The sequence below is a fragment of the Crotalus tigris genome, unplaced genomic scaffold (genome assembly GCF_016545835.1).
Source record: "Crotalus tigris isolate CLP2741 ecotype Arizona unplaced genomic scaffold, ASM1654583v1 scf7180000017622.5263843, whole genome shotgun sequence".
Lineage (NCBI taxonomy): Eukaryota > Metazoa > Chordata > Lepidosauria > Squamata > Viperidae > Crotalus > Crotalus tigris.
In genome coordinates this window covers 415,669-1,569,101 of record NW_024096517.1, presented here as the reverse complement: position 1 = coordinate 1,569,101, position 1,153,433 = coordinate 415,669, and the positions used below count along the sequence as shown (strand labels likewise).

General features: G+C 38.5%; 1 protein-coding gene across 14 annotated transcripts; it reads right to left on the bottom strand.

The window, feature by feature from the left end:
• Positions 1–394,935: 394,935 nt before the first annotated feature.
• On the bottom strand, positions 394,936–890,062 carry PCDH11X (protocadherin 11 X-linked). Of its 14 annotated transcripts, none has more exons than XR_005555087.1 (9): positions 839,771–839,991; positions 806,250–806,833; positions 764,003–764,050; positions 754,966–757,452; positions 606,000–606,071; positions 502,438–502,636; positions 501,923–502,009; positions 397,358–398,182; positions 394,936–397,200 (listed from the first exon to the last, which is right to left on the bottom strand). XR_005555087.1 is itself a non-coding variant. In XM_039330013.1 (9 exons), the coding sequence occupies exons 1-8, from the start codon at positions 839,790–839,792 to the stop codon at positions 397,800–397,802; spliced, it is 3,882 nt and encodes a 1,293-aa protein (XP_039185947.1). In that variant the 5' UTR covers positions 839,793–839,991; the 3' UTR covers positions 394,936–397,200; positions 397,757–397,799. The 14 variants fall into 14 exon arrangements, 12 of the variants coding, with proteins under 12 accessions (XP_039185947.1, XP_039185950.1, XP_039185944.1 ...); XM_039330013.1 differs by having other exon boundaries at positions 397,757–398,182; XM_039330016.1 differs by lacking the exon at positions 839,771–839,991 and adding an exon at positions 889,578–890,062 and having other exon boundaries at positions 394,936–398,182.
• Positions 890,063–1,153,433: the final 263,371 nt, after the last annotated feature.

Genomic DNA, 1,153,433 nt, shown 5'->3' with positions numbered 1-1,153,433 from the left:
GCAATGGTTCTTAGAACCAGAAAGAAGAGCTCAACAGCCCAATTTAATGCTAGGTGTGGCTGTTGACTCATACTAGAATTTATAGTTTGCTTGCCTGGCATAACTTTGGCCATGGCGATGGTTCTTAGAACCAAAATGTAGAGCTCAACGGCCCATTGTAATGCTAGGTGAGGCTGTTGACTCATACTAGACTTTATAGTTTGCTTGCCTGGCGTAATGTTGCCATGGCGATGGTTCTTAGAACCAGAAAGTGGCGCTCAACAGCCCAATTTAATGCTAGGTGTGGCTGTTGACTCATACTGGATTTTATAGTTTGCTTGCTTGGCGTAATTTGGCCATGGCGATGGTTCTTAGAACCAGAAAGTGGAGCTCAACGGCCCAATTTAATGCTAGGTGTGGCTGTTGACTCATACTAGACTTTATAGTTTGCTTGCCTGGCGTAACTTGGCCATGGCGATGGTTCTTAGAACCAGAAAGTGGAGCTCAACGGCCCAATTTAATGCTAGGTGAGGCTGTTGACTCATACTAGATTTTATAGTTTGCTTGCCTGGCGTAACCTGGCCATGGCGATGGTTCTTAGAATCAGAAACTGGAGCTCAATGGCCCAATTTAATGCTAGGTGAGGCTGTTGATTCATACTGGATTTTAGTTTTCTTGCCTGGCGTAACTTGGCCATGGCGATGGTTCTTAGAACCAGAAAGTGGAGCTCAACGGCCCAATTTAATGCTAGGTGAGGCTGTTGACTCATACTGGATTTTAGTTTTCTTGCCTGGCGTAACTTGGCCATGGCGATGGTTCTTAGAACCAGAAAGTGGAGCTCAACGGCCCAATTTAATGCTAGGTGTGGCTGTTGACTCATTCTGGATTTTAGTTTTCTTGCCTGGCGTAACTTGGCCATGGCGATGGTTCTTAGAACCAGAGTGCAGAGCTCAACGGCCTCATTTAATGCTAGGTGTGGCTGTCGACTCATACAAGATTTTATAGTTTGCTTGCCTGGCATACCTTTGGCCATGGTGATGGTTCTTAGAACCAGAAAGAAGAGCTCAATGGCCCAATTTAATGCTAGGTGTGGCTGTTGACTCATGCTAGATTTTATAGTTTTCTTGCCTGGCCTAACATTGGCCTTGGCGATGGTTCTTAGAACCAGAAGGAAGAGCTCAACGTCCCAATTTAAGGCTAGGTGTGGCTGTTGACTCATCCTAGATTTTATAGTTTGCTTGCCTGGTGTACCTTTGGCCAAGGCAATGGTTCTTAGAACTAAAATGTACAGCTCAACGGCCCAATTTAATGCTAGGTGTGGTTGTTGACTCATACTAGATTTTATAGTTTGCTTGCCTGGCATAACTTTGGCTATGGCGATGGTTCTTAGAACCAGAAAGAGGAGCTCAACAGCCAAATTTAATGCTGGATGTGGCTGTTGACTCATACTAGATTTTATAGTGTGCTTGCCTGGCATAACTCTGACCATTGCGATGGTTCTTAGAACCAAAATGTAGAGCTCAATGGCCCAATTTAATGCTAGGTGTGGCTGTTGACTCATACTAGATTTTATTGTGTGCTTGCCTGGCATAACTCTGACCATTGCGATGGTTCTTAGAACGAAAATGTAGAGCTCAATGGCCGAATTTAATGTTAGGTGAGGCTGTTGACTCATACTAGATTTTATAGTTTGCTTGCCTGGCATAACTTTGGCCATGGTGATTTTTCTTAGAACCAGAAAGAAGCGCTGAACAGCCCAATTTAATGCTAGGTGTGGTTGTTGGTTGTAATACATTATACTTCTGTCGCCTGGCGTAATTTGGCTATGGCAATGGTTTTAGAACCAGAAAGAAGATCTTTATTGCTGTTTTTAATGCTAGTTGAATCCTTTGACAAATAAAATATTTCATACTTTTCTAGCTTTTCAGATTGATGGAAGGAACAATTGAGGGAAGATATCTTGCCAGCTGACTTTTTCGTGGGCCTGGAGAAGAAGAAAGAAGAAACAAGTGAAGAAAATATTTTCATCCCCAGCCTTGTTAGCCTTTGCCTGTTATGTGGCCTTCTGTACAAAATTTTAGTTGACTCTTATTTTTCAAATTATTATGATATCTTGGGGGATTTGTGGGGTGGATGGTCTTCACTACTCATGCTCCATTTTTTCCAAGGTAAGTAGGGGTAATACCTCCATCTGAGGTAGTACTAACCATGGTGGTTTGTATCTTCTTAGGAGCAAATCTCCAATAGCTGCTTAAGTCATGTTGATTTTTTTTTTTAATGTTAAATTTATGCACCATCTGGGAAGATAGAAGACTCAGTTGTCAACCAGTAGTGGAAGGAGGAAATGGAAAGCAAGAATGAATATGATCTTCATCACAAATACCAGCTCACTACGTAAATCAAAATGGACCTGTAGAAGATTCCTACAAACTGGTATGTCAGCTTCATTAACACACCACACCATACACTTTAATGCTGTCTCTGACTGGTAATTGATAAAAGATTGTGTTGTTTTATGGTCTGGCATAATGCTAGCCATAGCAGTGATTCTTAGAACCAAAAAGAAAATCTGTACAATCCAGTTTGAATTCTAGGTGTGGCTGTTGATTGGGAATAGATTTTAATAGTTTTGTTGCCTGGTGTAATTTTGGCCATGCCAATGGTTCTTAGAACCAAAAAAGAATACCTCAGCAGTCCATTTTATTGCTAGGCGTGGTTGTTTTAAGGGGCCCAGTGAGTGAGTGTGTCTTGTTGGCTGGCTGGGGATGGCCATGTGCAGCCAGGGGGTGGGGGGTGTTTGCAGATGTTTGCTAACATTGTTCCCTACCTTTTTATAGTGTCATCCCAGTTAATAGAGAGGGAGCAATGCCAGGAAAAACGTCTGCCAACTCTTCTGTTGTTGCTGCTGCACTTTGCACGAACCCCCAAATGCCACCAACCTCTGCACAGGATTGCTGGAAGGGGTGGAGTGGCCGACATGGCAGAAAGTGGAGTTTGGGGCTTATGCAAAGTGCATGTTAGTGGTGGCAGTAGTGGGATTCTGAACCACCACCCCTGTGGGCCTTTCCATACCCCACTGCTCTTTCCTCTGCCTCCCCGGTGCCCAAGGCAGAGGCCCATCCCTTGGTGCAGGGATTGGCTGGCATTTGCTTGTCCCGTTTCCCTCCCCCCCCCTCAGCAAATCAACAGGAGTAAGTCTCCCTGGGCAATTCAGCGTGATCACACAGCGGGGGTGGGGAAGGACAAGGGACCAGCAGCAAGGATGGAGTGGTGGTGGAGATCCAGCCTAGAATTGAATGCCTGAGCTAGGTTGGCTGCAATGGGGGGAGGCAGGGTGAATTGGGCACAAAAATGTCACTGCAATCAATTGTCTCATTCCACTCTGCTATTATAGTCCATCATTGGAATGGAAATTGTAAGAGACAAGATATCAAGACTTCCAAGATTCTTGCATGTCATCCATCAGGGAGCGCATCACTCACACTGTCCAAGCCTTGTTATTTAACAAGATGGGACTATCAAATTCTATTGCTGAACTTTTAAAGACAAAGCAGTGTCTTGACATATGTGAGCACATAGCATGGACTACTGATGTATGAGAGATGACAACCTTAGATATTTATTGGATAATAGCAGACAGAAAAGACCAGAATGTCTTTTAAATTTTCTTTTCTTCCCCTCTCCCCTCCAAAATGATGATATTTTCATTTTTTATAAGTATTCTTGGTTTTACTAGACAATTTTATTTAAGATTGCTTTTTATCGCTTCTCCTAACTGGTTTTGTAAGAAGAGCGGTATAGAAATAAAATAGGGGGGGGGGGAATGAAATGGATAAATGAAAATCCTGTTACAGGTGCCTAACAAGAATAAGCAACAGATGTTACAATCAACTGTGACAGCTCAAGAGCTGCCAAAGCTATTTCATAAATGGTACCATAGGTGGCAGAAAACAGAATAAAGTCATATGGAGTCAAAGTGGAATCCATGACTCTCATTGACCATATCTGCAAAAGAGGTCTTTGGTCAGGATGAATTCAGCTTAAGTTACCTGTCAAGGCATGATTTTAAAGAGTTGTTTGTTTTCTGCAGGAATGTTAACACACTGCCAGATTCCCTAGCAGCCTTTGATGAGGACATCATAGCTTGCCAGAGCTGCCATCCTTCGCTCACTTCTACGCTTCGCTTAGATGCCAGTCTGCCATACAGAGGGGAAGAGGAGCTTCAGCAGAATTAGAGGAGGAACCTGCAAGCAAGACATGGGAAACCAAAAGCGATAGTTATGCCGTCCAGAGACACCACAAGGCCGTGGTCCTGGGAATGGAATGCCACACCTATCCATCTACCAACCACGACAGGGACTGTTACCATACATCACCTCTAAATGTGACTGGACAATATGACAACAGGGATGGCTTGGGAAGGGGAAATTTAACCTAGGAATTTTTGTACTCAAACTTGAGTTCTGGCTTTGCATTATGATAATCCCTTGGCTTTTATTAAAAGTAACCTTTTCACTTTGAACGGAGTCGTGCGTGGTTCTTTCCTAAAAGACCAAGTTTGGACCAGGTCTGACATAGCTTATTTCAAAGATCTGATATACTGGTTGGACAGTGGTGTGAACAACTGTCCAACAAATATGTGAACAACCGGTTCTCTGTGTGGATGCTGCTTCTGGAAGTCCATTTTGGGCTTGGGCAACAAAAAAATTAGCTACTGGTACTGCCAAAGTGGTGCGAACTGGCTGAATCCCACCATTGTGGTTGGGTCTTCTGCAAGGGACGACTCAAAGACAGAGGACCCACTTATTTATTTATTAACCTTATATGGTGCCCATCTCAACTAGAGGAGGCTCTGGGTGGCTTACAACCCATAACAAAAAAAAGCATTAAAACTAAAATAATAAATATTAGCAGTCAAGTTGACTTAAATAACAAAGATAGGCAAGGAAGGAACAAGATACACAAGGAAAGGGTTTGGGGTCTTATCTCTAAAAGCACCTGAAGACAAGACAAGAAGCAAAGGAAGGAAACTAATCAAGGAGAAGGGCTGTTCCTCATGGCTATGTTAATGTGCATTTCCTCCACAGCAGAAATATGTCAGAATAATTTGTGCTGTACTCACAGTTAAATTCTAATCTATATCATGTTGGTTGAGTGGTCTTGTCATCACTGTTTCCCACGGGGCAATTCAATGGCAGTGATTGGTATGCCCCCTCCTCATTTCTCCTCCAGCACATTATCATCAAGTAGTGGAGAGAAAAGCCCCCAATAGTTCCTTTAACATGTGGCAGGGGAGAGTTACTAAGTGTGAGTTGATCCCTGGGGAGACTTTTTTTTTTTAAAGTCACTTTTAATAAGCAACTTTTATCAGACTAAACTCCTGTTCTCATTTCATTAACCAGGCTTTGTTTGTAGGAAATAAGGACCATTTTGGAAAGCAAAACAGCTACCCTCAGTGTTTTTTTTTTCCCAGACAGGAATGATATAATGAATAATAGATAGGTGAGTTTGCTACCTTGCGAAGATCATACGCAATGCACAAAGAACAGCTGTTGGAAAGGATCTTGAGGGATTTAGGCCCGTGTGAGAATGTTAAGTTTTGCTTACATGCAATTAAACATCATGAAGGACACCACCTAAATAGCATCTAATGGCTTTTTGCACATAATATAACGTATAATATAATTATAATATAATAATTATTATAATTATTATAATAATTATAATTATAATATAATATAATATAACGTAGAAATACAAATGCCATTTTGGAGGCTCTCCATGAGATTGGACAACAATTATAATGGTCGCTGATTGTTTCATTAGGTTTTTGAGTTAAATTCTGTGTGTCACTTGGGCTACTTCAGATCTTTTGGAAGACTATAGTAGACTGGACTCTCCCTCTCACAGGGAGACAGACAGTTCAAAAATGTGAAAAATAAATAGACCGGTGTCCAAAAATAGTCCATCTGGGAAGACATCCAGATGAAAGCTGGAAGACCTTATGTGCGGCATCCAGGCCTTTCCATCCCATTTCATCCTGGGTCTAACACCTGTAGGGGGATTTTTATTTCTCCCTGGTCTTATGGCTTGGACCTGAAAATTGGCAGAAGCCTTGTCAATTCCATTCCAGTTCTTAAATATTTAAAAGGGTAATTGCTGGAAAAAAAATGGCAGTGGTGAAACTGAGTGTCTGCAGTCAGCAATACCTAGAACAGTGGTTCTCAACCTTTTTAATGACGCGACCCCCCAACCGGTCGTAAGTCGAGGACTACTTAACTGGTCGTAAGTCGAGGACTACTCAACTGGTGCAGCACCGTTTGCAGAATGGGACTTTTGGCGGGCTCAGCAGGGCAGAGACAGCCTGGACAATTCCTATTGGCTTTGGAAAGCCAATAGAATTAGACTCTATTCAAGAGAGTCTATTCTATTGGCTTTCAAAAGCCAATAGAATAAAAGGGAGTAGTACAGCTAAGGAAAAGGGGGGAAAAATGGCGGACTGCGGTGTTTGGCGACCCCCGTGAAATGGTCGTTCGACCTCAAATGGGGTCCCAACCCACAGGTTGAGAACCACTGACCTAGAAGAATGCCCTGTGCCAAATGTCATGGCTCCATTCCCCAAATAATGTAAGCAACAGAAGGTATGGCCTTGCATAGCCTTCATTAATAGAAGTCACAGAAAAACTGGAGTATATTCATTTGGCAAAACTAGTAATTCATCTCTTTCCCAATTTAAATCAACCAGCCTTCCTTCCTTCCTTCCTTCCTTCCTTCCTGTTGATCTTTTGAAAAGCCACTGAACGTGTGTTGAATACCAGGTCTAGTGTCCAATCTTTCGGAAAGTTGATATACCATTGATCATAAAAATGAATTTAGGTTACATTTACAGTGGATTAGGGATAAAAAAAAAGGCTAAGGACATGTCCTCTAAAATGTTTAATGGAACATTTACATGCCATGGTTAATGGGACATAAGTATGAGCTCTAAAATAGAATAAAATGGAACAATTACTCATCATTACTGAGAAACTACATTTCTGTTGATCTAGCCTAAAATGGCACTTGCCTCTTTCATTTTGGCTGTCCCGCTGCTCATTCATATTCTGTTTGTAATACTGTTCTAGAGGTTTTTTTTTTTTACAAGAACGATTCCCAATCTAATCACATTTGGCTTCTTTTTCCTAAAGGCATCACTTGGCATTTGCCTTTGTTAAATTTCAGGCTGATATTTTCATTTCATTTCCCTGACCTATCAAGATCATCTTGAATTTGATCTCCGTCTTCTAGGATATTAGCCATCACACCCTGTTTGGGGCCATTTGCAAATTTAATAAGTAGTTCCTGGACCACCACCACCACCTCCAAGTCACTGAAGAAAGTTGAAGAGCTCTGAAACTTTTTGACAGATTTCCAGTGCGATTAGGTGATAGAAGCAGCAGATTATTCCATTCATGTCCCACGAACAATCATTAATCCTCCCTCATGAGACTTCATTGGTACCTAAAATGCTTTGAACAAAGAACTACGGCCGTGTTTCTCAACCTTAGCACCTTGAGATGTAAGGACGTCCATTCCCAGAGTTCCACGCTGTCTGAGGAATTATGGGAAGTTGTTAGGAGCCACAGTTCATAATCTGATTCTGTTCTTGAATCTGACAATGTTGCTCCAGCTGAGCCTGTGTGTCAGGATTACCTGCCTCAGGAACCATTAAGCCAGGATTCATCTGAGATTGAGCAGCCAGAGTCATCTTCTTTTCAGTTGAAACAGTCAGATGACCTGGCACCATCCCCCAGCTCTAAGCAAATACTGAGGTGATCCTAGCAATAAAAGAACTATTTACAACAAAGCCACATGAGATTTTGCCCGGCCAAATGTCTGATTTAAATGGCATTGAAGTAATTAAATGCCAATTACTTAACCTTGATTGTTGAAGCAATTGCTCTGACACCCATCAAATATTTAACTCCTGTGTTTAGAAAGGACAGACTTCTTGAAGTCCCAAATTTGTATTTTGGAACAATAGAAAAAAAATCATTAAATAACCGTGCTACCACCACACATAATGTATACTCCTTATTAGGCAATTATAACAAGCATTATAGTTGTAGGACATTTTTAACCTAAAAGAAGATTCAGAACATAAGACCTGCCTGCAACTCTTTAAAGGCAGCCATGTCTATTTCTTCCCTGAGGGATGATGTATTATATCTGAATCTCTGCAGAAGTTTTCTCTTTTTTTCTTTCTGTTATAGCTTTGCTTCACGATTCTCCACAGTTTTACTCTTAACTGATGCACACTGACAGTAAAAGCCGACAGTGCCATCCTGTGGATAAATTATGCTAATTGTTATATTGCAATTGGATAGATATATATGTTGGGGGGGGGGTTTCTTGGGTAAAATTTAGCAGCAGAAATGAATTCATAAGTAAGGCAGAAATGTGTGAACTCTGAGTAAGTTTTATATTACTCTAGTTGGGTGCTGTAACCACTGTGGGAGAATAATAAATAGCTCCAGAATTTGCAGACTGCAGTTGTTTTTAATCAGATAGATAAATAATATAGACGGCTTTTTTTAACGACATGCAACAGAAGGCAATCTTTAAAGGAAAACATAATCTTCCAAAGGGCAAAAGTGATTCTTATTTCGCATTCATATAAATTCCTTTGTGCACTTGCTATTGACTTGGTTGAATTAAAAATAGTTTCTTTAAAAAAAAATAGTTGCACACACACATAAGGCAAAATGTCATCGCACAGTGCATGTTCACTCAAAAGTAAATCCTATTAGCACCTGATGCTTTCTATTGGTTTACTTAGTTATCTACTTGCCAATCGTCTTATAGTGTAGAAAATGTGTCACTAGGATTAAGAGAACATTAGTACGCTTGTTGAGAGCCTTGAGGTGCTACCAAAACTACAGGATAACTTCTTTTAAAAAGGCCTTGGGATGTATCCTTTGGTGACTATACACTATCAAAGTATTCAGAGAGTGTTCATTGTTAAACAAAAGAAAAAAATGCTGCTGAGGCTGCATGGGAGGGCAAATTGAACTGAAAATCTAGTTATGGTTAGCTGTCTCCATGATCAACAACAAACAATTTCCAGAGAAAAACTTTTTAAATTATTATTTTTTCTTTAATCGCTTTATTATATTATAAACTAATAAATTTGTGCTAATATTCAACTATTAGTGGCACTTGGAAGGTTCCCCTTAATTTGCATCTTCTAGCATGGATATTAACATCACTAAGGATACTAACCTCACTGGGCAGTCTTTACAGTTCTTCAGTTATGTGCAGAACTGGTCCACATATTAAAAGGAAGACTACTGTAAGCCGTGTTATTTAAGATAATAATAATAATAATAATAATAATAATAATAATAATAATAATAATAATAATAATAATAATAACAACAATAATAATAATAATAAATTATTATTATTATTATTATTAATTCGCTATTAGTCAATTGCAAAAGGCGGCCTTATTAGGAACTGCTTCCATCCTGCAACGATACCTGTAATACCATCAAACATCCACATCTGCCTATCCCAGGTCCTGGGTAAGGACTCGATAGGTAGACAAAATGCCAAATCCAGTCTGAACAACATAATAATAATGCTGGAAGGGACCTTGGAGGTCATCGAGTCCAACCCCCTGCTCAGGAAGGAAACCTTGACTATGTTTTATGATGGTTTTGCTGAAAACTGGCACTTTCAGATTTTGACAGGATTGAGCCCAAAGTAAACTATTGGTTTAAGGACCACAGTGCTCACTTAACAACAGTATATTTGCTTAACATCCATTGCAAAAAAAAAACAAACATCATAAACTCAGGTCAGTCAAGTGACTAACCCATTTTACAAACATTACAACAAATGACCATCATGAGTGGGGTCCACTATAATCTTATGTCGAGGATTGCCTGTATACACACAGTGACTTATGTATAAAGTAATAAGATTCGTAAACTAAGCATGATATTGCAATCAGTTCTGTTCACAAATTCCTCATTCACAGATCCTTCCTAAAACGTGTCCTCCTTTCTCCATGCCTGAAAATTCCTCACTCACAGATCCCACGAGTCATAAAAGAGCCAAGGTTGCCTACCCCTGAGCTAGAACATAACCCATGGTTTAATTTCCTTGAGAGATGTGCCAATTAGAGGAGAACTGAAACAGTTAAATTTGGCTGTTTCAGGTATTTAGGACTACAGCTTGCACACTGCCTTGTCATTAGTCACTCTGACTGGGGATGTTTGAAGTCCCAAAAGGATTGGATTTGAACTACAGAAAATGGGAGAGTACCAAACTGCTGAAGTAGATAAGGTAGATCAAAGGTCTGACATGGTTCACATACGTTGTTTTAATATAATATTGAGTGATAAATGGTCCTCCTGATTTTGCAATTCCTCAGAATATGATCAATGATTAAGCCATGATGGAAGTAGTTAGGTTATTCGAGAGATCCATGAGTTAGCTACTCTTGCACTAAGCCCTGCATAGTTCAAGTGTTAATGTCCTGGTTTCTCCATAATACCAAACTATAAACTCTGCCACAGAAGCCTTAAAACTGAGACCATTTATCCTGCTGTGCTCAGACTAAGCAATATACATTTGTTTGTCTAATCAACCTCTGACTTCACATAAGACAATTTAGTAAACAAAGAAGGATATGTGCTGCAGTGACATCCAGGAGGCTAATAGAGTGCTAATTCACACAATCAAAATTTCACGTCTCCAGTGTTAAATTATGACTTGCGTGCATAAGCAAATCTTCATAATTTGAATTTCTGGAAGATTGGTCATGTTTAGGTTTGTTGAAGCAAATGCAGAAAGGACAACATTTTACTTGTGGACTTAATTAAATCCATAATGTGCAGGAAAGTCATCTAAAGTCAACATTTTGAGGATAGAGAGAAGGAATTATAAATTTTGAAGTCACCAAGAAATGAAATGCAAAAAAAATATACCGGTAGCTTGTGATTAGAAGATAATAAGATAATTATCCCTTTCTTCATGTATCTGATGAACGAAAGCAATCTAGCAACAGTTATGTCCTAACAAATACATTAATCTTTAAGGTTCTATAATTCTCTTTGTTTTGTTACTAGTGTTTGCAGTACAAATATTCCGGGTAGATTTTTTTTTCTCCTTCTATGGCTGTGACTTTTCCCAGTGATCTCCCATTCAAATATTAACCAGGTCCAATCTCGCTTAACATTTTCAGATCAGTTTAAAATCAGGCTAGCTTCTGAACCCTAGTTGGGCCAAACATTTTAAAAACTGATTAAAAAAAAAACCACTGATAATCTGTAAAGCCAGTATAAGCAAGAAACTCATCATTAATTTTTATTTTTCATGTGCTGGCTAGCATGACCATATCCCTACCTGCAGATTTCTCATTTTAATCCTGACAACTTGCCTGGAGAGAAAGTGCCTACTGGCCATTATATCCACCTTTCAGAGGATTTAAAACTCCAGTGGGCCCTGTTAAATTTACCTTTATGTTGGCATAAGTAACTGCAATTGTGTCAGTAATTTACATTTAGGGAGACTTGAGTTGCTTTCTCCCCCCCCCTTCCTCTTGGCATGTATCCTTGAGATGGTAAAGCTGCTTAGTCAATGTAGAAAATTTGGCTACACCGATCATTTTCCTTTCTTTTTCTTTTTTTTCCCCTTCTCCCCCTTCTTGCTTCTGTGAAATTCTGGTTTTCTTATTTTTTTTTTTTTATAGTGATCAGATTAAGACAGCAGCCACAATCCACATAATTACCGAAGTTTCCTGCAAGGTGATGTGTCCTTTGTGATGACTTTCTCAGTGACTGCAGTGCCAAGGGTGTGTGCATGTGTGCGTAATTTTATTTTTTATTTCTTTATTGCTGGTGCTTTTGTGCTGCTTCAGTTGAAAAAAATGCAATGGAAGAGGAAAACAGAGCCTTTTCGTCTTGCTTCTGTAATTATCAATTTGACAGGGAGGTGTGACCCCCAAATACTTTTGTATACCTCTCAGAGGCTCTTCAAAGATTGCAACCAAATTGCAATTTTTCGTATGAAAGAAGGAAGAAATAAATGTGGGTAAGACTAATCTATTGCAGTCACTTTACTGAAATGGAATTCAGTTTAGGTAGTCATATTACCTAATATCATGTCATATAGTTAGGTGGTTTTGTGGTTATCATGACACTTCCTATTTTTTCCCTGAAATGGGACCTGGAACATCTTTTGAAGCCCAATAGATGCAGAATACAGAATAATAGAGTTTGGAGGTCTTCTAGACAAACCACGGCCATTTCACACAAGTTATCTGTCCACTTTTTTCTTAAAAGTGGACAGATAACTTTTGAACATCTTTTGAAGCCCAATAGATGCAGAATACAGAATAATAGAGTTTGGAGGTCTTCTAGACAAACCACCTCCATTTCACACAAGTTGCCTGTCCAGTTTTTTCTTAAAAGCCTCCAGTGATAAAGCACCCACAACTTCTGGAGGCAGGTTGTTCCACTGGCTAATTGTTACCACTGTTAGGAAGTTCCTCCTTAATTCTAGGTTGCTTCTCTCCTTGGTTAGTTTCCCTCCATTGTTTCTTTTCTGGGAAAATGTGAGGGAGATTCTTCCAGAGATCAAAATGGCATCTGCAGGATAGGCTTCTTACATAACCCCTGGTTACTTTTGCATTAGTGTGCCTTTTCCATGGCACAGTGTCTGTTGCCTGGCAATATCTCCTATCCAATCTGAGGCTGGCCCCAAGTCTGCTTGCTCCTATAGAAGGACTTTAAAACCTGGGCTTTTTCCATGGATGATGGAGACACGTTGATTCAAGCTCCCTTGTGGAGAAGTATCATATAAATTTATTTTTCCGATTTCCTATTCATTTTTGTTGTTGCTACAGTTATTCCAATTGGGTGGCTATATCCATTTACTAAATGAATAAATTAAATAAAGTCATGGTCAACAAAGCAATGCTGGGTGAATTGTTCCATATGTCCATTGGGAGGAAAATATTTGTATGCATTGGAGAGAATAGACCTATAGCAAAGGTCATATCAATAATGCATTTCTCATAACACAAATCAATAGCAAGACAACAATGAACAATACTGTATAAAAGTTGGGCACTTTTTTGCCTAAGAAAGCTCCAGATCACCATCCCAAACTTTTATGGTAACATAAAATTATTTTCAAAGTCCTTGAGAGATCTCAGGGTCAGTCAAATAATTCTAGCAATGGTAAATTGTGAGTCTGGAGAACTTTCCAATTGCTCAGTGAAAGCATAGTCACGAAGAAACTACTTGAAAACCAAGTGTCAAAGAATAAGTACAATTGCTTTTCTAAATTAAATCGCAAGCAAGATAATTTGTTTTCTAGGCTCGAACAGGGAGCCAGCGTCAAAACAAAATTTGGAATGCTGTCTTTGGAAACATCAGTCTTCAAAACTTTTTGGTATCTTCAAAATGTCTAGATTTGTTTGGACACTTTATTATCTCAGATCCATTAAAACGTGTTGGAAATAAGTGTTAGTGTCTTTTTCAATATCATTTGGCATTCTCAATTGGGGGTCCTATCATTTCTCCAACAGGCATCCAGATGGCAATTCACGTGGCTGGTTCATGTTTCTGAAAAATTTTCAGGGCATTATGGAGTCACAATCTGGACACACGTTGGATTCTTCTCAACACTTAATGAGCTTAGGTTTCCTGAACATTTATTTAGACTTAATATTTATGTCATTATTTTATTCATTGTTTTAATGTTAGCTCTTTATGGGGCCAGTATAATGTTCTTCAACACTTGGTGGAGGGATGTAATTTATTTATTTGTTTGTTCCAATATTTTGTTTCTTTTTCCAAGAAAGTAACACTCCAAATGTTCATAAAATAAAAAATCACGATCTAAAAAAAAAGATGACATTCATGTCTAAAACACAACTGAAATATGAATGAAGAATTGATCATATAAATTAAAATGTGAGAGAGTATCAATTAACCTGTTGGCAGGCCCAAGACCAAAGACAGTACAGTGAGATCCAATCAAGTCTAGTTCTTTATTTGATTACACCTAATAGATAGAATCTTGCCAGTCTAAAACTATAAGATGTAGGAGAAGAGCAGGCAGAGCTGGTGGGTGGAGTTAAGTGTGTCATCAGTTTGGAGTCCTTGTGTTGCCACAAGAAATCCAAGGCCAGCCTCCTCTGAATTCCGTTGACCCTTATCTACTGCAATTTAGCGCTGACTGTTAGTCGACCGAATTCTTGTGTATAGTAAATCTTTGCTTAAACTGAATGAATGATCCTGGTTCTTTGCACCTGACAACCTTCTAGGTAGTTGAGATACCTTGGGAGATGGGTAGGGTGTGGCTACCCTGAACATTTTTTTCCTCCCTCTCCCATCTAGTTCAGGATTACACAGTCTCTTGTCTTGGACTCCTCTCTGGAATGTGTTGCCTGGAATGTGCCATGGTGCTATTATTGACACTCGCCCCCTCGCTGCTAGGCCCTTTGCCATATTATGCCATTTGTTAGGTGAGGTAAGCTGGCAAAGGACTCCCATTCTATGTTGAGAAAGTGATTGGACTGGCCATGATTGGACTCAACCTTATTTCTATGCTGTCACTATGTTGCCCATTGAGCCAGATTGTCCAAGAGACAAAGAGAGAAATTGCAACATGCCATTGAGAAGCTGATCCTTATGACCTTCTTATGACTTTCTTATTTCTACCCCCATGATAGCCTGCTTTCCGAGATTTATCATCTTAAAAAAAAGCTACGTCATAGCTCAGTCTTTTGCTGGCTTTATTTTAACTTCTTTTCTCTAAAAAGCTTAAGATGGTGAGCAGAGCTTTCCTTTTTTCCTCCATCTCTTCTTCCCCCTGCCCCACAATTTCTGCCTTAAATAGACTTCTGAAGAGTAATTGTGTTTGGACCTGTCATATATGCCAACTACAGAACATTCAGGCATCTCCACATCTGCCAGAGACAGCCAAAGAATGTGTTAAGTGTCATGATGGATTCTGGCAGCTGCCCACTAATATCATCAGCAAGTTTGTTTGTGGTGGTGGTGGTGGGGAAATGAAAAGATCTGTAACAAGTGACTGCAATTGCCTGGATCATTAGGCCATTTCATGCACAGATGGAAGCACTGCAGAAATTAATGGGAGGTGGCATGTTCTCTCCCCCCCCCCTCCTAGCCTGCACTCAGCAGTCTTGAAGATGCTGCCTTGAGCTGCCTGCTGAATTCACTTAGGCCTGGATTTTGCAGCTGCTTACCATCAAAGGCTTTCCTTTGACAGCATGAGTGTTAGGCCTTGAGAATGCAGAGAGCAAGAAATGGGTTTCAGTGCTCTATCTCACGGGTGTCAAACTTGCCACATCACGTGACGTGTCACGACGTATCGCGAGTTTTTTTGCATTGCCGGAAACGGAGTGGGCACGGCCTCCATATGATGCAAGCGGTCCATGGGCCTGCAGTTTGACACTCCTGCTCTATCTTATAAAGCCTAACTAGAAATTCTAGAGTAGATCAGTCAAGGTCAGCACAAAGCATTGGCTGGCCATTGGTATCCACGCATCTCATGATGACTCTTCTTTGTGCAATAAGCAATGGTAGGTATGATTTGCCCTGTTGTGTTTCCCACCACTTTGATACATGACAGCTACCTGATGCTGCTGCTGCTGCCCCCAATTCAGAATAAGGATCCCTTTCTAAGCACCAATGGTGCTTTTTCAAGACGCAACTTTCTTTGTTTTTCCTTGAAGACCTTTCACTTCTCATTCAAGAAGCTTCTTCAGTTCAGATGAGATGCGGAATGTCTTCAAGGAAAAACAAAGAAAGTCTAGTTGCCTTTTGAAAAAGCACCTTTGGGAACATCCCTGACCTGGTTGACTGAGAATCTCCAAAGACATCTTTTTTCCGAGGGGTTTCTGAAGGCTGAAATTGACTGGATGTCCACTTTGAGCCTTATTTTATAAAGTCACTTAATAGATCAAGCAATCACCAAGTGAAGCCATGAGTGTTTTTGAGATAGGAAACTGGTTTGTTTATGTTTATTTGTTTATACATACTGTATATGCAGTCATATTTGAATTGGAGCTTAGCTTTTAACTAGATACTCTATGACAGTGGTTCTCAACCTTTTTAATGCCGCGACCCCCCAACCGGTTATAAATCGAGGACTACTCAACCGGTCGTAAGTCAAGGGGTACTCAACTGGTGCAGCACCGTTTGCAGAATGGGACTTTTGGCGGGCTCAGCAGGGCAGAGACAGCCTGGACAATTCCTGTTGGCTTTTGAAAGCCAATAGAATTAGACTCTATTCAAGAGAGTCTATTCTATTGGCTTTCAAAAGCCAATAGAATCAAAGGGAGTAGCACAGTTAAGGAAAAGGGGGAAAAATGGCGGACTGCGTTGTTTGGTGACCCCCGTGAAATGGTCGTTCAACCCCAAATGGGGTCCCGACCCACAGGTTGAGAACCACTGCTCTATGAAGAAGTATGAGATGGGAGAGTGAAATTGAACCATCCACACAGCAGTATCATATCTCTGTTTGTCAAACACTAAGGACAATCTGATTATGTCTTATTGAGGAATTTGGCTGACTGCTGTGAAACTGAACACTGGATAATTCTTGGTGGCTCAACTATAGAATTATTTTTCCCTGTCTTAAAGTCCTGCCACCCAGCATAATTGTGTCCTTATACCCTCTTTTTTTGTACTTGACTAGTTTTGCCAGAATTGTGAAACAGGACAAGAATAGTTGGCCATATGACTGAATCAAGGTCAGAAATAAGATCCTTTGATCTTGTGAGGAAAACAATAGCCAGTTCAAATATACATGAGTGAGAGAAAACTGTTCATTATTTATTGTTATGTGACAATTCTTCTTTTTTTTTCTTGACATTTTTGTAAACACAACACCACAAAACCTCTTTGCATCACATTATTTCTTTTGGCTTCTTTAAAAAAAAAATAATAACCCAACTGTAGTAAAATTATGTGGTCACGCAATCAGTTCAGGAAACAAAGATGATCAAATCTCTCTCCAATTGGTACAAGAAGTCTCAACAGTCTTGAATCTTTTTTTTTTAAAAGCGGGTGCAATTCCTAATCACCCTAAATTATGTCTTTGGATTTCTTGAAGAGATAAATTCTTACATTTTTAAGTGCGAGGCCCCACCGCGATTTGCTAAGGTGGGCAATAGAATATGTGCTGTAGCCTCTAGTAGATTTAAATTGCAAGTGTCACCAAACAACTTAGAGGAAATTATAGTAATAATGAAGATTTTGCTCCTCAAGCTGAAAGCACCTAATTGCATTGCTCTTTTTAAATTGGTGAATTATTTGTTAAGATGCAGCTCCCATCTATTTACATGATTGCAGAAATAATTAGCCCCTTTTTCAAAAACCCGTGTTTGTCTTTTGCCAGCATCAACACTCACCTAGGGGGGAATGATTGATTTACTTCCAGTAGGATGTAGATGTTTGTTATGCAGGATATTTAGAGATCCGATAATAAAACCGGATATCATAAGGAGCTCAAAAAGATGACGAGCTTATTCGTTTACGGGAGAAATAGTTTCCTTTTGTGCAGAGACGCGAAGAGCAATTGTTTCTAAGCACAGATGAATTTCAAAGCGGAATTCAATTTGCTTTCTTTCTGACACAAAAGACATGTTCAAAGTGAATAAGGAAGGAGGGTAGAAATGAAATTACGAGGCTGTCCAGAGGATACTACATGAATTACAGCTACTTTAGTTGCTTTCATTGACAGCAGGTGCGTATTCCTGAATATATTCCATTAGAAATGAACCGCTGCCCTTAGAAAAAGGGAAACCCTGGTGTTGCATCCATATGATTTTGGTGGGTTTCACGCCTTGCCAAGAGATTCAGGGTCTGGCTTCTGAAGAGCTGCTACAAATATATTAAGAGATGTTTGGCTAAGGGACAAATTACAGGTTTGGCGAGAATGGTCTGGAAGTCTCAGTCGGAAGGGGAGAAGCCTTATCTGGAATGGCATGCTTGGTTGAAAACTATCAAGAGATATCTAAGAACGTGTTCCTTTGGAGAATGGCCTGAAAGTAGCAGAATGAAATTGAAAACAGATATAAAATCCTTCCCTAGTTTTTGTTTGCTGGAAACAATGGAAAACTGTAGATTTCAAAATAGGGGGGATGCCATAAGAAACACATCCAGCTTTCCATCCAAACAAAAAAAGAGGATAGAAGACAGCGTCATCTCCTAGCAAATGTTTTCTTTTCTTCTTCCCATGAGGTGCTCATTGCAAGCTTTCAGACTGCATAGAAGGCAGGGTCTTTCTCAGACCCCTAAGGTGACAGGAATATCTGTTGAAATGCCTGGAGGGAGGGAGAAGTTGAGAAGAAAGAATTGAGCCTTCATACAAGCCACAGACATGTTTTTTTTTCCTTCAGTCAGTTGGAAATAAATTGGGTCCCCAAATTCAAACCAGCTTTCCAGCCTTGCATATTCATTGTATTTCTCTGTGATGATAAACTGTGTCATGCATCATGAGCTGAACGTCCAAGTCCATAGAGACGGTTAGGGCTAAATGTAAACACATCTCTTATTGGCAATCAGGCTGAGTCTAAAGTGCCCTATGTTACTTGCTGAGTGGCGTCTTTTCCACCACACTAATGAAGGCTGCATAGGAACTCTAGTTGAAGGGGAAAGCACTGGCATTGTTGGATATGTTTCCATTTTCAGAATTTATGTAATAGAAATTTGGGAGGGGAGTATAGAATGAAGGACAGCTGCAGAGTTTGTTTAGCTTCATTATTTGAAACTAGTAGGTTATCATCTTTTAAGCCTGCATGGACAGTTTGTGTCTCTGTCCATGCAGGCTTACTTTTCAGCTAGCATTATTTACAACATTGCAGAAAGAGCTTAATCTGGGCAAGCCTAAAGACGAAGACAACAATAGAGGGCTACATATTATATTACAAAAGATGGCCTTAGGGAAGGTGGAAGTATAATCATATTGTGTTTTCTGTCTTCAGCCTCCTAATGTAGCTTTTACAATGGGAAATCTGATGTGTCACTGGGCCAAATATCTGTGGCTATCTGGTAGTGATATGTTTCACAGGAGAAACGAAACAGCTCCAGGTACTGAATGTGAAATATTTCTAGTAAATCCTTTAAGAGGTGCTTATATAGCAGATGTTCAAGGATTGTAAGACAGTCCCCTTGATGTACCTCTTTCATGTAGGCAAAAGAGACCATGCCATACAGCTAGTTCTGCAACACTCAAAACCAGCGTTCTGCTTAGGATGGCAGAGGACTCTATCTTAATATACTGATGAAAAAAATTCAACTGCGGATCCAGCTATCTTTCCTGTACACAGAGCAGGAAAGGTCATAATTTTGTCCTTTACATCAAGGAGCAAAATGTTTCGTGCCTGTAAGGAAGAAGAGGGGAAGAGAGAGAGAGCTTTTGAAAACAGTATTTTTTTTTAGTCATATCAAACTTTCATTTTTAGGAGCAGTGCCTACACATTTATCTGCTTTTGGTGACATGGATTGGTTGTATCATAAAGCTTTATTTCACAACCATTATGGAATGTAACCAGAGGTGCAGCAAACATATTATGTGGTGTTGTAGTGTAATTTGATACTAATATGAAAAGAACTGGCATCCACCTTTTGTGAATCTTGGTAGTATATCTGACAATATGGAGAAAACACAAAACAATACCAAGAATTCCGATAGTAGCAGTTTGAAGGAGCAAATGTATTTAAGTCCCTGAACCCTTTTCTGGGAGGGATGTTCACCTGGGATCCCTTACTAGATCCCCAAAATCCCAAGAATGTTCTACTGTGCTCTGATTCTAGGACCTTCAGCTGCATTCAGTGATCACAAGTCCTTCAAGATTCTATTCTGCATCAAGTTTTCCTTTTTTAGGACAGTTAACCTAGATGTGGGATTATGCTTTGATATCTAGAAGAACTTCATATCTCAAAAGTAAATCTAACACAAAATATAATTCAAACTGGGATCCCTTTTCTAATGGATTTGTTCATGATTCAAAATATGGGTTCCTCTTTGCATAAGATCTGTATTTTAATTTTATAGAACTTCTAAATTACAATAGATGTTGAGCAGTATGGACAGAATGTATAGCTGTCTCAGTTTTATTGTACAATTTAGATTGTGTTGACCATCACCCTTGATAGTTATGCTTTGCTTAGAACTTAATTATGATTTTTGAACTATTTTCAGTCTGAATACATTCAGTTAGTCACAACCCATTAATGATATACTGGAAAATTATAATCTTGTAAATCCCTTATTTAATCCATTGTATCCTACCCCTTTATTCCTTTATTCCTTTATTTTGTTCTTTTTCATTCTCTGTCTACATGATTTCTCTAATTAAAACAGCTATAGAGATAGAGATTTTGCCCTTTCTCTGACCTTTAGTATGTACAATACATTAATCAAAGATAATTGGATTTTTGTGAAGAATAAAGCAACCAGAATTTTCTGATCAGATGATAAAATTCTGCCAGTTGCTCCAGCCCAGTTTCAGAGTAATTGCTACTCTGATTACAAAATTGTTTTCCTAAGCCTGAAATTCTAAATCAATACTGGTGGCTATCTAACATACTGTAGTTATCCATGGTCCTGAAATTGTGTGTCTTGTAGACATAGGGTCAAAGAAATACCGTCATTTTGTATTTTTCAAACATAATCTCTATGTGGAAAAGGCCAGAAAGCAAATCTGCTTTAAATACAATAAGATACTTGGTACAATGGAGTAGGATATATGCATCCAGTAGAATAATTGAATAGAGATGTGGCAGCTATACAATCCATATGTTGTTGAAATAAACCTTACAGTACCTCTTACCATTGTGCATAGCTTCCCTACCCTGTATTAAAGCTTCTAAGTGCCCCATATATTAAACATGGCAGTAATCAAATTGGGACCCAGCAAAGTTCTAGCTTTATCTGTTTACGCAGTTGTCAAGCAACGCAAAACTGGCCCTATGTAGGACTTAAATATGTCTTCTGTCAGCATTGGGTAATTGAGCTTTCAAGTCTGATTCTTCTATGTGGTGCCAATACAACAAAGCTGTGAATCATAGAAAATGCATAATACATGGAACATATTGGTCAGATAATTGCTTGTTGACCCTTGCTATAATCCTCTCTTAAGAAGAAATATGGGCCTGACTTAGGTTATATACATCATTACAGAATCAAGCAATTAGATAAAAATGACGAACTATTTTTAACAAGTCAGGAACCTGAAGATATTTGTCCTTGCATGATTCAAATCATGAGCTGCTTCTGCTCTTCACATAGGAGTTACCATGGATTGTTTATCACACCAACTTTCCGAATAGCCTCTCTTTGCAAAATAGCTTCTTCTATTCCTAGGTTTCTGATTCCCCACTACTCCAGACCCATTTCTAACCATCCTATACAGAATATATTAAGGGGGCACGGCCTTGCCATCCATTGCACCCTTTTAATAGGCTTGTGAAAGTGAAAATGCATTCGGAAAAGGAAACTGATGCAAATAGTATAGATTGGGATGAGAAAAAAAAGAGGTTCTGAACTAATGAGATGGAGACTGACAAGGAAAGAAGATGAGTTCCTTCAGGAATAAGTTTAACAATGAATGAAATGGAAAGTGACATGTTGGGGACATATCGAATGTTCTAAGGGACAGATGGTCGAATTGAGTAAGTTTTGTTTGCTGGTGAGACAAAGCAGCTGAGTTTATGGCCTAAGACTATTTCTAAGTAAAAGCATAACTCAACAGCTCGCTCGAGTGATTTGGCGGGGAGGAATTTCAATTGTAATGAAGAGATTGTATCCCAGCAAACTATTTAAAACGTATATATAACTTGATTTGCATTTTCTGGCCATTGGAAAAAAATCATAGGTCATGTGTGATGTATAGTGTAGTATAGTATAGTATAGTGGTGGCGAACCTATTGCACACGTGCCAGGGGCAGCACTCAGAGCCCTCTCTGTGGGCATGCACACCATCATGCCAGACCCGCCTCCCTCTGTGGCCCCCTCACCAGCAGCCCCCCGGAGGAGAGTCACCCCCAAGCGCAGCCCGTGTGGAGCAGCACAGCCAAGCACATGGCAGCCAGACAGTGGGGACAAGACTTCACCCTTGCACCTGTTGCGCGCAGTTGATGCTGCAGGGTGCGGGCAGAGGGCGTGGCTGCCATGGCACTGCTGGGCTGCCTGGGTGTTCTGTGGTGGGCTGTGGAGGTGGTGAGTGGCCCTGCAGGTGGGCAGGGGGGCAGTTTTGGGGCACTCAGTCTCTAAAAGGTTCGCCATCACTGGTATAGAATTCTGTGATTTTAGATACAGAAGTTGTTGTTTTTTCCCCTCACTTGGTGGGGTGGAGGCCAAGTGAGCTGGTAGGCCCTGCTTCCCTTCTCCCTCTTTTCCCTCAGGTCTGCCCTCAAAGAGACTCACCTCTCTCTCTCATCCTTCCTCTCTCTATCCCTTGCTCCCCTCCTCTTTCCCACCAACACCTCCTCCTTTTCATTTCCTTCTCCCTGTTCCCCCATGCTACACTATGGAACTGGTTGGAGGATGGAAGTTGGGGGGAAATGCGTCCACATGATACACCTGAGGTTGCATTCCACCAGTTTTGAGTGAAGCTTCCTCCAGTTGTTATTCAATCAATCAATCAATCAATCTCTATAACTACCCATCTCAAAGACATGACTCCGGACATTGAACAGATAATAAAAACTAGATAAAAAGATGCAGTAGTTACGTAATATAAGATAGTCAACCTTATTTGATCTGGCCTTTTCGGTTGACTGCTACTGATTCATGGAGAGTTGCTTTAGTCTCCTAAAGCTTAGCTCATTCATACCCAGCTAAGTGGCTTCAGTTGCAAAAAAAAATGCTAATATTGTCCACTACCCCAGAGGTTTTCAAGCAGAGAGGTGTTTGATAAAAATGACAATCCAGTTGAAGGAGAAAGGAAGGTTCTTTGCCAAATTCTTGCTTCACTGCTGCTATAGATTCAACTGGGAGTGCTTTCTGACAGCCTTTTAAAGTAGTGCAGTGTTCAAATTGAATTGCTTTAATTGGGTAGTGCCTGAGAATTGCCCTGGATGTTAGGAGAGGCAGGACGTAAAGATTTTGAGTAGTATTTTGATTCTCTCAAGGTTTTAACCTTTGTATGCCCAACTGTCTCCTTGAATCTCTTGAATTTTTGAGTTCTGTTTTCTGTATCCGTTGATGTAAATGCTACCATGTTTATCTGCACTTCCGTAGAGGCAAACTAGATCTTCCAAGATAGTAGAGCTACTGCTTCATTGCAATCCACCCATTAAACACAAGGCCTACCAAGATAAGGTATCCATTGTATTGTACTAATGCTTGAGTCCCATACAGAACAGACAGCATAGGACTCAGTAGAAACCAATTCAGAGAGCAATGAACAAAAAGACTATCTGGATGGCAGAGACCCTTCTCATGAGTAAGAAAGCGTGGTTACAGATTCTAGGAAGATTGGTTTCCGAAAGATCAATCTTAAACCTTTCAGTTCCAAATTGCTGAAACGATCCCTAAGAATCAGCTCTCATTTTATTGATTTTGCTTCACTTTTCCCTGTAACCTTGAAGGATTCTGTCAAGGAATAACCTTGAGGAACCGGAAAGGTCACAACTATATATATACTGCATTACTGTATATACCATTACAACACACACAAACACACACACACACACAGAGAGAGAGAGAGAGAGAAAATTATATACCCTTCTAAGAGAAAAATATTTCCTTTCTGAGTCAATGGAGATTTTGCTATTGCCTTCATGATTATGGGAGATAGCTACAGTAGAGCAGTGGTTCTCAACCTGTGGGTTGGGACCCCATTTGGGGTCGAACGACCATTTCACGGGGGTCGCCAAACAAGGCTGTCCGCCATTTTTCCCCCTTTTCTTTGGCCACGCCCCTGGCACCCGGTGATGTATAAGTGGTTGGGGGTCACCACAACATGGAACTGTATTATGGCGGTCGCGGCATTAGAAAGGTTGAGAACCACTGCAGTAGAGGTATATTTACCTAAATAGTCCTGTCTGATTTCAGCACTTGCCAGTTCTGCATTTTCCAAGTTCAGGCATCACCCCAACTCCTTGTCTACTTTTCATTTTGGACCCAGAACATTTCCCTCCGTCATGGAGCATTGGATCCCCTCTTTTAGTTTTAAATTGTGTCAGTGATGCAAGGACATTTTTATGCCTCTTTCTAAGATAAGTTGTATAGTCCAGGCCATGGTTTTCCCAATTGCAATGTATGGCTGTGAAAGTTGGACCATAAGAAAGGCTGAGCGCCAAAGAATTGAGGCCTTTGAACTCTGGTGCTGGAGAAGACTCCTGCGAGTCCCTTGGACTGCAAGGCGATCAAACCAGTCAGTCCTAGAGGAGATCAACCCTGACTGCTCTTTAGAAGGCCAGATCCTGAAGTTGAAACTCAAAATACTTTGTCCACCGAATGAGAAGGAAGGACTCACGGGAGAAGAGCCTGATGCTGGGGAAGATGGAGGGCAAGAGAAGAAGGGGATGACAGAGAATGAGGTGGCTGGATGGAGTCCCTGAAGCAGGAGGCATGAACTTAAATGGACTCCAGAAGATGGTAGAGGACAGGAAGACCTGGAGGAACGTTGTCCATGGGGTCGCGATGGGTCAGACACGACTTCACAATTAACAACAACAACAAGAAGGTAAGTTTTAACTCCTGATAAAACTCCTGCTTAACTCCTGATAAAATGCATTCCTCTAGGATATTGTGTATAGAGATGATCTGTCACTGCTTTTTTCCAGATTTTTTAAAACTTAGAATAGAATAGAGCTGGAAGGGACCTTGGAAGCCCCCTGCTTAAGCAGGAAGACCTACAGGTGTACCATCTCAGACAGTTCCTAATCTAGTTCTCACCTCTGAAAATTCCTGATAGTTTCCCAACAAGCATTAATTGGAGCCAATCCTCCTTAGCTTTTCAAGATCAACCAAAGTCATCCTGACTCTGCCAACCTGCTGTGATCTAACACAAGGAACAAAATACTCTGGAGTTGTGTTCTTTTTATAAAAGTTCTATTTTACCCTTGCTCTTCCTAAATGTGATGCACATGTGCAGTGAGAAGCCTTTCGTTTTTACCTGTATAAACCAGGTTCATGATTTAATAGTTGCTTCTCCTTTGTTGTTTAGTTGATTAACACTATGGTGCTTAGGACTTGAGGGCCATCATTATCACCATTGCTTAGTAATTACCTGTCACTAAAATGCTGCAACAGAGCTGGTTGATTTCCCTGGTGATGGTGTTGCAACACTAGTATCAAAGATAAGCCATTCGGTAGATAGGGATATTATTTTCAATATATGAGATAAAATCTGTCAAATGCAGGAACATCCAGTATGCACAACCAGTGAATTTTGACAGGACAAATTGTTTTTGTTTTTTGTTTTCTTAGTCATTCATATTGGCAAATTTCAAAGAGAAAGAAAACTCACCTACAAACTTTGACACCCAAACGCACCTAAAAAAAAAATAACTACCAGGTAACAGGCTAATGTAACATTCCAATCAATCAAATGTTGTCTTTTCAGTATGTAACGTTAACCGTGTAATAGGCATTTGATTACACTCTTGAGTGCATTTTATTTTTTTTACCGATGGCATACTTAAGGACGACTGCTTTGTTCCTGGATGAAAAATTTACTTAAAAGTAAAACCTGATTATAAATAAATGCTACATAGTTTCTGAATGCTTTGTCCTCCTTTTTTAATGACTGGTATTAAGAGTCATTTATATTTTTGCAGGTATTTGCGTACGTACGTTCGAGTCATTTTTTTTTTTTTTACTTCTGACAAGTTCCTGCAATTTTTTTGCATGCTTTTTTGACAGTGGTTTATTCTTTTCTTTCCCTTCCTAAAGGCTGAAACAGAAGAATGGGCTTAAAGTCGCCCCAAGTCACGAGAAGAAGGTGCTAAATCTCTGCTCCATTAGCTTAACCCAGGGGTGTCAAACTTAATTTTATTGAGGGCCGCATCAGAATTGCAGTTACCTCAGGGGGCTGGGTGGGTGTGGCCTACTGGGTGGGCGTGGATGGAGTGGGTGTGGCCTACTGGGTGGGTGTGGCCATCTCTACATCGTTTGCATCAAGGGTGCCTGTGGGGGCCTGGGCAGGAGTAGGACAGATCTGAGGGTATCTGGCGGGACCAGGGCAAGTGCCAAGGCATGGTCCACTGGAGGAGTCTCACTGTTCCTCTCAGGCCATGCAGGGGAGGGGCTTATGGATCTAAGACTGAATGCATTTCAGCATAGATGGCCACCACAAAATTGTACATTGGCTCCCGGCCAGCCTGGGCCAGGGCCAAGGCAGTGGGGGCCGTTCCCTCACTGTTTCCAGGATGGCTTCGCGCACCACATGAAACCACTTCGCGGGCCGCATCTGATCCCCAGGCCTTGTGTTTGACATGTCTGGCTTAACCAAATCATCTGCTGTCTTTGGCAGGTTATTAATATTATATCTTAAGGATGTAGAGAGCACCATGCTTGGATTTTTTTGTAAAAAAAAAAAAAGTTCTAGCATTTAATTTTCAGCATTAAAATTAAACCAGAAATTCTGTTTGTTTATTTATTTGCAGAATACATTCTTTGTCAATATACTAATCTGAACAGAAGTAAAAGCTTGTGGTTCTGAGCCCCAAGAACAGTCTATGCTGAACTGAGTTCATATATCAGAAGGTTAAGAAGAGGAAAAGAACTTGAAATTTAACTTTTGGACCTCAGAAATAAAATGGGAAGGGAAGAATAATAGACGTGATGGAAATGGCTCTTTCTATATGAAATTATAACCATGCAGTATAGAAAATTGTTAAAAACTTAAAAGTCTTAACCTTCAAATTAAGTCAAACATTCAGAATATAATTTTGGAAGAAAAATTATAATAGCCTTGTGATAGGGTGTTTTTTTTTTTTTTAGTTTCTAATTCCCCTCTTTGTAAATTGACATATCCAGGAAGATAAATGCAGTCAGCTCTCCTTTCATGTAACAATTAGTGGCTGCATAATATTTAACTATTTTAATTAGGATAAAAGCATTTAATTAAAATAGGGTAGGAATAATTATTGCAGAAGTTGGAGGTCTAATGGTAGATCTGTCCATGCAAAACTTATGCTGGCTTGATGGGATGAACATTTCCCTTTAAATATCACTTTGACGGCAGAAAGATCACTTCTATTCAATATCAAATTATATAAATCTAGGCTACTGGTGTGGCTGATAATGTTGTAAGCCTTCTTAAGAGGTAATGGCATTTTGCCATCATATATTATTAAAAATAAATGCACATGGGTTCCCTTGGTAATTACGTTCTTTGAGAGTAATCGTATAGTAAAAGGATGGTCAAAGCTTGACATTTTGGAAGCAAGGACTATAAAAGGGTGATTCCGACTGTAGTGTAATACAAGCAATTTTGGATACATATGTGACAAGAATGAAGGTAAGATGTGATTCAGAGGACCACAGAATTGTCAGATCTGTTCAGTGAAAGAATGCAAAGCCTATGTTCAAAATGGGAGAAGAGAGAGACTAGATCAGGGTTGTCAAAATACCAGCCCGTGGACTGGATGCATCATGGCAAAACCGCACCCACCCCATTGCCACCAATGGAAAAAAAGTCACAATGCTTTAGCATACGTCATGTGACATTGCGAGTTTGATATCCCTGGACTAGACTGAATCTACAGTTATGTCATGAACATGTTCGTTGTGGTGTTATTGCCCTGTCTAGTATGAAGACTTCTAATATTAGTTCGATTTATCAGCTCTTGATCAGGGGACATCATAAAAGGGCTAATAACATTTCTGTTCACTTTCAGCTTATTTTACTAAAGACTCATTGAGTGAAATACCAAAAGTGCTTTTCGAAAGACAACAGGACTTTCTTGTTTTGTTTTTCCTTAAAAAAACCTTTCACTTCTCATCCAAGAAGCTTCTTCACCTGTGAACTGAAGAAGCTTCTTGGATGAGAAGCAAAATGTTTTCGAGGAGGAAAATAAAAACCCAAGAAAGTCCAATTGCCTTTTGAAAAGCACCTTTGGTTACAACCATGACTTGGATCAGGGGTCTTTAAACTTGGCCCTTATATGAATTGTGGACTTCAACTCCCAGAATTCCTCAGTCAGCCATTTTGATGAAATTGCGGGCTTAGATCCAGGCCAGGGGTCTTCAAACTTGGTCCTTTTGTGACTTGTGGACTTCAACTCCCAGAATTCCTCAGCCAGGCATGTTAGCTGAGGAATTCTGGGAGTTGAAGTCCACAAGTCATAAAAGGGCCAAGTTTGAAGACCCCTGACCTGGATGATTGAGAATCTCCATAATCATTGATTAAAAAGCACCTACAGTTTTTGAAAACACCTTTGCCTTGAATGAAGGAAAGTCAGCTGCAGAGTTAAAGGACTGCAAATGCATTATCTCAAAGGGAAAAGAACAATGGCATTCTAAAATCCCTCTAGAACTCTGTGTACAGCACAGAATTAAGTGCTTAATCATTAATGTGCGTTCTGGAAGGTAACATGTTTGCACACATGGGATCCAACTTTGCCAGAGCTGCTGCGGGGATGATTGGATGACGTTAGAAATGGTTTTAGAAAACAGTTTCTGCAAGAAAACAAAAATGTTGTCAGGTTCCTTCTCTTTTGGAAGCAAGCCAGAAGCTCAACAGCTGCAATTGTCCTTGAATGAACAAACTCAGTTGTTGAAGAACACAAGCTGAGTAGGAGAGACCGTGCAAAGGGAAAACCAATGCAAAATGACAGCTAATTAGAATTCCTGTAGGCTTTATCAACAGGTCTGCAAAATACAGTAATTAAGCCATAACTGTAAAAACATGCCGCTTTGATGTTTTTGAGAAAAAGCGAACAGGCTCAAAATTACACAGTTCAAAAATTATTGAAAACCATCACTTAAAATCTTCTTTATAATGATACATATAATGTATCTACTGCTGCAATAATTTTTGCAATTACTGCAATCAAACTTGGGACTAATTTAATTTCTCTATAAATCATATAATACATTAACTTCCCAACTTCCATCCCTTCAGGCTTTTTAAATTGTAATGGAAAGAGCTTTCTCTTTCTTTCTTTCTTTCTTTCTTTCTTTCTTTCTTTCTTTCTTTCTTTCTTTCTTTCTTTCTTTCTTTCTTTCTTTCTTCCTTTCTTTTCCTTCCTTCCTTCCTTCCTTCCTTCCTTCCTAAAACACCATACTCCCTAACTCAGGGGTCTTCAAACTTGGCCCTTTTATGACTTGTGGACTTCAACTCCCAGAATTCCTCAGCCAGCATGCCTGGCTGAGGAATTCTGGGAGTTGAAGTCCACAAGTCATAAAAGGGCCAAGTCTGAAGACCCCTGCCCTAAGTAGACAGAGTCAGGACCACTTCTGGGAATGATGTTCAGAGGTCTTAAGGCATAATATGGATTCCTTAGTAGTTTCTTGATACCTTCCACAAGGACACACACCCAAATGCAACGAAAGGTTACAAAGTTTAGGGGCTTTGAAGCCTCCAATATGATTCTACCATCCATCAATATTGGTGTCTTATGAGCCTCCAGTTTTGCACTCCATTTTAAAAACATTAGGATGCATTGTTTAATTGTCACAAACTTCTATAGAGAAAGAGAAGGCAAAAACATTATTTGTCTGAAGCAAACCAGCCAGCTGCTTAGGAAAATCTGAGGTTTGAATTAAGCCATCATTGGCTTTTATTCTTTAAGAGGAGGCTGCCTCAAGATGCAATGAAGACAAGCCACCATTAATCCTAAAAAAAAAAAAAACAACTGACAAATGGCCTAAAGCTAGATAAAGGTCAACTGTCATGGATACAGTTCTACTCAGGTGGATTTAATGAGGTTTTCCCTAATGACCTTCAGCTGGAGTTTGGGCCTCTGACACACAAAAAGCTTTTCATTTCACACATTTGGCTGTTAGAAAAAAAACTTTGTTTATTGCATTACACTTTGGAGTCAAAGTTGGATTTTATCTGCTTGAACTCTGACAGCGAATCTTTAACTGCTTATTAGTTCAGTAGTAAGTATTTGATTTCTTTATATTTTTCCTAATTATCACTTCACTTGGTAACCATGTTGTAGCTTAGAGAAAGCTTTAAATTTAGAGGCAGGCTTTAAAGTATTGGTGGTCTGTGCCAGATACAGGGAAAGTCTCTCCCTGTGAATCTCCATAATGGTAAAACCAATTTTATTACTGTTTGATCCAATATGAACTTCTGTTTATGGCCTTTATATCTGAACAATTGAAGTTTTGGTCCAAAAAGAAGAAGTTGAAATGTATTGAATTAGGGTCTGTGGTTAATAAAGTAAATGCACACAGTGAAACCACATACTTATTGGATATAGTTTTAGTATATAGTTGATATAGTTTTTAAGACACTTTGTGGAGAGTCTCCAGTGCTAAATAAATGTCACAGCCAAAATTATTAATTTTTTTTGGGGAGAAATTCAGGGTGGGTTGGAATTTATACTTCCAGAGCACAGTTACTTTATCTTATGTTTGCAGATGTGCTAACACAATGCTTGTAGTAACCATTTTGCTAATTAAAATGGATTTTAAGAATTGGTTGCCAAGATCCCAAGGGAAAAGCAGTACCATATTTTATAGGTCACTCATACCTGTATAGGAAAGGCAAAAAGCAGGTTACTTTTGTCTTTATCATTGTTTTGTTATTGTTATTAATAATATAAAAGGGAAAACTAAAAGCCTTCTGAATCAGATCATTTTTTTTCAAATTGATTAATAACAACAATAACAATAATAAAGTTGGAAGGGGCCTTGGAGGTCATCTAGTCCAACCCCCTGCTCAGGCAGAAAACCCTATACCATTTCAGACAAATGGCTGTCCAGTCTCTTCTTAAAAACTTCCAGTGTTGGAGCATTCACAGCTTCTGGAGGCAAGGCGTTCCACAGATTAATCTTGCTAATAAATTTTCCAAATCAATTTGAATGTGGTCTATGTCTATGTCGATAAATGTATAGAGATGCAATTCACATTGCACTTTAAAGTGGAATATGTTTTGTTCTGCTGTCCTGTCTAAGAGACTTCACGGATCTGACATTCCAAGCAACCTACTCAATCTTTGCATGCTATCATCAATATGCTACCTGATTCTTTTTCATTACTTATAATAGCTTTTATCATACTTCAAATACAGAGTTAATTAGAGAAGATGTTAAGAAAAGCTGCCTCTCAGAGACTTTGGCTCTCAGTTATTATAACCACTTATCAGTACGCGTTATTATGCTATCAGACTAATAACTAATGTATCATAAAAGAGCTGTACCTTATTCCCAGGATCAAGATGCAATGAAGGCGTTAGAAAAGTCTTAAGCTGTATTGCCATCTATTGGTTCAAGTATAGCATAGCAATTTATATTGATTTATGTTTATGCAATTTGGCTTGACAATTGATTAGTCAATGGGTGTGCTTAGCCGTGGCTCCCTAATTTGCCTTATTTAGTGAACAATTATAGAGTTGTTGTTTCTTTAGCTATCAAACTCAGAACAGGAGAGTGAACTTTAAAATATTTCATAATGCACCTACGTCCCATAGCTTACTGGCACTGTGATTCACTGGTTAGTTAAAGTTGGTTGAAGCTGGAGAGTGAAAGTTTAGATTCAAACTCTGATCTAGATTATTTATTTGATCTGATTTATACAGCTGGCCATCTCACATAGTCTGGGTGGAGTAGAAGAAGTAAGGGAAACAATAAATATATAAAAATGATCATTATTAACAGTAGAAAAAGTCATTATTAAAATATACCAACCACCAGGCATAGGAGAGAGTAAATATTAATTCCAGTGCTGGAACTATTTTAAAATGTCATTGTTCACCTGGAATCGCCAGGCCTGACGATATAACCAAAATCTGAGGGACTTCTAGATCAAAGTTCTTCAAAAGGAACAGAGATGTGGAATCTCCAACTAGATTGGAGAGAGGTGTAAAGAAGGGGGGCCAAGCTTGGCGTTCTTGTACAGTAGGAAGCAGCACAGATATTACCTTCCCAAAACCCCTGAAACCTTTATCTGACTGTTCAGATGCAGTCAGAATGCAATCAGTCTGGTGAGATTCTTGTAAACAGGCATGCAGAAATAAAGAAGTAACCTTAATCCAGTTCATGGTGTTGTTCTGATTCCTTGTGCCCGGTGTGGGCTAACCTAATGTCCAGAGGCAAAATGTTCCATAAAGTGGGGACCCTGGGCAGAGACAGTCTACCTCCTGACATCCACCTAGTATAGATCCCAAGCATGATGATGTGGTTCCGGCTAATGAAACATTCCAAAGAACTTCCAGGCATTTATTTTCCTAAAAGTCTTTTAATGTTACAAAATGTTGGCACAGGCACAATGGTGGGATGCTAGGATCTAAGTTCTTTTCCTCTGAGCAGTTAAATTATCAGCATGTTCCCTCCCTAAATTAGCCGTCATATCTCACACTATCCAATTAGTGTGAAGGTCAAATGTTTTCTTCCTCTTTCTTTCCTGGGCTTTACCCCCAACGCCCCTTCTGCTCTTTATTAACCCCATATTTACCAGACAATTCTGCATATTGTCAAAAGCAAGAATATACAATATTTGCAAGGTTGACACATAACCTGTCAGCCAGATCTAATGGGACTGCAGATATAATTGGGGAAAAGTGGTCCCTCAGATAACCCAGTCCTGTGCCATGAAAGTTTCAGGATTTAGAACATTGGGAAATTGCTTCGTAACCTTCCCATTTCTTTCAAGCTATCCTATTTCACAAAAGCGAGAATAAAAGGGGTGTGCTAACACAAAAGCCAGAATAAAAGGCGTGTGCTAACTCAGTGTGTTTTAAAGAAAAGGTGGGAAATGAGGTGTATCTGTAGTAAGATGATCCTATGTTCTTTTGCTGAGATTTCCCCTTTCCAGATCCATTTATATCACAATCATTCCATGTTTGTTTTTAAGAAGCATAGTAATTGTAAAGGCAGGAAGAATTATAATGATCAGAGCAAATGCAGAAGACAAAAAAGCTCTTTTTTTGCTACGGTTCTGAAGTCTATCCATCTTCTCTTCCTCATTCTCCTGCACTGGAAAAAAAAACCCCATTCCTGTCAGATACAACCTATCTATACTTCATTCTTCTAATCCATTCAATTTCATGGCTGTTTTTAAATGCATTTAATCTTAGCACTTTAGAGTTGGAAGCAGCCATTGATTGTAATTTTCTGCACAGCGCAGGGATCCTAATTAAAACATCTCCATTTTATAGCTATTCAGCTTCTATTCTTAAGACATCCAGCCAAGGTAGATGTTTGGGTAACTGGTTTCATAACCCATCTCTTAAAGGAAGTTTGTTCTAACATTTGAGATCAATTTGTGTTGCTATAGTTTCCTGTGGGCATTAAAGAATTGTTCTTTATGTTCTTTTTTTCCCCCGGACATTCTTTCAGGTGTTTGAAGAATGTGATTTTATGTCTCTTGGGTCTGTTTTTTGGACTGTTTTTTTTTCAGGTTCCTTTCATCTTTCTTTGTAAAATTTAAATTCTTGTTCCTCATCATCTTCATAAATGTATGCTAATCTGTTCCAACACCCATAACTGTATTCTTTGGGCCTGTCCAACATATTATTTTTCTGTGACTTATTATAGGTAGTCCTAACAATCACAACTGACCCCAAATTTTCCATTGCTAAGCAAGACACCTGTTAAGTGAGTTTTGCCACATTGTTAAGTAAATCACTGTGCAGTTGTTAAGATAGTAACACAGTTTTTAAGTGAATCCTGACTATGCAAAAAAGGGGATCACAATGACCCCAGGACACTGAGGCCGTCCTAAATAGGAGTCAGTTGCCAAGCATCCGAATTTTGATCATGGAAATGCTGCAACGGTCGTAAGTGTGAAAACGGTCATGTCACTTTTTTCAGTGCCGTTGTAGCTTTGAACAATCACTCAATGAACCGTTGTAAGTCAAGGACTGATTGTGCTTTTGATATAGCCTAACAACTGTCTTTGCTGTTTTCACAGCTATGTCACAATGCTGGTCATTTGGTTTGTTATCAGCTGCTATTTTGAAATCTTTTTAAAGTACTATTTTCTTCAGTTCGTTGCTCTTTCAATGGATTTCTGTTTGCCTTCGACATGCATATATTACTTTTTAAGATGTTACTTAGCAGTAGTTTGGGGGTTTTGGAGAAATCCATGCCATGAGCAAATGGATAGATTTCTCTGGACATCCGATCCTCCAGTTCTCTAGCTATCCATGGTGATCAGATTAATGACATTTTGTGGCATGCCACTATTCTTTGGATCATTGCAAATTGTTGTGCAGTTGGCTAATAATGTTATTGGTCTCACTGCTAGTAAACTACCATGTTTATTTTGTTGGCACATGCAGATATTGTCAAAGGAAACATTTGCACCAAGTGTATTGTTGTATTTATTTATTTGTATCCCACGTTTATTATTTTTATGCCTACCTTAAGGCAGCAAATGCACATAATACTTCTTCCTTTTCCTATTTTTCTCACAATAACAATCCTGCGAAGTGCATTGGGCTGAGAGAGAGTGACTGGCTCAAAGTCACCCTGTCGGCTTTCATGCCTAAGGCAAGACTAAAACTCACTACCCAGTGGTGGGATTCAGCCGGTTCGCACCACTTTGGCAGAACTGGGAGCTAATTTTTTGTTGCCCAGGCCCAGAATGGACTTCCGGAAGCAGCATCCACACAGAGAACTGGTTGTTCACATATTTGAATCCTACCACTGTCACTATTTCATGCCTAAAGTAAGACTAGAACAGTGGTTCTCAACCTTTTTAATGCCGCGACCCCCCAACCGGTTGTAAGTCGAGGACTACTCAACCGATCGTAAGTCGAGGACTACTCAACTGGTGCAGCACCGTTTGCAGAATGGGACTTTTGGTGGGCTCAGCAGGGCAGAGAAAGCCTGGACAATTCCTATTGGTTTTTGAAAGCCAATAAAATTAGACTCTATTCAAGAGAGTCTATTCTATTGGCTTTCAAAAGCCAATAGAATAAAAGGGAGTAGCACAGCTAAGGAAAAGGGGAAAAAAAGGCGGACTGCGTTGTTTGGCGACCCCCGTGAAATGGTCGTTCGACCCCAAATGGGGTCCCGACCCACAGGTTGAGAACCACTGGACTAGAACTTATAATCTCCTGATTTCTAGCTTGGTGCCTTCACCACTAGACCAAACTGGCTGATGGTTAATTTTTTTTCATATTGATTGTCAAGTAAAATCAAAGAGTGGAAGATATGGTTGGCAGTATTCTTACAATATGACCTTGGAAGTAATTGTTAAGGTCACAATAACTCAGCCACCCAGGAGGAGGGCAAGAGTTATTAGTAAGAATATCTAATTGAGGGAGGCAGACATCCAGATGTAGTTAAGATGTACTATCCCACTTAAGCTAGTCATTAGTTAATTAAACAGAAACAAAATGAAGTAATCTTAGCATCCACTGGAGTCATTTTTCTTTATATTCTTCCAGGAGAACAATTGATTTATACAAATGAAGGAAAACATAATATGTTTCAGCTGTCAGTGGATGGGGTTCCTTCTATTACAGAATAATAGAAGTATTTTAGCTCCTCAGCTGGTTATGCTGTATCCTTTGACAAGGAGAAAAAAAGAAAGAAAAACTGGCTGTTTTTATCAGATTATGTAACCGTTTACAGGTTCTATAGACATACCAAACCAGTGAACTTCACAGTATTTTCTGTTATATTATCTATTTCATTTCTGGGTGGAAAAGTAAACAACTGGAGGGTATGAATGCAACACTCTTAATATTAACTTAATATTTTAAGTAATCCATTCCTTTTTTTATCTTGAAAAGGAATAAATATGAGTTACCCTGGGCAGCCAATAAATTTGGTAAATAAATATATTGCTGCAATTTATATCCCCCCCCCAAATTTATGATCATTGACACTACCTGGGTTAATTACAACACTATTATGGAAAGCTAAAGGTTTAATTCCAATTTCTACAGTTGATTCAGATTATGCATCACAGCCCAAAGTTTTATGATATGAAAGTAATGTAATAAATAGTGTTTTAACTAACGGTACTATGGATAATAATAAGGGATCATCCCATTGATGCTTGGCAGTTGATATCAACCACATTGGGTACCCTGATTTAATGTGATATAAGAATCAATCCATTCTGATTTAAAAAAAAAAATCAGTCAATGCTTGAGGGCTGTATGTAAGACTGGCACTGTGATAATCTGTAAGGTGGTTTGTTTAAATTTCCATTTGTGTTGTAAGACATGCTACTTTCAAACCATGGTTTGAGGCATTACATGAATTCCCTCTCAGTGTCTGCACACTTGCAAATTTTGATTTAATCTGATTTTTCCCTTATTTTGTTAGTGGTTTTCCTAAGGAATGCTTTTTTTTTATTTTCTGCTTCATTTTTGTCTAAGAAAAGCACTTTTACAGCAAGCAACTCAGGGATAAATGATATAATTCTACCCCCTGAACCCCTTGGCGATGTTTGAAAAATAGGGAACAGAGTTCTTCTTTTCAATTATATCAAATGCAGCATGTTTCTTTGCTTCAATTCCACCATGCTTTACAGTCTTAATGATGCTGTGCGAAAAAGAATTTCCGTCCCGTCCTTGGCTATCTTACTTGGCGTTTACTTCCAGAAAATTGACATTCTCTAAGGAAGACTTCACAGTAGTAGTTTTGTTTTAATGAGAATTTCTGGCTGGTAATATTTTAATATTTGAGCTGGAGACTCCAGGGAAACCTTTATATAAATTAGCTCACCTTATGTATTACTGGAGATGGATTCATCTAATAAGTATGAGAATTACCCTGCTGGATTCCATTTATAAATATGTGTGTGTGAAGGGAAAAACAAAACAAAGATGTCTTAAATTCATTCCATCCGGGCTCAGGATCTTTTCTATATGTAAACATTGATGTGACAACTAAAAACTGCCTTATGCTAATAGGAATCCTAAGAACTGGGAGATACCGCGTCTGCCTTCTCACTGGGCGTGATTCTTGTACTCCTTACAGTGTGAATCTCAAAGAGCTCTCAAAAATCATTTTAAAAATCCATGTCACTCTTTCAGGTCAACTTTAATTAACTCAAAATGAGCTATAAGTAAGAACCGGGGGAACAAGGAGTTATTATTTGGACTACAGGCCATCTGCTTCTCAGGGTGTTATGGGAAGAATTGTTAAGATAGCTAAAATTTGTTTGTTAAGATCTTTTGTCTGAACTTGGTGGAAATCACTGAAAACTACTTATGGTTAGTTGACTGTCCTAATCCTTTTTTTCCTCCCTTCCAGTACTCATAAAATCTGATGAAAACTACTTTTCAAAGGAGGTGAAAAAGTTGATGGAAACCTCATGGTGTTTTGTATTCAGTTAGTTCCAAGAGGAATGTGTGAATATTCCCTCTTTTGTTCATTACAGTTGTTGTGTCCTGAGCCTGCAAAAGCAGGCTCGGGATGTTGCATTGGTCCCGGGCATTCCAAAAGCTGCCCAGGACCAGACAGAGCGGCGCCAGTCTTGTGCGCATGCTCAGGGCGCGAAAACGCTCCGCTACTTGTTGCCATTCTGTCTGGGTCTCTGGTCAGATAAGAGAGAGGCCTGCATGCCATTTGGGTTGTTGGGGTGTTGTTGTTAAACGAATAAAGAGCTGTTAACTGCACAATGAGTCTTCATCATTTGCCCACGATCGAAGGACTTAACAACAGTCATCCTTCTTTGCTCTTTTCAAATTATGCTTTCATTAAATCTTAAAGGAAGAGCTGAGGAACCAACTTTGCTGGGGGTTTTCCTAGTAGCACTACTATATCATTGTCAATGGGCCCATGTTTTATTGAAAACAATGGCTAAGTTTATGTAACCCATAAAACAAATCACCATATGGCAAGGATGATTTCTGAATCTGGTCTTTCTGTCTCCATGCTGTGTTTCCAGTAAGTTGTTCAGTCACATGGCTGACTGAAGTGAAAGCTGCCCAAAGCCTTTTAACCTAGACTAATTCATGGTTCATTGTGTCAGGTAAAACCCATAGCATTGGGTTAATTGAGTGACCTATTGTGGGGTCACCCATACCTAAGGGCTATGTGAACACAGCACTTGTGGAGTTATCTGAAAGGTGTCTTTTGGAAAGATCTCTGGAATTGAAGAAGATTCTGCCTTTCAGAACATCCCAGGCAGGGATGCTAGTTTCAATGAAACTTCTCCTATGTATGCTAACCATTGTACACTTCTGTGCAGATTTCCACATAAATGAAAGATTGGGGCCAAAGCGAGCAGAGGAGATGCTGGACTCTTCAGAAGAACAGTGATAAGTCTGTTTAATTTCTGAGTTGATCTCAATCTATAGGGCACTTGTGCCAGTTATAAAGAAACCAGTTATGTTTTAAGAACAATATCTGGGTATACAGGTTTGCTTTCTAGTATATGGTTTGATGAGGTTAAAAAAAAATGAAAGTATCATAAAATAAAGTTCAAACCAAGGACACCATCCATACCAATCAAAACACTTTTAACTGCCTTTTCATCGGGTTAGCTCAGAGTGAAGCACAGAGGAAAATTTTGAAATATAACATTATATAAAAAAAGTCATAGGACTTCTCCATATCCTTGCTAATGCCTCCAGAAATTGCTTATCTTTGCAACAATCCAAACATTCATCTTCAGTTCTAGGTTGCTGGCTTAGCATGAAATAGTCACTGGAAAGCAAGAAAAATCTATATGCCAAAGTGTCAAATCTATGAGCCATATTCAGGTCATAAAATGGCAGCAAATGCTGCTCAGGTTTTTAAAGAATCCATCTACTTAAGAGTTTCTTCAACCTGTACTTTAGCTATCTTCTTTCATGGAAGTGAATAACCCATCATTAAACCAGCCATCCTCTGCCTGGTGTCTTTCTAACCTATGTCTGTGGCTACAGTCATAGTGCTAAAAGAGTAGTTTGTTCAGTCACGAAATGCTGGACAATTTCAAAGGCTAGAAGATGTTGCAAAAGAGGAGAGAAGTAACGTGGCTACTTTACTTTTAGTAGGAGGGACTATGCTTCTGACTTGGCATCCTTGTTGAAGAGCTGAAGAGCCCTAACAGCAGAAACTTTTATACAAATTTCTACGCTATTTCCAATTCAATGTGTTTTTGAAGCCAGAAAAAGAAATAATCTGGTAAGTGGTGTCTAGAAGAAAAGTGTTTTCTGTTGTGGCTCTCACCATCTGGAGCATCTTGCCTTATGAGGTCAGATCCTCTCCCACACTTTTAGCCTTCCAAAAGGTCTTGAAGACATGGCTATCCATAGCCTGGTGCCCCTGTGGGATGTGGCACATGGGAGATGGCTGATGGAGTCAGGAACACGCCACCTCCTCCTGGTGCATGCTTTGCTCTCTCCTCCTCCATCCTGCTTAGTTTTATTTTAATTGAATTTTTAAATGTAAGACCTTTGTTTATTGCTTACATGTTTTTCTACTGCATTTTATTCAATGTCTGTAAATTGCCCAGAATCACCTTTGGTGACATGTGCACCATACATGTTTGATAAACAAACAAACCCATATTTAGTACACATGTAATGGAAATGTGAATCCACTTTGTATTGCAACTCAGATTCCTAGCCAGCATAGTCCACAGAGGGTACCAGATTAGGAATAAAAGAAGAAAATTATGTTCACATTTTGCAATGATTCATAAAAGTGCTCCTTTTTTTAATCCAGTGTTGATTTTTATCTCCCTTTTTTCTATTTGGCTTGACATTCACCTTGACTGGTTTGGTTTCCTCACCCAAACCCAACTGTTGTAAACTGTGGCTTATGTGTTAATGTACCACATTAAGTAGCCATAGTGGCTTTTTCTGCTTGCTTGACCCACCTATGGCTTAACTTCAGATGAGAATTCAGCCTCATCCAATGGGTTGTTATGTTGGAGGCAGTTCCACCTTGAACAGAAAAAAAATGTAATACAGGAAGAACCAAGGAATTGTGGTCTCTATTCTAATACTAGACAAAGGAATATCCTTTAGAGAAAATGGTTCAGAAGAGCAAACATTGATTTTCTTTTCATGGGTATAAATGCATGATTTTTTTGGTGGGGGTACCTTGGAGAAAAGTTTAGCATACATGTTATTAAAATTATCCGTGAGCAAATCTATAATTTTTTTTGGGTGGAGGCAAACCGTAATGGTTAGATATCAATATATTCTGTTCTGTAATAACTTATGACTCAGTTTGTTAAACAAGGCAAGCAAGTTTTTGTTTTATGATTATCAAAAGACTCCGGTACTTTGAGGTTAATATGTTTCTCCTTCATGGGGATTTTCAGATTCACAATTATCTTATCCTTATGCTAAGGAGTTTTGCAGATAAAATAAATTGCCTTTCCAGAAAAAGGAATTAAAGTAATGAAAAGAGTATTGCAAAGGAAAAAAAAAAACAACAACACTTGCTTTTGTTTTATTTGGAGCCAAATACATGTTTAAATGAAAGGAAACAAGGGTAACCATATTTGTACAATTTCTCTGCACGTGAGTCCAGCCCTATTACATTTCCCTCTGTGATAATGCTGGCACACACTGTGTTAAATTCTGTTTTGCAGTTTCTCAGAAGTTTTCTTTGTCTGAAAAAGAGGCTTCTGGTTTTATTTTTTTCTTGTTTGCAGGGTGCTGGTAAAGGAATGTAAAGTTCATGTTGGAAGGGAAAGAAATGAGCCATTAAAGGGGACGTTTGCCAAAAAGGATTGCATAGTTTTGAGAAAGAGCGAAGCTATTTTAATAGGGATAGGAAAAATATTGTTTGGTTCCCATTTTATCATGAACCAATTTATGTTTCATCAACTGATGTCTGCGAGTTGCAATGCAATTATATCTTGCTAGGCACAGTTTGAAATTTATTTATATATAAAAGGTTTTGCCTGCCAGCTACTTCCTAAAGCTTCTGGTAGTTTACAATGATTGCAAGAAAAGAACAAAACACAACTGAATCCCCTAACTAATTAAAAGCACCTCCTTTTACCCTCAATACCCAAGCACCCTGTCAGCTTTAAGTGTCCTTTTAAAGGGCAGAGAGTTAGGAAACGTGATATTTGAATAGATTTCCACTGCTTTACAGTTCACAAGGGTGTGAACCAAACCCTCCCTTAAACTGCAGATCATCTAGGCTAAAACTGCTATAAAAGACAGTCTGTATGTTTCTGGGAGCTGAGCCATATAGGTTTTATAGGTGATGATCAGCACTTTGACCTGCGCAGACTTGGAACAGCACAGAGAACAGATCATTGGTGTCCCACTGTTAAGTCTGCTACTTCCAGTTAAAAGAAGGTTCAATGCATCTGAGGCCACTTAGAGCTTCTGCACCATCTACAAAAAGTGCACTATGTAGGGCATATTGTGGGAATCTGTGAGGGCATGAATTGTCACTATCTCACAGTCCCAAAAAAGGCAACATGAGCACATCAGCTAAAGATGTCTGCCGACTTAGAAGGACTTGGGAATGCAGGAGAGAGAATGAAAATTTGAATTAAAATATAGCCAGATGAATTACTGACAGGCAGCTTTCCTGCCAGGATCTCGTCTGTGCTTGTTTGGATATTTTAATCTACACCAATGGATGATCTTCCATGATAGTTGTTAAATATGAAACTGCATTTTGCTGTTTGAAGTGGTGTGATATAGTTTTTTTTTTAAAGAAACAGCAGTGAATCTCAAGTATTAGAGAAAACAAGCACATGAAAATGTCTAGTTTATAGTAAATAGCATGCAGCATACAACGCAATAGGCATTTTTATCTGAGTGTTTTTCTAGATCAGGCACAATTGCATACAGAAATGCCTGTATTAGAACTTTGGCTATGAAGCTTTTAATGTTAAATTATACGTTGATGAAATGAACTGAAGGGGAGAAAATAAGGTAAAAACAAGGACACCTGTTCTCATATTCTATTAGATTGCTTCCACCTATTGTCAATTTTCACAACCCAAAGACACAAGAGCTCAGAGATGTTGAATTGAACATGTGTTCTCTATTTCCAGAAGTCAAATAAGAGTTTAAAGAGACAGGGGGTCTGGTAGTGGTGATGATGGTGGTTTTGTTTAACACTGGTGATGTTTAGTCTGAAGGCAATTCGAGAGCAATCCCAGGAACTGAATATGTTAATGTCAAACACTGGTTCCTTTGAGCCAATCTAATAATTGTTTGCAGCCACCAATGTTTTGTAATGTGGCTCCTGTTTTGTCCCAGAAAACAAAATCATGTCCTCATCCTTTCCTATACAAGAAAACATGTTGGATGAAGCAATTATCAGAAGTTATGGATGACACAATGCTAGGTTGCTATTAGTTAATTCCACCTGAATGAACAGCACTTTATTACCCTTTCCATGAGTTGATTAAAGAAATTATTGTCTCAATTAGCAAAACAAAACATTTCTGTGTAAAATGGGATTAACTAGATCAGCTCTATAATCTGCTAATATGTAGTATGTAGGGAGGGAGGGAGGGAGGGGGAGAGAGAGAGAGAGAGAGAGAGAGAGAGAAATGATTTGTCCTTTGATTTACAGTGGTACCTCGTTACTCATCACTAATTGGTTCTGGGAAATTCAATGTGTACCAAAAACAATGAGTACCAAACAAAATTTTCCCATAAGGAATAATGTAGTGAGTCACAAAACAGCTGACACTAAGAAGTCCTAGCTTGTGCATTGAGCATCAAACAAACACTGAGTACTGGGACAAAATGTTTGCATCAAAATGCATGGAGTACCAAATTCAATGAGTTTCAAAGCAGTTGAGTATCAAGGTACCACTCTATTGGTATGCATTTTCGGTTGCAGCACTGATCCCGAAACTGTGCTTATTCATGTATACTATCTGAATTTTACCCCAATTAGTGCAATTGTCAGACTCTTTAGACTGGTTCTTGAATCCTCTGGGTACATGAAAAGAATAGTTGAGATGAGTTAAACTTGCGAAGGAAGAGTTTTCTGAAAGTGAGCATGACCTGTTCTGGCCCTCCACATGAGAAGTGGTTTCATTCACAGACTATTTTAATGTTTGAAGGGGGTCAGGTGAATTGATGCTTTGCATGCAAGACAAATAAAGTCAACATTGAGAGTTATTTCAGTATTTTGAGCATGTATCTGCACGGCTATTTATTGGACCATTGACTTCAATGAAAGAGAGAGAACATTTGTCAGCAATAAATGGAGGGAATCACACAAAACTTCCTTTCCCCCCAAGCCTCTAATTTGTAGAATAACTTGCCTTCCCATATCAGTGTGCATCTGTTTATCAATCAATCAGCCAGGGCAGAAAAATGCTGCCAGACAAAACCCGTATGTTAATGAACTGTAGCTCTCAGTTTCCATCACCACTGGGCATCTCTTCCTAGAGATATTTGGAACAGTATTTCAGTAACATCTGGAATGTCAACACTTGCCTATATATTATGGCAGAAGTATAAATATTGTAACTTTGGGGAGGATGATGAGTGGGGAAATCATGTGGCGCATGTAAAACCTATTTTTAAGATATCTTAAAATCATCTATGACATTTACGGATAAGTTGTTTTTTTTAAACCAACACAAGTGTCATGTGGATCAAAAAACTCATTCTATTATAGAAAAAAACTCTCTCTCTGGTGAGGCTACATTTGGAATACAGAATAACAGAATAATAGAGTTGGAAGGGACTTTGAAGTTCTTCTAGTCCATGTTTGAGTAGGAAACCTTATAATATTTCAGGCAAATTGTTGTCCAATCTCTTCTTTAAAATATCCAGTGTTGGAGCACCCACAAATTCTGGAGGCAAGTCATTCACTGATTAATTGTTCTAACTGTCTAATTTCTTCTTAGTTCTAGGTTACTTCTTTCCTTGATTAGTTTCCATTCCATTCTTGTCCTGCCTTCAGGTGTTTTGGAGAATAGCTTGACCCCTTCTTCTTTGTGGCATCCCCTGAGATATTGGAATACTGCTATCATGTCACCCCTCATCCTTCTCTTCATTAAACTGGATATACCAAATTCCAGCAACCTTCTTCATACGTTTTAGTCTCCAGTTTCCTAATGGTTACCATGATACAAAAAAGATGCTAAGAATGCAGAGGAGACCACAAAGATGATAAAGGGTCTGCAGACCAAATTGTATAATGAACGGCTAAAGGAACTAGGTATGCTTGTCTTAATGAAGAGAAGGCTCAGGGGAAACATGATAGTATCTTCCAATACTTGAAAAGCTGTCAGAAGAAAGAGGGCCTTTATTTATTCTTCATAGTCCCTGAGGGTAGGACAAGAAACTATGGGGTTGCTAAACGACTTGCTAAAAGAAGGCAAATGACCAGCTGTCTGCAAGCAACATAGATCCTTCCACTCCCCACCATCCAGTCAGAGCTGAAGAATCTTCTTGGATGAGAAGTGAAATGTCTTCAAAGAAAAACAAGAAAGTCCAGTGGCCTCCTGATGAAAAAGCGCCTTTGGGACAACCATGACTGAGAATCTCCATGGACAATGGTTGGAAGCTTATCCAAGGGAAATCCAATGTGTAAAGGTGGAGGAATTTCCTAATAGCAAGAAAGATTAATTAATGGAACAGGTTCTTTCTTGAAATTGTGAGTGCTCCATTGCTGGAGGTTTGGCAACCATACTGTATGTCTGGGATGTTATAAGGACTCCTGCATTCCCTTTCAGCCCTATGATTCTATTAAAACAAAAAAAAAATCAGAACAGATAACAATGCTATATGATTCTCACTGCAAGTCAAGTTGTATGAAAAGAATTGAGAAATAAGTAAGCAACCGGTTTTGGAGAATAATTATTTCCCTTCCTACGATGGTTTCAAAAACTGTATTTTGTAATTATTCTTGACACTTTCCTTCTTCTAAGCTAGTTTTTCATTATTCTATTATTTTCTCCTCAGTTAGCAATGCTTGCATATGTGCCTGCCTCTGTGCGTATCTATGTGCATGATTGTATATGTGTGTACACAACAGACACACTCACCCGCACAGGCATACATATGAGATATTTTTGAAATCTCGCCTTTTCGGGTGCTCACAAGAGTCACCAAGAATTATTAATAGAAATGCCTGCAGTGTTCCCTCCATCCGTTCCTGGGGGGTGGGGGGGAAACATTTTTCATAAATCACTCCCAACCTGAGATTGAATGAGTCTTCTGTACTGTTTCTTGTGACTAAATGAACAATTGGTTACTGGAGGTATTGTGGAAGGCAAAACAGGCTCCCCGGCGAGATCAGAGAAGGGGGAAAAAAAACTGTTGAAAATGGCAGAATGCGCTGCATTTTGTCTTAGATCGACTTTTGCATCGTGGTTTCAACAAGAAAATTGGGTACAGCTATTCATGCAGAATGAAAAGAAATGGGATGTGATTGTATGGTGTAGTGGACAGAAGGGGCTAATGTCAGGCCGTTGTTCTTCTCTCCGAGAGAGCAGATCTGTTGTTGAAGTCTATTCTGGGCCCATCTATCACCAGAAGGTAATAGTTATAATAATTCAAAGTATGCCAGTATGCCTTGTAGATTCTGTTCCTCCCTATTGGATTAGTTTGTTCTAAACTAGACAGTCCAGTGCTAAGTGCTTCTAACTACAGTATTATGGGATTCCAAAGTAACTATACCATTTTCTCTTTTTAAAGCAGAAAGCATTTAAATGTTTCTTTAAAAAATGTCATTAAAATTACGGGGGGGGGGAATGATGTAATTATTCCTGGCACAATTTTTGATTCTGTTTTTTTTTTTTAAACAGGTTCTTGCAAAATAACCTGAGTTATAGAAACCATTGGTGCACCTTCATCTGATGAAGCTTCTGGAGTTTCTCTGATATTCAGACACAGGTACTACATTCTATATTTACCTTTGACTTCGGACCTAATAAAATAATAGAACTGTAATCTGTTTTTGAAAGCAGATTATTATTTCTAAAAATGGTGAAACTTAAAGAAAAGGCTTTAGGGATGATTATCTAGTGGAGAATTTTGGAATTGCTTTGATTTGTCTGTGAGCAAAATGCTGTATCGCTGGTCCAAATTACTCAACTTGACAAAGAAGTGATGTTGTAATTGTTTCAGGAGTATCTACTTTCTAATTTAATTTATATCTGGATAGGACTGGCTCACCAAATTTGTGATCTATCAATCCAAAGTAGTTTCACTACAGTCCCCTGGAGTTTTCTAGTTTTGACCCCTGATCTATATTTTGGGTGTCCTCTTTTTGTGGGATCTAGAATAACCAGTTCCTGTTTTGTCTTTTTTAGAAAGGCCTGTTAACTTTAGTACTGTGGTATATCCCTATAGGATGTGTAATCTTAAAATGTGTTATATGTTCTGAAGAAGCTTCTTGGATGAGAAGTGAAAGAAAAACAAAGAAAGTCTCAAAAAGTAACACACACACACACACACACACACACACATATACACACACAAATGCAAGTTCCAGCTAGTCCAAATTATTTCAAGGACAGCATATCTGAAGTGGTGATGGATGGTACTATTTCAAATGCATTGGATTTTCTTCAGCAAAATTTGGGAGAAACAAACTTGACTTGCACTTTTTAATATAGACAAATTATCTGGGAACTGATGTACTGTAGCTGCTTCTTGAGAAACATTGCTGTTTGTAACTAGGAAGGACATTATGTATTCAAAATTGTAGAAATTTAATTGCTTTTTTAGGGCTAGAGGTTGATTTTCACATTTGATTTTAATTGCAATATAGGCAAAACCTAGTATGAGTTTAAGAGAAAGGAACCAAAACATATTTTTAGCTTACTGGGCAAACTTTGTGTTCTGTTCTATCCTACATAGACGTGGCACTCATTTATCAAGTCTTAATTAAATTCATTGCTCCTTTATTTCAGTTGTTTTATCCAAAAAGAATCCTTTTGCAAAGCCCGTTCTTACACCACCTTCTCTTTTTGGTGGCCCTCTACTAGCTATTACAGTCCCACAGTCTAAATCAGTTCACATTTATCAAATTTACTTCAAAGAAAATTCATTGGGAAGACCATAAGATGGCAATATTTCTCTTTGAGAAATGGACGGGAAAAAAAGAAACAGGCATTGTTTGTAGCAATAGTCAGACTCGGGTAGTTTTTCAAGAGCTATAGTGACTCGCTCAGATTGTAATTGCTTACATTGTTAAAAAGTTTTCCTAGTGGCACAAGTAATTAGGAATGTCATCAGAAACCTATACAGTCATTTTTTCCCCCCATTTCCACTGGCTCTTTTCTCCCATTTCCCAGTGCAGTGTTGTTTAAATTCTGGAAAATATAAAATGGAATCGGTAAAAAAAAAAAAAAAAAGTCTTGGAGAAGACTATATGAAAGGTTTGGATTTATAAGCAAAATACAAAATGGAATTCCAAGCTGTTCTATTCTATTGGCTTTCCATTTTATCAGGCTTTCAAGCTTTCCAGAGACATCTGCGAGGTTTAAATAGTACAGGTGCAGATCCAACTTGATTGAGTTGAAAAAGTATGATTTGATTTGAGTTGAGTTGATTTGTGAAATTAGGTTGCTTTGATTCCTATTTCTGTACTGATTCAAAAATTCCAGCATGAAATATAAAACAGCATTAGGTTCATACTATCATATGTGGTGGGAATGCCCAAAGATCCGTAAGTATTGGAACAGGACACGAAACTGGTTGAGGGATATATTAACACTGGACTTAGAGTTAAAACCTGAACTCTTCTTGTTGGGAATAATGACAGAAAAATACGACAAGGGAACAATCTACCTGCTGCTACACATCCTGACTGCAGCTAGGCTTGCTTTAGCGCAAAAATGGAAGAGCAAGGAAATTCCCACAGAGGAAGAGTTAATACCTAAAATATTAGCATGTGCGGAAATGGACAGGCTCATAATGATATTAAAAGACAAATGTGGATCAGTTTACTATGAAACCTGGGATAAATTTTACTGTTGGAGGAATTTGAAGAGGACAGTCAGGATTAATGATGAATGTTAAGATAGAAATATATGTTATTTTAGAACAAGTATTGTATATAAAACTTAGATGTATATGTAGAGATGAAGAATTGATTATAAAAAGTGGAATAATCTGATACTGGAATGTCACGGGAAATCCAATGTTTGTTTGTTTTTAATTGTATTGTAAATAAAATTTGTAAAAAAAAAATTCCAGCATGGACAAAAGCTTCTGAATGCATATTGATCTGAAAGAATCTAGTTTAATTTTACCTGATTGGGAACTTTGAGGGAAAGAAACGAATATATAGATTACACAGGAGTGTATGTGGGAACAGGGACATTTTTCTTATGTACTAGTGGCCTGTGGCAAGGTAAAAGAGAAATGCAGAAAGCAACAGAAATAACAAAATGATATATACGTTCTCTAAATAACTAAATAAATTTATTGGTATATTCTGTGCTGCTGTACTCCTGCACGTCACTCTGTTTATCTACTTACTCGCCTGTCCAAAGGTGCTTTTTCAAAAGGCAGCTAGACTTTGTTTTTCCTTGAAGACATTTCACTTCTCATCTAAGAAGCTTCTTCAGTTCTGACTTTCAACATTCCTTCTGGGAATTTGACAATAGAGCAGTGTTTCTTAGCCTTAGCAATTTGAAGGCAGGTGAGTTTCAGGTGTCACAACTGAAGAAGCTTCTTGGATGAGAAGCAAAACAGCTTCAAGGAAAAACAAAGAAAGTCCAGTTGACTCTTGAAAAAGCATCTTTGGGACAACCATGACCTGGATGATTGAAAATCTGTTTATCTACTTTTGGGCTTTGCTTAATACAGATTAGAATAGCAATGGCACTTAGACTTATATACCACTTTACAGTGCTTTACAGCATTCTCTGAGTGGTTTACACAGCATATCTGCATCCTCAGTTTGCAGACCTCGGAAAGATAGAATGCTGAGTCAACCTTAAGCCAAGTCAGGATCAAACTCAAGGCTGTGGGCAGAAGCAGCCTTGCAATACCGCATTCTAACCACTGCTCCACCACGATTCTTACAAAGAATAATTTTAAAAATCTGGCTTTCCCCAGTCTGGTGTTTTTACGAGTAGAGCGTCTCTCATTTCCAAACACTGGTCTATGCTCAGAGCTGAATTCCCAATGTGTCTGATGGACACCAAATTGTGAAGAATGTCTTCTATCCAAGGAAAATCTTAAGTGAAATCCCAGTGAAAACCTGACTAGATTCAGTTGATCTAATTATAGGAAGGCGTCCTATCTGGATTTAGGTAGACCTCATATCACAATCAAGATCCAGAATTTTATGTCACACAATCATTTTAGCATTTTTATCTACCTACATACCATGGATGCTGGATGTGTAATTAAAAGACACCAATTTTTAATATAGGATTCTTTCTATAGTTAGGTTAGTTCAATTATCTTTGTGTATTCTTAACAAGTACAATTATGCATCTGATCCTGGTGTTGGTATGTTAACACCTAGTGAAGCTGTAATTTGGCATACAAAGTTTCTATTGTGAAACTAATATTAATTAACAACTCATCCTTAGAATAATGCAGCGTGAGAGATTTTGGGGTTTTATTTTGACAGCTTTCATTTTCAAAAGGGTAATTAAAACGGTTTCACTGTCACAATGAGTATGTACCTATCACCTCTATTATGCAGCTTTTTTCTATTTTGCTTCTAAAATTATATCGCTAACTAAAAAAATCTCCAGTTTTCACATTAGAAAGTTGCTCCTTGAGGATTGCTGAGTTCACCAGTTAGCGTCTGGAATGAATCCAACTTTTGATTTGTAAGTTTCTTATGATACGGTCCGATTCACAGTTGGGTGTGAAGCATTAAGCTTTTATGATTTAATGAAGCTTTGCTGCTCAAAATACTCTCAATTATTTTGCATGGTTGAGATTGCTTAGCACAGTAATGGCGAATCTTTTAGAGACCAAGTGCCCAAACTGCAAACCAAAACCCACTTATGCATCGTCGGGTGCCGGGTGGGTATGCCCCATTGGCTGGGCGTGGCCCATTGGATGGGCGTGGCTGCGGTGGTAACAGCAGACTGGGTGGGACTAAAAAGTTCAATCAATTCCAACTTTGCAAGATCTTTTTTTCCCGCGAGAAGTTGAAATTGACTGATTGATTGAACCTCTTTTTTTTGCACATGGCGGAGGAGGCCTAAAGCGAAAAGGTTTTATAAAACCCAGATGAAGGCTAGGACTGGGGTGATGGCGCACATGCCCACAGAGAGGGTTCTGAGTGCCACCTCTGGCACCCGTGCCATAGGTTCACCACCACTGGCTTAGCATAAATTCTGGGAGAAAGACTTTCTATTCTTTGAGATCTCAACTGACCCAATCCATCATCATCATCATCATCGTCATCATCATCATCAAGTTGGAAGGGACCTTGAAGGTCTTCTAATACAAACCCCCTGCTCAGGCAGGAAACCCTATACCATTTCAGACAAATGGCTGTGCAGTCTCTTCTTCAAAATTTCCTATGTTGGAGCATTCACAGCTTCTGGAGGCAGGTTGTTCCATTGGTTAATTGTTCTCACTGTCAGAAAATTTCTCCTTAGTTCTAGGTTGCTTCTCTCCTTGATTAGTTTCCATCCTTTGCTTCTTGTCCTGCCTTCTGTTGCTTTGGAGAATAGTTTGATTCTCTCTAATTTGTGGAAGCCCCTGAGATATTGGAAGACTGCTATCATGTCAGCCCTCGTCCTTCTCTTCATTAGACTAGACATACCCGTATCTCTTGAACTTATTCATTATAAATTCTGCTACCCATACAGTTGCATCTCCAAGGAGTTCACTGTGAAATGATTAAAGTCATAAAAATGATCAATTAAATAGACATAAACAGATTCATTAAAAAAGACAAGGAAAAGTGAAAGGATATGAATGGGAGAAAAACCAGTCATCCATGCAGAGGATGCCATGATGAATTGTAAATGAAGTCCTTGAGTATCCACCAGCTTTCACATTTCCTGCATGCTTTAGAGCAGGACTTTACAGAAACCAACACACGAAAAAAGAAGACATGTCATATACAACCAGTATATATTTGAGGAGAAAGCATTTTAAATTCAATTTTGATAAAAAAAAATCAGTGTTGATGATTCAAAAAAGAGTTGTCTTCAAATTGTATCGCTTAACCCACAAAGTGCATAGGTAAATATTTTGTACTAACCTCTCCTCCCAAAATAGTTATTCAAGCCTTTGCTACTGCTTTAACATTCTTCATATGTACAAGAATGTGTAAATGTACCAATCCTGATTTTTTTTAAAGAGGCATCTCTAAAATAAGTCTCTGAATATCTATGGAAATAAAACCCAATTTCCATCTTTTACTTTGACGTTCACATTTATCTGGCACAAAAAAACTGTGTATAAATATTAGGATATTTAGCACCTGTGATGTATGAGCTGCCTTATTTATCCTCTGATTATAGTAATTGGTGGGCTCCATTATCCCAGTGCTGATTTTATATTCCTTGCTGTTCTATGTGTAGGGCAGGGGTCTTCAAACCTGGCCCTTTTATGACTTGTGGACTTCAACTCCCAGAATTCCTCAGCCAGCATGTCCACAAGTCATAAAAGGGCCACGTTTGAAGACCCCTGGTGTAGGGTTTTTGGAGAGTATATTGCTTTAGATGAAGGCATTTTTTAAGTCTAGCTTCCTTTAGGTAGAGAATGAATTTAAAATATTTTAAATTATTTAAAGACAAACATTGCAGGTTAGTTCTAAAACATATTGTATTATATAGCAATTTTCCAAATGTAGGAATAAAACTAGCCTCCATCAGATAGAAACCATATTTACCATTTCAAAAGTTCTATAACACAGCTAGGATTGACATTTCTCCTAGTCAACCTTGAAATGAATGGGCATGATTGACTCTGGCCAAGATTCAAGAGGAACAGAAATAATTATGCAAAATTTCTCAGAGGGACCATTTGATCTTATTTTGAGCTTCCAGATTGAAAAATTCTCCCTCAAGAGAGTCATCTGCATAATTTCAAATACAGCCAAAATAGCTCTTGATATGACATGAAATGTCTATGGGAAAGATTTTGCATATCACCTAGATTGTATGAGCGCCTGCAGGGCTGGTCTTATCATTTAGACAGAAGGAAACAGCTGACTTTGTCTAATACCAATTTTAAAGAATTGGCAGAAACAGTTTTTTTTTTATTTTGATTAGTCATTTCCATGACCTTCTCCTAGAACTTCAGCAGAATCATAAGCTGATCTTGTATCTGTACATTCCGTAATGATGCTAAGTCGTGACAGTCACATTTGATACCAGATATCATGTATCCTTTATGCTGTATTTAGCTTGCATATTATTTGGTTTATCAATCTGTAAGCAGTTATACAATGAATGGATACCAATGGCTACTTTGTCATGGATTTGTTTTTTGAGGGACTTAACTTCATATGACTTAAATTGGCATTAATTGGATTAGATTTCTCTTCTTCTAAAGCCAGTCTCCTCTATCTTGTAACTGTTTATTTGGCTTTAAAAATTCAGCATCAAATCCCTGATTGGATTTAATAGTCACAGCACATCACAAAATAATTCTGAATTGTTGGACCTTTTGAATGAGCACACCCCAAAATTGAAGTTAAATATCAATTTATAGTCAATCTGCTAATGGTAAATCTGTCAATTTCCTATTCCAAACTTGAATATTTAGAAGTGTCGTTTCCCATCTTTGCTTTTTAATGTTTGACATCTGGTGTTTGGGAGAAAATTGTACAAGTGGTAATGCATATATCTTTAATACATATTAAAAAGTGTTTAGTTAAATGTTAGATGATGGGAGAAGACTCTGATTTGTTGGCTTACATTTTCTTATTTATGACTAAATCTCTTTTTAAAAATCAGCAAAATAATTCTTTCATATACTTTAAAGGAGATCAGGTTGACAAAGTCAAATTAGACATTGCTCTTAATGGCCTTGAGTATTCATGTGTAAAGTAGAACAATCCCCCTAAAAGGAAGAAAAAAATAACTCCTTATTCTTTAATTATTGGAATAATGTTACTTACTATTTTGGGAAGAGTGGTGTGCTCCTCAGTCAATATATTTCTTTTAATTTAGATAATGATGATAGTCTGTTAGTTCTATTTCCTTAATTGAAGTGATCTCAACGGATTATCTTGAGAGGTTAAATTAGATAAATATACAGGTAGTCCTTGACATACAATCACAACTGAGGCCAAAATTTCTGTTGTTAAGTGAGACATTTGTTAAGTGAGTTTTGTCCCATTTTATGACCTTTCTTCCCACAGTTAAGTGAATCATTGCAGTCATTAAGTTAGAAACACTATTGTTAAGTGAATCTGACTTTCCCATTGACTTTGCTTGGCCAAAGGTTGTAAAAGGGGATCCCACGGCCATCATACATGAGTCAATTGCCAAAGTGTTTGAATTTTGAGCATGTGACCATGGGGATGCTGCAGTGGTGGTGAAAAATGGTCATAAGTCACTTTTTTCAGTGCCATTATAACTTAAACAGTCACTAAATGAACTGGATTACCTGTATAAGATTTCCCCCTCCCCCCCCAAAAAAAGTTTACATGTTTGGGAAGCTTGAAACAAAGGCGTGAGGTTGGTTGTTTCCTTTTGCATATCTCTACTTCCTACAGTGAGAACCTCTCAATCTGCAAGTTTAGTTAGCTGACATGCCTATTGGCTGATGCAGTTCCTTGGACACATTTCTTCTTCTTCAAGAAGACAAAAAAAAATCCATCAAAATATATCTGAAAAGGTTCCAACTTCCTACAACTTCCTTTAGCCTGCCTGTGAAGGTTGACATTAATTATAGGTGAAGGGTTCAACCTTTCCTTGGCTGTTCTAAGCACGGAGACCCAATTTCACAAATTAGGTGTTAAGGACTGTAGGGAAATTGTAAGCACATTTACGTAGCCCAAACTGGTGGATTCCATCACTTTGATTCCTGAATTAAATTAGGACGCCAGAGAATTACAAATAATCTGCTCTTCTACAAGTGAAGGCACTTAGCAACATGCTCAGAAGAGGCATTTTCAATCAAGGAGAGAGCTTTGTCCCACAGCAGTGTCCTCCAGTTTAAATGGGATGCCAGATGTTATAGTGGATGTAATTGCATATAGTGTCTTTCAAAATGATCACACACAAACACACACACCAAAAAGCTGGATCAAGATTTAAGAGTAGCCTTATTTAGAATAATGGGATTTACATTACACTGAACTGACTAACCTGTATTCCATACTTTTCAATAATATTCAAGAATATATCTTGATAGTCTCAGGCGTAACATACTACATGATCCTAGTAGCTTTGTTTTAGTTTCTTATCTACCACTATCTACATCAAAAGAAATCTAGAAAGGCAAGGCAGTTGGAAGCCAATAGAAGGAAACATTTTGATGAACACTGTGATACTTTGAACATAATGTGGAAGTTTAAGAGTCATGGAATAAAACAACAGAGAGTTTTGAACAGGTTGATTCCATTTTGTGAAAAAAAAAAAGGCTCAATGAGGTTAAAATGTTAAAACCTAAGGAGGAACTGAGCCGGAATGGCATTTCAGAAGCATGTTCAAAGTGAACTTGATTCCTGTGTGTGCAATTATCTCAGCAGCTATATTTGTTTCTAAATCATGTTGAAGTTTGAACAACAGTAAATGGACATAAGAGAGCTTATGACCCTTTGAGACTTACAAATTCTCTTTCCTGTTTAATTAAGGCCTCCATTGGGGTTTTGTTTTAGGGCATGATTCATGTTGATGTCATTGATGGATAGGAAGATTATTATTTGCCTTTTATCACTTAGTAATTGAGTTCTGTGTGTAATTTACTGCTCTGCCTTTTATTGTAAAATAGATCAAGGAAAATTTCCATTAATCATGCTCTTTTTGGCAATCATCTACATTTAACATTGGGAGCAGCTATCGATAGGAGTAGTGTATCAAGACGAACAACGACAAAGGAAGAATTTAATTTGGTCGTTAGCCTAGTTTAGAAAATGTGTTTGGAATGGTGAAGAGGGCCACTTCTCCATTATAGCCCCAAGTAACACTTTAAAATATCAATTAATTTGTCAGCGGTCTAATTACAATGTAACTCACAGGACAATATACCATTTTAACCCTAATACTGTTTGGTGCTTCTTTATTTTTCTGTGTGCTGTCACAGCATATTGACTAGAAAGTGACTGAGTGTCCCTTTCTAACAAGTGGACTTTTATCTGTTTTATGGATAGCATAGGACTAGAATGTCCAACTAAGCCCTTATAGACACAAAAACCAGCTTCCATAATTTCTACATTCTATTACTGTATATTCTACTATATGGTGAATGATGAAGGAAGAGTAGCTGTAGCATCCTATTCTGTTCTATATTATTCTCCAAGAACACCCAGAACTGAAAATATTTGTTTTTTACACTGACGTGATCATTCATTTCTGAAAAGTCTAGGAGTTGACAGCAACCTCAGAAATTCCTCAAGCCTCAAATACATAGAACCAAAATTCATATAAATAAATTGTGCATTCTAAAACTCTTTCCCTTGTGCCAGACAGAAGAAAAGAGTTTGTACAAGTTTCTTAAATACAGGAGCACACCAAGGTTTCTACAGGATGGAGGTGGTAATCCACTTCCAAGGCCTTATCAGATGATCAGCTCAGGGGGTTGAAAAGATAGCTGAGCTCATGAGATTTCTTTGGACAGGTAGATGAATGCCAAAAGAGGTGATCTCTTAGGTAACTCAGACAAGAGCTATATAGATCCTTGAAGGTGGCAATCAGGTAAAATCCACCTGGAATTCTACTGATAACTATGGAGCTGTCAAAGTAGAGGGCTCACCATGGTGCATTGGTGCACACCTATCATTGCCTAGGCTATAACATTCTGGATCACTTGATTCTCTAGAAAGTTCTTGAAGGACACTCCACAAAGTACATTACATTAATCCATCCTAGAGGTAACTAAAGTGTAAGAGGTCAGGAACAGGGCCTCTTGAACTAAGAATGAATTGGGAAGAGTAACAATTACTTCTGTTTCTGAATTTGGTAGGGAGACATTTTAGCTGCAGAGTACAGTATGTTTTCTTTCAGCAGTCCTGGAAGTAGATGATATAAACCTAGGTCTTGTTTGCATTCCTCACAGAATAAGGGTGCTGCCCAAAACACCATTTTGAACTTGATTAGTTTTAGGAAGTTAAGAGGGGAAAGCCTCAAGCAGGCTTGAAGAGAGACTCAGCCAGGTTTCACCCAAGACTGTGTGTGTGTGTGTGTGTGTGTGTGTGTGTGTGTGTTTGATTGAAGGGTGTGAAGAATGACCTTTAGAAAATTAGATTGAATTGCTTCCAAAGAAGTAGTGTCCTTGTACATACAAAGTTGAGCACTATAGAACAGCAAACATTAAGATTTTTTTTTTCTTTTGGGAAGCTACAACTGCGTAATTACTGCCGTTGTGGCTTGCAAATCTAATAATCTCGTTGAAGGTTCTCGATGATGAGAGCTCGGTGGGTCTCAGTGGATGATTGAAAGTCAATATTTAAATGTTCGAAGTCCTTCACTTACTCAATACATTTATATTTACAACCATCAACAATTCTTAATGCTACCTAAAGATTGGAGGTATTCAATCATGCTTTCCATCCTTAAGAAACCATCTAATCACTACGCAGGCAGTCTATGTATGCTCAGCAAACTTCTTTCACCTTAAATCCCATAGATGTAATCTGCTGTATACTTCACCTTGACAATCTTACAGTTTGGCTTAGATCAGTGCAAAGACATGGATTCTGTCTGAGGAATCTTGTCTCCATCCAAAAAGAAAAGACACAAACACAAACAAAAAAAAAAAAAAAAGGGAGGATGAGGAAAAGAGTAAGGCTAAGTCTTAATACTTCAAGGGACTTATTTTGGGACTCAGTGAAATCTCAGTGGAACAGCTGCTGGACATCATTTGGTATAAGAATGGAAGTATAAGATGAAACAGATTTTTTTCTGGAATAAAATTGGTATCTTGAAATGATATGCAGCAATCACTAATGAAAACAATTGAAAGCAGCAACCCAAAAGCACGACTTAAAGCATTTAAATATATGTTTCTTCATTCCTGTAAGTTATTTTTGATGGAGAGAGAGCCAATGAAGTATAACTTAATGTACAAAACATCCATTGTTATAATATTCTTTATAACAAGCTAAGCATGCGTATCGTGAATTCTGATTTGTGTATCAACTCTGTCTTAAAACACAGTTACTAGAAGCGTATCAGATTCCATGAAAGAAAAATCAATTATCATCTTTATTAAAGTGTACTTCTCCTAATTATTCTAGTCCATCTTATCCTTTTGTTTTATTTAATGTGAAGTGGGCATACTAAATGTCTTTCTCCAAGAATTCCCTTGGAATGATATGTATATGTTTAAGAGCTATATTACAGCAGTAAGACAAATATGAAACATTTCAAAGTAGAACATTTTAGTTATGTCCATAATCAGTGGTGGGATTCAGCCTGGTTTGCACCACTTTGGCAGAACCAGTAGCTAATTGTTTGTTGCCCAGGCCCAGAATGGATTTCCGGAAGTGGCTTCCACACAGAAAACTGGTTGTTCACATATTTGAATCCCACCACTGTCCGTAATGTGATTAAAAGGACATTGTAGCTATTGTAAAAGTTATGGAACAGTGGTGATAGAATATGAAGGAACTCTGTTACAGGACAAAGATACCTTTTCTTATCATTTGTTGAAACCAGAACGCCCAGAATGGAGTTCCAGCACCTTTTTTGGACGGAACCTTGTAGGGTAGGAAAGGCGGGTTGTATGATGTGTGTGAGTTCTGGCACCTTAAAAAAAAAAAAAAGCACTGGTTGAAACCATATGATAAGATATTAAATCTACATGTCTTCTCTTTTACAGTGTCATTATCAAGCTAGAAATAGGAGACTGTGAGTTCTAGCCTGTCTGTTGGGCACAAGCCACCAGAGCCACTTCTGAATAGTCTTAAGCAGAGGTTTTGTGTTTAGTCACCTATATTACAAGAAGCTTGACAGAAGGACTAAATTCCCTTGGGAAATGTCAAATAAAGCTTTAGGGATTCTGGGGGAGGATAAGCCTGTGCTATTTTTTGGACTCTAAACTACGGCCCTTCTTAACACCTCCCTCTAATTGAGCTAGAGATTCTACCACATGTCTCAGGCCCAAAATCAGTGAGGTAATTTTGGGCCAGTCAATCACTCTCGCCCTTAGGAAGAAGGTAAGGGGGAACCACTTCTAAAAACATCACCAAAATACTCCAGGGGTTTGTCCAAGTAATTTCTAGGAGTCAAAATCGACATAAAGGAACACATTTCAGATCATGAGGTAACTCTGTGGTAATAGTTGATTTATCAAGCTAATCTGAAATTCAAGTGGTTTCTAACTGGGTATTTTGTCAAGATGGCAGATATGTAATTTCCAAAACATTGACAAGGCCTGGGCTGACCAAGAGGTGAAAATAGCACAGAGTTCAGAATGGCATTTTTAATGTCAGTCAGGGTGAAAATATAATCCTGAAAACTGCAAAAAATAAGTTTCTGAGTTGATTTATAATAAGCCAATGAAGGGTGCTTTTCCTGGCTGAATCTGCCCAGGAATCTTTGTTTTTAGAAAATAGCGCTCTGATGAATTCTGAAATCATGCCTTCAAAATTGAGTTTCCTGGTAATTTTAGGTTATTAATGAGGTTGCCAAGAGTATCTTGAGTAGGTAGCATATAAATGTCAATAAATGAATAAATTCTGAGAATATTAGTTCAGCACTGTCTACTTGGATTTCTAAAGGCTTACCTGGAGATGTTGGAAGCTGTAATATAATGTAATGGAGATGTTTTGTCCTTTTTTTTCCTGCTGTACTGTTTGGTTTTAAATAAGTGTGTAGTGTCTTTCTGTCCAGTATGCCCAACAATATTTAAATATATGATACAGTAAATGTATTAGTGGATCATCTGTCCATGCCAGTCTATAAAGGAGAAAAAAGATAGGTATCATGCTAACCTTTAGATGGTGCTGTTCCTCCTTGTACACAAATTTGCATGTAGATATTCCTGTTTCAGTAACCAAGGAAAATAAGAAGCCACAGTTTCATGCTGTAATCCAGAGATGGGATTCTGCAGAGAAAAACCACATACAACCAAAACAGGTTTTACCCCCTGCCAAACATGAAAATGTTTCCCATTTCAGCATGCTGTTACACCTCTCAGGGAATCTAGAAATAAAACCCTGTATGTAATTGCAGCATTCTGTTTAATTTTTAATTTCCAGGATGATAAACTGATGGCAAAGGAATAGAGCTGATAGAGAAGATAGTATTTTTTATTTAAAGACAAAGGGGGACAATTGGTGCCACGAGGGCAGATTTTCATGCTGTTAAAGTGGGCATGGTTTATGATTTCAAACATAACCAGAAGGTACATCTTTTTGTACCAAGCGATACTATTAAAGGTCTTGTTTCATGATCTTTAACTGGGTAAAATGATGTGTCATAAGGCCACAATTTTGGAATCAAAGAACCAAATGGGCTAATTTACAGAATGTGTCTAAAATCTGGGACCCATGACTCCCAAGGAAATGAAATTTGGGGAAGTTGTGTCTGGTTCAATGTTTCTTGGCTGCTCTGGGGTGCTGTGGCAGTCATGTAATTTTCATTTTCAACATTCCGTGACAATTTCCAAGCCAGTCTTGCAATCCCTCAATCCTTCCCCCACCCAGTGGCAGGGAAGGGAAAAGAAGGGAAAGGAGATTTCCAATATTTTTTAACTTGTAGAATAGTTAGGTCATGATACCCTTCTTTAGAGTACCCTTCTTTAGAGTAGACAGGAGGGAGGGGACTATAGGTTAGTTAGTACCCATTAGTGAAATTTCTCTTGCTTAGTAATCTTTTTAAACTAAGAATAAAAGTGGGAAAATCAAAATGGTGCATCAGAAAGATCTTGCATACTTTATTTTGTCTGTTCATTCCAGAGACAATTCAGCCTGTAAACTCATGCATATTGTGGAATTGCCATGGCTAATTTTTTTTTTTTTTTGCAGCTTTGATAAAACTTCATTAGTTTCATCAGACTTTCATTGCAACATAATTAGAATAATTAATAAATGCTCATGTCGCCATGGCAGAAACTTTGCATTGCACTGTGTTATTTTTCAGGATAGAGAGAGTAAACATGTTGTTTACAGCTTGTGTTTGAGATGAATAACAATGTTTGCTCATGCATGCAAATATGTAGACAATTGACTGAGTTTATAGATTAGTCAATTTAAAACCAAAGTTCATTTTTCTTACAAATATCATAATAAAGTTCAGTCAGAGTGCAGATTTAATTTATCAGCACTATATTCATGCTATTTGCAAACCACTTTGCAATAAAAAAGTTTCCACTGGCCTTTTTGCTTTTAGATAGTGCTATTTTGGTTCTGCCATGAGCCTGATCTTGTTCAGTTACTGTATGTTAATAGAATACATTTTTGAAAACCTGATTTTGCTTTGGATTTCCTTTTCTTCTTTCACACTAAGTGGTCTTTATTTAATTACCCACTCCCCAATGAAGAAAGATCTTCGATAGTGTATAAGATCAAATGCAAGGATTGCCCCTGCAACTATGTTGGGGAGACTTCCAAGAGGTTAAAAACCAGGGTGCATGAGCATGTACTGGCGGTCAAAAGACATGAACAGCATTCATAGGTGTGGACCCACATGGCCAATCTTGGCCACGAGTTTGATCTTGCCAATGCACAAACTATGTCTAGGGCAGTGATGGCGAACCTTTTAGAGACCAAGTGCCCAAACTGCAACCCAAAACCCATTTATGAATCGTCCAGTGCCGGCTGGGTGTGGCCAATTGGGTGGGCATAGCTGCAGTGGTAATGGCAGACTGGATGGGACTAAAAAGTTCAATCAATCAATTCCAACTTTGCAAGATCTTTTTTTTCCCCAAGAAGTTGAAATTGACTGATTGAACCTTTTTGGTTTTTTTGCACATGGTGGCAGAGGCCTAAAGCGAAAAGATTTTATAAAACCCAGCTGAAGGCCTAGGATTGGGCAACAGCACGTGTGCCCACAGAGAGGGCTCTGAGTGCCGCCTCTGGCACCTGTGCCATCGGTTCGCCATCACTGATCTAGGGATACCACCAAGGGAGGCCGCCTACTCAAGGAGGCCTGGCTGTCTAACGGGAACTCCATAAACCGCCACACAGAACTGCCCAGCATACCAAATGCTGTTCCCTTTTCGGCTGGTTGATTTTCTCTTTTGCACAGTATGTAGATGTTGTTTATGTTGACGTGCCTATCGATGGCCAATTTTTCAGAGGGCCAGGCTTATTTTTTAAGTCTGAAAACATTTCTTCTTTTCCTTGCCTTTACTATCTAGAGGACTAGGTGGATCTCTTCTGAGGTGCTTTTCATACTCATATCCCTTCTATGGGCTGCAATATCTTTTGCTTGGCTATTGTCTAAGCTATATCTCCTCTTCCTTCTACCTCCCAAGGTTAATCACACAGACAATTACACACACATTCTGCATTCAATTTGTATGGTGGATATCTTTTTAAGCATTTATTATTTTTTTCTGATCAAACTTCCTTTCAGTGCCTTGTGTGTGTGTCTGTGGGTGTTTATTGTAAGCATTTTTGTTATTATTATGAGCTAAGGAGATGATAATCCTTCTAGTTGGCACACAGAGAAATGCCAGGCTTTACTTTCTACATTCAAAGATCTATTTGCTATAACTTAAATGGAATGAATCTATATCCAAAGGACAAGTAGTTTTGTTTGCAAAGCAGACTGGCCTGACTGACAGTTGGCCTAAGCAATTTCATTTTTTATGAATCAAACACTTTACACCAGACAGCCAGTTTCGTTGTTTGTCAGTCAAAGCTCATAATGTATGATTTGGGGGATCTGTAGGAAGCAGCTTTAGTATGTTGTCTATGAATTGTTTTTTTCCACATTGTAAGCCTGTGAATGGCAATTATATTACTATCACGGTGATTCAGAATGGCTGACATGAAGTTTCAATGTGGAGATCCGTACTTCTGAACATTACCTATTCTACAAAATCCCATTGACAAACAGGCCCCTGTTACTTGATTTACTATGAGTTGATTAATCATCATAGCTGCTGTTTGTACTTTGTGTATGTGTGTGTGTGGATGGCTTTATTCTTTTAATATTTAGAGCAGACATGTCAAACTTGTGACATCACGTGACATCGCGCTATGTATCGGAACTTTTTTGTCATTGCCGGCAATGGGGTAGGCGCGGTTTTATGATGACGCAGTGTGACACCCCTGATTTAGAGCAACAAATATGATCAAGGAACTGGAGGCTAAAACATATAAGGAACGGTTGCTGGAATTGGGTATGTCTAGTCTAATGAAGAGAAGGATGGGGGGGGGATATGATAGCAGTGTTCCAATATCTCAGGGGCTGCCCCAAAGAAGAGGGAGTCAAGCTATTCTCCAAAGCACCAGAAGGCAGGACAAGAAGCAACGGATGAAAACTAACCAAGAAGAGAAGCAACCTAGAATTAAGGAGGAATTTTCTGACAGTGAGAACAATTAATTATTGGAACAACCTGCCTCCAGAAGTGATGAATGCTCCAACACTGGAATTTTGAGAACGAGATTGGACAGCCATTTCTCTGAAATGGTATAGGGTCTCCTGCCTGAGCAGGGGATTGGACTGGATGACCTCCAAGGTCCCTTCCAATTTTATCATTATTATTGCCTCCAAGATCCCTTCCACCTTTATTATTGTTATTTGTATAATAATTTTAAATTTGTCAGCGACCCAGAATCATTTGGTTAAGTTGGGCAACTCTAGAAATCAAAGTAAATAAATAAATTTCCCTAATGAATTTTTTTCCCAGTAATTTCCTGCCTGTCTGTAGCCCAAATAATATTTGCTTATGTATGTTATTGATGTACCCTAAATAAATTGCTTATGCATTTGCCTCACTGTATATCAGATATGTGTTACGGGACCTTGCACACTAAAGGCTTGTGTGGATAGGCTGTGTTCAGGGGAACTTTGGCTGTCAGTCATAAATGTAGAATTGATGATTAGCACGATTCTGCAATTGCTCTGCTTAATGGAGGAGGGCATATGAGCTCAATGAACATGTTGACAGCATTCTCTGTGTTCAACAACCTTCACGATACAGATGTGCACATAAACTAAAGTGCTTCCTGTTAGAACGGGTGCTTCCATTACTTGATGTACACAAACAAAAACAAACAAACAAGAATTGTGTGTTCATGGCATTATCACATTTTACCCTAAAGCAATGGTTCTCAACCTATGGGTCGCGACCCCATTTGGGGTCGAACGATCATTTTACGGGGGTCGCCAAACAACGCGATCTGCCATTTTTCCCCCTCGGGGTGGCGCCGCGCGTCCGTGTGACCGGCGTCCGTGTGACCGGGGGTTGCCGTATAAAAAGGTTGAGAACCGCTGCCCCAAAGAATGAAAAGGGGGATAAATAAAATTACTGCAGTTTTTTTTTTTTTTTTTACTTCCTCTGATAGTTCAAGACTGGTAAGATGCACTGTTTGGGGGATGCGTCAAGGTGACAACAAACTAGCAGCTTATGAAACAAGTTCCTGATTGATGTTTGGCCTTATGACTCAGTCCTGATGGCCAAAAAAAGCCTCTCAGAGACAATAAAATAACCCAGACCAGTCCCAGTAATGATACCAAGGCCCATAAATCCAACAAAGTACAGAGATAGATGATAATTGATCCTTGTCTCCCTACTGCAGAGACCACACAAGACATAATTAACAGAAGCTAGTGGAGATAGCCTCCTGAAACACATTTCCTCCACAGCCACATTGCTCAACTTTTCCATGTGGTCTGACCTGCAGAAACTCTGACCTTATCAAGGAACACCAAGTAGAGCTCCATCAGTCTGGACAGGGCAGGCCTCTTTTATGTGGACAGAGAGCCAACCTCACTTCTAGCACTGATGATTTTATCTAGTTTGGTCTGCAAGAAAACCATCAAGCTCCGAGAGCACCAAAGACACCACAGTTCAACCCTGAGTTACGAATATTCTCTTCTATTTTAATCTGATCCTTGTGCTGCAGCTGTTTGAGAAAATGATTAGTTAAATTATTTGAAGACTCAGATGTTGTGGCGCTTTAGAGAAAAACTAACAGGCAACGATTGAATTTACCATTATATTTTTGCCATTGTGATTTCACCTGGCTTTTTATATCCTTTTGGGATAAACAACTATCTTGGCTCATGGTTATAGCTGTTCCTGCATTGTATTTTTCTTTGACAGAAACAATAAATAAGAGTTTTGCTCCTCCCAGTCCCAATTTTGTATGATATAAAATAAAATCCTGGAAGTAGGACTTCAGCTTTATCTGGGGCATAGTAAAGAGTCAGCAAATCCTACTGAATCATCCTTGCTAAACTATTTTGTTTTCATCAAGAAAGAAGATTATTCTACTTCAGTTTAAACACTGAACTGTAGCAGTTCAGGAAATGAGTATGACAGATTATATTTCTTATTCAGGAAAAAAAAAGGTTGATGGCCTAAAAAGATTCTTCAGTGCACATGGATGGTATTCTCTGAAGCTTTTTAAAAAGTTCCTTAGTCTAAGCTTCTGTTTTATTCATGATGTTTCTTGAGCATTGTTAAAAGCAACCTTTCTTTAAGCAGTGTCTCCATTTAGAGTTTAAGCAGCGACAAAATGGGTTTTGTAAAGAAATATCATCCGGAAGGACAAAGATATATCTGGAGAATTATGGAAAGTTGCACAGTCTTCAAGATTAGAAAAGCATGTGGAGATTTCTGCAGTCCAGTGTTTATTTTGATTGCCATGGAATCAAAATCAAACCCTTCCTTCCTTCCTTCCTTCCTTCCTTCCTTCCTTCCTTCCTTCCTTCCTTCCTTCCTTCCTTAAACAGCCAAAGTATGCTGTTATTTTGTACCTCCTGTAGGCCTAGTGCATAATTCATGAAAAAAATTGGGGACTTAAATGTGCTCCTATAAAACATTAATCAAATAATTACATAGACTGAGAACATATTTTGTGAAAATCAGAGGTTCTCCCATTCTCTACTTTTTGGTACTTAATGGAGAAAAATGGCTCCATTTATCAACCTAAATAGCTCACCACACACAGTTTGTTGCATTACTTAGCCAAAAGCCCAGCAAATACTTCTGTCCATGAGTTAATCATAATAGTCTTCCCATGCATGCTTAATCACACACTCTCCTGCATTCAGTGGATGTGTGGAATTAATAGATTTAATAGGAGGAACAGGAAAGTTTTAAAAAATAATAACTGGGACCATGAAACTGTTTCACTTATAGCAACTAACCAGTTAATTGGTGACCCTCATGAAATAAAATACTCCACTATGTTTTACACAGTCTCAAACTTCCCTTTTGAAAGGGGATAATATGGTGTAGTGGTTAAAGCATCAGGCTACAAACTGGAAGACTGAGTTCTAGTCCCACCTAGGGCACAAAGCCAGTTGGCTGACCTTGGGCTAGTCACTTTTCCTCAACCCTAGGGAGGAGGCAATGGCAAAACACTTCTGACAAACCTTGCTAAGAAAATTGAAGGGAATTGTCCAGGCTGTCTTTGAGAATCAGACATGATTGAACAGAAGTGAAAAAAAGAAAAACAACACAATTATAAATTGCTTGACATTTGTATTTAAAAAGATCTGATATTGGGAGAAAGTATAAAAATGGGATGAGAAGTATATTAATGATGATGATAATGATAAAGTTGGAAGGGATCTTGGAGGTCATCTAATCCCCTGCTCAGGCAGGAGACCCTATCCCATTTCAGACAAATGGCTGTCCAGTCTCTTCTTAAAAACTTGCAGTGTTGGAGCATTCACTGCTTCTGGAGGCAGGTTGTTCCATTGGTTAATTGTTCTCACTGTCAGGAAGTTTCTCCTTAGTTCTAGGTTGTTTCTCTCCTTGATTAGTTTCCATCTGTTGCTTCTTGTCCTGCCTTTAGACGCTTTGGAGAATAGCTTGACTTCCTCTTCTTAGTGACTCCCTCTTCATTCATTCATTCATTCATTCATTCATTCATTCATTCATTCATCCTATTTCTTAACTGCCCATCTTTCTGAGACTATAAGCATTCTTGGACAATTTATATTATTTGAGTTATAAGACTGTGCAAATGTGAATGCATACCATTTCCTTCTGTAAACTATTGATCAAACAGATCAGACTGTTACAGGCTGAGCTGTCTATAAATTTCTTGTAAAACTGTACAAATTGGGAAATTGCTACCTCTGTAGCAGAAAATCTTATAGTTCATTTATAAATTCTCTTCCCGGTACACCTTTACAAAAAGCTAATATCAGCTGTTCAACCTCTGTTGCGTTCAAACTGTAGAGTGGCACAGCTGATGCTGGTGTACTATTGCTGTTGTGTCAATAGAAAATAATATTTGTAGTTCAGAGTTAAACAGTGGGGTCCTTGATGCTTTGTTGTTGTTTTTTGCAGACATTTCATTACCCAACTAGGTAACAGCATCAGTGCTCTTGTCTGGGGTATAAAATATGAGGTTGTACCCAGCCAATTGCTAGTTACAGGCTATTTATATAATGATTAAATGTGGACTCCAAGAATGTATTAACAAAACCATATTTTGTTTTATGATGTTGTGTGAATTCAGCTAATCATGATACATTATACATACTAGCCAGTGGATGAAAAATCTGTGAATTAGACCTAAGAAATAATTGGTTAGGCTCTTTGATTTTTTGGAGGGAAGGGCAAGGCCATTATTGTTGTGCTTATTCTGGAGAAAAGAAATTGTCACACTTATGTATGAATGTCTCTGTTTATTGGAATCCTCATTATTGTTATTGGAATGTTGTGCAGAATTTCCAATTTCTTTGAAAGAAAGTAGGCTGTTATTGATTTAGCAGAGACAGGTGCTTTTTCTGGCAGTAACAGCAAGATGGTACCAATTTACCTTTCCTTATCTAGTCACTTATTGTTCCCTGGAGGAATTAAATTTTTAAACATGTCACTTATATTTCAAACACACACAAAAAATTCTTTCATTTTACAGCATTTGAGCTTCAGAGATCTGTCTTGTGGGGAAAAAAAAACCATATGAAGAAGAAAAGCAAAACATTTAATTCCTGGAGACCAGCTACACTGCCTGTCACATTATTCTCTCTGTATGATTTAAGTCTCCCCCTATCCTGCCCTAAAAATTAAGATTACATAGGGGACAAGGGAGGAAATATGGAATGACAGGGCTTAGGAATCTACCTTTTGATTTGTAAGTTTGTTCTCTTTCCTTTTGTCTGTATCTACTTTTTAAACGTCCAAATGGTGGGTGATTTCATTCAGTTTGGTTTTCTGTCTAAACGTGAAACATATCAACAGGAAGTCTCTTCTATTAACATAGCTGGTAGAAAGGGATTTTGAATTTCTGCAAGTGACACTTTGGAAAGAACGCATTTTCAGCCTGTAAAAAAGATGCAATGATATTAACTCAGGCCTAGAAAAAGAAATTGTGATAACAATAGTTGATCTATCTTTGCTGTAGAATTTCTGCTATAGATTGATTCACATCAAAGGAGAGTCATTACTTCTGTTGCTGCAATCACACTGGCATCTACCTTGGTTGATCTTATGGAAATTTTTAGATGATTGGGTTGCTGTTATTCAAGTAAGTAGCTAAGAACTGCTAGTGGAAAGACAAGCCATCAGAGTTAAGAGTATGGCCCATGAGACATTTGCAATCATATCGGGACAAGAAGCAACGAGTTGGAAACTCATCGGAGGAAGACCCAACTTAGAAATAAGGAGGAATTTCCTGACAGTGAGAACAGTTGATCAGTGGAACCGCTTCCCTTCCAGAGTTATGAGGGCTCCATTGCTGGAGGCTTTCAAGAAGATGGGACAACCATTTGTCTGGGATGGTTAACGACTCCTGCTTGGCAGAGGGTTGGACTAGAAGACCTCCAAGATCCCTTCCAATGATTCTATGATTCTTTGCAGAAATGTTATATTATATCATATATCTTCTGTAGCTTAAATCAGGGTGGATGATTCCACCTATTGTGTTGTAATCCCAAATATCAGAACATCAAACATTTTAGCTTCCTGGCTTTTCGTTTTCGAAGCAGTTATACTGTTCTAACGGATGGTTATACAGTAACTACAATATTAGTATAATAAAAGAGATTCACCAGCAGCCATCCTTCCCTCATTTTCCAAAGTGTGTTGCCGTGTTGCATTTTACTATGCTTGTTCACCATGGGTAACTTTTGCTCTCGATCTGCCTGTAAGTATTTTTCCATCTTTGTAATTGTCCAATGGTTTGACTGCAAAGCCTAAGACATATTGTAATGATAGGGAACTCTTGTATTTTATTGTTTCATTAATCCTCCATTACTCGTTGGCCTGTATAATCGCCATGGAATTTAACAGCATTCCGCTTCACCCTTCTGCCACCTGGTACCCTTTTATGATCAAACCAATAAATGTAACCATTACCATCAAACCAGCCCAGCTTATCCTGATGGACATCTTAACTATGAAGCTGCTGTATTATGCTTGATCAGAGATAATAATAGAAATATTCATTTGTCCATGAAGCTGCAAGTAATTATTCCATCTTTTTAATGGATGTTCCCATTGCATCGCAAAGAAGCCAAAATGTGTCTCTTCTCTTTATCTCTTTAGTTTCTGCTCTTCCAATGAGGATTCCCATAAGACCAGGAGGGGGAAAGATGGGAAATTGAGTCAAACACGATGAACTACCCCAAAGTATTAACTGAAAAACTGAGGTCATCAAGGAGTGCTCCTTTACCTATCCATAGTTCCAGCTTGGTATCTTCCAAAATTCTTAATACTCAGCTGATTTCTCAAGGCTAAACTCTTAAATGTTTTCTACTAACTAACACCAATGATGATGATGATGATAGAGGAGGAGGAGGAGGAGGAGGAGGAGGAGGAGGAGGAGGAATTCAACAATGGTCTGTCTTTGGGACTACTGATTTATACTCTGCTATAATGTTTTCTATTTTTTTCTTGTTATACTCATATTTTTTGTACTTTATTAGTTTTTTTACCTGTTTAACTATAATGCTGAAGAAAATTATTATTTAAAAAAATGGAATTGAAGGCTGCTTTTCTCTCTCTCTCTCTCTCTCTCTCTCTCTCTCAGTGTATAGTTGCTAGACAAATAATATTTCTATAGGAAGAAGTATTTTAGATTCCATTCTAAGCTCAGCAGAGTGGAATAATTATAAAAATGTGCAAAGACTTTCTGACAATTTTTTCAGACCTTTCTATTCTGGAAATGACCTTTTGCATGTTTTATGAAAGAGGCACCCTCTCTATTTAAATATATGTTTGGGTTACATTATTTATTACAAAACATAACCCTGTGTACAACGTATAAAGTCCCACTAAGCTATGCCTACAAAATGAGAATTGTGCTTCTAGAAAACAGACCATCTCGGTGGCATATCTATTCTCACCTAAGCATACCCCTTATGTATTCTTAGCACCTCCTTGTTCTGTTGTACTATATTTTTTACCCTTGCCTGCCCCAAATCTTTAGGGTTATAGTAGGGTGTAAATAGCACAAACAAATAATATTGAACATTCCACTTAACTGCAGGGGGTGGAAGTAATTAACTGTCATATAAACCCATCCTGCAAGTCTTTCTCTTATCTGCAAGCGATACTCCAAACATTACTTTATGCAGGGCTAGTATTGGTATTAGCACTTTTTATGTCATCTCTACTGTCTGCAAAGCAACGTGGGCTTCAACAGACATGCCTGCTAGCCAGGAAAGCTATTTGGAGTCCTCTTGGAATTAATTCACCCCCAGCAACACTGAAACGGTTTTAGGATTCGAATGGCGTGCAAGTCTATTGGAAAGTGAAACGTTCTCATTCCTACTGTTAACAGTTTCCCCAAAACACAAGGCTGCAATCCTGCATTGGTGTTAAGATTGGAGTACAGATGGTTTTGTAGATATTCTTCTTTTGTGAAGCTCCTAAATTAAAAAACACAAAGAGCCCTGGTGGCTCAGAATGCAGTATTGTAGGTTAAGTCTGCCCACAGTAGGTTAAGTCTGCCCACAGACTACCTCAAGATTGACTCAGACTTCTGTCCTTCTAAGGCTGGTAAAAAGAGGACCCAGATTGTTGAGGGCAATATGCTGACATTGTAAACTGCCCAGAGATTGCTGTATATAAGTCTAAGTGCTTTTACTATTGCTACTCCTTAAGGAATTAAAATTGACTCCCATTTGCTCTGCCTTTGTCAGTCAAGATGAACGTCTTCTTTCAACTGTACACATTGTAGGAAGATAACTGTATTATTCCATGGTAGCAGGACATCAGGAGGAATCTGTCAGCACTGTTTCTGACTAATAGAGTGCATTTTATTAAAAGGCATAAGCTTTTGGGAGCTGCAGCTTGCTAACAGACTCCTCCTGATTTCCACATTGTATTGAATGCTAGCCATTTGCATTGCTTCAAGTGAGTAAAAAAACCCAATTACCAATAAAGTATATAGCAAATAAAATTGTACTCCAAACTGCAAAAATATTTCGGTTAGAAATATCCCAACAATGGGTCCACATCTCCAGAAGGTTTTATAACATCTTTGGTTGGTAAAGGAGATGTGATCCTCTTGGTGATGAACCAAGGATGGTAAAGTGGGAGAAAGGAATACATCAGCCACAAAAAGCAAAGTTAGGAATGGATTCTTTCTCGCTCTCTTTCCCCCTCTGTTCTGAAATAATCTTGTGGCACTTTGAGTCCAGGGAGAAAATTCTGGAGCTGGGACAAGGGAGTGAATCAATTTATCACAACCCACCTCAACCCCCTTATGGCAACGGGCCAGAACAGGGATCATGGTTTTTTGTTTTTGTTTTGCAAGATTCCCTAGAGCAGTGGTGAGCACCTGGAGGCCTATCAACATCGATGTGCTCACAGTTGTATCCACTACTGCTCAGACCCCTCTCCTAGTGATCTTTTAAAACATTCTTTTAAAATGGATAGGAAGCGAGTGCGTTGCAAAGCAAAACTCCAGCCTCTAGCATTGTTTACAAGATTGTCTCTGTGTGCCACATAAGCCTCCTGGTCATGCTTAGAAGTTAAAAATGAGCACTGTCTCAGCTCAGTGCTTTCTCTGGAATGGTGCCAATCTCTTCCCTCCCTCCTCTCTCTTCCCCAACTTCCGACATCCAGGAAAGTAAATGGAGGAGCTATAGGAGATAGCTTGGAGCAACATCGTTACTTTGTGTTCTGGTAAATAGGTACTTGGTATTCCTTCCCTCATGGAAGAAATCATTTTGTGAGCATGCAAGCCTCCTTCCCATGCTGGAAATTTGGTAATTAATCCCAGGATGGGTTCTTAAGACTCCCATATTGTATGTGTTGGCCCCCAAATGTGTGTACATCACCTTTACAGAGTTTCTAATGGCATTCCTCCTGTCCTCGCCCCAGCTCCTGCCAGACTTGCATTTCAAAAGCATGCAAATGCAAGTAGATAAATAGGTAGCACTTCAGTAGGAAGGTAACAGCACTCTGTGATGTCATGCTGGCCACATGACCACGGAAATGTCTATGGACAGCGCTGGATCAGTGGCCTTGAAACAGAGATGAGCAGTGCCCCCTAGAGTCAGCAACAACTAGCAAATCTGCAGGGACTCCTATCTTTAAAATAGCTGATTTTCAAAACTCTGGATAAATAGAGAATTAGCCTAGGATTGTAAGAGAAATTTCATGGTGGAAATAGAAGCTTTAGGGAAAGATTTCCATGGTTTCATTACAATAAAGCCTGTGATTAATCGCTCCAAAGTCATGGAAGACGATCACAAAATGTGAGCGTTAGAAAAAAAAAAGATTATTCATGATATATTCATTTCTCAGTCAATTCTTTCTAGTTAACTGAGTACTCAGCATGTCTCATAACAAATGTCTCATGGCAAACTAGCAAGAATGGGAAAGCCAGGAGAGTAGCATCTGTTCTGCATAGTTAAAAAATAAAGGTAAAAGGACGCAATTTTGCAGAAAGGAACATTACTTGGCAACACAGAAAGACTTACTATACTTTCCGGCATATGAGATGACTTTTGAAAGCGTTGAAATCGGCGCTGAAGTCGGGGGTCGTCTTATATGCCGAGTCGTCTTATACGCCGGAAATAACAGTAGTTTCCGACGTATAAGGTGACTTTCTAGGCATGTGACTTGGTGCTGAAGTCGGGGGTCGTCTTATACGCCAGGTCGCCTTATACGCCGGAAAATATGGTATTTCTTGATTCACCTATCCTCAGTGTATGTGCATTTAATTTTTCTTATTAAAGAGGTAGAAGACTTGGCTTACATACTATTTGATTGTTGTTTGTATAAGAGGGTACTTTGATTCATATATTAAATGAATGACCCATTGGGCCATACCTTATGTGTGGCCAAAATCTGAAAACAACATTTAATATGGCATAGTACTTGAGTAAAATGGCTTGGCTGAGATTGGCATATGTGGGACTAATTGGGGTAGATTGTAGGGATGATACCGAAGTATAAATTTACCTTATTTCACTTATCTATGTATCAAATTATTGTATTTTACTCCAATTTCATTTTCAAATGTTTTTATAGGATTTTAATAATTTGCCTTTGGAACTCTATATTTTGATATGGCCTATGGGATAATAACTAAACTAAACTAAACTAAATTAAACTTCTTATTAATAAGTTCCAACATTGTAAGAACAGCACAGAAAAATGCAGATTGCTCTCCCCAACCAATCATAAAAGGCACATACTTTGAAACCACAATCCTAAACTAGTACACTAGGAAATATATATGCAGTGGGCACAAAAACTTTCTTAAATCAAATTCCGTACAGTACAGGAAAACAAGCAAAAACTGTAATAACGGCAATTCTTTAGCAATTCTGATATCTGCTCAGGAACTATTAGCTACCAACGTCTTGTATATTTTGAGCTGAATTGAGATAAATCCGAATTACTTTGGATCTCACATCTTCCAAAATGGATAATTACACATTTTGTATCTTTCAATATTCCTAAATATAGCCTCAACCTTTTTTTTAATATTACTCCAAGCGAAGCATCATTCAACCTTCCACAATCTGGCATGCTCTTAAAGTAGATGAGTTGTGGCTGTCAGTTTTAGAATTCATTAATCATCTACTGTCACTTTGGGCCTAGTGACTCTTAGAATATCAGGTTATCTATTCATGGCTGCAGAATCTGTTTAAAATGGACAATGAATAGCTGAACAATATTCTAAGGAATCCTAAGAATCTCAGTTAAGCCACTTGGGAGAAAAAAAAATCAAATTCATTTTGGACGTGTAAATTATGATTTATTTTTGCTAGAGCCATCATAATCATCACCATTATTTTTATTTATCCAATTATATTCTGCCTTGAATCATGCAGCACATTGCTTAACCTTATTAAATTAGGCAAAGGTCCCCTAAAAGGAATTGTTGCCAGTATTTTTAGGAGAAAAAAAAATGTAGTAATGATATAAAGGTAGCCCTTCCTTTTCCAGAAAAATCACTGTGGAAATAGCACCTGCAGCAGCTTAGAGCAGTGGTTCTCAACCTGTGGGTCGGGACCCCATTTGGGATCGAACGACCATTTCACGGGGGTCGCCAAACAATGCAGTCCACCATTTTTTTCCCCTTTTCCTTAGCTGTGCTACTCCCTTTTATTCTATTGGCTTTTGAAAGCCAATAGAACAGACTCTCTTGAATAGAGTCTAATTCTATTGGCTTTCAAAAGCCAATAGGAATTGTCCAGGCTGTCTCTGCCCGGCTGAGTCCGCCAAAAGTCCCATTCTGCAAACGGTGCTGCACCAGTTGAGTAGTCCTTGACTTACGACCGGTTGAGTAGTCCTCGACTTACGACCGGTTGGGGGTCGCGGCATTAAAAAGGTTGAGAACCACTGGCTTAGAGTCTCTTGCAGTGTTCATTTCATTCTTGGTAAACTTTTACTTTCCTATGGACTGCATCTGATTTACAGCCCACCGTGATGCTGTATTTTCTCTGTCCCTCTTGGAGATGAATGTTTGGGTGACCTCCTGCAAGAATCAAATTTATTTCTTTGGCTACTGCGAAGGTCCAGCTGCTGCATCACTACAGCCAAGGACTCCTATGAAGCTCAGAAATCATTAATTGAACAGCCCCCCCCCCAAGTGTGAGAAAGGAGAAAGTCTGGCTCATTGCATTCCAGGACGTTATTTTTGGAAATGCTGTTTTTAAGAAGAAACATTCTTGAAACTATTTTGAGATCTTCCCTGGAGCATCTTAATTAATTCTATGATTTACAGCGTTCATAAATGAAGTTTGTGGCTGCAGAATTTGGATAGCTCACCTATAATGGAATAAAAGAGTGGGAAGGTCTTCTAGTGTCCAAGCCCCTACTCAAGCAGGAAACACTATACCAGTGGTCGTACTTACTGGTCGTAAGTCGAGGACTACTCAACCAGTCGTAAGTCGAGGACTACTCAACTGGTGTAGCACCGTTTGCAGAATGGGACTTTTGGTGGGCTCAGCAGGGCAGAGACAGCCTGGACCATTCCTATTGGCTTTGGAAAGCCAATAGAATTAGACTCTATTCAAGAGAGTCTATTCCATTGGCTTTCAAAAGCCAATAGAATAACAGGGAGTAGCACAGCTAAGGAAAAGGGGGAAAAAATGGCGGACTGCATTGTTTGGCAACCCCCGTGAAATGGTCGTTCGACCCCAAATGGGGTCCTGACCCACAGGTTGAGAACCACTGCCCTATACCATTTCAGACAAATGGTTGTCCAGTCTCTTCTTAAAAACCTCCAGTGTTGGAGTATCAACAACTTCTGGAGGCAAGTCATTCCATGGATTAATTGTTCTCATTCTCAGGAAATCTCTCCTTAGTTCTAGGTTGGTTCCGTAACAATCCTCACACTCCAGGTCAAGGAACTAAGATACATGAACTCAATTTTCTGAGTTTGCAGAATATTTTGAACCAGGTGCTAATCAAAGAGACTGGGTTACAACCTCTACAATATGCCAATTGACAAAGAATTGAGCCAGGTAAGTTCAACACTCTTAGGATGTTTAAACATCCTATCAGACCCCATGTGTTGTATGCTTCTGCAGAATGCAATTTTATTTGTTTATCCCATTTATAAGTTATGGGGAATGGCATGGCAGTGACAGAAAATATTAATTTCTATTCCTCCATACCTCACAGTGATCGCATCCCTCCCCCCACAAGCTGTTGCTTACTTTTCCAGAGGACTGTGCACCCCATTGTTTTCCTCCATTCAGTTGTATCTGATTCCTGGAGACTGCTTACACAAGTCCATGAAAGTTTTCTTGACTAGGTTTTCCAGAAATGGTTTGCCATTGCTTCCTTCCTAGATAAAATGACTGGCTCAAGGTCACCCAGCTAGTTCTGTCCCTAAGAGAGACTAGAACTCACAGTCTCCCAGTTTTTAGCTTGATGCCTTAACCACTACAACATTAGTACTTTTTAAATGTCATATTGTGGTGTGCATGTATGTAGTGTTTATGCCATTTTCTTTGCCACTCTTCCTCCAATTTTATTTCAGATCTTTATCCCATGATAGTTCAAGTCCTACTGGCTTTTTTCTGTTCACCGAGAAAGGGAAATATGTTTTGAATTTTCTTTTCCAAAGCTGGCACAGAAGTTTCTCCTTTACAGCAATAGTGGTTCTGGAGGACTTCTCTCCAATGTGTCCCTCTGATATTGATGATACATCTTGCGGTTTTTCCAGGAGCCTTAAATGTTTTCTAATTTCCTATCCCTCTAAAATGCGTGTGGGTTTTTTGGCAGCTCATAGATAGATATTGCCATCAAGGAATGAGGGAGTAGAATTGTGTTGTTCTCATTTCTGTATGGCATTGTACATTAAGTGTAAATAGCTGTAGTGATCTAGCGGCATCATCTGCTACCAAGAGGCAAGGCCATCAATTTTGCAGAAGATGGATGTATGGTTTAAGTTGATCAGTGATGCTTACCCTGTTTAAACAGATTTTGGTAGCAGGGCTCAAGCACAGTAAATCCTAAGATAATTAAGCTGATCACATACCGCACTGAAACAACTTTAAAAGGACAGCAATATTTTTGTTTATGACATTTCAATCTTGTCTGCTGCAAATTATTTTGTCCACAGAAAATTCATTTTGGGAAAGATTAAACGTGGTTTGTCAAGACAGAAGCACTGAAGGATAGTTTTAAAGGATTTAGCACTCTCGTCCATTGAAACACGGCACCTTCCTTCCGAAAAATAGCACTGTTTTAGTGAATGAAGAGTCATTCTGGACCAATAGAAATATGAGGTGTTTAATCCTAAGCCTTTTACTCCATATTAGTAAAGAATAGCCTAGCTTCACCCATGTAATGCCACCAAAGCTTGATTTTTAATCTACTTTTAGGTATGATATTGCTTCCAAAATGTAGTAATTCCGTAGCAAGGATTCAGTGTTTGAGATATGAATCATCCAAGCCTGCAACTGTCTGTTGTAACAGACAGTTGTAGATTTGAATATGTCTAGTCTAATGAACATAAGGATTGTGGGTGACTTGATAGCAATCTTCAAGTATTTGAGGGGCTGCCACAAAGAAGAGGGGGCCAATCTACTCATTAAAGCACCTGAAGGCAGGACAAGAAACAATGGATGGAAACTTATCAAGGAGAGATGCAACCTAGAACTAAGGGGAAATTTCCTAACAATGGGAACAATTAATCAGTGGAACAACCTGCCTCCAGAAGCGGTGAATGCTCCATCACTGGAGGCTTTTAAGGAGAGATTGGGCAACCATCTGTCTGGAATGGTATAGGTCTCTTGCTTGAGCAGGGGGTTGGACTAGAAGACCTCCAAGGTCCCTTCCAATTCTGTTATTTAAATGCATTTCTGACCCTTAAGCCATTCCATTTTGTATATGAAATGTCCCTTTTGATATCCCTCTGGATCTTCTTTTGGAAGTTGGAAATCTTCTGATAAGTTCAAAGATCCATCCCATTTTCTGAACCAAATTCTTTGGATCCAAATTCTTTGGATATGTTTGGGATGTAATACCCCAGAATTGCTAGTGTGATGTCTTCCATTAGGTTCCATATGTGAGTAAGAGATACAAGCATAAATGGAACCTACTGGGATTTCCTGCTGGTTGGAAACAGGTAAAATTGTTTGGCAATTGTAATAATTGCAGAATGGTTAACAATATTATATTGCTATGTAGTTAAAAGCCACTGAAGGCATCCATAGATTTGGGTCTACGTTTTGCACATTCTTTTTCTAGCAGACAGAAAAAAATAGAAAGTCAAACATCATTCCTTTAGTCTCTACCACAAGAACCTCTGTCCCTCCGACAGTTGTTAAAATATTCAGAATATGCAATGATTAAGACAAGAAATTCAAATTAGGTTAGGAGGATTATCCCTCACCATAAAGGCCATGAAATCTACATGAGAACTCAGCAACTTCTTTGTAATGATAATAAAAAAGTGCAGTCGTGTAAGTGCAGGGAAAGTTTGAGTATATTTTAGCTAACAACCACTCTGTCATTGGAAAGACAGCCAACAGTTTTGACAGAGGAGTGATTTATATTTCACTGGCATTAAAATTGAAATATTGAAATATTGAAATAGCAGGTGACTGCAGAACGCCAGAGAGAAAGTGGGCTTAACAATGTACCTCAAATTGGTTAGCGGTACAAATCTCTACATGAATTTCTATACTGTTAAAATAGAGCCTGGTTGAATTTTTGTAGGTGGGCAAATGTAAGTAAAATGCATGGGGAAAATCTATTAAAATTAACAGATTAAAAATTGCCTGGTAGTATAATTCTATGCAAGTTTGTTCATTACTAGTGCCAGACAAAGCTCTTCCCAAAAAGATAAAACAAATGATACAGAATGATTATCATTGTTTTAGACACGTTAACAGCCAATAGCCTGGGAAACATGTCATGTTAAATCTAGAAGCTACTCCACTAACCCTGGACACAGATAAGCTGTAATTAAGATGGACCAGAAATAAATTAGGAAAGCCACATTCATATTTATTTACTGCTTGTTACATGCTTGCCAGGTTCAGTTGTTCTGCTTCAGTAAATGATCCAAAGGTGAAGGGAGAGAATGAAACACTATAGACAAAGCCAGTTTTTAAAATGGTTATTTTTCTTTGCCTTTTTTGCTCATGAATCAGAGCTATTAATACCAAAGCAGATTTCCCCCCCCCCCAAATTTAAACAAGGTCCTACAAGAAGCATAAACTTGCCAAACCAAGCTTTTGCTTTGTGCAGGGTACTGGAAAAAACAACATTTCAACTACCTGAAAAGTTGTCCTACTGTGGGCATATGGAAAAGGCAGAAAAGAAACTTTTTCGCCCCAACACCCCCCCCTCTGTTGAGTCTACACAGAAGTAGAACAGTCAACAAACTCTTTTATGGATTTCTATGGGAAATGGAAACCTTTCTACATTGTTTTCTAACTTATTGTCTGCAGCAAAGGCCAGCAATCTGAAGTTCTCTAGATGTGATCCCAGCATCCAACTTTTCTCATTTATTGACTACCTTCGCTAAATCTGCTGATAGCTATCCTAAGTAAACACTTGGAGAATCACCATTAGTTTTTAGGATTTCAGGCAGGCATCCTTTCAATGTCAAGGACCTGAAGTAAAATGTATAAGTAATGATTCTAGGAAGTTTTGAGACCACCTTTCAGAATCTCTGGCCACTGGACATTTGGTTTGCGCTTGCGATAATTGGAGTTCAACGCCAGGAAAACCATGGCATTATCAACCTTTTATTAATCAGTTGTTGTTGTTTTTTTCCCCCCTTGTCATGCTCTGTAAAGGGCAGATCAAGTAAACAGGCTCCCTATAAACATAATTAGTTTTCAGTTCTGCCATGGACTGGACTCAAATGGGCCTAGTTTATCTGAAGAATGCCGGAATAGTTTGCAACGTTTGGATTTTTGACCTAATGGATACTGACAGTATGATATGAGCTGGGAAGAAATTGGAATATATTATGTATGGGTTGACTGTCTATAGAACATCCAAGCAACTATCCTGACAAGTTTCAGAATAGTTGCTAAGCCTCCAAGAGTGGCTTACGTTAAATCTTCAACTAGTTTTAATTGGATAATAAACACCAAAGTCAAAGATACCCTTCACAATGATTCAGAGATAACACTTTAATAGGGCTTAATTTTATAGTATAATAATATTAATAACAATAACAATAATAATAAAGTTGGAAGGGACCTTGGAGGTCATCTAGTTCAACTCCCTGCTCAGGCAGGAAATCCTATACCATTTTGGGCAAATGGCTGTCCAGTCTCTTCTTAAAAACTTCCAGTGTTGGAGCATTCACCGCTTCTGGAGGCAGGTTGTTCCACTGGTTAATTGTTCTAACTGTCAGGAAGTTCTCCTTAGTTACAGGTTGTTTCTCTCCTTCATTAGTTTCCATCCGTTGCTCCTTGTCCTACCTTCAGGGGCTTTGGAGAATAGCTTGACTCCCTCTTCTTTGTGGCAGCCCCTGAGATATTGGAACACTGCTATCATGTCCCCCCTCGTCCTTTTCTTCATTAAACTAGACATACCCAATTCCAGCAGCCTTTGCTTTAGCCTCCAGTCCCCTAATCATCTTTGTTGCTCATGAACAGAATGCTTTCAATAAACAAACACCAACTGAATGGATGGGTGGATTAATGTAGAGTGAGACTGACAGATAGAGAAAGATACAGTAGCTAAAGATAAATGGATACAGTATTTAATTCACATTTATAGGTTTTATTTTTAATATGACCATTATTTCAGGTAAATGATAGATATGTGATTTGAAGGACAGAAACATTTGATGGTTTTGGAATAGTCCTGGGTAGATTCAGTGGGGTTTCTTTTGTGTGACTTCATCCTCTTGCCAGTTTGTCATTTTGGGATTGTTGATGCTGTTTTTCTCTTTTCTTTCCATAGCTTGAATTTTCCCATACTGATAAAACTGTTGAAGGAGTTAAATATATTCCAATATTCTTTGTGGCAACCACTGAGAAGTTGGAACACTGCTATCATGTCACTCCTAGTCCTAGTGTGGAAGTTAACTTTCATTTCCAATTTTTTTTTTTGCTTCACCTTCTTCTAAAAATGCTTATTTCATTACAATAAGAGAGGGAGGAGGATTAATTTATATCTAACAAAACCAATGAATCTAGAAAGCTTCCTTTATTTTTAGATGTTAGGGAAGAGGTCTCCACTATTTTTTTTGTGTGTGTGTGTGCGTGATGTGGTTTTCTATCCTATCAGCTGTTTATACTTCACAATCATCCTTTAGGGCTTAGGGCAGGGATAGGCAACCTTGGCTCTTTTATGACTCGTGGACTTCAACTCCCAGAATTCCTGAGCCAGCATGGTTTAGGGAAAGCATGAGAAACCAGTAAAGTTTCAAAATACTGGAAGGGGAATTGTAAACTGAAAAATCAGGCCATATACCCACAACCCTTGTTCACGTCACCATGAAATCACTGCAAGAACTCCACATTCTAGTTTTAGAATTTCAGACAATTTCCCCCCTTCCTTGATGACTTCTTTTTTTTTTTTAAAAAAATACATTCTCTTTAATAAAATAAAATGAAGAAAAGTAGGTAGAAAAGTAGGGGAAGTTGTGTTTTTTCTTTCTTTTTGTATATGCGGTTCAAAGCAGTAAGACAAACTCTGAATCACTTCTACTGCATTTGCAGTTAAATGATAGAAAAATGTTGTCAAAAAAAATAATAATGGATAATGACGAACAAAAGCTTTCTGCTAAAAAGAAAAAAAAAATCGGCCACTGATTTCAGCTGGAACTGAACGGATCAGCTTATCGGGGAAACCACAATAAACCTTAGGGATAGTTTCTTTCATAGGATCCCGCTTTACTATGAAAATGCTTTTGTCTTTGATTATTATGGCTCTGCTACCCTACGATGCTTTGCATAATGCAAAAGAGCGCCTGTGCGAAGTTGCTGGAACAATATTTAACATATGTAAGGTACCATATTTCAGCTGCTGATGTGATCATTTATGACTAACTTATTACAATTTGTTAGCGCAGACCTGACCTTTCCCTTGTAAGGAAAGGGCACATTTTACAGCTTTCTGAATACGTCTTATCTATTTAGGAGGTTTTACAGAAAATGAAGACGTAGTGACATTTAGTTTTATTTTAGTTCACTGCCATTAACCTCCCGCTGCTGACTTTTAGATGGCTGCACACGGTGCTTTATCAAGACGTAACAAATTAAAGCCCACATCCAGGCTTGAAAGTTAAAGCATGTTAGCACATTGCAATTTGTTTCAGAGATTGCAAAATTTAAATGAATTTGCTTAATGATACAGGCTGTGCTGGCCCGACGACGACACAGGGAGACAGTCCTATAACTGCAAAGTGAAATCAGGAAGGGCCTCAGAAATTGCTAAAGCACATCAAGAGCCCCTAAGGCTCAAGAACTGCCACCCTATTGAAATGTTGAAGGCTATTGGCATTAGAGCTGGAAACATGGAAAGTCATGCCTCATATCAAGTCAGACCATTGTATATGAATTCCATCCTGTGTGGTCTAGCGGTTAAGGTGCTGGCCCAGAAACCAGGAGTCTGAGTTCTAGTCCCACCTTAGGCATGGAAGCCAATTGGGTGACTTTAGGCCAATCACCAGGAGACTGTGAGTTCTAGTCCCACCTTAGGCATGGAAGCCAATTGGGTGACTTTAGGCCAATCACCAGGAGACTGTGAGTTCTAGTCCCACCTTAGGCATGGAAGCCAATTGGGTGACTTTAGGCCAATCACCAGGAGACTGTGAGTTCTAGTTCCACCTTAGGCATGGAAGCCAATTGGGTGACTTTAGGCCAATCACCAGGAGACTGTGAGTTCTAGTCCCACCTTAGGCATGGAAGCCAATTGGGTGACTTTAGGTCAATCACCAGGAGCTGGTGAGTTTTGGTCCCAGCTTAGGCATGAATGTTAATTGGGTGACTTTGGACCAATCACCAGGAGATTTTCAGTTCTAGTCCCACCTTAGGCCTGAAAACCAATTAGGTGACTTTGGGCCAATTACCGGGAGAACGGAAGTTCCAGTCCCACTTTAGGAAAGCCAGCTGGATAACTTTGGGCCAGTTACTTTGTCTTATCCCAACCCACCTCACAAGGTTGCTCCTGTGGGCAAAATAGGAGGAGGAAGGAGTATTAGGTATGTTCACCACCATGAGTAATTTATAAAAAACAATAAAGGTGGGATATAGATAATATCTGAGATATCGGTTTCATGATGCCTACACTGACACATAGAACTTCCACATAGTTTCACAGACTAGACATGGTAGACCAATGAAATGTCTGAATAGGGAGGTTGGGTCTTCTGAAATATAAACATTAGGGAGAAATAAGAGAGAAGATAATAACTGTTTCTAACAGTTAACAAATTTTGGATTAAATTCAATTTGATCCTGAACAAATACTACAGATTTTCATGATGCAAGTCTTCCTTCCCAACCAGACCACTACATTGGCTTGATGTGGTGTGCAGTAGTTATTTTGCACAGTTTTCTAAATTGCCTCTCTCATTATTAGTGTGTGAATGTTCAAGCATAATTTTGTGTCATGAAAAAAAGATATTTTTCTATCCTAATGAGCCATTTGCATTTTGTGTTCCCTTGTAGCCTTGTTTTGATACTATGTGAAAACAAGGAGCTGAATGAGATATTTCCTGTCAATTCAATAATCCAATGTATATAAATGCAAGCTCATTAGCACATCACAAGTACCTTTGTGCTACCACAGAAAGAAGCAAACACATTTCAAGGACACGAATTAACATATACAACATCCGGTTATGATATCATGGAAGTTCTTTAGTGCCGTTCTTCCTTCATCTGTGTAATAACCAATAACAATTGTGTAAGGAGAAGATGGGATTATTGGTCTCCAACTCATTATCCCTTAGATGCAATTTATGTAGGTCCTGTATAGGTTTCCTGCATCATAAATACAGGTAGTCATTGATCCAATACACAAATGGGCAACTCCACAGCACATCCTAAAGTGGACATACTGGATAAAAAGATACATTTTCTTCAAAATCTGAAATGTTTTGTTGCTCAAATATTAAATTCCAAAATGAGAGGGCGGGGATATCTGCATTCAGACATGCGGTCACATTTCCTAGTGCAGTGATGGTGAACCTTTTAGAGACCAAGTGCCCAAACTGCAATAAACCCATTTATGTATCATCCGGTGCCGGATGGGTGTGGCCCATTGGATGGGCATGGCCCATTGGGTGGGCGTGGCTGTGGTGGTAACGGCAGGCTGGGTGGGACTAAAAAATTCAATCAATCAATTCCAACTTTGCAAGATCTTTTTTTCCCACAAGAAGTTGAAATTGACTGATTGAACTTTTTTTTTTTTTGCACACGGCGGCAGAGGTCTAAAGCATATAGGTTTTATAAAACCCAGCTGAAGGCCTAGGACTGGGGTGATGACGTGCGTGACCACAGAGAGGGCTCTGAGTGCCACCTCTGGCACCCATGCCATAGGTTCACCACCACTGTCCTAGTGTTTTCAATGCTTTCTGGTATTTAAAAATCGACCTTTAGTCAAAATTGCAGGCGATTGTTGCTAATCTTGGTCCATATGCTTTTTTTTTAACCAAACCAAACAAATACTTTATATTTTGTTGTACTTCATTTGGCTTGTTAAATGTTGAAGGATTTCCCGAAGCAAGACACAATGGCAAGCAACACTTGATAACACAGGCAGCTGGCCTGCCAAGCTGTTAATTGAGTTGCTGCAAATTTTCAATATCTTCCTCTCCTTAAATTATTGGGTTGCTTGCCCTAGTCAAAGCAAGATTTCCCTGGATGCTTTTGTAATTTTTGCACTATATGAGTTTCATTGTTTTGGGTGATTATCTGCACTGTGGCAATTTTGTGACAGTGCTAAATAAGCAGCACCCAAGCAGAGCTTTAAAATGCATTGGGAGGAGTTAAAAAATCAGTTTTTTAAAAAGATTGTAGAGATATTGTAGGCCCATTTTTCATCCATTTTTTTTCCTCATGTATTGATAAGATCCACTTGCTTGTTCATTTTAATTTTTTATCCTTTCATTTTGGGCAAGAGCAGTAAATGTGTGAAGCCAATGCAAAACTGGAGATTCTAAAATGTGGAAGGAAGATATTTGTAGCAAAAAAAATCTCTAGATATCAGAATGCATTTATTTAGAAATAAAATGTCCAAATCTCTAAATACCAAAACAATATTAGGCCATAGAATCAAGGCCACGATGATCCATTTTTTTGGGTGGGGGGGGGACACAAATACATTAGTATAATTATTTAATTGATCCACAGGGCTCTTAAAGGATCTCATGCTCCTGGTTGTGTATCTCACAAGGTTACCAAAGGTGTGTTCTACAGTATTATTCCATTGCTTCCTATCTAGGCTTTTAATTGTATTGTATTGAACTCTTCTGTAAAGGTTGGACAGATCCAACAAATAAAACCAGCAAGTTAGTTGGAGGGATGTTCTGGGGTCTACCTAACTGTGAATGACATGATAGCATATTCCAATATTTGAGGGACTGCCACAAAGAAGAGAGGGTGAATCTATTTTCCAAAGCACTAGAAGGCAGGACAAGAAGGCAGTCATGGATGGAAACTAATCAAGGAGAGAAGCAACCTAGAACCAAGGAGAAATTTCCCGACAGAAAGAACAATTAACCAGTGGAACAACCTGCCTCCAGAAGTTATGGGGTGCTCCATCACTGGAAGTTTTTAAGAAGAGATTGGACAGCCATTTGTCTGAAATTGGTATAGGGTCTCCTGCTTGAGGGGTTTGGACTAGAAGTCTGCCAAAGCCCCTTCCAACCCAGTTATTTTGTTAACTGCACTTCCCCCCCCCCAAAGAATGAGTTGGGCTTATCTAAGCCTAGGAAGCTAGCTCCTGTTGATTAGAACTTTGACAGATGTAGCTGAATCTGTACACTCAGCTTGCTATAGCTTGTGTATCTAGGCCAATAGCAATTTAAGCCAGAATTAAAGCCCATGCTACAGATGAGCAACTTGCAAGAGAAGCAGCAATTAGTTCTCTCTAGTTAATTGTGGTATTTGGCAATTATAGAGGAAGCAATATTATTTGGGTCTTGCTGTGCAAGATTGCACAGGACTGTAGAACAGTACCAAAACTGAATGCCTTTGCTACTGGAATGCTACAGATTTCTTCCTTCTCCACTTGTTCAAGTGACTGGTCTTACTTGGATATGGAAGCCTTTTATGACTTGTGCACTTCAACTCCCAAAATTCTTCAGCCAGCCACACTGGCTGAGGAATTCTGGGAGTTGAAGTCCACAAGTCATAAAAGGCCAAGTTTGAAGACTCCTGTGATAAATATATGTTCTAGTTTCAAGGCAAAATGATGATGGAGGCAATACATTTGGGATTGATGGATAGTGATAGAAATTGGGAAAGTCCAACATCACATGGAACCCTGAATTACATGGAATGCTTATACTGTCATGTAACACAGAGAGGCCTAATATTTTGAACACATTCAGATTAAGTTAAACATAAGTTTGATGGTGTTAAACTTAAATCAAAATGTGTTTCCCCCCCAAGAAGCATTCCGCAGAACAACGTTCATCTCTTGGTTTGGTTCTGCCTTATTGTCTATGAGTGACTCTTAGGTCTCCACATAGCAGACATCAAAATTTTGATGCTTCCAAATCTTTAATTTCCTTCTGCTAATATATTTAACTTCTTTGTTGCACTTTAAAAGCAAACAATTAGCCTCATCAGAAAAGGATGGAACCTTCTGCTTCCATAGATATAAAAGGTTGGTATTGTGAGCACTGATGCAATGAAGTATGAAAAGTAGCATCATGAACACTTCCAAGCTCCGTGGATGAATTAAGCAGAGTTATAAATGATCGTGTTATTTAAATTTTGCCACTTAAACAGGTGTAAAAATGATTCAATGCTTTTGCGTTTGTGTACATAGTACTTATTTTATTAGGAAATTCAGTGGGAAAACAGCAATTTAGGAAAAATACCCAGAAAAAGAAATGAGGAGAACTGAGTGTTAAAAGACACATCCATTTTTGTAAAGCGTTGGAAAAGGGAGTGTTACGACTATTAAATTAAAGATGTTACCAGAATAACAGAGCTGAAAGGGTCCTTGGAGATCTTCTAGTCCAACCCTCTTCTCTAGCAAAAGAGACAAATGTTTGTCCAATTTCTTCTTAAAAGCCTCCAGTGTTGGAGCACCCACAATTTCTGAAAGCAAGTTGATCCTCTGATTAATTGTTCTGTCAATAAAGTTTCTCCTTAGTTCTAGGTTGCTTCTCTCCTTGATTAGTTTCCATCCCTTGATTCTTGTTCTGCTTGTTATTGTACTTCTTGAGGTTATCAGTCTTCTGAGCTTACTAACCTAGATTCATTGGCAAGAACAGACAGTAATTGAAGTTCTGTCATACCCCTTCTGGCAAATTCTTTGCCACTATTTCTTTTTCTTATCTTCAGACAATTTAACTGAAATTAAGCTAGCCGAGTTAGTCTTACTTGATTCACCATTAGCTCATTTAGTTGTTGCAAAATGCAAAGGCAAGGAACGATCACTGTTGCATCAATGGAGAAAATCTGGAGAGACTCCACTAACTCTTCTGGCTAATTTTATCATAATGACAGGGAATAAAAATAAAATTGTATCTGAGCTCCAGAAAGAGAGAGTTGCCATCTCCATGACTCTCTATGCTTCATAGTTCCTAATTTCTCAATAGGCTGGAAAGTTGACAGTAAACAAATCCAAACTGAAATTAGTTCTAGAATTCCCAGAATTAAACTGCATAAATAAATATATGCTTTTAAAGGAGCAATAAAAATAAGGAACATTATTCTGTGGAGCTAATATTGTCCACTGGTTTATTTCCAGCAGTTATACAGAGCTGCCTAATTGTGGTGTGAATTGACAAGAAATGATAGCTCGTATTAGCCAAAAAGTGGTTGTCAGTATAAATTGCTTTGCAGTAATTTTGAAGACAAGTTAATAGCATGAAAAAGGCTAATTTTGAGTCATGTTGAAATAGATGAATATGACAGAATGACAAGTATACATGAACGGTGTCCAAACAGAATGAAATTTCTAATATCAAAGAGATGTTAATCATCCTTTGATTTTAACATTGGCTATTTGTGGGGTGATTTTTGTGTCTATAAGACAATTATCCAGTGCATAAAACCTACGGAAGGAGGGAGGTAGGGAAGAAAGAAGGAAGGAAGGAAGGAAGGAAGGAAGGAAGGAAGGAAGAAGGAAGGAAGGAAGGAAGGAAGGAAGGAAGGAAGGAAGGAAGGAAGGAAGGAAGGAAGGAAGGAAGGACATACACACACATACAAACACATATGCATAGAGAGAGTGAAAGAGACAAAGAACCTTTGTTGGGCACAAAGGATAAATATAAAAAAAGTCTCTCTCTCTCTCTCTCTCTCTCTCTCTCTCTCTCTCTCTCTCTCTGTGTGTGTGTGTGTGTGTGTGTGTGTGTGAGAGAGAGAGAGAGAGAGAGAGAGAGAGAGAGAGAGAGAGAGAAACCTACCCCAAATCTTTCTGTTGGATTTTTACTCTACCTTTGATAAGAACACTGATGGACTGATGAATTACTGATTAAATTGATACGTTAAAAGAGATTTGTTTTACATTTGTTTTCAAGACAAAAGGGATGGCTTGCGAAAACAGAACTAATTGCATCAGAGACACAGCCCATGGAATCCTTTCTCATCTGTGCTGAAAATGAATCCCAACTCAAAGAATTGTGTACAACTTTGCATCTATGGGAGACAACTGCATGAACAAACACATTTGGGAAAGTGGCGTGCAAAAGAAGGCAAACAAAAATGGCTGGGTGCTTATGCTGGTGTTTATCACTCTCTAGATTACTTTTGGGTTTGATTAGCATAGCAAACCCCAAAATGACGTTTTCCACCTTAGGCTGGAATTGAAAAACAACAATTCAGGTGTTATGAAAGGGTGCACTGTGCCAAATTAATTCAGGAGCAGTTTGATTTCAAAGCATGCTCAGTGTGGAAGGGAAAACAATAGCTCAATCAGATTTCTCCACCACATTTGATGAGGGCCATTATAGCACCTCATTGGTTGCTTGTTTCTGTCTTTTCTCTCAAAAACTACTATCAGTAGTCCTCGACTTACGACATGAGCCCAAAATGTTTACGATCTCTCTTGCCGTAGTTATGTTGAGTGCAGTGGATAAGTTAGTCATGTAGTTGTTAAGTGAAACTGGATTCTCCTTTGACTTTGCTTGTCAGAAGGTCATAAAAGGAGATCAAAAGACCCAAGGAGAGACTTCTAATAAAAAGCATTCTTGTCAGAAAGAATAGAATATGTTTGTGAGAATTGAGATCTATCTAGCCTTTTGGTTTCCTGACATCTGGTTATTAAGCAAACAAATTAGAGAGAGAACATTTTACTTCAGATCTATGCTAACTCATACCAGAATGATCAAGGAGTAGCAAAGCAAAAATAAATATCAGAATTTTGGAATTGTTTTGTTTCTGCCCCCCATTCTTTTAAAGGACCCTGGGAAAAGAACAATACATTTAGAATGAAACCAGCCCATTAAAATGATATTAAAATTCAATAAAACCCAGTTGAAAGTATTTCCAATTGCATGCGATTGAATTTTAATAACCTTTTAATGGGTTAGTTTTATTCTGGATATGTTATTTGTTCCCTGAGTCTTTGAAGTGCTCATCTATTCTTCTTGAGCCTTAATCTAGCTCCTCAAAGAAAACCTTAAATCATTATTATTCCTCTGGATTTTTATATATTTTCTTAGATATAAGTATGTTGGCAAGCTACTTTTTTTTTTTTCAGAACTTTGGATACCTGGTATTGCACGACTTTTATTCTCTCTATCCTCTATCTGACTATAGTAATTTCTTCAATAGAAGAGAATATTTTAGCTCAGGGCTGAACTGTAGGGTTCTTATTGTTCTCTAAGCATGGTGGCTTTCTGGCAGACATTTAATTACCAAACTAGCTAACATCATCAATGAAGCATCATCAGTGCACTGGCAATGTTACCTAGTTTGGTAATGAAATGCCTGCAAGAAAACTACCAAGCTCAAAGAGCGCCAAGGATCTCACATGTCTCCACTATGGCTACTTTTTGGCACCTGGAACCTCAGACAGACATATAGCACCCATTCTCCTGGGTTTCAAGAAGGCCTTTAAAAGCTGGCTCTCCTCCCAAACCTTTAGAACCTCCATCATGTTCTGTATTTTTATTTGCACAGTTGTTTTTAGACCAGGCTGCTATGTTTTGTTTCATGTATTTTTAAACTATCCTAAATTATTCATTTGGATAGTGTAAGCAGCCCAGACTCTTCAGAAGTGGGCTCCCATAATATGTTTAACAGAATGCATACGTGAATGAATGGATGGATGGATGGATGGATGAGACCACTTAAGGTGGACTAAGGAAAAATGTTCCCTTCTTGAGAACGAGTGGGAGACAAAGTGTATCATATTATTTCAATTATTTGAGCAGGACATCTATTGGTAAGGCAAGCATACATTTGATGAACCTCTCCTTAACTTTTGAACATATTTTTCTAAGGTAGTAGTAACAGCAGTGTGGATAGCAACGTAAGACATTCTCTTATACTGAAGCGGAGCAAGTAAACCAGTATAGTAATTGATGTTAATATGGACTGACAATTTTTTAAAAAGTTTTTAGACAGAACAGTCTCCAGCCTTACAGGTGTTTCATCCTTACCTGGGGCCCTCCCCATTATCTGCTTCTAGGTTTCTGAGGTATAAATTACAATCCATGCAGTAGTAGACAATACATTGTTAGATAGAACAGTCTAAACTGAATATGGCACATTTTCTTGTGCCTGTAACTTGTGTTTTACATGATGCTCATTCTATGTCTCTCCATGTTTAATGCATTTATCAAAATTAACTTGGATTTTAACCTTTTTTTAAATTTTACTTTTGATGAACAGAAGCTTCACTCACCTCATTTTTTTTTTTTGAGATATCCATATATAAGAAATACTTGGTTTGTAATCTGTGTTTTCATGAAAAACATTATCTTGTGGGAAATAATCTACATGGATATAAAGGTGAAACAAATAAAACAGAGTGCTTGGCTGCACAGTTAGTCAGGGACTCTGTTTACATGTAATGGTAAGCATTAATTATTTTGATTATTTTGATTTATTGAGCAAGCGATGGTGGCCTGTATAGTGGTCCCCAAACAGGCCAATCTCTGGTGTAAACTAATCGTGTGCATTCAGCTGCAGTGCTTATCTTATGCCTGAATATGTCATGTAAATTCAGGAAATTGGATTAACTGAATAAACCATGGTCCAATTAACCATAAGCTAAGATCATGTGTACTTGCAGCATTATTCAGCTATAAGGCTTAGATTCCTGCACCATACCAAAGAACCCACACTACAGGATAGCATAACATTCAAATTAGGTTGCAAAACTATTTTGGTTAGAACAGGAACTAGAAATTTGCCATGCAGTTCTATGATGTTTATGTCATTACTTTAATAGGACTTACTCCTAAGTATGCATTTGCAGTTTGACAGCCTTGCCTGGTAAAATTGAACATTTCCCTATCTTTCTACTTTGTAAGCATGCATCAATTTTTAATTTTACTCAAAAAAAGCATTTTTTTTTTTAACTATCCCACTGTTCCTCCAAGGAATCCTGTTTGGTATTTCCTTTCTTCCTTCCCTCCCTCCCTCCCTCCCTTCTTTCTTTCCTTCCCTCCCTCCCTCCAACAAGATAAACTGGGGGCTAGCAGCTTATCTAGTCCTTCACTGACTTTCATGATAAAGTGAAGACAGGATCACAATTTTTGTTGTACAGTGTTGATCACAAGGCTATACCACATAGGGTCAGTCAGACAGATAGATCGATCTAGGGCTTTATGAAACACTGTTGCTTATTTTGGAATAGGATGCCATGATGCTCTTTTGCATGAGTTTTGCATGCAGAATAATTAGAGATTCTCTTTCAGAGATGGGTATATTAAGGGACCCAGCCATGGGACATGGTAGACCAGCCTGCGTTTTCCCCTCTAAAATAATCTAAAGCTATTGATGGTTATACAGTATATTTCAATTTAAAAAGAACACATTACTATTTCTTGCATGAGTTAAAATTAGCCTAGCACTTCTAAGGTGGCATGAGAATCAATTTTTTTTTTATTTTTGTAATTGTGTTATTATTGTGCACTGAGTTTGGTTAATGTTGAGATTGGGAACACTAATCAAATTAACTCTTGCGTGGAAAATGTAATACAAATGATTCCAGAGAGTTGAAGCCTTTGAAATGTGCTCAGATTTTATCGCTTTTCATATTGCATTATAATTTGTGTTAAGTGCCAAAGAAAATAACTAATGCAGAGCTCCATCTTTCCAGATAGGGCAGTTTCTGCATGTCAGAAAGTTGGGTTGCTGGACAAGTAGGGATCTCTCCTTTCTTTCCTAAGAAAGTTTCTCCAACTTTTCCTAACATAAATTCATTTACAGCTTCCCCATTATGTAGAGTTGCTTCCAAACTGAAACGGATGAATTAAGAGATTTTGTAAAGAGTTTGCTATATTTCAGACATCATAATGTTTGATAGCAGATGCAGTTAACTCAGCGGTGAATCTCTGGGACGGTCATTGCCAACTTTAAGAGGAGATACCTTTGGGAAGGAGAATTATAAATGGCTTTCCATGTGTTTATGCTGGCGTTAGGAAAAATGCTTAATTACAGTTGTTGACTGGAATATGAGCAAGATAAGTGGAGAAGGTTGATATATATTAAAGTGAGGATGAATTAAGAGACTTTCTGATCAAGAGGATTAAGATTAAGTGGTGCAGTTATTAGAATGCAGTATTGCAGGCTAATTCTGCCAGCAATTTGATTCTCACTTGACTCAGCTTTCCATCCTTCCAAGATTGGTAAAATGAGGATCCAGATTGTTGGGAGCAATATGCTGACTCTGTAAACCCCTTAGAGAGGACTGTAAAGGACTATGAAGCAGTATATAAGTGCTATTGCTATTGCTGTTCTATGCTACCAGATTATTGTAATAGAAATTTACAGCTGTATTTTAAAAGGAAAAAAAAAGGTTTTCCCCATGTCATTCTAACATAGAAATAAACACACTGCTGGGCGTGGGTCTGTGCGAAGGCATACATGGTTGCACATCTCTGTATGTCAGTGGTTCTCAACCTTTCTAATGCCGCGACCCCATAATACAGTTCCCCATGTTGTGGTGACCCCCAATCACTTATACATCACCGGGTGCCAGGGGCGTGGCCAAAGACAAGGGGAAAAAAATGGCGGACAGCCTTGTCTGGCAACCCCCATGAAATGGTCGTTCGACCCCAAATGGGGTCCCGACCCACAGGTTGAGAACCACTGCTGTATGTATTCATGTGGATGTTTTGTTTCTCCGTTACCTGGTATAGCAAAGGGCTAACTCCATTTGAAATCAGTGGTGTCCAACGGAGATATATAGACCGGATGGTAGAATCGTTGCCTTCAGTGTTAAATCAAGTAAAGTTCTTTGCAGAAGTCATCATAAAAACACAGACCAAGACATTAGTTTGATGCTATTACATCAGCCAGACAATTTATTGTTAAGTGCTTGTCAAAGGAGGAAAAAAAAAAATCCTGCTTTTCTAGCAGCTCTCATTGGCATTGACATTTACCCAGAGTAAATCTAATGTGGGTAAGGCTAGAATCATACAGCTTGACAGACGTGACATTTGATGGCTGCCATACTTTAACCAATATTGTGAAGATAAGGTCTTGGATGTCCCAAGGAACTGGTAGAATATAATTTCAGACCTAATGGACAGTCTATTTACCTTTCCATTAAGACCCAAGAAGAAATACGTTAAGAGTCAATCTTTAGTTTATTTTGGTGGGTTCTGGAAATTGGATAAGTTAAATCTTCCAGAGTTTCTTTAGATGTGAGGAGGACAAAACGGCTATCTTATAAATAAGGCTGAACTGAAACCCATCCGCCCTCATGTACTCAGTGTGCCATGAAAACAATCATTTAATTTGAGAGGTATATACTCTGTTAGAACATGGTAGGACTTCATTGTGAATGTAGGCTAGGACAATGGAAGAGGGTTATTGTGAAAGAAATGTGTAACCTAATCAAATCAGTTTTCTTTGTCTTACAGAAAAAGAAAGCAGATTATGATTAATTAGAGGTTTTGGACTTTCAAGTAAAAATGGATAGGACTATAACTTTTCATATACAGTTGAGCAATTTGTAAGAGGGAATAATGAATTCTTGGTGCACTAATAATATTACCTAGTTTGGTTATAAAATATTTGCAAGCAAAGAACCAATAACTCCACAGTTCAATCCTGAGTTTTATACACACACAAACACATACATTTCTATTTAATAAAGTCCCCAGCCCTCTGATTTTCTGAATGCTGCAAGAAGCCATTTGATGAAATGTTGTTATCTCCCAAAAAAATCAATTGGGTAATCATGTTAGTACAAATTAGGATGGACCACAGGTTCTTTAGGACCACATAAGTGAGTATAACTTGAAATAGACTCAAAACTAGAACGTTCTCCTTGGGTAATATAAAGTAACTCTGTATTATAGAGGCTGCTTGAGCCTCAGATAAAAACAGGGAATCTTGGACTTCAGTCTGAAATGAGCTATACATTTCATTTGTTCACTCTAATCATAATGGAAGAATTTCTTTCCTTCTTATGTAGGAAGGTGGGGAGATATTGAAAAGTTGCTTTTTGCAGAGCTAGGATTGGCCCCCATTTTGACACTCTTTCATAAGCGTTTATGGAAATTCTCAGTCATCCAAAGGTGCTTTTTCCCGAGGCAACTGGACTTCCTTGTTTTTCTTTGAAGACGTTTCACTTCTCATCCGAGAAGCTTCTTCAGCTCTGAAGCGAAGAGAAATGTCTTCAAAGAAAAATAAGAAAGTCCAGCTGCCTTGTGAAAAAGCATCTTTGGGACTCTTTCATAAGGCTCTGTAGACATGGGCTTGGGGAACCCAAGTGATATGAAGCCTCTCAAGTGACTCATTTGATTGTTATTGCCAGTGAGGATAAGAGGTTATTGGGTTTTGTATTGGAGTTTTATCCTTGTAAGCCAGCAGGAGTCACCGAGAGTGAGTTGGGCGACCATATCAACATTCTTTAATAAAGTTAATAATTTCTTATCAATCAATGAAAGTATTTGCACCAGTTAATATCACAAAATTGTGGTTTTGATCTGCAACCTGCTTGACTTGTATAAAAACCTGAAATACAAATAACGTCAAGCAGTCTTGGAATTGCTTTTTATACAACACTTGTTTTGATAAATACAAGGTTGGATAAAACAAAATTCAACAGCTGATTCAACATGACTGGTAAGGCAGACACCCTCTGCCTTTGGGGAAATTAAATCTGTGTGAAGCAATGTGCTTGCAGTCAAGGCTTAATGTTCAGGTTGCAAGTGAGTCCATAATGCTTGGTAATACTAGCTCCTAGATATGGTGAAGAATCTTTGATTGAATGAATTCCCAAATCCCAAACCCAGTTTTATCATGCTTCGTGTGAGCTCTGCAGCTTTCCTTTTTCTCTTCAATGAGTAATAATTTTTCCACTTGCTGTTGTGTTCTAGCATCCCATTATAAAAGAGTTCTGAAACTTTTATAACAAGATTTGCTTAACATAGTCAGACTTCAGCCTGTTACCTAGAAACATGAGAAGCTTTTCAGCAGAATTGTTTTATATCTGGAAATTAGAACTTTTCCTAGAGGGACAATGAAGCATTTCAATAACACTGGCAACTTTAAATGAGTCTTGCAGAACTCATTCAGCTGCCTCACTTCTAAATATTGGATTAGTTAACCATTGCCTTTGGCCCCAATGAATGTTCAGGCTTTATTCCTTTGATTTCCATTAAACAATGAAACTGATGGGATTGTAATTTTTTTTATTCCCTTCCTTGTTGCTCTTTCCTGCCTAGGTCTATACCTGGAACTCTCTGTTTTATTATTTATTTATTATTCAAACTGGTGAACTGTCCTAATTAGCTATGCTTATCACTTGCTTGCTTAATATTTCTATTAGCCAGTAATGTAAAAAGAGTTAAAAATCTCAGGTCTGAGATATAAAACTTCCAACTCAAATGTCCAGAGAGATAGTGATAGGTGTTATCAGCAGCCTCACATCTGTATAGATACAGTATGACAATAATGACTTTGATTCCTACAGCATTCTCCATGCCTCTTAATTAAAGAAGGTTATACAATGGGGATACATGAGTTACAGATGTTCCTCCTATTATGTTTACTTTATAAAAAGAACACTACAGTACTCACTTTTACATTGGCACGATTGTTATTCCAACGTTGTTCAATGTAGCATCAGATTATCAGGTGCAAACTCCATTTTATTCTTATTCTGCTCTAGTTTATAATGTGAAACTCAAAATACTCAGGTTGTACATCTATTTGTAAAAGAGGAGGTGGAGCAGGTTTCACAAGCAGTGTAATATATTGGCTATCCAAAGAGGACTTTGGGAAGCCATGAAGTCCAGGATTTGAAACCCAAAAATGGTACCTTTTAGCTTATTTGCATTTTGAAAACAAACTCACCTTATTTTCTAAGACGGTGCTGTATCTCAAGAATGTTGAACTTGGATGCATTCTAATGAATCATATAATCATGGCCTCATGGGAAAGTTTGAAGGTTAGTGGGGAAAATAGCTTCCTTGATTTGACATGCTAACATGGACTTTCAGTTAAGGGATTATCCAAGCGGGCAATTTTAAGATATGTAACAGAATGAGCATTAACTCAAAGGTGAGCTCCTGTACATTTTTGGTTTGAAGAAGGGATTACAGTGTATTCTGCTTGTGTAAACATGACAAAGAAAGATAAAAGGAATTTTTTTAGGCATTCTGACATCTAAGAAAGCCTTAATAAATCTTTAGCTGTTATTACTATGTTGTTCTGCTTAGTTTTAACAGGATTAAAATTCCCAATGACATTAAGCAAATGCAATAATAAACCAGTTATGCAAATTTGAGTTAGCCATCTCAGCTATGGATTGACATTAGTGATAGGCAGAGAAACTCTTTGTTTCTCCCTTTCTTTCTCTCATCTCTTTAATAAAAGAGAATTGTCTTCCAAAATCTTTTTCAAGAGGAGGGGTTTAGGCAACTTTTAATGGATAAATGTACTGTTCTTGCAGATATATACTAATAAGAGAAATAATGGGTGTGTAGAGAAGTGAGAGGTACGTGGTGTTGCACAACATTTGCACAATAATGTTCAACTTCCCTAGCTCCCCATGCTTATTACATCCCATGCATTAAAATTAGGAGTCACTATCTTCATTAAGAGGACATGACCTTGAGGAATCCCAGGAGAATGACTTGTTCTTTGTCCCTTCCCCAATTTTTAAATGCATCTCAACATCAAACGGCCTCTTAGCGCTGCTTGCATTAAACACAGTGAATTCCAGTGGACAGGAACGGATTTGTGTTCATCTGGATTGCAACCTTTGTTGATCTAGCACTTGTGAATCTCCAATCACAGTTTTTTTTTAAAAAAATATAAGTAATTTTTACACAAGAAATTCTTCATTATGGTTCTTTACCAAAGAAAGCAGGAAGATAAAACTCTGTATTGATTGGGAACATGACAACAGCAACAAGCAAAGGTGGTATTTTAATTAGACTCATCCTTGCAGGTACATCTCTAAGATCTCATGGAAGGAGTTTCTGACATCCCATCATACCGGGGGCAGAAGAGCATGCTTTAGAGTTTAGAATTGCTTAAAGCAGCTTATCATTAATGAAGACTAAGTAGTGCTACTGGCTAATTTGGTTACAGTCATAATTTTTTCTGTGATAGGGCATCGTTATATTTCATAGATTGTTGGTGCAAAAGGGTTCTAGCTGTCATAATGATAATTAAATGTTATATATTCGGAGAGAGATAAAATAATTGTCCTAAGGATTATTATGGTGAATTAAAGTTATCCATGGATTTTGAGAGGCTATATCAGGGGACTCTGATATTTTTCTTCTTTTGAGGGGCTCTGGGAACTATACAATATCAGAGGCTGGTAAAGCAGAAAGGAATATCTCTCTGTCTCTCCATCTCACCATACATTCATCCATCCATCCATTCCAACTTTTGTACAACACTTGGAGTATTCTTTCCAACTATGTAAAGATTCTTTTTCATTGGATAATGTATAATCTGTTTATATTTGCTTTTTTAAAAAAATGCAGATGCAAATACAAATAAATGTTTGTAAAATAAAGGATAGTCACTTCAGGGAATGCAAAAGCACATGGAATAAATATTAATTTATCACTTATTATGATCTTGAAATTTGAAAGCTCTATATCCTATGGTTTCCAAAGCTACTGAGTGTAGCAGTGTGATTTATACACCTGCAGATAAATGCCATAAAAGAATCTCATTATCGGGACAATATATCTTGTCATTAATAATTTTTAGCCCAATAATTAATTAGCTCATGTAACAAATTCTAGAGTGGCAATCATTACAAAAGTGAATTTTGCCAAGAAAATAATTCAGCTTGGTTATTACTTTAGGATTCCTGTGTTTAAACTCATTTATGGTTAGAAAGGATAAAAAGTAAAGGTAGAAATGATAGATACATATCTGTTTGCAAAGTATTGTCTTAGGTGACACCTAAATCTTACATTCCCTTGGGAAATAGACCCACTCGATACAGTGGGACTTATATTTGAGCAGAAATAAATAGGATTGTGAAGAGGAAAGATTGATCACAGTCACTTGAGCTGAGACCAATAGAAATAATAGCTTTTGAAATGAAAGCCCAGAGTAAGGTGATGTATTTTATGGTTGATGAAGTCCAAAAGAATTCACCCACACAGCACTGTTGGAAAAAAACAACTCTTTGTGGGAGACATTATCTTCTATGCACAAGGTCTAACTCTAATCCATTAGCAGTACTAAATAAGAATCTGCTAACAATCAGTTTAGTGCCTTGACAACAAACGGTTCATTAACAAACAAAATGTTGGCAATGTGCAGTTTCCCACCCACTCCTCTTTTTAATTCAGGAATTCCCAAAGATCAAGATATTCACTGCAAGTAGAGATTGAGAGAAGCGGGTATCTTTAGACTTGATCAAGAATTTTTCTCGGTCCATGCTTTTTCAAATAAATTGAAAGAAGGATACACAGAATAGGGTGATCTTTCCTTCCTCACCTTAAATGCACAGGACATAGAACAATGGAGAGTGGGCTACCATCTGTTGGTGAAATTTTATTTTTGATTCTTCAACTGAGCAAGAAATTGAACTTAACCGTTGTGTCCAATTCTATCAGTCAATAAATTCTGGGGTGTATGGAGAAAGAAAGATCTGGCCATCTCATTACAGATTTGAAGAAAGTTTGTGTAGTAATTTAAAACAAAAACAAAGAGTTTCATAAAACTGAGGAGAACATTTTTAAAGTATATCATTCTCCTCCTTGGGTTGCATTCAGAATGTTCCTTTCAATTTTCTCCATTGTTGGCTTGCTTGTATGTACAACTACTATCGTTTTGCCCTGGAATTATATTCTGCCTTTGTGGAATTTACAAAATGGCTGTAAAAAGAACAAGAGGTGGCAATAAGAATGAAAACAACCACAGTATTTTGATGTGGCATTCCTCATGCTGATTATGAACACTTTCGTACAGACCAGTGAGTCTTTGAGATAATAGTCCTGCAAAAATTAAACAAACCAGTCAATTAATTTTCTGCCTATAAATCGGATTAGACAATTAGACAGGTCTCATTTGCTCACAGCTCCAGTTTAATGCGGACTTATTGTAATAAATTATATATATACAAGCCTTGGTTTCCAGCTCCCTGAATTGTCAAAAACAGAAGCAAGACCTTCTAGTTTCTTTTAGCACATAGTTTTGTTTTGTTTTAAAAAAAGAACTAGAAATGTAATGTTAAAACATACACCTTCAGACTTGTTCACCTAACAGTAAATTGCATAGCGGTGAAAGCAAAATAACTGCTAAAAACAATTAATTCAGATTGTATCCCTTTAGGGAGTCCCCCGCCCTCTGTGTTTGTGTGTTTGTACACATACACATATTTATCCTTTCTACAAGTATGGACGTAGAAGTGATCTTCTTTAGGTTGGCAAGAATGGTTAGGGAAGCCATCACAGCTGCCAACTCCTGGACCAATCCTACAGCTGAAGAAGGAATATTTTTTCCTTCCAGTGCACTGGCAAGAACTTTTAATCCATCAAGGTGATGACTTCATTGGTAGCTGCCAAACCTTCTGCTCTTCTGTGGCAAAATAAGCAGGTTGAATTATACGATCCCCAAAGAGATTCTTATTTGGGCATAATGACTTACATTATCAAAACTGCTGTTACGAGTTTCTCCACGGAGCAATTATATGAAGAACTTTGAACAAGTTAAAAAATGTGCCATGAAAACCAATTATTGGAATTATGCATTCTAGAAATAACCTTCTTGGAGTTTTTCTTTCGTCTTTTTTTTTTTTTCCTTCCTTTCCCTCCAACTGCACCCAGATTTTTGAGAAGATTATTTCTGAGCCATTTGAGCTGCATTGGTGTTTTGTGCCTTCATGTGCAGACTCCCTGGGGGAAAATTTCTGCAAGATGAAAGTGGGTTGTGGGGGTTATAGGTTAGACAATGGAATGTATAGAATACTCTGAATTCTGCAGGGAACCGTGTAAGATAATCGCTAGGAGACTTCTTTAAATAAAACATATTTGAATGATCAAAATGTAAGCTTTGCCTTTGATGGAGAAATCTTGAATTAACGTTCCCAGGTATAACAGGCATCTGTATTGTAATTGCACGGGACAGTGCAATTTGGAACAGTCGTCATCTCAAATGTGTGTTTACTACATTGTCAAATAGGCAACTTCTACAAGTGCACAAGTACTGTGATTGACTTTCATTTTTCAATTAACACTTGGAAGACAGGTGACTAAGAGAAGCTAGCTCAATCTACTCCCTATCTAAGCAAGTGGTGAAGTCCAATCAGATGGTCAGTTCATTTTTGTGCTGTAGCAGGAAATCAGGGCCTGCTTAATCTTCATTCATATCTAACCTTCTTTTGCTGATGGCCTAAACTAAATAACTTTGTGGGATGGAGGGAGAACGAGAAGTAGTAAAGTCTCTAAAATTTGCCCATTGAACGCAACTTCCTTGTGAGTCAAATTCTGGAGACCATCCTGGCAGTTTGGGCTGATCCAGCAGATTATGGATGGGCCCCCTAGCACTGTAAGTATACAAGTTTTCCTCCATTTGCAAGACTGATTTAGTGTCAGAAGTTGAAACAGCACTGACTTATGACCATTTTCAACATATCTGTTGCAGCATCCCCAGAGTCATGTGATCAAAATTTGTGCGCTTGGCAACCAACATATTTGTGACAGTTGCAGTTGTCCCTGGGTCATGTGATCACCATTTATAACCTTCCCACATGGAAGGTCAAAGGGAGAAGCTAGATTCTCTTAACAACCACATAAATCACTTAACAACCATGGCAAAAAGGTCATAAAATGCATAAAAGGCACTGAACAGCTGCTTTACTTAGCAAAGGAAATTTTAGGCTCAGTTGTAGTTGTAAGTCAAGGATTATCTGTATTTGAATACAAATGTAATTTCTAAATTTTTAACGTGTGTTGCCTTCCTGGCATCTTCATTGGTGTTCTGGTTCTTTGTCCTGCAAATCTTAACATTAAGTGTCACTGCACAAATTAGTAGCAACGGCAGCTTCCCATCATCTTTTCCCCTGCTGAAACTATGCTAAATTGTAGATTGTTACTATATTTAGTTAGGACAGTGGTTCTCAACCTTTTTAATGTCGCGACCCCCAACCGGTCGTAAGTCGAGGACTACTCAACTGGTGCAGCACCGTTAGCAGAATGGGACCTTTGGTGGGCTCAGCGGGGCAGAGACAGCCTGGACAATTCCTATTGGCGTTTGAAAGCCAATAGAATTAGACTCTATTCAAGAGAGTCTATTCTATTGGCTTTCAAAAGCCAATAGAATAAAAGGGAGTAGCACAGCTAAGGAAAAGGGGGGGGGGGGAAATGGCAGACTGTGTTGTTTGGCAACCCCTGTGAAATGGTTGTTTGACCCCAAATGGGGTCCCGATCCACAGGTTGAGAACCACTGAGTTAGGAGATATCCTTTTGGAAACACCGATGCTATTTTGATCTCATACGGCATTGGTGACAATTTGGATGGCTAACATGGCTTTTCTAAAAAGTTCCTGAGTGTGGAAAATGCAATCGATACATTTCTTTCGTTTTCTTTTTTAGCATTTTTGTTTAAGCTAGGCCTTGTAAAACTGTAACCTGGTACATTACTCATTCCATCCTCAACCCCTCTCTCATGGCTAACCACTAATGTCAGAAATTGCTTTGACTCACCTCAGCAAGAGACCAGACATCCTTTTATAGCTCCTCTCGAATGCTCCGAGTTTCCTGGAAAATTGTCAGTGTCGACAAAAAAGGATTTCCACTGATGCACAGATGCTAGTTAGCCTTTATGGATAGAGCTTCTTTTCATCTCAAGGTGGGCTCAAGTTATTTTGCTAATGGAAGTAAAGAAACCCTTTAGTGTGCCCTTTCTAAGGGTGGCAATCCCATTTTCTTCCATACAGATGGATAGAGAAAATTGAAGAATATCAGGAAGATATATATTCAGTCTTTGAGAATATATTGAGACAATGTACTCTACCTCTAAGAGGTAGAATTATTTTCCTAATTGGAGTCTTTGGGTTCTCATAATTGGTTCCAAATACTTGCCCTTAATATTTTGTGCATTGCAAAGGAGAATGAATGAATGAATGTAAATGGATGGATGGATGGATGGATGGATGGATGGATAGATGAGATAAGGTATGTATTTAATTAAATGACAATTTAGAATAGCATAGTTCAGGGGTCTTCGAAGTCAGTCCTTTTATGACTCATGGACTTCAACTTCCAGAATTCCTCAGCCAGGCACACTGGCTGAGGAATTCTGGGAGTTGAAGTCCATGAGTCATAAAAGGACCGAGTTTGAAGACCCCTGGCATAACTTCTGGAATCCAGAGTTGGGTTGCATTCTGAAGCAGCACACCAATGGCAGCATTCCTTTTGTCTGTCTCTCTACAACACTCACAGTGATCAGTGAAGGTCATCCTCTTCTACTGGACACCAAGGCTGAGTGGCTTCTTACTGTCACTTTAATTTTCTTACAGGAGGTATTTTATGAGGAACACCTCTTGCTGAGTAGGTATCTCACATCTCCTTTGCCTGGTAGGTGTTGGGCACAGTTTAATATTTAATGCAAATATGTGTTTTTACATTCCACAAAATATGTTCTCCTGGAGAAAGACGATTCTATATTGATGCAAATTTAGACTTATGTCTTAGTGAGGGATTTCCGAGCAAAGGGGCTAACTCAGTTTTTGCAACCAACTGTTTGCAATTGCATATGCTTTGCCCTTTGCTTAGTGAGGAGCCTCATTGAAAAACATTGCTCTGCTCACCTCTGGATTCATGTAGGCTTGGGACTTGTGGGTGGGTGGGTTGTGCCTCATCCTTTGACTGCTCCAGTTGAACAGGAGATACCCATGGCTGATCAGCGATCATTGAATCCTGCCTTCCTGATTCCTGAGGTTGACCATCTTTTAGTCCAAGATCAACACGGTCAGATTTCAAGTCAGACTTTGAATCATAGTTTATAATAGATTTCACCACCCAAAGTTTTCAAGGAGCAGAGAAGGAAGATTACCCTCATCCAGCTCCCAATGCAGGTCACCCACTAGAATGGTCAATGATGTTTCCATCAATGATTTACATGACATTCATGCATGTTAGAGCCTAAACACGCTACTTACGCATTGAGTTATACTCGTATAAGCCTTTTTTCTTTTTCCTCATCTTGTTTTTTTTTTTTTACTTTGTCCTTAAGTGATCCCAGACAAATACATTGAATGGGAGGAAATAATGTGTGTTGCCACAATCAATAAGAGATTCCAAAGTCTTTTGTCTTTACTGTGACATGGGGATTGAGAAGTCTGGAGTTTCATTAGTTGAACCAATAGAAATGCTAATGACTTAGTTATCTCGTTTGAGAAGTGGAATTGTTCAATAATGTGACCATGTCTTGCCAATGGAAAATAATTGCTTCGTGGACCCCCTGCACAGTTTGAACGGGACTTATAAATGACAGGCATTCTGTGAAGATCCAACAAAATGAATTTTCTGGCTGAAAAGATCAAACATTGTTTTTTGAAATAAAGAAAACAGTCATTCTCGTAGGTAATGGTGATTCTTCAAAGCACATCGGCTAGCTTAGCCATGACAACGTTTGTTAAGAATATTGGTTTATATGTGGAGCTAAAAGGAGACCAAGCGTGCTAATGATTAAGTACTGTTTGTTTTGTTTTGCTTTTGCTTTGGGGCATCAGAGGCTGGTTCATTTGGTGCTGGGCTATTGATTGAGTGTACTCTTTACAAGCTTAGGAGCCATGGTGACATAGTGGTTAAAATGCAGTATTGCAGGCTAACTCTGCTCACAGCCTGGCATTCAATCTTGACTGGCTCAAGGTTGATTCAGCCTTCCATCCTTCCAAGGTCAGTGAAATGAGGATCCAGATTGTTGGGGGCAATTTGCTGACATTCGTAAACCACCCAGAGAATGTGCTGTTCAGGGAACATTCTGATCTGAAGAGCTATAACACAGCCTATAGAAGTAAGGATGTTCACAATAACAATTCTGGCAGCTCAAGATTCCTATAGCACAGGGGTCTTCAAACTTGGCCCTTTTTTGACTTGTGGACTTCAACTCCCAGAATTCCTCAGCCAAGCACGCTATACAATGGATAGAAGGAGAATTACTCTGGACACCAACCTCTTGGTTCATATCTGATGCTACCCCAACATGTGGTTTGACTTGGTTTGGGGTTTGTAAGCATTCTGATTGGTAAAAGACAGGTTTGTGTACAATGCTCTGAATATATACCAATTTCACATGGTAGGAACTCATTTATCTGAATTTTAAATGTATATTCAAGCCTGAGGGCCAGCATGTGTTCAATTTATAAGTGTGAGCCTATTTTTCGTATGGAAAATAGACAAATATTGCACTCATTGTGTGTGCTTAAAACATGCTGTATTTGTCCTTTAACACATTTCATGCCTTCCCACTGAAAGGTGCCCTGGAATAAAGTCACCCACATGCAACGATGTTGAATTATGGGGAGAAAAATATTTGTTTAGGCAGCTATAGTATAAAACCCACCTACCCTTCAAAAGCTATTGTGGGTCCCAGCTGCTGTTAACCACACCAAGCACTAGATGGCAGTACTCCACTAGCTACAATGGTAGCCAGACGGAGGTTAATAGATTATAGAGACATTTTAGTATAAGTAAATGCAGAATTTAGAGCAGCGGAAAAATGTTGTTAAATTAAGGAATGTGAGGTTTTAATAGTTAAGGGAATCTCTGATGGCTTTAAATTTTGCAAACTGACTTGGTGAAAAGTATCTCTCAACTCTCCACCAACTCACTACCATAGCCTCTGGATGTATTCCAGCACTTCTGATTGGCTAAAGCTTTGAAAAGAAGCAAAATTTCAATCCAACCCATCAATTACTTTCAAAGGCTCAGGGCTGGCATGACAGATTATGGGAAGTTGTTTGCACCATCCTGTAGCTGAGGACTCTACGAACCTGAGTTATAGTTTCAAATGATCAATGGGGAAAAAAATGATTTAAAAACAAAACAACACACACACAGCACCGGAGAAGAAAGAATAACTGATAAATTTGTCCATATGGCCACAAAGCTTTGAATCCTCAGAAAGGTCTGGATTTCAACTTTGCATCTTCAAACTGTACTGCTACAATTGGGGGGGGGGGGAAATGAATAGGTTTTCCTTCATCTTGAACATGTACCATCAGGCAGGTTCAACCTGATGCTCTCCATGCTGGGAACTGTGCCATGAACCTGGCTGGTCCAGATTGCTCAGAGATTTGACTGCCTGCTGTTCTGACTCCTTAACAAAATTTACAAATTTCCTGCTGAATAAAAGGCACTGAATGTGTGTTTTGAACAATATGGATGCGAAGGGTATCAAGATGGAGGTGTCGTCCCATCCCTGTTTCTATCCAACTTTCTTGAACTTTACTCCGTATGTCTCTCTCTCTCTGTGTGTGTGAGAGAGAGAGAGAGAGAAAGAGAGGAGAGAGAGAGAGAGAGAGAGAGAGAGAGAACACTTCTGATTCCTACTTCTTAATGCCTTGTTTATTGCTTTATTGACTTTAGAAGCTGGGTCTAATGAAGGCTCTCTTTGTCTCACCTACCAAGTCCTTTTGGCCAGCCATTATGGACTTCATTTACATTCAAACAAACTTATCATACCTTTGCAGACTTTCCTAGAAATAGCTTTGTTACAGCTACCATACATGTGCTGCAAAAATACCAGTGGTCACAAGATGGCAGCACAGAGCTACACGGATCTGCTTGTGATCCGTCATCTATTGGTCTTTTAGAATTTTTCAGTCCTAATTGTTTCAAGAAGTACATACAGATTCCTTGAAGGCGAGAAGACATGGAAGCAATACTTTTCTGCAATCCATCCAGATGCCTTCTCTGTCTTTTGTAATCATGCTTCTAGAAAGGAATCGTATCCTACAGGAATTTGGAGAAATTTTCTCTGCCCTAGAGGAATTCAGAAAAAAAAACTCTTCACTCAGTAATTTGGGCACCCAAATTGTTCTGCTTTCAAATTCAGTGAGGAATTTTTTTAAATACCATTTGTTCTCAACTGTAGTGACAACAGGATCTAGGGAACTGTGTGGCTGAAACTGATTAGAATTTTGTATGATATCCTGTTGATCTACATGGAAAATCTATCCCCTCCTTACTTAACTGTTTCTCCCTTTTGGCCTGATAACAGGACAACAAAAGAGTAAAGGCTTAATTCATTCACTCACATCAGCTGCTGTTCCTGTGAATAAGCTAAAAGAAATCAATGGGAGCAATTGATAGTAGCAACTATAAACACAGTCATGAGATAAGTGTCAGTTCAAAATAAGGGGGGTTGGTTGGTTTGTTTTGGGGTGAATGCTGGTGTCTTCAATCTGCTATTGTTTGCGCATAGTGATCATAATGCTAATATCACTCTGAGATTTTTGACATCTTGTGAAAGTAATACCAGGAAAGATTCACGTTCATCTAAACTGTGTTGGTGGAAAGTTTAATTGCTATTGTCACATTGGGAATTCCCATCTGTGTCCAAGTTTCTTATTCACTATGTAGCTGAGACTAGTGTTATATATAGGAGAATGCCATGACTCAAAGGTTGAAAGCATGAGGGACATACAGAAGAGATGGGCATGTGCAGAAGAACGAAACAAGTAATGGGAAATCCTTTTGCCTGAAACTCTAAAACTCACTTTATGAGCACATTCTAATATAGATAGGCAAACACCAGGACTCTTGTATAATGTATGTAGTGTTATGAAATCCCTACCCTGAATTCAAAACCTTGTCTTCAAGATAAATCTGGATTCCAAAACCATCCGTAGTGCTGACATGCACTCTGCATGAAATGCTTTGTTGGGAAACTCCCAGCTAGGCAGAGAGGAGGGGTCAAGTAGGTAACTAGCCTTGAATCCTTGTGCTGCCACAAGAGGCATAAGCCTAACCTCTCCTAAGTTGCATAGGACCTAATCTGGTTGTTCCTAAAAGCAGTCTGGGGAGATTCTTGTAGATTCTTGAATCTTTCACGAGTGGATCTGGTTGCTTATACCTGATAGTTGTACATCAATCCTGCAACCCTGATGCATATACGTATGGATGTGAACCATGAGTACCAGGGTTTTGATAGTCCAAAACAGCCCTTGAATGTATAAGACTTAGAAAACTAATAACCTCTATTGAGCCTAAGTGACTCAAGCCACCCAAAGAGGAGACGAGTTTTACCTACTATGTGTTTATGTACTTCAAGACCATGGTCTTCCAAGGTTACCTGCCTACTTTCGTCCTGAGAGCTCCTGTCAGGACTGTCCATATAAATTTCCTTGTCACTTGATCATCGGGAGGGTTAGAAACTGAGATTTATAAGAAGTGATTGAGGAAAATGAGAACTTTTATCCTTTGGGAAAAATGATGGTGAGATGTTATAGCAGTTTTCAAATATTAAAGGCTCTGTTATACCAGGGGTGCGAGACAATATTCTAGGGGATGTGAAAACTTGGGTTTTCAAAATTATAGTGTATATCATAATTCATTGCCATTATTTCAAACTTTTGCAAGGGGTGCGAGCATATATCAGAAGCGTTCTAGGGGTGTGGGGTATAGAAAAGGTTGGGAGCTGTTGTGTTATACAGAAGATCCAGACCTATATCCTCCCATCGGAGTGCAGAAAACAAATTAATGCCTTAAGTTAAGGAAGGAAGGTGTTAAATGTGAAGAAAACCTTCCTAATGGTAAGATTATTCTATCATATCTGAGTTGCAAAACTCCAGAGGATCATTCAACATCATCATAGGACTGCATCTCCCCTTCCCAGATTATCATTTTCTAATTTTGTTTTAGTTTTATTGTTGTAACATACAAAAGGAGAAAAGGAAATGGTGCATAAAAAATAAAGTTATTAGAAAAAGAGAGAATGTTATCTAGCTTATAAAAATAATTCCATCTAGTTTTAAAACATTTAAATAAAGTTTGACCACATGAAATGGTATTATCAATCTTCAATCTTTGATAATGATATTATCAAAATGATATTATCAATGATATCAACCTTGATAAAAATGTTTCAAACATTATCTATCTATCTATCTATCTATTCATCCATCCACCCATCCATCTCCATCCATCCATCCATCTATATATCTTTATCTCTTTAGCTAGCTATCATCTATCTATTCATATCTCTCTATCTCTGTCTATCTATCTATCTATCTATCTATCTATCTATCTATCTATCTATCTATCTATCTATCTATCTATCTATCATCCATCCATCTATCCATGCATCTCTTAATCATCCAAGATTGTAAAACTGGAGTTAGAGAATGTTCTTGTCCCTTACCTCATGATCAGATCTTCATATAATAAAGTCCAACTATTACTTAAAATAAATCAAATACATTAAAAGGAATTAAGTCAGCCATGAGTGACTAGTCCCTTTAGATTATTTCCCTAACTATGAAACCAGCTTCTCATGTTTTGACAAGAACCAGAAAACAGGTGTGCCTAATGCTCTCTCTCTTTTTCTTTATATTAGATGCATAATAGATGCTGGCTTCTAATTATTCAGTGTATCCTGAATTTAGTGGGTTTTTTAAAAGTCTTTCTGCAGTTTTTTTCAGTCAGTTCAGGAAAGGTGGGGGTGGGGTGGGGAGGAAGAAACAGGAAATCAAATCCTGAATAACTTATTGCTGGCAAACCAAACATCCAGATAAAAACCTGGCATTAATCTCTACTTTTAGATATAAGTGAATGATTCATTTCTGAAAATCACAAATCCAAAAAGTTGGGTTACGGATAGAAAGCAGCTTCCTTTCACTTTCAGTGCAATTAGGCTGTGGAAATTTGGGTGATTGTTTTTTTTTTTCTCTCTCCTTTTTTCTTGAATGACAACACAGTTTTGACTTTCAGAACCTGTAATTCTGAGGCTCATCATCTGAAAGCTCGAACAGTTGGGAGGGATCACTTTGAAAGTGCTGTTGTCACTTTGCTTGTTTGGCACATTGTGCTGCTAAATGTCATCGGTTTTAGAAAGAATTTTTTTCAGGAAGAAAACCAGCCAAATTCAGGATGAGCCAAACCTTTTACCAACTTTCTCCTCTGGGGGAAAACAAATGTTGACGAAGGACAGAAGGAAACGGTGGATTGATATTCCCTTTGTTGCAGTCCACCCTATGATTAAATGAACTTGCAAGACAATGAATCAATGCAAGCCTGTATTCTTCTAAACCAGGGGTCTTCAAAATTGGCCCTTTTATGACTTGCGGATGTGCCTGGCTGAGGAATTCTGGGAGTTGAAGTCCACAAGTCATAAAAGGGCCAAGTTCGAAGAGTCCTGTTCTAAACAACCACAAAAAGTGGAAATGCACACACATTCACACAAAGTATCTTCTGTAGGGAAGCTCTATTTTCTTAGATTGTACTTTGATCTTCCTACTCCAGCACGCAGTCTATTTAGCAATTTCCATACAGGCCCAGGTTGTCTTGACCAGGGGGCAGACAATGGTATGGTTGTGCCCAGTTGCCCGGTGGCTTCTTACTCACCTAAGGGTGGTCTATGGTGGCTGCTGGGGGGGAGGGGTAGAAAGTTTGAGGAAGGTATACAAATTGATGCTGAGCACTTCTTTGGAATTGCCCTGGAGTTCTTCACACTTTGAATTCTCCTTAGCGTCCATTGTAGCTCTGAGCCAAAGTCACAGAAAACAGAATCAAATGTGTATCTGAGTTCGACACTTGACACTTGATTTTCCTCAACTGATTTTCCTCTCCTTTTGGATTGGGGCATTGTATGCAACTTGTACGTTGCTGAGAACTGATCTTCTATCTTGACTGCAAACATTCCCAAAGTTTCCAAGCGAATTCATGTATTTCTGAACAGATTACCTTCTCTGATCCAGTTAATAACAACAAAAGAACTTCTCTCCCTCCACAAATGATGTAACTTTTAAGATTATACAATACACAGCCTGAGACAACTCTGTGATTGTGACTCATTCCCAAAGCTGCCCGCAATCTGGTTGGCAGCACATAAATTGCACTGTCTTCCTCAGAAAGCTCTTTTGAGATGACAGAGCATTACTGACAAGCTGTATAAAGAGAAATTGCATTGTCTACTTAGCAGGAGCTTCTGACAGCAGCAAATAAATATCTATACCGCTTTTAGGAAGCGAAGCATCGCTAACTTCAGATATAAAACTCCTCAAGCAATTATGGCTTGGGAATGCCTGTCTGTATATGTTGAGAAAATTGGGTGGAAGGAAACTCACCCCAATCCTCAACTGCTGCCAAATCCAGGCAAGATTAAGGAAAGCATCTTAGGGAAAATCTGTAAAGTTACTGTTTGAAATACTGCAACATGACTTTCTTAAAATTACGTTCGGACTTGTTAAGATTGCAGAGGGGTGACCTCAAGAGAGCAAGTCATATTTGGTTTTCTCTGTCAGAATTCCAGCTCTAGATTTCACCGCAATCACTCGTGCAAACAACATTTCCTATGATTTCTATTATTTCACCAGTAAGATTTTCCTGCAACTAAGTGATTAATAGAAGAGATGGCATCTCATAAACAGGAAGCTAAAAGATTTACGGAAAATACTCTGTGGTCTTTAAGATAAAGGGCAGAGACTGGACAATCTGTGAATTTGTCACTTTAGACACCTGTATCAATCACTTTTCAATTTTCAAGTTCAAATCTATAGATGATCAAGAAGGTATGGCTCTAAGACGTATATATGTGTATATATATTTTCTAAAAAAATATATAGCCTCCCATCTTGAATCAAACTCCAGACATCTCACAATCCCCAAATAAAAGAATATCTATCTACAATAAAGTAAAAACATTAAAGCAAAATTGATTCTTACAAGTATTGATATGATTTAATTTCTCCAATATCCCAATAGAAGATAGATGGCGATGATGAGGAGGAGGAAGAGAGAATGAGGAAGAAGAGGAGGAGCAGGCAGAGGTAGTTAATATGATGATCAACTCTGAACACCCCTTGATGGTGTGCATATAATTTTGTAAACATGAAAACAATACAGTAAGAACAACAACAAAGAAGAAAAGGGTAAAGATGGCAAAAATAACAAGCAGATGGAAACAACAAAATAAAACCTCGATGAAAAAGAATGTTTCAGTTATTCTGAAATACTAGGTGATTTTTATAGTTTTCTTTCCAATATTGTAAAGAATCTTTTAGAAGAGAGTTTGGTGCTGCAACTTGTGCCATATTTTCCTTGATTAAAGAAAAGGAAGGACGTCTATATTTAATAGTGTGTGCTCAATACAAAATTGAATCCAAATCAGTGAAGAATTAAGGCCTAGTGGCTTAAGTGGTAATATGTACAAATCCTGATTTTTAATTTGCTTTTAAAGGCAATTGCTTTTGCAAGCATGCCAATGAATTGGAAAGCTTTGTGTCAAGGAGTCAATCTTTCTGCAGTGTTATGGTGAAACTACCACCACGGCAGTCTTATGGACTCCAGGAAATAACACTGCATTAAGGACACATTTAGAAAGAGATGGGTTTCAAGCAAATATTGCCAGCGTTTAAAATTGTTTAATTTGCATCCATTTTCCCAGCTGAGTGATACATAAATATTCATTATTCTACTGCTATCGTTTACATTATAAGATGACATCAGAGATATGAAAGGGAGACAAATAGAAAGAGCGGACTGGAATGCATATTTTCAGTGACTTCTCCAAATGTTGTGCTTAATACTGCTCTGATCTCATATTCAGGGTAATATTAGGGGGAGAAACTAATTTTGTAAAATTTTTATTAATAGCAGTAATAGCAGTAATGACTTGAGCAGTTGAAATAAATGTATGTCTTCTCTGGGAAGACAAAAAGATTGAGCATGAATGTAGTTTGCTGGAATCTTGTTCCATCTAAAGTTTAAACATGCATATTTTAAATTCTGCTTTCTAGCCTTTATCAAAGATGCTTAAAGCATGGGAACTGGGATCTACCATTTGAAATTTTAACATCTTTATGCAGATGATACCAGTCAGATGGTATGCATTTGGTGTATGCATCTAAAAATGTCAAAGTGACATTTCAGATATTTGATAATGTATATCCCAGGCATTCATTAGGGACCATTTGTTCCTTCTTCCTAAGTCCAATTGAAGCCTGTGCATATGTTGTTATGGTGACAGCCCTATGAGGTAGGTCAAGTCAGAAAATAGACATGGCAAGTGTTGTGTTCTCTGTTTGCGTGCGAATGATGATGACACATGATGGTAACGAACAACGCTTTATTACTCCTACTCAAACTCCTAGCAAAGAAGCAAAAGGCACGCAGGCCTTTTATAGGGCTTGAATCCCAGACAGAGTGAACCAATAAGAGTTCTTCTTTCTTTGCGCCTTGCACATGCGAACAAGGCTGGCACTGCTCTGTCTGGTCCCAGGCAGCTTTTAGAATGCCCGGCCCCATTTGCAACAATTCTGAGCCTGCTGAGTTTCCTCATCATGCCCAGGACACAACAGCAAGGATTTCAGGAATGCAACTTCCCTTAAACTTCCAGAGTTTCTTCTTGGCCCTGTTATATGAAACAGAATTAAGATGAGGTTATGCTGAGTATCTTTCTAACCCTTTCTCCTTTCCTGGGACTAAGTTGTCATTTCACCTTCCTTAACTGCTTCTGCATCCTTCATCAAGGTTGTCTCTGCATCTCTCTCTATGTATATGGCAGGTGAATAAACATTGTTCCATCACAGTGGTTCCCAACCTTTTCTATACCCTGCACCTCTAGAACGCTTCTGATATATTCTTGCACCTTTTACAAAAGTTCAAAATAACAGCACTGAATCATGCATATACACTATAATTTTGAAAACCCAAGATTTCGCACCCCCTGGAATATTGTCTTGCATCTCCAGGAGGTGTGAGCAGCCCCAGCTGGGAACCCCTGCTCTGTCAGATAAAGGAAAAAAATTGTAGCTCACAGTTGAATCAAGGTGCTCTCACCAAGCTCATAGAGCACCCAGGAGCTCACATTATTCTTTGAATTACTGATTTGAGCATAGTTAGGAGCTCTGAGTTGGCATCTCCTGAGCACCAAATGAGAAAGATCGTAGAAAGAAAGCAGTTGTGGTAGAAAGATAAGAGTACGTATCATATATGTAGCATGTGTGTATTCCTATTGTGTTCAATGAGTAGGAGGAACGTTTGGCCCTAATCAAATTTTATAGTTGCTTTTAGACTAAAAAGTCACTTTGTTTTCCATCTTTTGTCCTCCTGAGAGAATCAGAATCTAACTCATCTCCATGTGTAATAATGTCATTCACTGGAAGTTTTTAAAAAGAGACTGGACAGCCACTTGTCCGAAATGGTGTAGGGTTTCCTGCCCGAGCAGGGGGTTGGACTAGATGACCTCCAAGGTCCCTTCCAACTTTACTACTATTACTATTACTAGTAGGGCACCAAGATAGATTGTATGCCATGTCTGTTTCCACCACAAATATGACATTGTAGAAATTTTACTTATGCTTTAAGAAGCCCTTCCTGTAATCATTTAGCAATTTGAACTCATGGGGGCAAGAATTACCCCTTAATATTTCTGAAAATAAGTCCACCTTAATTATTTCAGCCTAGCCTCATGATTTTGCAGATGGTACCAATTGACGCAGTCTGTTGGAGGGGAAAAAAAAAACTTTGTTCAGTCACTGGATGACCTGTGACAGCACATTGCAATCTCTTTATTAATTATGACACTTAATGTAGAGAAAATGACATTGCTACATGCTTGACTCTTGTCCTTGCACAGTTAATTGCTTCTCAAGAGATGACGATCCTAAGCAAGCTGGGAGTATGAAAGAAAGGAAAAGCCACTGACTTTGCAGTCTTAGTTTTCAGTAAGGTAATATTTCCCCCCATATAATTAGCCCTAATGTTCTTCCCAGATAGACACTCGACCCATAATAAGTTACATTGTATGCTGAAAGACGGTTCAGTTTATTATGCTAATCTTGGTGATAAAACCAACACGATTCAGCTTTAGAACTTCATTCTCACATTTACATTTTGAAATCATAGCGAGTCACTCGTCTATTCTCTTTCTTTGCTCCAATAACTAATCTAAACGTCTTTGCTTTTTTTTTTATCCTCCCAATGACACTCCAATAACATTTGAAGGGCTCTTTCATACAGTACAATATGTTCATCTTTCCAGATACGCGAAAATCAATAACTTCCAGGTACTTTTTGATATATTGTGTTGAACGTAAAAACTGTCAGGAATGCTTCAAAGAGTCCAATGCCTCTTGAAGTTTAGGAAACCCTCTTTCACATAAAAGTTTTGTAGGAGCTTCAAAAAGAATCATATGCTGATTTATTTTCTGACACGTTACTGGATTTCTTATTGACTTATCAAGGAGCTTTTCTACACATGTCCCTTGAAAATTCATCTTCATGATAATTGTGCCTGCTCATCTGGACAATTCTAGTAAAGTCAAGGAGCCATCTTAACCCCATCACATCAGCCTGTCTCACCTGATCAGCAAGAAAGGTATGCTATAGCTGTCATTGGTTAGAGAATTTTGACCAGGAAGAGAGTCTTCTCTGCCATTGCTCCCACCCTGTGGAACATTGTTTCCACAGAGACTAGGTGCCCTGTCAGAAGAGTGAGAAGACCTGGCTTTGCCAAATGCATGTGGCTCAAAATAGCACTTGTAAATCTGAGGGTGGTTAGTGCCCTGTAGGGCTCTTTCTGCATTTTGATTTTTACTTGACTCCCATTTGACTGAACTTGGTATGCCTGAAAATAGAACTAACCTATAGATTTGCTAGTTGCTTTATAGGTCTTGCTTCTTTAGATAACAGAAGCTGAAACAGAAAAAATTCTACTCTGAATTCTGGTTCACGGAATCAGTCTTAATGATGCTGTGGAGATGCTGGCAGTAAAGTTCTACAGGACATTTTAATTATTGAGCTTATTAGCTCAACTTCCAACAAGCTTACATGGATTCCAGATCATACCACACTGGCAATTTATCCCACATTTTCTTTTTCAGGATGGGAAGGGTGGGTGGGTTTTTTTAGTATCATGGCCAAATGTGAAAACAGTAATTCCAGCAGTCATAAAGTCAGTTCTAAAACACTGGGAAGAGAAATGCTCAAGGAGCTTCCAGACTTTATGTAGAAAAAGCATAAGGGTTTTTAGCAAGCAATAAAATTTCTGCGAAATTGCAAGGCATAATGTAAGTTTAGGCTGGCACCTTGCAGCACAGCAAGATTTCAAATCACATGTTTTTGAGGAGGCCACCAAAAAAAGGTGAGAGTGATTAGATTTCACTTATTCACAAGCAGCAATGTATAAAGCAAATGCAAATGTTTTAAAGAGGTCAAAAATCTTTATGAAGCTGCTACAGTAGTAGCACATGTTAAAAACAAAAAAACATAAAACAAAACCACCTAGTAAACACGGAAAGAGAATTTTTCCCCCTAGAAAACAACAACACCCAACCCAAAACCCAATTTAATTCCATGAGTAACCAAAATGACATTGTGTATTGCTTATGCGTATTCATCAATAGAGCTGGACGTAGACATTAATTTCCAGTTATAATGGATCGCCTGGTTTCTGAACTTTCCCTCCCACAATTCCAAGGAAAATGCAAGCAAAATGTTAATGAAATGTTGCAAAGCTGCAGCTCAGGGACCAGCATAGGTCACAGGACATCAAAGCCTTGACTAGCATGAATATTATGGGTAATTGGAATCATCAGTCCCTGCAGTTGGCCTCTTTAATATTTCAGAATATTTGATGCTCTCATTCTCTTATTTTGGTTAAACTGACTACATTGGCGAGGATGACTTCCTTGTTTGCAGGGAAACCTTGGTGAGTCTCAATTAAAGCAGAATATAATTTTGAACAGTAAAAAGTCTTAAAGGGTAGAAGAACAGCTGCTTTATAGTCTAACTAAGCTATTGTTCTTGGTAAGATTAGCTTGGGTATAATTTCTGACAGGAAGATGGAGAACTATCATCTCTCCCCCTTGTTCTCAAACCTGTAAATCTCCTTTCTGACCTCCTTCCATTCTTTTTAATACTTGCTTGATTGATCTGCTTGCTGACATAGTAAGCATGGACAGGCATAGATAATATGATACCTATGTTTGGCCTTGGCTTAGTTCTGATATTATAGAGGGGCAAAGAAATCTTGAGCAGACTGTAATATTTGATGTGTACCATTCATTAAAAATCTACATATATTGTCATGGAATTCCAAATGATACAGGGTGGAAATCAGTTAAGCCCCTAGAAATAAAAGTCAAGCTGATTATGGATATTGCTTCAAGTATCAAAAGTGGGAAAGAGCCTTCTTAAAGATGTTCCTCTGGTCTACTATTGGATAAATGAAATATTTTTTCCTCCTCTTCCTCTTTTCAGAAATGCTCATTTCAGTTGTTCATTGGGGAAAGAAAAGTAAGACAGAATTAATTAAACATGAGGTACAAGCCAGCCACAGAGTTTCTGTAGAATGTTGGAAGATTTGTGTGCAATAACATAGTATTTAGTACTTCTATACCTGAAATATTGACTGTTAAAGAAGAATGTAAATGTGTGTTTGTGTGTGTGTATGTGTGTGTTACTTACACTCATACATATATATCCAATCGCCCATCCATCCATCCATCCATCCATCCATCCATCCATCCATCCATCTATCCATCCGCCCATTGATCCATTGATCCATCCATCCATTCTTGTCTGCTTCTTACATGAAATATGCGTTTTATTCAGGATCAAATCTGATGTGCTGCAAATGTAAATCTAAACCATAGCATCTACCTTTTACTCGAACAGATTTCACATTATTTTAAAAATTCATTATTTACAAAGTATCAGTATTTCATCCAATTGCAAAATAAGCACTAAGCACAGACGCAATCCATAATTGATGTTTTGTGTTTCAAAATTAGCACTTAAAAGCATTTTGCATTATTGGCCAATTAAAACTCGGCATGGCTTGGCTTTGAAATGTTGCATCTAGACACAGCATAAGCTTGTCCAGCTTGTGTTTCCTAACATTTTGTGATGGGAGGAGGAAGGGGCAGGTTGCAAACATTTTTTTAGCTACTGCCAAATGCTGTATAAAACAAAGTCAAAGACACAGTTAGAGGATAGCACAAATTTTAAGAAGTTTGAAAAGAACCGATAACATGTCAAACCTGTTGGATATTTCTAAACTTCTATTACTTATCTAACACACACACACTTTTTAGCCAGTATATCAAACATCATACCTATCTTCCATGTTCCTGAAGATGAAGTAATCTAGCATCTTAGCTCAACACCTGGGTAGAAATAGAATTCCAAAGCTTTCTGGGAAGCTAAATTGGCCACATTGGAGGAGGATAATTCAAAAGGATAGGAACTTCCTTAGAAGGTTAGATTGCTAGAAAGCTGTATATAACTTCAGATCAGCTCAAGAAAAGAAAGATCATATCTCACTAAATCGGGTCCATGTCAATGTATGGAACCTTGCCCTTATTTTAGATTTCTTTAGATACTTTTTTTTAAAAAAATCCTTCCTTCCTTCCTTCCTTCCTTCCTTCCTTCCTTCCTTCCTTCCTTCCTTCCTTCCTTCCTTCTTGCCTGCCTGCCTGCCTTCCCTCCCTCCCTCCCTCCCTCCTTCCCTCCCTCCCTATCATTCTTCTGGAACCCCTATAGCTTCATAAATGTCTCAAATAATAAAAATAGTCGATAAGTGCATAACTTAATTTATTTTTTAACTGTAGCCATTAATCTGAGGTAAAAGAGAAAAAAAATAGAGGAGAAAAAATAATCTGGTGTAGTAGAATGTTCAGCTGCATGAATATGTATTCTGGAGAAGCAGTTCAAAGACGGTTCACTTACCCTCCAACTGGATGGTATTTTCAATTGGCAAGTCAAATTGGATTGAATCAGCCACCCCAGAATCCATTCAGATGACTGAAGCATTTTTTCCCCCTAACTCAATTTGGAGCGCTGAGTAGAATCAATTTGATCTGATGTTTCAATTTAATTTGGATGTCCAAATCGAATTAGATTGATTTTCTGAAGTCCAAATTGGATCACAGGTCTGAATCAAATCAATGATTGGAATTGAATTTTGTCCGATTCATACACCACTGCTGAGTACAGAGGTGGCAGAGGTGTCACCAGGCATGGAGAAGACCTTGGAGACAAGCAATCATGTAGTATATGAAGCTTGGACTCAACCACTACAATCTGCTGATAAATGCTGGTTGCCTCTTTCTGATTAATAACAGGGCTAGCCTTATTATTTTATCATGTATAGTTATCATTCCCACACAATCTCTAGTGATATGGTAGAGGAGGACAGGGTGTGCCAGTTAGCTACACAAACCTGCATATACAACTGTCACTAGAATTATCCTACAGCATAATTATCCTACAGCATAATTTGGCAGATAGATTTTAGGTTGAGCATCTGGAAAATCTATTTGAAAACCTCACCTCCTCCCCATAGCCTTGGTTTTCTATTTCTTAGGACAAGTTCATAGATATGAATCAAATATTCATAGTGCTTTCCTATCACCAGTACACACCATATATACTGTCACTCTTCCAAACTACCTTACATTGCTAGAAACACCCAGCCATCAAAAAGCTTTCTTTTCTGCCTATTGCCATGTTCTCCCTTCTGCAGTAAGGGATAAGGTGAAACAAGGGAGTCCTGGTAGATTTTATTCCGCCAGCCATTGCTGACTGGGGTGGTACTCATCTCCGTTCCAAGGCCACTGAGCCAGTGTGGTTCGAAGACGTCCTCATGCTCATGTAGCCAGCATGATGTCACAGAGTGCTGTTACCTTCCCACGGAAGTGATACCTATTTGTCTACTTGCATTTGTATGCTTTTGCACTGCCAGGTTGACAAGAGCTGGGGTGAGGACGGGAGCTCATCCCATCGCATGGTGCTTGGGTCTCAAACCTGGGCTGCTGACTTTCCAGGCAACAAGCCCAGCATCTTAAGTGCCGAGTTATTGTGCCACCCATGCAGTATTGGATGGTAAATATAAAACCACAGAACATGTCCTTCTTTGTTGCTCCTTTTATGATAACATCCAAGCCAGATTTATACTACCTCTGATTAGTAGATATCCTGGTCATCCAGATTTGGCCCAGATGCTACTCATAGATGAACTATCATTCATTACATTGCATACAGCTACATTTTGTGCAGCAGCATGGAAAAATCTGTGGGATCTGATGACCCAATCTTTCGCATGTCTAACTCATTTAAATTTTAGATATTATTACTTTGTGGTCATTTTAGATGTTATCGCATTTAATATAATATTAGGGTTTTCATTGTAATTTAGTGCATCCTGGACCTCACTTGTAGATATTAGTTACGCAGGATAATTGTGTTTTAACGTTGTCTTAAACTTTATTTTGTTTATTGTAGAACATAGAATAGCAGAATTGGAAGGGCCCTTGGAGATCATTTAGTCCAACCACTAGCTTGAACAGGAGAACCTATACTATTTCAAAGAAATGGCTGTCCAGTTTCTTTTTGAAAGCTTCCAGTGTTGGAGCACCCACAACTTCTGAAGGCAAGCCATTCCATTGGTTGATTGCTCTCACTGTTAGGAAGTTTCTCCTTACATCTGGGTTGCTTCTCTCCTTGGTTAGTTTTCATCCATTGTTTCTTGTCTTGCCTTCCAGTGCTTTGGAAAAATAGTGTAGGAGCCCCTCAAATATTGGAGCCCCTCAAATATCATGTAATACAGTAGATGATTGATTGACTGACAGACAGACAGACAGACAGACAGACGATATGAATAGATGAGTGAGACAGAGAGATTTACAGAACACTCTGCTTTTACTGGTCTATGGTTGCAATAAACTGAATTGAATTGTATTGTATTCTACAGAAGTATTGCATTCCTAGGTGTTTAGGTTCCTGGCTATATTCTTAATCAGCATGTTCAATGGAATCATCAGTGTACATATGACCTCCTAGGAAATAAAGAACATTTGTATTTAGTTGCTTGTATTCATGTGTCCAAAATAAAATGGGAGTAAATTCTGTGCACTGATTGATTTGTGTGGTTATGTTGTCAATGAAATCCAGTATTTCTGTAAAATTCAGGGGATATAGCAATGCTGCAATGATTCAGAAAAACTGTAAATTTAGTCATGATGGCTTCTGTTAGTGCATCTGAAGAATGGTTACATCGGACCTGCTACATCATTCATGATGAACCCTCCCATCACAAATCAATGTTTGACCTTCTAAAGCTATTTTCATGTTATGCACTGTGTTTTTATAGGGTTTTATGTCGTATCATGGCCTTTAAATTGCAAGAGGCTACGAAACCTTGTAACCGAGATTACAGTCTAGTGGAGGTTGTTAATTTTACAAATGCATGCAGAATGTAATGACATTCCAAAGCTTCAGAAAAAAAACAAAACAAAAAGTGGATGCATAAATACTTTATTAAAGTGCAATGGTGAACTTTTCCAGTAATTTAAAACCCAGGTTTCACAGGCAAATTTCACGCAATGAATGTCTCAATAAGGTTTATATGGTAATCTGTCACATGCATACCCCATGTGTGGTTCTGTTCAAATGGAATTTCACAGACTTGAAACCAATGAATATTAAACTCTTGCTAATTTTGCTAAAGAATTGCAAGGAGTTTTAAAAATGAAATATTACATACCTGGGAACGTTCCCCAAACTATTTGCATCATCTGCACGAGTTGTGCAGTTTTCCTAACAATATTTAAAGTTGTGGATTGATACTGATAGCCAAGTGATTACAGGCTTGCAATAATGCATATTTAAGCTCTAGGGTCCTTGATGCTCTTTGAGGTTGGCAGTTGTCTTGCAGAAGTTTTATTATCCAACTTTATGGAGCAAGTGCATGTGGTCAGATTTGTGGACCTTCATCTGCACATTTAAGTTTGCTGGGTGGAGTGTTTGGCCAAATTTGATATGTCTTGGAAAACTCAGGAAAAGTATTTCCCCTATACAGTATTTTGGTCCATTAATTTCCAGCTTCTTCAGAAAGGAGAAAAGGATGCCCACCTGCCACTGAAACACACAGATTAAGTCATGCTTATAGTTGGGTCAGGAGAGCCTGACCCTAGCATTTCTGCAAGCACCCAACCGTTCATTAAAGTGTATTGCCCAGAAGAGATGAATATTTATGCTGCATTGTAAGAGCGACATAGCTGTACACGATGCCTCAAACATTTTCTGCTTTTCATGTACAGATGTGTGGAATTTTACTAGGCTCAGCACTCTTCCAAAGTCTCTTGGGGAACTGTTAAACTGTTTGTTCCCTATTCAGATGTCCCTTTGGCAGATTATAATAAAGAGCCTTGGAAAACATACTGTTTTACTGGCAATAAAGAGGCAATAACATCTTAATACAATCAGAAAGAATAACTTAGCAGTCTAAATGTCTGAAGTAAAGGGATAATTGAAATTACTTTGGGTATAAGCCTCAGCACTTTGCAATATTCCAGGTGATCATTTATACTTAATGAAATGCAATGAAACAATAGAATGTTATTGATTTAGAACTTTAAAAAGTTTGCTTTCCCTCTGCAGTGGGTCTCTCCAATGTGCCTTAGATTCACGAAAGAAACAAATGGCCTACATTATATCTCATTATAGTCAGCAGAAATCAATAACTTGCTTGCATGGAACATATATCTCTTTTAGCTTTGCAAATCACATTGATGGGCAAGTTAAATTAATAGCGAAGTCTCTTTGTAGCCTGAAGCCAGTACTAACAAACTAGCTTTCTAAGTGTATCTATCTAGTCTCTATATCTTACTAAAACTGATTCTAAACACATGTAACTAAAATATGTGCCTGAACCTTTGCTTGCCTTATCCCCTTAACTGAGAAGCTGAGAATGAGTTTAAGTTTGTGCATTAAATCCAAATGACATTTATTACTATAAGGCAGCAATAACAAGATCTTACTGGCACGAGCCTAATTCTTAGATTCATGCAATTTGTAGAGAAAATATCAAATAATCTGTTCGATTTAAAAGATTGGTCTGATTTAATAGTTCACTTGGACACTAAATCAGATGTTTATCACACGCCAATTTAGTTAATATGGACTTCTGATTCAGTTCAGTTGGGGAAAGGCATTTTTGCACATGTTCCGAACCATCTGAATGAACATGAAAGCATTTGCTTCAACCATCTGATTTCAAATTCAGTTCAGAATTTTTTTTTTTTAATTTGATTCAGTGATTATTTACACTGACTTCTTCATTTCAAGCAGATGAACAAATCCTAAGGGAGTGAAGTCTTTAGGCAATCATCTGCCATAACTTGAAATATGGCTGTGTGCTTCAACGGTCTCCAATTTTCATAAAGTTGTTTCTATAGGACCAAAGGGTATCCTATGGATCAACTGAAATGTGATTGCTATGCATTTGAATATTAAATATGTTTATATATATAAAAGACTACAGGTTTATGTGAGTATCTCTAACTTCCATCTGGACAGCTGCGGCTCAATTCATTAACATCACCACATTGGTGACCATAACCATCTCATCCTCTCCTGTCTCCTCCTCCTTTTGTCTTCAATCTTTCCCAACGTAAGGGTCTTTTCCAATGAGTCCTGTCTTCTTATTAAGTGGCCAAAGTATTTGAGCCTCAGCTTCAGGCTGGGGTGTTCATTACAATGATACCTATAATTAACTCACTGTTCTGTTCAGCCTAACTCATGTGTGCCTTACTCCTTTTTTTATTGAAAAACCACCCCCATGTAAAACATTGGTGCCTCTCTTGTAACTATAATCATAGATCTCGATGCAGAGACTTTGCATTTTTAAAATCTATCTTTACTTATATCTTGGACCACTTATTGATTCTGATTTTCCTTATATCTAATCCAGTGATTGGTTGATGCACAGGTGGGTAATGAGTGTGACTATTTCTAGAGTAGTTTTCACTGTTGAAAGGTTTAGTCTATCTCTTATCTAATCAGATCTGATTGTTTAGAATAGAATAGAATAGAATAGAATAGAATAATAGAATAATTAAGCCTATATTCTGCTCTGGGAAGCTCAGGGGGGTGAAGGGGGGGTGTTTGGGCAGGGGTTGGGGAAGGGGGGTTTTGTTGTGTAATGTTTAGTTTTTTCTTTGTATATGTTGTTTTTTGTTTTTGTATTGTTTTGTTCTTTTTGTAAAACTTATAAAACTTTTTAATAAAAAAAAAGAATAGAATAGAATAGAATAGAATAGAATAGAATAGAATAGAATAGAATAGCCAGGTTGGAAAGGACCTTGCAGGTCATCTAGTCCAACCCCCACCCAAGCAGGAGACCCTACACCATTTCTGACAGATGGCAATCCAGTCTCTTTTTGAAAGTCTCCAGTGATGAAGCTTCCACAACTTCATAAGACAAGCTGTTCCATTGGTTGATTGTTCTCACTGTCAGATAATTTCTCATTTCTAGGTTGAACCTCTCCTTCATCAGTTTCCATCCATTATTCCTTGTCTGGCCTTCAGGGGCTTTGGGGAAAAGGTTGATCCTCTCTGTGACAACCCCTCAAATATTGGAATCCTGCTATCATGTCTCCCCAGTCCTTCTCTTTGCTAGACTAGCCATGCCTGGTTCCTGTAACCGTTCTTCATGTTTTAGCCTCCAGTCCCCTAATCATCTTTGTTGCTCTTCTCTGTACTCTTTCTAGAATCTCAACATCTTTTTATAGGATGGAGACCAAAACTGGATGCAGTGTTCTAGGTGTGGTCTTACTCAGTCTTTGTTGTGAAGTCATTTCACAATGTAGTCCCTTAACATCTTGGATGACTGGACAGCTATTATTAGGAAGAAGAATGTTTGATGAATATGATGGAAAGCCACAATGAAGCAGCAGCTCATTAAAGAACTAATGGGACCCCAAAACAGAGAATTTGACTGATGGCAATAAAATGTTACCGGACTATCTAGGAAAAGAATTTTCTTTTTTTAATTGAAGCACTTCGGTCCCGGAAATAGGAATGGATGAATATTTGATGCTATCATGGGTGTTACGTAAAAGCACTGGCAGGCTTGACAGTTAGAAAGAACAAATAATTTGTACTTTGTGGAGCAAATATAACCCAATCTCCCATTTTGAATAAATTGTGGAGGAAACTGTTCCTTTGCTGGCAAAAATGTTTCCTTGTCTTCTGAGTGGGAGGAAAAGTGTCTAGACAGCTTCTGGGTCTGTAAGGAGCATCTGAAAAGATGGAGGTGGGTGTGTGTGGAAGAATCCACATAGCATGGAGTGAATTATTAGTGTGAAGTGATACATTTTGGAAACATGTTACCTAACCCCGAAGCTCCCACGCAATTCCTTGGTACCAGCTGGAAGCTTCTGTAGTCGATTTATTCCCTTTGAGTCTTGTGTTAGCTGTTCTTCTGAAGCAAAAAAGAAAGCCATGCCTTTGGAGATAAATGCTGGGCTTATAAATCTTCACAGGAGAAACAAACATTTGAACAAATATATTGAGATTTTCCAGGGAGGAAATCTATGGCAAACCTAGACGGCATTTTAAAAAGCAGAGACATCACCTTGCCGACAATAGTCCGTAAAGTCAAAGCTATGGTTTTCCCAGTAGTAATGTATATCTATGAAAAGGAAGGACTCACTGGAGAAGGGCCTAATGCTGGGAAAGATGGAGGGCAATAGAAGAAGGGGACGACAGAGAATGAGGTGACTGGACGGGGTCACTGAAGCAGTAGGCGTGAGCTTCAATGGACTCCAGAAGATGGTAGAGGACAGGAAGACCTGGAGGAACGTTATCCATGGGGTTGCGATGGGTCGGACATGACTTCGCAATTAACAACAACAACAACAAATGTATGGCTGTGAGAGACGGACCATAAGGAAGGCTCAGCGCCAAAGAACTGATGCTTTGAAATTGTGCTGTTAGAGAAGACTCTTGAGACTTTTCTTGGATTGCGAGGAGATCAGTCCTAAAGAAAACCAACCCTGATTGCCCTTTGGAAGGACCAAGGTTGAAGTTCAAATACTTTGGCCATCAAATGAGAAGAGATGGGAAAGATGGAAGGCAAAAGGAGAAGGAGATAGCAGAGAATGAGATGGTTAGATAGTATCATCAATGCAATGAACATGAATTTGGGCAAGCTCTAGGAAACAGTGCTGGGCAGCGGAAGGCTGGGTTAACAAATCACAAAGAAGGAAAGTGCACCAAGACTTAGTGAAAGGTGTAACTCCAACCACTGTTTTCAGTCAGCTGTAAAGACATACTAAGTATGAAACTGTTTAGGTCTACAGTTAGCTGTATATCATAGTCTGGAGTTTCTGAATTCTTTCTGTCTTGCAAAAGAAAGACCGAGCTCTGACACTGATTGCCTTCATGACAAAGTAGATATACAAGACCTATTTTAAGATGGCAGTGTCAAACCTTCCAAGTATTACTGGCAGATCAAATTAATTCTCATCCAGATCAATTTTAGCTGCATGCAAGGAAGGAAAGAAGGAAGGCTTTCTAAGTCAATATGCTTACAATCCCAAAATCTTATTCTGCTGCTATTTTCATCTAACCATATTTCCCACTCTCTTCAACATCACAGCAGTCATAAATAGCTGTGAGTTTAAATGGCCATTTACAACCGAGAGTATTGAATGTCACTTTATTTACAACTGGAAAAAAAAAACCAACATCCAGATTGTGATGCAATTCCACCAAGTACAACCTCACTATTGTTCTTCTTTACTAGTCCATAATAAGAAAAAGGGACAAACAAAGATTTGATTCTGACAGAAGAGAATGTTTGTAGCTTAGGGTTGAACTGTGGATCCTTGGTGCTTTCTGAGCTTGACTGTTTTCTGGTAAACATTTCATTACCCAAGAAATACTTTTTTTTTACCTACAAGGGCAAGCTACCACTCCCTTCTGGCACTGATGATGTTACTTAGTTGGGTAATGTGATGTCTGTAAGAAAAGAACCAAGCTCAGAGAACAGCAAGGAACACAAAGGTATTTGGTTCTCTTGAATGATATTTGTGTAATAAAACAACATAGTGAAGTCAAATGAACGCAGTTTTCCATAGTAAAAATGCATTTCTGCAAACAACAATATGTTTTTAACAGGAAACCTGCATTTACGTTTAGTAGTATATAATAGACCTGGCATAGTCCAAGTGATGTTCCAGTGACATGTTTACATGTATATTTTAGTTTTTTAATTCCTTTTTAAAAGTATATTATTTATTTAAGGCTCAGTTTGCTAGCATTGTTTCTCTCTCTCATATATATAATTAAAATTTGCATTGCTGCCCGATCACAATAATTGTTTAATAATAAGAAACAAAGCAAAGATAGAAAGAAGCCCCTTGGGTGCAATTAAAAAATAACTGGAAAACCATTTGAACATCATCGGCATTGACAAACTCACTATTGGTCAATTGCAAAAGGCAGCTTTATTTGGAACAGCTTACAGCCTGCAATGATACCTCTAACACCATCAAACTTCTGTCTATCCCCAGTCCTTGGAAAGGACTCGATAGGTGGATAAAAATGCCAAATCCAGTCTAAACACCTGGCTGACTGTGCAACCAAATAATCTAATTGTTTCAAATGTTGTTTGCCTAATTAAGGCGACATCCAATCATAGAGCCATTCTTCCATCTCAGGACATGGATTACTTTTATTTCAAATTAGGAAAGAATAATTTATTCAGGAAGTCCAAGATGTAGTCTCATACCTGAGCCATTAACATCATTTTTTTCTGGTAATTCATTGGTGTTGCTAATTGCAAACTGTGAATTTATAGAATGTGTAAAATCTGTCTAAGCCTGGCAAAAGACTTGTGATTTGTATGGAAATTTGGCTCTTGAGCATACAATAATCTCTTACCAAAACTGGATTTTTTTAAAAGGAGACTTAATCTCAAATATCAGATATATAGAATATAATATATTCTAAGGAGCCTGAAATACCATTGAAGAAGACTGGTTCAGCTTTTTGTTAGAGCCACACTAATAGATATTTGCTAGATCCTATGGGACTTCCAGATCCAGATGGACAGGCAGGTATTGGCCAATCAACCAGAATTGCGGCAGTAGACAAAGATCAGACTGTTTCCTTCCCACAAATGTGTAGAATCATGTTCACAGCTACACATATTGGGAGCAGGCAGAGTGAAAAAAATGTTTCAGAATATTTGTCAGCTCCCACCTGGTGCTCCACTAACCAAATGGAAGTCTTTTCGCAAGATAAACAAGACATGGAATTATGATTTGCAACCAGCAAATGTTTGACTTTTGCCCAGTTATAATGATGGCAACAATCATCTGTGAGAATTCTCTGAGCATTTTGTTTCTTGACAATTAGTTGATCAGATCATTTTGGTGGGGAACTGAAAAGTTTTCAGTTATTTGTGGTTACTTGCTTTAGACTTTTGCTATAATTTTCATCGCTTTCTTGCCAAAGTTTTCCTAAGTTTTGAAACAGTGTTTGATGAAGCTTTGAATGAAGCACCTTATCAAAGCTAACATACAAAGCAAGAGTGATCACTTCTAAATTGAAAGCAAAACATCCATGTAATATTGACTCTGTTTGTTGTGTTTTTCTACTCCAGAGTCCACCTTAGATTTCCAATATGGGACAAGATCCTTCTACTGGATTTTCCTACTGGCTAAAGACTCTCCAGTGCTAGGTGATCTAAGTGATGACTTTCCAGAATACAAGGTAAGGAAGCAATCAGTTTAAAACTCTTTTGGCACAGAGGAAGAAACTCTGTGGGCTTCAAAGAAACTTATTTGAATTGCTTTCCTTATTGAAAGAGGTCAGTGGCTTGCAAAAGCTCTTTCCTCAATGTTAATGTCTTCTCAGACATTAGGCGACAAGAAAGGACTTATCACTTTGCCTCTGTGCCCCCCTCCCTTCTGAAGGAATCAGTGATAAAGGATAAAAAGGCCTGAACATCTTTAGGGAAAGGTTGAGAAGAAACTCAACCACGTATTGAGTGCTTCCAGGTTGAGTGTCACTGAAAATGCCACTGTAGCTTAGAATGTCAAGCGAACCTGTACAATTGTGGTTTGTGTAACAACATTGGTTAAACACACTTTGAGCTAGCTAATGCAATATGTAAACCTGCCCGGTAGCTCACGCAAAATGTACATTAACTTGGTGAAGTAGATAATATAGATCTAAACTGCCATTATTTTTAAGATAAGGTTGTTAGTGGAAGGGCATTACATATTTCAGGAAAACAATTTCTGGCTGTCTTTTCTGTTGAGAAATTAACTGGTTTCATCTTTGCAGATATTACCTGTGTCGTTTCCATCACAATAATGAAAAAAAAAAAACCATTGACCTCTGTCTTTTAAATTTTGTGGATATTGATAAAACGTACAGCAAATGGTTTTAGTTAACAGCTCACTGCTATTTCCATCTGTGAAACTGTCTATAAATACTCTAAAACTGTCATATTGTCTGCAGTCAAAGTCTCTGCAATAAAGTCCTGGTGTCTCTAAAGATTTATTCCTTATGGTTAGACCCTAAGCCTTCTTCAGTACTGCTGAGTCTCAAGCTGACCAGGATCAGGAGCTCAGGGGCTTACTTAAATACAGATCATTCAGATACTGGAACTATAAGTTTGCTAGTTAGTTTTGACCAAGTCATTTCAAATAAGATCTGGTGGCTCTGAATGACCTGAGCAATTGAGCATCTATGTAAACTTACACATATACTGTGACTGTGTTATTATTATTTGTCCTTCTTATTATCTTCTTTATTCCCCCTTTTTATTGGTATTTTTATTACTATTATGTTGCTTGGCATGTACACTGAGAGCTTCTGTATTGGAGACAAATTTGTTGTGTGTCTAATCACGCTTGGCCAAATAAAATAGTCAGTTCAATTAATAACCAAGTGGAGAAATGACTAGGTGAATATCAACATGTAGAGAAATCCTGGATGTTTCTTTTTCCTCTGACTTATTAAATCACTCAGGTGGATTTATCATGGGAAAAAAAGAGCTATGGGCATTTTTGCACTGGCTTTACTAAGTATAAAAGGTGGTCAGCTCTGCTTTCAAAATGTCTGAATATGCTTGCAATAAAACTGAGCTTTTACTTGGGGGAATCTGTAAGAGCTTTGCCAAATCTCCAGAAAGCCATGGTCAAATGGGTCCAAAAAAGTGATCCAAGAGGAAAAGGGAATGTTTGTGTGTGATACATGCATGAACACACACACACACACACACACATCAGCAGCAGCCAACTGATGTACTATGTAAAATTCATGCAGTGAGATGCTTCTTCAAAATTCTGTCTTTTCCTGGATAAGCAAAGGGAACAAGAATTAGAGAGTGAAGAATTTCTTGAAAGTCTAGGGCAACACTTAGAGTCACTGTCCCAAAATACATTCCTACATTTCCATGGTGCGTATTGCAGAGTTGAAGAAGGATGGGACTTGTTATTGATAAAATCCATGCAAATAAATAAATTTAATGCTTCCAATGGATTGCTTTTGTGAATGATTTATTATCTACTAAAAGTCATATTGGATTTCCTAACTCACAGCTAATATAATTTGTTCTTTTTCTTTTTTATACTGTTCCTTCTAGTCATAGTGGGTCTACATCATTAACCCCACAGAAATGCTAATAAACAAAAAAAATATTTCAAAAGCTTTATTAAGTTCAATTAATTGGTTGTAACAGTATAATTTTGTCATGCATTGGTAGCCAGTGTATTGTAAGTAAGTCTGATGATTTTCATTTCAGTTGCTCAAACAAGTTTGTGTACCAAAGCAAAAAATTGAGTTGTTTTGATAATTATAAAATTCATTGGCTTGTTTGGTGTATTGTGATAAATGAGTTAATTAATCTCCTTTTTTATTGCTTCTAAAGTTATTTTCTTTTATTTTATTGCAACAGAACAATTATAATTTATCCAGCAGTGAGCACTGATAGATTGAAATCACAAACTTTTTTTCATTGTTTCAGTGGATGCAGAGGAGATGGAATGGGTGAATATTTAGGAAAGTCAAGGACAATGAAGAGCTGACCTAATGCAGTTCCAAAACAATATAGAAATAGTCTCATAGTGTCCTTTTTACGTATTTCTTCCTGCTTCTTTTAGCCCCTTAGATGCATATATGTATAATAGTTGTAAATGTCTCCAAGAAACTGCGTACTGAATAAAACAACAAAAGATATACATTTTCTGCATCACTAACCAAGAGATGTGAAATTATGTTGATGGAACACATACTAATTTTTCTAATAATATTTATCAAATAAGCCTTATTATTTAAATGCATTTTACCACGGTAGAAAAACAGAGACTTTGATCTGAGAACATTTCCTCTGCTCTCAGGGCCTAATTTCTGTACCATGTGACTCTGAGAAGCCTTATCATCAGTCTAGAAGTACAGTCTTACTGTCTGTCTGCCTGTCCATCTGTCTGTGGGTCTATCCATCTCTCTCTCTCTATGTCCATCTGTCATTAAGCAGGTTACCACATGTCCAGACCAGACTTTACAATTTTTTTCAAGCGGTTATTAAACAAATACAATTATTAAGCAAACTACCTACATTAAAGGGCCAGGTTTCTCTCAAAAGTTTGCTGTGAAATTGAATAGAGGAGGAGGAGGAAGAGGAGGAGAAAGAAGAAAGAAGAAGAAAGAAGAAGAAGAAGAAGAAGAAGAAGAAGAAGAAGAAGAAGAAGAAGAAGAAGAAGAAGAAGAAGAAGAAGAAGAAGAAGAAGAAGAAGAAGAAGAAGAAGAAGAAGAAATAGTAGTAGTAGTAGTCATCTCAGTATTACTACTTAGGGATAGGAGGCAGTATCACCTCTCTAGGGGAATTTTTTCATGATTTCTGAGATCAATAATCCAGGAACAGCTATAGCCTATTTCATCAACAAGAATGTCCAATGCACTGCAGAAGATCTCATTGTTTCAGGTGATTTGTGCACATCCCTGGTAGCAGATGTTGAGCAATAGCCATAGCAATAGAATCAGATTGGTGTCCTAGCAACATCCATCTTTCTGTTTAGGAAAATAGCATTGAAATCATCCGAGATAGAAGCACAGATAACAATATCCTCAAATGATAGATCAAACTGGTCACGGTGGGACTTTAGAATTCTGACATCAAATCTCCTGACATTTGAGTTAGTAGGTCCATATCTATCCAGAATAGCTCCATCCGACATTCTCATCATTTAAATAGATACAAGCATTAAGCAATCTGAAAACTCCCTGCTACCCTCTTTATAAAAATATTACAATTTTAAATGCTTCACAGCTCTTACAGACGCTGAACTATATGGGACATATGTTAATGGGATCTCTAAGAGCTCAGCTAGCATGTGTTTGAAATCCCCCTTCACTGTTTCATTATATAAAGTCATAATTCCCATTTCAGTCAGATTGTGTAGTTATGTCTAAAGGCAGGCATTGGGAAACTAGATAAATTCAACTTTACATGCCTGGTCTAGTTATTGCAAATTTTTAATATTTCCAATGTAGTTCTAAATTTGTTGAGAGTTCAGGGTATCCATGAAGTCCATCTGTCACTTGAAGGCTGAGCAGTACGCGGAAGCCATATAAATATGCTCTTGTTGGTATTTTGTATATTTCATTCCACTTTTTGGACCAATAGTCTCATTCCAGTGCAGTCTGAATTAAAAGCCACTGAAAGCAGATCCCAATAATTGTCATAGAACTGCCCACAGTTCAAAAATGGGTGCCTAAAAATTTGGCAAGGAGCCAATAGTTTGCCTCAAGGTGCAGTGTGGTGTGATGGATCTCATTGAAGTGTTTTGTGGTGCTCTTGAGGTCTTCTCCAGCATGCATGAGCGATATCTTCTGCCAGACCATGACGATATTGGAGGAAGTGTCCGAAAGAACAATGGAATCACTGCAGTTGTTAAGTTAGTAACACAGTTGTTAAGTGATTCTGGCTTCCCCATTGACCTTGCTTGTCAGAAGGTCACAGAAACTGATCACAAGGCATTGTGACCATCATAAATGTGAGTCAGTTGCCAAGCATCTGAATTTTGATCACGTGACCATGGAGATGCTGCAATGGTCATAAGTATTAAAAACAGTCATAAGCCACTTTTTCACTGCCATTGTAACTTTGAATGATCACTAAATGAACTGTTGTAAATTGAGGACTACCTGAACTTGCCCAGGGCAATAGGGTCCTCAGTGGGATGAAGCCGAAGCATTTAGTGCATCAACATTCATGAAATCTTAGCAGTAACCTGTTGTGCTTGTTTCCATGTCCCATAACAGTATATACAAAGTGGGATGGAAAAGATAGGATGGCAGATAAATTGGAAAGAGAGAAGACCGGTGGCCTTATTTCTTCTGAAGAGTAGTATCACCCCTGTTAACGCTGACTGATACAGGAACCTTGGGAGAAAAGCATTAAGTAAGTCCTTTGAACTATGGTGCTGGAGAAGACTCCTGCGAGTCCCTTGGACTGCAAGGTGTTCAAACACGTCAGTCCTAGAAAAGATCAACCCCAAGTACTCTTTAGAAGGCCAAATCCTGAAGTTGAAACTCAAATACTTTAGCCACCTAATGAGAAGGAAGGACTCACTGGAGAAGAGCCTAATGCTGGGAAAGAACGAGGGCAATAGAAGAATGGGATGACAGAGAATGAGGTGGCTGGATGGAGTCACTGAAGCAGGAGGTGTGAGCTTAAATGGACTCCAGAAGATGGCAGAGGACAGGAAGGCCTGGAGGAACATTGTCCATGGGGTTGCGATGGGTCGGACATGACTTCGCAACTAACAACAACAACAAGGTCCTTGGGAAATGAATGATTCATAGTAGTTAAGGAATGATATTTCTGAGGGGACCAATTTTGGGGGGGTATTCATACATAAACCTGTTATATTCCAGAGGGTATTTTGAAGCAGATTAAAAAAAAAAAAGAGTTCATTGACAAAGCATACAGATGACCAGATCAGGTAAGAAATGAAGATCTTCTGTATGTGACAGCTTGGATAACTGCTGCCATTCAAAAGACGTAATACTAACCTAGTTTTTTTTCCCTTAATCTGATATGGAATAAGTCATGCCTCCCTTCCCTGTCCTAATAGCCTCCTTCAACTAAACATCACACTTAACAAAGTCCATTCTTCCCCCGGCATTTATGCGTCCTCAATTATTGCCATCTTTTTTTCCTATAAAGTGTGCTTTTTAAAATCATTCCTCTGAATCGGAGAACATCTTTCAATTGCTCAATTTTCTCATATCTGCCAACTGTAGTCACTTTAGAAGTTTCTTGATTTCACAATATTTCAGGCTATAAATGCCACACTTAACATACAGAGATACCTGTGGAAGGAATGTGTGTGGTAATAACCTCCCTTTAATTATTACCCCCAGACTATTTTTAAGCATTCTGAGTGAAGTGTTTCTCAACTGTGTGTGCAGGGAAGGTGTGTGCATATGTGTTTTAAAGAATACAAATCTGGGATTTGATTTAAATAAGATGACATATTGGTGTTGCAAATCCACTCTATTCTTTCTCACTCAAAAGACTCAGTAGCTGCTTAGTGTCTGTGTGGCTTAATGCATTCCATGCATTGTAGATGGCACTGAATTCCAGGACCACGGGAATTCTTTATTTCTAAAGTAGGGAATCAACAGAACATTAGGATATTCTACACCATGATTCTCTGTCTTCAGACCTACAGACTCCTTGATAAACTGGTGGTTATAACAAGCAACAATGATGGTTTGTAAATGAATGAATGAACTGGTTCCTTCAAACCAGTATTAAGATAGCATATTTTATCTTTGTAGTTGCTCTCCAAGGTCCTGTGTTCCTTCCTTACTTCTATCAGCCATCTTGTATTGCTGCCTTTCTCTTAGATTGTTATCAACTTGGATTATCAGATACGTGATGGGAATAAGTCATCAGTTGTAGCAGCAGATATATATCTAGGGAAAGAAAAAAAACCGCATGGCACATAATTGGGGGTGGATTGAGTCTTAAGAGAATCTGAAGGGATATTCTATTTTCTCGTCTATCTGTTCTGTCTCAAAAAAAGGGGGAAAGGAAGGAAGGAAGGAAGGAAGGAAGGGAAGGAAGGAAGGAAGGAAGGAAGGAAGGAAGGATGGATGCTGGAACTGAAAGGATTATGATTTCCTGGTGCACAATTGAACTCTGCTCTCATTCTCACAAATCACACTTTGAATACAGCTATAATCATAGCCATTTATGTTTCCTCAGAGTCTATATACAGAATACAATAAAAGTGTGCAGGTCAGAGTACTGTATAGTTGCTGTGAGATGATCTACTATGTGCACTCAATTCTTATTTCTGTCATCTTGAATAAAGAAAAACCAAACAGTTTTGCAGGGGTGTTAGCAAGCAGAACGCAGGGGAAAAAAATTACAAAAGCACTTTGCATAGGGATAAGTGCTAGAACAAATATATATAGAGTCATCCTTGCGAAGTTGCAACAACATGCTTTAGTTACTCAGTCTGTCTCTATTGTAATTATAGATCAACGTTTTTTCATACAAGGACTGCGTGTACTTTTTTTTTCCTAAAGCACATTATGTTCCAATCTCTCTATAACAGCAACCATCATTTTAATATGGAGTAATATGAATTTTTATTTTCCTTCAGGGCTTTTCTGGTAAGGGAGGTGACTGAAGTCCTTTAAAACTCACCAGCAAATTGAGCTGAACAATATATGTCATATTAAAGAGAGGAAAGAAATAAGAAGCAATCATTCTACTTGACAAAGAGTTTCTCAGTGACATTCAAATAAAAGACAGGCTACTCTGCAAGTCTAGAGTTTGTTTAGGTAAAGGCAGAAGCATTAAAGCTTTACAGGCATAAGGAAACAAGAGAGGAGAAATAGACTATCTACAGGCCAGGAAAGCAAGTTGCAAATTGTGCTGGGAAGACGATGGGAAAATAAGAATTATTGGTCATTATGTTAATGAAACTAAGCCAGTTTGGTCTGGTGGTTAAAGCACCAGTCTAGATAGTCTGAGGCTGTGAGTTCTATTCCTGACTAAGCCATGAAAGCTGGCTGGATAACTTTGGACCAATCTCCAGGAGACTGTGAGTTCTAGCCCTGCCTTAGGCATGGAAGCCAGCTGGGTGACTTTGGCCCAATCACCAGGAGATGGTGAGTTTTAGTTCCATCTTAGGCATGAAGCTGACTGGGTGATTTTGGGCCAGTATCTTCTCTCAGTTCAACCCATCTTACAAAAATGCTGTTGTGGGGAAAATAGGAGGAGGTAGGTGTGTTGGGTATGCTTGCTACCTTGAGTTATTCATAAAAATATTAGTGGGATAAACAAATGAACAAATGAATAAACAAATGCATATTGAAACCAGTTCCATGATTCCCATGCATTTTTGGCTTGAAGGGTGTATTGTACCCCCAAATATCTTGAGCAAAAAAAGAGGGAGACCTATTTAAACTTCAAAAGAAAGTCTTGATTTTTGTTTTGAAAAAGGACCCTAATATCTTTGAAACCAGAAGCAACATGCTGCCTTAAATCAGAAGAGACTGTCCCTTGCTGTCTGAGCTTTGTAAAATGTTCATTATAGTTTACATGGTCTCACACAACATGTTTAAGCAGGTCAGAGAAAAACCTAGCATCTGTCTTCACACATGTTAGGTTCAATTATAACCTATACTCCTCCTCCTCCTCCTCCTTCTTCTTCTTCTTCTCATATATAACTTATCTGTTTGTGGAAACTTGGAAAAAATGTTTTCATGTAGGAACCAAGGATGTCTTCCGTGGAAACTCAATGGTTAAATATTGGGGGTGGCATGGCTCTGTGGCTAGACATTCAAACTTCCTCCAAAGTCTTTCATCTCTTTCTTAGTTGTCAAACTTTTCTCCCCCATCCCTGTTTGAGGTCCCTTCACTCCTCTTGTTTGTAGATCATCAATTTTTGAGCTGCTCTCTACTCACAGCCTCCTATCAGGCAGTGCAGGCACATCCTGTTAATCTCCAAATCCTGCAAAGTGCTGGTTAGCAATCAATAGCTGCCTGCCCTCTCTATTTGCTTTCCTTTGCTTGCATATTTTAAGGGAGTTGAAGCAGACTCTCCAATTTTCTCTCTGTGTGCAATACAAACGGTGGCTTACAGAAATATACATAATTGCTATCTCTCCCCATTTCCCCTCTATAGAGCTTAGGGGTGCCCTCCTTTATCTGCTTTTTTTTTTATTACACCGGAGGATCTACCTGTTTGTTTTCCAGGAGGACTTTTTTTAGGGGAGCAAAATGACCCGAAGAAATATGTTCGTTGCGAGAAGGACCTTTCAAGAAAATGGGTATATAGGTAGTCTCCCACTTATGGCCATCACTGAACCCAAAACCTTTATTGCATTTTGCCCCTCTTTTACGACCCAGCTTGCCACAGTGGTTAAGTAAGTCCCTACAGTTGTTAAGTTAGTAACACGGTTGTGAAGTCAATCTGGCTTTCTCATTGACTTTGCTTTTCAGAAGGTCACAAAAAGTGATTACATGATTCCAGGACACTAAATATAGGCCACTTGCCAAGTGTCCAAATTTTGATCACATGACCATGGAGATGCTGCACTGGTCATAAGTGTGAAAAATGGTCATAAGTCACTTATGTAAATTTACTAGGATGCAGGCTGGAATCTGGCAGGTATTTGTAAATGCTTTGGTGAGACAACTAGGGTTTAAGTCAAGGCTTATATTCAGGCCTCTCCAATCTAAGGCAGGCCATCTAGAAGTCATGTCCTAGAACAGGGGTGTCAAACTGCAGCCCCCTGGGCCGGTTTCATCATATCGGAGCTGCGCCCACCCCATTGCCGGCAATGGCGAAAAAGCTCCGATACGTTGCACGACGTCACATGATGTCGCGAGTTTGACATGTCTGTCCTAGAAGTTACAGTTGTGAAAGAACTCTCACAGCTTCTTTTCTTTCCAGCATTTCAAAATAGTTTCTTATAAGAAAAGGCAGCCAAAAATATAGAGAATTATGGGTATTTCTACTCTCATGTTTTGCCAATCTATCATTTGTCTATCATCAAGGCATTACAAGCAAATTCCATCTTCTCATGTGAGTTTTTGGATAGGTCTGGCTTACCATTTATTTATTTATTTATTTATTCACCTTTCACATTTTTGAACTATCCCTCTCCCTCAGAAAGGGACTCCTTGTGATACTTAGGGGGAAGGAAGAAAGGAGGGAAGGAAGGAAGGAAGGAAGGAAGGAAGGAAGGAAGGAAGGAAAGTAGGGAGGGAGGGAAGGGAGGGAGGGAAGGAAGGAAGGAAGGTAAGAAGGAAGAAAGGAAGGAAGGAAGGTAACTTTTAGAAAACTGAAAAACACACTGTGATGAATTGTTTATTCCAGCCTCTTTGCATTCTCTCTTTCTGGAAAGAGAAGCAACTAAATAAATTGCTTAGTTCTCTTTCTTCCTGGTAGCCTATTGATCTCCCCGTGATTCAATCTCCTAAAACGTAGATGGTGACAATGGTGAGATAAAGAAAAATGGGGAGGCAGACTCATCTTAAGCCAAAGCCCTTCCCCAGTACCCAATCTCCAGATCTGATCTCAGTTAGTGATTTCTAGGAGAAGAGTAAGCAATAACTCCAAGGTGGCATCTGCCCATGAGTCACTTTTTTGCAGTCATCAGAACCCCATACTGCTTTCCCTGCAGGGCCATGATTGTCAGAATCTGTTGTTTATGTTTTCCAGATGTTTCCTTCCTGTATCATTTGTATTTCTGTTGTATTGCTTAAAATTACTTTATATTGAACATTGTCCAGAATTATGATGGAGTCAGATGGCCTATAAACATGAATAATAAATGCTGAAATCAATAACACGATGCCTTGTTCTTTGAAAATGGCAAACAGACAAAATGTGTAGTATAAAACAGACAGATCAGAGCTGTAAAGAAAAGATGGGGAGGGAAAGTGGATTAGTGGAGTGAGGCAGAGTAGGAAAAAACACCCATCCTTGTATGAGATGTGGCCTATAATCTTATGTCCTCAGATAGGGCACACATACACCCAACATAAAATGCATCCTTTGGCTACAAATTCATTTCTCACCCTAATCTAGAGTTCTCAGTTGAGGCACAAACGACCGGGCTCAATTTAGGATATTTTGGAAACATCATGTGATGACCTAGCTCTCTTGAGAAGGCTCTAATGGTGGCCAAAAATAAATAAATAGAAAGAAATAAGAGAATAAACAGCAGTGAAGCGGATAAACTCAATTCCATGAAGGATACACTAGTGGCAGACACTGTTGGGGACAGACTATCATTGGAAGTTTTTCAGCAGTCGTGGGATTCAGCTGGTTTGCACCACTTTGGCAGAACCGGTAGCTAATTTTTTGTTGCCCGGGCCCAGAATGGACTTCCAGAAGCGACACCCACATAGAGAATGGTTATTTACATATTTGAATCCCACCACTATCCCCCACAGGCTGGGGATAGATCATCCTGGAGAAGGTCTATCTGTGGAGTTATTCTCAAAGGTGTTTCTGAAGAAGAATTGAAGAAACTTCTTGGAGGAGAAGCGAGACATTTTTATGGAAAAAAAAACAAGAAAGTCCTGTTGCCTTTTGGAAAATCACCTTTGGGACAAGCATGACCTGGAGGATTGAAAATCTCTCTAGATATCTATTTACTCAGAGTCAACACCAGCTGTGAGTGGCTCTTAAATTGTAGTCAAATTGACAAGATAATATGTGGCGTAACTATCTTGTTTGCTTTATTTGCACTCTTGTTAAACAATAACAACTTTTTGAAACTTTTTTTAAAGATGTTGTGTTGTTGCGTTAATGATATGTCCCCCCACCTGCCTTTCCCTTTTTCCTTGTGTTTCTCCCTTGTTAAGATCAGCTTGAAAATTTAATGTGGTATGTTAATATAAATCGCCTTCAGCATCAATTGCATTAGGGGCACCATATAAATAAAACAGTTATTACCTCCATAACAAAATGACAAAAATATACAAGTGATGCTCTCCAATATTAAATTAGACCAAGTAAAGTTTCTCGAAGAATAGCATACAAATAAGGCACCATAATACTTGTTCATCTAGGATGTATCATAGAGCTGAATATTCAGATTTTTTTCCTAAATAAGAGAAAAAAAGATCTAAAATCAGAGTTTAAACTGTGAGCTGCCTACACAGCATGCATGACAATGTTGTAATAAGGCAAGAAAAGCTACAGTTGCTTGAAAAATTTAGCAAAGGGTATGAATTGTTTCACTTGGCTACACTTTGCTTTATTAAGCAGCTACAGAGGATTTTTTTTTCCTGATGTGTGCGTGTGCTGTACATTATGTGTTATATTTTTATTATTGGAAGCAAATAAAATACCTAAACCAGCCAAAACTAATGTTTGGATGCATTATGAAATCTCACTTATTAATAACACAAAAATAATCAGGATGGGGAGGAACAGATTCTAGCTAGCAAAACCAAGGGAATGTGAATCTTTTAATGACCCCCCCCCAATCTTAGATAATGTTCTTATTTAGTTCTAAATGGGGTTACATCTCTCTGTTTGGGACCTGTGCAAAACTCTGGGCTTCCTTTAGAACTAGCAGCTCTAGATAAGAGTCAACAGAATTCAAGGGAGGTTTCAACTAAGACCCTTTGTGGGAATGTAACAGCTCTAGACTGATTACTCATTTGATTCCACCCTGAAGGTTCTGCCTCTCCTTCTCCTAGAAGCTTCTCCTTCCAAAAATATGTGTTTTCTTATCCCCTTCAAAAAAATTCTCACTCGTTTTTTTCTCAAACATGGCTCTGTTTAATCCATCATCAGAAGGATAGTTGATTATTCTCATATTGACATTTTTCCTTCTCCTCGGCCTTCTTTCTGAACCGATATTGGTTTGAATGTCCCTGGGATGCTTTCCATTTTGATTTTCTATATGCTTCAAAGCACAACGAATTGCTGTAATTTTAATAGACTTAATTGATATAAAAATTTAATTTGTCTTCTACAATCGTTCTCTCACCAGTATAAATAGTGGAAATCTTTGCCCCCTACCATATGATTGCCAGGTTTTTATTAATATAAAAGTATAAGAAGGCCAGTATAGAACCATTTCCTTTTCTGCATCGCTAACATCATCATCTAGTTTCCCTTTTCTATCAACATGGTATTGTTAAAATACATAAAAATTTATGAAATACGCTAAGTATAAGATATAAGTGGGATTTTTCCCCCTCTTAGGAGTACCTTGATTAGCTGTTGTTCACTGCTTGATTATTTATCTGAGATGGTAGTTCCTTGATTGGGATATTTTGTATAACATCCCAACTAGCACTGACAGGTTGAACAATTGTATATAAGCAGAGAGCAAAACCCCCACCTTTCAAGCATTGAAGATGTTATTTAGTCTGGTAATGAAATGTCTACAACCAAACAATCAAACTCAGAGAACTCCACGGACTTCACAAAAAATAAATACTCAAGGGGGAAAAAAGGCAATGACAAATTACTTCCATACTGTCACTAATTTATTTATTTAGCATATGGTATTGTCACTATGAAAGCTCTATTGTCATGCCCCTGAATTAACCAGGAGCTGTGTCAATTTGAAGATATATTTATCTTTCCATCATATATTTAATATTTTTCCCATTGGTGTTTGGTAACTAATTCTGAAGGTTTATGGAAGCATAATTCTATATTATTATTATTATTATTATTATTATTATTATTATTATTATTATTAAAGTTGGAAGGGACCTTGGAGGTCATCTAGTCCAACCCCCTGCTCAGGCAGGAAACCCTATACCATTTCGGACAAATGGGTCTTCGTGTAATTATGGAACTTCAGCTTATATACCTCTAATGTAAACCCTGCTAACAAAAATAAGGTCTCAAAACTTTTGAAATATTTTAACTGTAGCCATAGGATAATTTTTTTTGCTTGAACTCACAGTGTTCTTTATTTTCTGACATAAAGAAGGCTTTATGCTTAGTCTACTGTGAGCAACACCCAATACATGTATTATCAGTCTGAATATGTTGTCGGATATCTACAGGTAGCAGTTCTCCTATCTGGAATATATTCAGGGTCCATGTTTGCTTTTCTGTTGGAGGAAGTCAGAAATAAATGGTAGGGGATATTTCAAATTGTGTATATTTGCATTGATTTAAAGTGGCCTCATCGGTCTTGTCTACAAGACTTGGTATAAGCAAGGCAAGGTAATAGCATTTGTTGTAATGAATACAGCTGTACAAACAGAATTTTGGATAAAGAGGGATCCAGGTTCTGTATGCTTTCTTTGAGCTGAGTGATTTGTGCCTTCACAAATTTGCCTATTTATTTTTGCTACCTTTTCTCGCAGCTTTATCTCTGTACAAACACGAATCTGCGTGAGTCTGAAATGGCTGTTGTAAGTTACTGTCATCTGGGCTAAGAGAAGTGATGTCTACATTTTAAATGCATCAGGGTTGTCACTCTAAATCCGACAAAGTGACACACGTGTTTCATTTCTAATAGGAGCCTTCTGCATGGTTCCAGATGTTTACAGCTCCCAGGGCCCCAAAATTTTGCCCATCCCTTATATTTTACAAAGACAGATATATTGCCTTTGACAAAATGTTTTACTTAGTCATGCTGATAAACAGCTGCAGGTAGACTGATAATGACTTATTAATGGCTCTGCCCCCTTCAATTATGGCTAGATTCATACATTGTAGTAAGTTTAGGAGAGGTAATAAGATATGGATTAAGTCTTTTTCAAGGAGATATTGGATATTTACACTACATTTCATGGGTAATAAAAAGTAGGCATTTCTTGAGTTTAGACTCATAAAGGACTTGAGCTTAGATCTATGAAATAAGGACTGAGACTGACCACCCAAAAGAAAGCTGGCTATAATAAAGAACTTAATTCTCTCTCTAATCCCTCCTTCTGACCAATTACTCAGGAGAAGAACCAAACTGTAAACTACAGATTGAGAGGGAACACAAAGGAGACTCTTCATTGATGATATAAAGCTATACAAAGGTCACAAAATATCAAGATTTCCAAGCTATGGGATGATGTATTTGTACTTGTGTCAAGCCTAGCATAGAATAGCCAAAAGGATATGAGCATTCATTGTCTAAAACTGAAAAAGATGTGATTGAATTATCTGGATAGTTTATTCCAACTTTTCCTTGGGTATGTCCCTCCCCAAATGTGTTGGAAATGCTACTTCAATTTCCAATGTAGGTTAACTTTGTTAATACAAGTCAAATAGTTGCCTGAGCTCATTCTTCGCCACTGCTTATTAAAGAGAGTTTTTTTTTTAAATGAACTAACTGCTCCTCATTCTTTGCATTTATTTTCTCCAAATTAGTATGTCAAAAATGCAACTTCATGCTGTGCTTCTGAGCTTCTCAGAGTATCTGGTCATCTTTATTTAGCAACAGGATATAGATATGTGGCTCTTTAGCCTGATCTTATAGAGATGTCATTTTGCTTTCTATAAGTTGAACAAAGTTTTAAAAAGTTATTCTTCAAAGCATTATTCTTATTATTACTGAAGTTTATTGACTGTTAATTTATAACATAAAGAACTCTTGCTTTCTTTCTTTCCCTAACCAGTTGCCCATGTGGAGTTGGTCGCTGGAATTGAAAACTTGATCAACCTAGAGTTGATTAAAGCATTTGTACTTTAACCAGCTAGAGAAGCCTAAAATGTTCCCCTGCAGCATTTCTAGTTTACAAGTGACATAATGTTGACATGAATCAACCAGATCTAAAAGAACAGACATTAACGTGGTGATGAACATGGACATTTATTCTGTGTAATGATTTTATTATTCAAGTGCAGTGTGTTGCTGGCACACCAATGTTTTCTACGTATTCTTTAGTTTCTAAATCAGTATTAAAACAAAATCCCAGTTATATGTAGAGGTACATGAGCATATATGCCAAGGTCATTTTTTTATTACAATCCATTAAAAAAGAAATCAGAAAGTGAAAGAGGGCAGAGACTGAAAATGTTAATTCATTTCTTTGCTGGAATAAGAAAAACCTTGGGTAAACAGAGACCTATTCTGATTAAATTAGATCTAAGCTTGATGTCAGGGCTGCCTCATCTATAGAGTAAAGGGTTTTCTTTATTACCTGGGATTTAAGTAGAGGCAGCCCTGACACTTGCACTGGGTTGGTTCTGATCATTTCCCCACCACCACCACCAAAATATTTGAAGGCCAATCCAGACTGGTGGGTAAGTAGTTGAATAGAAAAACATCTCACTTCAGGTGAAAGAGGAATATACTTCTTCCCCAGATCAAATTAAAAAGTGAGCCAGACAAGCGTTAACAAAACAGTAATGTTCTCCCTGTGTTTATAGTAATTTCCATGAACAGCTGACACTTGTATTTCTCCGGTGAGATATAGCTTGAAATTAAAATTCTTAACAAATAGAAAAATATTAGGATCATGTAAGTGGTTACCCAGAAAAATCTTCCCATTTGATTCTATTAGTAATTAATTTCTTCACATGCCTATTAAATTTTTCCCAATTATTTTATCCATGAGGGCATTGGTATACAATGTTACAGAAATATTTGTAGCTGGGGTACATAAATTATATTTATTTATTTATTTGTATGCATGATTACAATCATTTCTATGCTGCCAACTCACCAGACTCTAAAACATATGTATTATCAGTTAAAATGTACACAAAACACATTTTTTTCTTATTTTGTGAAATGAATTAAAACGATATGCACATTTGAAAATTGGACTAGCAAGAAGTAGAAAGACACACAAACCCAACATGGACTGCAAATAGACAATCCCTCCTCTTTCCTCATAAAAACTAATGAGTAAAGACTCTCAAAGTAAAAGTACAGTGTGCATCCAAATCTAAACAACAAAAAACATTGAAGTTGTCTCTAGGAACACCAACAAAATTGTAGAGTTTAGAGCAGGTTTGTTCCATTAACCTGCTTGGTTCTAATGACTTTTCTAAGTTCTGATCTGACCTGGAACTGTTCCTTTAGACCTTTGAGAAAATCATGAAAACAAATATGGGAGATAGACAGAATTTCAGAAATGGACTATCCTGACCTGTCGTTCTTACTATATTTCATTTCTGACATTGTTCTGAGTTAAGCCCATAATGTTCTCCTTACAAAATTAGTTGCTCTTTGTAGCCCCTTCTTGTCTGCAATAGAAATGACAATAATATTTGGCAAGAGAAAATATTGGATCTTATAGAGGGAAGGGCCTTGAGGAACAGGAAGAAGAGCCTCTGTCAAGACAAAGACCAGATAAAAGAGGTCTGAATCCAGGGCAGGAATGTAATGTGAATAAACACCTCAGAGAAGCTCTCATGAAGATAAAGGGAGAGGGGGGGGGGAAACACATTCAGGCTTGCAAGATTCTATCACTATAGCCTTAAAATAAAAGTAGGATACACCTACATGTTGAGACTCTAGAAGAGCAACAAAGATGATCAGGGGACTGGAGGCTAAAACATACAAGGAACGGTGCTGGAATTGGGTATGTCTAGTTTAATGAAGAGAAGGACGAGGGGGGACGTGATAGCAGCATTCCAATATCTCAGGGGCTGCCCCAAAGAAGAGGGAGTCAAGCTATTCTCCAAAGTGCCTGAAGGCAGGACAAGAAGCAACGGATGGAAACTCATCAAAGAGAGAAGCAACCTGGAACTAAGGAGAAATTTTCTGACAGAACAATTAATCAGTGGAACAACCTGCCTCCAGAAGCGGTGAATGCTCCAACACTGGAAGTTTTTAAGAAGAGACTGGATGGTTACTTATCTGAAATGGTATAGGGTTTCCTGCCTGAGCAGGGGGTTAGATTAGATGAATTATTATTACTATTATTGTTACTGTTGTTGTTACTGTGGTTGTTGTTGTTACACGGCATTGAATTTGTAGTCCTATCTAGCTCAAAGGGCTGACAGATATCTTCTAGGAAGTTCCAAAGGATATTTTGCACATCAGCAATTTTGCTTTATTCCTCCTGATTATTCCTGCAATCAGCTTGCATTATGGCAGCTTTATGTGGCTTCATTTGGTGCACCATTGTAGATAAGAGCTCCATCTTCCCTTCACTTTGAAAATTTGATGGCTTTGCAGTATCCCTTCCAAGAATGGCCTTCAGCAATTTATTATCCCCTTCCAACTCAACATGCTATATACTCAACCTTGTACATTAACTTCCCCAACGCCCAATGGCCCAAAATTTATTGTCCATATACCGTTTAGCGTAAATTTATTTTGTTAAAAAAAGAAAACAAAAATGTAACGGTTACAGTCACTACCCTGCTTATCTGTCAGGACTTGGCCATTGAAAAACAAGATAGAATGTTAAAATGTCAGTTTCAAATTTTCTTCTATCCCTGTCTGGAAATCAAGAATCATTTATGTCCTGGCGTTTGTAACATGACAATTTTTCTGAAATTTCTGGTTGAAACATCAAAGCTTGGTCCCATCGTATCATACCTGTGCATGTACATTTGGTTGGTTAGCATATATTTTTCTTTCCATTCACATACAGAACACCTGTAAGTTTTTATTCCTCTCAAAAAATACATTTCAGTGATTATGAATTTCTCCGAGTTCTCTTATCTTAGCAAAGGATATGCGTGAACATTTTTCTTTGAAGAGGTTTTTTTTTTTTTCCAGTGGCCCGCAGTTTCCTTGTAGTGAAATCCCATGGGGACAAAAAAATAAATCCCTCTGAAGTTTTTTTTTTCTAAAGTTTTTAACTCTTTTTTTTTTCCAGATAATGTATTGAAGCCATCGAGAGATGTTAAAGCAAGATGGAGAGATTTGTAACAATAAAGACCATGGCATTTTCACTATCTTGCATCAATGAAGTCAGTTCAAAAGCATCACCAAAATCAATTATGGAGCCTTTTGGATGAGCAAATGAAAGGCTTTTTGCCATTTGCTTGTTTCAAACGTATTCAGATGCCAGGCATAACTTTAAGATAGATTGCTTATAGTAGGGACTTGTGTTTTGAAATGTAATTGAATCAAGACACATTTGCCTGGAAATTGGGGGGCAGAGGGGGATTAACAAGGCTAAAAACCAGAGTAATTCAGGGAACAGAAAAAAAAACCTAATTTGTTCTTAATCTTAACTTCTGGTGCACCTGTTCATGTTCAAGTAGGTTTTTTTTTCCTGAAATCAACCTTCTAAGAAATTTTTTTGTGTTTTTTTTTTTTAAAGTGAGTTCTCCAATTGTAAAGAATAAATTTGGAGGAGTCATCCGGCTAGAAACCAGGAGACTGTGAATTCTAGTTCTGCTTTAGGTATCAAACCAGCTTTCCCAGCCCTAACAAAAAGGACAATTGCAAACGACTTCCAAAATAATAATAATAGTAGTAGTAGTAAAGTTGGAAGAGACCTTGGAGGTCATCTAGTCCAACCCCATGCTCAGGCAGGAAACCCTACACCATTTCGGACAAATGGCTGTCCAGTCTCTTCTTAAAAACTTCCAGTGTTGGAGCATTCACTGCTTCTGGAGGCAGGCTGTTCCACTGATTAATTGTTCTCACTGTCAGGAAGTTTCTCCTTAGTTCTAGGTTGCTTCTCTCCTTGATTAGTTTCCACCCGTTGCTTCTTGTCCTGCCTTCAGGTGCTTTGGAAAATAGCTTGATTCCCTCTTCTTTATGGCAGCCCCTGAGATATTGGAATACTGCTATCATGTCCCCCCTTGTCCTTCTCTTCGTTAAACTAGACATACCCAATTCTAGCAACCGTTCCTTATATGTTTTAGCCTCCAGTCCCCTAATCATCTTTGTTGCTCTTCTCTGTACTCTTTCTAGAGTCTCAACATCTTTTTTACATCATGGTGACCAAATCTTGCCAAGAAAACTGCAAGGACATGTCAAGGCAGTCACCAAGATTCAAAACTCACTGGGAGGCACCCCTCCTCTTTCCAGTAGTAGCTGGACACAATAGTAGACATCACAAGACTTGCTTTAGGATCCGTGGTTCAGGTTTCCAAGTTTCACAATAAGATAAGATAACCTTTATTGCCATTTTTATACTGTGGGCACAATGGCACACATCAAAAATGAGATTTAGTTGCCTGCTCTCAAAGTGAAACACATACATGACACACACCTAAACATACTATGAACAACATATGCATAGACCCACATCTCTACATATACATAGCAAAGAAATATTAAATACTGTCCATCTTGAATATATAACGGAAGGAGGAAGCTTGAGAGTTCGCAAGGTTAATGCTATATGGAATGAAACTGTGGCTGAATCTGGATGTTCTGCTTCGGATACCACGAAACCTCCTCCCAGAAGGTAACAAGGAAAACAGATCGTGAAGAGGATGTGTAGTGTCCCAGATAATCTTACAGACCCTGCTCAAACAACGCCTCTGCGCTACATCTTGGATGGGAGGGAAGGAACTGCCAATGGTCTTTTCGGCCATTCTCACCACTCTCTGCACTGCCTTCCTGTCTGAAGCAGGGATGCCTCCAAACCAAACTGTGATGCTGTATGACAATGAGCAGAGCAGCCAAACTCTTTGCAGCCAAGGCTATTTATGTGCAGATAGTTGCCTGTGTTTGTGCCTTGAAGCTTAGATTCTCTGCGGTCTAGGAGATTAAATTTTGAGTTGTTGGCTCTGTTCCCAACTGGCTTTGTTCACAGCAGTGCACCAGACTGTAAATGTTGCCTCTTCTTTTAAAGAGCCTTTGTTATCTTGAAAAAAAAACATGTCGGTATTTAAAATAGCTGTACCCCTTGTTAAGCAATCTACCCCCAGGCAGCATAGGAAAGTAAAAAAAATACACTTGAATCCAGTAAAATCTGAACGGTAAGAAAAAAAAAAAAAAAACAATTGCCCTAAAATACAATGATAAAACATACAACATACTGTAAAAGAATTCATAGGCAACCCTATCGAGGATTATAAAGCGCCAAGGTGGATAAGTAAAAAGTAAAGCTCGTTGAAGATACATATCTAGTTCCTGAAGACAATTCACTGGTGTCTTGGTATCATAATATTATGATTCATGGAGAGATATCTATATTTGCAGCGTGCTACCCATCATTTGTGTATATGAGGCTAGATAACAAAAAGCCAGAAAATAAAATAATTAAACCTGAAAAAAAATGCAACTGTTATGCATGCTCTGAGTTTTGCACACAGATCTATAAGACCATCCTTGTAACTTGCTTTTCAAAGATACTGTACTGCATATCTCATCTCTCTACGGAAGCTTGCATGTACCTTATACAAATTCTTAGCTTGGGCAGGTCGATGATTTATTCCAGTGTTTTTTTTTCCCAACTTGGCAATTTTAAGATGTGTGGACTTCAACTCCCAGAACTCTCCAGCCAGCAAGAGTCCACATATCTTAAAGCTGCCAAGTTTGGAGAAACAAACAAACAAACACTTGATGTATTCTAACAGTCGACTCTGCTGCATCAATACACAAATAATAACAGAAAGGTGTGTGTGTGTGTGTGTGTGTGTGTGTGTGTGTGTGCGTGTGTGCATGTGTGTGTGTGTTACACTGAAGTGGATCAGGGGCATCTTTGGATATTCTGAAGCAAAATTCTTAAGGTCTCCCCACCAAGGTTCCCCCCCCGATATAAAATCTATAAGTGGGGAAGTGGGCAAACCCTTCCCATTCCTTTTACATCTATGTGTTAAGTATATGCATATTGTTTACTCTAGGTGTATAGCTTACTTCTATATTTTTACATCCCTTCTTAAATCTATAGGTAAGATTGGGGAGTGGGAAAGCTTTTCTTATTTCCCAGAAATGTTAAGTTGTAAGGGTTTTTTTTTTTCTGACCTTTTTTTTCTCCCATTCTTTTACATCTGCTTTCTAGCTGCCTTTTGAAGATGTATTTCATGACTAAGCTTTTTAAATATATAATCATTACCTTTGCAACAGCCCTTTTGCACCAAGGCTCTTTTTTTTTTTTTTGCCTTCTTGACAGAAGCAAGGGATTATTATTATTATTTTTTTTGGATGAATCATATAATTATCTTTTAGTGCTGGAAAACGGAGGGGGCATGGAGAGGGGGGATGAATTCTAGTGAACATCTTAACTACAATGACCTTAAAATAAGGTGTTGTGCTATTGCTCAGTCTGATTATACTAAAAATAAATAAATAAAAATAAAGCATGAGTAGTTTTTTAATGCTCCTCTTTTACCAAAAGATGGCAGCAGAAGATTAAAGTCGAAAAGAGAAACCTTGTTTGAAAGAGTAATTATGCACCAAGCAGCAGTAGGTAGCACCATCAGCATGTTGCTCTCATTCCTGCCGTATGAAATGAATCTTTAAAAGACACTGTTCTTGAAAGTTTTTGACTATTTTAGGATGGACAAACAAAGAGAGAGAGAGAGAGAGAGAGAGAGAGAGAGAAGATGTAAGGTACTAACTATATAGAGAAGCCTTAGAGACAGTCTAATACAGGGGTGTCAAACTCAATTTCATTGAGGGCCACATCAGCATTGTGGTTGCCATTGGGGGGCCGTGTGGGTGTGGCCAGAGTGGGTGCAGCCTACTGGGATGGACATGGATGGAGTGGGTGTGGCCTTCTGGGTGAGCATGGCCATTTCTACATCATTCGTGTCAACGGGCCTGGGCAGGAGTGAGACAGATCTGAGGGTCTCTGGCAGAAGGGGGTGGGACCGGGGCAAGTGCCAAGGCATGGTCCACCGGGGCAAGTGCCAAGATGGCCACCACAAAATTGTACATTGGCTCCCAGCTGGCCTGGGCCAGGGCCATGGCAGCGGGGGCCGTTCCCTCACTGTTTCCAGGATGGCTTCGCGGGCCACATGAAACCACTTCGCGGGCTGCATCTAGCCCCCGGGCCTTGTGTTTGACATGTCTGGTCTAACGTATAGTGGTACGGTGTAAGATGCAGGCAGGAACAGCACACACACAACCAAGAGCCATTGGGTACAGAATAAGAGCTAGATGGGTACGTGACTTGGGACTTTTCTCTCTGTCAGCCCAGCCTACTTCACACCATTGTGGTTGTGGGGAGAATGGAAGATGGGAGTATTAGGTATGCTCAGCACCTTGAGTTTTATATCAAAGGTGGGATGAAAACAACCTTCTCCTCACATCATCACCATCATCATCCTCCAACAGAGTTGGAAAGGACCTTGGGGGTCTTTCAGTCCAACCCCTTGCTCAAACAGGAAAGTCTATACCACTTCCGACAAATGGTTGTCCAATTTCTTCTTAAAAACCTCCATTATCCCCTCCATGGGATAATACTTAGCCTAAAGAATTGTTCTGTAATCTGAGGTTACTCAGGTACTGGAATCCATTTGCTTAATTTGGATTTCAGAGAAGTTGATAACTTTCTAGTGTGACTAAATTGTATAAGTAGACCAAATTGTTGTAATGCACGTTGCTTATTCTCTCTTCCCCCCCCCCCTCCAATTTTGGAAACTTCAATTCAAGCATGAGATACTGGCAAGAATATTAGAGGGGCTTCAGGAAGCTACATTATAAACCCCCTTTAAAAATATATTTTAAGTAAGCTTGTTTGGAAAATTGTGTTGGAATATTTGAACGTCTATGCCTTATTTCAATAAAGTACCACAAAATGCCTCCCTACTCCCTCCCCCAAAGGAAAAAGAAAGAAATGAAAACCCAGAAGAATTGACTCTTCAAATTGTGAAGAGAATTTCAAGGGAGAACTTTAGAAGCATTCTCACAGTTGTCTCTGTCAAATCATAAAGAGGCACTTCACCAGCTTACGGTATCCGTTAGTGTTGCCTTGACATTTTCTCCTAGTTAGAATCATGCTCAAAACAAATAGATGTGGGATAGATAAAGTTTCACTTGAAGCTCACTTCAGAAGGAGTTAAACAATTAAGAACTTCAGGAAAATACTATCATGATGTATATTTTTAGCAATTGAAAAAAGCAAGCTGTAGTGAAGACCGTGGCCAGAAATATAACCCATCATACCATATTATATCCTGAAATCTATTTATGTGTTTATCACCACTAGGGAACTTTGACATATGATTTCTTTAATTGGAGACTAGGGACTACAAGTGAAGATGCTTGAGGCTATTTTTCTTTTCCTTTAGTGCCTTGGTTAAACATTTATAAGTTATGACTTTGAAGGTGACTTTGTGGCCTTATCTGCATCAGGATATTGTCAAGAGTTGACTGAAGGTCTTGTCCGATTGCCTGCTCAGAGCAGAAGACAGGAAGGAGAGTAGACAGGACATTTGAGCCTTGTTGACCTTAGTGAAATAAAGGTCAACACCTAACCACTTTCTGTGTTACCCTTTTTCACACAATTGAACAGTCTCTGCTACCACAAGAAATGTTTACCTTAAACAGTCTTTAAAAGTTTCTCATTTCTTTACAGGTAAAGATTCTGCTAAAGGTATAACAATAGTGCAGAATAGTTTCATTGTCTACCTTCTTCCAAACACTTCATTTATGAAAAGCCACAATCCAATGCAATGGAAATAAAGCAATAAGTATGAAATGTTTAATGAATCTTGGAATATAAGTCACTGAACTAGAGCAGTGTGCAGGATTAGATCCCACTCAAGAAAATATCTATTAATTTACAAGCTGCTTCCAATAAAAGATTGTCATGTTACATTGTCTTGATCTCTAAAGATCTTTAAAGAATGCTTCCCGTTAGCATCTTTTTTTGTTTGTTTCATTCTTTTTTTTAATCTAAAATTATTTTTTCCCATCCTGCCTTCAAAGAATTAGATATTTTATTTGTTTGCCCTTGATTGAGTTGGCTCTGTTGGCTCTAACTGTTGGCAGAATGTTTGGCTTGTGGTGGAATTCATTTCACCTCTATTTATGCTAATTTCTACACAAGGCAATGAAGTTATTAGACATTATCTTGACTAAGTAATGCTCATGACTGATTTGAATAGGGAATTCACCTAGCTAAATATACAACTGAAGCCTTGGTCTTTCAAGAAGAACCTTCAATAAAATGCCTTTGTTCACACCTCACATTTCAGATGCTTATTTGATTGAATTAAATTTGCTGGGATCATGCAGTACCTCAAACCAATGTTTCTCAACCTTGACAGCTTACATGTATGGACTTCAATATCCAGAATTCCCTATCTGGCATTCCAGGAGTTGAAGTCCACACATCGTAAAGCCACCATAGTTGAGAAACACTGTCTTAAACCACAGTCTAAGCAAATGGACTGGAGACCAATCCAATACATTCTAAAATTCAATGATTCATGCAAACCAAGCTGAACATATTCTACAAACACCAGCTGCTAGGTTAACTCATCAACATTGTTATATGAACACAGCTAATATGTACACTGGCATTCACAAGACCTTACAGAGTTTGTGCGCAAGAGTGATGGAATCACTTTTGTTGCTAATCACCCTAAGTGATAATAGCCTTCTCTTCCTATCCTCCCCAAAGTATATATGGGTATTGGTGAGATAGAGATGTTGCGTTGCATAAAAGGTGTTGACTATAGCAACCCTCCTTATTTCCAGTTCTGATATCCTTCCCTGTTTCCAATATTGGGGCATTCAGTCATTGTGTCATTTCCTTCTCACACCAGGCAGGGTAATGCAATACTGAGATCCTTAAATGGCAGATCCTTAAATGGAAGATTTACTGATACTTTTTTTTTTTTTTAGAAAAAGCAAACATTTGGATGTGATTAGTAATGATGTTCACATAGAAGTCCTAAAGTGACCTACTTTCTAGTCTGCTTATTTGCCTAAAAGAGTTCCTATTTTAAAAAGGAAGCCTGTGTGTCATTAGCAATGAGCAGTTTACATCTAGGATGGTGGGGGAAAGGAAAAAGCTGTGGGTAAAGTTACTCTGCAGGCATGCATCGCTTAAAACTTTGCATATTCATGTCAGTCTCTATCTTGTCAGACACACTACGAATCCTTTTACTTATTTCAAGATGTTCAAGGAGCCTTTAGCTCATTAAGGAGAGAGAGAGAGAAGGATGTCTTGGATAACCAGATACTGAAGGGATCCCAAAGGGAATCTTGGAAAGAGTGGAAACTAGTGAAATTAGCATTTTAATAGAATTATTTACTTACTTGTTTCTGTATACAATTGTACCCACTACAATGAATTGGTATCTCAGTAGTTTTTTTTAAAAAGTATGTATAGCAATAGTGTAGTAAAAAAGGTAGGATCAAAATGGTAAAATAAGACACAACAATCCAATAAAACCCAGCAATCTATCATTCACTTGTGCCATTCCAATCTTCCATGGTGTTTTCAGCATTGCTCGATCCTGGATAGGTTCCTGAAGGTGTATCCTATTGGGCCAAGCCTAAGATCTACCACGATGCTGTCCAATGATACAGGAGCAGTTACTGAAGAACAGTCCCCATGAATCTCATTTCCACGATCTATACAATCAGTTTCTAGTGGACTCTAAGAGTGGGTCAATTCTGCTTGAAGATGGTGGTCCTACAAAAGCCTTGTGGAGAGCAATGCAGGAAAACCAGCACACAAAAGCCCAAAGGAAGCCAGTGCGAGGCTAAGAGCACTGGTGTAATGTTCTGATACTCACTCATTCTGGACTAACTGAAGCTGTTTTCAAAAGCTGTGTGGAGCAGATTGTAATAATTGTGATAAAGACACCTAGTTTTCCAGTTATGTTTAGGTCACAACTAGCACATCAAACAAAGCTAGTCAGAGCCTTCCATAGGAATCACCTCTACTAAACTATACCTCTGAATTCAGGAAGAGTTCCAAGTGATGGACTTGTTACACAACTGACAGGTACCACCAGACCTGTCAGATGATTCTAATATACAAGACACAATTCCTTCATTTGATTTATACAATATATTCTAGATTCCATCATAATTCCATCTCCAGAATTATTTATTTTAAAACTTCATGTAAATGTCTATAGATAATTGAAAATTTTATAAATGTTTCATAATCAGCTACAGTCTCTCAGCTTAGAAGAGTATTCCTAATATTCCTAAGTGAACTCGCACATCCCTATCTGAAAGGTGTCTTAATCGGATTCAAACACCCAGCAAATAGTATATTCCTTACCTATATAAATTAGTAATTTGTCTTTCAGTCTCAATCCACTGAAGATCGTAGAGGTTCCCTGTACTACCCACCCACAACCAACAAAATATAACAAATAACAAAATTTCAATGTTAAAGTTTTACATATTTTTTCCTCTGTTCACACAATCTTCTCCTATACCTCTATTCTTCAAAAAACTGACTCCTAACCAAAACAACTGATAGATTAGCAAGAAAAAAATATTTTGCTGGAATATCTTAACTAAAAAAAATAGCATCTGTGTCTTGGGGTTGCAAGTGGCTGTGAGGGGCAGCAGTATGATTCACAGGATAGCAGGATCCTGAAAAGACATGGCTGCTTTAAAGAGTAGTGGACGGGATTTTTTTTTTTTTTTTCATTTCCCTGTGTGCTTCAAGAGGTGTGTTTGGCACAGAATGAAAAGCACTGCCCAACCTTATAGATATACAGTTCATTTTGAGCCTATTTAGTTGGAGCTATCCTCAGTTTAAAACTTTATGAAGCAGCGTGTGCATTATGATTTTGCTGATGGTATATTTGACTATGCCCTTACATTCCTTGATAATCCCCTTAGGTTATTAAGAACAGTTTGCTTCAGATCAAAGAGAGTTAATTTGGAATTTATTAGCTGCTGCAAGAATTTTAACTGAAAAGTACATCCTACCCCTTACTAAAAGATTGGTTAAAGAAAATTCAGTAATGTGGAGTAAAAATAAAGACAGGTTTGGGCCTGGGGGAAGAAAATCAGTAATAATAGCTGAAAGAAAACCTGTCCCCCCCCCTTTCCTTTTCACATTTTGATATAAGTAAGAGTCTTTCTTGGTTATAAATATTACAATAATCTGAACTATCGTTTTAATTATGATAGCTATGTCAAAATAGTTATATAAGGTGTTATGAATATATCTGGAAGTAGTTTTCTTGATGGGATTAAGTCTGTGAATGTCTCTGACCACATACTGTATACTGCTTCATGGCTGGCTTGACTACGCAGTTGCCTGCATGAAAAGTTGTGTTCATGTCAATTACAGAAACTAGTTTTGCATGCTGCAAGATCCAGAGCTAATCTTCGGAAGGCATCAGCAGCAGAAAACATCCTAAGATATAGAATTATGGAGTCCCCAGTGTAGTAAGAGTCCTGGCAAGGAAAAAGTGCTCCAGGCAGAAAGTAGCATGCTGTGGAAATGCATCTGCTACCTCTTTACTTGACTTGGTTAAGTACCTTCTGCAAATATTACACTATGTTTCTTGTAGCATTGTTGGAAAATGGAGGATGACCTGGAAATTAGTAAGGCTTTTCTTCAAATGTGTTGGTTTTCAGCTACCACTGTTGCTGTAATTACTACTACTACTACTATTACTACTACTACTACAGCCATGTTGGGAGCACTGAAGCACTTCCAGGTTGAAAGGATTGAACGGTGACCTCACTGTTGCCAAAGGGACATGCAGTTGGGGACTCTTTTGATGTTGCCATTAAGTTGCCCACAGAAGTGGTACCTATTTATCTACTCACAGTCACTCACTTTTGAACTGCTGAACTCACAGGAGCTGGAGCATGTGATGAAAGCTCATCCCATCCCTCAGCAGCAACCAGGTCCCAAACGTGAGCCTGCTGATGATCAGACCAGTGTGCTAACCTCGTGAGCTACTGCGCTCCTGCTGCTGTGACTGATTGATTATATCAGTTATGGCTTCTTAGTGACCATATAGGTTGATCAATCTACTGCCTAGCAAGTGAAGGCACTTCAACTCTTCATCAAATGATTGCAACTGTAATCGTCTGTACCTAACTTTCTACTTGTCCTGATCTCTACTTGTTCTTTTCTTCTCATTCCTTCCATCTTTCCCAGCATTATGAACTTCTCAAGGGTCTTTACCTAATGCATCCAAAATACGATCATTTGAACCTGCTCATTTATGCCTTAAATAAGAAATTTAATGCAATCCATTTATTTGTTTTTGTGGCTGTTCAGGCTGCTGTCAACAAAGTTAAAGTTCAGAAGCACCAATTATCTTTCTATCCTGCCTCTTCAAAATCCAGATTTTGCTTCCATAGAGTATCACAGGGGACATGCTGGAGAAATCTGTAATTTTTGTAAAATATTGCTTAAGGATGCTGCCCAGAGCTATTTTACACTATTATGTTGTTGTTTTTCCTTCCCTTTAGTGCTATTGGGTTTCTTTTTAAATAAATAAAGTTAAACACTTAAAAAGAAAGAGAAGGGAGTGTGATTGTAGATGCTATAGATTCAATGGAGAACGTGGGATAACCATTTGATAAGTGTCATTGAACAAAATAAAATCAAGACAAATTATCTGAACAATGTCTTTTCAGATTTTAATCCAATACTAGAGGTAACGGGTGATGCCAGTGGTACAATGAAGAGAAAACTTCACTCTGAAATAATAAAAAGTTTCCAACAAAATGAAAATGAAGAGCTAGATAAGGGCTTGAAAGCAAAACATCAACCTTGAGATGTGAAGCACTCTTGGAGAGAGAAGAGAATTTACCAGGAATAAATAAATTCAAATTGATGAAATGTGAGGGTTCCTTTCTTGGTATTTCACCTTTATGATATGAAGTGGTGTTTCAAAACCCATATCGATGCAATTCCTTTATTAGGCCAACCGAGAATCACAAAACAATGTGCAGGCTTTCAACTTTTTAGAGCCTCTTCATCAGGGGGGTAAAGGAAGCGGGAAATGTATTAAAAATATTTGAGCTGATTTTATAGAATCCTTTAAAAAGGGAAATAACTTTTTGTTCCGAATGCAAATACCTTGTATAGTGACTCATGACACTGTTAGAAATGGTACAATGAAACCACCTCTTGCCTGGCATATCTACTGAAGCTGGCTCTTGAATTCTTTTGAATAGTGATGGGTATAAACAGTGGTGGGATTCAAATATGTGAACAACCAGTTCTCTGTGTGGATGCCGCTTCTGGAAGTCCATTCTGGGCCTGGGCAACAAAAAAATTAGCTATCGGTTCTGCTGAAGTAGTGCAAACCGGCTGAATCCCACTACTAGACATAAATGTTCATGTCCAGTAGAGGATTCTGCCAATCAGTACTTGCTTTTCTTTATACTTTCTATCCTGTAGCTTAGCCATAATTCCATGGATTGTACTTCATTTTATGTAAGCCTTGGTTATATCCTCATCTCTCCTACCCACTCTGTGTTGACTGGTTAATGAAGAGGGTGGTCTCTAGTGAGATTAAGGGCCATGGAGAATCTTGATTCTCAAGATGAGTTAACCATAATCTTATGAATAGAGTTGTAGCTCATTTTTGGATCTCCTTTGTAAAAATGGAGAGGTCAAAGGTAAAGGAGAAAGGCATCCATTGTACTTCCTTACTTAACATTCTGAAGGTCTGAGAGCAGGTTTAATCCAGAAACATCTGGACATATTGAAAAACGTAATCTGCCTTGAGATTGAATTTATCATCCGTAGAGTAGGCTTTCTATAATACATCACATGAAACCTTGTGATCTCCCTCTTAATTTAACGTACATAGAAAACCATTCAAGGGATCATTTCTTCTTACCTTAAACTTATCAACTAATCGGGGATAGGCTTTTTTGACTACTAGAACAAAAATAGGGAGCGGAGACCAGACTGTTATCTGTTGGGGATTATTTCATTTGGAATCCTTCCTGTGCAGTGGGTCAGACATGAGACTTAAAATAATCCTTCTGAATTAGAGATTGGATAATGTAACACTATGTGGGAAAAACCTTAGGAGAGGGATAAAAAGATGCATCCTAGGAACGGTCAGATAAGGGACAGCACAGTCTCCAACTGCATAGAATCTCAGAGGCTCAGAAGGGACCATCCCTAAATCCTCAAGCTGTATAAAAGACAGCAGGAGAAATTTATTTTCAGACCTTCAACGTTCTGTTAATGTAGCTTTACAATAAAGTAGAATTACTTTATCTGGTTTGTGTTTCCTATCTGGTCTACCTGATAAGGCTTACAGATAGCTTATTCCATCAGATGCTACAGTCCAACAATTTGTGTCTTTCACTTTTACAAAATGCTCCAACTATTCTGATTGTCAACATAAGGCAAAGTCATGCATAATCCATCTGTCTTTGATTAGTGTCAGACCACTTCCTAGGTGTCACAATGTTACTGTGACAATCTAAAAGCAAGGGAAGCTAACAATGGTGAGGAGAGCTTTTGTTAAATGTTTATCAGTAGGAAAACAGAAATGCCCGGAGCATTTAATTGCAGAGTGATTATATTATTCAAATGATGGAATTTGCCAAGAACAGCTGCCTTTAGTAATCTAACCAGCTCTTTAATAGTTCTTCTGATTTGTGGGTATTATACGATTTGACTGCAGAAAGCTAACTGCACTCAAATTCTTGGGCGCACAGTAAATGTTTAAATTGGGGAACCTGACAATCAATACTGCATCAGGTTTTTGAAAGAGACCTTTGTGTAATTTAATGACCACAATTGTGTTTAGAAAAATGATTCCCTGCATTAAATCAAGTTTAATGGTTCATTCTTTCAGGGTGCCAGTACAATGGTGTGTGTATACATGTCACACATCTCTCCTTACCTTGTGTAATGGATTGTGTGGATGACCTTGAATGATGAGGGAAAGAGATGCTACCTTAGAAACCATCTTAAGAAGGATCTGTCCTAATGGCTCAAGCAGTTAAAAGCAGTGATATTTGTACCTTTCAATATCTTTTCTCAATTTATTATAAACTCTGGAAAGAGAACAGTGCCTATTTGTTGGTGATAAAAAAAACTTTAGCAAGATATTGAAGCCTCTCTCTCTCTCTCTCTCTTTAAATTACAGTGGTATATAAATATTTTCTTGCAGAGGCAAAAAGGAATCTATTTGACATTAATTGGTTATTTTTTTTCCTCTTTGAGCAATCATGCCTTCTCCATGCAACTGGGTATATTAGAATTTTGCTCACTGGTTGATCGTGGTTGTACTGGTGGAAAGGACCCTGCTTGTAATGAATAAAACCAGTCTAGAACTATAATTTCACATTTTACATTTCCTCCCCTTTGTATCTGTGAGAGGCATGTAAGGGAGAAAATGCTGGAACTAATTTAGTTCATCATGAATTGTAAAACAAGCAATGATAACAGATGTTTAAATGATTGGGCTTTTTGCCTTAAAAATGGAGTAATGAACAACTCTAAGGATTTTGGTCTCAAGCAGAAACATACTCATTCTTGGACTATAATTGCCAGGCTACAAAAGACTTTGAGTTTGTTGTCCCTTTGAGTCTTAGATTCCAGCAATGCAGCTCTTCATTTTAGACAACATGTAGAAATAAACAGAAGTCTAATAATAATGGTATTATTCATCCATCATTGATCCAGATTTCAGCCCATCTTTTGTTGGATTCACATGTGGTTCTATGGCATTTTTATTTTAACCATTGCTTGTTGAACACACTCTAGTGACTTGGCCCATGCATAAAAATACACCACAAAACATAGCCTACAAAATATATAGCTTGTTTTTCACAACCAGTGATACAAAACCAAATGGATCAAAGCTTAGTGTAAAATTCATATATTCCATTCCTTTTGAATCGTATGTGTGATCATTGTAAAACTGAAGCCAAAGAAATAAAGCCTCAGGCCTGTAAAGAGATAAATATGCCCATTTTTTTTCTTTTTTCTTTTCTTTTCTCTTTCTTTTCCTTCCTTCCTTCTGCTGTTCATGAAAAAAAAACCTTCTTTTTAGAAAAGATCAGAAATATGAAATCAAACTTACTGTATTCCAAAGGAAGTCCAAGCCAGTCTTTAGAAGTTTTAACCAGTGATGATGACAGATTCTTCTGAAGACATTGTCATTATATTATTTGGACTTCATGGGGTAATCTTTATAACTTGTTTTAATATATTATCTACCTGCTGGCACCATGAAACCAGTGAAATGCTGCCTATATTGCATAGACTAACTGAGTTCTTCCCCCCAATTTATAATGGATAACTCTTCTCTCTGAATACATTAGACAGAATATTTTGCTGACCAAAAGAAGAATTTAAACCTGTAAGAAATGTCCAAAATTCACACCGAAATTCACAGTAACTAGTTTTTCTCTAATAGTGTACTTAAATTAAGGTCTGGCTGTATTTTAAATCAGTTTTAATTTGTATTAGAAGCTGTTCCACTAGTGCCTAAATAGAAAATGTTCAAGATTGGTTCAAAATGATCGTTAGGAACTTTTATATATAAGCCCATATGTTATTTTCCCCTAAATTCTAATCTATTACATTGTTCAAGCGGCATTTTAATACTCTTTAAAAAAAACATTAAATTTATGCCAGGTGACTCAGCAGATTGATTCTTCATTCTTCATTAATCACTATTGGCACAGTTCCATGGGATTTCTGCCAGTTTTATGAAGTTCAGCTTTCTAATGTGATGTTTTAACTTTGAACACAGATATTAATTAATGTTAAAAACAAGACATCTTAGCTCAAACAGAAATCTAAATTAATTATGAGTTGGCTAAGAGTGGATTTGTTTTAAAGGGATTTTTTATTAAATCACTTTCCTCAACTCTTCCCCCACTTATATAGCTTGTTGATTTGGTTGGTGGAACTGCTGAGCTAATTCATGCATGCCTAAAATTGCCTTAAGAAAGAAGTAGCATAAGAAATGGAATTTGGTAACAACTCATGAGAGACACATCACAGTTTTTGCGGTAAGTAGTAAAATGTGGGATAGTTTATTTATCTACTTTAGGAACATGAGTTTGTGAAGATGTAAGAAAACTAATTTAAGAATCTATATCTACCTTGTCTATCAAGTCAAATTAAAACTGACCTGAGAGGTCCTTGGTGCTCTCTGACCTTGGTGGTTTTCTTGCAGATGTTTCATTACCAAACTAGGTAACATCATCAGTACAGGAAGGAAGGAAGGAAGGAAGGAAGGAAGGAAGGAAGGAAGGAAGGAAGGAAGGAAGGAAGGAAGGAAGGAAGGAAGGAAGGAAGGAAGAAGGAAGGAATGGCAATAGCAATAGCAATAGCACTTAGTCTTATATACCATGCTTCACAGTGCTTCACAGCCCTCTCTAAGCAGTTTACAGAGTCAGCCTCTTGCCCCCAACAATCTGGGTCCTCATTTTGCCAACCTGGGAAGGATAGAAAGCTGAGTCAACCTTGAGCCAGTGAGAATCGAATTGCCAAACTGCTGACAGCTGGCAGTCAGCAGAAGTAGCCTGCAGCATTGCATTCTAACCACTGCATCACCATGGCATCATGGTAAATGGAGCTCATTCTTTTGTTGAGTTGAGGATAGATGTGAATGCAGTTTGTTCCTTTCCCCAAAACATTTCTGGGTTTGCATCTGAACCTATGAACCTGAGCATAAGATAGAGCCTACCTCCTGGCTTTGTAGATAATTGGTTGAATGACATCTAGCTGCTATGTGTTTTATTTTCTTTTATTTTTAAGAAATGTTGTGTATATTATGTCCCTCTGGGGCCAAAGGCACCATAACTTTCCCCTCCAAGACCTGTGTCTCACAAACCAGTCATCTGAAAGCAGCTGCCCATTCCTTCCCATAATGACAGGACTGGCTGCACAATTAACATCAATTAGAATTTGACCCTGTGAAAATGATAGAGAATTACCTTGTGTCAAGTATTTTGTCTGAGATGTGGAAGCAAACGCGTAAACATCCAATTACCCTTGCTCTGCTTAAACCTGGTGGAAATTTCCTTCTATGCAACATGGCACAATCATTAAATAATCTTTTTCAAAAAAGTTGGTTTCTTCTGAATAGTGAAGACTATTGACCATATCCAGTATCCTCTTGAGTTTTAATCCTGATGGTTTTTTTTTTTTCCCTCTTGACCTTTCTACAGCTTAACAGAAACCCAGCGTTACACTGCCACACTCTGCACTAAGTAGCAGTTAGGTATTGACATTTTCATCATTTGTACCCTATGAAATCCTAATTTCTGCCAGAGCTCTCAAAGTAAGCCCTGAAATTTGCAAAAAAAAAAAAAAAGAGAGAGAGAGAGAGAGATAGTGGCTCATAAGATCCCACACAAAACTTTTTAAAATTGTCATTTTTGCAACACAGAGAGAGCTATTATGGATTGTTCTCAATGTGAATGTCAAGTATTCTCTGACTTCTAAGAAAAAGTGACATGGCTTCTAGGGGAGACCAAAAGTGCCCCAAGCTATTGGTTTTTCACACAGAAAAGATTGAGATATAGTTTTCCATCTACAAGGGATCTTTTAAACAGTCACTTCGGATGCTGCTTTAGGCAGAGAAGATGGCCCTTCTAAAGATCTCAGACAGTTGTGTCTGCTTTGCTATAGCCCCAAGGGTCTCATACTGATTTTTGTTTGGATTTGTTGAACTTTTATTACCATTTTGCACCAATGGAAGCCCAGCAGTGGGAAGCCAACTTAATTATAAATAGGGGGAAAAAAACTATGTAAATGCTATGCGCAGTTTCAAACCTTGTGGCATGTGCTGAGAAGAGAAATTATTTAACACCCATTCTCCCCTTCCAGTAAATATTTGCTCAATAGGGTAATTACATCTCAAAGAGTATGATTTTGTTTTCAACAAAAGGTGTCTACAGAAAATATTTCAGCAAGCAATACGCTGCCTTTGCAGTAATGAAACTTTGAATAAATATGCAAGTTGTGTGTAAGAGGTGGAGAATTAATAATGAATATCCAATGTATTAAAATCTATTCTTTGGGAAAAAAGACTTTGAAAATAATTGAGTGTTTAATAAGAAGAGGTGGGGTGGGGGAAAAACCAAGCTGTCTCCACTCTGTTTTTCCCTTGTGTTGTAGTCCTATTTTAGAATTAATTATGAGAAGACAGTAAAGCAGCTGAGAAATTAAAATGCATTCCATAGGTTTCTTTTTAACTGTCTAAAAGTGTCATAATGTGGAATGTAACTTCACTTTCTAATTGTGGACCAAAATTTAGAAAAATAGTAGAAAACCAGAATTGAATAGTTAAGATCACTACAGTTCTGGGGGGTTTCTTTGCGTGTGTTTTGTTTTGTTTTGTAAATCCAAGCAGTATGCCCCAGAGGTACTTTTTCAAAAGGCAGCTAGACTTTGTTTTTCCTCAGATATGTTTATCCAAGAAGCTTCTTCAATTCTGCCACGGTGTCTGTTCATTTCAGAAAGAACTGAAGAAGCTTCTTGGACGAGAAGCGAAACGTTTTCAAGAAAAAAAAGGAAGAAAATCCAGTTGCCCTTTGAAAAAGCATCTCTGGGACAACCGTGATATGGATGACTGAGAATCTCCAGAGTCATCCAAGCAGTATGTTTTGATAGCCCTGGAAAGTAAAACAGAGGAGAAGACCATCCATCATTGACAACGCAAGTTTGCACAGAAGCTCCACAACAATCATTATTTCTTTTAAAGACTTATTTCCTTTGCATAAATAGGAGTGGTATCTGGCAATTTTGAAGTGGAAATAAAAACGGTTTGACGGGAAAGACTGAAGATATCTGAAAAAGCTGGATACTTGGTGGAAAAAAAATGGGTAAAGAAATATTTAATTCACCAGCTTTCAAAGTGTCATCAGCCAAAATCTTGTCAATCGTCTTATTTTTTTCCCCCAGACAATAATTTTCTATGATGGATTCATCATAGTTCATGCAAATTAGCTGCTTTGAATTTTGTGGTATATCCGAATCATCAAGCGAACAGCTTTAAACTGTATATTCTTTGTAATAATGCCTTAACTTAAATAACAGCTTGAATAACACCAATAACTGCCAAGGCGCATAAGCTTTTTGCTGCATCTCAACCTGGAAATGATTGCCCAAGTTGTTTTCCATTTATCAAATTCTTTGAGAGACACAAAATAGCCGTATATAAATGGCCATCTCCAGGAAGCAAAATGGATGACTTCTGATCCCACCAAATCCCCATGTATTCAGTGGCTTGAGCACTTTTCTTTCTTCACCTCTAATTCCATAAATAAGTGACAGGCCTTGTTCTGAAAAATCCATAAATCAGACATTACACATAGGGTACTTATGACTCAGTAAGGGGGGTCATCCCTCAGTTTCAGTGGGTGAAACAACCGTCTCCTCAGCAACTCCAGAGCTTTTGCTGTTCCTCTCACAAAAGAGCAGGCAAGTCTAAAAAGGAATAATAAAGATGAATGAATCAAACTCTTCAGAGTTGCTAAGAATGGGTTGTGCAGCCATATAAATTTTTTTAAATAAATAAATATTTCTAATGCTGAGAAATGTTGACAATTGCAATGCAGTTAATAGAGATAGGGACCCCGCGTTGGTTGACACAAGTTAAAAATACGGTTTGAAATAGCGTTAAAATACAATATTGGTAGTCTTTGCCTTAGAACCACAATTGGGAAAAATTACTGTTGAACAGTGAAGTCATTAAGGAAGGCATCATGTGACCAATTTTACAACTTTTTTGCCACAGTTGTGAAGTGAATCACCCACGGCCACTATGTTTTGTTGCCCATATAGTTGAACCAAGCTACTACAAATTGGAATCCTTGATTTCCTTGAATCCCATCAATTGTTGTTTTAAAAGTCTCTCTTAGCTAGAAGTATGAAACCAATCAAAGCTATTGTAAGTAGCCCTCGTGATCAGTGAACTATTGATCCAGTTAAATCCTCTATGGGTTTCTTAAAGCTCTCTAAAACAAGTAACCATTGTCAAATCTTCTTCTGAGTTCCCTAAGCTAGTTCTGTGCTAAGTAATGAAGTACTTCCCTTTCTCCTAGATCACTTGAGATTTAAAGCAGTATCCCAAAACCGGATTTGATCTTTCCCGTGGGATCTCACTAACGAGTGCGACTTTACTACCTCTTTTCTTCTAGATACTTTCTTTGTCTTTGTTGCTTTCTTTGACCTATTCTTGGTCCTTTAAATCCCAGAATGGCCATAGTTGACTTATCAGCAATACCCTTTGTTGAACAACTAGTTCTCCTGATGTGCTTGTTTTTTTTTTTTTTCAAGGATCCAATTTGTGCTTTCTCACTTAAGACTTGCGGCTAAATCATTTGATGCGGCAGCAAAAATAGGTTCTTCAGAAAAATAAGAAGTTCAGAGATTTCCAGCACAAAAGCAGTTGATCAGTGGATATTGTGGAGATGAAAGTGGAGGGAGAGGACCTCATTGTGAATTCTCTTATAGTCCGATCTTGTTGAAAGTGTGTGAACATAACTTCTTAAACAAGTGTCTGTCAGAGCATAGTTCTGTTATTGCTCTTCATGAAAGTTGCTCCATACTGGAGCAAATCCAGTATAATAAAGGCATATTGCCTATTGTAAGAATGTCCCATCCAGTGAGTATCTTACAGCTTTAATGATAGGGCTGTAAAGAAGACTGGGCAGTTTTAAAAAAAAGAAACCAAAGAAGATAATAGCAAGCCATTTCTGTATTCAATCAAGAAAATCTAAAAGAATATGTCTGTATAATTACCAGGAGTTGAGTTTTAATTATTTTAAATAATTCACTTATTAAATTTATATGCCACCTGTCTCGCTATCCAAAACAACTTTATGGGAGGTAGACTTTACTCTTCTCTTTATTTTGTCAACAGTAAATTAAACAAACTTATGAATTTATGCCATCCCTATTTTAGTGACTTCTATCTTCAGCTATATATTGCTGTAATATATAGCATTTGTAATATATTATAAATTGATGTAAGCATATTTATGCATCATAGGTTTATCCAATCATCAATAAATAGACATTGATGCAGCAGAATTTATCCATAAATGGTAACTGATACAGAATCCTGCAAATAGTGATTCCCAATATACATGTTCAGTTTCCTTGGTCATCCACTTGCATCCCCATTTTTTTTCTACAATTAAATCAGCATGCATTCAACATTTACGTATCTTTCAAGCAATTTGGGATGATTTGGATTATGTATTTGCAAGCCAGCCTTGATCCAGTACTAATTATCCATGTAAATTAATATAATTCAACTTGAATGTTAGTTTTGATTTTCTTAGTAATCAATTAATCTTAGCAACTCAACTCAACTTTCCTGTGCTGTAAATTGATTTGATCTCCAAATTCAAATTATGTATATATGCTTCCCCCCCCCCTTTGTCCCTGGGAGGAAGACATGTTTGTTAGGGATGTTTTAATGTCCTATGTTCTCTGTCCTTAGTTTTTTTTCACTGGAGCAGAAATATATGAAGTTCTATCGGAGGTCTGGTGAAAAATGTTCTTTTACTGTGTTCTTTTACACAGTAATATTAATCTACACTAATATTGTTTTGGTTTTGCTGGGGAGAGATCCTTAGATTGTTTACGGCCATTGGGTTTCATCTGATTCTTAGTGACTTTATGGACAAATGACTGCCTCGCCATCTTATCTGTCTTTCATTCTTGCTTTCCTTAAACTTGCTAACCAGAGAGATTCAAGAGAAGGTAGTTATGGTTGGAGACAAAGAGGGTCAGCATTACAGGTGATCACATTTGAACCTCTTGTGTATGCAGGTCTTTGTTGTTTTTGTTATTGTTAGTTGCAAAGTCATGTTCCTCCAGGCCATCCTGTCTGCTACCATCTTCTGGAGTCCATTTAAGCTCACACCTACTGCTTCAGTGACTCCATCCATCCACCTCATTCTCTGTTGTTCCCTTCTTCTATTGCCCTTGATCTTTCCCAGCATTAGGCTCTTCTCCAGGGAGTCCTTCCTTCTCATTAGGTGGCCAAAGTATTTGAGTTTCAACTTCAGGATCTGGCCTTCTAAAGAGCAGTTGGGGTTACAAAGGAGAATATCTGTAGCTCAGGGTTGAAATGAGGGGATCCTTGGTGCTCTCTGAGCTTGGCTGTTTTCTTGTGGATGTTTCATTACCCAAACTAGATAACATCACCATGTGATCACCGATGATGTTACCTAGTTTGGGTAATGAAACATCCGGAGGAAAACAGCCAAGCTCAGAGAGCACCAAGGATCCCCTCAGACCTTACTTATATGTTTAGATCATGTCCTATTCAAGCTTAGAAAATGGGTTAACTAAGAGGGGTTTGTGTGAACGCATCATTTGAATTTCTGGGGTCCAGCTAGATGCCTTCTACCTAATTCAATATGGTTTATAGTCTCCCCTGATCATCAGTGGCTGTCCAAGATTTTAGAGGATTTTCTTTTCTTTTTATTTTTCATTCCCACTAAATTCATTTGTTTGTACTGGAGAAATTACAGCAGGAATCAGTTACATACCACTGTTCTCTATCTTGAGAAACACTGAGGACACTTTCAGACACCTTGGTAATGCTTTTAAAAATCTTTCTCTGTTCGTTACTAAAGGGAAAAATCAATCTGCAAAGACCTATGAAATATTGTGTTACTAATAAAATGGAATTAGACACTAATTGAAGAATGTTCTTTTGTGATCAAAGAGGCTAATTTGCAGGAATGATAATGGCTGATAATATATGAATATCTTCTGATTGTCTACCTTGGATATTACTTAGGGTAGAATGAACTCAATGATCTTTTTGTAATATGGAAGGAGGAATAAAGCATATGCACAGAATTATAAAGGACCCATTTTCTAGTTGTGTCATTTTCTTCTGTGTAGTTAGATTTACCCATATGTATTTCAGTATGTACACGTTCTCATACTTCAGGAAGTATCTAAGCTTTCTAATCTGCTTCATGATTATTTGTTCTGTTTTCACTTGAATATCTTCTACCTCAGAGGAAATTATTGACACACAAACATGTACACACAGGCACACACCCACACCCACAAAATACCCCATGAGTTCATGGAGGATCAACCAGCTAACTGAAAAGATGAAGAGGGATCTTTGCAAGTTTTTATATATATTTGCTCCCAACAGAAGTAATCATTATTGTACAAATGTTCACAGATCCCAAAGAACATTTTACTACTACTACTACTACTTCTTCCTCTTCAAGCATCCCAGGGTACTACAATGGCCCTCAGTCCTAGGAAGAGTCTTCTTGTCTTCAAATCTGTTTTTCCTCTTAATCTGCTTTTCTGAAGTTGGCATCCATTGTGCTTGTTTATTTATCAGATTGCTATCCTGCCTTATTGCTGATGGCCTCAAGGCAACACTGCAATAACACAATCAAAACAAAATATAGACCTCCATAGCAACCGTACCCACCTTGAAAATAGCAGAGCAAAACAAACGAGCAAACGAATATACAATGAGACCAGCTGGTAAAAAACAGTGAAGGCATCATTAAACCACAAAAGGTAATTTAAAGAGTCTTGGGCATCACTAAAATCCATAAATGCATTGAAGAACAGGATTGTCATTGCCTAGAGCATAAGGGCTCGTGAAAAAGATAGTAGGCACGCAGGTCTAGGGAGAGTTTTCAGTGATTGAGAGCCATCACTGGAAAGCTCTTTTTCTTGATAATCACCTGCCAATTGACAAAAGATAGGAACATCTAGTGAAAAACTAGATTTACAGATTTACATTACATTATACAAGCAAGAGCAAATGTGTTAAAGGTTCAATTCAACATGTTTATCTTGAGGTTGTATTTGGATTTGGGACTGATTGTCTGAAGGACATCTTCTGAAGATGCCCTTCTGCAGAATTCCATTTGTAAGATACAGGAAAACGAGCTCTCATTAATGACGATACTGGCTTTGGAATTCTGGGATTTGAAGTCCACACACCTAGAAATAACCAAAAACATGCCTAAACCACCAGGTAAGCCATCTGTTAGGAGAAGAACTTTAACATTTTTTAAGTATGAAGCAACCAAATATGCATTTTCCAAAAATCATATGCAGATTGCAACAGATCTCCCCCCCCCACATTCCCAAATTTGGAACACAGACAGTTCTCAGTTCACAAACTGTATACAGAAATGATCCTATCAAAGATGTTCTAATCTGAGCACAAAACAAGGTTTGCTTATTGATTTCAGATTTTGCCATTTAAAATACAGTAATGAATTAATAATCTTTTTTCTTTTTAAATATCTGCATGACATTTTTAAAAATACTTACGCCACCGGAGCAAAACAATGAAACAAATCAGTGCCTTTGATTTGATAAATTCTTTTTTTTAAGACAAGTGTTATTGTTTTTTTGATTTTTAAAACAAAGTACTCAAGACACACCATGGTGTTAGGGTGGTCAAACATCCGCAAACAAAACATATATACATAATTCAATCAATACATCAAATATTCCCTCTCTTTTTCCCTTAAGTAACATATTTTATTTAAAATAACCCAATTCTAGCATAAATTTATTCAACCTAAACCTGTTTTTAAAGCTTTATAAATTTACACCACCATAATCAAAATAACTTTAAGTACAAACCTTATCAGTTCGGGTATCCCTTCCATATATATTCTAATTCCTTAATTTTATCATAGATCTTATTTATTTCTTCTTCCACTAATATCCCTTATTTAAAATAAAATATTAATCTATCCTATACGTATCTAATCCATCCATCAATCAATCTCTTTAAAGTGACAAAATAAAGTCCAACCTTAAATCATTTCAATCCATTTGACAGAATTCAAATTTCATCCAGTTAATTTTCATAACTAATCACATCCATGTTATCAAACAAACAGATCATCTTATTAAAAATAATAATTTTCATATCGATAAACCCATCAATTCAAAAAATACATTCTTAGTCAATTTAATACATATCTTCCATTAATCACCCATTTCTTTTACATCTCGCTCATAATCTTAGTCCTTATGATTTGATAAATTCTTGTTGTCGTCCCTGTTATAAATCTGGACTGAAGGTTTAATTGATGCAGAACATTGGGGCTAAATAAATATAATGAAAACATTGATAGGGATGGTTAGGCAGAGGTTATTTGCATTCCTTCTAAAACATTAATTGACCTGGCAAAATTTGAGAAGAGGGAAGGAGTTAAAGAGTGAAAACAAAAATGAGTTTTGAAATGTTCAGTGGCAGATGTGGCTATAAGAGATAGCTTCTACAGGAAAGCGATGTGAATTTTCTCCTTGCGTGACAAGCTAATCAATGACTTCAAAAAGCTGGCTTCTTCATAACACTAAAAGTTCTCGGTCTCCTGGGACAAATATAGAAATCTAATGAAGACGTATTAGGACACTCTATAGTAAAAAAGAGGATTTTAGTATAATATAGAGACATATATATTAATTGTGACAGATTTTATCCTGGGATTTTAGCCTCTGAATATAGCAGAGGTTTGTTCTTACACAAATTTCAGAACCTTACTTTTTTCGCCATTGAATTTCATTTTGTTAGATAGCGCCCAGTGTTCAAGTCTGTCCAGATCCTCCTGTATCTTAAGCCTGTCTTCTGGAGCATTGGCTATTCCTACCAGCTTGGTATCGTCTGCAGATTTGATGAGTTCCCAATCTATCCCCTCATCCAAATCATTGATGAAGATGTTGAAGAGCACTGGGCCTAGAACAGAGCACTGGGGCACCCCACTATACACTACACACTGTTTTGGATTCCAACTGCTGTAAACTTTTGCTTTGGTCAATCAATCAATCAGTCAATCAACTTTATTACATTCAGTGACTAATTCAAAAAAAGAAAAACAGTAGAGAAAGTCTGAGGCTGTAAGACCTCCTGTTTGTTTAACATTCTATAATGGTCTTCCTCTACTGATACAAAGAAGGAAGTACAAGAACTGCTGGTTGGATGACAGCTTAACTGGTGCCAAAACAGAACTGAATTCTTGGATTGAGAAGTGAACGTTAATTGATACTATGATTTCCTAAGAGTCTATCTTCTTAAACTCATGCAAATGCTTTATATTTTATAGAGTCAATAGAATTTGGATAACATATAAGACTGGATCCGCTCTACGTTTTTCAAAGCAACTGACAAGTTCCTTCCTAGTTTCCTGAAACTTGTGAACAAACCAGGGTTGGGTGAAATATTAGATGAAATTGTGTATACACAGGAAAGTGCTGACTAGTCTGATGGTTGATCACTTTGTTGTAATGCAGACCCACCACCAACCCTTTTCAAGTATAGTAGACAGGATTTGAAAAGCTGATCTGAGATGTAAAGGTTTGAGTAATGCTTTCTTTCTGCAGGGCTGTCCACTTCATTTCCTTGGCCCTCTGTCTATGTCTTTTTAAAGTCTGAAGTTGCATTCTAAAAAAGGAACTGCCAGAAGATATTAAATAAAGCTTTTTTTTTTTTTGCTATTGGTCACAGTGTTAGGAGCCAATGGGATTAGAATCTAAATCCTATGAAAAATGCAAAGTTACCTTCTTTGAATTCTGCATTACTGCAGAATTAGTGGGTTTTCTTCCAGAAACTCTGTGTAATATCAGTTCAAGACACTTTTTTTTCATTTATGAGACATCCAAGCATTGTGTACTATTATCATTACAAAAATGTGTTATATTTCTTGAGTATAAGTGAGGAGTTGCATTCATCGTGAACCATATTATAAGCCCCTATAGACTATATATCTATAACCATGTTATAAGCCCACATAGACTATAAAGTCTATATATAGTCGTAGTCCTATAGCCTTTAAAATGAGGATTTTTAAAGAAAATCCATTTTCTTTCAGCAAGCAAACAAGAAAGGGAGGGAGAGAAGCAAGAAGGCACTGAAATTGGATTGCACATTTTAATAGCCATTTCCACAAATCTATTTTGGAATAGATCACTAATGGTTTGGCTTCTAGTTAGTGCCTGATGGATCATCCAGTCCATTTGTATATTTATTAGATGTATTTCCCCCCCAAATGTGATGTATTAATTTTGAATGGACGCAAGATCTATTCCAACTCTGAAGATACTCAGCCAAACACATGTTATTACTGCAGATACCTGTGAGCAAATTCGACTGGCAAAAGTATTTTGGCATGTGCTGATGTTACAGCTGCTCTACTTACTGATTTTATAACAGCTCTGTTATTAGTCGGTGTACAGGGTCTCTGGTTCATTTCTTGTAATTATTTATCCATGGTAAATTTCCAGTGTATAGGACGACTCGGCATATAAGACAACCACCGACTTCGGAGCTGATTTGCATGCTTTAGAAAGTCATCTTATATACCGGAAAATATGGTAACAATTCCTTTAATAAAAGAGAAGTTTGTTGACATTAGAAAATTCTGGGAAGCCAGAGTAAATGTCCATTTCTAACTGATGCTTGGGATACTCCAGTTCAGGAAACTATGCTAGCTGCAGTGTTTTCTGTAGGAGATATGCTAACCAAGATTCAAATACCACCCAGTTAACATGGTAACACTATCCTGTCTTTTTCTGTAAATCATTGCCAGGCACAAAAGACCAGGTCTACACAAGAAGGTCCAATTAAATTGATTTATTGCTAAACAGCCTATGGACAAGAATCTTCTCAACGGATAGTTTGCACCTTTAGAGTTAGATAAGGGTCCTCAGAATTCAAGAGAGATTGGACTTACTTCACTTGTGGCCACATTGGGATTCTAGGGTGATCTCTCTTTTAACCCCACCCTAGGTTCTACCACTCCTTCTCCTATAAACACAAAACTCAGAGTTCCACATTAGAAGAAGACCTCTTTGAGCATCTGCAGAAGAGTTAGTTTCAATTTTGTTTACTTCCCACTTCCCAAACAAAAGAAAATATGGTTGCAGGTCCTATGTGTGAGTGCTGGTAATGAACCTATCAGGAGATCCTTACCTGTTTAGTCTTCTGCCTTTCTTTATTCTCATTTCACCATTGATCTACAGCATCCTTGGCTTTCTCTAATTAAATTAAATATGGGATTTGAGTATATTTGGAGTCTTTGGGGTAATGCAAAAAAGCCTGAAGCAAATATTGTAATAATCCAACAATGATTAAAGTGTTAGAGTTCTGTTGGAAACTTTGGTTAAAAATGGACTAAGATATCGTCCCAAAATTTAGCATCACTTTTGCCTAGTTAAAGTTGTTTAAAGTTCCCTCCCACTTCCTAATGGGGGAGGTTTCCATTGGAGACTGGAGGTTACTCCACTGCTGTTCCCTGATCAATCCTATGTTATTTTTAATTATTTTCCCCTGTTATTTACATTAAATACCACAGAGAGCTCACCTAAATTCTTTTTCCTAATACTTAAAGTCTATAATGCTAATGGCTTACTGTATTACAGCTTTTACGTTTATGAGTGTTTTTTTTTTAACATTTCAGGGAATTGGTTAAAATGTATAATCCTGCTAGAAATTTCTCTTCTTTCACCAGATGGATATATCATTAAGTGTTGAAATGTCCTGTTAAAAAAGAAAACAGGAGGGGATGACTTATTTTGGGATCCAGACAGAAGAAATAACATGTTCTCTGATTTTGCAAAGCGAAAGCATGTTTTTGACCTTTGTTATGAGTGGATCCGTGAATCAAATCTACATTTTTTAAGAACAAAAGAACTAAACAAGAGAAAATTAATTTGTCGAGTCCTTGGTACTTTCCAAGCTGGTTGTTTTGTTTGTAGATATTTCATTACCTAACTAGATAATATCAGTGTGATTGAGTGTAAGGTATGCTCCCTCTTTATATACCTTTTATAAGCTCTTTAAATGCTTTGGATACTTTTTATAGACTTTGTAAGTTTTACCTATCCAAACGGCATTTATGTAGATAAAATTAGTAGACATATCTAAAAACCAACAGATTGTATTTCTACTTCTTGAAGGGTTTTTTCCCCCCAGTTCATTTCTAGGAGTGAAAATGAGAGTTGTTTTTCTTTCTAAAGTTTGCGTTTAAATGTATATATATTTTCCTCTTTTTTTTTTGTCTTTGTTTTCAGCTAAAGACGAACTGCAATTCAATCATGCCTGAGATTTTTATATCCTCAAATGCCATTCTTCATTTAAATAATGGTAAATAGTGATGAAAATAGCACACAAAAATTGGGGCGGGAAGAGGGAGCTTGGGTAGTTGCCTATTTGCATATGCTCTTTGTTTTGTTTTGTTTTTAAAGTCTGAAATGATCTGGAAATGGGATCAATCTGAGATTGAAATGTTTTAAAAAACAGAAAGTGAAGGTGACCGATTGCCCTTCATTATCCAAAAGGTTTTCTATAATGAGCAAGTTTGTCATGTATAATCAGAAAATATAGTAACAGATTCTGGAACAGAATGCCAGTATACCCTGCATAATGTATTTTTAAATGAGTTGTGTTTGTTTTGTAGACTTTTTTTTCCCCCTTTCTCAACTCCCTCCACTGCTGGTTTTTCTCTTGTTTTTTTCTCTTGTTGTCTGCAAAATGAGAACCATGTCTTTTCCACCCAGCTAGGCCTGTCTGTTAGAAGTGATTACACGAATAAACTTCTCTGTGGTGTATTTAATAATGATGTGTCTGATTCTCCTTGCAATTCACGGGAAAGATTTTTGTCCCAAGCTAAGCTCCTTAAAATTTGCATCTCGCTCTCTCTTTTTACACAAAGTGTCAATGATGGGTGAGCCTTTCCAGCTAGGCACATAGTGCCTTGCTAAATTAAATTTTGCTTTTCAGCATGAAGTTAATTGGCACATACTGACACTAAAGACCAATTATGGTCATGATTCCTGTTGTGGTGTTAGTTTCTTATCAGGCTTCCAGAGAGGAAGAGAATTTGCAATTTTATTTTACAACTGGCATAGCCCACTTCTACAGCTTCCTTGGTTAGAACTGCAGTTAAACAAACAGGGAGGAGGAGGGGGGGGGAAGGAGGAGGAGGAGGAGGAGATGGATGGAGAAGATATGTTAAAGAGGTGAAGGGGAGGAAGAGCAGAAGAGAGAGAAAGGAGGAGAAAGGAGGAGAAAGGAAAAGAGGAGGAGAGGAAGGAGGAGGAAAGGGAGAAGAAGGAGAAGGAGAAGAAGAAGAAGAGAAAGAAGAAGAGGAGGAGGATGATGAGGAGGAAGAAGAAGAAGAAGAAGAAGAAGAAGAAGAAGAAGAAGAAGAAGAAGAAGAAGAAGAAGAAGAAGAAGAAGAAGAAGAAGAAGAAGAAGAAGAGGAGGAGGAGGAGGAGATGGATGAGAAGACGATATGTTAAAGAGGTGAAGGGGAGGAGGAGGAAGAGCAGAAGAGAGAAAAAGGAGGAGAAAAGAGGAGGAGAGGAAGGAGGAGGAAAGGGAGAAGGAGAAGGAGGAGGAGGAGAAGGAGAAGAAGAGGAGGAGGATTGTTGCATTTTTCTTGTAAATAAGTGGCATCTCTGCCCCTGTTGTTAGTTTGGTCACCTCAAATTAGTATTCCAAAATAAGGGAAATGAGACAGCTAAGTGTCCCTGTACCAGTGATAAACAATAATGATGTATATGACCTCTTGTAGACCTACTCTTGGGAATGCTTAGACACTTGTCATTACTGTAATTTGCTGACTAAGTACCAATATAATATTTAGAAGGGAGTTAATTTGTACTGTCACATCAGAGATGCACACATGGATGGAATGCTCAATTGGTTGCCACTGACAATTGTAGTGGAAAAACCTCACTGCTCCATCCCAGGTTCTTTTCAACATCACTGCACCTGACAACCCACTGGCCAGGGATCCTGGCAGTCGTAGTCTAATAAATATAGTATACACCCCAGAACCCTGCTAAAAGAAAGCTAATTTCAAATAAGTCTTTAAAATAGAAGCAAATAAGAGGAAGGAGCTAGTTAAAAGAAAGGGAAGGAGGAAAAGGCAGAAAGAAGGGAGGACCATAAAAATTAAGACAAGGGTGAAAATAATAACATCATAACAGAATTAGAAGGAACCTTGGAGGTCATCTAGTCCAACCCCCTGCTCAAGCAGGAGACCCTATACCATTGCTGGCAAATGGCTGTCCAGTCTCTTTTTGAAAACCTCCAGTGAGGGAGAAGCCACAACTTCTGGAGGCAAGCCGTTCCACTAATTAATTAAGTTCTCCACTGTTCTAGGTGGTTCATCTAGGACAAAAGGAAAGGAACAAATTCTAAAACAAGGAAAGAGCCAAGGCCATGTCATATAACAGATGCAATGTTTTATCTTTTTTCTTTTGGAAATAAGAAAGAGGTGAACTGCTTTTCTTTCAATGAACGCTATTGGCCTTTTATCAACTAAAACAAGGATACTGATAGAAGAGAATATACTCACGGTTGAACTGTCTTTCGTACTGTATGAGCTTGTTGGTTTTCTTGCAGACATTTCATTACCAAACTAGGTAACATCATCAGTGCAGCCCGAGCGTTGTGTATACATGCCTACAGATCTGGACAAAACCAGAAACTATTTGCACTGATTTACTTCCACTGAAATTAATGGTGAATGGAGCATATCTCCTTATAAAGTCCTCTTGCGAACCATGGCAAATATCTACATGTTTAATCCAGTTGTGAAATCTGGGGAAGAGAAAGAAATACAGAAATTACATTTGCATTTAGGAATGCCATTTATCTCCAATTTTCCAAGTGCGTTACAACAATCAGAAAAAAAGAGCAGCTGTATCTCAAGTTCTTGCATATCAGTGTACTTTAGTTTCTTTTCAGTGTGTTTATCCTGAATGATATACTGTAGAACAGTGGTGGCGAACCTATGGCACGGGTGCCAGAGGCGGCACTTGGAGCCCTCTCTGTGGGCACACGTGCCGTTGCCCCAGCCTCGCCTCCCCCCATGACCCCCTCCTCTCCAGCAGCTCCCTTGAAGGAGAGTCGCCCCTGAGCGTGGCTGACCCAGAGCAGCGCAGCTAAGGACATGGCAGCCAGGCAGCGTAGACAAGACTCTGCCCTGTGCACAATTGATGCTGCAGTTCGCAGGCAGAGGGCATGACTGCCATAGCACTGCTGGGCTGCCTGGGTGGTCTGTGGCGGGCCCTGGAGGCAGTGAGTGGCCCTGTGGGCAGGCGGCACAGGGGATAGGGGGACAGAATGGGGGTGGGGCAGGGGGAGTGGGGGCGGGGCCAGTTTTTGGGCACTCGGTCTCCAAAACGTTCACCATCACTGCTGTAGAAGAATGAGTTGAAGTAACTTATAATATTAAAGCATGAAAGCTGGATGTTTGAAGAGAGTGTGAGTGTAGTTCTGACCATTCACATGTTATAAGAATATGATTATTTTCACAGACAGATTTAGGAGGTTTCAGAAAGATTTGGAATAAATACTATGAAAAAAAAAACAGCATAAGGTTCTCTAAGTCAAATGTCTAGGGAAATTCTCAGTCATCCAGTCCATGGTTGTCCCAAAGGTGCTTTTTCAAAAGGCAACTGGACTTCCTTGATTTTCTCCCTTGAAGGCCTTTTGCTTCTCATCCAAGAAGCTTCTTCAGTTCTGGAACTGAAGTGAATTGACAAAGCTCCTTGGATGAGACGTGAAACATCTTCAAGGGAAAAAAACGAAGGAAGTCTAGTTGCCTTTTGAAAAAGCACCTTTGGTTCACTAAGCCAGGTGTGTAGAACAAGACTCATGTTTCCCTTCCATGAGCATTACTGGTTTGTTATTATTTTGCCAATGACCTCCTAATGCCAGTCATTCTTCAAATACATTTCGGAGAGAGAACAGCATTGGTAGATTGTAGAGAAGAAGAGAAGAAAAAAGAGCCGTGTGCCAGGGTAGCAGGCCAATCAATCAGAATGTTAATGATGGATCATGAAACACATTTGTTGACAAATATAACACAGGGTGATATGCCAGCACAACCAAATGTGCCTATTGCTCTCTTCAATTGCCAGCTGTGAAATGTTGCTTCCAACCTGGGATTTATGGATTGGAATACAATGAGGCTTGCCCTCCATCAAGCATCTGCTTTGCAGCAGGTGTATTTTGCTAGCCACCCAGTTGAAATCCATTTCTATTGTAGAATTCATTTTAGCCTTGAATCACTTAGGTTTTTCTGGGCTGGTTCCTACCACTTACAGAACACTTCTTAACCCGTAAACATGTTTATTATGTTTCTTTTTCTCCTATAGTGAGATCCAGAGTATGTGAAAGTTAGTGCATGAGCTCTGCATTATAGGCCATTTAAACAATAAAAAAAAAGATGAATTTCCAAGATCACTGACAAGAATGAGACAAGAAGCAATGGATGGAAACTAATCAAGGAGAGAACCAACCTGGAAATTTCCTAACAGTGAGAACAATTAACCAGTGGAATGAGAGCTGATAACATTCATTGAATGATGAGCAATTCAGCGCTTTCTGATTTCAAAAAGAAAAATGATGAAACATATGACATCCTGTTATATGACACGATCTGCCTCTTTCCCTTTTTAAGATTTGTTCCTCGCCTTTTGTCCTGGATTAACAACCTAGAACTAAGGAGAATTTTAATTAACCAGTGGAACAGCTTGCTTTCAGAAGTTGTGGGTGCTATTAAATAGGCTAATAAACAGAGGAAAAGGCTCTTTAAAAAAAAATAAAAGTGCTTCTTCTTATAGAAGATTTACAAGAGTTTAGAAAATCCTATATTGCAAAGCTGTGATTTTTTTTCATCCTCCCCTTTGCAAAATGTAACCCATTTCCAACACATTAAAAATGCAGCATTTTCCATTGCTGTAATCCTCACCTGCTTTTGCACCTTTCAGTCATGCCTGAATTATATAGAATGTTCTCTCATCTGGCTTTACATTAAACATGACATTTTCAGGCCAATGTATGGAGAGAACTCCTAACTCCCCTTATTTCCCCCCCCCTTTTTAATTTATATACATAACTTAGAAAAACTCAAAGCTTTCATCAATCAGTAGACCTCAATGTTAACCTTGTGTGTGAAGCCAATGGGAGAAATTCGAAGTTGTTGTTAAAAATGTTTGGTTGGTCCTGTTGGTCTCTTTTTTGGAGAACAGACATGATGAGAAAGGGATGATTGGTAATCTGTGAGTTTTATATTAAAACCTTCTTGGCCACTCTGTTGATGAGTTGAGAGTTTTTGGAAAGAGAATTGGAAGTAAACCTCATTTCAGTTGTCCTACTTTAGCTACTGCTGGATCCTGATACTCACACCTGCTCCCTTTAGTTGGTCGCTCTCCCTTGTGGACACATGGACACATGTTTGTGCTTAATTCTAATGGATGCTTGTGTTGGGCAGCCCAGCTTGCTTTGCACACATTCTGAAAATTACACAATCAGCTTCTCCCTTTCTCACTTAGAGACTCATCAACACCATCCAGCAGCTTTGGCTTTTCCAACTGGACAGAGAAAGGATTCAGAAAGGGAAGCCAAATAAAACAATCGTTTGCAGAAAATAAAACCGGCAATTTGACAGACTTATTAGGCCCAGCAAAAGGAGCTCATCCAAATTCAGAGGCATACCGAAAGGTGCACAATTTAGAGATCAAAGCTTTATTTTCATTTTAGTTTTAATCTATAGTCCCCTTGAGAAAGGACTCATCTTTAGCTGGGACATATCAGGAGATGAGAGATTTGGATGGGAAACAGGAACAGTAGGTAAGCTTTTAAAATTTATAATTATTAGGCAGTCTGACTATTACTGAACATCAAGCAGATGTTGCACGTTATAATATATTCAATTTAAATTTCCATGAAATGCTTCTTGCGTTTCCCTCCTGTAAGTGAGATGGGGCACAATGAGTTAGCATTTCATTTAACAACCACTTTGTTTGCTGGTTCCAGCGGTGGCCTCTAAACAGGACTACAGGACTACCTGTATTTTCAGTTGTTTCCAACTGAATTTTATCTCCTTGCTTCTTTTGGGTGGAAAACTCTATCTACAAATCATATTTAAATATAGGGTTTAGTTAAATACCGGTGACTCTTGTCTTTTTTAAATAAAGTAAGTTGGAGACTGGAGAGCCAGTTTTGTGTAGTGGTTAAGGCTACAAACCAGGAGACGGTGAGTTCTAGTCCAGTCTTAGGCACAAAACCAGCAAGGTGACCTTGGGCCAGTCACTTTCTCTCAGCCCTAAGAAGGAGGCATTGGGAACCCACTTCTAAAAAAACGTGCCAAGAAAACTGCAGGGTCGGATATGATTGAATGAAAATAAAAAAGGCTGGAAAATATATGCACAACTGATGCACACCATAACCAATTTTGCTGATGATTCACATTTTCCCTAAGCAATTGTCCCTCATATTAAACTAGGTTGCCTTATTTTGTGAAATATATGCACTATTTCCCAAAATGTACACATTTGCTACTTAAAAAAAAAACCTGGGAAACTGTGACATTTAATTGTAACATTTGCAAAACTCTGGCTTTCAGAGATGAACCAGGTTATAATTCCTGCATTATACTATAAACGTATGAAGCCACGTGTTTTTATATTTAATGTGAACCAATTTATTTCTCTCTTCCACTTTATTGTGGAAGTGCATATTCTCTTTTCTATTTTGACTTGTAGTTCTTTCTGATATATGAGATCTTTCAGAAATTCCCTGAAATTCAGGAATAATTAAGACTACAACCAGAAAGAAGAATAAGCTGTTTAGTCTTCTGTAGTCCTTAGAGTCTTGGCTGCAATAGGAGTAATCTAAGAGAAAGCTTTGATGGGTTGGCTAAATTGAGTACCCTAGACATTCCTTCATATTAAATAAGCACTTCTAGCATAAAGAGAAGCAGATTGTCAAGGGGGTAGGTGCTGCCCTTTCTTTTGGCAAAGACACTGTCCTCTGTTGGCAACATGAATTAGTATATTGTAAGGACAATCTTATTACATGAAGATCTTCCCTTTTTAGACAGGATCTATTACATCTATTTGTTTTATTGTTCGGTATGGAGACATGCATAAAATGAACTGGGAATCCAAATTTATGAGGGAGAGGGAAAGGAAAGGAAAGGATCGGATCAGCTCAGAGTTGATCAGAGCCCTACGTTATAACATCTGGCTATACAAATTGATCTCAGAGTAGCGTTTACTTATTGAGAACACCTTCCTTCCTTCCTTCCTGACTTACTTACTGACTTACTTTATAATTACCAAAAGGCAATTGAAATCTTGGGAAATAGGAGGATCTAGTAACATATGTTACCCCAGCACTACAAAGTTTTGTTGAGGTTGTTTGAATGCCAGTGTTGACAAATTCCTTTGGGGAGAAGATTTCTTTGTGTGAATCTATTCAGCAATGCAAGCCAATGAATATCTGAAGAGTTTGCTTGATTTCCTTCTTGTTTCTTCCCAGTATTGCCCTGTCTGTGGTCTTTTGTGCATGGCACTTTCTATGTGTTGCTCGGAAGAATGATGCTTCTTCATGGCTTCGTAATTGAGCTAACAGTGATGGCATTTATGCCACATCCAACATCCTGGAAGGATGTCATTGGTGGTGGATTATCAATGAGAATGGAGTTTGCCAACACACAGCTTTTAGTGCTAAACAGCTAACTCTGAGCCAGGTCATTTTGATGATATTCATGCAGTTTGCTAAGCAAATAGCAAAGAAAACCTCACCAACAAATATACATTATCCATATAAAATTACTTTGTCAATTTGGTTGAAAACAAAGCTTGACTATGCAGCTATAACCACCCAAGGAGGTTACTTCATGGTGTCCCAAAATAACTTACCTAGACACATAAAATATACATACAGAGAGTTGTGGGGAAAGCAACAAAGGGGCGATATAGATGTGAGATTAAACGTGTCTTTTGTACTTAAGCATGCATGGTTTTTTACTATTATTATTGTTGTTGTTATTGTTATTATTATTATTATTGATCATTGCACAGTCAGCCACATGTTCAGAATGGATTTGGCATTTATCGAGTCCTTACCCAGGACCTGGAATAGGCAGATGTGGATGTTTGATGGTATTACAGATCTTGTCGCAGGATGGAAGCTGTTCCTAGGAAGGCCGCCTTTTGTAATTGACTAATGGCGAATTTGTCAATGCCATTGGTGTTCAAGTGGTGCTCCAGTTGTTTGGGGATTGCACCCAAGGCACCTATCACCCTTACTTGCCGTTGCCACAGTCTTCCTATTTCTATTTGTAGGTCTTTGTATTTTGTGATCTTCTCCAGTTCTTTCTCGTCTATTCTGCTGTCTCCAGGCACTGCCACGTCATTCTGACAATTGCTGGATATGCAATAGGCCTGGAAAATGAATTCAAATCTTCTCTGTTGACTACAGTCTTAAGAAAATCTCTCCTTTGCTTTTTTTGCATTATATGGAGATCTCTCATGAGTACTTTTCATTCAGTCAGGTACCGTTTATAAGGGATATTCCTTAAAAATTTAACAAGTTTATTTTCTCATATTTCTTTTTCTTTTCTCTCTTTTTGGCACCTCAAATGTTTAACTTTGGTTTCCTAGGCTGGTCTACTTTGAGGAGCTGGTCTACAAGAGGACTTGCAAGTCTGAAATCACCTTTTTTTCACCTGAAGTTTTTCTCAGGCTATGAGGCTGAGCATACGTATCCCAAAATAAACCTCTTGAAAACAAGGTGGCATAGAATGGCAATAAAAGATCTCTCAAGATAAAAGGGGGGTTAAAGGAAAGACAACCTGAAAATTGAGCGAAAGAAAACCCTCTTATTAGTGTTCAGATGTAAATATCTGAAATTTTATCTAAAGTTAATCTTGAATTTTGTGGCAAGACTAGCCTTGGTAGAATCAAATGAAATTTCCTTCTAGGTCCCTCTGTGTACAGCAGCTTTTTTTGAAGACACCATGTATTAATGATATACAGAGATAAGTTCTTTCCGCATGCAAATGATACATAATGTAGTAGTAGAAATGCAAGGCAGGAACAAAATTCTTTAAATTGACTTTGACAGAATTCAAGGTTGGTTCAAGGGAAAATGCTGTCTTAAAAAAAAGTTTTCAAAACATGAAAAACCCCAAAGCCCTTGATGATGAATAGTGTTGATTCTGCTGTGCCACGTATAGCAATGGAGGTTTTCTTGTATTTTATGAACGGTATTGTATGTTTGTGCACATGTACATATATTTATGCACACACACACACATACTCTCACACATGCACAATCCTAGGACCTAGATGATCAGGGGAATAGAGGCTAAAACATATAAGGACTGGTTGCTGGAATTGGGAATGTCTAGTCTAATGAAGAGAAGGACGAGGGGGGACATGATAGCAGTCTTCCTATATCTCAGGGGCTGCCCCAAAGAAGAGGGAGTCAAGCTATTCTCCAAAGCACCTGAAGGCAGGACAAGAAGCAACAGATGGAAACTAACCAAGGAGAGAAGCAACCTAGAACTAAGGAGAAATTTCCTGACAGTTAGAACAATTAACCAGTGGAACAACCTGCTTCCAAAAATGGTGAATGCTCCAACACTAGAAGTTTTTAAGAAGAGACTGGACAGCCATTTGTCTGAAATGGTATAGGGGGTTGGACTAGATGGCCTCCAAGGTCCCTTCCAACTTCTTCTTCTTCTTCTTCTTCTTCTTCTTCTTCTTCTTCTTCTTCTTCTTCTTCTTCTTCTTCTTCTTCTTCTTCTTCTTCTTCTTCTTCTTCTTCTTCTTCTTCTTCTTCTTCTTCTTCTTCTTCTTCTTCTTCTTCTTCTTTTGTTATTTTCATACTGCAGAGAACACACATTGCTTTTGCAGGATTTGCTGCCTATGTATAAATAGCAGGTTTTGGGGGAAGCATTATAGCTTAAACAAGGTTACTCTCTACACACCCACATATGGAAACAGCCAGGAACAATTTCCCAAGCAGCTGTGTATACGTGAAAAAAGAGTCTGATGTTTTAACAATTCAAGAAAAGACGTGCTCTGATCTCTAAAGGAACCTTTTTTCCCCCTTTTTTCTTTTTTCTGCATCTGATGAAAACACCTTGTTTTTTAAGGAGATAATGAAGAGAAGATTGGGCTAAGTATGGAATAAGGAGCATTAGCTGTGACATCATAATGGAAAGTGTTATAAATCAGTCAACATTATCCTGTTTAATCAGAGGATCCTTGTGCCTGAGGATGTTCAAGAGTAGAATGGGTAAATAATTCAAAGGGAGTAATACCTTTTTAATAATAATAATAATAATAATAATAATAATAATAATAGATCAATAGTTTCCTCAAGGACCTTTTATCAAGATTAAAGCTTTCCATATCTTTCACTGACTTTCTGTGTCATTGCAACCACATTCTGAGTTGTTTGTAAAAATAATAAAGGTGGAAACAAATCAATAAAAATAAATACAAGTAGTCCCCGACTTACGATCACAGTAGAGCCCCACATTTTTGTTGATAAGTGAGACATTTGTTAAGTGAGTTTTGCTCCATTTTATGACCTTTATTGCCTCAGCTTGTCAGAAAGTTGCATAAGGGGATCACATGACCTTGGGCCAACACAACCATCATAAATATGAGTCAGATGCCAAGCAATTTTGATCACAGGCAAATGCTGCAAAGGTCGTAACTGAAAAACGATCATCAGTCACTTTTTTCAGTGACCGTTGTAACTTTGAATGGTCGCTAAACAAGCTGTTGTAAATTGAGGACTACCTCTAAATCTACAAAACTCTCTGTGAGGCTTAATCTGATTGTTTTGTGTTTTGTTTGGTGTGATCTTCAAGTATTGGGTGATATCAAATTTAGAACATCTGCAAATTCATACACATCCAAGCTCAGAGAACAACAAAGGCTCCATGGTTCAAACCTGAACCACAGATATGTCTTTCATTGGGTTCTTCAAACTATATTACTTTTTCATTTAGGCAGGAAAATATCTTTTCATGGTCCAGTTTCAAAGGCAGAACTTTTAAACCGCAGCTTTATCCTGTTTACACGCACAAACCTTTTATGATGGAGAACAGTTTCAAAGAGGACTCTGAATATTTCCCACTGAAATGAGCTTTTTTGTAATTAGTTCAGCTGTCAGAGCTGCCTTGATAAATTAATGACAAAATAAATGAAGGATAAATGATATCCTAACTAAATTATTTCAGTCTCCTTCTTCACATTTATCATTGACCTGTTTGTCATCCTTAATAACTCTCTTCCTTCTAGAACATTATGAAGTACAATCTTATTATCTTAGCGTCTAGATTTGTTAAAAATTAAATCTCTACACACGCACACATACACCCAAAGCACATATTATTCTTTAAAAAGAAATTACCAAAAGCTAAATAATTCATTTTTCTAGCTATGTATATTATTTTGCCTAAAAAAAATATTTTAGACAAGTTTCAGAAGTAATTTTTCACCTTTCCTGTAGCTACCCGTTGCAAAATAGAATTTTGATTTTCAATTAATGCTTTGTTGGAAATTATTATAAATTAATGGTATAAGAAAAGCTAGATAATTTTATGAAGTTCTTCTATCATTATGGCTATATTTGGCAAGCAAACAGTTCTTTCTGATATATTTTTATTAATCCTAGAAATGAAGCTGTTGACCTTAGTAAATTTGTAGTAGTTGTAAATATCATACAAATCTTCTTATATTTAGTAAAATTGGAGGTGTATATGGCTTCTTTTAGTCTTAAGATTGCATAAAACATCTTTTTTTTTACATATTTAAAGACAGAAATAAACATCAGCTAGTGAAATGATATTGCAGGATTATAACTTGGATTATAAACCAGACTTTTTTTCTCTAACAAGAAATGATTAGGATCTAGTATTAGAGTCTAAAACATTAAAAACAAAATGCAATGCCTATGAAAATAGTCTTAAATATTGTGAAGTTTCAAATGCATTGAGAATGCTTGATGGTTGTTCATATAAGTATATGGGTAGGTTTTAGTAGGGATACCATATTTTCTTTTTGGGGGGTGGGGGAGTTCAGCTGTTGAAGCCTGTCAAAATTTTGGTTTCAGTTTATTTATAGTCTATCCTATTTCTCTATCTTGTCCTTCCCAACTGGGTTTGAAACATCTGTTGGTCAATGAACATATTATTTGGATGGCTTGTCGTAACTTTCCTACCTATATCATCTTTAATATCAACTAGTTCCAACTCTCAAAGAAATACTAGTTACTAATTTACTCTAGTTAAGCTGTGCTCTCTTAAATATATACCTAGGAATATGTCTCATTCAATTTAATTTTTTCTACAACTGTCTCAGAAGGTCAATAGTACAGTATGTTTTATCATGAGCTGCTAGAATCACTTTGTGAGATGGGCAGTCTATAAGTTTTCTAAATAAATTAAATAAACATGAGTAAGATTGTGCTATTATTAAGCACATTATGATGCATATACATGCTTAAATCTGGACTTCCTGTTAACAAATCTGGTTTACATTTATACTTCTACCTTATACTTCTATCTTAACTTTCCAACTTAATCAGGAAGATCTAGAAAATGTGAAAAGTGAAAAAAATAAATTGCTTTCTAAATGTTACCTGTCTTCTCTGCTCTTTCTCTTGGAAGCCCAGAATTGTCCAATTTATCTTCAGTCTTATTTTTGTTTCTATTAAAGAGGAATCTTTTCTTTATTGCCCTCATTTATAATAATGTATCTTTATACTTTACAGCATTATTGATTTATTAAATTGATCATTAGAGTTACAAGAAACTAAATCATTCAGTTGGACACCTGAAATTAAGTGACATATATCTCTTTAAACTCATTGGCTGTGAAATGTAATGGAACCAAATATTAAAAATCAATCCCTATTTTATTCCAGGAAATAAATAATGTAATTAAATAGCTCATTTTCTTTCTTCATTAGCATCCACAACATTAAGGGAAAATAAATCACTGACATAAAAATCCAGAATTACCTACAAACTCTGACTTGCATCTCTATGTATTGGGTATCATACTATACCCTTACTCAAAGGTGGCAGTTCTAGCTGTATCAAGGACAAACTAGAATAGAATAGAATAGAATAGAATAGAATAGAATAGAATAGAATTAGAATAGAATAGAATTAGATTTAGAATAGAATAGAATAGAATAGAATAGATGAAGTATAGAATAGAATAGAACAGAATTGAATAGAATAGAATAGAATAGAATAGAATAGAATAGAGTAGAATAGAATAGAATAGATGAAGTATAGAATTAGAATAGAGTAGAGTAGAATTAGAATTAGAATAGAATAGACAAAGTATAGGAATAGAATAGAATAGAATAGAATAGAATAGAATAGAATAGAATAGAATAGAATAGAATAGAATAGAATAGAATGGAATGGAATGGAATGGAATGGAATAGAGTGGAGTAGGACTTCATCAGTCTGTGCTCTCCAAATGGTTAATACACTTTTCCAGTTGAGTTTAGAAATTGCGTGATGAGCTCATAACAAATTTGCACCAAATTATGGAGTATATTTTACATATAACCATCATATACAAATTGTCCATTTATTACTATAGAAACTATACTATAGTTTTGATATTAAATAGACAGAAAAAGGCTCCATTTTGTAGATATGAACTATTAGCTATTGGATATCAACTGTCAACTAAAATCTTAGAATCTTGTCCCAGCCTGGATTAAGACATAGCAAGGACTGATACACTGAACCAGCCATGATGTGTGTATTTGGGGTGATGATGTTTTATCTCTAGTCATCTGGTTTTACAATATATCAAATGGCTTATTTGATAACCTGTATTTAAGTAAATTGTGGCTTAATTTAATGTTTTAATTTAATTTGCCTTCCTCCACCACCATCTTTATCGTGCTTCCATCTTTATTTCTTAAGTTAGCTTCCAAATACTAAGAATGGACATTGTAGAGGAAATATAGATCCTATCCATTGAATGATTTCAATGTTCTCCCTTGTTAAAAAGAATCTCAGCACCTTGTGAGTTTCCTCTTCAAAATGCTTTTGTGCTGATAAACACAACATTGGTGGTGCAGTGGTGTGAAGGTGCTACAACCACATAAGCTATTCCAGGAGATATTCTATCTGATGACAAGCACCATCATGGGCTCACTTAGCTTTCAATGCTGCTGTAATGTCTTTCTTTCTGAAAGATATTCAGCCAGAATGGAATTCACACTGCTTAGCAATGCCTGCAGATAAAGTCATATATCCCGTTTTCTGCTGATAAGCTTTGTAGAGCCAGAACAAAATCAAAAAGTTAATTGCTTATGGAAAAATGATCTGAATCATAGAATAACAATATCTATCCAAAGGTCTACAGGTCTATACCTGTGTTTTTTTCCTTCTCTGATTAGTTGAAGCTGTTCCTTCTCCCCTCTTCAGACCGATACCCTTTCTTGATTCTTTAATTGTCATTATTGTTGATCTTGTTACTCACAGTAGCTATAGCAAAAGGTGATGCTTTCTGAGCTTGGTGGTTTTCTTGAAGTTGTTTCATTAGTAAACTATGTAGAATCTTTGTAGTTCATTGATTGGAATATTGTTTACCTGATGGTCTATAGGAAGACAGGTTCTCAGTGATAGTAATTTACTAGAGAAGCCAAACCATTAATATTGTAACAGTATTTTTGAAACCTACTACAAATCAACTTTTGTAAATCATTTAAATATATTATTATACATTAAACACTATTATACATGCATCCTTATACATTAAATAATGACATACATGTGTGAGAGTTGGACACTAAGAATGGCTGATCAAAGAAGAATTGGTGCCTTCGGACTGTGGTGCTGTCATAAATTATTGCATATACCATGGAAAGCCAAAATAACTAACAGAAGAGGTGTTAAATCGCCTAAAACCAGATGCATCACTGGAAGCCAAAATCATAAGACTACGTCTGATTTATTTTGGCCGTGTTATGAGGGCAAAATCATTGGAGAAGTTAGTGATGCTAGGAATGGTGGAACAAGAAGAAGGGGAACAAGAAGAAGGGGAAAGCAAAGAACTCAATGGTTGATGCTATCAAAGCTGATGCAGACATGAACATTAAACAGCTGAAAGAAGCTGTGCTTGACAGGGTTGCATGGTGAAAACAACAACAAACTGTTTTGAAAGGATACATTTTCCAAACTATTCTATTCTATTAATCTCTTCCACACTTGTAAAATTTACATAAGAAAAGACTTTTAGATTGTATTAAGCAGAATCATTCTGTTAGCCCCTTTAACCTGATAATTAATCTGTTTGAAAGCAACCAGCCAATGCTGAGCTCAAAATGAATCCTTTCAGATCAGATAGAGCTGTAAGTGACCTGCACAAAATTTCTATTCCAATTGCGGTAGTGGGCCATTTCATGATATACTGTAGTTAATCTTTGATGATTTGCAAGCAGAGAAAAAACAAACAGAAAATAGTTGCTATGCTAGAAGCTGTGAAATGCCCTTTAATTGGTCTGCGTCTTACAATCAGATAGAAAATACTGGCAGCTTTTCAAGCATATTTCCATAGATTTGGGGAATGAAAAGCATAATAGCACATACAGTAGCATACACAATATCTTCACTTTTATTTTCCAAATTATCTTGAATTAGATCAAAAAATGCAGAATTACTTCCTTATTGTTGTCAAAAGCAAACAGTCAAGAACTCCAGAAGGGAATTACAAAGAGCCAGTCCTCTCATTGGTTCCAGAAGTTGTGGCTGCTCCATCACTGGAGGTTTTTAAGAAAAGATTTGACAGCTATTTGTTTGAAATGGTTCAAGGTTTCCTACTGGAGTAGGAAGACCTCCAAAGTCCCTTCCAACTCTATTGTTCTGTTATTTTCTTATTCTTCATTCCAACTATCTCATCATTCACTCTTTTCCTTTACAAAGTCTCCATCACTTCCAGGTTGTATCAGCCAAGGTTGATACATCCATCCCACAAACACTACTTGAATATAAAATAGAGAGGTGATACTAAGAGCCTGTAAAATACAGAGAACAGAGTGAAATCTGGTATAGTCAGCATCGCTTCATTTTCTTTCTCATTCAAAGATGATCAATCATCTTCTTAAAATGCCAAAAAAGTCAAGCTTTAGAAAGATGTTTTTTTTTAAAAAAAATGGGGCTTGTATTTGGAACTCAAGAACGCTGCATCAGAAATGTGTCACAGTTTAGGGGGGGAAAACATGCAGAAGGCAAAGTTGCAGATGAACATAAACGTCAACAGTAACGATTGAATGAAATAAAATGTGAAAAACCAATGATGCACTTCTGGAATTAGAACACAGCATATGGGGTAAGATACACACACACCTGTTTTGTGAGGATAAAAATAGCCAAGTCACCAAAAGCATGTGGAAACAAACAACATTTGTGACGTGTTCTAATGTTATTTATTTTCTTGTGGCTATGTTAAAACTTGTGTGGAGATTTTACAGGGCATTGCAGTCGTTGTCTTCTTGACAGCTGTAATGCTATTATTAGGATACACAATAGGGTGCGTTGAACTTAGCAGAACATTGAATGCAATATGAACTTCTCATTTTCTGAACGTTTCTAACACCTTACATTAATGCAAAAATAACAAGTGCTGAAAGTTTTTATAGGAAACAGATTTGTTGCTTTGCTTTCTCTCTCTCTTTCTCTAATGCTGAACATAGCAAAGAAACTATCATACTGTATTGTTAAATAGGATTTGTGGAGAATTAATTGCTTTGGGGGGTATGCACGGTTTCCAAACCTGCTGGGATGAATCAAAACTCAACTTTGCTTATTTGTTTTCCAGTTGGGTGATATATAGAGTGCTAATTACTTATCATATCCTACTATAGGCCCAAGTGTATACACATTCTCCACATCCAGCTCTTCTTCTCATGTGCATATCTTGCTCTTATGATAAAGAGATCTTATCTCTCTTGTGATAAAAGTATCCTCGTAGCTCCAGTTTTGTTGGTTTTTAAGCAGGGTGGCTGTTTACTAAGAATCCAGCCCATTTATGCAAAGAACATATGTTCACAATGAATGCGAGTCATGAACGTTTGAACAGATTCCATCTGGTTCTGATCAGCCCCAATACATGAAAAGTGTTAAGTAAGGGAAAACAAATCAGGAAGAAAAAAAAATGATCAAGGAGCACAGGATGCAAACATTATTTACAGTTTGTCTAAATATGTTTCCATTTTTACAAGGTTGTCTTATTTGCTGCAGATTAGGTTAGCTTTCTTGGTTTTGAAGATATCATCTAATTTTAACTTTGTTTGATAGATGTTGGAGGGCTGCCAAATATGTTCTTAGTAGATTACCATTCAGATAACTTGAAAATAAGAGGCAGCTTTGGGTGAGAGCTATTTTGATTATCCTAATGTCTCTCAGCACCATCACCACCGCCACCAAAATCAGGAGCGGACAGAAGCACTCCCCAGAAAAGAGAATGTGTACCAAGTCAAAATCCATTTTAAAATATATATACTTGATGAATATATCCAACCTGTTCAGTTTTGTTCAAACGAACATAATATGTTAGGTTCATATAATAGAATAATAGGAACTAAGCATTTCTAAGGAAAATCACTGGGTTTATGTGAGAATGTTCAGATCTGGCTTTGCTTATGCTGTAACCATTTGGCTTTAGTCAAAGTATAACTTTTGCTACAAATGGAGTCGTGGGGGTCTTTCTTTCCTAAATGCCCAATTTACTTCAGATTCCTGCAAGGAGCAGGTGGGGATTAGAGGTGGCTTTGTCAGGATCTGTAATTCTCACAATCCTCAACCACTCCCAAGAAAAGATAGATAGATAGATAGACAGACAGACAGACAGACAGACAGAGGGAAAGGTTTGATATGATACCAGTTTGAATGAGGATCAAAGGTAGAACGAAGGTGACCCTACTTATTTCCAGTCCCCAAATCCTGAAAAGTGGTAAAAAGACTTTTTTTTTTAAAAAAAAAAAGTTGCCTTATTTAGGCTTATAGGCAATCTCCTTTCCCTTTTCAGCCCACTGTCAATATTCTACTTGAGGATACATGTAGGTGCTCTCTTCATTAAGCAGTCACTGCAGCAAGTCTACAGAGAATAACTGCTGGCTTGCAGTATACATGTAAAAAGTGAAGCGTGAAGGATTTTCTTAATTTGGATGCACTGAGTGCCTGAGACACTTAGAAATGGTCATTAACAGCCAATATCAAGTATTAAAAATTCTCTTTCAACTGTCTGAAAACCCAATTGTGCATATAGACAATATGCAAAAATCAGCTTCTGCGGGGGAGAACGGACGGAAGGGAGAACGGACGGAAGGATTTGTGATTTTGATGAGGAATGAGTTGGGCTTTCTCTTCATTTGTTTCTGTTTGGTTAGCTGTAAAAAAATGAGTTCTTTTGTCAGCTTGCTTGAGAAGTTGGTTGCAAACCACTGCATATTCAGAAAGGGTGGCGTTTTGATTCTTCTGTTCTTTTGGGGTTTGGGAGAGAGAGTTGCTCATTTTCTCAACTGACTTTAGAAAAGTGACACGTTGTCAAATTGGATTGTCTGTTTCACTGCAATGTCATGCTGAAAGAATTCAAACAATGCATTCAAATAACTGCTGATTATATCATTTTACAGGTAGTGAACAAGACATGTACTTTAATTCATACACTGCTAAAACTTTTGTTGTCGTGACTTTTACCTAGGTAAAACACTGCACCGTAGGGCAACAAAACAGCAGTACATTTGGCTTGGAAAATGGCAATGATTTTCACAATTACGTTTTCAAATGCATTTCTGATATAACTCAAAACTTTTGTCTGTGTGTTCTGGGGGGGAAGCATTAATTATATCTTCCCTGTGTTGTCACATTCCAAGGTCTATTTAAATAATGGCAGAAATATGAGTATTGACTCTATTGGGTGATATTTACAGTTTGAACAGTACGCTGCACTTTACATCTGTTATCATTTCCAGAACATCATATCCATCATGCTCCATGTCAACTTTCAAATACATAAAGATGATATATTCAAGCCCCTCAGTTTCCAACTTAGCATCTTTCCTTCCAGATACAATATATAACTATCTTGTGAACATTCCATCAAGTTGTTTTGCACAGAAATAACTTGGACATCTACATTTGGAATTATTGATATAAGTAGAAAATACCTGGTATTGCCAGTGTAACTGCAGGCTTGGCTTATGCTTATGAAATTCAAAACCTGTTTCCTTGTCTGTTTGGAGAGAGCAGAACTTACAGCTCACAGCACAAACTCATCCCCAGATGAGATTCTGTAACCACCAGAGCAGCTTTGGATGGCAGAATTGAGCAGAATTTATATGGTTTTCAATGGCCAAATTGTTCTCCATACTTATTCTGCAAGAAGATATAAAGTACATCCGGTTTCATTTGAAAATAGGGTCAACTTTTTTCCTGTGATCAATGTAATCCAGGTTGTTTACTCTGATGGGAAATGTAATTCCGAGAACTTGGCAGGGAAACGTCTCTTCCAGATGTCTGACAGCCTACTTCTTAAATCAGGGTTCTTCAAACTTGGCCATTTTATGACTTGTGGACTTCAACTCCCAGACTTCCTCAGCTAGCCAAGGCTGGCTGAGGAATTCTGGGGGTTGAAGTCCACAAGTCACAAAAGGGCCAAGTTTGAAGACCCCTGTCCTAAACTGTTTAATATGCTCTATGGGACAATGATTCAGAGCTATGATACATTAAATTTCTCCCTAGAATTAAGGAGAAATTTCCTGACAGTTAGAACCATTAATCAGTGGAACGATTTGTCTCCAGAAGTTGTAGATCAGTGGTTCTCAACCTGTGGGTCGGGACCCCATTTGGGGTCGAACGACCATTTCACAGGGGTCACCAAACAACGCAGTCCACCATTTTTTTCCTCTTTTCCTTAGCTGTGCTACTCCCTTTTATTCTATTGGCTTTTGAAAGCCGATAGAATAGACTCTCTTGAATAGAGTCTAATTCTATTGGCTTTCAAAAGCCAATAGGAATTGTCCAGGCTGTCTCTGCCCTGCTGAGCCCGCCAAAAGTCCCATTCTGCAAACGGTGCTGCACCAGTTGAGTAGTCCTCGACTTACGACCAGTTGGGGGTCGCGGCATTAAAAAGGTTGAGAACCACTGTTGTAGATGCTCCAACACTGGAAGTTTTTAAGAAGAAATTGGACAGCCATTTGTCTGAAATGGTATAGGGTTTCCTGCCTGAGCAGGGGGTTGGACTAGAAGACCTCCAAAGTCCCTTCCAACTCTTTTATTCTCTTAAATTAATTTTTAAAAGTAGACAAAAAACATACTTGTTATTCCTAATTGTCTATCCCAATCCTTTTTTTCTGCTCAAGGATTAAAACCTATCTCAATCTACCTAAGTCCCATTTTATTTATGGAACTTATCTGCAGCCATTCTAATGCTCTATGCATCTTAATAGAACAAGTCACCGCCATTATCTGATTTGGTAATCTCATTATGGACTGAAAGCCAAGCAGCTGAAGTTGGCAGAAAGCTGCTCCTTAGAAAATTGGATTTACTCAGGTAATGTTGGGTCTTAATGTTCATTTTCTTCTGGAGCATTTTAAAATCTGTCCGCTTGTTACATTAAGAGGAAACATGCTGAGAACTTTGAAAACACCTTTCTTAATTTTCGAGCAACTAGGCATCCTGTTGATGAAACGTGTGGATTCTACCTGTTATTGATTCTGCCATTATAGTGGATTATTATCTGAACAGACAGTGGCTCTCTTTTACTGACTCATCCTATTTTTTTAAAGTGAGAAATAATTTATGTAATGGAGTGTTGATCTTCATCACATGTCAATGTCCACATCACAATACTGTCTCAGTAAGGAACTTCAGTCGTGCTTGGCAAAAAGACTTCCTGACTCTATGGATCTTTTGCTTCAGCTATCGCTTCTTGGTGAATTGTAGTATGCCTTGTGTTCTCTAGTCTTCTTCACTGGTTAGGAGTCATCTAGATTTTCCTACAACCTGATTGATCTTCGATCTTGACCACCCAGCCTTAAAAATCTGATATGCTTTAGGGAAGTTATCCATTTCTTACTAACTTTTTTCAAAATTCAAATTGTGGACAAACATTCTGGACACTTTCCTGGGACAAACTGCTGAGGCAAGACAAATTTGGAAATAAGTACATTTATATGTGGTAACACACCTTTATATTTCCTAACATTTTTTTTGAACAAAGAAGTGGTATGTTTTTCTCCAACAGTTGTACAATGTAAAATATGAGCTATAAGAATAAGGAATACACTCTGAATAGGTGCAACCCCAAAATACAGGAAGGAAGGAAGGAAGGAAGGAAGGAAGGAAGGAAGGAAGGAAGGAAGGAAGGAAGGAAGGAAGGAAGGTATAAGGTGAAAGCCAATGTGTCTAGAAACAATAAAATACTGACAATCTTGAGAGAGAGAGAGAGAGAGAGAGAGAGAGAGAGAGAGAGAGAGAGATCTGAGTTGTGAAACAGCAACTGAAACAGCAGATGAATAAAATAAATAAATATATAAATATGAGACTGAGAGTATTCTACAAATGCAGATTGATTATGTATGTAAGTTTACACACATTGCTTTCTATTACAGCTTGTGAAGTGTGCAGCAGGAAGCGACTTTCACAAAAGACTGCGGAAGTGATCATGGAGAGAGGTATGATAAAGTTTTAATAAATATCCATTATTTGGAAGCAATCTGGAATATATTTCTCCATCATTCTGCACTTCCTATGTCTGTCCAACATCAACAATTGTCCAGTGTTTTCATAAAATGATCTTTAGACTTTTCTGATCAATACTGGAATTATCAACAGAGTTTGAACGAGCCACTTGAAGCTGCAGTAGAGAAATTGCTTACCAGTGCAGCTGCCATGAAAATGTTCTTCCTCCTTATTTATGTTGAGCCTCCAGATGCTGCTTTGCTAAATCATACTTGGATATCATCTTGAGAGATTTTAAAACTTGCTCCCAGCTAAGTACCACAGCCAGCAATAATAGGATTCAGATTTGGTGATCAACATTTCAGAATATTGCTGTGCGTTTTTTGATGCAGCCCCCTTTGATAAGGTTCTTGTCATCTGCCTCATATACAGTATAATATATGCATCTGAATAACCAAGATGCCTTTAGCTGCTTTCTCTTGCTTCTCTCCCATTTAAATCCTACATCAGTCTAGCTAGCTACTCTATAACATTTCTGGAAGGAAAGCTACAGCTCACCAAAACTGAATTGTTCAATAAAATGCATTGACGATGATGATATCCGACTAGTTGTGTTCTAGCGATTCGATGGGCCAGGTTTCTCCACATCTTCCGATCTTGCACTACTTCTTTGAGTTGTTCTATGCTCTGGCTTTGATGGTACCCAGCCACCATGTTCTTCGGTTGCCTGGTTTCCTTTTGCCACTAACTCTTCCAAGCATAATTGCTTTGTCCAGTGAATTCCCCTGCATGACATTGCCAAAGTAAGTGAGACGCAGTTGTGTGATTTTTGCCTTCCAGGGACATATCTGGTGTTATGCTCTCCAGAGTTCTGATCTTTTGCCATCAGGGACTAACGCGGCTCTCTTCTTACAAACACAACACAGGTAGACAATGCAATTTCTAAGGCATCTTTGTGAAATCAGCTTTTGGCATGGGGAAAAAAAAATCTAGCCTATAAAGAAAAATAAGGGTAGTTTGCTTTGCTCCTTGCTTTCCAGATTTTAAGGAGGAGATTTTGATGCAGATAAGTATTTAAAATTGAATTTCTTTCTCTTTAAAACGATAGGCTTGAATTTTCTATCAACCTACTTACCCTGCTGCTTGCAGAAAGAGGATGCCAGAAAACTTAAATATGTTCTTATTTATTTTCTGCAATGTTGAACAGCTTTCATTGTTAAGAAAGGTCATCCTGTCACCCATACTAACATTCCACTAATGCTAATGTTAATTAAGATTGTCAGCTGGCAAGATAACTTTACAGTGTAAGGAGAGAAGGGAGGGGGTGTTATTTTCAGGATTTAGTCAGGGCAACATCCCATCCCACATATTTATTTCTATGATTCTCGGGCTTGATTTCATAATGTCCATTAGCTATTCTTAAACTCAGTTAATTAGCTATTTCCAACTGATTTATTACTAAGCTACTGACAAGTTCAGACGATTTCTTTGTTTGCATCAAATGCAGTTCTTGCTAATTAGTAAAGTCCAAAGCATTCACTATTTATGACCAAACAATTTTGAAATGCCCCAAAGACTCGCCACTGGTTAATGGGATAATTCAAACAGCATTAAATGCAACATGGACATTTTTACAACAGCAAAGATGGCTGAGAGCAAACTATTTGACAAGGACTGTGAATTTTGAATTAGTGCGAGTGTTGTTGTTTCAACAAACTAGGGAGTACAGCTATAGGAGTAATAAGATTATGTTATGTGGCAGGAATATATTAGCTTCTAACTGGTATATCGCCAAAAGGGTAGGAGAGAGCGCAAAGTTCTCATTTTGAGTTTCATACTTAGTCAGTGCCCATAGCATGTGACTAAGTTTATCTGATGCTGAAAATGCTAAGTGGGGTCAGATTTCTTTAGGATATGAATGAGAGCCCTATAGGAAACATCAAAGCTATAGGCTACAATAAAGGAAATAAAGGAATGATAAAATAAAAACCCTGGACAAGAGCAATTGCAAACCAGCTCTGTAGAGCAGCCAAGAAAACTATTAAGAGTTCTACGTTCAGTCTCCAGAAGTCAAGCTTGAGTTAAGAGAGTCTATTCTTTTAGTTGATCAGTGCATTAATGTTGACTTTTAGACCTAACTAAAGCTATGGACAAAATGCTTCTATCCTAAGAGCAGCAAGTTCATTTGTATGCATATCTGTATGGATGTGTCAGTGTTGCACACAAGTTTCAGCCAAACTTAAAACTGGATAATGATTTGGATTAATTCTTGTGAACTCCACAAGGTATACTAGAATGCAATATAGGCCATTACAAGGTTCACAAACAGTTTGATGTTCCTAAGCTTGCAGAATGCTGATTCTGTTCCATGGAAGAAACCCTGCTGCTTTCAATTTTTGTTTCTCCATAAAAGTACCAGGATGGGGATAGAGAGATGAGCAGAAATGGAATGAGTTATTCTTTACCTTCTGATTTTGAAGAACATCCAATCATTAGGTCTTAGGGAACACCCGTTGAGTTCTTTCTTCCTAGAGACCATTTATTTTTGTCCCAAATAAAAAATATAGTGCAAGAAAAACCAAAGGGTGACATTGTTGGTTGGCAATTTCTGAAAAATCCATGTTTCACTTAAGAACCTAGGAATTACCCAAGTAATGTCGTAAGATATAAAATGTACCCAGCAAGGTAGGGTTTGGTTTTTTTTTTTTTGAAATCTGCAATTGATATAGTGAAAATACTATAGTCTCACTGTACCAATAACTATAGGAATGATTTGGAAAGCTTTTTCTACAACCAACCCACTTCAATAATTAGAGTTCCATCTTCTGTATTTTTTTTTCCAATTTCTTGTCTCAATTCTTATGTCTTTGGGTATTGCTTTATTTAGAAATAAATATTCTTTTTAACTGGTGTTGTATAAGAAGTGCCAGATTCTAGATGGCCGTCAGTTGGTACACAAAAAAAAATAAAAATAAAAAAACTTAAACATCATAATTTGCAACAGCTTTTTTGTCATTTGAGCAAGGATCCTGGGCTTGAAATTACCAAACTTACCCTTTTGAAGTTTGGCAGACATCTTGATGAAAACATACCTCAATCCTGTCCTGCTTGCAAATTTTGTTCCTTTTTATTACAGTATTCTTTTAAAGTTAAAAAAAATGGTTGTATATTTTCCATGCCAGTTGATGTTCCCACTCTCATTTTGGATTTGAGCCCAAGTCAGATTGGACAAGCTCTGATTTACACTCAGCTGAATCAGGATATTTCTCTGGAGTGCTGAATTGTGCACCGTTGTGGCAGTGTAAAGTCTGTGAAAGGTATTATCATTCTGCTTGCCTCCTATTTGCTCATACCTGGGTCATCATTGGTTCCTGAATATGCCTACCTTTGCTTGGACTGGTTAATGTTAAGTCAATGAGCATCTAGCCACAACAGATGCTAAACCATCTTTCCTGTATATAGATGCCACAATTACTTCTCCAGGATATACATCCTCTTGGAATTATGACCTTTGTTACATCAATGAATGTTTCTTGATTCATGAATTTTATGTCTCTATAAACTGCAACATTCTCAAGGATGCTGAAAATGGGTGTATTTACAGCTCTAGCCATTTAAATGTGATGCAGAATCAAACTGCTGGAATACCAATCAGCTCAATTAGCATTCATGCTTCTCAATGTCTAAATACTCAGCAATGCAAAGTCTTTTTTTCTGGACAGAAGAACTTTCAGATTCCTGTGTACCCCCAGTTGTATTCTTTACCTGTTGCAAAACAATTCTTTATCAATGTTCTACAAATATAGAGATAAAGATGATAGAGATAATATAGGTAGAGGTAGGGAGAGAGAGAGAGAGAGAGAGAGAGAGAGAGAGATGGAGAAAGAAATAAGAGTGTAACAAAGGAGTATGGCATGTTTGTTTGTTCTTATCCTACCTTTGTTTTTATAAATAACTCACGGCAGCAAACATATATTATATTCCTTCCTCCTCTTCTTTCCCTCACAACAACAGGTGAGTTCCACTGAGAACGAGAGAGAGAGAGAGAGAGAGAGAGAGAGAGAGAGAGAGAGGGGGGGGGGGGAGAGAGAGAGAGAGAGAGAGAGAGAGAGAAACTGGCCCAAAGTTACACAATCAACTTTCATGTCTAAGGTGAATCTGTAACTCACAGTTTCTTGGAGATTGGCCCAATGTCATCTGGTCAATTATACCTAAGGCAGGACTAGAATTTACAGGCTCCTGGTGATTGGTGCCCAGCTGGTTGTCATGCCTAAGACAGGACTATGTGTCATGAAGTAAACGTGTCTATAGCACAGGTATCAAACTCAGTCATGTCACGTGAGGTATCATGACTTGCTTCCCTTTGCAGAGCTGGGTGGACGTGGCCTGTGCATGACACATCCAGCCCGTGGACTGCCAGTTTGACATCCCTGGTCTATATCATGAACTCTTGGCCCAAAGACTAGATTCTAGTTGATTTATAGAGTCTTTGATAAATTGCAAAAGGAAAACATAACTAAACAACTTTATAAAATCCTGCATGGAAGATACCCAAAAATGTAAAAATGTGTTGGTTATGCGGTCGTTGCATAAAACCAGGTAAATTATGCATTACAATTGAATATGCAAGGTACAGAAAAGGGCAGAGGTGATTTCAGATGGGAGACTAAACAGATACTTGAATATCCTCACTCACCTCAGCTTGAAACTATTTGATGAAACTGAGCAATGAACAGCTGTTAGTAATAAATATGAGTATTAAAAAAAACAATATTGGGCTTTTGAAAATTCTGGTGCAAATCTAATGGTAGTTGCAATAGTGAAAATTTGTGTACCATTTCTATTAATGAGAATCTCAAAATGTTTTCAGAAGGAAACATCTATCCATTGATTTTTCTGAAGTATGTTTTTAGGAAATTATTTAATTAGCTTTTTTTCTTATTAAAAATGTCAAGGAAAGTATTGTTTAGATTGATAAAGCTGCTGCAGAGTGTTAGGTCATGTCAAATGAATAAAAAAATCAATTGCAAGAAAGAACGAGAGAAGTCTTTAGAATTTCATTGCCCGATCAATAAGGCTAGAAAATTAAGATGTCTTTGCCAAGAACTGTTTAACCTGATTTATAGGCAAATTGTGATCATCTTTGTTCCATATTTTTATACATAAATATAGGCTGTCTTCTTCTATCCATTGCTTTCCAATCAGACCAGTAATAAAACTTCTTGAAAGTGTAATGGGAACACAATTTCAAAAGTTTCAACGAAAGTTTTTGCAGGGTTATCTTGAAAAGAAAGGATGCATTTGGTGGCCCATCACCATCATTAGCCACTTCTTCTCCTCCTTTGTGTCAGTTTCCCCGTTCCCCTCCGCCCAAAGTTAGAACTAAATACATAAGCAAGCAAGAATGTCTCTATGGCTTCATTCTCTCTCTCTCTCTCTCTCTCTCTCTCTCTCTCTCTCTCTCTCTCTCGCTCTCTCTCTCTCTCTCTCTCTCTCTCTCGGGGCTGTTCAGGAATGAATCACGTAAACTAATATCAGAGAATGGAATGCTGTGATGGGAGCAGGAGAATCCAAGATGGATCTTGATATGTGCGTGTGTGTGCCTTCAAGTTAGTGTTGACTGTTGGCAACTATTTAGGTAGGTCTTGGCAGTTTTCTCGGTAGATTTTGGAAGTGGTTTGCCTTTGTCCTAGGATAGATAGAGATGATACAGGTAGAGGGAGGGAGGGAGGGAGAGAGAGAGAGGGGGGGGAGAGAGAGATGGGACCAAGAGCATCCAGCTGGCTGTGTGCCTGAGGTCGGATGAGAATCACTTTCTTCCACTTTCTAACCATTACCTCAGATTACCTCTCTATGGATCTTAGTACCTATTTATTTGCTCAACCTCCATTTTATTAACTGTGTTTTCTCACTTTGAGCAGAAATTCTAACCCATGTTAACAAAAATATGGTTGCCATTTGACATCCTTACTTATCAACATTTATTATACTCCATCATGAATGCTGTTTAAGTGGGCAGAACCTCGAGGTCTTATTTTTATTAACATGGGTTAGAATTTCTGCTAATAATGAATGCACAGTTAATTACAGACACCAGGCAGTTCCCAGAGAATGTAGCTGTACTCTCCAAATTCCCAAAACTGATTGATTGATGATAATGTGTCTTCAACTCAACTCTTAGAGATCATATAGATATATTTTCTTCATATTGATCTGCCCCTAACCTGATCTTTCAGGTTTTCTAAAGTTATACCCATCACCACTATAACTGAGTAAATCCATGTTGCTGATGGGTCATCCTCTTCTTCTCTTTACTTCTAATCTTCTCAATCTAGAATGTGTTTTCTTCTTTTTTTTAAAAAAAAGCATGATTTTTGTGCTGCTAGACAGATCTGTCTAGCAATCATGTGATCTATCTAAGTCGGTTGCTAATTGGGGTTAAACATGCTGTGAAAACAGAGTCATGATGTGTCTCATAATATTTACTAAAGCATGGATGATTCTCCCTATACACTACCTGCCAGGCATGTTCTAGACCTCTGTTGGAACTTTTGAGTGTAAGTATCATGACAGAAATAGCTCAAATCGCAAAACCCCTGTTCAAATCCTGTCAAATGGAATGTGCTTAGAACTGCCCCAGGATCCATTTTGTGCTACCAAATGTTTTTGCAAACACTCCCTGCAGTAGTGAACACATTACATTCACTGAATTTCCCCCCTCACGCTTAACAGATCGCTTTATAGGCTTGTCATAAAAAAAAAAAATAGCCAGTTGCAAATTAGCAATGCTAACTAGTACTCTCATAAATCTGTAGAGCAATTCCAGGATTCAGAATTACTTTCAGAAGCATTGAATAATGACAATCTAACATATTTATCTAACTTCCCCAGATAAAATAGCTAATCATGACAGAGATTTTAAAGGAGTGATTGGCAGATATAAGTCACACGAGGGAGAGATAAAGAATTCCCCCAAATATTTTCTTCTTTCCCCCACAAATAGTGGAATTCCAATTGACTCTTGTTTGGAGATGATTGATTTCTCAGACTTAATTTTCATTTCATTGCAAAGTGTTTACAATCCACCACCAATATCCTCCATTTTCAGTTGAGCAAACTGATGGGAAGTGGATTCTCCAGGTTTTACCTATCACTGTGGTCAGTTTTGCATAATGCTATAAAAAAAATGCCTCTGAAATTCTTTTTTTTTTTTTCCCTTCCTCCACAAAAGGAGATTTTCAGGGTCATCGAGACTTTCTTTTGAATTATTCTTGGTGGAGATTTTGAGCTGACTTTATTGTAGAAGGCAACAGAAGGGGGTCATGACTTTTATGTGTCCTACCAGTTTCTGAAGCCCCCCTGCCTCTTCCAAGTTCTCTCATCTCTCACCTTTTTGTAAATAAGAAGCAAGCAAGGCCAAGCAAGATGCATCTGTGTTTCAATGAAGAGAGTATTTTTCAATGAAAGACAGAATATTCACACATACCTCTTGGACCATATGGTTCCTCTCCTCTCCTCCTCTCCCCTCCCCTCCCATCCTTTTGATGTAATATCCAATAAAATGGAACCTCTATAGCTCGGGGTTGAACTAGGAAGTTCTTGGTGCTCTCTGAGCTTGATTGTTTGTTTGCAGATGTTTCGTTACCCAACTAGATAACATCATCAGTGCAAATAAATGTGTGGATTGCCGCCTGTCTATATACAGCAGCTTCCTCTGATAGTTTTGATGAGAGTTTAGTTTTCTCCTTGGTGGTTCCTTGATGAAGGCATTGTTTTCATCCTGATTGTTTCTCTGGTGTTGATCCCTGCTTATCTGAGTACTGATTCCTGGAGGAGATGGGTTCTAGTCTTTTTGCTTCCTTCCTAGATTTAATATTGTCTCTTTGAATGGTATGTAAATGCGATTTATACACATACAAATGTGGTTTACATACAAATGTGGAATAGTCTTCTTTGAAAGCAAGGTCAAAAGAATATTCTCTTTCATCAAACTGAATGAGAAGGGAGAGGGGAAAGATACAATTATTTATATATAAACAGTGTTAGGCAAGTGTACCTGGAGAAGGAACACAATAAAATTAAATCTGTACCATAGGACTTCGCGACATTCCACTGTTTTTCAAGGCTCATTATTAGGAAATTGCTTGTGAATTTAGATGGTAAACTGTTGTAGCATATATATGAATCTGTGGAAGTCATAAAAACCATCTACAGTGTTCTTGCTTGTAACATCATGATGGACAAAGAAGAGGGTGGAAGGATTGGGGGAGGATCGTAAAACATATTTAATGTTCAAGACACTTGACAGCTGTTTGAGAAATGACAGATCTGGGTGTGTCACTTGGGACAGCATTGAACTCCTCCTTTGGCTAATACTACACATCTAACTCTCCTTGACGTTATATGAGGCATAATCTTGCATAACTATGGTCTACAATTAGTAATCAGCTCAGCTTTGAAACATTCAGTATCAAACATCATTTTACTTTGGTGAGGTTAGTGTAGAGTTGGGGAAGATGGAGGGTGGGTGGAAGGAAGGAAGGAAAGGAAGGAAGGAAGGAAGGAAGGAAAGGAAGGAAAGGAAGGAAGGAAGGAAGGAAGGAAGGAAAGGAAAGGAAGGAAGGAAGGAAGGAAAGGAAAGGAAAGGAAGGAAGGAAGGAAGGAAGGAAGGAAGGAAGGAAGGAAGGAAGGAAGGAAGGAAGGAAGGAAGGAAGGAACTGTTCTGAGTCTTTATTTCTGACTGTTAGAATGGTCACTGTATAGGACACCGGTAGCTTCTTTGATATCTCATTTATATAAGCAGGATTTATGTCTGACATTCTAAAAGCTGCCAGGTCCAATACATTTTTGGAGAACCTGTTATTTTGTGACTCTTTATTTCTCTGCATCTATAATCATAAATACCCTGCATGATTCTGTCTCCTTGCAGCTTGGCCACATAAAATATTCAGCAAGGCATGCAGCTACTCAGAAGGAGAGAAGCACTGGCCTGGCTGCCTTCCATGCAGATAGGAGAAATATTCAAGAGCGGGAAATGTAAAAGGCCAATCTCTGATCTAACTTGATAGATGGCAACAGGTATAGCTCTAAAATTTTAATAGGCCAAGTTGATTTTGATCGGAAAGGCCAGAGTAATAACACAGAAGATAATTCATACCAGGCAGAGAAATTCTCCTGCATTTTTTTTCCCTCCTAACTTCACTTCTCATCCAGTTTAATAAAAGATAATTTGTGTATTACATTTATTTAAAGGAAAATGGAGTTTTGATAAAATTCTCATGGAAAAGAGTATGGTGTTTTTGTAGCTATTTAGTGGGAAGGGAGCCAAGGGGTATATGTATACAGGTTAATATCCTGTCTTCATTATAAAAATCTAATCTCCAGTGTTCTGCAGGCTCCCTTACACAGTCCCATGCGAAAAAACAAAGGAGGGACAGGCAAAAAAAGCAGGAGAGATTAATAAAACCTCTGCTAGCTCTTGCTACTCCTTTCTCCCCCCTGTCTTTTAATCCCAAGGTAGAATGTCAAGATGCAACTTTTTCTTGCAGCCTTTTTCTACTCTGGCTTCTGTCATTGCTGATGTGAAATCCTGTCCATGAGCAATTTATTTTTAAGATATTTTTATCCCGCCTTTATTACTCTGTAAGTATCTCAAGGGGGTGAACATACATAATACTCCTTCCTCCTTCTATTCCCCCCCCCCTAACATAACCTTGGGAGGTGGATGGACTGGGAGAGAGTGATTGGCCCAAAGTCACCCAGACAGCTTTCATACCTAGGGTGAGATTATCAACTCATAGTCTCCAGGTTTCTAGACTGATGCCTTAAGCACTTGTTGGAAAATTCTTCCTTGCTCTGGGGGGGGGGGACAGAGAAAGGGTCCATCCAGTTTCTCTAGTCATACATTTAGTGGAGAATTTTGAAAGGACATTTATGCCCTGATCCCTGATCCCTCCTGGCCTGGTCAGAGCAACACACCTGTGTATTGTTTAGTAGCCTGCAGCTCTGCCATCTCTCTTCTTTGATCAGAAAAAAAAAAGTATTTTTGCATTCCGCATCTTTGAATATTTCTCCCTTCTGCAAGCCAACTAAGAGACTGATATAAACAGAAAAAGCTGCAGGAGGAGGAAGGAATAAAGCCAAAACCAGTTCTTAAAGTTAAAATTTCCAAAGACCATGGAAAGAGGGAAGGTGGGAGGAGAATGGTGACAGGGAGGGCTAGGAAAGAAGGTGAGGAGAGCAAACAGCAAAAAGATGTACAACGCACGAAACTACGGTTACATGAGGAGGAGAAAAAGGGTGGTGATATGGATACAAGCAAGGAAAGCAAGGAAATAATGGCTAACAATACGGAAATTACGATCAGAACACAGGTGGATTGGCTGGGACCTGTGACGAGGTCTAGGAGCCGGGTGCAAAGAGCGCCATATCCATAAATAGCTCCCCCATCGACTGGAAGTTACCCTGATGATGCTGCCAATAGCCAGCGAAAGCTTGGTATTTTATTTTATTAAAACTTTTGTAGTTTTATAAATTTCCTGGTGTTTGTGCATTTTATGCTTGTTAATATATATATATATATATATATATATATATATATATATATATATATATATATATATGTATGTATGTATGTATGTATGTATGTATGTGTATGTATATGTATATGTATACGTATACGTATACATATACATATACATATACACATATATAAAATAAATAAAGCCAAAGTCGTCCTTTTGCCCTCTGACTCTCTAAATTCTGGGCATTTACTGACCATGCTTGGCTGAAGTTCAAGATTTTAGCTGAAGCTACTTGGTGGGTGTCACTTTTACAAAAGGCTTGATCTGAAAGACAAACACATTCAGCACAGGCTGGGGGAAAGAAAGCATGTGAAAAGTCGATTTGTCTTGAAGCTTTCTCTACATAATCAATGGTTAGAAGAGCAATTTGTTTTACTTTTCCAGACCTGCTGGAGACAGGTGTCGTGCAACATAATAATTTTGATAATTATTAATCCTTTTTTTGTTTTGACAGCCTGACTTTCTGGGACGTTTGGTGACACTGAAGCTCAAGAAGCAAAACTGCTCAAGGGCATATCCAAGTTCTAAAACCTAGATTCCTTTTGCTATACTTCCAGATTTTAGATTCTGATATTTAAAACAGACGTAAGGAACAGGAAGGGGCTAGAACAGAGAAACTGTGTAAAAAGTAAATCATTGGGTGAACATAACCAAATAATATTTTGCGGCATCTAAGGCAGGGTTTCCCAACCTTGGCAATTTTAAGAAGTATGGACTTCAACTCCCAGAATTCCCCAGCCACCATGTCTTAAAGCTACTGAGACTGGAAACACCTGCTCTAGTCTAGGGCACTAAAAGATTGAAAGATACTATTTTCATTTTGTATTACCTGCAATATTTACGCTCTCATGCTGTCAGTGTTACTATCGTAGGTATTTGTCACTTTATATTTGTGATTCACTCCTGAAGGTCTTTTGTTTGCAGGCCTAGATTATGTCTTTTGGATTGTCTTGGTTTTTGTTTTTGTTTTTCATAGCCTTGCTGAATTGAACAATCTCCATCGTCATTTCCCGAACGTCCTTTTTCAAAAGACAAACTGGACTTCCTTTGTTTTGGCTTGAAGACGTTTCGCTTCTCATCCAGGAAGCTTCTTCCATTCTGACTGAATGGTGAGGAAGAATGGGGGAGGGTGGGTCATTCTCCATCCTTCAGCCAGAACTGAAGAAGCTTCTTGGATGAGAAGCGAAACGTCTTCAAGCAAAAACAAAGAAAGTCCAGTTGCCGTTTGAAAAAGCACCTTTGGGACAACCATGACCTGGATGACTGAGACTCTCCATAGACATTCTTCATCTGCATAAAACCCATTTTCCACAAACCATTTCCTCCCTGCCTTTGAAAACACAGTTTGAAAAACTTCCTAAAAAAAAAACACCCCAGCTTGACTATCTGGATACAAAGGAAGATTATGTTCTGCCACTGCTAAGGTACAATTGTAGTACAGCACATCTTTGCTCCAGTTGGAGTTGTCTTCTGATAGCCAAACCAGTGTTCCTTTACCTACTAATAAGTCACCCATACCAGATTTACCAGTGCTCAGTTGAAAATAGGACTTTAACCCTTTGAACCCCTGGCTTCCTTTCCAGCTTTCTGATTTTAGTTATCCCAGAGCTGCTGAGCCCAGCATAAAATTGCTCAGCAACTGACAGGAAAAGGCTATTAGAAGAGTGGGAAAAAAATGTAAAATAGTGTAAAAATAAACTGTACTATTTCATTTAATTTGCGTATATGGGACATGCGGTCAAGTTCCCTGATTTTGTGTGTGTGTGTGTGTCGAAGTAGGAGAAATGGGATGTTGGGTGCCTCAAAAAGTGCTGATTCAAAACCAAGAGCTCATTAAGTCTAAGATCCTGGGCAGATATTATTCAGCCAGATACATCTAAGAAGTTAATAAGCATAGACAGAAAGTCTCCTTTTACTGCTATTCCTCGGCAGCCATAATATTAAGTATGCTGCCATGATTCAAGAGGAAGTGGAAGTCCTTAAAGCTAGTAGTGACCGTCGAAAGCTTTACTCTTGCCCCTAGTTGGATAAGTGTTAGGCATTAAAGATCAAGTACATAAGTGAAAGTCCAATTAAACTGTTTGAATGTACTGCATCCAGTTTTGGTCACCACGATGTAAAAAAGATGTTGAGACTCTAGAAAGAATACAGAGAAGAGCAACAAAGATGATTAGGGGACTGGAGGCTAAAACATATAAGGAACGGTTGCTAGAATTGGGTATGTCTAGTTTAACGAAGAGAAGGACGAGGGGGGACATGATAGCAGTATTCCAATATCTCAGGGGCTGCCATAAAGAAGAGGGAATTAAGCTATTTTCCAAAGCACCTGAAGGCAGGACAAGAAGCAACGGGTGGAAACTAATCAAGGAGAGAAGCAACTAGAACTAAGGAGAAACTTCCTGACAGTGAGAACAATTAATCAGTGGAACAGCCTGCCTCCAGAAGCAGTAAATGCTCCAACACTGGAAGTTTTTAAGAAGAGACTGGACAGCCATTTGTCCGAAATGGTGTAGGGTTTCCTGCCTGAGCAGGGGGTTGGACTAGATGATCTCCAAGATCCCTTCCAACTTTACTACTATTACTAATGGTTGACATCTGGGTTAGAGTTAGATAAGGGTCAAGAGCAATCAAGGTGAGATGGATTTAGTTTGTTTGCAGCTATGTTGGGTTTCTAGGCCGAGTCCTCTTTTAACTCCATCCCCAGGTTCTGCCATTCCTTCTCCTGCAAGCTGACAATGTTCACTGACAACAGTGAAAAGGAAAATATTAAAAAAGAACATCAGTTTTGTGTGCACAAAACTGGGCGGAGAGGAAAGAAAGTGAAACATCTCTCCATCTTTTCCTTGTTTTCTGAAAATCTAGCAGAGCTTATGAAGTGTGACATATTCATTAGGGATCTGCAGCTCGTCTTCCCGGGAGACTTCTATCTAAAACCCTATGGGCAAAAGGAATTCCATCTGTTAGAGGAAACAACATTGTTTTAAGTTTTACTGCCCAGATGGATATTCATAATTTCAATATGTTTGTAGATATTTTGCTCTGGTCATAACATCTAAAATGACTTAAGAAGACCTAAGCAGAAAGCGTCGTGTTCAAATATTTGACATTTCTTTTATAAGCTCTACTGGAAGATAGACATGATATATTTGCGGATAACATAATAATATGAGCATGTAGTACACACACACACACAGACAGACAGACAGACAGACAGACAGACAGACAGACAGACAGACAGACAGACAGACAGATAGATAGATAGATAGATAGATAGATAGATAGGCAAATTTGTTTTAGATTAAGGTCAGCAAATCCTAAATTTGAACAAAATTTCTTCTTGTCAATAGACTCCCACTTGCTTTTGTGATGCCCTTTCTGTTTGCAATAAGAAACTGAATTAATAATGATTCTCCTAACTCTCTAAGGTTAAGATGGCCACTACAGTTGTTGCACTAGTTGTAATCATTAGTCATTTCATAGTCTAGCAATTTTGATTAATTGTCTTCCCCATTTAACTTGGTTTGTCCTATTAAGCTCATTTTATTACAGTGTGGTTGTTTTTACTATGAGCTCTTCCTCCACGTATAGCTTGATTGTAAAACCAGATAAAATGAAATGAAACTTTGGTGGTTGGTTGAGCTAACACCATTTTAGTTTTGATGTCAGAAATGAGATACGTTGAGTATTTCTTTAAAGGGCATTAAGGCAATTGATAAATTGGCTGATTTGTAGCTTATCTTTCAACTGCACATGCTGTGTCTATTCTAGCTCACCATTAAAAGAAATATGTCTTTGACTATGAATTTTTCGGAGATCATAGCAGCTTATAGTACAGGAGATAAACACCCACATACTTCTGTTCCGGCAATACAGACTAACAACCCAGGTTTGTGGATGTGTTCCAGATGGATTTAAAATTATAGCAGAACTCACATTTTGTGTCTGAATGTATGAACAGGACTGCAGGGAGCTGGGTGAATCAAGCTTTGGCCTTTTGAGGATGATTCCTGCACTAGAAAGGATGACACTTTTGGTAGAATGCTGTTTTAATCCTCTCTTAATGCATAGCCCATGATTCATAGTCTGGTGGAAGGCTGAAGAAGCAGAGTTTTGCCCTTCTTTTAGATCTGCCTTGTCAAAAGTCCAAAGATTGTGTTGGCAGAAATAGCAAGAATTTGATCGATTGATTGGATTTATTCATAGTCCAGTGGAAGGCTGAAGATGTAGCATTTCACCCTTCTTTGAGAAGATCTTCCTTGTCAAAAGGTCAAAAGATGGACTGATCACAAAGAGCAAGAATCTGATTCATTAGTTTGGATTTGTATGCTGTCAAAGTCTTGAGTGACTTACAAGAATGGAAACACAATAAAAATGAGTACATCTTCAGCCATACCAGCAGGGCAACCTAGCTTAATCCTCAAATCATAAAAACAAAATACAGAACCCAACTAACATAATCACCAATTGATATACAGTCTCTCTGGGGGGGGGAAGCTTGATTTCAATCACCTTTCTGGGAGGAAACTTTTTTTACGTATTGGTGCCAACGATGAAAAGCAATATATTTTTTTGGGCTTCCGCCCCTTGTCTCATGAAAATGGGGAAGCTCTCATAGTTTCTGGGCTCCTTCTGGTTGGAGAATGTGGGTCACATTGAATAATAATAATAATAATAATAATAATAATAATAATAATAATATAGAGTTGGAAGGGACTTTGGAGGTCTTCTAATCCACCCCCCTGCTCAGGCAGGAAACCATATACCATTTCAGTCTCTTGGTTGTCCAGTTTCTTCGTAAAAACTCCCAATGTTGGAGCATTCACAACTTCTGGAGGCAGGTTGTCTAATTGTTCTAATTGTCAGGAATTTTTTCCTTAGTTCTAGGCTGCTTCTCTGTTTGATTAGTTTCCATCCGTTGCTTCTTGTCCTGTCTTCAGGCACTTTGGAGAATAGCTTGACTCCCTCTTCTTTATGGCAGCCCCTGAGATATTGGAACACTGCTATCACATCACCCCTAGTTCTTCTCTTCATTAAACTAAACATACTCATGCCTTGATGGCTTATGTTTTCTTTTGTTATTGCTATTGCAGTTAAACATCTGAATAGGGACACTGCTTAATTATATTTTCTTTTCATTTTGGGTGGTAGTGGTGATGATTTTTTTTTCTTATTCCTTTCTGTAGGCCCAACTGCTTCTAAGTTGGCAAGTTCTCAATGGCAGAATTTTTTTTTTTTTAATATTTAAATAAGGGCCAAGACGGCAAGGAAGAAAAGAATGAGCCAGAATTTTTCTTCACACCTATGCACCTCAGCTTTCTATTCGGCTTTATCAAATTGCACAAGGACATTGCATTTCCTGAACTGGAGATAACTTCTGCCAAGTCCTCTACTTTTAATTAAAAGCATCTAGTAATAAGATGGAAAAGTAAAAGTTGGAGCTGGATTATACCCAGTAGCTCATGCATTACCAGCCAAATCAAAATTAGCTGGTCAGGAAAGAGTAAGAAAGAAACCCTGGGGAATCTTTACAACTAACGATGCTTGTTCTGTGAAGAAATATCTATGCTTAGAAAAATCAGCCACTTCAAAGCTTTGATCAGACATTGTCTCTCCTTTATAGGGATGTGAAACAAATCTCTTTGTATCTAATCTCTCTGCTCCTCTTCCATTGTAAAGGGGGGTATTTGAGTTTGGCATTGTGTCACTGGACAGATGATGTACTCCTGTGGAGCAATTCACTCTCACATACCCTCTTCAAGCACTTAACACCTGCAGTTGGAGAAGAAAAATGAGACTGCAAGTTCCCTGGCATTGGGCCCACTTGGACCTTTCTGAGATAAACCAGAAGATTGGAAGAGGTCCTTCACTGGCATTCGTTAGAGCACAGTTTTTGTGCTTTGGGGCAGTCAGCAAATTTGATAGTTCAGGATTCATAGAACTAGAATCATAGGAGAGGTTTTCTAGCCCAAAACCCTGCTCAAGACAAGGGACCTTATAACCATCCCGGTCAAATGATTGCCCAATCTATTATGAATAGCTCCAGTGATGGAGCACCTACAACTATGGGAGGCAAGCTATTCTATTGATCAATTGTTCTCATTGTCATATTTTTTTCCCCTTGCTTCTAGCTTGGACCAGTCTTTAGCAAGCTTCCACCCATTTCTTCTTGTCCTACCTTCTGGTGTTTTGGAGAATAAGTCAATCCCCTCTTCTCTGTGACAGCCCCACAAATATTGGAAGACTGCTATCATAATCCTTCTCTCAGAAAGGCTAGCTATACCTAGCTCCAGTGGTGGAATTCAAATATGTGAACAACCGGTTCTCTTTGTGGATGCTGCTTCTGGAAGTCCACTCTGGGCCTGGGCAACAAAAAATTAGCCACCAGTTCTGCTGAAGTGCTGCAAACCGGCTGAATCTCACCACTACCTAGCTCTCTCAATGGTTGATCATGTATGAATCTCCTTTGTCATGGGTTATTCCTAACCATGTCTGCTTATAGGAGAACATGCCTACTTCTTAGGAAAATTATCCCTCTTGTGTCCATGGGAATGGATTTAAGCAGGGCAAATGGATATATATTATTGTTGTTGTTAATTGTGAAGTTGTGTCCGACCCATCATGACGCCATGGAGTATGTTCCTCCAGGTCTTCCTGTCCTCTACCATCTTCTGGAGTCCATTTAAGTTCAGTGACTCCATTCAGCCACCTCATTCTGTCGTCCCCTTCTTCTATTGCCCTCAATCTTTCCCAGCATTAGGCCCTTTTCCAGTGAGTCCTTCCTTCTCATTAGGTGGCCAAAGTATTTGAGTTTCAACTTCAGGATTTGGCCTTCTAAAGAGCAGTTGGAGTTGATCTCCTCTAGGACTGACCGGTTTGATCTCCTTGCAGTCCAAGGGACTCGCAGGAGTCTTCTCCAGCACCATAGTTCAATGGCCTCAATTCTTTGGCTCTCAGCCTTTCTTATGGTCCAACTTTTACATCCATACATTGCAACTGGGAAAGCCATGGCCTTGACTAAACGCAGTTTTGCTGGCAGGGTGATGTCTCTGCTTTTTAATATGCTGGATATATATTAGCTAGGACTATATGAGATCAGTAGTTTTTCTGCTTATACTACCTTGATTTTTTTCCAGGTCATCTCAAGATTTTTTTTTTTAAAAAAAACTCCTCTGCATGATGTGCTTAAAGGCAAATCATGGTAAGAATTTGTTGGCACCATTGCTCATTAACATTTTTTTATAATTCTTGAGAATAGACTCCATTAATTTCACATTTCTGTAGCTAATCTGAAGAACTTCAGGGGTTTAAGAGAGAGGTCATTTTGTTTCCCGTGGATACTATTTTAATTTAACATTTGAAATAAAGGATAATTTGCTCTTTTTTTCAGTCCTTGTTCCAATCTTTTTTTCCCAAAGGTGCTTCTTCAGTGATTTGTTTCGTATTTTAATCAATGCTCCCTTAAGAAATTAAAGACGATATAATGCAATATATGTTCTGTGCTGAGCTGTGATAAGGCAGCAGAGCATGCTATGGCTTTCTTCATCCTGGATTCTCCAGCTATAATAAGACCCCAGCTCCCACAATGCCTCCACCACATGACAACTATGGGAGGAAGACACCACATAAAGGCATGTGTGTAGTTCTTCCATGCCCCTTTTCTCTTCTGCTGCTTAGACAATATGAAAGTGGAGACCTTAATTGGGGAAAAGGAATTTTAGAAATTGATTAATAGGTTTATTGGTTAACTACTTCCTTCCTCCTTGTAGCTAAGAGGGTCAAGATAGGACAAATCTGAGCTTATTCTTCACCCCATCTTGTCTCTCCAGCTTAAGCTGATGTTTGTGACAGCTGCCACACATTTTCATGGAGGCTAGCTCATGACTCCTTTGCATGTATTTCAAATAAAGAGCAGGAAGAGATATCACAAGGAAGCAGTCCCACAGAGATCTTTTAATGATGAAGCTCTTGATAACACTAAGGGATAGTCATGACCTTGAGAAAGGTTTACATCCCCAAATTTGGTGAGTAAATTATGGAAAAGAAAATTTTTGGTCCCTGGCTAATGTGTGCCAGACCATATAGCCCAAGACTCAGTGAAATGCATCATTCTTACATTGCTTTTCTGTCTCCTAGTTTCTAGATGCGCCTACTGTTGAGGATCCGACTGACGAACCCAACGAAGTAAGCATAGCTGAGATAATCCATTCTCTAATGCAAAACTTTATTGAGCACATCATTTCAGCACAGATGAAAGGAAAACCAGCTTTGGTTATTTCACGCCTAAATTGCTATATTAAAAGTACAGAAACGTCCCTTCCCTTATTGGTGCAGGTCATATTATCCAATTATAAGTCAGAGAATTGTTATGAGAGAATGTCTTTAGTTCTCAATAAATGAATCTTGAAAGTCCTTGGTTCTCATGGACTGGCCTCTCTATATCAAAAGTCTGAATTTCATTCTCTCCTCCCTTCCCCCCAAGTTCGTAGGCAAGATAAGAAGCAATAATGGCTGACACAGCATAGGCATTCTTTGGGACTTCACACCTACTTTGTTGTCTTTTTTTCTTGCTTCACCTACTTTGTAAAATAACTGTCAAGGTGCAGAGAGTCCCTGCTCTTCTTACTTTCTGGAAATGTGTTCAGATCTGACTTTTCTTCCAGAAACTGGGTCAGGAGGGAAGGAAAGCCCAACATTTGTGGTTTTGTAATGGGGCTATTATGGTGTTTGGCATTATAAAAAGCTTGTTTTTTTTTTTTAAAAAAAGTTATTTTATGAATGAAGGTAAATATACATGTCCCAGGAAAATATTTCAGGATCTGATCTGAATCAGTCACCAGGACCAAAGGCTTATTCTTCCAAGTTTTCGGATGGAAACCATCCTCAAGGATCTTGTCTCTCTCCAGAATACGTGCACTGGGCTGTTCTACATATTGTATTTATATGGTTGCTGGTAGTGTGTAGCTTTTAGTTATTAGGGTGTTGTTAGTTTCCTTGTGTTGCTGTGCCCTCACCTTCTAAGAACCTGATAGGCTGGTGGTAAATCAGCACTCCTATTGGACAGCTTTTCTCACTGTCCAGAGTTGTTATATACAATATGGGATGTCATAGAAATCTTCTAAATATATCAATGAATTTGCAGCACATGTAGTTTAGCTGTAAATAATATTGTAGAACTCAACCGGTACTATTTATAGCAAATAAATGTTGAAGGTACAAAATTTTATTCTAGCGAAGCACTGGATCCTTTCAGCATAAGGTAATACATATCAAAGGTATTTCGTTAAGTGCCCTGGTATATGTATATATTTGTTTTCTTTGCAACTCTCTCAATGCACAGAGTTACCAATAATTGCAGTAATTGCATAACTCTCAGCAAAATCCTTTGGGCTCAGCCGCTCCACAAATGCTTCAGGTACTTTATGATTCAAAAAGGGTGGGGTGATATTCTTGGAGATCTCACCTACTGTTTGGGGAGAACATTATTTCCATGACAGTTGGTAAGGGGAAGCATTTCACAAGTCTCAGCAACTGTTTTCCTGGTGGAAAAATCTCCATGAAATGATTGGAACATCTGGAGGAAACCATAAATAAAGCAGGACCTCGGAAGAGTTACAATTCATCGTATCCTACCCTCTATATCAATGACACTAGAACAATTAATATTCACAACATGCTTAATTATAATTAGGCTAGACAGATGTTCAAGAGGAAGAAAAAAGAAAATGGGGTTGGTTTCAGGTTGAGCTCTCATGCAGACGATCTAATCTGTAGGGCTTTCTCCCTCTCATTCACCTTGTTGCGGCAGAAAAAATGTTGAATTTAGTACTAACTCAGCATTTATATGCAACTCTGTGGAAACAAAGAAGGGATGTCAGAATATTCACCAAATCTTCCCTACAGGCTAGAACTTTATTTCATTGTGATCCACCCATCTCATTGATTAGTTGTTCAGTTTTTCTCAAAATGAAGGAAGACTGGTGTGCATTATCTATCTATCCATCCATCCATCCATCATCCATTCATCCATCCATCTCCTATCTATCCATTTATCCATTCATCCATCCATCCATCCATCCATCCATCCATCCATTCATCCATCCATCTTAATCATCTCACCCATTGTCTATTTGTTGTTACAAGTGACTCGTTTCCTTTTTTTCTCTATTGTGACATGGAGAGGGGGAGTTGATTGACTCTCTGGCGGGGTCAGAAATGGGTGGCAAGGATTGTGAATTCAACTTTTTCCTTCAGCATCCTTTGAACCACTATCAATTGAACTAATCCACACACAAGAAAACAACTGGGGAGAACTCTGACCTACCATTGTGATTACTGTCTTGACTTTTTTTTTAAACCATATTTTGAAGACACCTTTAGACAAGATCATTAGACACTAAGACAAGGCCCCAAATTGCTGACACCATGTACCAAATCAGCATTAGCGCATATTAAAGTGAATGGTTTAGATCCATTCATATATTCAGACTTTCTCCAGTGGTGGGTAACTTTCCTACCCATAAACATCTTCTCTTATGTCTGTCATTGAGAAATATTGGGAATCCTCTCTCCATGAAGAATTTTTACAAGAATAATGGAGAATTTCAAAAGGTTGATTGTGCCCAGCTCAGATAGGCAGGGGAATAAGATATGGGAAAGCTCCCTGGGTCTAAGTACAAATCAGAATTTTTTTTGCAGCACATAGCTCAGGTGAGGATTTAGCCATTATTTCAAATGTGGATAGATAAGATGGCTAAATAATAACAGGAATAATAAGGGAGGAAAGACAAAAAGGTTGGAAGGTATTTTTTTTAATGATATTTGCTTCTCAAGCTGGAGAAAATATGGAAAATGTACATGAAAAAAAGAGTGCATTTAATATCTATTTTTCCCCATCAGTTCTAGAAAGGGCATTTATATTTAAAAAACAAAACAAAACACAAGGCTACAGAAATAGGCCTTGAAAATTTATTACTCTCGCCAAATCTCTCTAAGTCCCCATGGATCCTTAAGCTCTTCTCCAATCCCTATTTGGGCTTTGCAATAGTGATGGTAATTGATTAGGTATAGCCTTTCAAATCACTCCGGTTGGTAGAGTTATTAAAGATGAAAATAAAGGTTTAATTCCAGAACGCAGGTTCTTCCCATGCAAAAATAAAAATAAAAAAACAAATCTTCACTTTATGAATACCTTCACATGGGAGATGCATTAGCATGGCCCCATTCTGCAGCAAATGTTCAGAGGCTGCCAAGTTGCTATGCATTAAAAATCAAACTCACACTGTGCCGGTGTTTATTAGCCTCCATCTTCCACGCTGCTACCATCCCTCCTGAATAAATCTATATTTTAAAATCTTTAACAACAACAAAAAAAGATGCTTTCCACAAATGGTAGAAAATGAGGCCCATTGCGGATAGAAATAAATAAATAAAATAAGTAATCCCAATTTGAATATTTAGTTGTTGAGGGTTTTTTTTAAAAAAAAAATCAAACCATATCTACAATAACTACACACATGCAAATATATTTTGGGTTCCTAAATAGGCTTTCACTTAGATGAGCTATTTTAAGATAGATCTGAAGAAGGTGTTGCTATTTTAGAAAGGAAGTGTGAATTATATTGTTTTTAAAGGCTTTGCAGCATTCTGCACAATAGGTGTATGAACAAATCCATCAGGGAATTCAGACTGGAAGAAGGCTTCAGCACTAGGAAAGGATACTTTTTTTCTGTTAGGTGCTTTCTACCAAATTTCTACCAAAATTCCTTCCTTTCTGAATTTCAGCTGTTTCCTGTAAGTTTTCTTGCAAATGTGTTAGGGGGTGGGTTATCCCACAACGCTGGGATATGATGTAATGACCTACTTTTTAAATTTTAAATGGTTCCGGGCTCTTTCGAGGGTTAGGTTATGGGATCCTTGATGGCCTTTGAGCTTGGTTGTTTTCTTACAGACTTTTCATGGCCCAATGGGGCAGGGGGGGAAGCAGTAGGAGGGACAGAGCAGAGCAGAGCAGAACAGAATAGAACAGAATAACAGAATTGGGAGGGTCTTTGGAGGTCTTCAATCCCCTGATTAGGCAAGAACCCTTTATCATTTCAGGTAAATGATTGTCCAATCTCTTCTTAAAAACTTCTAGTGTTAGAGCATTCACAACTTCTGGAAGCTAGTTGTTCCACTGATTAATTATTCTAACTATCAGGAAATTTCTCCTTGGTTCTAGGTTGCTTCTCTCTTTGATTAGTTTCCATCTGTTGTTTCTTGTCCTTTGGAGAATAGTTTGACTCCCTCTTCATTGTGGAAACCAAGGAGGAGGAGGAGGAAGAGGAGGGGGAGGAGGGGGAGGAGGGAGAGGAGAAGTCTAAGCTTTGTTGGGAAGAGGAGGAGGAGGAGGAGGAGGGGAGGAGCTTGCTGTTTTCTTGCAGAGGTTTCATTACCCAACTAGGTAACATCTTCAGGGAAAGGAATGGGACAAATAATTTGGTGGAAAGCCTATGTAGAATAATCCTATATGTGAACATTCTCTCGTGCCATCTTCTGTTTAATTTCCTGACGCAAAGGCACTTGTTTTCTTTCTACATTTATTTCCAAAAAAAGGGGGGAAATGTCTTAGGCTCGATATCTGCTGCATTTGCCTTTATTTAGCTGTGACTAGCCAAAGACTGGGTGTGAATGCCCTTCTTTCACTGAGCAATCCTCTTTTCAAGGGACTGCATCTTTCCCTAGCCTCCCAGGTAGTTAAGCTCAAAAAGAACCCATCAAGAGGGAACTCTTTCCATTGGGCGCTTTCAAATATAGGTTCTATATCCAGACAGGGAGTCCAGACTAATAGAAATATGAAAGGAAGCAAAACAGGAGACCAGCAGTTACCATCTCTGCCACCTCCTATAATAATGCAGCTCAAAACCCACCACTGGGATAAATTGGAAAGAAATGTTTAAGGACCCTGAGCACAAGGGGAAAGAACAGAAGAAATTTTTACTGGGAAATTGCAAAACCCATTCTTTATACCCCAGTGCAATATCAGAAGAGGCTGGAACCAACGTGAGTGAAGCATAATTCTTCCAGTTGCCTTATGTCCATAGTAAACATCTGCACGGATATCTTCAAAGGTTGTCATTTCACAGTCTAGTTCACAAAGTTTATTTTTTTTCATAAACACTGTGATTATTTTTGTACTGTCGAATGCAAGCATCTCCTATATTATTGATCATAACATTCCATAGAGAACTTTGAATCAGCAAAACATCTATTACACTAGGAAGCATAGATGCTGTGATTTCTTCTTGATTTTTGACAGTCGAGAATGATGGGAGCTTTGCAGAAAATCCATCATCCTAAACTGATTAGAAACCAGAATCCTCTCTGTTCCCTATTATTTTTTGTTTATTTGTGCATCTGGATAAGTTAATGGCAGGCTGCAGAGCTACACAACTGTGTCTGTCACATTTCAAATGTTCTAGAAGATATTTTATCTGGCAAAACTTTGTGAGAGTCTTCCTTGAATGCCTTTGGTACCTTATTAGTTTAGATTGCAGGCTTTAAAAAGTTTCATGCAATGTCAAGCTAACAATGCCCATCGTTGTTCAGGTTTCTCATTTAGAGAACTATCTTATAGCTGTGAATTTTGTACAGATTCATGACGATGTCTCTCGTGTTGTGCTGCTTGTTAAGTCAGTGGTACTGAGCTTAGTACAGAGAAAATCAAATTCCTTTTTGCATTTGGTGGTCCCATAAGTGGACAGGCATCTGTAAGAGCCAACAGAATATATGAGGAGATAGAAAGTACCTTGCATTTCATTCCATGCAAATGACCCAGCATCTTCATATTATCCATAGTTCAATAACATCTTGGAGAGGATAGGAAGATGTCTTTATATTTTAACATCCATCAGCTTCTCCTTGGGATCTAGATGTGCCAAGACATGTCACCTCTTCTGATGACTCATCAAAGAATTAAGGCCAACTGGGGAAAAATATCTACCATGGGAAGTATTTGGATGCTGCCGATGTTTTCCATTTGCCTTCTTCAGATGTGTGTGTTGGAAAGCAACATCTCCTTCCAAATTACTCTTTTAAACATCCTCCACTTGGTGAAGCCATTTCAGGGCCCAGCTGAGAAGAAAGAGGAGATGAAATTGCAGTGGATGTCAGTTTATTGGCAGGACCCCAACCATTGAGTGTCAGATTCTTTTCTGAAGTTATTGCTAAGTATAATATCAGGAATTTAGCAGGAATAATATCTAGGTGGGATTTGAGATGGAGGGCAAAGCAAAGAAAGATAGCTCAGGAAAACAGAATAGAAGGACAAGTTTATCTCTTGTTGTTAAATCGTACTTCAGAAAGTTGGGTTGTTTGGGGTTTGTTTGAGGATTTTTTTCCATGTGAAATATCTTTTTAATGGCTTTGTGCACATAACACTCTGCATAGGCATATTTTATCTACTAGTCCCAAAATCCTGATGTTTACATTTTGTTACAGTGTTTGTTAAAGAATGTGGAAGAGTCAGAAATAACATTATTATTCAAAGCCATGAAATAGGAAAGGTGGTCTGCCATTTACTTTTCTTGATTTTTAGTTTAGTGAAAAGTTCTAAGTGGGAAAAAAGAATTATACATGTCCCACGTACTTATTTTAGGCCTGGATTAATCATCAGATTACACCCTACCTTGAACATCAGAATAAGAAACTAAGAAGTTAAAATTAGGCTCTTCCCCACACCCCTCTTTTTTAGGGTACATGACAATCCAATTCTTATATAAGGTATAACTGCGATTGTATCATTTTTGTGATAAAGAGTCTCTAAATTTGGATTCTCTTCTCTCTGAGAACAATCGGTGCATTCACTACTTTTCCATTCTTTGATTATTGTCTCTCATCATAAGATGACTTTATACTAGGCTGCTAAGATGTAAATTTACTTCTCTCTCTTCCATTTTCCCTTGTTTTTAGGATTAATGGTCCATTATGGCATTCTGGGGAAGTTCGTTCTGCAACATCATCATCTAAAGAAATTTCCCTGAGACTCTAAAGCAGTGGTTCTCAAAACCTATGGGTCGGGACCCCATTTGGGATCGAACGACCATTTCACGGGGGTCGCCAAACAATGCAGTCTGCCATTTTTCCCCCTTTTCCTTAGCTGTGCTACTGCCTTTTATTGAAAGCCAATAGAATAGACTCTCTTGAATAGAGTCTAATTCTATTGGCTTTCAAAAGCCAATAGGAATTGCCCAGGCTGTCTCTGCCCTGCTAAGCCTGCCAAAAGTCCCATTCTGCAAACGGTGCTGCACCAGTTGAGCAGTCCTCGACTTACGACCGGTTGAGTAGTCCTCGACTTACGACCGGTTGGGGGTCGTGGCATTAAAAAGGTTGAGAACCACTGCTCTAAAGTATCTATTGATGATGAAGGAAGGACCATGGACTAAAACCCCCCAAATTTAGTAAGTCAGAGTCCAGTTGTATTCATACAATGTTATTTAGTAGGCAGACTAATGAGGGCATTCCTGAATATCATTCACAAATACTCCAACAATTCCTATCATTTTCCAATTCTTCTTTTACTTTGGAAAGCAGATAGACACATTTTCAAAAAAAAAATGCAATCCCCCCCCAATTCCCTCCCCACTCCAAGAATGTCTATGGAATTTCCAAGACATTCTTATTTATTTGTTTGATTTATGCCCACTACAATCAAAGAGACTCTTGGCAATTTATAATACATCTATAAACAATACAATAAAACTTCCACGGTATAATAAATAAAAAATAAAAATAAATATGACAATACAAGTAACGTAGTGAAACATCCATAATACACAGCTAAATCAAAAGGAAGATAAGAAGACAGCAGTTAACGTATAAACAATTACAGAAGCAATAAAATCAATGGCCAGACATCATACTTCCAATGCTCTCCAGAATAATAGCTAGTGTAAAGCCAGCAAAGTGGGTGGTCACTACTAGTACATTCTCCTGAGAAGTATAAGTTGGAGGACTCAAACCTGACAGAGAAGATGGACCTGCAAATACTGTGGGGTCAAGCCATTTAGGCTTTAAATCCAACCCTTTTAATTACATTTAGAAGCACAATGGGACCCATCGCAAGGCTCAGAGAACAGGTGTTTTATGCTGATCTTGGCTTATAAAAGTAAAGGTTTGCCCTGTCCAATTGTTTCTGACTTTAGGGGGCAGTTCTCTTCTCCGTTTCTTAGCCAAGGGAGCCAGAATTGTCCAAAACCAATTTCTGTGGTCATGCGAGTATATGTCAAAAATGGGCACAGACTGTATGAATTTCCCACTGAAGTAGTATCTATTTATCTATTTGCATTTGCATGCTTTAATACGGTGAGGTGGGCAAGAGCTGGGCAAATAATGGGAGCTCATCCCATCATATTCTTGTGGAAAACAAAAGGACTCTTACGAATTCCAGAGGGTTTTAGCAGAGAGATGTATTGCGCAGGTTCAGAAGCAATAGCAACCAGCAATTCTGAACCCCGAGGGCAGGTTTAGACTTCAGTTTTATACTTTCCTTTTCTCAGGAACAAAGGAATACACATTGAAATACTCATTGTAATATATTAGGTTCGTTTCTCATGGGTATACAAAGGAGAGTTTGCTACATACATTGTATCCAAGTGCAATGCGCATTAGGTTAGTCACATACTACTAACACAGCATTATTCCAGTAATTATGCAGACACATCATTATTCTAGTGATTGTTTATTATTCCACATTAATATGGTCCTCGAACCTAGGCTGTCAGCTTTCCAGCTGACAAGCTCAGCATCTTTAACCACTAAGCCACTGCATCCCCACCGACACATCCATGCTGGCTTATACTAGTCAACAAGCAGGTTGCTGATGTTATGGTATGTGAGAATGACCTTGGCAAAGGAACAGACAGATAAAAGGCTAAGCCCCCAGCAGAGACCCAGAAAGGACTCTCTCCCTAGTTTTGGGCCTGCACAGGAGATGGGGTGGGACTGAGAAAGAAATATTCTCAGACTTGCAAGATTCTACTAATACAGCTGTTCCTGTCTGGTCTACTTGGTAAGGCGGACAGTTGTATTCTGGATCAACTAAAGCTTTTAGATGGTTTTCCAAGGTGAGCCCATATGCAGCACATTAATCCAAATGAATGGATGATAAGGCTGTGAGTTACCACCATTCCATCTTCGCAACCCAGATAGGGATGTATGAAGCACACCTGGCAAAATCTACACAATCATCCTGCCTGCACTGCCCCCACAGCCATGGCCTTCACCTGCCAGCAAAGCAGTTGCAGCGTTTAGTTTTATATCAAATCATGCGGGTTTTTTTTTTTCTTTTAGTTTAATATAAGCTAAAAATGGACTGCCAATGCAATTATATTGGGGAGACTGCTAAACGCATTAAGACCAGGGTCCATGAGCACGAATTGGCAGTGAGAAGGAGAGATTGTCACTCCCAAATATGGGCCCACACGGTGGATCTGGGCCATAAGTTTAACTTTAGTGGCGTCAGTACTCCTTGATGACATGACATCTATATAATATAGATGTAAAAACACACGCGTATTCGAATGCAATGTTGTTTCAAACTTTCAAAGCAGTCGGTGAAGAGCTTTCAGAGATTTAAGATTTTGAACAAATGAACATTTACATTTTTATTTATATAGATTCTGATTCATTCACACTATACCTGTCACATACTGTAGATGCTTTCTAAATTGTCCTGAAATCTGCAATCCTAACCTATCTTCTCAATGGTTTTAAATGTCAATACATGAGCTTCGTGCCTACTGCCAGAGAGTTCTTGTGATCTAGCTTCATAGTAAAAGGCATACAACTTTCAACATTTTTTAGAACTTAGATTAATGGTGATGAGATGGTGATGATGATGATGAACATTTTTCCATGATTCAATGCAATTGAAAACAGAGGAAAGGAGGTTGACCTATTGTCCAAAGCATTGAGAACAGGAAGCAATGGATGGAATTTCGTTAAAGGGCGATCTGACCTAGAACGAAGGAGGAATTTCATTACAGTGGGAATAATTAATCCACGGAGCAGCTTGCCTCCCACAGTTGTGGGTGCTCCATGGCTGGATGTTTTCAAGAAAAGATTGAACAACCATTTCTCTGGGATGGGATAAGACTAAAAGACCCCCAAGGTCCCTTCCAGATCTATGAGTCCATGATTCCATGGTTCTATGAAAAGTAAGTGTGCTGTTCTGCATATTTGTTTGACCTACTTGAGACTAAACCAAATGATAACTAGGATGAGCATGTTCCCTCTATAAAGCTAGAGATCCCTTTGATATATGAGTCTTTGGCTGTTTGTATTCTGCCATTGTCTTCTACCTCCATATCATCTGCACACCAGGTATGCTGTACATCTTCATAACCTAAACAGTTGAATACTCATAGTTTGGCCTCTCAGATCTCTGTAAAGGTTACCACCCTAGCCTGATTTTCAATATAATTGAAGGCAAAAATGGTTAAGCACAAGTTGAGGGTCCTATTGACTGCATTTCATCCATTAGAAAGTGTAATGACCTTTAGTTCAGTTTTATTCCTGTCCTGTCTGCTTTTTAGAAGCTGGCCTTCGAAGCTCAGGGCTGATCACAGCCTAAAAAAGGAAGCTGCATACCTCTTCTCTCTGCAGATCTATTTGGACAACATCCAGCTGTTTCTTATTGACAATAGGATTGTAAATCAAAGGCTGCAGATGGCTGACTGTACATAAAATAATCACTGATGAAACTGTGCATCGATTAGCTGCTGGGTTCCAATTGATTGTTGAGTTATCTGCACAGTAGGATTTCAGGCTTTATTTGTCTGGTTCTACAAAATCATGAGAGAGCATCTCCCCCCCCCTCCCTGGTTCCTCTCTGATGTTGCATTAAGATGAGCCAATTAAAAAATGGGGGGTGGGGAGAATAAAAGAAAACAGAAACAAGACAAGAAAACAACTCCTTACATATCTCATAGACAATGAGTGGCTTCAGACAAAGGCCCACAATATTTATGCCACGGTGAGCTCTCTTGTAACTTCAAGGACATATTTGCAGTGGTGAGGCTGTCAATTGTTGTTGAGGTCTGAAAAAATATATAAAGGAACTGTTAAGAATCGAAAATAAAGGTTTTTTTTAAAAAAAAAAAAAAAAGATAGGAGCATTGAACTTTAGAACTCTGCATTTCTTGCTAGCTTAATTCACACGAAACATTCCTTCGAAGCAGAATTCCACAGCAACAATCCATGTCTTTTCTCTAGATTAGGATTTCTACACATATGCAGATACCCATTTATAGGAAAAACCTAGTGTCAGATGAGATACTTCGGTGTTGTGCTGAAGAGAGAAAGAAATATTCTGAGTATCTCAAATGGGCAGAATGGATGGTTTTTGAGCACAAAGAGGTTCACCAACAATCACACCTATCTTACAGAACCCAAGAGCTCTTTTCTTTGGCCTTGGGCGCACAATACAGTAAGCCATGGTTTGTTTAGTTAGGGATCATTGAATAAATCATGAGTGACTGAGCTTGCACAATAAACCAGGCTTGCTTAATACAGCAGAAGTGTGATGTTGCAATGCTATGTGAGAATGACCTTGGGGAGACAGAAGGAAGAGCTGCAGACTGGACAATGGTTAGATAAGAGGACGCTGAGTCTGCAGAAGGAATTGGGGCATGGCAATTGGGGACCTTCTCTGGTTCCTTGGACTGTAAAGGTGAGGGAAGAGATGAGTACTTTCAGACTTGCAAGATTCCATTAATGTAACTTTACAATAAAATTAGTTAGTACTTCTGGATGTTTATTTATTTATTTATTTATTTATTTATTTATTTATTAAAATGTATAGACCGCCCCACTCCCACAGGACTCCGGGCGGCTAACAATAAAAACACCATATAACTTAACAAGACAAACAATACAGTAACAGTCATCCAGGGGTCAGAATTTTATAAACCCCAGGCCTGCCGGAACAGCCAGGTCTTAAGCAGCTTGCGGAAAACCAACAGGGTGGGAGCGGTCCTAATCTCCGGGGGGGGAGCTGGTTCCAAGACGTGGGCGCCATCACAGAGAAAGCCCTCCCCCGCGGCCCCGCCAAATGGCACTGCTTGGCCGACGGGACCTGAAGGAGGCCCAGCCTGTGGGACCTAACCGGACGAAGGGAACTATGAGGTAGTAGGCCGTCTCGCAAATAGCCTGGCCCTGAGCCATATAGAGCTTTAAAGGTAATAACCAACACCTTGAATTGGACCCGGAGACCAATAGGCAACTAGTGCAGCTCACGGAGGATAGGTGTAACGTGGGTATACCGAGGAGCACACACTATCACTTGCGCGGCTGCCTTCTGGACCAACTGTAGTCTCCGAATACTTTTCAAGGGTAGCCCCATGTAGAGCCCGTTGCAGTAGTCCAGGCGTGAGGTGACAAGGGCATGAGTGACTGTAAGGAGAGCCTCTCGGTCCAGGTCTTCTTGTCCAGACCAGTTCATAAGGCTAACACAGGTATAAGCCCAATCTTCCTGTTAATTTCTCTTTTTTTCCCCTCTAAGAGACATTTGACACTAGTGGGTGGGATTTTTGTAATAAGATCAAACATCTAAAATTGTCCATCTGAATTATGTGGACAGCCAGCTAGCCAGCTAGCATTAGTGTGCTTGGTTGAACAATATGCCTGTAAAAAGCATCTAGGAGTTTAGCTTTCTTGTTTTAAGAATTCACCTGAATCTTTTTGTAGAATCTCATCCCTACATGAGGTGCTGCTCATTGATTTTCCACGGAGCCAATGGAACCTAAGACCAAATATTGAAAGCAAGGGGGGGGGGATAAAAACCCTGCAAAACGAATTTTGATGAGGTCTTTAAGTGCCACAGTGAAAAATGTAAACAGCTTTGACATGGTAAAGTTGTGAGAGGTCTTAAACAGCAGGGGAGGTGTAAACAGGTGTGCGATAGCAATCATTAGCATATGTGTATGAACTCATGAGATGTTAAGTGTTGTCTCATGCAGAGGTGTTGAAAGCTTGGCTGAAGTAAAAGATCAGGAGAGCAGTATTGGATGTGTCTGCTGGAATCATCACATTATAGGGCAACCAAACTATTCCAATTTAACTGAAAGCAAGATTAATTTCAACCATGGGAAGGGGGCATTTTACTGATCGGGGTCTTTTCATAATTTGGATGAGAATAAGAACGGTGTTGAATGAGGAATTGATACAAAATCAGCAGGGCCATCTCTTACACGAAGCCCAGTTTACACAAAGAGTCTGGGTCTAAGTAAGTGGTTCTCAACCTGTGGGTTGGGACCCCATTTGGGGTTGAACGACCATTTCACGGGGGTCGCCAAACAACGTAGTCCGCCATTTTTTTCCCCCTTTTCCTTAGCTGTGCTACTCCCTTTTAGACTCTCTTGAATAGAGTCTAATTCTATTGGTTTTCAAAAGTCAGTAGGAATTGTCCAGGCTGTCTCTGCCCTGCTGAGCCCGCCAAAAGTCCCATTCTGCAAACGGTGCTGCACCAGTTGAGTAGTCCTCGACTTACGACTGGTTGAGTAGTCCTCGACTTACGACCGGTTGGGGGGTCACGGCATTAAAAAGGTTGAGAACCACTAGTCTAAATGATCAAGGCACCAGGCTAGATAGTGGGAAACTGGGAATTCCATTTCCATCTTAGCCATGAAAGCCAGCTGGGGGACTTTGGGCCAGTCACCAGGAGACAGTGAGATCTAATTTTGTCTTAGGCATAAAAGTCAGCTGGGATGGACATTATGTACCCTTAGGGGGAAAAAAAACCAAGTCATCATAGGATTACGTACTCAACCTAAAAAGTCTGTGAGAAGAAGAAAAAAAAATCTACTTCTACAAAGGTCAACTCAGAAAGATAAAATAGATTCAACTACAAACAATGTTCAGAAATAGAATGGCAATAGTTCACTTCTGAGTTTTGCTTTAGCTAATTTGGTCCAGCATTAACATCTTCCGATCCTTCTCTCACCACGTTTGAGAACTGAACATTTTGTTTTGACCTTTAGCTGGATGTTTCAAACACAAAAGTGACTAGATGTCTTTGCTACATCCGTTTTCTCTTTTTGTCTTTTCCCAAAGAATTAATTTAATTCTTTCCTTGCTCTATTTTGTTTACACTGTTTGCAGTTATGACCAGAGATTGTTCTCTTAAGTTTTCTTCATGGAAAATATTTACCAGCTAAAATAATCATTGTTAGAGTTTGTTTTAGGAGACAGGTTATGGCAAGTCTGTAATGGGAAGAGCTGGTACTTTCCAACTTTTTTTCAGTTGGACTTGCCATCATTCTTCTCTGTGTAGTGTCAGTGTGAGAAATAGTACTGTTTATTTAATTGTGTCATTTACAAAATGTTTATAATTGTTTCAGTGTTCATCCTTCTCCTCCAAACAGTTGAAAGATTGAAAAGAAAAGGCGCTGAATCTATTTTGTTAGTGGTGGTAATTACAAATATTATTAGTTTAACTGAATATGTAGACAGCATCACTGCTGGAGTCTTTTTAATTACTTGAGTTTATTTTGAAGCCCTAGGACTAAAGGAAAAAAAAATGAGATTATGAATATTAGTGTTGAAATAATCAAAGATTAATATCCATCCAGCATTAATTGATTTCATGAAGCATTATACTTGACTCTGCTAGGATATATAAATTATTAGGTTTCTTGGTAAAATATTCATCAAATTGCTAAGGTTACAATGACCTTCAAGTAATATTTTGTTTGGAAGGCATTCACACCACTCTTGTATGCTTTGATTGATTGCTAATGCACCAACAAATCAGTGTTGACCCTTAACAACCATATAGATAGAACTTCTTAAGGATGATCTGTCCAACATTCAGATTTTCCAAAGTTGCATCACAGCCTCTGTCTATTGAAAGTCTATTGACTTTCATCTCTTTCTTTCCACCTTATTCACCATTGCTGACACATCAAGGGAGCTGATTCTTCTCATAAGGTGCCCAAATCTCAGGCCAGTTTTGACTCAATGGCGACTGCCTGGATAGTCCCTGAAGTTTTTTTGGCAAGTTTTTGAAAATGATTTGCCATTGCCTGCTTCCTAGGCTGAGGAACATGATTGGCCCAATGTCACCCCATTGACTTTGTGCCTAAGGTGAGCTTAGAACTGAGAGATTCTAGCCTGGGTGCCTTAAACTCTAAACCAAACTGGCTCTCCAAATATCTTCTAGCAGTTATAAAGCAATAATGGACAAATAAAAGCATCTCAAGCATTTTAAGAGTCCAGTTAAACTCAGTACCAATTTCTCGTAGGGTCTTGTCTAAAGACAATGTGGTGGTTTTTTCACAGGGTTTAATATTTCAGATCAACTAATTGTCTGAGATCAACTAGACCTCAGTCGTTCTGGAGAAGAACTAAGTGTTGCCCTATTACTAATAGCATATTCAACAACTAGCTGGCTTTTGTTCTCACTTATCATTGAAAAGGGAGGCAAAAAACATGCAGAATCGCCTATGGCCAGGAACGTGAAAATCTTACAGGGAACTGAATTTCAAAACAGGCATCACTATTATGAAATTTCCTCCATTCTCAGCTGGATGTGAGAGACAGAGAAAACATTTTTTTTAATCATCCAGGATTAAAATACAGTCACCTGGATGTCCTAGTTAAAAGTACTTCTTGAGCATTGGATGTGGTTCAAAAAAGGCATCCATCTCTATGAAAGTTTTCTGCTGCAGCAAAGTCTCACGGTTGTCTACCTAAGCATAACAAGAGAGCAATGTATCCATTAGGATCAATGGGAATTCTGCCATTCTCTCCATTGCCCACTCCCCCCCCCCAGAAGGAAAAAGTCAGAGTGGAAGGACACGTGGAACTGTTTTGTTCCTTATAGTTTGTAATAAAGATGCCAAGTAAACTTTCCCAGTAAATGTAATTGACTAATTTTCAACATCGAGTAGACAGGGAGTTGCATTTTCATAACTTAATTATAGTGTCAGCAGGTTGCCAATTAATTAATTGGGCTTTTTTTCCTTCTTCTTTTCTGTGTAGTCTTCAGCTATATTTAATTAGCGTCTGGCTGGGAAGGAGAGGAAAGCTCCTGTCTTATATTTTTGGCTAAATGCCTTTTTTCGCAGGCACGCGGATGGCTTCTCCTGTGCTGTGGCTCATTTCTAATTGTAATGTTTATGATTCCACCAACAGGTCAGCCTATCTGAACAGTTATCAGCGGAGGCCTGGGTGACTTCTATAAGTAGAAATTCCAGCTAATTTGCTTCTTTGGCTTTTCTCAAATAAGACTAGCTTGCCCATAAAGAGTTATTCACCACTGATCTCCAAATCCCATCCATTGTAATCTGTTCCATGCAGGTTGCTTCCAAAACTGGTCTAGAAATAGTTGATGGTGCAAAATGTCAGAACTAGTTTATTGAATGGGTCACAACACCCGTGAGAGCCAGTTTGGTCTATTGGTTAATGCATTGGACTAAAAAATGGGAGACTGGGAAGTTCTAGTTCCACTTTAGGAATGAAAGCCAGCTGAGTGATTTTGCACCAGTTACCAGGAGACAGTGAGTTCTACTCCCATCTTTGTTGTTGTTGTTAGTTGTGAAGTCATATCCAACCGATCGTTCCTCTAGGCCTTCCTGTCCTCTACCATTTTCTGGAGTCCATTTAAGCTCACGCCTCCTGCTTCAGTGACTCCATCCAGCCATCTCATTCTCTGTCGTCCCCTTCTTCTATTGCCCTCAATCTTTCCCAGCATTAGGCCCTTCTCCAGTGAGTCCTTCCTTCTCATTCGGTGGCCAATGAGAAGGAAGGTAAGATATAAATAGGTAGGATATGAATCTAAGAATTAACAGTATGTGTAGTGTGATTTTTTTTATGGGTTTGGCCTGCAAGCCAAATTAAAAATGTTTCTAGTATCATATATAAAGCTTGGATTATTTAGTTGAAAAGAAGTTTCAAAATAGAGTTTTCACTTGGAAAGTAGGCAGTGAGTGAATGTGCTGATAGGAGAACTACTGTTCAGCTAGTGTATTTAATTATAAATTTATCCATTATTAGTGTTTTTTAGAATATGTCAACAAATGGTCCGTAATAATAATAATATGCCATAATAATAATAAACTTTATTACAGTCGTAGACCAGCAATAGCCATCACTTTTTACAATATATTAAATGATAATAATAAAAATAGTACTAACATTAATAGTAAATAATAACATCCCTGTTAAGAAAATACATGTTCTCAAAATGTTAGGATCACTCCCTAATTTACGTGAGTGGATAGCCAATTAATGTGTGAGTAAATATAATGTTCCAAACATTATTAGAGATATCTCCAAAAAATTGGGACACGTTGACGACTATAAATCTATAACCAATTTTTTTCTTGTGGACAAGGCTGCAACACAGTATTTTGCCACTGCATGCGTGATAGAAGGGTTTGAGTCTTAGAGGAGAAACCCTACATAAAAATAGTCTGCCCTCCCTGGCAATCTCTCTAATAAAGGGAGAATATACACTGTCCTATAAACTTGGTATAACTCACAGTACAATAAAACATGTGAGGTATCTTCAACTTCTCCTTTACCACATATACATATCTGTTCTGTTATTGGTGTTCTCTTATACCTGCCCTGGAGGAGTGCTGAGGAAAGAATGTTAAATCTGGCTCTGAAAAAAAGCTATTCTTTGTTTTGGGAAGGTTAACAAATGGTCTGCCTCTCTCAAAATACAAATTTCCGGCCACAGTTTAGGACCGGATGCACTTATATTTGTAAGCTTTTGCATACAGATAGTCCTTGATTTACAGCCACAACTGAGCCCAAAACTTCTGTTGCTAAGCAAGACATTTGTTAAGTGAGTTTTGCCTCTTTTTACGACCTTTCTTGCCACCATTAAGTGAATCCCTGCAGTTGCTTCAATTAGTAACATGCTTGTTGAGTGAAGCTGCCTCCCTCATTGGCTTTACTGATCAGAAAGTTGCAAAAGGGGACAACCGTCATAAGTACAAACCAGTTGCCAAGCATCTGAGTTTAGATCACATCACCATGAGGAGGCTGCAACAGTCATAAATATGAAAAACGATCACAAATCACTTTTTTCAGTGCCCTTGTAACTTTGAACGGTCACTAAATGAACTGTCGGAAGTCGAGGAGTACATACACTGCACTGAGGTTTATCTAGAGCCCTGGATTTTACTCTAGTCTTCATAACTGCTTAACAATGAACTTTGTCATAATTCTCTTTTTCTTTTGCTTCGTACCTGCAAAGTGCATTCTATGTGTCATAAGCATGGCCTGAAAAATAAACTGGCATTTTAATCTACAAAGTTAAAAGGTTTTAAAAGAGGACAACTATATAAAGGATAATGCATCTCAATTTAGAGATCTAATCCAAGGCATACATCATAAAATGCCAATATTGAAACTCCTGCATTCAAAAACGCCTGCATGCATTTTTTTTAATGTACGCAATCTTCAGGATGCGTTTTTTTTTTTAAATCAAATAAATGCTTTGCAAACTGCATTGCTAAAAATTGCAGAAAAATAACGGGGGTTCGTGGAAAGACCAGTGACATGCTTTCCTAATAAAATGTGAAATTAATGAATCTCTCTGCACATCCCTAGCAGTTGTTGAGAAAGTTGTCTCTTGTCCTGCTGTGGTTACTCGGAAGCATCTGCTGGCTCATTATTTATTCATTTATTTAGAATGACATCCTTGCTGCTTCAAGCTAGCTGACTTTCAGGCATTTACAGTTGGCAATAAACCCAGCAGTAACACTATCACAATGCAGGAACAACAGGCCTCAATACAAAGCAGTCATGGTGGTGCAAGGTCTCGGCCTTCATTTACTTAGTCCTTAAAGGTCTTCTGAAATCATCAGATTTTTCCAAGCTTAATGAGCTTCAGAATGAGTGTTCAGTTAATTAATAATAGTAGTAGTAGTAGTAGTAGTAGTAGTAGTAATAATAATAGTAATAATAATAATAATAACAACAACAACGACGAATTTGTCAATGCCAATGGTATTCAAGTGATGCTCCAGTTGTTTTGGGATTGCACCCAAAGCGCCTATTACTGTTGGTACTACACTTGCTTGCCTTTGCCACAGTCTTTCTATTTCTATTTGTAGGTCTTTGCATTTTGTGATCTTCTCCAGTTCTTTCTCGTCTATTCTGCTGTCTCCAGGCACTGCCACGTCCACTATCCAGACTTTTTTGTCTTTCTTATCGACAGTTGTTACAAAACGCCAAATCCAGTCTGAACATCTGGCTGCCTGTGCGATGATCCATAATAATAACAATAACAATAATAGATGATAGATAGATAGATAGATAGATAGATAGATAGATAGATAGATAGATAGATAGATATTACTCCCTGTCTTAAAGCTAGCAAGCAGCAGAATAACAAAATTGGAAGGGACCTTAAAGGTAACGGAATAACAGAGTTGGAAGGGATCTTAGAGGTCTTCTAGTCCAACCCCTCTGCTCAGATAGGAAACCCTATACCATTTCAGACAAACAGCTGTCCAGTCTCTACTTTAAAAATTAAAAAACTTAGAAGTAACTGAGGAGTAAACATTGCTGGCAAAAATGTTTAGCAGTCTTAGGCTTATTTGAAACAAAGCAGGATACACATACACATATACACATATTATACACACATACCCTTACACTTACACTAACACACCTACTTTTACACATATGTGTGTCTATACATGTGTGTCTCTGTGTATACGGAGAGATTTCTAGAGAAATAATACAATCTGCTGTGCCTTCAAGTCCTTCTGTGCCTTTGTTGTCCTTGGCTGGACTGGCCAAGTAAGCATTTGTGAGCGGCAGCTGTCACAATGACTGAGTTAAAGTTTATCTAATCATTAATGCCTGAAAGCAGACCCTTTCCACTTTCCTTGGAGAATTGTTAAATCAGTGACTCCCTTCTGACCTCTTCTTTCAACTGTGAAAGGAAGTGAAAAGGTTCGGTTTGACACTTCTCAAGAGTTCAAGTAGAATGATGGGTAGCATTTTATTTCCCCTCTATTTTTGGATGCAAAAGCAAAAGAGAAAGATAAAAAAAAGAGTTCTGTCTGTCTCTGTATGCGGGCACACACACCACACACTAAACTTTCAAGCAGTGGAATTTCAATTCTTCTTTGCAGCCTAATTGTTCTGAGACAGTTGTGGCCCTGTGACCTTGAATAGAAAAATAGGACTGAGTACAGCAGGAAAAAGAAGACTATATGATGCTTTAAATAAGTTGCCATAGTTTTAAACACCTTGCAACAGACTTATTTGTTGGCAGTTGACTTTAGCTTTTCCCTACTTAGTTACTCACCATATCAAATGTATGTAATTAATATTTTTTCCAGTAATGACCCAGGGGTTTTGCTTTTCCATAGATAAATTCATCTCCAGCTACATTTTGTCACTGCAACAGAACTTTCTTTTGTTTTATTTTTTAATGTAAATCTATTTAAACATTACATGGTAATGTTGTCCTCTGTTGGAAGCATTTGATGCCTTGTACTGAAAGATTTGCACCGGATGGGATTTGCTTATCTGTCACCATTTAAAGAGGGTGTTGTTGATTCTTAAAGCTCCAAATGGCTTAGGTCCTGATTATTTCAGAGACCACATCTCCCTGTTAATTTGATCAGATGGAGATCAAATTAATCTTCTCTGCTGCCAGAAACCTGGAATGCAGGAGAATGCCTGCATCCCCTCTGAGAGGTGTTTGTCTCTACTAGTATTCAGCAAAATGCAAAAAAAAAAAGGGAAGGAAGGAGGAGAGGGAGGAAGGAAGGAAGGAAGGAAGGAAGGAAGGAAAGAAGGAAAGAAGGAAGGAAGGAAGGAAGGAAGGAAGATAGGGAGGGAGGGAGGGAGGGAGGGAGGGAGGGAGGAAGGAAGGAGGGAGGGAGGGAGGGAAGGAGGAGGGAGGAAGGAGACCCCCATCTTTTTACCTAGCATTTGTCAACTATTTTTTACAAAAATAATTACAGAGTAATTATACCTCTGATTTTAAGTACATTGTATTTATTTTTATGTTTTATAATTTGCATTTTAATTGTATTCAGCCACCAATACTTTATGGACAAAATATACAAGTGGTAATAAGCTGATCATGATGATGAATGAATGAATCATAGATTTTAGATTAGAACTTAAAGCATTAAAAAATATCCAATCTAACGAGTGTGATATTCATTCCATCAATAAACAAAATAGCATCAACAACCAAGATTGATTGCTGTCTGATAAAATAATACTAAAACCCCTCACAAATGGCTTGTATTAATTATAGAAAGTTGTCTGATACAGTTCTACATAGAACCCCAACACAGAATAGTTTTAGAAATATTTGGCATCAGTGCAAGCATCCAGAATTTTTGTAAAAGAGTCTATGAAGACATGGAAAATAACTTTGATAGCAAATGGCAAAAGAACTGAATATGTAAATTTCAGGAGATGAATTTTTCAAGGAGATTCACTGGCTCTATTATTTGTTTTATTTGTTTGTTTACTGTCTTAGTGTTTTGGATAAAACAATTTTGGATACAAATTGTTAAAGCAAGATAGAAAAATACCTCCTTGATTATACATGGGTGATTTGAAGTAATATATTATTGGTTTTTTTTTAAGAAAAGAATTGAAATTGAATTCTTACTTAAATTATAAAAATATATAGACAGGATATCAAAATGGATTACTATGCAGGATGTTCATAGTAAAGAAAAGACAAAATGAACCAAATGAAGAGGTACAATTTCAAAATCTTGTTATAAAGGTGTTATATAGTTCCATGGAAGGAAGGCAGGAGTAGTATTCAAATAACAATAATTATCAGCACAATTTATTAACATAGATGATGGGAAGACAATGCAGCCAAGGATAACTTACTTGAGGATAACTTACTTCAAATTTCCATGCAGCTTTTCAATCGGCATGAGAAAAGGAACGGTTGCTAGAATTGGGTATGTCTAGTTTAACGAAGAGAAGGACAAGGGGGGACATGATAGCAGTATTCCAGTATCTCAGGGGCTGCCACAAAGAAGAGGGAGTCAAGCTATTCTCCAAAGCCCCTGAAGGCAGGACAAGAAGCAATGGGTGGAAACTAATCAAGGAGAGAAGCAACCTAGAACTAAGGAGAAACTTCCTGACAGTGAGAACAATTAATCAGTGGAACAGCCTGCCTCCAGAAGCAGTGAATGCTCCAACACTGGAAGTTTTTAAGAAGAGACTGGACAGCCACTTGTCCGAAATGGTATAGGGTTTCTTGCCCGAGCAGGGGGTTGGACTAGATGACCTCCAAGGTCCCTTCCAACTTCACTACTATTATTATTATAAAGCTATGGTAGCTCACCGGCTTAATGACACTGGAGATGGCGGTTTGAGCCCTAGCACTGTGTGTCAGAGTGAGCTCCTGTCACTTGACTCAGCTTCTGTTCACCTAACAGTTCAAAAGTATGTTCTATGTGAGTAGATAAAATAGGTACCACTTGGGGGAGGGGGGAAACAAGCTGGTGTTCTGTGCTGCTAGTCAGAATCCTATCCTCTGAGCCTTCCTAGTTGCAGCGCCTGTGAGCCACTTGTCTTTCTTTCTGGTGTGTAGCCAGCTCACCCTGTTGTGGTACACCATGGAAAGCATGTGAGCGTTTCCTACAACATAGCTGGTACCTTGGCAGCCAAACTTCTACTCTGCAATCATGTTGTAGTCTCTTGGCTAATGTAATAACACCATACACTAATAATAATCATCTGCATGAAAAACAATATGCACAATTATTATCTTATCACTTCAAAGTGCTGCCCGTCATTCTATGGCTTGCCTATGTTCTTAACTTTTAAAAGTTCTCTCTTAAATTACAAATAGTGTTGTGTTTTAAGGACAGCTTATGGGGAAATGACTTTCCAGCCAGACAAATTTTCAACATTTGGCTGAGACCCAAGAAGTGAAGACTTCACAACGGATTGCCATGCCCCTGATAAATCTGTGGCTAAATTATGCAGAGTTAGTAAATCATCCTGTGAATTTTTAAAACACTATTCTCATTAGCATTTGTAGTTTGATAATTAGCCGAACATTCTTTCTCAGGAGTTACAGGTCTGGCTCATATGAGAACGATAAATGGATCTGGAGGCTATTTTGATGAATTTTCTGGTTCCAAACTTTGCTTCAAATTAGAATCTTACCAGGGATGCCTTGGATGAGATGTATATCTCCTGAATATATAATAATAATAATAAAGTTGGAAGGGACCTTGGTTCTTGTCCTGCCTTCAGGCGCTTTGGAGAATAGCTTGACTCCCTCTTCTTTGTGGCAGCCCCTGAGATATTGGAACACTGCTATCATGTCCCCCCTTGTCCTTCTCTTTGTTAAACTAGACAGTATCCAGTGCTTTTTTTCTTTAAAAAAAAGGTGCCGGAACTCACACACGTCATACAACTTGCCTTGCCTACCCTACAAGGTTTCATCCAAAAAAGGTGCCAGAACTCCGTTCTGGGGGTTCTATGAGAAAAAAAGCCCTGACAGTACGGTATCTATCACAGCAAGTGATTTTAAAAATAAAGCAAAAAGGTGAAGTACCACTAAACAGAATAAAATTGCAAGTTCTTTAAAAACCCAATAAACCCTTTAAAATTCCTAGACTGAGATGTGGTTGCCAGCCGGCTTTTTAGGAGCTCATTCAGTTGCAGTTCTTGTAAAAGAACTACATTTTTGTTCATTTTTCCTCACACTCTAGAAATTATCTTCCATTATTCCTGTTTTTCAACCTTTATTATCAATTTAGTTTTTTTCATGAACACATCTACCTTTTAGAGTGCACTCTGTCTAACAGGCTATCCTATTTAAAGTGCAATTCAATACATAATGTGCTACAGGTTTAATAAAGAAAAAAAACGTGCTAGTGTTAATATATTGTGTCTATAACAGCAATCCTTATGGGGAACTGACTTGGCAGAAGAAACTAGATTAGTACGTCTCTTATTTTAGCTGTTCTTCAATGGAGCCAGTCAACACCATTCAAGTGATAGCATTAAAACAGCATTAAAGGGGAACAGTTAATGCTTTTTCTTTTAAGTATGAAAGGATCCTCCATTTGTGCTGACTTAACTTTGTAATCTTTATATTAACTGGGTAAAGTAAGGCAAATAGAATTGAACTTTAATTAGTAATGGTGGGTTCAGATTTAGTGAAAATGAGTTCAGTTACTTTTAACATTGGCTTGAGTTGCCTGAGTTACTTTTAAAATTAACTCAACTTACATTTAGCATATCCAAATGACTCTTGAACAGAAAAGGACACAGGGAATATGCGAAGTGTGTGTGTGGGTGTGCATGTGTGCACATGTGTATCTTTAAGTCAATCTTTACTCTGGGTAACTCTTTGCACTAGTCATTGCAATTTTCATGGCAACATTTTGAAAGTGGTTTACCATTGCCTTCTTCTTAGGGTTATGAGAAAAATAACTGGCCCAAGATCAACCAGTTAGCTTTATCCCTAAGTCTCCAACCAGGTGCCTTAACCACTGCATCAGACCTGCTCTCTTATCTAGTTACCAGTTAAAAATCAGATTATTTTTCCAATAATTCTGTTAATTTATTGCAGTAACTATCTGTTAGAGGCATATTCTTTTGGCTTGTTTCATTTGTCAATGAAAGATTTAGCTCTTTGATTACATAAATCATCCATTAGCACTCTTTTCATAGGAGAGATAAAAGAATATATACATGTATAAGGAAAATATTTCCATAATTAAATTATTAATATGCTTTTAGAAATGTCATTTTTGTAGCAATTAGGGTTTTTTTAATGTAAATTAATTAGCTTTTGAGGGGGTGCCTGAAACATGTCTGTACAGAGTTGCTTATCAAAAGATAAACCAACCTAATAAAATATCAAACTACTCTAACAGCACAGAGCACATGTCTGTTTTAATTTTACCTTCTTGAAGCTTCACAAGGATTTTTTTTTACATCAGCAAACATCTGAATTATGTAATTACACATTATAATTACCAATTACATGTATTTTCAGTAATTACATAATTTGATGCAATTACATTAATTATGCTAACAAAGCAGCATCTAAAGAAGTGTGTTAAAACAAGATCATCCCCCACAAATTGGAAGGAATAAATTGCTCTTCAGCATACGGGAGAAAAACTAAGTCATACACAATTAGCATTAAAAAAAAAAAACACCAGTCAGACTGATTGTGCTTTGTCAGTGTTTGTGTGAAGTTAGAAGAAGATCCCTTCTCACACTCAAAATAATGTGATTGGCATTGTGCCCAAGATTTTTTACTAAAATACTTAAGTAAAACTGAAGAATAGAATTAATTTAGTGCATAAATGCAAAACTAGAGTCAGCATGGTGTTGCTTTTTTGCTATAGTCTCTATAAATTGATATAGAAATATAGGTAGCAACAGCACTTAGTCTAATATACTGCCATATAGTGTTTTACATCATCTGTCTGCGGCAGGTGAACTAGAAGAGGTTGATCCATCAATTAGGAGGAGAATGAAATTGCCCAATCATTTGAAATGGTGATTGGCCCCATATCACCCAACCGGGTTTCATGCCTAAGGTCAGGACTAGAATTCACAGTCCCCTGGTTTCTAGGCCAGCACCTTGACCACTACACTGAATTGGCTCTCATTCTAGAAGATTACAATTGGATGGTTACAATTGGATGATGATAACAATAACAATGATAATAACAATAACAATAAAGTTGAAAGGGACCTTGGAGGTCATCTAGTCCAACCCCCTGCTCAGGCAGGAAGCCCTATACCATTTCAGACAAATGGCTGTCCAGTCTCTTCTTAAAAACCTCCAGTGTTTGGAGCATTCACCGCTTCTGGAGGCAGGTTATTCCACTGATTAATTTGTTCTCACTGTCAGGAAATTCCTCCTTAGTTCCAGGTTGCTTCTCTCCTTGGTTAGTTTCCATCCGTTGCTTCTTGTCCTGCCTTCAGGTGTTTTAGAGAATAGCTGGACTCCCTCTTCTTTGGGGCAGCCCCTGAGATATTGGAACACTGCTATCATGTCCCCCCCCTCGTCCTTCTCTTCGTTAAACTAGACATGCCCAATTCCAGCAACCGTTCCTTATATGCTTTAGCCTCCAATCCCCTGATCATCTTTGTTGCTCTTCTCTGCACGCTTTCTAGAGTCTCAACATTTTTTTTTACATCATGGTGACCAAAACTGGATGCAGCATTCCAAGTGTGGCCTTACCAAGGCATTGTAAAGTGGTATTAACCCTTTCTGTGATCTAGATTCACTTTACGTGAACTTGTTACTTAGTTCTACTTTTCAGATACTGGACAGGATTAGAGTTAGAGTTATGTTGAGAACTGTTTGTGAGGGTGGGGGAGGCAAACAAATCTGCAACACTTCTGCCAAGATTGCACATTTAACAAATTTAGCTTAGATTTCATATTTGGCTACGTATGGGTCCTCCAATCCAAAACTCATATGAAGTTACCATCTCCATTTGCCATAAAGAACATCCCTCTCTCTGCCCCTGTGAGCTGTGAAAAGAACTGGATGATTTCTCTCTTTATTATTAATAATGCTGACTTTTGCTCAGTATAATTTTTTTATGCTTTACAAAAACTTACACCCAGCCTGCCTCAAAGTGATGAAAGCACTTAAATTAAGCTTGGGTTCTCGGCCATTTTTTTCCATTCCCCCTAAGTGGGTCAGTGCCTGAGGTGAACTAATTACGAAACTGTCTTTGGAAAGAGTTCAAGCATGTCTCCAGAAGATTCTGGAAGCTTCTATACCCTATACAATACAGCCATTATTCCCAGGTGAATTATGCTTCCAGCTCTCCTGTCAAAACTCATTTTCTTAACTATATATCCATGCCCACACCCAGTTCTCTGTGATTAATTACACAGTGACTGGAAAGAAATCCAGACAGACTTCACATACTTTAATTCCTTGGATGGTTGCCCCTCAATATTGTCCTGAAATTTTATTTTAGTGAAAAATTCAAGGACAATTGTGGATCATGGGCTTACCAAGCCTAACCAGGATATGAGGTGTTTTCTTCCCAAGCCAGCCTTAGGCTGGTGTAATAACTGCATCCATTGCTGGGTAACATTGATGAAGCCAACGGTCATATATTTTATAACATACATATGAATGTGTATGTGTGAATGAAAGTGTGAGAAACAAAAGAGACACCGTTCTGTTTTAAATCAGCATGGATTATTTGCTTACAGAATACAGAATACTAGAGTTGGAAGGGACCAATCCCCTGCTCCAATCCCCTGCTCAAGAGGAGACCCTATCCCATGTCAGACAAGTGGCTGTCCAGTCTCTTCTTAAAAGCCTCCAGTGATGGAACACCCACAACTTCTGGTGGCAAGCCGTTCCACTGGTTAATTGTTCTCACTGTCAGGAAATTCCTCCTTAGTTCTAAGTTGCTTCTCTCCTTGATTAGTTTCCATCCATTGTTTCTTGTCTTGCCTTCTGGTGCTTTGGAAAATAGGTTCTTTGTGGGAGCCCCTCAAATATTGGAATATTGCTATCATGTCTCCCCTAGTCCTTCTTTTCTCTTGATTGAATTATTTCATGTCTTGGTCCAAAGGCGGCCTCCTGGAAAAGTGCATGCTGAAAAATGCATGACAGAGTTGATTTCAAGACCATGGGCTTAAATTCACATTCATTCCTCAAGGCCAGATCATCAAAGCTTGTTCAAAAGAGTGAGGTTTTTCATTTATTAACTCTAGCGACAGCTAATTGATCAAAAGGAAGATGCCTTAGTTTGGTCAAATCTGGGTTATTGTAATGCATGCATGGGGATATTCAGGACTGAGGTCTTACAAAAGACTTTTCTAGACTCATTCAATTGTTCTGACTCTCTTTTTTTTTCCCCTGGGTTCCATTGAAAAATGCTGTTCATCTGCTTCAAGTCTTGAGTGGTTTAATCTTAAGATATTTAAGTGGGAACCTCCTCCAAGTCTTCTAGTTTATTAATAGTTCAGTTTTGGATGCTGCTCTCTTCTTCAGAGCTATTCCTGGCTGGAACTACAGCAGAAAGAGATTTCCCATTGACTTCCTTCAGCATGTTCTTACTCCCAATTCAGCCTGCAGCTGTAGGATTCTCTGGCAAAGCCCGATCCTATTTTGCTTCTGAGTTTAGACAAAGTTGGCTGGGAGAGACTGAGGTCTGCTTCAAGCTGAGAGCTTCTGCAACAGATCAGCTATCTTTTGCCAACAGTATCTTGTTTGCAGGAGACATATAGGTTGTTCCACAGTTTTATTTTATATCTGGGCCCCACCACCCATGCCTTCAGTCCTGCCCACTGTACACATTTCTCATAAGGCCTTTGATAAAGAATCTAATCCCTTTTTCATAAACCAAGCTATGATACTGTAGAGCTTCTCTCATAGCTTTCTTTAAAATACACTGCTATTCCTCAAAATATACCAAGTTGTGCTAATTTGTCTAGTAAAGCAGATGGCAAGCGATTTGGTTCACCATTGTTATTTGTGCCATGGCGGAATATGTTTTTTTTTCTCTGTGTGTGAACTGCATTATTTTGAATGAAAATACATCCACTACAGTTCTCACTTGAGGCCCATGGGGCCAGGTTCAAATTATCCTACTTTGGACACATGAAGTGAAGACATAGCTCTGTGGAGAAAGCTCTCATGTTGGGAAAGGAGAGGAAGACAAAAAGAGACAAGGAAAGACAAGACGAGACAACCAAGGGGTCAGTTGTAGTGGCAGTGGCTATACTCCTGGATGTTCTGAAATAGGGGCAGATCAACATGGAGAAAATCCATGTGTGGTTGTTAGGAATTGAGAGTGGCATGATGGTGCATTATCAATCAAAATCAATCACAGAATTTATCTGTCTGTCTATGTCTGCTTATCTGTCTGTCTGTCTGTCTATATCTATCTGTCTATCTATCTATCTATCTATCTATCTATCTATCCATCATCCATCCATCCATCAGACCTCTATGCTGCCCCTTTCACTGAGATGAGTCTAGGCTGCTTTTGGTCAGGTGATTTAAATACCTTATCAAACATTAAAATGTTAACACAATAAATAAGAACCATACATTTAAATATCCAGATAAAATTTGAATGACCATGATGGAAATGAGCAAATTGCATATGGGGACGAGTTGGGAGTCTGATCTATCCATGAACCACCTCTAAGATGCCACATCCTCCATTGGGGCTCCAGACCAACTGGCAGAACCAGATCTTCAGGCTCTTTCACAAGATCAGATGGGCGGGTGTGCATCTCATTGGAGGAAGGGGGGGCATAATGTTCCAGAGAATGGACCCCCATGGCCAAAAAGCTCTTTTCCTGGACTCTAGACATTCTTGTCTAAATGACAGAATCCTGAGTATGCTTCTATCCAATCCATGTTAGCTGATAATAGATAGGTTTTCCAATCATATCAGAAGCCAATGCAACTTACTGCAACTATCTACACAACGCAAAGCCTGTATTTTTTTCCTTTTATGTCATGTTTCTCATTCTCTCACTCTCCCTCTTTTCCCATTTCAGCAAAGGCATATTAAACCATGCCTATAATTTAAAAGAAAGCCAAAATCAGCAAATTCTGCCAGGTAATATCACTTTTGGGCAGGATAGTGAGGTAGGGAGATATGCCAAAGCTAGCTTGTCCCTTGACTAGCTCTATCTATAATAGGATTTATAATTACCCCATATGGAGTCTGGACCTACTGAACAATACATAATTAATTAGCATTTTGTTTTTTACTTGCTACTTTCTCTCAAATGCACTTCTGTTTTGTTTTTGTTTTTCTTTTCTTTTTTTTTAAGATGACCACTTTTGGCTTCCAAATGAATGTCCTTGAGGGAAAAGTCAGACCTATTGACTTCTGCACATGCTATTTGATTCGGTATTCAAATATTCCAAAGAGCAGCTAGAGATAATGAAAGACAAGGCGCTGTCACACAATCTTAACTGACAGTGTCAGCTGGATCGAAACTATTGAACAGTTCCTATTAAATTAGCTTAGCTTCATCTCGGCTAGTTAAAGCTGTTAAGCTGACAAATTAGTTGCTTTTTGTGTACAAAAGGGAAAAGCTGAAGCCAGAGCTTCAATAGAGTGATGACAGCTGATAAGTCATATCATGGAGTAAGAATTTGCCCAGGGAAGAGAGGAAAACAATTCCTATAAAATAATCTATTTATATGTTTAGCATCAAATGGTGAAATACAGTATTTATCCCTAGTGCAGGAAGTTGAGTATTAACTATTGCTGATAGTTAATGAGGGTAATTGGTTTATAACTGGATATCAGATTTTTTTTAGATTGTTTTTTTAACAATTCCTTAACATTTTGTGCTTTTGTTTTCATCCCAAGAGCTGCACAAAATACGGGATTTAAATAATTGTGGAGTGAATCCTTTTAACTCACGCAAGGTGCAGAACTGGTGTTGTAACCATGTAACCATAAAACAGGGTTTTGCTGCTATGAATTGGTTTGCAGTTTGTATTTTATCCCAGGCTCAGGGAATCACAACTTCTTGGTGTCTAAGCTAAGCTTTCTTGCTGTATTATTTAATGACTATCAGTCCTAATAAACCGAAACACGATATCAAAAATTGCAATGTCTATTGCACTGAAAAATGAATAGCCCTATGGAAAATTCTCAGTCCTTGGTTTCACTTCCAAGCCGGGGTATTATATGAGGCAGAGGGAAGGGGCTGAGACAGGTCACTTCTGCACTCAATTTTGTCTGGTTAACTTTTAATTGCTGTCTGGTCTGAAATATTCAATTTACCAAAATGGGATTTAAACAGAGTAATGCAAACCCAGGTTGCCTTGATCCGTGAAACTGATGTTCTTGACTGGCTGCATCAAAGAGAGAGAAATTGCTAAATATGACAACTGAAATAAAGTTAAAATTTCCCCCATTCTGCAGAAGCCAGTTGTCAGATATCAAGCAACCAACATATTAGCCAGGTTTTGGCGATTTTATGTTAACCCAGTATGTCAGTTCTTTTGCCTGCGGGTACATTTAAAATTTCAGGTTATTTGCTTAAATTGAATAGGCTGATTTGAGTGACAGGGAGAGAGAGAGAGGGAGAGAGAGAGAGAGAGAGAGAGAGAGGGAGAGAGGGAGAGAGAGAGAGAGAGAGAGAGAGATTTTCACACATAAACACACATACCATCATTGCCAGTGAAATGTTGATTTAGAGCAGTGGTTCTCAATCTTTTTAATGCCGTGACCCCCAACCGGTCGTAAGTCAAGGACTACTCAACCGGTCGTAAGTCGAGGACTACTCAACTGGTGCAGCACCGTTTGCAGAATGGGACTTTTGGTGGGCTCAGCAGGGCAGACACAGCCTGGACAATTCCTATTGGCTTTTGAAAGCCAATAGAATTAGACTCTATTCAATAAAAGGGAGTAGCACAGCCAAGGAAAAAGGAAAAAAATGGCGGACTGCGTTGCTTGGCGACCCCCGTGAAATGGTCGTTCGACCCCAAATGGGGTCCCGACCCACAGGTTGATAACCACTGATTTAGAGTTAGATTGCTTTTTTAATTTATAACTATGTTACGTTGCTAATTTGATGAACATCTACCGAAGCAAAGTTGGTACTTACTGTACATAAAAGCAAACATTTTGCTAGAGTTGGTTTGCAATGTATGCCCTTGCTTGTCATTTTTGTAAAGATAAAATAACATTTTTTTCCAAATAAAAATGGTTTCAAGTTTTTTTTAAAAAGGAGATAATTATGTCTGATATCTGAAAAATAATTTTCAGAAACTATATGAACCTACTATAAATAAAGGTGGAAAAATCATGTTATAATTTCCAAGATTCTGTATTTATTCTTGACTAATAGTCAAGATACTTCATGGAAACCTGGGTTCTTAATTGTTGATCTTGCCGAATTGTGGAAAGTTTGACAACCATCATAAATATGTCCTACAAACTTAAGATAACATGTAGAATGATTTTTTTTCGTTCCAGTTTCATCTCCATAACAACAACCTTGTGAATAGCGTGGATCAGAAAAAATATCCTAAATATACCCATTGACCTTGAAACAAGAAAATGGATTTCAAATTCTAATTTGTCCAATATTCTAGCCATGATATCACATTTTTAAATATTAGATTATTCGTAAGTGGTTATATTTAAATAGTAATAAGACATTTAGACCACAGATGCTCTTCCATATTTTCCTAGGTTGTGAATGAGCTTGTGAAAATTAAAGGGAAGATAACAAGCCCAATCTGAGAAGCAAAAAAAAAAAAAAAAAAACCCATCTAAAGACTTCCCTGAAGGGGGAAAAAAATCACTAGGAAACTTTAGTCATCCTTGACATTTAAAAATTATGTACCATGTTTCTTTTGGTTAGGAGAGCTTTTCTCTCCCTTCAATTCAAGAGGGGAGCCTTTTATGAACATTAAAACGTAAACTCTTTCTGTTCCCGTTAGAGCCCATGTTGATTTCTTACACCCTATCGGTTTTCATCTCAGAAAGCACATGTAAGCTGAGGACTGTGCATTGCACAAGCTTACTTATGCACTTAGGGAATGACAGATAAGTGACAGGTCTTTACTTACCACTGGGGACTTTTTCCTTTGAGTTCCTAATTGCTCAGGCAATGGGAAGAGGATCTGTTTCAGGCATGTTATATGTCCTTTCACTAGGATGTAGTGAAGAATGTAATGATAACAGTGTTAACAAAAAGACCTTGTCAACACATACAAAGGATTCAGCCCATAATAGACCTAAATTTGCCTTGTTTTAAGTTTCTCTCAAGCAGGAGACCTTATAATAACTGTCCGTGGTCCTGAAAACAGGCTAGTATCTCAGCAGGCATCATTTTGAAACAAGAAAATAATAGATACAGTACTATGATTGTCAAAAGAGAAGTAGGTCCAGGATGCCAAATTAGAATTAAGGATGAGTGAAACCCTTCTGATAATTTCTGCTAGTTTTGTGCACAATCTTTTTTTTTTTATTGTCTCAAAAGTTAAGCTTTATCTAATTGTAATCTCAGAACTTGCTTCAATATTTTTGCTTTTGGTCAAAGTCACTACCCTGTCAAAACAATGTTCCAACATTTTCTTGCTTTATATATCTCACTATACTGTGCAACTGCATTAATGAAACCCATAAGATGGCTCCTCTTTATTGATTGCAACAAATACAACACAGAGAACTGTAGTTGTTGTTCTGTTATCCAGTGAATTGTGGCAAAACTTTCATAGGCCGAAGACTTGTTTGTTGGCATATTTGTCATTCTTATATCTTTGCATAACAAAGAGCAGTATTATACCTTTGCATAATACATCCAACTGATTCCTGGATGTATTTCATAAGTACTGAACTCCAGAATATTTTAACTTTACAATCCAACTAATGGCGAGCCAAAATGGAGAGGAAAAAGAGTTGTGGCAATTATGTTCTTGTCACTTTTACTGGTGTAGGATCCAAATATTTATGAAGGAAATATTCCATCTAATTGGGCTAATGACCAGCATTTGCATTCTCCTGAGCTGAAATTTTTGGAATGCAATGGAATATGAAGCTTAAGACTCAATATCTTGGCAATGGGTAGATACTTTGTTCCCTTCTCATGTCTTGTATCACACTGATTCAGTTTTCCAAGCTATTTTTTAAAATAGAATTGGATATGAATCTGTTCATTTGGGAAGCAAATTTGGTGGCTTGTTGAAAATGCTAGATACAGTCTTCTGAGATATTTCAGTGAGAAGAACTAGAATAAATAGATGGAAACTGAAAGGAAAGAAGAATTGGATGGCTATTCTCCTTTTTAAAATTGCTATATTAGGAGCAGCTACACTAAATGGTTTCAGCAATTCTATCCAGCTCTAATAGAATAGTGGTTGACTTACAACCATTCATTTAGTAACTACTTGAAGTTACAAAGACACTGAAAAAGGGAGTTATGTCCATTTTTGACACTTACAACTGCTGCAGAATCCCTATGGTAACGTGATCGAAAGTTACACACTTCTCAATTGACTCATATTGATGACGGTTGCAGTGTCCGAGGGTCATGTGATCACCATTTACAACTGCCTGATGAGCAAAGTCAAAGAAAGGTTTAAGATGGGGCAAAATTCACTTAACAACTTTTTGGGGTTAATTGTAGTTATAAGTCAAGGACTACCTATGTTCTGTTATTCAAGTTTAATCAGATGGAAGAATTTGAAAAGACAGATGATTGGGTAAATTAATTTAAGACAGTTAAGGAAGGAATTAAGGGGAGAGGGGGAGAGAGAAAAAAAAAAGAGAGGGAGAGATGGAAAGAAATTAGAATTCCATAGTCAGGCAACAAGCTTTGTCTCTCCATGGAGCTTTAAGGTATGTCACAGCTGATTTTATTGACCCATGAATGGTGGACATTATACTTTGGCTCTTTGTTTTTAAAACTGTGCATAAGAACTTCAGATTGCATGGCAGTCATGAATCTGAATAAAATAGCTAGCCAAAGGACACAGAGCTTAATAGTCTGCATGTTAGCTTTGGAAAGCTTTGGGGTAGAACATCAAATAATTGTCCTTCTGTCCCAGAAATATCAACTGCCAAGTGGATATTTCTCATTGCTGTCACAGACGTGTATTAATATGGGATAGGTTGTGTGTGTTTTAATTGTTTCTTACATGCATATTATCTTAGCTTTCTGGAACTGGAATCATGGCACACATGGATTGCTGTGCAGCCCAGAAGTTGATGCCATCGGTTGAAAATAAAATCTGGTGCCACAGCTGTTTCCAGGGAGTATGATAAGAACAGTTGCCAGGAGAGCCATAGCTGGGGATGGAAATTCTTTTGTGTAAAATTGTCACAGCTGTGCATCTGCCATCCATAGCTTCTTTCCTTATCTTCCTTACTCTCACTGATGATATGTTACTGAATATCATTTCTCTGGGATAGGAGCCCTGGGAAAAAATCTATTGGGCTCAAGTCCTACTTACAGGCTTCAAAGAAGCATTGCATACCCACTATAGGAAGCAGTTATGGATTTGATGGTTTTTTGATCCGCTTCATCTGTGGTTATGTCCTCACACATCGTATTTGCTTTCTTGACTCCTATTTGTCTCTTCTGGCAATTCTTCCAAGCTCTACCTTATCTCTGCCTTGAACGTGGCATCTTCTGAGATTTGATACTGCCAAGAATAACCTCTCCATATTTATCGTTCTGATTCTATGAATGGCTTACCTGAGTGATGACAATAACTGGGATGCAAGAATTGGTCTGCTGTATCAGATAAACTTGACCCCGTTCATAGTTCTGATTCTAGTAAATATTGGTTGGAAGCTCATAAATAGCATATGAAAGACAAATGTTCTTTAGAGATTATATTTCCATGTTTTTTTCTGACATTGCTTCTGATTCTTTGCAATATCATTTCAATCTGTCACAGATCACATCTACTATTCAACAGCATCTTTCAGTTGAACGAGTTCTACCAAATGTAGATAATAAATAGATCCATCTATGGAGAGTCAGCAGCTCAAATCTTAAACCATCTGAGAAACTACTGACTCTTAATTTAGAACAGAGGTCCCCAACCTTTTGGGCACCAGGGACTGGTTCCATGTAGAAAGGTTTTTCCATGGACCAGAGGGTGTGTGATTTTGTGTGTTTTCTGCATCCCACGGATGGGGCTTTGCTTGTTTGTGCAGACCGGTTGCTGGCATGCCATGGCCTGTACTGGTCCACGGATTGGGAGTGGAGGACCCCTGATTTAGAACATAAAATCTGGAAGGAGCTTGGAAGTCTTCTAATCCTAAACATGCTCAAACTAGTAGACTTTATACCATCCCAGTCAAATGGTTATCCAGTCTATTTTTGAAAACCTCCAGTAAAGGAGATTTGCAGTGTTTGTTTCAGTTGGACTAGACACTCTAGTAGATACTTGCTACTTTGTTCGGCCCTCAGGACCAAGAAAAGGCTTTTTGAGACTCCGAGGGACTCAACATTTCAGAGTATCTCTACTATTCATAGCAAATTTATTTTAAACTTTCGACATGCTTACATGTTGGGCTTGCATGAAGAATCCTATTACAGAAGTCAGGATGTTTGGCCAACTCTCAACTTTTCCCAGGTCTAATGTGGTTGGTTTCCCAGGATATTATGTGAACATCCATCACTAAATCTGGTGGCTTTGTGTAGATAACCTTGAAAGCAATTGAGGGACCAACAGCAGCTGCCCGTGGATATTAATCTTTTGTTTGCTCCATGTGCAGTCAGATGTTCAGCCACACATTTTTCAAGAAATACTGCAACAATGACGGAAAGTAATTATGCATGTATGAAGGTTGCAATGAACCAAATTTTCTCCCTCCTCACTGTTGCTTCCCTGCCCCCTCCATTTTCTATTGTGCATTCATGCTTGGAGGAGACCTCCTGGAATGTGGGGTTTTATTTGAGTCTGATGGCGACATTAATATCCCTTGACATCTGATAGATTTTTCATTCTTCCATCTGTTCTGTTGACCACCTTTGTGTGGTCTGACAGGGATGCACTTATTCAGTTAGGGGTTCTCTAAAGAATGTCTCAAAACTTTTTCAACCAGGCAAAACTTTTTTCTAAAAACTTATAAACAAGTTGGCGAGTACACAAAGTGCAATGTGTCATATTGTAAACTGCATCTGTCTTTCTGAGTTCTTTCCCTTTTTTTCATTGGGAGGAGGAGGAGGAGGAGCAGGAGGAGAGATAGATTCATCTATTCTCACTTTGGAGGATAACAGGATTGAACAATGATAAATAAAAACATGATCCTAGAGTTTATTTTTAATTGACAACCTCTCAAAAATGAGATGAGTGTACATACTCAATTTCTTCCTCTAAATTATAAAACTGTAATGTCATCCTGGCACTCTCCCTCTCTCTTGTAGACTGTTTAATGAAATTATTGTAAAAATAATGTAGCACTACAGTAATTAATTAGCTGCCTTATATATTTCTAGTGAGGGCAGAGTGTCACAGATTCATGGCAATTATAATCAAGTTTTAATTTTCCATTACCACTAATTAATGTTGAATATTCGTGTTTCATTAATGCTGTTTCTGCTGACATCAAGATTTCCGAAAACTCTGGAATGATTTGAAGTTAAACCTCTCCACTCAGGTGGAAAATGCCTTGTAAGCAACTGATATTTATAAAATACTCTATCTTTAAAAAAAGGGGTTCTCATGAAGATGCCTAGAAAAAAAAGTGAAAAGTCATTGCCCTTTCCTAACAGAACTCCAGAATAATTTGTTACAGTGTCACGTCAACATTCATTTTTATTAATGCCAGGATCTAATCAAAATCATTAGATTTGTTCTATTAAAGCTTATGTTCCAGTAACGTCTTACATCTTTGGTTTGCCACAAGATGTTTTAAATGGAGTTGATATACTGAAACACAATTATTTCCCTATGAATGAACTTTTTGTCTAGTACCTGAAGATACTGATTAGTAGTGACAAGGACTTCCAGACTTCTGTTTTATACCCAAATTCTGATTATGAACCAAGAGCAGTCAGGAATGTACTTTTCATGGCTAAAGAATCCAAACCATTCCCATTGTCAGCCTAGTCAGTTGTTCACACCTAATATTCTTCTTTTGCTTGTGACACCACCTCTGAAGAAAAGTGAAGAAAAGGCTACCACTGCCCCCAGCTTCCTTCACATTCCTGGCACAGCAGATCATAATTCCTTGCAGGGATTTCAACGCTAAGTTAGGCTATGTCAGTTGAGAACATGTTATAGGTGTGCTTGTCAAACGGCTAAAGAGGACCTAAGCAGTTGTAAAATACTGATTTGCCAGAATTCCACATTTGGTACCTTCTGAACCATCCTTAGAAGAATGTATTCTACAATCCCCATTTGTCTTTGTTCTAATTTCCTTTGCCAGAAGGCCAGGAAACAGGAAGGAGAGCATTGATTTTCAGCCAATGATAGATAGATAGATAGATAGATAGATAGATAGATAGATAGATAGATAGATAGATAGATAGATAGGTGGGTGGGTGGGTGGGTGGGTGGGTGGGGTGGATGGATGGATAGATAGATAGATAGATAGATAGATAGATAGATAGATAGATAGATAGATAGATAGATAGATAGATAGATAGATAGATAGATAGATTTTTTTTTGAAGAAAACATGTGGATTATTTAGAGCCCAATGTAATTCTCTGAAAATTACATTTTAAAGTATGGAAAGTCAAAAAAAAAAAAAGGCTGGACTCTCGGAGAATGAGATGTCTCAGCTCAAGTAGATCCATCTGAGAAATTCAACTGAGGATCACCAACATTTGGTTATGAGGGGTTTTGTTTTCAGTGGAAGTCAGAACCAAAATCAGTGTGTTAATCTTTTAAAATGTTAGGAGACAACATCTCTTGGGTTGAGCTGAATTCTTGCTGACTACCCAGACTCATCTATCCCCCTTTATTATCAATAATATCAGAATGTTTGTCATTGCTTTCTATCTATTTTCTATCTATTTTCTCGATCTGCTTTCTCAGCTTCAGGGAATTGAGTTAAATTTCCAGCTCAGGGAGTTCCTGGGTTCCACCAGTTCCTCCAAACATCAAGCTGTCTGAACATTGCTTAATTTTTCTGAGATTAGCCAAGGTCAGTTAGATACTGTACTGCTGTGATTGTGTTTTGTTTTTTTTAAAGACAACCTAAACAGTATGGTCCCAGTCCGTCTGATTGAGTGATCAGTTGATTGATTGATGAGAGTTCTATGGCTGCCTAACTTTGCAAATTGTAACTCTGCAATTCCCCAATGATGGAAATTTTTTTTAAGTGCCACATCATTTGCCTATCGCTAGTCTATTAATAATAATAATAATAATAATAATAATAATAATAATAATAATAATAATAGTAAAGTTGGAAAGGACCTTGGAGGTCATCTAGTCCAACCCCCTGCTCAGGCAGGAAACCCTACACCATTTCGGACAAATGGCTGTCCATTCTCTTCTTAAAAACTTCCAGTGTTGGAGCATTTACTGCTTCTGGAGGCAGGCTGTTCCACTGATTAATTGTTCTCGCTGTCAGGAAGTTTCTCCTTAGTTCTAGGTTGCTTCTCTCCTTGATTAGTTTCCACCCGTTGCTTCTTGTCCTGCCTTAAGGTGCTTTGGAAAATAGCTTAATTCCCTCTTCTTTATGGCAGCCCCTGAGATATTGGAATACTGCTATCATGTCCCCCCTTGTCCTTCTCTTCGTTAAACTAGACATACCCAATTCTAGCAACCGTTCCTTATATGTTTAGCCTCCAGTCCCCTAATCATCTTTGTTGCTCTTCTCTGTACTCTTTCTAGAGTCTCAACATCTTTTTTACATCGTGGTGACCAAAACTGGATGCAGTATTCCAAGTGTAGCCTTACCAAGGCATTGTAGAGTGGCATTCTTCAGTCTTTCTTTTGGATACATACAATTCTCTTTTTGTTCCACATTGCTCTGTTTTTAATGTTCCTTTCTTTTTGTTCCTGATTATTGTACCGCCATGCAAAGTAGCCCAAATTAAGATGACAAAACATACAGGAAATTAAAAGCAAGTTTGGGTCTCATCTTGTTATATAATGAGTTTCCAATTAAAAATGGAATAAATTCAAGCAAGGAGATGGGAAAGGGATAATGAAGGCTGCCCAGCCTTCTTGGTGAAGAAGATAAGCAGCAGAACTTTTAGAAGTATGTGGTCTCCATGGAGACCTTGTATTTCTCTCCCGAAAGTTTGAACATTAAAAAAAAAAAAAAAGATCTTTGTGGCTAATAAAGCAATTCCCAGTGCACTAAACTCCTGTTACAAGGTAGAATTGCCAAAAGAAGGGATTTTAATGGAATACAATAATGCTAAAAATTAAGCCTTCAACAGCTGTTCCATGCTTATATTCCTGGGAAACATATTTCACAATCATAATCAATAAAGTTAAGATAAAAATGATTTATGGCAAAGTACTTTTTTGTTCCTATAATGCTATATGCATTGTCAATGTTTTCTTGCCCCTAACAAACACAGTTGGGGCTTTTAGGTTCCCCCCCCCAAAAAAAAGAGTTTTTTAATGCAATATACGACTCCCAAGTTTTTTTTTCCCCTCCCTTCAGGAGAGTGAGTTTGCATATTGATGATGTTTAAAGTGTAGGTTAGAGAGATAGCAGTTTCCTTGCTCACTTTATTAGCATGTCTTCTCTCTCTCTACAATTAAGCAACAAATGGCTGGTTTCAACTTACATGAGCACACTTATAAGTAGATTTGTTAATTTCACTAGAAATAATGAGCGAAGATGTTTACAGAAACAACAGGTCACGTGGTAAAGTGCTTCAGGCAGTAGAAAGGGGAATGCAATGTGAAAACAAGATAAGCCCAATCATGAGGCAGAATGGAGTAGTCATCCTAAGAAAACCTTTCCTTCCTTTTTGCCTTTCTGGCTTCCATCTTTGTCTTCCTCCCTTTCTTTTTCTTCCTCCATTCTCCTCTCTTCCTTTCTCCTTCATCCCCTTCTCCTTCCTTCCTTCCTTCCTTCCTTCCATGACAAAATCTAACCTATTTTTCACTTTTGGCAACCCAGGGTATGGAGTGCCTATTGTAATAGAGAGGTACAAGCTCACTGTTGTATGTTGGGGAACCTTAACCTTACCTCCAATTGGGCCACCACAAACCATCTTCTTGATGGTCCAGTTTTGATGTCAAGGATTGAGCCTCCCATCAGCTCCAGTTAGAACGGCCAACAGTCAAAAGAATAGGGGATAACAGTTTGATGACAATGAGTTGCTGATCAGCTGGATACTGATGGAAACAGTTATGGAACTGCTGCTGTAGTCCATTGTACATGTATGTGGGCATGCATGCACTTCCACTTCTACTTAGCATAAGTGTTTGCTGTTCAAGAATTTTAACTACTGTGGTTCCCTAAGGGAACATACCTTTCCTACAGGCAAAAATATCTCTTAGATTTCTAGATTAATGCAAGAGATGGGGGAATTTTTCTCCCCTGAGGCCATGTTGGATATTATTTTGCTAATGAATGTCTGTCTTGATATTTTCCAGAACATTACTCCCTTGAATGCTGAGTTGAAGCTTTTCTCTTTCTTTCTACAATAGGAAATATTTCTCTTTTCCTTCTCCTGTTTTTGTTTTTTTTTTAGTTTCCTTTTAAAAACCTTGGAACACTTATGCACTGGTGGCATCTTCCGTTATTCAGAGAAAGACCTACACAGAGCTTAATTGCTTAAATGTTTTGTTCACAGCTCTCTAGTTGTTGGCCAAATGTCTGTTGCTTTCCTGTGTGTGATGTTACCAGTGCTTGCAATTAAACGTCTTCAGAAGCACACGCAAGAACAAAAGCTCTGAGAGGACAAATTTCTAACATTTTGCCTCTGGCTCTTCAGTGAACAGAAGAAGAAGCTTGAGGGATCAAACCAAAGACTTATCTAATCTATTTCACATGATGATCTGCTATATGCACAAGCAGGAAATGACAGTAGACACTTCCTTCTATTATTTCCCAGCAACTGGCACTGATTCTGAACCAAATAGCCACTATGACCTGCTGCTCCAGGTCAACTGGAGCATTTTGCAGTGTGGGTGTCAGACCTGCTGCAAACTTAAACCTCTAAATAGAAGTGATCCTTGGCTAGAAGTCAAGTGCACAGCATAGCCAAAACTGAGAATAGTGTGCCAAACCCCCCCAGTTCAACTTTTCCCTTCCTTAATTGCCTCTCAATTGCACACACACACACACCATGACCAATCAGGTTCAAGCAAGATCTTTTCAGAACGTCACTTCAAGTGTAAGTTGGTATGCAGCTGCATTCCTCTCCCAGCTGGGTGACCTTGCAGCAGTGTCTAGGGCAGTGGTTCTCAACCTTTTTAATGCTGCGACCCCCAACCGGTCGTAAGTCGAGGACTACTCAACTGGTGCAGCACCATTTGCAGAATGGGACTTTTGGCGGGCTCAGCAGGGCAGAGACAGCCTGGACAATTCCTATTGGCTTTTGAAAGCCAATAGAATTAGACTCTATTCAAGAGAGTCTATTATATTGGCTTTCAAAAGCCAATAGAATAAAAGGGAGTAGCACAGCTAAGGAAAAGGGGAAAAAATGGCGGACTGCATTGTTTGGCGACCCCCGTGAAATGGTCGTTCGACCCCAAATGGGGTCCCAACCCACAGGTTGAGAACCACTGGTCTAGGGAGATACAGCAGTTACTTTCATTTTTCCCCAACTGACAGTGAGAGAACAGCATCTTTTGAATGATTTTCTCTTGCTTTCTCTCCCCAATCTTTCCCTATCTGCTTCTAACTCTCTGTTGCAAGTTAATCGTGTTTATAAAACCTCTGTAATGTGGTATGAATTCACAAATCTTCAGGCATTGATAGATTTGTGTCATATTAGAAGAATCTGGATCATGGAAATACTGGAGCCTAAGGTCTTCAGTCAACATTCTGGTGGAACTTCCCAGCAATGATTACTGCACCTTTTGTCTCCCTTAAAAGCATCAGAAAAATGTTAAAGAGTGTAATTCCTGTAACAACATATCACTAATTCCTCAAATTGTATGGAAATAGTCTTCTCCTATGCAAATTTGCATCTCTTTGATCCTATGCTGGCTGGGAATTCTGGGACTTGCAATCGTAATGCATGTGTAAGAGTTTGGAATAGTTCCAACAGAAAATTTGGGAAAGTTTTGGTCTTCCTCTTCACATAGGGAACTGTTTGCTTTTCCCTTTTACCCATATGAGCTACTGCTTCCCAGAATGCAATCAGAATTGTTGCATCTGTACAGAGGAAGCAAGCTACAGGAATTGTCATTCAGTGAGAAGATAGACATGAAGATATGTCTGCCGGTCTGTGTCACAACCATAGCTGCAACTGTAACTATAGATATGTAAAAGCTGCACACATGATTTCCTAAATAGCAGCTAATTGGGAAGAAGCACAGATTTATGACAAAGATTTGCATTCTTCGCATTTAAAAAATGCAAATCTATTTTTGTTTATGATTAATGACCTAGAAGCATCAGTACCACACATTCATTAACAGATTAGGCAGTTTGGCTGAAGATCCAATTTATCTATAAGTATCAAAGGCTCTGTTTGCAAATAAATATCAGAGGGGCTCTGGTGTCCTGCCCATCCCCTGTGCACTAAAGTGTTCATAATCTCAGTAACATTTGGCAATGAATTTGTCACTTTGTTCAGCTTGAAAGTCTGCAATGGAGGACATTCTTCTCTCGTCTTTTTTCTCACTTTGATTTCTACCAAGCAACACCAAACTTAAGGTTGGAAATTCACCTCCTGGTTGAGCTGGACTGTCAATCACTAGCCACCTTTTTATTTAATTTATTGTGATCAGTTTGTGAAGCAGCTGGAACGACAATTTCTCTTCTCCCCCAAAAGGCCCCCATGCATATATCTAATAGAACAAATTATGGCACAGGAAGGGGCTAATGAAACTATCTGCCGGAGGACTAAATAATTGAAGGGGCAGAATTCTGGAAATTAGACTGAAGATAGATACCATGTCCTAAATTTTAGCTTAGGTGGGGGACTTGTGTGGTGCTTCCCCAAAAACTCTGAAACCATAATTCGAGTTGCTACGCTACATTCCCATTGTTTTTCTTGACATGAATTAGCTGATGGGCTTTTGAAATGCACACGATAGATTACAGTCCCTTTGCTCATTATATTAATAGAGATGTAAGTGCTAATTCCATTTCAATGTTCATTCAGACACCAGTGATCATCGCTCAGTTCACCTTGGAATAAAGCATGAGGAACAGGAGAATAGTTCATTTAAGCCAAGTAGAACGGTCTGCTTTTTAAAGCAGAACTGCGTGTTTCCAAATCAGAAGGTGGCCTCCATTAAGAAAGACATTTTTAATTCTTCTACAGTGTACAAGGATATGAGATGATCTCTATTTAAGTATTAGGAGTATGACCTCTTTTAATGCAGAACTACCTTTCAGTGGCTGGATTTGATTGGGGTTTCCAAATAAACCTAAAATCCTGTTAAGCTCTTGATACATTAATAAGCACATCCATATAATTTATTTGGCCAACATATGGAAGTGTTTCCCATTAGTGCCTTCCTGTTTCTTTAACTTCCCAGTCTAGCCTCTAAATTTATTTAATTATATTTAGGCCCTCAAGTCAGTCTTGGAAAAAGTCAGTAAAAGTAAGTTGTCACTGCCTCCTTCCTAGGGCTAAGAGAGTATGATTGGCCCCCAATCACCCAAGCTGGCCTTCATGACTAAGGCAGAACATTCTTCCAGTCTGTAACTTTGTGCCTTTAACTGGGTCTTTCAGCCAAAGAACAGAAATAAGCATTTTTTCTTTCTCCCATTCCTTAATTCCTTTATCATATTGTGTCTTCTTCTTCCTGTTCTGGAGAAGAGTGATCTGTGAATCACTGTGAATCACTGAAATCAGTCCATAATTGAAACATACCCAGCATGCATCATGTCTCGGTAATTTCCAACATTCAGAACTATTGATACATATGTAGATTTCATGTAACCCCTTAAAAAAAGTTGCCCAAATATGATTGTATCAATATTCATTTTTGTTTAGCATTTTGGTAAATAAGCATATCTGCAGTTCTGAATGCTGGCAGATTTTGATGCAGAATGTCATCATATGTCAAATCAGATGATGAACTCTCCATTTTGATGTATGTGAAACATAAACTAGTTACAATATACTGAGCAATTGTGTGGATAAAAGTTGATATAAAATTCAGTTATAGACACAACATCCATATATTTCTCTTATAAATCTACTAAAAACTTAATCCCTGTTTTACTTGGCCAAACAGCAAAACAACAGCAGGGTTAAGGTAAATTAACACATTCCAGAAAAACTCTCACATTTTAATATTTTGTTAAGTCTGGAATTTGGGTTGGTTGTTAGAGTGTGTATAGGCTGATTGGAAACCACTAATATGTGGTATCAGTTCAAAAGTAATCTACTGAAGGAAAGTAGATTTGGAAAGAATGAGAAAATAAAAATAAGAAGTGAATACTTTACAATATTTTTCAGATAGCTACAACCTACAGCTTCTTCCAATTGAAAGAGTTGATTCGATTCTTGATCTTCTTTCCTTTTGTGGTTCTCTGTTCTTCTCTCAGTTTTTTTCCCCCTAGAGCTAAAATTCATGTTTCTAGACTCTAATCCTGCAGTTAAATCCTGAGTTTCTGGATGCAGGTCTTTCTTTTGATGGAATTATCTGTAACTGGTTTAGTTTGAATCCCTGCCGAGTAGTTATCTGTGGCTCACATTAAACACAGCCAGAGGTGCAAGGAACCTTGAGTTTAATAACAGACAATTGTCTAGATTTTAGCTAATAGTCCCTCTCCCTAGATCAAATGGAGAGAAGTCACACTTTTACTACTTGCAGTACTATTTATTTCTTTCCTAGTAAGATAGGAGTCTTGACTATTCCAGGCGAGTGAAAAAGAAATCTGCAATATGAGGTCACCCTCTGTCTATTACATGTTTTATGAAATCTCACAGCACTCAAGACACTTCAGTTGAGTTACTGACACAGGGCTTAGCTGGCCCTGGTGAGTCGACAAAACATATCAACAGCAAACACTTGATGGTTCGTAGGCACCTGAGACCAACAACTGGTTTGCCAGTTTGTGAGCCATCACACTTCAGAACAAATGGCTCTCATGGACATCTCAGAGAGGACAAGGGAAGTGTGATCTGTGAAGCCATAGAATACTTTGTTCCAGCTGGGGATTTGTACTTCATACCTGATATGTTTTGAATTCCAAATATAAAAAATATATTAAAAAAATCCAGGAAGAAATTGCCTTCCACAGAACCTGCATTTATGGTCTTAGAATATATTGGGAAGGAGGGGAAAAAAAGATTGGGTGAAATGCTTTATAGATTGGCATATGCAGAAGTAGCCAATTCATTAATATGAGACAAAGTTGATAGTGTAATTTGGGCAAGGAAGACAAGTTGCTATCCTAAGTGCTTCAGAATAAATTCTACCACTGGATAATATAGTAAGAGAAATTACACTTTTGCTAGCAGAAGAATTACTAGGGAGAACTGAAAGATACACTGATAGAAAACAGTATTGATCAAATGTAGTGATTAATTGCTCAATTTTTCTCATTGGATAGAAGCTGGACACAATCTACATTCTCAAGCTAGAAATTACAACATGTGCAACAGTCCATTTACAAAGTAGGATGAAGACTGTACTAAATGTTCTGCCAATCACTCATAACCCATAGTGCCATTAACATCAAATGAATTTTACCTTGGATTGTATCTAAGTATTCACAGTTTAAACCATTTCATTATGCCAAAGATGAGTAAGGCAGAAGCCAATACTATGCATCAGGTGAAGGGGGTTACATATGTCCTATTGGTTTATTGATTACGGCATTCACGGCAGGTGTAATGCCACAACTTGGTATATCAGAGAGGCAAGAATAAAATAAACTTACCGTCAGCCCATGAATTCATTCTTTCATTACAAGCTCTGTGCTTGTAATGTAAGTGCCAGAACAGCCATCAAAGTGGTGCTTTCCTTGTTTGTGCGGACCAATTGCTGGCATGCCGTGGACCAGTACTAGTCCACAGACTGGGGGTTGGGGACTCCTGCTCTATCACATGTAAGCAGATAAAGAACTGAACATGATTGGATCTCTCTGTCTCTTCTCTGGGCCTGACAATTACATACAAAGTTGACCCATGGAATCCCAAGTCTATGTTTTAATGTCCATCTTATGCATGGACTTAGATTTTGAGTTTTGAAAATTTGGGGGAAAAGGATAAGTGTTCCAATACTTGTGCACAGAGCTTGTAATGAAAGAATGAATTCATGGGCTGACGGTAAGTTCATTTTATTCTTGCCTCTCTGATATACCAAGTTGTGGCATTACACCTGCCGTGAATGCCGTAATCAATAAACCAATAGGACATATGTAACCCCCTTCACCTGATGCATAGTATTGGCTTCTGCCTTACTCACCTTTGGCATAATGAAATGGTTTAAACTGTGAATACTTAGATACAATCCAAGGTAAAATTCATTTGATGTTAATGGCACTATGGGTTATGAGTGAATATTTGCAACTGGAACTCCGAATCTATCCGCATGGCTTTGACAACATTTCCTGGGCCCCATTATTCTGGGAAACTTTTTTTTTTAAAATCATAACAGCCAGCAATAAAGACATTATACCAAGACTTTCCCACAAGGGTAAGTTGAATAAAAATTCTCAGACGCCTATAAATCTATTTGAAGGAGTTAACTTAATCACTCGGATGCTTGTCAAACTGCAAGGAAAAGTGATGAGTAAATCAGTAAGTCCATGAAATATGGACTTTTACTTATCTGATTTGACCTTTTTCTCTGCTCTTTAACCTTTCTTGTCCTTCAACTCTCTGAACAGTTGTGCACAAAAGCTAATGTGTAGCAAGTAGCTACTTGGCAATCTGGTACTGTTTTGTTTTTCGTTTTTTTTTGCAAAATTGAAGAGTTGGTGTGTTTCAATTGGTTGTCTACTGGGAAGAAGGGAGGCTGTGTGCATTGGTGTGTACCTCAGTATCTTGTGCTTTCTAAGGAGTTTTAAAATTGCCACTCCATGGATACTAGAAAAAAAAACTACTATTGTTTTGTGGCTAGAAGATTGGCAGATCTGTGTGAAGAGTCAGTGGTAGAATCTAAATTAGGATGATCTCTCTCTCTCTCTCTCTCTCTCTCTCTCTCTCTCTCTCTCTCTCTCTCTCTCTTTGGCTGGAGACAATATATCTTTTGGATCTATGTCTGATTGCACAGTCTGTTCTCCCTTCACTAATTTTGAAATCTATAAGCAACTGGCATAACAGTCACTGTTTGTGTTAGGGCAGACCCTGTGGGATAAGATAGGTTTGGCTGAGGTTCCTCGCCTTCATTATTTCAGATATATTGTGCAAAGGAAAGAACAGTGTCTTGCAAATATCTACGAACTGACCATAACAATGTACTAATATTGTATCATTTGGTAGACCAGACTGGAAAATCAACTCCACAGGAAGGCTATACCTTTAGTCTTTGACTTACAACAATTCATTTAAGGACCATTCAAAATTACAAAGAAACTGTAAAAAAAATGACTTATGACCATTTTTCAAACTTAGGAGCATGGCAGCATTCCCAAGGTCACGTGAACAAAATCCAGATGCCTGGCAATTGACTCCTATTTATGACGGTTGCAGTGTCCTCTTTAACGATCTTCTGACAAGCAAAGTCAATGGAGGAAACCAGATTCACTTAACAACCATGTGACTATCTTAACGATGGCAGTGATTCAATTAACAACTGTGGCAAGCAAAGTCGTAAAATGGCACAAAACTCACTTAAGGAAATGTCTTACTTAGCAACAGAAATTTTGGGCCCAATTGTGGTCATAAGTGGAGGACTACCTGCAACTACCTTTTTGAGATTGACTAAAATAACAGAACCTTGATCATACTATCTTCCCATTTCTTATACTCCAGTGAAAGAGAGGGGCTGTTGGCTGAGATGCTTCTAAAGATTATATTATTGCTCTGCCCTTAAACTATATGTGTGTATTTCAACGTTGCTTTTGCCTGGGTGAAAGTTCTTGCATATTTCCACTAAGGCCATCTCCTTTACTCTCTACACTTTGTCTGGCCTTAATTATACCTCCTGCAATATTACAACATATTTTCTTTTTGGTTAGCTCTGAAAATTGTTCTGAAACCGCAGAATGTGTTCCAAAATGTGGTGACTCTTGCTTGTTGGCACTTCTACACCTGTTCTTGTCTGCTATATTTATCAATTTTGCGGGGTTTTTTTCCTCTGAAGGTTAGATCAGCTCATCCCTGATAGCTCCTATGTACGTGTATGCATCTACAAACACACATAAACAAACAGAGAGAGAGATGTGCAGATAGATGTACAGTATGCATACAGAGAGAGCAAGAGAATGCAGAGATGGATGGATAGGTGGATGGATGGAATTGCACACAGAATTGCTCTTAATTGGGCTGGACTAGTATAGAAAAGAGGCTTGGATTAAAATGTCTATTGAACCCCAGAAATTCTCACAAGGCTGATGCCTTGTGGAGATAGTGGGGTACCACTTCCTGAATCCCTAGAGGAAAGGAGAATGGGAATCTAAAAAAGTAAAACAAGCAGCAGAAGATAGGATGCATTCAATACCTTAATTTGCTCTGAAATGTGTGCAGGTTTCAGTAAATGTCCCTTTAGGCCAAATGACAAAATGCTCAGCAGCAGTTAAAAGGCTGCAGATATTTTCACCAATACAAATTATTTTGATGAATCTCATTTATCGCTGCTCTTCGCCTCGGCAGCTAGCGCAGAAGGGATGCTGCACGGCCTGTTCAGAAGCTGCCGATCAACACCTGCGATGCTACCCCTTGCAAACAATAAATGACCAAATGAATTTTACTTACCATAAATAACAAATGCTTTTGGCATCTCCTGGAGGCCTGTGGAGACAGTTGGTCTCCAAACGGCATCGCACATTTTTAATGTTGCCTCCCACGAAAGGAAACCTCTATCCTAAATGTCTATTGAAATGATTTAGCCCAATAAACCTATTTTTTTCTGAGGTGACTCTTATCGGGTTAAAGAAAAGTGCAGTTGTTGCTTGGTTAAACTGCAGTTGGAATGGATGGCAACGGAGAGCATTTATCAATGTTTTAAGGCTATCTAAACCACCCACCCAGATGGATGCTAATTTTCTCTGCCAAAAAAAAAAAAAATGCACTAGAAATAGATTCATTTTCAATCGGCCTTGATATAGGAAATAGATTGTGATGATGAATACACACACACACACACACACACACACACACACATGTAAATACACATGCATGCATACTTCTTCATACATATATAGAAGGTTGCTTAGGTCATAATTTTTTCATCAGTAACAGAAGTATTTATAGGCTTGTGTATACAGAGTTGGAGATCTGTATGTAAAACAGAAAAATGATTCATTTAGGAACTGATATTAAGGTCTCGTTGTTTGTCACCTAATTGCAAAACCTTTTCAGAGAACCCGCCAAACAGTTTTTCTTCTCCCAGGTGCAGGTTTTTTTTTGGGGGGGGGCAACTACTTGCAATTTAATGTTGCAGATTAGATCAATTCTTTCTCTGAGATGAATCATTTTATTTAAACATATTTGGTAATTTTTGCTATTTGTATTATTTTTGCTCTCGGAAGTTTGGTTTTGAAGTGGAAAAGTGGCATAAAAGTGGCAGTAGTTGCGATAATAGATGAAATCTCCTTCCATTGGTCACATCAATCTCTCTGTTTTAGACAAAGTGAGAAAAACAGGGTGTCATTTTCATTCTTAGTTTGTAATCTTTGGTTTTAATGTGTTCATCACCCTGAGCATCATCTCTTTGTCTTTGGCATTAGTATGCTAGAAGTTGAGAACAGGATGTGTTCCATGTGTTACTGCAGTGCTTTCAGAATTTATAGCCCACTTCAGCAGTGAAAAAGATTTGCCTGAGGAATCTTAAGTAGTAAGTTAAGTTTCATGGCCTTTAGCTCATCTTCTGATGTACATGGATTTCAGATTCTGTAAAACAAATATCTATCTATCTATCTATCTATCTATCTATCTATCTATCTATCTATCTATCTATCTATCTATCTATCTATCTATCTATCTATCTATCTATCTAATGGTCTGTCTGTTTGTCTATCAACATCTCGCTATCTACTATCCAGCAATCTATCTTCTAGCTATCTGTCAACTTTCTATAAAACATCTGCAAGAAAACAACCAAGCTCAGAGAGCATCAAGGAACCCACATCTCTCATTTCTGTCTGTCTATTGTGTTGAAATCAGCTGAGATCCAGCTTGAATTTGCAATTTGACAAGTCAATCCACTTTGATTCAGATTTGTAAATTCTGTCTGAAGTGATTTAATCTTAATTTACAGTTCAAGCTTCAGATTGGATTGCATGCTCAGAAATTCACCAAACTGTCACACCAGCATAATACAGTTTGAAGAGTCTGCTGAAAGATTTTTTAACCCAAAGGGGTAGATTTGACTAATCTAGTTAACTTGATTGTGTGTGAATATACTGTGTGTGTGTGTGTGTGTGTGTGTGTGTGTGTGTTTGTGTGTGTGTGTGTGTGTTTGGGAAGTCTCTCTCTCCCTCTCTCCCTTTCTCTCTCTCTCTGTTGTAAAAGTGTTTTCCATGGTTTGTCTATTTCTGAAGCAAAGAAACAAACACAAGCAAGCAAAGGAAAACTATTGCATGGCTTCACTTCATGTTACTTCTGGTAGCTGATGGGAAGCACCAGCCAAAATTTCTGCACTTGAGAGTGCCTGAAGAGAAGCCTTTGCCAACTACAGAGGCAGTCACAGCAATGCCTTTGATGAAACGAACCATTCTACAGATGCGACTGTCATGCGAAGCATCCCTTTGAGTTAAGGAAGACTTTTCTTTCAAAGCAGCAGGTAAACTGAACTTAAAAGGTTTACTCGGACAAAAGAAAATCTTAATCTCCCTATGAAAATGTTAAAGCGTGGAGTTATTTGAATTGTTATTGTTTTTTTTAAAAAAAAATGCCTCAGAAAGCACGAATTGCCTAGAAGACCACAGCGGAAGAAAACAGCAAGAGAAATAAATTAGCAGACCAAGAACTTGATTTTAGGAAGTGCATTAAGCTCGCAAAAATATAAGATTCCCCGCTGCTCTGCAAGGCAGATTTAAAAATAAGGACTTGTTTGTTTTAAGATACCTCTTCCCTTTCATCTTGCTGTCTCAGAACTTGACGCTGAAAATAAAGATGTAAAGCATGCAAAACACAAAACAAAAAAACAAAACAAAACAAGGGTTTAACTCATTTGGGCCATTTAGGGACATGTACAAAAAGTTAAGAACAGATGGACTATAATTGCTAAGAGACTGCTATAGTTTCCTTGGTATTCGTGAAGGAAGTTGAAGGTCACCTCCTTAAGAACACAAGAGAGAGAAAAACAAATCTCTCACTTACACAGATACATGTGCACACACACACACACACTTGGTTGGTTTTGTTAGTTCAAGAGAGATGGAATGGCAGAACTTTTCGACTGCATCAAATCCTGCACAATCGCATTATAATATAATCTATTACAAGCCCACCATATCAGATGAGTAGAATTGTCATATTATTTGGAAGAAGAGCAGAGATGGGATCATTTATGGCTATCTTTTCTTCTTCATTTTTTTTTTCAAGGGGACTTGTGGCCTTCTTGATGAATATTATCAGTGGGCTGGCTCAACCCTAATGGAAAAGGACAGCTCCTGCTGAGGAAAGTGTGATTATGTGGACACACAAGATTTCAGATGTGAAAGGTGAGCGAGCACAAGGTAGGAGAATAAATGAAATGAGAAGTAACCACATTTGCTAATGCAGTTTGTGGAGCTTACATCTTCCAAGTCCAGAGATGGGGAGAGACAAATGAATACCATTGGATCTGATGCGTGCAGAATAGTAAAGATCAATTGTTGGGATCATGAGAAGTAGAAAGTTTCCTCACTTTTGGTATATAATCATGCATGATTATAATAATAGCTCCTGGAGAGATCTAGATTTTAATTCATTCTTAGCACTGAACTTCAACTCAAAACTGCTTATTTAAGAATTTTATATCTGGCTTCTTTTACTAAATTTTTTCTAGGCAGAGAATGCAAAGAATACATCAATTATTGTAAATATTCCACATCTACGCAATCAGTGCTAAAACCAAATAATGCAATGTCAGAGTTTAGTTGCAAAATATCCCAACGGTTCATTGAGATTACCTTTTGTATTCATCTAGAGTGTTCTGGAGGGTTCAAGTACTTCAAATAATGACCTGTAGGTAGAAAACTATCTTTGCACCTGATATTCTGATTTCCATGACTCACAGATGCAGTGGGAACTCTGTCATCCAACTTCTCTTATTGAGATTTTATCTCTCAATCCTGTTCCCAAAGAGTTTTAGACAACAGTCTGCAATTGTGACCAGCAAGATTAAATTTTTCAGCTAAGATACTGAGGGAACGCTTGAGGTACTGTGTGTGACCGATTGCAATGACAAGGCTGTGAAAATGGCATCTCACAATTCAAAATGAAATGGTAGTACAGAAAGCTATGAAGATGCAGGCTTTTTGACATTTTGGCAGCAATTAGTTCTTGGGACACAGTGCACAAACCCCACACTGAATGTGTTGTACTCCCATTGAGAAAAAGACTCATCTCTCATGTGGTGGATTGCATATGTCTGATGCATAAAGTCCAGTAATGATTCACATCTGATTACAGAATCATAAATATATTTCAGATCTCCTAAATATGTAGGAGAATGGGGATACATACATTATATATTCTACTCCTTATCAATTTAGTACCCCGTTTCCCCCCAAATGAAGCTGACCTTAACAGGAAAGATTTTGCTGTAGTATAGATTGGTGGGCAATGGCAAATATTTTGCATTTAACATTCATGTATTCTTTTACCTGCCACATCTGCATTAAAGTGAGAGTTTCATTGTGCTAAATGAAGACCTCCAAAAGAGTTTGAATGTTTTTGAATCTTCAAGTTGTGAATGCTCCAACACTGGAGGTTGTCTGAAATGATATAGGGTTTCCTGCTTCAGGAAGACCTCCAAGGTCCCTTCCAACAGTGTTATTTAGTTAACTTCAGCTAGCAATCTGACCTCCAACATTTTATGAAATACTGTATAGGATTTCTAAGATTGAGGCTACTTTGGAAGCCAGTTTTTTGCTGCCAGTATCCCATCACCATGGAGGTATATGCCATGTATTGATGCGCAATTAAGATGTCTGAAACAATAACAAAGCAATGTTTTTAAACATGCAGGCAACTGGGAATAATTTAGTCTTTCACACCTGTCTCTCTCTCTCTCTCTCTCTCTCTCTCTCTCTCTCTCTCTCTCTCTCTCTCTCTCTCTCTCTCTCTCTGTGTGTGTGTGTAAAACACATTATTGGGGCTTTCATACAGCTTCATCTTCTTAAATTTGCAAAGGAAAAAGGAAGAATATTAATACATCACCCAAGAAAAATGAACTTGTTAACTATCTGATGGAAATTATCAGAATTTAGGCAGCAAGCACAAATTGCTTTCCGAATCCTTGACAATTATTCCTTTCATGGTTTATTTGATATATGTGGTGGTGCATCTTGACATTTAGAGGTTGACTCAAGCCTTGCTGCCTTGCCTTTAGCACCAGAAAAATCCTAGGCTTCTTTTTCCAAGCAGATAAAATATATCCCTTTTTCTTTCTCAAACAAGTTTTCAGTGACATCCAGAACCATTCCAAAAAATAAAAAATAAAAGCCCTGGTTGGTTTTGTTGTACTTATCTGATTTGCAGAACATAGCCTCCAGCGAAGCAATTTAAAATAGATAATATATGATGTCTTCTAAATGGAAACTCAAAGTGAAACAAGTAATTGGATCTTAGTGTGCTCTAACCACAAATGGTCGGTAGGTGTCAGTGCAGGCCAATTGAGTTTTAGCTACCAAATCCATGGCAATTCCTAAACTCTTGGAGAAGGAAGCCAATTGCAAAGAAAAGAAGTGTAGAGAGAGAGATGGCATTTAACTGAAGTGTTACTAGCACCTGTTTCTCCAGATTTCTTTACAAGAGGAATATAGCCACATAAAGGCACATAACAAAAACCAAATTCAAAGTACAGCTGCTACTAAAGGCGGTTGAACGTACAATTTAAAGGCTAATTTGAAAATGTTTGCCTGTGGAAAACATTGAAGTAATCCTGGAAAAAAAGGACAGAAAAGTGGAAGTCTGTATAGCAAACCATTTCTGTTTTCTCCCAAGGGGAATAGATAGCATCATTGGAGTCCCTGAAAAAGACCAGTGCAAATGATGAAATTATTTGCACCATGGGTTTCCTCTGACTATTGAATAAATAGGTTCATGAACCAGCCTATTAATTAATAGAACTGCACAGGGTTTTGGTGTGGGTGATTTACTGAGCAAATCTCTGAACTGAATCAATTCTTCAGACTAAACCTGTTTTTTTTTTTTTTGAAACAAAGTCATTGCAACAATTCAAATAATTGTTTTAATTGCATATTTTTCCAAACCAATTTTTTTTTTAAAATCAGATGAACTTGATGGGACCTTTCACGTCATTAGTGTGAATCAAAATGTTTCAAAACAAATTCTACTTTGAATCAAAGGGAATTGGGGGTGAATTCCACATGACTAATTTAATTGAATGACAATACTGCAGATTCAACTTTTATGATGAAAGTCTTCCTTCAACATGATGGCCTGCACATTTTGGAATTCTTGACCAGAATATCTCTATTAACCATAGGGGAAATATGCCACTTTTCATATGATTATCATGCAGTGCTTTTAGCCTCTCTCAAATGTTGCTATCTGGTTATTTTAACCAATCCTAAACTGCATCTCATTGCTTGCTATTCAAGCAATGGAATGCTAGCCAAGCAATGCTTCCCATTCAAACTTGCTATTAAACCACATTATCTCTGTAGATCTGCTTTAAGAACAACCTACTCTATATTCTCTCACCGGCTGCATGATTCCGTTGTCTGAGTTTACATAGGACACAGATTCATGAACTAATCAAGCAATCTAGCCGCTATGAAGAACCAAACCAAGGTTAAGCTTTACGCAAGCTTAGAATTTTATGTAAGTATATACCTACTCTGTCTTTCCTTGAAATGATTAAGCATGTTCAGTAAACACAGTGTTTGTGTAAACTGTAGAAGATATGTTCTTTAATCATATTCTTGCTTGACCTTTATACACAAAACAAAACAAACCATTCCTGTGCAGTATTTAATTTAATAATACCAATGTTTCATAGAGGCCAGCTATCACTGATGATTAATAACTCATTTGAATGCATGTTGATGCCAATCTAAAATAAACTAGATTCAGAATAATTTACTGATTGCTCTCTCTCTCTCTCTCTCTCTCTTTCTCTCTCTCTCTCTCTCTCTCTCTCTGTGTGTGTGTGTGTGTGTGTGTGTTTTAAGTGACGATTAGCATGATGTTAGAAGATTCTGCTGTCATCTGAACATTGGAACAGTTTTGCAATTTGCTGTTATGTCTATTGATAGCCTATCATTTTGCAGATACTCTTCTGCATTTTAGAGTATTTTTCTTTTTAACTAGGTAGTAGGAAAAGCATTGAAATATTCTGTAGTCTGAAGTTAAGTTACTGTCTTGGGCCTCAACCTTAGCATGGCATACAGAAGCAACATGTTTTTAGCATAGTACATAGTGTGAATTCTTGGACAAGATAGAGAGAGCTCCTGAATTTTTTTCCTATAAGCTTTCATGGATACTTAAATACACAGGGATGATTTATTCATTGGCTCGCTTGTTGGATTTATAACCTGTCTTTCTTACAGTAGCTCAAAGAGATGTACACAATCCACCCTCTTCTAATTTTATCTGGACAAATAATCTTGATAGTTGACTGGGCTAGGAAAGAGGGATAAGCCCATTCTGTGTGGACTTAAGTCTGCATCTTTGGGGCCCTACACAATTGTGATTCTGGTGACTGAGTCCATGCTTTGTAAAACTTGATTAAATCATGATTATCTAGTTTTACTATGTCATTATAAAAAGATTTGGGCTAGCAGAGTGCATCCATGAACACCAACTAGCAGAGGACATGATGAAAACTCCTTAATTTCACAATACATGGATAGATTCAACCATAGTTTCAACTGGGAAACTGTGAGCATCTTAAATCAAATCAAGTCCAGAAATGCCTGAGAATTCATGGAGACCAGACACTCAGACAAATCAGCCATCAACAGGCACATAGAGATACCTACCACTCAAAGAGAGAAGCCCCAAACGAAACAAACAAACAAAAAAAGCTAAAACATCTCCTTACCAGCAAGTTTAGCATTAGATCAACAATCAAGAAGTAAGCAATACCCTAATCAAAGAACTACCAACTTGGACAAACACATTATCAGTAAACAACAGTCTAATCAGGGAACCACCAAGAATATTCCCACCAACACTGTATACCTCTGTATGTAAAAATGAGAGCAAACCCTACTTTTTCTAGCACTGATAATGTTACCTAGTTTGGTAATGAAACATCTGCAAGAAAACCATAAAGTTCAAAGAGCACCAAGGACCCTACAGAAAACATTTCCATTGTAAATTCAGAGGATGTGTGAACCACACTATATTTTGAGTCTGAATTCTACACCATGAGCCATGGTGGCGCAGTGGTTAGAATGCAGTACTGCAGGCTACTTCTGCCGACTGCCTGCTGCCTGCAGTTTGGCAGTTCGATTCTGACCAGTTCAAGTTTAACTCGGCCTTCCATCTTTCTGAGGTTGGTAAAATGAGGACCCAGATTGTTAGGAGCAATAAGCCGACTCTGTAAACCGCTGAGAGAGGGCTGTAAAGCACTGTGAAGTGGTGTATAAATCTAAGTGCTATTGCTGTTGCTCTCCTGAAGAAGTACATTCTCTAGTTTTTAATGGCTGAGCCCATAAATCTAGAAATTAGAGATGAGTTCATTGCATAGTTCGTAAAGAATGGATTCCTCCAGTCTCTTGAATAGTAAGTCCCAGATGTGGTATAATGATAAAGGGGAATGAAGAACTGTGAGCTCTGTGGTCTTTCTATTGCACAACTTGAAAAACCTAACCTCCAGAGAATTGTATTGCAAGTGTTTCCTTGAAGTTACAACTGATAGTCATTTCAGTATTGAAGCTTCAAAGTGAAGCTTGATATTTTAATTTTGTGTGACATTTGAGAATAGTGTGATCGGAAAGCGATTCGCTTCCCCCACCCTTCAACAAATACAAGGAATGTAATATTAAAGATAATATTCTTTTGGAGGAAGTTAATAGTACTGTTACCATGGTGCCCTTATTCCTTTAATTTCATGTAAATTTAAATTTTATGATGTTTGCTTCTCCAAGATTATATAATCCCTTTTTTATTGAAAAGAATCACAATTATGCAAATAATTATATCCAAGGAGACAAGTCACAATTAACTGTGAAAGACAGGCTGTTACCATAAGACATTCATTCACACTGAACAAAACAGGGCTTGCTTTAAAATAAACCTTCCTTTAAAAGAAAGAAATCAATTTGGCATAGTCTTTTAAGGGAGACATTTCTCTCAGACAAAAGTTTGTACTCGGTATATTAATGTCATTAGTTTTTAATACCCTGTGCTCTAGTGTATTGGTCTCTCTCTGTGTTCAGTTAAAAGAAAATGAAACAAAACTTGTTCATTATAGCTTTGATTATTTGGTTTGTATTTAACAAGGACATATTGGTGAATGGAAGTTAAGAGTTGAGATGTCTCCAGATTCTCTTCTAGGCCTCCTGTCTAACTGCAGAACTTCGTCTAGAACAGTATTTCTCAACCTTGACAATTTTAAGGCATGTGGACTTCAACTCCCAGAATTCCACAGCCAGCAATGCAAGAGGTGCAAGAGGTGTCTAGAAAATAGAAAACAGAAACAAACCCTATTTTCTTCCTTTTGGGCGAATTTGCTCCGAGATTTCCCACTGGGATAAAATATGCTTCTACTCCTTGGTGCTGATTCACTGTGGATAGATGAATTTGTCCATTGAAGCATCGTACTCAATTCTGCTCTTCTATATTTTCCTCTGCTTGTTTTCAACCGAATGGCCAAGAAGTTGGTTTTCATCTCAATTTCCCTAAAAGAGGGGAAAATTAGGAAATTCTTATTGGTGAAACGTGGGCTTCTTGAACTTCCTTAGTTCCATGAGAGGCTACGTCTCTCAGATAATAAGAGAGCATAAGTGTCATGGAAAGACTGTCAAACACCTTCCTTGGCACTTTTGGGCATTCCATGACCTTGCGTCTGAGGTTGGAGGAATCGTAGAAGATAAGTCGTCTTCTCGTCTCCTGGTTTTGAGTTAATTTTACTTAGTGTGTGGCAGGAAGAGAACAGGGCTGCTGTTGTTTTCTATTTCTCCTTGTTCTGTTGAAGGACAAGATGTTGAGGGTTTAATTATTATCTCTTTTCCAGCAAAGGCTGTAGTAGACATCCATCCTTCATCTTCTCCTGTGGGACAAGACCTCTTGCCTCCAGTACAGATTTCCCCTTCCTTCTCCCCCAATTAAGTATAACAAATTGGAATGATTTATAAAGCTGCCCAGTAATCTTTGTACACCACCCGGAGTCAAAGCAGTGACTCTGGGTGGGTGTATAAAGATTAAAACCATCATAACAATCTGTAGTCCATGATGCCCTACTTAAAAACTAGAACTCTCAAAATAAAAGGGCACATCAGCAAAAGCGCTCATCTCCCTACCCAAATGTTTGGGGGAAACAGCTAGGTCTCCAGATCCTTATGAAAGACTAATAGGATCTATCTTGGTTTCTGGAGAGATGCTGTTCCATAGAGCAGATGCAGCCACATAGCAGGCACAACTCCAGGGTCAGTGATTGACTGATAATGTGCCATCAAATCCTTATTGATGCTTAGCAACTACACAGATTTTTTTTCCCCATGATGATCAGTTTCTAACCTAATCGTTTGTGTCTTCCAATGGATGTCAAGGATGTTCTTTGCAGCTATTTGTGTTTTTTGTTTAAATTTATTGTTTTATTCTGCTTTTATTTCTTTGGTTAGCCACCCACAGTCATATGTATGAGATGGGTGACTATATGATTTCATTAAACAAAGAAAACAAAAAGTATCCATTGCCACTGAGTCCATCCATCTTGCTGCTAGTTGTCCTCTTCTGTTTTGTAGCAGATGTAAGATATTATGACTATGGCTCTGATATTGGGAAAGATTTTATTGTTTATAGAGAACATTATAACGATTCCCAGTTGTACCATTAACGTATTTGCTGACCCTTATATTGCAAGAACTCTGCCACATTTTAAATTAATACTAAGCTCTTATCAAAGATGGGCTGTTCAGTCTTTAATCTTTTGGCTTTAATGACAGAAATATTTGTTTCTACAATATTCAAATCAACCCTGAACTCAATGATTCATCATTAGAGTTGACTGTGAAATACAATGAGCTGAATTTCTCTAATCCCAAACATCTGGACTGGGTCATTACCTCAGTGTATACATTAAAGATTTTCTCCTCCTCTTATTATCGTTAAACTCAAGCTAGGTTGAGTTTCTCAAAAGAGATGTTTAAAAGGCTAAATTGGAGACATTGTGATAAATGCAATGACAGCTAGGGAAGGAGGAAGGAAGAATCTGTGCTTTTTCAACCCTTGGGCAAATGTATTGAAAAGAATCAATTACCATTTCTGTTCAAAAGCAGGGTGGAAGAGTGCAAGAAGCATCCTGAAGCATGAAGAACGAACAGGGATTCCTCTTCTGGACTAGATTCTCTCCAAGGTAATCTCCAATCCTTACCTTCTATATTGTAATGATTTGGGATCTTCTAATGAAAGAGACAGAAAAGAAATTTAGGACAGAAAGTGCTTCGCAGACATTAGTTTTCATTAGTTGTTTGGAATGAACCCATAAGGAGGCCTTCATGCACTAATGGGCAGTGTTTCTAGAAGCTGATCTGCACATCGAATGCCCATTCAAGGGAAAATGTGACTGATCTTAACCTGATGCCTTGTAGGTGTAACATTTTCTTTTTTGTTCACTGAACCCATTTATTACGATTTGGAAAGCACCATGTATGACTCATTGTAGGGAGTAAATAAGATGGTCTTGAAAGAGTGAGGAGAAAACCATCACCAAGGAGATGAGAAGGAAAATATAAATTAAGTCTGAGACATGTAGAAAGTGTGTGCAGATGTCTAAGATCTACACCTCCCTAATTCAAGTGGTTGTTTAAAAAAACGAGGGAGGGAGAACACAATGAGAATTGCAGGATTATTTTACTGAAGTCAATTTTTGAAAAAAAGTAGTTTTTAGCTTTCATCAGAGTCCATTTTTTGATCTACTTGAAAACACGTTGATGGCACATAATCCATCAATCTACCTTGTAAGGTTGACAGTATGCTAGGTGAATATAGTGACTAATTGCATACATTACCTACTAAAGTACAATGGGATGTATTTGGTTTTGAAATAATATATTGTTGAAGTCAGGTATAGATAGATCAGGAGGTAGGTAGGCAGGCAGACAGGCAGGCAGACAGACAGACAGACAGACATTTGTATTATGGTCATAGATCAACCCAAAAAACAATATTTTATACCAAATGCCCTAAGGACAATCTTAACTGTAATACAAGACTAGTCAAAATATTATAAAACCAGAAAACAGTAAAAACAAGACCACAATTAATATAAAACTATGTAAAGGCAATCATATAACAGTGAAATCTAAAAAGCTATAGTAATTACAATTATAAGAAATATAGATGATAAAAAGGCAACTGGCTTGCTTAAATTTAGCAAATCACAAAATTAATCAGAATTCTATGATCCATAAAGAGTCATAAATACTAAAACTAATAACTATAGCTAGCAGATAAAGCCAGCTAACGGTAAGGTATTACCTTCGCACAAAATGGTTTATGGCATAGCACAGTGAACATCGTCATTACTGCTTATTCAACAAATCATGATTAAAACCGACCATGCATGGTTTGCTTGTAGGATGTGTGAGCCTATACTCTTTGGAGTGCGATGAACAGTAAGATGAAAAGGCTATTTTAAGTTCAACTCTAGTTCCTCCAACAAGGGGAGAAATTTATGTCACAAAAGACTTGTTAATGTTGTTAGCTAATCTGGAAACCATGATCACAAAATATACCAAAACAGAAGGAGATCTCCTCCAGAGATTTTTGGCCAACCAATAAAGGCTGTAACTTCAAGGACTTGATCTAAAGACAAATCAGTCAGAAAAGCACAATTGTCATTTTTGTGATCCCCCAACAATTCAAACCAGACCAAGGCTTTGCCTGTCCAGTGGATTGTGATGGAAAGCAGTTATAATTTGAACTGAAGAGCAGCTGGGTCTTCCGGACACCAGAATGGCTTATTCATCAATGCATTGTGTTGCTGTTATTTATTTAAAATTCATAGCCTGAACACACTCATTTCCCAACCCCTAATTGAACATGACGTTGTCTGTGTGTCTCACTTCAGTCTAATTTTTACATTAGTGGGTTACCTTAAAGAAGAAAACCGATCCAACGGTAGATGCTTTAATTAATGGTTATTTCTGAGCTAACAACTCTTTCCATGCATTGCTAAAACCATATTGTCTCTGACATCTCAGGTCAATAAAGAAATAACACTTCAGCTGAGAATTCACAAACCATCCCAAACTGAGTACCTTGGAAACTTACATGTGCCTACTCGAAACAAAGCTAAACTGAATTTTATCAGTTTTACACTCAGTTAAATTTGCACTGGATTGGAAAGATACAATGCCCCCCCCTGACACACACACGCACACACACACACACACACACCCCTAATCATTTTAAAAGAAGAAAAATCCAGTTTGTTGCTAAGTGAGGGAATGTAGCTATGGCTGGATTTTTTTAACAGGTATATTATTTCAATATAAACAATTTTTGTTATATATATATAACAACTTTATTATATATATATATATATATATATATATATATATATATATATATATATATAATAAAGTTGGAAGGGACCTTGGAGGTCATCAAGTCCAACCCCCTGCTCAGGCAGGAACCCTACACCATTTAACAAAAATTGTTATATATAAATATATAAACAATATACACACATATATATATTGTTCAATGATGCAATCTTCGATCTCCGGGAAGAGTATACTCCAGTATTTATTGTTAAAACAACATGTATACTGGAATATACTCTTCCCGGAGATCGAAGATTGCATCATTGAACAAATATGCCCGGGATTCGTATTTTTATAACCATTAAGGATTTCTTTTGCCTTCAAGTCAGTCTTGATTCCTGGACAAGTCCCTGCAGTTTCCTTAGCAGCATTTTTGGAGAATTAAAAATTAAGATGGGCAAACTGGTGTCTGTTCCCCAGACATTTTGTAGTCTTTTTTTATTTCCCTCTCCAGCCTGATCACTTTACAGATAAAGAAAGATCAATGATTCTTGAAAACTATGGGAAAGTGACTTTGTAGACCCTGAGCTTGGATTTACAACTTCTTCTAAACTTTATCTTATGTTGTAGTTTATTGAATAAGCCCCACATTTGGCTAGATTGACTGAATAGCCATAGGCTTAAAGATTAATTTAGAAACCACAATGTCTAAGGTTATACAACACAGTAAACTCAACCAGGCAATCATATTCTGTAGGATCAACCAAATTTTCAAGCAGTACTCTGAAATATATGAACATGTCTTAAACTCAATCAACATACTTTAAAAAAAAAAAAACCAAGATAATAATCTGGGTTGTTTCAAAAGAGGTAAGGGAGGGAAAAATTAAGCACTAAAGTGTGATAGAAATGTATTTTGTATGAGATGGGGAGAAATAAAGGAAAAACATTGGATGATGTGAAGAGTTGGGTGTGAGAAAGCAAGACACTTTAAAAAGTTTAAAGTGGTTTTGATTGAATTATTAGCCTCAGGGAAAATAGGGGGAAAAAAGGGTGAAAGAAAGGAGCATGAAAAGAAATCTAAATCCAGAGGATGGGAGGAAAGACTTTAATCCATGCTGTGTGAAGATAGGCTGCCACTGAGATCCTCATAGTTGGCAGTTTCCACACGTCATGAGGAACAAAACTGGTAAATGCTCAATACTGTGAATTTACAACCAGAAGTTAATTTAGTTTTGAAGATGGATTAGGGTTAGGAAATAAAGGCTGTTTCCATACAACCAATTTACTTAACTTTGCATTTACTGAAGCAACACACTGGCTTCCATTAATGGAATCTACTGAGCCATAAACTAACCATGCTGGTGGGGTTCACACAACTCAGTGATTAATATATTAATTTGCTGCATTTTAGTTTAACATATTCTGAGTACCACAATCTGAGAATGTTTAAGAGAAAGTGGAGCATATGCAGAGATGGGCAAGAAGGATGATGAGGGGAGTGGAAACTCCATAGAACTTTAACTGAACAGGAACTGACAACTCTATTCAAATCCCAGAAGAGACAGGAGGAGGAGAGAGGAGGAGGAGGAAGAAGAAGAAGAAGAAGAAGAAGAAGAAGAAGAAGAAGGAGGAGGAGGAGGAGGAGGAGGAGGAGGAGAAGAAGAAGAAGAAGAAGAAGAAGAAGAAGAAGAAGAAGAAGAAGAAGAAGAAGAAGAAGAAGAAGAAGAAGAAGAAGAAGAAGAAGAAGAAGAAGAAGAAGAAGATCTGTTTTCTAGCACTAGAAAATTATGGATGCATAATTGTCCTAAATTACAGAATGACAGTTCCAAATTTAATTGAGGGAATGGGATTCTAATCCCAGAACTACTTTATGGAGTGTAACTTGGTATTTCTTCCAGCTGAGCTGGGATAGTCCTTCCTTCCTTCCTTCCTTTCTTTCTTCCTTCCTATTTTAAGATGTTCATTGATTGATTGATTTTTCCTAGTAGATCAAGATACATCCAAGCCATTAAATGACATTTAAGTGAGAGGCCATTTCCAAATCTTGGAGCAATGTGTTCCCTAACCATATGAGCTCAATAAGCTACTCATGCAGGCAGATTGCCTGAAGATATTTCATATAACATACCCTGGCCTTAGTCTGATTGTTTTAGTTGACTGATTTTGTGAAGTCTATTTTTAAGTAGCTGTTCTTCTACAAAAGTTCAGATTAAAGGTTGTGAACTTTTTTTTTTTTGACAGAGCAGAAGAGAAAACTGCCAAGATAATCTGCCAGGCAGAAAACTCGAACCACTGAATTCCATTCTCTTTCCATTCCTGTTTCCAGTTCCTTTGGCCCTCTGCTCATTGACCACACTTATTCTTCATTGTTTTGGAGGATCTCTTCCCTCCTTTCTCAAGCAAGACATTTTACATTCACAAGAGGTTCTAGAAGGAGTTCGTTCCTTCTATTTCCAGTGCAGTTGTTACAGCAGTGCATTTTGTAGCTTATTGCTATATCCAAACAACATCTAGGAAGTTTGATATTTACCGATGATTTTGAATCAGACAGGATATGTCCTTCCTGTTTTGGGTCAAGTAAGAAGAAATGCATTGGCTTCCTCCTAGCAGATTCAGTTTTCATCTCAAGCTGGAACACAGTGCCTAGCAAAAAGCAACAACTCAAATCTAGGTCATTTCCCCACCTGCTTTAATCCAGAGACCCATTTCAACCCCCAATTTGTCTCTTAGTTACAACAGAGAACATTGAGCATCAAGTTATTTGAGACAGAAGTTGCTTCTTATGTCTAGTCCTGCTAGAAATAGTCTTTATGCTTCTACCGGTCCCACAGTCTGAATGTTGTATGCATTGGCTGTCAGCTTTCCAGGGAAACTGTCATCCAGGGGCTTAAAGTGAAAAGTATTGAGTGCATGAGCAGTTACTAGCAAGAATAAAATGGGCTTATTTATCAAAGTCCATGTCCTTGGTGAAGGGCTTACTTCCTGCATCTCTCATAAACACACTTGCTGGGTATGTAGGATGATAAATATGCATCTAATGCTCTTTTTTTCCCCATTCCTCCATTTAATTGCCCATGACATGCTTCTATGTAATTCTTCCTTTTTTCCCCAGAAGTGTGCAAACTCTTTATTGTAGCAGCACATAATAGAAGGCATGATATCTCTGCACACAAAAATGAGGCATTACTTGATCACTCTAAGCTGATTTTCCTGCCAAGCTGGTGTGCAACTATATTTCACTTGAATTATATTATACAGTAGGAGAAGAAAACATTCTCTAGGTGACAGCAGGAAAAGAAGGGGGCAAAATATTCCAGAAGAGTAAAAGCTGCAATCCTTCAAACCAGGATGGGCTATTTTAATGCTTGAACCAAGATGTTAACCCCACTCCGAAAATCCCTCTACTGCTATTGAATACCAGATAACCAAGAACAGGAAAATCACTTTTGGGTTTACCATGATTTGTGTGCCTCAATGGGGGTCTTAATAGCGTTCCTTTGATATCTACAATTTGTTAATTACTCTTAAATAGAGTGAAATACAAAACAGACTTTAAAAATGCTCCCAATATATTCCTCCTCCAAGATTGTGCATTATTATAGTTGTTCTAAGTAAAGCTGTCTTTCACTATTGACTGATGGGGATTTTGTAAATGCCAGTAGTGTTCAAGTAGTGTAATGCTTCATTTTCCTTGACTTGGTTTCCAAGTTTCATAGGATACTGCTTAGGTATCCACTGAATAACACCATACTGGGAAAGATTTAGATATCCAAGAAATCTATAGCTGAATTAGATTACTCATTACTTATTTGTATGGAATTAAGCAAACCTTGCCAATAATACTCTGCCATATCCCTGCTTACTAAAATATGTAAGACCTGTCACTTTAATTTTATTTACATTGAAAATGGTGAAGAAAGAACAAAGAAGCCCAAAGCAAAACTGAAGCTGACTCAACAATGACCCGGAATTTTGTTTCTGCTTGACTGGTGGCATGTTTTTATGAGTGTGAAGGCACTCTGGATTATATAATGTTGCCTGAAGAGTTTTCTTGATGCAGTTGTGAGCATTTCTTGTTTCTAAAAGAGATGAAATAGGAGAACACTCATGATCCAATGGGGGCAGTTGCTATAAAGATTCAGGATTAAGTATGGCATATGGCCTCAAGGAATGTTGAATATTGTATTGGGATAGGCACTTTGAATCTTATATGCATAACTGCTGATATTGAGTTTCTGCCACTGCTTCAAACTTTAGCCCTTGTTTGGTGAGATTCAGAATAGCCTGGCAAAGCATGCTAGAAACATCAGCAGCATACAGTGGGACGAAGAAGAGAGATGGTTTAAAGATTGACTGTGGCTCTCAAAGCTGAGAACAACATGGATTAAGGGAAAGGAAGATCACCCAGCGGTCTCATCGATAATAGATCATATCTAGCTTTGCACATTATGTGGACCAGTTCAAAATTTTGAAATGCTTTTCAAACTGATTCCATCTTACCAGTATAATTTTTCTACTCTTGCTGTAATATTTAAAGCTCTATTTATTTTTTACTATCGGTTCAACAATAAGTCTATGTGTCCTACTTAGAGTACACACTCATATATAGCCTAGATGAGGTTCCGGAAAGTCTTATATCCAGATCCCAATCTGGGTGATATGTTACGATATCATTATTTCTTCAAGCAAGTCAGTATTTAGCACTTGTTGAATGTGTGTGTGTGTGCGTATATAATTAATCTACACCCAGATTTATTGTAATCTGACCAGAATATCTTAGACCGCAGTGATGATAGGTGGTGCTGAGGGAGCATTTATATTGTCTCAAAAGCTCCAGAGTGGTACTAAATTGAGGAGAGTATAGGAACCACAGCAGATGGTCATAACTGTCCACTATACATTCATTTAAACATGTCACAGAAAAGTAATAGTGTTAGAGAATACTCATCTAAATACTATTTTACACAGTTAGATTTTACATTTGAAATTGGCCCAATAAGCTACACCAGAACTTGGAAGAAACTGAGGCCTACGGTAGCCATGTTTATGAGAGATAGACAGAGAGACAGACCGGCAGACAGATGATGGATGGATGATAGGTATGTAGGTAGGCAGACAGATAGGAAGATAGATACATAGGAAGATAGAAAAATAGGAAGATAGATAGGCATAGACAGTCAGATATAGAAGATGAAAGATAGATAGATAGATAGATAGATAGATAGATAGATAGATAGATAGATAGATTTTCTTTCTTACACTTGTCCCATATTATACATGCTATACTTATTCCATGCTGGGTATCATATTCATCTTTTAGTTTATTTCATCAAAATCCCACATCAGGACTCTAAATAAAATTGTAGGACAAACACCTACATTTCCCTTTTCCTATCCAGCATTTGCAACAACTGCATTTTGAATATATCCGACTCTCTTCTTTCTCAAACTGCATTTCCATGGAAAATCTCCATGCATGGAAAATTGCTACTTTGCCGTACATATGCATTACTATAGGCAACCTACTCTAAATGCATGCTTTCATATGGGGTCTTTATCATGAACTATAGTTTGACAGTGATATTAAAGGAACCTGTGATTTATTTATGTTCGCTAAGCAAGGGTATAAAACACATTAATAACAACAAAGTGAAACTCCACAAGTGTGTGTATGTGTGCGCACACACACACACACTTGTGAGTGTGCACATATCATGTTCATTTTATTTGATAGGTAACATCCCACTGATAAGCCACCATCAACCACAATATATTAGTTTGTCTGTCTTTTATTTTTGGTTTTTACGAATAGTATTAGAGCCACGGTGACACAGTGGTGAGAATGCTGTATTGCAGGCTAACTCTGCCCACAACCAGGAGTTTGATCCTGACCGGTTCAAGGTTGACTCAACCTTTCACCCTTCACTAAAATGGGGACCCAGACTGTCGGGGGCAATATGCTGACATTTGTAAACTGCTCAGAGAGTTCTGTAAAGCATTATGGGTGGCATATAAGTCTAAGTGCATTTGCTATTGCTATTATTGCTTTTAATGCTTTTGTCAGTGCTGCTGCTCTGTGACTGTAATAAAGATTGATTGATTGATTTTATTGTTGAAATATCAAGCACATACCCATTATTTCTTTCTCATTCACTCTCCTGATGCTTTAAGACTTTTGACATCAGGTTCAATTACACTGCATTTGCTTCTTCAAGCCGTTTTATTTTTTGCTCCCTTGTAAGAATACTTGAGACATTGGGATAAAGTGTTCTCCCTTTTTCTGCCCAGAGGGATATTATCCTGCTTGGATGGCTTTATCCAAGGTAGACACACTGAATAGTAAAATCTCTCATATTTGACAAGAATGTTCCCTCTGATCTTCAATTAGGCTGCAGGTTAAGACAATACTGGGAAATCAATTGCTCATTTTCTCTCTTTTTGCTGGCTGATTTTGATGTTTGCCAAGATAAAGGATGCTTGTCTTAAAGATAGGAATCTGCAAAGAAGTTGGATCTGAAGCTACCAGAAGCTCAAGGGGTCACACTGTGGTTTCATTGTCACAAAACTCCTTGACTCAGTCTTGTCAATAAAAATCAACCCCAGCTGCCATTTCGCTTTTCATCTTTTTATCTCTTTCAACCTCGGTAGCCCATCCATTCATGAATATGTTTTCTTCCTAGAAGGGAATAACACCATATGACACTCAAATATGTTGTCTAATTTTATCATGATTTGGCAGGAGGCTTAACCGACATTGCTGCCCAATGTCAAAACCAGGGAAACAATGACCTCTGTCAAACATGTTGAGGGAAAATGTCACTTACAGCAACAAAGCTTGAGGATAAATGATAATTAACTAATGTCTATCAGTTTCTGTAATCTTGTCCGTTTCGGTAAGTGTATACTATAGATACAGCAGCAGCTAAGGAGACCGTAGGCTTTCCTCTTATCGTGGTTATTTCTTTTGCCTTAGTTCTATAAATGCAACTTTATCCCTTCATTTAATGCTGAGAACAACTTCCATTACAAGTTAGGTTATATTTTCAGAGCTCAGTCTGACAAATCCACTGTACCTGCAGAGCAGTCTCTACTGCAGGTAAGGTCATCATGCCTTTAGAGGGTTTAATAAAAGTATTGCAAGCCCAAGGAAAGAGTAAAACTAGAAAGAAACACAATAGGGCTGAGAGAGCAGTTAAATTGTTATTTAAAAAAAACCTGATGTTTTTAAATTAGTATTTATCTGTTTGTTACACAGGCAGATGTTCAGACTGGATTTGGCAATTTTATCCACCTATTGAGTCCTTCCCAAGAACTTGGGATATGCAAATGTTGATGTGTGATGGTGTTGAAGGTATCATCATTAAAGCTGCCTGTCGCAATTGACTGGTAGTGAATTTGTCAATGCCGATTGTGTTCAGATGGTGCTCCAGCTGTTTTGACTTTGCACCCAAAGCACCTATCACTATTGGTACTACCTTTGCTTTCTTTTGCCACAGTGTTTCTCTTTCTATTTGCAGGTCTTTGCTACCTTCTCCAGTTCTTTCTCTTCTATTCTTATGACAATTTATTCAGTTTCTATAGATACCCATCTCAGTCAATGTCTCTTACAAACTTTAAAAAAACTATTACAATAATAAAAAGCATTTTAAAACAATAGAAACATCTAAAATAAATATGCACGGCAGAGATAATTAACCAATTTACAGTGAAGCCACAAAATGGGCCCCTTAATATATCCAGAGCCCAGTGGTTGGACAAGAAGACTGGTATAGTGTCTCCTGCTTTAGCAGGGGTTTGGAAGGGACCTTGGAGGTCTTCTAGTCCAACCCCCTGCTCAAGAAGGAGACCCCATACCATTCTGGAGAAATGACTGTCTAATGTCTTAAAAACCTCCAGTGATGGGACAACTATAACATCTGGAGGCAGGCTGTTCTGCCCATTAATTGCTTTCACTATAAGGAAATTCCTGTCTATCTATTTAACATCTATCTATCTATCTATCTGTCTGTCTGTCTGTCTGTCTGTCTGTCTTTATCTATCTATCTATCTATCTATCTATCTATCTATCTATCTATCTATCATCTTAGCATACAACATCTTTCAAAGTGACATCTGCAAGGAAGGGCAGAGGAGACAGGATATAGATAAACTTTAATTACTCCAGTGGTTAAATGGATGTTTAATTTTAATGAACTAGTAGTCTGCAGACTCACATCAATAGCGGGAATGGGGGCTACCTTTGCTGAAGAGATGATCTTGTTTCATGTTAAGTGAGAGACAAATGGATCTGCTCAGGGCTAATGGAGATAGAATGCATCTTGGTGTTTTGTTCAGCTAAAGAGGAAAATGCAGTTGTCAATAGACTTTTAACCATTTAGGCCCTTAATTTAAATAGGGCCAGAAAGGCTGAAAGTTGTAGCCATATGTACTATGTAGTAATGGACCCCATTAAGCAGTTGGGGTTAACCTCAGACTAACTAAATGAGAAGTAGTTCAGTGAGGAATGATAAAGAGTCTTAAGGCACCTTCACACCATAATGGATCAGTATTTATTAGAGTATTTGTGCCTATAGGCTTCAGCTCGCTTTAGCAACTCTCTCAGTGAAGATTGTCAGCTTGCATTTATGTCAAACAGAGATAACAGAGTCAGAGTTTTGTGTGGTAAGGAAAGAAGGCAAGAAAATAAAATAGAGATTGGAGTGTAGGATCCAGAAATGCTTTGGGCTGTGAGAGATATTGTTTTCCAAAGCTTTGTTTTGGAATTTTAGCGCCATCAGTAATAAAGATATTGAAAATACATGTGTCAGTCTGAGTTGACCACTAGTGCTGATGGATGGATTAGCTAAGACGAAGTTGAACTTAAGTAGACTTTTCAACACATTTGAGAAGTGTGAAGAATGTTGCCGTACTGGTGGGAGATTTTGGCTGTAAATAAATTATACAGTCATATGCAGTTCAGGAAAGAGTTTAAAGTATAGAATTTGCCCAGGGGAAGATTATATCTTTAACTTTTAAAATTATTTATCTGATTTTTCAGGGAGTTAATTTATGGTTGTTTATAGGCACGGACAGCTGATTTCTTCAAAGGAATTTGTACACTGTTAAGTATGTAGCATTATATTTATATTATATTTACCAATATTCTTGAATTTAATGCTATATACATAATATATATAATGTAATGATAAAAGTTTATGAATTGCCATACTTGTATTATGTTATTCATACCTGTTATCTCATTACTACATATACTATATATTATAGCATATAGTTATCCTTTTCTACTTGCACAATTTGTTCTGTCCTTGTTTACAACTTCTAAGATGATGTTGTGATTCTGTATGTGTAGACATATATATAAATATACATATACATATGTATATGCCATTTTATCTTCACCAAAATTCTTCATTTTATTGAATGCAAGTTTTGTTCAGATGTACAGTATGTATCTTCACAATTCCAAATGATAATAGCAATAGCACTTAGACTTATATACTGCTTCATAGTGCTTTACAGCCCTCTCTAAGCGGTTTACAGAGTCAGCATACTGCCCCCCAACAATCTGGCTCCTCATTTTACTGACCTTGGAAGGATGGAAGGCTAAGTCAACCTTGAGCCGGTCAGGATCAAACTGCTGGCAGTGAGCAGAGTCAGCCTGCAATACTTCATTCTAACCACTGCGACATCAATGCTTATAATGAAACAACTTTGCATAAATATCTTTATGGATTTTTGTGTCAACTTTTGGGATGTTGGAATTCTGAAAATTTAATGCATACGATGTTGATTGCACCACATTGTCATTCCAGGAAGTGTTGCATTGTATGCACCTTCTTGGCAAAGGTTGTTGATTTCCTTTGAATGCCAGAGCCCGCTCCACGTTAACGGCATATAAAATAAAAGCACTGCCCTTCACTCTTCACCATCTAGTGCAGTGGATAAAATACATCCAACCCCCCCCCCTGTATTTCATGATTTTAAAAAGGATTTTAAAAGAAAACGGTTTTAAGGAATAACTTTGCCATCTCTCTGAATAATGGAAGGATTGAATCATGCTTTCTGAAAGGCAGCTGAAACAGTTGCTTTTTTAAAAAACAACACTTTATTAAGTTTTAAAATATAAAAATAAAAACTAATAAAAACTGATAATCCCAAAATAGAACAGAAAAGAAGGGGGGGGGAGAATAACAGCTACTGAAACAGTAGCTTCTGATGAATCCAAAATGGTGACAGATAAAGAGCTGATCTTTGCTCAGTTTAAATGAGAAAGGTGAAGAAGCCACTCTAAACGTTAATGTACAGAACAGTCTGCCATAGACCTTTTCCTTTCTGTAGCTCTTCAGGCCCCACCATAATAGGACCCCGAGCAAGCATAATTCTCCTTTAGATATGTTCATTAGGAAATTGTCATTTTTATGATGGATAAATCTGTGTCAGCAGAAATAAAAAAGATAGTGAGTGCTAATATTTACCTGCACCTGGTTCCCAGATGATATGTAATGTTCAGATCCCTATCCAACATGCTCAGTCTGGGAACAAGGTTAGGTTTTTAATGACATCCTGGAATATAATTCGGCAATTAGCCTGTCAGATCCCTCCAGAGTTTTTAACTAAATGAAGATCTTCAAACGCTTCGAAATTACAAGTTAATAGGGTGATAGAAAGCATAAGGATTTCAACCACCCAAAAAATCCTTGGTATGCTATAGGTGAGAGGATAAGGTATCTGTGGCTTTCTGTGTAAGAAAACAATCTCTGTTTTAGAGTGCCGAGACACTGTCAATTTATAAATTGCAAAAGTTTGTTTTATTTCTGTTAGAACAAGTGGAAAGCAATGGGATCAATCAAATAGGAAACTGTGTTTCAAATTCACAGTAGAGTTGGAAAGAGACATTCAGACCATAAAATCCGACCTTGCTCAATGCAAAAATCCAAATTAAAACATTCCTTTTGGAATTTTTTTTAGTCTTTGGCTCCACATATAAAGTAAAGCCCACCATTTCTCTAAGTGCTTGGTCTTACTATTGGAATTGGGATGTGCTTTCGTGTCACTTACTTCATTCTTCTGTACCCTGCATTTTGTGACAAACCATTTCATGACAGTGCATAATATTATCCTTTCCCTTTTTTGAATTTAAATATGTGGAGGAGGAGTTATGGTTGAAAACAGTTGAGGGGCATCTCTTTCTATCCCAGACTGAAGGATCATGATAGGTTTTTGTAAAGTCAACAAAGCTGAGCTTATGATAAATTGAAGTGGCTCTCTCCAATTTATTGAGTGGTGATATGGTAGCTGTCTTGGTGGAGGGCATGACATCCAAATATCTTTTTTTCTTGTCTTTGAAGGAAGAATCTCTTGAGGAATGGCTCTTAACCCTTCCTGGGGGATATGAGAGAAATTTGAAAACTTACACGAATCCAGCTGAATCCACTTTCTGGAGAAGACTGCCCTCTCTCTTTTAATGATGCATCTGTTCCTGTCTTGCCTCTGCAGGTAAGAATTATGCTTCTGTGCCACACTCAAAGCTTAGCACAGCTCAGATGTGGCCTGGATAATGATGGTGTTTGTTCCTTCTTTGGCTCATAAATAGCATGCTAAAAATAACATTGGTGTTCATCACAAGGTCAGTTTATAGGAACAGCACACATGGAATTTACTTACATGTGATTCTCATCCATACTACAATGAGAAAAATGGTTCAAAAGTCTTCCAGACCTGTAATAGTTTTATTATAGTCTCTGCGCAACCAACTGTGAAACAAGATTCTATAAATTTCATGACTTGGAAAATTCCTCATTATATAAATCCCAGAGCACAAATGTGTTCATTGAATGGTTTAGAATGTCCTTGGTCCATCTTGAAAATTGCTACAACTCCAAACGTCTTGCTTTTCGTTAATTAAGCTTATATGATACATCTGCATTGATTAGTCTTCCGGAGATCTTTTCTACAGATTTTGATTCTATAGACCTATATTTGGAGCATAAAGTGATTTAGAAAAAAAAAAATTGCAGCCTAAATGTGGCGTCACTATCCCCCTACCTTGACGGTAACAAGGTGACCCATTCTTTGGAGCTATAAAAGTTTTAGTGCTTCATTTTATTGAGTCCTAATGAACACACAAAGCTCTATCTGTGCTTTTGAGCCCTGTGGAGCTGTTAAGTAGCTATTGCTCCCACTAGTCCAAAAAGAGAAGGAAAGAAAGCTGAGGTTCATTAAGGAGCCTTGAATCTAAAAGCTGCTCAATTGGAAAAGAAACATTAGGACACCCCATGATGAGTTAAAGGCAAATGAAATTATCGGAATTATATTACCTATAAAGAGCTGCGAACATCACAGGAATGTAACATTTCAATGCACTGTTATATTTCATAGCTAGTTACTAGATTCCCTGGTGTAAAATGTGGATTGATAAAAGGAAATAAATGCTACCCTGTACATCTCGTCATGATACTTCATACACCCTTAATGTATTTTTTTTTTTAAAGGAAATTTTATTTGGAACTGAAATGGCATCAGAAGGCACTGCTTTGCATCTTGGGTGCTTTCTTTGCAAATTTAATCCATTATTATTGTGCCCACATCCAGACTGACAGGATGAGACATGTGTCATTAGGATAACTGAGAGGCACAATGTTATTTAATTTAATTCCATCCCAATCATAGAGCAGAATGCAAAGGATGCTAAATGTCAGAATTTTGATAGAATCTCTGGCTTTCTTCTCTAATATGAACAACAGTAGACTTGCAATGAACACAATGTGCAAGGAAATTCATCAGATGTTTGCATCCCAACTTAAAAATATTCTCTCCACAGAGAAATCTATTGATGTTAGGTTCTGATAAATCCTAAATGTTCAGTTATGTTGCTTTGGAGACATTCTAGGCCTCACTGAAATGAACACAGCTGTTAAGGTTATAATCATATCAGTTTGAATTTTATTCCCAATCCAGTCTGATTTCTTTAATTTGCTTATATTTTTGAGTCTATCTGCTTAATAAACATTAGGATCCTGCAAATCATACATTTCATAAACATAAGAAATATTAAGCTGGCCAAATAATCTGCCTTCTCGTATTCTTAAACTACTAGGACCTAGATCCCTGATGGAATCGGGATCAAAAATTGCACATGCCTGGATCCGAGTTCCTTTTCCATAGCACTATGGAAATTATGTTAGAAGAAAATTCATGCAGAAATTACTCTCCTAGCCTTTTCTATAATGTATGTGTTAAGCTGACAAGCAAGCCAAAGTGTTGTGTAGAAGGCCATACAAGATATTTTGCAAAGAAGAAAGAAAATAAAGAGGCTCACTCTTTGTTCCTGTTCCTTCTTCTTTCTCAGTGTGAGACCTCAGTTGGGAATGAATGAATGAATGAATGAATGAATGAATGAATGAATGAATGAATCCTTCCCAAAAACATCACGAGGAAGGTCTATGCTAGCCACATTATGAAAGCAGTGTGATGCTTCTTAGAAGCAGTAGCTGCTAGCAGTGTCATTATCCCTGTAGAATGGTAACATGAAAATTGAGTAACTGATTCAATATTCCATAGCTTGGAGTGCCTCCTAAGCTATAAATTGCACCCGTGCATATAAGATGCCTACAGTTTAAAACTACATCTATAGCTTAAAACATGATGGAGTTTAGAATCCTGACAATGTTCCTTTTGCTTTAAATCACCCACCACCACAAACACTTTTCACCACACGTACCAAACCTGAGCATGCATTCGCACATGCATACATACATACATACATACATACATACATACCCTTCTAAGAAAAAGCTGGAGAGGTTTCAACTACGAGTCTTCCAAAACACAGCTCCTGAAAGCCTTTTGATAGGTATCTCTTACTATGCAATTCTTCTTTCTTCTGCTGCAGTCTTAGAAATAATGGTGTGCATTCGATTAAGACCCATCTCTCCACCGATAGCTGCCTGCGTGGGGTATATGCAGTGTGGGTATAGAGAGGGAAAGGAAAAGATGAGCCTCGGGGCTTTTGTTCTGTTAATAGATGTGCCGTAGCAATGGTGTAGAGTCTAGGCCAAGAGGAGGCTTTTTCCCAAGGAACTTCAAGCTACTTATTAAATATTTATTAAGCAGGAAGTAAGATTGAAAACTACATTCCAAGAAATTAATGGAGTCTCTCTAAATACATAATCATGAGGATCATTCTTTAAGCCAAATTATATACAACTCTTCTCCTACATAGGAGGGAGGGAGGGAGGGAGGGAGGGAGAGAGGGAAGGGAGGGAGGGAGGGAGGGAGGGAGGAAGGAAGGAAGGAAGGAAGGGAAGGAGGAGGGGGAATGGAAAGTAATGGGATGGAATGGAATTTGCAACCCAGATTGTTACTCTTCCAGTTTTGTGAGTACCTTTATACAACCATCCTCAAAATGGTTGCAAAAATTATTATTTTTTTTCCTCACTACTGGTCATCATTTGTCTAGACCAGGGATCCCCAACTCCCAGGCCATGGACAGGCACTGGGCCCTGGCATACCAGCAAGCGGGCCGCGCAAAGAATTGAAGCCCCATCTGCGGGATGCAGGCAGGCAGCACAGAAAACCACGCCCCCTCAGGTCCATGGAAAAGTCTTTCTCCATGGAACCGGTCCATGGTGCCAAAAAGGTTTGGGGCTGCTGGTCTAGACGCTCCAATTTATATCTGCCTTATTTGGAGAATGGAACACTACTTCCCCAATTTATTATCATAAAGCTGAATTTAGATGTCATATTGAAACTAAATCGCTTCTGCTTAATTCAAACCCAGATCACCTGCAAGGCTGCACTTTGAGGCTAGCTTTGCATTCCTGTCGGCAACTGTGTTTATCTTTACTTCTGAATTCATAATCTATACTTCTGGCCACAGATCCCTTTCCAAAAGAAGTAGCTTAAATAAAGCTAGGACTAAGAGAAAGATGGGACAAAAAAATCTCCTTGGAAATCTTGTGGTTGAATAATATCAGTATGCATAATATTACATGGAATAGTAACACCAGAAACTATTTAAATATATTAGTTTGGGAGAGTTCCATCCCCAACATAATGTATATTTTGAAATTAATGCAAAAAGACCACCTTTAGGCTGGGATACTTAAATATGAAATATTTTGAGTTAACTTTAGTCTTTACTTTGCAAAATAATGTCAGGGAGATTTATGCTAAAAACCATGCCTATTAGTGAAAGTTATATAAAAATGTCCACGTTATGGAGAAAATTGGAGCTGACATATAGATGCAGATCAATCTGTTCAAAATAAATCTGTTAAAAAATGGTCCTGATTACCAGCAGAGGCTATTAAATAAAATAGATTTATATTGATTCACATATTCATAGAGTGAAGTAATGACAAAGTTCCTTCTGTTGCTAAAAGAAAAAGGCCAGCAGAACTGCACATATGAATAAAAGTATGATAATGTCATTTGGGCGATATTAAATTCTATTGTGCAGTTGGCACTTCCAACTCATTCCCTTGGCCTTATAAAGGACCACAGAAATAAGAATGGAAAAACATTAGCAATCTTTGGCACATTTTCCCCCAAATAGGTCTTCAAAATGATTTTTTTTTCACCCTGACAAATTAATCTTGCATTTAAGTTCCAGTATGACAAAACCTTCCCATGTAATCGCTGATTCCTTGTCTAGAATTGCCCATCCATCAATATCTTTATTTGATTAAAGGTTTCCATCGGCAGAATGTTCCCCAAATGAGATCCAGTAAGGTCTAATTTAGGAGAGTAACTCGACAGCTCTAATGGCAGTAATTACCTTTATTATGATTAAGATTCACTCCAGGAAAAGTTGTGTTACAGGAACGTCTGTATAAAGTATTTATCAGAATACATACCCCATCTAATGAAGAGTTTATAAAAGGGCATGCTATAAAGGGCATGCTATAATAAGTGGCATGAAGAAACTCTTCTGAATGACACGGAAGGAGATAAAACTGTCTTTAAACAGGGAATAATTTCCCAAATCATATGCCAGTTCTGTCACCAAAAAGGAGGATGAGTGTGACATTTTCTCAAGCATCTCAGCTCTTATGTAAATTTGCGGATTAGACAAGCCTTTTTTTCAGAGTATGAATAACAGGTCAACTACGTCAGGGTTACCAACATAGAATCATAGGCTGGAAGGGACTTTGGAGGTCTTCAGACGCCCTGACCAAGCCAGGAGGTCTTATATCATTCCTGACAAGTGGTTGTCCAATCTTTTTTTGAAACCTTCAGCAATGGAGTACCCATAAGTCCTGGAGGAACCTGATTAATTGTTCTTACTATCAGGATTTTTTTTTTTCCTTACTTCCACATTGGATCTCTCTTTAACAAGCTTCCACCTGTTGCTTCTTGTACCCTCAGGGGAGTTAGTTGATCCCTTCTTTTCTGTGATGGCCCCTCAAGTCCTGGAAGAGAGCTATCGTGTCCTCACTAAAACTTCTCTTCATTAGTCTAAACGTACATTATTCCTTTAACCATTCATCATGCAATTTAGCCTCTAGACCAGTGTTTCCCAAACTTGACAATTTTAAGGCATGAGGACTTCAACTCCCAGAATTCCACAGCCAGCAATGCTGGCTGTGGAATTCTGGGAGTTGAAGTCCACATGCCTTAAAATTGTCAAGTTTGGGAAACACTGCTCTAGACCATATGATCTTTGTTGCTCTTCTCTGTGCTCTTTATAATTATTAGCCATTCACATCTGAATAACAAGTCAATGACAGCAAGAAATAAAATTCCACAACTACTATGGTCATTGCTAAGAATTTTGGAGATTGTAGTTATACATATGGAGGTCATTTACACTTGAGAAGACTTTTCTATATCTGCCCACTTAGAATAGGAGAAACCCCTTTTGACTCTGCATATAAGGGAAAGAAGAATAGCAAGCACACATGCAACTGATGGCCAAGAAAATATGTGCCATTATTTATTCATTCGTTCATTCATTCATTTTTTTATTGTTTGTATTTATATTTCATATTTCTTAACCACCCAACTCCCTCAGATGTAAAAAAGCAAAGGTAGAATATCTTCCAAATTATTCACTTCCAATAAACAAAGTAGTCTACAACAGGGGTCCCCAACCCCTGATTCGTGGACCAGCACTGGTCGGCACCATGCCAGCAAGCAGGCCACACAAACAAGCAAAGCTCCATCCTAGGGATTCAGGCAGAGGGGGTGCAGCAAAACCACACCCCCTCTGGTCCATGGAAAAAACTTTCTCCATGGCACTGGTCCTTGGTGCCCAAAAGGTTGGGGTCCTCTGGTCTACAACATTAAAATACTTGCTATGTTTCTAATAATTTGCAATTGGACTGGGTTTAGTGGACCTAGTATCAGGCTATTTAGTGGAATAGAGTCTGTTATTCTTGCATTGGATCTATGCTTTCATACTGGGTTGTTGGTGAAAGTAATATTTCCTTTCAATTATATCTTGCTACTGGTATTTGTTATAGCTTCTTACCCTGCTGTTAGCTCTTCCCTGTAGTCTTCTATCCAAATTATAACCAAGTATGGTCCTGACCAGCTAAGATTGGCTACCTGCGAAGGTCCTGAATAGATAAATTATGATAAGTATCTGGTTGTCCCTTGCACATAAGAAGCTTAACGACACGAACAACTGCTTAGCTACAGGGAGAGAGACACACACATACAAACACATTTTCAGATCACTTTAGCAAACTGTTTGAGACACTTATCCACAACTCCAAATATAATGGGTGGAAAAAAAATCAATGAAATGTGTTGTGTCTCTCATTGATTAAGACTAGCCCAAAGCATTGTGTGAAAAAGAAATCTGATTTCTTTTCAATGTTGGCTCATTGAATTCTGACTTTTTCAGATTACTTCTTTTCCCCTTTGAAAGTGCTCCATTATTCACTAAAAAAATAAATGAATGAATGAATAATCCTGTAAAGAGGGGAAAGTATTCATGTTATAGAAGCAAATAATTAAATAACTTGATTTACATAAACAGAAGTTAGGTTGTAGAAGGACTGTTTTAAAAGGCAGATTATCCTGCGCTGGAGTGGATTTTTGCTGAATTATTTTTTTCTAGATAAAAATATTCATACAACTTTTGGAAAAAGAAAGAAAATGCAGCTTGTTCGTAATCATACTCTTTATATTATTTATTTATCAACTGTATCTACCTGCTATTTGGTAAGTGCTCTCAGAGCAACTTTGCAGCCATAAAACATTTAAAAGACAATAACTATTAATAGGTAACTATCGATCAACAATCAATAAAAAATAAAGAGGATCATAAAAATGTCAGTCAGCACCAATAAAAAAAGGTAAAATATAATGTGTCAGTAAAAGCAGATTTGAAAATCAGTATGCAACTCTGGAAAGATCTGGATTATATATATAATGTACACACACACACACATACATACATACATACATACATACATACATACATACATACGACAACCCACGGGACACCCGCACCATGACCCCTGCTAACAAGAGGGGAGGGACGAGATACTCCACCGATGACTACAAAAAAGAGATCCATGAGCAAACGATGGAAAGCCATGCCACGGGACCCTGCACGCACGCAAGAAGGGCAAAAGAACTAGCAAACGATGAAGGGGGACCAAAAAACCCAATGAATGATAGAGCAGTAAAGGACCTTAAGATGGGGGGAACAACCAGAAGTGGATCAATATACCCACAGATGTCCACGCAGTGCTCCTGAGTGGGAGAACACACACAGGAGCATATCCATCAGAGACTACCGTGATAGATGCCCAGATCCACCCAATATGCTCCCTCCCCCGAGCACACATGTGCACAACCCCACCAAGGAAGATCAGACGAATCCTGGAATACAACCAAAAAAGGGGATAAGTGTAAGTGAGCGAAAGCAACCGGCGTATGCTAGCAGAATGAAAGTGATCGAGCCCAAGAAAAAGAAAATAGCAACCTCGCAAGATACCAACACAGCAGGAGACGCGTGCTCTTTAAGAACAAACCAAGTAGAGAAAATGGACATTCATTTTGAATGTCCATAACATAAAAGATGTTGAGACTCTGGAAAGAGTTCAGAGAAGAGCAACAACAATGATTAGGGGGCTAGAGGCTAAAACATACAAAGAGTGGTTACAGGTATTGGGTGTATTAATGAAAAGAAGGGTGACATGATAGCAATCGTACAATATTTGAGGGCTCCTACAAAGGTTAGGGAGGTCAAATTATTTTCCAAAGCCCCAAAAGGCAAGCCAAGAAACAATGGATGGAAACTTACCAAGGAGAGAAGCAACCTAGGACTAGAAGATCTCCAAGGTCTCCTCCAACTCTATTATTATTCTATGTTCTAGTAAAGTTGGGTCTGATTTGGATTTAGAATGCAAATTCTAGATTGGGAAGTGCTCCACCACTCCTGTTATTAGCAGCATCCATAGCAAAGGGCCCCAAAAGTCAGGATAGTAGTTGCAATCACTTAATTCAAACCTATTCATTTTGCACATGTGTTACTGGCACACCATACCTCAAGGGGGTAGAGCTCTGACAAAACAATTGTGTGGCCACAGACTCTTTTTCTCTTTCTGTTCTATTGCCCAGAAAATAAAAAATACTGCAGGGGTAGCCAAGTAATCAGCAAGAAACATGCATATCCAAACAATTCATGAGAATAAGTGACAAGGAGATATATCAATTCTTTACATAACCAAGGTAAGAACCCTGTCCAATTTGACTGTCAGCTAATATTATTGGTTGAACCCAGTGGTGGGATTCAAATATGTAAACAACCAGTTCTCTGAGTGGATGCCGCTTCCGGAAGTCCATTCTGGGCCTGGGCAACAAAAAAATAGCTACTGGTTCTGCCAAAGTGGTGCAAAGTGGCTGAATCCCACCACTGGTTGAACCTCTCACAGCTTCACCTGTAACCTAGATGCCTTGCTTAGTTTAGTTGATCTTCTTCCCCATCTTATTTGAATCTTAATCACATTGGAGTCTTTGCTTCAGCCTCATCTGAAGACTCATTAGAACTAGTTTAATAGCTCCTACAAAACCTATGTCATGTACTCCCCCACCCCAATGCATTCACTGTGTTCAGTAGATTAGCCATTGGCTTATACAGTAAATGGCTTAGTGGATACACCTAAAGCATTTATAATGAAATGTGGAATCCCAGAATTAAAGCAACATTGGATTCCTGAAGAGCGCATAGCTATTCCATTAAAATATATTACGCTACTGCTAATGTGTTTAGAGGGATGTGGTTTTTTTTTTTTCCCCAGGGTGGTGATCATTAAAACAGTAATTCTGGGATGTTCTCAAGAACCTTTTGTTAAGTCATTACCAAGACATTTTTATAAGGTCACTTAATATAGCAGGTCTCCAAAATAACTTGGAACTTCATTCCAGGGAAGATTTTACCTTTTAAGTTAACCTACAGGTGCCTGTTCAAGTCATATTTTATGTTTCATTGTGTAAAAAATGCTATGGATGCTTTTGCATCATCAGTTCCCCCAAGGGGAGTTAATTTTGCATTGAAACTCAAAGCATCGATATTTTGCATTCAAGGTGCTGAATCTAATTAATTGAAATGGAATTCCAGGTGGCATTTCAGATTTCTGTGCAATGTTACACGTTATACCAACCCTATAAGTGACCTTCAATATCCTGTTCCAGGCTCAAGGTTGGAACAAAGCATTGACGACATCAAGAAAAAAAATCTGTCCTTGTATGCTTAACAGCACTGATTGCTAATCTGCACACATCTATTTAGTTTTTCTCACATTTTTAGTGAAAATTTGAGGCACTTCTGGCCCAAATGGCATTTGTTCTGTGAAGGAACAATGATGGATAATTGTTTCCGTGGCAACTACACTTGGGCCTACTCAAGCTTCTGCCCTTTAGTTGTTTGTACACAGATTCTCTTGATAAATTAGACAGGTGCCAGTAGCTAGGAGTATTTGGATGATGGAAAAGGAAATGCATTCAGGACTTTGTTTATTCTCTGGCAAGAGCAAAGAAACTCTTTATAAGATGGGAGGGATAGGAAAACAGAAAGAATATATTGTGCCAAAGTCACAAAATGTCTCAGCTCACACAAAATAGGAAAGCTACTCCCCAAATTACAATATTCACACAACATGCTAGCTCCAAACTAGCAGAAATCCTATTACGGATTCGCATGATGGTTTCATTTGTGGGGATGGGGTCAGAACAGCCAAGATGATTGTTACAGAAATGTAAGCATACATTTGCCTACATAGTTAAAAGTGCATTGATGCTTCTAGGCATGATATACTATATGTCCAATATCATCAGTGCCTGGAATAATTTGTGGGTAATGTAAAGGTGATAGGTGATTTGCCCCTGAATAACTTAGGGTACAATGCCAGGAGCAAACATTTTTTTAAACAGAACATTGGATCAATTCTGGTTGAAAGGTACATAGGATCCAGATATGGGCAGAACTGAGCATGAATGCCAGTTGATTCTAATGCTGATCATCCTGATTGCCACTGGGGGGGGGGAAATCATTTGTTCCAACCACTACATGATTCTTACAACTATTAACAACACTAAGAATATGTTATTTTTACTGTCAGCAGCAGATTCACTAATGGAACACAGATAAGATGGCTTAACCAACTGAAATTCTGAATAACTGGATGAATAGAATGACTTATTATTGCAAGTGAGTTGAATTTTCTGTAAGCTAAAGTTTAAAATACTGTTCTCTGTCATACAGTGGATTTGTCACAACTCTTGAGTGTTGATTGCTGATGCATCTTACAAGCCTAGACAGCACTGCGGAGAAGTTGCTGCTACAATATTCTGTTCTCTTCCTCATGGGAAAGTTTATATGCAATTTTAACGTTATAAGCTGCCTGGAGTCTCCGTGTGTGAATCGGGCAGTCATTTGAATGTGTTTAATAAATAAATAAATGGGAAAGAGCAGGCAGAGGAGAAGAAAATCAGTTTCTGATATACCAATCCAGATATCTGGGAACCAGTGTCTCACAAATTGTATTAGCAATAGCAAGAGCACTTAGACTTATCTACCACTTCATAGTGCTGTACAGCACACTGTAAGTGGTTCACAGAGTCAGCATATTGCTGACTCCTCATTTTACTGACCTCAGAAGGATGGAAGGCTGAGTCAACCTTGAGCTGGTCAGAAATGAATTGTTGGCAGTTGGCAGAATTAGCCTGCAGTACTGCATTCTAAGCACTGCGTCACCACAGCTCTTTTAATTTGTGTATTAGTGGCGTTGAGTTGGTGTAAATCCTGGGGTTATGTTGGTATACGTCTTGGAGTTAAGTTGGCTCGTCAGGATGAAAAAAAGGGTCTTTGCAAGGCAAGGAACATTCTCAACTGCTGTGACAATTTGGTGGCAAGCCATAAATTTACAGAGAAACAAAAGCCCTAATAGGAGTTACAAAACTAAGTACATCTACTGTTATAATATGTACTTGGATTACAACTGAATTGACTGTTCAGATTAAAAACTCTCTACAAAAATAGCCTGGAAAACCAAGCAACCTGAAAGAATGTACTACTTTTGCATAAAACAAAATACAATTGTGGAGAGATTAAAACCAGCAAATTGGTAATGTTTGATGGTGCTGCAGAAAGTAGGTGGCAGTTTCTGAAAGGCTGCAACCATGTATTTTGGGAGGTTGCCTAAGACCCGTGCTATGTTAACGAGTTTGATATTGCATACATTTCCTTTCCTGCCACACCATTAAATCTCTTCCAGATTTTGGAATGAGAAAGACAAAAGATCTGAATTCCCATTGCTGTTCCTCAGTGAAGGCATTTTTTTTTTTTTTTGTTCCATTTTACTTCTCTGAACTATGAAGTTGAGTCAGAAAGAGGAACAAGGGAGCTGAAAAGGTCAAGCATAAAATAGATGTACTCTGGTGACATATTCCAAAATTAGCTATAGTTTTAAGTTGGCATCTGAAAGAAACTTCAAGGTAAAAAATAATAATAATAATAAAAGGAGCTAAGGGCCCATTTCTGTTTCCCCAAATTGCCAGCCTGAGTGTCCACAAACTGGATTGGAAAATTGTGCCTTTGCCATCGCAAAATGATCTCTTTGTTCTCCACAGCTAGTGTTTTGTCACAGACATAGGCAAATTATCTCAAATTCGGTACCAGTGATTAGATCTTTGATAGTTGTCTCTCAAAATCCCCTCTAAAACAATGACAAAATCATATTCATTTTTTCAATTCAATAGAATCTTTAACAGAATAACAGAGTTTGAGGTCTTCTAGTGCAACCCACTGCTCAAGCACCTATCCATGTTTCCTGGGAAAATACATGGGAAAATCCCATTGGGGGAAAAACCCACTTAGGGTTAGGTCTCCATGAATTCAGATAGCAAAATGGACATCGCCAATGGATTCGTAGCCCATCAGTATACTTAGGAGGGCATTGACTTTTCAAGCCTGCTCTGTCTATGTTTCCTGGGAAAATACATGGGAAAATCCCATTGGGGGAAAAACCCACTTAGGGTTAGGGTTAGGTCTCCATGAATTCGGACAGCAAAATGGACATTGCCAATGGATTCGTAGCCCATCAGTATACTTAGGAGGGCATTGACTTTTCAAGCCTGCTCTATCTATGTTTCCTGGGAAAATACATTGGAAAATCCCATTGGGGGAAAAACCCACTTAGGGTTAGGGTTAGCTCTCCATGAATTCGGACAACAAAATGGACATCACCAATGGATTCGTAGCCCATCATTATAATTAGGAGGGCATTGACTTTTCAAGCCTGCTCTATCTATGTTTCCTGGGAAAATACATTGGAAAATCCCATTGGGGGAAAAACCCACTTAGGGTTAGGGTTAAGTCTCCATGAATTTGGACAGCAAAATGGACATCACCAATGGATTCGTAGCCCATCAGTATGCTTAGGAGGGCATTGACTTTTCAAGCCTGCTCTATCTATGTTTCCTGGGAAAATACATTGGAAAATCCCATTGGGGTAAAAACTCACTTAGGGTTAGGGTTAAGTCTCCATGAATTCGGACAGCAAAATGGACATCACCAATGGATTCGTAGCCCATCAGTATACTTAGGAGGGCATTGACTTTTCAAGCCTGCTCTATCTATGTTTCCTGGGAAAATACATTGGAAAATCCCATTGGGGGAAAAACCCACTTAGGGTTAGGGTTAGGTCTCCATGAATTTGGACAGCAAAATGGACATCGCCAATGGATTTGTAGCCCATCAGGATACTTAGGAGGGCATTGACTTTTCAAGCCTGCTCTATTTATGTTTCCTGGGAAAATACATGGGAAAATCCCATTGGGGGAAAAATCCACTTAGGGTTAGGGTTAGGTCTCCATGAATTCGGACAGCAAAATGGACATCACCAATGGATTCGTAGCCCATCAGTATACTTAGGAGGGCATTGACTTTTCAAGCCTGCTCTATTTATGTTTCCTGGGAAAATACATGGGAAAATCCCATTGGGGGAAAAACCCACTTAGGGTTAGGGTTAGGTCTCCATGAATTCGGACAGCAAAATGGACATCGCCAATGGATTCGTAGCCCATCAGTATACTTAGGAGGGCATTGACTTTTCAAGCCAGCTCTATCTATGTTTCCTGGGAAAATACATTGGAAAATCCCATTGGGGGAAAAACCCACTTAGGGTTAGGGTTAGGTCTCCATGAATTCGGACAGCAAAATGGACATCGCCAATGGATTTGTAGCCCATCAGTATACTTAGGAGGGCATTGACTTTCCATGTCTGCTCTATCTATGTTTCCTGGGAAAATACATGGGAAAATCCCATTGGGGGAAAAACCCACTTAGGGTTAGGGTTAGGTCTCCATGAATTTGGACAGCAAAATGGACATCGCCAATGGATTCGTAGCCCATCAGTATACTTAGGAGGGCATTGACTTTTCAAGCCTGCTCTATTTATGTTTCCTGGGAAAATACATTGGAAAATCCCATTGGGGGAAAAACCCACTTAGGGTTAGGGTTAGGTCTCCATGAATTCGGACAGCAAAATGGACATCGCCAATGGATTTGTAGCCCATCAGTATACTTAGGAGGGCATTGACTTTCCATGTCTGCTCTATCTATGTTTCCTGGGAAAATACATGGGAAAATCCCATTGGGGGAAAAATCCACTTAGGGTTAGGGTTAGGTCTCCATGAATTTGGACAGCAAAATGGACATCGCCAATGGATTCATAGCCCATCAGTATGCTTAGGAGGGCATTGACTTTTCAAGCCAGCTCTGTCTATGTTTCCTGGGAAAATACATGGGAAAATCCCATTGGGGGAAAAACCCACTTAGGGTTAGGGTTAGGTCTCCATGAATTCGGACAGCAAAATGGACATCGCCAATGGATTCGTAGCCCATCAATATACTTAGGAGGGCACTGACTTTCCACGTCTGCTCTATCTTTGTTTCCTGGTAAAATTTGTAGCACATCGATATGCTTAGGAGGATGCTGATTTTTTTGACCGTGCCTTATCTACATTTCCTGGTAAAATACATGGGAATATCCCTTTGGGGGACTTGTTTGGTTTCAGATAAATGGTTGTCTAATCTCTTCTTCAAAATCTCCAGTGATGAAGCAAACCTCTGGAGTGAAGCAATTCCACTGATTAATTGTTGTCAGGAAATCTGTGGTAGTTCTAGGTTGGGTCTCTATTTGGTTAGATTCCATGCATTTCTCCTCATTCTGCCTTTAGGTGTTTTGAAGAATAGGTTGAAACCCCCCCCCCTTTTTTTTTTCCTTTGTGTTAGCCCCTCAAATATTGAAACAGTGCTAGAGTTTTGACAATGGTAGAACTGCCCTCAAACAACAAATTTGTGATACTGATATCCACACAAATTTAAGCAAGGTACCACAACCTATAATTTACCAAATTCTTCTGAAAAGCTTCGCCTAAGCTTCTTACTGATCTCCATCATGATTTGAAAAGGCTTTCACATTAGCCAGGTGAGAGGCATCGCTTTCAGCAGTCTGTTTTGGACATTTTAAGGGCAGTCCTGTGTCTCTCTTCAGTTATGTCCATGTGCCAATGACTTGGTGGAAACTCTAAGCCATATGCTAGCACTGTATGTTGTTCACTATATAAAAGACTTTTAGACAGATCTTGATTTATCCAATCTTGAAAAAAAGTTCCACGCAGGAAGTGTGATTTCATCTTTCAGGGAAGGACTCAAAAATATCCTTCCAAGTTGCCCAGTTTTGTACTACCATCTGTACAATATGTTTCACCCTTAATTAAGTTTGGAGAGTCATTTATTCATCCCTTTTTAGAAAACACTAATTTCATTTTATTCTGTGTTCTTCTTTATTTTTAGGTCTTACTCTGCCTATTGTTTTTCTGTTAGATTTATAGATATAGGACACAGCTCTGCTATTGGACATTTTCTTGGATTTGGCCTTAAGGGCTTTGATAAACTGGTTTTGTTTGGTTCAGATTTGATAGGATGCAACACGTTTTTGTTCTGCGGGATAGCTTTCGTTCTTCTAAACTGAATCTAGCCCATATTTTAAGTATGCAAAAAAAATGGGAGTTGCCTTGCAGTTTCTGTTTGAACTCCCAAGGTAGCTAAACTTTCAAAAGCAGTTCTGTTGGTAATAGGTCAGAAACAACCTGGCACACAGTACAAGGACCTTCCTAGACCTCTGTGCACTTGATTTCACAGCTGCTATTGAGATACTTATTTATTACTTGCATGAGTTGACCTTTGTTTTTTTCCCCTGAAAGAGCTTATTCTGTATCTAAAAAAAAAAAAGTGATTTGCTATAGTTGTTGTGTTTATTTTCCCCGAACTAGCCTTAATTATCACATAAATATTCTAGTTAATGGACAACAGTGACCATTTAATTCTTTACTTGCTATGTCCAATTATCATTTGTGACTGCGTAGCTATGGTTAAGTGAGAATTTTATTTTTACAAAGTTTATTGCCACTGATCTAATCAAGAAGTTATAGCCTTTCATACCTTCAACAAGCCAATGTGAAGTAATCGTCATTAAGGAACAGCAAAAATCTTTATATCAAATTTAACCGGGAGTTGTTGGAAGTACATAGGTAGTCGTCCGAAATGCCTGTTTGATTGGGAAAATGGTGCAATTTCCTAAGATGGCCATGAAAATCCCAAAGGTGCTTTTTCAAAAAGTAACTGGACCTTGTTTTTCCTTGAAGGAAAGAAAATTAGATGATCATCCAAGAAGCATCTTCAGTTCTGACTGAGTGACCCACCATTCTCCACCATTCAGTCAGAACTGAAGGAACTTCTTGGATGATAAATGAAGCAACTTCAAGAAAAACAAAGAAAGTCCAGTTGCCTTTTGAAAAAGTATCTTTGGGACAACCATGATCTGGATGACTGAGAATCTCCATAGACAATGAAAAGTGGTTGCAAATGATTAAGTGGGTGACTGTGGCAGGGAACAATCCATATAAATATAAAAAGGAAAAGCAAAGCAAAAAAATAATTCACCTATAAGGTTTAAAACTTCATATTAGCTGCCTGTTATTAGATAGATCCATATGTTTTGATCATAATGGTCTTTACTTAATAATATGTTGGGTTCCCAGAATGGAATCGTTAATTATCAGTTCATAAGCAGGGATAAATAAATCTTTTCTTTTGACTTTACTTTTACTTTTGTCGCAAATTTTCAAACATATGCAGTTTTGCAACATCAGTGCCCTACCATAAAAGAAGGTCTCTTGACAAGCAAATTTTTGTACATTTCCCCTACCATGAACATTTTAAGTAATTTCCTTAGAAAAATACATATATTTTTAACCTAATATGACATTTTACATTTCCTTTTGCAATGAAAACATGCACCACAAATTTGAAAAAAAAAATAGATTCTGATGTGCATGAATTCTTGTATACATTTACCAGGAGATGCAAAGAGCATAAATCTGCTGAAATTCAGATGGAGTGAATTTCTCTGCTATCCCTAAGTGATGCTAAAACATTGAGCTCTTCCAAAATTGTGTTGGCATGACTTTATACTTGGTTCAGCTCTAAGGCAATTTGACTGAAACACTAAATCTTGTGGACTTTGGGTCTAGACAATGTATAAATGCACCATCTGTTGACTAACAGCTGAATCTTTTGGGGGTTTAAGTATAGACATGGAGATGCACAGGGTCCCTTTTTGTACTGGAATAAAAGGGTGTTGAATCCATTAGTGATTAACATAAATGGGAACAAATACTGCTCGTGATTGCCTGTTGATACTCAGATCAGTTTATACATTCCACAAATAGAGTAATCATGGCATGCTTAATGCTCCAAGGCAAATTACAGCAACACCATTTGGCATCCCATAAAAAGCAAGAGGATTGGGTATACCCCCTATAAACTGGATATATAGCTTGAAAAACCATTTTGCTTGAAAGTAGAACTGTACTATAAATAGCCTTAAAAGTCATGCTCGAAGGATATTCTGCTATTTAATCACTTCTGCTCTTGAGGATACATCTTCATACCTTAGGCAATAAGAGGAGTGGGGAAAAAAGAATTCCATCTGCACAGTAAGTTCCTTGTTCCAGGTACTGTTTATCTAATTGTACATCTAAATTTCAATGAGGACCTCAAACCGTAGGTGATCCAATTCTCAATTACTAAGTTTTGAAGATAAAACAGCATTCTCTCCCCATATTATTTAATAGTGAATGTAGCTCCATCAGAGAATCCCAAATAGGTGCAATTAATAATGACTTGATATAAAAAGGGGGGGGGGAAATCTTCACTTTTGGTAAAGAAAGATATACACACACCAGCTTTCAGTCTGGATAATGTAACAAGGCACAGCACATCCGTTTGTTTGATTGTGTGGTGGGTGTTTGTTTAATTATTTAGTTTCTGAAGGAGCTGAGGATTCGTACAAACATTAACTGCCTTCTAGCCTTCTAATGCTTCTCTGTAGTATAGCAGCCCTCAACCTTTTGGGCACCAGGACCTGGTTCCATGGGGAGAAATTTTTCCATGGACTGGAAGGGGCGTAGTTTCATGTGTTGCTTTCGCTTGTTTGCATGGCTTGGTTTTTGGCGTGCCCAACTGGGGGTTGGGGACTCCTGCTCTAGTGCACACATGTGCTGAAAAGAGAAACTGGTTGGAAACCACCACCAAATAAATTCCCAAAGCTGAGTTTGGACCTCATCCTTGATTGCTATGCTACACTGTGTTCCACTGACTTTGTCCAGGGGTGTTTTTGTTGGGGTGATGGTGATGGAAATCACTCTAATCTTCCTGTTATTTAGCTCAGCTTTAGAGCATTTTCTTCTTTAAACATTAGATGTCTGTCAACCAAAATCAGGATCTTTTCAGTTACAAAACACTCTCCCTGGAGACACAAATGACACTGACTTTTCTGCTCTGACAATTTTACTCTTAATGGATAATTGTAATTTTTTTCCACTTGTTTTCCTTTAGTTTTACTCTTGCGGTTACTGCCACCCTGCTAAATCTTTGAACACATTTCTTGTTCTGGTTTAAATGTTAATTATTGTATTTTTACTGACATCTATCATGTAAGGTTTTGCAGAAAGTAGCATGCAAATGGTTTGACCACGTATTTCACTGCATTTTAAACTATAGAGCTTATCTGAGTTGTGAAATGATGTGAAATTAATTGATGGGGGAACGTGAACACATATCTTTTCTTTAATCTTTCAGTAACTACTCACTATGTAACTTTCTGGACCAATGATGTAGTATAGTAAAGCAAGGTGTATTGTAAGAATTGACTTATTATTGCTTGTCTTATTTTAAAATGATAATTCAAGAAATCAGAATATGGTAAATAACAATCCTATTGTGCTTTTAGGCAAGATTGAATTAATTTTTTAAATCATCCTTAATTATTTCTGAAAGGGCCTTCTAGTATTTGCCAACCTAGGTATTAGATTTATCATTTCAAACTGCTTTCTCGTCCTATCACACATATACTAAAGGTAATATATTCTCAAAAGAAATCAGATGAATGTTTTCTTTGGACTGAAGAAAATTCTTCTGAAATCTAAACTTAAAAGTATTTATGGAAACTAATCTGGGATGCCTGAGTGTTTGCTATTTGATCTACAATTTATTAGCATAGGATCAATTGAAACAGATCAAGAGTCACAGTAGGTGGATGGGAATATAAACAAAGCAAAGCTACTTTTCTGTTGGACAGTAACCTCAGATCAGGCTAAGATGTTTTCCATGTGTATAGACAAATTTGAAATGATAAGAGCAAAAATACTTTGGTTCAAATATAGCCTTCTTGTCAGTGGTTGAGTTCATATTTTGAGTGATCTTGTGGCTTGCTTAGAGTACTGGAAGATTTGGAAAACGATTGTATGCAAAATTAACAAATTGGCTTAATATGATTTAGTATCTTAGGCACTTCATCTACATCCATACATGGAGTTCATACATCAGACTTTACTATTTATTTATTCATGGTGTCTTTAATAAACCCTAGTTTCCTAAGTATGTCTGACAGCCTCCTGAGAAATTACAAGAGGAAAAAAGATTCTATATGGTATTTGACATATTTGGTGTATCGTTTGGAAAGTTCTCATCTATAAAAAAATCAAAATCAGTTAATTAAATTCCGAAGCTTGCCTAGCAGGTTAAAAACCTGTTAGGAATTTGCCCAGTAAATGGGTAACAGAACTTTTTTTTTCCTCTAGAAAAACTGCCACAACGATTCATTAGAGTATCCATTGATGCAGACATGAACAAAATGGGTGTATTCTATTCCTTTCCACATTCACAAAGAAAAGGGAATTTGGACAAAGCTACTTAACTAGAAAGACCAGCAACACTAAAAATGCATTAATTAAAGATCTGCAAGAAAGGGGATTCATTGTTCAGTTGGGTGTTTGGTATTTGGTCTCAGTTCAATGCTCATTTGAAATAGGAGAAAGAACCTGTCAAAAGTATAACATGGGATTACATTAAGAGACATCCTTTATTGGAATCATTTCAGTCTGCAGAAGGATGGGCAGGCTTTTAGACTTGATTAAAGCCCATCCTGGGCTGAATGTAGCAGAACTAAATGTAACCGAATGTGATTGTTAGATGTATTGCACATTCTGATGTGTAAGGTGTGTTTGGGATCTAATGGCGTTAAATTGCAAGAATGTGGCCATCACAATGGGCTACAGGTAGGATGTCTCAAGGTTCATTGAATAGACTTTGCTCTGAGGAAGTAGAGTTATAAAGGGGAAAATCCATTCTTTGTCCTTTCTCATTCTCAGATGCTCAGATGTTCACCCAACGAGCTGAACAATGAACAGTAAATTATCTAGAAGAAAGGAGAAGTATTCCCTCATTCGAGTTCCTCAAGAACCCCTTTGAGAGCTATCTACTGGGTATGCCCTGGTTCTAAATGTTGGAAATTAGACCTGATGTCCTATAAGTTGACTGTAATAATTCTATGACAATTAAAGGAAATGTGTAGATGTCAACATGTCTAGTTTAATGAAGAGAAGGACGAGGGATGACATGATAGTAGTGTTCCAATATCTCAGGGCTGCCACAAAGAAGAGGGAGTCAAGCTATTCTCCAAAGCGCCGGAAGGCAGAACAAGAAGCAACGGATGGAAACTAACCAAAGAGAGAAGCAATCTGGAACTAAGGAGAAATTTCCTGAGAGTTAGAACAATTAATCAGTGGAACAACCTGCTTCTAGAAGGTGTGGGTGTTCCAACACTGGAAGTTTTTAAGAAGAGATTGGACAGCCATTTATCTGAAATGGTATAGGGTTTCCTGAGCAGGGGGTTGGACTAGATGGCCTCCAAGGTCCCTTCCAAATTTTATTATTATTATTATGGATCATTGCACAGTCAGCCAGATGTTCAGACTGGATTTGGCATTTTGTCTACCTATCGAGTACTTACCCAGGACCTGGGATAGGCAGATGTGGATGTTTGATGGTATTACAGATATCGTCGCAGGATGGAAGTGGTTCCTAGTAAGGCCGCCTTTTGCAATTGACTAATAGCGAATTTGTCAATGCCAAATTCGCTATTAGTCAATTGCAAAAGGTGAATTTGGCACTGACTAATAGCGATGATGATGAGGAGGAGGAGGATTATTAAATGATTTCTGATGCCAGAAATTTCAGAAATTTATTGAAGCAATGTACTTTTATCTATTTCAAAAGTTAGCCGAATATTCTATTCTAATGTCTAGTTAGTTGTTAGTTGTGTTTAGAGGCTTTCTAGTCTAAATGACAACCTGAAAAGAAAAAAAATAACAATTAAAAAAAGAGAAAGAAACAACATTCACAGAAGCTCAACCGTCATCATGCCTCAAAGCCTGAGAGAATATCCGTGACTTTCTGAATATCATCAGGGTGGGAATTCTGTGGCAGTGTTTCTCAACCTTGGAAACTTTGAGACATTAGACTTCAACTCCCAGAATTCCTCGACTGAGTGGAGAATTCTGGGACTTGAAGTTCACAAGTTTCTAAGGTTGGGAAATATTATTTTAGGGAGATATTGTTCCAGAGAGCAGGTGCTATGACACAGAAGGCATCCTTCCCAAGTCTCGATAAATTACATGGTTTAATTGAAGGGACCGAAGCATATCCTTAACGAAGGATAGGGTTATAAAATGGAGTAAGTTTTCCTCTTTATGTGGGAATAATCTCCGTTCACAATATTGCGCTGAAAAGTTTGATTGTTGTCCACACACAATTTGATGTGTGAATAAATGGTTTTATGCTTCTAAATCCTATGATGGAATTAATAGGAAAAAAAATGAATAGATCTAAATCTTGGCATCCACTGATTCCCAAAACCTTTTCACCTTTGCAATATTTTAGAAAGGAGATTCCTAAGCAATAAAAAAAAACCACATGATTTAACCTGCAATTTTAACCTTACTTAACCTGCAGTTAAGTAAATGTGTTTGCTTTTGTATGCTTTATTTTACATTCAGACATTTTTTAAATCATTCCGTTCTGATACATACCTTAAGGAGAAGCTTAAGAAAAGCACCCAGACCTGTAAATCTTGAAAAGGAGCACTGCAAGACTTCTAAATGCACATTTTCTTTCTTTTTATTAGGCATTGTAACTGAGTAAAGTGGAAGGTTTTATAGCATCATTTACTGGCACCATAAAATGTATGATGTCCAACTCTGACATTTAGGGGGAATGCATTTTTTTTAAAAAAAAAATAAAAAAAATAACTTACCTAGAAAGCCCAAATTCATATTTGCTGGTGCATTTTGTACTTCGGCAATATTTTCTCCAAAAGTGACCCATAATCAAGTTGCTTGTTTGGCTGATGGATGGCATTTGGTCCTTTTAGTCTTCATGCTATGGCTCAGGGTTGGGTGGTCAATCAAAATGATTGACATGATTTGGGTTTGAGGGGAAAAAAGACAGTCACAAGTATCATCTTAGTATTGTTGTTGTTAATTGCGAAGTCGTGTCCGACCCATCGCGACCCCATGGACAACGTTCCTCCAGGCCTTCCTGTGCTCTACCATCTTCTGAAGTCCATTTAAGCTCACGCCTCCTGCTTCAGTGACTCCATCCAGCCATCTCATTCTCTGTCGTCCCTTTCTTCTATTGCCCTCCCTTCTCATTAGGTGGTCAAAGTATTTGAGTTTCAACTTCAGGATCTGGCTTTCTAAAGAGCAGTCGGGGTTGATCTCTTCTAGGACTGACCGGTTTGAACGCCTTGCAGTCCAAGGGACTCGCAGGAGTCTTCATCTTAGTATAAATTTAATTAAATTAAAAATCTTAGCCTTGTGATGAGATGGGCACAAAATGAATTCATCCACCCATCCATCCAGGAATATTTGGATAGTTAAGCCCACTGGCTAGTCCAGAAATGAGCAGATGTCATAGTGACATCATGTAGAGCAAGGGTGTCCTACCTCAGCGACTTTACGATCTGTAGACTTTAATCCCCAGAATTGCTCAGCTACTATGACTCGCTGGGGAATTCTGGGAGTTGAAATCCACAAATCTTTATGTTGCCAAGCTTGGGCACCCTGAGGTAGTGAGAAAGGGAAAGTGGGTGTTCCAATCCTGAAATGATACTTTCCAAATCATGCAAAGAGTATGACCTCTTCTCGAAAATGTGCTTTTATGATCTCCTCTGATTCTTGACTGCTGCAGGGCTTCAGGGGACCCATATTAGCCAGGTTCTAGAATCAGTATGGTTGAGACATCTGGACAGGCTGCCAAAACAGCTGTTGAGGAAATGATACCTTCCTTTACCTGGCAAGGCATGCAGTAGATTTTCCTATAAATCTTATGTAGCTAAAATAATCAACACAGGCTACTGCTGTCTGGAACTGGGCTGACAATTACATAAGGCCATGAAAACATTTCTTCAAAAGTTGTTGCTCCCACTGACAATGTCTGCCTTAGGGTCTATGTTCTGTAAAATAACTGGGATTTGTCAATATTTCAAACCGCTGCTGAGAAATATTAACAGTGCAATAGAAGTTCCACGTTAGGGGTGTTTGTTCCACCGTATTGTAGATTACACAGTGGTTAACTCGTCAGGGATGAACTGAATTCTCTCATTGTGATCATTTGGAGCTTCTTCTCCAACGAAATGGTAGCTCAGTTGTATAGTGGGAGGAAAAAAAAAAAAAGAATAAGAAATAGCCAAGGGGATCAGTAACACAGACTGTATAAAGGAAATTGAATTGATTTCACCAAGAATCTTATTCTGCCTGTGTTTTAGTTCTTATAATGAATGTTCTTTTTAATGGCTTGCATGTCAGTCAATGCATTTAGTTACCTACCAAGCTCTATTTCTTTTTTCCCAGCTAGAAAACTCCTAAGATGGCTGAGTGGAATCTGTGATTTTTCTTTAGAGTTGTTCATGCAAAGAGCTTCAGATGTATTCCCTGGCCTCTGTGGGGAATAAAGAAATAGCACAGCTAAAAATATTCAAGGCGGAGGGATAGAATCAAGATCATGTTGAGTGTTAATGCTACTTTATAACACCTTGGTAAGGCTACACTTGCATCGAGTTTGGGTTGCCACAATATAAAAAAGATGTTGAGACTCTAGAAAGAGTGCAGAGAAGAGCAACAAAAATGATTAGGCGACTGGAGGCGAAAACATATGAAGAAGGGTTGCAGGAATTGAGTATGTCTAGTTTAGTGAAAAGAAGGACTAGGTTTGACATGATAGGAGTGTTCCAATATCTCAGGGGTTGCCCCAAAGAAGAGGGGGTCCACCTCTTCTCCAAAGCACCTGAAGGCAGGATGGATGGAAACTGATCAAGGAGAGAAGCAATCTAGAACTAAGGAGAAATTTCCTGACAATTAGAACAATTAATCAATGGAGCGACTTGCCTTCAGATGTTGTGGGTGCTTCAACACTGGAGGTTTTTAAGAAGAAACTGGACAACCATTTGTCTGAAATGGTATAGGCCAGGGCCTCCTGCTTGAGCAGGGGGTTGGACTAGAAGACCTCCAAGGTCCCTTCCTACTCTGTTATGTTTGTAAACCAGTGTTTTTCAAGTGATCCTGTTCTGAAAGTATGGACATCTATATCAAGAATTCTGAGCAATGACCATGTTTGGGTGAGCATCTAGAAGTTGTCGCACCAATTTGGACTTGTAACATCAAAGCTAAAGTTGCATTTACTCAATTCTGATTGAATCCATACCTGATCTAAATCGAAGACTATATCTTTCTTGTTTGAACAGTAGAGGCTGCTTGTGACCAGACACTGATTTAATGGATGGCTTCAAAAGGAGTGAAAATTTGGAGGCCTTGTTTTCCAGTTTATTAAGATTTATAGTTCAATTGTATGTGCTAAGCTAAACACACACTCATTTCCTTTGGTGTCCTAGTGAAAATCCACAGGAATTCACACCACCATTATTTGACAATTTCCAGCTAAATTTTAGCTGAGGGTGATCTCAAGAAAATGGGAGGGAGGGCACGATGCTACCCTGAGGCAGGGTTTGCCCTTGACCTAAATTACAGAAAAAAATCCCAACTGAAAATGTAGCACAAACTATGTAGGGAAGTGGCTTTTTTTTTTTTTTTTTTTTTTTTTGAGCAACTGTTCTCATTCAAGCATGCTCATTATCATTTGATGCTCAGTCATCAAGAGGCCAGCAGGAATACATAAGCATATAATGAAATACTCTAGGTTTTCGAAGCACCCGCTTCTTATACCTTGACACAAGTTTTGGGAGACATTTTGCTGAGTTTTTGTTCTCCTGCTGGAGGTGAGGTCATCTCTCACATTCCTGGCCTTCTGGAAGAGCCTTAAAACCTGACTCTGCTGGTTGGTCTGATGCCCTGAGAGAGGTTTTCTAAGCTGGGGAGTGACTGATGAAGTAGAGGAAAATTGCTGTCCCTGTGTCACCTATCGTCTTGGTTTTTAGTCTCTGTTTAATCTTTCTTCATTTCACATTATCTTTTTTTATCATTTTGTAAGCCACCTAGAGTCACTGAAACAAGGAGATGGATCGTATATAAATTAATAAAGAAATTAAAGAAATGAACAAATTATTAATAAATTTAATAGATAGTAAATAAATGTTAATAGATAGTAAATAAATGCTGATTTCCTCAGTTTCATTTACTGCCTCCCAAAAGGCGGTAAATGAAACTGCACAAATACAAACTGCTTCTCCATCAAGTTTCTTAGAATGTGTCTGCTGTGATCCTCACGGGTTTTGCTTTCTCATCCCTCCAGTTGGTGTAAAACATCAACCTGAAAGCTGCAGCTCAACTCTAAAAATATTGGTTTTCTAACTAAAAGAAACCTTGCAGTCATGACAGTTTCAAGCAAGGTTTTGAGATTTCACAGCTCCGGGAAGCTGCTGGTTTAGTAAATAAGAATGGAGAGGCACCACACGTTCATGAATTTAGCATGAGGGTGATTGTCACTGAATTTGGCCAAAAGCAAAATGGCAAGGCAAAATTGGGCTATTCCTATTCGGATGAAATAAGAGTAATTTTTGGAGAAGCAGAAACATATCAGTGCACGAGCAACACAACTTACTGTCATAATATAGTTCCCTGCCAGCAATCCACAGGGGGGAAAAAAATCCAGAAATTTTTATCAATAACAAAGCAGCCACATTGATAGGATATGAATCAAAAATGGGCATTTTGCTTGTCAAGTGTATGCCTTGTGATTTGATTCTCTGGAGTTTACAGTAAAACAATAAACAAATATTATTCAGTTAATACTAGATAATCCACTATTGTTTGAGTTGGCAAGCCACTTAATTTCTGCTTAAAGCAAACACTTGGAAGTGGTTTTTTTTTAACTTCCTTTTCAGTACAAACATTACTAGAATTTCTCAAGGATTTCTTTGTGTGTGTCTCTCTCTCTGTGTGTGTGCGTGTGAGAGAGAGAGAGAAAGAGAGAGAGAGAGAGAATACGTGATATGATATAGTTAAGGATTCTTGCAGTAGCATTGGAATTGTAAATTGAATTATAGTACAGAAAATTGACAAGATGGAGATGTCAGTCAAAGACAATTTACCATGTTCAATGTTTTTAAATCTTTTTTTTCCTTTGTACTCAATAAAAATTTAATTTTTTTAAAAAAATAGAATTCTAGTACAGTAATGCAGAGACCCAAGATATATACCCCTAAATGAATAAAAGCCAACTCTTTTGCATTTTAACCTAAACCTCTTCATCTATTCCAATAAGGAAAGGAAATAATAGCTTGATCGTCCTTCCTGTGGCTTTATAAACATCTTCCATCAATACCTCCAATGGCAACATTGCTGCAAAAGTCATTCATTTATTGGCATGTTTAACAACCACTAAGTTTATGCCTAGCATGGTCAAGTTTGATTGGAATCAAATCAATCAGCGGATCCCACCTTCTAAATCTAAATAGTGGCAGTCCTGGGTTCCTGCAGTTCCTAGGGGGAAAAAAAACCCCAGGTTTTTCCTAGCTTATTGGTAAAAATAAAATAAAAATGGACCAATGCAATTATCACCCTTTGACATACGGCAAGAAGTGTTGAGTATTTTCCCATGAACTAAATTGGATGGGACACAAATTATTGGCTTATCTCAAGGAAACTAGTATCAGCCGCTGAAAGGCTGCAGATTCCAGGGGTGGCTGACAGCTAGTGAGCAAAGCAAAGGGGAGATCAGCAGACTTCTACTATCATGATGGACAATGTTCACTCAAGCATGGTTTGCTTTTAATATTTGCTCTGTCTCTCAAAGAAAGTTAAGTTATGTGGCCTGATTTGTGCTCAGCTTGTCTGCTTTTATTTATGTGCAGTTCTTTGCTTGTTCATTCTCCTATCCTCTCCAGAGGCCAAGCTGTCTTTTCTTCTGTTCAGCACTGTATTTTGGTTAACAATTATGTTTGGTTAGCTGTAATTGTGTAATTGGCAAGCTCTCCAAGCACTAAGTCTAGGAACTCAAAGTAATTCCAGTTTTGGGGGTTGCCAAAATGGGAGAAAAAAATTACAAGCTTTTCTTCCTGGCTTGAATATTTCCACTGTTTACTTATTTTGTGTACCTTCTAAGTTCATAGCAAAGTGCCAAACCAGCAAAATGGTTTCAAATTAGTGGTAGGAGAGAAGAAAAGGCAGAAGAAAGGAAAGGGGAGGGAGAAATTTGAATACCTAATATAGAAAGATGAAAAGGATGCACATTTGAGAGTTTAAAGATAATCCATTTATTACAGACTTCTAATGCAACAGCTTTGTATTGAAGTCAAGCATTAGAAGTTGCTTAAGAGGAAATTTACTTTTCTGAATAAATTGCTGTAAATTGCAAATTGCTGAAAAGCACAAGGGCTGTTTTCCTGTATGACTTCCAGGGCAGAGAGAGACTGTTATTCTCAAAAGTATGTATTCTACCGCTCAATTCCCAGTTTTAGGGTTGTTTGATGTACAATCTACTAGACTAAAAAGAAAACAAAATGCTATTCATTTCAGGATAAGGATTATACATTCACAGGAGCACCTTTAAAAAAAGCAAAAGACAAAAAAAAAAATAGTTGCCCTAATCCCAAATTATATACAGTATATCTTACACTGAATTTTTCTTTGGACTTGCAGGCTAATTTATCACATTAAATGTCTGCACTTTACTGGATGTAGGTCAAACTTCAACAAATTATTCTAGGGATTAAAAAAAAGATCAGTATAGTGAGTTTGGGAACAACTTCTTTCTACTGAAAATTTTGTATCCAGTAATCTGTACTGGATCTCATAGGAGATCCAGTTGCATGGAGAAAGATGTTGATAATTCATACTAGAATTTCTAAAAAAAGTTTAGTGTGTGTGTGTGTTTGCAGTACATTTTATAAACAATGTGACACATCTGCCATTGAGAACCTACATCATCTAGATGTAGCATAGCATATAGAATATTAACCTTTTCAATGATCATATAAGGAATTTAAAAGTAATAAATACTCATTAGAGGAGTTTGATAATGTTCTCTCCATGAATGAAATTTTGTTTAGAAAGACTTTCTGAGAGCTTTAGATTCTGCCTTTGTAGTTAGTTCTTCAAAGACCTATACACTCTGTGACCACCATGTTTGAAAAGGAAAGGAACAAAAATCATTATAATATTTTTTTCTTTACCAATTTCAAATTTGCCTTCATTTGTGTCCTAAAATCTAAAGCGAAACCAACACCATGGTTTTATTTGAATAGAATAGAATAGAGCTGGAAGGGACCTTGGAGATCTTCTAGTCCAGCCTCCTGCTCAAGCAGGAGAACCTATACCATCTCAGACAAGTGACTGTACAGTCTCTTCTTAAAAACCTCCAGTGATGGAGCGTCCATGATTTCTGGTGGCAAGCTGTTCCACTGGTTAATTGTCCTCGCTGTTACGAAGTTTCTCCTCAATTCCAGGTTGCTTCTCTCTTTGGTCAGTTTCCAAATTTTTTTTTGTTTCATTCCTAATGTGATTGTTCTGTCATGACTGCTTCATCTATTTCATTTCTGCCTCTCATCTGGCTTATATTTTGGAGAGACAGAACTATCCGTCATGTTTAACAGGGATTTACATGTTTAACAGCTAGGTATGACCTCTCCATGCTAAGTTCTGACATGTCACCTTTTACATGCTGAATTGTCCTCAGACTTCTCATTTTGAACTCTTGCCTTCCTCAATTAATAGCTCTCTGAGTATATTTATAGGGTGGATATTACGTGTTCGGCGTTCAAACCAGTCAGTCCTAGAAGAGATCAACCCTGACTGCTCTTTAGAAGGCCAGATCCTGAAGTTGAAACTCAAATATTTTGGTCACCTAATGAGAAGGAAGGACTCACTGGAGAAGGGCCTAATGCTGGGAAAGATTGAGGGCAATAGAAGAAGGGGACGACAGAGAATGAGATGGCTGGATGGAGTCACTGAAGCAGTAGGTGTGAACTTAAATGGACTCCAGAAAATGGTAGAGGAGAGGAAGACCTGGAGGAACGTTGTCCATGGGGTCGCGATGGGTCGGACACGACTTCGCAATTAACAACAACAACAACATTACGTGTTCAACTCACCTGATTGCAAAGTGAGACCTCCTACTGGATTGTTTGAAGTCACTTGCAAACCACGATAATATGATGAGTACCTCCCTGCCATAGGTAGGATATAGGGAAGATGGGGAGATTGATGATACAATGGCTATATAAAAAGATGATGTTTTCCCAGACTTTGAAATAGGATGAGTAGGAATTTGATTGGGTTAGGAAAATATACAATATTCCCTCTGGGTTAACCATTGTACATAAACTTGTTTCCTTTTCTGTTTTTAGTCCTAGGTGCCACCCAGATACACTTGAAGTTAAGCAGCCTTATAAATGTCTTCAATAAATAATAAATGGCAGAAATTTGACATAATTGGCAGCTACATCACACAGCATGTGCCATGTTGTTTCACACCTATAGTGAACCGAAGTGAGAAAATGTAGAAAAGGAACAAATACTCCAGTGTTGAAACTTTTGCACTGAGAAAATGATGTCTTGTTGCCTTGTCGAGCTTTCTCTGGACATATTCTGTCAGTTTTCAAATGATGCTTTGAACCTGAAATTCTTCCTTTGTAGTCTATGCCTGGTTTTGAGGAGGACATCATTGGCAAAGATGGAGAAATATATAATAGCTTTGAAGCACCAGCTGTTTCACTCGGCAGGAGTATAGATTGCTTGCGGAAATGACAGGAGCTTGATCATAAAGCAAACCTTGAGCCTTCTGCCTCTCTCCTGGCTGTATTTATTTATTGTCTACGGAGTGTGCAGCACACTTATCTGGATACAAAATACATCATTATAAAAACTGACAGATGGAAACAGGCATGTACATAAGAGATCTTCACTTTTTTTTTTTTAAAGCAACTACAGCTAGCTAAAATGCAGCAAAGTTGAAAGGCAGCTTGTATACACTTCTGAAGGAAATAAGGTTATCTTGTGAGAATGCAACTGCATGAATCAAACTCAAGCAGATAAATAAATCTGGAGTCATTACTAAAATTGGAATTATATGGCGAAAGTGGTACCTTTCTTTATTTTGCAGAACTATCTAACAGGAAGGTTATTTTGTACAACTAATAAACAAGAAGAAACATCCCTTCCTTCACATTGTCAAGTGCTGTGGAAATCAGGAGATTCAGATAGTATAAGGATTTGTTGCAAGCTTAAGCTCTCTACATGAATCTGACCAACTAACAGTTAAGGGAAATGAGATAAGAAAGGCATTCAAGGTGGGCTGGACCTAGATCTCTTACTGGCACACCGGGACTCATGACTTAGGATGCATTTGACCCCTCCCTTGGGCTCAGCCTAGTTATGTTCTACACATATTCTTCTAAGCAAACATTCTTTCTGTTCCATTTATGACAATTCTTTAAATTGTGTGTGGCTGTTATCAGAATTAAGTGCTTAGTTTTGAGAACTAGACAAATGTAGAAAAGAAGGCAATTCTTTTCGTACAATTCAGCTTGGAATGCTTTCCTTTTTTGCCAGTGAAAACCAAGGAAACTTTTAAAAATGATTGCGAAGATAGTTTGTTCTGGTGCAGAGGCAATCCATGGTATTATATCCGCACCACTGAGTCTAATCCACCAATTTTTAAGCAAACTGAGATGACTAATTTGCGCAGCTTTCAAATAATATAGTTCTCTAAAGTTATAATCCATCCCACAGTTCCAAATTGTACTGAATAAATCATGTGTTTTATGACATTAAAATGTACCTTGGTCTCTCTCTCTCTCTCTCTCTGTGTGTGTGTGTGTGTGTGTGTGTGTTTCATACATATACCAAAATTGAGTTTTCCCCAAAACAAACAAAGAATGATTTAACGCAATGTATGAACCAAAAATAGAACTGTTTGGTTATAACATGATGGTATCAATAAAGTTTTGGGAATTCTCACCTGGATTTATTCCAGGGTTCTGCAGTTCTGAGTGATCTGTTGTTTCTTCAAAATTAATGAATAAGTGCATTGACCATACACCCAGTGTTGGCTAGTATATACATGGATTTATGATTTGAATTGCATAAACATATGAAGGAAACAGTTTTGGGTAACCATATTGAAAGAAATATTTATTTTGGCCTGCTGGTCACAGCAATTCCAAGATTTCTCAAAATAATTGTGCAACTTGAAGGACAGCCAAGGACACTCTAAGCTCAGCCCTTTTTAGAAGTTGTTGTTCATAACCAGTATTTCAAAAACGAGTAGCTAAAGAAGACAATTTATTCTGAGAAATGACTGACAGCTGCCAAATGTTATTAATAACTGTAGATGCTGCTTATTAAATCTGCATAATAATCCCACTTTGAAGCATAATATTATAAAGTAGGTAACAAATGTTTGTGTACATGGTGATTGTGTGTGACAAGCCGTCAGTGCAATGATTCACTTCAAGAACTGTTTTTCAACTATTTTGAATTAGTAAATTGTTTATTAGGAAGAATCTTTTTTTGCACTCTGATTTGAATAGCACTGGCAGTGGTATGGTGTGTGCTTTTTCTTTGCAACTGGTCCAAAATCACCCAGCTGGCTTTCATAGCTCAGGTGAGACTAGAACTCGCTGTCTCCTGTTGATTGGCCCAAAGTCACCAGCTGACTTTCATGGCTAAAGTGGGATTAGAACCCAAGGTCTTCTGTTTTCTAGCCTGGTGCCTTAATCAGTAGACCAAACTGTGTTACCTCTTTGCTGATCTTGATTGATCTGTTTATAAATCAAGGCATTTGCCAGCAGGACGGTGTATGAAATATGCATATCTATCAAGGAATTCCCCCAGTTGTTAAGATAAATGCTCTTCTCCTAAACATTTTCTTTTGTTCAGCTCCAGAATGGCTCCCAAATTTGGGAGAAGAAAAGGCAGAATCTATTTCAGCATACTAAATGATCTGTCATAAGTTTAGCACTATCTGTACATGTCTTCAATCACACATTTTTTTTAATCAGCAGAAGATCATTGGACTCAATTTATGCCTTGAATGAAACCTATGTGAGTGTAATAGATAATTACCTCTAAATCTATGTGCATGTGTGTTTACCTACATGCATACCCCCAATTACATTCACATACTACCGTATGCAGTTTTCCCCTTTAAACTTCATTAATCTTCCACGCAAGAGGAAAGACTTCCCTTGAGTGACGTTTTTATGTTAAAATTATATTATATTTGATTTGAAAAGCAACCTAATTAAGGTTGGTTTCCTGTAAGCTATTTAAGTCTCACCTCCCAATGGAACTGGGGAACATTTAGAAAAATAATGAATTACATCTTATATAATCTTTATTGCTACTTTTTAAATGAGTAATATATTCAGTTTGGGTTGAAATAACATATCCCTGAGGAGCAATTCGTTTCCACAAATTAGATTGGCTCCTTACAGACAAGATTATTAAGCATGAAAATTATTGGACTTCTTGTGCCCTATAGGAATCATGTTTTTGTAGAACTAAACATTAAAATGCAAGCTAAAATTGAAGTATGTATGTATGTATGTATGTGCACAGAGACACAGATAAAAAAACCAGTTTCCTCTGAACTGCCAACTTTTATTTACCGTATCCCTTTCCCCCATTCAGTTATCTTGGGCTTATGACCAGTTAACAGTTTTGAACACATAAATGATATTTAGCACACTAGAACTGATCGTGCTCCGAAAAGAAAGCCAAATAAGTAGGTTTGTGTAGGAGAAAAAGAGGCAGAGCATGGGGATGGAGTCAAGAGAGGAATCAGCCTAGAGTTGTTAAGTTCTCATAAGTGGTCTAAGTTCAATCCCTCTTGAACTCTGTTGAGTCTTATCTAGCACCTATTTAGTGGTGATTGTGAGTTGCAATTATCATTAGAAATAATATTCTAATGTTGGTTTGATTGTTGTGACAAGGGAAGCAAAGATTTATTGGGGTTTTACTTCTCTAAGCCATTGGAATCAGAGTAAGTAAGCCACATACATTTTCTTAATAAATAACTGGCTGCCAGACTACAAATAGTCTTGATAATAGATTGGTCTGGGTGTTATCATTATTATTAACAATTATCATTAGAAATAATATTCTAATGTTGGTTTGATTGTTGTGACAAGGGAGGCAAAGATTTATTTGGGGGTTTTACTTCTCTAAGCCATTGGAATCAGAGTAAGTAAATTAGGCAGCCACATACATTTTCTTAATAAATAAACATAAAATGGATTTCATATCCACCCAGAGAGCTGCATGCTTGCTTCTGAGTTCACGTTTGGTGGAACAACATTACATGGTTTCTTTTCTTGAAGCTCCAGAGCCCAAGCTCATCCTTGTATATAGTCCAGATCCTTATTCCAGTTGCCATCTAGAATCCTTCAGGTTAAGAAAGTAATGAAGCAATACCTGTTTCAAAGGAAATATAAATATAAAATTGTAATTACGTGATCCAAGTGATCAAGATGTCATGAGTTTAATAACATTCTTCCCCCTTCAACAAAACCAAACCATATGGCAACAGGAGTAGCTTTACATACGAGAAGTCAGAATCCTCTGGGCATCTCAATGAATAGGACACAACAAGGCAGGTTCTTTTCTCTGCATGGAAGGCACAAAATGACAATATGCACAGCCTAAGCTCTTATGATACTTTTTTGTTCAACTTTCAGCATAGTGGTTAGGAGGGCACGGAGGTGTGCAAATGTTAGTGCTCTTTGGAGTTTGGAAATGGTTATTTGATTGAAATGTCTTGGCAGCCAAGAGAAGGGGTCTTGACCTCTTAAAATCATACTCCTGAATAGAGCAGATTGATCCTGTGTAATTCATTTTTAGATCTCATGACAGCATTTGCTGACTTATTTACCCCAAGACCCAATGATAAAATTATATTATGGGCTCTGCTTCCGCTTTCAAGCTTTTGTTTCTAAACCATCTCTTTCTCCCCTCTGTGCAAGCTCCTTCCATTGCCATAAATACCTTTCAAACAGTGCTGAGAAATTATACAGCAGGTTTTACTTAACACCTCATCCTGACATCTTCCTAACTTCACGGGAGTGAATGATGTATTAGGGATACTATTTTTAGCTGAGATCAAGAACAGTTTCAGTTTCTTAAATGATTCATTTGGAGAGGTTGAGTTAAAGAACCTACCTTTTTGCAGCGACAAGGTTTTAAATGAGCAGGTGATGGCCAAAAGTAACAGAAATCTACTCGGCTGTCATGGATTCCCTTCAGCAGAAGGTCTGCGATTCATTGCATTGGTCAGAATAACAGAACAGAACAGAATAACAGAGTTGGAAGGGATTTTGGAGGCCTTTTAGTCCAATCCCCTGCTCAAGCAGAAGACTCTAAACCATTTATTTATTTATTTTTATAAAGCATCATTATTATGATGATTATTATTCTGTTGGTTTGCATGTACACTGAGAGTTTTTGCACCGGAGACAAATTCCTTGTGTATCTAATCACACTTGGCCAAATAAAGTATTCTATTCTATTCTATTCTATTCTATTCTATTCTATTCTATTCTATTCTATTCTATTCTATTCTATTCTATTCTACTCTACTCTACTCTACTCTACTCTACCCTATCCCAAAGACAGACTACTCCTAAAGACTACATTCTTCTCCTAAAGACAGACATCATAGGAAAAGTGAAATAGCCCTACACCTTATTTCAGTTCAGACATTAAAGTAATGGAAAGTTTGGTTCAAAATCTTTATTTAAGTCTTTATATTTACAGCTATTTAGCCATAGGATTTTTTTTTAATGTTATGTTTTAAATATCCATATAAAAAAAATTTAGGAAAGTTTCTGCTGTCTGCAATTTCCTTGCTGACAGTTCAAGCCTGTCATACTTGTAATGCTCAGTTTAAAAACTGTAGAGACAAATCTGTTGCTTTATATTGCTAGTATGTGAACTAGGATGGAAAATTTGACATCAGGTCTTTTGAATTTCCTAGCACATCATCACATTTCTTAGAATGTTCCTTATGGATCTATAGGAGCTGCATGTTGTTGTTGTTGTTGTTTTGGGGGTATTTCTGTAAGAGGGTGGTTTTCTCCCACTTGAATTCCTACTTATTATTTCCTAGTCAGTTGATGGGGAAAAGCTGCATGAACCAGCTCAACAGTTGACACCAGAGGTTGAATTCAGTTCAATTGAGTTCCCATTTGTTGTGGTGTTTTGTTCAGGATAAACTGCATAGCAAAGTAAAATCAAGATCAAGAGTCATACAGCCTTCCTCATTGCTGTAATGATTTACAATCCATTTACATTAACCTTTTGTCATTCACTATGCAGTTGAAATGTAGATTGGCTGCTTGTGTTAAAGGCATGCAAAAAAAAAAAATCCATCCTTTGAATATTCATTGATTCCTATAACTAACCCAAGAACAGTTAGCTTTGTATGCTTCAATATAGCCATTTAAATAAGAACATGTAGATTTATAGCAAATTTTACCTGTACTCTGCCTCTAATTCATCAATACCAGAAATATTTTGTGAGATTAAGGAGATTAAGTACTGCAGGCCACTTTAGCTGACTGTGTTCAGCAGGACAGCGGTTCAAATCTCACCGGCTCAAGGTTGACTCAGCCTTCCATCCTTCCGGGGTAGGTAAAATGAGGACCCAGATTGTTGGGGGCAATGTAAATATATATATATATTGCTTACTGGTGTACACCGCTTAGAGAGTGCTTGCACTTAAAGCGGTATATAAGTCTCATAAATAAATAAATAAATAGAATGTGCCTGTCCATTGATTTTTTTTCACTCTTCCTTTATTTACAGTTAGCTAGATTGGGTTGAGAAGAGGATATGTTTTTGAAAGTTTTACACTGATGGCTCAGCAGTTTAAGGCTCGGATGGAGAGCTGAGGAGCCCGAGTTCAAGACCCAAGCTCTGTACAATGAGGTGAGCTTCCGTTCCTTGCCCCAGCTCCTGTCCACCTAGCATTTAAAAAGCATGCAAATGTGAGTAGATAAATAGGTACCATTTCAGTGAGAAGGTAACAGTGTTCCACGTGCCTTTGGCATGTAGCCATGCTCTGCTATACAAGCACGGAAACTTGTCTTTGGGCAATGTTGAAACAGAAATGAGTGCCATGCCCTTGAATTGGACACGGCTGACAAATCTTTATCTTTACCTTTTACGTAAAAGTGTAGTAGCAGAGCGATTTGCCCGTGCAGGAGTGTGCACATCAGATAAAGACAATTAATCAGAAGAAGTTACTAGTCTACAACATGTTTACCAGCTTACTAAAGTTAAGCTGTCTGCATGAAGAAAATTAAATTGTAGCAAACAATTAATCACCTGTAACCAATTTTGCATATAATCAGAATTTAGTGTAGCGTTAAACAAGGCGTTATAGTCTGTTAGCTTTACCATCATTACAACTTAGCAAACTTTTAATAAAAAAGCTGGTTTGACTAGGAAAAAAATATAATAATAATAATAGTAATAAAAGTTAACAGCAACTGTTAATTTACCGTACTGCCATGTTTTGAATAAAAAGGCTAAGCTTAGATAGTATAATGCAAAATTATTATTTTTTTTAGCTTGTTGAAGTCAGCTTACTGCTTATTGATGTCAGTGGATTAAAATATATATTGACCTGTGTGTTTATCAGTTCTGAGTTGGTTCATTAGAGAGATGAATCATTTATGCCAGTTGTTGTTATGACTCCTAGTTGTATTGTCACTATGAGGAAGAAAACTCAAATTAGAACAAAGGGCCTTACCGAGTATAGCCAATATAATGATTATATTGATATGTTTATTTCATTATTGGGCAGCAATATGCAAATAGTTTGCTATTGTCTTCCGGATTTTCTTTCACTTCCCAATCTAGCCTACAACCCTACTATTCTTTGGCACATATACCTGATCTTGCTTTGTTTTCAAGAAGGTGATTGATTGATTATATACCATCACATTGCTATTTATTTTTAGTGATCACATCAAGAACGGGGTGTCTACTGGAATATGAGAGTAAAAATGACTGTTTCTCTTGACCAGAGCACCACAGGAGACATTAAAACCCTCAGAACTGAGAAAGTTCAGTTCTCAGGTCAAGGCAGATTTTTCCAGCCTTGTAGCATTTCTTCAAAAACATATTGGTTAGCAGACCATTTCTTTGCAGTGCCTTTTAGGATATCATATCTGGAATGCCTTTTTTCTTCTTCTTTACCAAATAATGAATTTCTTAGATTTTAGTCATAGGTTGGAGAAGTGTTAGGACATGAGGAAAAGATAGTAAGTACTGTTGTCATGGATACTCCAGCACAATGCTACTCAAGTAGTATATTCTACTAGTATAGTGGAATACAGTGGTAACCTAGGTAATACATAGATCCCTTCTCAATGTTAACAAAGAGAACTAAGAATCTTTGATACAGTGTGATATAGTACAATGACTAAACAATAAACCTCTTCTCTTCTCTTCTCTTCTCTTGTCTTCTATTCTATTCTATTCTATTCTATTCTATTCTATTCTATTCTATTCTATTCTGTTCTATTCTTTATTGGGACTTAAGATATGAGAAATTTAAACTATTGCTCCAGCACAGTGAAGAGAGGACTTTAAACATTTAACTATTGGGCTTATAAATAAAAGTTCTCCTAAAATGAACTATTCAGGTTTATAAATGCCAGCTGCATATGATACAATTTTTATAAGTACCCCAAGTCTTCTTAATGTCAGGCATGGCTGTAAATCCTAGCTCTTTAAATAATCAACCCCTTCTTTAGGTACTGGTTTACATGGCAGAGGTTCACAAACACAACTCAGCAAGATTAATCTCTTTACTGTAGGCAAGAAAGAAAATTTCCCCACTTCAGTACACACAAATAAACACTTACATTTAGATTTTTATTGTAGGCTTAAACTCTAAGCATTTTATTCCTGCCTTCCTGTGTTAATGGAAAGTTATTTGTTCTTTTCATGGACTTGGAAACATATTATATGTGTTGACACAGTAGCTTGCTAATTTAGATTGAGGATGTTGTGATTTTGGCCCTTGGAAGTTTTGAAACCACAGAAAAAGGTAGAGCAGAAGAATCTGTATCTCCTTGTCTATGGCCAAAATTAACACTAACATATTTAAATTGGAGGGGGACCCTGTTACACAGAACTGACATATTTAATTGCAGCAACAGCTGAGTTGTGTGACTCATTACGGGTCCAGGCAAATACTGTGTGATTAAGACAGAGGATTTTCATCTCTGCTTATTCTACTTATTTTTTTTTTTGTCTCATTTTTATTTGTTAATTTCTTCCCAGATTTTAATGAGGAGGTGACTAGGCATCTGACCTTGGTAACCTGTTGAGAGATTTGCAAGCCACCTTCAGAAGAGCAATGTTGCTTTCCAACTGTGCATGCAGGTACCTAGAATTGTATACCTTGTTAGCTATATGTCAATGCTTGATATTAATGGAAGAGGATACATGCAGGTCAGAGTTGTACTATGGGGTCTTTAGTGATATCTAGGGAGTTCCTTGGTGCTCATCAATTGGTCACCCACCAACATTAATGGTGCAGACTACTGAATATAAACAGGGAGCAAACTCCATGTCACTAGCACTGATGATTTTGCCTAGTTGGGTAATGTAATATCTGCAAAGAAACAACCAGAGATTAATTCTACAACTTTTTTTTTCTTTAATGTAGTTTTTCAGCAGTCTGACTTTCACACTACAGTTAAAATGGTTAAGGAGAGAAAGATGACAGAGATGCTGTTTATTTAAAAGGTGACGTCTATAATAGCCAAGAATTTATTTTCTCAGTCTCTTGCCCTTGGAAATACAAAGAATATTAATAAAACAAACCAGAGGTATATGCGGTTTAAATCAGTGAAATCATATTAAAGATTAGAGAGTTGCATGGTTTGGGGTTTTGTAACCAAGGCTATTCTAAATCCATTTCTAGAGCTTTGTAAGTTTCTCATAAATGTTCATTTCAGGCTAAAATCTTAGTACATAACATCAGTGGTGGGATTCAGCTGGTTTGCACCACTTTGGCAGAACTGGTAGTTAATTTTTTGTTGCCCAGGCCCAAATGGATTTCCAGAAGTGGCATCCACGCAGAGAACCGGTTGTTCACCTATTTGAATCCCACCACTGCATAACATCTTGGCTATCTCAGGATTGTGGGTTCAAGTACCTGGAAAACACCACATTGGATTCATCCAAGGAAGTCTTCAGATAGCACAGGAATTGAACATTTCTGATTTTGTCTATCAGAAACATGAGTTTCACAATTTATGCCTGGGCTGGAAGTCAAAATACAATCCACCAACATTTATATTCACTGGAAGTACTATCTCAACTATTAATGCTAATGCAAATCTAGTAACTTACCCTGTCTCTCCAATTTATATCCGTTTCATATTCAGCAAGTTCCTTTGTATAAACTTGCTCTGTATAAAAAGCTTCAAATTTCCTTGTGTTTAGAGTTTTCATCTCAATGATTAAACCTGCAGTTGAATACTTCCAGAATGTCATAGCAGTTCAAGATGGCAAGTGAAGCCAAAGGGAAGGAAACATACACAGAAATCTTCAAGATTAAATTTAGCCTCTCCAGTCTTCGTGATGACAATTGTTGCAGAATTCACAAATATTAAAGCAATGAAGATCTATTAATAAGGAATGCATTCCAGTCATTCATTCTAGGCTATAAGTAAAGTAGTTCAAGCAAAAAAGAAATCCAAACAATTTAAATTGAAAATCAAAACATTATTGCAGAGCACAAGGCTGGAAAGAGTTAGAGGGTGAGTGAATTACCATAGAGACAATAAGCAAGATTGCATTAAATTGTTCATGCCATATAAGTGTTCTTTAATTTCTTGGGCTAACGAACAATCCCATCTAATTACAGCACAATTTTTCTTGATGAGGATTTGCCAGGTCCTGCTTGCTGTATCCTGTCAACTGATTAACAGTGAATTGCAATGGGTGATGAAAATGCAGACAATGGGAGAGAAAATTTAAGATATGAACTAATCAGTAAGGCGGTCACGGCCTGGGACTGGCAATGTTGGATGTTTACATTTGGTTTAAAATATCTCTTTCTTGATGTAACTGAAGGGCTTAGATGTTATAAACATTGGATTTCTTAGATCTTGAAATCAGGACTTGATTTGCAGCTGCAGAAATTGGTCCCAAATAAAGTCTTTGTAATATTAAGCCAATTACACAGAATAACAGTATGCTAAGGGGTCAAAGATTTGCAGCCCTCTGGCTGATTGCTCAGTGACCTATCATTATCAATCAATATTATTTAATACAATAACCATACTGTTGGGTTTTTTTTAAACTGGATCAATGGATGATTGGCACTAAGATGCAAACTATCAAATGAGATTTCTATTTATTTATCTTTCAAAGATGGGTGATTATATGTACCCAATGGTGCTGTCATGGCTCTGACAGATAAAACTCTTCAAAGAACTTTGAGGCATTATTTACCTTAAAGAATCTTTATTTTGACTAGCATAATATCGGCACTGCATAATCGAAGCCAAAAACTGAATTCCCCTCCCCTGAGCACATACTATCAAAGCACAATTCCCTCCTCCAATTAACAATCATAAATCACATTCCCCAATTAGCTTGAAGGCTTCCTTTCCTGTTCTCCAGCCCGCCAATTTCTTACCAACTCTGGTTACAATAACCTTGCTTCTCACACTGGGTCCAGTGTTGTTATGTCTAGCTGGACTCTCGTTCATATTCTTTAAGAGACTTGATAGGGTGAGAGAAAAGGAAGCTGTTTCCTTATGGCCTTTTCTAAACAAGGCAGGTAAGTTTGGGCATTGGACAAAGTTAGCACTGATAGGAGGCAGTGAAAGATGTTCTCAGGTATAGTACATCTCCTATGGTACCCCTATGTCATTCAGATGATTGTAAACCAATTCTTGGATGTAACTTGTCCTTGAATTCTTGGATTATTGTAGTATAAATGCTGCCTCTGTCTCATGTGACTGGGAGACAAATCTAGCTTTTGCCTAAATAACATACTGTATTTTCCGGCGTATAAGGCAATTCGGTGTATAAGACGACCCCCGACTTCGGTGCCAATTTCCATGCCTAAAAAGTCGTCTTATACACCAGAAACTACCGTAATTTCTGGCATATAAGATGACTCGGCGTATAACACGACCCCTGACTTCTGCACCGATTTCAAAGCTTTAGAAAGTCATCTTATACGCCGGAATATACGGTACCTATTTCTGGAGATTAACATCACAGGGACATAATATTAACAGGGAACCATGCCTTCTTTTTCTACATGAAGAAATAATGCACAAACTAATAATTCAGGAAATTCAACCTTGTTAAATTACATTCAGCTGTTATTGTAGATAAATGACTCAGTCATGCAATATTACTTTCTGATGAGATGCAATGGAAAGTTTCATCTACCTCTAATGATCCTCCAAATAGAAGACAGTTGCTTAACATGTGAGAAAAGGATTTGCAGCATTCCTGGAACTTGTTAGACAGACAAACCTATTGTATTTTTTTTTACAAGTTGTATGCGATAATGGATATCAGTACTACCCAGATACCTATTGCTGCAAAATGTGGGACATGGACTGAGAACATATTGAATAGTAATTGTCTTTATTCCAATGTTATTTGCAGCCACAAACAGGACAGGAAATGTCTGTGGCTGATAGCTTGGCACCCAATAAATCTATCAAAGAAAGCCATTGGATTAGAAACGTGTTATGGCAACTGGTAAATTAACAAAGGCTACTGGCCAGCAAGCTACATACTTTGAAAACATTCTTTCAAAGTTACAGTTATAACCATTACAGAATTTGACATTATGGTAAAATGAAAATCTGAACATTGCTGGGATAAAACTGGCATTATCTCACTGAAAATAATTCTAAATGATGAAAGTTAACAAGCCATTTTTCCCCCTAAAGCTATATATTGTATATTTTCCATAGGAAAATAATAGCCAATTTAAAGGGAAAAAATCTAATAAGTCTTTATTAAACTAAGCTAGCTTTATTCTAATTTAGAATAGTTGTGCCATTAATTGTTCCTGAAGTCTAATGATTCAGTTATAATAATTCAGATTTAAATAAGAAAGAACTCCAGTTATATTCCAATAAGATCTCTCCTCTCTTCACCAACATACATACTGTACATATACATATATACATATATATTCATTCTTGACATTCTTCACATTAGGTATTCATGTACTGATCACATGAAAATAGCAGTATCAAACCACAAAGTGTAGGAGAAGGAGTGGGAGAACCTGGGGGCGGGGTTAAAAGAGAGATCAACCAAGAATCCCTATGTAGCCACACAAGAGAACTGAATCTACTCTCCCTTGAATTTCATTGACACTTATTTTACTCCTAGCAGATGCTAACCTTTAGCTGAGAAAATTTTTGTGCATAGACCAAAAAAAAAAAAAAAAATCAGAAAAAAAAGGGAATTATAATTTGGAGGAGAAAGAGGATAATCAGAATCAGAATCTTATGGATCAATAATCAGCAGAAATAAATAGAATGGCAGAGAGTCGTGTTTGCATCATCTGTTGCCTCTCTTTCGCTGCTCCTGCACAAAATTTGTGTGCTGTGCTAATAACTGAACGTTTTGCATCTCAAAGAAGAAACACCGAACTCATTCATTCTGCCTGGATATTGGTGTAGAAGAGGCCTATAGAACTGCCACAAAGATACCTGTAGAAAGTAAGCTGCATTGTTTCAATCTAGCCTATTCATCTGGGCGAGTACAGTCAGCTAGGAGTGGGCATGCAATAACCCAAGTAGAAGTTTGATCCCTGAATTATAATCTCTACACTTCTCAAATGATAGGGGTTGGTACGAAGCAACCAAACCCCATTTGCTTTAAATTCCAAATAGACTCTCACATCTTACACAGAGTGCAGTAGCCTGTTTACCCCTGGAATATACTGCAAAAGAACTAACCTGCCACTTAGATTCTTGTGGAGCCTGGGAAGCTAAAACTTTATCCCTCTGCTATAGCCTGTTCCTAGCTATTAGTCACTTCTTAACTTCCACAGAGACTTATCTTTTGGACTGACAAATCTCTTTCCTGAAGCAACTCATCCTGTAACCTCTAGCATCAACTGCAGGCTGGTTTCCTACAACCACAGAATACCAAATGAGTGCCAGTTCTTCTTTTGCTGCACAGGAAGCTTCAAAAAGATGCAATGTGGCAAATTTTTGCTCGTTTTTTTTTTTTTAAGATTTAATGAAAGCATTGCCTTCCCTCCCAATCTTGCTTTGACTGATAGTTAGCCATCTGAGACTCAATTTGAGCCAAGCCCAGCACTTGTCTCCTGCAGTCCAGCTTAGCCTTCAGAAATTTGGAGCAATCAGGAGAGAAATACCTCTGAGAACCTATAAAGTGCAAAGCCAGCCAGGACATGAAGGAAGCCAGCATATCTGGCTTCTGGCCAAACCTCTCAGCAAAAACGTGATAAATGGCTGCTCTCCGGTGACTTTTCTGTTCAGTTCTATTTGCGAAATATCAAGGTTCCTTGCTTCAGATGGAATGGAATTACCTTTACATGGAGAAACATGTATCTGTACATCTGTTTTGGAAAGTTGCTGGAGGTATCCATGGAACCTCATTTAGATATGAGGCACACCAATCATTTTAGAATAGAATAGAGCTGGAAGGGACTTTGGAGGTGTTCTAGTCCAGCCCCCTGCTCAAGCAGGAGAACCCATATAATTTCAGACAAATCCACTCTCTTCTTAAAAACCTCCAGTGATGGAGCCCCCATGATTTCTAGTGGCAAGCCGTTCCACTGGTTAATTGTCCTCACTGTCAGGAAGTTTCTCCTTAATTCCAGGTTGCTTCTCTCTTTGGTCAGTTTCCAACCATTGTTTCTTGTCCTACCCTCTTGTACTTTGGAGAATAATTTGATCCCCTCTTCTTTGTGGCAGCCCCTCAAATACTGGAATACTGCTATCATGTCACTCCTATTTTGAAGCACAGGTTTGAAAATCTATCCCATTATATCTCCTGCCGTCCTACCTTCATACGTACTAGCATTACATGCTTAGGATACTCATTCCCCAAAACAGTTTTATACTTAACAGTGAATTATTGTCTCTCATTGTATAATTCGGTTGGATTTTTTTCCTTCTTACAAAGTTTGCTCCTCATTTGCTTACTCGGTAAATTATGAAGCCTAAAATACAGTCATTTTTCTTTGCATGAGACTTACTCTAGTCTTCAAATTACTCTGGTTGCCTTGACAGTTTGCAGTTGTAATTAAGAAATGGTGGGATATACAGACTCATTCTATTTTTCATATGATATTGTCAAGAGATGATGTCAGACTTGTCTTTGCCGATGAAAATAATAATATATATATATAAACTTGAGCTGTAGAGATGACAAAGGAGATGGGCAATATCATTAAATTCCAATCATGTATATCAAAAGGATTAAAAATGATGCTTCAGATGTATTCAGTACTTTGCTATCCAAAAATATCAACCTGCAGAGAGATCCCTGTGTTATTTCAGTGTCCACTCTAGATAAACAGGTACAGTTAAATTAAACAGTAGAATTTGATGAGCTGCAATTTTTATACTATTATTTTTACTGTGAAAATATTCCTGAACCCACTTAATTTCAAACTTCAGCTAGCATGTTGCAGCAATTCTCAGATCAATTTAGTTTTATCCCCATGCTATTAAACATCACAGTTGATAAAATGTTGATTTGCTACTCCTGTGTGCTTTGGGCGATAACTTAAACACCAGTGGTCCATTTTATTGAAATTGGCTCTTCTCATTTCAACAATAAAAAATGTCATGGTTAAGACTGATCAAAACAGAAAGCTTATTTGTCCATGTCTTTAGCAACTTGTGTGCATATATTTGAAATCCTTTTTTACAGAGCTTTTCAGAATCTTACATATATCTTAGTATGAGTTCCAGATTCAAATAGGCAACCACAGACAACTTGCAAGATCAAAATTTTAAAAATGCAGTCCAAGGTCCACATTTTAGGACATTTGATTTTCCAAGGATGAAGATCATCCAATTTGAACTTCCAATTGAATGAACCAGTTGACTTTTTAAATGAATCAGTTCAGAAAAATTGTCTATGAAAGGATTGCCGGGATCTTCAAATTTTCAAAGTCAGAGAATTAAATTTAGCAACTTTCAAAGTTAGAAAGATTAGGAAATTTTGAAGAGGATGATTCCCAAAGACGACATTCAGATATTGTCCTCTAGTGCAATATATAAGGAACTTGGTGGGAAGCCAATAGTTTTAAAATAATCATGAATCTAATCCAATAATTCAATAACCAATAGAATGCATCCCAAAATTTTAGTTTGGTTTAGGCTTTCTCTGAATTTCAAACAAAGTTGCTTGTTGGCTGGCCATGCAGGTACACAGATAGCCAGGGGAATGATGGAAGCCTGGGAAACGGGCCCCTTGTCAGTCAATAGGAGTGCTGATTTACCACCAGTTTATCAGATACTTGGTAGCATAAGGAAAAAATAGCCAATCGCCAACCATCAACACAGCAATCAACCAAAAGGAAGGCACCACATAAATATGACACCTAGAATAGCCCAAAGCACATACTTTGCTAGAGAGAGGCTCCTAAGGATGGGCTCCAGCACAAGTCCAAAAACTTGGAAGTCCTAGTGTTGGACCCTGATTCAGCAACATTATCCTGGTACATATATATTTGCCTTAATTCGTGAATTTCAAACAAGAATAACAGAATAACAAAGCTGGAAGGACATTGGAGGTCTTCTAGTCCAATCTCTGCCTCAGGCAGGAAATTCTATACCATTTCAGAAAAATGGTTGTCCAATCTCTTTTTAAAAGCTTCCAGTGTTGGAACATTCAAGCTTAAAGCTGCTTCTACAGTCAAAATATCTGAGGGATTTTGAAGGGCTATCCAATATATATATCAATATATTCAATATTTATATCCACAGTCCTAATTATATTGTATCTATGTTTCCATAGACCATGTTTCCTAAACCTGGCATTTTGTAGATCTTTCTCCACAAGGGTGTCTGGAATTTTGGGAATTGTCACTCTGACATGTCTGATGTTTACTAATTTGCAGAAAGTAGTATGTGACCGAGTTTGTTTTCCTTTCATATATGAAAAGGCTCATAAACTGTAGACAGGCTGATCAACTGTAGGATAGTATTGATGTGGGATTCCTTTGCTAATAGATCTTACCTATGCTAATAAATCCTGCAAAAAAAATATTTATTTAGTTGCAAAAGGGGGAAAAATCAATATTTTATGGAACATATTTTATTTACAAGCTCATGTGCTTAGAAAACCATTAGAAGTTGCTAATGTGGCTGTTTTTAAAAGTTGTACAACACTGAAAAAAATACATGTTAATAGAATATACATATTAGCAAACTGCGCCAACTGTCTGATTGCTAACAAACAATATTTTAGCATTTCTACACTTTCAGTACTTCATCCCGTTATTCCCCTGTGGTTAAAATAGTGTAGGATAAAAATATAGTCTTTTATTTAGTAGAAGAAGAAGGTGTTTTGACTTGGAGGAAATGTGTGTTTTTGTGATTATTTTTCTCAAGGATTGTCATCTTCAGGTCAAAAATAAGGGATTTCAAAGTCCTTTATATTACCAACAGCTAAACTAAATGCCATTAAAAGATTTAACATTATTTCACATGAATTCAATAAAGACAGATTTATTATCTCTAGACATATGTCAATTAGGTATTTATTGCAAGAATGTCTCTGTCACTTCTATTGCTTAGTTAACAATCATGAGCAATTCCCACTGTCTTTATCTCTCCTTTTTCCATTTCTCCCTTCTCTGCTTTTTTCCCTTTCCTACAACATAAGTGTACATCATGCAATGTTCCTTTCTCAGGATTACATTCCATACATTTTATGAAGTGACCCATAAATGCTTTGAACTAATTAACTTGATGATCTTTAAGGTGCCAAAAAGGTTTATTATTTAGTCTTGGGTGCACTTTGCCAGCCTGTATATTTCTGACAATAATATTACATTCAATGATGTGTTGGGCCAGTGAATTGGGCTAAGTAATAGCAGGAATATAATGATGAATTTGGAAAAGAAGAACTGTTGTTTGTAAGTGGTTAAAAAAAATAAAGTGAGTTTAGATTTCGCTTAATGCTCCAGCATGTTACTAAAACTGTTGAAAGCTACCTTAAGCCCTTGGAGAGGCTATGAACATCATTCCATCTGCCTGCAGATATTTTTTGTTTGTTTCTGCATTTTCCCACTGCTTTACGGGATATGTATATCTGTTAATGGCATTGCAACACAACTAAAACTTTCACTATATTCTCAGTGGGATCTTCTTATAGTTGACTTATAAAAGGACTTTTAAGAAAAAAAATCTGGCAACACCTTTTCTTTCTAGTTATGTGGTTGAAAAGAATTGTTTCTTTCTGATAGGTGGGCAATGGATGACTGTTGATTTCAAAACTGAAATAATACTTCTCGATAACTAGAGTGTGTTTCATTTATAAAGAGCGAAATGTAATTCTGAGTATCACCTTTGGGAACTACCTTTTGTTTCAATTTGATTGAAATGAATGGAAACCAGATAATTAAGGTCTATGGTCCAACTTGGTTGTTTACATATTTATTTGCATGATTTATTTTCTATAGTTCAGTCTAGTTACTCTGTGGCTGATTTATAATACTAACATAATCATATCTGCTAGGGAGTCTTTAGATTCTTGTTGGGATTTGCCTTCATCGTATGAAATCCATCTTTTTTTTATTGGTGCTTGATAGTTTCTAAGCATTTGTGCTGCTTTTGCCAATTCCTTTTGATTTCAATAACATGAGTTCCTTAGCTCCTATATTTAACCTGTAAAAGGCAAGATCTGTTTTGATGGCTTTCCATAGTGTTTATCAGAGAAAATATGCTGGGCAAATTCCATGTCCCTCGACATGGGCTATGTAGGACTGCAAGAATGCTTCAGGCAAAATTTAAAGGGATGGATGATTTTTGGCAACTTGAACATTTCATGCAACTATTGTAAGCATCTTGAACTGAGTTTGGAAAGCACCTGGTAGCCAGTTAAGTTATTTTGATGTGTTCTTTGTTTGATGGAGCCTTAGAAAGATATCACTTACCACCTGTAGCTAGATAGGGCCATCTGCAATTTCTTCAGAAGCTGCCCCAAGGCTACCAGTCACCAAAACCATGTCTTCCTTCTTCAAATGAAGAAACATAAACAGAAACGGATCAAAGGCTACAGTCAGAACCAGCACTGACTTTGGGATTCCTCAAAGATGGCTATTTGAAAGCCTCCAATGCTTATAGGCAGGGCCTGAATTTTGCTGCCCAATCATCTTCCAAGTCTTCTTCATCCATGTTGTTGAATTTAAGGCTGTGTAATTGAATGAATGAACCTTTATTATCAAAGTACGACATGTATACAATGAGATTAGCTGAGCCTCAGTAATTGCTGCAAACTGGTGGTGCCATTTCACACTCTTCCCACACAGAAACTGTACTAGAAGTCTAAGAATGATTTGATTTGTGGTGGAAAAATGTCATCAGTTCACTCCACATAGGCACAGAAAAAGAGAAGAAACCAGAACACCCACATGAGCATCACCAATTATTCTCTTTTCATCTTTGCTTAAAAATGGCAGCCCTGAACTAAAAAAAAATGCCCATCTCTGTAGCAGCCTGAGTCTTCTTTGCTCACATTTGTGGAACTTCATCCCAAGCCATCCAAAAGTTCAGACCCACAAAACAGAGCACCCTATGTTCAACAACCAACCTACATTTACTTCCAAATAAAGTATGATATATTTTTTGCACAAGTGAAAAAAATGCCAATAGTTCATTGCACGAGTGGAGGACAGACATTAAAGGGTTTTCTTTTTTCTTTTAAGAAATGGTCCAAATTATCCAGATTTTTTTTTTAGCAACCTATGCTTTGCACACAGCAGGGAGTGCATTTGATTAACTGCTGACAAGAAAGACGGCAGCAAATAACGAGACTTCAAAGGGGCAACTTTGACAGCACTAGTTAGATCGTGATTAATGAGTAAAGCAAAAGGAGACAGAACAATTTCAAGAATACGCAAGGAGGGATGTCAAATCTCCTGATATAAAGTTTGTGTAAGATATTAATTAGTTAAAAATAGCATTTAAAATAATTAACAGTATTAGTAGCATTGTAGAATGGAGATTGGTTTAGCTGCTATACCAGATAATCCACAGAATAAATCCATCAGAAGGTACATGCATCATTAAGGGGAACACTATACTGCATTGTATCAAAGTGGACTGATTAATTTCAGAACGTACCCTCTACTATTTATTTATGTTTGGGTTTCAAGTGTCACCCTTCATGGATGCCGTATTAAGATGACTAAATTCAACATGGCTTGAATGTTCATGTTTTCCCTTATGCAATGCAAATAAATATTTTTTTTTCTTTTTAAGTAAGGTTCTTGAACAGGCAAATGTTGGAGAAGCTTGCAGTATTCTTCAAATACCATTGACTGACAGCTACATGTTTTATGCCTGGCCCAAAACAGTTCATATCCATTTCAGTGGGCCTTGCTTCCCAGGAGGCAGATATACAAAGTTCTGAATCAGTAAAAGAATGTTTTGCACACAAAAATGCATTAAACAATGCTTTGTCTTGTATTTTGGCAACCTGATTTGAGAAAGAAATTTGGATTTTGGGATGTGATCTGCAAAAGGTTCAGTTCAACTCCCTTTCCTGATTATCATTGTATCACAAGATAGACAAAAATACATAGTTATATCCCTCATTCTATTCTTTTTGAGCTAAACCACATAGTGCATAATAATAATAATAATAATAATAATAATAATAATAATAATAATAATAATAATAATAATAATAATAATAATAATACGAAGAAGAAGAAGAAGAAGAAGAAGAAGAAGAAGAAGAAGAAGAAGAAGAAGAAGAAGAAGAAGAAGAAGAAGAAGAAGAAGAAGAAGAAGAAGAAGAAGAAGAAGAAGAAGAAGAAGAAGAATGAGTCCTTGTGGATTTTACTCCACTAGTTGTTGCTGACTATAGGGGTGGTAATGATCACTATTTCAAAGCCATTGACACAGTGCTGTCTGAAGACCTTTCCATGGTCATGCGGCCAAGCATAATGTTATGGAGTGCTGTTACCTACCCACCAAAGTGGTATCTACTTATCTACTTGCATATATTTGCATATATTTGAGTAGAGGTGAGAACAGGAGCTCACCCATTGCGTGGAGCTTGGGACTCAAACATGGTCAGCTGGCTTTCCAGCCAACAAATCCAGCATCTTAAACTGCTGAGCCACTATGCCACTAATAATAAGAAAAATTGTAAGAAATAGTAAACTGAAAAAAATTAGATACAAAAAGATATAGGACCAACTCTATATTATGTCAAGTTTATTCACTATGTTTCTCTGTCTCAAAATAGTATGAAAAGGTTTAGGAATTATTACTTGCAGGTAGTAAGAATTCACATCTTGGAAATGAAAACTGGTTGTCAATAGATTAAGTAAATTACAATTTGTTGAATAGCAGCAATTCACTTAGATAATCAAGGGAAATTTTCCAATCATCAGGACTGAAAACAATTGTGACTACTTTAGTGTGCAATGAAAAATGAAATATTAAAGATGAGTATTCTAAATGTAGATTTTGTTTATCAGGAACTCTCTCCAAATTTATTTTAAAAACTGCTTTTTTGTTGTTTGTTTTCTTGTTGCTTGTCAGCACAATGCTTATCACAGGGTGATTTTATCCTAACAACAAGAAGAAAAGTGTGCTTTTCTCATCAACGTATTTTCATTGTGACAGTTGTATATAAGTTTTGGGATATTTGGTGATTTACAGTAGTATGAATATCTAAAAGTGTTTAATTTTATAGTTTTTATATGGGTTTTATTCATTGTTTTAACTTCTGTTTGGAAACCATGTAGAGTTGGCTAGAAGATGGATAGCTATATAAATGTATTAAACAAATTAAATTAAAATAAAATAATAAGATAAAATAAAATAACTATGTACTGAATCTGGATGTAGGTCTATTTAGCTCAGGACTAGTTGTGGAGACTGAAAATGGTTTTCCAAAATCTCACCTGAAGACCTTTGACATAGAACCTGCATCATTCTGAACATATTATATTATTGAGTGCAGTTGGATTTTCATATTACTTAAATTAATGAATTTAAAAGGTACACTGCAATCGTCAGGAAGCATATGAATAGATTATGCTTCCCATGTGACAGAATGCCTGTCAGGGTGATACTAGAGAGACTCTTAAAATAAATTAAGTTCTCTTCCTAAATATCTCTAATAAAGTATAGCTTACCTTTGGATTGTTCTTACATTTACTTGTAGCATGTTCATTTGACTTGAGTAACATTAAGCAAAAAGATACTAAGATAATTGAGTTGCAGAGTCAATGCTAAACCAATCCATAAACCGTAGATATTTTCCCCTCTAGCTTCTCCTTTCCAGGAAGAAAAAAATTCAGGTTAATTTAACTTCCCTAATTTAAGTTAGAGACTGATAATCTGATTGCTTGTCTTTTACAATAGAGAGAGAAGGGAGATGTAAAGATTTTTTAGTCACAGCCTAAGTATCCCAGAACTCACAAAATAGGGAAGTCATTTAACAGATTTCTTGTTTTTAATCTGATAATGTTAACATTATGCCAAGATTCACATCACCCATTTTTAAATAGTAGGCAAAAGACTTATGTTGGCTTAGAATTAGAAGACTGGCATCTAGTTCCTAGAGCGGCCAATCAAATGTCTGCAGAAAACCCACAAACTGGGTTTAGTTAAAGTCATTAACTAATTTGCTTTTTGCTTTCCTGCATCTGGAGTTCAGTGACAATGTGCCTATAAAGTTCCACATTGGTACAATAAAGTGCCCATCAGAGCAACAGTCAATGGTAAATACAATAGATCACCTATTATGAGCCGAGGTGGCGCAGCAGTTAGAGTGCAGTACTGCAGGCCACTTTAGCTGACTGTGTTCAGCAGGTCAGCGGTTCAAATCTCACCGGCTCAAGGTTGACTCAGCCTTCCATCCTTCCGGGGTAGGTAAAATGAGGACCCAGATTGTTGGGGGCAATGTATATATATATATATATATATATATATATATACATTGCTTACTGGTGTACACCGCTTAGAGAGTGCTTGCACTTAAAGCGGTATATAAGTCTCATAAATAAATAAATAAATTATGCTAAACAATGTAGGATAGTTGGTGTTAGCATCTCTGTGGATCCAGTTAGCTGTGGATTTAAGTAAACTATGGATCAATGTTATGTGTGAATCAGGGCATATAATGATACAGGATGCCAGTGTGGATGCTGGCTTTCACAAAACTTTTGTTTGGGTCTCCTTAGGCCAGAGTGTTACATTTGAAGAAACATGGTGTCAGACTCACCATCTTTGGTTTGGCACCTTGCTGGCATCCTGCCATCAATGGACTAAGGAGAGAAGGGGGATAAATGGGCAATAAACCTGTATGCATGAATTTGGGAGGGGGTATGATAGCTGAAGAAGAGCAGATCTACATGGAATCTTCAAGGCCATTTACCCTGCGTGTGGAAATTTACCAGCCCAAACATCTCAGTGTTCCCAAAACATCCTGGTGGCATCACATTGGCTAGATTTGGACTGGTCATGGGATGAAGGAAATAGTTTTGTGTTGCTGTGCAGGAAACTTGGATTCTGCCTGACTTTACTGCAACCAGCATCTTTTAGTAAAAGTACCTTTCACTTCAATCAAATGGAGCTGAGGGTCTTTCTTTCCTAAGGAATCAAACTGGAGCAGGTCTGACACATGGCTTGGAATCAACCAGTATTATTGTGTATAATTTGAATTGTTAGTCTTTAATAACCCAGATCTGAAAGAGTGCTAAGTTTTCATTTTATTCAGTCTTTGGATTTTCATTGTACTTCTAACAATAGAAAATGGCTTGGCAAAATATTTTGCTGCTTGTATGATCACCATGTCGATATATTTAAAACATAATTGAACTAAGCGCTAACAGTAGAGCAGATCTCTTGCTGAAATTGTGCTACTTCAAACAAAGCATCAGAATACCTCTAATGCAAAACATTCTCTTTAGAAACAAATTTGTTTAATTATTAAAAATAATGAATAGTTTATAGATGTCCCTCAGTCCATCTGCTGCCTTCCTCGTTTCCAGCAGAATGACTTAACAAGAGTGACAGTAGCAGATGATCGATATTCACCCCAACCATTAATTCACAAAGGAGAGTGAAACTCTTTTCAGATGTAACCGAAATGTTTCCATCACACACCAAGAGCATGGGGGGGGGGGAAGGAAGAGGGAAGTTGAGAAGAAATTGCAACTCAGAAACAGAAAACATTGGTGGATTGGCTATGATTTAATTCAAGTTTAATCTTCCCCAATAATGATCAACTTGACCCAAATGAAAATCTGAATTTGCTAATGTTCTGCCAGAAAGAATTGGCTCATGTTTGAGATGAATTTGGGACACAATATTGAGAACATAAAACATTTTAGAAAGAAATAAAAACAAAGAAAAGAAAAGAAAAGAAAGAGGGAAGGAAGGAAGGAAGGGAAGGAAGGAAGGAAGGAAGGAAGGAAGGAAGGAAGGAAGGAAGGAAGGAAGGAAGGAAGGAAATCAAACAAATAAATCCTGGTTTGCCACATCAGAAATGTTTAAGTAATTATTGGAAAACAAGATGGTGATTATTCTGTCTGAACTGAGTAGCACTAACTGGAATGACATGAACTTCATTTATCTTTTCTCTGAAAAGATAAAAAGGTTGAGATGGGTGCAGTGTGCACTCATTCTCAAACGAATCATTAAGGCAGCCACCTCCTCTGGCTGGCCATACTCGTAAGTCACTGGAGCATATTTGGGAAGCTGTTAAGAAAAGAGCTCAAAATACAACTTTCTGTCTTTTTCTAAAATCTTTTTGCCAAGCACTTTCAAAGCACACTCATATTTTATTTACAGCTTGAGGAGTGTGAATCCCACCTTTTATTTTTATTTGAGTTTTTCACTTTGCTTCCCTGTGTTCTGGGATGGTGAAAGATTTTTCACAGAAAATCTGCAACAGACCTCAGATTGCCATGCTTTTTAGAACACATTCTGTGCATGCAAAATTAGAAGTTTTCTGGTTTCCCTCACCTCAAAAAAAAATGTACTGATATGTTCCTGATTAACGAAAGCTTGGATTAGACTTCAGCTTCACTGCACATCACGGAACATATGTATCTGTCTTTCTGAGACAGTTCCATAGCTGTTGCATTTATACATCTGTGAATATTAATGTTGTAGCTTTGCTTTGTTACTCAAACTTCTTCTTCTTCTTCCTTTCTGATTTTTATCTCTTCCGGTCACTCCAGCAGCTTTCCTCAAACATCTCATTTCCATGTAACCAGCTTTTGTTTATGTTTTATCATAAGTGAACAAGGAGAGAAGCAACCTAAAACTAAAGAGAAATTTCCTAACAATGAGAACAATTAACCAGTGGAACGGCTTGCCTTCAGAAGTTGTGGGTGTTCCATCACTGGAGGCTTTTGAGAAGAGACTGGACGGCCATTTGCCTGATATAGTATAGGCTCTCTTGCTCAAGTAGTGGGTTGGACTAAAGGATGTCCAAGATCCCTTACAATTTTATTATTCTACCATATGATACTTCTATGTTCCTTTCTTTTCCTTTTCTTCCCTTTTCTTCCCTCTCCTCTCCTTCCTTCCTTCCTTCCTTCCTTCCTTCCTTCCTTCCTTCCTTCCTTCCTTCTTTCCTCTCTTTCTTTTTGATATAAAATGAGAGATAATTTGAACTGAAACAATGTCAATATGATGAAACAATCTCTTAAGCCCCCCCCCCCGTTATTCCTTATAGGACATAACTTGCAATCATTGTCCACATTCATTAACTTCACATTTTGTATTCTTCTCGCCCTCAGGGTATCTTTCATTGACATGATCCTCAGAAAGAAACAGCCCACATCAAACCCAGTGCACAGTGTTGGCTTCCTTCTCCCTTGAGAGCTGGTACAAAACGAACAAATGATTTTTTTGAACAGTGTTTTCACCTCCTTTCAAATTCCTCTTGGGTGCTGATCTGCTTCTCAGAATTCAGAAGTACCTTTTTTTTTTCCTGCTCAGCATTGTTCATAATGTGTCACTATTCCTTTTATTTTTCTTCCCTTCAAGAAATCTACTGTAGCAATTCAGAAATTTATGATCTTGGAACTTTATTTGAAGGAGTAAGTATATAAATTTGTCTATGTGTATTGGAAAGTGACTTTGTCCTTGATACATAGTCATATTTAAATTCTGTAAGTTCAATATTGTTCATGAGAACAATTTATTTATTTATTTATTTATTTATTTTCAAATATTTATATGCCACCCAATCCCAAAGGACTCAGGGCGGCGTACAGAATTAAAATTAATTAAAACAATTATTTATTATTAAAACAATTAATAGTGGAATGGCTTGCCTTCAGAAGTTGTGGGTACTCATCACTGGAGACTTTTCATGAGAAGGGGTTTGGACTAGAAGACCTCCAAGGTCCCTTCCAACTGTTATTCCATGTTCTATGTTCTAAAATGCACTCTTTTCTCATGGTGATTATGATGTACAATCAAAAAGAAGCCATCCTAACCAAGCCTATATGGAAGAAAAAAACTGAAGATTAATAAGAGGACATGGGGTTGCTTCTATCATATTCTGTGGGCGTGGTAGGAGAAGAATAGAAGAAATTTCATATCTGAAACCACTGAACAACGGAAATGGATAAACTAAATGCTTCCTCAGCAGACACAAAGTAATCTAAGACTAGACCCCAAAAGATAAACATGTAATGTTTTTTAGCAGTTTGTTGATGAGTAACTTAACTCTTATCCTCAGGCACTGTTGAAGACAACGTTTCCCCTGGCTGCATTAGGAACTAATTTGACAGTTGCTGGAGGCAAAGCTGCCAGTTGAGTTAAGTTGTCAACTTCCCTTTCATCTTTCTACATGCAAAATCTTTAAACCAAATTTTGAGGACAATTGCATTTTCATTTTGAATTATGGTTTGTGTTGCCTGTCAGACTGACACAGCCCTTGTTTTTATTTCCCAGTTTTTGTCAGCCTATTTTCTTTTAAACATGTGCTCGATTGTCTGCCACTCACCAGTGGACAAAGAGAAGCCAGGAAAGTGACAGAGCCAACAGACTTGCAAAGTCACGGAGGTAAAAGTTGTGAGCGGCTTGCCAATGATGTAGTTCCTTCAGTTCTCATTCCAAGAGAACCACTGTTGTGATTGAGAATTATTTGGCTTCATATTTTTTTTAAATTTATGCCTTAGCAGAAATGTTGTGGCTAGATTATGGGATATATAATACATTCATTGTACTTTTCATGGAATGGAATGGATAGAGCAGACTAGAGCTGAACAGAATGGGAGTAGAGTAGAGTAAAGTAGAGTAGAGTAGAGTAGAGTAGAGTAGAGTAGAGTAGAGTAGAGTAGAGTAGAATAGAATGCAACACAAGCAATGCAATGCAATTCTGAGCACCATATTTGAAGAGGGAAAATGGATTAAAAGGTAACTGACAGGATGATAAAGCAATTAAAATCAAATCCAGTAAGAAATAGCATGGGTATGTTTAGCTTGCAAAGGGAAGATTAAAGAGAAATACAACAGCTGTCTACAAATACACAAGATGGACCAGAAGCTAGGCTCCTTAGAAAATTCATTATGTAAATTACATTAAATATTTCAGTTGGTTGCCATTTTCTTTTAAAGACCCCTTGCTCATTTGATACATTAATTTTCACCATTACTATGTGTAGCAATAGTAATGGTGAAAATTAAAATAAATTTTATTTATCTGGAAAATAAATAAAACATGTTGTCAGACCCTTGTTTATTAAAATAATATCACCATTAAAAAGGGACTGGAACTTTGTTCAAAGTGAAAACAGGACAAGGATTAACAAGATTTTTTTTTTTTTTTGAAGTCCCCATTCTTCTAAGGAATTAAATCAGATTGAGTAATTTACACTCTTGGACTTCAGTATATCTTCACACCAATAGCATGAATCTAAAAGCTTACCATATGTTTTGATAATCAAAGCACAGCCTTTCAAATTTACCATTAAACAAAAGAAAACAATTCATCTAAGTAAGGCTGTATTACTTCTCAGATCTTTTCTAAGGCTTCTCTTTATGGGAAAGATAAATGCCTCTTTAAAAAGATGAACAAAGATGAAGCTTGCCGACCAAGATTATAAGGACATTTTTAATCACATTTATGAGCAAATGTAAACGAAAAGAAGCTTAAATGAGTTTTGTAGAGCAGGTCTCGTAATGATGCTTAAAAATCATTTTTCTCCCCGTAAGCCATCCAATATATTGGACTGCTTTCTGTAAATTTGATGGGAAACTGGCAGTCTGGCATTTTTCAAGGATTTAATTTGATGCAATTCTTTCTGATTTAATAACGAGTCTTTCTTTTCAGTGTTTCTTTAAGGACAGCTAATATATCATCATCATAACCATCTTACATATTACGCCAAAATCCACCATCCAGTTTCCTGAGAGTTTTCTCCCTTACAAACAACAGCATCTGGTGTTTATATGTGTATCAAAATCAGCAAGTAGAAGATGGAATGTTGTCATCCAAGCCACGCTCCCTCTTTAAGGCTTGTGTGCACAAAAAAAGCTCCCCAAGGTGTCCATTGCCATGTTTTGTCCATCTCTTCAACATGGACATCATTGCTTCCAAAATAGACTTCAGGTAATAGATTTTCTTTCCCCAATATTCACAGGAGAGTTTTAGCTTGCATTTGGTGGCTTTCTTAAAAGTATTCTTTACTACAAAGAATGCAGATGCTATTTATTTGTCTCTTTCCATTAACTGCTTATGCTCTCCTCCCTCCCCCCCCCCCGAAGACAAAGACTTCTAGATCTGCAAACATTTTTTTTAAAAAGCATTCAAATTACCAACATTTTGAGGAGAAGAAAAAATGAAATATATTTTTTAATGAAACTGAGTGAAGCAGCAAAATGGCACACGAAAGAAAACATTTCAACTTATTTCATAGCTTATCTCATCTTATTTTTTTATTATTTTTGCACAGGGGTCAACTTGTCCCAAGTGGGAGAAAAGTTGGTCCTTTTGTGAAGAAGGAAAATGTAAGACAGCTTTGGGATAAATTAATACTCTCATTTATCTTTTCAAAAATACCAATAGCAAAAAGAAGAAAAGATGAACTTCACCAAAGAGGAAAAATGTTAAATCCATGACACTATCAGCATCCAGCACCTTCAGTGTCCCACCTGAATGGAAATAACAAAAGTGCTATGTAAAAAGCAGTTCTTTTCTTTGCAATAAAGTCAAGAAGCACATTCAGTTCTATAGGAGTCAAGCCTACTAGCTTATTTTCTTTGTGGCATTATCAGGAAGATTATTCCTAAGCTTGTTCTCCTTCTTTCCACCTTACCCCTCAGGGCTGAGAAACAATAAAAAGTTATACAGAGATATCTTCAAAGAAAAGAATGATGAGCAGAATCAATAGGTGATCTTTGATGAACTGCTGAACAATCATATCCTAAAGCATCAATTAAATTTCTTGAATGCCTGTTTAATCTGGCTATCTTTTTCAGTAGAAAAATAAATGTCCGATTTATGTGTCTGTCAGAGTTTGGAGAATACACTTTTTAGGATAATTCCAGATCAATCAGTCTGACTCTGCACAGGTTTCTGAAGCCATTCAAGAACATCTTGTTAGGAAAGGAAAGACTAGTTGTACATGTAGACTTTCTATACAAATAATACACTTGGCCATATAAAATACAACTGTTAGGAGCAAAGAACCAAGAAAACTCACTGAGTTCAAAGCAGTTTATTATTACTACTGACACAATAGAATCTAGATAACTAATGGAACTAGATAAATTGGCACTAGATAAAGTTCAACAAAACTTGGGTCTCTTGTGCTTGTGCAATGATTCCAAACTGGTGACACATTTAATCCTGCCTTCCGACTCAACCTGCTCTTCTCCTAGAACAGTGGTTCTCAACCTATGAGTCGGGACCCCATTTGGAGTCGAACAACCATTTCACGGGGGTCCCCAAACAATGCAGTCCGCCATTTTTTTCCCCTTTTCCTTAGCTTTTGAAAGCCAATAGAATAGACTCTCTTGAATAGAGTCTAATTCTATTGGCTTTCAAAAGCCAATAGGAATTGTCCAGGCTGCCTCTGCCCTGCTGAGCCCGCCAAAAGTCCCATTCTGCAAACGGTACTGCAGCAGTTGAGTAGTCCTCAACTTACGACCAGTTGGGGGTCGCAGCATTAAAAAGGTTGAGAACCACTGTCCTAGAATAACATCTGAACCTACGTTTGGTACTATGCATTGCTATTAGCAGTCATAATCCATTCCTTATCTAGTTCCCATGGATGATTTATTTCATTGGTGACACATTTCTCACCAACCCGTAGAGTGTTGAAGTGAAGTGTGAAGGTGTCTGTTTGGGCCCATTCTAAAATATGAGCTGACAACATTTGGAGATGCTCAAACAATAGATGCCCTCAAACTCGAAGAGAAGTACTTATAAACTGGCTCTGTATTTATTTGAAATAGCATAATGTGACTAGGCAGATGAATGTATAAATAAACAAACCGTCCAAATTCATTTGTTGGCAACTTGGGCAATTGTTTTTACTACCAACCTCAAAATTATTTTCTTCTTCTTCTTTGGAAGCCTGTATCAATTGGTTAATTAGGGGGAAAGTGGGGAGCATGACAGATATGTGATTGAGTAATTTACAGTGATAATTAACAGTTGTCCTGACTAGTTCAGACTGAAGCATTGATTGGTTTGCATCTGTAGGCAGAGTATCACAGAATAGTGATAACAGGGTTACGCTCAATGGTTAAAATGGGAAGTTATTGAATTCTATCTGTTTGAAATAATTTGACTGGATTATTACAGTAAAATAGAGAACAGGAATGAATGCTCTGGCTCTACCATTTCTTGGAAATGAAAATATCCACCCTTACTGGCCTCCAGCTGAGAAGGTCTCTGGGGGTTTTCCAAGATTTTTTAGCTTTGATAAGGAGTTTTAAACAAAAATTGAAAAAAACGGAAGGAAGTGAGCTGAACAATTTCTTCTGCTTCAAGTTTGACATTTCTGTCTGTGAGGCTACTTGACCAAGTAAGAAGATCTCATTATGTAAAGATAGGAGAACATCTTCCAAATGGTTTGCATAGAAACCTCCAAATCAATATGGACATTTTGGGTTTCACTTGTCTCCAAATGGTGTATAACTCTTTGCTCCTACCTTGTGGGATTTTTGAACTTCTCAGTTTAACATTTTTGGGTAGGATGAAGTTTATAATATGGGTAGCTTTGTGGGAAGGGTGTGGTAGGTGGTAGGTGGAAGAGTTTGCCAGAAGGAAGGAAGGAAGGAAGGAAGGAAGGAAGGGAGGGAGGGAGGGAGGGAGGGAGGGAGGGAGGGAAGAAGGAAGGAAGGAAGGAAGCTTCACAGTGGAAGAGAGAGGATATTGATGATGAAAGAAAAAGAAAGAAAGAAGAAAGAAAGAAAAACTTTTCAGCTCACAAAATCAGTTTTTATTTAAATCCTCTCTCAAAATGGCAATTCTGATCAGAGAGGTTTTGAAGGATTGCAAGAACAAGATCTGGAGGGTCTTGCCAATCATGCAAATAATCAGTGTGGAAAGTACTGTCTGGAATTACTGCTCCATGGAGAACTGTGTATATGGGAGCTGTTAATTTGCATCTTCCCATGAGTCTGAAGCATACAGGAAAAAAAATATCATAAAAGCACTATATTCTGATTTCTAAAATCCCCCCACTTCTCCAATGTGCCACACCTACGTATATGTGGCCATCCAAATGAAATTTATTGTTTTTAATTCATCCATTAAATAACTCAGAAGGAGGAAAGTTTATTCAACATTTCAAAATAAGATATGAGGAAAAGAAATAAAGCATTTTGACCTGGTTCTCATCAAACACAGCAAGATTTGCTTTATGCTAGAATGAACTATGATTAAGACAGTCCGACTAGCTGAATTATTAGGAAACATTAATTGCAAAAAAAAAAAGTTTTTAAAAAAGCTAGAGAAGCCAATATGTGTTTTGTAAAATGCATTTGAAATCATTTGCAAGAACAAATTAAATATATTCATGAGCAAAGCAGCCTGGATAATTTTATCTACTGACCTTTTAAATATATGGCGTCATTTTAAGCATTAACAAACCAGCATGTGTTTCAGTAACCATCCTTCAAACAACATCCTCTTTCAAGTTCTACAGACCCATAATCAATTCCTAATTTGAAATGAAAATGGAAAATAGGACAGATTTGAGTTTTAACAATTGGGAGGGAGAGATCTTGTGGACCATTCTTTTAGCAGTTGCAATGCTCTAGTAGGTTATCTGGTTTCACAAAACTACAATTCATGGGAAGGGTGGAGAATCTGATGTTGCTGAATTACTAATACCACTATAAGCCTGTCCGCCTCCTTTTTTATCACCTTTAAAAACCTTTATGGTGTGGTTCCAGGCTATCTGAGGAACCATCTCACCCCAATGGTATTGGACCCCCCACCCATGCTGGCAGAAAGGGTGCACTGTGGACCTTGTCAGTCAAAGAATTCCAGGTGGCAGAATCCAGAAGAAGAGCCTTGTCTGCTGTGGCCTTGGTTCTTTGGAACATCTTACCACCCAAGGTGAGATTTGAACCCACCCTAGACTAAGTGCTTTTGTCCTCTGGGATGGTGATAGTGGTGGTGGTGATGATGATGATGAGGATGAGGAGGAGGAGGAGGAGGTGGTGGTGGTGGTGGTGGTTATCTATTCAGTCATGTCTGACTCTTGGTGATTCTATGGGCCAGATCTTGCCAGATCTTCCAACCTTGTACTACGTCTTTGAGTTGTTCTATGCTCTGGTTGGTGTTAGCCTGGATGGTGACCTCTGAACTAGCATTTTGTTTTCACCATCTAGAGGTGGCTTCTAACCCAGGTCCTTTAAACCCCCATAAAACCTCCTTAAAATGAAGGTTTAGGATTTCAGATTTTGGTTCAGACTGTACGTTCTGTTAGTTTGGAAAGATGAGCTGTCGAACTTGACTCTCACTTCATTAGAAATGGTTATAGGCAAGAGTATTTGCATAATAGGCTATGATGAGATATCACTTTCCCAGTTTACAGGAGGGAGGAAAGGCCATTTGGAAAGGGAATAAGCATGCACATTTGAGTTAATTTGATTAATTTAAATTGCAAAGGGATCGCAAAATTCAACCTTTCATTTGATTTTAAATGAAGAGAAGGGTTCATATGTGGTGGACAAGATTGGTTTAAAGCCTCTGGGAGAAGAAGGGAAAAAATCTATCATACACACCTCCTCTTTTGCAATGCAGATGGATTCTCACATTGAATAGACTCCGTCCCCAAACACTTACCCTGTTTTATTTTTCACCTTTAATGTATCTTGAATAAATACAGCTCTGGGACTAATGAAAAATACTCAGTTCTTTTCTTTTGGCGATTGCTGGAGAATTATGACATGACCACCTTGACACTGTTCTTTCCCCCATGGAATATTTTTGCTGGAGAAGAAGTGAACAGGAAGCGGAAGATAAAATATGTTTACAATCCCATTGATCTTCTACTCCCTAAAAGAAGTGGACCGGTACTTGTGCCAAACGCTGGGAAAGTTTTCCGTTTGTCCTGCTTTTCCAAGGATGGAAAGAAGCAGTTCTTTTTTTATATATTTTGATGACCAAATATCTTTTTTTATTATAGTGACAAAAAATGGATGCAATATTCCAAGTGTAGTCTTACCAAGGCATTATAAAGTCAGTTCTGGTTTTTTTTAGTTCTGTTTTTCTTCTTTTCTTCTCCCCTACAACAAAGTGTCCTAAGACAAAATAACAGAGGTGGAAGGGACCTTAGAGGTCTTTTATTCCAACCTCATGCTTAAGTGGAAAATGCTAAACCATTCTGGACAAATGGCTTCTTAAAGGTCTCTTCTTAAAAGCCTCCAGTGATGGAGCACCCACAATGTCTGGAGGCAAGACCTTCCATTGATTAATTGTTCTCACTCACAGGAAATTTCTTCTTAATTTTAGGTTGATTCTCTCTTTGATCAGCTTCCATCCATTACTTCTTGTCTTGCCCTCAGATGCTTTGGAGAATAGCTTGACCCCCTCTTCTCAGTGACAGCCCCTCAAATATTGGAAGACTGCTGTCATGAAGATCCCATAAGGTCTGTAAAAAGCAGTAAGTACCCAAAACAAAATGAAATTCCACTGATGGCTGCTGGGGAACAGAAATAGAATTCATCGGTTCCTTGTAATAGGTTTGGTTTATATCAGCCCAGGAGACCTGTTTCATTACACACAAGAGCCGGTCTGATGTAGTTGTTAAAGGACCTAGAGTAGAAACCACCTTGGATGGTGAAAACAAAGTGCTAGTTCAGAGGGCGAAAGCACTTATTGCAAAACAGTAACCATAAAATGACATCCACCAAAACACCACATGAGAGACATCCAAGAGAAAAATGTTGAGCTCATATAATGTTCTTGAGACAGAGGCACACAGCAGCTTTCTTTAGCAGTTCCAGCCCAGTTCATACAAAGAGTCATAGAAAGAAACATTATCCCACACATTGACCTTGAAGAGCTAGAAAATCAGCTAACAACATAGGAAGAAGCTTGTCTCCCACAGTTGGGAGTGTTCCATCACTGGAAGATTTCAGAATTAAATCAGACAACCATTTGATCAAGTTGGTATAAGGTCTCCTGTCTTGAGCAGAAGGTTGGACAGAAGACCGGTGAAGTCCCTTCCTGGCCTAGATATAATGGTGCCATCACAGTGAGGCCAGAATGTTTGAACCAAAGGCCAGGTTTTACCCCAATGTTTATCTCCAGCATCACAGACAATATTCTGGACAATAGGAGTGGGAGATATTGTGACTCTTATGTGCCTTATGTGTACTTCTAAGAGGCATCTGGATTACTACTATGCGAGACAAAAACCTAGACTGGATGAGCTGATGATGTTGTTGTTATATGTACTGTTAATGGGCACCTATAGTTATTTCTCTGAAGTATAAAGAAACCATGGAAGTAAATATGGAAGTAAAGTCCGGCATAACTGTGGATGGCATTTTTTAGCAAAAACATCCTCAACTGACATAAGAGAAAGAAAGAAAGGAAAGAAGGAAGGAAGGAAGGAAGGAAGGAAGGAAGGAAGGAAGGAAATGAAGAAAGGCAAGGAAGGCAAGGTGGGGGAGGGAGGGAGGGAGAAAGAAGGAAGGAAGGAAGGAGAGAGAGAGAGAGAGAGAAAGAGAGAGAGAGAAAGAGAGAGAGAGAGAGAGAGAGAGAGAAGGAAAACCTGCTCATAAACCATTCATGGAAAGTAAGATCGTAGAGAACCATTTTTTTCCAATTGCTAGCAAATTATCCAATTCATTTCTGTGTTAATGGAACCTTTTCTTGCTGCATTAGTGACCTTGAACACTGAAAAGCTGCAGTTAAGTTTTAAGTTGTTTTTCAACCAACAAGAAACATGTTGCCTTTTGGGAGGATTTAAATAATGATTAAAACTTACGATGGCCTTTGATGGATTTTAACATCATTCTGGCTTTAATTCTAAGGAAGACTTTATGACATTATTTTTCTAGAGATTTCTCCCCCTTCCATTTTTTTTTTTTTAAAAAAAAAAACACGTACATTAGTTTAAAGGCTCTGCTGGACAGGGAGGCAATTTAGGAATACTTTGCATGAAATAATAAAAAAATAATAACAAAAACTGCTTTGAAAGAGCAAGAAAGGGAGGGGACAGAGGACAGAGATACCCCATAGTTTCTTTTTGTAGATTTAACGTACAAAAGAAACTCTATTGGAGTGCGTGCATTTCCGCCTTGGATAGCATCTTGTTTAATTAAACATGGTCCTTTTGCGCTTCATCACTGGAGGTTTTTAAAGAAGCGACTTATATGAATCACTTATATGAAATGGTATAAGGGCTCTTGCTTGAGCAGAGGGCTGGGCTAGAAGACCTCCAAGGTCCCTTCCAGCTCTATTATTCTATTTTCAATTGTAGTCACAAACTGAGGTCTACCCTGTACCACTATTTATGTCCTTATCCGTGACATAGTATAACATGTTTGTTCAGCAACAGAATGTGATCCTTAAAAAAGGTTCTCCCAGGGGCCCCCAAGGGACAGGTGAGCTAGTATAGTGGCTCCATTATTATTAACATCTCTTCATCTGCTATTTCTTTCTTCTTTTTACAGCCTTTTTATAGTTTTTCCTTAAATGTTTTTTTTTAATAATTTATAACAATAATGCTTTTAGGAATTTATCGATTCTTTTAGCAATGTTGGTACGCTGCCCCAGAAGTCGCTTGTTTGGTGAGATGAGTGGCTATATAAATTGGACAAATAAATAAATAAAATATCCCCTGGTAAGTATTGGTAGATTAGTTTTCAAAGGGACAACTCTGTTCCTTGGCTTTTTGTGTATTTTGTTAAGCGGTACAATGGACAATTGACAAATTCAAGGTGACTGGACTTAGATCTCTTGTGGGAATGAAGGGACTTCAAACTGATTACGCACTTGACCCGTCTTTTGGGCTTAGTCTGGTCATCTCCTACAGCTGGCTTGCCTCGGTTTCATCCTACCGCAGAAGAGGATATCCCGAGCAAGGGACACTTCTCTACCCCCAATTTGTCTTGAACATTCATAGTTCAGATTTTTGTAGTGTGTGATATCACATGCTGAGCAATCTGTACCCTTGTTGGTGTCAGACGTATGAAATTAGGAAGCAGGATAATTCAGGTGACCACAGGTTTATTGTATGCTAAAGCTGCATTCAATAAACCTGCAGTCATTTGGACTGTCCTGCTTCCTAATTTCTCATGCCTGACACCAACAAGGATGCAGATTGCGCCGCATGTGATATCACAAAGGAGGACAGGACCTTGCAACTTGATAAGCAAGACTCTCCTTGCTTCACTCATGAACATTTCTCTTAAATTCTTTTCTCATTTGAAAAAAAAAAAATGACCAGGTAGGACTATCAAATCAAGAAGAACAATCTGCCTAGACATAGTTTTTACTGTGCTGTTAGACTAGATTTACAACATAGATTTTTTTTCCTGCATGTGTAGGGATATTGCACTCAAGGTACTAGTCAAGTTTCTTGCATTAATCATATCAAAGATGTCTTGACTCATTCCTCTAATCTCAGGCTCAAAACTATCCCTTGAAGTTCTGTAGTGTGAATTTTGACTCAAATGAAGCTTTGTGTAGTATGTTTTCAGCTGTAATTGAGTCATTAAATCAACTTCTTTTTTTCTCTCTTTCCTTTGTTTGGTGAGTATTTTGCATAGTGAGGAGATCTCGCTGAATACAACGTGTTTATTATAGAAAATCATAGCAAATGCTATGTGGTGGGTGGCTTACGCAAAGACAATTTTGGGAAAAGACGCCTGGGAATTTGTTGGCATGACAATAACAAATGAAAGTCAGAATGAGCCAAAATTCATCTGGAACTCTGTTGGTCTATTTATTTAGTGATGCAATGAATTGAATATATGTAAAGAAGATATAATGAACATAATTTGGAGCATACATTCCAACATATGCTTTCAGCCATGCAATTGAATTGGTTCAGAACAGGTTTTCAACATTTCTAGATGGGACTGGAGAATAGAAACCACAGGGTTTCAGAATAACACAACTGGAAGGGACCTTGGAAGTCTTCTAGTCCAGGGCTTTTCAACTAGTGGTACGGGTACCACCTGTGGTACATTGGCACCTGGCAGATGGTACGCGACCATCCTAGAAAAGTGTTAGCGGGGGAGGGGAATGAGCTGAACCAGTGGCAGCACTGCACAAGCCTGAGCAAGAGATGGCTGGAGCTGCAGGGCTGTCAGGGCTCAGAGGAAGCACCAGGATCAGTGAGGCTTTCCAGCTGATCGGCACTCCTTCGGGGCTGTCAGAGCTCAGTGGAAGTGCCAGGATCAGTGCCAGGCTCCAGCTGGAGCTTGGCACTGATCCTGGTGCTTCTGCTGAGCCCAGAAGAAGCACCAATCAGCTGGAATGTTGCAGCATCTCCAGGGTCTTGTGATTTACATTCAGATGCGTGTCAACTGATTCATATTTATGACGGTCACAGTGTCCCAGGGTCATGTGAAGTGACCCAAACCCGCTGCAACCACCCAGCAGATGGGGGGAATAAAAACCAAACACCCCCCACCCACCCCCACTGCCAATCCTCAACAGAAATGCTCACAACAATGAAAACCTCAGACAGGAGAAAGAGCGCCGCTGGGTGGGCAGGCAGGTGTCTTGCTCAGCTGTGGCTTGAGGGGCACTTTTTGAGTGCCACTGTAACTTCGAACATTCACTAAGCAAATTGTTGTAAGTCAAGGACTACCTGTACTTTATCTCTTTTTTTTTTGTTTTGGTCATCAAGTTTTTGACACCTTGCTAGGCGACTGGTGGTACTCGGATGATGTCATGTCCTAAAAGTGGTACAATAGGTGAAAAGGTTGAAAAGCCCTGTTCTAGTCCAACCTGTCCAGTCTCTTTTTAAAAGCCTCCAGTGATGGAGCACCCACAACTTCTGGAGGTAAGCAATTCCCCTGATTAATTGTTCTCACTATCAGAAAATTTCTCCTTAGTTCTAGGTTGGATTTGTCCTTGATAAAAGTTTCCATACATTACTTCTTATCTTGCCCTCAAGGTATCATCACCTTTTATTTATTTTTTTCCATCCTGATAACATCATCAATTATTTTTTTTTTAAATTCCATATTCAAAATACCAAACTCAACATAGGAAAACAGGCCGAGAATGGAAATGATAATGAAAGATTATATAGTTGATGCAATCAGTCTTACCCCAAAGTGACGAAAAGCTCATGGCTTCTTCATAGCCATTTAACACGAATAATTCATTTTTCTTTTTAATTTTTCTAGGCACACCATAGGCACATATTGGTCTTAAATGAAAGTAGCCAATTTTGTTTCTTCTTCTTCTTTTTCTCATCAAGGTTCTTTAAAGAGAGAGTTTAAATGCTAAAGTCAAAACATTATCAACTCTCTTTATTTATTTATTTATTTATTTATTTATTGCCGAAATACTTTCAGCTGAAATAAATGAGAAACTGCTTCTGTCCTGAGTTCTCACATCTGCTAAGCTAATATTGCTTTTCTATATACTCTGATAATTAAGTCAAGGCACTTGTATCTTTTCCATTATGGTTTCTCTTCCTGGAGCTTAAACAAGAATTTTGTTTGTGAAGTAAAACGCACAGGCTTCCCTCTCTAACATCAGTATTGATTTTTCTTTTGTCTTCTAACAGAAGACTAGTGACTTCTGGGGCATAAAAAAAGTTCAACTAAATAGGCATCCAAGGAGATAAACTGTTGAATTGAGTCTATTTAGTGACTACCACTGTCAAGTTAAGAATGAACAGCACTCTGCAAAAAATTATAATAAATGCAAAAGTTCAGACTAAGAGAATAACAGAATTGGAAGGGAACTTGGAGATCTTCTAGTCAAACCCTCTGCTGAGGTGGGAGACCCTATATCATTCCAGGGAAATGGCTGTCCAGTCTCTTCCTCCAGGGTTCGAATACCCACAAAGAGGACATCTTTGTATGGATATTGCGTGGTCTCATTCATCACACCATTCTCTTTTAGCATCAAAATAACTGCCTATCTTAACTGGAAGTTTACATATGCATAAATTGCACATTTATTATGAATGGAACATCCAAAGCAATGGAAGTATCAATTAATCATGCAACCATGCAGTTTAATTTTGTTTGATCTGCTGCAGAAAACCTATTTTCTTTCAACGTTCATTGAGGGGGATGTGGACTGGCAGGTTTCCAGATAATTACTATAAATGGCATTCAAAACTACATCTCCTGGGTTTGAAACAACTTAATCTTTGCTGTCATAGCATGTATGACTCCATGTTACAATAGTTCCCATTTTGTTATGGTGTCTTCTACCACTTTTGAAGAGTGTTCAAAACCTTTACAGCTACCAGTAGAAAATATAGAGTGCCCTTCGGGTATAAATAGGGCATGGCTATATCAGTGGAAGGAACTTCTCTAGGAATATAAATGACCATACAGACTTGCAAAAGAATAGTTTTTTTAGGCAAGAAAAACCAAATGCACAAGTATAGAATAAGTGGTCCCTGGCAACAGTAGTAACTGTGAGAGGGATCTAAGAGTCCTATTGGACGATCACTTAAATGTGAGCCAGCAATTTGCTGCAGTTGTCAAAAAAGCCAATACACTCCTTCGCTGCATTAACAGAGGGATAGAATCAAGATCAGGGGAAGTGTTAATACCACTTTATAATGCCTTGGTAAAACCATACTTGGAATATTGCATCCAGTTTTGATTGCCACAATATAAAAAAAAAGATGTTGAGACTCTTTGAGTACAGAGAAGAGCAACAGTGATGATTAAGGGACTGGAGGCCAAAACTGAAAGCAAAAACATATAAAGAACAGTTGCAGGAAGTGGGTATGTCTAGACTGGTGAAAAGAAGGACTAGGACATGATACGAGTCCTCCAATATGTGAGAGGTTCAATTTATTCTCAAAAGCACCTGAAGGCAAGACAAGAAGCAATGGATGGAAATTAGCCATAGAGCAATGGTTCTCAACCTTTTTAATGCCGCGACCGCCAACCGGTCGTAAGTCGAGGACTGCTCAACCAGTCGTAAGTCAAGGACTACTCAACTGGTGCAGCACCGTTTGCAGAATGGGACTTTTGGCGGGCTCAGCAGGGCAGAGACAGCCTGGACCATTCTGATTGGCTTTTGAAAGCCAATAGAATTAGACTCTATTCAAGAGAGTCTGTTCTATTGGCTTTCAAAAGCCAATAGAATAAAAGGGAGTAGCACAGCTAAGGAAAAGGGGGAAAAAATGGCGGACTGCGTTGTTTGGCGACGCCCGTGAAATGGTCGTTCGACCCCAAATGGGGTCCCGACCCACAGGTGGAGAACCACTGCCATAGAGAGACGCAATTAGAATTAAGGGGAAATTTCCTGACAGGGAGAACAATAAACCAGTGGAACAGCTTGCCTTCAGATGTTGTGGGTTCTCCGTAACTGGAGGATTTAAAGAAGAGACTGGGCAGCCATTTTTCTGAAATGTATAGGATCTCCTGCTTGAGCAGGGTGTTGAACTAGAAGAACTCTTAAGGTCTCTTCCAATTCTGTTATTCTGTTTTGTTCAGTTTCCTGTATACTGGAAAATGGAACACATCAGTTTCATCAAGCAAAGTCTCTTCTTTCTTGATTTATTAACCATCAATATAAATCTTTAAGTTTTTTTTTTTTTAAAAAAAGAAGGGGACTTGGATGGAAGAAGTTTATGATATGGACCAGCCATAAACTAAGTCATCCATCCTTAAATGTCCCTGTTATTGCAGATGTGAAAGAAGCTAAGGGACCCAAGTGGCTTAAAGGTCAACAACATTAGTGATAACACACTGATTGTAGGTCAGCCTATTTAGCCACTTAGTCTATTAAAAAAAATGGAGAGGAACATTAACAATGTGTAACTAATTTAATGTTAAGAGATTTTTTAAAAAAAGAAAAGAAAAAAACAATGTTGGAGTTCAATGGGATAATTTTATTCATCCAGGTGTCTGACAGAGGTCTCTGTTTAATTAGATAGCAAAAGCTTCCCTTAACAATTTCAACAAACCAGGAGCTGTTTCCATTTATAATTCATGCTTTATTACAAATATGAGGAGGCAAATCCAATGTAAGAAGTGCTGCCTCAGCTATGTAAATGCCACTTGTTTTCTGAATATAATAAGTATGCTGTTTACCTGGAGAAATAACCAAATAGACAGGTCTTCCTCTGCATAAATAATCTGCAGAGGGAGAAAGTGGGAGCTGAACTTAAAGGTCGCTATGTGATGGTTGTTGTTTTTTCCCCTAGTGTTAACCATGTATTTCATGCAAGTAAATAATGGTAGGAGTTAATGGTAAGAAAAGGATAGTTGGTTTTGATATTTGCCACATGGGGTTTCATTATCCTGGTGGCATCCAAACATGTCCACATTCATTTCTCTAGGTATCTTGGGGCTGCAGACACATGCAAATTTTTGGATGAGTGTTTAGATATTTTTTAGTCTTGGAAAATAACTATGCAACCCTTAGGTAAATTGGATGCTGGGCTTGAGCTGGTTTGTCTAAATTATCCCAAGACAAAACTTGACTACCGTTCAACTGGAAAGGAATTGAAACTTAACAAGTTCAAGGCTGTACATTGTCCCTCAACTTCCATTTTGAAAGGTGTATCCCATTCCTAGCCAGTTATAATGAAGAAGGGAAAAATATTTATATCAATGAAGACAACCTTGGATGCAATCTAGGAAAGAAGTTACTGTATATTCCGGCATATAAGATGACTTTTGAGAGCGTTAAAACAGGCGCCGAACTCAGGGGTCGTCTTATACACCGAGTTGTCTTATACGCCGGAAATAAGGTAGTTTTCGGTGTATAAGATGATTTTCTAGGCATGCGACTTAGCGTCGATCGTCTTGTGACTTGGCATCGATTGTCTTGCGACTCGGCGTCGAACTCAGGGGTCGTCTTATACGCCGGGTCTCCCTATACGCTGGAATATACGGTAGTTTCTGAATCAGCTTATGGAACTGAAAAAAATGCAGTTGAGCAGCTTGATCAGACCATGGACCACACCTGGAGATCTGTAAAATGATGTCACTTAGAATTTTAATTAATTATTTTTTTTATTGGAGGTGCAAGCAAAGCAAACATATCCAAATGAGCCAATTTGGGATGTGTCCATGTTTAGATGTAATCCTGACCCTTGTCTATCAAAAAAGAGAATTCAGAAGAACGAGGAGGTCCATTAACATGAGGAAAGGGACAATCAACAAGGTTAGCTAGAAGGGGAGGAAATGAGGGACAGAGGGAACAAAACAGTAGTGGACAAAATAATAGTCCCCATCAAGTAGACTATTCTCAAATAAGTCTACTTCACTATGTTGTAAATCCATTCAAAATTATTATCATCTTATTTCCCCCCCCCCCAAAAAAAAAATCCACCTATAACAGACATTGGAATGAGTAAGGTGTTCCAAATAAGTTCACAGTAGAAGGCTAAAATGAGACAAGTTGTGACATGACAAATGACTGCTGCATAGTGGAGTGAAGCTGTTATTCCCAGAAGGTCTGCTTATTAATTTTTTTTGAAGGTGTCCCACCAGGGGTGGTAAATGAATTCTGGTGTTTAGTGACAATGCCTCCTATGTACAAACAAGTTCATTAAAATTGCAGGCGCCTTTAGCGCTCCATAACAAGTTGCCCGAAGGTTAACATTTATTGTTCTGCATTGCCAACATTCAGCTTTTATGGGGCACATTTATATGCTAAATTGCCTATTATGTTAAGTTGTAAGTTTCCATTTAGCAGCATCAGGAATAAGATTTGACTATAACTGTTTCAATTTTATTAGCTCTCTGCCAATCTTCTTAATAGCTCAATCTTCCTAGGGGCAGACATACCCTAAAACAAAACAACAACAAAAAAATACCCCAAAATCGTGTCCTCCCCCCAACTCAAGTCATGTCCCATCCTCAATTCGTACATTTCCCAAAGGACGTTTTCTTTGTCCTCTCCTTACCCCCAAATTGTAGTAAAAAGGTATTGATTGGTTTGTGATTCTGGTCACCACTGAGAAATCAAAGTACTTTAATGGAACTTCCCCACAAGCCAAAGCTAAATGAGGACAACACTTAAGCAATTATTGCAGATAAAGCTATCTAAGTAATGACCACTTGCTCAGTTAACGAGCCCAAAGTAACACGGCTGAAAACACCCCAAAATGGGAAACACATACTAATACAAAAAGGTAGCAAATTCTAATAATTAGAAATTCTGATAGGCCCATCCTTAGAAGGCAAGGTTGCATATACATGGAACATCAGTTTTTGAAGGCATGTTCTGCCTCCAGAGGAAACAAATGCCTTTGTTTCACATTCTTCAGGAAAAAAAAAAAATAGAAGTCTGTTCCATTAAATGTAAACACTGAGAATTGTATCTGGATTTAGGCTGTCTTCATGCGCTGTGCTAAACTATTTTTAGGTAGCTGTTTTGGAATGAACCACAATTAGCTGAGTTTATACTCTACGTTAGATATGAAGTTGTTCATAGAACACACTCAACCTGTAAAAGATTGCAGGGAGGGTGGGAGAGTAAGAATGAAGGTTAGTCAATCAAGAGATAGGAAAGAAATCTGTTGGTAGTCTATCCCATCAATGGCAGCTAAGTCAGAATGATTCATGAACACAGTTGTTACCTTCATAAATTCAATTTTCCCTTCTTTTGGAGAAACATCTAAAGCAGACATGTCAAACTTGTGACGTCACGTGGCATTGCACGACGTATCGGAACTTTTTCCCCATTGCTGACAATGGGGTGGGCGCAGTTTCCTCGTGACGCATCCGGCCCGCAGGCTGGCAGTTTGACACCCCTGATCTACAGTAAAGGTATGTGTGTTTCATGGGTCTCTTAATAATTTGCTGAAGTTTATTTTAACATCTCTTTGTCCATTGTCTTTATTTTTTATTTACCAATGTTGTTCTTAATACAACTGCTATTGATGCCACCATCTTTGCAGCAGATGCAATGAAACACAAAGGGAGACAGACGGACAGACGGACAGACAGACAGACAGACAGACACGACACCAAAGTTCTTTCCTAATTGTGATTTAATTTAGAAACTAGAATTAAATTTAGAATTTCCTAATTTAGAAACTCAGCATATCCTAACCAGAAAGCTATGTTCATATTTGAACTTCCTTACATCTTAAAGGTTAGTGAAGGCTGAACTTCATCAAATCCAAGATGACTTTTTCAAAGGTAATAAGTTAATATAAAAGTAAAGTCACTAACATGCAGCCGCAACGACTTGGTAGCAAAGGGGAGAAGAAAGCTAGGACCTATTTAAATCCCCCCCCCCCAAAACCATTTAAAGAAAAGGCTTAGCTAATGCTGACTTTAATCAAAGGTCTTTTGCAAAGAACTTAAAGGTGACAAGTCAGCAAAGAAAAGCTTATTTAAAGACTGCACTTTAGAATTTGAAAGCTAAGAGCCTTAACAAGCTTAATCTTCCAAGGAATTATTATAAATTACATTAAAAGTTCAAACCTTGTTTATTAAAAAAAGAGAGAGAAAGAAATCAGGGTTTCCTTATAAGAGGAAGAAGAAGTTATGAATTTGCAAGCAAAGAAAAAGTGCCAAGGTGGTATCTTCATGCTAGTTGCCCAGTTTCTAGGGATGCTTTGCAAATATCCTGGTTCCTTGAGTATACAGGATGAAAATTATGGTATGGTATTGTTAGCCTGGGTATCAATGGGTAATTCAAATGGGGATGAATATATTTTATAGAATTTGACATTTTTTCTTAAACCTCCCCTTCTATTTGTGAGGCAGGGGAATGCTATAATGAAATTGCTTGGAAAGGCAGAAGAATATGCAAGAAATTCAATAACAACCTTATGGAGGATTTGCATATTCTTTTGTGGACCTGCAAAGAGGAAATATTTATAAGGGCTGATGAGTAAACTCTGCTATGGAAGTTAGGTTCCATGTGGCAATTGCTGCAATTTCTGGGCTTTTCAGGACTGCTTATAAAGCCCCCCCCCCCTTTAAATCTTATTTTCATGGCTTGAAGATTCAATGATCTAGTGCAAAACAATGGAGATTAGCAAGAAGGAGAATATATGTTCAGTGACCTAAGGGAACCTCAAGAGATGTCCACTAGTGATCCCAACCTGATACCATACAACTCTTTAATAAACTTTTCAAGCTAGTTCTGTAGTATAAATTCCTAATTCTTTTAATGAAGAGAAGGGGTGACATGATAACAGTGTTCCAATATCTCAGGGGTTGCACAAAGAAGATTGAGTCAAGCTATTCTCCAGAGCACCTAAAGGCAGAACAAGAAGCAATGGATGGAAACTAATCAAGGAGAGAAGCAATTTCTGGAGAGTTAGAACAATTACGGTAACCAGTGGAACAAACCTGCCTCCAGAAGTTATGAATGCTCCAACACTGGAATTTTTTAAGAAGAGACTGGACAGCCATTTGTCTGAAATGATATTGGGATTCCTGCCTGAGCAAGGGTTGGACTAGAAGACCTCCAAGGTCCCTTCCAACTCTATTATTATTGTTATTGAGCTAAATACTTAATCCAGTAGAATTCTTGTCACTGGGAGAGACAGAAATACAGGTAGACCTTGGCTTATGACAGTTTGTTTAGTGACCACTTGAGGTTACAACAGCACTGAAAAAAATGACTTATGACCATTTTTCACACATACGACCGTTATAGCATCCCGATGGTCAAGGGATAAAAATTCAGATACTTGGCAACTGACTCTTATTTATGTTGACTGCAGCATCCCGGGGTCACTTTTTGCAACCTTCCAACAGGCAATCTCAATGGGGAAGCCAGATTCACTTAACAACCATGTTACTAACTTAACAACTGCAGGGATTCACTTAACTCTGGCAAAAAAAAAAAAAAAATTGTAAAATGAGGCAAAATCCACTTAACAAATGTGTCACTTAGGAACAGGGATTTTGGACTGAATTGTGGTTTTCAGTCGGGGATTATCTGTACAGAATGTGGGGGGGTGGATAGAGAAAAATCTAAAATATGTCCTTGAATATATTCATCAGCCTATTTATTTTGGAACTCGCTAGCTCTACTACCGGTTGCATGCTTCCCTTGGCTTCCTGTCAATGCAATTATTGTGAAATTAAGTCCAAAATTTCTCCGTCCCAGGTGGCATTCATTTCTGAATATTCCCCATTAAGAAGCAATACAATAACAGATATTGTAGAGAGAAATAAGCTACTACACCTGATTACATTTTACATCTCACACCAAAGCCATAATCATTTCAAGGAAATGAATTACTGATTGAGGAGACAGATCATACACGGAGCGAGATATATTACTCGCGGAATTCCATATCTCACTTAGTGCATCTGATAGATCATAGAAGGGAATGGGGGTATTTCACCTGCTGAATGAGATATATTACCTTGCGGAGCCCAGATCTATCACCTGAATTAGATGCATCACCTTTTGAACCAGGTCCATCACCTACTGAATTAGATACATCATCTGTTGAATCTAATACATAAGATAATAAATCAAAGACACTACCCATTGATTCAAGGAAACTGCAATAAATCAGGTCTCTGGGCACTTAAAACATGAATATGACCGGCTTCTGTAAAATATATAAATATATTGTGTGTATATATGAATATGAGAGAGACAGAGATGCATACCATTAGAAGGAAGACAATAATTTAAGCTTTTAAACTTACATAAAGCTAACATTTATTTTGACATACAATTAGGATGGGTTTTGGTTTTTTAGAACGTTTTAGAATTCTCACCGGCTACAGGTGGACTCAGCCTTCCATCCTTCTGAGGTCAGTAAAACGAGGACCCAGATTGTTGGGGGTAATTTGCTGACTCTGTAAACTGCTTAGAGGGGGCTGCAAAGCACTGTGAAGCAGTATATAAGTCTAAGTGCTATTGCTACTTGTACAGACATTCCCATTTTCCTATTGCTCACCACCCTTCTGCCTATGGTGCAGCAAATGAGCCTTCACGGTGTAAGATCAGCCCCATCACTGAGTCAAACTGCATAATCAGTTGAGATGCTAACATCTGAAAGTCAACTTTCAAGTCATTCGTGGCAGAGACTAGATGGGAACACACAGCTCTCTCTGTGGTGGAATGTAGTCTGGATTCCCAGGAGGGAGGGGCCTCGTTCCAGAAGGCCGAGAAGCAGTGGAACTTTAGACAGTTTGGGAGAAAGAAGATTAAGTTGGTTCCTCTTTAGCAGTTCTCCGAGTATATCTATAGTGATGCAGATAGTTTGCTTTGGTTTCACAAAATTTCTATCTATAGTTGAAGAACAATAAAGGAAACTGATCAGAAATAATTCCACATGTCTTCCTTGGTTCTTGGGGCATCTTGGTTCTGTGCAATCAGCCAGATGTTCTGAGTTCAGAACAATTTCCTTGTCAGTGAAATGTTCTTCAGAAGTGGATAAATTCTACCCCTTGAGATGCACCTAGGATGCCTAGATCACACTGTGTGGGTTTTATAAGACCTCTTGATGCAGCTCCAAGGTATTTTGCAAATATTATCACCATATAACAAAGGGGAAAATTATGACATGCACAAGGCATAAGTCTGACTAAATATAAGTTAAAGATAATGAAGACTTTGGTCCTCCCAAGTTTAGGAACGTGTCCTTGAAAAACATTTCTTTCTCTCCGGCATCTGTTTATGGAGAGATTTTGATTGCAGAAATAATATCTCAGGGTCATTCCAACTTCTTAATCACTGCACCACACTGGTTGCATGCTACACAATGAAGTCATAGATGTCAAGATGGGCCTTTGCATCTTTCATGATGTCTTTCTTATTCTGAGGAAGGAAAAAAAAAGTGACCTAGATAGAAAAGAACAATCTCTACAACTCAATCTTTTCTCTGACTTTGAAAAACATAGCTGTCTTTTTCTGTCGCTGTTCCTGCCCCCCTCCCCCTTTCTTTTTTCTCTCCCCGATCTTGAGGAAAATACATTTGCACTTTTTACATTCACAGCCTGGTAAGAGAAACATTGTGTGAATTCCTTTCTTTTGTTCTCTTAATGGAAAACAAATGTGATGACTTCTTCCCTCCTCTAAAAGCACGTGAAGTGTTCAGATCAAATAATTGCATCAGTTCCACAATAGGAGAGAGGACGGGAGACAAAATGGCTGCCGCCTAAAACAATGGGCGTAGGTGAAGGCTGAGGCTATTAAGGATTCATAATATTGCAGATCAAGCTTCAGCTCCATTGATACTTCTGTGTCACTCTTGTGAATAGTTCATAATTGCTTCCTAAATGTTTGTCTTTCATTTAAAAAATTATCATAAGGTATGTTTCCAGAAAAGATGTATATAACATTCTAGAAAAGAGCTCACTAAGAAATAAAACCATTTTTAGTCAATGATTGTCAAGAAGCTAGGATACTTACAATAGGGCACTGCACAGCTCTTGAATGTAGTGTTTGCAAGGCATATTAACCCAACAAACACTTTTGTTTGAAGCATTAAAGTAGCTGCATCTTCTGAAATCTTGCTCTGGATATCGAAACGGGCAGCATATAAATTTAATAAATTAACAAAATAATCCTACTTCTGTACAGTTCAAAGACTGTACTTAGTTCTCTGGGGAATGTGTTTGGATGCAACATTACTTCATATTCTTGGTGGTCTTAGTAAAAATGTTATCTATAATGTGGATTTAGGAAGCAGAGGGAGAACAAAACAATTGCATCTGTGCTAAAATCTTCAAGTCCTATCCTGTTCATTTTATTACTTGGAAAATCCTAAAGTCAGATTATGGAGTCACAGAATTATGAATGGATGCCATCTTAAAGATTCTTCTAGTCCAACCCTTTGCTCAGTTGAGAAGGCCCTTCAGTGAGGAGAATTTCCCAACTGTTGTACAGAGAATCAATGCTCATAGTGTCTGGTAATTCATCCTTCTGTTCAAATTAAATCTCCTTTCTTTTATACTATAATCTGTTGGTCTACGTATGGCTATCAGTTTTAGCCAGATGTAGAAGCAGCCGATTTAGAAGCAGTTGATTCTATCAGGCCCAATTTCCCTTTTAAAAGATAGTGCCCAGGATTGGAAACCATCTTTCAAGAGTGGTCCAATCGTGTGCAAAAGACGATGAAAACATTATCTTCCATCATCGGTTAATAGAGCTCAAGTCGACATTAGCCATTTAAGCCTGGATCTGATAAAATCTCAAATATTTTTGAGGAGGAAATTTCAAAGGCTTGTATTAGTCATGCTCAGTGTAGACCCACCCACCTCAAGCCTAACTTAGATGCGGCTAAATGAAATCTTATTTATTTCAATGTGTTTGGATTTAACCATGGTTAAACTTGGATCCAGCTATATCCACTTCAAAGTTCTTCCTTGCGTCATACTTTTGCATGTGCTTAAAAGTACCTTTGTTCAACCAGCTCATACTTCAGATGAGCTGCTCCAGTTAAGCAGAGCTAATTGCTTAAATTGAGCGCCTCAGATTTCAGGCCCTGAGTTCCTTAAATCTGTATTGACAGATTCCTGCTGAACCATGTTGTGGACCCAACTGAATATGTTTCTGCTGGTTTAAGAAATGAAAAGAAAAAACTTTCTCTGTCCATCCTGTAAATGGAGAATCCATTCAAGACAGGTCCTTGTTCTTACACAATGCCCTTTTTCTTCACATGTGTTTATTCAAGCAGTATTAATTATAGTAGATAAAACTAAATACAATAAAGGAGAGATTTCCACTTGGAAGCATGGCAATTACAGGCATGAATTAGTTTTTAAATATCAACGTGTGAAAACATTTTAGGATGATTGTGCACCCAGTCCCAGAGTTTTTCAAATTGCTTGAAGCTATTTGGATGCTCTGTTGATGTAACAATGGGAGGATTAGGAAGATAGTGTTTCGTTCTCGTTTTATGCTTTTTCTTCTTCTTCTTCTTTAAGTCTGCTTCAGTTTAGCGCTGGACAATGAAAAAAAGAAAACAAAATGGGCCAAACAATGACTTCACCTATGTTTCTTACATCATGTTTCTGATTCTGCGGGTGAGATTCACACATCACTCTAAGCTGTTTTGATTTGTTTAGCTTGGCTTAATGTAATGTGTGATTTCAGCTCTGGCAGTAGGGGAGTATTATGTATGAGTAAAATCATTGTATTTTTTTTTATTATTGAAGAAGCTTGGATGAGGGAAGTGTACGTATCAAATATTGCATTATGTTACTAAAAAAAATTTGATAAATTCTTCCTTGCATAATGAAGTACGACAGTTGGCCAGGAGTATAAGCCTATTCTATACACACTTTTTGAAAACTAGGAATATCTGTTTTTATTTCTCCTTAATTCTAGGTTAATTCTCTCCTTGGTTAGTTTCCATCCATTGCTTCTTGTCCTGCCTTCAGGTGCTCTGGAGAACAGTTGCACCCCCTCTTCTCGGTGGCAGCCCCTCAAATATTGGAATGCTGCTAGTCCTTCTTTCATTAAAGTAGACATACCCTACTGCCATAGCCAAGTTGCTTGCTGTGACCAAGTTATGGACAACATTTGCAGTTTGTGCCCTTATCTTTCAGAGATGCTGAAGCAAGACCCAGGGCAGCTTTAGCTGGTCCATGAAAGTGACTCTTTCCTGATAGTCCTACTCTCCGCAAAAGGTTTTAATCCTCCTTTGAAATCAAGCTAAGCAAGTAACAAGCCAGGATTCAACTTCATGATTGTTTTACATACGAGCTTGGCTTTTAATTTTATTGATTTCATTGGGAAACAGGCGTGTTTGCTTTTTCCTCTAATAAATTGGTTTGTTAATTAAACACATTGATATACTTAAGTTTACCAATCAATGCTGGTATTAAATACATGAGTTTTCAATGGCAGTTTAATTAGTGTGTGTATGAAATTCATTGATTCATGATTAGAGTATATTGCTTTGCATGTGCTCTAAGCCCTGTTTATCCTGAGCACAGTCTGCTCTGATTAGTGTCTGCTGGCATTTGGAACAGATGAGGTAAACGCACACTGCAAGTTCTGTTCCTTGTATGGCATAATATGTTGCCATAATTTGCCCCGGGGAATACTTGAATTAAGCATGTCGGAATTGCATAAAATAAACATTTACATTGTGCCATATGTACATTGCTCTGTTGCATGCAAGTGTTACTGTTAAAGTTTAAAAGGAGAATCAGGTATAACATCCTTCTGTCAGAATGTCAGTTGAACACCATGTAATTCGACTGGCTACCATTTGTACCATAATTATTCTTTAGCTCCACATTCAACATTATTAAGGGATAATAAAAGCTGGATTTAAAATATGTGCTCATTTTTGACATAAGATAGTATTAACTTTTTAGGAGCTGATGGGCTTTGCATGGCATTTTGGTGTGGTTTCGGTTGATCCTTCCTTCCTTCCTTCCTTCCTTCCTTCCTTCCTTCCTTCCTTCCTTCCTTCCTTCCTTCCTCCCTCCCTCCCTCCCTCCCTCCCTCCCTCCTTTCCTTCCTTGCTTTCTTTCTTTCTTCCTTCCTTCCTTCCTTCCTTCCTTCCTTCCTTCCTTCCTTCCTTCCTTCCTTCCTTCAATCTCCTTTTTATCTCCCTTAACTGTTGTTTAGAAACTTCCATTTGATTTCTCCTGCATCCTTTTTTTGTTTTAAATGTAAGCTAATAACTCTTTCTGTGGCTGTGCAGTATTGTGATACGTGACCTTTTTAGGTGAATACAGGCTGGCTTGTACCTTGACTATGTTATGGAACATAGAAGGGGAAAGGGAGAATTCCCTTAGAGTGGAGCTCCTAGCTCAGTATCTAAATGCAATATTTGTGACAGAGTTGAGCTTTCAGTAAAGGCATTTTTTTTTTGTTTTGTTTTAGGATCAAATGGGCATTAAGAAAATAATTTTTCTAACCACTCACTGAACTAACACAGGTCTAAATTACACGTGATTTGAAGCCTTGTTCATTAGAAGCATGACACTTTGGAGGGGTTAGTTACATTTTATTAATGCTGAACAATGTAAATCCATTTCTGATACAAGAGAGTCAAGCCTTTTCTTGTCTCCTTCACCATGAATTCAAAACAAGACTGCAAGAAGGAAAGTCGAAGAGTTGTCACATCTACCTGGAAGAAGAAACGGTACTTTTCATGAAATACCATCGTTCTTTGGTCTTTCAGGAATCTCCCCAGATAGTTACTTAGAAGTAACTACTTCAACTCAGAGTAAATCATTAGGAGTGCAAAGTTTCAGCATTTTGCAAATCTGAAAGAGAGCAATGATCAATATCATTATGTACGCCACGTCTTGCTTGAGCGAGAGTTGAAAGGACCTCATATTTGAATTTAAAATTGACTCCTTGGTGCCCACAGGGCGGATGGAAGAGAAATCTACTCCTCCTCCTTTTGCTGATAATATTTTTACTTACCTCTCTAGCAAGCTCGAGAGAAAGAGATCCCATACGCAAGCACTTCAGGTCTTTTCTCATTCTCTCAGTTGTGATGCTTTTACTTTTCTTATCCTTAAAATCTACAAACTCCAGCTCTCCAAAAGATGGCAGGCAGTTGACTCAAACAGCTTCATCCATTATAGTAAAGAAATATTGATCTTAGATATTTTAAAAATGTCATTGCTTTCAGGAATGAAGCCCAGGAAAGGACACCCAGCAGAAAATGAAGATTCATGCCCAAGTTAAAATTCAATCCTGGGGAGAAGAGAGAAGTAGGAAGACACATGACTGAGCATGCAATGCAGATGAGTTGGGGCTAAAGATCCCAGATCCTCTCTTAGATGCAAGCACTGAAGCAAAGATTTGATGGGATGCAATCAACCAATGGCCTGTATACAATGGATTTGTTCCAGTGATGATTACCAGAGACAGGTCGCTCATCTTCCCCATGTCTGAAAATTATAATTCTAGGTGCTAGGCTTTAAAATACAGAAATATCTCCCAGAGTTGCTTAACATTTAGAGATGCATGAAATCACGCAGAATATTATGCTGTTGGGTATTAATGTGCAAAAAGTATACACCTGTGTATCTTGTCCTTTTTTAAAATTCTGCTTGGGGTTTGAGAAGAAATGATCCAGCCTCGATGCCAAATTTGAAATGACATCTCCCACAAAACAAAATTTCATTGATAGCTAAGTCATTCAGTCACTTTAATTCGGCCACTAACCAGCAAAACAAAAGAATCACAATGGAGGAGAGTACAACAAGCTACAGAATCATATAAGCTAATGTTTAAACATTTGGGGCATAAAAAATAATATAATAAAGTAGGATGTGATTTATATAAGGCAACTAAGGAATTTTTTAAAGTAATGGGATTGTTTAAAGTAACAGAATAGTAAAAAAAAAAGAATAGCTACAAATTCATCCCAGCCTATAGGAGGAGAAGTCCGATTTGTGAAACCCCAACTCTGCTAAAAATGGCATGGAGGTAGTAGAACATCTAGATCTGGCTAGTCTTTAGGACTAGTTTTAAAGGTCTGTATAGAATTTAAAATTGACCTTCAAAAAGATGCCTTGTTACAATAGATGTCTTTTTACAGCTTTTTAAAGCTGCCATATCTTTTCCCAGATTTGCACAGCTGCTTCAACCTGGGATCAGATGCAGCTGCTTTAAAGAACTGCAGACCAGTAATTCAATGCCCATTTGTGGAATTTAATCCAAAGCCTTTGGTTGACCTATTTTATTCTTTCAGGACTTGAAGGAAGAAATCCAAAGCAGAGGAAAAAGAAGATATATCATGCATGTCATGCTGAGCAAGGGGAAAAAAAAATCCCACATTGTTTTTCTTCCAATTCTCACACACAATTTTCTGGAAGAAATTATTTTTCAAATGTCATTTAAAGAAGAAGAAGAGAAATGGATGCAATTCATTTGGGTGGAAAGTATGTGTACTTATTTCAAGAGAAATTGCATTCATTCATTCTTTCCATTTTCTTACCATCTTCAACAATGTGAGGTAAGTCTAATTTTCTGTCTTTTCCTTATCCCCAACAGAATGTACCTTCTCAATAGAAGACTCCCCTAGGCATTTTCATTTGCTACTCTTATTATTAAGGGGGAAGGCCTGCTGCCCTTGAAAATTCATTGGAATAATTTTGAGAAATCTTGGGGGGGGGAACAAAGCAAGACAAAACTAGCTCTAATCGGAAAGATTTGACATGACTGGAGAAGAAATAGGTTGGGTTTTATTTTATTAAAATAAAATTCATTCCCATTTTTTTGAATGTCTGAACTGTCATGTATTACAGTTGCTATAATAATGTGTTTTATGCAATTTTATTGCATTTTATGTCCTTTTAATAGCAATAGAACTGAGACTTATATACGGCTTCACAGTCAGTGGTGGAATTCAGGCCGGTTCACACCAGTTCGGCAGAACCGGTAGCTAATTTTTTGTTGCCCAGGCCCAGAATGGACTTCCGGAAGCGGAATCCACACAGAGAACCAGCTGTTCACATATTTAAATCCCACCAATGTTCATAGCAAACCCCTCTAAGGGTTTAGAGAGTCTTTAGCATATTGCCCCCAACGATCTGGGTCCTCATTTTACTGACCTCAGAAAGATGGAAAACTGAGTACACCTTGAGTCGGTGAGACGCGCACTGCCGAACTGCTGGCAGTTGGCAGAATTAGCCTGCAATACTGCATTCTAAGTACTGCGCCACCACGGCTCTTAAAAATATTAATATGAATAATGATTATAGGTTTATGCATTTTATTTTAAGAGCCCTAGAGGTGCAGTAGTTAGAATGAAGTATTGCAGGCTGCCTCTGCCCACTACCAGGAGCTTGATCCAGATATACTTAAGGTTGACTCAGCCTTCCATCTTTCTGAAGTCAGTAAAATGAGGACCCAGATTGTTGGGGGCAAGACGCTGTCTCTGTAGACTTATATACCACTTAACGGTGCTTTACAGCACTCTCTAAGTGGTTACTTAGAGAGTGCTGTAAAGCACCCTTAAGCAGTATATAAGTCTAAGTGCTATTGCTATTGCTGTTGTTGTGTTCTGGACTAAAAAGCCATCATTAACATTTGTCAGTGTTCATTCTGAAGAATCAGAAAGGTGGAGGCCTGACAGGGCAGAGCTAACCCGTTGGGACAAGCAGCAAAATCCTTGACATTCCTCAGAAATGCACCACTCTAGAAGCTCTGTCTCACAAGCCGGGAACATTGGATTTGCTTTTGAAGGGATAATAGCTTTTCCTGGGATTAAACCCAGAGCAAAAAAGCACTGGTAGAAGTCACAAAAGAATCAAGCCTGAACTTGCCACAGAAAACAGAGCCCAGCTAGGGCTACAAATGGCATAATTAGTAAGTGAATAGTCATCAGTGATGTTAGCTTAGCAGTAAATCATGGCAAAATGTAATTGTTATTTGCAAACAAAAGTAATTGCACTTTATAGGTTTGTGTGTGAGTGTGTGTGTGTGTGTGTTTGTATGTGTGTGTGTTGGAATGAAACCCTCTCTGCAGAAAAGAACCTGATTCTAGTAAGGTTTTTTTTTTTTTAATGGTTTATTGCTGATTTATTTGTTTGGCTTTGAAACCATGTGATAGACAAATTTATTCCAAAAAGCAGCAGATGGAATTCATCTAGATGAAGCTTTTTTCAGACCATCTGAAAAAAGAAAGACAAAAAGCTTTCCAGTTCCCTACATCTAATTGTAGCTCTCTTGAAATAAGGTTGTGCATTATATTTGGGCCAGCTCTCCACAGTTCTCTACCTGTATCTTAAATAATATGCAAAAGACATACAGATAGATGGAACCGGCTTCTAAATTCCCCTGGAGCTTTGAAGTACTCCCCCCGCCTTCTAGTTTGTTCCACTCGGTAGCTCATGTCTATTTTTAGTTTGGGTTTTCTTGAATTTTTGTGCAATTTATGATCTTCCTCTGTCGAATCATGGGGTTGTAACATCAGGCTCAACACTAGCTAGTTTTCCTTCTCATGGAATGGAGAATTCTGAACTTTTCCAATGGACAAAATGTGGTCAAGAACTCCAATGATCTGAAGCTGAAAGGAGAAGCCCAATCTTTTTGTTTTGGTTTGAGCAGTATTAAGAATATCCCCACAAAAAGAAAATGGAAATAACGTTTTGTTTGGAAGAAGCCTTCAGGACTAACAGGCCAGCTTCGTATACATGCTAAATAAAAATTCTGGATCCAGTTTTCTCTTACCTCTGGGTCCTGGCTCACCCAGATTGTGAAATTGCTTTGAAAGCTGCCCCTCTACAGGGCTGCTGTGAAAAACTGCCAAGGAATATCGAAGAAGATTTGAAACGCTTTCTAGAGGAAAAAAAGCGGTCGGGTCTTCAAACATCATTGACCTGTCAAAAAGAGACTTTTGTCTGGAAAAGAAGAAAGAGGAGCAGAGATTTTTTTTTTAACAGGTTCATTTTGCTTTATTTTTCCTGTAGCCAAAAAAATTGATGCTTGTTTCCTTTATTAATTTCCGTCCGACTTTGGCGTATTCTTTTTGCATTTTACCTTTATTTTATGTCACAGTGATGAAGGCTGGAGGATATTTAAAAAAGAAGACAACTGCTGAGTACATTGTTATAATCTGACAGAGGCAATGGGAAAAAAGGGGGATTGAGTTAATGATTTATTAATGGAGTAGGGACATTGAAGCAGGCTGTCAAACACATGCCCAAAACATTCTTAGAAAATTAAAAGACGTTTATTTGAAATTGTCTACATTGTGTTGAGGAGGGGTTGGCTCACTCCATTGGGCCCATTCTCCGAGTGTGTTAATATCCCTGTTGGTGGCCATTTTGTGAGGGCAGCCACAACAAGCTTTCAAAATTCCAGATATGTCTCATGAGCCGTTCCTGATGTAGCTGCATAGTAGGCATATATTTATTTATTTATTACATTGACACGCACCCATCTTGTGGTCCGAGGTGAGTCTGGGCAACTTGCATGCACTGGGACTAAGCACGGTGAAAATAGTAGTGCTGCCCAATGGCCCCATGCTGTTCACAATTTGTAAATGTAGAATAAATAAATTTTCAGAGCCTTACAAATTCTTCAACTACTCAGCCTTATACAAGGCGTCCTTGAGTCCTTGACCGTTCAAAGTTACAAAAAATGAGTTACAATTGGTCATTGTAAGTGTACTTAGTGTACACTTAGTGTACCATTGCAGCGTCCACACAATCTCATAGTCAAAATTTGGACACTATTTCTCACAGTATCACAGAGTCTTGCAGCATCCCAAGATCATGTGATCAGCATCTGCAACCTTCCAACAAGCGAAGTCAATAGGGGAAGCCAGATTCACTCAACAGCTGCCTAAGTAAACGCAGCTATTCACTTAAGAACTGTGCCAAAAGGGATCGTAAAATTGGACACAACTCACTTAACAACTGCTTTGCTTAACAACAGAAATTCCAGTCCCCATTTTAGTTGTAAATTGAGAACGACCTGCAATACATCTGTGATTTATTTTTCTTTTTTTTTATTGAAAGTTTTTTAAATTTTACAAAACAAATCCCCTCCCCAACCCCCCCTCCCATACCCTCCCCCACCTCCCCAAACCTCCCAAACCCTCCCCCAACCTTCCCAGAGCTGAGTACAGGCTTAATTAAAATTTTTCAGAAAAAGAAAAGAAAAACTTAAAACACATATAAATCCTAAACAAATCTAAATACATTAAATTAAATAGGTTATCTTCTCTAAAAAATAATAATTGCAATCATTAAACACATTATAATATACTCTAAACATTTTCTAGTATCATACTTATATTATTATCCATCATTCTGTATATGTGATTTATTTTTCTTAATAGCCTACATCCTTGTTGGTGTTTCTTAATATAATCTGGTACCCTTCTGCTTTCTTTTATTCCTTCTCCAAAATGAAATTTCATTTATGGGAATTAGTGACACCTTTTCTTAATCCAGAGAGCCGTCAGAAAGTATGCCAGATTGCATCTAAAAAAAGCCCACTCTTTCTAAGGAAGACAAAATGCACATGAAATCTACATCTTTGCAAGAGAGGAATATTGTGTCAAGAAGAATTTGAAAAAAGGCAATAAATTGCTAGTTCTTAAACTGGAAAGAGAAGACGTATTCTAGAAGGAAGGAAATTTATTTTATTTCTTAGCTAATACGTCAGGGGCTATGATCTGAAGATTCACATGCATGCATGATCATAACCATATCCATCTATTTTTAAAGAGAGAAACTTCAAATACATCCCAAGAATTCTTGTCTTTTTTCTTTTCAAGGATTTCTCCATATCTAACTTGAAAACAAGTGTTTAGACTTTTGGTAGATCATTCTGCAAAAAGATTTCAATATGTCTGCTGCAGTGAGTTTGAGTCTTCCTAGCCTTTGCTAAAAAAATTGGCTGGAAGAAATCAGATTTGCATGAAAATTGCAAGAGATGGAACACAAGATAGTCAAGGAAAAGACAGTTTTTAAAAAAAACATTCCCATGGGTTAACAATTCAGCCTTTGTAGTGTAGAGGTCATTTGTAAACTGGGTAGAATATTCCTGTGGTTCCAGAATATTCTTTGAAAAGATCTCAGATGCAGAAAAGACCCTGCCAACATTTTCTGATGATCATTTAGAGCCGTGATGGTGCAGTGGTTAGAATGCAGTATTGAGGCTAACTCACTGCCTCACTGTCAAGTGTTCAGTCTTGACCCATTCAAGTTTGGCTCAGCTTTCCACCTTCCATGGTTGGTAAAATGAGGACCCAAATGCAGGCAATATGTTGATATATGTCCATCCATCCATCGTCTGTCTATCATCGTCATCATCATCAATCATGCAAAACTGCTTAAAATAAATGGTGGTGCAAATATAATTTTGCTTTTGGTTTTTATTTTTAAAAACATCAGGTCTCATAGAAGTAGGATACACACTCACATGTATAAACACACACACACACACAGAGAGAGAGAGAGAGAGAGAGAGAGAGAGAGAGAGAGAGAGAATATGAGCAAAATTAATATTGATTTGTCCTTCTCTAGAACCACAGCAGAAGAACATCTGGATTTTAAGTTTATACGTTCCAACTAGTTCACGAATTTTCAGAGTGGCTTTGTTAGCACAATGGAGCTCTGTAGCATCCTAAAATACCATTGTATTTACTGTGACATAAAGTTCAATCTTTGCTTTCTACATCTTGCACAGGACAGTCATAGAAGTCTTAAAGCAAAAATATTTTGTTCCAGGTGAGGGTACGGGATCACCCACTGTGAGACCATATGTTTTCTGAATCACAACAACCCACATCAATAAGTCAACTGGCGTTATTATAATGCACATTTTCCTACCATACTTTCTTGAGAACAGCACTGATTTATTCTGCATCTTTTTTTAAAAAAAAAAATCCCTTCAAGTTTCTTAGAAGACTTTGCAGAACTCAGCTTCTATGCCTTGAGAGGAAATATGGACAGGTTTATTTCCACATTGGAAACTTTTTTTCCAAAGTGAAGCTTTTGAATAAGGGCCAAATTGAAATTACAAAGCGTTTTTGTTTTAAAATCAAACTAGAAAAGAAGTGTTTAATCATTCCAAAACTCCAGATGTCACTCTAAAGTCTTCTTTTTAAAAAAGCCCTTACAGTTCCTTTTTTAAATATAAAAAGTAGTTTATTATTTCTTTTAAGATAGCCTTTAAAGCTGTTGGAAGAGCAAAAAACTTTCCCGACAAGCATAAGAGATAGCAAAGCGTTCAGAAAGTTCAGATTAATTCTCAGGCTGAATCTTTCTGAGACAGCTCTTAGCTTTGGTCACGTTTAAAGTGCTCCATTCTGTTGTCATTGACGTGTCATTGATTTTTTTCCCCTACTGATTTCTTTTATTAATATCACAACCTTTAGATTCCCCCCCCCTCTGTCTTCCACATTATATACAGTCTGTCTTAGCATGTGAGTTTCTCGCATTCAAAGAAAGCTTGGGAGCTTTCTCTTTAATAAAAACACACCGTTTTAAAAGGAGCAACTGCTTGATGATAAAGTTTGAGAAACAACGTGAATTTGATGACAATTACATAGAGCTGGTGGGGGCCTGTCTTTGCAGCTTACTTGATCATTTAGGGCTAGGAAGACAGGACAATTTGGAGATAGATTTCCCACAAGCTAAATACCAAATTGCATTGTAAAATCCAGGAAAGCAGACGGGCACAACAGTACTGTGTTCACACTACTGAGTCTAGAGCAGTGGGTTGTATGGAAAATGCAGTGGCCTTTTGTTTATTCCACACTGTAATCTAAGCTTAGTTCAAGGTGTGCTTTCAGAAGAGTACTACAATATCTCTCTCTCCCTGGAAATATGAAATGAATTGCTTTGATTATTTATAGATGAAGATTAATTGAATTAGAATCAGTGTAGTGGTTAAGCCATCAGAAACTGGGAGACTGGGAGTTCTAGTCCCACCTTATGCACTAAACCAGCTGGATAACCTGGGCCAGATTCTATGGCGATTCTCAACCATCAGGTCATGATTTTCTAAAAGGCAACTGGACTTTCTGGTTTTTGTTTTTGCTTTTACTTAAAAATGAACATCTTGGATGAGAAGTGAAATGTTTTCAAGGAAAAAACTAAGAAAGTCCAGCTGCCTTTTAGAAAAGCACCTTTGGGACAAACTGGGTCAGTTATTCCTTCTCAGCCCTACAAAGAAGATAATGCCAAAGCGCTTCCCAAATATTGCAGGGACTTGTCTGGTTCTTCCTAAAAAATTTTAAATCCCCGTTCAGACTTATTATATTGCATTGCTGTTTTTCTTTTTTCTGTGTTTTGTCTTGAACTATAAATTTATTCTGATGAGTTAATAAAGCTATGCTGCAGATGCTAAAATTATTTGAACAGTAATGGTCAACTCTTATTTGTTTGTTTGTTTTTCTTCTGAGGAAAAGAATTCTGAAGCTCTCTCTCTCTCTCTCTCTCTCTCTCCCTCTCTCCCACTTTTTCTCTCTCACTCACTTTCTCTCTCTCTCTCTCTCCCACTCTTTTTCTCTCTCACTCACTTTCTCTCTATCTCTCTCTGTCACACTTTCTCTCTCTCTCTCTCTCTTTCTCGTGTGTGTGTGTGTGTGTGTGTGTGTGTGTGTGTGTGTGTCCCTGGGTGCACATATGTATGAGCATGAAAGGGAATCTTAGTGATATATTTTATCATTTAAGTTATAGAAATGAGAATTTAAGAGAGGATCTCCTTTAGAACATTCAGTGTAACTCATTGGAGAGGAAATCTCCAATTTAAAGCAAACTTAACTTTAGGCGAACTTTGAAATCAACATTCATCTTTGTGAAAGGCATTTTTATAGGTTGCAAAATTTAACAGGCAGTTGAATCAGCTAAAAATTAAACTTATTAATTAATGGAAGCACACTTTAATCAGGGAGCTTTAATTGGTGCAGTTGAGATTGAAATTCACACCCATTAACTTTTTAAAGCTGTTATGGTTCTTGACGTACAATAAAATGGAATGTTAAATAAAACTTTTAAGGACATTGTTTCTCTAGACATCCTCCGATCAAGTGGAAACATATCTTAACTCATGAATTAAGGATGATGATCAGCGTGGGAGAGCCAACCCATGATCTCCATATACTATTCTTCAGGTGCAGAGCCTACACATACATGATATATGCATGTTAAGGCTTTATGCATCGATACCTCAATATATTGAGGCTGACCACTTAGCACAATCCCACTTGTGCCCCTATCTACTTTTTGAAGATACACACTTCCAAACGATCTTAAAACCATGTATAGCCGTATTTATGGATTATCTATAATTTTACATATCCTTCAGGACTGAGCAAATGAATGGCAATTTTTTTCTTGTTTCTGCTTAGGGCTACATTTATTCTAAGGCTGAAGGTTGAATGATAAGCAGGAACATTCATTCTCTTTTTGCTCTCTTTCTTCCAAGCTGTAGGAATAGATAACACTCGGTGATCTTCTTGTGCATAAAGAGGGACATGTGAAATTAGTCTGAGGGCTGCGTTATTTTCTTTTACTCTCATTCCCTAGAAAATTCTACTATTGAGAGTAAGTTGGAGGAAACATCAAACAAGGAAAAATAATGCTTTCCTTGCTGCAGATCCTAAGTTGAGTGCATTAGAAGGATCAGATAGCAGGTGATTAGAATGATCTTCTGCCCAAATTCAAGGAACATTGCAGAAGATCAAGTTCTGGATTGCAGAAACATTTAACCTGATTACCCATAAAGGACTTTCCTAATTTATACCCAATGCGGAATAAAATGGTTTTTATTTGATTTTATTTTTAGCTTCTTTCAAAGTTCTTTGGGTTTTTTTTCCTCCCAAACCACAGCTTCTTCATGTGCTTCAAATTTCATTTGATGCATTACTTACTGTATAAATAGCTGTGTAGTGGTACTTATGAAAAAAAAAAATGCTCTAGGAACACCATTTCTGTGGTATTTGGTAGCAACCTGACTCTGTAAGTGAGAAATATACAGTTCTTTTTGGCTTAAAGTCCACTTAATGTAAGACCGATGAATGGAAACAGGATTTTTCCTATGTAAATTCCTATGCATGAAAAAAAAAATGTCTGTAAGACTTCTGCAATGTATGAATGCATATTTAAAAGAGGCACAACAACAGTAATTAGATCACCGTCTCTATATATTATATACATTTACCTGCTTCTTGTTTTGATTTATTCTTCTGTTTTGTTAGGAGCAGTGTGAACAAGCGGTGTTATTTTCTCCTACTGTTTACGCAAGACCCTAAGTTCTAGTTTTGATGTCTCAAAAGTGCTTTTTCAAAAAGTAACTGGACTGTGTTTTTTCCTTCCTCAAGAAAAAGCACCTTTGATTCAACCATGACCTGGATGGTGGAGAATCTCCATGGACACTTCTAACATTGAGGTATGATGAGCAACTCCGAGATGCAATTTCATGCAAAGAGGCAAGACTGAAGAGAAGATAACAAAAGGGTCCTCCTCCCTGTCTCCCTTCAACACTTCCCTCTGAAAAGCTCAACTTTGTTTTACTAGAGATCAAGCGGCTTTTGTCACATGACATTTTCTGCTCAGGGGGCTTTAGAGATTTGCAGAAGATTTGCAGAACACATCCTGTGCTTTGTTTTCCAACAAGGGATATATTGTAAGCCATCCCGGGTCCACAAAGGTTGCAATGCTCTGGATTTTTCTCCCCTGAAAACAGCAGTTCTTTCTGAAGTACAGTAATTTAAGCAACTTGGTTGGCATCCAACATGGTGATGAGATGAGTTTTATTCATAGAGAACCATTATCGCGTTGGGTTTTGTTCAATACAATTCTAGCCATACAAGACAGGATTCTGTCTTTGTCTCTCAGTCTCTGTCTGTCTGTCTCTCTAACTATCTCTCTAACTCTCTCTCTCTCTTTCTCTCTCTCTCTCTCTCTCTCTCTGTGTGTGTTTCTGTGTGTGTGTTTCTGTGCATTTTTAGATTCCCACATATTCATGGTAGTGCATAGAAATTATACATCTATTCATCCACTGTGAATTAAATCTATGGTGGCTTACTTCCTGTGACCATAATAATCAGAAGACCAGGCAAACTATATGAAGGAGAATATAATGTCCTAGTAGGCTTCTGCTTCTGAGCAGGAGATACAATCAGAGTTCAGATATATTCAGACCTGGATCCTGAGAAGCAGTGGTAGAAGGACCTATAGCAGGGGTAGGCAACCTCGGCTCTTTTATGACTCGTGGACTTCAACTCCCAGAATTCCTGAGCCAGTTGTGCTGGCTCAGGGATTCTGGGAGTTGAAGTCCACGAGTCATAAAAGAGCCGAGGTTGCCTACCCCTGACCTATAGACAAACCTAGCACACCTGGAAATTATGAAGAACTTGCCTTTCCTTGGCAAGTTGCCAATTCCAGTTGCCCAGGCATGTGGACATGTATATGACCTCACCCATCCTCTTTAATGGTACAAAAGAAATGTACAGAAGTATGGCCATCTGTATATAGATATGCATCTGTTCTCGAAACTCTCCAATATATCTTGAACTTTTTTATCTTCAGAACTATCTTCTTCATATAGTTTCTGCCTATTCTAAGCAATATGCAGGCCCCTCTTTCTAGAGAGATTGAGGGTGGGGGTATATAATATATAGGTCCCTCATTTAGGAACAATATACCCTCAGGGTTTAAAGTACTCCCCTCCCCCATTTTTTGTGAAGCAGGTCAGATGGTAGCAACAAACTCTAAAGATTTTCATGTTTTATTGATTTAGTGGATGGTTTCACACACGGATGCTATGAGCTGTCTAAAGTTGTTCAAGTAGATGGCACTCAGTTAATTGTAATTAAAAAAACAATGGAAATTCAGTGGTAGGGCAATCTCCCAACATAACAAATATAAACAAACAGTACTGAAAATTTCCCTGGATATATCTTATATCACTAAGGTTTGCAGATATGCTTTTGTCTTTCTTGCTCTCCGATTCCCTCAGGAATTTTCTTTCATTACAACAGACTCACTAGCATAATTCACAAAATTTAAGGCAAATATTGCTGTCTCAGCAGGGCCATAAAATACTTTTCTTTTTCAAGGAAGTGAAGGCTGTTCTATCAAAATATGCCCCGCTTTGAACAAATCCATTACATTCCAGTTGAATGGTTTGCATTGGTCTTAGTCAATGAATTCTCTTTCCTTCTTTTTTATCTTCTCCACGTATTAACCTTTTCCTGCTGCAATTTCAGCCACTCATATGGCACTGCAACCCACAAGACATTACTGGAAAGCAGCTTCCTATCTTTTTAATACGACAATAACAACAACAGCAACAACAACAACAATAATAAAACTTTGCAAAATATTTCAAGAAACTGCAGCTTCCTGCAGTAACTCCAGCAATGCTACAAAAAATTGTGCTACTCAGAACATCTTACATTTTAAGGAGGTACCTGGTTGATACCTAGGATGCTGGCAGCAACCCGTGTCAGCCATCAGCACCAGCCAATTTGAATGTTCAGTTGACTGAGATTCATGTCTAAATCATCATCATCATCATCATCATCATCATCATCATCATCATCATCATCCATGGTGGTTAAGTAATTTCACCCCAGTTGATTTTTTTTTCCAGATGAGGGTAAAACCCACTTAAGTTAAATGAAATAATTATGCCAGCTTAAGAATGCAAACATGGCCATAAATTTTGGACTATAGACCACATAACACAGCATACAAAGAAGCAAGGATGCACATTTAGAGTAGTGAAGAATATTAATATGAAATAAACATTGGGCTGTATTAAAAAAATAGGAGCACCAACATGCTGACACAAAACCTATAGAAATCGGGGGGGGGGGAGAGAAAATCCCTCCTGGCACAACTACTCACCAAAATCTGATAGTACCCAGTCTAACAAATGCAACTAGAATAGAACAGAAACTTTACTGATTTAGTCGTTTGAACATATCAAAATATAAAACTAATACAAATATACGAGAAGATACAAATAAAATAACAAGCTATGTTCATAGTAAGTAAATTGGCCCCAGATAAGAATCAACAGTATTCAAGTGAGGTTGAACTTCGACCATTTGTGGGAATGTAAGTATACTAGGCTGATTACTTGCTTGACTCCATCCCCAGGCTCTTTCTGCTTCTCTCCTACAATCTTTCTTTAATGGAACTCCATGAAACCTCCCATATTTTTCCATGGAGTCTAACAAGTGTAATTGATTCCTTCTGATTTTTGGCTACTGTAGATATAGGTGATCCTTCTCCTGAAACCAGAAATTCATATCCCTGGGCATTTTTCTTGTCCTACGTACTCACTGAAAAAAATAGGATAGCTATTGTCTGTTTTTAGCAACCGCTCTAGTTTGATCATTAGGCCCGTAACTCTTTGACCAACGAAGAAATGGATTGTCAAACCCATCATATATAACTTTTCATTGCATTGTGAGCAGCCACTTATGACTAACATGGTAGGAGAAAAATAAAGCCTTCAAAGTCATTTGCTTTCCCTGGCAAGCCTGAAGCTATTATTTTTCATCCTAGACTTATTTATGGCAGGACACATTCACAGACTGATAGATGCTTAGTTTTCGCTTGATGGACGAGTTGTATCAAGATGGGTGTCAGGGCTGTTGGGAGTTTTCAAAAACTTGCATTTCCTATGACTTTTTTTTTTTTTTTTTGACATGTTGAAGAAAGCAATGTAAATTCTTGAGGATTTTGCTAACCTTTTTTTTAAAAAAAAAAAAATGCCAAACTTTGCTGACAAGATGAAGCTAAAACAGCTTTTTTTTTTAAAAAAAAAGAAACATCGATCAGGCTTATTCACCAGTAACAGAAAAGCAGACACCAAAGTAAAGGTAATAAACATTCACATCCACATAACATCTGATCTAAAGCTTTGGCTGTTATAATTAAAATGCTTTGCTTGCATTTTAAACTTTGTTTTTTTACTCTTTTATCATTATACAATCTGTTTGAAATTAAACTTCCCTCCCCCACAAAGGATCAGAAATTTGGGTGAAATTCTCATATCTATTTTCACTATATTTCTTTCACTTGGCTCAGTTATTCACTGGGGAGTACATTTCTTCTTTATTATCTGATGAATATTCCCCCCCCCCTCTCTCTCTCTCTCTTTCACACACACACACACACACACACACACACATGCACACACACAACGGCATGCTGAGTATCTATCTACAAAGAAGAATCCTGTAATTTCACAGGAATTGCATAATCTCATTGTTATATTTTCCTCTTTGGATCATGCCTTATCCAGGTGGGATAAATTGTTCCTATCTACTTGTTCCATCAACCCTCAAAGCAATTTGTTTTATTTTTCAGTTTTTTTCGGTTTTCTTTTTTTCTTTTCCTTTTCATTTTTTCTAATTGAAATGGATTAGATTGGAATCCACTTTGGATAGAAAACAGTCCTGAAATACTGTTAAAAATTCATTCAAATAAATAAGGAAGTTCTAGGTTGAATGACTCAGTATAAGAGAAGATTATTAATGATGAGGCTGTGTTTTGCTGGGACTTGTGTTCCTGTTGTGTTTGTTGAGCCCCAGCAAGTGGCAATGTTTACCTAATCATGGCTGATCTAAACAGAATTGAACTTGGTTTATACTTAAATAGGAGAACACATAGAGATCTCAGGGATGTAAACTACCTTGGAAAGGAAGAAAACAACATGAAGACAACTTGGTAGAAAAGCAATAATAAAATGTCTTACATTCTATACAGTCCTGGGCATCTAAAGGCCATGAATCAATCTCATATTGAGAGACTCTTTGCTAACATAACATACATTAAAAACAAACTTACCAAATCTGAGAGTTTAAAACATTTCTAGCTATTTGAATTGACATTTCTGTTCTATCAACCCTTGAGTAACCTGTAGAAATATATTTGTACAGAGAGAGAGAGAATGCATGTGTATGTCTACCATCTCTATCTTTCTCTCATATTTATCTATCTGTCTATCTATCTATCTATCTATCTATCTATCTATCTATCTATCTATCTATCTATCTAGATCTATCTCTCTTTCTATCTCTCCATCCATCCATCCATCCATCCATCGAAAATAATACCTTTCAGAATTATCTTCTCCTTGACTTTTCTATTGCTTCCTTTAAACCAAAATATAGAGAGCAAAGAGATGCATTATTAATGCTAGAAGTCATAAAATAATATAAATACTTACTTTTTTGCCAAGCCAGATTCACCAATCAAGAATAAATGAATGTGTGTGAATTATTCAAGACATCTCAAACACAGCAAATTGTACTCCAACTGAATATTTTGAGCACTCTATTCAAAAATGCAACAAAAGACATCACTAGTCATATTAAACACCCCTTCCATAAAATGCCAAATGAATTTTGTCTCCGGTAGATGTTTAACTGGAAAAATTAGGAAATCTGTAGTTTTGTACAAACATGCGCCTGTTACAATACAGACTGTGTATGTGGGCATATCATTCATTTAGGGGATGTGTGGATCCTTGAAAGTCTGACCAGCATTAATGTTTTTTTTTATTCCCCTGTGCCTGTAGAAGTGCTCTAACCATTCTCAGAAAATAAAATAATGAAAGACTCTCTTTCACTCCTTTGGTAGGCTACTGTATACAGGCAATCCTTGACTTACAAACATTTATTTAGTGACCGTTTAAAGTTACAATGGCATTGAAAAAAGCAACATATGGCCATTTTTCATGTTCATTGTGGTGGTTACAGGATCAAAATTCAGACTTTTAGAAAGTGTCTCATATTTATGAGGGTTACTGTTTCCCAGGGCCACGTGATCACCTTTTGTGACCTTCTTTTTAGTTTGAAAAGATGCTACCAACTGTCTGATTTTTGGCTGGCATAGGTTAACATGGCTTTCCTTCTACAAACTTCACCAGATGCCTCCCAAACCTATCAATATGCACGTTTGTTTGGTTCCTCCAGACTGGGGAGGAATGTTACTAAGCTCCCTGCATGATTATTTCATATAGCACTATTCCTTTTCCTTTTTGAAAATCGGAGGAAAGATGTGTTTCGATATATAGACTTAAGCCATCCCCCACCGTGTGTCTGCTTGTCAACCTAGTTAAGCAATCCTTATCAGGAAAAGCAACGGTAGTCTTAAAGTTCTTTTATAAATAACTTGCCATTCAGAAACCCATTGATCGAAACCTTCCATGAACACATAAATAAATAGATCAAAAGGAAAAAAAGGACGGAAGAAAGAGAACAGTCTGACACTTGTTGATAACCAGCCAGCCAACTAGCACAGACTAACATCTAAAACACTCCAGTGGTTAAAAAATGGAGCACCCTAAAATGCTATTCCCTACGTATTCAATACACATACTCCAAGCAAATATAATTAGGATAGTAATTACTATGTGATCTTACCTCTTGATGTAGAGGGAAATTCTGCTAACCAGGAAGGAACTTCTTTCCAGTTAGATGTCTTCGTAGATTACAGCTTGGGTTATAAGCACAGCTGCCAATTGTGGGACAGTGTCTGTACAGTTTGCACACCGTAGTAAAAACATTCAAAATGGCGGTGGGAACACCTTTTTTTTTCCTTGCATGCATGCATCTCAGCTGTTTTTCCTTTCTCTCTCTCTCTCTCTCTCTCTCTCTCTCTCTCTCTCTCTCTCTCTCTCTCTCTCTCTCACACACACACACACACACACACACACACAGTTTGAAAGTATATTTTCATTTTAAGCATATCTACCAGAAATATTTGTACAGATTTGTAATGAGACTTTTAAAAAAAATAAATGATACTTGTTCAATTGGAGATATTTCTGTAGCAGAAGGAATGTCCTAGTTTATTAAATAGATTAAGGGGAGCAGCCCTTTCAGCAAATGATCTGTTAGCTCCCCAAAGTCATTTGCATATAGATCCCCTGATAGTTTTTTTTTTTTTTTTTTTTTTAGGCAAGTAAAGGGCATTGTTTAATCTTTTTTTGCAGTCAACACGTTGCTTGCATACGAGTAGGCTGTCACTCCTTCCAGGACCTCTCTGTTGATATTGTGAAAACTTCCAAAGAGGCTGCTACTGGAATTTGCATTCTTGCTCCATACCTGGCTCACTTATTTTTCAAAGGATCTGTTGCTGTTGCTGCCGCTGCTGTCACCTGCTTCTTTGAGCCAACTGCTGTGTTTTATGTGGGGTTAGGAGGGCAATTAAACCAGCATTACTTTTCTACCAATAATGTGCAGGATTGTCCACCCATGGTGCTACCAAGGAGTACAGCATTGATACAGGGCATGTGTTTGCCTGTGTCATCTAGAATGGCATTATGGAGTTGCAAACAAATGGTTTCCACATTCTTGTGTAGATAAAGACCTGGTTCACCCATCATGTAAACTATGAATCTAACTAATGTACTTGTAAACTATTGTTTATGGTGTAGAATGTTAGGTTTACTCCTAATTATACTGACCTTTAAAATGTTAAATTTCTTAGAAAGCAGTATGAAGTAGTAGTAGTAGTAGTAGTAATTGTTGTGTGTTTATGCATCCATCTATGTACATGTAAATTTTCAGTTCAAATCCACTGCTGCAGCAGGAAGGGACTTTTCACTGAAGGTTATGGGAAATATGTTGGCTGATGATTTTTTTTTTCCAACTTTCCTGTCTAAGGCTGAGAAAGAATGACAGGTCCCGGTTTACAAGAGAACTACAACCTGGATTTAATCTAGCACTTTCACCACTGCAGCACACTAGCTCACTCTGTCTCTGTCTCTCTTTCACACTAGTGCAACTATACTTTTGTTGACTAAAAAGAACATATATTTTAAAAGAAAACACATAACTTGCTAAAAAAAAAATGAAACAAAAATTAGCCTAGACTGCCTAAGAAAAAATAAATTTCATCCATTTCATTCTTCTAACTAAATTCTTAAGCTATGAAGCTACCCAATTTTGGCAGATTCAGTAATCTGTGGCTGAACCATCTATGACCTTGTGTGGGAAAGGAATCCAACCATAGAGGAGAAAAGTCTGCCATCTTCATCAGCATATGATACCAATGACTTGCCAGTCTTCACATCCTATGCTATCTGGATCCAGTCCAATAGGATTTCTTCAGTCTAGTTTCCATAGTATATGAACCTGCAGTTCTCCAGATATATTGGTCATGGTACCTGGAAATTATGGGAGGCATCATCAAAAATATCTCAAGGGCAAGAGATTGTGGAAGGCTGAATTAGATTGCTATAATGACATAAAAGTCACTAATGCAACCCACAGGATTGTTCTGAATGAAAATACTTCCTTGAAATCCCAGAACTTTATTTTTCTTGCCAATTACTGGAGTGAATTTTTCATGAAGCGGTAAACTTGATGTTTCTAATCTGATCAAATGTCAAGTACAGTATTATATATTTTTGGTTTGGCAAGAAAGCAAATGTAGTATACACCTATATTCAGAAGCCAAATACCAGTGCAGAGGGGACATGTAACATTTCTATTCCTTTAAATTATTATTGGGAAAAAGTTCACAGTTTCAGTCTAGTGTTTTCTGTCTAATCCCAGGCATTTGTTCATAGTTCATTTGTTCAACTAGAGAAGCATGCACGTTGATGGCCACAAAGTGACTGTCGAGTACAGTCATTTACCCTTAAGAAAAATAGATTCATGTAACATGAGAACACAAGTTCCCTTCACTGCCTTGAATGTTTCTTCCATCTACAGAAGGAAAAAAATATCTTCTCATCCATCAGCTTGAAAGCAAGAACACCAAGTACTCATAGGAGTTGTTTGTTTCTCAAGGTTAGGCAGTATTGATTAAAGTAACTGTAGTATTTCCTACAAGCTATGGGCGCTTTTAATATGTTTTTGTGGCCACCCTGCTACAAAATTCAAAAGAAAAAAAAACCTGGAAAGAGCAGCAAGTATTTATGATAACCATGAAGCAAAAGCGAAACATTACATCTTTAACATTTACATCAGTTATTTGATGGTTCCCTTTGAAATCTTGACATCTGCAAGGACACCATTCATGGAAAAAAAATCAGATAAACATCAATCACCAGAAGAAACTCAGCTGGTTTTGTGGCTCTAATTTTATTAATAAGCAGCTTAATTAACAAGACAACATGCTGTACATAACCTGAAAGAGAACTACAGGGATTTAAGTGGATTTCCAGAGCTATTGGACTTAAGAGCATATGATGTGCAATAGCCTGATTCTAGAGTGTTGATTAGGGTAGGTTTAAATACAGATACACAGACTTAATCACTTTCAAATCCTTTAGTATGCCACAAAGTGAGGAAAAAAAATCTCCCTGAAGTACAAACTCAAATACAGATATTTACAAAAGGTTTTCGGTTATCTTTCTGTCTTAGGGTTAACGTGAGATATGCATCATTTTATTATTATTATTTTTCTCATTTGCCAGATAATGGTGTCTTTGACCTGTTAAGGATCACAAAACCCAAGTCATCATTTTAAAACGAGGAGACCAGGCCATAATCTGATGAACACCAATTCCAACATAGTTGTTTTTTTTTTAAAGGATCTTCAATTGCATAGGGATACGTTTGTTATAAAACTCACGGTAATTTCAGTACACCGATGTTTCCTTATCCTCTGAAAGTTGGCGGAAAAAAAGTCCTTTTATCAATTCATCATACATTTTTGTTAAGGTACACAGCAAGTTGCAGAATGCAGTGCTAAAATATTACATTCCCCTCTCCCAATTTTAATAATGTCTAAATATTCCAAAATACATTTAATTGATTTTGGGTTCAAGGAAGTCAATAATTAAAAATAATTGCTGGGAGGTGGGAGTAGCACAATATGATCAAGATGTTAATCAAAATTCTGGCAAGATTCTATGTTTTGTGCTTTCCTTTTTTTTTTTTTTAATTTCCAGAAAGCCAAGTTAAATCTCATCTTCAAGCAACAAAATATACTGGTGTCTGTTCGGATTCCTATTGCTTTTCTCTTGGAAGAGTTTTTTTTCTCAATTCAGAAAAAAGCTACTTCAGAAAGGAAAAGAATATTTTTAAAGGCGTCTTTAAAATAAATAAAATCGGCATGAAGAATCATAGGTGAGAATAACCTTTCTTCGATTTAGTGTTATTTGTCAATGAGCACATGCTTGTCTGTGGTTTGTGGAGAACACCACAGATTCTTAAATAGATGTAGTTTGACACAGTGGTGGGATTCAAATAGGTGAACAACCGGTTCTCTATATGGATGCCACTTCCGGAAGTCCATTCTGGGTCCAGGCAACAAAACATTAGCTACCGGTTCTGCTGAAGTGGTGCAAACTGGCTGAATCCCACCACAGGAAGGAAGGGAGGGAGGGAGGAAGGGAGGAAAGAAGGAAGAAGTGGTGGGATGCAAATATGTGAACAACCAGTTCTCTGCATGGATGCCGCTTCCGGAAGTCCAACCAAAAATTAGCTACCGGTTCTGCTGAAGTGGTGTAAACCGGCTGAATCCCACCACTGGTTTGACAGCATGTTACAGAAATAGACTTCATAGATTCTGCTAAAAAATAAGCAGAATAAATCATTCTCATGGACTTATGACTCAACTAAAATAAATGCTGGCTTTCTGTCTTAATTGGACATTTTTTTCCTTACGTGTGCTTCAATTTTTTTTAAATATGACACTATTGTTCATAAGATGGAATCTTTTTCTCTCTGTTTCTCTTCCTTTCATTCTATCTCTCTATTCTCAACTAGAATAGAATAAGTGAATAAGTGAAAAGGTGGCACTAGGCTGCTTTCTGCTGACATATACTCACACATACATACACATACAACTTTCTTTGGTGGGCAATTCATACATAGTGTCCATCCTAAATTCAAGTGTGCATATCACTCTCTTGCGTGGGAATGTATGCAGTTTGCATGATGTGAGGTTTAGTTTGTTGTACCACATATACAGTTTCCTCTCCCGCCCAGCAACTAAACAAGTAGCATGAGTAAATAATAATTTACTCTACTCTTCTTCCAAATTTTGTACAGGAATTTCCAGGGCAAACAGAGAAGCAATACAACAGGGGTCTTCAAACTTAGCCCTTTTATGACTTGTGGACTTCAACTCCCAGAATTCCTCAGCCAGCGTGCCTGGCTGAGGAATTCTGGGAGTTGAAGTCCACAAGTCATAAAAGGGCTAAGTTTGAAGATCCCTGCAATACAAAGTAATAAAAGTCCAAACACTTAGCTACCAAATTCCCAATGGATCCATAGTACAATGAAAAAAACAAACAAACAAAAAAAGGCAGGGGAATGAGTGCTATTTGAATACTGAGAGTAGTTTGGTTGCCCAGTTACATGAAGATTTCTATGTATATTAATATGCATTGCTCCTAATATACAAGTATTAATAGGCAATATATCATAATATAAGGGGATTTACAGATTATTTTCAATAATACATTTCTTAAACGAGTGATGAACATCAACAGGGAGCGACATCTGAATGTACAAGTTGATTTCAACTTAAGTAGCTTCACATTCATTACCAGCTAGCCAAAGTTCTCCATGTTCTTATTAAGTAATATACTACATGCTTTAGAAAGTCTTAGGACCATACTGTCATATCACCACTTTTAAAAATGCTTACTATCAAGTGAGGGAAAAGATCTCCAGGTGAGAACTGTTCCAGCCGTCGGAGATAAAACAATGAACTTGATGGACTAACAACAATTGCCTACCTTCTTAAGCTAAAAGGGCCTATTTGTTGTTGCAACACACATTTTTACACACTTCTGGCTATTTAACAAAAAGATATGAATTTCTCTTCTGCTTTTTTATTTTTCCTAAAATTGGAATGGGGAAGTTGATTAAATTGTATCTTCTTAGTTAAGAGTGCTCTTAGTCCAAGCGATTTGCAGATCAGTCTAAAATCTATGCTTTCTAGAGAGACGATTAAAAGTGTATACCATAAAAATATGTACATAGTGAGAGGGGCTCAAATTTAATGAAGTTCATGGCTATACAACACCCTTTGTACAGAATCATGAAAACAACGGTGGGCTTATCATGACAAATTTATATATAATTTCAGATAAATGAATGCATAGTTTAAGAAACCATAAGGAGCTCAAGCAATTCAATTTCTTGGTACAGATAGTACTCGACTTACAACAGTTCATTTAGTGACCGTTCAAAATTACAACGGCACTGAAAAAAGTGACTTATGACCATTTTTCACACTTATGGACGTTGTAGCATCCTCATGAACACCTGTTCAAAATTTGGATGCTTAGCCACTGTCTCTGGCAAGCAAGGTCAATGGGAAAGCCAGATTCACATTAACAACCATCTTACTCTTGCAGTGAGTCACTTAACAACTGTGGCAAGAAAGGGCATAAAATGTGGCAAAATTCACTTAACAACTCTCCCTTTGCAACAAAAACATTTGGGCTCAGTTGTGGTAGTAAGTTGAGGACTGCCTATATATTTTTTTCCCCCAATGTTTTCAGATATATGTTAAATTCTTCTTTACAGTCATAAAAATCAGTAACACCCACTGATGTTTTTATAGCCATATGCCATGTTTTTCAATATAAGTTTCTCATCAACAATGCTCAGCCCTAGCAGACCCCATGATGAGTTTCAAACATGTTAACTCCAAAGTTTTCTGCATTGATTTTCCATGGCAGCACTCTGAATTCGCCATTGGGAAATAGAACCACTTAATTCTGATGGATGGCTAAAAACTACTCTAATGCTTCAGCTGTGCAAATGAATAGAAGAAAGCTCTGTTTTTGTATCAATGATTTAAAAGTCTTGCTATCTTCATGCCTGAATTCAGAATTACAGAGGCTTTATGTTCATGGGAAGTCAAATACGCCTGACTAACAAAGTTTGTTGGCATTGTTGGATAGGGGTTTTTTTTGGGGGGGAGGATTTGAAAGGTTGAACTGCTCAGACCCCTCCATTATGATTTGACATACAGAAGTGCTCTTCATGATAGCGTATTTCTGTAGAACAGCTTTTTTTTTTTTTTTTTGTCTTTTGATGGAAGGAAGTTTTCCTACAGACTGTTGACTTCTTCTGTCTGAACAAGGGTCACTGTCTGATAGTTTGCACAAATTGTGAAAAAGAAAGCATGAAGGCTCAACCATATGATGAACGGTTCTGGGAACTAGGAATGTCTAGTCTAACAAAGAGAAAGACGGTGTGTGTGTGTATGTGTGTGTGTGACATGACAGCAGACTTCCAACGTTTGAGGAACTGCAACAGAAAAAAAGGGGTCGACCTGTTCTCCAAAGTGCTGGAGGACAGGATAAGAAGCAACGGATGGAAACTAGTCAAGGAGAGAACCAACCTAGAACTAAGGAGAAATTTCCTGACAGAACAATTAAACAGTAGAACAACCTGCCTCCAGAAGTTGTGGGTGCTCCATCACTGGAGATTTTTAAGAAGAGATTGGACAGTCACTTGTCTGAAATGGTGTATGGTCTCCTGCTTGAGCAGGGGGCTGGACTAGAAGACCTCCAAGGTCCCTTCCAACTCTGTTATTCTGTACTCTGAGTTTTGCACCCACTCCTCAGGGATGTTTGGATATATGTTTGGTTTCTGATTTTACCATAAGAAGAATGTCAGTTTGTTAACTGATGTAGATTTCATCGAATAGCACTTGCTATTGCTAGAGCATTGCTAGAGTTTTAAAAAGGCTGATTTGATTCTCTCCCAGTTTTTCATTTTTTAATTACAAATCCATCTGAGATTAGATGTGTCCTTTGGGAAAGAAGGGAACTGATATAATCTGTGCTTGGAGGGATTTATTCCTTTACAAGGTGAGCTTTTTAAAAACGAAACAAAAGGAAGCGTGTTTCAACCCTTACGGGTGAGCATGGATCCATATGCACACGAGCACAAACAAACACACCAGCACAGTTAGAGTTATGGTGGATACTATACTTAAAACAAAATAAAATAAAAGGCTTGGTGGGCAAATCAAACACTTTCTAACCCTAAAGAATTAGTGATGGTTTGTCGATATTGTTTAGTTCCAGATTAATTTGTCAAACTCTTAAACTGTGCTTGAATTAGCAGTGAGTGATTGTGTCAGAAACTACATGATTAACATGTACTTCACAATTTATACACATCTGAATTTAAATGCTCCAATATCTCATCTAACGAAATTCAGGGAATTAGGAATAGTTATACAATTAGATAGCTGGTGGTTTTATGAATTAAATACCATCAGAAGGTAAAAAGCAAATCTTCTTATATTTTTTTCTTCTTTTTTTACACATTAAGCAAAATGTGTTCTGGATTGTTTAACAGTGGGAACACCAATATATAAAGCTACTGATATCTGCTGGGTACAAAATGAAGTGGGGTGTTTTTTTTTTTTCAGCATTCATTGGGATCTTTGACAATGGGAAATTCTATAAATTTACAAGCAGTTTTATATTACAATAATTGTACATACAAAGATTTTTGTTCACAAATTACAGCTTTTAAGTAACATTTAAAAATGAAACAACCTGGTGCCCCCTTCAAACATGTTAGTTTGTGTTTGCTTGTTTTAGTCTTAAACACCATCAATTGCTTCCTTTTTCCCATCACACTGATTGTCTTTATACGGTTACAAATTGGAGTTGGGAAAAGTACCTGACTGTACTAAAGCAATGGGTTATTTGGTTGCAGAAAACACCAGATTGCGTGAATCAAGAGCTAATGAGACAATGAAAGAAGGCTAGGAGAGTTTAATTAATAGAGCAATTAATGCATCTTTCTATGGGTACAGAATTTGCTAAGTATTTGCTACAATTAATATGGAATGGGATGGCATGGAAAGATGGATCATGATATGTCTATGCCATCCTGGGACATCATCTTGAATTGATACTGAATAATTTAATATGAGGTGCTTCATAATTACATCAATAAAGGAGGATATTTGTAGCTCTGGGTTGAAATGAAAGGTTGTTGGTGCTCTCTGGGCTTGGTTGTTTTCTTGAAGACATTTCATTACCCAAACTAGGTAACATCATCAGTGCTAGTAAGGAGCAGTTTTGCTCTCAGTTTATATTCTAGACTAGAGCCACTAGACCAGGGGTAGGCAACCTGGGCTCTTTTATGACTTGTGGACTTCAACTCCCAGAATTCCGGAGTCAGCATGGCTGGTTCAGGAATTCTGGGTATTGAAGTCCACAAGTCATAAAAGAGCCAAGGTTGCCTACCCCTGCACTAGACTTACCCATTCTTTACTAACACTGATGATGTTATCTAGTTTGGGTAAAGAAACATCTGCAAGAAAACAACCAAGCTCAGAGAGCACCAAGGACTTTTCATAATTACATCAATTGAACATGTTCTCTCATTCTTTAAATTGATGTTGGCAAATTGCTTCTGTGTCTACTTCAGTAAGTTAAAGGAGTTTTTTTTTTTTTTACCTAAACCGTTTAGTGAGTAATGTATGAATTTATAAAGTCGAACCTACAGGAATGGGCAATTTATCTTAACATCATCCATGTTACTTTATTGAGGACTGTAGTTTACCACCCACATGCAAAATACTATTTTGTTTGAGTGATAAGGGACAGTGCTCTAGTTGCTGACAAGAATTATTCATTGCAAGTCAATTTTATGAGGGGCATTAATCCAATTTGGGCATTCTTCACAAGACTTATTGATTTGATTTCTACAGCCACCCATCTCAACAAGTGGGTCTGATGAAAGAAAGACTGGATATGCGTGTGTCTCTACTGTCACCAATGTTTTCCGCAAGTAGTTGCGAATTCTTTTTTTCTCTGAGGAAAATCTCAATAGAATTTAAAAATAAATTTATAAAATTAGACTTCTGGATCTCATAGGAAGTCACCCCAAAGGGAGAAAATTCCTTGGGCCCAACCTGAAGACACAGAAACATATTTAGTTTCTGCTCATTTTTGTTAAGTGCAGATCTAAACAGAGCCTGCACAATAAGAACACAGGTTAGAAAGAAGATATTTATATAGTTTTTCTCTGAAGCGAAGGATTACAAAGTGATATGAGTCATGTTCTAAGATTGACAAAAAAAGTGGACAATATTGGACTATACTGTGATGCTTTGACTGCCCAAAGGGACAATTTTTCCTCTGCTTTGCTACGTTGCTTTCTTTTTAATTGCAAAAGTTTCAGGTTAAAATTATCCGTTTTGTCTTCGATGGCTCTTACTGATGTTTCTCTAACTGTTTCAGGCCTTCATTTTTCCTCTTCCTGACATGACGTGTCCACACCCATATTGCAGTATCATGTAACCAATCCAGATGCAAAGTTTATTTAAAGTTATTTGGCAATTGTAGTCTGTAATCCTAGCTAGCCTCTCTGAATAGCTTCATCTGTCCTCATCTATTCCTATGAACCACAAATCTGGTTATCCCTTTGTGACTCCAAACTTCTCAGAAAACATTCATTGGGAAATGAATACCTTCAAATAATGTCTCTGTCTCTGGAATCTTCTGTTTAAGAATATGCCCAGGGGTGGGAAGGACTTCCTCTTCTGTCTTTTGCCTCAGCACTAGTTTCTCAGTGATAGTTTTCCCGAAGGAACACTATATAACATTATCTATTGATTCTCCCTGGTTGAAGGAGATAGAGACACAATATAGCTTTTTTTTTACTGCATTAAGGTACCTTTTCCCCTCTCTAGAGGTATTTGCAGTGTCCAATATCAGAAAACCCCAAACTAAGCAAAAGTTGAAAGCCATTCACAAGGCAACGAGAGAATGCACGTTAAACGTTTCTTGATATTCTTCATCCTGATGGTGGAAATTAGGAGGAGAATTTTATCAAGGTTTTTCTTTTCTTCCCACCCCTACCCCCCCACCAGACTGGCATAGATTATCTGTTGGAAAGCCAGATCTATTGTTCTTCTAAAAACTAGACCAGTATCTTTGACCTTCCTGGGGGTTTGCCAGAGGTTGTAGTCAAACAGAAGTGAGCAGGGCCAAGAAAATAACATATTTGTACTGTACTTCTTCTACATTTGCTTTCAGTTAAGACCAAGCATGGTTTACCCAATTATCTGCCAAACGTGTCTTTGATAATTTCCTTTTTCTAATATTATTTATTTATTTATTTACTTACTTACTTACTTGTTTAAGATCTCTGGAAGTTTCTATCTCAAAATTCTGGGGCTTTGTGGACCACAGGAATCCTCTAGATTCGGGCATTGTGGGGGAAAAAAATGAAGTCTCGGTGTAGAGTTTGTGCAAAAAATCATCTTCCAACTGAGCTTTTACTAAAAGGTTCATAAATAAAATTCCGAATGTGTTATTTATCTTTTTTTAAAGAAAGTTCATTTAAGAAATACCAACTCGGCTTCTAAATGGGGCTAGACGTTCAGCTAAATACTGTGGTTCCATGCATCCAGATCTATAGAAAACAGTTTATTATATATTTATTTTAGGCCACCCTTTACCATATCAGATACTGTGGAAGCAGGCAACGTTGAGACCTGCAAGAGAAATATTGCTATTTTAGCTCCATTTCACAGGGCTATCAAATTAGAAGCATAATGATATTAGGTGACTTTCCTGTTCAGATACTCTTGTGAAGAACTGTAAGTTTACATCATAATATATGCTAATAAATATTTTGCTTGTATCGTGTACCTGAAAACAAAAAAGCCATTCTGACATTTTCTCTCTTCCATCACCATGCAGTTGACCTCACTCCCAAACATGGTTCCATTTCCATTTCCAGAAGACCAACTCTTAACATCTGATTACAATAACTCTTTGGGGGAGGAAATCACACACTTTCATTGCTCTTGTCAACATTGCTTTGTGGGGTTTTTTTGTTTTGTTTTTTTTCCCCCCTCTTTTCCATTTTGTGATGTTTGTTTGCATAATTGTTTCTGAGTGAGGAAGCTGAATTTCTTTTAACTTCTTGTTATTAAGAACTCAGCTCTTCGACATGTATTCAGAGTTCTATATACATCAATAGCCACAAACCCAAAGAGCTTTGCCTACAAATAAAAATTGTGTTAAGCTGTGACTATGTACACTCACACGTTTAAAGCCCAAAATAGCCTTGCTTGGTCAAGATATGCCTTTATAGCTGGTGCTCATGGATCAGAGGGGCACTGCTCCCAGAGGCAGACACGGCCTGGGTAGGAGGTATGAAGCTTGCCAGAGGGATCAGTTTGACTGGATCTTCACTGGTGCACAGTCTATCACAGGCATTGTAGAACCCCCCTTGGCTTTTCTCTGTATCCTCCTTGGAACCGGCCCGTCCAAGGGTGTGTCTTCCTTCTGAGATGGCTCCTCGCACCCATCCCTGCTGGAAGCCAAAAGCTGGCAAAGGTGGATTGGATTGCTGGTACTGTGTCAAAGAAGGAGGCATCCAGCAATTGTCAGAATGGCCAAGGATGAGGCATTCCTGCGTGCAGGTTTCAGAAGCTTCAGTGAGAGCTTTTTGGAGGTTCACCTCAATAGCTTCAAAGAAAGAGAGAGAAGGAGAAGGTTAAACATCAAGGAAAAGAACTGCTTTTTTTCCTCTGGCATGTTCAATCTACAACATGAGTTTGCATTATGGTAGAAAACAATCGTATATCTTTATTTTCCCAAACTGTTTTTTCCCAAACTGTTATTTTTAAAAGGATGCTGGCCCACTAAACAAAATTTGAGAGGACACCTTAAAGGCTCATGATTCCTGCTTTAGACAAGAAAGCCTTAGTAATATTTTAGCTACTCCGGGTATCTGAACTGGACCAGCATACAAATTCAGCAAGCACGCCAATAAATAAATGAATGACTGTTCTTGAATGATTCAAGTAAGAGTACCATAAAAAAACAGAATGAACAAAACTAATTTGAGGAACAGAATGCAAAGATGGGACACCTTCTAGTTTCTGCATTTAGGTGTGGGGGGGGGGAAGATTCGAACCTCAGCTTATTTTATTAGTGTAGATTAGATGCCATCAGATATAATTGGAATGCAAAAAGTGTTGCTGTACAGAGGAAAAAGAAGTAAACACTCAGTGGTATGAAATATTGCCTTTTTGCACCGTGAAATAAGCAGCATTGGAATCACATTCATCAACACCTGGCTGACAGTAACATGAGAAGTGGGGATTGTTTGCTATGAATATTCACCAAATACCATATCTTTAGTATCTGCTGTGTAATGCATCTTTTTTCTTTGGGTGCATAATCTACTTCTCTACCCTGCTCCCTCACCAAGTTGTGTTATCCTCTTATTCATTGCCAGCCTATACCTTTCTGGAATAGCAATTCTGCAACAAAATTAAAACAGGCCCTTTAACAATGTTGTCTTCCATATAGAAACAACGGTGAGAACCGTTTTGCTAACTGAACACACCGTGGTGCTGTTTGTGTGTCTCTGAATGTATGAGTGGGTGTTTGTGTTTTCCCCAATATGTAACTTTGTAAGTCAGTTTGCTGTACTCTATTTTGCATGTCCTTTTTACTAATATGCACACTTTTCCTAATATATGTATTTTTTTGTATGGATCTTTTCATATTGCCCACTTCAAAGATACGGTTGTATATTGATTTAAGAATGTTAAATTATGCCATGCAAGTTTGGATATAAATGTCTACACCCTATCCTGAAGTTTGCTCCTTCTATCACTACAGCTAGGATATGTTGTAAAAAACGGAGTTTCAGACAGCTGAGAAATAAGCTAAAATGTTTGAAAAGTAACCCATCTAATTCAGGCTTGAGAGAACTCAGAATCTTTGTGGAGGTTTCATCTAGCATTCAGGTTCAGCAATTTAAGTCTCTGGATCACATGATTTTACAGGAACATTAAGGCTGTGCACCACTGTGCTTGTCTTTTGTATGATCCTAGAAAAAGACATGGTGATGTTAAAAAGTTGTAGAGAGGTGTTACATCAGTGGTTCTCAACCTTTTTAATGCCATGACCCCCAACCGGTCGTAAGTCGAGGACTACTCAACCGGTCATAAGCCGAGGACTACTCAACTGGTGCAGCACCGTTTGCAGAATGGGACTTTGGGCGGGCTCAGCAGGGCAGAGACAGCCTGGACAATTCCTATTGGCTTTTGAAAGCCAATAGAATTAGACTCTATTCAAGAGAGTCTATTCTATTGGCTTTCAAAAGCCAATAGAATAAAAGGGAGTAGCACAGCTAAGGAAAAGGGGGGAAAAAAGGCGGACTGCATTGTTTGGCGACCCCCGTGAAATGGTCATTCGACCCCAAATGGGGTCCCGACCCACAGGTTGAGAACCACTGTGTTACATTCATAGCCCTCATGCTCCAAAGTATATTTTGGTACCAAATCCAATGTGCTTCAGCAGGCCTAATATCCATTATTATATGGGGATATGCAAACACTTATTCTGTTGTAGAACAGAATAAAAGCATAAGCTTTTGTACATGTCTGTATTATCCAAGCCCAGTGGTTTTTTCCTGTCTTTTCTCTAAGAGTTCAAGATGGTGTATTGAGCTGTTGTCCTCACAAGTTTGTCCATATTAGGTAAGACATAATGAAGAGAGAATGAATGGTTTGAAATCATCTACTGAGTTGTGGGCTATGGGATCGAGCAAGGATTTGAAATTTCCATGGACCAATCATAATAAGTCAATCCTAATGAATGCCTATCTATCTCCTGACCCCACCTCACTATATTTCTTTGCTGGCTTCCTGGACTTTTCAATTCACTGTGACCAACAGTTACACTTTTGTTTTACCATACTTAAAATAAAAAATTGGCCTGAAAAATCGAGGTCTTCAGTAGCAGCGCTAAGACGATTTTGAAGGCTTAAAAAGTTACCAAGTTTCAATCTTATTTTATTTTTATGTGTAATCTTTATTGAATTTTTTTCCCATGAATAAAAGATAAACACAAGAAGTTATATAAAAAGGAGAGTGAAGAAAGAGAAAAAAAAGATAAAAGAAAAAGTGCGTGACTGAGTACAAATAAAGAAAGAAGAAAAGAAACAATAATTAAAGAAGCATTGTCTGATCTTCTTTATAGCAATTACAAATCAACTTATTATCCATCCTCCCTCTTTTAGTTTATGTTACACAGTTCCTCTTTGTCCCATATTCAACTCTTTTAATCAGCAAATCCAGAAATCATCATAAGTAGGGGCGAGAATTTTGGTCAATAAGCAATGTGTTTTTTTAATGAGTTGTACTGGAATGGGAAAAAAGCTAAATGTCTTAAACTCAAGAATTCCGTTGGGCCTTTGGTTCTATTTTGCTTATAAGTGATTTACGTGTCAACAGACTGAGTGTTAGTCTATTTTGGAGAGATGAACTCATGTTCAATGTTCACAATCTGAATCATACCATAGCTATTTTTTCCTGATCTATTTTTAACAAAATTAAAATTATTTGAAGATCACGGGTTAACCAGTTGGCGCTGGTTTAATGATGTCTATCTAAGTCTTGACAAAAATCAATCCAGAATGGGATATATTTATTTATTTTGTTAAATTTATTTGCCATCTATCTCACTCTAGGTAGCTTGGCTAGACTTGACTCTATACTCCTGAATGGTAGTTTACAATCATCCATGACACACACTCTTATTTCACCATAAAGTACACCATCATTAGCATCCCATCAAGCATATATATATATTTTCCCAATACAGTACATACATGACTACCTAACTGGCAGGGCCAGCATCATTTGGTGGACCACTAGAAGTGTCTCTCAGTTGCTGAAATATTTGTATAAATAGCTATAGTAATGCCTTGCAATGTTATCAGCTCAATGGGAACTTACTCAAGTGACGCCGACAACAAGCTTAAACTACTCATGTCAGCCAATAGCTAACACTAAATGTACTGCTGGTTTGCTAGAGGTTGTATTTTGGATTACACAGGAAGTGAGATCTAATGTGAGTAAATTAGGGACTGGAATTACCTCAGTGGCTTCAAACAGTCACTTGGATAGCTTTTAGCTGCTTTAGCTATGTAAGAGTCCCAGAATCATGGTAAAAATGAAGAAGAAATTAGAAATTGTCTGTTAGTATAAATAGGTTTTCTTTAATGAGGTCAGTTCCAAGACACTTTAACATAGAACCCCCTAAAATTATCACTATTATAATATACTTTATTAGGGTGGTGGGTTTTTTTTTTTTTTTTTGGAAGGAGGTTTGTATAATAAAAGGCCTTTGGGAGCATATTGCTATGAATATTTTAGGGTTTTGATATAGGTTTAAATACATTTGAGGGGGGAAATGTAGGATCATGATTAAAAGTTTCAAAGCTTTATTACTCTTTAATCATGGACAAAAATAGAATGCACATTAACTGTTTGGCTTATTAGCAAGAACATGCATACACACACATTGGCACATAGAATAATTGATTTGGATGTATATTAAGGGGAAAAAATACATTCTTCATTCCAAAGAGTGTGTTCAAATAATATAACCTCTAATGCCTTTTCTTTGCAAAGCTGAACAATGCAGTTAATTTTTTCTCTTCTAGAAATAGCACAAGAGTGAATTTCTTGGAATTTTTACTTCTAATCCCTTTTGGGGATAACATGAAAAAAATTCTTTCCTCTTGAATCTTTAAATATTTAAATCAGCAAAGGTAATGAATGGTTCCACCTTTTTCTCCCAGATAATTTGATGCACATCCCAGGCCCTACAGTAGCAGAAGCATCAGTAAGAAAATGGTGTATTTCATTTGATTGTAGGTATAAATAACAACGGCTTTCATTTAATATTTAATTAGCTGCCTCACTTTTGAACTGTTCCAACTTAAAAAATTGATGGAGACCTTCTTTTATTTAACAAGCTCATATCTAGTTACAGCACTGTGACTTTTGGTTTCAGAATGAGACTGTTTTTGATATAAAGGGCCATTAAAAAATCAAATATGAACAAGGGAAGTTCTAAGAGTTCCTTCTAGTAACTTGAACCATAATTGAAATGGCCTTCTTACAAAAGGTGGTTTAATGTATTTCCCAGGGAGAAAGCTATTATATTATCTCACCATTATAAAACATTCAAACCGCTTGTATATGTGGTATAGATACACGTATAGAAAGAACTCAGGGATATATAAGAAAACTGATATTGCATTAGAAGACCTCCAAGGTCCCTTCCAACTATTATTATTATTATTATTATTATTATTATTATTATTATTACTATTATTATTATTATTATTATTATTATTATTATTATTATTATTGACTATGAGAGCTTTATGACCCTCATAATAATGCAATTTCTCCACACTCACACAGGGAACCTTTGCCCATCTGAATACCGTATCTAGCCCAACATTCTGTGGGACAAAAAGGAAAACAGAAGAATGTAAAGTTCTTACAGGCTTAGAGACAGAATCATGGTGAGAATGGAATGCTCACAAGACCTTGAAGTTCCACTGGAAATATAAGGCAACCTCATCACTATTTTTGCTTTCGTTTGGGCAATAGGCCATCTTTATGAGGTCAACCCCCCCCCCAAAGCTCTTCAAACACACTGTGAAAAAAGCCCCATGCCACAGTGACATTCAGCCAAAAAGATGCAGCTACAGTATGACAGAGCCTTGTGCTATGAAGCTTCCACCAGCTTTGAAGACAGGCATTGCCAAAAACTTGCAAAAAACCATGAAAATCCACAATTACTAAAACAATGGACTTCCAGGGCATCATTTGTGCTAGACTTCGCACTTCCTGATTGGGACTGCAGTCACATCCATGTCCGCTGATGAACTATACAACATTGTGTCTTCTGTGAATCCAGAGGACTGTCATCTTTGAAATACAATCAAGTCATGTATAGTGGTTGGCTTGTTACAAATGGTGACAATGTCTAGTTGAACTTGAATGATCTTGAAAAAAAATCAAAGATCAGAGCTAGTTAGTACTTGTCTAAATGGCTCTGAGACTTCCCAGTGTTGTGTGCTAGATGGGTAAAACCACAACAAGATCACAATTTAAGGTAGTAGCAAACAACTTCTGCATTGTCGTCAAGAAACCTACATCACCAGGAGGCAAGTTCAATTCAATTGAGTCTTTACCTTTACTAGGAATTGGCATATGGAGTACCTAGTTATGTTATATTTCTGGAAATTCTGAAGTATGGGAAGAAAAGAAAACACTGGGGGGATAGGATCTCATTTACCAACCTCTAAATAGAGAGTGAATATGCAATTCTACAAGCAGAGAAGAATTACATTTCTCCTTTAGAGTTGTCCTGTGTAGTTACAACTCTATGTATTGGAATTGAAATAATATATTAAATTACCTTACATAAAAATTTTGGCAAGGGCTAGCAAACTGCAAGCTACTTGATTAAAATAAGGTAACTCTGGTTATTGTGGGGAGACATTTATATCCCCTCCAACAGTGGTGTAATTCCAGCCCTTCATTAACCAAGCATTTAAGAACCCATTAACACCAATTATACAGTGGGATAGACTTTAAAGTTTCATTATTTATTTGTTCACTAGTCATTGAACATATGGCTCTATGGCTGAAGCCTTGGTAGATACGTGCAGGCTTTTAATCAAGCTTTTGATTTTAACTAAGGTAACAGTAGGAAAATTTCCAGAGATTCTGCAGGGAAACTCAGAAAGAAAATATGTTTCACCTTGGTCTGTCCAAAAAATAAACTTGGAAAGTCAATTTGGTAACAGCTGAGTCAGGACTACCCATTGTTGGAAATCTCCTCTTACTTTGAACACCCAGAATACTTTGGACACAGTTTCCCCAAATAGCATCTGTTGTTTCAAGTTGTTTTTATTTTCCAGTGGGTTTTTTGTGGTTGGGGGGGGGGTAGAATAAACATGTAATAGAAACATTTTATATGGTTCAGAAGACTGCCAACAAAAGATGAAAGTTCTTTCAGTGGCCATCAAAGAATGTTGACAATTCTGTGCTGAATTTCGAGAGGAAGTAAAATAGTAGCAACACATGGATGTGGGAAGTTAGTTAATACTCATTTTTTTGTTGATCACCGATTGCTCCAATTTTAATAACTGTCCGTGGAATTTCTCACTTTCTCTTCTGATGGTTCACAATCTCCCTAGCACTTTTAATGGGGGAGGCAGGGGGGCTTGAAATTAAAGCAAGCCTCTTTTTATACCACAAATGATACATAGATTCTGTGATCAGAAATTAAGGTCTTCGGGTCTTGCTCTGTGATTTTCAGAGGCAATTATGCTTTTTCCCTTAGATTTGTTTTAGAACTTATTTAAGCCTTGAAAGAAAGCTCAAAGCACTTCATTAAGCCAATGGGACAATGGGAAGAAATGTTGACTTCAATTAAGCTTTCAAAATATGCTATTATATTGTTACAAAAAAGGCTCTTAAATGTGTTTCTACAAGAGAGAGAGAGAGAGAGAGAGAGAGAGAGAGAGAGAGAGAGAGAGAGAGAGGAGAATGAATGAAAAAAAAATGTGTCAATTCCAAATGTGGACATATGAGTGGCATATATCTGAACTAGCTAGTTTTCTAGTTTTTATTGTCATGGGGGTAGAAAGCTGTGACTTTCAATTATTGCTACCAAAAAGGAAAAAAAAAAGGGGGGGGGGATAAAAAGAAAAAATAAAAACAATGCAAGGAAGGACAGCATTCTGTCCTCCAGCTAAAACCTTGAAAATCCCATAGAAAAGGCTCATGCATTCATGCATAATTAGTAGAGGTCAGCAGATCAAACTTATTAATGGAAAGTGCATTTTAATTCTCATAAACTGTGGTTGGAGGAGTTTCAATTCTCCTTTGCATATTAGGCTGCTTAATCACATTGCACAACATTAGTGGAAAGGATGGGCTGGAAAAAATAAGAACTGGCATCTCAAATAGGCCTTTCCAAGACAAAACCCACTTCTTCCCCATCATAAAAGTTCCCAGAAAGGATAATTAATCAGTTAATCAGCTGCGGCAACCATGCCCCAAAGCTGATTAGAGTCAAAGAACAATAGCAAGTGATCCTAGACCCAGATATTCTGGAACAGAAAAATTTGAAATATTGGAATTATTGTTATATGCACTCTTATCCAGCCATCCACTTAGGTGATAAATCTCAATCACGTATACATTACACCTACACCTGAAAATAATATCTATGAAATATAGATCCACCACTTTATTTCCATAGAAGACCTCGAGGACAATAAGCACTGAGACTCTGCAACACTAGATTGCCATTAAAAAATCAATTTAGATCAGCCAGATTACTCAGCTAATGCCATGAGCTAAATCAGTGGGCAGATTGTCACTTCTAGCTTTAGGTTGCATGAAGTAAAATCTACCCATACCAAAAAACAAAACAAAACATATACTACTCCCTGTTACTTTCAATATATTGGGAGAAGGTTCCCCTGCCCCAAACAATGTTTTTCAATGCTTATAGTCATTTTTTCACTAGGAATTCTTAGGTAGACATCCGGTCTGGGATTTTTACACCAAGATTGATACCTGCAACTTTTCAGACATTTTATTCCCATACATGGAGTAGATTTCCTTGTAAAATATTGATCTATGTCAACTCTTTGGCAAAGCAAATCAGTCATACAAGAGTTTTGTCTCTTTATGCCATAACAGTATTTGTATGAATTAATATCCTACAGAAAAACAAGAGAATTGAGACCAGCACACAGACAACATGACACAACAGTGCTTGTCTTTATCCTACCCTGTGTGTGAATGCAATTGTAACACAGAAAACAGAGCTTCTGATTTAAAGGTAAGATGCCACTTTGAATCAAGGAGAGGCATGAATTATCATGTCTGTCTCCAAGTTCTTAACCAAATGAGAGAATGAGAGATATACTTGGGTTATTGTTATGAGGTTGTAAAAGATATCGTGGGTTTTATGATTGCATGACAAATTAAGTTGATTGTATGTATTATTTGTTGCATTTGATAATGGTGGTATTTATGGTGATGTTATCCATGGGATGTTACTGCTGTAAACTGATTGGAATCAGAAGGTTGAGGAGCATTAAAGAATTTGTAATAAAGAAAATAAAGAAATGTTACTGGAGCCGTAGAGCATAGTATTGTAGGCTAACTCTGCCCACAATCTGGAGTTAGCTCTTGATGGGGCTCGAGGTTGACTTAGCCTTCCATTCTTCTGAGGTCAGTAAAAAAAGGACCCAGATTCTTGGGGGCAATATGTTGACTCTGTAAACAGCTTAGAGAGAGAGGGCCGTAAAGCACTATGAAGCGGTATATTAGTCTAAGTGCTATTACTATTGCTGTTTCAGGGATTGCCCAAAAGGTAAAGATGAACCTGCTTTAAGGAACTGGATGTAATTTGTGCCCTTACATACTTCAAACTAGTCTTTTGCCTACAAGAAAATCCTACCACTTACCACCACTCTATTTAATGATATAACCGGTTTAGCTAGCCCAGCACTCTTCCGGGTGACCAGGAGAAGCTTTCTAGTCTTGCAATCGTATTGTTGAAAGAAAAATCTTCATCAGGGTCCAGTCCAAGCTGGGAATAATCAAAATGGAGACTGCTTTAGAAAGAAGGTTGTAGTTTACTGAAGAGGAGAGCCAGACAGAAAGATGGCTTGGAAAAACTGACAACATGTAGCAGGGAGTGGTGGGCTTTTATACTGCCTTGAGCTTTTGTTTGGAGTCGTTCCTGTGGCATGAACTTTGACCTGAGTCTGAGTGTGCCTTTCTGGTATTCTGATGGGGGTGGGTTAATCTTATTATGTCCCAAAGGTCATATCCTGTTTCCCTTCGGCTGTGGCTGATGAGTGTGGGATTTTTGGCATGAGGGATTATTGATTCTAGGGATCTTTCTTTCTAATCCAAGCTTCCTGGCTCCAGTCTTTCTGACAAGATTATCACATCTGCATTTCTGCGGACCTGGTTTCTGTTTGGGGCAGTGAGACTTGGGCAGCGGGGGGGGGGTTGGTTTCTGCCTTTAAAATCCTTTGGGGAAATATAATATTCTGCCTTTTTAATATTTCCCAAAATATTTCTTTCTCTGGATTCTTCCCACAGTATGTTTTCCCATGACTGACTCAAGATGTTGAGCATTAGGTCAGCATTGTTAAAGTAGTCCAAACAAGAAGCACACTCAGAAGTACCAGTTCTGATGTTATTATAAAATTACCTTAACAGGATCGTGCAAATCTGTCCCTCGCCTTTACATTCAAAGAAACTAGGGAGGGTCCCTGCTGAGATGTTTTCCATGTCTCTATTCCCTTGGCAGACATTCCCGCCTCTTATCTGTCTGTTGATCTGATCTACAGATCTTCCTCCTGTCTCCCAAGGTCATCCACACATTGCATTACACACTAAGACTGTGGTCTTGTGCACCTAGAGCTAAAGGTTCAAGATAAAGGTCATCCCTAGGACTCTGGTGAAGATATCATGCCTCCCCTCTTGTGAGATATCCCCACTTAAATGTTGAATTTAACCAATATTTGAAGGCTGTGAGCCTTTCTTTGCATCATTTTTCAACTCTCTAATACCTGCTATAACAGATGTTTAAAATGCAGCACTGGGACAGGGAAATCTAATCAGTATATTATATTATTGGTTGCAAATTAAATAAAGGGAAAGCTGAAATTATGGCAATAAAATAAACATGGAAACAGCAACAATATTCTTCAAGATAATATACTTGGTCTATTGAAAAGGACTAGACTATTAATTAGATATTTCATATATATGCTGATGAGAATTTTAATTTGTTTAAGATCTGCTGTCACCTACCTGTGATGAGTTTAAGGTATAATGTGTCTCTCTCTCTCCTAAAATATTTCCCACTAGTCCATTTGCTTTCCTAACATTATATAGCGGGTATATTTGTACTGCTGTTTAATATCTTTATACTCATTATAAGAATAAAAAAGCATCATTTTGTTTTTTCTAAACCCCTTTTTTTCTTGAAACACCCGTGCCCTCCATTAGAGACACAACTGTGTTTTACATCATAGTGTAATCTGAGCCTGCCTTTTATGCAGAGAATAAATTTTGAAAAGATAAATAGATGGCTGAAAATACGTCCATTCTAAAATGCACCAATGACTAACCAGAGGAGAAAAAAAATATGAAATCTATAGATAAGAAAATTGTCTCTAGGTTTCTTTTCAGTAAAAAAAAAAAAAAAGCAGAAGGCAATGCAAACCGTGCATAAATAATAAAAGTACATTTGTTAGATAGGACTATGATAACTGCCTCCCCCATTTGACGAAGGTACCTGTACATTACCACTGTGAGATTAAAGAAATCTAACATATTCAAGCATGGTGAAACGGGTGCTTTCTTCTTGAATGTCTTGTTGAAGGAGACATGAAATAAGTCTTAAAAAATGCAGGTAGTCACTATATCTAGTTTCTCACAGGATCCAATGCAACACTCTAGACCAGAGATCCCCAATCTTTTGGGCACCAGGGACCAGTTCCGTGGAGAGAGGTTTTTCCGCGGACTGGAGAGTGCGTGGTTTTGTGTGCTACCTTCATCCCACGGATGGGGCTTTGCTTGTTTGTGCGGACCAGCTGCTGGCATGCCACGGCTCGGTACCAGTCCACGGCCCAGGGGTTGGAGACCCCTGTTCTAGACCTAGAACATAAGGACCTGGCTAATGCACAGTCATAGTCTTGCCCCTTTTCATCTGAAATTTCCTAGTAAGACATAAAGTCACCTTTCAGAATTTTCTCTAAATGATTTGCTCCTTCTTTGTGTGGTCTCTTCTCCATAATGTCCAAGAATAATATTGGGTCCAGAGGACAATGGGATGGAGTTTAATTGGTTGTGAGCAGTTGCTACTACTAGTATTTCTAGGTTCACCCAGTGAAATAGTTTCTGCCCATAATTGGGGGAAAAATATTCAAGACACTCTTTAAGCGACAGAGTAGAAAGCAGGAAGCCATGAGTTCAAGTCCCACCTTAGCCATGAAAGCCATCTAGGTGGCTTTGGGCAAGTCACTCTCCCTCAGCTCAGCTCACCTCACAGGGTTGTTATTGTGGGGAAAAGAGGAGGAGGAGGATGTGTTGGATATGCTCGCCACCTTGAGTTATTTGTAAAAATAAAAGCAGGAGATAGATGATACATAGAGAGACAGTCTGACTAACTGATAGATGATAGATAGATGATAGATAGACAGATAGATAGATAGATAGATAGATAGATAGATAGATAGATAGATAGATAGATAGATAGATAGATAGATAGATAGCTGGATAGATAGATGATAGAATCTTTATGCAATGATGACATTGTTACTTAAATCAGGTTTTGGCTTTCCATAAAACACTGAACAATAAACTAATCCCAGAAGGCTGGATTTACTCATCAAACTGCTAAAATGTATATGGCTCATGGTTCAATGCATTATATACATTATAAATCAGAACAAGGAATATATGGAATATTCAGTTACCAATGTGCATTATGCATCTGAGTAGGGTGCTTATAACCTAAGCTTTGATCATCTGAATTTATTCTAGTTCATTCATTCTAGTTATCTCTTTAGTGGAGTATTAATCTGTCTGGGTAGGTATAAAATTTTGAACAGATTTTTGGACTGGATTTTTTTTTTCCTGAGCAGGATGTTTGACAGCCTTCTGATCCACCAGATTAATGAAATTGGAAAGGTAATAATTAGGCTGATAATTACTTAGACTTCAGTCTCTTATGTTTTTTATTTCCTTCATTTCTGGGCAGCTGGAGCAATGACTCATTAATAATAATAAAGTCATTTAACCCTACAGGCAAATTACAAGGAGAAGGATGCCATTTGTCATCCAACAGAAATGGAACAATCATTGGAGAGGAGAGAGTGATCCCTGTTACATATTCATGGCTAAGGATAAAAAGGACACTTGGCACTTATTGTTAACATGACATCCCAATCTGCTCCTTAATTATCAATAAACATTAGAGAATAGCAAGCAGAAGACAAGGAACTGCTAATATAGAATTTTCCTACAGTGAGACTCCCAAAATTGTTTTCCAGGTACCCTGCATGTATATAAGAGTTAAACGGTTGCCAAATTTGGCCACTTCCAGATGGAGGGATTTCAGCTCCCCAAATTCTGAACAATGATGGTGAGACTCTAGTAAGAGTGCAGAGAAGAGCAACAAAGATGATGAGGCAACTTCAATTGGATGTCTAGGAAGAAAAACAAAATGATGAATTGTCCTCTAGCATGAATTGTCTCTTCACTAAATAGTGATACTTCTACAATATCATGAGAGGCTATTCATTTCTCTGTGCACAATGAGAAATGTTAAACGTATTCAGCATTTATTTTAATTAAGAACATCTGTTATCCCTAATGTTCTTGAAATGCAGTTTGGGACCAACAATCTATGCAGATTTAGTGGAAGTTGTAATGGGTTTTGAGAACATAGCTAATGCAAACCTTATTAAAAGTTCACATTATTTTAAGAATAGTGCAAGCTGGAAATTGTGCATTTTGAACTCTGTCTTTCTGGCATCCATTTATTTTAAAAAGTTTCCACGATTATGAAAATTGTTTTGCCTAAGTTTTTCCCTGTGAATGGATTTACAATCCAATTAGGTTGCACCTAAATATGAAGCTTAGTGTGAGATATTAATGTGCTATAATTTCCCTTGTGAATGCTCTGGATCATATTCAACTGCCAGAGGCAGGGAAAAATAACCCAGACTTGGGAATATAAAAGTAACTAATATATTACACTGAACAATTGGGTTGTTGAGACAATTACAAGTTCTAGAAAAGCCTATACCTTTAATTATCTTCAGGGATGATGGGATGGGGAAATGTCTTTAGCCATGTTTGTTTACAGTTCTGAAAATTTTCTCAGGGAAATTGTCTCCATGGGTGATTTCTGTGCACTTGCCCTCTTTTAATGAATTTTTTTTTAAAAAAAAATCCATCCTGAAACTTGTGGCAGACAATGTTTACAAACATTGATTCAACTTGGATTTAAGCTGATGTTTTAGCTATTTAATTCTAATATCTACATAAAAACCAAACCATATCCTTGTCTCTTTCATTCCTCCTCCTCCTCAAAGATCTGCTCAAAGTAAATTACTATGTGCTATATTTTAACAGAGCACAGATTCCCATGAATAAAAATCCATAAATGAAGCAGGCAATATACCACCATTGAAACGTCTCTTTTTATAAATGGATGCCATGTATATTATGTGACCTCACTCTGAACTTTTTACATTATGGGGCTTAAACTGCTATTTAGTATAAACAACTGCATCTAAATGTGTAATCCAATTTTCTTTCCAGAATAAATTTGTATATATAAAAACAGAGGGAACATAAATATTCTTTAATGCATTCATAGCTGAACCTACAACGCTACATGAGTTTATGTTGATTATTAGATATCAAATGTGTAAAAAGACTCCATGTATCTAATCTTGGAGATAATCCTTTGGGTGATACATCAGTCTAGGGTTTTTTTTAACCCAGAGATTTAGTCAATCTGACAAAAAAATGGAAATCTTACGAGCGTTGCAATTTTCACATCAAGTTGACTTAAAATGTTTGAATGACTGACATTTTTATCCAGTTTGATAAATAAAATTAGCACCAAATAGGTGATAAGTTAAAATGTTTCAGCTTCCACTAGTATCCAATCATACATAACATTGATATATCAGTATCTGCAGCTTTGGGAATTCTGCCTTCCCTCCGCCTTCAGGATCGTTCTATGTTTAGTCTAATAAAAGTAAAAGCAACCTGATTCCTCCCCCCTTCATGTGGCAACTGAGAATGAACAACAACAAAGATGGCGTCAGCGAAGTTCATTGCAGAAGTTGACATAAGGTGTAGCTATCCAGATGTGGTTGGCCTGCACCCTCATGAGTCCTTCCCTTAGATCATTACCGGTTAGGCCTGATAAAGTTGGAACTAGATTAGAGAAGGAATGTTTCCATTCCTGAAGTCAGTGTTAAATGTCCATTGCATAATAGACAAGAATATTGGATAAAATCAGTAGACTATAACACATGGATAGCAATAGCACTTAGACTTATATACCATTTCATGGTGCTTTACAGCCCTCTCTAAGCAGTCAGCAAGCTGCCCCCCAACAATCTGGGTCCTCATTTTACCAATCTTGGAAGGATGGAAGGCTAAGTCAACCTTGATCTGGTCAGGGATGAACTCCTGGCAGTCAGCAGAATTAGCCTGCAATACTGCATTCTAAGCTCTGCACCACCACGGCTCTGGATGACTGTGTTAACGCAGATAAAATTAACAACTAAGGTCACAGGATGTCAGTATATGGAATCCTTACTAGGGCTATGAAGCACTTTAGATTCAAAGGCAAATAGAAGTATTTCAATGCAGGTGGATGGTCTCAATTTCAACTTTTTAAAAAACGGCTTTCTGGATATGGTGTATCTCTCCATATTTGCCTTAATGAGTTGCAGAGAGGTATTATGCATGCATCTGGTAATACCTGAAAGCACCTTTTTGCCTTTTCATTTGAAGTGCTGCACAGCCCGTCTCCTCGTGCTACTTTGGATGGTCCCCACAGGGACAGTTTAGGAAGAAGGAATGTCCGCTGACTGAAAGCTTGCGAGGGAGTAAAGAAAGTGGCAGTCAGTATTCCCACATGATCGTAAGCCTGCCCCAGACCTATCCCATTCTCTACACCTCGTATCTCCAGAGCAAAACCTGACAGCAGCTTAAAATTCTCATGCAACCTAAGCAGCCAGTCAATTTGCATTTTCTTCCAAAGTTAGCCACCAAGCTTAAAGTCGTAAATGGCAGATTCCATGTCTATTAAAAATTCACCCATCTGCTATGGCATTGCCCACCTCCTTGGCCCGTGAATTCATCTCTCTTCCCCTCAAAATGTCATTAATATGCTTGGAGTTAATTCATTCTAGACCCAGAGCTTCAATTCACATTCACGTTAGTAGAATATATTCATCACAAATGATGTGACTTGAAAAGGCAGATTTAGATTCTGACAGAGAATAATTTATCATGGCTGGGAAAGAGCTTCCCACCAACTGGGCTATTTGAAAGCAGCAAAGATGAAAATATACCAACTGGAAAGAATGCACAAATGTCTCTGTGTGTGTGTGTGTGTCTGTGTGAAGGGGGAAGAACAGAAAATAAAACGTATGAGAGAATAAAATTGGGGCTGCCCATTTCAAAAGAAAGAAAGACTATTTTCTCCCCCCCCCAAAAAAAGTCATTTTCTTAGTGATTTTGGTCTGGGCAGATCCCCGAAAAGGCACTTCAATCAAAATCTTTGATGCACATTAAGAATAGAAAGTGGGTTTTACCTTGGTTAATCTACAAGCATTCCCACATATTATGCTATGCCATAACGACATTTCTTTAGCATGGTTTTAATCTGTGACAACTGCATGTGGATGTAAACTAAAGACACCATAGATAGGGCAATGTATGCAACAGAATAAGAGAAGTTGGAAGGAACCTTGGAGGTCTTCTAGTCCAACCCCCTGCTCAGGCAGAAATCCTATACTATTTCGGACAATTGGTTGTCCAGTCTTAAAAACCTCCAGTGATGGAGCACCCACAACTACTGAAGGCAAGCTGGTTTATTGTTCTCACTGTTAGGAAATTCCTCCGTAGTTCTAGGTTGCTTCTCTCCTTAGTTTCCATCCATTTCTTCTTGTCCTGCCTTCAGGTGCTTTGGAGAATAGGTGGACCCCCTCTTCTTTGGGGCAGCCCTTCAAATATCGGAACACTGCTATCCTGTCACCCCTAGTCCTTCTTTTCATTAAAGTAGAGATACTCAATTCCTGCAACTGTTCTTTATCTGTTTTTGCTTTCAGTCCCCCAATCATCTTTGTTGTTCTTTTTCAGTGTATATTCAATCTCTGTCTAGATCCATCCCCACATCATCATTCATTCAAATGCTTTCTCATTTTATTGAAGTTCTTCCAGGAATTTTGCTCAAGGGCGGCACATTTCTGTTTCCCCCACCCCAAGACATTAGTTAATGTAGGTAAGGCATCTTGGTACGTACTTGGTTACTCTTCTACTAAACATCACATCTGAATGTATTGTTCTGAGCTGAGAAATATAAGAAAATAAACACTTCTGATGTTGTGATTTTAGGTTAATAGACTTTAGATTGACTGTAGTTTAATGGCTCTGGTATCAGATTGAGGGAAGTTAGCCCAGAGAAAGAAATATTAAAAAGGGCAGAAAAATATATTTTTCCTCAAAAGGACTTTTTAAAACCAAACCTGGCCCCAAATTTCTTTGCCTCAAGCAAAGAAATGCAGATATAAGACCATTAGGAAGTTCGAGCCAGGGAACTCAAGACAAAGAAACTCTTAAGAGTTATTAGCCCAGCCCCAGGGGAGCAGGAGATGACTTTTTGGGATATAATAGGACTAACCCATTACCATCAAGTATACCATAGAGGCACACCTAAACTCAGGTCAGAATACGTGACACAGGAAATAGCCTCAAAGTTCAGGACACAGGAACAGGAAACTATTCCAAACAAAAGGCTAGAGGGGGTATAAAAACCTACAACACCATGTGCTCAGCCCTTCTCTCCTCTGCACTTTCCTGAAGAACCATCTTTCTGCAATAAACTGTAACCTTCTTCCCAAAGCAGTCGTCATGTTTGCTTATTTATTCCCGGCTTGGATGAACCAGGATGAAGACTTTACTTCTAACAAGATCACGCAATAGATTTCTTCAGTACCATTATTTGGGATTCCCAAGGAAAAAAACAGTTAATCTGTCTCCAAAGGAGTGGATATTTTGTCAGCAGTGTGTGAAACCCAGGAAAAGTTCTCCCTAGAAGCCCCTGAATAAATGATAAGGCTTTAGATTATGTGCATCCTTCTCCAGCTATTTCCCCAGGGAAGGTGTGAAATAGATTAAGCAATGGAATGCCTCCAGGAGCTTTGTGAAATAAATTAAGCAATGGGATGCGAGTATATTCCTTCCTCGTTGCCCACAGACATCCTACTTTAGCAATTGAGTTAACTTTGGTTTAAATTAAAAATGATTAAATGAGAACCTAGAGCTACTCCGAAAAGATAAAAATGGCAGATGGTTATGCCTTAGTGGTCAGAGGGGAAAAAAAAAATAAAGACAAGGAAAGCTGAAGCAGCAAACAATTTTAGAAGATGCTATGAAGATGGATGGAAAGGAACGTCACTAGTTAGCCAATAATTGGGTGTTCTGTGAGTGGTCATTCTACCATAATAGACATTTTGTGAGAGGAACCGCAATAAGCCTCCCATTTCTAATTATGCTCCTAGGATGAAAAAGAAAAAGACAAAAGAGAGACCAGATAGTAATAATTAAAGTCTGGCTAATGGATGTGGCATTAACTGGAGAGAGCAGAATGGACGAGAAAGAATTGGAGAAGACAACAAAGCACAAAGACCTGCAAATAGAAGTAGAAAGACTGTGGCAGAAGAAAACAAAGATAGTACGACTGGGTACCTTGGTGCCATCCCAAAAGAACTGAAACACCTCTTGAACACCATTGGCAAAATTCACCACCAGTCAATTCCGAAAGGCAGCTTTGCATGGAACAGCTGGCACAATACCTTTAACACCATCAAACAACAAACATTTGTTGTCTGGATTTCCTGCGCTCAGTCGTTCAGTTCCTAGCCATCCCAGGACTGGACTATTGTAAGGCGCTCTATATAGGGTTCCCCTTGAAGAGCACTTGGAAGCTCCAGTGGTTAGAGTGCGGCAGAGCGGGTAGTTTTGGGGGCCCCAAGAATGGCCCCTGTAACACCACTGCATTGTGAGCTGCAATGGTTACCAGTCTGCTTCCAGGTGCAATTCAAGGTGTTGGTAATCACCTTTAAAGCTCTGCACAGCATGGGTCCAGGTTACTTGAGGGGCCATCTCTTCCTTACAACTTGTGCCAGCAGAGGAGGCATGCTGCGGGGTCCCATCAGCCCGATTATTCGGGCTGGTGGGGTCCAGGAGGAGGGTTTTCTCTGCTGTTGCTCCTGCCCTCTGGAACATCTTGCCCCCAATGTGAAGTTGGCCCCAACCGTCCTATCCTTTCGTAAGGGCCTAAGCTTGGGGCCCCATTGCAAGAACAAAGCAATGGAAGTGATTGATTGAGTAATAACAGATCTCACCTCCCCCCCCCAACCCTCCCCATGTGTCTTTGGTTTGATTTTAACATTTTATGTTTTAACTAAGATGTAACTGTAAGAGTTAACCTATGGCAAGATGGGCGGCCAATAAATTTTATCAGATAAATAAATAAATAAACAATAAACCTATTTACCTATTCTAGGCCCTTGGGGAGGTCTCGAATAGATGGATAAGAATGCCAGATCCAATCTCAACATCTGTCTATGTGATCCTCTGTAATAATGACAATAATACAACTGATTGAGGATGATCCAGAGAGTTTCTTGACTCAGCTCAGTTGACTATGGTTCTCCACATCATACTGATGTTTTAAGTTAGTATAAAACATCTTGATTAGGTGCACATGGGGATTCTAGAAATTAGGGTAATGTTTCATTCTAACCTTATGGAATTTTTGCATCCATCTTATTTTCTACCGGTCTGTAACAAAGGCGATACAATGCCCAGAACTTTACCGCTAAGTGTGTATGGCCTAAATTAAAGAAGCCATTGAACTGAAACAATCAATGTTTCCCATTGATTTTAAGCTTTTGTCTATTTCTAATTGACACGCTAACAAGCCCAAGTTGCCTTTCACAGTCATTAATAATCCTACAAATGAAGCTGGAAGTCTAATCTTCTCTCCCCAAAAGGGAAAAAAAAAAGAATGAAAAGAAAGCACAAAGAGTTAATCAATTACCTTAATAAAGGTCATTTCAGAAAAGGACTCAGTTAAATGAATCCAGATGAGAAGATATCAGTAGCAAATTTTGATATATACCTACAGATATTACCCACCTTAACTTAATTAAAGTCAATGACTTAATAAAGTTCTTCCTTAGTAAACCAATATCCAAATTTCTCATGATTCCTCTAATTTTAATGAACTTGTCTGCAGTCTGTTGTTCAGCCAACCAACTCAAAAGATATTAAATTCTAGTTTATATAGTAAAGTTCAACAGAGTTTGCGGGAAAGGCACACTGGGAAAATGAGCCGGTCTGGGCAGAATGGACAATTATACGTACTTTTAATCACAAGTACAAACCCATATTTAAATCATGATTTAGCTGCTGATGGAGAAGAATGACCTAATGGCTTTACCACAAGGAATAACAAATTTCATGCTATTGGCAACACATGCCAGAATAGTAAACAAGACAAAACAGATTTTTTTGCTGGCAAAATCTCTCTCTCTCTCTTCTCTCTCTTTGTCTTCATCTGTGTTATATCTAATAAAATGCAATACCTAGCTGGTTAAAAAAGTGAATTTGCTAAATATAATGAAATTATTCCAAATTAAGATGTATACTGATGCAAGAAAATATTTGTAGCTCAAGGTTTGAACTGGGGAGCCCTTGGTGTTTTCTGAGCTTGGTTGTTTTCTTGCAGACGTTTCATTACCCAACTAGGTAACATCATCAGTGATAGAAGGAAGTGGGGGTTTGTGGAGAGGAGGAGGAGGAGGAGGAGGAGGAGGAGGAGGAGGAGGAGGAGGAGGAGGAGGACGACGACGACTCTGGTATCCTTGGTGCTCTCTGAGCTTGTTGTTTTCCTTGCAGACGTTTCATTACCCAACTAGGTAACATCATCAGTGATAGAAGGAGTGGAGGTTTTGTGGAGAGGAGGAGGAGGAGGAGTAGGAGGAGGAGGAGGAGGAGGAGGAGGAGGAGGAGGAGGAGGAGGAGGAGGAGGAGGAGGAGAATCTGGTATCCTTGGTGCTCTCTGAGCTTGGCTTTTTTTTGGCAGATGTTTTAGTATCCAACTACTGTATGTAACATCATCAGTGGAGTTTGCTCTCTGTTTATATGCAATGGCTTGTCTGTTCAGTGTTAGTGGGAGCAAACCCCAGAAGCAACCTTTATCAATTAGGCCAACGGTTCCCAACCCTTTTTATACCCCGCACCGCTAGAATGCTTTTGATATATTCTCACCCCCCTTACAAAAATTCAAAATAACAGCAACAAATTTTGCATATACACTATTATTTTGAAAACCCAAGTTTTCTCCCCCTGGAATATCGTCTTGTATCTCCAGGGGCTGCGAGTACCCCCCCCCCCCCGTTGGAAACTCCTGAATTAGGCAGTTGGTGCATATTGCCAGTGTGATCTATCTTGACCGATAACAAATCTCCAACTTTCCCAGCCCTGCTATGATTTTCCTTTCAGGCATCAGAGATGATATTGAGGGCTTTCCGGAAGGTTCATTGTCAGTGGCTGATGGAACAGCTTGTTAACACAAAGACGCCCAATGCATCCTTATCAGGAAGTGACAGATAATGGCAGGGGAAGCATTTCTGTCACTATAACCATGCATTCATATGCTAATTGGCTATTTACCTACATGAGTTGATTACACCAGCAAGAACAACGAGCCAGTTAGGAGCCAAGGACTTTGCATGAGTACAGACTGCTGTGCGTGTCCTTTGTTATGGCTACCTCTCAGTGGTAGCAGTGAGAAGGCGATTCCTCTCCTCTCCGACAGCTGCAGTGCAATGTTTCAAGAGCAATTGTTAGCTCCAAGATAGAGCAAGGGACCCACACCATGGCATATTGCTCTGCTGTCATGGTTCAATAGATGAGACCATCTAAAAGCAGAACTCCAAAGCAAATATGTCCTTAAAGAACATATTTATTGGCTGCAAAGGATTGGCACAGTCAAAAGTGAAACCAAGTCTGGAGTTCCCTCCCAAGCATCACAATGTTACAAAGTTGAAATTCCCACCCCAGCACTGTGTAATTATCCAGGTTCCCTAATAGAATACTTTGGCGGGCTTTCTAGCGGAAGGCTCAGCCCGCCAAAAGTCAGGCAGCTATGACCTTGATTCCCACGGAACAAATTATTGTTTAGTCTAACCTTAAAACCACTCATCCCCCCTCCCAGTACTGTGGCAACTGAAAACGAAGCAAAAATGGCTTCAGCCAAGATCGTTTGCATTGTTGACATGTGCATGGAAATCCCTCAATACTGTATCTTATGCATCGGGTTTCAGGAATTACACATTGTGCTACTTCTAAAAAGAAGAAAGATCTCGCCCAACCAGTAAGAGTGGGGTAATAAAGAGCAGAAGCAATCTGGTAGTAAGTTTACTCCCTAGTGGAAGAGGAAGATAGATGGAAGAGAATCAGGCTCTTCCTAGCAGATGGCAAAAATAACCACAAACCTGTAGGTGGTGTTCCATTAGCAGGCCCTGTAAGTGGACCCCTTGGAGTTGGTTGTTCATGTAAGCAAAACTCTGAAGGATCATCTGCCCATGTGCCTCGCTCACATTACAGCTATGAAATGAGTCTGTGTGGATCCCAGCATGAGGCTCAGGATCCCATGTCGTGACAAATTCAATGCCTACTGCAAGGGGAGAGGAAATGCATTACCCAAAAGCTGGTCATAAAGACAATTAGATATTTCCTTCTTTCCAGACTTTTAAATAGAGTCATGGTTGAAAAGTCTCACAGCTTCTTTTTCAGTCTTTATCTCAATATCTCTATCACCTCTACCTCAATCTTTACCTCTCTCTCTCTCTCTCTCTCTCTCACACACACACACACACACACACACACACACACACACATCTATCTCTATCATTTCCTCATCTGACCTAGTTGGCAGTTTTTAAGGGTTCCTTCATATACTTAAATGAATAGTGCAGTTGAGCCACTCAGGCTTGTGTTTAAAAAGGTTGACCAGACAAATCTTTTACATAAAATAAAGAATAAATTAAATTGCTTGGAGACATACTTTAGAGGAACATAAACTTTGTGAGCTCCAAGGCCAACTAATCTGATTAGTATCTCTTCAACTAAGCTGGTCAGATAATGTTGCTTTGGACTGTACACTTCTCCAACTTTTACAATGTTATTCTCTGCTCAGGAAAAAAAAAAAAAAAACATTGTTTATTCTGCCAGTATGAAAACAACCCCCACATTTAGAACTGAAATTCTTTTGAGAAAGGATGTTCAAAAGTCTCTCTCTGTGTAATGATAAGAGATAGAGATATAGATAGAATACAGAATTCAGACAGACAGATGGACAATGCAAACATGTGTATATAAGCAAACACTGATGTCAATATGCGAAAAAATAATAAACTCATGTGTAATAGACACATAGATGAAATACCCTGAGTTTCCTATCCTCAACTGCTAATATTTCACAGACAGCATGAAGTACAAACAAGTGCTGTCAGACACATGAAATGCTTTGAATGTTGGAGATATATCAGAAAATCACTACATCAGATCTATTCAGATCTTCATACCCCAGCCAAATTTTAAAGATACTGAGGCACATAGTCTTCAAATGGGATCCTGGCATTCCCAATCTTTCAACGCAAACTACATAGGTGGACAGCGGAATAATAGTAATGGGTCTACGCATTCAATATCCATCTCACCAAAAGACTTAACAGAGCGCAAACAACCATCCACTTCTCCAGTTATGACAATGATGTATGTTGTGCTTAAGTTACTACTATTATCCTGAGATTGCAGATGAGAAATGGAGGCAGGAGAGAATCAACTTGTCCAAGGACACGAGGACATAACGTGAGAAAGGGGAGATTCCAACCCCAGAGTGGTTTTTTTTTTCTCTCCCCAATATCAAATGCAACCCTCTTCTCATTACCAAACTGCTCCAGCTCCCACAATGACATTCTATGACATTCACCGAACTGAAGTAGCGTCATTACTTATGTCAATAATTCACAGAGAAATAATGGCAAGCAAGTCAGGGAGGGGAAAAAAAAGCAGAAGAAGAGAAAGAAGAAAAAGAAGGGCAAAAGACTGACATTGCCAGCGTTTCCTTTCAGCCGGCGAGGCTAAGATTAACAGAGTTTCAGTTGTGGAAAATGCACATCACGTTACTCTCGCTTTGACAAGATCAGTGAGTGTCACCGGAGATGACTACGATCAAGCACCAGGATGACAGATAAAAGAATAAAAGCCCCCCATCCTATAAATTCTAACCCTCCCCTCCTTTAAAAAGAGATCCGGCAATTTTCCATAGCAATAGGCGACTCTCGCGTTAAATACGGCACAAAGCACAGTTATTCTGAATCTTATCCTGAACAGAATGGCAATAATACTATTCCTAACATGGATATTTTTTTGGCTCAGAAATCTAAATACGACAGAGTGTATTTTAACTCAAAAGAATTTGGATCACTTTATATCTCTTTCCACAGATCTAGTATCATTGAATCTAGCACTCAGTAGGGAGATGATTTTTTTTTTTTTTTTTGGTCTTCTGTTCAATCATGTTCATTTCTCAGAGATTGTCTGGGAATCATGTCCCTCCAGTTTTCTTGGCCAGGAATGGTTTGTGATTGCCTCCTTCTTAGGGAAGAGAGAGGGAAGAGAGAGAGAGAGAAGGGGAGAGAGACTCAGTTCTGACTGAATCAGTGTTGATTTCTTTAGTTCTGACTGAATTAGAACTGAAGAAGCTTCTTGGATGAGAAGTGAAATGTCTTCAAGGAAAAACAAAATCCAGTTGCCTTTTGAAAAAGCACCTTTGGGACAACCATGATCTGGATGGCTGAGAATTTCCAAAGACACCTGTCGTGATAGCCAATGCATTTATTCTGTGGTTGCCTCTCTTTACAGGTTTAAAAGTCAAAGGGTTATAGGTTCTTTGTGTTATAAGAGCAGATCAAGAATCCTACCAAGTAGATCAGATGTTTTCAACATTTCTTTTGACAGAGGTCAAGCCAATGCTTTTTAGGAAGAACACAAGTTACAAATATACAATCCGTAATGGTCTAAACCTTGTAGTGTAGCATAGAAAAATGACAGTCCCTTTGCACAGAATCCATTGGGGAGAATACTCACATATTTTAAAATTTCAATATTGCTGTAATTAAAAAAAGGTATCAAACTGGATTGACCAGATGTATGTCTGCAAGCACAAAAAAATTATATTAAGCAGGAAAATATTATTCCATTATATTTCATACTTACTAGTAGCTTGGTTACATTCTTGTAAGGTTCCCCTGTTTCACCTATGAAAACTAAGCTGGTCCTTAATGCTAACAAGACATGAAGATATAGCAAGGTGAAAACAAGATCAATTATGAGTTAATTTCATTTTAAAAAGATGCTGTGCCAATAAAATAAAATAAAAATAATAGGTCAGCTTTGGAATAAAATAAGGCATACTCCATCCAATATTATATAAAAGAGAAAGGCAATTTAGAAATTGCTAGCACCTTCTAGGAAGCCATCAGCAACAAAATTAACCCTAACACCTTAAATTAAATATAACTAGATCCTTTGGCCAAAGATAGTGTTAAAATATATTAGATTTTTTTTGAAGCAGAATCTGATTCAATTTAAAACATTTAGAAATGATTTAATTCACTATCCAGGATTGCTGGCAGATAGCGTTCATAAAAAGGTGGATTTTTTAAAATTCCATGCCAGACAATGCTCCAATGGACTTTCCAATCAGACCATCAGAGAACTGGGACAAAATTTAGAGTGATTTGGTTGCCACCAGGTGAACACATGCCTCTTGTGGCTGTGTTGGCACAACAGCTAGGCTAGGTTATCCTGAGTTGAATAACGTGTGTGATGGAACTCAGCCGTAAGATCACTGTGTGACATTGGAGGCAGAAAGATTTAAGACCGAGTGTTGTGTGTTAACCTAGCTAAATGACCACCAAAAATCAAAGCAAATTCATAGACACAAATGAAATAGTCAAGGTATTCCCCCAACCCAAGCAAAATTATGTGTAGTTTGGTGGAATCTTATACTGAGTTGAAGGGAGGAATAAAATGGCTGGATAGCTTTAGTGCTTTGTGGAGAAGAAGAAGCTGAAGGGTGATTCTCCCTAAAACTTTACGGTATTTATCTAGTAGTCAAGGAAGTGTGTGCTTTTGTCTAGCAAGATTCATGTCTACAGACAAGCAACAAAAAACATACCACTCTGACCAGTTCACTTTGTGACTTCTACTTCCTTGCACATGGCATGAATTAAGTTTTAGAAAGTTCCTATCAAAAGAGACTCAAGGCTGCTCAGCCATTTTACTCCTCTCCTCAACTCAGTGCCAGATCCCTCCAATATAGTGAGTTCAACATAGCTCTTTTTGCAGCATGAGGGGGTACACAATATCATCTTTGCATGGTGAAGATTACAGACTTAAATAGGCATTTAGTTTTAGGGAAATGACAGGAAATTGGAGTGTCTTCAGGGCATAGTGAAAAACGTCAAGATGGAGGCCATGGTGTGCAATCAAAACTCCACCACTTTTTATAAGGCTGCACTCAAAAAACGAGTGAAGCTTCAATTATACTGTTGTAGGTTGCCTCTTGATGTTTCTAAGTCCACCTTGCAGACTCCCTTGATAGTAAGAGAAAATAAGAGAATAACAGAGTTGGAAGGGACCTTGGAGGTCATTTAGTCCAACCCCCTCAAGCAGGAGACCATATACCCCATTCCAGACAAATGGCTGCCCAATCTTCTTAAAAATCTCCAGAGTTGGAGAACCCATAACTTCTGAAGGCAAACTGTTACGCTGTTCTCACTGTCAGGAAATGCGTTATGACGTCCTGGAACATTGCTAGCAGCACCAAGAAGTTCGGGACTCACTGGAACAGCCGGTGGTACCTTGCTTATCCAACAATGCCTTAAAAGGCCCGACAAAATGTTTCTAGCTTGTTCATCCTGCAGTTTCATTTAGGTATCTTCTCTCCAGCAGTCTGATCCCTTTCTGGTTTCCCATACTTTTGTCAAAACCCAAGGGAAAGCATCAGCTCGAAACGCTTCCCCTACAGCTTTTAAAATAAAGAATTGAGGGCAGTCGAAGTAGGCTGCCGGCTGGCCGATGGAGCGTTGAGAAACAGAAAAAAATAAAAATAAAGAGCAAATCTGCTAGCCTAGATTAATACATTCTAAATGGCTCTGTAAGTGTCAGAGAAAGAATAGAATCCTCTTCGGTAAATGATAATGATGGGAACCAGAGGACAATTTTGGCAGGCCTGAAGTATTCCTAACCCAGCAGGGTTATTGGAAAATTTGACCCATCGTTTTCATCAGAGCTGGATGGTCTTGCTAATCTCCATTACTGTTGATAAAACAATATAGAGTTCCGGTGAAAAATGTGGATTCATTATTTGCCCCACATTCTCTTTATATAGCTCTGTAATTTTTCCTGTAAGTTTTTGGCATGTCTCTATCTTGACTGTAGATGATGATAATTTCATCAATTTATTGGATTCATGGCTGCCTCCATGCTTCCCAGACGCTACAAGTTGTCAGAAGAGGAGACCAATAGACTAGAGAAAATGAAGAAAGATGACCGTGAAAGCTTTTTGTTCTCAAATAAGGGAAATAAATGTTCTCTGCTAGAGTTGTAACAAGGACTTCTGAATCACCTCATCTCCTGGGTCCAAGGTGAGAGCCACCTATGTTATCCATTATTGCTCAGGTTGTCTTTGTACTTAGTACAGGTGCCAACTCTATCACGAGTCTATAGCTGTCTAAACAGTTGGTAACGAGAAAGGATTTAAGTGAGAAAACCTCATATAGCATCTTCTCTGTCATGATTCAACCACAGAAAAACAGATTAACAGAACTGAAAGGGACTTTGGAGATCATGCAGGGGACCCTATACCATTTTTGACAAGTGGCTGTCCAGGTTAAGGCTGTCCACCCACAACTTCTGAAGGCTACTTCTGTTCCATTGGTTGATTGTTCTTACTGTCAAAACTTTTCTACTTATTTCTAGGTTGAATCTCTCCCCTCATCAATTTTTAAAGAAGTATTGTCTAAAATGGGCTAATGGAAACAAACTACACCTTCTTAGAACATTATAGCAATGGTGTCTTTTTAAGTTCACATTTCAAATTTTCTAAATTTGGTCAGAAAAATCTCTTCCAAAAATTGTACCAGTACTCTAGCCTGAGAGAAGAAGCAAGCAAAAAAGAAAGATTGCAAATGAGAGGCAGCTATTCTGATACTTTTCAGTAATGGGGGAAAAAATTGTTCTGGCCAGATAATAACTGATCTAATCTGAACAGCTTGGCAGTAATAGATTTCATTTAAATTGCTCTTGTTAAATAGCTGAAGTTTTGAAAAGCAGTGAGTTAGTGGGTGCCTCTTCTCTTTGGCCATATACAGTAAAAGAGGATACTTTTGAATGTATGTGGTGAAACAGGTCAGTGTTTTATCGAGCAAAATAATATTATGCTACAATTCCTCTGGGATGCATTATTTTTGCCACCATTACAAGGCTTTCTCATTTTAATAACATTCTTAACTGTGAGGCCCTATTCATTCAGCATCCTCAAATTATCTAGGTTCTCTATATAGACTCCAGGGGACTGGTGAATTTCAGATTGAAAACAGCAAATTTCCAACTCTGGAAAAATATTCCTAAGGGAGAACAGATCTAAGATTTCTAATTAAATTAATTAATTACAAATAGCTCACTTTGGCAAGCATTGTGCAGCTGCCCTGAATCTGAGTAAAGTTGGACAAACTAACTTTACGAGCAAATGCACACGGCTGCATTCTCTCTCTCTCTCTCTCTCTCCCTCTCTCTCAGAAATAGATAATCACACAGCTCCATCCCCAGGCGTCTCTCAGACTCAGAAATATGGAAAAGTGTTAGAAATAGGGAAACACGTGAAACAGGGCACCCTAAAATCAGTTCAAAGCCATCACTAAGATTCAAACTAAGCATACAAGCAATCCAGGAATAAGGCAGAAAGGGAGAAGCTCAGTTGATAGGGAATGATGGAGCCACATTTCTGTGGAATTTTGAAGACATTCCACTCTAATTTGTATGTGCAACAAAAAGTCTGTTCCTCTTGTTACCTACAGAATAGCACGGATAGAGATCCCACCCACTCACCATTCCTTAAAAAAAGTAAAAATTCAATAGAGAAAACTTTTAATTGTAGAACTCTTGTAGAACTTTCTTATGAAAGATGACTAGCAACAAATTTACCAGGGAAAGAAGCTGACAGAAGCAAGGAAGAGACTGGTCATGCTAAGTAAAAGAAAATCTGAAACAAACCCATCTGTTTCATGGTTAAACCATATACAAAGTGACAGATCCAAATAACTTAATGCTAACTAAAGGATTCACACCTTAGAATGGCAGAGAAAATGTTTGCATTTCAATTTGCCCTTAACTAGTTCCAGAATTCTCTCAGTGAATTGGAACACACTTGTCTAAAAGTTGCAATACAGCTTGTAATTTCTGCACCATAGCCAATTTTAAAAGCTCCATACATGATAAAAGTTCGTGATGTGTTAGTTCCAACAATCAATACATAAACAAACAGAACAAATTCAAACCTCTTCACCTACACCTTCATTTATATCTAATATACCAAAATATTTGCCTTTGTATATTTGCTGATTATGCTTCTTTATACATAAAAGCTAATTTCCTTATGTGTGTATTAGGCCATTTTCAACTTATTCATGTTTAGCTTTTAGGTGGCCTACTCTAACCAAAAAAAGGGTGGATGAAGGATAGATGACAGGCAAAAGACTCATTACTGAAGATTTAACTTGAAAAAGCTGAAGTTTCCCAATAAAGTTGAAATAACTGTTGTGTTCCAAATTTATGAAATCAATGTGATGGCTTGTAGATGAAACAAAGCTGCAAGATCAGAAGCAGCCATCAGTATATTGCAATGCTGCCTCCATATTTTATTCCTCTGCTATTTGACTTTCATCTTTTCTACAAATTCATTTAACTTTTGTCATACCAATGCTTCAAAGGAAATTTCTAGGGGAAAAAATGTATCCTCTACTTTATCTCAGAATATCTAAGAATTCACTGAAGCTTTAGTCAGCATACATGTGTCTATGTGTATCTCGTTCCTTATTTGAATAGTTGTACGACAGGTGAAGTAATACCCAGTCCAAAAAGGTGTGGAATCTTATCCTGATATCTCTAAGTTCTATGCTAAAGCCAAGTTTTCTAGACCAAGAGAAATTAAACAAATGTGGCTCCCAAATAAAAATAAAGATGATTTGGTAAGAAGAGCAAAGGCAAAAACTAGGTGTAGATGGTGGTCTAGCTAGGAAAAAGATAAGGAATAATTTAGATGCAGAGATGCAATAGAGAGTTGAAGGAAAATATTGGAAATAAGTTATAGTAGCTATGATTTCAAATCCTCAGCCACAGCCATGCCCAGAGTTAAATTTGGCTACCTGTAAAAAAAAAAAAGGGTCACCTACGGATGATACCATTATGCATATTGAATGGGAGACAACCGAGAATTTCTGAAGCTGTAGGGTACATTGGGAAGTTGAAAGAAAAGATCCAGAAGAAGGTAGTGGCAAACTCTGTACTGCCGCTAAGAATATGCCATGAAGATGCATTTTCACCAGAGCTGATGGGATATTTACTTTTTGCCTACTTGCTGCAACTCACATTTACTTACTCATAACTGCAGGAAGTAAACAGCTAGCATTATGCCCTTGATAGAAGCTGAAGAAACTCCACTAACCCTCTGGTGAAGAGGGACCATGGGCATGCATGCTGAATTCTCATCTAAGTGATGAGAATGAAAATGACATCCCTAATTGAAAGCAATGGCATGCTGGTGTCCTGTCATTCAACCGCCTTTACTTTCCCTGACTTAGAATATTTAATTTAAACATTGTTGGATATTTAAGCTTGCAGAAGCTGTTTGGAAGCAGCCTTGCTTGCATATCTAGGAAGTATTGATGGGCAAAAAGATACAGAGCTTAAACTTTCCTTTCTACATAGTTGGTCCCCAGGAGACTAGAAAATAGAACGAGGAGACAGTTCAAATTTGGCCTTGGCTATGAGCTTCCTAAGAGAACTGAGAAGCTAATCTCTTCCATCCTTCTATGTACAGTACAGAAATCATGGTTGTCTATGGGGTGACAACACCTATACAACACATTCCAACAAAATGGATATGGGAATGGGAAAAGGTGACAATCCTAGGCCAGGCCAGGCCAAGTCCAAAAATGCCAGGGAATTTCTAGAAGCCTGGCTCTCTGACAAATTATGTTTCAATAGACACAAAGACATTAAAAACATCTCTAGACTATGCAAAACATACAATCAACCCACCCAAAAGGGAACAAAAAGACTTAAGCACCTCCCCATCAACAATCAGCACCCAGATCAATGTAGATTAACTCCAAAGTTAACTTCAGACCAACAATCAAGTAAACAATACCCAAATCAGGAAACTGCCAAAGAGCCAACAGTAAACAGCCCAACTGAAGAATCTCTTAAGACCACTCTCCACCCACACTGACCAGAAGAGAAACGGACAGCAAACAGCACTCCTTACTAGCACTGATGTTTGGGCAATGAAACGTCTGCAAGAAAATAGGCAAGCTCAGAGAGCACCAAGGACTCCTCAAACTTCCAATCATTCAACTGAAGTGAACTTCTGAACATTATTCAGAGAAAAACTAGACCCATTTTTATTTTCTAGCGTTCTTATCCCTACTTACAGTAAGAGGCATGTGATGCCACACAAATCTTGATTTGCGATGCAAATGATGTAATTGCACAAGGCCTGTGTCACCCGTCCTGCTGCTTGTGGGAGCTTGCTGCAGGACATTTACCTTCTAGCCACAACTATATTTTGTGACTTTTGGTCTATTATGGCTGCATCAGGAGACCACACAAGACATTCCTTGATCTTAGCAGGCTTTATCCCATTGGTGGTGCTTAACCTAAAGTTAAATAAAAGCAGTAATCATTTCTCATTTAGCTATTTTGGCGTTTTTAGAGCTTTCAATGGTACATCACAGCAAACTCTCTTTCTTGGGGACTCCTGAAAAGCAAATGATGGTGTTCATAAAGTCAAAAGTAAATAAGAATTGAGCTGTGGCCATTAAACCAAGTAATATAAAAGGATTAATCCATTAGAGTTCATGACACAAGCTTGCCTGCTGATGTTGCATGTATCTAATGGATCTAAGATTTCTAATTAAATCAATTAATTACAAATAGCTCATTTTGGCAAGTATCATGCAGTTGCCCTAAATCTGGGTAGGACCCCTATATCCAACTTTGCATAAACTTTCAAAGATGTAACTCAAAGGCCCATTAATGTCGCATTCTTTTGCTGGATTAGACCTACCTCAAATTCATATAGCAGAACTCAAAGTATCTGAGATATCATTTCTATCCCCTGTAACCAGAATGCTAACGTTCTAATTTGCATGCAGATTGCTCAGGTTCAATAGTGAGTATTGCCCGAGACAAGTTAGTTACCTCTAAACCATTACTCAACAGATTGTATATTCTATTTCTTGCAAGCATTACATTGCACCACACCTAACAGGTGACTATAATGCCCAAGCAAAGCTGAGTTCTTATCAATCTCTGTGCATCACTAGCTAAACATTTTCCATATCTTTTGTTTAACTCAACTTATATGCCACCCATCTCACCTGCTATTTCTTGCTACTCTTATTATTATAGTCCATATTGGTTCATATTCTCCCAAAATAGCATCTTACTCAGCCCTTTGAATACGCCAGAGAGAGCAAACTTATTTTTTTAATGAAAATTACAGTGTGATAACACAAAATTTCAAATCTGATGCATGCCTATTGTACTGCCTTTCATATCTCTTTAACATCAAATGGTTTGTACTTAAATTCCACATAGAGTCTCATAGAATCATACCTTAGGACAAGGCCTTTTAAGGCAATCTTTTTGCTTAGTTTAGGTTCAAGGACCTCTCCCAATGGACAGTTTCTCCCTATTCTAACATTGTGTTAGAATTTGCTTTGTATAAATTATTTCATCTCCTGGATTTAAGAACAATGCAATACAGGTCCTGCTCTTTTTGTGACATCTTCTCAGGTCTTCTGAAGACTAAATGTAGCCAGCTCTTTCAATGTTTCTTCATAAAGTTTAGCTGCTTATCTTTTGAATATTTTTACTATCCTTTTGTGAACCAGTTATCTCTGAGATTGTAAAAGTAGGTTGTCCATCAGGGGTGTCAAACTGCCAGCCCGTGGGCCGGACACGTGACACAGCAATGGCAAAACAGTGCCGATATGTTGTGCGACGTCATATGACGTTGCATGTTTGGCATGTCTGGGTTAGGGTATGGTTTCTAAATTGTTGTTTTTCAATCCAGAATTATAATCACATTTCTGTTCTTTGGCTCTTCAATTTCAAGACTCATGAAATGGCTCATTTACATATTTTTTTCAGGTTTTATTGTTTTAATATCCTAATGGGTTTATTGATTTTTTTAAAAAAAGTTTTACATCATTTTACTTTAGGTTTATGAACTGCCTTGATGACTTTTAGCAGACAAGGGAGTATAAAAATATTCCTAATAAACCATGAAAGAGAAAACTCTCTGTTCCAGAAGATCACTTCCTTGATCATTAGAACAGCAGCTAATGCAATAGTCGGTTCCAAAAAGAAAACATACAAAGAATTTCTGGGGAATCTAATCAGCTGTTGGCCTTGGAAATAACTCCTTTTTTTGGGGGGGGGGGGAAACTCATTGTGTCTTTCAGCAAAAAAAGAAAAGAAAAAGAAAGAAAATGAAAAGCAGGGTCCAAACCAGGGATTGGGAGGGATTTTTGCATTACTAATTTTTGCAACCTCTCCAGGAAGGAGAGAGAATAACAAAATGAACCGCACTATTAAGAAGTTCAAGACAGAGGAAAAAAAAGAATGGTTGCACAGTACCGTATTTTCCGGTATATAAGATGACTTTCTAAACCATGAAAATCTTCTCAAAAGTCGGGGGTCTTCTTATACGGCGAGTATAGCCCAAACTCTATATTTTAACTGGAAAAGTTGGGGGTCGTCTTATACGCCCAGTCATTTTATACGCCGGAAAATATGGTATTTAATTTACAGATGCAAAACAGTGAAATAAAAGATATCCACTAAGCCTTAAATCATAATAAGAACCAGAGAAATCACAGGAACGATTGTCAGCTTTAGGCTTACAAACAACAAAACCTTTTAAATTAATTTCTGTTTCTGCCTGGTTGCAATTTATTCCTCTTGATCCTGCCCCATTGGATTGTAGTGTTTAGGCCATGCCAAATGAGATTGATTCATTCCATTGATCAATTACAAATTTATTACCGGCATGCAATGACTATTGCCCTTCATCAAAATGTATGAGCACCAATAAATAACAGGGCAATAAAATTAACCTTCAGTGGTCTCTTCATTCAAAACGAGTGGCAACGGGGCAGTGATTATCACTTGAATGCAGAGAGTCACAGCTGTGTTCAGCTCCTCGGCTATCGGCTATCACTCGGAGCAATGAAAGAAATGTGAATTCATTGCTGGAAACCCATGACTCAAAGACATTGTGGCATAAAGCTGCCACCTAAAAGCAAAGAAATGCTTCCTGGCTTTTTCTTAAAAAAAACAAAACCAAACTAAACAAAAAGGCAGGAAACAGGGGAAAACCCATCTGCGCTCATCATCTTGGAAAATCTGTCAATTTATCTTTCATCCCCAGCTAAATCAATATTGACTTCTGTTCCTGTTATGTTGGGACTTTGAAACAATCCCTTTCATATCCAGATAGAAACTTCCTAGATTTTTCATCATCTGGAGTTATAGTTTGATCAAAGGAATAAAGGCAAATATAATTGTCCCAAGAAATGTTTCAGGATCCAATCTGGGACTAGACAGCTAGTCTTCCAAGCTTTCGGACACATGCTGGAGCCAATCCTCTCTAGCAGAGTATATGCTTTGTGCTGTTCTGTGTGTAATATGGTGCCTGGCTGTGTGTGGCCTTTTAATTCTTGATTGGGGTGTTAATGGCCGCTTATTAAGTCGCTGGTTTTGGGTTCCTTGTGCTGCCAAGCCCTGGCCTCCTAAGTACTTGATTAGCTGGTCATAAATCAAAGGCGTTCAAAGGTGTTTTGATCAAAAGAGTTCACAGTTTTGCATTGCTGAATCTCTCACCTTTTCCAGCTATGGATGTGTATCCCACCTCAATCCAATTAACATTTTGGAAATGGAAGGGGGCAGTGAATGACCAAGATCTTTGAGCACGTAGAGAAGTTTTATTTCCTGTGTCTTCCTTAGGCTGATGATATACTGCTGTGTAGATTGATGGAAAATAGTTTGAACACTGAAAATACACTGAAGAATTATATATGAAAAAAACCCTGCTCAGATCTTGCTTGGTCAATCTCTGTATGCAAGCAGAACCAAGTAGAAATAAATAAGCAAAAAGAGGAATGCACGGTAGTGTTCATAATCAATACAGTTAAAAAAATATAGCCTGCAATATTGGGAATGTTTGTCTATTTTTCTGACCCCCCCCCCAAATCTCTGATCTTCATAGCACGATTCAGTGCTGCCTTCAGAGTTAAATACTTCAGATCCTGTTATGAACTTTCATTCGCCAAGAGAGCTAATTATTTCTGTCTGGGCAATTCAGCATAATAAAAACAAACAAACATGCATACAGATCAGGGAGAGGGCTTGGCAAACCAATAATATTGTTTGAAACTGGTTATGGCACCACACACTTTCACACACCCCTGGGTGAACCTGAAGCATTTTTCCAGTGATACTGCATGCAGGGGTAGTAATATCAAAGGACAATCTAAGAAAATGGGGTTTCCCTATAGAAGATACTGTAGGACCTGCCACAACTTAAATCTCTAAATAGAAATGATCCTTAGCTTCATTTGTTGAGAAAGGTATAATTTATTAGAGACCAAATGTATTGCAATAGTGCAAAGCCAGAAGTGAGAATCACACATCAAAATAAGGAGAGAAGCAACCTGGAACTAAGGAGAAACTTCCTGACAGTTAGAACAATTAACCAGTGGAACAACCTGCCTCCAGAAGCGGTGAATGCTCCAACACTGGAAGTTTTTAAGAAGAGACTGGACAGCCATTTGTCTGAAATGGTATAGGGTTTCCTGCCTGAGCAGGGGGTTGGACCAGATGACCTCCAAGGTCCCTTTCCAACTTTATTATTATTATTATTATTATTATTATTATTATTATTATTATTATTATTATTATTATTATCGATCATCGCACAGTCAGCCAGATGTTCAGACTGGATTTGGCATTTTGTCTACCTATCGAGTCCTTACCCAGGACCTGGGATAGGCAGATGTGGATGTTTGATGGTATTACAGTATCGTCGCAGGATGGAAGCAGTTCCTAGTAAGGCCGCCTTTTGCAATTGACTAATAGCAAATTTGTCAATGCCAATGGTGTTCAAGTGGTGCTCCAGTTGTTTTGGGATTGCACCCAAGGAGCCTATCACTATTGGTACTACTACCCTTGCTTGCTTTTGCCACAGTCTTTCTATTTCTGTTTGTAGGTCTTTGTATTTTGTTATCTTCTCCAGTTCTTTCTCGTCTATTCTGCTGTCTCCAGGCACTGCCACGTCCACTATCCAGACTTTTTTGTCTTTCTTATCGACAATTATTATTATTAATAATAATAATAATAATAATAATAATAACTAACTCTCATTTGCCCACCTCAGTATCACCAATCAGCTTCAGGCAAGATGTTTTCATAATAGTCAGCCCAAGTACAGTTTGGTATGAGGCTGTCTCTTTCTTCCAAATGGGCGACCTTGAAGCGACATCTGGAGGAGATACAGTACTTACTTTCATTTCCCCAAGCATTCCCCCCTTCATCCTCCCTCCTGCACAGTTCATGGCAGTCTGTCACTGCATAGCAGTGAAGCACAAGCAAGCATAAGGTAACAGCCGACACATACTTTGTGTGGATGTGGAGAAGAACAGTCTATCTCACACATGCTATGATGCATACAATGTACCGTATGTACATGTATGGAGGAAGACCTCATGCTGGTGAGAGAAAATGCTGTTGAGGTGGCCCAATACTGGAGGAATGACATCTAGTTTTAATCCTATTTATTTTACATACTTTTTACGTGTGCTATATTTCCACAATTTATTTTATACTAATTTTACTTGCTTAGTGTTGAATGTTATATGTCTGTGATTCTGACATGAACAAAGAAAATGATACACTTCAAGAAGAACTTTCCTACTAGTTTACGTAGGAAAAACAATAGGAAAAGATTGATCAAAGGTAAGCTGAGTCAAGAATAAATTGGGAAATATAATACATTCTTATTTCTTTTGTAAAATTCTGGTGGCTAAGGATAATGACTCTCCAATGTCTTGGAGAGACACCAAAAGCTTCTTTCAGGAAAACAGATGAGTAACGGGGATGTGAATGGAGTACACAAGTAGCGATATGGGACCATACCTCTAGGTGATCTTACACCGCACAGCAGATGCTGTTAAGTGTATGGCATCTTATGTTCCACTCAAAAGCAAACATTGAGATAATTATGTAGAAAAGAGAGGCTGCAGGTGTTGGCAAATGTGGCCGAGCATGTGGGAATACATAAATATTATTTAACGTCCAAGTTAAACATTCCATGCAAAGCACACTGAAAAGCAGAGCATTAAAAGTACAAAAATCCTCAATCCTTGGAAACTGAACTCCTTTTCCACTGATTTTGCTTTGGACAAATCGGCAGTTCCAGCAGAAGCACACATTTTGTGTGATCAAGTGCTCAGAATGAAGAGCGTGAATGAATCCCACTAATTATAACTGTGGTATAAACAGAACAAGGCAGAAAAGGTCATTTGCTTGACCTGACCTTTTACTACCATCCATGTAATTTCTTTGAAGATGTGTGACATTAACATGAGGGACAACAAATGAAGTCGAATTGGAGGAAGTAGAAATTAGTTTATCTTCTTAACGGCTTTCCTTCTCTTTCGTGCTTAAGAATGGAAATTGCATAGATCCACGTAAAAGGCTAACTAACTTCGGGGATGTTTTGCCCTTTAGGATGAAAAAGACTTGAGTTTATTCATTTTGATTTATTTATTAATCCAACCATCTCACTCACAGAATGACAAAGCGGTTGATTTGTGAGATCATTTGACAAAGGCTACTGGTAACCTACTTACAATTGTGTGACCGTTGTTTTTTTGGCAGTTTTGTATCATTACAATCCATCCATCTTTTCAGGTGACCTAGCCTTCATCCTCTCAGTTACCTAAACTATCTTCATCTGATCAGCCTTTATCCTCCTCTCTGCCTGACCCATCTTCAGAAGATGTATCTTCATGTTCTCTACGGCTTGATCTATCTTCAGTTGATCAGCCTTCATCCTCCCTACTGTCTGATCCATCTTTAGTTGATCAGCCTTCATTTTCTCTACTGCCTGATCTACTGTAGAGCCTGAAGAATCTCTCTTAGCTTAGATGGCATAGAAAAACAATTTCCATATAGTTCACCATATTCTATGCAATAGTGACCACATGTGGTGAGATTAGCATTCTCCCAGTCCATTCATTTTTCTGTAAGTTCCCAGCTTTGATAATACATGGTGTATTGCCAGTGTTAGATGGATGGATAATTCTATCTCCAGGCAATCAGACTCACCATCAAGACTTAAACTGGCTTTAGGTACTCCTTGACTTACAACTGGTCACTTATCAACTGTTTGAAGTTACGATGCCCTCCCACCCCCCAAAAGCTACTTATGACCCAGTTCCAGAGTTTTGATGGCTACATACATACATACCCTGCAATCACATGACCATATTTCAGACACTTGGCAACTGGATGATTGCAGCATTCCCCAGTCACATGAATGCAATTTTGCAATCCTTCTTGTTAGCCAGTTTTGGGCCAGTTTCTGCCCAAACAAAAGCCAATAGGAATACATTGATTGGCTTGACAGCTGTAGTATTTGCATAGCTATGGTGGCATTTGTTTAACGACCAGACCACTGCAAACAAAGTTATGCAATCAGGCCCAGTCACATGGGTGCCTCCATTTACAACCGTCACGACTCACAGTCAGAAAATCCAGGCTCCATTACAGTTGTAAGTCGAGGTCTACTTGTGTTTGACTTCACTGCTGCTTTTGTCACAGCCGCTTTCCAACCTGCCAAAAGATCCGATCTCGTTGCAGCTGTCAAGGACACACTGCAGCTACCTAAAAACTCTGTTAAACAAGCATGATTTTGGCATGAAATGCTATGCGCTTCACACTTTCCTGCACCCTGCCAGGTGATGGTGACAGCTGTCAGGAGATGTTCTATTTTTGTGGCAAACCTGTGAATTATGTTATCTCAAATCTCTGATTGGAAACTGAAAAAAAAAAGCCACCTGGAAATGAAAATGTTATGTTATATTTGCTGGAAGATCTGTTAGGACAGGGGTCCCCAACCTTGGGCAATTTTAAGACCTGTGGACTGCAATTCCCAGAATTTCTCAGCCAGCCACAAGTCTTAAAGTTGCCAACGTTGGGGATCCCTGCGTTAGGTAGGGAGCATGCTCGACAAGAATCTAGCTGGGAACTCCCAATAGGCACACCCTGTGTAAATGTTGAGTATTTATTGATACATCTCTTCTTGAAGGCTAGGGTTGTATTTATGGAGCATGATATTTTGAAATACTAAAATTCTTAAAAATAACATCTGGGGTGGGGAACAGAATGGATTGAGGGACATGGGCCACATGTTCTGTAATGTTTAACAGTAACTTTCTTGTTCCTATTTACAGATCAGGAAATGACATTGAAGTTATATCAACATCATTATGTTAACGGAGGGTTTTGAAATTTTAACCTTGTCTTTTCTATTGTTCTCCCTGTTAACTATTTTGTCATCAATATAGCACAGTGGTTCTCAACCTTTTTAATGCCGCGACCGCCAACCGGTCGTAAGTCAAGGACTACTCAACTGGTGCAGCACTGTTTGCAGAATGGGACTTTTGGCGGGCTCAGCAGGGCAGAGACAGCCTGGACAATTCCTACTGGCTTTTGAAAGCCAATAGAATTAGACTCTATTCAAGAGAGTCTATTCTATTGGCTTTCAAAAGCCAATAGAATAAAAGGGAGTAGCACAGCTAAGGAAAAGGGGAAAAAATGGTGGACTGTGTTGTTTGGCGACCCCTGTGAAATGGTCATTCGACCCCAAATGGGGTCCCGACCCACAGATTGAGAACCACTGATATAGCATAAGGAGAACAAGTCAAAAATTTGCACAGAGTTTAGCAGTTTATTATTTTTTTTCTTAGCCTTTTCACAAGGGGTAGAAAACCAATACTGTAGTACTGTATTAATCAATATTCAACTGGGCGGGATAATAAATGTATATATGCGGGTTTCTCTTTCTTTTTTCTTTTCCTTTTTTTAATGCACCTTTTTTTCAATGCCATGTTTGCTTTGTGCTTTTTGTGTTTTTTAATTTTTTGGGACTTTTCTATTTTATCCTTTTTGGAATAAAATAAAAAGAGTTAAAAAACAAAAAGAAATTATCGATAAATAAATAAATTAATAAACACCTGCATCATATGGAATAGACACCAAGTGACTTTTGGTGTGGGGGATTCACAATTTGGATGAGTCAAGCAAAGGGATATATTTCTGTGAAGTTGTATTCATGTATCTTTGCTACTAGAAAAGTATCAGCTGTGGTTAGGATGCAGTATTGCAGGCTGACTCTGCTCACTGCCAGCAGTTCGATCCTGAGTGGCTCAAGGTTGACTCAGCTTTCAATTCTTCCAAGGTCAGTAAGATGAAGACCCAGATTGTTGGGGTCAATATCCTGACTCTGTAAACTGCTTAGAGAGGGCTGTAAAGCACTGTGATCCGTTATATAAGTCTAAGTGCTATTCCACTGAAAACTGAAGAAAAGCGGGATATTTCTGTCACTGATCTATACACTTCAGTGAAACATTTACGAATGTTTGTAAACATTCACAAGCAAAACGTTCATAAACAAAAATGTGAAGACAAGTGAGTGAGAAATTGTTGTTTTAACCAGTATCAGGAAAATTTGTTTCTCTGTCCTTTTCCACTTGTAAGCCTATTCATCCCCTTTCTACATTAACCTGATCTATGTGCGCAGCCTGCAGTTAAATACATATTTAGATCCTAAGCTTAAAATGTATTTTCTCTAAAAATGAACATTTTCCCCAATATATACTGATGTATACTGATTATATATATATATGTGTGTGTGTGTGTATAATATATATACATATTCATATATACATATACATACATACATACACACACACACACATATATATACACATATACATATACATACATACACACACACATACACACACACACATAATTTTTTTCACAAAGAGCTAAATTTCTCAGTAATTCCTAGAGTGGTATAATATATGTGGATTTTTTTTTGTGTGTATATGTATATGTACATGTATATGATTTTCAGAGTGCAGAAAACAGTGTGAAGGGCCAACATTGAGGTTCTTTCAAGAATTCTGTGCCTTTGCAATGGTTCAAATAAGGAAGAAAAGCACTACACTTTGCCATAATAAACTTTTTTTTTAAAAAAAAAAGATTATCACCTCCCCCCCCATTTATTAATGTGGAGGTCATTTCACAAAAAATCTTGTGAAGATTTTAGCACTCTAAAAATAAATGCATTAATTAATAGTGAGACACATGATTTGGATCTGTCAAGCAAGGGAGGGATGCTAAAGAGAAGAATCCATCTTAGTGCTAGGAAGGAGATTGCTACTGCCAAAGGAAATTTTGGCTGCACGCTAAAATCCCTCTTGCTCAGCAGAAATCTCCAGCATTGAGACTTTCCTGGCAGACAGCCTGAGAGAGATATCTTGACCACAAGCATTTATCATCCTGAGCCGACATACATGTGTTCACAGCTAAAGAATATTCCACTTTTTATACGAAGTTTCAAAAGTTTCCAGCAGAGGAAGTCCTTCTTTTTTTGCCTAAGCAATAGCAGCACATTGTTAAACTCTAATTGTTGCAAACACAATTTAATTATCTCTTTTTGTTTGCCAACTAGGACAAAGCAAACAGTTTAATGAGGATCCAAGCACACCAGCTTTTTGCAGCTTTTAACTTTAATTGCAGTAACTTTTCTTGGCTCTCAACACCAACACAGAGACATTGTCTCTTTGTTTTGCAAACTATCGGGGCTGGCAGGCTGATAGCATAAACAAGGGAAATCCAGAAAGCAGGCAGCAGGCTGGATCTAAGTAGGCAGCTCACAAGAGATGGGACTATCTGTACAAAGCGGTGATGGCATGGGAATTTCATGCATCGGTTGAGGGAAGACTTAGATGGAAGAATCAAAGTAGTCACAGAGCTTAGAAGAGACAGTGACGGTGGATAGATTTGGATTATAAAGCATGTCCTTGACTGGATTCATTCTCATTAGTGCATGCTATCACTTGACAAAGAGTTGAACTGGACAGATTTAGCATGAATGCAAAAGAGAGGAAGTAATGGCAACTTTTTTTCTGATTACCTATCTCACCAAGACTCAAAAGCAATGATTACATCATGATTAGTCTGGTTTTGGGGGGCAACATGTGGTCAGCTTTCCCAGAGCCATCTTTCTGTCTGGCTCTCCTCTTCAACAAACTACAACCTTCAGTCTCCATTTTTTTTAATTCCCAGCTTGGACTGGACCCTGATGATTTTTCTTTCAACAGTACCGTACAGTCTAGTAATGCTAGATTATTTAGTGTTCCTCAACCCTCTCTTAAAAGCAAAAGCAAAACAAACACACAGACACACACACACTTGTGTAACATATTCCTACAAATTTAAGCCAAAATTAGAAAACAAAATATTTTTTGTTCTTTAGAGCAAAATGAAACATTGAAATGGAAATACTATGAGGATTTTAATGCACGGTAGATCTCTTCTGGATAATGCCTCTGTATTTATATTCTAGCATAATACTTTCCCGCATGCATCTGTCTATCATCACAACCTCCCGGAGAGAAAGTAGGTCTGTAGGGAAAAACTAGATTTAACGTGAACATTTAACACTTTGAAACGAAGACCATCGCTCTCCAACATAATGAGGTTAAGAATGAGAGTCATGTTACACAGCTTAGGAAAGGAATGTGGAATGGAAGAAGACTTCAGCAACAGGGTAACAAGGTTAACTGTTCAGGGGGGCCGTGAAGGACACACTTTCAGCTGTTCAGTTTTAGTTCATTAAACTTTAACACTTAAGGAATTCAATTAAAAGTCACTCACATACAAATTACAAAATGTCTAATTCATATATGTATCCCTGATTTTCTGGAAGCATTCATGTTTTAAGAGTGGGACTTGAGATTAATGGTTTTGAGGGCACAAGGATGGAGTTTAAAACCACGAGAGGGAAGAGAAGAGAAGAGAAGAGAAGAGAAGAGAAGAGAAGAGAAGCACTTTTGAAGGACACAAGGACCATCAAGGTAAAGGACAGAAAAATTCTTACGGGAGATAGAAAATGATCCAATTAGCAGTTTGCCCACATGAAGAAGAGATCTGCAAGGAAAGTGATAGAAAACTGGCTTATATATTTTTTTTTCTTTTAAGTCCTGGAATCCCTAATAAAGAGGCAAAGTTCTTGTGATAAAAAATTGGTTGCATATGAACTACACAATGGACATATAAATATCATGCTCTGCAGAAAACCTAGACGACATCATGCTTCCAGCTTGCAATGAAACACACCATCTAATCTACTATCTGTAGACAGGCCCTAGGCTACAACCACAATCGTTTTGACTCACAAACAGCTGATGAAACCAAACCAGACATTCTGGAGACTAAATGACCACCCAGTGAGATGAGTAGACAGATTAATACAGGTAGTTTAATTTAACTATTAAAAAAAAAAGTTGACCATAGAAGCAGAACAAGAGAGGGCACAATTATACCCTTTTCTGTTTTCCTGGCCACAATATAAAAGTGAGGTTCCCTCTCTTGCCCCCCCTCCTCTTCCTCCTTCAACTTCATCAACCCTAGTACTTCTTGATGCTTCCTTGGCCCCAACCTACTCTCTAGGAAACAACGACCCTTGACTCCATAGGTGTTAGAGAAAAAGTACTTTTACTACAAATGTTGAGTGCGGCGTGAGTGAGGCAAACTCTGAAGAAAAAACACGTGAAAATCATATATTGAAAGCAACCCCCAATGTCCAAAACCCTCCGCCCTGGTCCTGTTCCTGTTATGATTCCAGCTAATGAAACACTTCAAAGAACTTCCAGGCATTGATTTTCCTCAAAGTCTTTTATTGTTACAAAATGACGGCACAGGCACAATGGAGGGATGCTAGGTTCTAAGTTCTCTTCCTCTGAGCAGTTAAATTATCAGCATGTTCCCTCCCTAAATTAGCTGCCATATATCACATTACCAGACAGTTCTGCATGTTGTCAAAGCAAGAATATATAATATTTGCAGCGTTGACAGTTCCAATGTTTTGAGAACGTGGTGCCTCTGGGACCACAGCAAATTCCTTTCCCAGGACCAGTGTCCCTGAAAAGGAGGAAAATGACTCGGTTTAGCTCCTCTGGCTCCTGTCAGTGTCCATACTTCCCAATTTCCCACAAGATTTTTTTCCCCTCCCATGTGCCCCCTCCCCTCTGGTTATGGCAGTTGCCAATGAGCTTCAAAGAATAATGACTAATAATGATCCATTGTCTGTTCAGCCCCAAGTAGACATCTACATGCACACACATATATGTATACCATCAAGTAAATTGCCATTACCATGCTTTGCATGATATCTCGGGATAAAATGCTGACTCACAAATATTTGTACTAAATGCAGGGCTTTTTTTTTTTTTTTGTCATAGAATCCCCAGAACGGAGTTCCAGCACTTTTTTTGCTTGGAACCTTGTAGGGTAGGCAAGGCGGGTTGTATGACATGTGTGAGTTCCGACACCTTTTTTTTTTTTTTTTTTTACAAAAAAAACACTGACTAAATGAACTGATAAAACCAAAGATGTCCGGAGGAAAGCACAACTCAATTACTGTACTATTTTCCCAAAACAAAAACCTTAAAAAAAAAAAAAAAAAGCACTTCTGTGCCTTAGTCTGCTTATCCGGGAGTGGATGCTGACAGCAAACTCTCAACTCTAATCAAGTTAATTTTTTAATGCTAATTTAGTTTTCCTTTCTTCTCCGCCCAGCTCTTCTCTCTCCCCCCCTCCCGTTTCAAGCACTTGGGATTGCTTCAAAATCTCCTCCCACTCCTTGTTGTTCAAATTTTGTTTTCCACATGCCTCCACTTCTGTTGTGTGGCTCTTCTTCATGCCAACAGAAAAGACTTTAATTCAGGATTACCCCCTCTCCCCCTCTTTTCTGCACACATGCCCAGGCTTCTTCAGCTGTCTGCGAGGGAAAGTATTTAAAGCTTGTGAGTTAATTGGAAGAAACATGATTGGAAGGGATTAAGCAGTCCCCTCAATTCAATATGTAGAATTATGTTTACACAGCCCAAAAGAGATTAATCTGCTTTTTTTCCCCCTCTCATTTTACTCCCTTTCCAAAGCTTAGACTTCTAATCACAAAAGTAGAACAAGAAGCCTGTGCTCTTGTTATTATAGGGTGGAAATTGCTGGAGGTGTAGGTATTGAATTGGCCATAAAGGCATTGGCTTAAAACTATCCTGTATCTTCTAGCCAAATGTTTGCTTCAGTGGATATATATTATTCTCTCCTGCTTTGAAACATCTAATAGAACTCGAGATGAAGGCTGCAGTCTACTTCGTGAGTGATTCAACCTTCTGCATTTAGATTTTTTTTCCCCAGTTTTTTTTAAAACCCAAGAGTTTTAAATTAGGGTTCAGAAAGTAAAAACTATGTATGTTTATACATAGTTATAAGTTTCATTGTTTATTTTGATTCCCTTCTACTGTGGAATTACACTGATGAGTAGGGTACTACTAAAACTGCTGGTTTCTTTGTGGGTCCAATTTAAGGTCTTGGTTATCACCTTGAAAGCCCTTTATGGCATGAGTCCAAGTTACCGGAGACACCGTCTCACCCTAATGAGATTGGCCAACCCCACTCACTCTAGCAGAAGGGCATGCTATGGATTCTGTCGACCAAGGAATTATCGCTGGCAGAGTTCAGGATAAGACCCTTTTCTGCTATGGGCTCCCACCCGCTGGATCATCATGCCCCCTCCCTGAGGTAACATCTGCCTCCACCCTCTAGGTCTTCCAAAACAGTCTGAAAACCTGCTTGGCCAACTGGCATCCCATCTGCAGGTGGTTGGTAAACTAGTTCAAGATCTCACCTTCTCCCTCTCTACTACGTATTAAGTTTTTATCCATTTTAATATTAATTTAATGCTTACCAAACCTTTTCCATAATTGAGGCAGCCATAACTGCACGCATATTATACTGATTGGTTAGAGCAGGGAGGGGGGGAGGAAATTATTTTTTCCAAGGAGCAGCATGAGAAACTGGGACTATGGTGGAGGGCTGAGCCAATAGGGCTGTGAAGATGTACAAGCCTAAAAATTAGCAGTCACTTTCAAAAGAAAAGCAATCTATGCAGGCCGAATAGCAACAGACAAAAGGCCAGCTATATCTCAGCAGGCCCTAAAATGCAAAGGTCTGGCTTAGAGGAAAACAGAGCAAAAGATAGAGTTGACTATAATACTTGAAGGATTAATCAGCAGGTTAAATAAGACTTGCAAACACTTAGTTGTTTGTCCCAGTGTGTCTTCTTTTCAAGAAAATTAAATGTCTTTATGATGATGAAGTAAAGATTTACATTGCTGCTTGGGAACAGTTTCTTTAAATGATGGGAAATGTGCCAATGGCATTTGGGGGGGGGGGAATCAATATGGAAGAACATGACAGCGCTACAGCTAAGAGTTTTTGAGAAATGTTCTTGTTTGTTACATACTGTTTTCTGTCTTATTCTTTTCCTTCTGTTTGATAGGAATGGCCCCCAGTTACACAACAGGAACGTTAAAGAAAGAGAAAAAGCAAGAAATCTTCAAGTAATTTAACTTTACCATCACTGACAAGTGGAGGTTTCCTACCTAGAGCCTCCCATTATCTTTTGAAAACAACTGGAATGACTCAGGAAAGGAAAAGAAGAACCAAACAAACAACTAACTGAAACCTGGGGGGAATATGCTGAACAAATAATAACATATTTGCCCATAGAAATGACTGCAAAGAGAATTTTTTCTAAGACGTTCTACAGAGAGACACACACATACAACGGTACACAAGACCAGGTTCATTGTATTTGAATCCCAAAATGAATACTCAATTTCTTCCCATTCATAGATTGATTAACATATAACACAATGCCCAAAATGTTTTTTTCCCCCTGCATTTTTAGTAGGATTTGTCCTGAATGTTACTATGAAATATCAGATGGATGAGTTCAAATGCACAGTCTTTTCTGTTGTGCCTATTGTTTGTGAAATAAGTCACCTAAATTAAAAAGTCCATGGTGCTTTCTGGATTATTATTCAATTGGCAAAAACAACAACATGTTCATGTGTGAATAAAGGAAATGCTTATATTTCTGCGGTCAGATTCACTAGCAACTTTACATCATTTAATTTCTCGTAAGTTGAATGTTTGTTCCATGTTCTTCTGAAAACAGATGCGGGCTTTGCAATCCTCTTTCAGGGCAGTGGGAATATTTGCAAACATTGATCCATCCATTCATTACTGCATCAGTTTAGTTGTGAACGTACCAGGTTGATTTTGCAAAAAAAAAATAAATCAATTTATTTATACTTTGAAAAATCAATTTGTTGTCATAAATGTGGGTTTGAATCTTAGGATGTAGTCTGAAGACTTCAGCGGGTTATAACAGCTTTCAAGAAACTGGAATAAGGGCCTTGAATCATTTCCATTGCTTACCATGATTTTTTTTTTTAAAAAAAAAGATAATCATTGTCAAGCAAATGGTTTGGCCCTGGGGTTATACCTTTAGTTTTCTTCTTGATCTTGAAGGCATAATGACATCAGTCAAATTATGTTGTAAGAGAACACAGACCTACCTAATTTAACCTTCTGTTCTGACAGAAGCCCCTTGATCCAAATCAGAAACCACCAAGCGGGATCCTTGGGGCTCTCTGGGGCTTGTTTTCTTGCAGAAGTTTCATTACCCAAACTAGGTAACTAGCACTGAGGATGCTATCCAATTTGAGTAATGAAACATCTGCAAGAAAACTACCAAGCCCAGAGACCATCAAGAACCCCTCAGATAGCACTTTTTAAACAGCAACTAGTATTAAAAGTACTGCCAATTATAAGCTTCTCTCAGCGATTCAGCCCTTATTCGAATACTGATTCCAATCAGTATTTCACAAATTCAAAAGGAGGAAACATTTTTTTCCCCCCCTGGATCACTTGGACAGCGAGGGCATGTCTGAAGCCTTTCAGCTCCCTCCAAGTTCTTCTAATCATCTTCAGTTGAGTTGTAGGGGGAAGTAAGCCCGACTCCCCAGGATTACACAATCTACACAAACAGTAGACTGCTTTGGACTGCAATGTGATGGTCTAATAGCTTTGAAAAGGTACTGCTTCCAACTTATTACACTTCTATAACTGCGAAGAAAGACTATAATAATAGTTATAGATCACAGGCTTCTAGGAGTGAGCTGCCTTTCCCAAATCAGAACAGACAAATTTCCTCAATAGTGGTTGGCATTACTTACAGCAAACAGGAGATTCCTAGTCATCTCAAGAAGCAAACATTCCCAACAAGGTCTCTTGTCTACTTTTCTGGTGGAAAGGCCCATACACTGTGCAAATATCATCATCCCATTCCTTTCCAAAGAACAAATGATCTAAACTTGGAATGTGAAGAAATAATCGCGTGGCTTAGATCAATGGAGGTTTTCCTAAAGTATTTTTCAACCTACATATTCACGTCAATATGTTAAGTCCATTTTGCAATTTAAGTAAATTTTCTCTTTAAAAAAAAAAACCCTAAATCACTTTATATCTACATCCATAAATACACAAGCTTATGACATTTTTAATCTTTAAAAAATACCAACGTATTCTGTTCCAAATAGGTAATAGCTATTTATGTCAGGTGCAAGCAACCTGACTATTGAATAACAAAAGTCAGTAACTTTATTGTCCAATGTCCATGTTACAAGAATCTCCCCAGGTAAAGCTTGTCTTCCCTTAGTAGTGACTATATAAGGCTTCCTGGACCTTGGAGGAGGTCAACCTTATGCTGCTTGTGGCTCTGCAAGGACTCCAAGCCAGGTCCTTGTTTGATCCCTCCTCCCAGCCTGGCTGGCACATCCCCAACAATTTTCAAATCTCTAGAATGTGTGTCTGTTGCACGATTAATAAAACTGGTCTGCAAATGAACAACATTGACTTCCCCATAATTAGTATATATAGAGATGTAGGGGACATAAAAAATGTTTCTAAACGTAACTGTCGGGGGGGGGGAGGATTGCTTCTTCAGCTCCTCTTTAATGCATGTAATGCATGATCACATTTTTGCTCCTGTCAAGAAGTATCACCTGGGATGACAGCGATGATGATGATGATCCTAACCACCAAAATCTCTCTATAAAACTCATTCCAGAGATGTGATGCTTTCTAGCCAGAATAGAATGGATCAAATGAATTAGCCCAACCAAATCCTCAACACATTCTTAGCAATGGCTTGTTCCTCTGTGCGAAACACCGTGTCATGTCACAAGCAGAAAAAGCTGAAAAGATGTCTGTGCAAACTAACGCTCTACTAAAAAAATCAAAAGAGGCAGTAAGAAGGATCCATTTTAGGAATTACCTAAAAGCAGCAATAGAGAAGTTGAAGGTGAAGTCTTCCCGGAGCGGAAATCAGCTGTTTGGGGTATATCCCACCCCTGTTCCTTTCCTCCATCCTGAAACACACAGCAAATTTCCGTCCCGTCATTTCAGCTAAAAAGCAAATGTGACAATTTATTATAGCTCTCTCGTGCCACATAATGGCCCAATTGATGCTATGTGACAGAATAGCTCAGTGTCAAGAGGACTGGTTCTCTTCTACAACTCCTGTCAGTTTTACTTTCCATAGCTTTTACCTGGGTAAACGATTTCCTCTGTTTTAAATTTTGATTCGCCTCGCCTCCTCTGGAGATTTCTCAAGTTAAGATATCCCTAAAAGCAGATATGTATATTTATTTATTTATTTATTTATGAGACTTATATACCGCTTTAAGGGCAAGCACTCTCTAAGCGGTGTACACCAGTAAGCAATGTATACATATATATTTTACATTGCCCCCAATGATCTGGGTCCTCATTTTACCTACCCCGGAAGGATGGAAGGCTGAGTCAACCTTGAGCCGGTGAGATTTGAACCACTGACCTGCTGAACACAGTCAGCTAAAGTGGCCTGCAGTACTGCACCCTAACTGCTGCGCCACCTCGGCTCTTGTATAAAAGGCACGTTCTCTGTTTGTTAGAATCATGATGCTGAGATAGGGGAAACTGAAACTTTTGTGGGTTTTTATAAACGAATGGAGATCGCCTTCTTTTGGCAAACTCCAGCGCTGCCATTTATCAACGAGAAAACAAAGGTAGCTTGATTGCACATATAAGGCGAGACCATTTTGGTATCATATCTTGAGGAAATGTGGGCTCCTCAAGACACATGAAAGAGCAGGGAAAAATACCTGAATAGTAAATATATAGGTTAGTTTAAAATGTAACATTTGAAAAATTAATAAAGTGTAAAACAGGATTTTTGGGATAGATAATGAGCTCTTCTAAACGTTTATGGATTAATGAAATTCATATGTAGCAATATAAATGAAAATTTGTTTTAGAAATGTATTAATGAGATTATAATATATCTTAAATAAATGAAGAGTTTCCGTTTAAGTTTAAGTATGTGAGAAATTATATATTTGTGTAGAATAGACACTGAGCGGTTGAAAGTTTTGATTGATTAAGAGAATTTATATTTAGATATATTAATGAATGATTTTATGCGAATCAATTTGATTATCATATTCTATATAGATAGAGAGGAAAATTTTAATAAATATTGTGTGAACTGTATATTTATAATGCTATTGTTTTCTTTTTGTAATTGATCATCATATCTCCACGTTGGCTCTTAAGCTTCTGTTGGTGTAAAATAAAAAACTAATAAAATTGGAGGGAAAAAAAAGAGCAGGGTAAAAGAACGCAATCCGATAAAGCAAACAAAAAAAAAGAAAAAAAAATAGAAAGGAGAGAAAAATAATTTTAAAAACGGTAGAATAGTTTGGATCATTTTCCTATAAGCTTTCATACATTTTTTTTCCCTTCTCAATTGTCTTCTGCCTGCTCTGATTTTCCCGCCTTTACTTTATCTCATTGATGATCCTTTGCATTTGGAATGCCTCAGATGAATGAATTAGCATCGGGCAAAGACTTTTTCCAGCAATTTTTTTTCTGTCCTGGCTCTTACTCTTAACAACCCTCTTTTTTAAAAAAAAATGTTTTATAAAAATCTACAGAATAATACAAATATGCGGGAGAAATGTTCACAGGTAGAATATTGTTAGGTGTCTGCTCCCGGAAAAATTCAAATAAATCATGCAGTCTGTTGTTCTGCCCATCAATTTGACACACATCTCTGAAATAGAATCAAGTTGTACAACAAATATTTCAGAAATCAGCTGTTTCTCCAACAAAAAAGTCCACTGTAGTCTTCAACTGAGTCATTCACAAACCACTTAATTACTTAGCTTTCAGATATCCACTTTGGTAGATCTATGTTAGTAGCATTATATCAGGGCAGTTCCACCCAAGGATTCTATATTGACTTGGAAGCAGCCCTTAAACACTGGGTTCCTATAACATTCTAGATAATCCTTGGTTTTCAACCATTCGTTTATAGCAATTATTCAAAGTTACAAAGATAGGATTTCTAATCTAGATACAACAAGTTGCTTGCATCCTATTTAGAAGTACTTCATATATAGATTGAAATGTACTCAGATCGCAGATGGAAGGACCATGTGGATGTAGCCTGCACTACTGTCTTTCTAAATGACTTAATTAATTGAAGAGCAGTGATGTGAACTTGTATTTTTGCTTTCCATAATACTAATTATGTGGTTTCAATAGAAGCGAGTATCTGTAGCTCATGGAGTTTATGATGCTCTCTGAGCTTGTTTTTTGCTTGCAGACATTTCATTACTTATTTAAGTAATGAAACATCTGCAAAGAGACAGACAGATGATAGACAGACAGACCAAGTAATGAAACTTATTAAATTACTCATTTAAGTCATGAAACATCTTCAATATATAGATAGATAGATAGATAGATAGATAGATAGATGATAGATCATTACTTATTTAAGTAATAAAATATCTGCAACAGATATAGACAGAGTCATTTTTTTCTAGCCCTGTAACACTGAAAGAATTGGAATATTTAAGAAAACAGCAATTATGGAACTAATCTGAAATACTTCATTACAGATCCAATCTACTCAATTATTCCTTTTTGCAAACAGGATAAGTAATCCGAGAACATACTAGATCACTCATTCATCTAAGGAGACCACCATTTCCAACTCAATGAACAGATGAAGTAGAGATTTAGACATTAGACATCTGCTTTATGATTATCTGGTTATGATAGTGAAAGAGATTTTTTTTTTTTCAGGATGTATATAATCAGTGTTATTTCTATTCAGGAACCCAGTATCAAGCTTGAGTTTTTAAAAAGAAAAGGAATCTGTATCACCCATATATATTTGTAAATTGCAATTATGCATATAGCACAGAAATAATTCCAGACATTTTTTTCCCCGCTCTTAATATAAACAAAGACATTTGGTGAAAGTCATTATTCACCAAATTTCAAAGCTATAATTTCTCATGCAGCTATAGAAAAGCTTAAAATGTTTCATCTCCTCCTTGAATTGAGGTGCTTGTCAGCATTTTAACTGCTTGAATAAACTTAAAATTAATGTTGTTATTGTGAGCTTTAAGGGCTTTTGTGGCAGGACAATCTGGGTCACGAAATTCCATTCATTTGTTCAAGCCCGCAAAGACTTTTGTAATTCATGACATCGGATAATACAAGGGCTTCGAAGCTGAAACTATATATATAGGATAAACTGTATCCGATGAATAAATGCTTTTTAGAAAGAGACCCTCATTAGGGTTTGAACAAAACAGTCTTGGGGAAAGAGCATCCTCAATAACAATTTATGAAGTGGAGATGGATTTCATTTGGACCAATTTGCCCTGCTTTTGCAGGAAAAGGAATGACACAGGATAATCTGATACATCTGTGCTTAACCATGTCTTACTGTATTTGGCTTGGAGGTGGATTTAAAAAGTCAGCAACTTTTCTGCCACCAATGGATGAGGAAGATACAGGTAGTCTTCAACGTACGACAACAATTGACTCTATAATTTCCATAGATAGATAGATAGATAGATAGATAGATAGATAGATAGATAGATAGATAGACAGACAGATAGATATAGAAATATAGATAGATAGATAGATAGATAGATAGATAGATAGATAGATAGATAGATAGATAGATAGATAGATACATGTGAATGCTCACAGATAATAAGGCAAAGGGTGAATAAGATTGGAAAGCAAAACAGGGCATTTTTACCCCCATGTTCCTTTGATTTAACATTACCATGTCTATCATAGGGCATAGCCATTTGACCTCTCTCTTGCAGAGTCACCACATGTAATAGGCGATAATACTTACATGGAGCGTGAGCTTCACAGGGATTGTGGTGGATTAATATCTTGTTTGGTGCTTTGAGAATACACCGAGTTACAGAGTGCTGGGTAAGATCATTGTGTCTTTATCATTCTAAACTCTGTTCAACCACACAGATTTGTTTTTATTTTATTTAAAGTGTTCCTTCAGGGCACTTTAACCAAAATAAAAACAAATCTGTTCCTTCAGGACAGAACATCCCAAAAGTGCTTTTTCCAAAGGCAACTGGACTTTGTTTTTCCAAAGGCAACTGGACTTCCAAACAAAGTCCAGTTGCCTTTGGAAAAAAACATCTCTGGAGCCACCATGAGCCGGATGACTGAGAATCTGCATAAATCTTTGGCTCCAAAGAAGACATCCATTAATGCCATATGGTGTGCCAGCTACGGTTTTCATTTGAAGAACAACTTCTCATCAAAGTCCCCAACTCTAACCAGCCTTCATGAAGGATCATAAACATAAAGCTCTGTTCTATAGATCTTTAAAAGTGGAGATGAAAGGAAATAGATGAATGAGTGAATCAATTCTGTGTTCAAACTGCCATAAGTTTCTATACGTGTTTGGCAATAAATTCCCCTTCATCTGTTGGCCTTCCCAAATGTTGGGGGGGGGTCAATTCCTGGCATTTCAAATCTAATCATCAAAGTCTTGGCATTATGGTTATTTTTGTTGTTTTTGAAACTTGGGGCTATTATTGAGAAACAGATGTACCTTCTAAATTTGGATTGGGAGGGTCAGATATTTCTGGAACCTCCCCCCCCAAAAAAAATTGGTGATTGGATTTGGGTTCTATTTCCATATGTATGAATAAGATGAGAGATTGCCAATTCATGGCTATTAAATGGGAGGTTTTGTTATGAAAGGCAACTTCTTTCCTTCCAAACTCCTGGAGCAATGTTTACTCAAGAGAAACCAGTTTGTATAACCTAAAGGAGATTCAGGGAGGATATTTTACTGTGGAACTTGTGGAGAGGTTGGCAGATATCTGAAAAAAAAAAAAAACATTGCATTTTTATCCTGGTCCTAAGGTAAAAGTCAGCATGGGCTAAAAACACTCAATAGGACTCTTTCAGATGCCTACAACGTTTAGAGAAATATGTTCTTTCCTGACTGGAAGGGGGAGAAGTCAGCAATTCTAAGGCACCTCCCAGAAGTCATTCGGAAGCTTAGAGGCAATTAACGGGGGTGCTCTCTCCTCTCTCCCCCTCCCCCTTTCAATATGAGAAAAGATAATTAGACATTGCTCCATTAATTTCTTCCAGATGTTTGGAAAATGCAACTGAAAGCAGGCTCATGATGAAGCTGCACGGGTGAACCTTGATTAAATACTTGTAAGTATTCAACCTATTTGCTCATACCTAAAAATAATTAGGGCTTTTACCTTTGCCGTCAAATGGATTTTGAAGGAAAGGACTGGGCTGGGCTGCCAGTGGGAATTGGTTTAACAACACAACAGAAGGAACTTCTCAGGCTGACCCATTTCATTTTAAGTTTTTCCTAATGGTACAATTCTCTCTAGTAGTTTTTCTCTCTCTCAAAAAACACAAACTCACAGACACAACAGGGTCAATGTGCAATTAGAGTGATTTCCCCCTCTTTCTTAACCGACAACGGGGGGGGGGGAAGGTTTTAGTGGCTGAAGGGTGGAATTCTTTCAAAGCCACATTTGACAGGGAAGGTCAGGTTGCAAAGCAAGGGAGACCATAATACAACATTAGTAGGATCTGCAAAAGTTTTAGGGGCAAAAAAATGTTGAAGGGTACAAATGGAATAGACTAGAAAAGTATAGATAGATCACAATACCGTGGAACAGAAGACAGAACTAAAGAAAGAAAGAAAGAAAGGGAAAGAAAGAAAGAAAGAAAGAAAGAGAAAGAAATAAGAAAATAAGAAAGAAAGAAAGAAAGAAAGAGAAAGAAAGAAAGGGAAAGAAAGAAAGAAAGAGAAAGAAATAAGAAAGAAAGAAAGAAAGAAAGAAAGAAAGAAAGAAAGAAAGAAGAAAGAAAAGGAAAAAAAGAAAGAAAGAAAGTTTGTTCTTTTACTGCTCAGTTATTACTCTTGTAAAAATGTGCACTTTTTTTGAGCTTTGTTATAATTTTTCAACTATCTTTAACTTTTCTTCAGGAAATTACCAGATTCATAATTCTAATGAAAAGAAGGAAAGAGTGGGAGAAATCACAGAGCTGAAACAATAATATTTTAAAAGCTCACAGAAGAAATGAAAATAAGGGAAGAAAAGAGATGGAGCTTAAAATATGCAAGCTTATTTTACATTAGCTAATTTAGGGATCCCTTGGCATAAAGATAAAAAAAAAATCTTGCCAAGCAGAAGACTTCGAGATGATTTTTTTTAAAGTATCAACTACACTATTTCTCAAATGCGTGATTGTCCACATAATCTCATTATCTTATTTGCCCACATTTATAAAACGCATTACATCTGTTTTTTGACATTCTCTGAAACTTGATTTCACTATTAGATTTAGATATTTAATTTTGGCATTCGACTTGGTCCCCCTGCATGACAGTGCTGGGAATTTAATACGTGCTCTCCATTTGATACTTCTGATGGTCAATATGCAGTAATATTTCATATTTGATGCTTATGCATCTATCATGCTACTTTCTACAAAGTGCATAAAAGGAGTAAACAATAGCAAGGCAAAGAAAGGCAGGATTTGAGATCAGAAAAAGAAATCCAATTAAAACTCGTTGATACCACTAATATTCAATGCACATCATCCTTAGGAGAACCTATATCACTTTAATCCAGTCACCACATTTCAATCAATACAGGTGGTCCTCATTTTACCACCCCAGTTGACCCCAACACTTCTGTTGCTAAGGGAGACATTTGTTAAGTGAATTTGGTCCCGTTTTATGACCTTTCTTGCCACAGTCGTTATAAGAATCACTGCAGCTGTTAAGTTAATAACATGGTTGTTAAGGAAATCTGGCTTTTTCATTGACCTGGCTTGTCAGAAGGTCATACAAGGGGATCACATGATCCCGGGACATTGCAACCATCATAAATATGGATCAGTTGCTAAGTGTCCAATTTTTTTTTTAATTGAAAAGTTTTATACAGTATACAATATCCCAAAACCCACCCACCCCTAGCCCTCCCCCCACTTCCCAGAGCTGAGTACAGGGTTACAAATTAATAATCAAATTCTAATTAACATTACCCAACTATATAAGTAACCAAATCCATAAAATACTTTAACTCCCATTTAAGATAAATATAAGCAAATTAAAACAAAAAGAATAATATAAACAAGTCAATATTAATTAAACCATAGCAATACCAAATCTAAAATGAGTTATTATACTATCAATACTAATCTAAAATTTACTCATAAACTAGATGAAACTTTTTAATCCCATATTTATTCTGAATATAACCTATCCATCTTCTCCAAACCGAAATATATCTTTCTTGTGTATGATCCTTCAAATAGGCAGAAATTTTTTGCCATTTCTGCTAAAGTTGACACCTTAAACCTTCATTCTTCTATAGTAGGCAAGGACTCCTAAGTGTCCATATTTTGATCAGGTGACCATGAGGATTGTAAGACTGCAATGGCTGTAAGTATGAAAAAACGGTCATAAGTCACTGCTACTTTTGTAACTTCAAATGTCACTAAAGTCAAGGACTACCTGTAAATTAGTTCTCCTTGATTTACCTTCCCTATGCCATGTTTTGTCCACAGATGGACTGTTAATATGGACTATCATAAATGGAGACTTCTGCATACAGCAACGGCTTTTTAACGTTAGAAAAGGCCATTGCTTTTTCCCACCTTTATGATCTTCAAAGTGCCACATTTTCTGAGATCACTAAGGGCAACGCTCTTTCCTCCGTTATTGCCAGTGCTTTTTACTGCCTTCTTGAATTAATAGATCGTATTAAAATATCTTTATGCTGCTCTTCTGCTTAATGTGTCTTTCAATAAAAGCTTTATTTTCTTTTTCATGAGCTGCTTAGAAATAACGCCGGTTGAATGCAAGCGGTTGAATACAACCGTTTTAAGGCAAAAAGGGAAAAGCCAACTCATGTTTTTCTCTCTCTCTTGTGCCATGCTTCAAGGCACAAATAATCTGCACCCCTGATTTTGGAGCGTGCTTGCCTACCTTGCTAAATAAATCGTGAACAATCAACTAATATATCAAAATTGGGGAGGGGGGGCCGAATGAAACCCAGCAAGCTATTTGGCAGCTATCAGCTTCCTGGGTTTTCAAAAATGATTTCACTACTGGGATATCTTAAGAAATAAAGTATCCGTCACATTATGGACCCATCTGGAAATTAAATGTCAAAGATAAATGAAGCAGAAAGGGAGGAAGGGGGAGGACATCATAAAGTCAAAGTCTCTATGGGAAGACACAGCATATTCAGAGCAAATTTATTCAAAAGGAAGAAGAATGTTTGCCCAGTTCCAGATGCACGCTTTGATTTCTCCCCCCCCCCCCCGAACAGATTAACTGTTATCTTGATGCAATTAAAATGCAATTTCTCTTTTCTTTGCTGAACTCAACTTAAAATAGCTATTTCGACTGAGTCCTCCCAGATGCATTTAAAGCAACACTGTGTTTTTATTTTTTTATACATAAAATTCACATTACAGGGAATATGTACAGGGAAATCTGCCTCTTTACCCAAATGCTGCCAAACCCTTTGTGAAGAGTTTTCCCTACCAAAATTTTTGCTTTTCCTTCCTCTCAGAAAGCCTTCCTGCCTTCCTTCCTTCCTTCCTTCCTTCCTTCCTTCCTTCCTTCCTTCCTTCCTCCCTCCCTCCCTCCCTCCCTCCCTCCCTCCCTCCCTCCCTCCCTCTGATATGGCTTCCTTTTTTATTGCAATATGTTATCCTGGATGTAGCTTTTTCTTCTCTCTAGAGCATAGTTGTACAATTTATGGTCCCTGAACTTTTTTTATTTCAATTTTAGAACTTTGTCCAACCATTAATCTGGCTACTAGTAAGAACAACAATAGGTAGTATGCTTTCCACAAAAACTGTGGTTAAAGTGCATCATTCAAACCAGGCTTAACATCGTTTAAAAAGCAAAACACAAACACACACATACACATACACACAGAGATAAATCAGCTCCAACTCATCCCCAATATCTAATAGAGAAAATTTGACTTCATCGTACTATCTAGATACAAGAAAGCCAAACCAATAAATGAATGAATGAATGAATGAATGAATGAATGAATATGCTGTGATTCAGAATCAATAAAACATTTTCATCCCAAAGCCAATGATCAGACAGCAGATGAGAGTCAGTGTAGTGTAATTATGAAGGTGCTATTTGGGGGATGGAAAGACCCATATTTTTGCTAATTCTTAATCATGGAAGCTGGCCAAGGCTTGCTGGTCTCATACGGTGGGCTTGATGCATTTGGAAACTGCTGTGTTCTACGACTTCCTAAGAAAGTGTGAAACACATCCATTTGTTACAAGGGCATCACCTTTTCCAGAATCTTGAAACACTTGATGAATTGATGAATACTGCTTCATCAGAAACAGAAGAAAAGGAGGGAGGGAGGGATGAAATAGTGTACAGCTTGCTACAAAGCTGGCTTTCCTATCACATCCTTGATTGTACAAATAGGGTTGAAATGCCATTCCATCATGCTTCACTCCAAGCATGACAGAATGCCACCGCGACAGGCTGCATTTTACTTATTTATTTTTCAAAAGTGCATCTCCCTTCCATTCAAATACTTCTTAATGAGTCATGTCAACCTGTCATGATGTGAACTTCAGCAAAGAATCCCTTAATCAGATGTCTGTGAAACGTTTTTTTGGAAGCATACATAAAACAGTTCACAAATGCAAGAAATTTGTCCATTTCGATAGAAAGTTTCTGAAAAGTATTACTTTATGGAAAGTTGTTGAGTTCATAAGAAGAGAACATCACTGTGAATAATTTTAACCCTTATCTTTATTCACCATTCTAGTGAAGTCCTTAGGAAATGCTTCTTTGGGTTGAATAAGACAGTTGATCCAACCAGTTCTCTAAGTTGAAACTTACAGAAGATTCTCCAGTTCTCCTTAAATGAAATCTGGGATCTTCAATGCATGATCGCTCCTCCATCTACAGGCTCTCTGTGCTCATGATGACTTTGTTTGTAGCCTTGTTTTCAATGTAAGCAAACAATATCTAAAGGTGAAGGAATATCTAATTGTCATTAACATGGAACAACAAGGTAGAATTGAAATAAGACTTGCTAATTAAATAGCGGAAAGTCCCAAGATGTCCGTTGGGGATCTTCTTTTCTTGCAAGTCTAACTAACATTAATTAGTGGGACTGTACTGATTAATTAAAACTTAAAAGCAGCAAAACAAGTGCATGTAGCATGGTTGACACAATTAATTCGAAGCCAGTTTCTATTATTTGACAATGCATTGTTGCTTGGAAGAAAATACTTTTAGACATGCAGAAACTCAATAATCATGCTTAACCCCATTCCTCATCTGGTTCATCAGAAATAAAAGAAAAGGATGGATGGATGGATGGATGGAAGGAAGGAAGGAAGGAAGGAAGGAAGGAAGGAAGGAAGGAAGGAAGGAAGGATAGAAGACAGTTTGCAATGTGGTAAATTGAGGTCAAGAATGTTGTCTTTCTGAAGTAAAAAAAAACCAAACAAACTCAGAGATGAAGTTGGATTTATATGTCAGACAAAAGAACAGTGTCACCATCATCTCACAGGAGGCAAGCAGTCATCAGACACTAAAGATGTACAAAATGAAAAGCTTCACAGGACTGTTAATTACTTATTACTCAGTAAACACAGACAGGAAGAGTGGAGCACAATGCTGCAACTAAGGAGCTAAAGAAAGTGAAGTGTTGAGATTCTTTTATAGCTTAAAAGCAGTAGAACAATCTAATTCTGCATCCACAGTTTTTGTTACAGATTCTTAGCTGTGCAAAAAAAATACATGCAGAAATGCATTTTGATATTAACAGCTGCTCTCAATGTTATTTCTCATCCATCCAAATAGCATAGTGTATGCTAGTTTTGAAAAGCTAAGTATAACCGACACGGTACCTTATCAGGAACATTCACAAGCTGCCATCCAAAGAGGCTGGGCTTATGTGGGAAGTGAAGCGAACATGGGAGTACATTTCTATCACCAGCTATCTCATTAAGTGGGTGTTAGCACTGGCGTTTGATGCGTCAAGACAATTGCAAAATCAGAACTGCCAATCCTCGCTGTTCAATTTGACAAAAAAAATTAAGATGCCAGCATTCAAGTTCTGGTCCACCAGTGATTGCAACAACCCAAAAAACTGCCAGCTGGATTGTCACAACTTATCAAGGAAAATGTCATCATGCAGCTCTAACCATCAGCTCTGTGAGCCACTGTCCTCTTGCCTATCTGTGTGTATGTGTGTGTGCCTTTGAGATAGTGTGGCTCTGGATGACTGCCTGGACAAGTCCCTGCCGTTTTCTTGGCAAGATTTCAGATATGGGTTGCCCTTGCCTTCTTCCTAGGAGTGAGGCAGAGTATCTGGCCCAAGGTCACCCAGCTGGGTTTGTGCCTAAGGTGGGACTAGAACTCATAGTCTCCTGGGTTCTAGCCTGGTGCCCTAACCCACACACCAAACTGGTTGACTAGCCTGTCTGGGTAAACTTATTTTTTTAGACTTATTATCTCATCTTTTAGCCTACAGCAAAAGATAGCTTCCTTCACTTTATCTCCCAGCATACATTTATTCATGTGAATCAGATATCTATCTATCTATCTATCTATCTATCTATCTATCTATCTATCTATCTATCTATCATCCTGTCTGTCTGTCTGCCTGCCTACCTACCTATCTATCTACCTTCTATCTATCTATCTATCTATCTATCTATCTATCTATCTATCTATCTATCATCTGTCTGTCTGCCTACCTATCTACCTACTACCTACCTACCTACCTACCTTCCTACCTACCTATCTACCTACCTACCTATCATCTATCTATCTATCTATCTATCTATCATCTGTCTGTCTGCCTGTCTGCCTACCTACCTATCTATCTACCTACCATCTATCTATCTATCTATCTATCTATCTATCTATCTATCTATCTATCATCTGTCTGTCTGCCTGCCTGCCTGCCTACCTACCTACCTACCTATCTATCTACCTACTACCTATCTATCTATCTATCTATCTATCTATCTATCTATCTATCTATCTATCTATCTATCCATCTGTCTCTCTATAACTATCATCTCCAGGAGTTGATAAGAGATACTTAAGAGGATATTCTAAAGAAAGTATACATCAACTCTTGACTTTCTCACTAGTGTCAACTGAAGGTAGAAACTTAGACATTAGCAGGCATTTGGTGAAGATACTGAACTGAAATTAAGTGTAGCAACCAAGAATAGTACATGGTTACCAACTGAGAAGAACATACTGTATAGAGATAATATTAGAGCAGTCACTTTGACTAACTCTGGTATGGTAGCTTTCATTCTGACCTAACTAACTAACCAGTGCACATCACTCTACATCTCTCTGATTTAAGCTTCTTTCAACCCAACTGAATTGGTTTAAATACAGGTTTACAGATTGAACCTTTTCACACTTCTGCTAGGAAATGCCAGAATGTGTTTTCAAAGTGACCCCCAACAGGGCTCATTGTGAATGTATCTCCTTCAGCTGAACTTCTGATAAATGGTTCATGATTGTATGCTGATTTTGTCAGAAATGTCACTCAGGCATGAACAATGCATTTGCTGGGAGCAAGGTCACAACAGAATAAGATTCCCTCACAAATAAAGTCTGTTTAGCTTTCACTTTTTATCTGTTTGCAAACTGAAACTCTGCAACTTTTCCGATATGTTTTGTGCGTACATAAACAGCCACCTCACTGGGTCCTACAGGAAAAAAAGCTTTAATGCATCTAGTGAGAAGTAAAAAATAAAGTAAAAGAAAATTCTATGTTTATAAGGAGAGGTTCATGCTCCTGAGTTTGTAGTTAAGTCCCCCTTTCTTATCTAGATTCTTTCATTTTTAAAGATGTGGCCTTCAACATTTTTCCACTCTTCTAAAATGAAGGAAGGAAGGAAGGAAGGAAGGAAGGAAGGAAGGAAGGAAGGAAGGAAGGAAGGAAGGAAGGAAGGAAGGAAGGAAGGAAATTACTAATTAAATCTTCCCCTGTTAAGTACTACTGCTGGGATTTATTGCTGTGTTCTCCAAAGAGTAGAAGAAGCCCTCATGGATTAAATGATAGATTACTATTTATAGTGTTGTTTTAATTATAGCTTCTTGCTGCCAAGCAAATGAACTTCTCAAAGTCAAAATCCCAGCATTCTTGTCTGCTTCCAGAGGTGAATATAACTTTTAAATGCATTTCTTTAAAAATATTAAAAAGAAAGAAGACCCAGTCATCGTCGTCACCATCATCATCATCATCATGACTTGATTCTTTGCCTCTAATGGAAGTAACCTAATTAGCAGCTGTTCAAAAGCTAAGAGTGGATTGCAAAGGGTCACAGCAATAATACATAATGTCAGGAAGTCAATATATCACATTGATCTGAAACACAAGAAGTACTTGTAGATATTTATTTATTCCTACTGTCTAAATGCCTATACATGCAGTTCTCAACTTATGACCACAGCTGAGCCCCAAATTTCTGTTGTTAAGCAAAACAGTTGTTAAGTGAGTTTTGCCCCATTTTACGACCTTTGTTGCCAATTGGAACTTGGGATTGAAGGAGTTGAGATATAATATCTTTAGAAAATGCTGGATAACTACAAATATGTGGCAAAGATATATAAAGATGAGTTTTTCTCCCTCTCTTTTGACACTGAACTCAGGATCACCCCATGAAGTTAAACGGTTGAGATCCAGGATAAACAAATGGACACAGTTTATAATTAAAATTTTGAATATGCTTGCTGTGTGATGTGATAATAGACACCAACTTAAATGGCTTTAATCAGTCAATTGAATGAAGAATAAGACTATCTTTGGTTAATAGGTGCCTAGTAGTACCTCTGCAATCACATTCTATTGAGCAGAATAAAGGGAAAGTGGTTCATTGGAGGAGTCTTCCGAGTAAATCTAAACTCTCAGCAAACAACATCAAAACAGGTGCTTCAACAGGTGAAACAACAACAGTCTCACTAAACTGAAGCTAAGCACCTGACTCATAGTGCTCAGCGATGGCTTGTGATTCCAGGGGAAGATATTTGCTAAACTCAAGATTGGAAATAGGAAATGATGTTATTGTACATCCATGTCCAAATGAAGAACTGTGCACTTGTATCAGGTGTGAAGAATCAGGACCATGAATTAAGTTCCAGTTGAGCTGATTTATTGCTCATGTCTACACACAAGAATCTAGTCAACTAATGGTCAGCATCAAATTGGTGCCAGATAAGAGTCAACAGAATTCAAGAGGGGCTAGACTTGGATCGCTCGTGGAAATGTAATGACTCCAGGCTAATTCCTCTCTTGACTCTGCCCCTTCTCCTACAACTTGCATATCATGCATGTAGCTTTCTTGCGGATACCTTTTCTCTTTAGAAGTGGTCAGGATAGAATTTGGTTATCAGCACTTTCTCAACCCACTTTGACATTGCAGGTGAAATATAACCTCTCTTGCCACATAAAGCCAATCAGCTGTAGATTCTGCTGTAATTAATATTCATTGGGTAATGAACAATGCTATTAAAATACTTTCAGCCTTTGTTTTCAGAACACTGTATCATTTAGGATTATTGCTATATTTGACAAGTGTACTGTTTGGGCTATGTACACAACAGCAGCGTACAAGATGATTATTTCTAAGAACTGAAGGTGCATTCAAGAGATATGGATGAATGGCCTCATTACTTTTGCATAACAAAGTAACAAAATTTCTATAAACCATGGTTTTGAAGGTGGCCTATCTTTCTTTAGGAATAACGAATAAAAAAAATACAAGCATGCATTAGGAAGAAAAATAAAATCTAGCTGCCATAACAAAAGCTTGGAGAATGCAAAGATCTATTGTGAAGCTGTGTAGAAGGAGAGTGGTACAACCAAATATTTCAAGGACATGTTAATGACAGCAATTCATTATCAATGGCCTATAAACAAGCTATTCTATAGATTTTTCTCCCTCTGCGGTGCTAAGCAAGACAATGGTAGGTATTCTAATAAACTCAAAAATATTCAGATCATGGCAAAGGGTCACTCTAATGACATCTTCCGAGGACAAGTCAAGTGCAAATAAAAGTATTGGCAAAGCAGTTGACTTCAAGACCCATAACCAAATAATAATAATAAAAAAACAGAATCAGAAAACATTAAAAGTGACATGGTCTGACATGACAAGAAGAGCTTGTAGAGTCAAGTTGTAATTGGGTGTAGAAAATATATTACACATCGTTCCTGCAATCTGGCAGATGTCATGTCAGAATATTTTTTCTCTGCCATTTCTTAAATATTGCAAGCCTTACCTTAAAGCTAAGGAATTTTGATTTTGCAATAGCTGTTCTTTCTTAATACCAGAAGGTCATTCCCCGTTACCCCGAGCTAAGCAGAATTTCAGAATGAAGAACAGAAGACAGTAATGTTCAATTAAGAAGTCAATGAGGGAGAAGTATCCTGCTAGGAAGAACACTTTTGTGTAAACTGGGTGACACTTTTTACCACCAACATTCAACCGCAGGCATGCTAAAAGAGATAGCATTTCCCAGCTCCATTGTCAGACGGCGTTCCATTGATATATTTTAATATAAACATATACTACTACTACTACTACTACTAGTAGTAGTAGTAGTAGTAGTAGTAAAGTTGGAAGGGATCTTGGAGGTCATCTAGTCCAACCCCCTGCTCAGGCAGGAAACCCTATACCATTTCGGACAAATGGCTGTCCAGTCCTGTTAAGATTTTTAAAACATATACGGACATGTTAACATTTTTATAGCTGCTCTTTTCCTATAATTTTGTAATGCACCTTATAACTTTTTAAAAAAAAAATGAGGAAAAGATAAAGCATACAGGGGAAAGACAGGACATTCTAGGAGACAAACGCATGCCAATAGGCACAAATTTTCAAATAGAAAAAAAAGATGCTTAGCAAAATTATCCAAAGTCAATGAGTTAAGAACTAAATAGGTAAATCCGTAATAATGAAATAATCCAGGAGTTACGGATGGGGGAGTAAAAAATATAATTTATAATCTCATGGTGAATTTGAAGATCTGTGTAATGCTGTGAAGAGTCATAGAAAGGGAGAAAGGATAGATTGTATTGATACAAATAGGGCACATTTACATGAAATTTAACATCATAAATATACAAAATATCTGAATGTTAAGGAGATGCTATCAGCATGGGAGGCATAAAACAGTGGAGGGGAAAACCAAAAAAGTGAGGAGAAAACCCAGATTGGTTGTTGCTTAAATGCATTTGTAAATTATACATTTTAGTACATACTTGTTCTTATTTTTTTAAAAAAGCAGAAACACAACTGATTTTTTGAGATTCCAGTCAGCTTTTTTCCTCCTCTGTTTTGCCACCACTCTGCAAGAAGAGTCAAACAAATGTTTGCCTCCATGTGTGTGTGTGTGTGTGTGTGTGTGTGTCTTCCATCAGTCTTCAAATTTAAATCATGAAAATGGACTTTCTAATAGATAATCACAGCCATGATCCCTAATCATCATGTTGTAGTTGTCTGAAATCAAAGACTGTCCACTATTTTTTTAAAAAAATATTCTTCAATGAAATCACTGGAATATTATGCCTGTCTTGGCAGCTTGACTCTGCTTTTGAAGAAGACTCAGCTAGCAAAAATTGCAATAGTAAAAAAAAAAAAGGAGAAATATCCTCTGAAGCCAATTTACTCATTAGCCAGAGATGATGAGAGATCTTCCTTTGATCTGGCATCCCAAATTGGGAATATCATTCCACGAAAGATAGGATGGGTAACCATTGAAGGCCAACCTTTTGACTCTTGTGCTCAGATCCTGATTGTCTCTTTTTTCTTTAAAGCCCTCACTATCAAAGGGAGGTGTTGATGACTGTGTGTTTTTCTAAAATTTGTTCTGTATTTGATTTTTATCTTCTAGATGGCAATGTCACAAACCAGCGAGATCTTCTGGCTTGTGAGCTAGATGGGTAATATTTCAGCTGGAATAGGGCTGCCAAAGCACATATTCATAATTCAACTGTGGTTCCATCTTTTGGCCCTGAAACCACTCTAAGGTCATGACCAAACACGGGAAATGAAACTTTGCTCATCCAGGACATTATTTGACAACCATTTTTTCAGCCGAGCCTTCTGATATAAATGAAGAGAGGGACTCTTTTACGGAAACTGTTCCCTTAAACAGCAGGGATTCTTCTACCAGTCCAATCCACTGACCTCTCCTGACCCCCCCGAGTAGCCAATATCAAAGTCTGAAGGCTTAAAGCTGGAGGCAAAGAAGAGAAAGGAGGAAACTGTCTAACATATGAGCCGAGGTGGCGCAGCAGTTAGAGTGCAGTACTGCAGGCCACTTTAGCTGGCTGTGTTCAGCAGGTCAGCGGTTCAAATCTCACCGGCTCAAGGTTGACTCAGCCTTCCATCCTTCCGGGGTAGGTAAAATGAGGACCCAGATTGTTGGGGGCAATGTAAATATATATATATACATTGCTTACTGGTGTACACCGCTTAGAGAGTGCTTGCACTTAAAGCGGTATATAAGTCTCATAAATAAACACTCTTAAGGTTTAGATGTTCTGCCTTGGAGGAAATAGCCGACCCCTTAAAAGAAAACAAATGCTGTCCTGGCATCTATCTTGCAACATCTCAGAAACGTTCTTACCTTGTGAAACAGGACTCTGGTTTTCCATCTAATTTCTTGGATGCTTTCTTTTGCATTTTTCTTGGGGTATCAGGAACAAAAATAAATCTTAACTCACAAGATATTTAGGAACTTGCTTATGAGAGTCTGTTCAGGCTGTCAATTAAGGTGCTGGACTAGGAGTGGGAGCAACTTTAATTTTAGTCCTACATTCAGTAGCAAAGCCATCTGGTGTTTTCGCTCAGCCTGGAAAGAAGGCAATGGCAAATGTGTCCTGCAACTACTAAAGAAAGCTGTATGGATTAGTCCGTGTATTCTCAAAACTCTAAAAAGAGTGCCGAGAAGAGCAACAAAGAGGATTAGAAGACTGGAGGCTGGAGAATGTGACTGGAGGAATATTGACTTAGTGCTGGAATAGTTGTGTGTGTGTGTGGGGGGTGTCTCTGTGTGTAGGGTAATAAATGGAGGCTGCACAATATATGGCCTCCTGTCACCCACTTTAAATGCCATCTAACTCTTGAAGCAGACAACTCTTAAGACAGTATGCTAATTCTATATCATAACCCTAAACTACAGGAGGATTAACGGTGGCGTAAGCAACATTCAGGCAGCACATAATAGAAATGTCAGCAAAAGGCATTACACCTGCTTCCTTTACTGCATAAAGACTCCGCTTACGAATAATGTGATTTTATATGGGTGTCAAACATGTAAGAACATGGCAGGCTAAACTCGGTAACAGCCTTTGCTTTTATTTGCTGGTATGCCAGATTTACTATGTAAAATAAATGTCCAAAGGCAAAAATAAGAAGTATTATTTAACTTCATTTTAGGACTGTTACTATTATTATTATTGTTGTTGTTGTTGTTATTGTTGTTAATATATTGCCCTAGTTTGTGTTCATGAAGAATTAGCAATTTATTGCCACATCAGTTGTTTTGTACACATTTCTAAGGCAAATGCAGGAACGTCTGTCTCTCTCCATCTTGCTGGCAGCACTGCCTGTAATGAAAACTTCTGGTTAATTCTGTTACAGTTTTGATCTAGGCCAAAATGTAGGAATGGTGCACATGGCCATTTTTTATTATTATTATTATTATTTTCTGCCTTGATTTTCGAAAAGGTCAATCAAAATAAATGAAAAGACGGCCAGGCTCTTTCTATAGAAGATGAAGTGCACACACATCACTAAATTAATTCAGATGTCAAAAGATCTAGTCTTGGTGCCTGAAGCAGAAGGCAAACACTATTTTATAAATTAATCGCAGGCTGAAAAAGTAAGCAGATTGGCCCTATTGAAGTCAGAAAGTAAGTTGCAGAGACAGTCGTCTAATGAGCAGAAGTGACGATGGATAAATGGATGGGTGGGAAAAGTGTTGTTTCTGCAACAGAAAAAGGAAGCACAATTAACAATGGATCTTCAAAGGTTATCCAGAAGATTCCGCTAGAGTAAAATGTGTCATCAAATCAATCATGCACATGACTTTCACAAATACAACAAAAGTGTTGGGCGGAGTCAGCACAGAGCTACTAGTTGGCTTCTCAAAGATTCTGGACAATCCAACTGAAAACAATTTCAACCTCATCTTACTGCATCCAGTTTTGGTCACCATGATGTAAAAAAAGATGTTGAGACTCTAGAAAGAGTACAGAGGAGAGCAACAAAGATGATTAGGGGACTGGAGGCTAAAGCATATAAGGAACGGTTGCTGGAATTGGGTATGTCTAGTTTAACGAAGAGAAGGACAAGGGGGGACATGATAGCAGTGTTCCAATATCTCAGGGGCTGCCCCAAAGAAGAGGGAGTCAAGCTATTCTCCAAAGTGCCTGAGGGCAAGACAAGAAGCGACGGATGGAACCTAATCAAGGAGAGAAGCAACCTAGAACTAAGGAGAAACTTCCTGACAGTTAGAACAATTAACCAGTGGAACCACCTGCCTCCAGAAGCGGTGAATGCTCCAACACTGGAAGTTTTTAAGAAGAAACTGGACAGCCGTTTGTCCAAAATGATATACCTGCCTGAGCAGGGGGTTGGACCTGATGTTGGTACCTTCCAACTTTATTATTATTATTACTATTATTATTATTATTATTATTATTTCCTACAGACCTGCTTCTTTAAGAAACCAACTTCTGCTGAAAGAAAATGTTTAGCAGAAGACTCTTTTTGGTGCAAAGAAGTTGGATGGGTGTGTGAATGTGTCTTCTTTGGAAAATCTGTCTACTCATACAGACAAGGTCCCACGTGTTGTGCTTTGCCAATGAGCTTTGAACTGGTCTTCCTTAAATTTCAGACTTATTTATTATGAAGCCACTCTCAAAAAAAATTCTTTTCCTTTTTTTTCTCCTCCCACTTCTGATCAGCCAGAAAAATGCTTGTTCTGAAGGTCAAATCGTGTTGTAAAGTCAGAACAAAAAGACAATACAGACAGAAGCATTATGTGCCATAATAATGGCTGGAGATGTTTGCATGGTGAGCAATATTAATTTTAATAACATTCCTCCACGGGTGCAAAAAATATACAGTCCCTCTTGATGTATAATTCAAGTCACCCTACAACATTTCCCGCTGATTGCAAGGCTAATAAGCACCCGTTTTACTATACTTAAACAGATTGCTGAGTGTTTTAGTCACGCTAAAAGACCAAATCAAATTTCCATCCTCAACTAATGGAAGGTTCATACCCAGCTCCACTTCAGCAACTGGTCATACATTTTGAACAGCAGTTGCTGTTCAGTGTCTGTCATTGTCAGGTTCCAAAAATCAAGAAAGGCACACTGAGGTTCTTCCAAGCAGTTTGTGTTATTGTTCCTGACCTTTAGATAGAAAGCTACTTCTTGCTAAACTAAAATATATATGTGGGATAGACAGCATCACCACCAGATGGATTTGTAACCGGCTGACAAACCATACTCAACGGGTAATCCTTAATGGTGCTACATCTACATGGAGGGAAATAAGCAGTGGGGTATCATAAGGTTCCCATCTTAGGCCCAGTACTCTTCAATATTTTGGCTTGTTTTGTCATCCAATGGCAATTACCTATTTTGTTTCTAATCAAGAGGATAAAATTATATCCCCATTCTAAAAGTTGTTAAATATTTTATAAAGAAGGCATAAAAATCATTTTAAGACAGTTGCACTTACATAACTCTTCTGCCTGCATGGGGAAGAGGCAAGGAAAAACAAAGATATTTCACATTACTCTAAGCCCATTGGTTTAACTTTTATAGCACACATTCTTTTTTTTTTTTTAAAAAAAAATCTAAAGTATGTCTATTTATACATCTCTCTACTTCATCTCCTTTACATGATGACCTGGATATTCAATTTCAAAACCTCAGTTAGCTAATACTACTTCTTCTTTTTTTACCTTGTCCATGCATTTTTAAATGCTTTTGCATTCTGTAAACCTCTTTAAGCAACTCTCAAGAAAAGAAAACCAACATGAACATTCAACTATGGATGAATGAAACAACCAAACCATTGTCTTGTACAGACAAAAATTACTAGGAGTTTTTCATACAAGAGGATTTTTGGATAGTATGTAACATTGAACTTTTCATGGCTTACTTTAATTTGCCCTGTGGGTTCTTATTGAATCATGAGTCTCAAAATATTGAAAGGCTGAGCAAATCTGCTCCCTTGTGTTGCATAGTCTTCCAGTTCCTAGGTGCTTAAATCCATATTCATAATTCTTAAATTCTCAAAAATTCTCACCATAGTAATATGGAAGAGATCATTGCATATCATTTTAGTTATTATGGTTTTATCTATCAAAGAAGCTTTGTTGTATGCCTTTAATCTCTAGATCTACCCCAAAACAGGGAAAGACAAGACACCTTAAAATCATTTGTTGGGTTTACTAATTCTTTGCTCTAAGAAGACATTTTGCAAAAGGTACCTGAAACGGGAAGATGGAACTCACACACGTTAACATTGTTTTTCCAAGACTACAGATATAATTCTAAAACAGAGAGCCTTAATTTTGCCACTGAAATTTATTTCAAATCTCTATTGTCAAACTATATTTTTAAACACAATCTCCATTTCCTCTCAAGAGGCAGTGGCTATCCTGTGACACACTCATCTCTTATTTAAAAACAACAAAAGTCCAAGACATTTTGCAGACCATATGGAGTGCTAACTGGAAAACAGATGTATTACACACATACACACACACACACACACACACACACACACACACACACACACACACACAGCATATTGTGGTAAATTAGTAATGGAATCAAATGCAAGCATCTAGGGAGTATTTCAAAGCCAGCAGCTCAAATTCTCAGATTAAAGACCACAGACTTCTTAACACGAGGTGGTTTCAAAGGCTAAACGGCAGTGCTGAAGCAACAACAACAAAACAAGGCAAGATTTCGTACTCTGAAGTCTTTGATGCTCCCTGAGTTTGGTGGTTTGCTTGCAGACGTTTCATTACCCAACTTGGTAACATCATCAGTGATGTCGACATTCCCTAGCTGGGCATTGATGTGATTCCCTAGCTGGGTAATGAAACATTTGCAAATGAACGATCAAGCTCAGAGAGCACCCAGGATTCCACAGTTCAAGTTTAAGGTACAGATCTTCCCTTCTACTTACTACTTTATCATGCAAGCCATGTAAGTCAATTCATACATTTTTTTTAAGGATGTGCTTCTTAGTCAAAACTGAATAAAAACTTATCATGTAGCTAGTAGAATTACATACTTATTTCCTTGGAGACCTCCTCTTGGGCTTCTGGGAAGGGAATGGATGAGTTTATGAAGGTATTCTTCCATCCCATCTTAGGCTTTTTTTCTCAGGTTGTGTTATTCTGGTCAAGGGTTTGAACTCAGCCTTTATCTTCTGCCTGGATTGCTCCAAGCACAAATTCCACGTTTGTGCTAATTTCCAGTTTTCCCATAGTGTTCTTACCCAACATTTCATTTGCGATTCACAAATGTGTGGAAAAATACAATGAGGATGTATAATTTGGCAGTGGTTAGAATCCGCCGATAGGGTCCTACACAAGCAATTGAGCGATGGCCATTTCTAATGATTACAGGGAACATTTTTATGAGCTTTTTTTTTTACAGCCACCTATAGAGCCGTGTGCGTGTGTAGCTGCCTTTGCTATAAAACAAATTGAGTTGTGACCTCTAAATGAGATATCCTGATTTTGCTTGAATGTTTGATTGCCTGAAGAGCCTTAAGAAAGATAAGGGTCTTCTGCAAAATGATTACTATTTTTCAGTGCTACCCAGCAAGATACAAAGTCATTAAATATTTGATTAAGAAAATGCCTTTCCTATCAGGCATTGGGAAACAAATCTAAACTCTCAAGAAATCAAGCATAAGCATGTGAAAGAAGTATAGTATAGGTTCTCCTGCTTGAGCAGGGGGCTGGACTAGAAGACCTCCAAGATCCCTTCCAGCTCTGTTCTGTTCTATTCTATTCTATTCTATTCTATTCTATTCTATTCTATTCTATTCTATTCTATTTTATTCTACTCTACTCTACTCTACTCTACTCTACTCTACTCTACTCTACTCCACTCCACTCCACTCCACTCCACTCCACTCCACTCTATTCTAGTTTCAATGTGGGGAAAGGGATCCTTTTTCCATTCCTTATTCTATAACCACAGCAAATATTCTGAGTTATTGTCTCTGCAGGCTCTCTATCAGATAAAAAATTGACCATCGTTCTGATGATTAACACTGAAATTTTATTAAAACTGTGCTGTGATCTTTTATAATGTATCATTGAGGTAAGTCAGCTTCTACACCTAAGAAAACAAACTAAGAAGACGGGAGAAGTTATGAAACTTTGATTAACACAACTTAAATATAATGTCACCTATGTAGAAGTATAAATATACCATTAATACTGGGAACCAGTGGGCCACATTCTGTCCACCTAAACTCTTATAACCGTCACATTATCATCTTTCCTGTCTCAGTATTTCCAAAATAGGTGATCATAACCATGCTACCTCTGAAAATACCATCTTTAAGGAATCATGGGGAGAGAAGAAGAAGGAGAAATTAGAGGAACGCAATAAAAATCTTTGGACAACTTCTTAACTACAGGTCTATTAAATATCCATTTCTAAAAATAAAATAAAAATAAAATAAAAAATCAATGCATTTTCATCCCTCTTTTCACCGGAAATAAGGCGATGCCAATCTGACAGATCTCCACCTTTAGTCTTAACTTATGTTTCCACATAAGAGTAGATCTACATATATAGCCATTTTGTAGCACATGTTGGGCAGTAATTTGGCCAGAGCAATTTCAGACTGAGGGGCTTGCAAAATCTGTTTTGCAGAAGTGAGCTTGCTTTAAGCAAATTTGACAATCAGAGAAAATGGACTTGTGCATTTGGCAGCTGTTTCCAAAAAGGATACAGGGTCTTAAGGGAATCATTGCATTACACAATTCACACTTACATTTTTAAAAAAAAAAAAAAATATGACACGTTGGAAATCAATGCACATACCAGCAAAATCTTTTTACACCTTCTCCCTTCCCCAGTTTGAGCTGTCCCCATTCTTTCCTTGAGCTTGGCACATTTCCTTAACATATCAGGCTCAAAAAGCATTAAGGTTGCTTTGCAAAGTTTTGAAAAGTTGGAAACTTCGTTCAGAAGGGTGCCAACTCTACTGGAACAAAGCTTCTCTCTCTCTCTCTCTCTCTCTCTCTCTCTCTCTCCCTCCCCCCCCCCCGTTTGGGAGGGGATAAGCATAGTGGGGAGAAAATTTACTCTAACAGATCAAAAAAGAGTCAAGCAAGAGAACAAAATAAAATGAATGTTGGTTATGAGAAAATAATAGCAGCATTAAATGCTAAGGGTACGTTTGCAGATAGACTGTCTGAAGTTGGAAGATTCAGACTGATCATTTTACACAGGGGAAAACTGGCTTAGCAGATTGCTGAATGCATCGTTAATCTTAAGTAAATGCCTACATTATTTCAACTGTATAATGAGATGTGTTCAGTATTTCTGAATCTGGAGCTTTACAATGTACATCAGAAAATCTGCACGGCGACATGACTTGTTACGCGCAAAATATTACAGGGACCTATTATAAAGTGATTTTTCTCTTATCAACCGTAATGTATTTCATTTTACAACAAAAAGAACAGCATATTGGCTGAAATGGGATTTGCATTTGCCGAATCAGTTGTAGACAACCAGGAATGGAATTCATTTCAGCCATAATTGAAGGATTAATTTCTCTCTCTGCAGACTTTACAAAGCTGATGCTTTGAAAACCGAAAGACAAGTACCAAGAGTCACAGCTAATAGTCAACACAACAGTGCATAATATTTTATTGTAAAATGATCTGGCACCAAACACACACAAATGGGATTTGAAGGCATGCATTTTTAAAAATATCAATACTGCAATATGATATTAGCTAGTTACTGTTTTGCATAAATATATTCCTGACTAGAAAGAATGTTGTGTTTTATTAACAGAAATTTTGTTTTACAAAGCTACTGAAAAAAAAAAATACTGTTTGGCAATATAGCTATTTTTTTTTCTATCAAAATTTACGTGGAGTAACCAAATATTATATTCCTGACTAGAAAGAATGCTGCATTTTATTAACAGGAATTTTGTTTTGCAAAGCTACTGAAAAAAAAAATACTGTTCAGGAACATAGGTATTTTTTTTCTATCAAAATTTAGATGGAGAAACAGTATATTATATTCATGACTAGAAAGAATGCTGCATTTTATTAACAGGAATTTTGTTTTGCAACCTACTTAAAAAAAATACTGTTTGGCAATAAAGCTATTTTTTTTTCCTATCAAAATTTAGATGGAGTAACAGAATATTTTATTGTCATAGATCCAACAGGTTGAATATCCTAGTATTTTCTTTCCATATTTTAATTCTATTACCCTGCTTTTTTCTTTACTCCACAGATATTTCTTTTCCTTACAAAGTCTATATTTGTCATTTGGAGCCTTCTGCTGATACAAACAAAGATTCATTTCTGATCCTGGTTTGTTCCTATCAACAAGAATTAAAGCCATCTAGGTATAAGGATAGCAATCAATATCTCAGGGGCTGCCATAAAGAAGAGGGAATCAAGCTATTTTCCAAAGCCCCTGAAGGCAGGACAAGAAGCAACGGGTGGAAACTAATCAAGGAGAGAAGCAACCTAGAACTACGGAGAAACTTCCTGACAGTGAGAACAATTAACCAGTGGAACCACCTGCCTCCAGAAGCGGTAAATGCTCCAACACTGGAAGCTTTTAAGAAGAGACTGGACAGCCATTTGTCCGAAATGGTGTAGGGTTTCCTGCCTGAGCAGGGGGTTGGACTAGATGACCTCCAAGGTCCCTTCCAACTTTACTATTATTACTATTACATCTGTAAAACAGGACCAAGCTATGCAAATAGGAATAAATGACTTGAATTAACTCTTCCCATATTTTCAGGTAAAGTGTATTTTAAATTTAAGGGGAAAAAGTAAACAAATCCAATATATTTGAACCTCTTTTTAAGACTACTTACTAGGTTTTCCATTCCAAAAATTCAATGTATTTTCATCCCAGTTTCGAGGGAAATCCTGACTATGAAATGTTTTTTTCCTTGCTCTTGGCAGTGTTCACAAGACTGGCTCTAGAGAAAATGTAACCTCTTTAGATTAGCAAACAAAAATCAATTTCATTGCTATTCACAGGACCTTTGATACTGTTTCTATTGAAAGACCAAATGAAAGCAATTTTCATTTATCAAAGTAAAATTGCCCTGCAGTAAACCTATCACATCTTTTTATCAACACACACACACACAAATACATACACATGCTAGATTAATGCAGACGATCAGTCATTGTGACTTCCCAAATTAACAGAAGGCACAGTGTTCATTCTTAAATGTGAAAAAAGTCATAAGCAAAACTTACAGAAAAGAATTACGACATCTGGAGTCAATGTACATTGCATTTTTAATTAAATTGGTTGCACCCTGTTTTGAGTGATTTTTTTTTTAAAAAAAGAAAATAGATAGAAAAACAGACAGAAGCCCATAAGGCATTCATAGCAAATACAAAGTGGTTGATTGCCATTATAGAATACAATAATTAATCAGCACAACACAAAACTGTGTTAAGCCCTTAAGATTATATTCCAGCTATCCAGAATTACCTCCCCCCCTCTCTTTCTCTCTCTCACTCTCTCTCTGCCTCCCTCCATTTATCCTCATCAATTTTATTATGGTTGCAGATCAGCAAATAAAAGCACTAAAACAATAATAATTGTAAAAAAAATAAATAAAAGATTGACAAAATAATATATTGCAATTGGTGGTAGATTAACAGTGGGCAGTTAAAGTTTGCCTAATTTTACATACCACATAGCTACAAAACTATGCTGTATGAAAAATTAGGCAAATGTTGATGATTCCTCCCTCCAGTACTGATCCCCCTACATGAAATTACTTTAACTGTTAACTATCACATATGAAGGTAAAATCCCAGAATCCTGAAAATTAACTGTCTTTATTACTCCATGTGTTGGGTGAAGTAGATCAATTCCAGAACAGCTTTTGCAATAATATTTCTGTTAAGCAATATGGTATCAAACTGGTTCCCCTTTGACAGTCCATTAGTACTGAAGTACACACTGGAAATGCTTTGGTTAATTTCTCCAGAATGCTGCAATTTTTTGATGTAATCATCTTTGAAAAGTGCCCTAACTAAAAGAGGCTCCATAGACTGGACCTCTAATATAAAAGCTAATATGAGGGCAGAACATTTTTCTCCAACTCTTCTATAAAGAAAATCCCATCTTTGTGTCTGCTATCAACCGATGAATATCTCTGATTATTTATAGCCAAGTAGGGGTCAAGGAAGTTAAGAGAGAGCTCAAGTAGAATGTAGCTTGCAGCTGAATACACAGACAGTCCAAAGATGAGATTTTATTCATTGCTATCAGCCCTGATTCCCTTTGTTACTCTGGAAGAAAAACAACCTGGTTTTCTTGTTTACTACAAGGCCTCCGAAGAACAACTCCTAATCATTTGTGTGCCTTCTAACTGAGGACTTACATTTAATTCAATTTGAAATTAATACATGTGAATCTTCTGATTCATTCCAGCATAGAATTATTTGGTTTATTGCTATTATTAACAGTAAACCCCCCCCTTTTATCTCAAAAAAGCTTATAAAATTTCGTTACAGCAAACTATGTAACACAACAATGTATAATAATTCTTTCATTTATCCAGATCAGTGGTGGCGAACCTATGGCACACATGCCAGAGGCGGCACGCGGAGCCCTCTCTGTGGGCACGACCCATCGCCCCAGCACACATGGTCTCTAAAAGTTCATCATCACTGGCCTAAGGCCAGCCAGCCTGGAGCCGCCATTGGGGAGCCCACCATCCCTCCCACCAGATACCCCCTGGATCTTCCCCAATCCTGCCTGGCTCCCACAGGTGTCCCTCCCCATAAGCAACATCAAGGTGGCCACGCCCACCCCGGCCATGCCCACCCAATCTGTCATGACTACTGCAGCCACACCCATTCAGTGGCCACGCCCACCCAGTCTGCCAAGCCCACTGTAGCTGCATCCGCCGAGTGGGCCACACCCACCAGGCACCTGGCGATACATAAGTGAGTTTTGGGTTGCAGTTTGGGCACTTGGTCTCTAAAAGGTTTGCCATCACTGATCCAGATGATCTTAAGGACAATGTACACAATTATGAAATGTTTGTTATACAGTATTTCTAGCTAACCCTCCTCCTCTGCAGTTCAAGGTAATGTTGTCTAACCTCTTCATTTATCTCCATAAAAAAGAAAAGAAAAATGAAGAATATGGGACTGGGAGATTGAAGTCACCAGCCAACTTCAGGTTGAGAGATTTCAGCCTGAAAACTAATGCAGTATCTTATCTCATCCCAGGACATTACTGAAAATTTCAGGAAGCTGAGATTTACACATCTACCTGGATCACCAAGAAAGCTGCATTAACTATTACACTATATTAACACCCAGTCTGAAGAATTACACCAAAGTTTCATATTTTGTTCTTCAATTCAAAGCCCACAAGAAATTTGGATGAAAGCTTGCCCACAAAATATAGAAGAACTTACCTTTTTCTTTAATTTCACATTTCCCCTAATTTAAACCATTTAATTTTTTAAAAAAGTTTGAAAGTCTAGTAACACTGACACAAATAAAGATAGAACTTTGTATCTGGCTAAAGATTTCAAGTGTAGTAAATACATTTTGAAGCTTCTATTGGTTTTCTCCTACCTTCTTGTTACCTTTTGTAACTACAACCGCACTGTATTAATGCAACACAAGATACCTGACACATTGGAAAATATTTAGATATCCACTTTCCCCCTTACATCTATGGAGACCACATGCATATTTAATCGGCAATATTGTGACATTGATGATGTAACCCTACCAAAGAGATCCATTTCAGAAGATTGAAATATCTATCTCCCTTTTGTCTTTCCTACTTCTAATGCTCTAAAGAAAATATTTATTCATCCGTCTATTTATTAATTTATTTATGTACTTACTTCCTATCCAGGCTTATATGCTGTTCCAATCATATTGGATACTAAGTGATTTATGGATCTCTAAGCAACAATAAGATTAAAAACCAATGCAATAATCATACATGTTTGCCCATTGCCAAGCAACACCTATGACACCTTCACTCTTTTGCCATTCTCAGAAGGGGCAAAACCAGTCCATCACATCTTATAATGATTGAACAAACATTGGAATTTGCTACTGCTGTTTATGGTCCTGGCTATCAGTCTGTCTGGCTTGAAAAAAAGGGTTGGACCAACTCACGGAGGTTATAAGGGTCAAAGGCTATGAGCTTTGATGGTCCGTGTGACTGACTTTGAAGCTCATCTGTTGGGAGATTAACGGGTTGATGGGCCACTGTAAGAACAGATTGCTGGATAAGATGATAAGGATATGCTCCACTAGGGTACTATTTATATTTTTAAGTTTTAAATCTATGGGACTATTTTTTTCTATCACCTTAATCTAGTGTAACTCTTTCATTCTCTTAGCCAAATCAAACAAACATAATAACTAGGAAATAAACACTAATGTTGTGCAAATGTTGTGCAGATGTTGTAATAAAAGGAGTATGAGAAAAGATTACACCTTAGGTTGCCATTTTACATTCTTCAGGATAATAAACAACATTATTTTTTCAGCTAGGTCTTTGCTGGTTAACAAATCATACAATGAATTATTATTCATAACTTCATGAGAACCTGACTTGCAGCATGGAAATTGGAGGACTTGGTGGCTAAAAGGAATGAGGGGACAGTTATAGGAATAAACTGTGTAATTATAATGGAGTAACATCTGAGTAGGAGATATAATTCACCAATAGCTCATAAAAATGATAAAAAGTAATAAAGGCAACTATTACAATTCAAGAAACTCTTTTTTTTTAAAGGGGGGGAGGTAAGATGAGAGTCAAACAATTTTAGGATACTGAATGTTGGAAATAACTCCCGTTACATTGAACAATGTTTGCATAAATAGGACTGGAATACTTTGACTAATATTTTAATATGAGCCTACATAAACGTGCAATAATAAAGCCAAGCAAAGCTATTCTCCAAAATGCGCACTTTAAAATTTGGCAATGCAATTTTCTAATTAGAAAGACAAAAATGGGTTATAATGGGAATTGCCCATATTAAGCAAAAACATATGCAAAACAAATATACAAACATTTGTGTAAACTGTGTAACTTTTTGTTATTTAAAACTGATGCACTCTCAGGACTCAAGGGGAAGGAAGGAAGGAAGGAAGGAAGGAAGGAAGGAAGGAAGGAAGGAAGGAAGGAAGGAAGGAAGGAAGGAAGGAAGGAAGGAAGGACCACCATCTATACCTTGCCTGTGGTATCATCTCTGAAGGTGACAAAATACTATTGTTCACATAGCTAAAGCAAGAATAGTATGTTCATATTTGACTCTGCATTGTATCGATATGTTCAGACTTGTGCACTTTCTGCTGGCTTTTCTTAGAAACTTGGAAGAGAGTAAATTTCAGTATGAGATGTCAGAGGTTCAATTTAACCAATCATGGTTAAATTGTTACATTCGTATGTTTTCCTTTCTTCTTTCCCACTTTCTATCTTTCTCAAACAATGATACCAAAGCAATTTTTTCCTTCATATTTCCTTGTTTTCATAAAAGCTTTTGAATAAGCAAGGTTTTATCATGCTATTAACCTTCTTGAACATAAGCTTAAAGTTTCTTTCATTCAGATAAGGGATAAATACACTTGCCCCTATTTATCATCGCAGTTGTACCCACATCATTAAGTAAATATACCTTTGGCTCTTGTTAATACATACATAGTTTTCTTGGCAATGTAATAGAAGCAGTTTGAATTTCCCAAATTAATCCACACCATTGGAATTCCAAAATACTAGACCATAGTTTATCCTTTTGGTTTCCAAACCAGGCTTCCAAACATTAAGATAAGCTACAGTGTCTAAACCTGTCATCTGATTAATGTATGCTCATGTGATTATTAATCTGGCTCTCTTTAAGTTAAATTTTATCATGCTGGTCACCTACTTGGATACAGCTGGAATGACCTGCAGTCATACTAATTCAGCTACAGATAATAATGTATCTGTAGCATAATTTACAGCAGGAATCACAGCACCCCAATCCGTTCTAATCCTTTTTTTTCTTCCAAGACCTTACAACAATAAGATTTGTCAGTTTTTGTTTGTTTGTTTTTTAATGGAATATATTTATGAATATCCAACTGAAGTGATCTAATGTACCCTGAATATAATAGGCAAAATTTCCATCTGGATATCCCCACGAGCGATGGACAAGTTTACTCTATCCGAAGTAATCCAGCTGGGACACTTAAATTTACTTTAAATTACATTAGATTTACATCATTTGTGTCAATTGACATTATTTGTGTAGCGACGACATTACAGAAATGATGTAAATTGATTCAAATGACCTGATTTCCCTCATTTGCATAATGGCATCGTTATCCAAATGACATAATGTAGTGTAAATGTTGTACTTTCAGATTTAATGGACACTCAGGGATAACCGATCCTTTCTCCTCCGAATGGTCTGTTAAATCAAGGTTTTACTATATGTAGTCTGGAATGTAGCCATTGGGTTTTTGCTCATTGCAGACACACATATGCAGAATTCATAATTTGAGAATGAAACCCTAACTGTTTTGTTGGCAAACTGCAAAAATGGCAATGGACAGCCATTTTTCCAAAATGGTATAGGATCTCCAGCAATGGGCAGCCGGGTGTGGACTAGAAGACCTCCACATTCCTCTCCAACCCTATTATTCTATGTTCTATGCTTTGAAAATACACACCACTTATGTAATCCATCATAACTCTAGACTAGACTACAAAAGAATTTGTGGTGACTATGAAAAAGAATAGAGTTAGGAACTGTAAGGGCGCAGTGGTTAGAATGCAGTATTGCAGGGTAATTCTGCTGACTGCCAGGTGTTCGATCCTCACCAGCTGACCTAGCCTTCTATCCTTCCAAGGTCAGTAAAATGAGGACCCAGATTGTTGGGCGCAAAATGCTGACTCTGTAAACTGCTTAGAGAGAGCTGCAAAGCACTGTGAAGTGGTATATAAGTCTAAATACTAGTGTGATTGCCCTTACTTCCTTCCTTCCTTCCTTGGTGGGTAAAATGAGGACCCAGATTGTTGGGGGCAAATATGCTGATTTTGTAAACTGCTTAGAGAGGGCTGTAAAGCACTTATATACTGGTATATAAGCCTATAGTAAGTGTTATTGCTATTGCTATTGCTGGACTGTATTAACAAAACTGGATGAAATAATCAATGTCTATAAATTTGTCTATTTGTCCATCAATCAGACAAAAAAAATTCCTCCTTGTTGCTATCAGTCATATGTTTTTCTCTTCAAGAAAGTGAAGCCTAGCCTAGTGACTAGTGACTGTGATTTAACCTTATGACTTACAATTATTATATACTTTTTTTTTTTTTACTAAAAATTGGAATTCCGGGAAGAAATAATTGGGCTTCATATCACACTGTCCTATAAATAGAAATCACCAATTATTTCTTCTTACCAATATTGAATGGCCTTCTTTCTTTCCAACGTAGTTAAATCCTATTTATTTTATTGATTACTATTTGAAACAATAACAAATTAGTAGCACATTAAAGATGTTTAGCCAAAACACAAAGCAAACAAACAAACAAAAAAACCCAATAAACAAGCAAAGTTTAGTGTCTTATAAACATAGAAAAAGAAACAGTACTTAATAAAATTTCTTCGTTAACACTTTTCCTCTTTTGTTGGAGCAGTGAAATATATATTTTATGTATCTGTATATATCTATATATCTCTATCTCTATCTATCTATCTATCTATCTATCTATCTAAATGAATACACACACACACACACACACACACACACACACACACACACACACACTGAACAAAAATCCTGGACAGTTGAAAATTGTTTTAATAGGGATAATTTAAAGCTGAAGAAGTCACTCATCATTTCTGTCCTTAAAAAAAGGACCACCTCCTCCTCCTCCATCTTCATCTTTTTTAATTGATCTTCTCCTTCTCAACCTCCTCCTCTTTCCCCTCCTTCCACCTCTCCCAGGAATACAAGGTTTAATCTTAATTCTTCTAATAATCAGTAACCCTTGCAGTTGAATGCCTTGCAGTTGATCCGTTATGTGCAGTAAAATCATACAATACAGCTTTTCATGGAGTAGATCATTTAAAACTTCAAGGTGGGAAATCAAATGTTAATTCTTTCCCCTGAATGAAAATTATATTTTATAAAGAAATCTAGAGCCTCAGGGGATAAAAAAATAAAGAATCAGGTTAATCTTTCCGGTGTAATAATTCTCCACTGGTGAGGAATTTTCATCTGTTTCCTCTTCTTGTGGCCTTTATAATGCAACTTAGAGGACTAAATGCAGAACCCGTAATCACAGTGAATATATAGTTGGGCGAATTGTATGAAAAGCAACTAGGAGTCTCACATCCATATCCTAATGATTATGTTATATTTTTATTCTGTATGACTGGTTAAATAGCTGGTAACAGCCTCCAGAAGAACCTTCAAGTGATTATTAAGAACACTCCCTTTCTCCCCCCCCCCCTTCAAATTAACTGGGATAGCTCATCTCTCATCTAGCTCTTAAATCAGTGACCTTAAAATGTGCTCAACAGCAGTCATGCTAAAATGGCTTTTGCGCTACCATTTAATTGTTCATATTATCCTTTGGCTTTAATTAGAAATTTGTCTGTTCCCAGTGCAGATCACAAAAGTTTCACATTGGAAAAACAACATTAATAAGGCTAATAAAAAGATGACTGGTGAAATGCAATGATGGACCCTGGTAAATTCAGTATTTGAAAATAAGAGGTTAATTGTGGGAATCTACACAACTGAAATAGGAGCTGTAACTGAATTCGGAAAGGACATTTCAACTTTCTTCAACCAATGATTAAGGCAGTAAATGATCAAGCCTCCCATCTCAAAGAATCATATCCACAAGGGATCCGTGGTGCTCTGTGAGCATGGTTGTTTTCTTGCAGACATTTCATTACCCAAATTAGGTAACATCGATAGCACTGATGATGTTGATGCTATGTAGCTTGGGTAATGAAACATTTGCAAGAAAACAACCAAGCTCAGAGAGCACCAAGGACCCCATAGTCCTCGTCCTCCTCCTCCTCCCCGTACAAATCCTACTCCCTTCTAGTACTGATGATGTTACATAGTTGGGTAATGAAACATCTGCAAGAAAACAACCAAGATCAAAGAGCACCAAGGATTCCTTATTTCAACTTGGAGCTACAAATATGCTCCTTTATTGGAATTACATCCAGGATCAAACTTATCATCAAGCCAACCATCTGGAAAAAAAAAAAAAAAAACAACAATAAGTGGTCAAGGGATTTAATTTACAAACTGGTGGTGGAAAGACCATCCAACCCAGGATTTGACCATCTGCAAGTTATAACTTTTGTATGGAACCTCTGCTTGTAGATGCATTTCTCTACATAATTCACCACCGTTCATCCAAACAGCCATCTGAACCTATAATGGTGGATTTGATAGACTTTAGGATTCCCTTCCTGACCCGCGCTTCTCACAGGCCCTCATTTTATGACCTCATCACTTAAGCAATGGGAATTCCAGATCCAACTGATGTTCGTTATAATTGACGATTCTCTGTAGCTTTGTTTGCCACCATTTTGGCTTGTGACATCCCCAAGAATGTTAAGTGTCTATTTAAAGCATTGAAGGCACCACTGTGTGTGTGTGTGTGTGTGTGTGTGTGTGTGTGTGTCTGTGTGTTTAGTAGAAAAATGTTATGAAAGTGACCTGCTGCTGGTGATACATATGAAAAACAAATCTCCGAAGCCATTTTGGAGAATATTTGCCAATATATTAAATTTATCTTTCTCAAAAGACTGAGCTGTATCCACTATGTTGAGCCCTGGACTATAGCGAGTGGCAGGCCTGGAATGAAGAATGATAAGAGTCTTACGGCTTATTCACACTTTCATGTCAGAGATTCAAGACAAAATCCAGTGTAAGGCTTGGAAACCACTTTTCTGTAAAAAGCATTTGCAGCTTTTATTATTTGGAGCCAAGAGAGATGTTGGATTTTTTTTTTCCCAATTCCCATTGGGGAATCCCTTCCCACCCCCACCCTTTTTTTTTACTGCTAGAGGAATTTAAAGAGAGAGAGAGAGAGCAGCAGCATCTTCAGCCTTTCTGTTGAAGAGCAGACATAACTATAATGGTTTCATTCCAGAAACTGATCGTAAATAATAAATGGCTTTTTGAATGTAGAAGCTTTTCTTCTTCTTCTGAGAAATTTAAAAAAGATGAAGGCAGAGTTTCCTTCAAGCAGAGCTCAGTGCCTTGTGACTGCGTGAACACATCCGTGTAGTTTTATTTGGCAGAAATAGAAGTGAGATTTTTTTTTAAATTGCCTTGTAGTGGGTTATTTTTCAGCTATCCAATCTAACCTCCAATTCTGGTGGTGGTTGTTGTTTGTTGTTGTTGTCGTCGTCACCACCACCACCACCACCACCACCATCATCATATGACATTTATACTGTAGTTAGGAGCCCACAATGCTATAGCAAAGAAATAGTTTGGCTTGCCAAGGTATTGGCCGTGTTATAGGACACGCACGCTTCCCCAGGTGCGCCACAGGAGGGTAATTTGACTTTGCACCAGAGAGAAAGACGAGTGGCTCTTCCTGCAGCATCATCCAAGGCCCTCGCCCTTCCGGGAGCTGCTTCACAAACAGGCATCACAATCAAGTAGGTTCAGAGCCATCAGGAATCTGACTGCCTGCACAGAGCGCAAGCTTATCTCCCCACCAAAGAGATACCTCTCTATCTACTTTCATAGAACTTGTTTTCAAACTGTTAGGTGGACAGAAGCTGAGGTGAGTAACAGGAGCTCACCCTGCCACATAGTGCTAGGGCTCAAACCGCCAGAGCAGATACCATTTCCAGTATCATTAAGCCACTGAGCCACCGCGCCTTGCTCCAGTTTTGGTAACGATTAGAATCTATATACTAACCAGGACAAACCTCACTTACCTCTATATTCAGCCACATGCAGTTGACTTTTTAAAATTAAAATAGATTTTTCGTGGGGGGTTTTCTTCCGCTCTTTCACTAAGAGGATTCGGTTTGGAGGCAGAAGATAAATTCATTTTTGCAAAACAACAACAACAAAAAAAACCCTCAAAATTATAAGCACAGTCTAATCTTGGGTGGGAAAGTGGGAAAATGTGCTTTAGCAGACTTCACTGCAACTGTTTATGTCCATAGTTTGGTCAAGTAAGTATTACAGAATCCTGTAAGAAAACTGATTTCCAACCAAATAAAGGTAATTCTAGAAATGTCCAATTCTCTACTCTGGGACTGAAGTTAACTGCGACTAATTATGCAAAGCAATTTCAAAGCGATTGATTAGCAACCCACTTATTTTTATCCTTTCCCACCTATCCCCACAGATTTGGATCCTAGATTCCCACCCCCCAATAATGAAACCCTGTCAAACCATTCATTCTTTCTCCCTCTCATAAATAAATATGTAATTTGAAAGATGATGGTGAATATGTAGGATAATGTGTGGAGCTACCAGTGAAAGGATTTTGCAGAACATTAAAACTCTTTCTTTGTGAAGTGAAGACAATATGACTTTGAGGCACATTTTATTTTTTAAAACGGACATTTTTTTGTTTAGTTCAGGAGAGAAAGAGATGGGCCAAAAAACGTCATGCATGCGTCCCTGCTGGCTGCAGGTTGGTAACATGGAAACAAAAGAAGGAAAGAAAAATCTATCTTGAAAGGTGGTCTTCCCCTTGCTTGAAATAGCTGGTCTAAATGTGTATGGATATTCTCTTATCATCCAGCTCATGGTTGTTCCAAAAATGCTATTCAAAAGACAGCTCAACTTTCTTAATTATTTTCCCCTTGAAAATATTTTACTTCTCATCAAAGTAGCCTCTTCAGGTTTTTTTTTTTTTTTCAGAACTAAAGAAGCTTCTTGCATAAGAAGCAAAATGTTTTCAAGAGGAAAAAAAGAACAAGTCCAGTTGTTTTTTGAAAAGCACCTTTGGGACGGCTGGTCTAAATATTATGCCATTTGAGGACATGGGAGAAAGGTTCAAAAGAACACTTTGGAGACAGAAGGTCTTCTGACGTCCGAACCTGCTAATAAGGGTGAGAGAGCCAAAATTGCAGCCCAGACCTCCAATGGGAATGCCATCCAGTCCTTTGGTCCCTACAACACAAGACCCCCAAAGTCTTTACATTGTTTTCCCCCTCTCCCTCTGCCAGTTTATTAGAACTCAGGGTCCTGTAATGACGCTGGTTTCCATTTGATTCCAAGCAAAGAGATAATGCTTCACCCCCAATGTAAAATTTATTTCTGGAATGTATTATCACAGGAGGAACGGCTGCTGAGCAATTTCCAGGACTTTGATGATGGCTTAAGCAAAGTCATGGACAAATAACACGTGACAGGAGAAGATGGAATCCAAGTCCAGATGTCCCATATGGTGAGCTCCTGAACTACAGGTGGCAATCTTAATCCCTGAGCTCACTCCATTTCCTTTAGGCTGTTTATTGGATCTTCCTTGGAAGGTGGAGGCCAAAAAAAAAACCCACAACAAAACAGAAATGCTCCCTGCTTCATCTGAACTGTGCTAAAGTAATAATCCATACTCAGGTTTTTTTTTTTCCCCGTATATTCCTGATTGTTTCTCTAATTCTGACTTCTGAGATACAGATTGCCCACATTCTGGACATTTCACTAAGAGAAACAGCTACAAGTTTGTTTGTTTTTTCCAGACAAAAACTTGCAAGTATCAGTTATAGAGCAAAACAAACGTAAACTCTGAATCATTTCCTTGTTCATAAAGTTAGAATTTTGCTTCTGCTGGTCATTTTTTTTTTTTTTTTTTTTTAGTAACTAGAGAAGTTCTCCCTCATTTCTCCCTGCTGTGTTTCCCAATTTTGTAAAGAGGAATTGCAGAGAGTGAGGCTTACGTGCCCTCCAAATAACTTTGCCTTGGGCTAGAGCAAGCTTTTGGGTGGAAGCTCTGGGACCTTGTTCTCTGCTTGCTGGCTGGAGAGAGACAAGAATCGACATATAGACTTTTCCGAGGTGACTGGGCATTCTTGCTGCAGTTGAGCCCTTACTATGAAATCACAGCAAATCACTGGGATGTTTTGAATGAAACAATGCCCGGTGCACAGTTTCTCCAACAGAATGACAGATTTGGAAGGGACTTTGAAGGTCTTCTAGTCCAGCTCCCTGCTCAAGAAGGAAACAGGAAGCAGGAAACCCTATACCATTTCAGATAAATGGTTGTCCAATCTCTTCTTTAAAAGATGTTGGAGCACTCACAATTCTGGAGGCAAGTTGCTCCACTGATTAATTGTTCGAACTGTCAGGACATTTTTCCTTAATTTTAGTTTAGTTTCTCCTTAATTAGTTTCCATCCATTGCTTCTTGTCCTGCCTTCAGATGCTTTGGAGAATAGGTTGACCCCCTTCTTCTTTGTGGCAGCCCTTGAGATATTGGAACACTGCTATCGTGTCTCCCCTCGTCCTTCTCGTCATTAAACTAGACATACCCAATTCCTGCAACCCGTTCTTCTTATGCTTTAGCCTCCAATCCCCTAATCAACCCCAAAGCATTCCAACAGTGATACAAAATTATCTACTTACTGGGACAATGCTTGAAAGATTTGACTTTGTCATCGTTTGTTGTTGTTGCTATTCTTCCAACTCTAAAAGCTGGCAAACTAGCCTTTTTTTTAAAAAAAAAAAAGCGGGGGGATAGTTGTGTGGCGCAAAATAAAATGCACAATAACCTGTTACAACCCATTCTGCTTTGGCATTGTTAAGCCTGGATTTCAATCACGATTTTTCAAGACAGGCCAGTGACTAAAATCAATCGAACTACAGAGTCCTATTCATCAATATTTTTTTTTTTTTTTTTTTGCTTTATTGGCAGTTTACGCTCGGAAAATTAAGTCTCTGAAAAGAAAGGTGAAGAAAGAGAGGGGAAACTTGTCTGTCTGATAGTTGTGTAGCCAGATATTATCTCAGAGACAAAGACCTGCTTAACAGTGGGTCTCTCCAGCTCTGCTGATTACAATCTCATTTCGCTTGTCCTTGGTAGTGTGGCGTTTGCTGTGACCTCCAACTTGTTTAAATATTCAGCAGAAAGTTTATGGACTTTCCCATAACCTTGATTAAAAGCCTGTTGGGAACCCCAATGCTGAACCAAGGCTTTTTTTGTTTTGTCAAGCAACTGGAGAGTTCCATGCTGATTTCTGCTGGTGTTTAGCACTTCTAATCAGCATCTAAAGGGCCCAAAAGATGGAACAACGGAATGGAGGAGGAGAAACTAACACCAGCCCCTAAAATACCAAATTGCTTTGGACTTCTCCAGATGAAAAGGAATGTCTGCCATACAAATCATTTGCACAGCAGGATTTCCCTTACATACTGAAGAAAGTTGATTGGTGTATGTAAATAAGGGGAGCCCGAAGAGATACATTCTCAAACACATTTTCCCCATGCAGTAATTTTGTTTTTTTCATTTTCTGAAAGCAGAACACTTTTTTTTTTTTTTGGGCAACCGCGTGTGTCTCTCCTTAAAAATCAACGAACTGTGGCATTCAAGAAGGAGAGGAGGGAAAGAGAACCAAACGTTATATTCTACAAACAAAATCTATAAGAGTCTCCAACAGATTCTAAATGGAATGTACAGGCAGGGTCAGGGCCGAGGGGCGTAAAATCCACATTTTCAACAAGAGCAATCCTCCGTTCCCAGTTCAAGTGGGCAAGATTTTTCTTCTCCTTTGTTACTCCATCTGCTGAGGCCATGATTTCTGCCCATTTTATTGACATACAGAAAGAGAACTGAATTTGTTTATCGAGTCCAATCAGCCTCCATTTTATTTTATTTTATTTTGAGAAAAATGTGCCAGAGTTATTTTTTTTGTGTGTGTGTAAAAAGACCACTTGTACAGGGCACATAGCAGCCATTCATGTTTCAGAATAATGTAATTTCTAAGACTATTCTGGGCATATAAAATGAGAGTTGCTGCCAAGATTAGTTAAGATTCCTAGGTCTGGACTGCAACAGTCCTGGATGATCACTGGCACAAGAAATGTGCAAAATTCTTCCTCTTTGTGGCCATCTAGTCATTGTTGGGTGTTTTGTGGCTCACAACTCATATAGCTGCATATTAAAAAACAGAGACATCACCTTGCCGACAAAGGTCCATATAATCAAAGCTCTGCTTTTCTCAGTAGTAATGTACGGCTGTGAGAGTTGGCCCATAAGGAAGGCTGAGTGACAAAGAATTGGTGCTTTCAAATTGTGATGTTGAAGAAGACTCTTGAGAGTCCTTTGGACTGCAAGATCAAATCAATCAGTCTTAAAGGAAATCATCTCTGGCTGTTCTTTGGATGGACAGATGCTGAAGCTGAAACTCAAATACTTTGGCCACCAAATGAAAAGACAGGACACATTGGAAAAGATCCTGATGTTGGGAAAGATGGAAGGCAAAAGAGGAGATGGTTAGATTGTGTTGTCAAAGCAGTGCCCCAAAGGTGCTTTCTCACAAGGCAACTAGACTTTCTTGTTTTTCTTTGAAGACATTCACTTCTTCCATTCCCCACCATCCAATCAGAGCTGAAGAAGCTTCGTGGATGAGAAGCAAAACGTCTTCAAAGAAAAACAAAGTCCAGTTGCTACATGAAAAAGCACCTTTGGGTTAACTATGACCTGGATGACAGAGAATCTCCTTAGACATCAAAGCAGTGGGTATGACTTTGGGCAGACTCCAAGAGACAGTAGAGGACAGGGGGACTGGCATGCTATGGGTTCACGAAGAGTCATGCACGATTTAGCGACTGAACAACAACAATCTCCACTGATAAATAAGTAATGAAGGAGCATAGATCCTTTTTGTTAATATGGAAAGGAACTGAGAAGTAACATCAGAGGGGGTTCAATCTTTTCAAATTCAGTTATCCAGATTGAGGTACTGAAACACAGAGGCATGATGACCCACATGTTTTTGTTTTCAAATCATTATTACTATGGATATTTTATTTACTGGGCATGTCTTATTGGCACAGCATGATCAATTGTCAAGTGTTCTATGAAATCTGGAAGCATATATGTCAGAAAGTGTGGGATATTATTTGTTGGTTCTGCAACCAACAGGGATAAAATTGGGGACTTTTATATTATATTTAACGCTCCGTTAAGATGACAGTATAATATTATAATTCTCTTTTTTAGATCAAGCTTTTTCGTGTGTGTGTGTGTGTGTGTTTGTGCGTGTCCATCCATGCCCTGTTATCTTCTAGCAATATGTTGAGAAATATTTTTAATACTTTGTTGTATAAACAAAGGCTTAATTGCTCCCACTGAGATCCCAGGCCTATGGAAGCATACTCATTACCTCGTTTTACCTTAACTATTCTTGCAAAGAAAAGATCCACTCATTAAGTTTAGACTTTAGCAACCAGAACAAATTAAAAAAAGAAAAAAAGAAAAAAAAAGAAATTTCTCTATGCCGATCAATAAAATTGTTGGCAATTCCAATCAGTAAGCTGATTGGAAAGGATTGCAAAGCAGATAGATACCTGGTTATGATAATAAATTAGAAATTCATGGATCCAACAATGGAATAGAATTAGTTTCCAAAATATGAAACTAACAAGTTTCCTTCTTTCCCAAATACTTATCATTCAAAAACTTTTCTAGCAGGGGAAAAAAAGGAGCAAATGTTTAATAATGTATCAGAGCACAGTTGATTATACAGTGTAACAGGTTATCATTATTCATTTATGCGTCTTCAGCCAGGTAAGCTGATGGGGTTTTGACAAGCGACTCCACAATAAAAGTCATATGGAATGTTATGGACACATTAAACATTAATCAGATTCTACACATTGCAGTACATTGACCCAACCTTTTTCCTCCAAGTGTGAGAAATCAGACACAAAGGTGATGGAAGTGCTAAAATAAAGAAGTGTGAAAATCAAAATGTCAAGGGTTTCAAGAGAATATCAACTTTCCATCAACTTTTGAGAGATAAAAATGGAACCTGGGATAGACATGCAGCACAATCCTCTTACGTATCACTTCTAGATATGTACATTTATGACCCTAAAGTCAGATTTATATGAACATCCTTAGGCACCTGGTTATTTTCACCACTATAGGTGTCTCTTTAGGACAGCTTGGTTACCATGATGTGTTTCAATGAGGTCTTCTAACTTGAATTTAGCTGAAATATTTATAGTAGACATTCTCAATGTGTCCTGTGATTCATGTACTGATAATTATCTATCCCAATTCATGTCAGGTCAATTGACCATAAAACCCTATTTTTAATCTTCAAGAATTCCCCAAAGCAGAAATGAGTAAGTTCTGAAATGCTGAAGTCTGGATTTTCTTGAGAATAGAGATAAGATGACTTCATCACACTAGAGAGATTTGCTACATAATACCATTAATTTTATTTTGATCAACAATTAGCAGTTGGCATAAAATATAATTAAAAGGGGGGGAAATTGTGTTCAGCTGTTGTTTTCATTGTGACAATAGAAAAAAAATCTTTATTCAGGTGATAGATGATTTCACATCTGTGTGTACAAGATAAAGAGATGACCTTGAAGAAGATTATATGTGACAGCAACCATTTTGAAAGCATGTGCTTAGCTCAGAAAAAGGATGAGAAAGATGCTCAGGATCTCGAGGAGGAGGAGAAGGAGGAAGAGAAGAAGGAGGAGGAGGAGGAGGAGGAGGAGGAGGAGAAGGAGAAGGAGAAGGAGAAGGAGAAGAAGAAGAAGAAGAAGAAGAAGAAGAAGAAGAAGAAGAAGAAGAAGAAGAAGAAGAAGAAGAAGAAGAAGAAGAAGAAGAAGAAGAAGAAGAAGAAGAAGAAGAAGAAGAAGAAGAAGAAGAAGAAGAAGAAGACTTAGTAAGGTTATTGATGCAGTAAGGAAAGGATGAAACTATTCTGAACATCCCTGCAGAAGTTACAATTTACTGTACAGGTAGCCCTTGACTTGCAGCAGTTGATTTAGTGACTGTTCAAAGTTACAACATCACTAGGAAAAAACGGAATTTATGATCATTTTTCACGCTTATGACCTTTGCAGCATCCGCACGGTCACGTGATCAAAATTCAAAAAGTTGGCAACTGACTCATATTTATGATGGCTGCAGGGTCCCCAGGATCCTGTGATCAGCTTTTGCGACCACCTGATAGGCAAAGTCAATAGGGAAATCAGATTCACTGAACAACCAAGTTACTAATTTAACAACTTTTTATTAAGTGTACTAAGTAACACGCTTAACTGTGGCAAGAAAGGTGGTAAAACGGGGCACAACTCACTTAACTGTCTCATTTAGTGATGGAAAGTTTGGGCTCCATTGTGGTCATGACTTGAGGATTGCCTGTAGAAGCATCTGGTGAGTTGATTTCATGTTTCAAGGTCAATAGACTTTGGGAATCTTTGTATTATTACTTGCGTGTGCCCTGTTTGGAAAGTATTACAGCCTATCACAATGCTTTCCACCTTTTCTAAGGCTGATCATGTTAAAATAATTCTGAAACAATAGGAAATGGATCACTGTTCTTCAGGCTTTGGCCAACACTTTTTGGCAGCATAAAAAAGATGATCATGAAACTAACAAAATAACAGAGTTGGAAGGGACCTTGGAGGTCTTCTAGTCCAACTCCCTGCTCAGTCAGGAAACCCTGTAATGGTTGTCCAGTCTCCTTTTGAAAGTCTCCACTGATAGAGCACCCACAACTTCTGAAGGCAATTTGTTTCACTGATTAATTGTCCTCACTGTTAGGAAAATTCTTAAAATTCAAGGTTGCTTCCCTCCTTGATTGGTTTCTATCCCTTCTGGTGCTTTGGAGGATAGGTTGACTCCCTCTTCTTTATGGCAACCCCTAACAAGAAGTCAGTCTCATAATAAATTACCCCTATATGTTAACTGTCAATTTAAAGTTCAGGTGAATCTAGAAGTAAGCATATTTTTTATATTCTACTGTGGCTCCTAAGGAAATCACGTAAGTGCTTTGGAATAACTTGGAAAATGGAACATGGAGAACTTACAGTTGCCAGTTGTTAGGATCAGGTAAGGCTATGACCTGGAGGAGACACCGACCTTATTGAGAAGTTTAAAAAGCATTCGCTGAAGCAGGAAGCAACCTATTTTTTATCTCTCCACTATACATAATACACAAACGCTATTACACAACGTCTGTGCACTCAGGAAAATCATTTTAGCAGAACGTTCTAACTTTCTGAAATCTTTTTCTCCCTCTCATCAACTTCTTTCAGAAAAGATTTGCATCTCCAGCTTATTTTTGTCACTGCCTTGCTGAGCTCAATAGAAGCCGGGGAAATGAATGAGAATAATACTTAAGATCTTTTCATTTGATCTAAAGCATTTTCTTAAAATTGCCAATCTAGCTACAAGAACGCTCACACAATGATAGCACCCTCTTTATTACACAATGACTGAGAATGAATTAGCACGGGTAGAAAGCAAAGTCTATTCAATATTGTAGTTACGTTAAATTTCTCTGCTAACCTAAGGTTAAATGCCAACAATAACAATAATAATAAAAATACTTTAAAACAATTTTCACTGATGAAAGAAATACATTAACATCTAAGAGGAGGTTGCGAAGGAAACAGAAAAGAAACGGCATATTGTTTTGTCGGTTAACTGCTGCAGACTTTGTTACCTATGGTACGGCTTTTTGGATTGCACCAGGATGACTCAGACTTTAATTTAATCTTCCATTTTTCTTTGTGTAATTAATTCAGTTCATTTTTGGCACTTTTTTATGTGCAGATGTTTTTGCAGAGGCACAGTCAGAAGTTTCAGTAGTTTATATTTGATTTAGCCAAAAAGAGCAGGCTTCTAAGTTACACGAAGAGAGAGGAAGGGAGGGAGGGAGGGAGGGAGGGAAGAAGGAAGGAAGGAAGGAAGGAAGGAAGGAAGGAAGGAAGGAAGGAAGGAAGGAAGGAAGGAAGGAAGGAAGGAAGGAGGAAGGAAGGAAGGAAGGAAGGAGGGGCTAATTCCAACCATTGATCTTGTTATTGTTATTGTAACTGCCTTATTTTCTCCATCACTGACCCACTAGTTATATTTCAACTGGAGGAGAGAATTCGTCAAACAAAAGGAAATGAAATGTGTGGTTTGTTTTGTATTGTATTATCTAGACAGTAGTTTTCTGTGCAGGTTTAAATACTAGACTGTTTGAATGGCATATTTATTATAAGTTAGCATAAATAGCATTTTTCAGTCTATCACGTTTTTTGTAATGTGGGATGAAGCATGCAACTGTTGCTTACAAATTGTCTCTCTTTGTTTCTCTATGTGTTTGCAGGGCTGATCTTGATTCCATGAAGGACAGCAAGGGCTGTCCAAAACATTTTGTTCTTTTATCCTAGGAACTTCACGGCAACACACTTCTGGTTAAACAAAAGCAAATTAGTTTGCATATATATGTGTGTATGTGTGTGTGTATATATATATATGGAAGGGGCTTTGCTTCTTTGTGCAGACTGGTTGCTGGCATGTTGCAGCCCGGTATCGGTCCACGGTATCCCTGCTCTATTGCACATGGATGCTACAAACTGTTGAAAAGATTAAGAAAGAGGAGAAATGTGGGATCCTTGATGCTCTCTGAGCTTGGTTGTTCGCTTGCAGACATTTCATTACCAAACTAGGCAATATCATCAGTGCATGATTTTATCTTGTTTGGTAATGAAATGTCTGCAAGAAAACGACAAGCTCAGAGACTATCCAGGGCCCCACATTATGAAAGCTCATGTGGATTGCAGAGATCAATCTACCCAACAGTTTGCCCCATTCCAGAGCCAATAAGAGAAGCTATGACAGATTTGGTCCAGGATTACTACAGGTAGTCCTTTACTTACGACCACAATTAGAGCCCAACATTTCTGTCGGTAAGTGAGACATCCATTAAGTGAGGTTTGCTGCATTTTATGATCTTTCTCACCACACTTGCTCAGTGAATCACTGCAGTTGTTAAATTAGCAACACAGTTTTAAATTAATCCAATTAATTAAGGGGATCACGTGACCTCAGGACACGGCGACCGTCATAAATATGAGTCAGGGCCAAGCGTCTGAATTTTGATTACCTGACCATGAAGATGCTGTCATGGTCTTGAGTGGCCCTAAGTCAGTGCAGTTGTAATTTTGAATGGTCACTAAAGGAACTGTTGTAAGTCAAGCTACTTCATTCCTTCCCACCAGGCCAACAGAGGTCCAGCTGCATGCATTATTTGACAGACGATAATCCTCACTTTTGATATCTCATAATTCCATCTGAGCATGGCAGAAGACACAGCTTTGACAAAAATTCAATATTCCCGCATAGATGAAGTTGTTGACAACTATCTGTTTAGCAAATCAAGCCATGCAGTGTTATGGCCCACTGCCTCCTTTGCCAATATCAAGTTTCTGATGAACACTTTATTCCCCTATCATCTGAGACAATATACTCCATCTGAAATTGCATTCTTTGATATGTTTTTTTCTCCCAGAGCTGGGCCGTTCAGCTATTTTTATCTTTTTCCATTTATTTCCCAACACAGACCTTTCACCCTTGATAATCTTTAATAACTCTAAGTTTATACACACATTTCTTTCTCCCTCCAGAAACATTACAATGCATCTGTTGTTAAGTATCGTGCATGACCTTAGAGGCATCCATCAATATATTTCCTTTATCTCATTGGATTTTTCTAACCATTTTGACTGCATATCTAACGTTTTTGTTGTTGTTGTTGTTTCTGGTACAAAAATAGAGAAGGTTGACCACTTATCAAATTTATTGAAAACTTTTGCCTTTCAATTCTGATGTATTATTAATTTTTAAAGTTAGCAATACGTGATTAAAGAACTCATCAGTAGCTTGTCCTGATTGGATTGAACGGAAGTGGAGATATTTTAAATTTAAATATTTTCTAAATTATCATTTTGAATGTTTCTCTTTCATTTAGACCAAGTCTGCTCATCTACTTAAGTCCAATACAGCGTACATGCAGACGCACATATATTCACAAACAACAACAACAACAACAACAACAAAAAAACATTCAAACAACTCCCAAGATTATGGTAAGTAAATTAACCTTTACAATTACTACAATCAGTATATCATATTTGGAGATTTGGATTGGAAATTTCTGTATTTCTTACATGAAGGTGGCAAACTTTTGCTTTCCTCTCCTGCAATCTTGTTTTAATCTAATATTTATGACATTGTATTTGTGAACTTTAAGAACTTTTCTACATGTTTAACAAAAAATAAATGAAGGTATTTTTCCCTATGCACACTAATTCAACAGATGCAACTAACTCGAGCATACAGAACACCATTGTGTGTTCATACATACTGGCTAGACAACTGTGAAAATGAAGAATTTTCAGGTCGCTGGGATGGGAGGAAAGTTGTGATATAACACAATGCTACATTACTGGTTACATTCAAAATCCTGACATCTATGTACTAAAAGAACACCAACACATAATTGCATTGATGGACCCATCTGCCAGTTCTCTTTCTCTTACACATTTATTGAATAAAATTTTCTCAGCACTTTTTAAATGAAAAAAAAAAAGGAATGTGCATTTGGTTTGAAATCTATTAAAGAAAACCCTATCCATACCTATTGTGTAATGTGGCTTTTGCACAATCTGAAATTAGTTAAAGCAATTTTACCTAGGGCTTTATTTAAAGATCAAGTCATACAAAGTATTGTATTTTTACAATATTTTTTTTACTTAGGTGATCAGTCAATATACCTCAAGACCAATCCAGAATGAATGAATGAATGAATGAATGAATATATTTATTTATTCCTAGATATCAAACTGTATCTTGTTCCCTTTCAAAGAAGAGGTTCCTCTGAAACTGTAAATGCATGTAAGCATTGCCTACATAGACACGTACTATATATACTGAACGGATCATATTGGGCCTATTCTCTTACTGTAGATCAGAATATCTGCTGAAAGAGCACTTAATTATGTCGGTTACACATTCACCTCTGTGCAACAGGATTTGTATTTTAAATGTCCTTATGTCCTTCTTGAAAAATCCTCTTCTGCAAGAGTCAATTTCATGTTTAGTGAGATCTTTAATGAGCCCATTAGCGCTGGAAGATAATGGTTGAGATTACTTATTAGCCTTCTTTATTTGACTGGCTCATTTGCTTAATTTTAGAGATGGTCGGACACACTAAAAAACCCTATGTTTAAATACAGGACCGTTCAAAAGTACCTGTTGATAGGTAATAAAGGTAACATTGAAGCCACCTCCAAGAGAGGTTGAAGGTGGGTTCAATGGAGACCGATACACTGCTTTCCATAATGGAGCTTAATACGTATTAGGTGCAATGTGTAGGTGAGTTAAGTTGCCCTTTGGGTAAACATTTCAATTCTCTGTCCATATAAATATCATTTCAGTAGGAAATATAATAACTATATTTGCTACATGTTTTACTTCTTTAATTCCACAAATTTGCATAGGTCACTTCATTATTTACCATCTTGCATTAATAATCTACCATTCTTCTATGAGAAAGCTCAAATAGATAACAGTGAAAACTCCCTATCAATGCAGTGACATACTCAAGACATATTTTGTACCAAGAATCTCCAGGTTAACTCACGGTGATTTTTGTCAATTCCAATGGTGTTCCAATGGTGCTTCAGATGTTTTGGGATTGCACTCAAAGTGCCTATCACTATTTACTTTACTTATTTAACTAATTAATATGCTGCCCATCTCACAAAAGTAATGATTCTAGTACAAATTATCTTTAGCTTTCTTTTGCCACAGTCTTTTCACTTTTATATGCAGGTATTTGTATTTTGTGATTTTTCTCCACTTCTTTCTCTTCTCGTCTCCAGTTATTGCAATGTCCACTCTCCAAACTCCATTGTATTTTATGTAACATTGCAAAGTACTATTGTATTGCTGGCAGGATGGAGATACTGTACATGGTGGACAATTAGCAACAACAAAAGTCAGGAAGAATGCTGGTGAATTTCACTCCCTGTCTAAATTTGCTCTAAAACAGGGGGAAAAAAAAACCTCAGTTCTTTCCAAACAAGGCTACGAAAATGTGGTCTATTTTAATGCCAACACAGAAGACTTCCAGTTGTATTTTTTTTTGTCCTGTCTCTCATTCGTGTTTTCTGAATGAGCAGGTGCAAGTTGGTGGGGAAAAAAACACATGTCATCAGAAAGCTCTAATTCTGCCTTCTGAACCCAACAAATTGTGGAAAAGTCAGAAAAGAGATCAACCCTGAAAAAGATGCTTTTTTTATTTTCCAAAGATGTGCAAGAAAAAAAAAATGAAACTTGGGTGGGGCGGGGCGAAGAGGAGAAAAGCAGAAGGTCATAGGAAGAATTGCCTCATTGCCTCGTAAATAATAGAAATATCAATGTCCTGTGAACTTCTTTTTTATGGTGTAGGCAGCCTACTTTTAAAAAAAAGAAAGAAAAGAAACAGAAGCAAAGTTCATTGTGAAGAGAAGGACTACCCTATTCTTTGTTGGCAAGGACAGTTATTTATTCCCTGTGACATTCCAGACCTTGGTGACATCAACTTTCTATTGGCCAAGTCACGTGATTGCCATTTTCAAACAGAATTGAGATAAGAGCTTGCTACACTCCGTGCTAGCAAGCATTATTTTTCTTATAAAGCCTGCATTGTATCAGATCAAGATAAGCTCACCTTCCAAACTACCCCCCCCCACAAACAACAACAACCCACCACCCTCTATCATCTTGTTTAATTTTTCAGCATAAAGAAACAACTTTATTTAATAAAGTTGGTTTAAAAGATTTGTGTGGCTGCCCATCTTATCCAAATGACTGTCCAGTCTGATTTGAGAATTATGTAAACCATTTACAAATGATTCTTGCCTCCTAGAGGCTTCAGGTGATCCCTAAAAGTAATAAATCTCAACTGAGGTAAACTTGCAGGGAGGAGGAATCCCAAGCAATAGAGGAACAATTATGAATTGCTAAAGCAGGGGTCTTCAAACTTGGCCCTTTTATGACTTGTGGACTTCAACTCCCAGAATTCCTCAGCCAGCCACACTGGGTGAGGAATTCTGGGAGTTGAAGTCCACAAGTCATAAAAGGGCCAAGTTTGAAGACCCCTGCACTAAAGACTTAGTAGAACCAAACCATCCTCATTATGTAATGTGAATTCTTGAGTGTGGAAGACATTCAGTGCTAGAATTTTCTAGTATTCTCTCTAGATGACAGATTTGGATTTGCATGTATTATTGCCCTGTTTGATTAGGGATTTACAGTAAGATTCAATACTTTGAACCATGATCTGAAATAAACTGGGTGGCCTGGAATTCATCCAAGAAAAGAAATCTACAATGCAACCCATAAAATGTGCAGTTGTGGAAGTCTCGGAATAGCATTTGTCACTGGCTGAAGTTTGGGATAATGTTCAAGGACATACATTTTTTGGGATGCATTAGTGATTAATATATGAATCACTCTATTAAATGTAGTTAATGAAATATGAAGAATTTCAAGAGTTCCTTGAAATCAGAAGACTTCCTAGTCTTGATAACCAACCACCACCATTTCTACCACTGCCAAAAGTAGCTTTATTTCATAGGCAATTATTTATTTCATTTCCTCCTGCATCTTTTTACTTATCATTTTGTTGAATTTCTACCTAGAGATGCAGAGAGCTTTTAGCTACACAGCTGCCTAACAGTGTACAAAGATACCATGCAATAGATTTTTCTTGGAGATGTTGCAGAGGCAAGGACAGCAGCAAATAATGTTTAAGAGAGCAACCGATCTTTAGTTATGGAAATAAAACTGAGGGATTAAACAAGAACCAACTGCTTTATACGACTAAAAAAATAACATTGATAAGACAATTCTCATACTAGCATGATTGTGACTATATTTTCCAGTTATTGTGCCCTGCTTGTCATTTACCAAGAAAAACATTGAATATTGCAAATAGAGGAATCTGGATGAATCTTTAATATGATTAAGTAGATCGTTTATATTCTTAGAAGAATCTGGAAATATACATCTGGACTTAAATATTTTGCAGAGGAAATACACATAATGCTGGCTCAAAATGTGACTCAAACATCTGTGCTAATCTATACTTACGAACTTTATCTGTTTTTTCTAACATTACATAACCACTTTTTAATTTCCCCCCTGTAATAAGAAAGATGGATGCATCTGATAGGACCCACTTTCTAAAGGCTTAAGATGTCAGGTTCTCTAGACATAATGGTACATTATGATTATGACTCTTCAAAAGATCCACTAATTTAAAATGGGAATGTTCAGCCCACCCTGTGATCTTTTGATCTTCACCCATTTCCACCTCTTTTAATTCAAATAACTGAATAATGAGTACCCTAGAAGTGATATATGGGAACATTCACTGTAGGTTGTCCATAAAAGGTTGACTTTTGTCAAAGCCTGTAGTGAAGTGTTCAGCCACTACATTCTCTCACCTGTGTGTAAGCTAATGAGATTAAATGTAGAAGATCAATCACATAGTAGTCTCTTGGTAAGATTAATTGCTCCATCTCTGCAAATTAATTTTTAACAGGCCACTTTGAAGATGGTGGAAACCAATACAGTTAAGGAACTGCATCCAGACAGAATGTATATAGTTATCCTTCAAAAGCAAAGCATGTCCTTACTAAGAGTTTTATACTTTCTGTAGCAGCATTTGCCATTTGATTATGAACAGTCTATCTATTAGCACTAAGAAAAGCCATAATCTCAGTTGTGTTTCAAGATGGTTGTCTATTAATAGCAGAAGAACAACTGTGATGGACTACTTCGACAACCAATCTAACCCATGAGGTTGGTGTGGCAGGAATAAGTACATTCCAACGACTCTCTGTCTAACTAGCTTTCTCTGAATGATGAAGCAACAATAATAGTCCACTTGCCATGATTTAACCTTCAAAAACCAATCTAACCCAACCTTTCTTTCAAACATTCACTTCCAGATGCATAGGGGAAGCTGATAAACAAAATATAATTGCATCCTCAAAGCTCTTGACTGCTTCTAATACAGTAAATGCAAACAGTAATGTATAGCATTACAGTTGTGCAAATCCTTAAGAACATGTGTTTTGCACTATATGACACCATGTATGAAGCACCTGTTTCCCAAATAACAGTAAGAATAACAAGTTGGAAGGGACCTTGGAGGTCTTCTAATCCAACCCCCTGCTCAGGCAGGAAACCCTATACCATTTCAGACAAATGGTTGTCCAGTCTCTTCTTAAAAAATTCCAGTGTTGGAGTATTCACCACTTCTGGAGGCAGGTTGATTAATTGTTCTAACTGTCAGGAAATTTCTCCTTAGTTGTAGGTTGCTTCTCTCTTTGATTAGTTTCCATCCATTGCTTCTTGTCCTGCCTTCAGAAGCTTTGGAGAATAGCTTGACTTCCTCTTCTTTGTGGCAGCCCCTGAGATATTGGAACATTGCTATCATGTCATCCCTACTCCTTCTCTTCATTAAACCAGACATACCCAATTCCAGCAACCGTTCTTTCTATGTTTTAGCCTCCAGTCCCCTAGTCTTAAAGTAGCTGCATCTTTTCTCATTCTCTCAGGACCCATTCAGGTTTCTGCAGCCCCCCTCTGTGCTCATTAGCCAATTTGCTGAGTTTTGATAGTCATTACGCCTATAGTTATTCAGTGTTTCAAATTAGCTTAATCCTCTCTGAAAAATGGTATCAATTGATAGCTATCTTCCTTTCTCGTGGTACCAAAGTCCAAGTCTCCACCACTAAGCTTCACTGACTGTCCCTTAGTTCTCTTAGTTCTCTTATTATCAAAGAGGAATGAAACTTTCTCTGTCCCTTTTCTTTCCACACAAGGCAGAATTTCATAACCTTTCCCCACTTTTCCTAAGAAATTTAGTTCATCCCCTTAAAGCACCTGAATGTTCTTTTCTGTATCTTTAACAACATTACAATATCCCATTCCAAGGTAATTTCACTCTGAAGAAAGTTATTGTGATGCTGCACAGTTTAATGACTGATCGTTTTCCCTTCCTTTTAATTCTCAACATGGAATAGGCCTTTTTCATGCCAAGATTCCTTTCTTTGCATTCCCCACTAGCTCAACCCACAATAATGTGTACATAGAATTAGGAATAATTGATTGCTCAAAGGAACGTCACTTTACAATTGCTTACTCAGGTCCCATTTGGGGGAATTACAGTACTTCTGGAGTTATTTGCTGCTTTTCTTTTGTTTTAGTCCAGATTATGAATGAATTTGTTAAATCCATCAGTCAAATGTATAATATTGGAGAGTTTCTCAGGACTTCATCAACATAAATGTCATATTTCTCCTAATGTGACTTTCTTTAACAGTTACCAATGCATAGGAGGTTATTTTCTCTTATCCCATAATTGCTAATCTACTCAGGAGTGGTTTTTGCAAGGGGCTTTGTTCTGAAAGTCCAGGAAAAAACAGTATCTGATAGATTATGCATATAGCAATAGCAGTAGCACTTAGGCTTATATATCTCTTCACGGTGATTCACAGCCCTCTCTAAGCAGTTTACAGAGTCAGCATGTTGCCCCCAACAATCAGGATCCTCATTTTATTGACCTCAGCAGGATGGAAGGCTGCATCAATCTTGAGCTAATAAGATTGGAACTGTTGACAGTCGGCAGAATTAGGGTTTGAACTTGTTCAACTTAATGCAGATCAGAGCTCACCCGGAGCCTTCAATAGGTGAATGTAACACATATTGGTTTGAATTGTTTCAAGTGGGACACCCTCTCCCATAATCAAAATAAATAAATAAATAAATCAAATATGGCTAAAAATAGAAACAATAATTCATCATTCAGATTTTCAATAGATGCTAAAAAGACATTGTTTGCCTTATCTCAAAGAAGCTGCAAACGAATGGATGCATAACTGCTTCCCAACCCAAGCTTTTTGGCTTGACAATTAAACAGTAACATAATAATTCGGGTATTTTTTTTTAAAATGTAAGAATGGAAGTATGGTTTGTCTGCAGCCATGAGAATTTGAAAACAAATCATATCAAAAGATTTCATCCAGTCTATTCATAAGTATTAAAAATGCAGGTTTGAAGCATTAGCTACATTCAAGTCATCACCATCAACACCATCATCATCATCATCATCATCACTCAAGTGGGGTATCATACCTTTGTCAACTTTGCTGCAATTTTTAGGTTCTTCAATTGCCCAGTCAAAATGGAAAGTCTGCCTTTGTATTCTGCCCAACAATGTAACTGAAATTAAAATAGAACCACTCAAGGATAGGCTTTGCTCAAAGGTTACCCTCTTCTTGATCCTATAGCTCTACTGCTCCTGATTCCTATTTCCTATTCTTCTTCTTATTATTTATTTATTTATTTTTGCCTCCCAAAATTAGCACTGTATGCTTTAAAATTTACAGGTTGCCAAGCTTTAGTCTTCCTCCATCTCAAAGCAGAAGTTAAAATCTGAATCCACCATCTGACTCTCATAATAGCCCCCAAGCAAGCACAGGTAAAATAATAATTTAAATGGTGGCAAGTAGGAAAAACAACAACTGACCTTTGGGCAGAACGAGGGCCTGCTTACCTTAACTTGTTTCAGTTAAAGATCACTCCTTCTCAAGCCAGGCTTCCCCTTGGAGTGGTTTCAAAGTGAATATGATCAAATACAATAAACTTACTGGACTCCGGATCTGAGTTTCCATCTCCCTCGGTCCGACTGTTGGGTGAGGTCTGCTCATAGTCCTCCTCTTGACGGAAACCCAGTGGCAAAGGATGGGACATACTGGTGGCACTGCTGGGCTCATGATCTCCCAGCCCACTGTCACTGCAGCTTTCTTGAGACCCATCAGGGAGGTGAAATGTAACTCGGCGCTGGGACTGTAGAAGGAAGAAAACCATAGAGTTCCAACAAAGTTCCCAAGGAATTGGCAAGTCCTCCCAACACTGGGAATGTATTATTCTAATTATGGTAGTCCTCCAGGGGTAACCACTTGTTTAGCGACCATTTGAAATGCTGTAGACCTGTCACGATGCTCCAGGTGTCCCTTGAGTACAGGTAGTCCTCATTTTACAACTATTCACCATTTGGAATGACAGTGGCACTCAAAATGTGTCCACGCACTTAGGACTGTCTCAGCATCCTCATGGTCACGTGATCAGAATTCAGGTGGTTGGCAACCTGTGTGTATTTAGGACAGTTGCGGCATCCTGGGGACATGCGATCATCATTTGGAACCTTCCCAGCTGGCTTCCGAGAAGCAAAGTCAACGGGGGAGGGGAAGCCAGATTCCACTTAATGACTGCATGATTCACTTAGCAGCTGCAGTGATTTGCTTAATGACAGAGGTGGAAAAATTTGTAAAATGGGGCCAGTGATGGGATTCAAATACCTGAACATCTGGTTCTCTGCGTGGATGCAGGCCTGGGCCTCAGAGGCCTAGAATGGATTTCCGGAAGTGACATCCATGAACTTCTGGTGGGCCATTCTAGGCCTGAGAGGTCTCCACCAGGCCTAGAATGGACTTCCAGCATCAGCATGGGTTCAGCTGATTCTCTGAACTCCACAAAAAGTAGCTACCGGTTCTACCAAATCGGTGAGAACCGGCTGAATCCCACCACTGAATGGGGCCCAACTTAATTAACAATTATCTTGCTTATCAACAGAAATTTTGGGTTCAATTGTTGATGTAAGTTGAGGACTACCTGTACGTACGGCCAGCTTTTAGTGTGTCTGATATGATGGCAGAAGCCACCAGTCTATCCCCGTATACATAGTGCTTTTAATTGTTCTGTGAAACAGGTGAAGAACAGTGTGCACATATGATATATGAATCAGTTGCGTGTGTGAAAAATTTCTTTTTTTAAAAAAATATTATATTGTATACTAGGTAGATCAATCAGTCTTATTTTCAATGCAATCATTATCCAAGTCTCTTCTTTTGAAAAGTCTCTAGGTATTATTTTAGTTTTGACATGTTAAATAATACAGGCAATGTAAACATCACTTTAGAAACGGAATTGATTGAAGGGTTTTGTGTTTAAAAGATGCAAAATTACAGCCAGACTATTCAATATATCTAAAATATAAAGCCAATGTTTAAGATTTTAGTACTTGAGGAGCTTAGAAGAATATATAGAAGAATGACAATATTTAAGGCCTGTTTTCCCAACCTAAAAATTATTTTAAATATTTTTGTTTATACAACAAATTTTCTTCCCAGAGATACGTAAAAATGTTCTGTTGTGCAGTTATCAAAAAATACCTTTTAAATTTTACTTGGACTAACAGGTTAATAAATTAAACTATTCTGAATAATATATTAAATGCTAAAGTGTTCTAAATAAAGTATTATTTAAACAAGAGCAACAATAAGATGTATTTTCCTTAAAGTGTGAAATGTTCATTTCATATTGCTACAATTTCTTTATTGCAATACAAAAAGAAAAAGGTTATTGTTTTTAGGATGCCCTTACTGTAATTATACTTAATTTAAGAAAATTCATTTTCAGTTAAAAGTATACAAGCAAATCTGACACATTTTCTATGCCAGTCAGGGCTCAAAGATGTGGGATATTGCTTACATTTAGCACAAAGTCATTTATCGGAAAGCACTGGTTATATTTCTGACTAATTTAGGACCACATTTGGGGATTAAGTAATTATTTTACAAAGGAGGGTTGGAAAAAAAAAATCACAAAATCATTCATCAATATGTAAGTACTATTCTTTTTCCAGATAGTTAGGATTTCAAACTAAATTTTTATGGTAAGCCTTCACCTTTACTATAACATCATAGTTCTAAATTAATGGTAATATTTAATATAGGTGTTGCTTGCTGAAACATGCTTACCAAGCAATTTCTCATTGACTTCAAAACTAAATTCGAATAGATCTCACTATTTTTTTCCGAGCGTTCCTGTTTTGCTCTATTTATTAAGCCACCCCGGAAACATCTGTGGATGAAAATCTGAGTTTCCCCTTCTTAGAACAATACTTTCACTACTACATTAACTCTCAATGGCCTAATGAGTGTAGATCTCCAAGGCCATGTCTGAGTAGATCTTCAAGGCCAATTCTGATTGTCATTCGGACAACTTTGCACGATGATGGTTCATTCATGGTCTAGCTACAGCCATCAGGTCGCTCACAGAATTCTAACTGATCTCATTAATTGGACATGCCTGTTCCAACAGTGCTAGAAACTCTAGATATTAAAATATTGTCCTCTCTTTGCAGTCACCAATCTAAGATTCTTAAGAACCCCACAGCCTCAGTTCGCCGTAAGCTTTCTTGACACCTCCTTTCCAATTGCTTGCTTCTCTGTTGCCAGAAAAGTGTAAGAAACGAACGTCATTTCTCATGGCTGGGTAGACATGACAAATAAAAGGAAGCTTTCAGCTGGTACAGGTTGGATGGATAAAAACAGAAATCTGGGTCACGCAAACTTGAAAAGTTTATCTACACGTCACCTTTCTGTTCTCAAAATAGCTTGGGAAAGTTTATCCTCCCTTAAAAAAGAAAGAAAGTCACATCCTTCTCTGGGCCAATTTAAGATTCAGAAAAGGTTATTCTCTTCCCTCCTCTCCTGAAAGAAAGTTTCATGAAAACATGAGTTACCTCAAAAGAGGGGAGAAGTCATGCCAATTTTCACATCTTGAATCTTAAAAGCATAATTCCTTAAAAGAGAGCCACTTTGACATTGGCTATTCTTCAACATGCTTAATTAACTCCAAGAAATGCTTGACATGGGATGCACTGATGCTCAGTAGCTTTTACCCTGGCTGCCCTATTTCTTTATGGGTGGAGGAGAAGGAGGAATCATTAATGCAATAAGAAAATAAATGGGATCTAGTTTCTATTTGCATCGTCTTTTTTTATTGTGATTGTTTGAAATTCAGCATTATCATTATTATTTGAAAAAGGCCAGCAAGATCTGAAGATGCCCTAGTCACCCGGAGATGGGCTGTCGGAGGCACTGAATATCAAGAAGTTTCTCCTTTTTTGTACTTTTCTCATTTTTCCTGTACTTAGCACATCTGAAAATCAAGCCTTGAGCAGTCACATCATTTCCAATACAGTCTTTCTTCTTTCCTCTAAATCTCATCTTCTCCCAGAAAATACTCAGGGGAAGGAGGGGAAACAACAAGGAGAAGTTGTGAGATTTTTAGGGCTTGTTTCAAGAACAACCAAGGCGTGTCTCGGTTGATTTCAATCTTCTTTAGGAAATTTTCAAACAGTGTCTGTTAATTGTTGGGATGGTGCAGTGGTTAAGACACTGAGCTTGTCAGCTGAAGAGCTGGAGACCCCGGGTTCTAGACCTAAGCGCCACACAAAGGGATGAGTGCCCGTCCTCTCTTTAGCTGCTACCAACCTAGAAGTTTGAAAGCATGTAAATGTGAGTAGATAAATAGGTACCACTTCAGTGGGAAAGTATCAGCACTCTGTGATGTCATGACCACGGAAATGTCTTTGGATAATCCTGGCTCAATGGTCTTGAAACGGAGATGAGCATCACTCCCTATAGTTGGCAAATGATTAGTAAAGTAAAATCCTCAGAGATTGCAAGTGTGAAAAATGGTCATAAATCATTTTTTTTCAGTGTCGTTGTAATTTCAAATGGTCACTAAATCAATGGTTGTAAGCCAAGGTCTACCAGTACTAGGTATATAGCCATTTTCATCCATACTTTGACAAATTAGGCACAGCTTTGACACCACAAATTGAAGGCTGAAGATATGATGAAATGAGACCAATGAAACCTGACATATAAGCCCAGTCTTTGATGGCAGCGAACTCGCCAATGGAATCACAGGTTTACATATTCATATTTCTGGAAAGCATTGGTGAATTTTATTATCAACACTCACTGTTGTATCTTTGACATTTGCAAAATTCTCAGCAAGTTCTAACTTGCTCGCTACCCCTCATGCTCCTCCAATATATTTGAGCAGTTTTCTTAAGAAGTTAAAAAAAAACAAAAAACAACCCTCTGCAAATATTTTACCCAGTCAGAAAATTATTGTGGTGTCTTTCTTTGGGAAACTGATCAAAGGTGACTTTAAATTATTTATTCGACAAACCCAAAAGGATTACCTCCCAATCATTCTAATTCTCTTTCAAGCCATAAAAGATAACAAGTTTGATGTGTTAATCATTTTTTTTCCCTCAGAACAACATCTCTGAATTAAACTATCATCGTTCACCCTTATCAACAGCACAAAAGAGCCAAAGAACTGAAATAAAAGAGAAGACATAAAAAGGAGGAGGGGAATCTTGCCATATTCAAAATGTCATGGATATCTAATTTCACGTTTGAAAGGCAGTTATTGTATGCTAATAAGGCATTGAAACGAGACTTAAAAGCAGAATTAAATAATTAATGCCTCTGCAATATGTTACACTGATACACAACTAAACTGGTGCCCGACTGCAATGCTAACATTAAAGAAATGTTCCTATTTTACTTCCCTGGTGCTGTTGACAATGTCAACATAAAATGGGTTCAAACTATTTTAGTTTACATCTTCAATTTTTAGCCATTTTTATCCTGCCTGCTCCTTTTTTGGTGGTGGTGGGAGGGGTGTGAGTTCAAGAATAGTTTGAGTAAGTCTAATTCAATCTTTTTTTTTTTTCCAGATTTTTGGGATGGTACCTACCAGAATTTCAAGCCAACATACAGTTTGTTAAAACAAGACAAAGATCAAAGAACTCTAGACAAACACTTTTTTAATTATTGATAAAAAGTTATACTAGCATTTGGTTCATATACATGGGGAAGGAGTTCCATAATTTGGACACCATCACAATAAAACACCCCTTGTACAGTTTTTATCAATCTAATTTTTGCAGCTATGGAAATTCAGAGCGTTATGAAGGCAGATCCATATGGACTGTGATAATCCTTAAAATTGTCACAAACAAAGCTAATTGCAGGAAGGTAGACATGTACGACTGAAGAAGCATTTTTGTTGGCAACTCCCCGAGTGTGAAGACAGATGTCATAAAACTTGCAGAACAGCTGAATGTGCAAGTAGTCAGGCTGCCCTTATTTATCATGGCTAGTCCTATTTTCCGCTCCCTGTCTTTAATAAATCACAGTTCTTAGTTTTGCCTTTTGGTGATGCTTTATTCAAATCTCACAGCTTGGGCAATGCTATAAATGTCATTTTCAAAAATGCAGCCTCCTATCCTCTTTGCCATATGAACTGGAGGCAAGGTAGACACTTCCTGTCACTTAGAAAGATTGATATAAATGCAACATTGGCTTTAGAGAGAAAGGCGACATGAGTATATAAAGGCATCTCCAACTGGTATCTCCTCAACTCCACTGAAGATGTTACCTAATATCAGAAACCAAACCACATGCTCAGAGAATGAACCTTCAGCCTCACTTTTTGATTTTGCCATGCATTGCATTAAGACACAACCAGCTTTGAAATACGAGTATTTTCAATTGTCTTTCAAGCAGGTGCATCTTCCTATCAAAAACTTCATTTGAATGCAAAATTAATTCTACATGCATTACCATCGGATTCCTAATTTAATAAAGCAATACATAAAGGTGAGATGATTAAGTGATTGCACGATGGAGAGATGTGAATTCATAGGATCTGGACTGAATGAAGTTGAGAAAGCTGATCTTGTCTACTTTTTCGATCTCCTTTTTGTCCCTCTCTCTCTTTATGTATCTATCTGGTCATTGAAAGTCATCACTGACTTGATGACACATAACGAATATGTAAATGTCATTCTAATTTTAAAGGTATCTTAAAAGACTTTCATTAGGACTTATGAAAATTGCTAAAGTGCCTTAAAAGGCTTTCATTAGGTTTATTAAAATTGCTAAAAAATGTCCCATCTCTAAATTCTGCCCATTAGATCTCAGTGAAATAAATTCTGTAAAGCTGAAGATTAGCACATTCGTTCAAGATAGAAATCTTCCTACAAATTCTTTAAAAAAAATCAGTGGCATAATATTAATATGTGACCAATTTATCCACTCAGTCATGTGTTTCAATGTGTAAAAACTCATCGTAAGTCCCATATTCATTCCCAAGTTTAAAAAAGGAAATGTGTTTTGACTCATAGACTCATAATAGAAAGAGAAGGAAGGAGGCCCCATTTAAATTACCTAATGAAAAAATTATATCTTGATAGTGAAAATGTGTTTAGTTTGCCGTATGAAAACAAACTAACTTAATTATGCATTGTGAATGAATGCATAAAACACATATAAGGCTATAATTATTTTCCTGCTCCCACTTAAAATTTGGCCAAATTTTCATGCATGTATTTACTAAAAAAATATGCATAAAAATAGAAGCTGTTGGAGGAACTTTCATGAACTCTACATTCTGTAAAACTGCAAACAGAAATGCATATGTTCAGAGAAATTTGCACCAGAACATAGACAAATTTCACTGCTTAGTAAATGAATTTGGAGGGGGGGGGAGAACTTTCAGATTTGGAACATTTAGGATAGAGTGCTCATATTCTTCTTCTTTCCTCCATAATGTTGATATCCTCTTCTTCCTTCTTCTCCTCATCCTCTTCCTCTTCCCTCCCCTCTTCCCCAAATCATGGAAGTAGATAGTAGTACATACAGGACTGGTGTTTTCATCATTAGAAAGGCTTGTATATTCCGGCTCTTTATCTCAAATTGAAACTCAGTTACATCTTTTCTTGAGGCCATTGCACTTAGGGCACCATTACAATTAAATATTTGTATTGTTCTTGTGTCATTCCTATGTTACGCTTTGAATTTTTAAGCCTGGCTGAGCGTGTTTCCTTCTCATTTGTTTAAAAGATCATTCATCAATACTGAGTAAATATCCTTCCTGACTATGGACCATTAGCAAATTTATCAGCTGAATATACTGTTCAATGCCACGGAATGAAAAATATACGACAGTCAAAACAGAGGCAATGCTTCTTTCTCTTAAAAGGAACGTTCAGAACTGAAGGGTTAAATGTAGGAAGACGTACAAATGGGTGAAACAAGATAAGAATGCATGAGGGCTTTGATCCTAACACTGGCTTTTGGGATTCCTAGCCCTGTTGCAACTGGCTTTGCATTTACAGTCTGATTCTATGAATATCTGCTAATAAATAAGGGATTTGGGGTTTCATGGGACTTCGTCTTACGAGTGCGTACGAACGATCGGAGCCTTCATTCTTTAAAAAAATGTAATAAAGCAAAACACAAGAATCTTCTCTGAATCTCATTGGTTGGGGGAAAGCATCAGGCAATAAAAACTGGACAGTCATAAGACACAACCACCTTTTGTTGGAAAATTAGTGAGGGTAATTTCCCATTTAATCTGTGCCCGGCATACTCCCAGTTAATCTGCATAGCCGCACTGCAGCAAGCACACATATTACTCTGTTCTGCTAGCAAAACTATAGCTTGATGTTTATTTATTAAACATTAGCAAACATCAAAAGTGCAAGATAAAACAGGACAAAAGACAAGCAGAAAGAAGACAGAGAGAGAGAACAACAGGCAAGAGATAAAAGTGCCGAGAGATTAATATGACATCTACATTATCTTTATCTACAAACCTATCTATCAAAAGACACAGAACCTTCCGGAGCCAGTGGAAACCAAGTTATAACCAATTAGCACTGAAAAAAATCACAAAGAGAATGAATGGCCTTTGGTTATTCCAGGGGTAACTCTTTTTGATACATAACGGAATAGAACAAAGATAGCATATTGTTTCCTACCTTCTATCTGTGGAGCCAAACAAATAAATAAATAAATATAGTCCCCTGCTGTAGAGCTGAACCATGGCCAAGTGGCAGCAGAAGATTGATACACCCCAAACCATATTTTCTTCATTCACCAACCAGGTTGGCTACACTGTTTTAATTGTTTCTTCTGCACTTTCTAGATGTACGCCTCCATATGTGGCTGCCACAAAGAAGAGGGGGTCAATCTATTCTCCAAAGTACCTGAAGGCAGAACAGGAAACAATGGATGGAAACTAATCGAAGAGAGAAGCAAGCTAGAATTAAGGAGAAATTTCTTGACAGTTGGAACAAGCAACCAAAGAAATGGCTTGCCTCCAGAAGGTATGGGTGCTCCATCATGAGAGGTTTTTAAGAAGAGATTGGACAACCATTTGTCTGGAATGTCTCCTGTTTGAGCAAGGGTCGGACCAACTCTGTTATTCTGTTACACTGGTAAGTATGCAGAAAAAAATATTTTAATGATCTCACCATGAATTCCAGGTATGGGCTAAGCAGATGCCAAGCCATCACCGAAAAGCTGATTTCAGCTTCACAGCCAGCGTTATTTTTGTGGTTGTTTTAATAGTGGCCACAAAATCCACCCAATTTTTCCCCCCAAAGTTAGTACGTACTTACAGTGCAGTTTGCCCTAAATGCTTGGATGCTTTCCTTTAGACTTTGAAATCTGTCCTCTGCTGCGCAATCTTGCAATCATTTGCATTCTAATCTTGTTAACCACTCAACGCCAAGAGAAACTCTCCTGATTTCTCCCCAATAAAAGAGCACAAACTCAACCATACAACAACAACAACAACAAATCTGTCTCATTCACATTTACACACCCCTCCGGGGACTACAGCCCAAATGGAAAACACAAGAAGAAATTTGCAGCGTGAGATGCTTGCTACTCCTAATCAATCTCGCTCCCTGCCACTCCGAACAAACATAGCCCTCCAAGCCTATTAACTTGCAAAAGTTGCTTATCAATCTTGAAAGCAGGTGGGTGAGCTTCTCAAAGAGAGTTTTGTGACCTCTCTTGGGAAAGGTGTCCATCCAAATTGATTTACGGGTTGTGAAGGCTCTGCTGCTTCCATGGGGGAAAAAAAGAGAGCAAAACAAACAATGGAAAGCAGATGAATTTCTTTCATTTCCATCATGAAATTGCTCTCTTTTCTCACCTGCTCTCCTTTCCTATCTTATTCTCCAGTCTTCCTCTAAAGTCTTCAAGGCAACTAAGGACCCTTTAGTCCGTGCCTGCATGCATACAATTACAGGAAGTCCTTGACGTATGACCACAGTTGACCCTCAAATTTTGTTGCTAAGTGAGAAATTTGCTAAGTGAATTTTGCCCCATTTTATGACTTTTTTGCCACAGTTGTTAACTGAATCACTGCAGCTCTTAGGTTACACAGTTGTTAAGTGAATCTGGCTTCCTCATTGACTTTGCTTGACAGAAAGTTGCAAAAGGGGATCACGTGACCCTGGGATACTGCAACCGTCATCAATATGAGTCGGTTGCTAAGCATCCAAATTTTGATCACAGGATCATGGGGATGCAACAATGGCCGTAAATGTGGAAAAACGGTCAAAGGTCACTTTTTCAGTGCTGTTGTAATTTTGAACAGTCATTAAATGAACTATTGTCAGTGGAAAACTAGCTAAAATAACAATGTCTTTAAAAAAATCAGAGTAATGTAAAATGCTCTTCCTTCTTTGCTAAAATCCAGCAGGAAAGAAAATATTAAAGGAGAACAAGAAGACATTCACAAGTGAATCTGGCAAGAATATTTCAGCCCTGAGTGGGTCACTCTGGTTAGTACTGGTCACTTTGTGCAAATAATCCATCTTTTTAAAAGACGCATAGATGTCTGGATGTGTTAACCACTTTCACGTTTTTCATTCTGAGAGATTCCCATGACAAAATATCATTAGAACTGAATGCTGCCTCACATTTTCTCCATGGCTAAAATATGAATAAGGTATCAAATTAAGCTGAGTGCTTATATCTCTGAGGGAAACCCAGAGATTTAATAAAAAATATGTCAGTAGGACAGCGTGCCCCTCAACCAAGCATTATAGAAATACAAAGTAAAGAATAACAAACAAGCTTTTTTGAGTTCTCCAGAACTTTTTAAAAGAGAGCATGGGACAGGAAAAAAAGCTGACCAGGTATTACAGGCATAACACCAGAAAACTCCAACTATATTCAGAGGGATTTTTAGGAATTAACCTGAAAATCTAAACAGCCTGTGTTAGATTTTAGAATTGCGTTACACACCATACAAACAATGGAAAGAAAATGACGGATTGTCCATTTTAAAAACTTTTTGTGCATTTTCCCAACTCTAGCCAATAACTCTTGATCTGCAATTGGGAAAATAATAAGTAAGACCAGAAAATATCTATGTAGTTGTCTTCCAAATTGTTGGACTTGAGCTCTTAAAAGTATTCAGTCTTTTGGGCATTGTGGGTCAGAACCTTGAAAACAGATCCACGAACTTATGCTTTGTTTTGGAAAAGTCTGCTTCAGAGAACAAGCAGTTCCACTATATTCCTCTTTATAGTTACCCGAGGACAATATCTATGTACGGGCAGATTTAGAGAATCATCTACATGTACAAGCTGAGAAAATGGCAGACAAGCTTAGTTCAGAGCTGAGCGTTAAACTCATTAGATTATTGCAGCAAAGATGCATAGCTTTTGGTTTGCATTCGTTGGTAAGACGATTTATTGTGAATTGTAATTCTATATATTCCAATGGTGGGAAAGGGCTCCAGAGATGTTATTAGCCCTTTTGCTAAAATACACCTGTGTATGCAACTCATAGAACAATAATGATCCCCTTTGCTCTAACAAGACAGAAAAAAAAATTAGCTGCTGCCAAAGAGGCGTGCTGCCAAATTCAGCATCGGTAACTAACAGAGATAACTTTATTAAAGGAACTCATGGATTAAGAGTTAAAACATCTCCAAGAACCGGGAAAAATTAACTCAAGCCTAAATAGGTCCAGATTTTTCTCCTGGGCTACAGAAGTCGAACAATCTCAACGAGAAGTCTGAAATGCTTCTTCATCTCTGGCTCCTGACTCTTCCAATTCCCATCCTTGCTGCATGTTTGCACAATCTTTAAGGGATGAGCGGACTGCCTTGGCAGCAACCTGGAACAGAGAGATTAGGTGTCACAATGCACCCAGTCTGATTGGCTCTGCTGTTGTGGGGAGAATTTCATTTAAAGCCACAATGGCTCATTCACCAAAGGAGCCATTCACTACGGCAACAAAAGTACTGTCAGTTCAGCTGTGAAAGTGGTTTTCAATATAGAGCTCTTCAGAGATGCAGGATGAATTACAGCGAGCCATACAAATGGCGCCAGCCCCGATTTTTGCCCTAAAAACTCCCCTGATTGATTTCTGCGCGAACCCAACCTCCAGCAAGCAGCAGCAGGAGACTTATTCCATTTATCACAGAAGAGCGAATTAGAGCTGTTGCTAATGGGGGATCATTAAAGCTAACACACAGAGGCACAACTGTGCTCCCCACTCTTTTAGCTGTTACAGATCGGTGTCCACACGGTAGCAGGTCAGAGCCAGAAAGAACGAAATAAATGCAAACCGACAAGGAACGGAACTACTTTGTTGCGATGTGATGCACAACTACGGGGCTGTCCTGAAAGAGGAAAGGGTTACGTTTCTGAATGAGCAGAAAATTAACTTGTAGAAATGTGGAGTCAGTGCCCTTTAGGGCCAATCCAAGGAGATCATTCTTCAGAAAGAGTTCATACATGAGAGCAAAGTTTGGTCATTCTGTAGCTTTAAAACAAAAGTTCTATTCATGCTCCTGGAGATTTCAGTGGCTCTTGAAAAGATGCATTGAACGTCACATCTAACATACAGATTTCATTCAACAGATAGTCCTTGATGTACAATGATTCATTTAGTGACCGTTCCCAGTTACAACAGCACTGAAAAAAAAGTGACTTGTGACCCTTTTTCATGCTTATAACGGTTGCAGCATTCCCATAGTCCTGGGACCAAAATTTAGATGCTTGGCAACTGACTCATATTTACGACGGTTGCAGTGTCCTGGAGTCATGGGATCATCCTTTTGCTGACAGTGAGGAAGCCGGATTCACTTTACAATCATATTACTAACTTCACAACTGCAGTGATTCACTTAACAACAATGGCAAGAAAGGCCGCAAAAATGGGGCAAAACTCACTTAGCTATCTCGCGTAGCAACAGAATTTCAGGGGTCAATTGTGGTTGTAAGTCAAGGATGACCTGTTTTCTCTTTGTTTCCAAGAGACAATGAAAAAGCACCCAGGTGAATCTATTTAGCATCCATTCCATTTTTTATTTGTTCTAAGCACCAAAGCAACGATGGGGGGGGGGGCAGGAATGAAGCAGTAATTTGCACCTAAGGCCATTTTGCTCAACTCCAAACTTGAAAATGCTGCCTGCCAGACAACGTTAGGCCAATTTCATTCAACGGATCCTCTGCTATCCATTTTTATTTGTATTATTGTGTACATTGGAATTTCTGCATCGTTTGATTTCTCAACAACTCAGGTGAAGACTTCCTCTGTTCCCCTGCAAGCTCAACAACTTAATTTGGGCTGCCGAGACTTTCAGAGCTTGAGTGATACAAGTAAAAAACAAATTGGTTTCAGATATGTTTTCCATTACTCTGTCTGTTAGGAGCTGTAATGCAGACAAGGAAATATATTCATAAGATATTTCCCTTGGCATGGCAATGTTGCCATTACCCTCACTAACCTTTTCTAGAAATTGTCTCAAAGTCATAAAAGCAATGTGCTCAAGCCAATTTAGGTACAAGGTAGATTTGTGCCATGGGGTGTTCAGATATTGGGGAAGGGAAAAAAAAAGTTTGAGCTTAGTGAACCAGCATTTTTATATCATTCTTTCTGTTTTATTTTACTGCTAGCTACTATAAGAGGAAGGGAAACAGTTGGGCAATCTATACTCAAGAAACTTAATCCAATGATTCGGTCTTGGGCAGAATTGCATGGGGTAGTGATAGATGTGGTGGTGTCAAGTGACAGCAATATCAGGGATGAGAAACTGGAGAAGTACCAGGGCCTGAAGGAGGATTTGCAGAGGATGAGGAAAGTCAAGGCCAAAGTGGTCCCAGCGGGTGGTAAGAGCACGTGGGACTGTGACTCTTAAGCTGGGAGAGGAGCTTCAGCAGATCTCATGAACAACATCAGAGCTCTCTCTAGAATAGAATGCAGTGCTAGGAACAGCTAAGATCCTGCAAAAAACTCTGAAACTCTCTGATCTCTGATAGAGGACCAGAGAACAAGAGAGAGAGAAAGAGAGAGAAAGAGAGAGAGAAAGAGAGAGAGAAAGAGAGAGAGAAAGAAAGAGAGAGAAAGAGAGAGAGGAAGTTGAGAGTCAAGTTGTGATGTCATTGAAGACCTGAGTTTTAGGAGTACAGTATGGTGTCTACAATATGGAAATTTCACATACACGGTTCCGAATCTTGTACTACATAACTACATTATATTTCTGATTTTTTCAGTGACCTCAGTCAATATGGTTTACAGTTAAGTGGGAAGGGAGTTTTTACTGTTCCATTCATGTTGAGTTTTACCTTGAAGGAACCTGCAATGTCTTTTTTCCCCTTTCTATCAAAATCAAATAATGATCATCTGGAAAATGAAGAACTATCTGATTACTATCAGCAAGTCAAAGGTGAAAAGCTTTAGATCTAATGAATTCTATTTAGCAAAAGCTTGGCTTCTGTGATTTTAAACTTTACTGAACTTTTTAGAAAATTGAAGCTAAGGAAACTTCAGCTTCAGAAAGTTTTTGAAAGTCTGAAAAGCAAGCTGGATAAATACTCAACACTGTTCTTCTCATAAAATCCCACAGTATACCCCATGTTTAGATAATAGGCTGGAATAGTAGGAAATAACATTTTTCTGAATTTGATGCTCAAGGATTTCCCTCTTGGGATTCAAAATTCATAGATCATGCATGATCAAAGTCCTGCCAAATTGCTCTTGAGAGTTCCAGATGTGAAGATGACAGTCTGAAAAATATGGGATTTTTTTTCTAAGAAAACCAAATTTTCTTACTTTGAGGTATGCCTGTTTTCCCTAAACAAACAAAAACCACAGAACAGACAACAAGAGAAGCAACAGATTGCAAGTAAGAGGCTAAAATTGTCCCACCAAGACATGTTTGCATTGCATTCTCATTTCAACCTGGATAAATTCTTATGGAAATCTTGAATGTTTACATGGCTATCGTGAAAATTCTTCTTGGATAATAGTCAACTATTTCATTTCAGTTGGGGGATCAGGAATAGGATGTATGGGTTGAAGGAGGGAAAGGCACAAATTAATTAGAATGAACTTTTTTTTACCTGAATTGCATAGACTCATACAAAATTGTTGCATAAATTGCATGGATTTAGAGGGTGCAATCCAGCTAAGATTTGGGGGCAGATACCCAGAGGCTCTACCTCAGCAAATTACTCAAAAGAGCAGTAGAATTGGCTGACCACATTTTTTCACTAATAGACATTGTCATCTCAAGAGCCAGGACCCCTTGCATCCAGAGTCTAAAATAACCTAAATGAGCCACTGATAGTAGAAGATAAGTATTTTTAAACCAATAATAGCGATTGGATGGACTATAAAACTGAACAGAAATGCAGTTGTAATGAATAATCCATTACTTTCATTGGATTCTAATCCATCCATCACTTTTATTGGATTTTAGCATCTGGTGCTCTACTTTAAATAAAATAGAGGGCATTAAATGCAAAAGGACCTTGAAATCTAAGCCCCCTTCCTCTGCCCCAAATGGAACCAAAACGTTGGCTTTAATGTTGCACTTAAATGTGGCCTATGCTTATAGTAACTCAGATTCCTTGGGGCTACGGTGGTTTTTGATTTACCACAATAGGTAACTTTATGGTAACTTTGGGGAAGAAATTTTAAGAACCTTGAAGGTTGGTGTTATCATATGGATTGGTGAGAATGGAATGGAAGTAATAAAATGCATTTCTTCACTATGGCACCAACAGCACATAGTGTGTAGTAGATACCTTTATTAATACTGCTATAGCTAAAAGAATAACAGAACAACAGAATTGGAAAGGGCCTTGGAGATTTTTAGTCCAACCTTTAGCAGAAAATCCTATACCATTTCGGACAAATGGTTGTCCAATCTCTTCAAGGATTTTTTTTTTTTCAGCCTAAAAGATTTTTTTCCCCTAGTTTGGCTTTTTTAGCAGCAGTGCAGAAATTGGAAACAAAAATTCTGCCAGGGATCAAACCTCCAAAAGAGAAGAAATAGTGCTGGGGAAAAAAAATGGAATTTTCCCTATGAATTTTGGTGTAGGGGGAGGTTCAGAGTGCTGGGTTCTCTATGCAGTTTATGAGTTACCCAATGTCCTGTTACTGAATTCCAAGAATTGGTGGGTTTTTTTGAAAATAGACCACCCTCATTCTTAAACACTTCATAATTAAATGTCTTTCTCTCTGTGGTGTGAGTGAGTTGTGCCTTTAATGTTCAAGAAGGAGGGGGAGTGAATGGAAACGTGCCTAGCTACCAGAAATTTTTAAGACACTGAATTATAATAACAGTTGACTGCTTGAGGATTGTTCCAGCATGATAAAATAAAATTACTGAGAACCCCTCAGCGAAGCAAGAGCCACAGATTTAAATTATGTATCTAAATATGACAGATCATCTGACATAACATTTGTTTTTTTCTTGATGAAGTGACACCTAGTAACTTTGTAGTGATTAACTTGATAGAAACACCTATAAATAAAAGGAAATTTAGACACCCCACTATTTATTTCATCTGTTGACTCCTTGGATATACATATATAATTTGAGTGTCTGTCAAAAGTAGAAAACAAAGGGATTGATAGAAAACCAGGGATGAATAACTCTTAAAGAGAAGAAGGGGGGAAAAAAGTTTGGTACAGCCCTATTATATCTGTGACATCATCGTAATTAATGAAAATGCAAGTTTAGATCATTGGTAAGCTGACAGTTCTGGTTGAATTGCTATCTAAAATTAGACTTTTAAAATCACTCTATTTAAAACCGCAAACAGTGAAGCCTGGCTAAATAAGTGAGAAGAAGAAAGACTGAGGAGAAATCAGGAAAATAGCATTTAGAGTGTTTTTCTATTTGCCTGTTTTAGCATTATGTATTAAATGCTTCTACATGGAATATCCTTTATCTGATTATCATGATTTAGATAACAAATAAGTTTGATGTTTGTTGCTGCTCAGTCACTAAGTTGTGTCCAAGTCTTCACAACCCCATGGACTATAGGATGCCATCCCCACTGTACTCCATTGTCTCTCAGAGTTTGCCCAAATTCATATTCATTGTGTTGATGACACTGTCTAACCATTTCGTCTTCTACCATCCCCTTCTCCTTTAGCCTTCCATTTTTCCCAACATCAGGATCTTTTCTAATAAATGTTGTTATTCCAATAAATGTTATTATTTTATTCTCCATTTTATTTTCAGACCATTGGCATAAAGTCAGCATATTAGTATACAGATAAATAAAGCCTAACCTTGATTTGTACCCAAAATTTCAATCAATGATACATTTTTTTCAGTTTTTTAAAAAGCCTGTTATGTATTTTGATAGAGTATTTTTCTCTTTTATTCCCTTTTTATTCTTTTAAAAACAATAAAAACTACTTTTTTTAAAAAAGCTATAAATAGAAATTAAATGCCAAGCAGCAAACTCAGGGGATCCAGAGAGTTCAAATGGGTATAAAGATTTATTGCAAGCTAAAGCTCTCTACAAGAATCTGAGCTACTAACGGTGAAAGCAATTTGGTGGTAGATAAGGAATTCACAGTGGACTGGACTTAGATCTCTTGTGAGTGCAAAGGGACACATGACTGATGACATGTTTGACCCCTCCCTCAGCTCAGCCTGATCATCTCCTACATCAAAGTTGTTGTGGCTCAAATTTCAGATTGAATCTTGGAAACATGATGAGAGCAATTTGGAACTGTCTAGTTTATCCCTATCTATATAATGCATGCAGGATTTTTCTTTCTTTCTTTTTTCTTTCTTTCTTTCCTTTTTCTGTTCGGCCATTATGCCTTGTCTTAATCATGATCCTGAGTAAAATACATAAGTTCAATCAATGATTGAACACAGAGAGAAAACTCTGTCTTCTCAAATTCCTCCTGGTGCAATTCAAATCTGTAAGTTTAAATTTTGCTAACAAGAAAAAACAAAACTATAAATCTGTTCCTTGAAGCATGATAGATGATATCATCTTAAGTCAGTTCATTTGCTGAAGAGTAGCTAAAGAGTACAAATGACATAATTTGGTTGATATGACTTTCTAATTTCTTCCAAAGGGGGAAAAATGAGCCTTTAAAGAGGAATAGCAGACTTCTGCTGTTAAATTAATAATTGGTAATTCTACACACAAAGCTATCATTTGCCTAAGCATGATGTATGGAATAACCACAACTGAATGATTCCACGATGAATAACAGCTTGTAAATAGGAGTGGTGAGGTTCACAAAACACACTAAGCCAGAAGGGCAAAATATCATAATGCAGTAAGTGAGTTTAGCCTTAAAGTTTGGTGAATCGAAACAAAGCTTTTTATGCCATATGAATCTCTCAGATTTGATTTATCCAGTAATTCTGACTTCTGGGTTCACTGTGCCTTACAAATAATCCAGGTTTTATCTCACATACATACATCTCTCAAGGCAACAATATTCACCAAGTAGACCATACTGGATGACAAGTTCTTGGAGTTATTTTATAGCAAATCTAATGAAGGAGAATGAATCCAGGTCAGCACAGATAGAATAAAAAGTTTATTCCATTCTATCTATCTTATAATACCCCTAAATCCAGCTGTTTTGTCATTCATATATTCATATTGACCACTGCTTTTTAAAAGGTACTTAAAAAATGGGTGGTTTTATCAGAGTCTATGACAGGGGTAGGCAACCTTGGCTCTTTTATGACTCGTGGACCTCAACATGCTGGCTCAGGAATTCTGGGAGTTGAAGTACACGAGTCATAAAAGAGCCAAGGTTGCCTACCCCTGGTCTATGATAACTTGCCACAACCAACTTGCCATGGGAGAATGAGCAATGGCCCACTCACCAGGGCCAACTCGCTGTGGGACAAGAATTACACTAATATTGAAGAAAGAGTGAAAAAGAATAATTAAAGGATACCAAAGGAAGGACAAAATGAAATGTGAATGATAAAAAAATAAAATAAGTTTTTAAACTATTTCAAATAATTACACTGAATTGTTGCATTCTTCCGCAGCGAGTTGTCCCACGGTGTAGCAAGTTGGCAGAGGCGAGTTGTCCCTTGCTTGACTTCCCATCACTGGCTGAAGGAGAAGCCTTTATTACTGTGTTGCATATTTGCTGTCCAGCTGTGTTAACTCTTTTTTTTTCTTGATTATTACTGCTAAACAGAGATTTGGGGAGGAAAAAGCCAATAGAAATGTATAATGGCAATAGTTAGAAATATATATATAACCAGGAATGGGAGTAAATTAACTTTTTCTTTCTTCCTTCTTAGGAAAGAAAAAAAGATGGAAGTAAAGAGGTTACTAGGATGGAGAAGGGGAAGTCAAAACAGCTTTTTCCTTTTTTCTATCCTGTTTGGTAAAGCTTTTAACTAAATCCCCATTGTTTCCTCAACTGAAATATTATGTGGGTAAATTAAGTGAGAGGTGGTTTTTGCTATATCGGTTTCACAACCTGACTGAGTGGCCCATCTAGACTTCAAAGCTAAGCAGAAGCTAGCCACTCTTAGTACTTAGATAGGATCCTGAAGAAAAAGAAGTTAAATTTAAACCAGACAATAAAACAAACATGCAAACAAATAAAAACAAGGTATAAAGTAAGACAATGGCAAACAGTTTCCACACTGCTACCAAGAACATTATGTGACCACATTAAAAAAGTTCATAGCAATCAACTTCAACTTGATTTTCCGATTCTATTTTTGTTCTTCTCTGTTAGATCCATTGAGGCTATCTACCCCAGATGTCTTTACTCTTCCTTTAAAAACTCAAAGATATCATCTGTAGAGCTTTAGTAGCCAGAGTTTTGGGGGTGGGTGTTGGCCCATAAACTATATGATGACCACCTTTATTCTAAATGATGGAGGGACATAAATACTGTCAACTGGTTGGGTTATCTCTTTGTTTTCACAGCTTCCCCAAAATCTCTGCTAGCTAGGCTTCAAGATCATACACACACACACACACACACACACACACACACACACACACTTGTTGTCATGCTTTGCAATATATTATGTTTTTATGATATTTTACCCTTTGTTGCAAAGAAGATAAACAGCTAAAATAAAAATATGTAGCCCATCATAACTGACTTTATCAGAAGCTAACTGTACTGTTAATATATTCTTGGGCAATGGACAATGAAACAACATCATCAAAATCCTAAGGAAGGGACACATTATTGCAGCACAACTCCATAAGTAAATTTATATTATAGTGCTAGTTTAGCGATTTAAACTGTTTGTATGGTTTATGCAGCAAATAATTCAACCCCTCTTAGTACATTAAATATTCATGCAAGCTCTTAGCGTCTCTTTCCACAACACCTCCAGCGTGAGATCATAACAACTCTCACTTGGGCAATTCCAACTTACGAACGTAACGGTTTCCGAGGGAATTGAGGCTTTGCAAAGTGGCATAAAATAACTTTGAAAAGAAGGGAAAAGGGGAAGTGTTTGAGTGATGAAGTTGACTTGGCCACCAATGGGGTATATGCTAATGTTCTATTGGCTCAAGGCGTTATTCTCTTAACAGGGTGTGATAACATAGCGATACTTCCTGGAGAAAAGAAACAACAGAGAAACGGATAGGGTTGAGAAAGAATAGGATGTTAAGGGAGAGAGAGAGAGAAAAAGACAGTTGCATTGCACATTTTTCAACATGCATAGAAAATATTACTGTTTCAATTACTTAAGTATATAAAAAAATAGTCACTTTTTCTGATGCATGTATTAATGTCCTAAATTAAATTCTATTTTGTAGCATTTGTCACCCAGCTAGCTTCATGTCTTCATTGGGATTGGAATTCCCAGTCTCCCTGTTTCTAGCCCCATGCCTTAACCATTACACCTCACTGGCTCTATTATTCTATCATCTATATAACTAAACAGTATTACTTAATCTATATTCTTGAAAGATCTACCTGTAATTCTTGATACCTTTTAGAAACAAAACTACACTATTGCTTTTGAGAAACTTTTGGTAGATACTGGACAAGGCATTTGGTTGAATTCACCATGACTTGGAATTAAGGTCATGTGATTAGCTACTGCAGTCCCTTCAAAAAAAAAACAACAAACCAGCAGAAGGAATATGGCTGACTTTCTTTTGCGAAGAAGTATATCCCATTTCAGGTGCAATTAAACAGGATTATTAGCATAGAAGAGTTTATTATTTTGAACTATATGGAAGAATCTAGTCAACTAATGGTCCACACTAAATTGGCACTAGATAAGGGTCAACAGAATTTAAGGGGGGCTGGACTTGAGTCTCTTCAAGCTGCACAATGATTCCAAATTGATGACATGTTTTACTCCCTCCTCCAGCTCTGCCTACTCTTCTTCTACACCCTTATCTTTAATAACAGTCTTCCAATATTTGAGGGGCTGCCACAAAGAAGAGTGGGTCAACCTATTCTCCAAAGAACCTGAGGGCAAGACAAGAAACCATGAATGGAAGCTTAGCAAAGAGAAATCCAACCTGGAACTAAGAAAAAATTTCCTGACAGTGAGAACAATTAACCAGTGGAATGGGTTGCCTTCAAGAAGTGATGGGTGCTCCATCACTGGAGGTTTTCAAGAAGACATTGGACAGCCATTTATCTGGAATGGTATAAAGTCTGCTGCTTGAACAGGGACTAGAAGACATACAAGGTCACTTCTAACTCTGTTATTCTGTTATATCACAAATGTGGACCTTCTGTTCGTTTGAGTCATTTACTGGTTGAACCCAACAATAGATGTGTAGTCATGGAAGGATAAGATGGATTTGTCAAAATTCAGTGCTGAAAACTCTTTGGCACATTTATTATCCTGCACAATATATGCCAAAGCATGGAGATTGTCAGTCCACAGAAGATTCAATATGGGTTGGTTTACTTTGCTGTTTCATGTTGTTTGCCTCATTTTGCTTTATTGATTGTATGCTTGTGGGAGATAAGAGACAAATAATAGGATAAAATGCCCTTCAGGGACTAGTACAGTATTTGTTGAATGACAAACTGAATAATCTATGCCTTTTTAGAACTTGAACTTCGACCCATCAAATTTTTTTTTACATTTTTTTTAAAAATCTCCTGCTATTGTATTAGTGGCAAAGTAAGAGAAGAAACCACTCTAGAATAATTATTGACTTAAGAAGAATTGTAAGATATGTCAGGACCAGTAATTCTTTGCACTAGTCAAGTTGGCCAAAACCTGTCTTTTTGTGTCTTTTTTCCTGAAAATCTAATCATTACTACTAATGCTATGGCTAATAAATATTGATAGTGCATATCTATTAAAGCAAGTTCAGCTGGAAAAGATCACAAATTCAATGCCTGGTGATTATAGGTAAAGATAACTTGGCAATTGATTAAGGCCATCAGCTGGTGCTGGGGTTCAGATAGTAGCTGAACTGTTAGTAGCTGAATCTCCAAATCTGAGCATAACCCCAAGTTATGCTCAGATTTGGAGATTTATCAGAATGAGAAATGTAGAGCATGTAGACAAGTATCAATTTTCAACAGATCTTTCTAGGATTAAAGATGAAAGGAAATATATAGTAAGTCTCTTATTTGTAGCAGAGTTGGAGTTAATAAATTCTGTGGTATGTGGCCCATCAACATTAACATTTTAGAAATCACTGACAAAATATTGACAAAAACTTTTTTTCTTCATTTTTAAAGGTTCAAGTTATCTAAACATTAGTGTGAATACAATCGAAAAACTGTCAGGAAATCTCTCCTTAATTCTAGGTTGGTTCTCTCCTTGATTAGTTTCCATCCATTGCTTCTTGTCTTGCCTTCAGGCGCTTTGGAGCATAGATTGACCCCCTCGTCTTGTGGCAGCCACTTATGGAGGTGTACATCTAGAAAGTGCAGAATAAATATTTAAAACAGAGTAACCAACCTGGTTAGTGAATGAAGAAAAGATGGTTTTGGATGTATCAATATTCTGCTGCCACTTGGCCATGGTGTAGTTGTACAGTTCAGTTCTGGTCGTAGCTCAGTAGGAGTATGATCAAGGACTACTTGATTCCCAACCCATCCTCTTGGCTATCATATAACCCTGTTAACTGAGTTTTGTCCCTTCAGAGATACTATAAACCTATGAAGCATTGTTGCCTAGACTCTGAATTGATCTGTATGATGATACCTTGGCTTAATAAATTATGGATGGCTCCTTTGACCTCAAATGGACAACTTTCATTCTTCCTTTTGTGTAAACCACAATTTAACCCAGAAAGCTTCTGGCCCACTATGCTTCAACTCAGCTGGGAAACTAGGATGACAGTTTCAACGAAAGCTGACTGTAAGCCAATGTTTAATATCTTGGTTTCACATGGGAGAAACTTTAGATCCTAAATTGTTCAAGTGAATACTCCCACTTTCAAATTCCACCACAAAAAGGACTGAGGATGTCAGCTTCACTTGGGAATAACCTCATTACTATTACTGAAGACAATGACAAGAATTCTTTTGAGTCGTCTTGACTGTTTCATTTATTCTGATTTCTTTATCAGACTTTGGAACCCACATATAGGTTGTTAATACCAACCTTTAAGAATTTTACTTCCTTGCCTCTTATATCACCCCAGTAAAAAACTGACAACACAAATTTCAGTGAATGAATTTAACAGAGGTAAATGATTCAGAGGAACAGTCTTTTTCTAAATTGCTGGATAATTTTCTCCTGCCCAGAAGATGCTGGGCAAAATAGCATTCTCAATTTTATCTGCCACAAATAACCATGCTATTTCAGGAAACCTTTTTTTCCCCTTCATTTAGTCAGTTCTAGTAGCCATGACCCAATCCTACAGTGATGCTGTCTGCCTTAAAATGCAGTTAAATATGCTGTGGCTTTTTAGAGCAAAAAGATCCCAAAATGCTTTGAGCAGTACGAGAAATTTTTCTTCCCTCCTATGTTGCAAAACATTCACTAGGTGCTTCTGATTATGTTTAGGATAAGAATGTAAGTTGGAGACTCTTTCACGTAATGGGGAGAAAGCATGATGTGACGTTCTAAAAACGATTCCATAATTTGATAGAAGAGAATATTTGTAACTCAGTGTTGAGTCCTTGGTGCTCTCTGAGCATGGTGGTTTTCTTGCAGACATTTCATTACCAAACTATGTAACATCATCAGTGCTAGAAGAGAGTGGGGTTTGCTCTCAACTTATATTCTAGTGGCGTGCCCCATCAGTGTTAATGGGAGAGGTCTTGGTGGTTCTTTGGTGGGCTTCCATAATTTAGCAATTGGTGGCACCACTGACCCACCCACCAACCAAACAGAAATGAAACAATAATTCTGAAAAAAAAAAACAGTCTTGCCGTGATGATGCAACATAGCTCCAAGGCACCTAAAAGTTATTTAATGGGTTCCATTTAAAAGAACAGTGGAAGCTGCTTGCTTCTACATGACCACATGGTTCTGTGAAGAAAGCATCTGAAGTCCTCCCACATCAGAGATCTGCAGGAACAAAAACTTTGTGATTCAGATTGTCTGGCTGAATTTCCTTTGGAGAATTAAGGCGGAGTTTAATCATTTATCAAATACAGTCCCAGAGAAAGATATCCGGCCTGTCTAATCAGGAGATGAATAGGAATGTAATTTTGGGGGGCTAGCATGAAAATGCAAGATGTGAAACAAGAAATGCCTGTCTCGGCGGCTTGAAGAAAAGTGTAGCTATTAAAGCCAGATTACATTCTGTTTTATTTGCTGCAGTGCGAGACTAGAATTCCATTAAGCCATTCTCGTTTCCAAATCTGACTCCTTGGAAACAGGGAGACATTTGCATCTGCAAAGCAGCCTCAGGCAAAATGTCAGCCTGCAGAGGTGGCTGAATTACAACTCCAATCACCCCTCGTATTGGCCATGTTGTAGTTGTAAGTCACAAACAGAGTAACTAGTCCAATCCCTTGCTCAGGAAAGAAACACTATACCATTCAGACAAATAGTTGTCCTGTCTCTTCTTTAAAAACGTCCAGTGTTGGAACAGCCACAACTTCTGGAGGCAAGTCAAATTGACCATTGTGGAGAAATTTATAGAAACATTATAACATTGATTATATCAGACCTGGGATAATTTGATTATCTTCAGATAGTTAGATCTTTTTCTGTAGTGTTATCTTTGGCTAGACTAGCAGGAGGTGTTAAGAGGGGCCCAAGCTTAGAGTCTTTGCAATGAAGAAAGTGGCACCAGGCTGACCTTCCCCAGAATCCCTGAGGATTTATCTGGCCATTCCCAAAGAGTGTAGCCAGTCTGGTGAGGTTCTTGTAACTAACAATAGAGGTTCTGCTTGAGACTATTCACAACTGGTGTGCTTGACATTTTCTCCTACAAGACTAAGACAGCATATGTAAAGAACTCACAACCATCTTACAGCTTTTGCATAATTAAACAAAATTTGCGGTCTCCGTACAGATCCTATTAAAATTCTGCAAATGGGGCTCTAACAGAAGACAACATTTTAATGGATCTTCCAACCACCTTCATTTAATTGTAGTTTTATAATGTTATGTCTGTTGTTAACAACATTATACACACTGAGCAGCAATACCTAAAGGCAGATTGATGGCGACACAGATGTTGGGGAAATGCCAATGCACACTACATCTGCATGGGAAAAAATGTTCATTTGCTTTTATAATTGTTATCGCAGTGCAAACTTGCTTCAATTGCATTAGTTTTGGAAGGAGAAAATAACCGTCTTTGACATGTTTTATTAATATGCTAAAGTTTTCTTTATAATTCCATCTTGAATATAGCCATTTCTGTAATGAAGTTCATGTTATAGCTATGTATAATTATTTTTTACTTGGAACAAAATTACTTACACTTTAGATGGGGGAGTGAATTGTGCTGCAATCAGGTGAGATAATAACACAGTGCTGTAACCTTTTTCCTTGAGGAATTACTTTCCACCACTATCAAGACTGCCTTTTCAAGCAAATTTTTCATCATGTGCTAATATTAGCTTGCAACTAGTTATGGCTATGACAACTTTACCTAGTATGACTTATAATGTTTAATGAACCTCACCATCTCACCCCTATCTTATTTTTTAACGGTAGTACTAAGCTCAGTAGTCTAATTCTAATATCTAGGATGAAGTGACAATCAGATTCCTCCCCCCCAAAAAAAAAGTTTCTCAATGGTGACAACTTTAAGATGTGAGGACTTCACTCATTCTGGCTGGGGAATTCTGGGAGTTGAAGTCCACACTTCTTAGTTACCAAGGTTGAGAAACACCAGTGTAGACTTTGTGACCTTGATATTCTAGATATGGGCTAGAGAATGGAGCATAAGAATGGAATGGAATCCTGTCATATGTTTCTGAACACTAGTATATGTACTTACCTGTCAGGGCAAAAAATCAGGACACACATGTTTGCAGCACAGAAGGTTTATTCAAACCTATACACAAGAATCCAATGAACTAAAGTTCAACATTAAATTAGCACCAGATAAGGGATAAGAAATTCAGGATAGGTTGGACTTTGATCACTTGTGGGAACACAACGACTCTAGGCTAATCACATGCTTAACTCTTCCTCCCAGCTCTGCTTGTTCTTCTCCTACCATACCACTTATACATGTTTAAATGAATCTTGATTGACTCAACCTAATTTTCCCAGCTTATCCAAAAAGCTGAGAGACTAATTATACATGGTAACTACATTGGTTTAGATGACATTGTAGCGAAATGTAGTTATCCAGCATGCTATGTACCACGGAAGGAATCTTAAGTATGTTTGTTGTAGTTTGTTATTTTACTGATGCAGTCTACAAAAAAGAGTGAAAATTTGGCAGCTATGTGCCTCTCTGTTTTCATTAGAGTAAGGGAGGGTGTTGCCTTTGACTGGGTTAATTAGAGATGCCCAACCTCTCCAGTTCTATGGAAGTTTACTGAGAGCCGGCAGTCTGGAAAACTTTCAAGGACATTCTAGCAGGTGTGAAGAAGATAGCAGACGATTCCCATAACACAGCAAACTTGTTTACACGAGCTAGGTAGACATTTGAGGGGTTTGGCTGGGAAAGTCATTGTTATATGCTATGGTCTGATGCCTTGGGATTTTAGAGTTAGTTATACTTTGCCTATACCAGGCCATGTATTCAATAAAAGTTTCAGTAAAGAAAATAATCCTGGATTTTTATCTGAATACTCAAGCTGGAGGTTGACAGTCTGCTTCGTGGATATTGGTCAAATACCAGGCAAGTGTTCTCCTGATAAAACTCGGTACCTTATCATTTCAAAGTTGTCATCTGTGGGAGCATATGCATTGAAGAATGTATACATGCAGATCATTGATACTGAAAGAGGAAATATTAAAGATAAATAATTCATAATGCTTTTGTCACACCATAAAGACTTCTCTTGCTAGTCTAGCCTTCCCTCTGTGAATGTTACAATTTTATGTTTAAAACATTAAACTAGCAAAATAGTGTCTTGGGTTTACCAAGTTGTATAAGTATGAGTTTTATAAATAAAAAATGGAAAGACAAAAATTGCAAATTGGAATGAACTGAAGTAAAAGTAGATGCTACTCCTGCGGCATATATTCTACCATTTAAATGATGATGATGATGACGACGACAACTATAATAACAGTTTAAATTAAATTGAGACTACAAAATTCAAGAACGTAGATGAAGAAACTGTTGGAAACAATCAGATTTTTTTCATGTACTGATTTCTGCTCGTAGCTTTGATTTCTCAGTCACCACTGGAAATTAAAGAAAGAGAAACCCGTGTGATCCTATAAACATTTTTAAAAATCCTTATGGCATTGGAAAATACACACAAACACAATACCCAAATGCACTGATTACTTAACCATGCACAAAAACAACAAGGTAGAGTGTGTTATAATGCATGTGGCATGATATTTTCATAGCAAACACAAAATGGGATTCATTGCTATTTAAAATACCCGGATAAAACATGCTTGATTTAGAAATTAAAAAAAAGTAAAATCAAATCATACCAAATGGCTCAACAACTAGAGTTAAAGTACAATGTATTCTATCCTGGTGTATATATGAATATATAATGCTGTATAGGTCTTGCACCATAACAGTGAGCAATCTAAAATTATTCATTCGAGTAATCATCTTATTCAATTAAAATAAATTGGTTTTAAAACCATCCCTGACGTCTCCCTCCTCCCCACATCAAAATCCACAACCAACTGTTTTATTGACTGAAAAAGAGTATGCATGAAAAATAATTAACACAATTATCAAACTTTAATGCTTATCCTAAAAGTAAAGAAGAAGGAGAGACAATAAACCCTATAATAAATCTTTATTTTTTTTAATAGTTAAGAAGATTAAAAAGCTACCCCAGGAGCCCAAGAGACATTTATGTGTTTTGATTTGAAAAGGAATGTGAAATAATATAAATGACAGCAAATCATGTCGTAAATTTTTAGTCGGTTGCCCTTAAAGGGAGGATGCGAGGAGGAAGCAGTCTCCCGGAATACAAGCAGGGCCAAATGCTATGCAGTTACTGGTGTTCAGCACCATTGGCTTACTTGACCTATTCCGTTTTTGACAAGCATTATTACTCTTTTTCCAGAGTCGAGATGGCTTAAGGGATGGGTCTTTCTTCTCGAAAAGAAATGAACAAAATAGACCACAGTCTGTAGGGCTGCTGCAGACTTGGAATTCTCTCCTTTTATCAAAAGATCTGAAGAATTTTGAGTACCAAAGAACCCACCGATATTTCTTTGAGAAGAGGCAAGTCACTTACATTCTTGGGTTGAACCTGTTTCCATTGAGAGCAAAATTAATATAAGAGTAGAGGAAGAATCTGGCTAGATCAAATTAAAGACCTGCATGATCCAACATTCAGTTCCATTACAATGAGCTCACGCTTCAGAAAGAAAAAAAAAAAAAGATATGGAGAAAACATGAAGAAAAGACCCTTCCTTGCTGTTTGATGTTTAGATCCAGTTCCACAGTGAAGTAAACCTTCTCTTTTTATTAATTTACTTAAAGCCCACGTGTCTAATCAAGGAGGCTCAGGATAATTAAAATACAAGATGTATTTTTTAAAAAAAAAATATAATAAAAAGCTGAAATGAATTAAGAAACAGGTGATTTTTATGGCTTTGTCAAAATAAAGGGGGGATAGGGACAAATTTAATCCCTAAGGGAAAACATTTTATAGATGGACCCTTTAGGTGTGGCCAGATAAATGGGCTGGAACAGCAGCAATGTGTTCAGAAGGACTTTCCTTGCAGAAAAGTACTTATCTATGGCTAATTTATACTCCAGGAAGCTCTCTTAACTCCCACTTTAAAGTTCCCTAAAGAAACTCAATACATATTTCAAGGCTCGGAAGCAACTGGTTTTGCTGCAGCAAAGGCATCTACAGCATTTGGGAGTTTAGTGGGTTTTAAAGAAGTTTCTCAATGGCATATGCCTATCTTATGAAAAAGTAGTTCACTTCAGACAGGGATTTCCATGCAAAGTAAACGCCATCATGCTGAGTTATATTTCCAAGCTACAAATAAAGGTCCCAATTCTCCTGCTTCAAATTGTAAGACTGGTTGAAGTTAAAAAAAGAAGAAGAAAAAAGGAAAGAAACTGTCTTGGACTGAGTCAGACCACTGTGGTGTCTGACAGTGACTTTCAGGAATTCAGGTCTTTCCCATTCTGCTCAGAGAAGCTAGGAACTGGACTTAGAATTTTAGTATTCTTACAAATATAAAGCATGAGCATAAGATGGGAGCAACATAGCTTAACGGAATCTGGGTATCCATGCTCACTACACCTAAGCTGCAATATGATGCAGTTGCTAAATGACAATTTCACACGTGCCAGATTAGAGGGAATAATAATAATAATAAAGTTGGAAGGGACCTTGGAGGTCATTGAGTCCAACCCCCTGCTCAGGCAGGAACCTTACACCATTTCAGACAAATGGCTGTCAAGTCTCTTCTTAAAAACTTCCAGTGTTGGAGCATTCACCGCTTCTGGAGGCAGGTTGTTCCATTGATTAATTGTTCTAACTATCAGGAAGTTTCTCCTTAGTTCTAAGTTGCTTCTCTCCTTGGTCAGTTTCCATCCGTTGCTTCTCGTCCTGCCTTCAGGCGCCTTGGAGAATAGCTTGACTCCCTCTTCTTTGTGGCAGCTCCTGAGATATTGGAACACTGCTATCCTGTCCCCCCTCATCCTTCTCTTCGTTAAACTAGACATACCCAATTCCAGCAACCGTTCCTTATATGTTTTAGCCTCCAGTCCCCTAATCATCTTTGTTGCTCTTCTCTGTACTCTTTCTAGAGTCTCGGCATTTTTTTTACATCATGGTGACCAAAACTGGATGCAGTATTCCAAGTGTGGCCTTACCAAGGCATTGTAAAGTGGTATTAATACTTCACGTGATCTTGATTCTATCCCTCTGTTAATGCATCCCAGCACTGTGTTGGCTTTTTTGTCCCTGTCCACTCAGCTCATACTCCAGTTTGGGATGTCTTGAACAGGACTAACATGAATTGAAGCAAGTTCAGAAAACATCAACCAAGATGGTAGAAAGTTTGAAAACCAAGCTTTCCAAGGTACAAAGGATCTGGGTATATTTATCCTATAGAACAGACAACTAAGAGGAGATATAATAGCAGTCTGAAGGACGTGTTTAGAAGAATGGGCTTAATCTCCAGAAGGAAGTAGCAGAACAGATCAGTTCAGAGAAGGTCCAGCTGTATGAGCTTCTTCACTAGAAGTCTTCAAAGGAGAAGCTGCAGAATCCTCTGTGAAGATGCTCTATGGACCATTTGTTAAGCAATGGGTTGTACCAGATGACCTCTAAGGCAGCTTTTGAAAATTATTATGAGTATGGATGTTTGCAAGTACAATATTCAGAATCTTCTGCCATTTAAAAACTTGGTTCAAGAAACAGTGAAAGGGATTGATTTTAATCTTCTTTTTTAATTTCCTCTCCTTCTGCTCATAGCTGTTCTTGGCTCCTAACCATTCCTTTCTCTAATTCCCAAGATTAACAGAGTCCTTGACCAACACTGGTTAATTACTCCTCAAGCCAGGCTTTTAAAAATTGTGCAAGGACAAGGTAGTAGTTATGAGCCATTAACGTCATATTTGTGCATCAAATGCTGCATTAAAATCAAACCCACATGAATGTGTAATAATGTACAATTTCCCATCAGTTCTAAGATTACTTAATGGGTTATTGCTAATCTGAATGAGATGTTCCAATCAGTACTGATTTAATAATAGGTGCCAACTACTGCCAGGAATAATGCAAGCGTGTTATTTATAACAGTAACTGGATTACATTCCAATGTTTTGAGGTTGTGAAAATGTAATAGGAATTATATTACTTGGCCTTTAAAAAGCAAGCATATGGAAAGGAAAGGAAAGGAAAGGAAAGGAAAGGGAAGGGAAGGGAAAGGAAAGGAAAGGAAAGGAAAGGAAAGGAAAGGAAAGGAAAGGAAAGGAAAGGAAAGGAAAGGAAAGGAAAGGAAAGGAAAGGAAAGGAAAGGAAAGGAAAGGAAAGGAAAGGAAAAAGGGGAAAGGCTGCAGAAGCTTTGGATTATGCTTCCAAAAGCTACTTTGAAATATGTTGAGATGCTATCACCAGCAAACCTTTCCCATGATCTGGAAATTCTAATATAAGCTCAGACATAATGACAATTGTTATTTAACTGGATGAAGAAATTAACGTTTCTGGGGAAACAGCAAGGAGGAACAAAGAAAGATGCGAGGCAGAAATGTATATGTAGATACTTTACCATTGTTATCCCTGAACTATGTTTCTCCTACCCACCAAACGTTGCCACAAACATTTCACCTGTAACCTTAAGTATACTGAATTTTCTTCCCTTATTTATGCAGAGTGCAGGAATGCCTTGAAACATCTCAGGATAGGATTGTGAAAGAAAACTTCAAGTTATTAGAACTGTAATGATCATATAATGACAGCCAAATAAGTAAATTTCTCTGCCTTGCAGAGGAGAAGAGAAACCTTGCTTTGCAGAGATAGGGATTAATTCTGCACAATATCTCAAGGTAAGGCACAAATCAGTGAGTGAAGGATTTACAGCACTCCTGCAAACCTGAAATAAAAACAAATTTCCTAATGGTGAGAGCTATTAAGCCATGGAACAGCCTACCTGCTGAAGTTGTGGGTAACCCATCACTAGACTTTTCAAGCAAAGGTTGCGTAGACATTTGGTTCTTGTCCTTAGCAGAAGTGAAGTGAAATGAAGTAAAAATGAAGTTGACCTCAACTCAAATTTGATACTCTGGCCTTGCAAAGACACATCGTCAAATCAGCCTTGACCACAATATACATTCTATTGCCGATAAAAGCGAATATTGGCACTTCAGGTTGTTTTCTTCCAGACATTTAATTACCAAACTAGGTGCTAATAACAGTTTGCCCTGTCAGCATTGGTGAGACAAAGCAGACCCACTTTTATTTATTCTAATAGCTTAGGCAGCTCCACCTGACTTTGATGACATTTTGTTAGACAGGACAATGAATCCCTAATTTTTTATTAAAAGAAAGCCATGACCTTTTTCTCCCTTTAGTTTCCTTTAAAATGTCACCAATGGTATTTAAAAACTATTATTAATAATTCCTGCTTTGCCATGTGACGGGAAGATTTGTCAGTGTAAGGTTAGGTTTATTTCGTAATATATTAGCAAGCATTAACATCCTGGAAACCTTATTCTCACCTAACTAAGGCATCATAAAGTCAGATAACAAAGGACAAAAGACCTTTTAGCTGCCTATTTATATACCCATTTAGCTTAATACCCACCAGACTTATTATTGATTGTTTTATGCATCCATCTGCACAGTGATGGCACATGCTAGACCACAATTTTTTTTCTTTTTCTTGGGGGGTGGGAGTCAAAAGAATGACCTTGGAAAGGATGTAATAGGGGTTTCAGATGATTTAAAAAAAAAAACACTACAAACCATTTTCTGCCAATGATGGGTATTCATGGTTATTCCTAAAATAGAAGGTTTGGTTAGTCAACTAGTCCAGTTGAAAGAGAGTAGCCTTTGTCCCCAATGCAGATATTTGAGCAGACTGAAGGAATCTCTTTTAAATGCCATTGCACAGGAAAAGGACGATGAATTCTTTGTCTTGACCCATTTTACTTATTAGATTTGTTTCTGTTCATTTCTCTTTGACCTTTAGGGGACAGAAAAACACCAAAACAAAGCAAGGATGACAATAACAATGGTGTGGTGATGAAGTTCAATACGAGAACAGATATCTAGACCTTCAAATTTCAACCATGAGATACTTGAGACACTGTAACGTCAATACTTCCTTTTTCTATATAAACACCATCTCACTCTTTGTGACATTTAGCCAACATTGGTTGACCTCACAAAGTCTAAGGGTTAGTTTGATTGATTGATTGATTGCTGCTTATAGAGTTCAGAAGGACTCTAAGTAGCGACAGTCTACTCCTTCAGTAAGAGAAGAGCAGGCAGAGCTGGTGGGCAGAGGTAAGTGTGTCAGCAGCTTAGAATCATTATGTTGCCACAAACAGTCCAAATCCAACTTCTCTTGAATTCCAATAACTCTTATCTTGTGCAAATTTAGTGTTGAACTTTGACTATATTCTTATGTATAGGCTTGAGCAACAAATCTTTTTTTAAAAAAAAAAAAAAACTACAACTTAACGTACAGTATGGTCTTGATCCTTTGTGCCAGACGCTTCAGACATAAAGGTTAAAATAACAAATCAATACCACAAAAGAAGCTAATAATACCAAAAAAAACTACACAGAATATTATGGCCCCCGAGGAATGCTAAATCTCCAGCCACATTCCAGAGTGAAGTACTCAACTCATATAGGATCCTTTCCCGGGGCTTTTTTTTTTTTTCAGTCCACTTCAAACAGCTTTTCTAAAACTCAACCACGTAGGGGCTAAATTGGTTACTGATTCAGTTAGCACATTGATGGGAAAATACGGGAGACTCAAAGGATTGTCAACAGGGAAAAAAGGGAGGAAAAAAGCAATACAAATATTAGAGAAGTCCTGGAAATCCAGGTAGGTAGAGATAAGCAACATCTTTATAGCATTCAAAAGAATCAAAGAGGGAACAAAAAGGCCAAAACACCTCCTTGCCAGCAATCCACACCCAGATGAGCAGAGAATCCACATCAAGATTAACACTAGGTCAACAATCAAGAAGAAAACAGTACCCTAATCAACTCAGACAAACAAGCTAACAGTACACAATAGCCTAATCAAGGCACCAAGAACGCTCTCACCAACACTCTCAGTGCACGCCACTAGTGTATAAAATGAGGGTAAACCCTTACTAGCATGAATGATGTTACCTAGTTTGGGTAATGAAAAGTTTGCAAGAAAACAACCGAGTTCAGAAAACACCAAGAAACCCTCATTTCAACCCTCATTGCAATACAACGTATAGTATGGTCAAAACTGATTTAACAATGTGACTTTGTAAGGCTGGCGTATCAAACCTGAGTTCAGGACATATTTACTATCTATCTATCTATCTATCTATCTATCTATCTATCTATCTATCTATCTATCTATCTATCTATCTCTATAGCTATCTATCTATCTATCTATCTATATCTATCTATCTTTCTATCTCTATATCTATATATCTATCTCTATATCTATCTATCTATCTAGAGTTCATTTTCTTCTCATAGGATAAAATGTAAAATATAAAGTATCAACTTCAAGGATTCTGCTTGCTTTTAGCTCAAGGAAGTCATTAACAAGTAGTGACATCTCAATGGGAGTGATTAAAAAGGAACTACGCATTATTTCATTAGCAGAGGAGGTTTTTTTCTTTAAAAAAATAAAAATAAAGAAAGAAACCTCAATCTTTCCAAACGTTCCTTTTAATTACACTGCAGAGTACAGAAAATAATCCAATAATCAGGAACAAAGAAAAATAATAACAAAAATGCTACATATCATTTCAAACAGTAAAATTTAATGCCGCTCTGACTGAATTAGTTTACAGCTGAGCTGACTCAAAGAAAGTCTTTGAACTTAACCCCCTCTAAGGTTTTTCTTCTTCTTCCTAACAACTCCACATCCTATTTTTGACCAAGTACAAAATCAAAGCTTTTTTTTTTGGGGGGGGGGAAATCATTTTTCTTGCCTCAGGTTTAGGACACCAAACAGCATGAATCACAGATTGATGCATAAACAGACTGAATTAGAATGCAAATGAGCAGAGCTGAGCTGCTCTCAACAGGTGGCAGAAGCTGGTCGACTAGCTCAGAAGCTAAGCAGGGTCAAGGCTGGCCAGTAGTCGGGTGGGAGACCTGCCAAAAATAACCCTGGCTGACACATGATAGAGAAATTTAAACCACATTGCAGGAAATAGTGATGACAAATCACTTCTTTAATTTTGCAAGATAACAGCATGAGTATGTCCACTTAGTTGAACTTGACTTGATGGAACCTTTACTATTTATAGTATAATTGAAATTGAATATCTAAAATTACTTCCAGGAGATGGAAGGGTGGTAAGTTGTTGAAATATCTTACTTACTTACCAACTTACCACCCTGACAACAACACAACAACCATGACCTGGATGACTGAGAACCTCCATATACCGTGTACAAAATGGCAGAAGAGATATCCAGGAATATGGATTCTATACAATTATAAAAGGAATTTCTAGGAGAAATTTCTTACTAGCTCAGAACCTATTAAGACAAGGGTCTTCAAACTTGGCCCTTTTATGACTTGTGGACTTCAACTCCCAGAATTCCTCAGCCAGCATGCCTGGCTGAGGAATTCTGGGAGTTGAAGTCCACAAGTCATAAAAGGGCCAAGTTTGAAGACCCCTGTATTAAGGTATCTATATAAACCCTCTCTACCTTCCCATAATATTTCCCTTAAGAGAGAGATTTAAATGATTTCATAGACAATATAAAATCCAAACCTGTCAATGCAAGATATAACATCTATTGTTTGAAGAGGAAAGTGTTCTTCAGGGGAAGGTTAATACTAGAATAAGTTGACAGAAGTCCATCTAGGACCAAATGTGTTTTTACATTTTGAACACTGCACTGAATCACTAAGATGGCTTAGTTTGAAATGCCTGATCATGGCCGTTCATTCTGTAGCTTGTGATGGTCTGTCCAGACCTATTAGTCTTGAAGATTCACTGTTACTCCTGGATAGGAGGTACCATAACTCTCAACCTAGTTACAAGGGAATAATAACGAAAAAAAGGAAATGTTGCACACCAGAAACATCTAGTTAGTGGGACATAATGACAAGCTGCTGGAGCAGAAGGGGACTTAGCCTACAATGGTATGGCTATTCTTACAGCCTTAAAGAACTGTAACTTCTATCAGTCTATTAGTTTTGAAGACTTCAAATATCAGTTGCAATCACAGGGAAAGCTCAGTGGGAGTGGAACAGGTTCCCATCTCTTAATTGCAAGTTTCCCAGTGGGTAGCCACTGAGAAATAAATTGCTGGGTAGTCTGGTCTTGATCCAAATGGGCTATTCTTTGTCTTTATTACAACTAAAATGTGTTTTATAGAGGGCTACCAAAAAGTTGGAAAGGAAGGGACTTGTCAGTGGTAAAGTTTTGCAAAGAACATATTCCATTCTTTTTTATGGCACCTCCATATGAAATTTGTGAAATATATTTAATATGATGAATAGTTAGTTCGCTCTAGGCTAGTTTTCATCGGCTCCATTTTCTTCCAAATAAACAATCAGAACAGAATAGAATAACGGAAGGGACTTTGGAGGTCATCTAGTCCAATCCCCTGCTCAACCAGAAGACCCTATGCCAAGGTTGTCAAACTCAATTTCATTGAGGGCCGCATCAGCATTGTGGTTGCCCTCGGGGGGGGGGGTGGCCAGGGTGTGTGCGGCCTACTGGGTAGGCGTGGATAGAGTGGGTGTGGCCTACTGGGTGGGCATGGCCAGCTCTACATCATTCATGTCAAGGGTGCCTGTGGGGGCCTGAGCAGGAGTGGGACAGATCTGAGGGTCTCTGACAGAAGGGGGTGGGACCGGGGCAAGCGCCAAGGCATAGCCCATTTCTTCATTCCTCACAAAGGGTGACATCTCCCTAGCATGCACCCAGGGGGCGGGGCCGACACGACAGGGGCTGGTTCCTCGCTGTTTCTAGATGGCCTTGTGGAGCTAAGACTGAATGCGTTTCAGCACAGATGGCCACCACAAAATTGTACATTGGCTCCCGGCTGGCCTGAGCCAGGGCAAAGGCAGTGGGGGCCGTTCCCTCACTGTTTCCAGGATGGCTTCACAGGCCACATGAAACCACTTTGTGGGCTGCATCAGGCCCCCGGGCCTTGTGTTTGACATGTCTGCTCTATACCATTTCAGACAAGTGACTGTCCAGTCTCTTGTTAAAAGCCTCCAGTGATGGAGCACCCACAACCTCTGAAGGCTAGCCATTCCACTGGTTAATTGTTCTCATTCTAAGGAAATGTCTCCTTTCCAACAATGGTTGGAAACTAATCAAGGAGAGAAGCAACCTAGAACTAAGGAGAAATTTCCTAACAGTAAAAACAATCCTTGCCTTCAAAAGTTTCTTTAGTGAATCTTAATCTGTGAAACACATTAATTGGTGAAAATGTATCAGCTCTCACCATCACTCATGTGATCATCACTTTTCTCAGCAAAAAAATAATAACAATAACCATAAAAGTACCAGCTGATCACCACTCTCTAAATCAGGAATCTCCAAATTTGGCAACTTTTAAGTCTTGTGGACTTCAACTCCCAAAATTCCTCAGCCAGCCATTTTGGTAGTCGAGGTCTACAAGTCTTAAAAGTTGCCAAGTTTGGAGATCCCTGCTCTAAATGAGTCCTAGTTGTCATAAATATTTCCAGACTTTCCAGCAATTTCCTGTGAGATGAATGGATTGAGGAAGCTTATTGGAATCAAAGATGTACCTACTTGGTCCTCTAAAAATGAGACCACAGCCCACTGGAGAGAGACAGAGGAAAAAATATGGTTCTCGGCAGCGGATAAACAAACATTATCCACAGTCTTGCTCAAGTGGAAATAAACTGGAATCCATTATTAATTGATTAGTCACATGAGCCCAACTCTTGTAAAGATCAAAAATGAATTTCTGATAACATACACAAAATTTATCCTTCTACTTCCTGATTAATAATTTATTCCCAATCTGTTCTACATGAAGGTGAACAGCTGTGAATTTATTATTTTTTCCCCCTACTGAGCTGCCTTAAACTTTATGCATGTGTTTCCAAACAATAATCTCATTATGTCTGTGGTTTATAAGGGGAATACATAGATAAATTTATTAAGGTCCCTACTTAACCACTGCTCACCCCAGTCAGGTGAAACAAATATTTGTGCTCCTGATCCATCAGGTTATAATTATTGTGTTCTTTGGAAAATGACCTCTGCTATTAGTATTGTGTCATTTATTCAGTGTATCATTTTTTAAATAATAAGAATAAGAATAATGGAATTAAGGATTAATTTCACTTAAGGAAGTGAAATTACAAGCATGAAGCTAATGGTGTGATCTTTTATGAACCAGGAGTAGTTTATCTGAAAATATTTGTTTCCCCCCCCCCCCAATTGGCAATTTGCTTTGCACAATGAGATGGTTAATTAATGCAGTAGACTTGTGAAAAATAAGTTAGGTCCTGGAGTTTTCCAAACCAGAAATGAATCTAGCACAGGGTTTGTCCAACCTTGATAACTTCTGGACTTCAGCTCCCAGAATTCCCCAGCCAGCATGGCTAGCATGAATCATGAATGGAAATTAATCAAGGAGAGAACCAACCTAGAACTAAAGAGAAATTTCTTGAGAGTGACAACAATTAAACAGTGGAATAGCTTGACTTCAGAAGTTGTGGGTGCTCCGTCACTGCCGTTTGTGCAGAATGGTATAGGGCAGTGTTTCTCAACCTTGACAATTTTAAGGCATGTGGACTTCAACTCCCAGAATTCCACAGCCAGCAATGCTAGCTAGCATTCATCTGGTAGCTTCCATATAGGCCTGTCCCTCTTCAGCTCTTCTGAACTCATGAAAGTCAAGTAAATTTCTGTTCTGTGTGAAGAAACAAGAAAACATGGACATGAACCACCCATTCCATAAGCCTCCCCAAAGGCTAAGTAAACTTTCCTCTTATAAGACTGCAAGACAACCCATGTGCATTACAGCCCAGAATTTACCTGGCCTGCCCTTTCAATTCTTTCCTCATCTCCCTCCTGGAAATATATAAAAGACCATCAACCTTTCAAGTCCTCCTCTGATTATATTACCGTATTTCTCCCAAGCATTATTCAATTAGTGTCTTCTGTACAGAATCCTTTGCTAGCAACCAAGGAGAGACAGGAGTTATTCTCTCCGTGCTAAGCACCCTACACCCTCTATTCCCAAGGGCTAGTTCACGGGGGATGTTTAAGATTGTGGCATCCATAAAGCAATAGGCATTTTATTTTTCATGACAGCATACCTGACTAATTCACATATTTGACTTGGCAGCAACATGCTGTCTTGCCAGACAGGAACCATGCTTCTTGAAATGCCCTAGGGATGCTCATTTTCTGCTTCAGTGGAAATCTTTGTGCATAACTGCAGATAGGCAAAACAGAGATGTCTGCAAAAGCAGCATTAACGCATAACAAACATTAAACCAAGAGTCATCACACAAAAGCGCCTAAGCACATTTTTATTGTCAAAAATGAACTTGGTGGTAAGACGAATGATTGCTCTGATAAATGATACCCGAGGAGCTTGTCAGAAGGAAGGCAGAATCCAGAACAAAATTAAAATCACTAGAATCAAAATGGAGATATTTGATGAGTTCAATCTTGGCCCTAAAACTGCAAATGATTAACAAGGGGATCCAAACTTAGCCACCCAAAAGATCTTGTTTCTTCACACAGATCCTTCTTGGCTACTTAAAAATCACAATATCATTCGGCCTTTTAAAGAGGGAAGGAAGGAAGGAAGGAAGGAAGGAAGGAAGAAAGGAAGGAAGGAAGGAAGGAAGGAAGGAAGGAAGGAAGGAAGGAAGGAAGGAAGGAAGGAAGGAAGGAAGGAATCTTTGTTTCAAATCTTGTTTCAAATCTTGTTTCAAATATTCAGAGATTCTGAAATTTCTTCAGTCTTGTCAAATAGGGAATATGGCAGGGGTCTTCCAACTTGGCCATTTTATGACTTGTGGATTTCAACTCCCAGAATTCCACAGTGAGGCATGCTGGCTGAGGGATTCTGGGAATTGAAGTCCACAAGTCATAAAAGGGCAAAGTTTAAAAAACCCCTGGCTTAATATGTTCAATTTTTTGTACATGGTTCTGGCAATTGTAGAGGAAACTCAATTCATTCACAACTCAGAAAGGAACATTTCTTGAGTCAAAATTTAATGCCTTCTCTTTCTCTTTCTGTTTCCCTCTCTCCCTCTCTCTCCCTCCACGTGTGTCTCATTTCAATTTACAATTAAAAAAAAATAGAAAGAAAAGATGCAGAGAATTCCAAAGTTGGCTACAAAAGGAAAATGCAGCTGGGATGCACTTAATGAGCAAAATTACCCAATACCAAATTAGAGCCTAGTCCACTTTTTGTTGTGGTTAATGTGAACATGATTTTAAGTGGAAGCCTTAATGCTTCCAGCTGAATACTGTATGTATAAATACAATCAAGCCTAATTATTTATGGATTCGGCTAAGATGTGCGAACACCTCAATGGTAATCCAGTCTTTCCATCCTTGGAGGCTGTTCTCTGAATGAGAATTCAATAAAGGGAAGCAATACAAACCAATTTTTTTTTCTTCCCAATGTTGTATAGTGTCAAGCTGGCTATTGCCAGATTGTACAGGGCAAATTTAAAGGAGAAAGTATTGGAAAGGTAAGTTGCTGTTGAGTCTTGTCTTGTCTTAATGGGAGACAAGAAACGTTAAAAAAAATGACATTTGTTTAGTCTGAATGTTTATACTACATAATGCCTGCTTTCCAGAGTATGTGCAGAGCAGAACTTGCATAATCACCAAAATCACCCTTTTTAGAAAAGGTGAGGCCTTTTGTAATACAGTAAATAATATGTTTGATAAAAACTTTATATAACATTTTCAGGCAGTATAACAGGGAAACGAAATTGTACTAGTCTGATACAATACATTAAAAAGTTCCTAACATCCTGGGTGTTTTCCCAGGAAATAAGTTATAAGGAGGATTCCTTTTACATGGTACTTTATGTATTTTAAGGAAATGCACAAAGGAAATGAATGTATTTTTAAAGAGGAAAAAAAATCTATATATAGCTCATATTAACCATTACTTGCTTAGAAAAAAAACATGCTAAGTGAAAATATTAGTATGTATTAATGTGTGTCATTAATTAATAATACATATAATATATGTATTGATAAATGAAACATTCAACCAAATTTGTTCCAATCTGTTCCTGAGGGCACTTCAGAATAGATCCCAATAGTTCCACATAAAGCTAAGAATAGCTATTTCTACCCCACATGATTCAAAATCTTTGTATAAAACTGATTTTTTTGGGGGGAGACTTGGGGGGGAGTCTTATTTGTCCTTTGAGTGTTCATTGTGAGCCCTGCTTTCTGTTCCCAATTTCCTACTTCTTCAATTCTGTTCCTCTTGGCAGCCATTTGCTAGGATGTTTATCACACAATGAAGAAGACACCACAAATATCTTGTGGTGGTTGTAGCAGAAGGTATTTATGGTTGAAGATCAGTCAGAGGTAGCACACACAGGTTCAAGGAAAAAAGAATACAGAATGTTGTAAAAAAAAAACCCACCAGAAACCAAAATAGATGAACTACTAATGAGGGAGAGAGAAAAAAATCACATTAACCTGTTAATATGAAGTCAACACATTAATTTGTACAAGTTTTCACTTCTGGAGCCTAGACCTCCAGTCAAATGTTGTTTATTATTAATTAGCTACATCAGTAGCAACAGCTTGCGTAGACATTAGGACAGTTTTAAATATTTGGTGGATAGTCCATAAGGCTTGATAGAACCCAGGGATGTACTTTTATGGTTGCCGAGGAAAAAACTGGTCATTGAACGTGTAATGTTGATCCAGCAACAACCTATTTTCTCTGCCTTGTGTTTTAGAAAAAAGTATCATTAAGGTGACTCCTCTAGGAGGCAAATTGTTCCATTGGTTATTTCTTCTTGCTGTCATGAAATTCCACCCTATTTCCAGACTGGATTTCCCTCTGATGACCTTGCACCTATTACTTCATGTCCTGATTGAACTGCAAATGTCTTATGGGCCATACCCTAATTCTGATGGTTTTTCTGTCCTCTAGCAACTCTTAGTCACTTTCTTGAACAAACAGCAACAAGATCATGTTAATGCAATCCAACACTTGTCCAAACATGATTCTTGCAAGTTTATGCATTACAGCTGTCTGGTTCTCTGCCTGACTGTATAGCTAGAGACCTGTCCCCATGCTGTTTTCTATAATGGTTCACTATAAAGAAGAACATCAGGAAAGATCCCCAGAAATATGAAAGAGTTGGGCAGTGGCCCAAAATGCCACAAAGAAGAAGAAGAAGTGGGATGTCGATTCTGGAGGACATTGAAGGACAAAAGCTTTTGCCTTCGTACAGCCAAGACTGTAGTTAGTTAGTTGAAGGATGTAGCCCCATTTATACTTCTCATTATTCTCCCCTCTTTAAAACTATGCATACATTTAAAGGGAGAAAAGAAAAAAAAACTATGGAGAAAGAATAATATATAGCTGATATCCTTGTCATGTTTGAAGTATAAAAGAGAAATGTTATGATTAGATCTTAGGAGGCAATGCTTTTCAAATAAACCATGTATGTAAAGAAACTGGTCGCCGGAGATACTTAATAGCTTTGTTAATTCAGTTTGTTTATTACAAGTTCTCAGCTGTGCTGAATATTAATAGTGTTTTCTGCAAGAGACTATAATGAACCTAATCCTCAGATGCGTAGCAAATAATTAATAAGCCACAATGTGGAGAAATGTGTTCACTGCAGCACTGTCTGCACAATTATCTGTTTCCACATAAAGAGCATTAAATGCAAGAGAAAGATAGACTTCAAAGTAAAAGCACCCACATCGTTTTCTTTGGTCTGTATTGTCTATTATGGCCAATAATTATGTCCTTCTATTCATTAGATCACAATCTTCTTATTGAATGATTGATGACATCTGTTCTTCTGATTAGCATTGAGCTAGGAAAGGGGAGATCCAGATTTCAAAACACCTTCAACTAAGAAATTCACTGAGGGCTCACTCAAAAAGGTTTGCTGAAATGGTCTGGTCATCTTTCTGAAGCTCCGTCCTTGCAACAGAATCTATAGGGACAAGCTAAAAACAGATCAGCAAGATCTTGTCAGGGAAATTCAGTTTTGTCCTGGAAAGCACAATGGAATCTCCTATGTGAACATTTCGATTCACATGGAGGAGAGCCAGAGTAAAGTGGGAACCTGGGTGACTCTAAGTGTCCTGCTGTAGACCATCCCTTCCCATCCAGCCATTGGACCTGTACTTCCGTGGCCCTTTCTTCTTTGGCTGAGGACATTGTTTTCATCCATCTAGACCAGGGGTAGGCAACTTGGCTCGTGGACTTCAACTCCCAGAATTTCCCAGCCAGACTTGCTGGCTGGGGAATTCTGGGAGTTGAAATCCATCCGTGTTGGCTAAGGTTGAGAAACACTGCCCTAGTTCAAGTAGAATAAAACACGGGGGCTTTCTAGCAATTAATCTGTTGGAGTATATAGGAATAAGAAACCTAGGTTCTAGTTCCTTCTTATGGATGGGTAGACCTTCAGGTAATTTGGGTTTGATCACTCTGTTTTAGCCCTAATAAGCATCAAGCTCTGTGACAGACAGGCTGAAAAACAAAACAAAACACCACTTCTGTTGTCACATCATGTACTGATAAGCTTCACTGTAAGAACTAGGCAAGCACGGTGAGAAATAAATGAACCTTGCAGCTAAGCAGGAGAAATACTAAGAACAGGAACACTTCAAAGGTCAAAAGAGTAGGGCAGAAGGATCAAGGCAACTTCGCCACACAACAAACAAGTTGACCATGGCTTGCAAAGTTTGCCAACTCCTTCTTTTTTCCTCGGTTACCAATCCATAGTAGGATAAACAACAAAGGCACCCAAAATTCACTTTGCATGTGTCAGTGGCTAGAAATACAACTAAAGCAAAGTTTTTGCCTGAGAAAGCCAAACAGCAACAACAACAATAATTGGGAAAGGAGGTCTCGGCGGAATGTGTACATGTTCCAAATCAGTCTGGTTTCTCCAGATAAAGTAATTGCTTTTGAACACTGTAAACATCCATAAGCTTTGCTAGAAGTTGCCACTGAGAGAAGGGACAAGTAAACACAACTTCTTGCGTGATATTATCCTTGTGGAATCAGAGTTTACTTTCACAGTATTTGAATTAAAAGCCTTTGTGTGTAGTGTTCGATAGGCCACTAAACCTCCTTATTCAACTCTGCTTGCCATCTCCTCCGTTAACTAAGTTCATTCCAAAAGCTTTAAATGGAACAGTTGAATGGGGTTAAATTCATCTTGACTCTCAACTCAGGCCCTGTGTTGCAAAAGTGGAGGTTGATAGGAAGTAGCAGATGACTGACTGAGAAGTGGATCAATGGTCAGTTCTTAGAAAGGTGAAACTAGAAAAAAAAGATTCCTAATTCCAAAGACAAACTGAGCCAGTGATTAAATTCCCAACTTTCTAACACGGAAAACAATTCAACTTGGGGCTGGAAAGCTTTAACCATTTCCCCAAAACTTTGTACATTGTTGGGATCCCAAAGAGTTGAGATGCTGAGATAAACTACAGGTATATCCTATTTGCTTGGGTCACCCACTTCTGGAAGAAACCTGGGCATATGTTAAAAAAAAATGTAATTTGGGAAAATAATCCTCCTCCTCCTCCTCCTCTCCTCCTCCTCCTCCATCTCCATCTCCATAACCACCAGCAGCTTCTCTTTTTTTAAGCATGCAACTTTGTAAACTCATAGTTTCTGATATCTTTCAACTAATCTAATTTAACTGAACACTTCTAGCATTTTCCTATTTTGGGTAATTCTTCCTTATGCTTAGAAAGTCCACCAACAGCTTTTAGGACACCTGTAAACTCTTAAAACATAAATCATACTTGCATTCAAGTTATTGCTAGTTAGTGAAAGTTACGGTTCAGTCAGTGTTTGGCTGGTCTATTACTGAATTGCATGCTTTTGAAGAATGTTTATTAATCATTGACTGCTTGTAATAGCTTTAAGGGGACTTTATTTTTATTCCTTGCTATTTTCTGAAAACTGCCATACTGAAAGAAAGAACAACTCAATGATGACCAAAGTTGTAGGCTTGACAAGCGAGAAAACTAGGATGAATCTCTCCTTCAACTTTATTGCGGGAGGACTAAATGTCCATCAACTGACAGTTTGCTCATGCAAGGGCTATGTGTTAAAAATAATGCACTGTGCTATTATTTATATTCCTTTAGTGAGTCAAACTTACATGAAAATAGTGTAATGCTAGCCAAACTGTTGCAGTTGACAGGTATACAATCTCAAAATATTACAGCAATAAAAATTCCTGGATAAGAAAACATACACACATATATTCGCCAGATTTAGGTTTTTCAAATGATATAGCTCCTGAAATCTGGAGCAACAATTGACACCGTCTGATATTTGCTATTGCAGATCATCTTCCTTAGGGAATATGGAATTTACAGTGTGGTGGCTGCAAAATTCAAAATAAGAACAACATGCTTCTGTCTAAGGATATACTAAAGACGTATTTTGCAAATCTCAAGCATAATCCTTGATATCATGAGTAAAACGTAGACCAATATGAGCCAAGTCAGACCCAATTGAAATGGTTGATTTGGATAATGGATTTGATTTGATCCATCAAATTGATTTAGGGAATCTGTTCAGTTCAGACATCTGAAACGAATAATCGAATCAAGTAGATTTGATTCTATGTTACTAATTCCATTTCAAAAATGGACGATTTGTGAATATGTGCCATATGGCTCCAGAGGAATCCAATTCAATTTGATGGTCCAATTCACAAAGTCAGTTTGGAAAATCAATTAGATTTGGAGATTTAATCAAATAACTTTCAAATCAGGCTTCTAAATCGAATATTCACATGGTTTTTGTAAAAAAAAAAAAAAGCATGCCGAGTACTACAGCTGGAAAAAAAAAAACAGACATAGTTTTTCCTTTGTTGTTAATCTGAGAGAACTGTTTCTATTTCAAAAATGCAATGCTGGAATAAATGGAATAAATTTTCAGAGACCAGCAACATCAGGCTCACCAGCATTCTGATAGGTTACTTGATAGGTTAGCCTTTTCTCATATTATATCTTTTTGCTGTGGAAATAGCTAAAAGGGTGTGATTATAATGCAGTATGTCAGAATATTTTCAGAATATTGTTTCTGCAGGAAATATCTTGAACGCTAAGCAGCTCCAATTTCCTTCCTCCCTCCATCTTCTCCTTCCTTCCTTCCTTCCTTCCTTCCTTCCTTCCTTCCTTCCTTCCTTCCTTCCTTCTTTCCTTCTTTCTTTCCTTCCCTCCCTCCCTCCCTCCCTTCTTTCCTTGACTAGAAAACCAAAGTCATATATGCTAATACAGCTTTTTATACCTTGCACGTTTATAAAATAGAATGGCAAGTAACAATTTTGCCAATGCACCTCTCCCCTCCCTCCCTTTATCTTCATGACCAACTAATGATGGTCTTCTCTAAAATGCTTGCTTGGGTTTTACTTCTGCCCAGGACTCTTTCTTTTATCTCAACATTGTCTTGGTAACGGCTCCTGTTCTTCAAGGTTATTCCTTCTGCCCGTTACACCTCCCTCCCTCCCTCCCTTCCTATCTCTCCATCACCACCCCTCCTCTCTTCTCCATAAACTAGGGATGGGGGGGGGAATCCGAAATACATTCACTACAGCTGCCTAGAGAGCTGCGTTTCCATGGCAACAACGGCAACAACAACAACACGGGGGCACACTGAAGCTAAAATGAAGTTGGGGGGGGAGGAAAATGCAGACACGTTCTAGACAGCATGAAATTATGACTTCCTTTCTTCACTTGGTACATGTCATCTAGGTTTTTCTAGAGTTCTGGCTCTTTAATCCATTGCGCAAGTCCTTTTGTATTCCCAGTCACCTGCATTCAGGTGCAGCCCGTGAAGATGGCTATTACCCTGAAATGGATTGTGTGCTTCCTGACCCTTCATCTCATCTCCAGGTAATAACCTCATCCTTTCAACGTTATTTGCTTGCTTAGGTGAGTAACTAACCAATTAACAACCCAGCGCATTGTGATAAACAAATGCTTCCTGCCCATTGTGTAAATTCACAAAGGCCATTCTTTTCTTCTCTCTCTCTCTCTCTTTCTCTTTTTTAATGGCCTCATTGCATTTCTACATGCAGAAGCCTGGATTAACGTCTTTGATTTAAAATAAAATGAAATGAAATAAAGTGACATAACAGGAGGGAAGGGGAAAGGACTCCCTGAAGTAAATTATAGGGATACTAAATTATTCAAAAACTATTTTCACAGCTTGCAAACTATCATTTCTTTCACTTTTCATAATACTGCAGATTCTATTATAACCCTTGCTGCTTGTGGTTCCGGAAATAAATTGAGTGTTCCTGCGTACACAGACCAGAACTGTGAAAATGTTTTCATCTAGCTTATCTTTTCTAGCAAAAAAACAAAAACAAAACAAAGCAAAAAACAGACAGAGGCAGCAGAAGGAGGAAGACAAGACAGACTACAGTCATGGCAATTACTGCCATTTAAGAAATCTTACTGGACATTTCTGGATTTGCTTCTTGTCTCTTTTCCCACCCTTTCTTCCAGGAGCTTAGGAGTCAAAAGAAAAAGACATGGTATAAAGCGTGTTCATGATCTCCAGGTGACATGTAGAGCAGCAACCTTTGGGGCACCAGGGACCGGTTCCATGGAGAAAAGTTTTTCCGCGGACCGGAGAGTACGTGGTTTTGTATGCTGCCTGCATCCCATGGATGGGGCTTTGCTTGTTTGTGCAGACCAGTTGCTGGCATGCCATGGACCGGTACTGGTCCATGGACTGGGGGTTGGGGACCCCTGATGTAGAGGACTTTGAACAACAGGACACATGGACCTAAGTTATGAATCAATCTTTGGATTAGTTCTGCTCTTTGTCTATACTAATCTTATTTTCTTCTTGCCAACTCTATCTCTCTCTCTATCTATCTATCTTTCTCTCTCTCTCTCTCTCACACACACACACACAGAGACACACACACAGAGACACACACACAAACACATCTGTCTGTCTACCAACCTACTAACCTACCTACTTACCTACCTACCTACTTATCTATCTATCTATCTATCTATCTATCTATCTATCTATCTATCTATCTATCTATCTATCTATCTATCATCTAAGCTTTCATCAGAATAGAGCTGGAAGGGACCTTGGAGGTCTTCTAGTCCAACTCCAATGATGACGCACCCACAACATCTGAAGGCAAGCTGTTCCACTCTTGCGAAGTTTCTTCTTAATTCCAGGTTGCTTCTCTCCTTGATTAGTTTCCATCCGGTATTTCTTATCTTGCCTTCTGGTGCTTTGGAAAATAGGTTGACCCCTCTTTTTGGTGGCAGCCTCTCAAATACTAGAATACTGCTATCATGACAGATAGACCTTCTTTTCTCCATACCCAGTTTCTGCAATCATTCTTCTTATGTTTTAGTCTCCAGGCCTTTAATCATCTAAGATGCTTTTCTCTGAACTATTTCCAAAGGCTCAACATCTTTTTTGTAACGTGTTGATCAAAACTCGATGCAGTATTCCAGGTGTGGTTTTCCTATGGTTTTATAAAGTGGTATTAATACTTCATGTGATTTTGATTCTATGCCTCTGTTTATACAACCAAGGATTGTATTAGCTTTTTTTGGCTGCTGCTGCACACTGCTGGCTTATATTTAAATGATTGTCCACTAGGATGCCCTCTCACAGTTATGGTTTTTAAGCCAGGTTTCACCTAATCTGTACTTTGGAAACACCTTTTGTTTTTTTTTTTTTTTGTTTTTTTCTCTCCAAAATCTATATATTTGATATTTGGAGTAAAAGCTTCTATACACTCCTTTATACTTTGATACTGCTGCTTGCAGTATTAAAAAATATATTTTTATGCACATCAGTTGAGGAGAATGGCAATACTATAATTATTAATGGTCAGAGCTGACTAGCTTAAGCTAATGCAACTGAGAGCTCTTGCATCAATCAACTTCTCTCTGTCTTATCTTCCAGGAGATGAAATGTGCCATCGAGATTGGTGAATAGGCAACTGTGCAATTGATAAATCCAGTTTTCTTTCTTTTTTTCTTAAAAAAAAAAAAAAAGTAATTTTGTAAAGTCCCAGTAATGCCAGTTGATCCCCAGACAGCCTACCATCGATCTGGGCAAGAAAACCTTTTTTAACAGGCAGGATTGTTAGACAGGCACTCTTGTGTTAATTAACGTTCACTCGAAACCTTATGCTGTTTCATTAAGAGGAACAAATTGGAGGAATTATATAAACAATTTCTGTCAGCTTTCACTGGGCTGCCTGTGAGCCTACTCTGTTCCACTACTCTTCCCAGAGCAAAAAACAAAACAAAAAAAAAAAACCTTCTTCCCTTTTTCCCTCATTCCTGGTCTAATGTTATAATGACTCACTTTTTGTCCCTGACAATTACTGACATCTTGAATGAATACCGGGAAGAGTATTAGGGTCCCCCATGTCTTCTCCCAAGGGATTTAAGCAAGACATCATTGCAATTGTGTTTTTGTACTGGTTGTCTGTATACTAGTAAGCAAGTAGAGGGGCACAAATGAGGTAGAAAAGCCATGAAGGGGACAACAAAGAGTTTTGGGACCTCTGGCTTATAGAAACAAAAGAGTAAATTCTTCTTGAGGTGTGGCACTTGGAAGGACATTTGTAGTTGGGGAACAGATCATTCTCAACTTTCTCAGGATTTGACCTTTTTCTAACTGGTGAATTTAGAGTACAACACAGTTCTTCCAAGGCACTCCTCAAGCAGGAATTGTGGCTACTGCTACATCTTCAGCTGAATGCAACTTAAGTCTTCAGTCACATTGTACCAATCTGGTTCCTGATATGACCATAGATCAGTGGTGGCGAACCTATGGCACTGGTGCCAGAGGCGGCACTCGGAGCCCTCTCTGTGGGCACACGTGCTGTTGCCCCAGCCTTGCCTCCCCCCCGTGACCCCCTCCTCTCCAGCAGCCCCCCTGAAGGAGAGTTGCCCTCGAGCATGGCCCACACGGAGCAGTGCAGCCAAGGACATGGCAGCCAGGCAGTGTAGACAAGACTCTGCCCTCACACCCCATCATGCAGTTGATGCTGCAGGGTGCGGGCAGAGGGTGTGGCCGCCATGGCGTCGCTGGGCTGCCTAGGTGATCTGCGGCGGGCCCTGGAGGCGGTGAGCGGCCCTGAGGGCAGGTGGGGTGGGGGCAGGGCAGGGGGTGGAGTGGGGGCGGGGCCAGTTTTTGGGCACTCGGTCTCTAAAAGGTTCGCCATCACTGCCATAGATGGTTCTAACCCTGGAAGAGTTTTATGGTTTCACGGGAATTAGAAATAGGAACACACACACACACACACACACACACACACACAGAGAGAGAGAGAGAAATACACAAAAAGGGATGCATAGAAAAGGTTTGTCAATACTGACCATTGCAAGAGACAAAGAAAAAACAGAAACAAAGTAAAGACTTAATCAGCAACCGTGCATGATGTGGACCAATCAACTCTTTCACTTTACAAGTCCTTTTCCCCATCCAAATATCTCTGATTTTCTACAAGTGCAATTTCTTTTCTAACCTAACCCTTTTGGTCAATGGCAGTGATTAAGGCTGCTGTCCCCACAAAAGAATGACAAAACTAGTCCTTCTTCTCTTTGTGTCTCTGTTTGGTACAAACTGACTCCTTCGTTTCATCCATTTTTTTTTTTTATTGCTGATTGTTCTAATTCAAAACTGCTCCAGTCTCAGCCAATTTCTTTTTCTTTTTGATTGAACAAAAGCTGCCCCCACTGAAAGAAAGACATTATCTCAAAGGTTTCCCTTTAAAGGCAGGCAAAGATTTATTCTAACACATCTAACAACATTCCAGTAGATATTGCTTGGAAGATGCACCTACAGTATAAATTGCAAAGCTGGACAGTTGGGAATTTCTGCACTTTTTCATTCCAGAAAACTGGTCTACCTCCCCAGTCCCCAAAGGACACCCTTTACATTTCTCTCTCCTCTCTTCTCTATCTACTCAGTCTGCCTGAAAGGGATGTATCTGCTCTGCTGACTGGCAGTGATGAGGCTGCCAAAATGTGACAACTTTATCTGCAGTGCAGCTTGCAAATTGCCAACCATTGATCCGAGAGCATGGACAATCTGATCAACTTAAGACAAGATGGATTTTGGCATGTGGGAGGGAGGCAGAGACAAGGATAGACAGGAAGGAAGGTCTCAATTCTGCCTTGTGATTAGTGTTTTCCGTATCTATTTAGCTTAGAAATAACATTATAATGGAACACACTATTGTGTACTTGTGTATTTATTAAACCTATATCCTATTTATTAAACCTATACCCATCCTGCCAAAGTAATTCTAGGAAGCTTACAATCAATCAATAAAACCAAATTAAACCAGCCTAGAACTAAGGAGAAATTTCCCAGCAGTTAAAACAATTAAACAGTGGAACGAATTGCCTCCAGAAGTTATGGGTGCTCCCACATTGGAGGTTTCTAAGAAGAGTCTGGACCAGGGGTAGGCAACCTTGGCTCTTTTATGACTGGTGGACTTCAACTCCCAGAATTCCTGAGCCAGCATGGCTCAGCTTGGAAACCTCTCTCTTTCCCCTCAGCATGGCTGGCTCAGGAATTCTGGGAGTTGAAGTCCACGAGTCATAAAAGAGCCAAGGTTGCCTATCCCTGGAATGGACAGTCACTTGTCTGAAATGGTATAGGGCAGTGGTGGCGAACCTATGGAATGCGTGCCAGAAGCGGCACTCAGAGCCCTCTCTGTGGGCATGCATGCCACAGTTGCCAGCAGCTTGCGAAGGTCCATTAGGCTGCCGCCGCCCAGAGCGGCAGCCCCGCCCAGCACAAAGGAGGTGAAGCGGACAGCTAACAAGCTTGAGTAGAAGTGGTAGAGCACACCCACATCCAGCAAGCCAAAGGCCACCCCGAGCAGGGAAAGCCGGATCCCCATCGGCGCCAGTCCTAGCTAGGATTGCATGCCTCCCCCATCTATGCTGGGCCTTCTGCCCACCACCCCATCCGCCAGAGACCCCCTGGATCTCCCCCAACCCTGCCCGGCCCCACAGGTGTCCCCCCATGAGTAACATTGTGGCCATGCCCACCCTAAGCATGCCCACCCAGTCTGCCGTGACAACCGCAGCCATGCCGATCCAGTGAGCCACACCTCCATGCTCCCCAAGGGCACCACAATGCTGATGCAGCCCTGGCACTTTGCAATAAATAAGTGGGTTTTGGGTTGCGGTTTGGGCACTCGGTTTCTAAAAGGTTCACCATCACTGGTATAGGGTTTCCTGCTTGTGCAGGGGCTGGATTAGAAGAACTCCACAGAGTGCCTTCCAGCTCTGTTATTCTATTAAACACCAATATAAAATATGAAAACAATAAATAGTAACATTATATTTGAAGTAAGGGTGGCAAAGAGGGAGAGGAAGGGAGCAAGAAGCATATGAGGAGGAGGTGGGGTCTTATCTTAATCCATTAACCTCCTCTACAATGACACGCCCCATGAGGCCCCAGGCTAACCGGCATAGCCAGGTCTTTGGGACTTTACAGACGGTCAAGAGTGGGGGTGCAGGTCTCAGTTTGGGGACACAAGGTTCCAGAGGGTGGGAGCCCTGGCAGAAAAGTTGTTTCTCCTGGAACCCACCAGCCAGAATTCCTTGACCAAAGGAATTCTATAGCAGGCCCCTTTGGCTAGTGTGGATACGGCAGGCTAATCCCATTGGGATGAGATGTTTCCTCAGATCACCTGGATCCATGCCATGAAGGACTTTAAAGGCACAAACCCACACCTTAAACCACTATTATGATAAAAAGATGGGTCTTAGCTCTCAATATGCCAGATGGAAAATAACATTTGGTTAAAGTTCAAGACATCTTCTGATTCTGTGCAATTTGAATCAGATTTGGTGCTAAAGGAAAAGACAAGTACGGTTCATAACTGCCATAGTTCAAGAGCAGAACGCAAGTTTGGCAGATAAGGAAGCTCTCATTGAACTTGATGGAACTTCTTTGATTTGGGGCTGGATGAAGTCTCTACAAATGGCTCTTGGGTGCAGTAAAGGATAGAAATTTAATCCCTCTCATCAAGGGGTGGGGGGGAAGTGAAATATGCCTTATGACAGATGAACACCTGGAAGGGAAAAACATGCCTCATAAATTGTAATGCATCTTTTCCGCCTCTATTTTATCATCACCAAACATAAATGAAGGAAGGAGATAAATCAGAATAATGTTAGAAGAAGCGCATCGGGATCATAAGAGGCTATTCAAAGCTTCAACCAACCAGTATGACATCTGTTCCTCAGCATGTATGAGGAAGATTTAAAACAGTAGTTTTTTGAGCATGGATGGATGGATGGATGGATGGATGGATGGATGGATGGATGGACGGATGGACGGATGGACAGACAGACAGACAGGCAGACAGACTGGAAGCTCACATCATCTTTTTTTTCAGGTTTGTGGAAGAAATGTCAATATGATAAGAGACATAGGATGGAAACTTTAGCTTAGTTAAATCATGTCCTTTTAACACTAGTCAGGTTTTATTTCTTGTTCCTGATCTGAACAATTGCATCAAGTATCTAGATAATATCCAGGGTTCTAAGCAGATCAATGTTATATATTATCATCATTTTCTGCCTGCTCTCTGGAGACTCATCTCCCTAGAAATTAAATTCACCCTAGCCCTGCTGGCTTTTTGCAAGGCTTACCTGCTTCTGTTTGTCTGTCTGTCTGTCTGTCTGTCAATCTATCCATCCTCAATTAATCAATCTAAGTATCCATCAATCTATCCAGCCATCCCCCCCCCTCTCTCTCTCCCCTCCTCACAAGCAGTCAACTATTCTTCCCTCAATCCTTCCATCTGCTGTTCCCTAGGCTGATTTCAAAAACAAAACTGGAGCTATTTCTCTCTCTCTCTCTCTCTCTTTTATTTTATAAAATGGGAAGGTAGCATTGAAATATATGAGGCAGGGAATGGCACGATGCAGGGAACAGAAGTTCCTTGAATTTGCCTGACAAATTACTCTCTCTCTCTCTCTCTCTCTCTCTCTCTCTCTCTCTCTCTCTCTCTCTCTCTCTCTCTCTCTCTCCCTCCCTCCCTCCCTCCCTCCCTCTCTCTCTCTCTGCCCTTAATATCCTCTGTTGCTGGGGAATGACTTGAAACACTGTGGTGACTAACAATCTGTATTCCGTTCCAGCTGTGAGCTCTGCACATTACTTGTGTACAACAGAAAAGATTGTTCCTCGCTCCTCCTAATGTTTTGACACACAGCTACATGATCTCATATCAGCTATTAAATTTTAACAGAGAGTTTCAATATTTCTCCCCCTAGGCCTCAAATTTGGTCAAGACAAGTTCTCTGCATAAAGAAGAAGAATTGCAATTGCTTAAATGTATTCCAAGATAAATTAAGGTGTTTGGGAAGAAGGATCACAGGCAGTTTGGAAAGTTTTGGAAGCCTGGGTAGTGTAGTGAGAAAGCTTGCCCATGTGTAGCATTTGAAAAGTTATATTTTGCCAAATATAACAAAAGAAAGAAGCCATCTCTACTGAAAGAATGTGCATGTATAATTAAACCTTCTTTTCTGGCAAACAATTTTAATTTGCGGTCAGAAACCATAAACTAATGTTTAACCTTGTGAGATAATGCAATCGAGAAGCACAAACCATGTCTACTAACATTTTTACTATAAGGTTATATTACCAGAATCTTGAAAGCCTGAAAGCACTTTTTACTTCCTTTAATTTTATTCTTCAAGAAACTGGAGATAGTCACTTCTGAAATACTTACCAAAGTTGGTCTTTTTCTACATCTCACACACGATTACAACTAACTAATATCTGTCTATTCTATCTATCTATCTATCTATCTATCTATCTATCTATCTATCTATCTATCTATCTATCTACCTACCTACCTACCTACCTACCTACCTACCTACCTACCTACCTACCTACCTACCTACCTATCTATCTATCTATCTATCTATCTATCTATCTATCTATCTATCTATCTATCTATCTATCTATCTATCCTCTATATCGTCTGTCTGTCTGTCTGTCTGTCTATATCTATCTATCTATCTATCTATCTATCTATCTATCTATCTATCTATCTATCTATCTATCTATCTACCTACATACCTATCTACCTACCCCAAAAACTTTCAAGGTAACTTGTATGCTGATTGGAAAAGACTCTGATGTTGGGAAAGATTGAAGGCAAAAAGAGAAGGGGACTGTAGAAGATGAGATGGTTAGAGAGTGTCATCAACGCAATGGTCATAGGTTTAGGTGGACTCTGGGAGAACAGTGGAGGACAGAGGAGTGGTCCATGTTGTGGTCCATGGGGTTTCAGGGACACAACTTAGTGACTGAACAACAATAACAAACTTCAATGAATCCTGCATTTGGGAAGATGCACTACAGCTACCCGGTTTGATACCGGTTCCACCAAGGCTGTGGAGAAGGTTGACAGGGATCTTCTTTCGCAGGACTGGCCTGAAGCAAAGCCAGAGAAATCAAGATCAGGTGAACTTTAAGCGGAGACGTATACCCTTACTCTGGATAACTAACTTTCCTTATTTCCTTTAGCTGAGAAATATGGGGGGGGGAGAAAGCACCCTGGTGACCTGAACTGATGCATTTGCAACTGGCGACAAAGAGCAAGCTGTGTCACCAGATCTTTAAAGCTCTCGTCCTCATTATTGTGTACGAACATGAACTGTTTTCCCACTTTGCTTTGAAATATCTCCCTCTTTTGATTTTGTAATGTGCGCAAGAAACACCGGCTTCATGATTAAAGACAAGCAGCATGGAGACAGGATAGGGAAGAAAAGGAAGCATTGACTCCTGCCATCACTCTTAACACATGTAGGCATGATTACAAGTCAAGCAGCTTTTCACAGAAGCTTAATCGTAATGCATTAATGCAATCTAATTACAACTGGGTTCTGTTTGAAAGAAATGATCCAGAAAACGCCATTATTAGGTACTAATTATATAATTGACTTCTTAATAATGCAATTTGTAAGAATATAGATAGATAGATAGTAATAGTAATAGTAGTAAAGTTGGAAGGGACCTTGGAGGTCATCTAGTCCAACCCCCTGCTCAGGTAGGAAACCCTACACCATTTTGGACAAATGGCTGTCCAGTCTCTTCTTAAAAACTTCCAGTGTTGGAGCATTTACTGCTTCTGGAGGCAAGCTGTTCCACTGATTAATTGTTCTCACTGTCAGGAAGTTTCTCCTTAGTTCTAGGTTGCTTCTCTCCTTGATGAGTTTCCACCCGTTGCTTCTTGTCCTGCCTTCAGGTGCTTTGGAAAATAGCTTAATTCCCTCTTCTTTATGGCAGATAGATAGATAGATAGATAGATAGATAGATAGATAGATAGATAGATAGATAGATAGATAGATAGATAGATAGATAGATAGATAGATAGATAGATAGATAGATACATGTTTTGGAACCAAGTTTCTTTTTTCCTTATTGCTACATATTGTTGGGTGACATGTTCTTATCTGTCAGTGAAGATCTTTTACTGATTAGGTTTTACAGCAAAATCTAACCACTGACTGATAAACTGGAACCAAATTTATATCAACCTTAAAAGTTTGGTTTTACATAAATGGGGCCAGGCAGGAGAAATTCAATGAGATTCTATCAAAGTAAATTCTTTCATGATGATTATCTTAACTATGCTTAGAAATACATATTTATTTTACAAAAAAAAATCTGAATTAACTATGCATTTTTGCTAACTTGGGGTTCTGTTTTTGTTTTTTGTTTTAAAGAGCAAGCAAATATACTTTTCAACATTACTTAATGGATGTGCTTGAAAATAGAAGTTGAGCTTGATAAAGGCTTTATAGTCAGGGTATCCCCAGGAGCTAAATTAACTCTCCAAAACTTAGAAAAAATAAAGAGACATTTAAGCTCAACAGCTCTTTAACATGCCTTTTTTTAACCAAAATGCAACAGAAATGTAGATTCTTATAATGTACCAGATGTGTAATGGAAAGTTTGTCATTTCATGTGTTCCAGGAACTTAACCATTGTCTCACCATGTTGGCCAACCATCAAAATAAGGCATGGTTGTGTGTAACATCTTTATTTGAACATAGCAAGCTGTTTTGTTAACCAAGTTAAAGTTATACATGTTGAGGGTGTGTTAAATTTCATACACAATTTTTGCCAAAGTATTTGCAAACGGATGCAGAAATTGAATGAGCCATTTGAAAATAATCTAAAGATCTACGCAGAATTACAGCCAATGCAGCTATTTTCATGTTGACATTGTGTGTTCCCTGCCATCTAATTCTGTCAATAGTCATCATAATTTCAATTCAGTCTATATGGCTAATTATCCCAAAGGAAAACTTTGGATCCTGTTGTTTGATGCCAGGGAATCCTTCCAACTTGCTTTGGGTATTTAGACAGAGGATATTGTTGTCTCAGTGAGTTTCAACTTGTGAGATCTTCCCTAAAATTGCTCCAAATTAAATAGTAATCATTGAAACTCTATGGCAGAGGAAAAAAAGGGAGGGAGCATAATTGGAAATGCATAATTATGTGAGATAAAAGCAAAATTAAGTGCAATAAAGCCATGGAAGGAAATAATTATGGGCAATATCTTTGCGACAGGCAGCAAAGGAATTCACCTTCACTTAATTGAAAACAAAATGCATTTGTAAACATAATTAAAATGACAAGGCAGCTGATACATATGTTTTAGTACCCTGATTGTTAAATATTTGTATCAAGCTTGGGCGGGCTGTTATACTGTTATAATGCCTCCCAGACTTCTCAAAGAGCATCACCACTTATAATAAGGGATCCAATTTTTTGCATCATCTGTGCTTTATAAAACAGCAGCTGAAATATTCTTCAGCTCAAGTGAAGTAGCATCTTTAGTTCAGGATCCTTCCGGATATGGACCACACAATTCTACATGGCGGTACCTAACTGTCTTTGGCTGATCTCACACAAAGCGAAACTAAATTAAACTAAAGCAGGTTGAAATTAAACTAAGCTCTGAAGCTGGTAGACTGGAAGGTTGGAAAAAATATCCGAGAATAATGTACTTTTAATTATTAAGTGGGAGACCGTTCGTCTAGTGGTTAAGGCATCTGGCTAGAAGACAGGAGACTGTGAGTTCTGAGTTCTAGTCCTGCCTTAGGCATGGAAGTCAGACTTTGGGCCAAGCACCGGGAGACAATGTGTTCTAGTCCCATCTTAGGCGTGAAAATCGGATGTGTGACCTTGGGCCAATCACCAGGAGACGGTGATTTCTAGTCCAGCCTTAGGCATGAAAGCCGATTAGGTGACCAGTCACTCTCTTTCAGCCCGATACACTTCATGAAGTTGTGGGAAAAATAGGAAGAGAATGAAGTATTAGGTATGTACGCTGCCTTGAGTTATTAGTAAAAAATAATAAAGCCAGGATTAACATAAAGAAATACAAAAATTAAAAAAAATACTGTATAACCACATTCCCTTTTGGTTACATTACAATTTTAATTCCATGGCCAGTTTTTTAAGATACGCAAAGGTTCCAGGACCCATAGGTACCCCTTATTTGCACACATCCCTAATATAAAGATGCAACTTCTTTATATTAGAATCTAATATAAGAAGACCTAGACATAGCAGAGAAATGATTTTGCCTGGGACTGATTGAGCAATAACTAGTTACAAGGAGGAAAAAAAACAACATTCAACACTTGCGTGGAAGTTTTACTTGAAACAAATTTGGTCCTAACTTCCCATGCTAAATATCTGACGCATCTTAAAAGCAGCCACAGCAGTTTTGATAAAGAAATGAACACCGGGGTATTCCAAGCTCGGATTTTTCACCTGAAAATCAACTCAATCAATCATCTCCATCAGGATTTGAAGAAGTACCAAAAGAAATCAAACGAAAGAAATCTGGGGGGAAAAGAATGTCCCCCCCAAAAAAGGAAGTCTGTAGCTTTCATTTAGTAGGATATAATCATTTTAAAAAAACGGGTTAGGATAGCCCCACGCAGACAGAGAATTTTATTTCTAATCCAGGAAAAGGCTTGTGTGGCTATTTAGATAAGTTGATGTAAAATTTTAGCTGTTTCAAAGAGGAACGAGCATTCGGTATATATGCAAGCCAACTATGAAATTCTTCTGTAGTATGTTTAGGCTTTCTAGCAATTGTCGGCATTGCATTGTCGGCCAAAGACAGATGGATAAATCAACAGTACACTTGGGTCAGCACCAATAAAACTATGGAAAGAAGACCATCTGTGAACACATCACTTCTCATGATGGGGAAGTTTGGCTTACATCACTTTATTATACTCAGGTGGTCCAACGCTCTGCATAAGAATATACAAAGACGGTTTAAATTTGGTCAAATGGCCCATCTGCCCAGGGTTCAGATGTCCTCTCTTCCCATAAGCCCAGCTATTTGCTACAGAGAAAGAGATCCTGGGCACTTTTCCATGCCAAATGGTATTTTTTAGAGCGTCACACACATTTGACCAGGTCTCTCTCTCTTTTGTGGATTGTTTTTTTTTTTTTAGTGAAAAGATGCAACTTCTTTTAGGATTTTTTTCCCCAAAGTTATGACATGCTAAGTTATGGCATATTCTATAGATAACACTATAGATAACAGGAATACGTTCGTTTAAAGCACAGGCAGGTGTTCAAGATAAATATACTAGTTGTAACTCTTTAAATCAAATATGGCTTCTCTTGGATTGGGCTGCTGTACCATTCCTTTAAAAAGAAAAGATGAGGGTGGGGCTATAAGAGCAGACTCAGTTCCAGATGATCCTTTTGCCTTTGAACCAAGATGTTGCATAGGACTAAACTTCACTACTCATTTGGTTCAGATGAAAGTGACATGTTCTCTCAAACTATGATTTATTCGCTCTTGAAGAAGAAGAAGTAGTGAAAACATTTTACTAAAAGCTAGCAATACTTGTCCCAACATTTATGTAAAACATGCATTTTGGAATTAAAGAAATAAAGATGGATGGAAGGAAGGAAGATCAGCTGTGCGTCTTTGGGCACAGTATGCATATTATAAAAAGTGTAAATGACTTATTCAGTGGTTTAAAAAGACATAGGACAATTGATGTAGCAAAAAAAAAAATCAATATCTGTGAAATTGACACAGGGAAAATGTAGATTCATCTGCAGAAGTGTAAATACCTAGGAGCTTTGAAGTTTCAGAGATCAATAATGGAAAATGTCTCATCCTTTGTCAAGGTACTATTTCTAAGATATTGAGGGTTTTTTTAAAGTATATAAAGTGATGGAGGGCAAATCTGCAAAATAAACACACTTTTAAATTTACAAGGACAAGAAAATATATCCAGCCTGCTGTACCAAGGGTATCATCTAAACTAAAGAGAGCTGCAGTGGAATATGGCAGAATAGACAGATCTGTCAACTTTGGTTTCACTCTATTTCCAAGTAGAATATTGTCTATTTCAATATTTCTCAACCCTGGCAGCTTGAAGATGTGTGGATTTCAGCCCCAGAATTCCCCAGCCAGCAATGCTGGCTGGGGAATTCTGGGAGTTGAAATCCACACATCTCAAGCTGCTAAAATTGAGAAACACTGGTCTATTTGACAACTTAACAATCCACTCCTAGACCCATAATGTGTGACTGGATAAAAAAAATATTAGATCCAACATCTGAAGAAAAAAGACCTCAAATAACCAATTTAACACGAAACTTTAGGTATGATGATGATGATGATGATGATGATGATAATACTACTACTACTAATAATAATAATAATAGTAAAGTTGGAAGGGACCTTGGAGGTCATCTAGTCCAACCTCCTGCTCAGGCAGGAAACCCTATACCCTTTCAGACAAATGGCTGTCCAGTCTCTTCAGTTATTCAGATATTCAGATATTCAGCAGTAAACTCTATCGTGGTCAGCAATGCATCTTCCCAGTTACATATACAAGGTGGTGCAGCCTAAAAACAAACTTACCAGAGAAATAAAAGCTGCTGAAGGAAAGAATCTGTTCTGCTTGTATGCAACGGCATGTAGGCGACATATATATTCTTTTCAGCAAATTCAGGGTCTGCAGTAACATCAGTGCTTATTTATTTCTTGTATAGAAGAAACACTGTTCTCCCTTTTCCTTTCCTTTTTCCCTTTCCCTCTCTCCCTTCCATTCTTCCTTGCAAATATTTCCAAGTGACCATAATAGTCTTGCCATTGCTATATTCCACTTTACCCTAAGTTCATTATTTTTAACAGCCAGCAGGGGGAGATGTGATTCTTCCTGCCACAAAAGGCTGTACTCAGCCAGCCAGCCAGCTAGCAACTTATGATCAAGCTTTATGGGGCAGGCAGTCCTGGATGTCAAAAAGGTGGCTGCTTAGCTTGACGAATACATGGCTTATTCTGTGCTGATCTTTCAAGGAGGGACGTTAGGCCTGTCATTCTTGTGGTCCTGTTATCCTCATTCCTCACTTGCAGCCTGAGATAAGCTGTTCACAACACAACCCTCTTGACGTTGATATAATTCATATTTATAGAAGAATTAATGCAGGTTGGAAAACATAACTGCATCAGATTTTGCTTTAAAGAAACTAGACTAACAACAACAACAATCTACAAAATGTGTCTCCCTTTGTGGGGAAAAAGGAAGAGAAAGCGGAAATAAATAACAGATGTAATAAAATTTACTATGTAACCTAATTTGAAGGACAAACGCTACAATTGTCTTTTGGAAAAGCCGATACACATTGCTTTCCTTACAGGAATAAGCATAAAAGGTTACACTTAATATTACAGAGGAAGGGAAGAAAAAAGCATTTCAAGCTGTTGGAATCTCCTGTATATTTTCTTGAGTATATTCTCTGTGGTCCTGAGACCTTTCGATGATCTGCTATCTGAGTAGTAGTCAAATACAATCTTGGTTAGGTTTTTTTTTTCCCCATATCAGGTAAGCATGCTATCTGAAACTCCAGGTCAGATTTTATACCTCCCTGTTTTCATCCACTGAAGCGGTCAGTATTCATAACAGCAGCAATAGCAACCAGGCCTAAATGACTGCAGAAAGTATTCAGTGGTTCAGAATGAAAAGCTGTTTTTTTTTTTTAAAAAAAAATATTGGATTATGTTCACGTAAGACTAGCGAGAACAGCAATCATGCTAAATAGTAATCATATCAACGTATATCCTGCAACACACACATGCACACATGAAGAAATAAAGAAAAAAAAAATAAACCACATCTTGTGATGTTCACGTCTTGGGTGAAATCCAACCGATGAAGAGCAAGTGAGATTGAATGAGAACAGATTTGTGATTGGGTATAACTGTATTTGCCCACCCCTTCCCCAAATCCTCAAATTGAGAGTATTTTCCTGCAAAGACAGCTGATTGTTTGAATTGATTGCAACCAACTGAAGTTCAGCTGACACTTGACAACAAAATAGAAGCTGCTCATCTGTCATTATCCCAACTCTTGGTGTTCATTTGGAGAGCACTTTACTGTACCCGTTGCTTTTTTAATCCTTATTTTGTTCATGATCCCAGCAGCCAGGTGAGACAGCTTATTATTGCACAAGCACAAATCAGAACCACGACAAAAAAAAATCCCATTTAGCTTTACATGAATTACTGGCCAATACTTAGCATGTTCTGTTAATGTATTCCTGCACACAGTATCACTAAGCCACAATGTGAGAAACAAGCCACAATAGTGTAGGTTTAACTAGTATTTTTTTTAGAAAAAAAACAACGTTCGTAGCCTGGGTGGATTTCCACATCCCACTTTCCAGAAAATATTGCAGACTACAGGAACCATTTGTGCCTCAGTTTGAGATTCAGACAACACAGACTCATCCCCATCAGCCTGCGCCTGTCTTCAACCGTGAAGAGACCCAGGGCAGAAAACATCAGCTCCACACCCATTTGCACCATTCAGGTGACCCTGAGGACACAGATAAAGCTTAAAATGGCCTCAACGACTCTCTAAAAGAAGGCAAATGACCAGCTGTCTGCAAGGAGTATAAATCCTTCCACTCCCCACCATCTAGTCAGAGCTGAAGAAGCTTCTTAGATGAGAAGCAAAATGTCTTCAAAAGAAACACAAGAAAGTCCAGTGGCCTCCTGATGAAAAAAAAAAGCACCTTTGGGATCCCACTTGCATAACGATCAAATCTCCTTTCTGCCTAATGTTACGTATGAGCCATAATAACATTTTTTAAATAGGAAGGTATATCTGAATTATTTTATCGCTGCAACTTGGAACTCCATCCATGTCTCCGTCCATTGACATACATTTTCCTGAAGTTTCAAGGAAGGTGGGATGGAATTACTTCACCTGTCCCATCCTGGAGACATTCAAGATTGTTAGGAGTGCAACTTCAGTCATCCCAATCACTTACATCTCTAACTGATACGATGGTTGTTGTAACGAGTTTGAAAAGGCTTAAGTTATTTGATCAATAACTTTTGGATGGTGATCAGAAAGGGACACACCTTCGGATGACCAAGCAATTTTTATTTCAAACCCGTGTCCCAAAAGCATGGCTGCTCTTCTTGCTACAGTTAACCCTGCTAGTTCACTCATCTGCAAATGAAATAAATAAATAAACCCACTTCCATTTTTTTGGGGGGGACATGATGCCTCTAAAGGAATAAAGTGCTCCTTTGAATGAATGCGATGAACAGAAAGGCAAGATAAAACAAAAACATAGGAAATAAATGAATAGAAAAGCAGATATAAAAGTTCAGAAGTAAATAATAAATGCTAAACCTTTGGAATTAGGCACAGTTCATAAGCAGCTAGTGAATCTAGCGAACAGATGCCCACCAGTTACATCACTGAGCTGCAGCTAAGACGTTGAATTATAGCGTAGGCTAGTTCCATTCTGTCACTCAAATTCAAGTCTGTGCCAGGCAGAGGTTCATGCAAATGTAGGCTTCTTTGTTCCAACACATCTTTTTGTTGCTAATTTTGAATGACAACAAGCTGCCTGGAATACTACAACAGCAAAATATACCATTTGTGAAATGTACCCAAAGCATTCCATTTACTGGTCTTCTCTCCACCCTGCAGCCCATGCGCAAAACACTATGTTTTTCTGGGTTGGCAATTGTCTGTGTTAACATAACACAGCTGACGCTACCTTAAAAAATAGTATACAGAGATTAAACGCTGCAGCAGAATAGAAAGTACTCCAACAATACTGCTTTTAGTAGTACTACATTTCATCCAAGCTCTCTCCTCCATCTCTGCTCCCAGTGAAAACAGAGATAGAAGCTTCCATTTGCTTCAGCTGAATCACCCGCTGGAACACACTTGATTCTCCCTCTGTTTGTTTTCACGTTCCATCAAGCAGCATCAATTGTTGCTTCAAATAAGAAAGGATGCTGCATTAAAGCACCATTATTCTTAATATTTTCTTAACAGACAATGGGACATAGACAATTGGCTTGAGCTCAAAATCACCGAGGATTTTATAATGTCGCAAATGGCAGTGATGGATCATCCACTCAAAAGCTCTTTCAGAAGTTTAGTGACTCTGTTGATTAGGCACTTTCTGATGAAAAAGCTGATTTTTTAAAAAAAAAACTTCACATCCAATGCCAATAATAACCAAAGTGTATTCAGGGAAGATTCACTGGACGTTTGAAGCAGCAAATGAAGTACAAAGTCAAAAACAAATGAAGATAGAATGAAGCATAATGAGCCATAATTGGCTGAGTTCATGCTTAACACAATAACATAAATGGTGTTTATTAGTCACAATAAATGGTTTAGGACATTATAATCATCATCATCATCATCATTGTATGGCATTGTTACAATAGCCAGGAGACCACAGTACTATTGCAGAGTAATAGTTTGGCTGCCAAGACCTTCTTATAAAGAAAATTTATGTAAAATGTTTTATAGATGGCTCTTGCCATCAGCAAGATTGGCAAAAATGTTTAAAAATATGTCAGATAGATGTTGGAAATGTAATCATAAGTCAGGTACTTATTATCATGTATGGTGGACATGTGTTAAAGCAAAGAGGTACTGGAAAAAAATACATACTTGGCTAGAAGTTGGAAAAACATGTAAACATGTAAAACAGATTTTAAACCTGAACTTTTTATTAGGTATTATGCCAGAAAAGATTGATAAACAAAGTATATACTTGATTTTACACGTGATAACAGTGGCAAGAATCATATTTGCACAATATTGGAAAAAGGAAGAAATACCATCAGAGGAAGAAATAATTAAAAAAAAGTACCAGAACATGCAGAAATGGACAGACTAACTATGAGGTTGAAAGAAAAAGAAGAAACAGAATACTATCAGATTTGGGACTTGTTTTATCAATGGCTGGAGAAAAGAACAAAGGATTAGGAATTAAATTTGTATTAGTGAATGATAAACTAAGACAACACGTTGTTGAATAAATACTATTGAATTGTATGGAAAAAAATAATTAAAAAATTACAAAAAATACCGTATTTTCCAGCGTATACAACGACTCGGCATATAAGACGATCCCCGACTTCGGAGATGATTTGCATGCTTAGAAAGTCATCTTATACGCTGGAAACTACCATATTTTCCAGCGTATAAGACGACTCGGCGTATAAGACGACCCCGACTTTGGAGACGATTTGCATGCTTTAGAAAGTCGTCTTATACGCCAGAAAATATGGTAGTTTGGCTGCCAAGGTACCAGTGTATCCTTCCCAATGTGCGCCAGAGGAGGGCCAGCTAGTCTTGACATCAGAGAGATGTCACCCATATCCCCTCCCTTCCCAGAGCTGCCTCACAAGTGGGAGCTGCAACTGGGAAGGTTCAAAGCTGACAGGAATCTGACTGCCTGCACAGAAGCACTAACTGTTCCCCATCAAGGGGTACCTATCTATCTACTTGCATAGAACTTGCTTTTTGAACTGTGAGGTGAACAGAAGCTGAGGCAAGTGACGGGAGCTCGCCCTGCCACTCCATGCCAGGGCTCAAACCATCTCCGACATCATTAAGCCACTGAGCCTCTGGTTTAGAACACTCTGACCCAGTGTTTCTCAACCTCATTTTTAAAATGGGTGGACTTCAACTCCCAGAATTCCCCAGCCAGCCTGCTGCCTGACAACTTCTGAAAGTTCAGGTCCATGCATTTTATTGTATGCTGGCTGGGAATTCTGGGAGCTGAAATCCATACCTCTTAAATTTGCCAAGAGTACAAAAAGAAAAAAGAAAACCATCTAGTGGAAAGGAGAAGCATTCACTTGTTTCAAGGAGGGTACTGCAATAAAGAAAGGAGAACTTTTATTTTTAAAACACTACTTCTACAGCACACATCCTCGGAGGAGATGAGCACGAGGAGCTGGAAAACATACGAGAAGGATGAACCGAAAATAAATAACACCTAAAACTTGAAGGGAAAAGACTGTGTATGACAAACTTGATGTGTTACAGGCAAAAAACAACAACAACAACCCAGCAACAACAACATGAAATTCACCAATGACTAATTAGAAGGTTCTTTGGAGCTATAGTACAGCTGTTTATCATTCCACAGAAGAAACTTAGCATTCATCAATTCCCCCCCCCCTTTTATAGCTTCTGCAGAAAATATCTCTTTCTTTGTAAGGACTGAACCGTGTCAAACTTAAACTGCATCAGATACAGTGAGGTCTAGAGAAAGACCTCCCCCCCCCAAAAAAAATGTCTTCCTCTGGTTTAGCATTAATATAAAAATATCCCTCTACTGTATTACCACACTATGGGTGTAGCTGAGAAAGGCAGCAATAGCATTTGGTGAAGGTATGGAAGAACATCTGCAGATAAAAGAGACGGTACAAAGAGAAAAAAATTAGGGGGCAGTTGATAACTGTCTTCCAGTACTTTGAGGGGCTGTCATGGAGGAGACTGACTTATTCTCCAAAGCACCTGTGGGCAGGACAAGAAGGAATGGGTGGAAACTTGCTAAAGAGAGATACAATCTAGAAATAAGGAGGAATTTTCTGACAGCGAGAACAGCTTGCTTCCTGGAGTTATGGAAGCTCCATCACTAGAGGTTTTCCAAAACTGAATGGACAACCATTTCACTGGGATGGTGTCAGATCCCCTTGAGCAGGGGGCTGGAGTAGAAGACCTTCAATTCTATGTTCTAAAACTCAGCCCTGGGAAACAAGTAAAGTGTGAGAAAGAGATTTCAAATAACCCTACCTCGATTTTGCATGGAATAAATGAAAATAGAAGAAGGAAACGGAAGATTCTGTTCTTAATATTCCTTCCAACAATAGAGTTCCCATAGTCCTTGTAGGATCTATTTCCTGACCTAACCTATCTTGGAAGACTGACATTGGGGGAAAACAAGAAGTTCTTCTTTTTTTAAAAAAAAATTAAAATCACTAGGACAAAAGCTCTTCCACCAAGAGGTCTTGAATTTGGCACACTTTCTTCCTTCTGAGAGCGCTACCATGCTTGAAAATGTCATCTAATTTTGCATATCCTTGATAGCCAGGCATGTATGGGTGTGCGTGCTCATGAGATAGGAAAAGTGAGAGAGGAATAGAAAAGAGTGAACTTGTACTGTATGATTGGTTGCTCGGGAAAGTTTGATCCAAAACAAATGCACAACGGAAATTTGTAGCCCTGTCTGGTATTCTTCAACACAGATGCACTTTTGGTATTAAAGACACCACCAGGGAATCTGCAGTGAAAATAATATCATTCTCCGTCAGATAAACTAGCAACAACAATAATAGAGGGTTGCTGTATAGTTCAATACACAATAAATATATAGTTTGAATACCTCTGTTGGACCCTGCACAGGAAAAGTTTCAGACACCATGGGGTGATGTGTTCAACGAGGCATTGATCGAAAAGGCTGAGCACCACATCGGCATTTTGCTCTCCTGTTTCTTAGATTTCGAAATTATCAAATCCAAGGCAGGAAGAGAATAATGAATAGGGGAGCAAAAAACTTTGGTGGGTTCTTCCTTTAAAGAAGGTGTCTTGAGAACAAACAACTGCAGGAATGCCAGCATTGCACCAACTGTTCAAATTAGAAAAGCAGGACCTCACAAATCATTTTGTGATAGGGCTGTACTCTTCTAGAACCATCAGCTATTTGTTAATAAAAGATGTTACTTAAAAAATAGAAGAAGTAATTCAGCCCTTTACATTTTGCCCAAAGCTTTCCAATGACCTTGTTTAAAGTGCAGGATTCTGATTTGAATTTGCCATTCTGATCAAAACGAGCATATGGCAGCTAGCATTGTCAATAATGAGAATGTTTTTTTTTCCTTGTTCTGGAAACCCTGGTCCCACTATGCTAGTGCCTGTAATTTCATGATTCATATATTTGCAAAGGCATGCAGAGTTTTCATTCCCTTCCTTAGATAGAATTATGAGTTAATGAAGTCATATTCCTGAAACATATTTCCTTGTTTTATTTTATTTTATTTATCATGAATCTTATTGCAAGACTTCAGGAAAATATCTGTTTTTACAGCTCTGTCAACATCTGCACACCTCTATAAGTACAGCAATTAATTGAGATGCTAACTGTTATTTTTCTAATCTTGTGCCTAGCAGATATTAGCTAATGTTCTGGAAACTCAAATCTCACAATATTTTGAGGACAGTGAGATGGGGAAGATAGCTTAGGTTGAGATAAAGAGTTAAACATGAGCCACAATAGGTAATTTTTCTAACTTTGAAACGAAACAATGAATGTGTATTCCCTAGCTTTCACTTTTTGTTGTGTTTTGTTTTGTTTGAGGGACATTTCTGCCTAAATGTCTAATGGACAATTCCCAGGCTTATTCACAAACAATTCCTCTGCTAGCTATTGAAGATCCTTCAGGAGCCAAACATTTTTGACCACAAACTTATAAAATGGGCATGTAGAGATGACGCTTCTCCTTCTGTTATGACCCCTTAATTCCACCATCCCCCCCAAAAAAAATATCAAGGGCCCTTGAGCACTTTGAGACTTGATGAACCTTTGGCACACCTCAACTTCTGATTCATCCTTTGAAGTGCTAAAGTGAACCGAGAGGCTGTTAACTCAAGATGTAATTCCAATTCATTCAGATGCAGTTTATGCAGGATCTGTAGCTGATGGAAAGATTAGGGTAAGGCAGTCAGCTGAGAAGCAAAGTAAGGCCCTATCCGCAATCCTCATTACTTTGCTAGGCTCTGTTTGCTCTGCTTTGGCTTTGTAGGATGGTTTTTATGTTTGATTTTGTCCATTGTGTGTGACCGGCATAAAGATGAGGATTTGCTGAAAGAATGGGTCGAGCAGCAGCACCTTGAGGATAGATAATAAAAAGACAACTCCAGACCATACACAGCAGACAAGAGCCAAAAGATGTTAGCTTATTGCATGTAGGATTTTTCCATACTTCATATCTGTGCTGATACTGAGTCAGATAGCACAAACCTTATCTGCACAGAAGAAGACTGGATTCACAAACTGTGGCATGAGGAAGGAAGGAAGGAAGGAAGGAAGGAAGGAAGGAAGGAAGGAAGGAAGGAAGGAAGGAAGGAAGGAAGGAAGGAAGGAAGGAAGGACATGATATAAGCAAACAGTCATAATATTGTAAGATATATTTTAATGCATTCAAATTGGGCATAAAGATAAAATTTAACTTTGCTTTTTTCTTCAGTAATGAGAGTATCTATCTATCTATCTATCTATCTATCTATCTATCTATCTATCTATCTATCTATCTATCTATCTATCTATTTATCTACCTACCTACCTACCTACCTACCTACCTACCTACCTACCTACCTACCTACCTACCTACCTATCTATCTATCTACCTATCTACCTATCTATCTAGATAGCTATCTATCTATCTAGCTAGCTAGCTAGCATACTTATTATTCAGTGAATAGTTTTCATTGTGCCTGTTCTGTGGTCCCACCAGTTCTTGCTTGCAGGCAAATGGCATTTCTTACAGATATTCCCATGCCCCACCATTGCTACTTTGTCATGCCTTTGTTTGTAGTCAGCCTGTGCAATTTTCCTGCACTAGCTAACTAGGTTATTATGGTGGGTTGCTCAATCAGCCAGATATTTAGGCTGAATTTGGTATTTGCTATCAAGTCTTTCCCCAGAGCCTAGGATAGGCAGATGTTGTTGCTTGATATCCTTCTTCAAAGATTCTTTTTTTAAAAAAAAAAAATCTCAGCTTTAGTTTTCATCCTAATTGTTTCTTCATATTCCAGAAGCCTCTTAGACTCACAAACCTATTCTTGGAGTTAAGATCTCATCCACTGTTAGCATAGCAATAGAAATCTGGTAAAAATGTCCAAAGAGCAACATGAACTAATTTTTTTCTTCTATTGAACCAAAAAGATGAAATTGATCTTTCAGGAGAAGAAGGAAGGAAGGACACAGTGTGACACTTGGGGGGGGGGGAAGCAATGTGGTCTAACATATGTTCATTCAAATGCTTGTACATCATCATATTCTACAAAATGCACCAACTGCACCGGTGACAGCTGTTTTGAAGAAGAATGGCTAGAGGCAGACTTTTACATTAGCAGCTCTGAAAACTAGTATTTCAGTTCCCTCTTCACCTAAGCTTGATAGAAGTCACTCTGTAAATTCACCCCAGGCAAATAAGTTGAAATAAGGAACAGTATTCTTTGGAGGAATCCCACTCAGTTCATGTCTTGCCACTTTCTGTTTAGCACTTTGGTGAATATTCTTTTACAAGGGTGGTCATTTGTTTCTGGCTTGGGGGCAACTCCAGTTTCTGACATGAACTAGGGGCAAGAGAGAAGCTACACAAAAAAGGCACTAACCTGGGGTTCAATCAGCCCAATTTAACCATCAAAGAGGAAACTGAGCAAAGACGCCATTGTGCCTCCTCGCCTAAGTGAGGCGAGGAACAATTTTGGCAAAAGGGAAATAGCAAATGCACTCACAGCCCCAAAGGTAGCTATTGAAAGATAGCAACAAACAAACCCCACACATTGCGACTTCTTTTTATTGTAACATGGAAATGTGACCACAAGTTCATGTGCACAAAAAAAGCCTCTTCCCTTTCTTTTCGTTTGTGGTTTTTGCCATTTTAAGCTCACCAGGACACTTAATTGTAAATAATGGGTACAACAAGAGGAAATAAGTTTAGATTCCCAGTAGATATTTTGGACTATTTTGGTACTAAATATATCCAACAACCTGAGAAATGAACAAAACTGAGAGGTTTCACAACACTTTGATATAGCCCAGTCATCTTTTTTTTTTCTCACACTGTATTATTACTGTACTATTAGTGTATACCTACTAATGAGCGTGTTTCACATCGGTCTGTTCCTCAGCAATTTTACCAAAAGACTTCAGACTGTAGCTACCCTTTATGAAGCTTATCAATAATCATGGTGATGGATAATACCCTAATAACCAAAGTTGGTTATTACTATTCCAAAGAGATACTATTATATTATGGAATACAAAAGCATAAATATTTGGGGACGATTTCTCTGAACTGGCCAAAAGAGCTGCAGAAAACCACTCTACTCCAGCCACGAGGTTCAGCATGTTAATTGTTGGGTATTAATTTGCTGTTGATTCTTTTGAAAAAAATAATTAAAATATTTAATAGTTAATATTATGTATTAAAACATCATCATGATCTTTGCTGGTTTGTTTCATTTTGCCTGCATGATCAATACATTTTACTGAGAAAAATAATTGTCTAATTACACTCTGCAGTAGTGTGGGTAGTTACAGAAAAATGTATTTGCAACATTTAGAAAGGAAAACAAATAAATTTGGTCACATTTCCCAGGTTCTGTACTGCAAAAAAAAAAAAAAGTAGTATGATTAGAATACTAAGCTGACATGTGGCAACTGTAATAGCCATAGTGGTCATCAGCCTCATATACTTTCCCCATAATGAGGCAAGCAACATAATCTTGGTAAATGGAGCATGATTGACAAAATCCACATTAAAATAGATATCGGGATATGGGGGGGAACACCACCTTTGCACATAAAGCATTAATTCATCTTTTTTGCTAATTGATCTACATTAAAAATAGTATGAAGGCATGGAAGCACAACTGAACTGCAATATCATGAATGAATGGAGCTATATTAGTTCCATTACTAATTAACCAGTTCCATGGTTAATTCAGATATCCAAAATCTAGGAGGAAAGAAATGGAAGATTTTGGAAAGATTTCTAGAACCTGTCTTGTTTGCCCATCAAAGACATTTATAGGTGAAGACCCAGAATGGAAAAGTTTCTCGCTTGGTGCATATCATTACACACAACATGAAAAGTGCATTCCAATAACACAACTTTTCTCAAGGTTTTCAACAGTTTGGCCTGACCATAACAGGCTTTAAGAAAGAAAGCTGAGTCAAAGGAGGTCTACACTGTTGATATTTTTCTTCTGGCTCACGTCAAGTTGAAATGTTGCTTTCTACAACTAAATGTAGACAGTTGTGCAAGCTTGCAGATTCCTAGCCAGCTAAATGTGGAGGTTAGCTATTTTAGGGGAAATGTGGCTATTTTAGGGGAATAGACTTTCTGAAGTCTGAGCTTCCGAAAGAGGAAGGCCAAAATTGCTTGCCTTGTAAAAAAAAAAAAAAAAGTACTTGCAGTGCTGAATATAATAGTTGGGTTTTTACAAAATAGAAAAAAGAAAAGATCAGGAAATAATCTCCTATTTCCCCTTTAAGTAAATGTGCATTTTGGTATTCGACTGTAAATAGACTATAAGTGGCCTATTCAAGAATGAAGGGCAAAAGCACTATTGCCAAAGTCCAGAAAAGCAACAATATTGATAATGAACATTTCAGAACAATCTTTTGTGGTTTGCTTTAAATTCATTTATATCTATTTAATGTAGAGGTCTGTTAAATCTGCATTCATGCAAGACAAGTTGCAGAAATGGGGGTGGGGAAAGGAGTAAGAAATAAAATGCCTGCATATTCTACTTGAATTGTTTAATTGGTGTCAGAGACAGAACTGATGCACAAAGTTGGCTCCCCATCATTGAGATATCATTCTTTCTTTAGCATACTCTGGGGGTGTGAGTGTGTGTGTGTGTGTGTGTGTGTGTGTGCGTGCATATTGCCCTATAGCAGGGGTGTCAAACTGCCAGCCCCATTGCCAGCAATGGCAAAACCGTCCCAATATGTTGCGCAACGTCACGTAAGGTCGTGAGTTTGACATGTCTGCCTTATAGCTTGATGAAAACCATTCCCAACAGCTTTGGGGTATTCTAGGTACATGCACAGGCATTTTGAGTCAGGAAGCAATAATGTAAATAGGAGGAGGGTCAAGAGCAAAAGAATGAGACTGGCAACATGTACCACAGGAGAAACTGCACAGAAGATAGATTCCAGCAAGCAAAGGGCTAGATATTACATTGCAAAGACTTCCCCATTGCTTCATCCCTTCATGGCTTCAACTTACAAACATTTTGCTGTCACAGCTAAATGGTAAACAAACCCTAAAATGGTCCATTTTTATTAATGAAATGGATAATAACCTAAGTATTATAGAAGATTCTGAAATGATATTGTCAGCAGTATCTGTTTGGTTCTCTCTCTCTCTCTCTCTCTCTCTCTCTCTCTCTCTCTCTCTCTTTTCTTTTTGACACAGGACGCAAACTTAACAAATAAACAAATCTGAGTTGGAAAATTACATCCAAGCGTCTGCAAGAGCTCACTTCAATATCAAAGATGAATTTTAAATGAAGGTATCACATATACAAATCTCTCTCTTTCTCTTTCATCCCTCTGTCTACCAGAATTGTGTGATCTGTTCCTAAGATCACTCTGAATTATGATGAGCTTGATGGGTGTAAATTTAATAAATAATCAAAATAAAGTAGACCTACTGTTCAAAGCATAGAGACACTAGTTATTTTGAAGTCTTGCTGTGGCGACTAGGAGGACTTCACATGAAGAGAAGATATTTCAACTGGGGATGGTGTGCTGAACAGAAGCCAAACCACTGCATCAGTAGCCAGTCTGCCAGAATTGTCTTCTGTGAATGCACATATCTGCTCAGCTTACATTACAGTTCCTCAGAGGACTTGCAGTAAGCTTTTAAAAAGATGAAACATCTGACTTGCTTCATCCATGAGGGAGCACAGGATTCCGATAACTATTTTGTTTGTTTTTTGAAGTGCAGCTGAATGTAAAGTCCTAGACAATTGTACACATACACATCTCTTCAGAAATGTTTTGTTTTTTGTAATGTTCTTTCAAAACCCTTTCCATGAGATACCATAATCAAATGTTATTTATTGCCACTCAAAAAACTTGATGCTATCTGAAAGAACTCATCTTATTCCTAATTCACCCAAACTTACTTTTTGTAGTATCTTCCTTGACAAAAACCTACCGCAATTCTAAACAGATCCTTATTTTTCATGATATCCGAATTGCCATAATATATGTATTAGACTGACTAAATAAATATCTTCTACCTATTGAAAGATACAATAGATGTTGGGTACATCCGTGTCCCCAGGGCACTTTGGACTATGAAGAGTCCATAACGGTACATTATAAAGGTCAACACTTGTAGAAAAACGCAAAAACTGTTGGATAAGTATCCCCAAAGCACACTGGACTATGAAAGTAAATTCAAATTCACAATGGCTGCATTTCTTCCTAATACCATGGACAGATCATTTTTTGTCTCTGAAACACTAGTCAGTTAATGCAGGGGTCCTCAACCTTGGCAACTGTAAGACTTGTGGACTTCAACTCCCAGAATTCTTCAGCCAGCAAAGCTCTGCTGGCTGAGGAATTCTGGGAGTTGAAGTCCACAAGTCTTAAAGTTACCAAGATTGAGGACCCCTGAGTTAATGCACTGAGTGGAGTTCACTTGAACTGATCCACGTACAGTTTGGTTATGCAGTATCTCCATCTGCATCATTGGATATGCAGTATCATTATTATCATATATTCATATTGCAATTATCATGGCATATCTTGTGCAAAGTTATTGTTTTTTTTTTCCCCAAAGGGAGTATGAGACAGCCTTTGTCTGGGATGGAATAAGGTCTCCTGCCTTGGGCAGAGGGTTAGACTAGAAGACCTTTAAGGTCCCTTCAAGGCCCTATGATTCTACGGTTAGTGATAATGGTGATGAATATAGTTAGAGAAAGTAATAGAGAAATGCCGCCCTCTTATTTCAATTTCATCCTGTTTCTGTATGTCTGACCTTTTAAATCTATATGAAAAAAACATACTTTCCAGCCAAAGACACTCACCAAATATATGCAAGCTAAGATCCCAATCATGTTATGGTCCCAGATATGCATACTGGTATAATCACTTCTCCAATAAACATGCATTTCTGTAAACATTTGTTTGGTCGAAAAACTACATTGACAAATTCCATCCTCCCCAAAAAAGTCCACTTATCTGGGGATAATTGCATTTGCATATAGATTCGGCTAACAAAATGTAGACCACTTTTCATTAAAAGGTTAATTTATTTCTCCCCAACCTTTGGCTGAGATGAAAATCTGTTCCCGTGCCTTTCTGATTTTTCATTTTTAGTATTTGCCCAGAGCTAATTTTTATTGCAAGAGATTCTATTTGATTTTAGTGTTGCCTGCATAACCATCCAGCATTTCCCACACAGTCTACACGTCAGAGGCACAAATCACGGAGACAATGTCGTTCTCCTCTGCAGAAAATGTAAAAAAAAAAAAAAAAAATGTAACTCCATCACAAACAATCCACTCCTATCATCAGAAAAGTTGATCCATAATCACCAATTATAGAAAGAGACAATGGATTGGGCTTCGTACTCTCGGCTGTGTTTTCTGTTCTCCCTCTCAGACGTATTTAATAATACCGAAAAACCACATCTGAGCTTAAGGCCAAAGTGCTCACATTTAAATCCACTCAAGCCACTGATGGATAGGGAAGAAAAGGAATTCACAGCAAAGTGTTTTCCTTTAAATAACTACACACGGCCTGTTTTTGTTTGGTTTTGCCCACTTAAGTAGACTTTAAAGTTGGCATTTCAAGGCCCATACCCAAAAAGAGCTCACCGCTGCCTTTCATTTTTTCTAAAGCTAAACATTTCTGGCTAAGTTTTATAGGAAAGAAAAGCAAAGTTAAGGCAACCCTCCTCCCTTACCCTTAACATTTATATTTTATTTATAACACCCCTATGATATACTTTCCAAGCCTGTTTAAGACATACAGTAGGTTCAAGTAGATTATACTTTCCATTTAATGGCCAGCTTTCCATGCATCTCTAGGGATATAGTCTCCAATATTTCTATTAAAAGACAGCAGATACTCTGAAATTGGAGCTCCCACAGGAAAAAAAGAATATAGCTAGCACAATTGCCAAAGCGGGATCTAAAAAGCTCTGTTCTAATATCATTAAGTCTATGTCACCCGAAGGCAAAAATGATTAGAAACACTGAGGTTCTCATAGGCCAGTGTTTCCAAAACTTGACAATTTTAAGGCATGAGGACTTCAACTCCCAGAATTCCACAGCCAGCAACGCTGGCTGTGGAATTCTGGGAGTTGAAGTCCACATGCCTTAAAATTGTCAAGTTTGGGAAACACTGTTGTAGGCACATCTATGTGTGAATGTCCCTTCTCAAAAATGTAAATTACCGTGTTTCCCTTATATTAATTTTTGCTCCAAAAAAAAAAAAAAAAACCACATTAGGTCTTATTTTCAGGGAAATATGGTACTAAATGCACCCATCTGGCTGACGATCTTAACTGGGGCTTCAGGACATCCTGAAGACACTTGATGTTTAAGCTATGATATGGGTTCTCAACCAAATGCATTTTTAATACAGATTTAGGTGAAGGACCAAAGCAGACTCTTGAATCTATGCTTTATTAGGTAGGGATCCAGGTTTCTAGATTTACTCTTCATCCTCTAAAATAGAATTGATAGGAAATAATGCAAAAATCTAAGACCCTGGAGATGTTCTACAAGTAGGGACAAATAATATTGGGCCAACATGTACAAATGATCTAATCTCATCATTATTTGTAAGATACCTTCCTGTCTATGGAGATTCTCAGTTATCCAGACATCATGGTTGTCCCAAAGGTGCTTTTTTTAGGAGGGAACTGGACTTTCTTGTGTTTCTTTTGAAGACGTTTCACTTCTCATCCAAGAAGCTTCTTCAGCTCTGACTAGATGGTGGGGAGCGGAAGGATTTATATTGCTTGCAGTCCAGTTTCCTACTGAAAAAAGCACCTTTGGAAGATACCTTCCTCTTTTTCTATGAGCAGTCTACTGTGGATAAAGTCAATATTTTTATTCTCTTCAGATTGGTTAAATGCTATTATGGTCTTGATCAGAAATCTAATATAATAAAATTGGATATATATTAAAATAGTCAACGTTTTTCTATAAGTAAGGAAGGTTATCACTAGAGATGGCCATTCTGTTCCATGCTTGTGACCCTCTAACTAACTTGAAGAAAGCCATGTGGCTAAGTAGCAAAATTCTGCTGTGGAACAGGTGACTTTAGCATCTCTCTCAGCAGTAATATAAGTCATGTAAAAACGTTGAGTACAACTGGAAAGACATTTTTAGCAGTAACCAAGGACGTCACCCTCATCTCAAATCAGAAATAAAAGGGACAACCTAAGAAAGGAAAAGCAAAGAAAACTCTGTGGTTTGAACTGCACCTGATCCATACGGTCCATTGTGTTAACAGGACTTTGGAGGAAATTGAGCTTAACACACTGCTTGACTGCAACGGCTTCGATATACATAACTGAAGACTAAACCCGTCTATGCTGCAATCAATAGTGATGAGACATTGTGCCTTGCAGAGGGACAGGCCTCTGCATCAGCATGGCAAAAAAGAAAGCAAGAAAGAAAGAAGGAAGGAAGGAAGGAAGGAAGGAAGGAAGGAAGGAAGGAAGGAAGGAAGGAAGGAAGGAAGGAAGGAAGAAGGCTGAGTCAATTGGTCTTCTTCAGCCCTTGGATTTCATGGAACTGAGAAGCCACAGAGATACTGCACGTGATCTGCTCTGATCTACCAGGTTGAACTGAGATACCCTGGTGATTCCTGGAGGCACATTGAAGAGGTGCTGAAATCAAAAGGGAATTCGATTATTCCACATACAGCCTTCTTTTTAGTCACATTCAGGCTTTCATACTCAGTACCAAAAGAACTGCCAGAGATATTAGGATAAAAAGTCAGTACATGAATCTAGCAAGTTGGAAAGCCACATTTTTCCCCCATTTTTTTAAAAAAATGCTATTATGTGCAGTATAGAAGATAGCCTTGGTGCTCTATATGTATAACTCAGTGGAATGTTGGGATTTGTCAAGCATCCGTAGTAAAGTAATGCTGATTTTTTTTAATGCAACAAAGGTTACAAAGGACATAAAACTCTATCTATGCTAGCATTTTTATTTACACTATTTAATCAATTTATAAGCTGCTTCAGTCTCATAGTAACTCTAGACAACAACTTGAGAATACCTAAAATATGATGGCTTCTTTCACTGATTGCCAAGAAGTTAATTTTCTAATAGAATATGGTGGCTCTGCCTTAATTAATAGCAATATAGCATCTATTTCATGCAAAACCCCTGATTCAATTCATGAAGTTGACGCTTATCCTCTTTCCCAAGTGAAGGTTATAAGATACATGCATAAGCCCCCTTGGAAAAAAAAAATATTCACAGTAAGACTATATTTAAACCAAATAAACTTTCATAATTCTCTTTCAGTGAACACTGGGAATATTACTTTAGGGAACTAGCTGAAATCTCTCTCAATTACTGCAGTGTAAAAATGAGATGTGGAAAGATAAACCAACCCATTTCCGTCCTGTTAATGCATGGCAATTAAGCATGATGTAAAAACATCCCATTAAGATAATCAGTATAAACGTCATTGGAAGTATATCTATATATATATATCAATTTGGACCAATGTTCTAAGTCTCTGGGGAGGGGGTTGAGAGGGAGGGGGGAAGGAGATGATGAGGTTGGTTATGGTGATGATCTTTCAGGCTAAATGCAGCCACAGTCATACCTTTACACCCAAGATCTACATCTCAATTGTGTACAGTCACAGCTTCTTAATCTCTCTTAATAGCTCTGGGTCCCTAATGTCACATATTTCTTTCACCAGCTACAGCCGCAAGATCCTTCTTCTCTACCCAGATGTTTTTTTCCAGATCCTCCTGAGGAATTCCACTTGTCTTAATTATTGGCTTTTACAGATTTCTACAAGAAAAAACACAGGGATAATCTAAAGATATACAGACTTAATTTGCTTCTTTGTCCACTCCCTTACCATACTTATGAGAGTCTATCTTTTCTTTCTCCCAACATTCCCCAATGTTTGCCATTTTCAAAAGCACCGGAAGGCAATACAAGAAGCAACGGATGGAAACTAACCAAGGAGAGAAGCAACCTAGAACTAAGGAGAAATTTCCTGACAGAACAATTAACCAGTGGAACAACCTGCCTCCAGAACTTGTGAATATCCAACACTGGAAGGTTTTAAGAAGAGACTGGATAACCATTATAGGGTTTCCTGCCTGAACAGGGGGTTGGACTAGAAGACCTCCAAGGTCCCTTCCAACTTTATTATTCTATGTTCTAAAGGTCTCCCAGCCTTGAAGCAGATGCCAAAATTGCTTTCTTTGTTCTCTAAAGCAGAGGTCCTCAACCTTTTGGGCACCACAGACCAGTTCTGTGGAGAAAGGTTTTTCCACGACTGGAGAGTGTGTGGTTTTGTGTGCTGCCTGCATCCCATAGGTGGGACTTTGTTTGTTTGTGTGGACCAATTATTGTCATGCCGCTGTCTGGTACTGGCATTCTTCTCTATTTGCATCACCATAACCTTTATCCAATACTTCTCATCAGAACCTCATGTTTTTCTTCTCCAATAGTATGTTTCATTTATAAAAGTTGTGTCTTTACCACTTGGCTGTTGTATTCTTAGGTAATACTTTGTGGTTGCAGAATATTTTATTTCAACCCAACTTTAGGTATTTTGCTTTTTTTTTTAAAGAAAAAAATATCTTCTGGGTCAATAAACAATTTTTCCAGTGGAAGGGGGAAAAGGATGATAACTTAAAAGGCATTTATAAGGGTATGAGCAACAATTTTCTTACAACAATAAGGCACACTTACAGTTAAAGCTAAAATTAAAAAAAACAATAAAGAAAAATAAACACTGCCAGGTTTCCTCTTTTTCCCCATAGAAATTATACACGTAATTGTTTAAACAACAACTGAGAAACCATCAGCAAGAAATTGCACAGACCAGCAAGTGTATTTCTGGCGCAGGGTTAGCAATAAAATCAAATTTACAGTTCCTGACATGTCCAAGTCTTGACACACAAATAACTTGTATTAAAATCTTTGTGTGTTCTTATCCAACTCATCTGAGGCCAAGAATGACACCCAGAGATAATGCAAAATAAGCTTAGTCGAGGATGAGTCATAATATCAACATTATTGTGAACATCCAGAAAAGAAAATGTAAAATATCTGTTTGAATTTATGGGGAAGTGGAAGATTCATATAACAGTCTAGAAAATGGGAGATTGGGAGCGCTAGTCCTGCCTTGGGCAAAAAGCCAGCTGGGTGACCTTGGACCAACCATTTTCTTCTAAGAAGGAAGCCTAGCCACTTTCTCTTAAGAAGAATGAGGCGGCAAACCAATTCTGAAAAACCTCGCCAAGAAAAATGAGGGACTTTTCCAGAGAGAGTCTGAGAATCAAACAAAATTGAACAGAAGAAAAACAAAAACATAATTACAAAACACTACTGAGAAGGAGAGCAGAAACACATGCTCAGAGAAGAGAAACATACAGGTTGTATCTTTCATCATAGATAGCACAGAATGCAACATTGGCATGATTATTGCACACAAATGTCAAAGGACATTTTTTTCCCCAAGAGCATGGTTCATGCAAATCATAAAAGCGATGTTCTCCCTTATTGGAGATGAATCAGATAACTGCTACAGTGCTTGACTTATCTCGACAAAGCACATTCTGAGTACTAAGAATGGTATGTTATACAGTCACCAATAAGTTGTCTGAAATGTAATCAGGACAGATGGGTTCAATGTAGGAGATCTTTTCAGAATGTTGTCCTTATAGATGGACATTTCAATTGGAGCAGAATGAAAGAGAATGTGGCACACCTTTAACAAGACATGCAAAAATGACCAGGTAGCAGGCTATTCTAAAAAGAAGACATGGTTGAAATATTACCAGCATAATGTGGTAGTTAACTCTGCCCACTACCTGGAGTTTCATCATGACCAGCTCAAGGTTGATTTAGCCTTCCATTCTTCCAAGGTTGGTAAAATGAAGGCCCGGATTGTAGGGGCAATGTGCTAACTCTGTAAACCGCTTAGAGAAGGCTGTAAAACACTGTAAAGCGGTATATACACCTAAGTGCTATTGCTAATTTTTTTTAAAAAAATCCTTCTGTAAACACATTTAGGTTAATGCAGGTTAATTCTTAATAGGGTATGCTATGGTAAAATTCTAACACCGAGTATTAGAGTATTAGTATCCGATCATAATGTTAATACTAATAATATAGCTCTTCTTATAAGTGAACAGGTCATTCATTTCTACTGAGCAGCTCTTTTACCATTTATGCTGTATAATCTCATTTGGCTTTCAGAATGGTAGATCTACAGATGCTATATAGTTACTAGTGGGTGTGCAGTAACGATGGAGGGATGACATCGTTCTTTGGGTGGATTTGTTAGCGTTGTTCCTTTCATCTCTTAACCTGTAATAGACGGTTTTCTTAGATATCTTTTTAAAGATGGTTATTTTATGCACTGATAAATTTTAAATGTGTCAATAGAGATTTGGGATAAATGGGCATAGGCTAATTTACTTGTGTTAGTTTTGAAGTCGAATTTTGTTCTTTTCCCTAAAGACTAGCTCAATCTTCAAGAGGACATTTTCTGATTGGCCTCCATGAAATGGCAAAAGACAAATGGGTCAGTATGAGAACTGGGAGAGAAACATAGATTACACATCCCTTTGGTCCAATACCATCTAAGAGATGTCTCCATATGTGGCATACTTGCCTGTTACCCATGATTCTTCAAACACATGTGTTTGTTATATACATAAGAAATAGAAGACAGTTTAAACGAAATATGGTTTTTTTCGTGTTACAGAGGGCAAATATCGCTCTGTATAGGAGCCTGACTTGTTCTGATTTCATGCAATACACTGAGTTGGGTTTACTAAAGGTATCAAACATTTACAAGTCTCTAGAGACTCAGAGATTTAATGGATGACATTTAACATTAAATCAGTGGTGTAAAGAAAGAGGTTCTTTCTCCAGGTCTTATGAGATATGGGCTGAGACTCCTTTATCACACAGCCTCTTAATTGTAGCACATTTCAAAATGATTAGGTCTATGGATAGCAACAGGACTTTATGAGGGCCAGGGACCTCTGTGATGAATAGGAATTTTTTCCTAATTCCTTTGGATGCAACAGCCTGGAGTTGTAACTGAGAGACAGACCCCAATTATTAAGTGATTAATGGAATAGTAATTGCCACCCTTTTGTATGCATTTATCACCTGGTTCAGTATTAATCATTGGAGGCACTATGAAAAAAAAATATTTTCCCACTGAAGAATTTTACATGGTTGGGAGGAAAGGCATCAAAGAGACAGATTATTAACAGAGAAGTTAGCTTTGGATAAAGAACAAAATGTGCTCCAAGCTTCCCTTCTGGGTCATCTTGTTCCTATCAGAAACAAAAAAGTAGCATTTTTTAAAAGATAAATCTTTAACAAAATAAATTAGCAATATATGTCTTCATTAAGCACTTTCATGCCTTTAATAAAAGAGCACAAATGAGAAAAATAAGTTAATAATAAAAGACTGATATAGTTGACACTGCCGATTGATAACGATGATGATTTATACCAACCAGATCCTCTATCATTATATTTCTTTGGAACTGCTTGCCCAAGATGTGTTGGACTTTAACATCGACCACTGAAAAGTGGCATGGGAAAGAAATTTAAATAGCAAAAAATTTACCTAGCAAAAAATCTTCCAAGTATCTAGTTCGGGTGGTAACAGAACTTGAAAACTGAAAAAGGTCACAGAAACACAGGCACTGTGGGAGGTTGGGGGGGGGCTATTTGTGTGTATGTCTTTATTTTTAAAAAAGCACAAAAATTGTTTGTTCTCAATTACAATTATGTCCTGGTTATTCTTATTAAGAGACCAGGGACATCCTCTACTAACTATCTTCTTGGACCAAAGGCAGAGGAGAGGAAGGGGGAGAAAGAGAAAGAGAGAGAAAGAGAAAAGGAGAGAGAGAGAGAGAGAGAGAGAGAGAGAGAGAGATCTATGTTGAAATGGATAAATCCGATAAGTATTAAAAATGTGGTTGACTGACTCCTCCCTTACAAAATATTTATACACTTCAATAAAGAAAAATAAGAATTAATTTGTCAGAGGAAAGCTACAGACTAAAATGACATAATCATAAGCAGCAAAAAAAAAAAAAAAAAACCCTAATCCACATCTGGGTAAACAATAAAACAGGTGCATAATTTAGGAATTTAAAAACCACAGCACACTTTTTTAAAAAAAAAATCTAGTTTCTTTTTTCTTTCGTTTGCAATACAAGTCGTACTTTGCGTTGCCTACTTTCTAACAGTGTTTTCCACATCATATGCTCGGCAACACCCCTTTTCTAAGCTAATAGATCTTACAAGCACGGAAAACGTTAACCATTTCACATGGGTCAGTGCCCTATGAATGCACCATTTAGCTTATTTGTAAGGATATAAAGCATATATATATATTTGTTTTCTAAGGTTTTCGCGGGTATTTGTATGTAGGTCTTTGGTTGTTCGGGTTTTCTCCTGCGTAAAATTGGAAGTGTCTTGGCGACGTTTCGACGAAGTCTCATTCGTCATCTTCAGGCTGGTGTTTTCAGCTTTGTGCTTTGAGCAGCAATGTGTGGTCTTAGCTGTTTCTTCCTTTTAACTGCCAGTGGGGGTATGAACTGATTGGGTGAGAGCTTGGTTGTGTTCTGATTGGGTGGAGGTGTGTTCTGAATGGTTAGGGGCTTGGCTGTGCTCTGATTGGCTGGGGGAGTGTTCTGTTTGGTTGTGCTCAGGTTAGTCTGAGTTGCAGAGGGGTTTAAGATTTTGGGCTGCCTTGCTATTTTTTGGCTTCGCATTCGTGGTTGTGCCTCCTCTTCATGGAGGGTGTCAGTTTGCTTCATGTATGGATTGGAGGGGTTTAAAGTGGCTAATAATGCAGCTGTGGTCTGGCTTCTGGTTTGTGGTCGTGCCTCGTCATCGGTGTGGCTTTGGGTTTGTTTTTTGCGTGGATGTGTGGTGGTGACATCCTGGTGGTTTTTGTGTGGTTTTTGTGAGTGTGGGTCTGGTATCATTTTTTGTGTTAGGGAGTCGTTTGTCAATAAGGGCGGGTTTCCAAATGGCTGGTAGGCGGGAGGTATCATCTCGCTTGTTCATGCTGTGTGGGTGTGGCTGAGGAATTCTGGGAGTTGAAGTCCACAAGTCATAAAAGGGCCAAGTCTGAAGACCCCTGTTCTAAGCTAAATCTAAACTCCTGATAGTGTGTTCAGTTTACAGTAAGTTCTACTAGCATCAGAAATAAATAAATATCTCTAGTGCTTAAATAAAGATATATGTTTTTCTCCTTTCATTTCTGCATCAGCTTAACAGTTTCCTTTTTGATAGCTTGCACAGAAATAGGTGCCTATTTTAAGGGATACTTTTCTTAGCATGGACCTTTTTTTTTTTTACAGCGAGGAAGGTAAGACCCAAGAAGAAGGCTGAAATTATCACTAACTTGCTCTCCTCGACTATATTTGGGAATAAGAGAAGATAAAATTGGAGGGGAAATTGGGAAGCTCCAGTTTTAGTTCCCGGTAAGAAAGATTGGGACCAAACTCAACAGAATACAGAAGTCATACATCACCGCTAAGTATGCTTCTCAGGTCCCAGGGATTCATTGGCAGACCATTCATTGCCTCTGAAGGTAGAAAGATGAAACACTGTACTGCAGGGAAGATCATTATTTTAAAATTACATCTGATGCTCTTATTACAAAAGTATATGATTTAAAACCATGAGAGAAGGGCCTAATGCTCACTAATTTATCACAATCCAATGCTGCAGTCTGCCAGGGAAAGCAAAAGATTTTACCCACCAAAGAGTCATCTAACTCACCATTCAGGATGTGCTGGAAGGGGCTAAATTGGGTTTGCCCAAGTAAATAAATAACCACAATGAATGATGAAAGGAAAATAATAAAGTGCTCCAGGTTTCTATTACACTGTTCAGACAGACTCTTGTCATTTACTGCATGAGATAAGGCCAGTATTATCTATCAGGCTGTCTGGAAACTCGGAGCAACAAAGTGATATACAATTGAGTTATAATTGTTAAAAATAGGTTGCTCCAAACATTATGAAACAGAGAGCTTTTTTTCCGCGACTAGAAAAACCAAAATTCAGAGCTTTGGGACAAAGATTTTACGAGAAATGAATGCTATGTAGTTAGAACATATTGTACTTCCAACTTGTAATGCTCACTGCAAAATAGAGAATAGTATATCTAGGTGGGCTAGATTAATATATGTTTGGGGGATATTAAACATGTGCATGGAAGACCACCAAAACTAGACTGGGATAAAGAAAGCAATGAAAAAAAAAAAACCCATATTGGCAAGAAGACATTATGAATATCTCCATGTTATCACTTGAGGTTTTTTTTAGCTTTAAGCATGTTACCATGAATCTTATTTTCTGTGCTTCCCATTTAGCTTCCAGATGGTTTCTGTTACTAGATTTTAGAACTGTATTAAATCTGAATCCATTATATGGAATTGTATGGGGTTTTTTTAATGGTTCTTAGTTGCTTGATTAAGATATGATATTGAAAACTGGGATGTCATTCTGGGATAATGTTCTGGGATGTGAATAGTTAATACTAATCTGCTAAACAACATGTTTTATGTTCCTGTAACTAAATATGTTATCACGTCTGAGCTCGGTTAAGAGCAGAAAGTCAGAGATTAGGTCATTAGAAAGGATTTATAGCGTTTACACTTGGGATGTTTCCAGTTAGAATTGAGAAGAACACCAAACTTTGGATCCAGCTTTCCAAACTGAACACTGTAGAATGTGTGTCACCAGCTAAGGAGATATATTGATGTTGAGCACTTATTAGTTTCAGGGCAGCCAAATGGTATCATCAAGTAGACATTCCGTTCCTTAATTTGAGCCAACATGTCACATTCTTGTTAGTAATCAGGTTGAAAAGAAATGTCAGCTCCTGGTTTCTCACTTGATAACCATCCCTTCCTTCTTGCTTTCACATCACAAACACAATTTGGAAGGAATCAAGGATGGACCAAAAGGGGAAAAAAAAAACCCAACAACCCTAAATGAAGCTAATTCCCTCTGGGTATACAAACGCCCAACCAGAGATAACAGTATAAGCTGTGCTGTATGATGGCTTATGTTGCCATAGGAATGACTGTCAGCATCTGCTTCTAATCAAAAGGATTTAATTCCGGCTCTGCATGGACAGTTTTCCTTATGCCATCGCACAATTTCTATGAATGGGAAGTGAATGTTTCCATCTCTGGTTAGATGCCAATGTGACAAGACAACCGGTCCCTTATGATTATGAAAAGCACACATTTCAGCAGAGGACAGAATATTAATCAGGGCACCTCTGCGGGACAGATAAACCATCCAGGCTATTGCAATAAACTGTGATTACAAACAGCCATACCAAATTTGCTCCAGGTTGGGAAGTGTGATTGCCACAGGAGAATCTGCAACTCATCTCCTGGGACTTTTAATGGTCAGCAATTAAAGTTTAAGGATTTACCTGCCCTGTTTTGTCTTCTTGTGAGAAAACAGAAGCAGGAATGGGAAGGAATGGCGAGCATACAAGATGCTTATCTGACTGCAAACATTAAAAAATTATTGAGCCAACCCCATGAAATTTCAAATAAAAGTATCTGGAAATGAGCAGTGGTGTTTTTCTGATGAGGATTTAAAAAAAAAAAAAAACCTCTAGGAGCAGAAGGAAATAGAGCAGAGTATCAGGATTACTGGCAGCAAGTTTAGCTTTGTGGATTTTCATGCTCCTGCTATGGAATTACTAAAGGTAGCAGCACCTTGCTTTTTTTAAAAAAAAAAAATGAATACGATTGAATCTGGCTAATAATTGGATGGGAGACCTCCAAAAATCAAAGTGGGCTTCTGAAATTCATATACTTGATTGCTACAAAGTTACAACTACGGTTCAGGAATTTGAAATACAAACAAACAAATAAATACTCAGGAGAGGTGATTCTATAAAAAATATTTGTAAAGCCCTCATACGTTACTTTGATTGATAAACCATCTATTTATCTCTTCTCTAAGTCTGCTCACATCTGTATCCTTACCTCTAATGCCTATACCTTTACCTATACATCGGTAATTTCTCTTTAAAACATAATTTTAATAGCACATCCATATAGTACCGGTTGGTAGAGAATACTAGATGTATTCAGAGAGGTGTAAGGCAAATAATTTCAGAAATAGTTACTGATCTGAAATGCCCCTGAACTGCTAGCCTTTCTATCAGTTAAAGGCACTTCTTTGGAACATAAGCTTTTTTCCAGTCACCCCACGGAGAGCAGTGTGCATTTCCAAAAGCATGCATTTCCAGCCCAGAAGCTGATGTGGAAGGAATTAGTCAGTTGTAAAATGAGCAGACATCACTTCAAGTGCTTTGGAAAGAAAACTGAAGCCCACCAAAGGGCAAAAAGAAAACATGTGATGTTGCAAAAAAACAAAAACAAAAACCACCCCACGGAGCAAATAAAACAGCAATAACAAAAAGAACCAGCTCCCGTGTTTATGCTAACCATGACTGCACATAAAGGGGCAGAGAATGTGATAAAATATGCTGCAAGGTATTTTGTAATGCTGTCGCTAGTGTTTGATCAGCAATCGCTTGTTCTGTCGTTGGCAGCTATTTCAGGCTGGAGGTGTGAAGGCACTCAAGTTTGTTCTACCCAACGGTGCAGAATTGCTTCTTGGAACAGTAAAACTTTTTGCTCCTTGACTTTCCCGCCCAGAAAAGGCAACTTCTAATGGTCAACTACTCCCCCCTGGCAGGTGCAAACACAACATTCCCATGTAGCCATCAGAGGCGCGGTTCTGCTCTCAAAAGTATGGCATCATTTCTCCTCCAACCTTCCTACTTCCTTCTCCCCTCCTTTACTCTTTTCTCTCTCCTCTCCTTTCTTCCCTCTCATCCCTCTTCAGATACAATTCAGGGGTAATGTCCGAGCAACTCCTCTCTCCAAATTTCCCTATCTGTATTATATACAATAAGATTAATTTTCTCTTACATTAATACTTCTATTTATTTAACCTTCTCGGTATATACTTCTATAAATATATATACAGGAGAAGTAGGGAGAAAGGGGAGGAGAGTAGTGAAGGAAAGAGAAGAAGAGAGGAAGAAGAGGGATGTAGGGAAGAGAAGAAAGGGAGAAAGAAGGCAGAGAAGAAGGAGTGTGGATACAGTGAAAGGGGAAATGGGCGAGCAACACCAAAAGTCATGTGTCTGTATTTATTTCATTTTATTAAAAGTATCTTATATATGAATGTAAAAAGAATGTATGTTAACATCTGATAAATATCATGATATTTGTATGGGGGAGAGTTTGGAAAAATAAAAAATAATTTTAAAAAAGTATGACAGCAGAGGAAATGGAAAAGAAATGCAAGGATGTGGGAAATTGATTAATGAAAGAGAGGGACACTGGAAAAGACATTTCCCCACCCTAAGCATTAACCTGGAAAAAAAGAAAGGAATATATAATGCTTGCTTCTAGCTCATATTTCCTACATTTTAACACTGCATATCTGAGGGGCTGCCACCGAGAAGAAGGGCTCAACTTATTTTCCAAAGCACCAGAAGGCAAAACAAGAAACAATGGATGAAATCTAATCAAGGAGAGAAGCCGAGGTGGCGCAGCAGTTAGAATGCAGTACTGCAAGCCACTTTAGCTGACTGTGTTCAGCAGGTCAGCGGTTCAAATCTCATCGGCTCAAGGTTGACTCAGCCTTCCATCCTTCCGGGGTAGGTAAAATGAGGACCCAGATTGTTGGGGGCAATGTAAATATATATATATATATATATATATATATATATATATATATATATATATATATATATATATATATATATGTATACATTGCTTACTGGTGTACACCGCTTAGAGAGTGCTCGCACTTAAAGCGGTATATAAGTCTCATAAATAAATAAATAAAGCAACCTGGAATTAAGGAGAAACTTCCCAAGAACAATTAACCAGTGGACCAGCTTGCCTCCAGAAGTTGTAGGTGCTTCATTTTAAGCAAAGTCTGCACAGTCACTTGTCTGAAATAGTACTGGATCTCCTGCTTAAGCAGGGGGTTGGACTAGATGACCTCCAAGATCTTTTCCAACTCTATTCTGTAACTAACTAAGCATTCAAATGCATTTTTACCACCTTTCAATGGAAGTAGCCAAATTCACAAAAACAAAGAAAGGAAAAAAAAAGGTAATAATAAGGAAAAAAGCAGCAACAATGGATCATGCCAAGAAGTAACAAACATGGCTCATTTTTGGAATTGTCTTATTAAACAATGAATATTTTCTCTTTTAAAACAGACTAATATAAGCTGTTGTGCAGGGTTCATTCTCATGCAACATCTCTCTCTGGCATGCCAGGGAACACACTCTATAAATAATTATGACATAATTAAAGCCTGTTATTCATATCAGAATTAGTCCCATCTCTTGGAGGTTTGGACAGGAGCCTCTAAAGCAGTGGTTCTCAACCTTTTTAATGTCGCGACCCCCCACCCGGTCGTAAGCCGAGGACTACTCAACCGGTCGTAAGTGGAGGACTACTCAACTGGTGCAGCACTGTTTGCAGAATGGGACTTTTGGCGGGCTCAGCAGGGCAGAGACAGCCTGGACAATTCCTATTGGCTTTTGAAAGCCAATAGAATTAGACTCTATTCAAGAGAGTCTATTCTATTGGCTTTCAAAAGCCAATAGAATAAAAGGGAGTAGCACAGCTAAGGAAAAGGGGGAAAAAATGGCGGACTGCGTTGTTTGGCGACCCCCGTGAAATGGTCGTTCGACCCCAAATGGGGTCCCGACCCACAGGTTGAGAACCACTGCTCTAAATAGACATAATAATTCCTTTATGAATTAGTGTTGGAGAAATGATGGATGGGAAAGTCAGGAAGCTCGGTAACCCAAGAGGTGCACTTTGCATGTTTGCTGTTGCATCTAGGATACTTGAAATGATGTTACATGTGGTTGAGGGCATGTCTGACTTGTATAATCATTACTGCAATTACTAGAGAGATTGTGAAAAGTGCCTTAACCCTGACCTACTAACCAAGTCCAGGTAAAAGAGACAAGTTTCATATTAAACTATTCAGACATTTACTCAGAGGACTATCATCCACAAAGGGAAATAAGTCTAATTGAAAATACCACAGGTTTGACAAAATATAGCGGTAAATGGTCTATTCAACAAAACATTTGTATATTTTGTTGTTAGCTGAAAGTGAGACTGACAATACCCTATCATTCTTAAATAACCAATCATGACAATGTTCATTTTTCATATTCAGGTGGTTGGGTCTTTTCCATCAAAAAAAAAAAATCCATTAATTTCATTTTGATTTTATTTTCTAAATCTTAACAGCACCGCAATGGTTTTTGAAATGATTTTAACTCCTTCTTAAATGATTCAGGTGGATTCTGTGCTTTTTCATCTTTGGGGAGGTGAATTTACGACAGGTCTGGAATGCATGTTGAATGTATACACGTATGTCCGGATCAGTTTGTTAGCAGACCATAAATATATTAACCTGGCAGGAGAACTTGGCAAGATTATATGGGGGGGTCAAACCCCAAATAAGCTTTATCATAAAGCAAAATAAGAATTATATTGTAATTAGCTTTTTCAGACTATTCCATAGGCCACACCTATTGTAACATAGTAATAGATCAATGTGTATCTGGGAGCACATGTGCCTATGGAGCATTATTATCTATGTGTTTGTGTTTGTATAATTCATGGTATTATAAATATATTAATAAACGATAAGTCAACCTGTCCATTTGCTTGACCAATGTTTTGCCCATGAATGCAACTAAAATGCACCCCAAATATAATTTCATAGTCAAGAGCCAACTTTGCTTCAGTGACCCACCTTTTGCATTCTGCATGCAATTATATGCAAGGTTTATAATAATTTCATTTTGGGTACAATTTGCATAAATTAATTTTAGAAAACTCTCTTTGGTCCATATAATCATATAGAGTGCAATAGCTGTGCTGCAAGCCAACATTGTGCATTGAAATAAAGGAGATTTGCCTATGACTGCAATCGAGTTTATGGCTCTCTTCTGACTTCAGGGCTTCGCAAACATACTAGACAACAATCATTTCTAAAGATGCTCTTTGTCTAATAGTCCCATTTCACATGAAATCTTTGGGGCTGTAATTTTGTATAAATCACCCTAAACACACCTGGGTATTGTATTGCAAGTTGGCAATTTCAAAATCCTTTCTGAGGGAGGCACAGCATATTTTCACCTGCACCTGATTCAGAGAAAGGAATACAGAAATAAAGGCTGTAATTAACAAATCTCATTTTCTTCCAGTGGAGGAAAGAGGGAAGAGAAGCCAATTGTTAAAATCTGCTGAAGCTGCCCAAAGAATTAAGAGGGACTTCTCTGAAAACAAATCCAGTCTGATGACAGGTTAGAAGTCCAACGTGCTCAAGTAACAATCTAGTAAATCCCATTTGAAATAGGCTCTGCTTTAATTACTCTAAAGGGCAAAATAGATTATGTTGCCTCAAGTTTTTTTCCATCTTATCCGAATGACCATTCGAGAGAGATTCAAGATATTGAAGGTATCAGAGGTGACTTTGATCATTCTGCTGGGTGCTGTCCAGGTTTAAATAGTGATGAGAGTCTGCTGCCAATTAATTAAACATTAATTAACAATTTGCTATGGAAAGGAAAGCAGGAATTTTCTAAGCTTTGGCATTCCATTTCTCAGCATAAAAATAAGAAAAGGATGAACAGGAGATTCCTTAAGACTGATTTTGCTCTTTCTGTTTCCATAGGAAGCTAACAAAAATCAGCTTCTATAGCTCTCTATTTTTAAGTCAAGCTGCCTGACAATGGAAAGTTTTTCTGAATCATTGACAGGGAAGACATAGGCAACTTGGTGCTTTTTTGGGGAGGGGGTGTGTGATCTGTGACTATTGCACCCACAATATCTAACCATTAACCCTATGGATTGGGACAGATAGGAGATTAACTCCAAAGCACCTAGACTGTGTATCAGATGAGCACATACATATATACATGCATCCCTCATTCTGTGAGGGATGATGCTGAGAAAGGGGGAGATGTTTTGATGGACTATAGTGAAGTGGCAGTTTCCAATAAAGGAGGATCTCCATGGAGAGAGGTGAGACAAGAGGCAGAACAGCCCAGAGCTGGATCAGAGAAAGAAGAAGAAAGTTGGGATAATCAATCCCTAGAATCTCCTGGGGTTTATTAGGGTGATGGTAGTAAGGATTTAGTCTAGCAAGATTCTGTCTATTGGCTATAAGCAAATAAAGAACTGAACTCTGACTGGCTTGATCTATCATTCTTGAGCTGAGCCTGGCCACTCCTCCCTTGTGCTTGCAACTTTTGTCTTTTGCTTTTTCCTCAAATCTTCTTTTAAATCATGTATAGCCCAGCTTTGGGGAGAAAAAAACCCTTTCTAAATTGACTTATATGAAATGTTGTATGAATAATGAAGCAAGAAGACCGTAAGATATACCCTTATAGAAATTTTATTTAGCTATTCTTTTCCAGTAATTGAAATTGTATTAAAGATTCAAACTCACCAAGATTAAGGAAGAAAATCTCATCGCTTCACTCTCAGTTTCACTTTTTTAAAAAATGTAATCAAATGTAATATATATATATATATATTTACAAATTTTGGTAGAATATTTCAAGCAAGCTTCCTATTTTAGCAGGTGGCAGTAATTCCTTTTCTTGATTGAGTTCGGAAGCTAAACAAACTTGGGCCTGATTAGTATTTGAATAGGATTTCTGTAGGGAATTTCCAAGTTGTAAACTGGGATGTAGAACATCCATCCCCAAAGACAACAGAACAGAACTTTTGCTTAATTGAGATCTATTTTGTCATAAAGATATAAAATCATATTCTCTCTTATTTTGGAATTTGTCCACAATTTCTAAATGCCTTTTACTTCAAGACTCTCAATTGTGAGAAAGGGAGGGAGGAAAACCCTCCATCAATATTGTGTAGGCTACAACATGATTCCATAGAACTCTATTAGACACACCTATTTGACAAATTTGTATAAAGACAGTTCTCTATCCCTGCCTTAGAAAGGAACAATGATTCCATAGCAACAGATTCTAATTAATTTCTCTGTGGAAAACCATAACAAACTGTTTAAATATATTGCAGGGGGAAGAGTTTTTGAACAAGGGTATATGCTTCTCCTTGATATGTCTATCTAAACAAGTGGATGAAAGCAAAAGAGAATTGGTAGTAAGTAGAAATGAAAAAAAAAATCTATAGCTGGTGCTACCAATATTTTTATTAATCCAATCATATCATCAGAATTTATAATTTTATTTTATTAGAGATTCTTATTACAAACCCTTTGGGAGATGTGATAAGGGAAAACATGGCAGATGTGTTTATTGAAAACAGCAAAATGTATCCCAAGTTTCTGCATAAGGGAGCACTGTGGCTCCTGTGGTTAGGATACTGGTATGGAAGTTAGCTAGCCAGTGTTTGAGACCTGAATGCAGCTATGAGGTGGGGTTGAGTTCCTATCCTTCACTCCAGCTCCTGCAGGGGAATGAAAGGAGCTCCCCAATGGCAACTGTGATGTCACTGTCTAATCATTTCTCTTCTGACACAAGTGCAAGTCTTTGCACAGCCTTAATAGTGAACACAACCAATAGGGTAAGTGCAATTAAAAATTGCCTGTCATATAGAATGTTAGAACATTAAACCTACTGTAACCAAGGCCCCCAAATGTAGACTCTTGCCCAACAACTTTGCAAAATCTCCCTTGCTAAATGTTTTCTTCTGCATCTTATTACATGGCCAATCAATCACTTAAGTAAGGGCAACTGGTAATAAAAGCCCCCGTCTTCTGAAATTAGCATTCGAATCTAATCTATAAAACATTCAAAAATGTATACCAGCTGGAAACAATCGCAAATGAAAGTTTAATCAGAGTACAAGGAAAAAAAATACTAAGAAAGGTTTTCTCGAATATATTTTATGAACAAGTGTTTTGACCTTCAGTGTCACTTGTAAATTGGCTTTAGCTCAAAGGGATGATAGGTGGATATGCAGTGGCTGACAGGAGTACTCATATATTATTGCATCTATTAAACTCAATTTCCAAATGGAGCAACCAATTCTGTTTGAAGTATATTTACTCCTAGGCTCCATCTACTAGCATATGCTCAACTAGCTGGAAAAGAAAGGATGGAGGCACCATAAATTAGCATCACAGATCCAATGTTCTCTACTTTGGTCTATGCGCTTTTGGCATACATTAAATTTTCTTGGAAATGAAACTAATCCCTGTTCATAGAAATATATCAAAAGGTATTGCAAATGTTGAGGACAGACTGTTCTGCAATAAATGCCTTGAAATTCTGTCTCCAGTAACCATAGTGGAAACCTTGGCAGATGGCGTTTGGGGCAAATCCAACATGCCTATCACCATTACCAGTCATTTCACTCAATTAGTTCTGCCATAATGTAGTAAAATTAAGCTCCACATTTGTGTGTCTGAGCCAAGTCCTCTCTTAGCAATGAGCCAAGCGATGCCCTACCTCCTATTACTAAAGTGGCTCTTTCTTTGTACTCCACATTTTTCCTACATCACAACTGGGTCATGCAACTCCTTGTCATATCTTCAGCTATATTGGGAGGGCCATTCAGATCGGCTGGTGATTAGCTGATAACTTTGCTACCTTGATTGGAATACTGGCAAAGTGGATGTGAAATTAATTACAATATGAACCTGAAGATTGTGCCAATATTTAAAATAGATACAATGGAGAAGCAAATACAATCCTGCAGGATCCAATCACGGGGACCAGAGAGTTTGTCTTCTGAGCTTTTAGACTTGTGCTGGAGTCCATCCTTGAAGAACTTCTCTCTCACTGGAATGTTAGTAAGTTATGGTGGGTTATATTATATATATTATTATTCTATTCTATTCTATTCTATTCTATTCTATTCTATTCTATTCTGTTCTGTTCTGTTCTGTTCTGTTCTGTTCTGTTCTGTTCTGTTCTATTCTAGTCTAGTCTAGTCATTTCTTGGTGAGAAAGAAATTCCCTGTGGATGGGCTCCAGCACAGATCTGAAAACTTGGAAGACTAAAACTCTGGTCCCATCAACTGGCTCTGATTGGATTCTGCAATGTATATTTGCCTTCATTCATGAAATGCAATCCTTTTCACCATTTTTCTTATGCCACAAGTCTGCAAAAAGCAAAGTGGGGAGGACAGCTTTATGTACTAACTGAAGACAAGTTAGTTCTTAAGAAGAACAACCTTTTAAGTCAAGCTTGATTCATATATTTCTTTCTTGGCAGCAGCGTCCAACCACCAGAACCACCTTTGAAAACTGTTCCTGTTTAAGCAAAACCCAACACTTGTGTTCTAGAATAAGATAGTTCTACTTGCTGAAAAACAAAAGAGGTTAAATTATTCTTTGGTTAAAGTTAAAAGGACGGATGAGGATGAAAGAAGGTATGGGAAAAAAGATACCATTGGTTATCTGCTGTTTTATTTAGATGTCTATGGAGATTCTAAGTCATCCAGGTCATAGTTATCCCAAAGATGCTTTTTCCAGAGGCAACTGGACTTTTTTTGTTTTTCTTTGACAACGTTTTGCTTCTCATCCAAGAAGCTTGAGACTTGAAGAAGAAAGTCCAGTTGCTTCGGGGAAAAGCATCTTTGGGATGTTTTATTTAGAGTTCCTTGAAATAAATGGAATAGTAAAGATGTACAGAACTGTCTGTCAATACCATGATGTGGATAAATGAGACGTTTCTGAGTTGTCAAAACACCAAACTTGTCCACAACAGACTCAATTATGTACAGGATTGAACTAATTCTGTGTTGTCTCTACAGTCATGGGGACTTCAGAATTCAACCACATAATCAAGTAAATGCTGAAGAAGAAGTGAAGATTTAATCCCTTCCATTACTAAACTCATGGCTAAGACTAGTTGCACTTTGGAAATACAATTTGTGACTGTTTCCTGTATGGTCAGTAGGAAAAGGACTAATGAGATCATCAAACCTGCTGTCCTGACAAAGAGTTCATGAAATATTAGGGATATGCTGAAGAGAATCAGCAAGGATTATGCATTTCTAAACTGGCTGCAAATGTATTATTGTAGTTGGCTTCATGGTTATTTAGATGTTTAGACTGGATTTGGCATTTTGGTCCACCTATTGAATCCTTCCCAAGGTGCTGGGATAGGCAGTTGTTGATGTTTGATGGTATTAGAAGAACGGTTGTAGGATGTAAGCTACTCCAAGCAAAGTTGGCTTTTGCAATTGACTGATGGTATTTAAGTGTTCCAGCTGTTTTGGGCTTGCATCCAAGGCCCCTATTATTATTGTTATTGGTATTATTATTACTAATAAATATCCAATAGCCACTTATGGTGTCAGAAGCAATAGTAAGGAGATTTGGCTGGGTTTATGATTCAAAATCAAAATAAAACAAAACAAAAAAAACAAGGTTCCTTCACAAAAAATATTCATCAGTTTATTATAGTTTTTCATTATGGCCACTATTTTAGACTTCAAGGAATGTCCTTCCAGTGGGACCATTTATGGAACGTAGTGTCCAGTGCTAAAATTGGTGTGTTCTGCCTCTGAATGGCCATTTGTTGATCTCGGCGTCTAGGACACAATTGCAGAAAATTGAATTTAAAAGAGATTGCTCCCTAAGCTGATATAACTATAGAGAAACTCGGGATATGTCGTGCTAACTGACCTCTGTAAAAAAGAAATGGTTTATCGGTCTCCTTCAACAGGAAAGCACAAATGTCTTTGCCAACAGCTGACTAGCCAGCCACATATTTAATAGTGGATATGGGAAACATATGTGAAATAATGCCATATTGTTTAACGTTTTTATATGCTATGCACACAGGAATGAAAATATAGAAGTTCCAGATTTTATTGGTCATCATTGGTATGAACACATTGAAGAAAGCAGAGATGAACTGAATGATGGGAAAGAGAAGAAAAACACTCCAAATGAGATCTTCCTTTTTATTATTATATAAATCCTTGTGGGAATGAGTGGGCACTCTGCCATGAATGATTGAATGAGTTTGGCAAATCTATATAGCTGCCCATCTTGTACACACAACTCCTGAGTGGTGTACAAAGTTAAAAAACAGAAAACACTACAACAAAATAATCAAAAACATAACAGAAATCAGTTTAAAAAAATAAAATAATTAAAAAACAATAACAACAATAATAATAATAATCTGCAGAAGAGCACACTCAATTTTACTTGCAATTGTAGAATATGACCAGGCTGAGCGCAATGGAGGGGTCAAACACGTCATCAGTCTCAAGTCTTTTCATACCTAAGTCCAGCCCATCTTGAATGCCATTGACTCTTATCTACCACCAATTTGCTTTGGCTGTCAGTAGTTCAGATTCTTGTAGAGGGCTTAAGCTTGCAATAAACTTATACATTCATTTAAAGGCCCTGGACTCCGGATTTCCTGCATGTGACCGTAGTATGTGAATGGGATGATGAAAACAAAATAAATCCACCTTTCTAGGATCTTGCCCCCATGCACATCCTACTAAGGTAATCTCAAAATAAGAAGAATTTCATCAGCTTCTAGAATGGATTGCTGGGGGTGTTAGTTCTCCATGAGATTTCATTTATAGCACATTGGTTTTGACAAGGCACTTGAAATATTCCCAGCCACAGTAGATTTTCATGCAAAGTAATGTTCTGGTCACTGTAGCAATATGGCATCATTAGAGGAGGTAGGAAGCGACAGAGAGAACTAATAATAATAAAAGAGTAAACATGTTGTACTCTAGCTTTTTCTGAAAGGGGATTCAATTTCCAACTTACCGGCTCATTGGCCTCCTTATAACACCAACATTTGTAAAAAAAAAAAAAAAAAAACAGGGACTGGGGAAAAACACAAATTATGACTGAGACAGAAAAAGCTAAAACGACCAAAGGGAGTAATCACTCTTGGTAAAACTATACCTGATGCTTCAGGTTGCCAGTAAATGTCTCTATTTTCTCAAACGTTCAATACAATTCTTACATTTCCCCACATGTAAGTATGAATAACACACCAGATTTTGTGACTCATTTCAAATACTCAAAAAAAAAAAAAAAAAAAATGCCCAGACAGGGAAATTAGCTTGACCCGTTCTGCTATTCATGCTTATTTGATATATGGTCACTACGATGTAAAAAAGATGTTGAGACTCTAGAAAGAGTACAGAGAAGAGCAACAAAGATGATTAGGGGACTGGAGGCTAAAACATGTAAGAAACGGTTGCTAGAATTGGGTATGTCTAGTTTAACGAAGAGAAGGACGAGGGGGGACAAGATAGCAGTGTTCCAATATCTCAGGGGCTGCCCCAAAGAAGAGAGAGTCAAGCTATTTTCCAAAGCACCTGAAGGCAGGACAAGAAGCAATGGGTGGAAACTAATCAAGGAGAGAAGCAACCTAGAACTAAGGAGAAACTTCCTTACAGTGAGAACAATTAATCAGTGGAACAGCCTGCCTCCAGAAGCAGTAAATGCTCCAATACTGGAAGTTTTTAAGAAGAGACTGGACAGCCATTTGTCCGAAATGGTGTAGGGTTTCCTGCCTGAGCAGGGGGTTGGACTAGATGACCTCCAAGGTCCCTTCCAACTTTATTATTATTATTATTATTATTATTATTATTATTATTATTATTATCATTATCATTATCATTATCATTATCATTATTATTATAATATCCTGACCCCAGCAAAACCAAAAAATCTATTTGTTCAGCTTAAGTCCCTAGCATGTTCTGAAAACTTAGCAATGGTACGATGACAAGACACAGGCTTAACTGTTTGATATAATCAATTCAATGTACCCACAGTCATTTGTAAAATCAATTATAGTTAATTTCAACAGAGCTGTCAACATTGATTCCTAACAGCTGGCATTCAATCAGCCAACTTCTAATCACCTACAGAATGCAAGTAATTGTACAGGCAGTCCTTGACTTACAACAATTCATTTAATGACCATTCAAAATTACAATGGCACTGAACAAAGTGAGTTATGACCGTTTTTCATATTTACAACTGTTATTAATAAATACAGATGCAGGAGGGGGAAAAATGTAAAAATGCAAATGGACAGACAAGAGATGTTTCGTCATCTGAATTTATGTATTCCAAATACCTAAGACTGTTGATCAATATAAACATGTGCCTTATTAGGCACAATGAACAGCAATAGCAGAAATTAGTACAGATTAAATATCAAGGACACATATGGTTAGAATGCAACCAAAGGCAGCATTCATTCAAATAATCTACATCTCGGTTTCGTAAGATAGGAAGAAGAGTCTGTAAGGTATGTGTAAATGACCTTGGGAGACAGAAGAAAAATCTGCAGCCTAGACAATGGTCTGATAAGAGGCAACTTAGTCCATAGATGGGGGAACAGCATGGGAAAGACTTCAGAAAGGACCCTGCCTAGATTTCCAAAGACCAGAAAGACAGGAGGGGAGAAATATATTCAATCTTGTGAGATTTTGCTAATGTAACCTTACAATAAAGTAGGATTAGTTCATCTGGGGTGCTTCTTGTTCAGACTACCTTGCAAGGCTGGCAGAGTCATATACATGCTGCAGATTCTCTACTTTACTCCCTGCATGAACAGTCCAAGTGGCATGCTATGTACACAGTGCAGCACTGCACCTGGAGGCAGGTCTGCCCAAATTAATTTGATGGTCTGGATAAGAATATATAATGTCTAAATAAAGTTGAATTTCCAATCATAATGTTTAGAAATGGTGATATTGGCAGTGTTCTTCCATTGCCTTAGAAAGTTGGGGTACAGCCAAAAACAGCACATAAAGCTTGTGGAATGACATGACCTATGATCAGGTGAATAATATCCTGAAAAGAAAGCTATGAGTAACCAGGAAGATCCAATCATAATGTCTTCTGGCTTGCTAGCTAGTCACTTCATACATACTCCATACTATAAACAGCCAATATAAATAATTATTATTTTTTTCCAAAGTATCCTGGTGTTCTCACTCTTATCTTACAAACAGCAAAATTCTTTGTAACAGTATGCCAGGTAGATCAATCCCTTTAACAAGTATCGCATTTAGTTACTGTAGATAAATAAGCTAAAATTTTTGCTGGTTTAAATTCCTGAACTCATGGAAGTCAATTAGTGGCACTGACTTGAAATCTTAATAAATATTTCAATAAAGTGCCTTGATAGTCAATCAGTTTTCACCTTAAATATTTTACTATATCAAATTTTAAAATTTTAGTAGGGTATTAAAATAATGGCATATTAAAACAGTATTTCAGTACTTAACTATTGTATTATTTAAAGTATTTTATAGGTGCTATACTTCTTGGGGATCTTAACACCACATGATTTAGTTGCTTTTTTCTTCATTTGGGCAGAAGGAAGGAAGGAAGAAAGGAAGGAAGGAAGGAAGGAAGGAAGGAAGGAAGGAAGGAAGGAAGGAAGGAAGGAAGGAAGGAAGGAAGGAAGGAAGGAAGGAAGGGGCTGTTTGCATTCAGTTGAGGATTTTGCTATATATCCAAAGTAGACATTTTAATTGCTTCCCAAAAAAAAGTTATGAAATTAAATTTAAACTATAGATTCATATAATAGATTGTTTGGAACAATTAGCTATGGCTTGAACAGAAGAGGAAGCTTAGATTAAGTGGTTTGTTTCTACAATTGGCTTGTTTCTACAATTTTATGACTGCAAGTGATGTGTGTTTGTCTGTTAAATTTTGTTTTTCTGTTACATTTTGTAATTTGTAAAGATTTGTTTGATTGAATGTGATCCCCAAGAAAAAGCTAAGATGCTTTCTCAAAAGACAGCCTAAACACACTAAATGGTGATATGGATGAGAGACTGGGTGATCTTCTTGAACAAAGAAAAAGCTTCAATTTGTGAGTACTTTGTAATTTTGATGGGTCATAAAAAAGAAAAGGAAGTCTCAGTTTCAAACAATATCGCTTTTGTGTATTATACTAAAATTCCTTTACGACTAACTTGAAAGACATCAAAGACAGTAAACGTTTAAGCTTCCATTTCATCTGATTACAGCAGAGAGAATGAAGAAATTTGACTGGCTTAAAAGAATCACCTCTATTTTAAGTATACCTCTTAATTTCAATCCCACTTGTTCTGAATTACATTCTTTAAAGAAAAAAAAAGGAGAACCTTAAAAACACTGTTTTAAACAATCCTCAATCATTTTTCCCCCCTTATATTTGGGGCAACGTATTAGCCTAATTCATTTTAGCCATGGTTTCCTATACAAGCTTTCATGACTAATTCTTGCACATAAAACTGAGTTATAAATCCTGATTCATAACAGCATAGTAACAAATAAACAAACCACACATGGTGGTTTAGTATGATATGTGCGCCCAGCACATTGGTCTACTGGAATTATCCATTGCCATTTTTATTTTAGGAACTAGCTATATGGACAAATGGAATCTGTCTGTTGGAGAGGTAACCTCATGCAAGTATTAAGTAGGATAGTAACTCTAACCTACAAAATTTAAGCCAAATGTATTCCAAATGACACGAAGAATGGGAAGACAAAAATAAATTATCCAGGATCAATGTAGCTTCACCCTATCCAACATGAGTCCCTTCAAATATTTTAAACTATGCCTCCCAGAATCTCTAAGAAGGAGACAAAAAACAACCTACAAATAAGAGAGGCATTATAAGTAAACCCAACTCTTGTTTCATTTTTCCACCTCTTTGGGTAAGATCATCTATAAACAATGACTATAAAAAATGAAGCCGTTTTCTATAAGGCAAAGAACAATTGTAAGCCCCATAGCCAATCCCGAAATTATAATACATTATACAATTTTCAAGTTAAATGTTGTGCATCAAATGCTGTCATTCATCAGTTTCCTCATCCGTTGAAGTGAACGGCTGTAATTTCTTTCTTGGCGAGTCAAAACTGATGGACCTTAAGATTTTCCAATACTCCTCTGAAAACCCTTCACCTTTAACTGTCATTGGGCAGACTTAAAAAGAATTCCATCCTCAGAGTTAATGAACTGCTCATAACAGTCTGCAGACATTAACTTAATTTGTACATTTCTGTTTCTCACACGGTAGCTAGTGCCCCACACTGGGTGCAATATATCATTGTACCGACTGTGGACCATTGTCATATGTTCTGGGCTCGTGTGGCTTGACTTTGGCCCCACACCCCAGATATATCTTGATGATGACATTAAAACACACCCTTGGCACAAATTGGAGAACTGATCCACAAACTGTGAGCTTCATAATTTATTCCGATTGAGGGCAACAAACTCTTTGTGTCTACAAGTAAAGTTGACATTTGAAATGAGCTGGAGAAATGAAAAGCTCAGTTCTAATAGTCATTTTGGATGCTGTACAGCCATGTAAAATAAAGTTTCATTAACATGACCACAGGGTGAACTGAAATAGATGGAACTGAAGATGTACTATGAATCATCATTACAGCCCCAAAGCTACCATTGGATACTTTGGAAAGATTTTAACAATTCTTATCAATATTGCTGTCTTTCTAGAATCATGCCTTGCTTTACTCCTTTGCCCCATCATTTCCTTTCTCCTTGTAAGAAAACCTTAGGTCTGTCTCCTTAGTAAGACATCCCAGACTCAGCTTATCTTGACACTTTTTGAAATTCAGCATGTCACATTAGACTTGTGGCAATGTCGTTTCCATCCATTGCTCCTTGCCCTGGACCCGGGTGCTTTGGAGAACATTTTGACTCCCTCTTCTTTGGGGCAGCCCCTGAGATATTGGAACTCTGCTATCATGTCACCCTCATCCTTCTCTTCATTAAACTAGACATACCCAATTCCAGCAACCGTTCCTTATATGTTTTAGCCTCCAGTCCCCTGATCATCTTTGTTGCTCTTCTCTGTACTCTTTCTAGAGTCTCAATATCTTTTTTACATCGTAGTGACCAAAACTGGATGCTGTATTACAAGTGTGGCCTTACCAAGGCGTTATGTATGTATAGGTGAAAGATAATTATTCAACCATCAGTCCCTGTGAGAATATTCAGTGAGCAGGAATGATGTAGCCCAAAGCAACTGGGAAAAAAATGCCAGTTTGCTTAATGTTTTCTCAAAGAAATATGAAAATAATCATTAAAAGAAATAGATTTCTTCATTAATTCTATCTGTGGTGAATAAGACTTAAGAAGAAATGTCCTCAAATAAGTGTTCTTGAACACAATATTCAGGAGAGATTTTTATCACGTATCGTATCATCTTCTAAGGCAAAAAGAATAAACTTGGTGTGAACTTAAACTTAAATATCTTGAAATATGATTCCCACAAACTTTTTGCCATTGGTGGATTCCATTCACACATTTCAAATGGAACCATCTAAATTTCCTCTCCTTTTTCAGGAAAGCATAACCAACTTAGACTTAAATTAAATGTTCTTGCTTACCGGTGGTTGGGTCCATGACTCTAGACTTGTCTCTTTTAATGGTGTCTGGGGTCTTCCCACATCTTTTGAATGCTTTAGAGGTGAAAGAGAGAAACAGAGGAAAATATCTGATGTTAGTTGTTTGAGAGACTAAATTTGATTTACAATTGAGGAAAAAAAATATTGGAGATCACTTGTGCAGTCTTAAGAACTGTAGGGCTGTGAACCTCAGAAAAAATTAACATTATTGTAATGATTGCAGTAGAAAAATTCAGGAAAGGGTTTCTTTAGTGCTTATCCATGCCCTATTTTATCTCATTGAACAGAAAATCTTCCAGTTGCTAGTTTGAAAACCATGTTGGCCAGCTTTAGAATCTAATTAAGGACCTGCTCATTCTGGGTTTCTGAATTTAGGTTTGGATTTCTCTAAATGCAAGGGCATCACTTGTAAGTATGCAAACCAAGGAATCAAATTATCTCACTTAAAATGAAAGAGGTGATTGCTCCAGGGACTTACATAAATAGCAGAAGCAACACAAAATATGTAACAAAATGCTTTGAGGCATAATTTCTGTGTACAGTATATGTTGATATACACACAGATGGATAGACACATGTACATGCAAAACTGACTGGAGCTGGCTGCAGAATGACAGTGGGTGAGGGAGAAAGTTAATTCTCTTTTTCACTTTGAAGACTCTCTCTGGATTTATCGGTCATCAATAAAAACAAAAATACAGGGACGATGATGTATGTAGATATGCCTGCGGGAACCGTTACCGATACGGTAACGGTTCCCGCAGGCATATCTACATACAGAATCACAGTGACTGTGGTGATGGTTGTTTTACTACATTCCCTGGGGGGGGGGAGAGAAATAAAACAAAAGAAAATGCCCTTAATAAAGAGCAACAGTGTTTGGGAAATGAAGTAGAACTTAATAGCTGATTGACCTTCCACCTTACAGAATCCCGAATCCACGGCTGCTCCCTGTTTAGAAATAAATACATAAATGAGAACGGGATTCGAAAATATGCCACGCTGAAATGAATCAATGTTGTTTGAAAACCATTCTTCTTGCTGAGGCAGGCTGTTCCTCTCCCCAGTGAAATTAGATCTAATTTTCCAGCTACCTTGCAAAAATCCTGCTAATGTACATAATGATTGTTCAATTCCGCCTATAAATGTTCTTAGTTTTGATGAGCCCGGGGACCAAGGTAGCACCAGAGTCTCCAGAGTGTCTTCACTAAAGTCTCATGTTGGAATATTGTAGATCCTCACCCAGACACGGCACATTTAATGAATGGCAAACACTATGCTCTTCCCTCTCCTCTCTGACACGGGAAAGGTAGCTTCAAGCTCTTTTTAAAGAGCTTTAGATGGTAGGATCATAGATTTGGAAAACAGCAAATGTTTCTGTGACTTTCTGAAAGACGATTCTCCTTTGCAGAAAAAAAACAAACAAACATCCAACCTTCAGTTCTTTTCTAAAGGTACATAGAAGTACTACTTCTCCTTCACTGCAAAGATGGACCAAAATCTACTGGAAATCAATGAAACCAAAGGAAAGACATGTCATTTCTGCTTTGGTTGTTCTTTCGCACACCTGCAGATTCTCACTTCCACCACAAGGAACGGTTGGCTCCTGATACCCCTGTCCCTTTGTTTATGTTCCCAGCCATCTGACATTTAAGCTTAATACACAGAAGAAAATTAAATCCATAATGAGATGAAGATGCTATGATTGATTTTGATCTGAATGGTACATTATAGCTTCAACAGCACGCTTACAGCTCCCAGTGCTCTAATCCTGGGACCCATAAAATTTTTTCCTGGCAGTGAAGCATAGATGTTAGCAGAAATCAAGCTCTCATAATAGCATGCTTAACTAAATCTCAAGTAACTTTTTAAAACTATAGCACTTTGAAATAACCTACAAGGGTAACCGGTAGACAGATTGAGCATGAATGCTTGGAGAGCACAGAAGAAATAAGGTTCCATAATAAGAGCATTCACAGAAGCGGTTTCCTTCCATATTCACACAGTGAAAAGGGTCGTTATAATCATAATGAAAGATAATGGCATTCCATATCCTTTTAAGTGCTAATTTGACCAATTAGGGCAAAGCAAGACTAGATTGAGTGTGACTCACCACATTTAAAAGACTCTAGTTTGAGTCTGACTTACAATGTGGTGAAAAATAAAGAGATACTTTCACAAAAGCAGAGGGTGTGGTAACATGATTCACTGCATCACAAATTAGCTAACCACCTTTTTAGCCTACGTGTTACACAAACCAGGTCAGATTGATCATTTATGCTTCTATATGTCATGCAAGTAAGGAAGTAACTATCAGATGGCTGGATTCTGCACAGCAGCACTGGGATTCGTTGAAATCTGCTGATTAATCCATCATAGATATTTCACATGATTAATGCAGCAAATCTTTTACTACTGCTTTGTTGCCTTTCCGTATTTCATGACTGTAGGCCTTCACAGTTTAAGGATTGGTGTTATATTATAGTTTAGGCCATGCTGTGTTTTGTTTATGTGAAACTGAGAGATTGGACTGACAGATTATGATTTTAACATAGATTTTATTTTGTTATTTATTATTTTATTCTAGAATTTTTAACTATATATGCCTTCAGTGTTTTAACTTGTTCTGGTCTTCGACTGTAATAAACATTGATTTGACTTGACTGGAGTAACTATGGTTTAGCTAAGCGGGTCCAGTAAGTGGGTTCCACAAACAGAGTTGCTTTATATAAACTAAACAAGACAAAGCAAGAAAAAAAAAAGATGTTGAACATAGTCTCCTTCATAATATCTCAACTGAGCCAGGTTTGAAAAATAGAATTCTGGACAGCCCTGATATTCTGGGGGATTCATAAACTGGGACACAAACAAATTGTTGTGTTGTGTGTCTATAAGATTTTTTTTACAAAGTGAAAAGATAAAGAAAAATAAAGAAAAAAGGAAGAGGGAGGGGGGAAAGAAAGAAAGAAAGGGAAGGAAGGAAAGAAGAAAGAAAGAAAGAAAGAAAGAAAGAAAGAAAGAAAGAAAGAAAGAAAGAAAGAAAGAAAGAAAGAAAGAAAGAAAGATGTGTTGAAAACAGTAGAAAGCGAAGAAACAAAGATACTTGGTTCTTCTAGGCATATGTGGTGCTTAGTAGTAGAAAATGAACTAATATAATTCCCTTCACAGTCCTTTTTAATTAGTACATTCAGAAATCACTAGTTCTTTTTTATCCATTTCCAGCAAAATGTCAATGGAAATTGGGAAACCTCTTCTGTACTCTAAGATTGGAGGATATTCTGCACAGTTACATTTTGTTCTCATTTTGTTTATCAACTAAAATGAAACTCTAGAGAGTAGTACACTATGCTGAAACTAGTATATGAATAGAGCCTTTTTTTTTTCTTTTTTCTTTTTCAGCCACAAATTTGATTAGATGGATTCATCTAACATGGGACTTTTTGCTCTGTGACATCGGAGCTGATATTTGTGGTTCCTCTTAGGGAAACCTAGTTTTACTTATGTGTTTTTTCTCTTCTCCTTTCTGCAATCCCTACTCTTCTATCACTGATGATATTACCCGGTTGGGTCATGAAACATCTGCAAGAAAACAATCAAACTCAGACACCACCAAGGACTTCACACTCCTCCTCTTTCTTCTCCCTGACTCTGCAAATATCCAGAATAGATCACCAAATTGATTCTACTTACTATGTATCTTTGAAAATTATTAATGATATTGAGGATTAGAAATCTTTGTTCAGAATTCATCCATATAGATCAAATGGAGGCAAAGCTTTTATATAATTGAAATCATATTATCTTCATGCCAATGCATTTCTTGGCCCACTATGAAACAGAGGCTTTGGTTTTCAAGGTCCTAAATAATTCAAGTTCGGATTATTTGAAGGATTCTGTATTTCTATAAAGCTGTCCCTATTTTATAGACATCTTTGAAGATATTATCTACTTAGGCTCTTTTTAATGGTGGCTCTTCTCTATTTATGTTCCTTTGCTTGTTTTAAAATGAAATCTGTCTTTTAATGGCTTTTTAATGGCATTTGCTCCTGATGGATAGTTTGAAACAGTCACCCGTTGTATACTTGTTTCTTTAAAGAGAATTCATGAGTGCACTTGATGTTGAACTATAATACATATATATATATTATATCTGCCCATTGTAAATATGGATTAGTGGCTAATATCCTGTAGAGAGAATCATTTTGGAAGATGTAGATCTGGCTTTATTTTTTTTTTCTAGAAAACTTCTAGAAATGTGCATTCACTAAAGTACTAATATTGTGAGAAATAAAGTTATTTGGAGTACCATATTTTCCGGTGTATAAGACGACTTTCTAAAGCACGGAAATTGGCGCGGAAGTCTTATACACCTGAAATTACAGTAGTTTCCGGCAGATAAGATGACTTTCTAGGCATGGAAATCGGCACCGAAGTCAGGGGTCGTCTTATACGCCGGAAAATACGGTATTCTTTTCCCATAAAGAAGATTATTTCTACAATCTACCCTTTCATACCTATTTTAGCTAGTTAAGTCTGTGATTTACCAACTACTTATCATCATGGGTAGGAGATGACTCATATCCATTCTACAAAGGCAGCCTAGCCTCCATCTAAAACTGCTTTGCCAAATGTCATCTATCACTTCTGTTCCGTTTGTTTGTTCGGAAATAAGCTTATGGTTCCCTTCTGATCAAACCAATTAAAGGGTGCCGTAAAACACATAAATTGCAAATCCTGTCTGCCTCCAGTCACCGCTAGGCAGGGAAGGTGACAACTTACATAAGAGCAAAATGATAATCTATTTATTTACATGGTGGGGAGAGAAAAAAAGCTTTTTAGGCTCAAATGGCATGCCTTGGGGATGCTTCTTATGGAAGGAACTGTTTATAGTATTTATGCGTCATGTTTCTGCACAAAAATACGCTTTGCCCTTCTTCATCTCTCTATTCACCTATTGCGCAAGATCACTTTCAACTCTGTTATTCTATTAGGACTTTTTAAAAAAACTTATCATTTCCATAGGATTTTTCTTCCTGTGCATCTTTTCCAGTAATGGATTTCATCTGATTAGTAATAGTTAGGTAACTCTTCCTTCATCCCGACTCATCTTCACAGTTGAAAATTTAACCAAAGAATATATCCTTTGCTGCAGCCAACAGCAACCTTTTTATATTGAAATGATCTCTCTCATAACATAAAAGCATCACTTCTAGCAAGCAAGCAAGCTTATAGCAAGCAAGATTCTCAAGAGGTTGAGTGAACACAATATAATGAGATTTAATCCTTTGAGAGATCATCAAGTGGGGAGGGAGGGAGAACGCATATTTCTTTTGATCTCCACTATATTCAGTTACCTCTAAATATAGTATGGATTTAAGTCTGGGAAAAATAATAGTTAGCAGTAGAGCAAGGCGGGAGGTAGAAGGACTAAATGGATAAGGAGAGCTCAAAAACAGGCTTAACAAAACCTTCCATGAGGTTTGGCAGATGCTTCTATGGTAGATTGTCAAACTTTACACTGATCTTTGTGTAAGAGTTTTAAGGGCTGTCTTCCTCCCTTTTGCTCTTTTGCTGGGTTGATGCTAGTAAATTATAGATCAGATTTTCTGAAAATGAGCAGAGACTTCTTCAATTACAGCTAAACTAAGGGAGATTCTTACATGGTATTATGATGGAGCCCAGTGGGGCTCCCCTCTTCCTTCACTTTTACACAGCAAACACAACAATATCAAGAGGGATAAAGTGATTGTGCTGCGCAAAGAGGCTATCTAAGCAAGTTGAACGATGCAGTTCATCTTAGAGCATTCTCCATTGGTGAATATTTATGCAGCAGATTCTGGTTTGTTTTTATTATTATTATTATTATTATTATTATTATTATTATTATTATTATTATTATTATTATTTCACCATAAACTCCAAATTCTCATATATAGAAAAACCCAATCAAAGACCTACAATTACCTGGGGAGAAAGGAAACACATCATTTTTTAAAAAATATAAAAAATGGTAAATATTTCACTTTATTAAGTAATAGAAAAAAGTATTTCTGGTGTTTTTCTTCTTATTGTTGCCCACAGAATCACTCACTCACTCACTCACTCACTCACTCACTCAATCAATCAATCAATCAATTATATAACATTGACAAAGGAGAAGGTAACAGGGATGGACCAATTTTTTTCCCCTTACACTGCATCTAAGAAAAAAAAAGTTTGATATAATTCAAAGGGAACTACCAAGCAACTCATTCTTATACATACGGAAGGAAGGAAGGAAGGAAGGAAGGAAGGAAGGAAGGAAGGAAGGAAGGAAGGAAGGAAGGAAGGAAGGAAGGAATCATATGCTAACTCAAAGCTAAGAGTATCCCAAGATTTCCAAATCTTCAGCAGGTAGTCTTGGATAGAATTATTTTAAGAATGAAACCAATCAAACTCATACTTGCACCTTCTTGCACATTCATTGTGCAAGTGGTTTGTTTAAACTCTGTAATTACTTTGTATTTAATTTGCAAACCATCACAAAAAAAGTAAAAATAGCACAGCATTTTTCATTTCCCTATCAGAAAATGAAACAAATACTTTTAATTCCCCTTTACTCTTTCACATGGCATCGAGGCAGAAATACAGATAGCTCAATACAAATGGGATTTAAAAAATGCCTACTTCCCCACAAGTAAGTAGTGGGTTTTACACATACATAGACTGGTATTCCTTTGGATGGCATAATATTTCTCTCTGGTTTCCTTGAATGATCTACTCTCTCATATCCCTTCCATCTGACCCTTTTTACATAAACTTTTCTGTTCCTCGCCTAGCTTCCATTTTCATTCTCAGTTTCACTTTTTTTCTTCATTTTCTTCATTTCTTCATTTTTGGAACCATCCTATTCTTTGTAAGTAGAACATAGAACATAGACTATGTCTTCTAGTCCAACTACGCCATTTCAGACAAGTGGCTGTCCAATCTCTTCTTAAAAGCTTCCAGTGATGGGGCACCCACAACTTCTAGAGCCCAGGCATTCCACTGATTAATTGTTCTCACCACTAGGAAATTTCTCCTTGGTTCTAGGTGGCTAAGTAGATTATGTACACTTCTCTCTTCATATGTGGAGCCACATTCACTGCTAAATAATGCTTTCAAAGGAAGTTTGGAATAAGATATTAAACCAAAGGGAGTTCTGAAATGAACTGATGGGCGAAGTGGCACAAAACCACTCCCATTTGCTCCCCCTTGGATTATGTACATTTAACGCCACCTTTTCCAGGGCTTTGCCTCAAGGCACAATCTGTTCTTAATATGTTTGGAAATTACTGTTCCATTATAGCCACACCAATATTCAATCAAATGAAAATTATAGGGGAGGGAAAGTGATTTGTCTTCTTAATGAGAGTCACCTTGCTGATTTTCCCAACGCCTTTGGCAATCATTAGCCGAGCTAGTGAAATAAACAAGAGCTGGTTGCTCTTTGGGTGGTATCAGCAGTCCATGGTGAGAGCAGATGGACAGCCCTCCCCATGAATCACTCTATTCAAAGCGTAAAGTCTTTTGAAATCTTGACTTTCCCCCCAGTTCTGACAATGAGTATCCAAGCTTTCTATCAAAGCTCCTGAGCTGCAGTGAAAGATAGGTCAAAGCTTGTGTGTCGCAAGTAAATAGGAGGATGGGACTCAGTCTGGCAGTGAAGATTCAGGCTCCCGCTGATTCTAAATGGGTTTGATATATGGTTACTGCCTGTTGCAAAAAAAAAAAAAAAAAAAAAAAAAAATCCCAGGAGATCCATCAAGACCTATTTGGTTGGTAAGCAGTCCATAAGCCTGGTGTGGCTTGAAAAACAGAGAGCTAGCAAAACCAATCCACATCAGTGAAGACAATAAGGATTGGCAGAGGATACAGAAATGGGTTGGTGCTATCTGCTAAGCTTTCCAAAACCTCTCAATGCAAAGTGAAGGAAGAAGGACTCTTCCCAAACAGGTGACTGCAATCTGTTCTTCGGAATGAGACAAGGTCACTGACAGAAGTGTGAAGATAGGAAACCAACCCAATGAGATAAAGAATCAAAAAAGTACAGCATGACTTTTACCTTGTCTCCTCACCCTCCAGTCATCAAGCCTAGTCAAGAAATTCCTCAAACAAGACCATATCCACCAGGCCTTCGGGCCAACTGACATTTGAATCAAATTCCAAAAGATGCCTGCAAGAGTTCAGACCTCTGGTTATGTGTCCTTCTTAAGAGAGAGAGAGAGAAAATGTCACAAATGAAAGTAAAAAAGAGAGTAAGAGAGATAAAAGAACATTAGAATAAGAAGGCACAGTATGGGTCTCTGTGTGCGTGCATATATGTGTGCGAGCTTATCTTGTAAAAGTTCCCATACTTCTTCAGAGGTGACGAATCAGAAGCTATAAGATAATATAAAAAAGCCTTTCAAACTGGTGACTCAAAGATATTTGTTGCTTTTTTACATACCTGACACATATTTTTGATTGTATGTAATGGAATGCTATAGTTTCTAGTTGCTGCATTAAGATGTCTTCTGTCAGTTCCCAAAGTGTTGGTCCTATTAGTGTTTCTCTGATATGTTGGTATATTTCTCCATCAAACGGAAAGTAGATAACAAGACAGAGGTTGATGAATCCATGGCTTTGGATATTTTGATCTTAGTGTATTTGTCTGAGTTGGGTGTGTTGTGAAGCACTGCTTCCATGGATTATTTTGCTAGTTCTGGATTTATGGACCTAAAATGTGCCGTGACAAATAGCTTGCAGTAATAATTGCATGATATGCTTCATATCCATAAATGTTTGAATCCTTAGAAGTTCAAGAAGTCAAATGCCTTGGTTGATTCAAGCTTCACACATGGAATTCAGATAGCTACAGAAGCATTCACATTACACAGAAAAAAAACAGATATAGAGAGAGTGGAATTAGGAAGCAAGAAATAACTGATTCTTCTGTTGTAAAACGGGAACAGGAAGAATGGCATTTAGCATTTGTTGACATACCAATTAGTAGCAAGGAAGTATAAGTGAATCAGAGACAGATCTATTAGTCAGGATTAGTCAGCAGTGCACTTATGAAACTCATGGGTAAGTCTGCATAAATTTGCAGCCTATAATCCTATGGAAATTATAGAGAGATAGTTCTCACATAGGCAAAAATGAACAATGTAATGTTATATCAGGACTTTACCAAAAACAAGATAGATGGAAACCATATCCAGACCAAAAGAGAATTGCTTTTAGCCTTTTACATATACTAAGCAGGCACCCCAAAATGAACATCAATTATTACAAATATAGCCTGCATTTTCCTACTCAGCTGCCAGTAGAATTGTTTTGCAACAGTGTCCTTGCTTATCTGTATTAGAAGGTCACGGGGATTTTGTGTCTGTTTTTTTCCCAGTCCAACCTCTTCTGAAAAAAATTCACAAGAGATGACTAGGAAAGACAGTGTCAAAGCAGATTTATTTTTAATGAAAACTGGCGCATCTCTTTAGAAACCATCACACATCTGAGAAAAGTGTCTGTCTCATCCCTGATATATCTATTTTCCAACAAAAAGGTAGCTCAATTAATTATATATCTTGCTAATAGCCACTTATCACTTATTTCAAGTGATTGCATCTACGTTTGCAAGTCCTTACATAAATGCCAACCCTTTTATTGGAAGGCATTCTGAGGTAGCTCAACATATATATATATATATATATATATATATATATATATATATATATATATATATATATATATATATATATATATATATCAGTAAAAAAGGAAAGCGATCCAGGAAGTAAAACCAAGGTTTTAATAAATAAAATCAAGCTTTCGATGGCTAACATCTGCCATCATCGTCAGGATACAGATGTTAGCCATCGAAAGCTTGATTTTATTTATTAAAACCTTGGTGTTTTACTTCCTGGTGATCGCTTTCCTTTTTTACTGAAATGTATGTACCCAGGAATCGCTATTCTTCAATTTTTAATGTAATTTTATATATATATATATATATATATATATATATATATATATATATATATATATGTGTGTGTGTGTGTGTGTGTGTGTGTGTGTGTGTGTGTGTGTGTTTTCTGAGGTTTTCGCAGGTGTTTGTATGTAGGTCTTTGGTTATTTGGGTTTTCTCCTGCGTAAAACTGGAAGTGTCTTGGCGACGTTTTGATGAAGTCCCATTTGTCATCTTCAGGCTGGAGTTTTAACTTTTATGCTCTTAAAATATAGTAAAGTCTATTTTATGATTGTTTTCATAAGTTGTTATCCCTGTTCTGTTCTTTTCCCTTATCTCCTATGGTTTACATATAATCCCAGTTCTGATTGGATTATAGCAATTAGATAGGTCATGCTATTATCACTTCCATTTACGTTGGAAGGGTAAGAATTTTTGATGGCACACAAAACAAAACTAATAATAAGGCAGAGAAGATCAACAAAGATGATTAGGGGACTGGAGGCTATATCATATAAAGAATGGTTGCTGGAATTGGGTATGTCTAGTTTAATGAAGAGAAGGACAAGGGGTGACATGATTGCAGTATTCCAGTATATGAGGGGCTGCCACAAAGAAGAGGGAGTCAAGCTATTCTCCAAAGCGCCTGAAGGCAGGACGAGAAGCAACGGATGGAAACTCATCAAGGAGAGAAGCTATCTACAACTAAGGAGAAACTTCCTGACAGTCAGAACAATTAATCAGTGAGACAAATTGCCTTCAGAAGTTGTAGATGCCCCATAATTGGAGGCTTTTAAGAAGAAACTGGACAGACATCTGTCAGAAATAGTATAGAGCTCCTGCATGAGCAGGGAGTTGGACTAGATGACCTATAAGGTCCCTTCCAATTCTGTTACTGTTACATTCTCCATTGTTAATCTCTTCATAACAGAGGCCCAAGGGCTTTCTATAAGGGGACCAATATTTTTAATTTATCCATAAAAGTGGGGTAAAGCTGCACCTAGGTTGAACAGTTCTGCAGATACGTATGTTCTTGTTTGCACCGACTGACAAGGAACACGTTTATGAGCTGATGCACCATTCTCCTTTCCAAACTTCCCTAGGTTTTCATCAAAACCTAAAGCACAGCCTTCATTTATCATTTAATCTGTGTAATATCACATTCCCAAGACAGCTCTTTTTTTTCTTTCCTCCTACCACACGTGATTTCTAATCCTTCTCCTGATCTGTTGGAAGGAGAAGATGAAATTCAGAAGTGCCAAAAATAATGGCTTCTTCTTGCATTACACAGGGGAAATCTAGGTAGGAAATCTCTCCTTTTTTTGTAGAAGTCTCTCCTATGAAAAAAAAAATAAGTTTCTGAAGTTTGTAGTAGCCTATATATCAACCTTTTTTTTTTTTTTGCTTTGTTTTCATTTCACATGAATGAAAGAAATAAAGAAGTGTCACAAATTAACACATTTCGATTTTTTTTTTCCAGAGGAGAATAATAACACCAGCTGGTCTTAACGCTAGCATTTAAACTTTGTGGAACGCACAAAAAGGAAATTGATAGATGAAATTAACCCAGACTTCTCACTCAAGGCAGACAGGACCAGGCTCAAAGTATTATATTTTAGAGATATTGGTAAGAAGATCTAGTTCTCTAGGGAACTCTCTGATGCTGGAAAAGTTGAAAGGAAATAGAAGAAATGGGCAACCAGTAGCAAGGCAATGGACTCAATCATATCTGAAGAGCCACACTGAGTATACATCATCCTGGATAACTCTATTCACAGGGTTGCCAAGAGTAAACATTGACTTGATGTTGATTTGATCATTGATTTTCAAGAAGGTTAGAATATTTCAAGGGAGACAGTTACCGGGCAGGTTGTTGTTGTTGTTGTTGGGCAGGTTGTTGTTGTTGTTGTTGTTGTTGTTCTTCTTCTTCTTCTTCTTCTTCTTCTTCTTCTTCTTCTTCTTCTTCTTCTTCTTCTTCTTCTTCTTCTTCTTCTTCTTCTTCTTCTTCTTCTTCTTCTTCTTCTTCTTCTTCTTCTTCTTCTTCTTCTTCTTCTTCTTCTTCTTCTTCTTCTTCTTCTTCTTCTTCTTCTTCTTCTTCTTCTTCTTCTTCTTCTTCTTCTTCTTCTTCTTCATCTTCTTCTTCCTCTTCTTCTTCTTCTCTTCTCTCCTCCTCCTCCTCCTTCTCCTTCTCCTTCTTCCTCTTCTTCTTCTTCTTCTCCTCCTCCTCCTCCTCCTCCTCTTCCTCCTCCTCCTCTTCTCTTCTTCTTCTTCTTCTTCTTCTTCTCCTCCTCCTCTCCTCCTCCTCCTCCTTCTCTCCTCCTCCTCCTCTTCCTCTCTTCTTCTTCTTCTTCTTCTTCTTCTTCTTCTTCTTCTTCTTCTTCTTCTTCTTCTTCTTCTTCTTCTTCTTCTTCTTCTTCTTCTTCTTCTTCTCCTCCTCCTCCTCCTCCTCCTCCTCCTCCTCCTCCTCCCCCCCCTAACTTTGGTAAAGTTTCAGGAAGTCTGAATTGCACATAATCATCATACTACTTTTAACCAATGATGCATGGCAAGATCGGAAGAGAATTTATTTGGGTAGCCTAATGCAGCTGAGTTTTGATTGGCATTTTCAGATGCGATTTGCAGCAGCTGTCCATCACTGTAGGATCATGGTTTTGCATCACTTTAAATGAAAAAGAGAGAAAAGTATCCATCATAGGGACTGGCTACCAACTTGCATACAAGCTTATTTAACTGGTAGGATTTCCACCAAAACTCATTTGTAAAATACTGCTTAGGTAGTTCCATCGTTGGAATGCATGGGAAAAGAATTTAAGTCTCACTAAGAAAGAAATGTAATACATTTTTCAAGATGAATGTTCATATAATTTACAGCATTGAATCTGTCCATAAAGACTAACCAATAATACTGATAGGTTTTTTTTTTTGCTTATTATTATTTTCCATGCAGCTTCAGAAAATCACTTGTCTCCATAGAGGACTCTATTTATAAAGTTTTGTTCTGTCATTTCCTAAGAAGTTCTACTACTGATTTATCTTATTCTTTCTTAAATCCCTTTTCAATAGATCTTTGGAATTAAGATAAGCATTCCTATGAAAAAGATCAGGACTTACGACAGCAATTGAGGCCAGAATTTCTGTGGTTAAGCAAGAAAGGCATTAAATGCCCAGGTTTACAACCTTTTTTGCCAGGTCTGTTTAATGAATTACTGTAATTGTTAAGTGAAGAAATTTGGTCATTAAGCAAATCCAGCTTTCCTCCATTGGCTTATCAAAAGCCAGCTGGGAAGGTTTTGATCACATGAAGATGCTGCTACAGTCATAAGTATCAGTAATGCTTGTAAATCATCTTTCCTATCATGTTTGAACGATCATTAAACAAATTATTGTAAAATGAGGACTACCTATATCAGTAGTGGTTAACCTATGGCACGGGTGCCAGAGGTGGCACTCAGAGCCCTCTCTGTGGGCACACGTGCTGTCGCCCCAGTCCTAGGCCTTCAGTTGGGTTTTATAAAACCTTTTCGCTTTAGGCCTCCGCCACTGTGTACAAAAAAAAAAGGTTCAATCAATCAATCAATTTCAACTTCTCCGGGGAAAAAAAAAGATCTTGCAAAGTTGGAATTGATTGATTGAACTTTTTAGTCCCACCCAGTTTGCTGTTACCACTGCAGCCACACCCACCCATTGGGCCACACCCACCCAATGGGCCATATGCACCCGGCACCTGACGATGCATAAGTGGGTTTTGGGTTGCAGTTTGGGCACTCGGTCTCTAAAAGGTTCGCCATCACTGGCCTATATCCTCTGTAGAATTCAGTAGGAATGGCTGGAAATTTTGGCTCCTGCTAGATGATGACCCATTAATCTGTGTTATCCACAATCTTTATCATTTTTTAAAAAAAACTGCACACCACTCTTCAATGCAGTGAACAGGAACTACTGTTTCTGCTTTGCTGTATGTTAGTTTTTAAATACATCACTCATTTGGGGATATCGGAGTCTAATTGCATCCCTTGTTTTTCTCTGCAAAACCAAAATGCATATGGCAAAGTTATGCAAACACTTGGTTATTTTCCTTCCTCTGTCATATGTCCATATATCATTGTGCTTTTTCTCTCCTCTTTAAATCATGATTTACTTCCATTGGAAATGAAAACAACAGAAGGTTAATCTATGTGTGTGAAAGACACACACACAGAGAGATGGATAGAATCAAGATCACGTTAAAGTGTTGGTACCACTTTATAAATGCCTTGGTGAGATCAGACATGGAATATTGCATCCAGTTTTGGTTGCCACTGGAGGCTAAAACACATATCCAATTGCAGGAATTGGGTTTGTCTAGTCTAGTGAAAAGAAGGACTGGGGGTGACATGATAGCAGGGTTCCAATATTTGAGGGCTGCCACCAAGAAGAGGGGTTCAACCTATTCCCCAAAGACCTGAAGGCAGGACAAGAAGCAACAGATGGAAACTAATCAAGGAGAGAAGCAACCTAGAACTAAGGAGAAATTTCCTGACAGTGAGGACAATGTGCTCCATCATTGGAGGCTTTTAAGAAGAGACCATTATAGGGTGTCCTGCTTCTGCAGGGGGTTAGACTAGAAAGCCTCCAGGGTCCTTTCCAAATCTGTTATTCTGTCATTCAGTCCTCTATAGCTGATCTTAGGATCAAATCACACATATGGTCTATTGAAAAGACAGTTATTTTAATATGGCCATCGAATCAGTTATGGGATGAGTAGATTGTCATACCAAGAAGTCAAAGTGTACCCGAACCCTTTCTGCAACATCTGTTAGTTTTTCCTCAAACTAATGTTGGGTCTGGTCGTGAAGGCACTAGGCTAGGAACTGGGAGACATCGCGTTCAAATCATGACTTAGGCATGGAAGCCAGTTGGGTGACTTTGGGCCAGTCCCTTTCTCTCAGACCAACCCACCTCATAGGGCTGCTGTCGGAAAAATAGGAGAAGGAAGATGTGTTGGATATGTTTGCCACCTTGAGTTGCTTATCAAAATAACAAATACAGGATACAAAGTAAATAAAATAAAAATGTTTTGTTATGTAGAAATTATCCATTTATTTGTCGATTGATTTGATTTGATCTCTATTACCGCCCATCTAGCAAAAGACTCTATAGGTGACTCACAATTTAAAATTCCAAAGGGGATCTTATGACACACAATCCTGGAAAAAAAAATATTCATTAAGGTTTGTTTATGTTAAGAGTTTTACAGCTTTCCAGTGCAAAAATAAGCCCCCCAAATAAGCACACATTCAAAATGAGCGGGAGGCCTAGTTTAGAAAAACTATCTATAAAATGTATATAAACATGATACATACAGATTAATTCAGCTCTGGGGAATATCAACAACTCTTAACTTGGAGATCAGAAAAAAACAACACAAAGAAGACAAAGACATGCCCAGACCTAAGCTGGATCACATGCCTCACACAGCCAATAATAATAAAACAGTTCTTAATAAAAAACAGTTCTCATTGGCTGGTTTGTTGCTATGGCTATTCCAGTTCATAAAATTTCTCACACAGTAACAATTTAGCTGTTTGTTTCCTGTTACTGAAGCAATCAAACAGTGTGCATCACCTCCCTGATCAACCTATACAAGCATACTGCTTATCCTCAACAAATCGAGTGCACAGAGGTGATTAATAATTATTATTATTAATTAGGCATTATCCCCAATTTCTGAGCCCTGGTATATTTTTAAATATATGCTAGAGTGAAATTCTTCAGCAGCAATGCTGTTTTTCTATTAAGAAATTGAGACAAAAAAAAAAAAAAAACATTTGCAGGACTTCACATTTCAGCTGTTCTGCTCTAATGAGATCCTTGGTGTTTGCAAAACATCCAGTTCATTAGCAGGCATTGTGCAGTCTACAGAACTCATATGCTTTCACTTCAGAGATGAAATCAAGTTTACAACTCAAAACTGACAAAACAATTCTCAGCGCCACCGTTGGAAAAAAATGGTATCATCTCAAAGGCAATAAAACTTTATGCAGAGACATAGGCAGTTTGATAACGATCCTTCCAAGACAAGTTCACATGGTTCTTTAAGTGGTGAATATATTATAGGTCCTACAGCAAGGCTTGGAAAATAAAGGTAGATTCATATGGGAAGATGGAAGGTCTTCATCCCCAAATATTTGACTATGGGAGCCCTGACATTCTGAAATGAAATGGGGATATTGTAACGTAACATGTCCAGAATAATAACATAATGTTTGTTTTCTTATGTGCTTCCCTAGAAAATTTCAGAACCTATTTTGTTTGTTCTACTCTTTTTTCCTGACTAGTTAAAGTTTTCAATGAACCTTCTTCCCAGGATACCTTTCTCCAAACTGAGTATACAACCAAATGCATGAATTTCAACTAGAAAATTCTGGGACTCAATGTTCACACATCTACATTCCTCTGGATGTGAAAAGCTCCCTAAGAATTCTAAGAATTGAAAGTTCAAAGTAGTGATTGGACGACTGTTGTCTATAGCAAACAGATATGTTATTGCCTGGACATTAATAGTACAGGGATGTGGTCTGCAGCCTCCCATTTCTCATACAGCAGCAGCTGAGATTCATTTCAAACAGTTGCAGTTAATTATCTTTAATCAAAAGGGTAATCTCCTTCTTGGTTTTTAAATCAGTAGAGGGCAGGCTATGTGCATGGATTGATAGAAAGTTGAATTAAATGGTTTGGAAGTCATTTCTTTCTAATGTTTCTTTCTCTCCCTCTTTATAATATTCTCAAACAGTCAGATAACCATAATCCAATGTAACTGTTAGCTTTTTCCCCACCCTTTAAATAAAAAATAAAATAAAATGACAAATGCCTATGCCCCACATACTTATAAATCCTAAATATTTTTTTTTCTCCCAGAATTATGCAAGTGAATGCTAATTATGTGTTATGAAGATACATGAACATAATCTTTAAAAAGTTAATGCTTCTTTTTGCCAACACAACAAAGAGACATTGCAGGGAAAAAAAAAATAGGTTGAATGGTTTCCGAAGAGTATTCAGGACAAAGATACATTTGGTGCTTAGATAATTTGCAATCCCCTGCATTGCTATCTTCTCTCTTGCCTTGACTATACTTAAAGCAGATGCAAAACAAGCAAGATCTAAACTATTTTATGTCCACCTTTTTGCTACTAGAACTTGTATGGATTCTTGTAAAACTGGGCACACACTGGGTGTCTTCTCCATGCTGGAAACAATATCCTGTAAGAAGACCTGCAGCGTGACTAGACATATTTAATTACAAGAAGCACTTCAGCCTGTTGAAACAATGGACACAAAGCTCTAAAAGGGAACAGGAAAATAACGCTGAGCTGAGGACCATTTTTAATTTCAGGTTTTATCAGGATTCTCTGTTTGACATAAAGCAGCCTTCTATCCTTACAACTAGTTAACAAGGAAGGGCTTTAAGGATTGGAACAATGACCTTTGCTTATATAGTCCACCAAGATCCAGGAAGCCACAACTTATACAGAGAAGAAGGCAGAAAGTTCACAACAACATGGCTGTGCAAAGCATTCAGAAGAAATGCTTCACTGCGTATTTATTTTCCAGGGAGTATTTTTATAGTACCCATATCAGCAAACTCCAGTGGCTGATAGCACAATATATATAAGTGTGAATAAGGCACTTTTCTTTCAAGTGTTAAAACACCCATATCCTTTGCAAGGCTCAGAGGTCCTTGGAAAAAAGTGCTCCCTCCTCCATTTGTATGTGTGTGTGCGTGTGTGTGCAAAGTACCAATTGAAATTATATATTGAGATTTTTGAAGATATAAGCCTTGCTAAGACTTGCCTGTTTTAACATTCTGAAAAAAGGTGCTTCAAATGACTTCAAATCCTTTTGTCATTATGATTGTGACAACTGGGCAGTTTTCTTAGCAACAGTGTAGACGTAGTAGTAAACTGGAGATCTCTTTATATTGTAGATTCTTCCATTGTTACTGGATCTCTATGTCAGGGTTTCATATCAGCTATGATGATTAAACTCTCATACTGTCCATATCCCAAGCAAACGCAAGAAAATCTAATAAACTATTACTGTAAATTAGGAAACCAAATACTGTATATCACACCTCAGAACTGCTTGCACCCTATATAAGATCCTAGGTTTAAATCCTAGACTTCTTCTTTCTATCTTTTCAAGTCAATGACTGTTAAAGATACTTATTTTTCAACCTGGAAGGTCTATCTCTTATTTATAAACAACTTTCTTTGATCAGAGAATCAGATTCTTTTTGGATATGTCATGTTTCGGTTGTAAAAAATAGATTCAATCCCATAATTTTACAACCAAAATATGGTTGTAATGGATTTGAAGTTGAAGGAAGGTCAGGTAGATTTTTTTTTTAAAAAAAAATGAAACAAAAAAACTTTACCCTAAACTTTTTAAAATAACAATATACTTTTGCAGTATATTCCCCTTAAGGAAACTTTCAAGTTTCAGTAGTTTGTGCCTTGTATTTTCCTCCCCTTTTCTATACCTTATAGAATATTGATAACTATTAATAAATCATGTGAACTAACCTGCAGGATATGGTACAAACTGTATCAATTTGCTCACAGTTTTCTCCACTCCCACCCCGTGGTGTGTGTATGAAGATTTAATAGCAATTTTGTATTGTCTACCTCTCAACAAATACCCAGAGGCAATATTATGAAAATGAAATAAGAAAACATATATTCTACCAACAGGGAACGTGAAACTACTGTTTTTCATATCTTTCCTCATAGCAAACTGTCAATTTCAGTAGGTAGCAATCTAAAGATTTCTCCCTTCTGTTAAACATTAACATAGTGCAAGGCTAAATGACCATTCTTAGAAAGCAGACAAATGCAAAAATAGAAGAGTCATTTATGGGACTTTAAGGAAATGGGGTTTCATTTCTATATATTTATATTCTTTTCAGCTTCTTATAACCCAATATCTGCAACATTCCATCCTCAGCTATGGCACACTGTCCTGTTTCAGGTTTCAAATATTGATTGTGGCAATATCTCTCAGTTTACTCATCAAGAGATAATAGCATGCAAAACAAAGTCTCAGGCACTTGCCAGAATTGCTTCAAATAGGACCATACAGATGAATAATCCAGAATCAGTCCAAAATTCTGAGATACGGGTCATGGTTTGCAAGCATTCAAAGGTTAGAGATGCAACATGAACAGGAACATCAATGCAAGAGCTAAAGGTCAGAAGTTACTTCCAATGCAACTCAAAGCTGCTTTTTGAATCAGGCTACAACTGGTTTTCATCAATCTCTTGCTTGGCAAGTAGCTCAATAGAACAATGTCGCTTTGCTCTTCACTCTACTCACTGAGTGTGGGGCTTGGAGGCCTAACATCATCAAAACCATCTGATTTTCCTCTTATGTTTGGTCAGCATCAAATGATTCTTGTCTTTGTCTCTAACTGGCATTCCATAGAGCTTGCTGGAGCCTCTTCCTTAACGTGATCCCTGGGCCATAACATAAACAATTGTTTATATTAATTGTTTAATGAGCTGAGGTGGCGCAGCAGTTAGAGTGCAGTACTGCAGGCCACTTTAGCTGACTGTGTTCAGCAGGTCAGCGGTTCAAATCTCACCGGCTCAAGGTTGACTCAGCCTTCCATCCTTCCGGGGTAGGTAAAATGAGGACCCAGATTGTTGGGGGCAATGTAAATATATATATACATTGCTTACTGGTGTACACCGCTTAGAGCAGTGGTTCTCAACCTGTGGGTCGGGACCCCATTTGGGGTCGAACGACCATTTCACGGGGGTCTCCAAACAATGCAGTCCGCCATTTTTTTCCCCCTTTTCTTAGCTGTGCTACTCCCTTTAATTCTATTGGCTTTTCAAAGCCAATAGAATAGACTCTCTTGAATAGAGTCTAATTCTATTGGCTTTCAAAAGCCAATAGGAATTGTCCAGGCTGTCTCTGCCCTGCTGAGCCTGCCAAAAGTCCCATTCTGCAAATGGTGCTGCGCCAGTTGAGTAGTCCTCGACTTACGACTGGTTGAGTAGTCCTCAACTTACGACCGGTTGACTAGTCCTCGACTTACGACTGGTTGAGTAGTCCTCGACTTACAACCAGTTGGGGGTCGTGGCATTAAAAAGGTTGAGAACCACTGGCTTAGAGAGTGCTTGCACTTAAAGTGGTATATAAGTCTCATAAATAAATATTAGCCAATGTACCCCTAGTTCAGCTTGATCAAACATGTGGAGGCTTCCTTTTTCAAGATACATTAAAAGTTTGTGGGTTTTTTTTTAATCGCACCTACTTAAAATATATTAAGTCTATTAAAACTACACCTTAAAAAATACATAGCACGCTAAATATCAGAAGTTTGATCCTTCCTAAAAGCGTGCCACTCAGATATTGCATAAAATGTAAATAAAATATCAAAGTGCTCCTAATGAAAGAGAAACTTTTAAAAGGGAAATTGTGTGATTCTCACTCCCCTTTTTTCTTGCACGCTCTACTTTTTGTCATGGTTAAAAGTAACAAATGACTCATTTCTCTCAAGTCTCCAGAACATTATATTTTTGTCTGGCATTTTGGTGGCTGGACGCATTCCCAGGATTAAAATATGGGGAAGCATTTTATGTAGTGATAGTAATATGGATTCAGGCATCTTCAATATGAAAAGTGAAATTGTGTGCAGGTGGGGGAAAGGAGAAAGTGTGTTTCCCTTTTGTGCCTCCCTGTTAGCAACAACAGCAACAACAAAAATACTGGGCGTCTTTATTCTATTTATTGTTATTCTACTTATTATAGCTGCTTTTTTAACCACTTTGTTGATTTTTTTTTAAATTCTTATTTTTACTTGTACGTTTTTAACCATACAATGATCTATTTTTTCTGGTCTTATTGTAAACCATTCAGTCACATAGGTGAAAAGGGTTGTGTAGAAATGTAATAAATAAATATTATGAGTATTAGACCAATAACTCTTCATTCTGCTGATTTCTCTTTATTGGTTGAGTTCACTTTTCAATCAGGTCTGATGATTGAGCTGTAAGATGATTTTTACAATAGATCTATGTTAACCTTGGTTTAATTTGTGTGGTTTCCCATTTTGGCCAAACTCAGCCTTTCATTGATGTTTCAGTTGAGAATAGTCATCAGTGGAAATATGGGAAAACTGAATACAAGTAGTATTGACTTACAACAGTTCTTTTAGTGATTGTGCAAAGTTACAACGCCACTGGAAAAAGTGATGGCCATTTTTCATAGTTACAACCTTCACAGCATCCCCATGATCATATGATCAAAACTCAGATACTTGGCAACTGATTCATAGTTGTGACCACTGCTGTGTCCCAAGGTCATTTATTATCTTTTGGTCAAGCAGAGTCAATGGGGAAGTCAGATTCACTTATCTAACAGATTACTAACTTATCAACTGCAGCGATTCATTTAACAACTGTGGCAAGAATGGCTGTGAAATGGGGCAAAACTCACTTAACAAATGTCTCACTTAACAACATAAATTTTGGGCTCAATTGTGGTTGACAGTCAAGGATTATCTCTACTTAACTGTGATTATGAAGCCAGGAACAATGCTATTAAGCACATAATCATCACAATTCAGATAATTTATTACAGCCAGAAAACAGATTCTGTAAAATGAGTTTACGTATCTATCATCTATTTCTCTATCTGTCAGAAGTAGGTATACACATATAAAATATACAAGGTATACATTTTTTAAAAAATATGAAAACAAAAGAATTGTATTTTTGTACTGCATTGTAATTTGTATTGTAATTTACTATTGCAATAAATTACCTTTCCCTAAAAATGTTCAAGAGGTCATATTTAGTTTTCTTTCCCCAAATGTTGTTGTCACTACAACTGTATAGATCATATAGGCTAAGAATCACCCAGCTATATGCTGGAAAGGACAAACTGGCTGCATTTTTTTCTCTGTCTTCATGATAGTCAATTGTATGAAAGTTATTTTAAAAAAATATTTATTAAAAACAAGGAGACAAATTATTTACAAGTTGCATTAGTTGAGGAAGCTGTTCTCTCTTTTGTTAATTAAAGAGATATCCAAGGGGATGTGTGTATTGTAAACATGCAAATAGCTTGTTTGTATATTCTTTCCAAGAAAAGGAAATCTTCTGGAAATAACAACTAACGTTAAGGTGGATAGCAGTATTCAGATCATTATTGGATACATAGCTAGCATCCTTAGTTTTGCTTTATAAAAGGTATGCTGCTCTCTAGGGATTCATCTAAGGACTTACCTGGATATGATGGCTAAACTAAAACTAAATTAAACCAATGAACTCTCAGCTCCTGCCAGGTACAAATATCTGCACAGGATTGCTGAACAACATTAATTTACATGTTTATTTATGGTTCCCCAGGATGCACACATTTTTTTAAACAAGCACAAAAAAGCCAAACTCTTTTGCAAGGTAACAATGCATAAGATTTGCACAGTTTCCTACCACAAATAGAGCACCTGACAAGGTAGACAAATGCTGAGGATTTTGTTCACAAAGACACCAGAAAAAAAGGGTTTATTAGGTTCAAAGGATTCTAAAGAAAGAGGGTCTGTTGCAAACTGTTGAAATAAATCACTGCTGGGGAGTTTCAGTTGCCATCCAAAAGACATCAGCACTAGGGCTGGTCTATTCTGCAGCAGAATTCTGTGCCCGGGTATGGCTTAACAGCTGCCATACCAGTAAGTTAGACCCCAGACTCAACGACACCATGAGGATGTATTAAAGCCACTTCAAATTGCTGGCTAATTGTTGTTCTGTGCCATATAGCATCGCCAACTTTACGAAGGCAAGATGCACTAGTGAGACAATACAGGAAAAGTATGAACAGCTCACTCCTACCAATGCATGAAATATTTGCAGGGAAGGAAAAACACTGGGATTTTCATTCAACAGGCCAGAATTCCTGATCCACCACCAGCATGAAAAAAAAAATTAAAAAAATATTAATTTCTGGTGTGCTAATCCCTTCCCGTAACGCTACTTAAAATAATGCAGGCCTTCCTTGGACATGACTATTTCTGTTGTATATAATCAGCTTCACGTTCCAATGGCAAAACAATGTGCACACAATTGCCTGATTGCACTGACAACATTTTTCTGATTTCAGGGAAGAAACAACACACCTCAAGGTGTCAGTATGCATCACTGCGAAGGGACTGCAAAGCACACTTTTGATATTAGTTGCTGATTTGCTATTGACTTCTTCCTATTTTGTTGCTTCTCTGCTCTGTTTTTGGTCTCAGTGGCTTCATCTTCTACCACCTGGCATTATAAACCTTTTTCATACCTTAAGGGTCAATGTCTTCCCTGTCCTTATGGTACCTTGTTGGTTACCTCGTTGTTAGTCACCTGAGACCTTTCTTTGGCCAATAATTCCGATGTGCAACGTGTTTTGGCTTCAACTGCTCTGCATTCGAAACACTTCTATTTTAAATGACCCATTTTGTGTTCGCAATGGCTTTTCTCCTTTGAACAAATTGGCTGTTCTCAAGCATGAAATGGGTTGTTTTGCACATATTGTAAGGCTCTTTAAGTTCAAAACCCGCTTTTTTGATCCTGGGGGAGCAACAGAACACTCTCTGCCCACCTAACAGCACATGTTGCACTTCAGACACAGTGATTTCATACCTAAAGTGAGTTGCTTTGGAGCCTCAAAGGTTTGCTCAGAATGAAACACGGTTTGAATCAACATATTTTGCCACAAACCTACTTTGCAAAGGCTTCATTATTGTGAATGTTATTATTCTGCTACAAACCTACTTTGCAAAGGCTTAATTAGTATATCTAATGATTGAAATAACTTTTATCAAGGGCTCAGACTAGTCAATACACATAAGATTCCTAATAATTTGTAAATTGAGTGACAAGAAAGGATCCCAAAAGGAACACAAAATAGTCTAAGGAAAAAAATAAATAAACAAAATCAACATCTCAAGTCTTGTTGGATGTTGGCTGCAGGTTCTCATAGCATTTAAGTAAAATGTGACTACGTTAGGATCAAATATAGTTAGTCCTTGACTTACTGCTCAACTGAGCCCAAAATTTAAGTGAGACATTTGTTAAGTGAATTTTGCTCCATTTTATAACCTTTCTGGCTACAGTTGTTAAGTGAATCGCTGCAGTAGTTAGTATGTGAATCTGACTTCCTTGTTGACTTTGCTTCTCAGAAGATTGCAAAAAGTGATCACATGAGCCCAGAACTCTGCAACTATCATAACTATGAATCAGTTGCCAAGTATTTGAATTTTGATCACATGACCACTGCAATGGTCATAAGTGTGGAAAATGGTCATAAGTCACTTTTTTTAGTGCCGTTGATATCATCAAAAGAGGCCTAAATTGTCAGTGTACGGACCATGGAAATTTAAAGATTCAAGGTTTGGTTGAGACTTTTTATAGTATGAAAAACCAAACAAAAAAAATGTTTTCTTTTAGACAGCCAGACCCAAAACAAAGGATTTTGAAAGCAGAGAGATTTTGTGGCAAAGATTTAAACTTTGTTATCTCACAAGTGTACTTTTCTGTAAAATCTCTCTTTGTAATCTTTTTTTCCCCCCTTTATGCATTTTAGCCCAACAGCAAGCTTTTATCAATGAATAATGGATAGGTTCCGTTTAAATACAAGAAAAATGTTTGCTTTAACTGGAAAAAGCGTGTCATGTTAGGACAACCCAGGTGTGTTTATTAGTATTTTAAGATTAACAGTAAAGTACAAGGATGAAATTGCGTGCTGAATCACTGGACTTCCTTGATCGCTTTTGTGAAAGAGAAAGAACAGATGTATTATAAATATAGCATAATCAGAGGCCCTGAGGTGAAGCATAAAGATGGTTTAAGGGAGGACCACTGGAACTAGCCTTTTAAAATCTGAAGAAATATTTTGTTACAATGAAGGATATTCTCCTTGCATAAATCAGAAAAATCAAAGGAAATTGTGCCTTTTTATGACAACAGAAACCAGCTCATGTTTTAACAATGGAAAAGGAACCATATTACACAGTCTAGTTCTAAGCTTGTTTTATCTGTGGTTTTCAAACATCAGTGGCTGACTTTACTCAATCCTGAAACAGTTTTGAACCAATTTAGATTAGTCCAGTTTTGAAAATTAAAAGAGATGCAATTCTAAAGTTTTGTTGGGGAAAAAAAATTCAGATTAAAGGGCTATGCCACACTGGCTTTGTATCCAAAGCTGAATGTTTTCTTTTGCTCAATTCTGTCAATGAATCCATACTTATTATAAGTATAGAATATATTATATTATATTCAGGTGGTGAAGCACATATATGATAATACCAATTAGTTTTTTATTTCTATTTTTCACTGTTGACTTGTTATAACTTGGAGAGGAAATTTAGACTATTGGGTTCCCAAGAGAAACCCAAATTCAAGTATCCCTCACAGATGGCTGTCCAGCCTGGGCTTCAAGTAATTCAATTAGTAGTAATTTATAGGCTGTTTAGTTTTGCAACCTTAAAAATAAAATAAAATAAAAAATAATAAAATAAAATAATAAAATAAAATACATACCGGTAGTCTAATTTCAGAAAAAGACAGAAGTAAAGAGATAAAATATAGATGTGTTAATACAAAGAGACAGAAAGCAGATATAAGAATCTCCCTTACAGAGTATCCTAATTTGATCAATATATTAGGTCCATAGGGTGACTGTCTTAGTTATAGCAGTTTTACACACAATATGTACATTGAAGTCCAGGATAATCTATAGTTGAGATCCCAGTGGGTTGTTCTTTCCGACAGGGATGATAAGAATCTAAGCCTAACAGGAGTATATAATTGACAGTCAGACAAAATACGAGAAATACGTTCATTGAATTACTCAGTGGTTGAACTGCACGGACAATAACCGCTTCTAGATTTTCCAAGATACAATTAAGTCAGCCATTGGTACTACTTGGATGGTTTGAGATTGCTCAACAAGAAGAACATATCAACATGCCAAGTGAAATGGGCTGCTGATATTACTACTGACATTGGCCCAAGAAGCCATTGTACACGAAGGGACTACTGGAGGGAAACATTAGATGATAGATGATAGCTCTTTAGCTTCACTTCCCAAACTGCTATGTTCAAGATAATGGATAGCTGCAAGGGAGTCAACTGAGCTGGAAAGTTTAACATCCCTGAAAATCACTGAATGCCAAATCCAGTTATTGACATTTGACTTGTAACCAACTTTTGAAAGTTATTGCCAAAGTATTTAGTTAATCCCTCTTCAGGCACATATGCCTTTGCTGTGTCTCATGGCTGGCAACCATCCAAAGTGTCAAGTGAAAACTAGGGGATTTATAGGCTTCCCAGATAAGTAACGTTTTGACAGGCCATTAGAGTGCCATTTTTCTGATGGATGTCATAATTGGAATCTGGAATCATCTCCAATAGTGAAACTCAAGCAGCTAAAGCCAAAAAGAATATCAAAAATGAAGGCAATTTTCTTTATAGATGCAGGGTTCAAATTAACTATCACCAAATGTTCGTTGACAAGATCATCCATCATTTCACAGGCCACCTTCTAAGCAATGATTAAACTATGTTTTCTGGTTTAGCTGTTATGGGAAACTACTAATTAGCTATAACAAAAAAAAAACTGAGAACAGAAGGAGAAAGAATCAAAACTGGACCCATTACTGTTGTATGTTGACAATCTTCATCCAGAGAAGAAAAGGGCAGCAAAAATGGCTTGGTTTAAGAAAAAAACAGAGGAATTCAGAGATCAAATATAGGCTTGGTAGCAAATAAAATGTGGCTAATATTCTAAAAGAAAAATGATATGAAATACATCGCATCAGAAAGACTAATGTCTTGTCAATTAAAAGAGCTTTTATGGAGCTTTACTTATGTTAATTTCTGGAAAAAAATGTCATATTCACATTCAATATTCTGAAGAAACCTAGACTAATTCACGATTTATATCCCATCTAGCCTATAAACCATAAATTCTCAGATTTATTTGTATACCAAGACACAAATCACACCTGAGAAAGGTGTGTGAATATATATATGGAGATGAACACAAAAAAATACTTATCTGCTCATTGACAATGATAAGATTGTGTTTGATGAACATTTTATTTTAATTGCCTGATATGTTGTGGGCATTTCCAATATATTTGCACTCTCATTGTTGCTGAGTGATGGGTGAGTTCTTAAGTACATGTCACCCTTCTGTCATTAGCTCTACTATCTTTTTCCGAAATTTCCAATAGCGGTGAACACTTCATGGATGTCTCTGCCCTACAGGTAAACACTTTTTTTTCTATTAATATACAATGTTATTATAGTGTTAAGAAAAAATTCTAGACTCAGGAAACTTACAGACAAGCTCATTTCCAGGAGCAACAATTTAATGACAAGTCACAAGACTGAACATTCCATTCTAACTATAATTGAACTTACATTTTATTGAAGAACCTAGCACCCCTACTCCACTCTAATCTAAAAGACAGATTACTCAGAAACTGTTCCATACCAAATGCTCCCTTTGGATTTGCAATTCCTATGCATTTTTTTTTTTGTTTGATTTGGTTTTCATAATTGTTGACAGGTTCTCTCTTAGCAAAGTTGCACCACATTGTCTTCTCACAGAGGAAGGGAAGTTCTCAAACATTCTAGACTTGTACAAAGCATCTAATCCGATAACCAACAAATGATTATCAGCAGGAAACTCCTCTAAAACCACACCCACAACCCTTTCTTTCAAAAACGGAGACTAAACAATCCAAAATAATATTTATTGCTTGCTTTCGGCTCCAATGTAAGACATGTCTATGTATTAATGATACAGTTATAAGTGTAACTGAGTCTGTAGTTACAATCGTAAGTTGTGCCTGTTGTTAAGCATGACATACCGGATTTTACAACCTTTTTCGTGGTGCTCATTTAGTGAATGTGGCGGTTGTAAAACAACATCATGGTTGATAAGTGAAGAATTGTCTATAATGGAGGGAGAGGGTTTTTTTGCCAGAAGTCAAAAGTAAATACTGGTTTCAAGCAAAGAAATGTTGTAAATTATGGTCATGTGATCATGGGATATTGCAAACAGCTGTAAATGCAGGCAGACTGCTGAGCACCCAAAATGCAATCATGTGACTATGGGGTAAAGGGACAGATGTTGGAACTTCAAATCTGGGTTGTAAGTAGTTGGGGGAAGCCCCAAAGGTGCTTTTCCAGAGGTAACTGGACTTCCTTTCCTTTCCTTGAAAACAAGAAGCAATCTCTTTGGACTGTTGCCTTCTGGCAGAAGATATAGAACATTTAAAACTCGGGACCACACGTTTTCTGAATAGTTTTTATCCCAGAGCTATAATTGCACTTAATAATGAACTAAAGGGCCACCATCAGTGAACTGTTGGACAGTATTACTTGGTCTGTTGTGGATGGATGTTTGGGTGGTTTTAGGGGTGGGGAATTGTGGCGGGTGGGAGTGTGTTTGGGGATTATGTGTGTGGGACCTGATCTTTGGGTGTCATGTAAATTTTGTTGTATGTGTATACTGTATAGACATACAATGACAAAAAAGTTTGTTTGTTTGTTTATTTATTTATTTATTTTACTTCTATGTAAGAAGCTTCTTCACTTCTGACTGAATGGTGGGGAATGGAAGGATTGCCTCTTGGAAAAGCACCTTTGGGACAACCATGACCTGGATGACTGAGAATCTCCACAGACATTTAGCTGTGGGAAGGGTTGTGTCTTTGAACGATTGCTAAGAGACCAGTCGTGAGTCAAGGATTTTGACCATCAATGACTTTGACATTGACTCCATGGTGAATCCTCTTTTCTTTCAAAGAGATTTTGGTCTCCTGTTTCATTGGGCATCTACTTATCGTACTTCAACAAAGACTGGATATGTCAACATTTACATTTTCCAGTTGCAATGGCCATTTTGGGAGATCTTTCAGTTTCTCCTCTGGTATTATTTCTACATCCCAGGGCCAGAAGAAGCAGGAAGAGGAGGAGTAAAAACAGCAGGGGAAACCTCAGTGCTTTTAACTAAAAATTAAGGTGTTCAGGGAAAGGGAGGAGGGAAAAAAAAAAACAGTTGCAGATTTCCAGAAACTGGAAACTGATTATTACAATGTTCCTTCCTAATGATGAGAATTGCCAAGCTACTAATGAATGGAGTCATAGTTTACAAGGATTGCTGACATCTCCTGTTGTCATTTAGCAAACTAATTGCCTCTTTTGTCAGGTATGAATTTCTGATAGCAGCAATATTAAAAGGAAATTCTGTCTAGCCAAGAAGACACACACATCATGGATGGATGGTAGTTTTTCTCTATTTTTTTTTTAACAAATAACAAAACAAAATCATACTGCTTTTTTTCAAGGTCTTTTTGTGCCATTTATTCAGAGCTTGGAAAGCACTTAACACCGTCCTTGTGCCTCTTCAGAAACAAAAGGAATAAGGAAGACAGCTATGTTTTGAAACAATTTCCCAGCCACTATATAATAAACTGATGGAGATATTTATTGTCTTTTAGGGAGGACAGTACCTATGCCATCATTTTTTGGCCCGTTCTTCCCTTCAAAAGACATTAGGACCAGCTAGAAGAGATAGAACAAAGCTCAGCCCCACAAAGAGAACAAAAATAGATCCATCAAATCCTAAATGTTCTCAAGTATGAGTTTACTTCCTCAAGAAGGAAATGTGGGCTTAGTGCATTGTGTGATCTCAGATGCTGCTGTTTGAGCGACATGGTTTATAGATTAAGTGTGTTGGGAAAGCGCCCCCCCCCAGACTGTGATTTATTTAAGAAACCAAAGATAAACAAAGCATAACTTAGTGCAAACTCCAGTCAGCACATGATGTGTGACAAGGACATGGATAAAAGGCCTCCTTTATTGACATTCCTAACATGTAATCTGAACAAGCAAGCATGCAGATAGGAAGGTAGACTGGCAGTCTATGCAATGCAAAATAAAACAGGATTAAGATAGAATGAGTTACTTAAAATGCTGATAAATTACCATACTTGATCAGAATGGACCATCCAGGGTTTTCACTTAAGACTCCTGTTATAAGAGCTTTACTTTCATACATTTCAGAGATGAATTATCACAGTCAAAGAGAATTACATGACAGGAAGCAAAGGCTAATTAAACTATTATGAAGTAGAGTTGATCTCAATGAATATGAATTATGCTCCAGTTCTCACATTTTCAGTCTCCTTGCATTTTCACCATGAGACAGCTGGACTATTCCAGTTTAGAGACGCTGCTGAATTCTGTTCAGCTCACACTTCAGAGTAAAACAACATGATCCACACCCACTGCACTAATAGGCAGATTGGAATGTGGTTATATTTCTAATTTCACACGTTTCTGAATGTTGTAATGCAATTCTCAGCTTCTCACCCATGAGCAATCTTTTCTTTAGGCTAAAATGCATTTTGAAATCTGCAAATTTGGAGAAAAAAAAACAACTTTGTATATTTGTCTAAAATCAAAATGAAACTAATATTTGCTAAGAAATTAATGATGAAGTGCAATGGAATGGAGTGACGAATGATTATATGTGAACCTGGTGTGGAATGCAGGTTGATCCATTCAACTGTATTCCATTAAAGGTTGAACCATCACAGTGGTTGAGCCATTAGTACAGTTTGATTATAGGCAGTAGGCCAGGTTAGCTCCACATCTAATTGCATGGAAAACTTGATGATAGAATATCTAACGAGATTTTCCTTCACCCTGCTATCTTAAAATCATTAGTTAGTGATACCGGGGATATATTCTGCACTCATTAAACTTCACTGCTACGGTTGGCCGATCACAATTTATAATACATGATTGTAAACTCAGCTATTGTGGCTAAGTCACGGTGTTTACAATATGCTAGAATTGGAGCAGTGATTAGATTGCAATATTACAGGCTGACTCTGCCCTCTGCCAGGAGTTTGATCCTGTCTGGCTCAAAGTTGACTCAGCCTTCCATCCTTCCAAAGTCAGTAAAATGAGGACCCAGATTGTTGGGGGCAATATGCTGACACTGTAAACTGTTTAGAGAGGGCTGTAAAACATTATGAAGTGGTATATAAGTCCAAGTGCTATTTCTATTTACCTAACCCTACCCTTTTATCAACTGTAAAGGGTCAGTTAAATTCCTAAAATGCTGGAAACTTTCTTGGAAAAATCAAATCCCCTTGCTTTGCTTCACATTTTTAAAGGTCAGCTGGCCTCTAATATTGGCTCATGCATTGGCATATTATAAGGACAATGGAGTGATAGAGTTAGATGTTTAGAAATAGATATTTATCCTTTCATTCTATCCCTTCTTTGTGGGATTTTTTTCCTCCTTTCCTGTTCTTATATTTTTCCTTAAAATGGTGTTTGTATATGTATGTGTCTGCATATGAATAAAATACACATGCTATTTAGCATTAAGAAAATAATTACTATGGATTCTTAGCACACAGACTTAATCCAACTGTCACATGCAAGGCGAAACAATAGACTCACGGTGGCTTTGAAAGAGCTGCTATGCTATATCAGTTTTATAATCCGTAAACTAAGGAGGATTTACATGATAGCCTGTATTCGCTCTCCCTGTGGGTTTATTGCTTTTCTTTACCAAGATCCAGCTTTTCAAATTATTTCTGGAATGTGTGCTTTTAAACTTAATGTAATAGAATAGAATATTAGTAAGCAGATAGCAAGTCTACTAGGATTGGTAACTGTCCCTATCTACGTTGCTATTATCTAAGGGTTGATTGCATGTTTGTACTCCAGATAGGGTAGTCCTAACTAAAAATCATTTGCCAGAGTAGAAGAGGAGAACCTGCAATCATTCTGATGTTGAAACATAATTGATTGTTCTAGTCAGCATAGAAACAGACATTGAGAGTTATACTTCAATATCTGATGGTCTTATATTTCCCAGCCCTTCCATTGTGTTTAGAATTTAATCTAAAATCCAACTCAAAACTTCCATATGATGTTCCTGAAATATGAGAACTAAAAGTTCTATCCCAAACTCTTCCCCAAACAAGGCACTAATGACTATTCCATTTTTTCCTGGCTCAAAATAATAATTTACACTTCCATTCAGTTTTTTCCTAGTCTTCATAATTAAGCAATCAAATTGAAACAACAACAGCAAGACACTGTCTCACCTTTTATTTAAGGAAAACAGCTTCATGGAATTCATTATGGACTCTATCCAGTTTCTAATTTGATGCAATTGTTCAATCAAAAGAACATTTCTTGATGACTCTTATTTCAGGAAAAGCAACAACAACAACCCAAAACCTTGGCAGTTTTTGTTAGAACTATATAGAGCACTGCTAAAAATCCTCACTTTTTCAACCATTCTTCACTGATTGTCTTTACAGTCACCAGAAGGAAGCCCAAAACAATGATCTCCAACCTGGTGCCATCCTATGTGTTGGACTGCCATTCCTACTGAAGGAAGTTAGTCCCCCCAGGTGGAGGGGGTATAAAAACCTACTACGCCATGTGCTCCACCCTTCTCTCCTCTGCTCTTTCCTGAAGAACCATCTTTCTGCAATAAACTGTAACCTTCTTCCCAAAGCAGTCGCCATGTTTGCTTATTTATTCCAGGCTTGGATAACCAGGATGAAGACTTTACTTCTAACACTATGATCTATAAGCTGTGTGATTAATGCACCAAGAAAAGGAAGTCTGATGCAACCAAAACACATTAAGGCAGATTCAAGAGACTTAGAGGAAAATGCCAGTACAAATAAACACAACTGCAACCTATGGTATCTATTCTATAAAACTGACTGTTTTATGCACATCTTAGAATAGAATAGAGTGGAAGGGACCTTGGGGGGTCTTCTAGTTCAGCCCCCTGCTTAAGCAGGAGAACCTATACCGTCTCAGAGAGGTGAATGTCCAGTCTCCTCTTGAAAATCTCCAGTGATGGAGTGCCCATGACCTCTGGGGGTAAGCTGTTCCACTGGTTGATTGTCCTCACTATCAGGAAGTTTCTTCAGTTTCCAACCATTGTTTCTCATCCTTCCCTCTGGTGGTTTGGTGAACAACCTGGCCCCCTGTGCCTTGTGGCAGCCCCTTTCATAGAGTATACTAAAGTAAAAACAAGCTGTATGATGCAATTAAGTATATCCTTCCTCATAGCTATCACTGAAATGTGGTCCATAATATATAGATGAAGCCCAGGTTACAGGATGCTGAGTAATTAATTTCTAAACTTAGTCCTAAAAACACAGTCCTTCCTTCCTTCCTTCCTTCCTTCCTTCCTTCCTTCCTTCCTTCCTTCCTTCCTTTCCTTCCTTCCTTCCTTTCTCCCTTCCTTCCTTCCTTCCTCTACCTACCGACTGCCTACTTGCAGGAAGCATGAGTATGAGTTATTCAAACATGGCTATAAATCACAATATATTACATTCATTTCAGAGAATATTTTGCACTATTTCCTTAGCACTTCTAAAATTTAAAGACACAAAAGTCTTTTGTAAGCAAATCTCAGCAGGAGTTCTTTTAACTCATTACCATCGCTACATTTAGCCACTCAATGATTGATGTGTATATGTTCCTGCCATTTAAGACAATAATAATCACAACAACACCATCAGCATTAAAACAATCACTCTCAGTCCATTGTAAAAAAAAGCAGCTTTACTCCGAACATCTTATATCCTGCAAAGATACCTTGAATATGATTAAACAACAGCATCTGTCTATCTGAGGGGTGTGGGAAGGACTCAGTAAGTGGACAAAAATGCCAAACTCAGTCTAAACATCTGGCTGACTTTGTGATGAACCATTACACAACTACGACTTCAGCGCGACACAAACTGTCATGCTCTGAAACTAAAGAGGGGAAGATAATTAAAAACATGCCATATTGAAAAAATCCCATCCTTCCCCCCCCCCCAGAAATACAAACTATAGGAAGTCGGAGACAGGAGGGAGAGGAAGGAAAGCCCCCCCCCCCAGCTGTTGATTAAGCTACTGAATAAGAAGCTGATTGTGATCAAGAAGGCAAAATAAATAGCACAAAGAACATTTGAGGGTTCATCAACAATGCATTTGTTCTCCTCTGGTTTACATTTAAAGTTTTCCTCAAGCAGAATTTCAATAGCGCGTATATTCTTTTAAGCCCAGTCTACTTGATTCAAAGAGGCAATCTCATCAAAATGTTTTCATCAAGGTGACTGAAGTTTGTGTTCCTTCAAGCCAAAAAGGACTTCTTCTTCTTCTTCTTCTTTTTAAACAAATATCGGAGGATGGGTAAAACACAGCTCTAAGCAAGCTCAAGGAAAAGAGTGCAAGTCAAACTTTCTGCAGCTTATTTGACTAGAGATCCTAAAATTGATGCCCCAAAGGGGTCAGGGAGCATTTTCTGAATAGGATTGGCTATTTGGGCCTGGATGGCAGACCAAGGAGATCTCTGAAAAAGAAAGTTAAAAAAAGAAAAAAAAAGATGTGTTCCAGATATTCCTGGTCCTGCAGTTTCAAATCACCCCATTTTGTTCTTTTTTAAACCTTGTATATTACGACTGTTTTCATCATAATATAATATGCCATTTTTGTTTTCACCATCATTATCACTCTTTTTTTTTTTGGTTTTTCAACATCTTTATTAAGGCTTTAGGTCAAATTATTTGTTATGCAGACTACTGGATTCCATTTGACAGGTTCAGGACCTAACTTCTGGTTGCCAAGTTTCATTCTCTTATTTTACAGCTTTATAAATCATTACTCTGTCATTTTCAACGAGAAAGAAAAAGCTCTGAAAGTTTGCATTCTACTTCTGAGGGCATCAGCCCACAAGGATGGTCACAAGGGGATTGCTTACGTGTGTCCAGCCTTCTACAAATGGTCCATACCTCCTAAGAGAAAGGCATTATCTTCTAACATTCGTAAAACTCAATGGTGCCTGCAAATAGCAGCGTTCCAATATCTGAGGGTCTGCCACAAAGAAGAAGGGGGTGAACCCATTTTCCAAAGCACCAGAAGGCAGGACAAGAAACAATGGATGAAACTAATCAAGGAGAGGAGCAAGCTGGAATTAAGGAGAAACTTCCTAACAGTGAGGACAATTAACTAGAGGAACAGCTTGCCTTCAGAAGTTGTGGGTGCTCCAACACTGGAGGCTTTTAAGAAGAGACTGGACAGCCACTTGTCTGAAATGGTATAGGGTCTCCTGCTTGATCAGGGCGTTGGAGTAGAAGACCTCTAAAGTCCCTTCCAACTCTGTTATTCTGCTATTCTGAGATACAATGATATTACATAACCGAGACAGCATCTACCTCACACAGTTCTCTAGTTTCTGTTTGCAAAACGTGAATCCAGACACATAAATATTCTCCCCAAGAGGTAGAGAGAGATAGATAAAGATAGAAAGAGATGACAAAGATAGAGATGATAGAGACAGAAATTGAGACTGAGATATGTGGGGTGCATAGTTGAGTCACTAAGGGTAGTTTCAGAGGGAGGAAAAAAAAATCCCTGACTAAACAAACGTTAAAAAGGAAACAAAATTTTCAAATTGGAATGAAAAGCAAAACTTCTCAAAAATACATTACTAGCTTGACCAAACAGTCTAAATCAGTGTTTCTCAACCTTGACAATTTTAAGGCATGTGGACTTCAACTCCCAGAATTCCACAGCCAGCAATGCTGGCTATGGAATTCTGGGAGTTGAAGTCCACATGCCTTAAAATTGTCAAGGTTGAGAAACACTGGTCTAAATACAAGCAGTCCGCATGTCCTCAGTCTTGGGTTACATAAATCTGAGTTAACAGAAAAGGACACAAATATAACTATTGTGTTGACACAGGCATGAGACACGTGATCCAATGCATGCAAAAATCATCTCAGGGAGTGCCTGTTAGCCACAAAGACTAGTAGATGTTACCTAAGCAACAGACAATTATACTAGATTCACACAACACATCAATATCATGGTTTAACATGGATTCATTTAACAAATCCCAACTGATGGAACAACTTGGGATGCTAAGTTATAAATTGAGATTAGTGAACCCCAGTGACTGGTTCTGTGCACATAAAGAACAGCATTATGGTTTACCTTGATAATTTTTCTACCAGGAGAGCTAAAATGGCATCTGGGCCATTCTATATTTTAAAAGTAAGAAAAGGGTTTCCCAGAAGTCATTGTGTATCTTCCAATTTCCTGGCCAATATTCCACAACAGGCATCTGTTAGGAAAGCATGATGCCCATTTCACAATACGCACTGCCAGGTCAACATAAGCACAGGTGCCGACCAATATGAGAAACTGTAGAATATGGGAAATTATACCTTTTCTACAAAAAAGAAAAGGAAAAAAAAACTTGAACACCTGGCAATCAGCCATGCCAAGTTGAAAGCACCTGCTTCGTTATAAAATGTCTTTTCTTTTACTCATAACATTATCCTTTTACAAAAAGCCTCTGACCCTATCTTTTGCCAGATTGACTTCTGCCATTTCATTCACAAATGGACCTTTTCTTAGCTTTTCAGTTAAATTTATTTATTTATTTATGAGACTTATATACCGCTTTAAGTGCGAGCACTCTCTAAGCGGTGTACACCAGTAAGCAATGTATATATATATATATATTTACATTGCCCCCAACAATCTGGGTCCTCATTTGAATCGCTGACCTGCTGAACACAGTCAGCTAAAGTGGCCTGCAGTACTGCACCCTAACTGCTGCGCCACCTCGGCTCAATGGCTTTCCTTTTATCCTGGTGACCAGATCAATTCAGAAACTGGGATCTAGAAGTAGATTTGTGCTGATTTCTTTCTTTCTCTCCTCTGTGATTTCTCAAATTTTGGAGATCTAACGATATCTTCCTGCAAGGTCAGTCTATTCTTGAGTTTTCTGTGGAATTTCTTCAAATCCGCTTTCCGTATAATTGTCCTTTGGGTTCTGCTCTGTTCCTGTGCTGTCATGAGGAATTTCTGGCAAATGTGGCAATGACTATTAATCTAAATAACTGGATGATGATGTCAAAACTTCAGATTTTCTTCTGGTTTGGTGACAGTGTGCAGAGGAACAATAGCAGGAAGGGGATATGTTATCATCTCTTCCTTGTGATCATCACCAAGTTATTTGGTTGATCACTGGAAGGCATGTTGCAAGAGACTGTAAAAAGAACAGGTAGTCTTCAGAGTGACCATTCCTTCTAATGGGGATGACATCCAAATTGGATCCACTTATGAAACCAAAATATCTAAAACACCTATCTTTTGTAATTTAGATTTTTTTTTTTTACTTGTGCGATAATTTATCTCTTCCTTTTGTCTGGAATGAAGAGAAAAGTGCTAAGATAACTTTATTACACTTCCACAATTTACTTTGTAAATAATAAAAAAACCAACTTCCTTCCTTCCTTCCTTCCTTCCTGCCTGCCTGCCTTCCTTCTCCTTCCTTCCTTCCTTCCTTCCTTCCTTCCTTCCTTCCTTCCTTCCTTCCTGCCTGCCTGCCTGCCTGCCTTCCTTCCTTCCTTCCTTCCTTCCTTCCTTCCTTCCTTCCTTCCTTCCTTCCTTCCTTCCTTCTCTCCCTCACTCCCTTCCTTCCTTCCTGATATTAAATGCTTACATAGCCAACCATCTGGTAAAATCTGTTCAATATTTATAGCTTTGGACATTTCCACATTTTTTTTAAAGTAGCATTTTGAGGTTTTAATTATTATTAATTTTTTAAAACCAGATCTATGCCATCTCTGGAAAATCAACATCATCAAAGATACTAGTCAGAGTCAAGCCCTCTCTTTGATTAAGCGCATCAGAATCTAAAGGAATGCTTAATTTCATTATGACAACTGCATCTGCTTTGGATAAACATTCAAGAAGGCAATCTTGAATCTAATCTTTAATCTAAAGTTAGCAGACCACACTATGTTTAATAATGAAGGAAATACAGTCAGATGACAGTGTAATCTGTTTTTAAGGGGAAATGTTTACAAGAGGAAGGTGTGTTTAGATGTGCACTGCTCCAAGCTGAATTACATTCTATACAGATGGCTTCTTCAGAATGGAATTAGTATTACAAGCCTTATGTGGTTCGAAATGGTGATTGTTCACAAGGGAACAGTGTCAAGAAAAAGAAATATGTATTGTTATGCCTGGCTCCAACTATGCTGAAGTTTTCTTAAAACATTTTTAATAAAATAGGTTACCTTAAAAATGGTTGATCTGTAACACAATGAATTATTTTTCCACCATGATGGAGCCAATCCACCCCTAGCTGACTCATGGAAAGGAAGGGGAATTAAACAAATTATAATTAGCTTAAATCATTTCATTTAATTGGGGCTGCTATATATAATGCACCATGAAGAAGAAAAGGAGCATTTCCCTCTGCATAATATGGAGTAATTGAGTTCAGAGGAAGGATGAAGGAGAGAGAGAGAGAGAGAGAGAGAGAGAGAGAGAGAGAGAGAGAGAGAGATTTTTTTCCCTAATTCAAAATTTCCCAATTTTTTTTCAGTGTTTCCCAATTCAAAATGCATCGAATGTAATCAATTATCTACGGATCAGGTGTAACACATTTTTCATTTATTTTTGGATGTCTCTGTGTTTATGTGGGTGTGTGTGTAAGAGAGAGAGGGAGAATAAGTTTATACATTTAATGTGTGGCGTGTTATCATAAGGCAAACTTCAGAAGTTCTGTTCATGGCTCCTGATTAAAATCCAATAAATTAATAGATAAGCAATCTGTATGGATTTACTCCATATTTGTGATGGCCCCATATATTTGGATCCTCCCACCCACCTCCTCTCTCTAATAGTAGAGTGTATGTGTGTGTATAATATTACAGGCCAGCCTCAAATACTCTACACTCAGTAAACATCATTCTACGTGCTGATTGAACAAGCTACTGGATTGTCTTTAATTCTAAAGTTGAGCACCATTTCCCACACAACTGAAAAAAAAAAATTCCATTTAGTGAGGCACTTTTTTCTTCCAACACATTTCATCCCAGCACAATCGTGTCAAGGAGGTGTTCCATTCTGGAAGCAAACCTTCTTATTTTGCTCCTATGTTATATAGAGCTGATGGATAACATTAAGCTCCAAGGATCTAAGAAAGCCCTGCAAAGTTTGCACCGTTTTAAGCTGCTTTTCTTTTCGAAGTTAATACATATATGCAGTCTCCTTGGTTAAACTCGAGCAATCTGACAGAGGCTTTGCTCTATTTTTGTTTAAGTCTCACTAGAACAAGGTGGTGGTGGGGGGGTTTCCCCCCTCCTCCAGAACTGGATAGTCTCCTGGAAGGTAGCAAGTTTGAGTTCAATCAAAAATTAAATAAATAAGATGGGAGCAAAATCCACAAAGAAATATAACGTGCGGAATGAAAGAGGGATCTGCTGGCTGAGAGATACTGGTTACTTGGCAAAAATGGTCTTGCAAAGCAAGAAGGAAACAAGTCAAAGGAAGGAAGGAAGGGAGGGAGGGAGGGAAAGAGGGAGGGAGGAAGGAAGGGAGGAAGACAGCAATAGCACTTAGACTTATATAACGCTTCATAGTGCTTTACAGCCCTCTCTATGCAGGTTACAGAGTCAGCCTATCACCCCCGACAATCTGGGTCCTCATTTTACCGACCTCGGAAGGATGGAAGGCTGAGTCAACCTTGAGCCGGTCAGGATCGAACTGCTGGCAATAGGCAGAGTTAGCCTGCAATACTGCATTCTAACCACTGCACCACCAGGGCTCTTTGAGGGTTATTGAAGAGCCCTGGTGAATAACTCTCCTATGAGTTTCTCTTGCTCAACATAAATGAGGTTTTAATAATCTCTTAACATAGAGCTTTGTTTTCCACTCCCGTTTAATAATCTCGTCTCATTCTTGTGCACACATGCTGATCCAGCTATTGGTCTAAACAAAAAGTCATGTAATATTACAAGATCTGACTTTTAAACGTTGCCAATCTTAACAGCCAAGGTACACCCTGAAAAATGGGATAATAATGAGAAATTGCTACGGACCTCAGGGCTAGGAATAAAAGCTATTTATAAAAGCACGGGATAATTTCATAGCAAATTATGAAAGTATCATATCAAAATGGATGATACTGTTAGAAATCAAATCATTCCTTTGGGGGGGAAATACCTCCTTATTTGTAACTCTTACACACTCTATCACTGGAGCCAGATCAAAAGACCTTGATTGCCAGGTATAACTTAATAATTACCAAGTATTATTTACATAATTTATCTTTGGGATTATATTGGCTAAAACCTGACAAGATTTTTAGCTGTTATAATTAACTCCATGGGCACATATTGCTTATATTTGTCTAAAAATGTATCAGCTCCAAAGGTGACAATCTAAGATATATTGGCTTCTCAACAGTGTTAGCTCCTGGTGTTTAGGTCAGCTTTTCCAACCAAATGTCACAAATAATCGACCAAATTTAACACTAACTAACTTAACATATTTTGCAAATGTAGATTTTTTTTAAGTGACCTGGTTAAGCTAGTCGTATAATCCAGTTCATAAGTTTCTGCCAGATCTCTGGCACACCTTTTCATTCTCATTTATTTTTCCACCCCTATATAGTAAAGAAAGTAAAGTAAAATAACATAAAAATGCTGCTACATTTTAAAATATGCGTTCAAAAATGTGCTTATGTTCAATGATATTTACTGGAAGTAATAAAAATAATAGCAGAGATATTTCACTTAAAAATTAAAATCAGGAACCAAATGCATATGCTTCTGAATTTGCAAATTTCTCAAGTCTGTCTCATCTATCACTGCACTGAAAAGATCCAGTGTACCTAGAAAAAAATATTGTGTACAAACACATTAACAACCCTTTCTTTCAAATGTATGTCTTGCGCTATTTTGTTTACTTACTTTCCTTCATTATAATACTGTTAAAAAGAAAACAAAAGTTTCTGACTGTAATTTGCCATTTTTTTAAAGAATAAAGTGTAGAGCAGTATAGAGAAAGTTCATGCTCTTGTAAAGAAAGTAAATTAAGGAACATATTTGAGCGCGAGTGCCAGGATGCACACATACCACACACAAATTCCTGTCTAAGCCCAGCTGTTTAACCAGCAAGGTAGTAATCAAAGTCATTATTCACAAAACCTGTATGCTATGGAACATCAATCAAGATAATGATCATAAAACAATAAATGTCCTGGCATAGGAATATATATATTAGAAGGTGGCTGGAATAAAGAATACTTCTTCTGTTAATTATCAAATTACTTCAACAATGACTGTAAAGAATCCAAATAACCTTGAAGGTAGCTTACCGTGATGGTGTTGGTTGTCTTAAGGTGATTTTTCACCCTGTCATCTAAAAGTGTAATATGATTTCTTTGGAAAAAACTACCATTTTGAAAATTAGTTAATCTTTGTGGGACAGAAATCTACTTCCCCCTATCACAGTAAGTTATGGTTTATTTATCTATGTGTGAGAACAGCTCTAAAGTGTTACTAAAAAGACAGGGTACAAATCAGATCAGTCAATATATTATAACTGGTGCCAATCAAAAACTAAATTTGTGATCTATGTGTGACTCGTTCTGTCTAATACATCTTTAGTAAACACATATGCAATTTACATTAAATATCACTAACTAACATATACTGTATAATGCACATCTTTTGAACACTTTTCAATAGCTCAAACTATTTGATTATGAAAGACCTCAAATGAGTAGGGAAAATAAATCAATTAAATATATCATGTGATTGAAACATATTTAAACATACCCAGTGTAGAAGTTTAATATGAAATGGTTGGAAAATTGAGTCTCAGGATATACTTCCTTTGCATTATTTAAAAGAGAAAGGGCTCATATATATAGCTACACATTATGAACTTATTTCAAACAAACAAACAAAAAAAACTATGCAAAAAAAATCATAATAAAAAAGTTAAGTTTGTTGATTTTCTTTGTTCTTTAGGATAAAACTTTACAGGTCAACTTTAAATCAACCTGAAGTTTTAAAACCAAGGGCGAAAAAAAGTTAATTAAACACCAAAGCCACTGATACATTATCTGGTAAGATACTGCATTCAGAATTCAGATAATTAAACAAATTAATCATTAAAGTGAAGGAAAGAAAGCCTACATAAAATAGAATGCAATACAATTAGTTATGATTGCCATTCCCTTCTAAATTTCCTCCATTTATCTGGGTCAACGAACCTGGTGAGAGATCTAATATTGCATTTTGCTTCTATCAAAACAGCTTCCCTAATTTTATTTCATTAGAAGAGAGAGAGAGAGAGAGAAACCATTGCATTTTTGAAAAATAGATATCTGTTGTCTTTTTTCTGAGAGGACTCCCTGCCTCCTTCTCTCCATTGTTCCCAAGAAACTTGGTGATCTGTGTTTTGCCCACACATCAGTGCCTTTAAAACTGCAAGTCAGATTAGCATCACCCTCTTGGGATATTCCTCTGTTTCATCACAACCTATTTGTCTCAATGAAGAATTAATTAAATGCATTATTCTTACTTGAGAGAGAAGCAAATAGTTGAGTTACTTTCTTGACTTGAGCATGCAGTCCTTCTATGTCCCTTTCACGACTCAGCCTTGGCTTTCCTTTGTCAGAACCCTGGGGACAGCTCAAGGCCTTTCTGTGTTATGAAGTCAGTGAAGCTAAAGCACCTTCTCTTCCTTTTCCAGTCCTTTACTGTTCACTGTAATGGTTGGATGAATAAGTCCCTATAGATTCAAGGGACTCATGCTCCAGGCTGGGCACTGAACCAAACATCATTCTGTTCTCTTTAATCATCCCATTTTCTTCATTTCTTCTTTCTTCCCTGGGTTCCCCCCTCCCCCTTTAATTCCAACTGAACCAAAATGGAGCATCAAAGCCTCAATGAGCGGCTCTGAAAAGTGCTCATATAGAAAACTCTGAGATGTCAAGTTGATCTTCAAAGTGATGGCAGCTATGGGTTTATTGCGTTGGCAAAACAGGAGGTCAAGGAATGTAGCTGATTCTCTCACACATTGGCATGTTTGGGGCAGGGGGATAAATCCGAGGAAGAAACTGTCCGCAGCACTGCCCTTCTATCTGAACAGAGCAACAGCTCTAGAGAAAAACAGGTAGGGGTTCAGTTTTTCCTCGCAAGGCTAGTCACACATATCTGCCTTCCCAATGGATTGCAGAAGAAGTGATAGATAGTAAGTGGTTATTGATAAGCAACAGTTCACTTGCTGATTAGTTGATGAGCTGAATTGGTAAACAGGGAATTGCTGCGAAGGAAACTGATTTTTCCAGCTCAATTTTACCGAATGCAGAGGCATCCATTTCTCATGGTTTTGTCTCTTGGGTGGAGAGTGCTCACAGTGCTTACAGGGGTGCATCAGTGTAAGTGTAAGTTCTCACACAAAGCAGCTTCTCTAGAATCCAATCTTCCCCTTCCCTCCGACCCTCCCTCTCTCTGTCTGTCTCTTTTAACAGAATAGTTTATGTAATTAACATCCAAGGAAAAGAGTGAACTATTGTTCCTGCACCAATTGCCTGCCAAGTCACTGTCATTACCAGTATTTAACTCATTACTTTGTCAATCCCTTTGCCATCCACTGAAGAAAGAAAGGGCTCTTTTGTACAGCCAAACTCTTTTTAGCATTCAGGAGGCCAACCCTTTTCAATCCAGATGTGGATATGCCAGTTTGCTTTAAATGAGCACCAAGAACAAATTACAGAACTGGCTACTTCTCTCTCTCAACCTCCCCTTTTTTCCCCATAGGCAGATCTGAATTCATGCCAGTCTATTAAAAATAAAACAAAATACTCTTCTCAATATCAGCAACAAAAAAAGGACATTTGTTTGAAGGGACATAGTGTAAAGGTAGGTAAGAAAGACCTTGGGAAATGGGATAAGGAGATACTGCTTAGACAGTGGTCAAATAAGAGAGAGCATAGCCTTCCGCTGCTTGGTAGGATAGACAAGAGACGATAAAGACTCATAAAGACCCTCCCTAGTTTCTCAGACTGTAAAGCAGGCATGTCAAACTGTCGGCCCGTAGGCCGGATGCATCATGACAAAACCGTGCCCACCCCATTGCCAGCAATGGGGAAAAAGTCGTGATATGTCGCATGACGGCATGGGTTTGACATGCCTGCTGTAAAGGAATGGTGAGAGAACTGTTCTTTCAGATTTTAAAGACTGGTATCAGGTTTTCCATGTAGACCAGACTGGAAAGGTGGCCTGATAAACTACTACTACTTTATTATAAAGCCACAGTGCAAGGGTTGATTACCTTCACTCTTATGTGAGAGACAAGGGTGACAGTGCATTGAAAACACAAGTGGAGTGTGGTAGCTATTCATAATTTATAATTCCTATCTTCTCTAACAAGTAACCATCTGACAAGCATTGCTGGGAACTGCCATCTAATGGGCCACACATTCTCCAGCTCTCATACAGGACATGTAGGAAAAGGTGGCCCTGGATCAGGTTTTAAGGACCCATGCCGGCTCTCCCAGAGAGATGGGGTTATTTCTCTACCAGGGTTTTGTTTGGTTTCAATGTGTCTCTTTTACTAAGCTAAGAAGGCTACAGCATCTGACATTTCATTTGTGCCTGAATGCTAAGCAAGAGTGGACCTAGTTAATACTTCAGTGGGAGACCAGGCAGGTACATAAGCTAGTCTGGAAAGCTAAAAGACAATGGCAAAGTAATTCTGTCCTGTTACTAATAATACTATAAGGCTACATCATGTTGTCACCAGGTAATGCACTAAACTCGGAGATTATTTTAACCGTTGCTCAGTCACCATTTTTTCCCCCTTTGCAAAATGCATTGAGCGCTCTCCAGGGTGCTGATTGTTATTTACTGGAAGTTGCTGTGACAAAGCCAGTGTGATCCAACTTATCTGACCTGTCATGTCTTTTTTTTTTTTTTTATTGAAATTTTTCAAAAGTTTTACAAATAAAAATCCACCCCCCCCTCCCCAACCACCCCACCCCCCCCCGACTTCCCAGAACTGAATATAGGATTATTTAACAAATATTTTAAAAATAACATTTGCAATTTATAAAATAATTAATAATAATAATAAAAATCACAGTAATAATATATATAGAAATAATATACATAACATAAACTTTAAAATGAATAATATATACTAAAAAAGAAAAAAAATAAAAAATAAAAAGAGAAGAGAGAGAGAGAAAGAAGAAAGAAGAAAGTAGACGAAAAATAAAGCATATATATATATATAAAAAAAAAAAAAATTATATGAATAATAATACATTAAAAATGTATATATATAAAAAAGAAAAAGAAGAAAGAAAGAAAGAAAAAACAATCATTACAAATTATAAAAAGGCTAAATAATATTTTTCCATATCCAAATTATGTTGTATAAAATTTATCCATTTTTCCCATACCGCAAAAATTTTTCTTGAGATTGCTCCTTTAAGAAAGCCGAAATCTTTGCCATTTCTGCCAAATACGAAACTTTATGAAACCATTCTTGTAAAGTAGGCAAAGATTCCTTCTTCCAATATTGTCCTATTAACAACCTAGCGGCTGTAATCAAATTTAACATCAATATAACCTCCTTAGCATCACAGTCAATAACAATACCTAGTAAAAATAATTGCGGAGTAATTTTACCCTCCTTTTAAAAATTCTTTGAATATTCCACCATATCTTAATCCAAAAAGCTTTTATATGCTTACACGTCCACCAAATATGGTAATAGGTAGCATCCAAATATCCACATCTCCAGCATTTCGGCTGTAGATTAGGGTACATAATGGACATTTTCTTTGGGTCAAGGTGCCATCTATAAAACATCTTATAAAAATTCTCTCTTAAATTTTGCGCTTGTGTGAATTTAACATTTCTTATCCAAATAAGTTCCCAAGTATCCATTGAAATCGTTTCACCAATATTCTGTGCCCATTTAATCATACAATCTTTAACTAGTTCAAGTTCTGAATCTAATTCCACTAAAACCCCATAAACTCTCTTAATATGGGTTGGCCTTTGATCTCTTACTTGTTTTAAAAAAAATTCCATCTTCTCTAAGCCAGCCCATTTTACAATCCATCTTCCATCTATCCACTATTTGTCTATATTGGAACCATGAATAAGTTAAGTTTTCATGTGTTAATTCTTCCAAAGATTTTAACTGCCAGTCTTGGCCATCCCATCTTAATAACTGTACGTAAGAGACCTTGTCCATATTTACCCCTTTCCTTATACCTTCTATGGCATGCCGAGGTATAGCCCATAATGGTATTTTGAAGTCACTTTTATAATACTTTCTCCACACTCTTAGCAAAGAGTTTCTTATAATATGAGACTTAAAAACCCAATCCACTTTTTTATTAAATATTAAATAGGCATGCCATCCAAAAAATAGGTCCCAGCCTTCCAAATGAAGTATTTCTGTATTTGTTAAATTCACCCAATCGCTAATCAATGTCAATACTACAGCATCATAATACAATTTCATATTTGGTACCTTGAGTCCACCTCTCTCACGAAAATCTTGCATTATTTTAAGTTTCACCCTTGGTTTTTTCCCTGCCCAAACAAATTTATTAATACCTTTTTGCCATTCATCTAAATTACGTTCGTTCTTTAAGATAGGTAACATTTGGAACAAAAAAATAAACTTTGGCAGGACATTCATTTTAATAACTGCAATTCTGCCCATAAGGGATAACTGTAAATTATTCCAGTTTTTTAAATCCTTCTGTACCTCCATCCACAGCTTTTCATAATTATTTTTATACAATTTTACATTAGAAGCAGATAATGTAACCCCCAAATATTTTACCTTATCAACAATTTCAAAGTCTGTTAAGTTAACTAGAGCCTGTTTATCACCATTAGTCATGTTTTTAGCTAATATTTTGGTCTTATTATTATTAATTTTAAAGCCAGAAACACGTCCATATTGTTGAATCAATTGTAATAATTTCACCACCGAAGAAACAGGTTGAGACAAAGTAACAACCAAGTCATCTGCAAAGGCTCTTAATTTATATTCTTTTTTATTAATTTCTATTCCTTTTATTTCTTGAGACTCCCGAATTTTAATCAACAAAATTTCCAGTGTTAAAACAAACAATAACGGAGACAACGGGCATCCCTGTCTTGTTCCTTTTTCTATTACAAAAGCCTCTGACAAACCCCCATTTACAATAATTTGAGCAGTCTGTTTTTGATATATATTGGATAATACTTGTAATATATTTTGTCCAAAATTCATCTCCTTGATTAAACACAGCATAAACTGCCAATTCACTTGATCAAAGGCTTTTTCAGCATCCAAAAATATCAAGCCTGCAGAGACTTGGTTATTCTTTTCTAAATACTCTAATAAATTAATAATTTGTCTAACGTTATTCTTCATATACCTTCCAGTTATAAAACCCGATTGATCCCTATGTATAAACTGCTGCAAGATCCCCATAAGCCTGTTAGCTAAAATTTTTGCAAAAATTTTATAATCCACATTTAAAAGAGATATAGGCCTATAATTTTTAGGCAAAGTAAGATCTTGACTATCTTTTGGAATCAATGATATAAATGCATTACGCCAGGATGGAGGGATCTCTAACCCCTGTAATAAATTATTAAACAGTTCACACAACGGTTGGATCATCTCTTCTACTAAAGCTTTATAATAAATAGATGTCAACCCATCCGTACCCGGCGCTTTGCCCAATTTCAATTGTTTAATAGCTGTAACAATTTCTTCCTTAGTAATTAAACCGTTAATCTTTTTTTCCTGATCTTCTGTTAATTTAGGAAAGTTGACTTTGCCTAAATAATTATTTATATCTGTAATTTGAATATTGGTACCCTTATATAATTTTTGATAGTATTCTAAAAAAGATTTCTTAATCAATTCTTTCTGATAAACCAATTTACCATTATAATTTATTTTATCTATATTCCTCTGTTTCTGTTTTTTTCTTAACTGATAAGCCTGACCTGTCATGTCTTGATTGATTAGATTTGACATATCTGATTGGGTCCAACGTATTCAATTGTGATCTGAGCTGACTTCTTTGGTTTATCTATCTTTGCTTAAGCATGATTTCACTCACCCTGAATTTGAGTGAATCAACTTGACTCATTCTTAGGGTGTTTGATCCTTGAGGAAGTAAGCTATAATGTGATCCTTAAGAATGATGCCTCTTCAAGAGCGCCTGATAAGAATCAGGTATCAACTTGATATAAAAACCGATACCAAATTAACTACAAGCAATGAAAAGTGAAAGTATTATTACTGATGTTGTTGTTACTATTATTAAAACTATTCAGTGAATCTGGGGAAAGGTCCTTAGAGCAGGGGTGTCAAACTGCCGGCCCATGGGATGGACGCATCACAACGAAACCGCACCCACCCCATTACTGGTAATGGGGAAAAAGCTCTGATACATCACACGGCATCACGTGACATCACGAGTTTGACATGTCTGTCTTAAAGGTTCTTACTGTATGTAAAGAGAGAGACAGATTTATCATCCATTTTAATCAAAGTTCTAGATTAGACCACTGGGTGTGCAGTAAGAGATTTGGAAATCTTTTTATTCTGAAGATCTGATTTCATCGCTTAGGATCAATCAAAAGCCTTCCAAATGTCAGATTGATTCAATAAAACTACATGTGCTAAAAGTCATTTTTTTTTTTTTTAGCATATACACTTTTATCAATTGTTGATTTTTTTTGGGGGGGGACTCAGTGTTCCAAACCAAGACTTGGAATTGACTTAGTTACATGAACTGAAGTGAATTTAAATCCAGTTCCTGATTCAAATGGGATCTTGCTGGATTTGAACACCCCTACTGTGAAGCTGCCTAATACCAATTCAGGTTTCCTGATGGTGTAAACGTTTTCTGTTCTCTACATGTAAGAATACATGAATTTTGACTAGTAAACATGTATTCCAAATTAATCATGGCCACTCCATGTCCAACCTTTAATTGAAATGAGCAATGCATTTATTTCCCCTGACACAAAACAAGCCATATCTAAAATATGCTTACTATGTTAAATAGTGTTAAAGGGAGAGGAATCGCCTTCTTTACATTACAGCAAAATTAATTGATGTGTTTAATCAAAGAGATGCTACTTGGCAACCACATAAAGCATCGATTCTCTTGAGATCCTCTGAACAATATTGGCAGATGGACTGCCTTTAAACAAACACAAAAGACACATCAACAGGCAAAACATATTTGGATCTGAGCTTCATCGGTATTATTTTTATGTTAAAATATATATACAATTTGCCACCCAAAGCCTCTCTTCTTTTGCATAGGTTAGGAAATAATTCTAAAAACCAACAGGGATTATATCAGGGGTATCAAACTCACAATGTCATGTGACATGTTGCGATGTATTGTGACTTTTTTGCCATTGCCAGCAATGGGGTGGGCGCAGTTTCGCTATGATGCATCTGGCCCGCAGGCCGGCAGTTTGACACCCCTGGATTATAGTATGTGATGGTGCAAATGGGAAAACAAATAAAAAGATCAAGATCAAATTTATAGGATGTGATGCTGCAAAGAGGAAAAAATAGTCTGCAAATAGAAAAAGAATAATTGATGCCATAGCTATCTTATATAATAATAATAATAATAATAATAATAATAATAATAATAATAATAATAATAATAATAATAGTAATAATAATAGTAGTAGTAGTAGTAGTAGTAGTAGTAGTAGTAGTAGTAGTAGTAATAGATAGTGGACGTGGCAGTGCCTGGAGATAGCAGAATAGAAGAAAAAGAACTGGAGAAGATAACAAAATACAAAGACCTACAAATAGAAATAGAAAGACTGTGGCAAAAGCAAGCAAGGGTAGTACCAATAGTCATAGGCTCCTTTGGTGCAATCCCAAAACAACTGGAGCACCACTTGAACACCATTGGCATTGACAAATTCGCTATTAGTCAATTGCAAAAGGCGGCCTTATTAGGAACTGCTTCCATCCTGCGACGATATCTGTAATACCATCAAACATCCACATCTGCCTATCCCAGGTCCTGGGTAAGGACTCGATAGGTAGACAAAATGCCAAATCCAGTCTGAACATCTGGCTGACTGTGCGATGATCGATAGTAATAGTAATAGTAATGATAATAATAAAGTTGGAAGGGACCTTGGAGGGCATCTAGTCCAACCCCCTGCTCAGGCAGGAAACCCTATACCATTTTGGACAAATGGTTGTCCAGTTTCTTCTTAAAAACTTCCAGTGTTGGAGCATTCACTGCTTCTGGAGGCAGGTTGTTCCACTGGTTAATTGTTCTAACTGTCAGGAAGTTTCTCCTTAGTTCTAGGTTGCTTCTCTCTTTGGTTAGTTTCCACCCGTTCCTTCTTGTCCTGCTTTGGACAATAGCTTGACTCCCTCTTCTTTGGGGCAACCCCTGAGGTACTGGAACATGCTATCATGTCCCCCCTCATCCTTCTCTTCGTTAAAGTAGACATACCCAATTCCAGCAACTGTTCCTTATATGTTTTAGACTCCAGTCCCCTAATCATCTTTGTTGTTCTTCTCTGTACTCTTTCCAGAGTCTCAACATTTTTTTACATCGTGGTGACCAAAACTGGATGCAGTATTCCAAGTGTGGCCTTACCAAGGCATTGTAAAGTGGTATTAATATTTCACGTGATCTTGATTCTATCCCTCTGTTAATGCAGCCTAGCACTGTGTTGGCTTTTTTGGCAGCTGCAGCACATTGCTGACTCGTATTTAAATGATTGTCCACTAGGACTCCGAGATCCCTCTCACAGTTACTACTGTTGAGCAAGGTACCCCCTATACTATACCTGTACATCTTGATGAGCAACAATTAATTGCTTAACTTTAAACCATTTGAAGAATAATCTTGCTGTATGGAATGAGAATATGTAATTATCTATCTATCTATCTATCTATCTATCATCTATCTATCTATCTATCCTAATATGACAGAGTGCAACTAGTAAAAATATTAGTTGGGTTTGATTACCTTCTTTTTATTACAGTTTCCTTAGATGGTTGTATATATCTATGTTTAAAATTATTTTACCTTTAACATTGATATATTAGACTTCTGAAAATGCTTCTTTCATGTAATAATATTGCCATATTCACATTTATAATAATTACCTCTATCTGGGTTCAATCAAAGCATAACATGTTAAAGAATAGGGAAATGACTCCCATTATAATTTAGTACCTATCATACCAGCTAGAATGAATCTGGGATATCTGTCAGCTAATGGCAATGCTTTCTTTCCTGGCTATTATACTGGTAATATTCCTCTGGCAAGGAACATTTCCAAGTGGTTAATCAATAATTTCAATAATTGTTCTGTTAGTAATGTGGACATACAGCTGTTGATATTGTAATTGAATTGACTTTGATATGAACTATTGACAGCTTCTGTTTTTAATTCTTTCCAACTCAACAGAATGCTGGACAGAAATTAAGAAAACGGCTCAGAACTCTGTCCATCTGTTTGTCCATCAGCAGCATAACTCTTTAAAAACTGAAACAGAATGGGATGACATTTGGGGGAATAAGCTGGAAAATGAATGACTGTATTTGAAAATAGACCCAGAAGCAGACTAAAATGCCCCCAGTGCCTCCTTATGGAAAAGACATGTTGCAGATTGTTCATCATGAACAAAGATATACTGACCTCAAATAGTTCAGCAAAGTTGTTTCCTAATTATGTTATTTGGAATTGGATTCTCTTTCCCACAAAGAAATAGCATATGCTGAGTCATGAGCTGTTTTAATAATTATTTATTGAATATCTCCTAGGGGCCTGGCTCATATATTATATAAAGCCATGAAAAGGCTTTTCAAATCGTAATTACTGGAGTCACACATTATTCTAAGCCAATCAAGCAGCATAATCAAATAACATAGCTAGGATGGGTTAACCTAGGCAGTAGGTTGCATGACAACTTTCCAGTAGGAAGGGAAAAAAAAACTATTTTTGAAATTAATTTTGGTTACAGAAGCATACTTCCCACTGAGTTACTATATTTTACTACTATGACTTTAACATAGCTTTGACTATAGGTTGGTGATATGATAGATCAGAATAAGCATGATAAGTCAGACAGCTACTAGGATTAACCAAGGGAGGCATAAGAAAATAAAATTATCTTAACAATTTTTAATTGAAATATAGCTAAGTGTTCATATCCTCTGAATGATGTTGGTGTCTGCAGTGATTAAACTGCTTCAACATGCTAATAACTGATATTATGCATTTATGCCCAAAGTATTGACTATTAAATTACTGTATGCATAAAAATCAGAATTCAATGTGCATTACAGCAAATCCTACCAAATATAAGTGCTCTGGAGAATTAATTCTGTGCATCTTTAACTGCACTGAATAAATTGCTAACAAGTATTAAATTAACTGTTACAATCAAATGGCCCCATTTACACTAATGACAGATACAATGTTTGGCATTTCAATTTGAGCCGTTTGCATGAAGGAAATTTAGAGTTTGAGCACTCCAACTGTTTTATCTGGAAAATTTCTGCTTCCAGAAAGGTGAACAATTCTATTGTAATGGACAAGTTTTGCCTCATCGCAATTTAGACTTTTAAAATAAGCAAATTGCAGGCAAAGGACTAACTTCCTGCAGTTCTTTAACAAACTTCAAAGTCTCTTAAATACTCTTTGTCTATGCATACATTTTATAAGGTAAAGCACTCCCTGCAGATTTTACTCCACTAACCGTTGCCAACTCTAGGGGTGCTGCTCCCCTCCGTTTCAAGTCCATTGAGCGGCGTGGCCCACAGACATTCCCACGCTCTTGTGGCCAGTATGACATCACAGAGTGCTGTTACCTTCTCACCAAAGTGGTACCTATTTAGCTACTTTCATTTATGTGCTTTTGAACTTCTACGTTGGCAGGAATCAGAGAGAGGATGGGAGCTCACCCTGTTGTGTGGTGCTTGGGTCTCAAACTTGGAATGCCAGCTTTCCAGCCCAGTGTCTTAAATGCTGATTCGTCCCACTGCCCCACATAACTAAATATGAGGGTGAACATTTTGTTACCAGGCTAGATAACATCTTCAGTAGAGTTTTCCTTGATGTTACCTAGCCTGGTAATGAAACGTTTGGAAAGCAACCCACAAGCTCAGAGAACAAACCCTCGCCCTCGTCCTACACCCAAGCTACAGATATTTGCTACTATTGTAAACTATATTAACATATTTCAGAATGTCTTACAACAAAGGTTCTTAAACTAAAATAATCTGCACAATTTCCTTTGAGGCCTTTTTTCCCAACTTCATTTAATGAAGTTGAGTAAGAAATAATTTTTATTACTTACTGAAGATATGCATGCATCGTACTATCTTGATTTAAGGTTTTATTAGTATAGATCATAGACTGATCTTCTGTAGCTTTCTCTTACCACCCAACAAAATCCTTTTCATTCTGAATTTAAATGAATGGACAAAAGCACTTAATACGAACACCTGTACTTTCTCAGGAACTCCAAGTAATATGTCAAATTTTATCAGCTGGAAGAAAGCCATGTTCCATATATAGCACTGCCATGATTGGCAAACCATTTTGACAATCTCTCAAAACTCATTCGTAGCAAATCCTGGTCCACTGTAGACCTGCCAGCTTAGGAAAAAATAATAATAATTTTGATCATGCTTCCATTCTGTCTACTCAAGCCTGATCAATTTTCTTAAGTGACCTCTAATTGAATAGTTAACAATTTCCAAGTGAGTCACAGTCAACAAAGAGAACCCCTTAGAAGTCATTGTAAGCCAACTATATTACACAATTAAAAGCGAGAAATAAAATAGCTTTTTGTAAGATTCGAACAAGAAAGACACTTCTTGCTAAAGGAAAAAAAAAATCTGGATGCCAGCTACTTTTCTCCAGGTGCTCTTGAAGGTCTTCTCAATTTTATTCTTCTGAGATTTATCGATGACCTTTAGAACGTGAATTTCACATTATATAATTACCAGGTCTGAGGGATTATAACTAAGCTTCATCAGAGAAGAAAGATATATCTGAAGGGTATGCTATCATAATATACCCTGAAAACTTCACTGATAAATCTAAGATGTGAAAACAAAGTGGAATGTATTTAAAATATAGATTCTTAGAACTTTAGCCTTTTGTTGATTGCTTACGTGCACTCATAACCGTGACCTCCATAACAATATGGAGGATGTGATAGGAGATAGTATACCAGCTTTTTCCATAAATCTCAATTATACGAAAAGAGTCTCCAACAAATCCATTTTTTTCTAAAGCCGTTGTAAAAGAGTGAGCTGCAAATTCCCAAAGGAAGAAGGATTCCAAGCACAAATTGCTTAAGTACCAAGCATCAGCACAATGGTCTCTTTGCTAATTTAGAATGGGAAATCTACCATCGGAATGCTGTGCAAATTAATTCATTATCCTTTTGTGATGTAAACCTGCACGAGTAACAGTTTGTGTGTGATAGGTGATTTATCATGTTCTTCCTGCATGGCCCAGACTTTCAGGTGAATGCTAATTAAATGCAAAAGGTTCGCCTCTGATTGTACACATTCACTGGCAATCAAAATAAAGGTGGGAATAGAAAATTGGAGGCAAAAAGATTATTGGTGGAACGATCCCAGCAATATAGAATGTTTATAGTATACTTTTAGGAGGAGGAATGGTAAAGGCTGGTGGTGGAATCAAGAGAGGAATCAGCCCAGAGTCACTATGTAATCACAAATGGACTAAATCCAACCCCTCTTGATTTCTGTTAACTCTTATTTAGCTCCAATTTAGTGCTGAGCATTAGCTGACTAGATTCCTGTACATAGTCATAAGCAATAAACTGATTTAACTGGAACTTAATGGGTGGCCTTGATCTTTTGAGCCTGACAATATTACAGTTAGTACAGTCATTTCCAGTCATCTCCTCAGCACTGTTCAAAGTGCTTTTGCCATTAAGAGCCGAGGTGGCGCAGCAGTTAGAGTGCAGTACTGCAGGCCACTTTAGCTGACTGTGTTCAGCAGGTCAGTGGTTCAAATCTCACCGGCTCAAGGTTGACTCAGCCTTCCATCCTTCCGGAGTAGGTAAAATGAGGACCCAGATTGTTGGGGGCAATGTAAATATATATATACATCGCTTACTGGTGTACACCGCTTAAAGAGTGCTTGCACTTAAAGCGGTATATAAGTCTCATAAATAAATAAATAAATAAGTCACCGGGATACACCAAACAATGTTCTGCCAGAAAGGCACTTGTCCATCTTAATTTGGCCATTGAGACGGGTTCTGTTAAGATCTCCCTCACCTTGTGAATCTGGGCTATATGGGTGAGATGGTATTTGGTGCAGCATAATCTTAGATTATGTTCCAGAAATAAATGCAGTCATCCCCTTTCTGCAATTCCAGAAACTAGAAATTAAACAACCATTAAACAATTAAAATTGTTTTATTTCAATATGGTTTTGGTCCCAGCTGAGTTTCTGCAAGTGCTTGTTATGATTTTTACTTGAGGAATAGCTTTGCTTTTTAGGATTATGTTGTCGTTGTTGTTGTTGTTGTTGTTTTTTTAAAAAAAAACTTGATATTGTTCCAATTGATTTATTGCCTTTTGGCCTTTGGGTGAAAATCAAGTCTGGTGTCTGTGTGAACTTATTATGTTTTTGTTTTCATTTTTGTTCACCATCAGCCCGATGGGATTGGAAAGAGTTATAAGTGTTATAAAATAAATACAAGGGAGAGATGGAGAGAGAGGGTTATTTATGGACTTAACCTGCATTAAATAATGATATACATCACACATTTAATGATGGTGGATTTCCTTTTTCAATGTGCCCATCTTCAGATTGTCTTACGAGGAAGTGCAGCATACGTGGATCATTTCCAAATAAATTATATAAATAAGATGCACATAATTTAAACACCTTTTGACTCCATCCCTAGAGAAAAGTTCTGGTGGACACTGCTTCATTTACCCATAGAAGAGAGTTGACTTAGTTTAATTAAGAAGCTGTAGTAACACAGTTCCTGCATTATCTTAATTAACACAATAGCACAGGTTAGATGTGCTATTTGTGGCCATCCCGGCAAATATCTAATTCAGAAAGGAGTGAAACGGTAAACTCTGATGCTTCTACTGCTCAATATTTATGCAAACTGTATGGTCGCCACCTTAACAAAAAACAGAATGTCTCACATACACACACACACACACACACACACACATATCCTAACTGAGGGGTAGGCACCCTTGGCTCTTTTATGACTCGTGGACTTCAACTCCCAGGAGTTGAAGTCCACAAGTCATAAAAGAGCCAAGGTTGCCTACCCCTGTCCTAACTTAACAATGGAAAACTGTGCTTCTCTGTGCTAATAATGTAACTACTCTGCCCTTTATTCAATTTGGCCTTAGAAGAAGCCTACAGGTTAGATCAGATTACTGCAGAGAAGAAAAACTTACCATAAAATATTATATATCATTTTCAGGGATTTAGGTCCCATTAACATCAATGGCAAATATATAACAACAATAAATAAGGTAATTGTAGTTCTAATTCCAGGGTAAAAGAGATAAAAGAAAATACAGTAATAAATTACGTATGTGTTAAATCAGCATTCAGATTCAGACATCATCTTTACATAGTACCAAACCTGTTCAATGTAACAGGTTTTCAGGTGAACAGCCTTAATATAAACTTAGCAGTGAATATGTTAGAGTCTAGGAAGAGATAGGACAATCTGTGAGCTGTTCTTTCAAGAAGGAAATTTAAATATCTAAGCTTAAAAGAGGCCTACAGTTGACGGTCAAACAAAACATGAACAAAAGTCTTTGATAGCTGGGAGATCACACATACATGTCCTCTCATGAGATGGCAGGGATGGAAGTGGATGGATGGAAGTCATGGATGACTTATTCACTAGATTCTTCCAACATGGGGATCTCTGAATGAGTTGATCTTACAGTTTAGAATTGTCAGCCATCATGTTATGGCTAAAATTGACAACCCTGGACACCATAAGATAATGTTATCCATTCAACCAAGGCCGACTCTTGGAGATTCTATGGGCCAGGTCTCTCCACATCTTTTAATCTTGAACTACTTCTTTGAGTTGTTCTATGATCTAGCATAGCAACCTCCAACCTTTTGGGCACCAGGGACTGGTTCCATGGAGAAAGGCTTTTCCATGGACTGCAGGAGATGTGGTTTCACCTGCTACCTGCATCCCGCGGATGGGGCTTCACTTGTTTGTGTAGACTGGTTTCTGGCATGCCATGCACTGGTGCCAGTCAACGGCCTGTGGGTTGGGGGACGCCTGCTCTAGCTGGTGTCCAGCCATCATCTTCTTTGATGGCCTGGTTTCCTTTTACCACTAACTCTTCCAAGCATAATTGCTTTCTGTAGTGAATTCCCTCACATCATATGGCAAAAGTAAGTGAGACAGAGACCATGAATCTTCAAGCATTCTACTTTTCTTTTCCCCTTTGAGCGTATTTTTCAGAAAAGTTCCTTTACAAATTCCATCAGAGAGAATATTTTGCACGAACTTCTGGGGAAGGAGCTTCTCCTCTCTGTGACTTTCCATACTCCCTAGGTAGACAATTAATCATAAAGTATTAGAAAGATTCCCATTTATATACTTCACTCAGATGATTGATTTGCACTCTAAATTTTACAGGAACTGAAAGCCCTTGCTAAAAGAAGAAGAAAAGGTGGTGTGTATTTGTGTGTGTGTCTCTCTCTCTGTCTCTCTGTGTAGGTTACCAGGCTGTAAGCAAATTCACAGTCTTGTTATACTTGAAAGCTACCCAGTTAAGAACTTCAGATGCAAACAGGAAAAAAGTACCACGCAAGAACAGCAAACTGTAATCAAAATCTCCAGGAAAGCAGTATTGGATTTCAATTACAAGGGACAATGGCTGAACTGACAAGCTGGAGCCCCATGATCAAGGAGCTAAGAACGCCATGTGTGTACATCTTTAAGGCTTTCAAAATTGCCCATTGTGTGATGGTGCGTGCCTGTAAAATAGAGTAGGGCGAAAGACGCCTCAGAGTCATTTTAAATAATAGCCTTAGTTCATCCCGTGGACCAAACTGTTAAGTAGGTGAAGTGTTGAGATAATTAAGAGAACATTAAACGTATTCAAATGATTTAAACCCAGATCAAGATGTTTAAGGTTAGCAGAGGGCTTAAGTCTCACAAAGACCCCTGCCTTACCAAATATAGCAGAAATAAAGCTCAATTAAAAGCATAGCTTCCGTAATCCCTCTTTAGTCAAATGAGTGAAGCAGGCTGGATGCTCAAAGATGCTGCACAGGGTGATGTAAAGCAAATGGTGAATTTGGTACAAGGCAGGTGCTTGCATCTTTTGTTTGTAAAAGGCTTGTTTTGGTGCCCAGGACAAGACTATGGATACATTGTTAGGTGGTCTCCAAACAGAGTTAGTAAAACATGGTTAGTGGCAATAAGGGAGGGAGGGAGGGAGGGAGGGAAGGAAGGAAGGAAGGAAGGAAGGAAGGAAGGAAGGAAGGAAGGAAGGAAGGATAAAGGGAGAGAGGGAGGGAGGATAGAGGGAGAGAGGAGGGAGGCAGGATAAAGAAAAAAGGAAGAGGGAATGAGGGAAAGAAGGAAGGAAAGGGAAAGGAAAGGGAAAGAGGGAGGGCGGGAGAGAGAGAGAGAGAGAGAGAGAGAGAGAGAGAGAGAGAGAGAGAGAGAAAGAAAGAAAGAAAGAAAGAGAGAGAGAGAGAGAGAGAGAAAGAAAGAATCCTAGTAACAAACTTTGCAAATTAAAGTGCTGGATGCATGCAACAATAAAAGAAGCTGGGGAAATGAAGAACACCCAGCAGGAACTCCTGAATGAAGGAGGAGGCTGGGAGAAAAAACAGCAGGGTATCCAGGCAGGAGGGAGAAGAAGGAGAAGACAGCAGGAGAGAGCAGGTGGAAGGAAGTACGTGTGGCAAAATCATGTGGGTGGCTTGAAGACAGAACAATTGTGGAGGAGTAGAAGGAAAAGGAGGAAGAATAGCAATGGCTCTGGTGACCTCATCACAACGAGCACTCAGATCCTTAAACAACAAACCAAGTCTGTTCACTAATATAATAAAAGGAATGTATATTATTATTATCTATCATCGCACAGTCAGCCAGATGTTCAGACTGGATTTGGCATTTTGTCTACCTATCGAGTCCTTACCCAGGACCTGGGATAGGCAGATGTGGATGTTTGATGGTATTACAGATATCATCGCAGGATGGAAGCAGTTCCTAGTAAGGCCGCTTTTGCAATTGACTAATAGTGAATTTGACAATGCCAATGGTGTTCAAGTGGTGCTCCAGTTGTTTTGGGATTATTTTTATTATCATTATTATTATTATTATTATAGTCCATTAGGATTCATCATTTGCTGACCCCAGTGGTGCATCCAGGACCTTAAGTTCAGAAGAATCTGCTCTGTCATTTAAAGTCTTCAGCATAAGAACTCCTTTAAACTTGTACTGATATGCATTAATCCAGGGGCTTTTAACACTTCATTATTCCTTACATTTTATGAAGTGAGCCAACCATTGACCTAGCAAATGGTGGTGTACACTGCCATAAAAGAATGTCAAGAGAGTGGCCACATTATTGCCTTTTAATATAGTTCTTCTGCCATCCATCCACCCTTACGCAGTTAAACACACTTTCAAAACCAGGCAAACAGCAGCAAAGAATAATCTGGTATAAAAAAATGGCCAGCATAAATGTTTTTTCTTTCAGTTTTTCTGTAAAGAAATACTCAAAAGGTCTGTACTCACAGATCACATACTTCCAAGACAGACATTGCTTTTGTTCTCATTCACAACGAAGACAGAATCTTGCATTTATTTAAGCTATGAAAATCTTCTATACTTCCACCTCTAAAAGTCACAACACCTGAATCATTGGGTGGCGTTAATTAAAGATTTCTTTTCACCATATCTGCAACCAATAAACTCCCCTTTTAGGACCTGTAATCCCTTCACCATGTGTTCATATACCATGTGCAGCAAGAGAGAGTTAGATTGCTGTGGTGCTTAAGGCATCAGACTAGAAACCAAGAGACAATGAGTTCTAGTCTTGCCTTAGAGATGATGCCAGCTGGATGGATGTCTGCCAGTCACTGTTTCTCAGCCCTAGGAATGAGCCAATGGCAAATAACTCCCAAAAATCTTGTCAAGAAAACTGCAGGGACGCTTCAACGTGGATTTGAATGCACCAAAAGCAAAGAAGCAAGCAAGATAGATAGACAGAAAGACAGACTGACTGACAGGCAGACAGACAGGCAGACAGACAGATCCTGTTTTATCACTTGATTCATAAAAATCCCTTAAATTCCTTAATTCAGATAGAGTCAGGCCAATGATGTATTTACTGGCCGGATGCCCGTCCTGACACCACGTGGAGTTCGCAGCAGATATTTTTTTCTTTCTGCCCAAGGAGAGAAATATCTGCTGTTACCTAGGATTGAACTCCCACCACTAGGTCCTCATTCTGCTCATAGATAGAGAGATCCAATCCAATCAGAATAGAGCTGGAAGGGACCTTGGAGGTCTTCTAGTCCAACCCCTTGTTCAAGCAGGAAGCCCTATACCATTTTGGACAGGAGGTTGTCCAGTCTTTTCTTAAAAACCTCTGAAGGCAAAGCAGTTCCACTGGTTAATTGTCCTCACTGTTGGGAAGTTTATCTTTAATTCCAGGTTGCTTCTCTCCTTGAGTAATTTCCATCCATTGTTTCTTGTCCTGCCCTCCGGTGCCTTGCAAAATGAATTGACCTCCTTTTTTTTTGTGGCAGCCCCTCAAATACTGGAATACTGCTATCATGTCACCCCTAGTCCTTCTTGTCACCATACACAATTCCTGCAACTGTTCTTCATATGCTTTAGATCAGGGGTGTCAAACTCACATAACATGTCACAACGTATCGTGACTTTTTTGCCACTGCTGGCAATGGGGTGGGCACGGTTTTGCTATGATGCATCGGGCCCGCAGGCCGGCAGATTGACACCCCTGCTGTAGATAAATAAATAATAAAAATGCTGTGTGTTGATTCTCTTTGCAAAGGGAATTCAAAAGCACTCTGAGCCAAAGTCACACTGGGCCTCCCACAAATTAACTGGGAACACATTAATGATTGCATTTCTCATTAACATGAATAATGTTCATTCAAAACCTTAGAATACTCATTAACCATGATCTGAATCAATAGAGCAAATGAGCATAGGAATTCACAACATGGGCTCTCCCTATTTTGGCAATCATGAAGGATGTTGTTCTCATTCCTGAACGTTGATCAATTGACAGACTTTAGGTATACAGTAGCTATCCCACCAGTTTGCCTGAATTTCACAATAAGAACGGTAAGAGCATGGGTAGTCTGGTATCATAAAAGATTTAGAATTTTATATGCTTTCTCTCAAAGAACTATAACTTCCAAACTTTCATAGGCAAAAAAAAAAAAAGAATAATTAAGCAGTGTTAGTCTGAAGTACATCTATTCTGTCACGTATATAGAGAACATTTTAAACTAAAAGATAAATCTGGAAAAAAGGTAATATTCTTTCTTCCTTTTCTGAAAATACAACTGACACCTTTCAACCACAAAATGGTTGTTCATTGTTTGAGAAAAACAGGGAGAAAAAAAAGCTCAGGACCATCAACATTAGAGACAACAAAAGCCATTGGGTTGACAAATTGTCTCCCCCTTCCATCTCCCCCCTCCCAAAAAAAAGAAAAAAAAAGATCATCAAAGCACAAAATAGCACAGGGGACAAGAAATGCATATTTACAGGACTGCAATCTTTTTTAGCAGGCTGCAAAGCAAACTCTGGAAGCATCTGAGTTGAAAACAATTTAACCTTTCATCACCAAGTGAAAATGACTGAATTGCAGAAATTGCTGCCATTATCATGTGTCACAATGTTTTCCAAGCCCATTTGGAACACTAATAATCAACATATTCTCCCCAAAAAGAAGAAGAAGAAGTTTGTGAAAGTCAAGAATTATATTCAGATATTGCTCAGGCTAGAAATTAGGGATGCTCTTGAAGTGTTTTCACCCCGCCCAATCGCTTGCTTTTGGCTAGCTGGATCGCCCAGTTGGCCGATGGCCTCCATCCGTTGCTTCTAGTTCTGCTTTCAGGTGCTTTGGAGAATAGCTTGATTCCCTCTTCTTTGTGGCAGCCCCTGAGATATTGGAAGACTGCTATCATGTCACCCCTGGTCTTTCTCTTCATTAAACTAGACATATCCAATTCCAGCAACCGTTCCTTATATGTTTTAGCCTCCAGTCCCCTAATCATCTTTGTTGCTCTTCTCTGCATTCTTTCTAGAGTACAGAGGCATGTACTCTATTGTCCTGAGGAATGGGCAGCTGTATAAGAAGTAGGCCTCCCCGTGATTTTAGACATCTTGGTATCTTTTTCTCTCTCTCTCTGTTTATCTGTCCATACATACATTTATTATATCTCTTATCTATCTATATCTATGTATTATCTGTCTCTATCGGTCTGTCTGTCTATTCATTCATCCATCCATCTATACATACATACATACATACATACATACATACATACATACATACATACATTGTTTATCTATCTATTTTATTATTTTGTTTTATTTTATTTTATTGTTTTATTTTATTATTCTATTCTATTCTATTCTATTCTATTCTATTCTATTCTATTCTATTCTATTCTATTCTATTCTATTCTATTCTATTCTATGACAACTAACCAGTGGAACAGCTTGCCTCCAGAAATCATGGGTGCTCCATCACTGGAGATTTTCAAGAAGAGGTGAGACAGTCACTTGTCTGAGATGGTATAGGTTCTCCTGCTTGAGCAGGGGGCTGGACTAGAAGACCTCCAAGGTCCCTTCCAGCTTCTATTCTATTCTATTCTATTCTATTCTATTCTATTCTATTCTATTCTATTCTATTCTATTCTATTCTATTCTAATCTATTCTATTCTATTCTATTCTATTCTATTCTATTCTATTCTTCCATCCAGCTATTGCAAAAATATGCACGAATCTTTGGGGTTTTTTTTAGAGTTAAGGCTGGAATTCTTAATGCTATCCCCTGTCGAGTACTAAGGCAGGCAAATTATATTGGTGTGCCTGTTGACATGCCATCCAATTATGTTCCTAGAGAGCCTACCTGGGTTTCAGTGCTGAGGAAAAAGAAAATGCAAAGATAGACATATCTGACAACGCCGAAGACAAGAAGTCTGAAAACAAATCCATACCAGCAGACTCATCAAGGAAGAAAAATGGAAAGTTGCGTACCGTCAAAACAATCGTGCTCCCCAACATTTTCTCCTCTTTGGTAAGGGGATGTTTAACTGTGCCACCATTTAAATTGACTTACTGTTATAGAAGAAAGCGCTAAGCCCCTTGATCCACTACGAGGGGAATATTTAAACAAAATAAAGTGAAATAAAACGAATCCCAGTCTCCCCCGCTGCATGACAGTGGCTCAATTTATTCAAGTGCTGATCAATGCTAAACAATCAGAGAAGTTCATGTATTATGTATTTCCCAAAAACGATGCTGGTGCTTTTTAGCAGGATGTCACAAGGTTAACCAAGTAGTAGAGACGGGCTCCCTGGAGCCCAATTGCAACTCCTGCACTTGCTATCCACTTGGAAGAGAAACAATAGCGGACTAAAACATTGCTTGGCAGACATAATGAACTGCTCTCATAAACCTCAACCTTCAGAAAACATTATACTTTACAATTGGACAGAGCAGACAATTACTGGATCTCCATTTGGATGGAAACAGCCAAGCTTTGCTCCGTTCCTTAACCATATCTCAGTAATTATTGATAACACAATTGCCTGCAATTGCCCTGTTAAGACAAGTGCATTAGCAATTAAAACCACTTGTTGTGGCTTTATTTCCTAGTGGATGAAGAATGGCTCTCTTAAACCTACCTCCGTTTGTCAGGCATGGTGCCCAGGCTATTGAGAAAGGATGAGGAGAAGAGATATTTTATAGGAAAACTGGGCAATTCTTTGCTACAATTATATTCTTTCAACTACTGCCATTTTAGAAGGCTAAATGCAAAGCAGTTGGATGCCCTTGGGATCTGTGGTACGAATGGTTGAAATAAAGAGTTTATCTTTTCATCCCAGCTTGGATGAAGGTAAAGAAGATTGTTCCTGAAGGCTGAGGGAACAGCACATTCTGGAAGCAAAAATGATGGTTAAGTGAATCTGGCTTCCCCACTGATTTTGCTTTTCAGACAGTCACAAAAGAAGATCACATACCCCCACCCCAGGACTCTGCAACTGTCGTAAGTATGAGTCCATTGCCAAGGATCTGAATTTTGATCATTTTGCGGGAAGCTCGGTTGTAAGTATGAAAAATACCCAGAAGTCACATTTTAAGTGCAGTTGTAACTTTGAACAGTCACTAAATGATCTATTGTAAGTGAAGGACTACCTGTATTTATCTGTTTAGTGCAGGGGTCTTCAAATGTGGGCCTTTTATGACTTGTGGACTTCATAAAAGGGCCAAGTTTGAAGACCCCTGATTTAGCATATGGAATCTACAGAGGTCATGCAATCACTGATATACAAATTAAGTTTAAATAAAGTGTCACAAACATATGTGTGTGTGTGTGTGTGTGTGTGTGTGTGTGTGTGTGTGCAATACAATATAGTAGATAAAATATTAAATTAAGATGAAACCATAACGAAAGAAGAATTGCAATGGGATGGATGCTATAATTCAGTATCTAAAGAAGCTAACTATCTAACTGCTTCTGGTAGCGTGATGGAAGGGAGTAAGGAGGTGGTTCCTGAGGCGTAAGAGGCAACTCAGCCCAGATACCTTGTGTGAGAGAAAGAGGGTGAAGATAGCTCCTCCCTAAGAGTTCCCCGAGTACAGTATACGGTAGATGCAAGTCTGGCAAGATTTTGTCTATAGATGTAAGAACTCAGCTCAGAGGAATCACCACATTCCATTCTTGATAGGTAGGATCACCTAGGACAGTGGTTCTCAACCTTTTTAATGCCGCGACCCCCTACCGATCGTAAGTCAAGGACTACTCAACCGGTCGTAAGTCGAGGACTACTCAACTGGTGCAGCACCGTTTGCAGAATGGGACTTTTGGCGGGTTCAGCAGACCAGAGACAGCCTGGACAATCCCTATTGGCTTTTGAAAGCCAATAGAATTAGACTCTATTCAAGAGAGTCTATTCTATTGGCTTTCAAAAGGCAATAGAATAAAAGGGAGTAGCACAGCTAAGGAAAAGGGGGGGAAAATGGCGGACTGCGTTGTTTGGCGACCCCCATGAAATGGTCGTTCGACCCCAAATGGGGTCCCGACCCAAAGGTTGAGAACCACTGACCTAGGAGTAGGCAGGAGGAAATACAGTTTTCCACAGAGAATCAAAAAGCACGGAGTGATGGAATCCTGCAACAAACTCATCAATGCATGTGGTTCCTCTCTCAGAAACATCTCCCTATAGCATAAATAGTTACTTGAGCATCTTGATGCTCAAGGGCTGTCAACTAAAGTTTGGGACCCAGATGGCTTGGTACTCTGAATGTGAACTTTATGGAGGAGTCAACATTAGAAACTTTGTTTTACTCATTTCCTGATAAATTAAGTTCCTACCGTAGTTATTTTCTAGTTGCTAAACCTTTGGCATTAATTAATGTTTATGCTGCCATAATCTGCCAGGTTCTAGAGGTTATCAACATTTAAAAAAAAAATGCAAAAAAACCCCCTATGCAACATTAAAATATCCATGGTAAGAAAATAATAAGGAACAATTAAGAAAGTGGTTGGCCTTGACTCTGTTCGTGACCTTGCTCTTATTAATTTTATTGTCTTGCCAGAGCTGAGACTTTGGGGACTTTTTTTCCCCTGACATTTTTGAGACCTTAGTCTTAGTGGACAGTTAAAGGGGGAAATCTGTGAATAACATTGTTTTTATTTGTAACACAGAGATAATTGCACACGAGTTAAAAAAAAAATAATCCTTGTTGAGTCTGAAGAAACTGTTAAACATTTCAGACATCCAATACTGGAGGCTGTCTTCACATCAAGAAAAAAAAAAAGAAACTTATTAAAGCAGAAATTGTGTTCCCTTGGGGAAAAAAAAATTCTCGTAGGAAACTCAAATCTAGTCTCTCTACTGTATTACCATTTAACCATGCAAAAGCAGCTTTCTATATGAATTTATTAGCGCTTTTCGCGTTTGGCAAATGTAAGTGCTTTAAATCTCCTCCAGTACTAAATTTATTTCACAGTGGAATTAAGAAGCTGGAAGTTGAGAAAGAAGATTATGTCGCCAGCCTGCCCTGCTTTAAAAACTCACAAAGATGGAAGATCTCGCAAAGAGTGCTTAACTTCATGTCAGATTAGCAAGGAGCTCAGTACAAAATTAAAATTTATGATAAGAAATTTAAATAATTTACAGATATTATGCTATAATGCTATCTCAGAGATTCGGTGCCTGCTTAGAGTGAGTGCCTTTTAGGAGGAGATCAAATATAACAAGAAAGAAGGGGGGGGGGGAAGGAGAGAGATGAGAAATTATATGCCCAGAGAGGAACAACAGAACTCAACTAGAGAAGTCATTAAAAACAGATGTGCACGCTGCAGGTATTTATTTATTGTTTGAAGAAGAAAGCCCAATTTGCTGCTTTCTCTCCCCAAAATACATTCTTGTGGGCAATGTGTGGACAAAAAGTGAATTATGAACTCCCCCCCACACACACTTATTAACCTTTGCAACATCCCTGTGGTCATGTGATCAAAATTCAGCCACTTGGCAACTGACTCATATTTATGACGGTCGCAGTGTCCCAGAGTCACTTGATCCCTTTGTGCGAACTTCTGACAAGCGGAGTCAATGGGGGAAGCTAGATTCACCTAACAGCCAAGTTACTAACTTAACCACAGCAATGATTCAATTAACAACGGTGGCAAAAAAGGTCGTAAAATGGGGCAAAGTTCACTGTCATGCTTGGCAATGGAAATCTGGAGCTCAATTAGGATTGTACATCCAGGACTACCTATAGATCCCTTATTATGTGGATTAAAAAGATAAAAAGTTTTCCTGTCCAGTTATGTCTGACTTTGGGAGCTTGGTGCTCATCTCCGTTTTTTTCTTGGTTTTGGGGCATTGTCAGAAGACGTTTCCTATAGTTATGTGGCCAGCGTGGCTACATGCCAAAGGCACACAGAACGCTGTTACCTTCCTACAGAAGTGGTACCTATTTACTTACTCGCATTTGCATGCTTTCAAACTGCTCGGTACGCAGGAGTTGGGGCGAGGAAGGGTGCTCACCCCATCATGTGAAGCTCGGGTCTTGAATCTGGACTGGTGGTTTTCCACCCAACAAGTCCAGTCACCATGCCACCACATTATGTGGACTAATTCAAAGGAAATCCAGCCGCCAATGGGATAAAGACAAATACAACTTCTTGGGCAGAACCGTGGTGTTTTATACAAGGGTAATTTTTGCACGATTGCAAAGGCTTCCCGATGAGTAACGTTATCATTAATTTAAAAGCAAAAAAAATCTAACAGATAACGATGATCAGACTTTGCCGGCAGTGCTTAAAATAGTGGTGTGTGGAAGTCGGTAGATGGAAAAGATGTGCCTGTGACTGAAGACATACGGAGAAGTGGAAATGCTGAAGTAAACTAAAAGGTCAGGGGAATCTTTACCCCTGGGTGGAAAAAAAAAATAGGTCAAGACATGAGAGAGAGTTGTGTGGGATAATCCTCCAGAGGAGCAATTATCTAAACCCAAGACATATGGAAATGAAAACTCGTGAAAGTTCCCCCCCCCCTCCCCAACATTACATGTAAATAAATTATTCAAGTTGATTGCTTTGATCTTTGGAAATGGTTAGTTAGCATTTATAATATTTTCAGCTTGGCGATATTCAATATTCGCAAATCAGGCTGTGTTGCACTAATGAGGGATATTTATACTGCCTGCATTTAATAATAATAATAGTAATAATAATAATTATTATTAATAATAATAATAATTAAGACTGTGGCAAAAGCAAGCAAGGGTAGTTCCAATAGTAATAGGCTCCTTGGGTGCAATCCCAAAACAACTGGAGTACCACTTGAACACCATTGGCATTGACAAATTCGCTATTAGTCAATTGCAAAAGGCGGCCTTACTAGGAACTGCTTCCATCCTGCGACGATACCTGTAATACCATCAAACATCCACATCTGCCTATCACAGGTCCTGGGTAAGGACTCGATAGTTAGACAAAATGCCAAATCCAGTCTGAACATCTGGCTGACTGTGCGATGATCAATAATAATAATAATAATAGTAGTAGTAGTAGTAGTAGTAGTAGTAGTAGTAGTAGTAAATGATCTAACATAGAAGAGACAGTCATGTCTTTTTCTAAAGGAAACTCTTGCAAGGATAATCAACTTGTTTTGTATATTGATGGACTCATCTGATGATAGTTATCTTGCAGCTTGACTGATCTCAATCTGAAAAGAACTGCTGCAAATTTCCACATTTCTTCTCAGACAATTGGTTAGAAATGCATGTAGGTTTGTGAGGGGGTCCTTGGTTTTTCTCTGAGCTTGCTTGTTTTCTTGCCGACATTTCAGTACCCAAACTAGGTAACATCATCAGTGCTAGTTGGTTTGTTTTTGTGTCAATTACTGCAAAGTGAGGGAAATACTGTATTTTATATCTGAAGTTGCAGGTTTGTAGTAGACCACTTCTGCATCCTCAAAGAGACAATGACATTGAGAATCTCCACCTGATTTGGGCCATTTTAGGATGACAGGCAGGATCAGCCATGGTTAACCTCTGAGTAAGTAGAAGTCAGAAAGGGATTGACTCGACTAGGAAATAATTATAACAATAATTACAAATCCTGGAACAGATGCTACAAGATACTTCCATAATACCTTCAAGAAGATTGTGTTGATGCAGTCATCAAGAGTCATTCTTCACTGAACTGTATTTTTACTTTTACCATTCCCTTCTGAATAGCCTACATTTATCCTACTACCAAATCTAGACAAAAAAAAAAAAAAAAGAGGCAGGAATAGGAGCTGCAAATTACAGAAGACTTAGATCAGTGGTACTCAACCTTTTTAATGCTGCGACCCCCAACCGGTCGTAAGTTGAGGACTACTCAACTGGTGCAGCACCGTTTGCAGAATGGAACTTTTGGCGGGCTCAGCAGGGCAGAGACAGCCTGGACAATTCTTACTGGCTTTTGAAAACCAATAGAATTAGTACAGCTAAGGAAAAGGGGGAAAAAATGGTGGACTGCGTTGTTTGGCGACCCCCGTGAAATGGTCGTTCGACCCCAAATGGGGTCCCGACCCACAGGTTGAGAACGACTGACTTAGATTGAGGTACTATGGATGTCATTAATCAAGACACAGCTTGGTATGTGTATTCCATGTTGTAGCTTTGAAACATTGATGGGCAAAAGTTTTTGTTTGTTTGTTTGTACTGGAGAATGAGTCTTTGTGTTATCAGCTTTACCCCTGTTTATAATGGATATTTGCAGAGGTTTAAACCAGTGGTTCTCAACCTGTGGGTCGGGACCCCATTTGGGGTCGAACGACCATTTCACAGGGGTCGCCAAACAACGCAGTCCACCATTTTTTCCCCTTTTCCTTAGCTGTGCTACTCCCTTTTATTCTCTTGGCTTTTGAAAGCCAATAGAATGGACTCTCTTGAATAGAGTCTAATTGTATTGGCTTTCAAAAGCCAACAGGAATTGTCCAGGCTGTCTCTGCCCTGCTGAGCCCGCCAACAGTCCCATTCTGCAAACGGTGCTGCACCAGTTGAGTAGTCCTCGACTTACGACTGGTTGAGTAGTCCTCGACTTACGACCAGTTGGGTGTCGCAGCATTAAAAAGGTTGAGAACCACTGTTTTAGAGCATAATGAAGAGATGTACAAGCATCTGTGAACTAGCCCTCAGGAATATTTCTAATTCAGAGCACATAAAAACAACCTTAGGTTTCTGTCCCAAGAGGTAAAGTTTGGCAATACTATTAAGAGACAACATGAGGTTGTATTTTCAGGCTTCAAGAGGTCTCACAGATTTCTCTGTACTTAAAAAAAACAAAAAAAAAAAAAAACAGAGAGTTGAACTCAAAAACAAAAACCAGGATCAGGTTTTAAGACACCAGCAGCCTGACAGCTCCTTGCTCACTTGCCTGCCCTTTTGAAAATTCTGGATTGCAACAGACACATTTAAAACCAACACCTGCAAAAGGCAAAGTTAAGGGGGGGGGGGAGAAAGAAAAAGAAAGACAGCAGGAATGGATTTGGTGATGTTCTTGCTTTATCTCTAACGCAATAAGTGCTTTATTTATGCCAAAGAATACAACAACTAGGGGAAAATAATATGTGATTGGATGGGATGCAAGGAATGAGGGGTGGAGATTGAGAGGGAGAGGAGAAGAAAAGAGAGGAGGGCAAAATTTAGCTCCTCTCTTCCATTTGGATTTCCACATTTGGTCAACTGTAATTATATGTGGGAATGATCTTAGGACAGGCTTTTCAACCTTTTCACCCATTGTGCCACTTTTAGGATATGGCAACATCCGAGTACCACCTGTCGCCTAGCAAGGTGTCAAAAACTTGATGACCCCCTCCCAAAAAGGAATAAAGTGATGAAATACAGGTAGTCCTCGACTTACAATAGTTCGCTTAGTGACTGTTTGAAGTTACAATGGCACTGAAAAAAGTGCCCCCCAAGCCACAGCTGAGCAAGACACCTGCCTGCCCGCCCGGCGGCGCTCTTCCTCCTGTCTGAGGTTTTCATTGTTGTGAGCATTTCTGTTGATTGGCAGCAGGGGTGGGATGGGGTGTGTTTGGTTTTTATCCCCCCCCATCTGCTGGTTGGTTGTAGCAGGTTTTGTCACTTCACATGACCCTGGGACACTGTGACCGTCATAAATATGAATCAGTTGCAAAGCATCTGAATGTAAATCACAAGACCCTGGAGATGCTGCAACTTTCCAGCTGATCGGTGCTTCTTCTGGGCTCAGCAGAAGCGCCAGGATCAGCGCCGAACTCCAGCTGGAGCCTGGCATTGATCCTGGCATTTCCGCTGAGCCCTGACAGTCCCGAAGAAGCACTGATCCTGGTGCTTCCGCTGAGCCCTGACAGCCCTGCAGCTCCAGTCATCTCTCACTCAGGCTTTTGCGGTGCTGCCACCGGTTCAGCTCATTCCCATCCCCCGCTACCACTTTTCTAGGATGGAAGGGACATTGGAGGTCTTCTAGTCCAACCCCCTGCTCATGCAAAAGACCCTATACCATTCCAGACAAATGGTTGTCCAATCTCTTCTTTAAAAAAACCCATGGAGCCTAATTTTCAAATTTCTGAAGGATTACAATTTCCCATCCTTGAAATATAGTGGCATGTTACATTTGATTTCCCTGTAAAGATCACCAGTCTAAGAATGATAAACAAACAGAAGGAACTCATTAATTAGTCCTCCCCCCTATCAAAATGCAATATTGGACTTCATTAACCCATCTGCTATTTTAAAACAACTTGGCCCAGTTACATACGATGCCTCTCTTGACCAGTCTAATTTTCCTAAAGGAAATACGATGAATCCAAGTGGAAAGTTAGCCCGATAAAGCTTTGCTTTAACTACCAATAAAAATAATAAAGTTGTACTGTATGAGTGCAAATGAAAAGCCAAACTGTTTTTCTAAGTTTTTCCCCCCCTAACTATTCTCTCTTACATTGTCCTTTTCTTTTAAGTAGAAAAACAATCGACTATAATAACTTTAGAGGTGTTTTCATGCAAGAAACATCACAATATGAGTTCCTCTGAGATAGAGAAGGTTTTCAGGCAAAAGTAATCCAGCCATATTCCTTATAATCAGTCTCAGAGTGAAATGGATTTACCTTTGCTTAGGGTCAGCAGTTGGGGAAGAGTCCATGGAACACATTGTCTTGAGAGAAGCGTACAGGAAAAAATGTAAACATTTAAAACTCGGGACCACACGTTTTCTGAATAGTTTTTATCCCAGAGCTATAATTGCACTTAATAATGAACTAAAGGGCCACCATCAGTGAACTGTTGGACAGTATTACTTGGTCTGTTGGGTGGATGTTTGGGTGGTTTTAGGGGTGGGGAATTGTGGCGGGTGGGAGTGTGTTTGGGGATTATGTGTGCAGGACCTGGTCTTTGGGTGTCACGTAAATTTCGTTGTATGTATATACTGTGTATACACATACCATGACAATAAAGTTTATTTATTTATTTAAAGGCAGTTGGTTCTCAACTTATCCGTAAGTTGAGAACCAACTGCATTTAAATAAATAAATAATTGACCCCCAAGTTTCCGTTGCTAAGCAAGGCAGTTGTTAAGAATATGGATTCCCCCATTGAGTTTGCGTGACAGAAGCCAGCTGGGAAGGTTAGAACTGGTGACCACATGACCATAGGACAGTGCAACTGTCGTAAATGCATGGCAAGTGTCAAGCATCAACATTTTGATCAGGTGACTGGGAATGCTCTAATAGTCGTAAAGGTGAAAAACCATCCTAAGTCACTTTTCAATGCCCTTGTAACATTGAATGATCACTAAATGAATAGTTGTAAGCCAAGGAACGAGTTACAAGGGGAGAAACAACTCGGTTGATTCTTCCCTTTTAATCAAGGACAGGAGCAACCTAGAACTAAGGAGAAAATTCCTAACAGTTAGAGCAATCAATCAATGGAATAGCTTGCCTTCAGGAGTTGTGGGTGTTCCATCACTGGAGGCTTTCAAACACAGACTGGACAACTATTTGTCTGAAATGGTATAGGGTCTCCTGCTTGAGCAGGGGGTTGGACTAGAAGACTTCCAAGATCCCAATTGGTAGTAGAATACCAATTCTAGTATTCTATGTTCTATGATTACCTGTACTAAGTTCTTTTCTACTGCTAACCTCATCTTGGAAGGATAGGAACTGCACAGCCATTCAAGAATGTGATTTATACAAAATGCTCAACGCTTCTTACTTGACCTTCATAATGGATAACTCAGCTGCCCAGAAAAGATCTACAAATGGGTCCAGATGTTCAATTGGTCTCAGTGGCTTATTGCTAGCACTCCATTATCTATTCCTAGATTAGCATATTCATTCAAGACCTTCACATTCTACCTTTCAGTCTTCTAAACCTTCCCTTCCATTCAATCCTTGAAAAAAAAAGCCAACACCAAAAGCAAAATTAACATGTGTAAAACAGCACTATAAAGTAATATATTTGTTAAACCAAAACATATTAAAAAAATATTAGAAACAAACTAAAGGAAGGACTTTTAAAAGCTGGAGTGCACAAGTGGGATCCGCCCCCCCAAAAAAAAACAGTTAAAGGAAATTCTACTTCTTCCTATCAATAATATGTGGTGTCTTTGGGGTAGATGTTGAGCGAACATGGATAATTACGCTTCTACACTTGTCTACATCTTTCGGTCTTGTGAAACATTCTGCCTTAGCATGAAAGAAATTAGAGTGCTTAGTTGCCATTGCGAGCAACTAATCAAGACTTTCCTCTGGTTTATTTAATGTGATGCACAAGCTGAGAACTCTGGCTTATTTTTCCTCCTAACAAGGAAGAATATTGTGAGTAAACCACAAGCGGCAATTTTGTGGTTTGCTTAGTCGCTCCTGTTGGCAGGAAGAGAACCAATCTGGAGCCATCAAATTCCTGCTGTTTCTGCTAGCAGAAAGATCTGCTGGATATATATATATATATATATATATATATATATATATATATATATATATATATATATATTCCCTTCATTACAACTTTTGGTACTGTTAATGTATACAAGGTTAGATATAAGCATCTTCATCATATTTTAGTAATATCATACAAATAGCAATAAGATCAATTCATAAGTCAATAAGGTCAATTCATTGATCAATATCCTTTTTATTGTACTGTTATTAAAGTTCTTTTTTTATCAAACAAAAACAAAACAAAACTTGATTTCCCTTAGTACTTATGGCACTGAGGATTATCAGAATTAGACAGAGCATAAGAAGTTCTCCACTGCTGTTTCCAGCACCCTGTGGTAACCAAGTAAAATTATTAAAGATCATAAGTGTTGTTCTAACTTCCTGACGGTTAGAACAATTAACCAGTGGAACTACCTGCCTCCAGAAGCGGTGAATGCTCCAACACTGGACGTTTTTAAGAAGAAACTGGATAGCCATTTGTCCGAAATGGTGTAGGATTTCCTGCCTGAGCAGGGGGTTGGACTTGATGACCTCCAAGGTCCCTTCCAACATTATTATTATTCTCAATCATCGCACAGTCAGCCAGATGTTCAGACTGGATTTGGTATTTTGTCTACCTATCGAGTCCTTACTACCTGCCTCCAGAAGCGGTTGAATGCTCCAACACTGGACGTTTTTAAGAAGAAACTGGATAGCCATTTGTCCGGTCTTGTGTGTACGGTCTCTTTCTTCAATTTTCTGCTCTTAGCCATTGCCAGGTTTTATTATTATCTGCTTTCCCAGCTATTTTTTTCATGTATTGGCCATGTAGTGCTTTGTCTTCCCATGCCTCTATTTTGTTCTTCATTTGGTCTTTCTTGTAGGCCAGTTTGGTCTCTCCAGTAGTTAGTAAGCCTTCCTGATATACTAATTTCAGTGCATCTTCATCATTGTTCTTCAGATATTCTTCCAAAGCCATTTTTTCTTCTTCAACCATCTGATGTACTTGTAGCATTCCACGCCCACCTATTTGCCTTGGTAGATAAAGTCTATCAATGTCACTGCGTGGATGAAGGGCGTGATTCATTGTCATTATTTTTCTGGTCTGCCTATCCATTGCTTTTAGTTCTGCTTGAGTCCAGTCCACTATTCCAGCTGTGTATCTAATGACTGGGATTGCCCAGGTGTTGATTGTCACTTTTTAGTGATGGTATAACTTGGAATGGTCATTAAATGAATTGTTATAAGTCGAGGATTACCTATATTTTCTTTTTCTTCCTTTGATGACTGAATTTTTTAAAAATGATTGCCAGAGCCATGAAACTAGAGAATTTTTAGCTTTTCTTATCCATAGCCTTGAAGTACAACATTTTCAAAATGCTTCAAAAGGAGAAGAAAATTTCAGCCAGGCAGATTCTTTCCATAATTCCCCACAATTAATGGCTTTATGTTTATTTATTTATTTATTTTAATTTTTGGTATACCACCTTTATTATTTTTATGAATAACTCAAGGTAGCAAACTCTTCAGAAATTGTGGGCGCTCCATCACTGGAGGTTTTTAAGAAGAGGCTAGCCCAGTGTTTCCCAAACTTGACAATTTTAAGGCATGTGGACTTCAACTCCCAGAATTCCACAGCCAGCATTGCTGGCTGTGGAATTCTGGGAGTTGAAGTCCTCATGCCTTAAAATTGTCAAGTTTGGGAAACACTGGGCTAGACCGTCGCTTGTCTGAAATGGTATAGGGTCTCCTGCTTGCGCAGGGGGCTGGACTAGAAGACCTCCAAGATCTCTTCCATCTTTCTATTCTATTCTGTTCTATTCTATTCTATTCTATTCTATTCTATTCTATTCTATTCTATTCTATTCTATTCTATTCTATTCCATTCCATTCCATTCCACTATTCTATTCTATTCTATTCTATTCTATTCTATTCTATTCTATTCTATTCTATTCTATTCTATTCTATTCTATTCTATTTTATTCCATTGCACTATTCTATTCTATTCTATTCCATTCCATTCCATTCCATTCCATTCTCCATAGTCCATAGTCCATAGTCCAGTGATGGCGAACCTTTTAGACACCGAGTGCCCAAAAAACGCCCCGCCCTCGCTCGCTCTGCTCCCTGCCCCGTCCACCCACAGGGCCAGCTACCACTTCCACGGCCCGCCAAGAAATCGCCCAGGTGGCCCTGCAGCAACATGGCAGCCAAGTCCTCTGCCCATACCCCGCAGCAACATCTGCGACATGGTGAAACAGCGGAGTCTTGTCCCTGCTGCCCGCCTGCCATGTCCTTGGCCACGCTGCTCCGTGTGCTGGTGAGGAAGGGGCCACGGGGGAAGGCGGGGCTGGGACAACGGTGTGCGTGCCCACAGAGAGGGCTCCAAGTGCCGCCTCCGGCACCCATGCCATAGGTTCACTACCACTGCCATAGTCCATAGTCCAGTGTAGTTTATTCTTCTAGTGATCACAATCCCCAAAAGTGTCTTATGTTCATACACAAGAGTTGCTGTTCCATCTTGTTTGAGGCTTTCCACTTACACCAAGCAGGTTCTTAAAACAAACTCAAGTTGCCATATATAAGCCAAACAGATAGTAAAAGGAAATTATTTTTTCTTATGCATGTTGGAAATTTGTCCTAAGTCGAGGATTACCTGTAGATTCAATCCTTATTATTTCTGCTAGGAAATCTCTAGCCTTTATAATAAAATGTTACCTATCACTCAAGTTTGTTTGAAGCACCAAGTATTGTCTCCGTAGAAAACAAATAAATTAAAATACACATAATCTAAGAAGATGCTAATTACAAAAACATCGTCACTTTCTCTGTACAACTTATTTTCATTTTAGAGTTTAGGTTCTATTTATAAAATCGTATCTAATGAAACTGACTGCAAGCAATAACCACTTAATTAAAAGTGGGCTTTCTGACTTTTTTTTTTTTTAAAAAAAAAGATGCAAATCACAGAAGCATAATTAAAATAATGTCAGTAATTCAGTCTAAAAATGTTTTCCTCAAGGATTTATCTTGAACACAGTTGTAAAATTGTGGCTTAGTTTAAAATTGTAATAGAGACCTTCAAGTTCAGAAATAATTTTGTACCTTCAGTGTTTATCTTTCTCCAAAGGCAACACCAAGGCGTAATGAAAAAATTATACTTTTTAGCAGTTTCACGTTTTATAGCATATTATATGAAATTTTAATATGAAAATGGATGGATAAGTGAGATAGAATGGATGAATCAAAGTCGCTCTACACTACAGCTGTCACAAATTGAGACATTTTCAGACAAGGGAAGCTGGCAAAGCTCACTTTTTTTTTCATTTTTATTGTTGTTGCCTGAGAAAACTATGCTGATTTGAAGGAATACACTGTGTGTGTGTGTTTGTGTGTGTGTATATATATATGTGTGTGTGTATTTTCCAAATCTGATGGATTCTAGGAAAAACTATGGTAATAACAAGTTGTTTCTGCTTGATGGGGCTTGGTGTAAGCTTCCTCTTTAAACAATTTATAGGCAAATCAAGGCAAGCTGACATAATTTTTCCATTAATTTCAAACATCCTTGTTATTTGTTAGGTCTCTTTGTTCCTTCAATTCTGTTTTCCCAACTATAGAGCCCCAATGTTCATTTTTGACCAAGTATTCTAATCACCCGTCAAATGTAGGCAGAGAGAAAGACAGACAGACAGAGACAGAGACAGAGACAGAGAAGAGAAGAGAAGAGAAGATAGAGACAGACAGAGAGAGATGAAAGCGATAGAGATGGAAAGAGAGAGAGAAAGAGAAAGATATGATAGAGACATGATAGAGAAAGAGAGAGAGATGGAAAGAAAGAGAGAAAGAGTTTTATAAGAGAGAGAGAGAGAGAGAGAGAGAGAGAGAGAGAGAGAGAGAGAGAGAGAGAGAGAGAGAGAGAGAGAGATGATGGAAATGAGATGGAGATGATGAGGAAAATAGACAAGTAGTTCCAAAATCGGAAACTCTCAAATGTTGGGAGTTTTGCTGCTGTTTAACAGTGGAAAGAATGTCTTTTGTTCTTAGGCCTGACATAAGCTAAATGAATTACTGTGTATCATTAAAAAAATGGAATATCATCTAACCAAAGACAGGAAAACGTTATGGAAGGATGGAAAGAAAGGGCAAAACAGATTTGAACCTTTATACGTGTAAATCTTATCAAAATGGCATTGCTTCTTAAGTTGAATAGTGTTGTACCTTGGAAGCAAAGATATTGAGTCAGTAATATAAAATAAATTGTTCAGTGTAATGGCTCTATTGTAATAGTATCAAGCGTCAAGATCATTAAAGCACTCTAAAATCTGTTTTAGGACTCTATTAATATGCACAGGCCAGTTAGTTGGAATGTCAGTTTGCAGCCTACTGGCTGTCAGTACACCCAAGGTGTGGATTAATTAAGCAATAAAATATGCCTTGTCACCAGTTAATGTTACCAGTGAACCCAAAATGAGTATTTTATTTCAAGAAGATATAATGAAACAATCTGAACATATGGAGAACATTATGGGAGTATTATGTCTTTAGTAAAAAAGAAGAGGAAAATGGGGGAGGGGAACCAATCAAAATATATAGTATTAATATTTTTTGAAGGAAAAGCATGTTATTAAGTGAGATTTATACATTCGGCAGAACCTATATCTCTGGAAGGAGGAGGATCAAGAAATTGAGCGACCATGAAATAGCAGAAGGAGTATTGAGATAGAAGTAAGGTGGTAAGGTATACGGCCTTTCAAAATGCCCTTCCAAATTTGTGGATTTTCTCTGAATTTCTCCAGAGGAAGGGAAAAAAATAGACTGTCCAGATCTTAACTGTTCCACGTGTCACTGAAGGAAAAACTGTCCTTCGAGCATCCAAAATGACCATTCCCTCACAAGGTGTCCTTTTTATGAGGCCCCCAAATGTGCTTTGATCTCCCTAATCATCTCCAAATTTGAAGGTCACGCCGATCAATTTTATATTTTTATCATTTTTTGAAAGGATGTGGACCCCACATCCACATGTCAGGTGGCCAAATACCTTCACCAAGTTATACAATTGTACGAAACTTGCAATTAGGTATGTTGTTTTATTGTCCTATTCCCCCACCCAATTAAAAAAAAAACTGCTGAATTTTCTTGGTTGTGTTTTTTTCTTTGAAGCCTCAATTCTCACCCAAGAAGCTTCTTGGATGAGAAGCAAAATGTTTTCAAAGAAAAAAACCAAGAAAGTCCATTTGTCAGAAATCATGGATACCTTACCCTTGGGTAAAGTTTCAGGATAGTTTATGAGGTTAATAAATCTTCTCAAATTGGTTTCCTTCACTGTTGGAATTTTATCATTTGTATGACTCAATGTCAGGCCGATGGGAAACTACATAGCTTTTAATCCCAAAGGTGCTTTTGCAAAAGGTGACTGGACTTTTGTTTTCCTTGAAGACGTTTTGCTTCACATCCAAGAAGCTTCTTCAACTCTGACTCAGGGAAAGTCTTTTGAAAAAGCACTTTTGGAACAACCATGATCTGGATGACTGAGCATCTTCATAGACATGTGGCTTGTAATCCAACATTTCTGTAGAGATTCAGTACAAGGCACTTAGTATATTCGGATCTTTCCACAAATCTTCTTTTAACCATGATTCTTTCTACCTCAGTTTCATCCAAGCTTCTTAGACGAAAAGCTGCCTCCCATTTTCATTTTGTACCTACAGTTTGCAATCCGTTTTAACTTCTCCATATTTTACATTTCAGATATGCCTGACACTTAAAATCTGAAGGGGGAAAAAAAAAAGTCCAGCTAAGTTACTTCATTCTAAAATCCAACTCTGAGGAAAGTAACTGATTTGGGGAGGAAAAATGTGTTTATTTCTCATCTTAAAAAAAAAAAAAGTTGAATTGATCCAGGCAACAGACTTATATCTAAGTTTTAAAAGATAAAGAAAGAGCCTACCACAGCTGTCTTGGCATTTCATACTGTTTTATTTATGGATCCTTTCTGCCTTAGAAGTTTAATGGAATTTTCACTGTGATTTTTATTCCTGTGTGATTTATTATACATCAAACAGGGTAAATCAATCAGTGTTGGTTTAAATACCAGTCCAGGTTGATATTACCCTATTAAAAACATCCTAATGGTTGTTAGAACCACAAATGCTTGGGCAGAGGAAGTTATAAAAGGATTGGACAGACATATATGTGATTAACATATATCATTTTGCAGCCATGTAGTACCCAATTAGTTCCGAAAAGGCATGTCTAAATATTGGAAATAGAGTAGAATAGTTCAGGCTTATGAATGCTAAGGACTAGGCACAAAACAAAGATATACTATAAAAGTTAATACATCAGTGTCATTCCCAGGAGCAATGCTCTAATCTAATAACCTCTTGTGAACAAATAAGAAGGGGTACAAAACATTTTGAGTTCCAAATATTTTAAGCTTGAAAAGATTCTATTTCAAGACTGGAATAATTATTTCATGTTTAGTACAGTGTTTTTTCAGCCAGTCTAGATTTTTTTTTTTTTTTTTTGAGCTTCAAACAGCTTCATTCCCTGCTCACAACTGAGGTGGTCAGAATCAATGTTTAAGATTCAAAGCATATTGCAAATCCCTGGGGAATATCTGTCTGTCTATGGGAACACAGACCTTTTATTCATCACCAGACACGTTCTGATGAATGTCAACATTTCCCGTTGACAAAACAAAGAGGAAATATTGCATGATGACTGTATTATTACAGCACATTCAGCTACAAGCACCCCTAACCATGGTTTGTTAAATGACTCACAATGGTCTGGATGCACACAACATGCTGAGTCAGATACCACTGTTTGCAAACTCCAACCTCTGTGCTAACCCAGCCCATTAAGTTACAACAACAACAACAACAATAATAATAATAAGGGACTGGAGGCTAAAACATATAAGGAACGGTTGCTGGAATTGGGTATGTCTAGTTTAACGAAGAGAAGGATGAGGGGGGACATGATAGAATATTAGATTAGAACAAAATGGTTCACATTGTAAAATAAATAAATAAATAAATAAAACAAAAACATGGGTGATTTGGAGCTAATTATTGTCTTTCCATGGAAACCCTTTCTCAGAGTTGCCACGGGGAAATAAAAAAATGGAGAGAATTTGCATTCTGTCTAGACAACTGAGATGAAGACGTCAGAAATCATTAGGAGGGTGCGAGTTCTAATTCTCCTTAGGTACAAAGTCAGCTGGGAGACTTGGGGCCAGCCCCTCTCATTCAATCCGAAAAGGGAGCTCCCAGAAACTACTTTACTCCAATCTTGCTCCAAAAATTGTAGGGAGTGGGCTGGCCGTTGCAATGAGCCTCAGCGCTGACTTGAAAGCACAAAAGTTCTGCATGTAAGTAGGAATGTCAACAGACAGCTAGGCAGAAGAATCAAGAAAACAAAAAAGTGAGAGAAAAAAATAGAAAGTTAAGGAGAAGATAACAGTTGAGACAAAAAAGAATGGATGTCTGAAATACCTTGCCAGGTTTTGGACTGTGGGACCAAGAGTAACATGTTTTTATCCTTTGGACTCCACCCACCGAAGCAGTTCTCAATCAAGTTGATTTTGGGGGGGGGGGCTCGTTTTGTTCCTTATCTTTCAGGAGGGGGGGGGAATGAGCATCTAGCTATTGCAACTGCGGAGTTTTCTTAACAGAAAGCTGTGATATTTAATTGTCACAGCCTCGTTTTCCTGTTTAGCTGAAGTAATCCGTTAAACCAGTAACAATGTCACATTTCTACCTCCAGTGAATACTGGCAATCTGGCGCATCCAGGCCAGATAGGCATTACGTGAGATTACGGTTTGATGACTTCTTTCTGTTGCGGCTGCGCTGAAAACACAACGCCATCAGTTTTGATCAGTGGGTTTCAATCGCTTTCTGTTTTTCATTTTTTTTCCCCATACTGCTATTATTTCCCTTCCATTCTCTTAGCCTATGTTGTGTGTGGCCAAAGAGATTGTATTTAGGCTTGCTTAGTATGATTCTAAAAGGGGAAGGTGGGTGTGCAGAACAGAGAGAGAGAGAGAGAGAGAGAGAGAGAGAGAGAGAGAGAGAGAAAGAGAGAAAGAGAGAAAAGGAGAGGAGGGAGGGGAGAGGGGAGAGGGAGAGGGAGGGAGGGAGGGAGGGAGAGAGAGAAAGAGAGAGAGAGAGAGAGAGAGATTTTCATTCCTTAATATAAGAATGTGTATTTCTTGATTTTTGATTGCTTAATTATTCAACATTCTATATATAGCTCAGGATGAACAAGAAATCTATGATGGATTTATTTCTCTTGAAATTCTACAACGAGCCAGAGAAGACACATTGTAACACGGCGAATACCAATGAGCAGTGTGTTTTGCTGTCTGTGATGGAAGACTGGAGTGGGTCAGGAGTGGTGTGTGAGTGAGATGAAAGAGCAAGTCATCAAAAGATGCAAGATTTGCAGCACAAAATGCAGTACAAAGAGTGTTCTGCTTAAAGCAACCACCATCAGGTAAGTTCCTTTGCCAGGCAGAGCTGCCGAACATGTTGGCTAGCATCAGGCTACGTTTACTCAAAACCTACCATCTTGCTACTCTCTACGTGAACAGTAGCTAGCAGACCAGATCAAATTATTAGTGTCTTTAGGATCACAAGATTCCCAAATGATTTGCTGAACATTTTGTTTCTTAGATAATAACTATATGGTTTCTGAAATTGAAATGAAAATATCCTGAATAGGGGAGGGAATTAGGAGATCAGCAAGCAATGAAGTCATCAATAAAGATTGCTAAGCTTTTGGGCTCTTAACAAAGAAGGTAGACAGGCCAGAATATTCCTCTGGTTCTTCCCTGTGAGTCCTGGAGAACTTATAATTGCTTCAGAGAATGCGTCCCAGAGAATGTGTGAAGGTTGGGGCTGGCAGCAAATCAATTTGTACAAAAACAAGCGCTCTGTCTAACCTGATCCATCCCATTCTTTATTGCCTCCAGGTGAAAGTCCAATTAAACTGATTTATTACTACTCATGCCTATGCATAGGAATCTTGTCAACTTGCTTGCAAATAGCTAAGGGTCCACAGAATTCAAGGAAGGTTGAACTTAGTCCGCTTGTGGCTATGTAGGGATTCTAGGCTGATCCCTGTTTTAACTCCACTCCCAGGTTCTGCCTACAGAAATCTCCTACACAATTAGTTAGTAAGAACATCTACAGTATCCCCTGCTTGGCCCATGATGGAAAGGTACAAATGATACCTCTTCCTAAACCAGTGGATGACCTGCTTTCAAAATTTCAAACAGATTTTAATTAACGCAAAGGAAAGAGTGGAGCCCTGATTAACTCCATAGTGGACTAACCAAGGACTTACAGAATTTACTTCTTCCTATTCACTGGAAATGCCCACTTCCATGTGGTAGAACCACAGCAAAATCACAGCCACCATTTTCCAGTCCCCATGAATAAGCCAGCAGGCAATGATGCTCTAGAGTACCGAGTGCCCTTAGAGATCAAGTAGGACCAGGATGGCCACAACAGAAGTCATCCACAAGAACCATCTATATGACTACCACTCATAACCATAATCTTGACCGCAAGAAATCCAGATGATTTACTTCCTCTAGATTCCATTGCAATTGCGGCACAGGCCTGTATAACTCTTGGAAGCTTCTTATTCTACATTTTAGTATTATTTTAGGTGCTCCAAGAGGATGTAGTAAAGTCTCCCTTCTTCTAAATGCTCCTACATTCTTTCACATTACTCCTGTAATTTTTGTCTTGTACTTCTAGGCAAAATTATTATTATCCCAAGAAGCAATTTGCCCAGATTAATTTTTGATTCTAATATTATTTCTGAAAAATAATCCTACCCCATGAAGAACGCTTAGGCTCTTTGCTGGAAATCTGAAGGACATTTACCAAAGATTGGTTTCTGCATTCAACCTAATTGTTGCTCTATTATACTTTCTGGTTACAGTAAAGAGGCAAAAACGGGGGGGGGGAGGAGAGGGAAGGAAATAACACATAGCACAGTCTAAAGTCCTAAATCGATTTGGCATATGTATAAAAGGGTTTCATTTAGTGGGCAGAATTCAAACTGGAGCTGATTGGCATATTTATTACCATAATCATTCATAATTAAGAAACCACTGAAATTTATAAAAAGAAACATTCAGCCATTTGAGCACACAACTCTTCTCCTTTCCCCTCAATTATAAAGCTGATATTTCAGAGGATGATTGCCTTTAGAATTATGGAATCATAAAGTTGGATGCAACCATTGAAGCCAGCCTCCTGCTTAGGGCAAAAATCCAAATTAAAGCTGCCATAACAGATGTCTGTCTAGCTTCTGCTGGAACACATCTAATTCTAACCTGCAGGGGAAAACTGCCTGGAGTGACATTCTGACTCCTGCCCCAAAGGTTGCAAGTGATCAAGATGATCAATGCTTACAGTTTTGACTAGGGGCTATGTTTATGTTGGCACATCCAATAGCAAGCAGAAACTACACCTAGGTGGTCTTTTAAAAACCGCTAGAGAAATCCATTGCAACATTGACCTGTTAGTCAACAGTTACTGCAGTTAAAACTGGCATCAACAAAGCTAGCTCCTATCCTTTAAATGGAGACTAAAGTCTTCAGGAAATGAATGGGAAGAGCTATTCTAAGAAGAAATGGGGGATATTGTCACACAGAATGTATTAGCCTTTTCAAGGAAAAACCCATCCTTTATGCACACCCACTGCAGGAGAAGGAATGTCAGATGTTGGGAGTGGAGTCAAAAGAGGAATCAGCCTGGAGTCTCGGTATTCCCACAAGTGATCTAATGTCCAGCCTCTTTTGAATTCCGTTAACACTTATTTAGCTCCAAAACAGTGTTGACTGTTAGTTGACTAGATTCCTGGGCACAAGTGTGTAGTGGGGTGCCCCAAGGCTGTGTTCTGGGCCTAGTGCTCTTCAACATCTTCATCAATGATCTGGACGAGGGGATAGATGGGGAACTCATCAAATTTGCAGACGACACCAAGCTGGCAGGAATAGCCAACACTCCAGAAGACAGGCTTAGGGTATAGGAGGATCTAGACAGACTTGAACACTGGGCGCTATCTAACAAAATGAAATTCAATGGTGAAAAAAGCAAGGTTCTACATTTAGGCAAGAAAAACCAAATGTACAGGTATAGTATAGGGGATACCTTGCTCAATAGTAGTAACTGTGAAAGGGATCTTGGAGTCCTAGTGGACAATCACTTAAATATGAGCCAGCAGTGTGCTGCAGCTACCAAAAAAGCCAACACAGTGCTAGGCTGCATTAACAGAGGGATAGAATCAAGATCATGTGAAGTATTAATACCATTTTACAATGCCTTGGTAAGGCCACACTTGGAATCCTGCATCCAGTTTTGGTCACCACGATGTGAAAAAGATGTTGAGACTCTGGAAAGAGTACAAAGAAGAGCAACAAAGATGATTAGGGGACTGGAGGCTAAAGCATATAAAGAACAATTGCTGGAATTGGGTATGTCTAGTTTAACGAAGAGAAGGACGAGGGGGGACATGATAGCAGTGTTCCAATATCTCAGGGGCTGCCCCAAAGAAGAGAGAGTCAAGCTATTTTCCAAAGTGCCTGGAGGTAGGACAAGAAGCAACGGGTGGAAACTAACCAAAGAGAGAAGCAACCTAGAATTAAGGAGAAACTTCCTGACAGTTAGAACAATTAACCAGTGGAACAACCTGCAATCCAATTTATTGCAATCCATCCATCTATATATATATGCATACATACACACTTATACCTATCCATTCATCAATTGCTGAAAGCCAGGTGGTGTCCAATAAGGGAGGAAGGGAAGGGAAGGGAAGGGAAGGGAAGGGAAGGGAAGGGAAGGGAAGGCAAGGCAAGGCAAGGCAAGGCAAGGCAAGGCAAGGCAAGGCAAGGCAAGGAAAGGAAAGGAAAGGAAAGGAAAGGAAAGGAAAGGAAAGGAAAGGAAAGGAAAGGAAAGTTCTAACTCTCAAATAGCCACTAGGGATTACTCAAATTGCTACAGGAATTTCTGTGGCCTTTATTCTACCTGAATATCAGACATAGCATCTTAGACAGAATTAAATCCCAGCAATCCCTCCCTCTATGATGTCTTTCTTTTTGCATAATTCAGTGTACCAAATCTAGTGAAGACTTTTATATGCATAACTTCTCCCTGCGCTAATGAAATTCAGGTAGGTGCATCAAGGTGTGAATACATTCCATTGTCTTTTTATGATGCCAACTGTAATGAAGAACAGGATGGAGCCATAAATCCCTGAACTCTGAACTATAAAGTGGCCTATTAATTATCACCCTTAACTTTTCTGCCAGATAAGATGTTTATGGGCTCCCTTCACCACATCTCTAACTTTGATGCCAATCGACTGGGCACCGTTCGTGACACATTTATGATGAGTTCATAATTAAATTTGATTTGATATCTTTGTTTGGGTGAAGAAGAGAATCCTAGATTCCGTGTTGTTTTTCACTGCTTTGTGTTGTAGCTGTGAACCACCCAGCTGTTGACAAAAACACTTCTGCTGTTTATAATGCCAGCCCTTCCTTTCCTTATGGAAATCTCTCTTTTTTCCTATAGGCAAGGTGGAAAATAGAATCAGCACAAATCACATCTGTGAATCCTCAAAGCTTCACATTTATAATGTTTTCTGCATTTACCACAGCCACTTCTGGATGACCAAAGCAGGGCAAAAGTTCACACCCAATCCACAGGGTACTTTGCTCAGAGAAGAGAACCAATTTGGAACTATTATGAGAAAATAACTTTCATTAAGCTTTCATCATTTTTTGCAGGACACATGAAAAGCCATCTTGCTAACGTGTCAGCGTCTAAAAGTGGCACCATCCATTACTGCACTGTGGAGAAAAAGGAAGATCAAATGGAAATAAAAAAGGTCCTTTGGCAGGCCAGCCTATCAAAGAACGTGGCCACCCTAGTAAGTAGAGTTACCTATATTGGTTTGTATATCATGACAGCAAAAAATGCACATTAAGAGAGATGTTGAAGTCATACCTCAGTTTTATTCTTCTCTAAGAGCGTGCATATAGTTCTTACAAATCATAACTTACTTTATACTTACAAATCATACCAAAAACAGTTAGAGAATGTATCTGTTTTTAACCATCCTGAAGTCCCTAGGATGTTTAGCTATCTATATCTCACTTTCATTTGGTTAGCATTTTAAGGCAAACTTATCAACTCGTATTTTCCAAACATGAATGCATATTCAAACAGAATTATACAGTAAAAGCTGCACTTCGCTGAATTTTGTAACATAGCACACATCTATATGCAAAGAAAATTGCTTATATTAGGGGGGGAAATGGCACAAAATGTATATGCTAGGAGATGCGCATATCACAACACATTAGGGAAAAAATCCCCTGCCAGAAATGTGTTCTTTAAAGAAAAAGTTAATATAAATATATGCAAGGGGAAAAAACCCACACATATATTGTCAATTAGATTTAAGAGGCAAAAAAAAAAGGTAGAAAAACTTAACAAGAAAACTGAAATGGATCAAATTCAAGCCTGACATGAAAACTGAACAATTCAGGTAATACACATTTTACTGTATACACATCTCACAAATGGATCTTAAATGGGTGCTATTTATTCTGAAACGAATTATTGCAGGCTTGTAAGTCACAGGCCGTATTAAGCGAGCATAATAAAATTCCCAATCAATTACAATGTTATCAGGTTAGTTAAGGCACTATCGCAGTCATATAGACTAGAAACAAGCAAGCCAAGCAGAAGAGGAAGATCAAACAGAAGAGAAAGACCTGGCCACTGAGTAATTATGCAGCAGGAGTGCAAACACCTTTCTAAAATCCCAGTATTCTTCTTTCTTTATTGTTTTAATTGTGGCAAGATGCTTCTTTGTTAGGTCACTTTAACACCAATTAATAAGTTACTCTAGTCTAGACAAATCAATAAGGCGGTTTTCCCTTTCATGTTATCCCAGGCAGCAAAATAACTAAATAACATTAGTAAGGACCAATAATTAGCGCTTTTTTTTTTGTCCTCACAACAACTCATATAAATACAGTTGTTCTTTTGTAGGGGGCCCTTTGTGATCTTTTACTCCTGATTCTGAAACAGAAAGGAGAAAATGTGCTGCAATTTATGGAGCTTCTGTCAGAAATTTAGTGAAACTTATAGGAAAGAACTCAATTTTTTAGACCAACATTTTGGGGGCTTTGCAACTTGATCACACATCGCACTTCTGTTGGAAGCACTGGGGCACTTCTGATTTGAAAGGATTAGCCCAGGGGTCTTCAAACTTGGCCCTTTTATGATTTGTGGACTTCAACTCCCAGAATTCCTCAGCCAGGAATTCTGGGAGTTGAAGTCCACAAGTCGTAAAAGGGCCAAGTTTGAAGACCCCTGGATTAGCCGGTGATATATCCATTTCATGTCCTCAACAGGAGGTGGAGCAAAGGACGAGAGCTCACCCCACCCAACAGCAGCCAGGGTATCGAACGAGGGCTTGGTAACTTCCAATCCAGCATCCTAACCATGCAACCCACCATGCAACTTGATAAAAAAAGGGGGGGGGGGAATATAAATTAACACACCACTCAAAAAGCTGATCTGGCCTTATGTTCTCTTTACAGAGTTTTCTCTTCTCGGGATATGTATGTGCTTGTGTACTCGTCTGCTAAAACCATTTGTAAGGCTACCCAATGTGAAAAATGTAACTCTGCATAGCATACAGCAAAAGAATAAAAATATGTCAAAAGCAAATTAAGCAATACCAACTTAAAACAAAGGTAAACAATTATTAGGCTCTTGGGTTTGCTACACTCTTTCAGACAGGAGCACTAATCATCCAGATTCAGATGTCCAAGGAAAGAGACGAGTTGCCACTGTTATTATTATTACAGGTAGATGTCATTAGGAGAAGACAGTCTTACAAATAAGCCAATTCCATTCCATGAAGGCTTTATAGATGATAGCTATCCCCTTGAATTGTTCGCAATAATGGCAAATATCTATAGCTCAGATGTAGGATGAAGATAAAGGATTGTTCTTAATTTTGTTGTGAATTACACAATAACAATAAAGATGTTCTATTCTATTCTATTCTATTCTATTCTATTCTATTCTATTCTATTCTATTCTCCGAGCTTGAGGGTTGGTTTCCAAACATTTCATTATCAAGCTAGGTAACATCTTCAGCAGAGTTTAGAGGATACCCGAAACTCAACTGAAGATGTTGCGTAGCCTGGTATCGAAACATTTGGAAACCAACCCATAAACTCAGAGAACGAACCTTTACCCTCACTTTGAATTGTATCCAGAAGCCTAAAGAAATCCAGTGCAGCTCATGGAGTAATGTGTTACATTGGGGGTCACCCATAACTACTTGCGATCTATTGTAGCTTCTGGATGGTCTTCAACTGCAGCCCCAATGAAAATTTAAGAATGTTTCTGCAAATATTCTATGGCATAGAGATTTATTGTTCCTGGTAATCTGTGTTATGTGGAGATAGGAGAGAACTTTTGAAGAGAAGCACCATGGTCTCTTCCTTCCTTGAGTGTCTAAACATTAACTTACACACTGGGTAAAATTAGAAATGTATCTTGAGCTTCCCTAGCATGCATGAATGGCGGATCGCAGACTGTTGTTTCCTATGTTACATCTGGTGTGATCAATTATGGAGTGCTGACAAGCTATTTAGGACATTTATGTTTCTCTAGTATACCTCTGACCAAAAGAACAAATGCCCACTTAGCTTTTAAATCAACAGAGGTGATGTTGTTGCAAAGTAAATGAACATAACAGCAGGTTGAAATATGTCTTAGCAATGTGCAGTATTAGTGGGAAGTGGAGTGGATACATTCAAAGGAAAAAAATAGCTTCCAAACTAAACTACAGCCATGTGTGGCATGTGATGACTTGGGGAAACAAACACACCATATACCAACTCTTCCAGCAGTGAAGACAAATGCAACAGTTTCGGTTCATGAAACCCATCTTTCTTTGATCACTTTAGGAACCCAACCATTAAACACCAGGATGATAAAAAAAAAAGAATCCAAGAAGTGTTAGTTTAATCAGATATATGTTCCATCTGCTTAGAGGTTACGAACTCATGACCAGCTTAATATGTTTCTCTGAGCAAAACAAACTCTTCACATCTGTGCATGGTTTATTTCACCATGTTCTTTATTTAAGAGAAACTACATCATAGGAGACTAAAATTATGATCCTTTTATTTCCATAATCCTTCTTACATCGAGGCTTTTGTCCTGGATTAGTGTACAACAGGGATTATCAAACTCTGGGTAGTGACCTCAAGAGAGCAATGTGGTACCAAAACAAAAAAGTGTGTTTGCAAAATATTAAAAAGAAAAGAAATAAATGATCAGAGTTGCACAGATAAAGGAAGAGTCCTATCAAAACTCTTTCACTTCTTACATGGTCAAATTAGAGAGCAAAGCACAACTTAGGTTTTGATATTGTTCTTGATGTGCCCACAATCGTCAGTTTTATTTGGAGTTAGCGGATATGAAAATGTTCCTGATGATGGGAAAGTTGGAAGGCAAAAGGAGAAGGGGACGACATTTATCTTCTCCTAATGAGATAGTTAGATAGTGTCATTGACACAATGAACATGAATTTGAGCAAACTCCAGAGTTAGCTTAGTGGTTGGTAGCAATTAATGTGTAATTAGCAGTATAAAGCTAGTCCATAGCAAAGGCAGATTTGTGGATAAAGTTAGATAAGTCAGAGCAAACCTGCCACCAGTCCAGCTTGGACAATCAATATTATGACAGGCATGTGAAATGAAGGGAAAGGATAAGGTAAGAGAACAAGGCAATTTCCATGTGGATAGAGACAGAAATTTTATTGTTCACTGCCTTAGTAATCTTCTGCTGTTTTGCTCAGCAATGGATGTTTTAGGAATTAATGCACCCTGCCTGTGTGTGCTAACTTCCCATTTACTCATTTGGTACACTTGGGGACAAGGTTAGTTGAGGAAACATCTGATTCCAGTCATGTCATGCCATCCCTCCTGAGTCAAACAAAGACTCTCTGTAGCTCTGTAGTTGAATGGTGGAGTCCTTGGTGCTCTCTGAACTTAGTTTGCCTTGCAGTCCTTTCATTGACCAATTAGGTAATTTAATCAAAGATCTGCAAGAAAACAATCAGGCTCAGAGAATACCAAGAACTCCAAAGATACATTTTGCAGGAAGGCAGCATCAGCTTCCATCACACTCTCATCACAATACAACTGATCCTTTATTGCTTATTAATTCCCTACTACACTGCATAAACTGGGGTAACAACAACAAAAAAAGAACAAGGTTTTTTTTTTCTTAAAAAGAAAAAAGAAATCCACCTATTTATGAACTAAAGCTTATTATGCAGAGATGTCCAAATTCTAGCAATTTCTTTGCTTCTTTTTTATTATGCTAACTCTTTATACATTCAGCATGTCAGTAAATTCTACTGACAATTATATTGTAACGCTTAACGTGTGTTAAAGGTTGAGTATCTTAATCACTGGGAAATCTTCCAAGTTTGCAAACATACGGAACACACATATTTATATTTCAGATGCTAGGATGAATAAGAACAAAAATTGAACGGGAAAAAAAATCTTAAACAAAAATCGGATTCTTTGTTTATTTCACTCTCTGACTAATGATTCTTAATTTCCTAACCTTTCCCAATCATACATGCCTAAGTGTCTCTCTCTCTCTCTTTCTCTCTCTCTCTCTCTCTCTCTCTCTCTCTCTCTCTCTCTCTCTCTCTCTCTCTCTCTGTGTGTGTGTGTGTGTGTGTGTATTTGTATATGTGTGGGTCTCTGTGCAGGGGGAGATTAATGCTGGAAGATTCAATTCACCCATAAATATCAAGGCAATAAACAGCACAGCTATTTGAAGGAATGTCATTTCCCACCACTTTTCTATTAAATGTAGTAACATTTTGCTTTGCTTTAAGTTCACACAACTATCTCCAAAGAATATTTTTAGGGACATTGAAACCAAGGTTGTGAATTGAGGGCAGAATATCAGAGCAGGGATGAATGAAAAAGTTCGCAGCTAAGTTGAAAAGCTCACTATAAATTATATACAAGGTTAGCTGGGGCAGTGTGTAAATTTTGTATAGTATATGCATTTACTTAATTATTTATTGGATTTATATCCTCTCTTTCTGTCTGAAAGTGATATCTGACATCACTCACTGACAGCAAATGTTCCTCTTTGGAAAATTCCATCCTCAGTGTTCTGTTATGAAAGCTACCATTAAATTAAGTGGGAGATGAAGTGTAATTAAATTACATCGGCTATTTTTTTTTTGTGTGTGTGTATGTTATTTTCTTAAATCTACAAGTTATTGTAGATTGTAATTGTTTTTAACGGTTTTATGACTGTTTGCCACCCAAAGTCACCCGCTTGAGATTGGTGGCTATTGAAATTGAATAAATAAGATAAATAAATAAGGCCTTCTCATTACACAAAACTTAGCACAGCCACTATTGGTTCAAAAAGTCAAAGATTTTTTATCTGTAAAATAATACAATTCTAATATTGATTCCACTTTGGGAACTAAATGCTTTGAAGCCCAAAGATTCTGTTTAGGGAAAAAAAAAAAAAGATCTGAAGTTTATGGAGATTCTCAGTCATCCAGGTCATGGTTGTCTCAAAAGTGCTTTTTCAAAAGACAACTCTAATATGTGTGTGTTTTTTTCCTTGAGGAAGAAGACAATGTTTTGCCTCTCATCCAGGAGGCTTCATCAGTTCTGACTGTTATCAGTCAACTGATGTTGATGCTCCTTGGAGGAGGAACAAAACATCTTCTTCCTCAAGGAAAAACTGTCCAGCTGCCTTCTGAACAAGCACCTTTGAGACAAGATCCAAAGTTATTGGCAAAGTATTACAATGCTCTATGGTTTATGCGGGAATTAATATATTCCCACTATTGTTACCTGTAGAATCAGTATACAATGCAACTTTTAACAATTACCTTCCCATAGTCAAAAGGAGTTGGGCAGCATATAAATTATGGTTGGTCACACAGTCATCCAGATGTTTAGATATGGATTTTTTTTATCCACCCATTGAGTCTTTCCCAAGGACCTGGGATAAGCAGATGTGGTTGTTTAATAATATTAAAGGTATCGTCATAGAATGTAAGCTGTTCCTAGTAAAATTGCCTATTGCAATTGACTACTGAAGATCTTATCATTGCCAGTGGTGTCAAGTGGTGCTTTAGATGTTTTGAGACTTCATCCAAAGCACCCACCGCTATTTCGTTCTTCCTTTGCTTTCTTTTGCCACAGTCATTCTACTTCTTTTGACAGGTCTATGTATGTTGTGATTTATTACAGTTCTTTCTCTTCTATTCTTCTGTCTATAAGTACTTCCACGTCTACTCCCCAGACTCTTTCTTATCCACAGTTGTAAAGTCTGGGGTGTTATGTGGCAGGTGCTTGAATCTAAAGTCTCATAGCATGTTAGCTTCTTTGTTGCTATTTCTTTGTCTAGAAATGAAGAACAGGAAGAAGAGAGATAGTCTCTATTTGCTTTGAAATCAGAGGGCTGGTAAGTAAATGTTATGTGAAGATGGGATGTTTATTGCTTTACTAAAGAACTTGGAGCCTGAATAATCCAAACAAATTAATTTGCATACACAATCTAATTTTGCACGTATATTGCGTTTGTGATTTAATTATGTCAGGAGCTGGACAGACAACTATTGTACCTGCAATCATTTTTATGTTGTGAATTGATTATTTGATAGACTGTGTTCATTACTTTTTGTTGAACACATTAAGTACTTTGCCATTTAATAAAATCACAGTTAGATCATCCCTGTACTCCCACTGGGACCTTAAAAAAATCCTTGTTAATAGCAAGCCAATTCATCATCCCTCATGTAGGGACAATCCACATCAACTCACATATGAAAGCCCAAAAACAAGTTCACCCCTTTATTACGGTCTTGTTCTTGGAGGCTATATTCCTTGAAAAGGTAATTTATATTGAAATCTGGTCAACTCACTACTCACTTACACTTCCAAGCTGTAAGATGACGGTGATGTTGATGATGATTGACTGTTGCAAATGAAAGCAAAGGTAGTACCAATAATAATGGGCAACTTTAGTATTTAGTAGTTGGCTTCCTGATCTGGTCTATCTTGAGTTGTTTTGGAGACCGCCGTCCTCACCATTTTATCCTGTTCTTTGGCCATACAAGATTATGGAGAACACAGACATCCTAAAGTTTTTTTTTAAAAAAATTGAGCTTCGGAGCACCTTTTTTTAGGACCTGATCCTCCAGTTACTTTCTCTTGCTCTATATTGCCTTATTACTATCCATGACTCTGTTTCCCTCCTGGGTCACATCTATAAGAGCTTGGTGTCATCTGGGCCAACCTCTAAAACAAAGCAAGGCTAACCATTTCTCATCACCCTAACTTCATTGCTTTTACAGAGAAAACGAGCAAAGGGATAAAAGCAGGAGAAGCCCTTTTCAATCCACATTTCAACATGTCATAGAGACAGGACTGAATGGCTATCAAAGGGTTGGAACACCCAGTACTACTGAAGTAATGGAGTTGAGAAACTCACTCACTAAGGTTTGTTTCTCGGGAGAAAATGAATGCTTCCTTTCTGACAGAGATAAACTTTTTGCCCAGAGATGCTAGTGTTTGGAGTTTGAATCTGTCCTGGGAAGCCAAAGTGCTTGGCTACTATATTGACATTAATTTTGGACACCCAGGTGAGGCAGGATTTATCTTGGATGCTAGAAGCTTCACCTATGACTCTTCCCAGCTAACAATATGGATTTTTAGCCAAGAGGACCAAATAATATCAATTCCCAGAACGGAAGAACTTGCAACCCTGGTACATTTGAAAGGCACCAGGAGAAGATGAGGCATATAATCTGCAACTCTTCTAGCTGCAAGGAGTTATTAACCTAAAGAAAATCAACCCCCAAATGGTTAATTTAATCAAAAGCAACCTAATATCTGATCATCTGAATACATAATCAGTGCACTGTTGTGTTCACTGGAGAATTGATTCTCCCTATTAAAACAAATACAAGTCCAGGTGATGTCTATATATTACAATCATCTGCACTAATGTGATTACAGCATGTAAACTGATTACAATAATTACGTTGGATTATTTGTATGTGGGAGGTAGACGTGGAGGGACAAATCAACTGTCTCATAAAAAAAACAAATAAAACAAACAAAACATATTGGAAGAAATAAATCGTGCAGGTTATTTCACGTTTTGGCTTATAATGGCAAGGTTTTACAGTATGCCAAGCCACATTACGTTGCACAAACAGGGCCACATTTACATCTACACTCACCATCGCAACATATTCACAGATGTTTACATGAGTGTATGTAGTTAACTGAGATCAAAAGGATGGCCAGGCACAGTGGCTTTCTAACATAAATGCCATACTTGCATGCTGATGTCGGATGCAAGTACACAACTGCAGTCTTTTGTGTCGTGATCTATATTCTATCACTTCTTGATCAAGAGAGACATGTCGCATCTGCTTGCTAAAGGAAGAAACGTCAAATTTAGCTTTCCCCAAACTAGATGAGAATCCTTTTTCCCCCTTTCAAATGATATAACTTATCTTCTCCCAAAAGATACTCTCTGCATCTTATGAGCTTGTGAAAATTGCCCCTGGGTGTATGTCATTCTCAGCCATGTTTGGAGAAATCAGGTATAATTTCCACCATTGGAAGATAGCCTTCTACCACTGAGCAACAATCTCCATGTTGGCTTAATTCAGCGCGCTGGCTGAGGAATTCTGGGAGTTGAAGTCCACAAGTCATAAAAAGGACAAGTTTGAAGACCCCTGGTCCACTAAAGGACCCCCCAAATTGTATACTATCAATATCTATTAGGAGGACATCATCTACATCGGGATAGTCAACCTTGGCTCTTTTATGACTCGTGGATTTCAATTCCCAGAATTCCTGAGCCAGCTTAATCCACGAGTCATAAAAGAGCCAAGGTTGACTACCCCTGATCTACATGTTAAGAGTAAACTCTGTATCCTCCATAAATATATAAGTAGCCTGAATTATCCAGCATAAAGAGTTCTTATTCCAATTGCATTTCATGACTATCTCCTGACCCATATGGAGACCTCTTCATGTCAACTCTACAGGTCATTTGTCTTCGGACTTTGTTTCCTTGTTTGATCCCTTTCCTTCACTCAGAATGGTTCCCGCCCTACTTCCTTCTTTCTTCTGCAAGAATGGCTGGTTAAACCTACGTTTCCTTTTCTGAATTCCCCTGAGGAGCCTTGGCTCCTCCAGACTCAATCTTTTCCTGTCTTATTCAAAGGAAATCTTCTGCTAAAAGGCTTTAATGGAGATGCTGAGGCTAACATTTCTGAAATAAGCTAATTTGAGCAAAGCACTGAAAGCCTTGATGGAAACACAGACTTCAGGACTGAAGCCAGCAAAGAGGCATCTGCAGCCCTTATTGTAAGTGAGCTAAATCCCCACGGAAAGCAAGGAAACAGCTGTGTTGCAATCTCCCAGGTTGTTTGAATTAAATCCTCTGTTGCCTCCATTTTTGGAGCAATGACCCTTTGGGAATGAATTGCAAATTGGATTGCATGTTATGATTTTATGATCTAAAAATCATTGACAAGTTGTTATACTTTAGTTTAGTGGAGCACTGTTTCCTGAATCTTTGTCCTGTGGTTATGTAGCTTCACTTGATAATCTTTTCTTGATATTTAGTACAAGGAAAAAGCTTTTTGTTCAGGATTCAACTCTTGGGATGTTCCTGTATTGTTGCTCATATTAAAAAATGGCAAGAAGTCATTAATCTGGAAACATCCTTCTTTAGGCAGCGCCCTTGAAACTTTCCCAACCACTGGCTATAGCAGTGACTTGTAACCTTGACATTTACAAGAAGTATTGGCTTCAACTCTCATAATTTCCTGGCCAGGGATTTCTGGGAATTGAACTCCACATATCTTAAAGTTGCCAAGACAGAGAAATATTGATCTATAGTCATCAGGTACAGATCCTTAGAAGGTATATCTGAAGCAGCTTCTGCCTCTACTTGAGATCCTTGCAACATCAACTTCCATTCGACCTAGCAAATATGGACATGCTATCGTAGAAATTATGACAACTGAGGTCCAACATATTTGACAAGTTTTAGATCAGGGAAAAATGCTTTGACTATTGTTCAAACTAGAGTGGCAAAGTCATTGCAATCTATTCTAGGAAATGTGTACAGTGGTTATATTTACTGCCTAATAAATATACAGAGTTATCCAAAACTTCACCTTCTTGTTGATGACGATTTTGAATATCAAGTTTCTACAAAAGCTGATGAATTAGATGGCATGTTCACTGATAGCCTCCAATCAAATTCAATATGCACAGTTATTCCCCAATATGGCTGAACCAAGACTCAGACTCAGATTTTGAACAGCTAAATCCTCTACCTAAATGACAGACTACCATTTTGTTTCCTAGTCTGTTCTATTCCACGGTTTGGTTTGGGTTTTTGCTTCCATTTGTTAAAATATTAGCAAAGTGTTCATCCTACTGTAATATATTTGAAACAGGCATTTTTCAAGACAGTCCAAAATTTGTTTTCTTGTGAAAACCACTCTCACCCAAATTTGGCGAGTATGATATCTGATTAATACTTATGGAGCAAATTATTCTGGCTGGTATGAACTAGGCTAATTTACATCCAGATTTACAAAGACTTAATTGTCCAATAATCTATAGTACTCAGCTGATGACTCAGTAAATGAACGAGTCCATCTCATTGTCTACTTGTTATAAATTGGGCCATTAAAGGCTCATCTTTTTTTAAAAAAAATAATTTTGGATATCAAATAATTTTGAATTACCAAAGTAGCATTTCCCCCTCCCCCTTCTTTAAAAACACAGTGGAGTTGGATTTGGATGTAGAAAAGTTATTCTAATGATGAAAAGAGAGCCAAAAGAATCTGTCTGAGATAAATTGAGATAAAGACAAGAGAGGGAAAATATGTTGGCAATATTCATAAATGATTCCCAGAAAGTCAGAAGAGAAAAATACTAAGGTATATAACTGGTTGAAAGGTACAGTTCAAAGAAAGATAAGTGATGAAATGGAACTTTTGTGTCTGTTAAGCATGGGGTGAAAAGAAGAGAGAGACATGTCTTTATCCCAAAGATGCTTTCCCCTCCCCCCATGAGGTAACTGGACTTTTTTTTTTCTTTGAAGACATTTCACTTCTCATCCAAGAAGCTTCTTTAGCTCTGAAGCTGAAGCAGCTTCTTGGATGAGAAGTGAAATGTCTTCAAAGAAAAAACAAGAAAGTCCAGTTGTCACATGGGAAAAAAAAACATCTTTGGGACATGTATGACCTGGATTATTGAGAATCTCCATAGACCATGTCCATATTTTTTCACATATTTGCAAATTGTATTTGAACTTTAAAACCTTTCTTGAACTTTAACATGCTAGGAAGCAATACCACCAAAATTAATCTGTAGTTTTGTATTATGCATCTAGGCAAATCGTAAATTTGTGGACAGCCCCAAAACTATTTTAGCATCAAAACAAAATTCCTAACTATGTCTTAATATATTGTACCCCAGATTACATTTGATAGCAAATTTACTTCCATTAGATACTTTCTTTGTCTATCCACAGCATTATGCCAGTTTCTGTTCAAGAAGCTGACTTTATTCCTGATAAACCTGTTGTCACAAGCCCAGACCTATAATTTGTACAGTACATACCAAACTGTTTTTTGCACTACATGCCAAGCTATTGATTTTGCACAATCAATAATAATTTGAAAATTACGCTTTTATCAAATGACAAGAGTACACCTTGATCCTTACATATTATGTGTACAGTAGAATCTTGGAACTCAACTGCTTTGAAACTCATCAAATCTGGTACTCAATGCATTCTGACGTGTAAATTTTGTTCTGGTACTCATTGTTTGTTTGGTACTCAACACACAAGCTAGAACACGTCAGTGCTGGCTGCCTTGTGGTTCACTACATTATTCCTTATGGGAAAAAAAATGGTACTCATTGTGCCTCCCAGAACCCATTAACAATGAGTACTAAAGTATCACTGAACTATAATGTTGGGAAGAAAATATGATGTCTAAAATATGACCATATTACAAGCTAGGTGAAATATCATGGATCCAACCAGCTTATTACAGGCACACACGCAGGCTGGATTATTTGAACTATGTTCTCTTTAGTTTAATAACTTAAAAAGTGATCCTCACAATAATACAGCCAAAGATAAGAGGATCTCATTTTGTCCTATTTGTTAACATTGCAGTTGAGAGAGCTACCTATTTCGAAAAGCTCATTATTTTAATGAATGTGCAAATTTCACAAACTGAAAGGCACGTCCTATGTTGGTCGTCCTTCAAAGACACTCCTTTCATTCCAAACATCTTGATCTTTCTATTCAGCAGAAGGTGGAGGGAGCCTAATAAAACCTAAGACTAATTCAAAGCAAAAACCTTGACATCAGCAGTCTCAAACTCTGCTGCAAGGATGTCTTGTCAAATATGATCATAGAGTAGCTCAAACTCTTTTCAAAGCTAGCTACTTATCAAACATTACATCGAGACTAGCTTATTTAAGAAACCTTAGAGAACACTTTCTGTCTATGATAATATGTGCCTTGATTTTTTTTATTGCATACCTTCTAAGAGAGATTATTAGATTATGGGAAACTGTAGGTTTTGTATCTCTAGAGTGTTTTAAGGTGAGTTTAGGAAGTCATTTCTTGTGTATGTCCCCTGAATTTTTTTTCCAACCTGAATATTTCAGAGGATTGAAGTAGACTAGGGCTCTTCGAACTTTGCAACTTTAAGACTTAGGGATGGGTGGATGGGGAATTCTGGGAGTTGAAGTCCACAAGTCTTAAAGTTACCAAGTTTGGAGACCCCTGAACTAGACAATTATTGCACCCTTCCAGCTCCACAATTCTGTGATTTTTTAGTATCCTCAATTCACTTTTGGCTGAATCATTCACCAATACTCACAGTGTTACGAACTATGATAACCTAACTTAACTTTTCTAAGAAAATATGGGCATCAAATCTCAGTTTTGTCCTTATTAAAAATTGTATGCATCCATTTAGAGCAAAGCTACCATAAGCAAATCTCTACAAACTATTTCCAGAAAAATATTGCATATATGTATTTTTATAATAAGTGATAAATAAACAGTTTGTTGCAGTACTAAGAACTCTCTTTCTGACAATACAGTTGGCATTTTAATTGTGAGTATGCATCCCCCCCCACTCAATATGCCTGTTCAAACTTCTTCAAATGACAGAAGCAAAATTTAGAATTATCTTTGGAGTTTCTGGAGTGGTGTCAGCTCTCAGCCTCTCCTCATCTGTTCTTTCCCGCTCTGATTTTAAATCCTCTTGTGAAAAATGTATTTAATCTCAACCAGAACAAATATTATATCTGTATCCATAATCTTACCATCTGCATCTCTTCAGCTGCCACTCTACTGATGAAATATGTTTACCAAAAAAACAACAACAAAAAAAGAATTTTCTTGTTTTTTTGTTTTTGTTTTTTTGGAGGAAAAAATGGATAGTAGGAAACAGGAAAAGATCAGCCCTCCTGCATGAAAGTATGTTTAGTTTAATATGTCAAATGTTTCCATTGCTTTATAAAAATAGTGGTTTTAAAAAATGGATTCGGACATTTGCGGGGGGGGGGGGGGAATGAGGAAAAAGTGTCCTGTTGATTTTGTTTGCTTTTCTTTTCAATTGTAAACTTAATTCAAAGAAAAAGGGTTGGAAAAATCATAAATTCAGTGGCTGAGGGAGGGAGGGAGGGAGGGAGGGAGGGAGGGAGGGAAGGAGGGAGGGAGGGAGGGAGGGAGGAAGGAAGGAAGGAAGGAAGGAAGGAAGGAAGGAAGGAAGGAAGGAAGGAAGGAAGGAAGGAAGGAAGGAAGGAGGCTGTTCCACCCACTCCTAATAACCAGTCCCCATTATGACCTAATCGTGATATAACCTTGTAGGCACTTCCAAAAAAATCAGACAGCAGACAGCACACAAAACTACTCCACCTCCAGTCCATGAAAAAACGTCTCACCATGTAACCGGTCCCTGGTGCCCAAAAGGTGCTCTAAAACACAACCCACCCATACAACTATATCTTGGTAGGTGAACATGTGTTCATGTGTCAGGGTGCATGCATGTCTCTCCAGTTCAGCCCACCTTTTTTAAAAAACAGCACTTAAGACACTTTTAGTCATTAGTTTGCAGCTTGCTGTCAAATTTCTGTAAGCGAATCTGCAGATCAGCCCCCATCCCCCCCCCAAAAAAAGTCACTTTGCACTGTGAGTCAAGAAGACAAATTGGTTGCTAAAGGTGAGGTAGCTCAGGGTTTGTTTGTTTTTTGGAGAAGTAACAGCTGTGCTATCATTACAGACAAAGCTTTCATGAACATACAGCCTCGTGTACAGAAATTTCAGCCAGTTTCTTCCAGATGAGGTATTTATCTTCTAGGCTGATTCATTATCCTTGTAACTGACAAGTCTTCTGTGGCTGGGAACTTCACTTCTTGCTTTTAAAACATGGGCCAACCTGGAGTTTTCTTTCTGCTCTTCTTGGTGTTCTTTTCTCATCTTTAGCGCCAAGAGTTTATTTCCCTTCCCAACTGTTCTCTTTCAGATCCAATTTTTGCACACTACATTCTTTCCAACTCAGAAATCTTTCAGCCTTCCCCACCTTCATTTCCATCCAAGAAAGATCAAGTCAAAGACTCTCTTTTGGGTGATTTGGTAGGGTGCTTCCTAAAATGAATATATAAAACTTTCAAGGATACAAAAATTGAAAGTCTTTGTTTTGCTACCATAACCTCAGGCTATTGTAAATGAAGTCTCAGCAACCTTTGAAGGAAGAGATGAAGCGATGTTCCCCAGGTGGGGGTGGGGGGGGGGAATCAGACAGAAAATAAAGTCTCTTTGAATTTATTTGAAAGGCATGTTTTGTCCTGCTGTTTCTTTAGCGTGGTATTTAATGCTAAAAGTCAATGAAGACAATATCCTTGTCGCTTCTCTGCTCCCAATTACCAACTTAATATAGTAATGCACTCCAGATATTTACATAAATACAAATTAACCCAGTCCTTTAAGCAACATCCATAACATCACTAATAGCAGCAAATCTGCTTTACACTCCCAGTCTGGCAACGCCAAGCACCCCAGGAAAGTGCGTATGGAATTGCACCCTTTAAGTTAACATTAAGTCGTCCCCCAGGCTCCTGTGTCATCCTTCATTGTCTTGCATGTGGGATGTACCATACACTTCCCTTTAGTTCCTAATGGCACCAGACAGCTGGTATCAGTTGTAACTCATCTGCCTGTTGGTGGTAGCATTGAAAAAAACAGCATGATAATTCACTGCAGACTGGATAGGAACTGGAAGATGTCTGCTTACTAAGTAGCATTATTGATACGTGCATTGCTCTCAGCTGCCCAGATTAGGTCGGTAGAAGGAGAAAGAGTAAGTAGTAAGACTATCAACGCCATATTTGAAAAAAATGATTAGGCGTATCTCCTAAGCATTAATTGAATTCAGCATATTGTATTTTGCTTCCAAGAGTGACAAGACAAAGAGAACTTAAGGAGTTCACAAGTCTCACATTGTTATTACTAAGCGTATTCAGCGACAATAATAATAGTAGAAGCTTCACTGGTGCTCACATCTTCCAATATTTTGCGGGCTAAAAGTGTGCTTACAAATCAAAGTGTCTGTGAATCAATCCCACCATGTTCACAATCACACATGGTTGAAGTTCTTAATTTCCTTGCTAGCTGCAATATTTGGGTCTTCAACAGGACTCCTGGACCTCCACTCTTTAAAAAAGCTATGAAGGTTCTTTTTCACTGATGATAGAAAAGCAGGACACACTTATTCTACCAGATGATCAGCATCTGCAGTGTATAAAATGAAACTGCATTGCAGAGCACTTATATTATTCATGCATGTTTTCCAACCCAAGAATTGCATATTCTAGAAGACGAAGCTAAAATGGCAAGAGAGTATTTTGATCACCAAATTCAACATCTTGCTCAATGGAAATTAAACCATGTATGACACACGGCTATCCAGTCTCTGCTCAAACACATCCCATGAGGGAGAATCCTACCATTACTAGGAATGGGTACCACTGTTAAACAGTTAGGAACTCTGGCCTAACATTCACCTGGAATCTGCTTTGATACAACTTATTGCCTTATTGTTTCAAATTGCTCATCCTGACCTCTAGAATGACAAAGGACGGATCTTTGCTTATCCTGATCTATAGAATGACAAAGGATGGATCTTCTTGACCTTTTTTGACCTTCTTGCCTGTGACATTCTTTCAGATGCCATAGCCCATTCAAATTTATCTTCTCAAGATTAAATATACCCCCTTCCTTCAATCTGTCTTCATAAATCTTACTTACTACTCCCCCTGCTCATCCTCACCATTTTAGTGAGATACGGAAAAGGATCACCTCCTATTGAAACTCTAAGGGATTTACCCTATTTTGCATTCAGCTATTCCAGATGTAGGAATCAAATTAGAAGGGGATGAAATGTTTCTGGCACCAGTGTAAATTCATGCAAATTCAGATTCACGCAATCTCAGATAATAAAGGTGTGCAGTTGAAGTTCTAACATACCTGGAAATTAAATCCGCTATCCTATATAACCATACCTGAGAATAAATCCCATCAATTTTAATAGATCTAATATCTGAGGAGAGAGATAGAGAATTCAGTCTACACCTGCTAAAATATCCTTAAGTGTGTACGTTGTAATAGCTTTAAAGTCAGTCAAATATACAGCAGTTGGTGAATTTTCTGAATCAATAATTTGTGGAGGTATCAATCATCATTAGTGCTTTATGACAGGATGCCATAAAGTTTCATTTCTCATGCATATCTTACAGGTGTGTGTGTGTGTGTGTGTGTGTGTGTGTGTGTGTGTGTGTGTGTTGATACAGATGCACAGTGCAATTATAGAGAAAAAATACAGAATGAGTATAGAATAAATGAAATGGTACCAATTCTGTCTATTTTTTTCTTTTTATGACTTTGTAATCCCTTTTTATTGGGGTGAGTCGTGGTGACTGAATGGAGCTGAGCATTTGCTGGCTGGATGCCCTTCCTGATGCCTCTATGGAGTTCACAGCAAATATTTACTCTGATAGAGAAACATCTGTCGTTGACTAGGATTGACCTCTCAGCCTCCTAAGTGTGAGGTGAAAGACTTCACCTCTAGGCCACTGTGTAGCTTGTACAGATTCTCTTTATAATTCTATTTTATGAAATGATGTTTGCACTCTGGAAAAAAAGATACCCCTTAACGGCAGGTGGTCTAAGATGAGGCAATGATTGGACCTATCTGTCTCACTTCCCAGGTGAGACAATTTGGATAAATGGCTACTTAATGGACACAGTTCTAGAAAAGGCAGAAGGTGGTTGTAGATTTCTATAGGACCAGTGGAAGGATCCACATCATATCACTTCTTTTGTAGGTTCAGGATGATGACCCAGAAACTGGTGAAGTCAATTTTGGCTACTAGTCTTTGCCAAACGACATATCATACACCTCTATATACCTCAAAACAGACGTGTTGCATTTCTCTGGAGTTTTCTCTTTAAATCATAATAACTTTTTTTGGTATGCATCTCTCAGAAGTAGATACCATTGTCATCTATGTGTCAGACAATGAAGAAACAGGACCACACATTAAATTCCAATTAAGCTGATTTATTGCTCATGCCTATACACAAGAATTTAGTCAACTGATAGTTAATATGTAATTGGCACTAGATAAGAGTTAAAGGAATTCAAGAGAGCTGGACTTAGACTATTTGTGAGAGTGTAATGACTCCAGGCTGATTCCTCTCTTGACTCCACCTCCAGGCTCTACATCTTTCTTCTTTTTTACTATGTCTGTTTTAATTCAGCTTGCCAATCCACTGCAGTAAATGTTCAGAATTGTTTTGTTTTATTTTCTTAATTGCTAACTTCTTATACCTGCCAGAGGGAATTATTTAAAAGCAAAATCCTTTGTTTGTTGCCTCCTACTTGGTTAAACACCACACACACATAAAAGTGTTATGCTACAGTCCTCAAACCAAATTAAATTGGGCTGAGTTTTAAAATAATTAAATAAATAAATGAAATAATGTTCAAAAGGGTTTCCAGGCTGTTTCAGGTTTAGTTATCTATCTTATATTCGAAGACAGCTGGAGGAAAAATTGAAGCTGACTATATGAAGATATTCAGTGACCCATAAAATCTAGCAGTATTCAGCACCATTTAAGTTAAACAAGCTTTTACAAACTCTACTTTTTAGCTGCTTTTGTACAGTGCAAGGGAGGCTTGTCAAAAGGGGGGAAAATGCAGGCAAAAAACCCCAACCTATAATATACCTTTAAAAAACCCCTTATTTTATTTCTTATTAATCTTAATAAAAAAAGTAAAGAAGGAAGAGCATGGAAATCACACAAAGGTATTTAATTCAAACAGACAATCAAATTACTATTGCTTATGAAGTAATTTTTTTCATGATTAAAGTTTGCACGGTACTCTTGTCAAATCGATCAAGTAGCTTTTTTTAAAAAAACAGGAGTTTTGATGGCTTCATAACCTCTCTTAAGACATGCTGGCAAGAACAGAAATTAAATACATTATGTTCTTCATTTCTTTCAGATAATCCTCGTTTTAACTACCTCTTCTTTTAAATGCACGCATTCAATGCAATGAATCCTATTAAGGCAGAGTGGAGGCAGACATCAATAATGGAACAAATAAATATGTATTAAGCATCTCTCTTGAAAACAATGTCATTATGAACAAAGTGTTACTCTTCCTGTAATTCATTCTAGTCATCCGTATTAATAGAATCAACATTTCTGTCAAGATGAATAGTAAAGTTAATGTTTGCTGCACCAGGAAGTTAATTTATTGCTGCCATTCATGCAGATAACAGCATCAGCATTAATTTTTGGTGTCTTATAGGTGTCAGCGCAAACCTCCGTGCTAAAAATAGGAGAGTGGAATTAGCAAAAGTCTCTTCCCAGCAACAATCTTAAACACCAGCCTGGATCAGGGAACTCATCATCCACATGTTAAACTTCCTGAATTTGGCCACTCAGGTGTAAACCTCAAAGAGAAGTATCTCCAATCCAAAATGTCAATTCCAATGCCATATTGAAATTGTGGTCTTTCTTTTGTGATTCATTCTTTTTTTCACTTCCTGGATGGAAGCCAGTGTAATCCTCATGGATGAGCTGCGTAGTTGTTGCATTTATAGACTTTATGGGTTTACTTTCCATCACATTATCAACTCTCCAATTGTTTACAACTTCCTGATTTCCCCCCCCCCCAATGGATTATGAAGGTCCAGTTCACAGCACTACCATATACAAACATGAAATGGGTCAACTGTGTCTTAAGGACAAGTGTGACATTTAAGATAAACTTAAAATGTTGAACAATTTCATTTAGCTCTTTGTGTCTTCAATGGGCTACATTTGGCAGCTGGTTATAACAAGAAGGCAGAATGTGTAGTCCTCCAGATGTAATTCCAGAGCTCCATCCACAATGACAATGGTAAGGGATACTAAGTGTAGGAGATAACCAGGCTGAACTGGAAGAAGAAGTCAAGCACATCATCAGTTTGGAATCCCTTCGTGCCCACAAGAGATCTAAATTCATCTTTCCTTGAATTCTATTGACTCTTATCTACCACCAATTTACCCTGACCATTAGTATTAGATATTCTTGTAGAGAGCTAGCATGGAATAAATGGATACTCATTTGAACAACCTTGGTTCCTGGTTTCTTGCACCTGACACTAAGCTCTGTCATCAACAAAATATGTGCCAACATCCAGCTTGAGAATCCAAATAAAACTCCAGATTCATTCTGTTTCCAAAAATCTTACTGTTCATTGAAAACACTGCATGGTAATGTTGAAGCAAAACTAACTCAGAGGTTCCCAGACACCAGTTCATAGAATTAAACAATATTTTTTCCAGCCAAACCCCCAACCTCTCATTTAGTCCAAGTAAACAATTTCACTTTGTTATGGGAACTGTCTGCTTCCGCTCCACACCTGCTGTGGTGTCCTTGGAAAGGTTTCAAGCTCTTGCAGTCATCAGCAGAATCATAGAGGTTTTATTTCTCCATCGAACCCATTCTAAAGCAATGCCTCTCCACCCTTACTCTAATGGCAAGTTGAAATGAAGAGGCATGTAGCTGCCAAAGTTTCATTCTTGACAATCTGTTTCAAAAATATTTAACCCTTCTTTCACTCCCTCTAAATATCTTTGCAGGAGCAAATTTGTCAAGATGCCACATTTATTTTTCTTCTGGCATTCAGACTTTTGGAATCTTAGATCTAAAACAGGCATGTATTTACAGCTACACAGGTTTACTCTAGAATAGAATAATAGAAGTCCATTTATCCTACATTGTTCCAGGGTAAGTAGCTTCAATCAGCTAGAATTGGGGAAAGAAGGAAGGTACCAATATTCACTAAATTGCTTTGGCTTGCTGTGAACTTAGCTGCAATGGATGCCCATATCTGGGAGACCACCTCCCTAACTAGAGGAAATTAAATAAGAGCATTCAATAAAATAGATGTGGTTGACAGTCTACGAAGACCTCATCCCGTGCTGTCCGTTTCTTAGGGGTTTTTTTTGTGTGTATGTGTGTGTGTGTATATATATTTGTTTTCTGAGGTTTTTGCGAGTGTTTGTATGTAGGTCTTTGGTTATTCGGGTTTTCTCCCACGTCAAATTGGAAGTGTCTTGGCGAGGTTTCAACGAAGTCCCATTCATCATCTTCACTTTGGTGTTTTTGGCTTCTTGCTTCTAGGAGCAAGAAGCCGAAAACACAAGCCTGAAGATGACGAATGGGACTTCATCGAAACGTTACCAAGACACTTCCAATTTGACGTGGGAGAAAACCCGAATAACCAAAGACCTACATACAAACACCCGCAAAAACCTCAGAAAAGAAATATACACATACATACATACATACACATACACATGCATACATTAATCTGCAAATGTTTAATATTATACTATAGCTTAATTATTTTTCTATTTGTTTCATATCCTGCAAGATACCCAGAGTCATCTTATAGTGGAGATGGGTGGCATAAAAATTAGATAGATAGATAGATAGATAGATAGATAGATAGATAGATAGATAGATAGATAGATAGATAGACAGAGAGAGAGAGAAAGAGAGAGAGAGAGAGAGAGAGAGAGAGAGAGAGAGAGAGAGAGAGAGAGAGAGAGAGAGAGAGAGAGAGAGAGAGAGAGTCTCATTATCATACCAGCACAGATAGATCAAACAAATGAAAATTTGAATTTGTTTCCCTTTTTTGCAAGTTACATAGGATAGACCAACAGGAACCTCAGCCTTCATATGGTTCCGTGGTTTTTGTTTGTTTGTTTATTTGTTTTGAAATCAAATAAAAGTTGTAATAACTCTTATTAATTACAAAACACTTTCTCTGGGGTTTTCACACATATATTCACAGTAACACCTAACAGAATCATTCAGGAGAACATCATATATTGGAGCCATATTAAAATATCCTGGGAAGCAGCCCCATTTATCTATGTATTGCTAAAACCATCCACTTGGTTTTTTGCATTTTTGAATAGAATAGAATAGAATAGAACAGAACAGAACAGAATAGAATAGAATAGAACAACAGAGTTGGAAAGGACATTGGAGGTCTTCTAACACAACCCTCTGCTTAGGCAGGGAGACTTATATCAGACATGTCAAACACAAGGCCCGGGGGCTGGAGAAGGCCCACAAAGTGGTTTCATGTGGACCAAGAAGCCATCCTGGAAAAGGTGAGGGAACGGCCCCCACTGCCTTGGCCCTGGCCCTGGCCCAGGCTGGCCGTGAGGGAGCCAATGTACAATTTTGTGGTGGCCATCTATGCTGAAACACATTCAGTCTTAGCTCCACAAGGCTGTCTGGAAACAGCGAGGAACCAGCCCCTGCCGTGTCGGCCCTGCCCCCTGGGTGCATGCTGGGGAGGTGTCCCCCTTTGTGAGGAATGAAGAAATGGACCCTGCCTTGGCACTTGCCCCGGTCCCACCCCCTTCTGCCAGAGACCCTCAGATCTGTCCCACTCCTGCTCAGGCACCCATAGGCACCCTTGACGTAAACTAGATATCTAGTTCACTATGATGGGCATTGGCAGAGACGATCCTTTTAAGTCTAGAATTAACAGGTAAAATACTTCATCATTTAAAAAAAAATATCAAGAAATCTTCAAGTAGGCCAGCCTTAGGTGAAATGAAGTAGAACTAATATTGAATTCTAAAAGATGGGGGGGAAAATGTAGGCAGAAATTGTAATATTCATGAGAGCCATGAAATGCTGCCTAAAGCTGTGTATCTCAAGCATGGCTAACATAAAATCACACACCTTGTCTGGGGGGGAAAAAAAAACCCAAACCTTGACATTGTAGAAGTAGAAAACACCGTTTTAAGAGTGCTGGGTATTTTAATCCCAAAGTAGTCATTTTCTAGTAGGACGGAAAGGAAATTTTAACCCTTCCATCTTCAATCTCTATCTCTTTTATCCTTTAAGAAAATAATAATAATCTGCATAATTTGAAGTACATGAGCTCAGGGGCAAGTGGACTGCTTATAATATCATACCCAGAGTCAAGATGAATGCATCAATTGCTCACTTTACGTCAGTCCGGCATCACCACCATTTCCAACAATAGCAATAGCACTTAGATTTATATACCACTCCATAGTGCTTTACAGCCTCCACTAAGCAGTTTACAGAGTCAGCATATTGCCCCCAACAATCTGGGTCCTCATTTTAACAACCTTGGAAGGGTGGAAGGCTGAGTCAATCTCGAATCCCATCAGGGTAGAACCCCAGGCTGTGGGCAGAGTTTGCCTGCAATACTGCATTCTAACCACTGCGCCACCCACGGCTCGACAAGAAACTAATTCCTTTCCTCTCGTTTTTCCATCCATCATCAGAAACCCTTTCTGTCTTCCGTTTAGAGAACATAACAAATATTCTCCAGGTAAGAGAGAGGGAGAGAGGGAGGGAAAGAGATATATTTCTTTCCTACTGCCATCTGCCATTTAGACCTGGAGGTTTTGGCAACAGTACCTGGGAAATACAATTTTCCTTAACTATATTACAGTAAGCATTCAGATAACTACATTTTCAAATAGAAAACTTTGTTTTGTATCACTGAAGGCTAGAAGAAAGGGGGGAATATTCTTGCCTCGTTTTTCTGAAATGACTCGCAACCAGCTGGACCATTTTAAAAAAAAGAAAGAAAGAAATAGAATTGAAATGGGGGTGGGGGTGGGCAAGGGATCTTTATTGATTTAATTCTGCTTATATTTAAGCAAAGACAGTCTGAAGGGGAAGTATAATGGCCTATAGCAACTACCACTTGTATTGTTAGTCACTTGGGAGAAGAATACCGGGAAAGAGATAACAACAGATGAACAAACTCTATCGCTCGTTCTTTGTGAATCAGTGCGAAAATTTGAAAAATTCATCTTCCTCAAGTGCTATTTAGAAAGGAAGCAAGGAGAACATTTGGGAAAAGCCCAAAATTAATTCCTGCTAAAACCTGGTAAATGCTTGGCCCCAGCGAATAGCAAATGCTAATTATTTAAGAGATTTATATGATTAACAATGTAAAGTTATCTTTGAAGCTTAACAACAAAACCACAAGCCTCCAATGGCATTCAACAGCTTTTCCTGGGTTGTCGATTTGATTATTAAAAAAAAAAAAACACACAAACATACAAAACAAAAAATCAACTCCTCTTAATGTGCTGTCTTTGAGCTCAACATTACTGAGTAACAAAAAACATGCAGACTTTTATATGTATCATGAGACATCTTATAACAAGGAGAGAAGTTTCAAGCACATGATCATCTGAAGCGGAACACCCTACAGATAGTTAAACTCAATATGCCTTCCAACTCATAATCCTTTTATTGTCTTGGAAGTACTGCTCAATAATAGAATTGGGTGCATAACATCTGGCTTCAATGCCATTAATGTACAGGAAGCACACTGACAAGACTAAGAATGTTTTTTTCCCCTTCTTTTCCAGTGTGCAACAGTATATAGTAACATTCCTGACAATTTGATCTAGAATAAACTAGCTTTGTCTGCAAAAAAGGCATCACCCAGTGCAATAGGTGTACACTATGACATTTTCACCACATAACTAGCATTGCTGTTAAAGGCTATAAGAGCCCTGGTGGTGCAGTGGTTGGGAAGTAGCATTGCAGGCTAACTCTGCCCACAGTCTGGAGTTCAATCCTGAAGGCTCAATGTTGACTCAGCCTTCCATACTTTCTGAGGTCAGCAAAATGAGTACCCAGATTATTGAGGGCAACATGTTGATGTTGTAACCTGCTCAGACAGTGTTCAAAGCACTAAGGGACAGTATATAAGTCTAAGTGCTATTGCACTTGATTTGGGCATCCTTAAATTGTAAAATATCAATAAACTCAATGAATCTCATGAACCAGCATAGTTGAGCTTGATTTTTAGTTTCAACCCAACAACAGCTCCTCGTTGGGACGCAATGGGCACCTGCAGAACAGTGGGGGAGAGCTTTGGCAACACAGCATTTTCCCAAAAAAGAGGTTGGATTAAGAAACTGTGAAATTCCGAACTGGATGAGGTAGAAGGAAGAGGTTCAGGGTAGCCACATCCTAGAATTTCTCAGGATATATCTAGTAGGTTAGAAAATGACAGACATGAAGAACTAGACCCACTCATGTAGAGTTCAAACCAGCTACTTTATTGTGGCATGCCTATTTCATAGGAATCTCCCCAGATTGGTCAGCTTCATCTGGGAAAGACTAGATAAGGCTCAAAGGCATTGGGTGTTTGTGTGTGTGTGTGTGTGTGTGTGTGTGTGTGTGTGTCAGACCGTACCCTCTTGTTTTTACGTAATGACTCCAAGCTAATTCCCCACTTGAATCCTCCTCTTGACTGAGACAATTGCTCTCCAACAGAAAGTTATAGTTTAACTTGTCAAGAATCTATCCATTAGGTTAAGCAAATAAAGGATTGAACATGACTGGATTTCATTGGTCATCTTTGGCCTTGGACCTGACACTCATGTTCTTACTATTCTCTGATGTCCTACTTCAACCAATATAAGGTGTTTTTTAATTTCTTTTATAAAGCCTCATTGGCTTTCCATTTCTCATATGATGTCATTGCAATCTTGGAAGCATTACTGAACCTACTTTGAAAAATGAAGAGGATTAGAAAGAGACAGATTAAAACATTTTTGTTTCTGTGCCCTGTTTTTTTATTGTAATGAAAAGTTGAACGATTTATTACTGTGTCCGATTCAAAAGTATAAATTACTTTTCAGGGTATATGTTGTTACAGCACAGGTAGATAATCATATTAATGAAGACTCGCCTATTCTTGGGGTGCAGATTTTATCGAGAATCCTTGCCCCCCCCCTTAAGACAATATATCTGGCAGTCAGAAATCTTAAATTTACTTAACAATGGTTATCTTAACTATACCAGCAACAACAAATAGGATGTTCTTTCTATGTTTCAATTAAAAAAAATGTGCTTATTTGATCAATAAACTTAACAATTATTTGCCTCCAAGTTATAGATTTCGTTTGGCAATATTTATAATCATCTGAGAATCTCTGTTATTGCTGTTGTTTTCAAAATCTACCTGCACATTCAGATGCAAATTGTAGTCACCTGACTGATCCTGAATACCTATATGCGCTAATACAAACACAATCAACTAATGTCGTGATCTACCCTGGATTTTTTTTAAGGGCCACCATATTTACTCACATAAGGCTGGGGGATTAAAAGAAAAAAAAGCTTTAGACCCTAGGGTTCCGAAATGAAAATTGAATTAATCACAGTTTATAAAATAAAACTTCACACATTATTTCATTTTGCCATCTGTCTTACATTCTTTCCCCCTTCAACCAACCTGCAGGAGATTAATTCTCCCAGGATCTACAGATCTTGGGATAGTGATTAGTATTGCCACAAAAGAGCCATATATTGCAAGACTATTCACAACATAGATGATTCAGCCAACTGTCATGGGGGTGATACACAATATAGCTGCTGTGCAAGCAAGCCATTTCAATGACAAATCTGATTTTAATCATTTTCCTGAGCTAGTATATGTCAAAGGAAGACCTTGGAAAACCAGCACCGGAAAAAAAGATCTTAGAAAATCAGGTCTCAGAGTGTGAACTTATTTGATAATGTGCTGCAGGTCAACACATTGACCTATACTGTTGAACCCAATTAATTGCAGATAGAATGTTTCTAATGTGTCTCAAAGGAAGCCTAAGAATGCTCTGAGGTCTCTGTCTATTGGGCTTTGTCCTTCTGATTAAGGAGTCCCCATATTGTGTCATTTCCTCCCAACACAGAGACATGTTTATAATCATCCTGAGAAGGATGCATGCACTGGTTTTCCACAAGAAAGATAATAAGTGTAGGAAATGCACCATATCTTAGAAAACATTGTATCATGAAAACCAGAGTAATTATCCCACATTTTCAAAAGGTAAAGCCAACACAGTGCTATGCTGCACTAACAGAGGGATAGAATCAAGATCACATGAAGTGTTAATACCACTCTACAATGCCTTGTTAAGGCCACACTTGGAATACTGCACCCAGTTTTTGTCACCACGATGTAAAAAAGGTGTTGAGATTCTAGAAAGAGTACAAAGAAGAACAATAAAGATGATCAGGGGACTGGAGGCTAAAACATATAAAGAATGGTTGCTGGAATTGAGTATGTCTAGTTTAATGAAGAGAAGGACTAGGGTGACAGGATAGCAATGTTCCAGTATCTAAGGGATTGCCCCAAAGAAGAGGGAGTCAAGCTATTCTCCAAAGCGCCTGAAGGCAGGACAAGAAACAATGGATGGAAACTAATCCAGGAGAGAAGCAACCTAGAACTAAGGAGAAACTTCCTGACAGTTAGAACAATTAACAGGGGCACAACCTGCCTCCAGAAGTTGTGAATGCTCCAACACTGGAAGTTTTTAAGAAGAGACTGGACAACATTTGACTGAAATGATATAGGGTTGGACTAGAAGATCACCAAGGTCTCTTCCAACTCTATTGTTGTTGTTGTTGTTGTTGTTAATCTCCAGGAGAGAGAGAGAGAGAGAGAGAGAGAGAGAGAGAGAGAGAGAGAGAGAGAGATATGATAGATAGATAGATAGATAGATAGATAGATAGATAGATAGATAGACAGACAGACAGATAGACGATATGATATAGAAATTAGACATAGATATAGATTAGATATAGATATAGATATAGTTATAGATAGATAGATATAGTTATAGATAGTTATAGATAGTTATAGTTATAGATAGATAGAAGATAGATAGATAGATAGATAGATAGATAGATAGATAGATAGATAGATAGATAGATAGATAGATAGATAGATATAGATAGATATAGTTATAGATATATATATAGATATATAGACATAGGCAATAGAGAGCTAGAGTGAGAGCAAGTGAGCAAGCAATAGAGAGAGAGAAAAGTTTGTTTGTTTGTTTTGCAACACTGGGATTATCCAGTTCATATAGGCATTAGAAGGAATTATTTAAATTTGAGAAGAAAAATGAAGGATGCTATTTCAGATTGGGACAAAGGTAAGAAATGTAGAGCCAGCCTTACTCCTAGGCAAAGAGAGAGGAAAAAAAGCATCAGGAGCTGTTGTTCCTAAGCTTCCCAAACTTTTCATGCCCCAGAAAAGAGAGTTCTCTTCACCGCTAGCCCACGTCACATTCCTTAATAGGCGTCTCCTTCAAGGATTCTGGATATACATGCTAGCGGACTGGCAGAGTGGAAGTAAAATTCAGTTGCAAGGTTGGTGTTTCCAAGTGAGACAGAGGGGTGATGTATTGCTATACCCTAACCCTCAGGCAGCGAAATGACTTACAGAAATTCAGTGTAATACACATTCACACAAAGAGACCAGGTTGGGGCAAACAAAGCCTTGATCAGTCATTTCTGGGCCGGGTCATCCCAGCTTTCTGCTAAAGCATGAGCTTATAGGGCTCACAGCTTGCTTTAAATCGGGACTCTCTCAACTCAAGTATTCCTCAGAAAGAAAACACTCAGTTGCCTTTTGCAAGTCAAGAATATCTTCCTGCCTGAAGGGAAGATCACGCCAGAAATCACTTTTGTGGGTGGAATATATGTAAGATAGTATGAGAAAGAAATTCAGAGAGGTTTTTTTTTTTATGGGATATGACACTGATAGAATTGGGGTATCTAAAGGATAGGCATTTTTTATAATTTTTTGGGACAACCCAGATAAAAATAAAATAGATAAATAAATACACAGATAAACAAGATGGAACACCACAGATCATCTTTAATAGGAAGCAGCTCCAACCAGGATCTGGAATAAAGAAGCACACAACTTTTGTGCCCATCATAGATCACCCAGGACCATGCTTATCAATATCCAACAGGTCAGTCCCACATCACTTGTAATAACCAAGAAACACATTTTCAGTCTATAGCTCTGATGAGTCTTGCCACTCAATATCTTTCTTATGGTTTACCAGCTTTGTTAATTTAGCTATAGGTTCTTGTAGAGCACTGGACTTACTTGACTAACTTATAACGATCAAATTCCACCATAATGGTGTCATGAAGAACCAACCAACTTGTTTATATTTCAGAGTGTAGGAATGTAGGATATATCAGTCATATAAGGACTGGGTGTCAATGCTGCAAATATTGTATATTCTTGCTTTTGACAATATGCAGAATTGTCTGGTAACTATGGGGTTAATAAAGAGCAGAAGGGACATTGGGGGTAAAGCCCGGGAAAGAAAGAGGAAGAAAATATTTGACCTTCACACTAATTGGATAATGTGAGATATGACCGCTAATTTAGGGAGGGAACATGCTGATAATTTAACTGCTCAGAGGAAGAGAACTTAGATCCTAGCATCCTTCCATTGTGCCTGTGCAGACATTTTGTAATATTAAAAGACTTTTAGGAAAATAAATGCCTGGAAGTTCTTTGGAATGTTTCATTAGCCGGAACCACATCACTGGGACTATCCTTCCATTGGTCACTGATTATCCTGGTATCATGGTTTAAAGACTTAAAACAGGGGAGGAAATCAGGGCGGAAACCCCCCCCCATATATTTATGAGCAATCGTTAATTCAACAAATATTGCAGTCTTCCCATTTTTCTTCTAAATGACCTTGGACTTGAATATTTCAAAAAATGGCATATACTTCTATTGAGCAGTATCTTTACTACAAATTCATCTCAGAGGCCATGTTCAGGATATAAAATACTTTTAATTTAGTGTGTTATGATATGTATTAAATATTCAACAGGCAGAATAAATGTGTTGTTTTTTATTAGCATCACTTGGATAATCTTCTTTCAAACCTATCCACTTTTCTTAGTCCAGTGATAAAATTGCTTTACCTTTTTAAACAAATATGTCCTAAGTAATCCTTTTAGGTTTTCAAATTTTATTTTATTTTTATATATCCCTTTCCATAATGATGATTAGCAGTATATAAAACATTTCAGCCATGTAGGAAGTGTTTTAGTGCTATTCTTATTTCCCAGGAAGCATTTGACATTTGAAACAAAGCATTTTCAATCTGAAACTTCAGCATCTTTCTAATGATCTGCCTAGCTTAGGAATTGCTTTACAAATTGCAGAAGAATGAGATACAAGTAAAGAAAGCATATTAATATATATTAATGATGGTGAGAAAAGGAAATTAGGTTTTCTTTTTTTTTTCATGGAGCCCAGAACTATACAGTATTCCAGGAATCTAAATTACACAGCCTAGATGTTTTTTTTATTGGCACTTAATAGAACATGCTCCAGCATCTGCTACTACTGGAACCAATGAAAAATATAATAATTAAGCCTCAACTATCTTGCCCATAATGAAATGTTTGCAAGAAAACAACCAAGCTCAGAGAGCACCAAGGACCCCTCATTTCAACCCTGAGCTATAAATTTTCTCCTTTATTGATATATATAGGTATACATATATATCAATAAAATATGTAGAAAAAAACGAACACCAGGATAAAAATAAAACAAACCTGTTTAATACAAACAAGTTTGTAAGTAAAAGAATTACCAAGCTTTCATCGGCCCAACTGCCGACGTCATCAGGGTTGGAATGCTAGGTGATTAGGAAGTTTGCCTAATATACCATATATATATATATATATATATATATATATATATATATATATATATATATATATATATATACACATACATACTCATACACACATACAAACACAGCATTATTTTTGCTTCTTGATTTGAATTAATCAGCATATATTGCAAATTATCCTCTCTTGCTCGCTTTTCAGATTTCTAGTATCTATTAAACTGGGTTTCTTACATTATGTTAGTCTGTGACTTTCTGAGCTGCTTCTCCTAAAATTGGCTTCAGATAAATAAATATTCTCTTTTCCAAGTATTCCGCCAAATATAGAACTAAGACAAATTATTCTAGTTTGTTTTACATTTATTCATTATAACAGTACTTGCCAAGCTCCTGGCACCTGTTTTAAAAAATTCTGCTTCATCTGGGGAAAAATGAGATAGGCCAGTATTGCATAGATCCACCCTATCAGATACTGGATTGGGGGAGGGAAGGAGGAAGGGATATGGATTTGATTGGTTTCCTCTATTACCTTAAAGTAAAAAGAACTAATTCCTTCTTTGTCTTTCTTATTTTACCTGCAACAACAATCCTGTGTGATGAGGTGGGCTGAGAGCTCCAAGTTCACCCAGCCGGGTTTCATGGCTAAGAACTAACTGCCTCCTGGTGATTGCGCCAAAGTCACCCAGTTGACTTTCATGGCTAAGGCGGGACCAAAACTCACTGTCTACTGGTGATTGGTCCAAAGTCACCCAGCTGGCTTTCATGGCTAAGGTGGAACTAGAATTCACTGTCTACTGGTGATTGGCTCAATGTCACCGACTAGGCGCAAGTCACTTAGCAATTGCCTTGCTTAGCAACAGAAATCTGCTTTCAGATATGGTCGAAAGTAAAGGACTACCTTTGGAAACACTCTTCAAAGTCTGTGAATCAGACAGCTTTTAATTGAATTGCTGCAATGATTTATGGAACTTATCTCAAACTATTTCCTGTAGGTAAAGATGCTCAGAGGGGATACAGCTTAAATTTCAACATGTCCTTTGTTATTCCTGTTCAAATTATTAGCATGAATTATTAGTATTGTATTAAATCTCATCAATGCAACTGTTGAGAATTTGAGGAGGTACTTTAAATTAAAAAAAAAAGATCAGTGCAAAGAAAGCAAAACAAAAAAAACAAACAATGCAAGTTTTAAGGACTTCTGAGTTTTTTTACACTTAAAATCTTTATAGGGGAGGAAGCACACTGCATTTTTTCATCAGGCTAATAACTAAGAGCGAATATCTTGCTAAAATCTCCTTTACCCATTTCCCTTTTGTGATTTCTGATTACTGTCTGCCTGGTTAATTTCTCCAGTTTTTCAAATAGCACTAATCAGGAATTAAAAGCCAGCATCAGCTTTGCAAGGCAGAGATGCCTGCTCCAACTGGTTGGAAAGGATTTTGAAAACAGGAACAATTCTAGTCCCTCACTGATTATCCCCAGACAAGCTCATAATCCAGTGGCTGGTGTTTAGGAAGTCAAGCAGCGAAATAAACAATGTTGATTATAATCAACTGTTCTTTTTTTTTTTTTATTCTCATGAGATAAGCAGAAAACTATAATGCCACCATCTTTTGCCATCTGCTTTTGCTTGCTTTGCTTTGTTCCATCGTCGTCTTCTTTTTTATTTATTTTAAAGGGTGGCACTTTATTTTTTTTTTCTTTCTGTAGGGGAAGAAATACAATTTTACTGATGCTCTTGTATTTTCAAGATCCCATAAGGTACAACACAACCGGGGCACCTTATTTTTATTTATTTTTTTGTTTTTACAATCTTTTGTTTGGCAAGTAAATTAAGGTTTTCAGACCGGATTGCAGTAATTAAGGTGTCAGTGGAAGCATTTGTAATTTCTAAACAAGTATAGATTTTAGAGGACAAAGGGAAGGATAGCAGATTTGGCTAAGGAAATCTTCTTTAAGAGACAAAATGGGTGGGAAAGGATTCTGGAAATAAATCCATCTTTCAATCAGTAACAAAGATGCCACTGTCAAATTTGAAGAGGAGAAAAAAAACAAAAACACCGTAACTCTTCTGGACACATTTAAAGATCTGTTTTTCGTCTTTACTGAGGTATAGATTAGGAGTTAATGAATGAGGAAAGATGCATTAAATGCTCTCAAAAGAGACATATATATTTACTTAAACTCTCTTCAAAGCTACTTTTAAACTGGAAGATTAAACATTTGATGTTCGCATGGAAAGTAGCTTCCATTTGTCTTGTAAACTTAGGGGGGGAAAGGGGGTCAATATCTCACCATCAACATTTGGGGTCTTCTGTTAATTAATTTCATTAAAGATTTTTTTCTAATATATGTGGCTGCTTACCCATTCAAGATAATTATTTTGCCCTAGCACGAACTGTAATGATCAGAGCTACCCTAAAAGATTTTGCTGTTTAAAGCAAAGGGCAAAATCTGCGGTGTGTGTATTGACTGATTGAGATAGTAATCTTCTCCCCCACTCCCACCAATATTTTAACTTAAAAGTGAACCAAGTCCTATGTCCAGGGTTGGTAGCTTTGATTACGCTCTTTGAATGGGTCTTTTCACCAAGGAGTTAAAAACAAAACCAAAACTCCGCAACTCTTAATTCTCTCCCAAAAATGTCTGGGTAGAACAGTCGAGGGGTGAATAGACCTTATACTTGGGATAGGGGTACAAAAATATGAATCTGGAATGCTGGAAATGCAAAAATAAGAAGGGAACATTCTATCATATGTGGTGGCTGTGCCCTAAAGCAATGATCTATTGGGAACGGATAAGGAACTGGATATAGGAGATAACAAAGGTGGAAACTGAACTCAAACCTGAATTATTTCTTTTGGGTATAATAAATTTAAAGATGGAAAAACAACTCCAATACATCATTGTACATATATTAACAGCAGCCTGCATAGTATACGCCCAGTGTTGGAAAGGTGAAAACATACCTACAAATGATATGATTATATATAAAAGAGTAGAATGCGCGGAAATGAACAAATTTACGCTAGAACTAAAAGACAAGGAGGCAACAGGATTCTACGAGATGTGGAACAAATGTTATGATTGGCTAGAACAGAGAAACAAAAAGATATGATTACTAATGTAAATAATTGTAAATAATATATATGAGATATATAACAGTACTGTTAAGAAAAAAATGTATATTTATTTTTATTTTTGTTGCATAGTGAAAAAGGAATAAATAATTTTTTAAAAAAAAATTAAAAAGATGAACTAGGTAGGGAGAACAAATTATGTTGGTATACTCTTGTGGATGTCACAGGTTGGTGGGAAACCAATCAGCTTGAGAGCTAACTTGGTCTAGTGGGGAAGGGACCAGGCTAGAAAACTGGAGAACTAGCCCTGCCTTAGGCTTGAAAGCTAAGTGGGTGACTTAGGGCCAATCACCAGGAGATGACGGATTCTAGTCCACCTTTGACATGAAAACTAGCAGGGTTACATTGGACCAATCCCTAGGAGACAGTGAGTTCTAGTCCTGCCTTAAGCATGAAAGCCAGTTGGGTGGCTTTGGACCAATCATCAGGAGATGGTGAGTTTTAGTTCTACTTTAACCGTGAAAGCCAGCTGGGTGAACATGGGCCAGTCCTGCTTTCTCAGCTCACCCCACCACACAGGGCTGCTGTTGTGGGGAAAATAGGAGGAAGCAGATGTGTTGGATATGTTCGCTGCCTTGAGTTATTTGTAAAAATAATAAAGACGGGGTACAAATAAATAAGCAGATTATACTGGATGTCTGGATGTGCCCTTAGGGTAATGTGCACACCCATTCTCTTTCTTTCAGGCCATGTGTTCCTACTATTTTAATACTTATGTGCACTCATTCACCAGAACTCTAAAGAAAGGGGACAACAGCTGTTAGTAGATCAAAGAAGAAGCACAAGAGGAGCTAATTCTAATTGTAGGGCTACCTTAACAGAATCTTGGACATCTGAAAGTACAAATTTCCCACCATCTCTTTTTACAGCCTGATAAATTAGACTGAATAAGGTGAATCCTTTCTAAGTTTCTTTCTCTGTCTGTTATTCAGCTGTGGGTTTACCTTTTCCTCTTATTTCCCAAGGTTATTTCCACAGACCATGACAACAGCTTATGCTGAATATTGGGGAGCATCCTATCTTCACTAATTAAAGACCAGAATATTTAATTTTTAGAAATTAAAATTCAAAAGGAAAAACTTGAGATACACATTTCTGTGAATCTCTCTTCCTGCAGGTACGGCTTTAGAAATAGAGCCTATCAATTAAGAAATCATAAATCATAAATCAAATGATCCCTTCTAAGTATGGGGAAATTAAAACTTCCCTGTATTCATTAAAAATATCAACAACATCTGGGTCTTTCATATTTCCTTTCAGGGGAAAAATATGCATCGTATGCATTCGCTTCCTAATTATAATTTAATTAAAACACTCTTTGATAGAGGAAAATTATAATACTAGCAATGATAATGCCTAGAAGGAGAAAATATGAGGACTTGAACATGAACCATAAGTGAGTTGGATTTTTGCCTATGAGAGAATATTCTGATTGGGGTATTTGATGTGTCTGAAAAGAAGAAACTGACTGAGATATATTTATTAAGCAATCAACTGATAGATATCTGTCAGTATGCAAATTGTTCTGTTTGTGTGTGTGTGTGTGTGTGTGTGTGTGTGTGAGAGAGAGAGAGAGAGAGAGAGAGAGATGAAAACACAAACAGCTAGAAATCGCCATTTCCATTAATTTCATCCTCATCAATTGTCTGCAAATGTAGTAAATTTAAAAAGTTGGCAATGTTAGTAATCATCCTACTTAGTCTTCCATCCTTTCGAGGTCAGTAAAATGAGGACCCAGATTGTTGGGGGCAATATGCTGACTCTGTAAACCACTTACAGAATGATATATGAAGTGGTATGTAAGTCTAAGTGCTATTGTTATTGCTCTTCTTTTCCTTCCTTCCTTCCTTCCTTCCTTCCTTCCTTCCTTCCTTCCTTCCTTCCTTCCTTCCTTCCTTCCTTCCTTCCTTCCTTCCTTCCCTCTGCCAATTGCCAGCAGTTCAATCCTGACTGGCTCAAGGTTGACTCAGCCTTCTGTCCTTCTAAGGTCAGTGAAATGAGAACCCAGATGGTTGAAGACGGTATGCTGACTCTATAAATCTCTTAGAGAGAGCTATAAAGCACTGTGGAGCGGTATATAAGTCCAAGTGCTATTGCTGGTGACAATTATAATCCTCTTGTTCTCCTCCTAGTTTTTTTCTCCCATCCCCTCTGCCAGATTCCTTACTCTCACTCTGATTTCGAATCAAAATGAGTAGAGGCCATCATGCCTTTCCTTGTTCTGACTTCCCCTGGATAGGAGTGGAACAAAAGTTGGGAGGAAAAGGATCCAGAATTCCTGAAAATCAGGGAAACAGACTCAAACATCTATAAAAGAGGTCCTCGCCTTGCAACCAAATTTGAGCCCAAAATTTCTATGCTTAATGAAAGGAGTGAGAGCATAATAGCAATGTTTCAATATCTAAGGGGCTGCCACAAAGAAGTGGGGGGAAGGGGGTGTTCAACGTATTCTGCACCTGAAGGCAGAACAAGAAGCCAGGGTTTGAAACTAATCAAGCAGAGATCCAACCTAGAACTAGGGGGGGGGGAAGAGAATGCTGATAGTGAGAACAATTAATCAGTGTAATGACTTGCCTTTAGAGGTTGTGGGTTTAAGGAATGATGGGACAGCCCTATACCATGGTATAGGGTCTCCTGCTTGAGCAGGGTGTCAGACTAGAAGACCTCCAAGGTCCCTTCCAACTCTGTTATTCTGTTAATGTGTATAAAAGATAAACAATCAGCTTGAATTGTTTCGCATATCAAAGATTTGGCTGGCACCCCCTTCCAAGAAAATGCCTCCAGTCCAAAGCAGGCCATCCCGATTTTATACTCCATTGCACTGAACATCTCCAAATTGCCCTGGAACTTGTGCAATGCCCTGAGGCTTCCTCGCATTGTTCCCAAGCTGTGGTTACTTCTAATGCTCTGTTAATCGTTCTGTGCTCTAATGTACTCTGGAGGAAAATCAGAGCAGTCCCAGCCAGTCAAAGAGAAGTCCTACTAATGAAATTAACTTAAAAGGATTGGAATGTGTATGGGTGAGCAGTTGTGCTTTGTCATTGTGAGGCCCTCCAAGCTAAATGGTGATGCACATGAGATTATTCAGTAGGAAACAGTTTTAATTAGTGTTACTTTTACACTTATTTTGCAAAGGATGAAAAGAATCCAAATGATCTATTACTGCAGTTTGAAAAGAACTTCTGTCATCTGAGTTTTTGCAAAGAAATCAATCTGAACTTTTGCTGATGGTTGGCACAAATTGCTTTTAAGACCAAATTTACTTCGCCATAGAAAGTTTACATTTCCTGTGCACAAAATTTTTTTTTTTTCCCTACAAAAATCAGTGTCTGGTGAATATTTCTCTCTCTCTCTGCAGGAAGCATTCTGGTTCTTTTTTTTTTTTTTTTTTTGTTATAAAGGTGAGGATGATGAAATTGTTAAAAAAAAAAGTTAGGGGTAAGTATTTAAGAATATTAAGTTGACACTACCTTAAAAACAATGAGCTATATATTTTTGTTTGTTTGTTTGTTGAAGTGAAAGTCAGGAGGATATCAATAAATAGGAGTGGTTCTTTCTTGAAGAGGCCCAAAGTAGTTATTGTAATGGTACAATTTAAAATCTTGGTTTTGACTTAAAAAGCTTTTTATGGCTTGGCACAAACGGCTTCTTGTACCAGAATTAGACCAAATTATTACATCAGCTTGAAAAAACTGCTCCTAGGGCCTCACTTTGAAGAGGCAAAAGAAGCTTAGAGTAGGAATCATTACTTCTCAATAACTATACTAGTCCTGTGGGAGCTCAAACTCCAGATAGATCAATTGAATGGAGAAACATGATGGAGACTAGTCTTTTCTTGAGGACGTCACTTTGAGTCACCATGACTATAGTCAAAAATAAACCAGGAAAGAGAGGGAGGGAAATTCTTGGGAGAGTAGATAATCTTTTGGGAGATTTCAAACTTCATTGGCTGATTATGACTAAGTGAGAGGAAACCAGTCTTGTCATCAACGAAATAACCCATCGTTCTTGACAGTTCTGACATTTAAACAATCCGTGGTGAGTTGATAGATTTACTCATAAAAGCTTTGTTATTTATATTGCCAATGATTTATTTATACAGTCAACTTGGGAGAGCTACTTAACCCAGAAAAAAATGTCCCTTCTCCATCTGCTTCGGTTGGGTGGATGATCTCAAACCACCCAAACTACATTTCAAATTTTTGTCTCCGGCTATTAGATTTCCTAATGGTATCTTTCTGAGCGCTCATTACTCATTACTCTTTGTGAGTCTCTTTGTATTTCAATAAACAGGCGACGAGAGAGACAATGCCGACATTGTGGCAAACCTTAGGAAAGTCCTGCTATTGTGTTTAAAGGATTAAATTATGGCATAGGTCTTATTCCTCAACCACCAAGAAGTCCCCGGGACAATTAATTGAAAATGATTACATTTCAGCTCTGATATTATTTGGGTGAACTGGCCAACAAACCAACAAACCCCAATTAGGAAATTAAGACTAATTGCTTTAGAATGAGCCAGAAGAGTTAACCTGTTAGCCATACACTAATCACTAATTATGCATATTAAACCACGAGCAACTAATTTGCTCATTTGCTCTGTCACCTGAATTATTGTTCCTGGATCTAGTTAAATGGAACAGAACAGAACAGATCCTCCTTATTTTGCGGGAAGTCTAGTGCAATCCCCTTGAATTGACTAAACTATTGTTTATGCAGCACAATAGGGAAAGAGTTCACTCTACATGCTAAGCCAAACACAATGAAACTTTTTATTGTAAGTTCCTGAACCTTAAGTATCTCATCTCTCTCTCTTTACCCAGTAAATAAGCAACTGTAGCTCTTTTCTTGTTTTTTTTTCTTAAAACAACCAACAAGCTCAATTTAAAACAAAACAAAACAAAAATCTAGTCATGTAACAACATCCATGTTCCCCTTGATCAACAGCCTTTTCATAATTCATTCTGCCTTCCCATAATTGTCAAGAAAAGAAGTTGACTGTAATTGCTTTGAAGTTCATTTCTCTACCAGCAACTCTTAGAGCCATCCAACCTTCACTGTGCCAAAACAATAATCATGACAATACGCTTTTTAGTTTTCAATGATGGCTGAGTGATGTTATGAGGCTATTCTGTATCTCTAAGCGGAATCTAATTGCACACAAATAGAGAAACAAGTTTGCTTCCTTGAAAATAATTCCATCTTTTTCTCTTTCTTTCTTTCTTTCTTTCTTTCTTTCTTTCTTTCTTTCTTTCTTTCTTTCTTTCTTTCTTTCTTTCTTTCTTTCTTTCTTTCTTTCTCTACACCCATCCATTTCAAGCCAGTTGGTGACATCCAATAACACAATGAAGTAATTTAATGAGGAAGCAAAAATGCAAACAAACATTGGGTATAAAATACCTGACTCTGTCCAGGACTCAACAGATGTCACTGGAGAAAACTTAATCTGAAGAGGAAATAAGGGAGAAAATATGTGTCTGAGTATTTTCCCCTTACAGGACCCTTTAAGATTGCAAAATCATCTTTTCCCCACTTCTTTTCTGTTGGAATTCTTCCTTCTAGCTGTGGTTTGCTGCAGGGAAAATGTAGATGATGAAAGTGACTCATCAAAAGTTTCCCTTTTAGATTTTAAGGATTTATTCCTCACTTTTGGAACCTGACAGGTAGAATTAGAGAAGAAAATGTTTTCACGGGTAACTCTAAGAAGATATATTCAGGATTATAAAATCTCATTTTACAAAAATCCCATAAAACTCATTCACCTTCTTTAAATTTATGATAAACTGGTAACATTCAACAAAGCAATTTATCATTTCTAAAGGTTTCCAGGCCTCTGGACTACTTGCAATGGGACTGGCCTTAACTCACAATTACCAATGAGGTCAAATTCTGGAGAGACAGTTTCCTTAAGAAATGAATGATTTATCCAAATTCTTAAAGACGATTTTCATAAGATACCTGAAACAAAGATGGGCCTTCATGCTGATAACTGAATAGAATTTGGGTGTCTAGGTAGAGGAATCTGCCTTAAAGAGAGAGAAAAAAATCACCAGATAACAATAGGAAATTATTCATAATCTTTCTGACAGATCTGGGCATCCACAGTTGTGAGGGAACAGTTGGGGCAAATGTAGATAGAATGGTTTTCTTTTTTCTCTCTCTCTCTCTCTTTTCAGGGTACTCCTAGTTTTGGGGAAGATTTGTGCTGTTTTTAGTCTGATTTTGTACCCTTGAATTCCGTTGACCATTATCTGACACCAATTTAGTGCTGAACTTTAGTCAACTAAATTGATAGGACTGTGGCCAAAACATCTAGAAATTTTCAAAGCATACATGTCATAATCATGCTGCAGCAGGAAATGAAATTCAGAAAACTACACTGTATGAAGCAAAATCTTATCCCTGCTGTTAAGGGGGGAAAAAAAACACACGTTGCAAAGGGAGCCTATTTAATGGCTTTCATGCTGATAACTGAACAGAATTTGGGGGTCCAGGTAGAGGAATCTGCCTTAAAGGGGGGGGGGGAATCAGCAGATAACAATTTGCACATGTGGCCAGCATTTCTGAAGAATATGACTTACTGCGATAAACAAAGCACTCCTTTTTCTACTTTAATTATTTCCTCTGACCCTATCTCAAATTGCAAAAGTAATAGAATGTTTCTGTAATCATCAGCCTGTCAGAGAAGATTCCAGAAGAGAAAATGAATCTCGTTTGAGACAAATTATTAAGTAAAATAAAGAGCAAATATACAATAAAGTGAAAAAGGGGGGAGGGGGCGAGAGAGAAGGATGGGGGATACGGATAACAAGAAAATCTTCCCTCCAGTTACTGTGAACTGTCATCAGGTTTCTGCCTGAGGGGAGGGTGGCCCGTGCCATATTCTCTCTGCTAAATGACAGTTACTGGACTGAAATATCATTCATTTTTCAAGGCTTTTCTTCCCTCTCTTTAATAAAATGAGAAGAACGCCATTAATAGAATAGCAATAGATTTTTTTTTCCCCTCCCTTGTTTCCTTCATTTTCTCCTATAAAGGATTTGTAGCTTAATGGAGCATATCCTTGAAATGTATTTATTTGATTTGTTATCGCACTGACACCACAACTTAATTTGCTGTGCTCTTTGTGAAGATAAAGTGGAGATTTAAAGGGCAGGGTACTCTCACTAAGTCTTGGTCCTCAATGATCTCTTTGGCCACTTCTAGTTTCTGAAAAATAGTAACACCTCTCGTCTATTAGCGAGCTTTGGCTAGTGCTTGACCCCAAATTAATATGGTCTGTAGCTCACTCTGGTTTTTAATAAATCCTCTTTTTACGCCGATTGCATCTGGCTTTTTTGTGATTTGTTGTTTTCTCGGAAGAGAAAGACCATCTTAGAAGCTACATATCTAACGGCGAAGAAGCTTTCCTAAATAGAAAGTGGTCTTTTAATTAAATGAATATATAAGATCATATTGTTCAATGCACACAAATGAGAATTATTATGGCAGAAGAGTTAGTATCTATACTGAGCTGAAGACGCAGGTTTAAATCTAGTCTTGGCCATGAAAGATTGGGTTGATAAATCCATATCTCTCAGTCCGAGCTACCTCAAAGAATTATTTTGCTGGGGATAAAATAAGAGCAGATTCTTATGCAAATTGTCTCGGGCTTCTGGAGAAAAGGCAGGATATAAATATAACCAACAAATAAACGTAATTCAGTTTTCCATAATTTGTCCTCTGGCCCCAGAGTAGATTAACAGGTTCTGAGGTTTCCCTTACTTTTAAAACTTGCTATTGCTGTTGCTACTACTTACTAGCGCTGATTGCATGGTCAGCCAGATGTTCAGACTGGATTGGCAAGTTTATTCACCTACTGAATCCCTCCTCTCAAGGACCAGAGATAGACACTCGCTGTTGTCTGATGGTTTGTTGTTGTTAATTGCGAAGTCGTGTCTGACCCATTGCGACCCCATGGACAACGTTCCTCCAGGTCTTCCTGTCCTCTACCATCTTCTGGAGTCCATTTAAGTTCACCTACTGCTTCAGTGACTCCATCCAGCCATCTCATTCTCTGTCGTCCCCTTCTTCTATTGCCCTCAATCTTTCCCAGCATTAGGCCCTTCTCCAGTGAGTCCTTCCTTCTCATTAGGTGGCCAAAGTATTTGAGTTTCAACTTCAGGATCTGGCCTTCTAAAGAGCAGTCAGGGTTGATCTCTTCTAGGACTGACCGGTTTGAACACCTTGCAGTCCAAGGGACTCGCAGGAGTCTTCTCCAGCACCATAGTTCAAAGGCCTCAATTCTTTGGCGCTCAGCCTTTCTTATGGTCCAACTTTCACAGCCATACATTACAACTGGGAAAACCAGTCTGATGGTATTAAAGTTATTATTTCAGGATTAAGCCATTCCAGGTAAAGCTCTCCTTGTGCAATGGACCAACGGTAATTTTGTCAATGCCAATGGTGGGGTTGTTGTTGTTGTTGTTGTTATTATTATTATTTTACTTACAATACACTTGAAGACAAACAAAAATGGATAACTTTTTCCATTGCCCTGGAGACATGCATGGCACCTTAGAATTTTTAATCTGTTCAACATCAACCTTGAGCTAAAAATATTCTTCTCGATCAATTCCTAATCTCTCATCCACAAACTCTTCCCATTTATACCAACTTTGCACTAGAGATGGAAAATGCAAAGACGTTCTGCAGAACCTCAGAAGTGTTTTTCTTAGCCTTCTAGAACCAACTTTGAGAAACTGAGATCTAACCATTTCCCTCCATCCCTTACGCTCCTGAATTTCTGCCTTGGAAATCTCAGACTTTTGGCTCTTCAAGTCACTGTAAGCAGCCTGCAACAATACTTAATAACCATACTTTTAGTTACTGTTCAAAGTTATGAGGGCATTGAAAAAAAGTGAGTTATGACCGTTTTTCACACTTGCAACTATTGTGGCATCCTCGGGATCATGCGGTCAAAATTCAGGCACTTGGCAACTGGCTCACCAGTGTCCCAGGATTACGTGATCACTTTGTGTGACCTTCCGACAAGCAAAGTCAACGGGGAAGCCAGATTCTCTTCACAACTGTGTTACTATCTTCACAACTGCAGTGATTCGCTTAACAACTGTGGCAAGACAGGTGGTAGAATGGGGCAAAACTCACTTAACAACTGTCTCACTTTGCAACAGAAATTTGGGGCTCTATTGTAGTTATAATTTGAGGACCAGCAGTAGCCGGTATGTTGTCCAGCAGGGTAAACGTGTTGTGTGCTGCACAGACATGCAGGATGAACCACGGGAAATTCTCCAGAGGGTAGACAGTCCTAAAGTTTGAGATTTCTCTTCTACGATGTGGGGATTTTTTTCTTTGTAGGCCTCCTCCTAAATTCCAGTTCTTAATTCCATGCCTTTCAGAGTTTCCTTGAAATTTGATATTCAGGAGCATTACATATGCTCGCGATGGCTTTCCTTCACAAAAGGAAACAAAGACCGGAGCACATCTATTTAGCTGTCACCGTGCAGCTATTACCGATTCATGCATCGGATCTATCCATCATCCAAATTTTAAAAGCCAGGGGAAGAAACCTGAACGGAGAGAATACCTCTCCATTAAATCAGAACTCTTCAACTTCATCTTAATTATGAAAAGGTGACAGATACGATGTGGTTGAAAATGTAAGGAAGCTTTTGAGGGTGACAGATGGCCCCTTCCATCCCAACAGCAGAAAAGAGAGGTCTTTTTCCAACATTACCTGTCAAAGGACTCTCACTAATCTGCCGAGCTCTAATGAGACTGGCAGAGGATAAGGGGAAATGCTATTTCTCTCTTCTCTCCACCATCACTTATTCCTTCATGAATATTAGGGCTGTGCCAATCTTCAAAAGGCCATTTCACTTTGACGAAGACTCAAGGGAAACATTTCTTCAAAGAGGCTTCAAGAAACAACACCGTCCCCACATTTTTTCAGAGGGAAGCAAAGCACCCAAATTGCTTCACTTTGCTTCTCATTTGTGGGTTGCAGTTCCAATAATCATAGGGGGGGGGGGTTCTGAGCACATGCTATATATATATTCTAATTTTTGGTTGGCCAGCCTATCCTTCTTGAAGGCCACTTCTAACCAGAAACGTGTTCATTAATAGCAATGTACCAACCAAAGAACCTTTTTTATATGTGTATGTATGTGTCTTTGAGTCATTTTTCTTGACAAGATTTCAGAAGGGGTTTTGCCCATTCTTCCTTCTTAGGGCTGAGAAAGAGAGGGACTTGGTGCCTCAGCCAGGGCTAGAACTCTCAGTCTCCCAGTTTTTAAGACTGGTGCCTTAACCATCAGGCCATCCAAAGAAGAAGCAATCTCGAAACTAACCTAAACTTCAGCACCGAGTCTGTTCTACATCTTTTTCCTATGAACTCTGATACCTTTTAGCAGGATCCTAAACTCACCTGGGTCCATAATATGCCAGGGTAAACTTTCTTTGCTAAATTGTGTCATTTATACACAACAGAAGTACAAGTCAGACATTACAAGCAACAACCCTTAGTCAGGGGGAAGAGAGAAATGAATAAAAGAGCACATTTATTCTACACAGACTCTGTGTAACAATCTTGAAAATTGCTATGTTTCCACAATGACAAGAACAGAATTATTTCAAATGAGACTCTGCAGTGAAGCTGCTGAATTTAAATTTTAGCACCATCTCATTCCAAATGAGACTTGGATTCAAGATGTCTTGGATTCGATTGGAGATGAGTGGATCAGGTTAAATATAGCCTGGGACATTATTGTCTGTCGATGTCAACTCCTTCAAATGATAGATGTGGGAAACACCTGAGTGTGAGATCCAAATACACGAAAAAAAACTTACAGCCTTTGATACCACAACAGCTTCAGAATAGATCTCAAACAGGTCATCCTCAAAATGCAACCATTCATTTAGTGACCGTTCAAAATTACAACAGGACTGAAAAAAGTGATTTATGGCCATTGAGGCATCCCCACAGTCATGTGATCAAAATTGGAACACTTGGCAACTGGCTCATATTGATGACGGTTGCAGTGTCCCAGGATCATGCAATCCCCTTTTGCAACTTTCTGACAAGCAAAGTCAATGGGGAAGCCACATTCCTTTACCAATTGTCTTACTAACTTAACAACTAGAAAGATTCACTTAACAACAGTGGCAAGAAAGATAGTAGAATGGGGCAAAGCTCACTGAACAGTTGTTTCACTTGGCAACAGAAATTTTAGCCTCAATTGTGGTCTTATGTTAAGGACGTACTATCATACTACCAAAGGTAGATCTTTCTGACCTCAAACCTCAGGACAAGCCAGCTACAAGAGGGAATCACCCACCAATTGCTCAGAAGAACCTATAGAGAGGTGGTCCCCAACCCTCGGTCCATGGACCAATACCAGGCCAGGGCATGCCAGCAACCGGTCCGCATAAACAAGCAAAGCCCCATCCATGGGATGCAGGCGGAACACAAAACCACACACTCTCTAGTCCATGGAAAAACCTCTCTCCATGGAACTGATCCCTGGTGCCCAAAAGGTTGGGGATCTCTGCTACAGAGAATCTGAAGGTCAAAGTGTTTTTGACGGCTATTCAAAAGCTGCTATTGCTATAGTTGTTTCAGGGGCTAAATCCACCTCCCCCCCCCAAATGAATATGATGATCAAAGATGAAGAATTGTCCTTACTCCTGCATATATTCGTAATGGTAATACGTTCCATCAGTGTTACCCTTTTTTTTAAAAAAAAGAAAGAAAATCTGCATAACTTGTTCCATATTTTTTTCCCTTTGCTTGTTTAACATAATATAATGCTGGCTGATTCTGTGATTTATGCAATTATTCCAGTGTCTCTATTTACATTTATATGTGACTTTCCACCATAATATATAGGTATACCGCTTCTAAACAATAATGGACTTCATGATTATAGTTATCTATGCCACAACGGATTCTTTTAAGTAAATCATGTCATTTCCCTTTAGGAAAAGAAAAATAAATTTGGGTTTCTTTCACATCCTTCACTGGGAAATGGTGGGCTTGCTAAGAATTTTGCTATAACCGGCTAGAAATATCTATCCTTCATTGTTTATTCATTCCTTTTGAAATGTGTACCATTGCTTTGATCCATCGCTGGATTTTTTCCCCCTCCCAACTAGTGTTCTAGAGAAATGTGAGGCGAGATATTCAATGATATTAATCTGAATAAATGAGCACCATTTTTTTTCCCACCAGAAATGCCCTCTAAGACTTTTGACTGATGCCATATTATCATATAACATTACTCACAGGCTCTTCTGGGGAAAATGCTATTTGCCATTTGAGGAAGCCTTTTATCCCGACTTTCCAGCCCTGAATTTGAATTAAGCTTCCCCAGAGAGCATTCAGCTCATCCTTAACTTGAACCATGGATCATCACATTTAAGCCCCATGTGCTAAATAAAGAACCCAGCATCGGAACATTTGTAGTGCTGCGTGCAACTACACATTGGCGAGTGACATTTTCTATTTTTCCTGTCACCGAGGTCAGCCAACCTGCTTTCCTCATATTAAAAGAATGGGGTGATTGATTCTTCAGAGTTCAGACTGCACAAATGAACTCCATTAAATATAATTTACCATCTTCATGTTTATGCTCTCAGCACTTGCTTGCTAGAAAATCAAAGCTTAAATGGCATTTTTCATCAGGATTTCGTCTTAATAAAAACGTTTTCCCTCTTTTTTCTCTCTTTCTTTTTTTGTTTCTTGCTGCCAGATGCATTTGATATACGTTGTGTTTTGTTACAATCTTGACACTTTGAACTTCATCAGACTTTGACAGTAACTCTTCATCTTAATAAGACAAAAACAAAGGTGCTGGACGTTCATCCTTACAGACATTTATAGCATAACTTTGATTTATTCTGGGATTATTCTCTACCCGCCACTCCATTTACCCAGAGAAAAAATGTATTTGATTTAAGAAGATGAAAAACACAACAAAATAGTTGCAATCCATCAGAGTTTCCTGTTTTTTTTTTTTTTTCTTAACAAGAGATCAGATCTCATCCTCTCCTTGTGATTAATCACACTAAAATAACCCCATTCCAGGTTAACAGGTAATCTTCAATTTACGACAACAATTGAGGCCCAAAATTTGTTAGAATTGTTAAGCGAGACATTTGTTAAGTGGATTTTGCCCTATTTTATGACCTTTCTTGCCTCCACTGCTAAGTTGATAAGTTAGTAACCCAGTTGTGAAGTGAATCTGGCTTCCCCATTGAGTTTGCTTGTCAGAAGATCTTGGGACACAGAAACGGTCGTAAATATGAATCAGTTGCCAAGCATCCAAATTTTGATCACATGATCCTGGGGAATGCCAGAAAGGTCGTAACTGTGAAAAATGGTCATAACTCCCTTTTTTTCAGTGCGGTTGTAACTTTGCACCGTCACTAAATGAAATGTTGTCTGCATTTAAATTTTGTTTCTCTAAAGGCTTTTTGCTCATCAGCAAAGGACACCAGTGAATACAAATAAACAACCAATCAGGAGAGCCTGGGGAAAAAAAAATCACAGTACAATAATTGTAAATGTCCAACATGACAATGCTTTATAATAATGTTGCCTTACTTCTAATTATAGCTAACTGATGGATGGGTTCACACAGGGAACCCATCCATCAGTTCTTATTAAAGTCTGCCCAATGTTACTGGAAGGATATTCATCCTGTTAGACAAAAATGACAAATTTTAATGAGCTTTATCTCCTACAAAGTACATTTACCACTCCGGTAGCATTGGGGTTACCTCTTCCCCCTCCCATGACGATGCCAAAGGCTGTGGATGTTACTCTTGAAACTTGAGCTAAATGCACGATAAATCTGAGGCCGGCCTCAGTTAGACATTGGACAGACACATTCAAGTTATTAGGCAGATTAAAAATGTAATAAATCAGGAAGAGGAACCTTTCTCTTAATTTGGTACCGCTTCAAGCTGCTTTTTGCTCTGTGAGAAAAACAAATAAATAAATAAATAAATAAAGCGCCAGGCCTCAGTAGATGATAGGAACTTGGTTTTTTATCTAACTTTTCACATTCAGTTTGAGTAAGGACCTCGCTTTGAACTTGTTCCAAAGTGGAAAAGAGGTTGAATAGAGGTAGTGCTTGACTTAACAATCATTCCTTTAGTGACCGTTCAAAACTAAAATGCTGGAAAAAGTGCCTTGTGACTGGTCCTTGTACTTATGACCATCATAACGTCCCCAGGGTCATGTGATCAAAATTTGGGTGCTTGGCAACCAGCCATTTTTGAAGGTTTCAGCACCCCGAGGTCACGTGATCACAATTTGTGACTTTCCTAGCTGTATTCTGGCCAGCAGAGACATTGGGAGAAGTTGGATTTGATCAACAATTACATGATTCGTGTAACATCTATGGTGATTAGCAAAAAAAAAGGTTGTTTTCAGACATGACTCATTGAGCAACAGCTATTCTGGTTTCAGTTGGTCATAATTTGTGGGCTTCCTGGAAATTCTGACTGGGGAGGGCTTGTGAATTATTCAATTCAATGAAAGGTTTGATTTGAATGGCTTGTCTTTCATGGAACAATCCCCTATCCAAGGATGCTTTGGCTTCCAATGTTTGTCATGCAAGACATCAGGAAGTGGATTCTTCCCCAGGACTTTCAGTAGCAGGAAGCTTGTAGCAAACTAGCTGAGCCACCTAATGCGAAATTTGCAACTTTTGATTGGCCCAAAGTCACCCTAAGGGAGGACTAGAACTCACCGTCTCCTGGTGATTGGCCCAAAGTCATTCAGCTGGCTTTCGTGTCCAAGATAGGACTAGAACTCATTGTCTCATTGATATCTAACCTGCTGCTTTAACCACTAGATCAGTGGTTCTCAACCTTTTTAATGCCGCGACCCCCAACCGGTCGTAAGTCGAGGACTACTCAACTGGTGCAGCACCGTTTGCAGAATGGGACTTTTGGTGGGCTCAGCAGGGCAGAGACAGCCTGGACAATTCCTATTGGCTTTTGAAAGCCAATAGAATTAGACTCTATTCAAGAGAGTCTATTCTATTGGCTTTCAAAAGCCAATAGAATAAAAGGGAGTAGCACAGCTAAGGAAAAGGGGGGAAAAATGGCGGACTGCGTTGTTTGGCGACCCCCATGAAATGGTCGTTCAACCCCAAATGGGGTCCCGACCCACAGGTTGAGAACCACTGCACTAGATCAAAGTGGTTTCTAAAGTTTTCTAAAGTTTCACCAGGAGAGCAACATCACTGATAACTTGTTAAAAACAGGCTTTTGCTGGAACTTGGAAGTTTGTATATAACAAACTTTTCATGACTTACTTCCACATAGTACTTACAATTTATCAGAAATGTATTCACAAATCAAATTTCTTTATAGGCAACATGCATTCGTCTTTCTAGCTGGCTGTCCATTAATTCTAGCAAGAAAATCTCTGCCTTCATCTGAATGTTGATCTTTAAAATTCTTCATATAATTGTATGTAGTTGAATTCAAAAATCTCTAGCTATTTTTACAAATCCACCTGCATGACACATTTGCTTCTTAAAAAGATCTTGTTTTCCATCCATATTTCCTTTCATTCTTTCTTTTTTGTTTCGTGTGACTTTGTGCAGCACAAAGTGTCTGCAGGAACTCCCTAGCGAGATCCCAAATTTGCTGTAGCTTTTACGGTGGTCATTGTTGAATGAGTCTGGAAATTTCCAGAAGTGATTTTTATGAGGCGTGTGTAGGATGGAGGCACAAGACAGAGGCAGGAGGAAGATGGTAATTTAGATTTATTGTTGAGAAAAAGACTATAATTTTTGAGGCATTAGAAGAAATGGAAAAATTGCTTGCACTGCTAGAGAGGTGTGGACTGCAATTCAGAGACTATAAAGGCACTCAAGTCAAAAACCATTTCTCTTTATTGATGCATTGTAATTATCTTCAGATCCTGTCTATAAGGAAGCAACGAAGAGTTTTTAAAAATATTTGTATGCACAAATGCACAGAGGCATCCTTGTTGATACGTGTTTATTGAATCAGCTTCTAGAACAGACAGGTTTAAATGCCATATAGTAATCCCAGATTGAAAATGGGCCAAAGATCAACAGGTGCAGCTCTTTCTGCGGAACACAATCATCCAAACATCACTCACACCCATGCTAAGGAAATCAAGCAAGAGGTTCCGCATTAGATGTCTGAACTAAAAATATTGCTGGAGGAGAAATAATCTTGAGAGCTTTAGAGAAGTAGGGGTGTTACACTGGTGGCTTGCGGGCCGGATGCATCACGCACAGCCCACGCCCACCCCAGCTCCACAAAGCCACAAAATGTCAAGATACTTCATGTCACGTGATGCGATCGAGTTTGACACCCGTGCAGTAGAGATTTTTGCAACGTCAAAAGATGTGAACACAAACAATAGTAACACCCATTCTTGTTGTAGGGCAACAATTCTGCAAAATTATTCTAACCCTCAAGGGGGCACACTGGCATAGGGGCTGTGCTGATACTGATGTATGTATGTATATAATGTAAGTAACTCACTTACTTGATTTTTGATTTGATTTTTTTATTCTATATTTTGGAAGTCATTTCAGTGTTGATGCTCCCTAAAATTTGACCTTATTGACAATAAGAATCAACAGGAGCACACAGAGGAAAATTGGGGAAAGATTTGATCACACTGCCATAGCTGACAATCTTTGACCACCCTTCCCCCACCCTCAGGAATGTCCACGTAAATTGGGAGAAAAAAACATTTTTAAATAAGTTTCATTATAAAATTATAAGGAAATTTTATTTCCTTGGAACAGGACATGTAACCTCATCTGCAAGAGATATATATTTCAAGCTCTCTGATGCCTTTTAAAATGTTTCATGGCTGAAGTCTCGGTAGCATTTGAAACATGGCAAACAAGTCTAACACAAAGGTTAAAAGCAGTTAACCGAGGAACCACAAAATCTTTCCCAGTGGATAATCTGCTGGATTCCATCTCCTTTTCAAAATCCATGTTGCCATTTGTTAATTCTGAACTGATTTTTTTTTTCCTTATAAGAGGATTGTAAGGACAGATGCTGGAATTTTGTAAACAACTAAGCGCATATTCATCTCTGCCAAGTTAGTGTTTTAAAGCCAAATAACTGTAACCAATCTATCATTCTTGGTTGCTAAATGCTTTTTAATAATTGGGCTGCCATATATGATAGACATAACATTTCGGAGGATTTGTGTGTACATTTCCTGCCGTATATCCAAGGAAACTCTCTTATATACTGATATTAACTGCGTTACTTTTTTTTTCTTTATTTCTTCCATAACTAAGCTTCCCTATAAAAAAATAATATCTTTAAATGTAAACATCTTTGGTGCAATCCTCACTTGGCTGCAATTCCTGAATTTCATTCTAGAATGCAAAATTCATCTGTGATTTGATGAAAGATATATATATAACTCTGATCGTCTTAGGAATAATTGATGTATCTGTTAAGAACAACTATTGCTACTGTCCCAAAGAAGCTTTTTCAAAAAGTAACTGGACTTTCTTTGTTTTTCCTTGAAGACATTTCACTTCCCATCCAAGAAGCTTCTTCAGAACTGAGAAGCAAAACATCTTCAAGGAAAAATCTTTTGAAAAAGGATGTTCCTTTGGAACAACCATGACCTAGATGACTGAGAATCTACATACACAAATAATGTTACTGTTCTGATAAGATTTTAGGGGTAAAAAGGACAAAAAACAATCAAGCAAGCTCATTAAGCTTTGGGTGAACATGTGAAATCCATAATTTCCACAACTATGTTTGTAAACTGTCCCATCATAGACGTCCATCTACTATTTATTTTCACACCCTGGGATTCTTTAATCTTATACTAGATGTTGTTGTGCATTTTTTTCCCCCAAAGATTCTAGAGACTTCCACATATTTGTTCGTTGAAACCAAGTATTGTTCTTGCTCAAGCTCAAAATGTGAAAATGGGTACCTTCCTTTTAATATATTGCTGACCCTAAACCCCCCCCCCAAAAAAAACAAAACCTGAAGAAAAATACAGGTAACATACAAATACATGCAACAAAGAATTAGTGGCAGCTTTTGACCAAGAAAGTCATAAATATTTAAAAACAGTCTGCCCTTTTCATCAGAAAGGGCAATAAGCACTTGAAAACCATATTTACAGTCTTCCATCTTCTGTCACGGTGTCCCTGTTGCAGACGGATTTCCATCTTTCAGTTCTAACTTGTGCACTTTAAGTCTTCACACCCTGACCCTCCCATCAAGTAGTAAAATAAATAAATAATGGTGACATTTACCCAACAGGCCAGCGGACATTTGTTTTAGATGGCAGAAACTCACAGCTTACTTGTTCTTCTGAGCTGTTAGAATTCAGTTTTGAATGACCAGGGATTGGATCCACTAAAATCTGACTTCCTATTAACTGGCATTATTCACACGGGAAAAAGTTAAGACAACACAATTCTCAACATTGAGGGCGAAGCTGTCTTGAATTTTGAGAGCAGGGAAGCAGAGTATATTTACTTCTTGGAACAGAGACTTAACTAAACCAAATGCCAAAATTTCTATAATGGAGTTTTATGATCATCTTCAGTGATCAATTTGGGACATTAGACTGCCTATTACAGGCTTACGAATACTGTCTTCTATCTCCAACTTTTGTTTTCCAGTCCATTTTCTACAAAGAACTATGCCTTGAAGCATTTGAGAAGGCATTCAGAAAAAAAACATTTGGCTTCTGACTTCCGACGTTCATTTCAGGGGAAAAAATCAAAAAGAAAGGCTTTGCTTAATGGTTACCCTCTTCTTTAATCACACTGAAAAATCTCCACTCTAAAGTATACTTAACAATTTATTCTGAAAGTATCCACAAGGATGCATGATGCAGCGTTTTCATTTAATTTTGTGCTTTGTGCACAAATGTTTAACCTTTGGCAACTGCAGAGAGAAATAGGGCCAGAGAGATGGGAGGTTAAGAAATATGAAACATGGATGGATGAATGGATGAATGGATGGATGGGGACACATTCCAGTATGATATTTGCAGAGTTTCTGGTAATCCAGAGTTTCTCAGCTTTAGCAAACTCCAAATGTCTGAACTTCAAGTCCCAGAAATTCTCAAAATGTCCCTGGTGGAGTAGATGACCCTCTTTTAGGTAAAATCAACAGATTACCACTAACTGAGTTTCCTAATTAATAAGATAAAGGAGCAGATTCTCTCCCATCACCACCCAACGAAAGAACATCTTCCATTTGATTACCTGGCAAGGAAGCCATAAGGGGTATTATTCTCCAGCCTTTATCATGAGGATTCATGGGTCAATGGAGGAACTTCAAAAAGAGGTTAATTGATGGGTTCAGTTTAGCTTTAAACAGGCCCTACTTCGCTTTCTCCCAGCCAACAGCAACATGAAAATAACTCACTGAAGTAGCATTATCCCTTTCTTCTCTTGCGATTAAGAGGAAGACCAACATTGATCCCATGAAAATTGGCCCACTCTAGATGGAAAAACAGTAAAAACCATTGCCACAACAAAGACTTAGCAAATCCTGGCTGACCTACATAGCTGGTCTACTGATTAAGAGAAAGAGAGTGCAATTCATTCGTGTCATGGGTACCTCTGAGAAAAACGTGGTATCTGAGCTTAATGCCTTACCATGCTTAATGATAGGCTTGCTATGTTTCCCACATCAGCAAAATTGGTTTTCTTTTTTTCAAAATCTGGAAGAAAAGCATTGCTTAAAAAGCAGGGCAAGCCACTTTGTTTAGTTCTTCAAGCTTCCTGCTGAACTAGCAGAGACTGTTCTCTGCCAAATGATACCAAATGCCCATGTATTGCTAATATTCCATACCCAAGAACAGAAGATTGCTTTCCACAGCTGCTCATTTCTCCGAGAATGAGTGTAGTAGCTGTATCAAACTGAGTCCTTGTTCAAAGCAGAAAATTGCATTTCTCCAAGGTCCAGCCTGAGAAAATAGCTGTTTACTAGGGTTATGAAAATCTTGAGTGTACAAGGTTTTTGATGGAGCCAACCCTTCAAAATGCTTTTCTGAAATGAAGCAACGGTCCACCCCCCAATCAGAAAGAGTATCTCCATCTCCTGCACTCATTTATTGATAGAAGTTACAGAACTGCCGACTGAGGAAAATGCACTCCATCTCAAGAAAACGTCAAGGCATAATGCTACATTTTCTGTGAGATGTCTTAGAGATAGGGCATAAGGTGCCTCCAGAAGGATAAATATCTCATTAAGACCAGCTGCCTATGATGTGTATGCCCTGCTGCTCCCACCTATGGGTATTGAGTAGACAGACACTCAATGGACAGACCTGTAAACTTCTGAAGACATCAAAATGTGGAATATTACTGCTAAGTGACATACTAATTCCATGTTTGATCATGGCACTCAGTCCCTGGGGATTAAACACGTAATGGTGAAGAACAAATACCAGAAAAGATTTGCCAATACTAGAAAAAGAATTACAGAATAACAGAGTTGGAAAAGACCTTGGAGTTCTTCTAGTCCAACTGCCTGCTCAAGAAGGAAGCCCTATACCCTTTTAGACAAATGGTTGTCCAATCGCTTCTTTAAAATCTCCAGTGTTGGAGCATCCACAGCTTCTGGAGGCAAGTTGTTCCACTGATCAATTGTTCTAACAGGAAATCTAAGCCTTAACTCCCCAAGCTAACCATGCAATTCATTAAGGTTTTCCTTTAAGCATTTTAAAACCTGTGCCCTCCCCAATCTCCAAAAAAGACCCCAAAAATGTTTTTTTAAGGCCCATGTTCTCAAATAGTTTTGTGAAATCCGAAGCTTACACGAAGGGAGGAAAATGTTGACTTTCTTTGCGATTCACAAAAGTACATTAAAGCTTTAGGAAGTGAATACTTTGTGGGATGCCACAATGCCACATGCTCTGGCTGATAGTTACATGATCAAAAAATAAGTAATCTATATTCCTCTTGACTTCTGTGCATCTTCACTTCCTCAGTGAATTGTGCCTTAGTGCAAGATAGTAGCTGTTGCTTTGATGAATGCTCTTGGGAAGACCCACTTATTAGAACCAAGTCAGTAAATATGACAAAAAGGTATAACAATACTTAAGGCATCTGTCTTCACCTAACAATTGACAAAGTGACAGGTGATATATAGGGAAATACATGGGGAAAATATTAGTACGATCTTCTGGTCTGTCTATCAATGCAAACTTCCTTACTTCTTTTTTTTTTTTTAACAAATAATGCACATCTATTCAACTTTTTAATTTATTTTAGACAGCATATATTTTTGGCAACAGATTTATATATGGGCTATTTGTCCGTACTACTACTACTACTTAAGATCCAGATCCAATAGCTAAATTTCTAGTGATATTCTCATCCTCATGTCAACAAGGAAAGGTGCAAATTTAATACCAAGGCAAAGCCGAATGCTGGAAAGATAGCTTTCCTGAACTCAATCTTCTTCAAAGTCAGGTAAAACACATAAGTTCATCACCTGGACCATCAAGAAGCATTAGCTGCTTGAAGTGATATAAAATATAGGCTCAGTTGACACATAATACAAATCCTGGATTTAAAAAAACAACAACAGGACTTGTCAAATAAGCTATTGCACTCAGCTGCAGATGTCAGCCTGAACCGAACTATGGTTTGAACTGATTAGAGTACCACAAGATTTGGTTCAGGGCCTGGTATTCAACTTATTGGATAAAGATGTAGAACAAAAGAATGTTTTATTTTCCAATGACACAAGATTGATAATATTCTAGGAGAGAGAAACAATCATTTTCGAAGACTGGGAAAAAATGTGCTAAAGATGACACAAGAAAATGTGATAGAGACTAAAGCAAAGCTTTTTCCTTAGACCAAATATATCAAATGCATAGAATGGATGGGGGGGGGACTCCTCTACTATAGACAGAATTGCAATAAGGGAGACAATTTGAGAGGGGGCACTATATGCTGAGCTTGTCAGCTAGAAAGCTGACAGCCCGGGTTTAAGATCTGACCACCATGTGACGGGATGAGCTCCTGTTCCTCGCCTCAGCTCCTGCCCAGTTAGCAGTACAAAAGCATGCAAATGTGAGTAGATAAATAGGTACCACTTTGGTGGAAAGGTAACAGCATTGTATATGCCTTGGTATATAGTCATACTGGCCACATGACCACAGAAGCACCTTCAGACAATGCTGGCTTTCTCAGCTTTAGAGTTGGACACAACTTTTATTCAACTTGAACTCTTCATTCCTGACAGCATTGTACTATACATATTTCAACAGTCCAAATGAATGATAGTTGAGTCAAAGAATTTATTTCCCACTTTATAGCTCTCCTTCATTTGGGAGATGCCTCCCTCCCTACCAGTTGCCCTATTTTATTGTTTCCAGCCACTTCTTAAAATCATAGTAATTGAATTAAAGTTTTAAGCATGTACTACATTCTGTTGTCTTGCCCATCTGGACTGCCTCACATCACTTGATCCTCATGGGGATGAATTTCATTTACTTTACATTTTTAATACAAGCTCAACTCATTTACACATTCCAAAGCAATAAGGTAAGATAATTATTCTTCAGTTTTCACACTAATTTTGTGATGCAGTTCTACAGTTAAAAATCGCCGTACAAAAATGTGCATGTTGAGGGGGAAAAAAACCTACAGGTGTGAATTAAAGAAAACCGTGTACAATGGGGGGAAAGGGTCTACAACAGAACACTTTGGAAATAAAATGTGCATCAATTTTCATGCAGAACCTTGGAGAAAACAACACATTACTAACAGATTTGAAAACAGAACAGAATTCCCTGGTGCTTGAAAACATGTGATTATCCCAGAAAATGACAGATTCGTCTGCATCTCTTGGAATCTGATCCAATCTGAGCATTATCCAGATGTGCAGAGATCAACTGGGCATGGCTGAAAATTCTAGGAGTTGAAATGCTCACATCTGGAACTCAGGCAGGCTGGACAAAGGTGTTTCAAAATAATTGTTGTATTGAACAGCAAGTTTCAGAACAAAATATCTGCACTGAATTAGGAAAGAGGGAAGAAATGTTGTTTCTTTGTTCTGTATGTATCTCTATTTTGAAAAGGTGTGTCCTTACAACCAGTTGTTTCTTTCAGTTAGGATCCTGTTATATATAATTTGTATAATTTATTATAGTATACAAACCAGAGAACCACGTAACCATTTCCCATCAGAAGAATTCAATAGTCAATATTGGGTGGGAATTTGCACTAAAGTCTAGTTTACAATCTACAGCTGGACGAGAGAGGAAGTGGAATACAGCAAATTCAGCTTTAAAGTGTGGTTACATTAGATACTGAGTTTTTAATTAAATATAAAGGCTAGTGCGTGCAAGTGTTTTTATTCAGACATACCAAAGCTCAAGATCCTCCTTGGGAACTGTATACTGTGGTGGTATCAACAGACCGCCCCACCCCCTTTTGGGGCCACGGAACATGGCCATGGACTCCCAAGATTTAAATCATTTCTTCAAACCTTCGCAGAACCCCCTGACATCCTGAGCTTCCCAAGGGTCCACAGACCACAGGTTGAAAACCACTGGTGTACTGAATTCCAGTGAGTATACGAAGCTTCTATGCCCATCATGGACTTCCAGCTCATTTTCCTCCCCCCCCCTCTTTTTTTTTTTTTTTAAGGAAGAACTGAACTTGAGGAAGCATCTCTACATTGACTGCATTAAGCTTAAGATAGGCACTCTTAATAGTGTGGTTTGGAAAAGGAATGAGAGTCATTAGTGTTCACTATACATTACACTGTCTGAAGGTTCCATGAATTTCTTAAGAATTCCAGACAAAGACATGGAGAATACATGGAATGAAAACTCCTGTGTGTGTCTAAGTGTGTGTTTATGTGTTTATTTTTGTGTTTGTTTTTGTGTGTGTGTTTCTGCTTGCCTGGTACACATATAGTAACAGAATGTGCAAAATAGATTTCTTTTTGTGGCAGTCAAATACGAAGTATTCAGTTAGGGGACAGTGCTCTTTTTCATGTAATGAATTTTTCTAATAGCACCCCTATAATAATAGTTTTTTAAAAAATAAAATAAAATAAAAATAGCCCCCTTTTATGCCGTTTTTTTCTCTTTAAAAGAAAAGAAGAACAAGCTTGCAGAGTTTCTGTCCAATAAATCCTACAGGAAGAACATCTATTTGTTCCTGTTTGTTTCTTTTTTCCCCCATGTGGGCCTTTGCTCGTTAAATTGTATAAGAAAGGCAAGATTGTTAGATACAGTGTACAATATTCTATTTCTTATTGCCTGAAAGATGGGACAAGGAAACATACTAACGCAACTGGACCAGACATAGAAGTGTACATTCTCAATATATGATAAACACCAATCAAGAATAGTCATTTTTTCTCCATTGTTAACAGCCTTACGTTGCATTAAAAGCAAGTGTTTTTTTATATATATAAATATTCGAGAACTGGAATTCAGTGTATATTGTACCAATGGAGGTTCCCTTTAAAATATTAACTTCACCCTAAGCAATTAACATCACATCACGGGTGGATATCCTGCACCCCGCTTTGTACGCACAAATCTCTAGTCTGTACTATCACGTTCCTCCTATATTTGTTCTATTCTCTGCTTGTAGAAGGAAGAGAGTCAATTTTCTCCAAAAACCAGAAGGAATTTAGTAGTACCTTCACACAATGAGAGCAGCCGCTCACGAAAGCTTACTTATTATTTATTACATTGATTTCTACACCAGCTGATCTTGTGAATGCAACTCGAAGGAGCTAACTTTAAAAAAAAAATAGCAAAAGATTTTTCTTTTTTAAAAAGTTGAGGATAAACCCAGACCAAATCAACAGGCCAGTTAATTTCCTGACTCCTTCCCCTCCTCACATCAAGGTCTCCAATGTTTTATGAAAGATCAGAAGCATCAGGACCAATAGGTATGCCTTATTTATAAACCTATTAAAAGGTGCTATCAGACTCTTCCTGATTGAGGATGGGCGACATTGTAAATTTCTCTTCTTAAAAGTTTAGCTTGCATTAACTTTTAAGAAACTTCTAACTGGAAACTGTCTTTTCCCCTCTCATACAATATAGTCAAAATGGGTGAGAAAGTAGCTTCTCATCCTGCTAAGAAGATCACCAATATTGAAATGAACTAAGTTTGCAAATCAAAACAAAAGAACAACCCAAGCACCCTGGATTTGGCTACTCTGATAGTAGTGACCATGTCTTCCTACGAAATACTCCAAAAATAAATAACATTTTCCCCCCCACTGTGAAGCACACAAAGCTTTTGTCGAGAAATGCAGGGAGTATAAAGAATTTGACCACTGTCTGTTTCAAGTGTATATGCATAACAGTTATTGCTCTTTTTTTTTCAATATGAATAAAGACTGGGAAGAACGGACCACAGGTATTGTGAACATAAATAAATTAAGGGAATGAATCAATTAAAAACAATGCAGCTAGAAGCAACAGAAAAGAATGAAAGGTGTATCTCACAGTTCACCACCATTCACATAGAGTAGTGGTCGATGATAACAATTTCCCCCTCCTTTTCTTTCATCATAAAAACAACATTATAGAACAGCTAAAGCACAATGTTCTAAAGTCTCTTGGTCTTTTTTTTTTTTTTCCTTTCCTTTCCTTTGCATTCCTTCCAATTGTTAGGTATCCTGGCCCTGAATACCTTTGAGTAGGGCAGCTTGAACAGTTCAACGCCACTTCGAAAACCCTCTGGAGATCAGACGATAAAATTCTTCAGCAATCAGGGAGGGAAGACAAAGGGCTTTCTCGTGCTATGCCCATATTTCCATGTTTGCTGGCTTAACATCATTGTGTACGACTTCGGTACTTAACAGTTGATGCGAAGACGTTCAGAGCTGGCAAACAGAGAAACAGCATGAGAATAGCCCTGGCCTTAACCAACCCATCTCCCTCTCATTATTTTAAATATTGACTTATGGAATATCAGCTGCCAGGAGACCTGGTCCTACAATTAGATAGTATGAGCTATCTGGCAATTATCAAGCAACAAGAAAAAATCAATCATTTCTGATTGTTGATTGTCAGGGATTGGCTTACAATCTCAAATTCTGCCTTTATACGCTCAGTTAATTTAGCTGAATTAGTGCACTGTGCCTTCTTGTATTTCCTTGTCTGCAAATTTTGGGGTGGGGGGCATCTCCCATATCTAAATATTGGCCAGAATAAATTAGAACTTGGCAATAGTTTGGTATCTATCAATGCTTTCCAAAAACCCACCAGGTTCCCCAAAGTTTTAGTTCTATGCAGGAGTATGTTTTGCTTTTCTCATTCTCAAGATATTAAAATATTTGGAACAATTTTGGGATGCTGTACCTGGTGGGATGATGGTGATATCTTTCCCTCACTAATTTTGGACATAAAACTCTTCCCTGAGAATTTACTAGGGTATCAGAAGACCAGAGGACTGCCCACTGATTAAATCCCCATAATACACCCCTTAGTGACCTCACAAATGAGATCGGTTGAAGAACCTTATATCCTATCCATGAAAATATAATTGTTGTTGTGTGCTTAAAATCAAAACAATTGAAACTGGTGGAAAAATGCAACAATAATCTTTAACACTGTTACTACTTGTTATAAAATAAGTAGCAAATCAATTTGTTCAAGCATAGAGGAAAGCAACTGGGCTCCTGTAGCATTGAGGATTCACAGGGGATTCAGAATGTTCCACTGAGCAGAACAATTATCCATGGAAACTGCCCTAGCTGGATATTAGGTACACCACAAACTTCAACATCCATTATTTCTCCCCCTACTGTAGTTGCTGCATCTTCTACTGAATAGTTCACATTCCCAGAATTCATAGGGAAAAGCAATGACCAGTGAAATAAATTACTTTTCCAAACTAACAACAACTCCAATATGGGTTCATTCTACATATATGTCCCTGGTGATCTACATTACTTATTGTTAAGTCAGCCTATTGCTGTACGAAGTACAGTGGGTTCAAAGTTTGTTAAATATAATTTTCACATCATTATAAGATATCACACCCCTAAGGGATCCCTCCTCTGCTTCAGAATCCCTTCTGATCCTTTGGTTTTACTCAGCTTCTCTAAAGCCAAAGAATCTAGAAAGAATTTGTTTGTTTTATAAGTGAAGTTACTACCACTGTCATGACAGTGCTTCACCCTCTTTTTGAGATTTTTTTTAGGTTGCTTCTTTTAAGACATAACCTATGGATACAGCTTAGGGAAAGAAGGGATCATGCACAAAGAAAAGGTAGAGACAAATAATGGAATCCACATAAAGGTTCCTGGTTCAATTGTTGTAGCTTACTGGAAAATATGAAGAATGATGAAAAATATGTCTAAAAAAAGCAAGATTTTTTTTTTTAAAAAAAAAATGGGAGTTTATACTTTATAGGATAGATTTTAGCTACCAAGGACCAAAATGGACAGCACAACTATACAAAATAAATAGGAGTAGGTTGCCAAATTATAGGAGACATGTTAAACATTGATGCCCATATCTTAAGGCAAATTTTAGCCATAGATTAAGAATGCTGATTTTGGGGCCATTTGCATTACAAATACAGTTTGATCAATCTAATAATATTATTTGGTCCTGAAATTATAAGTTTAGTTGTGTGAAAGTACAGTTATCCTACTCTAAAGGTTCAGAAGACCATCACTGTAACTTTCTTCAACATTTCATACCTTGCCAATTGGATAGATGCATCCGAAACGGTAAGCAAAATTCAAAAACTTAATTCCTAGCTGGAACAATTTTAGGTAACAAATAGGTCCACCCTCACATGAATGATCAAATCTGATTTCACCTTGCAATCCCCAACGACAAATTTATATAAAATTTATAAAAATGGGTTTCTGGCTCCTTTCAGTGTCTGTGTTCATATCTGAATGCTTCTAACCCAACATTGCTTTTTTGGGCAATGATGTTTTAGAACTGTGCTTCTATTATGTTATCTTTACCAATTGAAAAGCAAAGTATTAACAAGTGGTCTGTCTCTCTTCCTTATCCTAACCTGCAAATTAGAGCTGCAATTTAACCCATTTGTAGACAAGTGTAGGAATGGACAGCAGTGTTTGTTTCTAAAAGCTGGATTTGTGTTTACCCTACTCATACCCCACTCAATGTTAATTTTAGGGTTGTTTCCCTCTGTTGATTGTGTCAGGCACCTAGTGTTTAGGAATCTCTACAGCAGTATAAATGCCTATTCTTGCAAATGACACTCAATTCCTTAAGAGTTCTAATATTGGCGTGGGGGATGATGTTGGGTTTGCTTCTGAGAAACTTTGAGGAACCGATCCAAGTAAATGAAATTAGTTGGCAATTCCACACTCCATTAGCATTAAGAACAATTTATGAGAACCTGCAATACTTTACTGATTCCCACCTGATCCAGATTCCTTAGATTCTCAAGCATATCATGCTAGCAGCTAGCTGGACCAGACTGCAGCCTCCCTTTTCTTCTGCAGATCTGCTCTATATGCATGCAAAGGGGAAAGTACCATACTGCCATCTGCAGACAAGAATTACCCCCTGACAAGCTCATTCAGCAATCAAATTTTCCTTGTAGTCAAAAGTCACTTCGTTTCTTCCTTTTACTACTGATGAATCACAAACTGTTTACTTTTCAATGATTCTGTCTGTCTGTCTGTCTGTTATCATCTATCTATCTATCTATCTATCTATCTATCTATCTATCTATCTATCTATCTATCTATCTATCTATCTATCTATCCACATTCTAAAGGCAGAGTATAATACAAGGAAGAAAGCAAAGCAGAAAGAAGGGAGGTTGTCAAAGCAGAAAGAAAGATGTAAAACTGTCCTTACCTGTCTGGTATGAACAGAGCCAGGAGCCTTGAATCCTCCTTGACAGCTGCATTCAGAGACACTGTACGGGTCTGAGCTACTGGAAGAACACTTGGAGAGGGTGTCACAGCCCACCACAAATGTGTTATCTAGAGGCAGCTCCTGTATGACATGGTGTTTCTTCGGTGGCACTGGAGTCTCAGGTTTAATTTGAAACGTGGGCTGTGGAGTGGCAGACTTGTAGTGCTTTGCTAAATCTGGACTGTCAGGTTTAAAGGTGGTGGGTGTGGTGGCCCAGTTATATTTTCCCATAGTCTGTTCTTCTAGCTCTACAGGAATGTCCAAAGTGCCATTAATGTGTTCGTGGCCAGGATCATCAGGCTTGGATTCTTCAATGGTCACAAAGTTCAGAAGAAGACTTTTGGGAGACCGCTTCTTCTTTTTCTTCTTCTTCTTGATCTGACGGTTTTCTTGATTCGGGGAGACCCACTCGCCACTCTGCTTGCTTTTCTGCACCACTTTGTGCCTGGGGGTTTGGCGGCAACGTACCAGAGCGGTCACAAAAATGACCAGTATCACCGTCATGGTGCCTGCAATAATGGCAATGATGATTTTGACGTAGTCATTGGTTTGTGGGGTGATGTCTCCATCCCCAACGTTTTGGCCAACTGGAGTTTCCATGTTTCGGCGCACCAACTCTTGGACGTAGGATCCGTTGGTGACTGTTTCGTTCACAAACAAATGCACTAATGCAATGGTATATAAAGATTCGGGCTGCCCTAAATCATTGACTTTGATTACCAGTCTGTGCAACCCATGATCTGCTGAGATGACTTTCTCCTTCAAAGTGACATTGCCCGTTAACTGATCAATCATAAACAACCCTCGCGAATTCCCACCAATAATGCTGTAACGCAGCTCAGCATTCATTCCAGTGTCATTGTCCACAGCAAACACTTTTGTCACTACTGAGCCGGGACTGGCAGACATTGGAACCAGGTCATAGGAGTAGTTGGTGGAAGGAATGACAAAAACAGGCCTGTTGTCGTTCACATCGACCACATTGATAGTGACTTTAGCCGTGGAGGTGCGTGGTAGCCTGCCCCCGTCCACTGCTTTCACCTGAAAAGTATAAGATCCTTGCTGCTCCCTGTCAAAAGTAATATTAGGCCTTATGACTCCAGTGAGAGGATCGATAATGAAATTATCTTTGCCATTTAATATAGACAAGGTCACTATTGCATTTTCTCCAGAGTCTGCATCTGTCACAGTGATCAGTCCAACAGTGCCATACATAGGTAGATTTTCTGGCACATAGAAGTTGTACTCATTGTGTGTGAAAGCAGGGCTGTTGTCATTTTGGTCCAAAACAGAAACAGTCACGGTAGCATTGGTTTGCAAAGGTGGCATGCCGTTATCTTTAGCCAGCACGGTGAATGAATAGCGATCCTGTTTTTCTCTATCCAGCTTTCTCACGGCTGTCAGAATGCCTGTACGGCGATCCAGGTTGAAAATAGGGGGAGCATCCAGTCCCAGCATGTAGCTGATTTCAGCATTGCGGCCACTGTCAGCATCGGTAGCACTTATCTTGGTCAGCTGGGTTCCAGGAGCGTTGTTCTCGGGAATGGAGAGCCCGATCACAGGCTGCGTGAACACCGGGGCGTTGTCATTTTCATCTTTAATTTTGATCAGCAGCATCGCAGATTGGTTCAAGGGTGGCTTTCCCGAGTCAGAAGCCACTATTTTTATGGCATATTCTCTGGTGGCCTCGTAGTCTAGGAAGGTGGCCGTTTCCAGGAGAAATTGGTTATCAAACACCGGCTTTAACCTGAATGGGACATCGTGGTCTGTGAAGCAAGTAACCTTGCCATTGAGATCAGCATCCTTATCCATTACAGTAATCAGGGCAATCTTAGTATTGAGCGGTGCTTTCTCAGATAGTAACACAGTCCCGTTCACTGGGTTGATAATGTATCTTGTGTCTATTGAGGGAATGTTATCGTTAATGTCTGTGACGTTCACTGTTACGGTAGCTCTGGAGGGTGTGGAACTGCCATCGCTTGCCAAAACAGTTAATTTGTGTACTGGGGATTCCTCGCGATCCAAGGGCTCCCTGACAGTGATAAGACCACTCGTGTTATCTATGGCAAACAGCCTTTTGGCCAAACTGGAGATCTGGCTGCTAAAATAGAAGTGAATCTGGGCGTTGGACCCTAAGTCGGCATCGGTGGCATGGAGTTGAGAAACGGAGGTGCCCACGGGTGCATTTTCAGGTACGTTGACTTCAATATCATTCTCCTTGAAGACTGGACGGTTGTCATTCACATCAATGACGGTGACTTGCAGAATGGCTGTGCTGGATCTCGGAGGGTTTCCACCATCTTCCACTTTAATCTTCATCACATAGGTGTCCTTCTGCTCCCTGTCAAGAATTTGTTGCACTATCAACTGGGGCCACTTGTCTCCTTCAGGTGTTTCAATTATATCAAGTCCAAATACATTTTGACCCTAGAAGCCATAGAAAGAGAGAAGAGAATAGATTACTGCATAGATCTGTTATATATACAATGTGCCTTTTTTTTCTGAAAGATATCAATCTGAATTTTCCCACATAAGAGCCGAGGTGGCGCAGCAGTTAGAGTGCAGTACTGCAGGCCACTTTAGCTGACTGTGTTCAGCAGGTCAGCGGTTCAAATCTCACCGGCTCAAGGTTGACTCAGCCTTCCATCCTTCCGAGGTAGGTAAAATGAGGACCCAGATTGTTGGGGGCAATGTAAACATATATATATACATTGCTTACTGGTGTACACCTCTTAGAGAGTGCTTGCACTTAAAGCGGTATATAAGTCTCATAAATAAATAAATAAATAAATATGTTTATGCTTTAAGGTAATGCCAAAGAAGATACAAGTCTAAAGACTTGTGACCTTGGAAACAAATCCATCTTAATTCCATGGGTCATCTTCTTTAGTTTTCCTGACTATCAATTGATCCTACAGGCTATTGTGCTTTGAATTAAATATATTCTTAACTTTCAATATATTCAAGGATAATTTGATGTCAGTTATTTAACCAATGACCTGGTATTCATTCATGAGTCATATATGGGCTTGACGTTCTGTGATTATCCCTGTTAGGAATGTCAGAGGAAACATCATCTCTACCACCTAACAGACTGACATTCATCAATATCTTTTCCAAAGGATCATCTAGACTTTTCAAAAGCTTAGGAAGTGGTGATAACTGAGAACCAACATGCTTACAAAAATGGCAATAATAAATAACTAATAGTGTGCTTCTGATTAAAAATAAATATGCATGAGATAAGAAGGGGATAAGAATTGTCTATTGGATATAGACCAGTGGTTCTCAACCTGTGGGTCGGGACCCCATTTGCAGTCGAACGACCATTTCACAGGGGTCGCCAAACAACACAGTCCGCCATTTTTCCCCCTTTTCCTTAGCTGTGCTGCTCCCTTTTATTCTATTGGCTTTTGAAAGCCAATAGAATAGACTCTCTTGAATAGAGTCTAATTCTATTGGCTTTCAAAAGCCAGTAGGAATTGTCCAGGTTGTCTTTGCCCTGCTGAGCCCGCCAAAAGTCCCATTCTGCAAATGGTGCTGCACCAGTTGAGTAGTCCTCGACTTACGACCGGTTGAGTAATCCTCGACTTACGACCGGTTGGGGGTCGCGGCATTAAAAAGGTTGAGAATCACTGATATAGACCATTCTGAAAATAAGGTCCAGAAATACTTTAAACCAGTGGTTTTCAATCTGTGGTCCACAGATTCCTGGGGAGGAGGGGAAACATAATGTCATCATAGGGGGTCTGAGAAGGCTAGAAGAAATGCTGTGATTTCCATCTTGAGTTAAGTTTTGGTGGTCCATGACCATGTCCCGTCCCACAAAAGGTATGTAAAGGAGGTCTGTGGTGAAGAAAAGGTTGAGAACCACTGCTTTAAACTATATTCATCAAGATGGAGTAGGGAGGAGAAAGCAACTCAGAAAGACTTCTTTTTATGACAGCATTTGGTGGAAATGCAAAAACTGCACAAATCTGCATTCATTGATGCACATATGTTGATAACAGGACAAGGATAACTTGTGGTTTTCCATATGCTAACTAGTTCTTTCCCATTATCTCATGGACTTATCAAAATTTTTTTATTTATGGAAATTTATGGAGTTACCCATCTCCTTATAGGAACTTCGGATGGTTAATTATAGATTAAAAACATGATACATCAAACATCTGTTGTAGACTTTTTAAAGACTTACTGCATCAACAAGCCCGGATTACTACGCTCACTAACCAAGGGCTGAAATTAAAATAATCAGCTGTTTCCTTGGTTTTGTGTCTTTGATTGGTGGTAGCTGGAAGTTGAAAAGCATTAAACAAGGCAGCTGTTTGCCATCAATCATGTTCGCAACTAACCATAAGCTATGTCTATCATGTCATCCAAGCATGAACTACATGTCTTTTGAATGATGGGCTCTTCCTGTTTACACCTTGGACATTTAACATCTTTACCATCTTTGTTAGAGAAGAAAGAATGGTGTTTAACAAGAGTCATGGAAACATTATACAATAACAGAGAACAATATATTAGTGGGGTGTTCTGGGAAAGGTATCCCCTTTTTTCTGAAAGCTTTAACTTAGTCCATGTATAACAATAAGCTTCAAAATGTCAGCCCAGGATTCAATAAACCAAAACAGGCCTCCTAGCAACCCAGCTAGTTCTAGCAAGTGGCAGAACCGAACTAAACTTGGCTGATGTTAAAAAAGCTAAGCAGAATCAGACATAAGCTCTTTTTGGATGAATGCCTGCCAGAAGATACCAAGGCTGTAGGCTATTCAAGCAAGTTGAAAAGAACTAAAGCAATAATTTTGTAGTGTTGCCAAGGAAAAAAGAAAAAAAAAACCAACAACAACTAGTCAAGTCCATAAGGTCACCAGGAGTCAAGCTTGACTTGAGGGAGACTTCATCCTTTTAACCTTTTTAATCGTGTCCTTAAGCTTAGTGTCGAGAGTTTGAAACACTCTCACCCCCAAAGCAACTTCGGCAGCACTTTTCAACTTTTTAAATGTTCCCTAACTCTTATCCAGCTCCAAAAGCCTAATGACGTGACACGTCTTTAAGTTGGAAGAACTTGTGGATGGATGAATATGAGACTCCAGGCAACACAGCTGTCCTCAGTCACACAGTACAGCTGCTTTGCATATCTAACATCTGACTTCCAGCTATTTTTTGAACATGATTCCCCTAGTCATTGAATATTCTTTGTCATTAAATATTTGCCATATTCATGGGTTGCCCTATTTAAAAAAAGTACAAATTGCCAGCAACTTTTGGTGTGAAGCAGAAATGGCCAAAATTGCAACTAAATTGCCTCGGAATGTTGTGAGCAAATCAAGATAAAGATGGCTAAACATCTCTGGTTTTGTTTTTGTTCTTGTTTTTTAAATCAGCATGCCTTTCATGGCTGCAGTAAAAATCTGCATTCCAGATATTACAAATAATGCAATCATTATAAACGTACAACGTACGATGAGTGATAAGGAACCAGCCATCGGTTTTGTGGGTTATGTCATGTTCCCTCCTCGTCATACTAAAACCAATATGTAGAAATAGAAATGAATTCTGCACATAGTATACAAGAATAATGCTTGGGTAGAATTAATCAGGAATAAAGATTTTCACTTCCAGATGGACATATCAATCTGGGAATGTTGAATCTCTCTTCCCATTTTTTTTTTCTTTTAAAGGAAAAGAGAGAGGGAAAAATAAGCCTTTTTCCCCTAAGGAGAAAGAAGTGATTAGTATTCATCAATAGCATCTCTGTGAATGATGGAAAATAGAGCTGACAGGAACCAAAAGGAACACTGCCACCACAAACAAAGGAGAGAGTGATAATGGAGAAACACCAAAGACAGAGGTGAAAACACGAAAGAAAGAACAAAGGGCATCTCTCATTCCTTCTTTGCTGTTCATGGCTGTCATTTCCTGGTGCAATGCAACCCTCAGAATCCAGAGCAAAGCAGCCCAGAGCTTTGTAGTCTAAAGTGTAACAAACTCATTGGGCATTTTCACGCGCTGAGAGGCCTGAGGCAAATAAGATCCCTTTCACAAAACCACCATTCCCCCTTGTCCTAAACAAATAGTTTCCAACTGGTTCACAACTGTCCTCACAGCTGCCAACATTAACACACAGAAAATGCACCTGAAGCAGTTAACACAGGGGTCTTCAAACTTGGCCCTTTTATGACTTGTGGACTTCAACTCCCAAAATTCCTCAGCCAGGCACGTTGGCTGAGGAATTCTGGGAGTTGAAGTCCATAAGTCATAAAAGGGCCATGTCTGAAGACCCCTGAGTTAATGAGACCCAAAGGAAGGTACCCCCAGCCCAGATCAATAATAATAATAATAATAATAATGTTGGAAGGGACCTTGGAAGTCATCTAATCCAACCCCCCGCTCAGGCAGGAAATCCTACACCATTTCGGACAAATGGCTGCCCAGTCTCTTCTTAAAAACTTCCAGTGTTGGAGCATTCACCACTTCTGGAGGCAGGTTGTTCCACTGGTTAATTGTTCTCACTGTCAGGAAGTTTCTCCTTAGTTCTAGGTTGCTTCTCTCCTTGATTAGTTTCCACCCATTGCTTCTTGTCCTGCCTTCAGGCGCTTTGGAAAATAGCTTGACCCCCTCTTCTTTGTGGCAGCCCCTGAGATATTGGAACACTGCTATCATGTCCCCCCTCGTCCTTCTCTTCATTAAGAGAAGGCATGTCAGCCTCTTTGCTTCAAAGTCATCTTCGTTACTTCAGAAGGACTTTTGCTACAGCAAATAGTTTGAGAATTGTAGGCATATTTTTTTTCTTGGTGTGTGTGGTTTTTTTTTGTTTGTTTTTTGTTTTTTTTTTTTTGCTTGCAAAGCTCCTGAATTATGACTGGCTGTGTTTTGTTTTCTTTTGCTTGCAAAATTGAGAAGAAAAGAAAAGAAAGAAACATCATAGAAGTAGGAGAGATAGCCTTCCGTGCACTTCTTTATTTGTATGCAATCTGACAATCATGCATTGATTATTCTGTCTTTAGCTCTGCAACTACAACACAGAGAATTTAATTCAGGCAGAGGCTCTCCATTTTGTTTTTCAACAAACACAGATGATGAGAGCTATCATTTTTTTTTTCCTTTTGAAACAAAGTATCAAAAAAAAAAAAAAGCAAAATTGCCTAGTATCTATTCTAGCAGTGAAATACTCAAGTAGGGCAGATTCCCCCCACATCTTTCTGAGATTTCAAAATACTTGTAGAAGAAGCAGGAGGAAAAAAAAAATGTTTTAAATAGGGGGAAATTATTTAAGCTCCTTAAATCAGTTCCTTAATCAGGAAGGAGGGCCCTATGACACGGGCAAGGAGTAAGCAGTTAGACCAGCAAGGTGTATAAAAAGAATCTCCCCACCCCCTGAGCCCCACTCTGAGGACGCTGGCAGGGGACCAGCAAAAGCTAAGTTGTTTCTTTTAACATTGTAAATAGTTGCTTTTATTGTTTTTAAATATCTTTTTAGCAATAAACAACTGGTTTATACCTCTCCCAGAGATCGAAGTTTGTGCTATTGAATATACATACATATACAACATATATATATATACACATATACAACATATATATATATATATGTATATATATACATACATATACATCCTGTATACATATACACAATGATGGGATTCAAATACCTGAACAATCGGTTCTCTATGTGGATGCAGGCCTGGGCCTCCGAAGCCTAGAATAGAGTTCCGGAAGTGGCATTCACGCACTTCCTGTGGGCCGTTCTAGGCCTGGGAGGCCTCCTCCAGGCCTCTGAGGCCTAGAACAAACTTCCAGAAGCAACGTGGGTTCAGCCAGTTCTCCGAACTCAACAAAATTTAGCTACCGGTTCTCCTGAACCGATGCGAACCAGCTGAATCCCACCATTGCATATACATATACATATACATATACATATACATATTTGTCTTTTAAAATACTAAAAATGCGAATCCTGGGCATTATGCTAACAGATAAAAGAAAAAACGAACACCAGGATATAATAAACCAGCCTGTTTAATATATCTCCTGTTATTCTAACTCTGATGACGCCGGCAGTTTTTTCGCCGGACAAAAGCTTAGTAACTCTTTTTAACCCCAGGCTTGTTTATATTAAACAGGCTGGTTTATTATATCCTGGTGTTCGTTTTTTCTTTTATCTGTTAACATATACATATACATACACATACAGATATACAGGCACTTTGCAGCAAGTGTGTGTTAACGTGTAATGGCAAACAAGCACAACAGCAGGCAAATAGGGAAAATATTTTTTTTAAAAAAAATAATTTAAATTGGGATTCGTCATGCTTCCCCCCCCCTTTTATATGCAGGATGACTTTTCATCATCAGAGTCAAGATTGCTCCAATATTTAGATTTCATGTAAGAAGAAAAAAAAGCACTGCCTGAATAACCAAAAACTTGAAAAGACATCAATGGATGTTGAGTTCTACAATCTCAATACGGTGACGGCCAACTAATGAATGGCAATCTGCATGATCAGAATATATATTGATAATTTGATGACTGGAGCAGGAAGCAACAACTAGCAAAGATGAAGGAGACATCATATCACAGATGTTTCACGTCACCTGAAATATAATTATTTTCAGTGAAGACCTACCTACTCAAGTCACCAAATGATGGGTTTTCAGGTAACATTTAGTGATGTACATGCAGGTATCATAAAGCTCTAATATTAGATGTCATGCAGAACCCAAAAGTTAATTTACTGCGAAGATTCTTTCAAGATATTATAATATACATTGATTTATTGAAATATGCACTTACCTTCACAATTTCCAATTTATAGAAACATTTCAATCATATTTTCCAACACCCACTATTCCAATTTCAGCATTTTGAAAAAATGACTGGGCTCTTTCAAAGCTCAATTATTTGATCATATTTTAAAGAATAAAAAAGAGGAGAGGAAGGATGAATATCTGAGTGTGCGTATGTAATTACCTGTTCATTTGTAATGGATCCAAAAGTCCTTTTCGGAGCTGTTTTGGGCTGCCATGTAAATACAAAAAATGAGAAAATATCTCTTTTAAATGTTTCAAAAGCAATTAGTTTTTTTTTAAAGGATAAAGGACAGTGTCAATCCAAACAAAACTTTTAAAATTACTCTTCCATTCCTATGCAACTAGGCTGCTGAAATGCAAAAAGAAAATACTCTATATTCAGCATCTCCCAGCTACAGAGAGTAGTGGCAGAACAATGCAAGATCCTGAAATACAGAATAAAGTTGGATTTTAAAAAATGCACAGGCTTCCAACAAGAAAGCCAATTCTGAAGGTGCAAGATAGACATATTCCAATTCTCATTTTCTTTGCACCGGCATCTGTGAGTGAGATGGGCATTACCTAAATTTGAGAAATAAATACAGGAAGTCCTTGACTTACAACAGTTCACTTAGGGATCATTCAAAGTTACAATGGCACTAAAGAAAGCGACTTGGGACTGCTTCTCACACTTATGACTATTGCAGTATTCCCACGTCATGTGATCAAAATTCAGAACACTTGGCAACTGACTCACATTTATGACGGTTACGGCAATCCCCCTTTTTGCAGCCTTTTGACAAGCAAAATCAATGGGGAAACCAGAGTCACTTCACAACTGTGTTATTAACTTAACAACAGCAGGGATTCATTTAAGAACTGTGGCAAGGAAGGTCGTAAAATGGAGCAAAATTCACTTAACAAATGTTTCGCTTAGCAATAGAAATTTTTGAGCCCAGTCGTGATTGTAAATCAAGGACTAGCTGCAAATAAAATAAATTCCCGTCTCTTAGAACAGGGGTATCAAACTCAATTTCACTGAGGGTGTGTGTGGCCAGAGTGGGTGCAGCCTACTGGGTGGCCATGGATGGAGTGTGTGTAGCCTACTGGGTGGGTGTGGCCAGTTCTACATCATTCGCGTCAAGGGTGCCTATGGGGGCCTGGGCAGGAGTGGGACAGATCTGAGGGTCTCTGGCAGAAGGGGGTGGGACCGGGGCAAGTGCCAAGGCATGATCCACCGGGGAAAGTGCCAAGATGGCCACCACAAAATTGTACATTGGCTCCCGGCCAGCCTGGGCCAGGGCCAAGGCAGTGGGGGCCGTTCCCTCACTGTTTCCAGGATGGCTTCGTGGGCCACATGAAACCACTTCGCGGGCCGCATCCGGCCCCCGGGCCTTGTGTTTGACATGTCTGTCTTAGAATCTCAAAGAACTCTTCCCCACAGAACACAAATAAGGACTTTTTACTTGGATATTAGCCAATTACCTTGCACTCCCTTGTTTGCAACTGGGCAAACTGCAAATCTGCAAGCTCCTACAACTTTCCTATTTTTTATAAGCAATACAAAATGTTTGTTGGGCTGCCAAAACAGGAAATAATATCAGTGTTGAATGGAACAGGGAACGAGGGAGAACCCAATCTCTTGTTGTAGAGTTCCCATGTCTCTAACTTACTTCTAACATAACTCATTTTTTCCTGACGCAAAACTGGGCAGAATTCTCTAACATATCGGCTATTCGTTCTGTGGCAGGATCATAACAGCAAAGTGTAGACATAAAACAATGGCTGAAAGGAGTAGCTCAGTTTTCATATAAAGGAAGAACAATTCAGAATGGCTGGCTATATCAAGATCGTTTAAGAACATAAGTGGCTTAATATTGTCAAGTCCTGCATCAAAAATATTACAGTATTTCTACTAGATTCGAGTTATTGAAGCAAACCTCGCTCTTATGCATGCAATTATTCAGCAGGAAAAAAGAGTGAAAACAATGGGATATGGTGTAAAATATTTCCTGAGCTACGAATCTAAGCTTTACATACTTCAGTTTCCGTTTCAAAGCACTATCAAAAGTCACATTATCCTGCAGTGAGCTACAGAAGTATAGAACCTGCAGAGATCACAGAACGGAGCTGTAATATTTGGCGATCACATATTTAGAGTTTTAGAGACCTTTTTTTTCTAAGTGGACAACATCAGCTCTCAAACTGTCTGGCATCATGCCAAGTTTGGACTAGCTGGTAGACTGCACCAAAGTCTCATGCAAACGTTAACACTCAGTAGTCGAAATCCAGTTAAGTGGCCTTCAGACATTGATTTTAATCAGCTTAAGCACTTTATGCACTGTGTTAGATGGAGAACAAGATCTTTCTTTAATAATGTCATTAAGTCTGCAAGCCAATGAGTTTGAGTAAAGCCCATCAATCTTTCCAACATTATATCTAAGGCAAAGGTGACTTTGCATCCATAGACTGGCTTTGCACACCGTCGTAAATCATGCTTTGCACACCATAGCTGCATTTATGTAACATGCTAGGTCCAAACGATCACAAAATGACTTTAGTATGATATGATAGTTATAGTGATCTGTGACAACACTGCATTTGTCAGGAAACAGCCCAGAGGAAAATTATTAGAAACTGATTCCACCAGCATCTCAAATTTTATTCTCTGCCGTAGTGTTTCACATTAAACTTTCCATTGTCTTTTATTCTCTCTTTATTTAAAAAAAAATAAGAGACTCAAAATAGTATTAAAATCATTTGAAACTGAAGTTTCATCTTAAGCCTCCTTCATTAAAAATCACACCACTAAACTCAATTCTATCTCCATTCTAAACATTTAAGGATGAAGAGATAAAAGGAAGAGCAAAACAATAAAGAATTTGTTGTTCAATAGGAAAACAACAAAAGCTTTTACAATTTCAACAATTATCTATTCCTGCTGGTTTCCTCCCTGTGCATGGACTTTCCAAAATACCCACCTTTTAAAACCAACATTTAAAATGAGAAATCCAAATTGAAGCATTTGGGATTGATCCATCGATTTATTTGATATCCCTGCATGTATGCAGAATTTTCCTAGCAACCATAAGAATCTGAGTCCAAATATTTTTGCTTTATTAAGACCAAGTATTGCTATAAGGACCATCTTTAGCAATAGCAATAGCGCTTAGATTTATATACCGCTTCATAATGCTGTAAACTGTTTAAGCTGTTTACAGAGTCTACATATTTCTAAGAATGATTTGGGACCCATAAATAATCAAAGAAAATTGATGGTGCTAATGTTTAGAAGCATATCCATCTGTCAAAAGCAGGGCCCAGATCTACCATCTTCTGTGATTTACCCAATAAATAGCCAGATATCCATAAATTCTGGAATATAAGGTAATATAATAACCTACCACATCAGGAACACAGATAATGGTGTATCTAAAGAAATGGATCTATAGTATTAAATGAAATAGGTTTCTTCTTAACAAGAAACTAGTATCTATTAACTATTTCTTCTGTTATTAAGTAATTATCAAGGAGAACAATGAAAATCTGTAGAAGTCCTTCCTTGGTCTCTGTGTGATACACTTCACGTGAATTCAGAGGACCTAAAAATTGAAAAGGGATGAAGAATGGAAGAAGCTAATTCTTCTTCCCATCAAAGACCATTAGCTCCCTGGAGACACATTTCTATAAACCATGGCAAGCACGAGACTGATTCTATGTTTGAAAGACAGATTACAATATCAATTATGACTATGCTTTGCTCCAAATATGACAGTTTCTCTCCAGCCTGAAGGAAGATTCCAGAAACATCAACTTTCTTGGGAGGAAGGATGTATTTTCCACTTTTCTATTGCTATTGCGATAAAAGCTAACAGGAAAGTGTTTTCTATTATATAACAGACTCAGCCTACAGGCGTAGCAGTGAAGTGCTATTAGCACATTAAAGTTGATCTCAAGATTGTTGATTCTGCAGCCAAAGTTCTGATTATTATTATTTAATTAAACTATGATGGTGAGATGCCTCTGTTGATGGTTTTCATATAAAAAAAAGGCAGGATGATGGGGTTGGTTTCATATTAGGGTCTAACTCCAAAACCAGTAGTAGTAAATAAATGCCTGAGTATAGTCTTTGAGAATAGATCAATGGGAGAACCTTCTCCCTACATGTCAATCTTAAACCATAAATGGAGGTTTGACACTGTTATCAGGAGGTACAACAGAATATCTAACAAGGACAACAAACTTAAATGAATATTCTTACTTAGCTGCTGATTAATATTTAAATGCCATCTGTTTTTATGTTATTTACTGTAGTTTGTTAGATTTTTATCCTAGGTTTTCCCCAAGAGCTCAAAGAAATGTGTGTGTGTTTGTGTGTTCATGTTTTTGTGGTGTGTGTGTGTGTGTGTGAAAAAGAGAGAGAGAAAAACCTATATCTCTATGGTATTTCTGCTTCATTTTATATTCATAACTTCTGACAGTGATTGGCCTAAATTTGAACATAACCTTTTTCACTCAATGGAAGCAATACCACATATGAACACAAATGAACATATCTGGACTCAAAATGTCAATGTTGCACAACTATTTTAACCATAAATAACTCCATCTCTTAATTAGTAAAGAGGAAGTCTAAGTACACTGTGTGAGGATGAAAATGCACACAGAATTTGAGAATAGGAAGGTAATTTCACCTTGCTGCATTTTAAGCTCTGAAGAGGTGATCATGGTAGCTACTCAGAGCTAAGCTGGATCTAATGTGTTTAGTATTTGGATGGGAGACTTATTATGGAATTCTTCGACTCAGTGTTAAACCTGGAAGCAAAGAGAAAAGAAAAACTTGGAAAAGACAAGACCTGTGTTCAACTTAGTGGGATGGACTTCTCTAAAAACAAAGCAGGTTGCTCTGGAAAGAGTTTAAATTTCTTTTGCTCATCCATGAAGTCTGAAAACTCTAGATTGTTATGTGGTGGAGAATGAATCCACTTGTTTGGCTGTCCCCAAAGCTCAGTGGTAATTTGCAAAAGAGTTCTCGCAATATGTTTTATAACAGGCATGCAAATGAAAGAAAAGCAAAAACAAAGCCCATTTTTCAAAATTGTTCTCTCTATATGTATGTTGGGGGGACGGGGTTAACAGAGTTTTGTCTATATAAAATATATTGTTTCATCAATATTTTCTTCTAGGAACAATTTTGACAGTCTTTAGTATTTAGAAAAAGGAAAGGCCCTCACACAATAAACAATCAAAAAGTCAAGATCTATTTTTCTCCCATTGGGGCATTATTTAATATATACTAGTAGATTACTTTTTCCTATAACACCTTTTTCCTTTTCCTACCAGTTTGAGTAAACGAAGGTTGTAAACTGCAAGATTCGTAGAATATAGAAAGTGTCCAACGTGAGAATGGAAATCCATTTAAGGGTTTATATTTGTAGATGGTAATTCCCTCACTACCTTGTCATGTTTATAATAATGGTTGTTGGGAGCTGCAGTAGACTTGAAGTCTTTGTTCCTTGCAGAAATTGAAAAACAAACACAAGAAACATGTTGAAATTCTTCATCCTCAGAGGATCACTTCCATTTTACTATTGCTTTGTTGTTGCCGTTTTCTGTTCAAAGTGATTTCAAGACAGAATTGTTAAAAGCACTGAGACAGACATACACATATTCCATGGAAAATGCCACTGCCTGCATAATGCAACTTAGCCATACCACATCAAAACGTAACAGATCTGACTAAATTGGTCAGACAAAGCCCAGGGCTCTGAAGAATGGATAAATAGCATCAGCAAGTCTCGGGTTTAAACTTAATAAGAGTTATTAACTGACACAGCATAATTCCTTAAATCTCTCCAGCGTTTCATTCGTGAAACAGTAAGGTATCACCTGCTGCTCTTTAAAAGTTTGATTGCTTGAAGTAGTGTGACATTTTGCAGGTAGTCCTCAACTTACAATAGTTCATTTAGTGACCATTTGAAGTTACAACAGCACTGATAAAAGTGATTTTTTCACACTTACGGTCATTGCCGCATCGCCGTGGTCACATGATCAAAATTCAGGAGCTTGGCAATTGACTCGTATTTATGACGGTTGCTGTGTTCTGGGGTCATGTGATCCCCTTTTGCGACCTTCGCAGAGTCAATGAGCAAAGCCAGATTCACTTAACAACCATGTTACTAACTAAACTGCAGTGATTCACTTAACAACTGTGGCAGAAAGGATAAAATGGGGCAAAATTCACTTAACAAATGTCTCATTTAGCAAACAGAAGTTTTGGGCTCCATTGTGGCCGTATGCTTACCTATGCTTGAGATAAAATTAATCTCAAAGCTTCTTCATATTCCTTAATTCTGTCTTGTTCTCTTCGTCAATTAATCTTTCTCCCAAGGCTGTCAGGACAGCTACTTCTGCCAATCTGGAACCCCTTCAAACTATGGTGGACTTAAACCTGCAGAATTCTCAGTCAACATGGTGGCCATGCTGGTTTTGAACTGATGAGCATCAAGACCTCAGATGGGCTGATGATTCAACTTTGCTAGGTGGAAGCAAGAAATATTCATGAAATATTTTGCTGCAGGTAGTAGAAGAACATGCAAAAGCTGGTCTGTATTTTGAAACACCCCTTCTCCAAAGATTATGTCAACAAGCGAGGCCTGATTGGCAAACAAGAAATTGAAATAAAACAGACTTTCTGCTTCTATGCTGAAAACTTCACAGGAATGATGACCATATCCATAAAACAAAGAGATGTCTGCTACTTGGGAAAAAGTTTATAGCAGATCAGGATCTTAGGTTGAAGGTCTAGAGCATGGGTGTCAAACTCGGCACGTCATTTTTTCAACATTGCTCGAGTTGGGGTAGATGCGGCCTCTGCATGATGCAATGGCATGTGGGCCAGCAGTTTGATACCTCTGGTCTAGAGTCATCTCACTGACAACAAAAGAAAGTTAAAGCCATGGCTTTCCCAATTAGAAAATACGACTGTGAAGGTTGGACTATCAGAAAGGCTGAATGAGGAACATTTGACACCTTTGAAGTGTCTGGATGTAGAAAGTTATTAAGAATAGGAAGGAAGAACAAATAATTCACTTTTTTTTTTTTAATGAGCCTGGAATCCCTTGCATCAGGGTGAAGTCAGAGCAACTGAATGGAGCTTGAGCATTTACTGGCTGCATGCCGTTCCTGATGCCTCTGCGGAGTTCACAGCACAACTCAGTGCGCCCAGAGAAAGAAACATCTGTGACTGCCTAGGATCAAACTCACAGCCTCACAATTGTGAGGAGAGGGCTCCACCTCTAGGCCACCACACCACTCAAGAACAAATAATTCACTACTAGAGGAAAACCAAATTGTTCAACATGAAAGCACTAATGGTGACGCTAAAGCTTAGGCTTTTTGGACAGATAATGAGAAGCAAGAATTGCTGGAGAAAATCCTGTGCTTGGAAAAAAATAATAATAGTCAATTAGAGAAACGTTTGACAGAAGATAGGATGATTGTCATTGATCATACAGACAGAAGCTTGCAAGAATTTACAGAGGCAAGGCTGTTCATTGTATCAGGAAGGGTTGGAAGCATCTGAATAACCAACAACAACAACAACAACAATAACCAGAACTGTATGCTATTCTGATCATGCCAGACTTTGACAAAGAAGGCCTAAGTTCAAACTTCTCATCACTTATCCAGCTCAGTGGCTGATAATAATAAGGCAATTATTCTCATTCAGGTTGAAAGTGACAAAAATATTGAATGGAGATTTTGAATTTTCTGCCTTTTCTTTAAGTCTCTTAGATTTAACTTGTACAAAACTGCAGACTGGAGCACACAAGTCAAATGATTAACTGAGCGATTTTTCTGCCTTTATTTTACATTATTGTTTTATATCATTGACCCCTCCCCTCCAAACAATAACTCCACTTTTTCTTTTAAAAAAAAAAACGTGATTGAGCATTATTTTTTTTTTTGAAAGGAATGTAAACAAAATGAAATGTGAGATGTGTAAAAGGAATTAAAGTACAAGTCATGAAGCATATCTTTACTCATGGCCCAGCCTCGATTAAAATGGAAAACCACAGAGAAACGCTTCCCAAGTTAAGTGATGTTACATCGCTGAAGCTTTATTTATATATTTATAGCTTTCACATCTTATTTGCTTCATTGCTGAGGGATGATAATTGCAAAGGTATTCCTGGACTCCAATTTATATAGTCAAACCACTAATCATGATTGTTCGCACTGATGGGAATTGAAGCCCAGCAACATCTGGCAAGGATATCCGATCCTTATCTACAGTTACCTATTACCTTTCTACCACCACTTTTTTTAAAAAAAGAATACATCCATATTGTCTAAATGGGTGTGATCAACTGAGGTAGGAGAAATGTGGTTGTGTTTCAATTTGCTCTTAATTACCACATTAATTGTACTTTTTAACTTCATTGCCATTTTTCATTAACTGCCCTGAATGCCATCTGTTGGCTGAAAGGAAGGTGAGACACACATTTATTTGTATGGAAGAACAGTGATAGATATTTACTATAGAAAAATAATTAGACTGTCAACTGAAAGGCAAACATTAATTTCAAGTAATATATTAGCACTGGTTACTTTTTAATATGCAAAAACAAAAAAACAACAACAACAAACCAGATCCTGATACCATCTTTTCCACCTCAGAACACTCCAATAAGTTGGTTGCAACTTTCAACTCCAGTTCTGGGATCTCCCCCCCCCACCTCCCACTCCTCAAATCTTTGATTTGAGGTAACACTGATCCCAGTGCTATGGGAAAAAATTAAGGGAGGATTCCAAATGGGTATTTAGTTAATTTTAGGGGAAAATGGAGAATTCACCAATGGATTTCTAACCTGCTATCTGTTGAGAGCCAAACCTGATATGTCTTCAAGAGCTGAGACCAAGTTAAGACTGGATCTCCTAGCAAGAGGGGGCATGTCAAGTTTGGCTACTTGGTCTCAAGAGCAGGCAGACAGAGAAAACCCATTGGTGGATTCTCCATCTCTCCTGTACTGGAGAACGGAAGCACCTCAAATTGGTGAAGGTTGTTTTCCCACAGTTTGATAACTGGGGGCAAGAGGGACTGGGAATCCTTCAAGTCACGAGAGAAAATCCATGGTATGACAAAAACTCCCTTCAGTAAATGGCCAGGGAATTAAAGAGAGTGGGAAGAACTTTCAAAGGTAATTTTATCTGTCTTACCATAATAATATAATTGCTAAATTGGAGAATGGGGAGTCTACCTTGGAAGTAGAAAAAGACAATTCTGACAGACTAAAAATTGAGACAATTTTTGCTTTTTTTTCTGCACTGTTCAGTCAGGGGAGGCTTTGAAGAGTCCGGAATTTGAGATGTTTTTTTTTTTTCCTCAGTCCTTTTTTCTTGGTTACTTTATTATGCAATCATCTCCTGGAATCTTGCTGTAGTTTATAATAAAAGCTCCTGCTGAATGTTCACTTGATTGATGAGAAATACCCTGTGGTTTTTTTTTTTTTTATGGGCCTTCTTATAGCTAGACAAATTTGGAAAGCAGAGACAATGATTAGACTAAGATCAGATTCACATTTTAATTCAGTCATACAAGCATTACAGATGATTCTGGAACTATCACTGAGGTCATCTATTTCTCAGAATAGAACTATAGATATGATAAAAGAAGGAGCAAAATGAAAAGTGATTAATATCGCTTTGTAGTGCAAGACTGAGGCCACACTTGAAATGCTACATCCGGTTCTGGTCATCGTGATACAAAAGAGATAATGCAACCCTAGAAAGTGGGCAGAGAAGAGCAACAAAGATGACAATTTAATCTGAAGGCTAAATTATATGATGACCGTCTGAGGGAGCTAGGTAGAAGAGAAGAGAAAGACTGGGGAGACATGATAACTTAGTTTCAACCTAAAACGAAGGAGAAATTTCCTAACAGTTAGAATGACTTTATTAATCAGAATGAATGATTTGCCTCCAGAGGTTGTGTCTGCTCCAACACTGGAGGTTTTTAAGAAGAGATTGGACAACCATTTGTCTGATATAGTCTAGGATCTCCTCAGTGGTGGGATTCAAATATGTGAACAACCGGTTCTCTGTGTGGATGCCACTTCCGGAAGTCCATTCTGGGCCTGAGTAACAAAAAATTAGCTACCAGTTCTGTGGAAGTGATGTGAACCGGCTGAATCCCATCACTGGATCTCCTGCTTGAGCAGGGGATTGGAGTAGAAGGCCTATAAGGTCCCTTCCAACTCTGTCATCCGATTAACTGTCTTCCAGTACTTAAGAGGCTGTCACAAAGAAGAGGAGACTGACTTTTTCTCCAAAGCGGAGGGCAGTATAAGAAGTAATGGATGGAAGCTAGTTAATAAAAGATCCGACTTAGAAGTAAGGAGAATTTTTTCTAACAGTGCAAGCAATTATTGAATGGAATAGCTTGTCTCCTAGAGTTGTGGGTGCTCCATCACTGGAGGTTTTAAAAAATAGATTGGAAAACCATTTGTCCGGGATGGTATAAGGCAGTGGTTCTCAACCTGTGGGTCGGGACCCCATTTGGGGTTGAACAACCATTTCACGGGGGTCGCCAAACAACGCAGTCTGCCATTTTTCCCCCTTTTCCTTAGCTGTGCTACTCCCTTTTATTCTATTGGCTTTTGAAAGCCAATAGAATAGACTCTCTTGAATAGAGTCTAATTCTATTGGCTTTCAAAAGCCAATAGGAATTGTCCAGGCTGTCTCTGCCCTCTGAGCCCAACAAAAGTCCCATTCTGCAAACGGTGCTGCACCAGTTGAGTAGTCCTCGACTTACAACCAGTTGAGTAGTCCTCAACTTACAACCGGTTGGGGGTCGCGGCATTAAAAAGGTTTAGAACCACTGGTATAAGGTTTCCTGTCTTGGGCAGAAGGTTGAACTAAAAGACCTCCAAAATTCTTACAACCCTAGCATTATATATTCTACCTTTTAAAAACAGCGATAATTATCCATGCATGCATAAATATGCACTTGATGACTTCCAAACATATTGAATTGCAATTCCTGTGATATCTACATATGGGAGATATGAATCAACCTCAAGAGTAGATGTCAAGTTGGAGACAGCTATTATATAGATTTATTATTTCCACGTTTGATCCTAAACCATATATTCATTTGTAATTTTTTAGCCTATAATACACTTTCTATTAAAGCTCCTAAGTTGGGGAGGAAAAATAATATTGTCAAAATTAATTGGTTTATATCTAAACCGTGGCTTTCAAAGGTCCTTCCTGAGATTAAATTAAAAGGAGAAAACCTGTTCTCTTTGCATTGATTAATGTCTCTCTCTCTCTCTCTGATGTCTACGCTTAATGTTTTTATTATTGCCTGCTTTTGATGATAATTCTAGATAACAGATTTTGCTCAACCATTCATCATCAACATGTTTCAGCCTGGTACAGAGCAGTGATATAGTTCTGAAAGCGCTGTGGTTCTCCCAATGAGCCATGGAGATGAATGGAAGTAATGATGGACAATAGAAGAACTAGAAAATGTTCATTGTTTAATCTTACACAAGATGGGTTGTTATGCAAACATTCTAAGCTGGATCTTAAGGAGATTGGGAAGAGAAATTTTCAAAGATTCAGGCAAAATTCATAATTAATAGAATGAAGCACATAATTTCAATTGTGAAATGAGATTAGGGAAACAAACAAGCTAAACAGGAAATGGATAAATGTGGATTTGGGTAGACCTGCTACCTGAAATTCTTTCAGATGAAGATGTAACTGCATTCTTTAATACCTGATGTTAAACAAACACACCATCTGAACCACTAAAATATGTCTTTTTTCCCATCTCTTTTCAAAAATGTCCAAAAATGTCCAAAAATGTCCAATATTTCCTAATAAGTGTGCAGGCTGATATAAGTGTGCAAGTTTGGAAATTTCCCAGGAAAGGAATTCCAAATATGGAGATCAGTTGTTAAAAATGTCCTATGAATTGTCCATGCTTTAACAGTTCCAATTCAGTACATACATCATCTTGCTTTTCTAAGCACTTTAAGGAAGTCATGATGTTTTAGACTTTTCGTTTGTTTCCCCCTATTACTGTGTTAAGTTACATAAGCTGTAACACTTTGCTATAATTTTTGTTGTTTTATCATATTGCACTTCTATACAGTTATATGTGTGAAATTCTTTAGGTACATTGTCATGTACCAGCTTGAAATGTTCTAGATGAAGTAAGATGTTGGAAGATGCTAAACTGGAGATAAACAACAGAACTGCATATAGCTCCTAAGAAAAAATTGAATGCTCAGGGTTCCATCAAAAATGGTACACAAAGCAAAAAAAAAAAAAAAAAAGTTACTTTAAAATTATGTTGTGGTCATATGAACAGTAATAAATATTTTTTTACAACATAGTCTCTTCAGCTAACCAGACAGTTGTCTCCTTATCTGATGCAGAAAATCTACTGAGTGTAATTTAGGCTATCATCATCACCCACATAGAGTACTGTAGTGCAATACAGCTTACAAGGAGCTAACTTTAAAGATAACTTGGAAGTTACAATTATGTCAGAATGAGATGACCCATGTCTTAATTGGCTCCCAACTTTGGGAAAAGGGTTTAAGTGGGGAATTAATCTGGACTCATTACATAAACACAAGAGGACAAGTTGACTATCCACCTTGAATGCCTTTGACTCTTATCTGGTGAAAGCTGCCAGTCTGGGCAGATTCCTGTATTATTGGCAGAGAACAATAAAGTAGCTAGTTTGAAATCTACACATGTGGTCTGGTTGTTCACGCTTGACAATATTATACCTATCCTGTGGACCCTATACATCATATTCAGTTCCAAGTACAGATTGAAAGTGCAGGTATAAACTCATGATTTGGAATTTAGGTTCCTTTAGCTCCATGTGTTAGATGATATAAGTAGGGACTTTTGTTCTTCCACTTTTATGGTATGTCAGGAGAGCCAAAGCTACAATGTACTAGTTCTCCACAGCTTGGACTCCCCTCTGAAAACAGACTGGAGCTTTCCTGTACTTTTTAGGAAGTCCTTAAAAATTAAAATCAGGAATTAAGTAATAGACAACTATTGTCATTTCCCTCAGAGCTCCAATTGGGTCAAATTCTTGCTAGGCAACCTTTCATGACCTGAATTGTGTTCGTGCGTTGAGTATAACTTAGCAGTTGTCTTATAACACACTGCCTGACTTAACATTGCATAGAAAGAGGTGGGTGGAAGAGAGACAAAGACCAAAAACATTTCCAGGAAGCAAGTACAGAGCTATTGTAAAATAAGGTTGGTAGACTATAATATTACTATCATTTCCCCCCCTTCTTGATACTGTTGACAGATGAAAAAGTACCACATACAACTGTTACTCTGCTAATAGCTGAAAAGCAAAGGGTAAAATTTATGAAGAGATGGGAGCTCGGGAGGATGGGATTTGGGGTAAGGGAAGAGCTTTGGGATCAGCGATCAGATTAGATCAGATCAGATGTAATAATTGCCAAAGCCCACAGTGCATGAGATGAAAGGTGATTATTCTCAAAACCTTCTTATATTGTTGCTTTTCTCCCTCTGTGGCTTATCACTTAATATTGGCAGGAACCAGAGAAAAAATATCCCTCTGTGTGGGCAAGAGAAGTAGATCTAGATCAGGGGTGTCAAACTGCCAGTCCGCGGGCCAACACACATCACGCGGAACCCGCGCCCACCCCATTGCCGGCAATGGCAAAACAGTCCCGATACGTCACGTGACATCACGTGATATCGCGAGTTTGACATGTCTAACCTAGATGGACCTGGTTGGGAAGCAGAGATACTGAATAAGTCAGAGAAATGTCCCTGCAGGTGTTCATTAAAAGTTCCCATTCAATTTATGAAAGAGAAGTTGGTTTAGTAGTCCTTTCAAAGAAAAAAAAATTCAACAAAATTTCACAGCTAGACTATTGTATTCTTCTACACACTTAGTTGCAGGTGTTAATCATTTGAGGTGCCAGATCAACCACCACAGGAAATACTAGAATTCCACTTTTGTGTTAAACAATATAATAAAAGAATCTTGAAATCCTGTTCCTTTCCATTCTTCTTATACCAGTGGGGTTAATTGAAGTTCTTTCTCACCCCTTCCTGTATTCCTGGGATAAGTTTGTGTTTCCCCATTGACTTCTGCACACCTTCACAGTGACCAAGGCATCCAGCTTTTCCTGATAAAATTATCAAGGAATTCAGAATTCTGCAATCTCTTTGTCTCCTTCCTCTCAATTTTTTTTAAATGTTCACCCAACTTTTCTGCTCACAAGTTCTATGGATAACTTTAAATGTATTCCCATCCCTTATTCTTTAGCATGTACCAAATGATTCCCTTTTTATGCTAGATAATCATCAGCCAAATGTTTGACTAAGGACATCAATTCTGTTGAATGGCAAAAAAAATCTAAGTATCTCCAGCAAAAACAATTCCTGATTTCTTTCTTTCTTTCTTTCTTTCTTTCTTTCTTTCTTTCTTTCTTTCTTTCTTTCTTTCTTTCTTTCTTTCTCTTCCCATTTATTCTAAATTTTCTGAAGGAGGGGGGAAAAATAAATAAAAATAGATTACCATTAATGCAGATGAAAACTTGAATACTGAAAGGGGTTGTATAACACACACAAGACAGATAAAATCTTTGATCACTCTAACACAGTCTAATTGGAAGTAGATAGTACTGTTTAACAGAAACAAATGGCCTATTTCTGAAATGGGTTAGCATCATTAAAATTCCACTCACACACACAAGCCTTGTCCACAAATGCATTGACTCTGTGCTGCACATAAAGCTAGACTGAAAAATACCAACACTGTTGCAGAGATTCCTGGCAGGCCAGTGCTACTCTCTTACACTCTCAAAGACACCAGAATGAGGGCCGTTCAATAAACGTATTCTATCAGAATTTATGCCCAACATGCTTCTAAAAACGGAGAACTATAAGAGTGTCTTACTTCTAGATTACTGTGCATTACATGCCATCTTAGAGAACTCACCATACTTAAAACTAGTCATTATCTTGAACATGGGAATGCGTCTTTCTGTACAGCATGTAATTATATTTGGATTGAGCCCAACTTCCTTCTTTCCCAAAAGATACAGCCAAGTAGTCTATAGAAGATGCCTAAGTTTCCAAAAACAGTAGGTATTGCATTTTTTTCCTAACTTCAAAAGCCAAATCCCTGATTAAAAAATAAATGAGTAAAGCAATTAGTAGAACGAGTAGAATAGAAACATCATTGATTCAGTCATTTGACCATATCGAAACAATATGCTATTTGTACAATTAGTATATGTTTAATTTTGAAGCGCACTGCAAAAATCTCATTTTTCTTGGTTCGCAGCTTCCTGCAAGTCACAATTTGTCTTTGGTTTGTCACAACAAGTACAGTTCAAACCATGGTCTCCAACTCAGCCTTGATGCAAAGGGGTTCTGCAGTTCATCTATTATGGCTTGTGCAAAAAAGATCAGCACATATAAGAGTATAAAAAAAGGAAGGGCAGAAAAATATAATTAGCTCACAATAGGCACGCCAATGTTAATGTTGACATGACAGCATTACAGGAGCAGAACCTGTTTCACATAAGCATGGGAAGTGTGCAGAATGAAATAAAAAGGCTCCCCATCAAAACCTTTCTATTTCTGAGCAAGTGGATATTTCTGGAGCAAAACAGAATAGAAAGGCAATAGTTCTCTCTTGTTATTCCTCTCCAGAAACTGCTAGGAGAGAGGCTGGAAAAGAAATCAATTTTCCTTCCCATCCCCTGCCCTCCCCAGGAGAAATGCATGATTTTCAAAAACAGAAGATGTCATGGCACTGGCAAGCACTAAATTTAATCTCAAATATCTCTTGCATCAAAATTCCAAAGAGTTTGGCAAGTTGAATGTAAAAACCATGCAGTTTTTCTTAGTATTATTCCTTTCTTTGACTACAGAATGAGTCAGATCTTTGACTCATGTGAAACTGATATAAATTAACTAGGGGTTGATGTAGGCTGATCAGAAACGTCCTAACTTTGAACTGCTTTTCAATAAGTTACATCTCCTTTCAAAGCCCTCCAAACCATTGGATCATCATCTCACACCACGGCAGCTAATTCCAGATTAAATTCTATTGATAAATACTTCCATTTGCCTCCCCATTCACTCTACATCGCCCATCTCACCAAAGTGACTTTGGGTGGCTTACAATAAAACACACACCCATCGTACTATAAAAGCATAAATAGGAACAACGTTAAAAACCAAGTAAAAAAGGTAGGGGTTATAGCATTAAAAGTTAAAAAACAAGGTGGAGAGGACACCTTCATAACACCAACCATCTCCAAGATTACACATCGTTCTTTGATTCTTGATATGCTGGGGAGGCATATAAAATGTCTTGTACTTTAAATGACATATGTGAGGTCCAAGTCTCCGAGATGAAGCAGTTAAGATCCACTTGGCTTCAGATAATGATGCATAGCTTATAGCTAACAGACAGAATTTTGCCAGACTGAAGCTATAAAGTAATAAATATACCCTGGAAGATTCTAAGGTGTGGCTATCCTGAATCTTTTCCTCCCCCTACCATCCAGTTCAGGACTATGCAGTCTCTTGTCTTGGGCCCCTCTCTGAAATGTGGGGCTCCATGCTACTGTCGGACATGGCCCCCCACTCCTCCTTCAGTTGTACATTCCATTATAAAGATGAGTTAACATGATGGCATAGTATTCCATTTCTTTTCTCCTTGGTTCACCCCTCAGCCTTTCTCGACAGTCCTCACTTATAACTTTTATTGGGCTGATCCATTTCATAATCCATTACCATTATAAACCAGGTATGTTTCAGAGACACCCACAATAGGAATGTCAACTTATTGAATGGAACCGTACTCTGCTCTGGGAAGCGAGGGGGGGAGGGTTGAGGGTGGGTGGGTGGGTGAGTGGGTGGGTGGGTAATGATAATATAGTTATGGCAAATGCTTGGGCATTTCCCCTATGCTGCATTCATGTGTGTGAGAGGGATGAGAGGGGAGGAAGGAGTAGGGAGGAAGTAGGATGTTTAGAGGAGATGGGGAGGGGAAGAGAGTAGGAGGGGAGGAGAGAAAGAGGAGGGAAGTAGGGAAGGTTTAGAGAGGGTGGACGCAGCCTGGGGGGAATGGGCAGGCGGTACCAATGGTTAATTGTATTTTGTATGAATAAATGGAAAATAAAAACTTTTTAATAAAAAAAAACTTACTGAATGGAATCCTTACAGTATCACCTGGCTAGAAAACAGGAAGCCGAGAGACACAAGGATATATCACGAGGGGCTCTCCAATCCTGGAAGTTTTTTGTTTTGTTTTTTCATCCAAGCCCAATTCTTCATCCAAGCAAGTCATTTCTCGATGGCAGCTCGCCATAAAGCTTGCAAAAATCATGGCTTGCAACAGCTGCTTTGGAGTTCAGGGGCTGTTATTTCTGATATTCTGCAAACAGCCTCCCTAAGCGATAACAAGTTGGAGTGAAACATTGCACGGTTCTGCAACAATGCAAACAAGATGGATTACCCTGAGCCCTCAATTCCTCCATCTTGATTGCAGCATTTTTCTTCCAAAGGATTCTACAAACTGCTCCAATAGTTTGTGAGAAAAGCATCAATATTTATGTTGCTTTTTTTTAAAAAAAAAAAAAAGCAGTCCCCCCCCTCCTCCTACTCTACCTCCTGAATTATTGTTAAAAATAAAGCAGGCCACCTGTTTAGTTTCCCCCATCTTTTTGCAATCTGTAGGCAGCAGAACAAAAGAAAACAATACTGGAAAGTTATGGGTGGAGGGGGGGAGAAGAGGAGCAATATCACACCTAAATATAATTACTACTCAAAATATCTTGGTAAGAAGCCAAACGGCTATGTTCAACTTCAGTGGGCTTCAGATCAGACCTTGAATCAATAGCAATTATGAAACAGAAGAACGGTCCTGATCCAAAAATTAATCTCTTAATGAATGATTCCCGCAACTGGCCAAAGTTCAAGAAATATGGGTGGGGTTTCTTCACGGATTAGGTGCAGTTGGGCACATTATAATGATTAATCGTCCTCGTTCACTGCTTTTGCTGAGTAGCTTTTTTTTTTTCAAAATGTTAGGCAAAGGCAAGCATTAAGTTCCCAGGTACTTTAAGAGAATCTGAACAAAACGTTGTAGGGTCTAATGTCAGAAAATGGTGGTGTAACAAAGGGAGATTACAAGATAGTTCAGCACCAGGAGTTTTTTCCTTGGCTTTCTGGAGAAACATCAATCATGTCATCTCTTGAAGAGCAAATGCAGTTGGCATATATCTTTCAGCTCTGCCAAGTTAATGAGATGATAACAAGGCTATTAAGTTTTGGTAGTGTTGAGGAACAAGCAGAGAGTAGGCAAGAGGATGAGGGAAATAATCAAGCAAAGAGTGGGCACTTTACTTATTTTTTTAAAAGTGTTTCTTTGATGGAGTTCCTACTTCAAGTTAGATGTTTGAAGTTGCATAGGAGAGCATAAGATTGAATAAAATCTTCCTAAAATGTCAGGATCACCAAACCAACCTGCATACTAAGTTCTTTTTGCAGGGAGCTGTTATCCAGTCATTCCAAGATTGGGTGAAATATCTGGCATGGGTTACCTGCAAGTTTGTTGAAATGCAAAGAGTGAGTGAGTGAGTGAGTGAGTGAGTGAGTGAGTGAGTGAGTGAGGAAGGAAGGAAGGAAGGAAGGAAGGAAGGAAGGAAGGAAGGAAGGAAAGTATTTGGATCACCTTCAAAATGATCCCATCACATTTATTACAACAGACTTTCAAGGGTATGGAGTAGCAACATGTTCAAATGGTGGGGAGATTGATAATCAGTGAAAGGGAAATGAAATAAGGAAAGGATGGATAAGTGATAATTTTGTTGGATGCCATTCACAAAACAGTTAGCTGTAGTGATTTGATTTGTGATCTGATTATATCAATAAGTTAATTAACCTACATATGGTAATTACCCTTTTTCCCTTGTTTATTCCAGACCCCCCCCCCCAACCTCAGTGAGTAACTATATACCCTCTCAACCGAGATTTCCTATGTAGTGAAGAAAACAGCTATGTCATCCGGAGTGCTTTTAGGAAGAAAAACCTCTGAATCCACACCAATCATTTCACTGAACTTTAACAGGCCTCCTTTCCTATCAGAGTTGACAACAAACTTGTCAACTGGGACAAGAGAATAAAATGCAGATAAGAAAATTCCTCTGAAACAAAGAAACAACTAAAAAGTATTTTAAAAACTTTGTCCAATGTGATTTCACTTGATTTTTTTTTAACATACAACATTTTATCCATTTTGGCAAAAGAACTGAAATAAAATCATATATTCCTAAAATGGAGACATCCTACTCTACTGCTGGATCTTTTTTTTCAAGTGTACAAAGTTCCAATCATCATTAGCCATCAAAGGGGATGCAACTAACAAGGGAGAAAAGAATTTATATTCAGTTCTGTTCCATTATATGGTATCTTTGCACTGAAAGAAGATCTCACTGGATGGATTGTAAGGATACCAGGAACTTTAAGTCATAAAGTGTATGAATCATAGTTAAGCATAAGATTGAATAAAATCTTCCTAAAATGTCAGGATCACCAACCAACCTGCATACTAAGTTCTTTAAATCTTGTTAGTAGCAACATCAGTGTCAGCTGCAGTCATACTACAAACAAAAACACCTATTGATTTAAGATGTTGGGATATCGCTGTCTGGTGGAACTGGAATTAATGTAAACTGCCTCCAAAAAACTTGATTGATCACTATTAACCAAAGGAAAATAAAATCCTCATCACACTCCTGGTCCTTGAGTTGATCAAAGCTGAGGAATACTTCAAAGATGTAGGCTAGAAGAGTAAAGATACTTGTAACACAATTCTATCACACACCTCACATCTATCAATGATACCTAGAAACCATCTACTATGCAACTGTGCTGTAGAAAGTCAACAATCTGAAGAAAGGTAAAATAAATTTAAATCGCTTTTTATTTCCTTTCTGCAGTATGCAGCTGTTAATATTAATGCCTTTCTTCAGACACTTCATTGCTAAATAACTCAATATATTTGGTTGAAATTCCACCAAAGGATGTAAAAGCCGAAGGCACTGACAACTGTCAAAAAAGTCAGTCGGGCAGGGTATTGGAATGAAATACATATTAAACACTAGAGGAAGGAATAGGTCAGTGGTTCTCAACCTGTGGGTCGGGACCCCATTTGGGGTCGAACGACCATTTCACGGGGGTCGCCAAACAACGCAGTCCACCATTTTTTCCCCCTTTTCCTTAGCTGTGCTCCTCCCTTTTATTCTATTGGCTTTTGAAAGCCAATAGAATAGACTCTCTTGAATAGAGTTTAATTCTATTGGCTTTCAAAAGCCAAAAGGAATTGTCTAGGCTGTCTCTGCCCTGCTGAGCCCGCCAAAAGTCCCATTCTGCAAACGATGCTGCACCAGTTGAGTAGTCCTCGACTTACGACCAGTTGAGTAGTCCTCGACTTACAACCAGTTGGGGGTCGCGGCATTAAAAAGGTTGAGAACCACTGGAATAGATTCACTAAAAGAGAGAAATAGCTTCACTAAAAAAAGAGAACAAAGAGAAAAATTGGTCTGGAATGGTATAGGTTTTTTTGCCTGAGCAGGGGGTTGGACTAGAAGACCTCCAAGGTCCCTTCTAACTTATTCTGTGAAATATATACATGTGTGTCTGTGTCTGCACATGTAGAGGTAATTGTGAAGATGTGGCGAAACTAAGTTGGCGGAAGGCTTTGTTTGTGGAATGAAACGGCCCCGTGTCTCCCCATTTTTCAACTGCATATCTGAAGCCGGTCACATCAAGACATCCCTGTCCCCCTTGTACTCTTTCATCCAAAACAAATTATACATGATAGCACTAACCCCTTTAACTGCTGCGGGAAGCAGGCAGGCAGAATAATTAAGTGTCATCAGCCTGCATAATCATACACACAAACACCCAGAGTGATACTGCTTTGCCCCAAAGGGTTTACAATCCGGAGTTGACAGTGGGGAAGGCAGGAAACAACAAGGCAAGAATGACAAAAAAAAAAAAAAATGAAAGTAAATAAATTCTGGATACAGAAAACAAGGGAGGGTTAAAAGTGGCAAATTAAGAAATTAAAGTGGCCATGTACTACATCTGGCCCACTTCGAATAAAAGAATAAATAGAATAAAATTGGAAGGGACCTTAGAGGTCTTCTAGTCCCACCCCCTGCTCAAACAGGAAAACCTGTACCATTTCAAACAAATGGCTGTCCAATCTTGTCTTAAAAACCTCCAGTGATGGAGCACCCACAACTTCTGCAGGCAAGTCCTTCCATTGATTAATTGTTCTAACTAACTTAGAAAACTCTAAGAAGTTTTCCGTTGTCCTCAACCTCTGTGATCCTTCCAAGAAAAGACAAAACAGGCAGATATAAAGGAAAGGGCCATAAATATTTCAGAGGCAGAGGCCCGGAGAATCCTTAGCCCTTTAAGGAAAAAGTGATAACCACCATGGCAGGACCTGAATCCCAGAGTTATTCATGGCACCACCCGTGATAAACTGGGAAAGAGAGAGCAAGAGTTAAGAGTTATCTGGGAAAATCTCTCAATAGCTCTACGCACCACCCGCACTAAAGCTGCTACTGGTGGAAATGTCAATAATTCATTTTGGTAAAGCACAACAATTACAGAAGAAGGAGCCACCTATAATTCATCTGAGCCATGTAAAGTTCAGAGAAGTAGAAAAAGCAGGGTTTTAAGCTTTCTGCATCCCCGGACCACAGCGCCTTAATGCTCCTGTCAGCCTCCCAAACATAAGGCATAATGGCAAGGCCTCTTGTAAGTTGCTCAAACCCTATTTGAATAAATCACAGCCCCTGAAAGGATACATACCACTAAGGCTGATTCACTGACTCCATTACAATTTATGCCTCGGCTTCTATGCCAAGAGACAGTGGCTGAATTTTACTTTCAAGGAAAACAAACAAAATGTCTTCCAGGTCACCGTGGATAATTGCACCATTATGGCTGAATTCCCAAGTCAGGAGAGAAAAGTGGCTTAGCTTGCTTTATGTAAACTAGCTTTGTGGGTGTCCCTCCCTCTATTCTCTTCCCCCCACCCCACTTTTCCTTTTTTTAACTAATCCGGAAGGACTCTAAGGTTATGGGTTTTGACTTATTCGCTGTTTGTTAATAGTTAATTCTTTATTAGGCACACTAAGCCAGCATGCCAAAACATACAGCTCAACAGATGCAGAACATAGCCCGTGGCTTTTGTGGCATTAAAGAACCCTACCTCAAGTGGATAGGATAAAATATTCAGCTTTTTTAAAATTGTTGTTGGATGGGAGGGGATGGACATCTCAACAGATCTTTAAACTACCCCTTTGACCCCTTAAAATTCTCCAAATCTGCTTTGAGAACAAAACTTCGCTGATCCTTTTTTTTTAGAGCAGGGTTCTCAAGTTTTTGACCTAACAATGCATCAATCCACCAATTATGACTAGTGTTGCCTAGTAAGCAGGTTGTCATGATTTAACAAACCACAGTTAGAATCCTACCTTAATATTAAACATGAATTCAGCCAAATCCAACTTGTATCTAACTCTGCAAAGTTTGCAAAGGTTCTGAATACACCCAAGTCAGCTTCAGGTCTTGAGTTATAAAACTGACTTGAGGAAACTTGCCAGGTATACACACCTATCGTCTTGGGAAGTGAATTTTCCAGAATATTGTATTCTTTTTCCAAATCAAGCTGTTTTAACTTTGTTTAGAATGGTCCAACTGTTTTCCAGAATAAATGACTTGATAACAGAGGCAAAGCTGCTCAAATGAAAAGCAATGTCTATGAAAAGTTGAAAAAAAACAAAGAAAGCAAACAGAACTTTACCTCCTTAAAGAACTCATATTGAATATGAGAAATAGAATAGAACTGGAAGGGACCTTGGAGGTCTTCCAGTCCAGCTCCCTGCTCAAGCAGGAGAACCTGTACCATCTCCGACAGGTGATTGTCCAGTCTCTTCTTGAAAATTTCCAGTGATGGAGCGCCCACGATTTCTGGTGGCAAGCTGTTCCACTAGTTGATTGCCCTCACAGGTTCCTTCTCCAACCATTGTTTCTTATCCTTCCCTCTGGCGCTCTGGTGAACAACCTGACCCCCTCTGCCTTGTGGCAGCCCCTCAGATACTGGAAGACTGCTATCATGTCTCCCCTATTTCTTCTTTTCTTTAGAGTAACCAAACCCAAATCCTGCAGCCGTTCTTTGTATATTTTGGTCTCCAGGCCTTGGATCATCTTAGTTGCCCTTCTCTGATTTTTTTCCCAAACTCTCAACATCTTTTTTGCGACATGGTGACCAAAATTGGCTGCAATATTTGAGGTGTGGTCTTACTAGGGCTTTATAAAGCGGTACTAATACTTCGCGTGATCTTGGTTCTATGCCTCTGTTTATGCAAACAGAATTCCAGACATCGGTGTCATTATCGATCACCCTATTTCTCAAAACTGGAAGCCTTGGATGAGCCCATCAGAAAGCTATTAGAGTAAGGAGAAACTTGGGCATGAATTCACTCTGGTAGTTCAACAAAATCTGCCCCAGAAGAAGGCAAAGTCTTGTCTTCCTGGTCCTGTGACTTATCTCAAACTGAATTACGAGAATACAATTCAACTACAGAGAGTCCTCAACTTGCAATGGTTTATTTAGTGACCATTCCAAGCTACCATTCCAAGTGACACACAGCCCTTTTCCACACTTGCAACCACTGAAGCATTCCCAAGGTCCTGGGATCAAAATTCAAACCCTTAACAACTGGCTCACGTTGATGTCAGTGGCCGTGTCCCTTTTGCGATCCTCTTTTGCAACCTTCTGACAAGGCGGGGAGGACGACAGATTCGTTTAACGACCATGTTGCTAACTTAAGAACTGCAGCGATTCACTTAAGAACCGTGCCACTCAAGGAGGTAAAAGGGGGCAAAACATGTCTCGCTTAGCAACTGAAACGTTGCTAAACAAAAGAAAGGACCTGTACTTTGTTTTGCAGAAGTCTTTCCAAAACTTTGCTCTAAGCTGAAAAAAAAAAAAGAGAACACATCTTGATTCATGCCTCCCTTTCCATAACTGCTCCTCCTCGTTCAATCTGGTTGAAGTTGGGTTAAGGTTAGGATCGTTCTTGTTTACGATCTGTCTCCGAGCTTTTCACCTCATTCCTGCAGAGGCTCCTCTTGTAGCTTAGAAGCTTCACAGGAAGCTTATCGATAATTAGTTATGAAAATCTTCTGGATGGAAAATCAATCCGGGAAAGAAAAGCGTGGAGGGCTGCCTTCACTTTTAGCAGCTTTGACTGTTATTCAAAAGCCAGCAGATAGATAGATAGATAGAGATAGAGATAGAGATAGAGAGAGAGAGAGAGAGAGAGAGAGAGAGAGAGAGAGAGAGAGAGAGAGAGATAAATAGATTTTTTTACCAATATTCTTGTTTGTGTGTGTATATATATATATATATATATCGCATTTTACCAATATTCTTGAATATATATATATATATATATATATATATATATATATATATATATATATATATATATATATGTAGGTCTTTGGTTGTTCGGGTTTTCTCCCACGTAAAACTGGAAGTGTCTTGGCGACGTTTCGACGAAGTCCCATTCGTCATCTTCAGGCTGGTGCTTTCAGCTTCGTGCCTCGAGCAGCAGTATGTGGTCTTGGCTGTTTCTTCCTTTTAACTGCCAGTGGAGGTATGAACTGATTGGGTGGGAGCTTGGCTGTGTTCTGATTGGGTGGAGGTGTGTTCTGATTGGTTAGGGGCTTGGGTGTGCTCTGATTGGCTGGGGGGTTGGCTGTGCTCTGATTGGCTGGGGGATTGGCTGTGCTCTGATTGGCTGGGGGAGTGTTCTGTTTGGTTGTGCTCAGGTTAGTCTGAGTTGCAGAGGGATTCAAGATTTTGGGCTGCCCTGCCATTCATTGGCTTCGTGTTCGTGGTCGTGCTTCCTCTTCATGGAGGGTGTCAGTTTGCTTCATGTATGGATTGGGGGGGTTTAAAGTGGCTAATGATGCAGCTGTGGTCTGGCTTCTGGTTTGTGGTCAGTTCATACCTCCACTGGCAGTTAAAAGGAAGAAACAGCCAAGACCACACACTGCTGCTCGAGGCACGAAGCTGAAAGCACCAGCCTGAAGATGACGAATGGGACTTCGTCAAAACGTCGCCAAGACACTTCCAATTTTACGTGGGAGAAAACCCGAACAATACCCGCGAAAACCTTAGAAAACACATATATATATATATATATATATATATATATATATATATATATATATATATATTGCACGCATATATACTGTGCACATGGCACTATCATGCTGTCGCATCATACAATTTGTTTTCCATTCAGAACCTCTCATAGTGATTTATAGGTGTGGGCCTGAAGGCTTCTATTATTGATTGTTTTGCTTTCCTGCAGAGGACATGTACATTTTAATCTAATTTTAGGAGGGTTGTTTTTTTGTTTTTTTTTAGCAGCAAAAAGTTCAGGTTTGTAAAGTGCTGATTTACAAGCCGGTTTGATGAACATCCGCCTCCTTTCTCCCCCCCCCCTCTTTTTGAGCCTGTTGTAATACCCAGAGAACTTGATCTTTGTGGACATCAGCAAAAGACTGAGCTCGCATTAAGACAGATGAAGTGAGAGTTGCCACATTGCAATTTTGTCCCTTCCAGCTCCAGCCTATCATCCCTCCTACACAAAGACAAGCTAAGCTGTTCGCTCCTTTTCTCTGACAGCGAGTGAGAAAATCACTTCTCTTAGAAGTCGAGGGATATGCTGATTTGTCCCCTTGCCCTGGATTTCTCCAGCCTCCCTGCCTGAAAGCAACTTTTTTTTCTTTGTCTCTGACAATGCCCTGTAGGAATGTTAACATAATAGAACTTGACAGTTTGGGATTTTATTTACTTATTGCTGGGCTGTGATCCTTTAAAACACCCCGAAGGGGCATGGTTGTTATTGACCAACATGCAGTGGATTTTTCAATTACCATAACATTTAACTATAATAAAGCAGGAGAGGACAATATAATTTCGAGATGGGAGATGGGAGCTTTGCACTGGTACTTTGGAAAACATCATGAGACCCTGTAAGTCCGGATAGGAAAGTATCTTCTGCATTTATCCATGTGTTCTGGGTTTAAACCTGATCCTAAAAAAAGGGGGCTTCATGTGCAGTTGACTAGGTCTGGCCCAGCTATTTTTAGATACCCAAGAAAAACAAGCACTAACCACTAGGGCTCAGTGAAACATTTAGAAGAATGTTAACTAGCCAAAGCGATTGTTCAAAGGAAGACAATCCATCCTGAAGCAAAAGGAGAGTATGGTGTAGTAGTTAAGATGATGGACTAGATATTGAAATATAATTGTACATTCTAGTCTTCGCTTAAGCACAAAAGCCAACCAGATAATTTTGGGCCAGGCATTCTCACGGTGTAACTCAACTCATAGGGTTGTTGTAAAGACGTAGGAAGGAGAGCATTATATATACCACCCTAAGATCTGTACAATAAAGATGGGATATAAATATAATGAATAAGCAAATGGTTTCTCTCTCACAACATGGATATTTAGATGCTATCAGGAGGTCCTCAAAGTTTAGGATCTTGTAACCTAAACGATCATGCAAATGCCTCACTGTTTCAAACAGATCAATCTGGAGTTGATCCTTCCATAAAACATCCCCCTAAAGGATTTGTACAAATCTACATCATGACTCAAGTTGGATCAATGTGTTGCTTAAACTGAGTACCTTTAATGAGGATGTGTTTCTTAATCTGGGTGCCCTCAATGTTGCCATTGCTGAGAAGCGAGACTGTCCACGCTTCTCAGCAGTGGTTATGCTGGCTGGAGAATGTGGAGAGCTGAATGATAAGGGCCAGATTTGTGCAATGAAAAATCCAGGCAATGGAAGGAAAAATGCATACAAGTTATAACCATCAAATATCAGATTTGAATGGTGTCGCAAGCAGGTAAGGACTATCTAACCTACAGGAGATGCAGTGATAGACTGATGCTAGCCACCTGGAGCTGAATCGGAAAACTCACAGAATGGAATATACGAACACACCTAGCTAAGGAAATGGGAGAGATGTAAGATGTAATTGTAAGGCTGAATTCCCTCTTTTCTCAAAAATTGGGATACAGTGTTGTGTGCGGGCTTATCTGTCTGTTTTAGAAACTGCCATCTATGGAAACAGGGAGATAAATGATGTGGAAAATTGCAAACGAGTAAAGAGAAGAACCATCAAAATGAGATGAGTAGGAAGGAAAATATTAGTTAATTCAAGTTTTCTAAATTTCACAGTTTCTATATTCCAACATATTCACTGCTTGAGTCTTGATACTTCCTATATTTTAATTATTTCAATGATGGAAGTCCTAAAATGATATATTAATTCATCGACTGTTCCTTTGTGTCTGATTTACTTTAAAGACCTACAGTAGTTACTTTCTATATACACTCAGTGAAACCACTGCAATTCTAGCTTTCCTGACCCTCAAGATCTCTGCTATCATCCTAAAGCAAATTATTATGAGGATTTCCTAAAACCTATGAGGGAAGCAGAAAAGTTTAAACAGTATGAAATAGAATTGTTAGCAGGCGTTTGAACTTTGCAGCAATTTCCATTTTATTTACGATCAGCAGGACATTTATTGCATCTCTACAGGAAGTCTGCAGCCATACTGAAACTTTTTTCTTTTTCTTTTTAAAGAAGCCAATATTTGCATGATCACCAGAAAGATGATCTCATGAAAAGACCAACATCTCACAAGATTCAAGACGCCATTGTGGAATTGTCGCTAGATGGGTGATTTTGCAAAGATTAGAGATGAAATAATCTGGTCAACATAATCAAGATAACCAAGAACAATTTGTTGAGTTCAAGGCACAGAAGAGTTTACTGTTGCTACCTGTACATAAGAATCTAATCAACTAACAGTCAAAGGTAAACTGGCACTAGGTAAGGGTCAATGGATTTCAGGGGAGGGGGGGGGCTTGAGTCTCTTGTGACAAGGTACTGATGACTCACTTCTCCGCCTTCCTGCTCTTCTCCTAGATAATCTCTGATCCTAGAGTGATGGGCAGGACTTTATGCTTTAAGCCAGTGATGGCGAACCTTTTAGAGACCGAGTGCCCAAAAACTGGCCCCGCCCCTGCTCCGCCCCCTGCCCCACCACCGCTCTGCCCCCCTATCCCCTCGCCTCCTGCCCGCAGGGCCACTCACTGTCTCCAGGGCCAGCCACAGATCGCCCAGGCAGCCCAGCAGTGCTATGGCAGTCACACACTCTGCCCGCGCCCTGCAGCATCAGCTGTGCACAATGGGGTGTGAGGGCAGAGTCTTGTCTACGCTGCCTGGCTGCCATGTCCTTGGCTGGGCTGCTCCGCGTGGGCCACGCTCGGGGGCGACTCTCCTTCAGGGGGGCTGCTGGAGAGGAGGGGGTCACGGGGGGAGGTGAGGCTGGGGCAACGGCACGTGTGCCCACAGAGAGGGCTCTGAGTGCCGCCTCTGGCACCCGTGCCATAGGTTCGCCACCACTGCTTTAAGCTCTTTCTATATAGATTCCCCAAAGCGTAACAAACAATAGATGGGTGGAGGTCAACCACGTTTTCTTCTACTCATAGCTGATAATTAGCCATTTACAGAGAGTTGTATATAAGGGATTGTATATAATGATAAACCCTGGGGGAACTGCCCTGAAAATCCCAAGGAGAGAAAGATGTTTAAAATAAATTTATGATCAACGATAGTTATGATTCCTGACAGAAGCAAGAACCCCCGTAAGCACTTTCAGGGCAAGAACCTTTTGAAGCGGCACGCTGAAATTTAGCTATGTAAAGCCACAGTGCTTGCAAGGCATTCCTTAGAGGCTCAGTTATGACAGCTCCCATTTGTCTTCCAGGTGTCATTTTTCAGACCTAGTAAGGAAATCTCCCGGCTTCTTTGCAAGAGCTAGTTCAGTCGCTTGAAGCACACTCAATGAGCAAGCTGGGGAATAGCCAGTAATGGCCTTTTTAAAAATTCATGTCTAAACACTACATGAGATCTGTCAAAACTCAAAGTCATGAGTCCAAAAAGTATGAATGTTAATGGAAACTCAAGGCTGCAACAAGGCTGGTACTTGACTCCGTAAATGCACATGGCACTCCCATAGACATCAACGGGCAATGTGAAGGATACCTAGAGAGAGGGCCTGCACAAATGAGGAATGAACGGGGCAACTGGAGGCCACGGCTCCTGGATGGAAAATCCATTTGAGCCTAAATTTGTCTTCTTTCCCACCAAATCATGGAGAAATGTCCCCCTAGCATTCTCAACAGGAAAATATCAAGAAATGTCAGACCACTATTCATGAGCAATGAGCTGGGTGCTCAAGCTTAATAGATCACAGTTGTGTAAACCAGTTATAGAGACTATCCAGTTAATCACACCTTCTTCCTCTTCCCAGCGTATCTTTTGTAACAAGCCTCATGTCTCCTAATTTTTCATTAGAAAAATCATGAAAGAGACTACCTCAACCATTCTTCCATTTGTTCTTTGCAAAATGCAACACACACATCCTTTGTTCTCTATGACGAGGATTATCGCCTTGGAAAAACCACTTTAATCTATTATCTTTTACACTAACGAGCAAAAAAAAAATAACTCCAGTAAGGTTCTTCAGCCTACAAAATCAAACAATGTTCACAACAATGAAAGAGGTTTCGATTATTGGTTCGGTGCTGGAACTATTGTAAAATGACATATACATCAGATTTATTACAGAATAGAATGGAATGGAATAGAATAGAATAGAATAGAATAGAATAGAATAGAATAGAATAGAATAGAATAGAATAGAATAGAATTCTTTAGTGGCCAAGTGTGATTGGACACACAAGGAATTTGTTTCCAATGCATAAGTTCTCAGTGTACATACAAGTGTACATATAAATCATAATCAAAATCATCATAAAAATATATCATAATGTATTAATAAGACAGCGCATCCCATACGCCATTGAGCGTTTCTACCAGGCAATGATTGTTCCAATGGTTGTCTGAACACAACAAGGGTGAGACTTTATATTCAGAGACCCTCACCACGAACTCCTCAATGCAGATTCCGCAGTGCATAAAAGAGAGAAAAGGGCACAAGCGGGTTGCCATTTATTTACAAGGAGCCTTTGGTATTCCTGCCGTAATGAAGTCGGAAGTTACCTAATCCTATTTATGCCAAACTCCATATTTTTCAGCAAGTCCTGCCAGCTTTCATAAAGGTTTGTTTACAAGTAGAGAGTGTTCCACATTGACAGGTTTTGTTTTCCACACAAGGTGGTTGCTGATAATAACCACTCTAGGCAGTCCATGACCTACTTAAAGGACCAGCCTAGTGCTTCATTGTCCTCCTATCTCTTCCCCTCCACACAGCACGTTGGACTGAGAAGCCATGCGTATGAATTGCCCAGCTAGAGAGGTACATGGTGTGCTTCACCTCCAAGGTGGGCTTAAGAAACTTAAATCATTTCCTCTCTTCTCCACAGGAAACAAGAGTCTGCAGCATAACGCTATAGCAGTTGGGTGGCCGGCTTCTGGAAAATAAATAAATATAAATCAGGCCAGTTGTAATGGGAATTCAATTTATTTTCGAGTCAGAGTTATTCCATTAGGTTGTTATATCTGCCACAGGGGTGATATTTGCAGTTGAAATCAGCGACATCCGTTGTCTGGATGTCTGCCTCCTCCTCTTCTGCCTTGTTCAGATATTAACAGGACGTAGCTCTGAGCAGCAATAGTCTAAAGTGAAGAAAAATCACATCCTCTAGGCCATAAAAATTAATTTTGTATGTCCTTCTCTCCTCTCCACTGTTGTTATTTTCCATTGCCCAATCAATTTGAATCAGGATCGCTAGCTTGGCTCATAAACAGTGATTTCTTTCATAATGGAAGTGTTGTAAAGTTAGATTTAACTACAAAACCCAGCTAAAGGCAATAATCCCAGCCTCGTATCTGCATACAGCTGTTGCTTACAAATCAAGTCTGTGTGCTTCATGGTTCTGCACGTTGATGGCCGCAGAAAAAGCACAGCACGTACTGCCTACAATGCGGTGTAACTCAAAATCAGAGAAACTGGGTTAGGAAAATAAATGGTAAGGGAGGAAATCCTAAGAATGGCTGAACTGAAAAATACCCTATAACTGAACTGAACCATGCATGCATGGGAAACAGTAGACAGAAGAATGACTAAGATACCACGGAGCCATAATTGGAGCAGTTATGACGATCAAGTTTGTTAATGTATGAAACACAAACACCAATCACAGTTTTATTTCGTCCACAACACAAGCTAGGCTTAAGTTCTCTACTTGCCTTTGCAAATGCTGGTAATGCAAAGCTTTCCATGCAAATCTGCCAATCCCCAGACAGCAAAATGTTTAAGAAAAATTAGCATACAACTAGTGCAAGCGGATACTGAGGATTACATTATGGATTGGCTTACCGACATACTTATTGCAGCTTCTATGCGGTTCCAATTCTTAAAGGCTCTGTCCTGGTTACCATCAACAGCAAATTTTAACCACGCAAATATTCAAGACTGTTCCTAACCACAAACATTCACTTGATTTACCACGAACAGAGAGATGTAGTCTAAATCTCAACATCTTCAAAGGTTCTCCTAAAGAGCCATGTCTTCATGAGCTGTCCTAAAGCATCAAAGGGAGAAGGAGGTCAAGTTGTTTGAAGATTTCACTGAAAAGTCTCAACAAGGATCTCAACTGGATATTGTACTTCCCCGGAGACAGGAGTTTCAACATGCCTTCTGTCCCCAGATCTCAGTGAATAGATGGATTCAATAGTGAGAAGAATATCTTCAAGACTTGAGCTTTGAAGGGTGACAACCAGCCTCTTAAATTTATTTATTTATTTATTTATGAGACTTATATACAGCTTTAAGTGCAAGCACTCTCTAAGCGGTGTACGCCAGTAAGCAATGTGTATATATATATATATATATATATATATATATATATATATATATATATATATATATATGCCCCCAACAATCTGGGTCCTCATTTTACCTACCCCGGAAGGATGGAAGGCTGAGTCAACCTTGAGCCAGTGAGATCTGAACCGCTGACCTGCTGAACACAGTCAGCTAAAGTGGCCTGCAGTACTGCACTCTAACTGCTGCGCCACCTCGGCTCATAATTGCAGCCCATGAAGCTCTTGCAGCAGCGATATTACGTGGCTGAATCCAAAACTACTATTTGATTAAGAATTGATTAAATTTGTTTTTGTAATGCCAGTTTTGCATTTTGCTTTGCTTACAAAGGGTAAGAAAAAGGGATGAATAGAAATGCAGAAACCAAGAATAATCTTTAGCAGGGCTAGGCTTCTTGTTTTCAGGCATAAGTAACCAGATCTACATGTGTACAGTTCTAGCTCACTACTTTATTTTATTCTGCCTATTATACAGGAATCTCCCCAGATTGGCAGCTTTCACTTAGGAAGGACTAGATAAGCCTCAAAGGCATTTGGGGGGGGGGCAAACCTGGTTTTCTTGGGCTTACCGAATGAATCCAGACTAATTCCTTGCTCGAATCTTCCTCCTGGTTGGGACACACCTATATTTTTTGAGATGTTTGGGCTTCTAACCCAAATAAATTTGGCTAGTTTGAGCAAAGACAAAGCATAGTCGGAGTTATAGTTCCAATAACTGTAGGATACCAGGCACATGGGTCACCAGAACTTAGAATGAAATGCAATTAATTCAAGATGGAAATTCTGAGATCCAGACTATGAAAGACAATTTTGGGTGCCCTCTATCCAAAAGCAAAATGTAGAATTGCTATTGAAATAGCCACCCAAATAGGGTGGTCCATTGAGTAAGAATCACAAGAGGAAAAAATGAGAGCCACTCAATAGTTGAAGAACATCATTTAACTTTAGACTGTTCAGTTTCTTAGCTCAGGAATCCATGTCTTGATAATATATTAGAAGTGCCACAGTTAATTCCACTTTCCTGACGATAGTAAGCTGTACCTACCGTATTCTGCTTTCCAAAAAGACAATTTACTCAATTCTACTGTAATGGGAAGTTAACGTTTAAATAAATCTGGTTAAGACTATGAAGGCAGGAGGGGCAGAGGCTTATTCATAGCTCAATAACTCTTGAGTTTATAGGGATGAGATCATTATATCTGACCTGAGTCATAAAGAAGACTTTGAACACTGTTCTGTCAATGGGGATAAGCAATACAGTTTCATGGCAATCAAACCTGCTACAACCATAGTATATGCTACATATACTGATTCCCTCAACTAGAGTGCACTGCTTTTAATGGTGCAAACTCTCTCTCTCTCTCTCTCTCTCTCTCTCTCTCTCTCTCTCTCTCTCTCTCTCTCTCTTAAAGAAAGAGGCAAATCTGCAGAAACAGAGGAGAGAACACAGTCTTGGTTCGGTTCTATTTTATTGCATTTCTTAAGGTCAAGAAAACTACATCAAATATGCATTCACAAGCAACACATGCATACATACATACATGCGTACATCATGGAGGAGAAAGGAGGATTAGATAAGTTTCCCATTGCCGGTTACTCATAGAATAATAAAGAGGAAATAAATTATAATAAATAAATATCCTTTTGTGTATTTTACACACAACATATACAATAGCTCAATTAATAGTAAAGTGCTACGTTCATTTACAGCTTTCTGGGCAATGGAATGATCTAGCTGGCCAATCTAGATTTGGCCAATCACAATACTATCATGCACAAATTAATTAATTAATTAATTCACTCTGGAATCCTGGTGACTGCAGTCCTCTTGGCAAAGTTTTTCAGAAGTAGTTTGCCACTGACTCTTTCTTAGGGTTGAGCAAGGCCAACTGGCCCAAGGTCACACAGCTGGCTTGGTACCTAAAGTGGGACTAGAGCTCACCATCTCGTGGTTTCTAGCCTGTTGTCTTAACCACTAGACTAATCTGTCTCTACACATGCAGATACACACACACATAAAAAACCTATGTGCAATAAACTTTCATGAACTCATAACCTTTTAGCAATCAATCACATACACACAAGCACTTATACAAAGCAGTGCGGGGTGAAGAGCTCTTCACTGAAGATCATAAATCATAATCAAGCACGCTTGTCCAGTGTGGGTAGGTAGACATTTTTTTAAAAAAAATTTCCAGGCTAGGTCTGAGAATGAGCAAGTGGCCCAAAATAACCCAGATGGCTTCCATGCTGAAAGGAATGAAGGCATAAATAAACAATCAGACATACACACACAATGGGGAAAAATGCCTAAAGTGGAGCTATAAATTTGAGGCACAGAGCCTTCAAATTAAGAAAAAATGCCGTTATAATCATTGTGGGGAATTGATATCACAGCACGACATGCCCATCCATGAATGTTTTGAATCTGCAGCATACTCCTATGGGGAAATTACGCCGCTGATTGAATTAAAGTGCCACAACAGCAACATGTTCTGGCGTACCCTCTGCCCTGCAATGTTCCGCTTAGAAGTTAAAAAGAGGCAGGCTCTTTACAAGAAGCAGAGTAGGGCCATACAAATTGTGTCCCAGAGGCAGATGGCCATCCTACAGTCTTTGCAAATTAAATGAATAGGGTACACATAGACATATAATTGAGTCCCTGGGGACGTTACTCCACTAGTTGTTGCAGACTATAGGGCAGTGATGGTGAACCTTTTAGAGACCGAGTGCCCAAACTGCAACCCAAAACCCACTTATGCATCGTCAGGTGCCAGGTGGGCGTGGTGCATAGGGTGGGTGTGGCCCATTGGGTGGGCGTGGTTGCAGTGGTAACAGCAGACTGGGTGGGACTAAAAAGTTCAATCAATCAATTCCAACTTTGCAAGATCTTTTTTTTTTTCCTGCAAGAAGTTGAAATTGACTGATTGATTGAACCTTTTTTTTTTTGCACACAGTGGCGGAGGCCTAAAGTGAAAAGGTTTTATAAAACCCAGCTGAAGGCCTAGGACTGGGGTGACAGCGTGCATGCCCACAGAGAGGGCTCTGAGTGCCAGCTCTGGCACCCGTGCCATAGGTTCGCCATCATTGCTATGGGGGGTGGTGCTCATCTCTGTTTCAAGGCCATGTGCTCAGCATGACATCACAGAGCACCGTTACTTTCCCACTGAAGTGGTACCTATTTATCTACTTGCATTTGCATGTTTTCCAACTTCTAGATTAGCAGGAACCTGGATGAGGAATGGAGGAACTCAAGCTGTCGCACAGCACTCAGGTCATATATATAAGTTCCCTAATGATGGGATCCAGCACAAGCCCTAAAGCTTGCAACAGTAAACCTTTGGTCCCAGTGACTTACTCTGATTGGATTCTGCAACACGCTGGGACACATAGGTTTACTTTCATTCACTACATATGAAACTCTTTATTTAGTTAACCTACTCTGAGAAAGGGGGCGGGAAACTGAAGAAGTACCGGTATGGGGTTTGCTGAAATGTTTCTCTCTAACTATTGAAAATGCATTCGCAGATTTCACAGTGCCTTTCCAGCCCACTTGAAAAGCAGCCTAAAGGGTAACATCTTATTAACAATAAGTTAGTCTTCAGCATTATTTTTTAAAACTGATGGTAGGGAACTACAACAGCTCAGAGTTTGATTAAAGTCCTAAAGACTGACTCGTGCAATTCTGAATCATAACTAAAGAAGCTTGCCACTTGAAGTGCTTTCAGGATAATGGAACACCTTGTAAGGCTTTAATAAAATGGTGTACGCCAGATGTCATTGAACGTGAAAGGGTTGTAGCATCTAAAATTTATTTACCATGGTTCTAAGCTGTATGAGAAGCACTCAGACTAAATTACTTGTAACAAAGACCTATTGGATCACTAGATTTAAGTGGGCCATGATTGTTTCATTGCATTCAATGGTGCTTCTTCTGTTCTGTTCCCCCCCCCCCAAAAAAAAACTGATATTGCAAGCAAAGAGCAGAGCTGAATGGCATATCACAAATAATTGATAGAGAATCCAGTTCAAGCTTGGATTCAATCTGCCAAAGCCAAGGGGTGGAGCAACCTACATTACTTATTAACGCTACGATACATTTTATCTTAAACAATGAACTGTCCCTTCAAAAACAGAACAGGTGGCAAGTCTGTAGTTAATCTAATGTTCATGTTTTACTCATAGCATATTTGGGCAATACGCACAAAAAGTCTTCCTTCCATCCCTGGAGATTCCTTGTCAATGTTTGATGGCTAAAGGGAGCAACATCGTGATATGAGTATTTATTTGGAAGGAACAAGTAATGTTAGGCTGAAATGATTTTGATAAATAGAATGTCTTCACTCATTTGGGATTGAGTTAGTTGACTGTACAGGAATCTGCTCACGCTAGAAAGGAATCCCTCCTCTTTCAGCCGCTTTTTAGAGTTCTTGTTGAATTTAACCCCCTCTCCCAAAAAAGGACCCTTTTCTACAGAGACCCCCCCCCAAGCTTTTACAGTAGTCTACCACCTGGGATGTATCACATTTGCGCTCCCACTTTTAATAAAGCCCTATAGATTTATTTAGGCCACCCTTTGAATGGGTGGGAATGTTTCCCTTTAAACGTTAACTGTAGCAGAATTGGATTTTAAAACTGTGCGCTGATATTTTAAACTGTAGCTCTTTTATTAATGTTTTATTAGATTTCTATTGTGTGCGTTTCCAGTACTGTATTAATGTATGATTATTATCATTATATGTGGGTGCATAAGAGTTTGTTGCTGTAAGCTGCCTGGGAAAACATTATTTATATTTTTTAAAAATAAATTAATGAGCAGGAAAGGAAAAAGGTTTAACAAAGGGAGAAAGAAAAGCATCAATCTGTTTGCCAAATGCAAATCCAATGTTTACGATTCATGTTCCAACTCTCACCATAAATACATGGTGACAGCATTATTGAACCAGCGATTTAAAGGCTGGTTTTTGGAAAACGGTGGCCCTTATTTATTGATCCCTGGCCTTTGGTATATTGCTATTATACACAATTACATCTACCTATTACAACTATTTGTTGTTATTACAACTCTTTAAACACACACACATTTAAGCTGGTAGGTCCATCGCGGTGTAATTAGTTCCGTGCCTTTTAGTCATTTACAAGAAAAGAGATCAGCTCTTTCTTTACTTGTCTAAGTCAAATATCATTTTTATGGCGATGTTTCTCTTTTTAATAATGACTATATTTCAACATTTACATCGTGACACATGGACCATAAGCTGTTATGCACTTGTGAGGTATTAAAACAGAAATATCTTTTTAGTGGATCTTCCCCTATCCTTTACTACAGTCATTCCTTACAGCTCAATTAAAAGTATTTAGAAGCTAATCCAGACTCGGTATATTCCCATTTTGCAAGGACATCTACTTAATGTCCATAAACTGATCGATGGACTTCATCAACGTCTCCATGAAACAGGTCCAAGTGAAGTTTTCAGTTTCTTGTTTCATCAGCACTTACTGTTACAGTAGTGTAGCATCTCGACAACTTGGTCTACAGCCATCAATGACAAACACCTTAACTTTATTAAAAGCAAGCATATAAAACCTGCCTGGAATGCTTGGGGAGGTCTTACGATAGACTTGGCCGGCACTGCAACCTATTGATTATGTTAATGAGTTGAAAAGTTCACTGTTAAATCAAGTCTGCTGCAGCCTGAATCTAAATGGGCTAGAGAGCTACAGTTTATGACAATCTCACTGATGCAAGCAGTCTCACTAGTCGAGAACAGAAAGACCAGTGGATCCCAGTGGATCTTGGGCTACAGAGTGAATGGTGATGCAATTAAATCCTAAGATGTGAGTTTCAAAGTTCCTACTTTGAATCGCATATCTGCCTGTCATTTCAATCAGGGCTTAGCCTATAGCAGAGGTGTCAAACTGCCGGCCCGTGGGCTGGTTTCATCATACTGAAGCCGCGCCCACCCCATTGCCGGCAATGGCAAAACCGGTCTGATATGTTGCGCGACGTCACTTGACATCACGAGTTTGACACCCCTAGCCTATAAGGTTAAGGATGGGCTTCTTTTGTCCTTCTGTGATGCCATTCAAAATAACATGTCCTCTTGTAAGAAAGAAATATCAACAGAAAGAACTAATCAAAGGAGGGGAAAACATCCCTAGATGTTTATCATATGGTATATTCTTGACATTTCTTAACAACCTTACAAGTGTGTTCCACTTTCTCCCATATTGCAGGACAGACCTGAATTCAAGAATAATCCTGACTGAGTTGTGATAGCAGATATGTGACTTGAAGTAGGAACACATTTACATCTCAGGTGTTGGTGGCAACACCATTAGACCAACTTTTCAACACTGCCTAAGGAATTTTAGATCATGGATTATATCACCCAATATCCGTGCTTATCAAGTCCAAGTGTAGATAGGGACTGGATGGGCTGGTGAATCAGGTCTCAGTACTAGAGAAAAACAACAGTGTCCCCCATATTCAAAGAGGAGTTAATAATATATATTAAAGTTAATATCCAGGGCATATGGAATGCATAATGAGTAGCATTCCTAATTTTTATTCCAAATTTACTCAAGATATACTGCCTGAAGCAACTCTCTCACACCTTTGCTAAATAGTACAGTCAACCCCTATACAACTTTTAGTAGAACTGGTATTCTTGGCCAAAACAAATTTAATGAACTTTTTAAAAAATCAAAAAACAAAAAAAGCAAAAACAAAACCATTATCCCTCTATATTTGCTGGCAAATATTTCTTGGCAAAGCCATTTATTTATATGTCATTTATTTTCTTCTGCTGGATAAAAATCAGATCCTTTTTGCTCTTCCATTTACTTTTCCCTTCCCTTTTAAAAAGCTATCTAATAACTCCGCTGTTTCAAACCCTCATTAATGTCTTCTCATTTATTAAATGGTTAATCTTCCTCCCTGGAAGCAGTTGCAGCTGAGTTATAAAAGCACTTTCTTCTTCCCTTCTAGCAAAAGGCAACTGCGTCTGCTATTTTCTTTTTTCTTTTTGTTCGTTTTTTAAAAAAAGAATCCTGCTGTTTTCATTTCTCATTCCATCTCTTCAACTGAATTTTTACCCTATGACGCATAAAAATGCAACGTTTGGAACAATTTATAAAGACTCTTTTTGTAAATCTCCAAACCAAATGAGTAAACTCCGTGCAATTTTATTGCAATTTTCATTAATCTTTCCTCATTTTTAACCGACAAGAAACTAGATCGTGGTCGACCACAGGCAACAGGTGTGGAACCATTGTTTTGGTTATCATAGGCTCTGAAGCTAAGATATATTTCATAAAGCATTTAGCGACCATCTAATCACTGAATTGCATTCCCATTTTCCACTAGTGCCTGGCTAATTATTTAAGGAATCAAACTCCTCATAAGAAAGAAAGTTGGGCATATTAATCCTGCAGTTTACTTCTAGAAGGAAGTTTGCAGAATCAGGAAGCACAGGAAAAAATGACCCAGTAATAAAATTTAACTAAAGAAGATTTTGCTCTGTGACATGGTCCTATTAAACCAGTCATTTCATAAAGGAGAATATATATATATATATATATATATATATATATATATATATATATATATGTGTGTGTGTGTGTGTGTGTGTGTGTGTGTGTGTGTGTGTGTGTGTGTGCGCGCGCGCACGCGCGTGTAAAGGACTAAAACTATTTTCTTAATTAAAACAATATGTAGGTATCTGAGTTTGTGGGTGTTTATGTGTATCACAACAGGATCAGAATGGAAGATAAAGAATCAGAGCCACCTTCTCTAAGAAATATCCAATATCCATCCAATGGATAGAAACTACTCAAGGAGATAAGCAACGTAGAACTAAGGAGAAAATTCCTAACAGTGAAAACAATCAACCAGTGGAACAGCTTCCCTTCAGTTATTGTGGGTGGTCCATCACTGGGGGCTTTAAAAAGAGACTGGACAACCATTTGTCAGAAATATTATAAGTCTCCTGTATGACCTCCAAGGTCCCTTCCACCTCTATTACTGTTACTGAGATTGTAATCAATTCCAAGTAGAGAAGCAGATAGATGCAAGTTTGAGGATTAACTAGCAAGAACTAGAAATGGCCAGAATGTTGGAGAATGGAAGCTAGTTAGAATGGACAGCCCTGAGATAACTGGAAAAAAGTGTCACTTAGTTGAAATGCATGAAGATACATTAAGATTGTTCCTTTCTCCATGCTACACATATGCACAGGGCTGAAATATATTGTTGACCCTTGCAAAGAAAGCAAAAGTTGTTCTCTCAATACTTTGGAGCAAAAATACCAGCCATCTTTGTTTTCAATGCTATGAACAGCTGCTCCTTCTTCCCATATATTAGGATGTTCAAGTTTAAGGAGAGAGGAAAGAAGGAAGGAAGGAAGGAAGGAAGGAAGGAAGGAAGGAAGGAAGGAAGGAAGGAAGGAAGGAAGGAAGGAATGACCCAGAGCATATATAAAACACATTTTAAGCCAGCTACCCCACCATAGAAAAAGCATAGTTAGAGTTGCTTTGTGTTTTCAGGAGTAAGTTTTCTTTTCCCTTTTCTGTTAATTTACCCAAGCATTACCCAAGCATGCTGACTGAGCCAGTCAGTTAGAAAGCTTCATCTTTACTTCTCTGAGAAAGTTAATTTGCTTCACCGCATATCTATTCCATGGGGTTCCCTTGTTGGTTTTTCACATGCTTCACAGCTAAAGCTGCTGATCACATTCACTAAGTATCATCCCTACATCCAGCTTCTCCCTGGCAATTAATCATAATTTTAAAAAGGTTTCTGGAGAAAAAGAAAAGAAAAGAAAAACATCTAAGCAAAGCCATCTCTTAAGGAGCTGACCATTTAGCATCCCCTGAGTAGAGTCAAAATGGAAGAAGCCGTGAAAATTGGTTGAACGTGGAAGAGATTGAAAGGAATGAAAGGGTGAGAAGACAAGAACAATCAAGGCAGGAGGGGGGTCCATTTGCCGCTAATCCCATCAAGGGCCAACTCAGCCCAGGTAGCTAGAAACCTGCTAAGAAAACATTTCACATCCTTCAAAGGGACTCCACCTGAATGAACTCTTTATAAATGAGGCTGGCACATTTCTTACATAGCTTTTCTACCCCAGACTAGCATTTAAAGTATCTGACTGAAATCTGCACAGATCTTGTTTCTTTGAACTAGACTAGCTGTGTGGGACCTGAGACACAGTTTCCTTACTTCTTTACATTATGGGAGGGCAAGGCTGGATAAATTGCCATATCCAGTAATCCATTTCAGTTGGGATTCCAAGGACAGGTTGATGGCAGTGAGGGGAAATTATGTTTTTCCTCCTGCTTACCTTCTCTGTGTCAAGTCTTTCTTTCTTCCCACAGTGCAACCCTCCCACAGAACAGATGGCCTATGCCAAGTGGCTAAATGCAAAACAGAGAATTAATTCTGATATAATTTTTGCACAGTACTGGAAGAATGAAGGATTGCCATCAGAAGAAGAAATAATCACGAAAATATTGGAATGGGCAGAGATGGATAGACTAACTATGAGGCTGAAAGACAAAGAAGATACAGACTATTATAAAATTTGGAATTTATTCTATTCTTGGTTAGAGAAAAGAATGAAGGATTAGGAAGTGAACATGTATTAGCTTAGCAAACACCAGACAACTTGTTTGATTGGAAAAATTAACATATGTTGATGGGAAAAAAATTAATAAAAAAAGATTGTTAAAAAAAAGAATTAATTCTGATAATGGAGCACATGTGCTCAGATGGGAAGGAGCAAGTACACACCCAGTCACGTTCACACACACACACACACATTTGGTGCAGCCTACAAACAGTGACGCCCTTTCCCAGTCTGCCATTTTTAATAATGTGTCTTTCAGCCGAATAGAACAGTAAAAGTAGCCCAAAGGTGGGTTTTTTTCCCCAAAAGGCAAGTGGACTTTTTTTATTTTTCCTTTGAAGACATTTCACTTCTCATCCAAGAAGCTTCTTCAGTTCTGACTAAAGATGGTGGAGAACCAAAGAAGCTTCTTGGTTGAGAAGCAAAACGTCTTCAAAGGAAAAACAAAGAAAGTCCAGTTGCCTCTTGAAAAAGCACCTTTGGGACAGCCATGACCTGGATGACTGAGAATCTCCATAGACGTTTATCAGATAGTAGCAGAAGAAGAGAAATGGTAACAAAACAGATGATTATCCGAGAGCCATTCCATTGCCTTCCTTGTGTAAAAGAAAAAGAAAAAAGAAAATAAGATTGCATGAGAGAAGAAAGAAAAGCAGGAAAGTTGAACAGGGGAAAAAAAAAAACCTGAGCATTCTTTTCAGCCAAAGATCCACCAATCACCTTAAGGAGTTCATAATGTTGAATGCCATTCACTCCAATGTCAGGATCAACAGCAGATGGGACAGAATAGCGGGAATTGATCGCGGTGTTCTCGGGGATGGAGATATTGATGACCGTTGAAGGGAAAAGAGGAGCGTTGTCATTTATATCCTCGATCAGGAATCGAATCTTGACCAGCCTGAAGACCTCATCAGGAAGAACTGCGACTTCCACCTCATAAAAACAACGGTTCTCACTAAAAATGCCAGAGCAAAGCTTTTCCCGATCAATGCGGTTGGCCGTGGTGAATATTTCTCCGGTATTCTCCTCCACGCGGATGAGGGGGACATCGCCAGTCTTGTACACAAGCTTGAATTGGAGGGGAGATGAAAGGGGCACATCGGGGTCAAGGGTCAGATTGAGATCCTTCAGCAAATTGCCAATCAGGACATTTTCCGGTAACTCCTCCCGCACGGTGTAATTCTTCTCCTGGGCGCCCGACTGAAACACGATGCAGACCAGTAAGACTGCCAAGAGGTAAGTCCCAGAAAGCAAGTCCATCTCCAGAACAGCGAAGGTGTTGTCCAGCTGAACACCAAGCAGAGCTAGAAAAAAAAAAGAGACAGAAGGAAAAGAAAAGATTGTATTAAAAATGCAATGGGGGAGACCGCTAACCTCAGTTTTGATGTTTTCTCCACCATTGCAGAACAGAAACAAACATATTCAACAACAGGTAGGAGAAAAAAAATGAAGCCATTCACAACAGTAAGAAACATAACCTTTAGGAGTGCACAGCATATGAAGATTCAAAAACACATACCCAGTTAAATCCTGTCTCCAGCTAATTCTCTTCACCCACTTTTTCCCCCCAGCAACCGCCTATATCAGGACGCTAATCCCAGTTCACTGCCATGGTGATAGGTAAATGTAGTAGTATTGTGGTGATGGGCACATGGAGATACAGTAGGAGATAGGCCATTTTTAGGGCACATGAGACAATGTCTTAAACCAGTTCTATGTTCCAGCTTCTTGGTCTTGATTCCAGGATCTCGCCAGCAGACCTTCAGTGGCCCTGCTTTTGACTGCTGCTTCTAAATGCCAAGTCAGGCTGTAGTAGTGATTCCTTTCTTACCAAAGACCTGACTGGGTCTGGAAGAGTGTAGATAGCCCTTTCAGAAATATAACTGTTTGGGTTTCATACGCTGAAACTCTGGGAAAGGGGTGGACTTTGGCATTGTCATCCAGGAGTCTCCTGCAGCTTTCAAGGGCAGTGCACTATCAATCACCAGATGTGAGACCCTGTTCACTATGCTTCACTCTAAGGATCTGTTGGGATTATTGCTGTTGGATCAACCTCCCTGGTGCTCAGCAACCTGCCTGGTTGAGATCTTTAACTCCATTTCTGGGTTAACAGTGGAGTTTCCTAGACTCATGGTCTTGGGGGGGGGGGGCTTCAAGATGCCTTCTCTAGTGGTGGGCTTTGAAGTGGCTCAGGATTTCAAACTACCATGAGGGCTGCAGGCCTTTCCCACATTACCCAGAGCTCAAAACAGGACAGTGGGTCACATGCCAGATGTGATGTTCATGTCATGTCATGATCTAAAATTGAGGGAGCTGTCCCTTATCGCTGTCAGATCACACCATGATTATTATGGGTTTCTTTAGTTGCACTGCAAGAGAGAAGTGTAGTTGCATTAGTTGCATTTAGTTGCATTGCAAGAAAGAAGGAAAAAGAAAAGAAGAATGGAAAATGCAATGCAAGTCAAGGACTGGCAGTAAATGGGAAGCACACAGTTGACAACACTAGCCTATTTGAAGCTAAGCAGGATCAGGATTGTTAAATATTTTGATAGAAAATATTTACAAAGTACTATCGCTATAGGCTAGGGAAGGAAGTTAAAAATATATCCCCCCCCCAAACACACTGGCAAACCATTTCTGTATAGCTGTCAAGAAAGCGATGTGAATATTTTCATGAAGTCATCAGGAATCAAGCAGAGCTTGATGGAGACTTCAGCTTTTTTTAATGCAGGGAAATGACAAAACAGTCGCTCCCCCCCCCCATTTTAATTTCCATCCAACCTCTAGAAGAGAAGTGGTGCCTGATGGTTCTTAAAAAGCACAGATAGTCCTGTCTGTTTTCTCATATGAAAAACTCAGGCAGGCAGAGTGAATCAGATTGATGCCCATCTGCCAGCATTTAGCCCAGAGCGGATGAAAAGCATCTGAAAGTAATAAATGGAGCTTCCAAAAGTTGAAAGAAATAGCAAGTGGTTTTATAATCATCCAAAGAATTGATTGAACTACCTTCGCTGGCTTCTTTAGATAAGAGATCATAGGCTTGTAACAAGCTGACAAGTTGAAAATGTGACAATCCTAGACCAGGCCAAATCTAAAAAAAACGGCAGGGAATTTGTAGAAGCCTGGCCCTCTGACAAATCAGCCATCAGTAGACACGTGGACATTCACAACATCTGTAGACTATGTAAAAGAGACAATCAACTAGACCAAAAGAGAAAAAGACTCCAGCCTCTCTCCCGCCAGTAATCAAGACTCAGATCAGTATAGATTAGCTCCAAGGTCAGCTTCAGACCAGCAATCAAGTAAGCAAGACCCCAATCAAGAAACTGCCAAAAAGCCTTTAGTAAACAGCCCACCACCCAGACAGGCAAGACACCAGAATATAAACTAACAGCAAACAGCTCTCCTTACTAGCACTGATGATGTTACCTAGTTAGGGTTAAAGGTCTGCAAGAAAACAAGCAAGTTCAGAGAGCACCAAGGACCCCTCATGTCAACCCTGAGCCACAAAACCTGTTCCTTTGTAACAAGTTATCCATGCCATACATTGATCTGGCTCTTTGCTTTCCAACTTAATATACCCATAATTTGTAGAATCCATTATTCTTAGGATCACATTTTTTGGGGGGAGGGCAGGATCCAATCTGGGTCAGTCACTGGGACCAGAAGTTTAGTCTTCTGAGCTTTCAGATATGCTGGAGACCATCTTCAGGGAACTTCTCTCTGCCACACAATTTGCTAGAGAAGATGGGCTCCAGCATGAGTCCAAAATCTCAGAAGATGAAACCTCTGGTCCCAGTGACCAACCCAGATTGGATCCTGCAACATTATCCTGGGACATGTACGTATATTCGCCTTCACTTTTCTTCTTCTTCCATGTCTAGATCAAACTTTAAACTGCCAGAATGTAGCCACCTTCTTGGCTTTTTCATTGGCCAAAAATAAGCCATTATCGGTACATTTTTTTTGGTAGTAGCCAACATATCAGCAGATGGGCTGGGCTCTGCATCTCTCCACATTCACACACAGTGTTGTTATCCGCTAAGGGACTCCACTGCAATTGGGCATGTCTAGTTTAATGAAAAGAAGGACGAAGGGTGACATGATAGCAGTGTTTCAATATCTCAGGGGCTGCCACAAAGAAGAGGGAGTCAACCTATTCTCCAAAAGCCACAGAAGGCAAGATGAGAAGCAACGGATTGAAACTAACCAAAGAGAGAAGCAACCTGGAACTAAGGAGAAACTTCCTGACAGTTAGAACAATTAACCAGTGGAACAACCTACCTCCAGAAGCGGTGAATGCTCCAACACTGGAAGTTTTTAAGAAGAGACTATCTGAAATGGTATATAGGGTTTCCTAACTGAGCAGGGGGTTGGACTAGATGACCTCCAAGGTCCCTTCCAACTTTATTATTATTATTGATCATCGCACAGTCAGCCAGATGTTCAGACTGGATTTGGCATTTTGTCTACCTATCGAGTCCTTACCCAGGACCTGGGATAGGCAGATGTGGATGTTTGATGGTATTACTGATATCGTCGCAGGATGGAAGCAGTTCCTAGTAAGGCCGCCTTTTGCAATTGACTAATAGCGAATTTGTCAATGCCAATGGTGTTCAAGTGGTGCTCCAGTTGTTTTGGGATTGCACCCAAGGCGCCTATGACTATTGATACTACCCTTGCTTGCTTTTATTATTATTATTATTATTATTTGAACATATCAGTTTTATATTTAGGCCCTCCAACTCTCAACCTATTCAGGGTCCTCCAAATAGTATAAGGAAGATCAGATCCTCAGCCATAGGATCACAAACCATACATTAAGAACTACAGCGGGACACCACAGACAGCTGTCCAAGCACTCAAATACCCAACACATTATTTCCTTTTCAGTGCATTGAACTCAGTGCAACATTTTTAAAAAAATATATTTCAAATGAAAGAGCATTCTTTTTATTTAAAAAAAAGGCGTTCCTTTTCACTAATGTACCATATACTGTAGTACAAAAACCCAACTTGTCCCCAAAACATTTTTCATCTCTGGTTGATTGGTTTTGTTGCCTCTTAACACTTCCTCTGTTTTACTACTGTTTTTTTTAAAGCATCAAGCGAGACAACCATACATCACATATAAAGCTTAAGCAGTGCATATTCTAGATTAGATTTAGAATACGTAAAAGCATCACTTAAATTGTCAAGTCGGGAATCAGCCCGTGTGGTCCTTGGTAGGATAGGACTGGTGTATAACTATGGTGAGCTTAGGTACGGTTCATATCTAACAAAGCGCTTTTCCAGATTAATGACTGAAGGAGATTTATATTTGCATGCGGGTACAATAAATACATACTTTTTCTGAGCCAAACTGCAAGATAGAATTAAACACCATAAAAATACGGTCTCTTTCTTTCCCCCTCCTCTTTGAATATTGTTCTATGTTCATAAAGCATTAATTTTCCTCTTTTTTCTTTCTTTTAAAATTGCATTGTAGCTAGCCAACGAATGAAAGAAAACAAGCATTAAACAATCAGAGAATGAAGCCCTACAAGAGAGCGCTTGGGTTTGCTCTTATTAAAATAAATGGCTAATTGCCATCAGCGCATTGGGATGACAGAACTCAGCACAGTCTCTTTCCTTCTGTATGTTGTTCTGTATTCAACCCACTTGTGAATCTATAAAGACATAATAAAGGTCTACGCACAACAAAAATATATTTTTTTTACCAAATTTAAGCTCGCTTTCTCCCATTTCTGTATAATAATTCCTTTTAAGGCATCATATGCCATATTTTGTGGGAAATAATTAAATAATACAACAGGCATTGTTTTTTTAAAAAGCACTTTCAGATGAGATGGATGAATGAATGGAGAGATAGAGGGACAGATCATAGATGGATGGATGGATGGATGGATGGATGGATGGATACAGACAGACAGACAGACAGACAGACAGACAGAGATAGACAGATCTAGAGATAGATAGATCATAGGGATACACAGATAAGACAGAAAGATAAATGACACATACACACACACACAGAGAGAGAGAGAGAGAAAGAGAGAGAGAGAAACAGATCACATAAATCTTGTTGATCATGTGAAAAGTAAAATTAATATACGACTGAGATTAATCGTAGCATGCCCTTTCTCCCCCAAACTGCACCACCAACTCAGGATTAGTCTTCCTAGCACCAACCCCATGTGCCTTTGTGTGTGTGTGTGTGTGTGTGTGTGAAACAATTTCATATTTGTCATTAGAGCTCACTTGAGAAAATGGGCACTTAGTTCCCCAAAGTGTGAAAAATGGCCAGCAACAACCTCTGAGCCGTACAAATGCTTTGTCCTTTTCCAACATTACATTTCATTAAACAGTATCTCTTTACTTTGGACTCCCGCAAAGCACAATTTTGCCTTGCAATTTCCTCAACCTTTTCTTTCACTTCCCAGCCTTCCATGGCGTTGGAGGCACCTGTTGTGGAGGAGAGAGATTTGGTGGGCCACATGAGAGTGTAGCTTTCTAGCAGGCCCAGTCAAGCAGTACGTACCCCACTAGGTTATATTGCTCTGTCAAATGAAAAATCATGCATACCCACTGTGACTTTGTATTGCATATTTGTGGGCCTATATGTAGCTCAAATAACAACACTCACATCCACAAAGATACCGGCATGCTCAGAAGATCCCTGATGACTGCAGAAGTGCAACAAAATATTTAGAGGGAAAAATCCACCAGCTAGACCAGGCAACTGGAATGGAGCCAGGGGTAAAAGAATCCATCCATGTTAGAATTGAACGCTACACTGCTTACAATGCAGTTCTTGCAGAAGTTCCGAGAAGATTCCCCAAACAATTGCACCCTGATTCAGGAGACCTTGGAGGGCACAGATAAACCCCCAAGTGGCCTCAACAACTCTCAAAGGGAGTGCAAATGACCAGATGACTGCAAAGAAATGCAATCCTTCCATCCCAAGCCCCCACTATCCTATCAGAACTTATCCTTCCATCTCCCCACCATCCAGTCTCAACTGTCAATACCTACCCTTCCATCTCCTGCTCCCACCATTAAAACAGATGAAGCTTCCTGGATGAAGAGCAAAATGTTTTCTTCTTCCTCCTCAAAGAAAAAAAAAAACAGTCCAGTTGCCCTTTGAAGAAGAAAAGCACCTTTGAGACAACTATGATCTGGATGACTGGGAATCTCCATAATTCTGACTTGTAGTTATATGTTTCTGAGTTTGAGCTTAACCAGCTCCTATCAGGCCTATTATGGAGACATTCTCACTTGGGAGATAATTATTTCCAACCCCATTTTTTGCTGCCGGCCCACCCCAGGCTCCAACATTGCTTAACTTCACACCAGTTTTTCAAAACCAAGAACTCTTTCAACAAGTAATCTGTGTCACTCAAGATCTAGTAGGATGGAGATGCGCTCAGGAGGAATGTGAACTTAGCTCACCAACACCTCCTTCTAGCCTCCCCCTCACAAATCAAGTCTTGACATAGCCAAGTTCCAAGCCAAAAAAGAACAACAACAACAAAAATTGTGACAAGCATTCTTTTTTTTTCCCACTTCACTGATGGCTGCTAACAGCTGGTTATCAAATTTATACCATGGACAGCAGCCACAAGATTTATTAGGAGTCTGGTGGCTTAGTCTGTTTGCAAAAGGTGGTGGGGAGGGGAACCAAAAGGTTTCTCCCAGTAATCAACATCATTCTTCGACATTTCAAATGTCATGTTTTATTCAGCTCGCCTGCCAGTTGGGATGAGTGAAAACAAGGGGCAGGAAACACATGGAATGATCAAGAGGAATGGGAAAGAAAGAAAGAAAGAAAGAAAGAAAGAAAGAAAGAAAGAAAGAAAGAAAGAAAGAAAGAAAGAAAGAAAGAAAGAAAGAAAGAAAGAAAGAAAGAAAGAGAAAGAGAGAAAGAAAAAAAGAAAGAAAGAAGAAAGAGAGAGAGAGAGAGAGAGAAAGAAATAAAGAAAGAAAGAAGAAAGAGAGAGAGAGAGAAAGAAAGAGAAAGAGAAAGAGAAAGAAAGAAGAAAGAGAGAGAGAGAAAGAAAGAAAGAAAGAAGAAAGAGAGAGAGAGAGAGAGAAAGAAAGAAAGAGAGAGAGAGAGAGAGAGAGAGAAAGAAAGGTAAGTAATGGAAAAAAGAAGAATTTCTTTCACTCAGGGTTGAGTCAGAACTTGTGAAGCCTACACCCACAACTTTTCAACTATTTACTATTTAATTAAAGGCTATTTCTTCCATAAATGTTCTACTCCATCAGTTTCGATACTCACTAATATTAGGAGAGAGAAACGTCCGCCTACCTCAGTGACAGAAAAATGAATTTGTATCCCTTAATAATTCAGAACTAGTCTTCTGAAGAAATATTTATTCTTATTAGAAGCATACTCTTATTTTCAGACTACAAAGAAGTTTTTCTCACCTCATATTCTATTTGACCTTTTTTTAAAAAAAATAATGGAGATACAATGGGACATTCTTCGAGGCAAACAAGACATTTTCTACCGAATAGTATGATCCACCAAAAAGATTAATCTTCTAATGAACTTTCTTAACCTGCTGTCCGCCTTAAAGTAGTAGGACTGTAATTGTCAGGATTCTACTTAGTAAGGTTATTTATTTATTTAATTTATTTGACATATATTTCACCATGGGGCTAATCTAGGCAGTTTACAACAATAAAAAGGAAATCATGTTGACAGTACTGTTATGAGAGACCTTTGAGAGACTGTAAGCTTAGTTCAATTTCCCCTCACATACACCTTTTCTTTGGGAAATTAAGGGATGGGCAATGAAAACAAATACCAAGAAATTAATACTGCAGGGCTTGAAAGATACTATATATATATATATATATATACAATTTCCTTGTTGCTACTAACAAGAACATGAGAAAAAGACCAAATATTCTGACTTGTTATTCTTTCCGCAGGCATGAGGATGCTCTCTTATAAGAGGGGCAAAAAATTTAGCAGCTCAAATTCCTGAATTCTCCTCCAGAAAGATATTAGATCAAATGAAATCAGGAAGAGCAGAAGTTGAAAGTCAAAATCATCATCCTAACTCGTTTTATTGGCAACGAAATTGCAATAAATATATTCCTTGGGTCATCAAGTGGGTCTTGCAATTTAAGTACCTCAAAATGAATGTGTGCTCCAATGTGTGGAGCTATATTCCATTTTCCAACAAGCCACCTCCTGGCCACCAAATAGCCTCAATTTTTGATGCCCGAGGAAGATATTTGAGCTAAAAATATTTCAGATATACTGAACTGCCATCCGTTTAATAATCACATGCTGCATTAACTTCTCTGATAAACTAGTAACACTCAGAAAATAGAGGGCAAAGCGAGAGAGTAAGGAAATAGGCAGACCTTGTGCTTGAGCATCAGATGTAGAGAATGAGGACAAAAAGCATGGAAAAAAGGTGAAGCATTCCCTGCTGATAAGATATCTACTCCAATTTACTTAGATGGAAAAACTACAGCCCACTAAAAAGTCCGTAATGCAGGAAAATAGCACAGTTCAATGTTCAAAATAGCACTTACCAACAGCAATTAAAGCAATGAAGCGGTACACTTGGCACAAAAACACAACTGCAAGAAAAGATCAGCATACCTAACGTATACTTTTCAAATAATAATAAAAAAAATCCACAAGACTGTGGTTACGTTGCTGAGATTGGATATCTGTAGCATAATTTCTCATACCTAGAATTCAACCTGATATCCCCGTGTTGTCATGCAATCTTCCCCAAACTAGATGTTCTCAAATCCACAGTGGGATCATTTTACTCAACAGGGACACATTCATTGTTTCTTAAATTGATTTACATAAGAAAGAAGTATATTTGAGCTAATCCACCATTTTTCCTATTCTTATATTGCATAAATCCATTCACTTCGACCAGCGGAACGCATCGCCTTCATTGTGAAGAGGCTGAAATGATCACATAGAAAAGTTTTGGCTCCCATTAAGAACTGGGTAACTTGAATTAAACCAGGAAACTACAGCCCTGCAATATAAACTGTAAAGGAGAGGTGTGGGATCTGCTTTCAGACTTATAAGGTTGATGTTGGTCTCACCAGATAAGAAACACAATCAAGTAAGCTAATTGTAAGCTTATTGTAAAATTATGTTAATAGAATCTTGCAAGTCCAAAAGTGTGATTCTCGTTGTCTATGGAGATTCTCGGTTATCCAGGTCATGGCTGACCCCTTGAAGACATTTTTGCTTCACTTCAGAACTGAAGAAGCTGCTTGGATGAGAAGCAAAAATTCTTCAAGGGAAAACAAGGAAAAATTCTTCAAGGAAAAAGCACCTTTGGGACAACTAGGATTCTCCTTATGCCCCTTCTCCTCTACAGCCTGAAAAATTAGGGAGGGTGTCTTCTGTTCCACTTGATCCACCCACTATCCAGCTTCAGGCTATGCTATCCCTTATCTAACCATTCCCTTGGCCAGTGGTGGGATTCAGCCAATTCGCACCATTTCGGCAGAACCAGTAGCTAATTTTTTGTTGCCCAGGCCCAGAATGGACTTCCAGAAGTGGCACCTACACAGAGAACCGGCTGTTCAAATATTTGAATCCCACCACCGCCCTTGGTCCAGTCCTTCCCATATACTATTACGCTACCTGACCTTCTCTGGAATTACTGACCCTGAATTTAAGCCTTCCAAACATTTTTTAACATGGCTGCAAACTTTTGTTTTAGTTTTTTTTAACTTATGATAAACCATTTGCTTATTTTTCATTATTTTTATCTTGCTTTGGAATTGTTTTAAAATGAACCAGCAGAACAGAAAAATCTATAAATAAAATCACATTATCAACCATTATCGGTTTACTTCTACCAGCAATAAAAGTGCCCAATTGAGAGTGAATGCATTTTATAAATCAGAAAAACCACCATCAACAGCAGACCTTCAACTTCCTCTCCCAATTCTCTGAATGTACTTCTAAGCCAGAGGAATAAGTAAAATGTGATAATATGTGCATCAAGCTGGGTAGACAGACAGAATGGTATTTATTTAAATAAGTTGAGAAGTTGGTACAGATATGTTCACATTCACTGCCATGTTTAAAAAGGGAATCATGGTTTAATGCAAACTAGCAACAAGCGTGTGCATGCAGTCCACTATTCATATGACTTTTTGCCCCAGGTACAAATGAATACACAAACTAGAAAATGGCAGGTCATTATTGTCAAATACATCCAAACAAGTTGCTATTGACAAAGCAATTTGTAATTGACTTAAGAAATTCTGGTTTCAGAAGCAGCAACAAATATATTTCAGTGTAGGAGCTAAAGAAATGTTGCATACTAGCTCACATGGACTTAAAGCAACATACAAATATTGTGCTGCAGTTTTTTCCCCTCCATATAACTTTGCCCCCAAGTTATTTATTCTTTAGGTATTGCATCTCGTATTCGCTGTAGATTTGAATTTTCAGCGACTTAGGCTCATAGATTTAAGAAGTTGTCACTGTCTTTATTTATTTACTCACGCCTTTGCAAGTTTTATAATACAGCTGAGTCCTGGAGGACCCTGAGTATTGTACAGCACTACATAAAACAAAAATACATACTCATAAAACTCTTAGGGGCCAAAGGCTCATTGTAACAACACAACCTTGACTTACTTATTCAAGATTAATAAGGTAAGGACAGTGTGTACCTCAATGGGAGCTGTCCAGACAAGTCATGAATCTCATATCCCAAAATTCTCATTTAACAAGGTCTCTCTAAATACTCAGATAGTCAGGTTCAGTTACAGTAAGGCAGAAATACATACAACTTATAATCTATTACACTGACCTATAGCAGTGAAAATAAAAGTGATCAAAATCAAAGAAACAAAATAACTCTCATTCACTTTCCTGTACCTGAACCTAAAAGACACTGACTCTTCCAACAGAATAAGTTTAATGACCATCCTGGCCTGAAGCACAGGAGAAATGCCAGATCTTCAGGGCTTCATGAAAGGCTGACAGGGCTGAGGCAGCCCAAACCTTGAGAGAAGCTGATTCTGAAGGACAATTGCAGAAACAGGGATGTCCAATATATTCTGAAGCTGTATCATATAGGCTTAAAAGTCATGTTCAGCACCAGAAGACTCTAGTAACCAATGAACCAATTTTAATATAGTTTACGGGTCATTCTACATTGGCAGGTTCTCCTACCAATACTCTTTGTACAACATTTTGCTTCAGTTTTAGCTTTCAGGACATCTCCAAGTCAGCCCCCACATAGAGCATGATACCGTAGTCCAATCAGGTAACAATCACAGGGCATGAGTTAGTATGGCCTAAGCCATAACTGATGTACCAACCATGATTCCATCTGCTGCTTGAAGCCAAGAGCCAAGAGTCCAGAAGGTTTCTCAAATCATATGACCCCAAGAAGAGTAACTACCAGGATTGATGTTACAAGACACTTACTGGCAACTAACACTTCCATGTTAATTGTTTTTCTCTGAGGTTGTTTGCCTCTACCACAACCTCAGAGCTCAGGATGATGTTGTATATTTACTATCATTGGAGGGAAGATGGCCAATTCAGTTCACTGCAGGAAAAAGTTCTGCTCATTCAAAGTTACGGCTTATCACAATAATTCAGTGTAAGTTATTAGAGAAATATTTTGTAATTTCCCAGTGTAGCGCTGAGAACAAGTGGCTCAAAGTCACGCAGGCAGCATCCATACCTAACAAAAGACTAGAATCTAAGTCTCCCTATTCTTAATTCAGCACCCTAATCATTAGGCATCACTCTACCCATATAGATAGATAATCTTTGTCATTTTGTTTTACTGTGGGCACATTGGCACACATTAAAAATGAAATTCTGTTGCCTGCTCTCAAAAGTGTACACATACATAACACACATAAGAACATGCTATATACATACATATATACCTACACTCTTACATATAAATGCATATAAATATTAATCACTGTCCATCTTGAATACGTAGTGGAAAGAGGAAGCTTGAGAGTTCACAAGATTGTTGCCATTATGGGACAAAACTGTGACAGAATCTGGATGTTCTGCTTCGGGTACCACGGTGCCCCCTCTTCCCATAAGGTAAACAAGGGAAACAGGTTGTGAAGAGGATGTGTAGTGTCCCACACAATCTTGCAGACCCTGCTCAAGCAATGCTTATAAGCTATGCCCTGGATGGAAGGGAGGGAACAGCCAACAATCTTTTCTGCCATCCTCACTGTAACTGTGTACGCGTGTGCATGCGTGTCCATTTTCCAGATTACCAAAACAATTGACCCAGACCCTTTCCCCTCATAAATAAATATATTCATAGAACGGTCTGCAAAGAAACCACGATGCTAAAAAGAGCAAGGGAAGAAGAGAGAAAAATGTAAGCTAAGCCGAACATGACATTATTTTTCCAATAAACACAAAGGGTAGATATGCCATCCTAAAATTGGATTGCAAGATTACAGTTTAATGCTGTTAAAGGGAAAATTTATTTTAATATTGGCTTCTTTCTCACGTCATCTTAAGGCTATTTCAAACTGAGTGCACACAGTGAGCGTACCATTCCCTGTTCTTGTTTTCATTTCTGCATAATGGCGAATTAAGGGCTCAGCTTTACAATGCCTTCCAAGCCACAGCTGCAAAGAATGTGCCACTTCTACACAGGCTTAATTCTAATAGCCTACAAGTAATCCTCTTGATTTTCAGTTTAGCATGTCGTTCAGAGCATGGCGAATGCTGCCTCCTGTAGAACTATTACTTTGGATTGCTATATTGGTGATTGTTATTTACTTACTAGATTTTTATATCATAGCTCCAATTCCAGGACTTCCAAGGGCAGTGAAATTATAACCAAGAAAAAAATTCAATACAAAACTGTAAGATTAAAATCAATTCAAATCCCTGGGCGATATTCAAATCTTAGTGTCTACTCTTAAAACCCCAAATATCCCACAGAACTGTGAGGGCACAGTGGTTAGAATGCAATATTGCAGGCTGACTCTGCCCACTGCCAGGAGTTTGATCCTGACCGGCTCAAGGTTGACTCAGCCTTCCATCCCTCTGAGGTCAGTAAAATGAGGACCAAGATTGTTAGGGATAATATACTGCCTCTGTAAACTACTTAGAGAGTGCTGTAAAGCGATATGAAGTGGTATATAAGTCTAATTGCTATTGCTATTAAACAAGGATTCCAAACCAGATTCCTCCAAAGCCATCAGATATATCACCTCGATTACTGTTCCTATTAATTCCAGCCACAAAACTATATGCAAGCCATTAATAATTATAAAGTATCTTGATGTTTACTGTATGTAGTTTTCCCAAAAATTTAAATTACTTCATCTGTGAGAAAAATCTATGCACAAATTTAGATTTATCTGAGAAACATGCCTGAGGAAGTGTACATTCAACTTAATATGCAGATCTTAATATGCAGGGGGGAAAAACTATTTAGATAAAATAGTTGACTCAGTGATAAAAAAAATAACCGAGTAAAATCATAATTGTTTACCCATTCCTTCATTCTTCTTTAGGTATGTGTGTTATTACATGGGTTACCTTTTCAATGACTTATCTTCCCTCCCAACCTATAGGAAGAATTTGTGTTCATTCCACTAATCAAATAATTAGGTCTACATGGATCAGCTAGGATCTGCTTCAACCAAATGCTGAGCTTCAATAAAAGCAAAGATGGAATCTTCTTTCCCGACAAGATGTTTAGATTCTATTTCAACTGAAAAAAAAAATGCTGATAAATAAAAAGATGTCCCCTTTAAGATCCATGCAACCCTAACTACATAGTCTAAATATGTATAACTCCCAACGTCTCAAGGCGACAAAGCAAATACTGCATTCTTCCTCTTATCCTTGCAACCAATTTTGGAAAGAAGATGGTTAGCCATAATTACAACCCATTTATAGACAACATTTGGAGTTAAAAGAAATGATTCTTCCAAGACAAACATTAACTTGGGGTCTTCCCATTCATGCTTTTAGCCATGACTTGACATGAATGACAGAGACGGACGCTGAAGCTCAAATACTTTGGCCACCTAATGAGAAGAGAGGACTCGTTGGAAAAGGGCTGATGTTGGGAAAGATGGAAGGCAAAAAGACTAGGGGACAGCAGGGGGTGAGATGATTAGATAGCATGGCGAATGAATATGAACTTGAGCAAACTCCAGGAGACAGGGGAGGACAGGGGAGTCTGGCATACTATATGGTCCATGGGGGTCCAGAAGAGTCAGAAGTGACTTAGCAAGTGAACAACAACAAAATGAATGAGAGTTTTTATGGGGGGAGGTGGGTTTGGTTGACTGTTGAGGGGAGCATTTCAGATTTATTTCCTTCAGGAGGAAGCTCTCTCTAACTCTTTTTTTTTAAACGTTCCTTTCTTCACACTTTCCCACAAAGTGAAATGTCAAAGAAACCATCCATTTCTGCCAATAAAACTCTGAAGAACAGTCTGAACAGTAAGGAGATGACAGACGCCCCACAGGAATTCTCAAGTTAAAAGTGCAACACGTTTTGCCATTTACTTACTCCTGGAGTTGCTTCTATGATTTTCCTAGATGCTTTTTTTTAGGAGGAGGAGGAGGAGGAGGAGGAGGAGGAGGAGGAGGAGGAGGAGGAGGAGGAGGAGGAGGAGGAAATTGTTTCTGCCTTGAGGAGAGATGGGAAGAGAAAAATTAAACAAAACAAAAAAACATGATCAAAAGGATTTATTCCCATTTCTTTCCCCCCCCCCTCAGATGAATTAAAATATCTTAAAAGGGTGTACCTATAAACCAGCTTCTTTATGCATTTGTTTTCCATTTTAAGGCACCTCTAATAAAGCAGCTGAATCAAGGATGCCCAGAGAGCCAAACTAAATGTGACAATTAATGTGCATTTTGCATTTAATATGCCAGGTATTGAAATGAGGAACTTGATATTTATGAGCCAAAAAGAAAACCTGTTATCCCAGAAAAAAACTAGAGAAAAACCAAGAGTTTTCTACTGAAAGTTCAATCTCTTTGTTTTGCTCTTCACTGTTTACAGATGGTCCTTTTCTTCTTCCTATTATTGCCTATCTTCCAAGTAGACATTTGACAACTGAATCCCTTGAGAACTATAAAGGAGTATTACAGATGACAGCAAGAATGAATGCTTTTTAAAAAAAAAAAAAAAAAAAAAAAGTCCAGATGAGGCACTCCAGGAAAGGAATTCTACAGGCCGGGTTTTTTGTTTTTTGTTTTATCTCTGTCATATTCCTGAAGAATTCCAAACTTGGCTCCTGGTTTTCTTTGAAGGAATCTCTGAAGTCTTTAGAAGAATGGTCTTGGGTCGATGGAGACTCCTGGATTCAAAACTAGCAAGAGACTTTTCCTTTGCTGTTAACTGTAAGAAAATTCCAATTTGAATACTTTATTGCAAAATCCCAATAAATTATTGCATGTCAACAAGGCTCATGAAATACCACCACCACCACCACCACCATCATCATCATAGAGCTAGAAGGGACCTTGGAGGTCTTCTAGTCCAACTCCCTACTCAGGCAGGAAACTCTATACTATTTCAGACAAATGGCTGTCAGTCTCTTCTTTAAAACTTCCAGTGTTCTAGCATTTACAACTTCTGGAGGTAGGCTGTTCCACTGATTAATTGTTCCAACTGTCAGAAAATTTCTCCTTAGTTCTAGGTTTGATCTCTCTTTGATCAGTTTCCATCCATTGCTTCTTGTCCTGCCTTCAGGTGCTTTGGAGAATAGCTTGATTCCCTCTTCTTTGTTGCAACCCTTGAGATATTGAATATGTCATGTTCATCTCACGTTCATTTTGACAATACTAGGAAAATAATCTTTATTAAATTAGCTTTCTGGGTAATGCAAAATACTGTTCCATTTTATTTATAAATTTGCATAGTCTAAATTGCATATCCTAAACCATCGTGAAATGGGACTTTTTCTTTCGTCTTGTTTGAGTTGCACTGCTTTTCATCTTTCCCCCCATAATATAAAGAGCAAGTGTTCTTTATCAAGTATTCACGGTCTGTCCATCTGAAGCACATAAGCTATATAAAAAGTTATTACAGTGTCAAACGTTTTAAAGTTTTCCCAGTGCACCATTTCTTTTCTTTCTTTCTTTCTTTTTTTAAAGAGGTTTATTTTGTTTTGTGAGCCTGGAAATCATAATCAAAAGCTTAGCTGTGCAATTTCTGTATTAAGCAGCAGCAAGTATATATTTTATTCAACAGTTGCAAACATTCTCATTAACAAGAAAAGCATAATATCTTCATAACGGTCCAACTTGGAAAAAAAAAAAAAAGCAAAGCAAAGAGTTTTTCGCTTTCTTACAAGTCCTCCTCTGGCGGAATGTGAAAAAGCTGAACAGAAAAGAAGGGGAAATAATAAATAACTCCTGTAGGGATTAAAATAGTACAAATAGTACTATGTGGTTCCTAAACTCAAAACATTTTCCTAAAGAGTTCAGTGCATTTTAAGAAACTAGGAATATATTATGCTACACTATATCACTGGTAGACAGATTTGTCAGAGAACAAAATGCTGGCATATTTTTGACTTATGCTGTTTAAATCCTTGTTCCAATGATCAAGACCAGCGGCCCCCAACATTTTGGGCATCAGGGACTGGTTCTGTGGTGAGAGGTTTTCTGCGGACTGGAGGGGGCATAGTTTTGTGTGCTGCTTGCATCTCATGGATGGGGCTTTACTGGTCTGCGCTGACCAGTTTTAGGCACACCACGGACCAGTGTCGGTCCATGGACTAGAGGTTGGGGACCCCTGATCTAGACCTCAAGCTGCAAGTCCTCCAATCAGATTCCCTAATGATAAAGGGGAGAATCTTCCATTATCTGTTCAGCGATGGTGCACACCTCTTCATTTACTCCTCTTTCTTGGTCTGATCTCAAGCCTTATTGCATTACCTTTTGGCACCGATAGGAGAGAATATTTGTACCACCGGGTTGAACTGGTAACATCATCAGGGATGACATCAGCACTGATGATGTTACCTAGATGGGTAATGAAATGTCTGCAGGAAAGCCACCAAGCTTAGAAAGCACCAAGGACTCCACAATCCTCTTCCTCTTCCTCCTTCTCTCCACAAACCCCCTCCCTTTTAGCACTGATGTTATCTAGATGAGTAATGAAATGTCTGCAGGAAAGCCACCAAGCTTAGAAAGCACCAAGGACTCCACAATAATCCTCCTCCTCCTCCTCCTCCTCCTCTTCCTCCTCCTCCTCTTCCTCCTCCTCCTCCTCCTCCTCCTCCTCCTTCTCTCCACAAACCCCCTCCCTTTTAGCACTGATGTTATTTATTTATTTATTTATGAGACTTATATACCGCTTTAAGTGCAAGCACTCTCTAAGCAGTGTACACCAGTAAGCAATGTGTATATATATATATATATATATATATATATATATATATATATATATATATATATGTTTTCTGAGGTTTTCGCGGGTATTTGTATGTAGGTCTTTGGTTGTTCGGGTTTTCTCCCACGTAAAATTGGAAGTGTCTTGGCGACGTTTCGACGAAGTCCCATTCGTCATCTTCAGGCTGGTGTTTTCAGCTTCGTGCTGCTCGAAGCACGAAGCTGAAAACACCAGCCTGAAGATGACGAATGGGACTTCGTCGAAACGTCGCCAAGACACTTCCAATTTTACGCGGGAGAAAACCCGAACAACCAAAGACATATATATATATATATATATATATATATATATATATAATATATATATATATATATATATGTTTTCTGAGGTTTTCGCGGGTGTTTGTATGTAGGTCTTTGGTTGTTCGGGTTTTCTCCCGCGTAAAATTGGAAGTGTCTTGGCGACGTTTCGACGAAGTCCCATTCGTCATCTTCAGGCTGGTGTTTTCAGCTTCGTGCTTCGAGCAGCAATGTTGCTGCTCGAAGCACGAAGCTGAAAACACCAGCCTGAAGATGACGAATGGGACTTCGTCGAAACGTCGCCAAGACACTTCCAATTTTACGCGGGAGAAAACCCGAACAACCAAAGACCTATATATATTATATATATATATATATATATATATATATATATATATATATATATATATATCTTTGCATTGCCCCCAACAATCTGGGTCCTCATTTTACCTACCCGGAAGGATGGAAGGCTGAGTCAACCTTGAGCCAGTGAGATTTGAACCGCTGACCTGCTGAACACAGTCAGCTAAAGTGGCCTGCAGTACTGCACTCTAACTGCTGCGCCACCTCGGCTCATTATCTAGATGGGTAATGAAACGTCTGCAGGAAAGCCACCAAGCTTAGAGAGCACCAAGGACTCCACTGCCTATTGAATTTAGAACATAGAACACAGAAGGACAGAATTGGAAGGGGCTTTAGAGGTTTTCCAATATGACCCCCCTGCTCAAGCAGAAGACCCATTTCAGACAAATGGCTGTCCAGTCTCTTTTTGAAAGCTTTCAGTGATGGAGGACCTACACCTTCTGAAGCCAAACCATTCCCTTGGTTGATTGTTCTCACCCTTAGGAAATTTCTCCTTAGTTCTAGGTTGCTTCTCTCTTTGATTAGTTTCCATCTGTTGGTTCTTGTCCTGCCCTCAAGGGCTTTGAAAAATATTGCCCCCCTTGTCTTTGTGGGAGTCCCTCAAATATTGGAACAGTGCTATCGTGTCCTGCCTAGCCCTTCTTTTCATTAGACTATTGCAGGGTTCTTTGTAAGTTTAGCCTCCAGCCTCCTAATCATCCTTGCTGCTCTTCTCTGCATTCCAGAATGCTACTTAAAGTCCTACTTAAAGCTCTAAAGTTCAGTGCTGTGAAAGACCTCTCACCAATTCCACTGTCAGCCCACCCAAATCTGGGCAATTATGTCACCTATTTACTTATTTATTTTTCACACTTCTGAACTTTCCATCTTGCTCTCTGACTTCCTTCAGCCTGCTGTCCCATGGCTAGTCCATTATTTCTAAGGCCTTCAACCCCTGAACTCTGTAATGGCCCTGAAATTCTAACATTTGCTGGAATTTCTTTTCCCCCTTCAGAAATATCTGTTTCTCCTCTGGTATATTTGTATGGTTTCCAGCTGGGTGCCCAATATGCAGCACTACAAATCATCTCTCTTGTCTAGCTTCCAGACAGGAGAGTAGGACTAGTAGTAACTCCCTCCTTCTCTTTACTTTTCACAGTAATAATTGCCTTTTTCTTCCACCTCCTTTGAAGCTGGAAGTCAGAGAATGCAGCTGTTCCCACTTACCCATCCACCCTTCTTTGTACTATTCTCTGTTTGAGAAACCTGTTGTGGCGTACCCTTTAATTTCTATTTCTTTGTTTTCTCATTAAAACTCTCAGGGACGGAGACAAGAAGATAAATTCTCATCTCCATGGCACATACTTTGGGTACTTAACTCTATTACCCAGAATGAATGAGACAAAGGTTATTCAGGTTTGGTTCTCTTGTATTTCTAGGGAACACATGATACTTTGAATTGACTTAGCCAGCAATGGCATGACCTCGTGATGAATAGAGCTAAGAGGTCACAGTGAGAAGCAATTCACCCAGCACCTTCATTGACTTAAATTACTCCAAACATCTGGACTTAGTCCTCAACCTAACATAAATAGCCAATGACAAATGGCACATGGCACCCTGTATGATTCTTAAGCCTTAATCCCAGGAAATCGTAATGGTGTAACAAAAAGAAACCCCAGTTTTCCACACACAGAGTAGAAACAGACCTTTAAATCTGGTGGTCAAATTTAATAAATGTTTTCCTACCAAAGTGAGCAGTGCCAACTATTATCCTTTCTGCTCTAGCTTTCTAACTGCATCTTACTTTATGTTCCCCCAAGCCACTGAAATCCATTAAGGATCTATAATTTATGTAGGAAGGCTCTATAAAAAGATACCAAATACCGAAAGACATCTAATGACATCTGGTCCAGCTAGTTCAGTTATATCTTAGCTAGGATCAGTTTCTCAAATGTAGCAGACAAGGATCTTCCCTGCAGATGCGTTAAAGGCCGAACTTTAGGTCTTCCAGATGTGAAATAAGAGCTTTATCACTGAGATCTTTTTTTTTCTGCCATTGTTAGTAGAATGGCTTTGTTTATTTGTTTGTTTGTTTACTTAAAAATAATCACTCTTCCAAGTGACAGGATTTATTGACTATCATTGGCCAAGAAAAATAAAACCCATGTATTTCCAAGCCTCTCTCTTAATCCTCCCATCTGCATCCCAACATGACAGGCTAATTCTTGCCCACAGAAATGTCCAGATGAGGTAATGAAAAACTGCTGAATAATCTTTCCATCCTTAAAAACCAACAGACTTGAAACGTCCCTCTTAATTGCGTTATCAAAATTGTGATTTCTTCTTTCCTAAAACAACTCTGAATCAATACTTTTTTCATAACTGCAATTTGTATATGCTTGATTGGTAGGTGGCTTTTTTCTCTCTCCTTACACACTTGTTTTAACACAAACGCACTCCGCTTGACATCATTCTTTTTTCTTTTTTTTTTTTTTGAATTCCACCCCAAACAAGTTTTGGCATGATATGATATCTTCTTCTTTTCTGTCCTTTAACTACTTTGCATTTTTGTACTCAGGAAACATCAGCATGCTTCAAATCTCTCTCCTTCTCCATCTCCCCCCCCCCTCTCTTTCCCTCCCTCCCTTCCTCCCTCCCCCCCATCACACACACAAACACACAAATACACATGAGAAACAGAAAACTAAGATCTCAAACATCTCCAGGCTTTTTTTTCACATTGTCTTTCTGATTCTTAAAAGGCCACATTGAGGGTGATTTTTTTTTATGACTTACAGCAGCAAAAGAGTGCAGATAGAGATAATGATGGACACTGATGGTGTCGCCTAGTTGGGTAATGAAACATCTGCCAGCAAATAACTATGCTAAGAAAGCACCAATCCTGCGGTCCAATCCTGAGCTATAGAGAGACTCTTCTGTTGGAGTTAAGAGATGAACCATTGGACTCATTCCTTGTATGTCACTGAAAGTAAAGAAATCTAAATGGATCAGGATCAAAAGGGATGGAAAGATAATATTTTAGAAACCTAAAATCTGGACACAATGGATGTTCATCATGTGTTCAGGGGCTGCCACAAAGAAGAGGGAGTCAAGCTATTCTCCAAAGCACCTGAAGGCAGGACAAGAAGCAACGTATGGAAACTAGTCAAGGAGAGAAGCAACCTAGAAGAAACTTCCTGACAGTTAGAACAATCAACCAGTGGAACCACCTGCCTCCAGAAGTGGTGAATGCTCCAACACTGGAAGTTTTTAAGAAGAGACTGGACAGCCATTTGTCCGAAACAGTATAGGGTTTCCTGCCTGAGCAGGAGGTTGGACTCAATGACCTCCAAGGTCCCTTCCAACTTTATCATCATCATCATCATCATCATCATCATCATCATCATCATCATCATCATTATTTAAAAGATGGAAATAAGAAACTGAATGGAACCACCCATCCACCAAGTTCTCATGAGACTTCAATATTTACTAGTGCTTTTAAGAAATTAGAAGCCATCCGCTCATCTTTAGCAATAGCACGTTGATTTAAGAGGGCGAAATGCATCATTACTGAAAACTCCTAAAATCTTTCATGAAACAATAAATAGGTTCTGTTTTAACAAATTTGAAACTTTCAGTACCCGAATACATTCCATTTTCCTCTGAATTTTTTTTTTCCCCCTGTGAGCAATGAAAGGAAAAATAGATTAAGATTTCACCACCCCATATTTTTTTTTAAAAAAAGAAGAAGCAAAGCCTTGCAACATATTCCTACTGCTTCTACTTATTAGTACCATTTAAGTATATGGTTCCTTTCAAACTGAAAGATCCCCAAAGCATTTTATAAGTGCTAAGTGGAAGGACCGGTCTTTTACATCACTAAAATTCAGTCCCAGCAACAGGACACTGAAGTGGCTTGGGGGAAAAGAATAAAAAAATAATTGATAAAATTGAACACCAGGGTACAAGAATTCAGCTTGAGCGGAAGGCAATTACTGAAATTTACCAAGACTGTGTCTTTCTTCCCCTGGAGCCACTACAACTTGATACTGTTGGTCTGGTAATGCGATCCTTGAACTTCAGCAACATTTCTTTGGGAAAAGATTTGTGAGCAAGTTATTATTTATTTAGCGAACGGCATGGAACACATGGATAACAGTAATAAAATTATATAGAAGGAGCACATAACACTATGGTACACATATGCAATATTTGTAAGGTTTGAGGGATTCAAGGAATTATATATAGGTTCTAGGCTACTTTTTAAAACACGATTCGTAAGTGCTTTCTCCTCCTTTCCAATATCTACTGATAAACCCATACTTCTTCCTTCTTCTTTGTTCGAGTTATTTATTAAATTTCTGTGCTGTGATTCTTTCTTGCCAGAAACAAATCCTGCTCATCATTGCCTCTCTGTTGGGTACCCCACCATGTCTTCAACGCCTCTCAGTCTCAAGGAACAACTTGAATGTATCATTAGATGGTAAAATATGCTGTCATTTAGGCTATGTGTTGCCCTGTTCTTATTTTGTGGGTTCCTTGGGCTTTCTGAGCTTGGTTGATTTCTTGTAGACATTTCATTACCCAACTGGGTAACATCATCCGTGCTAGAACAGAATTGGCTTTGCTCTCTATTTATATACAAGTGGCTTGCCCGGTCAGTGGGAGCAAACCCGTCTCCCTTCAAGCACTGATGAAATTACTTAGTTGGGTAATGAAACATCTGCAAGAAAACAACCAGGCTTAGGGGGCACCAAGGACCCAACCGTTCAATATAAAATTTTCTTATATATTTTGGATTTTACATAACACCATGCAGAGTGATCTCAACATGACATCTTGAAATTCTTGCAGCTCTCAATTGGACAAAACCCCACATGCTCTTTCCAGGTGTGACTAAACTCAATTTCCCATCATCCTTTCTCAGAAAAACAGTGGTGAAGAACACTGGAAGTTATAGTACACTCCAAGGCTAAGAATATATATATATTTTTAAAAAAAACAACAACTATATTTTATTGCATTCCATTTTACTCTGTTGCAATTCTCTTCTAGTAGATATCCCTGAATAACAACAGAGCTATCAGGGGTATGTTGATCACCCCCTGAGAAGTTATTTTCTCCTGAGATTTAGTTTTTTGATTGGGTGCTCAAACATTTATGATTGCACTGAGCATCACTTCAGCAAAGGAACAAACTGTTAGCTCCTCAAAGACAGAATAAATAATTGTTTCAAAGAAAAGGTATGCGTCCTTCTTTAATTTTATCCTGGAGATTTAAAAAAAAAGATCAAAACCCAAAATTCCATCCACACTCAGGAGCATCTTTTTATGATTTTCAATTTTGTGCTGAAAGTGGAGACACATCACTATCAGCACTTTCCCCCTCCTTTTTTTTAATAGGATGAACCCTAGCAGAAATGAGAAAAATACAGCTAACAAAACTGCAAACTTATGTAGTCCATTTGTTAAAGTAACCAAGGGAGATGCAATCTCTTCTGAAATGGGATTTTCATTGTCTTCCAAACGGCCTCATACCCTGGCAATTTCCTGTACTTCACATTTCTGTATTACTTCTCCTACTACTCCAAGTAAGAACAACGGCCGGAATTATTGTGAAACGTCGTCTCGAAATTGCAAATCAAGTTTTTTAATGCATGTTGGCAAAGCACACTGGCAGGAGCATTTTATTTCCACATATAGCACTCTGTCACACTAATCAACAGTTTCTATGGCTGAAGCTTGAAAGATATGGCACAGGCAAGTACATGCAGAATGATCACGCTTAGAGCAATGAAAAGAAAGCAGGGGACATCCAGTAGAGAAGGAGACTCAGTGAATGTAATTTAAAAAAAAAAAGGGTCAATGACGTTCCTAAAATTTGCCTTCATTCGCTCCTAAAAATGTCATGCATGGAAAATGAAAGGGCACCCAGTTAGTTGATTCTCTAGGACAGTGGTGGCGAATCTATGGCACGGGTGCCAGAGGCGGGACTCAGAGCCCTCTCTGTGGGCACGCACGCCGTTGCCCCAGTCCTAAGCCTTCAGCTGGGTTTATAAAACCTTTTCGCTTTAGGCCTCTGCCGCCGTGTGCAAAAGGTTCAATCAGTCAATTTCAACTTCTCGCTGGAAAAAAAAAGATCTTGCAAAGTTGGAATTGATTGATTGAACTTTTTAGTCCCACCCAGTCTGCCGTTACCATTGCAGCCATGCCCATCCAATGGGCCACGCCCACCCAATGGGCCACACCCAGCCAATGGGCCACACCCACCCGGCTCTCGACAATGCATAAATGGGTTGCAGTTTGGGCACTCAGTCTCCAAAAGGTTCGCCATCACTGCTCTAGGAAGTCTTCAGGAGTGACTCTTGATTTTTTTTTGAAGTATGCAGAGAAAGATCTGCATTGGCTCAAGGTGGTACTTCCATAACATTCTAGAAAAAGTGGAAATGGTGCTAGAAAATTGCCCAACCATGATCCAAGTTGAACAAATGTAGCCCTAGCAATTCTGATGAACAGTTAGATCATAAAATTTCACCCGCTCCTATTAGAGTCACCTTGCAGGGGAGATGGGCGGCATAAAAAATTGAATCAATCAAATAATAAGTAAAATATTCAATGTGGTAGATACAGAAGTATTATATTGGGATGGAATTAAGTCACTATGATTCAGGTTTGAGCCACAAGACTCCTTTGCACAGGGATTATTTTCATTCATTTTTTTTCAGTTCATCCCCTGCCTTGCTGCCTAGCATATCAAAGGCAGCCCAGTAACCAATTATGGCCTAGTTTAATCCCTATAGGAGCAGTAAAAGGATGTGTTTCCACATAACATAGCAAAATACATCTACAAGACAACATAGCATGCCTCCTCCTCACCAACTAGCCATACAAATTTGTAACCCCCTTGGTTGAAAAAGTTCCATGCACATTATGACACGTTCTCCGCTAAGCACAGGTTACCTGCCACATCATTTTAAATGCACAATCGGTGTAAGAAGACGCTGCCAAAGAAAGAAATGGCTTCTTTAAAGTGATTCAAAGCAGTTTATTTTCTGCTTGAGTGGAAATTATCAGAGATGAAATCTTTCAATGCAGCAAAAAAATTATCTCAGTCAAAGAATATAGGTGGTACAGAATAGCCTTGTATAGCTTATCAGTTTGGTTAAAAAAAAAAGTTCTAGCCCATTATTATTTGAGATTTCTTCAATGGGAGCTGAGTAACTAACCTATTTCTCAAACAACTGATACAAAGAGAGCCTAAAATCTATTGAACCAAATCAAATTCTATTTGATTCAATAAAAAGTGTACCTGTTTTTGTCCAAAGGCAGCATCAGGTATGATTTTAAACTAAAGGAATTTGACAAATCCCTCACCCAAAACAATGTATTAAATATAGACTATAAACAAGGCAACCAGGGTTAAAACCAATGAAAAAGACGCTATATAAGTTATGATTAATATGACTGGTTGAATTGTATGGGATGTTTCATGGTTAATACAAAATACACATGAAAAATAATTATCTTGGACCTCCTTTGGGGATTTAATACCACTCTGCTTCTTTATTTTTATTATAGAATGGCCAAGAATGGCATGGGCATTTCAGTAAATTATAAATGGCAATAATAATGCAATGGTGTTATTATGTAGTCCGTGTCCTTTATGCAGAACAGTAACACAACATTTTCCATCACTATTATGGAATCGTAGCACTAATTGTCCTGCAATCCAGGGATAATGAGTGAGCCTGCACACTCATCCCCTCCACCACCCCCTCTCTCATTCAAAGCATTCTGCCAGTGCCCTTAGTTATGTTAAATCTGACATTAAATCAAATGAGCAGAAAAATAACTCTGGAGAATAAACGCTGCCGATTTTTGCACTGCTAAATTGTACAACTCCAAAGGAAGGAAGGAAGGAAGGAAGGAAGGAAGGAAGGAAGGAAGGAAGGAAGGAAGGAAGGAAGGAAGGAAGGAAGGAAGGAAGGAAGGAAGAAGCCCTTATTATTTGGGAGACGCTATTCAAGTTTGGGAGCCTGAGGATCAAATGTAAACTTGCACAACTCTACAAATTTACAGAGCTGTGTGGCATAACGCTTGGATCTTTGAGAAGATGGAGTGAGGTATAGAAAAGCTGTGTGCTGTTGTGATGTTTCTGAATCAAAGCATCCTGGGGAATAGCAGGAGTTCAGTATTAAAACTGATGTTTTCTCTGTGGAAGTTCAACACCTGCAATCACTAGTGGAAATGAGCCAGTCCAGAGCTCTGGAGAATTACCACCAGTCATTATTAACACTATTATTCTCTAGAGACAAAACAGTTGGGCTTAGTCCAAGACAGGTCTACTTTTTTCCCTTAGGTATTGATTTACAAACTGGAAGCTGGCATGCTACTAAGCAAAATCTCTGCCTCTGATCTAACCTCTGTTTACAAGGGTGCATCTGAGCCTCACAGAGACACTGAGAAAAATAAATAAATAAATGTTGAAAATGGCTACCGTTCTCTTTTTGGTTTGGATATATATTTTCTTTGCCCATTTATGGGAATAAAAAAAAGACAGCAGATCAAATAGGAATGGAGAAGCAAAATGCTGGAAGATGCTCAATTTACTGCTTTACCGCTTAGATTAAAGGCAGTCTCTGATGGGCAACTGTCTTGTTTAGCGACCATACAAAGTTACAGCAGGGATGAAAAGGACTGTAGCTTCATGACCAATCCTTGCATTTACGACATTTGCAAACCCGCAATGCAAACGAAAGCTGAAGTAAGACGCTTAAAAGATGTTTTTAAAATGTCAAACGTGTCTGCCTACCCCAAAATGTCTTGAGACCCTTGTTTAAAACAGAGAACTTTTTGTATGCCAAATTTCACTGTGCAGAAGCATTTTTGTTAAGAAGTTTCAATTGATATTAATGGAGGTACAGCAAAAGTTTTCCACACAATAGCTTTTTTTTAAACAGATACATGGGTGCTTAAACAGTCTTCTACTAGAATAATTATGTCACCACTCATCTACAAAAGCATTCCTAAAGCATTTCTTGCTCAGATACTGCGATTTTCTCATTCACCTACAAGAGGAAATTGCTTCCCACAAAAGAAAAAAAAACGTATTTCCTATCAATTAAAAGTAGTAAGATGTGCTTTTGCTGTGTATCGAAAGAATAAAGATGGCACAAAGTCTAATTGTTCGCTTTTATGCTGGTAGATTTTTTTTCTCCACAGAAAAGCTATGAGACAAAACGAAGAGGGAAGGAAAAAAAAAACTTTATGGCTCACATTATGATGAATTGATTTTCTTCCACCCCTCAACAAGGTCTCTATATCCATTTGAAAAATTCTCATTCTTTCATCTTCCCATCCATTCAGTGTAAGCTAAGCCACTTAAAGTATCTGCTTCTTTCCTCTCTTCCCAAATCAGGAGCCCTCTTCCCGTCGAACATTGAGACTCTTTCAAAAACCACAATCTCCTCCAGTTTTACGACAATGAGCAGAGAAAGATGGAAATGAGACCCCCCCCCCAGCTGCTTGGTAACATCTCTGTCAACTAAACTATAATCATCCATACGAGGCTTTCTATCAATGGCTTTCTATCTCTAAACTGAAAAATTATATGTTGGTGATGATGATTATGTCTTTAATAAAGCAGAACTGTTCAAGAAGGGAAGGAATGGAAGCTGCCTATGGAGCAGAGGTCAAAATGAACTAGAAAGAAAAGGCATAACATGTCGTTTTTTCTTTTTTTTTTGCAGCACGTGGTACTTGTGACAAGCGACGTGGTTTCTTCCTTGATGGCTCCTTGACGTGCCCATTGTCTCTTCCTTGACTGACTGACTGATGTGGTGAGGTTCCCTGGGTATCTGGATGCTGGAGGAACTCAGCGTCCCTACCAAGAATGGTAGAGCAAATTATATATAAATGACTAGCAAAACTCCATTCTCCTACACATTAGTGATGTCACCTAATCTGGACTTCTGCAAAATAAATAAATAAATTCTGTTAGGCCAGTGGTTCTCAACCTGTGGGTCGGGACCCCATTTGGGGTCGAACGACCATTTCACGGGGGTCACCAAACAACGCAGTCCGCCATTTCCCCCCCCCCCTTTTCCTTAGCTGTGCTGCTCCCTTTTATTCTATTGGCTTTTGAAAGCCAATAGAATAGACTCTCTTGAATAGAGTCTAATTCTATTGGCTTTCAAAAGCCAATAGGAATTGTCCAGGCTGTCTCTGCCCTGCTGAGCCCGCCAAAAGTCCCATTCTGCAAACGGTGCTGCACCAGTTGAGTAGTCCTTGACTTACGACCGGTTGAGTAGTCCTCGACTTACGACCGTTTGGGGGGTCACGGCATTAAAAAGGTTGAGAACCACTGTGTTAGGCAATGAAACTGGTGATCACCAGAAAACCAACAGTTCAACTCTAAGCTACATCCATTTTCTACTAATGGAAGCCTCATAATTCATCTATTCTCTGCTACTGGAGACCTCAGAATTCAAATCCAAAAATGCACTTCCAAAGATAAGGGGCTAAGCAAAAGGGCCTAATGCTAATCCCTCTTCCAGTCCTTCAATCCTCATCTGACCTCTTTCGTCACACACATCACAACAAAAGGAAGACAACAGAATCCTCCACTGTAGAAGCTGTCTCTGTGCACCTTAGCTTCTCTTCTGTGCACATGTTAGTCACAGAGGAGGGCAGAGTAAGAAAAGCAAGATTTCTGAGTGATGGAACATTATGCAGATGCCTTGTCGAAAATCCCATCCAGATCAGGAACCAGCAATGCCAAATTAACAATGCTGTGAAGGAAGAAGCACACATATACTAAGGGTGGTGAATGGTTGCATGGACAAAGTATTTTATACATTCTTGATATGGCCTGTAAGGGAAACAATGGGTTGGATGCCTACGTGTCAAGTCTCAAAGCCCATTCTTGCTGGTGCGACAGACATTGATTCTCAATTCGCCAATGAGGGTGGGGGGAGGGGAGAGGTTTGAAATTCAAACTTCCAAGATTAAGAAAGCGGACCGTGGGAACCGAGAACAAATGACAGATGTCTCTGGCTGGGCCGGGATATGCTTTCTCATAACTATATTTTTTTCAACTAGATTGGGCAGAGTGACCTGACCCAGAGGGAGGAGGAAGAATTCACTGCTTTTACTATAGTGAATTGGGTGCTAGATCCGGTTTTATTTTCATATGTGCCAATATGGTGTACTCAATAAAGCTTTGCACTAAGTCTTGAAGGTGTTTGCTTGGTTTGGTTCGCTAGTCAGAAGCTAGACACGGTATTCATGAGGTCTCTTACGGGTCAGAAATAGCCTAATTCTGCTACAAGTCAATCTTTGGTTGGTAGACTGACTTCCTGTAATGCCCACACCTCAAAAATGCCAGGTGACCACATGACCACATTCTGGAGGCTTGGCAACCAGCTCACTTTTACAGCCCCTTGTAGTGTTCCTTAGTCACATGACTACAATTTATCATGTTTAGTTGCTTTTTCAGCCCTTCCGGCTCGTTTCTGGAAAACAACACCCATAGAAATATATGGATTTGCTTAAAGACCATCACAAAAAAGTAATAAAATGGAATCCTAGTCATGTTGGTGCCTTGACTTACAATCATCATGACTTAGGATGGAAATTCTAGGATCCATTACCGTTGTAAGTCAAAGATTACCTGTGAAAGTATATTCGGTTCCTGAAAAGTTGTCCATTTTAAAGTAGGGGAAATGTGGATAATCAGAATCTATTACAGTTGACAAATATATTGCAAGAGACTCAGTTTTAAATGCCATGGCTTTGAATATCTACTGAAATTACAATATTAAATATTAAATAAAAGGGAAAATACACTTTCCTTCAGGCCATATTATTATGCATTGTCATCAACTTTGACTACACTGAAGATCTGCTTAATTTACATCTTTTGTTCAGAAAATTTTATATAGGATAGTATGATTTATAGAGGATATACTGATGTTATTCATTGCCCAAGTCAGAAATACTGTGATATTTCAATCAGCAAACATTGTGTTTATTCCAAAAGAAAGCTTATTATTCCAGACTACTTTTCTATGATTTTGAAAATCCCAAAATAACAATTCCATAATTATGATATTAAAGTGCCATACACTCAAAAAATAAATAAGGTATTTTAAAAACACGCAACAGGAAAAGATTTAAAAAGCAGACCAAATGGATTCTGCCATAGCATGTATGGGATTACTTAGTGAAATCTACTAGTTTTTATGATTTCTGACAATAAAGAGCAAATGGAATTAACAATAAGTAAGAAACAACCATTATGTATCTAAATACATATACAAAAGGGATAGATTTTTTTTTTAAGTCCTTATATCGGAGGCAACAGAATTAATGAGGATTCTTATGGAAATCTTTTTCTTAAGAATAGGGACTTTAAAAATGCTGTTATGAAGGACCTCCATAAATAAAAGGTTTTGAGGTATCTTCCAGGCTTCCCTCATCACTCACAACAGATAGAGCTTTTTGGAGGATGAGAACAATGAAATGTAAATAAATCATTTCTTTAAAAAAAAAAAAGATTTTATAATACCTCAAAGAAAACTGTTTAATTGCAGCCAGGAACATGGGGCATGTTCCAGTATGCAATTATAACCTGAAACAAATTAAAATGATTTTATTTTATTTTTTTAAAAAACAATGAATTGAAAAGACTGTCTTTCTGTGCCAGAGCATGAATAATGCAGGAATGAGTAGGAGGCAGAATGTAAGATGATGTGTTATAATACGACACAGAAAAATCATAGATTGTCTTTATTACTGTAAATGCCTCACAATACCTGCAGATTAGGTTCCAAGAGATGCCATTTTGTCTTTCACTGCTATCATACTTTAAGTCCATCTAAATCATTTTGTAATGCTGTTGCATGGTCTCCAACCATCTGCTACAATGCATTTTACTTCTCAAATTGCATACACTTACAATTCTACCAAACATCATACTCACTCATGATCTCATGAACACACACATGGGCACACACACAAACACACACATACACACACACAAAGAGAGAGAGAGAGAGAGAGAGAGAGAGAGAGAGAGAGAGACAGACAGACAGACAGACAGACAGACAGACAGACAGACAGACAGACCGAACATCAAATTTGCTGGACCTACACTGTCCACGTTTATTAGTGTTTATTGGATTTAATTTCCCTTGTTCATTGCAACTTCCCAAAAGGATGCAAAGTAATTGCCTGATCAGTTTAGAAAGCATAATTTTCTTTCTACTGTCCTTTTATAGAGGTGGTCCTCAACTCACAACAGTTTGTTTAGGGATCTTCGAAGTTACAACGGGACTGAAAAAAGCGACCTATGTCCATTTTTCTCATTTATAACTATTGCAGTATCCACAGAGTCACCTGGTCCAATTTCAGCCACTTTTGTGACTGGCTGCTATTTACGACAGTTGCAGTGTTCTGGGGGAGGAGGGGTGTCACACGATACCCTTTTGAGACCTTCTAACAAGCAAAGTCAATGGGGTAGCCAGATTCGCTTAGCAACCGTGTTGCTAACTTAACAAACGCAGTGATTCACTTAAACACAAGAAAGGTCGCAAAATGGGGCAAAATTAACTTAACCAATGTCTGGCTGAACAATAGAAATTGGGGCACAGCTGAGGTCTACCTGTATATACCAAACAAAAGGAAGCACCGATTTACTTCGGTGAGATAAAATGTTATAAAGAGGCTTGCAAAAGCCTGAAAAAATGAATTCAGGATTTCAACCCTGCAGTATTGAAAAGATAGGTTTCTCCTTATTCACCCTGTAGGGCTTCCTTCCTACCTTTTCCTGTTGGCAAGGTAATTAAGTCTCTTGGATTATGCTCCTCGTGATAAGAGAATTATAGAGTTCAGACACTGAATATTGGCAGGGCGAGGATATAAGCATTTCAAAGTCAGGAGCTGTGACCATCTCTTCACTTCAAATTAATCCAGATCAGTACATCCCTGTCACCTTCAACAATCGGAAATACTTTTTTTGTTTGCCTACATGGGGCTTCATTACAGAGAATTAGCTGGAGCTAAATCCAACCCCCCAAAAGAAAAAGTTGCTGAGCACAACGCTAAGCCTAGCCCAAATTTACAGTGGTTGACCTCCTTAGAGAAAGGCAAGCTCCATAGGCCATCTCTTGTAATGAAATCTAAAGAGCTGACCAAAATATATATTTCAACAGCCTGCAATCCCTGCCTTATTTTAGCGGCTGGTTGAGTTAAAAATAATATAACTGAATTTTCAACCACTAAGACCATTTCCTGAGCACCGCTTCTTTGACAGAAGACCAAATTTCTCCGCTGAGGGTTAGCAGGAAGGAACTTTTTAGTCCAATTCCACCTTTAACGCAGAAATATAACAAACAAATAGCGGTCCAGAATCTTCTGAGACATTGCCAAATAAGTCGGGAATCATCCCATCCCTTGATAATGTATTCTAGTGGCTAAAAGCTTCCTGGATAACTTGCATAAGGCCACTCCGGAGCTATCAAACGCATCCCTGCCTAAGTTCCAAATCAGGCAAAAGATGCTGCATTATTCAGCGAGGCTGAAGAGGGTTCAAGATAAATGGAGAACTGCAGAACTTTGAAAAATCGTACTTCATAGGCAAGCCCTTTGCTTCTAGGTATTCTCCTGAAAGGAATGAATGCACTCTGTGTCAGCTCATATGCAGTCCCTCCTCTAACCAAACACATTCTACACTGGAAACCAGGCAAATAGTAATTTAAAAAAGGAAAGGAAACAAAGAAGTCCTAACTGTCAAGGGACAGCCTCAAAGCAGACAGATCTTTAATATCAAATAAAATATTTGGGAGAGCAGCGTCGAGTCAGTTGAGGGATGCTTGGCCGGTGGTTATATATATCCATGTGAGTATGCATTTAAGCAATAAATTGAGGCATTAAGAATTTAAGCTACATGATAAACTTAAAAAAAAAAAATAGAGCAATCTGTCCCGTTCTTGGTCACTGTAAGCCAGTTCTGATGTTATTGACTGATACTTGCACGAATCATCTTAAGAGACAACAAGCCAACATAAGAAATTGTGATATGCCTCTTAGACTACTGAGCAAGATAATATCTTCCTCTGAGTATTAATTGTGCATTTGCAAATATACATATGCCTTATCGCTTTGCTTTTTTAAAAGATATAAGGATTTGTAAATATCCATGGCAAATGCACTTACCACTTAACTTGTGAGCCTTCATTTGGGAAATCACTGTCAGCCAGAGATCTACCTTATGGGTTGTTATGAAGCAAAAAGACCACTCTGGGCATTTTCCAGGAAGATGGAGGTCCTGCTTAACTAATAATTTGGGAGTTCCTCTTTGATCCCATCATCCGCTTGTATCCAGGAGCCAAAAATGGGCATTGAGAATGTGTATGTGTGCGTGAGAGAGAGACACACAGATCACCAGGAAGAAAGACAAAGAAGCTTGTTAGAAAAGAAATGAGTAAGCTTCTAAAACAGGACACTCCCAATGGGGTTAACCACTTCAGTGACAAGTATTTTTAAAACTGCAGGTGTTCCTCATTATTTGTAAAGAGAGAAGAACGATTACAAGAAGACCTTTAGGGAGATCATAATAGGATAAGGCAATTATCAAAAATCACAATGAGTTTGCACATTACTTCTTTTGTGTATGTGTGTGTGTGTGTGTGTGTGTGTGTGTGCTGTGTATTGGGGGGTGAGGGTGAGAGACTTCTCCACTCAACACTGCTAAAATTGCCTGTGAATCTGTTTATTGCCAGCTCTGTTTTAAATCAGACTCAAAGGCTTACTTATTTTGAAGGAACATTCCCACTGGATAGAGTAATGTAATTACAGCAACTTGGTAAGATGAATTCCACTTTAGGGAGTCAGATATTTGGAGACCTCTTTGCTCATTCTATTAAATGGGGTGCTAGACCTTGATGTCAAATTCCTATTTCAAGAGCACTAGTATCATAGTTGGGCATTTTTCAGCCTTCGTATTGATTTTGACTCATTAGGTGCTATCAAGTTGTAACTGACTCTTGGCAACCACAACAGATTTACGCCATGATGAACTCTCCCTAACCTGGTCTTTCGGCTCTTCCAACAATGCCTTCATCACCACTGTAATTGAATCCATCCACTTTGCTCTGGGTGTCTAAGCTAACTCACTATGGTCAACTCATCATGGCCAACCCATCGCTGGACAAGTCTCCATGGCCAACGTGCCATAGGACAACTTGCTGCGAGACAGGAGTTACACTAATATATGAAGAAATAGTGGAATACAATCATTAAAGAAAGGATGCAGAAGGAGGGACAAAATGAAATGTGAATGATAAAAAATAAAATAATTTACAAATTAAATTGAATTTAATGGCCAGTTGTTCCATTCCATGTTGCTGGTCATCCTCTTTTCTTTCTTCTAAGTACCTTTCACAACCTTCTCCAGAGAGCTAATATGTCCAAAGTAGGATAATTGTGAGCTTGGTCATTAGTGCCTTAAGTGAGAATTCTGGGTTGACATCTTAATTACATGTTAAAAAAGAAAACTTTTAAATTCTGGATTCTGTTCAGAAGGGGAAGAGACCCATTCCCTTAGCACAGTGTTTCTCAACCTTGACAATTTTAAGGCATGTGGACTTCAACTCCCAGAATTCCACAGCCAGCAATGCTGGCTGTGGAATTCTGGGAGTTGAAGTCCACATGCCTTAAAATTGTCAAGGTTGAGAAACACTGCCTTAGCAGAAATAAGAACCAGCCAATTAATAAATGGTAAGCCAGATTCATAACTGCGATGTATCTTTGGATGTCGTTCTGTCTCAACATTTATGTTTTTTTTTTTTTTTGTAAAATGTCTACATATGGAATTTTAAGTTGAGGACTACATCATAGAATTTGGAGAAGTGCCAAAAGAAGAGGGATAGAATAATTGTGCTCTGCACTACATATTAGTTCAGAAAATAGAAATTAGGTCAGTTCATGTTAAAATTAAACTATTTCATCCATCTTCCCTATGTATTGTCATCTTCAAAGCACAGATTTGACATTTTAACATTTCTTTCTCCTGGCTTGTATCACCCCACTTAACTTCCTAAAATCAGGGTGCTCCCAAGACAGCTTTAACAAGGGATCTTGCTGTTGTACTAACTCAAGGCTCTGCTGGCTCAGATCACAAATACTGCGAATGGTTGCTTCTCATCCCTTGTCTCCTTCCAATAATCATTATTCCTGATCGGTGGACTCAACAACGAGTGAAGACTTTCTTTATTACCAGAGTTATTTTAGATCATTTCCACTCCAGCCTACCTTCCATTGAAGATCTATATACTGCAAGGGTCAGAAAGAGGGCTGAGAAAACATCTACAGACCCCCTCATCTCCAGGACCAAAACTGTTTCAACTCCTCCCCTCAGGACGCCACTATAGGGCAGTGATGGCGAACCTTTTAGAGACCGAGTGCCCAAACTGCAACCCAAAACCCACTTATGCATTGTCGGGTGCTGGGTAGGTGTGGCTGTAGTGTTAATGGCAGACTGGGTGGGACTAAAAAGTTCAATCAATCAATTCCAACTTTGCAAGATCTTTTTTTTCCTGCGAGACGTTGAAATTGACTGATTGATTGAACCTCTTTTTTTTTTTTTTTTTGTACATGGAGGCGGAGGCCTAAAGCAAAAAGGTTTAATAATACCCAGCTGAAGGCCTAGGACTGGGGTGACGGCGCGCGTGCCCACAGAGAGGGCTCTGAGTGCTGCCTCTGGCACCCGTGCCATAGGTTCACCACCACTGCTATAGGGCATTGCAGGACAAAATAATGAGGTTATTTTGTCTAAGGATATTTACCCATGCAGTAGGGCTACATTACTATTATCCTTCTCATCTTTCCTATTACCTTTCCTATTACCATTATATATATATATATATATTTAATGTAGTCAAGCACTAGGCTGAGTTTAGGTATCAGTGGAATTACAGAAACATAGTAAATGAACCTTTGGAAAAAAATCTGAGTCTTTATGTTCATTTCTTTGTTTGCTTGTATATTTTGTTAACTCTAAATCGCTTGTTCTACTCAATAAAACGGCACATAATTAAGGAAAAATGACACAGTGTTTGCCCATAAGACTAGAGAAGGTATTTTGTCACCATTATAGCTCATTATATGAAATTGTCACCTCTTTGTAAGATATAGATGAGAAGCCCTGAATTAACATTATTTCTTCCTCCAGTGGTGCCAGGGAAAATAATCAAGATTAAAGACAGAGTGGCCGGTTGCTTTTCTTTCATTTGCTTTTCTTCCAGAATGCTTTAAATGCAGTATATTGGGAATATTAGTTTAGTACATGGATGTATAATTTCCATTAGGCTATAGCTCCGCTTTGCTTTGCATGACATGCCAGCGTCTGAAAGTTGGTAAAGCCAGGCTTTCAGTCTGGAGGGGATGACTGAAGTTATTAAAGTAATAAATAGTACACTACATCTTTGCAAAGCTAAAGACACACTCTTAGATTCTTAATTCATTAATCCCAAACTATGCCAGCTACTCAGTCCTACTCACTCAGGGAATCTTGACTATGGATACGCAAAGCATCCTGCTTTGGAATGGAAGATTCCAAGGATCACTACCATGCTTGATTTGATTAAGTTGGACCACACACTAAACTGGTCTACAGTTTACAAGACGTAATTCATTCAGAGCAGAACTGGTTCATGATAATTTAGGCATGGTCTAGAGAGGTCCAGTTTCACAATATTTGTGGTTTGGGATGGGCATGTCCTGCAGAACAGCACAATGTTCTATCTCCAGATTGTTCATTTATACACACAATTCTGGAGCCAGAAAACAGTGCCTCTATTTTGGGCCACGGCCTACTGGGTATTGTTCAACCTCTTTCTCAGGATTCCTCAACACTAACCATATTAATACAAAGTAGCATTGACCCTTACCTAACTTTATGTGAGTATGATTTTGGTAGAATTTTAAGTATGTGCAATTTGAGAAGTAAATGCATTATAGCAATCAGATGGTTGGAGGCCATGCAACAGAATTACAAAATGATTTAGATGAGAAGATTCCTACGCATAAGCTTTTAGCAATAAAGCAATTTAACTGAACTTTCACAAGTCGACCTGGTCTTTCATGTCTGACAGTTGGATTTTCAAAGCATTGCAAGGGGGGAAAGGTATGTCACAATCAGGAGAGAAGGTCTAACCTATACATCAGGGGTCTTCAAACTTGGCCCTTTTATGACTTATGGAGTTCAAGTCCCAGAATTCCTCAGCCAGCCACACTGGCTGAGGAATTCTGGGAGTTCAAGTCCACAAGTCATAAAAGGACCAAGTTTGAAGACCCCCTGCTATACATTAATGACAAACAGAAGCAAAGTAGCTGCTCACAGCTTAGTTTAGTAAGTTGCATGAAACCAGCCCAAGAGTTCAGTTAATAGTTTAAGCAGTGGTGGGATTCAGTCAGTTCACACCATTTTGGCAGAACTGGTAGCTAATTTTTTTTTGTTGCCCAGGCCTAGAATGGACTTCCAGAAGCAGCATCCACACAGAGAACTGGTTGTTCAAATATTTGAATCCCACCACTGAGTTTAAGATATGGTGTGAATCCAGAAAACTGGATTAATGGAATAAATCAAAGTTCTAAAAGGCATGGGTAAGCAGATTTTACATAAGGATACCAAAAAGTGGATTAATTCTGTATTGTATAGAAAATTTGATTTATAGAGGAATTTTTCAATATATATATATGTTTACTTGACAAATTTCCTGATGCTGGAGTCTGATCAAAATTATGGAAAGCTTTGATTTTGTTGCACCGCTATGGGCATCGAACCATTTTTGCTAAAACAGAGAATGAACCAATATTTATTATGCAGAATCATGCCTCATTTAAGAGGAGACTTAAGCGTTTTCTTTAAAATATTTCAACGTTTCTATCTCTTTCAAGAAACTGCACTTCCTTTTTTCAAACTGAATAGAGTATCCACCTTGCAAGTATATTTATTAATAAGACTTATAAGACTGGAAGAGTACGAACGGTATTCAATTAATCACTGCAGATTGCAAATAATATTGAAATTTATCTGTAGCACGTAGGACAAACATTCTAATAAGGCTCATTTAATATCAGATTACTCAGAACAGAAAGATTTTTCTCTCCCCCAAAATAAACTGCCATTTAAGTTAGCAAAAATATTATGACTTTGTGGGATATGTGAATCTTAATAGATAACAAATCTCTGAGTGCTTTATTTTTGAAGCTTTGAGGGAAAAGAACTCTCCCCCTTTTAACATTAATGACTAAATAATAAGACACAGTCAGAATTGGGAAGAAATCCTGCTGGACAAGGAACTTTGCACAAGATGTCAAAGACCAAAATCTTATTAGAGACAAATTCAGAAAGAATGACACACCACCGAGAGGAGGATAGGCAGATAGGATAACTTAACTAACTCCAACCAGCATTGTTTAAACTAGCAAAAAAAAGCAGAAATAATACATTTGGCCTTTGTCACTGTCATTAACTTTTTCATTTTCAGTACAATAGAGAAGCAAAGGACAATTTGTCAAAGAAGGGATAAAAGGCAGAAGGTAAAAATGAAAGCCACTGCTAACTCTACACTTGCCTGTTATTGTTTTGTCCATTTATTTATATCCTTGTTTAGTGTAGAACATGGAAAGGATCAGGGTTAATCTGCGCATCAAATTCAAAATGCTCTGGTTTATGAGCCATTGTGCCAGGATGGGTATCTGACATATCTGCGGGAATTTCAGTCTAAAAGCTCTAGTTTCAGATTCCTTCTAAATGAAGTATGGGACTTCATTTTAGTGCAGGGGTGCCAAACTGCCAGCCTGTGGGCCAGACGTGTCACGCGGAAACCACACTCACCCCATTGCCAGCAATGGCAAAACAGTCCCGATACGTCATGCAATTTCACATGATGTTGCGAGTTTGACATGTTTCTTAGTGCAATCTGTCAACTAAGATTATTGTTTTGTAACATTACTCCCTCCTTCCTTCCTTCCTTCCTTCCTTCCTTCCTTCCTTCCTTCCTTCCTTCCGTCCTTCCTTCCTTCCTTCCTTTCCTTCCTCTGTGAAGCAAACTGTACAGTATTGTGGAATTCAGGTCCGTCTGTCCTCCCTCCCTCCCTCCCTCCCTCCCTCCCTTTCTTTCATTCATCCCTCCCTCCCTTTCTTTCATTCATATTCAACACTCTGAGCTGTTCTTTCTTTACTAGCCAAAACATGATTTTTACCAACTCATCCTAACACCACCCATGCAGTTCCGCTCAACAAATGGGGCTATAATGATCTGTATTTAATTAGTGTGCACAAGAGCTGCTTTATTGATTTTACTGATATATGTCTAGTTATAGGAGTATGCTAATTAAGTAATTGATCACAGGACATATCTGCTGAGTTACGGAAATCTTGTAACAAATTGCAAGCCTTATGTTAAACAAGTTTCCTCAAGCACAGCCATTTGCTTGCTGAACTCCATCCTTCTCCATCATCGTTACAATACGCTGTTCGGGTTTACTGGTGCTTCACGGTTCTTTTAAAAAGCAATGTGATATTTCTTTGTCCTAAGGCCCTTTCAGATTTTGTCTATGGACTAGCCAAGGTAGCACATTATAAATTAGAAGGGAAGTTTAAGAAACCTTTACCTAAAGTATGATAAAGCTACCTAACATTTAGATAACAGCTTTCATGCATTCATAATACTTTCTTTCTCAGAAATCTATACAACTAGTTTAATGGTAAACAAGTTCAGGGTCACCATCTTTATTTTACAAATCACAGAGGCTGACAAAAATGACAATCACTATCAAACAGTGGAAATTCCCTAGATTGTAGAGTTGGAAGTTGGCCCAGTTCTAGAACAGCCACTTGACTTTTAAGTATTGGAAACTGGTTAAGGTCTTTATGATGTCCTGATATTTTGGACAGTAGAAGGTAATCTTCTGAAAGCATGGAAGATCTCATGGGCATAATATTTGGACCAACTTCTGTATTATCTACTTCTTTTGCTTTCCAACTTGGACTGTTGAAGAATTCTGGAGAATTCAAAAGCTTGTGCACTCATTCATGTGTGCCATTATGGTTATTCCTTCTAAAGTTGTTGACCAACTTATACTTTCTCATAGCATCATTGATCTTCTTCTCTCTCCATTCCCCATATAGACATAGTTGGTTCTGAAATAGTGATAGAGGCTAACTGTATGCTCTAAGTCAGTGGTTCTCAACCTGTGGGTCGGGACCCCATTTGGGGTCGAACGACCATTTCACGGGGGTCACCAAACAACGCAGTCCGCCATTTTTTCCCCTTTTCCTTAGCTGTGCTACTCCCTTTTATTCTATTGGCTTTTGAAAGCCAATAGAATAGACTCTCTTGAATAGAGTCTAATTCTATTGGCTTTCAAAAGCCAATAGGAATTGTCCAGGCTGTCTCTGCCCTGCTGAGCCCGCCAAAAGTCCCAGTCTGTAAAAGGTGCTGCACCAGTTGAGTAGTCCTCGACTTACGACCGATTGAGTAGTCCTCGACTTACGACCAGTTGGGGGTCGTGGCATTAAAAAGGTTGAGAACCACTGCTCTGAGTGCAAAAACAAGGACAGAAAAAATTAAGAACTTTTTGAGAGTGAAAGTTTTATTCCCATTTTATGAATTTCTAGTTGAGCAGTGGGAAAAAAATACATAATTGGAAAGAGCTGCAGTGAGCCTTTAAAATCATAATTTTGCAAAGCTCCTATCATGCCCAAAGGTATCTAAGCTTGTTGAACTATATGAAAATCTTTACACACAGATAGAATATTTGATGTTCAATAATAAGAAACAGGTGAGAATCCTCTGGCTTAATTTGGAGTGATATCTTGACTTTACTCCTCTGATCCAGAGCTATAGAAAAAAAAAGATGGGAAAGAGATGACACATATGGCCAATAAAAATTGTTAGAATAATCACTATATTTCTGGCAAGCAGGAAGAATTGTTTTGCAATATTTACAGATTTTCAAATCAAAACGCTTAAGAGACATGTTTAAATTGAAATAGGGTGCATGAATCAAGTTCACATCTTAGGATTTTGTTGTTGTTTTTAGTATTAGCTGAAATCAGTTGTGTCTGAGTCTTTCATTTTTATAATCAACTGAATTTTATTCACAGCCCAAAGGCCCCAAAGCAAATTACAAATATAATCTAAACTCGGCATTAAATTGTTTTTCTGTTAAATGCATAAAATTAATATTACATGCCGGCACAGATATGAAGAAATCCGGATGAGGGCTATTTTCAATAAAGTGCTGCAATGGTGAACACTATCTATACCACTTTATAATGCCTTGGTAGGGCCACACTTGGAATGCTGCATCCAGTTTTGGTCACCACGATGTAAAAAAGATGTTGAGACTCTAGAAAGGGTGCAGAAAAGAGCAACAAAGATGATTAGGGGACTGGAGGATAAAACATACGAAGAATGGTTGCAGGAATTGGGTGTGTCTAGTCTAATGAAAAGAAGGATTAGGGGTGACATGATAGCAGCGTTCCAATATCTCAGGGGTTGCCACAAAGAAGAGGGGGGTCAACTATTCTCCAAAGCACCTGAAGGCAGGACAAGAAGCAATGGATGGAAGCTAATCAAGGACTTTTTCAAAAGTCAGACTGGGGTAGACTTTGACCCTATTCCAAAGGCTAATAAAAAAATACTTCGGAGAAGGAGCAAGTTGTCGCTTTGACTGGTTGGTTAAGCCGTTGAGGATGTAAATTATGAATGTTTTGGCATTTTGATACAATGCCAAAAGTGTATTATGTGATCATGACAGCATACAAAATTGATAAATAAATATTCCACATAATTAATTTGAACAGGGATGAAAACCTGGAAGAGGCTTTAACCCATAACCACTGTACTGTTTGGTTTACAACTGAACTACATTTCCTCAACCAGCATCTGTCACAGCCATCATTTCAGCAAATGATATGGCCAGAATCAAAGGTCCATAGAAATTGCAGTCTATTCTTACTTGACATTTGCATCCAGATATTCCTTTTGCACAATACTTCTTTTACCAGTTAAGAAACATAGACTGGTGCATAAGAAATCAAAGAACCAAAATCAGATTTAGTCCAAAGTCCTCTTTCCTAATCTGTGAACGGATAACTAGCTTTAAAATTACAATATATATATATATATATATATCAGTAAATTAGCATCAGCTTTGGCAATTAAAAAAAAAACCCTAGAAACTTAAAATAATCATAATTCTTATCATAAGCCTCATACCAGAAGGGTTTCTGTGAATATGGGTCAATTGTTTCATTAGGGGCAACCTCTACCAAAAAATGGACTTTTCCTTACCAAAATTCACATTGGTTCCAGAGAAGGAATGTTTTGATTCCAATACAGAAAACTGATAGATGGATGGGGAGATAGCTGGACAGGTGGAAAAATGGTGGAAGGGGAGATGGATGGATGGATGGATGGATGGATAGATGGATAGTGGGTGGGTGGGTGAGTGGGTGGGTGTGTGGATGGATGGGTGGGTGGGTGGGTGAAGGGAGGGACGGACAGACAAACAGACAGACAGACCACAATGTTTTCCCCACAGTAAATTCTTTTGTGTGATTTCATCTTACGATATCTGAAATAATAGCTGCACATAGATAGAACTTCCTTATCAGGCCACAAACTCCACAGAGTGATTTTTAGACTAGCCATATAACACAACAAGAACTCCTTTAGGGGAGTTGGCTATAGCTCAGTCAGCCTTCACATTTAATTAATTCTTATACTTAGACTCTTCATCTCCCCAGGAGATTCAAGATTAGGCACACAGGTGTTATCACCTCCAGTAAATCAAGGGTTGCTTATATGTCACAACAGACTCTTATATGTCAAGAGAAAGCACTGAAAAAAGGCCCCCAAAGCTAATATTACCCACCAAAAGCAGATGATCCTGAGAGGCATTATTAATTATCCTGGGATAGAGAAAGTTGAAAGCTTACTTTCCATTTATAATCAAAATTCTGATGATGGCAATTTTTTTTTTTTTTGAGCGCCAGGCTTTTTCCAGAGGAAAAAAATCAGGGAGTGTATTCAGATCTGAAAAATTCTATTCAGTTTGCAATTTCCTGCCTTTTCGAAGGCAAGAATCCAATAACATGAATTGTGTAATCTAGTTCTGGTCTTTTTTATTGTAGCTTCACTAGAGGTCAAGATGTGTACCAGTACTGGGCTACAATAGCTATATAAGCCTTCATGCTTCCCTGTTCCTCTAGCAACTACTGTATATGCAGCTGTATAAAATATATCTTGGTATTTCTACAGTCTTTTTCTTTCGTTTGAAAGTATGGGATATATATTCGTAGCAGGGGAATAAAGCATTACGCATACAAAAAGCACACAAAACCAATCCTTTGTAATTTTAGCTGACATATTAGCTAAACTGTATCTCACTGTGCTGTCTAAAAAATCAAAATGATGTTCCAGTTGGATCAGATTGATTGAAAGTGAGTTGCAGCTACACAAAAACATGAATGCTCTAGAGCAGACATGTCAAACTCGCAATGTCACGTGACGTCGCACGTCATATCAGAACTTTTCCCCCATTGCCGGCAATGGAGTGGGCGCGGTTTTGTTGTGACACGTCCGGCCCATGGGCTGGCAGTTTGACACCGCTGTTCTAGGGACAACATACCAAATCCTAAATTAAATGTTGTTGTTTACTGATGGATCAGAATCTCAACACCAGATAACCTTCAGGTCAAGCTGTGGTTCTTTTAATATTGAGATGTGCAGTTATTACATGTATTCAATTTACAGCCTTTTTTTGCCACAGTCATAAAGCAAATACCATCATCAGGTGACTGTTACTTGTTACCTTCCCTGCTACTATGGAAGGAAGGAAGAAAGGAAGGAAGGGAGGGAGGGAAGGAGGGAGGAGGAGGAGGAGGAGGAGGAGGAGGAGGAGGAGGAGGAGGAGGAGGAGGAGGAGGAGGAGGAAAAGAAGAAGAACAACAACAACAAGAAGAAGAAGAACAAGAACAAGAAGAAGAACAAGAAGAAAGTTGGAAGGGACCTTGAAGGTCTTCTAGTCCAACAACAACAACAGAGTTGGAAGGGACCTTGCAGGTCTTCTAGTCCAATCCCTTGCTCATTTCATACAAATGGTTGTCCAATCTCTAGTCCAATGCAAACGGTAATCTTGTGACTGTGGGACACTGCAACTGTTGTAAATGTTTGACAGTTGCCAAGTGCCTGGATCACAAACATGGGGATGCTACAACAGTCATAAGTGTGAGGACCAGTCTTAAGTTTTTTTTTTCAGTGTGATTGTTAACTTCAAATAGTTGCTAAACAAATGGTGCTAAGTTGAGGGGTACCTATAATAAAATACGGTAAATAGTGGACCACTTCCTTCACAATCATTTTGCCTGAGGAAATGAATGTCGAAAAGCTATCTAACACCCCATAAGTGAAACATCTGTATTAGCATTCAGACAATCTGAAGAGGTAATGGAAATACAGATCTTGTGCTCTGCAGGCTGCTTTTTACTTTTCACTCTTACAAACAGCAGATCTTTTGACTTGCTATGAAAGATAATGGCACACTTATTTAAACTATCCTGCCATTTGTTTGACTTAATAGATCCAGGAAACAAGTATAAATTGCAGCTGATTGTATGACCAATTTCTGATAATGTGGCATTCGCTATTAAAAGACCATCTCAAAATTTCTGCAGAGTGGAACTTGTAGTCAGCTTGTAGGATCCCAACTCACTCTCAAGTGCTGGGGAAATCAGGAGATTCAGGTAGTTCAAATGAGTATAAAGATTTATTGCAAGCTTAAGCTCTCTACAAGAATCTGACCAACTAATGGTCAAGAGAAATGAGCGGGAGATAAGAAAGGCATTCAAGGAGGGCTGGATGTCGACCTTGAGGGCATGCAGGGACTCATAGCTTATGATGCATTTGACCCATCCCTCAGGCTCAGGCTGGTCATCTCCTTCACCCATTACAATTCCCACCAACCTTCAGTTGGTCCAGGGAAATATACAAAGAGCACAATGGACTTTTCATCTCTAGCAGCAATGAAGCACAGCTCTTTGTTTTATCAGTACGTTTTACCCATTTACTAGAGTGAGCATGAAAAGCTGTCCCAACTTAATCCCCCGAGGTACCCACATTCCAGTTCCTGCAAAGTATGTAAAAGAGACAAACAATAAAGTGATGGTTCATCAGGGGAACTTAATGAAATCTGAGCAGAAATCAGAAGTAATTTATCAGAGAGCTATTCACTGTAGAAAAACAAGCTAGCATGAGGGATTTTGAGAAATAAAGAGAAATAAGCTCTTTGTATAGTTGAGAAATAACTCAAATAATGGGGAATTCAGAGTGGTGAAATAAAAGGATTACTCTCATCTGATTCTCATGGTATCCACATTTTCTCGTGTCAAAAAAAGATTTGTAGAGACATTCATGGCACACCTCAGGAGAGAAAAACTTAAACATTCTTGTCTTGTCCATATGTTGTCACTGCATCTATACAATAATTACTTAATCCCCCAAAGCACAGACCAGCTATAAATCATACAGCAGGCCACATACCAAATCGTGGTGTTAACAATGTAATGAGACATATCCCAAATGTGTTATTTCAGCAACTCATTTCATTAATAATACTCCGTTAGCAAATCTTTGTATAAAAAGGCAGCAAATGTTTTGATTTAATGAGAAAACTAAATTGCAAACTTAGAAAAAAGTTTTCAGAACTAAAGCAGGATAGCTATTGTATGTTCTCATATGGTTTCTACCAGACTAGACTGAATTATATTCATGAAAGCATGCTGATTTGTAGAAAATTAATAATAATCATCATTAACCTCAAGAGTCCATCGGCTCCTGCCAACCTAGCAGTTCAAAAGCATGCAAATGATAGTAGATAAATAGGTACCACTTCAATGGGAAGTTAACGGTGCTCCATGACATTATGCTGGCCACATGACTGCAGAAATATCTTTGGACACTGCTGGCTCAATGGCCTTGAAACCAAGATGAGCACCACCCTATACAGATGACAACAACTAGCAGGGACTCTTTTACCAAAGCCAAGAACGACACACAGTTATTTCTAAGCATTTTCCTTTATTGTTCCTCATCTGTAGACAGAATCTTGCCAAAGTAAAGCAAACTAATTGTATCATTAAAGCTATGAGATGAAAACATCTAAGGAGGAGTGGACTTGACTCTCTTCCTCCCAACAAAACTATCTAAACTGCATGCGCTTCAGAGACACAACCCCCCCAAAATTGAATGATGAAGATGGCAACTGAATCATGAAGGTCAACACGTCTGCTTGGAACAAAGCCCTACTGAATTCTGAATAAGAATTTAGACTTAGGCTTTCAAAGGTAGTGTTGCTAATAACAATAGTAATAATTTATTTAACTTGTACACCCTCTCATTCTCAACAGCTCTGGGTGGCTCACAACCTTCAAAGAAATTGCAGTGCTACATGGAATAATTTTGAATCAGATGCACAATATTCAGAGTTTCTTTACCTGAAACTCATTTAACACACAAGCTTGCAGGTATAGTCAATTTTTAAACTACATTCATACTAATTACTCATGGATTTAATAAGGCTGCAAGCAGATTCAAGTCCCAAGCCCACTGTACTCTAACATTCTTCTATGTAAGTATTTAAGCCTTTTTTTAAAAAATAAATTGTCACTTGAGAACTTTCCTTTGTTTGTTTGAGGGTGGATTTACTAGTCCTGGTTCATCATAATATCCCAAGCCATGATTTTATGGTAATATCCCAAGAGCAACTAAAGAGAGATTGCCTGAAAGAGAGGCAAGTGCTTAAAATTTCCGTACCCATTACTACAGGATGAATCCAGTAAGAATTCTCAATTTGCTAATGACTTACAAAACTCATTGGCCCAATGTCTAATGACATCAATGATGCCACGTTCAGTTGGGCCCTAGGCCAGATGTCATACTTGGAAAGTAGATTGTTTCATCCTTCATCTATTCAGACCATTTGAGACTGAAATCACAGTTTTCTACATAAAGGTACACATTCAAAAAGTGCCAAGCAGCACTGCGGTCTTGTATTAAGTCCAGAACAATTTTATTCCTAAGAGGTAGTTTATGCCTTCATTTATAGCAATCACGCAGTTATTCATGCATCCAAACTGATTTTAGCCAAAGACAAAGTCATTTTTAACACTAAAAGGGGATATCAAAAGACTATCCACAGACAATCCTTTGTTCATTTAGACATGCATAGATTACATTTTACTGAGCGTTTTCCTCTACAAAGGCAAGCAAACTCAGATCTAAGAAGCAATGCCTATATTAACTGAATGGGATTTTGGGGTGCATGTACATGTGCCTTAATGTTCCTTTAAAATGCCTCCAAGATAGATAGATAGATAGATAGATAGATAGACAGACAGACAGACAGACAGACAGACAGACAGACAGACAGACAGACAGACAGAATTGAGATAGATAGATACAGGGGAGAAGATAGATAGATAGATAGATAGATAGATAGATAGGTAGGTAGGTAGGTAGGTAGGTAGGTAGGTAGGTAGGTAGGTAGGTAGGTAGGTAGGCAGGCAGGCAGGCAGGCAGGCAGACGAGTGGTGTGCTGGCCTAGTGGTGAAGACACTTGCCTCCCACTTGGAAGGCTAATAATTCAATCCTAAGTATTAGCAGATGTTTCTCTCCTAAGGTGCAAAGAGAAAATATCTGCTGCAAACTCCATGTAGGTGTTAGGAAGGGCATCTGGTGAGTAAAGGCTCAGCTCTATCCAGTCGTCCCAACTCTATCCTGAATTAAGGGATTATAGAGTCATAAAAAGGGGATAGACAGACACACAGATACACAAGATATAGATACATAGATAGATTCCTTTATTTTAGAGAATTATAGCAATGATTTTCATGAACCAATGAAAATGTTTTGCACTTCTTTTCAGTATAATGATCAAGCAAATCATGGAATGCAGAAAGTCATAGAAACAGTATCAGCTTTTACAAGCTAGTCTGATTTAACAACTGAGTATATAACATCATCATAAGCCATGAATTGATTGATCATGATCTACTGAATAAACAACTGGCTGGATTCACACAACCTGTTAATATGGTGGCTATATTACTTGATTTCTACAAACTAAGCCAGCAACACAGAAGTTTAGTGTGTGAACTTCCCTGCATTTATTTAATTGCTCTTTCATTCAAGAGTTGAAGGTTGGTTCAAGACTGAATGGTGGGCCCAGAGTCACTCACTGAGCTTCTATGAGCTTTGAAGTCAATTATGGCTCCCCTGATGTATGGCAAACACCTTTTGAAACGAGAAAAGTTGTAGACATTATTGTTGAGCACGAGATCCACAAACTGCAATGCAAGCCAGCAAAACAAACAAAAATCCATGGGGGCTGAGTTCTGACTGCTTATTTCATCTTGGACCCCAACGAAAAGCCAGTATGTTTTAGACTCACTCTCTCTCATTATTAACTGCTATTTCATACTAGCACTCCTCAACAGAGAAACTTCTACAAAACACTATTTTTCTGGCACATCCTCATGCTGTTCAGTTAATCTCAGACAATCAATATCTTATAGTAGTTTCACCACCACCATCATCATTAACAGACTAGCATGCTGACTTGTAAGCAGTTAAAACCATGAGTATTGGTGTGCTTGTCTGTCTCTGTGTCTAAAGTGTGTCTGTGTGTGTATGAAACAAAAACGCACCACTTTCTAAAGCAAAGAAACAGAGCTCACCCAGCAAAACCCTTTGGTTTTTTTTTGGGGGGGGGGCATCTGTTCATACTGAGGACAAGGAACTGGTATTCTCCAACGCACAGGACAAGAAGCAAAGGATAGAAACTAATCAAGGAAAGAAGCAACCTAGAACTAAGAAGAAATTTCCTGACAGTCGGAACAATTAATCAGTGGAACAACTTGCCTCCAGAAGTTGTGAATGCTCCAACACTGGAAGTTTTTAAGAAGTTTTGTCTGAAATGGTATAGGGTTTCCTGTCTAAGCAGGGGATTGGACTGGAAGACCTTCAAGGTCCCTCCAACTCTGTTATTCTATTCTATTAAAGTAAAATATGACATCCAGTAGGTCACACCAAGCTTAGTTTGGAAGACCTCTCACAACATGCCTTCTTGTAGGCTTATTCTTGGTAGCAGCCAATGGCCATGAAATCTTTCAATGGTTTTTGGGGTTCTAGTTTGTCATCCAGGAAGTAGAAAGTACATATGGTAGCCCCATCACCATCTAATAATACGTACTCCATACTTAGGAAAGTGAAATTCCAACCAAAGGTTTTGTGCCAAGACATCATCCTCTTGATATCATCAGAGCAGATGACGAAGGAGAGGAACTGCAAATAATTCAGGCCAAAAGAGAAATCCCAAAATCAGGCTCTTTCCAGTTCTTCTTTCTCCTACTAGGTCAGTCATGGATTTCTGCTGTCCTGCATCTTCCAAAAAAGGTCTTCTTCATGCCTTTCCAAAGAGGGACCCTGACATCATTGCGTTTGGGCTTCAAGAGCCATCCTAACTTACCTGTTCTACTTTCACATCCCCTGCGGTCTTGTCACCGAAACCCAGTTAGGACTTGTGCTATGTTGAGGTTGATGACAACAATTTTCCTAAAAGAGGCACTGGGTCTACCTTGATTTCTTGTCTGTTAGAGTATGACATCTAATGCTTTATGCATGGCATTATTTTCGCATCACCAGACTCTTCTAACGGAATAACAAGCATCAGAAGAGATGCTTGTTTAACACCTCAAGCATTCAAATTGCCTCAGGTGCTACAGAGGGGAAAGGAGACTACTCAGTAAAGATGGGCCTCTCTAGAATTGCGATTTTAGATTAAAGGAACCCCAACATTGTTCTTCTTTGTCTGTTGTGGTTCCTTTCTTTTAGAGAACGAGAGAGTGAACCTAAAAGAGCTCCCCCCCTCCAAATGTCCATGTATGGAGTGTTCTCTGTTCCCATAAGAGCAAAGCCTCAGTGTGCCAATCTCGAAGCTAAAAAGACTCTCCTAAAAAGATCTGAAAATGTCACAAACTTTTTTTTTATCAGTGACAGATATGCCTATTAAAGCGGATATAGTGAGATGGATGGATATGCTTACCAAAGCATAAAAAAAAGAAGATACATTTTATTAGCAAAAAAAATCCCGATGTACTGCTGTAACAGGTTACTATGGTTACTGTTTAACAAATCCAGCCCTCCACAGTCAAGTCAATTGCATTCCATAAACAGGACCAGAAATGAACAGTTGATACATCTAAGCACCGCTCTTGCAAGACCAGAATTGTTCTCCTGTCTTTATGGACATGGAATCCTGTCAAAGGATCAGCAGATAATCTTCAGGCACAGTTTTCTGAAATTGTTAACTGGAGACATTCTTTCTCCCTGCAGGCAGACTGCATTAAAATTGCAGCTGGGCTCAAATTGGCATTCTGAAATTTGCAATTGCTGGACAAAAAACATTAAGAAAGCTATTTTTTTCCCCCTTAATTTCTCAAAAGGAAGAAAAACAAGCCCTGACAATTACTCAAAACATTGAGAAAGCTAATTTTTTTCTTAATTTCTTAACAGGAAGAAAAACAAAAACAATTAATATAATTATTAACACACACACACACACACACACACACACACAATATAATTATTAATGTATGTACACATTCTCTCTCTCTCTCTCTCTCTCTCTCTCTCTCTATATATATATATATATATATATATATATATATATATATATATATATATATATATATATATATATATAAAAGGCGTTTGCCTTTTAACCCTGACGATGTCAAGTGTATTTGACGAAAGCTCGGTGGATTAAATTCTATTTTTGATAGATATTCTCTTGGTGATCATTATTATTTGGACAAAATATATATATATATATATATATATATATATATATATATATATATATATATATATATATATATATATGCAAAAAATATTCCAAACTAGAAAATAGGAATTTGGGGAGTGTTCTTTTTATTAAATATAGAAAAAGTGGGAGCATTCCTTTGCACAGAATGCTAAGTGATTGAAGCATGTTAGTTTGTACTTCCATACAAGCGGTCCTCAACTTATGACAATTGAGACGAGACTTTCCATTGCTAAGCAAGGCAGTTGGTTGTTAAGTGGGAGGTTGTCATTTGAGGAGTACTTGTATTGGCAAATGCAATCTCAATTCACTTGGCACTCTGACTAGAATCAAGAACCTTTATTATTTGTTCTTTTTTTTAGCTATGATAATTATTTGAATGAGATTTAAATGCCATTTGAAGAAATAAGAGAGATCTGTGATAAAATCAATGATTTATGAGATTATGAATTAGAATATATCTGGATTAGTATTTTAGAAGGGATACCGTAAGTGATAATATGTTTATCTAAGATTAAATTGGATTATGGTAACTGTAAATTAATAAATTTCAAAACAGGATTAGGATTTATAGATATGTAATGTAGAAATGGATTATGTTAAATAGGTTATATTATTTGAGGGAAATAGAGAGGGAACATTTAATGTATTTACTTGAGCTATTATATGATTTTGTTTTTGGATAATTGATCACCTAACCACCACGGTGTGTCTTGAGCATTCTGCTGTAAAAGTTAAAAAACCAATAAAATTTGTTATAAAAAAAGAACCTTTATTATTTGTTACATTTATAACCCACTTGCTTTTAATGAACACTCCCCTACCCCCTCATGGAAGAAAAACTGTGACGTTCTAGCTAAGTTTGGCCCCGTTAATTCATAAATTTTGCCTTCCAACTTTTCCAAGAATTAGAGGCAATAAACTTCTGACGCTTCAGAAGTTGCTAAACTACAACTCCCAGCATCCTCACCAGGAGAAGCTGTAGGCCACATGGATCGTTTAAAATGCTTACGTTTACTTATCAAATTTATTTGTCACCCATCTTGCAGCTCAGGCAACTGCTAAATGTCATAATTCCTTCCAATGACATTTGCCAACCGTCATTTAATACTGAGCATATATTAAGCTTCTATTTTTGATCAAATGATCCTTTTGTTAGTGCAGGAGAGTTGCTTTAACGTCTATCTAGTTCAGATAAGACCACAATGAGATACAAAAGGGGTAGGAACAGACCAATTAGGCAGCAAAACATTTCAAACCAAAACAGAAAAGAAGTACAGTTGCCATCACTCAACGTACAGACAACTCTACTTGGGTGATTGAGAATTTCCGTTGACATTTAAACAAGCAGTGTATAGCTTTGATTTATATTGTCATCCTACCACTTAGAAGACTTTAAGAGACCACAAGAGAGGCATGAAACTAATTTGAAAAGTACAAAAATGAATTCAGAGATGGTCCGAACAGCTCTATAGGAGGTAATATCAATGCAGAGGTCAGTCTTAGTCTGGAGAAGACAAGTCTACTAGACCTTAGAGTTTCCTACCAAATAAGATTGGTTATGGATAGAAGCTATCCCAGAATGTCCCCCCAAAATGAAGACGTTTTGTTCTCCCATGAAGAACAAATTCCCAACCATCTTCCCCGTAATAATTACTTTCCTTATTCTGCTTTTGTAAAAGTCCTTACGCTCAGTCCATTTGTTAACACCCCGACAACTGCAACTGGAATCCACAACTTAAGGATTATGCCCCAATAAGTTTGTGTAAACTCTTAAGCCTGCCTATAGATCTGTCTTTTTCTCTGGGACGATCTGATCTGGCTTCAAGACCGTGGAGGGTTTTCACCACTTTCAGCAGAAATTTTACCATTTAGGAACTTATAGGGGAAATCATAAAGTTGGAAGGGGCTCAGCGCAGAAGTTCAAAGCAAGACAGCCCTGACAGATGCTTGCCCAGCTTCTGCTCAATTCATCCAGCAAAATGTAATTAGTTCCACTATCAGCAGTTGAAATCAGCAGGCAAAATACAACTCCACCATCCCAGAGGAAATGCATACAAGCTACCTTCAGAGACCATGCTAAGCCACTGCTTGCTGAACCATGCTTGTTAATCAAGCCCTAATTGACTGGATTTACACAACACGCTAAGCCAAACCCAAACAAACTCCACTGCAGCTTAGCGACGATATGCAAACCCAAATAACAAAGACATTGAACCGTTTTCAACGGTGTTAATAATGATCATTCCAAAAAGCAAGCAGGAAATAGGGAGTTCGTAAATGGTTTCCCCAACCTATGCCTTCCGTTCACAAGGTTTCCATATTCAGGAAGAAAATCAAGGGCTGGATTGGCTGAGCATATGGAGTTAGCCCCACAAGGAAACAAATCGTGGCTCAGCCAAATAAGATGACTATTATTCATGCAGCCATTATGAATGTGCACAATTAGGTCTGTGTTAAGCTGAATGCAAATCTTTTTGTGATTCCATAAATTATAAATGAAACTGGATTGTGTATTTCCAACTATCTTCCATGCGTTTGTCTCCCCCCTCTCTCTCTCCTTTCTGTCTCTGCCTGTCTCTATCTCTCGTCTGTCTGTCTGTCTGTCTGTCTGTCTCTCTCTCTCTCTCTCTCTCTCTCTCTCTCTCTCTCTCTCTCTCTCTCTCTCTCAGATAGCTACATGCATTCTTATTTCTTGCAAAAAGAAAAGAAAAAGAAAAAACCAACAGCTTGTTTGAACATTGGCTGGCACGGAATTCATAGACAGAGAGAGGTAACTCATCACCTTAGAAAAACAGTTTGACTTCTTTTGCACCACCTACAGGCATGTGAAAAGGGAAGACAGGCTCTTTATTTGATTGCAATGGCATAGCCCAGATTCCTTAACTCTCCTTATTTCGAGGGAAGGCAGACCCGCAACTGAAGGAATCTCTGTACAAATTTGTACCAGCCAAGGGTAAAGCCTCCAGATCCGTCAGAACTATCAAAGGGGAAAAAAAAAAAAAAAACAGAAAAAAAACAGACCCACTGTTCTCTCCTTCTCTAAGGGGGAAATATAAAACGGACACCTTTGTTCACAGTGGCTGAAACAAATGCTGCAACGCCAGGAGCATTTCCAGTTCCTTTTGTCTTCACATTTGGATGAAAGGGAATAGAATTTGCTTCCTATAAAGACCTTTAAAAATCAGGGTAAGCAGCTGGAGCGCTGGCTTAAAACTCAACCCTCGTTTTGATGCTAGCCTCCAGCTTGGAGCTTTCTGATGGTGTTTGGAAAGTGAATGACTGTATTCTTTACCTTCTGAAGAAAATATTAGTGGAGGTAACAGCTCCAACGAGGCCCGAAACAGGCTTGGTTTTGCTGAGATGCTAAAGCTGCAGAAGAGTCTTTCTGCATCAACAATACTACGGGGAACTCCAAATTCAGACCGATTATCCCAGGGTTGAAAACAAACAGAAGTCCATGGAGATTTCCTGCTGCCTTGGTCCTCTTCCAACTTAGCTAGGGGCTCTTTCCTCATCCAAAAAGTTGCCTTAAGAGACTTCACTTTGTCTTTCAGCCAAAGTGTGGCCTTTAAAAAAAAAAATCTATATGAGAGTGCCTCCCTTGCCCAAGGCTAAAAGGATACCCATGTTCACTTCAATTTGTGCTTTCTTTCAGCATCTGTCTAGGAAGATTCATTGCTCCTTCCATTTTTCAAGCAATGCATCATTTAAATATTCTGACTGGGTTTTCAGGTAATAACTAAGCCTCATTTGAGCCATAGTTTATTCTGCTGAAATGGTCTCATTAGCTAAGAAGGTAGCTACAAGCACACCCAGCCAAACACAAACACACACACAAACAAACAAACTGTGTCTGAACACTGATATCTAATTGCTAGTAGACTCTTCTGCTGTAACTGGATTTAAGAACATAGAAAGTACCACAGATTGAGCCCAAACACAGTTCCTATGACTGGCGGTTTCAGATTCCCAGCCTCGTAAGCAAGGGTCCTCTGAAATTTGCCCTTCCTCTAAAAGAATTGGTGCGATAACCTCTTGAATGAAGGCCAATATATGTGTCCCAGGATAATGTTGCAAGATCCAATCTTGGTTGGTCACCAAGACAAGTGGTTGATACCCTCTCGATTGCCCAAAGAGTAAATAAATAAATACAATGGACAACACGGTCCATCTCACTGAGTTTATATACGTCTGTTAGCAGAGAATGTCACTTGGGTGATTGGGAGCCTCACTTAATGTTTTGGGGAATTCAAGGGCCACAGTGGGTTTGACAAAATAGCTGAGCAAGATTTCCTCCTGAGGTCTGTTTCGTTGTTTCACTTCTAATGATATTGAGCCTACTAAGAACTTAAGCCGCCATCGTCATATTGTTTCCTAACTCAAACGGAGTCATGAGAGGAAGCATCAAATGTTTTCTTCTTCCTCCTTATGTCACTAAGACAGAGATAGCAAAAAGTGGTTTGGGGCCACAAACTGCCCCAACTTTAAGCTAAGCCACCATGTGTTTCGTTCGCAAATCCCATTACTTATTCGGCAAAAGAGCGCTAAGCCTAGCACGGCTCAGCATGACGCATGTCTCAAATCTTAGAAGTTCCATCTCTGAATGATCAAAGTCATAAGTAAGCTTACAGCTCTAATTTTTTTCCTCCTGCAACTTCCTTAAGACGTAGTTAGACTCATACAATTATTACAGCAACCCACAATGTGGTTTGTTGGTTTTAACATATTAGATGCCCTAAGCTTGTTTGGTTTTAAGCTACGGCTTGTTATCTGACACCGTTTGATCAGATTTAGGAACACAAAACAAATCATGGCTTAGCGTGCTGTATAAATATCTCAAGTTACGGATTCCCCCAAAGGACGCAAGCAGAGAAGATAGGAAATTATTATTGATATTGTTATTATGGGATGGGAAACTTTGCCTTAGCAGCCCTCTGCCCGCTTCCCTTGGGGAACTCCCTCCAGTTTCCATCCAGCATTCCTTAAACCGATTTTTGCTGATGCCATGGGATTTCCCTTTTCTTCTCCTTATCTCAAACTCCATGTATGAATCACAACATGGCTTGAGAAGCTCCTCAGAGCCTTGGAAGCAAATTTGAGATTTTAAAGAAAAACAAAACCCAGCCCTGTACCAACAGAATAGTCTGTGCTCCTGCCAGGCTGGGGGGGGGGGGAAAGATGGATGCGTTGAACATTTTGCATTCTCTCACATGCAAGGAGAAAACAATCTTCCTTCGGATTCGCATTAAGTAACGTGGCAGTAACACAGCCAGCTCAAAATCATTTTAGATTAACCATGCTGAAGAACACAGGTCATTAACAGAATAACTGTGGATTATGTTCTCTACTGTTTTATTTCTGAGAGTAGACTTATTTCAGAGTGTGTGGTAGCCAAGTTTTGTTTTGTTTTTTTCCCCCAGGCAAACTAAATACAGACACAGAATTCATTAAGAGTCCTGACTCTGGAAGAGCAGTCGAACTTTTAAATCTTGGTGTTCAGGTTAGCTGTCACTGTGGAGCTGGCAAATATTTTTTCTTTTTTCAGATGAATAAAAAGATGGGGGGGGGGAGAGAGAAGAAGATGCAGCTACCTTATTAGGGCCATCATTTTCACCAAACAGCAGGGTTTTTAGATAATGGCAACATGCAGTTACTTGCAAGCTGTTAACCTTAACACTTGGCTGTAGCTGCCAAAATCTCAGCATAGATTCTGGCTTTCTTCCTGAAAAAAAACTTGAAAGCTCTTGTGACAGGAGATGACGAGTCAACATTTCGGGAGTGCTTTGCATGCATATAAAATAATTAAGCTTCTGAAGGATGACCTGACCCAGTTGTACAAGTCCAATAGACAGATTAAAAGCACGATAGCCACAAATCAACTGACTCAGAAATCAGATGGAATTATTTGAAGGCTTACTTAATTAGGCATTATGTATCAGCTCTGGAATTCTCGCAAGCTTGAATGGACAACATTCTAGAGAAGAAAGGGCAGCCAATAAAGCTTCAACCGACAGAGAAAAAATAGCATTTCACAACTGATAGTTTCATTGCCTGTGCTTAAATGGGATAAATGGAATAGAATAGAATAGAATAGAATAGAATAGAATAGAATAGAATAGAATAGAATAGAATAGAATAGAATAGAATAGAAGAGAAGAGAAGAGAAGAGAAGAGAAGAGAAGAGAAGAGAAGAGAACAGGAACAGAACAGGAACAGAACAGGAATAGAATAGAATAGAATAGAATAGAATAGAATAGAATAGAATAGAATAGAATAGAGTAGAGTAGAGTAGAGTAGAATAGAGTAGAGTAGAGTAGAGCAGAGCAGAGTAGAATAGAATAGAACAGGAACAGAACAGGAACAGAACAGAACAGAACAGAGCTGGAAGGGACCTTGGAGGTCTTCTAGTCCAACACCCTGCTCAAGCAGGAGACCCTATACTATTCTGGATAAATGGCTGTCCAGTCTCTTCCTGAAAACCTCCAGTGATGGAGCACCCACGACTTCTGGAGGCAAGCTGTTCCACTGGTTAATTACAGAATAACAGAACTGGAAGGGATCTTGGAGGCCATCTAGTCCAACTCCCTGCTCAGGCAGGAAACCCTTGACCATTTCAGATGAGTGGCTGTCCAGTCTCTTCTTAAAAACTTCCAGTGTTGGAGCATTCACCGCTTCTGGAGGCAGGTTGTTCCACTGATTAATTGTTCTGTCAGGAAATTTCTTCTTAGTTCTTCTTAGTCTTCAATTTGTAACCACAACTGAGCACCAAATTTCATTAGATCAGAGGTCCCCAACCTTTTGGGCATCAGAGACTGTTCCGCAGAGAAAGGTTTTTCCATGGACCGGAGAGTGTGTGGTTTTGCGTGCTGCCTGCATCTCATGGATGGGGCTTTGCTTGTTTGTGCGGACCGGTTGCTGGCATGCTGCGGTCCAGTACTGGTCCACAGCCCGGGGGTTGGGGACCTCTGCATTAGATGATACTATCTAACCAAGGAGATTAGCCTTGGGTTAAACCAGGGGATAAAACAGAGTCCCAAATTGAAGGAGAAACCTTCTGCCCTTCAACAGGTCCCACAGGACTCCCATCTCTGAAACCAAAATACTGCAGTGTTTTGGAAAAGTCTTCATAACATGGCATATATAAAAGGCAACAGAGGGCTATTTTAAGACAAGTGCCTACGAAGAATTCTCCCCCACTCACAGATGTGAGTTTCTGCTCAGGTTTAATGCCAATGTTTCCCATAAGGATAAAACTTCCAGTGTGCAAAGTGGAGCAAAGCCATAGGAATCTACTTGAAAAACTGAAACTGATTGGATTGCAAATCGTGCCAGAGCTGATGACCTTGATTACAAAAGGCAGAATGTTAAAGACAATATTAAGTCAATCATTTGTGTTTTTTTTACTTAATATTGTCTTTAACAAAAAACACTTTGCCTTTTCTCCATCTCTAGCCAAAGAGGAAAGCTGCAGCTTCTGGGTGGCTAGTTCTGGGTCCTCTTTCTTTTGCAAAGAAAGCTTTTTGAACCATCTGAGGTCAGTTCCCCTTAAAAGACTGGAGCTTGACCGTGACCTTCTGAAGTCTACTGAGATAGATTTTCAGCTACAGCCCAAGAAGACATTACTTTTTAAGAAGGCAAAGGTTTCTGTGTCAGATTCTAGGGCATGTTGTTCATCTCCATTTCTTGGTTGAGGGAGCCAGCATTGTCCAAAGACAATTTTCCTGGTCATTTGGCCAGCATGACTATATGCCAAAAGTGTTCAGAATATGTGTCTATGGAGGTTCTCAGTCATCCAGGTCGTAGTTGTCCCAAAGATGCTTTTTCAGGAGGCAACTGGACTTTCTTGTGTTCCTTTGAAGACGTTTCACTTCTCATCCAACAAGGTTCTTCAGCTCCATCTGGATGGTGAGGAATGGAAGGATTTATACTCCTTGCAGACAGCTGGTCGTTTGCATTCCTTTAGAGAGTCGTTGAAGCCACTTGGAGGTTTATCTGTGCCCTCAGGGTCACCTGAGTAGTGCAAATGAGTGTGGAGCCTTCTTGGAACTGTCGAAAGGACTGTGTTGTAGACTGGAGATAGATGATGCCGTATCCCTCCCCCTTTGTTGAAAGAGAGCTGTTCAATAGAATGCTGTTGCCTTCCCACCAAAGTGGTACTTGTCAATCTACTCGCATTTGCATGCTTTTGAACTGCAGGAGCTGAAGCAAGGAACAGGAGCTCACTCCATTGCGTGGAGCTTGGGTCTCAAACCTGGGCTGTCAGCATTCCACTGACAAGTTCAGGGTCTTTAACTGCTGAGCCATCATGCTCAGTTTTTAGGGAGGTGACATTATCTTTAGTATCCGGCTTCTTTAAACCTCGGGAGCAGCCTCAATGTTGAATTTGTCAGCACAGAAAAATCTCCCAGCATTACTTGATTAATCAGGTCCAGACAATGCACACTCTCCAAACAGAGTTAAGTCTCCAGTGCCGGGAGGACCCGTGGCTCTGTGAAATCCAGGGATCTTGCAAAGCTTACATTTCTTTTCATCTTCCATGAGCTGTTGGGGTCTCCGTCTTCCATGTGCAGTTCTTACATATCTGCTTGTCTATCCCAAAGGTGTTTTTTCAAAAGGTGACTTCAAGAGCACTTTCAGTCCAGTTGTCTTTTGAAAGAGCACCTTTGGGACAACCATGACCTGGATGACTGAGAATCTGCATAGACATCTGTTTGCCTATACATCCTTGTTGGATAACCCTTGCATGGCAGAAGCAGGCATAAGCTAACCCTTAAGAAGTTGACACGGATGTTGAAATATTATTTCTTTTTCTCCACTTCCGACTGATCACTGTTACTTTCCTTTCTCCAGATTGCATTTTGGGAAAAGCTTCCAAAATATGCGTTTTTTAGTAAATATTTTGCAGATTGTATATTTTCTTCGTTTCTAAACACAAAAAAAACAACTGTGCTTTGTCTTCTTCCTCTCCCCCCTCCTTCCCCCCCACAAAGAGTATTTACTATATTTTTTCCATCCGTACGTCTGCAGAGTCTCTCCAGAGATTAATTAAAAACCTAAATAGGGATTGCTTTTCTTGAGAACAAATGATATTCTGATAATGCTTTCTAATAATGAAGTTGTTTCAAGGGAAATTAGAGTTCATATTGTTTCCCTATGCATCTGACAATTCAAGCCCAGGTAATGTTGCATGATTGAACTTCAGCAATCCAACTGGAAAGAGTAGAAAAAGTTTTTTTTTTAAACAAAAAGAAGAATAGTGTACAAGAGAACATAACCCACAAAAAATGGCCATTCCGGCACCAGTGTAAATGGAAATTGTATTTACACATCAACAAAGCAAAGTTCCCAAAATGAAAAATGCCATCTTGCATACAGGCAATCCTCTACTTACTACAGTTCATTTAGTGACTGTTCAAAGTTACAACAGCGCTGAAAAAAGTGACTTATGACCATTTTTCAACGGACTTACGACCGTTGCAGCATCCCCATAATCATGTGATCAAAATCCAGACACTTGGCAATTGACTCATAGCAGTGTTCCAATTTCTCAGGGGTTGTCACAAAGAAGAGGGAGTCAAGCTATTCTCCTAAGCTGCACAAGACCTGACAATAAGCAAAGGATAGAAACTAATCAAGGAGAGAAGCAACCTAGAACTAAGGAGAAATTTCCTGACAGTGAGGTCAATTAACCAGTGGAACAACCTGCCTCCAGAAGTTGTGAATGCTCCAACACTGGAGAAGAGACTGGACAACCACTTCTTTGAAATGGTATAGGCCAGGGTTTCCTGCCTGAACAGGGGGTTGGACTAGAAGACCTTCAAGGTCCCTTCCAACTCTGTTGTTGTTGTTGTTTCCCGGGATCACATGATCACCTTTTGCAACCTTCTGACAAGTAAAGTCAATGGGGAAGCTAGATTCACTTAACAACTATGTCACCAACTGAACAGCTTCAGTGATCCACTTAACAACTGTGGCAAGAAAGGTTGTGAAAGGTCACTTAACAAATTGCTCCCTTAACAACAGAAAATTTGGGCAAGACATTATGAACATTCTTCTTAATAACTCTTGCAAACATTCAGCAAATCTTGTAAATACTATCTATGCTGCAATAAGGGGCAAGACCAGGACCAAACAGATAGAGATAAAATAATCTTTCCCAACCACTAAATTGCTGCAAAGGCTTTGGAGGTTGTCGCCTTTAAACACAGAAAGAATATACAAGAATCACACACATAATAATAATAATAATAATAATAATAATAATAATAATAATAATAATAAAACCTAACATCTAGCCTCAGCCATCCAAAAAAATGGAGAAGAGGAATATATTGTGTGATTCTTGAAATCCATTTCCAAAAGGAAATCCAGCTCGTTTCCTTACAAATGAGTTTCAGAGAATGAGCATCAAGAGTATCAACCCTGCTTCTCTTACCAAGAAGGAACATTTTTCAATTTTGCAAGACGATGCGGCGTACATTTTCCACATCAATTTTGCATTAGAAGATGTAAAATATACCCCTGCTATCTTGCCAATATTTCAGGGAAATGCCATGTCAAACACCTTGCTTAAAACCCAGAGACAAATTATTTCCTTCCCTTTCTATAATGTACTCGTCAATCAACAGCGAGGCACCTGTACTATAAGCAGGACTAAGGAACCTTCCATGGGGCACCCCCTCAACTGACGTTAAGTAAGTATCAGTGGTACTTACGTACAACCTACTCTCTGTAAGACCTTATCTTTTTTGAAAAAGGCACACCTAGCCCTCCAAACGCTGGCAGACGAAAACTGCTCAGAAATTGGCAATTCGAAACAAAAACGACACACACACAGCCAGGTCACCACTGAAGGGACCATTCCTGCCACCGATAATTCAGTGCAGGAATGTGTCAGAGAGAGATCTAACCTACCCTTCCAATGCACAAGGCTTAATTAAGTCAGCTGTTAAATCTGCAAGCCAATTTTGCACACAAGGCAATTTGCACATAGCATTAACACCTTCCACACAAGTTTGGACCCAGGAGTGCATCTTTGCACCACTTGCCACCTGCAGCTTCTATAAATGTTTGTGCTTAAACAAAACTAAACAAAAGACAGATCAGCTGGGCAGTTAATCGCGGAAGGAACCCTTTCATCTCAGTGATGTCAATTAAATTAATGATCACAGAGTACTGTTGCTGCCTCTTTTGAGAAACCTGATATGAATTTGCTGTCTAGGACGCACAACTAATCATAAATTTGCAAGAACAAACCAAGAGGGAATATCTATGTACTCTCTTCACTACAGGCCTGCTGCCGAGAACCCGGTCTTAAACCGATTTCTCCCAACCCTTTTCTCAGCTAATGCAGTGGTCCTCAGCTTACGACCATAACGGAGCCCGACATTTCTGCTGTTAGGCGAGACATTGGTTATGTGATTTTACTCCCATTTTACGACCTCTCTCGCCACAGTTCTTAACTGAATTCACTGTGGTTGTTAATTCACACAGTTGTTAACTGAATCCGGCTTCCCCACTGACTTTGCTTATCAGACGGTTCGTAAAAGGGGATTGCACTGCAACCGTCATAAGTACACACCAGTTGCCAAGCGTCTAAGTTTGGATCACGTGACCATGAGGATGCCACAATGTTCGTTAGGTGTGAAAAAAACGGTCCTAACTCACTTTTTTCAGTGCTGTTGTAATTTCGAACAGTCACTAAATGAACAGTCGTAAATTGAGGGCTACTTTTAATTAAAGCTACTGTAGCCAATCTGGAGGTTGATGTCTAACTGCCGAAGAATACCTGGTTGGGGAGGACTCGGGAGTCCCTCAGCCACTGACAGAAGAACATATGAGGTGAGAATTGGGCAGGGAGAAATACTCCAGGTAGTCCTCGACTTAGAACGCTTCATTTAGTGACCAGCACTGAAAAATGCGACTCATGACCGTTTATCACAGTTACGAACTTTGCCGCCTCCCCACGATCAGGTGATCAAAACGCAGACATTCACATTTATGACGGTCGCGCTGTCACATGGGGAAATCACGTGATCTCCTTTGGCCACCTCCGGACAAGCAAAGTCAATAGGGAAGCCCGGAATTCACACAACAACCCGGGTTACTAACTTAGCAACCGCAGCGATCCACTTAACAAGTGCGGCGAGGGAAGTCGTGAAATGGGGCGACACCCACCTGACAAATGTCTCACTTAAGCGGCAGACATTTTGGGCTCAGTTGTGGCTGTAAGCCGAGGACTACCCCATATGCGTTTAAGAGTGAAAAGCAGCTGGGTGTCCTGATAGAATAAGAGTAGGGTAGTTTCAGCAAGTTTCCCCTTCAAGGTTCAAAGCCAGTTCATTTTCCTTCCTGGGTCTGCCTGGAAGCAACTTGCTAAAGCAGTGGTTCTCAACCTTTTTAATGCCGTGACCCCCAACCGGTCGTAAGTCGAGGACTACTCAACCGGTCGTAAGTCGAGGACTACTCAACTGGTGCAGCACTGTTTGCAGAATGGGACTTTTGGCGGGCTCAGCAGGGCAGAGACAGCCTGGACCATTTCTATTGGCTTTTGAAAGCCAATAGAATTAGACTCTATTCAAGAGAGTCTATTCTATTGGCTTTCAAAAGCCAATAGAATAAAAGGGAGTATCACAGCTAAGGAAAAGGGGGAAAAAAATGGCAGACTGCGTTATTTGGCGACCCCCATGAAATGGTCGTTCGACCCCAAATGGGGTCCCGACCCACAGGTTGAGAACCACTGTGCTAAAGGATTCAATTCCTTTTCTCCATTTATATTTAGCACCTGGACCGTCCTCCTCCAGTCCCCACGCTGAAGCTGAAGCATCGCTGCAGCTACTTCCACAGCACAGCCACACCAGAGAGAAGATGCTTCTCGGTGGCTCACGTCCACCCACCCACACACCTCAAAATAACCGCAACAGCAAGCCAGGAGATGGCTTACATGAAAGGAGTCTGCTCCATCCACCTCAGGAACCTGGTGCCACATCCTATCAGCACAAAAGCTCCTGAGAAACCTAAGATGTATATTTTAGGAGTTTGAACCCCTCTGAAATTCTCTTTCATCAGATCCCAATCTAGCTGAGATTTTGTTCCCTCCTCCTTTGTGTTATCGTTCTTCTTCTTCTTCTTCTTCTTCTTCTTCTTCTTCTTCTTCTTCTTCTTCTTCTTCTTCTTCTTCTTTCTTCTTCTTCTTTCTTCTTCTTCTTCTTCTTCTTCTTCTTCTCCTTCTTCTCCTTCTCCTCCTCCTCCTCCTCCTCCTCCTCCTCCTCCCTTTCAAACCCAGATATTACGCAGGTGGTCCTTGACTTACGACCGCAATGGAGCCCCACATTTCGATGGCTAAGCGAGACAGTGGTGAAGTTGAATTTTGCCCTACTTTGCAACCTTTGTTGCCACGGCTGTTAAGTGAATCGCTGCAGCTGTTAAGTTAGTATCAGGGTTGTTAAGTGAATCCTGCTTCCCCATTGGCTTTGCTTGTCAGAAGGTGGCCCAAGAGGACACATGATCCCGGGACACTGCAACCGTCGTAAATACACGCCAGTTGCCAAGCGTCCAAGTTTGGATCATGTGACCATGGGGATGCTGCAACGGTCGTAAGTGTGGAAAACGGTCATAAATCCCTTTTTTTAGTGGTGTTGCAACTTCCAACGGTCACAAAAATATACGGTTGTAAGCCAAGAACTACCTATACAGCCAGAGCCCCTAACTCCCAGTTTGTGGACTGGCACTGGGCTGTGGCACGCCAGAAACTCGGCTGTGCAAAGAAGAGAAGCCCCATCCATGGGATGCAGGCAGCACACAAAACCACACTCCCTCTGGTCCACAGAAAAAACACTCTCCATGGAACTAGTCCCTGGTGCCCGAAAGGTTGGGGGTAGCTGCTATACAGCACCAAACACTGGCACAAAAGTAGACAGCGAGGGAAGACTTGTTCTTCCAGCACAAATTCTTTTCTTTTTCTCTTCCTCTTTTCCTTCAGTCACTTAAGATTCCAAAGCTGATCAAATGTGCTCAGCTGTTTCTGTCTGATACTGCCATCCACTAATGCCTACCACATTTTGTTCAGCAAAAAAAAAAAAAAAAGGCAGCCCTCTTTTGCTTGACAGTGACTCAAATCCTGACAGAGATCCAATACCCTGAAATGACAGCATTTTCAGAACTTGGTTAATCCTCCAAAAGTCATACGGCACCACCTGCCAGCCTGTTCTCCAAATCACTAAGTCTAAAACCGTTTTTCCAATTATTTCTTTCAAAAAGTTGGTAATACAATAAATTCTGGAAGCCCTGCGCATTCCAAGATGAATTACGCACAGGGAGGTGAAATTAAGGGCATATCCAAATAGGAGTTTTCTGGCAAATGGATCTTTTAATGTGAAACTGTAATTGAAAGGATAAGGGGGGGGGGAATATATGCCCCAGAGGATTATACAAACATATTGTCTGTTCCAGCATCTGATTTCCAGAAGGAGAACATGATTTCAGTCACTGTTCATTATTATCACTATGTGTCAAGCAGCAAGAGACCGAGCACCAACTTTTATCTTAATTCCTGTAGTCATATGAAAACTATCAAAAATTCAGCCGGCTGTTTTCTAGCAAAAGTTGGGGCTAAAGATTAAAGGGCACTGGCTAAAGAAAGCAAGTGAAGCCAACATTGTTAAGGCTTTCCCTCTGCTTGCAGTAGGGTTTTTGCATGACTTCTCAGAATTAAAATCAATGAAATCGATAGGACTAACTCCCCAGGTCAAGCTGCAGAAGACAGAGAAACCTTAATGTCATCTGCACCCAGACAAAGACAAAGGTTTCTGAATAGCTGAAAAGTTCAAAAGCTAGGGGGGGGGGGAGAGGGGAAAAAGTTCCAAAGAACTATAGGAAAACTGAACCTATTTGGCTAAAGCTATTTACAATACAACAGAATAGATTCAGGGTTTCACATATACCAAACCTTCATCTTAACCAGGTCGATTGTTGGGTTTTAGAAATTATCCAAATCCTTAAATGGTTGGTTTGTAAAAGCCAAGGTAATTGTGACTTATTCAATAGCTTAGCAAACCATACAGAACTCAATTCAATTTTCTTCAATTCACTGAAAGCGGCTGTTCATTGTTGGTGATGATGGGCTTCTGCATAGACAGGTAATCCTCAATTTACAACAGTTCGTTTAGTGACCGTTCATAGTTACCACAGCACTGAAAAAAGTGGCATATGACCGTTTTTCACGCTTACGACCGTTGCAGTATCCCCATGGTCATGTGATCGAAATATGCTTGGCAACTGACTCATATTTATAATGGTTGCAGTGTCCCAGGGTCAGGTGACTCCCTTTTGCGACCTCCTGACAAGCTAAGGCATTGGGGAAGCCAGGTTCACTTAACAACCAGGTTACTACCTTATCAGCTGCAGTGATTCACTTAACAACGGTGGCAAGAAAGGTCGCAAAATGGGGCAAAATTCAAATGGCTCGCTTAGCAACAGAAACCTTGGGCTCAGTTGCGGTCATAAGTCAAGGACTATCTGTAAAGTGGTACCTTGGTCCTCGTCCTTAAGTGGAGGAGGACTAAAAAGGATAAGTACCAAACAAATGAAGTGACCCTTTGTTTTGGCCAGGGAGGACTTCCAATCTGACCCTTTTCCTAGGTCAGCGACCATTCCAACATGGCTGACTTTCTATCCGCCTCTGAGGCTGTCCTCCACTTCCTCTGATCGCCACAGAGAACTTCCCAACATGGCCGACTTCCTGTCTGTTCTCTGTGGTCCAGGGGTCTTCAAACTTGGTCCTTTTATGACTTGTGGACTTCAACTCCCTGCCTGCCTGCCTGTCTGCCTGCCTGTCTGAGGAATTCTGGGAGTTGAAGTCCACAAGTCATAAAAGAACCAAGTTTGAAGACCCCTTTGTGCGGTTGCTACAGAGACCCTCCCAGCATGACTGACTTCCTGTCCGCCCCCTGAGCCTGTCCCCACTTCCTGTCCATTCTCCACTGCCATCCCCCTTCTCCTATCACACTGACTACCAAAAAGAACAAACACAACATTTCTGCATCAAAATGGGTCAAATATACCAAATTTGACAAGTTTGGAAGCCGTCGAGGACTGAGGTAAAACTGTATATTTTTATTCTCCTTGGAGCTGCAGTCTTTGGAAAGCCTGAAGCAGAATTTAGATTACAGTTCTGTTCATTTATGTCTGGGAAACTTATTCTGCGGGTGCTTTCCATATCAGCCCGACCTACCTCACAGGGTTGTCGATGCAGGGAAAAATAGTAGGAGGAAAGTGGGTTGGGCAGGTTTGCCCACCTTGAGTCATTTATAAAAATATTAATACAAATAAAAGAGTAATAAAATATTTACCCAGCTTGATTCAACTGGGAGCTGCTCAAATGTTTTGGCATAGTCAAATCAAGTTTACAAATGAAGGCAAATATAAGTCTGGTCAAGTAAGTTGTTATAATTGGTATTTATAAATACAGAGAAAATTCTGTGTTGATGGAAGACTTACACAGGTAGACCTCGACTTACAACAGTTCATTTAATGACTGTTCAAAGTTACAACGGCACTGAAAAAAGTGACAGGATCATTTTTCACACTTACGACCCTCATGGTCACGTGATCAAAATTCAGACGCTTTGTGACTGACTCATATTTATGACGGTTGCTATGTTTCAGGGTCATGTGATCACCTCAATAACCTTAATAACTGTGTTAATAACTTCAGAACTAGCAGTGATTCGCTTAACGACTGTGTCAAGAAAGGTCATAAAATGGGGCAAAACTCACTAAGTATGTCTCACTTAGCTACAAAAAAAATTGAGCTCAATCGTGTTCGTAAGTTGAGGACTACCTTACCACCCAGGCTCATCTGTCTCTGATATCATATCAATGTCGGCCCCCTCCCCACCTCTTTAAATCTTTTCAGGGTTGAGTGTAACTGGGTTGGTGAAATACCAGGCACAATCTAATTTTCAAGTCGTAAATTGGCAAGTGGTAAATCTGCAAATGGTGAGACAAACACATTTTACCAGACACTCCTCCGGGAAGATAAAGTTGTTCAACCTTTGCGAGGATTGGCCTTTAAGGAAGGAATTCTCAAGAAATTTAAATGGAAAGTTTTTGCCATGTAGCCTTGGTTTAGCTCTATTTATGCTGATTTCAGAAGCTTTTAAACTGTTTTATGAGCAAAAATATTACCAGTAACCAAAGAGAAACTTGACATACACACCAAGAATCAAGCTCCTGAGCTAAGGAGTGCATATGCATCTCATTTTCTGGAATGTGATATGAGTGTGTGCGTGTGTGTGTGTGTATGTATGTATGTATGTATATACACATACACACACACACACACACACACACAAACTAAATATATAGGCTAAAAAGGGAGAGATATTTTTATTTGCAGTTCATTTGCAGAGCTAGGTCATATTTACTTGTTGCTTCAATGCATTTCATCCCCTTTTCACAGGAATCTATTTTTTTAAAAAAGGAGGGAAAAACATTCATAATATCTTCTGACTGCATTTAAAAATGCATTTCCTTTACAACATGGGCACCATAGGCTATTTTGTGTAAGAAAATCTCAAACGCCTGAGCCAAAGAGTTGCACTGCAAAATCTGGAGAAGCATGAAATCCAAAGGGCAGCTGCATGCAGAGCTGCACATTAATCAGCCAGATAGGGATCAGATTAGTTTGTGTCACCAGCCACAATGGACTAATTCCTCAAGCATCCCAATTCGTGGCTCTTTCTACTGTGCCACGGCTTGCAAGCATTGGTCAGGCAAGTGATGAAACAGAAGTTTAACAAATACCATGCTCATGGCAGCAAAGGCTTTACAACAATGACCAGCAGTCCCAAGATTCTGCAACCTTGAAACATTATCCATGGAAACAACACACATAGAAATAGTACAGGCAGTCCTTGACTTACAACAGTTCATTTAGCGACCGTTCAAAGTTACAACGGCAGTGAAAAAAGTGACTTATGACCAGTTTTCACACAACTGTCGAAGCATCATGGGATCAAAATTCAGAGGCTTGGCAACTGACATGTACTTATAACGGTTGCGGTGTCCCGGGGTCACGCGATCCCTTTTTGCAACCTTCTGCCAAGTAAAGTCCAATGGGGAAGCCAGATTCACTTAACAACCGTGTTACTAACTTAACTGCAATGATTCACTTAATAACTATGGCAAGAAAGGTCATAAAATGGGGCAAAACTCACTTAACAAATGTCTCAGTCAGTGACATAAGTCTGGGGCCCATTTATGGTTTGTAATTCAAGGACTACCTGTATTAAGACACAGACAATAGTTGACTGGCAGAGCGATAGTGCAGCGTGAGCTCGTAGCTGTAAAACGCAGCAGCCTGTTTTTATATAAGATGGGGATATCCCAGTTTTACAATATGCTGGTGCTTCAGCCTAGGCATGCCTAGAATTTGTATCAGATATGTATGGAACACAGATGAATCAGCAACATTCCCACAGACACTGGTACACCTCCAGGCATTTAAGTGTGGTTAAGATGGCAAGATCCATCGCCATCCTGAGGGGTCTTGAATTAACCTTGCAAAATGTCATCTTTGAAACACAAGCCTGTGCATTTTGAAGACCCCATCGTCTATGGGGCCGTCACTCAAACGCCCATCTGTAAGGTGTTATTTAAGCTCTTCTACTTTTCACACAAATCCACCACCAAAATGAAGTGGCGTTATACTCAAACCAGTATGCCACCTTCCTAATTAACTCACGTTCAGTTGGCAACTCCACTTCAGAGTCTGAGAAATTACTAGCCAATTGAAAGGTAATCTCGGCAAACAAGAAATCCATCCAGGCAGAGAAATTAAAAAGAAGGCAGGAAGGGAGGGTGGGAAGGAGGGAGAGAGGGAAGGGAAAAAAATAAACAAGTTGATGCTGAAGCTTTTTTTCAGCTCACTGCAAGCACAAATTAGATACTTGCACAGATGGGAAAGAGTTCACAGGTTGGTGTGTTTATTTTGATGTTTCCCTGCTTTAACTCCAAAGCTGGAGGTGAACAACAACAGTTGTGTATGAGCCAGCCACCTGCAGCCAAAAGATTTAGCTAATTGCGATGTTAACGGGGAGGGCTAAAATATATTAACTCAAAACAAAGTTATCTCTATTTTCCCATCACCATTTTTTTTATCATTGCTTTGGCCCACTTCCTTGCCCTTAGAAACACACACATCTTATTATAACACTAAAAATAACAAAGAACCGGGCACTACCTTTGACCAGAATACTACTGGATAATCAGTTAAAGATTCATAACAACTTCCTCCCACACCACACCTGGGCATTTCACAGTCCCCGAGCCACATCCGGCCTTTGGCTGTCCCTGTCCAGGCCATGTGAAGTCAATTGGAAATTAGAAATCAAATGTATATAAGTGTACACCATGCATGCAATACAACTGCATTGCTTTTATTTTGAAGGCAACTGCTTCCCCCCCCCCCAATTGAATGCATGTGTGTCAACACACCTCTCACAGTCCTTTTGATTCAGCCCTGCACAACAGTACCCCAGTTTCTCTTGTGGCCCCTTGGGAAAATTAATTGTCCACCCCTGTCCTACACACTAAGATTCCGTTCAGAATTAGATCTCCTGGATTTGAGTAAAGGAGGAAAGATAGATCTGGTAGCTATGAGAACTTCTACACTAGCAATTTATAGCATCACCCAGTCATCGCAGTGGCCATAGATCATTAGGAAGACAGGCTCTATATCAGCACAGTGATGGCTGGGTGATGCTATAAATCAATAGCGTAGAAGTCTACCATGTCTTAAATAAGGTTTAATTTCACTTTGGCTGTGGTTCATCCTAGCGACAGTTTTGAACATCCACCCTAATCCTACGCACATATGAACACACTTGAATAAACAGGTTGCTTTCTTCCTTTTTTTCTTTTTTGCATTCTCAAGCAACTTGCTTGAATGGCTTTGCCGATGTTAAAAAAAAAACAATATTAAGAAAACATAGGTTCATAACACGCCATTCTATAAGTGCACTGCAGCCGACAGATACAAATAATAGGTTAAAGGAATTGGTTGATAGCCAAGAAACCCAAGAAGCTAGCACAGGTACTTTGTTCTCAGTAGAGACAAGACTACATTTATCAGCTCTTTGTATCTTTATTTTATGATTAGATGTTGCCATCACTCTGCAAAAAAACAAACAAAAACAAAATAAACCTCAACCTGAGATTCTATGGTCTTGGGCTACTTAAAGGGAAGGAGTTATTGAAAGAAAAATAGTATTATTAGGAGGCAGAACCTGGACAACTTCGGCTGATCTCTCTCTCTCTCTCTCTCTCTCTCTCTCTCTCTCTCTCTCTCTTTTTCTCTCTCCTTCCCTCCCTCCCTCTCTCTCTATACACACCACACGCACACAAACAAGCTAAGGAAGTTTACACCTGGATAGTACTTAGATGGGAGGTCATCGAGTTTGGAGACTAAACGGGAAAGACCAGAGACTAAATTGGAAGAAGACAATCTTGACAAGACAGTTTCCCAGGTGCACTGTAGACCTGTGGTCCCAAAAGACTCTTCTGCATGAGTCTTCACCTCCAGCATTAATCAGAGGACTGATTCATACAAGGAACAGCTCTCAACACATGATTCCCTCGGAGAGATCAACAAGAATGTAATTACATGTGCAACTTTGGGAGGACCACATGGAATTATTTAACGCTGTGAATTGGTGCCTTTGTATGAGCTGTACAATTGCAACCATACCGGTGCTTCTAATGGCAGCTGCTCCTCACTCAGCAGATAAGCACAAAATTAAGGTCACAACAGACATGCTTCTTCAAAGTTTTAACTCATTCTCTTTGTTTCAGGACTCAAGCTCTTGAATTCATGCTCTCTAATAGTAAGAGACTGATTAGAGGGTTCCAATATAAATTCAGTAGCCTTCTGGTTCATGGAGAGGGTTAGCAACAGTCTGAACACCAAAACCAAAAAGAAAATGTCCTCAGAGATCAACAATATGAATTAAACATATGATTGTGCCTTGTGACCAGTTGAATACTTATAAAGTATCATCCTAATTGTTCTCCAGAGACTTCAGTAAACAGTTCCCCTGCCTCTGGAAATTCTTAATCAAAGAGTCTTCTAACTACAAATGCCCTTGTATGTACCTAAAATTCCCATACACACAAAAAAGCAATGAACACATTTGGTTTTTTTCTATCATACAGGATCCAGAACAGAACCAAAGGAGTTGTTTCATTTTAGCATTCCCACAAGATTTTGGATGACCCAAACCCTGTTAGTCTTTCACAAGGCACTGGACCTGGTTGTTCCCTCCAGGTTTTTGGTCAAGGTGGAGATAAGGTCTATTGATGGTGAATGGGGTCAATTGTTTACCCCTGGGCATTAGGGGGTTATGTTGGGTTTGTCTAATCTTGTAAATCACCTAGTGTCCCTTGTAGGGCAACTATATAAATCATATTAATTTCAACAAGATATCCATTGTAAATACACAGGGATATGTTCTGGGAAGACATTATGGAAGTTTGATAGCTTCAAGAGACCAGTTTAAAGTAAGTGAACACCGTGCAACCAAATGATAAGACTCTAAAAAGCAAACCTGGTCTTATTAAATAGAAACAGATTAGACGTAGAATGGTTTACCTTAATTCTTTTTAGCTTCCTCACCTTTTCTGTCTACAGAAGTAAAAAAAAAAACAGTATTGACTTCTTTGGACTAATGAGTTGAAAACAGCAGCAACAAGTCCTTCCTGTAGACTATGCTCATTTTCCTGCCATTTTATTTCCTGAGAACTCACAGGAATCATTTAATCCAAACAACAATTAGCCCATGAAGAAAGTTGCTCTAAGAGAAGGACCCAAGGTACACCATGGTGGATCAGAGACTTAACCTTAGATCCAACACTCTAATCATAAGCTCACACAGTCTCATGAAACATCAATCACCAAAAGTAGAGTATCAAAAAAAAAAAAAAAAGAGAAAACACTACCAAACCCAACCATTTTGACTAGGCAAATTGAAGAATACAGAAGAGCAATTCGTCAAAGATCTTCCATTGTTAACTCAAAGTAAAATGGAGGCGGAGAAGAAAAGAATCTCAGTCTCTTTTAGGAAATATTTTTCACTGTATTGGCAAAATCACTGTGCGCCCTTATAAAGCAACTTCATTTAAAAGCAACTGCCAGATAAATATCTACTTAAATGATTGACAGATTAAAAGCAACTGCTCCATTTAATGAATCCGTATTTTTTCTTCAGATGCCGTATCTCCAGCTTATCAGTGATGAAGCTATATATTGCAGCAAATATGGAGAGTAGCCCTCATAAAAGTCCACTGAATACAAGAATTTGTCCTGTTTCAAGTAGATTGTAGCATTGCAAATAGAAGTTTCAAGACAGAGCCATGATCCCAAAGATGAGATTTCCCATCCATGAAAGGGATTCAATTTCATTTTTCAACTTCTCTTCTGTTCTTCCTAATCCCTGACATATTTTTGCAACCAAAACATAAAAAAAAAAAACCAAAGAGCTGGTTAAGTTATGACCAGTTTTCTACATTTTGGAACAAGGTGATTTCTTTTTCCTTGCTCCCATCCTGTTCTCTATTTCACAGGGTATATTTTGCTTCAAGGGAAGGAGGTTCATAAATAAATAAAGCTTTCATGAACACAAGAACGCTAATGTATAATTTTTTTTTAAAAAAAAAAAACCACACACAATGCTCCAGATGTTGTTTTTTCCCGATTACAACTGATCCCCTACCCTTCACCTTGCCGTTTGAAGGGTCAAATAAGAACAAGCCTTCTATCCCTCAACAGGAAAGGAAGGAAGATTGGATCCAGGATTGACTGACCCAAAAAAAACCCCGTGTTTTCACCAGTAAAAACTTATCCAGGAATAAATACTTAATATTTAAATACTTTATGTCAGGTGCAAGAAACCAGGAGCTCAGATCTTTCTGTGGCATAGGGACTCCGAGCTGATGATGCATTTGACCCCACCCTGGGCTCAGCCTGGTCATCTCCTACACCAGTGGTTCTCAACCTTTTTAATGCCGCGACCCCCAACTGGTCGTAAGTCGAGGACTACTTAACCGGTCGTAAGTCGAGGACTACTCAACTGGTGCAGCACTGTTTGCAGAATGGGACTTTTGGTGGGCTCAGCAGGGCAGAGACAGCCTGGACAATTCCTATTGGCTTTTGAAAGCCAATAGAATTAGACTCTATTCAAGAGAGTCTATTCTATTGGCTTTCAAAAGCCAATAGAATAAAAGGGAGTAGCACAGCTAAGGAAAAGGGGGGGAAAATGGCGGACTGCATTGTTTGGCGACCCCTGTGAAATGGTCATTCGACCCCAAATGGGGTCCCAACCCACAGGTTGAGAACCACTGTCCTACACTTTGTGGTATTTTAAAGGTGGATCCTGTAACTACAGTCTATGTAGTTACAGGATCCATAAAACTACATAAAACTCAATATGAAGATAGGTCAGGAGATCTTCCCTGGTTGTATGTTGGCAAACTTTATATATTCCATGTTCTATTCTCCAAAGTACTTGATGACAGATGACAGCCCAATTAAGTAACAGATAGAATCTTATCTACAACCTAGAACTGTTCCACTGGTTGATTGTCCTCACTGTCAAGATGTTTCTCCTTAATTCCAGGTTGCAGAATTCCAGAAATTATGACAGAGCCCATCTAGCCTCAATAAATGCAAAATTCTTTCTTTCCAAGAGCTGCGGCTTAAAAACTTCCTCCAATCACCGCACTGATCCGCACAATCTCAGAACTGCTGACATTAGAAAGCCAGCCGCCATATGTGTTTGATTATTGCAAGCTGCTCTATAGCACGAGCTAGGATTTTTAATTGCAGTGCCCTATTTCAGTGATAGTTTAATTCAAACTGCCAAAGGCTGATTTAGAAACAGGAAACCCCCGAGTAGGTACATAGGCAAAGCTTATCAAAGAGGAAACTGAGATGTTTTTAAGTATACATTTCATTTGTTCTCTCTCTCTCTCTCTTTCTCTCTCTCTCTCTCTCTCTCTCTCCTTCTCTCCTTCTCTCCCCCACACAGCTCACTCCTTTGCACGTATACTGAGATGATTTCCTGTCTTTGACTGTTTGGACTAAGGGGTCTTGTTCAGCACAGAAAAGCTTTCACATCATACTAGATTAGTTTGTCTTTGTAATCTATAATTTGTTTATTTCTAGTCTAGTGGAAAGAAGGATTGGGGGTGATATGATAGCAGCCTTCCAATATCTCAGGGGCTGCCACAAAGAAAAGGGGGTCAACTCATTCTCCAAAGCACCTGAAGGCAGGACAAGAAACAATGGATGGAAACTAAAGCAGAGAATCAACCTAGAACACAGAAAAAATTTCCAGACAGTTGGAACAATTAATCAATGAAACAACTTGCCTCTAGAAGTTGTGGGTGTTCCAAACCTCAGGATTTTAAAGAGCCATTTGTCCAGAATGGTATAGCATCTCCTGCTTATGCAGGGGGTTGGACTAGAAGACCTCCAAGGTCCCTTCCAATTCTGTTGGTTTACTGAATAAACCACAACAGGTGGGCTTCACAGAAAGCATTACATACAAGATGAACTAACTTACACGTATTAGTTAGTGTGATCTATGAACATAGTCATTTTTTTTTACTGTTCCTTAAAAGGCAAGAAGTAATTTGCATCCTACATTAATTATATCCATGTTGATATGTTACATCTTCACCTTGCCATATCTCAAATTAGATTGTGCTATATCTAGTTCACTATTATTTTGCTGCTTAATATCATTTACAATATGGTTTAAGACAGATCTGCAGATAACTGCTACCTGGAGATAATCCTAGGATTTTTTTTAACATGCGAAACCATATGCTTGGCCATTAATCAAGGCTCTCCCCTACTTTTCTCTCCCCACGTGTCTTCTTTACATCTTTACATCTGCAGCAATGCTGCAATATTTGGCAGGTGGTGCCAAAGAGACTCACCACCCCAGTTTTCAGAACAGGAATTTAAATATATTTTTTCTTCAGTAGAACTTTCATCCTAAAGTACATTGCACAAAATGAAGCTCCTAACTGGTCCATTTACCACTGAATAAACAATTGAGGGAGTTCCTAAAACACCTTGCAGAATCCAAAGCAGGTAAGCCACCTGATGGCTCAGTGTAATGGCTGAGCGCAGTCGTCCTCTTTTCTGTTGCATGTTTGATGGGAGAAATGAATAAATCATCACTAGACTGAATTTCATCAGGTAAATCAGGCGCTTCGCTACAATATCGCAATCATTTTGTTCACAGTCCACCATACTGATGGAAGCCAGAGATGCACTCAGCTTTCTGTTCATATTCCTACATATCGTCAGATGTAACTAAATTCCTCAGAGATTACTCTACAATTAAAAAAAAAGGAGGGGGGAATGATTTATAAATAAATTAATGCAGTGGAAACAAGACCTTAATTAAAAATGTTCTTCTCCTGCTTTCTGTAGCTTCTTCAAAGACTACAGGAATTTTTTTGGCTTCAGTTCACTTTGCAGTGCTGTCACATAGAGCCATACCTACTCATTTCATAATAAATGTGGTGAAAACAGATAGATAGATAGATAGATAGATAGATAGATAGATAGATAGACAGACAGACAGATGATAGATAGATAGATAGATAGATAGATAGATAGATAGATATCCATAGAATGAATTCCTCCTTCAGACACTGGACATTAAGTCCCAGCTACCTTACTACATGTGATCCATGTCAGTGAGTATAAGAATTGAAATGTTACAAACCTCAGAGTTACAGTTTTTTCTCCCTTGTTCTAAAGAAATGTCACATATATTATAGTCTGTCCAAAAACACATCAGAAGCCAAAGGGGGAACACTCTCTTCCTTCAAAATATCCTAGGAATTTCAAAGATGACACACGGTTGAAATTATCACACAAATTCAATACAATCATGTCTTTCAAGCTGGGTTCCTGCCTCAGGCTATACATATATCAATAATTTTTTTTAGTAAGAAGATACCCTTAAGGAGCCAGCAGCATAAACTTCTCCAGATGGTTAGGTTCATACATCATGTTAAGCCCTAGCTTAGCATGGTTTGAATTTACTAGGGTAGATAAACTATAGTGTACACTAAAGGAATCAATGGTTAGATCAAATGGATTTCACTCAGAATTTAGGAAGATGCAAAAACCTAATAGCTTCTTTAAAAGAATTTGGAGTAGCTCCCCAAAATTTTGACCATGAGGGCATGCATCTCTTATCTTGAGGGCTTCACCAATGAATGATACCCATTTTTTTTCCAAAAGGAAAAACTTTTTCATTGAAGTACAGACCTCATTAAAATGATCTATGCTAACCTGGAATTAGGCTTCTATATACATTCCAAGGTGCCATACTTTCTTTCTTTCTTTCTTCCTTCTCTCTTTTTTTTTCTTTCTTTCCTTCTTTCCTTCCTTCCCTCCCTTTCTTTTCTTTTTCTTCTCTCTGTTTCTGCGTATTATTTTTCTGAGCCCTTCTTGCCATTGAAACATAATAGATTCATATAGCCAGTTATTAACGTGCATTTACAAATAGCATAGTGCTACAACTTATTTTCCTAGATATTTGGCAAAAAAAACCAAGTCCAAAATGAAAAAAAAGTATCTGTGCAATATCCTGAAGAGAATATTTTTATTCATTCCATAACATAGAGGAAAGAGCTACAACTGAAGTCTGAAACCTGCTAACAAGGATTTTACAAGCAGAAAGGAGTAATAGCAACTTACCCAATTTCTTGTCAAGTCTATTCACTAAATTTGGGGACAATAATTGAAAGAGACTGACTTTCAAACTATTTGGAATAATGAAAAGCACTCTCTCTTTTGCAAGACTCTTGGGATAATGGAATGCACCTTTCCAATTTACATCCCCCCCCCCCCCGTTCCATATTTCATTCTTGTGTCTAAGCGGTTCATTCTGCTGGGAATATCAGTCTTTTGACGAGCGCTCGAGCTAAAGTTCATTCTCACACACCTGGCCATTGTAGGCGACAAAATGGCTGCAGCATTTGATGCTTGGGGATACATACGCATGACATCATCACCCAGACTTGTTCTCCAGCAAAGCAACTGCGGAAAATCTGATGCTTCAGTGCCACAGTTACTTCCTAATAGGACCAACCTAGCTATGCGGACTCAACATCAGTGAGACCTGGAAATGAATCGGGAATCAAGAATGAGTTCGGATCACACGGAACCACCCCTTCCCTAAGACGTGGTCCATCAAGGACAAGTGTTCTTGCAACTGAAAACCAGGATCTCTGTCCTCTTCGTGTAAGTCAAGGTCAGAGGACTCCAGTGTTGGATCTTATACATGGGAAACAGAATTGCTCCCTTGCTTGACTAAGCTGGCATTATTATTAAGACTGCAATAAACAAAGAAACATCTACTGAGGGATTCTCCTAGCACGGTTTTGATGAGAACAAAGAACTACTGCAAAACAGGGCATCATGTTCAAAAGATTCTCACTCAGCTACACTAAGAATTCCTACTGCAGAATTTTTAATGCAAGGTATCCGTGTGTAGAATGGCAAAACAAGCCTATGGATTGGGCAATACATTTCTATAGGGTTTGGAGTAGCTATGTCTGTGTGTTTTTCTACTATAATCTAGCAAATATACTCATTTATACCACTCTTCGGTAGGAATCTTCGACAATGCTAGGATGCTATAAGCTCCCGCTGTACACTAGAGGATTGATTTCAAAGTTAGAACGGTACTGCAGAATATGAGATCAAGCAACCCAAGGTTACTCAAACCAGAAAGTAGCCAGGACAAAGAAAAGTTTAATTGTTCTAGAGCCATGTAGAAGACCCCCCACCAGTTCTCTTCCTGGAGATAGCAAAGGTTTCTACAGCATACCAATAAAGTGAATGCATTAATTTCTGAATTGCCTTACCATAGTTGGCTTCCTAAACAAGGTGGTTCAAAATTCCATGTTGAAACAATTTAAGTCCGAACCATTATAAGCTAATATTTATGGCTTCCTTTTCTGTTACTACAGACTTTGATGCAGTTCGAATATCAGTAACAGATCCAGATGCATTATCAGAAACTAGTCGAAAGAAAGAAAAGAAAAGAAAAGAAAAGAAAAAAAGAAAGAAAGGGAAGGAAGGAAGGAAGGAAGGAAGGAAGGAAGGAAGGAAGGAAGGAAGGAAGGAAGGAAGGAAGGAAGGAAGGAAGGAAGGAAGGAAGGAAGGAAAACTAATCTCGCAAGATCTGACATTTCACGATTCCTTTCCTTAAACAACAATCATGCTGAATCAAGCAAGAAGCAATCATCTAGATTCAACTAGCTATCTAGAACCTAGCACAAATGTAAGTTTAAAGAAATTATCAGGAGATTCCTTTCATATCCTTAAGTCTCCACCACTTGGCGCTTCCTTGCTCATCACAAAACGAGACTGTACAAAGAATGCAGGCAACTCCGTGCATTCATTCAACTTACAGCTCTGAATGCAAGCCACAGAACTAAATTATAATCCCCACTACCACCCCAAAGCAGTCAATACTAGAAAGAAAGGAAGGAAACAAACATTATCTCCACTATTGGAAGGAAAGAAGGATGAGGAGAAGGTTGCCTTTAGGCCTTACAGAATACAAATGTGTTCCGCAGCTACAGGTGCAAATCTTTGATCTTCCTTTCTGCAGAAGCTATGATGTAGAAAGCCAATGTACTAAGCAGACAGTTCTATGCTGAATATAAATTATCCTTTAAATACAGCCAGGTATTCATTCTCCTGCTCGCATTTAAGAGAAAAGGCAGCTTTGCTAGGAGGAAAGACAGGGCTGTGAAACAGTAACACCTTTTGTGCAGGTGGGAAAAAGAATTAAAATGCGGACAAAGATCTGAATGGTTAAACACTTTGAGAGGAAACAGACAGACAGACAAACACACACACACACAAACAGAGAGAGAGAGAGAGAGAGAGAGAGAGAGAGAGAGAGAGAGAGAGAGAGAGAGAGAGAGAGAGAAGGAAATTGTGTCTTTTCAGTTTCATTTGACAGAATAATTTCAACAGTGAATATTCACACATCCTGCAACAGCAACAACGATTTGTTATTTGCCTCCCATAATAGAGCTGATCCTCTTATAATCTTAAAAAAAAGAAGGCTCTAAGAATCATTGGCTTAAGTAATGTTCAATTTTATCTTCAGATTCAGCTACAGACACAGCTGAAGCAGAACATGCCTGGAAATTTAAAAAATCTTCTTTCAGCTCTCACTTGTCTTTTTTCCTATTATCTAACTCTCAGTGCGTTCTCGTGATTTTAGTCATTAATATTCCGATGGAGTCTTTGCAATTAACACACTTCCTGTTTTCTTCCATCACCCCCACCACCCCCCATATCATCCTCCTCCACCACCACCTCTGTATAGGTGGGATTATCTGCTTAGATGAACTTCTCTACTATACATTCTGGCTTGTCTCTCTTTCAACCTTATCTTATGCAAAATTTACAGCATTGAAAGCATCCAAGGATGAGGGCATCACACAGGCGCCCATTCCCATTTTAAAGGCAGAAACAAATAATTTTTGACAATCCAATGGGCTTTTATGAGAATCTGTCCAAAGAAGTCCTTGCATCTCAGAAATGAGCACAGGGTCCATGGACGATCTTACCAAATAGGCACCTTGTTCCTGAGCCATCCAGAAGCCTGTGTAACTTGCAGGCTTACACTATCCAGAGTACAAATAATTCATTCCGCATTTGACCGATATATCAATTGTTGTATATGTATATGTATATGTATATGTGTGTGTGTGTGTGCATGTGCGCCCGTACAAAAATGCCATGGCATTCAGGATAGGAAAGAAAAAAAAAGACTTTTTTTTTCTCCTTCTCCCATATGGTGAATATTTCACTTGGCATATCAACTTTCACTTTTCATTTGCTAACCCTCCCTAATGGGGGGGGGAGTTGATTTGCTTAGGGCACAAGTCGAATGTGTTTTTTGTGTCTAAGGCACTCATCATTTCCATCATTTATTTTTCCCCCATAAAGTGGATGTGTTAAATTTTAAAGAGAGGTACGCTTGCATTGGGGATGAACCAAGATCCCTTCATCCACCTACTTTCTCAAAACCCTGATGCTCCCTGGTTGCTCGTCACAGATCCATCCATAGTGGAGCTCAAGCTATTTTAAGGCAAGGCTGTGTGTTTCCTTGGTCCACGCCCCCACCTTCCCTCCTTCCCTCTTTCCTGCTGTCCACTCCTCCCCCCACCCCAAGGTCATGAAGAAGGTAATGCCTACTCATTACAGACCTTCAAAACTACTTTTTACAAGTTATTACTACACCAAGGTTGAAAGCAGAAACCTCTGCCCTGCAGCCAAACTCAATTTCCCTTCATGCCACCAGATATAAAGAAGCATGCCAGGGCCAATTTCCAGAAGGTGGAGAATGATCTAGTAAGTCCATCTGTTTTTTTTTTTCTTCCTTCCACCACTGCTAGTCACGACAAAGAAGCACTTCTAGGAACAAAAATCCCTTCTTCCTAGTTTGTCTGCCCCAAACCTCCACACCGAATTGTCAGTGTCCACGCCGGCCACGCTTGGGTTTCCTCTGCCACCAGTCTGAAGATGCCACCGAACCAACTAAGTGTCCGGATAGGTCCATCAATACATATTCTCTCTCTCTCTTTCTCTTCCCAATTGCAGCACATCTGATTCCAAGACTGCTAAATAAGCTCAACTTCCAAACACCAGCTCAAGGAAAGCCTTCAATTAAAGAACTTCCATTTGCTATCCAGCACATCGCCAGGGGTTTTTGTCCCCCCTCTTCTTCTCTTGCACAAACACACACGGTTTTTTTTAACGCAATCTTCCCCCCCCCCCCCGCAGCCTCCATTACAAGATTAACATTCCACCCAGCAAAGATGCTACATTTTTTTTTTGCTTTCTCTTCAGCCACCACCAGTCTCTAGCCATGCTGCCCCCCCTCCTCCTTCAGTAATCTGCATTCTGCCCCAGCCCCCCCCCCAAAAAAAATTCTGCACTGGAGCGAAGATGTAAAAAGGGAAAATCATCGCTGTTCTGGGGAGGGGGGGGGAGGAGAGGTGCCACAAGTTGATCAACCCTCCCAGCAGCTGAGCAGTCTGTCTTCTGCCCCACCAGCATCACCCATCTCGAGCCTACCTGCCCCCAACACACACACAACACACACAACACACACACACCGGTGAAACGCAAAGCCCAAATGGACCCCGACAAGCCAGCCCACGCCAGGAAGATTGCAAAGCGATGGCACGCTGCTTGTTTCCCGACGTTAAGCCTTCTCTGCCTTCACTCTCCACGCCGGTAAGTCATCACGGCCCCCATTCCCTGGAGGCTCGTCGAATAAGGGTGGGTGGGGGAAGCGGGAAGAGATGCTTTCTCTGGGGAGGGGGGGGGAATCGCCGTTGGTCGCCAATTCAGCGCCTTCTCCGTCCCTCTCTCTCTCTCTCTCTCTCTCTCTCTCTCTCCATCAGCCGGATCTTTCGCCCACCCCCCCCCCTCGCCCGCCCCTTACCTTCAATTCCCTCCGAGCCAAGCTAGCTAAATCAGCTTTCCCAGCCGTTGCTTCGCCCCGCTGCCTGCGAGTCAAGCCCCAAAGCGCACCGCGGGGAAACCCTTCGCCAGCTCCACATTGGGAGAGGGAGAGAGAAAGATAGTGGGGGGGAGGGCGGGAGAGACAGGGGGGAGGGCGAAGGAGATTCCCAGGGATCCGAAATGGGGAGACCGAGCGCGGAAGGACCGGGACGGGGTTCCGGAGGAGCCCCCCCCGCAAAGCCAAAGAGGGACGATGCCGGCATCCTCCCTCCCTCCCCCTCCTCCTCTGCAATTGTGGGGAGGGGGGATGTCCAAGTTAGGGCTCTGATAAAGTGAGAGCCCCCCTACACACACACACACACACACACACACACACACACACACACACACACACGCCCTATCCCAGCCTCCCCACTCCAAAGGAATGCTTCTGCAAGAAACGACGGCGCCCAAGTCCGGCAGCTGCCTTGAACTTACACGAGGAGATTTCGCAAACTTGCAAGGAAGGCGAGGCGGAAAAAAAGGAGAAAAAAAAAAAGGAGAAAAAAAAATTCCTCCGGCTACTGGCAGCCCCGAGCGCCGGCTGCCACGGCGGCTCCGGTCCCGCTTCTCCTTCTCCTCCTCCTCCTCCTCCTTCTCCTTCTCCTCCGCCTCGGCAGACAAGAGAGCCCGGAGATGGCTAAGCCGCCGCCGCCGTCGCGACCGGCGGAGGAGCGCTCGGCGTCCGAAGGCAGACGGTATTCCCCACGAGAAGGCGGCGAGGCACGAGCCGGAGGAAGGGGGCGGCGAAGTCTCCTGGCCAAGCCGGTCGGGGATCCGCAGGGCTGGCCGCGAAGGCGAGCTGCAAACTCGGAGCCCGCTGCCGCCGCTCCTAGCACCGCTGCTGCTGCTGCTGCTGCCGCCGCGGCTCCACACGGCGGTCGCATCGGCTCCGCGCTTCAGCTGCTGGCGTCTGAACTCCGCTTTCCCCGACAGCGGCAGCAAGTCCTCCCCGCGCCTGACATCACTGCGAAAGGGGCGGGGAGTGAAGGGGGACATGCAAATGAGGGGGTGGGGGGGGGGGAAGAAGGAGGACTCCTTTTTTTTTTTTTTTTTCTTCCCCTTCGCCGATCGGGCGAGCTCGCCCCCCGCCCACCTGCCCCCCCCGCCTCTCCCCCTCGGTCTTAAAGGCTTCTGCGAACGGCGGCGGCGGCTTTGGGAGCTCCGCGGCGAGTAAGTGGAGAGGAATCCGGCGCAGGAGAAACGGAAGGCGGCTTTCGGGTGGTCGTGGATGGCTTACGGTGGAGAAGGGGCTGGGAAGCCGGAGATGGGGCCCACGCGCGTGTTCCCTTTGGAAGCAACCGAGAAGTTTGGGTCCGGGAGCGCGTTTAAATCCGCTGTGGATATATTCCTGGGTGCAAACTGGGGTTGCCTTGGCCGTGGAGAAAAAGTCTTTTGCATTGGAATCTCTTTTCCCATCTATCTTTCTTTGGAAGGAAGGAAGGAAGGAAGGAAGGAAGGAAGGAAGGAAGGAAGGAAGGAAGGAAGGAAGGAAGGAAGGAAGGAAGGAAGGAAGGAAGGAAGGAAGGAAGGGGAGAAAAGGGGAAGGAAGAATGGGTGGGAGAATGAAGGAAGGAAGGAAAGGAAGGAAAAGATGGAAAAGACAGGTGGGAAGGAAGGACTTCAATTCCATCAGGAACTTTCGTGGTTGAACTTGGATGTGATCACAAAGTCTTCCTCTTCCCTACTCACAGCCTGTGGCCACACAATACAGTTTACTACAGTCAAGCCACAGACTCAACCACCAATCCTATTGTGACATGCCTGGACTCCACCAATTAAACCAACATGTTGCTTTCTCCTCGCCGTGGAAGTGGAAGCCGAAAGACCATGAAGGGCCTGGCGGGTGAATCTCAGACCTTGAAGCTTCCTCCTCTGCCATGAGACCCAGGTGTCCAGGCAAGTCCTGGGCATCGTTATTCAAAGATGGGCCTCAGCTAGGTTCAGAAGACACACCTGTCCCTGATTAATCACATGACTTCCCTTTGAGAGAGTTGTGGAACTCATAGAACCATCCGGGCATAAAAGGCTACACTAGATTAACTTCTTTGTGCTTCTTGTTTTCTGAAAATTAATTAATTGAAGGATTAATTGCTCAAGGAGACACCAAATTGCTTTGCAGGGGATTCCGGTCCTATTCACCTCCCTCCCCCCTTGAGCATGCAGGAGACTGCGGGAGCCCAAAGGGAGTCAGCCTCAGTACAGGTGGTCCTTGACTTACGACCATAATTCAGCCTCAAATGTATGTTGCTAAGTGAGACATTGGTTTTAAGTCAGTCCCACTTTGCAACCTGTCTTGCCGAGCCTGTTAAGTGAATCACTGCGGTTGTGAAGTTGGTCACACGGTTGTTAAGTGAATCTGACTTCCCCATTGACTGTGCTTGTCAGACGGTCACAAAAGGGGATACCGCACGGCAACCGTCGTAAAACATGAACCAGTTGCCAAGTGTCCGAGTTTTGATCACGTGACCAAGGGGGATGCTGCAATGGGGGTTGTTAAGTGTGAAAAATGGTCCCACGTCACCGTTGTAACTTTGAGCAGTTACTAAACAAGGACTGTCCATATAGAACAGGGGTCTTCGAACTTGGCCCTTTTAGGACTTGTGGACTTCAACTCCTAGAATTCCTCAGCCAGCATGCACGCTGGCTGAGGAATTCTGGGAGTTGAAGTCCACAAGTCCTAAAAGGGCCACGTTCGAAGACCCCTGGTATACAACATGTTTTTGGCTTCCCATGTTGGCTAAACCCAGCAATTGTGACTGATTTAGTGAAGCAAGGTTGTCTTAATACAAGGCTTGCAGCCCATTTGAATAAGCTGCCTTGAGACGTAGCAAGGAGCCTCTGCAAATACAGCTTGTCACTCCATTATGATTAATGGGGAAGGAAATTGCCATCCGTAGAAAGCTTTCTTCCTTGTGAGGGTTTTGCCTAGCAGGAACAACCGAGGATGTCTCTGCCAGGTGTCTTTCTCCTCACCTGTTCCGCTGGCCCTTTTGGCTGGAGACTCAGCTTGCAGTAGGATTGTACAGCTATGTAAAACAAGCTTCTGCTTTTGAGTTAACAATAGTTTTCCGTACAGTGGCACACCTGTGATAGCTTCCCATTATATTTGCATGCACCTCGGAGCACTTCTCTTTGCCATGCTGCTGAAAGCAGAGGAATGTGATAAACACGCAAACACACGCTACATCTTAAAACCAGAAGCAACTACTTTGTCTCATTCTTCCTGATGGGTGGTAACCCTTAGCTTCTTCCTGCTTTGTGTTCAACCCCTTTGAATTCCTCTGCTAAGATGGTGTGGTGGTTAGTGTGAGCAGCTTTGGGTTCAAACTCCATGCAACTGTGAATCTCAAGGGGTTATCACGAAACAATTGTTGACCTACTTTGTTCGTGCTGAGCGTGGCTTGCTTTTCCAAGAGTCTTGGGATTTAAACTTGAGTTTAGCTAGACCCACACTAGAGTCTGAGCTCAATCCAGCCACATTATGGCTCATGTGTGAACACAATCAGAAATCAACCTACCTTTAGAAAAGAATATTTGCAGCTCAGGGTTGAACTTTTGGGGGTTCTTGATGCTCTTTGAGCTTGGTGGTTTTCTTGCAGATGTTTCATCACCAAACTAGGTAACATTATCAGTGCTCTAGCATTGATAATGTTGCCTAGTTCGGTTAATAAAACATCTACAAGAAAACAACCAAGCTCAAAGAGCACCAAGGACCCATCAACCTACCTTGCAAGACTATTGGGAAGATCCTGTAGAAATATAGGGACCTAACAAACTTATAAACAAAAAAAATGAAGCATTTATTTGTGTGTGTGTGTATAAATGAAAATCACAATGATAACCTGAATAGAAGCAGCTTGCATCTGGATATGCCAGCAGACAGAGAAACGGGTCAAGTTACTCTTACATCCTTAATGGAAGCTGGCTAAGGGGAAATCTACAAGAGAAACTTCTCATGATGTAGAAATAAACATTGAATATGTTGTACACTGATTGGAAAAAAAACAAACACAAAATCAGGATGCCAAAATCAGTAGGCATAGGAGTATTTTGTGGCACAAAACTAAAAAAAATACAGCTGCTACTTAGCGAAGATCAAGCTGCAATGCTACAAAAAGTAATAAGAAAAGATTAATCCCCAGATAAAAAGAAAAACATAGTTCTTGTTAAAATCCTGTAATTTCATATATAACTCCGTGTAGGTTGTGGTTTTGTTTGGTAACAGTAGGAGGGGTTTTGTCATAGCCTTCTGGAATATTTATTTCTGTATGTATTTCTTCCTGGTCTAGCCTACTAGTCTGGATTTCTTAATAATCTCCAGTTCAAGAATTAATGCAGTCCAAAATCAGGTAGGTACATTTTTAAACAATGCCAGTTCTGCTTAATTTGTAACATTTAATAATGGGGGGGAGGGTTTGCTTACATTTGTGCTGAGATTTACGACTGGTGAAGTTTGACGCTTGCTAAAGAAAATGATTAATAGTTGCTTGGGCATTTTCTTTGCTGAATGTTGTTATTTAGAGGAAAGATTTGTGTTTTTTAAAAAAACAATAACAACCTGCATAGAGGTATGAGACAAACAGCGTGTCACGCCTTGAACAGTAGAATCAGTTGCTGGCCACCCCCCTCTGCATTCATCAAGCCGCAAGTTCTGGATTGTGTACATTTTTCAGAATATCAGCAAAAGATCACTGCTGCCTTCCAGTCTGTGCTTGCTGAACGAGGGAGGATGACCAAGAAGGATTCTGGAGCAGCTGTTTCAGACCATCAAATGACTCAACATTACATGCCTTGGCTGTTATTGTATGTGCAATCCATTTACATTGGTGAAATTACTGTACAGAGGGATTTCCTGGGGTGTTTTTGTGCTAATCTTTTCTGCCTTTTTTTTTTTTTTTTTTTGGTCAGGGAAAGTCAAGATTATGATTATCTGGTAAAATGGGTTGCTAAAGCAGGCTTCTCCAGCTGTGCAGATGTGTGGGATTTCAACCCCCCCACCAGGCCTTCAGCCAGCATACTCAATTAATTCAATTGGGCAAGACCTGTATCTGTAGAGAGCACTAAGTCAAGGAAGAGAGATAACTCTTGGGATAGAAAGACTAATGAGTAGATCTGAGCTTGTTTCAAAATAGCCGGGAATGAAAGAACACTTTTCAACTTGGCAGCCACAGTTGTGTTGTGTTCCAACATCTGGAATTTTCAGCTAAGGGGTTGGAGATTTAAAATCTTGATTCAAGGTTTAAAAGCAATTGTGACTTTTTTTATTATTTATGAGTGTGTTCTGGGATGCTGTTCGCTGTTACATGGTTTATATCAAGCGCCAGGGAAATCGGGAGATTCAGGCAGTTCAAATTAATATAAAGATTTATTGCAAGCTTAAGTGCTCTAAAAGAATCTGAGCTACTAACAGTCAAAGAAATGAGCGAGAATTAAGTAGGCGTCCAAGGTAGGCTGGGGTTAGATCTTTTGCGGGCACGAAGGGACTCATGACTTATGACATGTTTGACCCCTCCCTCGGGCTCAGCCTGGTCATCTCCTGCAGTTTATTATTTATCCATTGATTATTGTAACATGCGTTAACATGAATTCCATTCTTAATTAGCACTGTAAAGTCAACGCAGGACAGAATCATAAAAAAAGAGAGAATTTTGTCTCTACGTTTAACAAAACCTGCAAGAGAAGGCAGAAGTGGAAGGTAGAATTATCATTAGCCTAGAATTCATATGTTGTCATAAACAATTCAATCCACCCCTCTCTTGAATTCCTTTGACCCCTGTCTAGTGCCAATTTATTCTTGACCATTAATTAAGTAGCTTGAGGGATCCTTGGTGCTCTCTAAGCTTTGTTGTTTTCTTGCAGACGTTTCATTAACCAAACTATGTAACATCATCAGTGCACCTAAATTGGGAATGAAATGTCTGCAAGAAAACAACCAAGCTCAACAGCCCTCATTACAACTCTGAGTTACAAGCACTCTCCTTTATTAGTTGTCTAGATTCCTCTGCATAACCTTGATTTTTATTTTTTTTTATTTTTGGCTGCAGTTTAACATACAGTCCTGATCCTTTGCACCTAACACATCCCCCTCTATACCCAAAAGCTTAAAAAAATATTCTATTCTGGAGATACTTTATGAACTCCTCTTTAACATTGTTTACTGTTTGACTGCATACCAATTACGTTTTCTTAAAATAAATAAATAAAGGATGCATTACCACATACCACATATATTTCAAAATAGATGTGAAACTTCAGCACACTTTTTTTTTCTTTGTACCGGATAGATATATTTGTTTCTGCATTCCTTGTCACCTCCGCTGCAGTGTGAGATTTTTTTGTTTGTTTTTTGCCATTTCCCTTGATTTCTAATTAGAGAGCAAAGGTGAGAAAAAAAAAATCTCCATGTTCACCCTTGTGAACTGACAGCCACACTTGGGTTTTAACCAAAGCCTCGGGACTTGATTTCACCATTGACCAAGTGCTGGATTTTTAATTATATTTTAGAGTTAGAGATGTGGAGGGGTGAGGAGCAAAAAAAACTGTAAATATTTGCTTCATGAAGCAAACGAGCTCACTTGCTGATGACGTTGTTGTTGTTATTATTATTATTATTGATCATTGCACAGTCAGCCAGATGTTCAGACTGGGTTTGGCATTTTTGTCTACCTATCGAGTCCATACCAAGGACCTGGGATAGGCAGATGTGGATGTTTGATGGTATTACAAATATCATCGCAGGATGGAAGCAGTTCCTAGTAAGGCCACCTTTTGCAATTGACTAATGGTGAATTTGTCAATGCCAATGGTGTTCAAGTGGTGCTCCAACTGTTTTGGGCTTGCACCCAAGGTGCCTATTACCATTGGTACTACCCTTGCTTGCCTTTGCCACAGTCTTTCTATTTCTATTTGTAGGTCTTTGCGTTTTGTGATCTTCTCCAGTTCTTTCTCATCTATTCTGCTGTCTCCAGGCACTGCCATGTCCACCATCGAAACTTTTTTGTGTTTCTTATCGACAATTGTTAAGTCCGGGGTGTTATGTTGCAGGTGCTTGTCTGTTTCAATTCTGAAGTCCCAGAGCAGTTTAATTTTATCGTTTTCTATGACTTTCTCTATTTTATGATCCCACCAGTTCTTGCTTACCAGCAAATGATATTTCTTGCAGATCTTCCAATGCACCATTGTTGCTTCTTTGTCATGCCGCTGCTTGTAGTCAGTCTGGGCGATCTTCTTGCAGCAGCTTACCAGATGGTCCACTGTTTCTTCAGCTTCTTTGCATAGATGGCACTTACTGTCTGTTGCTGTCTTTTCATCATCATCATCATCATTAATTATTATTTGCAATAATGAATCTCAATGAAAGCAAAGGAAAAGAGACCTCCTCATACCCCTTCTTCCCTTTTTCATTTCTTGACTACCCATTGTAGAACAAATCAGTGATGGGAAAAGTTCTTGTCCCGTTTATAGATAATCCTCGACTTAACAACCATTCAGTTAGTGTCCATTTGAAGTTACGATGACATTGAAAAAAGGGACTGATGGCCGTTTTTCACACTTAACGATCATTGCCGCCTCCTTGCAATCGCATGATCAAAACTGAGCTGCTTGGCAACTTGCTTCTATTTATGACGGTTGCAGTGTCCCAGGGTCATAAGATCCCCATTTGTGACCTTCTGACAAGCAAAGTCGGGGGGGGGGAGCCAGATTCACTTACCAACCGGGCTCCTAACTTGACAACCTTAGCAATCGTGTCAAGAAAGGTCATGAAATGGGACAAAGCTCACTTAACAGCTACCGTGCTTGTCGACTGAAACGTTGCTCTCGATTGTGGTCGTAAGTCAAGGACCAGCTGATTACTAACATCTGGAAGACTCAATTGCCTAGGATAGTAGGAGCTGTCCAGCCTCATCCGAAGGGCCATAGAGAGAGAGAGAGAAAACCCTCATAATTGCATGGTGAAACATATTACGGACTGCCACCTCCTTTAATTAAATTTCTAAAGGTAGCCATTAGCAAGTGTTCATTTTGATTATATTAATGTTCCGAGAGATGAGATTCTAGAATATAGAATAACAAGGTTGGAAGAGACCTCAGGGGTCCTCTAGTCCAACCATCTGCCTAGGGCAGGAGATCCCATGCCATTCAGGGATTGGTGAGGTTTGTCCATTGGCAACAGAGGCTCTTGTTTAATGGAATCTCTTAGAATAGTGATGGCGAACCTTTTAGAGACCGAGTGACCGAACCGCAACCCAAAACCCACTTATTTATCACCGGGTGCCAGCGGGCATGGCTGTGGTGGTCATGGCAGACTGGGTGGGTGTGGCCAAAGTGGGCTCATCTTGCGGGGTGAGGCAAGGTGAGGCAGGGCAGAGCAGGGGTGCCATTGCCGCAGGGCGAAGCAGGGGCCGGGGCCGGGGCAGCTCCTGTCTGACACCATCGGCCCCCGCACACAGGCCAGCGAGTGCATGGGGGCTGATGATGTCCATCAGCAGCCACAACCTGCCGGCCCCTCAACCGGTGCACTCTGGGGCTCCACAGCCGCTGCCAGCAGTTCGGAGAAGCCACCTCTGAGCTGGACAGCCAGCCGACAGCTGAGGAGGTGATGCCGTGAGTCGTGCCCGGAAAAAGGAGAGCATGTGAGAGGCCACGAGGGATGGGACAGGGGGAGAGAAACCAGCCATGCCGGGATGCATCCGGCCACATGGGACCTCGGAGAGTTAGCAGGCGGCTAGTTGAAGAAGGATGGTTGCTATCTCTGGGGCATGGCGCATGTGCCCACAGAGAGGGCTCTGAGTGCTGCCTCTGGCACACGTGCCATAGGTTTGCCACCACTGTCTTAGAGCCTCCAGACTTCCTTCATTGCATTGGACAGGAGAAATGGTGCCTCTTAATTTGAATGGGACATTAGAGGCATCCGCAGCAATGTTCACTGCTTCAAAATCATGGATGCAGCTGAAGTCCTTTTCCACATGCATGCATGTAATGCATGCCTATAATAAAAGGATGGAGTCTTGAATACTAAATCACATCCACCATTCTAAAGCCAGTGATCAATGCTGCAAACATCTCAGGTCATACAACTTAATCTTACAAGTTATTATTCACGAATATTTCCTAAGGGGTTGAATAGTATATGGTGCAAAAGCAATCTCCCCAATTTAACACATATAAAAATTTTATTGTCAATTTGTACCTTGTAGGTTTATGGGGAGAAATGTCTCTTAAATAGCTTATAATTTCCACAAAGCGATATATTTATAACTATGGAATCAAGATGAAGGGCGTGCATCTCAATCAACACAAATGTGTGCAAGAATATTAGGTTATAAATGCTTATTAAATGGAAGAAGGAGATTGGAAATGCATGGGATGTGGGTGTAACATCTCTTCAAATAAGTCAAATCTCCCCCCCCCACCACAAGTTTCCACATGAACCTGAAAGTAGAGTGCTTTAAGGAATTCATTTATTAAAGCATCCGCATCTTTAATATGGTTGTTTAAAGCAGCCACAACTGTTTTCAGGCTCTTGTAAAAAAGAAAGAAAGATGCAGTCGTTTTTCAAAGGTGTTGCATTTATGCTCCCACATCTGCAAACCTACGCCAACCCCCTATGCCAATGCATATATGTCTTTAGATTTTGACTATACATAGAGGACAGAGATCCTTTCAAATGGAGGAGCTAATATTTAGTGATAAAAATCCATCTCTCCACTGAATTCAAGGTGAAAGGGAAGGCATTGTGTGTTTTACAGCTCTCCTGTTCAAAGCCACTGAACAAAGGGAGACTTTGAGGAGTGAATTTGTCTTGAAAATTTCAAAGCAAAGCTTAATTAGAGGCACAAAGTCAATCACACCTCCGTTCTGCAGACATCGTTTACAAAAAAACAAGGGAGAAAAATCAATAGGATGACAACGCTGAAGAGGGTGTAGGGGTCAAGAAACTTTAAAGTTGAACAATGAAGGCATAATGCCCGACTTTACGAAGTTGACTTTAGTGAACCTTTCACTAAAAAGGTTCACCCAGTGAAAAGCCACCCCATCTGCGCGTTAACTTTTAAAACCATTTTATGCCGTCTACCATGCTGCTTTATGAATGTTTAAAGATCTCTGGAGGGGTTAACGGCTGGTAAAATAATAGCAGCCTATGAGAATGTGAAAATATATTTTTCTCTCCGCTATGCTTTATGCCACCTCTTAGGCAGAGGGGAAAAAAATACATCCCAAGAGCAGTCTAGACATGCAAAAAATTCAAGAACAAACAATACCTTTATTGTAACATTAAATTAACTTTTACAGGAAAGCTATACGTTTTAAAATAATGCATGCTAACCCGGCTCAGCGTGTTGCAGGTACCCTGTGCATTTCTTATCTTTTTTTTTTTTTTTGAAAAGAGCATTTTCAATCAGAAAAGATTCCGTTACCTGCTATTTTCATTTAAAATTGTGTCGGCACTCAGCAATTACAGGAAGATTCATTTTAAAACTTTTTAAAATGTCTTTCATTTCTTTGATTATTCTTCTGCGGAAAAGCCTACAGTAGGTTTTTCATCCATTGAAGGAATTCCTCTGCTGGACATCAATAGATTTCACCCTACCTATAGGTAATCCTTGACTTAACGACCACAATTTAACTGCTTGATCCATTAGGACAGGACCTTCCTAAGTTTCTTTCTCTGACTGTTAAACCACTGAGGATTCCTGTCTCTCTTATCTGATTGTTTCCTAGGCAGTATATTTTCTCCTGTTCATCCATACATACATCCATACATTCCATTATATACAGTCTTCTGCTCTTCCTCCTGTCTTCCAAGGTCATTCCAACATACCATTACACAATTAGGTGGGTGGTATTTCATTAGTTAAATTTATCATTAAATCTACTTAAACATTCATGCTGTCTCAGGTTGCTGGAATGTTGAGTCCAGCTGTATCTGGGACTAAAAGTTCTTCTTGTCTCTTCTGAAGAATATATTAATAGGCAACTAATGAAAGACTTTTGAGAGACATGGTCGTATTGATTTTCAATACTTTATCTTGTCAAGTAGTCAATGAAGCTTACAAACACTGTAGCTTGATTGGGTTCACACACAAAAAGTAATTCTTAGTCTTAAACATATTCTCCATAACATCCAGGGCCCTCACGCGTGTATGTCTATACTTTTAGCACCTGGATCCTTCCAGTCATGATTTATACGAAGTATGGATCCAGGATGTGAAATTGCTTCAGAAGCTTCAAGTCATACAGTGAGCAATGACAAATGGAAAAACAAATGTTACCTAACAAAAAATATCGCTTTGGGATCACACCAGAAATGAGAACATTGCAAAGAAATCATAAACATTGCAATCCAGGTGGAAATATAAACAGGCAGGACACATTTACCTAACAACAGGTGGACACACAGAGCGACCTGATGCTAGCCCTTCTTGAATGACCACCTTGAAGATGGAGAAGTGGACTACAAAAAGATCTTGATCCTAACAGGAATACTTGCAGCAAAAGATGGAATGACGTACAAGTGTGTGTTGAAGTTTTCATTTTCCATAGCAGCTTTATCCATATGCCTATGATGATAATGTGAAAGTGACATGTGTAGGTATACACCCTCTCCCCCAAACACACAAGATATGCATGTGGCAATTGGCACGCATGTCTAGAGACATTCCCAACATTCTGTCAAGATGTCAAAAGCAGTGTTGCCTCAGTGCATACAAGCTCTAGCCTTTTTTGTGTGGTTCACCTCCAAAATAAATAAAGCCTTTCCCATGGATCCCCTTAAGTTACAACCGTGCAGTTGCACATATAAACATGAATAATGTCCGCTGCATTGCCATATTCTCCAAAATTTGCATTCACAGCCCTGTTCCCAAGCTAAATCCGATCAGGCAAATTCCCAGTTGTTTCTAGGTGCATTCCCCAACAGATTTCTTTTTATAGCCAGGCGTTTCATTTGTTTATCATATTAAAAAAAGGTACAACAGATGGCATGAAGCATGTATGTATGGTTGTATATACTGTATGAGTGAAGTCTCCTTTGGTATCCTTGGAACTAATTTTGGTATGGAAGCTTAGGAAGAATTTTGGGTTGCAGAATATGCTGACTCTGTGGGATTTTTCAAAGGTCATCCAGCTATGGCCTCCACCAGCGTTTTGACTGATGGATATCACTGTCTTGTAAATAATAGAATCTGCATGGCTTCCAGTGGCTTTCTGCTTGGTCTTGGAGATCTTTATGCCTTTTTCTTGACAGCTGTATCTGAAAGGTTATATAACTCTTTAACTTGGAGATAAGTTCACGAATTCTTATTACTTCGTTTTCTAAAAGCTTCTGCTTATAGTACGTCTGAACCTAGAAGACGCCTCCCGTGAAAAGATTTTATGTTTAAAAGGAAAGAATCTTATTATTGGTCTGTCATATTACTGCATAGAGTGAGAACATTCTCTATTTTCTCCTTGCCCGGTTTAATTCTGATGTCAGAGCCAAGTTGGGGAAAAAAAAAAATTCTCAAAGCAAGAAAAAAATGGAGAAAGTGTGCTTTACTGTAAAAAATAGACCCCATGTTCCATTTTGAGACAATGCTACTCCACAAGCACGTGCTGGATATGCATATAATTGTCCTGCATTTCTAATTTGCTACTTGAAATAGAAAGCTAAAATTTCCTCTTTTCATTAGTCTGAAACTTGATCTATACAATCATGCACTTAAAGAGGTTGGCTGCCTTCTTCCATATCTCAGGTCTGACTTTTTGGGAGAACTGAAAAGCTTCACAAGCTTTTCACAAAATGTCATCCGAATTATGAATTCTCATCTCTTTTTCTTTTATCTTTTTAGTTTTCATTGAATGGTTCCAGGTTAATCGTTTTCCAATCTTGATCAGTGGACCACCGCTGCCCCCCAATTTCCACCCAAGTGGAGGCCATGTGGTTTAAGGCCTTTTTTTAAATTGTGAATCCCAACTGGAGAAACTCACTTCTTAAGTCTGCACATATATTAAAACTTAATGAGTATTATGGCCCATTTCATTCTGATTCCTCTCTCCTTTTTTTTTTTTTTAAAAAAAAAGATGCTGATCTAGATTTTAAATTATTGCTGTTCTTCTATTTTAATTAAATTGTTTAATTTGTTTTATCTAACTCCTGGGTAGGATATGCTTTATGCTGCTATTCTAATTTAAGATTTAATAAGTTTCTGCTGCTCTTTTTTATTGTTTTTATGTCGCTGATTGCAGTCTGTTTTGAGGACTTTGGTTCTAAAAGTCAGCAGAGAAACACCGAAACAAAATGAAACAGTACAGAAAACACAAGTCATAGTTACTACATAATTTTTATATCATTGAAAATGCCTGAAGTCATAGCGGATGACCTGTCAAATATATGACAATCATATCATGCTTGGCTAAATTTTGTATACTGTACTTAACACGGACCATGCCGGGAGCTTGGCCTTTATTTAGCTTCTTCTTTCCAGAGGCAAAATAAATCCACAAAATATAGATTCCCTGGCATTGCCTGTATTTCACCTGCCATAACATCACCAGATGCTTGCTCAAATTCCTATATTTCAACTTTGCATTTGAACTTTGAATTTTTTTTAATCAAACATAGATGGGAAAGTTTATAATTATTCGTAGACCTGTTATGTAAGGGGAGGAGAGAACATTGTATATTTTTGGTACGTTTTTTTTTTTCAGTATTCAACCTGGGTTTATGTTTAATGTCAGTGTGAATGCTATATTCCTTATTTGTTTTTGTTTTTTGTTTGCTTGGGTTTTTTTGCACGCATCTTTTTACTTTTATTATTACGTCTGAGTATGGTTAATTTGTTTCTTCTTCTTGATTTTGTATTTTAATTTTGGAAATTAAAAAAAAATTGTCAAAAAAACAAAGGAGAACTTTGATTTGTTTGCAGTGGGGTATGTGTTTCCCTTTCAGCAATGAATAATATAACTCAATATAGGAGATGACCAGGCTGAGCCTGATGGACAAAGGTGTCATCAGTCACAAGTCCCTTCACATCCACAAGAGATCTAAATCCTGCCTAAATCCTTGAATTCTGTTGACTCTTATCTACTGCCAATTTCCTTCGACCACGAGTAGTTCAGATTGTTGTAGAGCATTTAAGCTTGCAGTAAATCGTTATACACATTTGAACAGCCTGCATCTTCTGCTTTGAGACTTGACATCCACTCCCTTGTAGGTTTATGATAAAAGCCAGATCTGACAAACAAAAAAATGATTTCTGGACTAGCACAATGGACTCTGGTGAAGCCAGGAAGTCAGTTCTACCATCTCAGCCAAGAAGTGCAATCATTGCTGCTTCCCCCCCCCCCTCCAAAGTGCAGTGGAGGAAGTGAAGCCTCTCCTGTTGACGTACGCCTCCAGAATCTCTGATGAATTAGATGCAGCAACCTAATAAGATGCTGATCTGAAGAAGCCCATTGACAAAAGGTTACCGAAGGACTTCAAATTTCCAAAGTGAGAGGCAGCTGCTTTATAATACCGGTCATTTGTTCTCTCTTTCGGGCACATTCATCGCATGAGGGTACATATATAAAACAAGAGAAAGGGAAATACAGATTTCCCCCCACCCACCCTCTTGCCTTTCATCCTTAAGTAATATAGGCAAAATTTCTGGTTGGAAGAATGACAGAAATAAAGCTTATTTACATGTCACAGATGCCATTAGGCAATTTTCTTCCCCTTGATGGCACTGCCTTAGATAACCATTACATCTATACATACCTATCATAGCCATCCTACCCATCAAAGTAAGCCACCTTTTGCTAAGCAGAGAGATGGAGAAAAGAAATAATAAGGGAAAGAAATCAAAGACAAAAGAAAGAGAAAAGAGAAGTAAATTAGTACCTAATTTATACCAAGAGGTTTTCCATATCGTTCTAGGTTTGCAACCATCGTTTCTTTTGTCACATCAGAATGATGCTTCCAACATTACCTTTTGTTTTCTAAATTTCCCGTATTTCTCTTTTTGAAGATCTTCTCACCTCCATCCTGCCAGTAGGGTTTACTTTTCTTCTTTTTTGGGTATTCCCTTTTGTCTCAATTTACCTATCACATATTTGCTTTGCAGTCCTGTTCTAATTTATTCTCTCTGTATCACCCAACAACCTCAATATGCTTATTTTGTAATGATTATTAAATACTGTATCCAATCCACGCTCCTTCACTGCCAATTACTTCTGGATCCTATCTCTACCTGTTTTACATACCTTTCTGAAGTAATCCTTACAGCTTACGTTTATATTTCTCCTGACATACTCAATTCTCATTTCCATATAACAAAATATAACTGAAGTGTTCTTTTCTACACAACCATAGTCAAACAGCTGTGGTGGCATAGTGGTTAGAATGAAGTATTGCAGGCTAACTCTACCCACTGCCAGGAGTTCGATCCTGACTGACTCAAGGTTGACTCAGCCTTCCATCCTTCCAAGGTCAGTAAAATGAGGACCCAGATATGCTGACTCTGTAAATCACTCAGAAAGTGCTATAAAGCACTATGAAATGCTATATAAATCTATTGCTATTGTTAACTCTGCCCACTGCCCAGAGCTCAATCCTGACCGGCTTGAGATTGACTCAGCCTTCCATCCTTCCGAGGTCAGTAAAATGAGGACACAGATTGTTGGGGATAATATGCTGACTCTGTAAACTTCTTAGGGGGAGCTGTAAAGCACTATAAAGTGGTATATATAAGTCTAAGTGCTAGTGCTAGTCCTATAATCCACTTTTTTCCAAAAAAACAAACTTTGCTCCTTACAACAGACTTATTCTCACCCATTACTTTTTTTAACCAGAGTTTGCATGTCTTAAAATCTTCTCCATCCCCTTTCATCTCCCTAGTAAGCATTAATCTGCTTTTTGTAGCTTTCTTCATTTATATGTAACTTGCGGTCATTCCCTCCACTTCCCTTCTCAACAAAGCTACCTTGACATATTAATTTTTGCATCCATATTCCTTACTGCATCATCCAAGCAGTCTAGCATTTGCTGCACATCATTTGGCTTTTCAGGCATCAATATGGCATTGTCTGCTTAGAAAAGTACTTGTACAGTCATGTCTCTTTAATGTTACTTCAAGTGGTCCTGATGCAATCCATAAGTGCATTAAGCATTCAGGGAGACATCACACATCCTTATCTTACTCCCTGCTCCCTGTTGAACCATTTGCTGAGCTTCATGTTTGCCTCATACAGGTTTGATTTCCATCATACGCCACTCTTAATGGGTTGAGCAACCACCTGTCAACTCCACATTCATGCAAAACATTCTATAATTCAAATACCTATTACACACTTTCACTAAATAAAAAAGAAATGTAATAAGCTAACTTTCATGCATTTAAAGCTTACTATGAAGGGGATAATCACAGCCATAGAATCGATGGTTAGTCAAGTAGGATCACTTAGATTTCCTTCTTGACTTCCGTTCCCAGATCCTCGGAAATAGTTTGAAGACACTTCTACCAAATCAGAAAGGTAATAAAAATTCCTGACCCCATGATGCTAAAGTTTCTATCTGAACAAAAAGTCCTTTGTGGGAAGGAAGGAAGGAAGGAAGGAAGGAAGGAAGGACGGAAGGAAGGAAGGAAGGAGGGAGGGAGGGAGGGAGGGAGGGAGGGAGGGAGGGAGGGAGGGAAGGAAGGAAGGAAGGAAGGAAGGAAGGAGGGAGGGAGGGAGGGAGGGAGGGAGGGAAGGAAGGAAGGAAGGAAGGAAGGAAGGAAGGAAGGAAGGAAGGTGATCCTAATGATCTCCTAGAAAAGGGAAAGGGGACCCTGCCAGAATCTGGCCTCACCTGGCTTCAGCTAGGCCACTGAGAGTAATTCATACAGTCATCAACCCAACTTTTCCCTTTCAGAACCTGAAATTTTACAGTGAAGAGGAGGCGTGAAGCAAGAAGTCCACCCAATGGGAGAAGAAAGATTTGCAAAACTCCAGCATCGAAAACCAAATCAGACTGAGCCTATTTTGGCTGCTCTCTCAACAATGTTCCTGAGCCATAAATAAAGTAGCTCAACTTTCTGACATAGCAGAATTAGAGACACTATCAAATTTGTTTGTTTATTGATTCCAGGCATTTCTACACTACCCAGTGCAGAACCGAGTCTCATTACTTTTATTTATTGACGTTGAGAGTAAATTTGCTTCGTATCAATAGGACTGGTGACGGAACATGATCGTTTAAAAACAAAGCAGCAACAAACAGCCAATAAAACAGCTGAGAAGCACTAACACTCCACATAACCACAACATAAAAAGACCAATCTATGGTCACTAAGATCTGAAAACATGGGTGAAAAGCCAGGACTACATTGGATGCTGCAATAAAACCAATATTGGCATTAACCTGGGTTCTTGGAAAGCATATTTTAATTAGGATGACAAAGGAGAAAAGTCCTCTTTTACATCTTTATGTGCTGTGTTCACCAGTGGAATACAGAAGAAGGGTCCCCTGGCAAGTCTTAATGCTCAGGCAGATGTCTACAGTGGGAAATGTTGCCTCAAATGTTGATGTCCCAAACCATTTGGAGCTTTAACCATCATTGCTAACACCTTGCGGTCAAAGCAGAAGCATATCAGCAACCAATTACAGCTTCTTCAAAAATCTGCGAAAGATAGATTCTTCATTTTGTTCTGACGAGTCTAGCTGCACATTTTGGGGGGCACCAGCTGCAATTTCTGTATCATTTTCATGGACAGCTCTACACAAAACATTGCAAGACTTTAATAATAATAATAATAAAGTTGGAAGGGACCTTGGAGGTCATCTAGTCCAACGCCCTGCTCTGGCAGGAAACCCGATACCATTACAAACGAATGGCTGTCCAGACTCTTCTTAAAAACTTCCAGGGTTGGAGCATTCACCACTTCTGGAGGCAGGTTGTTCCACTGGCTAATTGTTCTAACTGTCAAGAAGTTTCTCCTTAGTTCTAGGTTGCTTCTTTCCTTGATTAGTTTCCATCCATTGCTTCTCATCCTGCCTTCAGGCACTTTGGAGAATAGCTTGACTCCCTCTTCTTTGTGGCAACCTCTGAGATATTGGAGCACTGCTATCATGTCTCCCCTTGTCGTTCTCTTCATTAAACTAGACGTACCCAATTCCAGCAGCCGTTCCTTATGTGCTTTGGCCTCCAGTCCCCTAATCATCTTTGTTGCTCTTCTCTGTCCTCTTTCTAGAGTCTCAACATGTTTTTTACATCGTGGTGACCAAAACTGGATGCAGTATTCCAAGTGTGGCCTTACCAAGACATTGTAATCTTGAAGTTTACTGAAGGAAGAATTACGGGGTCCAGATTGTCCCCATACAGGAACAGTTGTGCTTGAAGGGATAACAAAATCTGATCCCCCCAAATTCTAAGCCACTGAGGCCATCTGATCCTCTAGGAACCAAAGGTGAACCTATAAATATTTTTTTTGCTAGGGTGCACTTAAATTTTCAAGAGGGCTGGATCCTCATCCAGAGCAGAACGCTTATACAATTCCTGTACGAGTGTTTTTGTTTGTTTTTAACCATTTAGTCATGCCCAACTCTTGGTGACTTTATAGGCAAGGGCTACCCTCTCAAGTACAGCTTCTTTCAATTGTTATATGTTCAGCTTTCCGTCAGATTTGATGTTCTCAAAGCCAGCATGTTCTTTATTTGCCATACTATTGTAGATGGTCACATAAAACTGGTATAACGTTGCAGCTGTCTCCAGTTTTAAAAACCTATTGAGGTCTGAGGAAAGGGAGATCCTGCTAACAATGGGGATGGTGTTGGTGGAAGAAGGGGGTTCAAATTTTGAATCGGAGGGTGATCCTTTGGGTAAGGACTTGAATTTAGAATTAATCGTCCTTTCCCTCAAGAAAGAAACCCGAGCATCATCAGCATATTCCCCACTGTTGCTTGTTGAACAGGCCAAGAACCTAAGGTGAGGACAAGGTCCACATGGTTAATTCAAAACATGCCATACTATACATATAAATTTGCAAGTCTGAAACTAATGAAACCCTAGATAGAATGGGAATAGAAAAATCTATCTCTCCCTCAGGAGCACAACTTGTACCAAATGAATAATTAAGTCGAGCCGGAAAGAATATGAGATTTAAAATTCAGTCTCTCTTGATCATCACCCACCCAAATTAATTCCCTGAGGTAAGTGGTACCAAAAATACACGGTGACTGGCAATTCTGAGATGAATTTTACTTTGAGAAAACACTCGGAGGTGATTCATCCACTGAATAGTTTTACTCAGGTAAACCCCAGTGCCTGAATTTGAACGAGAAAATATGAAGTGGGTTTCCCTAGAAATTCCATTCTTTGGCTTTTAAACTAGAAAAATATAGTACTGCCAATCAAAAAAGAAAAAAACTTATTGCCTTACTGTGGCGAAGCCAAGCCCTCTAATTATACATATATGTTATTGTATGTTATTTTAGCCATTAAAGAGCTCAGATTCTTTGACTTCAAAAATTGAAATATGACTAACCATTTCTCCATGTTCTTCATATTGTTTTCCTCCTTTTCCTTGCACTGGTTCAATATTAAAACCAGTTCCCAGAGAAGTACCAGATTTTCACTTTGTTTTGTGGTTTGTCATTGCTGACCCTTTTCCCATCATGGTTTACCATATCAAGCTTTAGTGATGAAATTAACGTGCGAGTGCATTCATTTGATCAACGAAGCAGATTTGTTTGGTTGATAAAATGACTGAATTCATGGGCAGGAGATAGATAGATAGATAGATAGATAGATAGATATATAGATAGATAGATAGATAGATAGATAGATGGATGGATGGATGGATGGATGGATGGATGGATGGATGGATGGATGGACGGACGGACGGACGGACAGACAGACAGACAGACAGATATCCACAACAAAAAGTCACTCTTTTTAAATATTTCAGAGAAATGCTGGCAGATACCAGCCTATAAAATTCTTGAAGTGGTATATAGAAAAACTCATTCTACAAACCAAGTTCACTCTTCAGATGCAGTGAATACGTTAGAGGGTTTTTTTGTTTGTTTGTTTCCATGATTTAAATACAGCCAGACAGTTCTCTATTATCTGAGGTGCAAAAGCAATATTTTCCAAAGCTACTTAGTTCAGAGTGAGCAAACAGATGTACCTTTGTTCGGTAAGAATTAAGAATACTATTTACATCAACAAACATTGAGTTTAGGCCAGGGGTAGGCAACCTTGGCTCTTTTATGACTCGTGGACTTCACTCCCAGAATTCCTGAGCCAGCCATTCTGAGGAGAAAGGGAGATGGGTTCCTGGCTCAGGAATTCTGGGAGTTGAAGTCCACGAGTCATAAAAGAGCCAAGGGGGCCTACCCCTGGTTTAGGCAAAGTTCTGCCATAACATGAAGCATTCACTCTGCCAAAATCCTGCCATTTGTCTTTAGGGAGAAGGTGATACTTAAAATATTTGGAGCAACTGACTTCTTAAAAGGTCCCTAACCGTGCACCACTTGGAGAAAGTGCAAAATTGTTCCTGTATAGATTCATGATTATGCAATAAAGTTGACCAGTGGGAGGCTAAAGCGGAAGAAACAAAGTGTTTTCCATATTCTCATGAAACCTGTATGGAACTACCAGTAGCCATGAGGAGATGGCCATTGGCTTGATTAGACCAAACAGGAGAGTGAAACTTAATGAGAGATCAATCTAGCAAAGAAATTAGACAATGTCTTCTTAGAGGCATCTAGTTTTCATTGTTGGAAATAGACTGGTGAAGTTTTTGAAGGAGCTTCAGGAACGTGCAGGGTTCCATTTTGTGATGTTTCCCCCCAGAAAGTCGTTAAAAAAGACGGTGTTGGCTTTTCTCCATTCTTATTTAGTCGCTTCACAGAAACGTAACATTTGATCTTCAGGGCAGAGGGTTGTGAGAATCTGTGAGACTCACTTTTCATTACAACAAACTCAACTGAAAAAGACAGTCCTATGACTTCCTTCTTTTTTCCCCTTCACCCTTTCAATCCCTTTCAATCCCTGAAAGCGATGTTCCCATGTATTGGCTGAAATTTCAGAAGTCAAAGGGAAAACAAAGCAAGATTTAGAACATTAGGGATTAAAATTCTGATTCCACCCCATTTTTTTTTTTTTTTGTAGCATGCATAGGATCACAGGATGGTGGCTCCAGCACTTGGCCATTGGGGCACATTTATGATGGTCTCAGCAGTCCTCAGTCACGTGATCATCCCTTCTGACCTTTGCCCCCAGCCCCCACAAGCAAAGTCAATGGGGAAACTGGCAAGTTGGGATCATGCGACAACTTGCTTAATGACCGCATGGTGTTTCTTTAACAATAGAAATTGGAACTGCTGTCATAAGTCAGCGCGGTCATATGACTTTTTACTGTTGCTTAGCTACCGAGTTGCTGATCCCAATTATAGCCCATTACAATTACAATACCCTATCTGTATTGTTTTATAATGGTGCTTAGAAATTAAAGGATATGATTCAAAAAAAAAATGAACAGGAGAAAATTAGAAGAGAAAAAGAATGGAAAGATTTGTATGCTAGGTAGTTCTTTCAACTGTTTTAACTGTTGATGTATGGGAAGTAATATGAAAAATAGATAAAATCTGTACGATCGGTATCAGCAGCGCAATTTATATATAACATTTAGCAATAATGTGTCTAGTTTGTCTTGGACGTATGTGAGACGTGTTCAGCTACGGACAATAATTTTGTATACAGGCAGTCCTCAGCTTACAACTTACGTTCGCTTAGTGACTGTTTAAAGTTAAACGGCACTGAAAAAAAGTGACATAACCGTTTTTCACACTTAATGACTGTTTGATAATGTGATCACGTTATCAAAATTCAGGCATTCAGGAACTGACTCATATTTATGATGGTTACAAGTGACTTAGCAAACATCTCACCTAGCCACAGAAATTTTGGGTGCAGCTGTGGTCATCAAATCTTACATTTTGTTCTTTTTGTTTTGTTTTTTAAAAAAGCATTACAGCGTACTGGTTTATTAATCATGGTTTGGGATAAGCTTGCTTCATACAGCCATGAACCTAAGCCATAAATCATAACTTACAAACCACAGGGTTTCTCTGTATGTACACTATATTTATGGTTTGCAAAAATCTGCTTCACACGGAGCACGCTTCCCGTGACGTTGTAAATTACCCAGGCTTTAGCACTGATTTTTCTCCTTGTGAACAGGCAGTTAACACATTTCTGGCCCTAGTTATCAAAAATGACTAGTTTCTGGAGGAAGTGTATTTCTCTGAGATTGTTACGACTTTCCATCAAGCAGCAATTGCAAGAAAATAATCACAGTAATTGGAAATCCCTCTGCCACCGATTGTGCCCAAAGTTACGTTTTGCCATTTTTGATCCTACTGCTTAGATGCATATGATTTATGGGTAGCCTTCTCCAACGTTGTTAGCCACTGCATTTTAAGCTGCAGCGATGTTAATTCAGAGGCTCTAAGTCAAAAGAGGAACAGAAGTTGCTCAGGCAAATCTTAGCCTCAACTTTCATTTTTATCGCAGCTTCACTAGGGGGAGTAGCAGGCAATATTCGTCAATGAGAACAAAAGCCATATTATTTTTTTTAAATAGCGTTTTCTTTCTTCTTCCTCTTTTTTTTTCCTAGAGGAAAAGAAAAATCAGATACGTTTCTTTCAAGCTTTTCATTCTCAGCTCACCATGGGTAATTTAAATATGGCTTCTGTCAAGCTCATGAGTAATACTGGAACTCAGAGCGAATTGTGTAGCAGTTTATAACCAAACACAATCTCTGATTGAAATGTATCAGAATGCAGGGGTTTCAGCTGAGATGCATGCATGAATAGTGCCCACGTCCAACTGGAGAGATATCGGCTAGATGTTTTAGTTTCTCTCTCTCTCTCTCCCTCCCTCCCTCCCTCCCTATCTCTCCCTCTCCCTCTCCCTCTCCCTCTCCCTCTCTCCCTTCCCCTCCCTCCCTCTCCCCACTGATCAATTGTTCTAACTATCAGGAAGTTTCTCCTTAGTTCTAGGTTGCTTCTCTCCTTGATTACTTTCCATCCGTTGCTTCTTGTCCTACCCTCTGGGGCTTTGGAGAATAGGTTGACCCTCTCTTTTTTGTGACAACCCATCAAATATTGTAAACTGTAGTCCTTCTCTTTATTAAGGACATGGTGAGGTGCTGAGCTGTTAATCAAGGACCAGATTTTTGATTTTACAATTTTTTTATTGTTATAAGCTGCTGTGTTTCATAAGGTGGGCAGCTACATAAGTCAGATAAATAACAGCTAGCCAATCTATTTCCTTGTCCTAGCAATGCAGCTAAACAAGAGGGATGCTAAAAGTATATCTGCTGAATGAGTGAGAAATTGACAGAAGCTCTGCCTTAGTTTGATGCATCAGTGGTTTTCTTTCTATGTTCCATATTTTGGAAAGAGAAATGAATTTACTATTTGAGAGACAGATGTTAGGGACGGGCACTTTTCATCGCAGTAATAAGCTGAGTCCCACTCTCTAGAATCTGTTGCTTTTCCCTATAGTACCAGGAAAATAACTTTGCTCTCAGATTTATTCTCTGATTCCATGGATGTCAGATATTGAGTATCTGGATTCGGCAGCTATCTCTACCTTGGCTTTCATTCCTTGATTTGTGAATATTTCTGGGTCATCTGTGACTTTTGACATATTGACTTCTTAGATATGCATGTCACCATAGGGACACATGTGAACCCTATGAAGATCCTGCAGAAAAATTATGTAGGAGTACAACGGTAAATGGAGAATGTCTGCTCATTGACCATGCTAAAGGATTTTGATTTGACTTGATTAGCAATGATAGATGCTATAAGGACCTTCTCCTACCCTCCCTAAAGCCAACATTTTGCACCAAGAATCTCACACATGGAATTGTTTTTTTTTTTTTTTTAAAGACTGAGCAGAAGGACTGAGATAGGCATATCACACCTGTATAATCTCACATATGGAGCCATTTTAAGTGGATGTTATTTTAAAATGAAGCAGCCTAGGAAGTTGACATTTTATTGCCGATAAAACTGCGTAGATAAATACCATTGGAAAGCTCCCCTGCCCTTTTTTCCCCCTTTCAATCAAAAGACCCATTATCTCAGCCTATTACACATCCCATTGTGAATATAGTTCCAACTTCCAAACCTCTGTTATAAATGTTCTGCTATATTTTCACTTTCCTTGACAACTGTCTGCTGGTGTTGTGTACCTTTGGACTGGAACATTTACACAAAGCAATTCAAAGAAGCAGAAATATTGGATCCTGCTAAAGAAATTCAAATTTTGATAAGCTGGCATGTAGTGTGATATGGGCTACATGTCATACATTTTTTTCTCACAACATTCTGGCATTAAGCACACTAGATATTGGCAGAAATATCGCTGGCCCTTGTGTTAGGTACAATGATCTTGAGTTATAGACTCTTGAGGACCAGGGTGACAGCTTCCTGATTGATTCTTCTGAGCTTCTGTTTGCTAGATGGCACAACTTTATGTTGTACATTATACCACCTTAGCCACCCCACTGCCTCAAATGTAGTAAAGGCAGGGGTGACCAGTCTTGACAATTTTAAGACCTGTGGACATCAACTTGCAGAATTCCTCAGCTAACCATGCTGGCAGGTGAATTCTGGGAGTTGAAGTCCAGAAGCCTTAAAGTTGCCAAGATTGGACATCCCTGTCTTAAGGCTTAACATTAGTTTTACTGCCTCTTTGGTTGGCTTTTCAAATCCCAAGGAATGAAGATTCACAGAGAGATTTGGGAACCAGCTTTCATCCTAGGGAATATATATTGGTCAGGATAGGATACCAAACCTTGAGAAATGAACTACAAAAATTCCAGTCCTCATGGACCTCTGAGAATTTGGTGGAATGTCCTTTTAATTCAGTGGTTCTCAACCTGTGGGTCGGGACCCCATTTGGGGTCGAAAGATCATTTCACGGGGGTCGCCAAACAACGCAGTCCGCCATTTTTTCCCCCTTTTCCTTAGCTGTGCTACTCCCTTTTATTCTATTGGCTTTTGAAAGCCAATAGAATAGACTCTCTTGAATGGAGTCTAATTCTATTGGCTTTCAAAAGCCAATAGGAATTGTCCAGGCTGTCTCTGCCCTGCTGAGCCCGCCAAAAGTCCCATTCTGCAAACCGTGCTGCACAGTCGAGTAGTCCTCGACTTACGACCGGTTGAATAGTCCTCGACTTATGACCAGTTGGGGTCGCGGCATTAAAAAGATTGAGAACCACTGTTTTAATTGATTGTATAACTGAAGGACTAATAGCTCTTCCTTGGGTAAAAGGACCATCAGCTCTTTATTTGTCATGCTTTGAAATACTCTCTTTTCTTTCCCAGCCTCTGAGAGTTCTCCAATGTGGTTTAAATAGGCTGAATGGAGAGAAGAATTGGTTTTTCCTTTCCCTGGGTAGCAAACTATTTTGGGCCAATTCTAAGTATGTAGCAAGTACACGTCTCTTGGGTCAGACCATCAAAAGGAGGGAGATAATAGGGAGATAAGATCCAAAAGTAATAAGAGAACAAAGGCCAAATTGTTTGCTCTCCATGAAGTCAGAATCAAACTCAATAGTTTGGAGAAGTCTAGAAAATAAAAAAAAATAATATATATATATATAAAAACCTTACAGCTGGATTCACAAAGCATGCCATATCACGATTTGCTTAATTCTGATTTATGGCTACCCCACACTTGGCTGGGTTCAGAATCCATGTTAAACTATAAAACATGGTTGATAAAGTCTAGTGGTTGGCTTCTCATAACAAAGCCAAGCCAAATGATGGAGCTAGATTATAGTCCGATGCAATGTGTGAATCCAGCTGACTTTCTTGTGAATGGAGCACCGTAATTGTGAGGTTCATAAATCCAGCTCAAGCCTTTGGGATTCCTGGAAGCTCCATCAATGAACGAGAGACGGAGAACATACTGTAGGTTGCTATGAATTATAAAGGCATTCACATCAAGGGATTTGACATTGTAATAAACCACAGAACAGAGCTTAAGTGGTTTATTATGCCACTTGGAACCCTCACAGTGTACTTATAGCTTTGTTCGCATCAGTCCACATTTTTAATTTATGTTAACACAAGGAAACAGTTGAAATCCTCTTGGTTATTTTACAGGTCTTTTGCCCAGACATCTGGCTTCTGTTTTCTATCCATTTCTTCTCAGCTACTAGAGGTATATCCAGCCAGGAACTATATACACATAACAGAGCTTTGAGCTGATAATTTGAGGGATTGCCTACTGAACAAAAATACACACACACACACACACACACACACACACACACACAAAGGGAGGGGGACACTTCTCCTGAACACTGTTTTAAAAAAATGGCATGTGTTTGCCAAACCGGGAAATTATTCTTTTCTTAAATCAGGTTCCTATTTCTTGAGAGCCCAGCCAGCCAACCCATGTCTCAAAGAACATGAATATTTTATTAATTCAAAAGGAGAACCATTGCAAACCAAATTTACATTTTCTGGGCATGTTTATTGGCCATGATTAAGCATGTACCCACCTTGTGCATATTCAGTTCTGGATGACTAAAAGCAAAGTAATATAATAGCCAGTCAAAGAAAATATCTAAATTGTAAAGGCAGGATAAAAACAAAAAAACAAAACACTGAATAGATCAGAAATGTATCATTTATATTATGGTCAGGTCTGTGCATGAAACTTCGAAGATCTTTCAAACGATTAAAAATCCCCCTTGCTCCTTTAAAACTTTTCTATTTAAAACCTTTAGCGCTGGAGTAATAAGCAGTTCATTAATCACCAATCATGAGTTGCATTAATAATCTAAGTTTTGTTTAAAATTGTTAAATTGAGTATTAATGCTCTCAGAATGTAAACTACCCATGAAAGATATGGATATACTACAGGAACAGTCTGATCTACAAATCAGTTCCTTTTTTTTTTTCATAGCCTGCTCTGTTTCATGCACTCTAAAGTGCTGCCTAGAAGGTCTATTAAAAGGAGGAAAATCTATCTTTCATAAGATATTAAGCATCAAATCGTTTAAAAAAAATAAAATGTAATTTTTGATTATTAAAGCATTGCGCTATAATGTAGGTTGTTAGCCTGTCGGGAGAGCTTGTTCAAACAACATAGACATAGACACATACCTTAACTTCCTATTTCTTATGCAGCTACTAAATCAGAAATCCTAAGAGAGGATTGGAATGACAAAAAACCTTGAATTCATATTTGGGTGAACCACTATGGGGCAGTCACAACAAGATGTTCATAGAAAGCAGCAGAGATTTTTTTCAGCAGCTTGTAGATTTGCTTGGGAAGAACGGGTTTGTCTGAGATGCTGAGATTCAGTTGTCCGTTGGTTTGTTTGTTTATTGTTCCCAGCAAAAGATTGTGGCCCACTAACCATTATTTAGGACATTAAGAGCAGAGTTTATTCTCTCCCAAATACATAAAGCCATCGCGGGCGATGAAAAATTGTTCGATTTTGCAGTCACAAAATGCACTGTGGAAATAAAGGCATCTCTGAACAGATTACATTCTATTTCAGAAATCTGCCCGCCAGACCTTGGAGTTATTTTTTGCAACAAATATGTTCTTTCTCAGTGTGGATTTGAAATTTGTCGTTTGCAACTAGCCTTATACTACCAGAAGTCACTCTTACTTAAAAATGCTTTATTATTATTATTATTATTAATCATTGCACAGTCAGCCAGATGTTAGACTGGATTTGGCATCTTTGTCTACCTATTGAGTCCTCACCAAGGATAGGCAGATGTGGATGTTTGATGGTATTACAGATCTCGTCACAGGATGGAAGCAGTTCCTAGTAAGGCCGCCTTTTGCAATTGACTAATGGCAAATTTGTCAATGCCAATGGTGTCCAAGTGATGCTCCAGTTGTTTTGGGATTGCACCCACGGCGCCTATTACTATTGGTACTACATTACTATTATTGTTGTTGTTGCTGTTGCTGTTGTTGTTATTATTATTGTTGTTATTATTATTATTATTTACTTAGAGCTGTTTTCTACGTTTTTCTTTTTCTTTTCCTCCTTGGAATAATTATTGTGATGGGTTTACTTTTATCTGAGATCTTCCCAATTGATTGAAAATTCTTTTCAGGTTCATTGTACATTTTTTTCCACAAAGTTCAACCTCTCTAGTTAGTCCTATTTCCTGTTCTAACACAGATCCATGAGGAGATTTCATTCCAGCCGTCTTTTGAGAATTGATTATGTGGTTTTCTTGAATATGGCTGAGGGCTCACTAAATTGTCTTGGTGGTCCTTTCCAACTCTTCACTTCCAGCAATTCTAGGTATCCATCTGTCTATCTCTTTTGGTCTTATACCAGTGATGGTGAACCTTTTAGAGACCGAGTGCCCAAAATGCAACCCAAAACCCACTTATGCATTGTTGGGTGCCGGGTGGGTGTGGCCCATTGGCTGGGTGTGGCCCATTGGCTGGGCGTGGCTGTGGTGGTAATGGCAGACTGGGTGGGACTAAAAAGTTCAATCAATCAATTCCAACTTTGCAAGATTTTTTTTCCCTCGAGAAGTTGAAATTGATTGATTGAACTTTTTTTTTTTTTTGCACACGGTGGTGGAGGCCTAAAGCGGAAAGGTTTTATAAAACCCAGCTGAAGGCCTAGGACTGGGGCAACAATGTGTGTGCCCACAGAGAGGGCTCTGAGTGCTGCCTCTGGCACCTGTGCCATAGGTTCGCCACCACTGTCTTATACATACTACGAAAAAAGGAATCCAGAAACAACAGCAACAGCCACATTCTGTTGACATATTTTGCCTTCTGTTAATGTTTGGTCCCCTTGGCAGGAATGTACACACTCCTTACTTTCCCAAATCCAAATTTCCAAAATGCGCACGCAATTAAATGTTGCTATAATGGCAGTGGCTATAATTAGCTCATAATAATAATAATCACACTTACGTTGCACTCTTAATTCAAGGATTTCTTAACAACAAATGTTAATTAAATTTTAACAACACCCTTGGGATGGAGAGGAAGGGAAGCCACCCATTTAATATACAGACAGATAAACAGGCTGCGAGAGCAATTTCCAGGATTTAACATTAAGGATATCTAGTTTATATATACCTTGTTTAGTAAGGAAAGCATAACTTCAGGATGTTTTGGTATCCCTGCAAACAGCAATCTATATATTTATATATATGTATATCTCTATCTATCTATCTATCTATCTATCTATCTATCTATCTATCTATCCATCCATCCATCCATCCATCCTCAAAGCATGAGTCCTAATAATAATGCAAATAATCAGTTAGTAGATTCTCTAATGATAACACCCCAAATTATAAGAAGAGTAATGTCTTTTGATTGACACTTCAGGAGCCATTAGTTTCTAGACTGTCTTGATAGACCCCCACCTTTTACCCTTTGAAGGAAAACCTATATAAAGCACCTGAGAATGAAACCTCAAGCTTGGGCATATTGTAATTCGAAAGGAACTTAGAAAGATGCAAATCAGCCATAGGGGAAATTATAGTTTTGCCTAAAGTGGCTGATCTACCTCTGTTGTGACAATATTTATGTCATGTATACCTGTGTCATGTGGTTAGCTAGTGCGTTCATGGCAGTGTCAAGAAGTGAAATGAATATTGACCCTCAGCTCACATCATCTTAGAAAACACTGCAATGGGGGGGGGGGATGTTGAAGTAAGTGCAAAGAAATAGTCTGTGGAAACGACAGGAAACAGAAAAGGAATTATGAATTTGTTTGGAGCAAGCCAAAGTCTTATCTGCACCAACCTTCCGAGTGATGTGATGAACAAACATATACAGGTAGTCCTCATCTTATAACAGTTCATTTAGTGATCCATAGCACTGAAAAAAGTGACTTTAGGACTGTTTTTCACCCTTATAATCATCGCAGCCTCCCTGTGGTCAAAATTCACATGCAAACAAGCCAGGACAATAATATCCTTGTCTCGCTGATTTCTCTCTGATTCTCTCAAAAACCCTAATAAAAATCTGACCTTTAATGGCAGCTCATCAAGAACTCCAAACTGAAGACAACCGCCCCCCCACACTTTCATGTTGTTGCCAGGAAAACTACATGAAAGTGTGCAACTAATTCCCAGGAGTCAACTCCAACTCCTGGAAACATTTACTTTTCCTAATGAGTAAACTTCCCATATTTGAGGGAGGAAGTGATCACTGTCAAACCCTTGTAGCGTTATCCTAGTTTGTCTTGCTTACGGTAACAGATAATAAACTTGAGAGCGCAGGAGTTGCAGGTGTTAAAGCACCTGCTACAAGTACAATTCCTATTTTTCCATTTTTAATGCATGTGTGTGTTCAAGCAAATGCAAATTAAATTAGAAACAGAATCCACCGTTAGTTACACAGTCTTATTTTAAGAATAAGATAACCAGAGACAGTCCATAATTACAGCTAGTAATTTTAAAAAGTCAGAACAGTATTTAATTAGATGAGACAAGATGATGGCTTTATATATATATATATATATATATATATATATATATATATATATATATATATATATATATATATATATATATATATATATATTTTCCAATCATGTTAGGTTTATACCATTGCTACTATCAGGGACAAAGTATTTCATTTCTCTTCCTTCCTAACACTGATGATGTTACCTACTTTGGTAATGAAACGTCTGCAAGAAAACCACCAAGCTCAGAGAGCACCAAGGACCTCATTCAATGGGACCTTGATACTCAAGTGCTTTGAAACTCATAGAATTTAGTATTCAATGCATTTTGACATGAAAAATTTGTCCTGGTACTTGTTGTTTGTTTGGTATTCAAATGCACAAGCTAGAACTTGTCAGTATTGGCTGCCTTGTGACTCACTACATTATTCCTTATAGGAAAGATTTGTTTGGTACCCATCAGTTTTGATACTCATCGCACCTCCCGGAAACAATTAACGATGTATTTCACTCCTAATTCATTTATAAGCTGTTATTCTGGAAAGATGAAAACTTGGTTGATTTTTTTTTTTTTTTCATGTTATCTTTGTCCTGAATTGAACTCGTTGACTAATCCATCTCCTCATTTTTATCACAGGTGTTGCAGCTGGAAAAACAAGCGGGAGTCCTGGTATATTACACTGTCCTGTTTTGTTCCTTGGAGAAGCATGAACAGAGACAACATGATCCAGACCTTGCTCTTAGATCCTCTGCCAGTTCTTAGATCTGCAGCCCCTTCCCAACATAGCTGTCAGGGTTTTCTTTTTTTTTCCTGATGGACATTTCTTTAGAGAAAGTATTGCAGATGGAGAATGATCATGGGGGGGACTGTAAAAAATTCTAGTGGGAGTCTATCAAGAAGCAAACAAAATGCACAATATGGCATATTCGCTGATGACTTTCCATTAGTTCACAATATTGCAGATGTGCTGTCCCACTCCCACACACATACTGACACCATGAGTGTAAGGAGTCTTATTAAGGCTTCTGAGCCTGAATTAGTGTTCCCCAGCAATTCCCTGTGCCAGCACTAGCTCAAACACAATGAGTTCCACTGGCTACTCAAATGAAGCCAGCCCTAGTCCTCAAGGAACTAGTTCAGTCCACTAGACAAAGGCATGTTCCCAAGGTGAGGCGAGGCAAAGCAAGAGTTTTAAAAAAAATCTATACACATCGGTATCTTATAAGTCAGCTGTAATCACAAAGGTGCTTTTTCAAAAGTCAACTGGATTGTTTTTTCTTGAGAAAGAAGAAAAAGTTTGCCTTCTCATCCAAGAAGCTTCATCAGATGTGATGATCATGAAGCTTCTTGGATGAGAAGGGAAACTTCTTCTTCCTCAAGGAAAAACAGTCCAGTTGTCTTTTGAAAAAGCACCTTTGAGACAACCATGCCTGAACGACTGAGAATCTCCATAGACAGGTTAGTTGTAAGTTAGTTGTAGCAGGGAGTGATACATTCATTAGTTCGTTCATTCATTCATTCATCCATCCATCCATCCATCCATCCATCCATCCATCCATTCATCCATCCATTCATCCATCCTACATTCATTCATGTAAAAAGAAAACTAATGACTCACTTGCCTTGGATGTATTTTTTCCTCTACTGGAATGGGATGGGCTGCCAAAGCTTACTGTCAAACAAATACACACACACACACACACACACACACACACACACACACACACATATATATATATATATATATATATATATATATATATATATATATATATATATAATAAAATTTGGATTGCTAACAAAGAATTAAGGGAGAATGGGATAGCTATTTTGAGTTTCTTAACTCTCTTCAGCCAAACTTACCCTTCTGAGATTCAAGCCTGGGCTGTGTGCATGTTAGGCAGCTGTATTAACCTCTAGGCCACAGGCTCCTTCTCACTTTGTCAGCTGTATCAGGGAGGGAAGAGACAGGGGGAGGATATATAATATTTTTAATATTTTTTTTATGTATCCTTGCAGTTTATGTCTCTGTTTTCTGCAAGAGGACACAATGAATTAGGAGGGTTCCAAATTATTTATAATCCTTCTACCAGACATTAGTTTTTTATCAACAGCTTATTGTCTTCCCCTCAAGTTTTAATTAAAACCTAAAATACTTGCAATTGTGTAGCTCACTTAAGGAATTAAAACAGTAATTATATTTTCTTACCAGGCTTGGGTGTCCTTTTTGGAGGAGAGCGGTTGTTTGAAAAGCTGACAACATGAAAAGCTTCAAATGGCTGAAATGTGAGTTAGTGATTTTTATAATTAGAATTCCTACTCCTCCTCACTTTGGTGTCACCAATTAGGCAACACAGAAACAACTGCTAATTTTAGAGTTTCCACTGTCAAAATCCTTGTTTTCAGTTTCGATTTCTGTCAAGTTGCATTTTAAAAGGTTTATCGCGGATGGGTGACTGAAGACAATTTGAGATGGATTATATCAGAGAGAGAGAGAGAGAGAGAAATACCTAATATTTGAATTGTACTTGAGTCATTTATTTGGATTGCTTATTTTTTATATCTTTCTGTAATATGGTTAATCTTGTCCATATCATGCATTTAACCTAAGGGCCACCAGATGTTGGGCACAGTTCATGAACTATAACTCTGAACAGATGCAAAGATGCACACAAAGGACTGCAAAAAAAAAAAAAAAAACTGCAAGCACATCCCCTGCTTTTTTTTAATGTCTCTAGAGTAGCAACCAATTTCAACCGCTTGCTAACAGCAAAGATGCATCTCTTTGCTTCTCTATAGCCACCCTCTGAATTTTTTTTAAAGGGGATAGCTTTATTTTAAAGAAATTGAGATTGTCTGCCACTCTACAGACATAAAAAAGTAATTCTCTTCACATCTGGTGGCTTTTTAATAATGCTCATACAATAACAATGCACATGTCTCCTCTTTTACTATTGGCATTGTATTATATATATATTTCTTTTATTTCTTACCCAGAGAGTTTAGAGGAGTGCTTTTTTCTTAGGCGGGTCCCTTTTGAAAATAAATCTAAATGCCGCAGCAAAACAATGACATCAGTATACGAAATGAACAGAGCACCAATGTCAATGTAGAATATAGTAAGAATATCAACAAGAATAATAGGAATTTATAATAGTCAATAATAAGCTGACATCATCCAGGAATTGATGATGTCAAAATAATTGTGCCCAAGACAAATTGTGCTGGTTTTCTCCACCCAACTCTTAGCTACCTTTTTGTCTGCATGAGAACTGATTGCAAATGACTCATACTTAATGTCCCACCTACTCAATTTCTGCCTCGCAAATGTTATTTTTCATGGTAGAGTGGAAAGTATTCAGCTAGTGTCTTTTTTATTCTGGAGGTTATAGCTGAAGTGGTTTTCTTTTGTTGTTATTAATGCTTGAAAAACTTTATATATATATTTTCCCCAGCCAAAGGGTAGAGGTGAGAGGAGTAGGAATAGGAGAATGAAGGAACATGATAGAATGTCAAGATGTTCTTTTGATAAGATTACAAATTATTCATTCAGATGTTGATGATTTTTGCTAGATGATGGCATTCTACGGCTGTCATTCCACATATATGTTTGTGTTTATCTCTCTCTCTCTCACACACACACACACACATCTTTAAAAATACTATTCTATTTATTGATCTATCAATCTGTCATCTATCTATCCATCTGTCTATCTATCTATCATCTATCTATCTATTTATCTCTGTATGTATCTATCTATCTATCATCTCTATCATCTATCTCTTTGTCTCTCTCTCTTTCTATCTATCTGTCTGTCTGTCTATCTATCATCTCTGTCATCTATCTCTCTATTTATCTCTGTCTCTATCTCTGTGTCTATATCTATCTATCTATCTATCTATCTATCTATCTATCTATCTATCTATCTATCTATCTATCTCACTCATCTCTTTCTCCATTTATCTATATTATATATGATATGATAGGTATATTGTATTAATTATATTATTAACATATAACTCAACTCATCTTATTCATTATCCTTGCCTCTTCCTACTTTTTCTTCCTATAGAGCTACAGTGTATCATTCATTTATTTGGTTCATTGTTAACTGCCATGCCCTTATTCTTCAATAACATGCACCATACTCTGTTTTTAAGGAACATTTTTCTCATCTTAATCTGACTGACATTTTTTTCTAACTTACTTGAGAAGTGTTGTAATGCTAACAAAATGGAACTCTGTACCATTTTACTCCCTGTTCCTATTTTAAGCCATTCTCTTGCACAAGCTTTCTTGAATGCAACGTGTGCATCTCTTTGAGAATTCTTCAGTAGCTCCTTCTTTCAGAAAAGTCCTAAACTCTTTTTTATTGTTGGCGACCATGACTGAAATTCAGGCATAGAATACAAGTGAATTCATGTTTTTTTCCCCCTGTTTACAGTCCAAATGCCATTTTGTTAAAGGCATCTGTCTGGAATGAACCTGAAATGAGAACGCATAATGAAAATTGCTTTGTACTGGGAGTGTTTACAAAATAGAGGAAATCAGTTTGGGATATCAAAGAGATTTGTAGGTGGAAAAGAAAGTGATTAAGTGTCTGGACCCATTGAGTAAAGAGGAAAATATATAATGGGAGGGTAGTTAAACTGTTTTCTAATCACATGCTGGCAAGGAAAAATGAACGACAAAGGCAAACAGCAAAGGAATAAAAACAACATGGAAACCTGCTGTGATTTTTTTCCCCTTGTCACCTATTTGGGTGGATTGTAAAGGCAGACTGTACCTTCACCTGTATCTCTAGTTCATATCTCATCTCCATAAGAATCCTTCTATACAAGAATATCCTGGAGGAAAGACAGATGTCACAAGGCAGCCTACTTATATTAATGTCAGAAGATCCTCAATATCTTCTTCTCGATATGAATTTTCAATTTGAGAGCCAATTTGGCCTAGTGGTTAAGGCACCTGTCTAGAAAGCAGGAGACCGTCAGTTCTAGTCCCTTCTTAGGCATGAAAAAAGGCTGGTTGACTTTGGGCCAATCACCAGAAAATGATGGCTTCTATTTCCACCTTAGACATGAAAGCTGCCTTAGTAACTTTCGACCAATCACTAGGACAGCGGTTCTCAACCTATGGGTCGCGACCCCATTTGGGGTCGATCGCCCATTTTTCGGGGGTCGCCAAAGGCGGCGATCCGCCATTTTTCGCGGCGCCGTGCACGTGTGCCGCGCATGGGGGCGCCGCAGCACATGCGCGCCGCGCGTGGGGGCGGCGCGTGCATGCGCACCACACATGGGGGCGGCACTGCGCATGTGCGCCGCGTGTGGGGGCGGCACCATGCATGCGCACCGCACATGGGGGGCGCCGCGCATGCGTGGTACGCATGGGGCGGCGCCGTGCACGCGCGCCATGCGTGGGGGGTGTTGCGCATGCACGTCATGCATGGGGGCGGCGCCGCGCATGCGTGCCGTGCGTGGGGGCGGCGCCGCGCACGCGCGCGGCCCGGCGCATGCGCAGAACGTTTGTGTGACGGGAGTTGCCGTCACACAAACGTTGAGAAGCACTGCATTAGGATATGGTACATTCCAGTTCTAGTTCCACCTTAGGCGTGAAAATTGACTTTGGACCAATCACCAGGAGCATTAACGACTCGCTAAAAGGATGCACGTGGCCAGCTGTCTGCAAAGGATATCAATCCTTCCATTCCCCACCCTCCAGTCAGAGCTAAGAAGCTTCTTGGATGAGAAGCAAAACATCTTCAAAGGAAAACAAGAAAGTCCAGTTGCCTCTTGAAAAAGCACCTTTGGGACACCAGGAGACTTTGAGTTCTAGTCCCACCTTAGTCATGAAAGCCAACCCAATGGCTTTGGGCCAGTCCCTCTCTCTCAGCCCAATTCACCTCACAGGATTGTTGTGGGGAAAATAGGAGGAGGAAGATGTGTTGGATAAGTTTGTCACCTTGAGTTATTTGTAAAAATAATAAAGGCAGGATACAAACAAACAAACAAGCCTTTTGTCACCTTCATTTGCCTCTCCATCCATTTGAGAGCAATGCTCATAAATACATGGAACATTTGTGCCTGAGGACAGCAATAAATTGATAGATTTACATATTTATTGAACAATGAGCTATGAGATACAGCCGTAGCTTGTTGCTTTCCAATGTCACCATGTCAGAATGGTCATGTAACACTGTTTTTAGGAAATATTATCCCACCCATCCAAAGTTCACTAAGATAAGGCTGTGTGGAAGGAGTAAAAGGAAGGTGAAGGTGAAACAACTATGCAACAAGGTTACTCTGTTGCAGCTAGGGAAGCTATGTGTTACTTTAAAACACTACACTCATTGGTAGTCTCCACATAATTTAATATTTCTGTAAAATATCATTAGTGAAGTGTGAAATTTTTGTTCTGTTGACATCGAACAAGAAAAGAACATAAATGGAGCATGTTCCATAGCCAACTTTAATTATCCCACTCTGTTTAGGCATTGTTTTCCATTGACTGCTGCAATTATAGGGATGACTGGTCAAAGAACAATGCACACCAAACTTATTTAAACCACCTCAGGGTGGGCTATAAGCAGCTAGGTATGCGGACAATGCAAATTGATTTTTCACTGGTGCTCAATCCATTCAAACATGCATGCTTTCCATTGAAACTGGAAGTTTAATGTGTATTGATGTTAGTTTTTCAAACTATCATTCATAAAACATATAATAATAGAGTTGGGGGCCTTCTGGTTTAGCCCCCTGCTCGAGCAGGAGACCCTATACCAGTGGTTCTCAACGTTTGTGTGACGACGACCCCCGTCACACAAACGTTATGCGCATGCGCGGTGCGCATGCGCGCCGCCGCCCCATGCACGGCACGCATGCGCGGCGGCGCCCCCTGAGGGGAGAAAATGGCGGATCGCCGCCTTTGGCGACCCCAGAAAAATGGTCGATCGACCCCAAATGGGGTCACGACCCATAGGTTGAGAACCGCTGCCCTATACCATTTCAGATAAATGGTTGTCAGTGCTATATAAATTCTATGCTACCATCTAGAACAGTGGTTCTCAACCTGTGGGTCGGGACCCCATTTGGGGTCGAACGACCATTTCACGGGGGTCGCCAAACAACGCAGTCCACCATTTTTTCCCCCTTTTCCTTAGCTGTGCTACTCCCGTTTATTCTATTGGCTTTTGAAAGCCAATAGAATAGACTCTCTTGAATAGAGTCTAATTCTATTGGCTTTCAAAAGCCAATAGGAATTGTCCAGGCTGTCTCTGCCCTGCTGAGCCCGCCAAAAGTCCCATTCTGCAAATGGAGGTGCACCAGTTGAGTAGTCCTCGACTTACGACCGGTTGAGTAGTCCTCGACTTACGACCAGTTGGGGGTCGCGGCATTAAAAAGGTTGAGAACCACTGATCTAAAAGACTTTGTTCAAATCCATCCTGGAGACTCTAGACCCTAGAAAGAGTGCAGAGAAGAGCAACAGAGATGATAATAGCTCTGGAAGTTAAATCGTAAGATGGAAGACTGAGGGAACAAGATATGTCTAGTATTGAAGAATAGGATTATGGGGTGACATGATAGTCTTCTTCGAAGACTTGAAGGGCTCTCACAGGGAAGAAGGTGTCAACTTATTCTCCAAAGCCCCTGAGGGTAGGACAAGAAGCAATTGGTGGAAGCTTGTCGGAGGGAGCTTCAACTTGGAAGTAAGGAGAAATTTCTTGACAATACAATTAATTAAAGCAACAGCTTGTCTTCCAGACTTGTGAGTGCTCCAATCCTGGAGGTTTTCAAGAAAAGATTGGGCAACCATTTTCAATGTTGCTGGCCTATTTACTGAGTTCAGATTTGCGAAGCACTGCAAGTGAGCAGTGCCATCTTCATGAAATGTTCCCCTTTAAATATGAGGAAATTTATGTTAAACCAGTGCTGTGCGTATAAGAAATTTTCTCCAGCCCATGCCCTAGACATTTCTTTGAAATTCAACCAGCTCAGCATCCTCAGGCACTTGCCCATTAAAATTCACAGTAACCAACTATAGCTGCATAATGATTGCTATATATCAGTGAAATTGCAAACAGGGATCTGCCAATTTAGCATGTACAAATTTCTGCATGTTTCACTCTTTGTCTTAGTCTGGTTTCATTCTAGCTGGTCAATTGTCTATTTCAGTACACACACACATACACACACACACACCCCAAACCCTCCACAAAATTTATATTGTGGTGTCTGATTCCTTACACACTAAAAGCACCAGGCCCTGAACGACACAAGGTAGCAAAATTCAAATACTTTTTTAGTGTTTCTAAAAAAGATGGATTATTAATGAAAGAACTAATGAATCCCAATTTTGGGAGTTCTGATGGAACCTGAACTCCTTGAGTAACGACTGCATCAGAATTTAATTATTCATCAGCTTCCACTCCCTCCAAATGTTTAGACTTTAAAGGAATTAAAAAAAATGGAATGAAAGATAGAAAGAAAATATCAAAAGGCATTCAGATATGTTGAGAGAGAATACTCTGGGAAATACGCACGTTGGGAGAAAATTAGCTTAAAGGTACATAATAAATACTAATGAAATATGAAAATTTTGCCTGAACCTTTTACAAGAACACTTTAATCCAGAAACAGCATACAGAGTGGAAAAAGAAGGGGTTCCCCCCCCCCAACTCCATCTGGAATGAATGCTGTATATCCCAAAACCATGCTTAAATTACTGCTGTCTCTGTTGGCAATCTTATGAATTGTAGGGATAAAAGAAACAAATTCATTATGCTGTCATTTAAAGAAGCAGTAACTGAAATCTGTTCAGTGAAATCTGCTTTAATAGCATATTGCCAGGACAAACATCCTCACATTTTAATAGCGGACAGTGATTTAATTTGCTGTTGTAATTCTATTGTTCTAGCCTTGAAGTGATTGCTTTCTAATGGCCCATATCAGAAATGTAATACTCCCAGAGGAAAATGACCCAATTTGTCCTCATTTTAAAACTTAACTTGACCTGGTCTTTGCCTTAATCTGCTGCGTGAGTTTAGGTGTTTCTTAAAAGTCTGTCTCTTCACCCAGACATACATATCTGGAATGGATATTATCTTCTCCTTCCAAACACCTTTTAATCAGTACAATTATATAAGGCTTTAACTGATTGGTTTCATTGGGAGATGTTATCCTATTATGGTAAGCTGCTTTGATACTGTATACATTTCTAGGTCCAGGAGAGAAAGACTTTCTATTTAAAGATAAAGTGAGAACTTTGTTCTAACACCTTTCCTGATTGCTCATCCTAAAATGTGTCCATTGGCAACTCCAATGTGTGGAAACATTTTATTTCCTTGTCCAAAGGAAATTTTGCTACATCAGACTATCAAGCTGGGAGGCAGTACCTTTTAGCCACAACAATTTCTTTTTTAAAAAAAGCTTTATTTAATTTTGTCACACATAGAATATAAAAGTAAAATACATTTAACATTTAATTGAACTATCTGGGAGTCTGGAAGTGGCTAATAAACACTCTTCATGTCTCTGTATCACATAATTAATGAGTTTAAGCCAGGTGGGATAGAAATAATCTTCTACATCACTGTATATTATTCTAATATTGAGACCTTTTTTAGTCATTTTTTTACCATTAGAATGAAGTTCTTTCTACCATCCCAAAGAACTATTTAAATTATTGCCTGCTTTCCAGAATCTTACCATTTGGTTGCAAACAACCAAAAATCAATTATTTATACTGTAAGGTATCATTTGAATTATCTATCTATCTATCTATCTATCTATCTATCTATCTATCTATCTATCTATCTATCTATCTATCTATCTATGTATCTATCTATCTATGTAATCTCAACAAGGCCAGTCCATGGATATATATATTAGAATATATATATTCTAAGATGTAATTTGTTTTCTCTGGAGGAAAATTTTCAGTCCAAAACAATTCAATAGCTTCATTTTTCTTGCGCTGGGTGCCTGTCTTTTTGTTTTGGCTTCTTCTTAAATCTCCTTCATGACTCTGCGGGAAGATAGACTTATATGTTTACTTCCCCCCGCCAAAAAAATAAAATACACAAGAGCTTTCTTTGTATCAAGGAGTTCTCTTCTTTACACAAGGCTGCTATCCAGCAATTCCCCAGATTTTCTCTTCTGAAAATAAGACAAACTGAAGCTTCATCTTCATCTTCATTTCCAGTGCTTGAATGGATAGGATGCAAAAATGCTTGATGTCCTGTGTGTTATATGATAAATGTTTTTTTTTGTCAATCCTTTTTATTAATTTTTTTTACCATCAACATATGTTAATATTTCCAATCAACAAGTTGTCTGGAGTTTGCTAAGCTAATACATGTTCGATTCCTAATCCTTCATTCTTTTCTGTAACCAAGAATAAAATAAATTCCAAGTTTGATAGTAGTCCGTATCTTCTTTGTCTTTCGGCCTCATAGTTAGTCTGTCCATCTCTGCACATTCCAATATTTTCGTGATTATTTCTTCCTCTGATGGCAATCCTTCATTCTTCCAGTATTGTGCAAAAATTATTCTTGCTGCTGTGGTAATATATAGAATTAAATATAATTTCTGCCTATTAGTCTTTTCAGACATAATGCCTAGTAAAAAAAGTTCAGGTTTAAAATCCACTTGGTCGCCCAATATTTTTTCTAACCACATATGTATGCTTTTCCAATAGGCCTTTGCCTTCCCACATGTCCACCAAATATGATAATATGTGCCTATATTATGTTTACATTTCCAACATCTATCTGACATATTTTAAAACATTTTTGCTAATCTTGCTGGTGGAAAGTGCCATCAGTTATGTTTATCTGATAAATGTTTTTATTACAGTGGTAAATTATGCTTGGTAACATAGTCAGAATTCATAGTCTTCAGGTTTTAGCCTCATGCCTTAACCACTACTCAAATCTAACTCTCAAGCTCAGGTTTTGCTCCGAGGAGTTTCTCTGCATTAAGATGAGCGACCAATAAATTTAATAAATAAAGCAAATAAATGTTCCAGATACTCTATGCAAGGGGTGGCCTGATCAGTACTTAAGATACTTATTTATTTATTTATTTAGGAGATTTATATACCGCTTTAAGTGCAAGCACTCTCTAAGCGGTGTACACCAGTTATTTACATTGCCCCCAATAATCTGGGCCTCATTTTAACCTACCTCGGAAGGATGGAAGGCTGAGTCAACCTTGAGCCGGTGAGATTTGAACCGCTGACCTGCTAAACACAGTCAGCTAAAGTGGCCTGCAGTACTGCACTCTAACTGCTCCGCCACCTCAGCTGGGAAGCCCAGGTTCGAGACCCAAGTGCCGTGCGATGGGGTGAGCTCCCGTCCTCGCCTCAGCTCCTGCCAGCCTAGCAACTGGGAAGCATGCAATGCGAGAAGATAAATAGATACCACTTAAGCGGGAAGGTAACAGAGTTCCCTGACATCATGCTGGTCAGATGGCCGTGGAAATGTCTTTGGATAGCGCGGTCTCAATGGCTTTAAAATGGAGATAAGCACCACCCCCAACAGTCAGCAACAACTAGCAGAGTAAAATCTGCAGGGACTCCTTTACCTTTATCTCTTTTCTTTACTCTAGGGAAACTAGGATCTCTAATCTAGAATCTGTCTTGCGAGACTACATGTCGTTGCCTGCATATCACTAAGTCAGACTTATTTGCAATGTACTGATATAACAGTCGGGCCAAAACCACGCACATAATGAAAAATATTGGAAGCTTGGTTATCACGATTACTTACAAGGAGACCCATACTTAGGACTCAGTGAAGACATTGTTCCTCTTTGTTGTTGTTGTTAATTGCGAAGTCGTGTCTGACTCATCGCGAACCCATGGACAACGTTCCTCCAGGTCTTCCTGTCCTCTACATCTTCTGGAGTCCATTTAAGTTCATACCTACTGCTTCAGTGACTCCATCCAGCCATCTCATTCTCTGTCGTCCCATTCTTCTATTGCCCTCAATCTTTCCCAGCATTAGGCCCTTCTCCAGTGAGTCCTTCCTTCTCATTAGGTGGTCAAAGTACTTGAGTTTCAACTTCAGGATTTGGCCTTCTAAAGAGCAGTCGGGGTTAATCTCTTCTAAGACTGACCGGTTTGAACGCCTTGTAGTCCAAGGGACTTGCAGGAGTCTTCTCCAGCACCATAGTTCAAAGGCCTCCATTCTTTGGCGCTCAGCCTTTCTTATGGTCCAACTTTCACAGCCATACATTGCAACTGGGAAAACCATGGCCTGGACTATACGCACTTTTGTTGGCAGGGTGATGTCTCTGCTTTTTAGAATGCTGTTTAGATTTGCCATAGCTTTCTCCCCAGGAGCAAGCGTCTTTTAATTTCTTGGCTGCAGTCCCCATCTGAGGTGATCTTGGAGCCCAGTAAAATAAAATCTGTCACTACCTCCATTTCTTCCCCATCTATTTGCCATTTGCTATTTGTTCCTCTTTAAAGACATACAATTAACTGGATTTTCTCATTTTTAATCTGTGCTAGACTGCAGACTTTCAAAAGTCCCTCTGCATTTTCCCCTTCACAATAATAGCTATTTAGAGCAGAAAATACCTCTGGGTTTTTGTTACATATCAAGGCAAATACTGTTTCTCTCCCTCTCCCTCCCTCTCCCTCTCTCCCTCTCTCTCTCCCCCCTTAACATTTAGATATTGCACGAATGTTATTTCTGCTTTCTCTTCCTCATCCACCCCAAAATAAGTCTGACTATTTCCATGGTCATCATCCTGCTCTAAAGTAGCTTAAAGCCAAATGTCTTCCCTCCCACCCTGAAGCATCAGCTTCAAAGGTCAGGGTTTAGACAGCTCTTCCTGATCCCCATGGATAATGTTTACAGTGCTCTCAAATGACTTAAAATAGACTAAATTGTTTTGAGCTGACAGTTGAAAAGGTCACCAAGGAAATCAGTTTAGCCAGTTCTGCCTGCTTGCTAAGGTACGGATGGTCAAATCTGTCCTAAACTACTGCAAAGGAAGTATTTTGTTTTATTTTAACTCTAAAACACATTGGAAACCAAGGAGGAATGTTCATTTTGTGGACTCTCGCTTGCCAGATCCTTCCCTTTGTGGGCTGGCAAGGTGATACAACTTGGTGAAAAAAAAACTCCACAACCTTGGATTTTATTAGTTGAATTATATTTCAAAAGTACATTCCTGCTGTCAAAAATATACTCCTTTAAAAAGAAACAACAACTGAAAGGCCAGAATTCCTCCACGTGTTTGGAAATGATTCACAGTTGAAATGAGTGTACAAAAGGAGCTCGTTAGGTGATTTTGCTCACAAACATGCATACAACATAGGCTTCTGGGTTATCTTAATTTGATTGTTAGGTTATCTCAACATTGCAGATCAAATGTGATCATTCATCAACATCTGGTAGTCATCCTTTGGCTCAAGACCTTGTTTCTGTGACTGGTCCATGGCCACAAGGAGTACAAGAATTTTATCAGAATAATTAGCAACTTACTTTGAGTTGTGATAAGATTCCTTCCTTCCTTCCTTCCTTCCTTCCTTCCTTCCTTCCTTCCTTCCTTCCTTCCTTCCTTCCTTCCTTCCTTCCTTCCTTCCTTCCTCCCTCTATTCAATTCATGTGGCCACTCATCTCAACAAATGACTGGGTGGTCCTTAAAATAGAAATAATTGCAAGGCCTACAAAAATTGAAATACATAGCAGCTGAGAATAAACCATACACAATAATCATTAATATAACCAGGAGTCTGGCCTCTGTACATACTCAGGACCCCAGGATTGGACACAGAGCTCTTTACGGACTTAGGGAAAGGCAGAAGGGCAGGCTGATCCTGATATCTGGAGGGAGAAATTCATTAGGGCTACGACAATAAAAGCATGTCTTCTACGTCCTGCCGACTCATAACCCAACGTCCATCCTCCCTGACTAAATCAGATGGGTAGAAACAATTGGGAAGTGATGGTTCCTCAAGTAACTCAGTATTCTTACCTGGTATAAAATAACCAGTTTCTAGCTTATTGCAGCTGCGTGTTATTCTGTGTATTTATCTATGAAAATGTACTATATAGGGAAGCCATCGCTGTGCCGGGCACTTTTGTAGAGGGATAGAAGATTTCCTATTGTAAAGCTTTTTTGATTGAATGGCTGTTGTTGTTAATTGCGAAGTCATGTCCGACTCATCGCGACCCCATGGACAATGTTCCTCCAGGTCTTCCTGTCCTCTACCATCTTCTGGAGTCCATTTAAGTTCACACCTCCTGCTTCAGTGACTCCATCCAGCCATCTCATTCTCTGTCATCCCATTCTTCTATTGCCCTCAATCTTTCCCAGCATTAGGCCCTTCTCCAGTGAGTCCTTCCTTCTCATTAGGTGGCCAAAGTTTTTGAGTTTCATCTTCAGGATCTGGCCTTCTAAAGAGCAGTCGGGGTTGATCTCTTCTAGGACTGACCGGTTTGAACGCCTTGCAGTCCAAGGGACTCGCAGGAGTCTTCTCCAGCACCATAGTTCAAAGGCTTCAATTCTTTGGCACTCAGCCTTTCTTATGGTCCAACTTTCATAGCCATACATTGCAACTGGGAAAACCATGGCCTGGACTATACGCACTTTTGTTGGCAGGGTGATGTCTCTGCTTTTTAGTATGCTGTCTAGATTTGCTATAGCTTTCCTCCTCACCAAGAGCAAGCGTCTTTTAATTTCTTGGCTGCAGTCCCCATCTGAGGTGATCTTGGAGCCCAGAAAAATAAAATCTGTCACTACCTCCATTTCTTTCCCATCTATTTGCCAGGAATTGAGAGGGCCAGATGCCATGATTCTGGTTTTCTATTGAATGGCTACTTCTACTTATAATGATGCTTCTGAAGGCAGGAGCCAGCAACATTAGAACCCTTTTGCTTCAAGTATATTGAGTTCGAAAAGAACCACAAGAAGTGCATAGGTGTCAAAGTGTAATAGCAGGATTAATTTTCTTGCAGTCTTGGTATAGAATAGCAGATGCACAACCAGATTGTCCATGTATTGATAAAAAGATTGGAGAATGTGCCCTTTCAGTCTGGCTATTGGACTGAGATAGGTAACTGAATAGCTTTTTCATTAGTGAGGTCACCTATTGATGTCTTCGGATCAATAAAAACAGAAGTGCAGGATACAGAGCAATACAACAAAGAAAGAAAGAAGAAGAAAAGCTGATGGCTGAATGGGAGAGAATGAAGTTACTCAAGTTCAACTTTGTTCTCTTCCTGTCCTCTTCACGCACAAGCCACCCTCAACCCTTTCATTATTTTCCCCTTTCTGTTTCCAGCTTTCATGGGGCCCAGTCTAGACCGTGTATATGTTGCACCATGTAGGGAAGGAACAGAATGCCAGGGTTAACTTTCCTATCCAGTTGCAAGGTGGGTCACACTGCAATTACCCAGTTTCAATGCTTCTTTTCAGGGATTAGGATAAAGTTTTCGCTAAACATAAAGAGGGAGAGAGAGAGGGAGGAGGAGGAGGAACCCACCTGTGGACATTTAAAGATGGCCTGTATTAAATACTGAGGGAAAAGGAGATGAAAAAGCAGCAGGAATCATGATAAGGAAAAACTAATTGTAATTTAGGGAAAGAACCTCACTCAAAGCATGTTTGCATCCAGACAATTAAACTAAATAGAGTGTCTTGTAATTCTTTGCCATTAGTAGTGAAAGCATAAATATTAAGGAGACCATAGATCATAGACCAAATTACAATGTAAGCAAGAATATCCTTCCTTCCTTCCTTCCTTTCTTCCTTCCTTCCTTTTTCCCTCCCTCCCTCCCTCCCTCCCTCCCTCCTGCCTAACCACCATTCTTCACAATGTGATGCAATTCTAGCCTAATTCTGAATTATTGTGAGAATGAAAGATGGCAGATGCTATCAAAGAAAAGTCTTGAGAGTGCCCTGGGTTCTTCATGGAAATGAGTAAGACATTGTGAAATTTGATATCTTCAAACTGATTCAGATAATGGGCCAAAATAATTCTGTGCAGTCCACATATAAGTAAAACAGCAATTTTCTGAGATTTCGGACCAATTGTTTGCAACTTTTTTGCAGGTCCCAAGAGACGAGAATGCCTGTAGACCGGAGATGAATTGTGGAATCCTCTCTTAGCTTCACTGTTTGTTTGCAGATGTTTTGTTACCCTACTATGTAATATCATCAGTGTGAGTGAGTGTGGCTTTTGCTCCCTGTTTATTTACAGTAGTTTAATCTTTGGAATCTGTATCCTTGGTCTTTACCTTGATATATGTACAATACGTACATTTTTATTCTTGATCATCTTTGGTAGTTAAATGTTTTCTCTTTAGCAATCTCACTTCTGTTTATTGCTAGATGATGCACCGATTTCTTTCTTTCTGTTAAGTATCAGATTTTTTTTAAAGAGGGGGCAGGAGCAAATATTTTAAAAGAGAAGCAGACAACCCATCCTTATGCAAACTAAACCATCTACTATCTGTGGGTTTCTTTCTCCCTGTGACATCAAGTCACTGCAATTAATTAGCCTTTGTGAGATCAATGCTCAGTTGCAAACTGATAATTTTCCACTGTAAAACCATGACCTTTGTAACCCCTTTTACAAACAGGGGAAAAAAACAGCGCAATAACCCTTACACAGCTTGTCACTTTAGTGTAGCAATCTATTAAAACCTCAAATGTGTCAGACAGCCTCAGTAGTATGGCAGACACATTTCAAATCGAGAATGAAAATATTTGGATCTGATTACAGAAGCCAAATGTAAGCTGCATATATTTGCTCCAAGCACAGGAATTACAAATGGGCTTCTCTCTTTCATCTTTATACAAAATATCCAAAGAGAGCGCCAAAGAATATGAAATACCGGTAAGATTTGAAGATAGATCTTCTTCTCCTCTTTCACTGTTTATGTTTAATCAACATGTCTTAATCTTTACAGCTTTCACATTAATTGTAGAGTCAATTCTTATAATTGTTATAACAATTCTTATAGATGATCAGGGGACTGGAGGCTAAAACATATAAGGAACGGTTGCTGGCATTGGGCATGTCTAGTCTAATGAAGAGAAAGATGAGGGCTGACATGATAGCAATGTCCCAATGTCTCAGGGGCTGCCCCAAAGAAGAGGGAATCAAGCTGTTCTCCAAAGCACCTGAAGGCAGGAGAAGAAGCAATGGATGGACACTAACCAAAGAGAGAAGCAACCTAGAACTAAGGAGAAACTTCTTTACAGTGAGAACAATTAATCAGTGGAACAACCTGCCTCCAGAAAGTGTGAATGCTCCAACACTGGAAATTTTTAAGAAGAGACTGGATAGCCATTTGTCTGAAATGGTATAGGGTTTCCTGCCTATGTCACAAAAGAGAATTGCTGATAAATCTCAAGCTAAGATATATCACATCATCCATTTGATTTGTCTTCAAATGTTTGGATACTCTTTTTTTTTTTTTACTTAGTCAGGTAATATTATATAAAGATCTATATCTGATGTAATGATGTGGTGCTAATGGCCGATCTAATCAGCCTTTTGGACTAGCTTATTTTACTGATCTCATTATTAGCCTATCATTAGAAGCAGCGGGGCTATTTATTCAGCTATTATGAATGACATCAGCAAAAGCATCCTGTTTGGAATTCATTTTCCCGTATGTAGCATATAATAAATCTGGAATATTTCTGTAATGAAGAACACCTGATAGGCAATCATAGGTCAATGAATTTTGTTGTTATTTGAAACCTGAAACTTAAATAGCATTTGGATGCTTTTCTTTTGGGGGTTAGGGAACAGTTTTAGAAAATCTAAATGTCAGCCCACTGGAGTTTCTTGGCATTTCCATGGATATAATACCAGCAAAAATATTTGTACACAGGCAATTGTAGATTTTAAGACTTATTCCAAGTCTAAAGGGAATCTTCATAAAACTGTAAAACAAACCAACAAACAAAAAAACAGAACAGAACAAAGCAAGGAATCTCTCAAACGTCTTTGCTAAAGCACAAAGGAATTCTCCCTCCCAATTTTGATACTGTCAAACATAAAATATTTACTTAAACATACAGGATAAGCCAATGAACTATTGTAATAATGTACAATGATTTGTTTGAGAGCTGTCACCAGTGGGTTTTTTTTTTATTTTCAAATCAAATATAAAAACGCCAAGAAAGAAAGGAAATTGTTTTTGTAACAATATTACCGCCTTCTTCTATCAAATTCAAGATGACTGGTCATGTTTCCCATTAGGATACAGTTATGCTTAATTTATGCCTATTTTGTATTTCCACAAATACTAATGCCGAGAGTGCCTCACAAAGTGGAGTCTACAAATAGCATAATCCCCTTTTGTCTCTGCATCAGCATAGGGAGTGTGACCCTGTTGGTTCTCCTTGCTTTCTCGACACCTTTAATTACCATGGCCCTTGAAAGATTTGGGAACAGGAGACACAACTTTGCAGTAATTTCATCCCAGTCTCTTAAGTGTCTTGAAGGAGGACTTATTATAGGCTATCGTCAGGACTCCATTCTCTTCTTCATTCTCTGTCTCCTTTTAGACCAACAGTCACGTAGTAAACAATACCCCAATCAAGGAACTACCAACTCAGAAGAACTACACAGGGCTGCTTTTGCATCTAGTTTAACAACTTTAAAGAATACAAGACATGGCATCCATGTTGGCTTCAGGAAACAGCAGAAGAAACCAAATTGCACAGGTTTGCCAATACAGAATAACAGAGTTGTGAAGGACCTTGGAAGACCCTGTAACTTTTCAGACAAATGGTTGTCCAATCTCTTCTTAAAAAACCTCCAGTGTTGCATCACCCACAACTTCTAGAGGCAGGTTGTTCCACTAGTTAATTGTTTTCATTGTCAGGAAATTTCTCCTTAGTTCTAAGTTGGTTCCCTCCTTGAATTCCATCCATTGATTCTTGTTCTGCCTTCAGATACATTGGAGAATGGGTTGACTTCTCTTCTTTAGGTGAGCCCCTTAGATATTGGAACACTGCTATCATCTGACACCACACAATTACCTTCAACGCCTTGTGTAGCTTTGAAGGGAGCAATTTGCAAGAACGCCTCCTTCTATGTGAACCTTCACACTTACAGAGATCAAAAAAGGAAGGTTGTATATCATTGACGTGAGCTAATCTAACAGCAGTTTGGGATTAAGATTTCTCTGTTGCTCTTCTCTCTGGAATGCTCTCCCTAGAGACGTGCAAATGGAGATATCTTTATTCATTTAAAAAAAAACCCTCAAAAGACCATTTATTTCCTTTAAATAAAAGAAAACTACTTTGTTTTCACAAAGTTTCATTAAAATATATTAACTTCTAAAGAATGGGGATTAGGAAAATTGCCATTACATATGTATGAAGTTCACCATCCCAGTTTCTGATTCTCTCATTTTTAGATGATTGTAAAAAAAAGTACAATGTAAGCAAACATATCCTTCCTTCCTTCCTTCCTTCCTTCCTTCCTTCCTTCCTTCCTTCCTTCCTTCCTTCCTTCCTTCCTTCCTTCCTTCCTCCCTCCCTCCCTCCCTCCCTCCCTCCCTCCTTCCTTCCTTCCTTCCTTCCTTCCTTCCTTCCTTCCTTCCTTCCTTCTCTACCTACCTACCTACCTACTTCTTCAAAATATGTATTTAAATGCAAATGTGTTTCTCTTGATAAATTCTGAGTTCCTTTTATAGTATTGTTTGGAATTAAGCTCAAAAAGATATACCTCTGTGTATTTTAATGGGTTTAGGACATTTTGAAGGTAAATATATATTTTATTACTGTCTGTATAAATTGCAGGAGAGATACAGCTAGATAGATAGCCACTTTGCTGTGCTTTTAAAGTATCACAATAGGTGATATATGTACTTTTAATTCAGACATTTTATCTGGACCATTATCTGCGCATTACAAGGTGTGCTTTTGCCATTTTTCTTTAATCCATTTTTTTTTACTAACAGTTACAATCCAGGTTTCAGGTTTTTATTAGAGTAATGTTGATTATCTAAGAAATACTGCTATTTTGGCCTGTGGCTGGATTTATTACAGCATAATAAAGAAGACAACTTATTTGCTTGGGACTTCACTGGTTATCAGATATGACAACAATGACAAAAACTGTGGAAATTATAGCCTAAAATATCCAAAATTGAGATTCTCTACTCTTGGGTGAGTTGAGTGTCTATGGAAATTACATACATAAATACATACATACATACATACATACATAATATGAACATATTGTACTGCTCCTGAGGATTCACAAGAAAACCCACCTCTGGAACACAATATTTTGGGATTTACTGCTTTTTCTAGACTCTCAACATCTTTTTTACATTGTGGTGACCAAAACTGGATGCAGTATTCCAAGTAATTGGGGCTTCCAGGATGAGTGTAACCATTCCACCCATCACATTTCTGCCCAACAACATCACCATTCTCCACTGTACTAAGAGGTAAGTCAAAGTATCCAGAAGAGAGACGGAGGGGGAATAAGGCGACAATAGCAAGCATGCAGCCAAAATCCTGCCCGTTTTACGAAGCATGTAAAAATGGTTGGGAATTTGGTCACAGCCTGCATCTTGATCTTTGCCTTTCTTCCTGCAGATGCCGCTGGGAGAAAGTTCTGGGTGCTTTGATTTTTAATTGAATTATGTTTCCTTTCGTCTCTTCTCTCTTCCCTTCAGAATATGTTACTTATCTGTATTGCAAAAAATATTCCAACTTCAGAGTACTTTAGCATAAGATTTGTATACATTATTAATTCGGCTAAATATGACTTAATTCATACTTGATTAATTAATACCTTTACTTTCATAGTAGAAAATATCATGAAAAAAGCCAATTTTGTTGCAAATAATGTAACGCTGAAACTATTTCAGCAAAATCTCCTGTGGTCTAATAGAAAATTGAAAAAAAAAAGTGGATCATATTGACTGTTGTGTTCCTGAAACCGGCAAGCCAAACTCCCTGATGTTTTAATTTTTGATTTAATTTTTTGATAACATATCACAGTTGCAGCTATCTGTCTGAAAAGCAGAAGATAAAAATGACAAGCTGGGTCATTAGAGACTTTTTGCAGCTATTTGCCTTTTTAAAAAACCCTGTACTCCTATTTCTGAAAAGAATCTAAAATTTCCGATTTATTTTCCTCTTTACTACGCATGCAGACACAAATATAGACTGTGTGCCATCAAATCATGTCTACATAGATGATTTACATCAACAGACCGTCTCCAAAATGGTACTGAGTTTCATGGGAAGACCAATAATCCATGGTAATATATATACTTTTCATGCAGGAACTTCACAAGTACGGTTCCCAGCCATCCCGGGAAATTATGAGAAGATACCTGCTTGATACTCTGAAGAACCTCTACTAGTTTATGTGGTCCAGGATGAGAATTTCCCAACCTTAACAAATTCTAGATGTGTGGACTTCAGTGGTATGGATGTTGCTGAGAATTAGCAGTTGAAGTCCACATGTCTAGACATGGTGGCTGCCAATGCTGGGGAAATCTTAATGAACGTGATAGTGAGCTGGATTGGGAACCTCAACGTGTAGCCCTATCATTGTTGATTAATTAGAACTCCTAATTGCCCATTAGTTAGGGCTAGACACAGGTAAACTTCCAAATGGTTTCAATGACTCTCTAAAGGAATGCAGATGACCAGCTGTCTGAAAGTAACATAAATCCTTCTACTCCCCACCATCTAGTCAGAGCTGAAGAAGCTTCTTGGATGAGAAGTGAAATGTCTTCAAAAGAAACTCAAGAAAGTCCAGTTGTATCCTTCTGATACAACCATACCTGGATGATTGAGAACCTCCATAGACAATTAGAGCTGAACTGAAGTTGGTCAACCTCTGTAGTTCCTCCATAGCTTTGATGAGAGCCAGTGTAAACAATAATCCACTTCTTATATGGCAGTTTCTTCTCTATTGATATGCTGACTGTGTAGTTCTGGTAGGCCTCTAGGCCAGATCAATGAAGGAAGGAAGTAGCCATACACTGCTCCCTTGATTCAAAAGGTTTGCTGTGCTGAAAAATTAAGCTATTATTTTTTGAGGGTGGGAGGCAAATGAACTCAACTGACAGCATTTTCTATAGGGAATGTGGACTTTGTTGAATAGATTTATTCCACTCTTCCAGGCCCTAATCCAGATAGATCTGAATGGCAAGAAGCCACCTATCCATTTTTGTGGATGCCCGTATTGCTGGACCATAGATGCCAAGAGAATGAAATATATGTTGTCCTTCCTGGCATTTTGTCTTCCTTTCCAAGCACAAATGGAGAATGGGCAACGACGCTAGCCATACAAGGCAAGCCAGCACGTTTATTACAAAGACTGTTGTATACAATCATGACTACACGAAAAAGAGGAAGAAATATCAAGCAGGTCAGTATGCTGTGCAAGTATCCAGGATATCGGTAGTGGAGGTGATTGAGCCAACAGAATAATCAAAGAAGAGATTTTTTACAAAGGACACTTAGAGTTTCTCAAGCTTATTTGCCACTTATTTTTTTTTCCCTTCTGTAACAGCTTGAATAGAAGCTGGAAGAACAGAATAATAGAATTGGAAGGGATCTTGAAGGACTTCTAGTCCAACTCTCTGCTCAGGCAGGAAACCCTATACCAAATTCTTAAAAACCTTCAATGTTGGAGCACCCACAACTTCTGGAGGCAAGCCATTCCACTGATAAATTATTCTAACTATTAGGAAATTTCTCCTTAGTTCCATGTTGCTTCTCTCCTTGATTAGTTTCCATCTGTTGCTTCTTGTCTTGCCATCAGGTGCCTTGGAGAATACGATGAACCCCCCCCCCAATTCTGTGTGACAGCCCTTCAAATACTGGAACACTGCTATCATGTCACTCATACTCCTTTTTTCCCCACTAGATTAGATATACCCAATTCCTGCAACTGCTTTTATGTGTTTTAGCCTCCAGTCCCAGTGAGTTCTAGTCCCATCTTAGACACAAAGCCTAAAAGAATAACCTTGGACCAGTTATACTCTATCAGCCCTAGGAAATGGGCAATGGCAAACCACTTCTGAAATCTTGCCAAGAAAAAATTCAGGGACAGATCTAAGAACTTGCCAAGAGTCAAAAACAGACAGAAGATAAAGAAGAAGAAGAAAAAGGAGGAGGAGGAAAGCATCTTTTAATGTTATTTATTTATTTATTTATTGTGGACTTTCTCTTCTTACAAAGTTTATGACCAAACAAAAAAACTTCCGATTTACATTTCCTAAGCTTGATCACTGAATCCTGCTGGCTCACAGTTTTATATGAATAAATGGTACATCATTTTTCACACGATGGACCATACATTCCCCAGTTAATCCTATCAAAATTGCCTAGCCATACTGAGATATTTTCTTTTGGAAATAAAAAAAAAATGGCTTTAGAATCTCTTTCTACACACCACTGGCAGAGTTTGGAAGTAAAAGCTCTCTTAGAAACAGTAGACATTGCAGCTAGAGCAGCATCTGTTTTTGTAGACCAATTCCATGTTTATTCTTTCTTCTGGCTTTAGAGCATCTACCTCACTCAGGGGACAACTGCTGATCATTTGCAAAGTGAACAAACACAGATGTTTCTCCATAACATGCAAGCAAATGACATGTAGAGAACTGGAGTAAGCCTATAGTTTCTGCACTCCAATCTTTCTTTGCCAACTGGCTGTAAGATAAACAAAACAATAAAGGGAACAAGAAGGCCAAGACAGCAACGAACATTTAAGGCAACTGGATCAGAAGCTGAGCATTATGTGTCTCTAAGGTGACGTCCACATTAATAGTTAAGTTATCGCTAAGTTTCAGTGAAGTTTAAATTCAAACCAAGGTGAACCAGAACAACAGAGTTGGAAGGGACCTTGGATGTTTTCTAGTCCAACACCCTGCTCAACCAGGAAACCCTACACCATTTCACAAAAATAGTTTAACCTCTTTCCTCTAACAACAAATTTATGCTGAATTTCACAATGTGTGAAATCAACCCAAGGTCTGTTTGGTTTAGCTTTAGTGTGCTATATGAACCATTATAGTTTATAAGTCATGGTTTATTGGTTAATTTAAAAAAAGGTAAAAGAAACAGGGAAAAGCCTTCACCTTCTTTCTAAGATCTGATTGTGACATGGAGAGAGAAATCCACCTCCTACTATAATCTAAATTTAATCCTCAGACTTTGGTGTAGCTTCCCTGTTCCGCATTACATGTTCCTGTTTGTTTTGCATTTGGGATTCCTGGGATTCAGTGACCTTTATCTCCTGGGAGAGCATTTGTGTTTCCCAGCTGTTTCTGTCTGTTCATCTGTCCATCCATCCATCCATCCATCCATCCATCCATCCATCCATCCATCCATCCATCCATCCATCCAAGCAATAGAGAACAAGTCCCTTTCTTCCTACCACATGTGTTTATGATCCTACTTTCCACACAAACTTTTTAGCCACACAATTTCTAACCCTGGGTCTCGATCAGGCTATGTTCAAGCCTGGTTGAGCTAAATTTGTGTAATAAAATGAACATAAAGACAATTCTCTCACCAGGAGATGTTTGTTAGCTGAATTACATGATTACCGTGATCAGAATGGTTTTGCTGACCAACGGTAGTCCTGAGCAAGTCATCCATGATTATTACTCATCTGAAAATTCTTGGAGCATGGTGGCCTAAGTGGCTGGAATGCTGGGCAAGAGGTTAGCAAGCCCACCTTTCAGATCCAAAAATTGCCCTGGGATGGGGTTTAGCTTTCCTCCTTCACTCCAACTCCTGACAACTCCCCCACCCCAGGGCAACGGTGATATCACCAGCCAATCTTTTCAACCTGGAAGCCCCTGGTGCTTCCGGGGTGAGTGCAAAAACTGAAAATCAATTGGTTCCTTCTCTCAGTAGTTGCCTTCAAATGAAATTCAGCACCACACCTTTAGCTCATGGTTTTTGCATATTGAGACATCCTATGGTATTCTGCCTTACTGCATTACTCCACTGCAATTATATAAAAAAAATATGGATACATTCCCACCCACTCACTGCTCTAAAGCTGTGAATTTTCACTTTGATGTCATTGGCGATCAGGCATTAGACATTTTCTACCTTGGAAGATCCTCTTGTCCTTTTGACAATTGCCAAAAGTGATGATGACTGTGTTTGGCTTAGACAAATTGGCACTTGAGATAATTACACACTTGCTGCCTTAGTTTTCCTCCAGCAATCTTCAATGTGCATCAAACTTTCTTTTGCTCCTGCTGATTGATCTAGCTGAGATTTCCATGTTTACCTAAGGACATGACTGGCCTGGTAGGGAACGAGGTCCGCTTTATCACTCTTTGGGAAGTGAGTGGCAGCCATCAACAAACAAGAGGATGAAGCCAAAAGAGAGGGGTTTTTTCCCCCACTCCCATCCCCGTAAATAAATTGGATGTATTCAGGCCAATTACAAGTGAATGTTCTGACTTCTACAAGCCAAGCATAAGCCACGCCGAATGCCATCACTGCCAATCGTGTGTCTGTCATCCAAATTGTTGAAAACAACAGTAAACTAAAGGCCTGCTAGCTGGCAGCATCCATTCCTCCTAGCTCATAAATGCTGCAAGGAAAATCTAACAAGAAAGCTTCTAGGGAGACAACCCACTGTTGCAAACATCTGTATGCCCAATCAGTACAGCTCCGACAGCTGTTAATCTGCCTTCAAGACATACAGCTTGTCAGCAGCTTTCCTTGCAAGGGGCAATTGGCTTATGTTGTAATTTAAAATGTGCTCCTTTTTTTTGCCCTTTCCAGCCTCCTATTTCCATAGGGAAGGTGCTGCTGCTGCAGCTGTTACTCCAGCTCTTAAACTACTTTGCATTCTGTTTACCTCTTGAGATCCAGAATTTAAATGTTCCAGTGGGAAGCCCTGAGCATTCAAATGCAGGCTGCATGAATTCCTGATCCAGGATTGGTGCTGAAAACCACACCTTGCCCAGCCTTAAATGTTTTCAGATGCTGGATCAACTTGGAAGATGCAAGGAAAAGCCACACATCTGTATAGTCCTATGTTTTAAACAGGGAGTTCTCTGCAAATACAGCTGTGGGAAACCATGCCTAGATTTTGGTAGTGTAAGAGTCAGGTAAATAATATAGTATATACCAAATGATAATCCAAAGCACAGGTGACAGAAAAAGTGGAAGAGAAATTAAATTCCTGTAGGTACAAACTCCTGAACAGTGTGAATGGAACAGCGAAGTGTATTTCTGTCAGCTTATAAATCACATGCCTTATAAATCAGCCCTTATTTCCACTCTGACTGACTACACACAGACCTATAAGTGGTGGAAAAATGAACAGAAAGCCAGCACAGGATAAAAGCAAAGCACTCCTGTTTTTCTTTTCTTTTCTTTTTTACACAAAAACCTCATGTTTTTTTTCTTTAACAAAAGCACCCAACTATTTAGCAAACCCACCCTAATTCCATCATAACCTTCATTTGCTTTGCTTTTCTTATCTAGCAAGCTATTAGAGAATGGCTCTCCTCTTTCCATAGGAAATATTCCAATTCTTTTCTCTCTGTAAATATATATCACCCAGATCAGAGGAGTTCTGGCAGTAGTAGTAGTAGTAGTAGTAGTAGTAGTAGTAGTAGTAGTAGTAGTAATAATAATAATAATAATAATAATAATAATAATAATAATAATAATCAGGTCCTGGCTAAGGACTCGATAGGTAGACAAAATGCCAAATCCAGTCTGAACATCTGGCTGACTGTGTGATGATCCTCAATAATAATAATAAAGTTGGAAGGAACCTTGGAGATCATCGAGTCCAACCCACTGCTCAGGCAGGAACCCTACACCATTTCAGACAAATGGCTGTCCAGTCTCTTCTTAAAAACTTCCAGTGTTGCAGCATTCCCCGCTTCTGGAGGCAGGCTGTTTCACTGGTTAATTGTTCTCACTGTCAGGAAGTTTCTCCTTAGTTCCAGGTTGCTTCTCTCCTTGGTGAGTTTCCATCCATCGCTTCTTGTCCTGCCTTCAGGCGCTTTGGAGAATAGCTTGACTCCCTCTTCTTTGTGGCAGCCCCTCAAATACTGGAAGATTGCTATCATGCCACTCCTAGACCTTCTTTTCATTAAACTAGACATACCCAATTCCTGCAATGTTCTTTTAGCCTCCAGCCCCCTGATCATCTTTGTTGCTCTTCTCTGCACTCTTTCTAGAGTCTCAACATCTTTTTTACATCGTGGTGACCAAAACTGGATGCAGTATTCCAAGTGTGGCCTTACTAAGGCATTGTAAAGTGGTATTAATACTTCATGTCAAAACCAACATGAATTAACAACAGCCTAGCCACCCAAGTATGGTAACAATCCTACCTACTCAACCATCAACCATCTACTGGCCCCTATATCACTTGTTTGGTTCATAGCAGTCTTTTTTTTAAAAAAATAGAACAGAATATGTGCAACTAAGGGGCTGAACAGTGGGGTCTTTGATGTTCTCTGAGCTTGGTTGTTTTCTTGAAGATGTTTCATTACCCAACTAGCTAACAACTAGCCGTGATAATGTTACCTAGTTGGGTAATGAAACATCTGTAAGAAAACAACCTAGCTTAGAGAGCACCAAAAGTCTCAAACTCGATTCATTATAAGGAAAAATGAAGGACAGGTCATATCTAAACTATATTTAGATAAATTATGTGTTCTATCACATTCACTAAAGGGCAGGGTGATCAGTTTTCCCTCTTGATCTTTTGCCTCTTTTACTGGTCTATATTCTTCCAGCCTATACATAAGTGGTTCTCAACCTGTGGGTCAGGACCCCATTTGGGGTCGAACGACCATTTCACGGGGGTCGCCAAACAACGCAGTCCGCCATTTTTTCCCCCTTTTCCTTAGCTGTGCTACTCCCTTTTATTCTATTGGCTTTTGAAAGCCAACTAGAATAGACTCTCTTGAATAGAGTCTAATTCTATTGGCTTTCAAAAGCCAATAGGAATTGTCCAGGCTGTCTCTGCCCTGCTGAGCCCGCCAAAAGTCCCATTCTGCAAACAGTGCTGCACCAATTGAGTAGTCCTCAACTTATGACCGGTTGAGTAGACCTCGACTTACGACCGGTTGGGGGTCGTAGCATTAAAAAGGTTGAGAACCACTGCTATAGATCCAGCGTACCTATGGCCCTATGGAATATTGTCCTTATTCACTCCCTAGATGGTTCCGTTTCCTTCTTTTTTCTCAAAGCCTTGCTTTTAATTTAATTATTCATTTGTTTTCTGTAAGTCTTCAAAAAAAAATTTTTTTTCTTACATCATTTGCTGATGAATAACATGGCCAACATCCATTAGGGGCACCAGATAAAAGAGCTTTGGCTCCAGCGAAATTGAATAAAGTAAAATAAAATTATTTTTGAGCATGATATCTTCTCAAATACACAGAGCTTCTTGCTGATTCTGATTTTTTGTGCGTGTCTTTCTTGGTCATTCGAGGCCCCCGTGATCTTTGTAGCATTTTAATTTAAAAGCCAGACATTTTCTTTGGATAATACAGAACACACAATCAGTTAATTATCCAATAGAGATTAAATGATGTATGCAATCCAAAATTCAATTAAAATGAGGATGATTGGTTAATATGTTGGGAGCTGTTTCTACAAGCAACCAAAATTATAATTACGTGTTGCTAACAAACTATTGTTTTATCTCCTTTAGCTGTGTTTTGCGTTGCCTCTAAATGTTTTCACCCCCCCCCCCCAATTTTAGATGCAATTTCAGCTGCCATCAAAAACAACTTCAGAAACTCTTTCATTTCTTGCGACAATCCTTGCTTGGGAAATTTTTCTGGTTTCAAGCAAATGTTTAGTCATCTGAATATTTTTTTTCTTAAGCAAGCTTAATTGCAAAAAAATTAAAGTAGGTGACAGTTTTGCTTACAAAAGTGAAGTGAGCTTTATTTCAGTGCTTAATTAGCATTCTATTAAATTGAACCTGCAACATTCTACCTGTCTATAACTATGAAAAGATAATTTTGCTCAAGCTGCGTGCATTATTTTGTATTTCAGAGGCAGTTTACTGTCTATTTGTTTATTTGGGATTTTCTTTATTCCCGTTCAAGGTCAAAATTTCTGGTCCTGCCTTAGGCATTCAAACCAATGAATTGTGTGACCTTGGATAAGCCACTTTTTCAAAACCCCAGGAAGAAACAAACAGGAAGTCAGTTATGAAAATGTTCCCTAGAAAGCTGTTGAGGACTTGTCCATGTCTGTCTGTCTGTCTGTCTCTCATCTATCTATCTATCTATCTATCTATCTATCTATCTATCTATCTATCTATCTATCTATCTCTAGCCCTCCCTCCCTCCTATCCATCCATCCATCCATCCATCCATTCATCCATCCATCCTATCTTTGTCACTTATTTGAGTATAAGGATTTTTCCACTCTCTGGTTGTACTTACTGGATTTAATGAATGCTGTGTCTACATCCTTTTGAGAGTGGGCATCAGAATTTCTTTTTTAAAGGTGTGCCAGTATGTTCACAGAAAAAAGTGACAATAAAGATTATCTTATCAGTTTCATTTCAGTAGCATTCCATTGCGTGTAACAAATCATTCTCGGTTATGAGCAGGGAATAAAGTCACTTCCAATGCTTTTATTCTGAATCCTGTTCTATATTCTGTGATTCAAGTCAGCATCTCTATAGCAAGGGGCACCCAATCAATTAGATGTTGCCAATTTGAAGATCCATATCCAAGCCAGGTTCTTCATTTGGGTGTCCTCTTCCACTGTTTAGGAAGAAATATCCTAACTATGTGCTACATAAGTTCTAGTTGTGCTTGTTACTTCCTCCATGCTTCCCTACTTTCAGCCTCCATACCAGATTTATGTCTTCTTCAAAGCTGGCATCATGACTGCATTATGTTAATGTGGGTGCTTTGTTTATTCAAAGGGCAACATGTTGGAGCAGATGAATGATTTCTAATAGTTATCTAATAAGAACATCTTATGAGAGGCAAGCCAGCTGGCTCTTGATAAATGATTAGCTACATTCTTCAGTTTTTGCTAGCTGGCTGGCACCGAAGATACAACAGTAGCCAAATAATTGAACAGGCACAATTACAAACATCTTGCTTCATCCTCCCTTCCCACCCCTCCTCATCCTAGTGGATTATTTGTAATTTTTAGGTCCTGGCACTGAAGCAAACAGATATATGGGTAGGTGGGTGGGTGAGTGTGACATATCTTGCTTAGGTGGTGTCCTAAATTCAGCAGAAAAGTTAAGCCAGGATAAATTAGCATTGATAGAAACAGAAGGAAGGTGAAGGAAAGAGAGGGGGGGAGGGAGAGGGAGAGAGAGAGAGAGAGAGAGAGAGAGAGAGAGAGAGAGAGAGAGAGAGAGAGAGAGAGAGAGAATTCAGGACCCTGGATAGCTCCAAATGGATCCTATTGATTTGAGTTTCCTCCCTATTAAGACAAAGATATTATAGTAAAAAATAAAAAATGTCTTATTACAGATCAAAGTTCAGGAATTTAGTGGAAAACTCTGGATCCAAGCCCTCAAAAATGTGGAAATGTCTACCTTCTCTACTAGGCTTATACATAAATGCAGTAGAGAACTCCATTCAAATTAAAGTGGATCTGATTAATGTTCTTGGATCTTGGAAAAACAAATTGTTGCAAAAATTCTTAAACAAGCTTGCACACACACACACACACACACACACACACCCCAAAAGGTTGAAGCTTGCCTTTCTGTGTTTTGCTTTGTTACTTGGCAGGGACATTGTTGTCATGAACAACAGTTGAGAAGGATTTTCAAATGCAGGGGTCTAGATAATAGGCTTGAAATTTGAAATCACTAATTCAGGTCTCAAATTCCATTTCAGTCCAGAACAAACAAGCTTCCTGAGGAACAACAATCTTTCCTCATCTTTTTATTAGACATAGTCACAAAGGATTGTGTTAAGAAACCCAGAGAGGGGAGGAAAAAAAAATCCCTATGCGAACATGGTAGAAATGGTAGGTGTGATTATATTTATAAAACCTTAGTACATGTTCAACCGAATGAACAATTTTACAGTACTTTTACAAGTCCTTTTTGAAATCTTTTTTATACACCCTCTACTGCTCACATAGGGTCTTCAGCAAGAGATAAATATTTGGCTGAAGATTTCTTCCCTTTGCTGGATAAGAAATGTCACTCATTTTTTACCCACTGCAATTTAATGCAAAAAGATCTTTTTAGGCAGGGATGCTGTCCAAATAAATGTTACCTTTGTCTCCCAGTGTAAGTGCCAATTTTGAGAGCAGGGCTGGCTTGTTAAGCCTCTGAATAACAAACAGTGTTTTCTAATAAAATTGCTGTCACACCCATAACTATTGTGCTTAGAGACACTGCAAATTGTTGATAAAACCACGGGCCGGAAAGTTTGGCAGACACAAATCTACTTTTGGTTACATGTACTGATGGATTTTTTTTTTAATTTAAAACTTTTTTTGTGGGCAGCTAAAATCCAAATCCATCAAAAAAGATGTTGCATTTTTGGATTCTTAAGAGAGAAAAAAATAGCACAAATTGTGCATGATGTAATGGACAGAATTTTTTTTTTTTTTTTTTTGCTTTGCTTGATGTGGAAGATACAGTAATTGTTACATGCTGTATATCTTGTTGACAGTAAATGGTCTAAAGTACCATCATCAAGGACAGCGTTAGGGAAGCTTAATGTGGAATCTGACATCTAGGCAATCTTCTGCCAAGTTATTCTTCCTCTCTATCAAAGACAATCACCATATCATTGATTACAAACTAAACTTTGCTCTTAACTAGGATAAAACTATCCGGAAACTTTTTCAGTTAATAACCATCCAATGTGTGCTGAAGATTAATTAATTTGGATATTTGAAAGGAAACAATAACAAGAATACTTTGTAGTTCAGAATTCATATCTGTTATTCACTGGTAAACTAGTTAAGTTTGGGCTGGCTTGCTAGCAAATTGACTCCTAGTACCTTAATTCCCAAGGAAAAAGACAACTAACATGTTTATTTATTAATCTCTAGTATTTATTTATAGCAAAACTGCTAAACTGGAGCGAAGGCCATTTACAGATCAGATCTACAGGCTAAAAGACCATTGATATCAGGCTGTTGATGTCACAGCAGACCTTATCTCTACATTTAAAGAGTCTATGATCTGTTTCATGCACTGTTTAGCTATGATTTATTTTATTCATGGTTTGTTTAATAAATAACTCCTGTCTGAGCTAATGCAATCATAAATATAAACCATAGTTTATATACAATGATAGCTGGGTCAGGAAACAAATTATATCAAACCAAAACTCATTACAATATTGTTTTACTTGACACACAAACTGTCTTATTCTTGTTCTTAGGAAAATTAAGTATTTACTAAGTGGAATCTTTGAATTCTAGGCTCGATGTATGATTGTTGTTTTTTTCATCTCATTTTCAGAAACTTTGGAAATCAGATTTAGATGGAATGATTAAAAATTCTTTTTTATATAACAATGCTACTAGATCCAAGTAAGTAGCTGAAAAAAGTTGGAAGTAGATGTAGCCTATTTTATTGTTTTCATTGAGAATAAATTTCATAAGAACGTATGAGAAATAAAAACTATTTATTCACCCAGCTGGGCTATGGGAACCCACTTTTCAAAAATATTTTGCTATTTATTTGAACCAAGTGTTTTATTTATGTTTTACATTGGCCAAGAGAGAGGCAGTGCTTTCTGTTTTCAAGTTATGGCTGTCTTCTTTTCATCCTTCTAAAATAACATTTGTGGCACGGAAAACTAAAGCCACGAGTTTGTTTATCTGTCAAAAAATATTAGCAGTAGAGCCACAAAGAGTTCCAGATCCGCATAGCTAAACAAAACACATGAGCTAACCCAAGAGGAAACAGTGTGGTATACACAAATTTAGCCTGTATCCAGCCTCTGAGGCAGATCTGGGAAGAAATTACATTGGCTCTTCTTAAGAGAAAAGTCCATTTATATTGCAACGAAAACTGCCTGTATGTTTGTGCATGGAATTAGATGCATGGGTTTGTGGAAGATACATTTAAATTGGCTTTATCTCAATGTATAATTGATTGGGAGTTTCAAACAAACAAAATAAATTATATATCAGCTGACCTGTTTATAAATAATCTAGTAGCCTTCAAAGAAGTGATTCTCCAACTTGGCCATGGATTAAACGTATTCTCTGACCAAGGAATACATGGAAACCAGTCCGGTGAATTTTTGAAGCTTGGCAAGAACATATTATGTGAGTTTCCTCCTTCTACAGGAATTGTGTGACAAAGACAATGGCCTTGACCTCATTGTCCTCACCTGTCTTAGAAGTTAAGTCAATCAGCCACATTGAATGTTGTAATTTTTAATTTGAAATGTTGTAGTTGTAGATGCTCAGCATTACCTCACACTGTGAGATGGGCAACATATAAATTTAACAAATAATTTAAAGCAAGAAAAGAAAGGAATGTTCTTTTCCATATTTCTTTTCAGCCTGGTCACACCAAAATTTCATCCTTACTTTTCTATATTATTTTAGAGATCCATCAATAACCTATAGACCAGTAGACATAGTGGATAAGTCTCACAATTCTCCTGTAGTTCCAATATGCAGGTGACATCTGTGCATGATATCATGAGTGAAGACAGGTAGAAATTAGGCAAGATAACCAAGGTATCTTCAAGGTAGGCATAACTAAGCAAAATTTCTCCAAAATTGGCAAGTTAATGGACTATGTGTATGTGTGTAGCAAGAGAGAGAATTTCTGGGTTTTTCAGCAGGTAGATCTGGCTTCTATCTTGTCTGCAGTATACAACTTATCTGGCCCTGACATGGCTGTGAATTTCTGTTTTAAGTTCTTGAATATGGGATGAAGTATCTGGAGAATCAAGATTTATTGTTAAGCCCAACGAGAGATCTGACACTTTGTCAGGCACAAAGAATCAGGACCATCCATTAGATTGCAGAAATAGAAGACTTATTCAAGCCTATACACAAGAATCTGGTCAACAAAAGCAATACAAAATTGGTGCCAGATAAGGATTAACAGAATTTAGGAGAGACTGGACTTGAAGACTGGACTTGTGGGAATGGAACTCTAGAGACTCTAGGCTGATGACATGCTTAATGCCCCCTCCCAGCTCTGCCTGCTCTTCTTCTACAGACCCATGGGAACAGATCTTGCCAAGGAAGAAGAGATGTGTCATTTGTTAAAACAATGAAAGATATTTTCTCTAGCCTTCAATTTTCTACTTCATATTTCATTCACTGTGTTTTAGAAGCATTCAGGCTAAATCTCATAGGCAAATGAGGAACACAGGATTACTGTCTCTATGAATCGCACCCAGCCCATGTTTGCTGACTCAATGAGGTTTGTCAATGATGATTGGACATATCTCTCCTCCTCCTCCTCCTCCTCCTCCTCCTCCTCCTCCTCCTCCTCCTCCTCCTCCTCCTCCTCCTCCTCCTCCTCCTCCTCTTCTTCTTCTTCTTCTTCTTCTTCTTCTTCTTCTTCTTCTTCTTCTTCTTCTTCTTCTTCTTCTTCTTCTTCTTCTTTGCTAATTGGTTACTGTCTTTACTCTAACCCTACGTATTTTTTAAAAAAAACTTCGTAAAGTATTAATAACCTTAATAGCCTCTTTGCTCTAGTGAAGTCTAGACTTTATAAAACACAATTCATGATTGATTTATAAAGTAGCAATCAATTTACAAAATCCTTTAAATGTATCCTCTTTGTCTTTTTGATCTACTTTGTCCTCGGATTAGTCTTCAGTCTTTTGCCATCTTCCACAAGATAATGCATGTTCAAAATGTGTAGGTATTTAAAATAAAAGAAGAAAAGACAAGAGGAGAAAAAAACACTCATGAGAAAATCTACTTCTTTTTGCTAAATGAGAATGAGTGATTTATAGTCTTCCTTCCTTCCTTCCTTCCTTCCTTCCTTCCTTCCTTCCTTCCTTCCTTCCTTCCTTCCTTCCTTCCTTCCCCCCTCCCTCCCTCCCTCCTTCCCTCCTTTATTTTTCTTCCTTAGTTGTTTCCATAAACTTTTAGAGATGCAGCAAGGATATACTTTTTATCTCATGTTATTTCAGTTGCCTTCCACATTCTAGACAATTTTGGGAGCATACTGTGGAAGGAATGTTCTATTGGAGAGCAAAAGGTTTAATAGGTTATGCTTCAATGTCCATTTCCATTGCCCTTTGCTGCACTATAAGCATTATCTCCAACTTCCTTATAGTGTCTTCCATCTACACTTTCCTGAAAATTCTGCCCTGCCTCACAAAATACCTCTATACTCAAAGGATATCAATATGCATGGATTTCCCAAATGACCATTGAAACTCATGCTAATATGCAGGGAAGACAATTTCACCTTCAACAAACCTTCATTTTGCTCAGAAATGTAGCATCCTTCTGTCTCCTCTGCCCCTCCTCTTCAAAAATGAATTAGGAGAAAGTTTCTCCTGCAACCAGATCCTGGATCAGATATAAGGTCTGTGTGCAACTCTTCTGGGTGGTAGATGACAGTAATATTAAAGGTCATTTCTATTTCTATGCTTGTGGCCTTTAAAATGGGTCATTGCTCATAAACCAGAAAACTGCCACATTCAAAACAAGTGAAAAAGAAAAAGCATCCTATGGGAACAAGGCTGAGATTTGGGGAATCCTTACCTAAAGATTAAGTGTGGGGGGGGGGAAAGGAGTAGGGTTCCATCCAATCTTGCTATTTTCTGGATGACATATAAAATTAATTCCTCTACTTGGATTCATTGACTGGCGTTTTCTATCCTATCTTCTATATGACTTTAACCTGTTAAGTGCATAGTCTCCATCTTTATGTTCATTTACTTGTATTTATTGCATTTCTATCACACCATTTCTCTGGGGTGGATTGTGTCTACCAAGACAAGTGTGTCTTGTCTTTCAAGACAAGTTGTGTCTACCAAGAGATGAACTTTGGCTGGATTGTTCTATGTTGTTCTTAGCCTGGTGTCCCCTAATTTTATCCCTGCATCAATAATTCTGTTTTCCAACTTTCAGAGAAGTATGTCCAACTGAAAATGGCTCTCCAAAGTGGAGCCAATGATGGTGTCAAAAATCAAGGAACCAGTTCCTTGGACTGATAAGGAGAGGACAGGAGATCACCCACATGTGATTTGGATGGATGCTCCTCATGAGAAGACAACAATGCATCATTTTTTTTCCTGTGGGTTTGAATGTCCAAAGATGACAGGATCAGCTATCTTGCCCCCACAGTCACTTGAACAAAAATTTGGATACTTAGCAACTAGCATGCATTTATGATGGTTGCAGAATCCTGGGCTTATATGATTGCAATTTGTGACTTTCCCGGTCTGTTTCTGACATGTAAAGTCAATGAGGGAAAGCGAGATTCACTTAACACCCACAAGACTTATTTAACAACTGCCTCATTTAGTGATGGAGGTTCTGGTCCCATTTGTCATTATAGATTAAGGACTACCTGCATTTGGAGCTAATTAACACACACTTTACTTGGACAGGAGATTAGTTCTACTCAAGAGTAAGAGATCAGCAGCACGGTTTGAACAACTAGAACTGAATCACTGGCTGTCATCTCAAATACAATGAGAATGTGCTATCTAATTTGGAGATACACATTGCACATTCTGTTTATTTATTATTATTTATTAAATAACTATATGCTGCCTGAAACCAGATGACTCTAGCTGCTCATAAGTAGAAAAAAGTTCCACAAGGCAGAAAAATAGAATAATAAAAGATAAGAAAGATTTCAAAAACCGGACAGGAACAAAAGTGAAACAAATCAAAACAATCCTTGCCAAGGGTTTAGAATTTAGGATGAAAAAAGTAATTGTTGTGGAAATGTCAATCTATAACATTGCTCATTTATGCATATATAGATACACACAATACTATATATGAATAAAGTTAGAAATATATATTTCCAAGAAATAATGCATGAGGTTATTACATTAATAAGTTAATATATTTCCGATGACTTAGAAATACACACACACACCTACACGCAAATGCACATACACCCCAAGAATAGCTTTCAAATCATTACAGCTTTTGCCCTTTATTTTGCAGCATAAACTTGTGAAGAGAGTTATAATTGGACAGTAATCATAAAACTTCTAGGGCTTCTACATCGGAAGGCCATTAATTTTAGATTCACAGACACTGTGGCATCTTTTTAATGGACATTTTGTAAATAAAAACTTTCAGATTATTTTTTTTAGCCCAATTACAGCATTTGCTAGAGTCTGTTCTTTCATAATTAAATTCATGGAAGAGGCTCTTTTATATATCATCTTTAAAAGAAGTCCTAACCGAATGAGTCTCTTTTTCCTTCTCACATCTAGTAATAGGAAAACATAATGTTAATCTCACAAAGGTAGTTGTATATATAATGTTCATCCCGTTGTTTTACTTTTTGAAAGAAAACACGTATGAAATAAATGTAAAACTTCAGTGCGGTAGGAAAATAGAAACATCCTGAGTTCTAGTCTAATGTGAAAAGTTGTGACTTGAATTCTGACTCTTCTTCTTCTTCTTCTAGATTGGGGGTGTCAAACTGCTAGCCTGCAGGCCGGATGTGTCATGCAGAAGCCGCACCCACCCCAGCTCCAGCAAGGGGAAAAAAGTCACAATATGTCACGACACATCACGTTTGACACCCCTGTTCTAGATATAGGACTGATGTTTTCATCATCAAAAAGGTTCTATCTGAAATTGAAACTCAGTTATGTCTTTCCTTGAAGCCATTACATTTATGGTACCCTTCTCCTCCTCCACCCCTCAACCATTGTTATTTGATGCTGTTATAGGGTGTTTTTGATATCATCTCTCCATCTTCTTCTGGATCTGCCTCATCTTCTTTGACCTTCTCTTTTTTTGCATATGCCTTATATGGTATGGAATCCCAAGACACCCTTCTCTAGGTCAGCAAACCTCTTTATGTCTGATGACATGTTTAATCAAGCTAATCTAATTCAATGCTGAATCAATATATGTTACCAGCCTTATAAGGATCATCATCAAAGTTATTTTAGTAGGAATTCAAATGGTAGTCTTCATGTAGCAATAATTATAGTAAAAAAAAAAAGGTGGGGATTATGAGGCTCAGAGGAATTCCAAACTCTGAAGAACTACCTAAAAAAACCCCCCTCAAATTAACAAATTAATTGAATTGGCATTCTGATGATATATTCAGGGGGGAAAATAGATGAAGAATAGGGATATTGAAATATTTTTTGTTGGTGCAGAAATTTAAGAATATTTAATTGATCCTAATAGGCAATGGAAGATGAGTTTATGCTTGAGTAACTGGCAAATGAAGTGAACAAGATACAAATTCACTCATATATCGATATACCTAGTCGTTGTTATTCATGTCCATTGTCATATTAAGACTGGCAGACTGTTGGAGAAGACTTACACCTCAAGAATCTGAATAAAAGAATGGAATAAATATTCTTGATTAGGGCATGGTTGATTGGATGGAAGACAGAACAACTGAAGTCTATTGAAGATCTAACTTACGGTTTCAAAGTTTTTCCTTCTGATATTGTTCTCTCTTTCTGAAACAGCTCCTTTTAATCAGCTGAACTTAGTTAGCTAGTTTTATTTCTGGAGAGGCCTAAAATAGTTTGGGAATAATGAAAATAGCTAAACATTTAACTCCACCCAGTCACCTAGAGATATATGATTGTCTTGGACACTTCAAGAAACCTTCAAGTTCACTTGCAGGAATTTAGTTTTGTTCTACCTCTTTGACCATTTTGGTAGCCACTGTGGGAAATTATTCCATCGGCTTATCGTTCTGATCAGAAGATCAATTTTATGTGTTTGGCAAATGTTTCCCATTAGGGAAACTTTGCTTTTGACCAGTGTTTTTCAATCTTGGCCACTTCATGAGCTGTGGACTTCAACTCGCAGAATTCCTGAGTTTGAAGGTCACACGTCTTAAAGTAGCCAAGATTGAGAAACACTGCTTTACACTATTATTAGGAACGCAGAACCTGTAATAACCTGCGGAAGATATTAAGATTTATAGTTCAGTAAAATCTGGAGGGCCACATATATTGCTTCCTTGTCCCAAAGCTAGACCTACTACTTGAAGATACCTAAACTAGAATCAGCCTAAGATTACCAGAAAGATATTCAAATACATCTCAAATTGCAAGATTGGGCAATTTAGACATAAAATATTCCAGAGTCAGAAAGCATTTGTCTGAAGTCAACATTTGTTTTGGAAAACTGCCAGGAACCAGGAGTCACATCCTGAAGCATGGAAATGGGAATCAAAAGTGAACTTCTCTCAAGGAAGATTGTATTTACATTGATTTGAAGCAATTTTGCGATGGAGAATTACAATAGATTTTGCCATTTCCACCAATGTTTCCAAAATACCCTCCCAGAAATATAAGCTCTGGGTCTCTCTCTGCCTCCCTCTCCCCCCCCCTCTCTCATGAGATCAATTGCTCATAAGTGAGTAGACATAGAATAAATGTATCCAATATCCGAGCCAGCATGACCAGAAACAGAGACTTACCGAGAATTCTTTGAAGAGTTCCACAATGAAATGTTCTCCTGGGAGACATTATCAGGGAATAATTTATAATGCCAAGGGATGGATGAACTTGTCAGGTCTGATCTTCCTCAGCTTCTTACTTTCCACTGTTTCATGTCTTCTTGTCTTCCATTTTGCATCAGTTTCCTGGATGTAAAAAAGCTAGAACTGAAGTAATTCTATCCCCATGATTCTTAATGGATGCATTTCTTGAAAACAATGTTCTTGTTATTTTATTTACCCCCCCCCACACACCCATTTTTTATGACTAAGATATTTTAGCAAAGCAGCTTTTCAAAATCCACCAAGGAGTGAGTATTGTTGGATGATTATTTCTAGTAGTGCAACCCAGATCCGCTAGCCCTAACTTATATTACTTATACTCCACTGGCATAATATTGTCTATCAGACTTGGATACAATATTTGTGGCTAGACAAGTTCGTTAGTATCCTGTACTAATAAAGGTTTCCCTATCCAGCCATGTCCGACTCCACTGAAATGGTACCTATTTATCTATTTGCATTTACGTGCTTTCAAATGGCGAGGTGGGCAGGAGGTGGGGCAAGGAATGGGAACTCAGACTATTGCATGTTGCTCGGGATCTTGAATGCGGGCTGTCAGCTTTCCAGCTGACAAGCTGAGCATCTTTAACCACTGACCCCTCACACCCTCTAAAACAATGATTGTATTATTATTAATAGGGAAACTTTGCTTTAGTATTGCTGTTTCTCAGACTTGGATGCAATATTGTATGTCTGTACAAGTTTGTTAGTATTCTGTACCACTACTACGACTACTACTACTACTACCAACCTCCTGAGGCTGATGCCTAGAATGCTATTTCTTGGACTATAAAAACAATTATTGTATTATTATTAATTCTTTCCTCTGAGCCTAGAACTATATTCATTTATTACTCTGCAATTGTTGCCTGTAGTAACCCAATTATCCCTTTGAAAATGAAGTCAATATTAGTAAGGGTACTGATCCCTCTGTGTCTGAGTGGATGCTGGAAAACCTTTTTTCTCTAATCTACTATTCCAGGAGGCATTTGGTTCTGCCACTTCAAAATGTAAATGTATTGCAAATCCAGACTTTCTTTTAAAGCTCCGTCTCTTTATCCTATAACTTGTCAATAGCGTTCAAAGCCCTGCTAGGTCCATGCAAATTTACTCAGAGAATGGCTGCAGCAATGTGAAGATTTTGATTACTCATGAGTGAAGGCAGATCTACATGTCCCATGTTGCAGGATCCAATCTGGGACCAGAGATTTAGATTTAGACTTCCAAGCTTTCTGAATCATGCTGGAGCCCATCATGTGGGAACATTTGTCTCTTACCTGAACATGTTCTGGAATCCTCTCTTGCATTGAAATAAATATAACCTACCTATAATATCAGCATACTAAAAAGCAGAGACATCACCCTGCCAACAAAAGTACGTATAGTCAAGGCCATGGTTTTCCCAGTTGCAATGTATGGCTGTGAAAGCTGGACCATAAGAAAGACTGAGCGCCAAAGAATTGAGACCTCTGAACTATGATGCTGGAGAAGACTCCTGCGAGTCCCTTGGACTGCAAGGCGATCAAACCGGTCAGTCCTAGAGGAGATCAACTCTGACTGCTCTTTAGAAGGCCAGATCCTGAAGTTGAAACTCAAGTACTTTGGCCACCTCATGAGAAGGAAGGACTCACTGGAGAAGGGCCTAATGCTGGGAAAGATTGAGGGCAAGAGAAGAATGGGACGACAGAGAATGAGGTGGTTGGACGGAGTCCCTGAAGCAGTAGGCGTGAGCTTAAATGGACTCCAGAAGATGGTAGAGGACAGGAAGGCCTGGAGGAACGTTGTCCATGGGGTCGTGATGGGTCGGACACGACTTCGCAACTAACAACAACCTATAATATAATCCACCCTGACTTACTAATATTCTGATTAGAGAGAAGTTCCCTGAGGATGGGCTCCAGCATGAGTCTGGAAGCCTGGAAGACTAAACCACTGGTCCCAGGGACCGACCCAGATTGGATTTTGATTGCTTTTATGCATCGGGATTTCCGATTCCTTCTGTGGCTCGATCATTAGCATCCTGTTATGATTCTATCCAAATGCAAGAAGCAGTTTAATGTAAGCTGTCACCGCTGACACATTTGCGCTCTAACTAACTTGGCATCACAAGGCAATGGTAATTGCGTGTTATGCTAATTACATTGTCTTCCTTTCTTCCTTCCGTTACTCTTTGTTAGTGCAGAGACCCCCTTGCACCTTTGCTTACGACTGAACATGTGTTCATCAAGTCAACTTCATCAGCGTTATTGAAATGCTCAGTATTTTTTTATTTCTTTTTAAAAAGAATTATTATTACATTTTCAACTCATGGTCATCGAATGTGACATGTTTAATGCCCAAGAATAATCTTCCTTAAAGTATATGCTGCGCTAGGCTGTTTTTGTAATTGGATCTTCTTTAATATGCTACTCCGAAGCTGATGAGTCCCCCATGCACAGAGGTTTGCCTGAAAATCAGATTACTGTAATGTGCTCTTGATGAGGACATGAAAAATGCATTCTTGATGAGCATCCGAAAGTTAGGCTGGATTACATTACAGATATAATAAATAGATTATATTTATTTCAATGCAAGAGAGGATTCTAGAAGCACTGCACAGCATTTTAGGTTTTGTGGGGGGCCTTCCTGAACCAAACAAACAAAATGGGAGATGCTCATGGAGTCCCATGAGGTCTGCCTTGGTTTTGACAACAGTTGTGTTGTGGCATGAGAAGTTTCAGGAATTTATGGAGTGTCGCTTCATGAATAATACATAAATAACATGTTACAATAGGATGGCAAAACATTATTGAAAGTAAATTTGAAAATACGGATGGCTAGAAATGTTTTTAACGGGAAGAAAAAGAGTTCATTCTGTGAGGATAAATGAGAGCAGAGACTTAAATTTAATGAGCTAATTGGAATTCGGTGGGTTTTTATTGGTCTGATATATGTAATTGAAAGAAAGCTTTAATGTAGTTTTAAGGATTTACAAAGTAGGTTCGAAAATGGGTTTTATATTTTCCTTCATAAGTGAGGCTGGAATAATTTTTAAAGCTTGTCAAATATTGTCAAAAGTGAATTTTAAGGTATGTATGCTAAGAGGAAGTTTAAAAAAAGACGTACTTATTGATTTTAGAAATGTTTTTAAAGAAAAGTTTAGGGTCTACATTGGCTTTTGACACAGTTAGTTGCTTTGTGGCATGAGAAGTGTCAGGGATTTATGGAATAGGCCTATTTGAGGAATTATGAGAGAAAGAAAAAGACAATAATTGCTATAGATATTATATCCGGGAGTTCACAGTCAATATTACTGGAGGCTGGAAAAGACATTTGAAAGAGGAAGGCCGGAGCAAATATTCATAATCTATTCATGACGATGTCATCATGCAAATGAGGTGCATAGACTCCCTAAAAGGTGGGTTTGGGGATATGAATTCACTTATAATAGCCCTGAGTATTTTATAGCCTTTGGTCCTTTGGCTGTTCCTGTCCGGCTCACATGGATTGCTTCTATTTGGAAGGTGACTGCTCATTTTTTCCCCCAGTTTGCAGATGTGCATTTGTGCACCTTCATAGCCCTATTAGTTTGGCTCTCCACAACAATCCTAGTTTCTCATTTAGCCCTTTGGGAAAATGAATTGCTCATCCTGACTTATAAGTTTGCTGTTGTGATTCACAAACTCAAAGTCTTCAGATATCACTTGCTAGTGTCATCTCAGAATGCTTTTAGGATAAAAGAAAACTCAGCCCTTTGTAACAAAGTTGGGAAACAACAGTTTATTTTATTTATTTATTTATTTATTTTATGAGACTTATATACCACTTTAAGTGCAAGCACTCTCTAAGCGGTGTACACCAGTAAGCAATGTATATATAATATATTTACATTGCCCCCAACAATCTGGGTCCTCATTTTACCTACCTCGGAAGGATGGAAGGCTGAGTCAACCTTGAGCCGGTGAGATTTGAACCGCTGACCTGCTGAACACAGTCAGCTAAAGTGGCCTGCAGTACTGCACTCTAACTGCTGCGCCACCTCTGGGCAAAGCCGCTGATTTCCTAATTAAATAAAACATCAAAGTGAAATAAATCAGTTCTTTTCTGTTCCTTTCCTTTTAAGTGGAAGCAACGGGGCACTGTTTTTCATCTTGGCATCTGTACGAGGACATATCCAGGTACATTCTCATTCTCAGGTATGAAACAGGAGCCAAGAGTTATGACGTATCTGGGGCCAGCCCGGGGGCATTAATTTTTAAGAACACCGTGAAACCAGTGAGAGTTACGCTGCAGAAACTGATAGTAAAATATGATTCCAGGGTCCTCATGTAGCTTTCTGAGGATCACCTGCATATTTAGGAACTTTCTAAGGATACAGATATGGCATTGCAAGCCTAGGGGTGCATTTAGCCATCTGTTTTGTTTTTATCCCAGTTGAAGTTTCCCCATTGCTATGGACCCTCGACATTGACTGAGCTGGACGAATATTGGAGCCACGTATTATACAGTGGACCTCACAGCATCTCTTGATCAGTTAATTTGGATTCTGAGGTGGTCGACATGGAAACTGCCTCCAATTTAGAATGGGCAAAAATCTCCATAAAGAAAATAAATCTGTTTTTCCTTTCTCTTTGAAATGTATCCATTCAACAAATGCGATATCAATGAACATCTAGGTAAAAGAGCTGCCATCTAGTGGAATAAATGTATCCCCAAAGCAGATTTCCTTGATCATTTATACCCTGTCACCTTTGTTTAAACTGACTTTCCCTGATCTGTTGAATTTCAAATAGGTTGGGAGTGCTTCTCCTGAAACTGCCAGCCAGATTGACCAACAATTTGAAAAAAATCAGTTCCAGTATTTAAAAAATGAGCAAATGTTTATGATAGGAGTTCCCTAAATTTACTAGAGGATGAATAGACTAGACTAGACTAGACTAGACTAGACTAGACTAGACTAGACTAGACTAGACTAGACTAGACTAGAATAGAATAGAATAGAATAGAATAGAATAGAATAGAATTATTGGGGAATAATTGATGTCTCATTCTTTCAGTAGTGTGTGGAATAGATCAGTGTAAGATAAAAATGAGTTTGTATTATGCTTATTGTATGAACTAGAACACAACTAGAATGCAGCAGGTTTTTAGGATAAAAAACTTCAGTTATGAGACTCACAGAGTTCATTTGATCATTTTTTTCCAGTGAGTAATGAACCAGAACGTCATACGTATCCATACTACAAGCTACACTGGTTATTCTAAAACCACCCAGTGTCATTTTTCATGAGATATGTGGCCATATAAATTTGATTAATAAACAAACAAACTAACGTAGATGTAAGCTTTAACCTTTGATGCTAAGCCTCTCTCGGAACCTGTTGGAATTGAAATACAGCTTTATCTTTTACAAAGGATGATAGAAATGGAAAGATTCCTCAGCAGGACAAATGAACAAAAATGGGATTCTCAAAGATAATGTAGAAAGTATAAATATTATGCTCTTAAGTGCAGCAATGTAACCAACAAACAAACAACTACTAAAAACCAGAATAATGAGTGGTTTATAAGAATGGTGGCCCCGTTAGACCAGTCTGCATTTGATGCAAACTTAATGTAATTCACACAGCTCCAACTGATAGATGAATCAAGTATGTGCCCTTATTTTTTTTCTTTCTTAATGATGCACTGGCTTTTAATAATTAAAAAAGCAAAGTAAATAATTAAAAAAGTCCTAAATGAATACATTAGAGGAGAGTGAACACCAAAGAAGCGAAAGTGATATTTTTCAACAAAAAAACATTAATGAAAACTGTGTTCTACCAGCCAGGTAGAACAAGAGGAAAAAGTGACAAGGCCAGCTAGCCTCTGCTTTTAAGCTACAGAAGGCAAAAATGGAAGATGGGCACTAGTTAGATCTTGGAGAAGAGAATGGAAAGGAAGAAGTCAGATGCTTATAAGAACATGGTTCACACATGTACCCATACCCAAAAGGCAATCAAGCATGGAACTAAAGCAGATGATAGAGATTCAGCACTGCACCAAAATCAGATTTCTCAGGAGGACTTAATTGTCCCATGTCTTCATTCTCAAGCAGAGCGGAGGCCACATTCAGATCTTTTGGCAAAGAATAGGTTCTTCTGTTTGGGAACTCCAGAGGCAAATGAAGAAGATAAAGACAAAAGTCGTGTTCTGCATTTGAATTCTCCGACCAAGAGGAAAAAAAAATGTCCTCTAGTAGAACATTCTCCGTGGGTAATCAGCTGTTCCTTTTGGGCTTTCTTCACCATTTGATCATCATCTTGTTGACATGCTGCTTCTGGACATTTTGATTTGCTCCTGTCACAGTTATTTCTGTTTTGTTCATGCATCATCATTTCTGAGTCCAACAGTCTGTAGAACATTTCCATATTCTGTCGCTTTTCAGCTCCTGGGCTGGCTCAGCTCAGAATTAGTTAATGGCAAGGAAGCTGTTGTGCTGGGGGAATGCAACCCTCAAATCTTCCAGGTCATAGTGCCTTTCCTAGAAAAAATGCTCAGTGGCACAAGTGCAATTATGACTTTTTATTTGCACCGGGGGGGGGGGGAATGAGAGCCCATTAGTTCTGCATTTGGGAAAAAGGAAACCAGGGTATTCTCCGCTGACCAATTTAGGGAGGGATGATAGATCCATAAGGTTGACCAAGCATTGCCTAGTTTCGTGTTAAAGGCAAAACACAGCCACTGGGAGCCATCAAGGGCTTAGCTTGGCATGGATTTTATGAGCAATTCATTCTGGACCTTATTCTCATTCACAGAACACTGCTCAACAGGACACCTTTGATTCCCTGAAATTAAAAGGTGAACAAAATGAGAACATTATGACCAATCCTTTGCAGGGCAGAAACCAAAGCAGTTTCACACTGCAGCAGGTTTTTCAGGATAAAAGACTTCAATTATGAGATTCACAGGGCTTATTTGCTCATTTGTTCCCAATGAATAATTAAGCTCAGTTTATTGTATTCCCCCATCCCAACCAAGTCTGTATAATCTTACATGAATGTAATAGTTTATAAAGAATGATTGCATCCTGTCTGGGAATGGGGAGGAGAAAATTTCACACAGGGCTAAAGAAAGGGGGGAGGGAGAGAAATAAATCTCTAAGAGCCGAGGTGGCGCAGCAGTTAGAGTGCAGTACTGCAGGCCACTTTAGCTGACTGTGTTCAGCAGTCAGCGGTTCAAATCTCACCGGCTCAAGGTTGACCCATCCTTCCGAGGTAGGTAAAATGAGGACCCAGATTGCTGGGGGCAATGTAAATATATATATACATTGCTTACTGGTGTACACCGCTTAGAGAGTGCTTGCACTTAAAGCGGTATATAAGTCTCATAAATAAATAAATAAATAAATAAATATGAGAAAGTCTGTGTACTAAAGCAGAGAAGATAAGCAGATGAATATGAGCAAGAAGGAAAAAGTTCATAGTTTTGCCCAGCAAAAAGTCTTAAAATTTTCTCCTACGGGTTTCCTTCCTTCCTTCCTTCCTTCCTTCCTTCCTTCCTTCCTTCCTTCCTTCCTTCCTTCCTTCCTTCCTTCCTTCCTTCCTTCCCAAATAGTTGAGTGAAATTATCTGGGTGAAATGCGCTTTTCCTGTATTTCTTTAAAGCCAACGTCACTAAATGGCGTGAGTCTTAATGTCCTCTTTCATTGCCCAATAATGTCTCCAGAATCTTTTAGTAGAGTCTTTAGTGTTCCTGGATTCTTATGTGTTCATTCTTTTCCCAAGGGAGGAGAACAGGAGGGAATTCCCTCCCAAGGTTTTATTTTCAAGAGCAGAGCTACTGCCTCCACTAAAAAGAAGTTTCTGTCCTTAATAAATTGTTAGAGTCCGCTGAAGAACTTTTGAGAAATTGTCTACTCATTTTGCTACCTACAAATTACGCCGACAATTTCAAACAACCAAGGACAAAGGTTAATATGAAAAAATCCAGTGCATTTTCCCAGCCTGAACTTCATCCCTCCTCCTCTTCCTCCTCCTCCTCCTCCTCCTCCTCCTCCTCCTCCTCCTCCTCCTCCTCCTCCTCCTCCTCCTCCTCCTCCTCCCTTTTTTCTCCCTGCAGTGGTGAAGCTTCTGCAGCTAGATTACATTACAGGCTTTTCATGCTAAAAAAATGTTGGTTTCATGTATCTTTCGGTAATGTGAGTTTGATTCTCTGCAAGTTCCCTGGATGTGTTTTATTTAAATGGGACTCAGCCTTGACATTCATTTTTTTAAATATGACTTTCCAAATATGTGCTGATCTTTCCATAATTCTCCCAAGTGTATGCTGATGTTTATGAATGTTTGGAGCTAAGAACTGTGGGTAGTAGTGGCCTCCAGTCATTGTCACCATCTGCACTAAAGATCTGGCACTTGGTAAATAAGAATCTTTTATTTACCCAGCCCTTTTAAATAAGCTATTCTTCTTTGCCTGGGACTTTCTGTTCATTTTTGTTTAAGTTGCTTGTTACATCGCTGATTATTTTGCTATATCTGTTCTCCTGCTCTATTCTTGTCTTGCTGTTCACCACCTAGAGTCATAAATGATTGAGGTGGCCTGCAAATATTAAAGTACAAACAATGAACATAAGTGAGTAAACTTTCTCTGTGCTGGTGTATTTTATTCCTTAGATTTGGGAATTCAAAGGTAGCATCAATGCCCAGAGCATCTCCTCCTCCAGCTTTACTCTCACAATAATACTCTATTGAATAGATTGGTTGAGAAGTAGTAGCAATATTCACAGATTATACTTTATGAGGTCAAATGTCTATGGAGATTCTTAATCATCCAGGTCATGTTGTCCCAAAGGTGGGTTTTTTGTTTTTTAATTCCAAAAGGCAACTAGACTTTCTTGGTGTTTTCTTTGAAAACATTTTGCTTCTTATCCAAGAAACTTTTTCAGTTTTAACTGAAGAACTGTTAGAACTGAAGAAGCTTCTTGGATGAGAAGCAAAATGTTTTCAAGGCAAACACCAAGAAAGCCCAGCTTTGGGACATTTATGAGGTCAACTATATTCCTAAGGACTGCATTTGCAATCCACCATGTGCTAAACTTGGCCGGTTTTAACCAGATTCATTTGTTTTAACATTTACCGTGCTATTTATGGATCAATGCATTGTGCAAACTTGAAAGATGGATGTTTCTGCAGAAGGTTAAGGGTGTTCTATAATCAGCTCCAAATCATTGTTGAACTTCCGTGACCAAGGGTGGATTTGAGCTCCCCAGCTTGTGCTGCATTTTAATGACTTATTCATTTATAAGCCACGGATACAGCTTACGTTAGGGGTTAGCTATTTAAATGAGATATGTGTAAAAAAAAAAAACAAACCACAACCCAGCAATAATCAGGGTTTAGTTATTTTTGTTTCTATTTTGCCGCTTTCACCGAGACATTTTGGAAAACACATCCTTATTCATGAGCGGCCCAGTCATCTAATTCATTATTTCCTTCTTTTATCATAAATGAGGCTAGTGTACAAGAATAGAGAAATCACGTTGCCTGTTCACGACATTAACACCAAGCTTAGGACAACTCATCAACCCTTTTTGTAAAAACCAATCAAACTTTGCTGCTCCCTGTATTTAGCAATTGCATCATTCATTAGGGATGTTCTCTCTTTGGCAATTTTCTAGCAAAATGAGGATGCAGCAGTAACAGGGTTTGGAACTAATGGAGGTTACAAGAGCGAGGAAGGTTTTAACAACTCATATTCTGTCATTCCACATTATGCCTGGTGTTCAATGATAATAATGAAGTTTCTAACTACAGCCGGGCAGTTAATCGAATCAACCAGCTATTTTTAGTTGCCTGACTCAAGGGGCTATAATTACCATTTTCTTTGTGGCATTGTTTATTAACCCTTACAGATTACTGCTCAGTGTGTTATTTGTCTAGTGACTAGTCCACCTTTCTCCAATTCAAAGCCTTCAGATTTTTATGAACTATTTGCCTGATTCAACTTTCTGAAATCTCATCCATCAGCAATTAACCCTATGGATAAGGAACTCTATTGAACTCTATAGCTTTGTAGATTAGGCATGAACAGCTTGTTCTGGTGGAGGTGTAATCTCAGTTGTGGTTCTATTCTTCAAACCAGTGGTGGGATTCAGCCAGTTCGCACTATTTTGGCAGAATCAGTAGCTAATCTTTGTTGCCCAAGCCCAGAACGGACTTCCGGAAGCGGCATCCACACAGAGAACTGGTTGTTCACCTATTTGAATCCCACCACTGCTTCAAACTCTTCACTATTCCTAGCTCTAACCTTTTACTAGAGGCAGAATCCTTCAAGGACCAGTCAATGCTTTGGCAGTTGAAGTCTTGGTTGCCTAAGGGATAGATGAAGAATTACAGCTGACTGATTTAGAGAGTTTTGGATCCTAGGATTCTAGAAACCTTTGAAAGACTTGGTGGGACTTTCAAGTACTATGTCTTCAGATGTCCAATCTTAGGACTATTATCACAGATCTAAACAAACCCCATTTCCTTTGTGTCTTTCATGTGTTTTACTGTTGAGACATTAGTATATTGGGATTAGGTACAGAAATTAGAGCAATGGTCCCCAGATAATCTTTGTTACTGGATTAAATTCATACATCCAGTGGACACTATGGTAATGAATTGAGCAGAAATGAATAATTATTTCTACCTGGAAAAAGAAGACTTTTACTTTTGTGATGTTATTCTGAATTTTTAATGACTGAACACAGGCTTTGTGGTAATTCCCAGGTAAAACCAACAACCTACACACGAGTCAATGATGGTATGGTCAACATTTCCTGAAATCAAGGTATCCGGAAAATAGAAATTTCTTTGGGGCAAAGCTTTGGCAAATATAGAGGCTTCAGTTGCAGTGGAAAAAGTAGAAGGTAAAAAAATGAAATAGTTGTATCAGTGAAAGCTGATGTATTAAACATTGGCCTGATTGAGAAAGAATGAACTGTTTTCAATCCCTTTCCACACAATTCTAATAAATCGCTAAAGGATTGAATGGAAGGCATGCATTTTTATTATTATTCTGAAATGAGCCTGAAAAGCAACTTAAATATCCATTCACTTCTCATTTACATCAGCAGAAGATAGCTTTTCTTTATGATAAATTAGGGTCAAGGCAATGTTCCTTCAACTTGTGCTTTCTTGCTGCTTAGAAGAAAGAAAGAGAGAGAGAGAGAGAGAGAGAAAGAAAGAAAGAAAGAAAGAAAGAAAGAAAGAAAGAAAGAAAGGATGGATGGATCACAATAGCTTTCTCCATCTGACACAGTTGTATATTTAACTGATGAGAGCTTATTTACATGACAATACTAGCAATTACTGCCTCAATAGATTAGTTTTTTTTTGTACTTGATTCTAAAGTTTAAACAAGACCCCTGAGTCCAGACTCCACCATCACTGTTCTTTGTTTTAGATTGCAAAGATCTTTTGATTTCAGCAGATGGCAGCACTTGGCTGACCTTCTTTGAACTTGGAAGTAAGCAGAGTTGGAATTGGAGACTAACAAGGCTTTAGACTGGGACCTTGAACTAAGTTTCTGGAAAATGGAATGGGATATTGTTACTATATTGTTGCTAAGAAAATTTCATGGGCGTATCTATGACATCACAAGCTCTACACAAAGAAGGAATTGGGTATGTATAGTTTAATGAAGAGAAGGTCAAGAGGGGACATGATAGCAGTGTTCCAATATCTCAGGGGCTGCCACAAAGAATAGAGAATCAAGCTATTCTCCAAAGCACCTGAAGGCAGGACAAGAAGTAACGGAGTGAAACTAATCAAGGAGAGAAGCAACCTGGAACTAAGGAGAAATTTCCTGACAGTTAGAACAATTAACTAGTGGAACATCCTGCCTCCAGAAGCGGTGAATGCTCCAACACTGGAAGTTTTTAAGAAGAGACTGGACAGCCATTTGTCTGAAATGGTATAGGGTTTCCTGCCTGAGCAGGGGGTTGGACTAAATGACCTCCAAGATCCCTTCCAACTTTATTATTATTAAGGCTTCCTTTCTAAGAATCGTAAAACCACCCTGCAAAGTTGGCAGAGCTGACATCTCTCTCATCCTCTTTCATAAGAATACAAGAAGACCCTGAGTAAAAGTCTGACTATTTACAACTATCACCAATTGGATGTTGTTAAATTGCTCATAAGAAGGACATTGGTGGTGTTACTAGGATATGGTTAACATTGGGTAATTGATAGAAATTTGAGATGGTGAAGAATCAACAACAGGAACAAATTAAGGATGGAACAATAGCTTGTTTACTTTGCCATCTCAAGGAGGTTATGTTGAAATTCTAACTTCTGCCCAGTATTTAGAGAAATTCTGCTTTTTCTCAATGGGTGAGGAAAAGGCCATCTTTTTCTGAAATGTCTTTCAAAAAGAGAGTAGAATTTGGGTGAAATTCACACAGGAGGAATGTGATATTTTTGTACTTTTCTCGTGGTGTTCTCACCAAGGAGTGTGTACGAATGTCCCATCTTTCATGGTTTAATCATCTCTCTTGCAGTTTCTTTCATTTCTACATTCTGAGACAATTCTAGATGTGTTTTTTCAAGTAGCACTATTCTTTAACTGCTCTTTAAAAAATGGTTAAATCTTTTCCCTAGAGAAATTCGGACAAAATCTTCTGCCTATGCTTTTCCACCTGGTGCTTACTTCTACTTTTCCTTTCCCAAATCTCATTTTGCTTGTTCTACCACCTAAACTCAGTGTAGAATTGGGTAAGTAAGTAAGTAAGTAAGTAAGTAAGCAAGTAAGTAAGCTAAAAGGGTGAATCAATGGAAGAAATTAGTTACATCAATCCCACACCACACTTAGAAAAGAAGGATGAAAACCTACCAAGCTAACACAAGATTAGAGTAGGCTCATATTTGTCCTGAATAATTTTCAGTGTGTTAAATAGTAACACTATTTTAACATTTTTCGTTCCTTTGAATAGGAAGGTTATTTGGATTTTCTTCAAAGCGGAATGTGATACAATAAAGTCTACTATCTAAGATCTATAGAAATGGGTGGGAAGGGGAAAAGCAAACAAAAGCACATCCTCATCCGTGAAAATATATAGATTGTGCAAACCATTTCCAAAACTCCTTGGAATGCATTCGGAAAAAAAGATGTTAGAAAGTATAAATAGGCCCAAAACTCAGTTGAATATTCATCGGGCTTTCATGCTGATGGGGAGACAGGATTAAGTGAATGAATCGTGGGAAAAATGACGTTGACTGAAATTGAACTTGATAGTTTTAGCTCCAGGGAATAGAGTGGTGGAGAAACAGCAATTATTATAAGATAGCGGATGGCACCGGTGAAGCAACATTTTTAAGAACAGCCCTTTTAGATCTGATTAAACACCCATCTAATTCAGCTACCTGTTTGTCACGGATGTCACTGAGAAGCCCAAATTAGGCATCAGGGTAGAAATATCTTTGGACTCTAGCTAACTGCTAGTTCAAAGGCAAAAAAAAAGGTTAAGATGAAATACCCGGTGATTGAAATGCTGAAAGAACCCCAACTTTGAAACTAATGTCCTAGAGGGTGTTCTTTGAGCTCGGTTGCTTTCTTGCAGACATTTCATTACCAAGCTAGGTAACACCATCAGTGCACTACCTAGTTGGGTCCTGAACTGCAAGAAAACCACCAAGTTTAGAGAGCACCAAGGACCCCACAGTTCAACCGTGAGCTACAAATATTCTCTTCTGTTGACGTTAACATCCCGGTTTGTACAAATCTTGCCCATCTACACACATCCTTCTTAAATCATAGAACGTGGTCCATGTTCATTGCTGTGAAGCAAATTGAGAGATTCAGTTTTGTCATGGTACTAAAAAGCAATTATTTAAAGCCATTTTCTCTGTGTTTTTGGACTATCCAATGGACTTTTGCAGCATTCCCTTCCAGTCACTGAAGTTACAACTAGCTACCAAATGCTCCTTCCCCCCCTCCCTTCTTTCTCTTACAGAAGATGCTCTAGTTTAACCTAGTTTAATCTTTGTCTCCTTTCAGAATCTCTTCCTACCTTCGGGATGCTGTTTGCAATGTGAAACGTCTTGAAAACTGAAAGGGAAAAAAACCCCATATTTAGGAGAATAAAATATGATTTCAAAAGACTGAGACTGTGGGAAGCCACGTGGCATTTTTAAACACCTTTTTTTAATGTGCATTTTAAAGACTTTTCATGGCTTCATGCATTCATTCCTGAGAATAGCAGCCACTCGCATTTACAGCAGGCACTATAAACCCTATGGTGCCAGCTGAAACGGAGTAGGCAGCTACCCTCTCATGCCCTCATTTCAAAAGTCATCTACAAGGGTCTATTCAGCCAACTGACAAGAGTGATTGGCCTCTTCCACCATCTGAGGGCCCACTTGGTATGAGAACAGCTGCAAGAGGCGCAATTAGATGAACGTAGGCTTTTGCGGGGGACTTCGGAAGTCTTCTAAGGGAGGAAAAAGTTCCCTATTTCTTCTATTCTAAAGTCGCCATTAGCATTTTCTTTAGAATTAAGACTATGGCTTGACTAAAGCAGGCTGTGAAACATTTTGCACTGTTGAAAAAACAAACAAGTGAGGGAAAGAGGGCTGGTTTTTTTTTTTTTTGGAAAGGGGACATAGGATGGATTTTTTGGCACCAATTCTACCAGTCGCAGGCTTCAGATCTACCCTTTCTTATCCTCTCTTCCCCCCCCACCCCAAATAGCTCACAATACTTTTTTAGACTGTACTTGCATGGTGCTTAGAACAGTGGTTCTCAACCTTTTTAATGACGCGACCCCACAACCAGTCGTAAGTTGAGGACTACTCAACCAGTCGTAAGTCGAGGACTACTCAACTGGTGCAGCACCGTTTGCAGAATGGGACTTTTGGCGGGCTCAGCAGGGCAGAGACAGCCTGGACAATTCCTATTGGCTTTTGAAAGCCAATAGAATTAGACTCTATTCAAGAGAGTCTATTCTATTGGCTTTCAAAAGCCAATAGAATAAAAGGGAGTAGCACAGCTAAGGAAAAGGGAAAAAAAATGGCGGACTGCATTGTTTGGCGACCCCTGTGAAATGGTCGTTCGATCCCAAATGGGGTCGTGACCCACAGGTTCAGAACTACTGGCTTAGAAGAATTGTTCAGTCAGTTCCTGGATGTATCAAACATTCCTTCTGCATCTGCTTGCTTCTAGAGGTCCATCTCATGTATGCTGAACTATAAGAAATCTGCTTGGAAATGCACATTTATATATTTAAGGCCAAGTGCAACCCACTTAGCTACTGTTTCTAGGGTGCTGGGCATCCTTAGTTTAAAAATGGTGGGATTTAAAGGTTAGGCTATATATTTCATTAAGCCCATTCAATCTCCTCCTTCTACAGTTGGCACCGCTTCATATCTTTTTTAGAGATTAAGTCTTACTAAGCCAATTGGGACTTGTTTCTTAGTAAATACACACAAGATTAGCTTCATTGCTTTGGGTCTATGTGCGTTTCTTGGAAGTGAGTTTGGTTAAACAAAGCAACACTTACTCCTGGATAAATGTGCCCAGATTTAGGATAGAAACAAACATTGAGCATTGAAAGCAAACAGATGCCCTCCTGTTTCCTCTTTGTGGTTCTTTCTGCCATTTAGAAACTGGATAATGCAATGTTGTGTTGTTCTGTTGTCACCTAGAAACACATGTTCATTACGTTCTGGGCCACCAGCCTAAACTTTAAAGTATTAAAACAGAACACAAAGGGTTGCTTAAGAGATGCCTATTGCTTTGCGGTTACCAAGACACATTCATAACTGAAGCTCAGAAAGAAGTAATTATGGCTAATGCTGGTGGTCCTAAGAACAGCTGCATGGGGCTGCCTCCCCATTTTGCTAGAGCAGATTTCCCCCCCTCTACCTCATCTTTATTAGTGTCATAATAGAAAAGGGCAGCGTAAAAACAATGAGAGGCACACATCCAAAGTTCGCGTGCGACAACCACACTATTTAGAAACAGCTGGTGCACAGGGCAAGCTGCACAGGCTTTGGGTAAAAAAAATATATAGATAAACACACAACCCAGTTAATGCAATTCGTGATACAGGTGGGAAGTTCAGAGAAACAGGTGTAAAATCATTTTGCTTTGGGGGGTGAGAAAGTATTTCTGAATCTGCTTTATTTAGATACGTATATGAAAAGACGTAAGGGGTTGGTAGCGGCAGTAAGCACTCAGGCAATGCCATCTTTGCAGTTTTGTAAAAACATGTTGACAACTCCCGCAACCCAATGTTGGCCTCGTAATGATAATGTGGTGAAAGTGGTCATTTGCAGAGAAAAGTTGGCAATGCTTAATCCATTCCATTTCCAAATCAACTTTCTGGCAACCGTTGGCATCTACCTCCCTAATCAAAAGTTGACTATGTTAGGAGATTGGCAGGGGTGTTTCAATGAGCTGTGTGAGACCACTTCCACAAATGGGCCGAAAGTGATGTGTTTCCAATTGCATTTCCCTGTGAAATCACCCCATAGGTCTCCATTACAGTTGAACAACAAATATGTTGTTGAAAAATGCATGTTTTCTAAGTAACATCATGTAGATCTCTCCTCTGGTTTCAAAAGTCCTGAATCAAAGGGATGGGTTCCATACCATAAGGAAGATGGCTTTCCTCATCTTCTCAACTATTCAGTCAGAGTGCCTATATCTTTTGTCCTTGCCTTGATAAAATATAGGAAGCCCTTGACTTAGGACCACAGCTGAGCCCAAAATTTAAAGAAAAGCAAAGAAACGGTTGGCATCGTCCACTTTTGCTCCGAACCTTCCCACCTCTGTATTCTTCTCTACCATTTTTATTTATTAAATTGGTTGTGGGAGGGGGAAAATGAAAATTCACACAGGATCTAGGCTGGATTTTGACCAAGAAGGAGGATGCAGAAGGAAAGGAGAATGATTTTTAGAGAATCAAAGCATGAAATATAAAGAAAGTATAATATGAAAAGAAAACCACCAAGCTCAGAGAGCACCAAGGACTCAACCCTGTGGTTCAACCCTGAACTATAAACATTCTCTTCTATTTGGCTGTTGTGTTTTACATTCTGTAAATTGTTTTATTCTATGACACATTGAATGTTTATATAAACCGAGAGATGGAGGAGGAGAAAATAATAAAGCCTTAGCCCACTGTTCAGATTGCCTCCTCTGACTGGAAATAGGTTTCATCACTTGCATAGAGGATCAATCCTTTTAGGGACTAAATCTGGTATCTTCTGTATGCAAATTATTTTCTTCTTCCATGGAGCTAATATGCAGAAATCATAGAAATGGGGTGGGGGGAGGAATGGATGCCAATAAAGGAGACTATTTGTAGCTCAGGGTTGAAATGTGGGGTCCTTGGTGATCTCTGAGTTTGGTTGTTTTCTTGCAGATGTTTCATTACCCAACTATGTAACGTCATCAGTGCTAGACTAGATGATGTTACCCAGTTTGGCTAATGAAAAATCTGCAAGCAAGCAAACAACCCAAGTTCAGAAAGCAGCATGTCAACGCTGCTAACATTGGATGTTCTTGCTTTGACAAAATAGGAAGAGGCAGCCACTCTCTGTATAAGCTGTGTGCTACTTTTAGAGTTAAATTAGATGATGCTGGGAGGGGAGGAGAAAGAATGTGTGTGGAGATTAGTTAAGATAAGAAACCGAGAGCTACAGAACGGAAGGGGAACTTTGCCCTTCAAACTGATTGGAGAATGTGATTTATGACTGCTAATTGGAGGAGGGAATTGTGCTTGAATAGTATGTGTTCAGGGGAGGGGAATTCAGATCTTGACATCCACCATGTTCCTGCCAAAGGGTGCTATCCTAATAAAGAGACTTTAAGGTAAACAATGCCTCGAGATTCTTTGAAGTGTTCCCCCTAATCGGAACCATGACACCTCAGACATTTCAGTACTTAACTAGTGACATCATCAGAAGCTTCATGTAGCTACTATATACTGTAAACCTCTCTTGCACTGATGAGTTTCTCTGTAGTTCAGGGTTGAACTGTGGGATCCTTTGTGGTATCTGAGCTTGGTTGTTTTCTTGCAAACATTTCATTACCCAAACTAGGTAACATCATCAGGGCTAGTCACCCCTAGCACTGATGATGTTACCTAGTTTGGGTAATGAAACGTTTCCAAGAAACTAACCACACTCAGAAATGAATGCGTCTGAATATATCAAATTTCTCAGAAACTAGCTATTGGTGCCTGCCGACCCCTTTCTTATTTATTGTCGTAACATACACTGCTTGGAAGAAGAACACTATATTTTATTAATACCAAGTATTTCTTCCATTGCCTGCGGTATTTGCTGCTCTAATCCCCCTGGATCATTTTGCAAAGTTTTGGGTTGTATGCAGTTTTTCTGTTTGGCAGAAAAATATCTATCATGCCAAAAAAAAATCCCCTGACAAAGAGAAGGATAAGGCAGTCATTCGCTGGGCGTGTTTGTGATTTTTATTCACATCATAGAACTGATGGAACAAATGAACGGCTGGAAATCCAAAGATTTTGTTGCATCCCCGTTGCCAAATAGGGTCAGTATTTCAGGCTAAGAAAATGTTAAAAAAAATAATAAATGGTTCCATAGATTGTTGTTAGTGCTTTATGGAACACCAGATTTCTCCCTACTACAATAAAGTAGTGGCACAGAAGGAAGCCAGCTCTAACACATGTGTGTATGTGTGTTTGTTGCTCTTTCATTTTTCACTTCCTCATCCAAGACTTAGGAAAACAGTCTGTATTTACTGGTATCAACTGTCGTTTTAGATTCAATTCAATTAGGCTGATTTATAATATTTGGAAGCAAAAGAGGAAATGTGTGAATCCAGGTTTTTCACTCACTGGTGAGGTTGCTTCATTTCAGCGAGAAACACTGGAGATTTAGCGTTAACAGATAATGGGATTTAAAAATAGGCATTTGGAAGCATTTTGTTCTAATCCCTTCAGGTGTGAGTTAAAAGCTAATCAGGGAAAAACCCATGCCAAGTTTCCAATTGCTGGCAGGACAAGCAACGGAAAATAAGACACCTGTGTTTCTCTTGGTGTTCTTTGCTCAGCCTGCCCCTTTAAAATGAATGCCTCCGATGTGAGAAGTTACAAAATTCAGCCAGATTCCACTTGTCACAAAAGTATTTGAAAAGTTGGGCCCATTTCCAACTAAAGAATGTGTTCATTTAAGAGGCCGTCAGCAAAACCTCTCTTTTCTTAAGTGAAGAGAACTAGCATTTTATCACTTTAAGAAGATCTCTCTGGGTTTCAGGACAGTGGTGGACAACCTGAACTTCCCACAGCTGCTTTCAGTGGCCTTCGGACAACTCACATCAGTCTTCCGTTGCTCCACTTTGAGGTGGAAAAACAAGGAAAAGTGTACCCCAAGCCTTTAACGAAGCATGTGAGTTTTCTTCTCCTTAATAGTTCCCAGTAATTCCGATTCCACCCATATATGTGATGATGGTGCCATCCAGAATGTAGTCCCTCAGGTCTCTCGAAAGTTTTAAGCACAGCCTTTCCCAGACTCTCGTCCCAAAGCTTTGTGGAACAGAAGGTTATTTAATTTCTCTCAGTGGGGATGCAACAGAAAAGACTTGGAGATTAGAAGCAACCTGGAATTAAGGAGAAACTTCCTAACAGTGAAGACAATTAACGAATGGAACAGCTTGCTTTCTGACATTGTGGGTGCTTCATCCCTGGAGGTTTTTAAAAAGAAACCGGATAGCCACTTGTCCGAAATGGTATAGGGCAGTGGTTCTCAATCTTTTTAATGCTGCGACCCCCAACCGGTCGTAAGTCGAGGACTACTCAACCGGTGCAGCATCATTTGCAGACTGGGACTTTTGGTGGGCTCAGCAGGGCAGAGACAGCCTGGACAATTCCTATTGGCTTTTGAAAGCCAATAGAATTCGATTCTATTCAAGAGAGTCTATTCTATTGGCTTTCAAAAGCCAATAGAATAAAAGGGAGTAGCACAGCTAAGGAAAAGGGGAAAAAATGGCGGACTGCATTGTTTAGCGACCCCCGTGAAATGGTCGTTCAACCCCAAATGGGGTCCCGACCCACAGATTGAGAACCACTGGTATAGGGTTTCCTGCTTGAGCAGGGGGCTGGACTAGAAGACCTCCAAAGTCCCTTCCAGCTCTGTTCTGATTCTTGATTCTTGATTAAACTACATTCTCACACAAATGGTACCTGATGCCATAGTCTGAGGTGACCCAAGGCTTTAAAAACTAAAGCAACATGGGCTGAGAGCAAAGGCACTCTTTTAATCCCATGTAGGCATTGATCTGTCAGCTCTTGGTTTTCTCAAAATTTCAAGGCCACCTCTGCTTCTGAGGAGCCATTGAGAGAAGAAATGTATGAAAGAGCCTGACTGATTAATTTTAGATTCACTCCTAATTTGGGAAACAGCGCCCAGGATCATAGAATGATAGGGCTGGAAGGGACCTTGGAGGTCTTCTGATGCAACTTCCTGCCCAAGGCAGAAGTCCTCATGAAATCTCAGACAAATGGCTTCCAGTCTCTTCTTGAAGACCTCCAGTGATGGAGCACCCACAACTCCAGGAGGCAAGAAGTTCCATGGATTAATTGTTCCCACTGTCAGAAATTCCTTCTTATTTCCAGGTAGGATCTGCCTCTGCCAATGAGCTTCCGCCTATTGCTTTTTTGCTTTGTGTTATCTTTTTATTAATTTTTGATGGTTCCAGCTATGAATCTAAGCAGCCCTCTGTAGTTTGGCCAACTTTTATCAAATGGAATTTACATATACGTGTGTGCCTGTCCTTCAGTTCACCTTGAACAATTAAGATTTGTTTCCAAACCATCACTAAATCCTGGCTATTTTAAAACTCTGACTGTATATTAGAATGATTGCTCCCTCACTCCTTCCCTCCTTCCCTCCCTCCTTCCTTCCTTCCTTCCTTCCTCCCTTCCAATCCTGGCCTAAATCTTTCTTTTTCATGATAAAGCAGAAGGATTGAAAGAGTGCAAAGAGTTAAAAGCACTCTGGCTGGCTTACCCTAAGCTACATCTTAACAAGTTTACACAAAATCAGACTCCAATTATACACTGTGTTTGTTATCAACTACAATGAGAAGATAAGAGAATAGGATAGCCTGGAGGATGAGGGTTGCATATGCTTCCATGGTTGGTGGTAAGAACAACATCGATTACATTTGAATTTTATTTCTAAATTTAAAGGGAAAACTTGGTGTTTTCCTGATCTGCATATGAATTAATAGTGGGCTTCTGGCGCTAAGCTTTGCTTAAGCCATTTGCTTTTTTCTTTAACTTCAACAGGCTGATACAATAAACACCATAAAACTTCTGTTGCAATCAACTTTGTTTGTTTGTGCGTGTGTGAGGACAAATAGGAATTAAGGGAAACAAGGTATCTAGCAGTACTGGTGGGCAAATTACAGCTCATATGAGCAATTATCTCTTTCCAGGAAAACAACTCTAACTCTTCAGAGTTCTTGGTGATTTATCCTGTAGATTTTAAAGGAAGTTATTTATGTTAGCTCAAGCTATTTATCCATTTGCCCTATTACTGTTTATTCTTCATGTACACCTATCAATGAGAATTCTAGCAGCCTCAGTGCAGGATGGTTTTAAAGGTGTCTTCACATTTAATAAACACAATAATCCACCATGGAAGTTATCAAAGTACGGTTCACATTAGGAAAGGCATGGAACCATCCTATTAATTAATTTAGATCTTTTTTTTTAAGTGGCCTTTATTATTTTCGTAAATAAGGTGGCAAAAATACCTAAAGCTTCTTGTCCAGCCCTCTTCCTATTTTCTCCACAACAATAATCTAACAACCATGGATTGGGCTGAGAGAGAGGGACTGGCCCAAAGCCACCCAGTTGGCTTTCATGCTTAAAGTGGGACTAGAACTCACCATTTCCTGGTTTCCAGGCCAGCTTCTTAACCACTACACCAAGCTGTCTTTTTTTATGTTTTCATCAAACCTAACTTTCAAAATTGGTATAGTCCTATAAATTAATGCAAGAAAAATTGGAATAACAACTGGAAAAGTTCTTACCTGTACATGAGTTTCCCAGAAGCTTGTGGGTTGCCAGCTCCAGAAATAGGATGCTGTGATTTTTGTGTTCTCTCAGATGTGCTGTTTTGCCTACATTTTCCTTGGCCACTAGGCATATTTTTTTACAACTGATTGGCTTAATCTGTGCAGCAAAGACAGCTTTGGGTCCATAAAACTTGTGTTCTATATTTGTCGGGAAGCAAGACGAAAAAGGAAAAAGTCTAATATTCTAGCTTTCTACTTCAGTCGTCCCATTTGCTTCCCACACTGTTTTGAAGAACCAGCTCAGTCATGCAATCTTGAAGACACAATTGCCCTCTAAAGACCGGTCCTGTTTTTCCTACCTTCGGCTTCGTTTAGTACAGCTTCCACAAAAACTAAACTAAAAATAAAAATCAGGCGAATAATCCTATAAAGAGTTTTTCAGACGAACTTATAAATATATAAAGTACACACATAACACTGCTGAATAGGCTTCCATGTCATACTATTGAGAAAATATGCAATCAGCCCTCTTTATGTTAAAAGTCTACTTTCCCACCAAAATGCGCTCAAGTCTTTGCAAGAACGATGGGTACAAAAAAAATGCACACTATTTCATCTTTCCTCCTCCTCCTCCTCTTCCTCCTCCTCCTCCTCCTAAATTGAAAGTAATGAAGATTGAAGAAAATCAATTAGCTTTTTTGTTATACTGGAAGAACCAGTTTGGTGTTGACCTAGAAACCAGGAGATGATGAGTTCTAGTCCTGCCTTAGGTAGGAAAGCTGACTGGGTGACTTTGGGTCAATCATCAGGAGACTGTGAATTCTAGTCCTGCCTTTGGCATGGAAGCTGGTGGGGTGACTTTGGGCCAGTCCCCCTCTCTCTCAGCCCAAGCCACTTAACAGAATTGTTGTGAGGACAATAGGAGGAGTAAGAACTATTGCGTAGGTTTGCTGCTTTGCGTTACCTAAGAAGAAGAAAGGCAGAACAAAAATCTAGTAAACAAACAAACAAATAAGTAAATAAAACAGGAATCCCACTCATTTTAGTTCCATGTTGCTTCTTGATGGTGTTAATTCTTTTATACTCCTTCCTTCCTTCCTTCCTTCCTTCCTTCCTTCCTTCCTTCCTTCCTTCCTTCCTTCCTTCCTTCCTTCCTTTCTTCTTTCCTTCCTTCCTTTCTCCCTTCCTTCCTTCCTTCCTTCCTTCCTTCCTTCCTTCCTTCCTTCCTTCCTTCCTTCCTTCCTTCCTTTCTTCCTTCCTTCCTCTACCGGTTGTCATCATTAGCATTTATAGTAGTATCTCTCTACTTGAAGATCTCTTTTCCTTAGCACAATTTCCTGTCCTGGGCAATTACTGACTCTTTTCTTTTCTTTTCTTTTTTTTTCTTTTCTGGGCCGTAATAATTGTTGCTCAGGCAACAGATTATGTTCTTAGCTATTATAATGATGTCACTATATTGCTTTGGGGAGGTGAGAGGAGGTGATGGACACATTTTCTGTTGTGCTATATCCCACTGATAAGCAAAGAAAAGAGATCAAAAGAGGGAAAACAGGATTAATTTAAAAAAAAAACTTTAAAAAACAACAACTTCAAGACGTAGTCTTTGCTTTCAAAATATCAGTGTTCTGCTTCTTTAGAAAAAGAAAACAAACTTGCATTTTGAATAGACAACAGCATGACTTAACATGCTTAACAAGGTTTTCCATTTACACTAGTAATTTGTGCTCCTGTTTCCTCTTTGGAAATATATAGCAAATGTTCATTTACATTTTCTGAACAGGATCTTGGAGAAGTAGTCCTGGACTTACAACAGTTGATTAAGTGGCCATTCCAAGTTACAATGGCACTGGAGAAACATGACTTATGACCATTTTTCACACTTACGACCATTGCAGCATCCCCATGATCACGTGATCAAAATTCAGACGCTTGGCAACTGGTTCATATTTACGACGGTCACAGTGTCCCAAGGTCACATGATCGCCTTTTGCGACCTTCTGACAAGCAAAGTCAGTGGGGGAAGTCAGATTCACTTAACAACCGGGTTACTAACTTATCAACTGCAGTGATTCACTTAACAACTGTGGCAAGACAGGTTGCGAAATGGGGCAAACCTCACTGAACAAATGTCTCACTTAACAACAGAAATTTTGGGTTCAGTTGTGGTCATAAGCTGAGGATTGTCTGTACTGGAGGAACAGGATTTTGTGTCACCTAAAAAAAGAGCACTGAATACTAAATAAAGCTATAGTTTAGTTTTAACTTGTTTTTAAACGTCAAAGATATTTTAAATAGCCTTCAGCTATGTCCAGTTTTCCAGGTCTTGTTGTTTGCTTGTTTATTTGTCTTATGTATCAAGAACCTGACATGTTTTGTATTAATTCAATGCTGGGTTTGATTTAAGAGCTCTTTTTGACATACTCCATAGTGGGGGGATCAACTCCTTTTATACAAGCCTATCAAATTCCCCCTATACTCTTTTTGTTCCCTGCTGTGCTAGGTAATAAGTTGCCAGGAATAGAGAGTAAGGCATCTGCAGGTTCCCATGCTTTCATAATGGATGGATTGATGGAAGGATGGACGGTTGGATGGATGAGTAAATGAATCAATTGCATTGAATTATTGTGTTGCAACCACCATCCCTTTCCTACACAAAGATCTAAAAGGGGCCAAGTTTTCATCACAATAACACAATAATGTTTCATTTGCCCATCCAACCATCCCATTGTCTTCACTTCTTTGCAGATGCCTCTGGGTGAGGATGCAGCAAACTGGAATCTTTTTTGCTATAATCCTATGCTTGTATCTGGGGTAAGTGATTGTACGGGAAGACATTCAATCATTGTACCTCCCTATCCATAATACGTCATTACATGCTCCTATTCCATATATAGCCTCTTTAGATTCTGCTAAGCTATTGCAATTTTTGAACAGTCTACTTTAGGTCATAGACCACACACACCCTCTTGTCTTATCGTGTCCTTAAACATGCCTATTTTTTTTAAAGGAGCCTACATCTTTGGTCTACTTCTTCTTTGTGACCTCAAAGAGATGACAAAACACTTTACTGAGTATCCTTTAGAAGGCCAAACACAACAGTTAGCATTTCTGTTCCACAAGACATCACGGTGGGGAGGCTCCTGACGCAACATCCATGAATGAGGGAAAATAACACACAAGTAAACTATGAAAACATTGAAATAAAGCTTATACATGGTGGATTTCCTTGAACTTTAGGGGGAAAAGTTACATTTCACTGGCCTGAATGGACAAGCACCACATCCTGCTAAAATGCTCTTTCACGAGCGGTTGAATTGCCCATCTTAACACCGTTTCCACCGATCCTCTGTGTATGATCTTCAGAAAGTTTGTGACCAGTCTTTTCATAATTACTGTTGCCCATGTATATTAAAGAAAAGCCTAACAAAAACAGATTATGCAGTACAACTGTTTTAAATTCAACTCTTATCTGAGCAGTAAAAAAGCAATTGCTGCTCAGGGTCCCCAGTATTCACCGAACAGCATTTTAATAGCTTTCCATTTGGAAGCTCAAGGTGGTGCTTAAGGGCCCACGTGTTCATTAGACACACCTGAATGTGCCTTTTCAGGATGCGCTATTAAAACGCCGATGCCAGGAAAACAACAAGATATACTTGGTGGTTCCTTTAAAAAAAAATGTTATAGTAGATCAAAATGATTGCCTTCCATTTTTTTTTGTAGATTTTAGAAAAAGCCACCATAGTCATACTCCACTCAGGATCAAAGATGCAGCTGCAGAGTTGGTCAACAGTATTAAGCATCTGGGGGTGCAGATAACTAACAATCTGAATTGGTCTCTCCACACATCATCCTTAGCGAAGCATGCAAACCAGCGTCTGCATTTCCTGTATTGGATGAGGAGGGCACATCTTTCTCCTTCTGTCCTGACCACTTTTTACAGAGGCATCGCTGTCTGGTTCGGTGGCAGCAGAGCTTCAGACAGAAAGTCCATACAGAGAGTGGTGAGGACAGCCGAGAAGATCATAGGAAGCTCGCTTCCTGGTATTCAGGATGCTGCTTAGAAGCGCTTACATGTGCTTAGAGCTCAAAGCATTGCTAGAGACCTCGCACACCCACTTTACGGTCTGTTTCTGTTGCTCCCCTCTGGGAGGAGGTTTCAAAGTATTTCTAGCGGGGCTGCCCGATTCTGTAATAGCTTTGTTTCCTATGCCGTCCGTCTGGTATACTTGCAAGAATCGTTTTTCTCGCCATGTACATGTATACATCCGTATACATAGATTGTGTTGTTTCTCTATGCCATATAATATATGTGGGTATAGGCATAATTCTGTATTTACTTATTTATTTTTGCCATATTTATGTAGTGTATATTGGAGGTGGTGACCCTTTGAGAGCTGTATGCAATGAAGTTTTGTTTTAATGTATGCTGATTAGTGTATATTCAAAGTGACAATAAACTTATTCTATTCTATTCTGTTCTGTTCTGTTCTACTCTGCTCTACTCTACTTACTCTACTCTACTCCATCCCATCCCATCCCATTCCATTCCCTTTCCAAAGCTTCTCATCTCCAAGAAGTTCAGTATGTTATGAAAGACTGGCACAGGGGTAGGCAACCTTGACTCTTTTATGACTCGTGGACTTCAACTCCCAGCATTCCTGAGCCAGCTATGCTGGCTCAGAAATGCTGGGAGTTGAAGTCCACGAGTCATAAAAGAGCCAAGGTTGCCTACCTCTGGACTAGCACATTCTCTGATTTATTCACAGAGGAAAATGTCATGGCCCAGAATGAATGTTAGTTTTTGGACTGTGTCCTGATTTGTGTCTCATTTTCCTCACTGCTGGACTGGCAGTATGCTTCAAAACTGCAGACAAAAGTATGGATTCCATCAAAAGAAGGGCTCTGCCTGAAGTAACAGATACAAATTTATCTGTGTATTAGTGAGTGAATATCAACCTTGTTGTATCTGCTCAATACCCAGGTAAACTATTGCTCTCCCTAGTAATCAAGAACAATGAGAGAGATGTATGGATGGTTCACACATACAAATATATCATGGGGTATTTCTTAGAGTCATATAATGTATGAGTTGGAAGGTAATCTTAGAAATTTTATGGTCCAATCCTCTGTCAAACACAGGATTAAAATACTACAACATTCCAGACAAATGGCCATCCAACTGACATTTAAACACCTACAACAAGAAAAGAGTGCTGTAGGGTTCTTGATCTCTCTAAGCTTGGTTGTCTTCTTGCAGACGTTTCATTACCCAACTAGGTAACATTATCAGTGAGTCTATCACCTCTTGAAATAATCTGCTTCAGTGTTAAACAGCTCTTGTCTTTTAAAATATTTCCTGATGTTCATCCAAAATAGACATGCACATGAAACCTGTTGTTTTTTGTCTGTTTCTTAGACTAACTTTGAATAATTCTTCTCCATCTTTTACATGGGAGACCTTCAGATATCTAATTACAGTTACTTGCCTCTGTGCAGTCTTCTCCAGACTACATATATTCAATGTCTCCAACCTTTTCTCATTTTATTTCCTGCCCTCTTTATCATCTTGATTATTCTCTGGATGCACTCCAGTGTGACAATATCCTTAAAACACAGTGGCCGATGGTGGATGCAATATAGCACTTAGCACTTAGCAATAGCACTTAGACTTTTATACTGCTTTAAAGGGTGCTCATTTTACCAGGATGGAAGGCTGAGTCAAGTTTGAGCCGGTGAGAATCGAACTGCTGGCAGCCGGCAGAATTATCCAGCCATTTGATTCTCACCTGCTCAAGGCTGACTCAATATTCTAGGATTTGACTGGATTATATGAATGTTTTTCTTGAAGTCTTCTTTCAAGAGATTTTCCTTTTGAGAATTATTACCTGATCTTATAACCTTTGAGCTTCGATCATGAAGCAGTCCATCTGAAATATGTACTCAGTCTAAAGTTTTTCTTTAGGAAGCACGAGGAGAAAACGACTGTTTGCTCAGATGCATATTTTGTTTTCATATTTAGCCTGAATTCATTCACAGAAAACTTTGGATTTTACGGTCTGTCTTTGAATCTGTGCATCTTTTAATACAATGGTTCTCAACCTTTTTAATGCCGCAACCCCCAACCGGTCGTAAGTTGAGGACTACTCAACCGGTCGTAAGTCGAGGACTACTCAACTGGTGCAGCACCGTTTGCAGAATGGGACTTTTGGCGGGCTCAGCAGGGCAGAGACAGCTGGACAATTCCTATTGGCTTTTGAAAGCCAATAGAATTAGACTCTATTCAAGAGAGTCTATTCTATTGGCTTTCAAAAGCCAATAGAATAAAAGGGAGTAGCACAGCTAAGGAAAAGGGGAAAAAAATGGCGGACTGCATTGTTTGGCGACCCCCGTGAAATGGTCGTTCGACCCCAAATGGGGTCCCGACCCACAGGTTGAGAACCACTGTTTTAATATGAGCATGGCTTTCCATACTATGATCTACCTCTATTCCAGCAGCCTCAAGGTCTAGTCAGGCGGAAATCTTTGCAAAACAGATTTCAGGTTAAATAAAGAAGTAGCCTCCAGGTCAGTAGCCTAGGCTGGAGACAAAAGGCAGGCCGATCTACAGATAGAGACACAACCTTTGTCTAGGTTGAAGGAATACAGTGCCTGCTTATTATAAAATGTCAAGGAAATTGCTTCGTGCTGCTTAGTCTCTTCTGCTGCGTGACCGGTTCATATTAGTAATAATATATTCTAGAATTTGATATTTGTTAGCATGATACTCTCAGGTGTAACCTGGGTCAAGAAGTTGTTTTAGTCAATTGTATGCCCTGAGCATCATAGACAAGGCAATTGGTACTGTTTTGGAATACAAAATAGAGAATCTGTGCTATAAACCCAATTTATTGCTTCCTAAGAAGAAACCGCTGCAAAACTGTAAGTAATTTTGGATGAAGCCTCAGCAGAAAGATGTCGATGGTCCAGGAAAAGGCGGTTGGCATGCCGAGTGTTGCTCATAATGCAGTTATGTGGAATGCATTATACAAAACTTATGGAAAAGCTTACCAAAGAAATTATGAGAAAGAAGAGTCGTTTTAAAAATAGATGGCGAGACTCCTGTGTTCAAACAGCCAGTCAGTTAACCTTGGATGCTACACAGTCATTAAATGTTAGGTCACAGGACCGAATCCAGCAGGGTCATGAAATTGTTATAGGCAGAAATGTATCAATGATGAATATTGTTTGCATTAATTCTCTAATCTTGGTTTATATAATTGCCTTTGCAAAGTACCAGAGACCAAAACAAATGGAAGAAAAATGGAAATATCCAAAATGTTAACTGGTCCCATGGAGAGTATCTAACCATCCCACTTTTTTATGGCTTGTTCTTGATCACGCTTTTGTGCAGATTTTTCCAACCTTCTTCTGAGCTTAGAAATCTGGGGACAATTTTATTCTTAACTGTAAGGAATATGGAGACATGGTCTCCACATTAATGACATGACCTCCATGGATTAATAGGAAAAAAAAAAAAAACTGGACGGGAGCAGCTGAATGTATTACTACTCTCCATGAGCTCAAAACTGCACAGTAGGGATTGTAACAAAGGAATTAACTGGACCACAATTAACAGTGGGAGCAAATTATGTAAAGGAACAGATGGCATGACAGATTCTATTGTTTCAAGACTCAACAACTTGGAATTTTGAAGGTTTTCCTAAGGGAGAAGTTGCGATGGTATGTGGGAATGTCCTTGGGGACAAGTTGGGTGGATCAGAAGAGATTTTGCTAGGGAATGATCAGATAAGAGAGCTGGTAGCCCACAGCTACATTATGGGCAGAGAAAGAAACTCAGAAAGAAAGCTCTGAAAACTCTTAGGCTCTTAAAGAAACAGCGGGAGATTTGTATTATCAGACTTTCAAGATTGATGTCATCCTTTCAGTTAGACCAGATCAGAAACACGAACAGATGAATAAATTCTATTTTATTGTAAGGCTACATAAATAGAATCTTGCCATATTCATAAGGAAGCTGACCCAGAGAGATCCACATTGTCTGAGAAGAAGTAGAAATAAATGCAGATATATTGCGTAGACAAATCAATGAACATTAAAAGGAAAAGGTACTTGTGGGAAAGAAGTCCAGAACTCAAAGCTCCAATTACTATAGATACAACATTTATTTCTGGTTTTGTTATCAGTGTTCTTGTGCTGGAATAGAGTCCTTGCAAATAGTGAGGGCCACTGGTACCAAGATTTTGTTCTTTAAATGGGACAATTCACAAAAGATGCATGTCTTTGTTATCCTATCGAAATTAAAAGGAAAATCATCGCATAAATGGTTGAATCTCTTCCTAATGGATAGATTTGCAATTCATAAGGCAACCACTTAGCAATTAAAGCCTGAAGCAGATTAGGCTGATTCCATTCAGACTACATAGTAGCAGAACTGTAGTAATAACATGCATTAATGGGGTTGTTATGAGAAGATGGAGAATTAGCATTACTGATCTCATTGAAAAAAATAAACAGCATAAGAGGGGAATGGCATGGGATATGATTGTACATAGTCAAATACCTTTAGAAATCTCATATATAAATCCACTGTTGTGCCATAATGAGTTTTCTAGGGCTTGTTCTGAAGACATTATAAAACAACCTGCAATAGTTGAAATTGACTTCAGTCAACAGGCACGGGAGATAACTGATTCAAAACTAAAAGTCCACATCGTTCTAACTTAGTTGCATGATTTCAACCAATTAAGGGTTATATTGTCTACCTAATTATGTCATGATACTATGCATGTGTTAGAAATGAAGTTGTTGATTTTTTTAACCAAGGGCTCACTTAATAAAGAAAACAGTGTCTTGTTACACTGGCAACCTCATTATACATTAGCATATTTAACCAAACCAGACAATGTGCAAATATTTATTTACAGAAAGAATTCAATAAAAGTTGCACAAGAGCATTATACCAACAGTAGTTAGAGTAAGTTGGATCAGCCAATGATCAACACTTATAAATATTGTAGACCACAATTCCATTTGCAGAAAGTCCAACTGAAATTTTGTAACAGACAAAATTTTTCATTCTGTTTCCAGAAGGTGGAATGCTTTAATAATAATAATAAAACTGGAAGGGATCTTGGAGGTCATCTAGTCCAACCCCCTGCTCAGGCAGGAAACCCTATACCCATTTCAGACAAATGGCTGTCCAGTCTTTTCTTAAAAACTTCCAGTGTTGGAACATTCACCACTTCTGGAGGCAGGTTGTTCCACTGGTTAATTGTTCTCACTGTCAGGAAGTTTCTCCTTAGTTCTAGGTTGCTTCTCTCCTTGATCAATTTCCATCTGTTGCTTCTTGTCTTGCCTTCAGGCGCTTTGGAGAATAAATAGCTGGACTCCCTCTTCTTTGTGGCAGCCCTTGAGATATTGGAAGACTTGCTATATGTGCCCCCTCATCCTTCTCTTCGTTAAACTAAACATACCCAATTCCAGCAACTGTTCTTGCCTTCAGACATTGTGGGTACTCCCATCACTGGAGTTTTAAGAAGAGATTGGACAGCCATTTGTCCAGAATAGTACAGAGTCTCTTATCTGAGCAGGAGTTGGACTAGAAGACTTCCGAGGTCTCTTCCAGTTCTGTTATTCTGTTATTTTTAGTTCAAATGCTGGATTTTAAGCCCAAGGAATTATATCATTCCCATGTTATGGGGATGTAACCACTTTGTAATGAAAACCTGTCTCTTCAAGACTCTTCAAGTCTCCTTATTATGGACTATCATCTATCCAGATACAAGAACAATGTGTCACAGTGATGATTGGATAAGGTCGTTAATTTGATTACTTTCATATTACTATTTCCAAGAATAGATCCAATTAGTAATTACTAATTCCAATAGCTTGTGTCTGTTCTGGTGCATGTGTAGTCTGAACAGGAAGAAAAAAAAATTAAGCGCGAATGAGAGAAGACAGTTAGGAGAAGAAACAGATCCATCTTCAAAATTTCTTTTAGTGTTTCTTTTTGTTTTGACCACTTGTAATCTTTTTGTCTCAATGTGGCCTCTTAAGTAGGCCCAACTTCTGATCACTGACAAAGTTTGCTATTTCTGCCAGCTCTGTGGATTCACTATTACATTTTTTGCAAGTTGGAAAAAAGCAACATGGTGATACTGCAAGATTTTGTTCATCATAACAAAAGCACATTTAAAGCCATAGTTAATAAGTGTCATTCATCATGGTCCTGACATTTTGCTTTGTAATAGCTATGGAGTTTTGTGAGGCACCACTGAAATTATTTTTGTTGGTAATCTGATTTCCCCCCCCCCGCCGTTTGTTAGTTAAAATGATATAATAATAAATGTGAAGACAGGTGTATAAATAGCTATGTAGATTTCATTTGTAGTATCCTCCTTCCATGCTGCTGGTCTGAAATTAACCTGGATCATCGCTCTTACATTTCTAACTCTGGAACATATTTACCACCATCAAAGGGAATAATTGCATAATTAGGTGACTTGAGCAATGTAGATGGAATCTTGAATAGAGAGTAGAATTAGCAGAGATTCTTCCGCATAAAATGATGAAGTGTGAAGCGATGAGTTAGTAGACCATGAGGGAATTTGCTATACCTAAGGACCCTGATTACATGGATTAAAAACCCTTAACAATTTTGCCCTCAATAATGTAGGAATATCAGCCTCTAAGCTGGTGTGGTGGTTAAGACACTGGGCTTGTCAGCTGAAATGCTGGCAGCCCAGCTTCGCGACCCAAGCACCATGGGACGGAGTGAGTTCCTGTCCTCACCCCAGCTCCTGCCTCCTAGCAGTTTGAAAGCATGCAAATGCAAGTAGATAAATAGGTACCACTTCAATGGAAATGGCAACAGTGCTCTGTGATGTTATGCTGGCCACATGACCATGGAAATGTCTTCAGACAGTACTGTCTCAATGACCTTGAATATGAGATGAGTACTGCCCCATATAAGTTGGCAACAAATAGAGAGATAAAATCCACAGGGACTCCTTACCTTTTTTTTTTTAATCAGGGATTTTAAAGCAGGAGTTGCTCTCCACTCTCCTCTCTGCATATTTATGTGAAATATTAGTATACAGCTTCTCTAAAACAAACAGACTCAAAATTTTCCCAGTCATTTTTGAACCAACGATCTCTGCTGATGCAGCTGTGCTTACTGAAAATTATTACATCTTCTGCTCTCCTAGTGCTCAGAAAGTGCTCCAGGTTAAAGAAAGAAAAAGGGAGATGAGATTTGCCACTGAATCAGTAAATTTCTCACATGCAGAAAAATGCCATTCCTCACTTGTAGTGGTATCTCCCATTGTGTCAGAGAGAGAAAAAAAAAATGAGTTCATTTGGAAGTCTATTAACTTCCTATCTCCAAAAACATCCTAGATAGCCCAGTGAGGACATTCAAGACAGAGATGAACCAGAACCGCTTGGGCAATCATTGATCTCTTGCATTCCGTTTTGTGCTAATTTTTAAGCGTAAGAATGCACTTAAAGTGTATGCAGTTTCTCCTCTAATGCATACTTTATGTATCATATAGCAAAATGTAGAGATAGATACAGCTGAAAGAATAATACTTGTGTTTTTGTCCACATAATGGGCTCATCTAATTGCAAATTACATCAGTTTGCTTACAAAAAGAGACCGAATGAAGTCTTCCAACTTCCATTAAGGAGGAAGATTTTATTGTCAAGGGCCAATGATGACAGGGCTAACTGTATTTAAAAGAGTTGCCTGGATCCTGTGAACTTTTTGAATCTTTGCGCATTCAAGGGGTGTGTGTGTGTGTGTGTGTGTGTGTGTGTGTGTGAGTGAGTGAGAGAGAGAGAGAGAGAGAGAGAGAGAGAGAGAGAGAGAGAGAGAGAGAGAGAGAAACTTTTATCCTGCCTTCTTCTAGACTGCAGATTTTATTTTATTTTCCCAATGCATGTTTTAAAACACAACAAAATCAAGTCTGTTCCCGGGAATAAACGGTGGTTAGAAAATTTCATTTAACAATCAGCATTTGCTAATGTTATTTTCCAAATGCAGAAATTGTGCAGGCAGCCTGTCTGACTTGTAATGACAATTTTCAAGACGGATGAAGTCAATTACAATGTCAGTCTGAAATGTATTTGGGGTAAAGGTCTATAGATCCTCTATGAAAGTTTAAAAGCATTGATTACCATTTAGCGTGGCTTCCTCGCTGATTCCTTTTGCATTTATATCTTCTCTTTACCCAACTCATTTCTGCCACTGCTTTGGCCTACACTGCAGGATAGGAAAGTTGGAAGTGACCCTGGAGGTCTTCTACTCCGACCCCCTGCTCAAACAGGAAACCCCATAGCATTTCAGACAAATGGTTGTTCAATCTCTTCTTTAAATCTCCAACATTGGAGTAGCCATAACTTCTGGAGGCATGCAGTTCCATTGATTAATTGTTCTAACTGTCAGGAAATTTCTCCTTAATTCCATGTTGCTTCTCTCCTTGATTAGTTTCCATCTGTTGCTTCTTGTTCTGCCTTCAGTTGCTTTGGAAAATAGATTGACCCACCACCCTTCCTTATGGCAACCCCTCAGATATTGGAACCCTGGTATCATGTCACCCCTGGTCCTTCTTTTCATTAAACTAGACATATCCAGTTCCCGCAACTGTTCTTTATATGTTTTAGCCTCCAGTCCCCTAATCAAAACCCACCCTCCTCCTCAAAAGAGAACAGCACCTGGATACATAAACATTTATTTGAAAGTGGGACAAGAGAATGGACTTGGACCATCAATTAATGTCAATCAAACATCCGTGCAACTTTTACTGATAAACATCTAAACTGGGAGATACCAGGCTGCGTTATCAACCTAAATAAATTTTCAGTACAGGTCTTAGGATCTAATCAACCTGCTGATCTTGAGAAAGCTAAATAAAATCAGATCAATTTGAGTCTTCATATGAGATCATGAGGAAATCCCAGAAGCGTAGAATAGAATGGGGAAAGAAGAAAGAAGGAAGGAAGGAAGGAAGGAAGGAAGGAAGGAAGGAAGGAAGGAAGGAAGGAAGGAAGGAAGGAAGGAAGGAAGGAAGAACTGGCGAATCACTTCTGTAGTTTGGCCAAGAAAACCATTCTGGGACGTATCAAGGGAATCCTCCAATTTGAGATCAACTCCAGAAAAAGCCATTCCTTTTTTATGTTGTACACACAAACTTTTTTTTTTTTTTACTCCACACAGATTTTGCCAAAGGCATTTTCATCTTTAAAAAGTCCTACCATCCTGCTATAAAATGCATTAGGCGGTTATAGATATAAAATCAATATGTCTCATCATACTGGCTGGTGTGTAGGTATGCATCTAGTTAACATGTCTGGCTCCTTAGTTGGTTCATTATTTCTTCTATGTATACAGTCTCGAAGTAAGTAATGGAATAAACTCATGCCTTCCTGTTGTAAAATATAATAGGAACTCCATCCTCATATCAATGAGGCTTCAAAGAAGGCAAACTGGAATAGATGTCAAACAAATCATTGCTGGAATAAAAGAAGAATTCTAGCATTAAAATAAGAATTGTGGACATACCAAATTGCTGCCGAAGAAGGAAAAAGATAAATGGAGTCTGACACGAAGGATCTTAATTTTTGCTGAATATTGTTTCCTCATTCTGCTTCTTCTGAATGATGACATCAACTCTCCCAAAAGTGCTTTTTCAAGAGGCGTCTGGACTTTCTTTGTTTTTCCTTGAAGATGTTTCGTTTCTTACCTAAGAACTGAAGAAGCTTCTTGGATGAGAAGCAAAACATCTTCAAGGAAAACAAACGGAGTCCAGCTGTCTCTTGTAAAAGCACCATTGGGACAACCACGACCTGGATGACTAAGAATCTCCATAGATGATATCAGCTGCTCCTTAATTCTATAATTTGACACAACGATGGGTACCCTTTGTGGCATAGGTATGTATGAATGTGAAGCTTTCCATACATGGATTGCAGAACTGGAGCCAATCACAAAATGGCAACAAAAACTCAAGGTTTTCTGTTTCTGAATTATTTTAACCAAGGCACAGGAGCACTAAATCAGGATCTGGGGATCAAGCCAAGGAACATAGCCAGACAAGAAAGAAACACATTAAAAACTATCACACTTCAGTCAAGATACCTGCAGGGCTACCCAAAGTGTGACAGATCTACAGTTAAAGTAAGGAGGCATCTATACTGGGCAGCAGTCAAAAATAAACAATGGATCATTGAGCAAATAAACTCAAGAGTTTTTATTCCAGGTACAAATGGCCAGACTCAAATTATTCTACTTTTGGACTTATGTCTATGGAAATTCTCTGTCATCCAGATCATGGTTGTCCCAAAGGTGCTTTTTCAAGAGCAATTGGACTTTCTTGTAGATTAAGACGTGATTAAATTGATTGTTTTATTCAAAGAGGAGAATATATTTAATAATGTTTTTATCACTTTTGGATTTTGTGCTTGTGGTGAAATGAAATGAAACTTTGACTTCGGTTTTGCCAATTAGATAGATTTGTTGTTATAGAAATGGCTGGTTATATACTAATGTGTAAAAATAAAAACCTGAGGCTATAAGGTTGTTATCTTGTACTAAAAAGAGTACCTCATATTTCTCCCCCCTCTTTTTTCCTTCCCTTATTTTCCTATTTTTAATTTTTCTTTGTATTTCATACATGGATAAAAGATGAGATGGAAGTCATGAGATTAAAAAAAAAAGTAAAAAAACAAAAAACAAAATTAAAGATCCATAATTGCTTTACCAATGTAAAGCTTTAGATCAGGGGTCTTCAAACTGGGTCCTTTTATGACTCATGGACTTCAACTCCCAGAATTCCTCAGCCAGCTTGCCTGGCTGAGGAATTCTGGGAGTTGAAGTCCATGAGTCATAAAAGGGCCCAGTTTGAAACAATGGTGACATGGGCGATAGATTTAGGACATAACATTAATTTGGATCAATGGCAACAGGTATGGATGCGAAACAATAAAATCACATTGGCGTCATCCTATAAAGAAAATTCGTATAAGATGATTTATAGATGGCATCTCCCTCCAGCAAGACTAGCCAAAATGTATAAAGGATACTCAGCTTTATGTTGGAAATGTAAAAAAGAAAGGGGCATTTTTTTCATGTGTGGTGGTCATGTAAAGAAACACAGGGGTATTGGCGTATGGTTTGGAAATGGGTAACAGAAATGAGCATACAAAATATTCAGTATAAGCCTGAGATGTTTTTTTGTTAGGAATTGTTGAAGAAAATGTTAGTAAAGAGGATATGTATTTATTTATTCATGTGGTTACAGCGGCAAGAATAGTATTCGCTCAGAATTGGAAAAATACAACTGTACCTAGTGAGGAAATTTCAATTTATAAAATTATGGATTGCGCAAAATTAGATAGGTTAACTAAAAGACTCAAAAATCAGGATATTATGGATTTCTACCAAACATGGAATAAATTTTATAAATGGTGGGGGGAAAAATTTGGAGGTCACTGTGATGAGATAAGTTAAGACTGAGTTTAGAGTGATGCTATTGTATAGAGTTTAATTAATTATGAATAGGAATGAACTGAGAAGTTGGTCAAGTCTGATTTACCATGTTCAATGTTTTTAAACTTTTTCTTTTTTTGTTATTTAATAAAACTTAAAAAAAATAAAAAAAAAATAAAAGGGCCCAGTTTGAAGACCCCTGCTTTAGATGGCAAACATCTTCATCTACTCCTTCATACCCAGCACACATTCTATCTATTTCAGCTTGTCAGGCTTCAGCTAGGAGGCTCTCTTTTAAGTTTTTATCAGCCCGAAGTCACTCTCCCAGTAGGGGGAAAAAAAAAAAGGTCTTTCCTAAATGCAATTAACCTTACGGAATGTATAATTTCAAAAAAAAAATGACTACAGTCTGACAACTCTGAATTAAACCGCGAAAGCTGATACATCATAGAATTAATTAGGTAGATTAATGAAGAAGGAGGGGGAAAAACCTCCCCTCTCTTTTAAGCGGGTGGAGACAGACCTGGGTCTCACTCCTTCTTTTGTCATGCTGAGTGAGCACCTTTCTGTGAAAGATTTCGAGCTCTCTGGAGGAACTTAGGTGTATCCTTGGACATCGATGGCTTTTATAAAGTACAGGAAAGAAGGTCCCACTCAGAATTGGTAGGGCCATGTTGAGCCAACTCGGCAACAAAAACAAAACAAAACAAGAAAACCAAGCAGAATAATGACAACTTCTGGCCTAGGAGTGTGTGTGTCATACTGTGTACAGAGAAATATTGAGTGAATTAAGATGTTTGGGGATTCGTTACAGAAACATTTTTATAAGTTGTTAGGGACTGAAAGGGAATCCTTGCTGTGCAAGGAATATATTTCACCATTCTCTCTCTCTCTCTCTCTCTCTCTCTCTCTCTCTCTCTCTCTCTCTCTCTCTCTCTCTCTCTCTCTCTCTCTCTCTCTCCCCTATGTGTCTGTCTGTCCATCTATTTTTCCATCTATCTATCTATCTATCTATCTATCTATCTATCTATCTATCTATCTATCTAACATCTGTCTGTCCGTCCATCTGTCCATCCATCCATCATCCATCATTTCTCTCTCTCTCTCCCTCCCTCCCTCTCCTCCTCCTCCTCCTCCTCCTCCTCCTCCTCCTTCTCTCTCTCTCTCTCTCTCTCTCTCTCTCTCTCTCTCTCTCTCTCCATATAAGTAGCTGCATTGTGCAGTAATTGGCCCCAGGTTTCAATGATAGTAAAATGGTATACTTTGCTAAAATAAACAGTAGTATTTGGATTGTTAGCACTGAACCAGGTGTGTCAAATCTTTTATCTTCTGCTTAAAACATCACACTTACACAAAGAATGTAAGCTTGGGTCTATTTCCCAAAGTGTATCCATTTAGTATAAATGCATATAGAAAAGGCATGTATCTTAGATAGCTTTATTCTTTCTTTCTATAAAAACTGTAAGCAACAACTCAATATATGAGAAAGCTTGCAACCAAACCTTCTGGATCTTAGGGAAACTAGCAAACAGCAACGAATGCATGTTTTCCAGTTTCCCTCCATTTTAAAATTGCTTTAGAAGCAAACAAGCAAAATAGAAAAAAATTAGATAAAATAATAGATAAAACTCCAACATCTCACTAGGGATTGAATATAGATTATTTCTCTCATTCTTATAGGGAAAACCTAGCTACCTGCAGAGTTTCAAGCATGTTTTTCTAATGAAAGCTTGAAGGAAACTGCGCCCCAAAAACCCGATGCGGTGGTGGATTACCTTTTTCAAGGGGGAAAAAAAAACAAGACTGCAGTTCATAAGTTTTATGCAGAGAGAAAGAAACGAAGAACAATTTAGGGCAGCTGACCTCCTACAGGCCCAGCAAAGTAGTGGATGACCTTGAATAATAATAAAAAGAAATGTCCATGTAAGATGCTGTTAGTTATGATTACAGTATAAGTGTGAGTGGCACCTATAACCTATAATTCATGCAGAAGGACGAGGCAGGACTTTTGAGAGACTCAACTGAACTGGTGCGAAAATTCAAAGTAGGGAGTCATTTTTCTTCCAGCCCAGCACAGTGGCATGTAGAAAGGGGCTGTAAATAATAATTCCATTGCTATTATCTAGCAAGAGTCTAATTGTAGGCTTTGCACCAAGGAAGGAAGTGAATCCTTGATAAAAAACAAACAAACTATTTTGTTGACAGTTCCTGCATTCTACAGTCAACCAGATTCCGATGTAACTTTTTCATACTAGAGATATATAAAGTCTGCCATATTGCAAATATAGTTGGAGAAATCCAGATCTGTAATATCTCTCTAACAAATTGGCCATCAATAGACACAGATCTATGGATATTCTCAGTCATCAGGTTATAGTTGTCCCAAAGATGCTTTTTCATGAGGCAACTGGACTTGTTTTTCTTTGAAGATGTTTCACTTCTCATCCAAGAAGCTTCTTCAGCTCTGAAGTCCAGTTGCCTCATGAAAAAGCATCTTTGGGACAATAGACACATAGACACAAGTAATAGCTACATACTATTCAAAATAGTCCTTATGTTTCCTTTTGTGGCAACACAAAGACTCTAAGCTTATGACACACTTAACTTCACCCCTCAGCTCTGTCTGCTCTTCTCCTACATCTGTCAGCTGACTTACAAGACCACTCAAAATAGACTCCCAAATTTGCAAAGGTGCAAGACTATTGTGCATCTTTTGACCCTGCAGAGGAGCTTCATCTATAAACCATATTTTTGGTGTGTGCTGAGAAAAAGCATTACTATCTATTGATTTTACAGGCATAAATCTCAGTGAGGGGATGGGTGTATGTGTGTGCATGTATGCTGGCCAAATGATGAAATAGTCATCTTGACATTGACATCTTGACATTGCAACACAAACTCTTCCTTTTTTGTCCCAATTGTTTTTTCAAGAAGCAATTGGACTTACTTGGTTTTCTTTGAAGATGTTTCACTTCTCATCCAAGACGTTTCTTCAGTTCTGACTGGATGGTGGGGCATGGAAGGATTTGTATTATCATTAGCACTTTTTCTGAGAGTTGTTGAGGCCACTTGATGGTTTATCTGTGCCCTCAGGGTCACCTGAGTGATGCAAATGGGTGGGCAGCCTTCTTGGAACTGCTGAAAGGACTGTGTTGTAGACTGGAGATAGATGATGTCGGATCCCTCCCCCTCTGTTGAGAGAGAGAGTTGTTCAATTCTTCCTCTTTTGCATCTTCACTGCAATATCGCACACAAGTGACTAAGGGACAGAGACATCACAATGCACCTGTCGATCACTTTGATAAAACCTCTGCCTGCTGTGGGTGCCCCTGCTTCTAAGCACTGCCGGCAAAGAAAGCCAAACTTTATTTTTTCAAGGCAACAGTAGTTCATGTTATGTGATTACTCCATCAACTCTTAATGCTCATAATCCCTTCATTTTTATTCACGTACAATCTCTGTATGCAACAGAGGAAAAAAAAATCAGTCTGTTCCTTGCTCAGAAGTTTAACTGGAGACCCTTGATAAAGACTTGGCAACGAGAGTTGTACTTTTGGAAAGGGAGCTACATAGATATGTAAGCCTGAATCCTGCTGGGCCTCTCCATTTCCTTCTTTTTAACTGTCTGGAGGCCCACGGGCAAAATGAGCACACAAAGAAATATCAAGGTAAGACCTTCGGAATGGAATGTTTGATTCCGCTCCCAGTGACTGTAAAAGTCTGAAGGCAGATTAATATGATTGATTGTAATTGCTGGAAAGGAACACAGTGGGTCTGTTTGGAAGGTGTTTTTTTTTTTTTTTAAAAAAAAGAACCCCAACCCAATCCGCCATTAGCTAAAAATAAAAGCAAAGAGGGCTATCTACTGCATTAAGGCTGTGGCCGGGGGTCATGAAAGGAAATTAATATGTAAAGGAGCTTGGCAACTCATTCCATGCCTAAGTCTGTTGCGTTCGTGTTTCAACTGCTGTGATTCATGGCCCAGTGTTATGACTTGCAACCCTGCAGATGCGTGCATTTGAAACTTTTAATATACTGTACATGAGCATTGGTGATTCCGTCAAATCCAGTAGGCAGCTGCATAGGGTTGTGTAGAGCAGCAGGATTTTTGTAGGACCTTAGAAGAACTTTGTTCTTAAGAAAGTTGCTGTGGCCATCGTCACAGAGAGCAAGGAGGGAGAAAAGAAATGATAGAAGTAGATTGTACAACATTGTAGTTGGGCAAAGCTAGGGGTGGGGAAGCTGTAGTACTCCAAATCCTCCGGGTGAGCAAATCCTAGGAGAACTGAGCAGCATAGTCAGTGGTGAACAACATTGCAAGTAGTTGTTGATGTTCTGGAGCAGTGGTTCTCAACCTTTTTAATGCCGCGACCCCCAACCGGTCATAAGTCGAGGACTACTCAACCGGTCGTAAGTTGAGGACTACTCAACTGGTGCAGCACCGTTTGCAGAATGGGACTTTTGGCGGGCTCAGCAGGGCAGAGACAGCCTGGACAATTCCTATTGGCTTTTGAAAGCCAATAGAATTAGACTCTATTCAAGAGAGTCTATTCTATTGGCTTTCAAAAGCCAATAGAATAAAAGGGAGTAGCACAGCTAAGGAAAAGGGGGAAAAAATGGCGGACTGCGTTGTTTGGCGACCCCCGTGAAATGGTCGTTCGACCCCAAATGGGGTCCCGACCCACAGGTTGAGAACCACTGTTCTGGAGGAACATAGATTACCTATCCCTGCTGTAGATGATTCCAGCTTGGAATCTGCATTCTCAAATCAAAGCATCTCTTCATCAATTATTGGATCTCAAAATATTTGGGCTGTGTGGAATACATATATGTACATGCACATTTGTATATGTATAAGAACCACTAGAATAATACTCTTATGACAAAGTTGGGCCACAAGGCAACATGCAGAAACTTTGGAGAATTAGACAGATAATGAAACAAGCACGACAGTGTTGTGATGGAAACGCTATACACCTTATCCATATGTGCAATGTCACAATACATTCAAAAAGAGGCAGAACTCACGTTTTGATGCTATTATGTTCCTTTCATTATTTGCTGCATTCATAAGAGCAAATTAAACATCTATGAGCATATTGCTTGCTACTACACTAGTGTTACCAGAAGAGGTAGCTTACTCTTAGGCAAGGTGAGGGAAGTTTGCAAGCAACAGCCTTTTGTGCTGCTCTTTTTAATTTTTTTGGCCGATTCCATCTACCGAAAAGCAGATTTATGTCTGCTATCCAGATTTTTCCAGACTTTTCTTCATTAGTATTCGGGCTCTGATAAGCCAGAATGGGTAAGATGCTATCGCATGCATTGCCTCAACATCATCATTTGAATCACCCAATTTGCTGGCTTGGTGTTCTACCATTTACAAATATTGATTTTTTAAAAAAAAGTTGAATTGCTTCAGATTTTCTGGAATGTGTTGTTATTAAATTGTTATTACAAGCTTTGTAGTAGAGGATTTCTTGTGGACAAAAGAATCTGTAATGCATAGTAAATAAAATGTAAGCATACTTGGAGAACTGGAGGGAGATTAAAATGATCTTCTTACACTGAGCAACTGTCTGAAGATGTTTTTTTACATTTATAGGTTATTGATCAATGTTTCCAAAGTGCGAATGTACGAGGCGAGTACGGACTTCAATAGAAAGACAGAAGAAGGTAAAAGAAAATCAGCATGTGTTCATACTCTATGAAAATGCAAATGAAATCACACTGATTCTGAACAATGGCTTTTTCTACAGCTGGCGAGAGATCTTTTTCAAATTAAGGCTAAAATTTCACAATGAACCTTCTCCTTTAATTTTCTAACGTGTTATAGAACCCAGGACAATGTGTGGTTAGATACTGAAATATATTTGATATGTGAAATTTTGGAAAAGACTCCGATCCCCAATAACAAAAGTCTATGACTGGATGATTACTATTATTTCTTTCTTTTTCTTTCAAATAATACCCATTAAATAACCATGTATTAATAGATACTCATTATGAAGATAGATTATAATTACATGTGTGAATGCATATGCGTCGTCTGCTACTATAAGTCTATACTATAGACTACTTTTCCCTCTACACACCTTTCTATGCTAGCTAACCATCTCTGCTTCCTGCTCTAGCAGGAGACCCTGTACTATTTCAGATAAGTGACTGTCCAGTCTCCTCTTAAAAGCCTCTAGTGATGGAACACCCACAACCTCTGGAGGCAAGCTGTTCCACTGGTTAATTGTTATCACTGCCAGGAAGTTTCTCCTTAGTTCTAGGTTGCTTCTCTCCTTGATTAGTTTTCATTCATTGTTTCTTGTCTTGCCTTCTGCTGCTTCTGAAAATAGTTTGACCCCCTCATCTTTGTGGCAGCCCCACAAATATTGGAATCCTGCTATCATGTCATTCCTAGTCCTTCTTTTCTCTAGACTGGCCATACCCTTTCTTCATGCGTTTTAGCCTTGAGCCTCGAGTTTTGTTCTTTACAAATCAAAACAAATGAACCAAATGATGAAACATCTTCTAAGACCAAACCAAACTTTCAAGGAGTAACACTTGGCAACCTTTGCAGTTTCCAAACCTTCAAGGTCATTCCCTGGAAGGTCATCACAGTAGTTTTGACTGGATCTGATTCACATGAACCAGGAAATAACAAAGCAGAAGTCATAGAAACATTGTGATTATTATTATTATTATTTTCATGATCCTGGTGCATCTTGAAGTACTCCTCATTGTTTAAAGGAAATTCTGTACTATGTAGTGTGAGTCATCTTGCCAAACCCTTCCAAATTAAGAGCACTCTCATGCCATCCATATTCACAACTTTATATTTAGCATATATTAAAATGAAAAAAAAGAAGAAGAAATGCTGATTTTCTTTCAGAACATGGCTGTCACTTCATCCAAAAGGCGGCGCTGGATATAAATGGTAATCCATTTAAATACCAAATTGATTAATTAGATTCAGTGGCATTAACATGAATGCTGAATTAGCTAGACATACAAAGAAGGATCCTGGCTTACGCTGTAGGTCATTCACTTTCTTTCATTCCACCCCCCTCCTATTTATTACAATTAACTTCCTCTTCAAAGAAGTTTTAAGTAATGTGGTACTGGGTCGTTAAGTTAACAATGTCAGTGTGCTCTTGCTATCTCATTTGCCTTAATTAGAGGGCACAATCTTATCAATGATGGCAGCAAGTGGATGCTAGTGGCCATTATTCAATGATTCTGAATTTTAAATGCTGGCCTCGAACCACAGGAGAAATAGAAAGGAGTTGCCACTTGTCCTTTGTATTGGGAAACCTCCAGGTGAACACAAACTAGGAGAATGTGACCCTTGGCAATACACACAAGAAAAATCTATGTGCAGAAGCTAACTGGGTTTGTGCTACATTTGGATTTTGACCAGTTAAGGCACAAAGCTAGGAACCAGGAGACTGTGAGGTCGAGTCCTTCCTTAGTCATGAAAGCCAAATGGATGACTTTGGGCCAAGCACCAGGAGATTGTGAATTCTAGTCTTGCCTTAGACATGAATGCCGATTGGATGATCTTAGGCCAGTTGCTCTCTCTCAGCTCGCAATGTTGGTGTTGTAGGATGGAGTATTAGATATGTTCATTGAGTTGTTTATAAAAATGAAAGTGGCATATAAATTATAAACAAACAAACAAATAAAATTTAAAACATTAATTGTGATCTGGCCAGGGTGATGGTGGACTGAATAATTTAAGGGGGTGGCCTGTCCCTAGGTGTACAGTTTTTAGAAGATGTTTTTATTAGCCTCCACTTCTTAGCAAGCCCTTGTCTTTCCTCCAAATGACATTCAAAGAGCAAAGATCTCTATGAAAACCATATTTATCTCTCTTCAGCCCACTCCAAGCTGGAAAGTGCTCTTATTCAACAGCTCTCACTGACAAACCAACAAGGAAGCATACTCTGCACAATGGGGACCAAGGCAGCAATTACAGATGTTATGTAAATCAGCTTTCCGTTTTATAGTCAGATCATAAATCATAATTGAGAACAGAGGGACCCGTTCAAAACCCATTTACCCACTAATAGGCAGACATGCAGCTGCTCTGAGTGAAGGTGGTCCACTCTTCTGCAGGAGAAGCAGGTGGGCAAGGAAAAGCAGGGTCCTTCTTGAGGGTCCTGTTTAATTAGCCAGTGAATTTCACCCAGTGGGATGTTTCCTTTAATTTGATTTTATACAAAAGAGATTGCAACTGAAGCTTGGCCCAAAGATTGCCTAGACGAGCAGTATCTATCTAAGACAGTGGTTCTCAACCTTTTTAATGCCGCGACCCCCCAATCGGTCATAAGTTGAGGACTCTTCAACCGGTCGTACGTCGAGGACTACTCAACTGGTGCAGTACCGTTTGCAGAATGGGACTATTGGCGGGCTCAGCAGGGCAGAGACAGCCTGGACAATTCCTATTGGCTTTTGAAAGCCAATAGAATTAGACTCTATTCAAGAGAGTCTATTCTATTGGCTTTCAAAAGCCAATAGAATAAAAGGGAGTAGCACAGCTAAGGAAAAGGGGAAAAAATGGCGGACTGCGTTGTTTGGCGACCCCCGTGAAATGGTCATTCGACCCCAAATGGGGTCCCGAACCACAGGTTGAGAACCACTGATCTAAGATAAAGTTGGTGCATCAAACTCCTGCTATAAGATCAGGAGTTGATTTTTTTTTTTTTTTTGAAGGAGGGAGGGGGTACCACACATCTGTGAGATGGGGGGAAGAGATGCTACTGCTTTCAGGAATCCACTCATTAATGTTAACCCTGCTCTTAAAGCAGTGTGTTTGAGTAGCAGAGAGCTGCTATTTGCATGCAACGTCTGAAGAAGTTCTCCAGCAACATTTTCATGGGAGTTTCAAAAGGGCTCAGAAGCAGCATCCTCAGTGTAGTTTTGTTTCTTGAAGAATTGTTGTGAAAAATCAGCAGCACAATCAAACAGCAAGTTGGAAGTCAGGTTGTTAGAGTAGCTGAGACCAAGAATGGTCAAGAAAGATGCAGTTGGCTATTCAAATCACTTGAATATCTGAAGATACAGCAATTAGTAATACTACCTTCTATCAGGGGTTGTCAACCTTGGCTCTTTTATGACTCGTGGACTTCAACTCCCAGAATTCTGGGAATTGAAGTCCACGAGTCATAAAAGAGCCAAGGTTGACTACCCCTGTTCTAGGTTCTCAAATGGCATAACGAAACCTTATGTATTTGATCAGAAAAGCTCAATATTTTAAGGTAGCTTTGCTTTGGACTCCATTAATAAGGCTGGGTAAGATACCTGTTTAGATAGTGTCAACATTAATCTTTCCTCTGGTTTTCTTCCAAGCCTTTGATGTCTTAAAATCAGATTAAGAACATCCCTGTGATCCAATCTGCTGATTTCTCTCTCCTGTCTCACAACAGAAAGGAGTCAATGGTAAATTTCATACTAATGTAAAGGACAATGTTTTCTATTGATTTCAAGACTGCCTTAATCTCTTAAAATTGTATGTCCCCAAGGTGTAACAAACTTAAAAAGCTTGGGATGTCTATGCACAAAAGCATGGCACAATCAGGCCCAGGGAGAATAGTTTTCACTAGAATATGGAATTGTTTATTGTTCCTAGAGGGAACTCTTTCTTGTAATAGAGTTGCTTCTAAACTTTATTATAATAGCTGCAGTTCAGGACATGCAAAGCAAAGGAAGAGGAGAGAGCACAGAGAAAAATAATGAGCAAATGTTTTCGAAGAGATCAAAGGATAAAAAGAGAGCTTAAGTGATGATTTAAGTATGTTTTAAGTGTGTGTTATGTGTGTGTACACTTGGAGAGCAAGCAACTAAATTTCATTTTTAAGGTGTGCCGTTGTGCCCACAGGAAAAAACGACAACAAATCTAATCTAATCTAATCTAATCCAACCCAACCCAACCCAACCCAACCCAACCCAACCCAATCTAATCTAATCTAATCTAATCTAGCTATGTTCCTAGACTGGGGCTACAGAGGCAAAAGTCCTCATCCCTCTTCAACTCTAGAAACTTTCTGGGTGACTCTGGGCTAGTCTTTCTCTTCCAGCCCACTCTACTTCACAAGGTTGCTGTTGTGTGTACAAAAAAAAAAATGAAGAAGGAACAAAAGTCCACTTATATACAGGTAGTCCTTGTCTTACGACCACAAGGAGCCTCAAGCTTCTGCTGTTAAGTGAAACATTTGTTAAGTGAGTTTTGTTCCACCTTACGACCTTTCTTGCCACAATTGTTAGGTGAATCACTGTAGTTATTATATTAGTAACAGGGTTGTTAAATGATCTTGCTTGTTAGGCGATTATAAAAGTTGATCCTGGGACACGGCAATCATCACAGATGTGAGTCAGTTTTGAATTTTGATCAAGTGACTAGGGGATGCTGCAATCGTCATATAAAAAATAGTCATATTTTTTTCTACTGCCATTATAATTTCAAACAGTCACTAAATGAACTCTTGTAAGATGAGGACTACCTGTACAACATTACGTACAGTGGTCAGCCTTTGGCGGCCAGACATGCTGTCTGCAAGAAGATACAATTTGGATGAGTGTGAGTTGGTTATACTGGCAATTTAAATCTCTCTTTTCACTTGTTTAATGTTTCCTTCTCTTGTGAAAGACATTTGTTTTTCTGTTTATTCTCAGGATAGTCTGGGAATTCGTTTGGTAGTGTTTTATTTCTCCCTTTACTGCTGCAAAGAAACAGAGGGTATTAAAGATACTTTTTTCCCCTGTTCCCCGTCTCTCCACCAGTGCAGCCTACTTAAATGCTTTCCCCTCCTCTCTCTTCTCAACAAAGCTCCTTCAAAAAAAGGCATTCCTGATGTCTTCCCTTAGAATTTAAGTGAACCGCAGGAAACAGGCTACAGACTGCGGGAGACACAATGATAAAACGAAAGAACAGTCCTAAGCACACATTGGTTACTTCATAACCAGGATAACTAGACGAGTCCTGCATCCCACCTGAGAGAATTTCGTTTCATTTTCCTTCTCCTCCAGAGGAACCAATTTCTTTTGTCATTACACTGAAGAAGAACCGGTGAAAGAAAAGTGAGAAAGGAAAAATAAAAAAAAATGTGATGTATTGCTGTATCACTTCTTCCCAACGCAAGACGCTTGATGAAGAGGTAGATGCTTGAGGTAAACCTATACAACTGTTTTAAGTTGAAGTGGGAGATTTTGTGACCAAGTCCACTTCGCTTTGCTTTTTAATTCTGCCTGATTGTAATGACAAAGTGCAATGAACGTGACTCCACACACCTCTGAGTAGTGCTAGCTGAAGAAATGGTTCGGTGTTATTAAAAGCCGACAGCTATTGCATGTGACTATGACATATCACTGTCATTTTTCAATTGCTGCCAGATCTGAGTCAAAGAATATTATATTACGAACTCGATGACCTTTGGTTAGGGAAATTAGATTAGAAAGAAGTTCACCCAACTCCCTTATGGAGCAAATTAGATTATGGGTGTTAGGCAGGAACCAAATTCAAGCATGGTTCCTTTCTCTGGGTCTATTCAGATTTGTTCCTGTGTTGATAGGGTTGAGTGAAGACGTGGCTATTCTTACTGAGCAGCAATATCTGCTTTTCAAAGAAGAAAAATCTTACCTGGATTTTCTCCCCTTGAAAACTTTGCTTTTTCGGTTTCCAACTCAAACTTCCTTGAATAGGGACATTCTCAGGTCAAAAAATACCAAGATGGTGGCTTCAGCTGCATGATCAAAGTCTTGTTGTCAACTCATAATGAAAATCAATGTCAGCCTTAGATGGTCGAGTCACAGCTGCTATTCTAAATTTTTTTTTAAATTCCTCCCACAGATGTCATCAATCATGAGGGAGAGATGTCAAAAAAGTTATTATGGTCATGATTTTGTAACCATGAATCGACGCTCACCCCATCTCCAAGCATGGGGCAGATAATGGGTGGTTAATATATGGCTACCATATTGAATTTTTATTCTCCCCTTGTCTGTCTCTGGCCTTCAGTTAAGGAACAGAGACCACAGATAGAACAGGTTTTCCATAAAATTCTTATCAGCAAACCCTGACCCATAAAAAGAAAAAAATGTCTTCAATAACCATTAAGAGGCACCCAAAATCTTGTTCCTAGAATATCTCGAAACATGGCACTTCATCTGTTGAACCAACCTTGGCCAAGGTGGTGTAGAAGAAAACTTCCAACAGACTTTTCTTGCCATTGTAGAATTTTGAAGATATGTCGCAATTCATTTCAGACCAAATTGTAATTCTATGAACCCATACTACTGCCTGTATCTTTGTAGTTTCTGCTCATCGAAATTGGCATAAAGAGATTGATTCAGCCTGTGAGAATCTGCCCTTCTTCACCACTCTGTTGTATAGGTAGTCCTCAGCTTACAACAGTTTGTTTAGTGAACATTTGAAGCTACAATAGCACTGAAAAAAGAGACTGGTGACTGTTTTTTTCACACTTACGACCGTTGCAGCATCCCCATGGTCATGTGATCAAAATTCAGACCCTTGGCAAGTGGTTCATATTTATGATGGTTGCATTGTCCCGGGGTAATGTGATCCCCTTTTGCGACTTTCTGACAAGCAAAGTCAATGGGGAAGCCAAATTCACTTAACCCCATTTCTAAGAACTGATTTAGCAACTGTGGCAAGAAAAATTGTAAAATGGGGCAAAAAGCTCACTTAACCACTATATTGCTTAGCAACAGAAATGTTGGGCTCAGTTTTGTGGCTACAAGTCATGGACTACCTATACATGAAAAGGGACATAAATAGATTGACTGAGTCTCTGAGAATCTACCTTGCCTCACCTCTCTGCTGAATTCGTCAAGGTTCCAACTGACGAACTCAACCAAATACCTTCAAGGCATCCCAATCTCTTAATGCAAAGCTTTATTGAGTACACCATCTTGGCACATATGAAAGTAAAACCAGCTCTGGCAGGAGCTCTCCCAAACCCATATAGTAAAAGCATCGACTTCTCCCTCCTCCCTCTGGATCAGGTCATGTTGCCCAATCATGTTGGACAATATTGTTATGAGAGAGGGGTCTAGCCAGACACCTGGCCACTGTCCTTGGTTCCCACGGTCTGCTTTTTTAATCTTTGAAGTCTGCATTGCAAACCATTCCCTCCCCCCCCCCCCAGTTTGTTGGCAAACTGAGAAGCCATGTCTGTCACACCAGCAAGGCTGAGCTTCGAAACTTGACATCAGGATCACAAACCCCACAAAGTTAGTTTGGTGTGTTATAGGACACACAAGGACTGACTTAAATGGGGTTACTGGAATTTATTTAGAAATATAATACTTTTGATGGGAATATATATATAATGGCAGACAGTGAGACCTCCCACTTGGGCAAAACAACTCCAGATGTGCCAAGCTATATATCACTACGGAATCGTATCCATAACTTTGAGTAACCACCACTAACAGTGGAAACGAATGAATTGTGAATCTTTTAGCTGGGCACATATCTCCCAATATCTCACTATTGTAATTTTAGAAAAATGAAACGTGGATCATAAACACACAGCTTTTTCTTATTCCCTTTTGTTCATACCTTTCTGATAGATCTTGGATTTGATTCATTCTTGGAAATGAAAACCTTGACCCAAAGTATGCGTTGTTCTAAAACCCCAGTAAATATTTCACACTCGCTGTTCTAATTTGCACAAAGGAGAAAACGCTCCTTGAACAAACAGGAGGGGGTCTTCATCTGTTTTCAGCGGGGAAAACTGTCCTTGAAAAATGTATCCTGAAAGAATCTTACCAGAGACTATATTTTTTAAAAAAAAAACACTAAAAAAACAAACTACATAATTGCTAAATATGCAGATGAGGATGTCAACTTTGGCACTTTGGCTTGGAGCACTCGGTATATGAAACTGTAATAAAAATCAGGCAAGCAAAGTATTGCTTTCCTCTCTTACATTGTATTTGGGCATTATAGAGATGTTTTAATTCTTTTTGTTATTTTTTTTCTTGTTTTTCTCTCAGTTTAACTCATAGTTCTTAACCAGCCTTCCTTCCTTCCTTCCTTCCTTCCTTCCTTCCTTCCTTCCTTCCTTCCTTCCTTCCTTCCTTCCTTCCTTCCTTCCTTCCTTCCTTCCTTCCTTCCCCATCTCATCATTAAAGCAACTCTGGGCTGCTTACAAAATAATGATAATTTGGCTGGGTAAAGCCTCCCAATGTGTGTGTGTGTGTGTGTGTGTGTGTGTGTGTGTGTGTGTGCGTGCGCGTGTGCGCACATGTATGGGAGCATTGAGAACACAGATAACACTTTTCTGTTATTTGCAGTTAGAGGAAAATAGCAAAGATTTGGCTTAACTTAAAAATGATAGTGAAATTCTTGGGAGGAACAAGCCCTGAAGTGCCTGTTTGGTGCGTGTTGTGTGTGTGTGTGGGGAGGGGGCTTGCTTGCATTGACAGTTCTTACACTTCTGTTTGTTCCCAGTCAATCTCTGGGGTTTCCTGAGAGAGGATCAGGAAAACCCTTGAAGCGAAGCAATGACACGAGGAGCTGGATTCTCCTGAGCACCCAGCATTGGTTTTCTCTTTGACTCGAGTGCCCCCCCCCACCTCTTGACAGTTGCTTGGCTCCCCCACTGAAAATTTCCCATCAGAATATTCTCCCTGTCTTTAGAGCAGCTTGGCAGGAGAAACAGGAAAGGGACTGGGAGACTTGGTGTGAGTTTTCTTTACGTCGAGAAAAGATTGGACATCCATTTGCCCAGGATGGTATAAGGCAGTGGTTCTCAACCTTTTTAATGCCGCGACCCCCAACCGGTCATAAGTCAAGGACTACTCAACTGGTGCAGCACCATTTGCAGAATGGGACTTTTGGCGGGCTCAGCAGGGCAGAGACAGCCTGGACAATTCCTATTGGCTTTTGAAAGCCAATAGAATTAGACTCTATTCAAGAGAGTCTATTCTATTGGCTTTCAAAAGCCAATAGAATAAAAGGGAGTAGCACAGCTAAGGAAAAGGGGAAAAAAATGGTGGACTGCGTTGTTTGGCGACCCCCATGAAATGGTCGTTCGACCCCAAATGGGGTCCCGACCCACAGGTTGAGAACCACTGGTATAAGGATTTCTGCTCTGCAGGGCGGATTGAACTAGACCTCCCCAGTCCTTTCCAGCTACGGGACTCCCATAATTCCATAAATCTGGCTGTTTCTCTAATCCAGGATCACCCAAGCTAAGTCGCTCTGGATTCCCAGAATCAGAAGCAGACTTTACCTGCTACCTCAATTATTTACCATGCAGATTGAAGCGAGAAGGTGGGAACATCTGCACACAATGTACCTGATGAAAAGACAAGCATACCAGAGTAATCATAACTGTGTGTCATGAGCACATTTAGTTCCTCGTTGAAAAGCCACAATGCAGAAAGAGGTATATTTCCTCCCCCATGTCTCCTGTAAACACATTTTGGCTTATTTTAAAATCACTCTTCGGTGGGACAATTTCCCTGTGATTCATAGGAAAAAATGGCCATTTGTATTACTATCATTTCTCTCTTTCTCTCCCTCTCCTCTCTTTCTGTCTCTCGTTCTGAGTATGTGTGTGTCACATTATTGTGCAGCCATTCTGAATGATGCAAAAATCACTTTTCTTATTTTTGGATGCTTAATTTTTTTTTTAACAAGTGCTCAGTGAGGAACAGAAGAAGACTGGGTGGCGAAATAATTATGGGCAAAATGGTGCTACTAAGGCAGCAGAAAACAGCTCTTTAAACGTTTAGCAGTTTGTTAAAACGTCTTAATTGGATCCTAACCAAAAGACATTTTATCGTAGAACTAAGTCCAAAAAAGAAGCAGGAAGATAACTTGGCTGTCTGTAATGAAACCCAGTGCTTTTGGTTTTTTTAGAAATTTGATGAAGGAAAGAAAAAAAAAAACTTATTGGTATCCTAATTTTTGAAACTTCTGTTTTAAAGCTTGGACTGCCTGTGTGCATAGCGAGGTGAACTTTATTTTTGAGAACAGAATCTGCATTTGGAATCTCCAAAATGTTTCACTGATAAGACGGGTATGAACTAGCAATATACAGTTTAGTGATCATTCAAAGTTACAATGGCAATGAAAAAAGTGACTGTTTTTCACACTTACGACCGTTGCAGCATCCCCACAGTCATCTGATCAAAATTCAGCTGCTTGGCAGCTGATTCATATTTATAACCATTGCAATGTCCTGGGGTCATATGATCACCTTTAATGATCTTCTGACAAGCAAAGTCAAAGTACTAACTTAAGAACCTCAATTCATTCGCTTAACAATTGTGATAAGAAATGTCCTAAAATGGGCCCAAACTCATTTAACAGCTATCTTGCTTAGTGACATAAATTTTGGGCTCAATGGTGGTTGTAAGTTGAGGACTAGATTAAGTTAATATTTTCCAAAGCAACCAGAAGGTAGGAGAAGAAGCAACAGATGGAAACTAATCAGGGAGAGAAGCAACCTGGAACTAAGGAGAAACTTGCTGACAGTGAGAACAATTAATCAATGGAATGGCTTGCCTTCAAAAGTTGTGGGTGCTCCATCACTGGAAGTTTTTAAGAAGAGTCTGGACAGTCATTTGTCCAAATTAGTATAAGATTTCCTGCTTGAGCAGGAGGTTGGACTAGAAGACCTTCAAGGTCCCTTCCAACTCTGTTATATCTCTCATGTATGCAGGCTGGGGAACATAGGAAACCTTTTCCGTGATCCTATGAACCTTAATGGAGGATCAACATTTGTTTTATAAGCGTATTCAACACTAAACCCCATACAATGTCTCCAGCCCTGACCTAGATACATATTAATGCCCAATGCCCTAAATTGCTTAGATAACTGCAATTGGATTCCTCCATATACATCTTCTTGGAAGCTTGTCAATTTCCAGTTTTCTATGATACAAGGTAAAAATAAATACTAATCACTATGAAAGGTTTGCTATCTTCTTCTCTTTAATGCTTAAAGCACATTAAACGTGTCCATCGAAAAGCCTATATCTAGACTTATTTGGTCTTCAACCTGTGATCCACAGTCAAAGATAGCTTTAATCACCTAATAGGCAGCAAGAAGTCTTCTCAATTTGGAACAGCTGCATTTATTGCTAGAACAGTTAGCTATCTGCACCCAGAGCACAATATATTGGTCAGGAAGGTATTTTTTAACTTGTGCATTTTGTAAGGCTCTCTTCTGGAGCAAAATGCCCTGAAGTTTTCAGACTTCTTTCAGTGTTTGTTGTTTGTACTGGAATAATCTACTGACAGTCATTACTACAGCAAATGTTTGTTGTTGTTGTTTTTGTTATAAAGACAGAAACACACGGTGCCTCTTCCTTCTACTACGAACAGACAGTTTGATTGATTATGTGTCATCAAATCAGTATTAACTCTTGACGACCCCATGGATTTTCTTCATGATGATTCATCCTTAACCTGATCTTACTGGTCTTCCAACAGTGTACCACCTTCAGTATCACTGACATTGTTCACCTTGCTGTTGATCATCCTCTTCTCTTTCCTTCCACCTTTCCCAGCATTAGAGTCTTCTCAAGAGTGCTAGGTCTTCCCATAATGTAGTTGAAGGAGGATAGACTTAGACATAGAATAATAGAGTTGGAAGGGACTCAGAGGTCTTCTAGTCCAACCTCCTGCTTGAGCAGGAGATCCTATTCCACTTCAGACAAACTGTTGTCCGCTCTCTTTTTGAATGCCTCCGGTGATGGAGTGCCCACAACCTCTGAAGACAAGCTGTTCCATTGGTTGATTGCTCTCACCATCAGGATTTTTTTTCTTTAGATCTAGGTTGCAGCTACACATATAGTAGATTTTGTGTAATTGTTTAGTGTGCTGTTCTGATCTACTTAGAAGCAAGTTCAGTTGGGTTTACAAAGCTTATTCCCCTGTAAGAATGGTCCTTGTGATCCACCCTGGCCTAGATGAGCTGGAAACAATGGATGTTATTACCAAATGGTGGTTTTTAATGTGTTAGAACAGTGGTTCTCAACCTTTTTAATGCCGCGACCCCCAACCGGTCGTAAGTCGAGGACTACTCAACCGGTCGTAAGTCGAGGACTACTCAACTGGTGCAGAATGGGACTTTTGGCGGGCTCAGCAGGGCAGAGACAGCCTGGACAATTCTTATTGGCTTTTGAAAGCCAATAGAATTAGACTCTATTCAAGAGAGTCTATTCTATTGGCTTTCAAAAGCCAATAGAATAAAAGGAAGTAGCACAGCTAAGGAAAAGGGGGGGAAAATGGCGGACTGCGTTGTTTGGCGACCCCCGTGAAATGGTCGTTCAACCCCAAATGGGGTCCCGACCCACAGGTTGAAAACCACTGGCTTAGAAGAATGGAATCATTACAGTAAATACAAGCCTGGAGGAAGAATAATTTTGTTAACTATACCTAACTTTAAATGACATTAGATGTAAATGAAATCAACCCAAATTCAGTTCTTATCTTGTTTCCCCCCTCTCCCCTTTTCTCCCCTACTTAAAAGGCTGGGATGGCTTTTTGTTCAACAAAAATTGTGCTTCCCTGCTGTAGGATTTAATGATGTCCACAGTCTTCTCTCAAGGACCAAAGAGAAATTGGTGTAATCTACTCATTTGCCTGTCTCCTTGCTTCTTCTCTCCTTGGCTAATCCTTGGTGTACGTTCAAGGCACAGAAAGAGTTTTTACATCAAATGTTTATTCTTTTATTTGAATTTACGAGCTGGCCATCTCCAGTACACTTTGATGCTTTATTTTTAATGGGGAGTGATATGCTAATGTTTCAAATCTGTACAAACATACAGCTTTAAGCTTCACTTTGCTTTCTGGCCTGTTGCTCAGAACATCACTAATTTAAATGCTAGTTGTGCAGCATTTTTCTTTCCCATATCATGTTGAATATGCAAACCCAACCCAACTCAAACCTGCAACTTAATCCAGAGAATCAATTCAGTTTGATTTGAACGGAAGTAGTGGCTGGAACTATCCTATCAAATAAATCAGATATTTGATTTTTTTTTTTTAAGAAAACAAGAAACAAACCCTGTGGTTCTATGCAGCAGGAATCTGTCCTACATTTAAGCTGATTCAAAAAAAAAAAAAAAAAAAAAAGGCAACGGACGGATTAAACACAATAATCAGTGTAGCAATTCAATTTGGTGATTCAATTTGAAGTGGTGATTTGATCCAATTAGGTGCAAATCAAGGTTTTACGAGGCCTTAATACTGGTAGACTCATCTGGATTTACTGGCATCCAGAGAGTTCTTCCCCTCCCCATGTTTTGAGGTGGAGTGTTTAATATATGGGCACTAAGGCACATTGGTTAATGCACGGAAATGTAGAAATCAAAAAGACACAGAAGGAAAGTCAGGTTGTTCTGATAAAAGAGACACAAGAAAAAGAAAGGCAGGTGGAAATGAGAACGCAAGGATTTAAAAAAAAACCTTACAATGAATGGAGGGTGATTATATGTAATTATCTGGGATTTACCAGAAGAAAATGCGCTCTCTCATTCTCGGATTTTATAATTGCCTGTAGTGGGTCAGTACATTGACCAGAAGCTAAAATGGCATCCGTAAACACTACTTTAGTCATAAATGTACGATTCCTTCCGGCCTGCCTTCTTCCTTCCCGGAGAAACTGAAATGTGATTTAAGGTCAGACACGACTTTTTCTTTTTCTTTGCTTTGTTTAAAGGACAGGATCTCAACCTTTGCCCAACATTTTTGGAACTTGTTACAGTTGTTTGGTAGAATCCTAGTGACGTTAAAGCAATAGAAAGGAGACGTAAGCTAAACCACAGATTTATTTGTCCAGGAGAGGGGAAAAAAAAAACATAGTCAACTTTGAAGGCTGGTGATATCATCTGGGCAGATGAGTGTTTTTCTGTCTAACACTTCATTCAGGATTTCTTGCCTTTTGAATAAAACAGTTCTTAGAGCATCAGCATGCATCACTGATAATGGAGAATCAGAGATTTACTTCATGCCCAGGATAAGATCAGCACACAGAGCCAAAAATGCAAGGGGATTCCTGGAAACATGATGTTCTGACAAACCAGCCATCAACAGACAAACAGGAACAGAACAGAATAGAATAGAAATGTATGTGCCTTCTAAAGGGGCATAGTGGCCTAGTGGTTAAGATGCTGGGCTTGTCGGTTGGAAGGTCAGCAGTTTGAGGCACAAATTCCACATGACGGGATGAGCTCCCGTTCCTTGCTCCAGCTCCTGCCCGCTTAGCAGTTGGAAAACATGCAAATGCAAGTAGATAAATAGGTATCATTTATGGGAAGGTAACAGTGCTCTGTGCACCTTGGCGAACAGTCATGCTGGCCACAGGACTACAGAAGCATCTTTGGACTATGCTGGCTCCCTCATCTAGGAGACAGAGATGAGCACTGCTCTCTAGACTCAGACTGGACAGGGAAAAGCTTTACCTTTGTGTGCCTTCTCATTACACTTTAGTTAGGGAGAACATACATCCTGGAGAGAGACACACAAACATACGTACATACATTCTGAATCTAGCTGGTTCTGAATAAAGTGTATGCAGTCTATATGCCTCTAGATCCTTGGGGTCCCTCAAGTTTCTCTCAGAAATGTCTGAAAGTGATTAGCATTCAGCCATGTAAAAGCACATGAAAGGAGACATACTGCTTAGCATGTCATCAAAGTGAAGGTCAGCCTCTTGTAGAGCTCTCTTGGGTTCTCGCTTGCAAGGCTATACAGCATTTGATCTGGCAACATCGAAAAGAAAGCTAGAGCTTTATTTAAAGGGAAAAGAACTTGAGAATCTCAGACTAATGTCCTGGTGCATAAATACATTGGGATTCATTATATCCTGGTGCATAAATCTTTGAGACAAAGAAAGTGGTGGCTGTTGAACTGTGGAGGAGCTCTCTGCTTCATCAAGTGGCAATGAATTCCAATGTATTTCTTTTGAAGAGAAAGCAGAGCTGACTTAGCCTGCAGTTGTAACTAACATTTATCACGATTAATGTTCACTTTAGGAGACAATTTGTTCTGCAGTAGAGCTCCAGGCATCCTACTAAGCTGTGGCTTGTTCATCTAGAATTTCTTGAGGAAATCAAAATTATCTCATTTCACCAAATATGGGAAACCACAAGTCACAATTTGCATACCATGATATTTTTATTTTTTTAAAATAAATGTGTGGTTTGTAATCTATTTTACTTCAAAAATGCAAGGTCTGCACATGGGGTGCTTTTTGATATTATTCTCAGAATAGGAGCTCAGTGAGGCTTGTTGAACTGGAAGAGAAGTCAACCTTATTTAGCTCCATGGTTAGGTGGAGATTTTAACCTGGATACCCCAATTCCCAGTTGCTACCTTAACCAGGTTATACCCCTAAACTCAATCCAACAAAGCTTGGTGATTGTAACAAGCCACCATGACTTCAAAAATGACACCATGGGCCTGATGGCGTCCTTGTGAACATGACACAATTTTATTCTTGTACCATGGCTGATGTTAGTATGTCAGTGCTATCCTTTGCACATCTGTGTGTATGTGCTTTCGAGTCATTGTTGACTCCTGGAAATTGCCTGGACAAATCCGTGCAGTTTTCTTGGCAAGATTTCAGAAGACCTTCCAGCTGATGTAGTGCTGTTGTTGTTGTGGCCCAGCAAATCAACCCTGACGCCTGGCCACTACAGGACTAAATCCCTGCGGTTTCCTTGGCAACATTTTCAAAAACAGCTTGCCCTTGCTTTCTTCCCAAGGGTGAGAGAGAGTAAGTGGCCCAAGCTGGCTTTATCCCAAAGCAAAGCCAGAACTCATGATGTCCTAGTTTCTAGCCTATACTTCAACCTCTACATCAAAATGGCTGTGTATTTGCACATGGTTTAAAGGTTTCCCTTGTCCAGTTGTGACCAAGTCAAGAGGGGCAGTTTTCCATCTCCAGTTCTCAGCCAAAGAAGCCTGTGTTGTCTGAGAGATGTTTACATCATCATGTGGCCAGCATGAAAATATAGAACAGGGGGAACCATCCTGCTCTAGTGGTAACTCTTTATCTACTTGCATTTGCATGCTTTCAAATTGTAGGTTGGCAGGAACTGGGCTGAGTAGCAGGAGCTCACCCCGTCATGCAGTGCTCGGATCTCGACCCCAGGCTCTTAGCTTTCCAGCGGACAAGCCCAGTGTCTTAATTGCTGAGCCATTTGCACATAACATGATACACATCATCATTTGCTCCCCTTACATCTCTTGCAGACGCTATCCTATTTTGTAAGATTTTTTGTTTGTTTGTAATAGAAAGAATATTTGTAGCTGAGAGTTGAAGTGTAGGATCCTTGGTGCTCTCTGAGCTTGGTGGTTTTCTTGCAGACGTTTCATGGCCCAACTAGGGAACATCATCATATCTGATAATGTTACCTACAATAGTTTCATAATGAAACATCTGCAAGAAATCCACCAGAAAGCATCAAGGACCCCACATCTTTTTCTGCTTTAGTTTCTCTGTATTCATTTGTCTTCACTTATCTCTATCTGGCTCTGTGCCAAGGAAACTGTAGCTCTTGTGTCTATAAACAAGGTACTTATACAGTGCCCATAAAGTAGAATCTATCACCTTCCAAGGCAGAGAATTACTATCAAATAATCACTTAATGTTTGTCACCATCTACTTCATCCAACTTTCCATCAGCTCATTCTAGTATTACCCTCCAGGGCAGGAAAAAAACTTAGTGGCTCCATATTCAAATATATGAAGCAGAAAGAACATAGTGAGTACATTCACAACATGTTGCATTTTGTCCTGGTTAATGACCACAATGAAGATTGATTTGATTTAATTAGATTTAATTTGATTTGAAAATGTAACATTTGATGAAGAGTAATGAAAGGGACAAGTACCTCCAGGGCATGCATCCACCAAAATGTATGGAAAGTGTAGAAACAGAGGGCTAAGCATTTGTGTCGCAATGCACAAGGGACTGTTGAGCTTGCCATGAGGACTGTGGCAAAATGCAACAGTGCCAGAATGCTAACAAGCAAACACACACACACACACACACACACACACACACACACACACACAGTGACATTGCTTTATCACTGCAGTGATAGCAGTGTTCCAATATCTAAGGGGCTGCCAAAAGAAGAGAGGGTCAACTGATTTTCCAGAACATCTGAAGGCAGGACAAGAAGTAATCGAGGGAAACTATCAAGGAGAAAACTAACCTAGAATTAAGAAAAAAATTCTGACAGAACAATTAACCAGTGGAAGTTATGGGTGCTCCATCACTGGAGGTTTTTAAGAAGAGATTGGACAACCAATTGTCTGTAATGGTATAGGGTTTCCTGCTTGAGCAGGAGGTTGGACTAGAAGACCTCCAAGGTCCCTTCTAGTTCTCTTATTCATTATGCAAATGCTACTCTTCTATCATATATCTCAATATGAGCCATGTTTTGTCACTTAGCCTTCCTCTCCCCCTGCACAGAATCCATTTCCATAGTAATACACACTTATTAAAAATTCTCCCCATTTTGTTTCTTGCAATATTACAAATTTAATGTTGAATGATGTCTACCTCTGTGTATGTGGGTATTGATGTTGAAGCTTCAGCTGAAAAGTTTAAGGCAGGTCAGGTCTGAGTCTAGAGTTAATTGTGAGAATCTCTTAATGCTAGACAATTGCCTTCTAAAATAGGATTAGTCAATTATAAGTTGATTGTGTCATTTTACTCCAAAATGATCTTGGCTTTTGACGCCATCTACGATGGCTCTGCCAATCATTAAAAATGAAAAAGGCAAATGTGGGAAATTAGAGAGGAAATCTCTAAGCCAAAGATTGGTTTAGTTCATTCAGGTGAAAATGTGAAATTATCTTGGTCCTCTTTTCCCCCTCTTTTGCCTAATCTAATGTGGCTCCTTGTTAATTTTGGTTGACTGACTCAAGAGCATGGGAGGAGATGTTGCAAGCTTATAGGCAAAGGTGAAAGACATCTAAAGTGTTTCCAGATCATGAACTATAAAGACAACAATCTTAAAAGGCTGTCGGGAGCAATCAGAACATTGTGAGAAGCCAAATGCTAGAATAAAGGAACTTTTTGACCTGATCTATCAGAGTTTTTTCTTACATTCTTAGTATACTTACCCTTATTCTTCAGTTAGCAACATTTTTTTCTCTTTTTACCACCCTTTAATCCCTTTAGTCGGAGGGGGAGTCAGGGCAACTGAAGGGAGGTGAGCGTTCACTAGCTGAATGCCCTTCCTGACACCTATGCAGAGTTTGCAGCAGATATTTTCTCTTTGTGCCCTGAGAGAAAAACATCTGCCACTTCTTAGGATTGAACTCTCAACCTTCTGAGTGGGAGGCGGGCGTCTTCACCTCCAGGCCACCGCACTGCTCCAAGCATCAAATATATTTTATGCAAATACAAACATATGGCTTCATGATTAGGTTATTTATTTCTTCGTTTTACTTGATATTAACCACAGAAGATCAGGTCTGCAATTCATGACATGGTTTATTTTCTTTTTTTTTGCCATATTAAATTGATTTAACTTTCTGATAACCAACACGCTAAATCTTCAACAGCCTGTAAATCCGTATAAGCAGAACGTCATTCTGATCTTCATCATCCCACTGCATAAGTTATGGAATGATGGACTTACGTTGCTGCTCAATCTTCTGAGAAAGATTTTTTTAAAAGTAAGAGTGATTGGATGGTAGAATTTTTTATTAACAGAAGACATGGAGCCTTCTTCTTCATTGGGATCTCAAGCATAAGCTAGCCATCCATCTTTTTGAGCTGTTTTAATTAGCATCCCTCTATGGAGTGCTTTGGATCTTAATTTAATTTGGATTTGGATCCCATCAACTTTTAACTTGGATTTCTGCACTTTAAAAGCTATAAAGATCTCATTCCAGCTGAGCTCTACCCAGGGAGTTTATGAACCTATTATCAGTGGAACTTTTTTTTTTTTTTTTTGCATTTCCCCCCCTCTTTAATCCCTTGACTTGGGCTGGAGTTGAGGCAACTGAATGGAGCTGAGCATTTACTGGCTGGATGCCCTTCCTGATGCCTACATGGAGTTTGCAACAGATATTTTCTCTTTGTACCTTGATAGAGAAACATCTGCCACTACCTGGGTTTGAACGCACAACCTTTTGAGTGGGAGGCAAATATCTTCACCTTTAGGCCACTGCACAATATTTGTTGCAACAACAACAGCAGCAGCAACAACAACAATAACAGTAATATCAAAATCATTTACATTTTGTTGTTTCAGGGTTTTGTTTCCTACAACCTTAGAATTCCCTAGTGATATTCCACCTGCTAGTAACTAGCTCCAATCTTTCCAAATCAGCTAAGGTTGGACATTGAAGAATGCTTTAGTTGCAGAAGAAATTCTACCAGGAACTTATGAGCTTGACTTGTGAAACAAATTAGACAACAAACATGTTCAAGAGTTTGTGGCAGCCCTTCAGAAAACAGCAGGAACGTGTCATATCAGACAAAAAATCAAATGACAGGTTTTCTGCTGTGTTGTGTTGTGGCTATTTGAATTGAAAAAAAAAAAAAAACAACAGTTTGCTGTCAATCTTTTCCCAGGCTGAGAGTTGGGAATCTGCAAAAAAAAGTGTTAGAAGAATAGAAGGCTAGACTACATATTACTGCATTTTGGAAATATAGGTAGTCCTCAACTTACATTTAGTGACCTTCAAAGTTACAGCAGCACTGAAAAAAGTGATTTCTGACCCTTTTTTTCACACTTATGACATCCCAATGGTCAGGTGATTAGAATTTAGACACCTGGCAACTGACTCGTATTTATGACCGTTGCAGTGTGCCGGGATCACGTAATCCCCTTTTGTGATCTTCTGACAAGCAAAGTCAATGGGGAAGCCAGATCCACTTAACAACTGTGAATACTAATATAACAACGGCAAGGATTCATTTAGCAACAGTGACAAGAAAAGTCATAAAACAGGGCAAAAGTCTCACTTAGCAATAGAAATTTTGGGATCAGTTGTGGTCGTAAATCAAGGACAGTTGTGGCCGTAAATTGAGGACTACCTGTAAATGAGCCGTGGTGGCACAGCAGTTAGAATGCAGTACTGCAGGCTACTTCTTCTGACTGCCGGCTGCCAGCAGTTTGGCAGTTCAATTCTCACCGGCTCAAGGTTGACTCAGTCTTCCGTCCTTCCGAGGTCGGTAAAATGAGGATCCAGATTGTTGGGGCAAGATGCTGACTCAGTAAACCTATTAGAGAGGGCTGTAAAGCACTGTGAAGTGATATGTAAGTCTAAATGCTATTGCTATTGCTAACTCTGCCCACTGCCAGGAGTTCGATCCTAACCAGCTCAAGGTTAACTCAGCTTTCCATCCTTCCGAAGGTGGTAAAATGAGGACCCAAATGGTTGGGGGCCATAGGCTGACTCTGTAAACCCCTTAGAAAGGGCTGTAAAGCACTGTGTAGTGGTATATTAATCTTTTGCTATTGCTAAATGGTTAGGTTAGGTTAATTAATTTCTGAAGCCTGTTAGAAATTGTCTTAAAAAAAAATCTACTGTTTCAGTTTTGTTATTTAACCCAAAGGTTTCAATCTAGCACAGTGGTTCTCAACCTTTGGGTTGGGACCCCATTTGGGGTCGAATGACCATTTCACGGGGAACACAGTCCGCCATTTTTCCCCCTTTTCCTTAGCTGTGCTACTCCCTTTTATTCTATTGGCTTTTGAAAGCCAATAGAATAGACTCTCTTGAATAGAGTCTAATTCTATTGGCTTTCAAAAGCCAATAGGAATTGTCCAGGCTGTCTCTGCCCTGCTGAGCCCGCCAAAAGTCCCATTCTGCAAATGGTACTGCACCAGTACCAGTCCTTGACTTACGACCGGTTGAGTAGCCCTCAACTTACGACCAGTTGGGGGTCGTGGCATTAAAAAGGTTGAGAACCACTGATCTAGCAGATGAATGATCAGCCTAGCATTAAGTGAATGCTGTCTTCTCCATGGCATTTTACTAAAGCTTTGTTAGAAAAGAGACTTACTTCATCAGATGCATACACTGGCTGGGAGGGGATAGCTGTAGAGACAGATGGATTGCAATTTTTGTAGAGCGAAAAATCATTAACGAGGCAACTGTTAATGCAAGGAAGGACTTCTGCTTGTGGGGGATTTAATGAATTGCTTAAATATAGCTTCCATTTCCTGAAGCGGTAACGTTACTAAACCATTTTTTAAAATGCCTTTTATGGAAGCAATCTAATATCAACAAACTGTTGTAAAATAATGATTGAGTGTGTGAGTATCAGACTGGCTGTTAAGCAAAGCAGACACACGTGAAAGGAAGACAGTTTGATACTGAAGCCACAACATCCACATTTAAGATGAGGCTATAGGTGCAAAATGGCTTAATTAGACACGCTCGATTGATTAAGGAACCATGTGGATGTCAAGCTTAATCTTTTACAACAGAACTTTCAAATGAACGTATTTATGATTGCCACTTACAGTAATCCAGTGGGAATCAATCACAACTAAATCCAGCTGATTTCAACTGCACAGTCATCTTCCTGACGACAAAACACTTTGGGAAAACTTTTTGATCTGGGCTGATATAGCCAGCTCACTTTTCATTTCAAGGTCTCCTGAACATTTTTGCAAATAATTCCTCCATGACATTTTTGTTCAGGAGGAAATGAATTAGGCAGATGATGATAATCACAGCTTTACTGAACCACAAAATTGTTGTGCACTGCTGGTCCTCCCTATTTTCTTACAGCCATTGTTTTTGTCTGTTGTCTCCTAATTACTGGCATCTTGATAAGGGGCTTGGATGATTTTAAAAATATCCAGAGAACTGGCCTCCTTTTCATTGCACATGATAAAAGAAATGTTTCCTTTTTTAAAAAAAATATATCCATATTTATGTATATCAATCGCTAAGTTTATTCAGAGCAGTTACGTATCTTAGCATTCTTTTTCCCACCTTACCTGATTAAAATATGCAATCTGAGTATGGTCATTTCATTATTATCTCATGGCCAACAGATGGTTCGGTTCTGTCTTCTAATATTGCCTATTTTGGGACTGATGAAAAGTCAGAGAAGAGAACTCTTCAACTGTGGCAAATCTCATTATCTTTATACAACATCCTTTCAAATGTTTTAAAACTGTCAATTATTCATACAGTATCTCCAGTTCATTTTTTTTCCTGGCTTCTTCTAAAATATGTTAATTTTCCTCATTTGGTGGATTAATGTCCTTCTCCCTCCACCAATATAAGAGAAAGAAAATGTTGAACGCGTAGGATAGGAGATGCATGACTTTTAAACATGGCTTGGAGTTAAGACAGCTGCCAAAAGCACTAATTTTGCCAATAAAGGAGAATATTTGTAGCTCGGGTTGAAATGGGGGGGTCCTTGGTGCTCTCTGAGCTTGGTTGTTTTTTTGCAGATGTTTCATGACTCAGCTAGGTAACATGAAGCAGTGCTAGTCCTGATGTTACTAGTTTGGGCAATGAAACACCTGCAAGAAAACAACCAAGCTCTGGGAGCACCAAGGACCCTGAACTAATTTGCTTCCAGACTATTTTAGAAGAAGCATTATATCAAAAATGTTTGAAGTCTTTATTCACTTCTGCCCTGCAGTTGTGAGATCACCTCTGGAATACAATTCTGGGCCCTACAGTGGAGGAAGCACTGCATTGTAAAGCCGCTTAGAATAATTTTGAAGTTAAGCAGCCCAGAAATTTGATAAATAGATGAAAATCCAAATAACTATTGACAAATTAGACAAGATTCAAAGAATGGCAATGAAGATGATACAAAAGCTTGAGGCCACGCTGTAAGAGCATAGATATTTGGGACGTTCAGTCTGGAGAAAACAAGAGAGAGGGACCCATGATATAAATGTTCAGGTAAATAATAGAGTTTCATAAAGAAAACGGTCAGGGAGTGTTTTCCATTGCCATGGAAACAAGGAACAGAAATAATAGTACAAGTTGTGACCACCTAGATTTCACTTAAATATAAGGGCAAACTTTCTGATGAGACAGTCCACCTACAGAAATGTGTTCTCCATCTCTGGAACTTTTAAGGAGAAGCTGAACAGCTAGCTCTCTAGAATACTGTAATTGGTTTGCCTGCACGTTGCAAACAGTTGGACTACATGGAATTCTGGGGTTCTTTCCAGCTCCAAAATACAATGATTCCTATTAATTTAAAGCACTGTGAAGGTTAGCAAAATAAGGAGGGTACCCTGATAATTTGATCTTAGTCAGGACAGAAGAAAGTAAATAAATATTTCTGAGTGAAGGACAATCATTGTGAGTTGTTCATATGTGACACCAGGCTAACCCTTTTCAGGCTTTTTCCATTTGCATGAAAAATGTTATTGTTCTCAAACAAAATGTTGGATCCAGGCTTAGCTTTGCCCTCCTACCTTGCTAATGGAAGAATGCCTGATTTAAAATATTATTTGTTGTTTAGCAGTTTAGGCTCTTTTTTCACTTCCCAGTTTGAAATTATGAAATACCAGGACTAGTATGGGCTGGGAGTAAATAAACTTGAATGCTTGTGATGGAAGATGGTTAAGCAATCCTGTCCCATTGGCTCTGCTAACTATGGCTAGCATGAGTTCGTCCCAAAACATTTGGTAGATACCAGGTTGCCTATTCATACTCAAGGATTTGGGAATTTCTTATTGACATGACAAATTGGAAAGCTCCTTACAGCCAGCTTTTGTTGAAATGTTGCCATTGTGTCTTGCCCCCAAGCTTGAAGTTGCACGGTCTGATTCTGTATGTTTCAAATGAACACGATTAGGAAGTTGGATGAAGGTTCTCCTTCTGAGCACCAGCGGATCTAACTGACACTCCAGAATTCAGACCAACCCAACTACAACAATCCTTCCCTTGTCATTTGAATGGTTAATTCAATGATACATATTTTTGAAGAGTGTCATTGACAAAAACCATGAAGGAAAGAAATGCATAGAAGGTCCATAAAGCATATGGGGAAATGTACATCAAAACCCTATATTTTGGACACAGAGTTTCCAGTATATTGGATACAGAGTTTGTCTAGATGTAGACCAAACGTCTGTATTAGGAACAGAACATATGAAGAAGGGCTACAGGATTTGGGTTTGACTAGTCTAAAGAAACGAAACAGGGGGGACATGATAGCAGTATTCCAGTATTTGAGGGGCTGCCACAAAGAAGAGGGGGTCAAATTATTCTCCAAAGCACCAGAAAGCAAGACAAGAAACAATAGATGGAAACTAATGAAGGAGAGAAGCAACCTGGAATTAATGAGAAACTTCCCAAGAGTGAGAACAATTAATCAGTGAAACAGCTTGCCTTCAAGAAGTTGTGGGCACCCCATCACTAGAGGTTTTTAAGAGGAGACTGGACAGTCACTTATCTGAAATGGTATAGGTTCTCCTACTTGAGCTGGGGGCTAGACTAGAAGACTTCCAAGGTCCCTTCCAACATTCCTATCCTATCCTATCCTATCCTATCCTATCCTATCCTATCCTATCCTATTGGTTGTCCAGTCAAGTACAGTTAAAAACCTCAGTGATGGAACACCCACAACTTCCGGAGGCAACTTGTTCCACTGATTAATTGTTCTAACTGTCAGAAAATTTATCCTTAGTTTCAGATTGTTCTCTCCATAATCATATGGACGTTTTTTGTAATCTATGGAAATGAAACAGGATAAACATATGTTTGTCTTTCTAAAGCATTTACATTTTCCAGGTGGTTTTGTTTGTTCCTAGCTGAGGCTTCTTCAAATCCCAAACTCATTCTTCTTTCCCCATATGTTGAAATGAAAGCTTCTATAGCTCACCTTTCTTCTAGAAATACTTGAGTAATTTGATCTTCATGAATTTTGAGAATAACAAATCACACCTCCCAAATGAATGTGCAAGTCAGAAAAACAATCATTTGGATTCAGAGCATTTCCAACTTGTTTAAATGCATTCAGCACATTCATAAATGTGTATTTTCTCCTGGAAACACATGTAGAAACAAATCTTTTGAGGAAAAAAATGCATTTACATATGTTTATGATGCACAAGTATATTTTGGGCTGAAGTTATGTACTTTAAACATACATCTGTATGAATATATGATTAAGGCAGGAAAGAGATGGAATGAATTGGTGAATTAAAAGATGATATTTTGATGCAGAAGGGAAATAAACCCAGCCTTTCATTTCTGTTTCTTTCTACTTTCCCATTCCTAATTGCTTCCCAGCTCTTTATTCCATCCTTAGATTTTATTTAGAACAGAAATAATTATTTCATGTGACTGAAATTTAAAACCTCCCGTTGACAGACATACTGTACCTATTTCTTAATTTGGTGGTATTGGAAAAAACATAGAATCCTTGTTTCAGTACTGAATTGGATAATGAAATGGGGTGAATTCAAGAAGAGAAATCTTGGTGTCACTCAATGCTTGCTTAGTCTACTAGGCAATCAAGTGTTTGATCTAGACTTAGAAGATAATATCGTACAGAATGTGGCATTCTTAGTTCAGAGATGACAGATCTCTAAACTTCAGACCTGGAGGCCTGGCCGGCCAATTGTTCACACTGAGTAGAGGGATAATTCATAAATATTTAAGCTGCTCATTTTTAGACAACTTGAACTTCATGGCTTCATATTTATTGCCTATGAAAAATCAATATTTGAACATTTGCATTTCAAATGTATTTGACCTCTTGGGAATTGCCATGCCAGCCTCTCTGGCATTTCTTTGGGGGCAGGAAAATAACATCCTTGGGGGTCAGCATGTTTTTTTACTGTTGTTTATTCGTATAGAAATCAGAGTGATGTGGCATCAGAACAAGGGTTTGGTTTTACACCCGTTTCCCTCAAAGTGGTATTTAATATAAGCATTAAACTAACGTGAATGAATGAATGAAGTAATCTTGTTCCAGCCTTCCATATGGTCTACGTATGTATTTATATACGTACGTATGTACTGTATATTTGTATATAAAGGTAGTTCTTGACTTAAGACCACAGTTGAGCCCAAAAAGTCTGTGGTTAAGTGAGACATTTGTTAATTGAGTTTTGCCCCATTTTATGACTTTTCTTGCCTCAGTTGTTAAGTGAGTCACTGCAGTTGATAAGTTAGTAACTCGGTTGTTAAGTGAATCCGGCTTTCCCATTTACTTTGCTTGTCAGAAGTTCGCAAAAGGAGATCACTTTTGACTGACTTTGGGACATAGCAACCGTTGTAAGTAAGAACCAGTTCCCAAGCATCTGAATTTTGATCACGTGACTATGGGGATGCTGCAAAGATCGTAACTGTGAACAACGGTCCTAAGTCAAAGTCGTAGCTTTGAATGGTCACTAAGTCGAGGACTGCCTGTACTTGATTTATAAGGCTGGTCAACTTAAACAATATGATTCAGAGTGTCATACAACAACAACAAAAAAACAACAACAACAACCATCAACTGGAATGAATAAACCACCCATTGTAGTTAAGAATGATGTGTGAGCCCAGCCACTGTTGGTTTTAAAAATTCCCATTTGTGTGAATCCACCAATAACGTTTGCTAAGTTTTTGTTCTCTCTCTTTGTCAAGGCTATTGCACCGTTCCCCTTAACCTACCTGTTCAAGTTGTGTTTCCCCTTGCATTGCCATCTTCTGCTGGGAAAGATTTATGGACATATGTATGTATTCTGCAAAATGAATATATAAATATTCATTTAATTAAAATGAATGAGGGAAAACTGATTCACAAAACAGTTTCCTGTAATGAAATTTCAGGCTGGATAGTGCAATTTGATGGATGACTTAAGGCCAGAAAAATAGTCATTTAATCCACCTTTCTTTTCATTAATTCATTACATCCCTGAGATTCATTAGCAGGCCTATTAAAGGACCTACCAAAAGGCAGGTTGGAGAGAGGGAACAAGCATAAGGTGAAATATCCCCCCCCCCTTTTTAACCAGTTCATGTTCTGAAAATTGCAAAGGAGGAACGATTCCTCAACACAATAAGTCAGATGTGTGCTCGCTTTCTTAATTTCACAGTATATATTTCGCAACACCATGTATACAATCCCTTGCTTTGCTTTTTCTGCAGTTCTGAGCACAGCTGACTGAAATTGCAGCTTTTAAGCCTTTGGCTGGCAGGGTAGATGAATAGCTTTCCCCCAAGTCCCTGACAAGGATACATTGCAGACTGAATGGTGGGGCCTCCAGAGCCAGGATGTCATTGCTGTGATGGCATCCAATGGCTGGAGAATTGGGAAGTCTTGCTCTTTGGTGAACTGGGTCACTTGACTGGCATATCTGCTAATCTCAGGGGTGGCCCTGAACTGGCCTTCCGCGACAGTATGAAAGTGTCAGCAGAAACTTCTTCAAAACATCCTAAATCGTATTGGGTGGAAAGCTGTGGGAAGAGAAACATTTAAAGCAGCCTGGATATTTTTATTTTATTTTTTTGCCTTCATTGCTTGTTCATTTAGTGGCATTTGGGAATATCTTCATTTCAGAAGGTAACTAGCATCGCGTACTAAAAACAGCATTTAACAGAATTGGTCTTGATTTCTGGTTGTTTTCTGCACTCAAGACTCAGCTATACAGGGATCAATTCTAAACTGAATCAGACCCCTGAGCCATCACAGCTTCAGACATCTTCCTGACCTCTCCAGGGTTTCTGTCCAGCCTCATCTGGAGGGAATTGAAGTTTGAATCCAGGGCTTCCTACATGCAAAGTATGTGCTCTGTTTCTGAGTGATCATAGTCTACAACAGGGGTCCCCAACCCCCACTCCATAAACCGGTACCTGGCTGCAGCACACCAGCAACCAGCCCACACAAACAAGCAAAGCCCCATCCACGGGATGCAGGCAGTACATGAAACCATGCACCCTCCAGTCCGCAGAAAAATCTCTCTCTATGGAACTGGTCCCTGGTGCCCAAAAGGTTGGGGACCTCTGTTCTACCATTAGAACAGTGAATTAAATTCCAGTGAGACTACATTCCTTTAAGGCAAGTTTGTTTGTCCTCTGCGTCTGCTGAAGGTCTAGCTTCACCAATTCGACTAAAGTATCGTTTAGCTTATTGGCTAGAATGAATGAATATAACCTTACAAAAGACAGATCCAAACTTGTAATAATAAGGCGTTTCCTGATTGTAAGAGCTATCAAACAACGGAGCACCCTGTGTCCTAAAATTGTGGGGCTGCTCCATCACTAGAACTTTTTAAGAAGAGATCGGATGGCTATTTGTCTGGGATGATGGGAAGGTTCTTGTGTTGGGCAGGCAGGTGGATTAAGTGATCTCCAAGATCCAGTGACCTTCCAACTACATGATGATGTCTTATCACAGTGAGAAACCAGAGCCCTCTCTGTCTATTCATCAAGTCTGCCTAAAATGTCCCAGCATATCTGGGCATGCAAAAGAAAAGAGAGCCACAATGGCTTATGTAGAAGAAGTTAGTGAAATATTCCCTGTCCTTCTCCACGTTCAAGATGCATATTTTTTGTCCCACCCCTTAGAGACTCCTTTGTCATGCAGTTCTTTACTAAATTTATAAGAAGTCACTTTACAGGCACTGTGTCAAATACTTCTTTGAAGTCATGAGTTCAGAAACAATATTGGCTAAATTTACTTGAGCGTCCTTAAAGAAAGGAAGTAGAAGCCACTGAGGAATACCTGGTGGGTTTTTATTAGCTCCAATAACACCCCCACCCCCTTCTACCTCCTTTCTTTTTTTCATCTAGGAAAACTTAATTTCTTTAGCTGGCTTTTTACAAAACTAAAAACCTTTGAAGGGAAAAAAAAACACTTTTGCATATCAAGCAATATCTCTAGAAGTCTAATACAGGCTCCGGAGACTTGATAAAACCCTCAAACAGCCAGTGTGTTTCCTGTATCTCATAGGTGGAAATCTGTCAACAGCTATTTATATCCTGACACATTTCTAATATGATCTTCATACTGTTTATGCTTCACATCAAGTGCCTAAGTAATTGGAACAGTCTGCAATAAAGCGATTGTCAGTTTCCTTTTTCCTCTTCCCAGCTCAGAAGAAGATACCCAGCAAACAACAGTTAATGCAAGGATGGCAAAGACAGCGGATTAAATTACATGCTTGTATGAATAGTTAAAAGTAAAGCTGTGCCAAAATGCCCCTGCTTCTTCCCATTTTGCTTTCAAGTTTTTCAACCAGCAACTTGGGAAAGAACGTCCCTTTTCTTTTGAATTATTCAGCTATCAAAGAGGTGATAGCAAGAAATTCAAACTTTTTTCCTTGAGTTACTTTGGCCACGCAAACCAAGTCTTTGGACAGTTACTCCATGAGTATATGCACAGGGATGGACAGGGATAGGAGCAAAAAAGACAATACAGTATCCATCACTGCATTAACCTTAATTTTTCATAGGCCCTGAAAATGTCCTTCCATCCAACCCTGAATGTTGGTTACTACACTAAGATGAACGTTCGTCGCCTGCTCTTCTCCTGTTTTTAATGGGAGGTGAAAGGGAGGCAGAGACATGGGTCAAAGTCAAGAGAGGAATCAACCTGGAATCATTACGTTTCCACAAGTGGTCAAAGTCCAGCTCCCCTTGAATTCTGTTAACTCTTATCTATTGCCAATCTAATGCTGTATAGGCATAAACAATGAATCAGATTAACTAGAACTTAATGTATAATCCTGATTCTTCCTGCCTGACATCAAGCGTTTGAATGGTTGTGATATTGTGATATTGTGATGTTGGCTGTATGCCACCCAGAATCATGTTCGACGAGATGGGCAGCCATATAAATTTGATAAATAAACAAAGCCTCTTTCTATGGCCCTTGTAAAAAGGGCATCAATCATGCAACTGAAGTCATCTGCAACTTATTGAAACTCTGCCCCTTTGATATGAGTGTGCAAAAGAAGTTTGTTAGTGAAGTTATGGCTACTAACCTGATGTTTTTGACCTCCAACACCCCCTCTCCCCAAAAAACTCCTTTCCAGAAGATGTAGCATTATATCATTTCAGTGAGTCATTTTCTCTCACTGACTGTGGTGGAATGTAGTCTGAATTTCCAGGAGGAGGGGTTGCATTCCAGAGGAGCAAGAGACAGCGATGGTTTGTGTGGGAAAAAGAGGGTGAAGTCAGATACTCCCTAATGATTCCCAGAGCATATGTTTTATAATGCAAATAGCCTGTTTTAGTTTGGCAAGATTTTTGTCTCTAAGTGAGGAGAGGAGAGGAGAGGAGAGAGGGCAGGAGAGGAGAGGAGAGGAGAGAGGGCAGGAGAGGAGAGGAGAGAGGGCAGGAGAGGAGAGGAGAGGAGAGAGGGCAGGAGGGGAGAGGAGAGGAGAGGGTAGGAGAGGAGAGAGGGCAGGAGAGGAGAGGAGAGGAGAGAGGGCAGGAGAGGAGAGGAGAGAGGGTAGGAGAGGAGAGGAGAGGAGAGGAGAGAGGGCAGGAGAGGAGAGGAGAGAGGGTAGGAGAGGAGAGGAGAGGAGAGGAGAGAGGGCAGGAGAGGAGAGGAGAGGAGAGGAGAGAGGGCAGGAGAGGAGAGGAGAGGAGGGGAGAGGCGAGAGACTGACTCGCTAGGTAGCTACTTCGTGATCCACATAATCAAATCACTTGGATTTTACTTTTTTTTTTCTTTTTAACGTTATCTATCCATGGCCTAAAGGGAAGGATTTCTAAACTGAATTTAAACATGCCACTCTCCTCGTTAACTGTCAGCAACCCATTTATCTTCCAGACTTTAAAAACTGTAGCATATGCCAAGTCTTAGAACATCATTTTAAATTACTTTTTTTCCCCAAAAAAGCTTCTTGATTAACTGTTGCAGTTTTAAAGCATTATAGCACGGTGACTTGTCAGGGGTTGTTAGATTGCATGCATATTGCTTAGCTAGACTTTATCTAACAAGAACAACCAACAGGAGCAATCTTTTTGTCATTGTTGTTGAGGTCCACATTCTTGTGTTGGGAACCAGTTGATGATGAATCAAATACTGAGCAGGATTAGAGGGGGGAAAAAGAGTAGGAGGCAGATCTTCTCTTTATTGTTCACATCCAATTTTTGCTCTTTTCTTTCCTTTCCTTCCATCTCATCCTTTTAGGCCAGACTAAAAGGGATCAGATTATCTTCTTTGGACATCTAAACAGATGACTTTCACAGGGCCACAAACCTGTTAAAGAAAAGTTTCTATAAATTGATAGGTTGATAGGCTGATAGACATAGATAGATAGATAGATAGATAGATAGATAGATAGATAGATAGATAGATAGATAGATAGACAGACAGACAGACAGACAGACAGACAGACAGACAATGGATGGATGGATGGATGGATGGATGGATGGATGGATGGACAGATAGAGACTGACAGAGACAGACAGACAGATACAAATAGATCTTACCAAGCAAGGAGAGTTCCATAGCCTGATGAGCTTTTTCATGTGGCAACATTTTTAATCTCTCTCTTTAAACAGAACCATGTTAACAGACAAGATGCATCATCTGTATATTTTAAGATGAATGCCGAACTACAGCTGCAGAACTTTAAGTGAGGCCACAGCACTTCCCAGATTCAGCATGAAGGCAGCCAATTACTCTTCAGAAGGTGTAAATTGCTCAAGTAGTGAGCCACTGAAGGAGTTTACTCTCACCTCTTCCTTCCACACCAAGGGAATATCGAGTTAGCCTGGGGCTTCCAAGGAACTGAAGACATGCTTAGCTAAGCTGGCTATTTTTATTCCCTCTTCGCTTAGAATTTGCATATCAGTTTTTATAATATTTATTCTTAAGGTATTTTTATTTTATATTTTTCATACCTGTGAGTTCTCTTATATGTGGCTTCACCTGTCTGTTGTGCACAGCCCAACTGCTTTCGGTGAGGTGGCTATATAAATCTGATAGATAGATAGATAGATAGATAGATAGATAGATAGATAGATAGATAGATAGATAGATAGATAGATAGATAGATAGATAGACGATAGGAAGATGATAGATGATAGGAAGATGATAGATAGATAGATAGATAGATAGATAGATAGATAGATAGATAGATGGATAGATAGATGGATAGATAACAACAACAACAACAACAACAACAACAACAACAACAATAATAATAATAATAATAATAATAATAATAAAGTTGAAAGGGACCTTGGAGGTCATCAAGTCCAACCCTCTGCTCAGACAGGTAACCCTATACCATTTCGGACAAATGGCTATCCAGTTTCTTCTTAAAAACTTCCAGTGTTGGAGCATTTACCGTTTCTGGATGCAGGTTGTTCCACTGGTTAATTGTTCTAACTGTTAGGAAGTTTCTCCTTAGTTCTAGGATGATAGGAAGATGGTAGGTAGGTAGGTAGGTAGGTAGGTAGGTAGGTAGGTAGGTAGGTAGGTAGGGAGACAGACAGACAGACAGACAGACAGACAGACAGACAGACAGACAGACAGACAGATAGATAGATAGATAGATAGATAGATAGATAGATAGATAGATAGAATATAACAATGGACACAGCCTCTAAAATGGCCAGCATATGTATTAAGAACCCTATGGCAAATCAAGCAAGCAGTAAGAACCAGAGCAACAAATATTGGATAATCTGGCTGCCTTTGAACACTATTTGACCCTTGAAATCTCCTACTTCAATCTGCCTAGTGTTTAGATTCATTATATCCAAACTAAAAACGTTGAGGTAAAATCAGAATGCTTTTCTAGGAAGATATATTGTTGATGATATTGAAAAAGCATGCCCCTTTCTCACTTAAAAAGTAAGAGCTCTGAATCTTTTTTTGTTATTGTGAAGATTGTTAGAAAAGTGCATTCCGGAAAAGTTTCAGTTCAATGATCCTAAATTTAACTTCACCCTTAAAAAAAAAATCAAATAAAAATCAAATCCTTCCGGCCATATATATGGAAGGACAGATCAGAAAGCTTTTTTGCCCTTTGTTTTCACAAAAGATAAATAAGTATTTTGGCTAAAAGTATTGTGCCCTTCTTCAATGGTAAAGGAGAGATGAGTTAAAATAAAGCAAAGGCAAACTTGAAAAAAACAACAACTTTTCTTCCTTTTTTCTCATCTTTTCTCCTCTTTTTAAAATAGTGAGATATTCCCTTGGGTCACCTTCCTCTCTCTCTCTCTCTCTCTCTCTCTCTCTCTCTCTCTCTCTCTCTCTCTCTCTCTCTCTCTCTCTCTTTGCAACTTGATTTCTTTGACTTGTCACTGACAGAATGAAATCTTGAAACATAGAAAACCTGTCAGGGTCACTGCTCAAATGTGAATGTGAGCTTGGTAGAAAGAAACAATTCTTTCTCCTTCTCAAGTCAATGCTAAAAAGCAGTTCTTTATTCCTTTCATTACAATTTTTGGCATATCAGGAAGCAACATTCATATTCTCTCTCTCTCTCTCTCTCTCTCTCTCTCTCTCTCTCTCTCCCTCCCTCCCTCCCTCCCTCCCTCCCTCACTCTCTCTCTTCCTCCCTCCCTCTCTCCCTCTCTCCTTCCTTTTCTCCCCATTCTCATTCGGTTTGATGAAAGATATTTTCCTTTCAAATATTTCTCCCCACTCCGCTCCCAAGTAAAATACAAGTTGGTAAAATTCTCACGGGTGGAGCACAGTGCAACGAAAAGGTCACCAAGACATGTGTGCGACTGTCTTATATTTCATTGTAGAATCATCTCTGCAATGGAGTGCAAGCTCTAAGGGAAATCTTATGAAAGAACCCTTAGGAAGTGTTGCATAACCAGTGAAAGCTAATAGCGATGAAATGTGTGTAAGTAGGAAAACAAGCAGTTGCACTCTCTATTACTTCAATAATAAGTTCAAAGATCCCATCCGGGAAATTGAAAAAAAATATTCTCAAGTAGCCTGAGAATAAAGCAGAAAAACAGCAATCTCTTTCATAGGTACGTTTTGAGAAACATTGGCATAACACTATTAGGCATGTTTCATAAAATCACCAACTTTAATTCTGAACTTGATATAAACAACACTCAGTATGTGGATACTTACTGTATGTCCCCCTTTTCATGTGAATGGAATCTATTCATGGGGTTCATACCCACAATGTGAAAGAACGCAGTGAACTGGTTCAGTAAAGGAGAATATTTGTAGCTCAAGATTGAAATGAAAGGTCCTTGGTGCTCTCTGAGCTTAGCTGTTTTCTTGCAGATGTCTCATTTCCCAAACTAGGTAACATCAACAGTGATGTTATCTAATTTGGCTAATGAAATGTCTGCAAGAAAACAACCAATCTCAGAGAGCACCAAGGATCCACATTTGGTCCAAATATATGAATAAGATAAACCACAATTCTTCAAAATCTGGTGCTTGACTTCACTGATCAGACTAAACCAGAACAAACCAGCTTCATTATGGCATAATGTGCAATGTAAATCAAGACAATGAGAAGATCTTTGGAATTTCTTGAGCTTGTGATCCATCAATGTCCTTGCGTGGTGATTTCATACCCACTATGACAGGCATGTCAAACTGCCGGCCTAAGGACGGATGCATTATGCCGAAACTGCACCCATCCCATTGCCAGCAATGGGGAAAAAATCCTGATACGTCGCATGACGTCATGTGACATCACGAGTTTGACATGCCTGCACTATGAGGTGTTCCTAAACAGATTTTATGGGAAACTGACTTGGTCTATGGTTGACTTCTTAACTTGAAACATGGATGTAAATGTTGGATTACCAACTGTTGGGCTACCAACATGTTTTGAGTTTTGTTTTGTTTTATGTTTTGCATGGTTGATCTGGTTCCTGATTAGTCCTGCAGCCAAACTCAGAGCACTAACATCAAACCAGCTTTGATCCATTGAAAACCAGAAAATCCAATGAGAAATATCTAAAAGGATTGGTTTGTGGAGAGCACCATTCTTAGGTGACTCAATTCCCTCCTACCTCCATCCATTATTTTGGATGTCTATTGAGATTTTTAATCATCCGGGTCATGGTTGTCCCAAAGGTGCTTCTCCAAAAGGCAACTGGACCTTCTTGTTTTTATGCACCATGGTGGCGCAGTGGGTAGAATGCAGTATTGCTGGCTAATTCTGCCAACTGCCAGTAGTTCGACTCTGATCAGCTGAGGGTTGAATCAGCCTTCCATCCTTCCAAGGTTGGTCAAATTGAGGACCCAGATTGTTGGAGGCAGGATGCTAACTCTGTAAATCACTTAGAGAGGGCTGATAACACTGTGAAGCAATAGATAAGTCTAAGTGCTATTGCTGTTTTTTTCTTTAAAAACATTTTGCTTCTCATCCAAAAGAATGAACTGAAGTAAAGGAGCTTTTTGGATGAGAAGTGAAACATCTTCAAAGAAAAAGAAAACCCAAGGAAATCCATTTTCCTCTTGGAAAAGCACCATTGGGACATTATTTTAGATGTGATCCTGTTTTTCTGCCATCGGTTCAGCAATATTGAAAAGGTATTTTGCCTCAAGGTGGACTATTTATTGAACCTGACTCACTGCAGCTCTCAAGTAGAGCTGGCATTCATTTTGGTGTTCCACTGCAAGGCTTTTCAACCAGTGGTACGGGTACCACCTGTGGTACATTGGTACTTGGCAGGGGGTATGCGACCATCCTAGAAAAGTGGTAGTGGGGGAGGGGAATGAGCTGAACCGGTGGCAGCACCGCACAAACTGAGCGAGAGATGGCTGGAGCTGCAGTGCTGTCAGGACTCAGCGGAAGCGCCAGGATCAGTGCTTCTTTGGGATTGTCAGGGCTCAACGGAAGCACCAGGATCAATGCCAGGCTCCAGCTGGAGCTTGGCACTGATCCTGACGCTTCTGCTGAGCCAGAAGAAGCGCCAATCGGCTGGAAAGTTGCAGCATCTCCAGGGTCTTGTGATTTACATTCAGCTGCTCGGCAACTGATTCATATTTATGACGGTCACAGTGTCCCAGGGTCATGTGAAGTGACCAAAACCTGCTGCAACCACCCAGCAGACAGGGGGGGAATAAAAACCAAACACTCCCCCCACCCCACCCCTGCTGCCAATCCTCAACAGAAATGCTCACAACAATGAAAGCCTCGGACAGGAGGAAGAGCACTGCTGGGCGGGCAGGCAGGTGTGTTGCTCAGCTATGGCTGGGGGGCACTTTTTTCAGTGCCATTGTAATGTTGAACAGTCACTAAGCGAACTGTTGTAAGTCAAGGACTACTTGTATTTTATCACTCTTTCTTTCTTTTTTTTTTTTTTTGGTCATCAAGTTTTTGACACCTTGCTAGGCGAAAGCTGGTACTTGGATGTTGCCATGTCCTAAAAGTGGTACAATGGGTGAAAAGGTTGAAAAGCCCTGGTCTACTGCATGGTCCTGTAAATTCCAAGGTTTAAACTAGGAAGTGGGGGGGGGGGGAGGGAGAATTTTCTGTATGTTAAACATTGACTCCAACAACTAACCAATAACCCCTCCTCAACAAGTGCATGCATTTATTTATTCTGGCACATTTTCCCTCTCTTTCATGGTTCATTTTCATCACCACACTCCCTGAAGAATAGAGAGCTCTGTATGGTAGCCTGGGTCTGTCTGAACAGACAATACATAGTTAGAATTCATGAGCGGGAGATGAATTTTGGCAGCCAGGAGAGAAATATTCAATAGCCAGCTCATTTTTCCTTTCTTCTTTTCTCTAGACTACCTGCCAGCTGACAGGAACACAAAGGAAGCTCATTTGTGAAAACTATGTCACTATTTTATCAGTGGCATTAAAATGTATGAACAAGCTGGGCAAAGAGTCTGTGACAGATTCAGTGGTGGGGTGTTCATCCCACACACAAAGCTAAAATCAAAGAAATCACTTTAGGCTTCAACACAATGTGTGAACCCGACTACCATCCATGAGGGTTAGGATAATGTGTATCAGGCCACTGGGCCACTATGGAAGAGGAAAAGAATGATGAAAGCAAACCCTGCTCTAAAGAGAGGGGTGAAGCTAGCCAAGATATAGCATTGTAGAAGCCACTTGGCTACATACAAAAACAGGCAGGAAAAAAAAAATCACACAAACACACATCCATTGTCTAGGATCAAGAGATACAAGCCTGTCTTGGAGCAATGTGTTCCACTGTGTAGAATTCACAAATGTGAAGGCCTCCATTCCAACTCATGGTCCAGTTTTCAGCTAGGGAGGCACTAGATCTTAAGCAAGTCATCTCTGGATGAACTGACTTGATGGGCAAAATCATTTGGATGAGGTGGTCGTTAAGATATGATGCTGCCCAAAATGATGGTCTACTGATCTATTGATATTGATAAATTTAAGCTTATATTCTTCGTACTTCCCCAAATCTTTGCAAATCAGTTGCTGTTTTCATATGGACAGATGAGATGGAGACACATGGTCCATTTTACAGGGAATAAGAGGAGATGTCAATTGTTATCTTAGGTTTACTTCCAGAGCCAAGCCTTATTCCTAGTTGCATGTGAAAGTTAGTCATTCTGTCCCCTCCATAAGTGATCTCTTTAGTGTTCCTTCAGGTTGTTGCAGAAAAACAGAAATGTTCCACACAGTGAAAAATTTGTGGTTTTCCTCCCCCTAAACTGGAGGAGAAAAACTAATGTGTTCAAAGTTTCCTGGGAAAAAAACCCAAAACCCATGCTAAGTGCCTTCTGACAATATTAGAAGATGCCCTGATCTGAAGTCACAGTCAACATTATCATTCAATATAGCTTTGTTCTTTTTCCCTCCTGCTGACATTCCTCTTTCATCTTGTGCCAGATTATTGAGCTGTCAGCAACTGTGACACTGTGTGCTTCTGATAGGAAATGTACTAAATGCCAACCAAATCAACCTCCATTGTGAAATATGAATAATAGGGGAGATGAATGGAGATGGAAGCCTACGTTAGTTATGGTTGCAATTCTCTTGAGGCTCCCTGATTTTTTGTTTTTTTTTAATTATCTTGTTATTGCAAATTTTGCAATCTCTGTCCTGGAGTAAACTGAAAATATGTGGATTTGGAAGGGGTGAATTTTAATAAGTTGAAGTGAGCAGAGGCAACTCAGTTGAGTACTAGGTCTTAAGGATATTATAGCAATATCAAGAGGATTCTCTTCTCTTCTCTTCTCTTCTCCCTCTCACATTCTTTCTCATTTCTCATTTTCTTTCTCTCTCTCTCTCTCTTTCTTGTTTCTCTCTCTCTCTCCCTCCCTCCCTCCCTCCCTCCCTCTCTCTCTCTCCAGAATATCTTTTTTTTGACAGTATAATTTACCAGGTGGCAGAAAAGGCCTGGAAACCATGCCACAATTTGCCAAAACTGTTTTCTCCTTCTTTTTTCTCTCCCTTTCTCACCTTCCATTCAATTTGATAAGAAATTTTGTTTTTGAACCTTCTTCCAGATGGGGAAAAAAGAACCCTCAAGGGTGAAAAACGTTGTACCTGGCTTTATTAAGTTATGGGCAGCCCAAGAAGTAGGTGTGAATAGAATGTCATTCACTCTCCAGTGCTTAATAGTCTCCCTGGTTTCCAACACATGAATTAAATCCCAAGGGAAGACACCATTATGAAACTCTGAGCTGTTTTCAGATTGGGAATGTCAGAATGATGGAAAGTTTGTATCAGAAAACAAAAGTACCCAATATTACAATCTTCAAGAACATAAAAAAGAGTCATTTTTAAAAAAAAATCTCAAGGACCCTAATAGAAGAAGCCTCTTCCACAGGGGGAAAAAAAAGCTTGAAAAACTCAAGATGGACTTCAGCAAGTATTACTTGATGTAGCTTTTGTCTCTCTTTTTGAGAACATCCCCCCCCTCTTTCTCTCTCCCTTATTATCTCCATTCTTTCCTGTGTTTTCTTCTAATTGCCATCCACATGATACCACAATGACATCCCTTGTTTTGTTACCAAAAGCTCTAGTGGTAGCACTTCACTTTCTGCAGCAAGACTTAAGTGCATCAAGACTTAAACTTGATCTACTCTGCTTCTATGAATAAAAACCTGATATTTAATCCTAAACAGGTACAGATAAGTTACAAATCCTCAGTGTTGAAAGAAATATTTTCTAAACAGGAAAGAGTGTGTGGATGGATAGATAACAGAAAGAAAAATAGAGAGCTGGAGAGATAGAGAGATAGCAGGTTAGGGTGATAGAGGATTAGAGAGAGGGGGGGGGGGTACAGCTCTATGCATTAAATACGTCTACCAGCAGAGTGTTATAGCTTTATATATAGATGAATGAATGTGTGTAATTTTTACAAAAAGAACCAGCATTTGGGATGTTCTTTCCCCAAGTTTGGTTTTCAGGATCTTCTCTTCCTTTTCTTTCTGGATAGATTGCTTGGCTTAGTTGTCAGGGCATGATTCAGCCCACCACCCACGCATGGCTATCACATATAAGTATGAAGTCTGAATAGGGCCTGGAAGCAAAGAGATAGATATCTCGTCCAATCCAAGGGTGTCCAGTCTTGGCAACTTTAAGATTTGTGGATTTCAATTCCAGAATTTTGCTGGCTGAGGAATTCTGGCAGTTGAAGTTCACAAGTCTTAAAGTTGCCAAGGTTGGACACCGTTGCTGTAGAGAATCAGAGAGAGACACGAGTTTCAAGTTGGACAGCAGCAACCATGGTGAAGTAGAAGCTGAAATCCAGAACAGATTCAAATCTTACCTAACCTTATATCCATTCTCATAATGGAATGAACTGCCGCAGAATGCCTAAAGGGGATGCAGTGTGGAGAAGGGTGGACATCTGCTGGGCAGCTTATGAATGCAGCAAGCAGTCATTATTAGTCGCTGTATTTCATGCCGTAGCTTCAGATCCAGAGACGGGAGAGAACTCTTTGGTGGGCCAATCATATCCCCCCAGCTGTGCCTTGAGCGATGTGCTCGATCAATTGTAGCACAGCTTTCTCTTTTTCGAATCCGGGATTCTGACAATCACTCTATAGAATGCAAGCTCCGGAATGACAAACCTGTTCCTTTCACTGTGCAAAATCTCTGTCCCTCACATCTTTTGTGCTTGCTCTTTCCTGCATTCCTTTCCTCCAGGTTGTCCTGTGGCTGCAGCTGCTTTGCACTAATTTGCCAAATTGTTTGATTAAGCTTGAAAGAGAGATTTAATTAAGAGAAAGGACTCAGAGATAGAGGGGCTTTTTTTTTGTTTGGTGTGTGTGTGTGGTTTTTTTTAAGAGTAAGATTTTCACTTTGCTGACCTGCTGGATTAGCTTTCTGGGATGTAGGTATAGACTTTTCCTGCAGCTAGGAATGTTTGCCATAATGAAGAACCAATTACTGAGGGAGGTGTTGGACTCTCCTTCACTGGATGTGTTCATTCAGAAGCTGATCAGCCATCTGTCAGGGTGGCTTAATTTGATTTTCTGCACTAAGCTGGACAGGGTTGGATTTGATCTCCTGAATAGTACTTTCCAGCTCTGTGAATTCTATGAATGTCCTGTTTATAAGCTTCTTGGAAACATCTGTTTAACAGCAATAGATAAGTCCCATCATAGATGTTTAATTTGATGGTAGCCAGATATGACATGTTTCTCCAAGTCCTACCTATAAGCAATAGTTCCCAGGCTGATCTGTGTAATCTATCCATTTAACTCTGGTTCGAGAGTCTTGGATACTATGTGAGAGCTAGTAGACCATAAACCAGAAGATAGTGAGTTCTAGTCCTGCCTCAAGCATGAAGCCATCTTGAGTCATCTTCCCCTTCTCCCCATAACTTGCCTTGTTAACATTGGCTTGTATAACAGTAATTGGCTTAACATCTCTTATATGTTCTTCAAGTATTGGATGCTAATCCCATCAGACTAAACTAAACTAAATTAATCTCAAACTAAATTAAGAACCTTATCCATCTAGATTATCTTTAGGACTTTAAAAGCAATGGATAAGTGAGTGATTCTCTCCTTATGGGAAAAAAATTCAATATATATGTATCTGAAATTTTTCTATCTGAGTTTATATTTGAAAAGTGTTTTTTTTACATAATCAATAACCTAAAAAACATTTCCTTGCAGAATCTTCTAGTTAATCTCATAACCATAATGCTTCTATAAACTCTTGAAGTTCTTAGGAGTTATTAGAGAGCCCACAATCTTCAAATGTGTCAGGCAAACATAAGAAATTGCTTTACTTTGAATCAGAGCCGTCATCCACTTAGTTAAATACTACTGATGCAAACTTGAAGTAGTTATTCAGACTGCAGGCTAGTACGTCTCAGCTCTGGAGTAAACTGGGAGTGGAGTTCAAAGCATGTGTTCTACAGATTGGTTGGTATAAAATTTCCATCATCACATCAAAAGAATCTTCTGAATCTGTGCTGGGATCTCCAAGTTCTTCTCAGGTATATATTGATGTTTCAACACAAAATGTGAGAACCATTGTTCATATCACAAAATTAACACCCCTATATATGTGTATTCAGATATTTGACAATTTTATTTGATCATTTTTTTCTACCCAGATGTATAACAATTTGGGGAGGAATATAATCTATCTGATAGGAATGACACAATGGATACACAGACAAAATAAGCTTTTCCTTAAAAGTCTTGTTCACAAGTATCCTGCAGATACAGAACCATTATGTTAACAAATGCATCACTCAAGATTCTTTGGGAAGTTTGCCTCCGTAAGTGATATTTCCAAACTTTATAGTTACCAGATTTAGAAGAATATGTGTTTAACCATAATGCCATGTGAGAAACAATGCAATTTCTAAGGAGGTTATTTTCCCCTCCCTTCTTTTTAAAAGCTTTCTATAATATCAAAACTACTTTCCAGTTCCCAGTTGAATTAGCCATTTAACAGCAAAACACAGGGAAAACAAGTATGGGTCTCTACCTCAACAATGGAGACATATTGTTCTGGTTTAAAACAAAACAAATCTTGGCATCCAAGAGAGTATTATTTGAATGATAACAATGTCAGCTGCACCTAGATCAGGCCAATGTACTTTCTCTAAAAAATGAAAAAAAATAATTTGTTTTGATTAATAATGTAAGAACCTGACAGGGTAGTTTTAAGTGTTGTGATAACTATACAAAACTCAAGTTATGCACGTACAGTGCTTTTTATGCTCTTGAAAATTCTCCTCTTTGAAACCATTTTCCAGAGAATAAAATGGAGAGAGGAATGTAATCAAGGACTTCAAACCGATCCATTTGTAGAAGACTACAGCGTCTGTGAGATCAAAGGTTGCCCATCAGAACTAGGTGTGATCAACGTCCATTTGGGGAAGGGGCGGAGAAGAATTAAGGAATGAAATAGGTTCCATCTGTGCTGCTTAAATCTCTTCTGAAAACTCAATATTGCCAGGTCCAAAGAATCAGGAATACAGGTTAAACTCCAGCTCAGCTGATTTATTGCTCATGCCTATACACAAGAATCTAATCAACTAATGGTCAGCACTAAACTGGTGCCAGATAAGCGTTCAGTGCAATTCAAGAAGGATTGGACTTGGACAGTGTGGGGAATGTAATGATTCTAGGCTGATTACTCTCTTGACTCCGCCCCAGGCTCTTCCTGTCTTCCAATACATACTTTCCAAACTGCAAAGAAATAGTGATGGAATGTATTGAGGAGATGGATCCCCAGGAGGAAGGGGTACCTTCCAGAGGAGTAAGAGGTAGTTCAGCCCAGATATCATGTGTGAGAGAATCACATAGTTGAGGTGCTTCAGTTCAAAGGCAGCTGAAAAATAATCACAAAAGCACCTTAAACGCTATTGCAGGAATTTGCTTGATCTTTCCTTGTATAACGTATAACTTGTGTTCATTTGTTGTGGAATGAAATGAACAGTTTGGGCATTCTGACTTTAAAAGTACATCAGTGTTTCCTTGTAGCATTTTATTGGCTTTGCCATTTGTGTTCAAGGCATTTAATATATGTTGCAAAGTGATGGATGTGTGCTGTCTACCAATGGCCCTTTACAAATTAATTTTTCTGAACAAAATGTTTCACTCTGCTGATTCTGGAAATGAGTACGTGTGTTTTTCCATCAGCAATCACCAGGTTGTGTCTTAAGCAACAAAAGATATCAACATGCTTCTCCATGTGGACATGTGTCAGCCTTGCATGCTGGTCCAGGGAAATGACAAGTACTATTGATTTACTTGGCCTGGCCAAAATGTCTATGCAAGTCTTTCCTCATTTTTTTGGGAGGTCTGTTTCCTCCTCCATTGCATTTTGAACAAAAACTGATAACAGATACCAATTTCATGAAGGAAGGAAGGTCCTCACAAGTTCAACATGAGAACGGTGTGTCAATGTGTCACGTTGGTATGAATTATCATCAAAATGGGCTTCATGCCCTAGAATTACCATACAGGAAACATAGGTTGGAAAATGAGTTTAAAGAAGAGTTAGAACTTTATTTTTAAAATCTGATTTGCCACAGAGCTAACCTTTTAGTTGGAGTAAATATACTTGCTATTCAGACGCTAACTAATCAGCTTTCTATCTTCTCCTGCACTTTCTGAGGTGATTTCACCAAGCTTTAAAATGTGTTCTAAGAGAGCTTATCTTCCCCAGCACATGAATTCTGCCTGTTATTTTTCTAGCTTTAGAGTCTCAGCAATAAACCACTCTCTGTGATCATGGGGAACTAATTTAAGCATTGTTAGCCATTGATAGACTTGTATACTTGCTTTGGAAGCCTCCTAGCTGATGGAGAATGTTTTAAAAGTGTGTGTGTGTGTGTATTTATATCTATATTTGTATGAAAGCCATCTCTATCAATTTGTCTAACCTGGGAACTAAAATTACGGCATCAGGAAGAGCTAGGTGAATTCTCCTGCAAATAATTTATTTCAAACTGATTGGATTGACTTCCCACAAAGGGAAAAATGGGCAGTGAAAAGCAATTTCAGGCTGAAATTAATGAGCAGGAGATGCAGCTTTAACTCATCTCTGTTCAGCTTAGAACATGGTGGTCATTCATTTCTGACACATAAGCTGAATAACAGAATAACAGAGGTAAAAGGGAACTTGGAGGACATCTAGTCCAACCCCCTGCAAGAGGACAAATGGCTCTCCAGTCTCATCTTAAAAAACTCAGTGATGGAGCAGTCACGACTTCTGGAGGCAAGCTATTCCACTGATTAATTGTTCTAACTGCCAGGAAATTGCTCCTTAGTTCTAGGTTGCTTCTCTCCTTGGTTAGTTTCTATTCATTGTTCCTTGTCCTGCCTTTAGGTGCTTTGGAGAATAGGTTGACCCCCTGCATCTTTGTGGCAGCCTCTCAAATATTAGAACAATGCTATAATGAAATTACAGCATCAGTGGCTGAGACCATTGTATCTAGTTTGGACCTTACAAAAAGGACAACCAAATGTATGGATATTTGCTCCTAAAAAAGGCATAGAGAGGAGGATACAAATAGCATTCTATGGGCCTAAACCAAATGAACTACATTGTGAGTGGTTTAATCATGTTTTGTCACACTAAGAGAGGGAACTGAATCCATTGAAATAATGGAAATGGCATTAATCTTAATTGCTTTAAAAACCTACTGATCTAGATATAAATATTTTATTTATATTTATTTTCTGCCTGGCTGAAAAAGAGTATCTGTGAAGAGGTCAAAAATGAGAAAGCAAATACCAGTGTAAATTAAGGCCAGTTGATGCTCTAAGCATAGCCCAGCAATGGCACCTCCATTGCTTAACTGACAAAACATTACGATTCAATAAACTTTGGAGGTGAAATTAGATATTAAAAATTCAAGTTTTCTTCCAGGCTATCCCCTAGGCCAGACCCCACAACAATATTAAACTTTTTATTTATTCATTTAGCACTAAATAGTAGAAATCAAAATAAGCAAATGATTTACTTACAACGAGGGCAGCAGAAAAAAAATGCAAACTTTCAACACTTTTTAATGTACTTTTAAAATAAATTGTTAAAAGGGAAAAAGGCAAATGGCGAGATTTATGGAAAAGTATTTTTTAACCACCCAAAGATTCTAAGGCAAAATAAGCTAAGGACATGATAGTTGGGGGAACGAAAACGCTGTTCCCTCACCCTGGGTGCCCTAAGCGCTTACTTATTTTGCTTAATGGTTAATCCAGGGCTAGGCAAATACAACAGGGATCTTTAAATAGGACTATTCTCACAATAGGTGTCAATTTCAGTCCAATTTCAAACTAGATTCAGGGAATAGCTGAAATAAGGAGGAAGTAATTAGACATAAGAAAGTTCTTTGCCTTAAAAAAAAATTGGAGAGGACAAGAGAGAAGAGGAATCTGTCTGATTTTTCCCTTTGTAGCGTTTGGATTAAGATCAGGGATGGGGATTAGGATCCTTATCTATTGTAGGGAAGAGAATGAAAGGGAAGAGGAGAGCAGAGGAAAAAAGGAGAGGGGAGGGGAGGGAGAAAAAGAGAAGAGAAAGGGAGAGGAGGGGAAAGGAGAGCAGAGGAGGAGGAGGAGGAGAGGGAGAGAAGGATAGAGGGAGAGAGAGAAAGGGAGGAGAGGGAGAAGAAAAAGGGAAGGGGCAGAAGAGGAGAGGGAGAGAGGGAAAGAGGGGAGGGGAAGAGAAGAGAAGAGAAGAGAGAGGAGGAGAGGAGAGGTAGGGGCAGAGGAGGAGGAGAGAGAAAGAGGGAAGGAGAGGAGAGGATCTGTACTCAAAGTACAGTTAGTTGAATCCATATTTTGATATGAGGCACCTTCATAGCTCATCTGAACAAGCTAAAGAGAAACCATGAAGACTGGAAGAGTTCTGCTTGTCTTAATAATACAACTTCACTTGGTGGCTGCATCTTTGATCTGCATTTCAATCCCCGGCTTGCCTCATTTTTATCCATTGTGCTAAATTTGATCTAACAGATGGCTTTGGCGGTTCCAGCTGTGTCTCTGACCAGCCATAATTAACCTTTCCTTCTGACAGATGATACGCTATACCTGCCTCCATTTTTTAACATGTCAGCTTGGTTAATTATGGAAGTCTTCATTTTGGGAAGCTCTTCGAGAGGAATCATGGAGTTCTCAGTGACAGGGATTCTTAAAAAGAAAACAAAATCACACCCAGCCAGCTAAACACCACACCATTTTAGTGATTCCTCCTTAATAAACATTCATCATTACTGAATTCTGCTCCACTAATTATAAGCACCATCTTTTTCTCTTTTTTTAAATACGCTAGCAGGACCTCCTAATCTGAGATGTACATGATTTTTGAACATCTTGAACTCGGCAGCTAGTTACTACGCTAAGGCAGAAGTTTTTTTTTTTTTTAAAGAAGGCATTTCGTATTTACATCTTGAGCCTGCAATTATTTTCTCCAGAGAACGATGTAGTTAGATACTTAGTTTTTCCTGGCCTCCAATGACCTTAATGAACTGCTAGATTTACGGGTGATAATCTGCAAGTTCTCTTCATTATTATTTAACACTAAAGACAGGAGCAGAGGGATAGAGTGAACGTCACACTCGTTATTATCACAATCAATGTTGATGGTAACTAGAAAGGAACACATTAATCTTCCCAAGGACTCTGTGCTGTTGAATAGTGCGATTTTAGCTGGCCTACCTATCCTGGAAGGGATACATGACAGCCATTCATTGATAGGAATGAAAGGAAAAGAGTAAAACCAGAGCTAGCCTTAGGCAGCCCATACTAGGGTTAGCCTTATTTTTCTCAGCCCTTAGACTCTATTTACCTCTTAGAACAGGGGTCCCCAAGCTGTTAGAGGGCCATGGCTTGCTGGCCACTGGGCCCTGGGACAGACTGGCCAGTGTACGCGGGTATGCGCACACACACCCTCACTTGCGCTAGCGCCACAGCCATGGGGTGCAAAAACAGTATGCTGCACCACAGGGCTTTTGCTACACTGATATGATATGCCTTTTTAATATTTATAATTCCCTTTTCTCTTTCTATTCAGAAAAACTTTGGTTGATGACGATGATGGACTGACTTGGCGTTGATACTCTTTTTGACAAGTTCACACGTGGCCGTTGAATCCTTACTCAGAAGGTAGGCAGCTGGGTGAAGTGTTGGTCACCGCTACAAAGATGAAAGAGCAATTAATTAGGATGCCCACAGTTTACATATAAATAGTGTTAGAATTTGGCACTTACATGAATTAAACGAGGATTGAAAAAAAACGATAAAGCAGGCCAGTGAGATAAGGAGAAGGAAGATCTGCAGATTTCCCCATCGTAATGCCAGGATTATGCACCTCTTTCCCCCCTGAAATTTAATCAGCTTATTAAAGACAGAACTGCTGAAGAAGGTTTTTGATTTATAAATGACATCATCCATTTTGCTCGGTTACTCGGTTGGTTGTATATTGTATGAAGGTTTTAACAGTCGTTTGAGTGACAGGATGTTTTTTCCCCCTTTATCTTCCAATGCTAAGGGGCAGCGTGATGACTTAGCAAGTAAGACACTGGGCTAGTTGGCTGGAAAGCCAGCAACCCATATATGAGACCCAAGCTCCATGCAACAAGTGAGCTCTCGTCTCCACGCCATTCGAAAGCTTGCAAATGTGAATAGATAAATAGGTACTATTTTGATGGGAAAGTAACAGTGCTCCATGACAACATACTGGCCACATGACCACAAAAATGTCTTCGAACAGCGCTGGCTCAATGTCCTTGAAACATAAATAACCTCTGTGCCCTATAGTTGGCAACACCTGACTGAGTAAAATCTGCAGGGCTCCTTTACCGTTACCTTCCAAAGCGAGCAAACTAAGAATGGTTTAGCACCACATTTATGGGTCTTTGAAACCTCTGAAGTCAGTGGCAATCTGTTTTCCTCGGCCTCCTGAAGCATTAAGTGTGCTCATTTAGTAAGGTATATGCATTAGCGAATCAATAATGGCAGAATAGATGGGGCCCAATGTGCTGGCATGACCTCAATGACAAAGATGTTTAGAGTTGGGTCATTTATTACAGAATTACAAAGAAATGTAATCTGGAATAATGAATGGCCCTTCTGAGGCTGGCTATCATGAGCATGATTGTGAAGGGGGGGGGGAAAGGGGAATATTCATGTGCCATTATTCCCCCTCGCCAAATCTTACCGTGAACTAAAAATTGAACACATTATAATAAGAGGGCCATAAAAAATCACACTTGGTTAATAATCAAGAGAGGAAGGTGTCTCAAATTCTCATCTGCCAGGCATTTCCCATTTTTCAACTGTCTTGACAGTAGGTGACCTTATTCTTAACATTCTGACCATGGACGGAAAAGCAATAGATTGCCCTTCATTACTTCAGCCTTCATTGATTTCCTAATGCATATGTCCAACGTTAATAAATAGAGCCATTTCTCTAGCAAAAAAACAGAAACAAAAACATAGAAGGCAGTTGTGAGTTGTTGTTTTTTTTGCTTTGTTTGTTTGCTTTTTGTTTTGTTTTGTTTTGTTTTACAAAGAACAATTATTTTGCATTGTCTCCGAGCTGGTGTTTAGAGATGGATGTACTAGGTAAGTCATCTGGCTAATAATAATGAGGAGGAGGAGGAGGAGGAGGAGGAGGGGAAGAAGAAGAAGAAGAAGAAGAAGAAGAAGAAGAAGAAGAAGAAGAAGAAGAAGAAGAAGAAGAAGAATAAGAAGAAGAATAAGAAGAATAAGAAGAAGAAGAAGAAGAAGAAGAAGAAGAAGAAGAAGAAGAAGAAGAAGAAGAAGAAGAAGAAGAAGAAGAAGAAGAAGAAGAAGAAGAAGAAGAAGAAATTAAACGGAAATTGAACAATTGCATGTGTGTTCTCGAATTTGATAAGGATGAATACTACTGGGGCAGTTCTTTATTGTTTGAATGTTTTAGTCTGCCTTTATTTAAGATCTGTAAGCTGCCTAGAGCTCCCTTTGGTGAGATGGCAGCATACAAGCTTGATAAATAAAATAAATATAATTTCTCTGAATTAGGATGTAGAATGGACAGGTTTCCTCTCCCTTTCACCTGCCTATGGAGATTCAGACCATGGTTGTCCCAAAGGTGCTTTTTCAAAAGGCAACTGGACTTTGTTTGATTTTGCTTGAAGATGTTTTGCTTCTCACCTCCAATTGCGTTGTCTTTCCATTGTTCAAAATTGTACTCTTGCTTCTTCAGGAGAAAATAAAATGATTTTAGTTCCCTTCCTTAAACACATGGCGACATGTTATTTAATAAAATGAATTAAGCCAACTGGTATTTTTGCATCGTCTACACAATGATGATAATAAACTAGGTAAAGACATATTGAAAACAAGATAGTTAATAATGATGTCTAATTAGAAGTTGTGTTGCAAAATCAACTACATTACTTGTAATGAGGAAAAATGCAACAGAACGCCGGAATTTTTTTTTTCTCCTGTTAAGTTAACATTCTCAACTTTAATGGATGCTTTAATTAGGCTTCATTATTGATGCACACATTTTTGGAAATAAAATTCATTTGTGTACAGTCCTCTACAGCCAAATCTATTCAAAGAGGGAGTCTTACAGCTGAAGGATAAAGTATTAGATTAAAAAAAAAATAACTAGCTCCCCACCCCAGCCCCAAGAGTACATAGTTAAAAAAAATGCTTATTCAAAAGTGATAAAAGCATGTGGGGACTGCAAAAGATTGCCTTAATGGATACTGCACAAAATTAACAATGAATATAAAATACATTTGCTCACAAAAAAGGGTTATTTTTGCTGTATGGTTTTGGTCCAAATTGCGCTTTCAGCTACTAATTACACAAAGTAACACGTGCAATGCAGATTTAAGTTGCATTATATATTCACAATTCTAGACTTGTTTGTTTGATCCCCACAAGGAAGAGAAGATCAAGCTATTCTCCAAAGTGCCTGAAGGCAAGAGAAGAAGCAACGGATGGAAACTAATCAAGGAGAGAAGCAACCTAGAACTAAGGAGGAATTTCCTGACAGTTAGAACAATTAACCAGTGGAACAACCTGCCTCCAGAAGCTGTGAATGCTCCAACACTGGAAGTTTTTAAGAAGAGACTGGACAGCCATTTGTCTGAAATGGTATAGGGTTTCCTGCCTGAGCAGGGGGTTGGACTAGATGACCTCCAAGGTCCCTTCCAACTCTGTTCCAAAGGTGCTTTTTTGAAAGGCACCTGGGCTTTCTTGTTTTTCTTTGAACTTGGAAGATATTTTGCTTCTCACCCAAGAAGCTTCTTCAGCCCAGAGCTGAAGAAACTCCTTGGATGAGAAGTGAAATGTCTTCAAAGAAAAACAAGAAAACCCAATTGCCTCTTGAAAAAGCACCTTTGGGACAACCATTACGTGGAGGACTAGAACCTCCATAGACTTCCAAATCTGTTCTTCTATTATTTGTTTGTTAGGGTGTGTTTGGGGGCTCTGAAATGCCTCATATATCAGAATTCTTCACATAATTGTCAACTTTATTTATTTAATGTGTGGCTGCCCCACTCACACATAACGTGACTCCGGTTGACGTACAGCATTAAAACTTAACAATAGAAAACGGGTTCATTTATATGTTGAATAGTATTCAGATCCATATATTTTATAAATGAGGATACATTCATCTTGGGACACCCATTACATTTGTTTGTGCGGTCTTCGTTATCCTCTAACTCAGTGGTTCTCAACCTTTCTAATGCTGCGACCCCATAATACAGTTCCCCATGTTGTGGTGACCCCCAACCACTTATACATCACCAGGTGCCAGGGGCGTGGCCAAAGAAAAAGGGGAAAAAATGGTGGACAGCCTTGTTTGGCGACCCCCGTGAAATGGTCGTTCGACCCCAAATGGGGTCCCGACCCACAGGTTGAGAACCACTGCTCTAACTGCAACATCTCTCCATCTCTCTCTCAGCGGAGATCACTGGGAAAACACGATTGGCTTTAGGTCCAAGTTAGATGGCAGCATTGTCAAAGAATGTGACATTATAGCTGCCAGCCTAGATGTATGAGTTGGATGTGACTTTTAAAAGATGAGAAGAGGAAAAAAGCTGGAAAATAAAGATGCGAAGGAATGGATAAAATGAAAAAGGACGTATTCTCTGGATCCCAGCCTAGATCAAAAAAAAAATCTAAGCTGGATTTGAACATTACATTAATAACACAGCTGGCTGGGTTCTTTTTACTCCAATGAAACTAGCCATTGTTTTTGTTGCTAATCCTCATAAGCTGAGAATTTTGTTGTAGATAAAGACTCCTTACCAATCTCACTTTTCTCTTGCCTTACAGCATAGAAAATTTTTTCCTCTATACTAAAAAAACAAAAACACAACAGCTCAATAGTTTGTCACTTACGGTTCTGCCTCTTTTTCAGTTAAGTGAAAATAATTTTGCTAATTTGCCAGCTGGCACCAAAGACAATATGCTTTATCAGCTCATCCTAAGCGCACATGCCCCAACATGTTAGACTGAAATTGTGAATATTGCAACATCTGCAGATTTGATTAGGCATTTGCAGTTTCAAAGTCTTTTGTTGGTGTGACACAATGCGGCTTTCGTTCACAGTATGGTCACAAAAGAGGAGATCAAAATTGCATTTATATTAAGAGAGAGAGATTGAGAGAGAGAGAGAGAGAGATTATCTGAATATCTGCCAAACGGAACGGTCTTTAGTTAAGAGATAATATTTTTCCCTCTTAGTTTTCAAAACACCGAAAATGCATGCAATTTAAGCTCTTTGTCCACTTAATAGTCAGTCATCATAATTAAGACTTCTAAAAAATCTTGGTTGTTGTTTCAATCATTTGCATAAGCTGTTTTTAAGACGTGGGTTGGAAGGAAGAAGAAAGAGAGGGAGGGGTTCTTTGAACATTTATTTGCATTTGTTATAATTAGCCTTCCATTTCACTCCATTAAATTGCTTTCCTATTTTTTTTTCAACTATACTGTAAAGTTCTGTTGATGTTAGTTATATGGCTAATGTGGTCAAGAGATGTGATATTTAGCTGAAAATCAAGATGGATGAACTGGCTAGTGGCAAGATTGCTGGGGAGAGTAAGACAATGCCTTGTTTGTCCTTGTATCATTATGGTCATGGTCTTGGCTTCTCCTGCTGCCATTAGGTCCCAAGGGATCCCCAGTAAGTCACAAAAGATCTCAAGGCATCTCCCATTGGAATCAGATGTAGATGAGAGGATAGGCCTCTAAGTGCTGAAAGATCTGTAGCCGGAATCAAATTTCTGAGCATCGCACATCAGTGAAACTCACCATCATCCCTCTTCTCATTCAAAAGTGCCTTGACAATGAGGCTGAATAACTAAAGCCACTTCAGAAGAGATTAAACCTCTTTGAAAATGAAAATGAAAATGGTATTTGTTCTTTGGAATCAGGAACAATGCTGAATCTAGCTGGAAAACCTTGGGAGAAAATTAGCCTTCTAAACTCTATTTCTAATGGAAATTATGATACCAAATTAAAAAAAAAACACGGGTTCCTTGGGATAACGTCTTTCTGGAGATTTCTAAACAAATAGGAAGTTCAACATGTGCAGCTCTTTATAAATAGCACTCTTATTTGCCTGGTTTTTACTAGGCAACATCAGAGAAGGCTTCTATGTCCCCACTGTGTTTGTTTGTGCCTTCAAGTCAGTCTTGATTCTTGGTGACTGCCTGGGATAATTGCTGGAGTTCTCCTGCAAGTTTTGTCTGCTTCCTAGGCAGTGGTGGGATTCAGCTGGTTCTCACCATTTTGGCAGAACTGGTAGCTAATTTTTTGTTGACCAGTCCCAGTCCTAGGGCTGAGACAGAAGAGCTTGGCCAAGGTCACCCAGTTGACTTTATGCCTAAGGTAGGAATAGAACTCATTGTTTTTGGGTTTCTATACTGCTGTCTTAACTACTACTCCACCAAAATGTCCCTTAAGTCTCTACTAGGCAGTGCAAGGCACATGATTGAAGATGAAATCATTCTCTACATATTCAGGTTTCACATATTGTAGGCTTGAGTGCTGTTTCCAGCTGATACAACCATATTACCCTTCCTGTTAGTTTGCCTTACATTGAAACCAACAATCTTGTATTGTTTCATGTTCAAAATATCGTAATGTTCTGTTATGGAGCTCAAGTTCTGACTTCAGTCTAGTAATGCAGAATAATGGAAAATAATTAACTTGAAATTAAATGTTCGGTTTTTATGGCGTTACAGCAGAGTTCTAATGTGAATTTCAAAAGATATTCTAAGTGCATGCATAAATCAATTAAATACAAAGAATCATAACTACTCCAGAAAGTAATATATTTGTTGGATAAAAGACTGGTTCATAAAACTGAACCCTACTATGATCCAGTGTGCACACAACACTTTGCAGTGGAAGTGAAGAAAATTTTCTTCCTGTGAAGAAATATTCCAATTTTCTCTCCCCAAGCCATATCTTTGAATACATTTCTGGAAACAATTGCTAGTTAATTGCCATACTGTCAGGTGACACTTGGAAATAATATATTTCTTGACCTATTCTTTTTCACTCTTTGAGTGAAAAGGAAAATAGTAGAAAAAAAATCTTCTGTTGTATAATATAGACACTAGTATCTTCATCTTCTTCTTCTTCCTCCCCCTCCTCCTCCTCCTCCTCCTCCTCCTCCTCCTCCTCCTCCTCTTCTTCTTCTTCTTCTTCTTCTTCTTCTTCTTCTTCTTCTTCTTCTTCTTCTTCTTCCTGCTCCTCCTCCTCCTCCTGCTCCTCCTCCTCCTCCTCCTCCTCCTCCTCCTCCTCCTCCTCTTCTTCTTCTTCTTCTTCTTCTTCTTCTTCTTCTTCTTCTTCTTCTTCTTCTTCTTCTTCTTCTTCTTCCTCCCCCTCCTCCTCCTCCTCCTCCTCCTCCTCTTTTTCTTCTTCTTCTTCTTCTTCTTCTTCTTCTTCTTCTTCTTCTTCTTCTTCTTCTTCTTCTTCTTCTTCTTCTTCTTCTTCTTCCTTCTTCTTCTCCTTCTTCTTCTTCTCCTTCTCCTTCTCCTTCTTCTTCTTCTCCTTCCCTCCCCCTCCTCCTCCTCCCCCTCTTCTTCTTCTTCTTCTTCTTCTTCTTCTTCTTCTTCTTCTTCTTCTTCTTCTTCTTCGTCTCCTTCTCCTTCCCTCCCCCCTTCTTCTTCTTCTTCTTCTTCTTCTTCTTCTTCTTCTTCTTCTTCTTCTTCTTCTTCTTCTTCTTCTTCTTCTTCTTCTTCCTGCTCCTCCTCCTCCTCCTCTTCTTCTTCTTCTTCCTCCTCCTCCTCCTCCTCCTCCTGCATTTTGTTCCTAACACTTCTTTTTAAAATTTGTCTTCAGAAGAGAATTTTAATGATGTGCCCAAGAATGGAAAGAGATTAATCCTTCCTCACATAGGTCCCTGATGATAGTCAACAGCTCACTGTGGCAGATGGTGATACCAGATGTCTTGAAGAAAAACTGTTCCTCCCTCTATAGGATGTCTACCTTGGATCCAGCAATTTGGGATAACTATCATTCTACCTCCATCCTTAATGTTTGGAGCAATAGAGAAAATATGTTGACAAGTGTACAGATCTCAGGAAGTAGCAGTTATCTGGGGCCAAGCAATGTGGATTGTCTCCACATCCATATCAACATCCCCAGCATAGATCCCAACAAGGACATGGACAAGATTAGAAGGGCTTTCATATGCTCTTCCTTTATCATTTGCATCCCTGTCCATCTGGGCTCCATATAGGACAAATGGGACAACATTGTGCAAAATAATTAATGTGACACCAAGACTTAAACCAAACACAAAGAAGTAGTCTCAGACTATTTCAACCTCCTTGAAATCTCTCTGCTGACTGTGTCTATGGAGATTCTCAGTCACTACAGGTCATGGTTGTCCCAAAGTACCCCAGAACTGAAGAAGCTTCTTGGATAAGAAATGAAGCGTATTCAAGGAAAAACAAAGAAAGCCCAGTTGCCTCTTGGAAAAGCACCTTTGGGACTCTAGGTTTGATTGTGCAGATTTATCATGGAATGAGGGATTACGACTTCATATACATCAAAAGGTTATAGGCACTCTCAACAGTCTCAATAGATACAACGGGCTGTTGTTAGTTGCGAAGTCATGTCCGACCCATCGTGACCCCATGGACAACGTTCCTCCAGGCCTTCCTGTCCTCTACCATCTTCTGGAGTCCATTTAAGCTCACACCTACTGCTTCAGAGACTCCATCCAGCCACCTCATTCTCTGTCGTCCCCTTCTTCTATTGCCCTCAATCTTTCCCAGCATCAGGCCCTTCTCCAGTGAGTCCTTCCTTCTCATTCGGTTGCCAAAGTATTTGAGTTTCAACTTCAGGATCTGGCCTTCTAAAGAGCATTCAGGGTTGATCTCCTCTAGGACTGACCGGTTTGAATGCCTTGCAGTCCAGGGGACTCGCAAGAATCTTCTCCAGCATGGTTGTTAGCACGGTTTTTAATTGATAGGGCACTGATCATCTGTCTACCATATCACCTCCATCTTCATAACTCTCCTGTCCTCTCCCTTCTTCCCTCCTCCCCCCAGTTTAAATTCTATGCTAATTTAGCCACTTTATACATCTGATGAAGTAAGGTACAGCACACAAAATCTTATAACTTTTAGTCAAATATGCCAGTCTGAAAAGACGCTACCCAACTCCTTCTGACATTTTTTTGCTATATACTATAAACCCAACAGCTTTCCTCTTACAATCTGAACAGTGGTTCACTCTACAGTTTATATAGGACTTGCTTTTGATAACCAGCAGATAGTGAAATGGTTTATAATGGCCTCTTTGCTCTTATGCCACAGAAGTGTTCCTGGAATTTTGTTAATTTGGCCCTAGCTTGGCCCATGAGAGCTAATGTTAACTGAGTGTCAATGCCCTGCCTTTCTTTCTTATGATCATCTTTTTCATCGGCATCCTTCTAGATTTTCCATGCTTTAATTGTTTCTCATGGTGGAGTGATTCGTCCTGTGAACTTTTTCTCCCTGGATTGGAAAAAATGAGCGGGGAGAGAGGCTTCAGATATGGTGGAAAAATGAGTAACATCATCAAATATAGGTGGATTGGACAAGAATTTTGGAAGCCCCAAACTAAGCATAAAGGCAAGGATTAGATTTCGGCGAAATGTTTTGGGTTAGAAATTTGTCACCCCTGAACATTGTTCACATTGTGGGAGGTGGAAGCCAACGTCACTTGAAGGACATACATGTTCCTCCCATGTTCTGTCCAGCTTCTTTCCCCTGCTGTCATTTCTCCATTCTTCTATTACACTCATAATCATCTTCTATTCCTTTATTACACTCAACGATATATCCATCTTCCCTGTCTCTTGCTGCCTAGTATACAAATTCTTTGATAGTCTCAGTCCTTTGAAGTACAATAACTGATCTTTAAAAAAATATATATCTTCCCGTGTTAATCTGATATTTCTGCAGGAAGAATTATTTCTGATTGGTGAGCATATTAGTCTTGCACAATCAGCCGTCTAACGGAAAAGACATACATAATTACAGAGTGTGGTTTGTGAAATAGTTCCTCCTGAAAAGAATGAGACTTTCATTCCCATCCTAATTGTTTTACCCTGTTGAGATATTTGAATAGAATTGTTCCTTTAATAAACAGAAGGGGAGTCCTAAACAATAGTAAATGCCAAGGTTATTGCTTTCATGTGTCTCTTTTCAAAAGCAAACCGAACAAAATCTAAAGGTCATTTTTTTAAAACTAGAACTACCTGAGTGGCTCTTTATTCTACTTTTATCCTCCCTCCCCCCATTTTTTGTGTTCCTGTTGTGACACTATGTGATGGCATACAAAAGGCAGACTGGACAAAAGGCAGATATCAGTATGACTTATACCATTTGCTCTCTGAAAAAAAGCAAAAAAAAAATAAAAAAATAGCTGTGATAGCCCATGTGGATAAGAAAAGAAAACTATCTACTAGAAACAACAGAATCACCATATGCAAGCTGTGGAGTTCCCCAAACTTGTTAACAGGTTCACGAGGTTGGGAGACCCATCAACAACGCCCAAAAAAACAGACTTACTGTCAAAGCAAGCATTTCTCAACATGGACAGCAATAAAAATGTCTGGTGAAATCTACCAATAGTTTTCCATTGTTCTTAGAGAAAGTTGAACAAGTAGAGAGCCAGCTAGTTAGAAACCAGGAGACTGTGAATTCTAGCCTTGTCTTGGCACAAAAGCTGGCTGGGTGACTTTGGGCCAATCACCAGGAGACGGTGAGTTCTAGTACCGCCTTAAGCATGAAAGCTGGCTGGGTGACTTTGAGTCAATCATCAGGAAATGGTGACTTCTAGTCCTGCCTTAAGCATAGAAGTCATCTGGGTGACTTTGGGCCAATCACCAGAAGACAGTGAGTTATAGTCCTGCCTTAGGCATGAAAGCTAGCTGGATAACTTTGGATTAGTCCTTCTCTTTCAGCCCACCTTACCTTGTTATTGTGGGGAAAACAGGAGGAGGAAGTGTGTTGTCTATGTTTGCCACCTTGAATTATTTGTAAAAATAATAAAGGTGAGGTATAAATGAACAAAGAAGCAAATAAACATAAGGCAAGATAGATTTAGAGGTGTTTCAAGCATCATTATTTGAGAATGTCATGAACAAGAATGCATATATTACAATTCTACACAAAAACAGGAATTGCAAGTAGTGACATGGTTTCATACAAAAGTTGCGAAAACGTATGTCATATCTACATGCAATGAGCAATAATGCATTTCTCGGTGCATTTTAGTGCTTAATGGATTCATTTGACCAGAATGACATGTCTTCCTAGCGATAGAAGGGAGTGAACAGGAGTCAATGAGACCATTAAGAAGTTGGATTAGGAAGAAGGGGGCCCAGGTTTAAATAGATCTTCAGACATAGAGAGTCTGGGCAGGTCAGTATTTCTCAACTCAACCAGTCTCGCAAAGTGTTCTTGTTATGGGGAAGATTATGGCACCTCCTTTGGGGTAGAGCATCATATAGATCTATAGATAAATAAAATGGCCTAATAAAGCTGTGTTTCTTTAAAATAAGTTCCTCTATTCTGTTTTTCTTAGATAGCATTTCTCTAAATATCTAAAATCACTGTAAACCAGTTTGGGCTAACCAACACCATACGTTTATTACATAGCTGCTGGAGTTGCCATAGTGAAAGAATACCGTGTCACGTTGAACTATTCAAGTTTAATATTAAATCAGAATACTAGGTACAGAGTATTTAGAGGTATTTTTTAATCTTTCCTCCTTCTTCTCAAACAAAACCAACCCTTTTTTTTTTAATCAAAAGACTGTAAACCTCTTAGCATGAAGGTCCATCCTATTGAATGTTTATGTTCAGGAATGAATCCATACACAGCTACAAGAAAATAATGAAAACCTCAATATTAATTGACATGTTCAATTCATCTGAGAAATGTAATATTTATTATTTGAAAGACATTTATTTTATACGTGACATAGTCATAGCCTATTCCATTCCATGTTCATAATTCTTCCGTATGTGTGTCTATGTCTGATATTTCCAGAATTACTAACAGATAATGGCTATTTTTGAACCCCATGTTGCTTTTGTTTTTGAACCCATGATATAGCTTATCTAAACTGATTTGCAGCCAGACAAAAATTTTGAGTTTTACAATGGCAAAGGAAGGAAACCAGTTCCGAAGTTGTAGGTTGATCAGAGATCCTCCGTTGTAAAGAATAATTTGGACTGAAACGGGACTTTATTTGCTCTTGTGGCATTTTGCACCAAATATGTAAAACTTTCTCTACTGTTTTTATTGTTAAGATGGACTATTTCATATGGCACAGCTGTGATTAAGTCTGATATTCTAATCAGATGCATGAGCCACAAACCATTGCTGCATGAACTCTGTGGAGGTCTGCAAGGTGTGGTCAAGAGAAGTTGTGGTGAATGATGAAAAGAGCAGTATGATGTCTCCTCCTCCTTTAGGGATGGACATACGGACATTTCATCCACGTATATAAGGTGTAGTGTTTTACTTGATGGATTATAATGCTCATTTCGTCATTTTGATGAAACTCTTGGATTTTGAGAATGCCTTTGATGAAGCACTTTGATATGGTTGCCCAGAAGATCCCACATGAAACCTTTGGAAGTTGAGGTCCACATGAAAGAATGTTGTTTTTGTATGCATACAATTATATTATGTAGAATTAAAAATGAGAGAGCAAAAGGGGTCTGGTGGCCTAGAGGTTTTGCTCTGGCCTCACCATGTGAGTTTGATCCTAGATAGCAATAAATATTTCTCTCTCTAGGTGCAATGAGTCTGCTGTGGACACTGCATAGGCACCAGGAAGGGCATCCGGTCAGTAAACGCAGCTCAATTCAGTCCCCCTGACTCCACCCTGATGCAAGGGATTACAGGCTCATTAAAAAAATATGAAAGAGGGAATGAGAAGAGGAGAAAAAAAACAGTAAAGTGAATATGACAGTCTCAATGTTTATACCTGAGCTGTAGGATGTCATTAGCGTGGACAAGTGAATTGTTGAAATCCAGTTTACTTTTGTGTCGACTCCTTTAGAATCCTTAACAGTCACATCTTTATTTCCTCCTTTTCTTCCTCATTAAACGTATGCAAATTCTTGCAGAGAAATTGGACAAGATTAGTATAGAAATAATAATAATAAAAAAAAAAAGTTTGCAAGTTTAATAAACAATTAACACAGAGCATACATAAAAAAGATAAGTGAGTGATATATATGCATAAAATATTCAAACCAATAAAAGATCATTAAAACATTACAGCAAATTAAAATATAATTATAAGTTTTGGGATATTGAATGTAACTTTCCCAAAATTAATAAATTGAAACTAATTAAGCCCAGACCTGTCCTGTCTTTGCCTATTCCCCTTTGCTCCCATTTAATTAGTCCATTTGGCCATTAACTGCAAAGTGTTACTATTTTAATATTTGCTCTCTTAAATTTAGTATGTTAGCAACCTCCCACTATTTCATATAAAAATCACTAGCAATGATTCCTATGCAGCTAGCATGTATAGGTAGTGAATCTCTGAAGTTCAATTTAATTTCCTTATTCTTAAATTTTGTAAAAATAGAGCCCTTTCCACCTACAAGACTTTGTGCATGCTTTTTTGCTCATTTTCCAAAAATTATATATTATTTTGTACCCCCCCCCTTTTTTTTTATTCTGTCAATATATTCATGTCATTTTCTTTTAATGTGGTATGTTTGGAGGGACACATTTCCTAAGCGTATGCAATTTTATGCAGACTATTTATTCAGCATATACATTTTAGCCAGGCAAAAATTTGAAGATTTGAATTGAAAGCAGTTTGATCATATTACCCTTCATACTTAAATATTAATTTGTTTTGATGTGTCAAATTGCATCAGGTGCCTTTGAGTTTAAAATTCATGTGCATTTGCTCATGTACAAACAAATATTTTTTTATAAAAATTGAATCTATTATTCAAATCAATTCACTTCAACTCTCCTTCCTTCCTTCCTTCCTTCCTTCCTTCCTTCCTTCCTTCCTTCCTTCCTTCCTTCCTTCCTTCCTTCCTTCCTTCCTTCCTCCCTCCCTCCCTCCCTCAGCATAAAACTGCATTTCACTTAAATACATTAGGGAATTACCAACTAGCTATATTCCATTAAATGAAACAAACAAAATTTATCTCCTGTTCCATGACTACTAGCAAAAATCAGGATGTAGTTGGATAGACTCTGACATATGATAGTTAGAAGGTTTGATTCAATTTAGGATATTATTGCTTTTTTCAGATCTGCATAATCATGCTGCCTGCATAATAGTAAAATTATCTCACTGGCTATGGAATTTAGTTATGATCAACCTTCATCAAAACAGCTTTCACTGAAGTTAACAATGGAACTTGTTAACAATGGCTACTGCCATTCTTAAAGAGTCTACCTTGGAGCAACAAAAATGGTCATCATCTTCCTTGAGGAGCTATGATTGTTATTTGGCCATCTAGTCCAGTACTAGATCAACTGACCAACACTTATGTTGTGTTTTGCTTTCTTTTGTTCCCATCCCAAGCTGAAGGTGCCCAACTGCACTTCTGTTCTAGCACTGATTTCCACTTCACAAAACCCCAACTCACCAGATTAGCTGAAACCCTGCTAATCTGACCTCATGGTGTTTGCTGTGAACTACAAGGCCCAACTGTTTTTTCTAAGTAAAAGAGACAGCCATTATACTGTGACTTCCTGAGACTTTGCCATGCCCTTTTCTTCCTTGAAAGAGTTGATTTTGGTATTCTTCATCTGGAAGGACAGGGTATTTGATTTAAAAATCAGAAGTAGGCTGCCCTTTCATCCCTCTTTAAACAAGCAAAGGTGCTCCAGTAGTCCTTTCAAATCTCTGCATGTTCAGACGTCCTTGAGGAAAGAATAAATAAGAGAATAATGAAATACGAGCAACAATATGGGCAGCAATATTAATAATGAGAGAGATACTCTATCTACAGATATAAAACTTTGCAGGCAAATTCAATTCATGGCAATTTGGAGAGAGAGAGAGAGAGAGAAGGAGAGAGAGATTAACAGTGTTTGAAAGGAAAAGTGATGGAGATTCCTCTTGCTGGCTTTGCTTTGTTCTGCTCTCAGGTCTGCACCATGCATTGTAATATCACCATCAGAGAAAGTCATTTGCTATTGCACAGATCAGACAATCTCTAACATGACAAAATGCCATTAGAGCTTCCGTATATATGATAAAGGAGATGCATGGTGGGGAGGGACAGCGCTTTTCTCTCTGAAACAAGGCTGCCCTCTACAGAACTGAAAACTCAGGAAACGGATGAGTTATTTGCTGCCCTTCGGTAGTGAAGAAGGATGGAAAGGCTGAATTATAATTTTATTTGTAAACATTAGGCTAAGCCTTGTATCAGTGTGTATTTGAGTGTTTGAGCTATGTGTATGTACTCGGTAAAATTCACTATGACTAAGAGAGCAACAGCAAAGCACATATCATCTATCTATCTATCTGTCTGTCTGTCTGTCTGTCTGTCTGTCTGTCTGTCTGTCTGTCTGCTATCTATCAGCTATAATCACTATATTTCCATATTTGTCTTATCTCTTTCTTCTCTCTTCTCTCTCTTTCTAAGCTAGTTCTTACACATCAAACTGATCAGGATGAGTGCCGGAAAAAACAAACACCAACACTAAAGCAAATATCACAAGCAGCATGACAACACCAGTTCTTCTTAGAAGAATTGCAAGCAAAATATCTCATCGGCTGCTTTTTAGGTTGGAGCTTCCACTGTCCTAAGTATTTGCAGCATTGATGGGGAACACGTGGTCCCCTCAATGCTGATGAACAGCAAATCCCAGGAACTTTGACAGTGGCCATGTTGACCGAGATTTGATGGGAGTTGGAATTCAACAACCTCTGGGAGGAAACAAAAAATAACTTAGAGAAGGGAGGAAAGTATATGTATCAGATTGTTCCAGAGAGAAGTCTGTTTCATTCCTTTAATGGGAGTTTAGGTTCTCACTGTTCTGCCTACTATGCTAGAAGACTACAGAGATCAAAGTCGCCCATCCAAGAAATTATTGAAGCTTCTCATCGAAGCAGTTGTGGCAAATTTGTTTAAATGCATACTGATTTAAAAGCAAAGCACCATCAGCTAGTTGCTGGGGAATCCCATATTTATTTCCATCATTTTTTGAATAGTGTTTTCTATCTAGTAAACATTTAGATGTCTGAAACAGTTTTCTGTCTCTGGCAAAGCATAACGATCCCTTTGAGTCAAGCTTGATTTTGGGTGACTACATGGAAACAAACATGCAGTTTCCTTGGCAACAGGATGGAGGTGGTTGGTGACTGTCATCTTTTAGGATGTCTTTTTGACTTCCTAGTCTAGCTTGCAATTCTGGGGTTCTCTGGAAATCTCCAAGCCAAGAATTAACCGGACTCAACTCTGCCTCACTTCCAAGCACAGACAAAGTCGGCCCTGAGTCACCTAGCAAGGTAGTTAGCTGCCTATTATGCGGTGGAAGTTAGAAGGGCAAGTAGGACTTCAGTATGTCATAGATGGTTAATTATGCAACTCAGTGCTTGCAAATATTTCCTCTGATTCTCCTCTCCATCTTCAGTTTTCCTTTTAGGCTTCTTGAATTGAAAGAAGTGGGTAGTTGCCACACAACATGGCAGTCATCAGCCTGAAGTTTTGTCTTAGGTGGGCATCAGCTGAAGAGTCTTAGAAAATAAGAAAAGAATGAAGCTCTGTTGCATAGTTTATTTGTGTGTGAGATAGGGAAAGAGAGAGGGGGGAAAAAGAGAGAGAGATGTGGGCGAAGAGGAGAAAGGGAGAGAGAGGGAGGGAAACTAAGGACATATATTGGCAAGTTAGAGTGGGTGGCAGAGAGTAACTTCCACAGTAAATGGATATCCTTGGATATTGCACTCAGAATGTTACCTCCTATTATTGTGTGCATCTGGGCAGTAAGTATGTAGGCCTAGCTGGGAGAAACCTCACCAAGAGGTATGATTGGTTAGTATTTGGGAAAGAACTTAGGACAATGAATAGTTAGACAAGAGGCAGCATAGTCTGCAGTTGGATAGCGGATGGGACAAGAAACTCAGAAGAGACCTCCCCTAGTGTCTTAGGCTGCATAGTGGAGAGGGAAGGTTTGTACTTTCAGACTTGCAAGATTTTGCCAATGTGGCTTGAAAACACAATCTGGTTGTGATCCATGCCTGATTTACTCAGTGGGGCTGACACTCTTTTCATTTCCCAATAAGATCAATGAAAGCAGTCAGTTATGTGAAAAAGATTGCAGGGGATCCCTTGAAGTCATTCTGAAGACTGAACTTCAAGGAGGCAGGGACCATAACAGAGAAGGCATAGTTTCTTGGTCCCAGAAGATGGCAAAATGTAATTGAGAGGTCCTGGAGTGCACCTGCTGTCTCCGGATGTACCATCTGGGCAGAAATAACTGAAGTCAGGTGGTCCCTTAAATAGCTAGGCCCTATCTTCATGGGGATAGATGAAATCAAAACAAGCAGAAAAATAGCATTAGCCTCCCTGCGGAGTTGCTATTTTGCAGGGTAGAAATATTGTTTCGTTTGCTTTGATAACATGATTTCTTCCTTGCCCTACATAGGACACTCTAGTATTGTATTGTATAAATTGTTGGGATGTGACTGCTCCATAAGCTTTTCCAGACAATATGAAGGTTCCAAATTCCTCCCCAGTTCTGGGTATGATTCCCGACAAATAACCTGGAAAATTGGGATATTATTTTGCATTCGGGTTTGACAAATGTTGAGAATAACTTTTTGAGTTTTGGTGATCAGTTAGCATAACTTCCTCTGGTTCTCCCAACAACCCAAAGCCTACAAACACAGCAGTATTCTGAAAAGAAAAGAAGAGAGAGAGAGAGAGAGAGAGAGAGAGAGAGAGAGAGAGAGAGAATGAAAAAAAAAATGGAATTTCAATCTTCCTGCTTCCTCAAACACATAACCACTTTGTTTAATTTCTTTTCTGTACTTTTGATTGTTTTTAGTCTAACTTACAGATGCTTTGGGCTGATGAAATGAATAATAAAAGGCAGTTCCTCCTGAAACAGATTTAACAACAATGATAAGAATTTCCAATTTAATGCTACATGTATTGATTTGCATACCCACTACCTCATCTGCAATGTTTCTCCCATTCCCCCCCCCCCAAAAAAAATAACTCTACAGATAAAATAGAATAAAAAAAATTGGTGGGGGAAAGAGTGAACGTAACTCTCAAAGAATCTGTGTTTTGTTACAGGGACAAAATATGCTGATCAATATTACTTTCTTTTGCTGAGAACAATCTGGCCACAGGAACCTTGCATATTCTTAGAGCAGGGTCCTCAACCTTGTGGTCTTCAACTCCCAGAAGTCCTCAGCCAGCATAGCTGAAGCCCACAAGTCTTAAAGTTGCCAAGAACCCCTGTCTCAGAGGACAGCTGAACTAGGATGAAACGTTAGCAAAAAATATCTGCAAACGTCTCTGTGGCAATGTAGGTATTAATGCTATCTCCATCATAATCATGATGGATGAAGCAATAAATTGCTAGGGTGGGCATCCTCTCTGTGAAGATTGTGTGCCATGATCTCAACAGCAATAACAGTTACCTTTAAGATCAACACTTCTCCAACATGGCTTCATGTCTTGCCATCGCCAGTGTGGTTGAACTGACTTTTATCACCAACATTGAGTTATTTCTTGCTGATAGCAGTGGAACTGAAAATGTACATTAATATTGTGTTTTCCAGTCAAGGCACTGGAATGTATTGAACTACCTAGTTGTTTTAGAAGATACTCAGCCCACAGATTCTTGATAGCAGTTTTAAGGAGATTTAATCCGACAACACTGGAGATTTTTTTCCTGAGAAGAATGCTGACTTCCACAACTGAAAAAATTCACATCCTAAGTTGTTCGTTTTATCTCTACATGAACAATATTGCTTAGATCAAGGCAGAGAAATCCTCTATTTTAGTTTTGCTTTGATTCTTTTTATTCTGGACAGTTTCTGGGATTCATTGATTTGAAGATTGATGTGTTTTTAGATCTAAAACCTGAGCAGAAGAATGTAATTAGTTGGTGTCAGATTCCACAGGATCCTAAGTAGATCTATATTCTTAGGCATGATGACTGATCTTTCTCTGTAATAGCCCCTGAATGAAGTCCCCCACCTCAAGATTTCGATGGCCCATGCTTCTGGTATTTCAAAGAGGCTCTTTACCATGAATAAATGTGATTTTTCTTCCCCCTGTTCCAGTCCAAATATCTGTTTTCCTTCTATATTTTATTCACTTTTTTGATATGTGTTTACTTGTGAGCTGTCCAGAATTATTTCCAGCAAGGACACTATCTGTATACAACATGTCTATCATTATCAGGAATTATGGATTGTGCACATTTAGATCATCCTGGATTCCAGGGTCTTCGTCTTGTATAACCATACTAGATTATATTACAGCTGAAAATATTGCTTCTCGGAATATGAAAAGTTGATGGGTAATATATACACGGCTTCTCCTGTAGCTTTATTGAAACTTACACAAAGAAAGCAAGCCTTGCCACTTGGTTTTGCCTCTTTTCCCCGGTTCAGTTGCTGTTTTCATCAGCTTAAAAGGGTGTCCAAAAGACTCAGATGAATGGATTTTATGGAATGTACATCAAGAGTGCAAAATAATAATAATAAAAACATCTTAAATGCATATATAAAAATGACATCTTGCAGAGAAAATATTCCACTTAGACCCCAATAAATATTTCTGTTGGGATTAAGTGCAAGTGCACAGGAAATGTATTCCGATTAATGCATTTAAAAGATTTAAGAGGAAAAGCGCTGGTGCCTTCAAATAAATCTGAGGTCCCTCTGGATATTGAAAAAAGATCCTTAAAGTTACAAAAGAAACCGGACTGAAAAGAGCTCAATCAGAGTAGAATTTTGCTGAGTATTATTTGATATGTAGCACATTCCTTAATTCCTTGCCTCTCCAGGGATCTCTGAAGAGAACCTTGAAGGATTGCTGCTAAACAGAAATAATGATATTAATCCAGATAGGTAAAAGGCCTGATTTTTCTACTGGATAGCTGTTAGGCATATATTTTAATAAAATATTAAAATTCAATTCCAGCAACTCAAATTGGTTCAGAAAATCAAATGGAGAATCCCTTTCAAAATGCCAAAGTTGTTTTTGGTTGATCTGAACAACTTGATTTTGCTTGGAAAGTCTCCTTCCATGTCAGTTTCCAGATCAAATCAATATTAAACCTCTAAACTTGGAACATATAAGGCACATACATTTATCTTGCATTGAAGTGCCAATGGATGTTTGCATATAGGGCATCCATCAGCAGAACCTTTGTGTTGAACAGATCAGTAGAAATATTCAAAGTGTGATCCCATCAAAAGGGCAGAGCTATAGATGAACATTTTTGTGCATACTATGTCCATCACTTACTCACTTTCTGTTCCAAACTGAACACATTCACCAAAATGTTTGCAAAATGCATAGGAACATTACAATTCTATTTCTTTCCTGTAGAGTAGACTTGCTTGGAGAGTTTATATTTTGCAGGTAACAGTTAGAACCAATGCCTTAAAACTATACAGTTAATTTTTAAAACTATCACTCAAAAGCACAATTAATTTACCTAAAAGAGGATCTATTCATTTTTTATTTTTAGAAAGCACTTAACTTCATCTGAGGTTGCAATAAAACCAATATATGTAAAGATCATTTATGACTAGGGTGTGTGTGATATAGACTGAAGTGTTTAAAATTGTGAGAATAAAAATGAATTAATATGTGATGGTTTTCTGGTTCCAATTAGGAATCTATTAAAACAAGCTTTGGCTGTATTCTGTAACTGTTACTCAGATATGCATTTGCTGTCTTATATTCAGAAGTCATCCAGATGTATATTGGATATCTCCTCTTCATTCAACTGTACTTACTACTATGCTATTGTGATTTTTAAAAAACAACAATCTTCCATTAATTTGTAATATTTTTAAAAGATATCTAAAATTGCCCAATCCCTACAGCAGCGGTTTGTTTCTTTCTTTTTTGTGAAATCTTTGTATATTCTTGGGAACCGCAATTAATTGTTTCCACTTTTTGACATACACTTGATCAATTTTGCTGGATATTTTGATTAAAAGGGAGAAACAATATTTTCTTACACCTAACCGGTTTAATATGTCCACTGAGTCACTCAAAAAATACTTAAATATTTCAGTTTTTCTAAACCCCATATTGTTTTAATTTCTTTTTCTGGTGAAGATGTGATCAAGTACAAAGTGATTATGGCAACTGTAGTATTAGTACTGTGCTCATTTTCTTTCACAATACAATACAATACAACACAACACAACACAACACAACACAACACAATAACAGAGTTGGAAGGGAGCTTGGAGGTCTTCTAGTCCAACCCCCTGCTCAGGCAGGAAACCCTATACCATTTCAGACAAATGGTTGTCCGATCTTTTTTTTAAAACTTCCAGTTTTGGAGCACCCACAACTTCTGGAGGCAGGTTGTTCCACTGGTTAATTGTTCTCACTGTCAGGAATTTCTCCTTAGTTTTAGGTGGCTTCTCTCCTTGATTAGTTTCCATCCATTGTTTCTTGTCTTACCTTCAGGCGCTTTGGAGAAGAGCTTGACTCCCTCTTCTTTGTGGCAACTCCTGAGATATTGAAAGACTGCTATCATGTCCCCCCCTCGTCCTTTTCTTCATTAAACTAGACATACCAATTCTTGACAATACATAACAAACAATTTGTCCTCTTTCTCTGCTGCCATGACTGACCTGGCATTATGGCATTCCCATAAGTCATAATGGTATTTATTTGTTATGTAAACCCAGCAATTGTGGTTTATAAGCAATAATGCACACCTAATTTGGAAGCATGAGTCATGGATCATTTAACAAATCATGGTTTACCTCCAGGGATGAAAAAGGTTTTGGATTTGAGATCATTAAGCTTATCTCTAAATATAACCATTTGGGATACACATGCACATACACAGATATTACACGTATTACAACAGATATGTGGCATTGAGATTTTTAGCAGTATTTTGATTTTTTTAAAACTACATAATGCATGCATGCACATTTTAAGAAAAATCTTTCTTCCTTGCAGGCATTCCTTCATTTCTTTTTTTCCCCTTTAGTTACACTGTGCCTAACTAAAGTCTAATTTAATATATTGAAGCACTAAAGCAGAGGTAGTAAAACTTTTGCTACACACATAACATGTAGCTTGATCCCTAATTCTAGATTCTAATGTGACAACAGTCTTTCCAAAGAAAAAGCTCTGCTTCCAATCAATCATCCCCCTTCAGCTACAAGAAAAAGGACAGGAAATACAAGATGTGGATAAAAAACCTCCTCTCTTAATGGAGATAAGCAAGATAGAAAACAGCAGTGGGCATGTTTAAGAAAAAAGGGAAAAAAGAAGGGAAAGGATGGGGAGGGGAGGGGAGGGAAAGGGAGGGGAGGATAGAGAAGGGGAGAAAGGATAAGGGAGGGGAGGGGAGGAAATGAGAGGAGAAGGGAAGAGAGGAGAGGAGAGGGGAGGAGAGGAGAGGGGAAGGGAGGAGAGGAGAGGAGGAAAGGAGAGGGGAACGGAGGAGAGGAGGAGAGGAAAGGAGAGGAGATGAGAGGGGAAGGGAGGAGAGGAAAGGGGAGAGGAGAGGGGAAGGGAGAAGAGGGGAGGAGAAGGGAATTTTTTTTCCTTTTTGTGGAAAAGAGAAAGGAAAAGAAAGGGAAGGGAAGGGAAGAAAGGGAACGGAAATAGTTGAAATAAACTACGAAGAAATCATTATGATAACACTAATTTCATGTTTGTTGTGTACGTCCAAAAGCATTGCTAATATAAAAGCTCCAATTTTGGGCACTTTATAGAGTACCCAGCATATTAATAGCTTTAGGAAAATTCCCACGTGGGTCATCTATCATGTCTCAGACATGATCTTAAAAATTCCTCAGGTAGAAATATGATTTGTTCTTTGCTGCCTGCACTTTACGCTAACCTCCCATTATTTATAAAATACTACAGGGTCTCCTCTCCTTCCCTTTCTCTCCCTTTCCTCCTTCTTTCTCAGAAAAATGTATTGATTTATCATTCAAAAATGTCAAGATATGATTCATGACGTAAGACAAAGGTATTTGTAAATTCCTCTGGGTTCTCACTATACCTGATCACTAAAGGGGTAGAGAGTGTCCAGCTTAGGAAGAATGAAAAAAATAATAATTCTAAGAAGTCCATATCTTCTTGGCTGTTTTATTTTCATGATTTTTCTCTCAATCTACACAAAGCAGCTAAAATAAAAACTTAATCACATCACTTCGATACAGCTGCTGAATATAAGCTTCTCAAAGGGATACACTTTAATTCGGGGCATTAAGATTTCATTGCCCAAGTGGACTCGTCCAAATGCAGGATACAGTAAAGATGGAAAGTAATGAAGGAGAGAACTAACCTAGAACTAAAGAGAAACTTCCTAACAGTGAGAACAATTAATCAGTGGAATGACTTGCCTCCAGAAGTTGTGGGTGCTCCAAGACTAGGATTTTTTTTTTTTTTTTTAAGAAGAGATTGGACAACCATTTGTCTGAAATGGTATAGGGCTTCCTTCCTGAGCAGAGGGTTGGACTAGATGACCTCCAAGGTCCCTTCTAATTCTGTTATTCTGTAATTCTGCAGAAATAAGAAGCTGACTATTCAAAAGTCACGCATGTATTAAAACTGTAACTCTCAGTGAGTCTTCAAAACGTCCCAAAGTAGTTGTCTAGCATTACTCTTAAGAGTCTTGGACTTGAAATAAATAATTTTTGCACAACAGGTGCCTTTCCTTCACCCTTCTTTCCCAGCAAAATTTCAGTATTTTTCCCGATTCTTTTGAGCTTAAAGTATGATTTCCCGCAATGCCACTTTTGAGAAGAAATAGCAGTTAGGAAAACCTAAAGATGGGAATGATTGAGGGATGGAGAAAAGAGAAAAGAAAGGAAAAAATAAAGAGAAGAGAAGAGAAAGGAAAATATCTGCTTTTTCAATCATTTTAAGGGGAATAGTTGAAATAAACGAAGAAGAAACTATCATTACAATATTTTAGTTATTCATTTATTCAAGTTTATTAATTCATCCTAATAATTAATTCATTGTCATTGTCGTTGAAATCCTAAATAACCACTACTGTTGCTATTGTTACAAGAAAGTTAAAATATGAAAATATTTTATTACTATTATAGATCTATCTCACCCTGATTAAAAATATGAAAATAGAAATATAATTTAATTATTGGAAATCTCTTTTTTTTAATAGTTTGGTTCCCTGAATTGAGATCATATTGACAGTTAAAATGATATTCTGAAGTTTGACTACTTAGTCCCCTTCACACCTGATTTTTTTAAATGATTTAATAATGGAATATGTTAATCCTTGATGCAATCTGAAACAAGCCAATGGATTATTATCTAACTAATGGATATCACTATAGGCAAATTAAAAAAAAAGACAGCAGATGACAATAAATAATTTAGAGATTGCAAAAGAAAAATGGAAGAAAACTCTTTAGCACTACTGGAAATGGGTCTTTAAAGAGTATACTGTAGTTTTCGGTTAGAAACAGTGACAATACAAAGTCTTTTGTCCTACAATTAATTTAAGTATTTTTAGCTCCTTATTGTGAGACAGTATATTTACATTTTAAATACTTAAATTCTAAACTTGAGAATGCAGCTTTTATATTTTAGTCTCTGGTCCGTCCAATTCAATTGAATTAACTTCTTTTTTTCCTCTCCCCTTACTACAGTTTTGGTTTTACAATAAGCTACCAAATGGGACTAAATTGGCAGTAGTTATTGCTAATTCTCTCTCTTAAATCCCCTGACTTCATCCTTACTCACTTTAATATCGTTTTGATACCTCGGCTGTAAATTTTGTGTGAAAACCTCATATTTGAAATTAACTGCCCCTGGGTGCAGAGCAGAAGTGAAACGATATTTTTGCAACATTGTATATTAAATAAACTCTTCCTTCAGTTCTAAGGGAAACCGCTTCTGGAGAAATCCAACCGACGAGACTTTGGTTTGATAAAATAGGAACTACTTTGATGTAAGACGCAACTTTTAGACGAGAAGCAAAGGGGAAAAGAAGAAAAAACTGGTAAGATATTCTTATTTTTACTGCAAAGATCCCTTCCAGTCAGTAGGAAGAACAATGGCTTAAAGAGAAGATTTCCCTAAAAAGAGACTGATTTCAGTAAAATTTCAAAGAATTGATCAAATGCTCAAATATTTAAGGAACGTTCAAAGAAATGCTTCAGGCTTGCCCACAAGCTGCTAAGATCCCAAAAGCTTACCAGAACGCAGTGGGATTTTTTTTAAAAAAAACCTTTCTCTTTAAACAGAAGATACACACGGTCCTTTTATGGATAAGAAAAAATAATATCAACTCTTCTTCCGTTTCATCCATCTTGAAATCAGTTTTGTCATGAATCTGTTCAATTCGAAGACTTTCTATATTTGTTCAGAACAAGGAGCGCTCTTTGCAAAACGGTTTGGCTTAGAGTTGCTCATTGCTCCTCTGGGCTGCTAATCAGGCATAACAGGAAAACCATCTTGATATGTTTGACTGCAGTGGAGAAGGATATAGTGCTTCACTAACACACACATGCTCTCTTACTCATTATTACAGCATTACACAAAAGCTATACAGCTCTGACTATGGCTATAGCCAATCAAGAGGACCCAAAGGTGTTTTTTCAAGAGGCAACCTGTTTTTCTTTGAAGACGTTTCGTTTCCCATCCAAGAAGCTTCTTCAGCTCTGACTGGATGGTGGAGAATGGAAGGAAAAACAAGGAAGTCCAGTTGCCTCTTAAAAAAGCATCTGTCATGGTTCGGATAGATGAGACCAGTAGAAATAAGAACTCAATTGTTTTCCCCAAAGAGTACTTTTAATGGCTACATAGTATTGGCACGAACAAAGGTGAACCCAAGACTGAAAGTTCCCATCTCCAAAGGTTACAAAGTAAAAGTTGAACCCCCCACCCCTATAGTTGTCGTATATCACAATTGTTTGAAAATGTGACAGCATCCTTGGGACAACCGTGACCTGGATGACTGAGCATCTCCATCAACAGTAATCAAAAGGAGTTTTCAGAAGTTTAAGCAAAGAATATAGAGTTGAGGCCAACATCCCATCTGCAGTGTTCTTCCTAATGGGTCAAATGGATTCACTGAACATCAAAGTTTCAACATTGAATATCAAACGTTTGTCTCTTCCAGCACTCAGATAGGAGCTGGCAGAATATGAGGAGAACATTGTCCACCTCCAGCTCTTCAGGATCTGACACTATTGCAAACTTGAGGAAAGCAGACTTGCGCCCTTGGTATACAAGCACCATCTCTTTTGTACGACTGTGCAACATAGTGTCCCCTGTGCATTAAATGGTATGTGGTCATGTGTGACCTTAGGAGATGGAAAACAGGTACTGCCAAGGGAACAATCAGATGAGTCTGCATCATGGGCACTGAAATAAACTTTTCAGGCAGTAAAAAGAGAGAGTGGAAGATTTACCTTTTTAGACTTGCAGGATGCTGTTCATGTAGCTTTTCAGTAAAGTAGAATTAGCTCACCTGGTCATGTTTACTATCTGGATTACCTGAGAAAGTGGCAGAGTTTGTGGTGCAAAAGCCCAACATTATTTCAGTTATTTGCCCACTACTGCCATCCATTTGACACTCCCTGCTACTTTAAGCTGCAAGATATTAATGATTTATTTGGCCTGGGCTTTACTTGATTTATTTAAAAAGCATGATTTAGAAATCCCATGGCTTGATACAGTGTGTGGTCCCTACCTGTACAGGTGATTATTAATCCAACCTAATCCAGCATCACCCATATGTGGAATATATAGTCAATAAGTGACTGGTATGTTAACAGGGACTTTTCAAAAGTCTCTGACAAAAATGGGTGATTTAGAGCAGTAACACTCCACCTACATGGCAAAGTTTTTGTTATGGGGAAAATAAGTTCCGACTTCCAATCCTAAAGGTGGAATATACATCTAATTGTTGAAGTACAGAAATGTGAATAAAGTAAAGCTTTAAAAAGCTCTCCGTACTGTGGTATTAGAGGAGCAGATTTTACAAATTGAGCTAAGATGCAATATATACATATATAATAGTGGTTTGTTTGTGGCTTCCCATGACATAGGAATGTCCCAGTGGAACTAATTTTACTTATGAACAGAACATAACAGAATTGGAAGGGAACTTGGAGGTCTTCTAGTCTACCCTTCTGTTCAAGCAGGAGATCTTATACCATTTCAGACAAATGGCTGTCCAGTTGTCCATGAACCTGATTTGAATCTGTTATGAACCTGGCCCTCCCTCTTGGCTGATTTTTTTTTCTTAAAAAGAAAGAAAAGAAACTGGATTAGTGACGTAAAATCAGCATTTATTTCTGCTACTAATTCCCAGCTAATTCTTCCTCTTTTCCAGATGTTCTCTGCTGGATTCTGTTATCTAAGGCAAAGTGAAAGCAAGAGGTAATTTCCTTAGAACTTCATGACTTTTTTTTCCTTCCCTGGTGTACACTTTACAAATAACTAGTCAATATCTGATTTTGAAATAAGCACATTTGACATATCGGAGTACCAATTGCAATAGACCGTGGTTTTTTTTTTTTTAAAGCGTCTGTGTTAGAAGAAATGGTTTGCAGAAAAGGAACAACCTTATCTGTTCACAAATGCATACTCTGAGCCGGTTTTCATTGTCATTCTGAAATAGTTTCATAATCCTTTCAATTACTTTTGAGATTTGAGGAATCCTTAAGAGATTATTCAGAAACACCTGTACTACAGAAATAGTTTATCTACACTGTAACATGCTATTAAAATCTTTCATAAGTCTGGATGTAATACTTCACAAATAACTATCAAGTTATTTTCATTTCCTTTTTGCACAGTTCCAAAATCTCTCTGGAATGAGAAAGTCTTTCTTTTATGAAAAAAAGAGAGAATCTATTCTGCATTATTTCCTAATCTTCCAATCTGGGGCAAAACCACCCCAAAACTCTTGGTATGTCTTGGCATAGATTAGAGTATCTTCCCCAATACTTTGAAATGATTCAGAAACAGCACACAAAGCTACTGAATTTTCATAAAAAAATACTAGAAGCTTTAACTACAAAGATGAAAATTTTTCTCCTTTTAATTTTCACTGCAGTAACTGATTAAAAAAAGTTTACATAATCTATTATAGAAAATTTAAATTTTGGCTGCTGTTTACTTACTGTTCCTTTGTCTTATGTATTCTCTCACGTACACGCGTAACTTAATGGCTGAATAACATTGGTTAATGAAATGACTGAATAATTGCTGTTAATGTATTAATTTTGTAGGCCAACACATTGAACCAGCTTGGCTTATCCACAGTTTATTGAATAAACCTAGATTGGCCAGGTCTATACAGCAAGGTAAGGCTTAACAGACATACCATTACCTATGCAGAAGTAAAGAAAATGACAAAATGTGATATCGTCACACAGCTGACATTGCTTATGTCCTTACATTTGATGTCCAGACATAAATTTTTAATTGTAACATTTATGTGATCTGTTATGTGGGTCAATATTTTGATGCCATCATGATTAGTTGTGGATGCTATTGCATATAGGCAGACAGTTCCATGTTGGCATAGTTAATATACAACACTAAACTGGGATTTGGTCTGCTTATTTCTGGCTTAATATGATATGTGAATCTAGCCTTTAATAATTTAGTAATATAGTGAGGCTTCTGAGCACCAGCTGCTGGATAAGAAGTACAGAAAAGAATGTTTATATGCTCTTCCTGCCTCTTAGAAGTATCCAGCAAATGGACTTTTGGCTTAATCCAATAGAACACTTCTTATTTTCTTATTGTCAAGTCAGATCTACTCAATGCTCAAAAGAGTAACAGGGTCTATTAAGTAAAGCATATGCAACCTAGCCATTTATAAAAGTCCTGAAATAGAACATGAAGCAACTTGGAAGTAATGCAATAAACTGCTGTAGGAGAGTAGCCTTTGCTAAAATGCGATTGCCTGTCAAAATATTATTCCTGGCTGTGGGTTCTAATATGCTTGACAACTTCTGGTTTTGTTTTGTTTTTTAAATTATAATGTGGATTTCTGGGGGTTCAAATTAGCACTGGTAGCAAACATCACCACCAAAAATACACACAAACACACACAAAGCGATGGAAGGATGAGCAAAACAAGAAATGTTAATGCCAGCTAGGTAACCCAGATAGGTAACATCATCAGTGCACTGATGATGTTACCGAATTGGGTAATGAAACACCTACAAGAAAACAACCCAGTTCAGAGAGATCCAAGGACCTCAGAATCATGATGTGGGAGAAAGTGAACTTCAGGAATTTTGCCATGGGGAAAAAATGGATCTGGCAGTGATTCCCAACTTTTCTGATTCTGTGGACCTGCAGCAGTGGTGTGGCAGAGGGGATGATTTCACACACAAACCTGCCGCTTACACAAATGACCTTTGTGCACTAGGCCCAGTTCCCAACAAGCTGCAGCCCAGTATTGGTCCACAGACCAGGGTTTGAGGACCCCTGATTTATGGGAATTACACTATCACTGTGTTGTAAAATTGAATGGGTAACACTCATCTAATGAAAGAGGTTGTTTTTTTTTATCGTTGCCTCCCTTCTGATTTTTCGTCTTCATATCGTCGTTGCATATATTTTGTGGGAAAACAGCAGGACGCTGTTTCCTACCTGGATTTAAGGGACATAATTCTTTCCTTCTCCCCCAGCATAAAAAGCTGTTTCATACTCCCGGTGTGCCTTCAAAATGGGGTTGTATGAAACTTGTGTTTGAAGTTGATTTCTTCAATTTATTCCTTTGAAACAGTCCTTTGAATGTTTTGAATGAAATTGCCAGATCAGTTTAATGTGCTGAATCAAGCAAAGGATCTCTTTGAAGATTTAGCGGGTTTCTGGGTAGACCTAAATGTCTACATAGTATGCACACACAGATTGGCATCACATTGAACTGAATCTTCAGATCAGACAATAAACCCCCTTCAGATCTTGACTAATGTAAATGACTAACTTTATTTCCAGATATTCTTTGCTACCTCTTCATCAAGATAACAATTATTTTTCTATTTTCTTGTTGAATCAATGGGGGGGGGATTTTTTTATTGAAAGATACATAATCTGAATATTAATAAAAGTTATCTGGTGTTTGCCAGGGTTCAAAGCATCTACTCCTAGTACCTCTTTCCCCCTCTAAAGAAACTGAAGAGATATCACTTCAAACCATCAAATAACCTACTTAGCTGCCATTTATTGGAGCAAAGATGAAGAATTTATGCTTTTCAAAATTGGAAATTTGTATATTATGTTTTTGGCATCTTGAGACAACATGGGCAATGTAACCCAAATGGTGTTAAGTTCCCCTGTTTTGATATGGCTAAAAGTAATTTCTTCATATTTAACCACGAGATGGGTGGCAAATGAATCTCATAATAAATAAAAAATTAAATCATGGGCCAGAGACAATAGACTGGAGCAGCTTACTCTATGTTATTTATTATGGAGTGCATAGAAGTTGTCCTTAAATTCTACTGCCTTAATGCTTGAGAAATTGGTGAAGATTTTTTATCGACTTTTATTTATTTATTAAATTTATATGTCACCCATCTCACAATGAAGCTAGTCAACAAACGTGCATTTGTTTTACCAGGAGCTCTTAACTGCTAAATGGTTTTGGTACAGATTTGATTGCTACACTTTTCAGGTTATTGCTAAATGTACATATTTTGCACTTAGTTTAAAAGACTGTTAATCACTTTGAGTGCTTTACCAGAGCAGAATAACTGGATAAAAACAAAATCTATCAATCAATCTAACAAATAGGATTTTATGCCTGGCTATACCCAAGATAGTAGCTGTGTGGTAGAAAAACTAATAATATGTTTTCTGAAGTACAGAGATGCCAACTGTCTTAAAAAACAAGTGATTATCCCAAGTCTAGATGTCTCCAACTAGTTAAAATTAAATATGAGTCTATAATTTGGAAATTGTTATCTAGCAATAGGGTTCATTTTGTACCTCCAACGGGAGTATTTGCAATATTATTTTGCATAATCCATTTTTTTTTTCAAAAGTAAGAAAAAAAGTCCTAAGCTTGTCACTGACAAAGGATTCATTGTTATGTCTCATAAACAGGTAATAAACACCTGGGTTTTTTGGGAGGGTGGAAGCGGGGGACACTTACCTTTTCTGCTTGAAGGAAAAATTCCAAGTTTGGAAGTTTGGAATCAATCCCAGAATGTATTTCAGCAACTTCCAAAACAGTGTCTCAAAAATAGAAAATGCAACAATTACTGGACACCTTTAATCAAGGCTTCGGTGTATGCGAAATATCAAAAGTAATTACTGTAATTAGCATCTCTGTAAGACAGTGATTTTGTAAAACTTCCCTCTGTCCTCTCTTGCTAGGTTCACAGTTTTATTTTTTTAGCATAATGGCAGAAATTTTAAATGCCAACAATAAACCTTTGCTTCTTCTTCTTCTTTTTTCCACCCCTCCCCTTTCAATTTTGTCAAATTTTAGTTCAGAATTTTGAAAACAAGACTATCATTCAGGAAAGAAGGAAAATTTAAGAAAAGAACAATAACAACAAAATCCTTGGAGAATTTATCTTTAGACTTCCCCCCATTTTTTTTTAAGTAATGAAAAATTAGTTCCTCAGAATATTTCAGGTGGAATGGGATTTTGATATAAACCTCTTAGCACCGTATTATTAAGTACATAAAACTTGTTCAATCAGACCAGACAACTCATCAAGGATATTGTCTCCAGAATGACTAAAAATATATTTCAGTAAAATTCGTAAGCAAGGCAAGAATGCAGTAGGCCAACCCATCCATGTGACTAGACCCGTGTTTCTCACATTTAAGATATGTGGGCTTCAACTCCCAGAATTCCATGCTAACTGGGGAATTCTGGGAGTTGAAGTCCACATATCTTATAGTTGTCAAGGTTAAAAAACACTGAACTAGACCTTGGAAGAGATGCAAATATGGTTTGAGAAATATGGATAGCCCTCTTTAAATATCTGAAAAGACATAACACAGAAGAAGATCAAGATTTATCTTCTATCAGGACTTAAAAATCACTGATAAGTTAATATAGAAGTGACTAAAAGAAACTTCCAAACAGCAAAAGAGATTTGAAAGTTAATCCAATAATCCGGAAAAATGCTTGAGTCCTTTTTTGCAAGAATTATCCACACATAGGCTAGGTGACCACATGTCTGAATGTATTAAATTGGATTCCTCAACTGAGCCAGAGTTATTGATTAAAATTAAGACTTTTATAATGCGAACATATTTGCAATGGGATCATTTTATACTTTGCCAGTGTATAATCACAGCAATGAATTCAAGGAAACTGTCTAATTAATCACCATACTTTTGATGGTACCTACAGTGCTCCAAAATAAAAAAAAAGAACTTTAATATTAGAATATTTTGCGCTGAACGATGCATTCATATTCTATTTACGTGCAACCTCTCTAAATAAGTTCTAAATTCGGGGGTAGCATTCAGGTTAAGACATAGATAAGATCCACTGACATTTACAGCCTTTTAAAGTAATTATGATGACCCATTGTCTCATTGGCTTCAGTGGAATTGCATATGAGAAACTTTCTGAATATTACTCCATAGAAACAACATTTCTGAAAGTAATAAAATCTCAAACAATTGAGACGGAGGGCAGGCTGAATTAAAGTTGCTTTTTGCAATTATGATCCATACCTCCCAGGCCAAAGAATGAACAAACTGTGTTCCCAAGTCATTCTAAAAAGAATATTACATTTTAATTCTAAATAAGGAAGTTCCTTGAAATATCAAATGCCTGGCAAACTTTATTAAACTTAATTTAACATGGATTTCTTAGCGCTTAAAGTAATGTGGGCTCTTTTGTTTCTGGCTGACTTTGACCCATGAACTCATTCATTTTGGCTCGGCTTTTTGTATAACGAAGCCTGATGATTAATGGGGCTTAAGGATAAAAAAATGTTCCTTGGTAAATATTACTGAGATTTCTTTTGCTAATGAAGACTTTTGCAAATTACACACTCATTTTTTTATTATTATTATTTTCTTAATTCCTGAGGTCTTGAAAATCCGGCTGTTGTCCTAGCTTTGGGATGGGACTTGCCTGTTTGTGATGTTTTACTCTCTGATGTTATTTTGTAGTTAGTTTAAACTGACAAATGAAATCGGAGATACAAGCCTGGTATTTGAATAGACAGAGGGTTGCTTGGTTACTATGCAATATTTCACTATCATATTGGCCAGGAACTGTACATAGATGCTCTGTACCTGAATAAAGGGATAAAAATATGAATATTATTGCAGACATGACATGCTGAATAATTGTGGCAAACAGGGGCATTTCCTAGCAGAGTGGAAACCGTGACATAAAACCAAAGATCAAAGTGACTGGCTGAATGTAAAATCTCCTTTATCAAATGAAATATAAGAAAAAGAGTTGGCTGGGAACAAAATCTCAGTCCACCATTCTATTCCCCCAGCAATCAATCAATGACTTGTCAGAAGCCTACATTTACTTTCTCAAACATTTACATGTGCTTAAAATTAGATGTTATGCCTGAATTGCATATATAAGTAGATTTCAACTTACAACCGTTTGTTTATTGATCGTTCAACGTTAAAGAAAGTGGCGTGTGACCGGTTTGCACCCTTACAACTGCTGCAGCATTTCCATGCTCATGTGTTCAAAATCCAGATACTTGGCAACTGGCATGTATTATTGACTGTTGCAGTGTCCTGGAGTCATGTGATCATCTTTTGCAGCTTTCTGACCAGCAAAGTCAATGGGGAAGCCAGATTTAACTTAAGAATTGTGTTACTAATTTAACAACTGCAGTGTTTTCTAACAACAAGGCTGTAAAATGGGGCAAAACTCACTTAACAACTCTCTTGCTTAGCAATGGAAATTTTGGTGTCACTTATGGTCCTAGGTTAAGGGCTACCTGTATTTAATTTAGACAGGAGATCCTTTTGTAAAAATAATTGGGAGTAGGAGAGGGGAGTGGGGAGGAGAGTACACTGTCCCACCGTCCTTTTCTGTCTCCCCAAAAAACTATTTAATGGATGAAGACAATGTCCTATTGATCTCGTAGCACAAATACTTCGCTCAGATATAAGTATGCTGCCAAAGTCAGTCAATCAGAGAAACCTGGATCAATTGTGGGAAGACATGTAGCAATCAATGCTCAGAAATATGTTATTTTTCACATGTGAAAACTCATCAAGATGAATTATCAGTCCAGAAATATTTACCAGGCAAAATATGGCTCTATTTTTTATGGGAAACAAGGACTAATGTATGGTTTGTAATGTTAAATGTCATAGAAGAAGAAGAGCAGTTGATCAGAAAATAATACAAAAAGGAAAAAAGAAAAAAAGAGAGGGAGGGAGGAAGGGAGGAAGGAAGGAACGGAGGGAGGGAGGGAGGGAGGAAGGAAGGAAGGAAGGAAGGAAGGAAGGAAGGAAGGAAAGAGAGAGGGAGGGGGGAGGGAGGGAGGGAGGGAGGAGAGGAAGGAAGGAAGGAAAGAGAGAGGGAGGGGGGAGGGAGGGAGGGAGGGAGGGAGGAGAGGAAGGACACTTTCTCGAAGATTAGTGGATATCTCCAAGACAGCAAAGGAGGAGGGATGAATACAGTAAGCGTTGTATTGTCGCATAGCAAATTCTGTCTGTTTTGTGCTTGCGTCGTAATCTTGCCCATGAGTATATAAGGGACAGAGCTTGCATTATTAAATTATGACACATGTTTTATTGTTTTGACAAAACAGCAGCTTGCTGAAAATGCTCTTGGCAGACACGGTTTTTTTTTTTCCCCAATTGCCTCTATGATGACATCATCAAAATTGTCTTTCCCTACTTTATGGCTGGTGTGAATTGTTTTAGGCTGAAATTCTGTGCACACTTAGGAATACAGTCTATTAAAAATGCATGACTTATTTTGAGATAAGGGAAAACATTGTCAGTTAGGGGTGATCCAAGATGTTCCATTATACAGTTGAAAGATGGAGCTTATAGAAGATGGATTCTTCCTAACTGGGAGGCTCAGATGATTTCATATGACCATATTTTCCAAAAGTCTCACTCCCAAGGAATGAATCCTTCCATATGTACTATATTTTGGTTATTTCAGACATCAAGTCTTTCTGTTCTAGAACATCTGCTCAGCTTAGTATTCTGAGGACATTGAGAGCTGCCCCATTTTTCAAAAGCACATATCTTTGGAGAACGTCCTCATCCTTCTTTCATGTTCAGAGATGTCCTATAGAAGCACACACATTGGATGGAAGGACATGAAGCTCTCAAGAACATGTTCCTCTGGATCTCACTCGGAAGAGGCTTATCAAGCTAGGCTCTATGTGGTCTGGATAGTGGTTGGACAGCCAAAACTATAACCTGGCATTTCCTATTAACTATGGCAGTGTCTTCACTTCTCTTGGATGGTCTTGTGAGCCAAGAATGGTTTTCTCTTTAAAATAAAAGAGTATGCATGGTGCACTCGGAGCTGCTCATAAAGCATGATTTCTAAAAAGCAACGGTTCTTAGAATCAATCTGTTTCGTGGAAAGGCAGGAGACGAAGGATTACATCATCAGCTACAAGGCTGTGTTAGGAATAATGTATAAGTTACCAATTTGGGTATGTGATTAATGTTCCAATTAGAAATATTATTACAGGAGTCTGCTCTCCTGTAGGTAGAGCTGCTAAGTGATGAAAAGTGTTTCTGGGTACTTTGAGATGCTGGCATTGCCATCTAATTTTTCTTTGGCAGTATGAGAAATGCAGACTTTAAAGAGGTATTGTATTAGTATGTACTAGTTCCCTAGTATGTATTAGAGAAAAGAGAATTACAAATTTATGAGAAATGCAAAACTATTTGAAATTCTTTTGGTTCTGCTCCAAAATCACAGAAAATAATACAAAAAGGAAAAAAAAAGGAAGGGAGGGAGGGAAACAAGAAGGAAGGAAGGAAGGAAGGAAGGAAGGAAGGAAGGAAGGAAGGAAAGAAGGAATTTCTTCAGAGGCCTAATGGTTATCTCCAAGGCAGCAAATGAGGAGGGACGAAAATAGTATGGATTGTATTGTCGCATTGAAAATTCTGTCTGTTTTGAAAGTATGAAAACTTGAATGAAATATAGGACTATGAACAATCATGGAGGCCAAAAGATTTTTGCATCTAGAATTTATCAGACAAAATACCCAGTGCTATAATAGCCTAGGACTCACAGTTTCCACCAAATCTTTTCTAACATTCCTTCAATGAACTCATTTAGAAGAGTCCTTGTAAATAATCTAGTTTAAAATTCTAACATCACCAACAAGAAGTATTGTACAAAACCTGGAATGTGGGAAAGATCCAAAATTATCCTATGAAAGAAAACTCCTGTGTATCAAAAATGACGTTGAATCTAATTTCTTGTTTTGGAGCCAATGGAAACAAAATCAAGAAGAAATTGCTGAAAGTTTACATCTAGTATTGAAAAGAATGTCAAAATAATCATACATGTAATTCTGATCAAGCATGATTTATGGCCAATTCTGAAGGTTATTGATTCTCTCAACCTTTCTTGAGGAGGTCACATGAGTGATGGATATCACAAAAGCTATCAATGGAATATGAGTGATGCGATATGTTACTTTTTTGGTCCAGTTGTGATGAAAGCAGCAATCTCTTGCATACATCTATGATTTCATGCTATGTTCAACACCTAACATAGATATTGTATATAATTTATTTGGCATCATCAGTGCATCCGTTAGAAACTTTCTTGACGAGGTCATGTGAATAATGAAGATCATAAAAGCCACCAATGAAATATGAATGACACAATATGTGACTTTTTGCCCAGTTGTGATGAAAGTAGCAAGCTCCTGCATGCATCCATGATTCAATGTTACCTGAAATATCTAAAACAGATATTGAACATAATTTATTTTGTGTTGTCAGTGCATCCATTAGCTTACAAAATAACTTTTTTATGCTAAAACATATGCATAATTATTTTTGCCTCTATGCTGACCAATAGGTGAGCTTCATATTAAAGTCATCAGGATAGGTTCCCTAGAGAATGCAATGGGGTCCAGAAAAACCACTGGAATGCAAGTCGTCACCCTGATAACTTAGAAATAGGACTTAAATGCTTATTACATCTTCACCAAATCACCCATTTTAATGTCTTCTCATGATATTACAGATGTACTTATGGGAAGCAGTGGGATTCTGTGTGAATTTGAAAACCCTGGAGACACAATCAGTGGGAAAATTCTGCCATGGAAACCGGGGGGGGGGGAGATAATGCAAAATTATTTCATACAAGAAGAACAAAAGGTAGAAATAAAGAGATTATAACAAGTGTGATTGGACTGGCCAATAATATGTTATTCCCTCATGTGCAGTAATCATAAATTTAATTTGTATAGAGATGAGCATTATATTTGGATTACGTGTTTGACTGCCTACTTCCCTTGAAAGGGGGAGAAAGCTATGTGTGTATCTCAATGCATACAAATTAAAATATTCATCACCTAGCATAATTAAAATATGACCCCCCACTAAATCACAATCAGCTCTTGAAGCATTTGTTCTTTGCAAATTCTAAGACGAATTATATCTTGCTTCATAGAACCTAGAATGAGGCAAGTAACCATTTGTAGATAGAAACTATATTTATTTTTTAAAATTATCCTCTTGAGAACTGCCATGACGGTGATATTCTGGGACTTTTCTCTACAAAAATGGATCTGTTTAGCCTCGCCAAAATTTAATATGTTTCTTTTAGATTTCTTTTAGATTTCTGCTCCATCCCTGGAGGTTTTTAAGAAGAGGCTAGACAGTCACTTATCTGAAATGGTATAGGTTCTCCTGCTTGAGCAGGTGGCTGGACTAGAAGACCTCCAAGGTCCCTGCCAGCTCTATTCTATTCTTCTTTGAGGAGAATAGAATAGAATAGAATAGAATAGAATAGAATAGAATAGAATAGAATAGAATAGAATGGAATGGAATGGAATGGAATGGAATGGAATGGAATGGAATGGAATGGGAATAGAATAGAATAGAATAGAATAGAATAGAATAGAATAAATAGAATAGAATAGAATTCTTTAGTGGCCAAGTGTTGATTGGATACACAAGGAATTTGTTTCCGGTGCGTAAGCTCTCAGTGTACATACAAGTACTATTGATAATCATGATCATATACAACATGAAAATACATTCATCATAAATCGTGAAATACAACACATTCATCATAAATCATAAGATGCAACACTTAGTGATAGTCATAGAGTACTAGCTAAGCAAACAACATAAATCATACTAGGGTACAAAAAACAACAACATAAATCAGGGGTGTCAAACTACTAGCCCGTGGGCTGGATGCGTCATGCCAAAACCACACCAACCCCATTGCCAGCAATGGGGAAAAAGTTGTGATATGTTGTGACATTGCGAGTTGGACACCCCTGATATAAATTGTAAGATATAGTCACAAGAAGGTAAGAACAGGCAACAGAAAAGATGAGTATCATAGTAATACAGCTTTACTAGTATTTTGACAGTGTTGTAGGAATTAGTTGTTAAGCAGAGTGACGGCATGGGGGAAAAAACTGTCCTTATGTCTAGTCGTTCTGGTATGCAATGCCCTGTTGCATCGTTACCAAGAAATTGCCCAGTTATAGATCACAGGCTAAACAGGAACTCTGTTTAAAAGAATCAGGTAAAATTAAATGAAAAAAAAAAAGGCTGTGTACATGAGAAGTTTCTAGTCAGAGTAGACAATATAGACTTAGATGTATAAATTATTTAATCTGATATGTCAGTTTCCATATTTCATTATGAAAGACCTTCCGTCTTTGCTCTGAAATTTCATTTAGGCAAAATGTGGAAGTATCTCTAGTATTAATTCTATAAATAACCACAGAAGTAGTATTGTACTGTGTAATTGATTTAATTTTAATTCCTCATATTAGAACACTTCCTTCTGGATAGCTTGGATCAATCTTTTAGCATCTGAGATGAGTTGTCATGGCAACTTCAAGCTAGTGATGTTTTCAATCATGTTGATCAGCTTGAGGAAAATATATATTTTGACACCAGGGTATTTTCATCTTGAAAATTGGTTTGAAAACATAACTGTGGTGTAAAGTCAAGAACATCATATGAGGAGCCAAAGTCGTTTAACGTGACTGTCAGTGTAATATATTACTTCCTTGTGACAATGTTTAAAATGGATTATAGTTGTGATGGAATCAGATAATGGAGTCACAGAGCATCCCCACTGGTGCACTTGAAATAATTCACATATTGTGAGCATGAAAGTATGCCTAGTCTCATTTTTAAAATGGCTTTTGTTCTGGAAATGTGAAATGTATACATATATCAAAGCAAGGCAGTCCTGGAAAATGTCAGTTTCAAGCAGCATTCGATATATCTTTCCTTTTTTGGGAAAACCCATGAATTCGGACCACCTGAGAATTTGGGGCTTAACTTTTAAACAAATGAGAAAGATCTAACATAATTAAAACATGGTATTACTGCTCCATCCATCCATCCATGAGATTTCTGTATGGATGTGAACACATTACAACAGGAGTCCCCCCCCATTTTTCCATTAACACCATGATTTTGTATATCAACACATTCCCATTCCTTGGTTCATATTTCTGGAAATGTTGCCTGTCTGTCTGTCTGTCTCTGTCTATCTATCTATCTATCTATCTATCTATCTATCTATCTATCTATCTATCTTTATCCATCCATCCATCCATCCATCGGATTCTTGTATGGGTATACACAACAAAATTTTTACAATAGTAATCTGCACTTTCAGACAAAGGATGGTTCACTTTAGAAAGACTTGCTTTGATCCAATAATTTGCTTAAAATGGACAGTCCAGTCAGAAACATGATTCCATTTAGAGATTCAGCTGAGTTGCCTTTGAATTAAATATCTAAATTGGAGCCTTGACTCAGCCCTACAAATGGGCCTAATGTTCCAGCATATTACTTGGGTGGGAGAAATCCATATTTTATTGTACAGGCAGAGAAAGTTTCCATCCAAGTCCCCTTTTCCCTATTTTAATAGACTCACTACCGATAGTTCAAAATCTGTTTCCAGTTCATCTCTTTTAAAGGTTTCTTTGTCAATTCCAGAAGTCTTCTTAGCGTGCTCTGATGTATAATTACATGACTAATGTATTTATGAATACAGCAATTCTTTGTTAAGATTGAAAAAAAAAGCAAGGAAGGGCCATAATAAGCAGCTCCTTGCTGAACCTCAGCCAAATAATAAATCGAAATTATTGTTATTATTTACTATTTATACAGCATCCAGATTGGATATGCTACTTTTCAACAAAGGTAACAACATGCTCCTGTTTCCAAGCGCTCTATCAGTTACGGTTAAATATAAAAGAAATTAAGCAGAGACACAGGAGGAGAAAAGAAATAACCATTATGGACATTGTAAATGAGAAGTATATTAGGAAAAAAACGCAATGGATGGGGAGGGATGAAATGTCAGCTTGCATTATTCAGCTTCCGGTAATCACGTTGCTTTTTAAATTTGTCTTATTTGGCATCGCCGAATATGTTGTAACATGTTTATTACAGAAGCAGAGCTAAACTTAGAAGACTGGAGGAACTTCTGCTTCCAAAATTAGGGATAAATAATGTTTATTTCAAGGCACCTGAAGGCAATTTTCCCCCCTTTTTATCTGAAAAATAATCACCCTGTCCCCTCTTCCTTCATCTTCATGCACAAAGCCAAAGTCTTTGCTTTCCTCCTGCTTAGAAGCCAGAGAAAGAAGAAGCATTGATGAACATGAAAATAACTTCCTAGCATGGAGGTCCTTTAACTTAAGAAAAGGCTTGGTACTTATTTAGTGTATGGTCCTGCGAGTCCCTTGGACTGCAAGGCGTTCAAACCGGTCAGTCCTAGAAGAGATCAACCCCGACTGCTCTTTAGAAGGCTAGATCCTGAAGTTGAAACTCAAGTCCTTTGGCCACCTAATGAGAAGGAAGGACTCACTGGAGAAGGGCCTAATGCTGGGAAAGATTGAGGGCAATAGAAGAATGGGACGACAGAGAATGAGATAGCTGGATGGAGTCACTGAAACAGTAGGTGTGAACTTAAATGGACGCCAGAAGATGGTGGAGGACAGGAAGACCTGGAGGAATGTTGTCCATGGGGTCGCGATGGGTCGGACACGACTTCGCAGTTAACAACAACAACAAAGGAACATGACAAAAGAGAAATCAATCTATACAAACCTTCAATGGTCAACCATACCTAGATACACCATGGCCTAGCAGCCTATTAATCTCAATCTTGCCTAAGGTAGGACTAGAACATGCAGTCTCTTGGTTTCCAGGCTGGTGCCTTAACCACTTATCCAAACTATCTCTCCATGGTGGAGAAGGAGTGTGTGACACCTGCTATTAATGTAGCCTTGTTGTGCTAGGCCAGGGGTAGGCAACCCAAAACACTTAAAGAGCCACTTGGACCTGTTTTCCACCAAAAACAAAACCCTTTTGATATCTAAAATGAAGATAACACTGCATATATCCTTTTTTACCTTTATTATAGGTGTGTGTGTTTGTGTGTGGGGGGGTATTTGTGTGTGTGTATGTGTGTGTGTGTGTGTGTGTATGTATATGTATGTATGTATGTGTGTATACACACACACACACACACATACACACACAGATTAAAAAAGGATATATGCAGTGTTATCTTCATTTTAGATGTCAAGAGGGTCTCTCTCTCTCTCTGTCTCTCTCCCTCCCTCTCTATCTGCCCTTGGTCTACCATTCCTCTTCCCCCACTCTCTTTCTTTCTCTCTCTCTCTCTCCTCTCTCCCTCCCTCTCTCTCTTTCTCTCTCTCTCTTTCTCCCCCCCCTCTCCCATCTGCTGCTCACCTGGCAAGCTTCAAGCTGTTGTCCAACAAGATCAGGGATAGGCAACCTCGTCTCTTTTATGACTCATGGACTTCAACTCCCAGAATTCCTACACACACACACACACGCACACACGCACACACACACACACAGAGAGAGAGATTGAAGCAGAGAAGCGCAATTGCCTTTCTCTGTCTCTCTCTCTCTGCAAAGGCAGAGGAGGCTGGGAGCCACAGAGCAAGGCTCAAAGAGCCGCATGCGGCTCTGGAGCCGCAGGTTGCTGACCTGTGTGCTAGGCCATTGATAGGAATTTGAGGGAGACATGAAATAATCTTGATTATACTATTGACATTGAATACAACCAGAAAATCTTGTTGATGATGTTGCCTAGTTTGGTAATGAAAGGTTCAGAAATTATATTAAAACAAGCTTGGAGAACAAACCATAGCCAAAATATACTACTGACAATTCTCACCATTTCAGAGCCTTCCACCAAGAAACTGACCATTGTCATCAATTATATCAGAAGCTTTCTGCCAATAAAGAGCAACTTCCTATCTAGCTAGTGCCAAGGCTGACTGGGATTCCCCAACTCCTGTTAAATGAACTGTTAAATCCCAAATTGACTCATCTCTGCCTCCCATAGCCTGCCAGCCTATTGAGTCATTGCAAAGGTATTCATTATATTGTAATGGCAAATACGTTTTGCTCTTTTCAACGGTCCCTCTTTTTTCTTAGTGGACTCATATGAGAAATAGCTGAGGAAGTCTTTGGAGAGAGCAATAGCTTCTTCTCTCCTTTTATGCCAATGATTTAAAATACAGGGTTTTGAAGCAGTGAACACAAAAAGTTGGAGAAATAGTCCACTTTTAATCTGTGGGTTGGGGGAAAAAAAGCTTTTCTCTGGAAGAAAATTGTTTTAAAATATTCTCCTCAGTCTTAGTATTTTTTTTCTCTCGCAACTGACACAGAAAAGTGACATCCAATGAAGGTTACATCCATCACACTCTGATGTTTAGTGTGATTGTGTTGCTCAAAGGCACGCCTTACTTGACCTTTCATCGTTAAAAGCTAAAGTATACAGCCTGACAATGAGGACTGAACTAAACTTCCTCATTACTGTTCATGAATAATTTCAGTAGTCCTAAAAGCATTTCTCTTTATTGAATGTTATACCATTTGTAGCAACAATTTTCCATTCCTGTTCCTTCAAATGAGCCATCACGGAATCCAATCAAATTAGTTATACGTTGCTTATGAGACCATTCTGATCACTTTTTGATATATATATATTTTATCTCTCACTGATTTCAAGAAACAAATAGGCACATTTTGGCTTTATGAAGGCATTTCTTTCTGTGATATTTTCAGGAAAAAAAATATAAGTCTTAATTTAAAGACAAGTAGTTACATGAGTACATGAATTCAGACAACTTCTAAGCAACATGCAAGCACACTAAAAGGGGGAGTAGTAAGCTTATATGACTTTCATAACAGTAAACTTGACATGACTTTCAGCTAAGAAAATATTCATTTCTGTGAGTGTGGTTTGGCCCCTGTGGAACCTAATAATATGCATATTTTTTTTTAGCCAAAGTAAAACCAAACAATCTGCAGACACTGGTTTCCTTTCCTTTGGAAAATGTTAAAGATAGTTGTGGGTTTGATGAAAAGAAAGACAAAAATGGCATAGATTAAAAGGAGGTTGAGAAAGAGTAGTTCAAAACATGTGGTCGTAATGTTTGTTTTTCTCACGCCATAAACCAAAATTCCAAAATTTTGGCTTACAGCGTTCACCATCACTGATCATTGGGTGGAGAGTTATAGCTTAAAAACATTGCAAAGCAAATCGCTGAAGGTTCTCAGTCATCCAGATAGAATTGTCTGGAAGTTGAGTCATGACAACTGGACTTTTCTTTTTTGTTTGAAATGTTACACTGCTTATCCAGGTAACTTCTGTCTGAAGCTACTTGGATAAGCAGCAAAATGTTTCAAACAAAAAAGAAAAGAAGTCCTGTTGCCATGATGCAACTTCCAGACATTGCTAAGCAAGGTGTCTCAAAGAAACTCCAAAGATTAAAGACTATTTGCAAAAGCTGCATAATTCTTGATGGCTTATTCTTTATTTTATGTACACAGAGACCCTGAGATATTCAGTGGCTGAGCCAAAGATACTGTTCCTTCCTCATTCTTCATAAATGACTCCTTTTGCCATAGCTAATTCTGGAAAACAGGACTTTAGTTTTGCCCCACAGGTATGATAGAAAAGAATTTGATCAAGACTGTTGATCTGATGTTGGCTGTTTCTTTGTATACCAGTGCAACTTCTAAGTGATTAAGTGAAATACAGTCCACTAATCATGTGTTGTAGCCTCTACTCAATGTGTTCAATAAGCTCCCAATTTTGCTGCTTGAATAAGAAAGTAAATGTAAATGTAAAGTCAATGGCATTGTTGAAAGCAGCTGCCAAGTCGTACTGCATACTCAATAAACTCTGGCTCATTGCATCAAACCTGGAGTACAGGGGGTCCTTCCTGTCCATCCAAACTGATACTTTGCACTGTGAACCAAATTTCAATATCCTCAGCAACCATGAAACAATTTCTGTGTTGCCCCTTTTAGATTATGCACTGCTTCAGGTACCAAGATATTTTGAGACAGACTTATTTTGATTATCAGTACTTTTCTCTGAAATACATGGTTTGGCTGTCCTTGATGGAGTCCACGTGGATATGTTAATTCTACAGTCTCCTCTTTCCATTTGATTTTACTCATAGGTTTGAAAGAAATCAGTGCAAACTGATCAGGAAGGTGGTGGTGGGGGGTACCTGATGATATATTGCAATGGAGAATAGTGGTTTAATTGCTCCTGAGTGACCCTCAACGGTTCTAATACTTTCAGGATGACAGACCATTGTTCTCCATTGCAGACTTGAAATTCATGATCACACCAGGCAAGAAACTAGATGAATTGGCTTTGTTTTATCATCCATTAAGCTTGTCATTCCATATACAGCTTATTGAACTTTCTTAGCTTGATCCAGCTTTGCGGAGACTCATCACAATAAATTAACATAAATGCACCTGAGTGATGGAACTGACAATGATGTTTCATGCCAAAGGACTGAACTGTTGCATATTTCATTATCACTAGGAGGGAGAAGTGACTTCTCCTTCCTTTCCCCCAAAACACAAATGCTGTGAAAATTCAAAAGAGCTGCAGTTGAGTAACTTACATTTTAATGTTTGTTCTGTTTGGTGGATCAAAAAGAAACTTACAATAATTTGAAGGATAACGATTATTACTATGGTTGGTCATATTGTCAGCCAGATGTTTAGACTGGATTTGGCATATTTGTCCATCTATTGAGTCCTTCCCAAGGACCTGGGATAGGCAGCAGTTCTTATTTAAGCTGCCTTTTGCAACTGACCGCTAGTGATTTTGTCAATGTCAATGGTGGTCAAATGGCGATCCAGATATTTTGGAACTGCATCCAGGACAACTATTACTGTCAGTGTTATCTTTTTTTTTGCCACAGTTGGGAAAAAAATATTCTACCGTGTTTCCCCCAAAATAAGACTGGGTCTTATATTAATTTTTGCTCCAAAAGACGCATTAGGGCTTTTTTTCCAGTTTCAGGAAAATACAGAACTAAATGTGTCCATCTGGATGGAAATCTTAACTGGGGCTTATATTACAAGCATCTTGAAAAATCATGCTAGGGCTTATTTTTTTGGTTGGGTCCTATTTTCGGGGGAAAACAGTAGTTGGTTGCCTAATCAGCCAGATGTTTAGATTGGATTAGGCATTTTTATCTACCTATTGATTCCTTTCTAAAGACATCAGATGGGATGGGATAGAATAGAAATAGAAATAGGAATAGGAATAGGAATAGGAATAGGAATAGAATAGAATAGAATAGAATAGAATAGAATAGAATAGAATAGAATAGAATAGAATAGAATAGAATAGAAAATATGGAATGGAATGGAATAGAATAGAATAGAATAGAATAGAATAGAATAGAATAGAATAGAATAGAATAGAATATTCTTTATTGCCCAAGTGTGATTGGACACACAAGGATAGGCAGATATTGTTGATATTCTGGTTATTACTTTTTATTATTTTAAATAGTAAATATTGAGTGGATTATTGAGGATCATAGTTAAGAATAGAGCTAGTTGTCACCTACAGTATATACAGTAGAAGCGTAAAGTTTTTTTTATTTTCTGTAGGAGTTGGAAGGAAGAGTTTGAGAAGGTAGTCCTGGCCTTGAGACGCAGTAAAGAGAAGATTAATTTTTCAGTTGTTTGTTTTTCAAAAATAAAAAAGAAGAAAAGGGAGAAATGTCAAGCAAATTCTTTCTGTTTATGTTTCTGAAGCTGTATTTCATCCACCAGGGTCTCTAGAGGAACCACGATAGGCAGTGATAAATTCCAGTTCAGTGATTTATAGTTTTTAAATAAAAACAAATGGCTCCTATGTGCATCCTTTGAGCACGGCTTCCTTGGACTTCTTCAATTCACATGAATTTTAAAAACCAAGCAGGAATATTTGACCTTTTCCATCACAGTCTATATGTGGAACTGTAGTTTCAAAGTCACATTTTAGTTTCATGATTGCCAGCCTCCGGTTTTCATACTGGAATCCCCCTTGAGTTCCATATTAACTGGGCTAATTCTGATATTGAGAGAGGATAAGGTCAGGCTTGCGTCGTCACCTATAAGCTCATTCCATCTTGTTTCCTTGATAACCTATAAATTAAGAGAGTGAATATCATAAAAAAGCCCATTTTAAAATCTCAGGATGTCTGTATTGTCCCTTTAAGCTTTGCAGTCAACAATCCCATCCAATTGTTCAGGAAAGGTGCTTCTAGCAGATAACTAAGTTCTAGTTTGCACATAATAGCTGTATAAAGTGAACACCAGACACTGATGTATCCAGCCTCAATGCTCTAAGCAAAGTGCCAGAATAATGTGCTCTAAATTACAAACTATTGACCCCAAAGTGAAGTTATCTCAAAACTAGACCAATTCATCTTAGCTGGCTGTTTGCTCTGAAGCAAGTTTTTTCTACACATGGATTTATCCCTGCATAGATTTGTTCACACTATGGCTGCGAGCCCATGCCAAACAAGCATGTTAAACTAAAAACAAACACCCACACAATATGGTATTCAAATCCAAGCTATGTTTCTTACCTACGTTAGTTCATTCTAGATCCTATCTCTTCTGATTCAGTTTACAGCTTCTATTTCTTTTTCAGCCATGGTGGCATGGTGGTTAGAAAGCAGTATTGCAAGCTAATTCTGCACAGTGCCAGCAGTTCAGTCCTGACCAGCTCAAGGTTGACTGATCCTTCCATCCTTCTGAAATTGATAAAGTTGAGGACCCAGATTGTTGGGGGCAAGAGGCTGACTCTGTAAACTACTTAGAGAGGTCTGTAAAGCACTGTGAAGTGGTATATAAGACTAAGTGCTATTGCCCTTCCTTCCTTCCTTCCTTCCTTCCTTCCTTCCTTCCTTCCTTCCTTCCTTCCTTCCTTCCTTCCTATCTATCTTCCATAACTCTGCTGCCAAGAGTTTGATCCTGCCCAGCTCAAGGTTGACTGAGCCTTCCATCCTTAATTTTAATATTGTTTTGTTGTCCCATGAAATTAAATATTAATAATATAGATATATCTTGGCAGCCAATCCAGTTTGCAATCCCCATAATATCTAAAGGCAGCTTTAATCCGTTCTTCAATAACTAAGCATTTGATATGCACTTAATCGAAATAATTGCCCATTTGTGTTATTTTGTGACAATCCAATATACACAAACAAAAAAGGAACTATTAATGAAAGAAAATTTAATTATAGATGAAAAATTGTCTTGCTTACTTAGTAGCGATGACCTATTAAAGGATATTTGAATTCTAAAAGCAATTTTTAAAATTGTGTTGATTAGCAAACGTGCTTAAGAAAGAGCTAATGGAATGCTTAATTAATTGACTGCATTTATGCTTTGTGCAAGGTTTCCACTGACCGGCTTGTTCCAGCATGATTGGATTTTCCTACAATAGACATGTGCACATACAAGGGTCACTACAATTCTTCAAGTACAATCAATACTTTATTGGCTGCCTCTTGGCTAATCTGGGATAGAAACAAGAACTAATGTTCTCCCTTTGCCAGTATAATCACATTAGGATGAAGCCTCTCATCCATGAATAGAAGAGTATGACAAAAATATTCACCCATCCATCCATCCATCCATTAAATTACAACATTTATATGCAGTGTTTTTGCAGTAAAATTAAAATTAGACCTTTTCCAATACCATGAGGTGAGTGGTTGCAAGGAAGAAGACTTACTTCCTGGGGGAGTGGGGGCAAGCCAACTTAATTCAGTTTGCAGAATACTCTCAAAGTAAGAGATTACAGGTTGTCCTTGACTTTTATTTTTATTTTATTATTTTATTTTATTATTTTATTTTTATTTTATTATTTTATTTTATTTTATCATTTTATTTTTATTTTTATATTATTTTACTTTGGTTTATTTAATTTATTTTATTATTTTATTTTTATATTATTTTACTTTAGTTTATTTATTTTATTTTATTTTTTATTATTTTATTCATATGCCACCCAGCTCACTGTCAGGCGACTCTGGGAATCTTACAACATCCTAAAAGCCAAAAGTAGGAACCTGTCTATGCAGGTTCTCAGCCATCCAGGTTATAGTTGTCCCAAAGGTGCTTTTCCAAAAGGCGACTGGACTTTCTTGTTTTGTTTTGTTTTGCCTTGAAAACATTTCGCTTCTCATCCAAGAAGCTTCTTCATTTTGCAATACTTAAATAAGTTCAAAACCAGAATGCAATAAATATCTTCCTAACACAGGTGGCTTGAATCATTTTTCATAAAAGGTGGAAATGTAAAGGGCCCTTCTTAAAGTCAGGGAGTAGGCTCATCCAGAGAGAGGGTGGTGAAACATGGTTTGGGTGAAGAGCAATAAACCACAATGTGGCTTTTAGGCAAAAGGGAACCAGCTTCCCAGTGGTGGGATTCAAATGTGTGAACAACCGGTTCTCTGTGTGGATGCCACTTCCGGAAGTCCATTCTGGGACTGGACAACCACAAAATTAGCTCTCACCACTGCATCTTCCTCTCCAAACTCATCTTCTGACTGTCTATGAAAGCTTAAGCTTTCCACAAGGGCAATTTAACCTCAGAACAGTTTGATACCAAGACATCTCATGAACTCATGGCTCATTTCAGCAAAGGTTGCATTTGAAATGACTACAGTCATAAGCTCTCAACTGAAAGATGCACTTAATTATTATTATTATTATTTTCCTTTCTACTGGTCTAAGTGCAGCCTGTTAATTTATTTCGTGGTGGCCATAAAATTATTGTAAATGAGGTTCCAATTAATGGCCAAGTCAATGAAAGGTGACTTTTCAGTAACATTGCTAATGCTGAAAAGACTTTGTCTGACCCATTTCACATTGATGGAACTATGCATGAGAACAGTACCACTTGCATATAATACGTAGCATGTTGAGGTCATGAATCCACCCAAGACTATGGAGTGCTCAAGAGAAAATTCAAACTTTCAATTCTTGATTAAGATTCGTTTGGAATGATTTGGTTGTTAGAGATCAGGTATGCCAATAAGGTGTGACTATCTCAATAGTATTTCATTTCCTCTCTTTATAATTAATAATAAAAAAATAGTTGATGCAATAATCCATAACAATTGCTGTTGGGAGAGCTATTACTTGGTATGACACGTCCCATATTTTCATAATTATATAACCTAATTCATAGATGGCAAAGTTTGAAATGTTATGTTTTGCATAATCGAAACACACACTTTTGAGACACGTGTGAATCCAGATTTCTTTCTTTCTTTCTTTCTTTCTTTCTTTCTTTTTCTTTCTTCCTTCCTTCCTTCCTTCCATCACAGAAAGAAAGAAAGAAAAGAAGGAAAAATAAAAGAAGGAGGGAGGGAGGGAGGGAGGGAGGGAGGAAGGAAGGAAGGAAGGAAGGAAGGAAGGATCATATATCCACCAAAAGATATTTCATTGCTGAAAATTTGAAAATTTCCTTTAGAAAAGAGACAAGTTGCAATGACCAAAATCTGTTCTATATTTCTGAAATAAACTCAGAAACCATTTCTAACTAAAATGGCTTTAAATATTCCATCACCGTTGCCTGCTTTCCATTTAAATCCAGCATCAGTGTATCTTGCTAGATCACTTCTCTGCATCCCATTTGAAGATTCCATATTAACTAAAAGAGTCTGGAGGAAGTTGGCTTGTTTTTTTTCTCCCAAAGCAACAACTATATTTTAATTATGGGAATGTTATGTAAATAACATAGAGGGACAAAATGCTATCGGATTAGCCAAGTGTGACAATTATTTGCGACTTCTAAATGTAACTATTATCATGAAATGGGAGGAAGAAAATGCCATTTGCTGAAGAATTTTGCTTAAGGTAAAATATAAGCCCCGGGGCATTTTAGCATATAATTGGCAAAGCAGAAATATTAAGTGATTGCTATGGATTCTCTTCTCGTCAATATTTGATTTTCAAGGTTTTTGGCTATGGATCCTTTACAGAATTTGCTTCCTACTGAGCATAGGCTTAGTAATATAGTTCAAAGTTTGCTCCAGTTTTCCATGGGCCTTTCGGTTTAAAGATAGAACTTTTGACTTCTATGGGATCAGAGCCCTCTTTTATGTCTCTGGTTTAAGTCAGGAATAATGGCAAGAGAAGTGAATTTTCACAGAAGCAAGTAAGAAAGGAGGGCCCTTATTGTTGCTTCTGATCCGAACAAAAATTCTGCCCTTCGTATCACACCCGCATTAGACATGGCAAAGGTACCAGCAATGATATTCTAAAAGATAGGGCGGTAAAGTGTAGCTACATTAGTCCTGCTTTTTGTTAGCTGTGAAAGGAGCTGTCAGAGGACGAAATTTGCAGAAAGACTTTTCCACCAGCCCCCAAACAATTTTCAAATTAGAACTCCATAGATAATCTACATCTGAACAGTTGCAAACTTTCAGCCTGTTTCTGAATCATCCTGCAATTTACTGCTCTAGGAAAGCATGATCTTTGCATTCATTTTCTTGTATTTCCATGCATTTATTTTTGTCATATTTCTCCATATTTGTTGTCTGTTCTAAACTTTGGAATACATTGTTGGAATGCATGTTTATGCAACAACTACAGTAGTATTCAGCCAGTAGGTGGCAGTCCTTACAAGTTTGAGTCTATGGTATATACTCTATGTTCTTTTGTTCTAAGTAGAGTTTCCTGTTTCCCCTTACAGTTAAGCAGTAAAGCACATGGTGACGTTACACTTTGTTTGATCTGTGGTGATATATATAACAGAATTTCTAACAGAAAAACAGCCAGTGGACCTCCAGTTCTCCATGAAAATAAGTTTGGTAAAAAAAAAAAAAGTTAGGTTGGACTTATTAATTTGGACAAACTTTTATGTATCTCCCACAAGGAAAAAAATAAAATACCAAGTAAGTTAGAAAAATGTATCTAAGAGCTTTCATCTTAACATATATTTCTGTTTCCATCAGTATTTAATCTCCAAGAGCAGGCAAGTGCAGCTTCTTGGATCTTGCCTTGTACTTTTGAACTCTTATGACCACTATTTATCATCACATTTTTTCCTCTAGGAAGATTCATGATCATTCTGGATAGATGGAATTATTATAAGATTTCAGAGAATGTAGTTCTTCTAATTCAAGCAGGAGACCTTACACTATTTCAGACAAATGGTTGTCCAGTCTCTTTCGGAAAGTCTCCAGTGATGGAGCATCCACAACTTTTGAAGACAAGCTGTTCCATTGGTGGATTGCTCTCCCCATTCCTCCCCATTAGGAATGTTCTCTTTAATTCTAGGTTGCTTCTCTCCTGGGTTAGTTTCCATCCATTGTTTCCTGTCTTGCCTTCTGGTGTTTTGGAAAATAGTTTAACCTCCTTGTCTTTGTAGGAGCCCCTCAAATATTGGAACACTGCTATCATGTCTCACCTAGTCCTTCTTTTCATTAGACAAGAACACTGTTCTAATACTGAGTAGAATATTTCTCCCCATTGCTATTTTTCTTTAAATCTGATGAAAGAGAAAGGGCAGTTCAAAATATTTCTTCTCCAAAGCAGAAGATTTTCACATTTTCAAGGATGGAGTGCCATTGCTTGACATCGGCCTAATTGAGGTGACCGAGATATGCAAGCAATAGTTTAATCTTTCATGGTACAAGCGGCTTTCTGGTGATTTGTAGTCTCTCTGGCTTCTGACTTTTAAATGAAATATAACAAAAGACAATAACACAAGGGACTTTCCTTCAGCTTAGGAAACAGGGCAGGAATAAGGGGAAAATGTGAGTCCAAAGCAGCGGGATCTTCCGCCATTGTGAACATCCCCCCCCAAAATATCCCCAAAATGAATTCAGAAAGAGATGTTCATGCTTTCAGAGAATGAAGAAGTCAAAGGGAAGGAGGAGGATGAACGTTCTAAAAAAATAACGTCAGAGATGTCAGTATAAAATAACATTCTTGACAAATATGGTCAGTGAGAGACAAGACAGATTTACAGTAAAACAAAGTCAGGATGAAAAGGGAATGTCTGTAGATTGCAGCAACTGCTTTACAGCCCATCACTTTTACATTATTCATAAACTTCTAAAAGAAGAAGAAGATAGCCCACCCCACCCCTAACAACCGGCTCTTGATTTTGTTGCTTCTCTCTCTCTCTCTCTCTCTCTCTCTCTCTCTCTCTCTCTCTCTCTCTCTTTCTTTTTTTTGGGGGGGGGGCAAAGGCAAAAAATAAAAAATAAAAGTGCCCTTCCATTTTCCACCGTGCAATTTCCAGCCGGGCTGACTGGGAGAAGGACTGTGTCTTTAAAATTAGTGTCATCTTATTTGCCTTTTCAGGTTCATTTATGTCACTTGCCACAGGAGCCAGAGTGCAATTTCTTTTTAATCATTTCTTCATTCCCCCTTGAACAGTTCCAGGCTTAGCTGACTGCAGAGAAAGATGAAAGGGAGGAAGCAATCCCACCTTTGCTTTAATTTGGTTGCCTTTCATGGGAAACTTCACTAGACTGAGAGCCACTCCATTATACTACAGATGCCAAAGCAGCACATGACATTGGTTGTCAAAGCCAGCACTCCCTAACCAATTACTTTCCCTCCCCTCACTCTTCGCCGTGCATGCAAAACACGTTTCTCTGTTGAGATTCAAACTGTAAATACATTTTTTTTTTTTTTGGAGGAAAAACAATCAGAAATGCCTTTGAGAGATAAGGCTTGTTGCATTGCTAAGTCACAAAATGTAAGCAGGAGATTCTACTAGGGGACCATATAGATGCATACATAAAATAAAGGCATCAGGGATGATTTTGTAGAATATAAAATGTACCCTGCTGAAGGATCAGAACGTGAATCCAACCAGCTCAGCAGTTTTTAAATCTGGTTAGCGGTATTTTTTTTTTTCCAGATTTCAGCAAGGAATGTTTCTTAGTTTTACCTGAAGAATGCTGAAGGTTCAGATTGGTGTATTCTGTGTGCTATATTATACTGTTGCACACTATAGATTTTTACTACAGAGGTGCAAAGATTCAATTCAAAGGTTTGATCAAATCTCAAAGGTGCTTTTTCAAAGAGCAACTGGGCTGTTTTTTTTTTTCTTGGAGGAAGAAGAAAAAAACATTTCACTTCTCATCCAAGAAGCTTCATCAGTTGTGATGTTTTAATATCACAACTTAGATATAAAAGGGAGTAGGGTGCCTGTGTTGCCACAGAACAATGTTGGTTTTGTCATTCCCTACTCCTCAAGCCTCACGGCTGGTACCCCTGGAAGGAGAAATGTAAGAAGAGGGAGGATCAGCCTGTTTTCCAAAGCACCAGAAGGCAAGACAAGAAGTAATGGATGGAACTTCATCAAGGAGAGAACCAACATAGAAATAAGGAGAAATTTCCTGATAGTGAGAACAATCAGTGGAACGGCTTGCCTTCAGAAGTTCTGGGTGTTCCATCACTGGAGGCTTTTAAGATTAGATTGGATAACCTTTATTGTCATTTTTTACTGTGGGCACGACGGCACACATTAAAAATGAGATTTAGTTGCTTGCTCTCAAAGCGTAGACATACATAACACACATTTAAACATACTGTATACAACATATGTATAGATCAGGAATTCTGGAAGTTGAAGTCCACGAGTCATAAAAGAGCCAAGGTTGCCTACCCCTATAACCCTTATATATATGTAAGATATAAATATGAATCACTGTCCATCTTGAATACATAAGAGGAAGCTTTAGAGTTCACAAGGTTAATACTGTATTTTAAGAGGAGACTGGACAGTCACTTGTCTGAAATGGTATAAGGCAGTGGTTCTCAACCTTTTTAATGCCGCGACCCCCAACTGGCCGTAAGTCAAGGACTACTCAACTGGTGCAGCACCGTTTGCAGAATGGGACTTTTGGCGGGCTCAGCAGGGCAGAGACAGCCTGGACAATTCCTATTGGCTTTTGAAAGCCAATAGAATTAGACTCTATTCACGAGAGTCTATTCTATTGGCTTTCAAAAGCCAATAGAATAAAAGGGAGTAGCACAGCTAAGGAAAAGGGGGAAAAAATGGCGGACTGCGTTGTTTGGCGACCCCCGTGAAATGGTTGTTCGACCCACAGGTTGAGAACCACTGGTATAAGGTTTCCTGCTTGAGCAGGGGGTTGGACTAGAAGACCTCTGAGGTCCCTTCCAACTCTGATATTCTGTTAATAATATAGTAAATCCGAGCCCTTCAATACAGGTAGAGAAAAAGCAAGGAAGATTTCTCCAGTCTCTCTCTCCCTCCCCTCCCCTCCCCTTCTCTCTCACACACCACACACACAAAGGAATGCATGGTTTTCGAAGGATTAATAGACAAACTAGAGTAAAACCCAGCACGGCAATTAATTTTAGCCCAAACCTAACAGGATTGGAACCATAAACTATGTCCTCCTTTCAACATCCAAAACACAAGCCCATGTATTTTTCTAAAGTTATAAATTTCAGATCTGTTAAACCTGCCATGCCACTTCAGAATTTACACAGATGTTGGGCAATTGATGAATTTGTAAACTGGCATGCAAAATCAAATCTCCTTTTGTTGCCGTCTGCGGTTCTCCCCCCCTCCCCCCTCCTACCCCTCTGGAGCCCAAATTGGCTGGAACATTTTTTTTCTTTTCTTTTCTCATGTAACCGTTTTCAAGGTTGAAAATAAATCTTTTAGCGCAGCACAAATGTTCCATGCAAAATTTAAGACCGGGCTGAAATCCCACACCCAATTAGTAATTTAGGAGGGGTAACATATCCTGGCCTCTGGAAAGTATCCTAAACTGCAAAGAATTAATAATAATAATAATTTTTTAAAAAGACCTTGCTACTGACCCTAATATAGACTGATCTGCTTATGTCCTATGGGGCTTCTCTTTGTACGTTCTTCTCTTTGTATGAAAAAAAGGTTACAGGAATTGGGCGTATCTAGTCTAATGAAGAGAAGGATTAGGGGAGACATGATAGCTGTCTTCCAATATTTGAATGGCTCCTACAACGATGAAGGGGTCAAACTATTTTCCAAAGCACCACAATGTTGCCACAGAACAATGTTGGTTTTGTCATTTCTTGCCCCTTGACCATCCCTAGAAGGAGAAATGTAAGAAGGGGGGGGGAGTGTCAGCCTATTTTCCAAAGCACCAGAAGGCAAGACAAGAAACAATGGATGGAAACTAACCAAGGAGAGAAGCAATCTAGAACTAAGGAGAAAACCCCTAATGATGAGAGCAATCAACCAACGGAATAGCTTCCCTTCAGAGGTTGTGAGTGCTCCATCATAGGCTTTTGAGAAGAGACTGGACAACCATTGGTTTGAAACGGTACAGGGTCTCCTGCCTAAGCAGTGGGTTGGACTACTAGAAGATCTCCAAAATCCCTTCCAATTCTATTATTCTATATTCAATGTTCTATGTTTCAAAATTCAGCTTCAACCACTGCAATCCAGGTAGCAATGAGTGGACAACAGGGCTGAACTGATGCTAAATTTGCCTAAATGTAAAACCTTACTTTCCTCAACTACATTCTTTGCTTTCTGTTTAATTCTGAATACATTCAAGCATATCAAATAGGTGCGATGGTCAAGAATGGAACTATATGAGTAGAATGAAGTTTTTGAGTGCACCTTTGAGGCAATGTTTTTCCTTTGAATGAGTGGTGACAGATCTATTCATCGTTTTTTCTCTTGTTTTCTGAGATCTGGGCATATGAGAAAGATATTGATTACCTACCATTATTATCTCACTCGCCTTATGTTTGGTAGAATATTTTTACTTTCATCCAAAGATCCATCTCTCTTAATACCTCCTCTTTGTATAGGAATTCAGACCTTGTTTTCACTCTTTGTGATTGTGACATATAACAACGCCGTCAGATTTATTATTCCTGTCCTACTTGAGCTGTTTACATGTCGGTAACTCTTGTGTGGATTGCTTTATGTAAGAAAAAAAAACAACAGATGAGTCCTAAAACCTGTTATATCACGTGTAAGACCCTTAATATACAATAAGCGTAAAAAAAAAAAAAAAGGAAACTCACAATTCCCAGGCATGGGTTGACACTTTCAAGATCTGAATATACGTTTATGCTTCCGTTAGAAAGGAGATATAACAAGAAGAACAATGTGCCACAGAGATGTGTGTATGTGTGCGTGTGTGTGTTTGTGTGTGTGTATTTCTTCAGTGGTATAAATTATTTGTCCTCTTCTAAAATATGTGGGACATGTTAGTCATAGGTTTATTTATTTATGCTGCTTCGTAGTTAAATCAATATGCATTCAAAGCAGCCTACATGAATAAAACATCTGGGGGGACTGAATTCTGACTGCTGAGGTTTTATCTTTTTGTGCCCAGAGAGTTGGGTTATTTTACCATCCTGTCCTTGTCCGGAGGACAAGTTAGTTATAATTCCCAATACCTGGAAAGCTGGTAGATAGTCAGGCGTTGCTGACATTCCCTGCAAAGCTCTGCCATATTTTTGACCACACTCTATGGACACCCCTGCCCAAACTGATTCATACTTTTCAAATTCAGGTGGGGGTTTGAATATCTTTCACTGGTGGAGTTTTATAGTCCCAAACTTTGCATAGCATGGCATGTTTTAGTAAACGCTGAGTACAAATATCAGCAGAATAGGAAAAAGTCTAGAAATCGAGATGCCATCAAGTTACAGTAGGTTGGGCTTATAATTGCTGAATTCACAGATCTTTGCTCTCTTCATCTGTCTTGAAATTCTTTCACAAGAATATTCATACATGAGGGAACAATATATGTCTGGAAAAACTTATTGTATAAAATTAAATGTAAGGCATCAGCTTTTTTTTAATGTGGCTTTTAAAAAGAACCTAATGGAAAATACTTATGATTCCATGAAACTATGGGGAAAGTGCACAGAAGAGCAACAAAGATGATTTTAGGGGACTGGAGGCTAAAATGTATGAAGAACATTTGCAGGAATTGGGAATGTCTTTTCTAGTAAAAAGAAGGACTAAGGGTGACATGATAGCAGTGTTCCAATATTTGAGGGGCTGGCAGAAAGAAGAGGGGGTCAACCTATCCTCCAAAGCACCTGAAGGCAAGACAAGAAACAATAGATGGAAGCTAATCAAGGAAAGAACGAACCTAGAACTAAGGTGAACATTTCTGACAGTTAGAACGATTAACCAGGGGAACTACTTGCCTCCAGAAGTTGTGGGTGCTCCCACGCTGGAGGTTTTTAAGAAGAGATTGGACAGCTGTTTGTCTGAAATGGTATAGGATCTCCTATTTGAGCAGAGAGTTGGACTAGATGACTTCCAAGGTTCCTTCCAACTTTGTTATTCTGTCATTGACACAGACTTGATCTATTTCGGGGAGCCCAGAGCTGATCTGATCCATGGATGTTGTACAACCCATCCAGAGTAGAACTAACAAGATCTCTTCCTTCTTCCCTCTTCATGAAGCATCAGAGAAGGAAGTGACAGAGAACATTCACTAACTGCATACATAATCCCGCTTTTTAAATGGTTCTGTTCAGTGCTTTTTTTTGTAAAAAAAAAAAAAGGTGCTGGAACTCACACATGTCATACAACCCACCTCGCCTACCCTACAAGGTTCTGTCCAAAAAAGGTGCCGAAACTCCGTTCTGAGCGTTCTATGACAAAAAAAGCCCTGGTTCTGTTGCTAGTGTCCTAGCTAGCTTAATTCTGTTGCTTAGTTCTGCATCCTAAGCCTTGGTAGCCAGCAGCTCTCCAGTTGGTCAACTCACTTATTTTCGGTCTTTGCATCTTTGCCAATCGGTCAACCTGAATGGAATGAACACTCCTTACTGTTGCTGTTCCACATCCCTGAAACATTGGAATGATCTACTATGCCTTTTTTTTTCTTCCATAAGACATTGATTAATGCTTTTCTTTTCTTTTTTCCCCCCTCCTGATGACTAGTTGGCACTCTCCAACTGCCAATCAAGTACTTACATGGCTGTTCTTCCTTGTTGGCGGAAAGTTCCTATGCTTTGCAACATCCACTCCAGAGTATTGACACAGAGAGAAATTAATGAAAAGTGATTGGTTGGTATCTGGATTCAGGAATGACAATTATCTGAAAGTAACAAGGCAATTAAGTGACAAGAGCACTTTGAAAATACAAGGGAAAGAACATTCTGGTTCTCTAGCCTTCTTGACAGGTGGACCTATTTGAATTTCAGAGCTTTATTTAGAAAGAAGAAATAGACATGGAGTTTGACATCTCCTTCATTTCAGCCTTACCTTAGTTCTCTGGATTTTATTTTCAGCATGTTCAAAGGTCCATATATTGTTGCTTGGAGCAGCTGTCTGACAACTAACCTTTCTGCACATCTGCATCCCAAACTGGGTGGGAGATAACTTTAAAAAGGAAACAAGTAAGAAAATCAAGGAGGACTTGGAAAGCCAGCTGAAAGTCAGTTGATACTGAAGCAAACATGGGGGGGGGGAGAGACAAAGCCAAAAAGAGATTTGGGGACACCTATCTCCTCTATTTTTGATGTCCACTCCCCCCCCCTCTTGCTTTGCAAGTAGTCCTCCATTTACCGTCACAACTGAAGCTGGACTTTTCGTCATAAATTATTGTGGTTGTTAAGCAGGTCACCATGTATCCTGACTCAAAAAATGAAGGGAGATCTCTGTGTCAGCGATTTGGAAAACTTGGAGAAAAAGCAAGATAGAAATCAAATAATTTAATCCCCATAGATTTCCTTAAATGCTGGGAAGAAGATGTTACTGGTCAACAAAGATGAGTTATCCTTTTAATAACTCGGCTGAGTTATTCTGTTCTTCAAAAGATTCATTTGACCTTGATTAGGCATTGTAAACCAAATTCTACCACTTCTCTTTTAAATGTCTATGCTGCTACTAATAAATAATAGTAATACTACTAATAAAGCATTCATGGAAGACTTAAAGACTCTAAACATCACATGGGAAGATGCTGAAGTACTCATGCGAGACCCAAAAAGTCAGAAGTCCCTTACCCCCCCAATATGCTACATAGCATGGGAGGATTTCATGCTAATGCTAAATACTAATAAAGGCAAGGCTTTGTGAGATAGTCCAGAAGTTATTCAAAGGTTCTGCTAAACACCATCTAATTATCTTGAACAGAGGTGAGAATGTTCAGGTCATGTATTTGATTTCTTTCTCCCTTGGGTATCAGTGTGTTGCTTCATTGGATATGATGTACCTAGGAGGATGGGAGTTCCCCCCCCTTGACAGTTGTTGTACAATTGAAAGACTACAGGAGCCAGAAGCTTTGCAGATCACTGAACATATGTACTACCTGGGGAATTGTATACACAGTTGGTAGATTCTCCATCGAGATAGGACAAGACAGACGTTTATAGGAAATCTCTCTCTTAAGTTATGAGGTTAGAAAAAAAGAAAGGAAAAAAAAAGTTTGTGTTTCCTCAGATGGCTGATGGCTTCTGAAGTACACTAGAAGGTATACTCTTGCTGTTCTGGGTTCGTGTTAGTGATCAGATCATTTCTTCACTTGAAAATACAGTTCCCACTCCTGCTACTAATATAGTCCCTTGTATGACCCTGTAATCCCTTCATTTGGGGTAGAGTCAGGGTGACTGGATGGATCTGAATGTTTACTGTCTGGCTGCCCTTCCTGACGCCTACATAGAGTTCACAGCAGATTTTTTTTTTTCTTTGCACCCTAGAAGAGAAACATCTGCACTACCTAGGATTGAACTCTTAACCATCCGAGCGGAAGACAAGTGTCTTCCCATGTAGGTCACCATGTTGCTCACCACTCCTGCTACTAATGCTAACATTAATAATAGTATTTGGTGAAGAATTGGTTCAGGCGATTGGACCAAATGATGCAGTGTAATTTGCAATTCACTGTTAGCCCTGCAAGGAGGTCCAGACCAGATGCACAACCGGGAATACTGGTTTGTATTTATTGTAAGGTTACTTTTGCAGAAGATATGCAATATCCCTATGTTACTATAAATATGCAGTCCCTTCGTGCAATTCCTACACACTGTCCTATAGATGAGAATGATTGAAAAATGAAAGTGAACATTTTGGCAAAGCATTAAATTAAATTGTACCTGTGCCAACTCTCTTGTCTTTTAATGCATTCTAATTTCTTTTTTCTTTCTTTAACTGTTCTCATTTCTCATGGAGAAAATCGGGACCCCACAGTCCAATTAATATTAAGTACCAGCATAATGGTAATTATCAAGTGCATTTAATTACATCTGTTTTAGTGAATCTCCTGATCTTCAAAACAGCAATTTGCACATAATTGCTGACTCTGTTCCCACCAAGCAGAATGACAATTAATTCATCACAGGAGTTTGCAACCAGTCTGGTGAAACTACTTTTTTTCTCTCTCCCTCCTTCACATCAATTTTGTATATTGTATATTAATTAGCCCACTTGACAAAATAACAGATTAAAATAAGACTTTATGGTAAACTACAAAGGAATGCACCAAAAAAGTCACCTGCCTTTCTCCCATCCAGTCAGAAATAAACAAAGCAGGCACAAAATAGCTAGTCTGAGTTCTGTTACCGAAGAAGTTGTATTGTTCTTTGCCATTCATTGAAACGGGCAAGATACAAATTAAATAAATAAATGAACAAAAGGGGCTGCAAGTGCAACATAAGGCAAAACACACTAATGCAACTCACCATCTCCTTAAATTGTCTGAGATGCTACCGTTACTTCTAATTCCTTGTTTGTTTGTCACAGTTTTCTTTTGCTGCTTTTCTTTCATTGTTCTTTTTCTTTTTTATTTAAATCATGCCTTTATTATAATTTATTATTTATAATTCCTGGCTGGCTCAGGAATTCTGGGAGTTGAAGTCCACAAGTCATAAAAGAGTCAAGGTTTCCCGCCCCTGCCCTAACCCAAGGCCTGTTCTGGGAACACAGTTATTGTGTGATGAGCTTTGCTTCTAGCTTGTTGCTATTCATCCCATCCTTTGGGCTGCAAAATATTCTTCCTAACAACAACAACAACAACAACAACTACAACAACAAAAGTAGAAATGTCACCTTGCTATTCCTCTCCCTCTCTCTGAACAACATTAATCCAGTTTTGCAGATGCCAAGTTAGATCTGTCTTGTTCTCTGCCGTGTGATGTGTCATTGGCTCCTTTTCCCATTGACAAGGAGAGTGCCTACTGCTAACAGCCAGGGACGTTGTAATAAAAAAAAAAAAAGGCAATCCCAGCATTGAGGGCTATCAGGCAGTTTTTCAAATATTGTTTCTTGGTTTGTGACTAGTCAGGAGAAGAATCCTTGTCAGCTTCCCACTGAAATATGAGGCAGATTACAGACACACACACACACCCCCGCTGACCTTGTTTACACCTGCAGGGTGTATTTACCACTTGAAGCAAAGAGGATTCTCTGGAAGTGCTGATGCATCAAAATTTGGAGACCGCAGGATCCATTCAATCAATGAAGCCAATTTTAGTTTCTCTGTGTGCATTTTTTTTAGGAGGGGGGGAGAGGGAGGTGAATGAGAAGGTCCACTAGGAATTGCAAGTAAACTAATGTCAGACTCAATCGTTTTCCATAGCAATAGGTAATGTCTTACCTATATTCTCTACACATCAAAGCAAAGCAAGGAATTTGGATTTCAGCTCCTGCAATCTCTTACCCACCTCAAAGTCAAGTGGTTGCAAAAGCATGAAATATTCACAAAATATTAAATCCGGAAAGATGAGTCTAACTAAAAGGGGAAGGACAATTCACCTGTTCTTGAAGAACAAGAACAACTGTAGGTGGACAATTGGCTGAAAAAAGAAAAAACACGAAGCACCTACCTTTGCTACCTACCCGGATCTATCCTGTAGAGTTCATAGTAATAATAATAATAATAATAATAATAATAATAATAATAATAATAATAATAATAATAATAATAATAATAATAATGTTGGAAGAGTCCTTCAAGGTCATCTAGTCCAATCCCCTGCTCAGGCAGGAAACCCTATACCAGGGTTCTTCAAATTTGGCCCTTTTATGACTTGTGGACTTTAATTCCAGAATTCCTCAGCCAGTGTGCCTGGCTGAGGAATTCTGGGAGTTGAAGTCAACAAGTCATAAAAGGGCCATGTTTGAAGACCCCTGCCCTATACCATTTCAGACAAATGGCTGCCCAGTCTCTTCTTAAAAACTTCCAGTGTTCACCACTTCTGGAGGCAGGTTGTTCCACTGGTTAATTGTTCTAATTGTCAGGAAGTTTCTCTTTAGTTCTAGGTTGCTTCTCTCCTTGATTAGTTTCCACCTATTGCTTCTTTTCCTGCCTTCAGGTGCTTTGGAGAATAGCTTGACTCCCTCTTCTTTGGGGCAGCCCTTGAGATACTGGAACCCTGCTATCCTGTCCCCCCTCGTCCTTCTCTTCGCTAAACTAGACATACCCAATTCCAGCAACCATTCCTTATATGTTTTAGCCTTCAGTCCCCTTGTACAAGTAATCCTCAACGTACGGCCCCAATTGACCCCAAAATTTATGTTGCTAAGTGAGAAATTTGTTAAGTGAGTTTTGCTCCATTTTATGACTTTTCTTGCCAGTTGTTAAATTAGTAACACGGTCGTTAAATGAATTTGGTTTCCCCCTTGACTTGGTTTCTCAGGAGGTTGCAATGGGTGACCCCAGGACACTGCAACCATCCTAAACATGAGTCTGTTATCAAGCGTCTGAACGTAGATCACATGACCCTGAGGATGCTGCAATGGTCATAAGTATGAAAAACTGTCCTATCACTTTTTTCAGTGCTCCTGTAACTTCAAACGGTCACTAAACAAACTGTTGTAAGTTGAGGACTTCCTGTAGAAATACGCTGGTTAAAGAGCAGTAAAAAAAAATATGCTTCTGACATGAATGATTAACAGTATTAGTTTCTGGGAATAACAACTATCATTCCTTTTCAGTGCCTTCGCTAACTTATGAAGCACTTCTCCAAAAAAAAAAAAAAAAAGTAAGATGGATTTTTATGTCAGAGTGTTGTTTTACTATGCGGTGGGGCAATGAAGAGAGAGAGAGAGAGAGAGAGAGAGAGAGAGAGAGAGAGAGAGAGAGAGAGAGAGAGAGAGAATGAAACAAAAATTAAATTATCAGCCCCAACAAATGAGATTTCTCAGATATCAGTCTTGCAGGATTCTGGAAGACTGTCAAAGGTTGGCACTTTTGAAGGAACAATTTGTCTCTGCCTGCTGCTGACTGCACATAACATTCCCATTTTGCCTTTGCATCCAAAGTGTGAGTGTGGTGTTTTTTCTGAGGTTTTCTCCAACTCTGTAAAAATCCTGCTCCTTCCTTGGCATGGGTTGATAGCAGAGATGAGAATGGCATTGCAGCTTCTTTCTGCAGATTTAGCAGGTAGCAAGGCAAATTGGGACCTGTCAGACCTAGAGTTAGACGTTGCCGATGGATTTGATCTCTGGAAGATGTTTTGTAGCACATGGGACCATGAACCCTGGGATTCTTTTCCTGCAGCTGCTACATCTTGCTGTGCTTCCTAATCTCTCTCCCATACTCTTTAACATCTATATGGAACCACTAGGAGAGAGAGCATACATCAGAATAGGATAAAGAATCATGAATATGTGAAGGACATTGCGTTTTCAAGAGGCAACCGGACTTTTTTGTTTTCCTTGGATGTTGTTATCCAAGAAGCTTCAGAACCGAAGACACTTCTGGATGAGAAGCAAAATGTCTTCAAGGAAAAACAAAGAAAGTCCAACTGCCTCTTGAAAAAGCACCTTTGGGAAATCCATGCCCTTATTAGCTTAAGAACATACTCTACCTGGAGTTGCTGTTGAAGACTACCAGAAAGTTTAATGGTTGCATGATGCCTGGTGTGAACTGGCTGAATCCCACCACCTGACTGACTTCTTTAGGTAGTCCACTTTGTGAGATCAGCCCAAAAGAAAGAGTTGAGTCTCTTTCCCTTAGAATAATCCAGAAGAAAGAGCTCAGAAACGAGCTTTTTCTGTGAAACTTCATCTCTTTTGAACTTTTCAACACCTGAATGCTGAACGGCTCCCACTTTTCATCATTAGGAGGCTAATGGAAATTCTCCGTGTCTAGGGACAAGGCTGTTATCATTCAAAGCTGCTTTTAATTAAATTTTATTATTCTGCCACTTTCTAAAGCATTTTAGTGCAATTTTATACGAGCTCCTGGAGCAAGTAGAACTCAGAGGGATGTAAATAAACAATAATCAAGCCTAACGTCCTTGAGTGTGTTGGAGGATTCTGCCCCATTTTTAGTACATCCAGTTGGTTATGTAGATAAATATTTTTCCACCAAAGATGGGTTGTTTGTATCCTGGGGAGACAAATATATCAGGAGAGATACATTGTTCATGTAGTATCTAGTGTGTGTGGGGGGGGGAATCCTTGGTGATCTCTGAGCTTGCTTGTTTTCTTGCAGATGTTTCATTACCCTATCTAGGTAATACCATCAGCACTAGTAAGGAGTAGAACTTGTTGAGTTTATATTCTGGTGTCTTGTCTGTCTGGGTGGATGGGGGGCAGTCTTAGGGATTCTGTGGTTGGGCTGTTTATTAAAGGCTCTTTGGCAGTTTCTTGATTGGGGTTTTGTTTACTTGATTGTTGGTCTGAAGTTGACCTTGGAGCTAATCTATGCTAATTTGAGTGCTGATTACTGGTGGAGAGGTGCTGGGGTCTTTTTCTCTTTTGGTCTAGTGGATTGCCTCTTTTACATAGTCTATAGATGTTGTTAATGTCCACGTGTCTATTGATGGCTGATTTGTCAGAGGGCCAGGCTTCTACAAATTCCCTGGCATTTTTTAGATTTGGCCTGGTCTAGGATTGTCACACTCTCCCAATTGAAACTACGGTTAAATCTGTCTACATATTGTGAAAATAAAGAATTTTCGTCATGTCTTTTGACTGCCAGTTGGTGTTCATGGATGCGTTCTGCCAGTCTTCTGCCTGTTTGTCCAACATAGTGGTTGCTGCAGTTTTTACACTGTATGTTGTAGATGACTCCTCTTTTTCTTTCTGGGGGTTGCTGTATCTAATGGAAAATCTACTCAGTGAGAACCTGCAGCCTTATCTGTGAATTGAAAAGCTATCTCGTAAGAAATCTCTGGCAAAACCCTAGCATGCTGGAAAGCTGTGTGGATGTGTCCATGTAAGTCACCCCGAGTCAAGCTTGACTTGAAGGAGATTTTACTTTAATCCTCCAAGTAACTAAAATTGCTTGAGGGAGAATAGGGAATTAGTGAGACCATTTCCACACTAATGATTTATGGCGTCTTACAGCGTCATCTAGCCATTGCCGGGCCTATATATCAGTGGTGCAGACAGGCCTTATATCAAAACTGCAATGGCTGGGTGACATTATAAGAAGCTATAAATCAAGAGGGTGGAAAGAGCCTGGGTTAGGCCCTCCTTTTTTCATACCACTTTTGTTGCTGTTTTCAAGTTGGAGGACAACTGTCTGCTGTGTTGGTCTAGTTTTAATGTGTGATTTAATTCTTGGACATAACAAATAATACATCTTTTTTTTCCCCTCTCACATTGCTCCATCCTGTTTTTGTTTTCTTTTGTATTTAAAAAAATGTACCTTCATTTTTTCCGGTTCACTCCTTGAAGAATATTCATTCTTCATTTGAGGATTCAGAACTTCTAAGAAGATGAAGTTTTAAGAAGGCGACACTGCCAGGACTGACAGAATTAGACACTTTTTCACTGTCTTTCTCAGATTGTGTAAAGGACCCACAGGATGGAGCTCTTGAATGGATTCTAATATTTCTAATTTCAGGTGGCAAATCAAAGTTTTAAATCCTCAGGTGTGTCCAATTAATTAAGAGATCTGTATAAATATTTTTTTTAAAAAAAGCAATATCAGATAAGAGCTTATATATGTATACCTGTCGATTACAGTATTCTTTTCAGGATTTTAAAGTACTTTGCAATGTAGATCATATCTGACACTCCCTAAAAAAATGAAAGCAAGAGAATTTGCGATGGGCGTATCTTCTTTGAAAGAAAAGGGGTGGCAGCATTACAAGGCCATCTTGTGATTTCTGTTGTTATTAGTGGAAGAAAGCTAATGCACAAAAATAAAAAAAAATGGCTAGTGCCAATAAAATAATGTCAGGCCATCAATCCAGCCATACAAAACACAAGGTTAAGAGCTTTAAATATGCATAATTTTATTTAAATTTTGTGTCTGGATTCCAGTTTGCAAGGGTTCGTTGTGTTCTAGTACAGTTTGTTTTTTTTAAGTGCAAGTTACCATGATTAAAAATAGGAAGAAGGAGAACAAGGAAATCCAAAATATATTATGCAATAAACCCACAAGGCATAGACACAGAGTTGACGTGTTTTCCACACCTGCCAGCAGGTGTGCCTATGTTTGTGCGATAACATGGACCAAAATCCTGACTTATTACTCTGAATTCTACAGATAGCAATTTCTTCAGCTGAGTAAAAAGTCCAGCTTTAATGTTGCTTCTTCTGTCTCCTCCAACATATCAGACCTAAACCCAGAAATGAAAGTTAGCAAATCCATTTTTGCCTTGTTTTCTGTTTTCTCCATGGAAAACACAACTGTAGACCCTTATTTATTTTCAACAGAAATATATTCATGTGTGATGTAACTCTCTGCTTTTCATGTCATTCCGCTTCCTAAGCTTCTACGCAGCAGGTTCAACACATTCTTTACTTAACGTCCTACAGTCAAAGTAGCTGTAGGCTATGACAGAGAAAAGTTTCCTCATGGGATTTCTGAAAGACAGAGATATATATTGAGGGGGGAAAGCCAGCTGGTAAAACTGTTGCTTTTTATGTTCTGGAACATTTTTATACATTAAGGGATCTGAGCTCCTGTTATTCCACAAAAGATCTTTTGATTCGAAATGCTGACCTCCTTGGGATTTCTAAAAACACAGGCAGTTCAAATGCCACTTACGTTTCCTTGTGGGACCGTTGAAAACAGCAAGAGCTGACATGTAGATCTAGATCACTGCCACAACATTTATTTCTTTCATATTTCAGCGTGTTTCAAAAGATATTTCAATAACAATGAAATAACCATTTTCCCCCCTTTCGTTGGGAAGGAAGTTGTGATTCTTATCCCTGTATAGGTGGTATATTTGAGAGGCAAGAAAACCTGAAATGATTATGGCACAATTCTTGATAACTACTCACTACCTATGGACTTTATCATCTGGGGCTGTCAGTCAATTGACAATACCTCCTTCATGACAAATTATTGGCCATAGAAGTCATAGAGATTAGGTAGAGTTAAAAACTTTACATCCCTGAACTTGTAGAGCTGCAGTAGAAGGAACAGGAGGAACTGATTAAATAAGACCAGATTAATCTTTATTATGGTTGCGTGGCATGGTGGCCTCGTGGTGAAGATACCTGCCTCCCACTCAGAAGGTTGGGAGTTCAATCCTAGATAGCGGCTGATGTTTTTCTCTCAGGGTGCAAAGAAAAAATATCTGCTGCGAACTCCATGGGGCATTAGGAAGGGCATCCGGCAGTAAATGCTCAGTTCCATCCAGCCACCCTGATTCTACTCTGAATTTAGGAATTGCAGGGTCATAAAAGAGCAGTTTTCAATCTTCATTATGGTCATAGACCAACATAGACTATCAAATTGATTCTAATTTATTCTTCAACTTCCTCAACTGCTTCCATTCAGTCAGACCATTGTAAGAATCTTTTAGCTAAAGAACTGATGCTTTGCTTATCTTCTTTCCATGCTTAATGGAAGGCTAGAGGTTGGGATTCTCTCATGAACCAGGGTCAGGATTGCTAAGAGAGGGGATGCCTGTTTAAACATGGAGCTATTTGGAGATGGGCCTGCATGGATGAAAGCATGGTGGAATCTCCAGCTAGGCTGGAGGGAGGGGTTAAGAGGGGCATGAGTTTGGAGTCACTGCACAGCAGAAAGTAGCAAAGGCCAAAATCCTTAACTTGTGGTTCCCAGAGGAATGTAGTTAGTCAGGCAAAATTCTTGTAATATAGTTGACTAGCAATCAGCTACTGTTGTTGAGACTCTTCACAAGTGGTTCTGGTTGTTTTCTCCTGATCCAAAGAAAGAGGTGACCATAGAAGAATAACGTTCAACATAAAATATGGCTCAGGACATTTCAGCAAGTCATTTTGGGGGACATATTTATTTCCCATATATCAATTTTTCTTCTGGGAAAATACACACAGTTCTGTTCATCTGCTAGGACCTGTATGAGAGCCCATAATATGTGAGATGATTGGGTGATATTGCATGACAGGCCTTTTCCACACTGGCTCCTGAAATGGGACATCCCTTAGGCATCCATGTTGCTAACATTTTAGACACATCTCTCAAATTTTAAAATTTGCATTGTGCCTTTTATTTTGTATTGTTGCTATCTTCATACATTGTTCTCCATGGATATGCATTATTTGGATTTCATTAAGATTTGTGGATTTTAATGAGATTTCCTTAAAGGGAAGCCATGACAGAAATAGGCTGGATTGAAAAAGTTTTAGGTTGCAACCCTGAGATGCAATGAGTGGATAAGAAGCAAACAGAAAACAGTGGGAAGGATTTTAAATAAAGATAATAACTGCAGAGTTAAATGCTTAGATCCATTGTTTGGTGATCTGCAAAGATTGAATCACATATGTGGGTCTTTGCATTTGATTGAAGGAGAAATATGCATTTCTTGCAAAACTGAAGAGTTCCATTTTTCTGATGCACTAAGATTCGCATCTGGTTGCTGGAAAAAAAAGAGCTCAGAGTCCCCTTGTTTTGCAGGAACATTATTTTGATAAGCCCTTTCCCTCTCTTGTTGACAAAAGACATTGCCTAAAAATTAGTAATCACGCTGTCACAAGGCCATGTGTGGCTTAACAATCTTGCTTGTTGACATATGTTTGACAGAGGCAGAAATATAATCAATTATCCTTGGAATGTTCTATCCAGTGTCTCCAGGTGCATTGAGTGTTTGCCAATGAGAAAATTATTTGACCAATAAAATGGATGTCTGGGTCTTTGTAAGTTAACTTGATATAATGAAAGGAAGCATACACAGCACAGCCTGCTTTTTGTATCAGAACGTAGGGAAGAGGATTCACAAGATGGTTTGGGCTAAAATTAAAGATGCGTACAGTAGTCACACTGGAATGGATTTGTCAATCGCATATGCAGGCAACTAATTGAATCCGTGAGTATACAAGAGACAGAATATCTGGTAGAAAGTTTTTGAGATGATTCTGCTGTTTATATAACAAAAACCAACAGTACAAATTTATTAACTAAATTTATAATTAACATTTGCTTGCCAACCATCAGACTCATCTTCTGTTATATACTTTAAGACCTTCCTCCCTTCCTTCCTTCCTTCCTTCCTTCCTTCCTTCCTTCCTTCCTCCCTCCTCTCTCTCTCTCTCTCTCTCTCTGTGTATGTATGTATGTATTATATACATACATACATACATACATACATATATATATATTAAAAATTAACATAAAAATTGAGGAACGTAGTCTCCTGGGTGTATACATATTCAAAAGATAAAAACGAGCACCAGGAGGTAAAACAATTAAATGTTTAATAAATAAAAAACCTAGCTTTCGATGGCTATATTGCTGCCATCATCGTCAGGGTGTTAAAAGCCAGAGGGTGGGGGAGCTCGTTTATAAGCACAAATGCGCCTGCACACGGCTCATAGACCTCGCTATGGGGCCCGGTTGATTGATCCTTTCATCACTCATGTCAGAAGTATTTCTGAGTTCTAAGTTCTTGCAGCTGATTACTTCTCTGTTGCGTGCGGCTCCTAGGCTGGGAGGCGAGCATTCCATGTCACTACGCACTAGAGTAACATGTGTAACTGCAGACCGATCCTGCGAAGAAATCCCAGATCTGGCTATCTTCCTCCCCCGTGTCTGACGTGTCACTCTCAGGGGGCATGCTACCCCATGCATGCTCCCATCTTCCCCTATAGCCCCCAACCCGCCGCCCTTCTGTGCGTGGGATGCACAGCAGTTCGTTGCGATCTCCGTTCCTGTTAGTTTGGCGTCCGATTCAACTCTCCCTTCGGAGGAAATTCCAACTGCGGTCTTCGCGCGTGCGCCCTCAAGTTTCCACCGTACTACTTGGGAACGCGTGATGGGACCCTTAATGGGGCGGTTGCAGTCAGTAGGTCTATATATCATCTTGCTACACTGGATGAACCTAGGTCTTACTACTAATGCAATACTTTGGTAAAGAGTGTTTGTTTATCAATTCCTTTTGCATAGTTCTCTATTGGGGGCGGGGATCCAGTTATATTTCTTCCAAGAGTGGAATACTTTTCTTGAAATGTTCATCACAAGTTTTGCTTAGAACAACAACAACAGAAATGAATAACACATTTAGCAACACGATTCAATTCCAAAGAACAATTTAGTTTCAACTGTTATTTTTGCCTATTGTTTGATATCTTAAATTAGCCTTTCATACCATTTACAGTATTTACTTGTGCAAAAGAATGCTTGTTTTTTTCCCTCTTTTTTTCAAAGATAATCTTATTAATTTACTTTATTATTTTTTTTGACATTATTGTCACTTGTCTAGATATTTTTCATTTTCCTTGATATATTGAATTTGTTTACTGCATTATTAAAGGATGTCATTTCACCTGATTTCACAAGAGATGTAATTATTCTTAACAATAAGCTCCTTGTAGTGAAATATGTTTATTCTATATTTGAAGATCAAAGAGCTAAACCACAGAGTTTTTTTATGTGGGTGTATTCATGTATGTACGAATGAAACAACAAAATGAAATAATCAAAATCAATTTTCAACTTAAATATATATATATATATATATCTCCAACTAAAACTTGATTCATGGAATAGTACTTCCTTTTGAGTTTGATAAAGGGGAGATAGCTATAATTCTAGTTCCTGGGTCACTAGTTTCACTCATTCTGCTATATCAATTCACACATGCATACATTCTATTTGACTTTGGGGCATCTTATGATTATATGAAAAGAGTAATTTATATTTTAGGTATGCCTTAAAGCAGTGCTGAATAAACTCTGGCTCTTGTGATGTTTCTGAAGTCACCATATCCAAAGAGCATGGTCAATGAGCGATGCAGGACAAATGACTTCAGCAATACCTGCAGGGCCATAAGTTCCTAACCATTGCTTGAAAGTTTGATGTGTCCATGGTGAACCCATACGTAAACCTGGAAATTTGCCTCTGGCATTTGAGTGGTGCTAGATCCTTCACAGCTACACAATGATCCATAGTACCTTCTTCAGTTACTTTCATTACCTATAAACTGAAGCAGGTATACTAGTCAGTTTAGAGACTAGGTTTTTTTAAACTTAGCCAAATGAAGTTCCTATGGAAATCATGGAACTTTGTTTTGCTATGATTAACCTTTCACATAGAGTTGGGATTTTCCGAGTGAAGGTATGGATTTGGTGAGTGGTACTTTTCTCCCATCCAGTTCCCCATCTCTGAAATCAGGATAGTGGGAAATTTAATATAAAGGCAATAGGGATAAAATCTCAGATGTTTCCTTCAAATTAGTACATGTTTGTGAATATACCACAGCAAGCCAAGAAACAGAGAGAAAGAAAGGGAATAACTTTTATAGTTTTATATCTTTCATCTGTCTCTCCTCTATCTATCTATCTATCTATCTATCTATCTATCTATCTATCTATCTATCTATCCTATCTATCTATCTATCTAAACTTTGGCTGCGGTGCCTTTAAAAAAGATAATAGCTACTGATTTGTCTACATTTTTTCAAGGTGTTCTTGGTTTTTAGGAAGAAGCATGTTTGTTTAATGGGAGAGAATTTGTCATGCAGGACAAAAGACTTCAAGATGAAATGAAAACACCTTTTATTCTAGTGGAGGCAAAAAAAGGCATAGCAAATGTCATTGACGGAGCTTTTGTGGTTTTAAAGAAAGTGGGAAAGGGAAGGTAAAATACATTATTTAAAGCACCGCTGTTAGAGGATATGACTAACTATCTATGGCAAAGCAAAGAGAAGCAGTTTTTCCATTATCCTACTAACCCATAATAAAATCTAAAAATGCTGCATAATGAACTTTACAGGGATTGGTAAGGCTGGTGCAGTTAGAAAAAGGTATCAGGGATATCAAAGATCCATGGAAGTGCTATAAAAATAGGCCCTTTCTAGAAATGTTTGGGTTTTCACACATACTCTTCCGTATTGGTGGGACAGTGAAAAAGAGAAGCATGCAAATAATCCTTGACTTACAACCATTAATTGGGAGTGGAACTACCAGTGAGGCACCCGCATGACCGGAAGTGATTTTACATTTTTTTTGGGGGGGGGGTTGCTAAATGAATGTGGCAGTGTGAATCCATTCATTTGATTAGGCATTTATTGAGGAAAGGTTATCCACACATTCCACTATACCCATACTATCACCAAGAGCTGAGGTGGCGCAGTGGTTAGGATGCAGTACTGCAGGCTACTTCTGCTGACTGCCAGCAGTTCGGCAGTTCGATTCTCACCGGCTGAAGGTGGACTCAGCCTTCCATCCTTCTGAAGTCAGTAAAACAAGGAGCCAGATTGTTGGGGGCAATAGGCTGACTCTGTAAACCGCTTAGAGAGGGCTGTAAAGCTCTGTGAAGCGGTATATAAATCTAAGTGCTATAACTAAGTGTAATTTGTCTCATACAAAGAGGGTCAGTGAATGCCTTCTCCGCACAAGTTTAATTCTTTAATAAAACATAACTTTTAAATTGAAAATTAACACCCAAGCACTGCACTGCTTTGAAGGAACCTGGAGATTTATTTTTGAACTGCAGTGTGTAGGGTGAAGAGAGAAAAAGTGGGTTTACATGTGTTTAAGAGGGAGGGAGAAATAGAAGCAGGTTTTATAACAAGATGATAATAGGGCATGTAGGGCCACCTAATCTTCTCCATCTCTGAGATTGTGGGTTAAATAAAAGGAATATATATGTAATTAACAGAATAACAAAATTGGAAGGGACTTGGGAGGTCTTCTTCCTTGCTCAAGTAGGAAAACCTCTAACCTTTCAGACAAATGGTTGTCCAATCTCTTCTTAAAAATCTCCAATATTGTGGAGACAAGCGTTCCACTGGTTTATCATTCTAACTATCGGGAAATTTCTCTTTAGCTCTTAGCTCCTTAGTGAAATTGTTTTAAGTCATTGTTCACTCTAATTATGCAAATAGACAAACTAGCTATAGATATAATTCATCCTTCATTTAGTGTTTTTTTTTTCTGAAAGGAAAAGACTTGTCCAATGCAAGTGTTTGTCAAAGACTATAATGAGTTGCTATATTTCTGTGACTCCTAACCAAACCCAGATGTCATTCTCATGCCTTTGAAAAACCAGATTTCCTTCACAGGTGCTCCTATTTTTCCCCTGTCATATTGCTGGAAAAAGCACACATTCTGCAAATTAAGCCATCATTTCATATGAAACATTGCACATCAGACACAATTTCGGAGGTTTCAAAAGAGGATCGGCTTCAATTTGGTCCAACATCTGGCTCTTATTATTTCAATAACTTTCCTTTCAGTGGCAGACACATTGCCTAATGTGTGGCTTCTGTTGTGCTGATTGGTTTTGTCGTTTATTGGACGAAAGAAGTCTGCCGTGTGTTTTTGTATAGAGAAATATATCGGATTGGCAGGAATCTTCAAGATGCTTCTGCTATGCTAGATGGAAGCAAGTATATGAGGAACAGATGGTGCTCAGCTCATGGCAAAGCTTAAAAGACAACCAGCTTCCTGGAAGATCCGTGGCACTGCTAGAAAAGTAGTAAGGAATTGAATACAGATAGTCCTCAACTTAAAACAATTCATTTGGTGACCCATTCAAACTGACAGCTGCACTGAAAAAAGGGATTTCTAACCATTTCTCATATTTACAACTGTTGCAGCGTCCCCATGATCATATGATCAAGATGACCATCGGAGGGAGGGAGGGATGGATGGATAGACGGACGAATGGAGGGAGGGAGGGAGGAAGGAAGGAAGGAAAAGAAAGGGACAAGGAAGGAAAGAAGGAAGGAAGGAAAGAAGAAGGAAGGAGGGAAGGAAGGAAAAGAAAGGGACAAGGAAGGAAGGAAGGGAAGAAGGAAAGAAAAATGAAAGAAGGAAGGAAGGAAGGAAGGAAGGAAGGAAGGAAGGAAGGAAGGAAGGAAGGAAGGAAGGAAGGAAGGACCTGAATAACATCACAAGAGAAAGAAAGAGAGAGAGAGAGAGATTTGTTATTTGCAGGAGAATAGGAACTGAAAGTCACAAAGGACACCAGAGCTGTATAATCTTCCGGCATACACAGCAGTAGCCCAGATTTCAAGGCAATAAAAAGCATGAATAACAGCAATTGGCACATGCAAAAATAGTATGTATTGGCTGACTGAATGCAAGGTCTGAGGTAAGGTCACTGAGGTGTGTTGCTGGACATTTTCGCCGAAAGAAATCGGATACAGTAATGCTAATAACACCAACATCAAGTTGAATTACCCCTTAAACATTCAATTGCAGCCCCACTTAAAATGTTATCTACTCTTTCTTGTACACTCGCAGCAGGAAGTTTGTCATCCATGTGGCAGGAAGAGGGAGAGACAGGCCTTGAATTCTCTTTAAGAAATGTCACATATTAAGCAAAAGCTTGGAAGGCACAGCTTCGGCTTCTGTTTGTGGCTCAATAATGCATTTTCTCATTAACTCTCCAGATGTACAACTTATTTTACAAAGAGGGAGCTTGTAGCTTAAACTTTCTTAAATAGAGACGCATTTCAGAAGAAGAAGAGCCAAGATGGTTTGACCATCTGCTTTTGCTACTGAGCGAAGCGAGCTAGATTTAAAAAAAAAAAAAATATCTCAAATGCTGGGGAAAAGGAAAGGCTGCAATCTGTTCGAAGCCTGTGGAGTTTTCAGACCAATCTGAGACCAAGAAAAGTCTTCTAGAGGTCATTCAAAAACATGTGTGTACGCATTTGTGTCTATGGAAGGGGGCAGGTTTACCAAAAACGTAGAGCCTGCACCAACTGGCTATCCACCTGGCATAGCAAAAGAGCTGGAGGAGGGCAAATTTTGTTGGGAGCTCAATTTTTCAGTATCTCTTCAAATACAATAGACAGGAAGGAGAAGCCTGTAGATCCAGACTAATTGGAATACTTCGCAGCTTCTAATAGGCACAGTTAGTGCTAGGATCAAAAACATTATTGCAGAATAGTGCGCACGGACCAAAATTAGTATTTGCTGGCCTCCATTCTAAACAGACTTATTTCATTAAGCAAGGCTGGATTCACAATCCAGGCTAAACCGTGGCTGGTTTTAACCCTAGTGTTGAATGGCAATAGGTGAGATCACAATAGTGCATCACACTAGTCTTCACCTGGAATTTGAATGAGTGGCATCAGTCCCCTCACTTCATCACACTTGCCATAGTTTAATGTTTACATTTTATTGATATTATTGTAAAAAATTTTCTTTGATTGTTCTGAGCCACCTGGAACCATCCAGAGTCAAGCAGCCACAAATTTGAAAAGTTGTTGTTGTTGTTGTTATTCACCCAGAACTGCTTTGAATACCTGCTGAAACACAAGCTATTCAATTCTGCCTGATTAAGTCTTAGTGTCATGAATAAATAGAGAGGAAAGAATAAACCAATATGAGACCGGTTCAATTATTTTGAGTTATTTAGAATTCTGTCATTTGTACTTCTATACCCCATTCAGTTTCTTTTTGGTCTCCGTTCTGAATAAAACATGGTCTTTTATTTTGTGTGTTCTGTCAGCCTTTCTTGTGAAGTTAATTGCAAAAATACTGTACGCACCCTGGCTTTGCCTTTCATGTAGAAAAGTCTTCTATCAAAAAAACCAGTATGTAGCTAGAGTGTTTGTAAACCATTTTGGCTTCCACATTTTCATCACAGAATTGCAAAATAACTGGAAATAGACACCAGTGTAGTGCATTCCAAGTGTAGGAGAGGACCTTGAAGAAAGAATTCAAGTAGGTCAATAGAGGTCAACTATTCTTCAAAGCACCAGAGACAGGACTAGAAACAACGGATGGGAACTAATCAAGGAGAAAACCAGCTAGAACTAAGGAGGAATTTCCTGACAGTGAGAACAGTTACCCAGTGGAAGGGCTTGTCTTCAAAAGTTGAAGGTGCTCCATCACTGGAGGTTTCTAAGAAGAGAGTGGACATCCGTTTATCTGAAATGATATAGACTCTCCTGCTTGAGCTGGGGGTTGGACTAGAAGATCTCTGAGGTCATTTCCAACACTGTTATTCTGACTCATTAAGTAACCATTAGCTTAGCCCAGATAGACAGGAAGATGTGAGGAGAAACCTCAAGACTGTCCTGCATCGATTCTCTTTAGCACAGTGGTTCTCAACCTGTGGGTTGGGACCCCATTTGGGGTCAAATGACCATTTCACGGGGGTCACCAAACCATGCTGTCCACCATTTTTTCCCTTTTCCCTAGCTGTCCTACTCCCTCTTATTGGTGGCCACACCCACTTGGGGGTCACCACAACATGGAGAACTGTATTATGGGGTCACGGCATTAGAAAGGTTGAGAATCACTGCTTTAGCATAACAAAGAAGCAGAGAAAATCTTTCAAGATCCGGTTATTATACCTTTTAACAATAAAGTGGAGTTATAGTATCATGTAGTATGATACTGGTTACCATGAATTCAGAGAACAAAATGGACATCACCAATGCTTTCATAGTGCATTGGTATGCTTAGGAGGGTGATAAGTCCACCATATCTGGTATAATACATGAATCTCATTGGGGCACAAAGCCACTTAAGGTTAGGTCTTCATGAATTTGGGTAGCAAAATGGACTTCGCCAATGAATTTATAGCATTTTTCTTTGTCATATTTTGTCTCTATTTTTGTCTATATTTTGTCTCTATTTTCTTGAACAATCATGGGAAAATCCCATTGGGGGAAAATCCACTTAGGGTCAGGGTTAAGTTTCCATGAATTTGGAGAGCAAAATAGACATTGCCAATGGATTTGTAGCTAATAGCTATATTTAGGGGGGGGCACTGACTTTTTGAGCCCGTCCTATCTATGTTTCCTGGAAAATTACATGGAAAAATCTCATTAGGTCTCCATGAATTCGGAGAGCAAAATGTTTCCTGACTTGGTCCCCCATCGAAGGCTGAGAAGTATATCACCATTCCCTTTTGGCTTTTTCAATCCAAAGCATCTCATTCAAGTCCTACCTTGTCCGTCGGCACTGCTTTGCCATAACTGAAACCAATTTAGTTGGCTCATCCATTGCATTGTGACTATGTGATTGCATAATCAAAACCAAGCTGCATCTTCTGGCAGGGAAGGAAAAGAAAGAAATTGCACCAACCTTTTCTTTGTTCAAGCTAAGAAAGAACTCTTAGAAAATAGATGAGCGTTTTCCAATTGGTTGTGAAGAAAGCTAGCGAGTCCTAGCCTGATTTCAATCAAGTCGAGGACAGCTGGCTTATCTTCCGAGTTCTAAAAAAAATGGATGGAACCAGATTTATTGATAAGCAAAAAAAATTTACTCCCAAATAAGTTTTAAGATCTGTAAGCTTGGGAAGCAAGGCAGAAGATGGATGGCTCTGAGTGTGGCTTGGTCTGAGTAGCCACTTGCCTTGGTTTCAGGAAGAATATGAAGTAAGCAAATATTGTATTGCCTTCTTCCTCTACTCCCTATTTACTATAGGAAAATAAAAGCTCACCTTTCCACACAGTTCACTTTAATGCTTTAAGAATGGCCTGGCTGGCACCATAATTGCAAAGCACTATTTTAATATTTAATATTTATGGCAGCTGTACAACTGGAAAGAGATAGAGATAGAGATAGATAGATAGATAGATAGATAGATAGATAGATAGATAGATAGATAGATAGATAGATATGACAGAGATAGATAGATAGATAGATAGATAGATAGATAGATAGATAGATAGATAGATAGATAGATAGGTGTAGATGTAGATATATAAATTACAGCAACTTGAAATACGTATTTAATGCATGGAAGCATTTGGAAATTTCTTGTAAAGTATATTTAATGACTGGGCCACTTCAGTTTGATGTAGAGGAATCTTAAAACATGAGGATGGAATAAGTACTATTGTCTGAATAATATAGTCATTTCTGCATCTAGAAATGTCATTGTTTCTTTGTCAAGCTGCAGCGAGTCTTGCAAAAAAAAAAAAAGTGATATGCTTTTAACGGCTAAGAGAGATTGAGTAGACTCTTACGGAAAATAGTCCACGAACCATAAATTATTGCTGGCTGACAAAGAAAAGCTACTTTCTGACCAGTAATCCGATTGACCCCTTCCCGATTTCCCCCCACTCTCCCCCCCCCCATCAAAAGTCTTTATAAAGGAGATGGTTAGTACTAATGAAATACTGGACGACAAAGCAAAGGAAAGTCACATTGCGTTTAAATCCGCTTCATTAGGATTCAGGTTGAATTTAATGCAGGGATAAGTGCAGAGGTCGTAACAACAGCTATTGTTATTTGTTTCCATTTAACCCAGTATGAACTACAGGTACTGCTCAACTTACAACAGTTTCTTTAGTGACCGTTTGAAGTTGCAACAGCACTGAAAAAATGTGACTTACGACCATTTTTCACAGTTACGACCTTTGTAGCATCTCCATGATGTGACCAAAATTCAGATGCTCGGCCAGTGGCTCATATTTATGACCGTTGCTATGTCCCAAGGTCATGTGATCCCCTTTTGCGACCTTCCAAAAAGCAAAGTCAATGGAGAATGTATTAGTAACAATCAGGTTAGTAAATTATCAACTGCAGTGATTCATTTAACCACTGAGGCAAGAAAACGTACATAAATATGCACACGCAAGCACACACAGACAGGTACGTCCATCTTAAGTTGGAGCCTTTAATGTTTAAAAAGATGGCCTGTTTCTCTGTGTATTCAACCTTATTTGTGGAGCTGAATTAGTGCTGCAAGAACCCTTGTCCAGAATAGATTCTTCAATATTATGAACTGTATAGCAGGCAGATCCAATCCCGTTTTCTCCTTTGTGGCCAAGATGTGAATGAGATAATCTGAATACGTAAGAAATTCCATCTATATGGAAAATAGATTTATCTGTCCTGAAGGCCTATTCGATCCCAGTCTCCCAACAGTCTTCGTCACATGGAATTTAAAATGATTGCATAAGGGCACGTAGAGTCAAGAATGTATTTGTAATGTGCCTCTTGGCATAGCTCGTTCCAGGGAGCTTCTTGGTGAGGTTTATGACGACTCTCAGAAGCCTTCTGAATGGAAGTCAAGTCTGTTTCACCAAACAGTAGCACCCATTTTCCATTTGTAGTACTAGGTCTTGTTTGTTGCTAACCACATGCCCCAAAATGATAGGACGCATGATGGCTTAGATAAAAGGATTGGCCTCAAAGCCAACTTTTTCTACTTTTGAAACTTGTCTCTGTCTCTCTCTGTGTGTGTCTGTCTGCTTTTATAACTTAGCTCTTGACATCCAGTGGAACCATTTTCTCCTCTGTGGCAGGACCGGCCAGCAGAAAAAGTGAGGTTCTGAAGCCCAATCAGTGGTGTTCTGGAGCCCAATCAATAAAAATCTATTTTAGCACTTAACGAGGGCACAGCACAAAGCAAAATGTTTTACCCTTCTCTCTTTTTATATTGTGCTATTTACAAAATGAAAACACTTGTCATGTTTCATTACTTCAGTAGTAGACCCTGGGGTCCTTTTTTTTTTTAACCACCGAATCCAAATCATTGGATCTTTTGGGTAGAAAAGAAAGACTTCTGGATAATGGGGATCGGGAGAAACCACTATGATTGAAAGAACCTAGGTGTTTGAAAAGGGACTGATGGTTATGAAGTTCATAAAAATATTAAGTCATTTGAGGGATCCTTGGTGCTCTCTGAGCTTGGTTGTTTTCTTGCAGACATTTCATTATCCTACTGGGTAACATCATCAGTGCTAATCGCTGGCACTGGTGATGTTACCTAGTTTGGGTAATGAAACAGCTGCAAGAAAATACTCGTACCTAAGCTCAGAGAACAGCAAGGACCCCTCATTTCAACCTTGAGCTACAAATATTATCTTTTATTGATTAAACCAATTACTTCATTTAATAGTCTATCATATATACCTTTGAGTTGTTACCTCTAAGGTCCACTCTTAGTACCACAAGCGTTGAAGGATCATCTATCTCCTCATAGTCTTTCTCCTGCATTAAGGCAACAGAATATTTATTTATTTAAGCATGTCTATCTCACATAGTGACGCTGGATGTTGTGCCTTCTCCAAGCACCTCTACCATCTATGGCAAGGCAAATGGGGAAGAGAGAAAGAGAGTATTTTCTTGGTGTTGGCATCACAATCTTCCAGGAAAGATCATCCCAACCTTTCCTCTTCTCCCCTCCCCCATTGCTCCAAAATCTTGGGATAGTTTTAGTCGTTCTGACTTGAGTCTGCCCATTTTGAGAGTTTGATGTGAGGCTAGGAATGCATGCACTTAAGAGAAATGTTTTGATTTATATTTTAAAAGGTGCGATTGAAACACAATATCGCAATGCAGAAAGTTCTCCTTCAGAGAATTCCAACCAGGTTTGTCCACTCTTCTAGCTTCCCTAGGCTCCCTCAAATAACCGGTCCACTGTCTCTCCCCCAGTTGCTTTGCTTTGAATTACGACTTTATTTATGTCGACAGCCATTCGTATAGACTAAGGGACGAGCTGCTAGAGAAAATATAACCCTGTAGATCTGTCTGGTAATACGTACAGTTGTATCCTGTTGATTCAAATCCTCCAAAAATGCCAGTTCTGAATAAATGGCTTCTCATTTTAAGTGTTGTCTTGCTGGATATAGGGCAAAACTCTTCATGTTGAGAAAAATACCGGTCTCCTGGGGTTGTGGACATTTATATTCAGAACAAGATGGCATATGGAAGGAATACAAATCATCCCCATCCCTTTGTGTAGTGACATTTCAGAGGTGGGGAAAAAAAGAGAGTCTCCATCTCTTTTAAAGATGTAGCTCTCTCTGTGACCTCAGATAGCTCTGTGGAGTGAGACGTTTTCTGTTAACTCCAACAGCTCTTGACATTCCCTCCCCAAAACATACACCTCCCCCTCCTTTTTTGAAACCCCCTCCCCAATAAATTCCAACAGTGTTTCCAATCTGCTGGCAAGAATAAAGTTAAACTCGGTCTCACAAAAGGAAATGTAGGACACTTCCCACACTTAGTCCAAAAACTTCAATTTACTCAACGGTTTATTGCTTCTAGCTGCAGTCACCAGGTGTAATAATACCAACACGGACATAAGTTTATCCCGAGATATCTTTTCAACCTAGCTTCATTCTTCTTCACCAGAGAGCACTGGGCTTTGTAGCCGTCACTCCTGAAATGTTGCCGCGAGTGGAAATCAAAGTCAATTTAGTTGTTTCCCCTTAGACAAAAGATCTCTGCCATAGAAATAAATAAAAATCCTTCCAAATGGAGAGAGAGAGAGAGAGAGAGAGAGAGAGAGAGAGAAAAGAAGAAGAAGAAGAAGAAGAAGAAGAAGAAGAAGAAGAAGAAGAAGAATAAGAAGAAGAAGAAGAAGAAGAAGAAGAAGAAGAAGAAGAAGAGGAGGAGGAGGAGGAGGAGGAGGAGGAGGAGGAGGAGGAGGAGGAGGAGGAGGAGGAGGAGAAGGAAGAGAAGGAGGAGGAGAAGGAGAGAGGGAGAGGGAGAGGGAGAGAGAGAGAACAGAGCAGGAGAAGGATGTTAGAGGCAATCTCTCGATTAAGTCTTTGCATATATTTTTTTTCTCCTAGCTTTCTTGGTGTGTTTCATTTGCATGGGTTGAATGCTTATGGTATAGTATTTAAGATGTCGGAACAGACCCGAGAGAGGTGAGTTCAAGTCTGTCTTCAACCATGAAAGCTGGAAGGTCACATAGGATTTTCCCAAAGGCACAATTGAAGGAGGGGGTCTTGTGTCTGATGCCTGAGGCTCCTGAAGCAACATCAGGGTGTAAATCCCCCCAAAATATATATCACACATAGGCTGAATGAACTCTTCCTCAGATTTCATTCCTCTACTTGCAACTGTTCATTTAGTGACCGTTTGAAGTTATGATGGCACTGAAAAAAGATGACTTACAATCAGTCCTTGCATTTACAACCGGTACCACATCCCCGGGGTCACCTGAGCAAAATTCAGTTGCTTGGCAACACAATGGTTGCGACGTCCTGAGGTCAGCCCCAAAAGTGCTTTTTTCAGGAGGTAATTGGGCTTTCTTGTTTTTCCTCCAAAGACCTTTCGCTTCTCATATAATAATAATAATAATAATAAAATTGGAATGGACCTTGGAGGTCATCTAGTCCAACCCCCTGCTCAGGCAGGAAACCCTATACCATTTCAGACAAATGGCTGTCCAGTCTCTTCTTAAACACTTCAAGAGTTGGAGCACTCACAGCTTCTGGAGGCAGGTTGTTCCACTGGTTAATTGTTCTCACTGTCAGGAAATTTCTCTTTAGTTCATCTGAGAAGCATCTTTGGCTCTGACTGGATGGTGGGGAATGGAAGGATTTATATTCCTGGGAGACAGCTGGTCATTTGCCTTCTTTTAGAGAGTCGTTTAGGCCACCTGGAGGTTTGTCTGTGTCCTCGGGGTCACCTGAGGGGTGCAAATGGGTATGGAGCCTTTTTGTGTGTGGAACATCCTGCAGCTAAGAAGGCTCCACACACATTTGCACCATTCAGGTGATCATGAGAACACAGGTAAACCTCCAAGTGGCCTCAACGACTCTCTAAAAGAAGGCAAATGACCAGCTGTCTGCAAGAAGTATAAATCCTTCCATTCCCCCACCATCCAGTCAGAGCTGAAGAAGCTTCTGGGATGACAAGCGAAACATCTTCAAAGGAAAAACAAGAAGGTCCAGTTGTCTCTTGAAAAAGCACCTTTGAGACAACCAGGACCTGGATGATGGAGAATCTCCACAGATATCCCGAGGTCAGGTGATCACCATTTCTGACCTTCCCAGCAGGCATCTGACCAGCAAAGTCAATGGAGGAAATGGATGTGCTTAATGACTGTCAATGCTGCAAATACTGTATATTCTTTGAAGTGCTTCATTAGTCGGAACCTGTGACAAATGACTACATAATCCCCTTAAAAATTGCAGTGATTTGCTCAACAACCAGGTCCCAAAATTGGGCATGTCCCACACTGAACAAGTGTCTTTGCTTTGCAACAGTTCTAACTGTGGTCGTAAGTCAAGGACTCTCTGTAAGTATTTTCTCCTGCCTGAGATTTGCATTGATTGTTGACGTTTATTTAGTGGTTCATGTCAAAGGAGGAAGAAGTTGAACCGGATCAGTCCACTTACGGCCATTAAGCAGCGCCTTCTAATTTCCTTACCAATAATAATTTAACTGACCGTTTAGTGACAAGCTGCAGTTCCATCACAGATGGTGTGAACTCCTACACGGCTCTGGAGGGATTTGAGCCACCTGCTTGAGACTTGCTCAGTGTTTAATATTCAAGCCGGAAGTGCCCCCACCGGTGTCCTTGCAGGCTGTGGTGGGAACCACCTTTTCCCAATCAGTATGTTGTGATTCCTTACTTGATGTTTTTCCCATCTGCAAAACTACCTGTCGGGAAGCAGGAGACTCACAGCGTGAAGGAGGACAAGCAATAGGAAGGAATATACAAGCAATCAAGATGGAGAGTCTAGCAAATAAGCAAATGAAAAAACATATCCCTTTTGGATACAGAAAAAAAAAAAGTTGGATTTCAGTGCAGAATAAGGAAAGACCCAGCAACAGAATAACGGATAAAGTAATGTCAGGTTTTTTTTTTTTTTTTTTTTTTTTTGAGCTGGAAAACCAGAGGCAATAAGAAAACTTGGATCATTTTTTTAAAAACTCTCATATTCTGCTGGTCGTATTTATTAAGAAATGTGCAACCTTGATTTTGTTTTTCTAATTTTCAAAAATGATGGGAGTAGAACCCATCCTTTGTGGTGGTACAGCAGATTTTTAAAAACCACATTATTCTTGTTCCTTGCGTAGAGAACACCCAATCTGAGACATCCATGGCTACTTCTGATGACCTGAACTTCATAAAATCTGTATTCTGATGTCCAAACAGAAGTTCTGCCCTTTTTATGATGTCACATCTCCATGTTGAAGAACATAAAGGACAGAGATTGCATCGTAATAATGACATCCAATACAGTGGTTTGTTCCTTGCAATTTGGGGCACATTTCTTATGGACAATTATCTATCTGAATCTATCTAAATTGACACTTCAAGTTTCTTTGCTGGTTTACTCTCATTGCTAGGGGTTATCATGGGACAACAAACATTAGGTTTTACATAATAAAGACCCCAATTGTTGCCAAACTGATAGTGGAGATCCGCCAAATTTATACATGTTGAAAGAATTGCTCTCTCTTTGGCTTTGGCAACTGTGTCTCTCTTTGAAAGGGGAGAGAACAAGCATTGTGAAAATCACATTCCTGCATTCAAATTTTAATGCATGGAAATTATTGTGGGTTTTTTCCCCCTTTTCATTTGCATGGAAATAGTTTTGACGTTGGAAGAAAAACAAGGTGACTGTTTATCAGGTTTCATGCATCTAAGCCTTGATATGATAATGCATAAGGGTTTTTTTTATTTTTTTAAAAAAATGAACTATCATTTCAAAGTGTTTTAAGTCTGCTTTGAAGCCCTGAACTTTGCTCACACTAGAATAGCTTAGCATAATAATAATGTGTCTGTTCTGCATTGGTTTGACTGGAAGGCTACTGTATATATATATATATATATATATATATATATATATATATATATATATATATATATATATATATATATATATATATCAAAACACATTAATTCAAATAAGGTCTGTCAGTAAAAGGAGAACCAAGAAAAAAAGATCCAGAACTTGATAGGTCACGGATGCAAATATGTTAACTCTACAGTCAATTTTAATCATGCTGCTTCCTGTTTTCTGTAAAATTTATCCTTTCCTCCCAGAAAACTGAGAAGGATTGTCATGGTGATGGCAACTGATCCCAAACTTCTTTTGATAGTAGTTGTATGCTACCTTTAATCCTCAAAATCTGAAAAACTGTGCAGTAAATACTAGCCCAAATAACTCCCTTCCACTTTGAGATGGTCTTACTTTAACATCCCAGATACTACACTAGTTAAATAGTATGAAGCAGGCTCTGTTCAAACTGTGGTTTCCCTCCACATAAAAAAGCTTTAGCGTGTTACCACATAGCTTTGAACCAGAGGTTGAATGGCTTTCAACATCTGGTTCAAAGGAAAGTGTCTCCTCCAGTGTGTTTCTTCAAACAGGAGAATCACTTGGATCTAGAGTGCCATTTTTGTTGTAAGCTTCCAAAAAAAAAGAAAAAAAAATCAAAGTTCCTCTCTGAAGGTCCTCAGTGGGGTCTAATAGATCTTGTAAATTTAGAGTGATTTGCCCCCAAGAGTTAAACTGGCTCTCGGTCCTGGATTAGCCCTTAAACAAAATGATGATTTAGGGCTTAAGACTCTAAGGGAAGGAGACCACCATAGGCCTTCTCTCTTGAGTTGCCATGCTCTTAAGTCTTTCTCTGCAACCATCAACTTTTGTTGTAGCAATCAGCCCATTGCCCCCAACAATCTGGGTCCTCATTTTATCGACCTTGGAAGGATAGAAGGCTGAGTCAACTCTGCCCACAGCCAGGAGTTTGATCCTCAGCCAGCGTGCCTGGCTGAGGAATTCTGGGTGTTGACGTTCACAAGACATAAAAGGGCCAAGTTTGAAGATCCTTTCAATAGACCAACCCAGCTCTCTATTCTCATTGTATTTAGGTAGGTGAATACTTCTGTTATGGGAACATTTCTCAAACAGATGCCTGATTCCGTTGCACAGTTTGATTCTTATTTAATTCTTCCATTTCTCATCTCCTAATGTAGATATCCTCCTGAACTCTATTTATTAACAACTGTTTTATACCACTATATTTCAGAGTAATTCCCGTTTATAGTACCATCATTTATAGTACAATAATGTAAAAATAATACATAAAACATAAATCAAGCTAATCAAAACCTCAACTCTTCATTCATAATTCATGTCAACAACTGTTACAAATGAATGTTTGTATAGAACAGTTCTGCTCTGACAACTTTCCTAAAGGTAAGGAGAAAAGGCATGACCCAAATTTCTGGGAAAAGCTGTTTTATAGGAGGAGGAAGTAAGAGAAAAGCATTGCATTCTGCCTTTCCCACCAACGTCATGTTTGAAGGGAATCTTAACTGTTCCCCCACCTTGAATGAACCGCAAGTTCTTAAGATGAATACACCACAAGTTCTTAAGGGCAGGACTTTCTCTTAATGGTAGCAGTAGCCCTCCTACAGGGAGTAAAGAAGAACAATTTGGAAAGGGTCTCTCCTTGTATTTACAGAAGTTTTGAAGATTAGGGAGATGACCAGGGACGAGAGGGCATTCATGCTTTGCTTTCTTTACCGTAGTCTTAGTTTCAAGCAAGTCTTCAACATCTCCGTTTCCAAAAAGATTCCACAATATTTAAAGGCCTACCATTGAAATCATTTTTGACTTTTTTTTAGAAATGGGTGAAGGAACCCTTTCAGGAAGACGTTCTCTTGAATTTACGTGGTTTCTTTTCTCTAGGACTCAAATTTTGCCTTACCTTACCTTAAATTTGTTCTTCCTTGCGCTTAGAATGCCCTTTTGCTATTATTTCCAATTGGCTAAATATAACCTTTGCATCAGAAAAGCCAAACCTATTAGAAGGAAATGTATATTTTCAGGACTATTGTGATCTTTTTTTACCTTGCTGGGTCTAAGAGAAAGTGTTCATTAATCCCATGCTTTGGCTAAATATTTCTTTCCTATGTTTCATTTCCTGCTTTAAGTGAAACATCTAATTAATTGCAGGGAGCAGTTCAAACAAGGAAGGCATCAAACCTCCCCCCCCCCCCCTTCATTAGCATTCTTTTCAAAGTAAAGCCATGCCTTCACTTGATTTTCATCATGGCTAGCTCTTCTGTCATAACCAGTTGATGGCTTGCAAGGATGATGTGACTTTTATTTTCTTATTTATCACTTGGAGGGGACAGGAGGATCCCTTGAGTAGAGTACGGAGTAACAGTACTCTATAGATTGGTGCAGCATTATGTGGGTTTTCCATGTTTCCGTGCCAAGTTCTCTGTGAAAGGAGCCAGTGGTGACTTGGGGTTGACTTTAGAATCATAGGGCTGGAAGGAACCTTGGAGGTCTTCTAGTCCAACCTCCTGCTCAAGACAAGAGACCTTATATCATCTTGGTTGTCCAGTCTGTTTTGAAAACTTCCAGTGATGGAGCACCCACAAGCGATTCCATCAATTAATTGTTCTCACTGTTGGAAAATTCTCCTTACTTCTATGTTGGAAGTTAGCTCTGATGACCTTCTACCCATTGCTTCTTAACCTGCCCTCTGGTGCTTTGGAGAAAAAGTTAACCTCCTCTTGCTTGTGTCAGCCCTTCAAGGATTGGAAGACTACTATCATGTCACCCCTAAGCCTTCTCTCTGTTCAGCTAAACATACCTGCAATAGATTTTAGCCTCCAGACCTTTTATCCTTTTGTTGTTCTTCTTTGCACTCTTTCTAGATCCTCGACATCTTTGAAATTTCTGGATCCGATGCAAAAGCAGGGGAATGGCAGAATTTCTCATCTCTATCTTCACTCAGAAGCAAAACTTCACTCAGAAGCAACCATATTGACTGGACTGAACTCATTCCAAAAAAATGTTTGACCTTCAAATTACTTGCCTCTTTTTATCAACTACCCTCCGCTGACCCCTTTTGCCTCCTTATAGAAAAACATCTTTTTTTCTTGGCATCTTTTTGTTGGCTTTGGTCAACAGGGATGAGGTTGATTCATTTATCCTCTATATAATTGTTTTTCATTACACCAGAGGTGAAATCGTCTGCATTAATTGCTGAGAAAAAAAGTCAGCTCTCAAATATTAGAGAAAAGCATTAGCAAATAGAACGCATGTGGTTATTTCTTTTTCCTCCCTCTTAGAAAATTGCTGGAAAATTATTGGTACAATCACTTATGACTTCTTACTTTATAATTTATAATCTTCAAATATTGGGAGGGGAGAGAATCTACATTTTCCTACTCACTGTTTTTCTACTTCATCTGATCAACACCTGTTTGGCCCCCACCCTTTTGAACACAATCTTAAAAAGTCTTAGAGAGCTTTCTTTCTTCAGCCAAGTAATCCTGTTTAATGTCAGGGTAGAATTCAGTGGCAACTTCAGTATACAAGTCAAGAGAAAACTAAAGCTCTCGTGGAGTGAAGCGAACAGAATGTCTGTCTTTGTCCTGGAGAGCTGGGTGTCTTGAACCTTCAGAAGGTGATATTTCAAGGCGGCGCTAAAACTACGCTGCTTTTTAAGGCACATGAAAGATGCTAAAACTAAAGTAGTTCAAGGGAAGATTCAAAAGAAGCTGGCAGGCTTCCAAGCAGCTATCTACAAAATGCACTAGCTTCTCATCTCCCGAAGACAGCTATTTTAAATTTGGTTGGGGTCAGGTCAGAGTTTTCAATTCTTGAAGCAAACTTTTTTATGCGTGTGTTTCAGTGCGAGCAGAAGAGGAAGCACAAAAATATTGCAATTGGCTTTGCCATTTAGAGCTCCCCATGGAGTCACTCTTTTAGCGTTCTTTCTGGAAGAAGAAAATATAGGATGAATCGAGTTGACGTGCCTCTTTTTTAACAAAAGACAGATTGCCCTCAATGCAAACCTTGGAACGGTCAAAGCAGGTAAAGAAACATCTTTAGAAGTTCAGAAGGTGATGGAGAAGATTGGCTTCTGAGTCTGAAAACAAAAACAAACCTGTGATACTGCCAATGGTTGGGAATAAAATTATTTCTGAACTAGCATCTTCATAGTATCCCCCAGCCATCATTTACAGGATATGAAGCCTATTTGGTACAAGATTAATTGGCTGATTCTAGAAGGAGCTACAAATTTCTAACATGGAAAAGTCCTATGTCTTTCTATTTCCCTTTCTTTTTAGCAATAGCACTTAGACTTATATACCACATCACAGTGCCTTACAGCACTCTCTAACTAGTTTGCAGAGTCAGCATCTTGCCCCCAACAATCTGGGTCCTCATTTTTCCGATCTTGGAAGGATAGAAGGCTGAGTCACCATTGAGCTGGTGAGAATCGAACTCCTGGCAGTGGGCAGTTAGCCTGCAATACTTCATTCTGACCACTGCCCCACCATGGCTCTTTTTATCCTTTCTTCAATAATATAGCCACTAATAAGATTCAATGAATGTTTTGTTCATCACTAGAATAGGGGGCATCTGAAGATTTATTCATTCCTAGTAATGTAACTACTTTTTTCCCCAGTCAAATATTTGAAAAGTGTCAGTTGGATACCGATATTGATCGATGACATTCAGGTTTCACAAATTATCATTTGAGCAAAACCACTAGCTTCTTTCAGACACCTTCTGCATGCTCAATTCAGTATCTCCCCATCCTTACTAAATCATCGTGGTGATGCAGATGGAAAGATGTAAATAGAAAGATAATCTGTCTTTTTTCCAGGGCAAAGTGAGATGACAAACTTTTTCATATATGTAAAAACTGCCACATGAGTTCATGGAATGAAGTCATGGGATTCAGTGGGCACATTCAGAGAAATGAAGATTTTGTAGTCGCACAGTGTAAGTTGATAAATGAATGAATGAATGAATGAATGAACGAACGAACAAACAAACAAACAAACAAACAAACAAACAAACAAACAAATAAATAACAAGCCAGCCAGCTGGCCTGCCAGCCAGCCAGCCCAGGAATTTGCTTTGACAAACATGGAATAGATCCAATCTGGTCTAATGTACACTGCATCTATGCATTTATCAAGAGAGGTGTATATTTCATGGGGAAAAGTCCTATATGTTCATCTCTATTTTGCAAAGAAGTATGATAGGGTGCTGGATGCCTTTCCTGATCCTTTTGAAAAATGATGTTGCCTATCAGTTGTTATGTCTTGATGTGTCTTGGGTAGGTCACCCTCAATTTCCAAGTAGGCCGTTTACTTTTTCATTTGTCTCTTTCAAGTCCATGATCCTGTGAAATAATTGATTTGAAGAGAGTTCCTTTTTGATGGAGAGCAAGGAGCATGCTTGAGGTTATTTCTTGTCAATCTGACTGGCAGCCTGACTGTGAAAAAGGAAGAAAGATATAGCTAGATGAAAGAGAGAGAGAGAAAGAAAGGTGATAGACATAGATACAGAGGTAGAGGTAGAGATAAAGAGAGAGGGGTGGTAAAGGAATAGAGAGAGTGAGTGAGCAAGAGAGAGAGATAGAGAGAGAGAGATGACAGACACAGATAGAGATGGATAGACAGTCAGAGATAAAGAGATATAGATATGAATAGAAATGAATAGATAAATATAAATAGATATGGATAGATGAATATATTGGGATGGATGGATGGATGGATGGACAGATGGACAGATAGACAGAATTCCTCTTAATCATGACTTTAAGTCAGGTATAATTCTGAGGTCTACTAACTTTACATCCTCAGACAGGAGTTATTATCAGATCTGATCGAGGAACAGGGAACAAGCTAAAATGCATTTGGATTCATTGGAATATGGTTCATAGCACAAATATGCTACTTAGTTGCACGTGCATCATTTCCTCAGGCAATCAGCACGAAAGAGACAGCCACACGCAGAGGGGTAATCTGATGTCACACAAGACAGAACATAGAGATTTTCTGCCCATCAATAAACAGGAGTTGATATCCTCTGGCTGTATTAAGTCAGGACAAATTTGATATTAGGATAGCAATGGGTATCAAAGTGCAATTCTTTTCATTGTGTGGCCTCAGGTAGTGTGTGCTATTTCCACCAAGATGGGAAAACAAGCAACAAAATGTGCAAAATACCTAGGTAAGCAAGCTCCTACCAATTTGCCCAGTGCCATCACTGCATGGACATTTGTTGCGGGCAGGTGCACACATTTTGGAAAACTGAATTTTCAAATGCTGTTGGTAGGTTTGAAAAAAAAGAAATATGGAGGATGAAGGGGAGAAGGGAATTGCTGTAGACTTCTCAGAAGTCTCTCCTTGGTCATGTGGAATAAGAATGCTGACTTAGAAAGCTTTGCCTCCAATCCATTTCTTCTCTTCATTTCAGTGAAGTCTGGGCAACAATATTTTAAATGAAGAAATTGTGGGGATTCCATTAGGATTTTGATCAGCGAAGTTAATTTCTTCCCATTGGATTAAATTTGGTGCAAGCAATTCTTCTCATTCCTTCCTGCTTTCCCTGCCATGAATAATGGAATGACAGAATTGGAAAAGATCTTGGAGGTGGTCTAGTCCAAACCCCTGCTCAAGCAGAAGTTCCAGACAAAGGGCTGTCCAGTCTCTTCTTTAAAATCTCCAGTTTGTTGGAGGAGTTATTGGAGCACCCACAACTTCTGTAGCCAAGTCGTTCCACAGTCTGATTGTTCCCATTGTTAGGAAATTTCTCCTTGGTTCTAGGTTGGTTCTCTCCTTGATTAGTTTCCATCTGTTGCTTTTTGTCCTGCTTTCAAGTGCAGACAAAAGACAAAACAATGGAGGTTGATTGAGCCCCAAGGTTTATCTGCCTACCACCTCTGTAGGATTTCTTTTCCTTCAAGGCAACCAAATGACTAATATGTATGATGATACTATCCACACATCTAAAGCAGCTCGGAGGATATTTTGATAAAACCAGTAGAATTTCTCAGACAGTCTTCCACCCCTCTCTGTGTTATCCCTGAACTTATATCTGTCATGAATTCAGAAATTCCTCTAGAGGACTAGCATCTGAAGAATTTCTAGGGATGTCAAAAGAATTTCCATCATGTTGACATTTCTCGGGCTAAATTAATGTTTGGCTTTGTTTTTTTCCCATCAGGCATTCCTGAACAAACTTTGTTTGTTTTGCAAAAAAAAAAAGAGGCTGATTTTAGGATCAAGTATAGTACTGGGAGTATTCTATGCTGGGGGTTGATTGTGACATTTCACTGAAGTGGATTTTCACACTTCAGACATTCTTATAGGCAACCTTGGCTTTTTTATGACTCGTGGACCAACTCCCAGAATTCTTGAGCCAGCATGGGGGACCTATGGTCCCCTTCATGACTCATGGACTTCAACTCCCAGAATTCCTGAGCCAGCATGGGAGAACTATGGCCCCTTCATGACTCCTGGACTTCAACTCCCAGAATTCCTGAGCCAGCATGGGGGACCTATGGCCCCTTCAAGACTCGTGGACTTCAACTCCCACAATTCCTGAGCCAGCATGGGGGACCTATGGCCCCTTCATGACTCCTGGACTTCAACTCCCAGAATTCCTGAGCCAGCATGGGGGACCTATGGCCCCTTCAAGACTCATGGACTTCAACTCCCAGAATTCCTGAGCCAGCATGGGAGAACTATGGCCCCTTCATGACTTGTGGACTTCAACTCCCACAATTCCTGAGCCAGCATGGGGGACCTATGGCCCCTTCATGACTCGTGGACTTCAACTCCCACAATTCCTGAGCCAGCATGGGAGAACTATGGCCCCTTCATGACTCATGGACTTCAACTCCCAGAATTCCTGAGCCAGCATGGCTCAGCTTGGAAACTCTCCCTTTCCCATCAGCATGGCTGGCTCAGGAATTCTGGGAGTTGAAGTCCACGAGTCATAAAAGAGCCAAGGTTGCCTACCCCTGTTATAGGCATTTTATGTGGAAGGGGAAATCAAACTCCCCCCCCCATTAAAAGCAAAGAAAACTCAGTGTGCTCTTCCCCACCTGATGTAGCTGACTTTGCATTGTTGGGATCTTCTATTCATTTTGAAATATTGAGTCTTGCTATGAGCCTGGCATGATTGGATGGATTTGTGCCTGCATCTGCCTGTGTGTACTTGCACACATTTTAAAGACAAAGAGAAAACCATACAACCAGCCAAAACAACTAATATAGGAATCTACATTTTTTCCAGCTGAGTGAATCAGACTGCCAAAATGAGAATACCTTTATTTTTTGGAATAAAAACATTTTGTGACTTTTAGAAAGTAAATGACTGCTGTTTCTTTTTTTCTCCTTGAAAACTCAAACCAGCGTGATATCTTTCTCTCTCTCTCTCTCTCTTTCTCTCTCTCTCTCTCCAAATCTTTCTTGAAGACATCTTAATTCTACAAATCTCCAGAGACCACATGCACTGTTCAATAAAGCTTCTTCCTCTGTTATTATAGCTTTGTGTGTGTGTGTGGAAAGGGATGCTACCATTGGGGGGGGGAACGCTCCCCACTTCAAGAAGTGAGAACAAGCGACGGCTATTATATTTGCCAAGGGTAGGAAGTGTAGGGTGTAATTTTATTCTTACAACCCGCTGATTGCTTTGTTGATCTCTGCTTGTGAAAGATTAGCTTTGCAGCTCATCCACAGGTCAGCAGATAGCTCTTCTCTGTGTGTTGTACTGGTCAAGGTTCTGACAGTATGATACGGGATTGAAAATGCAGCTTGCTTTGCTGATGATTATTTGGAAAATCCCCAGGAACTCAATAGCTGACGACCTGTTGGGTCGAGCTTGAAGTTTCACTGTTCAGACTTGGCGACTTTGCAGATAATTGCATCCTCTTTGTCATCCTTTCAGGTGATTCCTATGGCATCCATGGATGCTCTTTTTTGTAAATAGAATAGAATAGAATAGAATAGAATAGAATAGAATAGAATAGAATAGAATAGAATAGAATAGAATAGAATAGAATAGAAAATATGGAATGGAATATAATATGGAATAGAATAGAATAGAATAGAATAGAATAGAATAGAATAGAATAGAATAGAATAGAATAGAATAGAAAATATGGAATGGAAAGGAATAGAATATAGAATAGAATAGAATAGAATAGAATAGAATAGAATAGAATAGAATAGAATAGAATAGAATAGAATAGAATAGAATAGAATAGAAAATATGGAATGGAATATAATATGGAATGGAAAGGAATAAAATGGAATAGAATAGAATAGAGTAGAGTAGAGTAGAATAGAGTAGAATAGAAAATATGGAATGGAAAGGAATAGAATATAGAATAGAATAAAATGGAATAGAATAGAATAGAGTAGAGTAGAATAGAATAGAGTAGAATAGAAAATATGGAATGGAAAGGAATAGAATATAGAATAGAATAGAATAGAATAGAATAGAATAGAATAGAATAGAATAGAATAGAATAGAATAGAATAGAATAGAATACTGTAGAGTGGAGTGGAATGGAGTGGAATGGAATACTGTAAATAAATGTATATATTTATTTATAAATTATAATTACAGAGTGCTTTGACATCCTCATCTGAGTGTTCTCCAAGGCTGAAATGGGCCTTGGTCTTTGATTTCAGGGAATTAACAGGAATGGGATCTGACAATGCTGTCTCATAGTTTCTGTTCCTCAACAGCCGAAGTGAGAGGAAAAAGAAAATGCCTGCTGCTATTTAGCTGTGCTTGGATTTCTTTGCTAAAGGCAAGCCATACAGTATGTTATCGTCCAACTCAGTATTTAACAGGCCTGTCTCAATGATGGAGCACTGAATTCTGGAAGACTTACAAATGATTGAACTGGGCTTTTATAAATATGAACATCACCAGCAACAAAATGTGTCCCTGGCTTTTTTTCCCTCTGGTTTCTTCCTCACCCAGAGCTTGGGCTGAAATGTTCAAATATTGCCTTTTTTATATATAACTGATAAAACTCACATTTGGCAGCAGGATTTAAGCAATCAGACTTACTGGGTTTAAATGATTAAATGTGCCGAAGGAGGAATGAGTCTTCTGATCTGAGTTGGTGTTGCCAAATATCCCCCTTGGATTTTGAGCAAGATAACCCCAGAGGGAATGTGAGGAAAATTACAAATGATGAATAATGTAGATAGAGGGAATCCAGAGAAAAGGATATTATCCTTTATTCAAAACGAAGGCCATCCGTAGAAAACAATTGACATCAAGCTTAAGCTAGAGAAAAGATAACCCGGTATTTCTTCATATTAATAACTGTCTCAGGCAATTCCTTGCCACAGCTGGCATCCATTATGTGTGTGTCTAGGGGGAGGGGACGTTCAACACAATCTGGATGTTAGTTGCAATGGTATAATTAATGTCCCAGTTCTTTGTACATGCATACGATGTCCAAGCCCATCCAAAAAAAGGACAAGGCCATCTCACCTTTATATCTCCCCCACTTGCAGATAGCACAATTCAATCACATCTTTCTGAAGGTAGTTTGTGATGTCTACTTCTTGTTTGCTCCTGAAAGAAAAGCTGGCAATGAAAGAAAAAGACGTAACTAAAGCAAAAAAATGAAAAAGGACGAGGGATCCTTCGTGCTTTTTGATCTCGGTTGTTTTCTTGCCCTGAGATATTGGGGTATTGCTTATTTGGTCTGAGATTCACAATCTTAATTAACAAGATTAACAGCAGACCAACAATCAAGGAAACAATACCCTAATCAAGTAACTGCCCAATCTAAGAACCCCCAAGACCATTCCCATCAACCCTGATTGGTCAAGCCACTAGAATATAAAGTGAGACCAAACCCCACTCCCTACTAGCCCTGATGATGTTACCTAGTTTGGGTAATGAAAGGTCCGCAATGAAATAACCAAGCTCAGAGAGCAGCAAGGACCCCTCATTTCAACCCTGAGCTACAAATATTCTCCTTTATTGGTTAAGAAGAATGCCATCTTTTGGCTCAACATAGCCAAGAATTTATGAAGAAAGCTAAAAAAAAAAAAAGGCATTTCAGTAAGATTTGCAAAATAAATCAGGGCTAATTTCAACATTCTTAGCCGTGCACCACATTTAGCTTAAGTGCGTCCGAGATTACTTTCTTTTATGGGGGTAAAAAAAAAGGGGGACTCCTCTGAATCAGTCATAATAAGGTAAGAATGATTGAAAAGGAGCTGAAGAAGGGATGGTGAAGTTATTGCTGAGATCTAATAAGGGCAACAGCCATACATAACAGATGGGTACAAATTGGAGGATGGTTGAACAACCCATGGCATTTCAAAGGAGCACCAAGTATCAGCCTGAAGTTAGAGTAATTCTCATTCAAGAAATGTGATCTTGGACCAGCCACTCCAAATCTACGCCTTAAAGGTTTGGTCAAGGAGGAGAATCCTTAAAGCAAGTCCCACAGCTGATGTATCACTCAGAAGAAAAGTATTTTGCTGGTGGATATAACATTCTGGATTAGGGCTCTTGTCTTGAACAATAGCCTAATTCATCATGGATATCATCATGGATACCATTGCCTTGGCCCATTTTGCTGTTGGATATAACATTCTGGATTAGGGCTCTTGTCTTGAACAATAGCCTAATTCATCATGGATATCATCATGGATACCATTGCCTTGGCCTATGCTTTACCAGAGACAAATGCTCTTTAATAAAGACTCCTGCCAAAAATTGTTAACAGCTTTGTTTGGATGGAGCCAGCTATCTGTGACCTCATCAATTTGCCTTGCCTGGTTATCAAAATGAAAAAGGAGTTTCCGTGTTCCTCAGGTCATCTCCTGAGCAGATATGATGACTGAGAAGTTCTGAGGAGGTGAAAGGGAAGACGACATGAAAAAAAAAATGGGTCAGAGAAATCCCCAAATAATGAGATCTCTGATTATTGGTTACTGATAGAGCAGGATCTCTTTGAAATAAAAGTGAGACTGGTGAGCTTCATAAATCATCAGCTATTCTATAGTTCAGTGATTCTATCAGTGACTTGTTCGGGAAATATTTTATTGGCCAAATATCTTTGCTCTGCAATATTTTGGAAAGCAGCTCTCCAGGAACAAACCTCTCCTCAATTTAGATCTTTCTGGTTCTGTCTGCTCAGAGGGCTGCTAAAGTTTGATACGAATAGGGGATGAAAATGAATGTTTCTAACATCTGTAGAAGGAGAGAAATTTTAGCTAGTGCAGTGTCAGAAATGCAGCACAGTGGTTCACAGGTTCTTTTGTCTTTTTAATTCAGGGGTATAAGTGCATTTCATAATGTGTTAAAGTCATAGTGCGATTTGCTTGATTTTAACTTGTGTGTTATCAAGGGTTGTGTTTTATCAGTCAAGGTCTGAGGCTTGCACAATGGGTGAATCAAGCCCATTGTTAAATACTCTATGGCTCTGTGCAATGGGTAAACTAGGTTATAACTCAATTTGATGGAAAAAAATGCTTTTGGGGAAAAAAATGTAAAATCAAAGGAGAAGAAATTTTCAAAGCAATTCTAAGGGAAGGGAAGGGAAGGGAAGGGAGAGGAGAGGAGAGACACCGACTCACTCGGTAGCTACTTTGTGTTCCCTATAATCAAATCACTTGGATTTCACTTTTTTTTTGTTTTTAGCAGAAGAGAAGAGAAGAGAGCCAATTTGCTCTAGTGTTTAAGGCAGCCATCCCAAAGAGCAAGAGATGGTAAGTAAAAGTCCTTTCTTAGCCATGAAAGCTGGCTGGATGACTGAAATGATGTTACACAGATGGTTACACAGGTAATGAAAAGTAAGGTGCAAACCCACAGAACTGTGTTAACATTTTCTTCCAGACAAAATAAAAGCTAGTCCATAATTTTCAATGTCCTAAAATAATCCAAGGTTTGGGGATGGAAAATAACTAATTGCTTAAGTAGGTGGGGCTATAATCTTACCTCAGTTATATCCCCACCAGCCTCTGTACTGAATATTAGTTTATAGATAATCTGGAAGATTGAGAGGTTTTTTTTTAAGACTTCTGATTGCATCATTAAATGTGCCACACGTCTTTTTATTAGTCTTATAAAGGATATGCTTGAGCCCATGTAATAATTAAGACATTACCTCAGCTTCAAAGAGCTTCATTAGGTATATTGTAGTCTCCACCAGTGTGGAAAATGTTTAGAGTAGTGGCAATGGGCATTCAGAGTTATTTTATTTGTGCCTTCCCTGACCATATTATATGGAAGAGTACTCTGGGTATTTAACATATATAAACTGTTAAATTTAACACTGCTTACTTGCTATCCATGTTTAATTATTCTCTATGCAAAGATAATCTGCCTTTGTGTAACCAGTGTTCAGATATTTCTCTGTGCAAAAGGTTAAGTTCTCATAACCGTCTCCTCGGTACAGTTCAAGTTGTTAAAAGTATTGCCATATCATCTCCATCTAAATGCAACTCTAAAAAGCGTTCGGTCCTGGGTTGCCTCAACTTGCAACCACAATGACTTACAACTGTGATTACAGGCTCAATTACATGCATCGAGGACTATCTGTATCAAGGACTATCCATGAGGCAAAATGTGGCCCTTGAAACTTGCTAGATACCTCAAAATCGGCAGTCAGTTGGAACCAATTTAAGTTTTTAGTGGAACAGAAAAGGATGAATGCCCAGTGAGCAATAACATTCAGTGCATTTGATTGAATGAAACTTAAATTCAAATTAAATTGGAGCCCTAGTGGCACAGTGGTTTATTTATTTATTTATTTATTTATTTATGAATGAGACTTATACACCGCTTTAAGTGCAAGCACTCTCTAAGCGGTGTACACCAGTAAGCAATGTATATATATATATATATATTTACATTGCCCCCAACAATCTGGGTCCTCATTTTACCTACCCCGGAAGGATGGAAGGCTGAGTCAACCTTGAGCTGGTGAGATTTGAACCGCTGACCTGCTAAACACAGTCAGCTAAAGTGGCCTGCAGTACTGCACTCTATATTGCAGGCAAACTCTGCCCATAGCCTGGAGTTCGATCCTGACCAGCTCAAGGTTGACTCAGCCTTAATTCCTACCTTCTGAGATCAATAAAATGAGGACCCAGATTGTTGGGGGCAAGATGCAAATAATGCCTCTATGTTGTAAACTGCCCAGAGAGTGGTGCAAAGCGTATTGGGGTGGTATAAGTCTAAATGCTATTGCTAAATGCTATTTGATTAATTTTTTGTTGTTATTATTCTTGGTTCCTCAGTCTATTTAGCCAGATCCTACTTCCTTATCACTTATTCACGTTCCACTGGCAAGCAAAGTGTGATTGTTGCCCCCCGCCAAAAAATGTGCAACTTTTCAAGCCCTGGCCCCCAACCCAAATGCCAATATTAATTCATTCAGATGCCTCCTTGGCATCTGATTGGCAGAACACAGAAGATTCCCCCTTCTGCAAATCAGGACTGTTCTAACAAACCAGCCAAAATCCCAAACAAAATCTGATATTGGGGATATTTTCAGAGGACCTATCTAGGTTACTGATTTTAAATCAGAGCGCTCCTTTCTTTTTGTAATGAAATTCTAGATTTATAGCTGCTCTGATAAATTACCTCTTTACCATAATGCAACAGTCATCAAAGGCTGAAATCTCAGTCTCGCACTTTTCTTGATAGCCTCCTTCAACTAGATAAAATAAATTGTTGTTCTTCTCTTTACTGTACTGTTGCGACAGTTGCCAGATTAAAGAAAATAGAAAATGTTCCTTGCTGCATTTTTTATATGTGTTCTGAAAGTGAAAAGCACAGTACTCAGTTGTTGTTTTTTAAACTTTATCCACAATAATTGGTTGTTGCCTATTTGAATCACAATTCTCAGCAGTGTAGAGAGACCTAGAACATATATAAATGTTCTCCCTGTCCTGACAGAATATAGAGTGAGGGTGAAGGTTCGTTCTCCAAGCTTGTGGGTTAGTTTCCAAATGTTTTGTTACCAGGCTAGGTAACATCTTCAGTGGTGTTTGTGGGATGTCTGTGTCAATATTTATCAGGGCTTCGGGTGTCGGTGTGATAAGCGAGGGTCAACAGAGAGAATCTTGTGATGGGGAGGTTATTTCAGATCCAGGTCATTGGAAGGTGTGAATTGTCAGTGGGTCAGGGATGACTCATCAGTGAGAAGTTGATGATGGGTCTTGTGATGGGGAGACAGTGTCATTGCGAAGGGCATGTGTGGGTTGGTTGGGGGTTGGTGCTGTCTCTGATTGGCTGTGCAGTTGATTTGGATTCTGAAGAGTTTGTGGACTGGTTGTAGATCAACATGGTTGTAGATCAAAGAATACCGAATGCTGCAAATGTGTGGGGCTTCTAAAATGGAAGAAACCTTCAGCAAAGTTCGGGGCTTATAGCTGAAAGTAAAACTATTCTTAAATAAAGATGAATCTGTATTTGATTTGCTAAGAGTTTCAGTATTGCATTAGAAAGGGGAGGCTATGGAGTCCTTGGAAAGTAATTATCTATTATAATTACAACATTTTAGGATATGAAATCCCACTGGATGGGGATTTTTTTTCTTGTTAAACCTTATAGTCAGTTCAGTTTATTGGGAACAAAATGAATTAACATCTCAGTCTTACCGTGATGAGATCTAGGCTGCCAAAATCTTGGGAGCTACTAGATGGAGACAGATAATTCTCTAATTAAGTCGTCACATTTTTGCAGTTCAGGTAAAAGTGACTAATTTGCAGTATACTGCACATATCTGTACAAATGAGTGGATATATATATAAATGGGAAATTGCACATTCCCCATTGCTGTGAATTAACAAAATAACAGAGTTGGAAGGGACCTTGGAGGTCTTCTAGTCTAACCCCCCACTCAAGCAGGACACCCTATATCATTTCAGAGAAATGGCTGTCCAAACACTTCTTAAAAACCTCCAGCAATGGAGCAACCGAATCACCCAATATAATACAATGTCTCCCAACTCTTGAAGACTGTCTATAATGTTACCATATTTAAATGGTCTCTAATGCTTCTGAAAAGTCTAGTACAGGGGTAGGCAACCTTGGCTCTTTTATGACTCGTGGACTTCAAATCCACAAGTCATAAAAGAGCCAAGGTTGCCTACACCTGGTCTAGTAGGAAGGTTACAATCCCACCACCCAATCTTGCTGCAAACCCTCCATAAGAAACACCAGATCTTTTCTCATGAAACTAATCTGAAAGGGATCTAGATAAACTCTTCAGACAAAATCCAATGCAACTGATGCCCTACCACCTTCTCTACAACAAATTTACTGAAAAGGGGGAGGCTGAAACCTGGAGAGCTTATTCAATAAAGCCAACCCAACCCAACTGAACTACATTTGTATGATGATTGCATCACACTTGTATCAAAAGCATTGAGATGCTTCTGGGCTGAAAGGATTAGCTAATGGCATCACCATTGCCTGGGGGATGGTCAATTGGGGGCTTCTTTCATGTCCCTGGCAGAAGCTGGACCAAGGGACGGGAGCTACAGCAGCACCCAGGTCTTGAACACGGGCTTGCTAACCTCCAACCCAGCATCCTAACCATGCCACCATGCTTCTTTTATTATGAGTATAGACCAGCATAGAAATTACACAACAATCAAGACAACACGTCTTTATAAGTAAGTACATCATAATGTCCTTTGAAGTGATGGCTTCACCTCTTCCCATCCATTGGCTGGACTTGTTATGACTTATTTATTGTTGAGTGTCTCCATGGTGGAATTAAAGCACCCATTCTTGTCCATTTAAAGCCTTAATAATTCTTCCCTCTGCATGTATTTAATTCTGTTGAAAAACTGTGCATTGCAAAGAATTCCAAAAGAATCATGCCAGACAGGAGCTGTTGAACAACTGCTGAGTTACTGTGCCACTTCTATTAATTAAGCTCACAGTTTGGATACAGTAACTTCCTCTCACAACTGTATGTTATATGCAAAATAGTGAAAGATAAATGGCTTTTGCAGATTTATTTAACAACTGTAGACTTGATTGGTTAAAATTACACAATATGCTTAAGTTGACTAGTGAATTAACCCATTTTCTGGGTTTGTACAATATGCTAAGTCCAAGATAAAAATAGCCAAACTAAAACTAATCAAGCTTAGCGGTGCTATATATTATAAATTCATTTAATCTCTCCCAGTCATATTTCAAAGATAGGAAAGGGACATCTTTTAAGTCTACTTTGTAATAAGATGTATAAATCAACTTTTAAAAGAAGGAACTAATTACTATCAAACAAAATAATCATATGTAAGTGGCAACAGAGTTTTCTCTTCTACAATAAATTATATCAAATATTAACACCTTTGAACACAAACCATGCTGAACTTTTAAAGGAGGTAGAAAAAATGATTTATAAGATCTGTAATTAAAATGCTAAAGATTAAATCATAGCTTGGAGTCTACACTGATTGCATTATCACAGCTTAACATTTCCATAGAATATGTAAATTATTATTTTACGACTTAAATGCAGCTGTCCAAGAACGGAGAAAGTCTAATTAAATCATTTCCTCTTGGCAATTTCCCTATCACTTTCCCCCTCTCTTTGATAAGGCCTTTCCTGAGATCATAACCCTTTTCACCTTTTCTATATATAAGAAAGGCAAGATTAGTAAGAAATGGAGATTAAAGGACTGTCTCTTTAGCTCTTTAAACATGTCCATCCTGCATGCTTACAATGAATGTTTATGATCTTTATTCATAGAAATAGACTTATGGTTTGTAAATCAGATAAAATGCTTTATTTATACAGGATGTCACCGAAATCTTAGAGACACCCAATATATTGCAGGGACCCATCTAGTTATTATTGATCAAATATTCCTAAATTAATATTACATTAAAAAAAAATCTAGCATCACAACTGCATCTGACCAAAAATGGCGTTACTTCTTTCAAGTCACAAAACAGGAGCAGGTGGCGATTGTTTACAATGTTAGTTCACTCACAATGCCTCTTGGGCCTGACACACTATTGCCTGAAAGCGACAATTTGCTAGACCTCTGAATCATTGTGGGATGATTAAATAGTGAGCATCTGGAGCGGAATTGTTCCACTGTATGTAGACGAAAAAGCAAAGAAATGGATCACAAAACAAACCAGTGCAGAGGTCTTACTCAAGATACAAATGACCAAGGCACATTATGAGAAGACCTTGCTGTCTGGAGAAAGAAATTTGGGGAAGATTGAAGGGCTTGAAGAGAAGAAGTGGATGATCGTAGGCAAGTGGATGGACTTCTAATTATCAACAGAAGAGAACATTTATAACTCAAGGTTGAACTGTGGGGTCCTTGTTCTCTGATCTTGGTTGTTTTCTTGCAGACATTTCATTACCTGAGTAGGTAACATCTTCAGTGCTAGACTATCAAAAAACAACTGTTAAAAAACAATTCACACTAGTCAAGTGCTCCATTTCCAAAGTAACAGAAAACAAGTAACAGCCCAACCTCCTACAAAAAAGGCTGTGTAAAATGTGTCCAGCAGCAGGGGGTTGGACAAGATGACCTCCAAGGTCCCTTCCAACTTTATTATTGTTATTGTTATTTAGACAAGTACAAATGCATAGCAGCAATGTGCATTCCAATGAAATGGATACGCAAACAGTATCCCAATCAAGAAACTACCAAGGAGAAAACCACATTCCCACCAACGCTGGTAGGACAAGCAACTGTGTACATAGAGAGAATAAAACCCTCACCCACTTGCACAGATGATGTTACCTTGTTGGGCAATGAAATGTCTGCAAGCAAACAATCAATCTCAGAGAGCACCAAGGACTATATGGACTCAGTTATAGTACGATTGCGTGAACCACACAAGACTTGAGGTTTGGAGACAGATTACCTTTGGAAGATTCTCCAGTATGGGGACAGATCTTTCTGGAGATAATCTACATGATTTCTAAAAATCAACCCAATCTATCAAACCAAAGCTATTTGTTGTTTTGTTCACTCGCACAACT

Bases quoted from the DNA above. Each gene is read 5' to 3' on its own strand.
- PCDH11X (XM_039330010.1), bottom strand. From the start codon at position 839,792: ATGAAGGCTCACAAGTTAAGTG. The intron at 764,051-806,249 runs GTGATTGGTGGA...TTTACATGGCAG, and splicing joins AACATTATGAACTCCTTAAG to CCCAAAACAGCTCCGAAAAG. The intron at 606,072-754,965 runs GTAAGGACAGTT...TCACCTCTAAAG, and splicing joins GCTCTGTTCATACCAGACAG to CATTCAAAAGATGTGGGAAG.